This window comes from Lepidochelys kempii, chromosome 3 (assembly GCF_965140265.1).
Source record: "Lepidochelys kempii isolate rLepKem1 chromosome 3, rLepKem1.hap2, whole genome shotgun sequence".
In the NCBI taxonomy this organism is placed as follows: Eukaryota; Metazoa; Chordata; order Testudines; family Cheloniidae; genus Lepidochelys; species Lepidochelys kempii.
In genome coordinates this window covers 154,426,150-155,553,030 of record NC_133258.1, presented here as the reverse complement: position 1 = coordinate 155,553,030, position 1,126,881 = coordinate 154,426,150, and the positions used below count along the sequence as shown (strand labels likewise).

The following is a 1,126,881-nucleotide window of genomic DNA, read 5'->3' as shown; positions in this document are numbered from 1 at the left end:
GCAGGACAGTGGGGTGGGAGGAGGTATTGTTTCATATTCTCTGTGTGTATATAAAGTCTGCTGCAGTTTCCACGGTATGCATCCGATGAAGTGAGCTGTAGCTTATGAAAGCTCTTGCTCAAATAAATTGGTTAGTCTCTAAGGTGCCACAAGTACTCCTTTTCTTTTTGCTTATTTCAAATGTATTTTGTGGCTGGCTACAAATTTTAGCTATTTTGGGCCAAGTGGGAGAGTGAATTTAAAAGCCGAAGGGTCAGTGTAAAAACTGCTGTGCCAGCAGTCACCTGTCTTTCAAAATCTAGGGGCTGCAGCCTGGGAGCCCCTGCCGATCACATCTGTGGCAGCACTACATGGGAAGAGATGCAATCTATCTATAGCAGAGGTGGCCAAACTTACTGACCCTCTGAGCCGCATATGACAATCTTCAGACGTTCGAGAGCCGGGGCACACCTGCCGGGGCTTCAGCCACATGGGAGGCGCCTGCTGGGGCCCAGGGCTTCAGCCCCACTCCTGCTGAAGCCCCGTGAACCATAGTTTGTGAACTCAATGGGTGTTCCAGGGCTGGAGCACCCACGCAGAAAAATTAGCAGGTTCTCAGCACTCACTGGTAGCCAAGCTCCTCCCTCTCCCCTGCACCGATGGCCCCACTGATCACTCTACCCCCTCCCTCACAGCGCCTCCCACCTGCCACAAACAGCTGTTTTGCAGCATGCAGGTCAGCTCTGAGAGGGAGAAGCGGGAATGCAGTGTGCTCGGGGGAGGGGGTGGAAAGGAGGGGCGGGGTCTTGGGGGCAGGGGTGGAGTGGGGGCAGGGCCTGGGTGGAGGTCAAGTACCCCCCCCCCCGTGTATAGGGGAAGCTGGAGCCTATGCCATGAACCTCTCCCCTGCTTGTTGGAGGACAGGATACTGGGCTAGATGGACCTTTGGTCTGACCCAGTATGGCCGTTCTTAAAAGCCCCTAGCCCCACCAGCCCACCACAGGGCAGAAGCCCCAAGCTCTGCCCTCCCCCCCCCCGCAGTCTGGTAGGCAGAGAATAGGGGGGTGGGAAGTGGGGAGCTCCGTGAGCTGCATTCTACCTGTAGAAGAGCCACATGTGGCTCTTGAGCTGCAGTTTGGCCACCCCGATCTATAGAATAACTACGGTACTTAGGGCCCCCCATTTTACCATAGTATCTGAGTTCTTCAACAACCCTGCAGCTTAACATTGGGGGTTGGGCCTAGTACACTTCCCTGAAGATCCTACAGTTTAATAGACTGGGGGTGGGACACCAAGAAATACCCTCCTCCTGAAGATCCCTGGGAGGGAAGGTATCAGGAGGCAGGTAAGGCTATGAGCAATCTTACTTGCAAACAGCAAAAGGTAGGTAGGCAAGGTTAGGGTATGTGTCGTCTCCCCCGGGAAACCCTGTGTGACAGGATGGGGGAGAGGGGTGAGGTCGTGAACTGCTTCAACATCTGAGGTTGTTGTGAAGACTAGACCAATCAGCAACCTTGGTTACATGACATAGGTTCCCTATATAACAACCGTGCCTCAGTCCTGGATTTACCATGACGCCATAGCGCCGGGCCCAAGCTCAGAAGGGAGCCCATAACACTCACTTCCTCCCCCCTTTGCAGTGCTGCAGAAATGGAGCTTCGGAGCTGCAGGGATCCAGCCTGGGAGCTGAGAACCCATGGGGCCCTGGGAACTGTAGTTTCTTGGCCAGCTCCCTGCCTATAGTGCTGGCCCTGGAGCAGGGAAGGAACTACATTTCCCAGCATTCCTTTGGGCGCTAGCAACAGGAAAGGGCGGGGTAGGGAGTGGGGTAGCTGTGAGACCCTATGCACTGCAGCTTGCTGTGAATGGAGAGCTGGCTGCTAGAAGGGGGTGGCACTGTGAATGGGGAACAAGGAGTAGAAGGCTTTGGCCCAGATATTACCCTCAGAAGACTTCCCCAGACTGAATTAGGGATGCTGGTGTGACCTCGCCTGGCTGCCCCCAAAGAAGGAATTGGGTGGACTAAATGGACAGTGCACCTCTCTCTCTGAAGCCTAGCAAGGGAGGCTTATGCTCAAATAAATTGGTTAGTCTCTAAGGTGCCACAAGTACTCCTTTTCTTTTTGCGGATACAGACTAACACAGCTTCTACTCTGAAATCTGTCAAGGGAGGTATGTGGATCCCACCAGACGTTAAAATGAAAAGTAAGGGAGGGGAGGAGGACCCAGGCAGCTTCAGATACAGTACAGGAGGATTTCCACTTCTGAGCAATGCAAGTAGAAATTGACTTTTCCTTTCCAGATGTACCTAATATTCAGAAAGGGAATCTAGCACCTGACTTCCAGATTTGAACACCCTCAAAATTCAGGAGTGCTCAAGCTCAATTTGGGCAGCTGTTACTTCATTTCTCCCAAATCAAATCTGCTGATCCACTGTAATTTGCTGTAGAAAAAGTAGGATAAAATTGAGCAACAAATGCTGGGGTCTTCCCAGTACTAACTAGGACTGGAATTGCTATTTTCAACAGCTATTACCATTTTTTTTTCATTTTGTTTGTTTAAAAGGAAGACAGTAATATTACATTGGCAAATTCCCCATAGAAACGCAGAGTGGAACAAAAGAATAAAAAAGACACCTCAGCTTTTCCACATTTATGTAGGATAGTCTTATAATATGGATCCAGATATCCTCCAATCACACAAACTGAACATTGCTCCTCCACTTTACTGCAGTTCTATAACCATGCGCAAACCAGTCCTGTCTGTGTTCTGTGCATATCCAAAATTCCTGCTGAATTCAGAAGTGCCTGGCTTTTGTGACCATACGTCCTAATCTTTTCAGCCCTGGTAAGAGAAGCAGGTTTACATTTAGTAATTGGGTGGGAAGCCTCTCTGAAAAAGTTAGGTGCTGTAGGAGGTGTTGTTTATTCACTCGGTCATGTGAGACCTTCCTGTTACAGTAGTAAACCAGTGCAGCATAGAATGCACTTTGCTCCTAGAGTCTAGAATAAGGTCCTTTGCTTCTATACACAGCCCATTAAAGACAACGAAAAGACTTCCACTCACTTCAAGAGGCTTTGGACAGAACTGGTTATACACAGGGTCCTGGTCCCACAGCGGAGGGGGGGCATGTGAGCTTGTTGCAGAGCTGCTGCTCAGCGATGGGGAACTCCTGGCACCCCAGCCTCCAAAATCATTCAGGCTGCACTTTCTGCATGACTGTGTGCTAGCTGAGGGGTGCATGGGAATTGGTGGCCTCTGCTGCAAGTGATGGGCATCTCAGGTACTTAATGCCATGGCCTAGAGGAGAGAAGTGCATAACTGCAGAGTCTACAGCTGCCTAGGGCCAGCGCTGAGGATTTAGAGTCCCTTGTGCTGCCGTTGCAAGGTTCAAGCATGCTCAGCCTTGGAATAGCCACCCCTCCCTTGACTAGTAGCTGTAGCTATCTAAGGCTGGCCTCTGGCAACTGGCCCTATAGCTATAGCCAGAGAAGCGGCAGGTGGCTCTGACTACTGGGGCCATTAAGCTAAAGCAGATAAAGAAACTGGAGTTAACCTCAAGGAACAGAGGTCACCAGTAGGAAAGGAATGTCAAGGGAAGCAGAGAAAGAGGAAGCAGGTCAGGCTTGCAGCAGGAGAATTGTCCCAGCTAGTTAGGGAGCATGTCCAAAGTAGAAAGGAAAAAAGTATGGGGAGAGGTAGTGGTGATCAGGTAGTAGACTATCATGTAGATGGGAGCAGAGGGAGAAAGCCCTTGGGAATCTGAAGACACCACCCTAAGTCCTCACTTCGGGGACATGGTGTTTGCAAGTGGCTTGCTTAAATGGCAGGATGGGTGCTGAGGGAGGGATTTGTCAGAATTGATCAGGTATCTGCTGGCTTTGGAACTTTGAGCTGAGACTAAGACCACACACGATAACTGGTGACATAGGGTGGTACTGCAGACATGGCTACAGAAGGTCTGAATGAGGAAGGAGATAAATCTGTGGAGAGTTTCCCTGATCACTTTGGAAGTTCTGCTCACTGTGGCCACTGGTATACCCACATGGGTGTACAGCTCAATGAGAAAAACTGGGGGCTGAGGGAGCTGGGTATGGCAAGGCATATAGTATGTAGAGGAGTGTGATCAAAATGAAAAATGTCTCTGAGATTCAGTACCAGGTATACTATGGCACCTCCACACCAGGCCCACACTGACGACATAGGGGCGCACAAATATGTTTGGTGCTGGGGCCCACAAAAGGTTAATCCAACCCTGCCATGCCTCAGAGCTGTACCAATTATAAATAATGCACCCCCAAATGAATATGGCACCTGGAATCCAAGAGGGATTCAGAGCATATTTATGGGTAAGCTACCATCACAGGGCAGCAGTGAGTAAGAGTAGCCCACTGAACAAACAAAACAGAGTTATTTTCTCTTGCCAGGATTTTTTTGTAAATGAGCACAAGACACAAGGGCCCCTTCTCTCTATTCTCATCTTTGCAGGGTGCAGTTAGGAAAACACCACATTGTGGTTTTCTGTCCAGGAGGGATATCTAGTCAGTGTTTCCTCAGGGCAAAGTCACCCTTTAGCCAGCCACACACAGACTCTCACTCTTCCTCCTCCTCCGATCTTGCAACTGTGCCATGAAACTGAAATGAATGCTACCTGCATTGATTCCTCAGCTGTTTAATCCATGCTGATCTCTCCTTGGTTTGCTCAGGTAGCACTCAACAGGTTCACCCCAGCTCAAAGAGCAAGGCCCTTTTTCAACAGCAGTGTCTAACACCTCTCTTTGTTCCCCTTTCCCCAGGCTCCTCCAACCCAAACTCTCTGCCAGTGTAGTGGCACAAACTGCAGCCGTCACATTAGGAAATTCTGCCAGGGAGCAGTTTATGCTACTACACAGGCAACCTGGGCAGAACCAACTTCCGTTAGCTTGGCCAGTCTCTTTAACATATACATTGTTCTGCCATGGCAGAGTCATTCAATGTTAACTACTCTTAATTGTTCTGTGGCCAGTCTTTGCTGGCTAGTGTCTGATTCAATACACTGAGGATTATAGTTATACATAAAGGTCATTAAATTAATCAGAATTCATCAATTGTAAACAGATGTCCCAAACCGTCACAATACCCATATAAGCTAGGGCACTACTGATACAAAATGGGCACAAACAGGAAAACTAGCTCCAGGCTGCTGGCTTGTTTCGAGGAGAAAAGTTAATAGTCTTAGCCCAATTCCCACTGAACAGGTTTCAAGATTACAAAACTCCTTACTAGGGCAGTGTCACGAAGGAAGCTGAGACAAATAAGCGCAGAAGTGTTACTCACCTTGTGCAGTAACTATGGTTCTTTGAGATGTGTCGTCCGCCACTCCCCGTGGGTGCGTCATTCTAGGTGCGCTTGTGCGACTTGCGCCTTTGATCAGAGATTTCTCATAGCAGTGTCTGTTCTGCCAGTGCACGTTACTCAGTCTTGTACCCCATCACATTGCTATATAGCACTGCACGGGTGAACTGCCCTCACTTCCTTCTCTACAGCGAAGCCCTATAACAGAAACATCCGAAGGAGAGGGGAAGGAGGATGGTTAGGGAGCATCCATGGGGACTCATCAAAGGACAATAGTTACTACACAGGGTGAGTAACCACTTCTTTGAGTAGTGTCCCCATGAGTGCTCCACTCTAGGTGACTACTGAGCAGTTCCCTCTAAGGTGGAGACGGCTTTGGAGCTGAGTCCGGTATGGAAGAAAGTACAGCCAATTTGAACACAGTATTGGAAGCAGAGTCGTGAGCTACTGCATAGCGTTCAAATATATGTACAGAAGCCCAAGTTGCGGCTTTACATATTTCAATGCTGGGAACACTTCCGAGAAAGGCTGTAGAGATGGAAATGGACCTCGCAGAATGAGTTCCTAAGTCAGAAGGTGCTTGAATATTACAAGCAGAGGTGACCTGGATAGAGTGTGTGAGGGAGGGGGTGGGGGGGCCGGAGCGAGGGCAGCTGCTTTAGCAGTGTTACTCAGCATGCTCAGTCTGTGTGAGCATGCTCAGTACAAGCCAAGCAGCAAATCTGGGGGGAGGGCCGACCCTGCCCGCTCCCCCCCACGTCATCTCTGATTACAAGATTCGTAGCAAAAACTAATGCAGTCAGATAGCCACTTGGAAAGTCTTTGTTTAGAGATTGCAGAATCTTTTGTTCTATCTGCGAGCAAGAGAAACAATTTGGGAGTCTTTCTGAAGGGTTTAGTCCTATCAAGATAGAAAACCAGGGCTCTCCTGATGTCAAGGGTGTGTAACAGTGCCTCATCTATATAGGTGAGATTTAGGATGGAAAATTGGCAGATGAATAGGTTCGTTAATACAGAATTCATAGGAAATTTGTTAGAAATTTGGGGTGTGGTCGTAACGTGACCTTATCCTTAACAAATATTGCAAAAGGGGGATATGCTATAAGGGGCCTTATTTTCCCAACCCATCACACCGATGTGATGGCTGTCAGGAATGCTGTTTTCATTGATAAAGGGAGGAGTGGTTCAAATTGTAGTCTTGTAACACATTTAACAACCAGATTGAGGTCCAAAACTGGCCTATGACACTTGATTGGTAGAAAGAGATTTCCAAGCCCCTTGAGGAACCTCCCTTGTTCTTAGGTGAGCAAAATGGGGTAACTCTCTTGGAGCATGGAAAGCCATGATGGCTACTATGAGGACTCTAATGGAGCTTTGCAACAGCCCGGAGCTTTTGAGTGATAGAATACAGCCCTGTATCTCTGGCAGCGATGAGGTTGTCGGTGGAGTATGTTTGTGATCACACCGGCAGACAAATCTTATCCATTTCTGAGAGTATGTAAAGTGAAAAAATGATTACTAACCTTCTTGTAACTCGTGTTCTTGAGGATGTGTTGCTTAAGTCCATTCCAATCAGGTGCGTGCTCACGCCGCATGCATGGCAACTGGAAAAATGTTCACCTTGTGGTATTCATCAGGTCGGCCTGGGGTCGTGCCTTCGTGGTGCTGAATATAAGGCGTTGCTGACCCACCACCCCCTCAGTTCTTTGTTGCCAGCTACTCCGACAGAGGGGTAAGGAGGGTGGGTATTGGAAGAACATGAGCAACACATCTCGAAGAACAAGTGTTACGAGAAGGTTAGTAACCATTTTTTCTTTTTCGAGTGATTGCTCATGTCCATTCCAATCAGGTGATTCCCAAGCCTAAATTTTGGAGGTGGGGTTGAAGCTTAAATGTTTGCTGACTGGAGCACCGCTCTGCCAAAGGTTGCATCATCTCTGGCCCGCTGGGCAACTGCATAATGCAATGTGAAAGTATGAATGGAGGACCACGTCGCTGCTCTGCATATTTCCTGGTGTGCCAGGACCACCACTGATGAAGCCTGCGCCCTGGTGGAGTGAGCTGTAAGCGGAGGGGCTGGTACCTTCGCCAGGTCGTAGCACACCCGGATGCAAGACATGATCCATGACAAAATCCTTTGGGAGGAGCCTGGAAGCCCTTTAATTCTGTCCGCGACCATGACAAACAGCTGAATGGACTTCCAGAACAGTTTGGTTCACTCAGCGTAGAAAGCGGACACCCCACAAACGTCCAGCGAGTGAAGTTTTTGCTCCCTGCTGCTTGAGTGCGGCTTAGGATAAAAAACTGGGAGAAAGATGTCCTGGTATATGTGAAAATGGGAAACAACCTTAGGGAGGAAAGCTGGATGCAGCCTGAGTTGAACCTTGTCCTTATAGAACACAGTGTAAGGAGGCTCCGATGTTACAGCCGTGCACATCCTCCTGGCTGAAGTTATTGCTAGCAGAAAAACCACCTTGTATGAGAGGTACAGTAGAGAACATGTCACCAGTGGTTCAAAAGGTGGCCCCATTATTCTAGGAAGGACCAGATTGAGGTCCCAGGCTGGGACCGGTTGTGGGACATGTGTATAGTCTGTCAAGACATTTCAGGAAACGGCTGAGCATAGGGTCGGAAAAGACTGACTGGCCCTCTGTGCCTAGATGGAAGGCAGAAATGGCGGCCAAGTGACCCTTTATTAATGACATGGACAGCCCCTGCTGCTTAAGGTGGAGAAGGTAGTCCAGTATAAGGGGTATGGACACGAATGTCAGTCACGGACAGCGTTGCGCCAACCAGACTGAAAATCTCTTCCATTTGGCCAAGTAGGTAGCCCTGGTAGAGGTTTTCTACTGCCCAGGAGGACTTGCCTGACTGGGTCCGAACAAGCGAGCTCCCTTGGGTTCAGCCATGGAGCTTCCGTGCTGTGAGGTGCAACGACTCGAGGTTCGGGTGCTGGAGATGGCTGTGATCCTGTGTTATGAAGTCCGGGAAGAGCGGCAAGGTGATTGGGGCTTCCACAGACATGCCGAGGAGAGATGTGTACCAGTATTGATGGGGCCAAGCTGGAACTATCAATATCACCAAGGCCTCATCCCTTCAAACATCGAGGAGCACCTTGTGAATGAGAGGGAGGGGAGGGAACACATACAAGAGGTGGCCCTCCCAGGGAAGGAAGAATGCGTCCGTGACGGATCGCGGGCTGTGAATCAGGAAGGAGCAAAATTGCTGGCACTTCCTGTTGCGTCGTGCAGAAAACAGGTCTATCTAGGGAGAGCCCCACTGTGGGAAGATTGAGTTTGTGACATCTGGGAGCAGGGACCACTCGTGGCCATGGAACGACCTGCTGAGATAATCCACTAACTCATTCAGTATTCTGGGGAGGTAGGATGCTTCCAGGTGTATCGAATGAGCTACACAGAAGTTCCACAGCTCAAGGGCTTCCTGGCACAGAGGAGAGGAGTGTGCACCCCCCTCTTTATTTATATAAAAGATCGCTGTGGTGTTGTCCGTCATAACCGATACACATTTCCCTTCCAGATGAACTTGGAAGGTCTGGCGTGCTAGGTGGATTGCTCTCAGCTCTCGGACGTTGATGTGGAGAGCAAGCTCTGCCTGAAACCAGACAGACTTGTGTCCTGAGGTCTCCAAGATGTGCACCCCACCCCAAGGCTGACGTGTCTGTCACCAATGAGAGGAACAGTTGAGGTCTGGTGAAAGGAACTCCCATACATACCACTTGCGGGTCGAGCCACCACAGGAGGGAGATGGGGGTCAGGCGAGGCAGGGTGACGACCTTGTCCAGACTGTCCCAAACTGGTCAATACACAGAGGCTAGCCATGATTGAAGCAGCTGGAGTCTGAGCCTGGCATGCTGTACCACATAGGTACAAGCAGCCATGTGTCCCAAAAGCTTCAGGCAATTCCTTGCAGTTGTGGTAGGGAACTGCCTGAGACTTCGAACAATGTCACCCAGGGCCCGGAACCGCGATTCTGGGAGGTACGCCCTGGCCTGCATGGAGTCCAGGACTGCCCTGATAAACTCTATCTGCTGAACCGGGGACAGAGTTGACTTCTGCATGTTCAAGAGAAGGCCCAGTTTGTTGAAAGTTGGTGTTACGAATCCGACTTGTGCCTCCACTTGCTCCCTGTAGCGGCCTTTGATCAGTCAGTCGTCGAGGTACGGAAACACCTGAACCTGTTGCCTGCAGGGGAACACGGCCATGACTGCCATGCATTTGGTAAATACTTGAGGCACCGCTGAGAGGCCGAATGGGAGGACTGTGAACTGATAGTTATTGCGGTTCACCACAAACCTGAGGTACCTTCTTTGGGGTGGTGTGATTGCAACATGAAAGTATGTGTCTTTCAAGTCAAGGGCAGCATACCAGTCCTCTGGATCCACGGAAGGGATAAAGGAGGCCAAAGAGACCATGTGAAATTTCAGTTTCTTCATGAACCTGTTGAGCTCTTGCAGGTCTAGGATAGGCCTGAGGCCGCCTTTGGCTTTCGGTAATAGGAAATACTGGGCATAGGAGCCCTTGCCTTTCAGCTCCTGAAGAACCTCTTCTACTGCTCCCAGTGCTAGGAGTGAGTGCACCTCCTCTATTAGGAGTTGCTCATGAGAAGGGTCCCTGAAGAGGGACAGGGAAGGGGGGGTGGAAGGGAGGGAGGGCAGAGAATTGGAGGGAGTATCCCCTTTCTACTATGCAGAGTACCCAGTGGTCTGATGTAATACAAGCCCATTCAGGGTAGAAAGGGGACAGTCTGGACAAGAACGTAAGGCTGGTTGGATCCAGTGTCTGTGCTGGTACGCCGTCCTCAAGCATGCCTTCAAAAGGCCTACTTTTGGCCTGAAGACAGCTTTGACTGACCAGAGCCCTGGACTGAGGAAGGGTGAGGCCTCTTCCTGTTGTTTCTGTTCCTCTGCTAGGAACTATCCTGCCTACTGTGTGGCTGGTAGAACCATGGCAGAGACTGTGGCCAAAAACGTTTCTGCTGTGTAGCGGGGGCATGGAGGCCAATGGACTTCATCGCCCTCAAGTCCTTCAGGCGATGAAGCCTCGTGTTAGTTTTTTCAGAAAAGAGGGCCAAACCCTCAAAGGGGAGGTCCTGTATGGTTTGCTTGTAGGGGAGGCCAGAGCCTGGAGCTCCTCCTCATGGCTATCCCTGTAGCCATAGTGCAGGTGGCTGCGTCCGCTCCATCCAGGGCCGCTTGCAGGGAGGCACAGGCGATGAGCTTGCCCTCTTCTACCAGTACAGAAAACACTGCGTGTGAGTCCTGCAGCAGCAGCTCCACAAACTTGGCCATTGCTCCGGAGGTGTTGTAGCTATACCTGCTAACAATGGCCTGCTGGTTTGAGATGCAGAGCTGCAACTCCCCAGTTGAATACATCTTCCTCCTGAACAGATCTAGTTTTTTAGCCTCTCGGTTTTTCAGGGAGGGCTTCTGGTAGCCCTGGCACTTGCATTGGTTGGCTGCATGACCAGGGAGTCTGGCAGAGGGTGGGTATATAAATGTTTGTACTCCTTGGAAGGGATGAAGTTCCGCCTCTCATTCCTCTTTGCCGAGGTAGGAAAAGAGGCTGGTGTCTGCCATGATGTCTTGGTTGTATCACTGATGGTCTTGATCAGTGACAAGGCATTGCAGGCAGGTCCGGAGGGGGCGAGGAGGGCAGAGAGTCGGCATCCTCCACCACTTCCTTTGCCTTTGATGTCCAGGTTCTGTGCCACCCATTGCAGCAAGATCCTGCTGACTTCCAAAGCCGAGGCCATTGACTTGCCCACCACCGCCTCGTCTGGGGAGGACGAAGATGAGAGCCCTGCAGGAAGCGGGCCCTGCTCACTGTCCTTGGTCCGAGGCGGTCTCGCGGTGCCCAATGCCCCCGTGTCGCCAGCACTGGGAGGAATGGTGCAGACACCGCAGGTGGAGCGGGAGCCGCCAGGGCCAAGGCCAGTGGCACCGAGGCCACTCGTGCTGGTGCTGTGGATACTGTGGACATCGGTGCCAGAAACATCGGCACTGAGGGGGCCGCTGGTGTCGGAGCCCCAGCTGCTGACTGGGGCAGCGCTAACGCCGATGCTCCTGAGGCCGCCACCGCCTGTGGTGGCACAAAGGATGCCGAGGCCACCGACACTGATGTGGAGTGCAACCCCCGAGTCTGGTGAAATGCCCTGGGCGTCCAGAAGGGCCACTGGGTCAGGGCCTGGCATGGCACAGGGTAGGGCTGGCGGTCACACCGGGACCTGGTCCTCCTGCTTCTGCTGGAGGATACAAGTCTGCCTCCGATGACTCCGAATAGGATGATCATGGAGGAGCAGTGCTCATAGGTGTTGGTGAGCAGCGCCGTGGACTGGGGGACAGGTGTAGGTCCCCTGTATGGGCGGCCCGTGCTGGGGAATGATGCACAGGCGATGGGGAGTGCCATACCATCATTGCTGGCACCGGTGGATGAATCTGCACCAGAGACTTGTCAGACCTTATGGAGGAAGACGGCAGCGTGAGCTCCAGCAAGTCCCGAGCAGCTCAAACGCCTCTGGCATGGAGGGCAGCTGCAGCTCTCGGCTGTGTCAGGCCAGAAAGCAGGGGGGTCCGGTCTCGACTGAACCTTTGTGGGAGCAGGAGTCGACATGACCCTGGTAGGCAGTGGGGCAGCGGTGTGGCCTGACTCGGGTCTCACGGCAGCAGGCTCTTTAGGTTTGGCTGGGCAAGAACGGACGCTCTCCAGCCTCCTTTTCCTTTGGGGCACTAGAGTGAGACTGGAGTCTCCCTGTGGCCTGTATCTTGCCGGCAGAGCTGTGGCGGTGCCGAGGGTCTGTAGAGGAGTCCTTCTCGGCACTGGCTTGCATGCCACTGGTGCACTTCACATCAAGGAGGAGGTACTTTGAGTCGGCTCTGCTGAGCCAGGGTCCAATTGTGGACTGCGCACGGCCTCCATCAGAAGGATCTTAAGGCGCTACTCCCAGTCTTTAAGGGTTCTCTGGAGAAACCCCCTGCAGATCCTGCAGCACTCCTTCAGGTGGCTCTCCCCCAAACACTTCAGACACGAAGCATGCGGTTTCGCTCCTGGGCATAGACTTGCCACAGTCCTTGCAGGCTTTAAACCTAGGGGAGTTAGTGGTGGGTCAGCAGGGCCCTATATTGAGTGCCATGAAGGCACGACCCTAGGGGGCACCCAGGCCAACCCAACAGATACTGCAAGGGGAAAAATTTTCCCGCTGCTATGCAGGGAGCATGCGCACACCAGATTGGAATTGACATGAGCAATCACTCGAAGAACAGACCATTTTCTACTGTGTAACAATATTCTTTTTACTCTTCTGGGCCGGTTGTTTCTCATCCAGTGAACCATTGACCAGACATGCTTTGAGATAAAGAACTCTGAGATTGGGGTGAAGAATCTTCCTGTCTTCCTGGGAGAGTAGATGTGGAATGGCCTGGAGAATGATCAGTGAGTGAGTAAACAGCCAGCTGTATCAGGTAAGGAAACCATGTTTATCTGGGCCAGGTCAGAAGTATTTGGATGACTCCTGGAAAAGGGCCTCTAGTCTATAGAATAAGTAGGAGAGCCCTGTACTGATATTTGGGAGACCCAAGGCAAAGTTTCAGAATCCTCTTCCTCCAATTCACCATGAAATGGTGGAGCATCAGAAGAAAACGGAGGTGAAGTTGTCGGTCCTGGGCAAATTTCTAGAGATCTTAATGACTGAGGCAGCTGAAAAAGAACTGAGGGCAGTTTGCCCATGCAGTGCTATATAACAATGGCACAGGGCACGAGACTGAGTGACACGCATGCTGAATGGACACTACTATGAAAAATCACCAAAGGCACAGGTGGAGCACCCCTAGGGATCCTACTTGAAGACGACTAGCTAATTGCTTCCTCTTTGTAGTTGCTTTCTCATTCAGGGCTGAAGCAGCACACTGTGTTTGAGAGCCAAAAGGCATGGGCCAGCTGCTGCGAGTTTCAGAGCAGCAAACACACTTATTTCCTGGTATCCCTGAGAATCACAGCAATTGAGGTAAATCACCCAACAGAAGAGAGACCTGGTACATTTGTGGCCTTAAATGGGATCCTACATTGGACTGGGAGCCAGTGCAGCATAGGAATCATCAGGTTGAGGTGGTCTCAAATTTCCCCGTTAGTAGTGAATGCCTCTTTGGTGTCAGCCCTACCTACTGTATAGAACATTGCAATCATCCATGCCTGGAGGTAACAAATATGCATCCACTCTTTCTAAAACACATTCCTAATTCCACTGGCCTAGAAAGTTAAGAGCCAACCAATTTGAACTGTAATTTAGCCATTTGAGGGAAGCTTTATTATTTGAGTTTTGCATATGAGCAGCATACTGGATTCAAATTGATACAGTACTTTTCACTTCAACACTGGCAAATGTCTACCAAAAGCATTAGCAAAATAAGTCAAAACATTGAAAAAATATTTGTCAGGGTGGCACAGCATGGTAAATTGTCACCCTCACTTCTGTGCTGCAACTGGACCGAGTAACTGGAGAGCAGGGCTGCAGAGGCTGCTGGTGACGATGGGGAGCCCTGCCCAGTGTAGCATGCACCCCCAACTTAGGCCTGCCCCCCATGCACCCAATCCCCCACCTAGGTACGCCCCCCCCGCAGCAACCTCACCCAGCACCCCTAAGGACTACCCTCATTGCATTCAACCCTTCCATCCAGGGATTGCCCCCAGCTACCAGTCCTCCCATGTAGAATCTGTCCCTCATGCATGGGCTGCATCCTGCAGCCCTAGTCCCTGCACCACCTCCCCGTGCTCATTAGTTTCCTACCTCAACGATACAGCATGCCCTGCCCACCAGGGTCCTAGGGCCAGGGAGCCTGCTCCAGCTGGGGTAACTCGACCTGCAATCCTGCACAGCGGGGTGCTGAGCACCCTAGCCTCCTCCCAATTCTGCTGGGGGGCACTGCTGCTGCTAGGCCTGATCCTGCACTGCCCCATTCCCCTCCCCCCTGGCCTGCTCTGCATCCTGGGCTGGTGCTCCTCCCACTCCATCCTAGTTATGGCCCGGAGGATGTCACATGGGCCACAGATGGGTGCTAAATCCTGAGTACTCCTTGGCTGTGCTCTCATTGCCACCTGCTCAGACAACATGAGAGGTTGAACCATTTCTTGTTATCTTATATTGTGGAACTGCAGTCATTTGCTCAATTGACTGATTCTATGAAGCACTGAATTTTGCAAATAATCAAAGGCAAAAACACCACACTGGTGGGAGACAATTCAGGACGAAACACATTTTATTGTACTGTAACACTAAAAGGACACAGTACTGCAGAGAATCACTCCAATGGGGATTTTTGGGTTCATGAAGAGCTGGCTCACTTGAGGCACAAGTTACACTACTGTTTATGTACCTTGATTCAAAGAGTTCTGGTATGTGAATCTACACTGTGTTCCCTCTAAGTGACATAGTTCTATAGTAAAGCTACTTTTAAGTTAATAGGTGACAGATTTAAGCCATGGGGTGGCCAAAGCACAGCCCAATGTCCAAAGGAACCCTCTGGAATATTACCCTCCCCCCCGCAACTCATCTGTCTGCTGTTTCAGATACAGAGATAGGGCCTATGGATTCCTTGTTCTGTTTAACTCCACTAACAAACTATGTAAACAAATATTAGTTGCTGGTTAACAAAAAATATAAGTTCAGGCAGAAACTATATCTATGCATATTTATTTCTGATAAAGAACAGTACATAACATTCAAATTAGGTGCAGCCATTGGGCTCTTAGCAAGTTGTCAGTGTGGTTCCAAGTCACAATGTTTGGGCACCCTTAAGAAAGGTAATGGAGAACATTTTCACCAAGAGATAAGAAAGATTTCAATATCTTAAAATAGTTGACTTCTACAGGAAGGAAGCAGGAATCAAGTCAGTAATTACAACCAGGCAAGCCTGTTCTGCTGGTTGGAAAGACAAAAAAAGGTCTAACATCACAATAGAAAGATGCAATAAAATTGAGAGATACAAGTTTCAATACCAGAAGCAGCATTTGAAAACAAGCTGTTTAAAGAAGTTGCAGATTGTACGCATGAATGCACATGCTAGCATTCTCCTCCTCCTACCCTGTAGCTGTGTTTTAAAACACAAAGTCTTGGGTTAAAAAAAAACAAACATATGAACAAGAATTAAGATTTGCAATAGCTTTGTCTACTTAATGAGGTTAGTAAAGAGATGAAAAGGAAAAAACCACATTCACTACTGGAACAGTAGTTACTCAGTAAACTCCATCATTACAAACAGCTTCTGACTTTTAAAGCAACAAGACTAAACAGACAATTACTACTTTAGATTATTACTATGCTTATAAATTACATCAGTTAAAAGAAAAAAAGCCAAGCAGTTTTGCCCTATTTCAAAAATAGCTTCCAATCAGCAGTTACATGGTGAAAGGGACTTTACAAATAAATGAAGACTGGTGACATCTTTGGGTCAAGAATGACAAGAAAGTATGGGCTCTGTGCTACCGATCAACCTCAACAAGAATATGGCACAATGGCCAGCACAAGCCGTACCAACACTGAACCTTTCACACTCATCACAAATTCAGATCTCTTTTCTTAAACTAGTATATCTGGTGAAATGACTGGGTAAAAAAAAGTTAAAAACTTAGGTCAAAAATTGGAAAGTAAATTAAAAGACACCTTTGGACATAAAATAATTTTCTATTGATGTATCAGTTTATATGAACTAAAAACCACTGATTTCTCTAACAAAAGGTATAACCAGATTATTTTCCTTTCACCCCACTGTTAGCTGCAGATACAATCTCAGATCTAAGAGATTGAAACACAAAGGAGAAAAAAATTACAGCATCTGTTCGACATTCTCTACAAACACCTGTTGGGAGAAAAGTAAAAATTAAAGGAATAAAGAAAGGAAGTTTCCATCTGAAATACTCTCACAATCTTTCCCAGTCCATAGTTCAATGAATCCAACTCTGATGCTAAGGTGACAGTGTATATAAGTAGAATTTTTTTGTTATTTTTTATTTTATTTTTTATTTTTTGAGTTTCACTGAAGAAAACCAGGAAAGAGGCCGAAGTCTCTTCAGGAATTATCGGATGGAACATGCTCTTCAAATCCCTCACTCTCTCGGACCAAAGCTCTTTCCAGAATAACACGGCCTTCCTTGTAGCGCTGGCTGTCTTCAGTGGCAAATTCATAGATCCAACCCAGTTTGCTGTTGCAGTTCTTGCAGCTCACATCTCGAACCATGTGGCGGCCAGTGAGCATGACCCGATCTTGAACTTCACTATATTGCAGATTTACCACCTGAGAAAAATATAAAGGGGATGAGAAGGGTTAAGCCTATCGAAGGCAAGACTCTTAAAGCCATATTCCAGTTACTAGGAAATCCAAGGCACCTCTGTTGAAGTACAAAACGTCTAAGTGAAGAGCCTGTGGCACTGTGCATATTGGGAGCTGAAACGTAACAGATGCAACTATCGAAGTTCTGCTGCCTGTGCGGGCAGAGCTTGCAAAGATCAACCTCACAAGGGTGTTCTGAGCCTACTTTGTTTTTCAAGCACAGCGAGATCCTGCTACAAAAAGCACAAGTATTTAGTTTGCCCAACTAAGGCATAGCAATTAGATAAAGCTACTCACAATCCGATAGTTTAGTAACCCCTTGATGTCAGAAGTAATTTCTTGATACCAAACTCATTATTAGCAATGGGTGTGGTGACAGGAATGGATCGGTCAATTTAGTCACTGGAATATTAGAGTTAAAAGCTGTTTTTCAGGGAAAAAATTAAGATGAGATTTAAGAGTATAAATCCCATTGACTTTCAACAAAGTTCAATGGGACTTGGGCTCTTAAATCCCTTTGGTAGTTTTGAAAATCCCACCTCCTGAGAAAGAAACTGAGTGAGCTGACAAGCGTATGCCTTTTAGGGCTGGTACAAATGCATGCCTTCCCTTCCCTAATCCTAGCAGTTAAAAAAATCCACCTGTAACTTGTTTAGGTAACTAAACATGTGGAAATAGTGTAAATAATTTGTTAAAAAAGCAATGTCTATGACAACTGTAATGGAGATTCCATTTAAATAATCTGATACTTTACAATGATGCAAATTGGGGTTGCAGAGAACAACAATCAAAGCCTTAGCCAAAACTCACTGTTTCTCAAACAGAATTTGGACCCAAAGATCCAACACTTTTTGGACTAGTATGAGGACAGATTTACTGCTGTCTTTCCTTACACATGTGCAGTATACGGAAGACGACTTGCATATATGACCTACTGACAGAACTCAACACATACCACTGTAGTGCTTTCTGAAACCACGCATAACTAACTGAAGACACTTCTGCCTGTACCTGGGAGGACTATGCTGACAAAAAAGCGTTACCAAGGTCTGGTTGCTGATGGTCAATTTCAAGAAAATACATCCCCGATCACCTGGCCATGTTTGTTGAGAAAGCACAGAAAATTTGTGTTAAGTCAGAGTCAGCCTAAAAAAATCTGGTCTCTACATAAATATCCCCCCCCCCCCCCCCCCCGAGCCATATTCTATTCTCATTCCCAACTCTGCCAATCTTAGCCCTGGTCTACACTGGGGGAGGTGTGGGGGTGTGGAAATTGATCTAAGTTACCCAACTCCAGCTACGTGAACAACATAGCTGAAGTTGACGTACTTAGATCGACTTACTGTGGGGTCTTCACCGCAGAGAGTCGACTGCGGCCGCTCCCCCGTCACTCCACCTGCACCTCTTGCGGTGGTGGAGTACAGGAGTCCACAGGAGAGCACTTGGGGGCTGATTTATCGCGTCTAGACTAGACGCGATAAATCAACCCCCACTGGATCGATTGCTGCTCGCCGATCCGGTGGGCAGTGTAGACATACCCTTAGTCAAGATACCAACTTCTACATCACTATACATGCCTGTAAAATGGGGACAGTATTTATCTACACACTTGCAATGGTGTTGTGAAGTTTAAAGATATAGCAATGGGCACAGTATAAAAATCTGGAATAGATTAGACAAAAAATAAATGTAAATCTCTTTGGAACCCTGCGTAAAAGTATTATTACAATGAACCTGAACTTTACATTATAGAATTCAGAATACTTTGAGTTTAACTGCATGCACTTTGGCAAGATACTAAATTCACAATCCTCCCTGTAGCCTTTTAAGCACTAACTGCAATAGTTTAGGCAGTTTATGGTGAAATTTCAATGACCTAAAGAGCAACTTAGAAAGGAAAAAAAACACCAACACCCCCCACCCCCAAACACCCTTTAAACAAAAAATCACAACAGCAGGATGTCGACTGAATCCAAGAAGATTTAACAGTTAACATGATGGATTCTTAGCCCCCCACAAACTTGATTTTCAAAAGCAAGAAGATCTCTCTCTCAGCATCTAATTTCTTACCAACCTTATTAAAAAGGAAGGCTCTCCCTGTGGCCCCTGTAAATCGAGTTGATATGAGCTCAGAGCGGTTGGTCAGGATTGTATCACAGTTTGCACAAGAGAACAGACGAGTGCCACCAATATGGTCCAAGAAAATTCTGCCCATTTTTATGAGTTCTTAAATTTAGACTCAAGACCTGAAAGCAAACAGAGATATTTCATCCATACAGCAAATTAACATAAGACTTCCTCTAACATACAGCCAGAACACATTGCAGGGCAATTCAGCTGATGAATACACAAACTCTTTATGATCTATAAAATATTGAACTTACAGTTTGTGTTCATCCTTTATTCCTTAACCCTGATGGAAATAGCGACTAAGAACCTAACCAAAATCAGGAGGGGCTCTCCTAAATTTTCTTCTTTGTCCCAGCAGAATGTTATAATTTTCAGGAATGCGTTATGAAGAAACCAGTAAATATACAGCTGGCAGATCAGAACTCTAAAATTTCCAAGTGGTGGGCAGCTTTTAACTAAATCTCTCCCTTTGACTTAAATCAATATCGTGCAGCTTACACCCCCACACAATATTTGAAGGGGGCGGGGAGAAGCACAGAAACCCAGAGCAACCTCAGGTCTTAATTTCCTTACTTGTATGTGGCTCGAGCTGAATCCTTAACCCTTAATTTTAAAACCAGATTTTTTAATCTCATTTCCTTCAGATTTTTAGTAGAACAAAAATAAGAGTTTGTTTTTAAGAAGGTGACCATCACAGTCATTACAGTGACATTTGTGTTGTCATAGCTACACCATCATGTCAGTACAGGTATTTGACACTTCCATTATAAAAAAGCATTTCTGAGTTTGATCAGACTTGATACATGGCCAATTCAACTGATTTGATAACTGAGTTGTCTCTGCACTGGGTATGAAAATCCCACACAGTCAGTTGCCCGAGACACTTCAAGGAGGACCAAGAAAGTGTGCATAACAGTGTTTAACATAGGTAGCCTGGGCGTTTAACATAGTAGGCTGAAGCTGAATTCAGGCAAGATTGAGGTTATGCTGGTAGGGGGAAGGAGATGCTTGAAAGGATTTGCCACATCCGTACCATCCTCCTCCAGCAAAAGAATCAGCCCTCCAATCCTTAAGATAGTTAAGTCTTGGGGTCCTTCTGGACTCCTTGATACTTCAAATAACTAAATTGTTTAAAAGTGCCATCTTCCATCTATGGGTAGCCTGAAGACTGCACCCTTGTCTGCCAAACTGATTTGGCCACAGTGATACAAGCATTCATTATCTCCCGATTACTGCAATTTATCATACCTATGAGTGGAGCTTTACCAGGGTCAACAGCTTCAGTCAGTTGAGAACACAGCAGCTACTCAGCAACACAGAGTGCTGGACAGCAGATCATACTCTGCTCTCTACATTTGCTACCCATGAGTGAGGGGAGAAATCAAATCCTGATATTCCAAGTCCTCCACAAACTGGCCTCAATTACCTGAAAAACTGCTTTCTCAATATGCAAACATGATTTCACACAATTACTCAGGAACTATCAGACATGTGGGATTCATGAGCATGGGAGGACATTTTCCTCAGCAGCTGGCCTACAATAGTGGAATTCTCTCTGAGCTCATTAGAAGGAGCACAAATCTCATTAACTTCAAAATAACATGCAAACTTCTTTTAACTTAGTGTGTCTTTATTTTATTCATTTAGTAAGGAAATGTTAGATGGCAGAGCAACTTCAGATACCCAAGATAATTGGGAAAAATGTTTAAACTTGTAAGGCACTCCAATAAGATGATGTAAGAACTTAAAGTAGAGGTTTTCACTCTATTCACTGAGAGGTACCATGACCTATCAAAAAATAAAATGTTTACCTGAACCTTAGAAAGTAACAAGGATGTATTTGTTTTAAGTCCAAAGAAAAATCATCAGTACTTCAAGTCTAGATGAAGCATTTATTTGATTTTAAGGTTCTCTTCTAGTACATGTAAATTCATTATATAAATATGTGATATCTTAATGTAAACAGCATATCAAAGGGTATTGACCTCTTATATAGGCCACTGTTATGCTGACCAGTATTGTCTCACTGTTTCTCTGTACTCCCCCATAGGTCTGTCTGTATCCATCTGTTGTTCGTCTCATATTTGAGGTGGGGACTGTTTTTTTGTCCTGTGTTTGTACAGCACCTAGTACAATGGGGTCCTGGTTCATAACTAGAGCTCCTAGGTGCTATGGTAATACAAATAAATAATAAGTCAAGATATTTATCATAATACTGAAGTTATTCTCATTAGCATTTATAAATCTCCTTGGAAGCCTGCAACAAATCTGTTCATTAAAAAAGAAAAAATGCCCTTCACTGCACTTTTATACTGTTTTGTTATTAGACAAATGCTGACACTGTTTTGTTGCATTTTGATCAATGATGCAGTTATGTTTTAAAAGCAAATACACTTTCTTCCTTAAGAATAAGCAATTAACAGGGAAAGGTAGCATTAAATAGAAAATTTCCATGACTATCCAACCATACATGTTTACTATATTAAAAATAAGAAGATAGTGTGTACAGTTACCTAACAAAACTGGAAAGAAAAAGTCATTGGTTCTCAAACATTTTCATAGTATGGAAGGTAACCTAAGATTGTCTCAGACACCTCACCTCCCATTAAGTACATGACTGGCATCAATATGGAAAAAGAAAAGGAGTACTTGTGGCACCTTAGAGACTAACCAGGTCTGGTTAGTCTTTAAGGTGCCACAAGTACTCCTTTTCTTTTTGCGAATACAGACTAACACGGCTGTTACTCTGAAACCTATCAATATGGAAGGAAGTGGTCAGCCCACTGATTATTATATGATCTACAGCAATTTATATAGAACAGTAATATTAGGAAAAATGTATTTTTAGCTGTATTTAGCAGCAGAAGTAAAGAACTAGCACTATATGACAGCACTACACAGCCTATCAATGCTTCAGTCACTACTGTTTGAGAACCTCTTCTCTAAAATGCCCTTGTAGTACAAAGCATGTGAGCCCTGTTTGTTTAAATGTCTGCTTAAGTCTATTGCATGCAAGTCAAAAAACGGCTTTTGAAAATGGGATCTGTGCATTTTCATAGAGTTTTAACTTTGTTTCCAGACTCCAAATCCAGATCAGCCAATACTGCATTTGTGAGATGGTAAAGTACTCTGGGTAATGTATGTAAGGGCCCAATCCAATTTCCACTGAAGTCGCTACCAAAACCTCCTTTGTCTTCAATATGAGGTGGATGGAGCTCTAAAGTTAATTTTAGAATAACGTTGTTTTGCTTGTAGGAATCCTAAATCTAATACTGCTGCAACTATTGTCTTTTGAAATTGACTAGTCTCTAGCCAAGTCGGATCAAATGTGGGAGTATATGATCAATTCTATACCAAAACAGTGAATGCCTATTGTGACCCTAAGAATCCCTATATTCACACCCTACACACTATTGTAATAATCTTTGCACAAAACATGCTTTGTGAGGTATCATTTGAAAACTCATAACTGCCTAATCATTAATATTTTTGCACGATGCATATACACAATGTGTATTAAAAGTATGGATATAGGCTAGGATTATGACTAAAGTATGATTAAACCAGGCATGTTTAAAATGTGTTTAAATCAGGGAGCTGGTGAACAGGTCTGCCTTAGACAAAGGAACATGTGTTTGATTCTCTGACTAGCCCGGTCTTCAGGAAGGTCCATTTTTACTTATTTGGTAAACAAAGCTATTAAGCTACCAAGTGGGGGAAGAAACAGCATAGAGCTTTCTTCATTAACAGACTCCATGTCACTTTCCTCACATCTTGCATAAACTTTACTTAGAGGGATCACCCAAGCCGAAACAGCTACACTGCAATGTCATAGCTCTGCAGCCTGAGTCATCTGAGCCAGACCAGCTATGGGTGTTTTATTGCTGGGTAGACATATGTGACTTGCTCAAGGTCACACAGGATGCCTGTTGCAGATCAAGCACTAAGCACTGGACTAGTCTCTCATTCTATTGATTTCAACAGTACTACTCACAATTGTAAAGTTAGCAACATCAAGACTATTTGCAGGATCAGAGCCCTGGGCAGTCTCCAAAGCCAAACAAAGCTGTGAAGCACCATTCAGACAGTGCAAGAGAAACCACCTCAGGGTAGAGACTGTCCTTGTACTGGTGTTTATACAGTACCTTATACAGTGAAGCCCCAATCTGATTGCAGTAGAGCTCTGGGCCCTACTGTAATACAAATAAGAGTCATCACAATGTGCCCCTTCAACACTTGTAGTACAGTCCTGGAAAAGTACTCAATACTGTAATAGACATTTTCACAGCTGCAGTCTTCTGCAAAACAGCTATTCCACAGCATAGCCTCTCTACACAAAATTGCCTGTGGCCGTTTCCTCCTTTTGTTGCCATATGCTAGTAGGACAACAGCAGGAGATGAGCACAGCAGGAGATATTGGAGTGCTCTGAACCAGGAGGGAATGGAAGTACAATCAGATGTACTAAGTGAGTGAGCCTGAAGAGCAGTAACTTACAACTGCGAACCACAGCCTCAGGCTGTAATGATTGTGGCTCCTGTATTCAAAACCGTATGCTCCCTCCCCATTTTAGAATGTATTCTCTCTACTGAATCCCTGACATGCCATTCCAATAAAACTCATCCATCTTAGTCAACACTTGGATACATCACTTAGTATTACCACAGATAATATAGTGAATCAGCAGGATGGTTACAGATAAATTTTTCTAAGTTACTTTAATTCTTAGTCATGTACCAAGCTTGTCACAATTTGTCACATACAACCATGTAGTAATGCTTCACTATTACACACAATGCTAAAAATCATCCAGGATGCTTTAGTTCCTCTAGTAAAGCAGATTGGGCTGCAATACTTCGCTGCCTGTTGCAGAACCTGGCAACACTATAGCTTCGTATACATAATAGTGTAGTTAAGCTTCAGATGCTATTTCACATAAACAACCCACCTTCCAGAGGCTTTAGAAGTAGACAGCTTGTATATAAACATTTTCTATTTAAATAAAAATGGATAGCTTAAAATGTTTGTGTCTACCCTGGGTATTTCTAGGCACCATCACCAAAGCAGCTGAGCAATTCTCCTAACCTGCAAAAAGGAGCTAAAGTAAGTTAGTTGTGTTGATGTTGCCAAGATATTGAAAGTTAGCTATTAATTATGCATAGAAGATACCCAAACAGCAAAAGCAGATAATGAAGGATAACCTGCATTAAACAGAGGAATACATTTTAAAGTGGACTGTTACTGAATCATTTATCTTATTTCCATTTCTCTCTTAAAGAAGCTTTACAACCAAACAACTTTTGTTTCTAGAAGCTCAGTTAAAGTACCTCTTTCTTTATGTTTCAGGTCAAGAAGCAGTTACCAAGAAGAATCAGAAGAGAATATCTACCTTCTCTTCCCCTATTACTGCATCGTACATAATGCACCAAATTCATTCTGTGTGAGGAATGGTGTTTGGTTTTCTTGTGAAGATCATACATTGGACAACCAGAGACAGGACACCCAACTTGGACACTTAGTCTGATCTGATATAGTGAATCTAAAGATAAATATTTTCCCACTTCAGATTTCCATTTCTAAAGGTTCTATCTCCTAAACTGAAATAATTTGCTTCACAGTCATGAAACAAACTAATTAAACACAAAAATCTCATCCATTCTCACCTAAAACATACTTTTAAAGTAGATGGCAGTGATTTTCTTGTTGCTTTGTATTGCCAATTTGTATGGTAATGTGGTTTGTTTGGTAATGAAATAAGCAGCCTATTATTGAACAGAATTATTTTACCACAGGTTTTATGTATTAAAATTTTGTTTGAATTACATGTTGCTCAAAAATCTTATTCAGTATTTAAGTATATATAACTTCAAGGTAACAGCGTTAGATTCTGCATCTCCTTTTCAGTCAGCATGTACTGTGCTTCTTTTAAAGAGTAAATAAAGCAGGTCTCTCTACTTGATAAAACAATTTCAACATTACAGTTGAATTTTAAGTGGCAAGATATCCCTTTCTAGCACGGTTTTATCTTACTTGGTAAAAGAAGGGAGGTAAAAGCAGCAATAAAAGAGTTTAAAATTTTTGTAACAAATGGAAAAATGGTGAAGCTGATAGCAAAGAGTACAAGCCAGTACTCAGGAAATGAAGACAATTGATAAAGTAAACTAAAGGAAGCTGTGAAAAAATCCATAGCCAGTAAGCTTAAAAATGACAACAAGAAGGAATTCTTTAAATATAATCAGGAACAAATGAAATCCCACAAATGGTATAGGCCTAACATTGAACAAGAATGACAAAATCATCATGAAAAGGCAGAAGTATTCAGTAAATATTTTTCTTCTGTATTTGGAAAGAAGCTGGATGGTATATTCATATCTTACAATGATAATGAAATGCTCTAGTCGAATGGTAACTAAAAACCATGTAAAAGAGCAACTAATGTTAAACATTTTTAAGTCTGCAAAAATGGATAACTTGTATCCAAGAGCATTAAAATAATTGACCAATGAGCTCTCTGAACATATCCTGCAATACTGAGGAAGTTCCAGAGGACCTGAAAAAAAGCTAACGCTGTGTCAATATTCTGAAAAGGGCAAATGGGATATCCTAGGAAGCTACAGGCCAGTTAACCTGACATTGATCCTGGTCAAAAGCATGGAAAGGTGGATACAGGATGTAATCAGTAAAGAATTCAAGATGATAGCATAACGAATGCTAATCAACATGGCTTTATGGAAAAAAAAGTCTTGGAACAAAAGGAAATGGGAGACTGCATCCTGAAAACAGACACTGAAAAGGACTTGGCGGAGACAACCAACTAAACATGAACCTCCATTGCAATGCTGTAGCTAACAGGGCTAATGTAATCCCTGGAAATATAAACAGAAAATATCAGCTAGTGTAGGGAGTTGATATTACCTCTACACACAGCATTAGTGAAATAGACACCATGTTCCAGAACTTAAGGATGTTGAATAATTGGAAAGGGCTCAGAAAAGAATTACAAGAATGATCTGAGCTCTAGAAAACACACCTTATAGTTAGAAACTCAACCTATTTAAAGTTTATCCAAAAGAAGGTTCAGAAGTGATTTGTTCATGTTGTACAAGTGCCTACTCGGGGAAGAGATTTCTGATGGACTACTTTTTAATACAACAGAAAAAAGGCATAATGATATACAAACAGTTGGAAGGTAAAGTTAAGCAAATTCAGACTAGAAATAAGGCACCCAGTTTTAACTGCAAGGGTAATTAAACCAAAAGAACAATTTACCTAGAGATGCGGTTCTCCATCACCAAGTTTTGGTCAAGACAGGATGTCTTTCTTGAAGAAATGCTGTAACTTAGACAAAAGTTTTGGACTTCATGCTGAAATTACTGCGTGAGGTTTTATGGCCTGTTATGCAAGAGGTCAGGCTAGATAACCATAAGGGTCCCTAAAAATCTATGACTAGCAATTAATGTAATCCTTACTACAGTTTCTAACATTTTAAAAATCCACACACCTATCTTCCCCATTACAAATTTTAGCCTTATTGCAAGGATAAAGATCTGGAATACTTATTTGGGCTCCGGATTTTATAACTACTTGATAAAAATCCAATTATTTTAGTAAGTAAATGAGGTCTAGTTGAACCGCTCTAAAGTTTACCTCATGCACAGTTCTTTAGGTTATATATAAATCTAGAAATTAACGTGAAATACAGTAGTAATTACAAAATGAATGCTAAAAGAAAGGCCTTAAAAAGCTGATTTGATCTTGAGTATCCTGGACAAGCTGTATTGCTATCAAGGAGCAGGAAAACCCTAGGAAAACTCTGAATTTGGACTTGAGACGCTTCCCTGAAAAAATTAAGGTAAGCACCAGTTTAGCACTAACTTACCTGCAGAACACACAAGTTGAGGGGATATTTTGCTGTGGACAAAGGCTAGCTGCCCTTTCATACATACTGATGCTGAGCCCTGCAAAGGAATTTGTCTGGAGTATAGTCAAGTATGTCTTGAACCCATACAGCAGAGGCAAAAAGCTGCCTTTATACCTTCCAGACTAGCATCCAGTGTCCCTAAATGGAAGGTACAATATCACCCAAGATAATTGGTCTAAAATTTTATTTTTTTCAGATTTCACATCCCATGTAAGAGGTATGGGTGTATATTTATTCACTGTCTCATGCACACATAGGGTCTGAAAAATCCACTCACCGGTGGGAGTGGGACGCCTCTCTCCAGTGAAAGAGAGACTAAGGCTTTAATTCTGCAGAAACTAAATGCCTTTGTTGAAAAAAGTTTAGACCTCCAGTTACAAAAGCCAAGGTTCCAATGACAGAAGAGTATAAACCAGTCCAGCATTGTCTCCCTGCATCTATATACAAACAGCTGCAGTGGACTTCTCATAGTAGTTCAAGTTCTCTGCTGATATTCATAACCCCGGAGGCAGCAGTAGAGCTATCAAAAATCATGCCAGTTCCATGCTGTTCTTGAGGAAGCTATAAATAGCACCAGAGACAGGTATCAGAGACATTTACAGGGAAGGACCCAAAATGCAGACGCTAAGGAATAGGTAGAGACTTCTTATCCCCAAGCCCTTCCTCAAAGCAGCTATGCAGCCTCCAGTCGTTCCTCACCTTCTAATAAACGTGCACAAGAGATGCAACGTCCTTATGGAAAAGTTTACAAATTTTAACAGAAAAAACAACTACTTGGACAATATTCAAGTGAATATCAGTATTCTGAATCAAGTGATTCAGAGTCAGTAATCAAATATGAAACTTTTAATCGCTTGATCAAAGTAGCAGTTGATAGCAACTTTTATGAAGTGAATTGCAAGTATCAGCTCAGAGCAAATAGTCACTCATCAAGCTATTCACCTTCTGGACGCACACTGACTCAAGAGTACCTAAGGGGGTACTTCACAGATGTTTGCTCTACCCATTCCACCCACACAACCAAGAGATGACAGAAAGAGATAATGCAAAATAAAACTTTATTAATCTTTTAAAAGCGTGGTAACAACTGAGAGATTTTTGGTCACACAGAGAATCCCCAGAAAATACACCAACTTCTGATGTTTGATTTGACAGCAGACACCTGAACACAGAAACTCACTTTACCAGGGCTTGTTCCAGCAGTCTGGATGCTGTCTCAGCACCATCTCCAACCACTCTTGAAATCTGAGAGAGAAAACCGAAAGACTGCTAATTAAAGGAGATGCAATAATAACAGACCTTCTGTCTTCATATTCCCAAGTAATTCATTTACCTTCCCGTGGCCCTCCAGCACTCAATCATTCCCTTGAGGAGAAGTGGTGCATACGACAGGAGCCACATTCCCTTAGGTGGGGGAGAAACTCCCTGAGCCACACGAAGAGGCTCAAAAGATGTATTCACTCTGGAATCAAGCCCAGATCATTTCACCTCTGTATCCTAGAGAAAAATACAAGTGAGAAGGAAACTAGCAGGTAAGCTACAAAACAAAGCAACACAAAAGAGTACAGAGAAACAAACAAGAATTACTGGATAAATGAAAGAAAATAAAGATAATTCCTTACCTTCTTAACACTGCCACCCAAAGGTGCCAAAGCTCATCAAAATACACTCCAGGCCCAGTCAGGCTAACAGCAAGTACAGTGGGAGCGAGTAATCCTCCATCATGACATATGAGAGTGAATGAGCTATGTAATCTTTTATTTAATGTTAATTTTAGCACGGTTATATTATACCACAATGGGTTCGGCTCTGGTGGCTACAGTTTCAAGTTCAACAGAGTTATCTGTTTGTTCTAGATCTAGAATAGGAACACATGAAACCATAGGCAAGTAACATACAATCGCAAGAACAAGGTCCACTATATTTTAGCAAAAAGAAAAGGAGTACTTGTGGCACCTTAGAGACTAACAAATTTATGCTCAAATAAATTTGTTAGTCTCTAAGGTGCCACAAGTCCTCCTTTTCTTTTGGTGAATACAGACTAACACGGCTGCTACTCTGAAACCTATATTTTAGCAGTTTCATTAAAGTTGCCAACAAAGTTAGGAATGTCACAGCATATAAAATTCCTAAAAATATCCATGCACCCATTATAACTACAGACATAACACCATCTAGGAGGATGTGAGTAAGAGTCTGATGGGTCTCATGGATTGATCACCAATACAGGGTAGTCCCTGCTGGAGTTTTCCCATTGGAAGCTCAATTTTCCCAGCTCCAGGCACCCTTTCTTATAATGTGATTCTGTCTATACCTACATTCTGTGCACGTACATGGAAGTGTCAACCCTCTCTTTTCTTATTGGTGCGTGTCCCCTAGAAACATAAGGGACCCAGAATTCTATAGGCTGTTTAGGTTCTCTTTAGTCTCATTAACATTGACCTACCCCCTGTATCCTGTGGTTAAGACAAATGTTGGAGACAAGATGTGCTTTTACAGAATTTTTATAATTTAGAATTAATCTTCCAGCTAGATTTTTGCATTACCACCACTTGGTACCTCTTTTCCCATAATCTTAGGGCACTGGATTCTTTTTCAGTCATTTACTTATATCAGCATTTCTATTATCTCCAAGGCCTAAAATAGCTAAGCTACAGTCTTGCAGGCCTCAACCTACAAGTTCTTGCATTTCAGCTTTTCTTACTTATATCTAATACATGATTCCATCTAAATACGGATCAATCAATTAACTCTATTTAACATACAATGAATATTAGAAAAGAGACTACTAAGAGGGGATATGATAGAGGTCTATAAAATCATGACTGGTGTGGAAAAAGTAAATAAGGAAGTGTTACTCCTTCTCATAATGCAAGAACTAGGGGGTCACCAAATGAAATCAATAGGCAGCAGGTTTAAAAACAAACAAAAAGAAGTATTTTTTCACACAATGCACAGTCAACATGTGGAACTCCTTGCCAGAGGATGTTGTGAAGGCCAAGACTATAACAGGATTAAAAAAAACTAGATAAATTCATGGAGGATAGGTCCATCAATGGCTATTAGCCAGGATGGGCAGGGATGGTGTCCCTAGCCTCTGTTTGCCAGAAGCTGGGAATGGGTGACGGGATGGATCACTTGATTACCTGTTCCGTACATTCCCTCTGGGGCACCTGGCACTGGCCACCGTCAGAAGACAGGATACTGGGCTAGATGGATCTTTGGTCTGACCAAGTATGGCTGTTCTCATATTCTTATAACATATTGATTAATCATAACATCACACAATAAGTGGATAATAAACTAAAATCATTGGCTACAGCTAGCAGGGTATAAACCCTGCTCCTCATGATGCATGCATCCTTATGCCGGACAGAACAAGCTGAAGCAGGCAGTGGAACATTATAACAGACTTATTAGACATTATGCACGTGCTCTAGAAAGCTGAGCCAGGAATTTTAAGGTAGAGGCCATGATCCAAAGGCCCTCCAACGTCTGCAGGGAGCACTGCATCCAGAAGCATTGCACTGTAACCTCCTGGAACAGGATGGCTAACGTGGATGCTCTGTACAATTGCAACTTGCACTTATTCAACAGCACTGGTGCAAATTTCAATAGTACAATTCCCTACTGCAGACAGGCCTAACAGGTAATTTCTCCAGGTTATTTTGACAGGGTAGCACGAGTATTCTCGCATTTTTATCTGAGGGCTGGTATATACTACTGCAGCAAGTCGACCCAAGTTACGTTATTCACGTAACCAAAGTAGCGTAACTGAAGTTGACATAGCTTAGACCGACTTATCACGGTGTCTACACTGTGCTGGGCTGATAGGAGATGCTCTCCCGCCAACTTCCTTTACTCTTCTTGAGGAGGCAGAGTACATCATCGATGGGAGCGCGCTCTCCCATCGATTTAGCGGGTCTTTACCAGACCCGCTAAATTGACACCCACTGCATTGATTGGAGCAGTGCTAATCTACTAGTAAGCGTAGACATGGCCCTAGTGCATCAATATAGTGTTCGATGTTGCAAACAAGACAGCCTGTATCAAAGAACTTAGAAGATAGCTCAGCTGACTTGCATTATTATTTGTAGTACCATTTTCTCTATCGCCCCCCACACCAGCACAACATCACAGACATTAACGTATGTGTCCTCACAATATCCCAGGCAAGGTAGAGATATTTCTTCCATTTTACAGATGTGTAATGGAGACACAGAGATGAAGTGACTTTCCCAATGTGACACAGCAAGTCCATAGCCAGAAATTACCTAAGTCTCATCCCACTTGACCACAAGATGGCCTTTCCTCCCTGATTTTTCAAGTGCCTTTGATGAGCAAAAATTAAGTGTACAAACATTATTATTTTGTATTCAGTTTGAAAATAATTTAAGGAAAAAGAATAGTGAACTTTAGTCTCCAGAAGCAACCCCTCAGCAACTTTCACAAAGTATTACACATTTTAAATAAAAATAGACATCTGAATTATATTTAATCAACTTCAGTGTTCAAATAGTACTAATCTTCACTCTGAAAACACCAATGTTTTATTAGACATGTTTAAAATAAGCATTTAGTTAAAACGGTAAAAAGATGAACTGTATTCACATATAAACATGCAAAAATGACATCCACTGGCAGGAAGGGGACTTAGATATTTCTACAGTGTATCTCCACTAAAAATTCACTTATGCACTGGAAGATTTTAGGGTAGATAAAGACACTAAAATTTAAAGGAGTCATGTAATCAAAACTTCATCGTGTAATATTTCACCTGTACACCTAAAGTCATTCTTAAATAATACCATGCTAACTAGGTCCCCAATGCAAGAAAAAAAAATCCCAAAAAAACTCACACAAATTTATTATTTTAGAGAGGAAACTTGTCTAACTTTAAAAATATTGCTGTAAAATTGTAGTGGCTCCCAATAAAGACTGAAAAGGGAAGTACAATATTTGGCAAGTTTGTCTGAGACTACTAGTAACATTTCTGGTCTTGCTATCCTACCTGTCTGATGGAGCTTTCAGGCACACCCTACATTTCTCACCCCACACAATGGCTGAAGCCACTTATGAAAAAGTCAATCTATGGTGAATTAAATTTGTAGTTTATGTTTCAATATTTTGAAAACTAGAAGAGGGGAAGTAATGGGTAACAGAAGTTTACAAAGGATATTTCTGTAGACACATAACATTAGAAAAGATGATTAATGGTTAAAAGATAACATTTTAATTTCCAGTAATCACCACTAGAAGACAAACTACAGGACAATATCTTGTACATGTCTATGTCATTCACACTATGCATGTTTTATTTCCTTTGTTATTTCCTTAATCTAATCTTGATATTGCATTTTGCTCTGTGTATGGAGGATGCAACAAAAGCATTTTTAAAATTCTAGCACTATACTGTTTTAAAATAGACCCTTTAAAAAAAAAGAAACAAGCATGCCATATATTACTCAAAACCATATCGGTTTTCTCATACTAGTTTAGGCATTATAAATTGTGTTTATATACAGACATTGCTTTTGATTCCCTCACTGCCTCAATTAAAATCTCTTCCAGAATTAAAACACTTGGAATAAATATTTTAGTTTCTTGAGAATCCAGGTCAGACGAAAGAGATCCAAATATAAAATTTGTTAGATAAAACTGGCTTTTAATATGACTGCAGTGAAATCCTTAATAATCAGATGACCAAGATCATTCTAGCACTGAGGAAACGGAATGTTTCATATAAAAAAAAAAGAGTCAGCTGTCAAATAAGGACACGGGGTTTACTTAAGGCTGATTCAACATCTCCCATGACAGATGGAATGAGGCTTCAGAAAGGCATAAACAGAAAAGATGCTTTTAAACAAATAATGGTTTTTATAAAGTGGTGGGGTGGGGGAACAGGAGAAGCAGAAACATAAAGCCGCACATCATTAAGGCCCTAATGTTAAAAATGGCTCTGTGTAGGTAAATGTTAGACCCACACAGAGCTGTTTTGACTTCAATAGGGCTCTGTGCAGACAACTGGATTTACTCATGCAGAACCATTTCCAGGATTGAGGTCTTTTTGGATTGTATGAGGCCTCACATAGCCACAAGATACTATCTAAAGTTTGAAAGGTCAGGAAATAGGTTTGCCTGCAAGACAGCACTTTGTTTCAACATGATTGTTGTTCATAACAGCCTTCCACGACTTCCTGCATCTGAATGTTGTATCATAAGCAAGCTACACAGGGTCACATGACAGGAGGGCAAGGGACATGGGAGGAAAGAAGGGGAAAAGGGAAATCAGCAAGTTTATATCCACATTAGATAATACATGGTCACAATAACCAAAGAAAACAACTATATTAATGATTAAACAGATGGGAGCATCACCTGAAGCTACAGAAGTGATAACATGCATGATAAGCCCTCCTGGATGCTATAAAAATATGTATTTTTCTGTTTGCCATTTGTAGTGCCTGCATAAAAGGGATTAATGTTTGACAATCTTCTTAAATAAGTTTCCTTAATTGTGGTACTAATACATAACTCATCAGATCAAAGAACGTTAGAGAAGTTGGAGAATAAAATTACTTTTTTGGTATTTTCACTTCACTCAGTTTAGACAGTGAAGAACAGAACAATTTCAGAATTGTTTTTAGTCAATGATACTGTCAGGGTCCCACCTTTGGCTTGCAAAGACTATAGGTATTGTTTAAATCCCCTCCCGCACACATGTGTTTTTCCCTTAAAGAATGTAAACTGTCACTTTGTTCCTAAAAACTGTATTTGCACATAGAATCACAATAAAGTTTTACAATTTTTTTAAATCATTACATTATTTCTATTAACTTTGTTTGTTTAAAAGAAAACCTAAACTGTGGATGTAAACTACCTCAGAATTTCCCCCAATGGTAAAACTGTGTGTGTGTATGTATGTATGTATGTATATATATATATATACACACACACACACACATATACACACACACACACACTTGGAAGGGAGTTTTGAAATAAGGCATGTTTTATACACAAGGTTTGCAGTTGCACTTGCCACAATACTTTTCAAAAGCAAGTTAAGATTATTCTGTTTCAGTTCTTCCTGTTTCATATACAGTTTACTGAATATGGACTGTTCGAGTGATGTCTATTAGAGAACCAAACCCTAGAAGACCAAAAAAAAGGCACAGAACCTGCTCCCCTCTGATAAATGTTTTTAGTCACTCAGGCTGCTGCTATATTTGGCAGTGAGCTATGCTCTGGCTAGAGCAACAGCATAACTACTGCAGCACTAGAATCCTCCTCACCGAGCAGCCACTGCAGATTGCAAGAGCATGCGCTACTGTCTTCGCTCATAGCCCCAATCCCCAGAACATACAGTGCACAGCCTCTATTATCTAAACCTAAACTGTACACAAAGAAAACCAAAAGGGGGGCGGGGGAGAGCAAGAGAGCAGTCCAACAGCTGATACTGGTCATGTGGGCTGCTGGGAGCCAATAAGTAAAGGCTCAGCCTATGTCTGGTTTGAGAATGAGGCTCTACCAGAAGCACAGGCAATTTGACAACAAATAAGAGGAAACAGCTGACATGAAACACAAAAGTCCTGTGGGCCTGAGTCACAGGTACCATACTACCAAGGGGGAGGCAGCAGGAACAACCCCCTCAGTAGCAATCCCACAGGCAGTCGTTCTTCTCCCCACCCATCATTTAGACACTCAGCAGTATTATTGTGTTTGTACAGATCCCAGGTCTGGTGCTCCCTATATTTACTTTATGGGCGGATTGGTCATGAACAGAGGCAATTGCTGCTGGACAGGAAGATTATTAACCCAAGAGACTATGTAGCTGAAACTATTTACACTGGGGAGGATGAGTTGATCCAAACACTTCACTCTGCACCACTTTTTTTTTTTTTTAATTGAAAGGTGTATTAGAGGGTTTGCTGGAGGAGGAAATGTGTTACTGCTGAGCTGGAGGAACAAAGGGGTAACTGGTCCAAGAGAGTTCTCTATACCTCTTAAATTTGGGGCCAGGGAATGATAAATCCTAGGAATGATTCTCCAGGTACTATTTATCTTGCGGGGTTGGGGGGGGGGGGGTTAGGAGTGATTCTTGTTGGCGGGGTAGTTTGTCTGTTATATATATGTGCCTGTGTGTGTGTGTGGATAGAATAGTAATAAAGTTAAACCACATTCACTACAGGAAATGAAGCTACCCCCGTGGCGCAAGCCAGCTTCCCCTAATAGCCACAGCCAACCTCTGTTTGTGCGGGGTGTACTGTGCTGTAGGACACCGTATTGCTCTGCTGGGAATGGGGGATAATTATTTAGCTGTTATGGATAGTGAAGGCGAAGGGGGCTGTTGGCGGAGGGAGGTTGGTGCGTGCTGAGGCGGAGGGTTGCTGTGGCGCCGGTTGGGGCAGGGGAGGAAGTTGTGTTGCGCTTTGTGGTGCCGGGGTGATTGTTGTGCTGGGGAGGGGGGGGGACCGTACAGGGGTCGGGAACTGTTGGGCGGCGGGTTGTGGTGGTGCTCGGCGGGGGTACAGGAGGACGAGGGAGTTGCTGCAGCGGTACGGGGAGGGGGTTGTTGGCGGGGGTACGTGGGGGTTGCTGTGGCAGTACCCGGCGGTGGGGGGGGGGGGCTGCTGTGACGGTGCCGCCGGGGAGACGGGAGGTTGCTAGGGAAGGGCGGGGGTCGCTGTGGCTGGGTTGGGGGCCCTGCGCCGCTGGACGGACGGAGAGCGCCGTTGGGAGGAGGGAAGCGGGGCCCCACACCCGGACCGAGGGAGTCAGGGCCCGGGGCCGCCTCACACCGGAGCCCACCGCGCTCTCGAGGGCTGGACGGGCCTCGCCCCCCTCCCGTGGGGCGGTTACCTGGCAGGCGGGCGGGCGGCCGGAGCGGGTCGGCGTCTGGCGTCTCCCCTCAGCTGAGCGCTACCGCTCGGTCTCGGTCCATCTGACTCCGCCCCAGAAGCCCCGCCCCTGCCCTGTCAGTCCCCGCCAGAGACACGCCCACGGCCGCTATGACCGTTCCCCTGGGCCAAGGGCCACGCCCCCTGCTGGCCCGGGCCACTCACAACGCGGAGTGAGGCCACGTTGGGGGGAGGTCAATTGGAGGCGGGGCGTTCGCTGTGTGACGCTGCCGCCGGTGGCCGGGCGGGGGTAGAGGCGGTGCGGTCACGGGGCCGCGCTCAGGGCTTTCACTCCTCGTATAATTTATAAAAATCCGCTTGAAAAACTCATTGCGTCACCCAAACTGTCACCCACAGTCCCTGTTACCCCCGTCACCGCCCGAACAGCCCCGTCACCCACATCCCTCTTACCCCCGTCACCGCCCTAACAACCCGTCACCCACAGCCCTCTTGCCCCCGTCACCGCCCGAACACCCCGTCACCCACACCACTTTTACCCCCATCACCGCCCAAACACCCCCGTTACCGCCCGTACACCCCTTCACCATATCCCTGTTACACCTGTCACTGCCCAAACACCCCCTTGTCACCCACACCCCTCTAACACCCAACCCCCCATCAGCATGTGAACAGCTCCCCGTCACCCGCATCCCTCTTACACCCAACCTCCCATCACCACGTGTACCCCTCCCCATCACCCACACCCCTCTTACTTCCAACACCACCCAAATGCCTCCTTATCACCCACACCTCTCTTACCCCCAATCCCCATCACGGCCTGAACCCCTCCCTGTCACCCACACCTCTGTTACACCAATCTCCTTTCACTGTCTGAACCCCTTTTCATCACCCACACTCCTCTTGCCCCCAACCCTGTCTGAATCCCTCCTCATAACCCACACCCTTCTTACCCCCGTCACCACCCAAACCCCTCCCTGTCACCCCCACCCCGTCACCACCCGAACCCTTCCTTGTCACCCACATCCCTTTTACCCCCAAATCCCCCCATATAGCCCAGATCCCTCTCATCCCCAGTCCTCGTCACCCACACCGCTCTTCCCCTAAATCCCACTGCACCGCCTGAAATCCTCTGATCCAAAATCCCCTCTTGGCTGCAATCCCTCATTGGTCAATATCCCCCATCATCTAAACCTTGACATCTGAAATCTCCCATCATCCAAATTACTTGTATCTGAAAACCCTGGACATCTGAAAATAGGGGTGGTCCCTTCTTTCTCCAGTGGTATCAGTCACCCTAAAAATCCTTTGATCGCCCAAATAAATTGCATGCCTCCCCCACCCAATTTGTTCTCTTTAGATACAGGGGTCTCCACTATACTACAAAAGCTATTTCAGAGTTTTTTAGGGTCAAACTCATGTTTTTAAAATTAAAACATTTTGGATCTAAACTTTGGAACAAATAGAAATAATTTGTCCTGATTGGGGTTGTGAGGGCAGCATGGTCCCCTGGCAGCAGTTAAAGTGCTAGGGCCCAGATTCTCTGAGATATTTAGGTGCCTACATACTTTGGAGGCTCTAGAACTAGAAGTCAGGCAATCTGGGTTCAATTCCCAGCTTTGATTTCTCATGTGACCTTCAGGAAGTGACTTAAACTAGCTGTATCTCAGATCCCTATCTGTAAAGTGAGGATAATAATAATTTCCTACCTCATTGTGGGGTGGGGGGGGGGGGTTTGACAATTAATTAATTAATATTTGTAAAGAACTTTGAAATCCTCCAATGGAAAGAAGCGTAGAAAGACAAATGAAAAATTATTAAAATCATTTTGCATTTATTTAGCTATAATGCTGGAACTTGCTGACACAAATCAGCAGTTACATCATCAGTACAAGAGCTTCTTATTTCTGCAAAGTAGTCAAGGAGAAAATGTGGTGAGAACAGCATTTTAAATAAAGGAATCAAAGTTGGTAACATTGTCGAGTGAAAGGTACATCAATTCATTTGGCACAAACATGGCTCATATCAGTGTTATAAAACCACATATTACTTTTAAACTAAACTACCAAAGAGTTCTAACTAGGGTGGAGACATTGATATAATTGTATTAATCTTCCAAATAACTATCGAAATATGAAAGAACTACAAACAACCTATTGTATATTTGTGTGGGAAAGACAGCTCTCAGAATTAAGTAAGTGCAGAGATTTGGCTGAAGACCAGTGTTTCAGTGCGTTATGTACTGCTCAGAAAGGATGTACAGTTTAGGTGTGAAGTGTCAATTATTTTCAAAGATGATGTAATTTGTTTTAAAATGGTAAATTTAGCAGTAGTTGAATTACTGAATTTAAAATAATGAAATTGAGTTTAGTTTCCCAAGGGATAAGAGCATAAGAACATGAATGGCCATACTGGGTCAGACCAAAGGTCCATCTAACCCAGTATCCTGTCTTCTGACAGTGGCCAATGCCAGGTGCTCCAGAGAGAATAAACAGAGCAGATAATCATCAAGTGATCCATCCAGTTGCCCATTACCAGCTTCTGGCAAACAGAGGCTAGGGACACCATCTCTGCCCATCCTGGCTAATAGCTATTGATGGACCTATCCTCCACGAATTTATCTAGTTCTTTTTTGAATCCTGTTATAGTCTTTGCCTTCACAACATCCTCTGGCAAAGAGTTCCACAGACTGACTGTGCATTGTGTGAAAAAATACTTGCTTTTGTTTGTTTTAAACCTGCTGCCTATTAATTTCATTTGGTGACCCCTAGTTCTTGTGTTATGAGGAGTAAATAATACTTCCTTATTTACTTTCTCCACACCAGTCATGATTTTATAGACCTCTATCATATCCCCCCTTAGTCATCTCTTTTCCAAGCTGAAAAGTCCCAATCTTATTAATCTCTCTTCATACGGAAGCTGCTCCATACCTCTAATAATTTTTGTTGCACTTTTCTAAACCTTTTCCAATTCCAATATAACTTTTGAGATGGGGTGTCCACATCTGCATGCAGTATTCAAGATGTGGGCATATCATGGATTTATATAGCGGCAATATGGTATTTTCTGTCTTATTATCTATCCCTTTCTTAATGATTCTCAACATTCTATTAGCTTTTTTGACTGCTGTTGCACATTGAATGGATGTTTTCAGAGAACTATCCACAAGGACTCCAAGATCTCTTTCTTGAGTGGTAACAGCTAATGTAAACACCATCATTTTATATGTATAGTTGGGATTGTTTTTTCCAATGTGCATTACTTTGCATTTATCATCATTGAATTTAATCTGCCATTTCGTTGCCCAGTCACCCAGTTTTGAGAGATCCTTTTGTTGCTCTTCACAGTCTGCTTGGGACTTAACTATCTTGAGTAGTTTTGTATCATCTGCAAATTTTGCCACCTCACTGTTTTGCCAGATCACTTATGAATATGTTGAATAGGACTGGTCCCAGTACAAACCTCTGGGGGACACCACTATTTACACCTCTCTTCACTCTGAAAACTGACCATTTATTCCTACCATTTGTTTCCTATCTTTTAACTAGTTACCAATCCATGAGAGGACCTTCCCTGTTATCCCATGACAGCTTACTTTGCTTAAGAGCCTTTGGTGAGGGACCTTGTCAAAGGCTTTCTGAAAATCTAAATACACTATATCCACTGGATCCCCCTTGTCCACATGCTTGTTGACCCCCTCAAAGAATTCTAGTAGATTGGTGAGGCATGATTTCCCTTTACAAAAACCATGTTGACTCTTCCCCAACAAATTATGTTCAGCGATGTGTCTGACAATTTTGTTTTTTATTATAGTTTCAACCAGTTTGCCTGGTACTGAAGTCAGGCTTACCAGCCTGTAATTATCAGGGTCACCTCTGGAGCCCTTTTTAAAAATCAGCATCACATTAGCTATCCTCCAGTCATTTGATACAGAAGCTGATTTAAATGCTAGGTTATAAACTACAGTTAGTAGTTCTGCAATTTCACATTTGAATTCCTTCAGAACTCTTGGGTGAATACCATCTAGTCCTGGTAACTTATTACAGTTTAGTTTATCAATTTGTTCCAAAACCTCCTCTAATGACACCTCAGTCTGAGACAGTTTCTCAGATTTGTCACCTATAAAGAATGGCTCAGGTTTGGGAATCTCCCTCACATCCTCAGCCGTGAAGACCGATGCAAAGAATTCATTTAGTTTCTTCGCAATGACCTTATCGTCCTTGAGTGCTCCTTTAGCATCTCGATCATCCAGTGACCCCACTGGTTGTTTAGCAAGCTTCCTGCTTCTGATGTTGTTAAAATTGTTTTAGGTATTACTTTTTGACTCTTTGGCTAGCTGTTCTTCAGATTCTTTTTTGGCTTTCCTACTTATATTTTTACACTTCATTTGCCACAGTTTATGCTCCTGTCTATTTTCCTCACTAGGATTTAGCTTCCACTTTTTAAAGCAAGGGTGGCCAACCTGTGGCTCCAGAGCCACATGCGGCCCTTCAGAAGTTAATATGCGGCTCCTTGTGTAGACCGACTCCGGGGCTGGAGCTACAGGTGCCAACTTTCCAATGTGCCGGGGGGTGCTCACTGCTCAACCCCTGGCTCTGCCACAGGCTCTTCCCCCACTCCGCCCCTTCCTGCCCCCTCCCCTGAGCCTGCAGTGCCCTCGCTCCTCCTTCATCCCTCCCAGAGCCTCCTGCACACCATGAAACAGCTGATTGGGAAGTGTGGGGAGGGAGTGGGAGGCACTGATCGGCGGGGCTGCTGGTGGGTGGGAGGCGCTGGGAGCAGGGTGGGGGAGCTGATGCGGGGCTGCTGACATATTACTGTGGCTCCCTGGCAATGTACGTTAGTAAATTCTGGCTCCTTCTCAGGCTCAGGTTGGCCACCCTTGTTTTAAAGGATGCCTTTTTGCCTCTCACTGCTTCTTTTACTTTGTTGTTTAGCCACGGTGGTGCTTTTTTGGTTCTCTTACTATGTTTTTTAATTTGGGGTATACATTTAAGTTGAGCTTCTATTATGATGTCTTTAAAAAGTTTCCATGCAGCTTGCAGGAATTTCATACTTTGCACTGTACCTTTTAATTTCTGTTTAACTAACTTCCTTATTTTTGTGTAGTCCTCCTTTCTGAAATTAAATGCTACAGTATTGGGCTGCTGTGATGTTTTCCCCACCACAGGGATGCTACATCTAATTATATTATGGTCACTATTACCAAGCGGTTCAGCTATATTCTCCTCTTGGACAAGTTCCTGTGCTCCACTTAGGACTAAATCAAGAATTGCCTCTCCTCTTTTGGGTTCCAGGGTTCTAGCTGCTCCAAGAAGCAGTCATTTAAGGTGTCAAGAAACTTTATTTCTGCATCCCATCCTGAGGTGATATTTACCCAGTCAATATGGGGACAGTTGAAATCCCCCATTATTATTGAGTTTTTAATTTTAATAGCCTCTCTAATCTCCCTGAGAATTTCACAGTCACTATCACCATCCTGGTCAGGTGGTCGGTAATATATCCCTACTGCTATATTCTTATTATTGGAGCATGGAATTACTATCCATAGAGATTCTATGGTACAGTTTGGTTCATTTAAGATTTTTATTTCATTTGATTCTACGTTTTCTTTCACATATAGAGCCACTCCCCCATCAGCATGACCTGTTCTGTCCTTGTGATATATTTTGTACCCTAGCATTACTGTGTTCCATTTATTATCCTCATTCCCCCACATTTCTGTGATGCCTATTATATCAATATCCTCATTTAATTTGGGACACTCTAGTTCTCCCATCTTATAATAAGGGATATGAATTGTATTGTGAGATGCATTTCCTGTGTGTTTCCCAACAGGATGTACTGTCTGCAAAATGGCTGATCCTCAGAGCACATCGTCCTGCCAGGCACAGATGAAAAGTGTTGCACATAAATTAAACATCTATGCAACACAAGGCATGCATGGCAATCCAGTCCACATTAATGAGAGCATTGATCACCAGGTTACTCCTGCTGAGTAGCAGAAATGAGGCCTAGGAGGACAGCCTATACAGTGCCTCAGTATAGACAAGGATGATGCTTAAGTCTTTGTCTACTCTCATTCTCTCCGGACACCCTACCCCCTTTTACCCGGCACGCTTGCAAATATGGGAGTGGGTGAGTGAGGGGCTTGAGATTTACTATAGTTTGCTGTGGAGGAGAAGGCTTAGTGATGTATTTATGCCCTGGCATAGCCTCTGCTCACAATTCTGCTGGAGCACTATAAACTTGCACTTCTGCTGTGCATTGTGCAGGGACTTGCAGATCAACGGGAGAGAGATGGGGACACCAGCCTCATTCACTGCATATGGAGAGACTGAAACAATGACAGATCTTTGTAATAATGTTTTAGAAAATACAGATTGAGGGGTAATCCATGTTGGGAGTGGGGCAAAGAAGGTTTTTAGCCAGGTAGCCATCTTTGCATTCTCAAAATCCTAGGCTGCTTTGAGGAATGATGCGGCTTCTGGCATAAATTAGGGCATCCTCCAGAGAGCTGCTTATGGGCTGTTCCAGATGTAGGGAACAGAATCTCCCATAGTGTTCCATTCTACAGCATCACCAACTCCCATCCCTGGCTCTGCCCATGGTACAGAGAGGAGGTCAGTATAGTACAGCAGCCTACAGGGGCTAGAGAGGGGGCACTATTTTATAATCACTGGAATAAATCTGGATAGAATCAGAATATGGCATAGATCCTATGCTGTTTACAGCTATCAGAGCTTTTCCTTTACCACACATGGTAGGGACCTGCACTTTTGGAGAAGAAGGACCTAAAAGTCCTAAGGAGCCCTGGTATGCAGCATAGCAGCACCTGTGAAGTCCTAGGTGGCCATGGATTTTTACTCTACTATCGAGGCACTAATAGCAGATCCATAGATAACTTTGCCTAAGGCTTTTGCCTTTGACATGTCCTTAAAACCTCTCTGCAGCCAAAATAGTATGCTTGAAATAAAGAAAAGTGGAAAGTTCCGCTGGAGGAGTCTGACTTTTTGAAAGTATTCACCTGTTCTTGGAAAAAGATCCAAATAATTAAAAATCACACTTTTCAGAAACTGTGTTTGGACTGTGTCACCACACTGTGCATCCTTTTTGCACAAAAACCATAGTACTCGCCAACTTCACAATTCTCCTTTGAAGTCCAAACCCCTTTTTTATTAGATCTTGTAGTTCTTTTCAAAATTGGACAATTTTTACTTGACAAGAAAAATGCCAAAATGAAGCCACCAATTCTCCCCTCTGCACAGCTGACTGCTGCGTGAACATAAAACATAAAATGTATAATATAGCTAAAAACATTTAAAAGTCAAATAGTGTCCCATAATTCAAAGCAATGGCAAAGAGAAAGGGGTGGACATCCACTGGGCAAAAGTGCCAGACCACCAGGCAAAGCCTTGGCTATGCATCAGTGGCATGATGATGATTGATGATTTATTTGTATTACCATTGCCCCTAAAAGCCCTGTACAAACACAAAACAAATACAGTTTAACACCTTTAGATTGTAGCTCCAAGGCTTACAATCTAAATAAAAGACGAGACAATAAATGGATACAGACAGATGGGGAAGTACAAGGAATCAGTGAAACCATACTGGTGATACGCAGAGCTCAGAGGCCATAGCACACCAGCAGCCTAACTGTTGTCAAGTTTTTTCTAGGCCTCATAGCACAGGTGAGTTTTGAGGAGGGGTTTGAAGGTAGATTATGAGTAGCCCTGTGGATGTTTATGGGAAGTGCCTCCAAAGGTGATGATGGCACCATAAAGGCCAGGTGGTATCAACGGACAGTTACCCATCAAGATGTAGTGGAAGGAGGTAATCTTTACACCCTCGTCCCCCGCAGTTAAGGACCTTGAGAAGCCAACAGGTTTGAAAACAAACTGTCACTTTGTTAGTAGATTAAAGAATAACACTATGTTTTTATAGCATCTTTTCATTGGAGGCTGAAAAGTGGGTGAGAAACATTAACCCCATTTTAGAGATGGAAAAGCCAAGGCACTGAGGCTTGTCAGGCAAAATGGGTGTGTGTATATAAGGCCAGAGTAGCTAATTACCCTACACCAACTGTCCAGTGAAAGCGGATGAAGGCTTTGAAGTAGTAATTTGAAGAGAGGAAGTTGGTACCAGGGACAGTCAGTGACTGGGAAAGGGAAGCTGCAGGAAGAACCTTGACCACTGTTCCTTTAATTAAGGGGCCCAGGACCAGGAACCTTGTAGAGTTACGGGAGGGAGCGATAAGGCTCCCCTCTCTCCCAGCCAAGAACAGACAGGTATTGGGGAAAGATTAACAGACTGATTAGAGATAACTGAGCAGGGGCGTCAAAGGGAGGCTCCAAGCCAGTTAGAAGAGGAGCTTCTGAAGCCAGTGGCTGCTGGGAGAGGAAAACAAGAGAAAAGAATGGAATCAGCACATAGCTCTAGGAAGAAGGGTTGTGCAACCCCTAAGTTTGAGGGGTGAGTTATGGGCCAGGGAGGCCAGACCTTAAAGCCACAGTCCTAGCAAGGAGGACTGTGACACCTTAGATTTGAGGGGTGAGCTACAGGCTCGGGAGGCTAAGACTGAACCTGAAACAAACAGACCTCAGGAGGGATGGCTGTGAAACCACAGGAACCTAAGGAGAAATTCTAAAGGACAGGGAGGTGTGGACGGGGCAAAAAAAGGCCCAAGAGGGAGGGCTGTGCAATCTCTGACACTAAAAGAGGATCTGAACACTCTGAACAAATTAAACACACCCCTTCTACCACCACCCTCCTTCAAAAGGAGAAATATTCTTTTAAAGATTCCAGGTGTATGTGAATTATTTGGGGACTTGAGGCAGGGTGCCTACAGGGCCATCTTAGCCCATGAGGGAGTGCCCTGAGGTTGCACCAGCCTACTGTGTTTTGTTTTAATCTTATATGCTCAATCAAGTTAGCTTAACCCAAACGAAAAGCCCTCTTAACACTAATTAAGATGGGAGCCTAGGCTACTATGGTCAGCTCAAGCATTTCTAAAGGTGTTAAACTGTGTGAGCACTGGATGGGTGGGTGTCTTTTAAAAACTGCATTTTTAAAAGTTTTAAAACATAAATAAAATACATCCACATTAAGGCTAGTGGCGAGGAGGGTTCTCAAAGAAGTTAACTTAACTCAACAGAGCTAACTTGACTGAAAAATATCCCTTTTTTATGCCACAGACAAGGCCTTTAGCCTTAGGCTCCCCTCCTGAGATAAAACATGGCCAGCCAACAGGGCTTCAGATCTGCTAGCCTGCACCTTAATAACCATTGTAAAGTATTTGAATAAAGTTAAGCTAACCCAATACAATAGGTGAATTTTCCGAGTGCACAGCGAGAGCTTGCGGTACAGACTGGGAACAGAACACAAGAGTCCTAACTGCAGTACTTTAACCACTAGACCAGTGTTTTTCAAAGCATGGCACCCAGGGACTCTCGCGACTCTGGTCAGCACCACTGACCGGGATATTAAAAGTCCCATCGGCAGTGCTGCTCAGCTAAGGCAGGCTAGTGTCTACCTGTTCTGACACCGTGCTGTGCCCTGGAAGCGGCCAGCAGTGGGTCTGGCGTCTAGGCAGGGGGCCCACAGGGCTCTGCATGCTGCCCCCTCCCTGAGCACCGGCTCCACACATGAACCGGCCAATGGGAGCTGGGGGCGGTACCTGTGGGCGAGAGCCACACAGAGCTGCTTGTGTGCCTCCGCCTAGGAGCCGGACCTGCTGCTGGCTGCTTCTGGGGAGCAGCATGGTCCACGGTGCTGGGACAGGCAGGAAGTCTGCCTCTGCACCCCAGCTGTGCCGCTGACCAGGAGCTGCCGGAGGTAAGTCTGCACCCCAACTCCGCACCCCAGTCCTCAGCTCCACCCCAGAGCCTGCACCCCCAGCCCAGAGCCCTGACACCCTCCCACACCCCAGCCCCATGCTCCAGCCCAGAGCCCCCTCCCACACCCTGAACCCCTCCTTCCCAGCCCCACCCTGCTGCCCTCACTGCAACCCTCTACCCTGAGCCCCTCCCACATGCCAAACCCCTCATCCCCAGCTCCGTTGGGTCACGGACATCAACAATTTTCTTCAGCTGGGTCCCCAGAAAAAAAGTTTCAAAACCACTGCACTAGACCATGCTGCCTCAGTTACAACACTGTATTTATCACAGACATCATACAGAAGTAGTTCCAAGTCCTTTCCCTCCCCAGCTCTGCTATGAATTTAGGCAAACTATTGTAGCATCTATTATTTCTCTGCCAGTTCTAAGGCCTTGTCTACTCAAAGATTTTGTGCAGGTGTAACTATTTTGGCGAGGGGTGTGATTTTTTAAAACTGAAATCATTATATGAGTACAGTCTCTACTGTGGACAATGTTACAGAGGTACCTTATACAGGTATAGCTTATTTCTCTTCCCACATGGGAAGAAGTTTTAGCAATACAAGCACTCTTATATTGGTATAACTGCTTTCATACTAAGGCAATTGTATCACTTTAACTACACTGGTATAAATAAAGCAGTCCAACTTTTTGTGTAGATAAGACCTAAAAGGTCTCCAACATTCCCAAGCTACTCAAGGGGGAAAAATAATTTTAAATCTTGTGATTTACATTCATCCGTGCTGCCTGGCCCCGCGCTGCCCAGGGCTCCAGCAGTAGCAGCAGCGGCAGCTGGAGCCCCAGGCCCTTTTAAATCGTGGCCCCTGGGCAGGTGTTCCTCTTGTGCCACTTCGCCCCCCCACCCCACCCCCGGCTGACGGCAATGACATTAAAGCGCTGCTACAGCAGGGCTTTAAGCAGGGTCCTTTGTCGTGGCAGTGCATTAACGTCGCTGCCCCTTTTGCGCCCCCTCGTTGGTGTCCCTGCTGGGCCCCATTGCCGCCAATGGGTGGGGGGGGTGCAGCGCTTTACGCAGGGTACTTATAGCGCTGCTGCGGCAGGGCTTTAAAGTCAGCTAGGTACAGGCCGGTACTGGCAGCCACTTTTCCCCAGTACGCCGTACCAGCCCGTACTGCCTTACTTTCACCCCGCGTTTGTTCAAACTTTTAGAGTCTGGACAACTTCTCCCAGAAGGGTGTTGAGCATATTCATCTCTGTTTACCTGTCTGTTCTTTGCACTATTTAGATTATATAAGCGGGGTGAGGGAGTGGATCAAGCTGTCAAAATCGGCCAGTTAGTGGCATGGGGACAACAAAAGTGCTGATGCAATTGCTCCCTTCTAATATTTTCTCCTTTTCGGTGTCCCTTTATTAAGAGGCTGCAAGGGGTCCCATTTACCTCCTGCAGCTGGAGGAAATAAGTGGTCTAAGCTCCTGTGTTAATTAACAGGCTGGTCTGAGCCTCCACTATTGTGTATCACAAAATGGATGTGAGCTTTGTATCTGGGCTTTTGTTCCAGATTCTCACAGGGATGGAGCCTGGAGCTATATTAAGTCCAATGCCTTAATCATAAAAAAGTCTCTCCTTTCTCTGAGCCATAGCTGATGCTGCACAGTCTTGGAAAACTTGCCATGGAAATCAATGTAAACAAAGACAAAAGAAGAGCTGGCATGGCAAAGTGAGAGGCTGTGTGATCTCGTGTTTTAGAGCTGATGACTAAGTTTTTATTCCCAAGCCTCCTGGATTCTATTCCCAGCTCTGCTCCTGACTCACTGTATGTCCTTGGGCAAGTCATTTGATATTGCTGTGCCTCATTTACCCATCTGTAAAATGAGGAAACTAAAGCTAACCTGCCTCACACTTCTGTTATAGGGTTCAATTAATTAATCCTCAGTAAAATTCTTTGACACCTGCAGATGAAAAGCATCTCTGAGAACAATGTAATGTTTATAATTATTACATTATTTTATGAAAATCAAAGTATCAATCCACGAATGGTACCGCAAGTAAATTCCTTGTGTTCCGTAACATAAAGGATCGTTGCATCAATCAGAGATGAGCCAAACTGACCATGAGCTGAGCAGAGGACAGATTAGCGTAGCTTGACAGATGGCACCAGGGACTGGGGTTTTTACATTGCTTTGGAAAGGAGCTTAGAAAGAAGGGTGGATATGGGGAGGGCGGAAGAAGGGAGCATTTATTAGAAGGAAGCTGTGCGCTGCAGTGCAGAGGTGCCGACCTTGATAGTTCCCGAGCGCTGCTCGACCACCCTCTGCCCCAGGCCCCGTCCCCACCCCACCCCTGTTCCACCCCGCCCCACTCCACTCCTTCCCCCACGCCCTCACCTCCAGGGCTGTCCTTAGGCATACACAGCATAGGCGGCTGCGCAGGGCACCTGAAAATGTGGGGCACTCCTGGGTCTTAGTGTCCACCCTTCTGCTTCTACCTATCCCTCTTCTGACCCTTCCTGCAGGGTCCCACTACAGCTGGCTGCTGCAGCCTGGTGAGTCTTCCTCCGGAGGGGATCTAGTACTTAAAAGTGAAAAAGCCTTCCAGCCTGCCAGACTATTAGCACAACATTGAATCTGTTAAAGAGCCATTCAAGTGGTAATGAAGCCATTTAACAGGCATTTGCCAACCCCCAGATATATACTGTCTGTTTCTGAATTTACTGACAAGAACAGTTGTGCATTATTGTAATATTTACTCAGAACGTGTTAGTCTACAGGACCTTAGTTTAAAGCTTGCTTTAAAAATATTTCATAAGTGTGTTGCTGAAGATGATAAAATCACATCTCTAAAAAAAACCTTGCATAGATTTTTAGATGCACAATCTGAGTATTCATCTTTAGCTCTAAATGCTTGGATCTTCAGCCATATAGTTTTTTAAAATAAATCCTTCAAAAGACTACCCTCATCTAAAATACACATTTTAATTTTAATTACTATAGTACAAAAAACTTGCTTCTCAAGTCTTCCTGTCCTTTCTGTCCATCCCTTTCTCCCTTCACCCCCTGTTGAAGGGAGCCCTTAAAGGAACAAGACCCCTTTCCTGCTGGATAGTTGGACAAATGAGTTTCCCTTTCTTTACTTCTGTTTGATGAACTAGTTTTAAGAGAACCCTCTAGCCAAATCAGTACATTAGTAAGATATAAAATCCTTTGTTATGCCTAAAATCTTTGGAAACATATTTTTTAAAGTTGGTGAAATTTCATAAACATGTCTATTGTTATGGAGATCACACAAAGTAAATTAGTGTTCCCTTTTTCTAAAAGCAATGAACATTGTTATGAACACACTAAACCTCTGTGACTGATTAATTTAAAAAAATGTCTTTGTTTCAGTGAGTTAAATATGTAGTAATCTGGAATGATTACTTTATGAAGGCTTAAGAGTACACATAAAATATAAAATCAGCTTAGAAATACTGATGGAGAAAATGTAAAACAGAGAAGAGCTGCGTCATGTATTCTATAATAGTTAATGTTGTATTCAGCAGGGCAGCTGACTTGCCCTTACCACAAAGTTTTTGCAAATAAATCTCTGACAAACTTCAGAGTATATCAAAAAACCTGTGACTAACATTTTTTATTCCCAAATTTAGTGCTTTTAATTAGGTACCTTCTACATGTCCAGTCTTCACCTTCTGGCAGGAAGTGGAAAACATGCTGCATTTTCTTTAGAAAGAAATTGCAGAAGAGTGTTTTTTTCAAATGTCATTTGCTTCATTTGGGTTCAGGGATTTGGCTGGAAGGAGGTGATCAGACAGGGGAAGGGAGACAGTGGGGAGAAGGCAGGGCCTGGGCAGAGTGGGGGCAAGGCCCTGGGGCAGAGCAGGGGTGGAGTATGGGCGGGCTACAGGCAGAAGAGGTGGGCTGGGGAGCTATCCTCCCAAAGCGGCAGCTTCACCCACTGCCCATGACAGCAGGTAAGAGTGGGTCGGCTCCCGCACACCCAGTGCGCACTGCAGCCTCCTTATGCAGGGGCCGTATTCACAGAGCTGAATGTGCCGGTGCCGCGCATTCTGCTTGAGGGAGAGGGTACGGGGGTCTCTGAGGGGAACTGTGACTTGTGAAGCGGGCCGAGTGGCTTGGTATCCTTTGCTGCCTCGTCCCCCTCCGCCCTGCGCCCCGCCCCGGGCTGCGAACCTGGGCTGCCATTGGGCGTAGGCACACCAGTTTAATAATACTGCGTAGGGCCCCATAATTCCTAAGGATGTCCCTGCTCACCTCACCTCTTCCTGCCCTACTCTGGCCCTGCCCCACCTCTTCCTGCCCCGTTCTGTCCCCTCCCCCCCATTCCTTCCCCTCTCTACCATCACCTCCTAAATATTGCTGAACAGCTGATCACTGGCAGGCAGGAAGTGGTGGCATCTGGGATACATTTACACTGCAAGTGAAGTCTGGGATATGTTTATACTGTGGAAGGTGTGATTGTAACTTTAATCTAGCCAGCATGGGCTACAAGAGCTGTAAAGTAGATGTGGTGGCATGGGGTTCAGTATGCATACCCAGGGTGCATGGTGGGCTTGTCCCTTCCTGTCCTACTTTTCTTTGACTGTATGAAACATTTCTTTTGACCCAAAATGTATTTTAGATGAGGTGAAAAAGTGAAGTTCTAACCACCTTGTGATCATTAAAATCCATGGCACTTTTTGCAAAAACAGAGGTGTTGGGTAAAATTTTAAAAAATACCTAATTGATTTGGGAGGCTAGATCCCATTTTCAAAAGTGATTTAGGCACTTAGTAGGAGCATAAGTCTCATTTACTTTTAATGATTCATTACCTTCTAATTTGATTAATTAAACTGTATATTTAAAATTTCCCTTTTTGTTTTGTATATGGAATCCTTCAGTCCCCATCTTATACTGTTGTGTAGCATTGTGTAGCTAAACTGCTGCTATGTTCCACTGCAGAAGAGGCTGCTTCTCAGTGATGTGTGAGGAAATTTCTCTCTCTAGTTTATAAATTGCTTTGGGAGCCTTCTAGATGGACAGGTGCAGTATAAATATATTTTATTATCATTAACAGTGCAGTACTGATCCAGTTAATATGGAAAATATTCCTGGTAGTAATTTAGAATGATGCTATTAATAGATTCCAACGCCAGAAGGGACCATTGTAATAATCTAGTCTCACCTCCTATATAAAATGAGCCATAGAACTTCCCCAAAGTAATTCCTAGAGCAGGTGTGTTAGAAAAACATCCAATCTTGATTTAAAAATGGCCAGTTATGGAAAATCCATCATGACTCTTGGTAAACTGTTCCAATGAGTAATAATTACTCACCATTACAAATGTATGACTTATTTCCACTCTGAATTTGTCTAGCTTCAGTTTCCAGCCATTGGATTGTGTTATATCTTTCTCTGCTCGACTGAAGGGCCCATTTTTAAATATTTGTTCCTCTTGTAGGTGTTATAGACTATAATCAAGTCACCCATTAGCCTTCTCTTTGTTTAAGCTAAATACATTCAGCTCCTTGAATCTATCATGTTTTCTAATCCTTTTATCATTCTTGTGGCTTTTCTTGACTCTGAACTCTCTCCAATTTATCAACATCCTTCTTTTCCAGAGTCACTGCTTCCCAGGATAAAATTCCCCATCACATAAGTATGGCCTGCATTCTTTGTTCCTAGATGTAAAATACATATTGTTTGTTTGCTCCCAATTTACCAAGCAATCCATATCACCCTGTGAGTGACCTGTCCTCTTCATTATTTACCACTCCACTGATTTTTGTTATCTGAAAACATTATCAGTGATTTTGTTTTCTTCCAGGTCATTAATAAAAATGTTAAATAGCATAGGGCCAAAACTAGTCCCTTTGGGACCCCAATGGAAACACACCTGTGTGATGATGATTACCCATTTACAATTACATGTTGAGACTTATCAGTTAGCTAGCTTTTAATTAATCCATTTAATGCATGCCATGTTAACTGTATATCATTCTAGTTTTTTAATCAAAATGTTGTGCGATACCAAGTGAAATGCCTTACAGTCATTTAAGTATATTACATCACACTATTACCTTTTCCAACCAAACTTTTTAAATGAGATTGCGAAAGATATCAAGTTAGTTTGACAGGATCTGTTTTCCATAAACCAATATTGATTGGCTTTAATTAGATTACCCTCCTTTAGTTCTTTATAAATTGAGTCCTGTATCAGCCACGTCATTATCTTATCTGAGATTGATGTCAGACTGACTGGCCTATAATTGCCTGAGTCACCCCATTTACCCTTTTTAAATAATGGCCCAACGTTATCTGTTCTGGAACTTTCCTGTTGTTTCAAGACATATTGCAAATCTACAATAACAACAGTCCAGCAAGCTCCTCAACAAGCTCTTTTAAAACTTTGGATGCAAGTTCTCCAGAGTTGCTGATTTAAATGTGTCTAACTTTACAAGGGCGGCAGGTTTGTATAATTTTTGGTGGTACCCAGAACGGGTCCAGGTCTCCCCGCCACACACACACACACACACACACACACACACACACACACACACACACACACACACACACACACACACACACACACCTGCCTAAGGCTCTGAGAGGGAGTTTGGGTGTGGGAGGGGGCTTGGGGTGCAGGCTTTGGGAAGAAGTTTGGGTGCAGGAGGGGTGCGGGCTTGGGGATGGAGTTTGGGTGCAGGCTCTGGCTGGAGCAGGGGGTTGGGATGCAGGAGGGGGTCTGGGCTCTGGGAGGGAGTTTGGGTGCGGGAGTGGTGTGGGCTCTGGGAGAGAGTTTGGGTGCAGGCTCTGGGCTGGTGCAGGGGGTTGGGGTACAGGAGGGGGGGTAGGTTCTGGGAATGAGTTTGAGTGCAGGAGGGGGTGTGGGGTCCAGGCTCTGTGAGGGAGTTTGGGTGCTGGGTGCGGGCTCTGGGCTGGGGCAGAGGTTTGGGCTGCAGGAGGGGGTGTGGGGTGTGGAGCTGGGCCGGGGATGAGGAGTTTGGGGTGCAGCAGGCAGGCTGCCCCAAGATTGGGGCAGGGGGCCAGAAAGGAGGACTCCCCCAGCCCTCTCCCTGATGGCAGCAGTGAGCTCCAAGGGGGGGGGGCACTTAGCATGACACTCACCCAAGGCCCCCCAGGCTGCTGCTCAGGATGTCCAGCCAGGATAAGCCCCCCCTCGGAGTCGACTCTGAGTCACCTGCTGTGGGGGTGGGGGGGGAGATGGCTGCCGTGCACCTCCTCCCTCCGCAGATGCAGCCGCCGCCTCAGCCTGCCCCCCGTGTCGCTCCCTTGTAGCTGGCAGCGGCTGGTGAGGGAGAGCAGTGCGGAGCTGCAAGGGGCAGCTGCCCGCTGCCCACGGCAGGCAGGGATGCTCGGGGGAGGCGTGCCGGGGCAGCAGGTTGGGCTGGGGGATGCTCCGGGGGAGGCACGTGGGGGCGGAAGGTGGGACCGGGGGAGAGACCCGGTCCCAAACATTGGTGGAGATGAGCCCCCCAGGACCCTGAATTTGCTGAAGCCTGGGCACCATGGGCCCATATAACTCGCCGCCCCTGTAAATTTAGTAGCTCCTTTCTAACATCCGCTGAGATAGTAGTGGCATGGTGGTGAGGTGGTGGCTGTTATGATAGAAGTAAAGAAAGATTATGTGATCTCCTATTGGATCAACATTTAAATACAAAAAGTTGTAGGGACAAAAAAGTCCCTTATTCATGGATTGCATTATAACCGAGACAAGAGAAGGAGGAGGGAAGGAATTTCTAAACAATAGTGACAGAGATATACTGTTCAGAAATTGTTTTGAATCAGGAGGTGTATGAAGTGCTGGATAAAAAGGGATTGACAAATTGCTGTAGGACACTGTCTGGACAAGAAGATAACAATTCTGATAAGGACGGAAGACAGAAAATAGAGCAGATGTAATGTTTTCCACTGAACAGTGTTTACGGTGTCTATGCTAGAAATACTGTCATTCAGGGGAGGAATACAATGAAAGGAAAGGATTTTGTTTTAGTAAGTACTGATTATGATTATTTCATTAATAATACTTAACATGTCTATAGATCTTATCATCCTCCAATCTCAATGTATTTTATAAAGAAAGGTACGTATATCCCCATTTGACAGATGGGGGAAACCGAGGCAGAGAGCAGCACCGACTAACGTTTCCAAAAGTCTCACCTAATTCTGGGTGCTTCCAATTTGTAGGGTCCCAACTGACAGACTCTGGGCTCAATTTTCAGAGGTGCTAAGTGCCTACATCTCCAGATGAAATTGGTTGCTAACTGCTAAATAGTTAGTACCACTGAAAATCAGGCCCTAGGGGTGTTGAGTTAAAGCTTGTCAGGCAGAGGTGACCCTACCCAGCAAGGTCCGGATTGCTTGGTTCATTCTGTAGCTAGGTGTAGGGTCAGCTGGCCCTTTAAGGGAGTCCTGGGTTTTCAGCCTCACCTGTGGCTAGTTTACCTTTCAGTCCAGAGGTCAGGTAGTGGATACATGTGACTAGGAACCAAGCCTGCAGGGGACTATATGGGGGCCTGAGCTCAGTCAAGGGCTAGATGTGCACAGAGTGGCTCCTGCAGGAGAGCAAAGGTTAGAACCGGGGAAGGAGCTTGCCATGCTAGCCAGATGGAAAGGTCTGAGTGGAGCTACCTGCTGTGAGGGACACAGAGTATAAAGGCAACAGGGGGAGATTCAGTAGTACTCTGTATGAAGTCCTGCACCCAGCAGACAAAATGGCATGCATGCTGGGGAACATGCATCCAATGAAGTGAGCTGTAGCCCACGAAAGCTTATGCTCAAATAAATTGGTTAGTCTCTAAGGTGCCACAAGTACTCCTTTTCTCATTGCATGAAGGTGAATTTACCTTTGTCTGATTAATAATGTCCTCACAGTGCTTTTTCAAGCATTATGGAAGGGAAGACATGGGACTGCTAGTGTCTATAATCAGAATCAATCAATAGAATGAAAAAAGCTCCTTGACAGCTGGAGCCCCCATCGCCCCCTTCCATTCTCTAACCAGGCACAATCAAATCCCAGTGGGACCATCATCTTTACATAATAATTAATTTCAAAATGGAGGCTGTAGAAATCCAGTGAGAAGTCTTAAGCTAGTGATAGAAAATGTTTAACACGCACTTGGTTGCTATCAGGTCAGAGGCTAGCTGTATGACTGTATGAGCAGCACTAATATTTGTCAGCCTACGTGACAAAGTAATAGTGATAATAAACTGCAAAAAGCTGATCACCACAGGGGATCTGGAAGGAATTTTTTCTAGGTATGATAAGCTGAAACCGGACAAACTTCCTCCAACTGAAATTAGTTATAACAATGGTACTTTGCACTTACATAGCACTTTTCATCTGAAGATCTCAAAGCACTTTACAAAGCAGGGTCAGGATTATCCCCACTTTCATGAGGAAATTAGGCAAGTCACGGTGACCCTCTCAGAGTTGACCACTGAGCCAGTGGAAGAGGTAAGATCATATGTTGGGTCAGGGGGTTGATACTGGGCCTCTCATTTATGGAGATCTCCAGGCTCAAATTTGGCAGATGTGCCAAGGGAAATGTGTGTGGTGGGTTCAGTTTAACATCCAGTGTATTCAGGTGTCTGTATCACAAAGAATAGGACATAGCATCATTCAGCATGTGTGATTGGCTATGTTCAGGACAGGCCCAGAGCAGGATAAGCAGGGATGTGGCAGTCCAGGTTTGAGTTACATGATAGTTTGGAGCCAGAATAGCAGGGAGCGTTACAGGTTTAAATTGAGGTGTACAGGTGGGGAGCTTGCACAGCATGAGCTCACGTTAACGGTTGGCTCACTTCTCTTATTTCACAGTGGCTCTGTGCATAGGATGCTCATGTAACCCCCCTTTCTTCCCTGGGTTACTTGGGAGCAGGCAACACTCACCTCTGTGCCTGGGTGCCTGATGTTGTTGACATTAAAGGAGATCCTGAGTATCCCAGTGGTGATGTTAGATAAGTGGAAACTCTATATCCAGCCCTCTGCTGCAGTCCCTTTACTCCTCAAGGAAGTTAAAATTGGCAATGCCTCCACCTGCTGGCCCCTGTACACACTCAATGGCGTGCCTTGGGAACCTCCAGAAATAAACCTATTCTAATAATAATAATATGTGGCATGAGTCTAACTCAAACATACCAATTATAAATAATATTCATCCAAGACACTTAAATTAGAGCCAACCCTCATTTACTTAACAATTTAAAGAAACAGGGTAGGTATAACAGACTAAGATTAAATGTCACTGCTAATTTAAATCCACAGGGGCAGTGGAATAAAATCAATTAACAAATATAATATACAGTAATAAATGAAACTTATGTAACTGCCACCATTTACCCCACCCTGGAGTGGGGTAAATTTTTTATCTCTGAGGTGTCGGGATAGGAAGGAAGACATAAACATTAAAAAAAATCAGCACAAGAATTCCTTTGATCAATATTTCCCTTTAGCTAATCCGTCACTACTGATATTACATCAGTGTTAGTCATTTTCCTGGACATCTGTTGTTGTGACACGTGTAAAAAATTGCTAGTTATTTATTAGTAGTACAGTGTTATGCTAGTGCCTATAGGTCCAAGTCACAATCAGGGCCCCATTGTGCCTAGGCACTCTACACACAGACCTTGTCCAGACTAAGATGTAAACATGATGTTAGATGGAGTTACCTAGCTAGATCTATTTAACACCTTCCAAACCTCTAGTCAGAACAAAGCAATTGTACTTTAGTCCATACTAAACTGGTCCACTTAAAATCTAGAGTGGTCTGAAGAGAGTTAATTATCATGAGCTGGATTTAAGGTTATGTCTACACCATGAAATTAGGTCAGTTTTATAGAAGTGGATGTTTAGAAATCGATTTTATACACTCGATTGCGTATGTCCACACTAAGCGCATTAAGTCGGTGGAGTGCATCCTCACTACCGTGGCTAGCGTCGATTTACAGAGCGGTGCACTGTGGGTAGCTATCCCACAGTTCCCGCAGTCTCCACTGCCCACTGGAATTCTGGGTTAAGCTCCCAATGCTTGATGGGGCAAAAACATTGTCGTGGGTGGTTTTGGGTACATGTCGTCCGTCGCCCCTCCCTCCATGAAAGCAACAGCAGACAATCATTTCGCGCCTTTTTTCTGTGCAGATGCCAGACCACGGCAACCATTGAGCCGGCTCAGCTCAGCTCACTGTCACTGCGGCTGTTGTGTCCTGGGTGCTGCTGTCAGCAGACGTTGCAGTAGGTCTGCTAACTGCCGTCATCCACCACTTCCGCGGCAACTCTGCTCTCCTGCAGATGCCATACCATGGCAAGGATGGAGCCTGCTCTGTTCACCGTCATCACAGCTGTTGTCAGCATTGTAAACACCTCGCGCATTATCCTGAAGTATATGCAGAACCGGGCTAAGAGATGCCAGCACGAGGAGAATTTTGATGAGGACATGGACACAGACGTTCCTGAAAACATGGACTGTGGCAATTGGGACATCATGGCAGCAGTGGGGCTGGTTGATACAGTGGAACGCCGATTCTGGGCCAGGCAAACAAGCACAGACTGGTGGGACTGCACAGTGTTGCAAGTATGGGATGATTCACGGTGGCTGCGAAACTTTCATATGTGTAAGGCCACTTTCCTGGAACTCTGTGAGTTGCTTTCCCCCACCATGAAGCGCAGGAATACCAAGATGAGAGCTGCCCTGACAGTTGAGAAGCGATTGGCGATAGCCCTGTGGAAGCTTGCAATGCCTGACTGCTACCGATCAGTCGGGAATTAATTTGGAGTGGGCAAGTCTACTGTGGGGGCTGCTGTGATCCAAGTAGCCACTGCAATCACTGACATTCTGTTATCAAGGGTAGTGACTCTGGGAAATGTGCAGGTCATAGTGGATGGCTTTGCTGCAATGGGGTACCCTAATTGTGGTGGGACGATAGACAGAACGCATATCCCCATCTTGGCACCAGACCACCTTGCCAACCAGTACATAAACTGCAAGGGGTACTTCTCAATGGCGCTGCAAGCAGTGGTGGATCACAAGGGACGTTTCACCAACATCAGCGTGGGATGGCCAGGAAAGGTGCATGACGCTCACATATTTAGGAACTTCGGGCTGTTCGAGCAGTTGCAAGAAGGGACTTACTTCCCAGACCACAAAATTACTATTGGGGATGTTGAAATGCCAATAGTTATCCTTGGGGACCCAACCTACCCCTTGCTCCCAGGCATGAAGCCATGAAGCCATACACAGGCAGCCTTGACAGTAGGAAGGAGCAGTTCAACTATAGGCTGAGCAAGTGCAGAATGGTGGTAGAATGTGCCTTTGGGCATTTAAAAGCTTGCTGGTGCTGTTTGCTGACTAAGTCAGACCTCAGCGCAACTAACATTCCCATTGTTATTGCTGCTTGCTGTGTGCTCCGTATTATCTGTGAGAGTAAGGGGGAGACGTTTACAGCGGGGTGGGAGGTTGAGGCAAATTGCCTAGCGTCCGATTTTGAGCAGCCAGACACCAGGGTGATTAGAAGAGCACAGCTAGGCGCGCTATGCATCAGAGAGGCTTTGAAAACGAGTTTCATGACTGGCCAGGCTACGCTGTGACCATTGTGTGTGTTTCTCCTTGATGCAAACCCACCCCTCTTGGTTGATTTTAATTCCCTGTAACCAAACCACCCTCCCTCCCCCCTTCGAAATAAAGTAACTATTCTTTTGAAACCATGCATTCTTTCTTTATTAATTAAAAAAAAAAGTGAGATAACTGACAAGGTAGTCCAGGTGGGGTGGGGTGGGGTGGGGGAGGAGGGAAGGACAAGGCCACATTGCTTTTTGAAGCTATACTACAAATCAAACTGTTTGAAGGATAGCCTTCTGTTGTTTGGGCCATCCTCTGGAGTGCAGTGGCTGGGTGCCCGGAGCCTCCCCTCCACATCTTGGGCGTCTGGGTGAGGAGGATATGGAATTTGGGGAGAAGGTCAGACAGTTGTACAATGGGTGCTGCAGGGGTCTGTGCTCCTGTTGGCTTTCCTGCAGCTCCACCAGACGCTTCATCATGTCCGGTTTCAGAGTAACAGCCGTGTTAGTCTGTATTCGCAAAAAGAAAAGGAGTACTTGTGGCACCTTAGAGACTAACCAATTTATTTGAGCATGAGCTTTCGTGAGCTACAGCTCACTTCATCGGCTGCATACCGTGGAAACTGCAGCAGACTTTAATAGATTTCCACTCCATACGGTATGCATCCGATGAAGTGAGCTGTAGCTCACGAAAGCTCATGCTCAAATAAATTGGTTAGTCTCTAAGGTGCCACAAGTACTCCTTTTCTTTCATCATGTCCGTTTGCTCTCCCATTAGCCTCAGCTTCGCCTCCTGCCTCCATTCATCGCACTCTTGCCTCCGCTCTTTGCACTCCTGCCTCTGCTCTTCGCGCTCACTTAATGCTTTCCTGGCTTCTAACACTGAATTCCCCCACGCATTAAGCTGTGCCCTGTCAGTGCGGGAGGACTGCATGAGCTTGGAAAACATGTCATCGCAAGTGCATTTTATTCGCCTTCTAATCTGCGAGAACCTCAGGGATGGAGATGATAGGGGGAGTGTAGAAACATTTGCACCTGTGGGGGGAATAAAAAGGGAGAGTAAAATTTAAGATGATATATTTCTGAGAACAAAAGGGATACTCTTTCACAGTGAATCAAGCAATTCACAGCAGACAGCACATGTGCTTTAGGTACACAGTTGCATTTTGCCTTTTATATTGAGTGCCTGCCAGTATGGTGACACATCACATGTGGCTGGGCAACAGAATTCGGTTTCCAGGCAGCCATGGTAAGGTACAGGGTACGTGGGGTTGGTTTCTTCTGCATAACATGTGGGAATGGTTTCAAACTGCAGATCCATCCTTTCCTATAGCAAGCAATGGGTTGGGTTTCACATTTAAAAGGAAGGGCTGCGGTTTTCAGGTGGATGTGCAGCATACACCACCTCCCACCCCACTGTGTGGCTATTCTCTGGGATAAGCCCTTCATCCCTTCTCCTGCCACTTGGCTATTCTCCGGGGTGATCCCTTTTAGCCAAGCAGAAAATAGCCCAGCAGCATATGGTGCGCAGGCTTGGCAGAAGCTACTCAAGCCACTTCACTATCCTTGCCCCCAGTCTCTGAATAATTTACCAGTGCATAGCACTGAAAGAACCTGAGTGCACAGCTTTGGTGCTTGAACTGTGCCCTGCATGCACCAACAGGGGCACAGTATATCAGGATGATCAAGCCACCTGTTGATATTAGCTGCCATTGCACATCACATGAAGAGATTGTGCTAATACTTAGCACATCTGAGGTGCTTTCATGTTCAAAGTGCCATTCAAACTTTGGCCAACTAACCAAGCAACAACTCAAAGCAAACACCATAAGGATAGATCCCGCCTGTACCTGGAAAGGCTCTAAAGAAATCGTAGTCAACAACCGATAAGAAACAAATCTCACTCAAACCTAGCCTTAAAATGAAGAACTGACTCAGCCATTGGAACCATTTCCCAAGGTCAGGGGAAATAACCATACATGGGCAAGCATGACGTGAAATGACATGGGAGCATCTGGCACTTGTGTTGGGTTCTACCCAGAGCTATTTCTGTGGAGGCAGCTCTTCTGGAACGTCAGACTGACATGGCAAAAAACACGCTGAAGTAATTGGGAGTGCGAGGAAAATTGCACAGTACTTCACAGGGGATGAGCAATGGAGCCTAATTCTTTGGAAACTTGCCCACAGCGGGGACTTAGAGCAAAATAAGGCCAGATCCTACTTGTATATAAGTTGATGCTAAAGCTAATGTCCAGGATTGAATCAAACTTTAGGAAGCAATGTAATAAAAATAGCATCACTATACTAACAGATAGATGAGCTTGGATTGAATGTTTCCCAATGAAGTACTCAAAAAATTGAATATGCCTTTAAACTGAGATTCCTCAATAGTCATTTAATTCCATTTTAAGGGGAGTTCTGTAAGGGGAGCAAATGCATTGGCATGTCAGCTGTAGGAAACCTGGATTCATATCTGAGTTGGCTAACAAGTGAATTTTGTTTGACTGATCTCGTTCAAATCCCTTGTCCCCTAAAAGAGGAAGTAAGCAGGTTAAATCCAGATGTGCACAGCAGAACAGGAGAGTAAGGAACAAACAGAACAGGCCTGATGTGTTGAACCAACAGATGGCCTGGATTAAAAAATGCCTCCAAACCCAAACCTGTCTGAAACCATGTCAAAAAGCCGTGCTAGTGTACGCTGTCCAGCACCACGTCAGTCAGTGAAAGTAGAGACGGGCCATATATAAAGCAGGTGAGTTCCACAGCATCCTTAATTAGCTCCCAGTTACTTGAGGGTGCCATTAAAGCCTACTGATAACACATGAGGCATAACATTACTTCCTACATACCTAACTTTTAGGACAGTGATGCATACATAAGTCATGGAAATTTGCCATAGAGTCCTCCACAAGCAACCCACATGCACAGATCCCTGTTACTAATAGTTGTCATCAGCCTCTCTGCCGAGTTATTAGGGTGGATCTCAAGAGGGGGTTGTGTGCAGTGACTCACTGTACATGCCCGTGAACAAACACAGTTGTGTTATTGCCTGTACGTGTTGCTAGATCAATTCAGGTTATAGGGCTTCCTTAATTATGGTCCCTTATTCCTATTTTTCTTTCGGGTAGCATAACTCTTTCCATTTTGATTATCACACTTTTGAATAAACCATCCCTAGCCACCTATTTTGTGGCCCTGGGCTAATCCTACACAACTTCTTAGTACTATCTATTTCTCTGTTCTTTGGCCTAATGTATGATTCTACCTTTGGATGCAAGCAGTTTTGTGTTCCAAGCTTCAGTTAGTTTAACAGAGCAGGTCCAGGTACTGCAGGGATGCATCTTGGAAATACGTATGCCATCTTGGAGAAACTTTTCTTACACAACGGCTTAAGGGATTGACAATAATTGGTTGCTTAATGAAGGTGGCCTCCTACTAAAGATGAAGCAGAACTGTACTTAGTCCATTTGAGGGTAATTTGGGACACTTTTCTAAGATAGGATGTTGCCTAATAAGAAAGATCTCTTGTACAGATTTCACTGTAAAATAGTATCATAGCCCACTGGCATTGTTCCCTCAAACAAGGTGTGGGAGTTTTTATGCAAGATGAACCCTCACTATATATCCTGATTCTCCAGGGCTTTGCACTTTGTGCAATCACGGTGTGAAATGAGTGTAAAATGCTACCTCTCTGATCCAGTAGCATTTCACACTCATTTTGCATGGGGTAAATGACTGTTCAAGATGCAGCGGTTAGGAGTCTCACCCAGGATGTGGGAAACTGCTGGTTCAAGTCCCCCTCTGCTTGATGAGGAGCAGGGGTTCACACAGGTATTGAAAGTGAGTCCAGCTCTCTCTGGTCAACTAATATTTAATTGTTGAAAGTGAAACAGCTTTGATTGGAGAGACCAAGGAGGCCCTACCTCAGAATATTCTATAGCTTAGTGATTAGGGCACTTATCTAAGAGAGGGTAGATCTTAGTTCTCCTGAAGAGGAGAAAGGACTTGAACTGAGGGGATCTTCCACATCCTGGGTAAGTACCCTAGCCAGTAGACTAAAGGCTATGAGGGAAGTGGGCAGTGGTGCTGGAACCGGGGGGGACCAAGGGGCCGTTGCCCTCCCACTTTTATGAAGTGGATGGGCCTGGTCAGGGGCGGCTCTACCAATTTGGCCGCCCCAAGCAGTTGCTGCCGAATTGGCCGCCGCCGCCGCAACAGCGGTGGAGGTGCCACCGAATTCCTGCTGCAGGACACGGACTGCAGCCCCATTCTCAATGTCACCCCAAGCACATGCTTGGAAAGCTGATGCCTGGAGCCAGCCCTGGGCCTGGCCCGTCCACTTTTCCCGAGCAGACCTGGCCCCTTTCCCTCCTGTTCCCCCGCAGGGCCCAATGCCCTATCCAGGCCAGCGTGGAGCCTGGCTGGGGAGCCATGCAGACCCTCCACAGTGTTGGGGAGCTGAGAGCAGCCCCTGACCAATGTCCCCGCCCCCAGGCTCCCTGCCCAGCTCAGGGCAGGTGGAGGTGGAGGGTCTGTGACTCCATACCAGCTCCCCACAGTTGCCCGCACAGCTCTCCCTGACCCAACTCCGGCCAGGGGTGGGGGCCTCTGAGCCACAGCCCGGCAATGGTAAGAACCACAGGGGCAGGGGTGCAGGGGGCAGGGACTTGGGCTGGGGGCTGCTCGGGACCCCTGCACCATGGGCAGGTTGTGGGTTCACCATGGTGCCCCACAGCTGCCTGCACAGCTCTTACCATGGCCGGGCTGCAGCTCCACGCCCCACCCCTGGCTGAAGCTGGGTCGGGGAGAGCCATGCGGGCAGCTGTGGGGGAGCCTGGATCCCTCCACCTGCCCTGGGTGGGAGGCCTGGGGGTGGGGACACAGGCAGCTCTGACTTGCAGCTTGGCTGGGGACAGGGCCTTTGGTGCAGGACAGGCGTGAGGCTTGGGACAGGGAGCCCCTACCCCTCCCCACCCCCACTTTTGGGAAGGCTCCAGTGCCCTTGGAAGTGGGCCTCCTCCTCTTTCCCACTCCCAGCTATTTTGTGTGGCATTGGCAGTTCATGATGGGCCCCTGCATGCAACCTAGGAGGCCAAACATCTATCTTCCTTTGGATTGTGACTCATAAGCAGAGATAGGCGCCTCCCTTGCAGCCTGGATTTAGGGGTGGGACATAGCACACCCCTGTCACTAGCATCTCCCATTGGCTAATTTAGGCGGCTCCCATGCTGGATTTGTGGATGGCATTCTAAGGCCCCATCTCTCCCCAGTCCTTGTTCAGGGAGCCTAGATGCCTAATGCAGGCTTTGTGGCTAGCAGTATTGTTCCTGTGATTTTTTTTTTTCTAGGCACCTAAAAGATAGGTGCTGTAATGCTGAGCATCACAACAGCTAAGTCCCTTTGGTGGGTCTGGACCTAACTGAAAATGTATCCAGTCAGGACAGAGTGCCCCCGCTGATAATGCCTTCACGAGGGATGCATATGATAACCTGTGGGTAACAGTTAAAAGCTGGGGGTGGAGTATAGAAGCTTGAAGCTCAGTATAATGCCAGATGCCCTCCCTCCCATCTTGCTTGTGACATTGCTGCAGCAGACAGGTATGCAATTAATGTTCATGCTGCTCTTGCTAACTGGAGAGCAGGCTGTTGCCTGCACAAATTGCTCAGCAGGGGCTCGTGAAAAATAAACACAGTGGCAGATCTCCTTAGCTGGCTACCTATTGTAAAAGCGTTTGCTGACACACAGAGTGATACCCTCCATCACATCTGCCCAGCATGTTGGACGACTAGTAAAAATTAAACTATAATATTTTGTAAGCTAGGGAAGAAAGAGAAGCCTGGCTAAGATCTGATAGCAGGGAACAACACAAATTGGGAGTGAATTTCATTTAAACAAAGTGCTAGGGGGTGGGGACCTCCAGTCCCAGAAAACTCTAGGTAGTTTTGTTTTTTGATGCTACCCTGCCTTATAGAACAGATAATAAACACTTTTTGTGGTTGTACAGGAGTCTGGTTCTCAAACAGTTGTGCAACCAGATTAGTCTCTGGCCACTAGTCACACCCATTGTGTGAGTTATTTAGCTCTCAAAAGCTATGCAGGGGACCTCCAAAGACTCCAGTCTGAACTGATGTTGGATGTTAAAGGAAGGCAGAATGGAAGAGGGAAACACTTTGAGGAGCTGGCTGATACACTTTGAGGAGCTGATCAGGTGAGAACTTCCTCATCAGTGAAGTAGTCCGTTCCTCGGGGTTATGATGGACTTTGCATTGCTCCAAGATACAAAGAGTGAAACTCCAGTGAATAATGACTTCTTCCATTTTCAGCTGGTCAGGGGACTCCTCCCTTTCATTTTAGAGGAGGACCTTGCTAGTATCAATACATTCATTGCTTCCAATTAGACTCACTCTACCTGGGGCAATTGAGGTGTCTTCAGTCTGAAGGTACATGTGTTACTACTCATATATTTGTTCTGGAAGTGTCAGAGATGAATTGTAGTGACTAGTCCAAGTACAGTCAGTTAATAATCCCTCCAGAGCTTAGGTAGGAAACTTTTGGTGAACAGAGTGCACATTGTATAGAGACAGGAAAGCAGCTGCTCTTAAGGGCTTTTCACAAAGAGAAGGTTTCATTGTATAACACCTCTGCAATTGTTTTTGTGTGGTTACAGTAAAGGAACTATGAACAGATTAAGCTTAAATTTGGGCTCAGATCCACCTGAATTTAAGCCAGTCTACCACCCGACACAAGCCTCCACCCAAAAAAATGTTCCTGTTCCTTGACAGCCTCTTCTCCTAGCCTTTCTACCCCATCAGTAGACCTGTCCTTCTCCCATTCCTCAGTACTTGATCTTGCTGCCCAAGTGAAACCACTCAGCTGGTAGCTGATGAGAAGCAATTGCCCTTATCTGCTATGCTGCCTCTGAGTCACTGATCAGTATGGACTACTCATAGGGCCAGGATCCTATTGATACAAGAATCCTGCTTTAATCTGCAGAGGAGGGCTAACCAAATTCTCTAACAATTCTCCTCAATTTGTGCTAGAGTCTGAGATGGGCCCAAGCCAAAATCCCAGATAGGAACACCCTGTTCTTTGGAGGGGGCTTCAGAATGCAAACCAGGATATGGAGAGCTCTCTATATTAGGTAAACCAATACCAGACAAATTTGGGGTTGTTCGAAATCCTGGTCTGGATCTGAATGTAGTAGCTTGGGATCATCCCCCACATTGTGCACTGTAGAGTAAGAGGGCCATTCATTTAGATTTGTCTTTCTATCAACTGTAGTTCTGCAGGGTTAATGTGCATCACTATAACAGCCATGGTGCTTGGCACATATATAGCAGCAGCCATCACATAATTCACAGTCTTGGCCCTGGTACAATTAATGTATGTTCTCCCAGCATTTATTTGCTCAGTGTGACTCTGAAGCAGAGTAGAGTGACTGGCTATTCATGGAGGAGGGCAGCTCAGTAACCACTGCTGGCACTGGGCACAGTTACTGCAATGATTCCTTAGGGCCCAGAGCTTTACTCAATGCCTTCACACATGTTGAGACCAAAATATAGAGACAACAGGCTGTAGAGAACCATTGCTATTACACTTGAGTCTGTAGTTGCTACTCTCACAAAACACAGAAATGTATTAAAAATGAAAGACGTTAGAACAGGATAGTTTTTATCAGGAGGGATCCAGGTTGTCTCCCTTTAAAGAGGCAATCAAGTATTTTTCATAGCTTTTGTCCCAGACAGTGACACTTGATTTTAAGGGCGTGTCTACACCTCAATTAAACACCTGTGACTCTGGCTTGCAGAGCTCAGGATAAGGGGCTGTTCAGTTGCAGTATAAACATTTGGGCTCTGTCTGGAGCCCGGGATCTGGGACCCTCCCCTTTCACAGGGTCCTAGAGCCCAGGGCCAGCCTGAGCCCAAACGTCTACACTGCAGTTAAATAGCCCTGTATCCTGAGCCCTGCAAGCCTGAGCCAGCTGGCATGGCCAACTGTGGGTTTTTAATTGCAGTGTAGACATAACCTAAGAGATGCTGTAGCTCAAATAGAAATGATGGGCTTGATGCAGAAAGTACTGTGTGAGAGTCTATGGGTTGTGTTATGCAGGAGGACAGACTATAGGATCATAATGGTCCCTGTGGCCTTAAAATCTATGACCCATTTCATTAGCACAGCTAAGGATACAGCAATATTCTGAGCACTAATCTTTTCCAAAAAACATGTGCTTCATACTGTAAGAACACAAGATTGACATACTAGGTCAGACCACTGCCCACATGTACTATTGGCACATAAAAAGGAACATTGCTGTCAGGAAGGAAATCAGTTTGCACCTTCAAAAATGAGATGTGATTATCTTTAGTAGTCTAAGGAATCTTCTATCTGAAGAGACAGCTATTTTGTTTTGGGTCACCATCAGTGCCTCCATAATGAGATTTATTTAACCTATTTCCCCTTGTTTTTTCCTACCCACCCCCCCAGACATTCTTCTTAAACCCTGGATTTGTGCTGGAAATGGCCCACCTTGATTATCATACACATTGTAAGGAGAGTGATCACTTTAGATTAGCTATTACCAGCAGGAGAGTGGGGTTTGGGGGGAAAGAAAACCTTTTGTAGTGGTAAACACCCATTTTTTCATGATTTGTGAGTATAAAAAGATCTTCTGTACTTTCCACAGTATGCATCCGATGAAGTGAGCTGTAGCTCATGAAAGCTTATGCTCAAATAAATTGGTTAGTCTCTAAGGTGCCACAAGTACTCCTTTTCTTTTATTTAAATCCTTGTTTTTCTCAAAACTTATATTTTGGCCCCAAACTATTTTAAAGAACTGCTTTAAAAGAATTATTTTAACAAACAAAAAGATTGTGATTGCCAAACAAACATCCTTATCACTTCTTGGATTTGGCATCACATCATCTGATAAATGGGCCTGACAGACAAATGGCTGTGGGGCTGCTATACACCAAGCAACAGTGATGCGTTGCACAAAATGATCTTTTGGCAAATGCACATTAGCATTTTGGAAGTCACTGCTAGCTAATATGTGAGCCTGAAAGGGAGTGACTGTCCTAAGACGAGCAGCATGCAGCTTGCCTGTGCTACTGAGCTGTAAATGATTGAGAAGTTGGCTTCTATAGTGGTTTGCCCCAGGTAGATATGTGTCTGCAAAATGTATGTATGAGTCCACCCTTTACTGAGGTCATTTTATATTCCAACGGCTAATCCCAAATCCTTGCAACTGACTGATAAAAATGCTTTGACTTTAGATGTCATAAGCTATTAACAGGTTTCAGAGTAGCAGCCTTGTTGGTCTGTATCCGCAAAAAGAAAAGGAGTACTCCAACGCATCATCAAGCATCTACATCAAGCATCTGAAGGACGACCCATCACTCTCACAGATCTTGGGAGACAGGCCAGTCCTTGCTTACAGACAGCTTCCCAACCTGAAGCAAATACTCACCAGCAACCACACTCCACACAACAAAAACACTAACCCAGGAACTTATCCTTGCAACAAAGCCCGTTGCCAACTGTGTCCACATATCTATTCAGAGGACACCATCGTAGGGCCTAATCACATCAGCCACACTACCAGAGGCTTGTTCACCTGCACATCTACCAATGTGATATATGCCATCATGTACCAGCAATGCCCCTCTGCCATGTACATTGGCCAGACTGGACAGTCTTTACGTAAAAGAATAAATGGACACAAATCAGATGTCAAGAATTATAACATTCAAAAACCAGCCAGAGAACACTTCAGTCTCTTTGGTCACTCGATTACAGATCTAAAAGTGGCAATTCTTCAACAAAAAAACTTCAAAAACAGACTCCAACGAGAGACTGCTGAATTGGAATTAATTTGCAAACTGGATATAATTAATTTATGCTTGAATAAAGACTGGGAGTGGATGTGTCATTACACAAAGTAAAACTATTTCCCCATGTTTATTCCCCCCCCCCACGTTCTTGTCAACTGCTGGATATGGCCCACCTTGATTATCACTACAAAAGGTCCCCCCCCCGTCCGCCCCCCCGCTCTCCTGCGGGTAATAGCTCACCTTACCTGATCACTCTTGTTACAGTGTGTATGGTAACACCCATTGTTTCATGTTCTCTGTGTATATAAAATCTCCCCACTGTATTTTCCACTGCATGCATCAGATGAAGTGAGCTGCAGCTCACGAAAGCTTATGCTCAAATAAATTTGTTAGTCTCTAAGGTGCCACAAGTACTCCTTTTCTTTATAAGCTATTAAGATACCCTGAAAAAGATCCAGTTCATTTTTTAATTGACCTGATGATGACACAGGAAGTTTTACTTGAATATATCCCTCTTTTTAAGAGTTATGGGACAAATTCTGCTCTCAGATATTCTGAAGTAAATCTGGAATACCTTCTGGAACTGGTCTGATTAGTTTTAGAGCATCAATGAGTAGGGCTCAGTGAATGTAATGTGCTGGCTAGTATGTATGTGTACTACTGACCTCTGCCAGATAATATGTCTGATTTCCTCAATATGTTTGAATATGTCACTGTCCAGTGGGTCAGTTATTTTTGCTTCCAGGTGATGGTAACTTCTTACATGTTATATGGCAATGGAAAGCAGTGTGGCATAGTTGGCAGGATAAAAAGAAAAAGATTTTGTTCCTGGCTGTGTCACCGAGCTGTTGCATGAACATGGCAGGTTGGCTGGTACAGAAAGTGTTATTATTCTCCATCTCTATTCAGTCCTTGTCCTTTGTACTAAAACAGCCAATGATGGTGCCAATGTAAAGATGTAATCTGGACACTGTCCCTAGCAACTGGATTGAGAACCGTCAACTCACTTCACATAAATCCCCAAACAGCCATCAGATGGGAACACCCACCACAAATGCTAGCCATTGTTGCTTTGTTATATCATTGGGATTGGGATGGCCTTAGCAAATCAATTATTGTCCTCTTAGCAGGTTCTGGAGCCCAAGCAACACTGTAGATACAGCACAGTATTTGGGTGGAAGAGCTGGTTTGTCTGAGCCGTAAGTGCCACTGTATGGTTTTGGTTTGAAAAACAAAATGTGCTTTTCCCATTGCCTGAAAGGTTCTGTGGCCATTCTCAGAACCCCAGCCCAAACAAAGCCAGCTGGTGCTGAATGGCAGCGGGGAGACAGCTGCTCCTTTCACGGCCCCTGGTGTCTGGGCAGACACAGTTTCCAGAGAGACTGGCTCTTTTTAATGCAGCTCATTAAATGAAGCATCTCATTGACACCAGAGTGACACTGCTCTCTACTCAGCATTTGAACAGGAATGATCCAGGCACACTGTTCCAGCAGAACAGGGACGGGCACAGAACAACAGGTGCCTTTGAAATGAACCCCTGATGTCGAAGTGGGGTTCCCACTGTCTCAGACCCCTCTAGGACAGAGTGAACCTCTGCCACCTCAGCCCCTGCCTGCACAGTGTTAACAGACTAGTTGAGTTCCCTGATACTGAGGTGCCCTCTACTGGCCCATTCCTTTTTTTCATAATGAGAGCAAACTCTTTCAGGCCCTGGACTCTGATTGTATTGGAGGTTGGCCCATTGCCTCTGCCCCTTCAATGCCCATACATTTTTATGGTCTGTTCTGTCCTTGTCCTTACTGCTGGTGCTAATTAATGCCAATATATATTGATTCTGGTGGCGGTGTGCTTTTTTTTTTTTTAATGTGGACCCCTGTCCACTATTGACTGGAGAGAGACCACAGATTCTTTTCACATGGGCCATCTGTCAAGATGGGAAGTGAAAACTGTTGCTTTGCACTGGCAAACTGAGCCAACTTCAAACAGTGGTGACCTAGAGAATCATAGAATCATAGAATATCAGGGTTGGAAGGGACCCCAGAAGGTCATCTAGTCCAACCCCCTGCTCAAAGCAGGACCAATTCCCAGTTAAATCATCCCAGCCAGGGCTTTGTCAAGCCTGACCTTAAAAACCTCTAAGGAAGGAGATTCTACCACCTCCCTAGGTAACGCATTCCAGTGTTTCACCACCCTCTTAGTGAAAAAGTTTTTCCTAATATCCAATCTAAACCTCCCCCACTGCAACTTGAGACCATTACTCCTCGTTCTGTCATCTGCTACCCTTGAGAACAGTCTAGAGCCATCCTCTTTGGAACCCCCTTTCAGGTAGTTGAAAGCAGCTATCAAATCCCCCCTCATTCTTCTCTTCTGCAGGCTAAACAATCCCAGCTCCCTCAGCCTCTCCTCATAACTCATGTGTTCCAGTCCCCTAATCATTTTTGTTGCCCTTCGCTGGACTCTCTCCAATTTATCCACATCCTTCTTGAATTGTGGGGCCCAAAACTGGACACAGTACTCCAGATGAGGCCTCACCAATGTCGAATAGAGGGGAACGATCACGTCCTAGAGATGAAAGACTGTATCCCTTCAACTTCCCAGCAGTCTCCCCATAGATCTTTCTCATAGCCTGAGAATGGAGAGAGGGCACAGGAACTGTTAATAGATGGGAAGGGTAAACATCTTGCTTCAGAATGAACTATTCACAGATTCATAGAAACTTGATATGGAGAATACTTCTTAATCTTCTAGTCCATCCCCATTTCTGCCCTTTCAAGGGCACCATTGTTACCTATGGTTTATCTCACAGTGCTTTGACCAGTCAAGTTTTATATAATTAAGGTGGTTTGGCTTCCATCATTTCCCTTTTGAGATTATTCCATGTTCTTGGAGATCACACTGGAAAGAAGTTTTCCTTTGCTCAGTTTCATCACATTATTCCCAGCTGTTAATACAAATGTGCCTCGGTCAGAAAATCTGGGCCTGAAATTTGAACAATTCAGCTTGATGGTTTCTGGCTATGAAGTTTTTATTTGAGCCTAATAACCATGACCATTGTTGAATTTCAGATCTGGATCCACGTTTGGATTTCAGATACCCCAAAGCTCAATGACATTCACATCTGGGGACTTCGGTTTGAGTCTGTCTCTAATATGAATGTGCCATTGCTTCTTATTCTGACTCTTTCATGCTAGCACTGAAAACATTAATAGAAGAGCCACAGGCTTCCACTTTCAGTCCCAACGCTGCTGCCTGGCAAGGGATTAATCAGACACTGCAGGGACATCACGTCCCATTTGCTGGACAGGCAGACACTTCAGAATCTTTTCCAAGAAAATCATCTGCACAGACTTCTGTAAAAAATCAAATTCCACCCTATTAGCCAACAGCTCATAAGCAGCCCAGAAAACAATTCAGCTATAATAGCCCCCCAACAAATGCTCCAGTGCTTAGCCCGTTCATTTAGATATCTAACAAATGGATGCTTTAAATCTGAGGGACTGACCCCTTTAACCTTCCTGGTCGATGTTTCCACACCAAATAGATCCATATTATAAAATCATAATACAATTAGAGATGGGAAGGGGGGGAATCTAATAGGTCACCTTGGTCAAAGTAGAATTGTTCCAGACAGAATAATACTAACAAATCTTCAAGAGCTTTTTAACTTCTTTTCCCTCTCCACTCTACCCAAGCCACATGACTCACTGCCCTCCTTCATTATTATTTGTATTACTGTAGTAGCTGGGAGCCCCAGTTATGGACCAGGAGCCCCAGTCACAGTCCAGGACCCCATTGTGCTAGGCACCGTACAAACAGTGAAAGATGGTTTTTCACCCAAAGAGTTTGCAATCTAAGTATAAAACAAGAGACAACAGATGGATACCGACTGACCAACAGGGTGAACTAGGAGACAGTGAGGGAATATTGGTCAGTGTGACAGGCAGTGGTCTCAGCACACCAGCCGAATAACTGATGTTTATAGGCATGGTGGCAGAGGCATTTTCAGGAGGGATTTGAAGGCGGCCAGTGGGATGGCTTTGCAGATGTTTATGAGATGCTACTTACATGCGTAAGGGGCAGCATGAGAAAAAGTGAAGGTGCTGGTTGGTAAATTTAAATAACGAGCAATGGAGCCTGGCATCATTTGCAGAGCAGAGACAGGATTTCATGTCCTCTCACACAAGGCTGGTGGATGTAGAGCTTAACAAAGCTATGCCTATTGTTACCGGGACTTTATGAGCTACTCCATTGCCATGGCTACCAATACTTCGTGCCATATGCTATTGCCTAAGATCTGAGAGAATAGCGACCTGCTTTTGTATGCAGATCTCTTCAAACCCTCCCCTGTCTTCCCCCGCCAGCAGCTTGCCTGTCTTCTAGACGCCTTTTATGGTCATTTATGCCACCACAGGACATGACGGTGGAATCTGCTTGGCACAATGAGTGCTCAGTGATGACAGTCGTTAATCACTCTCTCGTCACTGACCAACCATCTGTCCACCAGGTTTTGATCTACCAAGGCACCTGTGGTCATCTCTGAACAGTATCAAACAGGACAGGGCAGCTGTGCAGCCACTCTCTTTAAATGCGGTTTTTCTAATGACCCACAGTGCAGCTGCGGTCAATTTCAGACTGTCACATATCCTTGACCAGTGCCCATTGACTTATTTTGATGGTGGGCTACTGGCTTGCTACCTGGCTGATGATGACACCATCAACTGGCTGGGCTCATTACACATACAGTGATAATAATGTCTTGATAGCATAGGAGAGAGAGGTTTCGTGGAGGTAAGTCAGGAAGGGACTTAAAAAAAAAAAGTGATGCTGTGGAAAAGGGGGGCCAGTAGAGGGATGCAAGGAAGGAGATCAAAGTGCGGAGCCAGGAAAATGGATCCCCCCTTTGTCCTTGTCAACACTCTGGTCTTGGCTCTTTCTGCATGGCCCTGCTATGCCTGAACTCCCCTCATCTGACATGCCTCCACTTTCTCTCCTCCTTTGAGTCCCTCCTTAAAGAGGCTTTTCCCACTGGGTTGATAACCCCGTGTATTTCTCTCAGGCATGTCTTCATAAAACAAGATGACAAAGAATGAGAAACAAAATCCTGACAAAAAGGTGGAAGCAAAAAGACCAGGGCTGACTCCACCATTCTGTCGCTCTGCTGTACCCCGATTGCCATGCTTCATCGGAATGTTGACCAGCTAGGCCCTGATCCTGCAAGCTGTTCTGCACAAATGGACCCACAAACCTGTGTACAGCCTGCATGAGGCCATTTGGAGCGATGCATGGACTCAGGGCTCTGCCTCTACAGAACAGCCTGCAGGATGAGGCACGCAGGCTGTAGTCTTGAGGCAGTGAACTTTCTTCTTCCTGTTTGTCTTGCCTACTACATTGCTGGCACTCCATCAACAGATAGAAATTAGTAATAAATGGGGCTATAAGTATCCATTTGCATGCTTATTTAGCTGTTTTGTGCATGCAATTGCCTGTTGGCAAGCTTCTGATTTACAGATACAATTTAGACACCAACATTTGCAAACTGAGCCCACTGTATCCAAAGGATAAGTTAACACAATTTTTTTTCTGCGTTTCTCCAGGCCACAAGGTCAGGAACTGCCAATGGCTCAGGTGCTATCAGGTGTTCCAATTGGATTATTCTATGAATTTCATTAGAATTATGAATAGTTCCCCAGATAGCGTTGCCTGAGAAGAACAACTTAAACTAATAAAAGAGCTTTAATTCTATCTGATGGCTTTGACTCCTTGCTCTGCTGAACAGCGTTTTCTTTTATGAGTACAGCATGCATCCTTACCTAATGTTATTAATGTGTTGTTGACACAAGATATTTGCATGATTTAGTTAGGTTTCAGAGTAACAGCCGTGTTAGTCTGTATTCGCAAAAAGAAAAGGAGTACTTGTGGCACCTTAGAGACTAACCAATTTATTTGAGCATGAGCTTTCGTGAGCTACAGCTCACTTCATCGGATGCATGCAACGGCATGCATCCGATGAAGTGAGCTGTAGCTCACGAAAGCTCATGCTCAAATAAATTGGTTAGTCTCTAAGGTGCCACAAGTACTCCTTTTCTTTTTGCATGATTTAGGAGTCACTAGTTTCACAGATGATCTGGCATTTAGTAGACATTCTGTAGCATGACCCGTAGAGCACAGAACCTAAAGAGAATTGGAGGATTCTGGAGACTGGTCACAGACCATCAGCACACAACCGAATTCTAGCAAAACTTTCACCGATATCAGTGAGGGCTTTGCCAGAGTAAGGAGTGTGACAGGTTCCCACCTGGAACTGGAGTACCACTGAGTCCTCTGACCCACAAGCCTGGGCTCCCTCTCACACTGTGCTGCGGTGACAAGTTGCAAAGCCCTCTCAACCTTGCACTTTCACCAGCATTCACACAGATAGGGGCACACCCAGTTGCAGTTACATGCAGGCTCTCTAACCAGCAGCCTCCCAGCTTAGGATCCCAGAGCAGTACCATCCTACCTGGTCAAATCTGGCCAGTATATGGATTTAACACCCTGACTGCCCCTCCCTCAATGTGAAGAGGACCATGCACACTTGTGGTAACCAAGCTGAGATTTTCCCCAAAGCTCTTAATCAAATGCACACTGCTTTGGATTAAAACGTAACATAATTTTATTAACTACAAAAATAAATATTTTAAGTGATTATAAGTGAGAGCAAATCTGCAGATCAAAGCAGATTACCTAGCAAAGAAACAAAACAGGCAAACTAAGCTTAATATACTACATAGATTGGATATGACTAGCAAACCCTCACCCTAAGTGATGATACAAGCGGGCTGCAGATTCTTAAAGGGCAAGCCGCACTGGTTTACAGCTTGGAATCCCTGGGTGTTCCATTCACAGACTAAATATCCCTTTAGCCTGGGTCCAGCACTTCCCCCAGTTCAGCCTTTGTTCCTCAGATGTTTCCAGGAGTCTCTTTGGGTGGGGAGTCAGGGAAGAATATTGATCATGTCACTCCCCTGCCTTAAATAGCTTTTGCATATGGCAGGAACCATTTGTTTCCAAGCTTGATTCCCACGCCAGTCAGTGGAAAAACACTGATATCCCAAGATGGAGCGCAGCACCAGGTGACCTGGTCACATGTCCCTGTAGTGTTACAGCAGTCTGTGGTTGTCTGCAGTATGGTGAGGAAGGCCCCCAGGTGGGAGATAAGCTTCTTCTAAAGCCTACTGTTTTCTCTAATGGCCGCTCAGAGTAAATGGGCCCTTCCCAGCCAGCCATCTAGACTGTGATCTTTTTGCCTAGTGGGTGTTCCCCAGGTGTAAACACATTTGTAATACAGATGTATAATCAATATTCCTAACTTCAGATACAAAAATGATACATGCATACAAATAGGATAATCGTATCCAGTAAATCATAACCTTTCCAATGACACCTCATATGACTTATCTTGCATAAAATACATCATAATTATGCCATAATCATATCATAATAATATCACTCCGAAGAATATGGGGAGCACTGTCACAAGGAGTTCACAACTGGGCCAGTGGAGTGTTATGTTGTGAAGTTAGTTGGTAGCCTCGGTTCTAGTGGGAAAATTAAAACGGAATATAACCTGTGATGTCCAGCCAATATTTGAAGTAGGGGTTCCCACAAAAATCCCCCTCTCCTCTTTGCTCTGTATACATGTGCTTTCAGAAATTGACTTTCCTGCTGCTGGGCAATCAGGCGGCTCAATGTGAAGCTGGGGCTGTCATGGAAAGAGGCGGGGCTTTGCTGGCAGAGATGGGCTGTGTGTATGAGTGGCGGGGTGATTCAGATTTGGGGGAGGGGCTAAGCCCCTCTAGCCCTAGCTACCCACCACCTATGCCCCTCAGATCCTGCCCACCCACAGGATCTCCTAGGGCAACTGTGCAACAGATGATTTGGAGAGGAGCGCAAACCTTGAAGGGATATAGTGAGCTCAGGGAGGGGGAAATTCTGAAGTGCTGGAGCACCACTGTCCTGAATTTCAGGTGCCAGAGTGACGCTCCCGATCTCCCCAGCATCACTACACCTCTGCTAGAGAACTGATTCATTTGTTTAACCAAGTCAAAAAGCCGCATCCCCGGCAAACAAATCTTTATTAAGTGCATTTGCTGGAAATGTGTAGATGGACTTAATTCTTGACAAGTGTCCTGAGTCTATTGATAACAGCACAGTGTTCATCTTGCATATGAAGTTGGGGCAGGCAGGAAAGGTATCCTTGACAGAAAAGCATTTTATTAGATCGCTGCCACTTGATGCAATCTAGTCCATTCCAAAGGAAACAAACTAGCTTTTTGGAAGTATTTTATGAAGTCCCAGAGATAAAAGTTGTCTCTGACAAATATAATTTAGCAATATCCTGATGGTGGATGACTCCAGGCTGAGACTGAGCTCTATTGACTGTGGAATCCTACCTGAAGGAAAGTAGTAGAAGACCCATTGCTTGGGACATTCAATAAGGAACAATCTTTCATTGGCTAGGAGACCGGAATACAGTCTTTTCCAACTCTGAGTTTTAAGGTTCTGTGGACTGAATTGCTAGGGGCTGCTGGAGGAGTGACTCCCGGAAGAAGAAAGAAGATGGATTAGTTTTTGTAAGACTAAGTTATTTGGCATAGGGATACAATAGATACTGAAAAGCAAGGTTGGATCTGGTTTGCTGACTACCCTCAAGTCCTGTAAGAGCCTCTGCACCTAAATTTTATTACATAGCACCACCTTGTGGATATTTGGAGGGAGTGACAGCTTTCATACATTCTTCTACAAATATTTACCCACATTTGAATAGTGATGCCATTTGTTTGGGGTTTTTTTACAGAGATAAAGTTGGTTCATTGTTTTTCTTAGCCAGGGATAATGTGATAATCAAGACTTGGAAGTCAGCCCTCTGCATATCCCTTCTGTCAAGTGACAGAAACAGATTTCATGGCTTGATGATTGTTGGGTGTTTGTTTATGTATGTTTATAGGAAAACCTTATACAGAGAGATTTAACAAGCAAATAATTCAAGATCATAGATGACATGGGAAAAATAAACCCATCACATATATGTTAAGGAAAAAGGCAACTTTGCTTTATGAAGCTTTTTTATTCTTTCTAGATTATATCTCCTCGAGGTGAAATTCTCCTTGATGGCCAGTAGGCAGCCTGGACACCGCTATGTGTCCTTAACTCATCAAAATAAAGTGTAAATATGTCTTAATTGATGCACAGGCCTTGTTCTGCCATCTGCACAGGAATGAATTTCACCCAAAGGGAAACTTTGGATTTTAGAATTTTTAGAAATTTTAGAAATTAAAACTGACCATAAATAGATGATAAAACTAACCCACCCAGTTTCCCTGTCCATGATGAGGGATTTACCGCAAAGTAAACCAATGGGATAAATGGTGAAAAAGCAAATTAAATTTGTAGGGCCTGATTTTCAAACCGGGCCTCCAGCTTTGAGGGCACAGTGTTGCCTGCGTAGGTTTGTTCATGAATTTTTTTTAGTCATAAAATTACAAACACCGTTCACCAGAGGTGCAAAGTTGGGCCGGTTTGAAAATCTGGGCTCCTAAAATTCTTTTAAATAATCCACGATATGATTGGTAACAGTGGCTTCACGCTTTGTCTTTACTGACTGTCCATAGTTACAGAGTAACGGCTGAAGAGAGTAAACGCCAGTCTTGGTCTTAGAAGTAAATATGAATCGACTTGAGCTTTTATGGGACTTTCTCCTTTTTTCGCATCTTCAGAAGTTACCTTTTACATTGAAGACAGTGGGGCCACTGCTGCTTCCAATAGCAGTGGCAGCCTAAGGGGTGGTTTTCGCTGACACAGTTAATTTTAGTTACTCCACTCAAGTGACCCTAGCTCAAGTAAGAGTGACCACAGTGCAAAAGAACACTGGAGCTACACAGGGGGATTGGATTGGATTAGCAGATGAGGAGTTTTGCTAATTGGAACTGTAGCCTATAGCTGCATCCCCACAGCATTACTAACTCAAGTGTCAGCAGCACTTGAGATTCAACCTGAACTACCCCCTGGGGCCTGAGAGCATGTGTACATTGCAGCTCGGAGCAAGCCTCCCAGCCTGGGCAGACAGACTGGCGCTAGTGGGGCTAAGGTTGCCAGGCGTCCTGTTTTTGACTGGAACGCCCAGGTGACCGGGCGGTTAAAAGTCTGGTCGGCAGCGCAGTGAGGCTGAGGCAGGCTCCCTGCAGGCTCTGCCTGGCTCCTGGAAGCAGTGGCGTGTCCACGCTCTGGCTCCTAGGTATTGGGGCAGCCAGGGGGCTCTGCGCACTGCCCAAGAGCCACTTCCGCAGCTCCCATTGGCTGGGAACTGCTGCCAGTGGGAGCTGCAGGAGCAGTGCCTGCAGATGGGGCAGCATGCAGAGCAACCTGGCCGCACCTCCGCATAGGAGCCAGAGAGGGGACATGCCGCTGCTTCTGAGAGCCGCCTGCAGTAAGCACTGCCAAGAGCCTGAACCCCTCACTCCCTCCCATGCCCCGACTTTCTGCCACAGCCCTGATCCCCCTCCCGCCCTCTGAACCCCTCATCCCCAGCCCAGAGCACCCTCCTGCACCCCAAATCCGTCATCCCCAGCCCCACACCAGAGCCTGCACCCCCAGCCAGAGCCCTCACCCCCTCCCATATCCCAACCCACTACCTCAGCCCAGAGCCCCCTCCTGTACCCTGAACTTCTAATTTCCAGCCCCACCCCAGAGCCCACACCCCCATCCGGAGCCCTCACCACCTCCTGCACCCCAAACCCCTGAGCCAGCCCGGTAAAAATAAGCGAGCGGGTGAGGGTGGGGGAGAGTGAGCAACAGAGGGAAGGGGGAATGGAGTGAGCGGGAGTGGGGCCTTGGAGGAGAGATGGGGTAGGGGGTTGGGCAAGTGTGTTAGGTTTTGTGTGAGTAGAAAGTTGGCAACCCTAAGTGGGGCTCAAGCTAGCCTGCTAATAATAACAGGGTGGATGTTGTGGCTTGGGCAGAGACTTGACTAGTCACCTGAGCTCAAGCTCATCCAATCCCTCCCAGGCTTGAGATAAGGTGGCTAGCCCAAGACTCCGCTGAAGCCACAATGTCCATGCTGCTAAATGCCACTGAACTTAAGCTAGAGATTTTTGTGTGTGGACAGAAATTGGATTAGGGACAGCACTTGAGTTATACCTTGAGCTAACACCACAGTGAAGACAAATCCTAAGAAGACTTGCAGTTTGTGAGGCTATTTGTATTGTTTCTTTCAGGTTGTAGCACGAAGCTAGGTAAGAGAGGAACTGGGGAAAGTTACAGACAGAAGCAGTGCAACAAAGCAGAAAGAGAGCGAGTAGTATTAGTAATAATACAGTTTGTTTTAAATTCTAATCGGGTTCCTTGTTCAGAGTTAGAAGAAAGCGACTCTTTCTGTGATTCTTTACCATTGTCGCGCCACACGGGGGAGAAGGCAGGAACTCCTACTCTCAAAGGGATGAAAGCAGGCTGCTGCAAGGGGAAGAAAGATTGTCCCTGGAAGCTCAGGTCTGGCTGGGCTGAAATAAGCTGCCTCTTCTACTCCCACTGAGGAGTGGAGTGATAGTCACCTGCCTGCCTCCACCCCTTTTGGTTTGTTGCCAGGAGGGAGACGGGGAGATATAATTGGGCAGGATATCCTCCCTGGTTCCCTCTCAAAGAGGGTGATGCAGGGTCCCCCATTCTGGGAAGACTCTGGGGACAGAGACATCCTGTTTCCCCTGCAGTGTGTGTATAAACTCTTCTGGGTGCAGGCTGCCAACAGATACCATGCACACCATGTGAAATGCTTAAAAACCTTTCACCTTAACTCTGGAAAACTGTGTTCTTCACCACATCATTTACTTGGTGTTGGGAAAAGTCATGGTGACACTGATATTTTGTTACCAAAAATGCAACAGATGGGAACTAAATGATGCAACTTTGCATTGGCTGGTCTCAGAAAAGTGATTCAAATGAAGAAAAACTAAATCCATAGCAGATACCATGTCATTTGTTTCCTACCCCCATGCAGAGGGCCAGCAAAGAGACCTATATGCCACTTAAGCCCATGGGGTTAGTAGAAATGCTGGGGCATTCTGCTAACCATCTGCAGAGGAGTGAATTTCACATCTGTTTAACTTACTTACTGGCATAAGGCAGAAGGAGGTTTTGTAATTAAGCCAGTGGATGGGGACTCAAGAGGTCCTGGCTCTGACATGAACTTTGTCCTTGGCCAGCAGAGCTGGTCAAAACGGATTGGTAACATTTGGCCCCTTAACTTTTTTTTTTATTTAATTGTTTATGAATGTTTGGCCACCTCTAATCTTGGGCAACTCAGTCTCTCTGGCCCAGATCCATTAAGGTACTTAGGCACCGAAGTCTTGGCTTTAGATGCCTAAGTCCCAGTTTTGGCTCTGCTGCGATCCACTGAACTCTGCAGGTGTTTATTCACTCAGCTCCTAAGGTTGCAGACTAAAAATTCCCTTGATGCCTATATTTGTGCCTCTCGGCATAAGCACTGCTGCTTCCCTCTACACACCTAGACACCTATCTCCTCCCTCAAAACGGAGAGCAATTCAAAAGCCCGAGGTAAGGCAGGTGCTCGGCCCACCTAAGTTATGTGTGGGGCCCAGTCCAGTAGGTGCACTCAGAGGCTGCCTATTGTACCGAGTTCCATTCAAAATCTGGCTGGAGAAGGAGGTGGGGCCCACCTTATAACCTTAGCCCAGTAGGTAGAGCGCTTACTTAGTATGTGGGAGAACCAGGTTCAGTTTGTTCCCTCCCTGCTACAGAGGGAGAGGGGATTGGAACTGGGGTCTCTCACCTCTAAGGAGGGTGCTCTGACCACTGAGCTGTGGGATATTATCATGTGGGCCTCCTTTAGTCTCTCCTGTTGAAACTGTGCCACTGTGGATTTAAAAGTGAAAGTGACCAGAGCAGGGAATGGGATCCAGGATCTCCTACCTCCCATGTGGGTTCCCTAAGCACTGGGCTACAAAGTCATTCTCATTTTGTGTGTGTGTATGAGAGTGTGTGTGTGTGTGTGTGTGTGTGTGTGAGAGAGAGAGAGAGACTACTACCTACAAAGTGAGAGACACAGGGTCCAGCTCCCCTGCTCCAATCACTCTCTCTTTCATTATTTTTCCACAGTGGAACAACTTCAACAGGAGAAACTGAGCCCCTCCTCTGCCCAATATCCCATGGCTCCGTGGTTAGACCACTCTCCTCAGAAGTGGGAGATTCCCATTCAAATCCCTTCTCCCCCTCTAGCATAAAGGAGGGAATTGAACTTGAGTCACCCACATCCCAGGGGAGTGCTGTAACCACTGGGCACCCCCACATCACCATTTTGTGAGGAGTGAGGCACATGCCTAACCCATTCCCAAAAGAAAGCACTTAGGCATCAAAGCTGCTGGACTCCAGGTGACAGGTTCTTATTTGTGGATTGCTAAACAGAGATAGGCATCTATCTTCCTGAGAGTAGCAGGGTTTAGCACCCCCCCACATTCTCTGGCATTTCTCATTAGCTAGCTTACAGGGCTCCCTACCTAGCATGCTGGCTTTTGTGGACCTCATTCTAAGGTGCCTCTCTCCCCTCAGGCATTGTAGAGGGACCCTGATGCCCAACGGGGGTTTTGTGGATCAATGTTGTTCCTGTGATTTTCTAGCGGCTGAAAATTAGCTGCTGTGACACTCAGTGTTGCAATGCCTAAGTGTCTTTGTGAATCCAGGCTGCTGTGCCTCAGCTCCCTGTCTATAAAATGCGGATAATGGTACTGCTCTACCGCAGGATGGTTTTGTGTGCAACGATCCATGAATGTCTCTGAAGTGCTAATATACTATGGGGCCAGGAGGCCAAATAAGTTCCTAAATAGAATTTGGCCTAAAATATTCTTACATCTAATGTTTGTGTCGTCAGTGTGTCCTGTAATAGTACTTACCTAGCTGCTCAGCTGGATTGATGTACCCTAGCAGAGCTGTGTGGGAAGACAACATGGGTACAGGGCATTCAATCTAGCCTTTGGAGGATCACTGAACTTTGGAAAGAAAGCGTATCTTTGTCCCCTATGAAGAGAAATCCTCATTTTACAGATGAGTAAGGTAAACATATGGGTCGCATACAATAGTTAACACTGAATTTTGTGAAGCAACAGTGTGTTAAATATTTCTACCTATTTATGTAATGATTTTCAGGCTGTATTTAACAGGCTAGAACATAAATGTGATTGTGTTCTGGCACACAGATGGCACATTTTTGGCATGGCTTTTACAATGTTTTTCCACAGGGCGTGTTGATGGGTGACTCATGTACATTCAGATTTTACTGTTAACAGATGCAATAGCTCTGTCTAAGCCTGAGAACAGATGGAGGTTTGTCAGGTGTTTGACACAACCACCAAGGCCAACAATTTCAAATCTCAGAGTCTAAAATTAAGTATCTAAATTCATGATAAATGGCCTCATTTTCAGTGGGCCTGAACATTATCAATCCCAATAAACTTCTATTGGAGAAGAGTCAGGCCAATATGGAATGCTTTTGAAAATCCCACCCTAAATCTCCAGCAGAGGTAACCTTCAGAACATAAACTGTTTGTAAACCAATGCAGTGATACTTGCCAGAGTCTGCAGACCATCTGAACCAATAGTTTTGAGAGGTGGGAATGATCCCTATTTGTTTCAGTGGTGTTAACTCTGGAGCCCAGTGATTTAGAATTTAAAATTCAACACTGTTAGCCATTCCACTGCTGATCAAAGCAAGGAGGAGGACAATTATCTAATGAAGATCTGCATAATGGACTGGGAGTGGTATATCATTTTGGTGTCATGAGAGGATGGAACATAGGTCATGGATGGAGAGTGGGGAATACCAGTACTTCTTTTTCCAATCTGTTCCCTGTTTGAAAAGGTATATGGGGAAGGAGGAATCATCTGGAACCATTAATGGTAAGAGAATGAGCAGGGAGAGTCTGAATGCACAGCATTCCTCCCCAACCGAATCAATCACACCTTTATTTTTATACATTCAAGCCACAGGGCAGACTCAGAGAGGAATACACTATGTGCTAATGGAAGAAGGGAGTGCTTTTAGCTTTGGGATATTAATGCAGGGCACGTCCCTTCATTTGTCTGCATTACAGCTGGTGTGGAAGAATGACGCCTAATTGGTTTCCTCTGGCAGGGCTGTATCTGTCCCACTGTGGATTCTCTAATGGTCCATTAAGGAACACAGTCCATACTGATGTTTTGGACTGGTTTCAGCCCCTTGCAGTAAGGTACAGTAACTCACTGTGCTTGGAATGTTTATTAGATTCTCTGAGGAAATGAGACACCCTGAGGAAATGCTCAGAAAAGTGACTGTAAAAATGAATTTCTGGGGTTCCACATTTTGGTTTTCTGTATGGTTTCCATTTCTCTCATTTCAGAAGACCAGTTTAAACTTCTAAATGAAGAAGCTCACGCTTAGAAAGGTTTTTCTAATTGCCAGCCCTGTAAACTCTAAGGGCTCGTCTACACTACAGATGCTATAGCTATGCTGCTTCAGTACCATAGTGTGCTTCCTACAGTGACAGAAGAGGTTTTTCCATCAGTGTAAACTCCACCTCCTTGAGCAATGGGAGCTACTTTAGCTGAAGCTGTCTTACATCCGCTTAGCTAACTCTACACTGGGGATTGGGTTGGCATAGTTACTAGGGTTGACAACAGGCCCATATTACAAGGGACGGCCCTTATTTAAATAGAAAATTGCCTGTCCCGCACTAAATCAGTATGGGATGGCTTTTATCCCGTATTTCAACATATTAAAAATGTTTAAAAATCATTATGCAAAGCCAGTTTTATTATTACTTTACCTTCCAAGGATATAAGGTTTGTAAAATTAGACGATTGTAATAATGCAGAATTGGTCCCTGAACCAATGTACCTATATCAAAGAGGTTTCCAAACTATGGGGTGCGATAAGGTTATTGGGGGGCACGAAGACTTGATGGGGCCATGCTGAAAGGCTGGAGTCAGGAGAGCACTCTGCCCAGCACGGGAAGTGGACAGGGCTCTGTGCCAGAGGTCTCAGCTACCAGACCAGGGTCCCTGCCTGCCTCGCTCCCCTGCTGCAGCAATTGCCACCAACCAGCAGTTATGCTCTTCTGCTGGGGCGGTTGGCAGAGACTCTGTGAGTGGGGAATGGAAGGCTACACAACAGAAGTACTGACTGCCCTGCCAGACAGAGCCTCTTCCCGACTTTCACCCTTCAGCACAGCTCCAGGGCACATAGCCCCATGCACTTGCCCTGACAGACAGAGCTTGCACAGGGAAAACAGGTGGGGCCATGCTCAAGGGCTGGAGTCAGCAGGGGGCCAGTACTCATGGGTGCATCTTTCCATTCCCCTCCTGACCCTGGCCCTTCAGTGCTGCCCTGTTCACTTCCGGAGCTGGATCCCTGCAGCCAAGACTGCCTGACTGCTGCAAGGAGCAGAAGGTTTCCTGAACTGCCACATGGTTAGTACACCTGCCCCCTGTGGCATTGAGGACCCCACCTCTGTCCCCTGTGGGTACCTATAGGAGTGCTAAGGAAAGAGTCCTGTATTTTTGAAATACAATGTTGGTGACATTAATAGCTACTGTGCACAGGTGTGGATTTTTCACACCCCATGAGAGATGTAGCTATGTCAATCTTAATTTTAAGCATAGATGAAGCCTAAGATCTGACTCAGGATGGGTTCTTTCTGCCTTTTTCATCATTTGCCTGTAGAGCTGGTTGAAAGTTTTCTGATGAAATGTGTTGTTGCGGAACAGATGTTTTCTTATACAATAGAAAATGCTATTTTATCTAAACCAAAACTTTCCATGGGAACATGTTGCTTTTGAGAAATTTAGAGGAGAAAAAATGAAAAAGGAAAAAAAAAAAGCATGTAAGCAAGGTTGAAACATTCCTTTTTCAGATTTTGGCAATATAATGTTTCATTTTTACGTTTCAAAACAACTTTTCATTTTGAAAAACGTTTTTTATTTTCTATTATAAATTTTTTTAAAAGGTCAAAATCGAAAACTTGAAAAAATGTGAAAAATTAGTTTTGTGGAAAATTTTGAAATTCCTCATTTTCATTCTGATTCAGAACACAATTTCAAAATAATGGAATTTCCCATGAAATGGACATTCTGGTTCCTACACAGGTCTAATTGCTAGTAATAGAGATTCTACTATCAAAATGTAGGGAAGATTTGTTCATGATATGCAGTGCCATTTAGTGCCCCAAATAGGGATTCAAAGGTGAATTGGATGATATCCACCATGTCACTGAGGAGGCCTTGAATTGGCTTATGGACCTCCAACTGCAGCTATAGACTGTTACTCTGCAGATGCCATACATGAGAGCGAGAGAGGCATTTTAAAAAAAAAAAAGCACAACAGTCATTGTCGAAAATCGGACCGTTTACAATAGGGATGCTGCACAGTTTGGGTGATTTCCTGCAGAATATTTTGGTTTTTTAGAATACAAAAATAGAATTCAGTTCGCTCTCCCATAGTTGCATTGGCACTGCTGTGCTATCTGCAGTAAAAACATACTTTTGCCAGTAAATAGGTGACTCTGAATGTACACTCAGGGACTGTCAAGGTTCCTCCCCCACTCTGAACTCTAGGGTACAGATGTGGGGACCTGCATGAAAAACCTCCTAAGCTTATCTTTACCAGCTTAGGTCAAAACTTCCCCAAGGTACAAAATATTCCACCCGTTGTCCTTGGACTGGCCGCTACCACCACCAAACTAATACTGGTTACTGGGGAAGAGCTGTTTGGACGCGTCCTTCCCCCCAAAATACTTCCCAAAACCTTGCACCCCACTTCCTGGACAAGGTTTGGTAAAAAGCCTCACCAATTTGCCTAGGTGACTACAGACCCAGACCCTTGGATCTTAAGAACAATGAACAATCCTCCCAACACTTGCACCCCCCTTTTCCTGGGAAATGTTGGAATAAAAGCCTCACCAATTTGCATAGGTGACCACAGACCCAAACCCTTGGATCTGAGAACAATGAAAAAGCGTTCAGTTTTCTTACAAGAAGACTTTTAATAAAAATAGAAGTAAATAGAAATAAAGAAATCCCCCCTGTAAAATCAGGATGGTAGATATCTTACAGGGTAATTAGATTCAAAAACATAGAGAACCCCTCTAGGCAAAACCTTAAGTTACCTAAAAGATACACAGACAGAAATAGTTATTCTATTCAGCACAATTCTTTTCTCAGCCATTTAAAGAAATCATAATCTAACACATACCTAGCCTTCCTCTGCAGCATGGGTCACTTGCTGGTTTAAACTGGAATAAATGGTGGATTCTCTGTAACTAAATTCTCTGAAGTCTCTAAATCAAGCTTTGAGGACTTCAGTAACTCAGCCAGAGGTTAGGGGTCTATTAGAGGACTGGGTGGGTGAGGTTCTGTGGCCTGCAATTTGCAGGTCAGACTAGATAATTACAATGGTCCTTTCAGCCTTAAAGTCTGAGTCACCATGGCAGTCAGGACTAGACCCCTGATTTCCTGACTCCTAGGCCACCCCCTAGCCACGAGAATGAGTTGGAAACAACCTGCCAACTCTCGGATACTTAGCATGTCTGAAACTTCTAAAGGCTTCTCCGTAATACATTTATTTTTCAGCTGCATTTTGAATTCCTTGCTCTTACATCAGCTGGTTCTGCCACTAATGCACCTATTGAGTGAGTTTAACTGCCCAGCTGCAGAAGCACACTAAGCCATAGATAAGAAGGAGCTTGAGATGATCAGCTGTCCGCTAGCAGGTTTCAGAGTAACAGCCGTGTTAGTCTGTATTCGCAAAAAGAAAAGGAGTACTTGTGGCACCTTAGAGACTAACCAATTTTATTTGAGCATGAGCTTTCGTGAGCTACAGCTCACTTAAATATTAAATCAGCCGCTGGTAGTAGCAGCAGCAGCAGGTTGTCCTTGTCCCTGGCTAAGGAATGACAAGTGTTCTGCTCAGGGAATGAATTATTATCCCGGCACAGTTCTTTTGGCCCAATGCTGGAGATAATAAAGTCAATCACTTCTGGAAGGATCCTGGACAAGCTTAATTTCTAGGCATTTCTGTCGTTCTTATTGCTGTCTGGGATATACACTGACCATTTTCTGTACTGACAATTGGAATGAAATTTTTTGCCTTGAGGGAGCCACCTATGGGGTCTGAAACACGGCAATGTTCAAAGTGAGGCATAGGAAACTAGGAATTGCTGCACTGGCTCAGTCCAATAGTCCACTCAGCCTTGTATCCTATCTCTGACAGTGGCCAGCATCTAGTGCTTGAGAGGATGGTGCAAGAAGATTCTTAATGGGCAATTGTAAAATCATAGCGCTATAGGAGGTTGTGTTTTCTAATGCTCAGCATTTGGTAGTTGCCTTGTGTTAACATGGAGAGTTGATTTAGTATTTAAATTGTGGTAGCACTAAAAAGTATCAACCAGGTAGGGCCCCATTGTGATAGGAACTGTACAAACCTATAGTTTAATATTATTACTTTATTTATATTGTTGTAGCATTTAAGAGCCCCAGTCCCAGACCAGGGCCGCTAGGTGCTGTACAAAGACGTAACAAAGACAGTTCTTACCCCCAAAGAGCTTAAAAAGAAAAAGTATCTAATCTGTTTTGAATCCTATAAACTTCCGTCCTTGATATCACATGGCAGTGAGTTCCACAGGGTTAATTATGTTTGTGTTAAGACAAAATGAGTTTGTGTCTTGCTGGATTCTCAATCTTCAGCCTTGGAAGTGGCATGCAGATTAGCAGAGCAAGGGATCTATGCTACTAGTCACCCCATGTTTTATCTTGTTAGACGGGGAGGAGCCCACATCAAAGCAGAGCTGCAGCATGGCCCCTTCCCTTCATGACAGAAAGAGCTACTGGGTGATTTAATTTATTTGTAGTCATAAATCATCAAAGTATTGCCACAACTTAACATTCAGGGTTTTATGCTCTTGGGTTGAGCAGGGTATTCTGGACATTTACACATCATTTGTGGGGAAAGTATCCTCCAGATAGGTTAGGTACCAGGACTGTAAGCAAACAGGCCACCGTGAAGTGGGAGGAAAGTCACCTGATCATAACTTCAGTACATCTTGGGCAGACGCTGTGTAAATCAGGTCTCAAAAGCATTTTAAAAGGCTGTAATAAAATCAGGCTTGTTTTTTGTAGCTGACTGAACCAAGCTGGCATCTTATTCTCCAGATATAGACTGTGACTTGTCTAGACTGTATCTGAGGGATACATGACATGCGTTCATTCAATTAGAGTTAGCAGTGCTTTTAACTCTCCCTTTGGAGTTATTTTAGATATTTATTGGGTGCGTGCCCTTAGCACTGGGCCCTCTCACTGGAGCAACAGACAAAACACATTTAACTCATACCCCTGACAAACGGTTAGGAGAGAAGAGCTCTTTGTGAAAGATTCAGCGTCTCCACCTCACTTCTTTGAGGGCTGGATGCTGTAGCTCAGGTGTCAGCCTATTATGATGTCATTCTCCCAGTCTCATTCTCTGACCTCCATACAACACAGGGAATTTGAGATTTGATAGGGAAGAATAAGCAGAAGGAAAAACACCCTGAGAGAAGTGTAAGGGGGCCAGCATTCTACACCACAATGCAGCTGGAACTGTGGTTAAAGGCGGTTGAAAAAGGAGGGGGAAGTCTGACCATATCAAGGAGGAGGGAGAGCTGTGTGGGAGCACTGCTTATCTAAGCCAGGGAGAGAAGGGAGACCCACTTCGCTTTCAGCAGGTGAGGGGGAGCTGTGCCCTGCCTCCCACGCTTTACTTGAATCCTGGGAAATACAACACAGGCAACAACAACAAAAATCCCATTATTGATGAGTTCTGAAGCAATGGTCCTGACCACTTGTGGTCCTTAAAGGCACCATGACCTTTTAATCAGAGTGGGAGTATTGGCCCCTGTGTCCTGGCCAGATTCCAAACTTTGGCAATGGCATTCTCGCTCCTTTAATTGCCTCTACAGTTACAAGTTGTTTGAAGATTCTTCTTCACCTACTGTCTTGAGCTGTTGTGTGTCATTGTTGTTCACTGTTTGATGGCTACTCTCCTTTCCCCTCACCCCCCACCAAAGGTTGCTGCATTTCAGACAGGTTTGGTGGATGAAGTGATCCCTCTGCATATCAATTAAAAACCCTGATTCTGCATCATTGCAAAGTTAGTGGGACTCTGTGCAGGTGTAAGGGTCTTCCTATATAGATCCCTTTGTGAGATCAGGGATTATGTTTGTATGGGATCCTTTAGAGTGCAATAAGTGTTTAAGATTATTATTAATAATTTACTGCAACAAAGTCAGCATCATGGCCAATTTTGGAAATATTGATATAGCTCCACGGCATTAAATCTTTGAATAAGCCATGGAGGAGAACTTCTGTGATGTGGTCTGTCACACTGCAGCGCTGCTGGCAACTCTGTTGTGCTAATAACACACGCATGCAGATATGCAAACTGTTGTGCTAATAACACACGCATGCAGATATGCAAACCAGGCTAGCAGAGGACAGTAGAATTGCGGAGTAGCGGCTCCATGTGGCATGCTCTCATGGAAATCCACCATAACTGATGATACTTACTGCATGCAGCAAAATTTAACACTGAGAGCTTCAGCGTTAACTCTCCCATTGTAAACCCTTACTATGTCTAGTGAAATTTATGGACCTCAACATTCTGCACAATGTCTCCCAGATCCACTACCCTTCAAAAATTCATGATTTCATGAACATATCAGGGCGGCCCTCCGTGGAGGTATACACAGGGAGGAATAGAGTGAGGTACAGATAGTCATATGTACACGTTGATAGTATGCTATTGTTATAGACACACACATAGGTGCTGGAACTAGGGGTGCTACCGCACCCCCTGGCTTGAAGTATTAATAACAACCCAAATACATGGTTTCTGCCTTCAGCATCTCCACAATTAAACATTGTTCCAGCACCTCATATACACAGGTCAAGAAAGGACAGGAATGGTCCGGCAGTCTTTTTTTACTTCCAGCGCAAGCATAGGGATCTGTCCTGCATTTTATATTGATTAGTCCTAAGGCCAGAAAGACAGTCTAGTGGATAGAGCACTTGACTAGGACTCAGGAAACTTTGTTCAGTTCAGCTGTTTTTTGTATTGGGCCAGGGATCATATATATTATTTTTTTAAACTTGCAGCCATTTTATGCTTTGCCAGCTGAATTTCTCAGCCATTCTCTGCCAAATAATGCGGGACACAACACAGAGATTTAGTATGCTGGCCAGTTCCTGTAATAACAACCAAGATAGCAAGAATTTCCCTGTACTGTATATGTTTTTTCCAAGACAGAGGTTTTCTGTAACTTCACCTTTTTACACAGTGTCTGATAATCCTGCTATGAAATTACAGAAACAGCAGACCCTGTTTCAAGCTCATTCCTTCCACTTGTGAAGAAATCCAAATAGCATTGTTTGTCGAAACTGAACAGCTGTAGAGATGCTACAACATTCTCAGTGGACTCGATGTTGTCATCTGCAAGCTGATGATTATACAGTCCTCTGCTTTGATCCTTACAAGGTGGTGGTTGTGTTTTTTTCACTAATGTGCACATTTTCCATATGTGTCCCAATATCTGGAAGTTCATAAAGGACTTGTTCTTGAACCAACCATCTGTATTATGAGACTGTTTCCCACAATGAAAGTCCTTGAGTAGTCTTCTGGTAGTGCTTTCTGTGTGACCCACAGTTTGTGTGTTGCACAGATTGCACAATGCTGTCGCAGCTCCCTGACGTTGTTAGTAGCTGTTTCCATTGATGCAGCTTCTAGTGCACGATTTAGGGTCAATTGAGCCTTAGGCCAGGTCTACACGTAAAAATTAGATTGACCTAGCTACATCACTCACACTGTGAAAAAAATTGTGCGTGTGCAATGTAGTTAGATCGACCTAAGCCCCTCCGTAGATACGGCTTCATTTAAAAAAGCAGTTGACACACAGTCCTAGTGGCTGCTTCTTCATCCCCAGTTGTTTTCCCTTTTGCTCTTTACACAATAACAATACTATAAAAAAAATCACAGAGGCGCAGCTGGGTTCTGCATAACCGTGTTTGGTAACTATACATAGGCACACAAGAACTAGCTACCTACATAAATTCCTTTTCGTGGCTGAAGTTTCCTGACTGTTGACAGTTCTATTGTGAGATCATGAGTCAGGCTTAATTTTTACTTAGAAATCACGGCTCTCACGATTATTTCCTGAGAGTTGGCATGTCTGCATCATGAAACTGTCTCAGCCGAACAGACTAAACAAAAACACAACCAGACAGAAACACCATAATGGCAGGAAGCAATTTATTCCCGTTGACCCTGTGAATCAATATACACGTGAGCAATGCTCCTGGCCAAGTGAGTAGGTTACTCACGGTCCCAGTGCTTATGGCCTGCAGTTACTCTTTCCGTTTCACTTGGCCTCTTCTGCCACTCTCTGTACCACTGTATTCCTGGATTAAGGAATCTTCACCTGCTGTATCTTTTGGCCTTTACCCAACAATAATAGCACAAAGAAACCACAATGGCATGGTGGGGTCTGTACAACCATGTATACTAATTATATACAACATGCCAGGCCTGGGTATGGACACATGCTGCAGCTCTGGCTGGTTTCTAAAACAGACAAGACAATTTAAAGGATTCTGCCAATTCCTGTACACTACAGTATCCACATATCTCGATGACTATCAGCTTTAATTGGAAGACCATTCTCCTATCTGGAGTTCTCAAGGGTGGCTGCCATGTTCTAACTGAAATCTTAGCTGGTCTTTAGGAGGTGAGGATAAAAAATCTTCCCCTGTCCCCTTCGACATACAGAGGTGCATAAAACTCCTTTCTGCTGCTGCGCCCTCTGTGAAATTGAGTCAGAATGGCCTGGCCTTCTGCTAACCCTGTGGAATACAGCTCAGCCAATCAGGAAACCAGAAACAACACCATGTGACACGTCTTGCTTGATCAACCAATCCTAGCTCAAAAGGCAAAAAACAACTCTACTTCATCCCCGCCACCTCCCTTGAATCTTGTGGTTGGTTTGGTTTGCACTCATGGATAGTAGCCCAAGTTTTTGCACTCAAATTTGTTGTAAGAAACCTTGCATGTTTTTGTTTTAGAGATTTACTTCTGTTTTGCAAACATTTTTTATTTTGCAACCTCAAAACAGATGCATTATCAAACAGTCCACCCAGCTCTAGCTCGCATAGACTATTGGATGAGATAGGAGCATGCAACATGCAGAGAGCTTGCCTATAGCAGACAGCAGGATGGCGGGGAAAATAGATGAGCAGCTTAAGGAAGCGCGGAGGTGGGCCCAATATATAATCTCTCTGCCACAGAATTGGCCCCATTTCTCCCCAGTGTTCCTTCCCAGGACATGCCTCTGTCCCCTGGGCATCTCTTCCCTCACCCTGATGGCACAACAGTGTCTATTCATAAGCCACAGAGTTCAGAGACTAATTATTCCTTCTCCTGGTATTTTATATGGGAAGGGACAATACTATTTGCAGAATAGTTTTTGTTTAGATGTTTTTCACCCGGTGAACACATTTGAACACCCTATAATAACCCACATAATAGAAGAGACTACAAACATTGTACTTTGTCTTTAGCTCCAGACTTCTGCCTGAGTTTCAGAGAGGGAGGGTTGTCCAGTGGTCAGAGCATGGAGAAAAGACTCAGGAGTTCATGGCTTTACTCCCAGTTCTGCCACTGGCTTACTGTGTAAACCTGAGCAAGTCATAAAACATTTGTGCACATACCTCTGTTTCCTCCTCTATAAAATGTGGCTGGCAATACTTACCTATCTCACTGGGGTGTTGTAGACATAATGAATTAATGATTGCAAAGTCTTTTGAGATCGTTGAATGAAAGATGCTATAAACATGTAATGTATTAACACTTTAACTTTTAACCAGACCAGTTTGTTACACGGGGCTTGTATGCTAATGGCCTGATTTTTCAGACTGTTTGGGTAAACAACTGGACACACAAAATATGTTTGCTCCATCATGCACCTACGTCCAACATACCATACCAACAGACCCTGGTCATCAGCGGGCAGGATTGAACCTGGGGTCTCTGGAGCTTAAAGCATGAGCCTCTACCACATGAGCTAAAAGCCAACTGGCTGTGAGCTAAGGCTGTAGAGCAGACTCATTTTCTCTCTCTTTCTAAGCGGTCTCGGTGCCACTAAATGGGACAGAACCCCACACCCAGAAGGTGTGTGGGTGACATACTTCCCCTAGCTGAGGAAGTGTGTCCCGAGCTTCGGAGTCTTTCCAGTTGAAATCCCAGATGAGCCCCCACTTGTAACGCCGACAGACCCTGGATGTCGGCGGGCAGGATTGAACTGGGAACCTCTGGAGCTTAGTGCATGAGCCTCTACTGCATGAGCTAAAAGCCAACTCGTTGTTAGCTACGGGTGTAGAGCAGACTCATTTTCTCTCTCTCTCTAAGTGGTCTCGGTGCCACTAAATGGGACAGAACACCACACCTAGAAGGTGTGTGGGTTACACATACAAACTGGATAATGGCGCATGCAAATATCTAATTAGCTGTATTTGCATGCACAGTCACATTAATTGTGAACACAAACTGGGCATGCAATTGCTCACTCAAAATGTGTAAACCTGACCCAAAACATTAAATGTATACACTGTACAGGAGATGGGCTTGAACCAAACCCCAGGATCTAAATGTCCCTGAATTTTGTGGGCTGGGAGGTTGCAGTCTGTACCCAGATCCAGACCCAAACTTTGCAAATGGACCTAATTTTATCCTATGATGATCCAAATCCCTGGACCTGAACACCTTGCAACTTTGGGCTATTCAAAATCCAGATCTGAACGTTGTGTGTTGAGTCTCCCAATATGGACACAGTGTAGATTGTTGCCCCTTTGCCAAGTTATAACAGAATTCAGGACCTTGCAGGTCAGGTCCTGTTTAAAGCAGAAATCAACGAAGCAGAGTCAGGTATTTTCTCAGTATAATTTGTTTATTTCCAATGCGTGTAAATCCTGTTTCCTTGAACACAGGTGGTAACAAACAGCACACAGGTCACACTCTCTTGCAGAAACCTCCGGTCAGGCACCTCTGTCTTGTCCCAGAAGCATCTGCCTTGGGCCTCTGTCTCTTCCCAGGACCTCACCCAAGTCTCACACAGCCCCAAACTCCCCTGCATGGACATCTGGGAAACCCCAAGTGCAAGGATCCCCCTCAGATTAGCTGGTCTAGACAGAAAGGTGGCTTGGACATTAATCCTTTCTTCATGCATCTGCTTTGCAACACAAAGGAACCTCAGAGCTTTAACTGCCGGACAAAGGGAAGTGCTTTAACTATCCAATATCCTTCATGACTCTGGATGGGGTTACTGCATGGTGTCTTCAACTCATTCTATGTAGAGTTTCAGCCTATGGGCTTATGCATCATAGAATCATAGAATATCAGGGTTGGAAGGGACCTCAGGAGATCATCTAGTCCAACCCCCTGCTCAAAGCAGGACCAATCCCCAATTTTTGCCCCAGATCCCTAAATGGCCCCCTCAAGGATTGATGACCTCTAATAGACAAACCATTATCAGTGTCCCCTAATGCGTCACCCATAACAGTATTTAGTAAATAGAAGTCACTTTATAACCATATAGCTAGCAATCAGTATATGGAAATTATATATGGTACTCAATATTGATTATATAGTATCAATATACATTTATTATATACGGAATTGTAGAAGTACGAGGGACAAAGACAAATGAATAAATGCATATTGTGCTTACTGCACTATATCAGCTGATCTGGGTAGGCATCAAACACAGACAGAAAATTGCCTCACCTCTAAAGCTAATTTTAGTCTCTCCTATGTAGCTCTGCATCTATAAAAATCACTGCTAGTCTGACAGCGTTCTAACCTGTGCTGTGCATGGAGCAGAATGCACTGACTAACCATCTATTGCATGGCATGGGTTAACTGAGCCTGTGGGATTGTGCTTACCTAAACAAAACCACTGCAATGAGGGGAAAAAACAATGAATGGGTGGAGATGTTCAAGCCAAGGCATTCCAGCTAGTGCAGTCTGGGCTGCAATGACAGGCTGAAGGTTGCAGCAGCATCGGGATCTGCATTCAAAGTGAGTGAATCTTACATTCTGGAGCGAGCTTGTGTGCAGGTCTTGTTTATTTGCTGAGACATGGCCAGTAACCAGGCCAGCCTGCAGGATGAACAGAGCAGGCATTGTAAATTCTTATCCTATATGTTCTACCAGGCTGTGAGAGACCACAAACCGGTGTGGATGCTGGAAGATATGAGAACTATGGAATATTTTTACTGGGAGGAAAATGCAAGCCTGAGAACATATTCACCTTCGGAAGCCCTTCTCTATGCAGTGGTGCATAATCACCTGCCTTATGCCCAGTATCTGCTGTCTCATTTTCCAGAGGATGCTCTCAAGGTGCCTGGAGAGCATTTCTGCTATTGCCCGTCCTCTGCCCCTCATTTGGCCATGGCAGTCACATACGACAGGAGGGACATTTTGGCGCTGATCATCAAGATTGCACACAAGCTACCCAGCCTAAATTCCTACATCAACAGGACTGGCTGCTTTCATCTGGAAGATGGCAAGACCCCGCTGCACCTTGCCTGCGAACTGCTGAGGTCAGAGACCGTCCTCATCCTCCTAGGAAATGGGGCTTCTCCCAGGATCGAGGACAGCAAGGGGCTCACCCCATTGGATGTCATCCTGGAGCAGATGTGGGACTCCAAAGTCAACGTGGCATCAAAAAAGCTCTGCCTCGACTACCTCTTGCTCTTCATGCCTAACCCACAGTTTAAGATGCGGAAAGTTCTGCAGGATCATCCAGACCACTGGACAGCTTTGCTCGGGGAAGACAAATTCAACAGCCTGGTGGGGAACACACCTGGTTCTTTATACCTGCAAGCTATGCAAACTATTCTCCAGTCTCTCCCACCTTCACACTTTCCTAAAAGCATCCAGGAACTACCTATACCTCAGGCACTAAAGCCCCTACCTTCCTATGGCAAAAAACTACAGACAAAAAATGTGGTAAATGTTTTTCCTTGACTATATTTTTTTGTGTGCGGGGGGTGGGGGGGAATGGATTTTCAAAGGCTCCTAAGGGAGTTAGGCACCTACCACCCCTAGAATTTCAATGAGATTTTGGTACCTACCTCCCATAGACCCCATTTGAAAATCCAATATTTTATGAGAAGATTTTCAGTGTTTTTCTAATTGATTGCAGGCACAGCACTTTTGAAAGCAAAATTCTTCTTTTTCTGTTGTGGTGCATGTGAAGGGTTAAGTTTAATTGAAGCAGTTTTTTTAACGGCCAGCTGAAATCAGTGTATCTGAATTCCCAACATATTAACAGTATCCTGTGTAAATTCTGCCGGTGAAAAAGAATGGCCTGTCCATTGTGATTTGCAAACGATGGAACTGTACTCAACCAGCCCTGTAAAAACCACCAACGGGGTTGAGATGTCAGGTTTCCTTTCTGCTCCAGTGAAGATCAGGAATCCTGTGGCTCACAATACTCTTACTGCAGTGGTGTTGAGTCAGTGCTGCAGAATACTATTGCATTTCCTCAATTAGAGTCAGGGAGTCTGTGTTCTTGCTCAGAGGATAAAGACAGGCAGCATACTGATGAGAAGGCAGCCTTTTTTTTATTTGGGAGTGAGAGGGTTAAAGGCTATCCCCGTGCTGAAGCTTCTATAGAATTGTGCAGTGGGGCGGGATCCGTCTTTCATGCTGTTCAGTGAAAAAATGCAAATCTTGGCAATACCAGTGAGTGGAAGTCCATCTTTAATGCGTGACATTAGTTCCCCAGGACTTTTGTTTTCAGGAGTGATGGTGTCCCCAAGAGAGTTACAGCTGTGCCTTGATTTGGAGATTTATATCAAAGCCACCTGCATTTGCTAATTACTTGAAGATGGGAGGTGGTATTTTGCTGCTATAAATCACCAGCGTGGCAGATTAGGTCATTCATCCTCCAAGCCGCAGATATAGGGCCCAGTCGTGCTATGGGAGCTGAAGACAGGTGGTGTTCACAGGATTGGGCCCGGAAGCTGATGTCGGCTGCCTTGAATTCCCAAAAGCACAGGCAGGACTCCCCTTATTAATCAGTCAGTATCTTGCTGTCGGTGTGGAATGCTACTCCCCACACCCCTAGCCACAATCAAAGCAGACTAGTGAAATCATGGCCTAGCAGCAGGCCACTCCGACGCCCTTCGCAGCATAGTCCTTAATTAGCTATACAATAACGTTATTTTAGTCAAAGTGGTCTCATTTTCAATTTAACCCTTTGCTCGAGTCCCCAGCCCGCAAAAGGAACACATTCCCACATATTTGTAGGGTGTGATAGAGAGTGCATGGTTGAGCTCTTTAAAATATATGCAGTGGTAAGCAAAGGGCATGATTACACATTACCTCATGATTCACGAGGTTGTGAACAAGAAATGGTGTGCAATAGAGTGTTGTGCCACCTAGCACACTGAATAGACCACTTGTTACGTTTATAGATGACCTACATCTCAGACAGTAAAATGCTGAGCCATGTTCTCTGTTGGCGTCAATGGATGCAGCCCCATTGACACTGGCAGTGAATGTCCTGAGGGCACCACTGCTATAATGCTCTGGGTATCTGGGCAGCCTGATACTGAACGTACTGGCTACGCCCAGGTGAGGTGCCCCTGATGGGCTGCTGACTGTACAGGATATGTTCACATGGAGTGTCCCTGTTGTATGTATCAGGCACATCCGGATAGAATGCTCAGGTTCTGCTACTGAACGTACTGTTTCCAGGGCATGGCACCTTCTGCGCTGCTGAGTGTGATACGTGCAGCTTAACACCCCTTTATCGTCACTGGTATGCGGAGAAAATACCAGCACAGCATTTTCAATGGCAGACCAGCAGTGAAAGGGTTAATCTATTTTCCTGCCTCTCTCCTCCTGTTACATTGTGCCTCAACGGCATCTCCAAGGACAAACAGTTCCTTTTCGATGTATTCCTTGCTGGGCAGGGTGACTGGTGGGAGTGGAATTCAGTGTAAACCTCAACCCCCCTTTTTTATTTTTGCAGAGACACTGCCCCTGCAGCACATGCTGGCAGAGTTGAAGGCTGTCACAGCTCCGGGGTATTTTTCCCAGGAAGTGGGAGCCAAGCTGAAGGCAGATTAGCATAATAAGCACTTGCCCTGCCAATCCTGCCAGTCCATGGACAGTGTGCAGGCACCTCCAGCCTTAAGGCGTCATCAGCCCCCAGTGTCACAGGGAGGGAGGGGAGGAGACAAAACTGATGTTCCCCCTCCAAGGCTGCTGAACTGACAGAACAATAGCACAGCTGTTAAGAGCTGGCTGTGTCCTGCTGCCTCTGGAGTCAGTGGGAGCCAGATCCATCCAGCTCATCCACGCTGGAGCTACAGCAGCTAATTTGGATGTCAGTGGGGGAGAGGCGGAGGGTGGGAATATTATTAAGATGCTAATTAAACTCCAGTAGCAGAAATTCCATATTAAGAACAGTGGAAGGGAATTCATTAGGTATGTTCATGCTCTCTGATAGCGTTAGACCTTCCGTGCAGAACAGAGTTTCAGAAAATCCACTCCAGCTGGTGTGGGTGGGTGGGTTGTTTCTACACAAAACACAGATTGTAGGGATTGATGGTGTGCGCAATATGATATTTTCCAGTAACACAGAGGGAAAGTTACCCCTTGGCAGAGGGCTAGAACAAATGCTTTGGGCACATGTGAGCTTTAAATGGTGCACAGGCCCTGTGAACAGGCATCAATTTCACACACTGCAGGGTCAGAGCTTAGGTTCCCCACTGCTCCAGTCTATGCAGATATCTTCAGTTCGCCAAACTGGCCGGGGCAGGAGGTTCAAGGGCATTGTGATGCTTGTGTGTGGCCTGCAGCAAGGAGAAGACGCCTCCTTTCAGCAGCGAAAGGAATTCTCCTGTAGCTCATACTATGGTGTTACAGCAGCCTAGGTCAGTACTGGTTGAAAGTCGCTACCATCTGATGTGTGTTCATTGCCCTGTGTGCAATGAGTTTGGTGTTCTCAGCCCAGTTCTTGATGGGCAGCTATCCACATCAAAGAAATCATTACCGTTGCCTCCAATTTGCCCCTTTGTTGGTAGTCTTAGCAGAGTGATCAAGAACTGGGTGGGCCCTGGAGCCTGATTCACCATTTGACCTCTAGAGGGGGTTTCTTTGGGCCAGGGTTAATGGACACTGACGGGCCAAGGGGAGAAGCTTGTAGTGTTGCTAACTAGGCAGGACATGACAAGGGAACAATCCTGGATGGGATTTCTTTTTGATGGAAGGGCGGGGATTTTTTCCCCCTGCTCGTTCGCCTATCCTTTGCATTGATCTATCTGTTTGATCTCCTGTGTGTCTTCGTTCTCTGTAGGATATTACACCTTACACAGCCAAATCTACCTCAACTTCATCACAATTTTCATTGACATAGGACAGAAAATCAGGTTCCCTATTCATTGTTCTCCTTAAGCCTGCTCACGAGCAAAACTAAATTCTAGATCTGTTAAACAATCCCTCCAACCCATCAGCCCGTAGCCTTGAAGCTTTCCAGAGGAAAAAATCCCTGCACTTGCATGACAAGTACATTAGTGATCGTATTTTTTTTTTTTTTAACAAACAACAACAAAAAGGGCACTTGGTGCCATGTAGCAAAGTTTTCATTTGGCATTAAAAATGCATTGAATGAGTGTAGTTTAAGGTCTTTATTTTTAAACTTTGGCAAAAGAATAAAAGAGACAGAGAAGAGGAGGGGGAGGGGGGAGAAATTTGTACCACGCTCTGGATTATCAGTAGGCTCAACAGGATTTTTAACTTATTTCAGTTTCTATGAATATAGTTGGAAAGGCCTAGCTTGTGTTTGTGTGTGTGTGTATATAGATCACTGCCCTTTCATGGCCTGAGCTGCTCTTGACAGAGGAGTTTCTGGGATAAATTCATCAGTGTTTGTGAGATAGTTGGATCCTACAGTGATCGATACCTTAAGAAAGCCTATAAATTATTTAAATCAAGAAAACAGTGTCTCGTAAGCCCTGCTAAGTTACTGCTTGCAGCTAAGGAAGTTTCTTCATCAGCTAAAGTGGCCTGTGCTCTTGAAGAGGGAGCTCTGTCTCTGAATACCAAGTGGCAATGGGTTACAGCAGGGGTGGACAAACTTTTTAGCCCAAGGGCCACATCTGGCTATGGAAATTGTATGGCAGGCCATGAATGCTCATGAAATTGGAGGTTGGGGTGCAGGAGCGGGTGAGGGCTCCAGCTGGGGGTGCAGGCTCTGGAGTGGGACCAAAAATGAGGAGTTCAGGGTGCAGGAGGGGGCTCCCAGCTGGGGCAGGAGTTGGGGTGTGGGATGCGGGGGCTCCAGCTGGGGGTGTGGGCTCCCGGCTGGGGCTGGGCATGAGGGGTTGGAGGTGCAGGAAGGTGCTCCAGGCTGGGACCAAGGTGTTTGGCAGGCAGGAGGGGGATCAGAGCTGGGGGTTGGGGCGCTGGAGGGGGTCAGGGGTGCAGGTTCCAGGGGGTTCTTACCTCAAGCAGCTCCCGGAAGCAGCGGCATGTCCCCCCTCCAGCACCTACATGGAGCGTGGCCAGGCGGCTCTGCACGCTGCCCCATCCACAGGCGCCGCTCCTGCAGCTCCCATTGGCCGTACTTTGTGTAGGTGCCGAAGGGGGAACATGCCGCTGTTCAGAGCTGTGCAGAGCCATGGCACACATGGAGCAAGGCAAGCCCTGGACCCCGCTCCCCAGCGGGAGCTCGAGGGCCGAATTAAAGTGTCTGAAGGGCCAGATTGGCCCCCGGACCATAGTTTGCCTACCCCTGGGTTAGAGCACAGTGACAGGTGTAATTGGGCAGCAATGGATTTGTTATTGCATCACCATCTATTTTTGAATCAATTTTTTACCGAAATAAAATCTTTTAAACAGACATCCCCAGCTTTTATTTCTATTGCTATGTAGCCGAACAAGCAGGCTCCTGTTTCTGTGCTGCCAGAGAAATTCAGTGGCCTGAGAACTCCTGCTTCTAGATACCGTTGTACAGCCACTAACAGGAAAGGGCCAGGTCCCCTGAGGACTTCTTATGTTTTTGTCTAAAAAATATTTTTAATGTCTCTAAATGTTCATTAGCATTGATGGCCATTTGTTTTCCTCTGTCCGTTTTTGGGTTCAGTGTGAAACTGACAAATGCTGATGTTTACTGATTGAACTGAATCCAGCCAAGCTTAAATACAAATGAATGTTCATCATATGAAACAACTTTCTTATAGATTAAAGCCATACTTTGTAATTTAGGTTTCTCTCTTTTGTTTAATTTTATTCCATATGATTGTTTGTATATTACTCTCTGCACGGAAAAATGAAATGATTGCCTGTATTGAAACTAAAATATTTATATTCTCTCTGATATAATTATATCAACTACGAAGATTATTTAATCTGACTGTATTACTGTAATAAACTTGCAGTATAAACTGAATGTGTCTTTTATTGCCTATTAGGTGAGGAATATCTGGCAGGAGCTGTTCCTATTGTTTTAGCTACTTTTGGTCTTTGATTATCTTATGCTGAATATTAGATCCCCTTGAATGTAATCTCAGGAACAAAGTCATTTCTACATGGCCTTGTAACACCTGGATGTGTCATGAGATGATGATCCTGTGTGATGTCATGTAACCACCCATCACAGCATCACCACCAGCTGAAGGCGGATCAACACAAAATGAATGCAGAGGGAAGGTAAGTGGATGACTCAGGGAATTGGCAATGGGATGTGAAATCTTTCACCTTTAGGTCACTGGTTTGAGTTCAGCTCAGCTCGGTTATGACAGTTGTTTTCATCTGATGGGAGTATAATGATGCAGACAGGCTGCTTTCCCAATCTGCAGTCCACAAACTTATCCCCTTCCTGGGATTTGGCTTCACTAACCAAGCAATCAACAATAAGACAATAAATTCAGCTCACATCTCCTTCACAGGCTTGGCTGCTCCTGGAGTTCCTCCTTCGGGACTGCTCAGCCCCCAGCCCATGTCTTCTCTCCCCAAAGAGTCACTCCCACCTTCCTTCTATACAGGGGAAGTAACCAGTATGAGTCTCTAAAATCCACTTAACCCTTTCCCAGCAGGATCAGGACCTGCTGACTGGAGTGTTTTAGGCAAACAGTGTCTGACTTCTACAGGATTGCAAACTGTAAGTTTCTGGTTGCCCCAGGTGGCCTTGCACAAACCTGTGGTCCCTAGTTCCCTGAGTAGGGGGAAACCAAAATGTAAAGGGGAATTTGAGCTTTTTATTTTTAAATTAAGTTCCTGGTCCTATTCCCTCTGAAACCAAAGACAGTCCCCAGGATTGACAGGAACAAGTACCAGAGCTGGACTTCTTCAGCAGGAGGTACCTGGAGATCCCCGGCACACACAATATTTACATTTGAGGTATATTTCAAATAATCAGTTCCTCAGCTGGCCCTGGGCATAGTGAGTGTGACAGGAACTGTTTATCTGTCGGGGAGAGGTGAGCAAAAAAATTGATTTACTGACCCAAAAAGACTAAGATCAGTGCTCCAGGTGTGGCAGGAGCCATTGTAGAGGAAGATGTAGTCTTGCATGATAGTACTCTGAGAATGGGAATGCAAAAGATGCTCCGACATGGGCTGTAGTGATACAGAAGTTGGTTCACTGGCCACTCTGCTGAGATTGCCATTAATTGGCGTAATTAGTGAGACTGATGATGTGGACCTTTGTCCACCAGAAACTGGACTGACACCACCAACTGATTTTCTGTAGGCCACTCAACAGCCATCAAACTGCAACAACTTCTGAGCACTACTGATCAAGACTAGATTTGAACTTGTGACCTAGAACTGAAAAGCTGCATGCTGTTAACTACTGCCCCTTCTTGATTCTGTTACTTGCATGACCTATCTTTCTGCTGGGATAAAGAATTGGCTGCCAAGGGGAACAGAAACTAGAGAAGCAGGAGAAATGAAGTCAGCATTGTATCACCTTCACTCCGGATTGTCAAAGGGCAGCTCCAACTGGAGTAATCTCTGCAACCGACCATGACACAACCGAGATGTCTGCCTCAGTTTCCCCTCTCATGTAACCCAAGGACTCTATGCCAGGCCCAATAATACCCTCCTTAGGGTTCATTTATGTCAAAAATATTGATCAATTAATCCCCAACAAAAAGTCCCAAACATACTACATTTCACCCCCAATCCATGTAGTCCTTAAAACCCTGCTCTACCGAGAGTGACCCACCTACCCTCCCCAGTCTCTCTGTTGAGACTCCTTCCATACCATATTCTGGGGTCTTCCACCACATCCAGGATCCTTATTGGTCCTTTTCTGTCCTGGGACAGCCACTCCAGCCCTTTCAGCTGGCATGCAACCCTGCTCTTCCCAGCTGGGAAGACCATCCTCACCAGGGAGCATCCTTTACTCCCCCTTGTCCTCTCACTAACCCCCTGGGTCCAGCTGTCTGATGTGGAGACATCAGTGGGTAAGCTTCTCCACTGGTTCTCAACTTCAGCCCTCTCTGGCCCTCGGCTTTGGTTCTCTGGCTTAGAGCCAGCAGGCGCTTCCCTCTTCTGCTCCTCTTGCCTTCAGCTGTCTGAAGCCCCTCTGGTTTGGGGAGATCAGCCAGCAAACCCCTCTTGCTGCTCTTCTTGCCTTCAGCCTTCCCCCAGGAACCACCTTCTGGCTCTAGCAGCTCTCATCTCCCGCCAAGCTACTACTCCCAGGCAGCCCTGTCTCCCCAGGTCCCAGACACACAAAGTCTCCTTCCCTCTCTCTCTCAGATTCTCCTTGGTCCTTTATAGCCTCAGAAGCTGCCCTCCTCTCTTATTTGGCCAAACTGGGAGCACCTGTTCTGGCACGAGGGTCTGGACCAGCTTCATTCCCAGAGGCCAGCCACCCTATGACAGAGACACTTGTAACATGGTGAAAATTACCACACAGGCCAGGGTGGATTTGAGTCACGCTTATCTCCTTTAGGCAGGGCTAGTAACATTCTTATATTACTAAGTCAACAGTTATGTCTGAGGGCTAGAGACAAAAAAGATGACTCTTCCAGACAGACCATCTTCCAGAAGGGACTCAGGATTGGACTCTCTAGTGCCTTGCACCTTGAGTAGTCATTCAGAATTGTGCAAAGGGGGTGACACTACCATTCTGATTTGGTTTAGTCCCAGGTGCAAATGACAAGATACCAGCTAATGCAGAATCATAGAAATGTAGGGCTAGAAGGGACCTCAAGAGGTCATCCACGCCATCCCTCTATGTTGAGGCAGGGCCAAGTATACCTAGTTCATCCATGACAAGTGTTTGTCTAACCTGTTCTTGAAAACCTCCAATGACTGGGATTCCATGACCTCCCTAGGTAACCAGTTCCACAGCTCAACTATCCTTATAGTAAGAATTTTTCCCCTAGTAGCTAACCTAAATCTTCGTGGTGCAAACTAAGCCAGTTTCTTCTTGTCCTTCCCTCATACATGGAGAACAATTGATCACCATTCTCTTTATAACAACCTGTATACCTATATGAAGATTTATTAGGTATCCCATCAGTCTTCTCTTCCCCAAACTAAACATGTCCATTTGTTTTCAACCTTTCCTCATATATCAGGTTTACTAAACCGTTTCTCATTTTTGTTGTGCTAGACTCTTTCCAATTTGTTCACATCTTTGTTAAAGTGTGGCACCCAGAACTGGACACCAGCAGCTGAGGCTTCACCAGGGCTGAATAGAGCAGGATAATTACCTCCCATGGCTTACATACAACATTCCTGTTAATACATCCCAGAATGGCATTTGCGTTTTTTGCAACAACATCACATTGTTGTCTCATATTCAATTTGTGATCCACTATAATCCCCAGATCCTTTTCTGCAATACTACTGTCTAGCAAGTTAGTTCCCATTCTGAAATTTTGCATTTAATGTTTCCTTCCTAATATGAAGTACTTTGTACTTGTCTTTACTGAATGTCATCTTGTTAGCTTCAGACCAATTCTCCAATTTGTCAAGATCATTTTGAATTCTAATGTCCTCCTCTAATGTGCTTGCAATTTCTCCTAGCTTGGTGTCAGCCAACAGATTTTGTAAGCATACTCTCCGTTCCATTATCCAAGTTGTTAATGATCATATTGAACAGTACTGGAAGCAGGACAGATCCTGCAGGACCCCACATGCCCCAGGACATCCTTTCACTTTGTCAATGAATTGTTGATAACTACTCTTTGAGGACAGTTTTTCAAAAGTTGTGCACCCACCTTTCAGTAATTTCACCTAGACTAGAGGTTCCCAAACTTTTTTTGCTGCACTCCCCCTTCTCCGTTGGAGCCACATAACAGTCCTATTCCCTGCCCTGCATTACCGCCCCCCATTGCCAACTGTCGCCTGTGTGGGGCAGAAAGTGGCTCATGGAGAAAGTGGGCTGCTCACATCTGGGGTAGTGTCAGGACCAGGCTGGCTCAATCCTACGTGAAGCCCATGGAAGTGCAGCACAGTGCGGACCAGGGCTCTTCACCTTCCCTCCCGACTACCCAGAGCTTCTCGCTCCCACAAGCTCTGGAGAGTTTAAAATATGGGGGGCTGCAGGCAGCCTGGTGTCCAGGCCCCAGCAGGCAGCAGGGTGGGACAGCACACACAGAGGTCGGAGGGAAAGCAGCAGGTTGCTACTGGGGCGGGGCGGGGCTGGGCTGGGCAGGGACCCCCCACACCGCTGAGGACTCCCTATGCATTCTCCCTATTGCTGCCCTGCCATGGCCTGGGCACCCAGCCAGCTGCAGCTCCTCCATCCCATCTTGCACTCCCCTGATAACCTTGTTGTGCCCTCCAGTTTAAAAACTTGTGATCTAGAAAATACGCTCCTACTTTGCTTATGAGAATGTTATGGGGGACCATTCAAAGTCATACAAAAATCAAGATATATTACATCTTCCCCATTATTCACTAGTTTGGTTATCCTGGCAAAGAAGGGAAATAGACTGGTTTGGCATGATTTATGCTTGACAAATCCATGCTGGCTATTCCTTATCACTTTATCTCCTAGGAGCTCACAAGTGGATTGTGTAACAATTTGTTCCAGTATCTTTCTGGATATCAAAGTTAGGTTGACTCGTCTATAATTCTTCAGGGCTGCTAATTAAGACCCTGATTCAGCACAGGATTTAAGGCAACGCTCAGTTTTAAACATCTGCATAGTCCCATCCCTACTCAGCAAAGCATTTAAACACATGCTTATATCCCATTGAAGTCAATGGAAAGTCACTAATTTCAATGGGACTTAAGAACATACTTAACGTTAAATATGTTCATAAATGCTTTGCGGAATCGGGGCCTATAACAAGGCCAGAAAAGGGTTGCACCTCTCTTATGCATTTGCATTGAACAAAGTGGAGAACAAGGTCACCAGCCAAATAAAATGGAAACAAAATCTTCAGCAAACCAACCCTGTGCATGGAGTTACAGCTTCCCATTGGCAGAGCACATCCAGAGCTGTTACAAAAATAGAATAAGAATTCCACATTTCAATTAAAAAGGGGAATAATTTTTGATGAAATCTTGTGGTTCCCCCGCCCCTTTTATTTTTGACCAAATGTACAGCTGGTTGCAATTTTTCATTTCAATGAAACAAGTTGTGGGTTTTTTATTTCTTTATTTTTCTTTTCTTTTTTTACGAGCTCCAGTTTTTTTTAGGCCCTAACATACCTCCTTGGAGCTTCTGCTTCATGGTTTTTATACAGCTTAACCCTGCTCCTGACTCACTGGCTGATTTAGGGTGACCATATTTCCCAAAGGGAAAACTGGACATCGTGCAGGGCTGGCCCATGCCCTGCCTTCGCCTCCCCGCACAAGGCTGGGCCTGGCATTGCTGCTCGCCTGAGCCCTGCCTGCCCCCCGCCTGAGCCTGGCCTCCCCACTGCCCGGGGCTGGCATTGCCACTCCCCACCCTGCACATTCTTCTGCACCCCATCTTTTTGAAAACAGTGGGCATTTGTCCCACTTACTCTTGCCAATTGATCAAGTTGCCAAGAGCAAATGGGACAAATGCCCAGTTTTGTCAAAAAAGTTGGGGCAGCCATGACAGGGCTTAAAAAAGGGACTTTCCCAGCCAAAATTGGGCACCCTAGGCAGACTGCTACTTTAGCTTTGACTTCCTTTAACTAGACTCTTCTAGGCTAGCTGGGACTAATGGCAGCCTATTAGCACAGAGTCACTGAAAGGAAATTGTCTCTGGATCCATCTAGTGAAACAGTCCAATCACGAATTGCTGCCTTTATATAGGAGCCTTTTCCACGACTTTAGCTGAGCTGTAGCTACACTATACTACATCTTCAGCAAGAGAACTCTTGAGAAATGATGAATACAAAGGTTAGATGCCTTTGTGCTCTGGGAAAATGTTGGCAAGATCAAGTGCTTCACTGATAGGAACCATGTGTACGCTACAGTTAGCTAAATTGTTATTTACTCAAGTTAGCTAGCTCCAATGGAGCTGACGTGACTCCATCTTGTTCTTCTAGGCACGTATCCCAGAATTCCTAGCACTGCTTCAAACTGCAGTACACTGTAGATGAATAAGCACACACAGAGATCTCCGGCATGTTCCTGGGGATTGTGGGAGAAGAAGTCAAACTCTCAAAACTCCCACAATCCTACTTTGGGAAATTCTCAAGATTCTCTGGGGGCTATTCCATAATTCCTCCAGGATTCAGAAACCTAGTATAATTTCCCAGAATAGGCCCCAGATGCATCCTGCTTCCACAGTGAGTAACTTCTTTTGGTAAAGCCTGCTCTCCTCTTCTGGCATGGGTCCTTCATGGAGTAGAGATCCGTTTCGGGGTGAACCACCTTTGCTGGATTTGATGTTTAGAGAGAGCAGAGCGTTAAAAATTTCACATTCACACACACACAGAATGAGAAGGGCACACCCCTAGGGGATCTCAGAGGCAAAAGAGGGGGGCTCCCATCCTGCTTTCCAAAGCTCTGCCCACAAGGGTCCCAAAACAAAATGTGAAAAAAGGAGAGTATGGCAAGAATCCCTGTGTCATGCAGCTTCCCCAGATAAAGAAAAAATAAAAATAAACTTACCTCTTAGAGCTTGTCTACACACAATACTTGTACCACACAGGTACAGTTAAAGCACCCCCCTCGTGTGGACATAGCTGCACTGGTATAAAGGTTTAGGGGAATAAACTATACTGGTACACGGCACCTTTACTCCAGTATAAATGTGTCCATACTAGGTGTGGCCTAGATCAGGCCTTGGAGAGTCAGACCAGCTTGCCAGAATCCACCAACGTGACTGGCCACTGGCACTCGAGGTTGAAAGACTGAACTCTTCTGAATAGCACCAAAGCTGCCTGCAGTGGAGCGATGGATGGAGACGAAACTTCCCTGTTGAGTGCCAGGGAACCCATATTTACAAACTGAAATTTCAGGGGGAGACTCAACATTGTGCGGTCGCCAGTGCTGAGCAAAGTGTAGCCCGGTCAACTGACTGGAGATTTTATTCAAGCGAGAGCTGATGCCTATCACCAGTCTTAGCAGTTTTTTTGCTAGGCCGGCAAAACATTTTGCCACTGATTAACTCCTCTCCACTCCACTGCCCCCAACATTGTTATTTCAGGTTCCAGCCACCACAAGGTGACTCCAGTACCCCATGCTCACACCTCAGTGGGCATTCATGTGAATAGATAACACAATCTCAGATTTTGTAAAGAATTTGGGTAATAACCGTGTGTCCCTGAAAGTCAGGAATGCCTCTGTTTTCAGGGCAAGTCCCTGTAGGGGTTAAAACAGCCTTGGGAGAACCAATAGTAAAAGCAGCCCCGGAGAGGGCTGCGGCTGGGAAAGGGGATTAAGAACAGCTGGGGGAAGCTGACTATGTAGCTGACCACAGGTGTGGCTGGCTTAATCAGGGCCCAGCTGGCCCTCATAAGAGGGCTGTGGGGCAGGAGCTGGAGGAGTCTTACTCTAGCACTGGAGTGGGAAGGCCTAGCTGCCTGCCTGGGAGCAAGGTACCTGAGGTGGAGCAGTGCTGGGAAACTCAGGCTGCAGGCCTTGATAAAGGCCTATGAAAAGGTACTGGAGTTGCAAAGGGACAGGCCAGAGTTAGGCAAAGGCAGTAGGTCCTAAACCCTTGCCAATAATGAGTGGCCGTTATAGACTGCAGTCTGCCCCAGTGAGTGGGGGCTAAATGATGACTGGCAGTAGCCACTGAGGCAAGGTGGGTTTAGAGCATGGGGTTCCCCAGGGAGGGGAGACCCAGAGTGATAGGGCAGCACCTGAGGGTAAAGGGCACTGGGGTCTGGGAGGGGACATGGATGCCAGCGGCAGGTGAGACTCTGGCCTGCAGAGGGTGCTCTGAAGGCTGGAAAGAGCTAATTCCTGAGATGACCAGCAGGAGAGGTTGTGAGTCTTGCATTGCTACACCCTGGTTTATGTAAACCCCTGCAGTGTGGCCACCTGAAGGAGCTGCCAACCAGCTGAGCTGATGAAATTCACAGCAGATTGTAAGAGCCCATATCTGTCAAGTGACAATCATAGAAATGTGGGGCTGGAAGGACCTCATGAGGTCATCTAGTCCAGCCTCCTGCAGTGAGGCAGAACCATGTATAGCTACATCATCCTGGAGAGGTGATTGGAGATTAAGTACAAGTTAGACAATGAGAAGGATTCCGCAGCCTATTTCAGAGCTTAACTATCCTTACAGTTAGAAAGTTTTTTCCTAAATTTAACCTAAAATCTCCCCAGAATTGGGCATGGTACTCCAGCTGAGGCCTCACCAATGCTGAGTAGATCAAGACAATTGCCTACCAAATTTTACATGTGCCACACCTGTTAATACACCCCAGCAGGAAACAACTGCATCACAGTGTTGGCTCATATTCAAGTTGTGATCCACTATAACCTGCAGATCCTTTTCAGCAATACGACCACCTAGCCAGTTATTCTTCAATTTGTCAAAGTCCTTTGGAATTCTAATCCTATTCTCCAAAATTCTTGCAACCCTTTCCTGTTTGATGTCATCCATAAACTATGTAAGCATACCCTCTACTCTATTATCCAAGTCATTAATAAAAATATTGACTAGTACCCAGACCCAGGACAGACCTCTGAGACCCTACTAGATAGGCCTTCCTAGTCTTACAGCAAATCACTGATAACTACTCTCTGAGTACAGTCTTTCAGTAAGTTGTGCACCCACTTTATAGTAATTTCATCTAGAGCACATTTCCTTAGTTTACTTATGTCATGTGGGACTGCATCAAAAGCTTTACTAAAATCAAGCTATAGCATATCTATAGCTTCCCTGCTACCCACTAGGCCAATATGGTTTAGCAAGATTTGTTCTTGACAAATCTATATTGGCTATTACCGATAGGTGCTTATAAATGGATTTGTAGTGGTGTGGCTAGAGCAGCATCCCCTAGGAGACCTTCTGGGAGCCCAGACATGGCTGTGGTCTTCCTGAGAGGAAAGAAGCTTATATCAGTGGTGTCCACTGAGGCAGGCTCTAACCCATCAGCTAATTGTCCCTTCAGTCTCATTCCCCTTCTGGGCAGGGTTGAGGGGCTCAGCCCCAAAATGTTATATAACAAAAATAAGTAAATAAAGATACTGAAATACTCAATACTGGGTCATATCCCCAGTCTTCCAGGAGAAGGGCATCCCTGCTCTTTTCTTTAGGTTGGCTCTCCAACCAGTCTCTGATTTAAGTGTTACTTGATCCTTGGGATCTGGCAGTTCTTCCCCAATGGCTGCTGTGGCTGGCAGGTCTGTCTCCACAATTCTGTAAGGGAAGCTTCCTTGTGCAAAGAGGCAGAGCTCCACCGTCCTTCCTGGCCAGTCAGCCCAGAGCTGAGACAGGCTGTCCCCTTTTATCCTTTCTCCAGACTCGGCATTGGCTGCAGGCATAGTGGGCTGGGGCTAGCTGGGCCCAAAGGCACTCTCTAATCCCTTCTCTGCTGGTATGTTGCCTCTATGCTTGTTTAAAAATTTGTTCCTATATCTTTCCGGGTATGGAAGTGAGGCTGGCTGGTCTATAATTCCCTGGGTTCTCTTTGTTCCTCCTTTTTCAGGTTAGGTACTATGTTTGCCTTTCTCCAGACCTCTGGGACCTCACCTGTCCTTCATGAGTTCTCGAAGATATTCACTAACAGTTCTGAGGTTGCTTCATGCCCTACCAACTTAATTACATCTAACTTACCTAAATATTCTTTAACCTGCTCTTCTCTATTTTGGTTTGTGATCCTTCCCTCTGTTACTATTAATTAATTGTGTTAAGTGTCTGGTCACAATTTACCTTTTTAGTGAACACTGAAGCAAAATAGGCCTTAAGCATCTCAGTCTTCTTGAGGTCATCAGTTATTAGCTCTGTTTCCCCTCTAAGTAGAGGACCAACACTTTCCTTTGTCTTTCTCTTGCTCCTAATGTATTTAGAGAACTCTTCTTACTGCCTTTTCTGTCCCTTGCTAGGTGAAACTCATTTTGTGGATTACCCTTTCTGATTTTGTCCCCACATGCTTGTGCTACTCTTTTATATTCATCCATAGCAATTCATCCATGTTTCTGCTTTTTTGTGGGATTCCTTTTTGATTTTCAGGTCATTAAAGAGCTCCTGATGGAGCCATATTGGCTTCTTACTAGTCTTCCTATCTTTCTTCAGCATTGGGATAGTTTGCAGTTGTGCCTTTAGTAGCATCTGCTTGAGAAATTGCCAGCTCTCTTAAACTAGTTTACCCCTTACAATTTACCTCCCAGGGGCCATTACCTACCTGTTCTCTGAGTTTGTTAAAGTCTACTTTTTTGAAGTCTATTGTCCTTATTCTGCTGCGTTCACTTCTTCCTTTCCTTAGAATCATGAAATCCCTCATTACATGATTGTCATCCCAATTCCTTTCCACCTTCAGATTTACCAGCATATGTTATATTCCATAATAATGTTGCCACTTCACCTTCCATGCATTCTCCCAGTAAGCACCCCTCCCAATCCAGCACAATCCTCCACCACACAAATAGATCCATGTAGAGGCTGCTGAGTCTCTGGGTACTGCTGTGACTGACGAGTCTACAGCCAACTTGGGTGCATTGCCCCACACACAAGCAGCTAATGAATCAGGGTGGGGGATGGTGTCAATTTTTCTGCTCAGCTCCCCTGCACCACAGGTGAGCACTGCCTTGTGCATGATAATGGAAAGGAGGGAAAACAAAAATGAGAACCCAGGAGCTAGTCCCACTTGCATCCAAGCATGTGGGTATTTATCAGTACTGAACCCCAACCTTTCATGTTCCACCCACGACCAACAGAAGGTTGCTTTCCACATGCTGATCCTGTCATCTGACTGGATGTTGCTGGAGTATTGCAGTCCTTACATTGCTGTGACTAGCACCAGCCTTTCTGAGTGGAGCTGGGTTGCCCTAACTTCATGTCAGTTTCAATCCTTAAAGATAAGGAGGTGTCTGTCTTACCTGCCTGTCATGCCCTTCCATCTACATCTTTCCCACCTCTGATGGCATTCAATGGTAATTGCTTTCTGTAAAACAGGCGCAGGTGACCAGACTTATTGGTGTCTTTTGTGTCCATATCGGTCAGAGGAAAAATCTATTGAGTTTTATTCAACAATGATAGAGGAAATTAGGGGCCCAGCCAACCTAGAGAGCCAAAGGCAGTGGTGAGCAGTGGAGTCTGTGTGTTACCCATATCCACCCAGTATGGTGCTCTGCCCCCTCTAGAGGTGGCTGGGCAACATACAGGGGCTGATGAGCCTGCTACAGCCTGGGCCAATTGAGTTGGGTCTTTTAGTTCAGGAGGCTCATGTTTTTTGGTCCAGAGATAACAGGTTTGATTCCCATTGTGAGGACCCATCCTGGAGAGTGAACACTCAGTATGCAAGAGAAACACTGAACACGGGACAGCATACATCTGGTAGGAATACAGGAGGAAGCCTTTTACAATGAATGAACATAAAGGAGGCAGAAGTATAGTGAGACAAGCGCTAAGAACGGAACTGGTCAGAAAATAGAATTTCCGTTCCATGGCAAATTCCAACATTTCATAATTGGAACAAACATTGAAATTTTCATATTTCCCCCAGAATGAAAACTATAAAAAAATTAAAAAATCAGATTCAGACCCATCAAAACATTTCAGGTGTTGCATGTTTGAATTTAATAATACAAAATTGTCAAAAACAGGCTCAAATGGAATAATCGAATAAAAGATTATCTGTCAAAGATTAATATAGCAGTATACAGAATTACAGAAAGGAAACATACTATCCCATTCTTTGTAAAAGTGAAAGGATGGCACCCCAATGCTGGCAGGGTTCATCCCTGTCTAATTCCACAAACCTTTCCTTTTATAGAGTGAAAGAGGGGAAAATTATTATCCCACAATTAATTTCACTATGTGTTCTGTTTTCAGTATCTCATCTTATCTAGTTACTTATGGCATTTCTTTAAACTTATTGTTTACATGATTGCTAAGCTAAAGGGATTTCTAACCTAATTATTAAGAACACCCGTTGCAACAAGTACTTCCTAGTGAGTTAAACATCTTTCAATGGGTCATTATTTCATTCGTCACAGAAAACATCTGTAACAAATACCAGTTATCAATCACAGAACATAACTGGATCATAAGGCACCCTTATTGATTACCCAGTCTTTTTTATGATAACATACTTCCATAGACACCTTTCATTCATTTTGAGAGGTCCTTTTTCCTGGACATCTGGATTTAGAGGCATGGGCAATAATTAGCTATAGTTAATATATAATTACATAAATTCCTGAGTGTTGCTCAAGTACTAAGTTCGGGTTAAGGGCAGAACTTTCAGCTTCCTAGGTACAGGGGACTAAATGCACAATATAAAAAGGATTTTGGTTAGCCCATAAAAGAATAACTAATTTTAAGATGTAAGCAGAGTCTGGATGAGCTCTCCCCTGACATCCAGTGGTGAGCTGTGGAAAAAGACTTCAGGAGCTGATCTCATTTACATGGACACACCCACCCTGCCTAGATGCTCAGCATGATGGGACTGGTTGCCCAAATGATCACTTGTTATTGGGGCAGGAGTAATAAAGGGTGCTGACCTTGTTGTGTGAACTAAGGGCAGCAGAACTGTACCTGGCATACCCCAATGGAGGGACTCACCCTCAATGGAACAGCACTCTGCTAAGCAGAAGACACGGGTTCCAAAGCCCAGTGAGTTGAAAGAGAGTGGAGACAGGTACTTGTACCTGGTGGTGTGGGCCCTGTGTAAGGGTCCTAGACACCATTTGATCTTTTCTCTCTCCATGATATAATAAAAGAGCTAATTTAGACTCAATTGAGAGTCTTGTTACAGACTGCAGAGCTGAATTTTTTCTTTGGGACAGTGTCTCTATTGCAAGAGACTGCCCAGTGTGCATCAGGAGTGAGGCTCCCCCACTCACAGCTGAAATCACTGAGAGCTGTGTTGTGTTTGTGTGTGTGTGTGTAGGGGGGGGAGCTGAAGACACCTTGGTGAGCTGTTGGAGAGGTGTGGCTCGCAGGGTGGCTGCTGGAGAGGGCCAGAGCAGAGCCCTGCAAAGGCATAGCAATCGGCAATTGGGGTGATGAGTGAGTGCCTGAGCAGTGCAGCATATAAGGTGCCTCCTTAACCCCCACCCTACCCCACCCCGCCTTCCACACAGGGTGGGAGGTGAAATCTGTGGATGAACCTATGAATGCTGGGGCTGCACTGGCCAATTACAGCAACTGTGAGTGGGGTGCAGAGAAGGGACAGGCATATTAAAGGGACTTTTGGGTTGCTGGACTTAAGACCCTGAGGGGAAAAGGACACTACCCAACTTACTTGGGGGTGGATCTTTTGCTCATGATTTGTGTTTGTGAACCCTACTTGAGGTATTTTCCCAAATTAATGCTGAGTTAATTCCCTCCTTTTATTAAGTTTTTGCTACACTCAGACTCTTTGCTTGCGAGAGGGGAAGTATTGACTCTTAGAGGTGCCCAGGGGGTGGTGTGTAATTGTCCCAGGTCACTGGGTGGGGGCTCAAGCTGGTTTCGTATTGTTGAAAAGGAACCCCCTAGATACTGAATCTGGCCCTTGTTGCTTCTGGCTTCACCTGGCAGAAGGATTGCAAAATATACAAAATCATAAAAAGTTAATATTTACTAACATGGGGCTAGTTAAGTGGGGCTGTACCGGACTCATACTCTCTGTGGATTCAGCACAGAATGGACTTGTAACACACATTCACCAATGGGTTCCATAATCACTAGGAAGATACAAGCAATTCCAATCACCTCTAGTCATTGAGACACACTGCCAAAAGAAGCAGTGTTGAGGAAGCTTGAGCTACAAATGCCTGGGCTCTAATCATCCTGAGGATACACAGAGGCCTTAAGGCTCTAGAGTATTTAATCTGGAACACTTCATGGGTCCCCCAATTTACTTAACATTTTAGAAAAAAAAACCCAAACCTTTAAAGATGACGGAAGCAGAAATGCAGATGCATTAGCTCAGCCTAGAGCATGCAGTGGGACCAACCAAGATAAGAAACATCCTCTATCATACACAGACAAATCAGCATTGTTCTTGTGGATTTTCTTTAGCAACATAGGAAGTACCTCCCTACCTACTTTTAAAGATGACCTGGAGTTGCTGCAGTTAATTCCAGATAAAAATGTTTTAACAGAGCACAATAGAAAGGTAGCTCAGGCCTCTAACCACCAGGTGTCACTCTTTCCTTTCTATAAACATTGGTAAGGCAAGAAATCTAGCAACCTCAGCGGTTCCCTAGAGAAGTGTGTTGCTTTCTATTCTTCGCTTTCACTCTGAGCCCTTAGTTGGGGTGTAGGACAGTCTGAGTACAGCCATCATCTGGCCTCCTGTTTAACCAGATAAAAACATGATCCAGGGGATTCATGCAAACAGCACAATTTCCTTTTTATTGAATGCAGAATTATGTTTTGTGGTGCATCCACTATATTTTTGGGCAGCCTATTGCTTTTACTTTGGAGTCCAGGCACTGACCCATCCCAATCAGCCTGTTCTAGTTCCGAGCTGAGTAATCACAGGAAGAAAGACTCTATTCTCTCAAAAGCAGGCAATGGATCTCTTGCTCCATGAGGGGGAAGAGCAGAAGGGTTCTCAGCAAGCCAGTATAATCCAGCCTCACTGGGACAGATTCTCAGATGGTGTAAATTGGAGTAGCTCCACTAAAGACAGTGAAGAAGCACCTAGAAATATGGAAGTTTCTTGCACAGTCACAACTCTTGACTCTTCCTTGTGTGATGTACAGTACTTCCCTTCCACTATATCAATACTGGAGAATTGGCCTGTTTCATGGAATCTCTGCATCCCTTCTTATGGCCCCTGTTGTGAGTTGCACAAAGGTGCACAAAACTGAAAAGTAAGGTTTTTACCTAACTTTTTCTGAACTCCATGAATGTTCCCCTTGAGTTTGGATTTTGGATAAAAGTTTAACAGGATATGTGTGCATTAATTTATCTGTACTGGATCACTCCTCTCTAATTCCGTTATGGTTATTTTTGCCCTGTATGACACATACACAACATTGGCAGCCTGGGACGGTCACACCGTCTCTTTGAATGGTGTCTGTCTATTTTGGTAACTCTGATGGCATTCATCATCCTCATATCTGAGCATCTCAAACAATGAAGTCATCTCCACAACACCGTTGTGAGGAAAAGAAGCATTCTTTCCATTTTATAGATGGGGAATTGAAGATTAGAGAGATTAAATCATAGGAAAAGATAGGAGGCCAAAAGTAGGCTGCTAGATAAGAGATTAAAGTCTAGAATGTCCATGGTAGCATTCTCTGAAATGCTTCCAGTTCCACATGCAGGGCCACTTACACAGGCCGAACTGCAGGGTCTTACAGAGTGAATGAGACAATGGTGTCCGGAGGCGGGAGTTAGGTTTATTAGGAACTGGGGAATCTTTTGGGAAAGGAGGACCCTGTACTGGAAGTCTGTACATGTTCTATCTAAACCAAACTGGAATCGGATTGCTGGCATGTAAAATTAAAAAAGTCATAGGGGAGTTTTAAACTAAGAGCTGGGGGAAAGCTGACGTGCAGAGGAGCACACAGTTCGGACAGACACATCCCTTAGGGGAGGATTTATTAAAGGTGATACTCTAGATCCTAGTAGAGGTGAGGATTGAAGTTAGTAAAGTACAGGTAAGAACTGAAGAGAAACAGTCAAATGAAAGAGTCCCATAAAGGCAGACAACTAAATATTGACAAATGTTAGTCTAACCACTAAAATTGGTGAACTTGAGCGCCTGGTATTAAATGAGGAGATTGATATAGTAGGCAATACAGAAACTTGGTGGAATAATAATCAATTGGACACAGTAAGTCCAGGGTACAAAATATATAGGAATGACAGACGAGGCCATGCTGATGGGGGCGTGCGTGGCACTATACATGAAAGAAAGCATAGAATCAAATATCGTAAAAATATTAAATGATTCAAAGAGTACCATAGAATCTCTGTGGATAGTCAAGGTGCTAAAATGAGCATTCAAGGAAGACAAGGCTGTTGCGGAGAAGCTAAATGGATTCTTTGCATTGGTCTTCACTGCAAAGGATGTGAGGGAGATTCCCCCACCTGAGCCATTTTTTAGGTGACAAATCTGAGGAACTGTCCCAGATTGAGGGGTAAATAGAGGAGGTTTTGAAACAAACTGATTAAACAAATAGTAGTAAGTCACCAGGACCAGATGGTATTCAACCAAGAGTTCTGAAGGCACTCAAATATGCAATTGCAGAACTACTAACTGTGACATGTAACATATCACTTAAATCAGCCTCTGTACCAGATGACTGGCAGATAGCTAACTTAATGCAGGTTTTTTAAAAAGGCTCCAGAGAAGATCCTGGCAAGTACAGGCCAGTAAGCCTAACTTCAGTACCAGGCAAAATGGTTAAAACTATAGTAAAGGACAGAATTATAGACACACAGATGAATATGGTATGTTGGGGGAGAGTGAACATGGGTTTTGTAAAGGGCAGTCATGCCTCACCAATCTATTAGAATTTTTTGAGGGGGTCAACAAACATGTGGACTAAGGTGATCCAGTGGATAATGTGTCAAAGGCTTTCTGAGTACAAGTACAAGCAGGGCCAGCTCTAAGATTTTGGCTGCCCCTGCTTTTTTTTTTTCCCTGCCCTAACTCTGCCCCTTCCCAACCCCTTCCCCAAATCCCTGGTCCCGCCTCCTCCCTGGGCATGCTGCATCCCCCCCCCCCATTTGCTTCCTGCAGCTCCCCCGCCCCAGCTCACCTCTGCTCCGCCTGCTTCCTTGAACATGCCGCTGCTCCGCTTCCCCCCCCATCCCTCTCAGGCGAGGGAGAGGCAGCGCGTTCAGGGGCTGGTCCCGCCTCCTCCCTGGACATGCTGCATCCCCCCCCCCATTTGCTTCCTGCAGCTCCCCACCCCAGCTCACCTCCGCTCCACCACCGCCACCTCCCCCGGGGGCGCCGCTGCTCTGCTTCTCCCTCCCTCCCAGACTTGCCGTGTGAAAGAAGCTGTTTCGTGCACAGCAAGCCTGGGAGGGAGGGGGAGAAGCGGAGCGGCGGGGGTGCGCTCAGAGGAGGCGGCGGAGCGGAGGCGAGCTGGGGTGGCGGGGGCACACTTCTAGGGGCGGCATGGCTGGCGCCGGAATGCCACCCCTAGAAATGTGCCGTCTCAAGCATTTGCTTGTTTTGCTGGTGCCTAGAGCCGGCTGTGACTACAAGGTCCCTCACCAAAGACTCTTATGCAAAGTAAGCAGTCATGGCATAAGAGGGAAGTCATCTCATGGACTGGTAACTGGTTAAAAATAGGAAACAAAGAGTAGGAATAAATGGTCAGTTTTCACATTGGAGGGAAGTAAATAGTGGGGTTCTCCAAGGATCTCTACTGGGACCTGAGTTGTTCAGCATATTCATAAACGGCCTGGAAAAAAGGGGTATACAGTGAGGTGGCAAAGTTTGCAGACAATACAAATTACTCACAATAGTTAAGTCCAAAGTTGACTGCCCCTGGTTACAAAGAGCTCTCATAAAACTGGGTGACTGGATAAGAAAATGGCAGATGAAATTCAATGTTGATAAATGCAAAGTACTGCACATTAGAAAAAAAAAATCCCAACTCTACAGACAAAATGTTGGGATCTAAATTAACTGTTACCTCTCAAGAAAGATCTTGGACTCATCATGGTAGTTCTCCCTAAATACTGCTTAATGTGCAGCGGCAGTCAAAAAAGCTAACAAAATGTTAGGAGCCATTAGGAATCAGACAGATAAGATGACAGAAAATATCATAATGTCACTATATAAATCTATGGAATGCCCACACTTTAAAAATTGCATGCAGCTCTGGTTGCCACATCTCAACAAAGATAGAACTGGAAAAAGCACAGAAAAGGGAGACAAAAATTAGAGGTATGGAACAGCTTCCACATGAGGAGATATTAAAAAGACTGGGACTGTTAATCTTAGAAAAGGGGCGATGTGATAGAGATCTCTAAAATCATGAATGGTGTGGAGAAAGTGAATAAGGAAGTGTTATTGACACCGTCATCTAACACAAGAACTAGGGGCCACCCAATGAAATTATTAGGCAACAGGTTTTAAAAACAAACATAAGAAAGGTTTCAGAGTAGCAGCCGTGTTAGTCTGTATCTGCAAAAAGAAAAGGAGGACTTGAGGCACCAAAGTCCTTCATACAAAACACAGTCAACCTGTGGAACTCGTTACCAGTGGATGTTGTGAAGGTCAAAAATATAAATGGGTTCTAAAAAGAATTACATAAGTTCATGGAGGATAGGTCTGTCAATAGCCAAGATGGTCAGGGACACAATCATATGCTCAGGGTGTCCTTAAACCTCTGACTGCCAGAAGCTGAGACTGGATGACAGGGGATGGATCACTCGATAATTGCCCTGTTCTGTTCATTCTCTTGGAAGCATCTGTCATCAACCACTGTCAGAAAAGAGGATGCTGGACTAGACAAACCATTGGTCTGAGCCAGTGTAGCCATTCTTCTGTTCTTAAAGCTTAAAGGAACCTAAGGGAGTTAGGTGTTAAAAACTACTTGTTAAGAGCTGCCGGGGGAGTGATCTACAATGCATAACATGGTTTTGTATTGCTCCTACAAAACCCAGGCACTATGCTACATATTTCTGAGTGCCATCTACTGACCCCTTATATATTAACTATTTACATATATACATTAGAGAGAAAGAGAGCACGCACACGCTTCTGTAACAGTAGGCACTCAAATCCCAGTCTAAATTTTCAAAAATGTCCAGCTGCTCAGCATCTCTGAAAAGTCAGGCCCTGGCCATCTCGGTCTGGGGACCCCAAATCATTGAACACTATAGGCAATTGAAGTATAAATGACTTGCCCAGGGTCCCACAGGAAATCTGTGATACAGCTGGGAACCTTACCCCTTGTATCCCAGTTCAGTGCCTTGCCCACCAGACCATCTTCCCTCCTTTACCAACTCTTCCCTCTCTTCTCTTTCAAAGCAGGCTGGGGGGCAGAGGGCACCTTAGTATTTGTCTATCATTCTGCTTCATTGCCAGGAATACACTTCATTCATTTTGTTTCCCTTCTGAAACATATAAACATTCACTCAGCCCAGCTGCTTCCCTTGTGTTATTACAATAATGCTTTTCCTGTATTCCCTGGAACATATTAAAAAAAACAACCCTATTTTTAAAATAGAAAAAGAAAATAACTCATATTACAATCTCAGTTCTATTTTCCTTGGAGTTTGACTTGTGAAATATTCCTGAAGTCTGTGGCTGGGAGCAGGACAGGATGGCGATTTGGGTCTGAAAACAAGTAGCTAGCAAATCACATGATGAACCCAATGGTTCATTTCACTACTCAAGTTCTCATACTGTTTCTCCTGTTAAATACCCTATGATGGTTTCCCATAGTCATCAATATGGCAGAACCCTAACCTAGAAGGAGAGAGTAGTTCAGTCTCCCTGGCCCATTCATTGGCTCCTCTGCTGAAGCTACTGATAAAGGAACATTTTTTGCTTATTGTGACAGTAGATTTAATAATGTTGTTATCTGGCCACTAGGATCTGGGTTGAAAAAACACAAACACTCATGCCATCGGCCATCAGACAGTTAAGGCAGGAGGAGAACCCAAGGCATATGAACCACAGTGTGGTGGTCCATGGGCATCCTAGTCACTACGGTAACAAATAATAAGTAATAGTAACAATAGCATAGGACACTATTGCTATGCTTAAAGCTAAGCTCAGACTTACGGGTTTTACTGATCAGGGCATTGGTGGCCTTCAGGATAAGCTGCAAGAGTCACCTGTTCTCCCAGGCTTTTCCTGGGGAAGATTTTGGTAGAGATTATTTTGGGGTGGAAGTTAGGGAAAGGATGTATACTATGGCTGAAGATCTGCTGAGGGTTAGGATGGATATGTTATAGATGTGTTTATTTCTTAAAGATAGAAGGGGTTCTGGGATGGCTGTTTTATTTTAAGTCTGGAGGGCTTTTGTGATGGAGATCCTTTGAAATGTGCATTTGACACAACTGGTTGAATTTTAAAATAACCCCAGGTAACCGGCCAGGCCAAAACTCTCGGCGCCTTTAATTTGTAATTTCTAAGTACTCTTCAACAACAAAAGCCAACACACATGAGATATTAACAACAGGCACACTAGACCAGGGCCTCAGCTGGCATTAATGGATATAGCTCTCTGGAGTTCCATTGATTTACACCAGCTGAGGATCTGTCCCTTTGTTTGCCTCTACACTAATCAACAGACCTTGCAAGCCAACAATAAAACAAGTGTAAAAATCAACAGCATATACGCTGCATGAAACATATATATATCCGTATTCCAGCAGCCTTAGCAAAATCCTGTTTTATTTGTGTGCATGAAATAACTTTTCTTCCTAGCCCTGCAAAAAGCTGCTTGTTCTTCATGGTCCATAAAAATTCCTTTTGGTGGCACCATGTCTGAAAACGCTGTGTGCCCCCTCTGTGTATGCTCTAAGTAATAAACTGCATAGAGGTGGGTTAATAATTTTGTAGCGTGGCAAAGAGCATAATGGTGGTTGAGTCAACCTGCCAAGGAACAGGGGTTTTGTTGTTACTGTGCATTTTTTTTTTAACAAAGAGAAATGAAAGTTAGACAAACAGACACTTATTTTCAAACCTATGTATTTTCTAAAGACAGCCCACACAGTCACTGGTCCTTCCGGAGCTGCACTGAATCATGAGGCATGGCTGTACAGAAAATGAAGACAGCCAAGAAGGGAAAGAAATCCTCGCTCACGTCCGACTAATGACTAGAGGCACGAAATTGCTTTGTTTTTTCCAAACAACTGATCACCTTAATTAGATGAGTCATAGACCATTAAGGGTGGAAGATGCAGGCCAAGCTGCCCACTGGCATCTGATTCAGTTTTAACAAGATTATCCATCTCCATGGGGGAGGATGTTTCTCTGACTCGGCTGTACAGCAGAGTGCTATGGTCAGGTGCATTGTGATGTTTTCACCATACAATAAGTATTGGACGCTGCTAGAGGCCAATACTGGACATGAGGGACCAGTGGTCTAATCCAGTCCTGCAAACCCTATTTTCCTTTCCAGAATCTAAGTAGCAAGATGGTGCGCGTGGCGATGTTCTCAGTCACAATAAATGGAGGGAGTGGCAGGGGAGGAAGGTTCAGAGGAAAGATTAGGAGACATCCTGAAGGCAGTGCCACTTCTGAGGTGAGGCTGAGGTGAGAGAGGTTTGATTGAGGGACACAGGTCAAGAGCTGATAGGTAGACCTGCAACCCATTGGTATAACACTGGTAGTTGGAGCCATGTGAGCAGTTAGGATGACCCAAGGAAAGGCTGTAAAGGGACAATTTTTCCTGATTTTTTTTTCCTGTCTGGATCCTGGAATTTCATCGAAATATGAAAAATGTCAAACACCCCCAGCCATTTAGAGACCTAAGTGAGAGCACTGTCAATGCAGTGGAGAGAGCAGAAGCCAGGCTGGAGGGGATCTGGTATGGAGCTGGAGGAGGGGAACCCAAGGCAGCAGTTGTATATGGCACTTTCTATAAGACTGGAACTCAAGGGAGATGGGGCAGAGGCTGGTGAGAGGCAGGTGGGAGCAAGGGTTGGGGGGCGGCTTTTTGAGAACGGAGGAAAGCAGATTACTGCTAATGTTGTACAGAGTGACAATGAGCTTGAAAGCTTTGCCTGCATCACAGAATTATTCTTGTGTTCCCACGGACACTAACAACATCTGCGGAGGTGGGCACAAGTTATTCCACTTGATGGCCAGGATAACATTTGCTTCCCTAATAAATTATTTAGGCATGATTCTGAAGTCTTCATATGGAGAGATTAGGTTTTGAACATCCCATTCCCTTTTCCCTGGCTATGTTTCTTTCTCTATTACTATGGGAAGGACCCATGGAAAACCCACAGAATCAAAGCCATCCCTTTGATGGCATTTCAGAATGCAGGGGCAGTTCATGTAGGTGCATAGGAGAGATGCCAGTTCAACATGCATCTTGATCTATTTTTTGCTTATATTCTTGTGCACAACTCAAGCCAGAATGAGGTCTGCCCCGGGACCCAAAAAGGCCTGTGCTTTCCCCTTTATTTTAGTCACAGGAAGGGAATATGCCACAGAAGCACTTTTGCAGTGCTTTGTGACTGGCCATTACAAAAGCAGCAAATAGAAAGATGTTTCCTGACCACATAGAAGAGAAGGAAGGGGAAGAGCACATGAAAGCAGGGACCTACGAACAAGCCAATAGGCAGGCCATGGAAGAGGAGGTGGAGGAAAACAAATGGAATGGAGAGCCATGAATACGAGATGCAGGAAAATCCACCAGGAATGCAGATAAGGATATACAAGGGTGAATGGTCCAGATGCTATGCAATCAAGTTTATCCCAGACAGGGTAAAACAACAGAACCTTTTCCTCCCATAGTAAGGTATGATGATTTGCCTTCCTTTGTGGCTCTACAGTACATGATTAAAGTCCTCAGCCAGGAGGAGTAATAAGGACAATATCGGGATGAGTATGCATATATCTTTAAGTGGATATGACTTTTAGTCAAATGCTAGAAGAGAAAGCAAGCAGACCAACTGCTGAGCAAGGACTATCCCTCAGTCGAGGAGAAGCAGGTAGCTATTGCTCTGCTACTCGCTCAAGATATTGAGATGCTTTTGATTCACAGATGTGGAGCCATTAGGAAAACAATGTGAAGCCTTTAATTGTAGGAATGTGATTGATTGGAGACAGGTGAAAGAGGATGACAGGGTAATAAATAAGGCTGTTTACTAGAACTCTGGGAACTAAGTTTAAGTTGGGGGTGAAAATCCTCTTACTCAGGGAAAACTTCCATTGGAGTTAGGAGATGGGTTACTCTAAGGATCCAACTTATTTTCTTCAGTGGAGAATTTTCCATGAGTAAGGACTAAAGAAGGTGTCAAGGTTCCTCCCCCAATCTGAACTCTAGGGTACAGATGTGGGGACCTGCATGAAAACCTCCTAAGCTTACTTTTACCAGCTTAGGTTAAAACTTCCCCAAGGTACAAATTAATTTTATCCTCTGTCCTTGGAATATCCACTGCCACCACCAAACTCTAACTGGGTTTACTGGGAAACGTAGTTTGGACATGTCTTTCCCCCCAAAATCCTCCCAACCCTTGCACCCCACTTCCTGGGAAAGGTTTGGTAAAAATCCTCACCAATTTGCATAGGTGACCACAGACCCAAACCCTTGGATCTGAGAACAATGAAAAAGCATTCAGTTTTCTTACAAGACAACTTTTCTAATAGAAATAGAAGTAAGTAGAAGTAAAGGAATCACCTCTGTAAAATCAGGATGGTAGATACCTTACAGGGTAATTAGATTCAAAACATAGAGAATCCCTCTAGGCAAAACCTTAGGTTACAAAAGAGACATACAGACAGAAATAGTCCTTCTATTCAGCACAATTCTTTTCTCAGACATTTAAAGAAATCATGATCTAACACGTACCTAGCTAGATTACTTACTAAAAGTTCTAAGACTCCATTCCTGATCTATCCCCGGCAAAAGCAGTGTACCGACAGACACAGACCCTTTGTTTCTCTCCCTCCTCACAGCTTTTGAAAGATTCTTGTCTCCTCATTGGTCATTTTGGTCAGGTGCCAGCGAGGTTACCTTTAGCTTCTTAACCCTTTACAGGTGAGAGGATTTTTCCTCTGGCCAGGAGGGATTTTAAAGGGGTTTACCCTTCCCTTTATATTTATGACACCCCCGCCCCCCCCCCAAATCTCAGCTAGGGTGAGACACTGGCTGGGATTTCTTCCTGGAGCTCTAGGAAAAACAGAGTTAATAAGACACATGCATCTCTAAATATACTACCAAGTACATAAAGACTAACAATATTTTCCACATCTCAAGGACTATTTTAACCAGTTGATTCTGGGAAACTTTCACGGGAGAGTGCATCAGCCACTTTGTTAGAAGCTCCTGAGATGTGTTGGATGTCGAAATCAAAATCTTGGAGAGCTAAACTCCACCAAAGAAGTTTTTTGTTATTTTCTTTGACGGTGTGAAGCCACTTCAGTGTAGCATGGTCTGTTTGCAGGTGGAAACGCCGTCCCCAAACATATGGGCATAGCTTTTCCAGAGCGTAGACAATGGCGTAACATTCTTTTTCACTGACTGACCAGTTGCTTTCCCTCTCAGACAGTTTTTTGCTGAGAAACACTACAGGGTGGAATTCTTGATCAGGTCCTTTCTGCATTAAAACTGCTCCCACACCACGCTTGGACGCATCTGTGGTTACTAGGAATGGTTTGTCAAAGTCTGGGGCCCTTAGTACAGGGTCAGACATGGGTGTCGCTTTAATCTTGTTAAAGGCCTTCTGACACTTTTCGGTCCACTAAACAGCATTTGGCTGTTTCTTTTTGGTTAGGTCTGTCAGTGGGGCGGCAATTTGGCTGTATTGCGATACAAATCATCTGTAATAACCGGCCAAGCCTAAGAAGGATTGAACCTGTTTCTTTGACTTTGGGACAGGCCACTTTTGGATAGCATCCATTTTGGCCTGTAGGGGGCTGATAGTTCCTTGACCCACCTGGTGTCCAAGGTAAGTCACTCTGTTTAGACCTATTTGACACTTCTTAGCCTTAACAGTTAGTCCTGCCTCCCTTTATGCGCTCAAGGACTTTTTGTAGATGTTCCAGGTGGTCTGCCCAGGAATCTGAAAATATGGCCACATAGTCAACGTAGGCGACTGCATATTCTCCTAATCCCACTAGGAGACCATCTACAAGTCTTTAGAAGGTGGCGGGTACATTTTGCAGCCCGAAAGGGAGTATGTTAAATTCATACAGCCCGAGATGTGTGGTGAAGGCTGACCTTTCCTTGGCAGATTCATCTAGCGGTACCTGCCAATACCCCTTGGTTAAGTTCAAGGTAGAGATGAACTGGGCCTGTCCCAGTTTCTCTAATAGTTCATCTGTGCATGGCATTGGATAGCTGTCTGGGCGAGTTACAGCATTTAGCTTACGGTAGTCCACGCAAAAAAGTATTTCCCCATCTGGTTTGGGAACTAGAACCACTGGAGATTCCCATGCACTTCCAGAGGGGTGGATTACACCCATCTGTAACATCCTGGATCTCCCGTTCTATAGCAGTTTTAGCTTGAGGAGACACCCGGTAAGGTTGGACTCTAATTGGGTGAGCATTACCTGTGTCAATGGAGTGGTACGCCGGTTCAGTCAGTCCTGGGGTGGCTGAGAACGTTGGCGCGTACCTAGTGAACAGCTCCTTGATCTGCTGTCGCTGCATACACCCAAGGGTCATGGAGAGGTTCACTTCTTCCACACCACCAGCACTTTTCCCTTCATAAGACACACCTGCAGGCCACTCAGCGTCCTCTCCTCCCTGGGCTGTAAACTGACAAACCTTTAATTCTCTGGAATAAAAGGGCTTTAGAGAATTAATATGGTACACCTTAGGCTTTCGGTTGGAGGTGGGGAATGCTATGGATAATTAACAGCTCCCAGGCGCTCCTGGACTGTAAATGGCCCTTCCCACGATGCTTCCATTTTATGGGCCTGGAGCACCTTTAAGACCATGACCTGGTCCCCTACTTTGAAGGAATGCTCTCTGGCATGTTTATCATACCAGGCTTTTTGCTCTTTTTGAGCATCCCATAAGTTTTCTTTAGCAAGGGCTAAAGAGGTTCGGAGGGTGTTTTGTAGGTTGGTTACAAAGTCCAGAATGTTAGTTCCTGGAGAAGGTGTAAATCCCTCCCATTGCTGCTTCACCAACTGTAATGGCCCCTTAACCTCACGGCCATATACAAGTTCAAATGGGGAAAACCCTAAACTGGGATGTGGTACAGCTCTGTAGGCAAAGAGCAACTGCTGCAACACTAGGTCCCAATCAGTGGAGTGCTCATTTATGAATTTACATATCATGGCCCCCAAAGTTCCATTAAACTTCTCCACCATGCCATTTGTTTGATGGTGGTAAGGAGTGGCAACCAAGTGATTTACCCCATGAGCTTCCCAAAGGTTTTCCATAGTTCTTGCCAGGAAATTAGACCCTGCATCTGTGAGGATGTCAGAAGGCCAACCTACCCTGGCAAAAATGTCTGCTAGTGCCTGGCACACACTTTTAGCCCTGGTGTTGCTTAGAGCTACTGCTTCTGGCCGTCGGGTGCCAAAATCCGTGAAAGTCAGTATGTACTGCTTTCCTCTGGGTGTCTTTTTCGGAAAAGGACCCAGAATATCCACAGCTACTCGCTGAAATGGAACTTCAATGATGGGGAATGGCTGGAGAAGGATTGCTAGGATTTGTTGGTATATTCTGCTGAGCCTTCACCGTCTCCATCTCCAGTGCATGCTTCCTCTCTTTTCCCCTCTCCTCCTGCCGCATGAGTTCTGTCTTTCATGTTCCCTTTGTTTTTCCTCAGCCTGAAATCTGGCTAATTCCAGCTTTTGTCGAGCCGTGGATTTTGTCATCCTAACCTCTCTGTTTTTAACTAACTTTACACCTGAGGTTTAGAAATAAACAAACAAAACTTGGCTGTAAAATTTTGCTGTGCTGGAATAGAATACCTATTCTCTGATAGTGATCGTCAGCCTACAGAAAAAGATAATTCCCTTTGTCTCTGCTCTGGCCCCAAATCAAAGCAAAAAACCTCCAACTACTTGGAAACCTTCTTACCAGCAGCCCAAAGGGAAAAAAAATTCCTTTTCAAACTTGTGCTCTTTGTAAAAAAAAAAAAAAAAAAAAAAAGCCCCTGCCATTTTTGTCTCCAGGCAAATGGATAGAACACCCCTCCTATTTACTTTTAGAAAAAAAAACACTTCTGGTTTACCAAGACTGTGAATTTCCCTGCAGGAGGTTAAGTACCCTGCCTCCAGGCAAAGAAAACCTGCAGTTCACAAAGATAATCCCCTTTTGTCTCCACTCTGGCCCCAAAGCAGAGAAAAAACAAGCTGCTTTCCAGCAGCTCCAAAGGAAAAAAAAATCCTTTTTAAAATCTATTTCTAGTTCAAAAAATCTCAAATTTATCTCAAAATGATTTCAGGTTAATCCCACCATTCTGCCACCATGTCAAGGTTCCTCCCTCACTCTGAACTCTAGGGTACAGATGTGGGGACCTGCATGAAAACCTCCTAAGCTTACTTTTACCAGCTTAGGTTAAAACTTCCCCAAGATACAAATTAATTTTATCCTTTGTCCTTGGAATATCCACTGCCACCACCAAACTAACTGGGTTTACTGGGAAACGTAGTTTGGACATGTCTTTCCCCCCAAAATCCTCCCAACCCTTGCACCCCACTTCCTGGGAAAGGTTTGGTAAAAATCCTCACCAATTTGCATAGGTGACCACAGACCCAAACCCTTGGATCTGAGAACAATGAAAAAGCATTCAGTTTTCTTACAAGACAACTTTTCTAATAGAAATAGAAGTAAGTAGAAGTAAAGGAATCACCTCTGTAAAATCAGGATGGTAGATACCTTACAGGGTAATTAGATTCAAAACATAGAGAATCCCTCTAGGCAAAACCTTAGGTTACAAAAGAGACATACAGACAGAAATAGTCCTTCTATTCAGCACAATTCTTTTCTCAGACATTTAAAGAAATCATGATCTAACACGTACCTAGCTAGATTACTTACTAAAAGTTCTAAGACTCCATTCCTGATCTATCCCCGGCAAAAGCAGTGTACCGACAGACACAGACCCTTTGTTTCTCTCCCTCCTCACAGCTTTTGAAAGATTCTTGTCTCCTCATTGGTCATTTTGGTCAGGTGCCAGCGAGGTTACCTTTAGCTTCTTAACCCTTTACAGGTGAGAGGATTTTTCCTCTGGCCAGGAGGGATTTTAAAGGGGTTTACCCTTCCCTTTATATCCAACTTATTTTCTTCAGTGGAGAATTTTCCATGAGTAAGGACTAAAGAAAGATTTCAGGATGTGGCCCTTCAGTTGTTTGGGGAATTCCCATCACTAGTCAAGCCGTGAAATATTTAGATGAGAAGATCCATTGTTGCATTGGTGGCACCTCAGTCCCCCAGTTCCCTGCCTGTGGCACATAATAGTTTACTCTCTTGAGGGCTGTCCTACTTTGGGCATGGATGCTGGGTGGTGTTGATAGCCTGTCATATACAGGAGGTCAGACTAGATGATCCGGTGGTCCCTTCTGGTGTTAAATTCCATGAATAACATGTAGAGTAGGATGATGCTGGCCTCTGTTCTATTTCTGATCATGATCACACATTAAAAATCACAGTGAAATAATGGTTTTCCTTTGCTTTCTTTCTAGGAACATCTCGGAACCCTTCCGCTATATGCAAATTGGTCCCCTCCTCTTATGTAGCTCCCCATGAAAAGGGAAGCAGGTTATGAGACACCGACTGCTTCTCATGTTCCTGCCTTAGTGGCTGTGATGGCAACATGCTCCTGCACTGTTCTGGAAGCTTGATGGCACACATCTTATTTCATCTACTCCTTAATTCTTCTACCGGGGCACTAGATCTGGACTAATCTGAAATCAGAGGACAATAACTCAATGCGCTGTGGAACACTAACCGAGTGTTAAGACAGCGATTTGCCGTACATTAAGAATGTGGCTGTATTTAGTTTCCCCTCTGGAGTTGCTGATTCATGGATGGAGTGATGTTCTTCCACACTGGAATAGATTAATTGGAGACAACAGACTCAGAAGTAATAATTAAGGTTGTACAACAAAAATTGCCTGATATATTATTTATGAAATGGTATGTAATCATGTCATTAAAAATAACACACACACACACACACCAGGGGCAGAGTTAAGGTTGCACCTGTAACCTTAATTGTGCCAGTTGCTGATTTTCAGAGATTAAATGTGCATAACATCACAAGCATGTAGGTTTTTTGTGGGAGAGTCATGGGGTTCTCTACTCACCACTAGAGTGCCTCCTTCTGACCATGTCTGGGGATTAGCTCTGTCAGGCCAACACCCCTTCCTGCAGTTGCACTCTGTCACTTTCTGATTCTCTCCGTCTTGGGACTTAAATGCTCCCTTATCGTCGTTTGGCCCTCCGGCCTGGTCACTGTAGTTTCCCCTTCTTGGGGGTGTGAGTTCTCAAAGTCTCTCGGGACCCACTGTCTTAGGCAGTCTTCTCATTCACTGGGACTACCTCAGTGCCTGGTTGGGGGAACCCAGTCCCACCCATTACTCCGGGTTTAGACACAACAAATCCTGCATCTTGGCAGGGGGCTGGACTAGGTGACCCTTGTGGTCCCTTCTAACCCTATGGTTCTATGATTCCAGCTCAGGGAGCCTATAACACACAGCCAAGGTCTTCTTAGACTTCAGCCTTACTACTCTCTCCCTGGGCTGTGTCCTACTCCACCTCCCATAGGCTTTTTTCCTCCTCCCTTCTTTCAGGACTAGTCTTCCAGCACCCACTCTTTGCCTCGGTTCTCTCCTTCCCCACTTCCTCACTGCAACCCTCTTTCTTTCTTCCTCCCCTTTTTTTGTGGCAAAGCAGACTTGAATGAATAGTCTATAGCCATCACTAACTATAATTCCTCACTACTCAGCGGTTTATATCTTCTCACTCTGCCTGTGTCTTTCAGATAATGTAACAGCACCTTTTGATAATACTCCATTTCCCTGATGTTTTAAATCACACAATGTAATGTGTTTTTTTACCTTAAGTCATTTAAATCTCTCAGAAAGCTTTTCCCTTTCTTTATCAAAGCCCTTACATACCCATAGAAGGTGATCAATTGTTTCTTCCACATTAGAGTAGAGTGCACATAGTCCATCTTTGTGTCTAGTTATTCCAAACAGATTTTTCTTTCAACTAGTTAGTACCTTAAACAAAAGCCCTTCATTAGTCCTGGCCAAGCCCTGAAGTATGTCGTCGTACTCAATTCTAGGGCACAATTAAAAAAAATCATCCTCTCTCTTTTCATTAATCCAAATTTGCCCTTCCTCTTGTAATTTTTTCTGAACTAAACTTATGAATTCCTGTTTAAGGGTATTTCTATGTTAGTCCTTCCATTTCTTACAGAGTTTTTAGCTCCTTTGTCCACACATTTCATTCTGTTATCCCCAATATGCACTGGGATCCAAGCTAATGCTACATGTATGCCCAGTTGTACTAACTCTGTTAGTAGACATATGATTTCATTAATTAAATCACTTCTACATATGGAGACACCCTTTTTTTATTGCTATCAGGCCTAGGGTGACCAGATAGCAAGTGTGATAAATCAGGACAGGGGTGGAGGGGTAATAGGCACCTATATAAGACAAAGCCCAGAATATCGGGACTGTCCCTATAAAATCATGACATCTGATCACCCCAATCAGGGCTGAGATTGAATCTGAAAAAATGACCGCTCCTGCTGAGCACACATTCCAGCTCCAATCCAATGCTAGCATTATTGCTACTAGTCTGGTTATCATGACACCTAAATAGTCAGATATTCTTTTAGATGTACTAATTCCAATTTTTTGTGTACAATATGCCATCCCCACCTCTTCCTGTTTTTTCTTCTTTGGACCCATGTGTATATATTTAACAAAACTGATTCCACTTCTCCTCCATAGACTGGTACACTTCATATTTAATGCCTATTGTCTCTTTTTTAGCCATAAATTTATAAAATAAATCTAAATCCAAGTTGGGACATGAGACTTTCCATCCATAACTAATTTTCACATAACTAAAAGTTTTGACTTTGTTCAATTTTTCCTTGTCTTTCCACTCCTGCACCCACACTTTACCTCTAACGGCATGTGGAGTTCTAACACCATGTGCTACCGTTTGGCTATCCAATTCCCAACAGCCCACATACATTTGTTTGGTACCTTCATCATTGCAGTTCCCATTAACTTTGGCCCAGAAAGTTAGAGCCAGTAGTTCCATTCATAGTGTAACTGGCATGTCACTAGATGCTATATGTAGGGGAGAGGGATAGCTCAGTGGTTTGAGCATTGGCCTGCTAAACCCAGGGTTGTGAGTTCAATCCTTGAGGGGGCCATCTGGGGCAAAAATTGGGGATTGGTCCTGCTTTGAGCAGGGGGTTGGACTAGATGATCTCCTGAGGTCCCTTCCAACCCTGATATTCTATGTAACAAATACACTACATGCAATTCATAGTGCATGGACTTCTATTAGTTCTGCATTTAATGCTGACCCAAAAGCTTGGCAGCCATACTCAATAACTGATCTGATTAAGGCTCTGTGTACCATCAGCAGTGTTTTCTTATTTCCTCTCCCCCCATTACTCCCAGCAAGACTTTTAAGCAGGTTAATTCTTCCTGTACATTTATCTTTAACACAGTTTATATGATCTTTTAAAAGTAATTTAGTATCAAATAGTACCCCTAAGAATACAAACCTTAACACTACATCTATTTGTTACTTTGTAACTTTCCTTTTTGTAAAGAGCAATCCTTGGGTATTAGCAATGCAGAACATGAAACCCCATGCATTTCTCTAGTCAGAGGTCTCTCGTAATACATGTTGATTCTCCTTTCTGCCACTTCAATATTCCTGGTCCTAACCCACCAAGCACAATCATTTGCTAATAAAATGACTCCAACCTAGAATGACACTTACTTGTTTGGGGGATCATTTATCATAATATTAAATAATGTTGGGTTGATAACACTTCCTCATGATGAACCATTTTTGATATGATGTATTCAACATAACTTTCCCCACTCTAACCTACATAATACTTTTACTGAAAACTTCTCTAATCTACCTGCACATTCTTCCCCTTATCCCAGTACACCTACTTTGTACAATAAGCCTTCCCTCCAGAGCGTGTCATACATTTTTTCCACTATCTAGAAAGGCAGCTATCATGAAACCCTTGTGTCTCATACTACTTTTGTATTTCAGTTTCTCATTTAGCAATCTGATCAATGGTACATCTTCCTCTCCTAAAACCATTCTGCACCTTATCTATAATGCCATTGTTTTCCGAATAGGCAGCCAATCTTTCATTCCCCCTGTAATTTTATGCAGACAGGATGTAACAGCAATTGGTCTATAGGCATCCACTTTTGTGGATAGTTTGCCTGATTTTCATATTGGAATCACTACTTCATATTTTCACCTACCTGTATCACTCCTTTTTCCCCTATAGTGATAAACAATTCCAAGATAACCCTCAAACTGCTTTCAGAGATATTTAAACATTATGTTACATATATCATCTTTACCTGGGGATGTATTATTGCTGATATCAATAGCTTTCTCAAATTCACACACACAAAATCATTCTTTCAATAGAGTATCTTCATGTTTACCCCAATTACATAATAAATCATGATTCTCTTCAATGCATTGTCTTTTAATCTGGTAGAAATCCTCACTTAGGTTTCATCATTATTCACCACTCGGAAAGTTTCTGCTAAAACTTCTACTTTCTCATTATCACAACTTCTATCTGTGTTGTCAGTCCCAATATGTGGCTACTTTTAGTCTGAATTCAGTTCTCTCTTATTTGCCTTTATATTTTTGATGTCTTGATATCTTTGTTTATCCATCCACAGTATTTTCTTCAATTCTTTCTTTGATCCTTTTCCAATTCTTTGTCCTATTGCCTTACTTCTTTTATATGTCATTAAGTCTTCACTATTCATTGTATTTTTTGTGTTTTTATAGACTATATTCCTTTCTTTAACTGCCATTTTGCACTCCTCATTCCACCATGGAAGTGAGCTTTTATTTTTGGGGTATTTCAATATCCTAGGGTATGGCTACAGTAACTCCTGCTATTAATCACTTGTTACATTGTCTTTGAGATTCTCTCTTATCACTCACAATGGTTAACAAAATTCAGTACATTCACTTGTAAATATCTCCCAATTAGCTTTTGGAAAATTCCAAGTGCGTAATTTTCCATTACCTTCAACCTTACCTTGCCCTTGAAAAGCAATAAGCATAGGGAAATGATTGCTTCCCATTCCTTCTTCCTTATTTATTTCCCAGTTGCATTTACTTGCAATATAGGTTGTTATAATTCCCGGGTCTAAGCAGGAAAATGTAGCATCTGTTGTATTAAATCTAGCTGAAGTGCTATTGTTTAAAACCACTAGATTATTTCCATCTATGAACTTTTCTAAGAATGCATCATTTTTATCAGTTGTCTTACTTCCCCACAATTTATTATGATTATTTAGGTCACAGCATATAATATATGGTGTTTTCATTCTTCACTATTTCTTGTAGCTCTGAGCTTTCTAATTTTCCACATGGGTTATATACATTATAAATCTGTAAAGAAATATTACTCTTCTGCATTGGGATCTCAACAGCATTATAGTCTAGGCTTCTTCTTCCTTCTCTGCTATTTAGTTTAATCTTTCCCTGATGAAAGTGCAAATGCCTCCTCCTCTTCCTAGTTTTCAGTCTTGCCTAAAGGCAATATACCCTGGGAATTTAAAAGCAAGCTTTTCAACCAGCCATGTTTCCTGGATACATAAGATGTCTGGTTTAGTTTTCATTTCCAGGATATTTTCTTTTAGTTCTTGACCATGTGCTATCAGACTGTGCACATTCCAGCAAAAGATTGAGATCCCCATACTAGTCATATTTCTTCATTCATTTAATTCAAACTTGCACAAATGCAGTCCATTGACAAGTTGCTAATTCAAAAGTATTTTCCACCACACTTGCTGTTATTCATTTTTTCCAGTTTGTGATGTATGTTGTATCACTTCTATCATAAATGCAATAAACATTTCTTTTTTCATTACTAGTATAGCTTTTATTCCTTCCACAGTGTTCTTTGTAGAATGAGGCTGTGCTGACAGTTCACCTTTTCCTGTGCCGATTGTCTCTTCCCTCTCCATTTGACGCTTTGAGAATCTCCTTACAGCTTCTGCATAAGACAGGTTATTCACAATTTTTGTATCTCTTTAGCTTGCCTTGCTGCAACTCACCCTCTATACGTTGGGCTGTGATTACCACCCCAGTTACTACATTTGATCTTTGTTGCTTCTCTACAGTTTTCATAGGAATACTCTCCCCCACATTTACTGCATCTTATTTTCCCTTTATAAACAGCTGCTAAATGCCCATACCATGGGCAGGAGAATATATGGCTTGATTCTGAATATCTGAAGCCCTAGTGTTACTCTTTCAGGAAGAGTCCCTCCCTTAAATGTAATCAGTACAGCTGCTGCTGGTTTGGTTTCTCCTCCTCCTTTACTAATTAGTCACTTACTAAACACTTCATCTTCTCCTATGCTATTGGTTATCAGCTATAATGGCACACTACATATTACCCCCTATATTCCAGGAAAATACTTTGGGAGCTGACAATTTATTTTAACTTTTGATATTTTAATTTTTAGGAGTTTATCAGTTTGCTCTTTAATCGAATGAAAAAAGAAAAGATCACCCTTTCACAGCCTCCTAGCTCTTACAATATCCCCTACGCTTTTTTAAAAAAAAATCCAGTCAGCTATTTTCATAGGGTTAACATAATCTAATCTTATTTCTTTGAATAGGAATCTTACAATTATAACATTTTGGTTTATTTCCTTTCTTGGGTTTTCTTTCTTGCTGATATCATCATCATCTTCTCCTACTCCTTTATCTTCCCCCACCGCCTTTGTATCCATTCTCCTTCTCTAATACATGCTTCTGCAGTTTCTAGAGTGACTTCATTTGGGGTCAAAGAATTCTCTACCAGCCCCCTTTCTGTTGCAAAGTAACTTGCCAGCTTCCTGGCTTTATATTAGCCCAGCTCACACCTGCTCAGGTGAGCTTCACCCTCTAATCAGGGGTTTCTCCTCCAGCCTAGTCCACTCATGTGGGGCCTACTTTAACTGGCCCTTTCTGAACTTCCTTAACCCTTTCAGGGCTGGTGTGGGGCGAAAACCCCATCACAGATCGGCATGTATTTATTTAGCTACAGACACAAACTCTCCTTTTGTTCTTTACTTAATCTATAGATCTCTAAGCATGCTGCAAAGATAAATAAGCACTGTTATCCCATTTTACAGATAGGGAAACTGAGCCAAAGAGGGGCTAAATGACCCAGCCAAGAAGAAGAGCTGGTAAAAGTACACTGGTTTTCTAGCTCTATGCTCTGTCCACTGGCCACGCTGCCTCCCTACTTCTAGCCCACTGCAGTCAATAGGGTTGCATGGGTGGAACTGTGAGGAGACTTTTGGCTCATGTATTACAGCAGGGCTGTCCAAAGTGCAACCTCCCTCCCCTTCCCCCCCTCCCCCTGCACACACACAAATAACCGCCAGATCTCTGTGTTCAATAAGGAAGTACAGCAGCTAATTCTAGCCTGCTGAGAATCCTCATGGTGTTGGGAGCTCTCGGCTTGTTCACTGCCAGCATACCCAGTCGCTGTTCCACCCTCTTCTAGGCCCTCGCCTAGGGGACAAATTGGGGAAGGGGGGGATCAAGATAGGGAGTAGGCAGGGCTTGGCTCACTGTCCTCTGCCTATTCACAGCTAGTGTTCAGTCCCTTACGGAATGTTTCAAACGGACCTTGGCTTTTGGCTGCTCTAACCTATGCAAGGGCCAAACCAGCCAAAATGAATGATAACCATTAGGGAACTGTTACCAGTTTCCTGACTCGCCACACTCTTTCCTCCGCTTAGTGGATCTAGGTACAGGAAAGAATCTGGCCCTCTTTATTCATTGCAAGAAAACACAACTAACAAGCCACATCTGTCAGAAAGGTAATGGCAAAACGCACAGTTATGCTATGATGGAGTGTGTAAATCCTACCTTGGTAGACAAGGGTTAACAAGAGCCTGAAAGCTCATTTAGCCCACTTGTTGTACCTGGAGGGGTGTCCGATTCAATTCCTTATTAAACCCTTCCTGGGGTGCTTCACAAAGGAAAGAGTGGGCATCTAGAAGGGAGGACTACAGTTATAAGCTAAAGTTCCCTCTCTTTGTGGAAAAACCTATGGGGTAGGCACAGATATGCAGCCTGCCCTTAGGGTTGCCAATTTTGGTTGAATGTATTCCTGGGGGTTTCATCACATGACATAATCTTTAATTAAAGATTAAGCTTTACTTCCTGGAGACTCCAGGGCAATCCTGGAGGGTTTGCAACCCTATCAGCCCTATGTCTTGGTGTTCTGGATGTGGAACAGGCATCCGGGGAGAGCTTGATGAACTATAAGCCCAGAATGTGCAGAAGTGCTTTAAGTTGTGTTTGGGCTGGTTAAACTCTTCTGGGAAGTAACCTGGGGACCCCTTGCTGTGATAGAAGAGTGGAATTAAAGAGCATTTTAGCAGGGGTGGGAGATGTAGTATTGATGACCAGTATTGTATTGGACAGTGTTTGAGACACTGAAACCCTGGAAGGGGTGAGGCTGTATGTGATGCTGTCTGGAGAGCCGAGTCACTAAAAGAACCAGACCAACAAAGGACATGAACCACTGTTGGAAGTAAGTGACTGAGAGAGAAGGTCCTGCAATGCCAATCCTAGCCAGGAGGGGGTATGCTGAGTTGTGGTCCTACTTATACATATGTCTATTTAATTCTGATCAAACACATGTAGGTAAATGTATATACAAATACCAGGGCTAGGTTTTTGGCAGGTTGCTAATTGATTTGGGCCTCCCTGAATTATCTGTCTACACAGAATTCCAACAGCCCCCTTTCCAAAGGAGTGATTTGTACCCATTCTCCTAAGCACATAGGCTTAGATGCACTACAGTGTTTAGGTGCCTAACTCCCAGTTTTGGCTCCCCTGAGATCCACTATACTCCTGCTTAACCTAAACTCACTTGTTGCCTATGTTTTCAGAGTAAAATTTCCTTGATGCCTATGTTTCTGCCTCTTGGCATGTGCACTGCTGCCTCCCTCTAAGTGTCTGAGTGCCTATCCCCTGCCTAAGCCCCAGAGCAAGTCACGAACCAGCACAAGACGTGTTCAGCCACCTATGTTGCATGCAGGTCCCAATCCACTAGGGGTGTTTAGGGGCCACCTAGTGGATCAGGTCCCATTCAAAATCCTGCCAGAGGAGGAAGTGGTGCTCACCTTATAACTTATAGAGCATTCAGCTGAGCTGTGGAAGACAGAGACCTCCCCCTCTCTGCTAGAAAAGGTAGAGACGATTTAAACAGAGGTCTCCCACCACTCAGGATGGTGTGCTAACCACTGGGCTAGGGCTATTCCGATATGGAGATGCCTCAGTCTCTCCTGCTGAAGATGTTCCACTGTGGATTAAATAATGAAAGAGTGTTTGGAGCAGGGGGACTGGAACCTGGGTCTCACCCATGGGTGACCTAACCACTGGGCTACAGAGTCATTCTCTCTCTCTAATCCAGTGACTACTTAAGTATTTATCTACAGTGGAAGAGTTTGGAGATGGAGGGTGCTCCAGCTCAGTGGTTAGAGCAAGTTCCTGAGAGGTGGAAGCCCTCCCTGCTCAAATCCTTTCTTCCAGCAGGGGAAATTGAACCGGAGTCTCCCACATTCCAGGTGAGTGTTCTAGCCACTGGATTAAAATTGATAAGGTGGGCACCACCTTTTCAGCGAGCTACCTGGTGTGGAGCAAGGCAGGTGCCTAACTCATTCCCACAAGAGGCACCTAAGTCACCTGACTCCTAGTCCCCAATTGTAGACCGCTATCGAGAGAGAAAAGGAGTACTTGTGGCACCTTAGAGACTAACAAATTTATTTGAGCATAAGCTTTCATGAGTTACAGCTCACTTAATTGGATGCATTCAGATGAAGTGAGCTGTAGCTCACGAAAACTTATGCTCCAATAAATTTGTTAGTCTCTAAGGTGCCACATGTCCTCCTTTTCTTTTTGTGAATACAGACTAACACGGCTGCTACTCTGAAACCTGTCATTATGGAGAGAGAGGCACCTTCCTGAAACCCGGATTTAGGCACCAATCTCCATGAGAGGGCCAGGGCTTAAAACAACCCCATCTCATTGGCATCTCTCATTGGCTAGCTTAGGCAGCTCCGGGCCTAGCATGGGTGTTTTGGGGATCACATTCTAAGGTGCTTTTCTCTCCCCCACATTCATTGTGGAGGGAGCCTAGGCCTAGGCACCTCACTCAGCTTTGTGGGTTGCAGGGTTGTTCCTGTGGTTTTCTAGGCACCTAACGGTGAGGTACCGTAAAGCTCAGTGTCCCAGTGCTTAAGTCCCCCTGTGGATCCCAGCCATTGGCCATCCAACCCATGAGAGAACTTGCCTAGGAAAACCTAAAATGGGGACTAATCATTCTCCCTAGGCCAAAGGCAGGAAGAGACTGAGTTCTGGGAAGGTGGGAGGCCAGATCCCCTTTTGGTAGTATATTATGTGGCTATGACAATAAGGCATCAATCCTCAAGCACATGCTCAACAAGAATCCACCCCTCCCCTACTTGAACTCTCGTTGGCCTCTGGAATGTGAGTCTTCTTCACCACCACCCTCTGCCTGAGGGAAGGGGCTGGGTAAATCCTTTTATTTGGCTGTGTTGCTGGTGACCTGATGTTGCTGGTAACCTTGCTGCATTCATTGGGGAAATTCACTATTTTTTTTATCAGGGCTGTATGATGTTCTGGGCATGTTTCTCTCATCTTGTCCCCCAGGCATAGCAACTGATATTCTATAAACTGCTGCCTCATGCTTGGTCAGGCTGTTTTTACAATTCGCTTTTAAGTTTCCCCTAAAATTTGCCTACTAAGAGATTTTGTGTAATTGCTCCTGTGGATTTGGATTTCAACAGAGTATCACTTCTTCCTATCCTATCGTGGACTCTCTTCACCTCCAACATGGTCAATCCATGGAGCCATCTTAATTGGATGATCTGAACTGCTTGAATGGGGTTCCCCTTGTAGCTTAATAATAATTACAAAACTGGATCTTTACCATTTTATTTTAATTTAACTAACTCCTTCCTCTGTTTCTTTGATAATTTTTCTCCAGAGGCTCCCTCTTAATTGAAGCCATACTTGAGCTGTAGATCTAGCAAAGGGGTTTCTTTAGCACCCCTTACCATATTATCTAAGTGCTCATCTGAGCTCACAAACTAAGTGGGGTTGAGGTAGGCCTGCTTGGCTTGTGGATCTTCAAGAAATAGTTAGGGGTTGCATGAAGTGCTGATGGTGATCAATAAGTGTTGCTTTTTCCTTTGAGCCAGTTGTGACATTGCACCCCACAAGGCTTTATGGAAATATGCTTATGAATGTATATATGACATAACAGGAATATGTTTTATGCTACATATGACATGTAACATATCTCTGTAAAGGTTATGATCTATTGAATCTATTCATCATATTTGTATGCATTTATCATTTTTGTATTTGAAGTTATGAATATTGTCTGTGTACTGGTTTGATTTTAAGTAGCCTTAGTCAAACATTTGTTCAGCTTCTTGAGAAAGGAATGTGCAAATTAAGTACCCAGTCAAGAAACACTTAACAAACAATGGATCTTGGAGGACTCCAGTCCACATAAGAAGTCTACTTGAGGAAGTTCAAGGTAGCATGTGAACCATGGCTGCTACCTGTAAGTTCTGAGTCATGCATGGACATGTGACTTGCCCATGTGACTCCAAAACTCCATCTGGTAGCTGGGGGAAGGGAGGGGTGTCCACCCACAAGAGAAAGTCTATTTAAACCCCTGGGAGACCCCTCCATTTTGTCTTCAGCTGGCTCAAGAGATTGCCTCTCCACCCCCAAAGGATGCCTGAAAGAAACTGGAACAAAGGACAGTTACCGTGGGGGTGCAATTAATTGCTGGACCCAGACTAGAAGGAGGCTACTCTGTAAAGCTGTAAGCTTATTGGAACATCTCTGATGGTGAGATTTTATCTGTATTCAGTTTCTTACTGTGTTAGGCATGGACTTGCATGTTTTATTTTATTTTGCTTGGTAATTCACTTTGTTCTATCTGTTACTACTTGGAACCACTTAAATCCTACTTTTTGTATTTAATAATATTACTTTTTACTTCTTAATTAATCCAGAGTATGTATTAATACCTGGAGGGGGGTGGGGAAACAGCTGTGCATATCTCTCTATCAATGTTATAGAGGAGGAACAATTTATGAGTTTATCCTGTATAAGTTTTATATAGGGTAAAATGGATTTATTTGGGATTTGGACCCCATTGAGAGTTGGGCATCTGAGTGTTGGAGACAGGAATACTTCTTAAGCCATTTTCAGTTAAGCCTGCAGCTTTTGGGGGATGTGGTTCAGACCTGGGTCTGTGTTTGCAGCAGGCAGACATGTCTGGCTCAAACAAGACAAGTTTCTGGAGTTCCAAGCTGGCAGGAAAAATGGGTTAGAAGTAGTCTCAGCACATCAGTTCCCACGGTAGTTTCTGTGATCCAATCTGTCACCAGTACTAATCCAAAAACCCCAGCGTAGCGATGTATTGGAGAGCTTTAGCTGAATGAGTTGTCAGACTGAGGTCCTGACCAGTTATGGTCATGATAGTGATGGCTGATGCCCAAAATAAGTAGTGACCCTCTCTCCTCACACACTTTCATTTCGCATCTCCCAAATAAAATCAACCAACCAGCTGAACAATTTGAGGCTCTTCCTGCCTAAGGAAATAAATTCTGTCCTCCACAATAACTCCTGTGTTGTCTTTCCCACCACTAATCCACTTATTGGAAATGAGCAGGAAGCCCTTTCTGCTCTGCTCTGATCCCTAAGTCTCCCTTTGCAAGGTTATAGGTTTTGACCTCAAACTTCCTCAACTTTTGAAAAATTACAGAATGGCTAATGGAAAAATAGAGAGAAAGGGCAGGGGGGAGGAAAAGCCGGGGAGGAATCCCAAACCCTGGACATCACTGATTTTATTACCCTCATTGGAAAAATTTGGGGAACATAAGGGGAAAGGAAAATTTAAAAATTGGATTTATTTTGCAAAAAGGCTCTGTTTTGCCTTTGCAGGATGAAAACCACATTGACATTTTTCAAACTGTTTTTGACCATATAATATACTTCAGACCTTGGTTTCTAGTGGTGTATCTACTCAGAGTGAACATGCAAATAGGAAGCACAAATGCCTGAAAACGGGCTCAGTGACTCCAAAGTGTTAAAATGTTATACTTCACTGTCTGTTTAGTAAAACACCAAAAACACCAAAAACTTGTTTGCTCTGACTTTTCCCAAGAGTTGGAGGGCCCCAGTGCAGCCACTTCTTCACTGCCCTTGATATTCTGGAGATCGGGTTGGATGGTGGGGGGAGACCAAAACCTTGGTTCCAAGCACTCCCAAAGTTTGACTCCAGATTTAAGCTTCAGGGTTAAAATTCACTCAGATTGGCCTTTACTAGAAGCATCTTCACACTGCCAATGTAGAGTTGTTCTCTAGTTTCTCTTGTCTTCAGTCTGATTTTTTTTAATGAATCATGCAATGGGGCTGTCATGGGGAAATTGTTCGATAGCCTAACAGACCTCGTTGTCTGGAAATCTTTTCTGAAATTCAGCCTAAATTTTCTCTTTGCTTCAGTTCACCCTTGTGCTCTCCTAGTGATAGCCCACTGGACATACAGTATTCCTCCCATTTCTCTTTGGTGTTTAGACTCTAGTAGACAGTTTTAAGAGCTCTTCCCTCACCCGTACGCTGTAAGTAAGTTCTCTTCATATTTCCTCAAGTCAATCTCCAGCTCCAAATTTCTCTTGTCTTGTTAGCTGATAATGCTTGTCAGGTTCAAGCTCTTTGTGCATTGGTGTTCACCATACACAGGCTCATCAACCGGGGAAGGGGGGAGCAAAGGGGTCATTTGCCCAGGGGCCTGGCAATTTAAAAGAGCCCGGGTGGCATCCGGGTGCAATGTTCCCTCTAATTTTTGGCAGGCTGTGTGCATAAAAAATTTCTTCTGTGCAAATTTTTGACAGACCGTGTGCTCAGAAAATGTCATCTTTGCAAATTATTGTGCTTCTATGCAAATTTTGATGTGTGCGGTGTTTTGCCATGAGCACGGTGTTTAGGATCTGAGTGCGCGCGCACATGCGCACAGCTTAGAGGGAACAGTGTCTGGGTGTTACTCCCATGATCCATCAATTGGGTACTAGTTCTGGCTCATGACGTCACGTCCTGCCCGTCCTCTGGGCAGCAAGTGCAGACTGGAGAGGAGCCTGGCTTCCTTGAGGTGCGGGGCCAGGACTGCAGCTCCTTCGCTCTGCCAGGCGCCCACACAGGTTCCTCAGTGGCCAGGGGTTCAATATGCTGCCCTCCTGTTTTTCTGCAGCCTGCACTGGGATCTGAGCCCAGAAGGGGCGTGTGGCTCATGGGGGCGCCATGAGCCACACCTCACAGCTGTGCAATGGCCAAGTGTCCTCCAACCGGCCATGCGTTCCGGCTGGGAACAGGTCTGCGGCCGGCCAGGAGATAAAGCCTGGGTCAGAGACATTCGTCCCCTTGGCCTCCTGGAGCATTTTAGGACCCCTTCTGCATTCAGATATTATTAGAGTGTTTTTTAAAAAAATCTTTTAAAATATTTGCTTTATTATTGTATACTTTAACTTTGTTGGCGATATTCAGTTACATCTTGAATAGCAGCTTTTTTCCTTGTCTTTAGATTACACATGAATCACGATTGATTAATTTAAAATTTCATTCTATAATGTGTTTAAATATATAATTCAAAATTAACAAATTCTACTTCTTATATTTAGGCTCACAATGTGTTTAATACTGTAACTGAAAACAAAAATAGTTAACTAGATCAAGCAACACCACAACTTATGCATAGTGGGTTCTAATGTGTTATCAATAGGATAAAAAGTAGTGTTGTAAATCTCAGCCATCCCTTTCTAGGGGGGCTATTGACTGTTCTGCCCTGGGGCCTGGAATTGCTGTCAGGAGGTCTGACTCCATGCTTACCCTGAAAGGCAAGGTAAGCTAAGCAGGGGGCCAATTAACCAGATAGGCCACAGCTGAGGGGACTCAGGTGGTTTAAGTAATCCCTAAACTGAGTGAGGATGCCCAGCTGAGGAGGACGGAGCTGGGCTGGGTTTATAAAGACAAGAAGTTGGCCATAAGGGGAGGTTTCGGGGGAAGTAGTCTGCAGTCACTCTCTGGGAGGTATGTTTGGGGCTGCAGAAGTAAGTAGCCTTAACTACTCCTTGGAGGAGTGGGGAGAGCCAGAAGGTAAGGTAAGGCTCAGGGAAAACGCAGCAAGATTCAGGAGGGTGCTGACTTTGGTTGCTGACTTGTGGGTCTCTGAGCTAGAGCCTGGAGTAGAGGGTAGATCTGAGAGCTGGAGCCTGGAGTAGAGTGGGTCTGGGTTCCCCTACTAGCCACTGAGGAAGTGGCAGACTTCCTGGGACAGCCTCCCTGTAAGACTTTGGTACCATGGAAGGGGCAACATGTATAGTGACCAGGCCAGAGGGTCATGTCACAAAGAAGGTGCACCCAGAGACATGGCAGCAGTAGGATATGAAGTGAGAAGTGTAAGGGGGACCTGGATCTGGAAGAAGCTAATTCCCAGAGTGGCCAGGAGGAGGCACTCCTAGCAGTGAGTGCACCCTGTGACAGTGTTAGTCACTTCTGCCCCACCTCCCAGCATCACAACCTCTGTATTGTAAATGCTTCTCCACACCTTGCCAAGATGTCTTGAGAGAATTAAATGAAAACAAGTAAAGATGTTAGTCATTTACTCAGTCCTCTGAGTAATCCAGCAAGTTCCTCACGTTTGTTCTTTGGCAAAATGTCCCACTTCATGCTTTGTACTTTCTGGTCTCTACAGCAGAAGGCTGTAGAAAGATGACCTCTGTGCCCCTCCCCCCTCCCTCACCTTTTGGGAATGCTTTTCTAAGCAGGGAAGTTTGACTTTCACAGCTTGTTCTGTTGGGGGACAACAGTATCACTAGAGCAGTGGATCTCAGCCTGTGGGTCACACCCTCCCAAAGGGGTCATAACTAATTTATGTGATGACGCACTGGCTCCTTTTCTAGCCTTGGCCTGAAGTGTACGTTCTTTTGTTTCTTGCCATCCAGTCCTCAGATGCCAGTGGTACTGATTAGATTCCTGAAGAGTAGGACCTGGAAGGTCCTTTGAAGAACCACACTGGAGGTATGTAGTTGCTACATGCACTCAAACTAACGGGGCATTTTGCTTGACATTCCTGGCACATACAACAGCAACAAAGTTGTCAGCTCATGTGTCCACTAAAGCTCAAAGGAAGAAGGGAGATACAAAGGCCAACTCCATATACACACAATGAGGTGACCATGGAGAGCTCCAACCAGGGTGACTAAGGAATATTAGATGACTGTTGTTTCTCAGGCATTTTTAGTTGAGTGTGGAAAGAAAAGCTTAAGATGCCACCTATCCACATCACACTCTGGGCCTGATTCATTGCCCATTGAAGTCCATGGGAGTCCTTGCATTAGCTGTAGTGAGGTTTGGCTCAGGCCCTATATGCAAATATTATAGGTAGAGCTAGTAGCAATGCCTATAAGTTAAAGTTGCAGAACACTTTTTCTATTTTAAGAACCTTTGTAGGTTGTTTGTAACTTTGCCAGATTTCCACTGTTTGGGCTGAAATTTGCCAAGCTGGATGTCTGCTTCAGGCTGGCTTGTTCTGGAAAGACTCTAACTTCACTAAGCACACCCTGTCCCCTCACAGATTCTATGTGCCAACCAGATTGAACATGTGCCCTCCCCACAGAATGACTGAGCATGCTCCATCCCCACACAGCTCCTACCCACAGTGCTGACTAGACTGTGCAAGCATCATCTGACAGAGCATGCTTATGCAGGGCTGACTGCCTCTCCTGAGCTCTCCAAGTCTCTGCTGTTGGCTACCATACAGCATGGAGGAGGAGTACACAGTATGACTGGAATTTGGTGGGATGAGAACTGGGGGCGGGGGGAAGGGCAGGAACTGTGGGAAGGGGGGCTGAGGTAGTTGTGTTTGCGGGTGCAGGAGCTAGCTGACAGGACAGGAGCTGAGAAGGGTGACGGGCAGGAGCTGTAGAAAAGGGGAGAAATAAGTGAAGGGCAGGGAGGGGATCTGGGAGATGTGTAGTGAATGAAGCAGAGAACTGAACAAAGAGAAAAGGTGGTCTAATGGGTAAAGCAGTTCAGTGCTGCCCTGGAGAACTGGATTCTGTCTCTCTCCCTGCCACAGAGTTCCTATGTGGTGCTGGGGAAAGTCAAAATGTTTAGTTGGCCACTAACTGAGTTCTTCGTCCACTGGGTGCCCAACGTGACCTCCGCAGGGTTTGAAGTGTGATTGCTCTCAGCTGCAGCTAAAAACAATAGGAGGTGGGAGCTGTGCTTTGAACATACACAGTGCTATGGAAATACTAAGTTCTCTGAAAAATTCGGCCCTAGGCACCTCAAGCTGGGCACCCAAAGTCAGTGGATACTTTTGACAAAGTTAGCCTTAATCTCTCTGTGCCTCAGTTCCCACATCTGTTTATAAAATGGGCATTTGCGGGGAAGATCATTAATGTTTGTTTGCACACTCTAGTGATGAGCGCCATCTAAAAGCCTCCAGGGAAATCAATAGTTCTGCATTCCGAGCAGGATTTAGATGTGAGGAAAATAGTCCTGGGGCCACACACTGAATAAGGATTAAAAAGTATTGGACAGCTGCCCATTCACTAAGCCCTGTCCCTCCTGTGCACTGACTGAGGGAGGGGAACCTGTGGAAAAAGAAGTGTGATCAATGTAAGTAAATACCATGTGCATATGGATTATGACAAGGGGCTTGAATTCGGGATGCACCGGCAACTTTAGTTCTGATGTTTCCTAACTTTTGAGTGTTCCATTTGCAACCTTAATGTTCTCTTAATATGGTGGTCTGGATGTACTAGTACATGAAATATACTGATTTGGAAGCTATTAGAGAGCATCTTTAATGGGCATGTTGCAGAGTGGGAATCTTGAGAGACTACTTATAACTACTCTTCAAGCTTAGCTAGGGCTTGTATTAAGAGCAATGCGAGGCTGATCTTAGCCACAGATGTCCGTCCTGAAATATATCCGCTCCCTAATTTGGTTTGCACAGGACCCAGGAAAACAATTGAAAGTAAAGTCTAAACATTGAGCAAAACATGTAAAAAAGTCAAGTAGGCAGAAGCAAGGAGGCTGCAGAGTATCAGAAAATTGATGCAGCATTAGCCTAAACTGCAGGGAAGAAATTAGATCTGCACAACACCTACTTGAAAACGGGCTTAACTCTTTTCCCTCATGTTCTCGCTCTGCTAAGCAGCAGGGGTGGATGTTTAAGCCTTAGTAGGCTGGCAGCTGCACAGTACTTTATAAAATTCAGGGGATGTGTGGGTGTATAGTAATACAATTGGAGAAAAGGGAGGTGGATTTTTAGGTTAGCCAGTCCATGGCTGGGGTGTCCTTGTTGCCTTCTCTGGAGATAGCTACACAGTTTCAGTGCTTGATACTACTCCCATTGAAGTTTTTGGCAAAATTACCACCAATTTCAATGGTGCGGGATCAGCTAGTAGGATTTCTAACTTGCTATTTATCTTGCTCTTCTCCTCCTGTTCTCTGTAGCACTGCCTAAACAGCTCCTCTCTCCTTGGGGCCAGATCATCCCCATGTGGAGTGCCACGGGAGGAGACTTTTTAGTGAGAAATGTCAGTTATGATTGCTTGGTAGCGATTCCCGCTCGTTGTCACACCAGGAGGTAGGGTTTGTCCCTCCCTCCCTCCCCACTGAAAAGTAGCCTGCAGACACCAGGAGAGCCCACATGGAGGCTCTCTACCCCAACAGTGGCTCTGGTCCACATGTGGCACCTCTGTTCCCTGGTGGCATGACTCTGTTGGAGCCATAATACCAAGGCATCTCCCTCTTCCCTGGTTGAAATGGCTCCTGATGTTGGCAGGAGGGTGGGTTTCCTGCAGGGCAGATGTGCAGAAATGTTCATCCGGCCTGGGGCCATATTCATTTGTTTTTGAGGGAGGATAAGGGGCTTCCCTTTGGATCCTTCCCCAACTCTATTCCCCTCCTGCTGCATGGAGTCCATGCCACCCAGAGAGCCCTCCAAAGGGCCAGTGAGGTGATTATCCCCTCCTACACAGAGGGACTGAGATTCACCCATGAATCTCAGAACTGTCTGGCCCTTGGGATTCACATCTGTCCTTATGCAAATGACTATCATATCCCCTCTTACTCATCATCTGACCAAGCTGTACTTGCTGTATTGGTGTGTGTGTTTTTTTTACGAGTTGCCTGTTCAAAGCCCTCAAAGGGTTGACAAACAGAAAATGGGATGATCACACCTATTGCATATGGATATGGAAGAGCAACTTAGATGTTACAGATGGTTTCAGACACAGCCTAATCCCCCAAAACTAACGGAGTATTATAGATAAATTAAAGGAGACAAATGGGAAACAGCTACGTGGATTAGTCAACATGTCACTTTGCTTACTTCAGTTCACATTGAAGGTGTAAGCGAAGTTACACCTTGAAGCTAATGTTCTCCTATGTCAAACAGACACACACAAAGGCTAGACTATATTCCAAACAGGAGGATTTGGCATTCTCCTGCTGTGCCACAAAGGCATTGTAATTTTCAAAATATGCCTCCCCCCCCCCCACCCGCTGTTTGCATTTATGATGGCATAGACTGCAGGATCCTTGTAGGTAATAACTCTTAAAGCTTTTCATCTGAGGATCTCAAAACCCTTACCAAACATTGAAGAATTAAGCCTTGTAAACTCCCTTCCATCATGTGGCAGAGCCGTATTAGTATCCCCATTTTACAAAGGGGAAAACTGAGTCATACAGAAGTTAGCAACTGGCCCGAGATCAATTAATGATTTAGTGGCAGACCTGGGACTAGAACCCAGAAGTTCTGAGTTCATACTCGCTGCAGTAGCCTAAGGATTATAATGTATTTAGGGGCTGATGGCCTCCTTGAGATGTTCTCTGAAGCACCATTCAGTAGAAGTTCAGAGGAGGAAACTCTAAAAGCAAATTCTATTTGGAAATTGTATAAAACATGTTGTGATTTATAAAAGCAATATTTTAAAATCACATTATTCTTTTGGACCAATTTACAGATCAATGAACACAGCACTGTGTACACAGATGAAAACAAATATTGGTCTCCAGTCCAGCAAGCGCATTAGTAGAAAATATTGTTACACATAGCAGTCCAGGAAGGAAAAAAGAATATGAACTTTGCTGTCCTGGGACCCCATGCTCCAACAGGAAGAAGCATCCACATGCACACATGCTATATGTTTAGGGACTTCTCTTCTCACCTAGCAATACAGAAGAGGCAATAAACACATGGGAGGGTGGGGGAACTATGGCCCCCTGAAACCTGTCTGGGATCCCCCTGGGAATTGCTCCTCCCCCACAGCTTGAGAACCTGCAATAGGGTATGATTGGGTGTGTACCCCACACTGGCTCAGCAAGAGCTAACTGGATGTGGAGCTCTCAGTTATGGCACCTAGTTGCCTCACAGGTTTGGACAGGCCCACTTAAATATAAGTCACAACTTGGGGAGGAGCTGGCTGGTTATTAGGAATTACTAGGGAGGAGTATAAAAATATTGCTAGAGCATGCAGGGGTGTAATCGGGAAGGCCAAGGCACAACTGGAGTTGCAGCAAGCAAGCTATGTGAAGGGTTTCTACAGGTATGTTAGCAACAAGAAGGTGGTCAGGGAAAGTGTGGGACCCTTACTGAATGGGGGAGGCCACATAGTGACAGATGTGGAAAAAGCTGAAGTAGTCAATGTTTTTTTTGCCTCTGTCTTCACAGACAAGGTCAGCTCCCAGACTACTGCATTGGACAACACAGTATGGAGAGGAGGTGAGCAGCCTTCAGTGGTGAAAGAACAGGTTAAGGACTATTTAGAAAAGCTGGACATGCACAAGTCCATGGGGCCGGATGTAATGCATCTAAGGGTGCTGAGGGAGTTGGCTGATGTGATTGCAGAGCCACTGGCCATTATCTTTGAAAATTCATGATGATCGGGGTTGGTCCTGGATGATTGGAAAAAGGCAAATATAGTGCCCATATTTGAAAAAGGGTCATTTCAGTCCCCGACAAAATCATGTAGCAGGTCCCCAAGGAATCCATTTTGAAGCACTTGGAGGAGAGGAAGGTGATCAGAAACAGTCAACATGGATTCACCAAGGGCAAGTCATGCCTGACCAACCTGATTGCCTTCTATGATGAGATAACTGACTCTGTGGATATGGGGAAAGCAGTGGATGTGATATATCTTGACTTTATCAAACCTTTTGATACAGTCTCCCACAGTATTCAGCATGCCCCCCTTCTTGCCAGCAAGTTAAAGTATGGATTAGATGAAAGGACTATAAGGTGGATAGAAAGCTGGCTAGTTTGGGCTGAGCAGGTAGTGATCAACAGCTCAATGTCTAGTTAGCAGCTGGTATCAAGCGGAGTACCCCAGGGGTTGGTCCTGGGGCTGGTTTTGTTCAACATCTTTATTTTTATTAATGATCTGGATGATGGAATTAATTGCACCCTCATCAAGGTCACAGATGACACTAAACTGGAGGGAAAGGTAGGATACACTGGAGGGTAGGGATAGAGTCCAGAGTGACCTAGATAAATTGAAGGATTGGGCCAAAAGAAATCTGAGGTTCAACAAGAACAAGTGCAGAGCCCTGCACTTAGGAAGGAAGAATCCCATGCACCGCTACAGGCTGGGGACCAACTGGCTAAGCAGCAGATCTGCAGAAAAGGACCTGGGGATTACAGTGGACATGAAGCTGGATCTGAGTCAATAGTGTGCCCTTGTTGCCAAGAAGGCCAATGGCATATTGGGCTGTATTAGTAGGAGCATTGCCAGCAGATCGAGGGAAGTGATTATTCCCCTCTGTTCGGCACTGGTGAAGCCACACCTGGAGTATGGTGTCCAGCTTTGGTCCTCCCACGACAGAAGGGATGTGGACAAATTGGAGAGAGTCCAGCAGAGGGCAATGAAAATGATCAGGGGGCTGGGGCATATGAGTTACGAGGAGAGGCTGAGGGAACTGGGGTTATTTAGTCTGCAGAAGAGAAGAGTGAGGGGGGGATTTGATAGCAGCTTTCAACTACCTGAAGGGGATGGAGCTCGGCTGTTCTCAGTGGTGGCAGATGACAGAACAAGAAGCAGTGGTCTCAAGCTGCAGAGGGGGAGGTCTAGAATGGATATTAGGAAAAACTATTTCACCAGAAGGATGGTGAAGCACTGGAATGGGTTACCTAGGGAGGTGGTGGAATCTCCATCCTTAGAGGTTTTTAAGGCCCGGCTTGACAAAGCCCTGGCTGGGATGATTTAGTTGGTGTTGGTCCTGCTTTGAGCATGGGATTGGACTAGATGATCTCCTGAGGTCTCTTCCAACCCTAATCTTCTATGATTCTATTACTATGAGGAGATGAAGCCCAGAGTAGAAGGGGGCTGCAGGGAGAGAACTCTGAAGTCCCTATCTTGGCAGTAGAGTGCGGAGAGAGTGACAGGGTCACAGAGGAATCCCTGGGGGGAGTTAGTTCTGGGATCCTCACCTGAGTAGAGAATTCTCACAAGAGGGAATGAGTGAGACAGCAAAGTCACTGGAGGAGCGAGTTCTGACAAGGGCAGGTCCTTTACCTCCAGAGAAGAAGCCCAGGGAAGTATTCAACTGAGAAATAGAGCACAGGGGAAACTTGGAGGACAAAAATTCAAGCTTGAGGAGGGTAGAAGTGGCTTAAGTTTATATTTTCAGATATGATTTGTTGGAGGACTCCAGGCAGAACCCTGTAAGATCTTACCCTGAAAGAAGGATAAACCTAGAGAGGCAGAGAGGTTCTGAAACTCTGACCCAAGGGGTGTAGGACTGCTGGGCTAAGGGCCAGTCTGACACAAGCTCTTGCAACTATTTGTTGGACTCTCCATTACCCTTGAAGCAGGGCCAGCCCTAGACCAAATGGCACCTGAGGCAAGGAGCGTCTTCAGCATGCCCCCCTCCATTTTGAGTACTGTTAGAAGGTTCCATGGGATTTTACAAAGGTCCAGAACATTCTAGGAGATTAGTGAAAAATGAATCCACATACAGAATACCTGAAACATTTTACCTTAGATGTCTTATTTTCCCTTTTGTCACTAACAACAAAAACAGCACCCTGAGCTCAGTGCCCCTCCAAGCCTGGCACCCAAGGTGGTCGCCTGCCCCTATATCTGGCCCTGCCTGGAAGGAGGTGAGGGTGGGGATTGTAAATGACCTGGCTGGGGGGGTTGAATCACAAGAAGCAGCAGAGGAGAAAAGTGACTGTGGGAAGGGGGGTGTTAGATGAGGAAAGCCTGCTGTGCCACACTCAGCCACAAGGGGGAAAACCAGAGGGGAGCCCACTTGTCTACAGAGGGAGTGACTTTGTAGTGGAGGATTTTTAACAAAGTTAATATTAGGATTTATTAAAATATATGTCCATAATGCAACATACCCCTGGCAAACCTTTTGCTCATGTTTATATTCCAGTGGTTGATGTGTGTGGGACCACTCCTCTTGCTTATACTTATAGGTTCTGATCCCAAACCCTTTATCACCAGAAATACTCCTATTCATATCAACGAACTCTGAATTGGGCCCATAACCAATATAGGCAGAAAACACAGCAAATTATTTTGTATTAAGAATGCTGGAGTCTGTGTTTCAGAAGTACAGGGACCAGCACAGCCAGAAGATGGCAGTGTGAGTCAAGTTTACAGCAGCAGATTCTTTGATTTCCACAAATCTAGTCTTTCTCCTGGGCTGCTGAGCTGCCATTCCCTTCTCCCATTCATACCATTTAGCTGCATCTGACTGCAAACTGTTTGTGGCACCTGCAAAGCCATTAGGAAGATCCCATCCAATTTGCAAAGCCCTCTAGGACATACTTCCTGTTCTCTCTTTTCTCTGCTGCTGACTTTAACACTCTGTAGTTCCATTATAAAATATGCACGAGCTGTTTTTTATCTCAAAGGCTAATCTACCCCTTATGAGACATTCATGACTCTTTGTGTGTGGTATGTCACTGCTGCATATTGGAATCAGATGACGTAGGCTTTCACGCACAGCCGCAAATAAATGCAAGTGTATCACTGCAACTGTGCATTTAAATCTCTTGCACATTGGGATTTTTCAAATATTGTGTTTTCCATCCAAGAGGCCGTTGCTGCTTGACACTCTTGGAAGGAACACATTCCCTTAGGAAAAATATACACAGGAATAGCTGCTCTGTGTATGATTATGGAGGATTAGTCAATGTTCATCCCTACTAGGGTTGCTGAATGGTATGAAGATTTCCAGTCAACATCCCTGGCTGAGCCTGTGAAAGCCATACACTCAGCTGAACAGCATTTCTGTTTGTAATCTTATAGATTTTGGACACTGCATCTGATAAACTCCAAAATGTCAAGGAATGTCCTAGTTATCAGTGGCCAGAATTGTATTGATTTTTTTGAGGAAAACTAGAAAAACAAAAGGAAAAAGCAGGAGGCCTGTGGAACCTCTGCCATCTGATTAGCACAGCCACAGTTTCAAACACCTCTGCAATTGTTGGTAGACCAAAAAAACATGGTTGATGTCTCCCATTAATGCCTTCTGGCATAAGAATATTCCATCTCATCTCTGCACAGCTTCCTGATAGGACATCTAGTGTGCCAGCATGTTTAACTGTCTCCCAGACAGAAGAATAATAGTGGGAATGGAAGAAAAATGGGATCATGCACACAGCCCCAGCATGGGGGAGAAAAGGGGCCCCTGGTATGGAGTAAATGGGGGGTGAACAGTAAGCCCCTGGGAATCAATAGGAGTTGGCTGCCCAAATATCTTTGAGGATCTGGGCAGATGGTAATATTACTAAGTTTCTTTGCACAGAAAATATGGTAGTTATGTCTAATCCTGCATTTTTTGCATACTCCAAATGTCTACAGACTTCAAGAGACAAGGTGGGTGAAGTCATGTCTTTTATTGGGCCAACTTCTGCTCGAAGCTTGTCTCTCTCACCAACAGTAAAGGATATCACCTCACCCACCTTGTCTAATATCCAGTGGTGCAAGAGAAATCCATTTCTTACCAGGGGGGGAGGGCCCATGACCTCTTCACCTGACCCTCCACGGGACTCCACCCCCCTTACCGGAGCCGGGGGAGGGCTCTCTCCTCTTCCTGCTGCACTGGAGACTTCGGAACTGCAACGGTGAAAGAAACAGAACATGGGGATGCCACACCCGCGGCATGTCCAGCATGGCTGTGCCGCCACCAGTCCTTCCGGGAAGGGTCTCTTCTATCTGTATGGGAGCCAGCCCCGCCGGAGAACCGGGATGGGGGCCGTACAGCAGCCATGCCGGAGGAGCTGCTGGGATGGAGCTGTCTGGTGGCCCCACGTTCTGTTCCTTTCACTGTTGCAGTTCCCAGGAGAGCCCTGCAGTTCAGGGCTCTCCTGGGAACCGCAGTGGGGAAAGGAGCAGAACGTGGAAAGCATGCTTTGCTGCTCCTCTTTCCGGTACCCCACACCAACTATAAATATCTTGCTGGTATGGTGTACCATACTGCCCTACTTGCACTGCTGCTAGTGTCCTGGGACCTATACGGCAACACTTACACTGCATAGAAGCTTCAAGGCAGGAATGCAGGTTCAGAATCAACCCTAACTGGGGAAAACACATCAAAGGCAACAATAAGAGTGACTGCTGAAAAGATCTAAAATATCTTTTTAGCAAACTTGTCTCTTATAAAAGGTGGTGTTAGAAAGAAAAAAATGCACTTTTCTCCCAATTTTTCAAATAATGTGACCAACTAGTTAATAGAAAAATTGGCAGGGCTGAAATCTCGCACAAATTTAACAAAACTTTTTTCAGATTTTTTTCTAGCTCAGCATCTCTGAAAGTTGACGTCTTCTGATTAGCTATGTTCTATAGCACAGATTGCACCAGAGGCAAACACTGCCCTGCTGAGAGACCTAAGCTTTGCTCTGGAGACAGCTGCAACAGCTGCTTGGATGAGAAAGGAGCTCAGTCTCTATGCCCTGTGTAATTCTTAGCCATTCTACCTATTATCAAACACGTATAGTCTTTGGGGATGGCTGTGCCACCAGAATGACCTCAGTTCATGGCATTACACCAAGCATTATGTAATGAAGTTCCCAAATCTGGCTCAGTCCTGGGAATTCACAAATCTCTGGGGTGGCCCCAGGTAGGATCAGGCATGCAACCCTTTGCATGTTGATTGGAGAGCACAGTATGCTGGGGTGTTTTTGTGCAGCCTAGCAACGTAGCTGAAGAACACACTGTTTTTTAATGTAATGAACAATTGAAGGAAGGCTAGATCTTGGCAAGACTAACGTTTTGCACAAAGTCAAACCACTTTATGCTCAGGATTTGGCACTGCCAGGGCATATGGAGTGCCTTATCCCCTCCAAGTCTTCCTGTAAGAGGATCCAGCTTTCTGACCCACATAGAAATTCTATACACGTTCTACCAACTAATGCCAATTACAGAGGTGGTTTCTGGACTGGAGATTCCTTTCCTGGAACAAGACTGGCAAATCAACTAGCTTTTAGGACATCACACAGCCTGCAGATACTTTAGCTTCCTAACATTGCTGGTCCAGGTGAGATTTGAACCAGCGACCTATAAGTCAGTAGCAGTGTATCTGGCAGTCAATCTTCTGAGCCATCCAATCCTCTTTTATAAAAGACTTTCTGAAAAGGCTAGACAAATACTTTAGAGAATGCAGTGTGGGCTAGAACTGCTAGGAGGTCATGAACTGCTCTGAACATCCTGGTCCAAACCTCTTATCTAAACAATGGAGTTAAGATCAGAAAATAATGAAATCCTATTTTCAATTCTCCTATTCTTTCAATTGTCACAGCTTCGAGGATGAAGGTTTGGAATAAGTGGAATATTTAAAAGCTCAGCCAAGCGCTACTTGCTGACAAAATAGCAATTTGTATGTGCCCAGTGCTTCTGGCAGTCTTGATGCAGAGTTCACATGCTAAATGAATCCTTTTTCTTTCATCATTCAACATATTAACTTGAGGTCATGCTCCATGGACATTTGAAAGCAGCACCAGTCTTGTGTCAGTCACAGCTATGCACAGAAGGAGCATAGAAGGAATTAGTCAGTATAATAGACATAGCCAGCTTGTGTGTATGTCCCCATAGGACTGAAATGATGGCCTTAGGGATTAACATGATCTCAGGGTGTTTTTAGCATAATTGAAATGAAATTTTCATGTAATTTCAGGACCAATATTTAAAGAGTGATCTGTCAAACCTACTGATCACGCAAATGTCTTTACGAATTTTGAAAAATATTTTATTTTTTAAAATGGCAGTGACAACATTTTGTAGGGCCTGTGACACCAAACCCAATGACATTGTGCCACTCCAATGGGAAGGAAAACTAGCCAAGCTAGTTTGAAGATCAAAGTTGTGTTGAAGTGCAGAAGGCATCAAAGGTGGTAGGAGAACTTGATTCCTTAAAAAATCTTTCAGCAGCAATAACTGAAGACGCTAGTAGCATAAGGAATTTTATATGATTTCACTAAAAATAAATAACCTATGCTAAAAGACAGTTAGTTATTGAAGTTGCAAAGTCAAGCCCTTACAAATTAGGAAATGCCAGCATTCCAGGTTGCCTGTGCAACCTTAAAATTTCCGCCTCCACCTCTTGTCTGTATGTAGTCTTTAATTACAAGATTGCATACTATTTTTGCAAAGAACCCCGGCTCATTCAATGCACATGAACGAAATCTGGGGGGGAGGAGGAATCTATCATAAGCCACTGTAATGATCACCACCACCCAAGTGGTCAGCAGCATTTGAAATTGGGCCCTTCAGATCTGCAGCACAGACCTTTGCCACTTGAGCTAAAGGACTATCTCCATTGCAGCTGTTCTCCTCTTTGGGGCAGCATATAACCTACTAAACCAGTGGGTTACATTAGTGGCGGATTAATGATTTTGCAGCCCCCAGGCCCTGAAATAATTGCTGCCCCCCCCCAGCAGCTCCCAGCCCCCCCCGCCACAGCTCAACTCCGCTCCGCCTCCTCCCCTGAGCGCGCCGCCGGGTCCTGCTTCTCCCTGCTCCCTGCCAGTGCTTGTGCGCGAAACAGCTCCGCGAAGGAGGGGGGAAGAGGTGGAATGCAGTGCGCTCAGGAGAGGAGGCGGGGCCAGAGCGGGGATTTGGAGAAGGGGAGCAATGGGGGCGGGGAAGGGGTGGAGTTGGGGCGGGGCCGGGGGCGGAGGGGGCGAACCGGCACTGGGGGAAGCAGCCTCTGGCTGCTATTATAAATTTGCCGCCCCTGCAAATTTGCTGCCCTAGGCCTAGGCCTTGTCAGCCTAGGCGTTAATACGCCGCTGGGTTACATATTCTTCCTGTTACGAGGGCTCATTCCCAGCAACTGAGCCTACAGACAGCATTTCTGTCTTTTGTAACATCCCCCTGAATGAGTCTTTAGATGTGATTGGTTGCAGGACTTTTAGCACTACCGCCTTACTATCACTTGAACTAAAATATGGGTTTGCAAAATGAGTGTACTTCGCATGCATTATGCAGGTCTTTGCAAACAAATGATGATAAAACCTTTATACCATACCACTCCACACCATCTCATCTTTTGTTTATGGCACATATGTTCCTGAAAAAACTATTTCACAAATGCTTGAGAGACTTTTAAAAGAACCTCTTGCTCCTGCTTTTTTGTGTCCCTCCCTCTCTGCCACTGGGCTCTGTTAGGGTCTGATATAGTGCATCCAGGACTAGAGATGGTTGAGAACTCTTCAACAAACTTTTTTTTTATTGCAAGGTGCTGATTTGTTGAATCCAAAACTTTTCCCAGGAAAGGGTGACAAACTTCTTGTATTGAAAAAATGTGAAAAAGTTTCAAAATGTTCAATGTTTTATTTTTTGCAATGTTGTAGCCATATTGATCCCAGGAATATGCTAATCTTTAAGCTTTTTATTAAGCAAAGGGAAGTGTGGCAATTTTTTTCACAGGCCAGTAAACAAATTATTAGCCCCTAGAGAACTATTTTTGTGTCCAGGAAGATAGGAATACTGAATTATTTTAACATAGCTGTTGTGTGCCAGCTATCCAAACCTCACTAGACAATGATTCAAGCACATGTAGCATTTGCCAGAAGCTGGGAATGGGCAACAGGGGATGGATCACTTGATGATTACCTGTTCTGTTCATTCCCTCTGGGGCACCTGGCATTGGCCACTGTCAGAAGACAGGATACTGGGCTAGATGAACCTTTGGTTTTACCCCCTATGGCTGCTCTTATGTTCTTAAGATTTCAGCTGGCATCGCTCTCATGATTACAAGGTATTTTACAAATGTCTATAAAAGGATGGGTCCTATCAGGAGCTCAGTCAGATAACTTGACCCGCCAGATATATGAGGGTAAGAGGTCACCATACTGGTTACAGAGCAGAGGAGTTCTTCCATAATCTTTATGGGAAGGAGTTCCGTCAGTCTCACGTGGTTCAATTTGGAAAGACCTTTGGATAATAAAGGTTGGACTGTGCTCTGCTGCCTTGTGGAGTTGACCTTAGGCTGTGTGGGACCCCATATGAGAAGGGGATTCTAAGCATCCAGTGTGAGGCAGAGCGTGATCTCCCTCTCAGCTTCTGCTGCCAGTAGGAGCAAGTGCTTCCCCATGCAGTCCCACTTTTGTAGGGGAAAATACAGTGTGAGTGGAACTGGAGAAAAAGGGTCAGTTTTCCAGGAGGGACCAAGTGTGGTGTGACACCAGGGGCTCAGAAAAGCAAGCTGCGCCAGTGTGCTACTAGACAAACATGGGCCTCTTAGTATGTAACAATACATGCTCAGTGAAGATCTGTTTCCTACAATTCTGCCTGCCTGCTTTATTGCTTATTGTTAATCATAGAAACATATGGCTAGAAGGGATCTTGAGAGCTCATCTAGTCCATCCCCCTGCACCGAGGCAGGACCAAATATATCTAGACCATCCCTGACAGATCTTTGTCTAACCTGTTCTTAAAAATCCCCAGTGATGGGGATTCCACCTCCTTTGGAAGCCTATTCCACAATTTAAGTATCCTTACAGTTAGAAAGGTTTCCTAATATCTAACCTAAATCTCCCTTGCTGCAGATTGCTTCTTGTCCTACCTCCAGGGGACATGGAGAACAGTAGATCACCATCCTCTCTGCAACAGCTCTTGACTTATTTGGAGACTTGTTAGGTCCCTCCCCTTAATCATCTTTTCTCAACTTTAATGAAACCAACTGTCCCAGTCTGTGAGTTGAGAGTCTTCGCAGAGCCTTCCCAAGCAAGGAGCTGTATCAGATAGCTATTGTATGAATAATTCTGAAAGCTGGCCCAGTTTCCTTATGATCTTTGCTATAAGGGTCCTGTCTGCACCTCATCTAAATGTACATAATTGTCTTGGCAGCTGTAGAATGGATGATTAGAGGACTTACTGCTTTAATGTAGATACATATATCATCAATAGTTACCTATTTGTCTTTTTATTCGTCTAAAACTTGCCAAAGTGTAATTAAAAACTGCTCAAACAGCTTTTCAGCTGAAAACAGACATTTATTCAGAGAGCTCACAGCTCACTCTTCAGCTTTTGCTTAAATCCTTACATTTCATATTTTTATGCAGTGCATTAAAAGTATGTCCATGGGAATGTGTGCTGATGGCAAACTCCATGCGTTCCACCAAAACCTGCTCACTGATTAGGCTAATTTTGGAAGCATGTTGTAATGATAAAAATTTGCCACTAGGAAGGAGCTAGAGGGTGCTTTGTTGCAAAGCAGATTACAGAAAAGAAGGTAGAGTTGCATAATTAAGAGACTTAGGGAGCCTTCGGAGATCCTCAGCTGACCTAAATTGAAGTTGGTCCATAGAAAGTGATGAAGTAACTTTGATTTACACCAGAAGAGGATCTGGCCCTATAAATTCTCCATATAGAAGAATGTTCAAGAATTGTACTATAATAAGCTTTTAACGTGAATAAGTAGAGATGGGCCAATAAACAAAACCTTGGATCTGAACACTGAGGTGTTTGAATCTGAACTTTGATCCAGATCAGATTTGCCTTTATTATAATGGGTGAAACCAAAATCTGGATCTGAACTTTGAGGTGCTCAGAATCCAGATCCAAGCTTTGTAGCTTAGTTCCATACATAAAATAAAGCTGTCTCCCCTGTGGACTCCAAGCACTGTCCCATCCTGATTTTACAGGGGCACCCTCTCCTTGTATCTTCACTGTGACCACACCAGGCTCAGGTTTAAACATTAAAAGCCACATTATGAATGGGCCTTGTCAAGGTTCCTCCCCCACTCTGAACGCTAGGGTACAGATGTGGGGACCTGCATGAAAACCTCCTAAGCTTATCTTTACCAGCTTAGGTCAAAAAGTTCCCCAAGGTACAAAATATTCCACCCTTTGTCCTTGGATCGGCCGCTACCACCACCAAACAAATACTGGTTACTGGGGAAGAGCTGTTTGGAAACGTCTTTCCCCCCCAAATACTTCCCAAAACCTTGCACCCCACTTCCTGGACAAGGTTTGGTAAAAAGCCTCACCAATTTGCCTAGGTGACTACAGACCCAGACCTTTGGATCTTAAGAACAATGAACAATCCTCCCAACACTTGCACCGCTCCCCCCTTTCCTGGGAAATGTTGGATAAAAAGCCTCAATAGTTTGCATAGGTGACCACAGACCCAAACCCTTGGATCGGAGAACAATGAAAAAGCATTCAGTTTTCTTACAAGAAGACTTTTAATAGAAATAGAAGTAAAAAAATCCCTCTGTAAAATCAGGATAGTAGATACCTTACAGGGTAATTAGATTCAAAACATAGAGAATCCCTCTAGGCAAAAACTTAAGTTACAAAAAAGATACACAGACAGAAATAGTTATTCTATTCAGCACAATTCTTTTCTCAACCATTTAAAGAAATCATAATCTAACACGTACCCAGCTAGATTACTTACTAAAAGTTCTAAGACTCCATTCCTGGTCTATCCCCAGCAAGGCAGCACAAAGACAGACCCTTTGTTTCTCTCCCTCCTCCCAGCTTTTGAAAGTATCTTGTCTCCTCATTGGTCATTTTGGTCAGGTGCCAGCGAGGTTACCTTTAGCTTCTTAACCCTTTACAGGTGAGAGGACTTTTCCTCTGGCCAGGAGGGATTTTAAAGGGGTTTACCCTTCCGTTTACACTTATGACAGGCCTCCAGAAATGTACATGGAAGGGGTGTGCATGTAGCCATTTGTGTGAGTGTCAGTTTGCTTTTCTGGGTAGAAAGGGTCACCAGCAGACGTACCCAGATCGCCATTTGTAGGCACAACAGAAGGTTTTTAGGTGTGATCATGGATGAAGACCCATTGAAAAGTTCTCTAGGTCCCTGCAGAATTTCATTATTTGAAAATTAAGCTTTTTTTTGGCTCTAGACCAACTGCCAAAGAGCAAGGGCCAGATTCTCAGCTAGTCTAAATCAGTGTAGCTCCATTGAAGATGCTGCTACTGTCAGCCTCTCTGGTTGCCTCTTCAGAAATGTGCCACCAAAACTGCTTTACTCCAAGCTTTGTAAGACTGATGTTAGTATGTGCTTGGGTGCTGTGAAGCTACCTACATTAATGAATGTTTATTATGAGCCTTGTTCAAATCCCCCTGAAGTCAGTCAACCTTTGGATCAGGCCCTAGGTGCCTTGAGAGGCTTATATTTAAGGTGCTGTACAATTCCAGTGCAGTATTATTATTGGGCTGTGAAACCAACCACAGTGAGGATCTGCAAATAGAGTAAGAACTTTAAATGTCATTAGCTGTGACCCTAATGAGCAACCATCCCATGGCAAACCCAGAGACCCTTAGTACTGTATGTCCCATGCAGGTAAGTACCAAGAATTCACCTTATGTGCTGAATCTAACAAAGGAAGGGACACCACATCTCTGCTCCTTTGCAAGTCCTGCAGACCCCTGCAGTCATTTTCTCCCCACAGATCACATGCTGTCAGTACAGCTACTTCTTGCTGTGGCTGCTTCTGTCTCAAGATCGCTGCTGAGGTAGCGATAGCTCACGCCAGCTGCCTTGACCCACACGCGGCAGTGTAACACATAGGAACTATGACCTGATGTGCGAGCCATTGTGCCAGTGAGTGTCTGAGCCAACTTTTCCATTTCTGAGCAGGACCTTGCTTAAGAAATGTTTCTTTTGTTGGTAAAAATGATTTTAATTGGTTTAAATTGAATGACGCACAGTGAGGTGAAATTTGACCCATGACGCAGGAACCCAACAATTGCATTAGCCCATTTTGAATGTATTAATGTAATTCCATATGCGCTGGACTGAAGAGAAGCAGGTTCAGCGAAGTTAAACTGGTTTTCTTCTATGCTGATCCGGAAGTATTTACGATATACAGCAAAGCCGAGAAGCACTTAGACTTTGGGGGCCCGATTCTGTCTATGCTAATCTGTCACACTAATGTAAAACTGGCATAACAGAGTGGTGAGTCAGGCTGCTGCTATTAATGTGAACTTTGAGTGAAATTCACCCTTTCGCAGAGGGCCAGCATAAGGCATGTGTGGCACTTCATAGAATACTTAGACTATTTTGATGGCTTAAGGAGGACTTAAATAACGTGTAGCATAGCCCGGTGGCTCTCAAACTTTTGTACTGGTGAGCCCTTTCAGATAGCAAGCCTCTGAGTGTGACACCTCCCCCACCCCACGGCTGGAGGTAAAGCGAGGTTTGGGGTGGAGGCTGACCGCTCATGATCCCCCCCATGTAATAACCTTGCGACCCCCCCCTCCCCTCCATGGGGTCCCAACCCCCAGTTTGAGAACCCCTGCCATAGACCCTGTGCTGGATTTTTGCCCAGGAGTGAATTTCACTGTTAGCACTGGTGCAACATGCGTCAGTGACAGCCCTGGAGACTGATGTCTTCTCTTTATACATAGAGCAGGTACAGCATGAACAGAAGGCTTACAAGATTCCCCTAGCGTTTCTCCTGACATGGAGAGATTCCCTCCAATATAGAGAAGAGAGGCTAAGGGGTGATTAAGACTATGGAGACTGAACTTTCTCTTGAAACTGCTAGGAAACATCAATGGTGATTTTTTTGTGTTTGTGAGATTTGGACATGGGTCCATTGGGAACTGGAGAGAAACCTACCAATTCAGTTCACACAACAATGAGATAGTAACAGCTATAGGACCCAGACAGAAAATATCTGATTAATATCTGGCTCACACATACATAAGGTCACTATGTTTATCTAGGGAGTGAACTCCTTCAAACCCCCCCCCCCCCCGCCAGTTTAAACCTATTTATATAATCATGAATCACCAGTGGTAGGTGTCTGATTCCATTTATCCCTCAAAAACTAAACCATGGGATCTTTAACAACCCCTTATTTGACATCTCAACCCAAAGAGACCTTCAGCAACCCTGGCACATTCCAGGATAGTGAGTGTGGCAGACAGAAGCACCAACTCTCAAGTCACCCACTGAACTTCTTTGGAAAGTCTCCCATCCATATAGCAACCGAACAACTCCAACCCCACTGAGCAGTTAAGATCTGGCAATAGCACCGCATGTAGTGGGTATAGCTTTGGCAAGATAGTCTAGAAATAAATGTAATATGTGCTGCTGGAGAAAATAGCACCATCCAGGCCAGACTGTTGGAATGGAAACATTCAGAAAATATTTCCATACTAATCACAATCTCTAATCCCAGTAAAAGTTTTTCCTCTATAGTATGTGAGCTGAAAACATAGCTGTTGTAATACATCAAACTCTTGTGTTGAATGACTGAGAAGTTTTGCATTATTTTCTACTCATTAAACTATTTATGGAGAGGTAGGATCTGCACTTGAGCCTACTTACCTACATGCTTCCAGCTTTCATCCAGACCACACCACACAATCCATTGTCTACAGCCAAGCTCTACAATACAACCGCATTTGCTCCAACCCCTCAGACAGAGACAAATAGCTACAAGATCTCTATCAAGCATTCTTACAACTACAATACCCACCTGCTGAAGTGGAGAAAGAGATTGACAGAGCCAGAAGAGTACCCAGAAGTTACCTACTACAGGACAGGCCCAACAAAGAAAATAACAGAATGCCACTAGCCGTCACCTTCAGCCCCCAGCTAAAACCTCTCCTGCGCATCATCAAGGATCTACAACCTATCCTGAAGGACGACCCATCACTCTCACAAATCTTGGGAGACAGGCCCATCCTTGCTTCCAGACAGACCCCCAACCTGAAACAAATACTCACCAGCAACCACACACCACACAACAAAAACACTAACCTAGGAACCTATCCTTGCAACAAAGCCCGTTGCCAACTGTGTCCACATATCTATTCATGGGACACCATCATAGGCCTAATCACATCAGCCACACTATCAGAGGCTCGTTTGCCTGCACATCTACCATTGTGATATGTGCCAGCAATGCCCCTCTGCCATGTACATTGGCCAAACTGGACAGTCTCTACGTAAAAGAATAAATGGACACAAATCAGATGTCAAGAATTATAACATTCAAAAACCAGTCGGAGAACACTTCAGTCTCTTTGGTCACTCGATTACAGACCTAAAAGTGGCAATTTTTCAACAAAAAAACTTCAGAAACAGACTCCAACGAGAGACTGTTGCAGTGGGGGAGGTTTAGATTGGATATTAGGAAAAACTTTTTCACTAAGAGGGTGGTGAAACACTGGAATGCGTTACCTAGGGAGGTGGTAGAATCTCCTTCCTTAGAGGTTTTTAAGGTCAGGCTTGACAAAGCCCTGGCTGGGATGATTTAACTGGGAATTGGTCCTGCTTCGAGCAGGGGGTTAGACTAGATGACCTTCTGGGGTCCCTCCCAACCCTGATATTCTATGATTCTATGACTGCTGAATTGGAATTAATTTGCAAACTGGACACCATTACATTAGGCTTGAATAAAGACTGGGAGTGGATGTGTCATTACACAAAGTAAAATTATTTCCCCATGTTTATTCTCCCCCCCTACTGTTCCTCACACATTCTTGTCAACTTCTGGAAATGGCCCACCTTGATTATCACTACAAAAGGGTTTTTTTTTTTCTCTCCTACTGGTAATAGCTCACCTTACCTGATCACTCTCGTTACAGTGTGTATGGTAACACCCATTGTTTCATGTTCTCTGTATATATAAAATCTCCCCACTGTATTTTCCACTGCATGCATCCGATGAAGTGAGCTGTAGCTCACGAAAGCTTATGCTCAAACAAATTTGTTAGTCTCTAAGGTGCCACAAGTCCTTCTTTTCTTTTTGCGGACACAGACTAACATGGCTGCTACTCTGATACCTTGAGGGTGTAACTGTGTGTTCATAATGTATTGGCTGGAGCTGGTGATCCAAACCGCAGCATATGAAAGGTCAGTATGCAAACTACAAGGTTGCATAGCAACACTGGAGAAAATATGGAGCCCAATTTAAAAGCGCCAGGAAGCAAAAGAAGGGGAAGGGCACTTATTGAGAGAGACTCCAGAACAGGACTTTAAAAGTGGGCTTATATGGCAATGAAAATAGAGAGAAGCTTTTTTTTTTTTTTTTAAAGATCTTGTTGGATCATATTAAAGAAGTTCTGTATTAAAATCACAAATGAGTTTGATTCCCCATAGTTCAAATTCCAGGGTATTACTAATTAAGAGGTCTCTTGGTTTTTGGTACTGTTTCTCTCCCTCTATGTGTGAAACTTGCAAGCTGCTAATTGTGTTAGTACATTCTAAGACAGAGTCTGTTCTCAAAGCAATTCACAGAGAGAGAGACTCAAAGCAATACTCTAACAACAGAAACAGCACCCAGAGACTCCCCACCCTTTTGTTGTATTAACAATTGTGATTAAAATAGAGATAGAGGATGCATGTGGATGGATGCTTGGTGTGGATAATAACTGAATGATCAGGGAGGTGCCAGCCTAAGAATCCAGTGTCCATCGGCTGAAGAAGGCGTCAAGTGGAAATAACCAGAGGACCCCCCAGAGGGCAGACTGGAATCCACCCAACAGCCTCAAGAATGGGAGAACCAAAGAACAAGATAACATCTTGGAGCCGTCAGGAATGTGCTATCTGCTGATTGATTCAGCAACAGCATGATGAAGCAATTCCCATAGACTGGCATAGGAAGAAATTCCTATAAAAATAGACTCTAAAAAGTGAGAACTTTGGGGTCTGATTCTGCAAACCAACTTCCAGGAGCATCAGATGAGCATCTGACAAGGCCCTGCTCCCTCCTCATGTCCAGGCCACCTGGCCAGTGGCTTGGCATGAGCAACTCTAAGGCGGGTAACTATGATAACAACCTTGCAGAACCTGTGTGTGTGTGTGTGTGTATGTTTGTATGAATGAATGTGAGAATAAATTTGAGATTGAATGGAATGTTATAACTATAACTAACTGCTTACTATGATTCTTTCTGTATTCACAGTAAATGTGGTATTTTGCCTTTTTCCCTTTAATAAGATCCTGCTGGTTTTTATTTTATTGGTACAACAATCTCTCATCCATTATATGTTGTTAATAACTTAAACATGAAAATGACAGACATAACACAAAAACAAATTACAGATATGGGGCTAGATCATTAATTGCTTTAAATGAATGCCAATTTCAATAGAGCTGTATCCATTCACACCAGCTGAGGATGAGGCCGATAAATCAGGATAGACAAAGAAATATGTAAGAGGACAAAACATGGCACAGAATTCTTAACCTACAGAGTCAAATTCTGCTCTCAGTTCACACCAGTGAAAATCCAGAATGAGACCACCTATGTCAGTTGAGGTACTCTGGATTTACAATTCGTAAATGAGAGCAGAACTTGGCCCATAACCTTAATGTAAGAATTTATTTATTGACATTTTACTCTGGTGTTTCATGTGACATATGAATGTGACTCTGGATTCTGCTACCAAGAAAATTAATGCTAAGCCTTGTGGAGCATTGTTACCAGGATTGTAAAACGATATTGTATCTTAACAAAAACAAATCAGCTCAGATTTTGTACTTTGCAATTGTGTCCTTGCATCCTGTTCACACATTTATATCACAATGTGAGTAGTGCTCCCCTGACTTTCATGGAAGCAGGCACGTAGATCCTATAATGACGCGGGCCTGATCTATCTATTTACTTATGACCCTCATCCCACAGATTCTGAGCATCTAGATCAGGCCTAATACTACATAAGGTGATAATAAGAATTTGGAATCTTGCTAAAACTGTATTAGCAAAGGAAAATCTGACTTTTTGCCATAGTTGCTGTTGAATTCTCTATCCTTCCCTTTTCCATTCCTGTTAGTTAAAAAAAAATGAAGTATTTTAAAAAAGAAAAATCACCATGAAATAGCATTAATTTGTCTAACCTCACTTTGGAGGGGAAATATACAGCCTCAAATCAGTGTACAAAGTGCATCATACTGACTAAAGTTAGTTATCCTTGTACTGAGACTGAAAGGAGGGCCCTGAATCTATTTCAGTGTCATTAACAGCAAGGAGAACAGAAACTTGGCCATTTTTTTGCTCCTCCAAAGGGTTCATAACAATACAGATTTTAAATCACAAAAAGTTAGAAGCCAATGAAGCTACTCTGATTTATATTAGCTGAGGATCTGGCCCAGTACATTACTATTCTGTTAAAAATTGCCATATTCCACCTCAAGGTGGTTGCGTTTTAGCGGTAGGTGTCTTGCACGGAGTTTGTAAAGTACTTTGGGTTCCTTTGGGATGAAAGTCACACTGGCAATGTAAGATATTACTACATGCATCTGTTCATTGGCATGGAGAAGAGTTATTGCTGTGCCTGGCAGTTATTTAGAAATCAGGACGGAGATAAGATTATGGGCTAAATTCTTAGTTTGGCTGATCTACACTTGGCTCAGGACCCAGGAAGAGCAGGGACAAATGGTGTTTACACCACCTTTATGCCCCACCTACCTCTGATCCTAAGGCTGGCTACTGCCCAGTTTGGCTGAGAAGTAACTGTTCGACCTTGTACTTAGCTACCACCATCCCCAAAGGGGCATTCTAACAACTATGGATTGCAGGAGCATAGGGCATGCTTCTTTTCTCCTCCCCTGCCAGGGGACCACCTTGAGGATCAGTCATACTGGGGGGATCCTCAGTTGGCCAATTAACCTATTTTATAGCCTCCTTATGGAGCACAGACTGGGGCCCTAACAGGGCTGAGAAACAGGCGCAATGTTCAGGGGATCAGATGGCAAATCTTAACTGACCCACTGCTCTCAGCTATGATACTGTCTATTGCATACATTTGGCAAAAGCATACCTGAGCTCTTCCTATCCTCTTCCTGTACTTTCTTTACAAGAGACATGGTGGAATATGCCTTCCTGCATGAAAGCAGGTTCTGTCCTAAAGAGTGTTCTTTCTATAGTGCATTTTAGAGTCACAGGGAAACTAGTTTTCCCTCCCCACCATGAACCCACATCCTGCATATGCCACTACTAGAGCAGTGCATCATGTGGTCTTCACGGCTGCTTACCTCCCCTTAAAGGCGTTTCCTGAGTTGCATCAAGAGTGCCTTGATGAATCAGAGGCAGCACAGAAATTATTTCAAAACAAACAAAAAAGCTGGCAGTTCTTTTTTCCTTTAATTTGAAGGCTTTCCTCTGAAGGGGTCTCTTGGTCTTACATGACAACACAACACAGGAGCAACACTGCTGAGTGATAAACTGCAACGTGGATCTCTTCTTCCCTTCTTTAACTGTGCTTACTCCATATTTTTTGGTAGCTGTTAGGATATGCAATGGCTTTGTTGAACAACAGCCCTTAGTCATCTGTGCAATGTCACAAGGATAGGGGAGGAAGCAGTGATCATCACAAACTGGTTACAATGGATGGAAGATGCTCAGTCTGTGCTAACCCATACAAGAATTGCCTCAATGTCAAAGGGCCAAGTCCCCACCCCACCCTCAGCAGAACATCAGATCCTATGCGATGGGCCAAATTTTTCCTTTTCCTGAAGCTTAGCTTTTCTGGTAACTTCACACCATAGTCTTCCAAACCTCCAAGCTTGGCTGCTCTGAACATTTGCCTCTAAGGAAGAGGAGGTCCTGGTTCTCTGTGGTCCAAACGAATATTCGCACCCTCTTTTGGTCAGAGTTAATTGGACTCATCAGGACTCAATTACCCCAAATCTCATATGATTCAGCATCAGCAGTAGTTATTCCTGAATGTAGAGTGACTGACAACAAGTTTGCCCCATTCCATTAGGTATCCCCTGTATTAATATATAAACAAACACTCAGGTAATGATCTTTAAGACAAAATTGGGAAGTTTTAAATGCAACCACTGTGCTGCTAGCACTCTGCACACAGCAATCTCAGTGCTAGTGTCCTGTATTTGAGAGGCTTCAGATAGCATGGTGGTGTGCGTGGCAGAGAATACCTATGGCTGGAATTTTCAAAGGAGATTGGAAGTTAGATGCCCAATTCCTAATGGATCTCAATGAGATTTGGGCACTTGCTCCCTTAAGGTCCTTTGAAACTCCCAGCCTAAATGGGCAGAGTAGATCCTTCCCTGTGCAGGTTTGCATTGGGCCAGTGTGCAAAACTTCTGTAAACCCAGTAGCTCCACTCTCTTGAAGATTCCCCCCACCCCCTCGTCTGGTGGTGTGGAGCTGCTGAAGTGGATCTTAGGCCCCCTTCTTCCCAGTTGCTGATGGTTGGTGGGTGTCTAAACTAGGTTTTAATCCCCCTGCTGCTTGAAGGGTGCCTGGGGCCATTGCCAGCCAATGTAGTTTAAAGCAGCCATCAGGCTAATGTAATTTATGCTATGGTATAGCCCAACATTTGTTTATGGTATAGCCCAACATTTATGGTACCAGGATCAGAGTAACACAGAGATGCCTTAAGGTGGTCACCTTTGTACTGCACCCCTGACACCCCATTCTCAGTTTCACCAAGCATGCCTCAACCCCAGCTCTGGCTGTGAGCCAAGCTATAAAGTCTAATTGTGTCATGCCATACAATGCAGTGGGGGATGACATCTTACTGACCCCAGGTGGTGTACATCCCAAACCCATTCATGGCAGGAATCATGTTCACAGGAACCACAAATATTGCGAAAAAGTGAATTTTGACTCCTAAACATGAATTTTTGCACCAGAAAGTTGGTTGTAAGAGTTGCAGTCCTCGAATCAGAGAACAGAAACAATGCCATGTGTCTAGTCCAAGATTAGCTTCAAATACAAAATCAGTTTCAAATATTCACCAAGGCTTGTTCAGCAACAAGCTACAGAGCAAGAATAATTCATAGAAAGTTTTCAGAGAATAATTCTGAACAACAGTCTGAGGAAATCATGACTGACTCAGTGATTCACAAACAGAAAAGGAAGCAGTTTGTTGAATAAATTCTTCACTGGGATTTATTCGCTTCGCTCTAGTTTCTCTTAAGTAAATGTAGTGCTGGTGAAAATTGCCAGCCTGACAGCCCTAGGGATTGAAGGAGATGACCTCAGAGCACAAGCAGCATCAGCAGAGGCACTGAAACCTGCCCCATGCACTCCACCCCTATATCAGAAAGGGTTCTCTCTCTTGTTCTAGAGGCCAATTCATTCTCCATGGCCCACGTGGTCCTGGGCCTTTCTACTGACCCAACTGACCATGCAACAAAAGAATGCCAATTGTGATGGTGGGTTTTGTGATGTGGATGCCTACGGTCAGACCCTGGCTGCCCCTTAGACTGACCAGATGTCCTGATTTTATAGGGACAGTCCCAATATTTAGGGCTTTTTCTTATATAGGCACCTATTACCCCAATCCCTGTCCCGATTTTTTACACTTTCTATCTGGTCACCCTACTGCCACTCCAGCACCTCTGTGCCACTCTGGCAATGTGAAGCAGGTTGTATGTTCCCCTAAGTGGGCAGATGAGCAGTCCCCTCTGACACAGATGGCTCTAAGCCATGCTCTCCCAGCCCTCCCAGTGCAGGAGGCATGCTAGAGGGGATCAGAGACATAGCTGGCATGAGCTGCACTTTTCCACTGGCCTAATGGCCCATTGGGGGTTGTTACAAGCTTGCATAGTTTGAAACAGCCCTAAAGGCTGGGATGGGAATAGCAAAAAAGTCACAGATGTCTCTTTTCCAGCTCCTGCTCCTCAGCTGCTCCCAGTGCTTTCTCTGCATGTATTCAGCTCCAGCCTAAGGCCTCACATTCATTCTACAATACTTAGGCCACATAAGAGCCATCCACACTGAACTGCGCTGATTCAAAATGGTGACCTCTTTGGAAGAGGTTCTGGTTCTCCAGGATCAAGCTTCTGGCATGTCCTTAGAATAAGATGTGTATTTGCTTCCACTGTAATAGTGTTTTGAACTTATTTAAACTCCATGTCAGTTGAATATAGAATTCTTCATGTCCTGGCTTAACCTATGCTACAGAGTGGCTGTACAGCTGCCATATGCTACCCCAAAAGTGGCTGCATTTCAGTAGCAGGTGAAGCATCTGCCTGTGTCTCTACATTGCAGAGCACTCTGGGATCCTTCAGGATGGAAGGTATTATACAAATGTAGGCTGCTATTATAAATATATTATTACCCAGTCACAGGAAAAGTCGTATTGTTTCACAACTTGTTCAACAGGCATCAACATTTCTAAAAATACGAGACAAATGTCTTTTTAGCTGACTTGTTTAAGGCGATGTCATAGATCATTTGCGTGTTTAACAGTTCTCAAAACATCAGTGTGTGTGTGCTCACAAAATAGATATCTTCTCGCGCCTTTTTCCCCCCCCTCTTGAATGCCATGAGAAATTATTTAAGGAAGTTTTAATGAAATGCATCTGTCACTTATGAAGATAAATAGGCGGAGTATAGCTTTCCATTACTGGAAATGGCAGAATTAAATTAGAAAATTACAATCCTCAGCATCTTCCCTGACTTGTTTTTGCATAATGTGTTAGAAAATATGCCCACATCGGCAGAATGCTGCAGTACCATTGGAGCATGTCGTAAAACAAGACTTCTTTTTATAGTTGTTTTGTTAGTTTGCATTGGGGAATGTTCTTACATGGCCAATTTTGATCCCATTTCTGGCTTCATGAAGGCCCACTTAGTAGGGGAGGGTGAACCAGTTTGGGTGAAATTGAGAGCCATCTCAAACTCAGATTTCTGGAAACCAGAACTTCACTTGACACCCCTCCCTTTTAACAGAGCTAGCCTTTTAGTCCTATGTAGGGGATTCTTGGCTAACTTTTTTTTTTAAATCAAGGGCTAAACACTGTACTAATGTAAATGGGTGCAACTCTATTGATCTCAGAGATTGGCCAATTTACACCAGCAGTGAATTTGACCCCAAGACTCTAGCCCTTTTCCTTCAAAAAGTAAACTGATAAGTCATGCAAACTGATTGGAGCTTCATTTCTAGGGCAGCACACTTGGGTGGGGGGAACCTACTGTACAGATTCTGCCCCTGCCCTATACACACACACACAGTGTGTAACATGAGTCAGTACAATTTGGCAAAGAATAACCTCACTGGCCCACCCCACTATCTTTAGGATGGCCTTGTGCTCAGTGTTGTGATCATCATGGTCAGAAGTGGTTACATGTGGGGGGAAAGGAGAAAAATATTACTCCACAGCTTGCACCAAAGTGTTCTGGCTGGCTCTGGTTGTTGAAATACCCAGGCCAGTCCCCTCTGAGGCTTGGTCTACACTACCAACTTGTATCGGTAAAACTATGTCACTCAGGGGTATGATCTAAATAGGTGAGAGAGAGAAAAGGCACTTTATTATCCCTATTTTGCAGATGAGGAATTGACGCACAAAGAGAGATTTAGGGCTTGTCTACAGGAACGTTTAATTTGTGGCAAGCGGGGGTGTGAACCTACCCTGCACTAGCTTGCTGTGGTCTAACCATCCCTGTGGACCTTGCTGATACACATTTACAGTTCATTTGTTCACTTCAGTCCTCTTTGAAACGGGACTAGATCAAAGTACATTAATGAACTGTTAACACCGGTCAGCCTGGTCCCCACGGAAAGTCAGTCCAGGCAGTCTAGTGCATGGTAGTTTCACCCTCCCCTATCTTGTTACAAACTAAATGTTCATGTAGACAAGCCCTAAGTGACTTTCCCAAGGCCATGTAGAGAGTCTGTGGCACAGCCAAGAACTGACCCTCTTTCTTGAGCGCTAGTCCAGTGCCTCAGCCATAAAACTATTGTTGCAAATCTGGGTGTTTGTAGACTAGAGCCGGAGAGGTGATCAGCAACTGGAAGTTTCACTGATGAGGATACTATAATCTGAGGAACAAAATAAATCCATGGAGTGGCAGAGAGAGACAATGACTCTCTCTTGTTCCTTCACAGGAAGATTGTTCTTTTTTCTTTTAAATTTTATTTTTATTCAGTTGGCATTTTCAAATTATTCTGCAGGGAGGGGCCTGTGATGGGACCTATTACTCTGCCGTGTGCAAGGCAAATAGAGTTAAACTTTTGGGGGCTGGTCTACACACAGATTTGTACCAGCATAAGTGTACTGGTTACAGTTTATTGCCCTAGACATACAGTAATAAGCTGCACCAGTATCAGCGCCTTTATCCCTATGTAACGTCCTCCACAGTAGGATGTTGTACCACTTTACACCAGTTTCAAACTGATATAATTATAGCAGTACAAAAATTGTGTGCATTGTTGTTATAATTATTTATTATCATAGAGCCTAGCAGCCGTCATGGACCAGGACCCCACTGTGAGGCTCTGTACAAACACAGAACAAAAAGACGGTCGAAGAAAGCAAAGCAACCACCATAGGGCTCAAGCCCACAACCCTGAGCTTAGTTTGCAGTGTTGCTGTAGCCATGTTGGTCCCAGAATATTAGGGAGACAAAGTGGGTGAGGTAGTATCTTTTACAGGACTAACTTCTGTAACCCTGAGGTTAGGCATCTCAGAGGCTACCCACTGAACTATCCAGGTGTGGGGCAACCAGTCCTTGGAAGGGAAGAAGCGCCATCCTCTTTCGCACCGCCTCGCCCCCCCTCCCCCAAGATACTGTATGAGCGGTGAGGCCTGTAGAGAGGGACTGACAACTGGGCTCTCCACCCTCTTAGACTTTGTCGACACTACACACCTTTCCATGCCGCTACAGCCGTGCTGCTAAAAGGTATGCAGTGTAGCTGCTGTTTGTCAGCAGGAGAGAGATCTCCTGCCGACAAAAAACTTCCACCCCAGCCTGTTCACACCGGCGCTTTTCATCTGCGAAACTTTTGTCGTTCAGGGGTGTGTGTTTTTTTAACACCCCTGAACAACAAAAGGTTTACCGATGAAGTTCCAGTGTAGCCAAAGCCTCAAATCCAGGCCCCTTTAAGGAGTCGCAAGTTGGGCCTGAGGCACTCATTATCACTAGTCACTTTTGGAAATGCAGGCCCATGTCATAGCATCACACACTAGGAAAGGATCTTTTTAATATGGTTTTTAGTTTCATATTCTCCCATTTTACATTTTTGTTTTGCTTCCTTGATGTTGAGAACACAACACTCCAGCAGAATGTTGGACAACTAATGAGCTACTTTCCCTACTGTCTCAAGCATGAAGGTCGTGAACACAGTACTATGCAGCTACATGTTTATACTTGCTAAAAGTAAGATGTACCATTAATATGCACCACAAAGCAGAGTTATCACAGAAAGAGAATACACAGGAACTATTTTAATCTCCAGACAGGTGGGGGAAAAAACAGTAGAAACCCTGTTATATTTCATAATATTATCAAGAAAGATTAAAAATATTTGATTAATTAAAAGTCACTAACAGATGGTTGTGTTGATAGAGTCATAGATTCCAACGCCACAAGGGATCATTGTGATAGTCTAATCTCCTATACAGCACAGGCCATAGAACTTCCCCAAAATAATTCCGACAGCAGAGCTTTTAGAAAACATCCCATCTGGATTTAAAAATGGTCAGTGATGGAGAATCCACCATGACCCTTGGCAAATTGTTTCAGGTAGTTACCCTTCCTCTTAAAAATTTATGTCTATTTGTCTCGCTTCAACTTTCAGCCATTGGATCATGTTACACATTTCTCTACTAGACTGAAGAACCCATTATTAAATATTTGTTCCCTATGTGGGTATTTATAGACTAATCAAGACACCCCTTAACGTTCCCTTTGTTAAGATAAGTAGATTGAGCTCCTTGAATCTATCACTATAAGGCATGTTTTCTAATCTGTTAATAATTCTCATGGCTCTTCTCTGAAAGGTCTCCAATTTATCAACATCCTTCTTGAATTATGGACATCAGAACAGGACACAGTATTCCAGCAGCAGTCACACCAGTGCCAAATACAGAGGTAAAATCACCTCTCCACTCCTACTGGAGTTTCCCCTGTTTATGTATCCAAAGAAGATTTTCCCCTCTAGGTGTTATGAGCTTGCAGTATAGGAATAGTGTATGTACAACATTTATTCATCAAAAATTTCCTTCAGTCAATGTTTGGTCAGAGCTAGGGCTGTGTGAAAGAAACACTTGCATTCATCCTTAGTCAGAGTCAAAGACAGGTGCAAAGTCTGACATGAGTAAAGGATGTTTATGTAGCTGGTTTTTTAAAAGAAGGACATTTTATGAACTTTTTAAAATTTTCCCTCCCATTTTTTTCAAAAATTCAAATTTAAAAATAAAAAAAAGCCAACCCGCACCATCTTCAATTTGTGAAACTTTCATGGGACACCTGCAAGGAAAAAGGAAGAAGTGGGAGCCACCCACCAGGAACCCTTAAGATATTAAAGATAGGGTGGGTTCCGGGGCTGTTCGAGAGAAAAGAGGAGCTCCAGTAAGCACCACTAGGGAAAGAAATTAAAGGTGGCACTTATCAGACTCCAGACTGCAGTAATTGGCTTCGTGCCTGTCCCAGACAAACTGACCTGCAGGGCTCAACTCACAAAACCCAGCATGAAATGAACCCTGCATGGTTTGCTCAGCTCTTGGCTTTAGCAACCACATCATTGAGGAGTGCAGCTTTTCCAGTAGGGACCCGGTAACTTCCCTTTCTGACTGTGTACAGGAAGAACTGAACAAATTTGAACAGGGAGGGGAACATTTGGCAAAGAGGAATAGCATCCAAATAAAATATAGATAGGATTTGACACTGGATTAGGCCAATGGTCAGTCCATTCTGGGATCCTGCCTCCAGCAGGGGTCAATATTCAGTTCTTCAGAAGAAGGTGACTAACTCCCATAATGGTCCTAGCTAATTATGGAATCCAAGCAGAGCATTTCTACCATGGGGTGGACATTACTTGCTGACCCCAGCAAATGATAGGTTTATGCTCTGAAGCTTTGAGATTCGATTACTCTTACTTTAGGGGGCATAGCACTGCATGTTAGTAGTAGTCATAACATGATCAAAAACACCCTTATAAAACTCCAGCCTCAGTATTTAACTCCATGACCTTCTCTTCAACATATTCCACAGACTGACTTCATGCTGTGCCGAGAAGTATTTCATTTTATTTTTTCTAAATCTATTGCCCTTTAATTTCATCAAGCGACTGCTTGTTCTCTCTGTCCTGCCACACACTCTGGGATAAGAGCCTTCTCCTCTATGGCTCCTGCCACCTGGAACAGCCTTTCCTGTATCTCTCTGCTTCATTAGTTCTCCATCTCATCTGAAAGCTTCTCCTTTCCCCTTACCTCTATCTCTTCCCCTCTTTCTCTGCTCTTATTTATCTCTGTAGCTGCACCACTGAGTTCTGCTGAGCATTTTAGAGATGACGTTTGCCTGACAGTTGGAATACAAAATAAAGGCCAGTTTCTTTAGCTCTTACTCATGTGAGCATCTCTTTTGAAGTCAATGGGACTACTTGTGCGAGCAAGGGTTGCCAGATCAGCTGTGCTTTCTTAAGGAAGAGGTTAAAATGAAGAGTGATCAGTTTCATTATGGCCTTCCTAATGTTAAATACTCACCTCAAGTCCAAAGCACTTGGGAGCTCCACAGACCCTGAGGGGTGAAATTAGTTTCCATCCCCAGTATGGAGAAATGAGTGTTCAGACAACCGCTAAATATGTATGATGGCACTTCTTGCATTAGAGACTTTGCTTCTGTGCCTGTAGGGAAGCATATGTAACCCATCTGGGTGTGGGCTTCTGTCCCATTTAGTGGCACCGAGACCACTTAGAGAGAGAGAGAAAATGAATCTGCTCTACAGCCTTAGCTAAGAGCCAGTTGGCTTTTAGCTCATGCAGTCGAGGCTCATGCACCAAGCGCCAGAGGTCCCCGATTCGATCCCGTGCGCCGACGACTGGGGATCTGTCAGCATTGCACATGCACCCACCCACTTGGCCTGGAGAGACACAGCAAGCAGAGTATTGCCTCCACAAAATGTCCCCCCTTTCCCTGACACCCCTGTCCCCCTCTGAAGCCCTTCCTCTGGGATCCAGATTTAAGGTTTGGGTGTGAGGGGTGAGGAGTAAGTTGCACTTGGCAGCAGGTGCAAAAGCCCACAAGGCAAAGAGGATTAAATTACTGCTGGACAAGTCTAAGGTTTCCCCCCTTCATGCTGTGGATCTCCATCCTGGAGAGGCATTCATGCAGCAACTGCCGTAGAGGGGATGCACTGGACTCTCAGTCCCTGCTGTCAAGGTGCCACAGGGAGCTGAGGGAACCAGACAGTAGCACAGAGGCACAGGTTCTCTGTGCGTAAGGCCCATGAATCTCCTATGACCTGCAAGAATTTCAGGTGATCTGTGGTCTGAGGGACTGAATGCCTGGCCTCTTCCATGTTAGAGTATGACAGATATGGCAATTTCCTGCAGTATTGTGGGCAAACCTTATTGAATTAAGTTTAGGTATCTTGGGAGTTCATTGTATTAGAAATACAAAGTTTATGGATTACTGAGGGATTGTATTTTACATCGCTGGGGGAAAAGATGTGGCCAATTGAGACCATAGGAAATGTTAGGAGCTCCCAAGGACTATTTTAAATGATGTGTCAGAAAGAACAAAGCTAAGTGGGGTCCCTAGGAAATACCTGGGGCAAACTGAATTCAAATTACACCCTCTGTCTATGCAAAGATGCAACCTTTTGAAGCTTTGCTCTGGGGAGGGAGCCACTGTCTGGCTGATTACCTGTTCATGGTCTCTGCAGATCAGAGGCCCTAACTGCATAAAGGAATGATTCTCAGATTCATGAGCATGCTTGTTCTGAGATAACAGCTGTTATGAACTTGTGAGCACTGAAAATCTCCTTGGAGGGGTCTGAAGAACAGTTTACTGGTTGGAGCCATTGTTGGAGTTGGGAGTGATCTCTGGTAAGCTTATTCATATGCATTTATGTTCTTCTATTGTTTGGCTGCTTTCTCTGTAATGTTTTTACTTTAAGCATAAATGTGCTTGCTCAGAAAGGGCTGTGTGGTACTTTATACTTATAGGCAATTACACTGTTTATAGCCTCTGAGGAGAAAGCACAGCAGGCCCCTTTAGGCAGTCTGACTTGCTGGGGAACTCACAGTGTAGGCAGGTGTCATGGGGCAAGCACACCCCATCACCCTGGGGCTGGGATAAAGGCGTGGTAGCCCCATATTTAGTCTATATGGCTGTCCTCCGCCTCAGGGCTACATGGTCCAATGGTCAGCACTAAAAGGCAAATGGCCAGGGTCAGCAGGATGCCCCTCAGCTGCAGGGAAGCACGCTCCAATGGCCAGGGTCAGCAGGGCAGGGATGGGAGGGGAACCCAGGCCCTCCCTGCTCCACCAGGTCCCAGCTCAGGGCCCTGGTAGTGGCGAATGGGTTCACCACTAAGTCGGCAGGGAATCTGCCCACAACACTCCAACTGCTGAAGGGACACTGGCTAGTCCCTTCCTGGGCTACTTCCGACTGTGACTCCTGCAGTTGAAGTCAGGGTTCTGGGCTCCTCAGGCAATGATTACAATTTCCCTGGGTCATCCGCAGGTGCCTGTCTGGGCCTCAGCATCTCCTGCTCCCATGGTCTGGGATCCCAGCTGCTCCTTGGCTGGAGCAAGCAAGGTGAGGCTTTCCTCCTCAGTAGTCTACCTAGACTGACTGAGTTGGGCTGCTCCCTTTTATACTGCAGTGGCAGTTGAAGCATGCCCAGCAGGGTTGAGGGGGCTTGGCTACAGCACCCCCTGGCTTGTAGTGGTTTCCATTAAATACAGGGTTTACAGTTTGGTTCAATGGCTCTCAGCACCCCCCTATAAAAATTGTTCCCGCACCCCTGGATATAACCGGCTTTTATATTGGATATTTAACTCCAATGGCTCCCAGTAACTCAAATGCAAAAGGACTCGGGGGGAGAGGGGAGCGGGTTGTTTTGTTTAAATGTGCTGTTGGGGTAGGGGTGTTAATTAATGATTACTTAAGAAAAAGATGAAACAAAAAGATTTGTGTGTCTGAAGTAAAGGAAAATTGAAGTAATCTAACAGTTAATCTCTAAGGGCCACTCCTGCCTTCCTGGGAGCAGAGTTTACTCAGCATCTCACAGGATCAGGCCCTGAGTAAACTGCACTGACTTTTTGCTGACTAGGTCAGTGTGTGTGGGGGGGTGAGGGGGTGGAAGGGAGGCTATTTCTTGCCAAAGCGCTGAAGGCAACAGCAGCTTAAATTGTTTTTAAATTGGTGAATATAAAAAAGTGGTGAGAGCATTACACTGCATATTAACGGAGATAATCATCTAGTGCTGAAGGTCCCCATTTGTCTTTTGTTAAGGTTGTAAAGCCAGGAAACATTGGAGCAATGCTGTTCAACAAGGGTCTGAAACAAAGCTTCCTATATATATATATATATATATATATATATATATATATATATATATATTTTAAACTGTGGCTATCAGTCCAAGAGCAGAACTTACAGTGGAATCCTGCTAACTACTGGGTGTGGTGATTAATAAGCCCCCAAAAGAAGCCACAGTACTCTTGATAATTGTATGAACATCCTGCTCAGTCTCTCTCCACCTGCTCAGGCTTCTGAAAATACTCTTTTTCACCGCGGATTCACTAAGGCTTAACATGGGCACTAGCATAGTTGCTTCCACACTAGGAACTTGATTAACTGTCCCTATAAGTTATTTTGTGTGTTTGGGAAAGGGAGAATAGGCCTATCCATTACTCTATTCAGGCACTTGGGACAGGGATAGAATCATAGAAGATCAGGGTTGGAAGAGACCTCAGGAGGTCATCTAGTCCAACCCTTGCTCAAAGCAGGACCAACCCCAACTAAATCATCCCAGCCAGGGCTTTGTCAAGCCTGACCTTAAAAACCTCTAAGGATGGAGATTCCACCACCTCCCTAGGTAACCCATTCCAGTGCTTTATCACCCTCCTAGTGAAATAGTTTTTCCTAATATCCAACCTAGACCTCCCTCACTGCAACTTGAGCTGATTGTTTCTTGTTCTGTCATCTGCCACCACTGAACAGCCTCTCAGGTAGTTCCTCTCTGGAACCACCTCTCAGGTAGTTGAAAGCAGCTATCAAATCCCCCCTCATTCTTCTCTTCTGCAGACTAAACAATCCCAGTTCCCTCAGCCTCTCCTCATAAGTCATGTGTTCCAGACCCCTAATCATTTTTGTTGCCCTTCGCTGGACTCTCTCCAATTTATCCGCATCCTTCTTGTAGTGTGGGGCCCTAAACTGGACACAGTACTCCAGATGAGGCCTCACCAATGTCGAATAGAGGGGGACGATCACGTCCCTCGATCTGCTCGCTATGCCCCTACTTATACATCCCAAAATGCCATTGGCCTTCTTGGCAACAAGGGCACACTGCTGACTCATATCCAGCTTCTCGTCCACAGTCACCCCTAGGTCTTTTTCCGCAGAACTGCTGCCTAGCCATTCGGTCCCTAGTCTGTAGCTGTGCATTGGGTTCTTCCGTCCTAAGTGCAGGACCCTGCACTTATCCTTAATGAACCTCATCAGATTTCTTTTGGCCCAATCCTCCAATTTGTCTAGGTCCCTCTGTATCCTATCCCTGCCCTCCAGCGTATCTACCACTCCTCCTAGTTTAGTATCATCCGCAAATTTGCTGAGAGTGCAATCCACACCATCCTCCAGATCATTTATGAAAATATTGAACAAAACCGGCCCCAGGACCGACCCCTGGGGCACTCCACTTGACACCGGCTGCCAACTAGACATGGAGCCATTGATCACTACCCGTTGAGCCCGACAATCTAGCCAACTTTCTACCCACCTTATAGTGCATTCATCCAGCCCATACTTCTTTAACTTGCTGACAAGAATACTGTGGGAGACCGTGTCAAAAGCTTTGCTAAAGTCAAGAAACAATACATCCACTGCTTTCCCTTCATCCACAGAACCAGTAATCTCATCATAGAAGGCGATTAGATTAGTCAGGCATGACCTTCCCTTGGTGAATCCATGCTGACTGTTCCTGATCACTTTCCTCTCATGTAAGTCTTTCAGGATTGATTCTTTGAGGACCTGCTCCATGATTTTTCCAGGGACTGAGGTGAGGCTGACTGGCCTGTAGTTCCCAGGATCCTCCTTCTTCCCTTTTTTAAAGATTGGCACTACATTAGCCTTTTTCCAGTCATCTGGGACTTCCCCCGTTCGCCATGAGTTTTCAAAGATAATGGCCAATGGCTCTGCAATCACAGCCGCCAATTCCTTTAGCACTCTTGGATGCAACTCGTCCGGCCCCATGGACTTGTGCACGTCTAGCTTTTCTAAATAGTCCCTAACCACCTCTTTCTCCACAGAGGGCTGGCCATCTATTCCCCATGTTGTGATGCCCAGCGCAGCAGTCTGGGAGCTGACCTTGTTAGTGAAGACAGAGACAAAAAAAGCATTGAGTACATTAGCTTTTTCCACATCCTCTGTCACTAGGTTAGCTCCCTCATTCATTAAGGGGCCCACACTTTCCTTGGCTTTCTTCTTGTTGCCAACATACCTGAAGAAACCCTTCTTGTTACTCTTGACATCTCTTGCTAGCTGCAGCTCCAGGTGCGATTTGGCCCTCCTGATTTCATTCCTACATGCCCGAGCAATATTTTTATACTCTTCCCTGGTCATATGTCCAACCTTCCACTTCTTGTAAGCTTCTTTTTTATGTTTAAGATCTGCTAGGGATTTCACCGTTAAGCCAAGCTGGTCGCCTTCCATATTTACTATTCTTTCGACTCATCGGGATGGTTTGTCCCTGTAACCTCAACAGGGATTCCTTGAAATACAGCCAGCTCTCCTGGACTCCTTTCCCCTTCATGTTAGTCCCCCAGGGGATCCTACCCATCCGTTCCCTGAGGGAGTCGAAGTCTGCTTTCCTGAAGTCCAGGGTCCGTATCCTGCTGCTTACCTTTCTTCCCTGTGTCAGGATCCTGAACTCAACCAACTCATGGTCACTGCCTCCCAGATTCCCATCCACTTTTGCTTCCCCCACTAATTCTTCCCGGTTTGTGAGCATCAGGTCAAGAAAAGCTCCCCCCCCCCCCAGTTGGCTCCTCTAGCACTTGCACCAGGAAATTGTCCCCTACGCTTTCCAAAAACTTCCTGGATTGTCTATGCACCGCTGTATTGCTCTCCCAGCAGACATCAGGAAAATTAAAGTCACCCATGAGAACCAGGGCGTGCGATCTAGTAGCTTCTGCGAGCTGCCGGAAGAAAGCCTCATCCACCTCATCCCCCTGGTCCGGTGGTCTATAGCAGACTCCCACCACTACATCACTCTTGTTGCTCACACTTCTAAACTTAATCCAGAGACACTCAGGTTTTTCTGCAGTTTCGTACCGGAGCTCTGAGCAGTCACACTGCTCCCTTACATACAGTGCTACTCCCCCACCTTTTCTGCCCTGCCTGTCCTTCCTGAACAGTTTATAACCATCCATGACAGTACTCCAGTCATGTGAGTTATCCCACCAAGTCTCTGTTATTCCAATCACGTCATAATTCCTTGACATCACCAGGACCTCCAGTTCTCCCTGCTTGTTTCCAAGGCTTTGTGCATTCGTATATAAGCACTTAAGATAACCTGCTGATCGCCCTTCATTCTCAGTATGAGGCAGGAGCCCTCCCCTCACAGACGTTCCTGCCTGTGTTTCCTCCCGATATCCCGCTTTCCCACTTACCTCAGGGCTTTGGTCTCCTTCCCCCGGTGAACCTAGTTTAAAGCCCCCCTCACTAGGTTAGCTAGCCTGCTCGCAAAGATGCTCTTCCCTCTCTTCGTAAGATGGAGCCCGTCTCTGCCCAGCACTCCTCCTTCATGGAACACCATCCCATGGTCAAAGAATCCAAAGCCTTCTCTCCAACACCACCTGTGTAGCCATTCGTTGACTTCCATGATTCGACAGTCCCTACCCCGGCCTTTTCCTTCCACAGGGAGGATGGACGAGAACACCACTTGCGCCTCAAACTCCTTTATCCTTCTTCCCAGAGCCACGTAGTCCGCAGTGATCCGCTCAAGGTCATTCTTGGCAGTGTCATTGGTGCCCACGTGGAGAAGCAGGAAGGGGTAGCGATCCGAGGGCTTGATGAGTCTCAGCAGTCTCTCCGTCACATCGCGAATCTTAGTCCCTGGCAAGCAACAGACTTCTCGGTTTTCCCGGTCAGGGCGGCAGATAGATGACTCAGTCCCCCGGAGGAGAGAGTCCCTGACCACCACCACCCGCCTCCTTCTCTTGGGAGTGGTGGTCGTGGAACCCCCAATCTCAGGACAGTGCATCTCGTGCCTTCTAACCAGGGGAGTCTCCTTCTGCTTTCTCCCCCCAGACATATCATCTGGTCCACTCTCTTCAATGGTACCTGTGGAGAGAAGATGAAAGCGGTTAGTTACCTGTGTCTGCATTGCTGGAACCCGGACATTCCCCCTTCTTCTTTTGGAGGTCACATGTTGCCAAGCTTCTTCACTTATGGCTTAGGGGCCCAGTGATATGATTCAGAGCCTTCCTGCTCTATTTTACTAGTTTAAATTCAACACAGGTTGTCAGTAGCCCAAAAGTTATTACCTAATGACGGCTGTTCCACAGCCCCTGTGAATAAAGTATGTGTGTATAGGTGGCGGGGAGGAGAGGATATGCTCAGTCCAATTCCCAGTGGACTTGCCTCTTCTAATACATTCCTCATGATATTGGAGAACCAGTCAATTAACCTCTCTCATATTTAACCTTACCCCACTGAGAGATTAGCCGAGCCTCTGCCTCCTTGATGTGAGTTCAAGGTATCAGTGCCAGAGAAGAGGATCATCAACTCGCATTTCATCTCACGGATGACTTGAGGAATGTCAAGAGAGGCTGTACTTATTTTAGGTAACATTTCTCACTGCTCTCAAGCTTCCCCATTGTCTTAGCATCAACAGCCATTTAAATGCACTATAAGCTTTCAATATCTTTCCTAACTCAGTGTAAGCAAATATTGATCATGACAGAGATAGTAATTGCATTCATGATAATAGATGGTCCATTGGCTGCACCCATTAAAACTGGTTTAATGACAGAAAAACAGCTGTAATTGCCTATCTGGAGAGACAAGGTTGATGTTGCAGCGGATTGGACCCTATTAATAATAGTAAAGTCAGTGGTTACATTGGCACATTTATATTTGTGTCTATGCCTTCCACAGAGCCTGAAGGATGTTAGTGAAAGCTGCATTGCAGGCTATGGCCGAGTGTAGAATCTTCTGCGTGTAAATAAGATTAAAAGGATGAATTGGTGGTCAAAGTACCAGAGGAATGAGGAGGCTTGCTTCTGTGTCTTGCTCTGTCACAGGTTTCCTGTAGGGCTATAGATAAATAATTGAGAGTCAAAAGTGGCCTCTAATTTTGGTGCTTCAATTTTTAGGTGCCCACTTTTTAATTCATGGGGCCTGATTTTCAGAGATGTTGAGCACCTATTGCAGCTCCCTTTGACTTTGACCAGGAAAGCAGAGTGATCCAGTGGATTTGACACTGGCCTGGAAATCAGGAGGTATTACTAGGTATTACTGCATGACCATCCACCCCTCCCACCGCCACATCCGGCAGAAGAATTGGCTACATTACATATACCCAGCACTCAAGCAGTATATATCTGAGCTACAACGCAGAGGGACTCAGCCCAGCATCAATACTGAGTTTTACCTGATTCCCCGTTGAGAACATTGACAGAGACAATGTGCTGTCTGTATGGATGTATATGTCGCTGTATGTAACGTCTATAAGAGGTAATATTATATGTTGTATAAAACTGCTTTCAAGTGGGAAGAATCAAAATTGCTCAAACAGGTATCAGATATTAGGTTTTTGGGACTGGAGCTTGGACATGTTCTACCCTGGAGCAGGAGGATCTGGACTCTCTGCCTACTGATGCCATGTAATTCTGAATGGCTCAGCTGTACAGCACAGTGACAAAAATGAAGGGCTAAGTGGCCATGCTTTTCTTACAGTACAATTGGTCCCTTTGTCGGGTGCGGGTATGGAGATGGCTATCAGCAGATTCATACAGATTAAAAGGGAAACCTTGAAAAAGCTTGACATGAGCACCGTATTCTTAAGGGAGAGTTTTATTACTGTGTTCACTTAATAAATTATGCATTACCAATATTGTTTGCTATTCTGTTATTAAACACTTCTTGGGGGGTGGGGAATAACATGGGGAAAACACAATTTTAGGCACCATTTACTTTTAGTAAGAATAAAAAAGAGGAAATACTAGATCTAATAGTCAAGAATATGTCTGTAGTGTTCTCTGTCTGGTAACTGCTGAGCCTCACACCCCATAGCGAGGTATTTGCGAGGACTTGTGTGTGTATGTTCGTTGATATGTACAGACATTACAAAATCTGACCATAGAAGTTGGCCATTCTGTCTGTCTGAACAAAGCTGTTCGTCATGGGGCAAATATGGAGGTGGTGGTGTAAAGGTGTAAAAATTATAACACTTGCTTTAAAAATATTTTTCATTTACATAAAGTTTATCGTCACTTAGAAAAATCTGAGTAAATGTGTACTGTTTCTTTATATCTGTTGTAAACATGCAGACTGAAGATGGCTGGGGAAGTTTTCCTAATGAAACTGAGATAAACAGTAGCTTTAGGCATAATGCTGCATTCATTATTTAAATGAAGTTCCTTGTTTAGAGTTTGTGACCCTTTTATGTAATTCTTTATCATCACATGACGAAGTGGTTTTTAAAAAAAATTATTTCATAATTTGAAAGCAGCACATAACACTAAATACAATATTTGTATAAAACATAACAACCAGTGTCTTGCTTGTTATACATTGCCTGATTACATACTTTTAAAGTTCTCCTGTCATCTCTATGGACATCTTTATACAAAGCAAAGGCACGCTCTGCAGAAGCATAGTTTGCTGGTAAAAAGGCATTTTCATTCAACAGATGAAAGATCTGTAAATCTTAAAATTCAGTTCACACCTCGCCAGCACTGGACTAATGTGAGTTAGTTCGGACAAAGTATGCATGTGGGCTGCAAACACTCCCTGTGCAGGTCTGTTATCTTCAAACACTGAGAACAATTCAAATATATCTCTGTTCCCCACCATAAAAGTTTTGGCTTTCTGTGGATCAAAACCTCCATGAGATTTGGAAAAAAAACAGTTGCAGGGCTGATTAAACATTTCTGGCAGATTCATCCACATCATTAGTGAACTTTTGCTTATTTTTTTTTTTAATAAGTGTGTATGGGGTGTTTTCAGTTTCTGTGGGTGTACAAGCAGCAAGGTCTTGCAGATAATCAAAGCAAGGTGTGATTGACATTTTAAGGACTTTGTTAAGGTGTCCATAACTTTTCTAACATATAGTTATAGAACTTCACGGTTTTCTCTAAGTTCTTGGTCCCATCCCACCAATGCTCTTGGGAATGTAGAACTGTTGAATTTAGTTTTGTGCTTTTTCAGCACCCTATGGGCCTGATTTTCCACTGCTCTGCATCTTGTGCAGGCATTTATCCCTCTGTAAACTGGCTGTAAACACTACCAAGTCAGAATGTAGAAATGTAGTCATGCTTTGTACAGATATAAATGACTGCACAAGGTGCAAGAGAGAATCAACCCCTGTGTTGACTTCAAGGTATTGTCTGTAATGGTCAGGAGTATTGCCTGAAATCAACTGTTCCAGCACACATGGCAAGTGTTGGGAGTACATCTGAGGACACTTCCTGTTTCATCTAGAAACACACAGAACCTTCCCTTTTTTTTTTGCTAGGCATGCAGTGAAGCAACATATAACAAAAAGAACAGGAGTACTTGTGGCACCTTAGAGACTAACAAATTTATTTGAGCATAAGCTTTTGTGAGCTACAGCTCACTTCATCAGATGCATGCCTGTATAATATAATACTTATTCTAGATCACTTGCTTTTGAAAAAAAGTTTTTCTCCATTGGTCACCAGCAGGAATGAGTAGCTGTACTGTGTACTTGGCATGGACAGGATTTGGGAGCATAGGGTTCTCATTTTCCAAGCTGCTGAGCAATCAAATCTTTATTTGAAGTCAATGGGAGCAGTGACACATGTTCAGCATTTCTGACAGTCAGGCCCTAGGCTAATAAAATTAGGCAGCTAAATAAGAGTGGCCCAATCGACCAAGGTGCTGATCATTCACAGCTTCCACTGAAGTCAGAGGAAGTTTGCTGGTGACAAATCTTGGAAAAATCAGACCATTGACATAAGTGTCTAACTTTAGGCACCTAAGTTTGACAGTGTTGATCACGTTTCAAGTATCTTTGGAATGCTTTAAACAGGTATGTAGCACTGTCAGGAATAAAAACCGGATACATTATCTTGATTACCTGAACTTGCCAAGGGCTTCTATTACAGCTTTACTTACAGGATTAAAATTAACAGGTTCAAGCATCACAGAGTTATGTAAGTTAGTTGGACTCCAAGTAGTTAACAGTCATCACTGCAATCAACACTAAGTACCACAAGCACATTCCACATATATCTGTCCACAACTTCAGTTGTTTTATCACATAGGAAAGAAAGTCCTCTGCAGTCAACCAACCTGTTCTTGCTATCTGAGTTGGCGGGTCTCAAAAAGTGCTGGCAAATACAGAATTTTCATTTGACAAGGTATGGGACTAAACCCAGTTTCTTTTACATTGCTTTCCAGCAGGGCCGGATTAACTCTTCTGTGGGCCCTGGGCTATTAGATTTTGTGGGGCTCCTGTATACAAGTCTTTTTCCTAATTTAAAACAAAATGATCACAATTATGGCATGGAGGCTATTAACGCTATACTAAACTTGCCTTTTAATTAACATAAAGCCGTTCTGTGGTTACATTTCAGTCTTAAAACATGTAGAATATAGTTAAGTTAATTCAAAATAGCCTACTTCTTACCTTAGAATAGCTATTATATTAGTTTCTTTCCGGGAGGGAGTTTGGGTCCAGGAGAGGGCTCCAGGCTGGGGCAGAATGTTGGGGTGCAGGAGAGGGTGAGGGGTGTGGGCTCTGGGAGAGAGTCTGGGTGCAGGAGGGAATTCTGACCTGCGGCAGGGGGTTGCGTGCAGGAGGAGGTGTGATGTGCAGGCTCCAGCTGGGAGGCGCTTACCACTGGTGGCTCCTGGCCGGCAGTGCAGCAGGGCTCAGGCAGGCTGCCTGCATGCTGTGGCCCCATGATGCTCCCGGAAGCAGCCAGCTGCTGGCCCGTCTCTACCCCTGGCGGGGAAGAGGATAGCGTGTCTCCATGCGCTGCCTACACCTGCAAGCGCTGCCTCTGCAGTGTTCCTAGCCAATGGAAAGCTATAGGGATGGTGCTGGAGGTGGGGGCAGCACACGGAGCTGCCTCCCCACCCCTGCCAGGGGCCATAGAGACATACCAACAGCTGGCTGCTTCCAGGAGCAGCGTGGGGCCATGGCATGCAGACAGCCTGCCTGAACCCTGCTGCACCACTGAACTTTTAGCGGCCCAGAGATCACGATTGACTGGCAGAGGCTCCAGGATTGACCAGTCGATCACGATGGACAGGTTGGTGACCACTGAATTGTATATAATTATGGATTTATTTTTTCTGGCCCGCCCCTTAGCCCAAGGCCCTGGGCTGCAGCCCCTAAAGCCCCTGCACTAGTCCGGCCCTGCTTTCCAGATGTTTGGTTGATCTATTAAGTGGACAGCCAATGTCACTACTACTCCCTGTCAAAGTGCTTGGGAGTGACTCACCGCTCCCTAACGATGCAGGTAAGAGCCTGCAGACACCTTCTCTTGTGGAGTCACTGAGCTGTGGGGGGTGGAGCATAGGCAGTCCAACAGAGAGAAACCAGAGACACCCCCTACATTCAGTGTAGTCATGTTCTGTAGCCAACCTGCTGATTATGCTGCATGCCCCTAGAATGCGCCTCATGGAGATAGGTCACAGCATCTCTATAAGGGGAGCCAGGGCACCGAGAAGCTTACAGTGTCAGCCCTAATGGAGGAGGGAGACATGTCTTCTGACTGGCTGTTTTCCCCTATTGCCCCGCCTCTTGGGAGAACAGCAGTCACTAAAAAGCTGCTGCAGGAAGCAGGCAGTATTCCCTGGACCCCATCCCTTCAGGAGCCAACACCGGTTGAGTGGGAGTGAAAGGACCCCAGTTGCTCAGGGCCCCTCCACCCTGTGGTGAGAGCAAAGGGGTGGCTCTTGTCCTCCTCCCCTGTGCCTTGCTGCAAAACCTAGCCTGGGAAGGGGAAGAGGCCCTCCGTTCAGCCCTCTCAGGCTGGGGTGGGGGAGGTGCAAAGCCCCAGGAGTTTCAGGAAAAGCAGAAGTGTGGCTACGGGGCAGAACAGAAAGTGGGATGAGGGCTGGGCAAATGGGATAGATGTCTTGCCTTTTTCAGCCCCACTTAAGCACTAATGCCCTAGCTCTGCACCCCACTCACCAACAGTTTCTAAAGTCTCCTCCCTACATTTGTGGGCCTGAACCCTTGCGACTCAGCCTTTCACTGCACTGCTTGACGCCGGAGTACAATAGCTCTGTGGACAGCAGGTGAGACCCCGTGACTGGTTTTTGGGTGGAAAGTGGGGAAAAATCATGGATGGGTCTGTGATCGTTTGACCAAAAAAATTGCAGCAGGACGGTCAGATGTGCCTACTTGCCTGAGTTGCGGCTTGTAGTACCCAAAGGTGATGTTCACTCAATTTGCTTTAAGAACAGATGTGATCTCGGACACCCGTATAGAAATTGTTTGTGTCGTCTCAGTGTACTTGTTCCACTCTAAGAGCGTGAGAGGTTTGAGTATCACAGCCTGTATGGAATCCAGAAATTGTTCCATCCACTGCTGACTTGCTTCACAGTCCTGGAAAAAAGAACTGACTTGTCTTATTCATTATGCGCTGTGCTGCTTTACTGTAGAGCAGAAGTAGGTCAAGGATGGACTGATTCTTTAAGCCATTGTTCATGTCAGTAAGGGTAGGATCAGACCCTAATGTTGGACCAAATTCATCCCTGGTGTAACTTCTTTGACTTTCTGGTATAACTCAGTCAAATCTGGATCACTGGGTGCTCTTTAAGAAACAATATCCTCTGATGAATACCTCTCTAGGATCTGTGAAACTGGAATGTTCCTAATTTGACCAGTGGTCTTGATATTTTGGCCAGCTCTGAAAATACCATGAAATGGCTCCCTTTCCTCCCACACAAACATCTCATTCCAGGTCAGAAGAGCAGGGCAAGTAAATGTTTGTGCCCAGATATTGATCTATGCACACTCAGAGAAACTATCCTACTGATGATGATTTTCCTTATTGATGATGAGACCAAGCCTACAAAAACAAAGTCTGCAACACAGACAAGTGCAGTTTCAATGTGTCTTTAGTTGGGTTACAGAACTCTTCATCCACACCAAATCTGTCCCCTAAATTCACTTCCTATCCATATTCTCTCTACCCTCTCTTGGAGCATGCCTACCTCCAAATAGATCCACACACCTGCTCTGGCTTTAAATCTGACCAACTGCACTATGGCCCACTGAAGGGAGGAGATTTAAGGGCAATTCTACACTTAAAATGCCACTGTTGCACTTTAGTGAAGATGCACTAAGCTGACAGGAGAGAGTGCTCCCCCTGGTACAGTTAGCTTCTGCCTCTCAGGGAGGTGAATTATGTTAGTGGAAGACGCTCTCCTGCCAACAAAGTACTCTCTATGTGGGGAGTTAGGTCAGTATAACTACATCACTCAGGGGTATGGATTTTTCACACCCCTGGGTGATGTAGTTATACTGATATAGGTCTGTTGTGTAGATCAGACCTTACAGAAGAGTTAAAATTATCAAATATTCCTACCCTATTTTACATCACACCAAAGATAAAACAATGAAAGATTTGAAACACAAACAATGGTGGCATTTTTCAATTCTGAATGGGCTAGTCTCTCTTACTCAGTTTTTTTTTTTTTTTTGCCCCAGATCCTGCTTCTAGGCTAGTGTGTCTTATTTAACAGCCTGAGGCATGTTCATCATTTATTTGTTTTTCCTTAATGAGCAAACTATTGTGCTGATGCACCCTGCTGCTGGGTGATATTAACAATCAGTGGTTTACTGCTGACACTTGAAAATCTGGGCATTAAGTGGGGGATTAAAATTGTCAATCAAAGGCACCTTCTTACATCTCTGACTGGCTCTGTCCTTGGCAAAGATACCAAACATACAACAAAAGAATGCTTGAGTCATTTAGGAAGAGAAGGGATGAGTCTGGATGAAGGTGAAGCAATCTTTTATACAAAGAATGACCAATCTATTCTTATTTTCCTTGCACTATGCCAGGGATGTATAAAAAACAGTGATTAAATGCAACAGCAGATGAAAGAGCAGCAGCTTGGCTGGAACTGAGCACCCAGTTTGCAGTCATGCTCTTAATTAGAACACAAACGTTGTCAAATAGTAACATTATCACCTATAATTGGTCCAACAGAAAGAAACAGTAATTGTGACATTAGCAGCTGGATTGCTTTCAGGCAGGATCTTTGTTCAAAATGGAAATACACTAATTGCCATAATGAGATAGATGAAAGAATGAATGTAGTGAGAGAGGCTATTATACTTTATCCCAGTGCATGAAAATCTACTGTAGATCCAGTGAAAAGGTAGGTGTTTTATGCAGAGCAGTGAAAGAAATAATGTGCATTGTTAATTCACTGCTTCTGTCTCTGGGAGTTAGAATAGCTACAAAAAACATTGCGAAGCCAGATTCTGCTTTCTATTACAACAGTGTAAATTCGGAGTACCTCCACTGAAATCAGTGGAGGTGCATCAGTGTAAATTTCACCCCCAAAGTACAAGACCTTGATAAACAGACTTCTCTCACTCTTCTTCAGAAGTCTCACTCTTCTGAACACTGATAGGGGGACTAATAATAAAATGAGCTGGGCCTGTTATAAATCAAATTTTAGTAGACAGCAAATGCTCTTGAAAGGATGAGAGATTTGCCTGAATAAGAAAATGTAGAATTTGGCCCTTAATTTGTTCCTTCTCAGTCCAACACACCTGAACAGGCATTTCAGCTTCAGCAACCAGTAAGGACTGAATGTATGCAGTGTTTTACGTGCCACATACAGAGGGACTGTTAGCTGTCAGCTCCATGAGGTTATATCTTTGCTTCTATAGCCCCTAGAACAATTCATAATGCCATATCCCATTGTAAGCTCTTGTCCAGTTTGTTGGGTGCTGTTGTCTGCCTACTTGCCCCCTATGCTTGGTACTAAAAAAGGTGATCGCTATGCTGCTTTGAAATGAGCACATTCTCTGATTATTCTATTGTGTGTGTGTGTGTGTCAGAGGCCAGGGAATCCATGAAGCATCCACCTTATCCTCCTTCAGATCCCTCCGTAAGCCTAACTTCTGCTGTGAGGCCTACAGAAAACTGCCCTCCCGAAATGGCTAAGCTACTGCTTATTACATAAAAAGAAGCTCATTTTACTCTTACCTTTGTCTCCCGGGCTCCTCGTCTTTTCATCCACCTGTTGCATCTTGTCACCATTAGGGCTTGTCCATGCTACAGGTTACGTCAGTATAACTTATGTCGCTCAGGGGAGTGAATAAGCCTGACGACATAGCTACCGCCTCTTGCGGAAGTGGTTTTATTATGCTAACGGGAGAGCCCTCTATATGGGTGTAGCTGCACCGCTGTAGCACTTCTATTGTAGACGAGCCCCTAGACCAGTGGTTCTCAAACTACTGTACTGGTGACCCCTTTCACATAGCAAGCCTCTGAGTGCAACCCCCCCCTTATAAATTAGAAACACTTGTTTATATATTTAACACCATTATAAATGCTGGAGACAAAGCAGGTTTGGAGTGGAGGCTGACAGCTTGCAACCCCCCATGTAATAACGTTGTGACCCCCTGAGGGGTCCTGACTCTCAGTTTGAGAACCCCTGCCCTAGACTGTGAACTCTCTGTAGCAGGGACTATTTTTGTATATTATGTTGACTGGGGCCCTGAGGTATGACTGTGGCACAAATCATCATGACCTGTCCACAATCTGAGTTGTGAATGCCTTGCGGGGGGGAGGGGGAACCTCCCCATTTGTACAGCACCGTGCACAGTAATGGCACTCAAATAATACCAATTTCTTCCCTAAACCTAGCTCACAATGACCATTCTTCAACTCTTCTCTGGTCTGGGTTATTTCACCTGAACCGTCTTACACTTTCCAAGGCTGATTTTCATTTTATTACTTCCTGCCCATATTATTAGTCTTTGTCACACTGTCTGGAGTGGCTCATGACTGATGGTGCCTACCTCAGGGCAGGGACACCCCAAACTGGTGGTGTGTTCTGTAATTAGATTTCAGCAAGCCAGTAACAAATGTGAACTTCTGGATCACTATACCAGTCTTACCTATGGAGTCAGATAGTCCCCTTAGACTCTCCTCTATCTTGCCACCCAGACAAACTGGTCTCAGTTATAAATGGTCACTTACATCAAAAAAATCACACCATATTCAGTTTGCTTCCAGTCCCAAGAGACCAGTCACTTACCCCAGATCACTTGGTACACTAGATGTTACACCAAAGACAATGGCTGTAGCCAATCCTGTAATAACTATTTAAAGGTTTAGTAACTAAGAAAAAGGGAGTTATTTATAGGTTAAAGCAAGGAAACATATACACACAAATGAGTTCCCGTCTAAATCCTAAATGTGACAGAGTTGTAGTGATCTGTTAATTCAAACTGTCTTTCAGGGCAGTCCTGGGGATCTCTGGTTTCAGTTTGGTGTCTCTAGCTCTGTCAGAGTTCAAACAGCCAAAAAGATGGAAAATTTTCTAGTGTCTTTGTTTTATTTCCTTTCATTCAGCCTCCAAGCCCACAGGAAGCTTCCTTGCATGTAGAGTTTTCAAGGTGCAAGTCATTAACCAATCCTTTGTATTGCGATGTTCCTTGATGGCCCATCTGATTATTTTTCGGGGTTGATTGGGGAAGGGATGATTCCTGTGCATGGGTTCACAAGTTCAGAGCAAACATTTTCAAAGTTGTAATGCAAAACATACATACTATCTTGTAGCATGGAATACAGACATTGCAAGTGAGATTAATGCATGGAACAATTTACAAGCTTTTCATAGAGTCTAAACACTAAATACATTCTTATAATACTAATACCCATTTTAAGCAAAACTAACACATAGGTGAACTGGTCTGCTCTTCAGGTATGAATCTGTCCATTCTTACCTAATGCTTTTAGTCTTGGCAAGAGCTGGCACCTGGTTTGCCAGCGTCACAGTCTTGGTATTATTTTTCTGTTCTTACTTGTGTATGTAACCTTTCCCAAGTTAGTACCATCTGTGAATTTAACACTGAACATCACAACATAAGAATGGCCGTACTGGGTCAGACCAAAGGTCCATCTAGCCCGGTATCCTGTCATCCGACAGTGGCCAATGCCAGGTGCCCCAGAGGGAATGACCCGAACAGGTAATCATCAAGTGATCCATCCCCTGTAGCTCATTCCCAGCTTCTGGCAAACAGAGGCTAGGGACACCATCCCTGCCCATCCTGGCTAATAGCCACTGATGGACCTATTCTCCATGAATTTTTCTAGGTTTTTTTTTAACCCTGTTATAGTCTTGGCCTTCACAAAATCCTCTGGCAGAAAGTTCCACAGGTTGACTGTGCATTGTGTGAAAAAATCCTGCCTTTTTTTTTTTGTAAACCTGCTGCATATTAATTTCATTTGGTGACCCCTAGTTCTTGTGTTATGCGGCGTAAATAACAATTCCTTATTTACTTTCTCCACACAAGTCATGATTTTATAGCCCTCTATCATATCCCCCTTAGTCTTCTCTTTTCCACACTGAAAGTCCCAGTCCTATTAATCCTGGGGTGAAAGTAACTTAAAGGACTTACTGGTACACAGGGCAGCTGGGCTCCTGGGCAAGGTGGGGAGGGGGCGGCTCTGGGCCCCCAGAAGGGGTGGGGCCTCAGGCAGAAAGGGCGGGGCTGGGGTCAGACTCCCCCAGCCAACCCTTCTGTGCTTCCCGGCCTGCACCGCCCAGAGCTCTGGCGGTGATTTAAAGGGCCTGGGGCTCCTTCCCCGTCATGGGTCACAAAGCCCAGTCTCCAGCCCAAGCCTGAACATCTACACTGCTATTTTACAGCCCTGCAGCCCAAGTCAGCTGACATGGGCCAACTGTAGGTGTTTTATTGCAGTGTAGACATAACTCAACCCTCTCCTCAACACATTACAATTTGCTATGGTCCTGTCTGCATGACAGGACTCAGATCTAGTAATACTTCTTGCTTTATTGTGACAAATGTTTACTAAAGTCAAGGTATATTAAAAATCTACTGCATCCCCTCCAACCACTGTACAATAGTCATTTGAGCCTAGAAGAGTAATCATGTTTGTCTGGTACAACCTGATAAAGCCTGTGCTCTTTAGCACCTGTGGTTCCTTTATCCTCTGGACTTGCAGCATATTTGTTCTCAGTGGTCCAGACTCTGGTGTTAACTGGGGTGGTTCCACTGAAGTCATCTCAGGCGTTGGCCCACTGTCTCTTCCATTTTATTCCAGTTTTTTAGAGCTAGAATGTAGCCTAACCAAGGTGACTTTTTGCCCCTCTTGATAAAGATCAGCACCACATTTAATTTTTTCTCCATCCTCCAAGATCTCCTAGGTTCCCCTTGACTTTTCAGAACCAACTGCCAGTGATACAGTCAATTCATTAGCTAAATTAAAACCCTGGGATGTGTATCATCCAGCCCTGCTGATATAGATCTCTCATATTTTTTCCAAGTATTTCCTAACATAGCTTTTGTTAGCAGCTGTGGGGACAGGGTCTTCATTACTTCCCAATTGTCCATATCACTTTTTGAGTTAAAGATCAATTTAAAAAAAGAGTGAAAAAGCAGCTCAGACATTGTTGAGCCATCATTGATTGTTGGCTCTCCAATCCTTCAGACAGAGACAAACACCTACAAGATCTCTATCAAGCATTCTTACAACTACAATACTCACCTGCTGAAGTGAAAAAACAGATTGACAGAGCCAGAAGAGTACCCAGAAGTCACCTACTACAGGACAGGCCCAACAAAGAAAATAACAGAATGCCACTAGCCGTCACCCTCAGCCCCCAACTAAAACCTCTCCAACTCATCATCAAAGATTTACAACCTATCTGAAAAATGATCCCTCACTCTCACAGATCTTGGGAGACAGGCCAGTCCTTGCTTACAGACAGCCCCCCAACCTGAATCAAATACTTTCAAGCAACCACACACCACACAACAAAAACACTAACCCAGGAACCTTTCCTTGCAACAAAGCCCGATGCCAACTCTGTCCACATATTTATTCAAGTGACACCATCATTGGACCTAATCACATTAGCCATGCCATCAGGGGCTCCTTCACCTGCACATCTATCAATGTGATATATGCCATCATGTGCCAGCAATGCCCCTCTGCCATATACATTGGCCAAACCGGACAGCCTCTATGCAAAAGAATAAATGGATGCAAATCTGATATCAGGAATCATAACATTCAAAAACTGGCAGGAGAACACTTCAACCTCTCTGGCCACTCAGTAATAGATTTAAAGGTGGCAATTTTGCAACAGAAAAACTTCAGAAACAGACTCCAACGAGAAACTGCTGAGCTTGAATTAATATGCAAACTAGATACCATTAACTTGGGTTTAAATAGAGATTGGGAATGGCAGGGTCATTACACATATTGAATCTATTTCCCCATGTTAAGTATCCTCACACCTTCTTGTCAACTGTCTAAATGGGCCATCTTGATTATCACTACAAAATTTTTTTTCTCCTGCTGATAATAGCTCATCTTAATTAATTAGCCTCTTCTTCTACCTTTTCATGTTCTCTGTATATATCTTCTTACTATATGTTCTATTCTATGCATCCGATGAAGTGGGCTGTAGCCCACAAAAGCTTATGCTCAAATAAATTTGTTAGTCTCTAAGGTGCCACAAGTACTCCTGTTCTTTTTGCGGATACAGACTAACATGGCAGCTACTCTGAAACCTGATTATGTTAGTGTAAGGCTTCCCTTAATATCCTATATGCCAAAGATAAAAGAGAGGAACAAAAAGGATTTATTGAGAGCAAAATTCTCAGGTATATCGTGTCAGAATTTTTGGCTACTTGTTGCCAGAATATTGGACTTAATGTGGGAAATTCCGGCTCTTCAACTGTAGGTGCAGAAGACCCTACGAGCAGCAGAATTGGTGTGGTTTCACTGTGCTGGGAGGAGGTGGAACTGCAGGCTTGAAGTTCATATGCAGGGGAGTCAATGTTCCCGGGTGTGCCATAGAGCCAAGATTGGCAAGAAACTCCCAGTCACACAAATCCAATCCAACTCCCTGTGAAGCAGGGACATATAAACATCAAGGACTCTTGTGGTTTTAGGCCTGCACAGTGATGGTAATGAAGACACTCCATATTCTGTTTGAATTCTTCCTCCCAGGAGTTATTTCAGGGAAGTTCTATGGCCTGTGTTATGCAGGAGGTCAGACTAGATGATCACAATGGTCCCTTCTTGCCTTAGAACTTATGAACTCTTTCCTCCTTTATCCTATGCAGAAACTGCTCCCTCCAAACACATGCATGCACAGCATGACTGTCTTGATTTCAAATAGATAGAACTCTCTCTTGGTAATTTTCAGTGAATTCTCAAAATATAAATACCCCCATTGTGGGGAGGAAGTGAAGGCTGGATGGCTCAGTAAGACGTCGAGATAACAAGTTCAAATCTATCCCAGGGTGGTATTGACCAGAAGTTTAACAGTTGTTCATTGGACTTGTGTGAAATAAGTGGCTGTTGTCAGTCAAGTTCCAAAAGATAATAGATGGCTGCTATGAGAGGTCAGAGCTGGAATGGGTAAGAGTGGCGAAAGTTTCCTAAATGTAGGGGAGCCACTGGCACCTGAACCATGGCCTTGCCCTGCCCCCACGCTGAGCCTTCCCCTGAGGCCCTGCTCCCATGCCACCTCTTCCCCCAAGAACTCACTTCTCTCCACCCCCTCCCCCATCACTTGCCCTTACGGCCAGTAAAAAGTGGTGGGGCCATGGCCCCCTTGCCCATCCCCATTCTGGTGCCCCTGGTATGGTGTCTGAGCTAGCCTCTGAATTCTAGATGTGGTGCCCCCAGAATGAGACTGAGGCAGTGTGGGAGGAAGCTTGGACTGCCACATGCTATACTAATTATGTGGATAAATAGACTGCTGTTTCCAGTGAGGTGAAACTGACACCTTTCACACAACCTTGACTTCCCAGCTGTTGTGGAGATCATTGAATAGTTTGAATATTTTTCAGAGAATAACAGTGTGGCTTGCTTTGTGAGCTACAGAGCCTGGGGCTAAGCCAATTTGATCACAGAATGAGCCCCACCTGAGGGAAATCAGAAAATTCCCCTAAGAGGTGGCTGTAGTAAAGACAGGGAGCCAGCCCTAAGTGATGACAAAGCCTGTGTGGAAGGAGAGCCAGGCAGGAAGTTCCAAGCAGGGAGAGAGTAAGAAATCTTTCTAGGCAGAGAGGCCTGGGAGAGACCCTAACTGACCAGGGAAAAGACCCACAGGGTAAGCAAGAGATGAGGTAGGAAGTGGCTCAGGAAAAACTGCAACAGAGATAAAGGAGCAAACCTAGCTGTGTAGTATAGGGCCCTGGGCTGAACCTGAAGTAGAGGGTGGAACTGGGCTCCCCTACCAGCCCCAAGAAAGGGGAGGGTGGGTACAGGCCCATTGTAAGGGTTGTCCTGCCTGGCAAGGAGACAGCAAACTGAGCCAAAGACTGGCCTAGGATGAGCCCCAAAGAGGGCAGAAGGACTTTTGTGTTTGTTAAAGATGTTTTTGGACACTTTATTTGGGACAACTGGAGTTGCAGAAGGGGTGGAGTGAAGATGGTGGTGGTCTGGCTGGAGGGCTGAGTTATTGACCAAGAAACTGCCGCACTGCTGGAGTGGTGTGGCCAGAATCCCAGGAGAGCCAGCTGAGATCACTCAATTAGGGTGAGCTGCAAAGAATGGGGCAGACAATCCCCAAAGCTGGTGGATATTCCAATACTTAGATTTACCAAGCCAGCACAAAGCAGCTTCTATTATACCTCACTGGTTACTCAGAAGTCAAAAACACAGTTCCCTTAAAGTAACCCAGCCTCAGGCCTCCACCTAGACACCCAAGTCAGGTGCGATGAGGATTTCTAAAAATCTTATTTCATCATATAAAAAAGGTTCTACCAATCCCAAATGATTGGACACATTACCTCCCAGGTTAATGATATTACAGACCTTTTCCAAATACATGCTTACAGCCAATTCTTATGAACTAAACTAAAATTTATTAAAAAAGAAGATGGAGAGAGAGTTGGTTAAAAGAACAGCATACATACAGACATGAGTCAGTGTTAAGATTCATTCATAGCAGAGATGGTGAGCTTTGTGGATGCAAGAGTTCTTTCAGAAATAGTTCAAAGTAGGGCTGTCGATTAATCACAGTTAACTCACGTGATTAACTAAAAAATTAATTGTGATTAATCGCAGTTTTAATTGCACAGTTAAACAAAAGAATACCAATTGAAATGTATTAAATATTTTGGATGTTTTTCGATCTTTTCATATATATTTGTGTTGTAATTGAAATCAAAGTGTGTATTATTTTTGATTATAAATATTTGCACTGTAAAAATTATAAAATAAATAGTATTTTTCAATTCATCTCATACAAGTACTGTAGTGCAAACTCTTTGTCATGAAAGTGCAACTTACAAATGTAGATTTTTTTTTTGTTACATAACTGCACTCAAAAACAAAATGATGTAAAACTTCAGAGCCTGCAAGTCCACTCAGTCCTACTTCTTGTTCAGCCAGTTGCTCAGACAAAGAAGTTTGTTTACATTTGCAGGAGATAATGCTGCCCTATTCTTATTTGCAGTGTCACTAGAAAGTGAGAAAAGGCATTTGCATGGCACTTTTCTAGCCGGGATTGCAAGGTATTTATGTGCCAGATATGCTAAACATCTATATGCCCCTTCATGCTTCGGCCACCATTCCAGAAGACATGCTTCCATGCTGATGGCGCTTGTTAAAAAAATAAGGTGTTAATTAAATTTGTGACTGAACTTCTTGGGGGAGACTTGTATGTCCCCGCATTCTGCCATATATTTTGTGCTACGGCAGTGTTGTCGGTAGCTACCGGTGTGGTGCTCTGCTCTTGTTCGATGATAACAGTCAGCTGCGTGCGTGTTCCTTCTGTGTGCTGCCCCAGCTCTGCGCAGATAGCTAACACAGCAGACCCCGAGAGAACCCCCCAAAACCACAGACTCTAGTAAGGTACGAAGGAACCTGAGCCAGGTTTATTGTCAAATGAAGCACAGCAATAGTTCCCTATAGACTCTACAGGGCATACTACAAATTTGTGCTCCCTGGCAATGGATACAGCTCAGTCAGTGGTGGGACTCTCCACTGCCCCATAGGCTGGACAAAGATGTGCACTCCCGGACCTACTTTTATTACTCATCATAGTTCAAACGAATCTATCCATCATGTTGTCCTTTTGACCCTGTCTTTAAGATGCACCTGCCTGTTCCTTGTTATGTCTGTGGAGTATTCTGATGCCATCTTGGTGCAAGTTCCTCTCATTAGCACTTATGTGTGTATGCACGTGCTTCTAACAACCTTTTCTTATCAACTTCTGTGAGTGGGACCTACCTCTGGCTCACAGCCCAGCTCTGCTTAACACTGCTTGGAAGTACTTTGGTTCAGGCTTCAGGCCTCAGACTGGGCCTCTGATACAAGAGTTTATGTTTCAGGGCCTCCTCTTACTACAGGCAGTCTCTGATGATGACCCAGGACATGTTGTTCATTTTAAGAACACTTTCACTGCAGATTTGACTAAATGAAAAGAAGGTACTAATGTGAAATTTCTAAGGATGGATACAGCATTCAACCCAAGGTTTAAGAATCTGAAGTGCCTTCCAAAATCTGAGAGGGACGAGGTGTGGAGCATGCTTTCAAAGGTCTTAAAAGAGCAACACTGATGCGGAAACTACAGAACCCAAACCACCAAAAAAGAAAATCAACCTTCTGCTGGTGGCATCTGACTCAGATAAGGAAAATGAACGTGCATTGGTCTGCACTGCTCTGGATCGTTACTGAGCAGAATCCATCATCAGCATGGACATGTGTCCTCTGAAATGGTGGTTGAAGCATGAAGGGACATATGAATCTTTAGCACCCTGGCACATAAATATTGTGGCAAATTGCCAGCACTACTATGATGGGCCTCGCACTTTCTCTTCTTGTGTGTGTGTGTGGGGGGGGGGTTTCAGGGCACTGTTTCTTGCCCCTGAACTGGGGTATTAACTACCCCACTAGTGTCCTAGAGGAGGGGAGTGGAGAGGGAGGGACCCGGACCCCCCTCTACTCCGGATCCCAGCCCAGAGGCCCTAGGGATAGCGGTAAACCACTAGAACTAGCAGTTCCTTCCCCTGGGCTACTTCCCTCTCCTGCCCTTCAGCTTGTGGGGCTTCCTGCCCTCCCTCTGCACAAACCAGGTGTCCCTTTACCTAGGGTCTTGGTCTTCTTAGCCCACCACAGCACTTCTCCAAACTCTCCTCTGCTTCCCTCCAAACTGCTCTCTACTCCAACACCAATCCACTCTGCTTCAACTCCTCCTCTTGTCTGACTGAAGCAGGGGGGTTTTATCATGTGACTGGCTTCAGGGTCTTTAATTAATTTATAGCAAACTTTCTTCCCTCTAAGGCTCCCTTCTAACATAGAATCATAGAATATCAGGGTTGGAAGGGACCCCAGAAGGTCATCTAGTCCAACCCCCTGCTCAAAGCAGGACCAATCCCCAACTAAATCATCCCAGCCAGCGCTTTGTCAAGCCTGACCTTAAAAACCTCTAAGGAAGGAGATTCTACCACCTCCCTAGGTAACGCATTCCAGTGTTTCACCACCCTCTTAGTGAAAAAGTTTTTCCTAATATCCAATCTAAACCTCCCCCACTGCAACTTGAGACCATTACTCCTCGTTCTGTCATCTGCTACCACTGAGAACAGTCTAGAGCCATCCTCTTTGGAACCCCCTTTCAGGTAGTTGAAAGCAGCTATCAAATCCCCCCTCATTCTTCTCTTCTGCAGGCTAAACAATCCCAGCTCCCTCAGCCTCTCCTCATAACTCATGTGTTCCAGACCCCTAATCATTTTTGTTGCCCTTCGCTGGACTCTCTCCAATTTATCCACATCCTTCTTGAATTGTGGGGCCCAAAACTGGACACAGTACTCCAGATGAGGCCTCACCAATGTCAAATAGAGGGGAACGATCACGTCCCTCGATCTGCTCGCTATGCCCCTACTTATACATCCCAAAATGCCATTGGCCTTCTTGGCAACAAGGGCACACTGCTGACTCATATCCAGCTTCTCGTCCACTGTCACCCCTAGGTCCTTTTCCGCAGAACTGCTGCCTAGCCATTCAGTCCCTAGTCTGTAGCTGTGCATTGGGTTCTTCCGTCCTAAGTGCAGGACCCTGCACTTATCCTTATTGAACCTCATCAGATTTCTTTTGGCCCAATCCTCCAATTTGTCTAGGTCCTTCTGTATCCTATCCCTCCCCTCCAGCGTATCTACCACTCCTCCCAGTTTAGTATCATCCGCAAATTTGCTGAGAGTGCAATCCACACCATCCTCCAGATCATTTATGAAGATATTGAACAAAACCGGCCCCAGGACTGACCCTTGGGGTACTCCACTTGATACCGGCTGCCAACTAGACATGGAGCCATTGATCACTACCCGTTGAGCCCGACAATCTAGCCAGCTTTCTACCCACCTTATAGTGCATTCATCCAGCCCATACTTCCTTAACTTGCTGACAAGAATACTGTGGGAGACCGTGTCAAAAGCTTTGCTAAAGTCAAGAAACAATACATCCACTGCTTTCCCTTCATCCACAGAACCAGTAATCTCATCATAAAAGGCGATTAGATTAGTCAGGCATGACCTTCCCTTGGTGAATCCATGCTGGCTGTTCCTGATCACTTTCCTCTCATGCAAGTGCGTCAGGATTGATTCTTTGAGGACCTGCTCCATGATTTTTCCAGGGACTGAGGTGAGGCTGACTGGCCTGTAGTTCCCAGGATCCTCCTTCTTCCCTTTTTTAAAGATTGGCACTACATTAGCCTTTTTCCAGTCATCCGGGACTTCCCCGGTTCGTCACGAGTTTTCAAAGATAATGGCCAATGGCTCTGCAATCACAGCCGCCAATTCCTTTAGCACTCTCGGATGCAACTCGTCCGGCCCCATGGACTTGTGCACGTCCAGCTTTTCTAAATAGTCCTGCTGCAAACACTCTCCTGCTGCCCTCTGGCCATGCTGTATCACAATATCTTGTGATGCCAGCTACAACAGTGCCATGCTAATGCCAGTTCTCACTTTCAGATGACATTGTAAACAAGAAGCAGGCAGCATTATCTCCTGCAAATGTAAACAAACTTGTTTGTCTGAGTGATTGGCTGAACAAGAAGTAGGACTGAGTGGACTTGCAGGCTCTAAAATTTTACATTGTTTTATTTTTGAATGCAGGTTTTTTGTATGTAATTCTATATTTGTAAGTTCAACTTCCATGATAAAGAGATTGCACTACAGTACTTGTATGAGGTGAATTGAAAAATACTATTTCTTTTGGTTTTTTTACAGTGCAAATACTTGTTATCAAAACTAAATATTAAGTGGACACCGTGCACTTTGTATTCGTGTTGTAATTGAAATCAATATATTTGAAAATGTAGAAAACATCCAAAAATACTTAAATAGTTGGTATTCTATTATTGTTTAACAGTGCAATTAATCACAATTAATTTTTTTAATTGCTTGACAGCTCTAGTTCAAAGGTTATAGTCCAATGTTTGTATTCAGGGTGGTCCAGTCAGAACTGGGATCTCCGTCCTTGTGGCTTAGGCTTCCCCTGCATGAAACCTCAAGCAGATCTGAGATGACAGGATCAGGACCCAAGCCATTTTTTATACAGTTTCAGGCCTTCTTGTGACCACCACTCGGAGATGAACGTAAGGCAATTGCTTGGTTTTCCACCATTCACAGATGATTTGCTATACATTTCAAGGAGAGATGAATACACCACTGGCCTATGTTTACAGTTAATTTAAATGCTAAGATGTTCTTTTGATCTCTGAATTAACAGAATACAGCATAGACAGGGACTGTTTGATTACATTGACCTCTAACAATATATGTAAATACACAAAAACATAAACATTATCTCCCCATATGTTTTTAAGGGTTGAATTTGAGTCATTTATCCCATAGGATGCTTAACCCTTTCTGGCCATGCATCACAAGTGACCACTGGCAAGGGGTGCTAGCCCAGCAAGAGAGCTCGGACCACCCAGGGCCGGCTCCAGGCACCAGCTTTCCAGGTAGGTGCCTGGGGCAGCATTGAGAATGGGGCAGCAGTCCGGCAGCTCCGCCGCTGTTGCGGCAGCAATTCGGCGGCAATAGCTTGTGGCGGCAAAATTGGTAGAGCCGCCCCTGCCGACACCACACCTGACCAAAAGGCGGTGAGTAGTGATGAATGGTCTCTATGTAACAGAGTAAACAATAGACTTTGGGAGACATGATCTTGCTTAATGGGAAGTTAGAATAATCGAATTAATCCATTTTTTTCTGTAAATACTTATTGGCTGTGTTGAAAATCTGCATTATGGCCCAGATCCTGAACTATTATAACCAATGGGAATTTGCCATTGACTTCAATGAGCATAGGATCAAGTCCTGTGCTTGATGATCAATAACTGGAAACACTGAGGGGTCATAAAAAGAAAAGGAGGACTTGTGGCACCTTAGAGACTAACAAATTTATTGGAGCATAAGCTTTCGTGAGCTACAGCTCACTTCATTGGATGCATTCACTGTAGCTCACGAAAGCTTATGCTCAAATAAATTTTAGTCTCTAAGGTGCCACAAATCCTCCTTTTCTTTTTCTGGATACAGACTAAGACGGCTGCTACTCTGAAACCTGAGGTGTCATAGTTCAGGGCAACTGCACCTGTATTCTCGTTCCATCATCCAGTGAGGGTACCCACTTCTAGGCTCACAGTCTCTCAGCTGTCATTTTTCTTGGGCAGAGAAGCGAATCTCTCTCCCTCCTGACTGGGATTTTTCCAGGCTGCACAATTCTGAACACATAAGTATTGCAGAGAAAACATTAAAACAATAAAAGAAACTACATGTGTGCTAATAAGCTTACAAGCTATCACCCCCAACTGCAACAAGGGATCTGGTAGGAGTCAGTCCTTCAGACCCTACGCAGGATTTTCGTTTGTGGTTATAAATTCATTACATCTTTTTCAGAACAAGAACCCTCATGAACCTTAGAGTCCCTCCTTTATATGATTTGGGCCTTTGATCTTGTCCTCTCCTAACAGGCAATCAGCAGACAAAGGTCCCCTCCTCAGGATGATGCTTCAAAAGGCAGAGCTCTTGCATAATTGGATGGGGTACATTTGCATATTCATCCCCCCAGATATTTCCTGGGAACCTATTTAAGTATATAAGTTCATTCTTATCTGGCCCATTGTTTCAAATATTCCTTTTGAGCTCATACTGCTTCCCATGGTTTACATGGGCCATGTAACCCCCTTAGAGATGCTAGATGCAATCCCCCAATAATGCATAAATATTTGCATTTTTTAATATAATCAACTCTTAAGATTAACTTAATTCAATAAGGCTTGTGCAGGACATGACAGGAAATTTCCATATCTGTCACATGCGGAATGAAAGCTATAAAAGTCCCCTAGTGGAATCTTTATTTGATGGAAATCTGATTCACGCAAGCAAGCAAACAGCCTATAATAAACTAGTCAACGAGACTTTTAGAACATTTTCTTCCACTGCATTGTATTTCATTTTCTCCAATTGCCATTTTTGTAAGAAACTTGCTAGTGTATAGCACTCGGTGTGACTAAGATGACAGGTGACTAAAATAATTTGGTGGAATGGGACAAGTTTGAGGATCGATTTTTCAAGTCTCACTAATGCAGACATTAAAGTGATTCTAGCAGCTACTTTATAAGAGGATGCTGAATAGGGGGTGGGGGAGGGGGAAACCCAACCAGAATAGTTTTATGTGCTTGCATCTTTTTGAATGTATTAAGGTACACATTTTTTAAAAAAATCTTTTTATGGCAAAAGCCTGATATGAGCTTTGCTAATTACTCTAATGGATGCATCATCAGGCCCTAAAATACTACAAGCCAAATTCAGAAGTGATGGGTAAGCAATTGTAAGTCACATGTTGGGTGAGTCTAATGAAACCTAAAACAGTGAAAGTTACAAGCTGTGGGGATTGTAGGGCCCACTGAGGTCAATGGAAAGACCGCCATTGTCTTTAATAGGCTTTGGTTAAGGGAGTTTAAAGGCTTAAGACTGGAATATGGCACCAGTATGCTTTTTGTATTAAAAATATTATATAACTGAGTGTTACTATGCTGACTGATCCTAGTTCTTCAGCTCATGTGTAGAAAAGATGCTTATTATATTTTTATAATACTGTGGCTGTAAATTACAGCCTCTATTTGCGCTACAATTATAGCATGGTTAATCTGTGATTATGCTTTGCAATACCTGTAACTAACACTTTTTTTTTTAAATTGCCAAAAGAACTAACTATGTGACAGAATAATTACACTGTAACTACTATGTAATACCTGGATTATAAAATTACATGCATTAAGTATGAAACACAGGGCAATAAGTAATTCATGCAGACAACTTCCAGTAAAATGAGTAATACTTGGTTATCAAAAAACATAATTACGCTATTTACAGTATAACACTTAGAGCTGGCCAAAAAAAGGAAAATAGCTTCATAAATCTTTGAAATTATTTTAATTCCAAACTGATTCCCCCCCAATTTTTTTCAGTGTTTCCTTCTGAATGCAATGGGAAACGTCTTCAACTTTTGAGGAGTTAGAGTAGGAAAAAGGAGAATGGAAGGTGGGGGAGGGATATTTCACTTTTCTTTCAAACAGCCCTGGACATCATTCATTCTATTGCATTTAATAACATGGTGGGGGAGGGGGGAATAGGAGAGGAAGGGGACAAATAGGAGATGAAGTGTGTGGGGGAATAACTGAAAAGAAAAGAAGCCAAACAATGTCAAATTCTGACATTTCTAGTTTTGAAAAACACATTTAATAAAAAAAACAATGAGGAGTCCTTGTGGCACCTTAGAGACTAACAAGTTTATTTGGGTGTGGGCTAAAACCCACTTCATCAGATGCATGGAGTGAAAATTCAGTAGGCAGGTATAAATATACAGCACATGAAAAGATGGGAGTTGCCTTACCAAGTGTGTGTGGGGGGGAGGGTCAGTGCTAATGAGGCCAATTCAATTAGGGTGGATGTGAGTAACTTTTTTTAACTCTTACTTTCAATGTAGGGGTCAACCTACAAAACAAGACCAGTAGCCTCTTTCCAACATTTAAATCTTTCCAGGATCTCAAAGTGAATTACAAATAATCCCTCTTGTTTATAAATCTAAATAACCATCACTGTGAAATTCAGCCCATTGAAGAGGCTATTACTCATCACATGATGCATAGAGGGTCTTATAGGGGGCCCCTCTGCTATGGAGGCATGAATGCTACATTTACAGATGTTTTAAAGACTGAAAAGTAAGAGCTTGCACTCTATTGACAGGTGTGGAAATGGGGACACAGAGGTTAGGCTCCTTTGAAAACACCTGCCTTAAAATCTCAACCTGACACTTGCCTAAAGTCACACAGGAAATTAGTAGCAGTAGTGAGAAGAGAGCCCAGATCTCCTCCCACCCCCAGTCCCATACTCGCTCCAGTAGACCACATGGCACTGCTTTCTTCACTAGAGCAGTGGTTCCCAAACTGGGGTTCATGAAATGTTACAGGGGGTTCTAGGGAAAAAAATTCCCTAATGGTGGACAGAGCTGTCCTAGTGTGTAATAAGCATGTCATAAAAAACAAATTCTATATTTCCAAGATTACTGCTTTTATAATTTATACTCAGGTGAAGAAGAAAATCCCTGGAAATATTCATTTTTAGGAGAGGGTTTGCCAGACTTGACATTTTAGCGGAAGGGGTTCACAGCTTGTTAAAGTTTGGGAACCACTGCACTAGAGGAATCTGTTCGCCTCCCACCCCAGTACAATTTCTTGTCATTAAAAGTCATTTCCGCAGATGAAATGCAACGGTGCGGATCACAGAGGTGGTGGGCCTCTTCTCGCCGATCTCCTCCTTTCGAGTCGTGAACTTGCTGTGCTTGTACTTGATCCGCTCAATCTTTTGATGCATAGGCAGGGAAAGTGCATTATTGCCAATTCCCCGCCAAAGGCCCTCGTTTGCCTCCAACAGCCCGCCAGCAGTCACACGGAGCGGGGGTCGTAGTGCTTTTCTCAATGAAGGCGCTCCCCCGCCCTCCTGAGCCTCCTCCCTCTCTCAGATCATTTGAATAATAATGTCCCCTGGACACGCCATTGGCTGGTGGGAGCAGGACTCCGGCGTGACGTCAGCGGTGGCAGGGTAATACCTGGCTTGTGGCGGGTAGTTGGAGCCTGTAAAAAACCCTCGCAGCAGCCGCGAGCGGGCCAGGCAGCTGTGAACCAGGGACTGCCAGGAGTGGCGGCGGCGGCCACGCTAGACCGCCGGGCGGCTGCAGCTTGCCGGAGGGGCCTGAAGCTGCTGAGCCCCTCACCCAGCCTCCCGCCCCCTCCCTCCACGGACGCTCGCAGCGGCTCCACCAATGGGATGGTTCAAGGTGCCCAGAGGAGTGAGACGTAGGGACCCGGCCGAGGGACCCAGTAGCTGAGCCCGTCCGCCCCACCAGCCGCTACAGCTACTCCAGAAAACCAGCAGGAGCTGGCCAAGGGAGCTGAGGGGAGGCACTGGAGAGCCGGGCTGAGACTGAGAGGGACCCCCGCAAACTGCGGTCCCGTCTCCCCCCCAGCAGCCAGCCACTCCAGAAAGCCACCAGGAGCCGTCCAAGGCCAGGGCCAGCTCAGCGCTGCAGGCGCAGCCCGCCGGGCTGGAGCAGGGTGTCTCCGGCCAGTGACAGGGGAGGGGAACGGGGAACAGGAGCTGGGCAGCTCCTGAAGTGCAGCCTGGGGTTTGCTCCTGCAAAGGGTCGGGCAAGAAGAAGTGTCGCAGCGAGCAGCCGAGGCGCGCGAGAGACTCCCTGCAACTAGCCGGGGATGGGAACAGCTCCGGCCCCAGACACAGCCCTGCCTTCCAGGGGAGCAGCCGAGCTGGGGCTGCCCGCTGGGGAAGGTGTGCGCTGCTGAGGGGGTGGGGAGCGGGCCAGCCCACACGCCTGTCGCCCAGCCGCCCTTGTGAATGGCCGTGTAGTGCAGATGTGCGGAGGAGTGTGAGAAGAGACACCCGTCCCTTCGCGTCTGCACAGCGGGCTCGGACACACGCATCCGGCCAGCGGCGGGCTCCAGTGAGAGAGGACAGCGGCTCACCTGGATCTGGCTGGTGATCCACTAGGAGGCATTGCTAGGAATCCAGTGGGTCCCGGGGGTGCCCGAGCGGGAGGGAGCAGTCCCAGCACCTCCTGGAAGGGGAGGCGATCCAGGGATTCCCCTGGCTCCCTGCAGCTCCTGCTGGTGACGGAGTAGAGGGATCCAGTGGCTCCCCTGAGCTCTTGCAAGTGAGAAAGTCGGAGGATCACCCGGGAACCCCCGTGAATCCAGCTGGTGACTGAGTCGGGGGGATCCCCTAGAACCCAGTGACTTCTCCCCCCATCACATGCTAACATGAAAGCTGCCAGCCTTTCCCCCTTCTTTGTGGCCACCGTCCTCCTCTCCTTCCCCCCAGCCCTGAGCTTGGAAGAGAGGACCCCTCTCGCCGGCTCCCGGTCTGGGCAGCCGTTGCAGCGAGAACCCCCCAGCTTCTCCCGGCTCCAGAGGAAGAGCCTGGCGGTAGATTTCATCGTCCCTTCCCTGTTCCGGACCTACCTGCGGGACCTGCTGCTGGGCGGAGGGGAAGCAGTGGGCTGGCTCCGGGCGCGCTGCAGCCTGGTGCTGGAGTGCTCGCCCCTTCTTCGGGCGGCGAACTCCTGGCTTCCCGGGGCCGGATCCCCGCAGCAGCCAGCCCGGGCTCGAGCCCTGTCCAAGGTGCTGAAAGGGGGCTCGGTGCGGAAGCTCCGCCGAGCCAAGCAGCTGGTGCTGGAGGTGGGAGAGGGGAGCCTGCGGGATGGCTGCGCCTGGGACCCGGCCCAGGCAGCGGGCGAAGAAGCAGAGCCAGCTGCGGGCGAGCTGGAGTTTAACCTCACGGAGCTGTTCAGCTGGTGGATCCGCTCCGGAGAAGGAAGGCTGAGAATCCGGCTGATGCCCGAGAGGAAGGCGGCATTCCTGGGCAGGGAGACCAGCTTATCCGCGGCGATCAGAGCCTCCCAGCCCCGCCTTCTCTTTCAGATCTCCAGGAGAGGTAAGCAGTTGCGTCGCAGACCCTGGCGTTATGACTTGCACCCGTATAAGCTCAATGTTTCCACCTAGCCCTGAGAACTTCCCCTTGAGCTGGGGGCTGATCGGGCCACAGTTATTCTGCCCATTTAGCGTCTCCCTTACACTGAGGCTAGGGAAAGTTTGGAAAACATGACGGGATCCAAGTCCTTGTTCTCTCCCCACAGCCCGTGTTTACACCTTCTGAGTTGGCAGGGGGGGGGGGGGGGGCTTCCTTGCGCCTCCAGAGTACCATCCCTCTGGGCACGACTAAACTAGCTCTGCAAAGGGGACCTGTCGCTCTGGTTCCTCAAAGACACGTCTGAAGAGCGTGTTGTGTTGGGACCGCACTAGATTGCATCAAATGGCCTTGGTCAAAAATAAATACCTGGGGCATCCTCCCTGGAAGTCTCCCACCACACGCTCTGCTGGCCCCAGAACACCCCGGGAGCCCTACGAGAGGTTTCCTGCTGATTCAATAATATAGCCTTGCTTAAACATCTTCGCTCGAGATTTCCCTGCTCTCCTATCTCCCCCAGCTCCAGTGGGACTAGTGGCCAGAGAATGCCGCCTTCTATTAAGTAAGAGGGGAAAGAAACTAGAGACTTGCTGTGGGGTTAATCCTGGTTTTGACGAATGGGCTGTATCCCTCTAAGAAGCAGTAGGGCGCAAAATGCTACATTCCTCACTTTTCCACCCACCTGATTGTTTGTAAAGAAAAATCAATCCGAGTTGGAGCTTTTTCCTCTTGTCTGATTTTTGGGACGCTTAAGTAGAACAGAATGTGTCAGGGGATGATCGCGGTGGGGAAGATTATGTAGAAAGCATCCAGCTGTTTTGTTAAACAGGTTGAGTTTGTTTATTTCATTCAGACACAAGGACTCGAAGTCCAGCGACTCACCCATAGTGTAGTCCTGATCTCCTGGAAGTCAATGGCAATGCTGCCACTGACCTAAACAGTGCAGGATCCGGGTCTATAAAGTGGAGAAATAGGGTATGTATTTGGTAATAACGGAGGCAAAACTCAATGGAGTGAAACAAGTGGTTTCCAGGTTCTCTTCTATCACCAACCACAACGAAGCAAAAACATTGATACACTTGATACCAATACAATGAGGCATTAATATGATGAAGGGACACAGAGTGAGAGCAAATGCCCAGAACAACTATAAGGCATGAGCATGCCGTTGATTCTCCTTCAGTTGGATATAAAGTGGGGCTTAATTAACTTCATCCTTTTGAATCCAAGGAGTCTAACGTGAACTGGCATTGCAAAGGTCAAAGCAGTAGGGAGGACAACAGCTCTGTTAGCACTCATACTGCTCTAATGAAACAGTGCAGCATAAATTCTTGCGTCCACCTCTCAGTTCTCTGAAAGCAAGCTAGGTAAGGGCAACTCACTCCCTCAGATAAAAGCTCTTTGTTCTGCCTCAGTAAAGGAGATTTCTTCTTATTACCCACAATTATTTAAGCCCCAATATTAGCTTTCTTTCATTGTCGTCTACAGAAAGAACATAAGCCCCAATGGGCAGCACAGCCAAAGACTTTGTCCCAGGGAGAGTAGTTGGGCAGCTTATTTAATGGACCGCAGACTATACTTGTGTAGAGTCTGAAAAGACAAGTCACTACTGGGACTTGAAGCGCAATGCTGAAGCAGCCAGCTCTGAGCTCATAAACTGAAAAAATGGGCCAGCAGTTTAAATCTGTTGAAACTAACTTCAGGGGACCCTCTTCAGATTTCCACTGGTATAAGTGAAATCAGACTGGGCTTTCAAAGCCTGGTCTGAACGGACCTGCCAAAAAAAGGGAGCTTTTCCTTACAGCGAGATAACTAAAACAGGTCATTGATCTGGCTGTAAAATCCTAATGGAGACCAAACACAGGTAGCTTTTACTATGATGTAGCTAGCTAGGATTCTCTCCCCCTCCCACTGTGGCTGACCTCACATAGCTACATCATAGTAAAACTCTCTGCTGTCTCCACTGAGACCTAACAGTGTTACAACTAGCCCAGATTAGTTATCTTGCTGGTTTTGTTAACTTTTTTCCCCTCAGTGAAGAGATTGCTAAAGGAGTTGTCTTCACTGGTTAAGAAGAAAGCCCTGGTTGAGCCTGAGTTAACATGCTCCACATTCATGCAACAAAATGACTGTTTCTGTGCTACATGGTGAGGTACCCACCACTGCCTGAGCTAGAGGGCAAGCCCCGAGATATTAGTCTCAACAATTAAGGCTTGTTGGTCCTTCAATCCATTCCAGTAACCCCTAACCCGAAATAAACTATCAATCTCCCTCTGCTCAGCTCCCTCCTCCCCTCTGCCCAGCTGCCTGTTTGCAGTTTCTTACACAGCTCAGTGTTGCTGTGGCCAAGATCCTACCTGAAACTGGGGACATGGTTTCGCCACAATTTTGCTCCACTGATTTGAGCAGTGATGGGAGCTGCAGTGTCTGGGCTTGTCTTCAGTAGGAATAAAGTTATTTTTAACCTGTGTTAAGCGAATCCATGTTAGCTAACTGGTGTTACACTCCTAGTGAAGAAAAGGCAGCTGAAGGTTTAGCCCCTGTTAGGTGGCAAACCCTAAGAAGTTTTACAATACAAAAGGCCATAGGAAGGTGTGGGGGGTTTTTTTGTTTGTTTTTACTGGAGATCAATATGTATTAGTGATCTCAGTGTGAAAGCCTAGCAAAGAAAAGGCTTTTACCATGATGTGGCTTGGCAAGGTCCCTGCCAGGTGATGGGAAAGTGTTGACCATGGTTAAAAACTACAGAGCCTTGGCTCCACTTGGATTTTATACCAAGATAGCTCATGTGTTTTCATTACCTCACCGTAATACGGAGATGCCCAGGACTGTAGTTCATATAGGGTATATCTATGCTGCAATTAGACACCCAGTTGACTCAAGCTTGTGGGGCTCGGGCTAAAGGTGGGGGCACTGGAACACAGGGGGCTAAGAGGTCATGGCCCTCCCACTCCTACCACTACACGGGTAGGAGCAGCCCAAGAAGCCCGGGGAGCTGCATCAGACTCTCCACCTGCCTGGGGTGGGGCACCCAAGAGCAGTCCCTGACCCATGTCCCCATCCCACAGGACAGATGGAGGATCCCTGGATCTCCAGAGTTGCCTGGGTGGCTTTTTCCATGGTCCAGCTGCAGCTGTTCATCTCCCAGGGCCTCAACCCCAGGCCAGACTGGTAAGAGCTGTGCAGGCAGCTGTAGGGAGCCGAGGACCCTCCATCTGCCCTGGGTGAGGGACCCAGGGGCAGGGCCACAGGCTGGGGGCTTCTCTTGGGCCCCCCAACCTGGCTCTGGCTTCCAGTTGCTCTGGGGGGCATGGCCTTGGGGGAAGAGAAGGGGTAGGGGCATGGTCATGGAAGGGGGGGTCCTCGCCCCCCCCACTTTTAGGAAGAATTTGTCACCCCTGGCTAAAGAGCTGTTTAACTGTGGTGCAGACATTTGGCCTTGGGCTGCAGCCTGAACTCTGGGACCCTCCCATTTTGCAGGGTCCTCAAGCCTGAGCTCCAGCCTGAGCTCAAATATCTACACTGCAGCTAAACAGCCCCTTAGCCGGAGCTCTGCAAGTTCGAGTCAGCTGCCATGGGCCAACCACAGGTATAATTGCAGTGTAGACACACCTGTACAGACATAATTAAATATTTTTGCCAAATGGTCAGAGATTAAATTTTGATTAGATGGGGAGGGAGCCAGATGTGGCTAAACTGTGTTTGGCTTTGCTTTATTCTTTAACTGTCCCACCCACTCAAGGCTATTTAGTGAGTTAGCCCTCCCCCTTTTTAACAAGTCTTGCCAAGAGATGTTTCCACACAGAATTGTGGTGGGGGTGGGAGAGAAAAAATTAATAAAGGATGGTACTAAGAGAACCATTGTTGTTCAGTAGACAAACCATAAAGTTTACAGGAACTTCCACAAAATATGCCTGCAAAAATTCTCAGGGCTAAATTACTGCCCCACTTCCATGGACATGGAAATTTCACCCTTAATAGAAGGTCTATTTATCACCTATGCATCACTAAAGACCTACTTATGCCTTCTGTAGTCATGATAGGGTATGTGGTCTAGAAGTTAGAGTGGATCTGCATAGCTGTGAATGCATTGGCCATGCTACTAACCCTTCCTTGAATCAACCCTAAATCATCTGCTCTGTGGTGCCACAGAGACTGGCCACAGATTACTTATGCAGGTTGTGTGTAAGATTGATCCATGTCAGTTCCACTGCAATTGGGGTGAATACACGCCTGGACATAAGTGGGATTTAAGTAGTGTATAGGCCTTGTGCTGGCTCTCTTTGCAGGGAGTGAATGTCCCCCTACATGCAGTGAACAGACATGAAGACACCATGGTGGCAGCATGGAGCAGGGTAGTTTAGAGGAGGTCTAGTAGCATGACCAATGGATCTACAGCTACGCAGGTAATCCACTATGCTCTAATTACTAGAGCAGACATTCTCTCACATATTAACATCACAGGTAGTCAGCACACTTACAGTAGGACACCTGGTCTACAAATGTTAAGTGGGTTTCTTGGGAGTCTAGTCAGAAGATTTAATAAGCTGTGATGCCTGTAAAATAACTTCCTGTGATTAATTACTACTTACATATGCTAAGGTGGGAAATGTTCATTAAAAAGGGGGCACAGTGGGATGAAAATGACTCATGCCTTCCTCAAAAGGCCAAAGTACTTCCATTCATAAAATAGATTTAAAATTCCAATTATATTTTTTTAAATAGCATGCATAACTTATCCCTCCCTGGCCGGGAGACACATTTCTCCTGCTCTGTGGTCTTCACATGGAATTATACTAACTTGCCACATGTCATGTCTGAAACAACAGCTGTCTTCTCAGCATTCACTACATAGCGGTGTCCCTAGCAGAGCTATTGAAATACTGACACTTTCCAAGCAACTAAACTGTACTGCTGCGGGGTGCTGCTGCCATGGGCCTGATTCTCATTTACACTAAGGCCCTTTACATCATTTTGGCAGAGAGAAAGGGATGCAAAATTATTTTTTTAAATTGGCCTTTGTGTGAATGAAAACTGGACTGTGTGGGTATAATACTGTCCCTATTGAAGTTAATAGGAGTTTTGCCAAGGATTTCAGTGGTGTCAGGAGTTCACTCATATTTGTACCTTTGTCTTTACTTTACTATTTGTTGCTATTTGCTTCCCAACAACAAATCTGGGGTTGGGCAATAGTGAATTCAGCTGCCCTAAGGGCAGGGAGGAGGTAGGGGGGTTCAATCACCTTCTCATTAGTGTCTGTCAGTCATTCTCCTAAATCCCAGCGAGGTACCTGGGACCTGATTTTGTTCCCACTTAAGTCAATGGTAAAACGCCCATTAACTTCAGTGGATCAACCCCTTGCAGCACAGCTTCTGAAGTGCTTCCTTGTAGAGCAAGTGGTTCGTCCCTAGTTCCTGACTCTTTGTCTAGACTTGGGGTTCAGTAGTCAGTGGCTGGCAGGCATTGTAACTGCACCAGTGCAAACCCCAAGGAAAGCCACAATTTGCACCAGTTGGATTTACCAGTGCTTAAAGCCAAAGTAAGCTCAACCAGTGCAAATGGGGGCTTTTCTTGTCTGCACTTGGGGCAGCACTCATTAAAATCAGTTTCTGATGCAAATATATGTGTTTGATTTCAGTTTTGCTTTCTGCAAATTTCCTTTTGCTATTGCTTAAAACTCACAGCTCCTATGAACATTCCTGCCAGTGAACTCATGCACTAAAATTATGGCAAGCAAACACAAAAGGGGCACAAATATAGATAAAGCACATTCGGTTTTTTATTTGCATGAATATTCACAGCATGCTCTTAATACATTTTCCCTGCTTGCCTTGCTGTGGCTCTATTTCTTCCAGCTGTAAAAATGGGGAATAAATATCTCCTTCACCAGGGGTGGTGGGAGACTTGAACACTTTATTCTACAAATGCAAAGACATTGCTCAAAAATCAGAGTCAATTGATAAATCTGTTTTGCATAGTGTGTTTGAATTGTATCGGAACTTAGTCAGGTCACTTGGTTCACAGTGCATCTTGTGTGAACATTATTTGAGAAATCATGATCTGCCTGTGAGCTGTACACATGTGAATCAGCTATAGAAAGAAGAGGTGAGAAAAGACTAATGGTATTTTGCACTTATCCACAGAGTTCATAGGAAGATCAGCATCATTATCTCCATGTTATCTATATCTTGTGTGAAAAAGCTCTGTTCTTGCCTCCGTGGGTCCCACATTTCCTGGCAGAGTTCGCTAGCCTCAGAGGCTCATTGTGACCTTCCACGTAACCCTTCTCTCTAGAGACAAGGGTCACAGTCTACTGAGCCATTTTCATCATAAGCCACCGAGAGAGGTGAGGAGAAGTTATCCTTCCTTGCACAGTCTCTGTTGTCTCCCAGTCTCAGTGATTAATCAGGGGGCAAAGGTGGGGGGAGCCCAGGACCACTCTCTACTCTGGGCTCCAGCCCAGGGACCCTAATAGTATCGGCTATGGTAGCTGACCTTTTAGAAACATGACATGTACAATTCCCTGGGCTACTTCCCCCACAGCAGCCCTCACTTCCTCAAGCTCCACTTCACCCTTACCTCAGGGCCTCCTTCCTTGTGCCTGATATGGTGTCTACTACTCAGCCTATCCAACAGCACAACTTCCTTCCACAGCTCCTGACATGCACATGCACCTGACTGGCTGAGAGGCTTTTAACTAGTTTCAGCCAGCCCCTGATTGGCTTCAGGTGTCCCAATCAACCTAGCATTCTCCCTGCTGTCTGGAAAGTTCTTGATTGGCCCCAGGTGTCTTAATTGACCTGGAGCAGCTGCCATTTCACTTATCCTGGTACCAGGGATTTGTTTAGCCTGGAGCTAATATATCTAGCTCCCACTACTTTTCTATAGCCATCTGGCCTTGCCCCGTCACACTTGGTATAGATAACATCTGTTTGCTTCAGTTGCTAAGATCAATATTTTTCAAAGTGTTGGCTAATGTTGGGTGCCTCCATTGTTGCATGCCCAAACTGAGACACCTTGGGCTTGGTTTCTTTCAGAACTGCTGAGTTGCAACAACTCCAACTGAAGCAAAGAGGCTCAGCATCTCTGATTATCAGGGTCCAACTGCCCCAGGCTGGTCACTCAAAATTTAAGGCACCCAAACTTAGACACTTTTTAAAATTTTTTGGCTTCAGTGACCATGGCACAGTGACCAGGCACATGGCAATTCAATGGCGGAGCTGGAACCCAGGTCTCTTGACTTCTAAATCCTTCTCTATCTCCTGGATCACAGTACTGTCCTTCTGAATCATCTTCAGAGATAAGTACCTCTGTACAGACTGAAGTGCCTAGCTCAGAAAGGTCCTTTCTGAAATGTGCCACATTTGTCTTGTTTCTCTAATTCAGAAAAATTTGGTTGGAGAAAAATGTCATGGAAGCATAAATGCAGATTTGATAAGTCTGACCTTTCTTCTCTTCCAAACAATAAATGTCAGGAAGCTTAAAATGACAAGTTGGAATGGCTGGAGGTTATTTATGTGTTTAAATATTTAGGCAAGAAACACATTTTGAGAATAAAGTCTCATATACATAAGGATTTTGATTTATGACAGTGTCTGTCTAGAAATTTCATGGCTGTCACTATGCTGCACACCATGGTTGCTCAGAAATTCACTGTGACTGCATGGCCAGACCTTAGATCTTCCTGAAGCTATAACCCCTGTCAACTGTACTAAAAGAGAATCCCCTTTAGCTGCTAGCAATATAGGGCTTCTGACACACTAAGTATTTCTGATTGCATCCAGTAGATGGGAGTGGTATACTAAATTAGCCAATTTATTACCATAGAATAGGCACTGTAAAGAAACAAAGTACTGTACAGAGGTGGTGGCAAGCTTGGGAAAATCTATTTATTGAAGGTGAAAATGATCCTTGATTTTCAAGAACAGATTACTGAATAATACTTTGCATTGACATAGCACATATTTGCCAGAGAATGTCAAGGTGCTGCACAGAGGGGAAACTAAGAATCAAATTCTGTGCTAACTTACTCTGCATGCAACTATATTAACTGGGGGTGTGGGTCATCATGGAGTGTGTGACAAAGACAGATCATGCTGGAGGCAGTATTGTTTAGTGGCTAGAGCATTCAACTTGAGTCAGGATAGGTGGGTTTTCTGTATGCAGTTGTGCCATTGACTTGCTGTGTGACACTGGGCAAATCTGTAAGTCCGGCATCTATCTGTGTGTTACCTTCCCCATAAGTAAAGTGGGGATAACTTTTAATCACCTTTTGAAATCCTTAAAGGAAAGCTGCCATCATATTGGCACAAAGCCTTATTGTTCATGAGGCTGTTACAGAGAAAGCATGAATCTTACAGTCTGAACTCCAAGGTTTTGTAAGTTCTAAGTAGAAAAAACCAGTCAGATGTACAGTCTTCCAGTGCTAATCAGAATACATCTTCCCCACACCTAACTTTTGTGTGATAGGAAACCTCAGAAACTTCAGTGTAATCTCAGTTTTTTTGTCTACCATGCCTGCTGTGGCATAACAAATTCATATTTCTTCTTTTGGGGTGGGGGAAGTCAATCCTCTGAAATTTCACCCTGTTTTAGGACCAAACTGAAGCATTCAGTCCTGGCTCCACAGAGGTATTTCGGCACAACACCCCTGTCATGTTTTTAGGTACCACTGCAATCCCTGAAACTCCCACTGGGCTGCTGCCTCACCCTTTACACATCCGGGCAGTGTTCCACTGCGCAGCATCCGCTGGCTCCCTTGACAGCTTTGAGGAGCAGTGGGCGCTGTCCGGGATTCTCTGCTAGGTGTCCCCAGCCGGTACCCTCGTTTTGGACCTATGACCTTCACCTCAGTCCTTGTTTTTCTCATTAGTCGTCCCCTGCATTCATTTGGTCCCTGGGTCCAGTGGTCCTCCTGCTTGGCTGGGGGAGGGGCCTTTGAAAACATCTCCCGGGTTTTCCAATAAGACCCTGTAGGCACACAATTTTGCTCAGTGCCCAAATTTTTGCAGTAACAGTTCCCTAGGCACCTGTATTTCTACCTCACACTGCTGCCTCACTCTCGACATCTGGATGCCTATCTCCCACCTAAGCCCCAGAGTGATCCATTAACCAGGCGAATATAGGTGTTCCTCTGCCTAACTCATGTGGAGCCTAATCCAGTGGGTATGCTCAGAGGCCACCTTTTAGCTACACAAATCTGCTGAGGTGGTGTTTGGTGTGATTTTTCTAGGCACTTAACTGTTTGGCTTTGCAGTGGTCACCATTGCCACACCTAAGAGCCGTCTGTGGAGCTGGGCCTTGGATATATTGTCTGACTTCTATGTGTGGGACTTTGGCAAATGTTTAATCTTCAGCGCCATGGTTAGAGTGCTCACCTGGGGTATGGGAGACAACTAGTTTAAGTTCTCCTCTGTTTGTTTAGGAGAAGGGATTTGACCAGGGATCTGGCACCACTACAGCTCAGTGGTTAGGTCACCTGAATATCATTCTTTCTCTGGGCCAAGTAATATTTAATTACTGATTTAAACTGGAACAATTTAAATAGGAGAGATTGAGATTCCATGGCCCATCTGAGAAGTGGTATTTGAAGGCTTCAAACCATCAGAACCACTTGAGGGCAAAACTGAGCTGGCAATCTCAGAAAATAGACTTTTTACATGAGACTTCTGGTAATTGCTGGAAACACCATGAGAATAGGTTCCCACTGATATTTCCCGTTCTGGTCCCAGCAAAATCAAGCAACCCATAAGCTGTGAGTAAGGGAAAGGGGGCTGCACTTCCATGCTGGTCCAAGAAGGAGAGGTGTGCTAAGTCTGTTTCAGACTTGGATTTCCCATGCCTTAACATATTGTAGTCAAGTGAACAGCTGCAGCCGCCTCCCGCACACATCTTCCCTGTAACAAGCAGCTCTCAGATTTCACACCTGCAACTTTATGCACCTGGAGAAAACTGCAATCTCATTTTTAACTCATGGGCTGGGCCTGCGGGAAGGATGTGATTCTGCAGCAGGTGACCAGGAAGTAGACCATGGATAGAGAGCTTCTAATCACACTGAGTAGGTGAGGATAGTCTCTTGCTAAGGTGATGTGTAGGGCCGGCCTTTGGGGTAGGCTGTATAGGCCCCCCCACCCAGGGTGGCTTGCCGAAGGGGGCGCTGTGCGCCGCTTTGGGTTCCTATGGGACCTGCTGCAGAGACGCGTCACTATTGGCAGGTGAGCAGCAGCACGGGGGAGGGAGCAGCTGGACGACCAGCCGCCAGAGCCAGGTGCTCCGGAGTCACTGCTCTTCCTGTCCCCTCCCCCGGGCTCGTCCCTGCAGTTGCCCCTGGCCACTCCAGATTGGGAGCGTCCTCCTGTCTGCTCTGAAAGGGGGGGCTGATGGTGAATTGGCCCCCTCCCCGTGTACCCGATCTCCACTAAGCTGGGGTGACGGGACGGGGGGAATGTGGATGTACTCTCCGGGGCCGGAGCTGCTGGCAGCTGCTTGTGTCTTAACGAGCCTGGCTCAGGCTCCTGACCCTGAGTGCTTCCATAAAGAGAGAGGTTTCAGAGTAACAGCCGTGTTAGTCTGTATTCGCAAAAAGAAAAGGATCCGATGCATCCGATGAAGTGAGCTGTAGCTCACGAAAGCTCATGCTCAAATAAATTGGTTAGTCTCTAAGGTGCCACAAGTCCTCCTTTTCTTTTTGCATAAAGAGACAGCGCACTCTCACTCACTCAGGCACACACACTCCCCCCAACACCACACCAGGGCTCCCTGCATCCAGGTCACTTCCCCACCTGGGCTGTGTGGAGGCATCAGGAGCTGCTGCTCTCCTGCCCTCCCTTTACACAGCCCGCAGGGAAAGTGACCTGGATACAGGGAGCCCCGACATCGCTCGTTGCTCTCTCCCCCACACCCCCACAGTCCCCTAGGGCTGCGTGGGGCAGAGGAGCAGTAGTCCAGTGGGCGAGTGAGCAGCAATGCCAGCTGCTTTGTGTATCCAGGTCAGTTTCTCCACGTGGGTGCAGGAGGGGGATGCAAGGTTCTGGGCAAAGGGGGCACAATGCAGGGGTTAGGGGCTCGGGGGGGGAGCAGTCAAGGGGGTGTAGGGATTAGGAGTGAAGGAGGGGGAGCAGGCATTAGGGTGAAGGGACCACCGTGCAGGGGTTAGATGGGAAGGGAGGGTGGGGAGCCCAGGGGGGTGCCATACCTACAGGAGTCAGGGGCAAGTTTGCCCAGGGTACCATTTTCCCTAAGGCCTGCCCCCTGTATAGAACAGATGCATAAGTTGTCATTGCTGAGTGCTATAGGGGGGCCCCATGCACTTGTTCCTTTTGTTTTAATTGTAGAGAGGTAAATCTATACTTCATATATATATATATATATATATATATATATATATATTGCAAAGTAGAAGGCAAAGTTCCTGTGGAGTTGTCAATGCCATGTGCATTGGCAAATATAGATTCCCCCCCCCCTTCTTTTCACACTATTTTTAGTGCTGTTATGTCTTCAAATGTTTTTTGTCACTTTTTTCCAATCTCTTAGCCGTAAGCACTATAAGGTTTATGACACACTTGAGCATATGGAAGTTCTGACTTTTTTAAAGAACTTAGATTAGAATCCATGCACTTGGGTTCTCTCACTTCTACCAACTCCCATTAAATAAAGGCATAATTGCATGGACCAAAATGCCTTGCATTTTAGAATGCCTTTCATCTGAGAATCTCTAAATGCTTTGCAGGTGCTAATTAAGCCTCAGAAGCCCTGTGACAATACTGAGTATTTATACCCATTTTACAGACTGCTCATAAAATTTAAGGATGGAAAAAACTTTGTTAGATAATTAAACCAGCCTGCAAGTGCAGGATAGTCTTCTCATAGAGAATGTCAAATACTGTTACACTCTACTCTCACCAACCAGCCAAGAAGTGAGAATTAAACCATAGAATGTCTCTGTAATTTGCCCAGGATTATATAGCAAGTCAGGAATAGAACCCCACCATCTTGTTCTCTAAACACCAAACTATGCCTGCCTAGATCCTACACCCCTCCCCTCAAAAAACCTTGTTTCTCAGCTCCTACCTCTTAGACAAATCTTCTTTTGGGTATGTTCCGCATCAGATTTATTTTTTTGTGATTTAAATTGTGTTCTCAAGAGGAACTAAGATAACTTTGCTCTGTTGGGGGCCTCAAATTCTGTCTTCAGAAACTGCCCTATGGCCTTTGTTAGTAGCACTGTGTATTAAACTATGTAGTCATTAGGGAGCATGATGGTATGGTTATTTCTGAGGGAGGTTTCGTTATTGATGCTAATTAAACTTGAAGCTAATGAGAAAGGATTACTTTTCGGGTCTTAAGACGAGGCCAGAATAGTTATTATAGGTTAATTATTCTTCTAAAAGACTCAATTTCAGCAACAAATCATTTTATCAACTCTTTTCTTTCATACTGAAAAAGACGTGTTTGAAGGGGATATGAAATATAATTGCAGCACTGACCTCATCTAGCTCTTGATCAGCAATCTCTTTCCATCAGCAAAAGGTTAATACAATGCTTAAGAAAAGGAATCCCACGTATCCTCTACATATGGACAGTTCAGAATATGTCTCCTGGCAAATATTTCCTGATAATCCTCTGCTTGATTTCCTTAGTGTACCTTTTTAACTTTGAAAAGTATAGAATTCTTCAAAGCCCAAAGATGTAGTGGTTGCTCTCCAAACTGCCACATCATGGAGAGTCTGATAGTTAGTCCATAGATAAGATTGTTTGGAGACTTGCACGTCAAGATGGTCTCAGCTCCCTCTGTTTTACACAGAGACTGAGTTCAGCCTTAACAATTGGCATGGCTCCCTTTCATATTTACTTACTTGTAGGGGAGAGACACATGCTCCCACCTCTAGTTTCTCACATGAGAGCTGTTACTCTGAGAAACTATAGGTGGCTTATCAGGGGGCAGCTCTTCTCCCCCTTCAGGGCTCTCCTGCCAGAAACCTCACTTCTCCCCTAGGTTGCCACCCACATGGTCCTGCTTGTCCCTCATGCTTCCCAGGTGTATCACCTAATGAGAGACCTTCTTCATCGCAGTAGACTTTCATGCCCTGCACCACAAGCAATGGTGGTGTGCTACAGGAGGAGGAGGAGCAGCAGCAGCCTGCTTGTGGGGGTAGGGGAAGTCTGAGGAGACTCCCTTAGAGCAACTTTAGGCCCCCAATCCTCTCTCACTCCTGTACAAGCAGAAGAGAGGTGGGAGACCACAGTTGGTTTTAAGCAGACGAAGGGGTAGGCAGCTGGTCTGCTCACAAGAGAAGAGGGCTTTTACAGGCTGGGAGGTTCCATCCCTTCCTTCTTGTGGAAGATGTACTGGCTCACCCTGCTCCCTCCAACTTTGCCCCTACTGCTGGAAAACTGCTTTTGGCAGCTAGGCTTCCTCTCTGTTCCTTGAAGAGACCAGCAAGGGCCTAGGACAGCAGCAATGGAACTGTGTAGAGAGGTAGGGCTGGGCCTTAATTCTCCGTGTTGGTGTGGGGTGGCTTAATTCTCTGTATTAGGGGTGGAAGGGCTGAATTAAATGTGTGGGGAAGTGGGAAGACTATCAGTCTTAACTGTAAGGGAGGCAGCCTGGATCCCCAAATATCCTCTCTTGGTATCCCATGAGAATCCCTGGCAGGGGACCCTCTTTGCAACCCCACATCTGTGTGGAGCATCTGCTGTTGTCATGTTATAATTCGGGATGTGACTGCACAGGTCAAAGGCTATTGTCTATTTGGGAAGGTGGTACTCTGGACTGCAGAGAGACAGTCAGATAGTGGCAGGTGGCAGCTTACAGCAGCCTCTCATTATGGTGTTATGTAACATTTAAATAAAAACAATTTAATGATTTTATATAAGCTTAACAGAAACACATAACCCAGGTTCCTGGACAGGAACAGCCCTCCTGCTCAACTCTCCCACCAGTAGCAGGTCTATTTCTTTCAAAACACAAAACAGGTCTATTTCTTTCACACAGTGAAGAAAGACCCTTGAAAATAGGTTTTAGATTTCCAAAAATAATCCCATTATCTGTCAGTTATGATGTGTGTAATAAAACCCAGCTATCCCACATTTCAGCCATTTGTCATACTTTGAAGTCTTGGCTGACGGATTTGAAGGCTGATGGGTATGCTCCCAAAACACAGCATAACTCCAGCCCCAAAGGCCTCCTAGAAACCCCATGCTACTCTAACCCTCTTCCCTGCTTCATTCACAGACAACCTCTCACTTTGCTCCTCTCCTTCTCTGCCTGGTATTCCCTAATTTTATTGGAGGACTTGTTTTGGATTTCATATGTGTATTCCAAGTTGTCTCAGCCCTTAACAGAGAGGCAGGAGTATTCATGTCTTGAGAAAATCCAACTGTTCTCCCAGCTGTTTGAATTAAATCGATATCAACAAAGCCAAACAGGCAAATGAGTTTTGAACAGTCTGAAAAAATTCTCTTGCCTTCCCTTTTAATGAAGTTTAATTTCAGGGTACCTCTGAGGTCATTTGAAAACTCCTCCAGCTGTTTGTACAGTCTTTTGGGAGAAGCAAGATAGGCACGATCCTGTTCTTACCTGATATAAAAGGCAAGCAAAGCTTAAACCAAAAAATCAGGTGTTTATTAGAATACACAAAGGAGCGAACAAACAAAAGCCTAAAACTACAAACCAACTTTTTATTTCCCTTTTGAAGGTTACCTTAAAGGGTTTATATATTTGGCATTCTATCCTACCATCAGTGCTTAATTTGTGCTGCGGCTTGCCAGGCCTGAGTCCCAGCACCTCTGGGCTTGCTGCATCAGTTATTAAAATAAAAATATTATTTGAGCCCTGGCACCTCTTTCATTACAAGATAAACACAGCCTACCATCAGGTTTTCCACTGAGCTCCTTATTGACTGCAGCGTGGAATACTGTGCTTGGATCAGTGGCAAGGGATGACTCCTGCCACGCTTGTAAGGTTGTAACACTCTTCAGATTTTTCCTCCTGTTTAGGAATGAGAAGGTGTGGCTTCAGTTGCTGATTTAGAGGTGGGGCTATGGGACAATAGAACTAGGCAGTGGGATCTGGAGGCAGGGAGAGATGTGGTGATCTATGCATTAAAGCAACAAGAGCTTGTATTGAACAACTTGGTTATTTATACTGAAAGAACACATAACACAAATACAGGCACCGCTCGTTGTTGACTACAAACAGCAGCTCCTTCTCTGTCCCTGCAGGCCAGAACCTCACCTTCAATGTGGAAGGTGCCCTTTTGACCTCTGCACCCACATCCTGACATCAACAGTGGCTCCACACAGGCGTCAGGCTTTAGAGCACCCTGGAGGTTGCTGTTTTGCCCTCAGGAACAAGAGTTCCATCTCTACAGTAGTGTGTGTAATGTATATGTAAGTAGATAGTTGTTGTTAATTGATATCAGGCCTCTCTGCTGCCAAACCTACAGAGATTGAAAGGGCTGTACTTGTGAAAAGCCCTGTTCCAGTCTTGAGTGTGAAAGGAAGCAAAGCTTTTTTGTTGCTGTCAAGGACCTGCAATTTTTGCAAGACTTTGTCTCTTATTAGTGCCTAAAGAATATCTAGGGGATCCATCTGAACAAGGCCCTCCTATTTCCTTTTGAAAAGAGGCTTTTTTTGTGAGGCTGAAGCTGGCATCTTTTGTTGTGTGCATTGTACTATGTTCTTGGAAGCCCCCAGGCGTGCAGTAAGCATTATGCAAGGTTGAACTGGGGATGAGCCTCATTAATAGAGCTCTGCGAGAGAGCCTGCGATGCTGTACCTGTTATAAGGCTAGACCTCCCATTTCTCGCTCCATCAATAGGACACCATTCACCAGCACTGAATTCACTTGAAAAGTAGCATCCTATGTCTCACGCTCCTCCTAATGGTGTCCTCTCCAAAAATAATAATAATAAAAAAGGTTCTTTTCAGTTTATAACTGCATCCCCATTCATTCCACTCTGCTGAGTTCAGAGTGAAGTGCAAATGATAACATTTGAAGTGCTAACTTTCCAGGAGTAATTAAGGTTTTAAATCATCTGAGCATTTCTGGATCAGCCACAGGGCATGACTTTTCCTCCCCTGCCTTGCCAATAGAAAATCCTTTCTTATTTCCACACACAAAAGCTGCATAAAGTTTTAAGACCTGATTCAATACTACTTTATGGATAATGAGTATGGCTTATATTAAGTCTTCAAAAAACAGCCTATGCATAAGACTTAATGTATTGAAGTTTATCACCAGTGTAACCTATTTGGAGTGGCAGGTTTTTTGTATTGGCTATAAAACAATATAAAATATACTGACTTGAAGAAAAAGCAATTTAAAGGAACTGGTCTTCTCTAGTTCCCTCTACATCGCTAGTGTTTAAGGAGTTTGTCAAGAATGTCAATTTCTCTTGAGAGAGGCAGATCGGTTGATTCATTTAAACTGGATTGGACAAAGCAGTGCATAAATGAATATGCTACAGGGAACAATCCTGTCCTGGCAAAGGGGATATAATAAATTATCTAATGGCCAAGGGATAGTCCCTGAAGCTAATTTGGTCATACATATCTTTTCTAATTATGGGTGGAGTCAGAGTTTTTAGAGATTCTATATAAAGAAAAATTCAACACTTGAATCTAAAGCTTATCCAAATTATCGGAAGTTCTTGAATCTACAAAACTAGTCAGGATATCCCATGTGCACAAACTTTCTCCAGAGCTTTTCAGTATGGCCTGATTCTGGTCCAGATGGAAATAAAGGAAGCACATTGTTCATGGGATTTTGTGAAGATGTGCCTGGATCCAAGCATCTCCACCCTCCATTTCTTGCAATTTGGCATGTTTGGGCTCATCTGGGACATGGAAGGGCATGAAAATATGTTTGTGTGAGAACGTAAAGGTGACTTTTTCTAACTTCAGAAAAATTCCAGGCAAAGCTTCAGGGAGTTGAGTTCTTATGCTATGGAAGCCCTACAGCTTAAGGGTAAAATGGTCTAATACAAATCGTGGTGGCTGGAGGGAGGAAACATAACTTAGATTCCATGCATGGGCAATGCACAAAGTTCTCTTCTCAACATCATTAAAACCTCAGATGAAGAATCCAGTTCTAAACCCGACTACTTATTCAAATGGAACCTTTTGATATTCACCCAGCTTTAAACTTATCAGGTTTTCTAGTCAGCTTTTTCTTCCTGCCTGTGCTGGCCCTTTCCATAGCTTTCTGTATTAGGCCTGCCTGAGTGGTAACTATCCTAGTAAGATGCTGCCTGCTTGTCTCTCTTTGCCTTTTTTGGTGTGAACACAGAGTTCTAAAATGCATTGGGAGTTGCATGGTGGCCTTGCTTTGACATCTTTAAATATGTGAGTAATGGGGACACTTAAAACCGATTTTCCACGTGAAGGGTATTCAGGACTGAGGAATCCCAAATCGTGTGTAGTAGAGCTTGGAGAGGAGAGCTGTTCAGCAAGATTAATGAGAAGGGAGATTTCTAGTCTGATGAAATACACAATGCTGGCTAGGAAATAAACAATGCAACACTGGATTAAGAGTCCCAGGGACTCAGAGTGGAATCATTTGTGGAAGATGGGTACTAAGCAATCCTGGAGCGCCTTCCCTTTGAGGTCCTTAAAGTGCTTGGAAGACTGTAGGTCTCCTGACAGCCTGGTGAGGTAGCTAAATGATTATTCTTCTGTGACATGGAAACAAACTTAGGTACATAGAGGTTAAGTGACCTCTTCAAGGCCACACATTGACTCAGTGATAGGGCTGAGACTAAAACCCTGGAGTCTTGATGACATATAACTGTTAGAGTATGGGAAAGCAAAACATTTGGAAGCAACAGAACTAGAATCAAATAGAAACACAACTGATTTCAGACAATGGAGGGCACGAGAAAGCTACAGACAAAAAGAACAAATAGAAAAGGAAATAAAGATGGATTAAATTGGTTAGTCTCTAAGGTGCCACAAGTACTCCTTTTCTTTTTGATTAAATAAAAATCAATTCCCCTCTCAATTAGCTTGAAATTGTCTTTTGTTAACACATATGTAACTCCTCTCTACGGTTAAATAAACAACAATAAAAAGCAGAATAACTAATATTTTGGTAGGGAATAAAAAAATCCAGGTCTTTATATATCCTAACAAAGCAAATAAAAGGCACAATCCAATATTTTTTTCCTTTGCAAATAACTTTTAAGGTTACAGGGTGGTGGTAGCTCTGAAGGGTTTCGCCAGGGTGATGGTGGGCAACGGTATTGGTGAAATCTAACTAGTGATGGCTCAGAGATCATTGTTAGGATTCTGTGGCTAGGGTAATTGTGTAGTGGAAGTGAAGTCTGCAAGCAGGTAAAATAATTCTGACTTTAGAGGGGAAAACAGCCAGTAATAAGCAGCAGAGCAGTAATCAGATGCAGAAGGGCTTATCCTAAAGTACAATGACTTGAAAGATGGCAATGATGGTAGATAACCATAAAGAGGGATATGAAACTGAGAATAAATAGAGCAATATCCTCTAAACTGTAAAGAGCTGGAGCATAGTACCTGGAAAGAAATTCAGGAGATATTACTTGAGAAAGTTCCCTAAAGCTATCAGGCAGATGTGCAGCTGGTGACTAGACTACTCACTGGGATCGGGACTGAACTGAGAAAGTGAAATCAAAGGGGATGGCATCATTTCCTCTGATAGGCACTATTTCACTTCAATATGATGTGTAGAGTCCTGTGAATAAAGTAGTGGTCATGATACTAGAGGAATGATGGAAGGGACAGAATCAGACAGGACCCAAGTCCCAAATTCAAGCTACATTATGTAAATGGAATTTCTGTTCCCTATATCATCCTTAAAGTAAACTTGAGAATCAGGGCTCCTAAGTGTCTTGAGTTTGTATGAAGGACCACACTAGGGGCCTGGTCTGGAGCCCACTGAAGTCAACAGAAATTTGTCCATTTACTTCAACAGGTCTTAGATGACTAAGGAATTTATAAAGCCTTTTTATCTTCAAATTACCAGTTAGCATGTGAATGCTGTTTCTCTCTCATGGTTGCTGGGAAGCTTGTGTGAAATGAGTTGATGGGTTTCAGCCAAGTTCCCAGGAAATGGGTATCTGCATAAAATAACTGAGTCTCAGCAGAGAGAGGTGGATGCTTCTTGCGGGAGACAGGGCACACAAGCATTGCCTGGTGTGTTTTCTATCAGACAATAATAATGGCCTTCTCCTGTAAACTGGCCCTGCTGATGCCTCTGAGTGTGTTTTCCCCACCCGTTTTCAGATGTCACCAGCCAAAAGATTGAAGGGAACCATCTTCTGAGCCCTACCGCTAGCCCCCCAGTGAATGAGGGTTTGGGCATATTGTGCGTATCTTTTGCGTGGATAAACTGAGTTCAAGGTGTCAAATCCAGCACCTTTCTCCAGCACTTAGTAAACAGAGAAAACACTGGTGCTGGGTTTGTGTTTGACCCTGTAATGTCCTTGCGCTTGTCAAATGTGCATCGGGGATAATGAAAGCCCTTGTTCTTAAATGCTTAGTCACTGACTTGGGGGAAGGGCTTGGGCTTAGTCTGGCTTGCTGCAGTCTAGAGGGTTAGCTTTTGCTGTTCTCCTAAGCCGGTCTTCTGTTGGATCTGAGGCCTCTCATGGCAGAGATTTGGGTCATATGTGAGGGGAGCTGCATTCCCATAAAAAGTTCCCTAAAGGAGAAGGGAGATGATCCTGGCACAAACAAAGGGAGAAGTGCCAGAGCCCTAGGGTCTGGTGTTGGGAGGAAGTAGTTTGTCTAGCAGGGGTGTGGGGTGGGGGACAGGACTTACAGTACAATAATAGTAATAAAAAGGAAATGTAGGGGCATTGATAGTCACATAATCCTGTTGATAACATTCTAGCCTCCACTTAAGCTTTATACCTCTGAAGACAGAGGTTCAGATTCTGTCTTCTGGTAAAATAAAAAGATGTGGGTTAACTTTATCCTTGCAAAGTTCCTTAGAGCTTGCAGTACAGACAACCAGAAGAATCTATCACATATTGATATTCTGGGGAAAGATCAAAGCTCATGGACCTATTGGTTAAGGCTTGCGATAATTTAGAGGCGATTTGTTCTGGTTGCTAGAATAAGGGAGATCTTTTACTGAGATCTTAAACTTCTTCACTTTCATCCCATTACTCCTTTGGGTCAGCTTCACATGGAGCTTTCCAGTAACTTTATCAATAGCTTCCATTCAATGTACAATACGGAGTCCTGTGTCTCAGCTGAAGCATGATCTTCATATATAAAGATAGGCAGTATTCATCTGTGCACATGCCTTGAACTTTGCAAGTCTGATCCTCTGAGTAAGCCGAGGGACTTTGGGCTTGTGTACACTTACAGTGCTTCAGCAGCACAGCTGTAGCGCTTAGTAAAGACATTCCCTACGCTGGTGGGAGAGCTGCTCCCGTGGGTGGAGCTACTCCACCTCCCTGAGAGGTGGTAGCTATATCAATGGGAGAAGCCATCCAGTCAACAGCGCTGTCTATACCGGAAGTTAGGTCAGTTTGTCTCTCTTTGGGTTGGGGATTTTCCACATCCCGGAGCAACATAGTCATACCAACATGCGTTGTCGTATATAGACCAGGGCTAAATAATGTGATCTCTAAGGTATCTATTTGTTTCCTTAGGCAAGAAACTAAAGCCTAGTTTACATCTGAATTTGCAAGTGAATTTGGTGCTGACACATCTTAAGTCCCATTCCTGAGCAAGCCAATATGCAAGCTCACTAAGGGACGTTGCCAACCCTACATAGCTACTGCCAATATCCTGGAACTATTCCAATCTGGCTCTGGGGCAGGATATAGGACAGATGGAACTGGTGGCACTGATGAATGATTTCCTCTTGTTTGTGGACAAGTGCCATCCATCCATTGACTCTCTGCAGCATCTAACAAAGTTAATCTTAGAATTTTGCTGTCTCACCTCAGACAAGTTGCAGGGTTCATCCGATCACACTGAGATTGCTTTAAGTGTTTCTCTCAAACTGCCCTCAGAGAGTCATGATCGGAATGGGGCTTGACTGTGGTGCTAAGAACTCGCCAAGATTCAGAAGTCTTGGAAGATCTTCTGCTACATCATCCTTTTCTGAACTGGATCCAGAAAAACAGCATCTTTCCAGTTTTGGATTTGACCTGGGACAAAAACCCTAAGGACATGTTTGGATTGAGTGATAAGAATCCAAATTGTGATACACTAACTCTTAGTGAATAGGAATTTATCCCAAAAGTAGCTTCATTGAGTACAGGGTGACTTTAATGAGAGCACTTGTAGCGTAAGGTACTCTTCAGCATGAGAAAGTGGCAGATTCTGGCCCTAAGCAGATCTACCTTGGCAGGAGGAATATGTGGCTTAACTAAGGGCTGTTTCTGTAGGCCTTTTGTGAACATATAACCCCTTTTTAGGAGATACTCAAGGAAAAGCTGCCAGGTAATAGGTATTCTGACTAGTTCTATATCTACGGCAAACCTGAAAGATGATCAATAGCAAGGGGACAAACTACTGGATGAGCAGTGTGTTGGCTATACAGGGAAGTGGCTTGTAATTTTAGAGGGAGGGAGATGAATATTTCAGCACTTGGAAAAGTTGACCTCGAAAAGCGACAAAACTACAAAGAAGCCTATTTTCTAACTAACATGCAGAGAAAAATGTCACACTAAAAATATGAACCAATAACTGATTTCCTGTTTTGTGTTTGCCAGTTTATGTGGTGCTGTGTTTTTCAGTAAATGGAGACATATACCAAGATATTTAGTTGCCACCATTCCATCCCATAAATATATTTTTGTTTTACTTAATATTGCGTGCTCTACTGGAGCTGAAAGGAGAAGGACATAAACCCAAAATGAGGGGCCAAAGAAAACTTTGTGCCAGGAGCTGAGTTCTGGAAGGTGACACTCTTTTGGCAGCACTCGCATTTCCATGCTCTCATGAACCTGCATTTTCATGTGCAATAGTCACATTAATCAAAGTTAAGATCACCCTAAATTTGTGTGGGATGGAGGTAAATGTGGGTCTAACCCAGGGATAGTCAATAAGCGGACCATGGGCCAAATCCAGACTACCTGATGCTTTTGAATGGACTCCGAAATCTTTTTATTTGCTTATTATTTTCTCTGGAGTCTGGACCTTGACTATACCTTGACCAAGAAATTTGGACCTTGACAAAAAATAATTGACTACCCCTGGTCTAGCCTGTAGTGCTATGGATGAACTGAATGAGTTATCTTATCTACATAGCTGGGGAATATCTCTGTGTTGATATTTCGGGTTAGGTAACAAGCTCTGACCTCCTATAGATTTTAATCCTTCCAGTCTTTCATCTCTTAACACTTTACACAGTTTAGTTTGTTCCCTCTCCCTCTTTTTGTACGTGCTGCGATGTATTAGATAGTTTGAATGAATGTGCATGCTGCCCTCGACGTGACAGGATCAGCTGTGTGTCATAGGTCTCATCCCACTAAGAGTTTTTCCTTTTAGACTAGTTATTGGGGGGCCTGTTATCTTGAAGCAGATGCTGCTGAGTTCAGTCCTGCTATCATGTGATGTTTCAAATGGCCATGGTTTGCTGCATAATGACAGGTATGAAGTTCTGAGGTATCCATGAAGCCTGACCCATCCCCTCTCAAACTGGAACAAATGTCACGTGTGATTTTACAAAATCACTTCTGCCTATAGTTGTGGGATTTAATTTGAAGAGGCCACAACCCAATTTCCAGCTCCACTGAAGACAGTAATGAACATCGCCTTTCCACTTACAATAAATTCTTTGGGCTGCTCTTCTGGGGCAGACAAAGTTGTGCTCTGTTTCCCTTCATGGTCTACACTTTCTTAATGTCCCCCTCCTTTTTTTTGTATAGTCCATCTATTTGGAAATCTCTGTAGCTTGGAATGTCATGCTCAGATTTATTGTGTTCCCATATACCTGGCTGCTCACCATGTGGGTCTGCAGAATAAAGCAATGTTCAAAGCAAGGGACTCATTAGGATAGTCTCTGAAGACTTTTGACAAGATCATTGAGTCCTGAGTCACACATGAGTTCTCAAAGTACTTTAAAGAAGAGCTCAGGTGTTTGGTTGCTAAACCAGACTAGTTTAGCACTTACAAGGCCAGCATGTTAACCCTTTAACACTTCTTTGCTGTCATCCTCCATTAACAGCCCAGTGAAATTGTTTAATAATTGTGTTGCATTAGCATCTGGAGACTCTAGTTAAGGATTGGGGCTGTATGGTACTAGGCACTTTACATAACTATAACCTGAACATGATTCCAGTGCCATAGAACTTACAATATAAGTATAGAATGAGCCAACAGGTGGATCCAACAGAAAGACCAGGGGAATGCAAAGTAAGTGAGATAATTAGGATGAGAGATGGATAGGCTGTTCATGGGACGTGTTGCAGTTGCATCCTTCTCAGACACCTGTGGAATACATAATGGCAGCCCGACAATTAACAAGTATGGTAGCCCTTTAGAAAAGTATTTATTTAGAAAGCTGAGAAATGTAACATCTGTAGAAAAGAGAACGATGATGGTCCTAACTCGTTCTATTTTCTACTCCACTCCTTACAAACAAACTCAGCCACCTTGAGGTTGCATTTCCTGGGTGCATTTTCCAGAAATTCTTCTTCCAGCTAGCATCAGTTGGACCTGCTTCTAGCCAGCTTGAATTGGCTGGTTAAAAATATTGCTCCTCTTGGGAAGGAGGAGGAAATAATTCTGTTATCTTCTTTGATGCCAGAAAAATTATGGAGTGAGTTTTGAAAAATATAAATTGCAGGAAAATAAGAAAAGAGGGCCTCCTGGGGCATATTGATATTTATAAAGTATCTGCTTCTGTTGGGTTTGCGTGTGTGCATGTTAGAGAGAGTGAGATGAAGCAGGCTAGGAAGCAGTTTGGTTGAAGTATCCTTTGTTATGATTAGCCTAAAGAAACAGACAGAGATTTTTTAAGAGATTTAAACCTTGTCTGTGGGGGAGGGAGCCTTGTTGAGGCTCAGCTTAGTAACATTGGGAACCCTAATGTGACTGGCACTCCAGGTATGGTATAGACCTTCTACTCTAAGGCTATGTCTACACTACACTTCCATCGTTAAAACTTTCATTAGTCAGGGGTGTGAAAAAACCACATCCCTGACCGACAACAGTTTTACCAAGGAAAAGCGCTGGTGTGGACAGCGCTTTGTCGGTGGGAGATTCTCTCCTGCCGACAAAGCTACCACCCCTTGTTGGGGGTGGTTTTATTTTGTCGGCAGGAGAGCTTTCTCCTGCCAACAAAGAGTGACTACCCTGCATACCTTACAGTGGCACTGCTGTGCCGCTGTAAGGTGCGCAGTGGAGACATAGCCTCTGTTATGCCAGGGGACTGGACTGGTGCACTGCCTGCTCAGGATGGTGGAGTGCAAAGACCACATTGGTACTTGCCCTTCTGATCTGTGCTGTTGGCTCCTTGGATGCATCCAAGGATCTATGCCATAATGTTTGTTATATAGTGATGGCCGCAACTGGGAAGCTAAAAATCTCCCACCCTCCCCCCCCAAATTTCAGGGGGAGGAGTTGTTTCTAATCTCTAGAGTCAAACTAGGTCTTTACAGTTGTGATTTTAAATTGGATTTAAAATCTGCAGGATCCTATTTTCTGCTTCAGATATGGCGATAATCTTGTCAATGGCCTTTTATGTAATTTTGCATGTCAGATCTTACAAGACAAATGATCCTAACAAGATGTTCACCATTTTGTATTGATGTCAGGAAAAGAGTTTACACTCCTTCCATGCTGAACAACCTGTCTCCTGATTCTGCCTTGAGACCTGGCCTTACCCTGATGTCTAATCAAACCCCACCTCCTCAGATGATCTCATGGATACATTTAATTTTCATATCAACGCTTATTGTTACTAGAGTAACATCCCAAATCCTGCTTTCCAGACACCATTACTTTATTAGATCTATTTTAATGAAACTGTTATTGAATTCTAAAGTGTCTTTCAACACTTAACATTGAGCAACTTTCAGAGTCCCTTGATGCACGGAGAGATACCTGGAAAGCAGTGAGCAGTTTTTCAGTCTTTCATCCATCATGTAAGATGAGTTGTGTCTAAAAAAAAGACTTTTCCTCCTGTCATAAGTGGAAGCAAATGGCTTTGAATTGTCACTTTAACAAACTTTGAAGTATTAGTGGTGTTATAGGCTAAGGAACCAGCCATATGAGTCTTCCATATGTCAGTGTCATTATGAGATATCAAAAGGACCAGAGGAATATGTCATGACCATTTAATAAATTTTGTCTCTGCGGGTGAACTGATTTTTGGATGGTTTCATAACCAACTGAACCCTAATGGATATACTCTGTCTCCAACACAACTGCTGAAATGAGACATTTTATAGAGCTGTTTATTGTTTTTCCATAACCTCAAACCAGTTTTTATACCCCCAAACTGGCATGCTATAGTGGATACCACAACATTGGTTGTTCTGTATGGTGCCTGTATGGTTCATTAATGGGTGATGTAAATAAATTTATTCTAGATGGGTGTACTATCAAACTCTTGTTCTAATATTTCACTTTAGGATATGATACAAAATGTGTATATGGCACCTTGCACATAATCATCCCGGAGTCGGGGAAATTCAAAAGTAAATGAAATCTTACTTGGCATGTAACCAAAGAAAAGATTCTTTTTAGGATTGCATACTGTGCCCATTGCTATGGTATCTGAGCATATGATAGGGCTACAATTTCAGCTCTGATGTAAAAACAAAGAGGGAATAAGCTTTACAAACCTACATCATTAAGATTTTCAAATTCCAGGAACAAATGAAACACAATTTCCAATTATATTTGACCTTTAAAATAGGGGGTTGACAGAGCAGAGGACTCAGAAGGGCAATGAGGGAAATAGTAAAATTTATAGTGTCCAAACATTCAAAATATTATGCAGGCTTTTAGCCATGCCATTTCCAATTGACTTTAATAGGAGCTCAGGATGCTTTGAAAATTTGCCCCATAAAGTAAGTGCAATGTGACCCATACAGTTTTGCAGCTAATATGAGATTAATATTCAGCCAGTCAAGGTAGAACTGGTGTCTTATTTTTTTATTATTATTATTTTTTAAAAATCATCTTCTGGGATAGTCATTGGGTCTGACTCTTGTTTCACACGTATACTGGATTGCTGCCTATGGATATCAAGGAGTGAACATTTGCCGAGCACACTGATAAGTCCCAGAATGCTAAAAAGGCATCTGTGAGTAGTGTGAGAACTGCAAGTCAGCAGCGTAACTGGGTCTAACTGAATTAATTTCATATGTAAGAGAAATATTCATGTTTAGCTTTCCTGAGAGCCTGAACCAAACCAGGATGAGGTCAGCAGATCGAGCAGTATGTAAGTAACAAACTGGCACAGCACACTTAAGTAAGAAGCAGAATTCTCTGAGGCCCTGAAAGGCGCCATGCAATGCTAAATCAGCTGATGAGTTCAGCAGAGTGTGGGAAAAACACTATTGTCTGTTTGAAGCTAAAGAACGTTACAGATCTTTACAAGGGTAGTGTTGATGACTTGTTCCTATACAGAACAATATATTTCCAGAAGTGGATATATGCTGAAGTCATTCACTACTTCATGTCAGCCTATTTCAGTGGCTGAGGTGGGAAACAATATAGGCTTATGAATGCCACTAAATCAGCAGTAGGGGTGGAGAACAGGCCGTACAAATGGCCTCATTGCATTATGAGACTTTCTGATCCCAAGGTGTTTTAGGGGATGCTTTAGATTAATGGCTGTGAGGCTGTTAATACATTGTCCCAGCATGTGTAGTTTGCATGATCTTCCTACGTTTACCTACTTCCCTGTCTAGCAACCACCTGCTGGCTGCTTACTTTACTTTCTGGTGTCTGAGTACGTGTATCAAAAAAGTAGGTTTCTGCTCTCTGGCAGATACAATTGCAGCCTGCACTGCCCTGCTCCAATCTGGCTCTTCCCTTCACAGAGGAGTACTAGATAGCAGTCAGCAATGCCAGTTACTTATAGTTCATTCCTGAAGAGTCCATAGACAAACACCTGAGGCTTACTGCAGGCTCAGAAGGATGAAGAATCTATGGGTGCAGCTAAATACAGATGATGCAAATCATTGAAGATAGTTGTAGGGATTGTGGAGAGGGATTATGGTAGACATGCATTCCCAAAAGAAGCCAGGGATCACTTCCATGAGCAGAGGAAGTACTTGGAGCCAAAAATAGGAAGCCATTTTTTTTGGCTGGTAGTATTTCAAAATTGCTTAAATAAAGCCAAGAACTGTAGCAAGAGCACACAGCCCTCCCGCCCCCCACACCTGCATAACTCCATTGAATTCAATGGTGCTAAGCCCTCTAAGCCCTGGTCTACACTAGGACTTTAGGTTGAATTTAGCAGCGTTAAATCGATGTAAACCTGCACCCGTCCACACAATAAAGCCCTTTATTTCGACTTAAAGGACTCTTAAAATTGATTTCCTTACTCCACCCCTGACAAGTGGATTAGCGCTTAAATCGACATTGCCGGCTCGAATTTGGGGTACTGTGGACACAATTCGATGGTATTGGCCTCCGGGAGCTATCCCAGAGTGCTCCATTATGACCGCTCTGGACAGCACTCTCAACTCAGATGCACTGGCCAGGTAGACAGGAAAAGAACCGCGAACTTTTGAATCTCATTTCCTGTTTGGCCAGCGTGGCAAGCTGCAGGTGACCATGCAGAGCTCATCAGCACAGGTGACCATGATGGAGTCCCAGAATTGCAAAAGAGCTCCAGCATGGACCGAACGGGAGGTACGGGATCTGATCGCTGTTTGGGGAGAGGAATCCATGCTATCAGAACTCCGTTCCAGTTTTCGAAATGCCAAAACCTTTGTCAAAATCTCCCAGGGCATGAAGGACAGAGGCCGTAACAGGGACCCGAAGCAGTGCCGCGTGAAACTGAAGGAGCTGAGGCAAGCCTACCAGAAAACCAGAGAGGCGAACAGCCGCTCTGGGTCAGAGCCCCAAACATGCCGCTTCTATGATGAGCTGCATGCCATTTTAGGGGGTTCAACCACCACTACCCCAGCCGTGTTGTTTGACTCCTTCAATGGAGATGGAGGCAACACGGAAGCAGGTTTTGGGGACGAAGAAGATGATGATGATGAGGTTGTAGATAGCTCACAGCAAGCAAGTGGAGAAACCAGTTTTCCCGTCAGCCAGGAACTGTTTCTCACCCTAGACCTGGAGCCAGTACCCTCCGAACCCACCCAAGGCTGCCTCCTGGACCCAGCAGGCGGAGAAGGGACCTCTGGTGAGTGTACCTTTTAAAATACTATACATGGTTTAAAAGCAAGCATGTGAAAGGATTACTTTGCCCTGGCATTTGCGGTTCTCCTAGATGTAGTCCTAAAGCCTTTGCAAAAGGTTTCTGGGGAGGGCAGCCTTATTGCGTCCTTCATGGTAGGACACTTTACCACTCCAGGCCAGTAACACGTACTCGGGAATCATTGTACAACAAAGCATTGCAGTGTATGTTTGCTGGCATTCAAACAACATCCGTTCTTTATCTCTCTGTGTTATCCCCAGGAGAGTGAGATATAATTCATGGTCACCTGGTTGAAATAGAGTGCTTTTCTTCAGGGGACACTCAGAGGAGCCCATTCCTGCTGGGCTGTTTGCCTGTGGCTAAACAGAAATGTTCCCCGCTGTTAGCCACAGGGAGGGGGGAAGGTTGAGGGGGTAGTCACGCAGTGGGAGGAGGCAAAATGCGACCTTGTAACGAAAGCACATGTGCTATGTATGTAATGTTAACAGCAAGGTTTACCCTGAAAGAGTGTAGCGACTGTTTTATCAAATGTGTCTTTTTAAATACCGCTGTCCCTTTTTTTTTCTCCACCAGCTGCATGTGTTTCAATGATCACAGGATCTTCTCCTTCCCAGAGGCTAGTGAAGCTTAGAAAGAAAAAAAAACGCACTCGCGATGAAATGTTCTCTGAGCTCATGCTGTCCTCCCACACTGACAGAGCACAGACGAATGCGTGGAGGCAAATAATGTCAGAGTGCAGGAAAGCACAAAATGACCGGGAGGAGAGGTGGCGGGCTGAAGAGAGTAAGTGGCGGGCTGAAGACAGGGCTGAAGCTCAAATGTGGCGGCAGCGTGATGAGAGGAGGCAGGATTCAATGCTGAGGCTGCTGCAGGACCAAACCAGTATGCTCCAGTGTATGGTTGAGCTGCAGCAAAGGCAGCTGGAGCACAGACTGCCACTGCAGCCCCTCTGTAACCAACCGCCCTCCTCCCCAAGTTCCATATCCTCCACACCCAGACGCCCAAGAACGCGGTGGGGGGGCCTCCAGCCAACCAGCCACTCCACCACAGAGGATTGCCCAAAAAAAGAAGGCTGTCATTCAATAAATATTAAAGTTGTAAACTTTTAAAGTGCTGTGTGGCATTTTCCTTCCCTCCTCCACCACCCCTCCTGGGCTACCTTGGTAGTCATCCCCCTATTTGTGTGATGAATGAATAAAGAATGCATGAATGTGAAGCAACAATGACTTTATTGCCTCTGCAAGCGGTGATTGAAGGGAGGAGGGGCGGGTGGTTAGCTTACAGGGAAGTAGAGTGAACCAAGGGGCGGGGGGCTTCATCAAGGAGAAACAAACAGAACTTTCACACCGTAGCCTGGCCAGTCATGAAACTGGTTTTCAAAGCTTCTCTGATGCGTACCGCGCCCTCCTGTGCTCTTCTAACCGCCCTGGTGTCTGGCTGCGTGTAACCAGCAGCCAGGCGATTTGCCTCAACCTCCCACCCCGCCATAAACGTCTCCCCCTTACTCTCACAGATATTGTGGAGCACACAGCAAGCAGTAATAACAGTGGCAATATTGGTTTCGCTGAGGTCTAAGCGAGTCAGTAAACTGCGCCAGCGCGCCTTTAAACGTCCAAATGCACATTCTACCACCATTCTGCACTTGCTCAGCCTGTAGTTGAACAGCTCCTGACTACTGTCCAGGCTGCCTGTGTACGGCTTCATGAGCCATGGCATTAAGGGGTAGGCTGGGTCCCCAAGGATACATATAGGCATTTCAACATCCCCAACAGTTATTTTCTGGTCTGGGAATAAAGTCCCTTCCTGCAGCTTTTGAAACAGACCAGAGTTCCTGAAGATGCGAGCATCATGCACCTTTCCCGGCCATCCCACGTTGATGTTGGTGAAACGTCCCTTGTGATCCACCAGAGCTTGCAGCACTATCGAAAAGTACCCCTTGCGGTTTATGTACTCGGCGGCTTGGTGCTCCGGTGCCAAGATAGGGATATGGGTTCCGTCTATAGCCCCACCACAGTTAGGGAATCCCATTGCAGCAAAGCCATCCACTATGACCTGCACATTTCCCAGGGTCACTACCCTTGATATCAGCAGATCTTTGATTGCATGGGCTACTTGCATCACAGCAGCCCCCACAGTAGATTTGCCCACTCCAAATTGATTCCCAACTGACCGGTAGCTGTCTGGCATTGCAAGCTTCCACAGGGCTATCACCACTCGCTTCTCAACTGTGAGGGCTGCTCTCATCTTGGTATTCATGCGCCTCAGGGCAGGGGAAAGCAAGTCACAAAGTTCCATGAAAGTGCCCTTATGCATGCGAAAGTTTCGCAGCCACTGGGAATCGTCCCAGACCTGCAACACTATGCGGTCCCACCAGTCTGTGCTTGTTTCCCGAGCCCAGAATCGGCGTTCCACAGCATGAACCTGCCCCATTAGCACCATGATGCATGCATTGGCAGGGCCCATGCTTTCAGAGAAATCTGTGTCCATGTCCTGATCACTCACGTGACCGCGCTGACGTCGCCTCCTCGCCCGGTATCGCTTTGCCAGGTTCTGGTGCTGCATATACTGCTGGATAATGCGTGTGGTGTTTAATGTGCTCCTAATTGCCAAAGTGAGCTGAGCGGCCTCCATGCTTGCCTTGGTATGGCGTCCGCACAGAAAAAAGGCGCGGAATGATTGTCTGCCGTTGTTCTGATGGAGGGAGGGGCGACTGACGACAAGGCTTACAGGGTTGGCTTCAGGGAGCTAAAATCAACAAAGGGGGTGTCTTTACATCAAGGAGTATTTCAGGCAGGACTTCACGGAGGGTTCCAATAAGAAATGGTGCACCTAAGTTATCGTTCTTATTGGAACAAGGAGGTTAGCCTGGCCTCTGATTGATACATGGCTAGATTTACCTCACTGCACCTTCTCTGTGAGTGACTGCAGTGTGACCTAGAGGAATGAGTCCCCTAGACAGGGGACGGGGGGAAGCAAATGAGTACAAAACAAATCTGGTCTATTTCTTGTTTTGACCCACTCCATCTATCTTTTACATCTTTGGCTGGCAGCAGACGGTGCAGAAGGACTGCATGCCATCCACATCTCATGGCTGCTCGGCAGAAGATGGTACAGTACGACTGCTAGCCATCCTCATTTCTTGCCTGCCTGGCAGAAGATGGTACAATACGACTACTAGCAATCCGTATCGCCTGCCTGCTCACCATAAGATGGTTCAATAGGACTGACTGCAGGACTAAAGAGAATGACCTGGTCAAGTCACTCCAAATTTAGTCCCTGCGCCCATGTCTGCCCAGGCGCTCCCAGCCAACGTGGCCAGGAGCACCTCGGACACGACGAGGACGACTACCAGTCGTATTGCACCGTCTGCTGCCAGAAGGCAATGGGTTGCTGCTTCTGTGTAGCAAAGCCGTACCGCGTCTGCCAGCACCCAGGAGACATAGGGTGACGGTTACCTGAGCGGGCTCCATGCTTGCCGTGGTATGGCGTCTGCACAGGTAACTCAGGAAAAAAGGCGCGAAATGATAGTCTGCCCTTGCTTTCACAGAGGGAGGGAGGGAACGGGGGCCTGACGATATGTACCCAGAACCACCCGCGACAATGTTTTAGCCCCATCAGGCATTGGGATCTCAACCCAGAATTCCAATGGGCAGCGGAGACTGCAGGAACTGTGGGATAGCTACCCACAGTGCAACGCTCCGGAAGTCGACTCTAGCCTCGGTACTGTGGAAGCGCTCCGCCGAGTTAATGCACTTAATGCACTTAGAGCATTTTCTGTGGGGACACACACACTCGAATATATAAAACCGATTTCCAAAAAACCGACTTCTATAAATTCGACCTTATTCCGTAGTGTAGACATACCCTAAGAACCTGGCTGCAAGTCTGCATTACATAGCACTTTGTAAATGCTACAAGCCTCATCTTGGCATGTAGAACCTGGAATGGGCTCTTTAGAACATCTAAAAAGGAGGGGACCTCCACCATCCTGGTCAGGATTCTAATCTCTATCTACTGGGAGACAGTTTGGTCTCTCTCTCTCTCTTCTGCCATCCATCTCCACCCTCTGACAAACAGAGGCTAGGGACACCATTCCTTACCCGTCCTGGCTAATAGCCATTAATGGACTTAACCTCCATGAATTTATCCAATTCTGTTTTAAACCCTGTTATAGTCCTAGCCTTCACAACCTCCTCAGGCAAGGAGTTCCACAGGTTGACTGTGCACTGAGTGAAGAAGAACTTCCTTTTATTTGTTTTAAACCTGATACCCATTAATTTAATTTGGTGGCCCCTTGTTCTTATATTATGGGAACAAGTAAATAACTTTTCCTTATTCACTTTCTCCACACCACTCATGATTTTATAGACCTCTATCATATCCCCCCTTAGTCTCCTCTTGTCCAAGCTGAAAAGTCCTAGCCTCTTTAATCTCTCCTCATATGGGACCCATTCCAAACCCCTAATCATTTTAGTTGCCCTTTCCCGAACCTTTTCTAATGCCAGTATATCTTTTTTGAGATGAGGGGACCACATCTGTTCTCAGAATTCAAGATGGGGGTGTACCATGGATTTATATAAGGGCAATAAGATATTCTCCATCTTATTCTCTATCCCTTTTTTAATGATTCCTAACATCCCGTTTGCTTTTTTGACTGCCGCCGAACACTGCGTGGACGTCTTCAGAGAACTATCCACGATGACTCCAAGATCTTTCTCCTGATTAGTTGTAGCTAAATTAGCCCCTATCATATTGTATGTATAGTTGGGGTTATTTTTTCCAATGTGCATTACTTTACATTTATCCACATTAAATTTCATTTGCCATTTTGTTGCCCAATCACTTAGTTTTGTGAGATCCTTTTGAAGTTCTTCACAGTCTGCTTTGGTCTTAACTATCTTAAGCAGTTTAGTATCATCTGCAAACTTTGCTACCTCACTGTTTATCCCTTTCTTCAGATCATTTATGAATAAGTTGAATAGGATTGGTCCTAGGACTGATTCCTCTCCATTCTGAAAATTTACCATTTATTTCTACCCTTTGTTCCCTGTCTTTTAACTAATTCCTGTGAAGGCAGCACTGGATGGGGAGTCAGGAGACCAGTACATTGGAAAACCTCCTTAGCAAGCTCTGCCATTGGCATCCTGTATGATCTTGAGTAAATAACTTTCCCTTTTTGCTTTGTTTCTCCATCTGTAAAATGGGGATAATGATACCCACCTCCTTTGTAAAGCTTTCGAGATCAGTGGCTAGAAAGCATTCTAGAAGAGCTAAGTATTTATTTATTTATTAAGCACGCTATTAAAACAAGAGCAAGACTCTTTCCAGGCACTGGAGGAATCTGAGGAGGGATGTCTTGAGGACATAACATTATGGATATTAAGATGTATATTTGTACAGGGGAGGATAGGGGGAGAATTTGAAAACAGTCTCTTCAGGTATACCAGCCTTAAGCACATTTGTGACAGGGAAGATTTTCTGCCCAGTTTGTATGGGTAAAGAGAGCATGCCTGAACTGCTATAGGGAAAATTCAACAAGATGTTTGGTCACCCTACTCCTGGACAGGTACTCTGTAAACCAGCTTGTTGAAAAGTTGGACTTCTGGTTGTCTTAATAACAAGCTCTTGTCCCCCAAACACTCAGCTCTTTTCTACACCAGTCAAAAGAGCACAAACCACTGCATGGACACTATTTCCGTGTGTGTCTTACTTGGGTTTAGCTTAAATCTTTTCCTAATCAATTTAAGACGAACTGAAATAAACCTGGCTTAAACCAAGATAAGCATGCCCACATAGGTTTTTGCACCAGTTTAAGTAAATTAATATCATACCCTAAGTTTAAATTGGTGCAACTCTGCATGTAGACAAGTCCTTACAGACTATGCTACTCAGTATTGTAGTGAATGAGGGATGTTTATGGAGTACCATAATGAATTGTTAATTAACTTGTGATTTTTGAATATAGTGCAAAAAAAGGATTGACATGAGGGGGAGGGGGAGCATGAAGGTAGATAAATGGCAGTTTGAAAAATGCAAGCGATGAGGACCCTGCATATTTTGTCTGGTAAGGTTGCCTCCTCTCCTGCATCTCAGCTGGACTGATGGGAATGTTACAGGTCTGACACTTAAGTGACAGTGACAGGTACCAGAGCTCATGCATTTGGAATGCGATGGCATCTTTCAAAACAGTGATGGTTATGTACATAATTAAAAAGGCATAATTGCAGCAGATTTATGTAAACTATCTTGTGTTTTGATATTCCATTCAGTAAAAAATGCAAGTCAAAGAATCACTGCTCAGTGGGAAATATTAACATATTGTGTGTTAAACCAAAAATGTTGTAATCTGTTTGAGAATGAGAGGAACATGACTTAGGATAAAAAGTAAATGTTCAGGATACTGAATCAGTGCTGTCAATCCAGGACCTTTTATGTGAACTAAAACTCATTTTACATTAATGAATATATATTGTCATTATTCTTTGTCCCTACATTAGCTCTAGATGAAAAGTTATGTAAATGAGGGGGCTTCTGCAAGGCGCTGGGCTGTCGTGCTAATAGAAGTCATTTGATTAGAGTTGATTGAATTATTCATTGTGAATTTAGCCCCTATTTCTGTGTGTGAAGGGTGTTTGTGAACTGGCCCTCATTTGGGCAATTTCTTTTTTTATGAGAGGAGTACAAGATTATTATTTCACGCATCATTGCTTTATGTGCCTCCAGGCTATTGTTGTGGGCTTGTCTGAAGTATTGTATTAGCCAAGTATTCGGTGGTTTAAAACAGGGGTCACTCTGTAACAAATTCTTCCAGATGTGATGGGATGTTCACCCACACTTGCTCTGAAAGGGTTAAGGCAGATTGAGAAGTGGGGCTAATTAACCCAAGAAGCCACAGCTGAGGAGAATCAGGTGGCTAAGCAATCCCATGACTGAGGGAGGGAGCCCAGCTGAGGAGGAATGAGCTGGGCTGGACAGGAAATTGGCAGCTGAGGGGGCTTCTGTAAAAGTCCGCAGTCACCCTCTGGGAGAAGGGAGGAGAATTTGGAGGCTACAGGAACAGGTAGCCCACAGTTACTCGGTGGGGAGTTAGGTGGCTGGCAAACCCCACAGAGTGGGGAATGGCAGATGGTAGAGAGAGAGCTCAGGGAAAGGCAGTAAGGTTTAAAGGGGAACAGATCTTGACTGCTGGCTAGAGGGTCCCTGAGCCGGAACCTAGAGTAGAGGGTGGACCTGGGTTCTCTTGCCAGCCACTGAGGCAGTGGTATTATGTAGTGGTGAACGGGAAGACTGCCTGGGACCACTGAAGGAACCCTTTGGTACCCCAGAAGGGGAAAATATGTGGATACCTGGCTGGAGGGCTCTGTCACAAAGGGGCGGCAGCAGCAGCTCAGGGAGTGAGAGAGGGGCTGCAGGAAGGGGCGTCGACCTGGTGAACTATTCCCAGAACAGGCAGGGGGAGGTGCCAGCGTAGCCTAGCGGTGAGTGAAGCAGCCAGTCACACCAGGTCATTGTCATTTGTTGTTGATAGAAGCTTTAATTCACTAATATTAGCCAAAGAGTTGAACAAATTTCAGCCGATGGATTGTTTGGGAACTGTGTGCATTAGCTATTTGTCACTCTTGATGCACGATTGGTCACCTATGTCACATAGGGTACAATTTTCAAAAGCTCCAAAGTGACTTGGGTGCTTTTGGAAACAGCTGGCAGGTTCCTATCTCCCATTGATTTTCAGTGGTGCCAAGGCTCCTAAATCACTTATTGTTTAGGTAATTTTTTTTCTATCATAGTGTGCCTGCTCCTTCTGTGAAACGTCTTAAACAGAAGAGTAGCAAATGGATTATTTAGCTAAATAATCATGTGTCAAAAGTCCTGAAACTTTTATGATGCATGAAAATATTCACAAATACCCAGCAGCTGTCAACATTTCCTGATACACAGGTAGTATGACCCTACTTTGTGAACCTGTGATAGGAGCGACAGTTACTGCTTGTATTTATGAATCTTTTCCAATCAAAGTTGGGCGCTACAACCCAGGCACTGGCAATGCACGCTTCCTGACTGTTGTGTGCCACTTTTGCTGTGGAGGGACTATCCTTTGGAGTGAGAAGGAAATTCATTCCCCTTAGCTCATGCACTCTTTGTCCTCTGAGTTGCAGTGCTCGTGTTACGGTGTAAATGCTTGTCCGTAAAGCATTTGGCTGAACCCACCATTAAACATTACACAGCCCACTGAACAGCCGCCAGAGGTCAATTGCCTGTCGGTGCTATTGACCTCTGTTAGATTCAAGCTTATGCTCTGTATTCCATTTCCTGTCCACTTTTCCTTTAAAGAGAAGAGCCCATACAGTGTCACTTTCCAACAAAGATTGTCATGCTGCAACTACACCGCCAGCTGTCAGGCTTCCATGCGGTTTTGCCCCAGAATGTCCTAGCACTATGGAAGAAAGGTGGAGGGCAGCAAAGTGGAAGAACTACTATAAAGCACGAGATGCACTGACTGAGCAGATGTGCTGCATTTTATAATCAAAGCCCTGGAAAAAGTAAAACATCTAGTATTATAAAGCATGACCATTGATTTTTATTTAATTTTTCTCCTACCCTTTCTTGCATAGGGGCAATTGAATTCAAAATATTTACAGTTGGCTGAACAGCTCACTATGGTCCCAGACTGCAGAAATACGTTTTTTCTTTCTTGCTTCTTTCATGCTACAGTATCCTGAAATACAGGGCTCATGAAATTTCAAGGAATATTTGACAGAGATAAAATGGAAGCAATTGTGTGATCGTGTTAAACCCTGAAGTGAAAGAGTTCCTTTCATGCAGAGCTTAGCGAGTAAACCAGTGCAGTGGTTCCTGGACTTAAGTTTGAAGATCTCCAGTTGTGCTCGAGCACGTCTCTCTGTGGACCACCAAGGACCATTTTTGAGTGGTGGGTAGCGGTCCATGAAAGAATCTTATTCTTTTGCATAGTGATCCATAAAATGAAAGAATTGAGCCATTAGTTTAGTGCAGCATGTCTTGAATATAAAGTATGTGACAGTCCAAACCTCCAGCATAGCCCAAGTTGCCAAACTTGCCCAATGAGAACCAACTTTGTTCACTTAAATGCAGTATATGGTAGTAGTGCTTTAATATATATATTTATAGGAGTTGTGGGCAGCATTGCCCACAGCTGAAGTTGCCCAATGCTTCTCATCATAAGACCCTGTTTTTAGTTTCTTATACTTTGCTAAATTTTAACAGTTTGGGCTGAAATTTCCTATGGTGGGTGTCTGCCTAAGGCTGCCTTTTGGAGAGTTTCAGCTAAAATGGTTGACACTTCCAAGAATGAGATTAGAAAAAAATATAGTCTTGCCAAGATATACATGTATTTTTAACTCTGACTGCCATTTAGTTGAGAAGTTCAAGTTCCTATGCGCTATGGAGCAGGAGGTTGAAATTTGGCAGAGGGGTGGCCTTTGCATCAGGGACATGCCTTTGCCATCCTTGTGAAAACCTACCCTAATCTGTCCATGTTATGAGCCTCTGGACAATCTGTTTGCACATGATTGGTAGAGACTTGTTAAGAGAACAAGATACTGTAAGAAGGTCAAGCTTGACGATTTTCAGAGCATTCTGCAAAATTAGCAAAAAGGTGAAAGACTTCCTGTAGTAACTGCAGACGAGTAAATGTAAGTGTGCAGTGAAAGAGCCTGTGCTTGCATACACATACATGCCCACGCAGGTATACACCTCCTCACAACCAGCCAGCAAATATGGGAGAATTGAAGAACAGAATGTACTAAGAAATCTGTTGTATTAACATTGCAGTGCAAATCTTACTTGCCTTTTTCAGTACCTGGAGACTCTGGTAACAGACACTTTAGAAGTACATGAGATTCAGATAGGATTTAATGTTTATATTTCTAGAAGTATTCAAAGGATGATGGATTTTCCATCAAATACTATATTTAAGCTTTATGCCTGCTTTGTAACAGGAAGTCACTCATGATAAAGTGCTTCCTTTTTTCTTTTGGAGAGACTGATTTCTAGAGCAGTTGAATAACCAGTTCTCTGCACTCTTTCCCAAGACAGGATCCGTGCTATAAGACACTGATGGAAGGATTAATGAGCACTGTCAATTATAGCTGAGGACCCCTGTAATAACAAAGAGCTGAAGCCAACTCAGTGAATGTTAAGGGGTGTGTGGCAGTGTTCGCAGAGCCACAATTGGGATTTCTGAAGGGTTGTCACTGATTCTAAATCAAGCCATTGATTGATTCATTGAACAAGCAATTGTTTCCAGAGCTATACCACTGATCTATAAACCATGTGTGTCAGATTTCTTCATCATTCAGTGATTGCTAAATCATTGCATGCTCATGATTTGTATGTATTTATGGAGAAGTGTGATGGAGACAAAGCCAACAAGTTAGACAGCATCAATTTAATCAATCATTGGAACATGCCTGGCTTTTAGAAAGTTGGAATGAAAGGGAATTGAGAAAACATCTTAGTCAAGGGCATATTCAGTTCACTAAACTTATTGAGAATCAAGTATACAAATACCCTTGCTTTTGGAAATGGGCTGGATTTCAATTTGAAATGGTATTCGATTCCTGCCATAAACTGTTTTGTGCTAATGGAGTGCAGCAGTTGTTTATCTGTGCGCGCACACAAGCCAGAGGTGGATGCATTTTTCTGGAAGAACTGATTATTGTGGTGTCTCTCTTTCTGAATAGTGGTGTGTGCGCACACGCATGCACAGAGTGTATAGTTTTTCTCTCAAGATCTCAAAAGACTAGGCAATTGTCTCTCTTGCCACTTCTGCTATTAAGATGCGAAATGTTTTTTATTCCAACTGCTTTGTTTCAGAAAGTTCTGCCTCTGGGCAGAGGCCGTACCTGAAAAGTGATTTTATTTTATTTTTAAGTTTTGGACAAGCATGGTTCAACCATTTTGGAACGTGAAAGGTGTTTGCTCTATAACCAAAGCATCTAGAAGTTGATGTCCATGTGAGACATTAACTTAGGGCCTGATTCTTTAACATATTTAGATGCTAGTCAACTAACCCAGTTTCCACTGTTCTTATGTGCTTTTTAATAATTAATTACTCCAAGAGCTATTCAGGCCTCAAAGTATAATTTATACTTTATAAAGTATATAATTTATTAATCAAATGAATCATTTCTGAATTGGCAACAGAAATACAGCAAGTCTCAAGGGATGTGAGTTGATATGCATATGGACATGGTGTTACAAAATTACCATTCAAATATATTGTTTTGGCATGTATATTTTTGTGAAAATGTTGCAGTGTACAAAGGACTATTCCACTCTGTTCTTCTGCTCTCCTTTTCTTTGTACTTTAAAATGCTTAAACATGTCCTAAAATAGACTAAAGAGAGTGGGGTACAGGAAAAGCATAACTTAACATTTACTGAGCTTCTGTAAAAGAAGGTTAAAATTCCTGATTCTTTCAGCCTGCCTTTAGGTTTCTTTTCTATCTGTTCTACACATCTGTGGTGGCTATTTTCTGAATCTGTAGAAGTTTCCCTCTTGTACAAGAGCTAATAGCATTTCTGAAAAGCAGGACATTTTCTGTTTAAACTTCCTCGCTTGCCGAAAAGGCTGGCCCGGCCTCTATGGCAGTATCCCATTGTCAATCTAGGTCCTAAGAGTACTTCTCTTGGCGTGTGTCTGTCCATTTATTCCCTTCTCTTTCAGGGCTGAAGGGTAAACCCTGCCAATCAAAGTGGTTAGAATCAATGGTGTGTTTTTTTTTTTTTAAAAACTGAATTCTTATTTAAATAAATGAAGTACAGGTTTCCTACTTAAAATTAAATTTGAAATTGACAACCTGTTTTTAAGCATAAACTATTAAAATTTAAATTAAATTAAGCAGTACATGGTTTGCAGCAAAGTTTTAAAGAAAGTCATACTACTGAACTTGTGGAAGTCTCTGGCTAAACACCTATAACTAGAGTTCACTGAAATTCTAAACCTGCTTTTGAAAGCCATAGCTTTTTTCATTTATTTAATTCAGTTCAGTGACTGATTCATTCAAAATTAAGAAACCAATTTGGACTTAAACAAGCTTTCCTGCTTTTTCTCCTCTTCTAATATGTGAACAAAAACTAGGCGTGAGAGGATAAGATCTACTAGTTCCAAAATTATGAAGGACATGGTGACCAGAAACAGTGAGATCAATTCATTAACTAACAAAACTTCTTTATTTAATATATCAGTTTATCAAAACATGTTTTACATTTAAAACTAAACTTTTTATGTAACCAGCACATTTTAAGATATTTTATTTAATAAAAAACCCAAAACATTGTTTTTGTGCATTTTTAAATGAATTTGATTTTTCCATCCAAATAGAGTTTGGCACACATCACAACAAAAATTATGTAATAAATGAGGCATAATTTACCATTTTCTAACATAATGTAAACATTAAGAATCTCAATAAATGTACGCTATATAAATATGTATAGATATTGTGTATCCTCCTGATAAGCAAAAAGAAACACCAAATATAGAATAAAGGCAAAAACAACATGTTTATAATGATAGACAGATTCTTCATGGTTGGCATTCTTTAGAAAAATAGGTAAAAAGTATAAACACAGAACATGATTAAAATCAGCAATTTAATTATTTAAAACAAGCCCCAATCCTGGAAAGGGATGTGCACAGGCAGCCCTCTATGCCTGAATGGAGCCCCACTGGCTGTGCCCACCCCCCCCTTTTTTTTTTTTTTTTTTTAGGATCGGGCCATTGTAAGAGACTTCTGATTTTGTATATGCTTGTGTATGTTCTCAGGCATAGAATCAAGCTGCCATCTCATTAAGTGGTACACATAGAATGTGTTTTATCCAGCATCTGGCTAGGGAACCATAGAAATTAGAGATGAAACAGACCTATTGGAACATGTGATACATCTCCCTGCCTGATAGTGGTATGCTTGAGCCACATCCTGAAGTTTCTTTGACTCTGTGGGAGAATTTTTGCCTGGGGTGTAAGAACTGAGTGAACAATTCTGGGATGTGGCCACCTGATGAGGTAATTCAGGGGCTGTGTTGTCTGTATAGAGCAGAGAATTGGGGATCATGACCCTCTGCCTCACTGTGTGACCTTGAGTAAGCCACTTAGTGTCTCTGTGCCTCACTTATGAAATAGATACAATACAATAACTATGTCACTAAGGTGTTGTGATTAATATTTTTAAAGCATGTCCTGAGGAAAGGAACTATACCACAGGAGTAGTAGTAGTATCCACTACAATATATATTCAATACACTACATGATCTGCATTATCCGTTTTATGTAGAGCTGGTCAGAAAATCAGTTTTGTTTTCACAATGGAAAATTCCAGAAAAATGAGAGAGAAATTTTGTTCACTAGCATTTTCCAGAAATTTCAAGTTATATGGAGGGGGAAAAAATGCCATGCCACTTCCTTAATTTTTAACACTTGCTCATTGTCTTATTTTCAGGTAATAGTTCAGTTTTTTTTAATTACATTTTGGGCCTATTATAGATTTATGCTAAACTCCATGTTTAAGGGTGCAATGCAGTCTCCTCTGTTCATAAACTCCCCTACTTGGCATTTACAAGTTTATTATCCACCATGCTTTATCAAGCTCTTGTTTCAAGATAATGAGTTATATTTTATTAGTTACTTCCATAGGTGCTGGAACTGGGGGTGCTGCAGTAGCCTCTGGCTTGAAGTAGTTTCCATCATATACAGGGTTTGGAGTTTAGTTCAATGGCTCTCAGCACCCCTGGTTGCTTCCAGCTGCTTCTCAACAAGAAAACTGGTACTTGCTGATCCACACACTCTTCAATACCATGCCAAAGTATCTTATAACAGGTTAGGAAATGTCACCCAAGAAAAATGCTTCTATTTCTCAGTTTTGGGTGTTTGCACTAGTAACTTTGTCCCACAAATACCTTTCCAGATCTTTTTATTTTTGGCATTATTTTCATGGTTAAGGAAAAACTAAGACTTCAGGTCTTCAGGTAAAAATGCATCTGCAGGTCTACACCTACATTTGTGCCTGAAAATGTTTAAATTAGGGACCTTGCTAGCCATTTGTATGAGTGCATAATTGTGGTGGCAAATGTAAATATGCAATTGCCAGCACACATTTTTGTATGCAGGTCTCATTGTTTGAAAATTAGGCTTAAAAGGCATTTCTTTTAGGGAGTTTACTGTTCTAGTCCCACAGAAGCTTTGGGGAACTGGTGCTTTTCCTAAGGGACTATGTGTTTGTTTTTATGGCACTAGGAACAAGCAGTTGTCATAGAATATCAGGGCTGGAAGGGACCTCAGGAGGTCATCTAGTCCAACCCCCTGCTCAAAGCAAGACCAATCCCCAATTTTTGCCCCAGATCCCCTAAATGGCCCCCTCAAGGATTGAACTCACAACCCTGGGTTTAGCCGGCCAATGCTCAAACCACTGAGCTATCCCTCCCCCTCCCCCCTTTATTTTTATTTGTTTGGATGCTGTACAAATGTCTACTAGGTGCCTAAGTGAACAAATAAAGACTGCACTTTTGAAAAATGTATGCTAGATTCCTGCTCTGAAGAACCTATAATCTAAATTAAAAGTGACATGGAAGAAGTGGGGATTTAAGAAGCATTTAAAGAGGCGAGGATGGTGGATTACTAAATAGAGCGTGGACAGTTTTTCCATGCAGCATGGCAAAAGACAATGATAGAAGGAAATGAACAGGGTATCGAGGCACTATGAGGGGAAGCAATTAACATTCTTCACTAGGTCAAATAACTGTGCATTTGCCACAAAATGATGTTGAGGTTTGACTAGACCAACATATAGTCAATGAATGGATACACTGGGCTCCTTGAACCAAGGTCAGACTTTGGCTAAACAGCATTCTTTGAATATGACAGAATCTGGTGCCCCAGGCATGTTGTGAATCTAAAATTAGAAATGAGATAATCCTCAAGAAATAAGCTTCCTATATACTGATTCCTTGGATTTTCATTCAGGTTCCTGTCCTTAAGTATGGCCTTGGTTTGATCAAAATCCTACATTTGCATCAAATGGATCAACAAATGATATGAAGAATTTCATTAAAATCAGTTCAGAGTGAGAGTGGATCTCCATATAGTGGAAGTTACTTACCTTCCCTTTCACACATCAGTTAGTTCATCCACACTAAACCTAATGTAAGCTCTTTTGAGGTTTGAAACTTGTGACCTTTTTATGTCTCTACCCTTTCTAATTTTGATCCAGACTGGAACTGGAAATGCAAAAATATTGCAGGAAAGTAATACTTCACTCTTTTATCTGAGGATCTCACAATGCTTTACAAATTCACAAAGCCTCAGAACGCTCCCATGAGCTAGGTAGGTTGCATAGATGTGGAATGCAGGACAAGACAAGCAGTAGAGAAGAGAACCTGGTGATTCTGACTTCCTATTCAGTCCAAGTCCATGAACACACTGGCTGCTGGTCTCATAGGATTTCTGGCTAAGCCAAAACTCAGAATAATAGAAAACTTGCAAGACAGATCCTATTGCCAGATTTACAGGCTAATTTCCAGATCAAAGAAGTATGGGTAAGAGTCTCTTGGAACTGAAGTGAACTGCCAAATCAACTGAGATTCAAGCATCTCTAATATTTTGGGTATTAACCAGAAATCTGAAGGTTGATAGAACCACAACTACTTTTACTTTTTCATAGCCTTTTGCATGGAGTAAAGATTTATGCCTTGTTCCCTCTTACTGACACTTTTTTTTCTTTCACATATTTGTCTGATTTGATATACAGTAATTAATTTCTAGGAGCTCTTACACTAATTCACCTGAAAGTTCAAGGATGTTATACTGGGATATCTGCTAATTAATCAAAGGTTACATGTTGGTTATTAATCAAGGATTTCTTGTGAAATCCAGCGTCTCAAATACTGTAAGCAATATATACGTCAGTGATAAGTAGTAACAATATTAGCTTGTTTAAAATAGATCTTAGTGCTTGGTAGGTTGTGTTAACAGACAAAGCCTAAACTAATGTGCATACAATTTATTTGGTCTTCACTGTCAATTGGTAGGCAGTAAGTGCCCTCTCAGACCCTTGGGGAAATGTGGACTTAAAATAATCAAGTGCTCTTGTGCTAATTCTCCTTTCCCTCCCAAATCTCCTTCCGTGCTGTGGGATCTGAGACAGAATGGATATTTCTTCAGAGAGCTAGAGAATGACTGAATGCAGAAGTCCCTCACATTATTAAGTCTGCTTTACAACACATCCTGATCCTCTCTAAGAATAAAAGGGTCAAGAATTCTGAGGTCAAATTAACTTCTCCCCACCTTCAAACAATAAATTATGATCAATGGTTTCACTGACCATGGATAAAACTCACTGATGTTCACCATGCCACAGCTTAGCTTTAGACTGTGCTGAATGCACTGAGATATCCTTATCTTCAGGGTTCATCAGACCATAGCTAAACCCATGTGGCATAAAGTAAAGCTAAGCTAAGGCATTGTGAGCCCTGATGGTAAGGAGATCTCAGTTCACATGGCATAACCCAAGGGTGAGGTCTTACATTGTCAGTGTTATGCCTCAGGTTATTCCTCAGGTGCTCCTTAAATCAAAGCACTGAGATGCAACAGTGAAGTATATAAGTAGGAGCTGTATCGATTCTGTCTGTTCACACAACGAGGAAATGAGCCCACAGGAAGCAGACATGACTGACTAATGCTGGTATAACATTGGGTGCTGCTTTTTTGGTGTCACTTTCCATTGGCTGTCTGGTGCTGTGATTATGGCTTTGAAGAGCAAGGCAGTGCCGTGTCCTTTTGAAGAGAGTGCTTGGTATAAAGTAAATATTGATGATTAGGAGCTTTTGTGCTGTTTTCAATATTTTTTCCATAAAATACATAGAACTTCTTTTAGAACACTGAAGTTTCTTGATGATGTTTTTGCATTTTTGAGCACCCAAAATGTTGCTAGGCACTTCACAGAAACAAGTAAAGACATGGCCCCTACCCCAAAGAGCTTCTAGTTTAAGGCCTGATCTACACTTAAAAAGATTGATCAGCAGAATGTTGTCTGCAAGGGGTATAGGTGTTTCATTTGGGTGGTAGGGTTATTTTTTGTTTAATTCTTTGTATACTTATGCCAGTAAGCCCTAGTGTCATTGCAGGTATATCCATATATGACACTTTATATCAGTATAACTTATTTTGCTTCACCGAAAGCTTCAGTAAAGCTTAATTAGAGAAGGCCTCACACGACATCAAATGCCCAATCCAATGTCACTGAAGTCAATGGAAGTCTTTTCACTGACTTCATTAGGAGCAGAAGCAGCCCTCAAGTGAGGGTAATAAACAAAGAAGGGGCGAGGAGGGACAACGTTTACCGTAAGATCCTTTAAGATACTCAGTAAGGACCCTATAAAGCAAAACACCTAAGTATGTGCTTAAAATCAACACATCTGGTAGTTTTGATCTTATATGCCTTGTATGCATCTTTCTTGCTTCTTATCAAACCTTTAATAAAAAAAAAAAAGAGAGAGAGGTGTGTGTGTGGGGGGGTCTAACCAAACCTTTTTAGCTGAACTATTTCTTCCTTTCTATCAAAAAGAGTGAGAACCAAGGGGAATGCGCACATGAACCATTCCTCAACATGCCATTTGGGGGGTTGGCTTTGCCAAAACCCAGACTGCCCCTCCTTTGCTCATCTCTACTTATTTTATTGTGGCCCAAAGCAAAGACTGTGTGTTATAAATTTGGCTTGTGGGCAGTATTCTGTACGTACATTTCTATTTGTGTCTAACTCTGTATGGAATAACACTTGTCTCTGCTCCTTCATAACGGTCAATAAATTATTTAAATACAAATAAATTAATTCCAAGGGGAATTTCATATCTCGGAAGAAAAAGTTACATTCCAATAGTCTTTCCCTGTTTGCCCAGTCCTGGTCCCTCCTGAGTAGAAGCTGCCAGATGTATAGAAAGTCATATGGTGTATGGCAGAGATCTCAAACTCAAATCACCACGAGGGCCACATGAGGACTAGTGCATTGGCCAGAGGGCGGCATCACTGACACCCCTCCCCACTCTACCCTTTCCCTGCCCCCCATTCCAACCCCTTCCCCAAATCTCCGCCTCCTTCCCTGAGCGCGTGGGTCCCTGCTCCTCCTCCCTGAAAAGCACTAAGAGCCACCAAACAGTTGTTTGGCAGCAGGAAGTGCCTGGAGGTAGGCAGAGGAGCGGGGATGCAGCACGCTGCAGGGGAGGGGAGGCGGCAGGGGAGGGGAGCTTGGTGGCTGCAGGAAATAACTCGGGGTGGGGGGGGGCAGCTTGGTGGGCCGCAGCAAATAACTCTGCCGGCCACATGTTTGAGACCCCTGGTGTACGGTATGTTAGTGATGTGGGCAGTTTTCCCGCAAGGAGTCTATATTGAAGGCAGGCTGCAAACTCCATTTCCAGAGAATACAGCAGCATTATACTTGTAATCTAAGTGTAATTTGAAGCCAGGTTATGGAAAAACTTCAGTGTGTGGGCACTGAGCCTTTTGTAGGAACAGAGCCTTTGTATGTTCTTTAGATAGTTTCACTGATTTATTTGTAATGGGGATTAGTCTGTCATGATCCCCATTTCATTATTCCTTGGAAACAAAAAGCTCAAGTCTTTTTTTATTTATTTTTTTTAAATGAAAAATGGAAAACATTATCCAGCCTTTAAAATTGCTTGGTCAGTGGTTCTCAATTTTTCATATTTTGCCACACTGTCATCGTTGTGTAATTAGAACATTAAAACATGTACCTAGATCTAATTATAATCTAGGTTTTGCTTTCTAGCAATCTGAATGTGCTGTACCATTGTGGGTTTTTTTGTGTGTGTGTTCTGTGAGGTTCTCGGCTCTTCATAATGATTCTGTATACCCATATTTGCTAGCCAAGCTGCATACATATTGCAGTGAGGCTAGAACTTGGGTTTATCCCCTATTACATTTTGTTCTGTAGAGCACTCATTGTCTCAATATTATGATTTAATAGCTTCACTTTATAATGCAGAAAAACAGGATCACCTCTCAGAACGAGGTCCCCAAAGTTATGTTCAAAGTAATGCCTCAAAGTGGCCCTCCCATATCTTTGGAAAGCATGAGGGATGACTTTGGTAAAACCCGAAGGAAGAATCTGCAAAATTTGGGATAGATGATATCTAGAGATGATATCCACAATCCTCCGTTCTCCGAACCCAGGCTTCTCCCACTTGAGTCATCTTCTTTTGTGTACAGTCTCAGTAACTGTAGGGTTTATATGTGCTCTATAACTGAGTCACTAGATGGCAAAATGGTCACATTTGAGCTGGTCTGATGCCATCTAGTAGGCATAGGCCTAGTTTGACTTCTATATTTGGGGGTGGGGGAAAGCTCCAGTCAAGACAATGGGGCTGTATATGTGGGGGCAAATTCTGTGCCTGACTGAGGCTTCCAGTCTTGGAGGGCGGGGGGCAATGCCTTCTGCCCCAAAACTATGCCCATGCTAGTAGGTAGCAGCAGCCCAGATACAAGTTAGTACTTTGAAGCTTCACCAAGAAGAATAACTTTTAACAGTTACAGGTCACAGTGTTGCCAACTCCTCCAATTTTATTGCAAGTCTTGCATTATTTGGTGGGTTTTATTTTTCTTAAAGCCCCAAGTGCTGGAATCAAGAGATGGCATCAGAATCTCAGCTTTTATTTTAAAACACATAAAATAGTCACTGGCCTTCATGGTTTCAGCAAAATACTTGAAAAAGTGTAATGAGTGCACCTGAAAAGCTCAGAAACCAGGTGTTTTAAAAGAACCCAACATTTATAATTTACAAAATCTCATGATTTTGGGGGTCCCTTGCTCATTCATAATTTTTTTAACACTTGTGGTTGGCAATACTGGAGAGAGGTCCCAGCAAAAGAATTCAGATCCAAATTTAGATTTGGAATGCATTTGATGTTTGGGTCAGGAAGCCACATCTACGATTAAAGCAAACTTTCCTTCTCTAAACACAGGAAATATGGGACAAGTATCCACTTCAGATTAAGGCCCCAAAGCCAAAATGTTGATTTTTTTTTGTTCTGGATTTCCTCATAAGTTAAACAACAAACACACCCTGCCCCCTTGTGGTTTAACTTCCAAGAATCTTGGTCTGTAACTTGACATAGGTGTGGATGTCAATGTGTCCAGTATTCCAGAGCACACAAGTTTATTTTTACTGTTGTATCTTATTAATGCTGGATGTGGGTGTTGTAAGGCAACAGTGATGGATGCTATGTTATTACATACTTAAAGAGCCACCATATACCTTGAGTCTGAAGGACTTCTTATTTTAGATTAACAAGAAACCATGAAGTAGCAAGGGGTCGGGAGGAAAGCTCAGTAAGAGGGCACAGTCTCTCTCCTTTGTCTATCAGGCTATAGCAGCTCTGAGAACAAAATGTCAGCTGTTGCTGCACAGAGGAGGCATTTGTGAGAAACTTAAAGGTGTGGTACACGGAGAACAAAGTTTGATAACTATACGCTGCACTGTGAAACCTACTGTATGTAGCTTATGTGGCATCATCTTACGAAAGGCTTAAACCTCCCAAGGTGACTCTTATGGGTTGCATTAGCTCAGTATAGGGCTGGTCAAAAATTTTCCATTAAAACTGTTTGTTGATGGAATTTTGTTTAAGTAAACACAATTTTTCACAGGATCGTCTACTTTGTAGAAAACATTATTTTTCACAGAAAAACCAAATGCCCCGAAACTGAAATATTTTTTGATTTGGAAATTCTGCCATGGTGCCTCATGGATTTGCTAGTTAAGTAGCAACATGTTCCCATTCTTCTCTATGGACGGGGCCCCCTGCCAGATTACATCTCCCATGATGTACTGCCTTCCTTGACTAAAGAGGTGTGATGCATAATGGGAGATGTAGTCAGACCCTGGAGCCCAATTTACAGAGAAGAATGGGAGCATGACTCATCTGAACTACAACTCCCGTGAGGCACCACAGTAGCTTTTTCAAATTGAAATATTTTGGGTTTTGGAGGGAAAAATATTTGAATTTGTGCCAAAAACTCAAAAGATTCAGTGGGGGATGATAACCTTTTTTTTTTTTTGCCAGTTGCTGTGAAAGGGGATGGAAAAATGCATGTTGGGTTTGGTCACTGTTTGTTTGCTTAGAAACTTCCTGCAGCATCCAAAGTACATAAATATTTTTTTGATCAAGATACAGAAAATTCACGAAGGGAAAAAAATGTGACATGGAGAGACTTTAATTGGATATTCATGTTTGTTTACGTAGAAGAATGGCTGGATATCTTCACAAACTGTGGATGTCTGGTAAATTTCATCATCATCCACACAAGGGAATGTTTATAGTTTTGCATTGCAGTTCTATTTTTGTCAGCTGCCCTAGCAGCTTAGAGCTTAGCTACCATGCCATTAACAAATAGATTTGTTTGTAAGGAAGTAGTATATATTCATTTATATTTAAAAGTGAAAGAGAAAATATTGCTTTCCAAAGCAAATAGGACAAACTTACCAGTTGAAGAGACTTTATTTTCCAGCTTCTAAAAAGGATAACATATTTACTATTATGATATATTTTATGCTGCTTTAAAATAAAAAAAAGAGCTTGAAAATAAAATATCTTCCACTGCTGAGTTTGTCCTACTTGATTTGCAAATGCTGATTCATAATTTTCTTATGTTTGAAGGTTAGTTTGAAATTCACATGTTCATGTTTCTAACTTCCTTTCTCAAATGCAAGTACCATGGATATCTATAGGACAGCTCTAACAATGTGTGAGGATATGTATGATGTTTAAAAAAATTGTTGTAGGAATGCAAGCTCTGTGTGTGTGTCTGGGGAAGGGTCTGAGCAGACACCCTTTAGAGATGAGAAAGGAAGCAGAGTGGTGTTAGGGATTATACTGTTTTCCTATAGTATGGTCTCACTACTGAGATCATAGTTGCGATTGCCTCAGAACTCAGTTTTACAGGATCTACACCTTAGTGTCGCCTTTTTTCCACCCCCAACTTTTATCTTTGTCAACATGTCAGGGAGGGTTTGAACCAAATTTCAGCTACTATTAATGCATGTGAAATGGTTTCCAATGTGCATTTTTTGTGTTTGTGAGTGGTTGGTGGTTTTTTGGGGGAACTTGAGAAAACCAGAATTCCAGATCACCTCACCCCTTGCTCCCTATGCACACTTGTTGCCCCCTGCTGCTGCCTAACTAGTAACATTGTGACATCACAGATAAGCAGCCACTCATCACTCCCTCCCTCAGTTGATTTGCAGACCTGGGGGGAGTCACTGTTGCCCTGGCTGTTCTAGCAACAGCTGCCTTTGATAACTGATTTCTCTCACTGTCCTAATATTATTACAGAGAAGGGTCCCCAGGGGGAGCTGTAATGAAAGCAGAATGGGTTTGGGTATGCTCCTGCTGTGCTCCTTTGGAATTGTAATGGGGTAAATTACACAGCTTCCTTCCAAAGGATAATTGTTTGTGACTTTCTTCAAAAAAAGGTTACATAAAACTAAGGCCTCCTTTTCCATGGATATTGTTTATCTGCTTCTTACAATTGGGGGTGGGGAGGGGCTTTGTCTCTCTGAATATTTATCTTTAAAAAACAGTGGGGAAACGATAGTTGATTCCCTGCTCAGTTTTCTGTTATGTTTTACTGCAGCTTCTAAATGACTTTATTTTAAAAGGTGTATCTATTTTTTCCATACTACTGTGAAGTACTTTTCAAGTACTTCTTACTTTCCATGACATGAAAACTTTCTTCTCTCTCCCCCATCCAATACTGAAACATATATATTGAATGAATGATTACTTGTTTATGTGATATAGGTGTGTCAACATTCAATGAACTATATTGCTGTAGTTTAAAGATGTTTTATATATAAATCATAAAATATCTTTCTATTAAAGAAAATTCACAAACAAAACCTACACATAACATTAGTTAAGGTTGCTTTTATCAATGACCAAAACAATAAAAAAAATTAGAAAATACAAAATTAAGGATTAAAAGGTTGCACAGTCAAGCACTTGCACTTTATGAAATGAACATGCAACCTTAATTTGGCCCCCTTGTGTATATGCATAATGGTAGTCACTAACTACTGCTACTCTGGGGACTTGGTATTATCCCTATCTCTGGCACAGAGTTCCTATGTGATGTTATACAAGTCACTTAAACCAAACTTTTTGTGTGTAGTTAAAAGTTTTATCATAATACATACTCACAAGGGAGGTGAATTAGGGTCGCATGGGCCACCTTCATTCTGTCATTTCCTAACTTGAGTGCTTGGCTTTTCAGCCTTTTAATCCTTAATTTTGTATTCTGTATTTTTTTTTCATGGTTTAGTTTATTGATGAGAGAGAGCCTTAACTAAGGTTCCATACATTCCAACGCCCAGAAGGGATCATTATGATGATCTAGTCCAGGGGTTCCCAGACTTGGTTCACGGCTTGTTCAGAGTAAGCCCCTGGCGGGCCATGAGACGCTTTGTTTACCTGGGCATCCGCAGGTACGACTGCTCGCAGCTCCCAGTGGCTGCGGTTCACTGTTCCTGGCCAATGGGAGCTGCAGGAAGCCTGCGCCGCTTTGCCTCCAGACCTTGTCTACGCTACAGGGAAAAGTCAATCTAAGCTACGCAATTTGAGTAGCTTAGATCTACTTACTGTGGGATCCATACTATGTGATCTCAACGGGAGATGCTCTCCTGTTGACTCCACTTACTCTTCTCGATCCAGTAGAGTACAGGAGTTGATTGCCATGTGTCGATCCCCCAGTAAGTGTAGACAAGCCGAGGCAATATAAATGCATGGATGTTTTAGTTACAAGTATTATAGCACTTTCCTAGGGTTGAATTTAGAGAGACATTAAGGCCTTCTGAATGCCATCCTAGTGATACTGTGTCAAATGCCAATGCCTTGAAGCAACTCATGTTCTTGGAGTGTCATGGGTTGCATCTGTCAGCTGGTGACCAAAAGCTATAGAGTGGATTGGGTGGCACTGCTCTAGCTAGGCTGACAAGTGTCATGAATTTATCATGGGTCTTGCAATATTTGCTCTTTTTCTTAAAGTCCCAGGTCCCTGGTGTGGTGTGACCATGTGAGAGTCCTGACTGTGATTAAAAATAAAAATAAGTTTTTAGTCCTCATACATGCAGAGAAAAGGCTGATGAAAATCCTGGGGGATTGGAAGACACCCAAAACAAACCCAAACTGTATTAGTTTTAAACTGGATGGATTGACTTTTAAATCAAAGCAATTTAAATGACTGATTTTAATCATGCTGTAAATCAGCAAACAGGGAAACCTTGATTTAAATCATCACATTTAATCTTGTATATTTGTCCTTTTTTAGTTATTTTTCGTAAAGAGAGGTAAATTCTCCCTGGTTGGTAACCATTAAAACATGTTGATTTGGGGGGGAAAAAAAAAAAAGGTAGCCTTTACACTAAATTTGGTGCTCCTTTTTGCTAAACAGGTGTACACACTATATCTAGACACATTTATTTTAGCTTAACTTGCATTTATTCAGATTCTTAATTTTTACATATTTCATTATATTAGAAAATGGTGAATGATACATTTTCTACTTGCAAAATTAACATTTTACTTATGATTTGTGCCAAGCACAATTTGGATGGAAATTGAATTAAAAATCCAAAGAAAAGCATTTTAATTTTTTGTATTTAGTTTAGTTAAATAAAATGATCTTTTAAATATGGTGGGAAAATAGTTCATCAAAACGTGCTTTTGCATTTAAAACTGATGTATTCAAAAAAGGAAATAGAGCTTATTCTCACACCTAATTTTTATTCATAGATTGGAAGAGGAAAACAAGTTTTCCTGCTTTTTCAACTCCCAATTGGTTTCTTAACTTTTGAATGAACTATAGTAATAGAACTGAAATAGCTAAACAAACTGAAATGAAGAAAATATTCTCTCTGCTCTTGCAGAAGAGGCTACTGCTGTCAAAAAGAGGTTTGGCATCTTGACAAAAATCTAGTTCCAGGTGCTTAGCCAGTGACTTCCACCAGTTCAGTGGCTTGACTTTCTTTAAAACTTGGCAGCAAACCAGTCCTGTTTAATATTTTTAAATTTTATTTAACATTTGTTGTAATAGATTATAGTAAGTTTTCAGTAGATGTATTTAAAAAAAACAAGCTGTATTTTATTTAAATTAAAAATAAGGTTTAAATAAAGAAACTGATATTTTGGGGTGGGGAGGTCTTTAAGTAATTTTTTTTTATCCAGTTGGATTTTGAATCTCATGATTGTTGTTCTCATGATGATTGGGGATCTGACTCATTATTTTTGAAAGCTTGAGGTTGTCAATGCTGTGAAAAGCCAGATCATCCTCTGCCACAGTAAAATCAGTGTGTGTGTGTGTGGGGGGGGAATGCCCACTAGCACTCCCTCGGAGAGATTCTCTACCATAGCCCATCTCTGGGGGTGAGTGAGGGTTTGCTCCCTGCAGAAAAGTGGTTATAGGCTTCCCCAATGCCTGGTGTATCCCCAGGGATTTACATGAGGTCAGGACCATCCACATGAGATATCCTGTGCCCTCCTGTACCAGCTTTTGGGCTAGCTCAGGGGTTGCCAATCTGTGGCTCTGGAGCCACATGCGGCTCTTCAGAAGTTTAATATGTGGCTCCTTGTATCGGCACAGACTCCAGGGCTGGAGCTACAGGTGCCAACTTTCCAATGTGCCGGGGGGTGTTCACTGCTCAACCTCTGGCTCTGCCACAGGCCCTGCCCCCACGCCCCCCCTTCCTGCTCGCTCCTCCCTCTCCCCCCCCAGCCTCTTGCACACCACAAAACTGCTGATTGGGAGGTGTGGGGAGAGAGGGGGAGGCGCTGGGAGGGTGGGGGGAAGGAGCTGATGGCGGGCTGCTGACGTATTACTGTGGCTCTTTGGCAATGTACATTGGTAAATTCTGGCTCCTTCTCGGGCTCAGGTTGGCCACCCCTGGGCTAGGTGGATCACCTGGTAACATGGTTCCAATCGAAATGTGAATTTTAAGTCTTCATTTACATTCTGTTAATGATCTGGGGACTATAAAATGTGCTTTTTAATAAAAGCATTCTCATTTAATCTAACTACTTCTACAACTCAAGGCGCACAGGATTAAAAGGCATTTTTCGCAGATGGATTAATGGATTGAGTTTGTATCTTAAATTTTTGTGAATCTGGGTTTTATTTTTTTCAGGCATTCTTTATCCCTTAGTACTCTTGAGGCCCAGTATACAAGAGGGGCTTCATACTCCTTATTTTATCTTGCATGTGCTACTCACAAATAATAATTTTGGACTATTAAATTGTGGATGCTGAATAAGGCTGAGTTGAACAGGACTATCTAATGGGTCAAATATAAAGAAACAGAAAAGTAAACATTTTGAGGTCTGAAGACAGCATGGTATTTCTAATGATTTTTAATCATCTGTGGAAAATTTAAATAAGGTTGCAATATACCTAGAACCAGTGAAAAACCATTGCTGGATTTCTGTAACTGTTCTCTTCTGTTTGTTGGGCTGAATGACCCAGGAATGTTGCATATTGTCTTGTCATGCATTTCATTCTTTCCTTTTGTGGAATCTTCTGCTTTCAAACCAGAGCTGGGTGAATGACTTCTCAGTCTGTAGGCTGTTCCAAAAATCATTGGTGGAGGGAGGAGGAGGAAGGAGTATTGTCATTGCTTTGGCTTAAACTTAATCCAAAAATTGCTCCCCCGAAAAAGAGAACTTCAGTGAATCAAAACACCTGTCTGGTTGTTCATTATAATTTGCCACTATTCATCGTCACTGGGCAAGGAAAAGAGTGTGACAGACTCGATAGTCTGGTAGTTAGGGCACTTTTATATGTGGGAAACCCACATTCAGGTGCCTGCTCCACTGACTATTTGTACACAGTGGAACAGTTTCAACAAGAGAGATTGAGCCCTGCCCCCAAAATATCTTTGGGCCTACTGGTTAGTGTACTCTCCTGCGTCATGGGATGCCCAAATCCCTTTGCCGCATCAGGCAGAGGGGGAATTGAACCTGTGTCTTCCACATCGCAGGTGAGTGCTCTAACTGGACTAATAATTATAATGAAGCTGCCTCCTCCTTTGCCTTGCTTTTTTATTTTTTGCTGAAATTTGTATCAAATTCACGTACAGATTTTGGGTCAAACGCAACTGCATTTTTCAGTCAAATTATTCGTTTGAAAAAATTCACTGCTGCCCTTTCCTGGATGGAAATGTGCATCTGGCCCTGTATTGCTGGCTAGCCTGGGAGATTTTGTTAGCACACGTGAAGGAGTCTTTGCTTAGAACTCAGAGCCTGCTGTTTTAAAACTATCTCCAATGTCATCATGAAGTTCCACATGGCCAATAGTGGGCAGCACAATGACAAGAGCAAAGACCTAAGGGGCTGCTGATTTGTTACGTATGGTTATTAAAATCAAAGATACCCACGTTTTTCTTAATAGATTTTTTTTTTAACAAGAATTACATTGTTTGGGTGCTCAGCAACCCAAATATTCTAAAACATTAACAAGGACCCTAGCATTGTGTTTCTTTTTATAGATTTTGAAAATAATATAAGAGGTATCTTCTAGGAAAGTTACCTATTATTATTTTGGACTGGTATGAGGGGAGCAGGTTAACTAGTTTGAGAGTGTCTTTTTAAAAAGTGTTCTCTTGCATTAATGTTAGACACAGAGATATCTGAAGGGCATCCGCTAAGGGTATACTCTGCATCATGCTTATGTGCCTTACCTCTGTTCAAGCACACAAGTAGTTGCATAAAGAAAAGGAGTACTTGTGGCACCTTAGAGACTAACCAATTTATTTGAGCATAAGCTTTTGTTTCAAATGCCCACTATATAATGTTTAGCTTGGTTTTATTTGTGATTTAAATCTTTAGCGCATGACAAGAACATAAGAATGGCCATACTGGGTCAGACTAGTGGTCTGTCTAGCCCAGGATCCTATTGCAACAGTGGTCAGTGACAGATGCTTCAGAAGGAATGAAGAGAACAGAGACATTTTTTTTAGTGATCCATACTCTGTCATCCAGTCACAGCTTCTGGCAATCAGAGGTTTAGAGACACCTGGAGCATGCGTCCCTCACCATCTTAGCTAACAGCCATTGATGGATCTGTCTGTGACAGTAGCTAATTCTTTTCTGAACCCACTTACAGTTTTGGCCTTCACAACATCCGCTGGCAATGAGTTCCACAGGTTGACCATGCATTGTGTGAAGTACTTCCTTATGTTTGTTTTTAAACCTGCTGCCTATTAATTTCATTGGGTGGCCCATGGGTCCTGTGTCATGGGAAGGAGTAAATAACTCTCTCTCTCTCTCTCTCTCTCCACACCATTCATGATTTTATAGATCTCTATCATGTCACCCCTCAGTTGTCTCTCTTTAATCTCTCCTCATATGGAAACTGTTCCACACCTCTATTTTTGTTGCCCTTTTCTGTACTTTTTCCACTGCTAATACCTTTTTTGAGATGGAGTGCCCAGTACTGCGCAAACTATTCAAGGTGCGGACAAACCAAGGATTTATATAGTGGTGTTGTGATATTTACTGTCTTATCTATCCCTTTTCTAATGGTTCCTAACATTTTTTGGCTGCTGCTGCATAGTGAGCAGATGTTTTCAGAGAACTATCCACGATGACCCCAAGATCTTTCGTGAGTGGTAACAGTTAATTGACCCCATCATTTTGTATGTATAGTTGGAATTGTTTCCCACTGTGCATTACTTTGCATTTATCAACATGGCATTTCATCTGCTATTTTGTTGCCAGTCACCCAGTTTTGTGAGATCCCTTTGCAAGTCTTCAGTCAGATTTGGATTTAACTATTTTGAGTAATTTTGTATAATCTACAAACTTTGCCATCTCACTGTTTACTACCTTTTTCAAATAATTTATGAATATGTTGAACAACACAGGTCCCAGTAGAGATCCTTTGGGTACCCCACTATTTGCCACTTTCCATTGGGAAAGCTGACCATTTATTCCTACCCTTTGTTTCCTGTCTTTTAATCAGTTGCTGATCCCATGACTTCCCTCTTCTCCCATGACTTCTTACTTTGCTTAAAAGCCTTTGGTTTGGAACCTTGTCAAAGGCTTTCTGAAAGTCCAAGTACATTATATCAAGTGGATCACCCTTGTCCACATGTTTGTGGATGACCCCACCACCCAAGTATTCTAATAGATTAGTGAGGCATGATTCCCCTTTACAAAAGTCATGCTGACTCTTCCCCAACATATCATGTTCATCTAGGTGTTTGGTAATTCTGGTCTTTACTATAGTTTCAACCAATTTGCCTAGCACTGAAGTTAGGCTTACTGGCTTGTAATTGCCAGGACCACTTCTGGAAACTTTTTTATTAAATTTGCTAGCCTCCAGTCTTCTGATACTGAGGCCCATTTAAGCAATCAGTTACATACCACAGTTGGTAGTTCTGCCATTTCATATTTGAATTCCTTCAACACTCTTGGGTGAATAGTAAGTTACCATGATCAGATGGTACTGTTAAATTTATCAATTTGTTCAAAACCTCCTCTACTGCCACCTCAGTGTAGGGCAGATGACAAATCTGAGGAACTGTCCCAGATTGAGGTGTCAGTAGAGGAGGTTTTGAACAAATTGATAAATTTAACAGTAATAAGTGACCAGAACCAGACAGTATTCCCCCAAGAATGCTGAAGGAACTCAAATATGAAATGGCAGAACTACTAACTGTGGTATCAAGTATCGGGGGTAGCCGTGTTAGTCTGCATCCACAAAAACAACAAGGAGTCTAGTGGCACCTTAAAGACTAACAGATTTATTTGGGCATAAGCTTTCATGGGTAAAAAACCCACTTCTGTATCTGAAGAAGTGGGCTTTTTACCCACGAAAGCTTATGCCCAAATAAATCAGTTCGTCTTCAAGGTGCCACCGGACTCCTCGTTGTAATTATGGAATGTAACTGATCACTTAAATGGGCCTCTGTCAGATGACTGCAAGATATCAGTGTTAAACTTGCTTTTTTTTTTTAAAGAAAACAAAAACATTTAGACGTTGAATTAAATAGTTAATGAGAAAACACCACATGAAAATAATTGACAAAGAGAGAGAATTTCCTGTGAATCCCAGTTACTCACTTAGGTGGAGCACCTCTACTGTCCAGAGCAATGTGTGGATGTCATTTTGCTGGGCAGATTAATTATGGAGCTAATCGATATGCAACTGCACGGAGCTAGCAGCACAAGTTTGGTAATGGGGCCATGTGGTTTTTTTATGGGCTCAGTCCTGAATCCTTTACTCCTGAAAAGCTCCCACTGACTTCAATAAGTAAGGAATAGAAGCTTGAGCTTTTAACACAATGGAAATGCTACATTTCTGCAGTTATAGGGGGCTACGAAGTGGCCCACTAAGGCAGACTGGATCTCTCTGCATGTGCCATGGAACAGAGCTCTGTTTCTCTTATTCTTTGTGCCAGAATGCCGGCAGGATTGGGGTAACATCAGGGGGAAGTAGGTGTCCGGTGGCTATGCAAACAGCACAGATTCACTGGCTTGAAACCCATATAAGGGATGCAGTGGGCCACAGCAGCCACTCCTCTCCATGCTTCTACACTCCCCTAGTTGCCTCCCATATCTATGCATCTCAGAAGCAACCCCAGTCCAGTGGCATATCTAGCATGGTGGGGGCTGAAGATCATCTTTCTTCATCATGGCCCAGTTACACTTTACGGCAGACTCGACCTTTGTTTACCTGTAAGCACATTAGCAAAGCTAAGCCAACATGCAATGAAGTGGAGTTCATGTCTAGATCCTCATCCAAAGGCTGGCTGCGTATAAGACTGGGATTTCATGAAGTATCAAGAGGCTCTGTAAAGCTCTGCTTCTGTCCAAAAGGCATGCTTCTTCAGTCACATGCCTTTCTTAACCTTGGTCTTGCAATATGCAGATGAATCCTGTTGTTTTAGGAATAGGATGCATTAAAAGATACTTTTTTGAAATATAAAAGCACAGTCTCTGCTTTTATTGATGCATCAGTGTGCTAAACAAGCTTCAAAATGCAGCTGCAAAGGGCAGGAATGGTGCAATGTGACCAGTATGAACCACTACAGAATTTATTGCTCTGAACTGTGGGATGGTTTGGAGACCATTGTTCGACTGGGGTGCAGTTTTCTCCTGAGACTCAGAACCTTATTTTTCTCATTCATTGCACACTGGAACAGTGTTGCTGCTGCTGCTTCAAGTGCAGAAAGGAGTAGCATAAACATTTTAATATTGCATGAGGTTTGTGTAAGCCTGAATGATCGTGTGAATGCTAAAATTGTAACATAAAAGCACAAGTGAGAACAACCAGCTGAGATTGTCCAGTGTTCTCAACTGGATAAACCGTTGTGTGTGGCTTGTTAGTATAACTGTTTGTTCCCCCTCCTGGGCTATTTCACAAACTTAACATTAAAAACAAATATACTGCTTCCCATTTTTAAAGTCGCCTTATAACTTACCCCTTGTCAGTAGGCACTTATGGATCATTACATCCAGCCAACTATTCCACCATAGGGAATGATCTCAGATTCATCGTGTGAGGGGGGTCTTCCATTTGGATAAATTTGTAGAGCACCTCCAGACTTTATTAGCGACCTCTAAACACAGTGCTGAAGAGTCACTTCACCTATCATTGTTGCTGTGGTCCTAATATACAACAGTAGCCTCGGTTAAGGGAAATGGCAGAACCACACCGTAGAAACTGCTGAAGAGCAAAGCTAGAAAAATTATTCCAGCGTCTGATGGTGCAAATTTTTAACCGTGAGGGTAATTAACCATTTGAACAACTTATGTAGGGACATGGTGGATTCTCCACCACTTGCAATCTTGAAATCAAGATAGGAGGTCTTAAGTTGCTATAGTTCAAACAAAATTTCCTGAGTGACTTTATGGCCTGGGCTATGCAGGAGGTCAGATTAGATGATCATAATGGTCCTTTCTAGCCTTTAAAATCTATTAAGTCATTTGCCCTAGTCTGATCAAAAAGTCTGAAATGAGACTGAGAAACCTTTCAGCTTTATTTTACTTCCTAAAAAGGCTTAATATTTGGTGTTTGACCAATGAACTAATGGAAACACTCTGCTTTTGGTTTGTGTCTGTCCAGAGAACTTATCTGGCTCATCACCTTAGTACCTGAGTGCCTACAGTCTTTATTCCTCCCCATGTAACCTCCTGTACTCTGCAGCAGTTGCGATAAAGATAAATTTAGGAATGGTGTAGATGAGTGATCTTGTCTATTTTCTGGAGTTATAGCTGGTTTAGTTAGAGGGGATTTGCAGTGGGAAGAGTGGAGGGTTGCTAGAGAATTAGGAATAATCGAGGAACCTTAGTATGGTTCAATTAGGCAAATGTTTTCAGATTAGTTTCATCCTCATTCAGAAATGAAGTGTAAACAAATCCTGAGCTACTTACAAATAATCAAGACCATGGGGAAGAAAATAAGCAATTTTTTTCTATCTAAGGTACTTGTATGGCTCCCAATTACCATAGTATCTAAGTACTTCACAATGTACTTATCCTCACAACACCCATGTAAGTTAAGGAAGTACTATTATCCCTATGAAAGACATAAGGACCTGAGGAATGGCAGAGTATGGAGCTGAACCTGGGTGTCTCAGAGCTTAGGATGAGATCCTAACCTCTAGATTATCCTGCCTCTCTAGCAATTTCTTGTTAAGTGGCACTATCCTTACCTGGTCTTTGTGAAAATAAAGTGTTTGTAAAAGGTTCCAGATCTCCTAATTATCCACAGATGGACTAGTACAGGCACAAGAAGGGCAAATTTCCCACATACCACCATTGTGCCTCAGCCCTGCCCTGGAGGTGCCACCCCTAAGGAGTGAGATGTGAGTAATGGCTCTGTGCCCTGTTCAAAATTTGCAGATGGCCAATTATGGTATTGGGCTCTTCTGATGTGGATATTTGATCCATCCAAGAACAGGACTGGGACCCGCCAGTTTATTTTACATAGGGCACTGAACAGTCCTCAGTTGGCAACTGTTTTCAGTCATTGCTGTCATGCACTGGATTCAAACTGGTGATTTGCAGGTGAAAAGCCTCCATCTCCCTTTAGCAGTTTTCTTATCTGGAGAGTCACGGCGTTGGAGGGAGCAGGCCTTAAACACAATCGTCAGTAAAATAACATCCATCACCTGCCACTTTATTTTTTGCCTTTTCTTTTCTCCAGCTAATCCTGCATTTCTTGCTTGCTAGTGTAAAGACAAGGTCAGGCTTTGGAAAAGTCACCTCATGAGCAGATATAGAGGAATAGTGCTATAATGAGTCACTAATATTCATCTGAATTCTGAGTAACTGATCTGGTTCTATTCTATACAGATTCTTATTCCATGCTCATGACCATAGTACTATGTGAGTGTCTTCCAGAAGTGAATTAAGCAGCGTGACTATGCATCTCACATTTGTTCTCTTATCCTCTCCCCAGGGGGAAAAGTGTGTGCAGTCAAGTTATTTGTTTTAGGTGTGTTTATTTTTTAAAATATACAGGGTGTGTGTGTGTGTATGTGTTAGAAAAGGCAAGATCAAAGAAATGTGCCTTGCACATAGATTGGAAGGTGGAGAGGTTTATGATAGTCCTTACTACTTGTGGGAGTTCATTCAACAGTTTCAGGCCAGCCCTTGAGAAAGTTCTGTCTCCTGCACACAAGAGTTTTACCCTTACTGTGGAGAGTTCCATTGTGCTTGAGAAGCAAAGTTGTCAGCCATGGTCTTCAACATATTTGTAGCCTTTACTTGTGCAAAGTGTTTGTGTGCAGACGGTGGTGGGCTAAGCGGCCACGCAGAGATGCCTCTGCACACTTTGAACGTAAACTCTGAGCGGACTCTGAAGTGGAATTTCTCTGGATTGACAAGTGTAACTAAGATCAGAATGTGGGGTATGGTGTCTGTAACAATTTCCATATTTGCTTAGGGAAAATGTTTTTCCCCTTAGGTCGAAATAATTATCTTGCCATTTAATGAGATGAATATCGCCACAATTTTATACAAACAGTTTAATGAGATGAATAATAATTCGTGAACTTTCTTGGTTGCTTAGTTTTTGGGTTTGGTTCCCCCCCCTTTTTTTTGTCTCCCAGCCGACAGTGGGCTCAGAAACAGATATCACTGCAACAGTATTCATGTACTAAGGTCAGGAATTATATCATTTTAGCAGTAGCGTCTCTTTCTGTGAATATCTCCTTGGCTGTTGGATCCCAGTCTGTGTGAATTATTTCACACTGGTCTAAAAACTATAAAGCAAGGTTAGGCACTTTAAAACAGGAAATAAAGAAAAATTGCCCATTGATAAAACTGTTTGAGCAGCTCCATATTTGTCAGGTGTTAATGATGCATGTTGTTGCTCTTCTTTGGAAGACATGCACAGTACGTTGTTTAAGGCACCTGTAAGTCAGTCATATTTCAAAATGCTGAGTACCTTGCTTCTCATTGGGAAGGTTGAGGGTGTTGAGCATCTCACAGATTAGACACACTTGTGATTCTTTTGTGAACAATATTGTCTCAGCCCAGCACAAAGTTGCTACCATCACTGTTCAGTTTTCATAGTTACTATGGTCCCTCATGGCAGAGACAAGACAGGAGTAGGCTGTAATGAGTATAGAAGGGGCTCTTAAGTGAGGTCCCTGACCAATCCTGTCATTCTCACTCAGGCCAACAGTGAAACAGCCTGCTCTGCCTAATGTATTCACTGTTGTAAGTGTGTTGGTCCCAGACCCGGGATATTAGAGAGACAAGGTGTGTGAGGTAATATCTTTTTGCTGAATGTGGTCCAATAAAAGATATTACCTCACCCATCTGCTCAGCCTAACGACGTTAGTAGAGCTGTTAGCAAAATGGCCTCACAAATTTCAATGAAAACAAAAAAAAATCATTTTCATTAATATTTGGGGTGAAAATTTTGGTTTTTATCTATGTTTTCACTTTTCTGCCAAAAAGTGTTTTTTCCTTAGATCCTGGCTTGGATTAAGCAATGATAGGAAGGAACTGCTGTCTACCTTACACTTTCCCCTCAATCTCACGTTGCACAACATTTCTTTATCTGCATTCTGCCTAATTACAATGCACTCAGGAAACATGGTTAAGATGGACAAATTATTCTAATGGCACTCAAAGCAAAGATGGGTAAATCTATCCATCGAGGTTTTGCTCTTCTCCCCACCCCGGTAGTATCTGTCACACCAGACATACATTTGAATAAACTTTATTCTAATTACAAGAAGCTATTTTAAAAATAGTAGCTGCTATTAAACACCCAACACTTAGCCATAGCTGCCACAGTTACTTTCTATACTATATATAGAGGGGACGCCTGCTATCTCAGATAGCATTTGCAAGCCATTACACTACAGAGACTGACTTCTTGAAACTTGTTTCTTTAAAATTTAAAAAGTAGAGCAACTATTTGTGAATGTAAATATTAGAGATGGGAACCAAACTGATGGCTATGGAAGCTGATGGTGCTCAGCATCTCTGAAAATCAGGTCATTTTTTTAGGTGCCTAAATAGGACTTCGGATTTGGAAGTTTAGGTGCCCATTTTTGAAAACCTAGGCCCATGCTTTAATTCTTTACTAATAGGGTAACTCACTTGCATGTTTATAGCACCTTTCATCCAGCAAAACATAAATAAAGCACTTTATAACATTCACAAACTGTAGAAGTTCTGCTGCTGCTGCTGCAGATGGTTTGGAAGAGAGGGTGCCTGTGGGGTGCCAGCTACTTCTCTGCAGCCACAGAGAACAGAGGGAGAATAAAGTGTGTGTGTGTGTGTGTGTGTGTGTTACAGGTTGAACTAGGTGAAACTTTTTCACTAAACTTTGTGGGACGGCAAAAATACAGATTACAAGTTCATGTAAATTTTCACTCAATTGTTTGTCAAATAACTAACAATCCTCAAAATAAAACCCTGAAAGATCGGAACACTTTGTTTTCTCTGTTTTTAGACAGAATGTTTTGTTGCATTTTCAGAGTGGTCACCTGCAGAGGTCAGGAAGGGCCTTTTTCTTCCCCATTGTATTCTGAGGGGTGTGTGTGTGGGGCTGTCTTTCCTCTGAAGCATCACAGATGGCTGCAGCTGGAGATGGGACACTGGATGGGGAAGGTCGGCTTCTGAGGTGATACCAAGCACAAACGCTTGGGTTCTTGGCTGGCTGGTTCTTGCTCACATCGTCAGGTTCTAACTGATCACTATATTTAGGGACAGGAAGGAATTTTTCTCCTGATCAAATTGCCAGGGACTGCAGGAGGGGTGTGTTCCCTTCCTGTGCAACATGTGGCGTGGGTATATCTCACTTAATCAATTCTGTGCTATTGTGAGCTTTAGTGTGTGGCTGCTAGGTGGTGGTGGCCCATGATCTATAGCAGGTCAGACTAGATGATCCAGTGATCCCTCTGGCCTTCAATTCTCTGACTTCATTTCAAAATTTCCTTAACCATTTTTAAATATCTGATTTAAAAAAAATTAGATTATCTAAACAAAATTTTATTTTGGTTTGAACAAGACGTTTTGTTTGATCCACAACAAATCTTTTTTTGGACTTTCTTCAGAATTGTCAGTGACCTGAAAAACATGTAATTTGCACAGCTCTAGTTATGGGTCCCCTTCTATGTCCTATCTGCAGGGGATCTGAGTCTGTTACAGTGCCAGCTAGAATGTCTGTGTTGGCCAAGAGGGCAGCTATCACGTACGCCCCTGAGTAGTTTACCCATAGCTTTACATTTACTTGTCATAAAAGCAGTGTGTAAATTAAGTGGAACTAATTGACATCCACATTTGAGACAAGCTTCTTCTGATCTGGGCATTTGGTGGAACTCGCCTAAATAAATAATGTGCTTGCCACTGCCTTAGGGCTTGTCTGCACAAATGTTTAGTTCACTGCATGCTGGGGTGTGAATCTGCTGCACACTAACTGTCCACGTGGACCTTGCTGACGGGCACTAACAGTTTGTTAGTGTGCTTTGATCTACTCCCAAAGATCAAAGTGCCCTAATGAACTGTTAATGTTTGTCAGCACGTCCACAGGGACAAGCTAGTGTGGCGTAGATTCATATCCCAGGTTTCTGTGAACTAAATGTTTGTGTAGAAAAGTCTTTAAATTCATTGTATTTACAATTGTAAATATTGTATTAAATATTGTATTAAAACTCTACAATTGTATTAAAACTGGGTTTCAGGGTTCTAAGACCCCTCTACACTAAGAATTGAAACCATGTTTGCACCTTTCAAACAAGAAGTATGTTTAGCCATAGCTTTCTGGATAGATGCTAACATGGCTTCAAATACCCACTGTAGTTAAGGCAGCATCCAAATGCTTATGAAGTACTAGAGAACTGTTGAAGGCTGTTCAGATACAACAAAAAGAAAAGGAGGACTTGTGGTACCTTAGAGACTAACACATTTTTTTGAGCATAAGCTTTCGTGAGCTACAGCTCACTTCATTGGATGCATGCAGTGGAAAATACAGTGGGGAGATTTTATATACACAGAGAACATGAAACAATGGTTGTTACCATGTGAGCTGTAGCTCACGAAAGCTTATGCTCAAATAAATTTGTTAGTCTCTAAGGTGCCACAAGCACTCCTTTTCTTTTTGCAAATACAGACGAACACGGCTGCTACTCTGAAACCAGATACAACTAGAGTATAGTGGGTAGACCTGCTTGTTACAACAGATGAGGCATTAACTGCATTCAGGTGATGGTATGAGAGAATTTCTCACATTTTATCAGTGATTGACAAAGGATGCCTTACACCCTGGCTAATTAAAAATGGATTATACCATCAGAAAAGGTGGTACTAAAGTGCTTTAATGAATAATTGGGAGAATTTTTAAAAAAAAACCTGTTTTCTTTAGTTTGCAGCAATTCATTTAACATTGCATCTCTCAGTGACAGGCACAGAAGAAGATTTGGTACTTACAGAAGGAAAAGGAACAAGGAATGAAGGAAAAGGCTTACATTTAAGGCTTACAGCTTTGGGAAGAAAAATCATGAATAAGTATTTTTGAGGATATGTTTTTAGCTAAGCCTTTCTCCTTTGGATAATTTTTGATCTGTTCCACAGGCTTCTTTTTATCCAGCTTCCGTGTCCCCTATTCTTAAGTAATGGTTGGGTGAAGATATCTCTGGCGCTGATCTTGCTTAAGGTTCTCCTGCTGAAGGCTTTGGCAATCACCACGCCAATGCATTTTGGTGAGAGTCCGTGGTTCTTTAATCATGCCTGTTATCTTCTGAGGTTATCACCAAAGTTTGAACTTGTGAAGGAGCTCGCATCCCTGAGGTCATCCCATGGGTTTAATGCTAGATCTACTGCCTTTGGGAATGTGGGAAGTGGTCCACAGTCCAGTCAATGTGTGGTTAATTTGTACCAGGATTTATGGGAACTTTGTCTACAGTGCAACATGAAACAAACAAACAAAAAACCCATGGCAGTGAGCCTCAGAGCCGAGGTTGTACAGACTTGGGCTCATGCTAAGGCACTAAAAATAGCTTGTAAATGTTCTGGATGAGGCTGAATCTTGGCCTTTGAATACTAGGCAGGCAGAGGGGTGGGTTTCAGAGCCCAGGCTTCTGCCTGTGCCAGAACATCTACACAGCTATTTTTAGCGTCATAGCACAACCCCATGAGCCTGCAGAGCTGGGCTCTAAGACTCTCGGCCACAGATTTGGTTTTTGGGTTTTTTTGCAGTGTAGGACATACTGCAAGTGTGTTGACACTAAGAGTAATACTGTAACGAACTATTTACCAGGCCTGTGTACCTTACCACAGCTCCAGTATCTTTGTTCAATAGGTTTGCAACAGAGAAAGGAGTTTGGCCCAATATCGCCACAATTTTATACAAACAGTTTCATTTGTCTGTATTTATTCAGGCTTTCATTATTCATGTGAGTCAGTCTTGAGGGATGGTATTCAATTCACTAAAATTCTATTAGCTCAAACTATGAATTATAGAGGTGAATTTAAGATTAAGTGATTTGTGGGGAATGACAGCATAATAGCTATTAAAAATAGACTATTATAGATTAGATAGCTACAAAAGAAAAAAAGACACATTTTCAATGCTTGGGAAGAGACACTGCATCTGAGTCTCTCACTTACACTGAAGCTGATTAACAATGCTATAATAATATAAATTGTACGTAAATATAGCTTACTTTCTCCTTAAGGCTCCTTTACACTGGCAGAGTGATCTAAAGTAGCCTTAGAAAATCTTCCCACTAGGCGGAGTGGTATATGTATGTATAGGTCTGCTACATATATGGATTCAAGTTCACTTTATTAAAAATGTCTTCTATTGTAGGACCCATATTTGGTATCTGATCTTTTGAAGAGTTAAAAGGCCACTTCACCTTGAATGGTCCCTGGAAATGTGTGTTAACTACTTATGCTAACTAGTCTTTTCCTCCTTGTATTTTGCTGTGACACTGACAGGCCTGTCTACACTTACATTTTATAGCGCTCTAACTTGCTGGCTCAGGGGTGTGAAAAATCATCCCTCTGAGCACAGTAAGTCTGAGTGCTCTAAAGCTCTAGTGTGGACAGGCTCCGCGTGCTGGGAGCTGCGCTAATCCCCTCATGGAGGTGGATTACCAGGAGTGCTGGGAGACCACACGCACACTTCAAAGTGCCGTTGTCATAAATATAAAGGGAAGGGTAACCACCTTTCTGTATAAAGTGCTATAAAATCCCTCCTGGCCAGAGGCAAAACCCTTAAGGGTTAAGAAGCTAAGGTAACCTCGCTTGCACCTGACCCAAAATGACCAATGCGGGGACAAGATACTTTCAAATCTGGAGTGGGGGGGAACAAAGGGTTCTATCTGTCTGTGTGGTGCTTTTGCCAGGAACAGATCAGAAATGCAAGCCTTCCGACTCCTGTTAAGTTAGTAAGTAATCTAGCTAGAAAATGCATTAGATTTTCTTTTTGTTTAATGGCTGGTAAAATAAGCTGTGCTGGAGGAAATGTATATTCCTGTTTTTGTGTCTTTTTGTAACTTAAGGTTTTGCCTAGAGGGATTCTCTGTTTTGAATCTGATTACCCTGTAAGATATTTACCATCCTGATTTTACAGAGGTGATTCTTTTACCTTTTCTTTAATTAAAATTCTTCTTTTAAGCACCTGATTGATTTTTCATTGTTCTTAAGATCCAAGGGTTTGGGTCTGTGTTCACCTGTACCAGTTGGTGAGGATTATTATCGAGCCTTCCCCAGGAAAGGGGGTGTAGGGCTTGGGGGGATATTTTGGGGGAAGATGTCTCCCAGTGGTCTCTTTCCCTATTCTTTGTTTAAAACGCTTGGTGGTGGCAGCATACTGTTCAAGGACAAGGCAAAGTTTGTACCTTGGGGAAGTTTTTATCCTAAGCTGGTAAGAATAAGCTTAGGGAGTCTTGCATGCAGGTCCCCACATCTGTACCCTAGAATTCAGAGTAGGGAAGGAACCTTGACAGCTGTTGTGGGAGTGCTCCCGCACCAGCGCTTTTGAAGTTTCTAGTGTAGACGTAGCCTGAGTACATTTCCCAGACCTGAAGAGCAGTTCTGTGTAAGCTTGAAAGCCTCTCTCATATCATCAGAAAGTGGCCCAATAAAGGATATTAGCTCATCCACCTTGTCCCTCTCATATTCTGGGACCAACATCGCTACAACAACACTGCATACAGTAATCTTCTTTGTCTAAAGAGAGCTGCTGAAGTACTCAGTGGTATGTCCTCTCTAATGTGATCCATCAAAAAGATATGGTATCTTGGGGAAGGATAGAGAAAATGGTCCAAATGGGACTGCAGTGATGCTTCTACTAATTCTTGTATGTAATGCCTAGATACTTAGGTGGATGGGCAAATCAGAAGCAGATTGTCTCTTACTTGAAATTGGATATGTAATCAGAGTTTGGAAGGACAGGCAAGTTCCCTGTCAAGAATCTTAGTGCTGTGTTGAAAAGAATGTATTCTATAACAACTTGGAACTCTATATCAATTCTCAGTCAGTGACTTATCAAATTTGTTCAGCATAGCAAGTCAAAACAAGATATGTTTTTCTAATTGCCAGCATGGTGAACTCATGCTGTTGGAAAATCAAATTGTTGTTTTTTTTTCCTGTTTCACACATAATTGCCCATGGTAAAGAACTTAAAATGTGAACTTGACAATTTTATTAGTGCTGCATGAGGCAAAACAGCACTCAGCTCACTCATCCACACCTGTGCTGAGTTTGAAAGGCTGAAAATGGTAAGTCACTTTATATAAAAAATAAAATGTGGTCAGAACGTTAAGATGACCCAGAAGATGCACGGGGATCCGATAAGGGCAGTAGTAAAGTTCCAAAGGTTCTTTCACAATTGATTTTTTTTTATTTCTGGTGATAGCTGCAGTGAACAATAGACAAAACTCAGAAGCTGTCAGAAATCATCCATAAATTCTGATGCTCATCTGAATTATTTCCATATAATCAGGATTAAATTTGGGCTTAACTGTTCACAGCAAACACTTATTTGTGGAATCCAATCTCTTTTGATGTCCACTACTTATCCTCAAGCAGTTGGAACTACCATAAACTTGTTCTTTCAAAATTATTTGTTGACTGTTTTATCCAAATATGTTTCAGACTGAGCTCTTCACTGCATGTATTGGTGAAATATTTGATGATGTGAAGGTATAGTTCTGTTTTGACTGCAAACACCGGTCACATGGTATTTTCCCAGCAGGTTCAGGTTTCCAGTGTGCAAATGTTTGTGATTACAAATTAGTTTTACCTCAATTTTCCATCCCACTATTCACTTAAAAATTATTGTTCCAGTGACCATTCCTGCCAGTAAATGTGCATGCTAGAATAGTCACAGAAAGAGACCACAAAAAGGGAAGCGAATCTGCAGTGAACATGAATTTGTCGCAAATGATTTTTGGAAGTATTTTCCCAGCACTAATCAGAGATGCTCATTTGTGCCAGATCAGACTGAAAATCTCAGGAAAAAAGGCTTTGCATGAGACTCGTTAGTTTCTGCTTCTGAGCAGGTCAGAAATACATCAATCTTCGCAGGGCTATTTGAACACTTACTTTTTTTTTTTATCATGCTCCCTACTGAGGCCAGGAAGTATGGAGGCTCATGAAATTGAAAAAACAACTAACCGAACCTTTTTTTAATCCTCAGCATCTATTTGTTTGATGTTTGGATCAAGGGATGGGCAGAGTTTTGAGTCAAATTGTGGGTGCCATTAAAACCTCCACATTCACCACTGCAGATAGAGTATCTGCCTGCAGAACATGTGATCTCTTCCTATCTTTAGAAAATGAGATCTTGTTGTATTTCAGTTAGTGCGGAGCAGCAAATATTGAGTTTTCATGGGCACCTTCTGTATGTAGCCCATCCTTCATAGCCGCACTTTAAAGAATGTGCAGTGGAAAAATACCTGCTTATTATTTTTACAATTTATGTGGCCATTAAAATGCAATTTTACCCGGTAGAAATAGCACTGTGGGGCTCCTTATTCGTAGCGTCTCACTACTTTTTCCATCTTAAATAAGCTCACTTTTTGTAAATAAGATGGCAATTCTCCTTCCTTTCGCATCTGCCAGCTCCACATACTTTACCCTGGGATCCCAACAGTCAAACTGGCTTTTTTCCTTTGTGTGGATCAGCTTCAGTTTTAGACGCACGCTAAGCACTCCATTATACCTGTGCAACTCCATTGTCTTGTATTATGCCCTCAGTGACACCTGCATACATCCACGTAAGGCTAATGGAGATACACAGTTATCACACTGAAGGCAAAATTTGAAGATAACTATGCAACCCTGTTAACCAGTACTGGATTTGTGACTGTGTCACAGAGGGCATAATGTAAAGACTTTAGGTTGCACAGGAACAGGTGAGGGTCTAATATGGGCAGCAGAACCCCAGTTAGTGATTGTGGTGTGCAAGATGAAAAGAACCCAGAATTAGCTTGTGGAGCTGACAGGTAAGGCTTAAAGCCCCTGCAAACATTTATCTGCAAAATGAGCAAATGAGACCTGAAAATGAATGAGGCACAATTAATATGAAACCCCATGGTGTCACTTCTTCTTCAGAGTCACTTTTTTAAGTGTTGAAATTACACTGTAAGTAGTTTTGAAGAATGTTTGTTTGAATTTTCAGACGAGAGGGCTTGTCCCTTAATCCAATGATACTCAGACCTCAGTGGTTCAGGAGCCAAATTAGTGATCAAACATTACCCAAAAGAGCCACAGTAGTGTGAATTCATTTTCATTTACTATAGTGCTATATATTCATATTTAAACAGTATGATGGGGAAATATTTAGTTATATATAAAATAAATATCTCTCAGTATCTGACCAAACATTATTTTATCAACTACAATTGGCTAATAACATACTAAAAGCATCTTGATTGATTTAATAAGTTAGATTGGTTAATAGTTAAATCACACAGTGTTTTAATATCCATGTGCTGCAAAGAGCTGCAGGAGACGCATTAAAGAGTCACTTGTAGCTTGAGAGCCTCAGTCTGAGTATCACTGCCTTAACCCAATTAACTTGTGCTTGGCTTAGGAAGGATTTGTCCTTTTTGGGCTTGTGTTTGTCACTTCTGTGGCCAGACTGCTTGGTGAATAGTCACCTAAAGTGCCTCAAGGCACTTGTGTTAATAACTATGGGTCACCCTTGCAATAAATAATAATAGTATCAATTGGAATACTCAGAGTACATACTATTAAATGAGAGTAAGGGTGGCAGGACTGAGTCCTTAGTTTCTAACCCAGTGGTTGTCAACCTATTTACCATTGTGGGCCGCATATGTGGCTCACAATGTATTATATGGGCTGCATCCAATACTACCTGTATGGCCCTGAGGATGTCACATGGGCTACAGCTCTGTGCTGATTGGGTTGCAAGCGACCCATGGGCCACAGGTTGAGAACCACTACCCCATGTGTAAAACAGAGGCAATGCTCCTATGAACCTGCCTTATTAGCTCATGTTGGTTCTGCTGGTTAACTGCAGAAAGTGGCTCATTAATGCCACCTTATATATAAAGGGGGCGGGGGGGAGAAAGGGTGTGGATCTGAGGCAGGGAGAAACCTATTGTCTGGACTGAGCAGTCCTGAGGGAGCAACCGTAGGAGATCCTAAGATGAATGTTGTTGCCTTTGGGGGAAAAAATTAACAATAAATACTAGGAAGGGGGTAAGTTTAGACTAAATGCAATGTGTGGATCATGTTTTAGAGCAGGTTGGGAAAGACACTTGTTTATACCACCATTAGGTATTTCCTAGTATGTGGTGATGGTGTTAATAATCTGACACTGACCTCCAGCACAGTGTCCTCGGTTATAATCTGTTGACTTTATTTGGAGATGACGTTACTCGCAATTCTTGACACATGCTGGGAATCTACTTTTTTCTCTGTTTGCTCCCTAGTATGTTTGTCTCATCAGTCCTGAGGTTATCTAAATCATGACTCTATAGCCAGAACACATACAGCTAATATCCTCCTTGAAAATGCCTTTGAGTAACGCTGCATATATTTTACAGATTTTATTTCCATTCTGTAATATTCTAACAGCCTTCTTCGTTGATATACAACCTCTAGATATGGTCCTGTGGTAATGGGAAAAATACTATATTTTTCCTGGCTTTCCTCTCCTTACTCTCTAATTCTCCTTCCCCTTGAAATATGATCCACTTTGTTCTTTCTATTTCTGCTACATGTGCTTATTATGCATCTTGATCCATTTATGTATTTGCCATTACTGCTTATTACTTAACCTAGGCTAATTTCACTTCCCTGGAGTTACCGCTCATTGTTTGTGCCTAGCTCATTTGTAGTATTAATGAGAGACTGTCAAGCTCGAAGTAATATATTTGAAAAATGAAAATTTTCAGTTTCAATAATTTACTATATTATTTTAGTAAGTGAACGCATTTTAAAAAGTTTATTTTGATTTTTTTTAAAGGTAGGATGCTATAAAAATACAATAACTTTTATTTCCACTATCTGTTTACTTTTTTATATTTCTTTCAGTGTACTATGAAAATAAACTGGTCAGTTTCATTTTGATTCTTGTGCACTAGGAACTAGATTGCATGTCTGGATCTCCAGTGCTGCTGTGGATTATTTGAATTATTTGCATTTTTTTCCCCCACTGGAAGAAAAAGGGGTAAAATCTTAAACAGACGAAACTGCAAATTTGGGAAGCACCCTGTTACACTACAGAATATTGTCATGTTCCTCCATTCTTTGGTTCCCCTGTTTATAACTGGAATGCAAGAAAAATCTTTTAATAAACTGTTACAGAGCTCAGTCACTGCAGGAGCACCTCCTCCTGGCCAGGTGTGGGGTAGCAGTTGTTTTTCATTCTCTTTCCCCGTGCTGACAGTTGCTCCTTTGCTGTGGTGGCCTCTCTTCCGTAACTCTTCCTTCTGGCTAGCTCGCAATATTAATGTCTACCCCTTCTGAGGTAACAGCCCAATGCAAAACAGTTCAATGTCTTCACAAGAGGGTCTTTGGCCCCAATTCCAGGTCTCTGTTCTCACACACTTGCCTCAGGGCTTTCTAATGTCCTTGTCCACTTCTCTGGACTCCTGCCAGTGGCTGGGAGGGAAACCTGGGCCCTCCTGCTACAATGGGTTCCAGCCTAGGGACCCTATAACCAGCAGCCAAGGGCTTCACTGTCCTACTCCTTGTTGCTGTTTCCCTGGGCTTCTTCCTTTCTGGCCTTTGTCAGGCTCTCTTCCCTGTAATTTCTCTGGGTTGACCCTTCTTTCAGGGCTAGGAGCCAAGTGCTTATTCTCCTGCTCCTCCCCCAGGTTTTCTTCCTCCACACCTCTCTGTTCTCATAGTGACTGCAGACTCTTTTCCTGCAGCCCCTTTCTTCTTCCTTTTTTGGCTTAGCTGTCTCGCTTCCTGATTCTAAGACCGCCATCCACTGTACTTTTTCATGATTTAGAGTCTCACCTTCCTGGTGTTTTTAAAAAGCCTTTTGTTGGGGGTAGGGCTCATTTTCCTCTTTTTTTTTTTTTTTTTTGATATATATAATAAAGAAAATTCGGTTACTTTAAGGCCTCTGAGTTTTCTGTAGAAACACCTCCTTTCACAGGTACAGCCTTTACAATATCAAAGGATATGATCTATCATTTCCTGGACCTTATGTGTTGCTCATAATACATTTTTGTGCATGTTAATTACATAAGAGAACATAAGAATGGCCGTACTAGGTCAGACCAAAGGTCCATCTAGCCCAGTATCCTGTCTTCCAACAGTGGTCAGTACCAGGTGCCCCAGAGGGAATGAACAGAACAGGTAATCATCAAGTGATCCATCCCCTGTTGCTCATTCCCAGCCTCTGGCAAACAGAGGCTAGGGACACCATTCCTGCCCATCCTGGCTAATAGCCATTGATGGACCTATCCTCCATGAATTTATTTAGTTCTTCTTTGAACCATGTTATGGTCTTGGCCTTCACAACATCCCTTGGCAAGGAGTTCCACAGGTTAACTGTGCGTTGTGTGAAGAAATACTTCCTTTTATTTGTTTTAAATCTGCTGTCTATTAATTTCATTTGGTGACCCCCAGTTCTTGTGTTATGAGAAATAAAGTAAGAATAAATTACTATTTAATCCACAGTACCCTATTAGAATTCTAACTAGCCACTTCACTCTTGTTTTCAGGGCCTTTGATTATATTAATTTTGTCAACTGTTGGGCATATTTCTTGGATTTTTTTCCCATTTGTTTCATTTGCCCACAGTTCTTTCCATTCCTTCCTTAGCTCATTTTTTATTAGGTGTTTAAATTCCAGTTTACTTGTTCATATTAATTGCCTATTTGTCCACCAATTTGTTGCCTGCTATCCCTACATACACTGGGATTCATGCCATCACTATGGTTATATCTAATTGTGCAAATTCAGTTGTTAGCAGCAATACTTCATTAAGAATATCATTTCTGCTGTCAGACTTACCACTGTAAATTGCCCACAGCCCTGATAAGGAGTCCATCAGGATGGTCATGGCGGTTGGCCACACAGCTAAAGCCCAATTTAGTGCTAGCATAAGCCCTATTAGCTCATCTGTAAAGAACAAAAGAAAATAAGAATAGCCATACTGGGCCTTCCAGCAGGGGCTGGTGCCAGATGCTTTGGAGGGAATGAACAGTGGCCCCAGCTTCTGGCAGTCAGAGGCCTAGTGACATCTAGAGCATGGTGTTGCATCTGTGAGCATCTTGGCTAATAGCCATTGATGGACCTATCCTCCATGAGTTTATCTAATACTTTTCTGAACCCATTTGTACTTTTGGCATTCACAACATCCCCTCACAGTGAGTTCTACAGGTTGACTGTGCATTGTGTGAAGAAGTACTTCCTTATGTTTGTTTTAAACGTGCTGCCTGTTATGTTTATTGAGTGACCCCGGTTTCCTGTGTTATGGGTAAATAACCCTTCCTTATTCACGCTCTCCACGCCATTCATGATTTTATAGACCTCTATCATATTGCCCCACAGTCATCTCTTTTTAATCTCTCTCTCCATATAGAAGGTGTTCCATACCCTTAATCATTTTTGTTGCCCTTCTCTGCATCTTTTCCAATTCTAATCCAATTTCCAATCTTTTTTTTTTTTAAGATGGGGGTGAGCAGAACTGTGCACAGTATTCAAGGTGTGGGCATACTATAGCTTTATAATAATGGCGTTGTGATATTTATTGTCTTATTATCTATCCCTTTTCTAATGGTTCCTAACTTTCTATTAGCTTTTTTTTTACTGCTGCTGCACATTGAGCGGATATTTTCAGAGAACTATCCACGATGACTCCAACATCTTTCTTGAGTGGTAACAGCTTATTTAGATTCCATCATTTTGTATGCATAGTTGGGATTATGTTTTCCAAGGTGCATTACTTTACATTTATCAACATTAAATTTCATCTGCCATTTTGTTACCCAGTTCTTTGAGATCCTTTTGTAAGTCTTCAGTCAGCTGTGGACTTAGTGGATGATACAAAATTACTCAAGATAGTTAACTTTGCTACCTCACTGTTTACCATTTTTTCCAGATCATTTATGAATATGTTGAACAGCACTGAACAGGTCCCATTCTTTGGGGGGACCCCACCATTTACCTCTTTCCACTATGAAAACTGATTATTTATTCCTACCCTTTGTTTCCTGTCTTTTTAACCAGTTGCTAATCCCATGATTACTTACTTTGCTTAAGAGCTTTTGGTATAGGACCATGTCAAAGGCTTTCTGAAAGTCCATATTCATTATGTCCCCTGGACCACATGCTTGTTGACACCCTCAAAGAATTCTAATAGTTTTGTTAGGCGTGATTTCTATTTACAAAAGCTGTGTTGACTTGTTCCCAACATCAGGGCCGTCCCTACCCATACACAAAGTATGTAGCTATGTAGGGCACCAGGAAATTCGCTGCCCTGCACAGTGGTGGCCGCTCCAGCCTCTGCCCTGCCTCTTCCGCATGGCCCCTGCCCCTGCTCCATTCCCGCCCCTCCTCCGCCCCAACCCTGCCCCCTCTCCTGTGAGGCCTGCAGCAGGGCTGGGCCTGCACTCACCGGCGGCAGGAAGTGCAGCGACCCAGCCCCAGCTGTGCTGCCGGTGAGTGCTGGGGCCAGTTTCCCCTGCCCCCCAAGCCAGCCCCCCCGCGGAGGCGTGGAGCCAGCCCTTCCCTCCCCCCTCCCCCCCATTGAGGCTCGCCCCCCGCAGAGGGGCTGCGGAGGGCCCCAGAATAGCTCAGAACAGCCCTGCCCAACATGTTGTGTTCATCTAGGTGCCTGATAATTCTGTTCTTTCCTGTAGTTTCAATCAGTTTGCCTGGTACTGAAGTTAGGCTTACTGGCCTGTGATTGGCAGGATCACCTCTGGAGCCTTTTTTTAAAAAAAATCAACATCACATTATCTGTCCTCCAGTCATCTGGTAGAGTCTGATTTAAGTGATAAATTACTGATAGTAGTTTTGCTATTTCATATTTGAGTTCTTTCAGAACTCTTGCCACACATGGTCAGGACTGAGGTACCTTAGCAGGATAGCTGCCTATATGGACCAGTGGATAAGGCACTCAAGTTGGCAACCAGAAGTCCTGCATTCTGTTCCCATCTCTGCTACTAACTCAAGTTACTTTATTTCTGTAGGCCTCAGTTTCCCTCTTTTTTGTAAAATGGTGATACTGGTTTAGAAGCAGTATAAGAACAGGTTGGGGAAGGGGAGGAAGCTTGCACTGCTGCTTCCCATTGTCTAACTTTTATGGGGTTCAATAGATAATTTCTACTTCCAGAGATGTAAATTCAACGCTAACAATTCACATCTTTAGGCTGTCTTTTTTTTTTTTTTTTTAATTGTCAGGAAAATTACATAAGTGACAGGTTAGGTTCATCTGAAAGTGTATTTTTGACCTGATTTTGCAGTCTCTGTCCACTGAAATATCCCATTGAGTACAACATAGGTGAAACTTTAAACTTAAATGCTGGCTGGTGCAGCCAAGCTGTTAGTCTGATGGACTGGTACAATTGCTTAAAAATGCTGAGAATCACTTCTGTGGACTGTATTCTAAGTATGATTGGTTCTTTATGAAAGATTATGGTATTGTGCTAGGGATACATTGTATTTGCTATATTTTTCATCAAAATTCTGTCATCTTTTTCCAATCTGTGCTACAGAGTTCTCCCTGAATTGTTACATCTGATGAGTTCTGCAGGCTGTGATCCAATATCCTGACTTTATTTGCAATTTGATAACAGCATGATAACTTCCCACCAGTAAATGCACAGGGAGGATGGAAATAAAACAATACCAATTGTTGAATAAATCAAGAAGAATATTCGAATCCAAAGTAGAAATATGCATTTAGGAAGGCTGGATGCCTCAGTCTATTGGTAATAAAATCCAGATACTTTCACTTCTAAGTTGTTAGTATGCTAGGAAACCACACCAGGCCAATAGTGAATGGAAATCATTACTGTCTGGTGGCTGTTCAGTAGCCTGTGTAAAAAGAGCTGCCACTCAGTCTAGTGGCTAGTGGACATGCCACACCTAAAATATTAGGCGTTCAAGTACAGTGTGGTTGGACTTGGTATGTTCCTATTTTACAGGTGGAACCCAAGAGAAATGAGGCACAGAGAGGTTAAAGGCCCAATTCAACTCCTGCTGAAGTTAATTGGGAGCCTTTCTGCTGACTTCACTGGAAGATAGATCAGTTAGTAAGGCCACGTGTACACTACATCTGCTACAACAGGACAGCCACAGCACTGAAGCTGTGCTGCCGTGGCACATAGTGTTTTTTCCATCGGTGTAGTTAATCCACCACGCCTGAGAGGTGGGAGCTAGGATGATGCAAGATTTCCTTCATTGACCAAGCCTCATCTATCCCAGTAGTTATGTCAATCTAACTGTGGTGCTCAGGGTGCAATTATTTTCACAGCCCTGAGTGATGTAGCTTGGTCAATCTAATTTTTAAGTGTAAACCAGACCTAAGGTCTTGATCCAAAGCCCGTTGAAGTCTTTTCATGACTCCCATTGACTTTGGACTTTGAATCAGGCCCTAAATAATCTGTTTGTGGCAGAATTGGGATGATAACATAGGTCTTTCCATGCCTAGTTTTGTGTCTTAATCATCCCATAAGCTATCACAACAGCTGGCACTATAATATTCTTCTTAGCAGTCTCCAAAAAAGGGGTAAAAAATCTAACATGTGAAGAGAGAATGGTTAGTTCGCATCACAAGGTGCAACTGCCACAACGAAGCTGAATTACATCACTGGTGTTTCAAAGCGCTCTGCTGCTGTCATTACACTACCTGTTCTGTGGACAAATAGTGCATTTAAACCTCCATGTCTGCCACTTGGTATATTGTGTAAGTGCTCAAGGGCCTGATCTGACTGCTATTGAAGTCATAGAATATCAGGGTTGGAAGGGACCTCAGGAGGTCATCTAGTCCAACCCCCTGCTCAAAGCAGGACCAATCCCCAATTTTTGCCCCAGATCCCAAATGGCCCCCTCAAGGATTGAACTCACAACCCTGGGTTTAGCAGGCCAATGCTCAAATCACTAAACTATCCCTTCTCCGCAATGGAGTCCTTCATTTCACTTCACCAGGATTTGGACTGAGTCCTACACATGCCTAAATTTTGTATAAAGCAGTTTGTAGGGGCCTCATCCTGCAAACCATTAACTCAGGCAAATGGTTCCACTGACCTCAGTGGGTCAGCTCATGTGAGTACTCATGCAGGGCCTGGCTTTAGATTTACAACGCTACCCACTTCTATGGAATCTCAAGCAATATCACATCATCCCTCCTCACCAGTGCACAGAGCATCACTTGTTTTTTACAATGCCTCAGAATATCGTAGTCCACAATAGCTGCTTCCTTTCTTTTCTTACATCTGGACTGAATTGTGAAAAGACAGAGGTGAATGGCTATGAATATTGAAAATCAAGGTCTGCAGCTTTGGTTTCTGCACACAGCGTTGAGGCAATGCATGTGAAGAGTAAATGTGTCCACTCCTGAAACTAAATTCTTATGACAACCAAAAAAAAAAAAAGTACGGCTAAAAAGAAAACGGTGCTAAATGAACCCATTCTTTTGTTGTAGGTCATCGTGAAACCCAGGGAGGCACAATCAATTCATTCTTACTATAATTTTAAGACTGCAATCTTGTCATTTGCTTGGCTGATAGGCTCTAAATTGGCTCTTGGTATATTCAGTGAGCTTTTTGCTTAATATTGGCTTGTCTATTCTAGTAATTTTTTTCCACCCTGAATGAAATTGGCAGCTGAAACTGATGAAATCTGCACTGGTTGCATGGGTGTTCTTAGTTTTGCTTGATCATTTCCTAGTAGATGGTGGTAAATTTGTTTCATGATCCTGTTAGGAAAGAGCCTACTACACTGAGTTGTTTATCCTTATGTTAGTCACAAGTAGAGATTTACATTGTTAATCTTATTTGATATAGAAGTGCTTGAATTCTGTATTTAGAGCAGATTTTCTTAGTTGATTGGGTGCATAAACAAATAAGTGTGGGATTTTTTCAAAAGCCCCTGAGTGATTTAGGAATGTAAGTACCACTGAATATCCATTAGACTTGCACTACTAAATCACTTAGGAACTTCTGAAAATCTCACACTATGCTACTAGTTGTGGTTCAGTATTTCAACAGATCAGTAGGTACTGATGGTAATATAATTAATGCCAGTCAATATGGTTTTATGGTAAGTAGGTCTCTTCAATCAAACTTGATATCACTTTTTGATTATGAATTTAGACTTCTGAAAGGCATTTGGTCTAGTCCAACAAGCCATTCTGAGGTGTGTGTAATATTAACACTATACAAAATCAGTGTAACACATATTAAAAAGCTGGGAACTGATAAATGTCAAAAAGTAATTGTCCATGGGGCATAATCATCTTGTGGGATTTCTTGTGGGGTTCCACAGAGATCTGTTCTCTGCCTAATTCTATTCAATATTTCTATCAATGATCTGGTCTGGAAGAAAATATAAAACCATTGCTGGTAACAGTTGCAGATGACACACCAATTTGTGGAGTGGGAAATAACAATGGGGACTGGCCAATTACACAGACCAACCTGGATTGCTTGGTAGGGAGGACTCATTTGAACAATCTGAATTTTAATACAGCCAAATACAAGATCATGCATTTAGCAACAAAGAATGTTGGTCACACTGACATGATGGGAGACAATATCCTGGAATGAGGTGACACTGAAAAAGATTCGGGGATCATGGTAAATAATCATTGTAACATAAGCTTCCAGTTTAATGCTGTAAATTGGAGAGTGAATGCTATCTTTGGATGCATAAGCAGGGGAATACCAAGTAGGAATAAGAAGGTGGTATTACCCCTATATAAGGTATTAGTGAGACGGTTACTTAGAGTGACCAGATGTCCCTATTTTATAGGGACAGTCCCGATATTTGGGGCTTTTTCTTCTATAGGCGCCTATTACTCCCCATCCCGATTTTTCACACCTGCAGTCTGGTCACCCTAAGGTTACTGCAACACTGTGTCCAGTTCTGGCATCCACACTTCAAGAAGAATGTAGAAAACTAGGAAAGGGTTCAGAAAACTGCTGCAAGAAAGATGTGATATCTGGAAAAGATATCTTATAGTGACAGAAGTAAGTAGCTCAAAAATTTATCTGAGATGGGGTGTAGCGGTGACTTGATCACATCTACATGAGAAGGATTTCTTGTAGTAGTTGGATCTTAAACCTAATAAGAAAAGGCATGATGAAATCCCAGTTGTTAGAAGCTGAAGCTAGACATATTTAGAGTAGAAAAAAGGTACATGGTTTTTAACAGGGTAATTAGGTAAATTGTTCCAATAGTTAGAGATGTGGTGGATTTTCCAGCACTTTGCCTGTAAATGAAGACTGGATGTATTTCTAAAATATATGCTGTAGCTTAAAGAAGTTTATGGGCTTGATGCTGAAATGACTGGGTAATGTTCTATGGTGTTTTGAAGGAATTAAACTTGATAGTCATCATGGTACTACCAGGCATTAAAATAAAAATCTCTGAAACATGGCTTCTGTATGGAATTCCATTGAGTTCAGTGGGATTCTGCAAGAGAGTCAGGATCCTTGAACTCTGATCTGTTTGCTGGATCTTGCATTTGCTTTTTGACTTGCTGGTGTTTACTTGGCCAGATTATAACAGTGTTGCCAACCTCAAACATTCAAAAAATCTTGGTCAGGCCCCCATAATCATGAGATCTAAACCAAAAATGGGGGCTATTTCTATTCCCTGCTAGCTTCTGAACCGTTAACGTGGAACTGGGTCACACTTCCATGATTTTTCTCTACAATCATGAGCTAGAAACTTTTTTTAAGTGAAAGTTGAGATTTTTGTGTAATCACATGACTCGAGGTCCAGGGGCTTTAATTAAATATCAAGAAACTCAAGATAAAACAAGAAGAACTGGCAACAGAGCATGTGGCAACACTGTGTGTACATGTAACTTGGATTGTAAACTCTCTGAGTGAGACACAGCCTTTTCATGGTGTTGGGGTGTGTGTGTACAATGGCTAACATGACAGGTCCCTGATTGGAGGCCTATAGGTCCTGCCACCTGTGTGTGTTTGTGTTTGTATGTCTTTACCTAAGAGATAGGGAAAGAAGGTTTGAAGAGAAGTATGGAGGGAAAATCTGTTCTGTACCAGTATTTTATTTACTGTTATGTTGAGAGCCTTTACCATATCCTATATACACGGGCTAGTAATTATTATGACTATGGCTTTGTGGCTTTGTTTTTTCCATTCCCTTGCAAATATTTTCATGTGGGAGGAGATTGTGTGGCTCGAAGTTGGCGAACTTGAAAGGTTCAGATAGTTTTGTTAGGCTGATGATCCAGTCTATTGATTTGTTAGCTAGTTTGGTTTGGAACTTGAACTACATCAGATCTACACTTACTACTGTATAGTAGTACTATTGTGACACTGCCTCCAAAATTTTCAAACTTGGGTACCCAACCTTAGACACCTAAATAACGCCTGATCATGCAACACTTACACACATGCTAAACTTGACAGCTGTGAATGCTCCCCTTGAATTTAATGAGACTACTTACAGTAGTAAGAGTTAAGCACATGCACATATGTTTGTAAGACTGGGGACTAAGTGGCCTGATTTTTTTCAGAAGCACTGAGCACCTACAATTCCTATTGATATTAGTGAAAGCTATGGGTGCTTAGCACTTCTAGAAAAAAATTAGTGGGTGCTTTAGCACCCACCGGCAGTCAGCGCCTCCTGCCTGCCAGCGGCCCTGCCGATCAACACTTCCCCCTCCCTCCCAGCACCTCCTGCCTGCTATGATCAGCTATTTCGCAGTGTGCAGGAGGTGGGGGGGAGTGGGAGGAGCGGGGAGGGGGCGGAACTGGGTGGGAAGAGATGGGGCTTTGGGCAGAGCACAGGGGTGGGAAGAGGCCAAGCAGGGATGGGGCGGGGTGGGGGTTGATCACCCCCAAGGCAAGGAGGAAACTGGCACTTGTGATCAGGCCATTTATTTAGGCATCTAGATATTAATTTAGATGCCTGTTTTAGGCACCCAGTTTTGAACCCCATGGCCTTTGTCTTTCCAAGGACAACAAATCACTATGTTCAACCTAATCTAAGAAATGCTTCTTGCTGGCATTGCTTCTGTAGACCATAGGAGTCTGGCAGAGTATGAATTGCATATTATTTCCGCTTGTTAAAAAAAATGCAGCAAATCATTTAAATAAATTATAAGTGGTACACTTTAATGGCAAATCAATGAATGACTAAATGACAATAGATTTCCCCTATACATATTGTATTTGTATTAATGCCACATTAGATCATCTGACTTTAATGAGTTAATGTAATATCCATCACAATTAAACAGGAGAGCTAGCAATTTCTTAGTGAGTTTCTCATTGTTGCTGTCTGATGCCCCAATTCAGAAAGCGTACCTGTTCAAGATAGCACTTGAGCATGTGCTTAAGTGTCTTGAATAGGGATGAATTCACAGATGCTTAAGGGCTTTCCAGGATGGGATCCAGAGAACTGTGCAAAAGTGGTGAAAATGAATCCCTGAAATCTCTCTCTGAAATGTCCCTTGTTTTATTTTGGGCAATTCTATCCCATTCATATGCAAGTTTCCCCTGATTTCATGGAATGGCTAACTTTATATTCACAATCATTGAAAACTCCAATTTTTTAAAAAATTGGAAGTTACCTTTTATTTGTAGATAGGCTCATTTCATACACAACCAAGCTACATTTTCCAGTGAAAACAATCCTATTTTCAAGTTTGTGTCTAAATACGGAGAGGAAAAACATTATATTGAGCAACCGAATGGGGAAGCTTTGCAACCTTCTACCTCGGTCTAAAGAAGCCAAGTCCATTATTCCTTCCATGTTTCTTATAGAGCTGGTTGAAATTTTTTCACAGAAAAATTTTCCCACCAGAAAATTGGCGTAATTGAAATCAGCATTTCCAGAATCAGTCTAGTTTCCTACTACAAAGAATGTGTCATACTGATCATGTGTTTTGCTTGGAGTTATCTTTCATTTGTAATACACCATGGCCCCATTCGTATTCAGACACCATGCTTGCCAGTGAGGCTTGAGGCTAAGAGCACAAAAAAGACGGGAGGTACCACTTGAGCTAAAAGAGAACTATTTTAGCTATGAATAAGTAGTAAGGTGTTACAGTTGCTGGTACGAGTGGAAAACATGGTCACATGGATAAAACTGAATTACTAGCCATACAAAACTGACTCTAAGAAGCAAGAATTATTGGAATTATTTCCTACCTAATGGGTACGTTTTGATGTCCACCTTGCTTTCTACTGGGCCATAACTGGCATCATCATCTGAAAAGATCCCACAAGTCCTCTAATATTTTTATTTAAATGACCTAAACTGTTCCTTTATTTTTGTCCTTCCTATTTGTCCATAAATCATAATAGATTGCAGCACTACATCACTCTCTGTATTTCAGTGGGGAAATACAATATCTCTAGGTAAAAAGAAAAAGAGTACTTGTGGGCACCGTAGAGACTAACTAATGTAGCTCACGAAAGCTTATGCTCAAATAAATTGGTTAGTCTCTAAGGTGCCACAAGTACTCCTTTTCTTTTTGCGAATACAGACTAACATGGCTGTTACTCTGAAAAATATCTCTAGGTGTGCCCCTGACTTTATGTGAGCCCTTGAGCAACTGCTTAATCGCTGTTTTAATCTCCACACCTGTAAAGTGAAATTAACACCTACCACATAGGGATATTGTGGGGATCAATTAATATTTCTGTAGCACTTTGAAAAACTAAAGCATTTTATGAATGCTAAGCCTTGTGGCCACTGACTAAACACTCAGACATCATAGCAATGAACTTGTTGCATGCCTGCACAGATTAAATACTTCTCAAAGAATGATGACTATGTATCTCTCAGCTTGGGCCAAATAGGAAACCATGATGAAGGGAAGAAATAATTACAAGTTCTCTGAGTCACTTAGTTCCCCTCACCAGGGCCCTGAACCAAAGCCCGCTGAAGTTGATAGAATGACTAACAATGATTTCAATGAATTTTGGGTTAGCCTATATGTCCCCCCTGAAGCCTTCATGTTTGGGATCATTTTTTTCTTTTTAACAAAACAGTGTGTTTATCACAGATCTTGAGTAAATCAGGAAATACAAATACTGTTTGTTTGGGATAGCTGAATTGAACTTAAATTTATTGAGAAAATTTCTTTGAAAGAGTTATTGTTGTGTATATAGTAGTATAAGGACACTTGACTGCATGAAAAGTCCTATGTGAAATTATTCAATGCAGACAGTTGAACACAAATTTAAAAAGAATGTAATTTTGTATGTGTCTGACTCCTTAAAAGATAGATGTATTTCTAGTGCAAGAGAGGTTGATGTTTGTTGAACTTGCTTTTGATTTGAGTGTAACATTTTGTCCGCTAAATGGGTTGCATCCTTTTCTTTTCTGAGTAATGTAGTAAATGCTGTGGTTTCATGCACAATTGAAGATCATAGCTCAGGACCACTGTTCCCTCTAAGCTGTTCCCTCTAAGCACAGATCCTAAACCCCACGCACATGGCAAAACACTGCATGCACAACAATTTGCACATAAGAAATTTTTTGCACACACGGCCTGTCAAAAATTAGAGGGAACATTGCTCAGGACCTTATAATATAGCAGATAAAAATGTTTTGGAGGCATGTGCCTTTTCATTGAGAGCAATATTGTCAAAAGTGTCAAGGAGGGCAGCAGGGAGTGACATGATTGCAAGCAAATGAAGAAAGTGAAATCTTTGTGCTTAGGCAAAAACTTCTGAATAATTTGCTTTTTTTAAAACTCTCACTTTGCATGTTTCAAAGGTAAAACAAATACAAGGTTCATAAGCTTTTGGCTTTCTGAAACAAACAGCAAACTGTGAGGATCTTTACTGACTAATGATTAATCCCTGACCTTGGATTCAAATATTCATGTCAGTTGCACCGGAAAAACTGTCTCTGCTGCATAACTCACTTTCATGTGATATTTGCCATCATTGGTTTGTCCTTGCACAGCAGGTTGAAGAACAGGGACAGAACAAGAACAAAGGGGGTGAGTTAGCATGAACATGGAGATTTATCATTTATCTGTTCACCATAAAATAGACGTTAGGTGAGAGGGACTGGATAGCAGAGGGGACTGATAATGATACTTAGAACTTTTTACCAATAAGGCACTGTTACACTCTTGAAGGCCAGATTTGAAACAGCCCTTGTCTCCACTCTATGGGTCATCAACTGGTACGGAACCCTGGGCATTCAGTGCTAAAGCATGTCTCTACCACTTGAAAGAAAGAAATAATTCAATTAGGTGGTACTGGTAGGAGGCTCTTATCCTCGATGCAGACTAGTCATTAGTGGAGAGCACAAAACGTTTATTCAGTCACAGTAGAAATGTTCAAAAGTCTTTATTACCCTTTGACTTTTGCGGTCTATGTAAAATGAATTGGTGGTCTTAGCCTAGTTCCTATTATCAAATAGATACTAATTGACCCTCTTGTTTAGTCTTGAAAGACAGGCCAAGGACTTGAGAGTGACTTCTATGGGCTCTGGATCAATAAGGATTGTTACATTGATTTCACTGGGCTTTGGGTCAAGGCCTGAATGAACCATGAAGACTGAAGTCCCCTCATCACCTCTCAACTTCTGTAGTGGCCCCTAAAAACAGAGTTGAAGCTCTTTTGGCAGAGAAGACGGGGTGATGTTTGCACTGTCACTGATGGGATCAGCAATCTGAGTTCAGAATCAAATCCTGTAAAATTATCACTTAAGAGCGGTTTTAAAGTTACAGGAAACCCATTTCTTCAGCTTTGCATTAAATGATTGGTCATTTTCACTTACAATTAGGCCTTGTCTTAATTTGGGAAATGCCCTGATTCAGCAATTGGTGTAACCACACCAGTATAGACCCCCCCCAAGTGTACACACAGACAAGCTGGGGTTTGCTGATTGCTGAATTAGGGTTGTTCCCTAGTATAGTCCTTCAGAATCAGATGAGATTACATGCAGTGCTCTGGTGTTTGGATTTACAATAAAACAAGGTTGTTTGTAGTGGTGGTGTAGCCATGTTGGTCCCAGGATATTAGGGAGACAAGGTAGGTGAGGTAATCTCTTTTATTGGACCAACTTCTGTTGGTGAAAGAGACCAGCTTTCGAGCTACAGAGAGATAAAGAGCTCTTTGTAGTTCAAAAGCTTGTCTCTTTCATTAACAGAAGTTGGTCTAATAAAACAAGGTACGTTAAAAAAAACTGTCGCCATTCCAAAAAACTGTGTGCATTAAAACAAATGTGTAAGCGTTTTTATTCATTTTCTGAATAGTCATGTAAAATACAGCACTGTACAAATGTTTTTAAAGTGATTCTTATTAGAGTTGGTAAATCCCTGCATTTGGGCTTGAACAAAGCTGATATCTCTTGAAGGCACTAGTAAACACATCTGTAGTTTCATCTTGTCTTGTCTTTGTAGTTTCAGGTTTTAGTTTTACATACATACAAGATAGGTAAGCCAAATTCTTGCTTAAGAGATGCTAAATTATTACCATAAATCTTATATTGTTTGCCGTTAAATTATTATGAGTTGTGCTTCCAGGCACTAAAGACTGCATAAAACAATCAAATGTGTTCATATTTTCTGTTATGAATTTAAATTATGGTAGAGTGTTCTTTTCCTCTACCGTTTCTCATAATTCTCTGTGGGTATCCACAGATGGAAGCTGCTAGTAACTAAGGCTGGTCTTTTCCCCTACACTGTCATGGATTGTGAGATTCCTTTAGTTTTGCAATTCAAATAAAAAGTCATGACTGTTCAACAATCCTCTACAACACTTTTAGCTTTCATGGGGGGACGAGGACAGGTGGGGAGAGAAATTTAGGTTTTTATAACCATAAGAGCTAGAACACTTCCAACCATGACTCAAGTGTAACTGATACAGGACTGTCTTCCTAAGCCATAGCAACATACAGCACTTCTACAAAGTATTCCTTTTCTTTATATGTAGATATAATTAAAGATGACAAGAAAGATCTAAAATCATGTAATTTAAGAAATGAATAACAAGCTTGATCAAAACGACGTACTATCATTTTTACAATTTATTAATATCATAAACATATATTACTGATTTTTTCCTATTTGAGTTTAACATTGTTTTTTAAAACCCCACTAATATATAGGTATTATCTCTCTATTTTAAAATGTACACCATTGGTGAGGAGTGATTCAATTTAACTCAAGATTTTTTTGCATTCTTTTGGCAACCTTTAATTTTTTTCCCCATTTCTTTCCTATGACAAACCACATACCTTAATAGCAATACAGCTTGCATTTCTAAGCAACATCTAAGCTCCTTACAAACTATGCATAATCAAGAATCCTTTTTCCCCCACCACCATTGAAAAGCAGCCACCTGTGGAGTGGAATGCAGCAGCTGCTAAGGCTCTGTCTACACTTCAGGTTAGGTCGGCATTACTTATGTCTCTCAGGGGTATGAATACCCCCTATCCCCCGACTGATGCAAGTTACACTGACAGAAGCACTGGTGTGGACAGCACTGTTGGCTGGAGAGCTTATGTCGGTGGGAGAAGTAGTCTACGCTACAGACCTTACAGTGGTACAGCACTGCTATAAGGTCTCCTGTGTAGCTACTCTATATGAACGGGAGAGAGCTCTCCTGCCAGCATAATTAAACCATCCCCAATGAGCAGCGGTAGCTATACTGGAGGAAGACGCTCTCCTGCTGTCACAGCGCTTTCCACACTAGCACTTTTTTGTTGGTGTAACTTGTCGGCAGGGGGTGTTTTTTTCACATCCCTGACCGACAAAAGTTTTGCCAACAAAAGTGCTAGTGTAGACAAATCCATAGCTACTGCCATTCGGGGGAGCTGGAGTAATTAAGCAAACAGAAGAGTTCTCCTATCAGCTTAGAGTGGCTCTCTAGTGTAGCCATTGCCATACGTTATTAGGCTATGATACACAATGATCGGAGATAGTAGATAATTACTGAAAGTGGAATTTGGCTGGGGGACTAGGGTTAATACTACAGTTTTAAAAATAAGTGCTGTGGCATTTCTTTAATGGTCAGGAACTCAGTTTATCTTCTCCTCTGAAAGGTGACATTTCCTACATCACACTACCCCTTATGCCATGCTGGGATTTTAGTTAGGCAGCAATACAGAGAAAAAAATGCCACCTAGTGAACCACCAAAATGACTACTGCCTGTGGTACTTAAGTATTCCTTTGGATGTATCCCCTCCCACTTCCTGCATGTTGCTTCTCTTAGATTGTAAACCATTTAGGGCAGGGGCCATGTGACTTACATGTGTGTATAGTGCTTGACACAGTGGAGCCTGAGTCCTGATAGGAGCACTCTCGATAGGTCACTCTCCTAATAGAAATGATACATAATTATAACAAGTCATCTAATTTTCCTTCAAGGTTGTACGACATCATAGAGAATGGTACAGCTTCCCCGCAGCTATGGCTGACTAGGATTATAATAACTTGTGTGCAAGCTCAGCAATATTAGTACTCTCATATATACTGTCCCTCTTGGCTGTTTTGTATACAAAATGAATCTCCTTTTGGAGAGTGGCTGCTAATGGCAGAGCTGGGGGAAAACTAAACTAAATTGACAAGATACCTGAGCCACTTGCCTGTATGACTTGGTGAACTGCTAAGCTTCAGTGCTAAGCGCACACATTGCGCTGGTTTCTCATTTCTGTAATAGGATTTCTAAGCTAGCTACTAAGGCTGTTGTTGTAAAATAGAAGTAGAGGCAACAAAGACGCCGCATCTCCACCCTGTGCAGCTGATCACACATTGGAATAAATATACACAGACAATTCATCAGGGCTGCAGCCTTTTTACCAACCTTCTTTCAGGTGCACTCTGATTTCACCAGCTGGTTTTCGGGGCACGACGCACTAGTAGCAGAAATGTTAGTATTTGCATGGGAAAGCAGACAGCACTTTCATAATTGGCACAAGGAGAGACCAAGTAGAACTCTTTTGGAAAGAATAGGTGTCTGTCAGATTTACATTATGAGTGAACATCACAGCAGAGAGCCTGGTCCTCGGTCAGGTGTGGGAAACATGATAAATGGAAGACTTGACTTATTTCAGAGTTTAATGATTTCATCAGTTTCATCCTGTTTAATTAATATGTGAATAGGTAGCAGCTTTTTTTTTTTTTTTTTTTTTTTTTGCAAGTGGCAAGGCTTAAAACCCTTCTTGACTTTACTGTAGCAAGGTCGTATGGTCTAATAGTTATAACGGGCACTAGACATTAAGACTTCTGTTTTTTATTTGCAGCTCTGCCCTTGACTCTTGTGTGACCTTGGACAAACCACATTATCCATCAATAAAACAGGAATGATTATATTTATTTGTCTCACAAAAGTGTTGTGAGGATCAACTAATGTCCGTAAAGTGTTTTGAAACCCTTGGGTGGGAGGAGCTATGGAATTTAAAAATATGGTTAATAATTAGAGTTAATGACATAAACCATAAAGTCAAAAGACAAGACCAGTGTCATTTGTTTAGTGTTTTCAACATCTTGTGCAGCTGTCAGAGAATGGAGCATTCCCATTACACTGTTATCTCAAGCCATCTCCACTTCAGCTTCTGTTCCATGGTGCTGGAACAGTTTGGATGAAGCAAGCAAGAGCAGCTGCATACAGTCCTTTTGAATTTTCCTTTCCCTAGAAAAGGGCAGATTGCAGATGGTGGCTCAGCATCCATTGGAACTATTGGTCCCACATGAGTTGGGGAGCTTTAGTTTGAATCAAGGCCTTGGCTTTGGGGCTTTTCAGAGGTACTATGCAGCTGCAGCTCCCATTGACTTTCGTTGGCGTTGTAGGTGTTCAGCAGCTCTGAAAAATAGAGACATCTGGTGTTTTCAGGACCAAATATCCATGTCAGTGGTTGTGGTTATGGTGGTCAGTCATATACCATCCCATTGCATATACTTTGTCTCGTTGTAATCAACAGGGATTATTATTTTTTAGAAAATAACAGCAGAAATGGATGGGCACATAACACTATCAAAATTGTTTCCATCAAATGGCTTATTTTCAGGTATGTGACTAAGAATAATGCAGGACTAACCCCTACTACTGTCATGAGACAATATTCCCTTCATAAATTTAAGAGCAAAGATAGCTGAGCTCCGAGTTCCAGAGTATATCTTACACTTCGTATTTTCAAAATCCTTTTACCCTTTTCTTGAGGGAGAGTGCACATGTACTACTACTTTCTCATCTGTCCCTTCCTTTTTTATCCACAAGGCCGCTTCTACCACCACCTTTCCTCATTTGCTAAATGTTATCCTGTTAAAAACAATGCAATTCTTTAATGACATTCCCTTCCCCTTGCCTGCACATTGTGGACCCAGTGGGGACTTGTCTGTATGCTCTGGGATTCCCGATGAGCATACATTATTTATTATTAATATTTATATTAAAATAGGGGAGATGTATTCTTATCAGTGGAACTGGAGTAAGGATATTAGGCTGAAAGCAATTCAGTCAGATGGACAGAGCAGTGCACAGGGAAATTTCACTTTTTCAACTTAACTTGCAATGAGCTTCATTCTTTGTGAATGAAACAGGCTAGTGGGAGAGGTGCTAATTGTCCCCTCTCTGGCCCCTTAGAAATTACCCAAGAAAGATAAACTACCATTGGGCTGTATTAGCTCTTCCTCAGAATCCCCCACCCTCTAACCTAGCATCTCTCCCCATGATCTACTGGAGCAGAGTTGCCATGGAGACAGGCTGGGGGTGTCACTGGGGTCCAGAGCTAGTATGAAGGCAAGGGACTTCCATGCAGATCCTTGGAGACCTGCAAGGTTGGAGGGGCTGGGGGCACTGCTTATTGCACTTGAGTTAGTAACTTTGAATGTTGAGCTGAAGATCAATAAACCGTGCTGCTCAGCTTCTTATCACCCTCCTACCCATTGTACCTTCCCCTTTGACAAGATACATGAACAACTCCCCAAAAGTGTCCCAATTCCTCTCTTCACTCCACAGGCGAGCCAAATAGTAACTTCAATGGGCTTAGTCTCTAGGATAAGATTCCAGGAATGTCACAATAAAGCCTAAACTGTCTGCACAGTCAGTGTGAAACCATGGAAACAGCTACAAGCATGGATGGGGGCTCTCTTTGTTCACGTTTCCAGGTTCAATCACCACTGGGTTTCAGTCTGCTACCATTTTGACTTCACAAATTCCACCCATGCGGTGTAAATCTGCAGTAAGGCATGTAGCTATGTCATGCCAAATGTGTTCAACTGTTATCAGACATAACTCATCCAATTGTCACTCTCCCTCTACAGATAATTTGTATGCAACAGTTTAATTTGATGTATGAGGGAGACTGCACAGATGGTGAGTTGCTTGGCATATCCATGCACCCACCTGCACGCATCTCACATTTTCCAGCACAAACCTCCAAGAAACAAATCAACACAACTATGCATGCAACTACACGACCAGCATACACAAAACCCCCAAACATACATAGCCCTTCACTGCAATACACAACCCCTGATTTGCCACCCCCACAAATCAATGCACGTCTTGCAATGTTCTCATTCTGTCTGCATGTCACTCTGAAGCTTAGAATATCTATTGAGTCAGTGTGACGTGCTGGAAGCAGCTTGGAGCATAGCTGAGAGCTCTCTGTTCAGAACATCACCAGGTTCAACCATCGATGGGATCTGTGGGAACCACATGGAATGTTGGCACACAAAGGTTCTGTGGCAGTTGGAATGTGACAGTTGTTCAGAGGGGGTGGGAGTAACAGCTACTAGGGGGGACAAAGAGGTGGTGGTGCCTGCAGCCAGGGGGCTGCTCTGTGCATCAACAATGGTGAACATGTTAACACAGCAACATGGAAATAAGAGCCCCCATTTCTGGCTTTTTAAACACATTGCACCCTTGTGACAACACAAGCTTTCAGCCACTAGTAATTTCATAATTCCACAGAGCCTGTTAATTTTGTAAAGGTTGTAGCCTACACTGGAAATGTGCATGATGTAGGGATGGTTGGCTTCTGTTGCAAGAGAGTGAGGATGGATGGATGGAGTTTATATATAATGTCTTACATTTGTACATTAATTTGCAAAACTGTAACTGTGCCCGTAGTTTTTAAATGCATAGGGGTTTTGTTTGTTTAAAGAAGACGTATTTTGGCTTTGTTTCAGCAGGGTTCTCAATGTGTGTTTCAAGGGAAGTGCCAAATGTGAGTCACTTATTGGTACATGGCTGCTCTTCAAACCCCATTCAGTAGGAATGAGACGCATTTTCTTGAGTCATTCTAAAACTGTGTGCCCTTATGGCATAAGTAGAAAAGAAATGCCTGCATCATGCTGTTAAACTAAACTTCCAGGTTGATGAATTAGCTGTTTCAGCAACAGGGCTCATTGAAGGGAGATCAGAAGATAAATGACTGTCCAACGGTTGAGCAATGTTAAGGTCAATTGTTGCTGAGGTCAGTTTTATTGAACAATAGGCCTATTTCTGAAGGGTCACATAATGCTGCTAATAATTTTTGCTTTTATGAAAGTACTCAGCATGGTGAAAGGAGAATTAACTTTTAAGTGTTAGAATTAAATATTTTTTTAAACTGGAGATTTTCAGACCATCTGATTTTTATCCCAATGAAAGTGAAATATCTGTACAGGGAAAATATGCTTTGGAAAATAATTTGACTGAATGCCAAAAGCAATTGACTTTTTCCCTTTATACACTAGCAATTCAAAGTCAATTGGTATACAGTGAATAGTTAACGTATAATTAAGGGTTCAAATTTGCCAGGGCTTGAAAAACCTACTAAATGAAGGCGAATAGAAAATTAACCCGGGCAAATAGGATTAGTGGGAACTGCTAATGTAGAGTGAGTGTGTGTGTGTGTGTACACATACACCTTTTGGGAAAAGAGAAGTCTATAGAGGATGGGCTCCACTTGAATCAAAATGGAACCAGATTGCTGGCATGTAAAATTAAAAAGGTCATAGAGGCGTTTTTAAACTAATAGCTGGGGAAAGCTGACAGGTGCAGCGGAACACACAGTTTGGACAGATACATCCCTTAGGGGAGAATTTATTAAATGGGATACTTTACATACTAATAGAGAGGAGAGGCTAGAAGTTGATCAAGTACAGGTAGGAACTGAAGAGAAACAGTCAAGAGTCTCCATCCCTCCTTTAACAGGAGGAGAGAGGGAATGAGAACAGCTGTCCCCATAAGTTGCTAGTAAGTGCCCACAGGCTAACCTCTGCTGGTAGGTATGTCTACACTGCCTCAGGAGGTGCAATTGCATCTCATAGAGGCGAGCCTGAGCTGATTGTGATCTAGAGTGCAATATAGACATACTCAATGGGCATTTTGAAGATTTAATGTTTCTGTCCTCTCATCACTGAATTTGGAGTTAGGGGAACTATGCAGGTAGAGGTCTGGAATCAGCCTGAATGTTCCTTGCTTCAGCCTTCCTGCTCATGTCATTGAATTTAACTCCTAACAAAAGCCATTAATTATTCTGTTTCACTGTTAGGCTCTTAACTACAGTTGTTTCAAACACAGCAAGAAGTGGAAATAGTTTGATTTAACTTGCTGGTCCATTGTGGCCTCTTACACCCACTTTATGCATGCATAACTGACTATAGAAAGTGGAAGGCAATGGAGAATCAGACCCTTAATTTTGTATACTCCATAGCAGGTGTGGTTTTTTTTGGATGATACAATGCTGATTCTTTTCTAGGACTTGTATCAAGGATTTTATTAGTAAATATACCTGTTTTTCAGGCTGCTTAGTCCTCTCCCACTCTATCTCCCTCCCAGAGTCTCTTTTTTCCTCCTTTCCCTTCATTTCTTATTCCTTTTCCTCCTTGGCCCTTCGAAGGCACTAGAAAGAGTTCAGAACCCCACTATTTGGGGCAGCTACCTCCCCCTGCCCACCCCAAATGTTGGAGAGCATTGGTCTGATTTTCAGAATTGCTGAGTCCCTGCACCTTCCCTTGGATTCTGGGGAATACTGTGCTGTACTTCCAGAAAATCAGGCCATACATTTTTCTCTCTCATTCTCTTTAAAGTGTGTGTGCATGTGGGTGTTTCACAGCAGCCTAAGAGAACTGTATTTTTCTCTCCAGTCTCATCTATTTTCAGTTCCTTGTCTCTCCCTTTCTTGCACATAGCCTTCCTCGTCTGCAAGAATTACTTTCTCTTCATACATTATTAGTATATTTTGTTGGAGGGCTCAGTTGGCTGCTCCACAGATCTGACATGCACTCCACGGAGAGCCAACAGCAGCATACTCCTTGGCGGTGTGCAGGCAGCTGTAGCTCATGTTAAGGATGCCAAATGTTCTTAGCTCATATAATCCTTTGTCTGCTTTAGCTTCAGTCAGAGCCTCACAAAAGAAGGCTAGACACTAAAGCACAATGAAAAATCACCTAAAAAGCCTTTGTTCTTTACTTTCCACTCCTGTTGTGGATGGGGTTGGAAACACCATGAAGGTTTGAATGTGTTTCAGGATGGGGTCTATGATCTGTGACTGGCACCGGGACGTACAAGAGATGGGCTCCGTATTTGAGTCTCTTCAACGGATCTTGTCAGGTTTAAAAATAATGTAGTTAAAGAAGGGGCCTTATTTATCATTATCGTAATGATAGTAGGTGCAAAGGGGCTGTAGGGCAGATGTAAAGCCCCCTTTTCCTAATGAATATCATCCATGCAGGGGACACTGTGCTGCCTCCTCAAGAGTCCCCCTGCCATGAAGAGGGCACAGCAGGGATGGGAGGAGAATGGTCTGAGGAGAATCACCATCTGGTGATTCAGTACCTGTGCAATGGCTCATAGGCTTTATCTACACTGCAGCCTTAAGTGAGCCTCCCAGCCCATGTAGATAGACTTGCACTAGCTCTGTTCAAGCTTGCATACTAAAAATAGCATTGTGGACCTTGCCACTCGGGCAATGGCTTGGGCTAGCCACCCCATCTTGGACCCACGGGGTCAGGCAAGCCGGACTTGTGTGCTTCTAACCTGAGCTGCTGCCTGTGCCACAACATCCACACTGCTATTTTTAACACACTAACTCAAGTAGATCTAGCACAAGTATATATAACAGCACTGGGAGCCATGCTCCTAGCTACAAGGTAGACCTATCCATAGAGGCCACTGAACAGGGATTCAAATAAGGGCAGCTTTCAGGGATGTCTGAGCCTGCACTGGGGCCTGCGTCAGCTCCCAATTTCCCCTTAATAGATGAAGCCCAATCTGCCTAGCCTCCATCTCCTCACTTGATGGATCCACCTAATTCCTTACCTGTAGGGCACATCGCAGTTTAGATTATTCCATCTGAAACATGTCTTAAAAATCTCATTTAGTTTTCACTCTTTATGCTATTTGTTTACTTTTTGCGCTCTGTTCAGCTTGGACTGTGGAACTACACAAGTTTCACTTTCAGGCTCTCATGCACTAGCATACTGCTGCAGCATTTGGGTTGCACACAGTGTAAGGTAAATTTTACTCACAGGGCCAATTTAGACTTGTTGGAAATTACCTAGCAACATTGGGCACAAATTTCCATTCTCATTCTGCAGCTGGACTCTATGTCCATAAGGAGCTTGGTGACTCTACAAGGGGTTCAGCTGTGCAAATTGGATTGCAGAATCAATGCTAAAATGTTCAAGTACTGTTATTTATTTAACCCTAATCTGAATAACCCAGAATAGTTTGGTCTGGAAAACTGGGCTGGTGTCTGAAACAGCCTACTACTCTATTTGTGTCAAGCTGGTTGAATAATTGGATGGAACTACCCTCTTCCTCTCCCCCCACACCCAAAATTGCTGAAAAATAGAAAAAGCCATGGATAATTGATGTGATAATATCGTTAGATTAACTGTAGAGCTGGTCAAATGTTAAAAAATCATAATAATTAATAGTATAGGTCACCTGGGTACAGGGAATTCAGTGGCATGTGGGAACCTCATTTCTGTAGTGTCCTTTGGAAATCCAAGCCTTGTTTGTCAATTGATTGGAAAAAAGATCACATGGCTTGTGTATATTATTCATCCAGCTCTGTTTATGAGATTCTGGCCCAGCTGGAACCAGGAACCAGCACAGAGGTGTATGACAATGTGTTTGTGTGTTTTGCAGATGAAGGAAGACGACAGGAAATCAGTTGCATACTTACTAATCTATAAATAAAGGTGGGGCATTGTTTGTGGCTGGGCTGAGTCCTTTATTAGCTCTAGTTAATCTATCCCTGCATAGTGCCATTAGTAGTAGTATTGTTTAAAAAAAATGCCTTTCATTTGATGATCGTAACCGCTTCACAGTGCCCCTGTGAGCTTGGATGTTTAACTTTTACAGATGGCTAAATGCATTTTGGACCCACACATTATGTGGTCACTTACACCCTCTGTGCATGAGCTTTGCATTGGTGTAAAATGCTCCCAAATCGGAATGGTAGCATTTTACACCCATTGTATATTTGTTTGCATTGGTTTAAATATCTACACAAGGTGCTGAACTAGAAAGAATCTGGTTAAATGACTTGTAAAACATCACAGAGGTGGAACTAGAGATGGTGGGCAGCAGAACTGGCAGTAAAATAGAACCCTGGAGTCCTATGTCCTAGTTCACTTAGTTGTGTCTTGAGTATAGTCAAGATACATATCTTGCAATATGTAAGGGTTTTTTGTTCTTGCTTTTTGTGTAGAAGAAAGTGCTGTTGATAACAGCTGTTACTATTTTTTTATTAGTTTGGCAAACTTTTTATTTGCACCCTTAGGAGCAATGGACATCTTGTGCAGAGAGACAAATGTATGGATGTAACAATGGCTTCTTAGTCACAAAGCAGTAAAATATTACGATCTTCATTTGTAATGTTATACAAATATATGGGTCTGTTCATCATGTCATCCAACTGTAATGTGTTTATACAACTACAGATTCCATTGCCTCATGCAATCAAAAAGGGAGAGCTTTGCCAAATAAGAGAGTGATCCTAGAACACTCTTATTAGGAATCTGTTACAAAACCAAAAAGGGTTTATCTCTTAAAGAAAAAAGATGCAGGGCATAAATTTGTCTTGGGGTTGGAGAGGAATATTTCCCCCCATGTACAGCATTCTGGCCTGGTAAATTCTTATTTTATTTTTCCCCAGATTCCTCAGGAGTGGCCTCTCTTGGGGAAAGGGATATCAGAATTGATGCAGCATGGATCTGATCTGCAAATCCAATAGTCCTGAATATGTTAACTGCTTGGCAGAATCTGGTTTAAAAAAATAAAATTATATTAAAAAAATCCATCAGGTAAAACTCAAGAGTATTTTCTGTCCAACATCAGAACAAGATGAGGTTTTCTGTGTTGTGGGATGGTCATCCAGGGTATAGTTTACTGGAGTTTAAAATTCAAGATATCACCATATTGTAACAAAAGACATGATAGTGAAATTGGGGTCTCAAGTAGCTAGTGTTGTGGTTGTTTCAGAACATTTCCAAAATTGGAGGGCATATCTTCATTGCTGTTCAACTTTTATAGGGTCAAATTTTTAGCTATGCTCAGTATCTGTTGGGTGCAGCTGAAAAATGGGCTTCAAATAAGCTTATAACTATGTCCTAATCCTAATGAGCAGAGCCCTTTGCAGATACAAAATTTGTATCTGCATCCAATCCATGATCCGCAAAAATGGGCTGCAGATATCTCGCACCCGCGGAAGAGAGATCTGCAAATTTGCAGAGCTCTGCTAATGTATAGTTGCTTCTGTAGTGCATGTTAGAAAAGCCTCTGGGCTGCTCTAAGCTACACTGATTGGCTATGGCCCCTCAGGGTCGGGTCACCAGCTCAGGATCAGTGAACTGCTGTAATACTCAGGCCATGCCTTCTCCTGCACCCAATATCAGTGGCTGTGGAGGAACCATCTTTGTCATCTAAGTCAGCAGGAGATTTCCTTCCCAAAACGCTGGGGATTCCCCAATTTGGGAGATGTGGCTGTTTCTGGCCTCTGCGCACCACTGAAGTGGTGCACAGGGGCAGGGTCACAGATGAGAATCAGTCTTCTTGGGTAAAATTTTCAAAGCTGCCACCAAAGTGATTTAAGAGATGAGGGTCAGATTTACAAAGGTATTTAGGCACCTGAAGACGCAGATAGGCACCTACTGGAAATTTCAAAAGCGCCTAAGTACGTTAGGCACCTAACTCACTTAGGCACCTAGTGGGATATTCTAAAGGTGCTATCTGCATCTTCAGATACCTAAATACCTTTGTAAATCTGAACGTTAGGCGCTTAAGTCCCATTGACTTTCAATGTGACTATAGTTCTGAGAGCCTAAATCTCTTTTGAAAATCAGGTGTGGGCTCCTGTGCCACTTACGCACTTTTGAAAATTTTACACCTTGTCTCTAAACTAAGCATACGCTTTTGCAGAATGTAATTTCGGCTTTGTAAGCTGTCTTTTTATTTTCACAGTTGGTAACACTGAGGCCTTGAAAGAGGCTCAGGAGTGAAGTAGGATAATCAAGCAACTCATTGATCCAAACGTAATCTGCTGCAACAGCCCTCAGCAAATGCTAACAGTGATCTTTTTTTCTTCTTTCTATAATTCAGGGAACAGCCTCTGCCAATATCCCAATAATGCCTGAGGCCCTGACGCTTTCCTCGAACACACTGCAGGCTTGCACAGATCAAATGAAACTCATTTATTATTATTATTTGAGTTTAAGCTCCAGGTGTGGAATTACTTTTGATTTTTTGGGACCAACCTAATAATGCCAAAGTAGTAAAAACAAATGAGAAATTCAGCTTATTGTGGTTTTAAGGTTGTTTTAGGATTCAGGTTTTGCTCTCTTCAGGAGTGACTATGGAGTATTGTATTTCTCTAAGGTTAACTGAATGCTTGCTTAAAAAGAACATAATATCTTACACTTGTAACACCCAAAGAGCTTAAGGTGTTTTTCCAAAGCTATGAGAAGTCTGACTGGGGCATCGTTCTGAGAAACAGGAAATCTTGCATTCTAGTGCTGGCTCTGATACTGACTCTGTTTGAACTTGGGCACATCATTTAAATTGTTTTCCCCACCTGTAAATAGGAATATTATGTATCCCAAAGTACCCAGCCAAACATCTATTCCCCGAGGTATGCTAGCACTGCAGATACATTCATTACTGAGAGAAGGAAAAGTTATTCTCTCCATTAAAAGCAAATGCATCTAGGCAGTTCAGATTGGTCTTTGTACCTTGGTGTTTAACAACTGGGACTCTTTCTTTTTAAATTTTTTTAAATTTTTTATTTTTTGCTATTAAGTTTATAAATTTGTTTTGAATTGTATGATAATACTTTACACTTTCACAGTGCTTTATACCCAGTAACCCTCCCAACACTCCTGTGTGGTAAATCAAAATAATTATCCTTACTTTACAGATGAGGAAGTGACTTGACCAAGGCCACACGGGACTATAGCAGAGCTGGGAATAAAACACGGGAATTTGGCTACTAGCTTTGTTCTCAGTTGACTAAACACTGACTTTTTAAATCTTACTATAGAATGTATAAAGTGTCATGTTTTTAAAATTTTTGCTTCAAAAAAACCCAAACACTCTCCTGCTACCATCTGGCCACGCTGTATCACAACAGTCAATTTTTTTCCACAATTAGCCAACCTTCATGTTACTAAAGAGGATAATCCCTATTTAGATAACTAAATTACTGCTATTAATTTATACATTGTGGCCCCAAGATAAAATATTTAAATACAATTTTAATTTTAAGCATGCGAACCATCCCCTGTGCGGCTACTCAGGGGCTTAAGTACTTTGCTGGGTCAGGGCTTAAGCTACATCATTCATGAGTACACAGGTGCTAAACAAACAAAAAATAATAGATGCCACACATAGGAGTGTACTCAGCAAAAGGGTCTGTGGTCACAGGACACAGAAGGCAGCAAACTGAAATTTGCTGATACTCCCTCCTCCTGCAACCTGGCTCTAGACAGCAGTTGGCTGTAATGAGACCAAAATCCTGGCTGCCACATGTTTTTAAGCCCCCAGGTCTGGGTAGTGGCTGATCACGCTTCCTAGCTTTGGGTCTCTTAGGCATGCTCGAGGATGGGTGCAAACCCCCTGTCTGGTACTCTTCTTGGACAGCGGGATACCAGAGTCTGGCTGCCTTTGACCCTAGAATCAGTGCCACAGCCCTAGGTATCTAAGACGCATTTCCCCAGAGTTCCCTATGGCTGTGGGAGCGTTGGGTTCCCAATTAATTCCTTCAGGGACAACGTGCAGGCAGGCAAGGAACATACAAGAATTTAGGACAGAGTTGCTTAACTACAAACACCTTTTATTCTTAAACAGCACTGTAGTATTACAGATCTTTGGAAAACAACACAACAGTCCTGAACATAATTCCCCTGGTCTCAACTCACCAATCGTGTGAGTCCAGGGTCTGGTCAGGGTCCTTCGAGCCAGGAGCCCGGGCTTTCTTCTGGTGCTAGTCATCTTGCATCTGGTGTTGGTCAGACCTATATGACAGAACTCAGCGCTTAAATAGGGTGTGTGTCTCTCTATGCCATGTGCTCCACTCAGAGGCACCACATCCCATTCCACACAGGCTTCACTTTCAGAGACCCATTGTATCATAAAGGGTGGGCCAGCAGTTGAGTCATTCTTAAATCAGTGGCCCTCCATCTTGGTGTCTCTTTTTTTTCCTAATAGCTCTCAAGGAGTGTCAAGTACCCCACGTAGGTAGGAAAGGTTTCCCAATTGGCTGTGCATATACAAGATCAAACTGGTTTTCAACACAGAATACCAAAATGGAAACAGGCATACAAAATGGAGGACAGGCCTGTCCCCACTCATGCTCACCAGAAATGAATTTGATTTGATTCCATTGCTCTCAGAATAGAGAGAGGCACTATGTCTTAGTGACTAGTGCATTGGACTGGGATAATAGGGCTGATGACACTTGCCCACCTTTTATAAAGCATTTTAAGATGTCAAGATAAAAGGCACTACTTATTATCATCAGTCTTTTGTCTAACTGTATGGGTTTCATCAATTCCTTGTGCGAGTGGTTTCCATTTAATTTACCATTACTTCAGTTACTAATGTTTTCCTGTAAATATGATCCAAATAAGAAATTAACGAGCAAATGGTATTGATTGTATTAAGTTACGTTTTATGGTTGGTAGTATTAGGGTATTGCTTTCAGCGTCCAACTGAAATTTTTGTTCCCAAAATAATTTTGTGATTTTTGCTGTTTTAATATAAAACAATTTTTTAAATGCAAAAACATAATTCTTCCCATATCACCCTGATTCACAAGTTCACAAATCTTTTAATGAACATAGTCTGAGCTGAAAAAATAAATTCAAGTTCATCCACTGTGTAACTCCATGGGCTTGGTGGTAGTCACTGCAGAAATGAATTTAGCCTGGTATATCCTTGTGAAAATTTCACAGTTAGAGTTGTCCTTGGAATTAGAGAAATCCACCACTCTGACTGTCCTTATCCTTATCAATGGCTGAGGGTAGACAACCTCTTGAGATCTTGAATGCATCCTTGTTTCAGTCTAAAGAAAAGAAAGAGGAGGACACTGGATTAAATATGAAGTTGAGTAAGTTTTGAGGTTCATACATTTTGAAATTTTAGCCAGTGAAGTTGTAACATCAGGGAATAAAAGTTAACATTGTGGGTTTTTTGTTTGTGTGTGTTTGTTGTTTATGTTTTATATGATGAGATCTAGGCCAAAACCCACATATTGATTTTTCCAGACTTTGGAACAAGGAAAGTGTGGTGTTTTTTTTCTGAATCTGTTAGAGGGTGCAAGCATTGGAGTATGTCCCAGTAGTACTGGGTTTTATACTAAATCTTTATTGCCTGGAGCTGAGCCATTAGTGTGATACTGGCAGAGATATTGCTTATATTACAAAGAGGATTTTTTTTTATTTAGTAAAGTATCTCCTTGATGTTTTGCCAATACATTAAGGGCTATATTCATTAGAAAAATCTGGCTTTCTCCCCTGTGGTAGCTATAGGTAGTGGTGAATTCAGCTTCTGCTCCAGGCCAGCCTACTTGCCCTAACATTGCTGGGAATGTGGAATGCTTTGTTTTTGCTGCACAGGTTTAGGACACAATGGGCATAATATTTTTGTTTCCCTGTTTACCTGCCAAACATTGTAGAAGGCTAATAAATTCTGATTTTTGACTCAATGTAGTTTACTAATGATGTTAAAATGCTGTTCAGCTCTCAAGAGTGACTATCCAAAAATGGTACTTTCTTAGCCAATAGATCTGCTTTGTGTGTGCAATCAGACTAATTTCTGCTAACGTTAGTCGCAATATAATATATTTTTATTTCTTTTGACTTCAACTATGGGAGAGTGAGCTGGATGCTTTTCCTTCTTACACAACATAAGTAGAATTTTGTTCAAGTTCCAGTCGGTTATGTACCTGTGCAACCCCATGGTTTCACTAAAAGCATAATTTGGCCTGCAGAATCTTTTTTATTGGTTATGGTGTACAAGATAGTAACAGCCCAGTTTGACTCTAGAATCCTGGGTTAAGTTTGCAGGGTTGACAGTTAAAGAAAAAAATGTTGATTTGCAAACTGTGCACATCTCATCTGGAAATCATTAAGAGCATAAATAGATAACCCCATCATGCCCCATTTTTTGGAGCTCCTTTTCAGAGTGGAACTGCTTTTAAAAGGTTTGGAGATTTCATTCAATTTGGCTACAGAAGTGATCATTTGGCGACTGCTCTGAACTGCTAATGTCTGCAAAATTGGACTAGAAATGTTAACATTTCTTTCCGTGTTCTGGCACTTCTGCTTTTGTTACTGATCAAAATCTAAATGTACATCGGTGCAGCACAAACGAAAAGCAATGCGGCGTGGGGGAGAAAAGGGGGGAAAATTAAACAAGCTTTTTTCAGATCTCATTAAAAGTTAAGATTGTTTCTTATTTTATCCCAAATACATCTGATTGTCCATTCATAAGGCCTCACAAAAATGGACTTGAAAATGACAGGTTGGGTTTTGATTACTGCATTGTGAATGACCTGCCAGCAGTGGTAGATTTGTGGCAAACCCATTTCTGACTAAAATAAGAATGACATTGTGCCATATAACAATTGGCTCTGAAACACTACAGAGCCATCCAAACTACAGGGTTCCATCCTGGATTTTAATTGTACATACCTCAAAAATCAAGGGTGTTCAGAGCTAGGGTTGCGGTTCAGGCCCACCTCTAGTAAATGTAGAAGGTTCCAAACTCCAGCTGCTTTTGACATAAACAACAAGTTAAATCAGGTTGGCGACAGTAAAGAGACCAACACACTGATGTCTTGTCTATACTTAGAAGCGTACAGCAGCACAATTGTACTAATACAGCTGCACTGCTGTAAGAGCTCTTGTGTAACCGCATTATGCTGATGGGAGAGAGCTCTCCTGTCGACATAATAAAAGCAGCTCAATGAGCGGCAGCATCTGTGTCAATGGGAGAGCATCTCCCACTGACATAGTGCTGTGCACATAAATTTTGCTGGCATAAGCACTCATGCTCAGGCATGCTTTTGCATACCTCAGAGTAACAAAAGTTTTGCCAACTGAAGTGCTAGTGTAGACATGGCCTGAGAAGCAGGGTCAGTTGCATTTCAGAATAGTGAAGAGGGTAGAATCCTTGGAGGGTAAATTTCCAACCCCCCCCCCCGAACAAAATGGTCAGAAAGCAAAAGAACTGCTGGAAGCTTGAAGCCCAAAGTAGAGAAACTGAATTTGCAATTCATGCAGTCTGCGCTGGAAGATAATCATGTGAATTCCTGAGACAAGTGAGATGGATTTCTGATCAACCTATCTGTGTGAAGAGGTGTGCTACTGAGATAGTGACAAACAGAAGACCAGGTCCAAATTTTTTTTTGCAACTTGATGACAGGAGAAGACATTGGAAATTGTGCACTAGTTCTCTTGATAACTAGATTGTGGGTGTTGGGGGTGAGAACAGGGAGATTCTTATGAGCAAGGACAGAGTATGCTTTTCCTTCCATGAAAAGCAGAAATCTGCTGCTGTCTTGCTTGCTCAGCAATGTAGAACTTCAGATTAGTAATTTCCACCTCTGATGTTCACCCTTCTCAAAACCACAGTTATTTCCCTTAGATATTCTAAAGTAAATTTAGTTCTGGTGAAAGGTACCTGGCTGATTATTCTCTAAAGAATGAAATCCTCCCTCCTTCCCTGGAACAGCTATAGCACGGGCAGTGGTGGTGCAAGCTTCGCCATCTGTGTGCTTCAGTCCTGACCTGGAAGGACTTCATTTCTAGGGGGAAAAGAGTAAGCCATTCTCCATGGCTCGTTCAATCCTTGGCTTCTCTGCTGAGACTAATAACAGATCTTCCAATTATGAAGGTGGTTTATGTGATGGGGACAGTGGTCCACAGAGATCACCAAATGCTATTAGCTGGCAATTATGTTCTGGTTGTTCCCTTGTGAAGCTGCATTAAACTAGTGACCAAGAAGTGAAAAGCTCCAGAATCTGTTACATTCCCTTGAGCCATCTGATCTTCCTGTAGCTGTGATTTTAAAAAGTTTCCCAAATTGCTTGTCTCTCTCTCTTTACAAGCCACAATGCATCAGTGTGGTTATTATATGCTTCAATTTTTGTCAAAGGCTTTTGTAAGACACCTTGGCTGAAAAACAGATTCTTTTTCTTGAGATGGTAAGGAAAAAAATATACTGCCTTTTTTTTTTTAACCTTGCCTGGATCTCATTTTATCAATGTCCTTAAAAATGTCCAAGTTACTTATTTGCAGCAAAGTACTTTTGCTTGAGTGCAAGTCTGAGGGGCTGTTTCTAAGAACTGCAGTACCTTATATTAGTGTTTTTAAGTTTCGGAGGGATTTTTGTGCAAAACCCAACACTTTCAAAATGTATCTGGGAGCCAACACGATTTTCTCTACTGCAGGTAAATTAGGGGGAGAAAGGATGCTATGATACTATTATAGGGTGACCAGGTGTCCTGATTTTATAGGGACAGTCCCGATTTTTGGGTCTTTTTCTTGTATTGCCTCCTATTACCCCCCGCCACCTGTCCCGATTTTTCACATTTGCTGCCTGGTCACCCTATACCATTATGTGGGGTTTACTGTGCTGTAATCCAATATAGCAGGTTTGAATTGGGTGACTGGGCAACAAAATAAAATTATGTTGGAAAACATAATCCCAACTATACATATAAAATGATGGGGTCTAAATTGGCTGTTATGTCAAGAAAGAGATCTTGGAGTCCTTGTGGATAGTTCTCTGAAAACATCCACTCAATGTGCAGTGGCAGTCAAAAAAGCAAACAGAATGTTGGGAATCATTAAGAAAGGGATAGATGAGAAGACAGAAAATATCATGTTGCTGCTATATAAATCCATGGTATTCCCACATCTTGAATACTGCGTGCAGATGTGGTCATCCCATCTCAAAAATGGTACTGGAATTGGAAAAGGTTCAGAAAAGGGCAACAAAAATGATTAGGGGTATGGAATGGCTGCCCTATGAGGAGAGATTAATAAGACTGGGACTTTTCAGCTTGGAAAAGAGATGACTAAGGGGAGATAGGATAGAGGTCTATAAAATCATGACTGGAGAAAGTAAATAAGGAAGTGTTATTTATGCCTTCTCATAACACAGGAACTAGGGGTCACCAAATGAAATGAATAGGCAGCAGGTTTAAAGCAAACAAAAGGAAGTGTTTTGGTTTTTTTTCAAACAACACACAGTCAAAAGGGGGATAAAATAATATGTTATGTTCCTCGAATGCCTTTCATTCAAAGGTATCAGTGGATTCTACAGACATGGGAGTTAGTAGCTCCTTCGTAGATGTAGGTGGAAACTTTCAAATATAAGCCCAATTGTTTTTATTATTAGTAGGGCTGTCAAGCAACAAAAAATTAAGCACTCTGTTAAAAACAGAATGCTATTGATATCAATATTTTTTGATGTTTTCCACATTTTCAAAAATATTCAATTACAACACAGAATACAAAGTGTACAGTGCTCACTTTATATTTATTTTTATTATAAATATTTGCACTGTAAAACAAAAGAAATAGTATTTTTCAGTTCACTTAATACAAGTATTGTAGTGCAATCTCTTTATCATGAAAGTTGAACTTACAAATGTAGAATTATATACAAAAAGTAAATGCATTCAAAAATAAAACAATGTAAAACTTTAGAGCCTACAAGTCTACTCAGTCCTACTTCTTGTTCAGCCAATTGCTCAAACAAGTTTTCATTTGCAGGAGATACTGCTGCCCGCTTCTTGTTTACGTCACCCTAATGTGAGAACAGGCATTTGCATGGCACTGTTGTAGCTGGCATTGTAAGATATTTGTGACAGATGCACTAAAGATTCATGTGTCCCTTCATGTTGCAACCACCATTCCAGAGGACAAGCATCCATGCTGATGACTGGTTCTGCTCGATAACAGTCCAAACAGTGCAGACCAACACATGTTCATTTTCATCATATGAGTCAGATGCCCCCAGCAGAAGGCTGATTTTCTTTTTTTTTGGTGGTTCGGGTTCTATAGTTTCTGCATCAGTGTGTTGCTCTTTTAAGACTTCTGAAAGCATGCTTCGCACCCCATCCCTCTCAGATTTTGGAAGACACTTCAGATTCTTAAACCTTGGGTCAAGTGCTGTAGCTATCTTTAGAAATCTCATATTGGTACCATCTTTGCCTTTTGTCAAATCTGCAGTGAAAGTGTTCTTAAAATGAACAACATGCTGGGTCATCATCTGAGACTGCTATAAACATGAAATATATGGCAGAATGCAGGTAAAACACAGAGCGGGGACATACAATTCTCCTCCAAGGAGTTCAGGCACAAATTTAATTAATGCATTATTTTTTTAACAAGCGTCATCAGAATGGAAGCATATCCTCTGGAATGGTGGCCAAAACGTGAAGGGGCATATGAATGTTTAGCATATCTGGCATGTAAATACCTTGCAATGCTGGCCACAAAAGTGTCATGCAAATGTCTGTTCTCACTCTCAGGTGACACTTTTGCCTGCTTCTTATTTACAATGTCACCCATAAATGTAAACAAACTTGTTTGTTTTAGCTGTTGGCTGAATAAGACGTAGGACTGAGTGGACTTCTAGGCTCTATAGTTTTAAATTGTTTTGTTTCCGAGTGCAGTTCCGTAACAAAAAAATATCTAGATTTGTAAGTTGCGCTTTCACTATAAAGAGATTGCACAACAGTACTTGTATGAGGTGGATTGAAAAATACTATTTCTTTTTTTTATCATTTTTACAGTGCAAATATTTGTAATAAAAATAATATAAAGTGGGCACTGTACACTTTGTATTCTGTGTTGTAACTGAAATCAATATATTTGAAAATGTAGAAAAACATCCAAAAATATTTAACAAATTTAAACTGGTATTCTATTGTTCAACAGTGCAATTAATCGTGATTTTTTAAAATTGCAATTAATTTTTTTGAGTTTAATCAACAGCCCTAATTATTAGTACTAGTATTAAATATTTTATGTGGTAGTGCCAGGATATATTATGGATGGTTCCTCTCATCCTCTAAAATAATCAAAAATATAATTTTCATTTCAAATTTGTTCATGTGTAGTCTGTGGCCAACAGTGTAGTTTTCATCTGAATTTTCAAGTGAATTCACTGGCTGTGTTTGCTTTCCTTTTGGTGTTCACTTTTGCTAATTACTCTAGGGGAGCAAATTTATTGATAGGGATGTTCTCCAAAACAGCTAATGCTAAGCGACTATTGGAGAATACAGTATTCATAGGAAGTGCTAGTTTTGACTAAGTATTCAGACTGGAAACACGATCCCAAAAGTCATGTTTAGGCAATTGTGGAACAGAGACATACCATTAGAACTGGTCAACATTTTTCTGATGGACCATTTCATCAAGATTGAAATTTTCCACAGGAATGCATCAATTTTAACAAAATTTCATTTTCCAAAATGAAGCATTTAGACCTTACTCTAATGCAATGTTTAAACTGTTATGAAATTTGTTTTATATTCTAAATTATAATATATAAGTTTAAAAAGTCAAAATCAGAATGAAATGTTTTGATGTTTATTGAAACAGAATGTTTTAATTGACCTAAAATGAATTTTTTGTTGAAAATCTTGTCTTACAGGAAATTCTGAAATTCTTTGGTTTCCTTCTGATTCCCAACAGAAACAAATTTAGAATCACAGAATTTCCCACAAAATGGAAATTCCGGTTCCCACACGGCTCTAGTAACCATTCCAAACAGTATGCATTTCAAAGACCAGGAGATTGTCTATGCTACCAGGGCTACAGAGGCACAGTTGCAGAGCTATAGCAGCATAGCTATAGATGTTTGCTACAGCAACAGAAGAGGTTTTTCTGTTGATTTGTGTAATCCACCTCCGCCGATGTAGATATTTCCCCACCAGGGTAAGTTTTTAGCTTAATTACAGTGATCAGAGCTGTGAATTTTTCACCCTCTAAGAAATGTGGTTAGTTTAATCTAAATTTTAAGTGTAACCCAGGGCCGGATGGTGAATAGCTGAAGCAATACTTAGTCACAACCTCCCCCCGCCCCACTGGCTATGTTCGTGTAAAACATGTGGTGAGTAATTTCAAAAAACGAATATGTTAATCAAAATTGTGATCTGTCCATGGACAATTCACAAACGGAAAACAAGGACTGAGTCTGACAAACTGTTTGTTCTGTTCTACCATAGGGATAGGATCTATGGCATTAGAAAGGCAGTTGCTCTTCTTGTAAAGTTAAAATATTTGGCTTTTTTTCTTATTGCTGAAATCAGTGCAGGAAGGGTGAAAGTAGATGGCATAGTGAGAATGAGATTTTGAATTTTCTCCTCTGTCATTCCTTCAGATAAACATTTAGTTCTTTTCATCCTAGGATCTCAATGCACAGTAAATGTCATCATTCCCATTTTACAGGTAGGAAAACTGAGGCACAGAATGATGATGTAACTTGTCCAAGATCCCACTGGAGATAAGTGGCAGAGCTGGGAATAGAATTGAGGTATCCTGAGTCCCAGTCCCTTGACCTACCAATTGAACCATAAACAAGTTGGCATTTATTTATTAATAGACAATTCTCTGGTGCTCATGTCTATAGTTTGTGCAACTCACAAACATTAATGAACCAATCCTCACAACACCCTCATGAGGTAGATCCATATTATCTTTGTTTTACACAGTTCAGTCTCATTGCTCTTATCTGGGTACCTTTAATCGGCACTGAATTCATCTTAAAAGCAAAAGCACTTTGCAAGACATACATGTAAATAAAAACACTCCAAGAATCCAAAATAAGGTACCACTAAAGAAAACAACTAACCAACTCACTCGTGACGGCTAGCAATGATTCCTCCCTGATTATTCCTTAAGAGCCTTTATTTGCAAGCACCTTATGCCTGGAGGGTTTGCTAGATGGAAAAACCAAGGGAGGAAGTCTCCTTAAAGAGGTGTCATCTGTCATGACAAGTTGCTGGTCCTGACGAGAGTTGTGCTGAGACCACATTATGATGACTGATGAGGCTGTCCAGAGCAGTTAACTCAACCATTTGTAATCATTTCTCTTTCAGAACTTTAGGTAATCACTTTGGGAAATTCTTTTCAAACAGTGCAGGATCTAAGGGGAAAAAGGAGCTAAGATATTTCACTTATGCAGGAAAGGATTTAGACAGTCATAAACTCAGGGGGAAAAAACAGCTCAGAATAAAATACCATATTGCCCTTCTGGATATTCCTGCAAGGCCATTTATTTTTTGAATAGTGAAAGCACTTTCCGTGTTCTGCCTCTATTCCAGATTAACAGCATTTTCTTCTCGGTAAGGCACATTAAAGTCACCCGTCATGTCTGGATGGATGGCCAGAGCAGGAGACTTGGGGAGGGGGGCAAGAATACTTGCATCTATTCTCAGCTCTGCTACTGGCTTGCTGTGAGAACTTGAGCAAATCTCTTTGTGGCTCAGTTTCCCTATCATCTGTAAAATGTATCCAATACTATAACAATTTCCCCTCACAAGCTGCTTCATCCCATCAAGTTCAGGTTCTCACCCATAAAGCTCTTCACAACTCTACCCTTCCTTACTTATGTGCTCTTGTCACTTAAATTCTCCCCCACCTCTTCTTCCAGCCAGCACTGCTAGCTTTGACCTAACTAATAAAAGTTGGCACAAGTCAGGGATATTCACTAAAGAACACACCCCTCACCCCATTTAAACAATGTATATATTTTGACCACCACCCTCTCACATCTTGTGTAGTTTGTCTTCTTGGGTGCATGGACAGCTCTTAGCACATTCTGGGCTCTACCAGAATACAGATGATGATAATAATTGACAATTTAGGTGTAACTTCTGCTGCTTGAGCTAAAGCATGACCTCCATGAGCTGGTACCAATATAGCATGTCACAGAAGTGAGCAGTTCTGATTCCATGCAGTAGAGGGCAGTGGTAGCTGTTCATTATAACACTCACTAGTTTTTCAGAATTGCTGAGGATTAGTTAGAGCTTAAAATCTTGTGATAAAAGGTGTTGTACGGAGCAAAACTATATCATACTACAAAAATGCATATCTCCTATATACTTTAGAGTGCCTCTCTTTTTTTTTTTCTTTTCCAATTGAAAAACAAAATGATGAGGTACTTTTCCCTTCTACAACTGCCATTTGTAGTCAATTCGAAGATGCCTATCTGAGTAAAGATAAGAGCTTTTCATGTTTTACTCAGGTGTTTTATGGCCTTCATTTCAGTAGCACTTGCAAAACTTTTTCCTGAGAAATGCTTCCACATATTTAAATACCCCACAGATGTAGCCAGAGATGATATCCTTTACCTCAAGAAACATAAAATATTGCAGTGAAAATAGACAATATAAGCACATTGGCATCCTTCCCGGTAAATGGAATATGAATGAAATTTTATTGTTACTGCCGAGACAGCTGGATTTTAGATTGAAATAGTCTTTTCAGCCTTTTGCTATTTCTAGAGATAAAGCAACTTTCCTACCAATAATAAATGGCCTGTATTTTCTCTGCTGCAGAAACATCTTGTAAGTTCATTGTCTCTTTGCAACGGTACTTCTCAACAGAAAAGTCTAATGCTGCAAATAAATTATATTAAATACACACAAGGCAGGAAATTCATAATTCTGCTTCCTTCCAGCAATCATAATTTGTTTCCATTGTGTATATGTAGTGCTTCATATAATTCTATAGAGCATTACCATTAGTGCCTTCACACAGTGGGTACGTTTTAAAAGTGCATTCCAGTTTTAGAGAGATGACAGGTTTTGGAGATATTCCCGTACTTAAAATGGGCAATATTTCTAGAGCCAGGATGTCTTTTTAAGCATATGGACTGTATATGCAGTATGGCTAAGTCACAGTTTCTATTGGAGACGCTCCAAGTTTGGTAGCTCTTGTGTAATTTGACAACTCCACCTTAATGCTGCTTTTTGCATTTTATTTCCCATGTGTGGGGGGTGGGGTGGGGCAGGGGGTGTTTTAAGAAAATAAAGAATTTCAAATGTGAGCTTTAAAAAAAAAAAAGCCACTGAATTCTCACCTGTATCTTTAGTACCAAAAAATACAATATTAAGATTTTGCAGGTCAGATATTCTGCCTGTGTTATCATAGAATCACGGAACTGGAAGGGACCTCGAGAGGTCATCTAGTCCAGTCCCCTGCACTCAAGGCAGGACTAAGTATTATCTAGACTGTCCCTGACAGGTGTTTGTCCAAACTGCTCTTAAAAATCCCCAGTGATGGAGATTCCACCACCTCCCTAGGCAATTTATTCCAGTGCTTAACCACCTTGACAGTTAGGAAGTTTTTCCTAATGTCCAACCTATACTGCCCTTGCTGCAATTTAAGCCCATTGCTTCTTGTTCTATCCCCAGAGGTTAAGAACAACAATTTTTCTCCCTCCTCCTAGTAACAACATTTCATGTACTTGAAAACTGTTATCATGTCCCCTCTGTCTTCTCTTCTCCAGACTAAACAAACCCAATTTTTTCAATCTTCCCTTATAGGTCATGTTTTCTAGATCTTTAATCATTTTTGTTGCTCTTCTCTGGACTTTTTCCAATTTGTCCACATATTTCCTGAAATGTGGCGCCCATACCTGGACACAATACTCCAGTTGAGGCCTAATCAGCGCAGAGTACAGCAGAAGAATTACTTCTCGTATCTTGCTTACAATACTCCTGCTAATACATTCCCAGAACGATGTTTGCTTTTTTTACAACAGTGTTACATTGTTGACTCATATTTAGCTTGTGGTCCACTATGACCCCCAGATCCCTTTCTACAGTACTCCTTCCTAGGCAGTCATTTCTCATTTTGAATGTGTGCAACTGATTGTTCCTTCCTCAGTGGAGTACTTTACATCTGTCCTTATTGAATTTCATCCTATTTACTTCAGACCATTTCTCCAGTTTGTCTAGATCATTTTGAATTTTAATCCCATCCTTCAAAGCACTTGCAACCCCTCCCAGCTTGGTATCGTCCACAAACTTTATAAGTGTACTCTCTATGCCATTATCTAAATCATTTATGAAGATATTGAACAGAACTGGACTCAGAACCAATCCCTGTGGGACCACACTCATTATGCCCTTCCAGCATGACTGTGAACCAGTGATAAGTACTCTCTGGAAACTATTTTCCAACCAGTTATACACCCACCTTATATTAGCTCCATCTAGGTTGTATTTCCCTAGTTTGTTTATGAGAAGGTCATCCGAGACAGTATCAAAAGTCTTACTGAAGTCAAGATATACCACATCTACCACTTCCCCCTATCCACAAGGCTTGTTACCCTGTCAAAGAAAGCTATCAGGTTAGTTTGACATGATTTGTTCTTGACAAGTCCATGCTGACTGTTATTTATCACCTTATTATCTTTTAGGTGTTTGCAAATTGATTGCTTAATTATTTGCCCCATTATCTTTCCGGGTACAGAAGTTAAGCTGACTGGTCTGTAATTCCCTGGGTTGTCCTTATTTCCCTTTTTATAGATGGGCACTATATTTGCCCCTTTTCCCGTCTTCTGGAATGTCTCCTGTCTTCCATGAGTTTTCAAAGATAATTGCTAATGGGTTAGATATCTCCTGAGTCAGCTCCATAAGTATTCTAGGATGCATTTCATCAGGCCATGAAGACATTTAAGTTGTCTAAGTAATTTTTGACTTGTTCTTTCCCTATTTTAGACTCTGATCCTACCTCATTTTCACTGGCATTCACTATGTTAGATGTCCAATCACCACCAACCTTCTTGGTGAAAACTGAAACAAAGAAGTCGTTAAGCACCTCTGCCATTTCCACATTTTCTGTTGTTGTCTTTTCTCCCCTCATTGAGTAATGGACCTACTCTGTCCTAGGTCTTCCTCTTGCTTCTAATGTATTGGTAGAATGTTTTCTTGTTTCCTTTTATGTTCTTAGCTAGTTTGATATTGTTTTGTGCCTTGGCTTTTCTAATTTTGTCCCTACATACTTGTGTAATTTGTTTATATTCATCTTTTGTAATTTGACCGCATTTCCACTTTTTGTAGGACTCCTTTTTTGAGTTTTAGATCATTGAAGATCTCCTGGTTAAGCCAGGGTGGTCTCTTGCCATACTTTCCTATGCAGTGGGATAGTTTGCTCTTGTGCCCTTAATAATGTCTCTTTGAAAAACTGCCAACTGTCGTAAATTGTTTTTCCCCTTAGACTTGCTTCCCATGGGATTTTACCTACCAACTCCCTGAGTTTGCTAAAGTCTGCCTTCTTGAAATCCATTATCTTTATTGTGCTGTTCTCCCTCTTACCATTCCTTAGAATCATGAACTCTACCATTTCATGATTACTTTCACCCAAGTTGCCTTTGACTTTCAAATTCTCAACCAGTTCTTCCCTATTTGTCGAAATCAAATCTAGAACAGCCTCTCCCCTAGTAGCTTTCTCCACCTTCTGAAATAAAATAAAATAAAAATATCTGTAGCTTGAGCATGTGTTATAAGCATAGATTCCACCTCCTGTCTCAGTAGTAGTAGTAATTAAGGATGGTGTATACAAGTGGGAGAGTTTGTTTTTTTAAAAAAAAATCACTATATTTATGCACCTGGCCTCCTTTAGGAGCCATGATTGGTGGAGCACAGTTGCAGGTATGGTAAATATGAGGGCTTTAGTTCATTGAAAAATACCTGGTGTCTCATACATTACTGTTCTGATTATTATCCTACACTCTGGGAGCAAGAAGGATTGTGTGCATTGTAAAAAGGTACATTTTCCACATACTGACAGGTTTCAGAGTAACAGCCGTGTTAGTCTGTATTCGCAAAAAGAAAAGGAGTACTTGTGGCACCTTAGAGACTAACCAATTTATTTGAGCATAAGCTTTCGTGAGCTACAGCTCACTTCATCGGATGCATACCGTGGAAACTGCAGCAGACTTTATATACATACAGAGAATATGAAACAATACCTCCTCCCACCCCACTGTCCTGCTGGTAATAGCTTATCTAAAGTGATCATCAGGTGGGCCATTTCCAGCACAAATCCAGGTTTTCTCACCCTCCACCCCCCCACACAAATTCACTCTCCTGCTGGTGATAGCCCATCCAAAGTGACAACTCTTTATACAATGTGCATGACAATCAAGTTGGGCTATTTCCTGCACAAATCCAGGTTTTCTCACATCACCCCCATACACACACAAACTCACTCTCCTGCTGGTAATAGCTCATCCAAACTGACCACTCTCCAAGTTTAAATCCAAGTTAAACCAGAACATCTGGGGGGGGGGGTAGGAAAAAACAAGAGGACACAGGCTACCTTGCATAATGACTTAGCCACTCCCAGTCTCTATTTAAGCCTAAATTAATAGTATCCAATTTGCAAATGAATTCCAATTCAGCAGTTTCTCGCTGGAGTCTGGATTTGAAGTTTTTTTGTTTTAAGATAGCGACCTTCATGTCTGTGATTGCGTGACCAGAGAGATTGAAGTGTTCTCCGACTGGTTTATGAATGTTATAATTCTTGACATCTGATTTGTGTCCATTTATTCTTTTACGTAGAGACTGTCCAGTTTGACCAATGTACATGGCAGAGGGGCATTGCTGGCACATGATGGCATATATCACATTGGTGGATGTGCAGGTGAACGAGCCTCTGATAGTGTGGCTGATGTTGTTATTAGGCCCTGTGATGGTGTCCCCTGAATAGATATGTGGACACAGTTGGCAACGGGCTTTGTTGCAAGGATAAGTTCCTGGGTTAGTGGCTCTGTTGTGTGGTATGTGGTTGTTGGTGAGTATTTGCTTCAGGTTGCGGGGCTGTCTGTAGGCAAGGACTGGCCTGTCTCCCAAGATTTGTGAGAGTGCTGGGTCATCCTTTAGGATAGGTTGTAGATCCTTAATAATGCGTTGGAGGCTGAATTAGTTGGGGGCTGAAGGTGACGGCTAGTGGCGTTCTGTTATTTTTTTTGTTAGGCCTGTCCTGTAGTAGGTAACTTCTGGGAACTCTTCTGGCTCTATCAATCTGTTTCTTTACTTCTGCAGGTGGGTATTGTAGTTGTAAGAAAGCTTGACAGAGATCTTGTAGGTGTTTGTCTCTGTCTGAGGGGTTGGAGCAAATGCGGTTGTATCACAGAGCTTGGCTGTAGACGATGGATCGTGTGGTGTGGTCAGGGTGAAAGCTGGAGGCATGCAGGTAGGAATAGCAGTCAGTAGGTTTCCGGTATAGGGTGGTGTTTATGGGACCATTGTTTATTAGCACTGTAGTGTCCAGGAAGTGGATCTCTTGTGTGGACTGGACCAGGCTGAGGTTGGTGGTGGGATGGAAATTGTTGAAATCATGGTGGAATTCCTCAAGGGCTTCTTTTCCATGGGTTCAGATGATGAAGATGTCATCAATATAGCGCAAGTAGAGTAGGGGCTTTAGGGGACGAGAGCTGAGGAAGCGTTGTTCTAAATCAGCCATAAAAATGTTGGCATACTGTGGGGCCATGCGGGTACCCATAGCAGTGCCGCTGATCTGAAGGTATACATTGTCCCCAAATGTGAAATAGTTATGGGTAAGGACAAAGTTCAGCCACCAGGTTAGCCGTGACATTATCGGGGATAGTGTTCTTGACGGCTTGTAGTCCATCTTTGTGTGGAATGTTGGTGTAGAGGGCTTCTACATCCATAGTGGCCAGGATGGTGTTATCAGGAAGATCACCGATGGATTGAAGTTTCCTCAGGAAGTCAGTGGTGTCTCGAAGGTAGCTGGGAGTGCTGGTAGCGTAGGGCCTGAGGAGGGAGTCTACATAGCCAGACAATCCTGCTGTCAGGGTGCCAATGCCTGAGATGATGTGGCGCCCAGGATTTCCAGGTTTATGGATCTTGGGTAGTAGATAGAATATCCCAGGTCGGGGTTCCAGGGGTGTGTCTGTGCGGATTTGATCTTGTGCCTTTTCAGGAAGTTTCTTGAGCAAATGCTGTAGTTGCTTTTGGTAACTCTCAGTGGGATCATAGGGTAATGGCTTGTAGAAACTCGTGTTGGAGAGCTGCCGAGCAGCCTTTTGTTCATATTCCGATTATGCAAGGTAGCCTGTGTCCTCTTGTTTTTTCCTACCCCCACCCCCAGATGTTCTGGTTTAACTTGGATTTAAACTTGGAGAGTGGTCAGTTTGGATGAGCTATTACCAGCAGGAGAGTGAGTTTGTGTGTGTATGGGGGTGGGGGGGATGTGAGAAAACCTGGATTTGTGCAGGAAATAGCCCAACTTGATTGTCATGCACATTGTATAAAGAGTTGTCACTTTGGATGGGCTATCACCAGCAGGAGAGTGAATTTGTGTGGGGGGGTGGAGGGTGAGAAAACCTGGATTTGTGCTGGAAATGGCCCACCTGATGATCACTTTAGATAAGCTATTACCAGCAGGACAGTGGGGTGGGAGGAGGTATTGTTTCATATTCTCTGTATGTATATAAAGTCTGCTGCAGTTTCCACGGTATGCATCCGATGAAGTGAGCTGTAGCTCACGAAAGCTTATGCTCAAATAAATTGGTTAGTCTCTAAGGTGCCACAAGTACTCCTTTTCTTTTTCCACATACTGTAGAAGAAGAAGAAAGGGGTAGGGGAGAGAATGCTGTTACTTTGCTTAAGAGAGAAAAATACATAGCAGTAACATGGAATATGCTGAAAATGAGTTTAGGAAGGAAAATAATGAAGAGACAAAGTAATCTTTTAGTCTGCGTTTGCACAGGTACTGAATGAATCACCTGGGATGAAGTAAAGACTCTTCTCAGACATTCATTCAGGCCAAACCTGAACCTTTTAAAGTCTCTCAAGTTCTGTATTAGAACTAGTAGAAATTTTTTTTTCTAAAATATGTATTCTTTTTCTTTTAAGCTAAGCTTAATGTAGTACTAGAGGGGGAGAGAGAAACTTTAAAAGGTCAGGTTTGGTCCAAGTAAATGTAGAGAGATGGGGGGAGGGGATGACAGAATGTGCATCTATATCAGTTTAGATGGATATATGATAAAATGTGTTTGTTTCAACCCTTCCTGATTTAGACCAAACCAGAAGTGATGAAATTCCATGGGAAAGGCAATACTTGCTGTCTTGTTGCCGATCAGGATAGAAATATAAGTACTAAAAAGGTCCCATAGACACTCTGGTCTCATGGAATTTGAACTTTTTTTTTTGCAGACCAGAAAGATTCAGATGAACATCTGTATTTGTTGGTGATCATCCTCACTGAACCTTTGAAACTTCTGAGATTCTTTCACGCTCAGCTTGTCAGGAAATGTTCATCAAAACTTTTTTTCTCTTGACCAAAAATCAGTGTGAGGAGGTAAATTTTCTGGAAGTTTTTCCTGAAAATTTTTTTTTTGAATAGCTGTGCTCTTGTATCACTCAACTTCAGATCTGCCATTTTTTTCCCTTGGTATTATAAGTACTGGTTAACAAGATCCTTGTTCTAAGGAAAATTCATAAATGTGGAAGGGGGTCAACAGGAATTGGTGTGCTGGTAAAAAGGAGTTGCATTAGCATTGAGAGGAAATCGTCTGAGCACTATAGCCCCCACTTCCCCCGATCCAAGAATATAAATGTCTATTTCTATTTGCATGGTCAGAAACTGTGATATTGCATAGAATCATAGAATATCAGGGTTGGAAGGGACCTCAGGAGGTCATCTAGTCCACCCCCCTGCTCAAAGCAGGACCAATCCCCAATTAAATCATCCCAGCCAGGGCTTTGTCAAGCCTGACCTTAAAAACTTCTAAGGAAGGAGATTCTACCACCTCCCTAGGTAACGCATTCCAGTGTTTCACCACCCTCCTAGTGAAAAAGTTTTTCCTAATATCCAACCTAAACCTCCCCCACTGCAACTTGAGACCATTACTCCTTGTCCTGTCCTCATCTACCACTGAGAATAGTCTAGAACCATCCTCTCTGGAACCACCTCTCAGGTAGTTGAAAGCAGCTATCAAATCTCCCCTCATTCTTCTCTTCTGCAGACTAAACAATCCCAGTTCCCTCAGCCTCTCCTCATAAGTCATTTGTTCCAGACCCCTAATCATTTTTGTTGCCTTCGCGGGACTCTCTCCAATTTATCCATATCCTTCTTGTAGTGTGGGGCCCAAAACTGGACACAGTACTCCAGATGAGGCCTCACCAATGTCGAATAGAGGGGAACGATCACGTCCCTCGATCTGCTCGCTATGCCCCTACTTATACATCCCAAAATGCCATTGGCCTTCTTGGCAACAAGGGCACACTGCTGACTCATATCCAGCTTCTCGTCCACTGTCACCCCTAGGTCCTTTTCCGCAGAACTGCTGCCTAGCCATTCGGTCCCTAGTCTGTAGCTGTGCATTGGATTCTTCCATCCTAAGTGCAGGACCCTGCACTTATCCTTATTGAACCTCATCAGATTTCTTTTGGCCCAATCCTCCAATTTGTCTAGGTCTTTCTGTATCCTATCCCTGCCCTCCAGCGTATCTACCACTCCTCCTAGTTTAGTATTGTCCGCAAATTTGCTGAGGGTGCAATCCACACCATCCTCCAGATCATTTATGCAAATGGCATGCAAATGGCCATTAAACCATCTGTCCATTTCAGTGTACAAATACCCCACGTGCATAAGCACTCATGGTAACTGCACCCACAAGTGTGGGCGTGTGTTCATTTTAGCAAGTCTTTGCTTTGAATATAAAAGGTGGCCCTAAATGTTGGGGGCAGGTGGGGGAAAGAGTTGTTTGGCTTTTTTGGTAGACATACCGTCTTGATCCCATTTTTAGAAACGGATGAAACAAGGATAAAAGTCTTTTTTTGAGATAGACTCCAGAAAGGAGTAAGCTTTAATCATGGAAATAGCTGTGCTTAATTCAAAGATACAGACACTGTGTAGTTTGAAGTTAGCAAGCATAACAAATTATTAAGCCTATGTCAAGATGCCTGCTATTTTGGTTTTTTGAAAGTCCCAGCCTTGTAAAATGGGTAGATTTTTATTTGCTCTTTCTAGAGGTTACATAGCTGGATCTCCATCTAGCAAACATCCTCACACATGAGTAACTTTATGCATGTAAATAGGTGAGCAAATGCAGGATTCAGAGTAACAGCCGTGTTAGTCTGTATTCGCAAAAAGAAAAGGAGTACTTGTGGCACCTTAGAGACTAACCAATTTATTTGAGCATGAGCTTTCATGAGCTACAGCTCACTTCATCGGATGCATACCGTGGAAACTGCAGCAGACTTTATATATACACAGAGAATATGAAACAATACCTCCTCCCACCCCACTGTCCTGCTGGATCCTAGTGTGTGTGATTTAGAGAACAATTCACTAGCTAATATTGGAAAAGTGCTTTGAGATCCTCAGATGAAAGACATAAATGCCAAGTCCTTTAGGGCCTTATCCAGTGCCCACTGTGAAGTTGGTTGGAAGGACTCCCATTGATATCTGTGGGTTGTAGATTAAGCTCTTAATGAATAATAACATAGTTGGGGTTAAAATACTTGCCTGCATTGAGCAGGTATACACGTGTCCAAAGGGATATGGTCTGTTGGCTACAGATTGTTTAGGTCTCTATTATATTATTATTTAATCCTTCTGTGATTCTATAATTCTTCGAGTGCTTGCTCATGTCCATTCTATTCTAGGTGTGTGAGCGCCCATGTGCACCATTGTCGGAATTTTTTGCCTTAGCGGTATCTGAAGGGCTGGCCTTGGCACCCATTGGAGTCCCGTGCTTATGCACTGATATGAGGTGCTGCCGGCCCTCCGCCCTCAGTTCCTTCTTATTGTCCATGACAGTTTGTCAGAGCCTTTCTTCTTGCATCTGCAAGTGCAGTAGCGGTTCTGTTCTGTGCTTTGCTGTACAGACGCTCCCCAGATTACGCAAGACCCGACTTATGCAAATTCGCGCTTATAGAAAAAGCTCCGTAAGCCAAAAATAGGATTTTTGAGTTGTGGAAATTTTTGCGTAACGTTCGGGTATACATTTCCAACTTACGCAAAATTCGAGTTATGCAAAGCTTTCCAGAATGGAATGATTGCGTAAGTCGGGGACTGTCTGTATGTAGTTCTCATTAGTTAGCTAGCCTTGTATAGTGTTGTATAGTGTTTAGTAGTTAGAGTCCCTGTTAGCGATCTTTTCCCAGGGATGGGGCATACCCCAATCCCCCAGCTTCAAACCGTGCTTAGTTTGCAACAAGCCCATGCCTGTTAATGATCCTCATAGCAGCTGCCTAAAGTGTTTGGGGGAGTTGCACGTGACGGAGAAGGGCAGGATTTGTAAAACTTTTAGGCCAAGGACCCAAAAAGAACCTCCTCATGGAGGCTGCACTTTGCCTGGTGTTGGAGCTATCCTCCTCCAATTCAACTTCAAGCACATCAGCGTCAATGTGGAGCATTCCTCCTGTCACCATTCCCCCTCACCAGTGCCTGAAAAGTGCCAGAAGAAACAGTGTGGCCACTCCCCGACACCCAGTAAAGAGGGGAAAAGGGTGTCGAGTAAAGGACCATGTTCGGGCTGCCTGCCCACCCCGGAGCTCCAAGGGGGCACCTCCCTGGCAGGACCCATCAGCCCGACTCCAGGGAGCGGCAGGGGTCCCCAGTACTTGTTAGTGCCTTTGATGCCCAAGGCCTTTCAGGCGACTAGGGACCTTATGGCCCTCCAGGCATCGCCTGCAGCGCGTCTGGCAGCAGACACCGCTAAGGCTCCCTCATCCAAGGGTAAGCCAGCCAGGGGTCTGCCTCAAAGGGCAATAGAGCGGTCACCAGTTTCCAGAGCAGAGGCACCGTTCCCTTACACTGCAACCTTGATCTCTGGCTCCGCAGCCGTGGTCTCCGGCCAGACAACCCATGTCTCCAGTACTGCGATTACGGTCTCCGCTGATGTGGTGGGGATCACTTGCCTCTAGATACTGCTCTCTGCCTTCCCAGTACCGACCTTCCTCTTGGCAACCAATGCCCCGGCACAAGTCACCATCCCACAAGAGGTCTTCAGTGCACCAGTGACCAACTCTCCAGGGCCACTCCCCACCATTGCGCCATCAATCCCTATTGACCTGGCACTGCTCTCCGGAGTGGCATCAGTCACCGCCTGTTCAGCACTGGTCTCCTGCTCCTGGCATCAGCTGCCAGATTCACGCTTCCATGGCTCCTCTGTGCATGGAGCCCCTCTTTTGGAGAGGCTAGCCACTGGCTTCGCCCCTTCCACCTGCGGCCAGAGCAATGAGCCCGCCCCCCACCCGGAGGAGCCCTGGGCGCCCTGCCCCCCTGCACCTGCCCAGAGGAGCCCCGGCCGAACACCTCCCCACCACTTGCCTGGAGGAGCCCTGGGCCAGCCGCAGCCATGTGGCACCTCCCCGTCCTTTCCTCCCCTTCTCGGACACCAAGCCGCCTGGGGAAAACTATAGCATGATAGCATCTCTTTCTGAAGAAGAACCTGAGCTTTAGATATGCCCCATGCAGATTCCGGGGTGGTTGAGGAGGCAGTATGTACTACTCAGCTTCCTGGGTTCATCAGTAATCTCTCTGGAGTCCTGGGAAATTACTGATGAACCCAGGAAGCTGAATAGCACATGCCATCTCCTCAGCCACCCTGGAACCTGCATGGGACATAAAGCAAAAACTTCCTCCACCAAACCCGCAACTGGGTGTCTGGCGCAGCAGTTCCAGGGGAGGCAGAGCTACCCACCACCCATGCCTCCATGGTCCCTGAGAGGAGACTCATCTAAGTTGGATCAGGAATTCAGCCCTTCGCTGTGCAAGCAGCGATTACCCTAGGTACTGGAGATCAGCATGGAACCTGTGGTGGCCGTGTGGCAACAGGGCCACTGACCAGCTTGATGGCGCAATTGGAACCCGTGGGTTCTTCCAATTATGCCGGTGCCATACTCACACCACTCCTCTCTGACCACCTTGGAGAAACAACCCACCGCGATGTAGGCGCCGAGTTCAGATCATAGCACAGATCTGATGCCGGGGCAGAGAAACGGTGCCAACACCACGAGAATCCGCCCCAATGTGGGGAGAGTGCCCCAGCCCCATCTCTGATGGTGCCATCCTCATCCCCAGATCAGGCTGTGATGGGCCCCTCACACTCGGCCCCTCCAGATGACTTTAGGGCACACCATGCTCTACTTAAGAGGGTGGCATCCATCTTGGGCTTGGAGGCTGAGGAGCTGGCAGAGCCAGCCGACACCCTATTTGATGTTTTAACAGCAGCAGCCATAATGAGGGTCGCACTGCCGGTGCATGAAGGGGTCTTGAATATAGCTCAGGCCCTTTGGCAAACCCCTTCCTCTATTCTGCCAACACCAAAACAGGAGGAAAAGAAGTACTATGTCCCTGCCAAAGGATTCAACTATCTATACACCCATCCACCCCTTGGGTCACTAGTGGTATCTGCAGCTAATGAAAGGGATAGGCAAGGTCAGGCAAGTGCCATGCCTAAAAATAAGAAAGCAAAGAGATTGGACCTTTTTGGAAGAAAAGTTTATTCAACAGCCAGTTTCCAGCCCCAGGTTTCTATTCACCAAGCCCTGTTGGGGAAATACAAGGTTGGGGAAATACAAGGTGATTGTGAGGGGTTCTCTCATGATGGTATGGGATGTGGCTGATTCGGCAGCCAGGATGTAGCCATGGCCATGGCCATGGTCATGAGGTGCAGTTCGTGGCTGCAATCCGCCAGTCTCTCCTAGGTAATGCAGTTGTCCAATCAGGATCTTCCATTCAAAAGGAATGTTCTTTTCGGAGCAGGACTGATGTGAGGCTGCATGGCCTGAAGGACTCTTGGGTTACCTTCTGTCAAGGTTCCTTACCCACTCTGAACTCTAGGGTACAGATGTGGGGACCTGCATGAAAACCTCCTAAACTTACTTTTACCAGCTTAGGTTAAAACTTCCCCAAGGTACAAACTATTTTACCCTTTGCCCTTGGACTTCCACTGCCACCACCAAACGTTTATCTGGGTTTATTTTTATTAGGAAAGCGCTGTTTGGAAACGTCTTTCCCCCCCCAAATCCTCCCAACCCTTGCACCCCACTTCCTGGGGAAGGTTTGGTAAAAATCCTCACCAATTTGCATAGGTGACCACAGACCCAAACCCTTGGATCTTAAGAACAATGAAAAAAATTCAGTTTCTGAAAAGGAGGATTTTAATTGAAGTAAAAAGAATCACCTCTGTAAAATCAGGATGGTAAATACCTTACAGGGTAATTAGATTCAAAACACAGAGAATCCCTCTAGGCAAAATCTTAAGTTACAAAAAGGCACACAGACAGGAATATCCATTCTATTCAGCACAACTTAATTTCTCAGCCATTTAAAGAAATCATAATCTAACGCATATCTAGCTAGATTACTTACTAAGTTCTAAGACTCCATTCCTGTTCTGTCCCCGGCAAAAGCATCACACAGACACAGACCCTTTGTTTTTCTCCCTCCTCCCAGCTTTTGAAAGTATCTTGTCTCCTCATTGGTCATTTTGGTCAGGTGCCAGCGAGGTTATCCCAGCTTCTTAACCCTTTACAGGTGAAAGGATTTTTCCTCTGTCCAGGAGGGATTTTAAAGGTGTTTACCCTTCCCTTTATATTTATGACACCTTCCACTTTCTGGGCCTTTACACACTGCAGGCTGCAAGGAAGCAGTTCTGGCTGCTTCCACCATCAAAGTCTTTGGGGCCTCCACGGTAAGGCGCTGCAAGGGAAAAGATAGTGATGTCGTCCCTCTTCCTCTCACTCACCTTCCCAGTCTGGTCCTGCAAGGCATCAGGGAGGATCATGGCAGACATTTTGATGGTGCTCATGAGGACGGTGTCCCGGTTGAGTTCCAGGATCCACCCCGCAATTTATTTTTGAACCGATTACATCCCGATTTGCATGGGCTCGAGTAACCTCGGACCACAGGGTGTTCAACACGATATCTTTGGGCTACGCCTTGACGTTTTCAACCATCCCACCCTTCCTTCCCTATCCCTCTTCCGGGACCCTTCTCACGAGCGACTCCTCATTCAGCAGGTAGGAACTCTTCTCCGACTAGGGTCAGTAGAGGAGGTCCCTCAAGACATGAGGGGGAAAGGGTTCTATTCCTGACACTTCCTAATCCCAAAGGCCAAAGGGAGCCTCAGACCCATTCTGGACCTGCGTTGCCTCAAGAAATATCTCAAGAAGTTGAAGTTTCGCACGGTCTCCCTGGCCTCCATCATCCCCTCCCTGGATCCAGGAGACTGGTATGCCACCCTCGACTTGAAGGACACATTTTCATATTTCCATTTTCCAGGGGCACAGATAGTTTCTCTGTTTCATGGTGGACCAACGCCATTTCCAATTCATGGTGCTACTCTTCAGCCTCTCATCTGCCCCGAGATTATTCATGAAGTGCCTGGCTCCAGTGGCTGCTTACCTGAGGTGTTGAGGAGTACTGCTTTATCGTTATCTCGATGACTGGCTCATCAAGGGAAGGTTGCAGGCCCAGGTGCAAAGAGCCTTGACTTGGTGCACTCCACCTGTCGTGACCTGGGTCTGCTAATAAACTAGAAGAAATCAACTCTGACCCCCATTCAGCGTATTGAGTTCACAGGAGCAATATTCAATTACACAGGCCAGTGCCTTTCTGACAGAGACCCATTTCCAGACCATGTCAGACCTGATCTCCCACGTGAGAGCCCACCCTCTCTCAACTGTCCGCATGTGCCTCAAGCTCTTGGGCCACATGGTGGCTTGTAATTACATGGTCTGGCACGCGTGGCTTCATCTCAGACCCCTTCAAGAGTCACTGGCATCAGTCTACATCCCCAACAGACATGATCTGGACCAGATGGTCATGGTACCGGAACACATCAGGTCATCCCTGGAATGGTGGTCAGACCCCAGCTTAGTGTTGGAAGGAATTCCTTTTGTGGTCCTGTCCCTTTCAGTGACTCTGGTCTTCAGTGCTTCAGACCTGGGTTAGGGAGCTCATGTTTGCAACCTCATCATGTAAGGTTGCAGGTCACTGGAAGATCGCTCTCTTCAGATAAACATCATCCATTCATATCCTATTATGCCAGCACCCAGGAGGCCCGGAACAATGCCAGCTTCAGTAGAGCAGTATTGCAAGCCACATGACCGTGAACTCTGAGCCCACCTCCGGGGATACTGCCTGTGAGTGACCTAGAATGGAATCTGCATGAGCAAGCACTCGCAGAAGAAAAAACGGTTACCTACCTCTTGTAACTGTTGTTCTTTGAGCTGTGTTGCACATGTTCATTCCATTATCTGCCTCCTCTGTCGGAGTTGCCAGCAAGAAGGAACCAAAGGGCATAGGGCTGGCGGAGCCTCATATACCTGTGCATGAGTGCAGTACTCCAGAGGGTGCCAGAGCCGGCCCTACAGATACCGCTAAGGCAAAAAATTCAAACAAATGTGTACGTGAGCGTGCACAAACCTAGCATGTAATGAACACGAGCAATGCATCTTAAAGAACAACCATTTCCAAAGGTAAGTAACTGTTTTTTCTCCAACCCCTTGGGTGACAGTATTTGTTAGGGAGAGTGCACAAAGATTCATTTGAAAGGTACAATACAGAACTTGTTCTCCACCAGGCTCCTGGAGTCCTCCATCCCTGTGCTGACAGAATGGCTCAGGAACCCTCAAAGCTGCCACACTTTTTTCCTCTGTGCACTTTTCCCCTGAGAATGTAGTGTAGTAAAAATCATGCCTAGCATGAATAATTGATATGGCTGTATATGCTTAAAGGGATGTTGTCATGTCAAATTTCATCTAGATTTTGTAAAATCTCTAGGTTAAAAAAAGTTAGAGACTAACAGACGTGTTTTGAGAAGTCTTACAAATCCCAGTGGGAAAAAAAGTTTAAAAATAAAACAAAAATTTCTCTGCACTACTTGTAACCCAAACACTGCTGCCTTGTACAGCTGCTAGAGACCTGAAAGTGAAGCTGACTGCAGACAAAAGTAAATGAACATTATAAGTAATGAAGCTTGAACATTTCTTTCAGTATTTGCCTGCAACAGTATTAGTAACAGAGGAAAGAAAGTATAGTTTTATGGCTAAGACACTGAACTGGGACTTCGGAGATCTGGTTTTATTCCCAGCTCCGCTACAGACTTCTTGTGTGATGGGTTAATCTCCAGTTTGTTTCCCCATCTGTAAAACTGATATATTAACACTATCTTTACTCACAGGGATGTGTGTGGTGCTCAGTTTATATAGTGGTGGGTGATAAATGAATAGATTAAACTCTAATAAAGTCTCCTTTTAAAAAAAATAAAAGGAGGGGGCGGTGATAGTGGCACAACATTTAATTTTTTTAATCACGTAAAACTGGAAGAAAGTGCTTTGATTACAATTTTAAGTCCCATTGGCATGACATGGGATATGAATCCTAAGATGTTGGGCAGTTTTGTTAAGAAACCAAAAGCACAGATGCTTATGGGAAGCTTTTTCTCTGGCCTATGTATCAGGTTACAAGTTTATGGGTGAAAACCCAGCTCCATTGAAGTCAAGGGCAAAACTCCCTTTGACTTCAATGAAGCCAAGATTTCACCTTTATGTGTTTAAAGGTTGGGTCTGGTTCATTTTTTAGTTAATAAGGCCATTTCCCCCCCCCTCATTTTTTAAATAACCCCTTACCAATTTGCCCATGCAGAATAACAGCCTAACCCAAACTGTAGAACTACTTTTGCTCAATATGACCTAGTAAATCCTTTCTATCTTTAATTATGATTCTATAACATCTAAAAGCTGATGCTAAGTGCTCCTCCTCCAAATTTAGAAATGTTAAACTTGGCTCTCACAGGCTTTCTCCCCTCAAATAATTCAGTGCTGGTGAAAAGGTGCCAGATCAATGAATCCGTAGATTGAGCTGGTACAGAATAGTCAACAGGAGTGCAAGTTTCCCACATTGCCATGCCAGTATATCTCAACATCCACCTGGAGGATAATCTTTAGTTGAGAGAGGTCTTCAATCTTCATCATTTAGTGCTTGGCCTCTTTGCTGAGATCACCAACAAGGGTGTTAGATGTGGGCCTTTGTCCACTAGGAAGTGTATAGAGATTATCAGTTTATTTAAAAAGGCCATTCATCAAACATGGAATGGTAACAATTTTCAGCCACTGCTAACTTAGGCTGGATCTGACTCACTGATGTAAGGATGTACATCCCATGACCACTTCCCAGACACACTATGGAACAAATTCTCAGCTAGCAAAAATGAATGAAGTTACTGGAGCTATGCTGATTTGGACCAGTTGAGGATCTGGTACTATATTTTTAAGCCCTTAGACTGAGCTGGGTAGGATACGTGTTCACTACTTTATTTTGGTAGCAACTACAGTGTACTAGATGCTTTCCATTCAGAAAAAGACATGATTCCCCCATTCCAAATAATTCATAATCTAGAGACAGTTAAGTAGAACTGGCTGAGGAGGAAAAAAAATCCACAATTTTTTTTTTCAAACAAACAAAATTTCTTTCCATCTAAATTTTCTTTGGGGAGGGGGGAGCAGAAATAAAAAAAATATCTGACAAATCCCAAAACCTTTTAATTTGGAAACATTGCCACAATTCTTCATGAGCATTACAGTTCAGGTGCCTTGTGCTCACATTCTCCTCTGTAGGCCTGGCTTCCTGGTTGGACTATAACCTCCCACAATGCACCATGGTCTCCCTTCTTGGAGAGAGGAGCCAGTGCATCATGGGAGTCTCTGGCAATGCATCAGGAGAGATATAGATTAGATGGGAAGCCTGGACCATACAGGATAATGGGGATATGAGACAACTAAAACTATAATTCCCATGAGACACAATGGCAGCATTTCCAAATCAAAATATTTCAGTTTTGGGGTATTCTGGTTTTTCAATAAAGAAAACCCAAATGCTCTATGTAAAGCAGACATCTTGTTTTATGAAAACCTAAATTTTCAGTTAAAATTTTTTTTGACAGAAAAGTTTCATCAGCCTTACAAATAAGTGGGGGGAAAAAACCAACAAAAATCAACATTTAAGGGGAGAGAGTTACAGTATATTTGTAGTGTTACAAGCAGTTAATTTAACAGAATATATTTTAAATAAGACATGTAAACTATTCCCAGGTTTCTCATCAGTTTATGGTTGTCAGTCAGTATTGTCTGTGCTTCATTCAGTGTGTTCCAGTGAACTCCCAAAATCTGTATACATCTGCTATCGCCCACTGAATGCTACCTGCACATTCCTTCTTTTAAACAACAATCCAGCACAGATTATCTGACACACTATTTGTTTGTGCATGTCAGTCTTGTAGAGTGTGACACAAAATCATTATAACATAATACATTATTAAACATGTTTTCCAACTGAACAAGATGAGCTGACAGGCTGTCACTGAACATTTTTTTCACTTTAGAAAGGTTTGTAAAATTAAGGAATACACGCTGACTGGTGTTATACCCATCCGTGGGTGTAAGTAGAGCTGGCCAACTATTCAGAGCAAATCATTTATCTTAAGAATTTTGTGCCTTTCCTTGTTTTGTGATTTAACCACAAACAGATCGTGAGTTTAGTGATTTTGTTTGCCGTTCAAAAGGGTTTGACAGATAATTTATATTAATATATTTCAATCTGTGGTTTATTCGTGATCTCACTCTGACTATTCACTATTGTTCACAGTGTGTGATTGATTGGTCACCTTGGTCACATGATATTCTCTCTCTACTTTTATGGACGACTGAAATGTTTATCAGCAGGAGGAGAAAAATTGGAGATTTCAAGATGGCAGCGTGAACATTAGGATGAATTAGGCTCTATTTACATATTTGCGAACACACAATTATAAGTTTCAGAGTAGCAGCTGTGTTAGTCTGTATTCGCAAAAAGAAAAGGAGTACTTGTGGCACCTTAGAGACTAACCAATTTATTTGAACATAAGCTTTCGTGAGCTACAGCTCACTTCATTTTCTTTTTACACAATTATAAGACCTCCACTTTCTACAAACATTATTGTGATCAATCATATGGAAAACAGAGTTATGTATGCCACCAAAGTCATCCTCTGCTTCATTTAAACATATGAATAATTTTGTAATATTCCCCCAGGGCGTATTTTGGGAAATTAAGGGAATTAAAGAAGTCAACTGAACAGGAAAACTCAAGGATTTAAATGTGGAGGAGGCTTGCAATTTCTTCCAATCAACAATATAAAAACTGCCTGAAATTTTCATCCCAAGAAAAGGTAAAAATGTATGGGGAAAAGCTCCAGACCCAGATGCCTGAATAATGACCTCAAAAAGATGATTAGGATTAAGCACAGAACCTATGGGGACTGGAAAAAGGATTGATCAGCAAAGAAAGCCATAACTTGGAAATTAGAAAATGTAGGAATAAAGTGAGAATTGCCAAAAGTCCAGTTAAATTAGCTCTTGCCAAGGAAATTAAAATAAACAGGGTTTTCAGTTATAGAAATAAAAAGAGACTAAGGAAGGATGAGGGTAGACAGCTATGCAGGGTGAATGGCAAGGAGATTGAAGATAATCTAGTTAAGGCTCAAATACTAACTAATACTTTGTCTTGGTTTTCTATAAGGATGATGATATGGAACATGGGCATGAAGTCGGGAAGGCTGATGGAACTGAGTGTATGGAAAGGGAAATTACCTCATCAAAAGAGTTGGGGGTGAGAGAATAACTTCCTTCCCAGAATACTGAAATAACTGGCACATGAGATTGCTCGTCTGGCAAGAAGGATTTTTATTCTATCTCTTCAGGGGTAGTTCCATATAACTGGAGAATAGCTAATTTTGTATTTATATTTAAAAAAGAGGGGGACTGATCAAGCAATTGTAGATCTGTTACTCTGACCTCAGTAGTATGCAAGGCTTTAGAATGAATTGTGAAGGAAAGAATAATTACATACGTTACTTCACCTTTACTTCCATGAAACATGGTTTTAGCAAAGGTAGATCATGCCGATTAACTTGTTTTCCGTCTTTGAAAAAAATAACTGATGATCTTTAAATAAGGAATATGCATTAGATCTAATATACTTCAGTAAAGCATTTGACATGGGAAATTATTAGTTAAATTAGAAAAGTGGGGATTACTACAAGAATTGCAAAGTGGGTAAGGAACTGGCTAAACAGGAGAAGGCAATGGGTTGTGCTGGAAAATTAATTATCAGATGAGTGGGAGGTTGCGAGTGAAGTTGCTCAACGATCAGTCTTAACACCAATCTTACTCAATATTTTTATTAATGACCTTGGCAGAAAAAGTAGGAGTGCGCTAATGAAATTTGCTGATTATACAAGGTTGGGAGGCATCATCAATACCGTGGAGGGTGGGAATATTACATAAGAAGATCTAGATGGCCTGGAAGACTGGTGTGACAGAAATGGATGAAATCCAGGAGTACAAAATGCAAGGTCATGCACTTAGGATCTAATAATAAGAGTTTCTGCTACAGGTTAAGGGCTCATAGTAGGAAGCGACACAGGAGACTAGGTGTACGGGTTGATCACAGGATGACTAAGAGCCACCAATGTGATGTAACTGTGGGGGGTGGGGAAGGCAAATGTGATCCCAGCATGCATTAGGCAAGGAATATCCAGTAGAGACAGAGAAGTACTCATGCCATTGTAAAAGACACTGGTGAGACCTTATTTGGAATACTGTGTACAGTGCTGGCCACCCATGTTCAAGAAAGATTATTTCAAACTAGAACAGGTGCAGAGAAGAGCTACTTGAATGATAAAGGGAACAGAGGGCCTATCTTATGAGAGAAGACTAGAAGAGCTTGGCTTGCTGAGTCTAGCAAGAAGGCTGAGAGGGGATATAATTTTTTTCTATAAATACATCAGGAGGGTAAACACCAGGGAGGGTAAAGAGCTATTTAAGGTGAAGAAAAATGGTGGACAAGAACAAATGGGTGTAAACTGGCCATGAACAAATTCAGGATGGAATTTAGAAGAAGGTTGCTAACCATCAAAGGAGTCAGGTTCTGCAAAAGCCTCCCAAAAGGAGTTGGGGTGGGGGTGCATAAACAACTTTAGTTTTAAGAGAGTGATGGACAAATTTGAGTGTGATTATATGATGGGGTTGCTTGTGATGGCAGGGGACACTGGGCATCACTTCTGGTTTTTGTGTTAGGTTCCTAAAAGCTCATGCTTCAGGGTTTCTGCCAGCCACCTGTTGCAGTCAGGAAGGGGATTTTCCCCCAGTATAGTTTTTGAGGGGAAGGGGTTGTTGGGGTCACCCAGCAAGTGGTGACCAAGGCTGGTGGAAGCCAGAGTGTGACTGAACTGTTGCTGGCTGGCTGCAGCTATATGCAGATACTCAAGGCGAGACCTTTATGCTGTTTGTGAGAGGCCCAAGTTGGGAGCTACAGCTGCAGAGCATTGTGAGGCACCCTAGGTTGCAGGACAGGTGGTGATACAATCCCTTATTAGTATGAATTGCACCCTCGAATGTGATAGCTGCCTCCTTCTGACACATCAAATATGGTTATGGCTGGAGATGGGACATGGGGCAGGGTGGCTGTTGGTCTTGTGTGGCACTGTGCATTCTCTCTGTTAGGTGCTTGGTTGACTACTATTTGCTCACGTGCCTGGGTCTAACTGATCACCATATATGGGGTTTGGAAAGAATTTTTCCCCCAGGTCAGATAGGCAGTGACCTTTGAGAAGATTTCACCTTTGTTTGCAGCTTGACGGTTCAGGGATTGCCATGACTATCTGCGTATATGCCATTTAATCATTTCCCTGCAGCTGTAGGAGACTCGGGCATTGGTGCACCTCGGTACCTCCTACTCTCTCCCTGTAGCACATAATAGTCTAGAGTCCTGTGGGCTGTAATACTTCGGTCTAATTTGTAATATTGGGTTTAGTGGTGGGTGTTCGTGGCCTGTGATTTATAGGAAGTCAGACTAAAGGGCCTTAAACTCTATTACTCTAAGTTGTAGGTGTAGCTAAGAGGGGAATTTGACCCAGAGCATTTAAAATATGATTGGTACACCCCTCCAGAAGCCTAAAAAACCAGCTTCTTACTAGTATGTCAGCTGGAACTAGCCAGTAACTTAAGGGTGAATACAATATGTAAGTTAGAATTAAGGTGAGACCTAGCTCTTGTCAAATTTGTGTAGCAGGAAACACGATAGTACCTGTCTATTCCAAGGCCGAGAGATATTTTGATACCTTCATTTTTTCTCAGTATGTTTTCCACAACGTCCTTGAAACATTCTAAATGTGGAGTTTGGCTGATTCTAGAATCTAAGTTTTATAAGAGTCATCACTGTAAATAAGTTTTAGCAATCTGAGATAACTACAATCACAGGTAGAGTAATAAGGCAGTATCAACAGGTAGCACTAAGCAGGTATTTCTATGGAGACTTTTACTAACTGTGTGTGTGAAAGAGAGAGAGTGCACTGGTCAAAAAATAGGCAGGGTGTTTTGTTAAAAATTCAAGATTTTAATATTGTTAAACATTAAAGAAATATTCTAAACTTTTCAACTTTCAATGGCAGATTTAGAGTTAGTGGGTCCCTGTGCTCAGCTTCATTTTTGGGGCTGCCCCCATGGGACACAAGAGAAAATGTTCTTTTTCTTGGCTATCTCCCCCGCCCCCTGTTTTTCATTCTTTTTTTTCTTCATCCTCCTCCTATATTATAAGTAATAGGAAGTAAATGAAAATAAAGTGAGGTACCTTGACTGTTTTTGTAGTATAACTTTTTTTTCCACAGACCGCTCGAAAAGTGCTGAGGGTCTTGGCGGACCACTTAATGATCTTTCCAAATATTGTTCATACCATTAGCTAACTATTGTAAAGTGCTTTGGATAAGAGCGCTTTATTAAAAAAAAATCATAACCTTTCCTCAATCCTCCTGAATGGAGTTCTCGGACCACAGTTTGAGAACATCTGGTCTAGATGAAAGCTTGTATTTGAATTATGCTAACATGAAAAATGTGTAAAATAGAAAGTATAGATGACGCATGAATGGAAAAATAAAAGTTAACTTCCTCTGAAGAAACTTATTCAATCTGAAAAAAAATATTTATTCAGATAGCTTTTTTTCTACACTTTTTCTTTACAAAATCATCAATTACGTCGTTATAAGTAATATTTTGTAAAGAGGCACTTTCAATTGCCAATATTGCTGAACTTGTCAAATAATTTTTAACTCGTTTCAATACAGAAAAAGAATGTTCGCCAGAAGCTTTTGTGACAGGTATTGTTAAAAATATGTTCAGAATGGTTTCTACATTTGGAAAGGTTGCCTGCAAACAGTCATGTACAAGTCTATACAAATCAACTGGTGATCTCGAAGCACAGACCTCATCATTTTTGATAAAATGAATGGAATGTTTCACTTCATCTTCAAAAAGATTTATGTCTATATCCTCTCAGTAGAATTCACTTAATTTCTTACTGTAGTGGCTTTTAGCATTTTCGTCCATACTTCTGTCAAAAAACACACAAAATAAATCAACAGTTTTCTTTAGAACACACCTCTACTCTGCAATTACACTATTACTGTGTCACAAATAACACTGACTGTCTCAATGATGATCTTCTCTTTACCTTCTAAATTGATTTCATTGTCTCTAGTTTCATCAAAAAATAACTTCCTGGTTTTTTTACACCTCTCATCAGATATATCAGAGGAACCTATATTTTCTGTTAATGTTAGTGCCTCTGCTTCCACCGCGCTATAGTCATTTCGAACTTCCATGACAAAACTTGCCTCTGAGGCTAACAATTGTGCAGCATTCAATAAATTTGTATCAACCTTTTGCAGCGATTTGCTGACAGCATTAATTCTTTGAAGTAAATGGTTCCACAAAAGAGTAAAAGCAGCAATATCGTACTTTTCAAACTTTTCTGCTAAGGATTTTGCTTCAGTTTTCGCATGTGGTTTTGTAGAATTTGATGTGGCTATGTATAAGGTTTTCTTTATAACATCATAGCTCATTTTCAAAGCCAAACAGCATCTAACGAGCAGACCACCTGGTGTCACAAATTCTTTTGACTGTCAAATCTGTTCCATTTGCCTGCTCCAAGCCTGATTGTAGACTACATCGATGAGTGGAAACAGGTTAAAAAAATGCATACGTGTTTTGAATGAAGTAAAAAAAAATGGGTAGCTCCCTCACAAGATTTGGCTACAGCACCACAGATTAAATTTAAGGAATGGCTGGAACATGGTATAAATAAAGCAGAGAGATTTGCGTTGTTCAGTCTTGCCTGTAGACCTGAATATTTTCCTGCCATATTTGCGGCGTTATCAAAACTCTGCCCATAACAATTTTTGATGTCCAAACCTAAATTTGCAATGATTTCCAAAGCAGTTGTCACTAGACATTCAGAAGTGTGTGATTTTAGTGGGACAAAACAAAGAAATCGCTCTACAACTTCACCATTGCCAGTCACATATCTTAAAATTAATGTTAATTGGTCTACATGACTCACATCTGGTGTTGAATCGACTATTATGGAATAGTACTTGCCATCCTTTAGTTCATCAGTGAATTGGTTTCTGAGCTGCTCTGCCATTATGGTGATGAATTCATTGTAAGTTTGATGCGTTAAAAAGTTGGTCTTCCCTGAGCCACAATTCTGATAATTTTTCAAATGTTCATTGAGAAAATTGTCAAATTCACTAAGATATTCAAGGCATGTTAAAAAAAATTACCTTTTCGATTTGACAGTGATGACTCATCATGTCGTCTTAGAGGTAGTCCCAAAGAAGACAGGAGTTTGACCGTGGCAACAACAGATCTCAGCACTTTCCTCCAATAAGAACACTCCTTTTCAAACTGAGCCGATAACACAGAATCAATTCTTCCAGATACTTTACACCTTTGAACAAACTTACACATAGCATTAATATGAGTTTTGGAAGTTTCATGATCAGCAATATGTCTTGCAATATTTCTCCAATTAGAGTGCCTGTTGACAAATGTTTGTTTCCCTTTACTATGGTCAGGGAATAATTTGCAAACATAACAATAGACTGCCTTGGTGGTTTCCAAAAAAATCAACCAATTTCTCATTTCTGTCGTCTCCTTTTTCTTCTTCCTCAGAAAATGGGACTCATGAAGACCTCTAAATTGCTTTTGTCCTCCAACCTCATACTCTTTTCTCAAATTTTCCATATTACCTATGTTTTTCGGTTTATTTACTAAGAAAAATTCTATCATATCCAATTAAACAGATTTTGGCCATAATGCAATGTCTTCAGGGTAGGTTTCTTCCCTTACTTCGACAAAATTACCAATATTTTGTAGTTTCATTGACGCGTCAGAGTCCACTTGTTCAACTTTTGCAGACGTCGTGGTATCCCCAGAACTCGGCAAGTGATCAGACAATTCAGATGTTTCCTCGCCCATACTTTTTGATGAATATCCGCTATTCAATACGTCAAGCTTTTTAAAATAAGATGACAAACTGTCTTTTTGCTTAGATTTGTCATCTTGCCTCGCCTTCATTTTTTTGCATTTTTGATTGCCAGACTCATAGTGTCACTTCATTATTGCTTAAAAAACTGATCTTGATTTTAGGCAGATTTAAAAATGTCTGAAAGAGCAGGGGCGTAGCTACAGGTGGGCCTGGGTGGGCCATGGACCACCCAATTAGGTTTAACGCCAATGGCGCTAGAACACTTTTAATAGTGGGGTGCTGAAAGCCAGCCTCCACCATGGAGCAGGCTTCCTGAGTGCCCGGCCCTGGGGCCCCCTGTCATTGGGGGGGTCCTATGCCAGGGCACAGTACGTTTCATGGTAAATCCGCCCCTGCCAACTTTGACAACTCCCCTCAATTTTTTAAAATGTATTTACTGGTTTTGTCCCCCCACTTTCTTTCTAAAAGTCGGGGGGGGGGAGTGTCTGTGCGTTAAAGGGGGAAGAAAAACAAAAATGGAAAACAATTTTAATTTTTCATTTTATTGAATTGGAAAATTAGAAAATTTATATTAAAAAGCCATTTTTAATTAAAAAAAAGCATTGAATGAATAATTTTGAACAGCTGTCTTGCTCCCTGTATATATGTATGTTTAAAATATAATGTACATATCATTGCATATAGACTTACATGATCAAGTCCTGACTTCAGCAAATGTAAACTACAACCCTTTTAAATCCAAACTCTCAGTTAGCTGAATAAAATTCAAATTCCCTTCAAGTGTCCAAAGTCAGAATTTGGCCCTGAAAGCTCCTTTAGGCAGACATGTTAAAGATAGCCAAAGATGCAAATGAAGAATTTGAATGTTAAACCTCTGTATTGAAATGTGCCTCCTCTCTATAGTTGATTATATCCTGCCAAGCTTCTGGCTACTAAAAATGGTGCTGTCAGCTTCCAGTTGCTAATTCATTTATTTATTTAAAAGCTTAGTGTTGGTGCTATAGAAAAGTGGTAAAGCACCATGGCACAATGAACCAGAAAGGATAGTTGGCATGTTCTGTAAGAGTTAGAGGAAGATTCCTCAAATCATTTTGGCTCAGATTCTGCTCCCTTAAGGAAGCAAAAACATTTTATTCTTTAAAATGACAGTAAAATAATTTATTTATGGATTATTCTCGAGAGACTCATAAAAGCATGAGAAATTTGTTTATTTGATTTGTAGGTCTTATTGTAATTACCTTTCAGGACATGAAATACCTTGGAGATGCAATAAAGTAGAAGAGGAAAGGCCTTTCTTTCTCCTGACCTGTGACTCTTACCTGAAATCAAATCATTAATTCCTCATTGAGGAGCATGGCCTCTTGTCTATACAAAAACCTTTTACCTATCATCTTTCTCTGAAGATGACTTAATTGGGAAGGATTCATAACTTCTGATAGAATCTTCTTGCCTTTGTACTAAGGCCTATAATCCAAGCAAAGACTTTGAGATAAAGTTGTATAAAGGATTATAAAGGGTACAGGGAAACAAAAAGATCATTAGGGTAAGATGAGTTGAACTGAATCTCAAGGCTGTGTCTACACTATATAATTTTGTATAAAATCCTGAATTATTGTACTACCATTGGCATAACTCTCTTCAGTTTTGCAATAGTAGAAGAGCTAGTGTAGAAGGGCTCAGGTATCTTTAGGCTTAAAAATTTTATTAAGATGATGTTTAAAAAAAATGTGAATGGTACAGAGTTTAAGCATAGAAATTTCTGGTTATCTGGGAATAACGTACAGATTATCAAGGGGTGCGAAGTTCAGTTTAAGATTGGATGGCATAAGGAATACATAATCTGCAATATCCCCAATTGGGGGTAATAGGTTAATGGGTCAAAGTACCCTCCTATCTCAATGTCTGTATGTTGTTCATATAATAGCTATGTTCAGGTGTGGAATGGATATGATGATGAGGATGGATTGACCCTTATTTGGTGAGATTTAACATTCAGTGAGTTTATGGTTCCAGTTCATATGGTCCAATGGAAAAAGTCTCTCTGTCCCTTTTAGTCGATGCACGATGTCGATCCAGCTCACGCCTCCTGGTACTGTCATCTAGCCCTGCTCAGAGACCATTTTAATTCTGACTCCAGAATTAGGATAGGAAAAAACTCATTACACACTTTTACTGTAAAAGTAAGTGCATTAGTAAGATATATTTCAATCGAGGTGAGGTTGGAGTTAGAGTGGCATGAATCTGAAGAAGGGGATATGTGCAGTGGTGGGTTATAACTGACAGGGAGGTTGTTGTGAAGGTGAGGAGTCTGGGGGAATGTTTGGGTGTTATGATTTTGGGTTGGTAAAGTATAGTATGCCAAATGAGTTTGGTCAGGATGTTAACAGTGACTTAACTCTGCTGGTAGGAAATGCAGCTGAATGATGTTCACTGTAAGAGGGAGGTGTGTGTGTGTGTGTGTGTATGAGAGAGAGAGAGATGGAGGCCTGCTACAAATTTCAGATCAACATCTGATCTTTTTGAGAATTCAGAGGGATTCACAACCACTGTTCTATCTATCATGAACATGTATACAAAAATTGCACTCATTTAAGGCTTTTAGAGATCAAGAGGCCTCAAAGATCTTGTCCTTATGAAGCAGATGATTTGGAAGTAGGATGCTAAATCTCTCCACGTTTTTTAGCGTCGATGGTTGCTTACCCTATTATGTGACAGGGAGTATAGTTATTGATCACCCAGTCCCAGATCAAGTGACACACTCTTATTACGTTTATTTGTTTGGCTGTTTGTTTAGTGGAGTCAGCCACTTCAAGAACTTAATTTGTTCAATATATTATACTCTTAAATTCAGCAATACTAGTCTAATGACAGTAAAATTGTTGAAATAGTCAGACCCTAGCAACAAACAGGCCTGTTGTCAGATTTCAGGGATTTCATTACATTACCACCAAGATAAAGTCTCAATGAAGGGCATAAGTCAACCACTAACCACCTGGGGTTAGATAGAGACACAAGCCCCCTTATCCTGAGCTAAGTCATTGCATAGTTGTGTATTATGTTTGTATGTAGGGAGATTACTCCTTTATTTACAGTTAAATATGGGATACTAGACTTGATGGTCCACGGGTCTGATCTACTCTGGCAATATCTATGTTGCTAAATTCCACCCAATAATATATAGTATTCAGTTATTTTACCATAAATTCGCAAAGGGTCAAGATATAATTCAGCCATCAAGGAAACTAAACTTTTGTCTACAATTCCAGTATGAGTGACAAAAAAAATACTGTGTTGAAGCCAGTTTATATCCTAAAGGTTATTGTTGCAATCAATAGAGTTAGTTAGCACACACTGTGTCTTTATATGAAAGGTTAGCACTTGATTCTCCTCTTGCTTATGCCATTGTTACTCCCAATTTATACCAGTGTGAGTGAGATCAAATCAAGTCCTTGCAATCTTCAGAAAACATAAAAATTGTGACAGGGAAACTCTGAATCCCTTGAATTGACACATTTCCATACCCCTGGAATTCTGTTGCACCTGTCAGGCTTGCCTTATAATTCAGGCACCATTTCTCACATGCGTAGAGTCATCCTGGTCTTGCAGAGTACTATGGATAAAATTGACCATCGTAACCTGTTCTTGTTCATTTTAAGAGTCTAAATCCCTGCAGACTTGTTTCAAACATTTTAATTTATGCAGCAAGAACTCAATAGAACATGAATTCACCTGCTTTATGTGCAAGATTCCAGGTACCAAATACACATGCACACACAAAGCTTAAAGCACTCTGAGGTAAAAGCAAAGCTTGGAAATATAGAGGGGTAGTGTTGACAATTCTGCTGAGCAACAATTCTCATTTTCCATATGTAAAACAAACAATTTATCCTGACTCTCCCTGTGCACATAAATGGGTAAAAGATATCCTTTCAGCCACTGAAACTATTAAATCCTACTATGAATCTGCCTCAGATTGAAACATAACTATATATAATTGAATTTTCAGTTTTCAATGGATATGGTATTCTTTATGTCCTGTGCATATCAGCACTTATTACATATAGTCTCTAAAACACTTTAGGATCCTTCAGCCTGTTGTTTATTTTGTATTTATTTGCATTTATTCTTTTATTTAAAGGTCTGAGCACTTTGGAATCTCCCATGAATATTCCTTTTCTCCCCCCTGATTTCTCTGCCTGGAATTTAACTTGGGTCATGAAAGATGCTTCCCCTTTCTTCCCTCACAGAGGACAGCATGGTAAGTAGGCTTATTTTCTATTCCCATGCAACTTTACATAAATACTGTATCAGTAGTTCAAAACATTTAAAGTAAGACTCTTCATGTTAAAATAGCCATGGTCCCCCTGCTATCAGAGAGGCTCTGCATGAACTGAAGGATCCACACTAGCAGGTCAGATTGCTTGGTCATAACCACTACACTTTTAATTGACTTGGCAGGATTGGAATGGGACAGATCTGGGATTATGGTTCAGACTGTTCTCTCATATGACCTAATTAACGATGATGTAAAACCACAGTCGTCATACAGTAGAATGATATGCCAGTGTTTTCCTAGTCAGGGCAGGACTGAGTAAAGATATATCCAGCATGCAATTTAGTAAAGGGACTGAAGGAGGATATATCCACCAGCAGTTTCTCATGAGAAGAGATAAGGTGGAGAGAGGCTAATAAGATTTACTCACCATAAGCCTGTAATTATCTGCTTGAGGGAAAAGTTTGACCGACCTATATGAAGGAGTTCCATATATCTTCAAATTTATGTTGCAGCCTTTTATGCTGTGCAATATATATTATTTGTACTGGCATACAATATCTGCTTCTAGCTGTTGTATCTGCGTGACTGATGAGAACGCACCAATTTCATTTTAGAAGGGACAGTAGCAAATTTTCCCCACCTTGGCTTTCACAGAGGCTTCAAGGAGGATTTCTCATTTATCCTTTATTACTTCATCCTAACCTCTTTAAATTTCTCAGAAATATCATTCCAAGAGAAGGGTTTGTTCTAAGAACCTAAAATCATGTGGATTGGTTCCATCTAATGGAATCACATGTAGATAAATGTACTGTATCTAAGTTTAAAATGGCTTAAAATGGCTTTTGGCTGATTATATAATCTGTCTGGATGAAGTTCTATCAATGCCCAACCCACCATTCTGCAATGAATGGCAGGAAATCAATTGTATATGTTACACAAAGATGATTCCTCCTCAGTGCTCCAGAATTGGCAGAGAACAATATTTTCGTATATAACCCTTCTGCCAGGTGGAGCCAGCAGCAACAAGGGCCGGCTTCGGTATCTAGGGGTTCCTTTTCAACAGTAGAACACAAAACCAGTTTGAGCCCCAACCCCAGGGACCTGGGACAATTACACACCACACCCTGGGCGCCTCTAAGAGGCAATACTTCCCCTCTCACAAGCACAGAGTCTGAATGTAGCAAAAAACTTTTAATAAAAGGAGGGAAGTAACTCAGCATTAATTTGGGAAAACCCCACAACTAGGGTTCATAAATATAAACCATAAGCAAAAGACCCATTCCCAAGTAAGTTGGGCAGTGTCCTTTTCCCCTCAGGGTCTTACGTCCAGCAACTCCAAAGTCCTTTTAATGTGCCTGTCCCACCCCACTCACAGTTACCGTCCTTGGCCAGTACAGCCCCAGAGTTCAGAGGTTCATCTGCACAGTTCACCTCCCACCCCGTGTGGAAGGGGGGACAAGGAGGCACCTTATATGTGTTGCCCTGCCGGCCGATTGCCACTGTGATCTGGCCCTCCCCGCCAGCTGTCCTGATGGCTGTGCACCTCCCTTCCAGCTGGCCACTGGCTGTGCCTCTCTGCCAGCCACCCTGCTGACTGCACCTCTCCACCAGCTGCCCGCCTGGCCACTTGCCAAGATGTCTTCAGGGCACCCCACTTAACACAGCTCTCAGTGATTTCAGCTCTGTGATTTCAGCTGTTAGTGGGAAACCTCATTGCTGGTGCACACTAGGCAGTCTCTTGTAATAGTACGTCTAATATTTAGACTTAAGTATCGGTGATTTCAGCTTTGTAGCATGTAACAGGACTCTCAATTGAGTCTAAATTAGCTCTTTTATTATACAGTGCAGAGGAGAAGGGTCTAATGGGGTCTAGGACCCTTAAACAGGGCCTGCACCATCGGGTACAAATCCTATCCCCACCCTATCTCAATTTATTGGGCTTTGGAACCTGCCTTGCAAGTGCTATTTTCAGTTGAGGGTGAGTCCCTCATCGGGGTATGCCAAATACAGTTCTGCTGCCCTCGGTTCACACAACAAGGATAACAACTCTTTATCATTCCTATCCCAATAACAAGGAGACTGGGGATCCAACACCAGCCACAAGTGGTCATTTGGGCGAGCAATCCCATCATGCTGAGCACCTAGCCAGGGTGGGTGTGTTAATGCAAATGAGATCAGCTCCTGAAGTCCTTTTCCATAGCTCACCACTAGAGGTCTGGGGAGAGCTTATTCAGACTCTGCTTACATTTATAATGCTTTATATTTTCAAAGCTCTTAAAAATCTCAACTAATTTACTGATAGTATTTGAAGATAGTTCTGAATTTGGGTCAAGTATTTCCTATCACTTTCAGGATGTGCAGTTCAGAAGAGTAGGAGGAGTCTTGAAGAGGGGCCGATCGCTTTTTGTCACCATTGCACCTGGGGAGCTCTGGAATTTCCAGAGGTTGCTCTGTCCTATGGGTCTGCTTTAATTTACACCTGGACTGCAGTGGACCCCAAGGCACTATCTAGCAACCTGGAATACCTATAGGACAGTTGGTTTGGCTACACCCATGTAACCCAGGATCACTATATTTTGGGGACTGGGTGGTCCATGTTTCTGTGTGAAGTTGAGCCACTACACCAGCCCCCGGGGAACAAAACAAGAGGAATTGAGGTGTAAAGGGACTGAAAGCAGCCTAGTCAGGGCCCTATTTATTGTTCATCTGAATCTCCCTGGCTGGAGACTTTAGTATAGTTTCTCCCTGCCAGAGGGAGAGGGAAGCCTTTGGTATTCTGTGTTATGACCCACACACCCCTCTCTATTTGTCTAAAGGGCACCAAGTCACAAAGGAAATCATTATCAAAGATGGGAACAGAACCCAGCTCTTCACAGTCCCAGTTCCTTTGCTCTCTGAAATGGCAAAGTGTCACTGAGTCCAGATGTGAGGAGGTGGTCTCAGCCAAATCTCCATTTTGACAGAGCCAATCCATCCATCTATCCAAACTTGAAGGTTGTTTTTTTTAAATGTAAAAGAGAAAATGTTGAATATCACCAGGTCCTTCTTGCCCCCAACTCTGTCTCCTTTGGAAGTTACCCCAAATCTCAGTATGCTGGTGTCCTTCACTGGCTCCCTTTGATTAGCTGTTTGCTCAGGATGGGTTTGCACTATAACACCTAGTGGTTTATTCAGATAGCATTCAAAGGGAGAAATACTTTGACCTTCTATGATTTCAAAGCACTTTGCAAATCATTAAGTCTCACCTCACTCATATGAAATGAGTAAGCACCTCCATTTTACAGGTGGGAAAACTGAGGGACAGAGTGGTTAATCTGCTTCATATGCTCTGCATCACTGTGCGATGCTCAGATACTACAATCTTCAATATATTTATCCTCAGAACACCCCTGTGAGTGAGGGAAGTGTTATCCCCATTTTAAAGATGAGGAGCTCAGGCACAGAGCTCCTCAAAGGACTGGCTCCACAAAGGTACTTAAGTGCCTAACTCTGAGACTCAAGCACCTGAGTCCCGTTTTTAGGCAGCACTGTGATTCACAAAACTGCTCGGCTGCTGCCTAAGCTGCTAAACTCACTCAGTGCCTGAATGTTTGCAGTAAAAGTTTCCTACGTGCCTATGTTTCTGCCTCTCTGGGCATGTACACTGCTGCCTCGCTCTAGGTCCTAGGATGCCTAAGCCCCAGTGCAATCCACGAACTGGGGGAAGACAGGCGTTCCCCCACCTAAGTCATGTGCAGGGCCTGATCTAGTCGGTGAACTCAGGGGCTGCCTAGATCTACATAGAGCACCTTTGTAGGTGAGGGAGAAAGAGACAATTTTCCTTATAACTGTTAGTTCAGTGGTTGAGTACTCACCGGAGAAGTGGGAGACCACCAGTGCAATCCCCTACTCTGTCTGATGAGGAGATGGGATTTGAACGGGGTTTGTCCCCTCTCAGGTGAGTGCCTAAACTGCTGGGCTATGTGATATTCTGAGGTAGTGCTCCCTCAATCTCTGCTGTTGAAGTTGTTCTCTTTCCTAACTGAGTTCCCTAACCACAGGGCTAATGATTAAAGGGAGGGCCTCCCCTCCCCCAGTTGTTTTATGTAAATCTAAGTGGACTCTAACCACACCAATCAGATCAAGCCCCGCACATGACTTAGTCAGAGCAGCTATGTCCCCCCAGTTGTGTGGATTGCTAGCAGAGATAGGTGCCACCCTGAAGCCCGGACTTAGGTGCCTATCTCTGTGAGAAGTGTGGGGCTTAAGACACACCTATCTCTTCCCATGCATTGTGTAGGGAATTTAGTGTATCTCTACACTGCAATTAAACACCTGTGGCTGTAACTTGCTTGGGCTAGGGGGTCCTAGAACCTGGGCTCCAGCCCGAGCCTAAACATCTACACTGCAATTAAATAGCCGCTTAGCCTGAGCCCAGGTCAGCTGGCATGGGCCTGCCGCGGATGTTTAAGTGCAATGTAGAAGTACCCTTGGGCACCTAACTCAGGTGTTGTGGATTGCAATATTGTTCCTGTGATTTTTCTAGGTGCCGCAATGTCTAAATGACTTAGAGAAGGTCACATAAGATGGCTGGGGCAGGGCAAGGAATTCAACTCAAATCTCCTGAGTGCTAGTGTAGTGGCCTAACCACTGACACATCCTTCCTCCTAGGTTAAGTGAGCCATCCCAGGTCACATAGTAAATTACTGAGTGTGAAATAAAACCTAACCGTCCTCTTTCACTAGTGGCTAGAGCATTGTCCTTCCCTCTCCTAGAAAAAAGTGCCACTGTTTGCAGCATTGTGGCACAATTTAAGATTACTAGTGAATGTTTAATAAAACTTCTATTAAAATTTTGTTTGTCTAATAGTCTGATGGGATCCATCTAATTAAGTGACTGGCATTGCTGAGGTGGAGAAATATTAGTTTTCTTAATTACTTTTTTCCTGTTGCTCCTGTTAATGGATCAATTTCTTAGATTGAAAGACTGAGTAAATTAATTTTTTTACCACACAAAAAACCCCTAAACAAAACTAAACTCCCCTCCCCTCAAAAAACAAAACAAAAAACAAAACAAAAAACAAAAAACACTGTTGAATTGGCTGCAATAGTTCTTGCAAGCAAATGTTTCATCACATTTGTGAAATTACATTCAACTGTCCCTAGAGGTGGTCATCCACTCAGGCTGTTGGAGAGGTTACTTCAATAGGAAGCTTTTACAATACTCTTCCTTCTGTGTCTCATCAGTACTAGCAGTTTTCCAGATTTGCTGCTGTATGTGAGCATTGATTATTCACCTACCACCCTGGAGATACAAAATTTCACCTGTCCTACAGAGAAGTGAGATTTTTTTTTTAATTTTATTTTATAGGAGCCCAATGTTGTTTAAGGGACAGGAATAATTTTTAAGCGTCTAGATTTTTAGGCTTTCCTTTATTCTTTCTCCTTGTCAAGATGCTCTCTCTCCCTCCCACATGGCAGGGGCTGAAGAATATGGGATCAGCAAGCATTCTTAAGCATATGTTGTCTAGCATATTAAGCTCCCCAGAGGTACACAAATTGGCTGGCACCTTGCTAGCACCTGTCCTTAACATGCAGCAACCTTGTCTGAGCCTGCTGTGATCAGCTCCCTGAAACCACTAGCCTCTGGCAGCAGAAGCACTATCTTCCAGGCCCTTGCAGGCCTTGCTCTCTCTGTACAGGTGGCAATGGGCACACACCAAATGAAAGTACTCGGAGAACTCTGTGAAGTGTTCAGCTCCTTATCCACCGAACACTCATAGTATTACCAGATCTGCTGTTCCCAAAGGTACAAACTAGCCTGTAACATTCAACTCCAGACCAGCACTTTGCTTAATACCACAGCACTTATACTAAATCTTGTTTTCACTATAAATATATTTATTCGTAAAGAATAGATGCAAGTGATAGTGAGTAAGAATATTGGAAACTAATATTACATGTAGAAAAAATCAAATATGCTTTCTAGAGACTAGACTTAACTAACAAGTTTCTCTCTTATCTAAAGAAGTTTATCTTACTCAACATTCTCTTCAGTGTTTTCAACCAAGCCCGGTTGAGACCCTTTTTGTATATACCAGAATCAGGAGATTCTGGTAACCCCTCTGCACTCCCTTGCCAATTGTCATTAAGAGGCTCTTTGGTCACACACTGGGATTAGATGTTCCTTTTGTTCAGGATAGGAGGACCAAAATCCAGGAAAACAATCTTTCTCTCCTTGTCCCTTTGTTCTCCTTCATCTGCAGACAATATTCCAATGACAATATGCAATTTATGCAATGACTTATATAAGTATGAAGTACTATACAGTAAGATAACAAATTGCCTTTTTCTTTTTTCCTTTGGTATTCATTTTCCCTAGAGACCACCCTAATTTTTTTGGCAAGGAATCCACTTTTAGGGCTTGTCAAAATATGACAGTTCACATCTTGCTACTTTGTTGAGTCAACTGGAATATAAGTTTCCTAACAAACCTCTTTAGCATCAGTTCTTTAGACATTTATACGGAACGTGCATTAGAAATTCCCTTTCATAGAGATGTTTGTCTTGTATGCATGAGAGATTTGGTGGACAAATATTTCCAGCTCTGAGCACATGCACCATAGCTGGACATACCTAATCTGTCACTTTCTTATGGCTGGAGGAATAGAAATGAGATCTGTGTTGGCTGTTTCATTCCCCCATGAGATGTCTTGACAGACTGTGCTTATAGCTGATTGATGAAGGAATCCTGATTCCTTTTCTTTGTAGTCTGATTTTGAATGAACAAAGTAGCTGTCACAGATTTTGGTGACTGAGTCTCCAATGCACGTAAAGGAATAGGGAAGAGATAAAGTGACTGCTGTCAGTTTAGAGATCGTCGTAACAAACAAATTAGTGGCTGTGTTGTTTAATCTAAGAAGTGGGCACTCATGTTATTTGCTACTGTTGGATTAATTTAAAGACTTTTTTGCAGAGTTGAGTTCTCTATCTTTACTTCTGCAAAGATAGAGGCAACATGTCCTAGTGATTAGTGCACAGGCTTAAAGTCAGGACTTCTGAATTTTATTGCCAGCAGTTTACAGTGTTTTTGTAGAACAGAAAAGGAGTACTACTGGCACCTTAGAGACTAACCAATTTATTTGAGCATTTTGTGTTGCATCCGATGAAGTGAGCTGTAGCTCACGAAAGCTTGTACTCAAATAAATTGGTTAGTCTCTAAGGTGCCACTAGTACTCCTTTTCTTTTTGCGAATACAGACTAACACGGCTGCTACTCTGAAATTTGTAAAACAGATGGATCTTATTATTCTAAACTCATATGGCATTTTAGATCTAGCACTTAACATGTTCAGAGTGTGCTCAAATCCATTGAGGTAGGGGATAAGAGTTTCTCTCATTTTAAAAATGGGGAGGGGGGTTGTGAGGGTGGATGATGTCACAAGGTAGCTGGCCCTTTATGGGGCCTACCTGTGACTGAGGCTATGTCTACGCTACAGATATTACAGCAACACAACTATGTTGCTGCAGGCTAGGAAGGAGAAGGAAATAGAGAGGCTCACCTTGACTCTGTTTTTTGAGTATCCTTCGTTTATGGGATGGCTTTCCCATAACCCTAAAGGTGTATGTCTACCCTGCAGTTAGACACCCACAGCTGGCCCATTCCAGCTGACTCAGGCTTGTGGGGCTCAAGCGAGGAGACTAATTGCTGAGTAGATATTTGGGCTCAGGCTGCAGCCCAAGTTCTGAGACCCTCCCTGTCACAGGGATTGGAGTCCAGGCTCCAGGCCAAGCAGGAGTACCTACACTGCAATTAAACATGCCCATGAGCCCAAATCAGCTGGCATGGTCCAGCCACCATTTTTTAATTGCAGTGCAGACATACCCCAAGACAATGCTAACTTTTTTGCAAGACATTTGCAATACCAGCCCTCCCTAAGATGTGGAGATGGGACTTTGGCTAGAGGGGGTTTGCCATCCATCCCAACACATTTATGGGACAGGCCTAATTCCCATGGGTCTGTCCTACAACCAATGCTGTTTTTTCCTGTAAGGCGTAAGGTTAATTCTGAAGGCGTAATGTTAATTCTGAGTGCATCTAGTGCTCCTACAAGCTGTCAAATTGATAGCCATGGAGAACAAAGTCTAGCATTTTCTCAGCAAATGGGCAGTAATCATGGAAGTTCCTTCACCCTAGGCCCACTACACAGCCCACTGCCACACACCACTGTCTTAACCTGACATCTCCCTGCACTGTGACAACATGACTGAAGAATCATGGGGTGATTCTTCTTCTTCTGGTGTAGATGAGTGAAAATGGGATTCAAGACTAACCTTATAGGAGGCCCCCAGACTCCTAAAACTGGCTGAACCATGCCATCTATACCTAGAGGAACTGGGAAAGCTTTAGGAACTTCCTTTTTCTCTTAGATTAGTAACTGAAAACTTAATTGTTTGTTTCCCTATCATGAATTTAAAAGCTTTATAGGCCTTAGATACTGAGAATATAGAGGTTAGTGGGTGTTAATGGAGGTCCCAGAGCTCACTCAGCAGAGCGTTTCTCCACTATACAATTTAAATTATATCTCTTCCCCAATGAATAAATGTCAATACAGTATTTATTTTAAAAGAAACCTACCGTGGTAAGAATGTTTGATCCCTATCCATTCTCTAGCTTCTGCCATTACTACAACTAATAGAGCCACACTTGTTGGGTGTTGGACATGAATTAGTCAAATTTTTGCCAGTGTAGGCAAGATCTTTGATTTAGATGCCTATATCTGAAAGTATGATGTATGGGACAGATGTTTAAATACCCAGTTGATATATTTGTGCATAAGCATAGGGCTGAGTGTGTATAGCATTCACACTTATTGATTACCCTAGTCAGAGAAGGGATAAACCAATCCTTGATCATACCATTTCAAAACATGGTGATCCAAGGGGGGGCTCTGATCCTGAAAGTCAGAAAGAGAGGAGATGGAAAAAGACCTTTCTTCGGGGGAGTTGGAACATGAAAACTTACTTGTATAAATCCTTGTTCTTTCCAAAGAGCCAACTCTGGTTTCCCTTACACTAGCTGCCCCATAATGAACGTGTGTGTGTGCTGGATAGTGAAGGAAAGGGAGCTGCCATATAGAAGGATATTTTCCAGTAGATCTTACTTTTAAGGTGGTGGTCTTGAGATCTGGTTTATATTTTCTTTTTACTAGGCTTTTTTTGTTTAATAGAAAACTTTCACTAGCATAACTAAAATGGCGGTAGTTGCCATTCATATTGGAAAATGTACACCAACATAACTAACATAGATATAGTTATGCCAGTGCAAATCCCGAATTATTTTTATTTATTTATTTCTGTTCATCATGCATAGTTAACAGGAGCTCCAGAAGCTTTGCAATAACTTTGTGTTAGTTTGTAATGATACTGGACTAACTACCAGTTTAAAGAAGACCATGATTATAGCAAACATAAGTTGACTATACCAGAAGTTTTAATAGTTGGCAGTGTGCTGCAAGTTATGCACAAATTCTATTTTGAAGCAACTATATTGGTTAACCTATCTCTAGGAGAAAAGTTTTAATGCTCACTTCAGAAAGGCAGCCACCACATTTAGTCAATGGACCAAGCACATGTGGGATAACAGGAAATTGAAATTGAACATTAAAATATGAGTTTACCAGACGTGTGTCCTGAGAACACTTCAATATGGTCCTGAGCACGCTGCTGTATAGCAGGCATGAGAGAAGGCTAAACACATTTCAAACCCGCTGTCATTTTCATATTTTAAATATCAAGTGAGAAACTTAAGTTCCTGATACCATAGTATTTGAGAAAGCAAAATTGCCAAACCTAATTACTGTTCTTAAACACAGGTATCTTCATTGGTTTAGTTATCTGTACTGGATGGATGATGGACACGTTCTAAAGGACCTACTGCATGGAAAAAGTGTGGCTGATCTAAGGTCACTGGGCTGTTGTAGGCTCAGGTTCAAAGACGTTTTGCAATAGTGATTTGAAAACTTCCAACATCAACATTACAAGCTCCAAAGAGGCAGCTAGCAACAGGCTACACTGGAGGGTGGTGCTGGAGGGCTGTACTATACAAGGGCTGGAAGGAGTCAGAGGCTGGAGAGAGGTGGTCAAGAAAGAGAAACGTGAAAAGAACAAAGAGGAAATTACAGCAGGTGTCCTAGCCGCAGTAGTGCACCAGATTCATCTTCTGGCCCTGCACCATCTGTGACAAGGACTGCCACTCAAGAACTGGACTTTTTAATAACTTGTGATGCTGCAGCATGACACGTAGCAACAAAACTGCTTTGGCGTTTTCACCATCATCTTTTGAGATGAATAGATGACATCTATCTGCTGTGTATTTATTTGTATTATCGTAGAACCTAGGAGCCCCAGTCATGGACCAGGGCCCCATTTGCTAGGTACTGTTCAGATATAAAACATATACACAAGGTCTTAACATCACTTCTCAATTACAATTTCCTACCTTCTCAATCAGGTAGTGACTTGCTTTATCTTCTTAGCCAGATTTGGTAAGTTGGCATTTCCTTATATAGCCAGCAAGTTGTGATATACACACTGATGGCTACAACCAAAACCTTAAACAGGTGGGTGTTTACCTTTATTTGATTGTAAGCAACCAAGGTTATTTATTTTCCATTTTAAAACTATAATAATATAACAGATTTATTATAAAATGCCTGGGCATTCAAGAAACTGGAAGATATAGTGAGCCTTCAACTTCTACGCTATATTTTAAAAGTGGCTTTGTGATTTACTGGACTTAGCATCTCCTTTAGAGCCTTTATGATCCATAGTATCCATATAACTACTGCATGGATAAACTGATACCTGTGGATATAAATCTTTGTGAAAGTCTCATTGCAAAAAAACCTGAGTATGCACAATTGCCACCTTCTAAAGCTCAATATCTAGTCTTATTTGGGGAGTGGCTGGAGGAGGAGATGGAAGGGGAGTTTGGAAAAAAAAATCTTTGTAGGTTCTACTAAATTTAATTACTTCCTACAGTGTGTGTGTGTTTGAAAAAGGGAAATGATGGCTTATTTAGTCAAATAAACTCCAAAAACAAACAATTTGTTTCCTACACTGCTCAACACACACACAGCATTGTGTAGGATTTAAACATAATACAAAGATCAGAAAAGAGAGGTGAAAGACCTGTTGTGGGCGCATTAAAAATTGACCAGTAATTTGTATTTGTGGAAGGAAGTAATTTGTGGAAGGAACGGATTCTTAGATGTTATAAGGAACGCTATGCTTGTAGATGTGGTATAGTCCTGCAGCAGCTACCAAAGAAGGTTCCTTACAACTCAAGAACAGTTTGTAAATGAGCTTACATATAGTCTATATGAAAAGCATTTACTCTACATTGTGGACTGATCATTAACTTGGTTTGAGAGGAAGAATGGTCCTGTGATTAGGTTGTTGGCTTGGGACTTGGGAGATTTGGTTTCAATTTCCTCAGTACTCGGGTTTTAATTTCAATACCACTGTCTTCCTGTGTGAAGACAAATCACTTAATCCCTGTGTGCCTCATTTCCTAACCTGCAGAAGAGTTAGTACTTCCCTAGGGCACAAGAGCATTGTGAGAATAAATTCATTAAAGCTTGTGAAATGGTCGGATACTATCGTGATAATGCGTGTATAAGTCCCCTAAATAGATATGAATGCTTAATCAAATCAGAAACTTTTTAAAGGTGCATATGAGTCAAACACAGCATCTTACTATGCAAAATGATCTATTTTAAATCTTGTTCTGAGCTGCATTCAGCCAGGCTGATCCAAGGAGGTATATGTTATACACATCCCTGCGCCCCATAGGATTCCACACAAGGGAAGACCGATGTGATTGTCATCCCCAGCCCTTCCTCTGGGTTCCCATTGCTGACAGGCAGCTTTAATTGCCATGAGGGGGCACACTACTGGGGAGATTGATTGATTGATTGTTGAATTGTATTACTGGAGCGCTTGGATACCCCAGTCATAGACCAGGGTTTCACTGTGCTAGGTACTTTACCATCACAAAGCAAAGGCAGTTTCGGTCCTGAGGCATTTACAGTCTAATTATAAAACAGAAGGCAACAGATGATTACAAACCGAAGGGGAGCATAAGGAAACAGTGAGATAAAACTGAACAGCATAAGCAGAGGTCTCAGCACACCAGCAGCCTAGCTGCTGTCAAGTTTCTGTAGGCATCCCAGTAGGGGAGGGTTTGAAGGAGGACAATGAGGTGGCTTTGTGGATATTTACAGGGAGCAGCTTCTATGCTTAAGGGGTGGCATGAGAGAAAACACAGAGGTCCTGTTTGAAAATTGTAACAAATGAGAGATGAAGGGTGGCATCACTAGCACAGTGGAAGCAGGTGGTGATGTCTTGATAGTGTGTAAGAGAAGATGGGTGAGGGGGCATGGGCCAGTTAATTTAATGGCTGTCCTTTCATAGAATATCAGGGTTGGAAGGGACTTCAGTCTAGTCCAACCCCCTGCTCAAAGCAGGACCAATCCCCAACTAAATCAGTCCAGCCAGGGCTTTGTCAAACCTGACCTCAAAAACCTCTAAGGAAACCTCTTAAAAACCACCCCCCCCCTTCATGTTATTCTCCCAGGGGATCCTGCACATCAGTTCCCTGAGGGAGTCAAAGTCTGCTTTTCTGAAGTCCAGGGTCTGTATTCTGCTGCTCTCCTTTCTTCCTTGTGTCAGGATCCTTTCCATGCATCCTTTCTGGCCTGGGCCACCCAAGGGGGTCAGTTTTGACCTTCTAACATTAGAAAGCCAAAGTTTTTTCATTTCATGATGAGTTTCAGTCATGGGTCAGCTCTTTACTCCTTTTCTTTACAGTTGTTGGCCAAGCTGTGCATGCTGATAAAGGGAGATTTATAATGTAAATGCTGGGAAGTGGGGAATGGAAAAAGCAGATGATGATACACAAAATATGCAAGACATACAAAATCCATATGTAATAGTGTCATCCATGTCCTCCTTCCGCCTATTGTTTCCTGTGCTTATACCTTGCATTTTGTCTCAAATTTGGCACTGAGCCTGGAAACATTTAGACAGGAGGGTAACTTCTCACACATGTGAGAAGTCCCATTAAAGTTCAATGGGACTGTTTATATGTACAGTTAATACTTATGTATGTGCTTTTCATGATTGGAGCCTTACTGTAAACTCTAAAGAGCAGGACTCTTGCAATGTTTTGTACAGCACTTAGCACAATAGGGCCTTGATTCTGGTTGGGGCTTTTGAAGATGCCATAATACAAATTATAAATGTATATGGTATCGCAAATAAGTATGGTGCCCCCAGAAACTATGGTATGGGGCATATATAAATGTTGGTAGTGATAAATAGTTTAGATTGATGGAAAAGGACAGGAGTTCAGAACCAGCTCACCAAAAAAGTCACATGCTTTTAAATCTCTCTCCTTTCATTCGTGTTGGCATAGGCAGGACTAATATTAAATCAAAGCTGTTTGGCTCTTCTCATGTCTTTTTGTGTGTTGGCACAAAACTGAAGAGACTCTTGTATTTTATAGATCGTTTTCCATTCTCCAGGATTTACTAAAAATGTCAGGAAATTAAGGAAGTTTGGTGGCAGTGTTGTAAAAACTGGGTCGCATGTGTTAGGATATAGATATTCAGGCCTGTCTGTAAAGGCCTATACTCTAATTTAGGTGTATTCTTATCACTTAGCTAGTTACAGAGGTATAAAAGAAAGAATCAAATCACTGTCTTCTGGTGTAAGGGCCTTCTCTTACTGTGACGGTCTGAGGCCCTGTTCTTAGGCTAAGGCCTTTGGCTAAGCAGCAGAGGCAGCCATAAGCTCAGAAGCAAACAGTCACATCCTCACATTCCAAACTAGTCACATTGAAATAAGGTGCTATTGGGCTGTTAGGAATACAATCCTGTCTTGATAATGCCTGTCACCTCCAGAGAAAGGGAAGTGCCTAGAAGATGTAAAAGGAAACCTAGTTGGATAGCATCCTGTCTGGCAATAACTCACTTATCAATAGCTGGGATGTGAAATCCTCATTTCTCTGTTGTTCTGTCACTGTAGTCCCCATTTCCCTGTTGTTTGTCTGTATAATCTCTGTCTGGTTCTGTGATTGTTTCTGTCTGCTGTATAATTAATTTTGCTGGGTGTAAACTAATTAAGGTGGTGGGATATAATTTGTTAAATAATCATGTTACAATATGTTAGGACTGGTTAGTTAAATTTCAGTAAAATGATTGGTTAAGGTATAGCTAAGCAGAACTCAAGTTTTACTATATAGTCTGCAGTCAATCAGGAAGTGGGGGGTGGGGGAATTGGAATCATGTTTTGCTAAGGGGGGGAATGGGCAGAGGGACACAAGTAAGGCTCTATGGTGTCAGAGCTGGGAAGGGGGATACTAATGAAGGAAACTGTAATCACGCTTGCTGGAAGTTCACCCCAATAAACATCAAATTGTTTGCACCTTTGGACTTCAGGTATTGTTGCTCTATGTTCATGCGAGAAGGACCAGGGAAGTAAGTGGGTGAAGGAATAAGCCCCCTAACAGCATGCATGTACAACAGCATCCCCTGCTGGATGGAATCAAATCTGCTCTACTATATCATAACTAAGGCTCAGATTTTGTCATGGATATTTTTAGTAAAAGTCATGGACAGGTCCTGGGCAAAAAAGAAAAATTATCAGAAGTGATGACCTAGCCGTGACTTTTACTAAAAATATCCGTGATGAAATGTGAATCTGCGGGTCCCCACATTGTCTGAAGTGGGCAGCTGCGCAGGGGTTAGGAGCCGCCTGCAGCAGCTGGAGGCTGTGGAGCCTGTGGCTGCCAGGAGCTCTGGGGGTTCCCCCACCACTGGCAGCCCCGCCACCTGTTGCAGATGGGAGCTCAGGGGTACCCCACAGTGGCTTGGAGCTCTGGAGGATGCCAGAGGCAGTGGGGGTTCACTTTGACAGATTTATGTTACCAATCTGCCTGGGGCTTCAGGTGATCAGGCTGAGGCCACAGGATCTTTAGGGAAGGAGATGAAGGAGCACACCAAGTGACTAAGTTTAAAGCTTTATTAACCAAATAACAGCGGTGAGTGCTGGGTGTGCCCCATGTCACTCAGAGAGGAAGAAAGCATTAGTGCCTGAGCCCTAACCCACTTTCATACTTACACATGCACAACCCAAGGCTGGCCAAGCCTGGGTGTAATGTAAGAAGAAGAGGGGGAAGGGTAGACGAGAGTTCTGTCCTGTGCACAGGTCATCGAGGGTTCGCTGTAAATCTCTGACTTGCTTCAGCTCTCGGGAGGGTTTTAAGCCCTGGGTTCTTTAGGGGGCATTTTCGTCCAGGGACATTCACCCCACCCATGCTCTCGGTACCAGTCTGAACCGGTCTTCCGTGGCTCCCTTAGTTTCCCCAAAACACACCGGTTTCAGGGTCGCGAGGCGGTTGTTTTTTAACTCACTGGCCTTCGCAATCTTACTGGTTTTGCAACCCCTTCAGTTCTATCTGGCTCAGGTATCCTTGCTCACAGCTGGCCGGGGTTGAGACAAAGGCTTCTGGTGGTTTGGCAGCAGAGAGCTTGTTTGTGTGTGCTGGCCTTGGGCTGCAGTTTCGTTCCTTATCTTTGGGCCTAGCTGGATCATCGAGTTAACCCTTTCCTTCCTTCCACGCATATGAAGGTGTTGGCAATATACAGTGCTGTTGCTTACCCAGGGGACCCCACAGGGGGGCATTTTATTGTGAAACTTCTCAGCTCCTTGTCCCCGTGGATAGTGGGGGACCCTGCAGATCCCGACCACCGCAGGCTGAAGTCATGGAGATCGCGGAAGTCACATATTCCGTGACTTCCACGATCTCCGTGACTAAATTGTAGCCTTAATCATAACCTTTATATTGCTAAAATGTTATCGTCTAACTCTAGAGATAGAGCCAACACATTTGGAACAGAAGGACTTGAGTTCTATTCTTGCGGCTATTGTGTGTTGTGCATGTCCATGGATTTGTTACATTTATTATCTCAGTGGTGTGACAAAGGAATTGACAAAACACATGATTCAGAAAGAAGAATGTAAAAAAACAAAAAAACAAACATTAGACCTCACTGATTCCATTTCCTCATTAAGGAGGTGGATTATCTGAAAGTATAGAGAAAAGACAATACTATTAACTTTAGGATTAAAAGATGTTATACCAGCAGGAAAATTGTCTGAACTGCATAAATATATGCAGTCTGGGAAGAAATTAGATGCTTAATAGAGAACATAATTGAAGTCTAAAAAAAAATCTTAGTTTGACTAATGTCAATTTAAATGATTTGTTTTAATCTCACAATAGTGGCATGAGAGTGGATACTAAAGAAAATCTCCAGAGAACAGCATTTTCCTCCTAAAGGGCCTTAAGAGTAGGCTTTTCAAAAATATCTAAGGGCCAGTTTTTAAAGGTATTTAGGCATCTAAACATGCAGATAAGTGCCTCATGGGATTTTTCAAAAGGGAGTTAGGTGCTTGGATGCTTGGAAAATCCCATTAGGTGCTTGTCTCTATCTTTAGGCACATACACATCTTTACAAATCTGGTGCTGAGTTATTTAGAAGCACAAGTCTCACCCAAAATCTTGGACTGTTAACTGCAGACCAAGTCTGGGGAAGTCAACATACGAGGGGCTTTCAAAAAATAAAGGAGGAAAAATCATTGGACATAGTACTTGGAGATGAATTCCACACTTTACGATGTTGTCTTGGACAACTTTACTCCATAATGTGATGGTGAAAATACTGTATTCAGAGAAAGGAATCTTAATTGCACCAACAGTTTTAAGCATCCTTAGAAAAGTCTGTTCTTAAAAGAGAGCTTAGTGCTGGTGAAAGGTGTGGGTAGCGAGCTTTGGTGGTTAAGTCCCAAAGGACACTCATCAGCAAATCAAGCCTCCACTGCTGCACAAATGTGCCTCACCTGGAAGGACCACTTTTGTGAGTGAAAGGTCACTTCAGACACTCATGAATCATTTAACCACAGACTGCCATACAATATACCAGTTGTGCTCACGGTTGGTGTGTTGCAGAACCCCGGTCCTCCAGGAGCTGGTCTGAGACCAGCAATTCATAGACCACTGAACAATCTTCAGATTGTAATGAGTTTCTCTTGACTTGGGTGGAATTTGAACTGACATCCTATAATAGAAAAGCTCTATATCCAATTTTCCTCAATCTCTGAGATATCCAGTCACCGTTCTCTAATCAGGGGTAGTCCAATTATTTTTTTCGAAGTCCAAATTTCTTGGTCAAGGTATAGTCAAGGTCCAGACTCCAGAGCAAATAATAAAATATAACAACAATAATGATAAGTAAATAATCTTGGGGTCTCTTCAAAAGTATGTGGTGGTCTGGATTTGGCCCACAGTCAGTCTGTTGACTACCCCACTGTAGATAATTTTTTTTCCTGCTTGAAAATTTTTGCTGGCCCTCTTTTCCCCCTAAGAGATGTGGTGGCCTCTGGCCCTTCCTCTTAGTTTGCTTCTGCTCTGTTCACCCCACAAGGCACCTTTAGAGTTTGGTTCATTCTGAACTCCTCTCCTATCTATCATTTGATCTGATCTGTCCTTTCCTGTGTCCTTTTTTACTTGGAAAGGGAGAAAATACAAGGAGAAACATGAATAAAAATAAGTCCTAACTCATGTAAGAAATATGACTGATTAGGAGGGGAGAAGTTAGGTTTTATTAACCCTGTATATACTGTCTGTTTTCCTGTAACAGTATTTGACTGCAATTTTGAATTGCCTTGTGAGCTGGAATATTCTCCTCCACTGAAGGACAAAGAAAACCACAACAGGACCTGGCACAGAGTGAGTGCAGAGGAGCTAAACCTTTTGCGTGGACCAGAGAGAGATCACTCCGAGGATTCACCAAGAGGTAGGATGAGCAAGTATATTTAGTCTCCTTAAAATAATGGTGGTGTGCTTCTAGATACCACACCCTATACAATGTACAATTCTGTTCCTTTCTCTGTGGCAAGCAACACGTGAACTTAAGGGAATTGCTCTGTCTACAGGAAGCAAAATAAGACTGGATTGAAATCCGCTTTGGGATTGTAAAAATCTGAACCAGACTGGACTCGGGACATTGCACTTGGAGTTGAATAATAATATTTTACACGTCTATAGCACCTTTCCTCTGAGGTTATTGATGGGGATGGGGGAGAAAGATGAATTCTACTTCACATCACTCGGGGTACACTGAGGCACATGGAGTTCGACGTGCTCAAAGTCATTCTGTGAGTCAGTGGAAGAGCAGAGAATAAAATCCATGTGTTCTGCATTATTGTCTTTCTTGCAAGCCAGTGCAGACAATTTTCTTGTTAGGATTTAAGCTTTTTCCATTGAAGCTATTTAGAGAGAAAATAAATACTAAGCATTTGACATTATCATCAATAAAGCAATGTACATTTAAATAAAGAGATCTAGAAGTAGGAAAAGTAAAAAGTCTATAAATTTTCTTTTCTCGCTCTTTTGAATCAAAGATGGCTTCTTTGACCTCTCTTGGGTATTTTTTTTAATTTTGCTTTTAATCAAACCTGACACCAGCAGCATATTTCATTCCGATTATAAATGACAAAAGGATCAGCAAGATGCACTTTGCCTTCTTAATCCTAAAAGAGTAGAGGAAAATCCCACCCCCCTTCAACCTGTTGTGGGTACCTGCTTGAAAACTGCCACTGCTAAAAGTCAGGGTGTCATTTAAGTGGCTGGAACTACAAATGGGAGAGGAAAGTAGGGACACATCCAAACAAATGTTGGGGAAAGTTTTTCCTCTGAAACCTTCCTTTGTATTAGTCTCAGAAAGACATGTTTGTTTGTTCTATCTTCACCGTGTACTATGCTTTCCCATGTGCTTCCCAAAAAGTATTCTTTATGCATCAGCTTTTAGTGCCCATTCCTTCAACCTTACTTGTGTTGAGTTATCAGATTGATTTAAGAGATTTATCTTGGATGGGTAGAAAGACTGGACTGATGAAAGAAATGTCAGGATTGGGACCCTATTGTGCTAGAGACTATACAAACACATAGGATGATGAAGCTTATATTCATTGCATCTTGTCTTAAATTGGATTGTAACAAACAATAGGAAGGAAGGGGGGGGGGAGAAGAGAAGGAAGAATAGCAGTAATGAGAGGAATTTAAGTAGCCTAGCTAAGTGCAATGCACAAAATAGAGTCCTGCATCAAAGAGAGATACACAGAAAGCAGGATGCATTGGGTAAACCAGAGATGGGATGCTTTAGATGAAGGTGTTAAATATTTAAAGTCTTCTCCTTTAACTTCTAATGGAAATTCTGGCTGAATGGGACTTTAAGGAGGATTAGTATGAGAAGGGTGGTTGCTCAGTGAACTGCTTTGAGAGGAAGTTCCACACCAAACAGGCAGTGGGGAGGAAGACATGGAGACAGAAATGGGAGGTGTGATGAGGCTGGAATAGTTGGTGGAGTAGAGAGAGAATGAAGGAACCCAATAGGATAAGAAGCTCAAGATATAGAGAGGGCCTTGAAGGCATGGAAAAAGAGTTTAACTCAGTGGGTGAAATCCTGGCCTTTTTAGGGTATGTCTACACTGCAATTAAAAACTCTTGGCTGGCCTGTGCCAGCTGACTTGGGCTAAAGGTCTGCTTAATTGCAGCGTAGACTTAATTGCAGTTCGGGCTTGGGCTGCAGCCTGGGCTCCAGGACCCAGCGAGATGGGAGGGTACCAGAGCTCAGGACCCGAGCTTCAACGTCTATACCACAGTTGAGCAGCCCCTTAGTCCAAGCCCCAGAAGCCTAAGCTAGCTGGCGCAGGCCAGCCACAGGTATCTAATTGCAACGTAGACGTACCCATAGACGTACACTTGGGTGAAATCCTGGCCCTCGTGTCATCGGTGTAGTTTTCAAGGGAGTAAATTCTCTATCTATGAATGTGTTCTGGATCCTGCTTCTGTGATTATTAAGTTTTGAATAATTAGACATTTGTCTTTGAAGGATTTGTTTTCAAGTTGGTGTAAATGTTTCAGAGTTGGACTGAGATTTAAAGTCCAACCCGTGCTAGAGGGGGAATTAAGTCATGTGGTTGATTTGGGGAGGGGACTAGAGTAAGAGCCTGTGCAGTTGATGGAGTCAGACTTGGATTTGTTTGGGGTTTTTAAACAAATAGACAAATTGAGGATAGTCAATCATTCATTTTGTGGTGACTCAAGCCCTTGCAGAACCTCCTGAGGTTCCTTGCAGTTCCCAAATGACTGTAACTTCTTTTGCATATGAAGATGGATTTGAAAATTCTACACTCCCAGCTTTCTATTTTATATCACTTTAATTACAGCTGCTTGGCACAGAGACATTTTGTGTGGTCTGTTTCAATCTGAAATAACTAAGCACAGTAATTCCAACCCCCACTGTTTGTTTTCTGCACAACATACTTCCAATTATGTGAGTCCCATTTCATCTCCATTCATGAGCTGTAATGAACAGAAGTAAATAAGCAGATAGCATAACCCAATTTTGAGTCATTTTAACTCATCCTTGTCACTTGACTATCAAGTCATGTCAAGTGAATTTCCTGTTAATCAAGACAAATATCCCAAGCCTCCTTCCATTATCCTCCCTTTATGTATAAAGATTAGTAGAAATTCACTGATAATATTTGACACTGAGAAGCAATATTCCCAGCTGTGACTTAAACTCAATGTATGAATTTGGACAAACTTCTGTCAACCCTAGTATCCCCTTTTGAAAAATGGAGGTAATAGCATTTATATACATTTTTAAAACACTTTTGAGATTCACAGAAGAAAGGTGCTAGTAATTATTGTGTTATTAGTTATTACATTATTAAAACCTTCTGAAGGTACACTCTTGCTACAGAAAATTAGTGGATATTTGTAAACGAGGCACCTTTCAGTGTATGTATTAGGGAATACCAGTGGTTCATTGCTTTGTATTTACAGTTATACAGCAAGCTTTTCACTAAAGGATTTTCCCCCCAGTTAGTGGATCAGCCAGCCATGTCCAAGACCATGCAATCAGTTGTGAATCTACAAGCTTAGGTCCCGATCCTGCAAAGAGTTTTATATATATATGCTTAATTTCTCGCAAGCAGATAGCTCCATTGAAGTCAATGGGATGTTCACATTCTTAAAGCTTATGTGTAAGTCTTTGCAGGTTCAGAGCCTTATTATATTTAAATTTCAGTAGGAGCCTGATTCAAAGTCCACTGAAGGCAATGGGAAAGACTTGCACTGACTTTGTAGGGCTCAGGATCAGGCCCATATGCATATTAGTGACTAGGTAACCCTTTGTGGGTTACCACATTTTTTGTAATTCATGAATAAGCAAATGCCATAAAATATTCAGGAATACTGTATCACAGAAAGTATTCATTTATTTTGACAAGTATGATTAATATTTAATTATTTATGATACTTTATAATATACTCTACCAGCAAATGTACAGCAATATATTTTGTAGTGAAATATTAGTAATAGATCTTGCTGCAGTGCTATCCATGCTGTTAAATCCTTGCTAAGAAGGCACATGAGACAACTAGATTTTTGGTTAAAATGACTGGGTTTGCAGATCAGTGAAGTTCTACTGTATCTGTTTTGTTATATCCCAAGTAAGACAGAGAGATTTCTCTCTCCATCAAAAATCAAGTTGTGGCCAGACCAGAACCTCTGTGTCTGAACTCTGGATCCAGATCCAAGCTTCCTATGCCTGAGAATGCCATTCAGAGACAGCCCTGAGGTGTGTATATGTGGGAGGGTTGATGGGGAGGGGGATTGGTACTGGGCCACCACATCAAGAGCTCCAGGAAACACTGTGCCTCAGGAATGTACAGTGCCTCCCAGAAAGGCAGAATCCTTCTGTGTGCCATTGGTACCACCTCATAAGAAGATGCTGCATGCGCTCTCCAGATCCAGACGGGATCAAGGCTCTGCCTTTTTCCAACACTATTTGAAGAGAGGGAGGGTGTATATCCTGGTGCACTTGCAGGGAGCAATAACTGTGTGCTCAGAGTTCAAAGACTACAATTATGGCTGGCCCATGAGTCAGGTGTACAAGGAGAAAGCAAAGATTCCTTGCACTCCCGGTACCACCCCTGAGCCTTCCCTCCTGCTCATCTACCTGTGGAAGAAGGATCAACAGTTAAATTCAAACAGACAGAATGCAAACTGGATCCAAATCCAAATCTTTTTCAAATCTCCAGGTCTTCAGATTCAGATCTTTAACAGGCTTAAGCCACAGAACTTGGAGATCTGTCTTTTATATGAATAGATTTGGGGGAGACAACCCCTTTTAGATGAGTGTTTCATATCAAGGTTATACCATATTGGAAGACTGAACAGTACTTGCAAAAGTTCTTCCATGTAAATGTGATTATACTTCTATCAGAGGAAGACAAATGAGGGTAATACCCTAACTTATGGCTTTTAGCTTGAGGCTACCTTGAATTAGAGGTAAAATAAGAATTAAACACACACACATTTTATTAGTTGAATGATCTTCTTTGTCAATGTTGTCGAAAAAATGGAGAGCAAAGGATCTAGAAGGTGTGGAATGAGACCCAGGCAGTGAGAATATTAGCAATCAAAGATAATGAACTACTGGAGTATAAATGCCTACTGCCTTTAATTTATTGCCCCTAGGGGAGAGAAAAATGAGGAAGATGCTATGAGATGAAAAAGTGATGATATGGAACAAAATATTATATATTAACCAAACGGGATGGTATACATCAAAGTATGTGCTAGCAAGAAATTAGTTTCCCCCCCCTTTGCAGGGTTTTTAAGTAGTACAACATTTTTCCAGTGTAAATACAATCAGAAATATCAGCACATTCATCAATGGGAAAAAAATAAAGGATGAATACCCAAGGAACCAGGTGGACTTGTGCCAGATAGACAAATGAAGAAGAGATATTAATGGGTGAAGTAACAACTGACTTTGGTCCACAACCTCCTGCTTTGACATGAGGCTTGAACTGATAGAAATGGACTGTATGAGTAATCTTTTTAGTGCTGAAAAAACATTTCTTCATTTTTGAGAACCAACATGAAATATTTTATTTGTAAATGCAATACAATTGATTTATGTCAAAAATAGAAAAACTTTGACAGAATCAAAATTTTGGATTTTGTTGAAAAGCCATTTTTCATCAGAGAAAGGCTTTGCTTTAAAAACCAAACAAAAGACCTTTTACCTCTGAGTGCATATTGCACCACCCTTCCTAACTGAAGGGAAAAACGAAGGTCAACTTTGTTTGTTAGGACTTAATCCAGATGGTCAAACAGTTTAAAAAATGGTTTATGAATATTTTTGTGAATAAGTGCTACATTTGATCTGTGAGGTCAGTGTTAGTTATTTGTAAACATTAGGATGGCATCAGGTATTCATGAAAACGTATGCAAATCCTAATCTTTAACAAATGTGAGCCCAAATGGTGATCCAGCCAGGAGTGAATTTTTCACTATTAAGTATTCTTCTGCTTAAAAGATTTAGTCATTCAATCAGGAAGCAGAAATATTATTGTATGACTTAAATGGATCAACCACACACCACAAATAGTGAATGGATGAGGCAAACTGTTTGCAAACAACCCATAGTTTGAAAATCAGTCATCCATACTATTGCAAAGAAAAGATATTCACCGGGTTGATGCACAAGCTCCTCATAAACAGAAGAGGTTAGATTTTTATAATGGATATTGCTTGTAATGAATAGCTCCACCAGCTCTACATCAGATCAGATTTTGTTCGGAGACTGAACATGACAGCATATACATATCAAATACTATCTGACAGCCCCATAGGAACATATGCAATATTAAAATACTAAAATGCATCTGATTTTAAAAACACAAACTCCTGATGCCAAACCCCCAAAGTGCAATGAAGAAAAGATGCCACTTTTCATAACTGTCAGATCCCCAGCTCATGCTCCCTCTTCACAGACAAAATGGACTGGATATTCTTGGCATTCTGCAGCCTACCCTCCTAGTTAGTGATACACTTGTGCTTTGTTATTGCAACATTATTTCATTTTAATGAGCCTGCTTTAAAGAGGCTAAATTATCTCATTGTAGAGCTATGTGTTTGTTTCTAAATGTGAGTATTATATAATAGGTATATATATTTATACTGAATATGAATGGGGGTGTGGGTTTGTTGGCTTGGAAATCTTATTTGTTTGCTCATTTATTGCTTAATTCAGTTAAGGTTTACAAGGAATTCATCTGAAATGAAGCATCTTCTACTGCCAAAACTGAAGAGAAAAATTACAGGATATATTAATTTCTGATGCACAGTAAAATTAATGATTTGCTCATTACCTGTGACTACACAATAATTTACAAAGTAGTTATAGAAACTACTTAGCAGATTTGAATGGATGGAAATAGTACTTGACCACTGCTGGATTTGGCATTGTTGTGGGCAGTCTCGGAAGAGAATGAGGGTTGAATGGCTATGAAAAGTTAACTCCTCTCTCTCTCTCTCATCTAGAGGTGGACCCGCATGGTCAAGGTTGACAGAGACATTAGAGGGGCAGCATAGAGCAAGCTTGCCTTACTGCCGTCTGTGCTTTCTTTTTCTAAATAGAGATTATGGGCTTGATCTCACACCACTGAAGCTAATGAGATTTTAGCAATTGGCTTCGATGGTGTAGGATTCATTCTGCATAGCTATCAAATCAGTCCCTTTTATCCAACACTGCATTTGCACACATGCACACTTTTTTCTTTACGTAATGCACTATTTATAAGCAAAAAGAACACCCATACATTACATAAGGAAGCAGAACACTGAGTAAATGAATTAATGATCATTGAATTATTAGCAATTGCTTTACTACTATTCCAAGTACTTATTTTAGATTGTTTTGCTGTGCTGACACCAGCTACTACATATCAAAGTGTCAACAAAATGCAACATTTAATAAAGTACATAATTAAATATGACAAAGCAGAGAGTAGAGCTTGCATCTCCTATGCCTTAGCTATAAAATCATGAGGGGTTTAACACCTAGAACTTCTGTGACCATGGAGTATTTTAGCATCATATTGCACCCTTGATGGTCTTAGCATGTACAGAATATCAAAGGGATTTTCTCCAGCCCTGTTTTTTTGAGGCTAGTAAAAGCATTAGTAAATTGACAAGGGAGGTTGGATTAGAATCTATTCTTTATTGCTTTTAATGGCAAGTGAAAACAGATTCTTTTCTATTGTGTTATACCAAGTACATTTAAATGTCCATTCAGGCATAGGCATAAGGGTAAGGCAGAGTCCCAGAACTCCAAAAGGTAAGATGCATGTGATAGCAGGCCAGACTCCCACCTAGGGTGAACTTGACCTGATAAATTCAGGCAAAGGGTGTTAACCTGCGTCTACAGTAGGGAAAAGGTTGTGATTAGGTCAGTGTGTGTTAGCTAACTTCAATTTAATCTCTTTCCCTAATCTAAAGAAGCCCACTGGGGTAAAGGAAGACTGTGCATTTGACATATTCTGAATGTTTCTACATATGGTATCATACCAGATGCTTTCTGGGCAAATTATTGCTCTTTCCATTAATGCATCCATAAAGCAAAAGCCAATATAGATGCTTCATAATATATCTTTCCAATTGGAGTTTACATACTTCAGTGCCTCTGGGAAGCAGTGCATCACCAAAAATATTACCCAAGACATCATGTATATGCCTTTTGAGGTTAAATCTTCCTTGGGGAAATTGTTAATGTGGTTATAGCTAATATCTCCAGTTTCATATATTTTAAGTAATGAGCAGGGGGTGAGGGAACCACCAAAGTAATTATTTGGTCCTTGGGTTTTTGCCTTAAAATATGTATTCGTTTTACACTGTAGACCAATTATGTTTATTTTAATCCCGTTTAAGTGACTAATGAAGACTGCAAAGTAAAGGTAAGATGCTGAGGTTAGTGTAATTGAGGCATCTGTATTCTGTCTTTTGAGATGTCTTTTTATATTTTTCTTAATACTGTGAGAGGCGTGCACTGCATCACTCAGAGCCATTTCCATGGGTGCAAGAATAAGTACATTGTAAGTTGTGATTTATAAACTATTCCTAAAGTTTGGTCTCATCTTGTTGTATAAAATGCTAGTTGAATGGAGAATATATAGGCATCGGGCCAAATCCTGTTTACTTTATTCATGTGAGTAATCCCATTCTTTAAATTGATTTGTAACTAATGGACCAAATTCATCCAGAATGCTAACTCCACTGAAATCAGTCAATGAATCTGGCTTCACATGAGCGGGATTTGGCCCTTCAGATGAGTCTGTTCTTCTTTTACTTATTTATTTTGAGAGTAACTGTGATAGAATAAGATCCACTGACCAACTTTTTCCCAACAGCAGCCATCTTTACATGTATCAGTGCGTCAGCTACATTCCAAGGGTTCCAGAGTGGATTAAAGGTAGTGCCTTGGGGGTCTTGGACTCAGGCTGGGATCTAGGAAGGGGATCTTCTCCTTCCATGTAGTGACACAAATGTTGCAATGTCCTGTTACTGACGCATGGATATTTAAAGGTTTACCCCATCCCTAGGTTGGGCCATGTTGCCCTTTATTTAGCATATTGTGTTAGGCACCCAGCTCTCCATAAGGAACTCAAAACCCCTTTGGCCTCTAAGTTCCATTGTCAGCCCTATTCCCTACATACACATCTGTACAGGAACCATCAAAGAAAACTGTTGTAAACTACTACAGAACAAGACATCAACTCACCTCTCCTTATAGCATGGGGAGTTAAGTAGTTCTAGGTCTCTTCCCACCACTGTGTATTTGTAGGTCTTCTGTGGGATCTCTGACAGGCCATGGTACACCAAACTTTGTTCTGGAATGCCGACCACTGCCTAGAAAAGAGGTCATTATTTGATCAATATCCAGTCCAGCCCACACATGCTCAAAAAAACAAAGTAGCAGGACCTTATTTTTATGCTGATCAGTGCAAAATCTGTAGTCATTGAGATCTTTACCACTATCTTATTGCAAATGAGTCACTCAGCCTGGTCTTCCTCACGGAAATGTAGGTCAATCGACATCGTAGAGCTGGTGTTGACTCATCTTGTCCTCAAGGCTCCTCTCTGAACCACAGACACAGAGAATAAATCTTGAGGCTAAGTCGCCATTCTGTCCCCTTTCTGGCTGAAATAAAGAAAAGACACTCAAAACAAAATCCTTTGATATGTTAATCCAGAAACAGTCATTTTTCTGATTTACAAACATTCAGGCATCAAAGGAAGGATGAGTGAGCCAGGAACCCATGAATTCAAACTGTACCCAAAATGACATTTCTCTTGTGATTTTCAAAAAGTTCAGGTTTCAGAGGAACAGCCGTGTTAGTCTGTATTCGCAAAAAGAAAAGGAGTACTTGTGGCACCTTAGAGACTAACCAATTTATTTGAGCATGAGCTTTCGTGAGCTACAGCTCACTTCATCAGATGTTTACCGTGGAAACTGCAGCAGTTTCCACGGTAAACATCTGATGAAGTGAGCTGTAGCTCACGAAAGCTCATGCTCAAATAAATTGGTTAGTCTCTAAGGTGCCACAAGTACTCCTTTTCAAAAAGTTCAGTTACCCTTTTGTTCTCATTGTTTCACATCTTTGCTCTTTCCATGTCTGGTTGGAAGCAGAAATCTCCAACATCCTATGAAAAGCTGTTCTCGTAGGATCTTTGGCTCAACCACAAGTAAGACAGCTAGCCCAACTTTGCAGACTCAGAAGTATACAAACGGACCCTCTGAAACCTCTGGTGTTTGCCATTAGTTGTGATCAAGTGCTGGACAAGCAACTACAATAACTTCCTCTATATGGTTCTTGTAGCACCGGCCAACTTGCTTTCATTGTTCTTCCAGCAAGGAAGTGGAAAAGTCAGGAAAATGAAGTGAAGCATTTTGCTATATGCCACAGATTCCAATCTCTTGAGGTTTGGAGCCTTGCAAGGTGTGTTAAAAGTATAATGGAGGTCAGTTTGCAAATCCTTTTCACGTGTATCACAGTAATTTCATTTATCAAAGAGACGGGCCTAAGCTGACCTGGAATTCTGATCTGGGTCTTAAACACCCCAAAGTTCAAGGATGTTCCAAGTTGAGATTTTTGGTTCAGCTCACTGTAAAGATAATTGGCCTCATTTTAAAAATCTGATTCAGATCCAATTCCAGGTTTGGGTGTCACTCAAAGTTTTTAGCTGTGAATGGAACTGGAGTTTTGTTTCTGACTCCTCCTAAGAGGTGACAGCTTTTGATACTGCAAGGTCAGGCTCTGCCTGAACAAATTCATGTGCTGCCGTAAGGTCATTTCATCACAGATGGAAGTTGCTATGACATACACAATTTGGAATTTTCCATACTGAACTCTGTACATTTGGGAACAACAGGCCATGTTGTCAGACTCTGGTATCTAGCTACAAAATAAAACAGAAGCACTTCAACCCTGAAGACACTGTTCCATTTTTCAGATGGACAGACAGACATGTGTCTTCCTAAACTAAGCTCAAAGCTTCCAAAGAGGTGATGATTTAGATAATTTAATTCCTCTTCAATTTATTCTGTGACAAACTAATGATTAAAGGAAAGAGCCTTGGAACAAATACAATGAGATATTCTATGTCTTTATTTAGAAACTGTAGATTCTATTAAATTTATTGACTTTCTCCTTTGGCTTGTGTAGTAAAAGGAGTATCTGTTAAACAAGGACAGATCCTATTAAATACTGCTTAGTACACGTGCATCATAAATGAGGTTGTTTACTAATCAATGGCAGCATCTGAATGAATAATACTTGGCACTCTTCATATCAAGTTTCTTTATGGACACTTATTTATTAAGCTTCATAATACTGCTTTGAGATAGGTAGGTCTTATGCCCACTTTACAGTTAAGTAAACTGAGGTACAAATTAAGCAATCCCATAGTGAGTCAGTGGTAGAAATGAGAATAGACTCCAGAATGCCTGGCTCCCTGTCATCTACTTGAACCACATCCTAATCATTAAGATATACAGTACTTTAAAACTCTGAGGCAAGGTGAGACCAAAGAATAAGCCAAAGTGTAATTGTGGCTCACAGAGTCTGAAAATGCATCCCGCAACTAGCATTTATTTTGCAGGCAGGGTGTAGGACAAAGCTGGTTAACAGTTGCTTTTTCCTGCCAAAAAGCTCAAGCAATTTCAGTTTCTATATCAAATTGAGATGAGTCTGACTCACTGTGGAATTTGAATATGAACTTCCTCAGAGTTCATGATTGTTCAAATCCAGGATTTTGGTTCAAGTTTATCTCTAGGATCAAAGCAGATTCAGGAACAAGAAATACATTGAGGGTGTGGGTTTACTTATTTATTTATCTTAAACACTGGAGGGCGTGGGGGACTGTGGCTATGTGTGTGTATAATTGGATTTGGATTCCTGGCAAATTTCTAATGTAGTCCTTAGTGTCACAAAGAATGAGCTCTAGGGGTAAGGGAAGGGGGACCAACTTGCTTCCCAGCTCTGCCACGGACTCCAGGTATGTCTTCAGTGAAGAGTTAACTCAGGTGATCAGTGCCTGGGTGTGTACAAGCATCCAAACTCAAATTAGTGTGTCCTTACTGGTACTGCACTCCTCTGAGTATGCCACTATGACTTCTGGGGGCATTACGTTGAGTGGGGGTGACTAGAAAGAGAACATATCCCAAGTGTTCAGTTAATGGAAACAAATGCTCAATATGGTGAGAATGACTTGATGAGAAGGGGACTGGCAAAAATAAATTAACTTGCTGTGTAATTGATATGCCATTTTTATCACTGTAGCCAAATGTTTTTTGGGCTGAGTTATTGAACACTCCTTTATAGCCAGAAGAACCTCATTAGTCACAATACAAACTTTGGAAAGAGCAGTGGACAACAAATCACTCCTTTTCTTCTTTCCAGTGAAAATGACCAAAATCTTCATTTTCCTTTACTTTCCAAAAAAGCACCATCCCATTTTCTTTTCCCCTCTGTGGCACTGAACTCTAACTGAACTCTGTGGCACTGAACTCTAACAGTCTCCTCTCTCCTTTAAGAGCAGCCATGTTGAGCACACTGGCTGAACCAAAGTGGTTGGCAGGAAGTCATTCTGCTAATCACACTGAAGTAACCTACCCCCTCCAAAATGGGCCTGTTTGTTAGCTTAGTTCAGTGATTCCCAATTTTGGAGGTGGGGGAAGGCAGCTGCTTCAAGTCATCAGACTAAGGAGGAGGAGGTTATAGCTTTCAGGTAGATAGTATGGTGGGATACTATGGAGAGGCACTGCTCCACTGTGTCTGCCTACACTGGGTTAATAACAAGAGTGGCCCTTGCTTCATCTTTCTGCTGGGTGTGCCGGGCACTTCCCTCTCCACAAAGTAGAGCCAGCTCAGATGGCTGGCTGTGGAGGAATTGTCATGATACCATAGCCTCTCCTCTCTTCAGTTTGGGAAGATTAACTCCACTGTCCGTTTAAGCATGAATCAGCCCTTTGCGGAGTGGAGCAGCAAAAATACTGGACTATGTCTGGTGCCTGCACAGAGACTTACTGGGTGTGAGCCTCTTAACGTCTCTGACTCTCTCGTGCAAGCCAGACATAATATGGGCCAAAGGCTTCAGTTGTCCACCACCTCTCATTTAGATATGCTCACTCCTACCACAGTAAAGCATGGGCTGCTCCAAATCCCAGTCTCCTAATTCAAGCATTATAGAGATTCAGAGAGTGTCTAGGTAAATAGGAGGCAGGCCTGGCAGAGCACCTGTTATTGACTAGGTCTGGCCAAATGCTTGACTACACTAGTGGTTCAATATCAAAAATACCTGAGACACCAAATAGCCAAGTGTATTCAGTTTATTGAAGACAAAGGAGTGCAGCACGAAAAGGAGATACACATAGCAGGGAAGCAATCTCACAATATTCACCTTACGTAGTCTTGAGAGCACACTTTCAAAGCAGACCACCTGTGTTTGTTTATCCTGTATTTATACGATAAAAGCTTTCTATATGTCAGCCAAGACTCAACCTGCCAGTATGTAATAGTTTCTTATCTTGTTTTCTTGTACCTTCCTTATCTTTGTTTTCAATACCACATTCCACGTGTCGGGGAGCCTTGGAGGTACCTCCTAGCTGTACATTCATACACTTTATTTCTGACATGTTTTTATTTGTCTATTCCAAGGAACATAACACCGTCCACAGTTATACTACTTACGTTAACTACCTAATCTTCATATATGATGTGTACAATATTAATATTGTGCATGTAATATAGAACAGTGTGATGTGCCATGCACATTACAAATATATACTGTGTATTTGGCTAATGCTGCACAACAGGCACTCATCATTGAGAGTGAGCTACAAAGTTGGGAGAGAGGGGGAAACAACAGGTTTAGTGCTCTCTTTGCTTCTTTAAGATGTATGAATGTGGTCTGAAAGGCTGCTTGCTGCTTATGTTCATAACATACAAATGGAAGTTAGACAAACATAAAATACTCTTGATGGAGGGTTGCAATGTAACTACTTTTTTTCTTTGAATTCAGAGAACACACAGTACCCCAAAAGTGAGAGAGATAAAGCAGTCTGCTCCCTAAAATGGAGAGAGACAACTCACCTCACCTTACTCTGAGCTACCTGCCTACAATCACGCTCTTCCCTACAGAGCCCGCTGCCTGCAAGCAGGACCAGGAAAATCCCTGAGAATTTAAAGTGATCACAATTTTAATACTTTTCAATACACCACAGTTATATTAGAAATTCAGGTCTTGTCTAAACATTTTTCCCTCAGAGAGGATTCTGTGGGTGACCAGAGACCTAGCAGGTCTATTACATCTTAGGTACCAAGCAAGTAATTGAAAGTAATTGCCAAGAGTAATTGAAAAGGGAAATATTTTTTGTCCAGAGTGTCTAAAAGTCTGGTTTCTTTTTTGTTAATAACTATTCAACTCAAATGCCGGACAAAGAGTTGGGCGGAAAGTTTTCCCATTAAAGATAAAATATCAATATCCCTTCCCTTGACAGCTGAAAGAGCTCTTAGTCCACATATCTGATTCCCTTAGAGTGATTTCAACAAAACAGGGAAGTCCATAAATTTCTTTCTGAAAGTAAAAAAAAAAACTAATTCAGGCCTTGGATTTTTGTGATATAAAAACAAAAAAGGGCCCAAGTGTACTTTTTTTTTTCATTTCCTCTTCGGATAGGCCATATTTAAGCATGTCTTTAAACTTTAAGCATGCGAGTAGGCCCATTGAATTTGGTGGGGCCATTTTCTATGTTTATCATTAAGAATGTGCTTTAGAGTTTTGCTGGTTTGGAGCGGAGTGCTCAGCAGCTTCAATGGTTAAGCCCTTAGAGCACATTTCATCTGTTAAGTTGTGTCTTTTTAGCTCCTGTGCTCTGCAGTTTGAATCCTACCCTTCTCTGGACACTGTTCCTGGAGGCTAGTGACGTGTTCCCAGCGATTAGACAGGATGGAGTTTTTCTGCTTGAAAAGTGACAAAAGACCCCATAAAGATTTTTTCCCCTCTTCATTGGCTTAAAGGCTAGCAGTGAAAGAAGTGAGCAGTTTGTCATCTTTCTCTTACCAGATGTCACTTTAATTGATGATTTTTTTTTTACCACCACTATTTTAAAAATAAAATCGAGCAATGTACTTTTTTGGCCAATTGACAGCAACTTAATGAGTGGTTGTGACTTTGTAATCAATTTTCATTATCATTGTGTTGCTAATAGTGCCAAAAATAACTCCAGATTTGCTGTTGGGTGATTGATTACTGGAACCATTTAAGAATAATTGATGCTTTATTGCCTAAAGATACTTTTTATTTACTCTTTATTTTTAAAGGAATAAAATGAAGACTTTCTGGAAAATATTTCTTTGGCTTACCATACAGAATATAGTATAATTTTATTTATACTACTATGATCATAAATGGACATAAGAACTATTACTAAGACAGTATTTCTTGTGGTTAGAGCAGGAGACTGAAATTCAGAATTTCTAGGTTGTCTTCCTATCTCTGCCACTGATTCGGGATGATTGTGGAATCTTTGTGTGTGTGTTAACTCATCTTTGTGTGTTTACCCATGAGTAAAACTGTGATCATGTTTAGCAAGCTCAGGGCTTAAAAGGCTGAAGTGATGTGGCTGCAGTGCTTCAGGGACAATGCTATCTATGCCCACAGGAGGGCTTCTCCCATCTGAGTAGGTACTCCATCTGCCCGAGAAGCCCTCCTGATGACATAGTGCTGTTCACATGGGGAGTCAGGTTAGTATAACTGTGTCACTCAGGGCCCCTGGGTTTGCATTTTCCACACCCCTGAGCAGCATAGTTATACTGACATAAGTTGCTAGTGTAGATCAAGCCTCAGTCAGATACTGTGAAACTAAAGGGTTTCACTCAGAAAAATAACTTTTGTTAAAGGAGGGTGGCCAAATGTGTTGTCAGCTTACATGATTATTGTGTGTCAATGATTCAAGAGTAAATCTGCTCAGTTTACAAGTGAAAAGATGGTTTTCTTAACTGCTAGCCCTGCAACCTTAATGTGGAATCTAAAAGCTAAGTCAAGTTTTCTGGTTTTTGCATCATCAACACTAATGAATATTCTGTGACTGGAACTTCTGCAGTCATCAATTCTATTGCTAATTGTAACTTAACAATTCTACAGGTAATTCATGAGCTAAATGGAATCTAGCTACTCTCTCAAAAGCTAGGAGTTAAAAAATTGTTAGTTAACAAAGCAGACGGACTTGATTGGATGCACACCTCATTGCAATCAGTTGAAAGTAAAGGCCATGTTTACATTGTTTTTACAGCAGAACCTCACTTGAATATTGGAAAGTGCTTTGAGTTCCTCCAAATGGAAGGTGCTATAAGTGAATAGTATACTATCCCATCTGAAAATGATACTGGACCATTCTGTTCCTTGCCCGGAATTGGGTAGTGAGGATAGATTCATATTAATGTCATCAAATACATTTTTAACAATGTTAAATCCATATCTTCATGAAACTAAATGAGATTTCTCCAAACATAGCTACCTATTTATATACAGTGTGTACTGTGCAGACCACCTCACTATTTTTAAAGTAACTACCAATCAGCACAAGGAGTCTAGTAGACTCTGCATTCTCCATAATTACACCCAATTTTCCAATTGAATTATCCCATGATTTAATTCCTTTGCCTGCATCTGGAGAGCATCAGCAATGTGCAGCTGTTGGGGCTTTGAGAGCTAATTGTTGGTAAATGCATTAGAGTAGCCCTGTTACAATGATTTCAGAAAGTAATTAAAACCCAGCTCACTTCTGGACTAAACTTTCGCTTCTCGTTTCCAAGTCTGTTGAATCTTGTTGTGAAAGAGCCTGTGGACTAGTAGCATTTGGCACCTGCTGTCGCAGACCAATCTCATTCACAGTAAATAGGTTTACAGTAATAGAACTGAAAGATAGGCATGTTCAAATGCAAAGATTAACGGAGACATGCCAGGGTCTGTTAAGCCTGATGGCTATGGCTTGGAGACTGAGGATAAATAGGGTTAGTTGTGTTATAATTATGATTGTAAGTCACAAGCTTTTTTGTAGCTATACAAACAATGGGACAATGGAAATAGCTACACAGATGCCCCTGTTTTTCCATACAGAATGAAAAATAAGTATGCATTGGGCATGATTCTTTACAGTGCAAGGTCCTATGTACAGAGCAAGTCCTAGGTTCATGTGAATGTGGCACCCCTTGGCATGGGGGTTGCCAAGCATTACAGCTGAGAACAAGTCGTATTTCATCATTGGAATAGAAGATGGAAGGGGTAAGAGCATTGAGGGTCTCATGGGGTTAGGATTAGTAGGGCCCTCCTGGAGGAGGAAGATCATTAGGAAACTGAAGAAACTAAAGCCACCCTGAATGTACTTACAAATTTTTTTCATCTCAGCAAGCAGCTGAAGTCTGTGGGTCCAGAAAGTTCACATTGGCAGTGGGCATGGGCAGGCTGGGAAGTCAGCAGGCTGGCAATGGATCTTTCCAGTAGATGCCAGAATGCTGCTAATGCACAATTTTGAATGCCACTCAGCATCTTCCTGTGTTACTGAAGAACTGTGCTACAATGTTAATATACAATTAATATGTGTGAGGGAGTTTTTGCTCTAATTTTGGTCCTATTTAAAGATGGTCTTGTACCAAAATCCTGGAGCTGAATCTCCTGGAACTTTTGGGAGATCTGAACTTTGTAAGTTGGCCCCATCTTAAATTCTGTTGTTCTCAGCAGAAATTGATTAGCCAGCCATCAGGGTATTGGTTTACATTATCAAGGCTATCTCTGTGAGGTGGTGGAGAGAGAAATTCTGGGTTTCCTTTTCTTTTTAGATGGATGATTAGATTCTAATGAGAATAGTACAGTCTGTGCAGAGGCCCCAGTTCCACGTTTTCTATGGAAGCAAAGTATTATGGTCAGAGATGCCCAAAACACAATCCATGATATTCTAAAATGCTTTCTCTGTTCGTGTAGTGTGAAACCAAAGCCGACCAACTGAGAGGCAGTTTTAGAACTTGATATAGGGGTAGGAATAGGACATGAGGCTCACAAAACATGGATTCTATTCCCAGCTTTGCCAGTGACTTGCTGTATAACCTTTGGGCCAGTTACCTAACCTCTCTGACCTTCAATTACTCCATCTGTAGATTGGGGATAATAATATCTTCCTTTGTAAAGTGCTTTGAGACATCTATAAATGTGAAGTGTTAATCATTATTTCATGGTTTTACTACTTCTCTAATTCAAATGTCAAGCAATTTCTGTTTCTCTACCAAGGAAAGTACAAGCAAATGCTATTGTTAAATATATTTTTGTTTTTAAAAAATGGCCAGATAACATAGGTGCATAGTGTAAAGCAGCTGAATTCATATTTAGGCACCAAAATAGAAGTGGACTGAGTGCTGAGATCCATAAATCCCACTGAAGTCAATGGGTGCTTCTGGTGCTCAGCATCTCTGAGCATCAAGACATTTCTATCCTTTTGCCATTATAAATACACAGTCAAATAAAGTTGTAGTCCTTGGCTTGTAGCAAATTCATTGACTGATCATGTGTGCTAAACATTTTAAATGTAGCTGAGACCCGATCCTCAACTGGTGTAAGTCAAATTAGCCCCATAGAAGTTCATGGAGTTGTGCTTAAGAACAAAACAGCAGTTGGATATTTTGATCCTAATCTATTAAATAAACTGTGGAGGTTCCAAATATCTGTGTTGGTGAATTTATGTGAACTTGGAATTGAAACAGACTGCTGATTACCCAGTGTTTATATCTTTAATGCATTTGAAAGGCTTTAGGTTTGTGTGCTCTGTGTGTGACACAGTGTATGCAAGAACCAGCACAATCCTCTAAAGTGGCTTGTGGTTTTTGTACAGTATATTTATTATCATGTTGTTACTTGTTTATGATGTAGTACAGGAATTTCCGTTCTGCTAAACTGAGCCTTCTGCAGAAGTGAGGAGTTCAGTATTTATCTTTCTAGTCTCACAAAAAGATGGAAAAACTGTATCTTTTGAACTACTATTATTCAAACATTAGTTTGAGGAGGACAAATAGACTCTGATTATATCTGAACAATATAAACATGACTGCTTTTGCCTAATGATTATGTCTGGCTCAGGGTTTCTTCTTCTTCCAGAGGGAATCATATTGTGCAAGTTTAATGTACCCAGAACACTAAGGCAACAAGCAATTGAATTAGTTTCTCCTTGTGAAAGTTCCCTTTGTTTGTTCTGCCCAGCCAAAGAGGGAAGCAGATTTCTGCAGTGCTTGTTTGTTAAAGGATTTAAATATCATTATTTTGTCCCCAAATTTGACTGCCTTCCAGGGACATAGACAAGCCCCAACATTATAGTTTTAATTAAAAAAAAAAAAAAAAAAGAGGGGGAGGGCTTTACCCACCCCTAGTCTCCTCTGTTCCAGGGGCAGAGAGGGTGCCCCACAGAAATTATCCATTGTACTTCCACTGCAAGTGGCAGGATCTAGGGAGCCCATGCAGACAGATGCACATCCATAACATGTTACAGAGCCCAGCTACAAAGGGTCTCCTCACTAGACAGGACTTTGGGAGCGGGGGTCATAAAAGAAACAGAGCAGGACCATAGGATCTACTGCTACTTGGATTTACCAGCAATTGCCCCAGTGAGCAGGCCCAGAAGCTATGATGTAAACATAGTCATAGTCTTCTTCCTATCCTATCACTTTGGATATTGCGCCAGTTTCCAGTTGAATAGTATCCAGCAACAAGCCATTCAAATTTTTAAGAGGGTGAGTTGGATTAAGGAGACTTTTTGACAGATGGGGCACCACTCGGTAGTCTTGCCTGGAGAACTTTCTGACTAGCTTTATGTGAAATTCAGTAGGCCTGATTCTTCTCTCATCCTTGTGTAAATCAAGAGCAATTCCATTGGTGTCAGTAGAATTCTACTTGTGTAAAACCCATGTAAAGTCAGAATCAGACCCACTGTGTTTAGCATGCAGAGGGACTGGTTTTTCAGAGGTGCAGAGCATCTGCTGCTCTCGTTAAATTCATCTGTATTTGGGAGCGCACAGTACTCCTGAAAATAAGGTTGTCACAGGTTCTTATGAACATTTTCTTTGGTTTGATAGGAATGGAAACAAGCTGTAAAGCTTGGATCTAGAGGTCGATTTCAAAGGACAGAAGTTTAGAGTTGTTCACATCCAGGGTTCATCCTGATTCAGAGAGAGGGTTAAAATGAAGACAAATTTTAAAAATTCTCTCAGTAGCATGCAGTAATCAGTGTTAAACTGTGATCCACAAAAAAAGCAGTAGCCAAATGACATGAAAAGGAAAAGTTCAACTTGAGTAATGCCAGCAGAGAGAGTGTAAGGCAGTTAGCTTGGCAGAACAAAAGATAATGTTCCATTGACAGAAAACCTTTCATCCAGATGAATAATAATTTGTACTAGAATAGTGCTTCTCATCCAAAGATCTTAGTGCTTTACAAGCATGAATTAATCTTCATTATGCTCCAGTGAGATGTGCAAATGTATTAGACTCATTCTACATACAAGAAACTTGAGACAGAAAGGCCAAGTGACTTGTCCAAAGGCACACAGTGAGCTGTGGACAGAGCTGAGGATAGGAGTCTTGGCTTTCAGTTCCCTGCTCTAACCACTGACCTGCAGTGATAACAAATGGCCTTAACATGTGGTTTCCAAACTACATATAAATGAGTTGCTTCACTCACCACACTTCTTGGGTGAAGAGAAACCTTACTGCTGTAGAACAGGTGACTAACTGTGATGTGTAGTGTTTTCCCCCCTTCCACTAGGTGGATATTATTTTTGATCCTGGTTGAATGTTGTTCTGTTTGGGATCCCAAGGCTCCCTCTAATTATTTACTTTCTGTATAGTGATCACAGTATGCTGGTTTCTGTACAGATAGGTCTGAAGACATGGGAAGGGAAGAAACAAAAACAGCATGACTGAATAGTGCAATTTAGTAGGCAATTTGTTGGTTTCATGACTTTTGTTTGCTGCCTGTTCTTGCTGCAATTCCTTACATGAACAGTAGATTATCAACCCCACATGTGGCCTCTTCCCTGTAGAGGATAATTGCTGTGGCTCTTAATCTTTCTCCAGGCCACGGGAAGAGAGAGGCAGATAAATAGTCTCTACTGACATTGCTTCATTGTAGATTGAGGGCTTGTCTACACTTACAGCACTGCAGTGGTGCTTAGTGGAGATGTCACCTATGCTGATGAGAGAGCTTCTCCTGTCAGTGTAGGTACTTGACCTCCCCAAGAGGTGGAGCTATGTCAACAGGAGAGGCTGTCCCATAGATACAGCATTGTCTACAACAGGGGTTAGGTCGGTATAACTACATTGCACAGGGGGGTGGAAGAGTTTGTAATATAGACTAAGGCTTGCTCTTTAGAAGAACATAAGAACAGACATACTGAGTCAGATCAATGCTCTGTCTACCCCAGTATTCTGACTTTGGACAACAGCCAGTGCAAGATGCTTCAGAGAGAATGAACAGAACAGGGCAATTTCAAGAGATCCATCCCTTGTCATCCAGTCCCAGTTTCTGGCAGGTGGAAGTTTAGGGACACCCGGAATATGAGGTTGCATCCCTGACCATCTTGGCTAATAGCCATTGATGGACCTATCCCCATGAACTTATCTAGTTCTTTTTTGAACCCAGATATACTTTGCTTTCACAAGATCCACTGGCAACAAGTTGCACAGGTTGACTGTGCCTTGTGTGAAAAAGCACTTCCTTTTGTTTGTTTTAAACCTGATACCTATTAATTTAATCGGCTGACCCCTAGATCTTGTGTTCTGTGAAGGGACAAACAGTACTTTCTTATTCACTTTCTCCACGCCATTCATGATTTTACAGACCTCTCTCAGATCCACCCCTTAGTTGTCTCTTTTCTAAGCTGAATAGACCTCGTCTTTTTAACCTCTCCTCATATGGAAGCTGTTCCATAACCCTAATCATTTTTGTTGCCCTCTTCTGTGCCTTTTCCAATTCTAATACTGTATATCTTTGTTTTTTGAGATGAGGCGACCAGAACGGCACACAGTATTCAAGGTGTGTACTGTGGATTTATATAGCGGCATTATGATACTTTCTGGCTTATTATCGATCCCTTTCCTGATGGTTTCTACATTCTGTTAGCTTTTTTGACTGCCACTGCACATTGGTATATAGATCTCCTCAGTATTTCTAGTGCATCCATCACTCTAGTATCTAAACTGATGAGTTGGGAGGCCCGTGTTCAGACAGCCTCCTTCCCTTTTCCTTTAAGATTGAGTGCTTTAATTTGTATTATTGTGATTATTATTTTACAATGTGTCTAACTCCTCCTCAGGTCTGGGGTATGCTCAACCTGCCGTCGCTTCCCAACCTGAGCTTGATGAGCCAGAGCCTCAGCTTTCTGTAAATCCGTGTAGCTCCATTGAATTCAGTGGAGCACTGCTGATTGACACCAACTGAGGCTCTGGCCCTCTGTGTTGCTGGCAGGCTGCTGGGCTCTTTTCACTTTCCAAAATCCTTTTATGGGGATTGGCTTCTTTTTTAATGGATTTTAATGTCCTGAAGTCTGTGCAATTCTCCTGAATATATTTTTACAAGCTAGAATGAAGGGAGCTGTGGTTTGTGTTCAGTAATCTCACAGCAGAATGCAGTGGCAGCAAGCCACTTGTAGTATTTATTTAAATATGTTGTGATGAGGTGAAAACAGGCACTCAGCAGCCTGGCTTGTTTCCCCCGGCTCCTCCCAACAATCTTGTGTTGTGAGCTATGCAGTTTGCTTTTGGTAATTGTGCAATTAAGGATGTTGTATTCTAATTACCTGGCCAATTACATGAAATGCAAAATTCCCTGTCAACACTGCCACAGTGTTCTGAACTGCAGACACTCATGATTAAGACTGTCCGTTGATGATGAAGCTGATAATTAATAAGAGAGATTTTATTACATTGCACAGAAAATTGAAGGGAGAACAGACTTGGGTTCTGAGTTTATTTGTGATAGGAGGATACTTTCTAACAACTATTGTGTTTAATGGTTGTTAACAGCGTCGGGAGAAAAGCTGGCTTTTTTCCCTTTGTTTGTTTGTTAAAATTTTCATATGTATATCTGGAAGCCATTTTCTGGGCTGTTTTTTTCCAGTGCAAACCTCAGTTATAACCAAGAAAAAAGTTCTCCCACCAATTCTCAGACCTAACCACTGGGCTATAGGCTATTCTGAGGGGGACATTCACCCCATGAGCCAGCTCCCCAAATTCTGACCTTTGTGCAGGTTAAGTGTGCTCTGAGTGAAGACTACCAGATTGGACTCCCATAGGTGAAATGGCCAGGATAAGGCCTATTCTGAGAATCCCACTGGGGTTTAGGAGTGACTTACAGTGCCAAGCAACTCTGCAGTGTCAGAGTTTAGGCTGCTTTGTGCATGCCCGCTGGCGGAAACTTAGATGCCATGGGGATTTTACTAGCTGAAACTTAAGTGTCTACAGGGTTAGGCAGCAGCTGAGCAGTGGTTTTGTAAATGCCAGTGGTGCCTAAATCCCTTTGTGAGTCTAGACTTAGCACCTGTCACATAAAATTAATTACAATAGCAAAGTCCTTAGTGGACTTTATGATGGTGATCACAGTTATATGCTCAGATGTTCTGCTAATCAGAAGCAAATGGTACCAACCCCTCATTATTAGTACCTCTAAAGATCTGGTGCATTGTACATACCTGACCTTGACACATTTCTGAACTTTCCATCCCTCTTGAGGCTTCAGAATTGGGCTGAAAATCTCTGACAAGGTAAAAAGAAAAGGAGGACTTGTGGCACCTTAGAGACTAACAAATTTATTTGAGCATAAGCATAAGCCAAGCTTTACGACACAACCGAATTTGCTCCAACCGCTCAGACAGAGACAAACACCTACAAGATCTCTATCAAGCATTCTTACAACTACAATACCCCCCTGCTGAAGTGAAGAAACAGATTGACAGAGCCAGAAGACTACCCAGAAGTTACTTACTACAGGAGAGGTCCAACAAAGAAAATTACAGAACGCCACTAGCCATCACCTTCAGCCCCCAACTAAAACCTCTCCAATGCATCATCAAGGATCTACAACCTATCCTGAAGGACGACCCATCATTCTCACAGATCTTGGGAGACAGGCCAATCCTTGCTTACAGACAGCCCCCCAACCTGAAGCAAATACTTGCCAGCAACCACACACCACACAACAAAAACACTAACCCAGGAACCTATCCTTGCGACAAAGCCCTTTGCTAACTGTGTCCACATATCGATTCAGGGGACACCATCATAGGGCCTAATCTCATCAGCCACACGATCAGAGGCTCGTTCACCTGCACATCTACCAACATGATATATGTCGTCATGTGCCAGCAATGCCCCTCTGCCATGTACATTGGCCAAACTGGACAGTCTCTACATAAAAGAATAAATGGACACAAATCAGACATCAAGAATTATAACATTCAAAAGCCAGTCAGAGAACTCTTCAATCTCTCTGGTCACTCGTTTACAGACCTAAAAGTGGCAATTCTTCAACAAAAAAACTTCCAAAACAGACTCCAACGAGAGACAGCTGAATTGGAATTAATTTGCAAACTGGACACCATTACATTAGGTTTGAATAAAGACTGGGAGTGGATGGGTCATTACACAAAGTAAAACTATTTCCCCATGTTTATGTTCCCCTCCCGCCCCCCCCCCCCCCCGCCACTGTTCCTCAGACGTTCTTCTCAACTGCTGGAAATGGCCCACCTTGATTATCACTACAAAAGGTTTTTTTTTTCTCCTGCTGGCAATAGCTCACCTTACCTGATCACTCTACTTACAGTGTGTATGGTAACACCCATTGTTTCATGTTCTGTGTGTATATAACATCTCCCCACTGTATTTTCCACTGAATGCCTCCGATGAAGTGAGCTCTAGCTCACGAAAGCTTATGCTCAAATAAATTTGTTAGTCTCTAGGGTGCCACAAGTACTCCTTTTTCTTTTTGCCGATACAGACTAACACAGCCGCTACTCTGAAATCAGACAATCAAGGTAATATCTTTTGTTGGACCAACTTCTATGGCTGGAAGGTACAAGCTTTCGAGTGACACAGAGCTCTTCTTCAGCTTGAGGGAAAGAAGCAAGCAGAGTTTCTGAGCTAAATACAAGTTGGAACAAATTGTTAAGCAAAAAGGAGTAAGGAGCATTCAATTAAGTCACTTGACCTGAAGTGGGCAGGTGGGGATTAGATTGTTATGCATGAAGGATTTGAAGTGGGCAATTAAGGGTAGCAGGCAGTGTGGTGTGTTACAAATTGTTGTAATGAGCCGTAAAATCAGCGTCCCTGTTAGATGCCAAAACCCACCAACTTAACAGAGTTATGAGTTTTTAAGTTCCCAGGCTTGCCTTTTGAAGGTGTTGTGCAGGTTTCCTTTAAGGAAAAGTATTGAAAGATACAATATGGAATGATTGCTTTGTGAAAAGTGTTCAACTACAGATGATATGGTATCTTTTTGTCTTATCATTTTTTCTGTGTGGATTCATTCCAGAGCATAGTGATTGTCTGGTTTCACCCACATAGTTGTTGATGGGGCATTTGATCCCCTGCATGGGGTACACAACATCTTGTGGTAAGCATGTGTAGAACCCACAAATCTTGAAACTTGTGTTGTGGGGTTTTTTTTGTAATCACTTGCAGACAGGCTGCAAATACCATGAGGATTTTTTTTTATGATGTCTATAGTAGTAGCAGATCCTCGGGACTCTGCTTCACCCTTCCCTTTACATGTCCGTTCCCCACTTTCTGAAGCACACAGCAAAACTGCCTATCAGGTATGCGGGGCAACACTCTCTACATGTCACCACTCAGTCCTGCCTCTCCGCCCCCCCCCCCCCCAACCTTACTCTGCAGAACAAAGTTAGCTCCATTGCCAGGGGATTCTCCACCATTGCACCTTCAAGAGCATGTTTTACCCTTTATATTTAAAACTATTTGACAGTGTCCTTTTAGATGCAGCTTCCTGTTCCTCTTGCCCCTTCATTCTAGGTCCAATCTGGAATAGTGAGAAGCTACCAGTTTCTCTTGCAGTAATCTCCAAATCTCTGTGAGGTGTGGGATAAATTCTGTAACTGAAAGAAGCCTTTCATTTGCATCCCAGTTTTATTAATTACTGTGATGTTTTATGTACTTGTTAGAACTATATTTAAGTACAACAGCTTTCATTATGGCACACATTACTCAAAGGTTGACACCTTTTATAATGGCATACATATCACTATTAGACTTTCCGAACAAGAAATCTGAAGCTGTGTCTACACTACAGCTTACGTTGGCATAACTTATGTTGCTCAGGGGTGTGAATACTCCCCCCCAGTGACATAAGTTACACCGACATAAGTGCTGGTGTGAACAATGTTATATCAGTGGGAGACGTTCTCTTGCCAACATAACTACCGCTGCTCGCGGAGGTGGTTTTATTATGCTGATGGGAGAACTCTCTCCCATTGTCATAGAGCATCTTTACCAGACATCCTGCAATGCAGTATGTGTAGACAAGCCCTAAGGTTTCTGGAGAACAAAACAGTTAAAGGTTTTTATTGCCCCACTTTCAGGGAACACAGATAAAAGGGATCAAACAGGAGTAGTACATTATTTCAACTGAAAAGTGAATCTAACTACCCCATATATAATACTTTCATAAACAGATACATAGTTTATGCTACAAAATGCCTATACCCATATTTGAGTAACATTGAGTTACATCACATTAGTTAATCTTTCCTCAGAAGAAAAGCACAATGTATACTGCAATTGTGTAACACTCCATTCAAGTTAGAGAAAAGCTTTAATTTGAATGTTGTAAGAGAACATTCTGCTAAATATTTTATACTGCAGTCTGGTAGGTTTGAAAAACAAGATCAAGTTATAGCACAGACTTCTGCTATAGACTAGGAACCAGACATTTAATGGTACTTAGGCATCTAAATATACAGATAGATGGCTAGTGGGATTTTCAAAGGCACCTACACACCTCTAAAAACCTGGCCCTAGACCTTAATTAAATGGAGTGAAATCCTGGCCCCACTGGCATCAGTGAGAGTTTTGCCATTGTCTTCAATGGGGCCAGAATTTCACCTGGGTGTTTACTCAGAGCCATGGAGCTGCTCAGTAAGATGGGGCTTATAGAAAGGAAAGAGTCTACACTCCAGGTTTACAAGAAATAAGCAACTGAGTTACTAGGGAAGGAGGGAAATTACTTCTGATAATTTTGTTTTCTAGTAAATGTTGTAGACTGCTAAAGTAAAACCATTTGTTTTTCCAATACAGATGCACTAGTTTGCAATATATAATGTTGATATAAAGCCAAAATCATTGCTGGTAAACTTTATTTTGGAAAGAAATCATGCCAGTATACAGAGCCTGTTTCCCAGAAAGCTCACTTTCTCCAGTGCAGAGGTTGCTTTGTCTTTATTTTAACATACAAACAGATCTGTGCTCAAAAATTAGGTTTTGTAGGAGAATTGATGGGGCTCAGTTCCAAGCCCTAATATAGGACCAGACATTCCTCCTGAAGTATGTGCATCAAGGGGGTAGAGCCTCAGAGAGCCAAGGGAGAAATGAGTGGGGTGGGGCTGGGGGATGCACATTATCTCATCTGCTATCCCAATGGAGTCAGGCTGCAAGGGAGCTGGGAAGGGGATTCTGGTGACAAGAGCAAGTACAGCGACACTAGTTTTTCACATGGCATCCATAGATACCTGTGGATCTGCCAGGTTTAGGGGCATTACTTGGCTATCAAGTGCAAGCCCTTCCCACAGTAGGATAAAATGGCGGGGGGTTAGTACAGCAGGGGTGATGTAGGTCATGTGTAGGTATGAGAACATATTTTATATATGAGAGAGAGTGTGTCTGTATCTAAAATTTTTTTAATTCAACAAACATTTTTAAATAATTGAAACATGACTCTGCAAGGCTTGGGAACCCACGTACAGTATCATTTTACTAGGGCAAAAAGAACTAAAAGATGAAACACATTATTAATGGGAAAGTGAAACTGCTTAGTCTACATTCACTGACTCTGGGGAAAGAAGTGCAAAGATTAAGTGGCATAAATGATGAAAAATGATCTCAATTCTAGTTTTTCTTTAAATTAATAAAAGTGTTGGGAAAAAAATCTATGCCTGTGTAACTATTAACATGTAACTTTCATCTTGTCAGTGTCTCTTTTTAAAAAGTTTGATTCCTTCCTGTTTGTGGTTTTGGTTGTTTTTTTTTTAAATCCTTTTCTTACTGGATACAGCAAGATAGAGATTCTAAATGACTTTATATAAAATCAATATAGAGTGGCAGCAACTTCTAAAAAATTCTTCAATGGAGTCACAAAAACAGCACAGTCAGCAAGATTGATTTATTTTTGGTGCAAGTGAAATACATTGAAGTAGCACAATCTGCATGTGGCTAGTTTGATACTTTAAACAGAATCTTCTTTTATTTATTTACCTTATGAAAATCTTCTAGAGTTTAACAAAGAATGATCATCTTTCTTCTGTATGGGATTGTATGCAATTCTACAGCAGAGATATCATTCTCTATGAAATCCCACAGGGTTAGGTTGGCACCTTGTAATTTACCTTGGGCAATGGGTACAGCAGTAGTTGCACTGTCCCAGGAGCAGAGCAGGGTGTCTGTCTGTCTGTCTCTCTCTCTCTCTCTCTCTTTGGTTTTGACCAGAAATCATATCCTGGATCTGAGAAACCTTCCCAATGAAATTTTCATTGAAACCTATACATTTGTGCAAAACATTTTGATTTTGACAAACTGGCATTTTTCAAGGGAAAGGGGTTTTTGTCAAAAAATGTTTCAATCAGCTCTAGCACTAACCCAGAAAACCCACACTCTGGCATCACATCCCTGGACTATTGTGAGCTAGACACACAGGGAAGTAACCAACAAAGACTCTCCAAACCAATCACTGCAGCAGAGCAAGAAGGTTCCCATGTCTCCATACACCCAGCCCTCTTCTATCAGCAGCACTTCCTCCTTAAATGATATACTTTCATGGGCTGCCATCTGTTTTAGAGATGGTCAGACTGTGCATCTTAACTGCAAAGTGAAAGTTTTCAGGCTTGCTCACCCATTCTGTGGAGGCCGAAGGGATATTTTCTCCCCCAGTGAACTGTGTCCTTATTTATTCTTTTGTCATCATTTCCCTCCCTAAGAACAATAAAGTCTGAAACTTAAATGCTTACAAAATAAGCATAATCTAAAGACTTAATTTTCTCTAATACTTGCACAATACAATTTTCTGTTTATAAAACCAAAATTCTTTGACTCTGTTTGCTGTAAGAAAGGCTTTTTCCGAAACAAACGCTAAACTGGTTTAGAAGAAAGATATCACACTACTTAAAAATAGTGTCCACCATATCGTATAGTTCTCTTTACTTAGCACCCTGTTTATGATTCAATTATTGTACACAGAAAGCAATATGGCAGAGGAAGGGCTGGTCAGAAATGTCTAAATTCTAACCCCAGTTCTGCTTGGTGTGCCACAGACTGAACTTTGGCAAGTCATTTTAACTTTGCTGTGCCTCAGTTTCCTCATCGTTAAAAGGAAATAATACTCTATATACTCGGTGAGGCTAAATTAAATGCTTGTTAAGAACATTGAGGTTCTCAGTTGGAAAGTGCTGTATGTGTGCATATGGCAGTAGTCTGTGCACCCTTAATTTGGCCCCTGGTGTATATACATAGTGATACAGTCTTTAATTACATAATCCCATACTATTTTCCCCACCATTTTTGTCCCCCTTCAGGTTAGATAATTGCTGTCCTCTGCACCTTAAAAACATCTTGAAATTGCAGCTAGTGCAGAATTTGGTGGAGTACTCATAAAATGCCATTTCACCCAGAGAGCACATTGCACTTCTGCTCTGGTTGCCAGTTGATTTCCATGTTAACTTTATTGGATCATTGTTGACCTATAAAATCTCAAGTGATTCAGTTTCTGTCTATTGGAGAGATTGTGTCTTTCCCACATTTGACACTGCAGCAGCTGTGACCATAAGAGGACTGTGCTAACCCCTGGGTTTGAAAGGAAGGGGTATTTTTGGCAGGGTGTTCTGCGTACGATGTCCTTCACTCTAACATTCCCTTCTTTTCTTGGTTTGCCAGAGCTCAGATTCACTGACCACCTAGGCATACCATAGCATGCTGCACTAGCTTCCTGTTCTCCAGAGGCAAGGAACTTGTTGGGGGTTAATCTAGACTGGATGTGTTGGAGGGGAGTTCTTGTTCTACAGCTGGGCAGAGTATATTCTTGACATATTGTAAATGTTTCATTTTGATGCCTTGCTTTAAGGTTGGGAAGGGCCTGTGAGTGAGATCATTCTAACTGTCTTGATATATTTGATTTAGTGTATAAAATTTTAGAAACAGTTGTAAGAGCTTAAGGATTGATAGGCACAATAAATCTAAATAAATCCCTTTATGTATAGTAGCAGCAGGGCAGTTTATGTAGGGACTAAATGCAACAAATGGGTGAACTCACTCAGATAAAGGACTAGACCTTGCCCCTGTGCCTTCAACATTCCCATTGGCGTCTGTGGGTGTTTTGCTGAATAAGAAGTCCAGGATCAGATCCAATATGCAAGATGACTTTTTTTTTTTTTTTGGACAGTCGTATCAGGGCAAGTCAGTCTCAAACTTTGTGGCAATAGGTGTTCATTAAGATCAGGAAGGAATTCTTTCCCCATGATCAATATTCTATTGCTGGGTTATATGTGGTGGTGGTGTTTGGCCTTCCTGTGAAGCATCTTGTATTATTGGCTACTGCCAAAGGCAAGACATCAAAAGTGCTGGACCTATGATCAGATCATGTATTGTAATTTCACATTCCTGTGTTGATTGGTTCCCCTCCCTGCCTCCTCCCCCAAATTTTTAACATATCTTTATTCTTTCTGGTTCCAGACAGCACCAGTAGTGGAAGTGCTGAAATGATTAAGCCTTAGAGCATTTCTGAGTGTTTCTGACCCAGTATTGTAGATTATGAAGGGTCAGATGGTTTATATAAGTACCACACCTTTTGAGTGCTTGTCTGAAATGCACTTCCAGATCTTTGCAAGGGCATCCATCATGTTTTTTAAGAGGTCAGTAATGCAGTACTCTATTGGATATTGCCTATCATACCCAGGGTTTTACTTACAAACTGCTCCTGTGAATGGAGTTGGTATTCAATGTACTCTAGCGATCAATGCTGCCCTGGCAGGGAGTAAATAGGTCTTTTCTCTCCCAAACCATGTTGGTAGTGGTTGAACATCAGAGGACAATGAGTTCTGCTTGGTGGCCTGTATAATATGAATTAGTTCATAGATTTTAAGGCCAGAAGGAACCATTAGATCATCTAGTCTGACCTTCTGTATAACACAGGCCACTGAAGTTCATCCAGTTACCTTTGCATTGAGCCCCATAACTTGTTTGACAAAAGCATATCTTCCAAAAAGGTAACCACCTTTCTGTATACAGTGCTATAAAATCCCTCCTGGCCAGAGGCAAAACCCTTTCACTTGTAAAGGGTTAAGAAGCTAAGATAACCTTGCTGGCACTTGACCAAAACGACCAATGAGGAGACAAGATACTTTCAAATCGGGGGGGCGGGGGGGGGGGAACAAAGGGTCTGTCTGTCTGTGTGATGCTCTTGCCAGTCTCAGAACTTGTGTTAGTAAGTAATCTAGTTAGAAATGTGTTAGATTTCCTTTTGTTTAATGGCTGGTAAAATAGCTGTGCTGGATGGAATGTATATTCCTGTTTTTGTGTCTTTTTGTAACTTAAGGTTTTGCCTAGAGGGATTCTCTATGTTTTGAATCTTATTACCCTGTAACGTATTTACCATCCTGGTTTTACAGAGGTGATCCTCTTACCTTTTCTTTAATTAGAATTCTTCTTTTCAGAACCTGATTGATTTTTCGTTGTTCTTAAGATCCAAGGGTTTGGGTCTGTGTTCACCTGTACAAATTGGTGAGGATTTGAAAGTATCTTGTCTCCTCATTGGTCATTTTGGTCAGGTGCCAGCGAGGTTGTCTTAACTTCTTAACCCTTTACAGGTGAAAGGGTTTTGCCTCTGGCCAGGAGGGATTTTATAGCACTGTATACAGAAAGGCGGTTACCCTTCCCTTTATTTTTATGACAGCATCCGTCTTTGGTCTCTTTCCAATTGTTAGTGAGGGATGGTGTCCAGAACAGCAACACCATTGCCATAATTGTTGCTGTTTGCCATCCATGTAGGCAGCGACAGTAGTGAGGTCAAGGATTTGAATGAGCAGAGAGAATGACTTCCACTCCTGTCCCCAGAAGTTGGCCAAGATCAGTGTTGAGACACATTGGTGGGACAGCATGGGGGGAGATTGTAATGGTGCTGTCCAGTGCCAACACGAGATATTTTCAGTGGGCAGAGAATTCTGTTACCTGGACTTGTCCACCCAGACCCTTTCACTAACACTAATTTTTATTTTTTGTTGGGGAAATGGAGTATTTTCTATTGCTTGAAAAGCACTCCCTATGAAGAGAACAATGCCTGAGATCCACAATTTATCCAGTCAGTTAAACAGAGACAGGACTAAAATGTGTGGCAATTACATTACTTACAAATACTTTGCACATAAATTTGTTATTTCATCCAGGGCTCAAAGCATGATATGGCAGGTATAAAAGCTCTTAAAGCCTACCCATTGTATCAGTTAGTCTGAAAAGACATGTTACATAAACAAAAAAAACAGCCGTTATTGACATACAGTCAATTGAGCTACACCAAATGGAATACTCCTACTCTTAAAAAAAAAAAAATCCTCTTAGCCAGTCACAGGCAACTTTCCCCAAATTATCTTTCCCTTTGGTACCCGGCCATTGAACAAAATAGCATTTCTTGGATTTGCCACCACATAACCAACCTTTGAGACTGTTCTGTCTGCTTTTGCAGAAACAAAATTCAGGTGCCAAAATCAAAGTGCAAAGGTTGATTGTAGAGTTTACTTTTAGCACATCACCAAATTATAACAATGTCAGTGCTTCCTGTTTCAAGAACCAGACAGACAATTAGCCCCATTCCTGTGTCTCTTAATGGGAGATTTGCAGCACTTCCTATCAGAGAGGCTGGTCTGCTCCCCTGGTGTAATTTTGAAAGGACATCAGGAAAACTAACTTTTACCCACAGATCTCTTGATACCAACTGGCAGAGGGCATAAGAGATGTTTAAGGGTTCTGGGAATCCCCTGGGTCTGGTATTTATAGTCTGTTTCACCAAAGGGTGTCATGTGAGGTCTCTAATAAAAGCCTGTGTCACTGGTCATCAATATCATTGTGAAATGTAAAAAGAACGAGGAGTACTTGTGGCACCTTAGAGACTAACAAATTTATTTGAGCATAAGCTTTCGTGGGCTATAACCCACTTCATCGGATGCATGCAGTGGAAAATACAGTAGGAAGATATATATATATATATAATACACATACACACACGCACACAACATGAAAAAATGGGTGTTGCCATACCCACGAAATGAGAGTGATCAATTAAGGTGAGCTAAGGTTTTTCTTTCCTGCTGATAATAGCTCACCTCAATTGATCACTCTCATTATAGTGTGTACGGCAACACCCATTTTCCTACTGTATTTTCCACTGCATGCATCCGATGAAACTGGGTTTTAGCCCATGAAAGCTTATGCTCAAATAAATTTGTTAGTCTCTAAGGTGCCACAAGTACTCCTTTTCTTTTTGCTGATACAGACTAACATGGCTACCACTCTGAAACCTGTCAGATGGTGAAATGTATGTCTGTATAGATATTGGGTAAGGAGTTATGTGTATATATACTGAGAATTATATTCTGGAGATATGCAACTGTGGGGGTTGGTAACCAGGAGAGGTGAATAGCAGGTTTTTCTCTAGGCAAGAGATGTTTATCCATTTATCTGTTTACAAGTAAATCGAGTATTGTCTGGTTCACAATGGGCAACAATTAACATTCTAATTCAAATGCTAATGTAGAGCTGGAGGGAACTTCAGAACAGGCAGAGGTAAGCAGTGAGGGAGAGGAGATCTCTACGGTAAGGTATACATCAAATGTTTGTTCTGATATATTTGAGGAGCAAAGTAGACATGGTGGCATCCTTCACCTAGGAAGTAAATGAATTGCAAGTTTACTTCATGGAAAAGGGATCTCAGCTAATCTTGGTTGAAAACACTGGAGAGAACTTCGTGTTATGTAAGCTTCTTTAGACAGGAGAATAATTTATTAGTTAAGTTTAGTCTCTAGAAAGTGTTATGATTTTGTTTTATATGTATTCTTAGTCAAAATCTCTTTAATCTCTTTCTTTGATAATAAACTTATTCTTGTTTTCCCTATAAATATATCTAAGTTCTGTTTGTACAGCAAAGCTGCATTCTAAGGTATAACTAGTAAGCTGGTGTGTACTGTTCCTTTGGGAACAGCAGGCCTGGTAATTCTGAGCATTTGGTAGATAAGGGGCTGGACAGTACATGAAATGCTCGGAGGACTCACTAACTTGTAGAGAGGAGGTGAGGCCTGCCGTGGCCTGAATGTGGGGGAGGAATGCTTGCATTGCCAGATGCTGGTGTAGTCAGGGAGCTGATACATGGCAGGCATGGACAAGATTTCTTCATGCTAAGGGCAGGCAATAGCAAAGTGGGGTGCCTCACAACCCTGGGTACCATGGGAAGCATCACAGTCATGTCTACCGTAGACTTGCTCTTCTACTATTACTATTTAATTCTGGTAGTACCTGTGATGCGCTAGGAGCTTTCGAAGAGAAGAAGAAGCCCCAAGTCCTGAGGAGTTCACAGTGTAAACACAGATGGAAGGTACTAGATGGAAGGGAAGCAACAAATACACAACTGTGATAATGTACATATATAAGTAGGATATATAAAATGTGCCCTAGTTACACCGCAAGGATGACACTGTCATTAAGTTTCTTATAGACATCACAACAGAGATGGGTCTTCAGGAGGGACTTGAACATGAAAATGGGGATGAGGGCCTTGCATAGAAGCTCAGGAAGCTCTTTCCCTGCATACAACAGAGGAGCAGCTCTAAGTTATGCCACTGGCATAAAGTCCCTCAAAGACCATTCGCCAGGGGATGATTGTGCACAGCAGAGCTCTGCTCTGCCACATCCTTGGAACACCCCCACCTCACCATTAGCGCACACTTTCCCTCCACCTATACCAGAGGGGCTGCTGGACTAGGAACTGCCTCTGCCACCACCTTTAGCCTTATACTAGCAGAAAGCTCCCCTATGTAGGGGGAATTCTTTGGCCATTTGTGGCCCATTTCCATTGACTTGACATTATTTAAGTATCACAAAGTGGACTTGGAGGATTGATGAAACTAACCCTTAGTGTTTTAGTTAGTTATGGATGTGTAGAATCTTGGATTTGTATTCAGTTTGTGGGGAAAGAAACCTATTTGAATTAGGTTAATATTGATCTGCCCCAAACTGTACCCCTATTGTCTAACCTTCTCACCCCCACTGTTTATAAAGTCCTGTACAGTGGTTAGCACTGCAATGTTAATATTTGATCACAGTTACCAAACAATGATTTTTGTTACCACACTATTTCCCTATAATATAAGAAAATAAATGTTGTATCTCAGATACCAGAGTGTAGTTATCGTTGTAGCAGTAAAACAGTCATGGCATGTTTCTGAATGCATTGACTGGCCTGTCAGCATTCAAATAAGTCAGTCACACAGCATTCGGCAAGTGGCCTCCATTTTCAATTTGTGCAGGAGGTTATGAGTGGGTTTAATTGAAAATAGATTTTGTAATTAGGCTACAATAAATTTTATGATGGCTTGCATACTATCTCCTTACCTAAGGCATTGATAGAGTGCTGGCCTGAGTTATTTCTAGTTACTAGTATTGTTGTATTGATGATGTGTATTGTTTGGTCAGACACCAAAAAGGTAGGTTCTTCACCACCTTGGTTTAGAGTTGAAGGGTTTAAAAAGAAATTTTAATAATAAATATACAGTATATAGAATAACTGATGGTCAAATTATGTTCTCAATTACATTAAATTTACACTGGTGTATCTCCATTAAATTGAATGGTGTTACTCTGGATTTACACCTGTTTAGCTGTAAGAGCAGAACTTGGCCTTCAATATTTATATAGCACCTTTGCAACCAGTAAGATCCGAAAGCAATTTTAAAATCTGTATTTTGCATAATGTACTTTTATCAAGCATTAATAAAACATCTACATCACAAAATATTACTATTAAAAATTCTTGTCATCTACTTACTTGTCTAGAGGTTTCACACTCCATATTTAACAGATGTCAGGTTTAAAACAGGTGCTGTTCCTATATTTAGTACAGTAATATTCTCTTTTCTTCTTCCTCTGGCTGCAGCCAGAACCCTAGTATGCATTAGACAGTTCAGTATTTCATCTGGTGAAGTGAAATGAACATTCTCTGGGAGCTTTCAGGGTTTTAATTAAACATGTAGATTGCTGTGGAGCAGTATATATTAAAACTTTTATTAAAAACATGGATAAGATATGACGTTAATCAGCAAGAGAGATCTTGGCCTTGCTTTCCTTAATGGACGATATTAGTCATTAGATCATTAGAACCAGTTCAGAGCCCTCTCTCATGCTGTCATTTTGTTAACGTCACTCTCTTATGAGTCACCTTCCCTTTTAGGCAGTAATAAATTTTGTACCCTCCCCCCCAAGACACACACTTATTTGATTTGTTGTGTAACTTTCAAGGAAAGGCCATGTTACCTGGCTGAGGAGATTGAGAAAGGCACAACTGAAATGAAACAGCTAGTCACTGAATTAACTTTGTCAGTTCATATTCTGTGTTGATTGATATTCTTTCAAATGCTTCTGGACCACAAAAGATGTGCTGGGCTCGGGGAATGAACACTTAATTTTGTATCCCCTCTTTCTCCTCCCTCCCACCAGTCGTGGTGGACATTAACTACTTAAGTGAAGTCTGATTTATGTGATCAGCCAGTGCTTCCATTTGATACCTCCATCGTTTCCCAAGTAGGGTTCATAAAAGAAAACAAAGCCCTTAGAGAATGCACCCCTCTTATTCCTCCCCGCCCCCTCAGAAAAAGGATGTGCACTTGAGAATGGAATGACAAACTGATCAGAGAAGCATTCGGTCTTCCTAGCAGTAAAAGCATTTGCAAGACAAGAGATAGGTAATGGGATTTGGAATCTTTCAGCTCAAGGTCGCTGGTTCAAATCTAGCCAGTCATTAGCGGCTGAGTGTCATTACCATTGGTAGGATGTTTGATAGACAATGTGGAATGAGTTGGAGGGCTCAGTCTAGTTTCCAATGGACATTTGTCCACATCCTAAGTTGGTATTAATTGGCTGCCATATTGGCAGTCTGAGCAGAGAGGCCAAGGATTTGGATGGGTCATGTACTTCAAGCTACCCTGTCATCCCTCTACCACAAACTCCATTTGCAATGGCTGGCAAAGCAGTGGGTGGGAAGGCTTTGTTAAGCATTGTTGCTACCTCTGCCATGTGTGTGTTCTGAGGAATAGGAGTGAATTTCAATCTTCAGGACTGGCAGTTGGGCATCTTTTATGTATGCTACATTCACTCCAGAATGCCTCCTACCAGCTAGATATAGGTGACCACCCTTCAAGATTTTCAGTCCTTTTCCGAAAATTTTAAAAACAATTGAGAGAGTTGGCTCCTGCCATCACCACCCCTACCCCACCTCCCCAGCTACTATCAGTCAATGAAATTAAATCAATGCTTGCTTATGCCATGTTATTAACTAGGGACACAGTGAAGATGGGTTTTAAAAGGAACCTTATAGTCTTAGGCCTGGTCTACACTTGGGGGGTGGGATCAATCCAAGTTACGCAACTTCAGCTACGTGAATAATGTAGCTGAAGTCAACGTACTTAGATTGACTTACTGTGGTGTCTTCACCATGGTGAGTCGACTCCTGCTGCTCCCCCGTCGACTCCACCTGTGCTTCTCGTGGCAGTGGAGTACAGGAGTCGACGGGAGAGCGCTTGGGGGTTGATTTATTGCGTCTAGTCTAGACGTCATAAATCGACCCCCGCTGGATTGATCGCTGCCCGCCAATCCGGCAGGTAGTGTAGGCATACCCTTAGTCCAGATGGATTGTAGGGGTGTCTGTGCGGAGAACAAAAGGGAAAGCCACACCTAATAAATAGAAATCCTCACATACAGGCTGAGTGATCTGTCTTGCACCTGGGCTGTATAGTCAGGGTGCTGCTGCAAAATGTACCCTCAGACTGCTGGCTGCTCACTTACTTATTTCTAACTAAAACTGTTTAGTAAAGTGGTGCAAAATTTCTCCTGCTCTTGTTGCCTCCTGTTGTTCACGCCCAACTCCTCTTTAGAGCGAGTTGCCGTCTTTATTTTTCTCTTGGTCAGCAGAAAACAGTGCTGGCTTCATTTGTTTGCTCCTGGCACAGAAGTGCTTCCTTCCAAGAGTTAATACTCCCTCCAGTCATGGTGCAGATATGCAGTAAAGTCCAAACATCACAGCTCAAACAGTGAATTAAGAATACTGAGTTCTCTAAGCCGTACTCTATCCAAACAACTGAGGAGTAATCTATATGTTCACACAAAACACTCTTCAAATAATTTCCAACATTGAATATACTTGTAAAATCTTCCATCTGTTTGCAGACAATTCGTGGCTAAATTAATGGAATAAATTGTTATGCATTATTCATTCCATCCCTGTGATGTGCACCTTAGAAATACATGAAAAACAGAGGCTGCAGAGCAGGTTGCTGGCAGAGCCAGAAATATTTATTCATATTTATATTACAGTAGTGTCCAGGAGGCACAATTGGAGTCTGGGGATCCATAGTACTGAGCACTGTACAAGCACATTGAAGCACAGCCCTTCACATAGAGATACTATTGGAAGGGCCTGATCCAAAGCCTCTTGACTTCAATATTGGACCCCAGGAGGGGAATGTTTGAACTAACTTTGAAATGAGTGAGTTCTTAGAGGGCTTTCAAAGGGGGGCAAACAGAGGCAGGGTGCCGTAGAGTGACTTCAGGAAATGAGGGGGTGCATGTGTGTTAGACTCCCACTGACTTCAGTAGACTTTGGGTCAGGCCTTGAACCTAATTTTAAACATTGGAGCATGTTTCTTCTATAACCTCCTTGTGTCCTACAGTGATGATTGCTATTAAAAAAATTAATTAAGCAATTTACCCTGTTCAAACATTCTGCAGATCAGAGGATGGGGAGAAATTCCCTGGAGACTTTTATTGTCCCTGTTTGTGCGCGATCATGAAAACTGCTTTAGAACTGAGTCTCAAGGATGGCTCACTGGAATATTGTTTTGTTTAGTACTCTTCCGTCTCTTCACTTTCCATCCCCTGTACCTCTGTTCTGTTAAGTGCACCTTTATATTCCTGTTCTTACATCCCTTCTGCATTAGCGTTCCATGATTTTGAGGTGTTGCTGAAGGAGCTTTCAATTCCCAACTTGTCTGACTCTAATAATCTGTTTTTTATTGTGTTGTCTTTTGTCAACCTTAATGTCTGTTTTGTTCTTGAGGGCTGGAGTTCACGTGTAACTCTAACCCTGTGTTGGGATTGATTGTTTCAATTTAATGGCCTTCTTGCTGGAAATGTAATTGCTGTCTTTATCTATAGTTTACCTTCCTGCTAAGCTTTTTAAAAAATTACTATAGGGTTCTACAATAATTTGTATACCATTTTAACACACAATAATTTGACTACAGGACATGAGACCATTTCTGTAGAAGGAAACAAACTGAAATTAGAGATATTTGTAGGAACCATTATTTCCAAATTGCTTTCTCTTGTTTTTGCTGCCACTGTCCCCCAACGTTTGTTTTTAGGAAAAATATTGAAAATGCCTGCAAAAATGTGTGAAATAGCAGAATTGCACAGTGTGAATAATTTTTGTTTCGAAATAGTGCTATTTTAGCATGTGAAGAGAATAGTGTTGATTTCACAATGAAATATGGGAAAATGCCCAGATTTTGAATATTTTTGGGTTTGTTGTGAGCATTATATCTTTCCAACTCTGCGGTCATCTTCTGTAGTAAAGATGTCTCCTCTTTCTTGTTGCTTCAGTATGTAAGATGTTTTTAGATATCTGGGGAGAGAGCCTCAACTACTGTAATCAGTGTAACTCCATCAATGAAACATCACAGATTTACACCAAGCGAACATCTGCCCCTCAAATTCCAAGAGTCACATAAATTGTGGAGGGTTTCTTCTTCTTGATCTTAGAGTGAGGGACTCATTCGAGGACCAAGTGGTCTAGAATATCTATTTACATAAGAACGGCCATACTGGGTCAGACCAATGGTCCATCTAGCCCAGTATGCTGTCTTCAGACAGTGGTTCATGCCAGATAAACATCAGGTGATCCGTTCTATGTCACCCTTTGCCAGTTTCTGGCAAACAGAGGCTAGGGACATTTCAGAAGTGTAAGGTACAGTCTTTGCCTAAGCAGTTTTCTCAATTACATCTAGTTACCAGTGTTTTTAGTCCTCAAGGCCAGGAGATCCAATTTTCACAGGAATCCGAGGGTGCTGTCCCCTTGGTTCCCTATGTAAGGTGACCATATTTCCCAAAAGGGAAAACAGGACACAAAGTGGGACTAATCCAAGTGCCCCCGCCCTGCCCTGTGGGGCTGGCCCCAGCTGTTCGCCCAAGGCCCCACCCTGTGCAGGGCTGGCCCAGGCCTTCTCCCCACTCCCTCCCCGCGAGGCTGGGGCTGGCGTCACTGCTCCCCCCCCACGTTTTTCTGCATCCTAATTTTTTGACAAAGTGAGCATTTTGTCCCATTTGCTCTTGCCAACTGATCAAATCAGCAACAGTAAATGGGACAAATGCCCGCTTTTGCCAAAAATGTTGAGATGGCTGGGACAGGGCTCCAAAACGGGACATATGGGGGCCCTATCCCTAAGGAACAGATAACTACAATGTCTTTTTGCTTCCCTTCTATTTTCCAAAACCCATTGCCTTTGCTTAAGAGCCAAGAAATCTTCCATGAGGTGCAGAATCTGTATCCTGGTGTGCTCGCTAAACTGTTTCCTCCTCTACCTGTTAGCTTGAGTGTTTTGTTTGACTTATATGTAAATGTACTTTCATTGTCCTCTCAACTTACAAAGCTTGACCCAGACAGGTAAACCCACATTCTTTTCTCTAAGACAAGCTTCTTTTATTCACTGCTTCTGAAACCTATTTTAAGACCATATTTCCAGCACACATACATAATTCTTCACACACCCACTGTACATACATCATGCAATAATATTAATGACCAGTGTGTCGCCGGTTTTTATATGATACCTCAGAAGATGCTGTTTGGCTAAATACTCTAACAACAGTATGTGCAGAGTGTGCCCTTTGCTATTAGGGTCGCAGAAGGTCAGGAAGCAGGAATGAAAAGAGAGGATAGATGGGGAAAATAGCAACAGGAGGGAGAATGGATGTATGAAGGAATTTGAGCAGTTGGATGTAATGAGGAAATAGCAGCATCAGTAGATAGAGAAATAGCAACAGGGAAACCAGGTCAAATGGAGGCTGGGAAAATCTCATGGTGGAGATAGAGGAATTGTAAGATGGTAGATGAGCAGTGTGGGAGAGTGTAGATGCAGCAAGAGAAGCAGATGGGCAGTAATGGCTAGAATAGAGGGTGAGATCAATGTAGTAACGGCATCCACTATAAGAACTCCCCAATGTACCCAACAGAGCCAGGCCTGCAAGGTTCATCCATCATCCCCTTTTACCTCTGGTTGGAGTACACGTGCGTTTGTGACTGATGATATCGATGAACATGGAATAAATAAATTGGTTCTTTACTTATTTATTTAACATATATTTAATTTCATTTATTTAGTAAACAGAATTTAGAAGGATAATGAGATTTTTACTGGCAGCGGTATGGTGCCCTAGAGGCATGCTGCTGTTTACCTGTTAATAATCTCAGTTTTGTTTCATAAAGATTAATTTCAGGTTACTTATTTGTTTAAGCTTCTTTAAACAATTAGGATTGTTTAGGATTTGTTGAATGGGGAGCTCAGCAACAGGCAAACTTCAGTTTTCTGTGATTAGATTCAGATTATATTTAAATTTAGTGATGTTCATTCTCCTTTGTTCTGCTCAGGTACTTACATTGCACTGCATCACCACAGTGTCTGAGCTCCTTCCGAAGCTAAACTACACAAAGTGGTGAGCATCTGTTGTGGTTTGTTCTCTAATCCTCTCCATAGAGGGAAAGACGCATATGTGTAAAGCTAGTGTAATACATGTTATTTGTGGAGGCACAGTACAAGAGGTGGGCTTTGCATTTGGAGTGTAGAGTGATGAAGTACGATGTCATTCTTAGTTTCTGAGTATTTGATTTCCAATCATGGACCAGCCCCCAAGAAGGCTCTGTCTCTCATGCAGACAAACTTTCCCTGTGCAGTAGATTATTCCGTCATGCCAGAAGCAAGAAGTTAAGATCCTGGAGTGGGAGCCAGTTTTATTCCCCCATCTCCAGTAAATCCTCTATTTCAGTTCGAGACAAAATTCTTCTTCTCTTCACATCCTAAACTATTGTGTAGTATTACTGAGGACTATTAATTAGCTACTGCTTTCCACTTCAGAGATGGCTGCCTTTTAGTGCTAGGTGAAGTAAATCCCTATATAACACTCACCTGCATCACAGAGGTATTGAGGAATTAATGTTTTATAAAGCACTCCTTAAGATTCTTGGATGTAGGGTGCTACAGAAGAGCAAAATGTTAATTCTTATGTTATATATTACCCAATTTTCTCAGGTTTATGCTGTCATTGGTCCAGTTGAATGCTCCCTCTTGGTCACTTATGAGTAGGGTCTGACTAAATTCACAGTCCATTTTGGTAAATTTCACAATCATAGGATTTTTAAAATCTTAAATTTCACAGTTTCAGATATTTAAATCTGAAATTTCATGGTGGTGTAACTGTGGGGGGTGGTCACAAGGCTGCTGCAGTGGGGATGTGATATTGCTACCCTACTTCTGTGCTGCTGTTGGCAGCAGTGCGGCCTTCAGAGTAGGCTTCCAGACAGCCTCCGTGGAGTTTCCTGCAGCCGGGGGAAGTTCCCAGAGGTGGGTTTGACCTGTTTCCAGGATCAGCCAATGCAGGGAAAGTGGAAGTCCCATCCCTCCCCAGTCCAGCCAGGACTAGCAGCTGGAGCCCGGCGCACAGTAGAAGCCCCTGACTGGGGCACCTCTGGCTCTGGGCCCAGCACTTGGAGGTTAAAGGGGCCTTGGGCTGGCTGTATGTGTGTGTGGGGGGGGGTTGCCCATGGTGCCCTGGGTGGGTGCCCATGTCACCCACCCATAAGGCTGGCCCCTTGGTATGACAACTCCACCTCCATGCCGTGCCACCCTCTCTTCTGTGCTGCTGCTCGCACTGTCTTCAGCACTGGGCACCCAGCCAGCAGCCACTGCTGTCCACTTTCTGGCTGCCCAGCTCTGAAGGCAGCTCAGAAGTACGGGTGGCAATCCTGCAACCCCCTTCAATAGCCAGATTTCACAGGGGAGACCAGATTTCACGGTCCATGATGCATTTTTCAAGGCTGTGAATTTGATTGAGCCCTACTGATGAGGCTGTGGTGAGTGGATCCAACTGCTGAATCCCCAGATTTTTTAAGCCTCCAGAGTCTGAACAGAGCTATTTTGGGACTTCTAAGCACACTCTTGGGGTGCAGATTCTCTGTTTAGTACCTCCTCCTGAGAGCTGCAACCACACAGCCCATTGCTCAGCTCTGAGAACCAGTGGAGTACCCTCAGACTTCCTTACCCCTCATAGCTTAAACACACTGTCCTACACCTCCAGCTACATGGCTATTCTGGGCCCACAGTTTACTTCTTCAAGGGGCACGTGAATAGTGTAACATAATACACAGAGATGTTGCACAGTATTCTAAACTCATTGCTCTTTATTGAATCATATGATACACACACACACCCTACATGCATGTCCCTGCCTGTAGCATCCTTTGGACTGGGACAGGATCATCTGGGGCTGTCCACAGTCCTGCTGCTTCAGTGTCTGACTTGTATTCTGAAACATGGAGTCTTCAGTCCCTCACCATCTCTGACCTTGACTGATCTCGCCTTTCTCCCTCCGTTGCCCAAAACTTCCTGTGTATTATTGTCTTCTCTCTGTAAGCCTTTCTTAAAGGCTAGCATCACCACATTGATGTCTTAGTTTTGTTCTGCTGCTGCTAACTTTCCACTCTTCAATCCCCAACCCCTCCTCTTGAGGGAAGTTGGAGAGAAGTGTTTTCTCCTAGGATGCAGTTACTCTCTTGTTCGCCCCAGGTAAGGCATACCCAGGGGCTGATAGTCCTTAACAATGGGCTATTGTCCCTGGTCTGGTTGTGATGTACTTAAATCTTGTCAACGATGGTGGACACACATAGAAACGGGGGCTTTCCATGATGCAGCAATTTCATAATAGCTTCACAATGTCAACCAGAATTCCTAAACTGTACAGATTCCCCAAATCATCGGACATCTTGTGTAAATAATTGCTGCTGTTCAAAGTCATAGGCTTGACTTTAGTTTAGTCTAAATTTAAAAAGGTTTTGTTTGTTTTTGCCACAATTTGGGTATTCTGTTCATGACCACCTCTCTGTGTTTTTTTCCCCCTTTAATTTAATTTAGAAATTACAAAGTCTTTGCACCTACACAAACAGCCATATGTTATTCATCTTTCTTATTATCCCCAATTAGGGTTTTGTCTGGTGCATGTGTTTTTGTATTTTTTCCTGCAGTGATTAAAGTAAGAGTTATAATCTCAATTACAATCAAACTTTGAGGAAAGCTTATTGGATTTGAGGTGACTTCTATGTGAGTAATTTCCCAACAGCCAAAGAAGACACTCATAATTTCTGGGACTTCAATCCTTTTAATTTCACAGTAGTAGCCAGATACCAGCCAGATAGCAGCGCATGCCTGATAGCCAGGTTTCTGTATTCTTTTTCCTTTAAGGGAAGCATCTGTTCTTCATTAGCTGCAACGTAATTTTACAGAAGGCCATTTTTTCAGATGTTTGGATAATCAGCTTGTTATCAAGGTAGCACAAAGTAATCGCCTGTTGACGTGAGTGTACCAAGCATAGTAAGATAACAGGAGCTGACTGGCAAGACAGTAGCTTGCTTGAAAAACCTGAGGGTGTTTTTAATATAGACCATCTGTATATGCTTGCATAGAATAAGATACATTGACAAATAGCTTGGTAAAGTAATGCCTTTGCCTAAGGCCTAAAATGCAGTGTTTGTGTAAGATCCATAGACTGGAGGAGAACTAAACGAAGATGCATATGACTGAGAAGGTTTAACCCTTAGAAAACTGGCTAGTTGTCAGGGGAATACCTGGGAATGATTTTATTTAAGAGTTTGGAATTATGGCCCCAGGAGGTGCTATTCTGGAAGTAGGAGGGTCAGGTCTGTGGTCTAGAGGGAGTTTTTTCCTATCCCCAACTTGTCTGTGTGCTGCTGAAAACTCTTCCTTTTACTAGACTCCCCATCTGAACCTGCTTCAGTTAGTCTCTTGCTACTGGGTGTTGTGTTGTGGGAGTGGAAGGCCAAGAGGAGAACTAACTGAGAGGCAGGTAGGGAGTGGTGTGTGTGTGTGTGTGTGTGTGTGTGTGTGTGTGTGTGAGAGAGAGAGAGAGAGAGAAATTGTGTGTTAGAAGAGAGGGAGGGAGCCGTCTAGATAGTTCTTTTACTGATGGAAAAGCAGGGATCCATATTCATGTTGGAAGGAGAGTGGTGTGTTCATTGTAGAGAGTGAGAAGGGGGGCCGATAGGGATTGAAGGGGTCTTTTATTTTTTCAAATTGTCTAAGAGATTTCTATGTGGAATCCTCGGTAAATGTCCCATTAAGGAAGAGTGGTAAAATGGTAATGGCAATTTTCCCTTTACATTTTGATGGCACCTCGTGATTGTTCTCTGTACCTGGCAGAATTAAAGAAGTGTCCACTGGCACCTGGGCAGAGACATTTCTTGCTGCTTGTGTTCCTGAAGCAGCAGCATCAAGCTAAAAGTCATGGGCTTTTGCAGCCTGGTTATAAAGGAAAGGTGGGTAGGATATGAAGCAACAGGGGAGAAAGAGACAGATTAAATGAAGAGAACCTGAATTACAAGGACCCAAATCTGCTAGTTGCTGGCTTTAAAATGGTGTGAAATAAATTGTGGTTGCAACCCAGTTGCTAATGGATAAGTGTCCACATGACAAAAACACACTACCATAATTGACACCCTTAACAGAAGTCTCAAGAGGCCAAGGACTGAATTGTGGCATTATTTGTATAGTACCAACAGTATTGCAGGCACTACAGTGAGGACATAACCAAGCAAGTGACCCATTGCTAGAACTGTTCTGTTTTTTTTTTTTCATAGAAAATGTTGACTCTTGAATGAAAAATCTAAATCTAAAATATTTTTATTCCAGAATGCACTGTGGTGTTCCATGGGATTTGTAGCTCAGGTGTTCCATTTGCCCATTCTCCCCTATAGACTAGGCTCCCTAGTCAAACTACATCTCTTCTCAAATACATGGTCTCCTCTCTTGGCGAGGAAAGGCTTTGTATCACGGGAGTTGCATCACAGTCATCACAGCCACTGTTTTGATTTTGGCTGTTCAGTTTTTCAAACATAAATAGACAAACTTTCCATGGAAAGGAAACACCTTTCAGGAAAAAAAAATCACCTCACTTTCCCTTGAGAAAGTTTTGACAGTTTTTGACCAGCCCCACCCATTGCATTACACTGACTATATCATCTTGTCTCCTTAACACTAAGAAAAGGAGTACTCGTGGCACCTTAGAGACTAATCCATTTATTTAAGCATAAGCTTTCGTGAGCTTCATGCATCCGATGAAGTGAGCTGTAGCTCACGAAAGCTTATGCTTAAATAAATGGGTTAGTCTCTAAGGTGCCACTAGTACGCCTTTTCTTTTTGCGAATACAGACTAACATGGCTGCTACTCTGAAACCTCTCCTTAACACTGTTTCACAGTGGTGCTTTATTTTGAGAAGCTGCAGGGAGACACTGGGATCGGGATTGGGGAGGGCGTGTTTACAGTATGAAAAAGTTTGAGAACCATAGGCTGAATACAATCCTAAGTGCGGTGACCACTATCAAGAGCTGATCCTACTTTTATTGACGAGAACTGGAAGTTTGCCACTGACACCTCAGCAGGTGCTGGAGTATGCCCTTGAATGCTGGGAAATGCTTTCCTTGGCTAAAGAATCAAAGGGACAGCTTCTCTGATTAAAGCAACTCTGTTTGAAGGCAGCAGAGAAAATAAATGATCAAAAGAAGCCAACATCTGTTATGGATTTCATATTTTAGTTATATACAATCATGTAGAGAACCATTAGATTTTAATTGAACTAGATTAATTCATTAGATTTTAATTAGGCTGAGATACATTTTGACAAGATGAAATACAGAATATTTGAATGAATTGTGCTTGATATTAACTGAATGAATTTACAATACTTCCACTATTGTCATCTTTGTGGTTTATTTTACATTCCACCTTTTCCCTGCCCCAATTTTACAAACTTTGTGTTCTACAAGAGCTTAGTCAAACTGGGGTTCCACTGCATTTGTTACTTTCTGTGCGTGTGGTTGAGCGCAAAAATACTTATCCCTTACTCAATGTTTGATCATGCAGTGTTAGAATTTTACTTTGTGTTGGACTGCTCAATCTTGACAAAAAGTGTCTCTTCAGATTTCTCAGAACTTTACATTGTGACAAGCTAAGCCCAGTCCCTTAACTGCATAGTTATTAGTTGTTGATGTTTGCCTTCGCTGTCCAGATATAATTCGGCATCATAAAGCAAACAAAATATTTAGTCCACCTTGTTCCTGCTGGTGAATCCCTCTTCACCTCCCACTATTCTCTCGCTCTTGTCTTACACCTTGAACTCTCTTCCTGTCTCAGGTAGCCCAGTCACTCAGATCCCTCCTCAAAACTCATTTCTTCCCCCCTCAAAAAGAGGGTCCAAGATAGCTTTTTTTTCCCTGTGGGTTTCCTGGCACACTTTGTGTTGGGTGTCTACATTGTAAGTACTTCAGGACAAGATTCCCATCTTCTATCTTTGGCTTCCTCTGTTATGCAGCATCACTGCATCTGAAGCACTGCCTGTATTCTGTACAATGCCAAGCAGGCAGTTGATACTTATATAGAATAGTCATTCCAGTGTGTCATTGCTTCTATGTGAAATGAGAACTATCCTGTGATCAGATTTCCATCCAGCTGTATGTGGCTGGCTCACAGTATTTCCTTAGAGAGCAAGGAACACAATTTTCTTGGCCTGTCATGCTGGATGGTGACGAAAGACAGTTACCACATTATAGCTGTTTACTATTCCAGACTAAGGGAAATCATTCACTCATTTCAGAGCTTTCCATGGTTTGTGATTAATTTGCAAAGGACTATAAAATTCATTTTTTAAGATTAAAAGAATGTACTAATATGAAAAAAAATGAGCATATACACCATTGCCTTACCTTCTGGGTGGTGCTGAGAGTGTTTGGTGCTGTTATTCCTTTGGTGTGTGCATGCATGACTTGGGCTCGGGAGTCCAAACTGACAGCTCTGCAAACCAAAGTCATCTGTTTGTGCACCAGACAGATACAAAATAGGAAGCAACAGTGCATGCTTCCCTACACTGTCCTGCCATTATGCCTCAAACCTGATCTGGAGGTCAGATCTCTATAGTACATTCAGGTCTTGGTCTTTCTACTGACATTGGCAACAAGGCTTCCAGTTAGTGAAGAGAACTCTGAGGACTTACTCATTTTAAACAATGTGCCCATGTCCCTTCCGAGTATTTGGTTAAAAGCCCCTGCTTGTCTCAATACAATCTCCTGTGCATGCTTATTAAAATGACTGTAGAGTAGACATATATAAAACATACTTCTTTTTGCTTACAGTCTCAGAAATCCCAGTGTTGTAACAGTATAGGATATCAAGAGTTGGTCACTCTGCATCAGGGCCAGAATCTTTGGCTTGGCATTCAGGAGTGCTTGAATTTTTGCCTCAGTCAGTTTTTCAGTGGGGGTTATTAGGATCTCAGCCAGATTTCTCCATCCTCCATGGCATCTATAAAAATCCTGGTCTCGCCTCCAATTCCAAATAGAATTCTGAAGAGATGGAAACCAGCTAATAGAACGTGCCTTTTATGTTCTATCAGTGCTTAGGTTGTCTCCATCTGCCACTATCCTTCTCTGCTGCCCATTCAGCTGATTCTCTTGTAAGAATGCCAGGAATCAAGGATAACTATGTTGTTTTACTTGTGGGAATCGTATCCATTCTCGCTGTTCAATGCCTAATGCTGCTAGAAGAGGAAGGCTGTTTCCCTTCAAGGCAAGCATTTAAAGGGAAACTGCCCGAGCTGTGGAAAGGGAATAAAGTCTATCAACTGTCCAAAATGAGGGCTGCAGCAATATTTAGATGCCAGCCGATTGGGTTGACCAAATTTATTGGCCTGATAGTTCCATCTGATTTGTGGAGATGGAAAAAGTTTGCCCATGGGGTGCTGAAATGCAGAACTAGTTCTGCAGTGTAGCTACCAATCAGAAAAGTGTACCCTCGCTCGTAGTGCATCCTTAAAGACCAAGGGTCAGCATGACAAATGCTTGCTCGTATATTTTATGTAGTATTTATTTATTGTAAGGAAGGACTGAGACCTTGAGCTTTGCTAATAACCCACTGTGACAGGTGTCGGTCCTCCGAGCCCCTAGGGGCGATGGAGAGCTATGGTCTCCGTGGCAGGCCTCAGCCACACCTTCCAGGCGATGGGGAATTAGCGGGGAAGGTGTGCTGGCCGGAGTCAGTAGCGCGCCCCTCCGGCAGGGGAGCGCCGGCACGAGTCAGTAGCGTGCCCCTCCAGCAGGGGAGCGCCGGGCTAGGGGAACGCAGGCCCACCCAACTCCACTGCGTTCCAGCCCAGGGCCCTGGCAGTGGTGGGAGGCGAAAGTCCCGCCGCTGGGTCAGCAGGGCTGTCCGCGCCCGCTGACCAAACACACCCACCCCATGGTGTAGTTCAGCCCCTGGGCTACTTCCTACCCAGTCTCTGAGGCGGGCCGCTCCGGTCCCTCCATTTCCTCCGGGTACTCCACTGTGGGCTGCTCCCGCTCCCCCTCGGTATCAGACTCACGCTGGCCTGGGCTCCCGTCAGGCCCCTCCAGGTTCTCTGGGTATTCAGCAGCTGGCAGCCCTGGTTGCCACAGGCCTTCCTCCCGGTCAGGCTCCTCCTTGACCAGGGCTTCGCCTGGGTCAGCAGCAGGATTGCGAGGGAGCCACCAGCAGCCTGTGTCTGTCTCCCACCCTGGTGCTCTCCTCACTGGGCAAAGGGCCCCGCCCTTTGTACTTCCTGTCCCACCCTTCCCCTTCCGGGGATTGGCGGAAGGTTGGCCTGGCCCCTCCCACTCAGGCTGCAAGGGTGGCTCTTTACCCTCTGGTTCGGAGGGGAGACACCCTGGCTCCCTACATACCCCACCCCTCAAATCCAGCTCCCGCTCTTCAGAGCTGGCGTCCTCACCTTCTCCGAGGCGGGATAGGAAATCCGCATTGGCATCTCATCCCGCCCGATGGTGAATCGTGAAGGCATAGGGCTGCAGAGCGAGATACCATCGCATCAGCCTGGCATTATTGTCCTTCATCTTATTAAGCCACTTCAGGGGTTTGTGGTCCGTAACCAGTATGAAGGGGGCCCTGAGGAGGTAGTAGTGGAAAGCATTGACTGCCTACTTAACGGCTAGGGCCTCTTTCTCCACGACGGAGTAGTTCCGTTCTCTGGGGAACAGCTTTCGACTGAGGTAAACAATCGGGTGTTCCTCCCTGTCCACCTCCTGCGAGAGGACCGCCCCAAGCCCAACGCCTGAGGCATCTGTCTGGACAATAAAGTCACGATGAAAGTCGGGGCTGAAGAGTATTGGATCGCTACACAGCCGGTCTTTGATAGTTCGAAAGGCCGTCTCGCACTCGTTGGACCAATGCACCCGGCAGGGACTGTCCTTGGTCAAGAGCTCCGTTAGCGGGGCCGAAATGCTTGCGAAGTGGGGTACAAACCACCGGTAATAACCAGCTAAGCCCAAAAATTGACGTACTTGCCTCTTCGTGGTCGGCACCAGACATTCCTGGAGTGCTTGGACCTTCCCGATGAGGGGGAGGACCTGTCCCCGGCCCAAGGTGTACCCCAGGTAGTGGTTTCCTCCCACCCGATTCAGCATTTTTTCGGGTTGGCCGTCAGCCCAGCTGCGCGGAGGTCCCAGAGGACTGCTGCTACTTGGTTAAGATGTTCTTCCCAGTTATTGCCATAGATGACCACATCGTCCATGTAGGCCGCCACGTATTTCATGTGTGGTTGCAACACCCGGTCCATCAAACGCTGGAAGGTTGCCGGGGCCCCATGTAGGCCGAAAGGCATCCGGGTGAAATGGTATAACCCTGAAGGGGTGGCAAACACGGTCTTCTCCTTGGACCTGGGATCCAAGGCGATCTGCCAGTACCCTTTGGTGAGATCTAAAGCGGTGATATAACAGGCCTCCCCGAGCCGGTCGAGGAGCTCATCGACATGGGGCATTGGATAGGCATCAAATTTTGAGATGGCGTTGACCCTCCAGAAGTCAATGCAAAACTGCCGGCTCCCATCAGGCTTCGGTACGAGGACGACGGGGCTCCGCCACTCGCTCTGGGAGGGCTCAATAACACCCAGCTCCAACATCGCCTGGACTTCCTCCTCTACGGCCTCCCGCATTCGCCTAGGCAATGGCCGGGTTGTCTCTCTGACCACCACCCCAGGTTCCGTCTGGATCACGTGGTAGGTGAGCGTAGTCCGCCCGGGTTTCGTGGTGAATGTCTTGGGGAATGCCCTCACTACGCAGAGTGCCTGTTCTCGCTGCTCGACTGTGAGTGTCTCTGCTAGGTGGGGTTCACCATTATCCGATTCCTCGGGTGGTTGGGGCCCCAGTTCCAGTTCGGGGGATATGGGGCCACTAGGAGCCCTTCCTGCTCCCACCAAGGTTTTAAGAGGTTTACATGATAAATCTGCTTTTCCTTATGGTGACCAGGTTGCCGAATCTCATAAGTTACTGGCCCAACCTGGCAGAGGACCTCATACGGACCCTGCCAGCGGGCAAAAAGCTTTGATTCCTCCAAGGGGAGCAGGAGGAGTACTTGGTCCCCTGGCCCGAAGGATCGAGCCTGGGCGCCCCGATTGTAGTGTTGCTCCTGGGCTCTTTGGGCGGTGTTTAAGTTCTCCCTCCCAAGCTCGCCTGCCCGCGCCAGCCGCCCCTGCAGTTGTAAGACATATTGCAAGAGACCCTGTGTTGCGGACGGGTTGTGTTCCCAAGTCTCCCTCAAGAGGCCCAACACCCTGCGGGGTCACCGCCCATAGAGGAGCTCGAACGGGGAGAACTTCGGGGACGCCTGTGGGACTTCTCGAATCGCCAGTAATAAAGGAGGGAGCAGCTGGTCCCACTGGTGGAGGTCCTGGGTGGGGAAATGCCGCAACATCCCCTTCAGGGTCCGGTTGAACCGTTCGGCCAACCTGTCAGTCTGGGGATGGTAGACCAAGGTCTGCAATTTCTTAATCCCCAATAGGGCACATACCTGGCGGAACAGCTTAGACGTGAAGTTGGTCCCTTGATCAGTGAGTATCTCCTGTGGGAGGCCCACCCTTGCGAAGATCTTCACGAGCTCCACAGAAATAGTGCGGGCTGTGATACTTCTTAAGGGGATGGCCTCCGGGAAGCGGTTGGCGTAGTCCATCAGGACGAGGATGTATTGATGGTCTGCCTTGCTTTTTGAGAACGGCCCGACCAGGTCCATTGCTACCCACTCAAATGGGACACCTACAACTGGTAACGGGACCAGGGGGCCCTTCCGTACCCCGGCCGGGGCTGCATGTTGGCAGTCCGGGCACGACGCACAATACTCCTTCACCTCATGGTGGATGCCAGGCCAGAAGAACCTGGCCAGGACCCTGGCCGCAGTTTTTTCCTGTCCTAAATGGCCGGCAGCCGGGATGTCATGTGCAAGCTTCAGGACAGCCTGATGATGGATGCAGGGGACCACGAACTGGGTCCGGACCTCTTGGGTCTGGGGGTCTCGGTCAAGGCAGTAGAGCCGCTCGTGGTTGAGTTCAAACCTGGGCCACTGGGTGATGCGCTGTGCCTCCACGACCTCACCATCCACCCGGGCCAGCTGCTCATAGGCAAACCAGAGCATAGGATCCTCCCTTTGATCTTGGCTAAAGTCCACCAGGTCAGGAGGGGGACCCACCATTTCCCGGCCATCCTGCCCGGGGGTGGGGCCTGGTTCAGCTCCAGGGTCGGAGCTTGAGTCAGGTCCTGTCTTCTTCTCAGGCGGGGCTCCCTCGAACGCCTCTTTGGTGGGTAGGGATTGGAGCACCTCGACGAAGTCTGGCCAGTCACGGCCCAGGATCACTGGATAGGCGAGGGATGACGCTACCGCCACATTCATCAACTGAGTCACTCCGTGCACCGTGATGGGGACCCACACTGTGGGGTACGATTTTACATCTCTGTGGATGCACTGAATCCGTACTTCCCCGATGGTCCGCTTGGTGTCAGAGAAGAGCGCCTGGCAGACAAGGGTCTGCCCACAGCCCGAATCGACTAGACCCACCACAGGGACCCCGGCGACTTCCATGGGAGCTGTCAGTTTGGCCACGGAGGGCAGACGGGCCCGTCGCTCCCCGGCGCACACCAGGCCAAAGTTGCAGTCCATTGCAGGACAGCCCCGTTGCAGATGCCCATACTCGCCACATCGGAAACAAGGTCCTACCTCTGGGCACGCCGGCCGCGTGGGGGCACCAGTGGGGCCGCAGAGTGGGCCGGGGCCTGGTGGTCGGGTTAAGCATCCAGGGCCGGAGAGTGGTGTTGACTCGGGCCGTCGGGAAAACTCGGTCCTGCTGCCTTCTGGTCATCAGGTACGGTGGGGTGCGTTGGTTTGGGAGGTGGGCCCTCTCCTTCAAGTTTCTGTGCATTGGGTACCGGGTTTGGGGGGCGGGCGGCCGGTCCTATCGGGGCCTCAGCCTCAAGAAAGTCCTCCATAAGCGCGACGGCTGAGCTTAGACTTTGTGGCCAGTGCCGTAACACCCAAGCCCTCCCCTGGGGTGGGAGGATGTGCACGAATTGTTCGAGGATGACCTGTTCCGTCACCTCAGCTGCGGTTCGACGCTCGGGTTGGAGCCATCGGGTACCCGCGTCCTTCACTTCCTGGGCCACCGCCCGGGGTCTGGCGCCCCGTGGGTAGACCTTTTCCCGAAACCGTCGCCGAAAGGTTTCCGGGGTAATGTCGAAGGCATCCAAGATAGCCGCTTTCACTCGAGCATAAATGTGGGCCTCATCATCTGGGAGCCCACGGTAAGCCTTCTGGGCTAGCCCCGTCAGATATGGGGCGAGGAGTGTCGTCCATTGGTCAGGCGCCCAACCAGCCACTGAGGCAACCTGCTCGAAGGTCACTAGGTAGGCTTCCGGGTCATCCTCTGGCCCCATCTTGGCCAGACGGATCGGTGGGGCGGGAGGGGTCGGGGTGGCTGCCCCCTCTGGTTGAGCACCACCATGGCCCGACCACAGGGTTGCAAGCTGCTAGAAGCACTGGGTTTGCTGTTCCTGGTGCTGGGCCCCCAGGGTTTGAAGCAACTGCTGCTGGTGGGCGCCCAGCTGCTGCATGAGTTGGTGCTGCTGCTGTTGCTGGCTCTCAGCCAGGAACTTGATAAGCCTTTCCATCTCCATCTTTCCAGTAGGGGAGCTTCAGAGGCGCCCTCGCACTAACCCCTTTCGGCAGGGGTTAGGATCGCCTGCCTGAATTCTCCACCACTTGTGACAGGTGTCGGTCCTCTGAGCCCCTAGGGGCGATGGAGAGCTATGGTCTCCATGGCAGGCCTCAGCCACACCTTCCGGGCATTGGGGAATTAGCGGGGAAGGTGTGCCGGCACGAGTCAGTAGTGCGCCCCTCCGGCAGGGGAGCGCCAGCACGAGTCAGTAGCGCGCCCCTCCGGCAGGGGAGCGCCGGGGTAGGGGAACACAGGCCCACCCAACTCCACTGCGTTCCAGCCCAGGGCCCTGGCAGTGGCGAGAGGCGAAAGTCCCGCCGCTGGGTCAGCGGGGCCATCCGCGCCCGCTGACCAAACACTCCCACCCCACGGTGTAGTTCGGCCCCTGGGCTACTTCCTACCCGGTCTCTCAGGTGGGTCGCTCCATCTTCTCTGGGTATTCCACTGCGGGCAGCTCCAGTCCCTCCATCTTGTCCGGGTATTCCGCTGCAGGCCACTCCCGCTCCCCACCGGTATCGGACTCACGCTGGACCGAGCTGCCGTCAGGCCCCTCCAGGTCCTCTGGGTATTCAGCGGCTGGCAGCCCTGGTTGCCACAGGCCTTCCTCCCGGTCAGGCTCCTCCTTGACCAGGGCTTCGCCTGGGTCAGCAGCAGGATCACGAGGGAGCCACCAGCAGCCTGTGTCTCCCTCCCTCCCTGGTGCTGTCCTCACTGGGCAGAGGGCCCCGCCCTTTGTACTTCCTGTCCCACCCTTCCCCTTCCAGGGATTGGCGGAAGCTTGGCCTGGCCCCGCCCACTCAGGCTGCAAGGGTGGCTCTTTACCCTCTGGTTCGGAGGGGAGACACCCTGGCTCCCTACACCCACTATTATTTATTTAGCATTCATTCATGTCCATTAAGGATTCTGGCCTATATTCTGGTCAAATTGGCCTTTCCTGTTTGAAATAGTACTAATAACACATAAATAAGCAACGGAGAGCACTCGAGAGATAATAGGTGCACCTAATACTACGCTGCAGCACACATGAACACTAATACAGCAGTTGTAGTTAGCCAGCAAGATCTGTCCTTATGCTGTTAAAAAAGGACTTATGGAGTATCTCGAAAAGCTTCCAGTTGCCATAAGAAATGTTGTCCACAGGAACTGTAAAATGTGCACGCTGACATGCATGGCATATGTGCGCTGATGTAAACCTGTTCATAGATTCTAAGGCCAAAAGAGACAATTGTGATAATCTAGTCTCACCTCCTGTATAGCACAGGCCATAAACTTCCCCAATATAATTCCAATTGATCAATGTCTTTCTTGAGTTTTGAGTGCCTTAGTGGTGACATGGTGTCAGCACTGAGTGACTACTGCATAAGACCTTGTAACATTTACATTGAAAGCAAAAAAGGGGCAGAGATGAAAGAGGTTGCAGGAGACATCCTTTCTGGAATCACTACCAGTAATTGCATAACAGCCTATAACATGTGACTCTGCGGAGTGGAGTTTATCGAGGAGCAATTGTGGTAAATCCCACAGGGTTAGATATTGTAAGAAATAGGAGAACTCAGTATTTACTCTTCATTGCTGTGTTTTAAGTTTACATCACTGCTGCCACTACTTGCTTATTCCTATGGCAGTTTATTCTTCCACCCTCAAAGGGAGACTGTCAGATTGATTTAGCCCCAGAAATGAGGCTTTGTATAAACAAGGTTTTAGCAAATGTATGATTGATAGAAATGTTGCCATGAAGTTTTTTGTTTGAAAGCCAATAAAAATAGCATTTTGTTTGGATCTAAATGTCCTCATTGTGCTCCAAGTCTTTGTAGTCTTGTGCTAGTGCATCAGAACAGGAAAGTGAATTGGGCTAGAGAGACAAAGGAAATACATCTTCTGAATGAAATGCAAAAAGTAAACAAACAGCATACATGGTGTAAAAGTAAATTAGATTGTAAAATCCCTTCTATTTTAATAATCGATCATGCTAGTAACAACATTATTTAAAAAAATAAAGACACTGGGTAACATTTTCAAAAGCTCCTAGGTGATTTAGGAGCTTAATTCTCATTGTCATTCAGAGAGACTTAAACTCCTTAGGCACTGTAAATCAGTGGGATTTAGTTTCCTAAGTGACTTTGCTTTTGAAAATTTTACCCTGTGTCTCTTTAAATTTCCAAGGAGTCACTCTTCAGGTTTGTGTTCCTTATGTACAAGGACAGGAGTTGGCAAGTTTAATCCTGGTGAAAGGTGCTAATCTGGCGGTGAAGTTGTGTGTGTATCTACAGAACAACAGCACAGCAGCAGTAGTGCAAGCTTCACTTATGCTGCCTTGCCAATGCATCTTGCTCCTGTACCAACAGTGGTAATGGAGGTGGCATGGGACCACTAACTGAAAATAATTTTCAGATAGAAACAACTTTCAAACTCTACCAGGTACTGGCCTGGATTTGAACCAGTAGCGAAAGGTTTCATCTCCTATGTCTAAGCCACTCTGTCATCCAGTCACCTTGTGTCAGTCCTGTTATCTGCTGGTTACAATTACTGAGTTGGGGTATAGAACTACCATTTGGTAAGAGTCTGTCACAGGGGTGTCAGATGCCCAGCCTACCTATGAACAGGCTTCACTGAAGGGAATGAGCCAACCCAGGTCCACCTGGGGATAGTTAACTGCCTACACAGCTGGAAGGAAGGCAGTTAATTAAGTAAGGAGCTTAATAAAAGGCTTAGAAACTCAGTTGAAAAAGGCACTTGAGGAGAAAAGAATCTCCAGAGGAGGGGAGCTCCTAGGGAGTGGCCTGTACTAGGCAAAAGCTCTCTGGGCAGACACATCTTGAGAGACCCTGAACAAGCAAGGGAAAGCCTGCAAAATGTTCTCCAGGCAGGGAGACGGAGAGACCCTGAACAAGTGGGGGAAAGATTACAGAGCTCTCCAGCAGGGGAGAAGCCTGAGGCCTTACAGCTGAAAGAGCTGCTGCTGGAACTTAAAAGACTTTTGTTGTGGGACTTTTTTTCTCTGGTTCTCTGAGGTAAGAGTCTTTAAACCCTTGTACAAGTGCTCCATTCAGAAGGCTTAATTAAAGGGAGAGATACCCCTGTAAAGTAGAGTGCTTGGCTTCTTGTCTAGCTGCTCAAGTGGCATCACTGTTACCTACTTGAGGAGGGGGTGGAACTGAGGCAGGCCACAGCAGACCCACACTTAGGTGTAAGGGGGTGCTCGGGAGGTGGCAATGCCCCTTCTAAAGGGGCCCTTTGAATGAGACAGCAGTTCTTGTTATCTTGAATCACCTGAGGCCAAACTTAGAATGTCAGTGAGCGAAAGATAAGCTAGCAGAATGAAGAGTCTGGACACATGAATGTATCTCCTTAGTCACTTTCCATTCTTACTGAAATTATCTAAGTATAGTTAGAAGAGTCAGTATCTTTAAAACAAACATAATGTCCACAGCTTTCTAGTTTTGACTCTTAGTGGTCTTTTCTACTTTGGTGTGGGGAGACTTCCTGTGTGTCTCCTTTTTCATATTCTTTTTATAGATTTAAAGGAAGAAGGGGAGGGGGAAAAAAAGTTTGGACTGACTACAATCAATTCTACTTAATTGGATTCTAGGGGAAGGTTGTCCTTTCATTCAGGGCTGCATGACCCCCAAGTTCATTATTGGGGGAAAAAAATCACTTTGTAAAAGTGGAATTGATTTAAAGAGCATCCTAAAGGCACGATTATAGCAGATACAAATGAACAGCATGTCCCATTTGGTGGCCAAATCTCCCCAAGGCTAAATTTTTATGTTTCAGAGTGAAAGAGATACAGTCTTTAATCCAGAGTGTTCATCAAAGGTCTGAGCAACTGCAGTCCTTACTCATGCAAAACCCACATTGAACCCCAGGGGGTTTGCCTGTGTCAAGAGAGCAGGATGTGGTGTCCTGTGATGGAAGAGTAGTGGCCTTGATATTTTAGTGAGGTTATTAGTTTTACTCAGAGTTCAAAAGTGTGCTAGGAATTTTAAAGTGGTCCCTTCCCCAATGATTTTATTTTCTAATTTAGTCATGATATATCCCAAATAAGGGTAACGAACAATGACAAGATAGGCTCAGGGTTCTCAGTCTGATGGGCAGGAAATACAGCTTTGTATTACAGGGCAAACATTTTGATTTGTGGAACTGATTCCTCTTGCTGTAAAATTCAGTATTGATATGGCCAATATTGTCTGGTTGTGCCTTGTACTCCCTCATCTGTCTGTATCACCTCTCATCTTATACTTACATTGCAAGTTCTTTGGAACAGGGACTGTCTTTTTGTTCTGTTTGTACAGTGCCTAGAACAAAGGGGTCTTGGTCCATAACTGAGGCTCCTACAGTATGGAAATGTAAATTGGATGTCTTTTTCAACCCTTCCTTCATATGTGCAATTTCTGTAGGGTTTTCCAACCCCAGTCCACTACATAGAGAATTAAAACACATATTAATTAGCTAGCTAGCCAACAAGAACTATGTGAAACTAATCAACTCAAATGATGTACATTGTGTGAATGAATAACCACAATATTGGGAGCCAGGTTTGTTACTAATCCTGGCTGTGCTACTGTTACTGCATGACTTTAGGCAGTCACTGCACCTGTGTGTCTGTGGTCCCCTCTGTAAAATGGATTTGGTATGTTCTGAGGATTAATCTGTCAATGATTGTATAATATTTTGACTGTTAAAAAGGCTAAGTGCCTCAGTGAGTTAGGCACCTAAGGTCTTTTGAAAGTCTGGTCTTAGGATCCTATGGCACTTTGAGGCTTTTGAAAATTTTTCCTATACGGTTCTTCTACCCAACATTTGCAAGTGTCCTTCTCCACATTCTTCCCTTCACCAATGCTCCATGATCACATTGTTCTTTTTGCAGTTATCTTGGACTAATTTTGGTTCCTTAAGGTTAAATGTTGATGAGTTAAGTGAAACTGAAAAACTTTCCCCTTCACACCTACCCAGTATTTCATATTTAGTTCAAACAGTTTCTCAGAAAAATTAAGTTGAAAATCCTAAGAGAACTTGGTGTCATGTGGGTTTCTGATACTTCCAAATTCTGGTAGGTGAATCTAGAAAACATTCAAAGGGCAAGGTCTTTCATTTTCAGCATTGGCCTAGTCCATTGTGATTATCTGTTTGTGATTATTCCTAAATTTTAAAGCCAGAATGTACTCTTATGATCATCTAGTCGGGGTGGACAAACTGCGGGCTGCTTCTGGCCTGTTAAACGTTTTTGTCTGGCCCTCAAGCTCCCACCGGGGAGCAGGGTAGGGGGCTTGCTCCACCCGTCCGGCAGTCCCCAGCACCCGACTCACAATTCCCTTGATGAGCCCCATCTTCCGGCATGCAGAGCCACACTGCGCAGGTGTGACTTCCCTGTGTTGTTTCTGGGATTGGAACCCTGCCCCCATGCGGCAACCCCCATCCCCGCCCCCATGTGGCAGGATGCCCAATCCCCTCCCGATATCCTATGGCTCCACACTCGAGAACCTCAAAACCACCCGGGGCCACACCCGTCCCAGCTAGGCTGCCTCCACCCGTGGCAGTACTGGTATGGCTGCCTTGGTGTCACTGCTGGTAGGGCCCCTAAGAGTTCCCAGTATCCCTCCTGTAGAGCCCCCCTTCCCCTCCCCTGTGTCACACCCATGAGTCCCTCCTCCCCCCACCTCGATAACATCCCTTATAGAGCATCCCATGCTACACCCTGTAGAGTCCTCCTCCCCCACCGGGCATTCATGGCCCACCATACAATTTTCATACCCATGTAAGCAGAGTCAGGATGAGCTCCACCCTGACATCTGGTGGGGAGGTGTGGCAAGTTGTGGAAAAACTTCAGGGGCTGATCTCATTTGCATAGGCACACCCACCCTGCCTAGAATAAGGCCATAGCTGCCCAAATGGTCACTTTGGCTGCTGTGGGATCCCCAGTGTCTCTGTTATTGGGGCAGGAAGAATAAATTGTTATTACCCTGATTATGGGAATCAAGGATAGGGAACTGGCCTTTTATGATGGAGGGACTCACCATCAACTAAGTAGCACTCGCTAGGCAAGGGACATGGGTTCCAAAACTCTGTGAATTGAGAGAGGCTGGGAACAGGTGTTAATACCTGGTGGCATGGGCCCCCTGTTGAGGGCCTTACATGCTAATTGCACTTCCTCCTCTCTCCACTCTGGAATATCAGAGCTAATTTTGATTCCATTAGGAGTCTAGTTACAGGATGCTGAGCTGAAGTCACTTTGGGCTAATGGTGCAGCAGCACTGTGGCTCCCCTACTACAAGCTGAAATCACTGAGTGTTGTGTTAAGTAGTGGGGGAGCCTGAAGCTATATGGTAGAGCCGTTTGCAGCACGGTGAGTGGAGCGGCTGGCGGAGCAGTTTGCGGGACAGCAAGCGGAGCGGCTGGCGGAGCAGAGCAGTTTGCGGGACAGCGAGCAGAGCAGAGTGGCTGATGGAGCAGAGCCCCATGGAGAGGTGGGGCCATCAGTGTTGGACCACGTAAGGTGCCCTTTAACACCTCCCCACCCCCAATCTCCACCCAGGTTGGGAGGTAAAAACTCTGCAGATAAACGTTTGAACTCTGGGGCTGTCCTGACCAAGGACAGAGACTTTTGGGTTGTTGGACTTTTGGGACTTTGGGTGATTTGGGGTTGCTGGACTCAAGAACCAAAGGGAAAGGACAGGCCCCAATTTGCTTGGGGTGGGTTTTGCTCGTGGGTTGTGTTATGAATCCTGTTGGTGGTGTTTCCCCAACATAATGCCACATTGTTTCTCTGTTATTAAAAGGCTTTTTGCTACACTCAGACTACGTGCTTGCGAGAGGGGAAGTATTGCCTCTTGGAGGCGCCCAGCAGGAATGGTATATATTTGTCCCAGGTCACTGGGTGGGGGCTCGAGCCGGTTTGCATTGTGTTATTGGAATGGAACCCCTAGATACTGAACCCGGCCCTTGTTGCTGCCAACTCTGACAGGCAGAAGGGTTACATCCAGATGCAGCCTTCAGGCCAAAAAGTCTCCCCCACCCCTGATCTAGTCTGACCTCCTACATACCATTGGCCATAGAACCTCACCTAGTAATTTCTGCATCAAGCCCATAATTTCTGTTTGCGCTAGAGCAGTAGTTCCCAAGCTTGTGCAGGAAAAGCCCCTGGTGGGCCAGGCCGGTTTGTTTACCTACTGCATCTGCAGGTTTGGCCGATCGCAGCTCCAGGCCAATGGGAGCTGCTGGACGTACTGGCCGCCACTTCTAGCAGCTTCCATTGGCCAGGCGCAGCAAACCACGGCCACTGGGAGCCACAATTGGCCAAACCTACAGACGTGGCAGGTAAACAAACCGGCCCGGCCTTCCAGGGGCTTTCCCCGCATAAGCGGCTGAACAAGTTTGGGAACCACTGCGCTAGAGTGGATCTTTTGGAAAGAGATCCACTCTTGATTTAAAGACCACAAATAACGGATAATCCACCACATCCCTGTGTAAATTGTTCCAATGGTTAATTACCCTCACTGTTAAAAAGTTCCTTTTTTTCTACTCTTAATATGTCAAACAGCAGCTTCCAACACTGGATCTCATTGTGCCTTTTTCTGCTAGTAGACATCACTTTAACCTATCAGAAATTTCTTCCCTATGTAGATACTTGTAGACTATGATCAACTCCTCTCTGAAATCTCTTGGATAAACTGAAGAGATTATTATAGAGACACTAGATATCTATTTATGCTGTATAGGGTGACCAACAGGACGTGGACCCTGGTAAATTAAGGAAACAAACCTGGAAAGAAAGCTGTGTGGGGCCTACTTACCTGTCTGTAGAAGTAGTTGTTTTCTTTAATGAACAACTCCTGGTTAAGAAGAACTATGATTCCATATATCATGGCATGAAAAAAACCAGCGGGGTGTGGATTTTTCAAATATCCAGAAAAGTATGGATGTTTAATTTGAGAAGAGGGTTTGGGTCATGTCTTCTCTAAAGATAAGCACATCCTGTAAAATTCAGATATAGATTTAGAAGTCCCCACAGTCTCAGGTATGTTTTGACCCATTGTTTTTGTTCTGCTCACTGCAAAGATTCATTTCAGAATCACTGCTTTGAACACCCCCAAAGTTTGGCAGGGGACTTGCATCAGGCACATCCTACTATATCTGAAAGTGGACACCCAACCCCAGTGTTGCCAACCCTCCCAAGCGTAACACAATTTTGGTCAGGGCCGGAGGCTGGCTCGCAACAATGGGAAAAGCTTCATGAATTTCAGCCCTGCTGAGGAAAATCACTCTGGCTGCTCTCCCTGCATCCTGGAGAAGAGCAACCAACTGGAGCATCTGCAGAAAGCAGTTGAGAGCTCTCTGGGGGGTTTTGGGTAGGAGAGGGTGGATATGGAGTTGCCAGCTAGAGCTGAGTGAATAATTGTTTTTTCAGTTTGATAGCCAAACTGAAAAATTCCCTAAACATTTGGTTCATTTCAAACCCAAATTGATTTTTTTGTTTGTTTGTGTGTTTCTCTCTGAAACAAATGAAAAACAACTTTTGTTTGGGTTAAATTAAATGTTTAGAATATCAATTTGAGTTGACACACTCAGCCCCCATGGACAATGGGTCAATCTGCCAGTGCTGCCCAGAGGATTCAGGGGGCCTGGGGCAAAGCAATTTCGGGGAGCCCTTCCATTTTAAAAAAAGTTAGTTTTGCCGTCCCAAGTGGCGAAGGAAAAAAAAAAAGAAAAATCCAAGTCATGCCGCCGAAGAAAGAAAATTGCTGCAGAAGACTGAAGCAAAGCAATTGAGCTGCTGCCGAAGTGCCGCCGATGAGGAAGAGAGGGACTGAAAGACCCTCTGTCGAAATTGCCCCCCACCCTGTATGGGGGGCCTCGAGCAAATTGCCCCACTTGGCCCCCCCTCTGGGCGGCCCTGCAATCTGCTATTTGCTCCTCTCCCTCCCTGTAACACTAGGCCTGGGGAAGGGCGTGATGAACCCCCTGGAAGTACCCTCATCAGGCCTGGGAAGGGGGAGAAGGGGACCCTGCAGTGGCTGACCCCTAGGGATGGAAGAGGGTAGCGAAGTGTGCCTGCAGTAGAGTACAGAATCACCTCACTGTACACACCTTGGGAACTTGGTAATTGTAACTGAGAGAGAGGCATGCATGTGCACATGCTCTGGAGGTAGATAGGGCAGTTCAAAAAACAAGGAGAGGCCAAAAAAGGGATTTTTTTAAAAACCTGAATTTTAGGGCCAACCTCATGATTATTTAAGGAGGTCTGACTCATGATTTTTTAATTCTTGGGGTTGACAATACTGCAGCCTTTACTTGTACAGCCAAATCCTAACACAAAATAGGAGGCTATGCGGATGAGTATATGGTATTGATTTTTACTCCTCTCCTGCTGCACGTCTCATTCTCCAAGGGAATAACTCACAATAACGGCTCCTTATTAGATGAGGAGGATAGTGACATTGCTGCACAGTCCGACTTGTTGCAATGCTCAGTCTGTTCCAGCAATGAGTCAGTTCAGAAACTGTGTGTTGGTTTGCCATCAGCCTCCTTAATTTTAAAGCTCTTAGCCTGCTGAGCATAATGACTAACCACTCTCAAAGGAAAAGTGATAACTAGAGGTACAGCGTTAGACTTCCTTTCTTATTCTCCCATTAACATGCACACAGGGACGGTGAAGCCTTTAAAACAGGTTCTCAAAGTGGGGGTTGGGATCCATCAGGGGGTCGCAAGGTTATTACATGGGGGGGGGTGTATGTCTCGAGCTGTCGGCCTCCACCCCAAACCCTGCTTTGCCTCCAGCATTTATAATAGTGTTCAATATATTTAAGTGTTTTTAATTTTAAGGAGGGTCACACTCAGAGGCTTGCAATGTGAAAAAGGGGTCACCAGGACAAAAGTTTGAGAACCACTGCTTTAGAAAATGTATTTGCTGCCTCTTTGTTTGTATTGACAGAACATACACATACTACTTAGCTTTCTCTGTTGCCTCTTCTTCCCAATGCAAGATGAAGCAACCTCTCCTCTCATCTGTTCTCTGAAAGGCAGACCTGAGAGTGACTTGGTGTTTACCTTTGTCCATAACAAAGCAGAAAATGCATGATAGCTGATCTGCTGTGCAAGACTGAACTCTTTAAATTCTTTTTTATCAGTCACTAGGAAGGTTTAATTTCAGTGTTGAATTTTAAGTTTTTAATTAACTGACTACTTTTTTCAGTTCACTGCTTCTCAGCTGGGAGCAAACTCGCTACTGAATTATTTAGGAATTGGGCCACAACAGCATCTGGTTCTAGTTCCTATTACTGAAGGCAATAGCTGGAAATTTAAATTTTCCCCTTTTCTTTCTCTCTGCTTTAGAAATCTTAGTCTTAAAGTCCGTTTTTCAGATTGTAAGCTCTTTGGGGCAAGGGTGGTCTTTCTTTTATGTATGTACAGCACCTCAGTCTCTGACTCTAGGTACTACTGCAATACAAACCATAAATGCATGAATAGTAAGGATGTAAAAACAGGCTTTTATATTGAGTTCATATTCAGTTCATGCACTACTCTTTAACTGCATGGCAACACGGGAAAGCTGTGAATGAAGCTGTGTGTGTGTCTGAGTTTTGATGCTTCTCACTTATGTATACAAGCTTTAGGCTCACTTTTGGGGGATAGGTGGGGGCCTTAATAGAGATTGGAGTGTATTTTCTCCCCCCCCCCCTCACTTTTTCAAGCTGATGTTCCTGGAGCACTGCCAAAGTTTGCAAGGGTCATGGCAAATAGGTTGTCAAATGCATGAAGGGATTTATATGAGTAGCTGCCTTGTACACAAAAGGAATGTTACATAGGGAAATTTCCCTGCAAGGTCAATGGGAGAAGAGAGCCCTCCTTGATTTTATATCTTCATTTTGCTTTAAATAATTCCTGAATCTTTATCTTTATCTTTAGATAATTAGAAATGACTCACTGAGAGTCAGCGTGAGATCTAGTCAAAGCAAGAGCCTAACAGTTGGGGCTCTAGGATTTCATTTCCACTTTTAGTCTCAGGCTCATTTGAATCATACAACACCTTACTGAACCTCTCAGTGCCTCACGATACCTATTTGTAAAATGGGTATAATACTACACCTGGTATGAATTTGTGATGGCATTCATTAATTGCTCTGACATTATGTGAAACATGGTAAATGCCTACAAAGCACTGTATTATGGGTAACATCAGGCCTCATTGACTTCATTAGGTTCAGGATTTCACCATTACTCAAAGAATAGGAATAGCTCTGCTCAGTGGTTTGTAATAATTCATAGCAAGCTTTCATCATGTGTTTTAGGTCCTAATGCAGCAAAACATGTAGGCACATGCATATCTTTTAGTATTGTGATGGGGCAAGGCCAGATGGCTATAGAAAAGTAGTGGGAGATATATTAGCTCCAGGCTAAACAAATCCCTGGTACCAGGTTAAGTGAAATGGAAGCTGCTCCAGGTCAATTAAGACACCTGGGGCCAATTAAGAACTTTCCAGAAGGCAGGGAGAATGCTAGGTTGATTGGGACACCTGAAGCCAATCAGGGGCTGGCTGAAACTAGTTAAAAGCCTCCCAGCCAGTCAGGTGGGTGTGCATGTCAGGAGCTGTGGGAGGAAGTTGTGCTGTTGGAGAGGCTGAGTAGCAGACACCATTATCAGGCACAAGGAAGGAGGCCCTGAGGTAAGGGTGAAGTGGAGCTTGAGGAAGTGAGGGCTGCTGTGGGGGAAGTAGCCCAGGGAATTGTACCTGTCAAGTTTCTAAAAAGTCAGCTACCATAGCTGATACTGTTAGGGTCCCTGGGCTGAAGCCCGGAGTAGAGGGTGGGCCTGGGCTCCCCCCTGCACCTTTGCCCCCTGATTAATCACTGAGACTGGGAGACAACAGAGACTGTGCAAGGAAGGATAACTTCTCCTCACCTCCCTTGCTAGCTTATGATGAAAATGGCTCAGTAGACTGTGACCCTTGTCTCTAGAGAAAGAAGGGTTACGTGCAGGGTCACAGTGAACCTCTGAGGCTAGCAAAATCCACCAGGAAATGCGGGACCCATGGAGGCAAGGACAGAGCTTTGTCACAGTATGTGGAATCACACTGATGTTGGTGGGGATATTCACATACTTATAGTTAAGCACATTTCAGTGGTTTGCTTTAGTGACTGAAATATCCCACAGCTAACCTTAGACAATCAAGAACTACAGAGATCCATACCGATGCCTTTTCTCAATGGTGCAACCCAGATGATTTTTTTTGCCTCCACCTCTTCCATGTCTGTTGCCTGCTCCCATGTCCCTGCTTTTCAAAGCTGTTGTTTTATAGAGCTCCATTCATTGGCTTGACATTTTTTTTTTCTGTACAGCCCCCAATAAACATTGACTGTTAATAGGTTTTTAAGGCTTTAATTTAATCTGGTGTAGTATTGCACTAATATGTGAAAGGTAATAAAATCCTTTTAGCAGTAAGGTGGAGTTTGTTCAGAATAAAAATCTATCAATTTTGCAAAAGGTTATAAAACTGCTGCTTTATAATGGTGATCAGATTAAGTTAGTCTCTTTGTTTTGGGCTTTGCTTTTCCAGACGATAAGTTAAACTAACAAAACTCTGGCCTCTGGTAATTAGAGAGGAAATGTCTCTGAATTGCTACTTGGGACACTTTAATGTAACTTGAGTCTAAGGAGACTCACTGGGTGTATATATAATTTGGCTTTGGTGTATTGGTTTAGTTATTTTCTTCAAGTAACGCAATCTGCCCACTTCATTATAAATTCTCATGCTTGCCATTATTTTTTACTTTTGCCCTTGAGCTCACTGGCCTGTTTAGTGGCTATCACTGTATGATAATAGACTCATAGATTTTAAGGCCACAAGGGACCATCATGATCATCTAGTCTGACCTCTTGCGCATTGCTGGCCATAGAAACTCGCCCACCCACTCCTGTAGCAGATCCATAACCCCTGCCTGCGTTAGTGAATTCCTCAAATCTTGATTTAACGACCTCAAGTAGCAGAGAATCCACCACTTACTCTAGTTTAAACCTGCAAGTGACCCATGCCTCATGCTGAAGAGGAAGGCAAAAACCCAGGGTCTCTGCCAGTCTGACCCAGGGGAAAATTCCTTCCCGACCCCAAATATGGTGATCATTTGAACTCTAAGCATTTTGGCAAGACCCAACAACTAGACACCTGGGAAAGAATTCTCTTTAGTAACTCAGAGCCTTCCCCATTTAGTGTCCTATCACTGGTGGTTGGGGTTGTTTACAACTAGCAGTCACAGATTGTCTACATGCCATTGTAGGCAGTCTCATCATATCTTCCTCCCCGTAAACTTATCAAGTTCAGTCTTTAAGTCAGTTAGGTTTTTTTGCCCCCACTGCTCCCCTTGGAAGGCTGTTCCAGTTCTTCACTTCTCTGATGGTTAAAAACCTTCACCTAATTTGAGCCTAAACTTGTTGATGGCGTTTATATCCATTTGTTCTCGTGTCCACGTTGGTGCTGAACTTAAATAACTTCTTTCCCTTGCTGATATTTATCCCTCTGATGCATTTATAGAGAGCAATCCTATCTCTCCTCTGCCTTCTTTAGCTTAAGTAAACAAGTCAAGCTCCTTGAGTCTCCCTTCATAGGGTATGTTCTCCATTCCTCTGATCATTTGAGTAGCTCTTCTCCGCACCTGTTCCAGTTTGAATTCATCTTTCTTAAACATAGGACTCCAGAATTGTACATAATATTCCAGATAAGGTCTCACCCCATTCCCTTGCATAATGGTACTAACGCTTCCCTACCTCTACTTGAAATACCTTGCCTGATGCATCCTAGGACTGCATTAACCTTTTTCACAGCCGCATCACATTGACAGCTCATAGTCATCCTGTGATCCACCAATACACCCAACTCTTTCGTCTCTAGGGTGACCAGATGTCCTGATTTTATAGGGACAGTCCCAATATGTGGGGCTTTCTTATATAGTTACCTATTACCCCAGCCCCCGTCCCAATTTTTCACACTTGCTATCTGGTCACCCTATTCTCCTCCCCTGTCTCTTCCAACTAAGTCCCCACCTTATATCAAAAATTCTTGTTTTTAGTCCCCTAAGTACATAACTAAAAATGTAAATTTAGTATAACCCCCTTCATCCTGAAGAGTTTTAAAACATCATGGAGTATTGACTTCAGTGAAGCCATATCTGTTTACACCAGCTGAGGATCTGGCCCCACAGATACATTGTAAGGAGAACTCGCATCCCCTATGATAACGCTTCTCATTATAACCCCCTTGTTTTCCACTGTAACTTTTTCTGTTTGGGCTGAAATCTTCCATGCTTGGTGTCTGCTTCAGAGAGGTCCCTCAGAGAAGGTATGGATATATTTCCCTTGTTTATGGACATGAGATCATTCACCAGAGCAACCAGTATGCCTCTACTGTATCCTGGTTTGAAGACTGACTGGGAGGAATCCAGGATACAAGCAACTGAGAGGACGGATTGATGACTGGTGTTTGTTTGTTTGTTTTCAATTAGCTTGCTTTAAAAAAGATTGAAGACTAAGTGGCAGCTGGCAAAGTGCGTAGTGATGGTTACTTTAGTCCACCCACAGTGCTTTTTTTTACAATGGATGGTAATTCTCCTCATCAAAGGTGGTGTTAACAATTAGAAGGGATACTAAACGTTCTCTACACTCTTCTACCAGCCAGAAAGGGCAGGGGTCAGAGTTGCAGGAGGTGATTCTGATGTCAATGCTTCCATCTACATGTGCACACGTTGGACAGAAGATGTCTTTCTAACTTCAAACCTTGCAGATGTCTTCTGTCCAACCTGTGCACATTTGATACAGAAATCACCGAGGGGGAGCTCTGCAATGCCTTTTGGAAAAATTTACTTTTCCAACTAAGATTTCACTTTCAATGGGGTGGGATTAATGTCTCTAGCACAAATAAAGTTGTCTGTAACTTTGCTTCATTGATGTTGCCTTTTAGTGGCAAAGATGAAGTACTGCGAAATACCTGAAGGTTAGCATGGGGTCTAGGTAAATTTCGGTTGTACAATGAGCAATATGCCTTCAAAATAGTGAGCAAAAAGAGCTCCAAACAGTAATTTGCCTGTGAGTCTGCTCTGCTCTCCTGAGCCTGTGCACTCTTCAGACTTCATGGATAAAAATGAATTTCGTGCTCACTGTTAGATTCCCAATGCCCAGTCCTGGAGTGTTTGTTCTCGTTCTCTCTCTCTCTCTCGCATATTTACAGATTAAAAAAAAAAATCTCACGGTGTATACTTATCTACCAATGTGCCTCAATCCTGTTCTGAAGGGACCAGTTTTGAGAAATGAATTCACACTCCTTGCACAATCACTCATTGGTATCTCTAAAGGAAAAGTGGAATTTCTGTCCGGTAGATTAGGTCTGTTCCAACAGTTCAGTTCACACAGGCCATCAAACAACTGCCAGGTGGTAACGATTTGGTCTGTATCTTCTAGTGCATTCTTGTCTAATCGGTGTAAGTCTTTTCATTTGTACGCTCCTGGGGATAAGTACTGTGGTTTATACAACGTTTGTGTCCTATATTGCACTGAACACTCCGGTGATGATTCTTAACAAATAAATATTACTTTCAGTCCCAAATAATCCTGGCTGAATTTGAACCAGTGAAGACAACAATATGCCATTACTAATCCCTTGAGCTGTCATTTCCTTCTCACAATATGAATTTTAAAATGCTGAAAACAAACCTCCAACCATTAGGCAGTAATTCTTAGTGCAAGATTTATTCCTCTATTGAATGTTGCAATCATTAGGGTGCTATAAATACACTTTAATGTCAGTTGCAATAATTCTCTTGTGCTTATTCTTAAATATCTTTTTTTGCAAGGTGTGGAGTGACAGACAATTAATACAGACACTGTAAAAGGAAATAACCAACAAAGATGGAGAAACCCATTATGGGTTGACTGCAAATATTAGAAAGATGGAGAAATAGTGCAGATACAAATCAGAAGCCTGAGCAAATTGATATTTAGGACTTTCCGATAATGTGTCTCAGGGGGAGGGACATGCTGGAGATGGGGAAGTTTAGGAGCTGGTATTACAATGCAGACCCCTCACTATTTAAAACAAAAGAGAGAAACCCGGCTGAGTAATATTACTAGCATATAATCATTCTAACTCAAAAATTGCACTGTTTCAGCAGTGGGTGTGTGATTGTAGGATATAGGCTGTGAAGCACTTTGGAATTTGTCTGGATGAAAGGCACAATTAAATAATAAAGTATTGTAGTGAAAGTGTGTGAGATGTCTACTACTGCCCTCTGCTGGATAGAATTAGAATGGCTCAACCAAGTGTCAAAATCCTTAAATTGCAACAGCTAGAGGAGATTTTCGGTTAGCTCGAGTGGTTGTGGCTCATTCTTTTGGTGCAGGAGACTTTCTGTCCCCACTGCCCCCAGGTAGTTCTGAGTGATCCTAGTGACTGAGCAGCATGGTGAGAGTCATGCAGAGCTAAGTGGCCCTGGATTTGAGACACTGTATTTGCTATATTTCTTTAGGGGATTACATCTATTCAATCCCAGCACTCAGCTGGCATGATAACTAGTGTCAACTCTAGTTTAAGTGGTGACTAGTTATGCATGCTTCTGCAATGTTTCACTAGTGAGTATACCGTATCCTAAGATTCTGAAGCATTAGTGTTTTAATCATCTTCACCAGTTGCAAACTCTTCACATCACCCCCTGAGTATTAAATATGGGTTACTGCAATATACCATGCTTTATTAATTTTTTAAAATCCTACAAGTGGTAGACCATGATACTGACAACTTGTTCTATGAAGGGGCCTTTCATCTCAGTTTATATTCCCTAGGTGCCCAACTGTCAGTAGAAGTTTGTTTGAAGCTGCAGTGCTCTTTCTTAGTAATTCCCCCTGCAAGATCCCCGAGAGCCTCATTAGAGCTGTAAGCTGATAAAGGAAAATAGCAGTCCAAGAAAATTACTGATGAAATCTTACAACCCTAAAGACCTACACGATAATCTGAGATACAGCTTGCCACATGGACTTCCTCTTACTGGAAAACTGATAAACAGATTAGAACCCAGTTTTGCCTGGGAACCCACCAGGTGGAAAACAGTATATTTCCCTCTCATTCCCAATTAATAGGAAAACATCACTGCTATATAATGGCTCCTCAGAAAAGTTATAATCCGTAACCTAAGAAGGATTTTAGACACATTCCTACTGATTTACTGAATTTACCTGGAATCGTACTGGTCTGAACTTTTGGACCTATCCTTCATGTGTGTTAATGTGGCTTTGAAAAGGATCTGCATAATATTAATAAATAATAAAATTGTGAAGTCTAAGGGCTGGTATATGCTACAAAGTTAGGTTGGCTTGACTGCATTGCTTAGGGCTTTGAAAAATTTCACTCCCTGTGTGATGTAATTAAGTTGACCTAAGCCCCAGTGTAGACTCTGCTAGCTCTATGGAAGAATTCTTCAGTTGGCCTAGCTACTGCCTCTCAGAGCTGGATTTACTAAAGTGATGGAAGAACCTCTTTCATTGTAGTAGTAAGTGTCTACGCTACAGTTGTGTTTCTAGTGTAGACATAACCTTAGCAAGGGGTAGACTTAATTGGCTAGATGTATTATGGGGAGATGGGGTCTTCCTCTGAGACATTGGGTATTAGTCACTGCAGGAAGTGGGAGCTGATGGACCAAATGCTTTGTTCCGAATGGAGAAATCTTATGTATAGTCTGTTATCAGGGATCTTTAAAATCTACAGTGGGATACACGTTTTGCTTCCAGAATCTGCTATGTGTTCACAGCAAATCCATCACTTCTCACCTTCTGGAAATTCCAAAAGCACCACAGCCAAACAGAATTCTGAGAGTGCTTCTCTGAGTGTTTATGTAGTAGAATAGCAGTAAGAGCAGCACTAAAGTAAGTGCAGCAGACACTGTTGTTTCCCTTGAGGGAATTGTGCTTTCAGAAACCAAGATATGTTTACATCCTCTAAAAATGGTACATTACAGCTCCTGTGCTCTGTTTGTTGGGTAGCCTCCACAAAAGCACATTAAGAGGCTTTCCCTAGTGCGTTTATGTACTGGTCAGAAGAGCACTGCTTTGGGGAGGATGGGGAGGTCCTCCAGCATGACTCTCAAGCCCTCACTTGGGAACAGTGCAGCATGGGATCATTCAGTGCAGTCGCCGCATAGTGCTGTGTATGGACTGCTCCATCGGTACGGCTCTGTAACCTTCATGTCAACAGAACTGCACACTTCAGTTAATAGGTAGAATTGAGCATAGGTGAAACAATAAGCAAGTGCTTTGGGGGAGAAACTCCTGTTGTTAACAGCACAAACGAAGGAGAGTAGTGACTGCCTAACATCTACCTCAGAGCAACCAGTAAGTATCTTTTCCTATTTGAGAGTCTCATTGACATTCTAAGTCTAGCCTTGAGCCTGGGCACAAGAGTGATGCTTGCTTGGAAGAACTTTTCCCATACCTACTGCAAGTAGGCAGTGAGGGAACCAAAATTGCCTTCTAATTTGTGATAGCTTTAAAATCCTACTCCCCATCCCAAGGCAATAAGATTAGCAAATGGCTCCCTGAATCTGGCAAGTTATCAGCAATTATTGCAGGGTTTAGTGTCTTTCTGCCATGAGTAGAAATCTCTGCTCTCTTTCATGTCACTGTGATCCCAGTGTTCTTGTGGGGGTGGAAAAATAAAGCTATGAGATTTAATGCTGTAATTCTTGTTGCTCTCAACTATAGAGAGAGATGGGGAAGCACAAGGGTGATGTATACAGTTACCATCTCTTTACTGATCAGCCAAATAAACTCCCTTAAACTTTAGGAAATGTATTTGGTCTAGGTAGTGAGAAGACTTGAACCTCCTTAGACAACACTATCTGACACTAAAGGAATAACAGTAATTCACGGATTCACTCTCTCTCTACTTGCTGCCCATGGAATCTTCTGTCATGAGGAAACTATTTCTGACATTTTACTGCCCAATGCTGCTTTCAAGACAGATATTTGCTAGCTAAAATCGATGTCAAGTATATGCTAGCTAATCTACCTCTGGAGACAGTGTTGTCTAGTTGTCAGAGCAATGAACTGGGAGTCAGGACAGCTGGGTTCTATTCCCAACTCTTCCATTGATGTACTGTGTCACCTTAGGCAAGTTGTTCAGTTGAAAATTTTCAGAAGTGCTCACTGATATTGGGTGCCTAACTTTAGATAGTTAGGATCTGATTTTCAGAGGTACTTACCTGTATTATGGGTGGTTAGCATTTGGAAAATCATGCCCTTGTCACACTCTGGGCATCTGAGAAAGTAAAGGACCTAACATTAGTGAGCACTTTCGATAGGACTTCAGCCTCTTTGTGCCTCAGTTTCTTCCATCTGTTAAATGGGAATACAGAACTTGCAGAGTTATTGTGAACATTAATGCCTACTTTAGAAAGCTTTTTGATGTCTGTGATGTAAAGCCTTATGGGAATGCAAAGCAGAGGCAATGCAGGGGGAACATGTGAGGTCATGTGCCCACCCCCATATTCGCTGCTTGGCTTGTATTGAGTATGCTCACATGGACTGAGCATGCTCAGTTACATCTGCTGAAGCTGCTGCCCTTGCTCTGCCCCACCACTGCCAGGAGATACGAGTCTTCTCTAGTGCAAAGTAGAATTTCCATGTTGTCTCACAGGATAATGAGTGCATATGGTAAATCAGAAAATATTCTATGTCAAAGACTGGCTCCCTTTTCTATTTGACTAGTGCTTGTTCTATGGAATATTTGGTAACTTGGTATCTGCCAAAAGAGGGTAATTTTGCTTACTCAAGGTGAGCTTTAATCTGCAGAGAGTTCATTTAGCTCTGTCCCCCTGGGTAAGTCTGAGATGTTATTGAAATAGGATTAAATGAAGGTAGTTGATGTACCAGATAATAATCAAACCTTTCATGTGGATTAAGTGCATATAAAGTTAATATGTCAGAATAAATGGCTGAAGCAATAAAAATACCAAGCATTTATCCTGACATGAATAGCTTTGAATATACTGTATGGTTTATAAGAGCACAGCTGATGAATTTGTGCTTTCTATTTATACAGGAAACATAATCACTGTAAGCTTTGTTTAGGGTGTGAATACAAATGGGGCCACTGACAGAGCTCTAATATAACCGAGAAAGATTAATATAATTAATATAATCTAGAAAGATCAGAGCCACAAACTTTGGATCTAAATCACATGCATGAGAAATTTGAAGGGGGGAAGTCCACAAGAGAGTCTCTCTATTAGGAAAACTCTCAAATGTTTGATAAATCCTAATCTAGTCCAATTACCTGCAAATGTAGTGTTTTCCCTGCAAAATTTTCTATGGTGTTGTCCACTCTACATACATTTTAAATGTCAAGCAATGGGTCAATCATTGCTTCAATTCAGTACTGATTCTCAGAGGAAGCAGAGTAGCAGCCGTGTTAGTCTGTATCCACAAAAAGAAAAGAAGTTCTTGTGGCACCTTAGAGACTGACAAATTTATTTGAGCATAAGCTTTTGTGAGCTACAGCTCACTTCATCGGATGGCATGCATCCGATGAAGTGAGCTGTAGCTCATGAAAGCTTATGCTCAAATAAATTTGTCAGTCTCTAAGGTGCCACAAGTACTCCTTTTCTTTTTTCAGAGGAAGCAGTTTGTAAGATGCTGTGTGGACTATCGTGGGGTGTGAAAGGCACTGTTTTTTAAACTCTTCTTCCCTTTTTTTCCCCTAGGTTCATTCCTGTTCCTCAATACATCAGAAAGCATGAGCCCCATCATCTTGAGCCCCTGGCTGAGGAGCAACAGTGAGCAATGCACTATGCAGGTGTCTGTGTACAGGCATCTCCAACAAAGCGGGAACTATATTGCTCGGCTTCTCCCTGCTGACGAAAGTAGCCGTGAAATCCTGTTGGCCCCAAGTCAAGAGAAACATGGGTAGGTCCCCTTTCTAAACTGGAATATTGCTTTTGCTGGTTTTGATACTACATTATCAAAAGAACGTTGTATTGCAGTACAAGGTCTGTGCACTTAATTGGTACTTATGTCACACCATGCTCCAACATAAAAACTGTTAATGTGCTTGGATCGCCTCCTATTTCAAAGAGGACTAAATCGCCTTCAGCCTGATGCACAGGAACAGTTGGTCTGCGGCAGGCTACTGTAGGGTAGATTCACACCCCAGCTTATGACGAACTAAATGTTCCTGCAGACAAGCACTACATTTTGTTTAGTAGAACCATTATAAAGTTTGTGTCAATAAATGCTTATTTATGGTAACATTCAGTTGTTATGCAATTTTTCGTTGTCATGACCATAGCCTGAAATTTATCTATTTGTTGTCATGAATTATGCATAATTTTACCATGACACAATTGTATCCATGCTGATTAGCCCCTGTAGATGGCTCAACCACCACTAGAGCGGGACAGAGCACCACGCTCAGTGGTTGTGGGTCACACAAAGGCCTAATGCCGGTTCTCTGTATGGGGTGAATTTCACCCATTGTGCCGTAGTTCCAGGTAATAGTAGGCCTATGCAGAGACACAAGGAGACTCCCTCACTCCAAGGTTCAGAGCTACCTGCACAATCATTCTCCCATACCTATTCCCTTCTTTCCCCGTTCCCTTCACTACTGTGCTTAGACTGTGCAGAGGGCCTTCCATAGACTGCTTTCACTTTTGGTCCCTTGATTGTGTGCACGTGCGTATTTTTTATACACCCGTTAATTGTCTCTTTAAAAAAAAAAAAATGAGCTCTTGCGACACCAGGGATTTCAGTGCCATTTGTCAAGGAGAGCTTTAGATCTTTCTGGACTACAATTGGCTGAAATATTTCCTCCTGGTGTAATTAAGATTAATTGTCAGTGACGTCTCAATTTGTCAGACTTTGTATATGCATTTTCTTAGGCTGCAGCTAGCACCAAAACAGCAGGACCGTAGCTGAACAAATGTATTCTGAATGGTTAAATGCGCTGGTGATTGTTTAATTTAGAATGTAATCGGAATATATATGAAGCTAACATTCCCTCTGTTCTAGTTATTGATTTTCACCTCTGTGCCCCAGAACGTGCATTAAGAAACATAATTTGTACCAAGCATCTTAAACTATCTTTGTTTAATGTAATAGATTAGAGAGAGTGATTATTATATCCAGTCCTGCTGGCTTATGCCAGTAACAAGACATGGTGGTTGCCTGATTACTGGGTAAAACAAACTCAATGCTTTTCCGTAAGAAAAGGAGAATTTGCAATAAAAAATCTAACTGGAGACAACCTGACTCTCAGGAGTGGGCTGAATGGTTGTATTTCTACTATTATACATGGTCTTTAAAACTGAGGAGGAGAGCTAGTGTGCAGATCTAGATCGTGCTTAGTTCCAGCAATATTATCCAACTTCTAAATTACTCCTGATGTCTGGGGAAATGTAACTAGGGGAGCTGCAGCAGCTGTCTTCTTCCCCGGCTCTTTGAAGATGCTTTTATTCTGCGTCATGGCTAATAAACATGCTTTGTGCAGAAGTACAGCCTGTGTTGGCAATGCCACTAGTGCTCCCCGTCTGTAAGGTATACTGTTGTGTTACGGCGCTTTGCGGTACTGCACGTAGGCTCTCTAACTTTCAATTTTCACCGTTTAAATTAAGAAAATGTTGAGAATAATTAAATTTGGGGGTGGTAGGAAAAGCATGTCTGAACTAGTGAAACGAACCATATGTGTGTGTGTGTCACTGGCATCTACTGGAGACTATCAGAACTGCTCAACTACGTACCCTAGGCACTATACTGCTAACAGCTAATGGAACATCATCTTGCTGAAGTGATGGGGAACGGTCCCTTTAGAGCAGGAGGATCTGAATAGTATCTTGGCTGTTGCTGAGAAGTTCCAAATTGCCAAGTTATGCATCCTAGATGGCTACCAATTTATTAAACTGTATTAGCATAATATACTTGTCTGTGCTAGCAGTACAGCAATTCTTCACTCAAACCTCTCTTCATGAGCTGAAGCCAGCCCAGCGCGGCCCCGCAGATAGCTTTCCCAAGGTGTGTGTATCTGACCGTCCACTCCCTTTTCCCGAGCGTCAGGCAGAGCAAATTCCCACTCTTCCTAATACAGCTATCAAATAACCTACCTTTCATGTTTGTGAAGTACCTATTGCCTTGGTATCAAATGGAGCAAGGAGCACTGAGTAATTAGGACAGGCTCTATTAAGATTTTCTGTTCTGTGTAGGTTCTTATACCATGCTCATCACTAAGGTTAAGATTTTGTCGCAGGGATTTTTATTAAAATTCACAGGCTGGACACAAACAATAAACCACAAGTCATGGAAGCTGGAGCCCTGCAGTGCAAGGCTGAAACCAAAGCCCATGGTGGGGCGGGAAGAGAAGCTGGCTGTCCGAGCTCTGGGGGGCTGAAGCTGGGTCACAGAGGTCTGTTAAAGTCATGGAATCCGTGACCAAATCATATCCTTACTCATCACCATTGTAGGTGAGCACTGATTTCCCCTCTGCTTTCCTCAAGGGTAGAAAGGAGATGAGCTGCCAGGATCTCAGCTCTATAAGTGACCGTGAATCCTCCAGCACCAGTGGGAAAAGCTCACTCACTTCCAGTAGTCAACCTCCAGTTTTTTTCACCCACAGATAACCACCAAATGATGGTAATTAGGTGTCTGTCTACCTGTCTGCACCCCCAGATTACCTGAAAATCGGGCCCCATAATAGGTAGAGAAAACAAGTTTTAATGCACTTGAAGGGCAGCCTGATGATAGATTAATTTCAAGTCAGATTTTCTATCTCTCAAGCAACTCATAATGTCAGCTAGTTTCTTTTTTCCCCCCTGTAGCCTGAATTACACACATTAATATCTGATAAAGTCTTCACAGTTCATGTAAATTTACAGGAGGGAGAAGAAAGTACTGTCAGATACTACTCTTTGATTAGGGGGCGAGCCAACCAACCAAAGCTGCTTGTTGGCAGGTTGTGGAGTAGGCATTAAACAGTAGAAGTGTTAAACCATGAAACCTTTTTAACGCTATATGGGAGGAACTGCCCTCTTCACTGCATCCAATGTGCAGTTTGCAAACAAGATCCCAGCCTTGCAGTCCTCATGCACAATGCTCCCATTGAATTTGATGGGTATTCTGTGTGCATAAAGACTGCTGGACAGGGTAAATTATGCTCTTCTCACCTCCTTTCACTGCCTTTAGCGTGGATTGTGTACTTCCGGGGACTGCGGAGTCATACAAACTGCTGGATCACAGAATAAGAGTCACTACATTACACCGATTATCATGCGTGTTGCCTGTTGTATTTCTTGCTTATTTGTTTTGTTTGACTGAAGTTGTCATCCTTTTCATAGGAAGAAAACTAAACAGATTTGTATAGCAATGCATTTTGATGGGACGAGGAGGGTGGAAGAGCCCCTGTGGGAAGAATGGGTCAAGAATGATAGACACTTTGAACAGTGCATGGATAATGGAGCTTGGCTTCTGAGGCTGGGAATAGGCTGAGAATAAGGAAGCCTCTTCACCTTTTATGCAAAAGCCTTATGCAATATAATAGTAGATAACTTCACTATAGAATGTTTGTAACATCCTTTATAAATTAATGGAGATTACGTCCCTGTTCCATAACTCTAGGATGTGTGTGTTTATGCCATATAGTGAAAGGCTCTCATTCTCCACTAAATTCTGTAGGTTTTTGAAGTAACTTTAGTAGAACAGTATTGGCTGAATTCTATAGGAAGTTTCTATGGGAGTGATACATTACTGTACACTGTTGGAATTGGATTTGTTGTGCAGTAAGAGAGCTAGTTGATTTGACTTTGTGGATTCATTTTTTGATGTCAGTCTATTCTGTCTTCTGTTGTACTGCTCTGTTGTCTCTCTGATGGTAAAGAAGCAGCTTCAAAAGGTAAGGGAAGGAGAATCTGTGCAGTACTTATTGATCCTTTGTAATAAAGAAATCCATTATTCCATCTTGCTGATGCAATTCCTCCCCAGGGTACCCTGTGGCTTCTGATTGTATCAAATGCCACTAGCCATAGGTACTGTATTCTTTTTCTGCTTGCATAATACTATAGGCAATCCTTTCTCATTAACTTTTTCAAAGAGGGATTTCTTCTCTTAAATACTGCAGGTGAGAAGATGGCATTTATGCTTTCAAATCATATTAGCATATTTAGCGAAGCAGTATATTCTAGCAATGTGAGAATCTCCTGCAAGTGAAGAACTTCTGGGTTCTAATTCTGGCTTTGTCTGCCGACTCACTCTGCGGATTTAGACAAGTCATTTGATCTCTCTCTCTGTGTACCCATGATAAAAAGCACAGAATTTAATAAAATACATTAAACAGACTTGCACAAACACACGGAAAACTGCTGCATAAATCTCCCCAACAGTCACCTCCCATCTCTCACTTAACTTCATTTAACCGTCCTTTCCTCCCCTCTCTTCTCATCTTGCCTGAAAAAGCCTAGGACAGGGATCGGCAACCTGCGTCACGCATGCCAAAGGCGACACACGAGCAGATTTTTACTGGCACGCTGCTGCCAGCCGGGGTCCCGGCCACTGCCCCCGCTCAGCCCACTGCCGGCATGGGTGAACAGAACCCCAGGCCGGCAGTGGGCTGAGCAGGGACGGTAGACGGAACCCCAGACCAGCGGTGGGCTGAGCCACTCAGCCCTCCGCCGGTCTGGGGGTTCTGTCTGCCAGTCTAGTGTGTAAAATTTCTCCCCATAGGAATGTGCTACTTGCAGAGCACCAGGACTGGCAGCTGTAAGTAGTGCACTGTAAGTAGCACATTCCTACGGGGAGAAATGTAATACACACACCAGGGTAGGGAAGGCTGTGCCTCCCCAAACAGCCAGCCCACTTCCTGCCCCCCTCATAACCCCTGACCCATACAACCCCCTCCCCCCCCCCTTGTCCACTGACCACCCCCTCCCGGGACCCCCTGCCCCCTGACTGGCCCCCTCAGAACCCTCCATCCATCCAACCCCCCCCCCCCGCTCCTTGTCTCCTGACTGCCCTCTCCTGGGACCCCACCCCCGTTTCCTGTCCCCTTACCATGTTGCTCAGAGCATCAGGACTGGCAGCTGTAAGTAGTACACGGTACGTAGCACATTCCTCTGGAGAGCAATTTAACACACTACACCTGGGCCTGCTCAGCCCACTCAGTCTGGAGTTCTCAAAATATGTTCTCACCCCTTATCAAAAATTACACTACAATTAGCTTAAAAACTTAGCTTAAAAACATGGTTTGTATATTACAGTAATCGTTATAGTATAATGTTAATAAATACATAGGTTTGATGAAACAAAGTAGTTGTACTTATGTGCCTGTGCTTAATTTGTGTTTTCGATGATTTACCTTCTAAAAAAAAAAATCTCGCATGTCTCGCACCCCCAGAAAGGGCACCTCGCAAGAACCACTGCACTAAACTGATAAGATCTGTATTTTAATTTAAGTTTAAATGAAACTTCTTAAACATTTTAAAAACCTTGTTTACTTTACATACAACAATAGTTTAGTTACGTAATATAGATTTAGAGAGAGAGACCTTCTAAAAACGTTAAAATGTATTACTGGCATGCGAAACCTTAAATTAGAGGGAATAAATGAAGGCTCAGCACACCACTTCTGAAAGGTTGCCGACCCCTGTTCCCTTTCTGGTGCATATAACTTCACTTGAAATGGATTTCACTGATGTCAAGAGCAATAAATGAAGGAACCACCAGCATCTGCCAGATTTGACCTTAGAGCCTTGAAGTCTGAAGGTTATTTCTTGTAGTAGTTTTTTTGCTTTTTTTAAAAAAAAGCTGTACTGGTCTCTTTGATAGCTCCACAAGCTGAGAAGAAAGAAATTTACATTCTTGAAGCCCTTCAGCTTAAAAGAAACGTCCCCTTGCTAGTTCCTTTTTTTATTGGTGGTAATACGAACCTATTTGGTGTCTCACCCTCTCTCTTCCCACAAATATCTCAAACCACTTTACAGCCCCACACTAAGGGCTTGTCTACACTAACGTATTGTGCATTTATTGGCCCATGGAGACTGTGCTTTAGAACACTAGTGTGCTTTAGAAATCATACTCCTGTAGTGCTCATTGCTGCACCTTGTATACAAGCACTGAGCCTTACAGCACTCCGTGAAGAAGGAAGGTAGCATTTTCTGTATTTTGCAGATGATTAAACTGAGCCACAGAGAGGTTAAGATCAAATTTTTCACACTTAGGTGCCCATTTTAGCACCCAAATCTGTATTTTGACCCCAAAATAAGTAACGTGGTTTTCAGAGCCCCCAATCGAATCTGTTTTAAAGTCTGGGATTTTAAAGCTCAGCTCAATTTTGCCAAACCAAGAGGTTCAGATAAGAATCCAGATATTTGGGTGTTTGTTGAATTTAACCTGTTTACCCACTACTAATTTGTGATTTAAAAAGGGATGGGTGAATTCCAATCAATTGCAGACAGAAAACTGGAAGTCCTGTAACTTTTCCAGTTCTAGTCTCCTCCCACCGGCTATGCAGAGACTCAGCCAATCTCTCAGAAATGAAATGCCAAGGAAAATCATGAGACTTTGTTCTCCTTCCAGGAGAAACAATCCTTGGCATTGTTAGGGAATCCACCCTCTTTATAACCTATTCTTAGATTTGGAAACTCTGTTCATCTCCATCTAACATTTTTTTTATCAAAATCCCAGCCTTAGTAAAGGAAAAGACACAACTATGTCTAATGAGGCACCTGGAAGTATTACCTGCTTGCTTATTTTAGTGGCTAAAGTGATTGAATTCATAGTCCTGTGAGAGCTGCTAGGTTGAAATGCACTCCTTCAAAGCTTTGTGTGAAATCATAAACCTCATGTGCAAATGCCTCAAGCCATGAAAGAATTAAATTCCAATGAGACTCAAGCACTAGATTGTGTAGATTAAGTTGTCACTTCAGTATTGGAACTATGTCTTTAAATATGTTATTTCTTTTACTGCTGGTGAAGTAAAATGCTGGATTGTCATTCCTGCAGGCAGAATCCCAGTTTATTCCTCGAACTGGTACAGCATGGGACTGCTCATGAAGGTCCTCCCCTCCTACCTGGTCAATTAACCTTAACTAGAACTCAGCATATACCTCAGTGTTCCATAATGATTCGCTTGCATAAAAAAGAATTTGTGCTGGTTGTATTTGCACTGTTTGTTTTAGTTTTCTGTGGATTTTTTAGCTAATGAGTCTGCTGGCAGGAATGCTTGTGGAAACAGCAAATTTTAAATGAATAATATTAGTGGAAAATAAGTTTTTGAACTCATTAATTTGAGGATTTGCTCTGGAAACATGATTCTGAGAATCTGTCTGCATAGGTATGGCATTCATCACTATGGTATCTCGTCCAATGAGGCAACAGAAAGTATAGCATATGATCTATTTGTCCAGTCAAACCAAACATGATTGATCTATTTGTCCAGTCTGGAAAGGTTGAGAGCCCCTGTGCTATAGCATACTCTAATGGATCTGACCACTAGGAAATTGTCCTTTCTGTTCAGCCCCAAAATTTCTTTGCTTAATTTTATCCTGTTACTCCTAATGATACCTCCTTAGATCACTCTAAACGATTTCTTTCCCACTTTCAAATACTGTGCATGAAAATGTTCCCCTCATTAACCTTTTAAAAATGTTTGTGTCCAGCAAAATTATTTGCAGAGTTCTGTTTGACTGCAATATTTCTGACTTTCCAGTATCTTTTTTTCTTCTAAGATTATTTTTTAAACTCAATTCTTCCTGTTGTATAGATCTCCCTTTCTATCTGAGGGTTATATTTTGGTTTTAAAAAAAAAAAACACCAAAAAAACCCTCCTCCTTTCATCCTGTACTAATCTTTACATCCCTGCACTGGCCCCTTTTGTGCTTATATCTGTTTAGACAAGCTAGGATTATTTTCAGTTGCATTTTCTTTAATGGTTCCTGCATTAAATGTTCCTTTGCCATATAAAATTCCAATCAGTAACTCTAGGACACTCAGTCTGGCTTCCTACAGCCAAACAACTTCCAGCATTTCGTTCTGCAGATTAGGCAACATTCCTCATTAATACTGCCAATCTTTTCCCACATTATTTTTCCTGTCTTTTTAAGTAAGCTCTTTCTTATTCTACCATTAGCAAAGTTTTATAATCAGCTGTAGTATAATTGCTCTCTATCTCCTAGCTAAGCTTTTCTTTAAGAATATGCTCCCGGGTTCTCTGGAATCAACTCTGCAGCTGTGCAACCCTGGGTTCTGGTTTTGACAGCGCTCTCAATCTTAGCAGGGCCAAGGCTGCTGAATGCATAGAAATCTCCTACATATCCTAGGTAAACCAGGAATGCTGCAAGGAGTACAGTACAGGATTTACCAAGTACCACTCTTCCCTGTGAGTCAGCCAAGAAACTATAATCCAGTTAATGCTGCCTGCTGGACAATAGACAAACATGAAGTCCTGCACCCCTTGCAGTGGCTCTGAAAGAATTAGTGTGCTGTTAATTCAGTGTTTTTGTTTTATACATACTTTATGCTCTAGGTGCTCCTGACATGACTCAGAAAGGGGCTTTGAGATCTTTTGTAATGAAAGCACTAAATATACTTAAGAGGTCAGAATTCAATTTCAATCCTTAAAAGAATAAAAAATGAAGCAGGGAGTTTGCAACAGAGACTTGCAAAAGTTTCAAAGTTCTGACCTGGAAGTGGAACAGCCCAAAGTTCAGGAATATTTGAATCCAGGGATTTGATTCAGCCTATTATGAAAGAGACCTGGAGTTCCATTTCAGACTCTGCTACTGGTTTGTTTTATGATGTTGGGCAAGTTGTTAACCTCTGTGACTCTTTCGCCATCTATGAATGCAGACAATGATACTTAACACCTTTTTATAAGGTGTTTTCAGAGCTAAACATGAAAAACTATGTGTACGGGGTGCTTGCAAATCAATATTATTGTAGTTAACAGACTTTCTAACATTTTGTCAAATGACTGTTTTGTTTTTGTTTGCCATGAAGAGTCCTAAAACTGTGTAGGGCTACTGCACAGGAGTTTCTTTTTTGCTGATAAAATCCCAGCAACCTCTGACTCTATACACTAGCTTTTTTCCCCTGTGAGTTGAGTTTCTGAGCCCTGCACCATTTATAGAAGCGTTTCTGCTCCGTAAATTGCATTATGCTTATTCAAAGAATAGATCGGTATGGCAAAAGCATAGTAGCATTTATGATGCATTATCTAAATAGGAACAACGTAAGAGATTGTGAAGTCCATCCCCTTAGCATTCTGAAGTATATGCCTCTGTACTAGCTGTTTGCACGGATCACATAGGATCTCTAAGGATCGTTTCTCTATGGGTATCTAGTTTTCTGAATCCTAACTATAGTTGCCATTATTTACAAGAAGCAATTAGTATTCTGACTTTTTTCTCAGCAGAGAACGCTTGAATGTAGCTGTTTTAGTCCCCTTCAGTAATAGCTTGATTAAACCTAATTTTCCATCTGAGAAAGAAGCAATAAATGTTTAGCTGATTGAGAATAACTGGAGCTCTTTCTGATCATCCTTGAATTTATCGTGTGTCAGTCATGCTAGTGGATTGAGATCACAAAGAGACTAAACTTGACTTTTTGGAACTAGAAAAAAACAATTCTTATCCAGCATTTGAACCAGTTGCGTACCATCATGTGGTCCTTGCTGAGTTCTGCATGAGGGAGAGCCTACAGGATATCAGCCCCAAACCTAAACATTGACTGAGATTGTAAAAAGTTTCTACATCTTTGTTGAGTCTAGTAAGAAACACAGTAGAAAAGCATAGCATAGTGTTGCAGATGGTCTATTTTAAATGATACAACCACTCACAGATCACAGTGACCAGTTTTAACTTACCTCTTTGGTGGAGTAAAATTATACTAAAAGAGAGAAATGATTTTAAGAACTTTTTTTTTAATGAACTGACCTGAATAAAACAATTTTCATCCTTTTCACTGGAGAAAAAGATGGAAAAATCCAAAAACTCAGTGCAAGGTGATTGGCTGATTTTATAAGATTATTTCAATTATACGATTGCTACCTGTATTCAAAGTGAATTGGATGAGTGATTACTATTTTAAGGGACTGATTATCCTAAGGGTCTCTAGCCAAATGTACAGTTTATAAGGAATATATAACATTCATGTGAGATGATCCATCTGGACATAAGCTTAATGCGGCAGGACTGTGAGGAACAGAAGGACAGTCCTCTCACATCTAACAACTTTCTACAGTGTCCCCTTTAAGTTACTTACTTTAGGAGACTAAAGGGGTCAGTGGATTGATGATAGGCTCCACTAATGTCATCCATGTGTCAGGAGTTCAAAACCATCCAAAGGCAGTGATGACCAAAAGTTATCATTTAACATCCAGTGTCAAGCAAGATGGTAGGAGTCTCAGTTCTTAACCGACCAGTATCCACCTTAAACTGGCATTAACTGGCCTCCTTGTTGGCCTACTCACAAAGGATGCCAAAGACTCAATGGGCCGTACAGTCTGAAGTCCCTTTTCATTCCTACCCTGTGCGTCAGTGTTAAGGTGCACGGCTGGGCAGTCTGAGGGGAAGCTGACACTGTCCCTGCTATACCTGCTCATGGGTAAAGAGAAGATTTCAGTTTCCAGGGTTAAGCCAGCATCAACACTAAAGATGAAATCTTGACCCTGTTGAATTCAATGGGAGATCTGGGGCCAGGATTTCACCCTATATCACTTTGAAATGGTTTGCTTGTGGGGCATCTTCTTTTCCCTTTCCTTGTCCCCACAGTGTTCTATTATCAGAGAACTGTAGATAAGTTCATCTTTTTTCCTAGGGCATTTGAAAGTGGGGAGAGGGGAATGGTCAGAGTGGGGAATTGTTCAAGAGGGAGAGGGAATTGACTTTTTCAGTTGGGTGGCTCAGTGGTGAAGCTTATCTTGAGTTGTACTGCTACTTTTAGAGTGTATTTCTGAGTCATGTCAGGAGTACCTAGAGCATATAAACAGGTAGCCTTTTTAGCATTCTTGTATGTCTAAAGCACTATCTATGAGAGTTAGGTGTTGTTATTTTGTTAAATAAATTGATGTGGTTCTTCCCTCTGGAAGCAGTTTGTGTACTTAAATGTCTATACTTTGGTCTGTCCTTGTCGTTTTTCTCCCCTGAATATCATAGATGCTGCTAAAGGTGGTATCATTTGGATATTTAGCTTTAAGCCAAGAATTTATGTATCCAAATATTACTAGCAGCCAGGTGTGTGGTTGTTGAGCTAGATCTCCAACATTAGTGTTATAACGTATGGGGAATCCTTTTAATGGAAAAAAATCACAAACCATCTTATCTGAGAATCCAGTAGATTTTATACTGAGTGGTTACCATTTTTGAAACTTCACATAATAAATATACAGGTAGTAAAAGGTTGACTTAACACAAATGGGTCTACTAAAAGTAACTGGGACAGATTATGAATAAGATTTGTTAATATTTGTGTGGAAAGCTCTGAGGACCAGCACCTGAAGATGAACGGGACACTTTCACAGGTATTTTCTGACAGCAGAGGACTGGTGAGGGCTTGGGAAACTTGGGTTCTATTTCAGGCTCCAGAGAGGCATGTTCTGTAATGGGCACAAGACTCTTCTGCCTGTTCCCTCCAAGGGTGACCCCTTTTCCCACAACCCTTCCAAACTGGCCCTGTCCCAGTCCTGCCTCTTCCCCACTCCTGGCTCCTTATTCCAATTGCATTCTTCTCACCTATCCAGTCCCAATCTCCACACCTCAGGCATCTCATTCCAGTCCTCGTCTCCTTGCCCAGCAAGTCCTAGTGTCACCTTTCCAGACTCCCTTTTCCATGCCCAGTCTTTCCCCCGACTCCCAGTCATTCTCAGGTTTCCCCTCCCTCCCACAGATTGTCCCAAGTCTGCTTGCCCAGCCAATCCTAGTTCCACATCTTCCATCTGCTTATCTGTTCTGTCTCTCTCATCCACCCTGGCCTCCAGTTGCCCCAATCCCAATCTCCTTTTTCAAGTTCCTCATCCCATCTCTGACCTCTGCTTCCCCACTAATTCCTTGTCTTTCTCTTTGCTCAGCCAGTCCCACTCCCCTCTACACCACACCTCAGCTCCTCTTCAGCCCTGGCACAAATTAAGCCCTGCTAGATGCTGAGAGAGGATGGAGGATGTTCAATGAGCATAGAATCTTTGGAGATTTTTAGCTGCTAAAAGCTGAGAAGTTTCTACTGTGTATGTGCAAACTGCAATTTCCTCTTTTCCCCAAGGCTTGTAAATTGGCCACATTTGAGCAGACTTTCACAGGGACATAAAAGGCACTTTCCTGATACAAAGGCCACCCCTCTGCTACATTTCAAGTTCCTACTCTGAAACACGGGGGGAAACTTTTCAAAGAAAAGGTTGCCAGCATTTTTTTTTAACCTGGATAAACCAATGCATATTTTCCTTAGCCTCACTCTCAGAAACTGCTGAAGCATTTAGGCTGACATTTTCCACAAAAAATCATCCTAAGGCAGGCAACTAACATGGAAAATGTCAACCCAAATGGTTAAAGTTTGCCAATATTATAAGCAACTGAAAGCAGGGTCTCATAATAGGAAGTGTTGGGCAATCTTACCAGGCAGTGTTATTTGCCCTGCCTGTAATATGCAGTAGCAGCTTTCATCGAATGATCTCAAAGTCTTTTAGAAACATGAATACCCTACTGAGATAGACAGGTGTTATACAGATATCACAGAAGGATAAATCAAAACATACAGAGATAAAGTGACTTGCCCGAGTTCACTGCGAATCATTGGCAAAGTCAGCAATAGAACTCATTAGTTCTTAATTCTGTTTCTTATTCTAACCACTAGATGGCGCTCCCTTCCTCACAGGTTGGTCAGCCTTGCACTTGCCCTTTTTCCCCAAAAAATGCTCTCTGAAGGATTTATCCCTCCCCACTCCAGACATCAGCCTTTAAATGAATTGGGGAATGCCTCTCTTCTCAAATTAATCACACACACATCCCCCACCACCAATTTCATCTGCTTTTTGATGCCTGCATGTAATTGCTTTAAAACAGGAAGCTTCAGTGAGCAGGGAAATTAGAAGTTACAAAACCCTGCTGCCTTTTTTACTTATTTTCATCTGTACTCAATTTAATCATTTTTTTAAATTGGTGAATATCTGATTAGTTTTTCTTGCTACAAGCTTAGACTGTGAATATCAAATGTATAGATCTCCTCCTGCACTTAGCCAGTGTGGTTTTTTTATCTACAGGTTGGAGTAGAACAAATTCTTCCCTTGTTTTGGAAGCTCTCTTCCTGTAGGGATTCAATCACAAGCTATGACTGAATTGCAAATTGGAAAGGTTGAAAACTCCAATGGATTATGAACTACAGCAACACCATGGGACAGTTTGAAAGGAAGTGAGGAATACTGTATCTAATTGAAAACTTGACCAGTTTCAGTACTGGGATTAGTGTTCCATAAGAGCCATAAAGTGCAGTTAGTTGTTTAGCCACACTCCAGACCAGACCCTTCTCCCACCCTCATTTCCCCTGGCTTGTGCAGCATGGCTCAGTGCAGGAGAGTCCAGACACCAGAGATAGTGATGGTTTTTGGGGGGGAAGGGACAAAGGACTGCTGTGAGTAACTTTTCCTCAAACAACTAAAATGTTCACTTCCCAGACCTACCCACATCCCTGTTCTGTGCAGCTCCCATTTGTCAGGGTATGGAGGGTGGAGTGGGGCGAGGGAGAGAAGCACTGAAACTGTGTAATCTTCCAAGGGACAAAAGACAGCTCTTAGAAACTTTAGACAAACTACAAGTTTTCTACAACTGTCCCATTCCCAGCCAGGACTTTTTTCTAAACTCCCTACCTACCTTCCCTGAGACTGTGTGGTGCTGGGCCTGTGCTGCCTGACTGCTGGCCAAGAAATGCACAGACACACGGGCACAATGATTGTTCATTAATAATCTGTTTTTAAGACATAGGTTCAGCCAGGGTCATCAGAATAGTTAACTGGAACTCAATAAAATCATTGATTTTTTTTTATTTATTTTTTTTATATCTGTGTCTAGCTTTGGGACCATTTCAGGCTGGAGCAGAGCAGGGCCTGGGCTTAAAATCTGTAATGAGAGGATATTGGCAGAAAGGATGGAGATCCATTGTAATTTACCAGCCTCAGGCTCTTGCTCCTGCTGAGGCTCAGGGCCCTCCTTGGGTTCGTTTTGGGTATAGGTGCAAAATCTCATGCTCCAGGTTGGGGCATCACCCATGGTCCTTGCTGCTGCTTCACCCTCATTTGCATCCTGTCAGACAACCAGATGGCAGGGTTAAGGGTGGTGGTTGTGAGCTACTTCAGGCTCTGTACTGGGAGCCCTTGAGAGCATCTGTTCCAGCTTGCTGTAGAAAGGGCATGTATGATGAGTCCTCCTGGAGTGATTGTTCAAGTCTTTTGCCCTCCAGGAACCTTAAGTGCTTTGTGTTCCTGGTACTGGACCAGAGTCTGCTCAGCGCTCACCTGCTGCAGCCTCAGTGAAATTTCCTGGTGCAGGTGTATGTTCTTGTCACTCTAGACATAGTCATGGAGGATGGGGCACTCCAACCACCCATTGATCAGCACCCCGGAATGATTGGCAGCCCAGGAAGCTGCTTTCCAAGCAGGATCCGTGTTCACCTGTATTAATCAAGACAGTACAGTGGAAAGCTATTCTGATGTGGTTTGTGCAGTTCATTGCTACTCAGTAAAAACGGTGTAACAGGGACTGTGATGGGTTCGGTCACAGGGACCCCCTTGGGATGTCAGCCGATGTGCTGAAATTACCTCAGAGCCTGTTTTCCCTGCCAGCTTGGGACTTCCAGAACCCTGTCTTGTTGAGCCAGACACACTAGCCTGCTGCAACACAGACCCAGGGTCCGGGCCACGCTCCCAAAGCTGCAGGCTTCAAGTGAAAACAGCTCTGCAGGTTACCTGACTCCAGCACCCAGACACCCAGCTCCCAATGAGATCCAAACCCCAAATAAGTCCATTTTCTTGTGTGTAACGCTTACACAAGGTAAGCTCATAAATTGTCTGCTCTCTAGAACACTGATAGAGAGAGATGCACAGCTGTTTGCTCCCCCGGTATTAATCGCTTACTCTGGGTTCATTAATAAACAACAAGTGATTTTATTAAGTATAAAAAGTAGGGTTTAAGTGGTTTCAAGTAATAACAGACAGAACAAAATAAGTCACCAAGCAAAATAAAACAAAACACGCAAGTCTTAGCCTAATACATTAAGAAACTGATTACAGGTAATGTCTCACTGTCAGAGATGTTCCCATAAGCTTCTTTCACAGACTAGACTCCTTTTTAGTCTGGGCCCAATCCTTTCCCCTGATACAGTCCTTATTAGTTCCAGCAGCCATCTCAGGTGGTGACTAAGGGTTTTCTCATGACTGGCAGCCCCTTTGTCCTGCTCCACCCCCTCTTTATGGCTTTTGCACAAGGCAGGGATCTTTTGTCTCTCTGCATCCCCACCCCTCCTTCTAAATGGAAAAGTACCAGATTTAAGATGGATTTCATTATCAGGTAGCATGGTCACATGTCCCTGTGAGACCTCATTCTTCATTACCCACTGTCTGGCCCACATGTACATAGGAAGGCTTGCAAGTAAATAAACAATTTACAACCAATTTTCCTAGTCCATGGGAGCCATCAAGATTCTAAGCCACCATTAATGGCCCCCACTTTGCATAGTTACAGTAGGACCTCGGAGTTATACTTCATATTTCTAGCTTCAGATACAAGAATGATACATGCATACGAATAGGATGAACACACTCGGTAGACTATAAGCTTCATAATGATACCTTACAAGAGACCTTTTGTATAAAGCATATTCCAGTTAAATTATATTCACATTCATAAGCATATTTTCATAAAGCATATGTAGTGCAACATCACAGGGTCCTTTATAGTTTGGGTAAGTGTCAGGAAGAAAAGGGTTGAGTGCTTTGTAGGATGGTGGGGGTGGGAGGTGAGGACTACTGAAACTAGAGGGTTGGAGCTCTTTTGCCTCCGTCTGCACTGCAAACTAACATGAGTATGGGGCTGTGCCAGAGCCTGAGGCATGTACTTACCAACACCCCACAGCATGCTATCTTACTGACCCTCTGCTCACCTTCAGGCATGTGCTTCTGCAGTTTAGATGTGGACAATAGGGGGTTATGACACAGCCATGAGCATACATACATGTACAGTTGCTAGTGTAGAAATACCTTTAAGCAGTATGTTCCATAGACATTAGCAATGGTCTGTGTACGTCTCCTGTACTTAGGGATAGAATATGTTGGAAAATTGGGGTATATCTGCTGTATGATTAATTTGCCTGGCATTGATATTACTTTGCAAATTGCTTATTTTAATTAACTTGGATACAGTGAAACACTATGGGAAAGAATGAAAGTCCCAGGTTGTTTCAGATCCTGCAAAGTTACTCTGTGGGGTAGGGGGGACGATGACTGATTTTGCTATAAAAGGACCTCATTATATTTTCTGATGAGTCAAACAAAAGCTGTCCATAAAATATCCTGGTTTCAAGAATTAAATTTACTGCATCTCCTAATGTTGTTTGTTTCTAGGACTAATGCAATTGCTTTCACACAGAACTGACTTTTTTAATGGCTTTTGTCCTTTGTCTTTTATAACAATAATTTACCCTATGGTTATGCTTGAATAAGGAGCCTCTGACTCATAATATAATGTGCTTTACAAGCTGTATTCATTTTAACATAAGAGTACTGTACAGGCATGGCCTGCCACACTAATGACCTCTGCAGGTTAATGTCATCCTTTACTGTGGTGTTTCTTAATTACTTATAATAAAGAATGTTGTGTTAGCTGCTCCATTGTTGCCACATGCATGAGTTCACTGCTGGGAGATTTCCTTGCTTTGTTTTTGGTGTGACTAAGCCTTGTATTTCAAAACAGATTTTGATGGATTGCTAGAGTTTGGAAGAGTTTTACACACTCTAAATTCCCAGAACGTTTTCTCAATGGCACATTATTAATGATGATTATTCATAGATTCCAAGGATAGAAGGGACCATTGTGATCATGTACTCTGACCTCCTGTTAACACAAGCCATGGAGCTTCCCCAAAATAATTCCTAGAGCAGAGCTTTTAGACAAACATCCAATCTTGATTTAAAATTTGTCAGTGATGGAGAATCCACCATGACTCTCGTTAAATTGTTCCAAGGGTTAATTACTCTCAACATGAAAAATGTGCACCTTATTTCCACTCTCAATTTGTTTAGCTTCAACTTCTAGCCGTTGGATTGTATTAGACCTTCCTCTGCTACATTGAGGAGCCCAGTATTAAATATTTGTTCCCCAAGTAGGTACTTACAGACTGTAATCAAGTCATGCCTTAAACATCTCTTTAAGATAGGCTCAAGGAGCTCAATCTATATATCACTAGAAGACATGTTTTTATCTAATCATTCTAGTGGCTCTTCTCTTGAACCCTGTTCAATTTATAATTATACTTCTTGGATTGTGGCTATCCAAACTGGTCACTGTAGTCCAGCAGTGGTCGTGCCAGTGCCAAATAAAGAGGTAAAATAACCTTTCTAATCCTACTCAACATTCCCTTGTTTATGCATCCTAGGATCTCATGGGGGGAGCTCCTGTTCAACTGATTATCCATCACAATTCCTAAATCTTTTTCAGAGTCTCCCATCATGTAAATATGACCTGCATTCTTTGTTCCTAGATGTAAACATTTTACATTTAGCAATATTAAAATGCATATTGTTTGCTTGAACCTAGTTTACCAACTGGTCCTGGATAGGACTCTATGACAATGACCTATCCTCTTCATTATTTATCACTCCCAATCTTTGTTTTGTCTGTAAACTTTGTCAGTGATGATTTTGTTTTCTTCCGGGTCATTAACAAAAATGTGAAATAGCATAGCATGAACTGATGAATGCAAGACCCCACTGGAAACACACCCACTCAACAATTCCCCATTTACAATGACATTTGAGACCTATCAGTTAGCCAACTTTTAGTCCATTTAAAGTATTCCATGTTAATTTTATATTCTTGTAGTTTTTAATAAAAATGCTATGCAGTGCCAAGTGAAAAGTACTTCAACTTCTGTAAGGCATTACATCAACACTATTGACTTTATAAATCAAACTTGATCAAAGAAAAAATTTCAAGTTAGTTTGACAGGATCTGTTTTCCATAAACCTTGTGTTTATTGGCTTAAATTTATATTATGCTCCTTTAATTCTTTATTAATCAAGTCCCGTATCAGCTGTTCCATTATCTTGCTGCGGATCGATGTCAGACTGACAGGTCTGTAATTACCTGGGTCATCCTGTTTACCCTTTTTAAAAATTGGCACAATATTCACTTTATTCCAGTCTCCTGGAACTTCCTCAATGCTCCAAGACTTATAGAAAATCAACATTAACAGTCCAGTGAGCTTTTCAGACAGTTCTTTTACAACTCTTACATGCAAGTTGTCTGGACCTGCTGATTTTAAAAACGTCTAGCTTTAGTAGCTTTTGTATAACATCCTCCAGAAATACTAGTGGAATGGAAAGAGTGTCATCATCACCATATGATGAGATGATTTTTTTCCCCAAAATACAGAACAGAAATATTTATTGAACACTTCTGTCTTTTCTGCATTATTATTAACAATTCTACCATTTCCATCTAGTAACAGACCAATACCATTGTTAGGATTCTATTTGTTCCAAATATATTTAAAAATCTCCTTCGTGTTCTTTACTCTGCTGGTCATAGATGTTGCCTTGTGTCCCTTGGCTTCCCTTACCAATTTTTTACAGTTCCGAACTTCTGATTTTATATTCATTACTATCAACTTCCCCTTTCTCCATTTGTGTTATGTATTTTTATTTTTATAGCTGCTTTCATGTCCCCTTTAAATCAGATCTTTTTTTAACCTGCATGGCCGCCTTCCTTGATGTGGCTTTTTGGGCATTTAGTAAGGGGTCCTTAAATGATTTCCAATTACCATTCACATTTTCTGATTAAAGTCTATCACCACCACCACCACCACCCCCCCACACACACAAGTTGATTTTGCTTTCAATTATTTTCAGCTTTGAAATTGGCCCTATAAAAGTGCTGTGTGTGCAGATATAGAGACAGACACACACACACAACTGGTCTGGAATTTATTCCGCTTGCACGTTATAAATGTGATAAAGTCATGATTAAGGCTACATTTTAGTCACAGGTATTTTTAGTAAAAGTCATGGACAGGTTACAGGCAGTAAACAAAAATTCACGGCAGAGGCTTCGCAGCTCCCATTGGCCAGGAAATGCAGGGCCAGTGCCTGCGACAGTGCGCAGAGCTGCCTGGACACGCCTCTGCCTAGCAGCTGAGCGAGGGGGATGTCACCACTCCTGGGGAGCTCCCCAGGTAAGCGCCACCCAGAGCCCACCTCACCCTGTCCCGTGCCCCAGCTCCCTCCCACACTCAAACTCTGCTGAAGTGGGTACAGGGGTGCAGTGGTCCGAGACTGCCGCAGCAGCGGCCGGTGCACCTGATGCAGGGGCTGTCTGAGCTGCCCTGAGCCAGGCACAGTGACCGCTGCAGAAGTCATGGAGGGTGCGGAATCCATGACGTCTGTGACAAACTCGTAGCCTTAGTCATGACCACTTGTACCTAAGCTACCATTAATTTCTAATTTCTCTTTATCTGTTAGGACGTAGTCCTAGTAGTAGTGTTGGCTGCAGCACTTTTTGAGTTAGGAAATTGTTTTCTATAATGTTCAGAAATTCTAAGAATTTTTACTACTGGTAGCATGAGACCTCTGGCATGCGTCACTTAAATTGAATTCCCCCACGATCATGCAGCTTTTTTCCCTACACATTATAGAGAAGTGTGTAAGGAGGCAGTCATCCTGTTTCCTAGTGTGATTTGGTGGTCTGTAACAGACATGGACTACTACCCCATCTTGTGCTTTAACTGTTAGGACATTGATACCTAAACGTTCACTTTCTTTCAAGTTATCATTTTTGACACTGTCATTCTCCCTCCTCTTTTGCCCACTTGATCCTTCCTAAATAGGTTATAACCACGGATTTTTTTGACATTCCAGTCACACAAATCATTCCACCAGGTTTCAGTAATAGCAACGAGATCAAATTTATGCTAATAAATAAGCAATTCCAATTCCTTTTTGTTACCCTGGCTCCTAGCATTGGTGTATAGGCAATTCAAAAAATTTTCTTCTGTCTTTTGGTTCTTTGATTAATTTTGTTCTCAACATCTTGATTTTGTGCTGAATGCTCATACCTTCATGCTTTTTCATCCTCCCCTAATGCTATTAGTTTAATCTTCTCCTGACTACTCTAGCCTACCTGCCCAATAGAAGGGGGACCAATCTCCTCATGAAATGGAGACTATCCAAACTGTCCAGTCTGGTCTCCCCATAAAGGTGGACCAATGTTCTATAAACCAAAATCCTACACCACTTACCTTGTCAGCAGTTCACTTCCAGTATCTTTTGACTTCTGTCTTCCATTGCTTGTAGGACAGGAAGGATATCAGAGAGGATTTCTTTTATATTCTTCTTCACCATGCTTCCGAGTTCCCTGAAGTCATCTACTTTCTGCAAGATAACCTAAAATGCATGGTCATTAGTGCCAGTATAAATGATCACCTATGGATCTTTGCCTATCTAATCTTAGAATGAAGTCTCATATCTTGGCTCTGGGAAGGCACCACACTGTCCTGTTGTTTACCTGTCTCTTGCAGAATGTTCTCACAATTCTGAATATTGGATCTTCAGCAAGGATCATCTCTCTTCCTGGGTGGCTGTAGAACTCTTCATGGGCAAGCTTGATTTTCTTATAGATTGGTCTGAAATGCCATCCACATGTGTCTAGGGTTGCCAGCTGTCTAATCACACACAACCGCTCGCCCCATCCCCACTCCCTCCATCGCTCGCTCTTCCCCACCCTCACTCGCTCACTCACTTTCATTGGGTTGAGGCAGGAGGTTGGGGTGCAGGAGGGAGTATGGGTTCTGGGCTGAGGACACAGGCTCTGGGGTGGGGCCAAGGATGAGGGGTTTGGGGTGCAGGAGGGGACTCTGGGCTGAGACCAAGGGGTTTGGAGTGCAGGAAGGGGGGGTGGGCTCCAGCTGGGGGTGTGGGCTCTGGGGTGGGGCTGGGAATGAAAGGTTTGGGGTGCAGGAGGGGGCTCTGGGCACGGGGTTGAGGTGTGGGGAGGCTGAGGGCTCCAGGCTGGGCCAGGGGGTTGGGGTGCAGAAGGAGACTCTGGGCTGTGGGGGGGGGGTGCGGGATCCCTGTGGCGCTTACCAATGCTCCGAAGAAGCGACCCACCAGGTCTCTATGGCCCCTAGGCGCATGAGCTGCCAGGTGGCTCTGCGCGGTGCATGTTGCCTTTCTGCCTGCAGGTGCTGCCCCTCACAGCTCCCATTGGTTGCGGTTCTCAGCCAATAGAAGCTGTGGAGACAGCACTCAGGATGGGGACAGTGCACAGTCCTCCCTGGCCATCCCAGCACCTAGGGGCCGTAGGGACCCGGTAGTCACTTCTGGGAGAAGCACAGAGCCAGGGCATTTAGGGAGCCTGCCTTAACCCTGGGGTCCCGCTGCGCCTCCGACCGGACTTTCAACGGCCCGCTCACTGGTGCCGACCGGCGCTGCCAGGGTCCCTTTTCGACTGGGCGTTCCAGTCAAAAACTGGACGCCTGGCAACCCTCATGTGTCCCGGACATCTCTCTATTCCCTTGCACCTACTGCATTTGGTGAGGTATCTTCCAGCATTTTCACACTGTGGATCTGGTATAGATTTGAAACTTCTAGCTGTGTGGAATTCCTCCCAGTCATCTTCCCCCTGGTGGCCACAGCCTGCCCATCCTCATCTATCTCCAGCTATGTAGAATGTTGTTTAGTAGTTTTATCATAGTGCCCGTCAGACCTAGTCTGGGATCCCCACTGTGCCAGGCACTGTACAAAGAACAGGAAGACAGGGTCTGGCCCAGAGAGTCACAGAATTATTTTAAAATGGTGTTTACATATACAGGATAGTAGCATTAAGGATCGAGTGGCTTTAAAAAAGGATAAAATTCTTCCTTCTAACTGCCTGACACACTCAAAACCTCAGTAGTTTTCAGGCTCTAATTAAAACTTTTTAAGCAGAGATGGATGCAAGTTGTAAAGTTTTCATTCAGATCTGGGTTTTGAAGAGCCCATGTTTTGCAGTTCATTAGATTTAGGGTGAGGGCCTCACTCATGCTCCAGCTCCTTTTTAAGCCGAGTAAAAGAATTGGAGTGGTGTAAATGGGATCTAAAAGTTCTTTATCCAGCCAGATAGCTCTTCCTGCCCCCCCCACAAACCACAGGCACTGTGGAAGACACCTGTAAGGTTGCCCTCAGAGGACTCCTTTGCAAACTCTGGCATAGGAGGTGTCCCAGGGCAAGAGGGGACAGGGACATGAAACATAGCACTGAAGAGATTCTGGGCAGTGCTGCAGCCCATACATCAACCTCCTGGTCCTGGTGTATCTTAGAGAGGCTCCCAGGACTGTCTAAGCTATGCCTGGGGCCTTCTCCAGCCCCCGAAAAGCAGCCATGGATCCGGAGAGTACGAAGGTGGCTTAAAGCCACTTAAGACACTTCCTTCCTTGGGCTGTGGGTTCTGTGCTATTCCTCTTAATCAGAGCACAGAGTCTTACCTCTGGATTTTTAACTCTGGCTCAGAAGTAGCCTTTCTTGCAGTATTTTGATGATCCTGATAGAGACCACAGGAAGTGGAGGTGGACAAGAGAATGTAGAAAGACACCAACTGTGTTAAAATCCACAAAAGGTTCAGGCTGCGTTTTGTGGAAACATTGCAGATTGGTGCAGCTGTGGTCTGGTGGACAAAGTACAAGGTGGGCTAACAGGAGCCTGACTCTATGACCACTGACTTGCAGTGTGACCTTGAGAATGTCACTTCACTTCTCTGTGCATCAGTATTGGAAGAATAATGCTTTGTAAAGTTTTTTTTTTTTTAAGCACTACATAAATGCAAAAAAATTGTACTGCTTATTGGGCCTTGTTCTGTTAGGGTACACCAATCTAAATCAGGAACAACTCCAATAAATTAGTGGAGTTACATCAGTGTAGAAATGGAGTAAGGTCAGCATCTGGTCCAGTACCTCAGAGCTGGGGTTCACAACTTTTAATATTCCCTTGCCAATCCTGAAGTGCTGATTTGGCAAAACTCCCACTGAAGGCAGTGGCGGTTTTGCTCAAATAAAGGACTTCAGGAATTAGATCTTTCTCTCTCATCCTCACCCCCCTTCACAACTCTGTTACAGTCTCTTCTCTTGAGTTTTACTATTGCTTTCAGATTCTTTATAAGCAGAGAATTTGGTGCTGTATCTGAGAGCCCTTATACCTCCTCCATGCTGAAATTACTGCTGAAAAATGGCTTTGTTGATCCGTGTTCCACTTTGAAAAAGCCATCAATGGTACAGGGGGTCCATCCATCTATTAGAGAATGGAATTTTAAAATAATCTTTAACAGAGTGGAAGAAGCATAAACTCAATATGTTTTCAACCACAGAAGAAGGGGGAGTGGCGGGGAGACTGTCTCAGTTTCATTAATCAAAATGAGAAATGGGAACAGCTTCCCAGTCATCTACTATTCGCTGCAAAGTAAATCTGTCTTAATATCAGTGCACTGATTTAAAAAAAAAAAGTCCATGTCATTAACCTGCCACACTGAATGGCAATGTGCATCGGGGATATGTGCTATTGCATTTCTTTAATGAAAACTTGAGTAATAAAAGTACTTTTTACTGTATTTTAAAAAACTAGGGCTCTCAAAGGAAGAGCATTAACAATATTTCAAGTTACAAATTAGTATTACATATTTAGCTAATATTCCAAATGATAATTGTATATATAATGGGGGAAATGATGTATTTAGTATTTCTTCTGTAACCATAATTAAGATTTTATGTGTCTGGATATTTCAGTTCTACCCTATAAATTTAAATGCATACTTTTACAGATGGAGGAGTCTATTGTCCTTGGGATACATAGGGGATTTACATGTGTAATTACCATTAACTCTAACAGCAGTCAAATGCATAAATCTTTCTCCTTTCCCGTCTGTGTGGGGATGGAAGAATACATCCCTATGTCTGAAATTCAAATAGCAGGTTTGCCGGGCATCTTTGTTTAAGATTCTACTTGGATGTGTTTGATTTATAGCCCTGATGGTATAGAAGTGGGAGACTATCAAATATAAAAATCACTGTGTGTGTATGTACATGTACGTACACATACAGGTGAGGCATACTGTGTGTGTATTACTAACTTAGATTACTGAAACCGTTTTAAACACTTTTCATTTTATTATTATTATTCTGTTTTTTATTTCTCAGCTTGGACAGTGAATCAAGACTGGTTAGTTTCACTTCCTGTTTATGCTCTAGTAATTTTTATTTTCTTGTTCTCTAGCACTAGCAATGTCTACCATTTATGTTCACAACAATGCAAGCGAATGTTTATATTAAAATGTTAATGTCATGGAAACCTTTCTGAATTTACTGGGATTTATAACCTTCTCCTCTTTCTACCATTTGCCCCCTCTTCTCTTTGTTGTTTTTGGTTTTTTCATATAATTTGGGGCTCAAAAAGGTTTGAAATATCCCCTTAATAATCCTCAGTAGAGCTGGGTGAAACTTATTAGCTGAAAAATGTAGTTTTTAGCCAAAACTGTTCACAAATCTGGTACGCATTCACCAAATTGTTTTGGCCAAAAAAAACAAACAAACCCCAAAAACCCTGTTCTGGAGTAGGGATTTGAATATAGGGCTGGTTTAGCTTTCAGGTGCAGGCCTAAGTTAAGACAAGACAAGCCCAAACAAATAATTGCTGAAACTACCTATTGTGAACGTTCACACAACAAGGGCTTACAAATAATAGAAAGAAGAGAAATACTTTGGCAACTATATTGAGTAGAACAGGAATTGGGGTCTCCTTATGGAATTCTGCAGACACTGAGGGATTAAACTTTAAAATTAACTCGTGAACTGATGGATTTGGGCAAACCATTAAAAAAGGAGAAGGAATTAGTACTTTAACCTTTCAGCCGAAGGTATTGACTATTAGTAATATGCACTCCATTGCACACATTTTGAAATGGATTAATATATCTGTAATTACTATTATTGACTCATTGACTAATAATGTTTCTCAAGCAATTGCTTGCATCATATTTGGTACTAAACGTGTTATGCATTTAACTCAAGGAATAGAAAAATAAAGCGTGTGGGGGGGGGGGGGTGCGAGTGGTCAAGATTGTTAAACGGCACACTGATCTGTACCACACTAGTAGAAAAGGGAATGTATAATATTTGTGAAGAGCACTTGCAATTTGTAAGGCTAGAAGGTCCTGGTCCTTGAGCAACATGAAAAATTAATAATGGTACTGTGCCATTGCTATTCCCAGATGACTAGGGAGTCTTAGAGAATTAGTATAGTACCCAGAAGTCACCTACTACAGGACAGGCCCAACAAAGAAAATAACAGAACGTCACTAGCTGTCACCTTCAGCCCCCAACGAAAACCTCTCCAGTGCATCATCAAAGATTTACAACCTATCCTGAAAAATGATCCCTCACTCTCACAGATCTTGGGAGACAGACCAGTCCTCGCTTACCAGACAGCCCCCCAACCTGAAGGAAATACTCACCAGCAACCACACAACAAAAACACTTAACCAGGAAACTATCCTTGCAACAAAGTCCGATACCAACTCTGTCCACGTATTTATTCAAGTGACACCATCATAGGACCTAATTACATTGGCCACGCCATCAGGGGCTCATTCACCTGCACATCTGCCAATGTCATATATGCCATCATGTGCCAGCAATGCCCCTCTGTGTTACGAATTACACCTGGTAGGACACGCACACAAGTGCTACGAATTACACCTGGTAGGACACGCACAGTTCGAATCTAGGCTGAGGCACAGAAACAAAGTCCACAACTGCAGAGTTCCCAAAAGACACTAAGTTTATTACGTTCGAGCGTGGTGCCCCCCTGCTAGCCAGGAGGGGACCCTGAATGCAAATTATACAAAGGTTATATACTTTTTAGCAAAGCATGTTGCCCTCGTGCATCGGAAACCTTAGCCAATAAACAAACCCTTGTCTTATCTACCACCTATCCCTGCTTGGTGCATTCCTCGTGCTATACCAGTATGTTAATTACACAGCATGGTCCTAAAGCTATGCATCAGTAACTTTTATTATCAGGATGGGAGGCCTCACATCAAGGCCAAGAGACAGGGAGTTAGAGACTGACAAAAACCAGATACTGGGAGTCAAGGCAGGCTGGAGACAAGGAGGAGGATTTTCACAGGGATTCAGTATCTAAGAATTACTCCTCCTGGTGTATGATGTGCTGGCATTTAAACAATGATGGGCCCCAAACCAAAATGGAGTCACATGTGCTAACTTTTCCTTAACATCTGCCATTTACATTGGCCAAACCGGACAGTCTCAACACAAAAGAATAAATGGACACATATCTGCATCAGGAATCATAACATTCAAAAACCAGTAGGAGAACACTTCAGCCTCTCTGGCCACTCAGTAAAAGATTTAAGGGTGGCAATTTTGCAAGAGAAGAACTTCAAAAACAGACTCCAGAGAGAAACTGCTGAGCTTGAATTAATATACAAGCTAGATACCATTAACTTGGGTTTGAATAGAGACTGGGAGTGGCTGGGTCATTACACATATTGAATCTATTTCCTTAAGTTAAGTATCCTCACACCTTCTTGTCAACTGTCTAAATGGGCCATCTTGATTATCACTACAAAAGTTTTTTTTCTCCTGCTGATAATAGCTCATCTTAACTAATTAGCCTCTCACAGTTTCTATGGTAACTTCCAGTTTATCTGTATGTGTATGTATTTTACTATATGTTCCATTCTATGCATCCAGTGAAGTGGGCTGTAGCCCACTAAAGCTTATGCTCTAATAAATTTGTTAGTCTCTAAGGTGCCACAAGTACTCCTGTTCTTTTTGCAGATACAGACTAACACGGCTGCTACTCTGAAACCTATATGATAACAGTATGGGTACTATTGAGAATGGACCATATAGACAGCACTATCCTAATGTTAAGTTGGCGACCAGGGACAGTGGAGAGATAAACACTGCATGTTGTCAAAGAATCTAGCATAGATAGTTCTGTGAATGTTCAATACAAGAACATCTACCTCAGAGGGAGGTTGGGCTCAACTGGTCACCAAGGAGAGAATGAAAGAGTTGGTATGACTCGGTATCCCAATGCACACATGGTATCACTACCACTTTTCAGTTGGGACAGAGCCATGCCATGGTAAACTGGATGGGTTTTGTCTAAACCTCACCTTTCTGACTCAGATTGGGACCCATGCCCTATGGCCAAGCATATGGATTGAGGAGAACATGATGGAGAAAGTGATGGCCAACACTGAATGGGAATCATTAGTGACTAATCTCTTTGTACCCATATCTCCCTTGTCCATTAACACAACCGGTTTAGTAAAGAGAAACATACAGCCATTGGTGCCCATTACCTGATTGATAGCCGAGCAACAACAAATTGGGCATGATGCTGTATAGGCTGTGGAAACACCCTGGTGGGCCACACCAGAGGGGGTGAGCTAGCACCCCCTTGTGTATACCTCATGTTTAGTCTTAATGGGAGTTCAGATAATAACTGTTGTGATCATGGGAATTGTGTTGCTGGATAATAAAATGAAAAAAACAAGCACAGAAAGAGAACTATGATGGAAATGAAATAAATGCTAACATAAAAGAAAATGAAAAGAAGTGGAATATGGGGCTGGCTTAGCTGACAGGAGCAGGCCCAAGTTAAGACAAGACAAGTCTGAACAAGTAATTGCTGAAAGAACTACCTGTTCTTCTTCGAGAGATGTCCCTGTGGGTGCTCCACTCCACGTGTTGGTGAGTCCCTGCGCCTTTGCTCGGAGATTTTTACAGCAGTACTTGTACCGGTCATGCACGCGCAGCGCCTGTGCCTCCCCCTCCCCGCCCCCCCCCCCCGAGTGTACCTTAATAGTAGGAGTGCACGACCAGTATGAGTACTGCTGAACTCAGTTCCTTCTCTACCGTCCCCGGCCTGAGACGGAGTGCAGCAGACTCGTTAGAGAATTTCTTCTCTCCCTTGTTCAACATTTTTCCCTCTTAATTTAGCTTACCAGTAATAGTTAGATACCCTTTTTCCCTTCTCTTCTCTTCAGTTTAAAAAAAAACAACACCTTTTTGTTCCTGTCAGTGCAGCCGCTTCCGACATGCCTGGCTTTCCAGGTTTTAAGCACTGCTCTTACTGTAATGATGCCATCCCTCTTTCAGATGGCCATTCTAAATGTAGTAAATGTGTGGGGGGAATCCCACATCCCCCAAAAATGCACCCACTGCAGCAAGTTGAAATCCAGGGCACACAAAGACAGGGAGCTGCAGCTAAAACTACTCCTGCTGCAAAAATCTCTCAGACCAGCCTCAGACCGAGGCTCTGACTCTGCTGTACACCACAGCCCCCTGCCCCCCGCTTCAAAGAGACAAAGGAAAACCTCAAAAAAACATCAATCTCTCTCATCCGCAAAGGCTATTCGCAGGGAGAAGCCTTCTCCGGGTACTGCTTCGCCCCCTTGGCTGAGTACCTTTGATGCACTGGGCTCAACCTGCCTGCGGCTGCGGTGGCCCCACTAACCTCCGGTACCGAGGCTTCAGGCTTTCAGTGGCCTGCCTCTCTCACTTCACCGTTTGGCACCGCAATAGAAGTGGTGCCGATGCATACTAGCTTGTCTGACCCCACGCAGGCTCCTCTCACTCTCCCGGCACCGTCAGCCTTTGAACTAGCCGGCAGTGACAGAACGCTCAGGACACTGGTGCAGAGGAATCCCTCCTCACAACAAATTCCTCTCGCTCAGCCCTCCCCTCACAGAGGCACTGCAGCACTGCAATTCACACACTCAAGGGACCTCCTGGTGTCCCCTATCTTGCAATCACCCCTACTTAACACCTACTTCTCTCTGGACACTCAGGCAAGGTCCGCACAACTTTCCTCCAGTGATGAGGAATCTGGGCTGCAGGGAGAATTTTCATCTTATCAGATCTCCCGTCCACAGACCCCAATCAAGAGAGGTCATAGAAAAGCTGCCTTGTCCTACCCCGAGGGTCCTGCCCCATGGTGCATGAACCCCTGGATGGCACCATCTATGCCCTTCCTGCCACAGGGCAGTATTGGGCTCCTTATACTCAGGACCACACTCATTATACCACTGCAGCTAGGAGTGAGACCTGCTTGGTACCACCAGCTGACGATCCTGCCACTGACTCCAGACACCAGGCAGCCCTGTCACAACTGCAAGAGCAAGCATGGCCTGCCTCTAACTCAGTAGAACCAGTTGTTCCACCTGATGAAGCATTGCTTCCTCCTCCCGTGACATGTTCGGATGACTTCTCAATTTCAAGACCTGTTTAAAAGAGTTGCCAATGAGTTACGAATTAACTTGGAGGAAGTCCCTAAACAGCAGCATGAGCTAACTGACATCCTGCAGCCCTCTTCTTCTAGAATTGCATTATCTATCAATGCAGCCCTTTTAGAATCTTCCAAGTCCATTTGGCAAACCCTGGCTGAAAGCCTGCCTACCTGTAAGAGAGCAGACTGAAAATACTTTATTCCATCCAAGGGCTCGGAATTCCTTTTTACTCACCCAGCGCCAAACTCGCTGGTAGTAGATGCTGTTAACCAAAAGAACAAATATCAGTTTCCCCACTCCACTCCTTCCAACAAGGACAGTAAGTGATTAGATCTGCTCGGAAGTAAGATCAGCTGCTTCCATGTTGCAGTTTCACATTGCTAATTATACAGCCATTCTAGCAAAGTACGACCACAAAAATTACAATAAATTCATGGACTTTATTGATCACGTTCCAGAAGAAAAGAAACAACAATTTACAGCCATAGTTTCCGAGGGACAAATCATCTCCCACACTGCTCTTCAAGCTGTCCTTGATATGGCCAATACTGCAGCACGGTCCACTGCCACAGCAGTCATGATGCGCCGAGAATCATGGCTCTCGTCCTCTTCCTTTCCCTGAGAGGTCCAGAGTAACATTGAGGATCTCCCCTTCGATGGTGACAAACTATATGCCTCCATCACAAATGACATACTCCACTCCATGAAGGACTCCAGGGCAACTCTCCGGTCTCTAGGAATTCAAACCCCCTCTGACCAGAAGGCGACAATATAGATTCCGGCCTTACCAGTGACCATGCTAGCCCACATACACCCAGCAATTCCATAATCTCATAAGCAACAGCAACGCTAGAGACCCAGATACCAATGCCGCCATCCCAACTCCTCAGCAGCGTCTCAACCCACTCGGACCAATAAGTAAATTTGAAGTCTTGGTCGAGGGTATAGAAAACAATATTCCCACTTCAGGGCTTACACCGCCTGCCCCTATTTTTGGTCACCGCCTACGCCCATTCTCCCATCAATGGCAAAATATTACGACCGACAGTGGGCTTTAGAGGTCGTCGCTGTTGGCTATCCTTCTACCTGCCTCCCACCCACCCACCCTCCCTAACCCTCTTCAGGGACCCCTCTCACGAGCAACTGCTTCTCCAAGAAGTACATCATCTCCTTCATTTGGGGGCAGTGGAAATCATGCCCAAACAACACAGAGGGAAAGGTTTCTACTCCCATTACTTCTTAACAGAAAAAAAAAATCGGGGGATGGCGATCAATCCTCGACCTCAGGCAGCTAAACAAATTTATCAAAAAGCAAAAGTTCAAAATGGTGACCCTCACCACCATAATCCCAGTGCTGGAGCAGGGCAATTGGTTTTCAGCCCTCGACCTAGACGGCTATTTTCATGTGACTATGCATCTGTCCCACAGACGTTTTCTTCGTTTTACCCTCGGTTCGACACATTTTCAATACAGGGTGTTGCCCTTTGGCCTATATACTGCCCCCAGACTTTTTTTCCAAACTCCTAGCCATGGTTACTGCCCACCTCAGGAAATGGGCAATTACAATATTTCCTTACCTCGACGATTGTCTCCTCAAAACCTCAACACTCGAAGAAGCTCTTCGATCCATGCATCTTACCCTCGCTTGCTTCCTTTCCCTTGGCCTACAAATAAACAAAAACAAATCCACCCTATCTCCTACCCAACAACTGGAGTTCATAGGAGCGCACCTCAATTCCCGAACGGGAGTAGTGTCTCTCCCGTTCGATCGTTTCAACACCATAAAACTCCTGGTTACAAAACTTCTCAACAGTCCCCAGGTCACTGCACGAGACTGCCTGCAACTATTATGCCCATGGCCTTGTGAACTTTCGTAGTCAAACACACACGCCTATACATGAGGTGCTTCCAAGCTTAGTTGGCCACAGTTTACATACCCAAGTGTACACGCTCTAAACAAGCCTCTATCCAGACCCGTCACAGTCAAAGACTCCCTCCGATGGTGGACAGTTCCCTCCAACCTCTGCTCAGGACTCCCCATCACTCATAATGACTACCGATGCGTCCCTCACGGGATGGGGAGCACATATGTCCCACCGCACGGCCCAGGGCCTATGGTCTTCCACCAAAGCCTCCCTGCACATAAACGTCCTAGAACTGCGAGCCATACGCAATGCCTGCCATCACTTCCTCCCATTCATTCAGAACCAACATGTTCGGATAATAACAGACAACACTGCATGCATGTACGTCAACAGGCAGGGAGGTGCTCAATCTCACTTGCTGTGCACAGAAGCCATGAAGCTCTGGAACTGGTGCCTCGCGAACAACATCCAGATATCAGCCACCTATCTTCCTGGAGCCCTGAATACCATTGCGAATGAACTAAGCAGATGTTTTCCCTGGGATCATGAATGGGAGATAAATGACATGATCGTACGCAATATAGTCCGTGTTTGGAGCTATCCAACCCTGGACCTCTTCGCAACTGTGAAGAACGAGAAATGTCCTGAATTTTGCTGCAGAGCAGGATTGGGCAAACATTCCCTAGAAGATGCGTTCCAGATCTCATGGGCTTAACGCTTAATGTATGCTTTTTCCCCAATACCGGTTCTCCATAGAGTTTTGACAAAGATACGAACAGATCATGCCATGGTAATTATGATTGCCCTGTTATGGCCCATACAACCATGCTATGAGTACTGCTGTGAAAATCTCTCGGTGAAGGCGCAGGGTTGCACCAACACCTGGAGTGGAGCACCCACAGGGACACTCATCTCGAAGAACGTCAGTTACTGCACAGGGTGAGTAACCTCCTCTTGTGAATATGTTTTAGTAAAGAAGGGAAGCAGAAACTAACTAAACTAAGTATTGTGGCATGTTTATAGTAAACAAAGTAGGCAGAAATACCTTGAACTGATAACCTTGTTTTATGCAATGGGCAAAGTGAGTGAGCTTTACATTCAAGTAGTACAGGTACCAGTAGCTAAGAAAGATGTATGTAAACTATGTGGAGTGTGAAATGGTTTGGAATTGTGGTATCACCCTATGCCTAAACCCCCTACCTCTGAGCACGGCCAGTGTGGGCAAAGAGTTGTTACATGCTTAATAAAATAATCTGAGTGACAAGCTGTGGTCAAACTGAGCTTGACCAGAGAACTGTATTGAGGGTTCTCCCAGAACTGGACAAAGTGTTGTAGGTAAGCCAAGTGAAAAAGGTTTCAGAGGGAATCACAGCTTTGAATCTGGGACTACCTCATTCTAGGGGAATGTCCTAACCACCCACAGGTCTAGAGTCATTCTTGCTCTTTTTCACAGGCCCGATGACTATGCGTTGTCATTTATCGAATCATGGAAATGTAGGGTGGAAAATGGACCTTGAGAGGTCATCTAGTCCACACCCCTATGCTGAAGCAGAATCAAGTATACCTACACTATCCCTGAGAGGTGTTTTGTGGCTGCAACCACAGCTTGGTGTCATTTACAAATTTTATAAGCATACTTTCTAGCCTATCAGCCAAGTCATTAATGAAAATATTGAATAGTACCAGACCCAGGATAGACCTCTGTGGGACCCCTCTGGATATGCCCTGTTGATAGCAAGCCATTAAGAGCTACTCTCTGAGTACAGTTTTTCAATCCATTGTGCACTCATCTTTAATAATTTTAATCTTGACTACGTTTTCCTAGTTTGCTTATGAGAATGTCGTGTGGAACAGTGTGAAAAGCTTTACTAAAATCAAGATATATCATTTGTACTGCTTCCTACCTATACACTAGGCCAGTCATCCTGTCAAAGAAGGAAATTAGATTGGTTTGGTATCATTTGTTCTTGACAGATCTATATTAGTTATCACCCTGTTGTCCTCTGGTGTTGTAAGAACAGTGGGCTTGTTCTTCATAGTGGCAATAAAATCATTTGTAATGTTTTGTTTGACCCCAAACAGATTTCTTTGATTCACTGAATTTTTTTTTGAAAATTTTAAATTTGTTTTGACCCCAACCAATTGTTTTTCTATTGGAACTGCAGAGAACTGAAGAATCAGTTATTTGCTCAGCTCTGGTCTTCAGCCAATCATGCTGGCTATGTGAATAGCCCCTTTTACAATACAGGAGGTAGCGTATATTCAAAAAAATACTCTTTTCCTCATGGTATATTTGCCATTACTTACGATTAGCTAAGAACTATTCAAATGTAAATCTTGTTGACCAAATGGCAGTTTTACAGTAATTATGGACTTACAAGCTGAAGAGGAACCCACATTTCTGTAGGATTCCTTACTGGAGAAGAAGAGGTTGAGTTGAAAAAGTAGGAAGCAAAAATGCTGAGAGACCTTCTCAGAGTCTCTCTGTGGGAGATTTGAAGCCCAATTTTGTCTGGGGTTCAGCTGAGCTTTGGCAAGCATCTTCTCTTTTGGGTGATTATCTAAACTGAATTTCCAGCCATTTGGAGTGCTGATAGTCAACCTTGACTAACTGATGTAAGGGACCGGGGCAGCGGTTAGAGGCTGGCTGGGGTCCACGCGTCAAGGATAGTAGTCAGTGAGCAGGGGTTGAAGAAACTGCTAGAGCTCGGCTTAATAAACAAGAGTCAGGGTCAGGCCCGGGTTCAGACTGGAGATGAGAGGTAGTACCAGGCTGGAATCAGGAGGCAAGAGTCAGGATCAGATTTAGGCTGGAATTGGAGACCACAGATCAGAAGACAAGGTGAGGTCTGGAGTCTGGAAGTCTGAGTGGTTGCCCAGACAGCTTCCAGGGCTAAATAGTGTGCTTGGCCAATCAGAAAGCCTTAGGATACTGTCACTGTGCTGGAAGGAGGAGGCAGCACTGGCAGCATTCCCACCCACTTTACCCTTCTCCTGGCTGCTTTGAAGGAACAGGAGTGTTATATGTTCATGCCTCTCTCCATGCCGCTGTGAATCAACAGTGGGCTTGTTCTTCAAGCCGGATTTGTTGAATTTTATTGGGCACCTAATTTGTGTGGTATGTTTCTGTTTCGAGACTGGATGAGGATAATTCTTAAAATCAAATTACGGATAGTATCACTTGCATTTATAAATTTGGCCTTAAATTTTTAAAAGTGGCTATTAATTTTGCTGCATCTCAGTTGAGTGCCCAACTTCCGAGCCCCTAAGGGGGTCCAGTTTTCAAAAATTACAGAGAATCTGTCCTCTGAAATTCAGAACCCTTTAAGGTGTCTCACACTGGGCACCCAAAACTTGAGGCACTTGAAATAGCTAGTAAAGCTGGTTGGGGATTTTTTGTAAAATAGACATTTTGATTTTTGATTTATTTATTTTTTGCTAAAATTGTTTTTTTTCTTGCAGGGGAAACTGAACCAAAATGTTCAGCTTCAGGTTGCTTTCTCACTTAACTTTGTTAGCCTAAGGTGCTGTAGTGTCTCCTGGGTATGGTAATTTGGATGCTTCATACCCCCATTCTTTCCTATGGGCTGGGCTGGGCTCCTTAGATGGACTTCACCTCTCATGACTGGTGGTGTTGGTGTTCTAACCTACCTGCCATCCACATGCACAAACCTCTGACCCATGTTTTGTGATGTTTTTGACCTGGCCTAGCCAGCTTATCTGGGGCTATAGGCTTAAAACAGTGCTGTTCTCAATCAGGCTGGTAACACTCAACTTTGCAGTGAGGATGCAGGCTAAATCATTTGAGTGCTAATAGTCCTCCAGTGCCTTCCCACAATTCCCTTGTGTTCCCACAAGCGCAGACAAGTTCTCCCACAATTGACCAGGAAAGAGTCATAGAGCAGCTCAACTTACTGTAGCACTAAGAAGCATGGGATATGACTCCAGAAGTCCTCAAGTTACGCATAGCTGCACACAACACCAGTGCGGACTCAGTAACTTCAGTATGGCTTTACTGTGTGGTCATTCACACACAAGCTAGGCTAATCTGAGTGTTCAGACCCAGGTGTCAATTACCAGGGTTAACTCTGAATGAAGACATACAGCTCGATCAGGTTATCATAGGAGTCTTGTGGCTGAGGTGCATCATGAGATGTAGTCCAGCCCTGGGGCCAGTCCCACAGGAGAGAGCTGGGGCATGACACACGAACTGCAACTCCCCTAAGACACTTCAGCTTCTTAGGCAGATGGAGTTTTATGTCAGACTCTAAACAAAATGTTTGGATTTGATTCAACAAACCAAAAAGAAATGCTTTGACTTTTCCAAATCAAAAATTTTCAGAACTTTTTATTCATGAAAACATTCAATATTTTGATCTTTCATCCCAAATCAGGATGAAAATTAATGTCAAAATATTGGATTTTCCCACGGGACTATTCAGTCTTGAAAATATAGGCCTTAAAATTCACTTTCCATGTATGTGCTCCAATGTTTGCTTTAAAATTATTTCCATGAACATTCCTGCCACTTAACTAATTTGCCAGAAAATTCTGAGAAAGCAAACGCAAAGAGTGTGCAAACAGAGTCAAAACAAATGAATGTATCCACCCAGTACTAGATAATACTTAAGTTATTAATATGGGTGTTGTGAGGTTGAGTCAGAAATGTTTATGAAGCACTTAGAGGTGCCGAGAAGAGTGGTGCAACGGACATAAAGCCCATAAATTACTAATATATAGAAATAAATGGTCTATTATCTGATTTTCTTCCTGCTTTTTCAGGACTCAATCCAAAACCTGTTTAATTTGATAGTCTTTCCATTGACTTGAGTAGCTTTGGAATTAGGCCCCAAGTCATCAGCTAGAAGAGCAGTCCTCTTTTTTTATATTTCATTTTCCTAATGTGCTGTGAAATATGTGGAATGAGGGACTATGTGAAGCCAGTATTGTAATATCCTTACATCCCCTGATGTAAACAGCATGTGGCAGATGGAGGTTCAGGGGGAGATGAATATAGAGATATTTCACCTAAATATGAACCCTTCCTTCCCCTGTCCCCATTTTTAAGAGAAACATGAAACTGTGCCCAGGCTTACTGCAGTTTCTATCAGGTTTTTCTAAATGAAACCACCAGAAAGTACATTTTATCATGTACATTTTCAACAGCTATGGTAAAATCACTAAATCATGGACTTAATAAAATAAAATTGTATGTGTTAATTTCAGAGGCACGGCTGCTGACAGAAGTTGTCTTGGGGGCAATAGCAGAGATAGAGGAAGTTTGTGTGCATTGAAAGTGTAAAATTAGAGCAGTAGAAAAGTTATTAGTGGCAGAGGGTTTAATTCATACATAATTAGTGCTTTAAGGTACTTGAGTAGGACTTTTCAGCTCTAACCCATAGGTAACTCCCTCAGTTTACAGTTACATTAGCTGGATGTTTGTTCTGTGGAACTTTTCTGGACCCTGAGGTGGTTCTTTTGGGGGGGGGGGTGTTGTAACATTACGTTGTTTCTTTACACCAGATTTCATTGTGATCACCACACCTGAATCAGATTTATATGATCAAAGACCAGATATTTCAGCTTCCTGACAGCTGCTCTGCCCTTGAATACCAAGACTAAACTTGGTAGTTCTATTTTTTGTGTTAGCTGTAAATGAATACTTTAAGCAGATAAGATGCGGTTGCTCCAACACTCCCAAAAGTATGAAACAGGATCCTGAAATTCATAATTTGTAAGGCCAGAAGGGACTGCTGTGATCACTAATCTGACCTCCTCCATAACACAGGCTATAGAACTTGCCCAGAATAATTCCTGTTTGAACTGTAGTAGCAGATCTTTCAGAAAAACATCCAAAGTGGATTTAAAAGTTGCCAGTGATGGAGAGTCCACCAGGTAAGTTGACCCAATGGTTAATTACCCTTGCTATTAAATTAAGCCTTATTTCCAGTCTGAATTTGTCTGGCTTCAGCTTCCCGCCACTGGATATTGTAATACCTTTATCTGCTAGACAGAAGAGCCCATTCTCTAAAAGATATTACCTCACCCACCTTATCTCTCTAATATCCTGGGACTGACACAGCTACAACTACAGAGTCTATTACCAGATATTTATTTCCCACATAGATACTTACAGACTGGAATCAAGTCACCCCATAACCTCTCTTTGTTAAGCTAAATAGATTCAGCTTCTTGAGTCTATCACAATAAGTCATGGTTTCTAATCCTTTAATCATTCTTATGGCTCTTCCCTGAACTTTCTCCAATTTATCAATATTCTTCTTGAATTGAGGACACCAAAACTGTACTCCAGCAGTGGTCACATCAGTGCCAAATACAGGGGTAATATAACCTTTCTACTCCTACTCAGTATTCCCCTGTTCAGAGAGACAAGGTGGGTGAGGTAATATCTTTTACTGGAGTAACTTCTGTTGGTGAGAGAAGTTCTCAAGCTCTGTGTAAGCTTGAGAACTTGGTCCAATAAAAGATTTTACCCCACCCACCTTGTCTCGCTAATATCTTGGGACAGGCAGGGCTACAGCAACACAGCATATTCATCTGTATATGCATCCAAGAATCTCATTAGCCCTTTTGGCCACAGTTTTGCACTGAGAGCTCATGTGCAACTAATTATCTACTATAACCCCCAAGTCTTTTTCAGAGTCTCTGCTTCCCAGGATAAAGTCTCCCATCCTGTAAGTATGGTCTACGTTCTTTGTTCCCAGATGTATACATTTACATTGAGCCATATTGAAACATTGTTTGCTTGCACTCAGCTTACCAAGCACTCCAGATCACTCTGTATCAGTGGCCTATCTTCTGCATTATTTACCAGTCTTCCAGTCTTTGGGTCATCTGCAAACTTTATCAGTGATGATTTTGTTTTCTTTCAAGTCACTGATAAAAATGTTAAATAGCCTAGGGTCAAGTAATGATCCGTATGGGATCCCATTAGAAGCACACCCACTCCATGATGATTCCCTGTTTACAGTTACATTTTGAAACCTCTCCGTTATCCAGTTTTTAATCAGTGTGCCTTGGTAAGCTTGCGTCATCCTTTTTAATCAAAATGTCATGCAATACCAAGTCAAATGCCTTACAGAAGTTTAAATAATAATGCATCAACACTATTATTTTTTATCAACCAAACTTGTAATCTCATTTAAATAAAAGAAGTTAATGTCAAGTTTGTTTGACAGGACCTATTTTCCATAAACCAATATTGATTAGCATTACTTATATTAACCTCTTTAATTCTTTATTAATGGGGTGGCTTATATGGGACTCCGTTATTTTGCCCACGATCAATGTCAGGCTGACAGGTCTATAATTATCCTGGTCATGTTATGATTATTGGGCTTAAAATTTTTATCTTTAACTGTAAGCTCAACAGTAAAAAGTATATGAAATGTCACAATAGCCTATGTTTTGCCTGTTTGGGAATTAAGCATGGAAAATAGGTCAAATTATTTTCAATTAAGAATGTAAAGAAGTAGTACAAGAAAATCAGACCGAGAGGCTCAATTATTCCAAACAAAGAAGACCTACTCATATGATTCAAGGACTGTGATGAGATTGGAATTAATAAACAAGAAGATGTGGGGCAAGAAATTAATGGACTAAAATCGGTGTGGCGGATATTAGGCCTAATTGGTGGACAAAATAATGAGGTAATGAACTATGCCACCCATTTTTTCCCCTTTTTGGGGTTCTTGAAAAGAGTCTTTGAAAAATCTTGGCAGCTCATCTCCGCTCCCAGATTATTTTGCATAATCGCTCAATTTCAGTTTCAGAATAAATACTTGTTTTGATTTTTGGTTTTTTTCGTTCTTGTGTTGGATCAATATTCTTTCAATGTTAGAATGACTGCTTTTTGGTGTAGAAAATCCCTCAAACGTTTGTATCCCTGTTATAATGTTCGACATTGAAAAAGTGTATAACACCTTTAACTCTTTTGGCCCTTGGGATCTGTACAACCGTAATAACATTTATCCTTTTCAAATATTGGCACAACATTAGCTTTCTTCCTGCCTTATGGAACTTTCTTAGTGTCTCAAGAATTACTGAAAGTCAGCATTAACAGTCCAGCAAGCTCCTTGGCCAGCTCTATCAAATGCAAGTTATGTAGACCTGATTTTAAAATATGTAACTTTAGTAGTTGCTATTTAATATTCTCTTGTGTTACTGTTGGAAAGGAAAGTGTTTCATACTTACCATGATGCTACAACTACATCATCATATTCCCTCCCCCACATACAGAAGTATGTACTGAACAATTTTGCCTTTTCTGCATTATTGTTGACAGTTCTACCATTTCCATCTAGCAATAGACCAAAACCATTTTTACGATTTTTTGTTCCTAATAAACTTAAAAGAAACCCTCCTCCTTATTGTCCTTAACTCTGCTGGCCATAGATTTCTCTCGTGTCCTTTTGTTTCCCTGATCAATTTTCTACAATGCCTAGCATGTGATTTAACATTACTATTAACCTCGTCTTTCTTCCATTAGTTATATTTTGTTTTTTTAATTATGTTTTAGCTGTGTTCACTTCCCGTTTAAGCCTGGTTGTTTTTTAATAAGTGCAGCCTTATTCGATTGTGTTTTTTGGGGCACTTAATATATTTTTTTTTAAATAATACCCAGTGATCATTAACACTTTTCTATTTAATGTCTTCATCCCAGCTGATTTAACTCATTATTGTTTTCAGCTTTGTGAAATGGCTCTCTTAAAGTCCCCAGTGTAAATATTTCTGGGTTAAACTTAATTATGTTTGCCCATTTGAAATGTGATCAAGTCACATTACTTATACCTTAGCTACCACTAATTTTTAGTTTGTGATCAATTTCTTTTAATCTGTCAAGAAAAGATCCAGTATAGAATTTTCCCATGTTGGATGCAACTCTTTTTGAGTTCAGAAATTGTCATATATAATATTTAAAAATTCTGTGAATGTTTTAGCATTCCAGCATGTATCATTCAGATTGAAGTCCTCCATGATCACTTCTTTTTTTTCCCTACACTATATGGTAGGTAGATGCTTAGAAGCCAGCCATCCTGTTCCTAGTGTGATTTGGTGGTCTGTAGCTGATATTGTTAGGATATTGATCCTTAAGCATTTCAACATAATTTTCTTCCAAGTTGTCAGTGACTGTGAAACAGGTAATGTTATTTTTGTTACTGAGTGCAAATCTCCCTCTTTGCTTACTCAGTCCTTCCTAATTAAGTTAAAACAATTGTTTTTTAACATTCCAGTCATGTGAATCATCCCACCAAGCTTCAGTTATGTCAATTAGATTGAATTTATGCTCATAAATGAGCACTTCCAATTCCTCTTGTTTGTTACCCAGGCTCCTTGGTATATAGGTAACTAAAGACTTTCTTCCCTTCATGTCCTTTGGTTACTTGATTAATTTTGTTCTCAATATCTTGATTTTGTTCTAAATGAGGGCTGATGTCTTCCTTCTGTTCATCCTTTCCTTTTATTATTAACTTAACACCTCCCTGACTACTCCAGCCAATCTGTCCCCATCCTACTGAGATGGCTGCCATCCAAACTGTACAACCCTCTTTTCCCATAAAAGATGGACCAATGCTCTACAAAACTAAAACCCTCTACCTTATACCTCTACCTAGCCAACAGTTCACTTTTAGAATCTTCTCACTTTTTTGTTTTTTTCTTCATTCGCAAAAAGGGTGATAAACTCTTAACCAAAGCAGACATGCTTCTTTCAGATTCCTTTTGGAGTTCATTGGAAAACAAACAGATAAACCTGTTCACAGAAAACGAAACCTGACCTATGCATGTACCTCAGCTGAAAACTGAACTGATACTTTACTGAGATTCAGAAAAGTTTGGATTAGATTATTTCCTCAAATATTATTTTCATTCATGGGTTCTGAACAGAGGTGAAGATTTGAGGTGGTGACATACTACAGGAATGGTTATGCATGGCCTCTGACCAAGCCAGAAAGGACTGGAAATCTCATTGATTTTTCCATGCTAGTTCTGCAAATTCAGATTCTCCTAAATACCTCAGCAAAAGTCCCACAATGAATCCATGGCAAATCTGAAAACAGAATCCAGACCTCTTGAATTCTAGATCTTTGGTTTTAACCACAACTATACTGTGAGTCCTTTTTGTAAAGAGACTGTTCAGTGTGCAAAAAACACTACTTATAGTACTGCAGGCAAGGAACATGTTGCTTTATTAAACTACATAACTGAGGGCTTGTCTACACTGGCACTTTACAGCGCTGCAACTTTCTCGCTCAGCAGTGTGAAAAAACACTTCCCTGAGTGCAGCAAGTTTCAGTGCTGTAAAGCTCCAGTGTAGACAATGCACCAGCTCTCTCCCAGTGCTCTGCCGTGACGACACAAACCACGTTCTGCCACAGCAGCGCTTTAACATTACCAGTGTAGACCAGCCCAAACTGCGGGGTTAGGGGAGTCAAGTGCCCTCCAAACTACACAGGAAGTAAGGGAGGAGTGAAGCGTATCTCTCACACAAAATACTCTGAGTAACCCAGCTAATCCCTTGATGACAACTTCACTACATCCCCCTCCACCTTTTTTTAGCACAGTGTTCTTCTGTTAGGTGATATTTTATTTTATATTGATGATGGGTCCAAACCAACATTCTAGAGCCAAACTCCCCTGAACTTTGGATAAGTTTCATCCAGATCGGAATCCCAGTTTTGTAGTTTGCATCAATCTCTATTTTATAACATTATACTTAATAAATCACCATCCATAAATGTGATCCCCCTGAAGTCAAGAAATTCAGAATTTAGGTTCTCAAGGCACCGTGAAGGGGATAGATATAGTGATATATAAACATCATGTTTGAAGGTATAAACTCATACCCTACAGGTGTCAGGAAGGATTTTTTCTTATCCATTTACAGTAATGCACAAATTGCCTAGTGCATTGTAAGATTTGGGTTTTTTCCCTCACTTTGAAGCATCATGCATTAGTCAGTGCTACAGGCAAAATGCTGGACTAATTGGATGAATGACCTGGCAAAATCTATGTCTATTTGATATGTTAGTTATTTCCAAAAGAGCTGTAAGTTAAAACACATACACTGGCAGCTCAATACAGAGGGCAAGCTCACTTCACACCCTGAGACAGAGGAACATGGTGGGTTTAATGTTGTCAATTTCATGTAACAATTCAATATTCCAATGTATCCTTAGACTCTTGTTGTTGTGCAATGGAGAAGGGTTTCCTAGTTTAATTAAGGATGATGGTTTTTCCCCTTTATTATACACTTTGGATTAATCATAAGATATAGGTGTTTAGTCTGATTATACTTTCATCTGATTATACAGGAGATTTTAATAGACTGCAATTTGCAAATATTAGTACTAGTGTTTTATGTAAATGATCCTAGACTGAAATTCACCTTTAAGGTAATTAAATTAAATATGATTAGTTCAGAGCACTAACCTGTCATGAATATTCTCTCTCAAGTTTAGTTTCTTTCATTCAATAGATTAAGAAAATGAGTGCTTTCACCTTCCAGTTCCCCAGCTCCCTTTCTTACACTCCCTGCCTGTCTTTCTCCCCCAGAACCGTAGGTATATCATCATGGAGTGATGGAAGTCATTGTGGAAAGCTCTGGTCATGGCACCTACTCTGTTAGCTCGGGGAGAGTGTGGCATAGAAGCTGCTACACTAGCTCTTGGATGCTCTGCCCGTACCCTGTACACTGACTCTCTGCCACCAGAGAATCCCCCTGCACTGGGGATTAACCAGACTCTATAGATCTTGAAACAAATATGATGTAGGAGAAGCAAAGACCTGTTTCTTTACCTCCTGCAAAGCTATGGCATAAGGGTGTGTAAACTCTGTTGTGACTGATCAGCTTCAGCACAAGACATCTGCCCCTAGCAGTGTATTTATCTTCTCTTCTGCCTCATTTATTGAGCCCCATTCATAAACCACCGTGATCTGTGAGGGTAAACCTGAGGAGGAGAATGCCTGGGGGTCCCCTCATCAATGGTGGTAAAATGAGCCATATAAAGATGCTGGCATGCCAGCAAATATGGTTGAGCAACTGCTAACCTCACCGTGTTCTCATTGACCAGAGGGACAAGATGCCAGCCTGATCAGCCATGGCTTCAGGAAATATCTGACTTGATTTACTAATGCTCTTTGTTGATTAAAATGCTTTGGGGAGATGTTAAAAGTTACCCATCTGTTCCAGAGGTGTAGGTCAGTGGATTCCCCCAGCACTGAGTACTGGCTAACCGTCTAACAGATCATTTCAAAGCTGTTTTGTGTCATGCAAGAAATGCTGCAGAATGGGAAAGTCCAACCAACAAGAAGTAAAATCAAGCGCACCATTAATCCCCACACACAAAGTGCCACACGTGTGTTAAAACTCAAAGTGAACTTGATGAAAACTAGGTAGCTCAGGAAAAAGAAAAAAAAATCTATCTGAATACCGGTAACTATTGCTCAATGTGTACAATTGAACTGGAGGTTAATTGTCAGGTTGCTTCCTTAGTCAAAATGGTTTGAAAAGTTTCAGTTCTTTAAAGTAGGTATAAATAGGAAATTGACTTTGTAAAAAAGGGCTCCTTGCAATAGCTGGTATCTGCACCTTGTGTTCCTGTGCCAAATTCTGTAATGACTAACAACCTAACCATTAATAGTAATTAGATTGTAAGCTGTACAGGACAGGGACTTTCTCATTATGGATTAGCACAGCAGTGTCTCTTAGTTTTAAAAAACTCATTTTAGCAATACGGCCAATCCTAGGCATTAAAAAAATCATGAATCAAACCCTTAGAATCATGATGTTGGCTTAAAAATATTGACTAGTTAAAAATAACAAATGTTGGGTTCTTCAAGTAGTGTCCCCATGGATGCTTCACTTCGCTGCGCCTGCACCTTTGATCGGAGATTTTAAGTAGCAGTGCCCATTCAGCCCACACATGCGCTATGCACTATGGCTAGATAGAGCTGCACGGGTGAACCGCCCTCAGTTCTTTCTTAACTGCTTCCATCCAAGATGGAGCTGCAACAGTGTCTGAGTTGAGCTTATCTCAACTGTAGTTTTTTTCTTAGTTTTTCTTAGCTTAGTCAGTTTGAGTAGTAGTTAACAGTAGTTAAATCATTTAAAAAATGGTTGTAAAGACTGTTGTCTCTTCGTTTTTTTTCCCTGTGCCTTTTCATGCAGGGAGGCCATCCTAGTGAGTGATGGGCACTCCCAGTGTTTCTGTTATCTTGGGGAGTCGCACATTCCCCAGAAGTGTAACTTTTGCCTGGCCTTCCTATCGAGCACCAAAAAAGAACCAGGAGACTAAGTTGCACCTCCTACCCTTCATCTAGCTTCTGACCCAGGCCAGTGGGATCCCTCCCATATACTGGTCTATGAGCAAGTTGACCACCTCAACCTCTTCAGTGCAGCATTTCCCTAGAGCTTCTAAGTGGAAGACTCAAGAATCCTTTCAAAATGACTGTAGGAAATGGAGCTCAGGTTCCCCAGGTAGGTAATCTACTTCAAAGAAACCCTCATCACTGATTGAGAGAAATACTTCGGCACCCGTCAGTTCCCAACTTGGTACCCATGAGGCTACAGGTTCCTTAGGTACTGCAAGCACCATTTTACCGAAAGAATTTAAGGGTTCTGGCTTCATAAGATCATTGGTATCATCAGGGGATTGAGGTGGCAAGGAGAAGACTACCTCTTCTAAGCTGGTTCTGGTAGAATCAGCCAGGCCCTTGGTACCTACCATTTTGGTACTACAGAAGACCAGACTATCATTTAGCAGACACACATAAAGAGCACATAAAGCCTACAGTACCATCCACTCTCTCTGCCTCAGTAACCTCTGCTCAGGCTGCTGCCTTGCTACCAACCACCAAGTCAGTACTACAGGAGTTCAGATTTTCATGAGACCTTGTTGTGACAGAGATGTCTGACTCCTCTTTAAGTAACAATCCGTTCTTGGTACCATGCACCTCCAGGTCTTCAGACATAGAACCATTACCGACAGAATCACTACCTTTTTTCTACAAAGTGACATTGAAGATGATGGGGCTTTCTCATCGGTCTCTTAAATTTCTGTTCAGGGCTCTCCTCCTCACAATCAGGAGTATTTTTCCAGTCACTTTTAGGGAGATGGAACATATTTTAGAGAGACACCTTCAAGCTCCATCCCAGGTGTATGAGCACTCTTGGATGCCCTCACCTATTCTATATGGGCCCCCTCATTGGCTGTACTGGGATCCATGGGCGGGCTACCATCAACAATTCTCTAGAACCCTTAGCATCACTCATTGCCATGATGGGGTAGACATTTCCTCCCTCCCGCATCCTGTCTCTAAAAAGCCTGAACCACAAGAAGAGATTTTTGAGGAGCAGGAGCCTCGTGTTCCTCAAAAATCTTTCTCTGCCAACCAAATGAAGCAATCATGTCTCTCCCATCATACCTGACTGATGACAACAAGCAGTTCCAGGATCTTATTAAAAAGATACCAGACTCCTTACAAATACCACTTGAGGAGCTTAAGGAATCCTAACATAAACTGCTAGATATTTTGCATAGAGAGTCATCTGCCTGAATTGTCTTATCTATTAAAGAGGCTCTACTGGATCCTGCAAAAGTAAACTGGTATACTCCAGCAACAATACTGCCCACCATTAAAAGGGCTGATGAAAAACATTAAGGGTATGTCTACACTACAAAAGTAGGTTGAATTTATAGAAGTCGAATTTTTAGAAAGCGATTTTATACAGTTGATTGTGTGTGTGTCCCCACTTAAGACCATTTAGTTGGCAGAGTGCGTCCACAGTTCTGAGGCTAGCGTCGACTTCTGGAGCGCTGCACTGTGGGTAGCTATGCCACAGTTCCCGCAGTCTCTGCTGCCCATTGGAATTCTGGGTTGAGATCCCAATGCCTGATGGGGCAAAAAACATTGTCACGGGTGGTTCTGGTACATGTCGTCAGGCCCCCATTCCCTCCCTCCCTCCATGAAAGGAACGGCAGACAATCATTTTGCACCTTTTTTCATGGGTTACCCATGCAAACACCGTACCACAGCAAGCATGGAGCCTGCTCAGCTCACCGTCACCGTACGTCTGCTGGGTGATGGCAGACGTGGGACTGCATTGCTACACAGCAGCAGCTCATTGCCTTGTGGCAGCAGATAGTGCAGTACGACTAGTAGCCATCCTCGTCGTCTCCTGGGTGCTCTTGGCTGGCCTTGGTCAGGTCGGTCGGGGCATCTGGGCAGACATGGGTGCTCCTGGTGGACCTCGGTGAAGTCTGTCAGGGGTGCCTGGGTTGACGTGCGTGCTCCTGGCAGACCTCGGTAAAGTCTGTCAGGGGCACCTGCACATAGATGGGAGTGACTCAGGTCATTCTCTTCTTTAAGTTTTGTCTAATGGAGAGTCAGTCTTGCCTGGAATATTGGCAGAGGGATAGTTCAGTGGTTTGAGCATTGACCTTCTAAACCCAGGGTTGTGAGCTCAATCCTTGAGGGGGCCATTCTGCCTCAGGCTGCTCTCCCAGGCAGCAGCACTGTCTGCTGCCAGCCTACCCCTTGCTCCCCGCTCCCTCCCTCTGTGAAAGCAACGGCCGACAATTGTTTTGCTTCTTTTTCCGTGCGGGCACCATATTGCTGTCAGCATTGTCATCCACCTGCCGCTTCCACTGCCACTGTGTTTTCCTGCTCACGCCATACCACGGCAAGCATGGAGCCCGCTCAGATCACCGCGGCAGTTGTGATTGCCCTAAACACCATGCGCATTATCATGCACTATATGCAGAACCAGAACCTGCAAAAGCAGGCGAGTAGGCGACAGCAGCGCAGTGAGGAGAGTGATGAGGACATGGACACAGACTTATCTCAAAGTACGGGCCCCGACAATTTGGCCATCCTGGTGGCAATGGGGCAGGCTCATGCTGTGGAACGCCAATTCTGGGCCTGGAAAACAAGCACAGACTGGTGGGACCGCATAGTGTTGCAGGTCTGGGATGATTCCCAATGGCTGCGAAACTTTCACATGTGTAAGGGCACTTTCATGGAACTTAGTGACTTGCTTTCCCCTTCCCTGAAGCACCAGAATACCAAGATGAGAGCAGCCCTCACAGTTCACAAGCGAGTGGCCATAGCCCTGTGGGAGCTTGCAACGCCAGACAGCTACTGGTCAGTCGGGAATCAATTTGGAGTGGGCAAATCTACTGTTGGGGCTGCTGTGATGCAAGTAACCAACGCGATCACTGAGCTGCTGCTATCAAGGGTAGTGACTCTAGAAAATGTGCAGGTCATAGTGGATGGCTTTGCTGCAATGGGATTCCCTAACTGTGGTGGGGCGATAGACGGAACGCATATCCCTGTCTTGGGACTGGACCACCAAGGCAGCCAGTACATAAACCGAAAGGGGTACTTTTCCATGCTGCTGCAAGCACTGCGCGATCACAAGGGACATTTCACCAGCATCAACATGGGATGGCCGGGAAAGGTACATGACGCTCACATCTTCAGGAACTCTGGTCTGTGGGAACAGCTGCAGCAAGAGACTTACTTTCCAGACCAGAAAATAACCATTGGGGATGTTGAAATGCCTATAGTTATCCTTGGGGACCCAGCCTACCCCTTAATGCCATGGCTCATGAAGCCGTACACAGGCAGCCTGGTCAGTAGTCAGGAGCTGTTCAACTACAGGTTGAGCAAGTGCAGAATGGTGGTAGAATGTGCATTTGGATGTTTAAAAGCTTGCTGGTGCAGTTTACTGACTCGGTTAGACCTCAGTGAAACCAATATTCCCATTGTTACTACTGCTTGCTGTGTTCTCGACAATATCTGTGAGAGTAAAGGGGAGATGTTTATGGAGGGGTGGGAGGTTGAGGCAAATCGCCTGGCTGCTGGTTACATGCAGCCAGACACCAGGGCGGTTAGAAGAGCACAGCAGGGCACGCTGCGCATCAGGGAAGCTCTGAAAACCAGTTTCATGGCTGACCAGGCTTCGGTATGAAAGTTCTGTTTGTTTCTTGATGAAAACCCATCCCCTTGGTTCATTCTACTTCCCTGTAAGCCAGCCGCCCTCCACTCCCCTCTTTGATCACCACTTGCAGAGGCAATAAAGTCATTCAGAGTAACAGCCGTGTTAGTCTATATTCGCAAAAAGAAAAGGAGTACTTGTGGCACCTTAGAGACTAACCAATTTATTTGAGCATAAGCTTTCGTGAGCTACAGCTCACTTCATCAGATGCATATCGTGGAAACTGCAGCAGACTTTATATATACACAGAGAATATGAAACAAAACCTCCTCCCACCCCACTGTCCTGCTGGTAATAGCTTATCTAAAGTGATCATTAGGTGGGCCATTTCCAGCACAAATCCAGGTTTTCTCACATCACCCTCCACCCCCACCCCACACACAAATTCACTCTCCTGCTGGTGATAGCCCATCCAAAGTGACCACTCTTCAAGTTTAAATCCAAGTTAAACCAGAACATCTGGGGGAGGGGGGATAAGAAAAAACAAGAGGCCCCTCTGCCATGTACATTGGTCAAACTGGACAGTCTCTACGTAAAAGAATAAATGGACACAAATCAGATGTCAAGAATTATAACATTCATAAACCAGTCGGAGAACACTTCAATCTCTTTGGTCACGCAATCACAGACATGAAGGTCGCTATCTTAAAACAAAAAAACTTCAAATCCAGACTCCAGTGAGAAACTGCTGAATTGGAATTCATTTGCAAATTGGATACTATTAATTTAGGCTTAAATAGAGACTGGAAGTGGCTAAGTCATTATGCAAGGTAGCCTGTTTCCTCTTGTTTTTTCCTACCCCCCCCCCCCCCCAGATGTTCTGGTTTAACTTGGATTTAAACTTGAAGAGTGGTCAGTTTGGATGAGCTATTACCAGCAGGAGAGTGAGTTTGTGTGTGTATGGGGGTGGGGGGGATGTGAGAAAACCTGGATTTGTGCAGGAAATAGCCCAACTTGATTGTCATGCACATTGTGTAAAGAGTTGTCACTTTGGATGGGCTATCACCAGCAGGAGAGTGAATTTGTGTGGGGGGGTGGAGGGTGAGAAAACCTGGATTTGTGCTGGAAATGGCCCACCTAATGATCACTTTAGATAAGCTATTACCAGCAGGACAGTGGGGTGGGAGGAGGTTTTGTTTCATATTCTCTGTGTATATATAAAGTCTGCTGCAGTTTCCACGATATGCATCTGATGAAGTGAGCTGTAGCTCACGAAAGCTTATGCTCAAATAAATTGGTTAGTCTCTAAGGTGCCACAAGTACTCCTTTTCTTAATAAAGTCATTGTTGTTTCAAATTCATGCATTCTTTATTAATTTGTCACACAAATGGGGAGATAACTGCCAAGGTAGCCCAGGAGGGGTGGGGGAGGAGGGAAGCACCGGGTGGGGTGCGGGAGGAGGGAAGGACAAGGCCACACTGCACTTCAAAACTTATTGAATGCCAGCTTTCTGTTGCTTGGGCAGTCCTCTGGGGTGGAGTGGTTGTGTGCCCGGAGGTCCCCTGAACCGTGTTCTTGGGTGTCTGGGTGAGAGGCTATGGAACTTGGGGAGGAGGGTGGTTGATTACACAGGGGCTGCAGCGGTGGTTGCATCCAGCTTCAGTTAAAAATTCAGAAGTCCACCTTGGCCCCAGTGCAAAGATTGGCATTCATAGGAGCGTGGCTTGATGTGGTAATGGCCAAAGCCTACCTCCCAGTGCACAGGTTTACAATCTGATTGAATTTAATCACTATGGTCCAAATCAGCCCCCAGACATTGGTCAAAAGCTATCTTCAGTTGTTGGGACATATGGCAGTTGGTATGTAAGTGATAAACCGCAAAAGGTTGCACATGCACTGCCTCCAGGAGTGGCTCAAAACTGTTTATTCGCCAAGCAAAGAAAGTTTGAACAAACTACTGTCAGTTCCTACTGTTGTGAAGAAGTCCCTCAACTGGTGGAAAGATCCTCACAACATTTGCATAGGAGTCCCCTTTGCTCAACCATCTCCAATGGTAGTAATGACAGATGCATCTCTGTTGGGATGGGGAGCACATCTTGACATTCACATTCGTGGTCATCTCACAAAAGCACTCTACACATCAACTTGCTGAAACTCATGGCAGTCAGAAATGCCTCTCTCCATTTGATGCCATTGGGCAGGGGCAATTGTGAAGATCATGACAGACAATATGTCATGCATGTTTTATATCAACCATCAAAGGGAAGCGAAATCACCCTCCCCCTGCACCAAAGCCATGAGACTCTGGAATCGTGCATACAAAATCATTTCAGTGTCTCAGTATCATCGTGATAGCTTATCTTTTGGGCATTCAAAACATCACCGCAGACACCCTCAGCAGACACTTCTCTTAGGATCACAAATAGGAGATAAATATGCATTGGAGTATAATGGAATTTTAGTGTTGGGGCATCCTGCAGATAGACCTGTTCACCAAAACAAGAAGTGCTTCCAGTTGTGCTAAGAGGTGGACTGGGATGCCATCCTTTGGGAGATGCCTTTTTCCTTTGTTGGATGTTGGGTCTGTTTTATGCATTTCTGCCAACTCCTCTAATATCTATGGTGTTGATCAAGATAATAAGGAAAGTCAAGGCAAGAGTTATTCTGCTGGTTCCACTATGGCCAAGGTAGACATGGTTTCCTTATCTCATCCAGTTGGCTGCTCATCAGCCAATCATCCTCCAGACTCTCCATCTTCTTTCTCAGGATGCCAGTCAAATTCTTCACCCCAACCGTAGGGTTCTTTGCCTCAAAGCATGGCTGATCAATGGTTCGTGGGATTAGAAACAACCTATTTTGAGGAAGTGAGAAGAGTAATATTACATAGCACAAAGCAGTCTACTCATAATACTTACCTACAAAAGATGGACAAGATCAGCCATTGGTGTGACCTGAGACATCTTTCATCTGCATCCTTTTCACTATCAAATATACAAGAGTATATCCTAAAACTGAAAAAGACAGGTTTGTCTTTGAATTACATTAAGGTACATTTGGCAGCCCTTACGGCCTTCCATTTCCCAGCGGAGGATTTTTCATTGTTCACGCATCCAATGACTGTGTGGTTTCTCAAGGTGTTGAGGAATTTTTTCCATGAATCAAACATTCTAGCCCATTTTTGGAACTTCATCTTGGAGCTTCGATGCCTTATGAGAGATCTCTTTGAGCCAATGGCAACCTGTTCCTTTCTTGACTTATCTATGAAAACGGCCTTCTTGGTAGCCATTACTTCTGCTCAAAGAGCTGGGGAGATAGGGGCTCTGATGGCATATTCCTCCTTCACCGTATTTTTCAAGGACAAGGTTACATTGTGATAACTTTCCAAATTCTTACTGAAGGTGGTGTTGGATTTCCACGTTAACCAGTCTATTCACCTTCCGGTTTTCTTTCCTAAACCACACCTGAATAAGGAAGATCAGGAGTTACGTAGACTTCATGTCAGAAAGACTAAGCCTTTTGGGGTATGTCTACACTTCAATTAAAAACCCATTGCTGACCCGTGCCAACTGACTGGGGCTCGTGGGGTTCAGGCGAAGGGGTGGTTTAATTGCAGTGTAGATGTTTGGGCTTGGGCTGGAGCCTGGGTTCTAGGACCCTGTGTGGTGGGAGTTCCCAGAGCTTGGGCTGCAGCCTGAGCCCAAATGTCTACACTGCAGTTAGGCTTGTGGGGTTCAGGCTAAGGGGCTGTTTGAGTCAGCTGGAACAGGCCAGCTGTGGCTTTTTAATTGCAGAGCAGACATGCCCTTCGAAAATCTTCCAGGTTGTTTGTGTCTATTGAGGACAGGTCTAAGGGATCTCCAATGCCATACAAAGTAGATGGAAATCCAGCTGTTAGTTTTTGTTATCAGTCTCATGATCTCCAACCCCTTCTAGAGTACTAACCCATTCAATGAGCTCTCTTTCTACTTCAGTAGCTCTTCTTAAGAACATTCCCATTGCTGAGATATGCGAAGCTGCAAGTTGGACCTCCATACATGCCTTTTTGAACATTATGCAGTGATTCATGACTTGGCTTCTGATTCTGTGTTTGGCTCTACCTTAATGTTTTAAGTTTTGGACTTGACTCCGAAGCCCCCCCATCTTTGAGGATAGTGCTCAGGAGTACCTGAAGTGGAGCATCCATAGGGACACTACTCAAAGAACAAGAAGGTATTCACCATGTATAATAACTGTAGTTCTTTGAGGCATGTGTCTGTCTGTGTGTTCCGCTTCCTGTCCTATTTCTGCTCTGCTTTGGAGTTAATTGTTATGGAACTTTCCAGCAGAGAAGGAACTGAGGGCAGTTCACCTATGCAGTTCTAGCTAGCCACGGTGCAGAGAATGAGGCAGTGCAGAATGCATGTGTGGGTTGAATGCCACTGCTACCTAAAATCTCCGACTGAAGGCACGAGGCACATGTGCACCTACAGTGGAGCACCCACAGGGACACACATCTAAAATAACTATAGTCAGAGGTGAATAACCTCTCCTTTTTATTTGTCTCTGGTTTCTGAGCTCTGGTCACATTTTCAAGCTTTTCTCCATGACTCTGAGGACTGGACACATACTACTTTAAGTGAAAGCTGAGATTCTGACATAATTACTTGGAAGATGGAGCTTGGAGAAAAACACCAAATACTGCAAGACTCGTGATAAAATCACAAGAGGTGGCAGCAAATACAATTTTAAGACCTGGATAACTATGTTATGCCTATTAAACCTACTTTGTAAATGCATAATAAACAAGTAGTCATACACATGAGCATCTGTTTGCCATTCATTTGCATATGCAAATTTAAATTTTGAATGTGGTCCTTGGGATCTGGTGCAGGCACAATTTAGGCATCCAAGTTTGCAATTATGGCTGAAATCCATTCATGTGAAATCCTGAGCAATCTGTATTACTTATGATAAATGCAGATAACTGCCATTGACGTTAACAGAAGTTATCTGTACCTTTAGGGTAGAAAACTGGCCTCATTAAACAATCACCAAAGCAATGGTTATACCCTCATGTGCAGTAGCTGAACAGTATTCTCAAAAACACTGGTTTTTATTTAACTGCTATATAGAGCAGAGGTGGATATGCACTTTAGTTCCATCATTCTCAATACATGGATATACCTGAAAGATTTTGTACAGGGCAGCACTGACGGTGCATTTTGCTTCCTCATGTGTAATGTAACAATGGAAGGTGGGGCATCCCTGAAGCTGTTGATACTACTGGTTCTCAACCCCTTAACTCCACCACCTAGCACAAAGCGGGTCCTGCTCCATGACTGGAGCTCATAGGCACTAGTACAATACAAATAATAATTTTTTAATAATCACACTTGTATCAGACTGACCCTTGAAGCATTTTCATCTAGCTAACTTTGGGTTCATCTGCTTTGTAAGAGGCTTAAATTTAGGAACAATCTGAACATTGCTTGTCAATGAATGGTAAGTTTCCATAGTTCTAAATTCTAAATGGAAATAGTAGAATTATACAAATAATAATACCAAAAAGGCAGATCTGTTCAATAAATATTTCTGTTCTGTATGTAAGTAAAAAACAGATGATGAAGCCATCTGAACACTTTCCATTCCACTAATATTTCAGAATGATGTTAAACAGCAGCTCTTAATGTTGGACATTTTTAAATCAGCAGGTCCATATAACTTGCCATCAAGAGCTGGCTGAGGAGTTCACTGGACTGTTAATTTGCAATGTCTTGGAACAATGGAGAAGTTCCAGAAGACTGGAAGAAACCTAATTTTGTGCCAGTATTTAAAAAGGGTAAATGGGATAACCCAGGTAATTGTAGGCCTTTCAATCTGACATCAATCCCGGGCAAGACAGTGGAGCATCTGATACAGGACTATATTAATAAGAACTAAAAGAGGGTAATATAATTAATGCCAATCAACATGTGTTTATTGAAAATAGATCCTGTCAAACTAACTTGATTTTTTTATGAGATTACAAGTTCAGTTGATAAAGGTAATAGTGTTAAGGTAATATACTTTGCCTTCTGCAGGGCATTTGACTTGGTACCACATGACATTTTGATTAAAAAACTAGAAAGATATAAAATGAACATGGCACACATGAAATTAATCAAAATCTGACAAACCTAATAGGTCTCAAAATAGAATTGTAAACGGGGAATCATCATCGAATGGGTGTGTTTCTTATGAGGTCCTGCAAGGATCAGTTCTTGGCTCTACACTATTCCACATTTTTATCAATGATCTGGAAGAAGAAAATATAAAAGCATCACTTTTGCAGATAAAGTTTGCAGATGACCCAAAAATTGGGGGAGTGGTAAATAATAAAGAGGACAAGTCATTGATACGGAGCAATCTGGAATGTTTAGTAAGCTGGGTGGAACCAGCAATGTGTTCTAATATGGCTAAATGTAAATGTGCACATCTCAGAATAAAGAATGTAGGCTACATTTACACAATGGGGAATTCTATTTTTGAAAGTAGTGAATCTGAAAAAGATTTGGGGGTGGCAGTGAATAATCAGCTGAACATGATGAGCTCCTACTGCAACACTGGTTAATGCAATTTATAGATTCTTAAACGGGAATCTCAAGCAGGAATAAAGAAGTTATTTTACATCTCTATATTTGGCAGTAGTGTGGTGGCTACTAGAATGTTGTTTCCAGTTCTGATGTTCACAGTTGAAGAATGATATTTATAATTGGGAGATAGTTTAGAGAATTGCCAAGAGAATGATTAAAGGATTAGAGAATATGCATTATAGTGATAGACACAAGGAGCTCCATCTATTTTGCTTAAGAAAGAGAAGGTTGAAGTGGTGAATGTATTACAGTCTACAAGTACCTATAGGGGAACCAATATTTAATAATGGGCTCTTCTATCTAGCAGAGAAAGGTATAACACAATTCAATGGTTGGAAACTGAAGCTAGACAAACCCAGGCTAGATATAAGGCATCAAATTTTAATGGTGAGAGTAATTAAACATTGGAACAGTCACCAAAGCTCATGGTGGATTTTCCATCACTGACCATTCTTAAATCAAAATTGGAGGCTTTTCTAAAAGGTATGCTCTAAAATTATTTTGGGTAAAGTCTATGCCTTGTATTATAGAGGAGGTTAGAATAGATGATCACAATGGTCCCTTCTGGCTTTGGAATCTAAGAATTGTCAGAGTTGTTTCTCGTAGCATCGCTGTAGTATGGAAATGAATCAGTCTATACATATGAGGTGGGGAGAGGTTGTTTTTTTTCAGTTTAAGTTTAAATAAAAATCTGTTGCCCTTAGTTTCTGTTAACATTATATAACCCTGCCCCCTCATGTTCACCATCCCAGTTTGTGGTTGTTCAAGATAGGGTAGGTCTCCCTTTGCGACTTTTTACACAGCTTGAGGGGACCAGGCCAAAGGTTCCTCAATGTGCTCTGCGTCGTGTGCCAGAGCATGTTCACCTCGTACCAGACGCACTCAGACAAACCACCAGGAACAAAGTGTTATTTTGTAAGGAAACACAGAACAAGATTACAGTCCAGCAGCTTCCTCTCTGCTTGCCTCATCCTCCCAGCTTCAGTGCTAAAACTTCCTGCTGGCCTAGGAGGGCAAAGAACAATAAAAAATCTCGTTTGGCTTGCGGGGGGAGGGGAAGAAGCAGCAGTTTGTAGTCCACAACTTTTAGCTCCCACCATGGCTGCTGATGCACACTGGACCTTGGGCTACAATGAAATGGAAATAAAATTTAAGCTCATTATTTTATTATATTATTTGGATTTCAGTTGCAGCACTTATATTTTAATTAAATGTCCATTATTCCCCACTATATATTGTTTTTAATATACAATGTATAATTGTGGCTAGTAAGTTGCTGTCCTGTATTAGACAAAGTAAATTATCCACTGTAAAGAATATCCGTGTACAAGAGAAATGTTCTATGAAAGCCATTTATTCTGAATGAAACCTTTAGAGATCTTTGCTTATTGGTTTTAATATGGTATTTGGATAGTTCAACAGAGAAATGTCTGCATTTTCATTCTGTGAGCTAAACTTATCTCTGCAGTATCTCTTTCAAACAGCTCAAACTGCTTTGTGCTCTAATGGTTTGTTTTAGGATGCCATCTAAAAATGTGCTGACTTCGGTTACGAATGCAAAAGGTGTGTGATTTAAGAGTACTAGTTGAAGTCACGTACATTGGTGTCCTAGGGCACTAGCTGGGAATAGACAATCAGCCATGCCAAGGTTAGTTTTCTGTCCCTTTCTTCAGGGCTCTATCTACTCTATTCACAAACGAGAGAGAAAAGTATTCAAAAAGTAACATAAACACCACTCTGGTTAGGGGTTCAGACTGGAGTCCTCTGGCAGCTACTGGGGACACTCCTCTCTGACCCTGCGCAGGGGCCTCACAGGGTCTGCCTGCATGCAGCCTCCTGCTCTGGTTACCAACCCCCCTTTCCTGTTTTCCCCCTTTGTGTAGCCCAGCTGAGTGTGGGCCAATTATGCAGTGCTGATCAGCTGATTCTCAGCACCTGCCTGCTGGGCTTCTCTCTGGGGCAAGGTGGGCAGCTTCTTGTCTCCCCACTCCCCAAACCTTAGGCAATTAAAGGGGCAGATCTCCCTGTCACAAGTCCAAGTTTAACTTTCTTCAAATAATCACTGAAGTGCTCCTAAAACTTTTCTATAGCACTTTTCATCCTTGGATCCCAAAGCAGTTTGACTATGGTACATAAGCATTTTAATCCCATTTTAAAGATGGGGAAACTGAAGCACAAACGTGAAATACCTTGCTTGAGGTCACATAACGACCAAGTGGCAGAGCCGGGGGCAGAGCCCAGGTTCCCTGCCCTTTCTATTGGACTGTACTGGATCTCTTTGTAGTTATTTTTCCTTTTGACCGAAAATGTCACAGCAGTTTATTTATGCAGAAGTAATTTGCTGAACGCAGAGATGGACTCAGAGCAAAACTCTGGGATCCAAACACATCTGTACTTTGAGCAAGTTTGGATGAAGATACAGACTTTCTCACTTTAGCAGCTGGAAGCAGCAAACTGGATCTAAACATGCCCAAACTTTTACCCTGCATCCGGATCTGATTTGTGGTTTGAGTCCATCTTCAGTTGAAGTTGATCTGAAAGGGAAGTAGAGTACCTAAATGTATTACTGGAGTGGGCGGCAGGGGCGGGGGAACGTATTCAGCATATAGTAACTAGCCACAATGTTTTGAGCATCCGTAAAGTCATCTAGTAATCCTAATTCTCTTGAGAACCTCCCCCTCTCCCCTTGTATGCATCATTTTGAGATATAACTGGTACCAGAAATCAGTGCAACTCTCTACTCTTCTGGTTTCAAAGTAACAGCCGTGTTAGTCTGTATTCGCAAAAAGAAAAGGAGTACTTGTGGCACCTTAGAGACTAACCAATTTATTTGAGCATAAGCTTTCGTGAGCTACAGTTCACTTCATCGGATGCATACTGTGGAAGCTGCAGAAGACATTATATACACAGAGACCATGAAACAATACCTCCTCCCACCCCACTCTCCTGCTGGTAATAGCTTATCTAAAGTGATCACTCTCCTTACAATGTGTATGATAATCAAGTTGGGCCATTTCCAGCACAAATCCAGGTTTTCTCACCCTCCGCCCCCCCCACCCCAAACTCACTCTCCTGCTGGTAATAGCTTATCTGAGAGTGAGTTTGGATAGTTGGACTTGTGACAGAGAGATCTGCCCCTTTAATTGCCTAAGGTTTGGGGAGGGGGGAGACAAGGAGTGGAGGTGAAGTAGACGCAGTTCCTAATTGACTCTGCCTTTTCAGCAGCTTCTTTCTGCTACTTTGCTGTGTTATCAATTGTTCATTCACCTACCAGCTTTTCTTAAAGGTAAGCTGTGAACCAAATAAAGAGAAAAGTCATACTGGCCATAGCTGGAAGTCAGAATAAAAGTCCATCTTCCTATCAAGTGGATTGGTAGTTTAGAGGAGGAGTGTAGCAAGAGCAAAGGGCTAAAAGTCATGATTCTTGTGGTCTATTCCCAGTTCTGCCAGTGATTTGTGGTGTGAGCAACTCACTGTATCTCAGATTTGTCTTTCCAGAAAATGGGGATAACAACGCCCATCTCAAAAGGGGTGTTGAGAATTAATTGATGGTTGTAAAGAGCTCTGTGATCTTTGAATGAAAGGTTCTGGTTACAAAAATGCCTGAGTTTGTTGTAATTTCTTTAAACAGTAACTTAAAGAAAGGGGAAATAAAAATGGAAGTGGGCACTTTAGCCGTGTTTAAATTTTTCATGGGGACCAATTTTTTTTGAGGCTGAGGAATATGTAAACTGCCTTCTAATTAAACTAAAGCAATATACAAAGGCTTCCTGGTGCTGTAACTTTAGGATACAATATTCATTTGATTTTCTAGGCAGAAATGGCACAAATTCTCAGCACAAAAATAATGTTTTACTGCACTGGACCAGGCTGTAACAAGGTTTGGAACAGCAATAATTTTTAATGGTTCCTTAGAGATTGTGGGTAAACTTTTCAAAATATTGTCTATAGAAGGTGCACTAGTAACAAACCAGGTTATTGTGGCCCAAAAATGTAAAATGGGTCTTCACCAAATTTGGGGCCCAATCCTGCTATGTGATATGCACCCTCTGCTGCCATCGAAGTCAATGGGAGTTGAAAATGCCCCATTTCAGCATCTCTGTGGAGGTTTTTAAGCCCCTTCAGAGCAGGATCTTGATGATTTACTTTGTATTTAATAAATAATTAAGACAAGCTTGACCTACCGGGCTCACTGTTTGTTATAGTTCCTCCTGTCTTGTAAGGTTGCCCCAAGCAAATGCGATTGTAAATCACATAATAAAAACTGCAAGAGATCCACTGATTACTCTTTTATAAGGTCTTGGTCCAACTTCCATTGAAGTCAATGGAATTTCTCATGTGCTTAATTCTAAACATGTATCTAAGTCTTTGCGAGAATAGGACCTAAATTGTTTCCGAGTCTTAGGACCAGATTTTGAGTTTGCACCCAGAGAAGTCCATGCAAAATGTTTGTTTCTGAAAACTCCATTTGTGCCCACAAAGCACATGAACTTTTTCAGGCACAACATTAAAATTTGTGGCTGAAAATTTGGCTCTTCTATATTGCTGATCTTCTCCTTCTAGTATGCATCCGATGAAGTGAGCTGTAGCTCACGAAAGCTTATGCTCTAATAAATTGGTTAGTCTCTAAGGTGCCACAAGTCCTCCTTTTCTTTTTCCCTTCTATGAAGTGACACAAAAAGCCTCAGTGACTGAAAATCTACAGAGCCTGGAGGCAATGAAATGCATTTTTGTGTACGATTGTACTAAGATATATCAAAGTGCCAAAAAGGATTTATGGGGGGACATCAAAATGTTCCACATCCCATATTCCTCATCTACGCTCTTCAATTTAGTTGAGAGAGAAAGGGGATTTCTAGAGCAACAACTCCCCAAGGCTTTAGGAAGATGGAATGTTTAGTTACTTTCAAAATCACTAACAAATTAAAGCGTTTTAAGCCTGAATCTTCATATGTCCCTTATGCCCAGTTGTTCTCTAACAATGGTAGTAAGGGAGATGGTCTTGCACAAGAGAGACCAACTTGGTAACTGGAGAAGTAAGCACCGGGTGATTTAACTAATCTCTTTTTCTATTCTTGACAAGTGTATTGAGAGCAATTATGATCCATGATTGGGAGGAATGATTGAACAGTTTCGAGTAAAATAAGAACTGACTTGAAACTTAACTCCAAACTCAAACCACAATATGGAGGTTTGAGAATATTTTGTTAAATTTTTTTAAAGAAGTTACTTTTTTCATTTTTGGACACCTGGGTCCCTCTGTGACATGAAGTTGAAATTGTTAGAACTGTACTTGGGGATATTTTGGGTCCTTTCAGAAACAGGGTCCCATTAGAGAGCCTCTTCTTATAAAATTCCATCTCAGTTTTGCAGACTCTAGTAGTTCAGATGGTTTGGATCCTTCTCAGAAGCCCCCATTATGAAAACTGTAGGCCATAATGTGGCTTTAAGCCACTGGCGATAGTAAGGGGCAACTTGAAGGTTAAGCTTCCCCATGGAGAGTTCCTATAATCGCTAAGAACTGAATGAAGCTTGGTTTTGGGTGCACTGTCTCCAGGAACACTGCAGGACAGAATGGGGAACAGACGAGTGATTCTTGCAACACACTTTGCAAAAGGCACTTCTGCTGATAAGTGAGAAAGAGGTGGCACTGGGGTATGGCCCCACCCTTGCCTCTTCCAGCTTCCTTTGGGGAGGTAAGTGCTACTCGTGGAGCTAGCCTGGAGTTGAATGTTTGTTCCAGGAGAAAAAGAACTGGAATTGTGAATAGCCCCTGCAAAGATTGAGAGGGAGAGATATTGCTGCAGCTTTTCTTCCTTATGTATGCAGCCTTTGAGTTTAAGTATGTCATGAAAAACGGGTAATAGGAGCTGTCCAAATACTGGTAAAATTAATTAGTAGAAGAATCTTGGAGCTCCCTGGGCATACTAACTAATGAGATTACTCTTCTATTTGTGGGGTAATTGTGATGCTTTAGAACAAGGACTACAGGAGCTGAACTGAATGAGAATTTCTCTCTTCAGTCTTTGACATTTCATCGTGTAATAATATATACGTTATTACAGTAGTTCCAGAGGCACCACCTGAGACTGGGTCTTATTGTGCCAGGTGCTGACCATCCACAAAATAAGACAGGCCCTGACCCAGAGAATTCACAATATAAACAAACAAGTTAGGCAAAGGAAGGGGAAAGGGAGGTATCTTACAGTCAAGGAACTGAGACATACAGAGATGAAGTGACTTGCCCAAGGTCACATAGGAAGTCTGTATCAGAGCTGGGAAGTGAACCTAGTTCTCCTCAGTCCCAGTCCAGTGCCTTAATCACAAGACCATCCTTCTTGAAAGAAAAATGAATAAACCTGTTCATTTTTCCTTGGATAAAGGTAAGCGGGGAGGTCTTCTCATGGATCAGTAACTGGTTAAAAGATAGGAAACAAAGGCTACGAATAAATGGTCAGTTTTCACCATTTAAAGATGTAAGTAGTGGGACCCCCAAATCATCTGTACAAGGCCTTGTGCTGTTCAATGTATTCATCAATGATCTGGAAATGGAGAGTAAACCGTGAGGTGGCAAAATTTGCAGACAATACAAAATTGCTCAAGATAGTTAAGACCAAAGTTGACTGTGAGGAGTTACAAAGGGATCTCACAAAACTGGATAACTTGACAACAAAACAGCATATGAAAATCCATGTTGATATATGCAAAGTAATACACACTGGAAAACCTAATCCCAACAGTACTTACACAATGATTTGGTCTAAATGAGCTGTTACTACTCAAGAAAGAGATCTTGGAGTCATCACGGATTGTTCTCTGAAAACATCCACTCAGTGTGCAGTGGCAGTCAAAAAATAAAAACCCTAACAATGTTAGGAACCATGAACCAAGGGATAGGTATTAAAACAGAAAATATCATAATGCCACGATATCCATCCATGGTATGCCCAGAGCTTGAATACCGTGTGCAGTTTTGGTCACCCCCTCTCAAAAAAGACACATTAGAATTGGAAAAGGTGCAGAGAAGGGCAACGAAAATGATAAGGGGTATGGAACAGCTTCCATAAAAGACTGGGTGCCAGGGAATGTGGTGAAGGCCAAAGGTATAACTAGATTCAAAAAAGAATTTAGATAAGTTCATGGAGGAAAGCTCCATCAATGGCTATTAGCCAAGATGGTTAGGAATACACCAGCTCCAGGTGCCCCTAAATCTCCAACTGCCAGAAGCTGTGGCTGGATGACAGGGTATAGATCACTTGAAATTTCCCTGTTCTGTTCATTCCCTCTGAAGCATCTGGCACTGGCTACTGTCAGAGACAGGATACTAGGCTAGATAGATCATTTGTCTGGCATTTTTATGTTCTGTGTTCTTATATGATATTAAATTGACAACGAGGGTTTATGCAACTTGTGTAGCCACATATCTATCTGGGAAAGAGCTTTATAATGTAAAATGTCTTGTGACTCACTTATTTACACATTTTAAATTTTCTAGGGAAGATTGTGGATTTTCACAATTAATCTTTTAAATTGGAGGACAATTAATCATCAAGTGCAGAGAATATTTCCATATCATCGTCCATTAGTGCCTAGTCTTGCTTGGTGTTGTATTCTTAAATAAACTTGGATCAAAAGCAAAGCACCATTTCCCCCCTATTTCAAGGATAAATATGTCCCAGGCAAAATACAAATATGAAGAAAAAATGTTATTTTTTTCAAGTCAATTTTTAGCCTTGTTTAGAATTATTCTGTGAAGTGTAGAGATATAAAGAGAAAAAAAGTGTGACATGGGCCAGATTCCATAGGTGCTGAAACTAGAGGTGCTGCGGCTGCTGCTGCACCCCTGACTTGAAGTGGATTCCATTATATACAGGGTTTACAGTTTGGCTCAATGGCTCTGAGCACCCCCACTACACAAATTGTTCCGGCGTCCCTGCCAGATTCTGTTCTCAGTTACGCTGGTATAAATCCAGAGTGATTTCATTCAACTAAATGGAGTCCCCTTGGGTTTACACCAGAGTAATTGAGATCTGAATCTGTCCCATTCTGTCTTGTGATTAATTTCCCTTGCTGCATGTGATGTCTATTAGATTCTTGACATAGTTGATAATGTTACCAGCCTGATGGAAAGAGACAAATGTTTGACTTGGGAATACAGCTAATGAGCTCGTCTGTCTTTTCCAGCAGCTGAAAACAACACTGTAGTTTTTCAGTAGCCTCTGCAAATTAAATGTCAGTTCTTTATCTGTCTCTCACCCAACCCCCGCCTTCCACACACAAACCTTTCAGTCTTTTCAATTCTTTTTACCAGCAGTTCACCCCAACCAAAACTTCTTGGTATTTTTGGAAGATGGTATTCTCCAACTGTATACACAACACATGTCCATGAAATTAAAAGTGCTTTGCTGGTATTGGAGTTGAATGAAGCACAATCAAGAAGGCCTGCCTTTTAAATGTTAGAAAATGAGGGCTGATTTATTGATCTGAGACCTTCACTCTGAAGGGACTTCCAGAGCATGAAGTTGCTAGCATGCAAGTGGCACAACATTGTGATACGGCATCAAAACATCACATTGTTCTGGGATATATTGGCTTAACTTGTTCCTGCCTCTCACCATTGACAAATAATAGAAAAAAGCTGGAAATATAAGCTGTTTCCTATGTTGCTTCCATATCCTGTCTGAGGGGGTTTATGTGTGTACCTCAGATGTGCACAATTTATTCAACTATCAAACAACACAAAGGAAGTACTCCCAGCTCTCACCAACCCAATGCTCTTGGTCTCTGGAAGATTGCCTGTATTGGCATTCCCCAAAGATACCATGGTACCTATATTCCATGTTTATGGGACACATTTAAATATTGAACTATTCATCTAGATATACAGTACATCATTCATAAAGGAGTGAGGAGGTCTGTTGGCAGCATCTTGTTAACCATTTGGAGACTCTGGAAATACGCCGTCTGTTCAGAGATAGCAATGAGGAAAAGGTCAGCGTTTTAAGGGATAATATCCGTTTACACTATTTATTCTTCAGATCATGAACCAAACCCTTGAAGGGATTTCCACAAGGTTGTACAAGAACCAGAGTTATTGAATCTCCTACTTCTTCCCTTCACCCCAAACACCTACTTTGCAACATAAGCTAGCCACAACCTGTCCAGTCATAATATATTATTTGGTTTAGGCCTGATCCTGTAAGGTGCTGAGCAGCCACAGCTCCCACTGACTTCAGCTCCTCTCAGGGGATCGCTCAGATACCTCATACCATATACGGTTAAATACCTCAATGAGCAGAGAATTGAAGACATCAGAAATGTTATGCTCATTAAGAAAAACAGGGAGTTCTTTGGAATGTTTTGTCTAAGACTCTGGTCTTTTGTTCCTGCTATCTGCTCTTGAATCTTGCTTTATTTATTTATTTAAGAGGGTGACAAACTTGTTTTGCCCAGAGTTTTAGTTTTTACTGGAGCTGGTAAAAAAAAAAAAGAAAGAAAGAAAAAAAATGTAATTAACAATTTCAGTGAAATCTTGAATTTTATCAGAATAAAGGAATACATATCTCATGAATATTTTCTTAGAAATTGCTCCTATTTTCTAGTTTTCATTGTCTGATACATCTTTATTTAACTTAGTATCGTCTATATTCCAAACTATTTCACAGCATTAAGTGATGCAGTAACAAAAGGGTTATGTGAAGGAAAAAGGATGCCAGTTCAAATGAGAAGCAGAGTTGATGAGGTCCTGGAATATGAAAGCCGTTCCAGATGGCAGGAACTGCACAGGAGAAGGCTCTTGTACCGCTATTGGTGGAGGGATAGAGAATTGGGAGGTTCTAGGTTGATGGGGGAAGCAAGAAAAGGAGTAGAGAAAAACAAAGCCTGAGAGGTGGGCTGTGGCAAGTCTGCATGGGATTTGAAGAACAAGGAGGAGGATTTGAACGAGATCCTAAATGACCAGGGATCCTGCAGAGTTGCCTGATGATGACCATCTTCTAAGGATTAAGGAAACACTTTCTAAAAGCAGGCTTTGGTTAGTGCAATCATAGCAAGTGCTTCTGAGATTTTAGTTGATAGGTAGACATTTGAGTTATTTTTATAAAGCACATCTTAGTTATGCAATGGTTCCTTTATTTCCACTGGAAAGCTGTGGTGTTTGCTGTGACAGATGGTTCACAACGCTTGTGGTAGAAGCTTCTCAGTGAAGGAATGATCTGTTTCTCAGATGAGTCATGAAATTGAGGCCTTTAGCATATGTGAAGGTAAGAGATCCCATGATGCCCTTCTCAAGAGTAGGCATGCTCCAAGGAGGCTCTTGGTCCCTGATGACCTGGTTAAATTCCAAACTCAATTACATTCTGACCTACCTAAAATCCACTCTGTGATTTCAGTTGAATAAATTATCTTTCACTTTCTTTGAAGCTGTGTAGTGTTTCTGGAGCAGAATGGCTGCTGCTTCACTCAGGGTGGCTGTATTTCACTGGCAAGTGAAGTGATCCATGTAGATAGACTGTAAGGCACTTTGTGATCATTTGGGATGACAGGTGAAATATAAATATGTCAACCTTACAGTTTCCCTTATGGTCCTGTGCCCTATTTAGAACAGATAGTTCTTTGTTATAAGCTAACAGAGTTTCTTCTCTAACTGGATGGTATTAGAATCACTAAATCCAACCCAGCTCTACAATTCTGGTTCTGAATCGGATCCAAACACAGAAGGGGGATACTTTCCACTTTTAGATATAGCCAGAATCTTATGAGAACAGTAGATCTCATTAGAATTCAACCCAAGGTGGCAAGTATTTCATGCAGTCACCCAGTCTTATGAGATTTTCATCATTTTGGGCCAAAATCTCATGAGATTTCATAACCACTTAATCCAAACTTGAAACCTATTATCTTGAGTCAGCCCCAAACCTCTGAACCCTCCTCTCTTTATCTGTGATTTCATTACACTCTCTCACTCCCACTCACCTCCGTGACTAAGGTTGCAAAGTCAAGCACTTAACCATTAGGAAATGTCAGAATTAAGAGTGGCTGTGCAATGTACATTTAGCCCCCTTGTGTATTTGCCTTATGACACAGTCTGTAATTACATGCAACACTGTGCAACAGTTTGAAAGGAAGTGAAGAAAATGGTATCCATTTAAACTACACAAGTAATTTTGAAGGATCAGAATGTAATTAATAAAGGTGATCAGAAATTTTCCACCAAAAATGCAATTTCTGCAAAATCAAAATTTTCCATGAGGAAAATCTGCTCTGGAGATGTGTACACTCCACTTTGAATGGAATCTCACTTTGGCATCTCAAATGAATACAGCTTTGACTAGCTTGGGCCAGGACAAGCACTACCTTTCCTGTGTGTGAACCCACTGAGGCTGTTTCAGTGAGTTGCCCGCTCTGTAGTTTAGGCCATGGGTGCCGACTCCATGGGTACTCCAGGGCTGGAGCACCCACAGAAAAAAATTAGCGGGTGCTTAGCACTCACTGGCAGCCAAGCTCCCCTCCATGGCCTCCCAGCGCCTCCCAACTACCATGATCAGCTGTTCTACAGCATGCAGAGAGGCGCTGGGAGGGAGGGGGAAGAGCAGGGATGGGGTGCGCTTGGGGAGGGGGCAGAAAGAGGCGGGAAGGGGGCGGGAAGAGGCGGGGTGAGAGTGGAGTCTGGGGGAAGAGGTGGAGTGGGGGTGGGGCCTGGGACAGGGCGGGGGATTGAGCACCCCCCAGGTAGAGAGGAAGTCAGTGCCTATGGTTCAGGCAGTATAGCCAGTGCTGTGACCAAATGAAAACAGGTGTTGGTAATGGAAGTGCTTCGCTAACTTCAACTACTGCTGTGGAAGTTGCTAACATTCTAGTTGTAATAGCACTAAAAATACCCCAGCCTAATCCAGTGTATTCTGATTTTTAAAAAACCACCAAAAGTCAAGAAATAGCTAAAAAGAAAGAACATTCATTACTACCTTGGCTTTTGGTATAAGCTAAGAATGTCAGTCTTGAAAATTAAATGGATTTGCTTTATTATTTCTGGCACTGCTACCGGCCATGCAAATGGATTTTGACCTTTTATTCCATAATGTCACAGGCAACAAGGGTTTTCCCTTAGGCTGCCTGGAAAGCAATGTTCTTTTTCCATTTCTATATCATTATGGGCCAAATCCTGCAGTTCCTACTCAGGCAAAACTCCCACGTAAGCCCTGTGGAATCCTACTGAGATGAACTGGTATTCTACTGGAGTAAGGAATGCAAAGTCTGGATCTCATATCTTCTCATTTGAGATAAATGACCTGTTTGTTTTGTAAAGTGAGAGATACAGAATTAAAATATTAAATCATAAGGACAGAGGCAGACAATTTAGCAACTTTATTTATTGCACAATGTAATTTTAACTTCGGCAAGTGTGTACTCTCAAGCAAAACTATATAGAAACTGGGCCCAATTCTGCTCTTGTTTACACAAGCTTATATCTAGAGTAAAACTACTGACTTCATTTTATTGACTCTGTATTTACACCAGAAAAACTGAGAGCAGAATCTGCCGCAGTGTGGGAAGAAGTGTTATGCTACAATTAAGACCTGATCTGCATACAGATTTTGTATTGATATAATTTAGACATATGATTTTATACTGAAATAATTATACCAGATCAACATCCCTAGTGAGGACACAGCTGTATCAGTATATTAGATACAACTCCCCTTCCCTTTTATACCTGTCTAACTGCATCCACAGTAGGGGGGGATGTATGGCTTTAACTATGTGGGAATACTTACATTGGTATAATGTCTGTGTGTAGACATGCCCTTAATCTCTACTGTGAATTCCATGTAGAATTTGAAGTCCCCTCCTATAGCTTTCCACATAGGGGAGAACAATCTGGACCACAATTTGAACGAGTGACCAAGAACACAGGTCTCCTTATTTCCATACCAGTCCTCTGAGTCTGCTAGTCCTGCCAACAGAACCTTTTTTAAGTGATCAATTAACAAGTTGATTAGCCTAGTTGGTTTAGATTGAATCAGAGCGTCATTGTGAATTATTGCTCTGTTTTTGAATTTCTTATATAATGTATGAATGACTTGATCAGAGTATTATATCCTTTATCTTCACAGAAAGATCATCAGTAATACTGCACACATTTGCACACTTGGCCACTGTTCTATTGTTCGTAGTAAACGGTTCCCTGGATATCCTCCCTCTTATCTTACACCGGCTCAGACATTGTCTTCTTAGCCTACTGACCTATTTACTTTCTTATTTAGCACGAATGTTCTGTTTTCAGCTTAATTCATTTCTCCCCATCATCCTACCTTCCAAGAATAAGGCCTCCCTGCATGTGTTTAATTACTGCTGTTAGGCCAGGCCCTACCTACACAGACCTGCCTCAGCATTATCAAAATCTGTCTTGACATCCAAAAATTACTAACAACTCTTAAGAACACAGAGTTTTGATGATTAATCTTTATGCCTCCTGGCCCTGATTTGGTGAGGTTTTGAGCATCCTTAGTGGGAGTGGAAGACACAGCTCCTTGCAGGATCAGATCGTATAATTTGTATCTGTACCAGAGGGCCAAATCCAGAGGTAAGGTGTAAAATGGTAACTTAGACTATCTTAGATCAACTTAGACTCTCTTACACATTGGTAACTGGGTGTAAGTTTGTATGACTTACATGTTAAGGAGCAGTACATGTAATAAGGTGTAAATTGAGATTGACACATCCTTATAACCTCTTGTTAGTTGCTTTCCTTGCTACGCTCCTCTCCTCTTGCTCTTTGTTATAGGAGTTTTACCAGCTTACTCAGTTGGTCAAATTCAGTGATAATGAGTATCAGAGTATGTAAGTTACACATCAGTAAGAGTCCAAGGGAATCGGAGTTGGGATAATGTGCAGATTGAGGGAGTGAGAGGATGGTGTAAATTACTCTGATTTAGATTCCCTTTAGATTTTCTTAAAATCATTTACATCAACTTCTTAACTTGCCTCTGCTCCCCCCAAAGACCATCCTTTCTTGGAACTCAGTCTTTTTGTGCAAACGAAACCTAAACAATTAAAGATCATCCATTCAAGAGGAACCCATTTGCACCTTCCAACAGTCTATAACCCCCAGATAATCTGGCAATCGGCACAAGACAAGACAAGATGACACTATTTTCTTTTTGTTGAGCTAGAAGCAGAGTTGAAAAGTTCAGAAAGAGAATGAAATAGGATCACTTTCTCTGTACATATAAAAGCACATAACATAGGATGGATCCTCTTGCTCTTGCATTATTATGTATAGAAAAAATTAGAATCCCCTTGAGCTAATGCTTTAGGCATGTTAGATTGTGTCAAGACTCCAAAAAAATGAGTGCCTGAATTTGCCCTGCAGAGCTCTCAGTAAGAAAACAAGAAAAACTAACAAACAAGAAATCAATGTAAACTTGAGGAAATGCCAAAGTGAGTGTCACTGAAGGTATAAAAGCCTTGAAGTAGATCAAAGCAGAAACTGTAATGGCTTCACAGACATCATCCATATTGTCTTCTCATTCTCACTCAGACATTAGAGAAGACATTAGAAACATTAGAGAAGACATTAGAGAAGAAAATAAAGATTGTACAATGAAACATGGGGCAGAATCTGTGCTGTCCTTCCTGAGTGGCACGGCATAGAAGGTGCTATCTGGACCGTTTGGGGGAGGGCTTTTAGCCATTTTTGCAACACCAAGATTCTGGATTATTGCATGGACAAAACCAAGACTAATGCAAGCTAGGGCTGTCTTGGGGGGGCTGCTCTAATTTACAGTAGCCTACCCATGGCTGTCTACAGGCTGTGCTGATAGAGGCATGCCCCTCTCTTGCTCAGTCCGTCTCTCTCCTTACCTTGACCTTTCACTACTACTGCACGAGAGAACCCACTCCTAGCATGTTATGGCTCTTTTAAATCCCTTATTCTCCATTAGAGAAACACATAAACACCTGGGTAGGGGCAAAGGTTGTGCAAATAATGGATTTTGCAGGTCACTGGCAATTTCAGAACATTGGAGGGGAGATGTAGTTTTGGGTTGCACCAAAACCAAAATATTTGGTAAAATGAATAGGTAAACACAAAAATCACTTTAGGTTGAACGAAACATTTTGATTTGATTGTGACCATTTTTAATGTCTTTGAATTTTTTAATATAAAATTCAAGGAAATCTTGAAATGAAAAGTAATTTCAAACCAAACAATCAAAATGTTTCCTTTTGAAACTCATGAAACACAATGTTTTGTGCATTTTTTTCAGAATTTTGGGGGACTTTTCCAACATGAATAATTCTGCAAAACTGATATGAATTTGTGTAATGTTTCTGTGTTGCCAAATCTAATATTTTTGCCAAAAAAAAGTTTCAGATGAAAACTTTCACTTAGATCTAGTAGGAGCCAGAATATGGGAACTGTAATAAAGGGAAGCATGGATTTGTATGTGTCACTTACTGTTCCCTTAAGCACAGCCTCAAAGTTGTCCTCCACCCCAGGATTTTTTTTTTAAACAAAGAAGCTGAGAATAGTGGTTCTCAACCAGGGGTACGCGTAGAGTTGCCAACTCCCTAACTACACAAAACTCAACTCCCTTGCCCCGCCCCTTCCCCGAGGCCCCACCCCTGACCAGTCCCTTCTCTGAGGCCACCCCCACTCACTCCAGCTCCCCTCTGTCACTTGCTCTCCCCAACCCTCACTTTCACTGGGCTGGGGCAGGGGGTTGGGGCCCAGGTGGGGGTGAGGGCTTCAGCTGGGGGTACAGGCTCTGGGATGGGGCCAGAAATGAGGGGTTAAGGGTGTGGGAGAAGGCTCTGGGCTGGGGCAGAGGTTGCGGTGTGGGAGGGGGTGAGGGCTCCGGTTATGGGTGTGGGCTGGGAATGGGGATGAATGGTTTGGGATACATCAGGGGGCTCTGGGCTGGGGCCAAGGGATACGGGAGCTGAGTCAGAGGGTTGGGGTGCAGGAGGGGGTTAGGGATGTGGGCTCTGAGAGGGAGTTTGGGTGCGGGAGGGGGCTTAGGGCTGGGGTTGGGGTGTGGGAGCGGGTGAGGCCTCTGAGAGGGAGTTTGGGCATGGGAGAGGGGCAGGGGGTTGGGGTTGACCTGGGGGAGGGGGTTGGGATGCGGGATCTGGGAGGGAGTTAGGGTGCAGGAGGGGGATCTGACCTGGGTGTAGGCTCCAGCCGGGAGGCCCTTATGTCAAGCAGCTTCCGGTTGGGAGGCTCCCTGCCTGCCCTGGCTCTGCACTGTTCCCAGAAGCAGCCGGTATGTCCAACCCCTAGGCAGAGGTGTAGTCAGGTGGCTCCACATGGTGCACGCTGCCCCCACCTGCAGGCACTGCCCCTGGAGCTCCTATTGGCTGCAGTTCCTGGCCAATGGGAGCAACAGGGCCGGTGCTCAGGACGGGGTAGCACGCAGAGCTTCCCGGCCATCCCTGCGCTTACAGCCCTCAGGGACATGCCTGCCACTTCCAGGAGCTGCCTGGAGCCAGCGCAGGCAGGAAGCCTGCCTTAGCCCTGCTGTGCTGCCGACTGGACTTTTTGCAGCCTGTCCAGTGATGCTGATCAGAGCTGCCAGGGTCCCTTTTCGTCTGGGCATTCTGGGAAAAAAATGAATGCCTGGCAACACTAGGTACGCGCATCCACGTGGTACATCAGCTCCTCTAGATATTTGTCTAATTCTACAACAGGCTATATAAAAACACTACAGACAGACAATGACTTGTTTAAACTGCTGTATATACTATATAATATTTATATTCCAATTGATTTATTTTATAATTGTATTGTAAAAATGAGAAAGTAAGTAATTTTTCAGTATTAGTGTGTTGTGACACTTTTGTATTTTTGTCTGATTTTGTAAGCAAGTAGTTTTTAAGTGAGGTGAAACTTGGGGATATACAAGACAAATCAGACTCCTGAAAGGGGTGCAGTAGTCTGGAAAGGTTGAGAACCACTGCCTTAGAAAAATAATTCCCTTATTTCCCTCCCTCTATTTTTTGGCTAGAGGACCTTCCAATATCTCAGTAGTCACCTGAACTGTAGCTTCCTCAGCCTTTAAATGAGTCGGGGTGGGGCCCTAAATCTCATACCAAGAGCTTTCTCCCCACTGCTATTTGCCAGGAGTTTAAAATAAATGGGGTTTGCTAAAATAAACAAAAAGTGTACCTGACTAAATATCCCTTCCCCACTCAGCTGTGGGCTTGAAAATCTATCACTCTGGTCTCTTGTGATGTCATAACATACTAGGCTGCCAATATTCCATCAAAAGCTGGGACCTAATATTTCTGGAATAAAAGAGGTTTCTATTGTTCTTCCTGTTAGTTTATTGAAAACAGTTTGTGGCCTCTTTATGCCTAACAAAGAGGCAGGAAAGTTCATAAACTTTTCTTTTTTCTTTTGCTCTTGACCTTTATGCTACCACTCAAGAGTCCGACAAAATCAGCATCTTAATGGTTTTTTAATAACAGAGGCGCTGGAATTGCATTTAGTGCTTGGGGGTATTTTAGGATGTAACTTAAACAATACACCTACCCAGTAACTTTAAATTAAAGTTAATCCACTCAATGCTCTGCTCCTAGACCATTGGCAGTGAGAGAGGAGGAAGGAATGAAGAAGAGAGAGAAAATGGGGAGAGGGAGGAGAAAATGCAGTTCCAATTCCACCAATCTGTGACACTTTCATAAGTGCAAGGCAGTCTAGTGTCTTCCCCATCAGAACTTTACAGTCAAAGCACCTAGGTGGCATTGCGAAGCCACATAAATCAAACTGAGAGTGGGACCATGAATTGGAGTGCATTAGTCCTACAGCAGCATTGAGGGGGATAAACAGGATAGTGAAAACTGGGGAGGGGGAGAGAGCTGTCCCCTATGATTTAATCAGTCAATGGGTATTGCGGGTGCTTCTGTGCAAATCAGACCCAAGGTATCTCATGCTGAACCCCAAAATGGAGGTTCACACATTTCAGTTTTGAAAAGGTTGACCTTTGCTGAGTTAGCATGGAAATTTTCATTTTGTAGTGGTGGTGTTTGAATGTTTAAATCATCTGAGACTCACCCCTTTTTTCCTCAGGCTCTCAAACACACCTTCTCCATGTGCATCCCTCTGCAATTTTCAAGTCCGCTAAGAAAATAGAATGGTAAATTAACACTAATTGCAAACTGCGCTAAACCTGCCTTTCCTCTGAATTATTTTTTCACCAAAAATTGACACGTTAAATCCACAGGCAGTAGGATTCTCTTCATCCAGTAACTTCATAATCCAATAAGTTACTTTTGAAACCAGCAGCTTTTTCCCAGGGCATTCTCTTTGTTAGATATTTGATTCATGCTTTGTATTTTCCCTGCCGCTTCACAGTGAAACACAAAACACAATTCAGTATCCATCTGGCTTTGCAATTTTTAGCAGGCATAGGAAAAGATAATAAACATTAAATCAGAGCAACTGGTCCCCAAAATCTAAAAAGCCAATAATAACCTGTTTAATTTTTCTGCATTATGTTCCTATTTGTGTGTGTGTTTGGGAAGCTGTCATTAAAAAGAAAAGATGTTTTCTTTACATTGCATATTTCAGCATTTTATTTTTCCTGTTTTAATTTTTTTTAATGAAAATAAAGATAAAGGCACATTTTCTCCCTTAAGGAATCCAAAATTATTTTTAAAAATTACTTTAATTTATTCTGTTAACATCAAGAAAAAATATATAAATATAAATTCTACACAGTATTCAAAATTCTAAGGTATATAGAAAAAAGATCCTTTTGCTTATTCTCTGTCTACACTGGGAAAATCCACCATGTTAGAAAACCTATTAACTAACATGTTTTAGATGACATAGGCTTTGTCTATACTGAAGGCTTTTCTACCTGGAGAAATTGACCAGCACAGTATTGATTTGCTTTAGACTTCATACCTCTTTAGAGCGCATTCCTGCACTCTAGGTAACACCTTAAGTGCATAGGTCTTGTGCTGGCTCTCTGAACAGGGGCTGTCATAAATATAAAGAACTCATGCGGCTGAAGAAGGAGGAGAAGGAACAAGAAAGGGAGGCAGCGAAAGAGGCAGAACAACACCAAGCGGCTGCTCAGAGGAGAGCTATGGAAGCAAGGGACAAAGAAATGGAGGCAAGGGCCAAAGAACTGGAGGAGAAGGAAAAAGAGAGGAAGCATGTGGAGGAGATGGAGAAGATAAAGGCTCAGCAGAATATCCCAACAAACCCTAGCAATCCTTCTCCAAGTACCACTTCCCATCCCAGAAAGTTCCCCACCTACAAGGCAGGTGATGATACTGAGGCCTTCCTAGAAAACTTCGAAAGGGCCTGCCTTGGGTACAACATCTCTACTGACCAGTACATGGTAGAGCTGAGGCCGCAGCTCAGTGGACCCTTAGCTGAGGTGGCAGCTGAAATGCCTAAAGAACACATGAACAAGTATGAAATGTTTAAATCCAAGGCCAGAATCAGAATGGGGATAACACCCAAGCATTCTCGTCGGAGGTTCAGAGCCCTAAGGTGGAAACCAGACTTGTCATTTACCCGACATGCCTACCACATTGTGAAACATTGGGATGCCTGGATATCAGGAGCAAGTGTTGAATCTCCAGTAAATTTGCCCTTCCTAATGCAAATGGAACAATTCTTAGAGGGGGTTCCTGAGGAAATAGAAAGATACATCCTAGATGGGAAGCCCAAAACTGTAATCGAGGCAGGAGAGATTGGAGCCAGATGGGTGGAGGTGGCAGAAAAGAAGAAAACCGGTCACAGTTGGAGCGGAGACCAGAAGGGACAATCCCAGACCACACCCTATTACCGGGGGCCACCCAAGGCCCCACCTACGTCCCAAAGAACCCTCCAGACACCTTATCGTCCCACCACCCCATTCTCCAGCAACCCACCTCGCCCCAGTGACCCATCAGCTGGACGATGTTTTAAATGTAACGAGCTGGGGCATGTAAAGACCAACTGCCCCAAGAACCCCAACAGATTACAGTTCATTGCACCGGAATCACACCAGAGGTCCGCAGGCCCAGATACCTCCCAGATACCCTTGGAGCGGAGGGAAACTGTGAGTGTGGGTGGGAAGAAGGTCACCGCGTGGAGGGACACCGGAGCACAAGTGTCAGCTATCCATGCTTCCTTAGTGGGCTCCAATTTAATCAACCCAGAGATCCAAGTAACGATTCAACCCTTCAAGTCCAACTCTTTCAATTTGTCTACAGCCAAGTTGCCTGTCCAGTACAAGGGCTGGTCAGGAACGTGGACTTTTGCAGTCTATGATGATTATTCCATCCCCATGCTGTTGGAGGAGGACTTGGCCAATCATGTGAAGCAGGCCAAGAGGGTGGGAACGGTCACCCACAGCCAGGCTAAACAAGCCATGAGGCCTAGCTCTGTTCCGGAAACTTCTATCAGGACCCGGTCAGAGGTGATGGACCCGGACCCCAGGCCAATGTCTGCAACAGCAGTAGTGGATCCAGTCCCAGAGACCCAGATGGAACCAGTCCCAGAACCGGAACCAGCCAAACAACCAACACCAGACCCATTGCTAGCACTGAATCCAGTACTTGCAACCTCAACACCAGAGGGCCCCACCGAACCTGAACTGGCAGCAGCCGATAACCCTACACAAGAGGCTCAGCCGGAGCCTGAATCCCAACATAGTGCACCCGTGGCAAGCGGTTCACCGTCAACAGAAACAGCTCCATCCCCTACATCGCTTCCAGAGGGACCAAGCCTAGGTCCACAATCCCATAAGGAACTGATGTCTCCAACATCAAGGGAACAGTTCCAGACTGAACAGGAAGCAGATGAAAGCCTCCAGAGAGCTTGGACAGTGACACGGAGCAACCCACCGCCTCTCAGCTCTTCTAATCGATCCAGGTTTTTTGTAGAAAGAGGACTTTTATACAAGGAAACTCTTTCTGGTGGACACCAGGAAGACTGGCATCCTCAGAGACAGTTGGTAGTTCCAACTAAATACCGGACCAAGCTCTTGAGCTTAGCCCATGATCACCCTAGTAGCCATGCTGGGGTGAACAGGACCAAAGACCGTTTCGGGGGGTCATTCCACTGGGAGAGAATGGGCAAGGATGTTTCTACCTATGTCCGGTCTTGTGAGGTGTGCCAAAGAGTGGGAAAACCCCAAGACCAGGTCAAAGCCCCTCTCCAGCCACTCCCCATCATTGAAGTTCCATTTCAGCAAGTAGCTGTGGATATTCTGGGTCCTTTTCTGAAAAAGACACCCAGAGGAAAGCAGTACATACTGACTTTCATGGATTTTGCCACCCGATGGCCGGAAGCAGTAGCTCTAAGCAACACCAGGGCTAAAAGTGTGTGCCAGGCACTAGCAGACATTTTTGCCAGGGTGGGTTGGCCCTCCGACATCCTCACAGATGCAGGGACTAATTTCCTGGCAGGAACTATGGAAAACCTTTGGGAAGCTCATGGGGTAAATCACTTGGTTGCCATTCCTTACCACCATCAAACAAATGGCATGGTGGAGAAGTTTAATGGGACTTTGGGGGCCATGATACGTAAATTCGTAAATGAGCACTCCAATGATTGGGACCTAGTGTTGCAGCAGTTGCTCTTTGCCTACAGAGCTGTACCACACCCCAGTTTAGGGTTTTCCCCATTTGAACTTTTATATGGCCGTGAGGTTAAGGGGCCATTGCAGTTGGTGAAGCAGCAATGGGAGGGATTTACACCTTCTCCAGGAAGAAATCCCAGCCAGTGTTTCACCTTAGCTGAGATTTGGGGGGCGTGTCATAAATATAAAGGGAAGGGTAAACCCCTTTAAAATCCCTCCTGGCCAGAGGAAAAATCCTCTCACCTGTAAAGGGTTAAGGAGCTAAAGGTAACCTCGCTGGCACCTGACCAAAATGACCAATGAGGAGACAAGATACTTTCAAAAGCTGGGAGGAGGGAGAGAAACAAAGGGTCTGTGGGTCTGTCTTTATGCTGCCTTTGCCGGGGATAGACCAGGAATGGAGTCTTAGAACTTTTAGTACGTAATCTAGCTGGGTACGTGTTAGATTATGATTTCTTTAAATGGCTGAGAAAAGAATTGTGCTGAATAGAATAACTATTTCTGTCTGTGTATCTTTTTTGTAACTTAAGTTTTTGCCTAGAGGGGTTCTCTATGTTTTGAATCTAATTACCCTGTAAGGTATCTACTATCCTGATTTTACAGAGGGGATTTTTTTACTTCTATTTACTCCTATTTCTATTAAAAGTCTTCTTGTAAGAAAACTGAATGCTTTTTCATTGTTCTCAGATCCAAGGGTTTGGGTCTGTGGTCACCTATGCAAATTGGTGAGGCTTTTTATCCAACATTTCCCAGGAAGGGGGGGGTGCAAGTGTTGGGAGGATTGTTCATTGTTCTTAAGATCCAAGGGTCTGGGTCTGTAGTCACCTAGGCAAATTGGTGAGGCTTTTTACCAAACCTTGTCCAGGAAGTGGGGTGCAAGGTTTTGGGAAGTATTTGGGGGGAAAGACGTTTCCAAACAGCTCTTCCCCAGTAACCAGTATTTGTTTGGTGGTGGTAGCGGCCAATCCAAGGACAAAGGGTGGAATATTTTGTACCTTGGGGAACTTTTTGACCTAAGCTGGTAAAGATAAGCTTAGGAGGTTTTCATGCAGGTCCCCACATCTGTACCCTAGCGTTCAGAGTGGGGGAGGAACCTTGACAGGGGCAAACTTCACTTTCATGATGTGAAAGTCCACAGTATCCCTTGTTGCTAGATGGGCCGTTCCTATGTTCTGGTGGGGCATCTTCTATGTTTCTATTGTATGAAGCTTAATAGTACCAATATACAGCCTCTTCATTTATCCTAGGGAAATAAGTTAACAAAAGATTTGCTAATTAATACTGATTAGCAACCTAGAGCTCACAAGAGGACAGAATTTTACTATTTGAAGCACTCTCCCAACAGGTGACCACCCTCATGCAAAAGATAAATTATGAAGGTTTTAATGGGATGTATTTGTTTTATTCCTCACTTGACAGCGCAATATACTAGGCTAGTTCTAGAGTCCTTATAAGTGAGTCTGTCCTGGTGATTTTCATGATTAAAAGAATTAGTGTACACCAGCTCCAGACCAAGGATTGGACATCTGCTGCTCAATTAGAACTAATTTAGTTTGTTTAGAAATGATTTGTGCTGGTGCAATGCAGCATAACTGAAAGTTGTTGATTTTTTTTCTCTCTCTACCATAACTTTTTACTGTTAGCTGAAGGGGCCAGATGAAGTCATTTAAGGGAGATGTATTCATTATAACTCATATATTTTAATAGAGTTTTGATCAAAAGAATATAAAAACACACACTAGTGTCCAGGTCCAAAAAACACCATCAGTGTTGGTGTTAGTTGGCACCTTTGTTGGCAATCTGAGCAGAGGGGTCATGCTCTGAAGGGGTCTTGGAAATTGACCTACCTTCTCACCCTAGAATAGTTCCCTCCAGGGTTACGGTTGAGGCAGCTTAATGGGGTAACATGGGAACACTTGCAGTACTGCTGCTCGTGCTATACTTGCTTTGTAGATGATTAGAGTGTCAGGCTCCAGAGTTCTCAGTCTGACACCAAATTGAACTAAAAATGTTAGCAGAAATGGGCCAGAACCCTAGAACCAAACCCCCTGGTACTTTGTTGAGGTTTGGACCAGAATTTAGCAGCTTTGAGTGTATTGGCACAGGAGGCTGAAGTGGAACCTGTATTGTGAAGACTACTGACAATTGAGAAAATTCCAATTTCAGTAGAAAATCTGTAATGTGGCCCCATCTTTAATTAAAAATTAAGAAAAATAGAACAACAAGCTTAATAGATTTAAAGATTAAAGGAGGGAGAAATGCTGAGAAAAATGTGACAAGAAATGGCAGATTAATGCTGATAAATACTGTTGAGAAATACTGGATTGAAAGAGAGCAGACTTTGATTCTATTCCCAGTTCTCCCATTGACCTGCTGTGTGCCTTTTGGCAAGACACTCCCCCTCCCAATATCTCTGTTTCCCAACCTTTGTCTTGTCTGTCTGATTGTAAATTCTTTAGGGGCATGGACTGTCTCTTGCTATGATTTTACATGTCTGTCACAATGGAGCCCCAGTCTTGATCATGGCAGTTCTATGAACAATAAATAATAATGATGACAGTATTTTTATCTATTCCACTCTATTTTAGCTCTGAACTCCATGTAAAATATCTCTTGCTGTATGTTCGGTAGCTTTGACCTCTGGGTGCATTGCATGTGACTGGACCCAACCAATGCATTTCCTGTGTATTCTAAGTGGTGCTTTGATAAATATTCGTTTAATATTTTTAAATATTCTTTTCTGCCAGTACTTTGCAAACTTTAATGATCTAAACCTCTTGTAACTTCCTGACTGATTTAGAACCAGGCCAAAAAGACAGGTCATGAACATTGATGCTTGAAATATTTATGTTGCATCTGTACTGCTTTCAACCCCTGCACACTTATACACATGAGGCAAGAAATGAAAAACATTAAAAACCAAGTTTAAATTATGAGCATTCTATGATTTCATTCAATTAAATCATGAAACACAAATATAATCAATATTAATTTCATTTTCAGTAGATCAGAGATCTCATATTTCTCTAAACACATTTTCCTGCATGATGAGCTGAGAATTGTAATTTCTCCCATTCTTCACCAGGCACGATTACAGTTACCATCAACTTTTTCTCTACCCTTTTTATTACAAGTGGAATTGCATCTGTTTCCATGATACATAAAATTAGATATTTTTTTAAACAACCTTCAATTAATGAAACAATCATATTTCCTCTTCTGAAATGATGAGCAGCTGTGTCAAACTTTGAGCACCTCTAAACATGGCGAGCATGCACAGATAAATACACAGCTTGCAAGTGAGACATAAACAAGATCCCCAATTCTGCAATGAGCTCCACAGGGGTGGACCCATACACCCATATAAAACCCCATTGAAGATAATGAGTCTGTGTGAATAAACACGTTTGCTCATAGAGCTCATTGGAAGGTCAGGGTCAAAGTCAAGTGTAAGGCTTATCTGAAGAGTTACTTCTGCTGTCCTGACTAAATTCCAAACCAGATAATTATAGTCTCCCTCTCTAACTGTATCTAGTCTATACCCTACAGTTTTCTTGGCTTTCTGTTCATACATTCATAGATTCCAAAGCAAAGGGACCATTGTGGTCATCTAGTCTGGTCTCCTGTATAACACAGGCTGGAGAACTTCCCCAAAATAATTCCTACAGCAGTGCTTTTAGGAAAAAACATCCAATCTTGATTTTAAAATTGCCTGTGATGGAGAATCCACCATGATTCTTGGTAAATTGGTCCAGTGGTTAATTACCCTCACTACGAATTCATGTTTTATTTCCAGTCTGAATTTGTCTAGCTTCCACTTCTAGCCATTGGATCATGTTGTTGCTTTCTCTGCTAGATTGAAGAGCCCATTATCAAATATTTGTTCCCCATGCAAGTACATATATCCTGTAATTCAGTCACCCCTTAACCTTCTGTTTCTTAAACTAAATAGATTGAGCACCTTAAGTCTGTGACTATAAGGCATGTTTTCTAATCCTTTAATCTGTCTCATGGCTCTTCTCTGAACCCTCTTCAATTTATCAGCATCATTCTTAAATTGTGGATACCAGAACTGGATACTGTATTTCACAGCACTTGCATGAGTGCCCAATATAGAGGTAAAAACCCCTCTCTATTCCTACTTCAGATTCCCATTTGTGCATCCAAGGATTGCATTAGCCCTTTTGGCCACAGCTTTGCACTAGGAGCTCATGTTTAGCTGATTATCCACCACAACACCCAAATCCTTTTCAGAACCACTGCTTCCCGGGATAGAGTCCCCCCAATCCTGTAAGTACGGCCTATGTTCTTTGTTCCCAGATGTATACATGTACACTGAGCCATATTAAAATGCATATTTTTTGCTTGTGCCCAGTTCACCAACCTATCCGGATTACTCTGTGTCGGTGACCTATCCTCTTCATTATTTACCACTCCCCCAATTTTTGTATCATCTGCAAATTTTATCAGTGATGATTTTGTTTTCTTCCAAGTCATTAATAAAAATGTTAAATTGTGTAGGGGGGAGAACTGATTTCTGAAGGACCCCACTAGAAACAACCCACTCAGTGACGATTCCCTGTTTACAATTACACTTTGGGACCTATTGACCTAGTTTTAACCATTTAATGTGTGTCATATTAATTGTAATTAAAATGTGCTGTACCAAATAAAATATGAATGGTGGGCAGCAGCAAAATTAACAAAATCATGTCAATTTCAGTCAGAGGCTGCCAGGGCTTTCATTCCTCAGCTCTGTGGCAACGCCATCCCCAGGCTTTCAGGCTTTTGGTTCCACAGCAGAGAGCCTGGAGTCCCCAACCACAGTGTCGTCCACATGTAGGGCTTGTCCCTGAAGCAGCAGATCCTGGAAGCCTGATCTCCCCAGCAGCCCACCAAGTGAGCTGTCAGGAAGCTAGGAAGGTTTCATAGGGAAACTTGCTGGTGATTCATCAACCCTGATATGGTGCCACAAATCATTTCAGTTTTGGCAAATTGGCATTTTCTGACAAAATTCTGTTTTAGTGGAAAATTCCCAGCCAGCTCTAGTCATAACTAGGTATCCAGGTATTTCTAAAGTGCTGGGCACCATATTTAATTTGTATTTTATTATTTATTTTAATGTATTTATTTATTTCTGTTAGAACAGTTGGGAATCAGCTTACACACAGTTCCTGCCCCAGGGAGCTTTACGACCTATACATGTAATTATATCTAGTTGCCGACAGAAAAGATTAAAAAAAAAAAGTAGGAAATATATTGAGAAATTGACATGCCCTCTGTGTATTTCTCATTCAATTGATTGTCTCCTTAAATTCATAGATTCATAGATATTAAGGTCAGAAGGGACCATTATGATCATCTAGTCTGAACTCCTGCACAACGCAGGCCACAGAATCTCACCCACCCACTCCTGCGAAAAACCTCTCACCTATGTCTGAGCTATTGAAGTCCTCAAATCGTGGTTTAAAGACTTCAAGGAGCAGAGAATCCTCCAGCAAGTGAACCGTGCCCCATGATACAGAGGAAAGCAGAAAACCTCCAGGGCCTCTTCCAATCTGCCCTGGAGGAAAATTCCTTCCCGACCCCAACTATGGCGATCAGCTAAACCCTGAGCGTATGGGCAAGATTCACCAGCCAGATACCCAGGAAAGAATTTTCTGTAGTAATTCAGATCCCACCCCATCCAACATCCCATCACAGGCCATTGGGCCTATTTACCATGAATATTTAAAGATCAATTAATTGACAAAATCATGTTATCCCATCATACCATCTCCTCCATAAACTTATCGAGTTTAATCTTAAAGCCAGATAGGTCTTTTGCCCCCACTGCTTCCCTTGGAAGGCTATTCCAAAACTTCACTCCTCTGATGGTTAGAAACCTTCATCTAATTTCAAGTCTAAACTTCCCGATGACCAGTTTATGTCCATTTGTTCTTGGGTCCACATTGGTACTGAGCTTAAATAATTGCTCTTCCTCTCTGGTATTTATCCCTCAGATATATTTATAGAGAGCAATCATATCTCCCCTCAACTTTTTTTTAGTTAGGCTAAACAAGCCAAGCTCCTTGAGTCTCCTTTCATAAGACAGGTTTTCCATTCCTCGGATCATCCTAGTAGCCCTTCTCTGTACCTGTTCCAGTTTGAATTCATCCTTCTTAAACATGGGAGACCAGAACTGCACACAGTATTCCAGGTGAGGTCTGACCAGTGCCTTGTATAATGGTACTAAAACTTCCTTATCTCTACTGGAAATACCTCGCCTGATGCATCCCAAGACCGTGTTAGCTTTTTTCACAGCCATATAACATTGGCGGCTCATAGTCATCCTATGATCAACCAATACTCCAAGGTCCTTCTCCTCCTCCGTTACTTCTAATTGATGTGTCCCCAGCTTATAACTAAAATTCTTGTTATTAACCCCTAAATGCATGACCTTACACTTCTCACTATTAAATTTCATCCTATTACTATTACTCCAGTTTACAAGGTTATCCAAATCTTCTCTCTAAATTGGCAATACCTCCCAGCTTTGTATCATCCACAAACTTTATTAGCACACTCCCACTTTTTGTGCTGAGGTCAGTAATAATAAGATTGGTCCCAAAACTGATCCCTGATGAACTCCCCTGGTAACCTCCCTCCAGCCTGACAGTTCACCTTTCAGTAGGACCCGCTGTAGTCTCCCTGACCATGTCCTTATCCACCTTTCAATTTTCATATTTGATCCCCATCTTTTCCAATTTAACTAATAATTCCCCATGTAGCACGATATCAAACGCCTTACTGAAATCTAGGTAAATTAGATCCACTGCGTTTCCTTTGTCTAAAAAATCTGTTACTTTCTCAAAGGAGGAGGTCAGGTTGGTTTGGCACAATCTACTTTTTGTAAAACCATGTTGTATTTTGTCCCAATTACCATTGACCTCAATGTCCTTAACTACTTTCTCCTTCAAAATTTTTTCCAAGATCTTGCATACTACAGTTATCAAATTAACAGGCCTGTAAATGAGCAAGGATCTTTAGCCATCTTTCTCAAACTCTAAGGTCCCCATTATTACATTCTGTTTCATACATACATATTTAAGGCCCAGTATCATTTCATAAGTGAACATCATTTTTTCCCATAATTGACCTGAAATTGGCAACAGAGCCAACTTTTTCTTAATTAAAAACTGAATTAAAACTCCTGTGTTCTCACTCATTTTACTAATCACGTCACCAGTTGCCACTCTGCCCCAGAAAGATATCTTAAACCTCTTGGCTTTAAGAAAGTTTAATATTTTTGTATTACTTGGAATATTTCTATTTTTGTGTGAGTAACCTTATCCTTTTCTATTTTCATTTCAGTCTATTTCCTGTGCTCTTGTGGCCCTTTGTATACTAATATCTTAATGAATCATTTTAAATTAATTTTTTACCCTTTTGGTTAGTTCTCTGTAACATTCTTTTTACCTTCTATACAGAATACATTTTATAATTGCAAGGCTCATATCTGCTTACTGCTCCCTTGTATTCTGGATCATATAATCTTGGTTCATGGAACTAATTATGTTTTGAAGCATCCTTAATCTACTACACCCAAAGAAGCAGCCTTGATAGAGTTCAATTCTTACATTTTGTTCTTTTAGTTGTTGGCTACTGTTTGCCCTGAAGTAGCATCTAGAATCCCATTGTGCTAGATGCTGCTGTACAAAAACATAGGGTATGTCTACACCGCAAAAACTGAGATTTTTTTAACTCAAATTAGCTAACCCTGGTTAAAATATCAATGGAGACATGACGGTTCTGCTTTTAACTCAGATTAGCAGCTTGAGTTAATTTCTATATGGGAGCTCAAACTGCTAAAGTGAGTAAGAGCAGATCTACATGACTGCTTATGTCAATATAACTGACATCATTCAGGGGTGTGAAAAAGCCAGCCCCCTGAGTGACGCAAGTTACACTGACCTAAGTGCCGATGTGGACTGCGCTGTGTCAGCAGGAGATGCTCTCCCTCTGATAAAGCTAATGCCTCTTGTGGAGGTTGGAGTAATTATGCCAACGGGAGAGCTCTCTCCCATTGGCATAGAGCGTCTTCACCAGATGTGCTACAGCTGCACAACTGCATCGTGCAGCTGTGCCAATGTAGCACTTTTAGTGTAGACTGGCCCTCAGAGACCTTCCCTATTTGCCATAATTAATATTAATTATATATATAGCTCCTTTTCAGTTAGCTCTCATTGGCTATTCCTAAATATTTGCTGACAAGTTGGACAGATAATTTTCACATTGGCTTGTTTGCAAACTGTTTTCTTTGACTAATGACCGTTTGTGTCATTGTTTTGGTCACCTAAGTCACTGACATATTGTTTCTTTTCTCTTATTTAATGACTGACCCATTTTAAAACAGGAAACAGCAAATAATTTTCAGCCAGATCATTTGTGCTAAGATGTGTGAAACCCCTGGGATGTGCTAACCCTTTCACTAATCATAGAATCATAGAATATCAGGGTTGGAAGGGACCCCAGAAGGTCATCTAGTCCAACCCCCTGCTCGAAGCAGGACCAATTCCCAGTTAAATCATCCCAGCCAGGGCTTTGTCAAGCCTGACCTTAAAAACCTCTAAGGAAGGAGATTCTACCACCTCCCTAGGTAACGCATTCCAGTGTTTCACCACCCTCTTAGTGAAAAAGTTTTTCCTAATATCCAATCTAAACCTCCCCCACTGCAACTTGAGACCATTACTCCTCGTTCTGTCATCTGCTACCATTGAGAACAGTCTAGAGCCATCCTCTTTGGAACCCCCTTTCAGGTAGTTGAAAGCAGCTATCAAATCCCCCCTCATTCTTCTCTTCTGCAGGCTAAACAATCCCAGCTCCCTCAGCCTCTCCTCATAACTCATGTGTTCCAGTCCCCTAATCATTTTTGTTGCCCTTCGCTGGACTCTCTCCAATTTATCCACATCCTTCTTGAAGTGTGGGGCCCAAAACTGGACACAGTACTCCAGATGAGGCCTCACCAATGTCGAATAGAGGGGAACGATCACGTCCCTCGATCTGCTCGCTATGCCCCTACTTATACATCCCAAAATGCCATTGGCCTTCTTGGCAACAAGGGCACACTGCTGACTCATATCCAGCTTCTCGTCCACTGTCACCCCTAGGTCCTTTTCCGCAGAACTGCTGCCTAGCCATTCGGTCCCTAGTCTGTAGCTGTGCATTGGGTTCTTCCGTCCTAAGTGCAGGACCCTGCACTTATCCTTATTGAACCTCATCAGATTTCTTTTGGCCCAATCCTCCAATTTGTCTAGGTCCTTCTGTATCCTATCCCTCCCCTCCAGCGTATCTACCACTCCTCCCAGTTTAGTATCATCCGCAAATTTCCTGAGAGTGCAATCCACACCATCCTCCAGATCATTTATGAAGATATTGAACAAAACCGGCCCCGGGACCGACCCTTGGGGCACTCCACTTGACACCGGCTGCCAACTAGACATGGAGCCATTGATCACTACCCGTTGAGCCCGACAATCTAGCCAGCTTTCTACCCACCTTATAGTGCATTCATCCAGCCCATACTTCCTTAACTTGCTGACAAGAATACTGTGGGAGACCGTGTCAAAAGCTTTGCTAAAGTCAAGAAACAGTACATCCACTGCTTTCCCTTCATCCACAGAACCAGTAATCTCATCATAAAAGGTGATTAGATTAGTCAGGCATGACCTTCCCTTGGTGAATCCATGCTGGCTGTTCCTGATCACTTTCCTCTCATGCAAGTGCTTCAGGATTGATTCTTTGAGGACCTGCTCCATGATTTTTCCAGGGACTGAGGTGAGGCTGACTGGCCTGTAGTTCCCAGGATCCTCCTTCTTCCCTTTTTTAAAGATTGGCACTACATTAGCCTTTTTCCAGTCATCCGGGACTTCCCCGGTTCGCCACGAGTTTTCAAAGATAATGGCCAATGGCTCTGCAATCACAGCCGCCAATGCCTTCAGCACTCTCGGATGCAACTCGTCCGGCCCCATGGACTTGTGCACGTCCAGCTTTTCTAAATAGTCCCTAACCACCTCTATCTCCACAGAGGGCTGGCCATCTCTTCCCCATTTTGTGATGCCCAGCGCAGCAGTCTGGGAGCTGACCTTGTTAGTGAAAACAGAGGCAAAAAAAGCATTGAGTACATTAGCTTTTTCCACATCCTCTGTCACTAGGTTAGCTCCCTCATTCATTAAGGGGCCCACACTTTCCTTGGCTTTCTTCTTGTTGCCAACATATCTGAAGAAACCCTTCTTGTTACTCTGAACATCTCTGGCTAGCTGCAGCTCCAGGTGTGATTTGGCCCTCCTGATTTCATTCCTACATGCCCGAGCAATATTTTTATACTCTTCCCTGGTCATATGTCCAACCTTCCACTTCTTGTAAGCTCCTTTTTTATGTTTAAGATCCGCTAGGATTTCACCATTAAGCCAAGCTGGTCGCCTGCCATATTTACTATTCTTTCGACTCACTGGGATGGTTTGTCCCTGTAACCTCAACAGGGATTCCTTGTAATACAGCCAGCTCTCCTGGACTCCTTTCCCCTTCAAGTTAGTCCCCCAGGGGATCCTGGCCATCCGTTCCCTGAGGGAGTCGAAGTCTGCTTTCCTGAAGTCCAGGGTCCGTATCCTGCTGCTTACCTTTCTTCCCTGTGTCAGGATCCTGAACTTAACCAACTCATGGTCACTGCCTCCCAGATTCCCATCCACTTTTGCTTCCCCCACTAATTCTACCCGGTTTGTGAGCAGCAGGTCAAGAAAAGCGCCCCCCCTAGTTGGCTCCTCTAGCACTTGCGCCAGGAAATTGTCCCCTACGCTTTCCAAAAACTTCCTGGATTGTCTATGCACCGCTGTATTGCTCTCCCAGCAGATATCAGGAAAATTAAAGTCACCCATGAGAATCAGGGCATGCGATCTTGTAGCTTCCGTGAGCTGCCGGAAGAAAGCCTCATCTACCTCATCCCCCTGGTCCGGTGGTCTATAGCAGACTCCCACCACTACATCACTCTTGTTGCACACACTTCTAAACTTAATCCAGAGACACTCAGGTTTTTCTGCAGTTTCGTACCGGAGCTCTGAGCAGTCATACTGCTCCCTTACATACAGTGCTACTCCCCCACCTTTTCTGCCCTGCCTGTCCTTCCTGAACAGTTTATAACCATCCATGACAGTACTCCAGTCATGTGAGTTATCCCACCAAGTCTCTGTTATTCCGATCACGTCATAGTTCCTTGACATCACCAGGACCTCCAGTTCTCCCTGCTTGTTTCCAAGGCTTTGTGCATTTGTATATAAGCACTTGAGATAACCTGTTGATCGCCCCTCATTCCCAGTATGAGGCAGGAGCCCTCCCCTCACAGACATTCCTGCCTGTGCTTCCTCCCGGTATCCCGCTTTCCCACTTACCTCAGGGCTTTGGTCTCCTTCCCCCTGTGAACCTAGTTTAAAGCCCTCCTCACTAGGTTAGCCAGCCTGCTGGCAAAGATGCTCTTCCCTCTCTTCGTAAGATGGAGCCCGTCCCTGCCCAGCACTCCTCCTTCATGGAACACCATCCCATGGTCAAAGAAACCAAAGCCTTCTCTCCGACACCACCTGCGTAGCCATTCGTTGACTTTGACGATTCGACGGTCCCTACCTAGGCCTTTTCCTTCCACGGGGAGGATGGACGAGAACACCACTTGCGCCTCCAACTCCTTTATCTATGATTCTATGATTCTAAAGTAGTTGCACAGTGAAGTTTGGAGTGTGAGAAAATTCACCCTTCAGCTCCTGTGTGCGCTTCTGTGGTGTCCTAGGAGTGTTTATTTCATCTGAATTTCCCTCCTTTTTTTTTTCTTTCCCTGAAAGGAAAACCTGTTTCTAACATGTAACTAAATATATATATATATTTTTTTTTTTCCTTGAAAGCTTAAAGACTGCTAGTAATGATGACTTAAAGTCTTTATTCCACATCAGAGAGTAAAGGTTAATGGTGCCTCTGAAGACTTTTCCCTCACTGACTGGCCAATGGAAACTCCAGTGGCTCATTGGTGGCATTTTAGAGGAAGCCTTTAAGTGTTCATCACATTAAGATCTGCCAGCAGCTGTAGTTGTCAACTAAGCCAAATGTTTCGGTGTGCACTATCAACTTGCACTTATTATTTCTTTTAACAGGCTTAACTGAAAGAATTTGCCAAAGCCCTGGAAAAACATTTTTGGCTGCCTGTTGCTTTCATGTGTTGTTCCCACAAAAACCCACCTCTTGTGAATGTGAATGAATCAGCTGCTTTTCCATGCTCTCTGTAATGGAAGAGATGGGAATTGAATCTCCGTAGAGAGAATGCTGTAGGAGAAAGCATTGTAGATCACAGGAGTAAGAGGCCCCATCAAGAATCTACTTTTCTGGGTCTGGACTAGGAGGGAGGAATTGGTTCAAATATGAGAAGGGTCCACTCAAGGCTTGGAAATTTGAAAAAAAAATTGGAAATTTGAAAAATTATTAATACTTGTTTAATAATTTGTCATGGTCATATGGCTCTGCACTTCCTGGTTGCAGCTGTCAGTGAAAGGGCCAACCCAGCACAGTATTTCTCGCCAGAAGCAACACTTTGTTCTCCTTACTTTTCAAGTACAGTTCTGTAGGTTTCAGAGCTTCCAATACACATCTGAAGCTTTAGCTGCTGCTTTATTTTTTTTTATGTATTATTAGTGTGGTTGAAATATCATGGAATTGATTGCTTTAGAGACTGAAGTCTTCTACTTTTAGTGGCAAGAAAGTGGGTTAGTCAATTCAGCCATTCAGACCTCTGTTGAGACTGCCTATGAGGTTGCCAATATGGCTCCACCCTGATTTGAGGGGAAAATATTTAGTGGGGAGAATCTGAGCAGTGATCTGTATGCTATGTATAACCTGTATGCTCAAAGGGTCTGTTACACCTCCTTCTCCCCCTCCCCCAGCTTTTGTCTCCTCTCCCTCTTTAAATACCTGTAAAGTGGGTTTCCCCCTCCCCCTCCCTCCTGGAATGCTTGTGGGATGAATGGGCTGCTTAAGCAGCTGGAAGATCAGAAGAGCTCTCAGGTAGACAAGGTGTCTGGCACTCTGATTGGGCAGCGATCACACACCCAATGCATGGACACTGTCCGAGGTGGAGTGTGACCAACCAGACATTGGCCAAGTCATCTCTAGTCGCAGGCCATAAGGAGCAGGTCCTTAAAAGGGGAAGGGGCCATGTGCTCAGGAGTGCACTCACAAGATTGTACCTCCCATGAAGGCCCTTCGCCCGGACAGCCTGGCCAGTGGTTCACCGCGTTGCATTCCATCGTGCCTCGGGAAAACTTACCTTCATCGCACCGTCCATCGCTGTGCTGTGGGACACTTACCTTGAAGGATCCTGACATCTCCAGTGCTGTGTCTGTCCTGGGAGCATGAGTGTGTGCAGTGTGACCCCTACCCCCTTCTTTTGAGCTTAGCTATCAGTATAATAAATGTTCTGCTTTCTGCCAAACTCTGGTGGGTCATTAGTCCTCCCTAAGCTTACTAGCTGGCCCAATTTCGGGTAACACAGGAGGTGCTGGGGGTGCTGCTGCACCCCCTCACTTGAAGTGGCTTCTATTATATACAGGGTTTACAGCTTGATTCAATGGCTCTCAGCACCATCACTATAAAAATTGTTCCAGCACCCCTGATCTGAACCTCAATCCTTCGTGTGCTTTCAGATGGTGTGTAGGGCACCAACAAAGCCCAAACCCGCTTGCACTCAGTCTATCCTGGGCCTCTCTTCACATGTTCTGTATGTTAAGTCCCATATGTTTTCTGTATCAGAATAATGTTCAGTTCTTTCAGGTGGACCTTTCTGTATGTTCGTCCAGCTATCCGTGCCTGCTATGGTAGAAACACCGGCTTCATTCATCACCTATGTCCCAAATATTTCCACATTCTTTTCTGGATAACTTTAGAGATAAGGGGTGGTTGGATTAGCTGATGAATCTCGGCAAGTGTTATACTTTCATTTCATTCAATGTTTAGTAGTTTTCTAAGGCATTTACTTTTGAAAGCATTTAAACACTTGTCTGTAGGGGGGAGAGCATAGTTCAACCTTCATGACCATTCACTGCTCAAAGAGGGTGAAAACTAATGCCAGTTTTAATAATGTGGAGATCTGGCAGTAACAGGCTCTGACCACTGCTCTTTCCATCAAAGAGCTATCATATGTCAACAATTTTTGTTCAATACCAACTCTTCACGGGATTAAAACAAGTGATCTAGAAGTAAGGCACCTCCCTACCCTCTAGCTGTCTGGTCTCTCAACTACAGGGTGCTTTAACCAAATGAATGAAAGCTTTTGCAGTTCTGCCCACTCCTAGACATGCATTATATTTCAGGACAAGATCTCCTGCTTGCTTATTCCATTTTTGCCAGAAATTTCTGTACTGGATCCACAGAGTCACTGATGATGTTGAATTATTAAAAGTCCTGTTTGTTTAGTGTTTGCTTTCCCATAGGTTTTTATATTGGATTTCTGGCTTGGACCTTGAAACTCTGTGGTTATTTTCTCTTTCTGGTATAAAACAAGAGATGTTTCCATGAAGGTCACAAGTAAGTGTAAGGCTGCTCATAAAGACTAGGCAGAAGAAGAATAGCTGCAGTCTCCTCTGGCTGATAATTCGCTCAGTTTGATTATTCACCCACATAGAAGGGTCACCAGGCCTTTTTCTAAATGGCTTTATTCATGATGATCGACTACATATGTTCTCTAGTGCCCTTCACAGAATGTGAAGTATCACAGGAGTTTTCCCTGCTTTGGGCTCACCTTGCTGCAATGCTGAACCCAATGCTCAAGAGTTGAGGGAGTGGGGGTGGGGGATGTAGGGATGAGTGAACGAGTTTGGATGAAGAGAGAGCCAGCCCAGACTGAACCTCAGACCATTTCAGAAGTTCAAAAATGTTTGGTTTAATTTGCCTGCGTCCTTTCACTTTCCCAGATCTTTGCAATTCATAGTTTCATCTGGTAGTGGAAGTATTCAAATACAGTAAGTGAGGGTAGACATGGGGTATTTTTGACCCAGATGGAACACTGCCATGTCTTTTGCTGGCTTATGAGCACGTTGTACAGTTCACAAGTGCACTCGTGCTGTCACACTCTGACTCACTTCCTCTGGTGTACTCTGACCCATTGGCTCTGTGGTGTGCTCTCTGGCCTCCTACTCTCATTTGTTTTCTCCCACACAAGCTCTCTCTGGCTCACTTGCTCTCTTGTGCTTTTGCTCTTGCTTTCTCCCTGGTTCATGTTCTTTCACTCACTTGCTATCTCACACACTTTCTGGCTTGTGTGTGATCTGCCATTCTACTCTCTGATGTCCCAGTCACAGACAAATTTCAGATAAGCAACATCCAAACACTGGGATGTTTAACCAAAGCTTTGAAAAACATTTTGAGTTTTGTCCTTCATTAGTGGCTATAAAAAAAATCTGCAAAATTCTAGCCTAAATCCATAAAATCTCTGAGATAAACCATGCACATAGCAGTAGGCTGAGTCTGAAGGGTATGTCTCTGGGGAGATTCCAAAGGCTGCAAGATACTTCATTACAAACTTGGCACATTTAACAATGAAAGTGGTTCTTCCATTTTGAGATTAATTTGAGAGAGAGGAGCAAGGATTGAATCATTTAGACTGAAATTTTAATAACAGTCCATAGCCCTTTGCATTTTCAAAGGGCTGCACAAATAGGATTGATCATGGAGAAGGGGCAAAGAATAGATTATTATAATAAATTGTTCAAATATTCTGCATTTGTATTACTGTGTCAGCTTCCCAGCATACAGGGGGTTGATTTTATTTGGAGTAGCGAGTACATAGCTCAAGAATAAAGATTCAAGAGGTGGATACTGCAGAACCTTCAGTACCATTGATCCAGAAATATCCATAATTCAACAAGGTGCATGAAAGAATGAAGCAGTGGAGGTGAAAGTGCTTTGACCAAAGGAGTTACCTCTAATAATGATATTGTACTTTTCATCTTCAGAGTACTGTGTAGCCATTAACTAATTAAGCTATTGATCTAGCATGTACTCAGCAGGGTACCTGGCAGCTGTTCCTCATGGCACTGCTGCAGGGAATCAGAGGGTCCCTCTAAGCGGGAAATTCTCATCCCTTGTGTGGAGCCAGAGTAAGTGGGATTTGCATGGAGGTACAATGCAGGGGCATTGTGTGAATATGGGATCTGCCCCTCCCATTCCAGAGACAAGGCAACTGCACAGACAAATCGCTACACTTACTACATCCGCCCCAGCCTGTAATAGCTGTGACCCCTTAAGCATGTTTTTTGGCGAGAGCACCTGTGATGTTCATAGACTCCACTGCTCGCCCTTCTGAACCCCCACCTTCTTTGCAGACAATCACTGTGGAGTTTGGATGTGCTGTGTGTTGAGGGCTTCAAACAGTCATCCCAAAAATGGGATGACAACATCCATCAGAAGAGGCATAAAACTAGATCCTCCCTATGATATGATAATTTATGAGAATTAAAGATCCCGTGCCAGTTTTAGGAGAGCTAAGGCCTTTTTTCTGGCCAAATTATAGGTTGGGGAATCAAAGTCTCCCTCCCTGAATTTCCCCACTTCTGTTTCACTACTTGACCTTAAGTGCTGTGTAGTGTTGCTGTGCTCTGTTAATAGGGTTAGCACCTATCCAGGTTTTCCCAGGATCATCCTTTTTTTGAGAGAGCTGTGCCAGAAAATCCGTAATGGTGCTCAGCACACACTGCCAGTTGTCCAGTTTTATGAGCTCTGGATCATCCTGGATGATGCCTTTTTTTGTACCTCAGAGGCGGTAACCCTATCTGTTAATAGCTGTTACATTTCATCCCAGAGATGGCTGACTGGTAAGTTAAGTTTTATCAGTGCAACCTGATGAAGGTAACCAAACTTTATTGAACCAAAGTTTAGTGAACTGAGGTTGATCTATCTACCTACTCTGTATATAATGTATATTTTGTGCTTTGATTTAGCCAGAATCCCTCAATGGAATAATTTCCCTGTATCTCAGTACAGCCACCTTCATTATTCTCTGTATAATTTTTCCTATTAAGGAGCTTAGATATCTGACTGAACCAAAATTTCCAAGGCCACTTTTTGAATTGACATGGTCTACATTGGTAAGCATGAAATGTAATATTTCATAAGTTACAGAGGTTCATGATTGCTCTAGATGTGATGATGGGACTATTAACACCGGACATTGCCTGCTGGAGACAGCTATATCACATCCACTAACCCCTTCAAGTTACCAACTGAGGAAGCAGAGAAGGTCATGTTTAAAATCATATTTGCTAAGCAGGAAGTCAAAATCTTCTTAGGAACAGCCAAACGCAGTATTAGGGTGGCTGATTTCTTTTGCAATCCACAGAAAGAGGGTTTGCTCATCTTTGCAAAGCAGAAATAAAACTCTGGAAGCTTGAATTAGAAAACAACCCACTGCCACCAAAGCATTTGCTATCTGTTTGCTTTGAATATATGAAGGGCCTTGCTCTTTTCATTATGATCCATAAAGATAGCTCTCTTCCCCACAGCTCATGAGCTTTCAGCAGTACTGAATGCCCAGGGCTTGTGCTCCCCATGCCATAATTGAAACAACTGTTCTAGTTCCTAAATCCTTTATTCATTCACCTTTCAAAAATGTTGATGGATCCATTGTGTGCTGTGTGGTCTTTCTATAGATGTGATTCTCAAACACAGCCACTTGCTGCACGATAGACCTGACCAGGGGAATTTGGCTCTGGTTTTAAATGTGTTATACGTTTTGTTTGTTTTTTAAACAAAATGCTGTTCTTAAACCAGAAAGTTCCTCTTTATGCACTTTGGGAGAAACTCACTTCACCTGCAAAACCTGAGGGCATGATTCTCCATTGCCCTGCATCATCTGCTGTCATCTACACTAGTGCAAAGTGGGTGTAAAATGGTACTAGATTGGATGAGTAGTGTTTGACTCTCACTTTGCATGAATGTAAGTGATTGCACAAGGTTCAGCGCTGGATGTAGGTGGAGCAGAATAGTTGAGGAGGTAAAATCTACCTAACACAGGGTCAGGCTGTGTGGCTGTCGTGCAGGCTCCCTTGGTCCCCTGCCAGCTTCTATAGCTTGTGAGTGGAAACAGAGGCTATACCTCTCACTGCTATTTGCACAGGGGTTGGGATTGTCAAAGAGGCTACAATCCATGGCAGGTACCCTGATGATAACTTACAGAGGTAAATCATCAATTGACTGAGTGCCAGTGTGGACGTATCCCACTGGCATAATTGGAGCAGTCAATTCCCTCAGCTGGTGAACATCAGTCTCAGAAGTCCTCAGCCAGTCAACTGCCCTCCCTACCCCCATAACCCTTACCACTAAATCCACCCTAGCCATTGTTCACCCTGCCAGCTGTGGATTGCTGGCTGCAAATAACAATTTGACCATCATGATGATAGCTACATGCACTTTAATCAGTGTAAGGCAGCCCTGGCATGGACACAAGGCAAAATCCTAATCCAGTTAGAGGTGGCTGATGGGGATGCACTCAGTTTGTGGTGCGTCTATGAGTGCAAAACAATCAGTCCAGTGCTCTGATGTTGATATGGCCTAAGGGTCTTTTTGTTCCTGGCCCTTTCCTCAAACCACCACACCCTTCAGACTCAGTCAGCATAAAGCTCCTTATGATTGTGGCTCATGCTCTGAAGCCAAGGTGCAGCAGGGGGGCTGAAACTTCAAAGTGCTGTCTATATAGCTAGAGGTATTTCTCAGCACAGAGTAGCCATCCAAAATGTATTCAGATTGGTGCAGAGGCTGCTGAACTTTCCATCATCTAGGAATTGCTAACGAGCTGAAAATGCATGAAACCTTTGAGTTGGGCAGAGGCAAGGGCTACTGTGAGCCATAGGTGAATTTTTATTCAGCAGTATTGATTGTTCTTCCTGGCAGACTCAGAACCTGAGCGCTTTGTGGTTATGTTTGTTAAGGAAAACTAGAGGTCAGCATGAGACTTTTAGAGTCAATATAAATTTTAATATTGATGAAAAAGGCAAAACCCCTCTATGTACTGAGCAAGCAATGTGTGGGAGATAAGGTGGGGGAGCTGCAGAGATTAATGTGTTAGATTAAATTAGATGTGTTTCACTTCAGACTAGATCATCCAGGGTATGGTAGCTTTATGCTGGAGGGGAGCAATAAGTTAGAGAATCTTACCTGCAAGGAAGCAATTCTGGGAAATAGTAAACAAAAGTATCTTAGTGATAACATGAAGGGGCTGATAAAATGTTAGGAAATTCACAGTTGAAGCTATTACTCTGTCTTTATATCATCCTTAGTTAAGCCAGTAGTACATGCTGCATGATGTTTTGTAGTGATGCAAGTAGAATTCATTTCTTACTGGTATGCTGCACGAGCTAAAGAGAGGGGCACGTGACCTCCCACGTGACCCCAGCCCGGGAGCCTGCGCTCTCCCTCTTCCCTCCCCATGATCCATCCCATGTTACTTGGGGTGGGGGGGTGCTCTGTCCTCCTCCTGCTGCACCAGACTTCTGAACCACAAGGCTCTCCAGAACCGCAGCGGCGAAAGGAACAGAACATGGGGCCACTGGGTGGCCCTACGCTGGCAGCTCCTTCGGCGCGGCTGTACCACACCCAGTCCTGTCCTCCTGCAGGGCTGCTGTACAGACCCCAAGCAGGACTCAGAAGATGCAGCTGCATGGAAAGGCTGGGGGTGGGGCTGGGGGTAATACAGCAGCGCTGGAGGGGGACATTCTGCTCCTCCTGTGTCTTTCCAGTATAAATATCTTACTGGTACAGCGTACCAGAGCATACTGCCCTACTTGCACCACTGATGTTCTGGATCTCTGTGACATCTTCCATCCTAGGAGCTTGAAGCACTTCATCGCTATGCAGACAAACCATTCCACTGAAGCACTCAAAATAGGGTTTGAGTGGGAATTAAATGTTGCCTAGCCCTTTTGCTGGCCCTCTGCACAGGGGTGAATTTTACCCATCGGTGAATAACCTTTAGGATATGTCTACACAGCATTTTAGAGAGAGCCTCCCAGTCCAGGTCAACAGACTTGGGCTAGCAGGGCTCACACTAGTACTCTAAAAAGAGTTGTATAGATGGGGCTTTGAAGTTGCATCTTGGTTTCAGTCTGAAACCAAGGGATATGGGGGCTGAAACTTCAACGTGCTGTCTATAGAGCTATTGTTTAGAGCATTAGTGTGAGCCTTGCTAACCTATCTCTGTTGACCTGGGCTGGGAGGCTCACTCCAAATGTTGTATAGACAAACCCTTACAATACCCATGTACGGTAAGTAGTTAGTATTATCCCCATTTTACAGATGGTATAGCAAGCCGAGGTACAGAGAGGTGATATGATTTGTTCAAATTTCACGCAGGTCGGCAGTGGCAGAGCCTCCTTTTTCCACCTCTCCCTGCACCCTGAGTAAGGGGCAGAGGATGGGTATCTCCATCCCTTCTACCTGCTGGCTAGTGCTGCTGAACTGGCATAAGGTATGCTGTGTTGTACTTTGCTGCTGATATAGGCTAGCTTGCCATCCCTCACAGCTGCAGGTAGCAGAAAGTAGAGGAGGAACCAGGAATCAGAAGTATCTCTGTAATCACAGTGCCTTCTGGGGATACTCCTGGGATAGCGTAACTTATTCACCATCCCTTCTCAGGGCTGTGCTTAAAGACGCAAACTATCCCAATCAGTGTGTTCAGTTGTGTGTTGTAAGTACTTCAGTAATAATAAATGATTTATTATAACTGAAAAAGTACTAGATGTAATACTGAGGAGGAAATAGTGTTGATGGAATGACTACATTGGGGGTATGCATGAATGGAAATGGTTTGGTTTAGCATTAAACACTAAGGACAATCGTAACCTTTTCATGTTGTTTTAAAATCACCATCCAAACAACCTTAAATTTCAGCTGCAATATTAACCTGAGGAAATGAGTCTCTCAGTTCAGACATCTTTATATCTGACTTTCATTGGCCAATAAATGGCACTTTCACATCTTTGAATCTGTTTTCAGGGCATAGTACTAGTTAGAGGTTATATTGTTTACTCTGAAAACAGTGTGCAGAGCAAGTATCAACTAAAAAATATGGGGCCAAACCAAAACCCCAGATCCAAACGTTCTCAAACTCAGGAGAAAGCCAGATCTCAGATTTGTGGCTTGGAAACATCTCAAAAATTTGGCCCACATTTTCAAAAGTGGTCCCTGATTTTGTCTGCCTTCTGTTTTTTGGATATGCACCTTGAGGTTTGTTGAGACTGCATTTTAGAAGCATCCAGAATTCCAGATGAAGTCAACACAACAGGAACAATGCATCTGAACAATCAAACCCATCACGTCTCATATTAAGAACTCAGAAATTGAGGCACTGAAAACCAATAGCCATTTTTCAATTTGGGCCTAAAATATTTAGTCTTGTCATCACAAATATTCTCACTGCCAGTTACAAGAACATTCTCTCCCGTGAAGAATGGATGATACAGAGAGCCTTGCATGCACACACACTCTCTCTCTCTCTCTGCATTTAATTTGGAATCTGAGTCCAATTTTCACTTTTTCTGGGTGGCCCTGTCTAATCTCCAGTGTGCCAATTGCTATGGTTAGTAGGTGTTGACTTCCCTAGCTCTACCTCTTAGAATGAGTCACTTGGACATTTTATACAATCATCTCTCTCATTTCCTCTTTTTCTTTCCCCAAGAATTTTTATTGAAGTTTTGTTCCTATAAGATATGTAACACGAACAAAAGTCATCTATAACAACAGGATAGAAAGCATGGTTTCTACATAAGTAAGAAGATGTACAGCTTTCTAAGCCATAACCCTCACTTCATTCAAAGCCATGCTAAAGACTAAATTCTGCCCCAAAGCCTGCAAAAACTAAATAAATTCAATTAAAAAAAGAAAACTGTTTGTTCATACTAAATATACATCCTCCACCCACCACCAGGTCTCTCTTGTTGGTGCTTACTCTCACTTTGCATCATATCTACATTCTCAATTGTGAGGGACTTTGTCTAACTTATTTATTCTTTGTACCATACCTAGCATATCTCTGAGCATGATACAAATAATAATTGGCAGAAGGTGCTTCTTCAGATCATAAGAAGAGCCAATGTGTTGTAACTATGCATTGGGAGATATCTAAAGTAATGGGTTGGGGAGGGATGGCATCAGACGGTAATGGCTTTGTCAAGAGTTCTTTACAGATCTGGGCTGGATTTCAGTGAGTCATCTGGAGATGAACGACTCTCTATCCTCTTACTCATTCTCTGGGCCAAGCAGTTCTCCACTTCATCACTGATCCAATTCATTGATATACTGTTCTGAAATCTATATTATTAAAACCACTAACCTCTGCACACTGATGTATCCAAAGGGATACCCAAAGTAGGTATGTGCAATATCTATTCTCTGAAGAAAAACCTTTGCTCTCATTCATTCAGCTTTCCAGCACTAAAATATTTTATTATAGTGTTTGGCCCATAAACTCTGAGCTAATGTGACATTTAAACTCCACTTTAGCCCCAGTCTGAAATTTCACCTCTGCACTCAATAATGACAATTTCCTTTTAATTGGTCATCCAGATGCTGCGCGAGTTCAATTATTTCAAAATAGCCCTGCCATTGGTCTTCTCTTCTGGAGTCTGACTCATGTTACTCCATTCTGAAGCCTTGATATTGGCTTTTGGTCCATGTCTGTAATGAAAGCAAGATTGTTTTTTACATCAATGGAAATAAGACTCTGTTAGATTCTTGGACAGCATGAGATCGCCCTGAACAGTAGGACACTCTCCGAAATACACCCTTCAATATCTGTCCAGACTAACTGCTCATGGGGAAAAATGGTTTGTATGTGAACATAGTCCCATTTCCTTGTTCTGTCTAGGAAGATAGGGAAGGCTGTTCTGCTCATACTTTGCATAACCTTGGTTCTAAATTATTCTTTGTAGAGGAACATAGGAATTTATAGACTGGATAAGGTCAGTAGCCCATCTAGTCCAGGGTCCTGCTAGTGTCTAATGTATGTTGAATCAGAGGAAAGTGTAACTCCTGCCAAAAATGCTCCTAGAAAATTATGCAATGCTGTCCATTAGTTTGAGGGGATGGAATTTTTTTCTGACACCACAAGGGCAATTAAATTATTTCCTGAAGCATGAAATGTAATTACTCTTATCCAAGGCATAGGACTAGGAATTGTGAATTCCTGAATACTCATCCCATCTTTGCCATCAACCTTCTATGCCTCATTTTCTTACATGTAAAATGAGGATAATACTTGCTTCCTTCCATAGAGGAGTTGTCAGGAATCATTGGCTGATGTCTGTACAGTACTCTGAAGATGTAAGAGGTTATAGAAATGAAGTGTGGCTCCTAGTAGTCTTGGCTTACATACCGCCAGCAATTTGTTGCAGTCTGTTTACAGAATTCAGTTTGATCTCTGTGTTTGTTTCATTAAAGCAAATATAACCAGTAAATGGGAGGAAGAGTGCAAGAGGAGGTGGAGCTGAAGAGCCCTCATGCATTAGAGAAACACACTAAAATCTCATGAATTTGAAAAAAATATTTTCTCATAACCAAAGAAGGAGGCAATCACACTTGGCCAACATAACACATTTGCTAGACATGTATGTACTCTGCTTAGTGCAGCACAATATTGAATTTGTATAAACTGGAATGCTCATAGACAAAGACCTTGTATGGGCGTCTTGAAATATTCGTCAAGGACATTTTCTAGAAATACCTTCCCTTTAGTGAAATCTGTTCCATTCCAATGGCACCAAACTATTTTCTTGAAAATCAGTTTGTTCCTCATCTGAACAACCACTATTATCTTCACCCGTATCCCTCTGGCCTCTCATTCTCTCCCTGATTTCTCTTTTCTTGTTGTTCTCATCTTAACTCCAGATCTGATCCACTGCCCATTGAAGTCCATTAAAATATTCCTAATTACTTCAATGAGAGTTAAACTCTGAGGCTCTATTTCTTCAGTTACTCATGTGATTAAGTCTCTGCAGTAGTGAGGCCATAGTTTGTAAACTCTCCAGAGCAAGGAGACTGTTTTGTAGAGTTCCAGGTGCTGTGTAGGTAATTTTAATAAAAATAATTAGTGTAATCTCTCTGGCAGGGATTCTTCATCAGCCTCTCAAGAAAGGGGTAAACTCCATGAAAAAAGGAGTGAAAAAAGGCCCTATACAATTGAATAGAGAAGGATAGTTCTCCTACAGGTGAACTTTGTTTGTTTTGTGTCATCATATAGAATTTACAAAAAAAATTCTATATTTACTATATAATCATTTGGGATGGTTCACAAACCCTGTGGAAGGGATGTCATTCTCTATTAAATTCTGTGGGCTTAACTGTGAGCCCTCCTCCCTAGCCATGCAAGGCTGGGGTGTAAGGATCCCCCACAACATGAGAGCATACATGGGGAAGGAAAGCAGCTACTGCCAGACTGCTGAACCCCTTTCCTTGCATGTAGGTGACTATAGGCAATAGTCTAATGTGACAGCTCCAAAGGGATGGTTCAAATTATTTCCTCCTTGCCACAAGCAAGGAAATATTAGATTGCAACTCAGTCACAATCTTGTTCATGCCCAGTTTCTAAAGCAAAGGAGCTATGCACTAGGCCTAGATTGTAAACCAGGAGCAAAGAGTATAGAGTAATTTCTGTCGGGCCCTATTATATTTCTGTAGAACCCTAGTAGTTTAATCTCTATAAAAATAATATAGGACTTCTCCTTGAAGGAACAAAAGCAAGGATATCTCTGCAGCCATTCCTTCAGTTTTGTGGCAGAATTTTAACAGAGGTCTCCTAGAAGGTTCCAAGAACCCCTTCCAGCACATCCCTTAGCAAAAAGTCCTGTAGAAATTAATAGGGCTAACAAAAGATTCCTATGGAAACTAATGGTCTGAACCAATGCCTGTTAAAGTCAGTGGGAATCTTTCCATTGACTTCTATGGGCTTTGGATCAGGGCCTAAGCAGGGCTCTATAGATAATATTCTAAAAATTATCTAGAAGACAGCAGGATTCCTTCTATAGAATCCTATAGGATGGCTTAAATTCTCTACAAAATGTTATCACCTGCTATTAAATCCTATATTAAATTGGTATCACTATCCATTATGACTTTTTTTAAATGTAAAAGGTTGATGGAACAGGGGCTAGTGAGACAAGTCGTTTTAACTGAAACATAGTGAAATAAATGCCCATTTTCCTCCTTTCCTTATCCAAGTGTTCTCCAAATGGAAGAGTTCGATACACTATTTCTGATTTGCGGAGGAGGGAGTCCTTCTGTGTTAATGTTGCATCTGTAGGCAGCAATATATTACTAACTGCCTCTTTAGAAAATAGCTCTTTTCCAAAAATAGCTAACCAATGTACAGGTTCTTGTATTTTAAGTAGTTTTAAGATCAATTCATTGAAATAAATGTAATGCGGATCATTTAAAATAATCTCAGGGCAATGCAGGGTAACATTAGCATACAGTTTGAGCTAATGGGAAAAATGTCTACAGAATTTTCTGTGGTTCATTCATATTATTTTTTCTTTCCTGGAATTTTAAGAGGAATCACTTGCAAATATTTTTCATTTTCTTTCAGCTGCAGCCCAAATAGATCTAATTTGTTCATACCTAATGCAATATCTGTTGGCAGACACAGCTTGACTTGAGTCTGGAGGATTATTGACTGCTATAAACCACTTTTGTTCATGGAACCATGTGTTGGAAGGGCATAGTTAATCTCTTTCCCAAATTCCCCTAGTAGAAGGTGGGAAGAAAAATCTCTTTAGTGATCCTGGTGAGAATTTTGTCTTTTTAATCCTCTCCTTCACAAGATATCATTTTTAAGTAGCAAGTTTTAACTTTTTCAAAGTACCTTCATGATGCTGTATGTGTGTTTTGATTTGAAATACTCTAACTGCAGGTATTGTTGTTGCGTTTAATTTTACAGCTCTCAAAAGTGTGCAGAACAGTTTAACAAAACAAAACCAAAGAAAAAGAAATGGGTGAAGTCCCTGTCCTGAAAATCATAGGTTCTATTAATAGGCATGACATAATAGGCTAAAAAACAAGAGTGGGGGTTGAGGTGAGGAAGGACATGGGTTTCAGAAATAAGATTCTGCTGATATTCAGTTTAGCTGTGGAGATTTTTATTTTTTTTAGAAATTTTTGTTTATTTTGTGATCAAGGTAGAAGAGTTGAGCCATAAGCAGAGATCTGAGGCCTTGATTCAGGGAGGCACTTAAACCTGTGCTTCTCACTTAAACATTTAAGCACATGCTTAAGTGCTTTCCTCAATAGGGATGCTATCCTGGATAATGACAAAGTTGTGACTTGCCAGACCCAAACTGGAAGGGCATTCTGGTTGAAACTCATCCACTTCAAATGGCCAGTACAAGGACGATGCAACGCTTAAGCCCCTTTTTTGAGGGCATAAGTAGTGACATGGGCTATGTGCTGGCTTTCTGAAAAAGAGTGAATTTCACCCTTCATGCACAGAAGTCTTGGGAAGAGTCACGAAGTGATTGTGCAAGAAGAGCAGATATATGGGGGATTGAGGATAAAATCATTGATAGAGTTCAGTATTTTATTACACCTCCAAACTGAGGGACAGATACCCCAACAAACCAGTGTGTGCACATACATCTGGGGCAGGGATTATCAAAATTCTCTAACCATGCAGTCAGCCTGGCATATGTAGGACATGCATTTTTTAGCTTGAGATTCCATTTCTGGCTCTAGCTGATCATTTTTTCAGAACACTCTGCCTCCCAGAAAGTATCGTGACTGCTTGCCCTCAAACAGCCTGATGCTGATGTTATCCAAAGAAGCAAGCAAAATGACATTTAATGCACTAGTCATAATTAATGAGTAATGTACCTCCCCAAATTAAATACTTTGTGAACCAATTGTAGGGAGTCTAAAATTATAAATATCTCCCAAAAGTCAAGTTCTTACAAAAAAAAAATCTTACTATGTCCACTGAAACTGATGCTGTGTATAAGCAAAACTAGTGCTTGGGAGCTAAAAAAGAGCTGGATTGTAACTGTGAGGTTTGGGGACAGTTGGGATTGTGGGAACGCTTAGGATAGTTTGGGGGGTGACCATAAAGACTTAACGCTGTGGTTGGTGCTGTGCAACCAATGCCATGAAAGTGCCCAGCATTCTTTTCCCAGGCCTGTTCTCTTCTTCCTAAAGAGTGTAGAGAAGGCAATGTGTTTGGCTCATGTGGAGGACTGAGGTTCTCTTTTAGTCCTGCAGTGATCCTTCTGACTATGGAAAACCGGCACTAATGAACTCTAAGGGAGTGGAGTCCAGTCCAGCCCTTCTACAAGTACTTGCTCCTCTCAAACTGTGACATGGGCCTAGGTGGCAGAGTTTGGATCTGGGTCTGAAGTTTTCCAAAGTTTGAGAATATTTGGATCAAGGGTTTTGCTCTGCTCAAATTCTTGGGCAATGTCAGAAAATCATGACACTCTTAATCTGCACGTTGAGCTCTTGTGTATATTCTAAATATTAAAACCACTGAAGCAAATTCATCCCTGGTGTAACTCTAATGACTCTACTGGAATTACAAAAGTGTTGAATTTGGCCCCACTGTGTCTAAGGAGGGATAGCAGTCATTGCTCAATGTCAGTCTTGCTTGGCCATCTTTGAGCAACAATGTTCAGAGCCCAAGCCTGGACCAGGACTTGGGATTTTTCCCAATGCAATAGCGGGACAGGGAGAGGGAGCCACTGTCCTGTGAACAGTGCCGTCATTCAGATTAGAAGACATTAAATTGTGGTCTCTTCTGCTATTTGATATGTGTCAAGGTAGACACTAAAGAGCTCATAGGATAAAGATTAGGGAGATACTCCTGGTGTCCTCTCTTGATAAAACAGGTTTTAATACTCATTGCTGCATGTGAGTTATTGCTGTGTGCCCAGCAGCTGAGGCCTTTGTCCATACAGCTGTAGACTTGCCAGTATTGAATTCATTGTTTTGTAAAGCACTTCAGAGGATATCCTTCAAATAAAAGGTGTTATGTGAATCTGCATCTTGTTTTACTGTATCCTGTTTGTAGGAGCGGAGAGAGTTACATGTCCAACAGTTATTGAGCATGACTCCACCTTGGATATTTCCCCTCTTCTTGCCTAAATAATAGTTTAAGCCCCTTACTGCTACCTTGATAAAATGATTTCTAAAGTGTCACAAAAATATAGGCTGCTGTAATAGAAATGCAAATAGTTAACCTACTAGCAGATATAAATTACCCTACAGCATAGCCTGCTGCAGGTTAAGGGTGGGGGTGAAGGTTATTTGTTTGGGATTTTTTTTTTTAGATTTTAGAGCAAATGTAGTGCTGTAAAAACATACCAGTGTGATAGATCTGGAGCCTGATGTCTCGCCTGTATTTATAGAACAACTACACTGTGGACAGTGAATCTTCTCCCATTCTGATCCGCCAACGTTCCTTTATAACGATCCACTTCTAGGCATGAGGACAACTTCTTTCCATTGGGTCATTCACTCCTTGTTTGATGTCTCTGATAAATCTGCTAGTTACTGCCATATTTATAGTGTTTTTTTGTGATGTGCCCACCTCTCTACTAGGAAGTGGACTGAGAATTACCCAATTTTTACACAGATTACTTGAACCTCAAAAATCCATTTCTAGGAAGTTGCACTACAAACTCTGAAGCAGTTTGTAATGAATCTGGCTTCAAGTGAGCCTGCCCTTCCCCTGTCTTGAATTCCAGTGACATAAAATACCTGCTTGGCCACAGCTCTGAAAGTTAATAAAGTTTCAGTGGTAAACTATGGGAGGCCTGAGAATTTCAAACTGAAGTTATTGCACCAGTAACTCAGAAAAGCAATTCCTAAAACTCTTGACACATTTATCCGGAGGGTTAGCAGTAGCCCAGAAATGGAAATCATTGTTGAAGGCCACTGTGTACTTGGAATTAAAATCCATCAGTCTTTTGAAACGGTGAGGAATGTTTTTCATGACATACAGATGTTCCTGCATTTTTCAGAGTAAATTATGTCCAAAGCTGGTTCATCCTGCTTGTAGAGAAATTAGTTATCTTTTAGAGATTAAAGGGACACCGGTGAGATGGCTTTAGTCTCCATATTTTTTTTAAAAAGGGATGGGTGGGAAAAGAGGTGGTTTAAAAAACTGCATATGAATAAAAATGCTTCCATTATTTGATTTGATTTTCTTTAATTTCAGTGAACACAGGATTCATTTTGCAGGGAATAGTAGGAGGAAGGATAAGATGTATATAGCTTTTATTGATTTAAAAGCTGCCTTTGACTCTTTTGATTGTCACTCCTTTGGCTGTGCCTGAAAAGCTATTGGTGTACCTGGAAAGCTCCTCAATCTTCTTGTAGAAATGCATTGCCAAAGTGAGAGCTGTGACTGCTTAGATTGTAGAATGTCCAATTGGTTTGAGCACAGCAGTAGCATCCGTCCAATGTGTGTGGCTGCCCCCAAATGATCTGTTCAACCCCATTATTGACCAAACGATGGAAGCCATCACTAGCTGCATACCCGGGTGGTACTGCATGACTTCTGCATAATAGACCTGGAATATGAGAATGACATGGCTATATTTGCATCCTCATGAATTAATCTGATCAATGCCCTGAATTTATATGTGGAAGAAGCAAGTAAGCTTGGTCTTCAAGTCAACTGGTCTTCTACAATAAACTGATGAAGGTGGCTGATGGACCTCTATCCTACCCGTCGTAATTGATGGACAAGAAGTTGAATTAATCAATTCATTTGAACATCTTGGCTCTGTTGACACCAAGGAGGGAAGTTGCCTTGCTGACATGAAACATCAAATCAGCAAGGCTATGGGTGTTATGCACACTTTTGGGAGCCTGTGTAGTGTCAACACCACATATCAGCTCAGACTAAGATGTGTATCTATCAAGCAGCAGTGGCTTTTGTCCTTTTGTATGGCTCTGGGCCACCATAGGGATGCAAATGCACCAGCTGGGCACTTTCAAAATGAAGCAGCAATGATGTATTGAAGGCATATGGTGGCTTCATCACATTATAAATGAGGAGGTCAGGCATCAGACCAACCAGCCTCCAGCGTCTCCCAAAGTGATGGTGTTGGCTCAGGTAGTTTGGCCATCTGCTCCATATGTCGGAGTCCATACAAATTCTCTAGCTTTATGTTTGATCCAACAAAAGCTGGATGGAGAAAACTTGCACACAGCCTTGCTGGACGGATGTCATGGCTTCCAACTTTGCCCCCCTCAGCCTTAATATAGAGCAGGACGCAATCCTGGCAGGAGACTGGGCTCTCTGGAAATGGGTGATCCGAAGTGTGTACTCTACATTCCAGAAGCAGGAGAATAAATGAAGATTAGTTTGATGTAAATGTCATCTTATAGTAGAAGCCTCAAAACAAAACTATTGGGCTGGAGCATGATAACCAGAAAGTGAAACTGATCATAAACAAGAAATATAACTGACCAGTCTAGTGTCACTATTCATGCTGTGACGAGCAAAAAAGGACTTAAATGGCATTAATGCTTAAAAATAGATTTTTCTTATTTAAAAAAAAATCAGAGTTCAGTAATCTAAAGTGGTGTTAGTAAAAAGGGGAAAGAATTTAAGATGTTCTAGCAGACCCAAGACCTCCTGAGAACTTTGCAGTTGTCGTTGTGCAGCTTTCCATGGCCATCTGGAACCTTATAGTGACAATGGGAGATAGAACTCATATCTTCTTGCTCCAAAAGCACTGGCTATAACTATTGGAATTAAAGGCAAATTTATTTTAGTTATTAACAATGTAGGACCTGTGATACACAGTTAATCCATTAATCTAATTCTACACAACATGGGGCAGTGCTGCACACATGCATTATTATGAGTTCATTAAAATAAAGACTGTAACAGAGAGAGAGAGAGAGATGGTTTTATTTCCTTTTAGGGATACTGTCAAGCTGGTAATGTCTCTTGAAAAGTACATCAGCATTTGGGCAAGTTCTTATCTGGTTGCAGAATGCATGTAAATTGCGTTGTTTCTTTTCTCAAAACCATCTGCTCTGATTCTCTTTTTACTAAAGAGAGATAAATTCCTGTGTCCAGCCCACTTGACAACACCATAATAACAAACCAACATGCAATGGAGCAATTCGGGATCTTGATACGGAAACTTCTCTGTTTCAAGAGGCAGTTAGAAAAGAGCAACTGCTTCTAAACTTTCTTGCCACTGACCCCATTAAGTTAATCTGAAATAGTTATAATGTTCCTCAAAAATGCCTAATATTGCTGTTTCAAAGTGATCTAAAGAAGCACAATATGTTTTTGTTCTTTTTTTTAAAAAACAAAAACAATTGCAGCTGCAGTGTATTGGGAATTTTCTAACAGGCTTTATGGGACACCTGTTCTGATTGTCTCCAGATGACCAATTACAATAAGCTTAAAAGAAAATCTTATATGCTTTTATCCATTTTTTGTTTTGGTATCCTGGAATAATCTGTGAAAGGAGATTTAAGGAACCAGGGAAACTGGATGGCTTAGAGGCCTAAACAGCAGGGCTACAAAGTTTCTCATCTGTATTAATGGTCTGAATATGGCCAAATGGGTAGTGACCAAAAGTTACCATCATCGAGGGCACTGAACAGACTCACATGAAATGAGTTGGTGGGTCCAATCTAGCTCCTAGAGTATGGATATTCATGTCACAAAACATCCTTTGCAACTGGCATTAATTGGTGTCTTTATTGGCAACCTCTACACCAGGGGTGGGCAAACTACAGGCTGCATCCGGCCTGCCAGTCATTTTAATCCGGCCCTTGAGCTCCCACTGGGGAGCAGGATCTGGGGCTTGCCCGACTCCGGTGCTCCTGCCAGGGATCAGGGTCAGCGGCAGATCTGCAAGGCTCCCGGAAGAAGTGGCATGTCTCCCCTATGGCTCCTACGCGTAGGGGCAGCCGGGGGCTCTACTCCGCATGCTGCCCCCGCCCCGAGCGCCGCCTCCGCAGCTCCCATTGGCCGTGGTTCTCAGCCTGTGGACAGGGCAGCATGCAGAAGAGCTGCCTGGCTGCACCTTCGTGTAGGAGCCGGAACGAGGACATGCTGCTGCTGCTGGGAGTCACTTGAGTTAAGCACCACCCAGAGCTTGCACCCTGACCCCCCACCGACCCTCCAGACCCCTCAGTCCCAGCCTGAAGCACCCTCCCGCACCCAAAACCCCTCATCCCCAGCTCAACCCAGAGGCCGCACCTCTGCTGATGCTGCCCCATCCCAGAGCCCCCTCCCACACCCTGAACTCCTCATTTCTGGCCCCACCTCAGAGCCTGCACCCCCAGGCAGAACCCTCCCGCACCCCAATTTCGTGTGCATTCATGGTCGTCCATACAATTTCCATACCCAGATGTGGCCCTCGGTCCAAAACGTTTGCCCACCCCTGTTCTACACAGTGACCAAGGGTGTTTATACCTGTCCTGTAGACATACAATATCAGGACCAAATATGGGGTCATGTGCTAAGGTGCTGAAAGTTACATGTTCAGTAAGTGCCACGGTATCTAAGTAAGTGTAACTTTGATGCTGAGTGGCTGGGAAAGTGGGGTGCAGGAGCAAAAACAACAAGTAGAAGGGTGAGAGGTATGCATGTAAGGGGTTGGTCTTTAATTTTCTTCCAGCCTTTCAGTGAATACATTATGCCAAGATAGACTCAGACTCCACTGTTCCCACTTACACTTGCTTAGCAACATGTAACTTACATTGCCTTACACATAGACTATTTGACCCATAGTCTCCAGGGCCATAGCCTAGTTAAAAGAACAAACTAAGGGAACAGTACAGACAGGGAAATGGGCCATTTTAATTTTAAAACTCATACACATTTGGAGTTCCAACCAGCCACACAGAAGCAAAATGCATTACATCAAACAGATATAAAGTCTGGGAAATACAGCTATTCAGCAAGCCCCTGAGAATAACTTATTGCCTGAATCTGTATAACAGACTTTGTTGGTGGAAGGCAGGAAGAAGTGGTATTTAGAGAAGGCGTGCATGTGTGTGACAGATTTCACAGCTCACTTTGCAAAGGAAGTTGGGCTCCTTTTAAACAGCCGCAAGACATCTGCAAGTGATGTCAGAGCTGCGAAGTGTGGCAGATGAGAGAGAGAGAGAACCCATCATTAGCAGATGATGTTCATATGTCATGACATCTCCGCTTTGTGGAAATTTTTTTCTTAGAGGTTTATTTTTGCAGTCGAAGGAAGCAAAGGCCAGTGGTGGGGCATCATAGGGGGACAGTATGATAAGGCATGGGTGGACCTGCTATGTTTGGACATGTGCTTCTTGTAAAATAGCCTCCTTTCTTACCACTCTTGTCCTGTGTTGTTTCCTTTTGCTTTGTGACGAGACCAGATGGGTGCTTCTGCAGAAGAGAGTTGGACACCTTAAGAAACCTTTTCGAATCTCTCTGGAATATGTTGCTAGTGGGAACAGGAGCGTAGCAGCCATGGACTCCTTTGCAATGAGGAACTGCAGTGCAGGTAATGTAGAGTATTCCATTCTTTCTAACTTGTGTCTTGTTACCTTTTTAGGCAAAAAAGTTTTTGTCAGTAATACAAATCTTCTTTATATAGTAGAAAGTTCTATTGCAGCTAACTAAGTCACCCCTAAGCATTCAGTGCAGTACAAGATATTTTAGTTTTCTGGAAAGTTTAATGATAGCACTTCCATTAAATACGTATCATTAATTCAAGCCCTTCACTTCAGTGTTTCACCCCAGAGGTGGCCACATTTCAATTTAGCTGTATGTATGCGGTTTGTGAGTCATGTTGGAATCCTCAGGCATTCTATGTAAATGAGGAGTATTATTAGTGGTAGTACTTAGCCTATTGGTCTTTGTGGATTTTATTAAAATATGTCTAGAAAATAAGTATTAGGAAAATTGGTGAAAGTTGATTTAAACATCTTCCTTTTTCAAACTCTCCAGGACAGAGAAATCTATTTATGACTGTACATAATTTTGGTTATTATTTGTATGGCCATGCCCAAAAGCGCAGTTATAATTAGAGCCTTGTTGTGTTAGCGCTGTACAAATACATAGTAAACTGCTATCAGTTCCAGGCAGAGCAAACCCGTGGTGCTGAACATGCAAGGTACATCCGGGCGGAATGGTCCTGCTGTGCTGCTGAATGTGTAGTACTGTATAGACTCTATATCCCAATGAAGATAATGGAGAACCGCAGCACAGCTGGTTCAAGTAGAGGACTGTGCTCAGCAGTGTCAAGGTTAAAAAGAATGTGTTTTTAGGCACCGAAGACAAAATAAGAGGGGGCTGATGCTCAATCAAACACCTAGGTGCTTCAATAATTAGTTTCAACAAGAAAAGCTACCCCATGATTTCATGACACGAAGGTAAACTGTGGCGATGTCCTTAACACAATTAATATTAACAACAAGGGGGGAGAAACACAAGCCAAAATAGGGAAAGAACAAGTTAAAGAATATTTAGATATGGTAGATGTATTGAAGTAGGTAGGGCTTGATGAAATTCATCCTAGGGTACTTTAGGAACTAGCTAAAGCAATCTTAGACCCATTAGCGGTCATCTTTTGAGAACTCCTTGACGACGGGTGAGACTGGAGAAGGGCAAACATAGTACCTATCTTTAAAAAAGGGAAATAATGGTGACCAGCTGTCTAACTTCAATACCTGGAAAGATACTGGAACAAATTATTAAATAATCTGTTTGTAAGCAGCAAGAGGGTAATAGGGTTGTTAGTAATAGCCAACATGGATTTGTCAAGTATAAATCATGCCAAACCAACCTAATTTCCCCCTTTGACAGGTTTACTAGCCTAGTGGATGGGGGAAGCTGTAAATGTGATATATCTTGATTTTAATAATGCTTTAGACACAGTCCCCCCTGACATTCCCATAAGCAAACTAGAGAAATATGGTTTAGATTTAATTACTGTAAGATTGGTGCAAAACTGGTTGAAAGACTGTGCTCCAACAAGAAAAGGAGTACTTGTGGCACCTTAGAGACTAACAAATTTATTTGAGCATAAGCTTTCGTGCGTGAGCTGTAGGTCACAAAAGCTTATGCTCAAATAAATTTGTTAGTCTCTAAGGTACCACAAATACTCCTTTTCTTTTTGCGAATACAGACTAACACGGCTGCTACTCTGAAACCTGTGCTCCAAGAGTCATTATCAGTAGTTCACTGTCAAACTGGGAGCATGCATCTAGTGAAGTCCTGCAAGGATCAGTCCTGGGTCTGATACTGTTCAATGTGTTTATTAATGACTTCAATAATAGAGTGGAGAATATACTTCTAAAATTTATGAATGATGCCAAGCTGGGAGGGGTTGAAAGCACTTTGGAGGTCATGTTTAGAATTCAAAATGAGCTTGGTCTGAAATAAACAAGATGAAATTCAACAAAGACAAGTGCAAAGTATTACATTTGAGAAGGAAAAATCAAATGCAAAACTACAAAATTGGGAATAACTGGCTAGGCAGTAGTACTGCAGAAAAGGATCTGGGGGTTATAATGGATCACAAATTGAATATCAGTCAACAATGTGATGCAGCTACAAAAAATGCTAATATAATTCTGGGGTATTGTGACCTCCCCAGGATACAAACTGGACTTTTGAACAGTGGTGCCCTCTTAATTCTCCAGACTAAGGTGTCTCTCACACTGCTTTGCTAGTGAAAAGCAGCCTCTCCAGGCTTTGCTCCCATACAGCCGTCAGCATGTAAAGGCACACCCAAAGTTACATGAATGCTTTCTCAGCCAATCATGAACAGATACATGGCAACACATGCATATCCCTCAGCCCCAGCCTTGCAAACCAGAAATGTGCTGCTTACACTGCTCAAGACCCCCTTGGACAGTGTAAGCTCATAAGTCTATCATTTTATCAAAGAAAATGAATATGCACCAGCCCTTTTTAAACTGAGCAGAGGTTCCCCCAATCACTTCAATCAAAACACACTGGTTTAGATGCAAGAATAAAGCAAATTTATTAACTGAAGCAAGCTAGCTAGATTTTAAGTGAGGATAAGTGATACAGCCATAAAAGGTCAGAACTGATTACAAAAGAAATAGTCTTATTCCTAAACCTTTACCAAGCTAAGAAAAATTTTAAGTGAACAGCTTTTTTCACCACTTTGAATGTTGCAAGCAGTTCTTGGTTATTAGTACACAGGCTGGATTCGCTTCCCTGCCTGGAACCAATCTCCCCAGTTCAAAGTCTTTCACGCATTCTTGTTGCATTAGAGATGGCGGGGGGAGGGGGAGAAGGCGGGGGGGAGGAGAGAGAGAGGTGGCCAGAGGCCTTTGTTCCCCCTTTTTATATCCTGACACTTTTTACTGGAAAAGTCCTTGCTGGGTTATGTGGTCAGGCAGTTCCATAGCATGTGTGACCTGCCGGCTGTCCTTCAGGTGAACTGTACATTTCTTGTTTACAACTCTCCTGCTGATGAATGACAAGTTAAGCACTCAATGGTCTCTTAGCACCTGGCTGGGTGATGGCCACCCCTTTGTTGTCTCTGAAGAGCTAGACTGTGGGTGTTCTCCAGAATTACAACCTGCTCCAGTTACAAACATATAGCAAAATCTAATATCACCATATACAATGTTGATACACACATTTTAACAGGAAAATGATGCTCAATTGTTACTCAGGAGGCATATTTTGTACAAGGTTTATCATAATTTTGTAAAAGTGGTGACCAGAGTAATGTAGACTGTCACAGGTATATTAACGGGCGTGACGTATGCAAGACATGGGAGGTAATTGTTCCACTGTACTCAGCATTGGTGAGGCCTCAGCCATAATACTATGTCCAGTTCTGGGCACCATCCTTTTGGAAAGATGTAGATGAACTGGAGAGATTCTACAGGAGAGCAACAAAAATGATAAAAGGTTTACAAAACCTGTCCTATGAGGAAGGGCATATTTAGTTGTGAGAAAAGAAGTCTGAGGGGGGACCTGATAAGTCTTCAAATATAGTAAGGGCTGTTAAACAGAGGACAGTGATCAACTGTTCTTCATGTCTACTGACAGTAGGACAAGAAGTAATGGGCTTAATCTGCAGCAAGGGAGATTTAGGTTAGCTACTAGGGAAAACTTTCTAATTATAAAGATAGTTGAGCACTGGAATAGGCTTCCAAGAGAGGTTGTGGAATCCCCATTACTGGGTTTTTGAACAGCCCACATAACATGTTGCTGCCCACAATTGTAAATAGGTTGAGAACCACTGGGTTAGACAAACCCCTGTCAGGGATGGTCTAGGAGGTTTACTTGATCTTGCCTCAGCATTGGGGGCTGGACTTGATGACCTCTCAAAGTCCCTTCTAGTCCTATCTGTCTATGATTTTATGATAACCTGCTGGTACTGATTCAGATTATATTTTCACAAGCTGTCCTTTCCTGGAGCTAACAGTCCATGCAACAACTGCAAAGTAGCCTTAGCTTAGCCCTAATCAGGCAATAGAAGGCATTGTGACCCTCTGAATTATTAATATCAGTGGCAGTGGACATACAGTATTACCCAAAGGAAACATTTTCAATTGCTTTGAAGGGGGATTGATACCTTTCTTAAGGTGACTGATTTCTACCATTGGGGCTATCAATATATATTGTGAGCCAGAAGGGGAATGAATCTGCAATTATATGCATGGATTTTGAATGGCTGACTACAACCCTACTCATTAAACATACACTGTACTGTATACAATCCACCAGGAATAAGACCACTTGTTCTTTTTCATTTGCTTGTAATTAAGTCTTTCATAGGCAGCTTAACATTTGCTACCATATCCATTTACTAGAGAGAAAACAGCAATGAACAGTAGAGGGTGATGACGTTGGGGCAAGGGGGAAACGGGAAAAGCAATAAGAAAGGATAAACCTAAATATAATCTTTCTGCAGCTGTTTGGATCCAATCAGCAGCTTAGGTGCTTAGATGCCACAATGACCATTGTAGTGTGCTTTATAGATAGAAGTGTTTCGAAAATAACATTCTGAGAAAAACTATTAACAAGCAATTGTCCAATGACTTAAATGAGTCTCTTTTTCCCTAAAGAATAATTTTTTAATTGCATATATTTAAACATAAAGAAACAAAAACCATTTTTAAGAAGAGTACTGAGGAAGATAAAGATCTGGATCTGAATTAGACTTAAGGTGAGGTTTGACTCAAGGTAGGGGTTTGGGGTTTAATGGTAGAGAGATCTCTCAACAATTTGATCCACAAAATAAGTGATATTTTGAGAGAGATGCTTCTCCTGCGAAGTTTCTGTCATTTTGAATGTCAAATCTCAACTCACGAGACTAACGCAATGGGGTCCTGGTCTATGACTAGGACTCCAAGGTGCTCTGATAATATAAATAATAATTTCTCCAGTCTTGGACAAAAACATCACTAGAACTGAGATTTTGGTTGCACCTGAATTGGAAAATATCCCTTCCCATTTGAGAGCCAAATCTTCAGAACTGAAGCTGGATCTCTGAAATTTGAAGAGATTTTGGATAGACCTGTCTGGCTCAGTCCCATCTCTGCAAATTGATGACATGGCAAGTACTTTTAAAAATAGCTTGTCTATCTCTTGTCCTAGGGATAATTTTGGTATGGAGAGCTGAAAATAAATCATAGAATCATAGAATATCAGGGTTGGAAGGGACCTCAGGAGGTCATCTAGTCCAACCCCCTGCTCAAAAGCAGGACCTATACCCAATTAAATCATCCCAGCCAGGGCTTTGTCAAGCCTGACCTTAAAAACTTCTAAGGAAGGAGATTCCACCACCTCCCTAGGCAACGCATTCCAGTGTTCCACCACCCTCCTAGTGAAAAAGTTTTTCCTAATATCCAACCTAAACCTCCCCCCCTGCAACTTGAGACCATTACTCCTTGTCCTGTCCTCTTCCACCACTGAGAATAGTCTAGAACCATCCTCCCTGGAACTACCTCTCAGGTAGTTGAAAGCAGCTATCAAATCCCCCCTCATTCTTCTCTTCTGCAGACTAAACAATCCCAGTTCCCTCAGCCTCTCTTCATAAGTCATGTGTTCCAGACCCCTAATCATTTTTGTTGCCCTTCGCTGGACTCTCTCCAATTTATCCACATCCTTCTTGTAGTGTGGGGCCCAAAACTGGACACAGTACTCCAGATGAGGCCTCACCAATGTCGAATAGAGGGGGACGATCAAGTCCCTCGATCTGCTCGCTATGCCCCTACTTATACATCCCAAAATGCCATTGGCCTTCTTGGCAACAAGGGCACACTGCTGACTCATATCCAGCTTCTCGTCCACTGTCGCCCCTAGGTCCTTTTCCGCAGAACTGCTGCCTAGCCATTCGGTCCCTAGTCTGTAGCTGTGCATTGGGTTCTTCCATCCTAAGTGCAGGACCCTGCACTTATCCTTATTGAACCTCATCAGATTTCTTTTGGCCCAATCCTCCAATTTGTCTAGGTCCCTCTGTATCCTATCCCTGCCCTCCAGCATATCTACCACTCCTCCCAGTTTAGTACCATCCGCAAATTTGCTGAGAGTGCAATCCACACCATCCTCCAGGTCATTTATGAAGATATTGAACAAAACTGGCTCCAGGACCGACCCCTGAGGCACTCCACTTGACACCGGCTGCCAACTAGACATGGAGCCATTGATCACTACCCATTGAGCCCGACAATCTAGCCAACTTTCTACCCACCTTATAGTGCATTCATCCAGCCCATACTTCCTTAACTTGTTGACAAGAATACTGTGGGAGACCGTGTCAAAAGCTTTGCTAAAGTCAAGATACAATACATCCACTGCTTTCCCTTCATCCACAGAACCAGTAATCTCATCATAGAAGGCGATTAGATTAGTCAGGCATGACCTTCCCTTGGTGAATCCATGCTGACTGTTCCTGATCACTTTCCTCTCATGTAAGTGCTTCAGGATTGATTCTTTGAGGACCTGCTCCATGATTTTTCCGGGGACTGAAGTGAGGCTTACTGGCCTGTAGTTCCCAGGATCCTCCTTCTTCCCTTTTTTAAAGATTGGCACTACATTAGCCTTTTTCCAGTCATCCAGGACTTCCCCCGTTCGCCACGAGTTTTCAAAGATAATGGCCAATGGCTCTGCAATCACAGCCACCAGTTCCTTTAGCACTCTCGGATGCAATTCATCCGGCCCCATGGACTTGTGCACGTCCAGTTTTTCAAAATAGTCCCTAACCACCTCTTTCTCCACCGAGGGCCGGCCATCTATTCCCCATGTTGTGATGCCCAGCACAACAGTCTGGGAGCTGACCTTGTTCGTGAAGACAGAGGCAAAAAAAGCATTGAGTACATTAGCTTTTTCCACATCCTCCGTCACTAGGTTGCCTCCCTCATTCATTAAGGGGCCCACACTTTCCTTGGCTTTCTTCTTGTTGCCAACATACCTGAAGAAACCCTTCTTGTTACTCTTAACATCTCTCGCTAGCTGCAGCTCCAGGTGCGATTTGGCCCTCCTAATTTCACTTCTACATGCCCGAGCAATATTTTTATACTCTTCCCTGGTCATATGTCCAACCTTCCACTTCTTGTAAGCTTCTTTTTTATGCTTAAGATCTGCTAGGATTTCACCATTAAGCCAAGCTGGTCGCCTGCCATACTTACTATTCTTTCGACACATCGGGATGGTTTGTCCCTGTAACCTCAACAGGGATTCCTTGAAATACAGCCAGCTCTCCTGGACTCCTTTCCCCTTCATGTTAGTCCCCCAGGGGATCCTACCCATCCGTTCCCTGAGGGAGTCGAAGTCTGCTTTCCTGAAGTCCAGGGTCCGTATCCTGCTGCTTACCTTTCTTCCCTGTGTCAGGATCCTGAACTCAACCAACTCATGGTCACTGCCTCCCAGATTCCCATCCACTTTTGCTTCCCCTACTAATTCTTCCCAGTTTGTGAGCAGCAGGTCAAGAAAAGCGCCCCCCCTAGTTGGCTCCTCTAGCACTTGCGCCAGGAAATTGTCCCCTACGCTTTCCAAAAACTTCCTGGATTGTCTATGCACCGCTGTATTGCTCTCCCAGCAGATATCAGGAAAATTATAGTCACCCATGAGAACCAGGGCATGCGATCTAGTAGCTGCCGGAAGAAAGCCTCGTCCACCTCATCCCCCTGGTCCAGTGGATAAATAAGATGATAAAGGGCAGAAAAAGAATTGAAAAAAAGAGAAACACAGACCAAATTCTGATCTGTGTTCCACTGGTGAAAAGATGGCGCAAGCCAAAAGAGTTACTCCAGCTTTGCACTAGCAGAACAGAGAACAACATTTTTACCATTGATGGGGAGAGGCAAGCAATGCAATAGTAGGTTATTAGAGTACAACCCCAGTTTTCTAAACTGATCAACTAAAACTCCTGTTTAACTAGGGTTACCAGATAGCAACTGTGAAAAAACGGGACGGGGGTGGGGAGTAATAGGTGCCTATTTAAGAAAAAGTCCCCAAAACCGGGACTGTCCCTTTAAAAACGCAACATCTGGTCACCCTATGTTTAACTCAAGTTTAATGATGTCCCACGGGATCATATTGTGTTAGTACTATGTCTTCACTGTGCTCTGGATCTCCCTACCCTCCTTCTCCTCCAGTCCTAGAACGCATTAGAAAACCACAAGCATTTTCACTTAACTGCATTTGAGGTCCTTCAAGCCTCAGAATGCAGATACTTAACTGGCTTTGTTCAAGTCACAATAACAAGGGAGAGGATAAATCTAACAGTTTGGGGGCTTTTTAAGTTTGCTATGTCATACCATCCAGAAGTGCACATAACAAATCTATTTCACTATGTCATCTTGTTGTTCTAACCTGTATTTATTACTACCACTACCACTTCTCTCATGTATCACTTCAGTCCCATTGACTTCAATTCATGAAGAGCTCTGAAGCATGTTTAAGTCTCATTGACTATAGTGAGATTTAATCACGTGGTTAAGTACTATTCCTGATTACGGATGCTTTCCTGAATTAGGGTGTCAGGTTCTGATCTAAAGCCCATAGACATCAATGGAAAGACAATGCCCATTGCTTCAGTGGCTTTTGGATCAGGTCCTGAAACTGGTAGCATTCTCCATAATAATGAATGGCTGCCATATCCTGTATTAAATATGAAGCAGATTGTGGTAGTGTGTAGAGCAAAATAAGCAGTCCCTTAATCTTAAAAAAGTAACATTTACCATTTAGAACAGTAGATGCCTCCAAAGCACACACGCATGAACAAATAAATAAAAATTACTTACCTATTACAATTGCAGAAAAGTAGCAGCTGACATTAAATCTACTGAAAGAACTTGTCCGTTCTCTGAGTACAGTGTACTGTAATTGGTATAGCAATATTTTGTAATTAATGGCAATTTCTAGTAATAAAAAAAAGTTAATTTCCTGAGTAATGTATTGATGTATTAATGGTATTTAATGATTTTCTACTAATATTTTATTGCATTTGGTAAGTAATTAATTTGGTAAGTTAAAAACTTAATGAATTTAAAGTACTTAATTGTAAGTAAATGAGAAGACATTTTTCTTAATCAGGGAAACTGAACATTATTAATTATTTTTATTTAAGAATAGAAGGAGATGAAATGCTTATGAAACGTGTGCAATGTTTAGTTCTATTCAGTGTCAGTTAAAAGTAGTTCCTCAGATACATGGCATGTCTGAGAGGAGGAAACACTTAGCTTTCCAGTTTTCATGCTTAGAAATCAACCTGGAAAAATATATTAATATATTTTTGTTGTTGCGCGGGGGAAAGAGAGTGGTTCAGTTAACATCTTCAGCCGCTTAGCAAATAGGGATCTCCAGGTTAAATTAAATAAAACTTTCTAAAAATTAAGATGAAAGTTGTTATATATCTAAAAAAATCAGTGTAGAAAACCTTAAGATGAGAGAGGAAGGAGAAAAAGCATTTGACCCCAGGGAATGACATTCCTGTGGGGAAAAAAGGATGGCAAAATAAAGAACCAAGAGAACAATTTTGAAATCAATATGAAAAACTACAAGCAGCCAGTGAAGGGACTATCCATGCTTCCCCTGATAAGTAATCTGACAGCTGGGTTTCTGAATAAACTGTAATTGGCAAATGGATTTTGCTGGATGTCTAGCACAAAGGGGAGTAACAATAATCTTATAATGGCTGGATCCAATCAGGATTGAGTACAGATCTGAGTTATTAAGTCAATGTATATTCCATGAATATTCATTCAAATAAAAACTGAGTTTGTTTCACTTGCGTTTATGCCCTGTTTGCATTCACTTTCTACAAATTTTCTAGCAAATGAATATGTTGGCAGGGGTGTTTGTGGAGTCAGTGAATTGAAGCGAATGACGGTGAGCATTTTTTCAAAAGTTAATTCTAACTCATAAATGGGAGTATGCCTACCGGAAAAATCTGCTTGTAAGAGTTACCCTTATCCAGTCAGGAACTGAAGCAATACCATGTGACAAATGTGTCTGATCAGAACTTACACTGTGTGAATTGTAAATATTAAAGCCTCACAACAAAATGCTGGCAACAAATCTAGGGGTCAATAATTATTCATAGAAAGTGTCTAGTGAATTGTTTTCTAGTAACAATTTCACTTGAGAGTATTATAAGTTGCTTGCAGAAAATTTATGGAGAGAGTCTAAATTAATCAAATTATGCGCTGTGAATGATTTCCTCAACTCTAATTATATGACAGAGAGAGAAGATTCCTGCTTCCAGTGGAAGCAGACACACCCTTTTGGTATGGTCTGTAGATCCATTGCTCAAGGCCCATCTGACAGGAGAATTGATAAGGAACAGAGCAAATGAGCACAGACCATATTGTGAGCCTTTTATACAAACTGCTGAGTGAAGAAAGGGGGAATCCTGCATCTGAGAACAGCATCTCTGTCCATGTATTATTACAGACCCAAAATCAAATTCTGCCTTCATATTTACAGCCATGCAGCTCCACTGAAACAAAAAGAATTGCATGGGTGTGAAGATGGGAAGAATTGGCCTTGCCCAGTGTCATCCAGTTGCCCTAAATCTTGAAGTGAGAAAGTGGCATCCCTTTTGTAATAAGGGATTTTCAGAGCAAAGAATTAACTGGATGTTCACCCTTACTACTGAGGTACTATCAAGTTAAGGGCTTGACCCAAAGCTTAGTGAAGTCAGTGGGAGTCTTTCTGTGGCATTCAATGGACTTTGGTTCGAGTTGTAGGTCTCCTGCATTTAAAACAGAAATTTGGCAGATTGGCTGTTTTTTCCTTATAGTGGGCTGAGCTATTCTTATAGTTCTATTGAGTGGATCTCCTGTGGATCTAATTTGCCTAAGTACGTCTTTGGAAAGTCTTTGCTGTTTGTTTGCTTTCTAAAGCATTGGCAGTCAACTTCTTCTCTGCTCACCTTCACTCCCAAGTATAGCAGTACTGATTATTCTGATTCTATGTCCTGTGCCGGTAATAATTTCGAGCACTCTAGAATTTTGATCCATTAGGGATGTCATGCTGTGGACAGAGCTACTCTGTAGTTGTGAGAATGCAGTGGCCATTTGGAATGAAGCTGCAACTGTTGAATAGTTTCCACTGTGGTTTCTGAGTCTCTTTAGGCTAAATAAAGTAAATCCACAACACCGGTGGTCCTTTCCTTTTTCTTTTTTGTTTCCATATTGTTAAATTTTAATGACCAGAACAATAAAAAACGTAAGTTCAGTCTTAAAACATTTTTCCATGGACTGCCAGAGGAAACACAATAGCTCAATTAGGGGTCCATCATTTCATATAATAACCATTGTAAAGATTCTGCAGCCCTATAAATCAACTAGTGGCTGCAGTGATGGTTATGTAATATAATTATCTATTGACCAGAAAAAAATAAAACATTTCTGAGCTCACTGGAGAGGGGAAGTTTTATGAATGTGTATATAAAAGGCATCTATTTTTCAGGTTTCAGAGTAGTAGCCATGTTAGTCTGTATTCACAAAAAGAAAAGGAGTACTTGTGGCACCTTAGAGACTAACAAATTTATTTGAGCATAAGCTTTCATGAGCTACAGCTCACTTCATCGGATGCATTCAGTAGAAAATACAGTGGGGAGATTTATATACATAGAGAACATGAAACAATGGGTGTTCAGGCACCTATCACTACAGTATGTGGGGAACTCTATGCTGGTGTAACCCTCCTATGCCAAATGCTTTCCTTATCCACAGCATATACGGGGAAGGCTGAGAGTCGGGTATTCTGGGGGCAGAAGCCAGGTATGGTGTAGCTGGTGTAAGGTTTCTCATCTGACATGCACTGGGGTCAGTTGGCTTGGGATCAGGGAAACACAACTGGATCCTTGGCTTCCCCCCTCTTGAGAATCTAACCCTAAACATTCTGTTTCAATGACCTAAGAAGATAGTTCCTGATCTTGGGAGGTACTGAAAGCTCCCTGAGAAGCACTGAGTGACCCTCCGCTCCCACTGTGTATTTGATGGCAGTTGTTAGTGCTCAGTACTTATTAGCATGTTAAACAATTGCCTCTTACACTATTTTTTAACAGTTTATATGATTTTATCTTGACCTTTCACCCTTAAGTAAAGCTTACTCTAACACAGAAGCTGTTGATTCAGTGAAAGAAAATTAACTCTGTAATTTGCTTTCCCCACATTGAACTTATTTTTATCACTATTAATTGCTGCCACTTAGTTCCTGTGATGTTTTAACTGTTCAGATTTATTAACATGGTCGTAGGATTCTCCATTCTCACTTGGGAAATGGGGAAGCAGAGAGATGCCTTGCTGATGAAGCCCTTATTTCAAGCTGATGTTGCCCCACATTCAAAAGAAGAATTATATGATCTGCTCTGTTGCACAAATAGATGACAATCTAGTTCACTTTTTTATTCTTTTATTCTTTTTAACCATTACGTTTGCAGAAAAGTCTACTAGTTTTAAACAGAGAGTGGGACAAGAAGCCTGATTTTAGACTTTGCAAAACCAAAATCAGGGATAGATTTCAGCTGTTTCATTTCATCCAAATCTCCAAAGTGCTCAATGGGCTGGATAAAAGGATTAGTTCAAGCAAGCCTTGGTTTTTAAAATGATATATACCCTGGCCCTGCACTCTGGTACAAGCAGATGGACCCTGTTTCTTATGGACCCCCATTGGCTTCAGTGGGGCTGAATGTGGGCATTGAGTGGGCTTGCATGTGTCAGTGGAGAAAGGTGAAGTTACTGAGGAAGAGGGTGGTGATTGTGATGCTAGGAAGGGGGAGAGCCAGGAGTCCAAGTCAGAATGGAAGTTGGATGGTGATCATATAAACAGTTGATGACAGCAACATGAAAAAGGGAAAGGAGGGAACTGACTCAAGTAAGAGGACAGGTGAGATAGAGAAGGAGAAAGAGGATAATAAAACCAGAGGCACAGAGGTAGATAATGGGGAGTGAATGTGAATCTTGGGGCATGAGTAATAGGTTTGGAGGGGGGAGTGTGTGATGTTGCACCCCATAATGCTTTATGGAAATATGCTTATGAATGTAAATATGACATAACTGGAATATGTTTTATGCTACATATGCCATGTAACACATCTCTACAAAGGTTAGGATCTACTGAATATATTCATCCTATTTGTATGCATGTATCATTTTTGTATTCAAAGTTATGAATATTGGCTGTGTGCTTCTTTGATTTTAAGTAGCCTTAGTAAGGGATTTGGTCAGCTTCTTTAGAAAGGAATTTGCAAGTTAAGTGCCCAGTCAAGAGACACTTAATGGACAATGGATCTTGGAAGACTCCAATCCACATAAGAAGTCTACCTGAAGATGTTCAAGGTAGCATGTGAACAATGGCTGCCACCTGTAAAATTCTGAGTTATGCGTGGACATGTGACTTGCCCATGTGACTCCAAAACTCCATCTTGTAGCTGGGATTCTACACAGGGGGAGGAAGGGAGACCACTCACGAGAGAGTCTATTTAAGCCCCTGGAAACCCCTCCATTTTGTCTTCAGCTGGCTCAAGAGTTAGCCTCTCCACCCCAAAAGGATAACTGAAAGAAAATGGAACAAAGGACAGTAACCAAAGGGGTGTGCGTGATTGCCGGACCCAGACTAGAAGGAGATTAGTCTGTAAAAGAAGCTTATTGGAACGTCTCTGAGGGTGAGGTTTTGTCTGTAATCACTTTCTTACTGTATTAGGTTTAGACTTTCATGTTTTATTTTATTTTGCTTGGGAATTCACTTTGTTCTGCCTGTTATTACTTGGAACCACTTGAATCCTACTTTTTGTATTTAATAAAATCACTTTTTACTTATTAATTAACCCAGAGTATGTATTAATACCTCGGAGTGGGGGGGAAGCTGTGCATACCTCTCTATTAGTGTTATAGAGGGCGAACAATTTGAGTTTATCCTGTATAAGCTTTATACAGGGTAAAAAGAATTTATTTGGGTTTGGACCCCATTGAGAACTGGGCATCTGAGTGTTGGAGACAGGAACACTTCTTAAGCTGTTTTCAGATAAACCTGCAGCTTTTAGGGGATGTGGTTCAGACCTGGGTCTGTGTTTGCAGCAGGCAAACATGTCTGGCTCAAACGGGCAAGGTTCTGGAGTCCCAAGATGTCAGGGAAAGCAGGCTCAGAAGTAGTCCCAGAGCATCAGTTGGCACTCCCAATGGGGTTTCTGTGATCCAACCGGTCATAGAGTGATTAGATAGTTGATGGTAGACAAGTTAGGAGGTGATTGGGATGGGGCAGTGATTGGGTGCATACACCACACAGGCTGCAAAAGTGTAATTTGGACTTGAGAGGCCAGTTGTGTTACCTGGCTGCACCTGGAGAGTGGGTCAGGCTTAACTGATGAAGCGCTGCAGAGGTGAGACTGGTAGTTAGGATAAAGAAAGGAAGTCTGAAGCAGAAAAGGACTTCAGGTAGAGAGTAATGAACTCTGCAGTCACTCTATGGGACTAAAGAGAGGAGAAAACCCAGAGGCAGGTAAGCCATGGGACCTCACCTGGGTGGAGAAGGCTGGCAAGCAGCCAAGGAAGGCATAGAACAGCCACTGTGGTGGAGCAGACTCTAGTGATGTCTCCTGAAAGAAGGGCAGGATTTGGACTTCCAGGGAGAGAGCCCTGGGAGGTGCTTAGCTAAGGAACAATGTAAAGGAAGCTATAGGGGGATGAAAAGTCAAGCCTAAGGAGGGCAGAAGATGGATTTGTGTCTGTACATTTCGTTTGAGATTTGGTTGAGGGACTCAAGGGGAGACCCCTTGAGAGTCCTGGATGAACCTAGAGAGGTTGTGGAGGAGAAGGCCTGAGAGAGGCCATGGTAGGAAGAAGCTGGGAAGCAGCAGCAACTAGTCGGAAGGAACAGTCTTGGCTGCTGGTTACAGGATCCCTGGGCTGGAATCCAGTGCGGGGGGGCGGGCAGGGCGCTAGGTTCTCCTACCAGCCACTGACTAGTTAGAGTGAGGCTAGAGAAGGGGACAAGAAATGCTGAGAGCCCTGAGAAAATGGAGTGAGAACCCTGGGGTACAGAATCAGGGCTGAAAACCTGAAACAAGGTCTTGGACTTGGGTTTGTTGGACTCCATTACCATAGAAGGTTAGGGTTAGGTTGGTTGGTTGGTTGGTTAGTTCTCATGCTGTCAGTTGGACAGCTTAGAGGCCAGCAAACATATTATGCACCTCCACAAATATTCTATCCTGAGCAAAATCTGGCACATTATAGTGTACTATGCTGGTGAGGGACAGGTGCCTGACACCATCCAGCCATCATGTTTTAAATCTTCAAGGGGTCTTTTACATCCTGCTTTCATTGGGTTCAAGTGGAAGATGATTTTTCTCTGGTAAGTTGATAGGCATTCAGAGCAGATTACTGTACCACCTTAGAGAGCACTGAGTGAGTGAGAGAGAGTGGGACCTATGTAGAAAATAGAGCTCTTCTTTCAACTTCAATTTGTACCATTTGATGTTTTTGATCATTCAGAGATGCTTCATCTGAATGGCGTCCAACTTCTTTTCAATCTTGACAGTGAGGGGCCATGTTTCAGTCCCATACATCAGAATACTGACCACTGAAACATTCTATGTCCTCAGTGTTGTTTCTTGACTTATCAGGCTGTTGGGTTTGTTCAAAACGTTACTGATGTCACTTTTCCAGTGCAGATTTCAAATGCTTTCTTGATGCCACCCATGTTATTGACAACAGAGCTGAAGTAGGTGGAATCACCAACAATCTTGACTGGATGGTCTCTCACTAAGATACTAGAACCAACAACATATTTGAAGTGACTGATGGGAAGACTTTTGGTTTTATCCAAATTTTCAGGCCCATTTTTGCCACTGAGCTTTCCAGGGCTTTAAGTGCCACAATTAGCTCATCCATTGATTTGACGACTAGAGGTATGTCATCAGCAAAATTGACATCAGTGAGGTTTTTATCATCACGGCATATGCCTAAAATACTTTGAAGTAGTGTCTGATCAAGCATGTACTCTAATGCTATTGAAGAGGTCTGGTGTGGCAACACATACTTGCTGAATGCCTGATTTAATTCGGAAGAAGATGCTCCCTCCCCCGCCCCCCCATTTAAGAGAACACAGCTTAAGGAATCATCATATAAGAGATGAAACATTCTAAAGAGCTTGTCAGAGAGGCCTATGAGTTTCAAGATCAGCCAAAGCAATTCCCTGACAACGAAGTCAGATGTGGCTTTAATGTCCATAAATGCAGTGTGACAGGGATGCTTGAAATCTCGTGCCTTCTCAGTAAGCTGACACACTGTGAAGATTTGCTCAATTGTTGGATGGCCAGGAGTGAAGCCAGTATGTTGTGTTCTTCTCTTGCTTCTTCAGATATCAGCAGCTCAGGCCAACAAGACAGAAGCAAAAACTTTCCCTAGGGCCATTAGAAGAGTAATACTGCAATTATTAGTTAACAACAGTCTTATTTACTGCCTTTGAGTTCCCAACGAGGTAAAATAATGCCTGTTTGCCAGTTGGACGGGATCAACTCCATTCTCCAGATAATATTGAACAGTATCTGCAGCCACAGAAAAATAGCTGGTCCAGTTCTGCAGGATTTCCACAGATTCCTGTTGCCTTATTTCCCTGAAGCTTCCTTACATCTCTGTGGATTTTGTTGACTGTGAATTTTCCAGGATCATTATGTGCAGAATGGGTCAACTTTGCAGCAGCCTTAATGTCAGGATCCACAGAAATTGGGGGTGCATTTAGCGGCTGGCTGAAATGTTCACTCCAGTTTGCTGTGCACTCCCCCTCTGTATTGATTACCTGAGCAGAACTGAAGTACACTGCACAGAGCGAATGAGTTTTCTGTCAGTGAGGTCGCACAAGTGTTTGTCAGCAGCCGACATCATTCCTAGCAGAAGCTTCCTCGAGTGCAATGGCTTTGGTTTCCATAAAAGCCTTGCTGTCAACGTGTATTGCTTTATTACAAGTAACTTATGGCTTATGATGTGTCATCATATCGCCTTCCTAATGAGCCACACAATGATGTTCAATGATGGTTATCTGATTGCCCTAGAAGGGGAGAACTTAAATCGTGACCTGTGACTCAGCCTTCCGGCCAGGAAGAGAACCAAAGTGGCACTGGTAGATATGGAGAGCAACACTCAGCCACAAGGAGGCACTCCAGTGGCAAGTCCCCCTTCACAGGCAGCAATAATTCTTTTTAAATGCAATTAATTAAGCAAATTGATCAGGACTAATCAGTGAGAGACATGGTGAATAAGCAGCTTATTGGTTAAATAGTAGTTGGTCAGGGATTTTTTGACAATTTTTTTAAAATGTCTATTTTTCAAAACCTAATTTTTTTTTGGACTCATGCATTGGCTTCAATGAAATTTTCTCAGGTCCAGATGGAGTTTTGGGTGGCAGGGAAAGAAAGACACACTAGAATAGCCAGTAGCCTAGTGGCTAGGGCTCTCACCCGGCATGAGAGAGAACAAGGTTGAAGTCCCTGCACTGCCTGATTTTGGAAAACATATTTGAACCCTCAAAAATTTTAGAGAAATGGAATTGTTGTTTTCCATTCAGCCATATTAAAAATGCAGAGGAAAGCACATACATAACAATGGGAAGTTAATTAAGCAAAATGATTACACACACAAGGGATAATCAGTCAGTTTGTAAGATGATCAAGGGCAACGATAAATGAGGTGTTTGGATGAAAGTTAGTCCCTAATGCCAGGAATGTTTCAGTTAGATCCAAGATGAATCAGTGAAGAAAGTTACTAAACCAGGTTGGCAGGCTGGCAAACAAACATGAAAGGGGGTATGTGTCAGAAGAGAGAGTTATTAGGCACAATTCAGGTGTCAGGGGATGATGCAGAAATAGAGCAATGTCAGCAGCTGAGATTAAAAAAAGCTGCCAGAGTGGCCTTATGCCCTTTTTCTCCTTGAATCTGAGAATGATGCTGTCCCTTACAAACAGGCACTGAAAATGGATGAGGATAACTCAGTGAATGAAACAACTCTTGGAAAATGTCAGTATCCAAATGTTCAAGCAATCAAATGATCAGATTGGCCAAAGAATCTTAGCTCCTTAATAGTAATGTATGGGTAAATAGAAATGTAATAGTATCTGACAGAAATTTCTTCCTGTTTAGTTCTTAAACTTTAGTATATAATAATCACCTCAGTTTGGGGGAGTTGGGCTTAGTGCATAAATTTCAATTTGGTTTTGCAAACTCTTAGCTCATCTTCAGCTCAAATAAGGTTTATACTAATCAAGCTTAAGAGAGCACTTTTGCTTCATCCCATCAGCCTAGATAAAATTCTGGTTTCCCAATTCTATTACCAGTTAAAAACAAAATAAAACATATTTTTAAATGTGCTGAATGATATTAAATGTAGGATTAGAAGTACGGATAATGTATAAGTAACCATAAATGATCACTAGGTTATTGTAGACATTCAAAATGTGTGGGAGACCAGAAGGACTTGACCATCTGTACTGCTCCCCCACCCCAACACACACACACACACAGGAAGAGGGGTCTGAAAATCGCATCCATGAAGTAATCTTCTGTAGATCCTATGTTTTTGGAGCACATGTGGTTGGTGACATGTATTGCTCAGAAGATCTCCAGGGAGGTGCCACTGGATAAAGCAAATTGGAATTGCAACCTTAAAAATCCAGGTACATGCAGAAGAAGGTGTGATCCTTCCAGGCCACCACAACACCAACGAGGGCTGCAGTCCTACTTCCCACAGAAAGGATGAAACCCAAGTGCTTGAGGAAGCCCAAGAGCCAATGTAAGGTACCCAGGCTAGCAATGACATCACCTGATCCCTGAACTGCGGTCTTGCTTTGAAGACCAGGCAAGCTAAAGAGACAGTGTTTTTGTCTAAGCAACTTTCTACATTTTTGTGTCCCCCCCCCCCGTTTTTTTTTTTAAAAGACTGCCTGGCAAGATCTCTCCCCATCACTTTTTAAGGTGTGAATGAGACAGAGGGCACGTGCATGTGCATATGCATGTCAAAGAAACAGCAAGTGCTTATCCTAATTCTCATAAATCCTAGCTGTATCACTTTGTGTAACCCTGAGGTGTCAAAAGTGGTTTGCACAAACCACTGTACTGACAGGAGAAATTATGGGTTGTTGCATCGTAGGGTATGTCTACACTGTGTGATGTGCATACGCAGGCACGCATCTACGCTAGTTTTAATTTAGCTAGCACAAGTACTGCTAGGAGTGAAACTGCGGCAGCACTGGCTTCAGCACGGACTGTACAGCCCTGCCAAGGGCCCTGGGCAGTGATGAGCTGCCAAAAACTTAACAACTGGTTCCCTCCTCACCCCACAAGGGGGTCGTTGCCCCTCCCCCGGGACTCCTGCCCCATCCAACGCTTCATGTTCCTTGACGCCCCGCTCCCAGGACCCCTGCCCCATCCACTCCCCTCCCTTGTCCCCTGACTGCCCCCAGAACTGAGCAGGAGGGTCTCGTGGGCCACCGTAGTGGGTGCCCACCCCACCCCTAAGAGCCAGAGGGACCTGCCGGGGGGCAAGGTGGGGAATCCCAGCAGTGCTTACCTGGGGGCAGCTCCCAGGAAGCATCTAGCAGGTCCCTTTGGCTCCTAGGGGCGGGGGAGCATAGCTGGGGGGAAGCAGGGGGAGCAGCCGCTCCCCCCACTGATCACATCAGAAGTGGTGCCTTAGGTGCTGACTCCGTGGGTGCTCCAGGGCTGGGAAAATTTGGTGGGTGCAGAGCACCCACTGGCAGCTCCCCACCCCGTGCCCAGCCCCAGATCACCTCCGCTCTGCCGCCTCCCCTGAACGCACTGCCCCGCTCTGCTCCCCCCCCCACACACTTCCCACGAATCAGCTGTTTGGCGGGAAGCCTGGGAGGGCTGAGAAGCAGGCGGCCGCTTCACACTCAGGCCAAGTGTGGTGGAGGTGAGCTGGGGTGGGGGGCGGTTCCCCTGCGCGCCCCCCCCCACAGTTACCTGCTGTGGTGCTGGCGGCCCTCCTCGCGCCCCCCGCCCCCACCCACTCCGCCTCCCTGGGCCTGAGTGCGAAGCTACCGCCTGCTTCTCAGCCCGCCCCAGCTTCCCGCACGAACAGCTGATTTGTAGGAAGCCTGGGAGAGGGGCGGGGGGGGGGGCGGAGAAGCAGAGTAGGGCGGCGCGTTCAGGGGACGAGGTGGAGCGGAGTTGGGCTGGGGGTGGGGCGGGGCGGGGTGGGTAGCTGCCGGTGGGTGCTCTGCACCCACCAAATTTTCCCCTTGCATGCTCCAGCCCTGGAGCACCCATGGAGTCGGCGCCTAAGGCGCCCCTTTTGGCCAGTTAAATTTAGAAGCCCTTTTACAACTGGTTGTTCCTCACAGAACAACCAGTTCTAAAAGGGCTTCTAAATTTAACCACCGATTCTAGCGAATCGGTGGGAACCGGCTCCAGCTCACCATTGGCCCTGGTGCTTCCTCAGGTGGCCTGGCCCATGCTGAAGCCCATGCTTCTGCAGCCTCACCGCTCCTGGCACTCACACTAGCTAGATTAAATCTAGCACAGGTATGCCTGCATGTGCTGCAATGACACATACTGACTGCAGTGTAGACATACGATCAGAGAGACAGAGAGATGAGGTGGGGAAAAAAATAACTGTAGAAATTAGGGATATCAAGTGATTAAAAAAATTAATTGAGGTTAATCATAGAATCATAGAATATCAGGGTTGGAAGGGACCCCAGAAGGTCATCTAGTCCAACCCCCTGCTCGAAGCAGGACCAATTCCCAGTTAAATCATCCCAGCCAGGGCTTTGTCAAGCCTGACCTTAAAAACCTCTAAGGAAGGAGATTCTACCACCTCCCTAGGTAACGCATTCCAGTGTTTCACCACCCTCTTAGTGAAAAAGTTTTTCCTAATATCCAATCTAAACCTCCCGCACTGCAACTTGAGACCATTACTCCTCGTTCTGTCATCTGCTACCATTGAGAACAGTCTAGAGCCATCCTCTTTGGAACCCCCTTTCAGGTAGTTGAAAGCAGCTATCAAATCCCCCCTCATTCTTCTCTTCTGCAGGCTAAACAATCCCAGCTCCCTCAGCCTCTCCTCATAACTCATGTGTTCCAGACCCCTAATCATTTTTGTTGCCCTTCGCTGGACTCTCTCCAATTTATCCACATCCTTCTTGTAGTGTGGGGCCCAAAACTGGACACAGTACTCTAGATGAGGCCTCACCAATGTCGAATAGAGGGGAACGATCACGTCCATCGATCTGCTCGCTATGCCCCTACTTATACATCCCAAAATGCCATTGGCCTTCTTGGCAACAAGGGCACACTGCTGACTCATATCCAGCTTCTCGTCCACTGTCACCCCTAGGTCCTTTTCCGCAGAACTGCTGCCTAGCCATTCGGTCCCTAGTCTGTAGCGGTGCATTGGATTCTTCCATCCTAAGTGCAGGACCCTGCACTTATCCTTATTGAACCTCATCAGATTTCTTTTGGCCCAATCCTCCAATTTGTCTAGGTCCTTCTGTATCCTATCCCTCCCCTCCAGCGTATCTACCACTCCTCCCAGTTTAGTATCATCCGCAAATTTGCTGAGAGTGCAATCCACACCATCCTCCAGATCATTTATGAAGATATTGAACAAAACCGGCCCCAGGACCGACCCTTGGGGCACTCCACTTGACACCGGCTGCCAACTAGACATGGAGCCATTGATCACTACCCGTTGAGCCCGACAATCTAGCCAGCTTTCTACCCACCTTATAGTGCATTCATCCAGCCCATACTTCCTTAACTTGCTGACAAGAATACTGTGGGAGACCGCGTCAAAAGCTTTGCTAAAGTCAAGAAACAATACATCCACTGCTTTCCCTTCATCCACAGAACCAGTAATCTCATCATAAAAGGCGATTAGATTAGTCAGGCATGACCTTCCCTTGTTGAATCCATGCTGGCTGTTCCTGATCACTTTCCTCTCATGCAAGTGCTTCAGGATTGATTCTTTGAGGACCTGCTCCATGATTTTTCCAGGGACTGAGGTGAGGCTGACTGGCCTGTAGTTCCCAGGATCCTCCTTCTTCCCTTTTTTAAAGATTGGCACTACATTAGCCTTTTTCCAGTCATCCGGGACTTCCCCGGTTCGCCATGAGTTTTCAAAGATAATGGCCAATGGCTCTGCAATCACAGCCGCCAATTCCTTCAGCACTCTCGGATGCAACTCGTCCGGCCCCATGGACTTGTGCACATCCAGCTTTTCTAAATAGTCCCTAACCACCTCTATCTCCACAGAGGGCTGGCCATCTCTTCCCCATTATTAATCGCATGATTAAACAATAATAGAATACCATTAAAATAAATATTTTGGATGTTTTTCACATTTTCAAATATATTGATTTAAATTACAACACAGAATACGAAGTGTACAGTGCCCACTTTATATTTGTTTTTATTATAAATATTTGCATTATAAAAATAAAAGAAATTGTACTTTTCAGTTCACTCAATACAAGTACTGTAGTGCAATCTCTTTAACATGAAAGTTGAACTTACAAATGTTGAGTCATGTACAAATAACTGCATTCAAAAAGAAAACAATATAAAACTTTAAAGCCTGCAAGTCCACTCAGTCCTACTTCTTGTGCAGCCCATCGCTAAAAGAAACAAGTTTGTTTACATTTATGAGAAATAATGCTGTACGCTTCTTATTTACCATATCACCTGAAAGTGAGAACAGATGTTCACATGGCACTTTTGTAGCCGTCATTGCAATGTATTTACATGCCAGATGTGTTAAAGATTCGTATGCTAGTTCATGCTTTGGCCACCATTCCAGAGGACATTCTTCCATGCTGATGACACTCGTAAAAAAAAGAAAAAAAAGTGTTAATTAAATTTGTGCCTGAACTCCTTGGGGGAGAACTTTATGTCTCCTGCTCTGTGTTTTACTTGCATTCTGCCATCTATTGCATGTTTATAGCGGTCTCAGATGATGACCCAGCATGTTCATTTTAAGAACACTTTCACAGCAGATTTGACAAAGCACAAAGAAGGTACCAATGTGAGATTTCTAAAGATAGCTACAGCACTCAACCCAAGTGTTAAGAATCTGAAGTGCCTTCCAAAATCTGAGTGGGACGGGGTGTGGGGCAGGCTTTTAAAAGTCTTAAAAGACTAACACTCCGATGCAGAAACTACAGAACTTGAACCACCAAAAAAGAAAATCAACCTTCTTCTGGTGACATCTGACTCAGATGATGAAAATGAACATGCGTTGGTCTGCACTGCTTTGAATCATTATCGAGCAGAACCCGTCATCAGCATGGATACATGTCCTCTGGAATAGTGGTTGAAGCATAAACAGACATATGACAGCCCTAGTAGAAATCATTCAGAAAGTGGCAACTTTGAAGAAGTCTAGGTACTGCTTTAAAGGGCTACAAAGCAGACCATGTCTCTTTAAGTTTCCAGGCTTAAGTATGTACAATAATTGGCTATATGATATGTTAACTTCATAATTCAAATCTCAGTTGTGTTCATTCAGTGATCTGGTCCATTGGTGACTCCATTCCATATTATCAATTTGTTGATTTATTAATTGAGTGTCAGTTATAACTTAGATATAATTGTGTTTAACAATTAGTAAACACAATTAGTATTTAGAATTAGAATTAGTAGGATTTATAGCTATCTTTAGTGAAGTTTGTTTAATTTTTAAGTTCGCTTTATTAAGTTGTAACAAAACCCATTGAAATTGTACATCTTGTTTTTCTTTCAAAAATAGCAAGAAGGGCCACAATACCCTTACCCGGGGTCATAGGTCAAAAAGGTAATTTCATAAGGTATCTCAGAGCCCTTTGGTTCTGTTCCTAAATTAATATCTTTATCCCTGACAGCCCTTAGAAGTAACAAGATGACCCTTATGAAAATTACCATCTTTAAAATACTAAAAAGATACTAAAGGCCAGAGTCCACTACCTGTATTTAGGCTGAATAGTACCTTACTCTGCATAGTAGCCTTGTTAGTTCAGTCTGATTACTTGTGAAATAAGGCGCTAGTCAGCCGGAGTATGGATGGCTAAATCTGGACCTGAGTCGTAAGGTTCAGATCAGCCTTAAGCCTGTATGGCACTTTTCATCAATAAATCACACATGGTTTTACAAAAGAGGGGTAAAGATAACTATTCCCATATGACAGACAGATAGAAACTGAGGCCCAAATTGGTGGCATGACTCACCCAATGTACCTCAGTAAATCTGGAACAGAGTCAGGAATAGAACCTAGGTTATCTGCCTTCCAGTGTTGTATGCTACCTGCTGGACCATTATACCCAGAAATTTCTCTGATGTTCAGGAGCATTCAGCGCTAATTTCTGATATAGGCCCATCTTTAATACTAATTTTACTAAAAATCCAGTCCACTGCTTTTACAACCGAAGCGTTGTTACCTGTGATTACCATCATTACTTATTTCCAAGTGTAAGCAGACTCAGGATGAGCTCCACCCTGACATCTGGTGGTGAGTTGTGGCAAGTTGTGGAAAAGACCTTCAGGGGCTGATCTCATTTGCATAGGCACACCCACCCCGCCTAGCATGAGCCCATAGCTGCCCAAGTGGTCACTTTGGCTGCTGTGGGATCCCTAGTTTCTCTGTTATTGGGGCAGAAAGAATAAATTGGTGTTATTCTGATTATGTGAATTGGAACTGTACTTGGCATTTTGTTATGATGGAGGGACTCGCCATCAACTAAGTAGCATTGGCTAGGCAAGGGACATGGGTTTCAAAACTCAGTGAATTGAGAGAGGCTGGGGGCAGGTATTAATAATTGTTTGTATGGGCCCCTGGTGAGGGCCCTACATGCTAATTGCACCCCCTCCTCTCTTCACTGTGGAATATCAGAGCTAATTTTGATTCCATTAGGAGTCTAGTTACAGGCTGCTGAGCTGAAATCACTTTGGGCCAATGGTGCACCAGCACTGAAGCTCCCCTACTACAAACTGAAATCACAAAAGAGCTAAACTTACTAAGAGCTGAAATTGCTGAGTGTTGTGTTAAGTAGTGATGGGGGCTGAAGATATATTGAGGAGCAGCGCGTGGGACAGCTGGAGCAGCTCATGGGATGGTTAGCAGAGCAGAGAGGCTGGTGGAGCGGAGCAGTTTGCGGGATGGCTGGAACAGCTCATGGGGTGGCTGGCAGAGCAGAGCGATTTGTGGGATGGCTGGCAGAGCAGAGTGGAGCCCCATGGAGAGGTGGGGCAATTGGCTTTGGACCACGTAAGGTGTTCCTTACCCCTCCCGCCCCCATATCCACCCAGGTTGGGAGGTAAAACTCTGCAGATAAACTTTCGAACTCTGGGGCTGCACTGACCAGGGACAGAGACTTTTGGGTTGTTGGACTTTTGGGACTTAAGAACCAAAGGGAAAGGACATGCCCCAATTTGCTTGGGGTGGGTTTTTTGCTCATGGGTTGTGTTATGAATCCTGTTGGTGGTGTTTCCCCAACATAATGCCACATTGTTTCTCTCTGTTATTAAAAGGCTTTTGCTACTCTCAGACTCTGTGCTTGCGAGAGGAGAAGTATTGCCTCTTGGAGGCACCCGGTGGGCGTGGTATATAATTGTCCAAGGTCACTCACTGGGTGGGGGCTTGAGCCGGTTTTGCATTGTGTTATTGGAATGGAACCCCTAGATACTGAACCCGGCCCTTGTTGCTGCCAACTCTGACGGGAAGAAGGGTTACACAAGTAGCATATATGTACACAGATATTTACAAAATGTTTTCAAAAAATCCTCACAATATCCTTTCCCCAAAGACTGTCAAGTTAATCTAGGACATGCAATTACAGTGAGCTACAATTCAGGCACAACATCATTTGTGGCGCTATATGTAAAATTGCCTGAAATAATATGAATTCAGTGCCAGTACAAATAATGAGTAAAAATCCATGTCCATTTTTTCTATGTAGAATTTGAGCTCTTTAAATCCCCCCCCCCACACACACACATACACTTTCATTGTTTTCAATGAATATGTTCATTTTGCATTCTGAAATTAGGGAGATAGCCAAGATTTTCAAAAGTGACTGACAGGATGCCTAGATTTTGGGGTGATGAACCTGAGACTTTCAGAGGGTGAGTGCTCAGTGCTTTCTGCAAATCAAACCCCTTTAAGGTGTCATAAGTTGGTCACCCAAAATCACTTGTTAATTTTGAAAATCTTGGTTAGTATCAGAGATGTATTGTGCTATGGGTTTGTTTTGGTTTTAGAGATGGCTGCCCAAAGGAAGAGCAACCAACCTGCACAAGAGATAAGAAATTTAGGGGTGCAGTGGATCTCTGAAAGCTCCTAATTGACTAAGAAGCTTTTAAAAATTCCATCATTACTGAATAGCGATATGACACACACCTTTTTGTGGAGGTAAGAAGGGAGAAAAGTGTATGCTATACTTTCTTGAAGTACTGTGACAGAGCACCTCCATAAATGATGTGTACAGTGCTTTTATGTATTCAGCCTTTGAAAGCCCCAACTAGTGTTGCATATTGATCCAAAACTCACACTTGGGTGGAAAGATATTTACTTTACCAGTCAGCTATTATTACATGAAAGAGCTCTTAAGAATCCTTTTTTAAATTCCAGTTGAAACACCCAAATTTTTCCACAATCAGGAGGTCTTGTGCAATTGAATGACTCAGCTGGAGTAAGAGTCCAATTCATTAGGCATTTCTAATGTAAGTGGATTGTGCACAGGGACGTAACTGGTGGTGCATCATCATCTTCATAACAAGAATAAAAGGATGAGAGTCTTGCTAGGATACATTAGTTAACACTTGTGGAGATGATTATCTGCCTTAAGAAATTATGAGGTGTAGTGGACACTAGTTTATACAGATGAAGCTGCTAGGGGTGGACAAATCAGTTATCTTGTAAAGGTTGTAGTTGAGGTAGTCACATTCTTGGAGAGTGGAGGTGCATAAACATACATACAGGATAAATGCTATTTGTTTGCAGCATGGTTGCATTTGGGAGGTGATGGCTGATACTTCAGCTTTGTCATATTTCTGAAGAGGTTTGAGCTGCCCTTGTTTGTTTTTTTTGTGTATGCCACAACCTGGAGTAACCATTTTCACAGAGGTCACAACCATGACTACACATGCACTCAGGCACAAATTGTGTACTGAAATGTTCAGATGTCATTTACAGCTGCAAGCAATAATTCCACCAGCACAGAGGTCGTAACATACAGTAAATAATAGAGGATGAAATATTAAAGTTCAGTAGTTCGGTAGTATTATCACTGTTAGTTATATTGATTGATATAGAGCCACTGGCAAAGCCTTGAAGCCCTTTATTGCATAAGTCTGTGGGGTGGCGGGGAGAGGGGGAGATATATGTATACTAGCATTAATGAAACATGAAGGTTGAGAAAGCAAGCACTGAAAGATCAGGAAAATCAAGATTAAATTTTCTTCCCAATGTTAACTCATCTGATGTTTTTATTATATGCAGTGGTAATAAACAGTGATACCATAGCCAAACCCATTTAGAAACTAGCCAAATGGCTTAGATAGTGAAGTGACTTAACCCCAGTATTTACAGTATGCAAACTATTCCCCACAGTAATTTTAGGGGAGTGTAGGTAATATTGAACTTAAAGTAACTTTATTTAGTTGAGGCAAAACCATGAAGTTTTGAAGAGTGACCAGATTGCCACGGTTTTGATCATTGAAGGTGTTTGAGCTGCAGCACCCTCTATAAAAGAGAGGGCGCTACATGCAGAGCATTCTCTATAAAGGGACTTCAGCTTTGGAGCTTACTGTCTTTTGTTTTGAAAGAGCTTGAACTGGTTAACCTTGAGGACATACTGTAAAGCTGATTGGGTAGATCTTCTGTGGGTGAAAACAGTCATAACTCCATTTAAGTCACTGGAACTCTAACCATTCACATCACCAAGGATCTGCAGAGAATCTTTACAGAAGTAAAATAACCTCTCTTCTCCTACTCAAGAATCCCCTGTTTATGCATCCCAAGATCACATTAGCTCTTTTGATGACAGCGGCACACGGGGAGCTTGTGTTCAGCTGATTATCCGCCACAACCTCCAAATCTTTTTCAGAGTCATTGCTTCCAAGAATAGAGTCCTCCATCCTGTAAGCATGGTCTGTATTCTTTGTTCCTAGATGTATACATTTACGTTTAGCTGTATTAGCAAGCAAATTGTTTGCTTGTGCCCAGTTTACCAACTGGTTCAGATTGCTCTGAATCAGTGACCTGTCGTCTTCGTTATTTACCACTCCCCCAATTTTTGTGTCATCTGTAAACTTTCTCAGTGATTATTTTATGCTTTCTTCCAGGTCATTGATAAAAATGTTGAATAGCATAGGGCCAAGAATGGATCCCCACTGGAAACACACCTGCTCGATGATGATTCCGCATTTACACTTATATTTTTGAGACCTATCACTTAGCCACTTTTTAACTCATTTAATGTGAGCCATGTTAATTTTACATTCTAGTTTTTAATCAAAATGCTGTGAGCTTCCAAGTCAAATGCCTTACAGATATCTAAGTATGTTATGTGAACACTATTACCTTTATCAACCAAATTGGTAATCTCATCAAAAAAAGCTACTGAGTTAGCTTAACAGGCTCTATTTTCCATACATTCATGTTGATTTGCGCTAATTACATTACCCTCTTTTAGTTCTTTATTAATTGAGTTCTGTATCAGCTACTCTATTATCTTCCCCAGTATCGATGTCAGACTGACAGGCCTATAATTACTCAGGTCATCCCATTTACCCGTTTAAAAATTTGCACAACAATAACTTTCTTCCAACCTTCTGGAACTTCTCCAGTGCTCCAACAGTTATTGAAAATCAACATTAACAGTCCAGTGAGCTTCTTAGTCAGCTCTTTTAAAAGTCTTGAATGCAAGTTATCTGGACATACTGATTTTAAAATGTCTAACTTCAGTATCTGATCCATTCAGATACTAGTGGAATGGAAAGAGTATTATCATCACCATATGGTATTATATTGTGTTTTCCCCCAAATTCAGAATAGAAATATTTATTGAACACTTCTGCCTTTTCTGCATTATTATTGATAATTATATCATTTCCATCTAATAATGGATCAATACCATAGTCAGGATTCTTTTTGTCCCTAATATATTTTAAAATCTTCTTCTTATCCTTAACTCTGCAGGCCATAGATATCTGCTTGTGTCCCTTGGCTTCCCTTATCGGTTTTCTACAGTTCCTAACTTCTGATTTATATTCATTACGATCAACTTCTCCTTTCTTCCATTTTATATATATTATAGCTACCTTCACTTCCCCATGTAAATGAGATTGTGATCAAGTCATGATTACTTGTACCTAAGCTACCGTTAACTTTTAGTTCTGTCATCAGTTCTTCTATATCTGTTAGGACATGGTCTAATACAGGGGTTCTCACAACAAATGTGGTGGTGGTGGCCGTGCTTACACATTTCCTAAAATTATTTATTTTTCCTAAAGTTAATAAAGTAATATGCACATATATACATCCAAATCATTGTAATTTATTTATGTAAGGTTTTGGGTTTTTTTTTTTTTTGTAGACTCAGTAATAAAAGTCATGCACAGTTATCTCTATTCTGAAACTAATGGAATAGAAACACAAATAAGATGCTTTGCACTTTCTTGTCTTTTTTTATTTTTATTTCTTTTGCTTTTCTGGTAAAAGTGGTCTTCTGTATAACGATTCTGAAGTAAGTTTAAAAATGCTTTCACATAATAGAAGTCCAAATAATAATGAAAAACATATCTGGGAGGCTTGAGTCTGGGGAGGGGAGGAGAAAGGAGTCACGGCTGCGGCTGGCCCAGGGCTCCTTCGGGCAGGTGGCGGGGGGAGGGGGGTCTTGGGGCTTTGGCCAGCCCAGAGTTCCTCTGGATGAGGGGTGCTTCGGCCAACCTGGGGCTCCTCCGGAGAGGTGGCGGGGGGCAGGTCTCAGGGCTTCAGCCAGCCCAGGGATCCTCTGGCTGTGGGGGGCACTCTGGGCTTTCCCAGGCAGGGGGCTTCTGGCTCCGGGCACGGGGTTGTCTCAGGGCTCCAGCTGCCAAGGGTGGGAGCGCAGGCAGAAGGGTGCAGTCAGGGACTAGCCTCCCCAAAGGGGGGCTCCACTCACTGCCCATGCGCCCACCGCTCACCTCTTCACCCCCTGCTCTCCTCCTGTGTCCCTTCTCGCTCCCCCACCCACTACTTGCCTCCTCACTCCCTTGCCACAGACACCCCATCGCAAAAACTCCCACTCGCTGGTGGTTCACCGCTCACCTCCTCACTCCCCTGCTCGCAGCCAGACCCCCACTTGCCCTTCTCACCCTGCTGCTGGCTCACCGCTTGCCTCCTTACTCCTCCGCCAGGGGCCCCCCTCGCCTTCTTACACCCCCGTCCACCTCCTTGTCCCTCCCATGCCTGCCACTCGCCTCACCGCTCGCCTCCTTATTCCTCTGCCAGGGTCCACTTGCCTCCTAAATGGTTAGGGGACTGGAACACATGAGTTATGAGGAGAGGCTGAGGGAACTGGGATGTTTAGTCTACGGAAGAGAAGAATGAGGGGGGATTTGATAGCTGCTTTCAACTACCTGAAAGGGGGTTCCAAAGAGGATGTTCTCTAGATTGTTCTCAATGGTAGCAGATGACAGAACGAGGAGTAATGGTCTCAAGTTGCAGTGGGGGAGATTTAGGTTGGATATTAGGAAAAACTTTTTCACTAGGAGGGTGGTGAAACACTGGAATGGGTTACCTAGGGAGGTGTTGGAATCTCCTTCCTTAGAGGTTTTTAAGGTCAGGCTTGACAAAGCCCTGGCTGGGGTGATTTAATTGGGGATCAGTCCTGCTTTGAGCAAGGGATTGGACTAGATGACCTCCTGAGGTCCCTTCCAACCTTGATATTCTATGATTCTCGCAGCTCGTCTCCTCAACACCCTCTCACCTCACCATTCGCCTCCTCGCTCCCCCATCTGCCCCCGCCACGCCTGCCGCTTGCCTCACTGCTCGCGTCCTTACTCCTCCGCCACACACCTCTTGCCTCCTCATCCCTCCCGCCCGCTGTTCTCACCCCATCCTTGCCGCCTCACCTTGCTCCTTAAGCGTTGTGTGTCCCACCTATGTCTCCAGAGAGGCAGGAAGGAAGGTGAGGGGCTGATGCTGCACAGGAAACTGCCCTGGCTGCAGGAAAACCCCCTGGTGGCCACGTTTGAGAAACACTGGTCTAATATACCATTTCCCTGTGTTGGCTGCAATACTTCTTGAGTTAGGAAATTGTCATCTATTAGGTTTAGAAATTCCAAAGATGTTTTAGTACTGGCACACTCTATAGACTATTCCTCTAGAAGCAGGAGTCATTTAAGGGGACTGCATGTGTGCGTGCATGCATACTAGGGTCATGGATAGCCACAATGTGGGTGCAAATTTATCCTGGCTTTCCACACTGATTTGCATCTGTTTTGGGGACTAAATGAAACAAGTACAGAACTGAGCCTTTTCTCAGCAGTAAAAATGAATGACACCTTAATAAGGAATAGGTAGCAAGTATGAGTTGAGGGATTTGACTCAAGTAATGGGAAAGAATAGTTTGAGTCTTAGGTTAATACTAAACGTTGGCTAAGCTAAGAGTGTGTTTAAGTATAATCGGATGCCTCACCTCTGGGACTCATCACACATCATTTGAAAATTGCTCTCTTTCAGATTTGCTCACCAAAGTAGTAAAGCTGGTCACAGCAGCAGCTACATCATCCAGTGAAGGCATCTTCCCTCAGACCTGTGTGGGTTTCATTGCTGCAGGTGTTCATATAATGTGCATGTGAGAGTTAATAAATGAAACAAGGACAATCTCTTCTCCAGCTAACACAGCCAGGCAACAGAGATGTCTCTTTCTCCTTATTTATTCATCTTTACCTCATGCAGAGGCTTCCTCATTTTGATCAGCTCAGGGACAAATTCTGCTGACACAATGAGTTGGGTTTTGTTTGTTTGCACTTGAGCAAAGATCAGTGTCAAATTATAGCCTGCTGGACACCTGTGGATCTAACTCTCAAAGAAGCTAACACAGTCCATAGGGCTTAGTGTCACCACAAGTGTTAGCCTGGACTAAACTACCAAGGAATAAACCCCAAACTGCATAGAAGGACATTTATCTCATTCACACTTATGGCTTTTGAGCTCCTTAGATTAGATCTATCTCATCTTAGATACTTATAGGCCCCCTAATTAAGCACCTCACAGTCTTTACTATATTTACTCTTCCAAAACTACAAGGTTTGGAAATACTATTTTGAAAATGCAGAACTGAGGCACAGAGAGACTAAGGACCAGATTTTAAAGGTATTTAGGCACCTAACACCCATTTAAATGATTGGGAATTAGGCACCTAAACACCCTTGAACATCCATCAAAAGGAGAGCCAGGAGGAGTAGGAGAATTGTGCTGAAGAACTGTAGAGTGGAATTTCGAATAGTGTTCAGGGATGGTTTAATTCTGCTCCCTGGGTGGTGGGTGGAGCTTCCTCTTGGGAAGGCTAGCCCCCTGCCCCACCTCTTCTGGCTGAAGCAATTCCTCCGCTCGCTTCTCTCAGCCCCCTGTTCTGGGGTGGGGTGGGGGAGTCAGAGCTTGGTCCAGCCCACAGAGGGGGGCTGAGAGCCCGAAGCCCCTCCCCCATTCTGCCCCTTCCCCCGTGGCCCTGCCCCCATCCCATCCCCACAGCGCCTCTTCCTCCCAAGGCCCTGTCCCTCTTCTCACTCTTTTCCAGCCCCCCACCCCCAAAGCTTTGTGGCCACAGCAGGGAGCAAGAGTTCTTCCAGCCCTGGGGCCATGGCTGGGGGAGATTTTTACAGAGCCCTGGGCACGGGTCCTGTGTGCTTGTGCAGTAGTCAATCCACCGCACGCCCCGCCCCCCCCCCGCAGCAGCCCAAGGTTTGGGGAGGCTTAGCCACCCCCAGCCTCCATTACCCGCTGCCCATGTTCTGCTGTTATTGAAGTCAATGGTGTTTTATACTCAGAATGAATAAAAAACCTGCCCATCACTTCTCTGCTTTTAATAGACAACATCAGGCACCAAGTTTTGAACAAAGTGATTGTGCCCCATGTTGGGTGCTACATACGTAATTTATAGTAATAAACCTTGCAGGAGGTGTTCAGAGCCTCTGAGGGTAAGGCCATAAAATCTTTGTGAATGATTTTTTAGTACAGGACTAATAGTGCTGGTTTAGAACACCATATAGTAATGGCAGGATCTGTGCAAGGTTGTCCCACACACCTCTGGCAGATCACCTCTGTTGTGCCCTGCAACGCACCCTTCAGTTCCAGTCTGTAACCTTTCCTGAGTTAAACATCACTACCTATGCGCCATGATGTGGTGGTTTGGCAATGTGTGCAAATGGGGTCTAAGAACTAGACCTGTTGAACTCATTTCAGCTGCTATCCAGAAACTGAATCCCGATCTCCAGCTGGGGTATCCGCTCACAAAATCAGAGATGAAAGGGGCCTACAAGTGAGGAGGGTGACTTCAGTGGAATTTAAGCATGTGCATAAGTGTTTTACTGAGCTGGCAACATTCCCATTTCACAGATGAGACTGCTCAGGCATAAATAGCTTAGTGTAAGGCCCCAAGGGTTTAGAACCCAGGCCTGAAAACCTGCCTGGCAGCTGGCATCTCCATGCTGCCATCCAGCAGCAGGTGTAACCAGCTTGTGCTCCCCTGCACACGACCTGCTGCAGACAAAGGCCATGGGAAGCCCCACCTCAAGGCGTCTCACAGGCAGCAGTTTCATAACTCCTGATTAGCTCCACGCCCTATATAAACCCAAGGGATGTTCCAGGATGTGTCCTGGCAACAGCGCGGCTTTCCTGTAACTGCCACATCATTCCTGCTCCTGAACTTCTGGCTTCGACCTCCGCTTGATTTGGATTTTGCCTCCTGACCCAGACCCTGACTTGGACTCTGACACTTGGTATGGCTCTGGTTTGGAACCTCACTACAAACTGTTCAGCTACTCCCAGCCTCAGGCTGGACCCTGCTCTGACCATTGGTCCTGACTGCCTGTGTCAGAATCCTGACAGGTGACTTGCCCAAGGCCACCAAGGGACTCAGGCATGTCTGACACCGAGTCTCATAGCTTATGCTGCCTCTCGAAAGCCCTAAAAGCACTAAGCTCCTAAAAAGCTTTGGTTTCTGTTAACTATATTCCCTTATGGGAGCCTTTGTCAGTCTTTTTGAAAAATCTACATAAATTGAATTACACTTTGGATATCCAATCCCTTGCTCCTTTTCAAAGAACATTGAGAAGAGCTGTATCACTTTCCAATTACTCCATTACCGGGAGGTGCAGTTCACTCACTCCCATTATCGTGCTTATTTTTATACCCCTGTGAATGACCCTGTCATTTTTGTTTAAGTGGGGACTGTAACTTCATCCCCTAATACAGCCTTTAACAACATTGTCTCTAAGTGATGTTAAGACCTATATTATTATACGCAGCCTTTGCTGAGGACATTAATTGGTGCTCCTTCTGCGTGGATATCTGATTACATTCAGGAGTTAGTCATTTCAAATCCAGTTGTTTAAGATCATTGAGTTCTAGCCTAAATTTCAACTGGCAGGACATTTTAGTTATAATATGCCATTAAGAGTCAGACAGGGAAATTATATTATACTACATTGTGGCAGTTGATGTGGCATCTTTATTAGTAGTAGTTAAAGCAGGACGTTGTTTATCTAAATATAAAATTGTCACAAGTGTCTTATTTATAGGCTCAGTCACACTTTAATAATTTTAAATACTTCTCTGCAGAAAAGCTGCCACCCTTTGCTTCATACAACTGGGCTCTTTTCTTATCTCTAGCTTTAATCAGAGATGGGCCTCATTTGTGAAGTTCTGATTCACTATCAGAATTTCCCCAAAGCTTAAGGGCATTTGGGTTAGATATTCCAGTTCTGCCCATTTTAGAGGGAGACTCAAGATACATAGTTCAGGTCCAGAGTTGGCTCTGCTTACAAATATTCCCAAAGCCTGAGGGAATGGGGGTGGTTTTCGGGTCTGATCTATGCCCATCTCAAGTAAGGGGTTGGGGGAGACCTTGAACCACTGCTGTGCTAGTTACTTTGGAGAAGTAATTAATATGGAATCAGACATGTAAAAGTGATAGTTTAAGAAACAGAGCACAAATGCTAGCTTGCTGCTATGCTCCAACTCTGTAAAGATTGCTGCACATTTCCCCATATAAATATATAATGGAACCATCAGTGCTACAGCTATAACCAAGTCAGGGATTCAGTTACAATCTGGTTAAAATTTGTAGTGCTAACTAAAGCAAATTGTGTCCTTATAACCTGACTAAGGTCTTGAGCTGCCCAGTTTGTAACCAGCTTACAGAAACACATTATGTCCCATCGAGAATACAACTTTTAACTGTGCTGTAACAGACCATGGGGCACCTGTACTGTAATCAGTTTCCCTGACAAAGTTATAGTTGTAACATAGGTGGGGCCAACAACTAAATGCTTCTCCTTCTTAAAGCCTAATTATACTTAGATTTCAGTGTAATTAACTCGTGACTAGGAAATGTGAACCAATTTACATAAAAGAGCCAACCCAGATTTTGGGCCCAAAGTCAAATCCAAGCAAAACCTTGTGGACCTTTTTTAATGCAAAAAAATAAGACCTGTTAATTTGTTTAAAATTAGTTTTGTTTTGTTTTTTTTCATGAGGAAGCAGAAGTCCTGAGCTATAGAAATCTCCAAGGGGGAAACCTTACATTGCAGGGTATCTAGTCACAGTTTGAAGAGCATTCAGACATTATGATGAAACCTCTGGACCCTTTTTGAGGGTCACCTGTTACTAATTTGTACCCTACAATGCTAAGTTTTACTCACAAAGATATTTAGAATGTTAAGCAAAAGGACTGTTGCCATCTGATCCCTCCTCACTTAAGGCCTGATCCAGTGCTTACTGAAGTCAGTGGGAGTCTTTCCATTGACTTCAATGAGCTTTAGATCTGGTCCTTAATTTGTAAACCATGATGATCGCTGTTTCTGCATGGGTGGTGTGTTAACAAGAGATAAACATGCTAGAAGCGTGCATTAATGATGGATGATCACATTCCTGCCTTCATTTAGCCTCCTGTCCTTCACCGCCTGTTGTTTGCCATTGATTTCAGGAAAAGGAGAAATTGTAACCAAATACAGAAGATGGGTGGCAGCAGATTGGGCTGTTACAGGTGGGAGAAGATTTTGCCAAATTGTTATGGTTTGCTATACTGCCACCTAGTGTATGCTTTAGGCCATCGCTGATACTGTGTGCTGCTTACCAGAGGCAAGCAAAACTCAGTAGTTTTGGTTCTCAGGGATTTGTATCAAACTCAATTCATGTGTATTTAGACCCTTTGAGGTTCTTTTTTGAGTTCTGGGTTTGAATTAAACCAATAACCATGTTTATGGGTGAAACCAGAGGTTTGCACCTGGTTTGGAGTTTCAAAACTGTGAGTTCCAGTGTGAAAACTAAATCCGACCAGGTTCTCCTGAAAGGTAAATGAACATTATCAGATCTTTGGATGACGCCTGGCGGAATTTGTAATATGACCTCTGAACAGGGCGAGCATTGCATAATTTCAGCTTTGTCATGCAACTTTTGTACAGCTCTTGTGTTTATAACAGATATAGCCATGTACATTGCAGGGAACAAGTGTGAAAATACATGAGATCTGCAGCTGCACTGAGGGAGACATCCAAAGGATGGCAAAAGGCTGGGGAAATATGTCCCTCTTAGTTCTCCTAGTGTTTGTGCTGATGATTTATAAAAGCTTTTAGCCTACATCTGCAGTGTTCCTTCTTGCTTTTGCGAGCTGACCTGTATTGTACTGTGCATCAAAGTGATCACAGAGAGGGACACTTTTGTTACATGAACTTTCTAGATGAAATAACTTTTTTCTAGAGATAATCCCAAAGCAAATCTCTGGATACAAACACACAATCTTGGGAGAAGCTTGTTTCCAGATTTGACCTTGGTGGTCCCACAGCACTACATTTTCCTGTTATGAAAAGCAATTTTCACTGAAAATTTGAGCAGAACTCAGCAATTGTCATATCACCATGTGCTCCAATGACAAAGTCTAGGGATAATTCTGATCACATATCAAGGGTTCTGTCCATTATTCCATAGAAAGGCTCTGATGTTTGATTCCAGTTTTGATGTTGTACAAGTCATTGTCTCTTTGATGCACAAACAAGAAGTTTGACACAGTATACATTGCTGATGGCAGTGATTTATATAATCACACATGGAATTTGTAAGCCTCTAATTTATTGCATTAATCAGTGAGCACCAAATCAGTTTACAAAATGCATGTAAATCAATTTAATCTGTCAAATAATTGTCAATGTAATTTTTAATGTAAACTTGACATTAACTCTAATTTCCATACCATTGCTTGCTGAGAAAGCAATAACTCAGCACTTACATAGCACTGTACAAATAATAATCAGTGTTTTGCTCTGCCATGGAAGCCTGGGGGTGCCATCGGTTGAACTAGTGGTTTGTGAATATTTACACTTTTGAGACATTTGTGTAATTTGGAGAATGACATCATAGTCATGCTGGTGGCTGACACATGTACACCAATTGCATTTTTGGTGCAGTGTTTGAGTCAGTGTGTGTGGGAGTGATTTTGGGAGGAAGGGTGTTTCTTACAAACAAAAGACGCAATAACAAGAAGGACCCAGAGACTTAATCAAACAGATGCTGTGTAAGCATGTGGCAAGGATTCAGGTGACAATGTCATACTGAGCACTGATTGTTTGCATTTGCAGTCTTTAGAAGAACACCTTTCATCTGAGTGTCTCTCTGTGTTACAAACAATAATGAAACCTCACAACAACACCCCCGCCCTTCCCCCCCCCCATCACCCCCTGTGAGGTGATATCATCTCCCTTTTACAGACAAAGAAATGGAGGCACAGAGAGAGGCAAACTGATTTACTCAAGGTCACAGAGCAAGTAAGTGACTGAATTTAGGACTTCTGACTCTCAGATGCCCTAACCGGTAGTTATGCCTCTTGGTGACAATTCAAGAACCTATTACAAGCTGACCTATTACAAGCTGAGAAAATATATGGTGGCTAATTTGGTGAAGTGCCTAAGAGAAGCGATGGAGACTTGCTGCAGTTGACTCCCTTTCACTGTCTCTCTTCTTTTCATATTTAATGCTTTAGTTTTACCAAAGAACGAAAATGGATTGCTTAAGGGACTGGAAGTGGGATGCTAAGTCTTTCACTTCCCCATTTCCAGCATGCATCTCACCGACTGTAAAACGGGTGGTGACTGAAAGCCATGACTTATCTGCAGGCTGTTGAGTGGCCTTCATGAAATAAGTTTATACATTTCAATCCAGTTTCTAAGAGTAGTTTACAGAAACTGCTGTCACAACTGGCACTAAAACTGGACTGAATGGAAATGGGCATTGCATCTGTGCTTTTGCATTCATTAAAAGCAGAGTCGAGGAGTTCAGTGCAGAGAAAGCTTGCACTGCTGCTGCCTGTACTGTAGCTGCCTTGTAGACAGGGATTTGGTCAGCAGGACTGTAAATCCGGTGCTTTTTGCAAGCTCTAAATTTGCTGGTTTTGTACAGGTCCATTGGAAGCTTGTCTCTTTAGTGAATGTAATGACCATTACCCATTAAGAACTTGCTGGCACTGAGCTCAGTGGGCTTTGTGATGTGTTAATGCTTTGGGACTGTGGCTCACTGATTTTATCCCTACTAGATGCTAGGAGGAGGCACTTCTATCTTCTTTGGGACACTGCAGTGACCGGATGTTTAAACTATATTGCTCACGAAAAAGGAACAGTAATTACACTGGGGTTGGAGTGGGAGGGTTTAGTTGACACACAGCTGACGGCTTTTAATACAACTCCACCTTCATAAGAATCCTGCTGCTGCTCATAAAGTAATCTCACAAAGTGGGATGATGAGGCCAGTGTCATTTCTTTGGTTAAGTACAAAATTCAGGGCAGTTAATTTTCTTGCCAATATTTCACTGAACTTTCTGAATGTAAAATCTCTATGAATTATAGATAAAGTTCCAAGGCTTTGAGATATTGCAGGTGTGTGAATACTTATCTTTAGACCTTCATTATAGCTAGTGAACTGCATCTCCATCCTATTAAATTAACACCACAGGAGAGCTAGAAGTCAGGTATTTTAACTACTGTCTTTATAGAATATATAACAGGTATTTGCTGCTGTTGGACACAGCATAAGTGAACTACGCCAGAGGAGGGAACATGGGCAGTTTAAGAAGGGATGTCATTTAGGGATCAGATTTTAAACCAGGAAAGACCTGTGTTCCCCAAGATGGCTGATCTCACAAGATTTCTATTATTCAGGGCTGGAATCCCGAACAACTCATGAGATCTTTGTGCCAATGAACCCTAGCCCTGACTTGGTCTTGAACTGAATAAATACATTGAAAAGACCTATGAGATCATATCTGGTCCACTTCCTGCCCAAGGCAGGGATGTTCCTTACAGTGTTTTCTTCCCTGACTTTCCCCAGTCTAGTTCTCAATGTTCTAAGCAATGAGGTTTCCACCACAGCTTTGGGAATCCATTGCACAGCCTAATAGAGGTCTGTATCAGGGAGTACTTTTTGAAACTCAGCCTAAATGCTCTCTCTCTTAGCTTCATCCTAGTTCTCCCAGATACTCTTGGCGATAGGTACTTTATAAATATAGGTAGGTAGATCCCTCTCCCTCTTTGATGATCCTTCAAATATTTGCAGGCTTCATCTCATCTCACTTAATGCTGTCTCTTAGCCAAACTAGACCTAATTAGTTCCTTTAGTCTTTTCTCCAAACCTCAGCATAAAACTACACAGACCTGATTGCCACTTTGTTGGCCAATAACTTTGTTTTTTTCTGTAAACATTCCAGATCTATGTGTCCTTCAGGGGTGTTCAAGGTTTAATGTAGAGCATATGTGCAGGAAAGGGCCCTTCTTCTTGACTTTGTTTGATGTCTGAGGTCACCAACCCATCAGTGGTCTTGCCTCTGGAATTTCGTTCGGGCAAAGCAAGCCCCAGCTGCACAGCGTGACACAGAAGAATGAAGAGCTGCTCCCACCATGGGTTGGTGTCATAAATATAAAGGGAAGGGTAAACCCCTTTGAAATCCCTCCTGGCCAGGGGAAAGCTCCTCTCACCTGTAAAGGGTTAAGAAGCTAAAGGTAACCTCGCTGGCACCTGACCAAAATGACCAATGAGGAGACAAGATACTTTCAAAAGCTGGGAGGAGGGAGAGAAACAAAGGGTCTGTGTCGGTCTATATGCTGGTCTTTACCGGGGATAGACCAGGAATGGAGTCTTAGAACTTTTAGTAAGTAATCTAGCTAGGTATGTGTTAGATTATGATTTCTTTAAATGGCTGAGAAAAGAATTGTGCTGAATAGAATAACTATTTCTGTCTGTGTATCTTTTTTGTAACTTAAGGTTTTGCCTAGAGGGGTTCTTTATGTTTTTGAATCTAATTACCCTGTAAGATATCTACCATCCTGATTTTACAGGGGGGATTTCTTTATTTCTATTTCCTTCTATTTTTTATTAAAAGTCTTCTTGTAAAAAACTGAATGCTTTTTCATTGTTCTCAGATCCAAGGGTTTGGGTCTGTGGTCACCTATGCAAATTGGTGAGGCTTTTTATCCAACATTTCCCAGAAAAGGGGGGGTGCAAGTGTTGGGAGGATTGTTCATTGTTCTTAAGATCCAAGGGTCTGGGTCTGTAGTCACCTAGGCAAATTGGTGAGGCTTTTTACCAAACCTTGTCCAGGAAGTGGGGTGCAAGGTTTTGGGAAGTATTTGGGGGGGAAGGACGCGTCCAAACAGCTCTTCCCCAGTAACCAGTATTAGTTTGGTGGTGGTAGCGGCCAGTCCAAGGACAACGGGTGGAATATTTTGTACCTTGGGGAAGTTTTGACCTAAGCTGGTAAAGATAAGCTTAGGAGGTTTTTCATGCAGGTCCCCACATCTGTACCCTAGAGTTCAGAGTGGGGGAGGAACCTTGACATGGTGGCATAGTGGTGGGATTAACCTGAAATCATTTTGAGATCCAGTTGAGATTTTTTGAACTAGAAATACAGCTTTTAAAAAGGAATTTTTTTTTCCCTGTGGAAAGGAAGTCCAGAAAGCAGCTTTGAAACTGAAAGCAGCTTGGTTTTTCTCTGCTTTGTGGCCAAGCAGAGACAAAAGGGGATTATCTTCGTGAATTGCAGGTTTTCTTTGCCTGGAGGCAGGGTACTTAACTCCTGCAGCGAAATTCACAGTCTTCCAACCCAGAGGTTTTTTTTTTTTCTTTTCTTCCTAAAAGTAAATAGGGGGTGTGTGTTCTACCCATTTGCCTGGAGACAAAAGAGGCAGGGTTTTTTTTTAGGATTTGGATTTTGTTTGTTTTACAAGGAGCACAGGTTTGAAAAGGATTTTTTTTTCCTTTGGGCTGCTGGTAAGCAGGTTTCCAAGTAGTTGGAGGTTTTTTGCTTTGATTTGGGCCCAGAGCAGAGACAAGGGAATTGTCTTTTTCTGTAGGCTGACAGTCACTATCAGAGAATAGGTATTCTATTCCAGCACAGCAAAATTTTACAGCCACGTTTTGTTTGTTTATTTCTAAACCTCGGGTGTAAAGTTAGTTAAAAACAGAGAGGTTAGAATGACCAAATCCTCAGCTCGACTACAGCTGGAATTAGCCAAATTTCAGGCTGAGGAAAAACAAAGGGAACATGAAAGACAGATAGAACTCATGCGGCTGGAGAAGGAGGTACAGGAGGCTGCCCACAAGAGGGAAATGGAGGCAAGGAAGCATGTGGAGGAGGAGAAGGAAAAAGAGAGGAAGCATGTGGAGGAAGTGGAGAGGATAAAGGCCCAGCAGAATATACCAACAAACCCTAGCAATCCTTCTCCAGGTACCACTTCCCATCCCAGAAAGTTCCCCACCTACAAGGCAGGTGACAATACTGAGGCCTTCTTAGAAAACTTCGAAAGGGCCTGCCTTGGGTACAACATCTCTACTGACCAATACATGGTAGAGCTGAGGCCGCAGCTCAGTGGACCCTTAGCTGAGGTGGCAGCTGAAATGCCTAAAGAACACATGAACAAGTATGAACTGTTTAAATCCAAGGCGAGAGTCAGAATAGGGATAACACCCGAGCAGTCTCGTTGGAGGTTCAGAGCCCTAAGGTGGAAACCAGACATGTCATTTACCCGACATGCCTACCACATTGTGAAACATTGGGATGCCTGGATATCAGGAGCAAGTGTTGAATCTCCAGTAAATTTGCCCTTCCTAATGCAAATGGAACAGTTCTTAGAGGGTGTTCCTGAGGAAATAGAAAGATACATCCTAGATGGGAAACCCAAAACTGTAATCGAGGCAGGAGAGATTGGAGCCAGATGGGTGGAGGTGGCAGAGAAGAAGAAAACTGGTCGCAGTTGGAGCGGAGACCAGAAGGGACCACCCCAGACCACACCCTATTACCGGGGGCCGCCCAAAGCCCCACCTACCTCCCAAAGAACCCTCCAGACCCCTTATCGTCTCACCACCCCGTTCTCCAGCAACCCACCTCGCCCCAGTGACCCGTCAGCTGGACGATGTTTTAAATGTAACGAGCTGGGGCATGTAAAGGCCAACTGCCCCAAGAACCCCAACAGATTACAGTTCATTGCACCAGAATCACCCCAGAGGTCTGCAGGCCCAGATACCTCCCAGATACCCTTGGAGCGGAGGGAAACTGTGAGTGTGGGCGGGAAGAAGGTCACCGCGTGGAGGGACACCGGAGCACAAGTGTCAGCTATCCATGCTTCCTTAGTGGACCCCAATTTAATCAACCCAGAGATCCAAGTGACGATTCAACCCTTCAAGTCCAACTCTTTCAATTTGCCTACAGCCAAGTTGCCTGTCCAGTACAAGGGCTGGTCAGGAATGTGGACTTTTGCAGTCTATGATGATTATCCCATCCCCATGCTGTTGGGGGAAGACTTGGCCAATCATGTGAAGCAGGCCAAGAGGGTGGGAACGGTCACCCGCAGCCAGGCTAAACAAGCCGTGAGGCCTAGCTCTGTTCCGGAAACTTCTATCAGGACCCGGTCAGAGGTGATGGACCTGGACCCCAGGCCAATGTCTGCAACAGCAGTAGTGGATCCAGTCCCAGAACCGGAACCAGCCGAACAACCAACACCAGACCCCGTGTCAGCACTGAATCCAGTACTTGCAACCTCAACACCAGAGGGCCCCACCGAACCTGAACTGGCAGCAGCCGATAACCCTACACAAGAGGCTCAGCCGGAGCCTGAATCCCAACATAGTGCACCAGCGGAGAGCGGTTCACAGTCAACAGAAACAGCTCCATCCCCTATATCGCTTCCAGAGGGACCAAGCCTATGTCCCCAATCCAATGAGGAACTGATATCTCCAGCATCAAGGGAACAGTTCCAGACCGAACAGGAAGCAGATGAAAGCCTCCAGAGAGCTTGGACGGCGGCACGGAGCAACCCACCGCCTCTCAGCTCTTCTAATCGATCCAGGTTTGTTTTAGAAAGAGGACTTTTATACAAGGAAACTCTTTCTGGTGGACACCAGGAAGACTGGCATCCTCAGAGACAGTTGGTAGTTCCAACTAAATATCGGGCCAAGCTCTTGAGCTTAGCCCATGATCACCCTAGTGGCCATGCTGGGGTGAACAGGACCAAAGACCGTTTCGGGGGGTCATTCCACTGGGAGGGAATGGGCAAGGATGTTTCTACCTATGTCCAGTCTTGTGAGGTGTGCCAAAGAGTGGGAAAACCCCAAGACCAGGTCAAAGCCCCTCTACAACCACTCCCCATCATTGAAGTTCCATTTCAGCGAGTAGCTGTGGATATTCTGGGTCCTTTTCCGAAAAAGACACCCAGAGGAAAGCAGTACATACTGACTTTCATGGATTTTGCTACCCGATGGCCGGAAGCAGTAGCTCTAAGCAACACCAGGGCTAAAAGTGTGTGCCAGGCACTAGCAGACATTTTTGCCAGGGTAGGTTGGCCCTCCGACATCCTCACAGATGCAGGGACTAATTTCCTGGCAGGAACTATGAAAAACCTTTGGGAAGCTCATGGGGTAAATCACTTGGTTGCCACTCCTTACCATCATCAAACAAATGGCATGGTGGAGAAGTTTAATGGAACTTTGGGGGCCATGATACGTAAATTCGTAAATGAGCACTCCAATGATTAGGACCTAGTGTTGCAGCAGTTGCTCTTTGCCTACAGAGCTGTACCACATCCCAGTTTAGGGTTTTCCCCATTTGAACTTGTATATGGCCGTGAGGTTAAGGGGCCATTGCAGTTGGTGAAGCAGCAATGGGAGGGATTTACACCTTCTCCAGGAACTAATATTCTGGACTTTGTAACCAACCTACAAAACACCCTCCGAACCTCTTTAGCCCTTGCTAGAGAAAACTTACAGGATGCTCAAAAGAGCAAAAAGTCTGGTATGATAAACATGCCAGAGAGCGTTCCTTCAAAGTAGGAGACCAGGTCATGGCCTTAAAGGCGCTCCAGGCCCATAAAATGGAAGCATCGTGGGAAGGGCCATTCATGGTCCAGGAGCGCCTGGGAGCTGTTAATTATCTCATAGCATTCCCCACCTCCAACCGAAAGCCTAAGGTGTACCATATTAATTCTCTAAAGCCCTTTTATTCCAGAGAATTAAAGGTTTGTCAGTTTACAGCCCAGGGAGGAGACGATGCTGAGTGGCCTGAAGGTGTCTACTACGAAGGGAAATGTGCTGGTGGTGTGGAAGAGGTGAACCTCTCCATGACCCTTGGGCGTATGCAGCGACAGCAGATCCAGGAGCTGTGCACTAGCTACGCGCCAACATTCTCAGCCACCCCAGGACTGACTGAACGGGCATACCACTCCATTGACACAGGTAATGCTCACCCAATTAGGGTCCAACCTTACCGGGTGTCTCCTCAAGCTAAAACTGCTATAGAACAGGAGATCCAGGATATGTTACAGATGGGTGTAATCCGCCCCTCTGAAAGTGCATGGGCATCTCCAGTGGTTCTAGTTCCCAAACCAGATGGGGAAATACGTTTTTGCGTGGACTACCGTAAGCTAAATGCTGTAACTCGCCCAGACAACTATCCAATGCCACGCACAGATGAACTATTAGAGAAACTGGGACGGGCCCAGTTCATCTCTACCTTGGACTTAACCAAGGGGTACTGGCAGGTACCGCTAGATGAATCTGCCAAGGAAAGGTCAGCCTTCATCACACATCTCGGGCTGTATGAATTTAATGTACTCCCTTTCGGGCTGCGAAATGCACCCGCCACTTTCCAAAGACTTGTAGATGGTCTCCTAGCGGGATTAGGAGAATATGCAGTCGCCTACCTTGATGACGTGGCCATATTTTCGGATTCCTGGGCAGACCACCTGGAACATCTACAAAAAGTCCTTGAGTGCATAAGGGAGGCAGGACTAACTGTTAAGGCTAAGAAGTGTCAAATAGGCCTAAACAGAGTGACTTACCTTGGACACCAGGTGGGTCAAGGAACTATCAGCCCCCTACAGGCCAAAGTGGATGCTATCCAAAAGTGGCCTGTCCCAAAGTCAAAGAAACAGGTTCAATCCTTCTTAGGCTTGGCCGGTTATTACAGACGATTTGTACCGCACTACAGCCAAATCGCTGCCCCACTGACAGACCTAACCAAAAAGAAACAGCCAAATGCTGTTCAGTGGACCGAAAAGTGTCAGAAGGCCTTTAACAAGCTTAAAGCGACACTCATGTCTGACCCTGTACTAAGGGCCCCAGACTTTGACAAACCGTTCCTAGTAACCACAGATGCGTCCGAGCGTGGTGTGGGAGCAGTTTTAATGCAGAAAGGACCTGATCAAGAATTCCACCCTGTAGTGTTTCTCAGCCAAAAACTGTCTGAGAGGGAAAGCAACTGGTCAGTCACTGAAAAAGAATGTTACGCCATTGTCTATGCTCTGGAAAAGCTACGCCCATATGTTTGGGGACGGCGTTTCCACCTGCAAACCGACCATGCTGCACTGAAGTGGCTTCACACCGTCAAGGAAACTAACAAAAAACTTCTTCGGTGGAGTTTAGCTCTCCAAGATTTTGATTTCGACATCCAACACATCTCAGGAGCTTCTAACAAAGTGGCTGATGCACTCTCCCGTGAAAGTTTCCCAGAATCAACTGGTTAAAATCGTCCTTGAGATGTGGAAAATATTGTTAGTCTTTATGTACTTGGTAGTATATTTAGAGATGCATGTGTCTTATTAACTCTGTTTTTCCTAGAGCTCCAGGAAGAAATCCCAGCCAGTGTTTCACCCTAGCTGAGATTTGGGGGGTGTGTCATAAATATAAAGGGAAGGGTAAACCCCTTTGAAATCCCTCCTGGCCAGGGGAAAGCTCCTCTCACCTGTAAAGGGTTAAGAAGCTAAAGGTAACCTCGCTGGCACCTGACCAAAATGACCAATGAGGAGACAAGATACTTTCAAAAGCTGGGAGGAGGGAGAGAAACAAAGGGTCTGTGTCGGTCTATATGCTGGTCTTTACCGGGGATAGACCAGGAATGGAGTCTTAGAACTTTTAGTAAGTAATCTAGCTAGGTATGTGTTAGATTATGATTTCTTTAAATGGCTGAGAAAAGAATTGTGCTGAATAGAATAACTATTTCTGTCTGTGTATCTTTTTTGTAACTTAAGGTTTTGCCTAGAGGGGTTCTTTATGTTTTTGAATCTAATTACCCTGTAAGATATCTACCATCCTGATTTTACAGGGGGGATTTCTTTATTTCTATTTACTTCTATTTTTTTATTAAAAGTCTTCTTGTAAAAAACTGAATGCTTTTTCATTGTTCTCAGATCCAAGGGTTTGGGTCTGTGGTCACCTATGCAAATTGGTGAGGCTTTTTATCCAACATTTCCCAGAAAAGGGGGGGTGCAAGTGTTGGGAGGATTGTTCATTGTTCTTAAGATCCAAGGGTCTGGGTCTGTAGTCACCTAGGCAAATTGGTGAGGCTTTTTACCAAACCTTGTCCAGGAAGTGGGGTGCAAGGTTTTGGGAAGTATTTTGGGGGGAAGGACGCGTCCAAACAGCTCTTCCCCAGTAACCAGTATTAGTTTGGTGGTGGTAGCGGCCAGTCCAAGGACAACGGGTGGAATATTTTGTACCTTGGGGAAGTTTTGACCTAAGCTGGTAAAGATAAGCTTAGGAGGTTTTTCATGCAGGTCCCCACATCTGTACCCTAGAGTTCAGAGTGGGGGAGGAACCTTGACAGTTGGCTTTGGATTGTAGAGGCACAGGTAGTGTAACTAGTGAGCGATAGCATCCACCCACAGCATCAATATTCTCCAGTGCAGAGAAGCGGCGGCATGTGCTACAATGATTTCCTTTTTCATTAACGGAGCTGAAAGCTGAACAGCCTGCAAGAACAGACAGACATCCTTCCAGCCGCAAACCTACCATCTGTGACCAAAGACATTCCTCTTCCCTAATAGCAAATGGTCATATGTGATTTCATTTCACTCATGCCTGAGTCTCTAACTGTTGTCACTCCATTTTAGAGAGAGGTGGAAATTGGGTCCATGAAGGTGGTTTATACAGACATAGAGGAAGGAAACTTCCTTTCCACAGTTTTATATGGTGCACATCAGTCCTTACCAGTAACACCCTCTGGTATTCCATTCCAGGGCCAATCCCTTGCATGCTGTGTAAATACACCACTCCTGTCTGTTGCATGGAATTGCATATGCTTTAGCTTCTGTGATTACGTTGCTCCCTAGGGGCTGATCTGCACAAAGGGCATACCTTAATGCAGTACTATTGAGAGCTAATGGAGAGCTGGTGCTTTTAATTATGCTAGAAGAAGGTTGCATTTTATGAGCAAAAGATGCTGAGTTCTATCTATGAAGATGCTTGTATTCAATGTAGCTAGTTATGGAGATGCTTCTCTGTGTCTGTAGATTTTGTTACATCATGTCTTAAAATGCACCTCAGTCCCAATATGGGAAACCACTAAAAACATGATTGAGGGAGGTGGCTGAGGAGCCATTATTACAAGGTTCAGAAAAAGGTGGGAAAGACATTAATAGAGGGAATAATACAGGGGTAGGACTGTGAGAGACAAGCAATCTTAGCTGACCTTTGCTATCTATGAATTTATTTTATTTCCGGGACAGCTGCGATCCAGTGCATGGATCACTGGAATAGGAGTCAAGGGACCTGGCAACTGTTAAACCACTGTCTTGGTGTGTTGTCTGAAGTAAGTTATTTAACCAGTTCATGCCTCCATTTCCCCATCTGTAAAATTAGAATATCTTTCTACAAGGCTTTGAGACCCATGGATGATATTTCTACTTAGCACTTACATAGCTTTTAGTGTTGTTGCTGTTTGCATTATGATGCCCCAGTCAACCAGGATAAGATCGACAAAACTCACTTTCATTAATGATCTGAGCAGGACTTGAACAAGGTCTCTTGGAGTCAAAGGCAACTGCAGTCAGACTGTTCATTCAGATCCTTACTAGTTCCAGTTGTAGGTTGGCCTGTATTATTCTTTTCTGAAGCGTTCGCTTCATGCTTTCTTTCTTCATGGCTCTATTTTATTTTGTGTGCAATTCCATATCTTTGGTTGACATTGAGACAAAACCAGTGTTCAAGCCTGTCACTGCTTTCTATAAATAAATCTGGAGATCTTAGTTGGCCACTTCATGCTTCTGTAAGCATCAGCCCCACGCTGCAAGCAGCATTTATCTTCCAGTGATTATTAACCACTTCAATTAGAGCTAACCCCATGCTAAATTAACAGCTGTGTAAAATAGATTGGAGAACTGGAGAGGTCTGAGAGGATGGCAGGGGTGTTAATGAAAGTTGGACCAATCTTTTGGAGTTTCTATTTTGGAAAAGTAAAGGGGGAAAAGTATGCTTTACCAACTTTTTTTAGGATATTCCTTTGTTATATAATATGGAGCTCTGTGATTTGTTTTGGTTAGCACTGAGTTGCCTGGTGGCATTCAAGGTGTTTAGTGTTAGCTAATTGGGTTCCAGTGGTCCTACAGAGAAGAGGGAATCAGACAACTGTTTCCCTCTGAAATGAGAAACAATCTGTAGGAAGGTGATCTGGGCATTTGAACCTGAACACCAAAGTTCACAGTTCCAGGTGGGTCATATTCAAGACTCCAGTTTGTTCTTTTCCATAATTTCCGTTCTTTTCCTGTTCCATAATTAGAATTCCATAATTCCAAACTGTTTGTTATGGGGTTCTTTCACTTTCCTCTAAAAGATCTACACACACCATATTTCACCAGGAGTGTGGGTGTGAGCAGCATTCATTTCTCCACAGCTGTAAACTGTGTAGGTGCCAGTGAATAAATGGTTATACATGCTAGAGGGGGACATTGCTTTCTTTGCAGAACTCTCTGTTGCAGTTGCTGTTGTTTGCTGCTGATTACTATTAATTCTCCAATGTGGTGTTTGAGTTCAGTGATTAGTAAGCAAATGACAAAAGAAAATGAAGTATTTTATGGGGAGCCCTAAGAAAAATAATAAAACCACTTAGTTTTTGTGCAAGATTAAAAGGAAAGTATGCTCTGAAGTGGTTTTAGATTCAATTATTTGTTTTCTCAAGAACAATGAAGATAAATTTAGCCTGTCAGCCAAATTTCCTAATTGAAAAAGGGAAAAGTGTAAAGTATAGGTACTTATATGTTATAGTTCCTTATTTAATTATAATTTTAAGAAAGCTACGTGTTATTACATCCAGAAAAACTTCATCTAAAGAACTTTAATGGTGCTCTCATTGTAGTTTCTTACTTCATTCTTTACAAACAATAATGAATTGATTTTTCACAACACCCCTCTGAGTTGATATGGTATTGCTTTCCCCATTTTACTCTGAACTGAGACTCACAAATTCATGCCAAATCGTCAGATTTTGTATGCCCAGTTCTAGAGACCGAAAGCCTGATTTTTTGAAAGCATTTGTATAGCACTTTATATGTTCAAAGCCCAGCCCTCATTGATCTCAGTTGCAGCTGTGAGTGCTCAGCACTTCTGCAAATCAGCCCCGGGGTCTCCAGTTGGGCACCCAGAAAATGAAGAACACAGAATTAGTAATCACCTGGGAAGAGTTTGGCTTAGGTGACTTGCCCAGTAGCACACAGGAACTCTTTGGCAGAGGAAGGGGATAGAATCCAGTTCTTCAGGGTATCAATCAATTGCCTTCACCATGAAATTGCCCTTTCTCTTCCTGCAGTTCCCTGCCTCATTAACTATACACCTTCCAACTCTGCAACAAAAAAGGCAGGAGTTCTACAGACAACAGTCTCCTTTACTGCACAGCCTTGTTCTACCCCAAGAGTAGGTCCAGCCTGTTCACTGAATGAGGCAGGGGTCCTGTGGGGAAAAAAATGTGTAATTTAAAACTCTGTCACAATACATATGCTCAAAGGGGTCAAATTAAGATTGCACAGGCATCCTTAATTCTGGCATTTCTTAACTTCTGAGTGCTTGACTTTGCAAATTTAATGATCTTTTAACCTGGTTTTGGGTGGGGCGTTTTGTTTGTATGGTGTGGGAGGGGTTGGGGTATAATTTCCTCGTCTTTTTAAAAACTTAAAAATTGCATGAACAAAAATTGAATCATAGATCATCAGCGGGGTTAGGAGTTTCATATCCACAGCACAGTCCTCTATTTCTTTAGCTAATTTAACAACTGGTAGCAGTAGGAAGTTATCTTCTGTGTGGACCTTCCACTAGAGGATGAGGGAGATGCACTCTCTAACAGTGGTCTTCACAGATAATTACTATACAGCAAAGGAAGGCTGAGACTCAGCAATGATGGGTTCAATTCCAAGTTCTGGAGAGTTGTGTTCTTTAGTGGTTATAGACTCTTGTACCTATGTATTCCCTGGCCTGTTCCTATACCTCTCATCACAGCTCCTGCCCCCGTCCTTCCCTTTTCCCATCCCACTTTCTGCCATTTGATTTGATGACATTGCTTAGTGTGTGTGTGTGTGTGTGGGGGGGGGGGGTTATAATTATTTCCCTAATCCATTCTTTCCTCTACACTCTCTATTACTTTCCTCACTTTCCTTTTCTTTTCTTTGAGACATTGCCAGGTCATTCTTCTCTCTTGTCATTGGGTGTTTGTACCAAGGTGTGTCTTGTATTCTGCCTTGACCATAGTTTAAGTAGGGCTCCTCCTGATCTCTTCAGTTAGGGCTTCCCAGCATTTGGAGCCTGCCATTGCAAATGTGCTGTCTCCAGCCACCAGACTTTACTAATTATCTTTAATTTTTAGAGGTTGAGAATTGGAGGCCCAGAGTGATAAAGTGACAGGTCCAAAGTCACCCAAGGTATTTCTACACAGTAGTTGAGAGTACCCAGTTCAGGTACAGGTACACAGGCTAGCTCTGCTTGAGCTAGTGTACTAAACTTAGCTGTGTTGGCTGCAGCAGCACGGGTGACTGGCTGCCAGAGTACAGTTCTGCTCAACCCCTAGGTATGTGCTCAGATGGCTAGCTCGAGCCACGGTTATCATGGCCAAACTGCTATTTTTAGGTGATAGCTCAAGCAGAATCATGCATGAATGTCTACCCATGCTGGGAATCATACCACCCAGCTGCATTGTAGACAGTGAGTGACACAGTGTAGACAGTGAGTGTAGACAATGAGTCTGTGGCAGAACTGGATAAGAGAAAAGAGTCCTGACACCATATTTAGTCGAAGCACTAGACAGTACACACTCTCTCCATGTCTAATGCCAACATTAAATCCGTATATGCTCTGTTTTTAAACACCTCTGATTCAGAGATCTCTGAACTGCCAAAGAAAGAAGCAAATGAAATTGAAAAGCCAGTGATGAATTCTCCTAAGACACAAGGAGAATCAAGGAGGGCTTCAGTTTTACTTACCAGAGTAGGGGCTTCAAAATCCAGAAATCTTTTTAAGTGGCATGTCTTAGCTGAGGAGAAGTAAATTAGAGTGCAGAGCTAGCCTGTTAAAATATTTTTGAAGACACGTTAATTAAATATCATACAAATCTCTCTTTTTATTTGGGAAGAGTGTGGGGAAAGCTAATCAAGGAAAGCTTCACATGTAGGTAGTTTCAGAAGCCACTTACACGTACAAATAAAATTTAAAACTTTTACCCAGGACACATTAATGCACAATGGAATGGGTTGATACAGAGCTGTGCTCCTGCCTCTTAGAATGGAAGCAGTAACAAGTGCTGGGCCCATTCCTGCTTCCACTGAAACCAATGGTTATGTTCCCACTGCCTTAAATGGATAGTATGGGGCTCCCGCTGAGGAGTATCTTAGCAAGTGTAACGCCGACAGACCCTGGGCGTCAGTGGGCGGGATTGAACCGGGGACCTCTGGAGTTTAGTGCATGAGCCAAAAGACAAGTGGCTGGCTTTTAGCTCATGCGGTAGAGGCTCATGCAGTAAGCTCTAGCGGTCCCTGGTTCGATCCTGCCTGCTGACAACCAGAATCTGTTGGCGTTACAAGTGGGAGCTCATCTGGGATTTCAACTGGGAAGTCTCTGAAGCTTGGGACGTGCTCCCTCAGCTAGGGGAAGTATGTAACCCACACACCTTCTGGGTGTAGTATTCTGTCCCATCTAGTGGCACTGAGACCACTTAAAGAGAGAGCAATTAATGAGTCTGCTTTTAGTTGGCTTTTAGCTCATGCAGTAGAGGCTCATGCTCTAAGCTCCAGAGGCCCCAGGTTCGATCCTGCCTGACGACAACCGGGGTTTGTCGGCGTTACACAAGCACTTGCTCATCCATAAAAGTTCAGCAGTGTGTTCCTTCACTTTGGGTTCTTGCACACTTTACTCATGTTTGCAGAGAAGTAAGGGCCTGCTTTTCAGAAGGACTGAATATCTGCAGGTCCCATTGGCTGATAGTTATTACTCTGTGCACTCATCCAGACTCTTCTGCATTTAATCCTTTCCCTACTGCATATGGATGTGCTGGTCCAAAAAGAGATTGGCAGCAATGGGAACTGATGGTTCAAGAGTTTCTGTTGGTGTTACATCCACATGTTATATGACTCTGCTGCCCTTGGATTTATCCTGCAGCAGCACCATGGTAGATATATAAACTTCAGGGCATCTTCATAAATGTCTGGATACATTTCAGCATCTCCTTTTTTACTCCCATGACCAAGATGGCAAGGAAATTCTCACTTGCCCAGCTTCACAGAGATTAGGTCAAATTTGTATGATCAGGGATGAGTTCAAATCATGTCATTCATGTCCAGAGCCTGGCAGTGGATTCCAATATTTACCAAATTAGGAAGTGATTGGAAGCAGGACCTGTGAGGTTCTAAGTCTGTGCAGGGCCCCCAAGCCATTGTTTGTTTTCTCCTTTCCTTGAAATGTGCCATTTTTTTAATGTTGCTGATTAAATAATAATTTATAAGGCACCAAGCCGGCTGTTGTACAGCTTAATGACTAGTATAATTTATGGATACCAACAGCTACACAAACATTGCTGTATAATATAAAGGATGTCTCCCACAAATTTTACTTTGATGCCTATTTGATATCATTCATTTTTCTTCCCCCAGTCATCTTTTGTATGTTAGTCGGGGTCTGCACAAGACTCAGCAATCCTTGTCTCGAAGGCTCTCCTGGGATGAAGCGACTGGGGCTGGAAAATGAAAAGCCAAATTAATGTCTTTTTTAATATCAAATAGACATTTTAATTAAAAGTTAGTTAACCCCCCTTAACATAAATAAAAATGCCTCCATTTAAAAAAACAAACAAAAAGATCATTTAAGGTATAATTTTGGGAGGGATGCTTTTTGGTACATATTTTTCTAGGTACCTAAATCTTCTCCTCCTTCGTCCAATCATCCCTTGTGCGTGTAGACACTGAATATGCAAATAGCAGAAGGGAATAATTCATGCAGTGCCACTGAACTGAGTCTAATAACTCACCCCGCTGTGATCATGCTATTTCTGTTCTGTGACCTATGCTACAAGCCCAGGTATCTGCACATAATGCAAATCTGAGCTAATTCAAATCTCATGTGAACAGATAATATTAATGCTGCTGCAAGTGCTTAGGGCCTGGTGTTTCATCTTATGTGTTAGTTAGATAGCAACACAATGCTCCATAACACCATCCTGGGACATTGATTTAATATTTACTTGACAGGAAGAACCACCTACTGAGTCACCAAAGTCACTTCCTGCAACACCTTGGTTTTCCCCTAGAGATCTCCATACTGACCTAGTCCAACACTTGGGGCTTGTCTACGCTGGCAAGTTTCTGCGCAGTAAAGCAGCTTTTTGTGCTCAAACTGCAGACTTGTACACACTGCCAAGCCCCTTTGTGCGCAGAAACTCCTCAGGTGCAGTGCTGCAAAAAAATCCACCTTGATGAGAGTCATAAGGCTATTTGCGCCGAGGCTCCAGCAATCTATTGCCAGTGTAGACACTTGATTGCTTTCTGCGCTGCCTTTGGCCTCTGGAGCTGTCCCATAATGCCTCAAGTGACTGCTCTGCTCATTGTTTTGATCTCAGCTGCCCTGGAAACATGTGCCCCTCTGCTTTCGAAGTACCGTTTCTGTCAGCCTTTGTGTGCTGTGCTGATCTGCTCCGGGACACAAAGCAAACCATGAATGTGGAATGCTCGTGCTGTTGAACATAGAGACGTGTGTGTGTGTGTGTGTGTGTGTGTGTTGTCAGGGTTTTCCCCTCCCCCTGCCTCAGGACTGGTTGCTTCCTGTCTCTGTCTGAACTTACAAGACAGCATGCGGACACGCTCTCTGTCCCCCAAAACACACTCTCTCTCTCCCTGGCTCCATACTCTCTCTCTCACACACACACACACCCACACACCCCTTCAGTTGAAAAGCAGCTGGTAATGTAGTAGGATGCCCATGGAACACTGGGATTGAGAAACCTGCATCCTGTGATGCTGTGCCTGCCCCAGGAGGCATTGCAAACCCTTTCCCAAAGCACCCGGCAGCCAGTTGCACAGTGGGATGGATAGCTACCACAATGCACTGCTGTCTTTGCCGTTGCAAGAGCTGCTAATGTGGATGCGCTCCAGCGTCACAAGGAGCACAGTGTGGACACACAACAGCGGTTTAATTCCAGCATTTTAATAAAAGTGGTATAACTTGTGGTGCAGAAACTTGCCAGTGTAGCCTGTGAAATCTGATGGGGTTCGATTCAGACATGGGAAAGGCTCTAAGCTGTGTCTGTAGGAACTTCCAAACTGTAGATTCTGCAGGGGATAGCATGTTGCAAAAAGGAAGATGCACTGTAGAAATGGAGTCCTTGCTGATAGACCCGCAGGGCTGTCCAGTTCCACCCACTTGTCTTGTTCCTGTATGTACAGTTCTGGTCTGTAGGAATGTCTTGATTCTGACAGACATACAAGTGCAGTGCATAGCTTGCGTGCTGCAAGCCGGAATTGCTGTAAGGCAATCAAAAACTATGAGCTGTCAATAACACAGAGCACCCTGTTTAGGAGCTGGGACCCTTTATTAAAAAGGTTTGGCATTTGTTTGTTTTCCCCTTCTGAATTTATTTGCACCATAAAATGAGCTTGACAAGAAGTAGGGGTTGTTTTTCTACATGCTTCATTAATTTTTAGTTTTGGCAGGCAATATAAATAGAAGTATCAAGCGCACATCTAATTGAATCACCAGCGACTCTCAACTCCCTGTAGTATCAAGGAACATGATGTAGCTTTGTTGTTTAGCAAGCGTGGATGAGTCAGGCAAACAATGGCTCATTCTGCCAAGGGGCTTTGGGTTCAGTCTCTGATTTTATGTTTGTTATATAAAAGTGGGTAGGAATTGTAATAGGGAATTTGCAACAATGGCCTGCTTTGGATGTGACATTCTTGAAAGGCAGGTCCGTGATGCATGGTATTACAGGGGAGGGAGGGTCTCTGGTTGTAAGTAGGAAGCAGAGACGCTGGAGAGCAGGTGCATTCTTCTATAAATCTATCCACTTTCATAGATTCAGACATTTTAAGACCAGAAGGGACCATTGTGAACATCCAGTTTGACCCCCTGCATAACACAGGCCATAGGACTTCCTTGAATTGATTATTGCTTCAGGCCCACAAGCTGTGGTTGAACTAAAGTGTATCTTCCGAAAAACATCCAGCCTTGATCCAAGGCAGAATCCAAGAGGCTAGCTCCCCAGAAGAGTTACAGTATGCAAAGTCAGGCTTATCATGCTGCATAACTTATGGCCACTTAGCTGTCAAAGAGATCAAAGGGGACTCCAACAAGGGACTCTGCCAAGAAATGAGAGACTCCAGTTCACCCCTCCGTGGACGGCTTCTGATATCTTAAAACCACTCAAAGAGAGGGAGAACCTGCAAAAGGCCTGGCTCTGGGTTTAGCTGCAATATTTGGTAATCTAATTAGAGCTGGGCAAAACTTTTTCCACCAAAAATCCAGATTCAGGTCAACCAAAACATTTAGAATGTGTCAAATTCACCAAATGGTTTTAATCAGAAAAAAATCTTTGAATAATTTAGTTTCAACATTTTTGAAAAACAGCTTTTTGTTTTTTCTATTTGGAATGATGATTCATTTTGAAATTTCTGCAATTTCCTTAAAAAATAGAGTAAAAAGTTTTTTAAAATGAAATGAAATGAAATGTTTCATTTTAGGTCTGTAAAGGGGTGGCCTGCCCCTTATGGGCCTGAGGGCTGCAGCTGGCCAGCCCTGCCCCAATCCATTAGCCCTGCCCACCACACCTGAGAGGGTGGTGTGGGTCTTAATTAGCTGGCTAAAGAGGGCTGATTCCCTATTACCAAAAAAAAAAAAAAACAAACAAAAACCCAACAAAGGAAGCTGCAAGGAGAGGGAGAGGGACTGCAAAGCTCTCCAGGCAGCAGAGAAGCCTGGGACCTTACAGCTGAATGAGCCACTGGTAGAGGAAGCTGAAAGCCAGTAAAGACAAGCAGGGTGGGCTGGGAAGAAGCTGCACAACTGGCAAGGGAGAATCCTGGCCCCAGCTCCTGAGGATTGATCTGTCCAGACTCAGAGACTGTGGTTTTGGGACATTTAAGTTTTGTCTGGGCTCCAAGGTAAGAGCTTAACCCACAGTTCAAGTGCTCTTTTCAGAGTGGTTTATTAAATGGAGGTGCAATTAAGTTAATTAGACTTTGGCTTCTCCTTGACTGGGCTGTTAAAGTGACATCATTGTTACCTTATAGAAGGGGAAACTGAGGTAAGTTTCAGTAGAGCCATAACTGGCCAGAGAGGTTCTCCAAAATAGGCATGTCCATTTACAGGGTCAAACAAAACATTTTGTTCTACACCAAACTACTTTTTAAAAAACGTTTGGATTCAATTGAAACACTGAAAAACTTTGTTTGGGGTTGACCTGAAACTAACTTTTTTCCCTGATCATTTAAATTTTTTGACCAGCCAGCGAACCAAAAAAGCCAGTTATGTGCATCACTCTATTCCTAACCCCATTCACTGTTAATGCCATTGCATTGTGATAGGAGCCTAGTAAATTCCAGCTCTGGGGCTGGAATCCACGTAGCAGGAGAGAGTTAGCCTCTTGGGAAAGCAGCCAGCCCTCCTATGCTGTGGAAGCAACTGCCCATCATAGTGCTTCTGGAGAGTAGGCTCTTTCGAGGTGACCTCTCACTGTAACAATTGTGGTGAGTTGTTCGAGCCTGCTAAACTCATACATGGCTGCTTCAAGCTGGTTTTTCATTTTTGGGGGCACAGCTCCAGTTTACGTAATTGTTTAATACTGTAGTTTAACTAGAATAGGACTTTCCCCAGGCAGGATCAGGGCTTACTTTCCACACAGCTCTTTTCGAAGGCAGGATAGGTTGTGCAGAGACAGGAGGAGCAGGGGTAAAGAAGGCAGAGCTGAAGCAAAAAGCAAATGGCCCAGGTCCAGCCATTTTTAGAGTGTGTCTATATTGCAATCAGAGGTGAGATTGCAGCTCGGGTAGGCATACCCATGTTAGCTTTAATCCACCTAGCACAGCTAAAAATACCAGTGAAGATGCATGGGTGTAGACCCTGGCACAGGCAAGCAATGTCTGTCTGATAGGATTCTGGGTGGGCGTGTACAGCCCATGCTAAAGCCTGTGCTACCACATCTTCACTGCTGGGTTGGTTTTTTTAGTGATTTATTTAGGAAGTTTTAACAAGTTTACAAATCCTTGTCAAGTCAAAATCAGAAACAATATAATCATTACAACAGTTAGCTTTTGTTTAGAGACATTATACAGGAATATAGTCCTCGTGCAGGATTGAGAGCCCTGGAGACTGAAGTCTCTTTATCCACAGAATAGGAGAGGCACAGAAAGCAGCAGTGTGAGCTTCCTGTAACCACTGCCCCAACCCTGATGTGCAGAGCAACTGCAAGAGTGAGACGGTAAATCAGATGGGCACTTATCCACCAGGAACTAGACTGAGACCCACCAGTCCATGTCACAGAAGATAACAACATCTGTCAGATGTAAGAACTGTTGGTGACTGAGCTGTAATTGTTGGCTACATAGCACAACTGCCGATAACATTGGTAGGAAATTAATTGATACTTCAACACAGTATAAGGCCTTTTCCTTGGGAGTGTAAGGGAGTCACAAACATTTGAACAGTCCTTGTTTTATAGAAGCTTCTCAAATTCATAGCCTTCCACATCACATGCTTGTACATTGAATTACATATGCTGCCCCTTTCTCCGTACCTAAGACTGACAGTGCAGTACAAGCAGAGATCTGTTCCACTTTAACATATAACAGCTTATTCTACCCCTTCTCATTAAACCCAAGAATGGCTATGCTGGGTCAGACCAGTGGTGCATTTAAACCTGTATTCTGTCTTTTGACAGTGGCCAGTGACAGATGCTTCAGAGGGAATGAACAGAACAGGGCAATTACTGAATGATTCATCTTCTATCATCCAGTCTGAGTTTCTGGCAGTCAGAGGTTTAGCGACACCCAGAGCATGGGGTTGCGTCCCTGACCATGTTGGTTAATAGCCATTGATGGACCTATCCTCCATGAATTTATCTAATTCTTTTTGGAACCCACTTTCACTTTTGGTCTTCACAACATCCCCTGGCAACAAGTTCCAGAGGCTAACTGTGTTGTGTGAAGAAGTACTTATTTTTGCTTGTTAATAAACCTGCTGTCTATTAATTTCATTGGGTGACCCTGGCTCTTGTGTTATGTGAAGGGGTAAATAATACTTCCCTATTCACTTTGTCCACACCATTCATGATTTTATAAACCTCTATCATATCACCCTTTAGTCATATCTTTTCTAAGCTGAAAAGTCAGTCTTTTTAATCTCTCCTCGCATGGAAGTGATTCTATACCCCTAATCAGTTTTGTTGCCCTTTTCTGTACTTTTTTCCAATTCTAAAATATCTTTTGAGATAGGACAACCAGAACTGCATGCAGTATTCGAGGTGTGGGCCTACCATGGATTTATATGTGGCATTATGATATTTTATGTCTTATCTTTCCATTTCTTAATGGATGCTAACATACCGTTCGCTATTTTGACTGTGGCTGCACATTGAGTGGATGTTTTCAGAGAAATATCCACAATGAGATCTTTCTTGAGTGGTAATAGCTAATTTAGATCCCGTCATTTTACCTGTATAGTTGGGATTATTTTTTCCAGTGTGCATTACTTTGCATTTATCAGCATTGAATTTCATCTGCCATTTTCTTGTCTCATCACTCAGTTTTGTGAGATCCCTTTGTAACTCTTCACAGTCAGCTTCGGACATAACTATCTTGAATAATTTTGGGTAATCTGTAAACTTTGCCATCTTTTCCAGATCATTTATGAATATGTTGAACTGCATTATTCCCAGGACAGACCCCTTGGGAACACCATTATTTACTTCTCTCCTTTCTGAAAACTGACCATTTATTCCTACACTTCATTTCCTATCTTTTAACCAGTTACTAATCCATAAGAGGACCTTCCCTCTTGCTTTGCTTTGCTTTGCTTTGCTTGCTTTGCTTAGGAGACTTTCATGAGGGACCTTGTCAAAGGCTTTCTGAAAATCTAAGTACATCTAGGTAACCATTTTTTTTTAAAGCTCTTTGAGGTCCTTGTAAAAAATGTATGATACAAGTGTCTAGGTGTATCCCTTTACAGAAAGAAGCACCAGTATGTTTTGAGCTACTAGTATTTGAAGTTGGAAAATGGGTTGCACGTTTCACTCATAGAGAGCACAAACTGCAGACTTGTATTTCTTTAGGAGGTAGGAGACCTGGGCTTCAGATTTAGATTCCAAAGAAGATGCACAGAAATGGTATCTGAAGCTTCTTTTAAAAGGGCCACAGGAGGACAAGGTGGTGTGTGTTGTATACTGTATAATAATGAGAAATAAATTGATTTGTTAAACAGCCATGATAAGCATACTGTGTTTTTAGCCAGAACACCCAGATGAGGTAGCCAGCTCTCAAATGCCAAGAAGCTTAAGGTTAGACAGTTCTTGGGTAGAAATTCCCAACCCCGCACCAAAAAAACAAAAACAAAAAACCAACAACCAAATGCAAGTGCTACAAGAACTAACTCAGTAGGTTGTTTTTCCCCTCTGAGCTTGTACTAATAGGGGCACAATAGGTTATGGTCACTTCTAGTCCATTAAAGAACTCACTGCACGTTTGCAACAGTTGAGGTATTGATCTTGGTGTCCTGGCCAGATTTTCACTTTGGTAAATAAATGTCCTGCCAACATCCGTTCCCCTTGTAGTTGCAGAAGAAGTTATTCAGTCCTCTGAAAGCTGTTGTTTTACAGCATAGCAGTACATACAGCTGCTTCATTACAATACAGAATAATACTCCTTTGTTCTTATATACCTTATTTCATAGTAATGAAGGGCTGGAAGGGACCTGGAGATGTCATCAAGTCCAGCCCCCTGCACTGAAGCAGGACCAAGTGGTCTCAACTATCCCTGACAGGTATTTGTCCAGCCTGTTCTTAAAAGTCTCCAAGGATGGAGATTCCACAGCCTCCCTTGGAAACCTGTTCCAGAACTTAACTATCCTTATGGTTAGAAAGTTTTCCCTAATATCTAACCTAAATCTTCCTTGGTGCAGATTAAGCCCATTACTACTTGTTCTCCTTTCAGTGGAAATGGAGAACAATTGATCACGGTTCTCTTTATAATAGTTCTTAACATATTTGAAGGCGATTATCAGGTCACCTCTCAATCTTTTTTTCTGAAAATTAAACGTGCCCAGCATTTCTGAATTTTTGCTCATAAGATATTTAGAAAATCTGTCCTAACATTTTTTGCTCTCCTCTGGGCTCTTCCCAGTTTATTCACTTCTTTCCTGAAACGCTGTGCCCAGAATTGGACACAGTATTCCAACTGAGGCCTCAACATTGCCGAGTAGCATGGGACAGTTACCTCCTGTGTCTTATGTATGGCACTTCTGTTAAAACATGCCAGAATGATATTAGCCATTTTTGCAACTGCATCACATTGTTGACACGCAGTCAGTTTGTGATCCACTATAACCCCCAGGTCCTTTTCAGCAGTACTACCACCTAGCCTGTTTGTTCCTATTTTGTAGTTTTGCATTTGATTTTTCTTTCCTAAGTGAAGTACTTTGCACTTGTTTTTATTGACTTTCATCTTGTTGATTTCTGACCAATTCCCTAATTTGTCAAAGTTGTTTTGAATTCTGATCCTGTCCTCCACAGTGCTTGCAAACCCCCAACCCCCAGCTTGGTGTCATCTGCAAATTTTATAAGCATACTCTCCACTCCATTATCCAAGCCATTAATGAAAATAGTGAATTGCATTAGACCCAGGATTGTCCTATTCAAGACCCCACTAGGTATGCCCTACCAGTTTGACAACAAGCCATTGCACTGATAACTACTCTTTGAATATAGTTTTTCAACCAGTTGTGCAACCATTTTATAGTAATTCCATCTACAATATATTTCCCTAGGTGACTCATGAGAATGTCATGTGGGACTGTGCAAAAGCTTTACTTAAATCAAGATATCACATCTACTGCTTCCCAATCCACTAGGCCAGTAAGGAAATTAAGTTGGTTTGACATGATTTGTTCTTGACACATCTGTGCTGGCTATTCCTTATAACCCTATTATCCTCTACATTCTTACACATTCAGTGTTTAATAATTTAATCCAGTATTTTTCCACATATCAAAGTTAGGCTGACTGGTCTATAATTCCCTAGCCCTCTTCATTCCCCTTTTTAAAGATAGGTGATATGTTTGCTCTTTCCCAGTCCTCTGCAACCTCTCCCATGCTCCATGAGTTCTCACAGATAATTGCTAGCAGTTCTGAGATTGCTTCAGCTAGTTTCGTAAGTACCCAAGGCTGCATGTCACCAGGCCATACTGACTTGAATATGTGTAACTTATCTAAATATTCTTTAGCCTATTCTTCCCTATTTTTGCTTACGTTCATTCGCCCTTGTTGTTAATATTAATTGTGTTGAGTTTCTGGTCACCATTCATCTTTTTAGTGAGGACGGAAGCACAATAGGCATTGGCCACATCAGCCTTTTTTATTTGTCATCACTTATTAGCTCTCCTTCCCCTCTGAGTAGAGAACCTACAGTTTCCTTCATCTTTCTCTTCGTCCTAATGTATTTAACAAACCTCCTCTTCTTGCCTGTTATGTCCCTTGCTAGCTGTAACTCATTTTGTGCCTTAGCCTTTCTGATTTCATCTCTAGATCTCAAAGCACTTTACAAAGGAGGTCAGTATACCCTCATTTTACAGATGGTGAAACTGAAGCACAGAGATGGGAAATGACTTTCTTAAAGTCACAAAGCAAATTAGCAACAGATACAGGAATGGCACCCTGGTCTTCTGACTCCCAGTCCGTTGCCCCAGGCCCATCCATGCTATGTTCCTGCTTTGCAGCAATGAGTGAAGTGAATCCAATAGACAGCAGGCCAAGTTCTGCTCTCACCCACCTGTGTAAATCAGGATTATTTCCATGGAAGTTAATAGAATGTAACTGCAGGTGTAGTTCTGGATTTACTAGTAATATTTTGGAGGTACTCACTAGTATAAATGAGAGCAAAATTTGACCCACAGTCTGGCCTTCTCTTTGAGCCCTTCTGCTTGCAAGGTGTTATAACTGATACAGTAAAGTAAGGGTACTTAAAGCAGGCTAGAAGATTGAGATATGTTTCTTTAGAATAATTTGACATGCTTGCTGACTAGGATGTAGGGTATATGGTAACTAAAGTCTTAAACAAGGAATGTACGTTAATGCGCAACTCCAGTTCCACCATTACTATCAGTTCTACCTTGTGGTGGCCAAGTTGCCCACATCAGAACATACATTGTCTAGATGTCAGAAGGGGAATTATCATTAGGCTATAAAATCTTGCAGCTTAGCTCAGCACTAACTAAAAAGCTTTAGTTCATATAGGCTAAACACTGTTTAGCCTATATGAAATGAGCTGATGATTTTCACATCCCAGTAAATGGTGGTTCACATCACAGCTGGCCTCCTTGTTGGTACTCTCTGCTGTCGGGGGGAGGGAAGAGAGAGGCAAGGATTGATCAGGACAACAGATGCTAAATTATCTTCTAACTCCTAGAAGTATGATGCCTCCATGTCATAGGTTAGGCATACTGGCAGGATGGTGTAGAAGAAGCTCGCACTGTTTGCAACCCTTTGCTGTTCCTGAGCTTCAGAGAAAGCACCTCAATCTTCAGGGCTGTCAGGCTAGCAGGAAATTTTCACACAATTAAAAATCCATGACATGTATTGTTTGACATACCACGTTCTTCAGAAGTACAGCAACACAGACAGTAGGAATTCAACCGTTTTTCTAAAGTATCAGCTCTGCCGCCCCACATAAAAACACTGAAAATGCCTTGAGAACTGTACCTATCTAGTACTTAACACGGACTGTTGGGCATAAGGACAAATGAGAAGCTGCTCTAACATAATGAACACACTATGGTGACCAAGACTGAGAAGGTAAGAAAGGGCAGAACTGCTAATCCTCTGTCATGATGATATGCACTGCTGGGAACGTTCTTGTATTTGCAGAGGGGTGGAGTGGGTAATCCATTAAGTCTTCTGCATCTCTAACTTTCATGATTCTGTGGCCATGTGGTTGGGATCCCAGCAGACACTGCAGTAGGGATATGGAAAAGAGGGTACTCTGGAAAAGAGGGTGCAGCAATCTTAATTGACTAATTTTACTTCTCTCTAGGATCTCCTTCTGGCTCCAAAATGGCCCTACAGGGTTCCTTCAACTGCTGGAATGGAACAGTAATCAAACTGGGACAGGCATGTGATTTCATCAGGGACTGCGCAGAGGGAGAGGACGAGGGAGATATGTGCAGTGAGTAAATTCTGACCCCCAGTTTACATCCTTTCACCTCCATTCTGGAAAATGGGAGCTAGATGTTGCTTCCCAAATCACAGGAGCTTTGAATGAACACATGAAGGCTAATAGGCAGAGAAACAACAGTCTTGTAGGACACATCTAGATGTCTACCTAGAATTGACTATCCGCATTCAAAGTAAAAACAACAAGGAGTACTTGTGGCACCTTAGAGACTAACAAATTTATTTGGGCAAGTGTCTCTTCACTGGCATGCACAAGGTCTCATGTAAAACCTGAGATGGATTCCTCAGGCACTCTCACTACTTTGGCAGTCCCAAAATCCTGATTAGAAATACAGGGTAATTCTGGTTTTTATACCAGTTGCCCACAGAATCATAAAGCTGCTCTCTGATAGCACCTGCCATCCAAGGATCTCAAAGTCTATCACAAAACTGGGGGTGGGAAATAGCTATACAGGCGTGAAAAGTGCATATTAACCCCACTTTATAACTGAGGAAGTGACCTGTCTGAGGTCACAGAGTGAGTCTGGGAAAGAACCTACGTTTCCTGACTCCTAGTCCTATGCTTTGACCACTAGTCAATCCTTCCTCCCCATTCCTGGGCAGTCTGTAGTCTAAGGCTATGTCTATGCTACAACCTAAGGGTGGGATTCCCCTGCTCCTGTCCACATACTCGCAGTGGCGCTCCTCGAGCGAACACAATAGAAATAGCAGTGTAGTCACGGTAGCACGGGTAGAGGCAGCAGAGGCATAGCTGAGCCATGCCAAGTAGAAACCAACTTGAAAACCAGCGGTTATGTACTCGGCACAGCTTAGCCATGCCTCCCTTGCTCCTACCTAGGCTGCTGTGTCTGTGCTGCTATTTATACTTGTGCTAGCTCAATGAGAGCCAGTGCAAGAATGTGTATGTGAGATGGGGAATCACACCCTTAGCTCACAGTATAGTCATAGCCTTTGATGACAATTTCTGCACTCCTGCATATTTCATCAATGGTTGTACTGTTCCAGAGACATCTATATAATGGGCTTTGCCATACATGGTCTTTTTTTTAGTTGTTACTGTAGTAAGACAAGTCCTAGATAAATATGTGACCTCATGCATTGTATCTACTTCACACTGACTCTTCTCAACCTTTTAAAGTGAATTCAGTGCTAATGAAAGGTGCTGGATTGACAGTCGTGGAGACTGAATTCTTCTGTTTCTCCACAAAACAGGTACATCAAGGACAGCAACCTGGGGAAGCTTCTCCTGTGCTGCCCTCTGTGTACCTCAATCCTGACTTGGTGGGACCAGCTCTAGGGCCAGGTTGAACTACAGACTTTTGCTGGCATAACTAGGTCAGTCAGGGTGTGATGAGGTGTGATCCCTGACCAATATAGCTGTGTTGGTCGAAGTCTCTAGTGTAGTTGCAGATATAGTGATGAAACTGCACGTTTGCCAGTATAGCTCACTTCTCTTCTGGAGAACTAGACTAAGTTATGCCGGCAAAAGTGAAACTTTGCCCATATAAACTCTGTCCACACTTGGCATGCTTTGCCGGTATAGTATACTGGTATTCCTACACTGGCAAAGTGATCCTACTGTATATCTAGCCTAGGAGTAACATGGGAGACCATGGAGAATTCCACCCTCTTTACTGCTAGCAAGCGTGCCAGTCAAATCAATGGTATCATAAGTTTTATGCAATGGATAACTGGCATCTGAACTAGGATCACCAACATAGCTCTTATAGGCTACCAAACAGCTTTTAAATGGTTAACTTTTGACATGACCACTAGAGTTTTTACCATGTGAGGTGGAATTTGTTAGTGAGCGTACCAGCCTTGCACTAGTTCAGTTCAGGCTAGGGCCCTAAAAATAGCAGTGTATAGATATTATAGATCCAGCAGAGACCTGGGCTAGCCACCCGAGCTCTGACCTAGGGGGTCAGGTGGGCTTGAGAGCCTGAGCTGCCCTCCAAACTGCAACATCCACACAATTTTTAGCATGCTAGCTTGAGTCTGTCTTCCCGGGTTGGGAGGCTCACACCCAGCTGCACTGTTCACATACCCACTGGTTCACAGCAAACAGGTCTTCATGATAACATTGTATGTAGCATCACTGCTGACCTCAAGCAGATTTGAACTGGCAACCTAAATAAAGCTGTGTTTCACATTACCAGTCTCCTGAGCCATCCAGTCCCTTCTCTGAAACACTGCATTAAAATTAAAATGCACCTAAAAATTTCTCACTTACAGATCTCAAAAAATCCCCCTTTTGTCTAAAAACCTTCAAGTGTAGCTTTAAAAAAATGTAATGGGATTTTTATTGTATTTTAATATTTAATTAAAAACAATAAATGGTGCCTACTAGAATTCTTTTTACCATTGACTATATTTCACTTCATTTCTAGCAGGATGTTACATTACTTACCCAGCCCAATAAATGGATCATCTATGTATGTGTTTTATGTCTTGTATCTGCTGTGCATGAAATCCTGTCTGTACTGTTAGGAGCATTGTAGTATGGGAAGTAGAGCTGTACCGACTGTTATTCCGATCCAAGAACCATCCTTCTGGAATAGGACAGACCTATGGGAACATGGGAATTGGTCCTGCTTTGAGCAGGGGGTTGGACTAGATGACCTTCTGGGGTCCCTTCCAACCCTGATATTCTATGATTCTATGATTCTATGTTTATTGTTTCTCTGGCAAGGAGGATGCACCTCTGGCTAGCGACTCTGGCCAGCCACAGCATGCACACACTAACTGGCTAGGGGGTGGGTTGTGCCTCTAGCTGCCAGATCCCACACCATGGTGGGTCAGCGGGCCAAGCAGCCAATGCCCCTCTCCCAGTGACATGAAATGCATACACCATATATGGCTCATTTCACCCACCATTGAAATGTCGACATCTATAGTCAATGGGGTTATGCAGGCGGAGAATTTGGCCCACTATGACCAGCTGAAAATACCATGAGAGTAAAACATGAGCAGAATATAATTAACTACCTTAGACTTTAGCCAAGATGTCTGAGTTCCCATTTCCAGCTCTTGGGGAGGGAATAATAGACAATTTTGGGTTTGACCACAACAACATAACACAGGTATTCTCCTCTGAAAGACAGCATCCTCAATAATACTGTGACCCTTCATTCTAGGGTGTGAGAAGAGTGCCACCTCTAGAGTCACTTCCTCCAGTACCTAGGTTTCCATTGGTGTGATAGGCTGCCCGGCCTTCCGAAAAACCTAGTGGTTAGCGCAATTGACTTCCAGCTCTTTGCCCTCTCTAAAAGAGCACTAGATGTGCCTGTCCCTGACTGTAAGCTGGGAATCTTTGGCCTTTCACCTGTAGCTTGGCCTTGACCCCCAAAAGGGTTGTGGTATGGGGAATGATGCCTTCCCTCTCCACCAGGTCCCAGTCCAGGGCCAGGTGGGAACCAACACTGGAAGGGTCCTCCAAGCAGCGAGTCTGATTGCTGCTCTGGGCTACTGCCTACTTATATGACCCTTCAGTTTGGGGCATGGCCCCTGAAGTCCAGTCAGTCACTTAAAGAGTCAAAAGGACCAAGGATTTGCTGGTTCTCAAAGCGGGCAATGGTTGGAGAAGGTACTGCCTGTGGGCCTTACCCACTCTGTGGTTCTCTTCGAGACTCAGCCTGCTGTCTGGCTTCCTGAAGAAGGATTTCTCTCTCCTGCTACCTGTCCGCCCCCTGTGCCTGGGCTTCTCGGTGCCTTTTAACCCACTCCTCCAGTTAAAGCATGTTCAGGAGGCTACCTGAACCCCCTATTGCCTTTTAGCCCCTTCAGGCCAAATGTAGGCTTTGTATACCCCATCACAACTGGGTTCTCCAATCTAAGTACTGACTCACTGCTTAGCTCATGAGTACTAGCCCATTCAGTTCTATTATTAAATTCTCTGCTGTTGCAGAGCTGCCCTGACCATATGGGGCAATGCCTATTGTTGGCATAAGGTTCTTTTGCAGAACAAAAAACGATCAAACATTTTACACATCAATTACATCGGTTTATCAGACCAACACACAAAGTACCAAATCTTTTTCATCATTAAGGTTGTCATTTAGTCCTGACAACTTAAACATTTTCATCAATGTTTTCAAGCATGGAAAAAAATGAATCATTGTTGTAGGTTGTTGGGGTTTTTGTTTTATGTTTTCCCTGGGCATTGCTGCCACATACACAAAAGAACTGTCAGAAAGGGTCAAGCCAAATTATTAACTGATGGTGTCTCTCTTTATGAAGTTCAAGGTCTTGTGATTTTCTACCGTTTCTTTTGGTTTTGAAGATACTCATTTTGCCTTTTCTTGTTTTTCTTTTGTGTTTTGTTTTGCTCTTTGCTTTTTTCAAAATGAGCCCTAAAGCCTGCTGTCTGTTAACACCTCTTTACTTATTAATGGCCAAAGAAAATGTCATGGTGGTTCTTCTGCATACAGCCAACTAGTCTTTGTAGAGTAAGTAGAATTAGGGACCCCTGGAGAAAAGAAATGTTGGTGTTTGATTTTTAATCAAACAGTCTTTCGGGGAAAAGAGACCCACCCCACCCCCTCAAAGAATCAAAATGGAATCAGATGCCAAACCATGGTGGTTTGGGGTCATATGTATAGATGTAACAGATTGGCAACAGTGTGCTTGTAAAGGAATTTCCCCTACTGAATATGGGCAGGAAACTTGGTTTCTCCCCCAGTCATCCTGTGATCATGTTAGGATCACTTGAGCCAGAGGGATCCTACAAGACCAACTTCCTGTGATTACAGGGAACCTGGAGGCATCTAATCAAGCTGGTTTATGTCTTTTGTTCTCTCTATTTTGATAGTATTGTGGCGGGGGGGGGCTGAAGCTCTGCATTTGTGGTCATCACAGGGATCATGATGGGGGAGTGAAAGAAGTAGAACAAATTAAGATTTCAGGGAGTGGATCATCCTATGTCTTCTCTGACAAATTCATACACAAGGATTGGAAATTGCTGTAAAGGCAGCCACTGGCCCCCTGATGTAATACAGCCAGTTAGGTAATGTGGCTGCTATGATGCAAGACAGAGATGAAAGGCCAGATTCTCTTCTGGCATAAATTGGCACAACTTTGTTTTACGAAAGCAAAGAATTTACCCCCAGTAGTTTAGATCTGTACTTTTCTGGTGCAGGAGGTGTTGGGGTTTTGGTTCAAGAGCATCCTTCATCTCAGAGTGCTGTCTATGCGTGGTTCCACGGGTGAGGGAATAGCAAATCAAAGGCTGAAGATTCTCTGATGCCAGATGAGCTAACCCAGTTACGTGTGCTATGGATTATGATGTATGGACTGCAGTTACACACCTGAAAACCCTGGGGTGGGGGAAACAACTCCCAAGGGTAACATCACCCCTGTGACTGATCAAAACTCTCCCCCATTCACAATGTAGCCCTCATACCTGAAGAGGGAGTCACTCTGAAGTTTGAAAAGCAGCTGTTCTAGGAGAAGCAGGAGAGGAGTTGGAGATAAGGGAAAGACATTCTTTTAAATTAACATTCCTGTGTTGCTAAATAAAAGAATAGGGAAAGTTTGTTATAGGGCTCAAGTCCCATTTCAGGCTCTGGTGACTCAAACTCCACTCTGTGTGTGGGTGGAGGAATGTGCATTTATGTCTGTGGGGGAATGAGTGTTCCTAGCATCAGGACTAGAAATGTGTATTTCAGGTTTCAGTCAGAGTGACCAAATGACTGCAAAGCATAGGTAATTCTACTGGGCCCCATATGCTATCCAACTGAAATTCTGTGAGGAAAACCAGCTGATTTATCTGTGCATTGGTGATGGATATGACTCAACAGAAGCTACCCAGAGAAGAAATGGTGAGTTGGCATGTTGCCATGCAATGCTCTCTGTAAAAGTGCCCTGCCTTCTCCTGTCTTGCATAAACCTTTGCTAAGTTACAAACCTTTCTCCCCCTCTTTACATTGAAAGGGTTGCATCTGACAGAATTCCGATCTCCACCAAAAAAGCCATTTGGCATTACAAGAAAATCTTTTTTTTCTTTATTGTGGTGAAATGGATAGTCCCTTTTTGCACTTCATTTCTGATGGAACTTGGCAGACCAAGTAGTAACGGGGAAAAAATATGTAGGCGACAGTGTTAAAGATCTATTGGATGCTTTAAGTGTTATCACATTTAGAGGCTTCTTTGACCCAGATCTGAAACTTCCTTCCATAGCCAGTAAAGATTCATAAATTTTATTGAGGGCCAGAAGGGACAATAATGATCATCTAGTCTGACCTTGTGCATAGCACGTGATATAAGATTTCACCAGTAATTCCTGTATGGGTGGAGTGGGCTAGTCAGCTATAGAGGAGGGCCTGGAAAATATGCCCTTCCCTACAGTGTGGCTGACGATCTGGAGTTCCAGCTTCAGGAAAAGTTTGCAGCTATCCGCAACCACGATTGTGTCAGAATCCATGAGGGAATTAACAGGATGCTCTGTTAGCTTCCACATGCCTAGCTTGTTATTGCTGCATGCAAACACTCCAAACTCTATAGCTTGCCTCCTCTTCACACCCAGCACAGTTCTGGACAAAAACAGACACCCCACTCACACTTGGGAGAAGTGATTTTGTGACCTGCAGACTTCATGGACTACCTCTAACTGAAATGGACTAGATTAGGAAGTAGAAAACGGTTTCCCAAATGCACACACTGAATTCACTGTTTCCAGGCTGCTCCACAGACTGTGGACTGATTACAAAGCTGCCAATTTCAAGCCCTTACTACTGCAAGGAAAACATGAATGACCCTAGCAAACATCTGTGACTCTGCAGTGAAAATACTCTTTAACGCTGTTTTTTAATGTTTCAAATTCCCAGGTGCCATTTTGAACTCTATATGGTAGAGGGGAGGTGGGGGAAGAGGGTGCTAAGGTGGTGTGATATAATCCACCTTTAGCAGATACATGCTGGTAGCCAGGGCTTCTCATAACTATTGCAGTGCTTCTTAGAGCAGAAATCTCTCACATTACTGTAGTAATAAACTATATTGGAGTCAGAAAGTTACCGGGCTCTGAAGCAGCTTCTGTCTCCACTGGGTTTGCTGCAGGCTCACTAGCAGAGTGTTCTTCAGGATGAGATGCGTCAAACAGCTCTTCCAAGTAGGGACCTAGAATTTACTATTGGTCCTGATCCACAGCCTACTCTGGGACTGGTTTCATAAACAGAGTCACTTCATATTCCTCACTGGAGCCTGCTGCTGGCTCCCATCAGTCTCCTGCCTGGATTCAGGGGCTAGCCCAGCACCATCCAGACTGACTAGGTCGTCATGAATGGTTGGGTGCAGTGCCTAGGACCTGGTCAACTCCTCATAAAATGGGCATGATGATCGCGAATTGCCCGAGGTGCGGTTCTTGTCCCTGGTTGTCTGGTACTCGCTTTTCAGCTTCTTAATACACTCCCTGCACTGATCACCAGTCTGGAAAAACTGCCAGCTTCTTAGCTATCTGCTGGTACACATGATCATTCCTGGTGCTTTTGCTGAAGGCCACAGTTTTATTGGCCTTGCACCAGAGATTCACCAAAATCTGGCTGTGTGCCCAAGACCATGAAGCAGCACGCTTTGTAAAAGGCTTGTTCAGTCTGGTCTCCACTGCAAACCCAGGAGGTTCTCCAGTGGTGTGCTTGCAGCTCGCTGATCAGAAGACAGTGGATTAATGCTGACTCACTGAGTTGCTGCTGTACGCCAAGGGACATAGGTGGTGCATGAACCCCCCCTGTGGGGAGGCTAGCCCCTGGCCTTGCCCTCCTCTCCCCACTCATAGCCAGAAGAGCCCCACCCCTGCTGCCCCGAGTTCCAGGCCATCCCGCCCGGGCTGGCTAGTCAGAGCACTGGGCAGCCCCGGGCCAGCCAGATGGCCCACTCTCGCCCCAACCCTCTTCGGGGGAGAATCTTAGCAAAGATGGGAAGAGGAGCAGTCTGGGCTAGGGCTACAGGGAAAGAGCAAGATGCAGGAGGCGGACTCAGGGTGGTGCATAGGCGGGGCCACACCTTGCTGTTTGGGAAGACTTGGCCTCCCCTGGCCTACGATACCCCCCACCCATGCCAAGGGCGGTGGCTTCTGTTTTCAGTTGTCAAGTGGAGATTGTTGGGATAGAGAGAACTAAGGAAGTCAGTCCATGAAATTGTGGGATACTTCTGGTGGACTCCCGGGACATGAGTCAAGTGGGGTGTGTCTACACTGTAAAGCAATAGGGCTTGAACCCTGGGTTCTGGCTTGACTCGTGCTTGAACCCTGCACGTCCTGAGACACTGGGACCAAGCCCTGAGTTAGCACAATTTCAGTGTAGAAACAAGGGGGGCTAGGTTTGAGCCCGAGGTTAAGCTCAAGTTTACGTTGTGATGTAGACATACCCACTGTCGTTTGAACCTTTTGAGGTTTGCCTGTCTCTAATGCTATCAAATACAGTAGGTTTCACCAACCCTCATAAAACTCCTGTTCTCCTTAATCAAGCAGAACTCTCATTGAAGACAATGTGAGTTATGCCTAGCTAAGGACTTCAGAAACATGCAATGTGTATGTGGATATTACCTTTTCAATCCAGGTTTTTTTTTCCCTCTGCGCAGTGCATATAGCCCTCACTAATCTGTGTAATGCTAACGAGAGCCTGCTGTGTGTAAATCCCAAGAATCAGGGTAACGTGTTTAGAATGGCTCTATCCTGAAAGCTTTCCTTGGAATGGCAATAAATGGGTGCCATCGCTTTTCTACATATACCAAGCATTAAACAATATTAGTTGAGAATGCAGCACATCTAGAGTGCAGGACATTCAGCAATTCATAATGACATATTTGAGGAGGAGGACAGTTATGCACTGTGGTAGTAATAGCTTTTATTACACATCTCTATTGCTATTGTGCATCACGAGCTGAGCTACAGCTTTTTCTAGCCTCTAGGCAGGGTTTGTTGCTTAGATGTCTCCCCCGCTGCTTGGGCTTGTTTACAGTCTCCCAGACAGGAAAATGCATTCAATCAGACACCACACTGAGCTGTTACAATAGGAATTCAGGGCACACCTGGTTCTGTCATGTTATCTAGATCCCAGCCTGAGGCCGAGATGGTGAAATAATCAAGTGAAGCTTCTGTCCTCTTAGTTAGAGAGTGTAGGGAAGGCTGCACAAATCTGGAGACTTTAAAAGGCAAAACCAAAAATGTACTTTTAAAGGTTTGATTTATGGTAGATTGGATGGCTATGGGATAAGGAGATTTTCACTTCCACTGTAGGTCCCAAGTTCAAAGCTAGCCCGAGCAGTCCCTCTTGAAAGCCATGGACATGTGATGACTGTTGGTGGCCAACGTGGAATGAGTTGGTGATTCTCAGTCCAATTCCTACCTAGAAAATCAGATGTTCACATCACAGACACAATCATCACAGCATTGACTAACTGGCCTCCTGGAGAGAGACCAAAAACTGAATAGGCCATGGACTCTGAACTACCCTCTTAACATATCTATGTCAGCAGTGAGGCACTTTGGGAGAGCAGAGAAGTTTAAGGCCTAATCCTGTGAGGAGCTGTGTCCTGTGATCCTTATGGAGTGAATGGGTATTGATAGTGCTCAGCATCTTGATGATAGGCCTCTTGTACAGTTTCTGACAAGATGATACTTCTTGTATAAACAGAAAACTTCGGGGGTGGATTGAGGAAATGATCTTTTAAACTACTCCTGCAAATGAAGAAGTGGGAGAAGGAAGCATTTTATTAAATCTTGTGGAACTCAGATACTGCAGTGATGAGGGCCATAGATACTTTAAATAAATATACATGAGAAGATAGGTAGTTTTGGTTTCAGGGCTGTCAGTCACCACTGCATTCACTTTTGGTTTTTTCAATTGCCCTTCACAGCTCCCCAGTCGCTAGCAGGATTATGTGAGCTATATTGAAATCACATTTTCAAACAACATAATGGAGAATCCATCCTTCCTTCACTTTCTGGCCAAGATACATGTTCAGGATCCTGTGTTTCTCCTGCAAGAGTTAATGGCACTGCCAGTGACCTTTACCAAATCACTTCCCTCTGACTCCTTGCTCCGCATTCAGTGTCTGTGGGTGTGTCTTCCTAGCACAATTGGCTGGAGTTGTAACTCGAGTATTACCCCTAATTCGTCTCCACACACAAAAATCACAAGTTGTAATTTCAGACCTAATGGTCCCAGTGGGAGCAGTAAAGGAACAACCCAAGACACAGGTCCCAGATCTCAAAGCTATGCAATGATAATGGATGATAAAATGAACTTATTGGCTACGCAAAGTGGTGCTTTAAGATTGAGCTAGCTGGCCTATCCAGGGGCTGGGCTGAAGTAAAGAAGTGGAGGTGCAACAGCTTGAGTCACAGCAACTTGTCAGCAGCTAATTCAATCACTCAACTAATCCGGTCATTCTGTGCCGCTAATCAAACCACCCTGTGTAACCCCAGTGCTGTTTTGAAGTGTAGTTGCTATTCACTCTCACTCCTGCTAAAAGGGGTTATTACTCTGCTTTACTCACCTTTGTGTGTGTGTGTGTGTAGTCTAATATCTTGTCTACCCTGCAATTAGACACCCCGCGATGGCCGGTGCCAACTGACTCGGACTCACAAGGCATGGGCTAAGGGACTGTCTGTCCTCTCACCAGGAGTGCTTGTACCAATTATACTGTCAATGTGGGGTATTGTGGACTGCTCCTGAAAGCCAGTAACTGTTGACATAAGTAAGGCAGTGTCTACACTGACACTGCATTGACCTAACTACATCAACCTTGATTCTATGCCGCTCATGGAGGTAGAGGTATTAGGTCAGCGTACCGGGGAAGATACAGTGGCAGGTGCGAAATTTAAGTGTAGACACTACTACAGTTAGGTCAACGTAAGCTACCTTGCATCCATCTAACTCTGTAGCGTAGACCAGACCATAGAGACAGGAAGCCAGTGACTAATAAAACATTGGGACTTACAATGCAGAACTCTGTTAAAAAGCACAAGCCAGTAACAAAATGAAAGAGGGAGCTTCAAAACTGCAAATAGGGTTGCAAATAAAATGTTCACATTTCATCCCTAAGTGCATTCCAAAGTCGGGGAGGTATTACTATCCCCCTTTCACAGATGCGGAACCTGAGGCACAAAGAAGTGCAATGACTTGCTTGAGATCAGAGCAGAATAAGGGGTGGAGTTGAAACTAGAACCTGAGTGTCCAGACTCTCAGGGATTTGCCCCTCTCTTTCAGCCAACAGTCACACCTTGAAGTGTTGTCACCTTGTCACCCATGGCATGATGGGCAACAGCAAATGGCCACTTGGAGATGGGAAGAGTCAGCCTGCTCCAAAATAACCCTGGGAGAACATTCACTGCTTTCCTTCTGCTGTGCCCAGGAATCCACTCATCAGCTCTCCTGTGTTTTTTTGGATTCTCCCTCTTGCAGAAAAGCTCCCCCCTGGCTTTTACTGTTCTTTTGAAGAAGGGGATTGCGGCTGGACCCAGGGCTCTCTCGCCTCTCTCACTCCTTCATGGCAGATCGGAAACCTGGAGTACAGCCACTTCCCTTCACTAGAAGGTATGAGGGTGTACCAGGAGATTCAGGGAATGAATGGCAGGTAACAAAGAGGGTGGAGATATGCTAAAGACAGAGAGGGAGGGTTTTTTCGGTGCAGAACACAGGATTTGCACTTGTCTTGTTTTCATAAGTCCTTTATATTCAGCTTTCAGTGAAACAAAACCTATCTTTCCACCTTAAACACTGAGCATGAGACCACTGGAGCTGTCATTGTCCTGTCTGTCTTGTCACTAGAGATTGGTGTCCCAAGCTTCTGTACTTTACTTCAGATAAGTCCTTATTCCTTTTTATCCTCTTCACATCCTCCTGCCTCCACCCTGCCAAGCCAGCCAGATCCTTCACCCTTCCACAATTCCTTATTTACTTTCTCTTAATCCTGCCTCTGCTTCCTTCCTCCCCACCATCCCTTTCTTTCCTTTTAATCCCGTGTCCTCTTTGCCCCATCATCTCTCAATCCCCCCCCCAATACACACACACACAAACACTCCCCTCCACTCCCCCTACAATTTCAACATTGCTCTCATAAACCCACAGTATTCAGTGGTTTATATCCTGGGCATTGAACTATGACCAGGCTGAAATGTGGCATACGAACTACCTGCCTCCATGAACATTTTCCCTCATACAATAGTATAAATCAGAGGAGACATTTATTGCTTAGATGCAGAGCCACTAAAGGAAAACAGTAATAAGACAGAGTAGTGTCTGCCGTACACACTATCCCAAAAACGCTGTTCAGAGTTGAATAATACACCGACAAAGTGAAATGTTAAGGGCCAGCTCTTTTGCTGGGGTAGAGTCATTGACTGCAGTGGTGCTATGCCAGTTCATTACCAGTGGATGACCTGCCCCACAATATTGCAGAGAACAAAGAAATTAAGAGGCATGGCTAAGTAAGATAACTGAGAGCTAGAGAGGGCACCCTGGGGAGCGAACAGTAAAGTGTTGCTGCTTCATGATTTCTCTATTCTGCAATGGTGAAATTCAACCCAAGCCACATAACTAGGTTTCTTTGTAGGGGAAGCATATAGGAGTTGGGAGGGTGAGGACAGAACTGGAATCCTCTCCACACCATGTAGGCAGGGTTCAGTGCAGCCTAATCTCTCGTCTTTCACAAGTACTCCTGTCCCAAGGCAGGGGGAGCAAAGCTTATGTGGAAGCTTGCAGCCGCTGCATTGTCCGCATTTTTGACCCACTGATCGTTCCCACAGACTCAGCCCTCTCTGGCTCTGTGTAGAGAGAGAGCAAAGAATTTCCCTTTGCGTTTTCCTCCACTCCCTATGCCCTCTGCAAGAAAGTATCTGTGTTTCCAGTTCCTCCTGCAGTCCTTGTTACGATGAGTGACCTTTAGCCTAAAGGAACAGACAGGACTCCAACTGCATTGCTATTAATCTGGTATATTTCACCAACATGAAGATTCACTTAAAATTAATTTTTTTAACATGCATTTTGTTGTGGATCCAGCAAAGAAAATGAATCCCAAATTACGCAGAAAAATAATGTGTGTGAAGAAGATAGCCAGATCACTTAAATATGTTTCCCGAATAGGGCCCCAGAGTATGGGAAGCTGTATTGACTGCATCCAAACTAAATTGAAAAATGCCTTTTGTCATATGTTATCCCCCTGAAACAGGGACCAGTTAACACAATTGGAACCAGACTAGATAAGGTTCTTAGAGGAATGTTCTGATGGGCCTTTTACAAACCTTGCATCCAGAAGTTAGTGGCAACAGCATGTCTGCTCTTCTCTTTTGTTTTTTATCTAGGTTGTGCATTCTTGCTAAACACCAGTGAGGTCCCAGTGGCAGAAACAACCATCATGACCAGCGCTGTGTTTCCAGCTCCAATTAGGAATTCTCCTTGTGAGGCAAGTCCTAAAATCTCTTCTTTCTCCCACAATGTTTTCCAAACTTTGTTTTCAAACACCACTACTGGCAGATCATCCAAATCTCCCATTTGGAGGCTCAGATTGGCGCACAGACATGCAAATGCCCATTTTGTGGATCTGTGTGCACCGTTGAGATCTGGATGCTCTCTTAAAGCACCCACAAACTGGACTCTATGAAAAATGAAGCCTGACTAGCTTACATTGTGGATGTAACCCAGTATAATGTATTTACACTAATGCATTGATCAGCCAGTGTTTTGTTAATACAGAGATGAAGGGCTATATTGTGGCTTAAGCAGCCAAAGTAACAACGAGAAGGGGGATCGAGAGGTGCACTGTGCCAGCAACACCACCCAAAGACATTCTGTCTTCAGAAATCAGAGGCAGCTGTAGTGATGCATATGCATTAGGAGTGTGTTCAAGACTGGCTCCTAATCTATTCAGAAGGTGCAGAATGCACTTTCCTAATCGCCATCCAGTATTCAGGCAACCGGGGCTTTATCGTGCCCCACCGCAATCCCACTACTCCTTGCTTAGGCCCTGTTCTTGCAAGTGCTAAGTTAACAGAAGCTGAGGTTGCTCTGCACTTCAGAGCTGAGCCCTCACTCGGGTGAAAGTGGCATTAATGTCGGTGGGAGACTTTCCTGAGCCAGGAGTGAGTGAGAACTGCAGGATTTGGTCACACAGAGTAACTAGCATTGCTGAGTAAATCGTGTATAACCTCAAATTGTGGTTTAGATAATGATACGTCCAAGGGATGCGTGTAGATTGGAGACATCACATGTCCAGTGGTCTGCACTCATATAGTGCATGATAGTAGCAGTGATGTTTATTTATTGTTCTACATTTTTAACAGTAGTTAGTGATTTAGGGTGCCTTGCACAACGAGACACCACAAAAGGTTCTGATTTTCCAAGGGTTTGACACTCTACTTTTGGAAAATCAGACTCCTTTAAAGTATCTCAGGCCGGTCACCCAAAAATCTGGGACACCCAAAATCATTTGTCATGTTTGAAAATATAGATCATTCTGTATTTGTTAAGCACTAATAATGTACTAAGTATTGTGTAAGACATGAAACAAAGACTGTGTGTGCTCCAGTCCCTATACAGGAAGAAAGAAGACGGGATGTTCTGGGACACCCAGAGGAAGGGGTTTTCTTTGATTTAATGTTTGATTTGGTTCACTTCTTGAAGGCATCTTACTTCATGCAGAGAAATGAACGCTAGTTCGTTCCCTGCATGCTCTTGCACTCTTGCTTTTGTAGGAGACTCCTTCTGCCTTTTCTTCCCCCATTCCAAAGGCATGTACGGGATCTGAATATTTAAAGGCCTCCTTTTGTCATAAACCAGCAAGAGTGAATATTTTTCATAACCTGCCTGCTGCAGGAAGCTGGGGGAAATCATTTCCCCATATATATAATTTTTTTTCTTGAGCCTACGATAGTGCAAATAATTAAACTTGCTGCTGAGGGGAAGCTACCATCTATTGTATCTGCTCACATGCTGTCCCACCTCCATTACTCCCCTTGGCACTTACAAGGCATCCGGACACATGCAGCATTGCAGCTGTTGGTAATAAAGAGTGAAGGAGTTTGACGAGGGGTTTTGTCTCTTGCCTTTTTAAATCGTGTAAAAGCCTCTGTTCTCAACACGTCCCTGGGAGCTTCAAATTCTATTTTACTGGAACAATCTTTCTGCGATCAGAATAATTTAGTGCCACTTCTCAGCCTAACATAAGGAGAGGAAGGAGACGTTCCCTCCTATTTATCCCGCCAATAGGTGCAAATGATCTTTCTCATAATGGAGTTTTAGTCAGAAAAGTGGCTGTGAAATAACATAATGCATTTCCTATTTTTTCCCTCTCAGTCACTTCCCAATGGGGCTGGCTCAAGTTCAGGCATTAGATATAATTGTTCTACGGGTCAGTGCTGACAGCTCAACCTGGCATGCCTCAACCAGGTTGGGTTCTTTCGCAACCAGAATTTCTCTGACAAATTTATTCATGATACATGAGGGACAATAGATCCCAGAAAACTCCCATAGAGTCCTGCTTGCTCCCATAGGTGGAGCTCTTGCTCACTGTCCCATTGTCAGTGCAGCTCACATTCCAGAGTCCTGCTTGCTCTCCCTTTGCTGTGCTCACTGCGTCATCCTGTGCAGTACGAAAAATGTATTCCAGTCCCATAAAGAGATCTGACTTTCTCTTACAGGAAGCTGAGGCTGAGTAAGTGGGGCCAGTCTCTTCAGATAAGCACCCACTAATTTAGTTGTTCATTTGATTTTGAGCTAAACCTTTTGAAGTAGCAAAATTGTGCTGTGGGACAGTGAGAACAGATTCCTGCATGTCTGTAATGTAGTGAGAACCCTTTTCTGAGGCTGTTTTGGTACCTTCCCTGGAGGTGGAAGCTGGAAGCCAATTTTAGGTGCCAGAGTTAACCAAACTTGTTTTAGAAAGTCTCAACTTTCCTCTTACACCCAAATGTGGACTGTCCAGAGAAGAACTGTGGCACATTGGTGAAGAAGTTTGTGCTGATTTTATCCATCCTCCCTGGCTACAAAGAAGGCTCCATCCTCCAATGCCATTGATCCAGCTTCTTTCACCAGCACTAAATTCATTTTCAGCCTGTTTCTTTGATATGTAAATAAATAATGGGAGCTCCTATTGAATTTCCCAGAGCAGCTGTATTGGAAGCACCAATCGTGCATTTTTCTCTTTTTCCCTTGCTCCTGGAGTTTTAAATAAGTCAGGACACGTGTTAATAACATTGACTCTGAACACTTGAGTGTGAAAAATGCTACAGGGAGATGTCTCCAGCACTTCTGGCTTTCCTTTAACATGTTTCATTTTGCAGAACATTGCCCAAGTCCTTTCTAATCTTGAGGGTGTTATTTTTAAATACCTGGAAGTGGTGAATACACGCTTCATTTTCCTTCTTTTGTTGCTTCCATCGCTGCCTGTTCCCTGTTTCATCAGGTGATCTCCAGTATCTCTGGGATTTCCGAAGGACAAGATGGGTGCCCTGTGATCTGGTAGAGGAATTGTTCCCCCTGTTCATTTTGGTTTTCAGTGGAATGAGGCCCCTTTCTCTCTCCCAAGGACAAATGCAACTTGTGCTTTCATTTTTGCCATTATGAAACCAGAGCATGGAGATGAAATGATGAAAGTTGAGGAGTATTTTAAACAATGATGATGATCGAGATAAAATGAAGGGGGGGGACCCACTCAACCCCACTAGAATTGAACAATCAAAGCAGGTGGATTATCATTTTGTCATTTCCATGAGCCTCTTTGCTTGCACATCCAATCTAAGACTGAAAGCAGAAGTGCCAACATGTTGCAAAAGAAACTACTCTCACGGAGTCACTGGCCTGACCAGAAGCATGATAGTCCAGGAATTTCATGATACTTGCATGATACTCACAAGAGGCCCAGCAGAATTTGTGCTGAGGTCCAAATAGTTATCTTTCTAAAGCTCATAGCTTGAAATGTGCTTCTTTCTATATGTTCCATTTCTAGTATGCAAAAAAGTGTTGTCATTGCCAATGCTAGCAATGTGATGCTTCACATTCACGCACAAAAATTGCTCAGATTTTATAGAGCTGTGTCTGCCACATGGGATTATACTCATCTATGGCTGTGTTAAATGTGTTCAGCCTGTAGCTTCAATTTTTGCTTCAGTAAGTCCACTCCACCCTGAGCATGATAAAATTTCTTCTGAGCTTCCTTAATACCTAGCTTCCAGTTAGTGAGCTAGTACATTCACATCTGAAGGCAACTTTCATGGTTCCCTGCCCACAAAAGAAGAGCCATGGCAACACAGAGTTGAAATGCAAGAATCGGCAGTTGATTTGTGCAGGATAGCTAACATTCAAGGATACCTGCACTAAACATTGTAGGCAGCGAAAAACCCTGCCAGCAACTGTCAAAGTCATGCTGCTTTTTCACAATATGTCAACCTCTAGCATGTATGTGCTGGTTGAGGTTAGAGGGGGTGGCATCCAATGGGATTAAACTCCTGCAGTTCCAAGGGGAGGCATGGGTAGATTCCTTTCGGTCTGCCTTTGAGCTACTTTTGTTGCTAGCTATCATTGTATATCCCTCTTTTCTCCCATTCTTCAACAATCTTTGCTGATGCCAGGCCTTGCCTCCCTGATTGGTGGAGCCATAATGCTGATATTGAAGGTCATTGCAAGTTAGAATGGAAAAAGGGGCTGCAACACTCCAGATTGCCATTGAGCCATCTTCCCTTTAGAAGCCTGGTGCTGTGAGCATGTAGCATTGTCTCTCATGGTCTTCCAGAAGTTTGTCTGGGAAGTAGTTTGTACCAGAGTCTCGCAGATGTAAGCGGACACAGTCTTGGTGAGGACCCAAGTGACTCTCAATATGTTTGTTTCTTCTGCATTTAAGAAGCTAATACATTGCACATGCCTCATGATCAGTAATTCCTGGTTGGCCTGGACTGATTAACCATCTGGTTTTACAAAACCTACCGTCAATGTTTCTTTTTGTCTTCCTACGTAATGGCCCAGGACATGTTAGTATCAACAGGAATAAATCTTGCGCAATTGCTCAGGTGAAATGAGTGTCTACCGTGACCATTTTGAAGGTCCCCCTTGTCTCTAACGAAACTTGTGGACTATCTGATGACATCCTTTTGCCTGGTGGCCTGTTGTCTGCAATGCAGCATAGTTATTTTGCCTCAATATACTAAATTTTAACCTCAGACTTGTTCTTTTAATTCCTCCTAATCATTTCAGAGCTTTCCATTTACTGAGTCAGTGAGGTTGCATATGAGCAGCTAATCTGCATCTGAAGCAGGGCTCCAAAATCCAGAATACAAGACACTGATGAGCCAGCGTCGACCGGAGATGGTTAATTAGTTCCTTAATGGTGTTTCTGGCTTCAGCATATTTTGCTGCCAGTCCAGGACCCAAGGAGCCATTTGATGAATAATGCAGGGATATGCTACCAAGAGCACGGATTCAGCTCTTTCAAAATGTGCCACCATTCTGTTGTCAGGACTCATCTGCCATCATTGATGCCTTACTCCATAAAATGATTGCCAGCCTCATTCAGAAGTCTTAACTAGGGCATCCATCTGATCATCTGCTCCATTTCATTTCAGCAGGTGTGAAAGTACCTGGAATATCCTGCTGTGAAGCTTAGAAACCATAAAAATCACAGCCAAAGTTTCCCATTTGAGCACCATGCCAGTCAATTCATTCAGAGCCAGTCCATTACAGTCTGCATGATGCACTTCGACAATGAGTTTCTCTCACATCTGATTCCAACTACTCCTTTCGTTCAAACAGCTGACATGTGCATCCATTCCAATTCACTGACTGCTTCAGCTTTCAGTTTTGCTATAGCCAAAGGTGCTCTCTTTCATCACTTCAGATTCTACAGACTCTTGTTGCCGGGCTGGTCCTCAGAGAATGTGGAAGCTAGAAGGCTCCTGTGGTGGTATATTGGGCTACTCAAGACTTTGTGTATGAGCCTGAAACTGTTGTAGTCAGAATGGCACAATGAAGTGGCTTCACAAGTTCATATTTGAAGTCTCAAGGTATTTTGCAGAGGAACTGGTCTTTGCATCACAAAGATACACTCTTTTCCCCATTATAGATTAAAATCATTGGCTTGGAAAGGTTGATCAATTCAGTTTCAAATTCACCTCTTTCATTTAATATGCAAAAATATCAACACAGAAGTTTTACTTCTGATGAGCCAAGAAGGAAGTGGTTTACATCACCGCCAAACTCCAATCCAATGGGCTGCAAGAGAAAGCTATCATTACAATTTCGTAGTATAATAATCTGAAGTTTCTAATCACCTGAAGGAATGTTAAGTACTTCACAGCAGCAGGATCATTTCACCTGACACTAAGATGCAGCAGAAGAGAGATGATTGTATTTCACTGGAATGGCAGCAGGGCTTCTACAACAGGACACCAACATAAAGCCCCTCTCTCCTGCAGCATCCCTCCCTGAAACAGGCATTACGTCTCCAGCAACAGTACAGCCACCACACCAGGAAGTGTTACATCCTGCCTTGCTCTAGAGAGCTAAAAGTATCTGGGCAGGTGGCAAGCTGGAAGCCACTACATCCTATGCAAAGAGATGTTTGATTTATGCTACCTTGTCTTCATGCTCCTCCCTTCATCCCCACTTGTCTGTTTCATCTGGAACTGGGCAAATAATGGATAGGTAGTTCACTGGTTTCCCACACCTGAAGAAGAGCGCAGTGTAAGTTCAAAAGCTTGTCTTTCTCACCAACAGAAGTTGGTCCAATAAAAGATATTACCTCACCCACCCTGTCTCTTTAACATCCTGCGACCAATATGACTACAAAAACACTGCGTCCCTTTTGGTTCACTGGCATTTAAAAAAAACTTAAATTGTTTTGGGTTGAATGAAAATGACATTTTGCAAAATTTCAGCGAATAGAAGAGTTTTAAAAAAAATCTGAGTTGAAACATTTTGTTATGCCTAAAAAACATTTGGTTTCATTTAGCAAAAAAATATTTTCGATATTATTGAAACATTTTTACATTTTCTGTTTGGTCAAAACTAATTGGCAAACTTGACACACATTCGTGAATAGCTTTGGCCAACTCCAAACTTCATTTTTGGGTGAATAAACTATTCATCCAAAATATTTCGCCCAGCTCTAGTTTAATCCACCTATCACATCTTGTCACGCTTCTAAGTTGTGAACTCTCTGGGGACAGGGACTCTGTTCTTGCTTCTTTGTCCTACACACTGTACAACAATGAGTTCCTGATCTTGACTGTACCTCTGGGCATTACTGTAGTACAAACTATGAATAAAAATTAATAATGGTATCTAGCCCGGTGGTGTGTGCTGCCACTGGCAGTGGCCTATACCCATGATTCAGATCACTTTGTGATGCCAACCCATTGGAATCATCACAGAATAGGAAATAGCCACAACATCCCCTGAGATGGATGCACAGGGTCTAACTGATCACTGTATGCGGGATCAAGAAGGAATTTCCCCCCAGGTCAGATTGGCAGTGACCTTGTATGTGAAGTCCAAGGTTTGGCACTGTATTGGCATGAAAGAAGAACAGGGCCTTGGGGCTTTGGTCCTTACAATTGCAAACAGAAGTCTTCTCAGTGTGGTCCTCTTCCTAAGTGTGGAGACAAGAGGCCTGAAAACCCGGTAGCTGTAAAAGAAATGAGCTGCCCCCATTCATTTAAATGAGGTGTTAATTTTGAAGCCAAACACAAAGTTATTGGGGTAACTGAGTGAAATTTAAGGACCTGGGATATGCAGGAAGCCAGACTAGATGATCGCTGGAGGGTAGCCATAGGATACAGAAGGACCTAGACAAATTAGAGGATTGGGCCAAAAGAAATCTGATGAGGTTCAACAAAGACAAGTGCAGAGTCCTGCACTTAGGACGGAAGAATCCCATGCATTGCTACAGAGTAGGGACCGAATGGCTCGGCAGCAGTTCTGCAGAAAAGGACCTAGGGGTTACAGTGGATGAGAAGCTAGATATGAGTCAACAGTGTGCCCTTGTTGCCAAGAAGGTTAACGGCATTTTGGGCTGTATAAGTAGGGGCGTTGCCAGCAGATCAAGGGACATGATCATTCCCTTCTATTCGACTTTGGTGAGGCCACATCTGGAGTACTGTGTCCAGTTTTGGGCCCCACACTACAAGAAGGGTGTGGAAAAACTGGAAAGCATCCAGCAGAGAGCAACAAAAATGATTAGGGGACTGGAACACATGACTTATGAGGAGAGGCTGAGGGAGCTGGGATTGTTTAGTCTGCGGAAGAGAAGAATAAGGGGGGGATTTGATAGCTGCTTTCAACTACCTAAAGGGGGTTCCAAAAAGGATGGCTCTAGACTGTTCTCAGTGGTAGCAGATGACAGAACAAGGAGTAATGGTCTCAAGTTGCAGTGGGGGAGGTTTAGGTTGGATATTAGGAAAAACATTTTCACTAGGAAGGTGGTGAAGCACTGGAATGCATTACCTAGGGAGGTGGTGGAATCTCCTTCCTTTGAGGTTTTTAAGGTCAGGCTTGATAAAGCCCTGGCTGGGATGATTTAGTTGGGGATTGGTCCTGCTTTGAGCAGGGGGTTGGACTAGATGACCTCCTGAGGTCCCTTCCAACCCTGATATTCTATGATTCTGTGATCTCATGGTCCCTTGGGATGATCAGCAGTGAAATACCTCACGCTCTGGGACTGTGGCCAGAGGTTCAATTCAGCATCATCAGCATCACCACTTCATCCTCCCCATGCCCAAATCTGACCTCTGCATAGACTTGATGCCTCAGGCAAAGATGCTCTCATAATGCACACATACAAACCCCATCTTAGCTAATTGTACAGTGTCAAGTCATGGGGAGGGGTAAAACAACTACTGACCAGCTTTTTCCCTGAAGCATGATAACTGCTAGCCTTTCTAATTCTGTAACCTAGCTAAATAGAGAATGGAGAAAATGTATATTATCAAGACAACAAATAGTATTACCATATAAAAATATAGGTGCAATTACCTAACCTCCCTAGTTAGGTTCTGTGCTGGATTTGAAGCATTACAAAATTATGAAGGGTTTTTTTTATGAGAGTTGAATCAGGACTCAGTGCTGTGAATACTCTCTTGTGTCCAGAAATCCATCATTAACGTAGCCTCAGTAAACTCATTCCTTGGGCAGCCTCACATTTGTTGATTATTGTGATGGCTGCATAAATCCAGCCCCTGCATGCAGTATTTTTTTTTCTTATTAAGCTCTTTATAAGCAGAGAGTTTGAGGGGGTTATTTCAAAGAAAATTAGACAGCAGTGTTCATGTTAGAGATTTTGAGACCAGACCAAATTGCAAAGATTTATATTTCATTCCTGACAATGAGAGAAAATGAGTCCTAAAACGAGAAAATGCCAGGAAATAATTTTATCTACAGAGATAAAGAGCCACTAAGGGACTTTGTTACATTAGATGTAACCAAAATGCTTGAGACTGTTCTCCATACAGTACTTTAATTAATAAAAAGCAAAATATCACTGGATCATAATTGGAAAGTCCATAAAAACCTGAAGAGAAGGAGGGAAAAACTAATTTTTGAAAGGAATATCTAGGGGACAAGCATGTAATTGCTAGCGACACCCTCTTATTGCAGTCATTCTGCACTTGTTTCTGCTGCTGCCTGAATATAGGAGAGTTCATCACTGAAAAAGCTGTCAGGTTTAACTTGTATCTATTAGATCATGTCTAAAGGGAGAGTGAGCCTTAGAGTTATGGATCACACAAGTACTAAAGTCGTCCTTTTATAATAAAGTACATGTGCACTGAACATAAAAGTGATAAGAAAACGGTCCATGTTTTAAACTTATCTGTTGTTTTGGGTTGTTTTTTTTAAAAAGGCACTGCTCCAACGGCATATATGAGGTACTGGGGGTTTCCACATACATACACTCATAGATTAAGGTCAGAAGGGACCATCATGATTAAGGGCAGAAGAGAAAACTATCCCACTGTGTAGAAGAGATAGGAAGTATGGCAAGAGACCACCCTGGCTTAAACAAGAGATCTTCAATGATCTGAAACTCAAAAAAAGAGTCCTACACAAAGTGGAAACTAGGTCAAATGACAAAGTATGAATATAAACAAATAGCACACGTATGTAGGGACAAAATTAGAAAGGCCAAGACGCAAAATGAGATTAAACTAGCAAAAGACATAAAAGATAACGAGAAAACATTCTACAAATACATTAGAAGCAAAAGGAAGGACAAGGACAAGGTAGACCCATCACTCAATGAGGGGGGGAAACAATAACAGAAAATGTGGAAATGGCAGAAGTGCTAAATGACTTTTTTGTTTTGGTTTTCACCAGAAAGGTTAGTAGTGATTGGTCATCTAAAATAGTGAATGCCAGTGAAAATGAGGTAGGATCAGAGTCGAAAATAAGGAAAGACTAAGTTAAAAATTACTTAGACAAGTTAGATGTCTTTGGGTCACCAGCGTCTGATGAAATGCATCCTAGAATACTCAAGGAGCTGACTGAGGAGACATCTGAGCCATTAGCGATTATCTTTGAAAAGTTATGGAAGACAGCAGAGATTCCAGAGCATTGGAAAAGGGAAAATATAGTGTCAATCTATAAAAGGGGGAATAAGGACAACCCAGGGAATTACAGACCAGTCAGCTTAATTTCTGCACCCGGCAAGATGGAGTAAATAATTAAGCAATCAATTTACAAACACCTAGAAGATAATAAGGTGATAAGTAACAGTCAGCATGGATTTGTCAAAAACAAGTCAAGTCAAACCAACCTAATTGCTTTCTTTGACAAGGTAACAAGCCTTATGGATAAGGGAAAAGCAGTAGATGTAGCATATCTTAACTTTAGTAAGGCTTTTGATACTCTCTCGCATGATCTTCTCAGAAACAAGCTAGGAAAATACAACCTAAATGGAGTTACTATAAGATAGGTGCATAACTGATTGGAAAACTGTTCCCAGAGAGTAGTTATCAGTGGTTCACAGTCATGCTGGAAGGGCATATCGAATAGGGTCCCACAGGGATCAGTTCTGGTTCCAGTTCTGTTCAATGTCTTCATCAATGATTTAAATAATGGCATAGAGAGTACACTTATAAAGTTTGCAGATGATACCAGTTCAGTAAAGATGAATGCAAAGTACTCCAATTAGGAAGGAACAATCAGTTGTGCACATACAAAATGGGAACTGACTGCCTAGGAAAGAATACTGCAGAAAGGGATCTGGGGTCATAGTGGATCACAAACTAAATATGAGTCAGCAATGTAAGACTAGGAGTACTTGTGGCACCTTAGAGACTAACCAATTTACAGCTGTAGCTCACCAATTTACTAACCAATTTACAGCTGTAGCTCACGAAAGCTTATGCTCAAATAAATTGGTTAGTCTCTAAGGTGCCACAAGTACTCCTTTTCTTTTTGCGAATACAGACTAACACGGCTGTTACTCTGAAACCAATGTAAGACTGTTGCAAGAAAAGTAAACATCATTCTGGGATGTATTAGCAGGAGTGTTGTAAGCAAAACACGAGACATAATTCTTCCACTCTACTCTGCGCTGATACAGCCTCAACTGGAGTATTGTGTCCAGTTCTAGGTGCCACATTTCAGGAAAGATTTGGAGAAAGTCCAGAGAAAAGCAACAAAAATGATGAAAGTTCTAGAAAACACAACCTATGAGGGAAGATTGAAAAAAGTTGGGTTTGTTTAGTCTGAAGAAGAGAAGACAGAGGGAGGACATAACAATTTTCAAGTACATACAAAGTTGTTGCAAGGAGAAGGAAGAAAAATTGTTCTCCTTAACATCTTCTGAGGGTAGGACAAGAAGCAATGGGGTTAAATTGCAACAAGGGAGGTTTAGGTTGGACATTAGGAAAAAATTCCTGACTGTCAGGGTGGTTAAGCACTGGAATAAATTGCCTAGGGAGGTTGGGGAATTTCCATTGTTGGAGATTTTTAATAGCAGGTTAGACAAACACCTGTTGGGATGGTCTAGATAATACTTAGTCCTGTCATGAGTGCAGCAGACTGGACTTAGATGACCTCTTGAGGTCCCTTCCAGTCCTATGATTCTGTGATCATCTAGACTGACCTCCTGCACATTGCAGGCCACAGAACCTCACCCACCCACTCCTGGAATAGACCCCTGACCCGTGCCGTGGCTGCGTTATTGAAGTCCTCAAATCATGGTTTAAAGACTTCAAATTACAGAGAATCCACCATTTACATGAGTTTAAACCTGCAAATAACCTATGGCCCAGGCTGCAGAGGAAGGGGAAAAACTCTCAGGGTCTCTGCCAATCTGACCCGGTGGAAAATTCCTTCCCAATCCCAAATATGGTGATCAGTTAGACCCTGGGCATGTGGACAAGATGCACCGGCCAGACACCTGGGAAATAATTCTCTGTAGTAATTCGGAACCCTCCCCATTTAGTGCCCCGTCACCAGCAGTTGATGTGGTGAAAACTGGCGCCCATTAAAGTGAATGGGAGTTTTGCAATTGACTTTGGTGGGGCCAGGCTTTCACCCATAGGCTCCAGCTAAACCACTAAATTTTACCATAGTTCATAAGCCAAAACATGGGACAAAGAGCCAGACTGGAGGAGATAAGAGAAATAACCATGTAAAGAGCCAAATGTGGTTTGAGAATTACTGAGCTCTAATTTTTTAACTGAATATAAAACACCTGAATACTTACCTGAGTGTAAGAATCCTGCACCAAGTACCCATGTATTCTAAGATATATAGATGGGTATAAAGGGCCTGACTTTCATTTAAACTATCGCTATTTATACCACACACTGTAAAGGGACCTTAAAACGGGTATAAATTACATGTGAACCCACTTTTTAGACCCCTTTGCACTATCAGAATGGTGTACAAGGGGCCTTAGTGTAAATGTGAATCAGGCCCACAAATTTTCCATTAACTTCTTGTATCTTTACTAGCATATTGCACCAAATACCTCTGCACAACAATATTGCCCCAAATATATATACCCCTTTGCCAAGAGGGGGAGAAGAACATCAGGGAAGAAGGATTAAGGATTTGGAGGGAGGGAAAGAAGGAACTGAAAGAGAAGAATTGGGGATTTAGTTTATTTATGGATAACTAACGTATCTTGCTTGCTTTCTTATATGTTCTCTTCCTTGCAGCTCCGAATGTCATGGCTCATCCACGGCTTCTTGTTTGGAAATATTTCCCTGGTCCTTGTCGAGAACAAAACGGGGAAGGAACAGAGCAGGACGTTCTGGCACTTCACTAACAGTGAAGGTTTGGGAGCCTGGCAGTGGATGGTTTTATCTCTTCCTGACGTGTCAGACAGGTGGGAGCCTCTCCTCTTTCTTCTCATCCTTTGCTTCCCTCCCAATGAGAAGGCACTTCAGCAGCAGCTGGTTAGCATCCAAAATTGCCTGACAACTCTTAGAAACAGAGTATTCAGCTCTGAGAGGGAGGGAGGTGCTTTGCCTCCCATTGGGACATTCTGTTATGGGTAGGGAGTATGCATCAGTGAGAGATTAGAGCAGAGCACTCTGCATAAGCTCAAAAGTTGGTCTCTCTCACCAACAGAAGTTGGTCCAGTAAAAGATATTGTCTCTTCAATTTCCTGGGACCGACATGACTACAACACCACTGCATACAGAGTCCTAGGTGTCAGCACTCCTGGGTTCCATTCCTGGCTCTGCCACTGAATCAGTGTGTGGCCCTGAGCAAGCCACTTAAATTGTGCCTTGGTTTCCCTGACCGGATGTAATATTTCACGTTCATTACTGTTTGCAAAGCATGTTTAGATCCTCAGACGAAAGACCCTATTGACATTGTACTAGAGTTGGGCCTGGGCTGTATAATTCAGTTCTAGTTCCAGATTTCAAACTCCCCAAATTTCAGGGCATGTTTGGATCTGGGATTTAATTCAGTCCAACGTGGAAGGGCCAGTCACAAAACTAGAACCTGGATGTGACTGAGAATTCTACCCCCCTGCACCAAACAATAGCAGTCTACTTCTAATAAGGCGTCATCTCATTCCTGGCAGTGGTGTTAGTTCTGCTTAACTTTCACATATTGGTTCTCTCACCAATAGGACGTTTATACCGTAAAATGTCCACATGACAACCTGTGCTAAATTGCAGAGTGTCATGTGACTAGGACACAGGCGGGTTGTGACAAGTGGTTGGAGTCAGGCCTAGTGGCTGGAGCCGAGGGTGAGACCCAGAGGTCAGGAATCGGAGCTGAGGGTCAGAGCTGAATTAGCTGGAATGAGACAAGGCAGAAGCAGGACTGGGTCTGAGGCAATATTTGCAAACGCTTTCAGCAGCCAGTGCTCTGTTGCTGATCTTAAGAGCAGGTCTCCTTATCGTCTCAGCCTATTGAGCAGATGGGTCATTCAGGTGGCTCAGTTGGGGCCCAGTTACACTTGTTAGACTGTCTGAGGCTTAAGCTAGCAGGTAAGCAGGCTAGTTGCAGGCCCTGACACAGAGTATTGTTTTATCAGTCGACTGCAGATCTCCTTCAAAGGGATGCTGTCTGATTTGTTTACTTTTATTTCAAATGCACTGCAACGTGTGCTGTTCATAGAGGAGACACCTATATAGTCACCTTCCATTGCTCTGATCTTTAGGACACAATATAGATCTCTTTTTTATGTGGTAAGGATCAAAGTCTTTGATCTTTCTGGAACTCTCTGCCCTTTCTGAAGCTCTCTGCCCTAGGAAAAATAGATTTCATTAAAGGGTTAGCTTGAAAAACATGATGCAGTTGTGTCTTTTTATCTAGCTGGGTCTTGGGAATGTGTGTAGGGTGCCAGTACAAAAGTGCGCAGCCATTACTTTATCATCAAATGCATAATTAATATGGATGCATTAAAGATTTTTAAAACATCAACATTAGCCTTATTGTGCAGCCACCACTGGTGGCACACCTGGCTGCTTCCTTCCCTTAAGCTATGTTTTCCTTTGAAGAAGGAATGTATTTTCCCATTATTATTCCTGTGAATTATTATTTACTTAAGTGCTGCCATGGAAATGCCTCCCACTTGAGTTAATCTGTACCTCTACCCTCCTGTTATGTCTATGTGCGCTTTAAACTTTCTCTCATGGCAGATGGAATAAGATAGGATATTTTGATCTTGGGAACCAGGTCCAGTGGTAAGTCAATAAGTCCTTGCAAAATTCTGAGCTTTTCCTGTGAGGTGCTGAGCACCCTCAAATCCCAGTGTTCAGATGGAAACACTGTTGAGTCCATTGAAGGGATGGGAGGGGAGGGGTTAGAAGAGGAAGATCAAGGGCTCTGAGGAGGCTTCAGAGTTTTGATGCATCTTAGAAAGTCTTAGGCCTTGTATACACCCAGAAGTTATACTGTGCTAATTAAAATCAATTTTTAAAATGGATGTAGTATAAATCAGTGCAAGTCTTGTTTGGGAAGGATGCAAGGTTCCTGTGAGGCTTGGAAAGACTGCAGAAATTCCTGCAGGCCTCTTCTTTCCCAGCACCTGAGACCTGCTTCTCAGGAAGTCTGAAGTGCTTAGAGACTCACAGTTTAGGAAGTGCACAGCTGAAGATACAGATGTGCTGCTAAAGGAAACTGCAGTATATAGTATTTTAATGGTGATTGAGGAAGGTTTTAGTATAACTTATGTATTTAATGAACCAGAAGAAGTACCTGATGAAACAAACCCATAACTGATGCTGAAATCTAACCTGTCTGCATCCTCTGGCTGATGGTATGTCAAAGTCAACACTCTGATCTGGAGGTTTAATTTTCAGCTCAAGAAGATAAATCTGTGCTACTTCTGATACAGCAAATAGAGTCTAACTGCAGCAGCACCAGTGGCAGGAGGGGTTAGCTGCCCAAGTACGTACTAGCGTCTCAGACGGGATTGTACTCGGGGTAGTTAGCCCTCCCATCACTTGTGCTGCCATGGCTACACTTCTGGCTTTTTAGCGTGCTAGCTTGATCAGCTGTAGCACAAGTATATCTCCTTGAGCTGGGAATCACACCTCCCACCACGAAGTGTAAACATATCTTCAGTCTCTTTAACTGGTTTGTCTCTATGAGGGAGTCTGTATTGAATACCTGAAAATGTGACACCCTATAGTATCGTTCAGGAGGTGCAGCACCTTTAAACATCCAACTGAAGCTTACTTCTTTAATAGCACACACCAGGCCAGTATACCTCTTGTACAGGAGACATGAGCGAGCATGCTGTGTGTGGAAACCTGCATGGAAATTTCTACTGATAACTAAACAATACCTACCTAAAACTGCTCAGAGGCATGAATTCTCACCAGGGACAACATGTTTACTCAAAAATTGCTTAGTCAAGAAACTCAAAGTTAGGCTTATGGTGTTCAAAGAAGCATTAAGAAAGTGTCCAAGAAGTTAGGTCACGTCCGTCTTTGGATCCAGGTATCTACTAAATGCCTGATCTGTCTCACACTGCCTCAGAAAAAATATATACTTTGGCACAGGACCATAACTGTGACATTTCAGTGGTTTGGTTGGGCTAGGAAGAGTGGTTTTACAGAGAAGACACTGAATTGGGACTCAAGAGATTTAGTTTACATTCCCAGACTGCCACAGCTTGTGTGACCCTGGACAAAACATTTAATCTCTGGAGTAAAATGGGAATATAGTACTTCCTTTCTCCCATCCTTTGTTTGTCTTATCTTTTTAGATTTTAAGGAATCATCCAGTTGAGGCCTTCACAGCTGAAGTCCTATCTATTCCATGTGGACATTAAAAATCCTGGAACTCTATCCATAAGAATAGGAGATTGGACAAGGACATAAAGCCAAAGTTTGCCCTCCCCACTCATGCTGCAAAGCGCTGTGGCAGAGGAATGTCAGGCACATCAAGGCCAAACAGTATGAGAAGTAGCTAGAATGGTATTGGCACTAGAGGGACTGAAATGCATTTCCACAGCCTGTGATACTTCTGTTGGGTGTGAGAAAAGGAAATAAAGGTCCTAGTGAAATACATGCTACCAACCTAGTTATGATAAAAATAAAAGAAACAGGTTGTGGCAAAAACCTCTTGTTGTATGGGGGAAATGTCTGAATTTCCTTCTCTCCATTGTCCAAATATCAACCATCCTCTTCAGTTTCCCTTGCAAGGAGGCAAACCCTACTAACTTTCACATGTGCTGTCCCACTATTTAAAGGGTGACTGTCAGGTTAAAAATAATTATATAATCTCTTACGTTACAAATTTCACCTTTTCATAAGAAGTGAAATAATGTTTAAAATCCAATCTACTTTTCAGTGCTTATGATTTTTGTTTGCCTTTTGCATTTCATTTGACTGTGACAGTGGCCTGGATCTACAAAGGGACAGAGCATAGTAACACCTAACTTTTAGGCACCTAGAAAATCACAGGAACAATACTAACAAGGAGTCTGGTGACACCTTAAAGACTAACAGATTTATTTGAGCATAAGTTTCGTGGGTAAAAACCCCACTTCTTCAGATGCATGGAGTGAAAATTACAGATGCAGACATAAATATACTGACACATGAAGAGAAGGGAGTTACATTACAAATGGAGAACCAGTGTTGACAGGGCCAGTTCAATCAGGGTGGATGTAGTCCACTCCGAACAATAGATAAGGAGGTGTCAAAATGAGGAACAATACTGCAACCCAAAAAGCCTGAGTTTGGCACCTACGCTCCCTATTCAATGAATGGGGAGAGATGGCCACTTAGAATACAATCTACAAAACCCAGCACATTAGGTAGGCAAGGAGCAGCCCAAGCCAGCCAATGGGAGACGTCAACAATGTTCTAAGTCCTGCTCCTCTCTGAGATAGATTCCTAAGTGTGGGCTGCAGAGAGGTGCCTATCTCTGCTTGCAATCCACAAACTGGGGAAGAGAGGAGTTCAGCTGCCTAACTCACGTGTAGGGCCCAGTCCAGTGGGTGCACTCAGCAACTATCTAGCTCCACGCAAAACAGCTAGGAAGGGGAACAACCAACCTCCCTTATAACTGTTGGTCCAGTAGTTAAGGATACTCACCTGGGATATGGGAGATCCTCGGTTCAAGTGCCCCCTCTGCCTGAGGAGGAGAAGGGATTTGAACAGGGATCTGTCACCTCGCAGGTGAGTGCCTTAATCATGGGGCTATTGGATATTCTGATGTGCAGCTTCTTCAGTCTTTCTAGTTTAAGTTGTTCCACTTTATTAATTAGGTGAGAGAGAATGAGAATCACTCTGTCACCCAGTGGTTAGGGCACTCACTTGAGAGGTGGCAGATCCCTGTTCAAATCCCTTCTCCTCCTCGTGCAGAGCGGGGACTTGAACTGAGGATCTCCCACATGAATATACCCTAACCACTGGGCTAACAATTATAAGAGTGGTGGTCCTCCTCTCCCCAGCTGTCATGTCTGGAGTTAGGTGGCATCTACGCACTCCTACTAGATTGAACTCCACATGTGACTTAGGCTCCCCTCCACCTATCTTCCCATAATTAGTGTACCACTCTGGGTCTTAAGCAGGAGATAAGCAGGCAGATGCCTAGAGAGAGATAGAAATGCTCAGAGGTAGAAAAGTAGGCACCCTGGGAATTTTTACTGCAAAAACATAAGTGCTGAGTAGGTTTAGTCACCTACAAATTCAGGCAGCAGCCAAGCAGGAGTTTTGTGGATTACAGTGGTGCCAAAAAAAGGGTGGGGATTTAGGCACCTAAATATCTTTGTGGATCCAGCCAATCAGACAAGACTAGTCATTTAAGGTTTTGTTTTTTTTGTGAGTTTCAAGTCATTTCCACATTCTGGCTCTTATGCATTAGCACAGTCTAAAACATTTGGGTTGCAAGCAGTGCTGGGAAATGTTTTATTTAAATTATTTCCATTGGCAATAGGAAAAATAAAAAATAGGAACATATCTTGGTATGGGGCTTTTTTAAATTTGAATCCTTTCATCAGGTTTCAGAGTAGCAGCCGTGTTAGTCTGTATCCGCAAAAAGAAAAGGAGGACTTATGGCACCTTAGAGACTAACAAATTTATTTGAGCCTAAGCTTTCGTGAGCTACAGCTCACTTCATCGGATGCATGCAGTGGAAAACACAGTGGGGAGATTTTATATACACAGAGGACATGAAACAATGGGTGTTACCATACACACTGTAACGAGAGTGATCAGGTAAGGTGAGCTATTACCAGCAGGAGAGCAGAGGGGGAAATCCTTTTGTAGTGATAATCAAGGTGGGCCATTTCCAGCAGTTGACAAGAACCTCTGAGCAACAGTAGGGGGTGGAAATAAACATGGGGAAATAGTTTTCCTTTGTGTAATGACCCATCCACTCCCTGTCTTTATTCAAGCCTAATGTAATGGTATCCGTTTGCAAATTAATTCCAATTCAGCAGTCTCTTGTCGGAGTCTGTTTCTGAAGTTTTTTTGTTGAAGAATTACCACTTTTAGGTCTGTAATCGAGTGACCAGAGAGATTGAAGTGTTCTCCAACTGGTTTTTGAATGTTATAATTCTTGACGTCTGATTTTTGTCCATTTATTATGTACATGGCAGAGGGGCATTGCTAGCACATGATGACATATATCACATTGGTAGATGTGCAGGTGAAGGAGCCCCTGATGGTATGGCTGATGTGATGGTGTCCCCTGAATAGATATGTGGACACAGTTGTCAGCGGGCTTTGATGCAAGGATAGGTTCCTGGGATAGTGTTTTTGTTGTGTGGTGTGTGGTTGCTGGTGAGTATTTGCTTCAGGTTGGGGGCCTGTCTGTATCAAGGACTGGCCTGTCTCCCAAGATCCGTGAGAGTGATGGGTTGTCCTTCAGGATAGGTTGTAGATCCTTGATGATGCGCTGGAGAGGTTTTAGTTGGGGGCTGAAGGTGATGGTTAGTGGCGTTCTGTTATTTTCTTTGTTGGGCCTGTCCTGTAGTAGATGACTTCTGGGTACTTTTCTGGCTCTGTCAATCTGTTTCTTCACTTCAGCAGGTGGGTATTGTAGTTGTAAAAACGCTTGGTAGAGATCTTGTAGGTGTTTGTCTCTGTCTGAGGGGTTGGAGCAAATGCGGGTGTATCGTAGAGCTTGGCTGTAGGCAATGGATCGTGTGGTGTGATCTGGATGAAAGCTGGAGGCATGTAGGTAAGTATAGCAGTCAGTAGGTTTCCAGTATAGGGTGGTGTTTATGTGACCATCGCTTATTATTTAGGGTTACAAAACCTACATTTGGGGTCAGTTTTAAGTGGCTGTGACTCTGGAAAGGAGGGGTTCATTTCTGATTCCCCAGCAGCAAAGCTGCAGAGCTATCAGTAATAATAGTAGCACTCTCCTTGTTACAGATAGAAGCACCCTACATCCCAAATCAATCTATCACCTTTCATTAAACTGGGTTATTTACCACTCTAGTGCCACCAGCCCAGATGGATTTAATTAAACTACACTGAAGCATATCATCTAACTGGTGCTTTGTCTTCCCTTCCTAGAGAAGATCAGTGCCACAGCCTATCCCTTAACCCCACATCGAAGGCTAGGAAGTGATTGGGAATGGGGGAAGGCGGAATAACTGTTTTCCATTAAAGGCCTAATGTAGCATGAAACTATCAGGGGCTGAGACATATCCCCATTCTTATTACCCTTAAGGCAAATAAAATGTGCTTTTTTTCATTGGAGTTAAAGGTAATTTGTCAGAATTAGACATGGGTTCAAGCCACAAAATTGTCATCTAGATTTAACCATCTAATATTTAGTGTCAGGATCCAGGCTTACGGTTCAGTTTATTACAAAGAGATAAAAGCCATTAGCAAGGCTGGTAAGTTTAACATTGGGTGTTGGATTGGGCTGTCTGTCAGAAATCAATCTGCGAGCAACAGCTTTGGAAGGGATGTCTTTCCAGCCGGGGGCAACAGAAGGTCCCTAAAAGTCGGGGAACTACTGGTGCCCAAACCGTGGCCCCACCCCCTGTGCGGCCCCTTCTCCCCAAGGCCCTGCCCCCATGCTGCCTCTTTCCCCCAAGACTCCATCCTCTGCTCGCTCCTTTCTGCCCCCTGCCCCTGTTGCTTGCCCTTACTGCCAGTAATGGGGCCATCACCCCCTGCCCTGCCCCCCCCCCACATTCCAGCACCCCTGTTTCCAGCAGCTGAGCAGGGATATTGTGGCATTTTGGAGCACCAATGACAGTGTTGCCAACTCTTGTGATTTTATCACCAGTTTCACAATATTTGGTGTTTTATTTACAGCTTCCACTTCTGGAGACAAGTGATCAAATGAGAATCTCTACTTTCTTTCTTTCTTTTCTTTTTTTAAAGTTTCTAGACCTCAGAGTTACTGAGAGAAGCTGTAAAATATAACTAGAGTGCATCTTGGAGTCTCGGAAGCCAGATGGCAAATAAAAACCCCCAAAATGTAGGGGGTTTAATCTCATGATTTTTAAGTCAATCCCATGATTTGGGGGGGGGGGTCTGATTAATGATTTTGAATATTTAGGGTTGGCAATACTGGGATTATCTCAAAGCTCCTGTTAGCTCACCCAGCTATTCTATTATGTTTCACACTGATTCTTGCTGTCCAGATTTTCCTGAGTCTAGTAGGTATTCCCTCAATTTAATTCAGCCTCTTCAAGAGGGTTTAGAAAATGGTCGGGGGGAAGCCCAAACAACACAAGGAAAGCTCATAATTTCTTTTTTGTGGCAAGCTCATGTCACTCTGTCTGACTGGGTCGTTCAGCTTCTCATGCCACTCACAGGCCTTGTCTACACTAAAAAGTTAGGTTAGTCAAGCTACATCACTCAAGTGTCAAAAATCCACACACACCCCTCAGCAACATAATTAAGCTGACTTAACAGTGTAAACAGCATGAGGTAGACAGAAGACTCCTCTCAGGGAGGTGGATTACCTAAACCAGTGGTGAGCAACCTGTGGCCCATGGGCCGCAAGCAGCCCATCAGGGTAATCTGCTTGTGGGCGAGAGACATTTTGCTGACATTGACTGTCCACAGGCACAGCCCCCTGCAGCCAATGGGAGATGCGGGAAGCGGCCCACTGCTTCCTGCAGCTCCCATTAGCCAGGAACAGCGAACCACGACCACTGAGAGTGGCGGGGGGGGCGTGCCTGCAGACCGTCAACGTCAGCAAAATGTCTTGCGGCCCGCAAGCCGATTACCGTGATGGGCCACAGGTTGCCAACCACTGACCTAAACTGATGGGAGAGCCCCTCCTGGCAGCATAGGTTGTGTGTACACCGATGCGCTACAGCTGTTCAATTTGCAGCGCTGCAGCATTTCAAGTGTAGACAAGCCCACATCCGTTGTTCCATACAGCCTCTTAGATGCCTAACACATTCAGCCTCTCCTCAGCGTCAAATTTAGATGATGAGGAAGAGAGCTCTACAGTAAAAGAACCATTCATGCAGGTAGGTGTTCAGCATATCCTGCTGGCATGTCAGTTCATTCGATGAGGTCACAATCTACATATATGGCTCTCCTTAAAGATGTCCCGGTTTCTGAGATCTGCAGGGCTGCTTATGTGGTCTTCGGAACATACCTTCTCCAGACACTATTCCTTAGTTAATGCCTCTTTATCTGAGGCAGCAGTTGGCAATGCAGTTCTTTCCTCTGTAATGGACTCAACTCCAAAGCGCTCTCTTCCTTATGGGAGCACCAACACAGATGTTACTCAAAAAAGAAAGAGAGGTTACTCACCCTGTGCAGTAACTGCAGTTCTTTGAGATGTGTGTCCGTATGGGTGCTCCACGACCCACCCTCCTTCCCCTCTGCTTCGAAGCTTCCTTCTGAGACAACTGAGGGCAGAAACAACTGAGGGCAGGTTACCCACACAGCCTGATATAACCTCAGCGAGGGGTATGAGGATCTCAACAGCACATGTGCAGGCCAAACGGACGCTGCTAATGAAGATCTCCGATCAGAGGCACATGGTGGTGCACATGCCCCTGAAGTAACCAAAGTGGAGCACCCATAGAGGACACATCTCCAAGAACTGCAGTTATTGCACAGGGTGTGAAACATCTTTTTTTTTCCTCAATATAGAACAGTATATTTTGTGGCAGGAAGGACAGTCTCTAATGCCCACCCACTGCTGTTTTGTAATGTTCTTCACTCATCCTAATGCCCTACTTTTGAAACACAGTTGGTAATAGGTGTATTAACAATGCCTGTGATAGAAATGGTGCATGTATGTTTATTCCCTACAGCACCTTCCCCTTTAATAACAATTTTGAATCCCAGCTGCCCTTTTATTGTTGGCTCATAGGTAACTTTCTGAATGAAAGAAAAGGAGTACTTGTGGCACCTTAGAGACTAACCAATTTATTTGAGCATGAGCTTTCGTGAGCTACAGCTCACTTGCTGTAGCTCACGAAAGCTCATGCTCAAATAAATTGGTTAGTCTCTAAGGTGCCACAAGTACTCCTTTTCTTTTTGTGAATACAGACTAACACGGCTGTTACTCTGAAATCTTTCTGAATGAAAATTCTTTTTAGCTTTGCTTTACTGAGATGCCTCTATTTCTCCAAACAAGTTCATTCCAACCAGGGGGTATCTCTTTCCTCATTTTCCCAGTATTTCTCTCTGTGGTAAGTGCTACCAGTGTGACATTTGTGCTATGGAAGCTATTAAGGCAACTGGGGTCAGTGGTAAGAAAGTTTGCTATTCCATTGGTACTTCAGTTCTGTGCAGGACAAACAATAATTATTCTACTTAGAGAGAGACCTTGGCCTTCAGAGAAATACCATTCTTAAGTAAGAAACATTATCTGTACGTTCTGACTCTCTGTGTCTCTATCTCTGAATGTATGTTTGTACGTGTAGTGACTTTCATGTGTTCCTTTTCTCGGACATCCTTGACTGGAATGGATTTTTGGTAGTAATGATTATGAACCATTCCAGGCTATAGCATGAAGAGAGCTGCAGGAGACTGGCTGTTGGTTACCTGTACTGTATCTGTGAGCTGACATTAAAAGCACTGTTGGGATTCTGAGTTGTTATTAAAAGGAGGGAGCTGTGGGGACTTAATATAAACGCAGGCTTTCTGAGCTCTCCACTCCAGATAAAATGTTCTCTGCTTCTCCCCAAAGAGGAGCAGAACTACTATACACAAAAAATAACAAACCTGTGGAATATGATCTCAATTTAGATGATGGAAGCAAAAGAGAATTAGGGCTATTCTGTACAGGGAAATTTACCAGCGTGGCTATACCAGTATAATTATACGTGCATAGCTGTGCTGATAAACTTCCCTGTATAAATAAGGTCTAAATGATTTCAACAGAATCCTTAAACTACTCAGTCAGGGTTGGAGGAAGTAAGAAGGTAAGATTAAGATCAAATACTGATGGGTCTGAAGTGAAACCCCTGATTTAAAGATCCTGAGTTTGGGAGGAATTGGGATCCAGATCATAGATGGGTGCCTGTTTCTATAATAGGCTCAGCCAAACTCAGATCCAAACTCTCCTACTATTTGGGGAAATATTCTCTGAATCCATACTTTCTGACTCAGGCCAAAGAAAATGAATTCAGCTTGGTCTTGGATCGCCTTTCTCATCTCTTACCCTCAAGTATTTGAGCTATCACCATCGTCTCCTGTGAGTGTGGTTTAAGTTTAAATAAAGCGTTACCCTACAGTCAGATCAACTGATGTTGCTCAAAAGCACGGATGGCCAACCTGTGGCTCCAGAGCCGCATGCAGCTCTTCATAGGTTAATATGCGGCTCCTTGCATAGGCACTGACTCCAGGGCTGGAGCTATAGATGCTAACTTTCCAGTGTGCCGGGGAATGCTCAGTGCTCAACCCCCTGCTCTGCCCCGGGCCCTGCCCCCACTCCACCCCTTCCCCCTAGCTTGCTTTGCCCTCACTTTTCCCCCCTCTCCACCGGAGCCTCCTGCGCACTGTGAAACAGCTGATCATGGCAGGCAGAAGGCATGGGGAGAGAGTGGGAGTCACTGATTGGTGGGGCTGCCGGCAGACAGGAGGCGCTGCAGGTTGGAGTGGGGGAAGCTGATGGGGGGCTGCTGACATATTAGTGTGACTCTTTGGCAATATACACTGGTAAATTCTGGCTCCTTCTCAGGCTCAGGGTGGCTGCCCATGCCCAAAAGGGAGATTTGAACTAGTCTTCCTGTCCACCTAGTGAAACATTTCCCGTCTGCTTCAGAAAGAAAGCAAATCCCATGGAATATCATCAGATATTCCCATAAATCAGCTAAGATTAATTTATCTTTATCCAACACTCCACCACCTGCCATGCATCAGAGGAACCATTTTAAACATAGCCTTAGGGTTGAACAGGACAAAAGCAGTGACAAGAAGGACACCAGCACTTTAATGAAACGAAGAAGTTCCTCTTGTTCTCAAGCTAAGATTTTCCAGGACTCAAGCCATTAAAACCACTAACGACCATCATGTTGTTCCTGTAATGGAACTCAGCATGCAAACATAAAACTGTCTGACTAGCATTTGCAATTCATGTGCAGATGCTGCCAAGGCAGGTTTAATAAGCAGCAAACTCATGGCACAATTGTCAGCATTGATTTTTTTGTTGTTAGTTTTTTTTTTCAAATATCATCTGCAATCTCTGTTCAAAAGCATCTCTGTTTGTAAGGCACAATGTGAACATTAATTCACTTACAGTCTCTACATAAAAGAATAAATGGACACAAATCAGACTTCAAGAATTATAACATTCAAAAACCAGTCAGAGAACACTTCAATCTCTTTGGTCACTCGATTACAGACCTAAAAGTGGCAATTCTTCAACAAAAAAACTTCAAAAACAGACTCCAACGAGAGACTGGCGAATTGGAATTAATTTGCAAACTGGATACAATTAACTTAGGCTTGAATAAAGACTGGGAGTGGATGGGTCATTACACAAAGTAAAACTATTTCCCCATGTTTATTCCCCCATTTCCCCCCCCACCCCCACCCCCGCTGTTCCTCAGACTTTCTTGTCAACTGCTGGAAATGGCCCACTTTGATTATCACTACAAAAGGCTTTTCCCCCCCCCGCTCTCCTGCTGGTAATAGCTCACCTTACCTGATCACTCTCCTTACAGTGTGTATGGTAACATCCATTGTTTCATGTTCTCTGTGTATATAAATCTCCCCACTGTATTTTCCACTGAATGCATCTGATGAAGTGAGCTATAGCTCACAAAAGCTTATGCTCAAATACATTTGTTACAAATACAGTCTCTAAGGTGCCACAAGTTCTCCTTTTCTTTTTACAAGTCCATGTTAATCCACAACCTTTGAGCATGCCAACAGTCACTGCCTTTAGGACTTAATCCCAATGCCTATTAAAGTTAATGGGAGCCTTACCGTTGAGTTCAATGGACATTGGATCGGGCTCAGAGTGTATTACATTAGTGACAATGTTCCTGTGCAGAAAGGGGAGAGAAAAGTCATCCATATTTTTTTCTCACTAATATGACATCTCCGTCTTCAGTTTTGATTACATTTCTCTTAATTAGCCCATTAAGCTAAAACCACTGAAGCTAATGATTGAAATGTTGATTGACTAATGAATGGGTTTCAATGGAATTTGAGAGACATCATATTTCTAAATGAATAGTGACATTAAATCAGAGAGAAAAAAAGATGAACTATTTGTTGCAGACATGCTGGTCTCAGGGGACAAAGTTTTCACTGAAGCTCCATTTGTTTTAGAAAAGAAATAAATGAGATTAACATAATCCCACAGTAATCATGGTGGATCTGAAGGTGTCTGACATTTGCATGGTTCTTCCATTTGGGACCCTATACACTCACACTCCTTGCATCTGGATCTGGGAATCATCTCTTGCTTGGTCTAGCACCCCTTCCACAGGACTCACCACCTTCTCTAGAAGTTGCTGTTGCCCTTTGGGCTTGATCTCTCATAATGTCCTGCAGATTTTTTTGCTATTCTGCCTGCAAACAAGGCCTGGCTCTCTATGTAGTGGGATTGTTGGAAGCTTTACAGAGTCTTCTGCAGCACTTCTTGCAGTTTCCCAGCCACTGCAGTCTTCTCCTGGTCAAGGCTTCAAAACCCTCAAGCCAGCTATAGATCCTGGACAAGCTCCTAAATGTGAAAGTGTGGGGTCCCATTCTTGTCTCTTTTCAAGCTACAAACTGCTTGGAGATCACCTTCTGGTCAAACACTGCATGTGTTTTTCCATTATGTTTGCCCAGCAATCTGTACAAACTCAAGCAGCTCTGTATTGACCGTATCCTACAATCCTTAGCTCACCTTCATTTCCCCCCCTCCTTGGCCAAGTATCTTCCCCCCTGAGACATCTGTCCTGCTCTGCCTTTCAAAAGCCTGCCAGTCTCTGTCTTCCCCACAAGCACTTCCCTTCCTGTGTCTTTTTTATCTCGTGGGTAATGGGCTAATTAGCCTTTTGGGCTCTCCTCAGCCCCTCCCCATCCAGCAGTTAGGCACAGCTCTTCCTAATCAGGGCTACTTCCAAGCAACTCCTTGTTGTTGCAGTGACCAGAGTACTATATCGATTACTGTTTCCCAGCTATCTGTCACAGACCCCCTTTGAATTGAGACAAATTCCGGTCTTGTTCATATCTCCTTATGTAGTTAAGAAAATAAGAGTTCTGGGCCTAGAACAGGTGAATAAAAGAAGTTCAGTGTTTCTATCACTGACAAATAGAGACCAGACGATCAACCTATTTACAGGAACATACAGGAAGTCTGGTGAACACAATGGGACAAATTCTGCCATCTGTTAAATCTATGAAGCCCAAGTTCTAGCAATGATGGTTAGCATTAACTCCAGTGAAGTGTAACAAAAGACATTAACTTATTGCATTTACTGGAATTCTGATGTGGCCAGCTTAGATGATCGTTCTCTCTCCATAATCAGAACAATTCTGTACTGCCAGGAGAAACTGATGAGACATGACTATAACAGGCAGTGAAGAGCAGACTTCAAAGGATGAAGAACTTGGATTCAGCCCTGCCAATCACCCAAAACTCCAGAAACAGTAAGGGTCAGAATTCAAAGGTGCCTAAAGAAGGAGAGAGGCTCTCAGTGGGATTTTCAGTTTCCCTCTTTAGGGATCTAAATACCTTTGAAATGTGGCCCTAAGGGCCTATCTGAATATTCTTGAGTCTGCAAAAGTTGGCTTGAAAACTGGCATGAAGAGCCTTTCTGTCTCCTCTGTGAAATGAAAAGTCACCTCTCTAACTGGCATTCATTTGGCAGGCTGAGAAGAAAGGTGAAGGGCCACAGCGACTGAATTCCAGATAGTCCTCTAGTTTAGTACCAAGGCATGTTGGGGTGCTGTGGAGGAGGATTGTACTGCCATTTCCTAAGCGATGTCTATTCTGTAGACAAGCAGAACACCTCACAACTGTCAATATAACATCTTTCACCTGCATTCAGTTCATGCCAAAATGTTTTTAAACGTTTGTGAAAACTCCACACAAACTGCAGACCATATTAACGCACACATTTTCCTGATAGAAATACATATTGGGTAGGTAGCCCAGATATTTCCTGTAGGACTGAGTGAAAAGAGTTCAGTTCTTCTTCGAGTGATTGCATATGCCCATTACACTGTAGGTGTGTGCATGTCCCAGGCACTGGTGCCAGAGATATTTTTCCTAGCGATACTTGAAGGGGCAGCCCGAACTATTGTCAAACTCCTCATGCTCTGAAATGAGTATATAAAGATCAGAGCCTTCCCACCCACACCTTTAGTTCCTTTGTACCATCCAAGGTCGGAGCAATTGTGTTCTCTTTGAACAAAAGCTTTTCAACTCCGTCAGTGACCCTTGTTTGCACTGTCTCAAATGCTTGGGTGAGGGTCATGTTAGAGATAGGGCACTCTATTTGTTTTGGTTTTGAGACCAAGAGAAAGAAGCTGAGGGAGGAATGTGTCTATTACATCCTGATGGAGACCACTCTTAGATGGGCATCGGACCCCACTTGGTCATTCAAGGGAAGTTCTTAAATGACTCCTTCTCAAAGTGTTCGCCCAGCTTTGCCTGCAGGAGGGAGCTGCAGTAGAGCCCCTTCACCGGGACAGTCTTCTTCAAGGCCCAAGACTTCAGAGCCGTCCCAGCTTCGGAAACATAAGGAGACGTCGGCATCAGCTTTTTTGAAGTCCAGAGATCAGACTCCTCTGCAGAATGTCATGCCGATACCCACAGTGTGCCTTTTGTCTTGCCACTTCCTGGTACCAGTGCATACAGAGAGATCTGAACCATCAACTGCAGTGCCCTTCTTGGGACTGTCAAGACCTCTTTGGCGGCAATGGAGTAATCATTCCTGATCACTGTGGGTCAGCACCCTGTGTTTGTATGACTACGCCAGAGGCTTATGCCATGGCCAGGGATTTGTTATGCCTGTCAGTACCACCATCCCCATTCCTTCAGAGTGAAGTCCCTCTTCCAACACCAGCACAGCTGCCAAGACCATTGGCACCTGAATGCTTTGTTGTGGGGCCACCAGCTTCAGGCTTGGTACCAGCTCCTTTCACCTCTTGTGGTCCGGTACCAGCTCCCACACAGCGTATGTTACCAGCAGCCAGGAAGCCAGATCCAGATCTTGGTCACCTAGGACCCCTTTTAGTACTGTGCCACCATGGGTCTTGGAATACTCAGAGTGTCCATTGGACCCCAAGGTAGGCTCTCAGGTATCTCAATGCTGAGAGTCCAGAACTTCCTCCTGATCCCATTCTCGTAATCCCTGGTATGGGTTTCAGAAGATTTCAGCCAGGGGTTGTGATGCTAGGGCCAGATATGCCTGGGGCCTGATACCGCACCAGCCCCCTCAGTGGCCCTATTGTAGATCTGGATGCTGGAGGTGTCATACATCACCCATACAGACAGTACTGAGGAGTGAAAGTCTGTACAGAACAGCCTTTGGACTCTCAAGCTCAGGACTTACTTCAACCTACTTTGGAGCTGCAGCCTGCCACGGTAGCACAGGAACAGCCTCAGGAGCTCTTTCTTTTGTCTTCCCTTCAGATATCCTCCTCATTGCCTGATGAGGCTCTGGTACTAGATGACTTCAAGGTATATCAGGGGCTCCTCAGGAGAATGGCAGCTTATCTGGGTATTCTAGTGGAGGCGAATACCCACAAACTGATCAACATTTTCCACCCCACTTCAGAAGGAAAGATAGTCCTTACCTATCAATGAGGCTATTATGCAGCCAGCCAAAACACTCTGGCAAACCCCATCCTCCATTCCCCATGTGGCCAAACAAATGAAACATAAATACCAAGTTCCATCTCAGGGATTTGAATAGTTTTATTACATCTAGAGTTCTGTGTTTTCAGTTTTTATTTGTAAAATAATAATAATAATAATCCAGGAATTTTTCAGTGTTTATTTTCCAAATTAAAACCAGGATGAAATCAGGTTAAAAATAAAAATATTGGGAAAAATTAGGGTGAAAAAAGAACCAAAAAAACTTTTATAATATACAATATAATTGAAACTTTTTTTATGTACAAAAGTATTTTTTTTGTCTCTCAGAGGTAGTCATTTTTCCAGAAATCCACATGAATTTCTTCACAGTATCCTCACTCATGTTGAGCCTCTTGCTGTCTTGGAGGTAGTCCAAGTTGGAAATTATGCGCTCTGCATCTATAGATCCAGGGGGTTCACTCAAAGCTCACCATGCCACTTTGCTGAAGTTGGGAAGTGTGTCTTGATGGCTGTTCCAAAAAGCCAGCACATCCAGTTTCATATTGTCAGTGTTAGGCATGTTCATGTAAGTAGTAAATGTGCCTTTCAGATTTGAAATTTCATCTTTAGTGGCAAATGGTTGAAACCCTCTGGCATAACAGTCATAGTCTATTGCAAAATTCACTTTGAGAAAGGGGTGCAACATCTGGATGACATTCCAAAAATAATCTTTGGCACCAAACGCTTCAGGGTTCAGACTGTGGGTCACAGTCATCTCCCATTGCTTGTTGAGCATTGGGTTGAAGGTTTTGAACGCTTTTTTGGTTTTCTTGTGTTCTGGGGTCAGAAGGATTGCCAGAAACAGCTGGGTTTTCTCGCCATATATTTCTCCTGCAGCTTTTGTGCTCAATTCAGCTGAGATTCTGATTGTCAGGATCCGGTAAATATCTGTATTGGAAACCTGTTGGCAGTGGTCAGAGAAAACTATGTTTTCTGTGCAACACACAGTTATTCCAAATTTTCAACAATGAACATTAGCTTGGTGCACAGAAGCTGGCAGTCATTTTGGTTATTTGCCAGTCTCTTCAGAATTTCTGCTTTAGAACCAATAAACTCAGGATGATTTATGAGATGCATTAGCACTGTCCACGTGTTATTTACATGACAGGTAGCGAAGTACAAGCTCATGCACCGTTGTGGCACAACAGGGGTAGGTAATTGGCAGTCGGCTCTGTGCTTGTCTCACACTGTGTAAAACAAAGCCTTCAACTTGTCTGAGTCCTTGAAAATGGCTCTGAATCCAGTTAGTCAAGATTTCACATCTTTCATTTCTTCCGTAGCAGTAGCTGCTGACTGCTCAACGTTAATCAGATGAGCTGGACAGGTAATATGTGGCAGCTCCAATTTCTGATTGAGTTTAATCTCCCTTGCAAATTTAGCCATGTAGGAAGCAGAATCTGTGTTAGTTGTGGCCACGTTTTCCCAAGTTAGCTGGTACATCTCAAACATATCAGTTATTACATTGATGAAACAGGTATCAGCAGAGGAGATGAATGTCACATCAGCACAAAACAATGCAGGGTTTATTCTCTTTGAAATCAAAAAGCAAAAGAAAAAAAAAGGCCAAGAATTGGCAGTCCAAAGCTTCAAGAGACTCGTCAAAAATCTGAGTAGACACCATATTTCCATCAAATTGTTCCATCAGTTTAGATATTAAAGCATCATTTTCTTTCAGATACTTACGAGTGCGGTTGTCTGCATTAGCACGGGTTTTTGTTGCTGGACAGTATTGTCGTACAAAGTTATCAGTAGGCCCCTCAGCTATTAACAGTGGTTGTCCAGTGAAACAGAGAGTACGTGCAAATTCATTGACACAGTTGTGCTGTGTCCTCTCTTTCCTTAAAGCCCTGGTGAAAGCTCCTGATATTGACTGTTTATCCCGAAGCTCACTCGCTTCTTTAAGCTTCCTGTGTTGCTTGCGTTCAACATGCTCCTTTAGTCTGTCAACGCGAGCACTGACCTCAATGCTACCGTACTTGCAGCGCAAGGCATCCTCTTCGCTCTCGGCTTTACTTTTCTTGAAAATTTCTAAGCACTGATTTTCCTGTTCGTATTCAGGCACAGATTTGCGGTTTTGCCCCATGTTTACCTTTTCTATCTGTAACTCCCAAGGAGCTTAGCTAGTTTCCTGGGACTCTGTGTGGTGGCCGTTCAGGGAAAGGCGCACTGTCCCAGGTTGGTAGGGGAAGCCAAGGGCAGATCCCGAGTCTGCTAAGCAACCAAGAGGGAGAGAGGAGAGGCACCATATAGAACAACAGGGGCCCCTGTTGATTGGGGAAGGATTGCAGGTATGCCTGCTTGGGGGAAGGGGTAGAGTCAAATGATTGACAAGGGAAAGCCTGAGAAGAAGAGCTAATCATAGAATCATAGAATCTCAGGGTTGGAAGGGACCTCAGGAGGTCATCTAGTCCAACCCCCTGCTCGAAGCAGGACCAATCCCCAACTAAATCATCCCAGCCAGGGCTTTGTCAAGCCTGACCTTAAAAATATCTAAGGAAGGAGATTCCAACACCTCCCTAGGTAACCCATTCCAGTGTTTCACCACCCTCCTAGTGAAAAAGTTTTTCCTAATATCCAACCTAAACCTCCCCCACTGCAACTTGAGACCATTACTCCTTGTTCTGTCATCAGCTACCACTGAGAACAGTCTAGAGCCATCCTCTTTGGAACCCCCTTTCAGGTAGTTGAAAGCAGCTATCAAATCCCCCCTCATTCTTCTCTTCCGCAGACTGGACTCTTTCCAATTTTTCCACATCCTCCTTGTAGTGTGGGGCCCAAAACTGGACACAGTACTCCAGATGAGGCCTCACCAAAGTCGAATAGAGGGGAACGATCACGCCGCTCCATCTGCTGGCAATGCCCCTACATATACATCCCAAAATGGCATTGGCCTTCTTGACAACAAGGGTACACTGCTGACTCATATCCAGCTTCTCGTCCACCGTAACTCCTAGGTCCTTTTCTGCAGAACTGCTGCCGAGCCATTCGGTCCCTAGTCTGTAGCGGTGCATGGGATTCTTCCGTCCTAAGTGCAGGACTCTGCATTTGTCCTTGTTGAACCTCATCAGATTTCTTTTGGCCCAATCCTCTAAATTGTCTAGGGCCCTCTGTATCCTATCCCTACCCTCCAGCGTATCTACCACTCCTCCCAGTTTAGTGTCATCTGCAAACTTGCTGAGGGTGCAATCCACACCATCCTCCAGATCATTTATGAAGATATTGAACAAAACTGGCCCGAGAACCGACCCTTGGGGCACTCCACTTGATACCGGCTGCCAACTAGACATGGAGCCATTGATCACTACCCGTTGAGCCCAACAATCTAGCCAACTTTCTATCCACCTTATAGTCCATTCATCCAGCCCATACTTCTTTAACTTACTGGCAAGAATACTGTGGGAGACCATGTCAAAAGCTTTGCTAAAATCAAGGAACAACATGTCCACCGCTTTCCCCTCATCTACAGAGCCAGTTATCTCAACATAGAAGGCAATTAGATTAGTCAGGCATGACTTGCCCTTGGTGAATCCATGCTGACTGTTCCTGATCACTTTCCTCTCCTCTAAGTGCTTCAGAATTGATTCCTTGAGGACCTGCTCCATGATTTTTCCAGGGACTGAGGTGAGGCTGACTGGCCTGTAGTTCCCAGGATCCTCCTTCTTCCCTTTTTTAAAGATGGGCACTACATTAGCCTTTTTCCAGTCGTCCGGGACTTCCCCCAATCTCCATGAGTTTTCAAAGATAATGGCCAATGGCTCTGCAATCACATCCGCCAACTCCTTTAGCACTCTCGGGTGCAGCGCATCCGGCCCCATGGACTTGTGCTCGTCCAGCTTTTCTATATAGTCCCGAACCACTTCTTTCTCCACAAAGGGCTGGTCACCTCCTTCCCATGCTGTGCTGCCCAGTGCAGTAGTCTGGGAGCTGACCTTGTTCATGAAGACAGGCAAAAAAAGCAATGAGTACATTAGCTTTTTCCACATCCTCTGTCACTAGGTTGCCTCTCTCATTCAGTAAGGGGCCCACACTTTCCTTGACTTTCTTCCTGTTGCTAACATACCTGAAGAAACCATTCTTGTTACTCTTAACATCTCTTGCTAGCTGCAACACCAGGTGTGATTTGGTCTTCCTGATTTCACTCCTGAATCCCCGAGCAATATTTTTATACTCTTCCCTGGTCACTTGTCCAATCTTCCACTTCTTGTAAGATTCTTTTTTGTGTTCAAGATCAGCAAGGATTTCACTGTTAAGCCAAGCTGGTCGTCTGCCGTATTTACTATTCTTTCTACACATCGGGATGGTTTGTCCCTGTAACCTCAATTAGGATTCTTTAAAATACAGCCAGCTCTCCTGGACTCCTTTCCCCCTCATGTTATTCTCCCAGGGGATCCTGCCCATCAGTTCCCTGAGGGAGTCAAAGTCTGCTTTTCTGAAGTCCAGGGTCCGTATTCTGCTGCTCTCCTTTCTTCCCTGTGTCAGGATCCTGAACTCGACCACTAGTCTGACCACTAGGGAGTGCGCGACCCTCCCCTGGGAACCCTGCAGTGGGGAGAAGCCATTTTGGGGTAGTCTGGAGCCAGCCACAGAGAGGGCAGAATTAGCTGTGTGGGGATGCAGAAGAACCCAGGCCTGTCCATCCAAACCTGTAAGGAGACTGGCACTAAAGGAGGTAACTAGGTGGATATGGGGCATTAGTATTATTTCTCTGGGGAGGATTGTTTCAATTCAGTGCCGCACTAAATGGACTCAAGAGAAATAGGTGGGCAGCATCTCCTTGTGAGCAAATCATAGCACGATATTCATGTTGTTTGATTTGCCGACCTCTCCTGTGTGGGTGTTCTGCGTTTTACACTGTGGAACTGCTTCAATCCTAGCACTGCAGGAAACAACAGTCGCGTAAAGCACTAGTGTTTAACAAAAATAAGTACCCACAAAAATACCAAGTGGATTGATAAACGGGTGTAAATCAGTAAAAACCAAACTCCTTTTAATAAAGAAATTGGTAATTTATCAGTGGAAATTGGTAAAAACTGAAAATACGGAAAACTATTTCCGTCTACCCCTGACTCTTTGGTAGTGGCCGTGGTGAATGAAGAGAGCCAGCAGGGCTGGGCTAAGGCTAACTCAGAGACAAAGGTGCCCAAAAGCTTGACTGTTTTGGTAGAAAGACTTTTATTCTTCAGCAAATGTACAACTTCACATTGCAATTACCATCCATTGTCAAGGTAGGACTTCTGTAGCTAGGTGGCAATATCTCAGTCTGTGAGCAAGCTACCAGAAGGTTCCAGAGAACAAGGTTACTCACTCATCACAGAGAGCTGCCTCATTTCTCAATCAGCTTTGCAGGCTTCTTTGGGTGCAGCAGATTCTGCAGCCAAGGCAACAGTAATGGTGGTGAGTATGCTCCATTCCTCCTGATTGTAGTCCTCGCAGATTCCTGTGGCTGTGCAACAGACAGCTAAGGACTTCCCCCTTTGAGAGATGTGCAGTGTTCTTATCTAAAACTGAGGATGATTTGTACATGATAAAGGACTTGTCTATGTGATGCAGCAAAGTGCTCTAGAGAGGTGTGATTTACAAAATGCTCTAACCCGTTGTGCTTTAGTTGTCCCCATGTAGACCCTGCTGGTGGGCTCATTAATGCAGACTAGATACCTTTTAGAGCACAACACATTAAAGTGCTTTCCAAATCACACCCCTTTAGAACATTTTACCATGCCATTTAGATCAGCTCTAAGTGACTTTCCCAAGGACACATAGTGAGTCAATGCTGCAGCCTGTAATATAACCCAAGTCTCCAGCCACTCAGTCCTGTGCCCTAAATGCTATATGTGTTGTGCCAAGTATTGAGTGAGGGGAATGTGAGCCATTTGGGATGCCTAGTGTCACTGTGTTCATTTTTACACCAGTACCTGGAATACTTTGATTATTTTATTCAAAGCATGTTGGGGTTTCAGCTTTGGAACAAACAGAAAGATATGGATGGGTGGGCAGAGAGAGGCCTGTGTGTGTGTGTGTGTCTATGTGTGTGTGCTTGCATCACTGTGGACTGCAAAAGCAAAACATGTTGGGCAAGGCTTTCCCTTGATTTACCCCCGTGCCTGTATTAATTAGGGCTTCAGGCGATTGACTAAAAACCTCCAGAGCTTCTGGCAGTACCAGGTTGTTGCAGCACAGAAGATGGGGTGGGAAAGGAATATGCTTCTGTGATTTCTCTCAGGAGTTATTTAGGTCGAGCGGTTGCTTCCTAGGTGATAAAGGTAGTTCAGTTCAGAAAACATGTTTGTGTTTTGACATCTGATTGAGTTCCCTCTGATTGTTAGCAATGTTTTTCCTTCAGAATATATGCCATTCCCAGTGTCAATCAGCCTCTTCTAAACAGCTGCTGCTTCTGGTTTTTCAGAACATTTTAAAAATAAGTCTATTTTTGATACATTCTCTGTACAGCTCATATCGCCCCCTTCATGCTGAGGGGAGAAACTTCAGCATTACAGTTTTTGCATTTGCAGGAATAAAGAGTACAGAAATAAATAGACTCTTCTCTGATCAGGGCATTTGCCTGGAGATAAGGGGGCTGATATTTCTACTCTGTTTCACTCCCTTTGTGTCACTCAGGTGGTGCAAAGAGACCACCAGCAACTTTGCTGCTTGTGGATTCCTGGCTGTGCCAGATCCTTTGCCTCTGTCCCCAGGGTCCCTAGCACAGGAAGGATGACAGTGGTGGGGACTGGAAGTAGGTGGAGTGGGCTTCACCCCAGCTAAACCCAGCTTGGCAAATAGTCTCTTTGAGTATGTCTACACTGCAATTAAAAACCCGCAGCTGGCCCATGTCAGATGACTCATGCTCGCAGGGCTTGAGTTAAGGGGCTGTTTAATTACAGTGTCGAAGTTTGGGCTCAGGCTGGAGCCTGCGCTCTAGTGCCCTGCAAGGTGGGAGGGTCCTAGAGCTCTGACTGCAGCCCAAGCCCAAACATCTACACTGTGGTTACACAGCCCCTTGGGCTGAGCCCCAGGAGCCAGAGTCAATTGGCTCTGGCCAGCTATGGGGTTTTAATTGCATTGTACATATACCCTCGGAGACCATAGACAAGTGGCACAAGGTAGACCAGCCCTATGACTGTTCTACCCTGGGCTGGGGATAAGGCAGAGAATCAGGAAGTGGCAGAGAATTTGGCTCAAGATCTTTCCTGTTTTTCAGATTTCATATTCTCTTGCTACTCGGTCTTCACCTGAAGGTATCATTTTTTGTGGCCTTGATACAACCTTTGAGACCAACATCTTGTCCCAGTGTCATGGTTGGTTACCGTTAGAAATTATTCTTGTGTCCTAAGGAAAGGCTTATGACTCCAGGTGGCAGATAAGCAGCAGGAACAGATGAAATTGCACAGCTTAGATTCTAAGAGTCCGTTTAAGCCCATGAGTACCCTATATCATTACACTGGCTATATATTATAGAACTGGAAATATTTATTGTAAATTAATATTTTTGCTATATCAGTTGGCTTGAAAAATAATTGAAAATGAATTTGCCATGATATTTCTTCCTATCTCCCCTCTGAAGGCCAGCTGGGAGCATGAAAGGATTTAATGCAAATGTATGCTCAGTCTCTTTTGCACTAAAATAAACAGTTCTACGGTTCCTATAGTCTGCAAGTGGCAAATTCTTCTGTCATTTGTCTTGCAAGATCTGAGTTAGAGATTCTGAATTTCCTTTTGTGATGAATCAGTGGTAAATGTATATTCCAGTTTAGAGGACAGCCCAAGTCTTGACGCCCAGTGGCTAACTCATGTTTAAGCCCCGGCATGTTCCTCAAAGTAGACCTCCTCCTGCCTGTCGTACCTATGGGGCCCAAAGCAGAAGGCTTTCTCAGAAGTCCCCTATTGGATGGGGCCTCTCACAAAACATGGTCAGAGGGAGCGGTGGTGGAGGTTCTCCTTTTATACCCGTTAGCCCTGTGGTTAGAGCACTCACCCAGGTTTAGAAATGATGATTTTTTTTTAAGTGAATAGTTAAGTTGCTGAAAAATGCATTTCTTAGGGAACCAAAACTGCTTGTGAATTTGGGTCAGATATAACAAATATGGATTGGGCCAGAGAGAGAATGGAAGTCACTGTACATAAGCCCAGCAGTTAGGGCACACCCCCTCGGAGGTGGGAGACCTGGGTTTAAATCCCTCATCTGGCAGAGGAGGGGTTTGGATCACATCCTCCTTGGTTTCTTTGAACGAAAGGCCTGACCTGGCTTAGGCACCTATCTCCAGGAAAGGGTTCACAGCTGTGAATCTCGAATAGAGGGATAAGCCTCCCTCTGGCCTGAAGTTAGACATCTAACCGCCTTTGAAGGGTGGGATTTATACCACACTCCTCTCCTCAGCATTACCTATTTACTAGCGTGGGCAGCTCCCCACGTGGCATGCTGGCTTTTGTGAATCCCCTTCTTGGGCACCTAACTCTCCACATGTATTGAATAGGGAGCCTAACTTAGGGCTGTGAATCCCAGTAGGCAGCAGGGCCCCTAAACATTAGGCAGTTCATTGCTGAGCCTAAGTCATCATGGTGGATCCAGCCCAAAGTGCCTAAGTCACTTTTGAAAAGAGAACCTATGCTCTGAAGTCACTCCAGTGCTTTTGAAAATTTTACACTGCGAATCAAGAGAACTGGGTTCTGTTCATGGTTCTTCCCCAACTTGCTGTCTGAGCTTGGACAAGACACTTATTCTCCTTGTGCCTCAGTTTTGCCTTCTGCAACAAAAGTATAAGCATACTCCCCTTTGTATCTATCTAGGTATTTCTACAGTCGCCATCAACATAGTACCCAATTGACCTTTGCAAGGCAGGGTTCACTATTCTTTCTCCATTACTATAAGATTGCATGATCCTATGTCAAAGGAGAAGTTTTCTCTTTTCTAAAACTTATCCTTTTATTTTTGGATAACTCTGGAATCGCATCTCCTTAACTTAACTAGATCCCTTTTCTTTACCCCCATCTGTACAGGTTTTGGCTTCAGATCATCACTTCATGGGAAGAAGAATCCGATGCCATTATTGCTTTTGACAATGTGTCTCTTAGCCTGGACTGTTATCTAACAAGTAAGTGTGCCTCTTGTTAGCCTTTATTTGTGATCGGGTGAAGGGGTACAGTTGTTTTCTAAATCTTTCCAGAAATATCAGGGTAAATCCCTGAAATTGTACCTGTGTGCAGATGAAAGAGACTCTTTCACTACGTTTTATCAGTTTTCTTGAGCGTTGACTTTGCATTTGAATTGATAATGAGACATACGGTGGAGAAGTGTCCATTACAAATCCAGATGGTGGCATCACCTGTCTACACAATATGGCTCAAATGCCAATTTGTGGATGCAAAACATTCCTCCTTAGCTGGTTTGTTATCTGTGACAATAAACTTGACTAAATGAATAGAAATTGGATGCTGCCTGGGAAAAGAGGTAAACCTAGGTATTCTGTGATTGACCCTAATTTCGTAAGACCATCAAGTGAAGTGTTCTTATTGGAATAGGGCAGTTTCATTTGACTCACACAAAGATAGGTCTGAATCAAAACCCAGGATCTAAGCTGTCCTCCAAACTTCAAAGAAAGTTTGGATCTAGACCCAAACTTCATGGCTGGCCCAATATCTATAGCTTGCCCAGCCAAAACACCAGGTTACAGAATCACCCCATGCTCTGGGTAAGTTCAGATTTGGATTCAGCGTTTATGACTGGCCCATCTCTAGCCTCATATGTGGCTAATTATTTAATATGTAAGTGTGTTAAATTATCCCAGTATCTTCCTGCAATCTAGAACAGGAACTGATGTGACAATGAGATTGCCAGACTTTAAATAGCAAATATATATTGTTACCTATCTACCATTTTAGCACCTAAATCTTGGTAAGACCCACTCTGTTAGACTGTGTCCCTTTCAGTTCTCTATTTCAGCTTATTAGCTTCATTTGCTTTGCTTTTTTGTTCAGCATGCTTTCCTCCCACTTCCTTTTCTCCTTCGTTTGTTTCAACTCCCACAGCAGCAATAAAATGCCCTTCTGCCCTCCCTTTAATATTGTTTTGCCCTGTGGCTGGCAGACTCTTGACCCAGGCAGAGTGGCCACCAGCTGTATCTTACCTCCATTTGCCGAGATATGGAGTGCAGTCATAAACCAGAGTGTGGCTTTTTTGTGCAGTCATAAACCAGACTGTGGCTTTTTTGTGTTCTAGTCGATGGAGAGAAGACATCTCGAGATGCGGCTCCAGACTCGAGCAATCTATTCACCAAAGGAGACAGCCAGAAAAGGATCAGATTGGAACAAAAGATTCTGGAGAGCCTCCAAATCAGCACTGTTCCCATCTCTGGTCCTGCAGGTAGGGAGTTTCTCTGGCTGAGAATCATTCCAGGGCACTCAGCTTTCACAGTCGTGCAGATTTCAGCTAAATGTCAGCAAGTTAAAGAAGTACAGGCTGGATGAATGCACTATAAGGTGGGTAGAAAGTTGGCTAGATTGTCGGGCTCAACGGGTAGTGATCAATGGCTCCATGTCTAGTTGGCAGCCGGTGTCAAGTGGAGTGCCCCAGGGGTCGGTCCTGGGGCCAGTTTTGTTCAATATCTTCATAAATGATCTGGAGGATGGTGTGGATTGCACTCTCAGCAAATTTGCGGATGATACTAAACTGGGAGGAGTGGTAGATATGCTGGAGGGCAGGGATAGGATACAGAGGGACCTAGACAAATTGGAGGATTGGGCCAAAAGAAATCTGATGAGGTTCAATAAGGATAAATGCAGGGTCCTGCACTTAGGATGGAAGAACCCAATGCACAGCTACAGACTAGGGACCGAATGGCTAGGCAGCAGTTCTGCGGAAAAGGACCTAGGGGTGACAGTGGACGAGAAGCTGGATATGAGTCAGCAGTGTGCCCTTGTTGCCAAGAAGGCTAATGGTATTTTGGGATGTATAAGTAGGGGCATAGCGAGCAGATCGAGGGACGTGATCGTTCCCCTCTATGCGACATTGGTGAGGCCTCATCTGGAGTACTGTGTCCAGTTTTGGGCCCCGCACTACAAGAAGGATGTGGATAAATTGGAGAGAGTCCAGCGAAGGGCAACAAAAATGATTAGGGGTCTGGAACGCATGACTTATGAGGAGAGGCTGAGGGAACTGGGATTGTTTAGGCTGCAGAAGAGAAGAATGAGAGGGGATTTGATAGCTGCTTTCAACTACCTTAGAGGTGGTTCCAGAGAGGATGGTTCTAGACTATTCTCAGTGGTAGAAGAGGACAGGACAAGGAGTAATGGTCTCAAGTTGCAGTGGGGGAGGTTTAGGTTGGATATTAGGAAAAACTTCTTCACTAGGAGGGTGGTGAAACACTGGAATGCATTACCTAGGGAGGTGGTAGAATCTGCTTCCTTAAAGTTTTTAAGGTCAGGCTTGACAAAGCCCTGGCTGGGATGATTTAATTGGGGATTGGTCCTGCTTTAAGCAGGGCGTTGGACTAGATGACCTCCTGAGGTCCCTTCCAACCCTGAGATTCTATGATTCTATGATTTTAAACACAATGGAATCCAGTATAGTTTATTATCAAAGAAAACAATAAAGCCTTTTATAAGCCCCTGGCAAATCGAACAGATCAGAGGAAATCAAGCATCATTAGGTTGTTAATTATAATTAATTTGGTTTGTGAGCTGCAAAAGAAAGGAACGTGGGTGGGGGGAGGTTCTTCTCAAACTCGAATAATGGTCACTTTGAAACTGTACATTTGTCTGGACTCTTGATCGTTTGGGGAAAAAAGCCATACTCAAAGCAAAATATACAGCGAAGTCCACATCGCTAGTCCAATCCATCCTGGTCTAGTCACACACCTCACTAGTTAATGTATCTGCATCAGCTCATTTCACTTCCCCTCTTTTTGGCACTAGATTAAAATAAAAGTGAGAGATTTTTTAAAGACATCATCTCAGGCTAGTTTTAAGATGCAGCAGTTCTCATGGTTGGTTAGGTATGTTGGGTCCAAATTCTTCTCATCTACTTGGCTATGTTGTGTGGGGGAGAAAAATGTACAATGAATGGGAAACGTATCTTACTCATGAGACACTGTAACTGAAATTGCACAGGCAACCTTAATTCTGGCATTTCCTAACTTCTGAGTTCTTGATTTTGCAACCAGAACAATATTCTTTTATGGTAATTTTTTTTTCGACGTAATTTGCTAGTTTTTTTAAAAAAACAAACTGGAAGAAAATTAATTCCTTTATGTGGCATCACCTTGACATGCACGTGGACCCTCAGTAGGTCTGGAACCTTTAAGTCCACCACACTAACCTCTGTCATTTGAGCTAACCAAGTACTGATACCAGCACCAGAGAGGGATGAGATGCACTTTGCCAGTGAGGTTCCCCGATATTTGCTGATAGCAGAGGCATGGTGAGTCTCAGGAATCTCTGGCTCAATTTTAGATTCTGGAAGGGAGTGTAGTCTCCTGCTAATTTCTCTTGCCTTGTCCCCTCCAACCTGTCCCTGTCCCGTCTCTTCTCTGCCCCTGTCCCTTGGTCCCAGTCCCATTTTCATTACATACCCAGTCCCAGTCTCCACTCCTCAGGCTTCTTCTCCCAGACTCCTTGCCCAGCAAGTCCTAGTCTCCTTCTCCAGGCTCACTGAGGCCCCGTCTCTCCCTCCTACTCTTAGTCTCTCCCATTCCCCAAACCCAGTCCCAGTCTCCTGGTCCCTCCCATCTCTCCATTCAAACACCATCTGTCCTTCCCACCCCCTTCCCGGCTCCATGTTCCAATCTCTTTGCCCAGTTCTCCCTCCACACCCCAGCTGCTTGTGAGATCTATCTCCCTTCCCCCCACTCCTGTTCCCCCCAAGACCTGTTCCTAGTGCCAGTTTCCTTACTCAGCCAGACCTAGTCTTCCCCTTTCTCCACAGTTCCTTGTCCAATCTCAGTGTCCCCCCCACCACAGCCCACCAACTTGCTTCTATTCCCCCACATTTCCATCACTGACTTCCAATCCCAGTCTCCACTCCTCCCAGTTCCCATTCCCAGTCTCCTTATAACCCAGCCTGTTATAGTCACAGTTTCTCTCCTCCTCTATCTCCATTCTCAGTCTCAGCAGACTCCTTTTCCCCTCTCACCATCTTTTGTCCCCTCTGCATTCAAATCAGACAGATCCCTGCTCTTCCTGAGCACTGGCAGAGGGGTCATGGAGATCCCAGGAGAGACAAGCTCTCAGGGATTCATTTGAGTTTCTATAGTCCATTGCATGGGCAGCTGACTTCCCTGACTATCAGAGTTATTAACAAGTTATTTATCTGCCAACTTGAAATGCCATCCTTTCTGCTGCCAGATACCCTTCCCCATGCAGGTTGGGGAACACAGGGCCCTAGCTGGTACACGATTCATAAACCCTGTTAACAAGCCCTGGGATTTGTTCACACCTCCTCCTTCCCAGCAGGCAGCTCATGTACGCTAGAGTAGTATCAACAGAAGGAATGTGTTGCTATTCTCTATAGCAAGCACTGTACAGCAGCAGAATGCAAGAACAAAGGCTGAGAGTTAAGGAATTGGACTAGGACTCAAGATCTAAGTTCAGTTTCTGGGGCTGGCACAGACTTCCTGTGTGATCTTGGGCAAGTCACTAAGGGGAACATTTTCAGCAGCTCCTAAGCAATTTAGGAGCCTAAGCTGCATTTCCAAAGTGACTTAATCACTTATTAAACGAAGTCTTATGGAAATCAATGGTACTTAGGAGCCTAAAATGAACTTTTGAAAAGGTGACTTAGATTCTTAATCCACTTAGGTGCTTTGAAAATTTTACCTTTAATTTCTCTGTGCCTCAGTTTCCCATGTATAAGTGGGGATAATTCTACTATCCTACAGCACAGAGGTGTTGTGAGAATAACTTACTAATGTTTGTGAGGTGTCCAGATTCTATGCTGATAGAAACCATATAAGAATCAACAGGGTTGACTGTCCATAGGAATATCAGTGCTTGCATGGTAATATAGCTGGCACATGGTGCTGCATTTTGTCCCCAGGTACCCAGTGCTTTAGGTAAGACTGAAACTATTCGATGTTATGGTACAGAAGAATTTCAAGTATTATAATCACTTTGTTCTTTCCTCTCACTTCCCTTTGTAATGAGCCACATCAAGATCTCATCTGTAAAGCCCAAGTACCCTACTGTTAAAAACTCAATCCATTCTGAATGGAGCCATTTCAGCCACCGTATCGCCACTCTCTTACCAATCTCCCTTTTGGGGAGAGTCAAGCTTGCCCTCAAAGAGCTGCTTCATGAAGAACCAATTCCACAAATACAACAATAAGGCCTGTTGTTCTTTTTATTAGCAATGGATGAACCTCAGAACGTTTGGCGCTCGGGTTCAGTTAGGTAAGTGTCCAAAATTTGCATCCAGAGTTAATCTGAGCCTCTTGAGTCTGGAAAATAGAGCCGGGAATCTCATGACAACAGGCTTCCCTATAAAAATTCCATTACTTCCAGCTTCTTTCTGGGCTGAAGATACTGTGAGAATAGGACCTTCTTACTCTTCAACTTCTTGATCCATCTGATATCTTGAAATTCAGAGAGGTACCTGGAAACTCAAAATAATGGGAGAAAGCCTGGGGGAGGGTGGGGGAAGGGTACCCATGCTGCTTTGAACCTCAGAAAAGGTTTGTTTTGAGTCTTGGCTGCAGGTTCAGGTCACTTATGTTATCCAAGCCAGTTTGCCTGTCCCTACTTTTTACCAACATTGCTATTCCTGGCCCTTTTTACAATGGCTTCTGGCACCTGGACCTTGAATAGCTCCTATGTGCAGAGAGGTGGCAATCTTCACCTCTTTGCACCTGTGGGAACAGCTATCCCAGAGCTGGAATTCATACCCAGGAGAGGGTAGACAGTGGTACTACCCCCTTCTTCTATAAGGGCTCCTCCAGGAGAGAACAGAAATAACTTCTTGAAGGAACTTCACAGGAACCATTTTTACACAGATGCACTAAGTCAGTACATCTCCCAGGTGCCCCAACATCAGCCACTTTGAGCTTCTTGTGTTACAGAGCCTCTGCTCTGGGTGAACTTTCCAGTGTCTGTGTCCCATTGTTCAATAAGAGAAGCAGGTCCCTGACCTCTACATTTTACCTGGCTTTTATCTCTTGCTTCCTGCATCCCAGTAATACATTTAAGAAACCTCAGGTTGAGCCTGTCAGGGGCCATTAGTTTGATGACTGCATGTTTACAGTTGTGCAAGTGAACCCACAGCATCAGCACCACCGTGACATCCCTAAGAGTGCATTGATCAAGATGAGCCCAGCCAAAAGTAGTTAAAGCTAATGTGATCTTTGGCTTGTATGATGGATCACAGACTGTAATATTTCCTTTTTAACCAGTCAGATTAAAACAAAGAACTATGTTTCTGTAGCTAGAGAGACAATAAAACTACAGTCTCAACTCCCTGAACTGACCCAGCTCATATAGCAGGAAGCTCAGTGTAAGAGGTGCTGCTACTCAGTTACATGAATATAAATCCGGAGTAACTCCATTGACTTCACCAACACTATTCTGGATTACACCTGGGTAACTCAGAGCGGCCTCTAGCCCACACTCTTTGCTGATTCTGATCTTGTTCAGGAAAACCTGTTCCAGCAGAATTAGTGAATGTTCATCACCACAAACCATCCCTATCCATTCTCAGACTAGTACACAGCAAAAGACCTTCTCAATTCCTACTCCTGTTCAGCATGGCTGGAGCCTCTCCATGCCTTAGACCCTGTGGGTTGGCAAGGGTGTGATGGTAGTAGCACAGAATTACTATAAATGATATTGAAGCACCCAGTCATTGTCTATGACAGCAATATCATGTGAACACACTGACTAAGTGCATTGCATCCTACCCTAGCATCTGGTTCACATAAATGATGAGAACCCCGTACTGCTACCAGCTAGTGCAGTTACTCCTCTTCCTCAAGTGTTGAAGGGCTGTTTTGGTGCTGAAAGTCCCAGAGTTCTGTGATGGCTGATGATCCTGGGGGAGGCAGGTTTATGACACAAAGTTCATAGAGAACTTGTCAGAGTTGTTGCTTCATCTCCCTCAGGTACTTCTGAGGTGGTTATTAGATGAATGGTGATTGTCTGCTCAGAGCTCTATATAACGGAGACATAATCCCTATCACTAAGATCACATAGTCTACACAGGCAAACAGTCCAGTCCAGACACAAAGCACCAGATAAGGTTGGTTGATCACACAGCAGTGTAGATCCTTTTATTTTTAATTTAAGAAGTGGCCACTGTTTGTGTGGCAGATTCTTGTTGAAAGGCTTTGTGGCAGAAGCTTTTTTGAGAAGGAATTCTCAGGAGGAGAGGGTGGTGCCAAGAGCAAGCTTGTCTACATGAGAAGGTTGCACTGATTTAACTAAAAGTGTCATTTTAAACGAATTTAATTCAACTTGTGTCAGTGTGGACACTTATTTTTGTTTAAAACAGATTTATTCTGGATTGCTTTAAAATCAGTTAGGTACCAGTTTAAGCAAAATTGAAATATATCACTCTTAAACTGTAATCGGTGTCCAGCTAAAAGCCAATTTAAATTAAACCATTGCAACTTTATTGTGTAGACAAGGCCAGATTGTGGGAATTTCAGGCATAGGAGGAGACACAAAGTTGAAAGTGGCAGAAGGTTGCAAAAGGCCAGTGATGAATTATTAGCACAGTAAACAAATGACCAGAAACAGGAAGAAACAGAAATGGGCCTCTGGGTAGGCAAAAAGAGACAGAAGGAAAAGGGCTTGATGGCAGAACTGACAGTGGTTAGGTTTTCATCACGAGATTTCTGGTGCTCCTGGACAGGTTGCAAATACCATACAAATAGCCTCTCTTCCAATATTTCAGCCTCTCTTTTGGTCCCAATCACAGTTCAGAAGTGCCATGGCACACAGACACAAATGACAGATCACTGAACAACAAAAAAGTGAACTTTTTTTCAAGTCACACTACTTGTGTGTCCATCAGCAACTGCATGATCCAATTTTCGCCCCTGGCTAATGTCAATGGGTTGTATTGTGATTTGAGCTGGATTGTCTTTTTCCTTCAGCTTCAGTCTTTCCCATGACAGCTGATGTTTACAGGGATTTTGCAGTTTGCATCAGAGGAAAGTTCTGCATAGGATACTGCTCTGGTGTTTCTCGGAAGAACTCTGAGTCATATTAGTTAATCAGATGAAGGAGCTGAAAGGAGCAACGGAGCAAGTATTAAGCAGAAGAAAATTACATTTGTTGGCTCTTCACATGCAATTATACCAACTGCACCATTGGTATAATGCAATAAAGATGTCTGCAGAATTGCATTTCCATATTAAGCAGAAGTAAACTCAGTGAACAAGCAGCCTCCCCCCGCCCCGAAAATAGTAGCAAAGTAGTGATGGAAAGTGTGTTGAAAGTAATAGTGGGGGTGGTGGTCCGACCCTCTGTAGACACAAAACTTTTACACTATCTCGTCCTTCACATTTGCTTTCCCCCAGGGGTTAAACTGAGGAGAAACAGTAGAGGCACTGTACTCAGACAACACCCACAATGCCAGTTCAGCAGGATGCTTCTGTTGAAAAGATCAAAACATATCACTGTGCAGTTAAATTGAAATTACTACTCTCCAGAGTTACCCACGCAGCTGAGATGAATTGGGCAGTTCACACTTTTTAGACCTATGATTTAACGCTGTCCACTCTGTTGATTTGAGAAGTATTTTCAGGTCTTCCTCTGCCTTGTTCTCCTTCCTCAGAGGACTGATAGATTGAAGAGGAGTGGTTGGTGAGGGTGGATGGATGGATGGATGGATGGATGGATAGAGATTGATGCTATATAAATAGTTGAGAGAGAGAGTCTAAGAAGAGGGCTGTCTAGACTTTCCTGTACTGATACCAACATCACTCGCAAGATTTGCTTACTTCCCCGTAATGCAAAACACAGTATTCGCTTGTCTTTTTATGTCCCAATAATGTATCACTACTTAGGCTCTGTCGGCACTAGAGAACTTATAGTGGCTCAGCTTTGGCTTTCGGCTGTAAGGTCTCCCCCGTAGCCGCTCTATGCTAACGGGAGAGAGCTCTCCTGACGACATAATTAAACCACCCCCAATGAGCGGCGGTAACTGTGTCGGTGGGACAGCTTCTCCTGCTGACATAGTGCTGTCCACGCCGGCACTCTTGTCAGCGAAACTTATGTTGGTCAGAGGGGTGGTTTTTTCACACCCCGATCAACAAAAGTCTTACCGACAAACGTGCTAGTAGACAGACATACTTAATGATACAGGAACCTAAAAATGTGAGCAAAGCCAACACTGCTCTTTAACACCATTTTTTCACGTCTTGCCCCCAATGTTAACCGTGTCACTCTTAATGCTAGAAAAGGTAATGGCCGCAGGTCTCACATTACCAGTCACCAAGTCACTATTAAACCACTTAATGTAAAGCAAAATTGAAAAGCTTCCTCTTTTCACAGTATTAAATATGTTTCTTATGAATTGATGCAGTATATTTTATCTGGATGCTTTCAGCGCAGAATGACCACTGGAATTAATGGGAGTGAGTAGCAAAAATCTCTCATGCACTGAGGTGAGGATGTATCGCTCCATGTTTTATGGTATGTCACTGGCTGCAAAATGTTAGTTAAGATTGAGATAGGCAATCCAGCTCCGCTGTAAGTCCCTCCTTCAGTTGCTTGGTGAAATATCAGAGGGGATTTGTGAATGTTTTCACAAATACTTGGGGCATATTAGTTGTTCTGTGGTTTGTGGCATTGTGTTATTTGTTGAGCAACAGCTGTTTCAGAGGAAGATGCAAGAAGATCTCTGAAAGACAATTACAAAATTACCTGTCCACAGGTGAAATTCTTTTCTAGCCCTTCTCAGTTAGGGTATATCTACACTGCATTTAAAAACCCACGGCTGGCCCATCCCAGCTGATGCAGGGTAGGGGGCTGTTTAATTGCAGTGTAGACGTTCAGGCTGGTGCTGGAGCCTGGGCTCAAGGACCCTGCAAGGTGGGAGGATCTGAGTGTCTACACTGCAATTAAACAACCGTGGAGCCGCACAAGCCCGTCAGCTGGCACTGGCCAGCCGCAAATGCCTCATTGCAATGTAGACGTGCCCTGAAGCATGAGAGCTTATACTCCTTATATGTGTTTATTCTATCTAACATTAAGTGTGGATGGTCTCTTGGCCTTGATATGTTGTAACAGTGAGTTCCATGGACTGCTTATGCACTGTGTGAAAAGAATTGAAATCTTTCAGTAATGCATTACACCTGAATTCTGAAATACAGATAATGTAAGCGGGGGAGTAGTCCTGCTATTGTGGGGAACTTTCCTGGCTTCTGCACTACCTCAGTGAAGTAGGCTAGCGAAAGGATCTGAGTCCTCGCTCCCACTTCCTTTACCTAGAGGCCTCCCTGCCCTTGAGGACTCCCCTTCCGCTCTCCTGTCTGGCAAAGTCCTTGTAACCCCAACAAGGCTGGGCCCAGGATTCCTGGGGGGCTCGACCCCCAACCCTGCTGTGGTCACCTAGGACAGGGGCTAGGGTGTCCCCACTCCGGGGTACTCTCTCTGCACTGGGCACTTCTCTGACCCACTGATCATTACATACAATTTAAAGCAAATGTAACGTATTTAATCAACAATTAATTTTAAAAAGAGTAAGAAAAAATGGGGAAGATTAAAGGAAACACATCACCCCGCTCTGTGGCAGGGAACATCACAAACAGTGTCTCTGGAACGTCAGGGCAGTTCACAGTCTGTTCCTTGTAAGTCCCAGGCCTCCTTCTCAGGCCCTGGCTGTGCTGCAGGGATGCTGTGGGTTGGACACTTGCTCTGGTGGTGGCCACACGCTCTCAGGCTCTAAGTGGTAGGACCCTTCTTCCCAGTGTCGCCCCGCGCTGTCGGGGTTACGATACAAGCCTAGCCTGCAGACCCTCTTGGCTGAGGCATTTCCCTGTGCTGGGCCCGCTGCCCAGGGTCTCCCTCACTCTCCCCAGCTGCTCACCACACCCAGCTCCGGACTGCTCCAGCCCCAGCTCTACCACTCCGCCTCAGAGCTGCTGCTGCTGCTCTGCCTCCAGCTCCCTGGGCTGTTTCTTTGGCCCCTCTGCCTCTGGTTGCTACAGCTCTGCCCCCAGGGCAAGTCAGCTCTGCAGGCTGCTTCTGTGACTCTGCTCCCAGTACTGACCTGCTTCCTGGGCTGCTTTTCTGGCCCCTCTGGCTCTGGTTGCTGCTCTCTCTGGACTGTGCCTCTGGTTTTGGGGCTGCAGCTCTGCTCCCAGGACAGGGTCTGCTCTCTCTGGGCTGCTTTTCTGGTCCCTCTGGATCTGGCACAGCTCTGCTCCCCAGCTTAGCTGGGGCACCTGCTTTCTCATTAGCTCGGCCCTGGTCTGTCTGACCAAGGCAAATCCAGCTCACACGGAGGATGGGACCTCCCTGGCCTCCTGACTCCCTGATTAGCTTGCCCGCCCTGTCATTCAGGCTGACCTGGAGCATTGGCCTCTTCCCATTGTTCCTGGGGACTATCAGTCTCAGGGTCCTGATTTCCCATAGACCCTTCCCCTTTTAGTACTGGGAGCTAGCCAACCAAAACACCCCACTGAATGTTAGTAAGGGGGCAACAGTCCCCTTACAATAAGGATATGGAGCATGTGGGAACAGTGAGTTTGTGATCATCTCAAGGCTGAATAAATCTATTTACCCTTAACTTTAGCTGGTTTGAGCCAACAGATGCCAGTTAATGTATTTATGCCTTTGAGGAATGGCTAAGATGCTTATTGCCATTTTTGTTACACTTGTTTGGCATATTTGTGAGCAGTGAAATTGCTTTCCACTCCAGCAGAGCAAATATGCCTTGTTCTTTCTTCCTCTGAGTCCCGTTCTTTGATAAAGTTACTCTTTAGAATGCCTGTGTCTGTGCTACCTTGAGCTGTGATTGTGCCCGACCTACAAATTCTGAACATTGAAAATCCCATCACATTTTTTGCCAGCGTCAGGGGTGCTACCCTCCACAGCCTGGCTGAATTCCAGTTTGGTTAATTACAGTACATTACCTATTAGAGTTGTGTGGGAACCAGAATTTCCCTCCTGTGGAAAATTTTGCATTCCCCTACTTGCTCCCCCAAAAAAGTTTTAAATTTGGACAAATCAGATATGTGAAATTGTCCATGGGAAGGACATTTTCAAAAAAAAAATCCATTTCCAAAGAACCAAACAGGAATTTTTCAAAACTTTCCGGTCCTAGCTCCCCAGCAGCTCACCAAGTGGGCTCTTGAGGAGCCTGGAAACCCAGGGAGCCTAGGTCCACAGTAGCCCATCAGGCAGGTTCCTGGAGAGGTCGGGGAGCTGTCAGGAAACTAGGCAGGCCTGCCAGGTTTCCATTGAAAGTTTCAAGTCCTACGGAATATGGGGATTCTGTCAAACCAGCGTTTTCTGTCCAAAACCTGTTCAGTTGGAAAATTTTCTACCAGCTCTAGTACCTAGACATTCCCTGCGCAGTTTCAATTTATTTTCAATATTCTTCTTCACTTCTTGTACTAAACAGTTGCATGGATTTGCTGTGAGCCTTTAACCAGCTGCAGTGTTTCATTTCTGGAATGGCTGCATTTCATTGGTTCATGTTTGATTTCTGTGCATATAACTTATAATAACTGGTACAATATTTGGGGGTCCTGGTGGATGAAAAGCACTATAGACTTGGAATATATCATTATTGTTAGGGATGTTGCTGACTCAAACACCAATGGAAACATAAGTGAGCACTCGGGAATTGTTAGAGACAGAAAATGGGATTATAAATGCTATATTTGTTGCCATGTAAAATTAAAAATATTGAAACAAATATACCTACGGATGTTGAAATGTTTTCCTCACCTTGTGAGTGCACTTTCTGCACATGTATGCACATATGCACATACAGGTCCGCATTTAGGGGCAGGTGACCCAGGCAACTGATTTTTGTTGTTAGTGACAAAAGGGAAAATAGAATGTTTGAAGTAACATATTTCAGGGTTAGGGGATTCATTTTTCATTAACTTCCTAAAATGTTCTGGACCTTTGTAGAATCTCTTGGAACCTTCCATACTTTCTGAGAACTGCATTTTCCTTGAATCTCCTAGAACTTTGTCAGCCATGCCCACACACGTATATAAGGGGCGCGGCTTCACCAGTCAGTCAGTGAGATATAAAAACCAAGTGAGAGCCCAGCTGGGATATTGTGAACCTTGTTTTATTGTGTAATTGTGAAAGTGTACTTGTGTTTTAATACTTGAAGAGTGTAAGTTGCGACTAATAAAGGACATATTTAATGAAATACCAGAGATCTATCGAATGCAACAATATAAAAGAAATACTGTTACTTTTCTTATCATGCTTAACATGTAATGTATGATGACTTTCTAAGGCTACGGAACATAGACTTTTGCTCTCCCTAATGCTGTCTGTTTCTCCCAGAGAAAATAAAAGATGCCCGTGAAGAAGCCTTCAGGAGCTCAGTATAGGAAGCAAAAATCTCAATTGTAATCTACTTTGCAGCAAGGGGCAAAATTGATGGGAAAGTATCTGAAACAGAACAACGTAGACCGGGCTTTAGGCAGTAGCGATCATCCCAGTGCAGAAGAAATTGAGGAGCGAAGCGTAAATGATGGAAGTCCTATTACTAAGGAATTAGCAGATTTACTGGACGATAAGGAATGGGAATGAGAGGAAAGTGATGGAGAATCATCCAGTTCTTCTGGCAGCATAAAGAAGAGTGATGATAAAGAAGAATGTGGCTCACAGGAAAAGGAGAGTAATGACAAAGAAAAACCTGGTTTACATGAAAAGGAGAGAAACTATAAGAATCAGCCTTGCATGATGACAGAAACAGCAATGAGAAAAATTGCACACCACAAATTGATATATCAGATCCTGCTTTATGGCCAGCAATCCTAAACTCTGCCAGTATTGATTGTACAGTTTTGAACAGGCCAGGCAAAACTGAGAATATGATGTTTCCAGTAAATGAGCAGAAGTAACACTTCTCAAAGTCACACTGCAAAAGAGTGCTCAAAAATGGTGAGAAACTGAATCAGCATTGGCTAGTTTACTCAAAATCAACTGACAAAGTGTTCAGTTTTTTGTTGCTAAGTATTTGACAAGAATACCAAATCGTTGCTTGCATTTTCTGGGTACAATTACTGGCATAACTTAACTGGTGTTCTGAAGCAACATGAAAAGTCACCTGGCCATTTTATGGCCTACTCCAAATGGATGGAGGTCGAGTCCAGGCTCAAGCTGAATAAATACATAGAAGCAGAAAGCCAGAGCATTGTTAATGTAGAAACCCAGCACTGGAGGAATGTGCTTGAATGTCTGATCTCAATTTTCCTCTTTCTCGCAAAGAATAATTTGGTTTTCCGGGTTCGTTGGATAAGTTGTTCACTGAACATAATGGTAATTTCCTTGGGAGATATGATGAAGTCACACGTGAGCACCTACGTCAAGCAGTTCGTAAGGAAGCTATGGACCATTCCTGGAGCAAAGCAATTCAAAACAAATTGATTGATCTTATGGCAAGGAAGGTGCTTGATAACATATTGATATGGCTTGGCAAAGCAAAGGACTATGCTGTAATAATGGACTGAAATCCCGACATGAGTCACAGTGAAAAGATGTCATTTACAATAAGATTTATTGATGACGAGGATGACTGTATCCAAGTACAGGAACATTTTATCTGTTTCCAGTCTGTGGACAACTCTACTGGAAAAGGCCTAACAGAACTGTTTATGAATGTTTCGAATGAGAGTAAAATAAAGCTTCAGGATGGCCGCAACCAAGGCTACGACAATGGTGCGAACATGAAAGGAAGAAACTGTGGCATCCCGGCAAAGATTCTGATGCTGAATCCATGAGTTTTCTTCGTGCCATGTGGCTGCCATTCCCTCAGCCTAGTTATTGTCAGATGCAGAGTCATCATCTTTAGATTCAGTACCTCTCTTCGGAGTACTGCAAAGGACATACGTCATATTTTCAGCATCAGCTATCAGGTGGAAGATCCTCATGGACAATGTTATAAATCTGACTGTGAAGCCGCTAAGCGACACTCGCTGGCAGAGCCACATTGACAGAGTAAGGCCAGGGAGGTACCAAGTGACTGAGGTTCACGACGCCCTGAGGGAACTGGAGCAATTGAATAAAGCTGAGACTGGAATCTGACACGAGGTGCAAAGCCTGACAAACTAGATCACTGACTTGAGTTGGCAAGGTCAAAGGCAGGAAAAGCAACCTTTTGAACTAAAGGACTAGGTTTAACATTCTAAGGCTGTCACCTACGGTAACACTCACTATTTAATACTGGTCCACCCAGTGTTGGTGCACAGTTCAATTTCTTGATGTTAGTATATTTCAGTTATTCTTAAAATTTAAAAAGTTTCTATCAGCTTAGAGGAAATGATTGTTTTATTTGCTTATATATGGCATGAACAAATACAGATTTACAGATCCTAGCTTGCAAATTTATTGTCTTGTATGAATTATTGTCTTATATGTCTTTTATAAATCATGCATGCAAATCGTACGTCAAAGTTGTGAAATGGGCTACAAATGCAATAAAAAATAAGGTATTCAAAGATTTAACAAATATAGGGGGCCGCGGAAGACATACCTTGCCTGGAACGCCATTTGGTCTAGGGACTGCCCTGCACACACATGTGCATCTACTTGGGAGCACTAACCCTGGTATATGCAAGTCATAGACTGTCACCCCTCCATTTGCAGGTGACAGAAGCTTCATACCCAAGGCCCATTTGGATAAATAGTTCTTGGCCTGTGAAAATTCTATTGCCTGCACATGCTAGGATTAGAATAGTTCAACTGTGTATGCAGGCTTTAGCGCAGAGGTGGGCAAACTACAGCCCACGGGCCTCATCCGGCCTGCGGGACCCTCCTGCCTGGCCCCTGAGCTCCTGGCCCGGGAGGCTAGCCCACGGCCCCTCCCCAACTATTCCCCCCTCCCCCGCAGCCTCCACTCACTGTGCCGCCAGGGTCCCAGGGGGAGCAGTCAGGAATGAGAGGAGGGGTTGGATGGGGTGGCTGGGGGAAGTCAGGGGCGGGGAGTCTGGTGGCAGACAGGGAGTGGGGTGTGTGTGGATGAGGCGGGGTCCCGGGAGGGCCTTCAGGGGACAGGGAACTGGGGGGGTTGGATGGGGCAGGAGTCCCGGGGGGGCCGTCAGGAGGCGAGAAGCAGGGGGGTCGGATAAGGGGTGGGGGACCTGGCACAGCCTCCCGTAACCGGCCCTCCATAGAATTTCAGAAACCCGATGTGGCCCTCAGGCCAAAAAGTTTGCCCACCCCTGCTTTAGCACACCAAAAGTGTATATGCACACCAAGCTGGTGAGAGACTAAGACACCACTGTAAAATCAGGTCAAGAATCTTTTTAGCCTCTGCCCCCAGCCATCTGTTTATATCAGGGGTTCCTAAACTTCTTCCTGGCACAATCCCTTTTTAATAAAATTTCCTCTCAGGAGTCCAGAGAGCATGGAGGATGCCATTTTGTAGAGCAAAATCATGTCCTCCAGAAAAAGATTTTTTAATTTGTAATCATGATTAATCATAATGGAAACCTGATTCAAAGAGTTAATGCTCATCCAATCAAAAAACAAGTATACCAAAAAACATACCACGTGGCCTTTGCATGCAATCAAAAAATTCATTTTAATGCTAGCAAACAAGCTACAGGCCAAGAATTATTCCCAGAAACTACTTGGCAAATAATTTTGAACAATAAATAAGTCTGAGAAATGACAAGTCCAGTCTCAGACAGGAAAAAGAGATTAATGATTGTATAAATTATTCATTATAATTTATTATCTTGGCTCTGATTCTCAGTGCAGTTTTTTATTTCATTTTTTTCTTAAATTGAAAGTTTCAGATTATTAACCCAATTAGCGGTCTGATCCAAGATTTTTGAATCAGGTCCAGAGGGTACAACAGAAGGTCCTAAAAATATAGGCCTAAATCTTCCAAAGTGACTAGTGATTTTGCATGCCTCTGTTATTGGGTGTCCTGACTTTCAACATATTGGTACTCAGCACCTTCTGGACATCAGGCCTCTTTAAAGTATCCAAAGTGGGACCCAAAATCCTTAGTCACTTTGGAAAATTTAGACCAGAATATGTTACTTTTTGGCAGCCACAGACTGGAAAATTATGGTGTGCTGAAGGAACTACCCCATCATGCACTGCAGAACAAAAGAGAACTATACTGTATGTTACATGACCGCGTTATGGTTGCATGCAGGTAGAAAATGTTACGCTGTTATCCCAGTTGCTTAAAGGGTTGTGTTTCAGTGTTGCTGTTTCATCTGTGGAGATCAAAGTTGTGCTCAAAATTGAATTACTCTAAATTGCCATGACATGCAACAACCTGTGGAAATAGGTTTCTGAGAGTTTTTAATGGCTCATGTAGTATGTTGCAGTTGTTTCTGGTACTGGAGGAAATCAGTAACACACAGGGAGGAAATAGCCACTTTTACTGGAAAAAGACCATTTCTGAGGTTGTATAGACATTGAGAGAACCTTGGGTGCTTGTTTTGTTATTTAAGACTTCGGGCAAGTGCTATATTTAATAAATTTTTAGATCAGTGTGGGTTTCGTGGGGAAAAAGTCTGAGTTTAGGCTAGATCCAAACTTTCTGAGACCCATCATCTTTTTAATTCTTTTTAAACCAGGATTGACTCTTTACCTCCCCCCCCGGCTATATTCTGTTCCTGTTTGATCCAGCAGTAAAATTGTAATATATTGGACTGGCCTTCAGTATCAAACACGAAGGAGATTCTGAACTAGGAGGAAGCATGTGGTTCGTAAGTCACGACGGTAGTGATTAAGAGGGAATACTGAAAACACCTGGCAGTGAATATTAGGAGAAACCCGGGCCCCTTTGAAGTTAATGGTAAAAAGCCTCCACTGACTTCAAGGGAGCCAGGATGCCACCCATTATGTTTGATGTGCAACTCATCTTCATATGTGTAGGTTTCTTCAGAAAGAGAAAAGATTCATAGAAATTAGAGATGCAAAAAGACCTATACTGTCCCAAGCAGCCTACCCTCAGGGGCCAGTGCAGGCTTGGTGCCTCCACTGTATCTTCTTGGGCTTCATCCATATTCGTCCAAACTATGGAAGAGAAGAGAGGAACTTCCACTCAGTTCAGAGAAGCCACCAGACCTTTGGCTTCTTATCGGAAATCCAAACTTTTGAGTCTCTGGTTTTTAAAAATTCATCGGGTTTGTAAAACAAACTTCTTGTGATCTAGCATTCCCCAGTCCATCAGCTTTTTGGAGACTGATATAATAGGAGGCTCACAGGAGAGAAAACACAATGCTTAGTTAACTGCACAAGTGCTCAGTTCCATCTGAGTTTGCTCAGGGCTCTGGTAACCTCTAGTCCATACTGAACACAGGTATTACCAGAGTCACTCCCATAATAGCATTAATCACCACCTTTAGGGCTTGTCTACCCTGTTCCTGAATAATTCCATGTGCAGACAGATTTTCACCAGCAAGATAAGAGCTGTTTCTTATTATTCCAAACTAAGATGCTCACCTACCCATTTTCCTAAGCATATGCTTCAGTGCAGCTGGCTTAGCCCACTGGGATATTATAATGTTAAGTCACTACGATACTTGGAAGGAGAGGCCTCAGCTTTCTTTCTGGCAATGAAGCAAATGAACATAACAAATTTCTGGTGTAAGACTGTCAGTATTTGAAGGATCAGATCCACAGAAACATTGTGTGAAAATTCTGATAAACATTCTGTTTAGAAACCATTAGTCCCTGAGATCGTATTTTCTGAGGTTCTCTTCCCCAGTTTTTGTTTTTTGTTTTCCCCCCATTATCCATATAATCTTCTGATCTATCTAATCTATTTAAAGTGTTTTATGCTGCTTCCCATAGCTGTAGTATCTTTGCTATTGACTTTGCATGGAAGGTGCTAAGTCCCCAGCAGACTTCGTGGTGTCTCTGGCACTTCTCCCTTTCCAGGGTCAAAACTTCTTGAGATAGGGATTTTTTGGGAGGTGGGATAATTGGGAGGAGGTTGGGAATAGAAGGGGATGTTTATATTGTGAGCACCACATATGGTGGAAAGGCTTTCTCAAAGAGATGGCTTTGCAATGTTTCCTGAAGATGCTCAGGCTCTGGATTAAGAAAGTCATCAAGAAAAAGGATACTTTATTCTTAAGGCCCTGGTCCAAAGCCTATTGAAGTCAATAGAAAACTTCCATTTGACTTCAATGTGTTTGGAACAGGTCTTAAGCCTAGAAAAGATAGTCAGGTGGATAGACCACTGGAGCTCAAGAGACCTGGATTCACTTCCAGATTTTGTCACAGACTTCCTGTGAGAGCATGGGCAAGTCACTTAATCTATCCTGTGCCTCAGTTCCCCATCTGTAAAATGGGGATAATACCTCCCTATCTCATATGGGTGGTGTGAGGATAAATTCTGTTAATTGTGATGTGCTCCTGAAAAAAGCCATATTTGTAGATAGCTCTTCTGCGCTATATATCTTGATCCTTTCTATGTCAAATCCCAAACAGTTGTTGTGATAAGAAATAATTGTTGCTCTATTTCACTGAGGGAATCTCACAGCTTTACAAACGTTAATCAATTTAGCCTCACCATAGTATTATTATTATCCTCATTTTACAAGGGGGAAGTCAAGGCACTTATGCCTTGTCTATGCTGGCATTTTCTTCAAACACCCCCCTCCCCAAGCCCCCAGTGAAACTCCACCAGTAATAGCAAGAGTGAAATGGCTGGCATAAACCACCTAATGGTGTTTTGACTATCCTGTCTAGTCCAGCTCTGACTTAGATCCAGAGTGGTTAAAATGCCAGCAGCCGGTCTAAGCTAACACTTCCTCTGTTGCTACCACCAGTGCAGCTGCATATGTTGTAATGAATTGGTGGAAATGTTGAAAAGTAATGACACTGCAGACACAGTAGAAGGGTGAATTGGCTTGCCCAAAGTCACAGTGGCAGATATTTTGAAAAAATATTTTAAATCTTTCATTTTTAATGACAGTAGAATCTTACTAATGGAATTTACTGAATTTTGTGAATTAGCATATACGTAAAGACACCCCACCCCCGAGAAACCAAAGATACATGCATCAAATGCAGTTTGTCCACTTAGTTTTGATTATATATAATGCTTTGGAGTACATTAGCGAATGTTGCATATATAATTTGCAAAACTAATGAGGTCTTAATAATATGAGGCCGCATAACAGTGCTGGCTCTGGTGGTGAAACTTTGCAGAGAAATGGGGAGGTACTGCAATTTCATCTGCGTGAATTATGAGATGTGAAGATTAGCAAGATTCTACTGTACAAATCTATGCACAAATCTATTCACACAGGGCCAAATCCCCAGCTGGTGAAAATAATTACTGTGGAGCTATGTTGATTTGTGCCTGAGGGTCTGGTTATATAAATCTCAGTTATCTCAAACTCTCTGTTAGCTGAAACTGAGTTATGATTGCTTTTGTATTAATTACAGTGAAAATTCCCCAATTATCCAAAATCTCAGTTATCCAGAATTATTCAGTCTTCTCATTCAGGTCCCAGTAACTGAGTACTGTATATCCTTATTTAGTAAACTACAGTAGGGTAGCAGGGGGTAAATTGCAATGGTCTAGTTATTTATGGGTCACACATTATTCATGGTCCAGGGGACAGTGCACTAGACTTGGGTTCTGTTCCTCATTCTGCTGTTGACTTGTAGTGTGACTTCGAACAAATTACTTTACCTTCCTGTGCCTCTGTAAAACAGAGGTAATAATCCTCATTATGAGGCTGAGGTCTACAGAAGAAAATCACTGCATAAGTGCTAAGTATTGTTATGATGTACTAGATTATGCGGAGTCTTGTGAATGACTATCCTTTCTCCCTTAAAAACAGATTCCGCGATTCTCCTCTTGGTTCCAGTCCAAGCAGGAGCAAGTAAAGGGAATGACAGTGAGACTGTCATATATTCAAAGTGTATTTTACATGTATCTTTATTTTAGATCAGTGGTTGTTCACCACATGTGGTGCCAGTGGACCGCAGGGACCCACTCAGACCCAGTGCAATGACGCCTACAGGAACTCCAATCTCAGTGTTATAGTGGGGGCTGAAGGAATTCTTCAAGGTGTGCAGATCTGGAGAGTGCCAGCAACCAATACCTACAGGTGAGAGACTCTGTCATTTTCATGACATGTCACTGACAAGATTGAAATTTTCCCCCAGCTCCAAATATGTCCTGAGCACATCAGATGACTATTCTCAGAATAGTAGAACTTGGCCAAATGTGGATGGATTTTCATGGGGACAGCAAAAGGCACATCTCTGACCCAAGGGGTACTTCCCTGCCAAATTTCAAGTTTGTGATCCAAAGAATGGAGACACAAGAGTGCTTCAAATAAATGGTTGGAAAAAAAATAATAACGGCAAAATTGTCTGTTTTCCCTGCTTTGTTCTGAGGAAGAGCTGAACTGTTTTGCTGAAACTTAAAAATCAGCCTGAGGCAGAGACCAAGCATGGGAAATTTCAGCTCAAATTATTACAGTCTGGTAAAGTTATAAGCAACTGACAACAGGGGTTTTATATGGGAAGTGATGAGCAACCTTAGATATAAGATGAAGTGAGCTGTAATTCACGAAAGCTTATGCTCAAATAAATTTGTTAGTCTCTAAGGTGCCACAAGTCCTCCTTTCCCTTAGCTATATGGATCACTGTCTGTTCTACCTTTAATTTAATAGAATCATCGAGATGTGCACATACCAAAATTAAATAAACTCTTCAGGGCAGGAAACATATGTTTGTTTGTCTGTTGATCTGCGAAGTGTCTGTCCACCTCTGAGTCCTGTAAAAACAATGATGATAAAAAAGAAAATGAGAAAGCGAGATTGACAGCTCAAGCATTTGACATACATGTGCTCTAACCACATATGCAAACTCTGCCATTGCCAGCTAAATGACATTAATTTCACATTGATTTCTGTAGCACTTCCTGAAGTAACGGAACTGCTCCATTAGTTCAGTGAGTAGAGCAGACCTATAAACCCTGGATTAGGTCTGACATCCCATCCACTTGAGAGCAGTAATGTGTGTGCAGAGGTCAGGAGCCCATAACTAGCCTCCACCAAACCTGAACTGCTGCTCAATAACCCAAAGCACATGCACATCCCACTAATTTCAGTGGAATGATGGGCAGCACAACAGGTACATCGATACACTAACTGATGAAATTTGGCCCTGAATTTTTTGATTGCTAGAAACAAGTTTTTATGAAATGTACAATTTAAGAAATGTTTCCACACATTTTTTAACAAGTAATAATTCTCCTGCAATGTGTGCAATGGCAGGTTTGTGCTAGTGGATGAGATCCCAAAAGTGACATTGAGTAGAAACAAAAGTGAAACTGACTTATCTAGTTTCCTTCTTTCATTGCAAGAGCTGAGAGAAGTGCAAACTGGTAAATAAACATATCCAATGGTGTGGGGCCAGAAATATATTTTTTTTTCATTTTAATAATCTACGATGTAGCTTATAATGTAAAGACAATTTTTTTAAACTTAAGTGACTTACTACCAGATACTTTTAATAACTGGGTCCCTTTCTTTTTCTTCTGTGAATTTTTATTGATATGGGTATTTGCTATCCTGAACAAATTGTGCTTGTTAGCGTGACCTTTCCAGGCTTATCCAACAGGCAATTCTGCTACAGAAGTGCTAAAATTAGCAGTTTAAATTTAACAGAGGCCTGTTTAATTGGCGACACTCTAGTCAACAAATAGAGATAGTCAGACATGGTTCAAAATAATTTAATCAGGCTGCTGCGACTGGAAAAAAAAAAGTTGTTGGCCCTTGATAAAAGGGCACAGTCAAAATTGAACCTACTGTAACTAAACAATAACATTGGGCCATATTGTGCTGTCGATTTTTTTTTTTTAAGCAGAACTCTCCATTCAAATCAATTATTCTGCAGTGGATTTTTAAGCAGAACTCCCCTCTGAAGACAAGGGTAGAGTTCTGCTTGACACTCATTGACACATTCAGATCTTTTATTATTTTTTAAACTTCTTTGTTTTTATTGAAAAGGAATTTCAGTATTGGGGACGCATCTCAATCCTCAATGTCAGGGGACACCAACAAAATAACAAGAGGGCAGCCTTGTGAAATTGACTGGGCCAGGCACAAAATCTGTTTGCACACCTATTACCCTGAGGATTGATGATAATGGGGAAAAAAAAAACTAATGATGTTTTACTCACCCATCAAAAAAAATGACTTGCCTTGAGTGCGTGGGTGAGTAGAATTTTTCAAGGCTGGCATACAGTGAATATGCATATAAAATATAACCCCAAAGAGGTGAGGCAATAAATTAAACACATAAACCTGACATTTCTTTAATATCACACAGCCCAAGGAAGATCCAAAAGTCTGCAGCAACTACAGGCTGATTTTGCCGCATAGTACAGATTGCAAGTAGATTTAAAATTCCAACTCTTCAGTGTAGGTACCTGTCTTCTTCCATGTCTGTAAAACCCCTGGCACACTTTTAGGGTCTGTGTAAGTAATTAATGGCTAACAGACTAGCTTAGTTCCTGATCTACAACTGGAGTCAGATGTTGTTCCGCACCCCTTAAAGATGCAGCACAGAACTCGCAGCCAGTTGGATTGGTGGGGTGGGGGGTGCGATTGTGGTTCAAACCATCTTTGTGCCCTTCTGATCCTGGACTTCTGCAGGAGCTGGACAGGCCCCCAGCATAACCTAGACAGCCCTGGGGACATGTCAAGTTACAACAGCTTCCCAAGGCTGCCCAGAATAGCACTGCATGCTACATCCCTGCCCCTGATTTATCCCTCCTGCTCCTAGCCCCCAGCATGCCCGCTGTGCAAGGAGGATCTGTAGAAGTTAGCCTTACAGCTGTCTGCACACAGCCTGCACCAAGGGAGAAAAGGCTGCTGGATTTGGGGCTTTTACAGCCACTTTCTGTCACTCCAGCCCTTTCACCCAGTGTGAAGGAGCCGGAGCAGGGTTGAGGCCCTCAATCCTGATATTGATCTATCTAATAGATATTAAAAAGGGTGTATCTAATCCGCTCAGCACTTTGGACACAAGTTAAAATATACTTTTGTGACATTCTGTTCTCAAGACACCCAGACCTAAACAACTGTGTTTCCTCTCAGCACCAATAAGAGTGAACTTTGCTGGAGTTTAGACTCTGAGACAGCTCCCTGCCACATCAGTCTGTCTGCTTCACCAGCCAATTCTCAACACTCTGCCAGTCTAAACCTTGCCTTGCAGGGAATAGTCACTGTCACTGAACCCCAGTTCCTGTGTTCCCCAGAGACGTCTCCCTGCCGTGTCCAGTCCCTCTCACAGGACGCTTACAGAAGTTAAGTTCGCTGCCTACAAAGAGACAGTGTATACACCTGTCTGTTAAGCTAGCTGAAAACACGAACTCAGTTCATTATAGCAGCACTAAGATAAATTAATAATAAAACAAAAATAAGTTCATTAACAAAGAACAGAGATTTAAGTGATATTAAGCAAGAGAAGAAGAGACAGGTATAGTTACAAACAAAGCACACTTTCTAGTGACAGGTTTCAGAGTAACAGCTGTGTTAGTCTGTATTTGCAAAAAGAAAAGGAGTACTTGTGGCACCTTAGAGACTAACCAAATAAGTTGGTTAGCCTCTAAGGTGCCACAAGTACTCCTTTTCTTTCTAGTGACAAACTTAGCTTTAGCAAGTTACAATCTTTTCCTAAGCATTTTTCTCACTTACATCAAGTTCCCAGGATCTCTAGCCCTCAGACTAGGGGATCCAACTTTCACAGGCTCAGAGGTTCCCTGCATGATAGATAACTAGAATGTCTTTTTGGTCTCCTTATATTACCCAAAGTCCATTGTCTCTGCCTCAAGAGCCAGGAAGGTGTCCTGCAGAGCAGACTCTATCCCCTGCTGGGCTTACTAAGTTGTCTCCTTCCTCGCTCATTGGCTTGATAGCTTTGTTTACCTTATATGTAAACATACTTTTGTTGTCCTCTGCCTGTAATCAAGCCAGCCAGATAAGTAAACCCACATTCCTTTGGCTAGGGCAGGTTGGCTGTACGCATTGCCTCCCAAACCACATTTTAAGACCATATTTCCAACACAGATATAATTCTTTGCACACAACCTGTACTTACGTCACAAAATGATTTTCAAGGACCAGCGTGTCACCAGTTGACATATGATAGTTTCCATGACATATTTTGGATACATATTACGATAACTGTGTTGGGAGTGGTGAGTGTGTCAGGCCTGATGTGAGTTACGGTATAGTGGGCCCTCTGCCCTTTGGCATTGAGGCATTTCCAGGGTCACAACTTACCAGAATAAAAACAGTAGCAGAAGGATAGTTCATTCCCCAGCAAAACTCCCCTCTGACATGAACAGCAGCCCCCAGCAAAACCCACCCTCACCAAAGTTCTGAATAGACAGCTAAGCCTTGCAGCCTGCCCTGAAGGTCAACAGACCTGAGCTATTTCAGTTCAAGGCCCTAATGGGCTGCCCATGTGAGCAAGGAGAGCTGGATTTGGCCCCTGTTGGATTTTACACTGCAAAGACCAGCAGCATCAGGCAAAACAAGACAATATGTATTTTATCATCCAATTTCCTTCTGGAGCTTACTATGAAATCTTCCATCCCTTCACACCCAGGGCTATGATCAAAGATGGGGGAGTGGATGAGGAAAAAATAAGACCCACTCCCATCCTCCATGCATGTTCACCCATTTTTAGAACCACACCCTAAAAGATCCTTTCAGTCAGGTTCACTGTATTTCCCACTCTGTCATTTTAACTGGTGCCTGGCACTTCCAAGTCCCATGTGGGACTGGAATCCTATGACAGAGGCTATTCTTGATCATGCAGTGGTCCAGCCTTGACATCCTGATCATTTTTCCTCTCCCCAAATCATCTCCATTTCTTTCTCCACACTGCTGCTTTTGTGTGGAATGGCATCTCCATCCCCAGTTTGCTTATCCACTGTCCTGTCCTTTCATGCAGATCCCCCTAAAGACTCACATCTTCCTCAATGTGCACAAGTCATGATATAATAAAAGCCAAAAGAAAGGAAGGCAGGAAGGAAATGTAAATTATTCCCTCCTCTGGATTTCCTGGGCTGTTGTCTGTCTCTTTTCGGCCTCTATACTGCAAGCCAACACCCACCCCGTCATGCACCTGTGATCTCTGTATTGGTGCAGGGATCCATACTATAAAGACTAAACATTCTGTTTATTTAAATAAAAAGAAAAGGAGTACCAGTGGCACCTTAGAGACTAACAGGGCTGCTACTCTGAAACCTGTTTATTTGAACAGCAATTGGCTCCTTTGATGAATGGGGAGCAGCCGTGGTGATGCATCTGCTGCTCACATTCGCCTGCAGCCTGTGGATGAGCCACTAATGGGGTCTCTCGCACTTCCTGACTTTATTGCTTGTATGCAAAATCTATTCAGATGTAGAAAAATATGGCTTCTAATTGCAGCTGATTAGTCCTGCCAGTCTGCCTTGCTTCATGGTGCATCTCATTAGCCATTACAATGTCCTGCTGCAAATCAGCTCAGTAATCTCCTGGTCTGTGCAGCATCTGTTCAGGGGACCCCAGGGAGTGTCCCTCACTTTCTCTCCTGGCCTTGTTGAGGAATGGTTGGTTTGGTTACAAAAAGTGGCACCAACATAATTATGTCACATTCCAAGGATCTCATCTTTTTTCTGAGGCACTTGGCGCACCACAGTTGCTCCAGCATCATGCTCACTTCATGCTGGCTGCCTCGGAGCAAAATCTCAAAGCCTCATTTTTTCACACTAGTAACTAGCACGTGAAGCTTGGCTGCACAAGCTGCTTAAGGCCCTTTGGGGAAGCAGTCCTAGTACAGAGCAGTCCTGTGCCATGTATGGTGCTGTTTGTACTCCATTTACATGTGGTGCCATGTCAGGCAAAGTTCAGAGCCCAAATTGAAGGAATGGGGATTAAAGGAAAGCCGGTTCTCCTTCTTAAATAAAGTAATTAGATTAGTTTTATTAGAAGAAGATACATCTAGTGGTTGGAGTAGGGAATGAGCTCCCCCTGGGTTGCATTCCTGACTCTGCTTGAGGATCAGCTGTCACTCTGGACAGTTGACTTATCCTCGCTGGGCCAAATTCCACCCTGATGTAAGTGGTTGTAATGCCACTAAAGTCCGTGGAGACTCATCTGTGTACACTGGGTTGAAATTTGGCTCTCTGTGTCCCAATCTCCCCACTGGTAAAATGAGGATAATAATTCATATCTGTCTCACAGTGGAAGTTGCCTGACTTAGTTCAATGTTTCTGAAGTACTTTGAGGTCCTTGGATGAATGCTGCTCTGGAGGAGCATATTTATTATTATTATTTTGCATAAAAGAGGGAGGATTTGAGGGATATAATTGTAATGTGACATTTTTGGGTGGGCTGTCTGCAGTGGGGATTGTATCTGGAACATCTGGTTTTCAAAATGTGAGGCTCTACTCATTGAGTTAAAAGCCCAAGGCTGTAGCAGGCTCTTCCCTAGGACTGGGTGGGAAATAGGTTTCCTCTAATCTGAAAATTCAATATTTTTTCCCATTTTGAAATGGGACAAAAAGCCAGAATCTCAAAAAAAAAATTGCCATCTGATCATCCAAACTGTCAATATTCCTTCCCCACTCTGAACTCTAGGGTACAGATGTGGGGACCTGCATGAAAACCTCCTAAGCTTACTTTTACCAGCTTAGGTTAAAACTTCCCCAAGGTACAAACTATTTTACCCTTTGCCCATGGACTTCCACTGCCACCACCAAACGTTTATCCAGGTTTATTTTATTAGGAAAGAGCCCGTTTGGAAACGTCTTTCCCCCCCAACAGCCTCCCAACCCTTGCACCCCACTTCCTGGGGAAGGTTTGGTAAAAATCCTCACCAATTTGCATAGGTGACCACAGACCCAAACTCTTGGATCTTAAGAACAAAGAAAAAAAGCATTCAGTTCTTGAAAAGAAGAATTTTAATAGAAGTAACAATAAAAAGAATCACCTCTGTAAAATCAGGATGGTAAATACCTTACAGGGTAATTAGATTCAAAACATAGAGAATCCCTCTAGGCAAAACCTTAAGTTACAAAAAGACACACAGACAGGAATATCCATTCAATTCAGCACAGTTTATTTTCTCAGCCATTTAAAGAAATCATAATCTAATGCAGATCTAGCTAGATTACCTACTAAATTCTAAGACTCCATTCCTGTTCTGTCCCCGGCAAAAGCATCACACAGACAGATGGAGAGAGCTTTGTTTTCTCTCTCCCCCGCAGCTTTTGAAAGTATCTTGTCTCCTCATTGGTCATATTGGTCAGGTGCCAGCGAGGTTATCCTAGTTTTTTAACCCTTTACAGGTGAAAGGATTTTTCCTCTGTCCAGGAGGGATTTTAAAGGTGTTTACCCTTCCCTTTATATTTATGACACAAACAAAACCAACCCTGGTTTGGGTCAATCAAAACATTTTGTTTTGATCATTTTGAAACATTTCATTTGTTTCAACCCTTTTTTGTGTAAAAAAAATATATTTTTACATAAATTAATTTTAATTTCATAATGAAAAGCCTTTTCTTACAGTCAAAAAAGGGACATTTCATTGTGGAAATGCCAATCAGGGTGTCTTGATGATTTTGAAACTTTTTCTGAAAAAAAATTCGAAACAGGAAATTCTTTGACACCAACCCTTTCCCATGAAAAATTTTCACTTTCAATGAATGGCCAAAAATATACTATCAAAAAATTCCTGACCAACTCTACTCCTTACCCTTTATACGTGGAGCAGACACCACTCAAGGGGGACAGAGCACCACCTTGAGAAGGTGCATTACAAACTAAATATAAAGGTCAGATGACTCTGCCTGCCTTGTTTGTCAAAATACACTTGAACTTGCTCCAGCCACAGTCTCTCTCTATGCTCCTTCAGTCCCTTCACACAGTCTTGCCACTGTTGGTGCAAGAGCCTTCTCCCTTGCAGCCCCTGCCATCTGGAACAGTTTCTTTGTCTGCTTCCTCGAGACTCCTCCTGTTGAATCTCATATTTATAGCCCCTCGTCGCCCTCTCTCTCCCTGTGTTCAACTCTAAAGCTAGCAAGGAGTGTGCAGTCCAGAGAGGACTCTCTCTACACAACGAAGTTGTGTTTTCGAGCCCTTGCTCGGCATCAGTTGTTCTTACTGTGGAGTAGAAGTGAGAGACGCTTGCACTGCTGTTGCTCTGGCTGGACTTGTTCTGTGGATACGCAGAGAACATGAATCTTCAGAGTTCACAATCCAGCTTTTCCAAGGAGGTTTTGGATCTTGATTTACTTGGACTGTAAGCTCTCTGGAGCAGACTCCATCTTTTTGTTATGTGTTCGTATAGTGCCTACCACGACGAAGCCCTGATTCCCTGACTGAGGCTCCTAAGTGCTACAGCAGTACAAATAAATAATAATAATTGGCTGATGTTCTTTACAAGTGTAATCACGGAGTCTGCTATTGACTGGGGAAGGGATCAATTCTGTTCCATCTGTAGTTCCTGTGATTCTTCTTAGAAGCTGCTTGTCATGTATTTCTTGTTCACAGTAGGTTGCAGAGCTGCTACTAGCAGCTCAGGCTTCTGTACCCAATATGGACGGCCACAGAGCTTTCCTAGGGTTGCCAGGCACCCGGTTTTTGACCGGAACGCCCAGTCGAAAAGGGACCCTGGCAGCTACAGTTGGCACTGCCGACTAGGCCATTAAAAGTCTGGTGGGCACCACAACAGGGGCCCGGAGCTAAGACAGGCTTCCTGCCTGCCCTAGCACCGTGTGGCTCCTGGAAGCGGCCGCCAAGTCCCTGCAACCCCTAGATGAATGAGTGGTCAGGGAGGCTCCACGTGCTGTCCCCGCCCTGCGGCCGGCTCCGCAGCTCCCATTAGCCAAGAACCATGACCAATGGGAGCTGTAGGGGCGGTGCCTGCAGGTACTAGGGCAGCGCGTGAAGCTTCCCTGGCCACTCATGAATCTAGGGGCTGCAGGGACCTGCGGCCGCTTCCTGGGAGCCTCGGTAAGCACTGCTGGGACCCCACACCCCGAACCCTCTCCAGCACCCAAACCCCCTGCCCAGCCCAGAGTCCCCTCCCACACCCAAACTCCCTCCTGGAGCCCATACCCCCCAATACCCAAACACCCTGCCCCATCCTCTCCTGCATCCCAAGCCCCTCATCCCCAACCCACCGCAGATCCCACACCCCCAGCCGGAGCCCTCATCCCTGCCTGGAGTCCCCTCCTGCACCCCAAACTCCTCATCCCCTCCCCAGAGCCTGTACCCCCAGACAGAATCCTCACCCCTCCACACACCCCAACCCCCTGCCCCAGCCCAGAACCCTCTCCCAAATCCTGAACCCCTTATTTCTGGCCCTGCCTGGAGCCTGCTACCCCAGCCCAGACCTCATACCCCTCCTGCCCCAGCCTGGAGGCCTCTCCCGCGCCCCAAGCCCCTCATCCCCAGCCCCACCCCGGAGCTCTCACCCTCCTCCAGCACCCCAAATCCCTGTCCCAGCCCAGTGAGGGTGGGGGAGAGTGAGCGACAGAGGGAGGTGGGATGGAGTAAGTGAGAGAGGGGCCTCAGAGAAGGGACAGGGTAGGGGAGAGGCCTCGGGGAAGGGGTGTTCAGTTTTGTGTGATTAGAAAGTTGGCAACCCTAAGCTTTCCTCTCCTAGAGAGAGAGAGACACCAGATGTGTTCACTATAAATGCCTTTAATGTTCTGCCATGTAAATCAGAGGTTAGTTTAAATAAGGTATGTTACACACAGCACCATCTAGTGGCTTAACAGTATAATACAGTTTAGCATTCCCTTACTTCTCCCCCTTTAAGTTCTAGATTCCTACCATTTACCAAATTTACACTGTCTTTGAAGTTCAGATCCGATCAGTCTGTTAAGTGTCTGTGAATCTCACTGGTTTTCTAATTACGTGATTCTGGTTGTGCATTAGTTGCAATGACTGGCAGTAGTTGGTCTGGAATCCTTGAGTCACCATCTTGTTCTGCATCTGCCATCTATAGAGTTTGCTCTGTTGATTGTTTTTTGTTGATTGTTTTGAATTCTTCTCTTTTTGACAGCTGGAGTTGTCCATCCTTTTTCTAACTGAGTGTCTGTCATCGATGAAAAATTGTCACTTTTAAAGTCAACAGTCTTTACTGGACTATTCAGTTTCACTCTCCAGGAAGGCTCTATGTTATCACAAGGGATAGATCCCAGAAATAATGGCTTTTGATTGTAATACGAGTGAATTCCCTAACTCCTTTGATGCAGCAAACAACTGCAGAATGTCCATAATTTTGTGCATTTATCACACCTTATGCCTTTGGCTGGACATGCATCATCTGTAGAGATGTGAATTTTTCCACATCTTGTGCATTAAGGCTGTCAGACTTTGGTGTTTGGCGGTAATTTGTGCCTCTTAGCTGGGAATTCTCTCTTTGTCTCAGCAGTCTTATGGTAAAGACTTGTAGCACTCAGGCTGCATCTGTTAACTGCTTCGAAGCTAGTTTCTTGTTTTTCAAGTCTGGCAAGTTGCTCTTGGTTTTGCTGTCTCACTGCTCAGACTGCTTTGCTATCTGGATAGCTGTGCTTAGGGTTAAATCTCTTAACTTGTGGCTGCTATGAACGGTTTTTATCTGTTAATAACCATCCTGTCTGTGAGGGCAGGTCTACACTACGGGGCTAAGTCGACCTAAATTATGCAACTCCAGCTATGTGAATAACATAGCTGGATTTGACATACCTTAGGTCGACTTATTGCAGGGTCTATACAACACTGGGTCGATGGGAGAAACTCTCCCATCAACTTACCTTATGCTTCTCGTTTCGCTGGAGTACCAGAGTTGACGAGAGAGCAATCAGGGGTCGATTTAGCGGGTCTTCAGTAGACGTCCTAAATTGACCCCCCAGTGGATCGATTGCTATGCATCGATCCCCCCAGTAAGTGGAGACAAGCCCTGATATTTTCATGTTTTGCAGTTCCAAAATTGCAGTTTTCAGCCAATGCATGCAGAGTTCTTATAAAACATTCAATGCTTTCCCTGGACCTTGAATTCTCTGGTGAAAACATGTTCTTTTATAAACCACATATCTCTGGGGTATAAAGTATGCATCAAATATAGCCAGAATCCTTTCATAGTCTTCTTTGTGACTGTCTTTAGTAAAATCAAAGGATTTAAAGATATGCCCTGCCTGCTTTCCCATAGGATAAATTAAAGAGCATATTCGTAGTCTTCGGTTTCCTTGTGGGGTTTGGTAGCAATTCCAAACCTTGCAAAATACTGCTTCTAGTCTGTCAGTTGTGAAGGTTTCTCAAAGCTGAAGTTCTCTTGGGCATCGAAGAGCAGGATGTAGATGAGATCCTGCAATCTTTGGTGCTTTGTTCCTTCTGTTTGCAACTTTTGTTGCTGCTTTCCTTCTGTTTCTATTCTCCTCTGGCACTAGTTTACTCCTGACACCATGCCATGCACACCTGGTACACAGTAGGTTTACAGGGCTGCTACTATCTGCACCAGATACAGTCTAGCCACAGAGCCTTTCCTTTCTCAGAAAGATACATGCCAGATGTGTTCACTGTAAGCTCTAATGTACTGACATTAGCTTAAATAAGGTATGTTACACACATCACCACCTCCTGGCTGAACAGTGTAATACGGTTTAGCATTCCATTACACTGCTTTCACCCATTTGGAGCAATTTGGTATCAGGCTTTTATCTTTTCTTTTCATTGCAGCATCTCAGGCTATGGAGCAGCCGGTGGGAAAGGAGGGAAGAATACTATGGTGAGGTCCCATGGTGTGTCCGTATTGGGGATTTTTGACCTCCAGAAGGATGATGCCTTATACATTTTGGTGGGCCAGCAAGGAGAAGATGCCTGCCCTAGTGTAAGTGATTGCCATTTCTGCCTGTGTTGAATTTTTTCCAGCACTGGGATCTTTAATATTACCACTGTCTGAAGTTAGGGATTTTGGTTTGAGTAGTTCAAACTACAGATACAAGATTTCTGGTAGTGACTTTAATATTAATGGTATATCTATACTGCAGTTAAACACCTGTAGCTGGCCCATGTCAGGTTCATGAGGCTCGGGCTATGGGGCCTGAGCCCTGGGTCTCTGTGGGGGGAGAGGGTCTCAGAGCCCAGGGTCCATCCCAAGCCCGAACATCTACATTACAACTGTACAGCCCTGTAGCCTGAGTCCAAGTCAGCTGACCTGGGCCAGCTGTGGGTGTTTCATTGTTGTGTAGACATACCCGTAAGGGCCTGATGTTGCAGTCCTACCATGAAATAGTGGGGCCCCCAGTGGATCTGCGTGCATCTCAGGTAATCTTTGGTTTTAAGTACCAAATCCCTTTCTCATTCTATAGAAAGGATGGGACAACCTCACCCGTGCTTTCCCCAACAGACTAATTGGGAGAAACTCTGCAAGTTTGGCCTCATGGGGTTTTCCCTTCCTTCCAAACTCATCTCCATCTTTGATATGGGCCCCTCAAATCCTACACGGATCACCACACAAACCCCATTTGCTCAGGCTTTGTTTGTGCATGGGGGGGGGGCTGAATGCATTACTACTGAATCAATCCAACTTCCACTGTTACTACGAATCACTACAAATTGCTTACAAGATGATCACTTTCCATTACTACTGCTAAGAGCTGCAGTAGCGAAGATACTTTTGAGAATTCTTTTCTTTAGATGGAAGCCCTGATGGAGGAAAATTAAGCATTATCCTGTGAAATTTCACCACAGCTTTTGATCTGGGCATTTAGTAGTCTGCAGGATTCTTGGCGATGGCACTTGTTATGCGGCTGGGGTTCACGAAACCAAAGCATTGCTGCCCATTACAAACTTTGAGCAGGGAAGGGAAGGAAGATACAGGCAGGAAAGTGAAAGGGTCTGGGGGCCCCAAAGCCAAATATTGCAGAAAATGCTAAAACTGGAATAATGTTCCCACACACACATGCACTTACTTACACACACGGTTAATGTAAGAGCCCTTTAGAATCAGATGTGTCCTAACTCAGACTTTCATTTAGCATGTATAATCAGATCATTCCAGTGCAATATAATATATGGAGTCATTAAATTACAGGCCACTGTAATCTTAGCGAGGATTTATTGAGTGCTAATGTAATTCTTTCATCGAAGCAAAGATATTGCATTGACTTGTGGAAGGGACTTTTACTTGATTGGATTGTAATCAGTTATGTCTTTGCAAATGAAGGTGTGTTTTTTTTTAATCCAATTGTAATTTACTGGTCTCTCTGGATCATTGCACTTTGTCATTTTATTAATCATCCCCTTCCAACTCTGAATCAAATTCTTGCCTGCAGTGGATTTTTAATTGTGCCTATGGTACTCGGCAGCCAAGTTTTGCGTCCACTTTATGGTAAACAAAACACTTCAGTTCTAAATTGGAAAGATGCATGCATCAAGTTCTTCTCCCGCAATAAAATACTTGTGTGCGAGAGTTGGAAGATACAGAGGGAGGATTATATTTAGACAAATATTATCTGTAAATATTTCCATTAAGGCTCATTACCCCAGTGTTGAGCCCAGTATAAATAACAAGATTGAAATTGAGAGACAGATACTTACATGACAACCAGAAAGTAAAATAACTAATGGCTGAGCTCCAGCTAGTGTAAATCCCCAGAGCTAAGTCATGCTCACTGGACACACACAACAGTGTTCTGATTGACTTTAGCGGGACAACAGGTGTGAACCACAGATGCATAATTAGTCACCAAATTACTGTTCTTTCTCCTACGTTAAGGATGGTCATTATGGCTCTCAGTTGGTCTGTATGAAATGAGTTGGTGTGGACTCAGCTGATTGCCTAATGAACAAGTGTCCACCACAAAACTTGTCATGGCATTTGGCACTGATTGGTAGCTGGTCCCTCAAAGGACTGAAACATGTTGGCAGTCGGGCTCAGTGGCTAGGGCACTGGACTTTAGAGTCAGGAGACCTGGGTTCTATTCCTGGTTGCCACTGACTTGCTGCGTCACTTGGAGCAAGTCATGTCATTGCTAAGTGCCTCAGTTTCCCCATTTGTAAAATGCAGATAGTAATAATATTTACCTGCCTTTGTAAAGCCTATGGAAATCTGTGGGTTAAAAGTGCTCGGTGAAAACCAAGTTATTGTTGTTACGCGTAGGAGGAAGTGGGAGGGGTTCGCACTGGCTACATCTGCACTATGTTACACACTAGGGGTGTGATTCCCCTCCTTGTGTACACGTACTTGAGCTAGCATGAGTAGCATTGTGTGGCTATGGTAGCAGCAGCAATGGAAGGGTGGCTGAGCTGTGCCGAATACATACCCCCAGGTCTCCGGCAGGTTTCTTCTCTGCACAGCTCAGCCGCTTCCCAGGCTAGCACAGCTATGCTGCCATTTAGACTTAAGCTAGCTCGATGGGAGCTGGCATGCACCTGTGCATCGGTGCTGGAAGCAGGGGTGCTAAGGGTGCTACCGCACCCCCTGGCTTGAAGTGGCTTCCATCCTATACAGGGTTTGCAGTGTGGTTCAAGGGCTCTTAGCACCCCCCACTGTACAAATTGTTCCAGCATCCCTGAGTACGTGCACACGAGTAGAGAAATCATACCCCCTAGCACTAGAGTAGAGTCGCCCTTAGGTTATGCCATACCTCTCCTGTGGATAAATATAGGACACCAGTTTCTAGGGATGTCTATTTGCCTCTTTTGATCAGCACTCGTAGGCGCCGACTCCATGGGAGCTCCGGGGCTGGAGCACCCACAGGGGAAAAAATGGTGGGTGCTGAGCACCACTGGCAGCCCCCCGATCAGCACCGCCCCCTTCCCCCAGCACCTCCCGCCCGCTGGTGGGCCCTGCAGATCAGCGCCCCCTCCTCCCTCCCCGCACCTCCCGCCCACCGCAAACAGCTCTTTCGTGGCGTGCAGGAGGCTAGGAGAGGGGAGTGAAGATGCCACGTATTCGGGGGAGGGGGTGGAACTGCGTGGGAAGAGGCGGGGCAAAACAGGGGCAGGAAGTGGAGCGGGGGCCTTGGGAGAAAGGATGGAGTGGGGGCAGGACCTGGGATAGAGCCGGGGGTTGAGCACCCCCCAGCATTTTGGAAGGTTGGCGTCTGTGACAGCACTGGATTCATTTTAAAAGGACTCAATTTTAAAAAGCCACAGATTCCTCTGGCCAGTAGCAGAGCAAAAGGCGACACTCTTGTAAGAGACTGTGAGCCTGCTTCTGCTCCCTTTGGAGTCAGTAGCAAAATTCCCTTTGGTTTTGGTGGAAGCACATTTAGGCCATTGGTTTGCAAATGCAGGGGAGGGAAGAATATGAGGCCTTTGTAGCTGATGAGCTTACTTTGTGTGTGTAGTGGGGCTACTTGTCTGAACTCAGACTTGCTGTTCTATCTGCAGACTAACCATGTTATACAGAAAGTATGCATTGGAGAGAATAATGTGATTGAAGAGGAGATTCGAGTGAACAGGAGTGTCCATGAATGGGCAGGAGGAGGTGGTGGAGGGGGAGGAGCAACGTATATATTTAAGGTATGGGAACTTAGCCATTATATCCTATTACATAAAAATGCTGCACACTGCCTAGACTTTTACGTGAATGCCACCCTTGGTTTAGTAAGTGCCCCCTACAACGTACCTGGAGCACCAAGAACTCTCTGGGCCTGATTTTTACTTACACTAAGGACCCTTTAAATCGCTCCGACAGTGTAAACAAGCCTTAAAGTGAGCTTAAATATAACTTATATTTACAAGGTATGGCTGTATATGCACAGAGGTCCTGAGCCCTGATTGAACTGAATGACCCTGTTCATACCTCTTCGAGCTTTTGCTAAGGCTGTCTGCTGACTCAGGCAGGGTCTCTGCATCAGTTTACATTCTGTTCCCATTTTAAGGTTTACCTTGCACCCACGAGGATTATAAATATAATTTTCTTAACGTGACCTGAGATTCTGGAGCACAGTTCCGACCAAGGGGTAAATTCCATGGCAGTTTCTTGAGCTGTGGAATTACAAAATACACAAGGCCCTGTAGCCTTTGACTTCTGCTGTGCTATGGCATATGAACAACTGGGATCAGCCTTTATGCTCTGCTGTAGATGTAGCTTTTCAGTCAAAGGCCATTGATCTCCACTACAGATCATTTACATTTTATCAAAAGTTGGCTACAATCAGCATTCATTCCAAATCCCAATTTTGTGTGTTCTCAATATGCTTCAAATCAATAGACTTGCACTATATCATAGTAACTCTGCATACTCAAGTAACTCCCAAAGTGGTAATCCCCTGCAAAGTGGAGCCGCTGTACTGCACTACAAGAGCAGCGTACCTTAGAGCTCTCGTAATTGATATACTACATCATACAGGGTAACATTACGTGCTTTACAAGAGCCATGAGTACTGGCGTGCACAATACATATAGCCATCGGAGCAGCTGTTCTCCACTGAACATGGTACGATTAGTAGTATCCATTTATCTTTGGATGCAGGTACGTGAATAATGCAATTGTAATTTGGACTGCTCAGCAGTCCTAGGGGCTTGCTTAGTGCAACATAAAGTAACTAGCATGTGAGATGAACTTGTATTTGCATGTCTGACACAACGTAAACCCCAGCTTCATTTCTCAATTCACCCTGTTAAGATGGAGAATGGAGAGCCAGTCCCCTTGATAATTGCAGCAGGAGGTGGTGGCAGGGCCTACAGGGCCAAAACAGATACTTTTCATCCAGAAAGGCTGGAGAATGATTCATCTGTTCCAGGGCTGAATGGAAATTCAGGAGCTGCAGGTAAGGAACATTTACTCCGTTCAGAAAATCTTTCCCAGACCTGAAGAAGAGCTCTGTGTAAACTCCAAAGCTTGTTTCTCTCACCAACAGAAGTTGCTCCAGGAAAAGATATTACCTCACCCACCTTGTCTCAGGAAATCATTGAGGGACAGAACATAAGTTGCGAAAATGTGAGACTTGTCACCACAGGGAAGACATCCCTGTAGACATGGAAATCATGTAGAATTTCTACAGCATAGCTGCTAATACAGATTCCCAGGCTAATGCAGACAAGGCTATATTGCAGCCTGGATAGCAGTCCCTGCAAAAAGAGCTGAATGAGCCACAGAGGTGGGGACCACCATCTCACGTCAGGGCAAGTGCATTCTCTGTCTATGAGTAGTTTGTGCTTCTATGGTCTCTGCTTACAGAATCATAAAAAACAGAGATAGACAGGACCTATTGTCATCCAGTACATCTCCTTGCCAAGGCCGGATTGTTCCCTTCAGAGCATTGTCTAGTTTTGTTCTCGGATTGTACTATTCTGTGGTTAGTGGACTTCAGTCTTACAGACTGTCAGTCTGGCACCTTTCCCAAGCATGAAATTCACTTTAATTTACATATGTTTGTTTGTTTTGTTTCCTGAGACTGAAAAGCCTCTTCCATAGCTCTGTAATGTCCAGCACTTTGAATCTTGAACCTTCAATCATCATGAACCCTGCAAAAATAAACAAAATCACAATTAACAATATTGAGTGCTTATGGATGTGGTAGTTTGTACAATTTCAAACTAACTCACCCCAATCCTTGTCTGAAAGAGAGAAGTATTAGTATCCCCAATTTACAGATGGGGAATTGAGGCACTGAAATGCGTTTTTTAATGTTCCAAACTGAATGCTATATAGTGGGGACTGCTTAGAGAGCAGAGGGCTGGAAGTCAGGACTCTTAATTCTCTTCTTGACATCCACTTACTTTGTGGCCTGTGGCAAGTCACTTAACCTCTCTAGGCCTCAGTTTGGCCACCTATAAAATGGGGATAATGCTTCTCTACCTCCAGGGCTGTTGTGAGCTTTAACTATTTACTATTTGTTAAGTACATTGAGCTCCTCAAATGAAAGGCACCAGTAGCGCTAGTAAGAATCGCTGTAGTATTTTAGACTATTAAAGAGTATAAGCACAAACTCTTTGATATCAGAAAATTAGATATCTCAAGGTAGTAGAAATGTGAGTCAGAATTTCAAGAAAAATGATTTCAAGAAAAATGGTTTGTGTTGGGTGGTCCATTCATTTAAAAGATAATTAAATGTTTGTTTTAAAAACCTATTTCAGATCCCAGGTTGGTGACGGAGTAATAGAAAGTTAGTTCCTTCTTCATCCACTCTACTTCCCATAGCCTGAGCTCAGGTTTCTGCATATAACTTCTCAGTGTTGAGGAAGCTATTCACCCCCACCACTACACAAACTCAAGTTATTCCGGCTTTGTATAGCGAACTAAAGAGTTGTAGTGGTGTCAGTCCAACTTCCCCATTTTCACTGTGCTGCACACTCTGGCCACCAGGAACTTTACAACAACAGCAAGGATATGCTTAAATGATTTCCTCCAGCTTCAAAAAGTGCTAGCAACTAGAGTCAACCTAAAGGAGATTCTGTGTTAGCTGTCACCAATATGAGACCAAAGACACACACTTGAGAATATCTGATTTCATCCTGTAGAGGGCAATAGAGCACTTACACAGTAGTGAGCTATAGCTCACGAAAGCTTATGCTCTAATAAATTTGTTAGTCTCTAAGGTGCCACAAGTACTTCTTTTCTTTTTACGGATACAGACTAACACGGCTGCTACTCTGAAAATGGCCCATTACAGTTAGAGCTAGTCAAAAAAAGTGGTGAAGAAAAATTGCATTTTTAATTAATTTATTTGCAGAAAAATGTTTCTTTTAACATTTTCGGGGGGGGGGGGTTAGTGAAAAAATTATTTCAGTATTTTTTGAAAACCAATAACCTTTTGAAAACCAAAAAATTTTTGGGTTCGTTTTTCATGAAAATACTGGAAAATTTCCTCCAAAAAAAATTTTAAAAATCCTATTTCCCCCTACACCCTCCATCTCAAATTTTTCATCTCTTTAAATTTTTCATGGAAAAATACCATTTCCTGACCAGATCTCATTACAGTATTGCACTTCTTTTATAGATGAATGAAAAGAGGCACAGAGAGTTTGTGGTCACAAGTCATACACAGCCAGTTAGTGGCAGACTGGGATTAGTACCCAGCAGTCCTGACTCCCGTCCCATTCTCTAACCACTATATGGTGATCTCCCTTGCAGCTGACATGTTTGGAATGAGCATTCATTCTGCTGATATATATATTTTGGATGTAACAGAAACTTACGTGGGATGCTTTCTCTTTTCTTAACTGCAGGTGGTGGAGGTGGCTGGAATGATAACACTTCCTTCCTGTGGTCAGGAAAGTCCTTGCTGGAAGGTGCTACTGGAGGAAAATCCTGCCCCCAGGCCATGAAGAAGTGGGGGTGGGAGACAAGAGGGGGTTTCGGAGGGGGTGGAGGGGGGTGCTCCTCAGGTGGAGGAGGCGGAGGATATATAGGTAAAGTGGCTTCATGTTCAAGGTGTCCCTTCCCCTCCTTTAGTGCTAATAGTCAGCAAAACACTGATCAGAAATTCTCCTATAGCTAGCATATATGATTGTTATGTAATAGGATGTCTGTGTGTTGCCTTTTTAGCTCTGGATGAACTTATGTTGTTTAGCCTTTAAGCAAATAGCCGGATGTCAGTTCTTCAGCTGGAATTCTGGCTTTGCATTGTGGAAAACTATGCCATCAAGATCCTGCTGTGATTCTTGACTCATAACTGTATATTGAGCTTTTCATTTCTTGGCCATGATGCTGAAGAAGCAGGAGCCATAAGCTTTGCATTCCTGTGGTCAAAACCAGCATCTGAGGGCTTTTGCCATGGAGTCTGATGGCCAGTGTTTACACTTAGGGTATGCCTACATTGCAGAGTTAACCCGGGTTTTAGTCTTCACCCCACTTACTATCCATGTAGGGGGGAAAAACACCCTTTATCCAGGTCTGGAGGTGCTTTAAGCCCAGGCTAGCTGACCCAGCTTGAGGGGTGGTGAGAGCCATGACTCCACTTTAACTCAGGCTGAAACCCACATACTGTTCAGTGAGGACACAGGCTAAATCATTTGAGTCCTCTAATGCCCTTCTCACCATTCCCTCTGAGGGAGAGACAGATTCTCCCACAATTGGCTGGGAAAGAAATCCTAGAGTGTCTCAGCATGAAAAACCATGGGGTATTCCCCCAGACACACACAGACAAGTGTGGAAATAGCCAGATATGGCTTTGCTGTGGAGGTGCTCTCACCCAAGCAGGGCTAACCCAGACGCTCAGACCCTGGTGCCAATTACCGGGTTAACAGTGCAGTGTAGACATAGCCTTAAAGGAGATTCAGCATGAGCAGTGGCAATCTAAACTTCCTCCACACTGCCCTAAGACCAGCATGCCTCAACCCTAGAGGAATCACCTCGAAGGGCAAGGCAGGTGTTTCGGTCTCCATAGTCCAATCCTTGGCTCTTGTGCTAAGTCTGCCACAAGGGAGGCCAATTAATGACAGCTATGATGGTGGCTTTCGTCAACAAGGAACTGAACGGAGGCCCCTAATTCCTTTCCAGTAGGCTCCAGATCAGCCACCAGATGGTAACGACACAGAATTACTACCGATATGGGCCAGACTGAAAGCCATCATCAGAGGGTGAACAGCTCCACAACCCATAATCGGTCCCTGTGGCCACCCATCCCTTCAGTGGTGGTGGACTTCTTACTCCTGGTTATCCACCACTGTGGTGTGAAATCAGGGCTGCGGTAGAGTCAAAATACTGCAAGGAAGTAATTAGCCTGAATTTCTAGCTTGACCACCTGGATTGTGATGATATTATGTGTAACGATTTTTTCAACAGAATGCCTTATGTGAGATACTTTTGTTTGCAGTTTGCTATTTTCTCTCCTGCCAAAGGTGATGAAAGTGGAAAAACAACCATCTCTTTTTGGGGTGGAGGAAGGGCATCTGTGCATGTTAACAGATCAAAATATTGGTCTACCGCTCCACTTCTGAGACCCTCTGCTTGTCCAAGGCACACTTGAACATTTCCCATCCAAGCTCCTTCTGTCCCCCATTGCTGGTGGACCACCCTGGCCCGAGGGTGTAGAGGAGAGAGAGCAGATCAGATGATTGTTACTCCCAGTGCTGGTGGAGTACACAGCCTGATCAGCAACTGCGATGAATTAACCCTTATGCACTGGCATAGTCCAGGCTGCTAGCCCAATGAATGCATAGGACGATCTGTTTGTATGTTTTTCACAGCATCTGAATGATTAAAGGTGATATTTGGGCTTAGTGGGCAATGGTCTCCTTGGGACTGAGGTGAAAGATTAATTTGCTTAATTAAGATCCACAAACGTTATTAAGCTGAAATCCTAGAAGTGAAAGGCCAGTAGTCCATACCACTATCCGCTAAACCTTTCCACCATCCATTAAACATCCCAGCTGGATATTTTGACTGATTAATTGCCCTTTTTCATTTGGATGCTTCATACTGTGAATTTTGTTGCATGTTGCAATTCTTAACTGTATTTTAGATCTAATGAACCACTTGTATGTTAAGGTACCTTCTGATTTGACATAGGTGGCAATGCTGCAGCGGACAATGACCCAGAGATGGATGGGGAGGATGGTGTGTCCTTTATTAGTTCACTGGGTACTTTATACACCCCTGCACTAAAAGGTATTGATATCAATCAGGAGTCAGTTCTCGTGAGTTTCCTTCCTGTTTGGAGTAGGCTGTGTCTGGAAAAGCTTTGAGATCCTTAGGTAGAAAATGTAGATTAGTGTGGTTGTGAACACCAAGGAAGGAGAGAAGTTGTTTAGTGTAGTCCAATGAGGAAAAAGGAGATGAAAGGGAGTGAAGAAAAAAATGAAGGCTGTTGGGGAAACATTTCCTAATAGTGAGAAGTGGTGGAAGCTTCGTTTCTTAAGTCGTTTAAAACTGGACTGGACAATGAACCCAAGAAATACTGTAGGGAACAAATTGTTATAAGGTGTGTAATAAGGCAGCCAGTAGGGGGAGTAGGCAGAAAGTTAAACAAGGACACTTGTTGGCTTTCCAGTGTTGCGTTGTATGCTGTTGGCAAGTGTGGGTCTGTGGAGCTACTGCCAGGATAGGTGTGCTGCCTGAAATAAAAGAGTGTTAGTCAAAGAAGTTGGAGTATGTCTGGTGTACAACAATCTACAACCACATTCCAGTCCTGGATGGAGCACGGACGAGATGATCCAGCAGGCCCCTCTCCCCCAGCCGTCAGCCTGTGATTTATATGTTGTGCTTCTGCTAGTGCTGGAAGCTGAGAGCGAGCTTATGAGAAATGTTTCGGTGCTCAGCTCTTCCCTCACTAAAGCTTCTCCTAGGTCAGACTGAGAGAGTTGCTGGAGAGGGCAGTGAGGCACTTCCCCCAGTTCCTGCAGATGGAGTGTGCTACCGTGGCAGCTTTCCCAGTCTGTGCTGGCCCCAAGAGTTGAGATGTGAACTTGATTTCCCCAGTGGGTCAATAGGGGATGCTGTGGATGGTTAAGCCCCAGCACAGACTAGAAAACTCTGAGGACTGACCTAACTTGTATCTCCTCCCCCCCACTCCCATAACCCCAGTGGGGCTTGCTGTAGCATGGAGAGCACAGGACTGCTCCAGCAACACTTCCTCCTGGCCTCAGCATGCCCTGGGCCTGCCCCCACAATGCCCCTTGTGCTCTGTAGAGGCAATACAAAGCTGGCGGGACGCCTTGCTGCATTGCAGGATTCACTGAAGGGGGTGGGGCTGTGTGGCCACATTGCACCAGCGTAGCTGCTTCAACATGGCTACAGTGCAGGTGTCCAAGACAGCTTAGCGGAGGGATTTTTTCTGTAAATGAAAACTATTAGCTGAGATTCCTTCAGTCTCCTCTCCCCTAATGCAGGTACCAGTGAGAAGTGGGAATACAGTCAGCAGAGAGGGGTGAATGGCAGTTAGGAAAGGTTTTTCACACAGGGCCCATTCCACCCGATATGGGGCACGTGGGCACCATACACTTGTGCATTTCCCATCCCATAATGCGGCAGTTCTCCTGTCGCTGTCTGCGGAAAGCTCTTGGGTCATCTCTACAATAACAACTCAGCCTCTTTCATCTGTTCCCTAGTGACAGAGGGGCATGGAGAGGTGGCTATTAAGCTGCACCTCAACTGCAGCCACTGTGAGCTTGATGAGTGCCGTGTTGATCTGGAGACTCAAAAGGTCATTTGCTTCTGTGAGCCTGGGACAGACCTGGCTGACGATGGCGTCTCTTGTGTAGGTAAGAAGGTGCAGGGAGGAAGGGGCTCCTTTGGGATGGGTAGGTCTATGAGTGAATACATAGTGAAAGTCTCTTTAATGACCTGGACTGCAAGGCAACCTGGTTAATTATCCCCTTTGTTGCTGGCATTTGCAGTGAAAATGCAGTGCACTTCAGTGGCGAGGAAGCTGGCACATGGGGCAGCACTGCTGATGTGTTTTGCCTTATATACCTGGGTCACTGGGCAGCGCTCAAAGCAGTTAAGTGATATTTTGCACTGAAGGGGCAAGATATGTGATCTGGGGGTGTGAGTGCCCCTTAAAGAGCCTTTGGTTACATTGACACTGTGTCTGGCACAGATCAGAGAAAGAAGCCCTGATCTGAAATTAACTCTCACTCACTCACCCCAAACAAAGAAGGAATTTCCCCAAGTTTGCTATTTAGGGGTGTATGGGGGTGGGGGGAGAGTTGCTCTTTTTCCCCACCTATGCTTCATGCCACGTGTTAATTTCAAGGTGCTGCCCATGGCCCAGGAGGAAGGCAAGTACCTGCAGGGGGCTGGAGCCCCCTAGGGCCTGTCCTGTGGGCTGCACCTGGGGCTGCCCTGGAGAGTAGCTCGGGCTCCAGGCCCAGAGACCTGCTCTGTTCCCTGAAACCTTCAGCAGCCAGAGACCCACAGGCAGCTTAGAGCTTGCTCCCTGACCTACCCAACCCAGCTCCAGGGACCCACCTGTCCCCTGGGCTGAAGCAACTGCAGCTCTGCTCCAACCTCATGTGGTGCTACACGCCCTCACTGCTGATTGGCCCCAGTGCTTGGGCTAGATGCTGTGATTGGTGAAGGTGGCCAGAACATCGGCTCCTAGAGGGGTGTTGAAGTGCCCCTGGCCTAACGGTGCATTGGGGGCTGCTGTCTTGTGCTTCAGAGTCTCAGCTTTTCCTAGGAAAAGAATAGTGAGGTCTCTACCCTTGCAACTGTGAAGGGAACTTACTGATTTTGGATTTTTACTTTTTATCCTTCAAAAATCCCAAGAACTTCCAGGGGTCTAAGTGGCCCCATGGCCTCTGCTGAAAGTTGCCCCGTCGCCATTGAAATCTGAAATGGCACTCCTGAATTTTCCAGTCAAACTCAACCCTAAGCTTTGGTTTCCCAAGAGCCAAAGATGACATGTCACAGGCATGAGGCAGAGGGAGGAGCAAACATCATGGGAGAGGGGAAAGCAATGAGGAGAGTCCCAGTCAGTGCTTCATTTGAGAGCTGAATGCAAAGCATAGGTAAGCAGAGTGGAGTATATTTGCCCTGCTTACACTCAGAGCTCCAGTTCTGGGCTTTCCCCACATATGTACGTTCAGAAGAGGTACTGAGTCCAGCAGGTAGAGCGAGGAACTCTAAGCCAGGGTTCTTGGTCCTATTCCTAGTTCTGCCACTGAGTTGGGGAAATTGTTCATCCTCTTTATGTTGCAGCCTCCTTTATGTTGCAGTTGTAAAATGGGGATAGTCAGATGTATTTATATGGGTGTGGTGATGGTCATCATTTGCCTTTGTGATCCCTGATTGGAAAGTGCTCCATAAGTATTATTAAATGGTAGATATTGCGGGGGGGTGTTACAAACCATCTAACACTGCATCCATGTAGTAGGATTTTCCCCACCAATAGTCAGCTGTTCTTTCTGCCTAAGAATGGGTGCATTTAGCAGATGATATACTGCACTCGTCCTCATCCTGCTTTCCCTATGACTTCGCATTGATGGTGCCACTCAGGCCGCTCGACAATTTAACTTTACCCCCGCACCACTACCCTGGCCCTATTTTTATGGCCTTGCTTTCATATCCAGTGAGTGTGTGTGTTAATTTCCTGATAGGAAACCATCTGTTTTTATGGTTCAAACTTAATTGAGGAAAGTGAAACAATGAGCCATTGGAAGTCAGAGATCTGGAATTTGATTGCAGCAGAGGTTCTCCTCTGTTTCCCACAGTGCAAGAGCGACAGATGGAGTGAATGGGAGGAGGGACAGAAAAAAATATTACATTAAAAAATGACAATAGGAGGCCCACTGACGGGGCGGGGGGGCAAAGGGGGCAATTGCCCAGGGGCCTGGGCGATTTAAAAGGGCCCAGAGGCCCCCAGCCGCGGCCAGCAGTTCAGCACAGCGGAGCTAAGGCAGGCTTTCTGCCCGCCCTCACTCTGCACCACTCCCGGAAACAGATGGAACGGCCCTACGGCCCCTGGGGGGACAGGGGGTCTCCGCGCGCTGCCCCCGCCCTGAGCGCTGATTCCGCAGCTCGCATTGGCCGGGAACTGCAGGCAGCAGCACGCAGAGACCCCCCGACCCCTCAGTCTAGGAGCCACTGCCAGAGGGGTGTGCAGGTCACTTTTGGGAGCCACCCGAGGTAAGCACCAACCCCCTGACCCCATCCTGCACCCCAACCCCCTGTCCCAGCCCAGAGCCAGCACCCTGTACCCAAACTCCCTCCCAGAGCCCGCACCCCACATCCCCTCCCACACGCAAACTCCCTCCCAGAACCTGTACCCCCTCCCGCACGCAAACTCTCTCTCGGAGCCTGACCCCTCACCTCCTCCTGCACTCAAACTCCCTCTCAGAGCCCTTACCCCAACCCCCTGCCTGGTGAAAGTGAGTGAGGCTGTGGGAGAGCGAGCGACAGAGAGAGGGGGGATGCAGTGAGCAAGAGGTGGGGCTTCAGAAGGGGCAGGACAGGAGCATGGCCTCAGGGAAGGGGCGGGCTAGGGGGTGGGGCAAGGTTCTTTGGGTTTGCACAATTAGACAGTTGGCGGCCCTACCAGGCAGGCATGTGCAATCCCTGGCCGTGCCGGAAGAGCGCGCATAGCAGTGTTTGCGGCAGCTTGCTGGGCACCAGCCGGCGCAGGAGCAGCAGCGCCCAAAGCGGACCGCATCTGGGGCTTGTGCATCCATGGGGGCCCATTGACTGTCCTGCCCTGAGGCCCGGAATTGCTGTCGGCTGGCCTGACCATAGGGAGATCAGTTAAAACAAGTAACTCCCCCTTCCTTATGCATCTCTTTCAGCTGACCCCGTGGCTCATCTCCCCCTCTCCTTGGTTTTGTCTGTCGTGACTTCAGCACTGGTTGCTGCCCTCATTCTGGCTTTTTCCGGGATCATGATAGGTGAGTTTCTCATAAAGCGAAATGTGCATAGAGCAGCAAAAGTTGCAGCATATTGTGCTTCTCACCTGAGCCATTTCTAGCAGAGCCAAGAACATTGGCATGAGGACTCAGGCTTTAAGCTGTGTTGGGTTTTTTTTTAATGAAAACTTATCTGTTTTCTTTTTTGATAAATGTTTTTAAGCAAAACAACCAATTTAGGGACATTTTTCCTTGTGAAGGGAAAGTTGAAAAAGTGTGTGTCGGGGGGGGATTTAGTTTGAGCAATAGTTTTACACTTTATATTTCACCAGGCAGCAAATGGATATCCAGGTATAATTAAAATACCATCTTTGTCTTCCTTTTCTTTACTAGCTAGTGGCAAGGTCCTTCCAGTGACTGACTGCAGCATTGTAATACTTCTCATGATTGCATCCTTAAAGAGAGACTGTTGTGTGGTTTGGGGGTGTAAAAATGTCAGACCACAATATCCAATTTTCACTAATTTTAAAGGGAGCTGTGAGTGCTCAGCACTTTCAAAAAAAATCAGTCCTCTTTTAGTTTAGGGTATCGACAATATGTATTTAGGTACTTACATTTAGTTACCCAAGTTTGAAAACCTTGGCCTAGATTCCAATTTTACAAATTATGGTTTAGTAAGACATGGATGTTCATGGCCTTTGTTAGAATTTTGATTACATCTTTTTTTAAATTTTTATTTAAACAATCCCATGCCTATATTCCTACTCTAAACTTACCAGGATTATTGTGCTAATGCGTGAGAACCAGTTATTCAAACTAGCCAGTCTTTCCATTGTCCACACTGAGGGAAATGCTTTTTAAAAATACACACACAGAGAAGGTCAGATGGTGACTAGTAAATTAGATTTGTGTAGTTATTTCAGTTTAAGAATTTCAGATGTTGCTATTAATACATACACATGGTTTCAGATGTACAATTTCTGTTCTGACAGTATCCCCTTAAGGATCTAATTACTTTTCAATGAATAGAAGAATAACCAAATTCTTTCTGGCCATTCCTATCATTCTCATGAGCAGAATGAGAGCACAAGCAATCAAAGCAAGAGCAATGATAAGGTGAAAGGAGAACTAGGAGGGCTTGATAATAAGTCATTAAACCCATCCCCCTTTGTTAGTGGATGTTTTCCCCTTAAACTCTTCCTCTCAGTGACTTATCTATCAGAGCCGACATAGGACCCAGTACAGCCACAGTCTTTGGGCCCAGTCTCGCTCCCATTGAAGTCAGTGGCAAAATTACTATTGGGCCTGTCCATGCTTGGGCCCTACTTTGTAAACTTACATGTGCAACTCGAATTACTTTCACAGCAAGACTAGCTTTGGTCTGTGATTTCCTAAGAAATGCTGTATTTCACAGGCATGGAAAGCTAACGTAACAGCTAAGTGAGTTGATTCTGAGACTATAAGAACTGATTTCAGCTTTCCCCCAAATTTGAACCATGCCTGAGGTTTAGAAACATTTGATCAAGTGGATGGATGTCTTTAAAAATTTTACACTTACACGCTAGATTCTCTTCATGCTTATGGGAATCAAGAGGGAGTTTCATAAACTGAAGTCATTTTATTTACATAACTTCATTGTGAGGGGAGAGATTTTACTTCTAAAGAGATTTCAGTGTGAACATTGTGATACGACGCAACTAAGCATGGACTTTTATTCAACTTCCTCATAAGCTAGGCTCTTAACCAAAACCCTGCATCCAAATGCCCTTGAACTTTGGGAAAGTTGGATCTGGATACTTTGAAGCCCAGACAATCTCTAACAAAACAGATTTGTTACTTCAGAGTTCACTGTTTGTGGATTTCACCCTATTCTTCAAATCAAGAAATACTGGAAGACTCATAAGTGAGCTTGTTCTTAGCCTAATTTCTAAACTGAACAAGTTGGATAAATTCAGCCTGAGCTTTGGAGAAGCACCTAGACTTCTGCATGTACGCGAAGTACAGATGGTTGACAATGCCCCCATTTATTTTGATTTATTGGAGTCTAAACACTAGACCAGTTCCTCAGCACATATGTTCTGTATTGGTTGCCTTCATGTTCACAGGGCAGTCTGCCTCTCTGATTCACTGTGCTCTATTTCTAGTGTATCGCCGGAAACATCAAGAGCTGCAAGCTATGCAGTTGGAATTACAGAGCCCTGAGTACAAACTGAGCAGGCTGCGCACCTCCACTATTATGACGGACTACAATCCTAACTACTGCTTTGCAGGAAAGACCACCTCCATCAGTGATCTCAAAGAGGTGTCTCGGAAAAATATCTCCCTCATAAGGTAAGCTCATCTGTTTGCCTTCCCCATACTTCACCCCATACACTCGTATACACTCTGTCTCTTACACACACACACACACACACACACACACACAATATCTCTCTCTCACATTCTCATTCTTTCTATACATTCACACACCTGTCCCTACTCTTGGACACACAAAAGAGCTATGGCGGGTAGGGTATTCCATGACCATTGTGGGGACTGGTCTCCTTAGCCTTTCATAGGCTCATTGTTCATCTTCTGTCTTTTAGAAGGAACTGAAGAGCTATAACCATGAAGCCCAGTAATTCAGACCCCAGACATCTTTCTTCCAGGCTCTCAAACACTTTGTGGCATACCCCTGGTGTTTAGACCAAATATTAACTGATGTAATATAGGGAGCATGAGGTTTGGAGGAGGTTCCTTAGAAGCCTGTGACTGTATTCCTGGCAGTGAGTGATGAGAATCTAGATGCTACCCGACAGTGGCATTTGGACTATAAAAGCCAGAGATGGGGAAGTCTATCCATGGGCCTGGGCCACATTAAGATCTGGAACAGAACTTTTAAAAAGATTAGGGGGACTTGGGTTGGGGATCATCTCTAGGAAAGACCTGCAGAATCATCGAGTCCAACCCCGCTGCTATTGCAGGATAGTCCTCCCCCATAGAGGATATGATGTGACTCTGATATTACATGATCCTAGACACAAAGCCAAAAGACAGGATTAAGAAGCAGGAGGGTGTGGGAGATTCAGGAGCTTGTATTTCCAAAATCCTCCCTGAGATACAACAGATGAAGCCCACAACATCCACTACCACCCTCACTGTGTTGTCAGGTACTGCAGGGCTCTTCTGTCATATCTAATATCTCACTGTTCACAAGTTAGGACTTCCCAGTGCACTGTGTGCTGCCAAATGCTTTTGTCACACAGGCTGTGATGGGATCACTGAGTTTGTATCAAGCCACAGAGGGTAAAGGAAGCAGCTGGGAATTGATGGGGGAGGAGGGATAGGTTTATGAGCCATAGAGCTCGGTTTTATATCCCCATTTTACAAAGGGTGAGTAAGTGTTGCAGAGAACAATGTTTCAGGCTGACACTTATTGGGAATAATTGATATTTTCAGTCAAGCCACAGGCAATTTGACTCTGCAGTGTGGGTGAGCTGCCAGGGCTGACACCTGATAGTCAGAGAATGTAATGTTCTTTATCCTGGCAAAGAGTAAAGCCACTCTAAGTTGAACTGTATCTACAGAACAGGTACAGCATGGACAACAATAGCATAAGCTTCCCACCCTCGCCCACAAGGCATGTACCGTCACCTTATCTAGTAGGGACCATGATCTGGGGAGTTCACTCTCTATGATCTGCTGAGACCATCCACAGAGGTGTCATTTAGAACTGGAATGAGGCCACCTGCTTAATGGAATGCAGACCACCCAGCAGCCATTCGAACTGGCCATCAGTCTGGGCCTGGTTCAAGCCAGTGCCATATAAGTGAATGACTCGGCATCCCACTGCAAGACAGCACCCCTAGAAAGCCCCCTCCATGTCAGCTTTGAGGAACAGGAGTATCGGGGGAGGGCTTGCACTGCCTCTGCCAAAGCTGAACCCCTCCGTGGTTGAAGAGGGGATTCCAGCGCTGTCAGTCCAGCAGCTTCCATCTCCGCTACATTCACCGTGGTGTTGTTATGCTGTGTAGCTGAGCCCATAATGCCCACGTGATGTGGCGGCTGTTGCACTTAGTGCTTTAACTTTCATTAACTGAAAACCAGAATAAGCGGTGACACAAAACTTCTATAATGAGCACAATGGAGAAAATGTGCATGAGTGGAGTGTAATATTTATTTATTTGCTTTTTTCTCTATCTTGTTTCATAATTAAACTTCAAACCTTCTTCATAATTTGTTAACATCTATAGTAATCGTTTTTAGCACTTACATAGCGCGCTGTACTACACAGCTTCTCGTTTGATGCTTTCTTTAAGTGAGATATATAATTGTATGAGGAGTTGTTAGCAGATTTAGAGTATGACTATCAAATGAACAGTGTATCCGTGATAGGCCCATCTTTTCTAGCTCACTTTTGAGATACACAGCAAGTAAACTGAAATTAAAACCTGTTCTTGTACTAGCGTAAGAGGACAATGCTATGTACTACTGTGCCAACACTTTAACTCCAGTAGATTGGCTTCATTGGGCATAGTTCGTAGTTTCCAAGGCCAGAAGGGGACTATTGTGGTCATCTAGTCTGACCGCCTGTATAGCATAAGCCATAGAACTGCCCCCAAAGTAATTCCTAGAGCAGAGCTTTCAGAAAAACATCCAATCTTGATTTTAAAATTGTCAGTGATGGAGATGACCCTTGGTAACTTGTTCCAGTGGTTAATTAACCTCACTGTCAAAAATGTATGCCTTATTTCCAGATTGAATTTGTCTAGCTTCAACTTCCACCCACTGTATCATGTCATACCTTTCTCTGCTAGATTGAGGAGCCCAGTATTAAATATTTGTTCCCCAGGTAGGTACTTATAGACTGTAATCAAGTCAACCTTTAACTTTCTCTTTGTTTGAGAGAGCTCTCTGAGTCTATCACTAGAAAACCTGTCTTATAACCCTTTAATTAGTCTCGTGGCTCTTCTCTGAATCCTCTCAAATTTATCAACATCCTTCTTAAACTGTGGCCACCAGAACCAGACACACTATTCCAGCAGTGGTTGCACCAGTGCCAAATACAGAGGTAAAACACACCTCTTGAGATTTCCCTATTTATGCATCCCAGAATTGTATTAGCTCTTTTGGCCACAGTGTGACACTGGCAGTTTGTGTTCAGCTGATTACCCACCATGACCCCCTAAATCTTTTTCAGAGTCACTGCTTCCCAGGATAGAGTTCCCCAGCTTACATTCTTTGTTCATAGATGTGCACATTTACATACTGTATAGCCATGTTAAAATGCATATTGTTTGCTTGCGCCCAGTTTCCCAACTGAGCTGGATTGCTCTGAATCAGTGACCTGTCCTCTTCATCATCTACCACTCCCCCAATTTTTGTGTCATCTGCAAACTTTATCAGTGATGATTTTATTTTTTTTCCCCCAGGTTCTTGATAAAAATGTTAAATAGTATAGGGCCAAAAAACATAAATAGTATAGGGCCCTGTGGTACCCCACTGGAAACAAACCCTTTCAATTATGATGTCCCTTTTACAGTTATATTTTGAGACCTCTCAGTTAGCCAGTGTTTAATCCCTTTAATGTATGCCATGTTAATTTTACATCATTCTAATTTTTAATCAAAATGTTGTGTGGTACCAGGTCAAAAACTTCACAGAAGTCTAAGTATATTACATCAGAATTATTACCTTTATCAACCAACTTGTAATCTGATAAAAAAAAAGAAAGAGGAGTACTTGTGGCACCTTTGAGACTAACAAATTTATTTGAGCATAACAAATTTAAAAAAAAAAGATATCAAGTGAGTTGGACAGGATCTATTTTCCATAAACCAATGTTGATTTGCATTAATTACATTACCTCCCTTTAATTTTTTAATTCTTTATTAATCAAGTCCCGCATCAGCCACTCCATTATCTTGCCCAGGATCGATGTCAGGCTGACAGACCTATCCTTTTTAACCTTTTTAAAAATTGGTGCAACATTAGCTTTCTTCCAGTCTTCTGGAACTTCCCCAGTGTTCCAAGACTTCTTGAAAATCAATGTTAATGGTCCAGGAAGCTCTTCAGCCATCTCTTTTAAAACTCTTGGATGCAAGTTATCCAGAGCTGCTGACTTTAAAATGTCCAACTTTAGTAGCTTCTGTTCAATGATCTTCTCAGACACTAGTAGAATAGAAAGAGTGTTATCATCACTATATGATGAGACTATATCATCTGTTTTTTCTCCAAATACAGAACAGAAATATTTATTAAACACTTCTGCCTTTTCTGAATTATTATTGGTAATTGTACCATTTCCATCTAGTAATGGACCAATATCATTGTCAGGATTCTTTTTATTCCTAATATTTTTTTAAATCCTTATTGTCCTTAACTCTGCAGGCCACAGATTTCACCTTGTGTCCCTTGGCTTCCCTTGTCAATTTTCTACAATTTCTAACTTCAGATGTATATTCATTACTACCAACTTCCTCCTTCTTCCATTTGTAATTATATATATTATATTTATTTTTTTATAGCTGCCTTCACTTCCTTTCTAAACCAGGTCAAAATTTTTACCAGTACAGCTTTCTTCCTCAATTGTGTGATTTTGGCTATTTTGGCATCTAGTGTAAGGTGTTCTTTATTATAATTCATGTTTTTCAAATTAAATTCTTCCTCCCAGCTAATTTGATTTAGTATTCTTTTCACCTTTATAAAACTGATCCTATTAAAGAGCACATGCGCCCGTGCGCACACACACACATAGATAGTGTTTGTAGGTGTGTGTGTTTATATATATTATATTATATTACTAGTCTGGACTTTTTTCTGCTTGTACATGATAAATGTGATCAAATCATGATCACTTGTACCTAAGCTACCATTAATTTTAATTTTGTGATCAGTTCTTCTTCATCTGTTAAGACAAAGTCTAATAAAGAATTCCTCCAGCATATGTCACTCACATTGAAATCTCTCGTGATCATGTAGAATTTTTTCCTACACAATGTAGAATGGTATATAAGAAGCCCTGGTGTGATTTGGTGCTCAGTAGCAGACACTTACTAATACCCCATCTTGTGCTTTATCTTTTAGGACATTGATCCATAAGCATTCAAAATTATTTTCCTCTGAGTTATAAGTGACTTGGAAATGGGTTATTATACATTAAGGATCCACAAGCTGTTACTTCTGAGGGCCACCTCCCCTAGCAGTTTTTACAGTGTAGGTCAAAGATAGACAAAATCGAGACTGGAAATCAAGCCATGTTCCCACAAATGGCTGTGCAGGGTGCTACCAATAGCCTGGCCAAGAATGAAGTTTCAGTTCTTCATATTTTACTGTCATAGAAGCTATACCCATGTTCCGTTTCCTGTGATCAGAACATTACAGTGTGCATGCTCTGCATTAAAACCTCCTTATCTTTTCTGGTTTATCCAGGGGTTTGGGCCATGGAGCCTTTGGCGAAGTATATGAAGGTCAGGTGGTGGGGATCCCGAGTGACCCCAGTCCCTTACAGGTGGCTGTGAAGGTAAGCGACAATATGTGAGTAATCACAATAATAACACTTTGTGCACCTTTCATCCAGGGGCCCCAAAGCATTATAAAAACATTGATAAATTAAGCCTTACAACACCTCTAGAAGATAGGTGTGTATTGTCCCTGTTTTGCAGATGGGGACACTAAGGCACAGAACAGGTGAGATGATTTCTGTTGGGTCACTTGGGCAGAGTAATAATACCTAGCTTTTACATAGCGTTTTTCATCCATACATCTCAAAGCCCTTTACAAAGGACAGTAGGTATCACTGTGCCTGTTGTACATGATCTACTGACTCCCTTGTCCAATGCCCTATCTTTGCCTTGGGCCATGTTGCATCGTTCACAATCCCCTGCCCCGACCACTAGCCATGCTCATCATGTCCATCAACAAGATTGTTTATTTTAGAATCTCAGAGAAATTAATCCAGCTGATTCAACCTTATCCAAATGAGAAATTGCATTACAGAGAACTTTATTTCCAAGCTGTCAGCTTGCATCTATTACCATCTGACCATGTTCTGTGTGATGTCTGACATAGCTGTAAATGAAGCTAACACATAGCTGGTAATGATGAGCTCCAGCAGCGGGGTTACTAGAGCCCAGTGCACTTTGCTGGGGTGGCTTGTAACTTTGGCCTCACTGTCAGAGAACGAAAAGCGAGGTTATATACTAGCCAGCTCCTCAACAACCTTACCACGCCCCATCAATGATCTTGGAAGGTGCCACACTCCAAGCCATCAAGCAGTTTACTTATCTCGCTAGCATGACTACAGATAAAAATCAAAGTCTATAATGCTGTTGTCCTCAAAACTTTGCGCTACGATTGAAAAACATGGACCTGTTATCAATGGCACATAAAAATCTTGACAGTTTCCATTTATGACACCAGTGAGGATTGCTGGGCATCAAATGGCAGGACTGGGTTTCTAATATAGAATTCCTGGCAAAAGCTGGTTCGGCTGGTATTGAGCTCATTTGATCTGCACACACTTGAGATGGACTGTCCATGTAATTCATATGCCTGAGACCCATTTATTATAACAAGTTGCATATCCCCAGTTAAGCTCCAGGAATTGTAAGCATGGAGGGCAGATGAAACGCTTCAAAGTCACCCTCAAACCAAATCTGCCCCAAAACAAACATTTCTGACTCAACCTTTGAGCAACTGGCAATTGATCATATTGCATGGTGCCACAGCCATAAGGGTGGGTGTTCACAATTTTGAGAAGAATCACTTTGCGTAGCTGGAAGCATAGTACCAAGCACGGAAACAGCAAGCAGCACAACTAGGCAAATGGCTCTGTGGCCAGTGTGGTAAATGTTGTTCTTCCCAAATTGGTCTGTGGAGTCACCCGAAGACCCGTTAGTACAAACTATGATTGTTGACGTCATCCTTGAAATCAAGGTGACTAGCATCAAATGCAGATTTCCAGTACAGCAGTAGCTGATTGTAGTGGTCGGGAAAGAATCTGTTTAGGCATTATATCACACTCAACACAATAGAGTCCCCAATATATACAACATTGTGCAATTAACTGTTTGCATTATGCGGTGTTTCTTCTTCATCTGAAGTATCTGGCTATAGGCCACTGCCAGGAGGAGGATACTGGGCTTGATGGACCAATGTTCTGATCTGATGGCCAATCCCCCATGCCTGCCAACAGGGCTTCACAACCCAGTCTGAAAATGGCATGTTAGTTAGCTTGGTGTGAGAGTTTGTTGTGAGGAGAAGGGGATCGCTGCAGACTGTGTATGTTTCTGGGATTCTACAATCATGAGACTAAAACCTCTCTCTCCCTTCTTATCCGGTCTTTTCCAGACATTGCCAGAGATGTGTTCAGAGCAAGATGAGCTGGATTTCCTCATGGAAGCTCTTATTATCAGGTGTGTTAATAAAAGGTAACCAAGGGCTTATGTGGGCTATGCATGGCAAAGCACGGGTCCTATAAGATGAAAAGTGTTCTGTGATGTATAATGATGTTAAAACATTCATACTGCACTTTTCACCCAAAGCTATCAAAGTGCTTGACAATGGCAGGTGGGCACTATTCTCTCTTTTTTAAAAATCAGATTGTGAAACTGAGGCTCAGAAAGGTTGACGCTAATGTTCTTAAAACGGTCCATTGAATTTAGATGCTTTAAGGTCTGGGTGCCCAACCTGGAACACCAAGGCCCTAGTTTTCAAGCATAATTACCTCCCCCATTCACCTGGAGCTCAGCACACGAGAAGATCCAGCCCTGTTTGTCTTAGGTTGGGCCACACAGAGACCACACAGAGTCAGTGGCAGAGTCACAGATCCCAGACAGCCAATTTTCCATTCCACTAAGAGCTGGGGACACAAAGCGGCATTGAAAACGGTGGTATTAGGACCCTGGGTAATACCCCCTACATAACTGACTCCCATGTCTGTGTATTGCTGCTGGAACAACCCTACTCCCAGTCCAGGCATAGGGAAGTCAGAGGGGAGGTAGAAGACGTGGGTGAGGAGGGCGCATGCCCACAGCACAGTGAATTGTGGCTGTTCTCTGCTTCCCAGGGCCCATAGGCTGTGCCAGACCCAGAATATAGGGAGTGCAAAGGGGACTGAAAGGGGGCATCCTTCCCATGCTCCGTTCCCACTCCAAGAACAGAGGCAGGCTAACAGAGACCTGGGGCCAGTGTCTTCAAACCAGTAGCGTTGCTAATTAGGTCTACCAACGGTGATACCTTAGACTTGGCAGCATCACAGACCATACCTGCATTTGACTGACTCAGCACCCCTTCAGCTACATTGTTTCCTCTGGATAACCAGCTTCTCTGTGGGAGGGCAAGTTGACTCTCCACATCAAGGTGCCTTTTGGTTCAAAGCTGCCCTTCCGTTGAGTCTCGCTTTCTCCGCAGCAAGTTCAACCACCAGAACATTGTGCGCTGCGTGGGGGTCAGCTTGCAGGCACTGCCACGCTTCATCCTCCTGGAGCTTATGGCTGGAGGGGACCTGAAATCCTTCCTGAGGGAAACGCGGCCTCGACCGGTAAGGTGGGATGGGGGAAATTATCTTTCTCCACTAGTTTTGCAACCTGTGCCTTGCTCTCCCTGCCATTTCTTCCTTGTTTAACTGCACTGGTGTTCTTCCTGGCTCCTCTCCTAAGAGCTCTCCAAGCATTACAAGTAGCTAAACTAAAGCACGCTCACACCACTGATCTATTAATAATTGGGAATGGCCACCAGTAATTTTTCCCTAATAACATGCTGTGTCCACATAATTAGAACCTGTTTATTTTCTGAGAGACTGGATGCTTTAGAGCAGCAGTTCCCAAACTGTATTCCAGGGACATGTGTGATCCACAGAGCACTTGCTGGTGGCCTGCAGAGAGCTGGCTGGTCACATCGTGCTGAATCCTTCTCCTAGTTTCCAGTCACTTCTACAGGTCTCCAGGCTCTCTGAGTACTAGGAGGCAGAGCCAGTCTAGCTAGCCTTTGATAAAGCCCATTGCTCTATGAAAGGAGGAGAAAGAGAAGCCACCCTGAGTCAGGAACCTGAGCCACCAGTGGGTCTGAAGCTGCCAGACAACTCCAGGAGAGGAACATGTAAGGAAGAGGGGGACACAAGGCAGCCAGATAATATACCCATGGGACCGGGGAGATGGGCCAATTGGTGAAGGAGCAGCATGTCCGTGGAGGAGGGGGAGGAAGAGGAACAGATCAGATGGGAAGGGGGAAGAAAAGCAGAGAGTAGGGTTTACTGTTTTTTTAAAATATGTAACATTTATCACACCAGAGTCCCTTAAATCACATAAATACTTCCCCAATGGCACTTTGCCATGTCCGCAATTGCCACAAGGCTACAATGTGACAGCAAATGGGAGGCGAGGTGTCCACCAGATAATCTCGCTAAAAAGTCTCCAACCCTCTTGTGTAGAGGGTTGGTTAAGGGAGCAGAGCCTTTCATCGCTGGATCACTAGTTCAAATACCACTTAGTAGGGACTAAAAGCTGTTGTTGTTGTTTTATTTATTTGAACTGCAGTAGCCCCTCGGAGCGCCAGTCATGGACCAGGACCCCACTGTTCTACGTGCTGTATAAACACAGAACAAAAAGATGGTCCTGCCCCAATAAGCTGACAAATTTAAGCAGAGTTCAGTGGCTGAGGTGGAAAGAGTCAGTAGTTTCACTTGTGAGCTTTCCTCCGTGTTTACCCCCTTTAAAAATGTGGTGGCTTTTTCATTGCCTATGGCAACTGTTTCTAAAATCCCAGCACCCATAAAATCTGGAGGTCTTTATCAGACCACTGGTAACATTAGTAAAAAAAAAAAAAAAGAACTAAAGACAGTTTGGATGAAAGAGTATGAATAGGTCCCAAAGCCCTCAGCCCCTTTCTGGAAAAGGAGGGGATTAAGCGGTGTGCTGAAAAGGGGGAGGAGAAATTTAGGCCTGCGCTCACTCCAAAAAGAAGACATTGGTGAGCTGGAGCTGATTTGTTTGCACTGGTGTAAATCAGGAGTAGCTCCATTTAAGTCAGTGGAGTTACACAAGCATAAAACTGATGTAAGCTAGAGGAGACTCATTCCTTGAATTGGTGGGTTCAAGAAGCTGCTATGTTATTTAAAATGTCCTGTGTTCTTAGAGCCTTTCCCGGTGAAACCAGAACCACCAGGAAATGCTGTATAATGATAACTAGAAAGTGCCTGCCAAAGTTTACTGATGCTAAGCAAAATAGATTCGAGTCCAGCCAAACCACTGGATCAGCAAAGGTCTAGATGTTGGGGAAGCTTAGCACCAAACTTGTCAGATTGTCTGTCTCTTTCTTTGAGCCCAGAGCAAAACTCTGGATCTTGTAGGACCCTTGCAGTAGAGAAGAGAGAGGAGTTGGCTGTAATGCATACAAAGGGGATTCCTTATGGAGACTGCTGGACTCAAACAGACTCTGTGGTGACTAAAAACAGCCTGTGCTGTTTAATCTCACTAGAAGGGGTCTCTCTAAACCATGGCCTGGATTAAGCGCTCATGAAAGTCTCTGCTGACCACACTATGGGGCCAAACACCCAGAACTGTGCGGGTTTGAAATACACATCTCAACAGACAATTTCTAGGATAGAATCGAGTTTGGTTCTTTGCAACACCTTGTGTTGTGGTCCTGTCAGACATCACAATGAAGCGGCGTCTGGCTGGAGGTGTGCCCACACTGGAGCACTCGACTCAAAGAAGAGCCGGGCGCAGGGGTAATTCAGAACCAAGGCCAGGTATCTTAGACTTTACAACCTGGGCTCTGCTCTTGATATGGTGCCACAGGAAGCAGCATAGTGGAGCAGCAGGTTGTGGTTTCCCGCTGAGTCGGTACAGATCCACAGCCCTAACGCCAGAGCAAGCCAGGCTGCTGGAGGTGCTGACTGTCAGAGGAAACTGAGGAATGGTGTGTGGCCGGGCCCACCATCGCTCCACAATGTAGTGCTTGTTTCAGCTCATTAAATGAGAGAGAGAAGCCAAGACTGCAATGCCCTGGGCCCTAGTGGAGAAGCACCCAGGATATTCATTGTGAACTGCAGACATTTTGACCTATTTCTTACAGGAAAATAAACCAGACACTTTTGAGGATAAAAGGTCCTTTATCTTCATAGAATGAAATCACTGACATTGCTTGAGCTGAGGGTTTTCTCTTTTTTTTTTTTTTTTTTTGCCCTTCTACTGTTTGTAAGTACCACCCCATGCATCAGTGCTTTCATCTCCCCATGTCAGCAGCTGTTCTGCTCAGTCTCTCTGACAGCTAGTGGCAAACACAGAGTTAAGAGTGATGTACACACAAATGAGGAAATGTGGAAAGCTTCTGTGTGCCTGTGCTCTATGTAACAAGTATTCTTTCCTAGTTACTTCTCCCTTTACCCCTCTCCTTCCTTCCCAATCTCTTCCTTGACCTTCCTTCTGCCCTTCCTGGGCTCCATTAGGTGGTTCAGGAATAACATCATCAGATATTATGTAGGGGATTATTGTTTTGAGAGGGTAGCCCAGCTGGCAACTTCAGGAGCTCCCATGTCCCCCTGAACTAGAGACCCTCCACTAATACTGCATCTCACCCCCCACCAAACTCTGAGAAAGAGGAGGCTCAAACACTGACTTGAACTTGGTGGCTTGGGCCGAACCAGAACTCCAGTTCTCAACATCCCTAAACTTTGGGCAAGTTCCAAACGTTGGATCCAAACATTCCAGCTCTACTTTGAACCCATCCTCACCCTTGGGGCCATGTATCACTGTCACCATCCTGTTTGAGGACTGCCAGGCAAGAGTCCCAGTGCAGCTCATTCTTTAGCTGTCAGAGTGGTTTTCGGGTGACCGGAGACACCCGCTGGGTCTGAGAATGCTGCCTCCGTTGTTCACCCTGTACTTGCTGGCTCGGGAAGTACAAAGCCAGGGATTGCACTCATTGGGGTGATATCAGAGATGGGCAGTGTGCTGTGCTCAAATGGCTAACAGTTATCATGCTAAAGTTGGGAATATTGGGCTGGAAATATGGATGCTCACTTATTTGGCTGGTAGGCTCCCTCCCATATGCTGGAGTTTGACCAATCCTGTGCACAACTGCTCTGGCCTGCAGCTATGCAGCTTGTATCTACTCAATCCTGCTCCTCGTGACCCCAAACTGAAGTTCAAAGTAGACAATCTGAGGGTATGTCCTCACTTAAAGGCTGCAGCGGCATGGCTGCAGCACTTCAATGTAGACACTCACTACAGCGACTGCAGAGGTTCTCCCGTTGCTGTAGTTAATCCACCTCCCCAAAAGGCAAGAGCTAGGTCAACAGAGGAATTCTTCCGTAAACCTAGCACTATCTACACCAGGAGTTAGGTCGTCTTAACTATCTCTCTCAGGGTGTGATTTTTTCAGTGTAGACCAGCCCTCAGAGGGCAGGCTGTAGCAAAAGTGACTTTCCCTTTGATCACGCAGATTTCTAGTCTCACCAACCATGTCGTACCCAGCCAGACAATGATGTTTTTTTAAAAAAACACTGACGGAGAAAAGGGAGTTTAGCTTCCTAGGTAAAATTAAGTACAAAGAGAAATCAGCTTTGGCAGGTACAGTGGTAATGCTTTACTGCCTACTGCATAACTACCCCTTTTGTCTCTCCCTTCTTGCTTTTCCTCCTCACTCTTTCTCTCCATTCTTCACCTTTTTTCCTACTTTCCCTGTCCTTCCCTTATTGTTATCATTTACAATTTGCCTGTCACTATCGCATCAAGGTACCACATACAATAAAAGAAACATTCAACTGGGCTGAACAAAATAAGCATTCCATTGGACTCTAAACAAGAAATGTAACATTTATACACATAGGCCAAATCCTCAGCTGGTGAAAAATAGCCTATAATAAATAAGAATAAATCCATTGACTTCTGTGGAGCATTACCAATTTATACTAGCTGAGGGTTATCAAGATCAGAGGTGAGCCCAAGCCAGAAAGTTCAGATCCAAATTCTCCCAAATTTCAGGGATTCATGGACCCAAGGATGTCCGTGATGTCCCAGGGATGTTCTGTCCCACCTCTAATGAAGATCAGTGTCTATTTAGGGGCTGTACTTCCCTGCTTCTCAGCAGTAAGATAAGCTCAATAGATTTGGGTGGTACTTAGCTGCTCAAATGCCAGGAAAATACTGAGAACATTGCCAGGTTTCAGAGTAGTAGCCATGTTAGTCTGTATCTGCAAAAAGAAAAGGAGTACTTGTGACACCTTAGAGACTAACAAATTTATTTGAGCATAAGCTTTCGTGAGCTACAGCTCACTTCATCGGATGCATGCAGTGGAAAATACAGTGGGGTCTACCAATGTGATATATGCCATCATGTGCCAGCAATGCCCCTCTGCCATGTACATTGGCCAAACTGGACAGTCTTTACGTAAAAGAATAAATGGACACAAATCAGACGTCAAGAATTATTACATTCAAAAACTAGTCAGAGAACACTTCAGTGTCTCTGGTCACTTTGATTACAGACCTAAAAGTGCAAAAAGAAAAGGAGTACTTGTGGCACCTTAGCGACTAACCAATTTATTTGAGCATGAGCTTTCGTGAGCTACAGCTTAAATTGGTTGGTCTCTAAGGTGCCACAAGTACTCCTTTTCTTTTTGCGAATACAGACTAACACGGCTGTTACTCTGAGACCTAAAAGCGGCAATTCTTCAACAAAAAAACTTCAAAAACAGACTCCAACGAGAGACTGCTGAATTGGAATTAATTTGCAAACTGGATACAATTAACTTAGGCTGGAATAAAGACTGGGAGTTGATGGGTCATTACACAGAGTAAAACTATTTCCCCATGTTTATTTCCCCCCCACACACACACACACAAACACACACACTGTTCCTCAGACGTTCCTGTCAACAGCTGGAAATGGCCCACCTTGATTATCACTACAAAAGGTTCCCCGCCACCCACCCCACTCTCCTGCGGGTAATAGCTCACCTTACTTGATCACTCTCCTTACAGTGTGTATGGTAACACCCATTGTTTCATGTTCTCTGTGTATATAAAATCTCCCCACTGTATTTTCCACTGAATGCATCCAATGAACTGAGCTGTAGCTCCCGAAAGCTCATGCTCAAATAAATTTGTTAGTCTCTAAGGTGCCACAAGTCCTTCTTTTCTTTTTTTGAGAACATTGCAAAATTCTCCTTTCTGTGGAGTTCAAAGCCCTATCTGTTTGGTCCTTTTCTCACGTGGCAAAGCAATCAGAGGATGGCTTTAGAAGATAAGCAGTAATTTCCTTTCCTTTGTATCCTGAAGCTTGTTGTTCAGAGTAGTGATTATACTGAACAATAGTCAGAGTTTGTTTTGCCGTCACCTTCACCTTTAGAGAGGTTGGACTTAAAGGGGAGGGGCGGGGGGACAGAAGATGTCGCTTTAGCGCTTCCAATGCACCCCTCGCTCTAAAGGCTGATCGTGAGCTACAGTTTCCAGCTGGTTTCTTTCTCTCCTCTGGGGAGCAAAAGTGGTAAACAGCTGTAAAGCGGATTCTCTAGTGTGTCAAGATTGCTCACTGCACAAAACGGTCTGAAAACTCTGTCTTTCAGACAAATTACTCAGATAAATTGTCATTGGCTGATAAGTCACATCTGCTTTACAATTTCAATTTAGCCAAAAGTTGACCAAGGAAGGAAAAGCGTCACAATTAGAATCAGCTTGTGGCTTCATCCCTCGTCCTTCATCCTTCATCCCTTTGCCTTGTGTCTTAGCTCAATTCAGCCCAGGGGTCAGTTTCTGCACCCTGAAGAACTGGACTTTTTATTCACTGTGTAGCCATTGAGTTGGCTACTGGCTCCTGAACCGTGATCACAGGAGAAAGGCCATTAAATGGGTTGAAAGGTTTGAAGCAGCCCCTGCTCAAACCCCTAAGAAAAGACACCAGCACCCTTTTGTTGATCATTTTAGCCATATATTCAGTGCTGATGAATCACTCAGTAATCAGCAGTGTAAGACTAAAAGAGATCCTCCATCAAAAAGTAAGGCTTCAGGGAACAACACTATGCACAAATAAATAAAAGCCCAGCCCTTTTCTCCTATGTATTAGGGCACTTCAGTGATTACATGTGCATGTTAAACAAACCATGTGTATAGTAAAAACACAGACAGGATAGATGAGTCTACACTGTCCCTTTTGCTTAACTGTGTGCGTGATGCTGTGCAGGTAAGCCTCTGCTCAGACAATATATAATGCCGGGTGCTTTACAGTTCTTTGGTGCTGCCTTCATTAGACTCAGGTACCTTGGGGCTGGGTTTACCCCAACCCTTTCAGCCAAGACTAAGACCTCTGTATTAACAGCCAGTGCTCGCTGTTTCTTGTTCAATTGTGCATTCTGCAAACTGCAGGGAGGCTAGGAGCTGGTTAGGCTAAAGTCCACTATGGCTCAGAGCTGGAGGGTGGCAGGAAGCAGCATACCAGGACCCTAGTGACCTTTCCTCATTAAGGGAGTGGGGCGTTTAGAGTCCTAGGTGCTGATGAACCAGTACTGCTGTGTGTATCAGTGAGTGGGGTATACAGCATTAAAAGATGCTGCTCTTTAATAGGTGCCATGAAGATGAACTGCTTGATTGGTGTGGAGAGTGGTGGCATGCCCGCCTATCAGTCATGTCACTTAAAGGCAATTCTTCCTCTCCAAAGTACATCATGTTGTTCTGCATGAATGTATGCTCCCTTTCCTATCACAGGACATCAGCTCCCTGCACTGATGAGCTCCTGGAGATTAAGTTAAATAACTAAAGGGGCAATTGATAAAAATCTACACATATGTGAAGGATGCAAGTACCAAGATGGGACTCAGAAACTCAGATAATATGTGGGGGCAGTAGAAGAGGATGGGCTGATTGTTTAGGGTGATTTAAGGGAGTATGAATAATGGGATGAAACTGAGCAAAGATAAATTCAGGTTAAATATCACCCAAATACTTATAATACTGAGACCATGGAATAGTCTCCCACGAGAGGAAGTATAAGCGCATTTAAAGCTAAACTGCATAAAGCAGTGGAGAATACACTGTAAGAAAAAATCCTACCGCAGCTGTGAGGGGAATTAGGTGACCTACTACAGTAAGGCATCAGATTTAGTGATTCTGATTCTATTAGTGCAATTTGTGCGTATGATTAAGTGCCAGCACCATATATGAAACATTTATGCTAGTTGGAAAGCCATGTATGAAGTAATTTACATCCCCTTGTGTATTTGTGTTAGCATTTGATTCACGTCCCTCATTTGAGATCTCCCTAACTCAGTGGTGACTCATAGCTCTGAAGATGAACCATGCAGCATTTCTGCTTTAACTCCACTTTGTACCTTGTCTTTTGGTAGAGCCAACCTTCTTCCCTTTGCATGCTGGACTTGCTCCATGTGGCTCACGACATTGCATGTGGCTGTCAGTATTTGGAAGAAAACCACTTCATTCACAGGTGAGTAAGACCATTTGCTATTAAGGACTATTTACCATTGCCCTTTGTATGTGTGGGTGTGTATTGTATTGTAATATATTGGCTAGCATGTATGGGTAATTCTTGTAGTGAATATGTTTGTGTACCACTGCCCTCTAGTGGTTGGATGTTTTTAGAATATAAGAGCCAAAAGCCCAACAAATAGTAATAATTCACAGGGACTCTACTTTATCTCAAGTGAGGAAGGCCTGTATTCCTGGTGCCAAAGAACCTGAGCTCTATCCCCAGGGCCACAATATGCATGCAGTTTATTTGTCATCTGCACAAAAGCAACCTGGAATTTGTTACAGTAGGTTGCAGGCCTTCCCTCCAGCAAGCTTTGATTATTGCCCTTCTGTTCATTCTTGCATCCTGTGCTTCCTCACTGTTCTCATCCTGGCCCTGGACACACACACGTTAAAGTTCAGACCTGGAATGAAAAATGGCACCATATGACTGACTGCTCCCAGTGTGTAAGATGTTTGAGATGGGCCTGATTCTAGCCACAAAGTCAAGCAAGGCTAGAGAGCCACTCACCTGTCCCCTTTTCAGTAGGGGTTGTTCCCATCCAGGCCTCAGATATGTGGTTAAGACAGCAATACTCTCTCCACATTTTCCAAACATCAATAATTTAATGATGACCTGAAGGCCCAGAGTTTCTCTTTCCAGGAGTATTTCTTAAATCCCCTCTGTTATGGTTCCAGGGTCAGCTGTACCTTTGACCCTTTGCTCAGTTTCCCCCTGGGTACCTTTCCAAGAGACAGGCCCAGCAGCTGCACTTCTCTCAGGATGAAATTCCACCATTCACCCCACTATTACACTGGGTCCCCTATTCACCAACTGGGAATCGTCAGCAGCTCCAGCTGTGTTTTGCCCGCTGCTGTAGATTTCTCTTTGGCACTTGTGACCAGTATGAAAGTGTAGTGACGGAGAACAGCTTGTTCCAAACAAAGTATTATTTATTTAACCGAAGGAACACAACAAACAGTGAGGGAAAGGATGTTGTGATGGCCAAGACTAGAACAAGACTAGGGTTCAAAAAAGAACTAGATAAGTTCATGGAGGATAGATCATCAATATCTATTGGACAGGCAGGGATGGTGTCCCTAGCCTCTGTTTGCCAGAAGCTGAGAATGGACGACAGGAGATGGATCACTTGGTGAATACCTGTTCTGTTTATTCCCTCTGGGGCACCTGGCATTGACCGCTGTCGGAAGACAGGATACTGGGCTAGATGGACCTTTGGTCTGACCCAGTATGGTCGCTCTTATGTTCTAAAAGGGTTACAACAATAAAAGGCCTGTACGCATGTTATCATACCTATGCCTTAATCTTTCCTTGTCAGTTTAGATAGGTCCCACTTTTCCCAGGCTCCGCTGGCATTGGGCCTGGATGAGATAGACTGCAGCATCTGCCTCTGTGTCAGTCTGACCTTCAGTCTCCTCCTAGAGCTCACAGGCACTCTTTTATTCATTTAAAAGTCCCTTTGTTTGTCCTGGGACACCTGAACCTGGTCGGTCTGGTTTATGCATCTCGCCAGAGGGGTTGGAAGTAGAATTCCAGCACTGTACTGTCCATTAGGCACCAGTAGCTGAGTTAGAGTCATTGCCTGGTTCCTGTGTGTGTGTTGAGAGGTACATTAAGAATTAACCCATAGTGTTCTATACAGCAAGCCCCACAACAATACTCAAACATATAGAGGTACACAAAATATTCATAAAAATAATGCAAATCTAGTCCACATTCTTCAGACCTTTTCAATATCTTCAGTAGTTCTAGTTTTAAGGAAATAATTTGAGAGTTTTGTAGCATCCAGCATGATTAAGAATAGCCAAATCTGTGGTCCTTCTGGCTGAAAAGTCCGAGGTGCTAACCATCAGTGCTTTCCCATTATCTCAGGTTTCAGAGTAACAGCCATGTTAGTCCCTTATCTCTCCCCACTGTCATGAACGGTCATTGGAAAAGTTCAGCAGCCACATGGAGCAGAGTTGCATGGCTTTGCAGGGGAGCCACAAACTTATTGCTGCAATTTTTTAGTTCACTTCTCTGAGGTGATTTTGCCAGGCTTGTGCTCTCGGTTTTCATTCTAGTAATTCAAGTGTCTGTCTAGTTTCTGAAATCCAAGTTTGAGCATTTTCCTTGTAGCACTGACTGTTCTGCCTGCCTCTGGCATAGAAGTGACTACGCATGACAAAGATGTACTAGATATAGGGGCAGTACTCATGATTGGGACGGTGTGTTGTTGGAAGAGGTGGATTGTCCAACTCAGATCTTTTACTGCCAACTTTCTAGAGTCTCAACAACACTTGCGAGGATGGGGTGTTAGCAGGCAGCTCCTGCCATACTGAGTAATGTGTGTGTGATGATAAAAGGCATTAAAGAATTATTACAAGTAGCAAATGGAATGTTTAAATGCAAAAGATTTTTTCTAAAACAGTGGGACATAGCTTGTTATCTGCAGATATTGACTTTACTGGGATTTGAAGGGTCTCAGCCCTTCAGAAAAGCAGGCCATGTTTTCTTGTCATTTCCTTGGGCTTTTGCAAAACTGTTGAAAGGTTAAATGATTTTTTTCTTTTCTCTCTCCCTCTCTCTCTGCTGCTTTCCTTCTCTCTTTCTCAGGGACATTGCTGCCAGGAACTGTCTCCTTACTTGTCAAGGGTCTGGGAGAGTAGCTAAAATTGGAGACTTTGGAATGGCCCGGGACATATACAGGTAATAGAACGCAGTCTATGGCGTCACTAAGCAGAAATTTACCAGAACGGGAGATTATGTGCCTAGTTAAGTGTCATCATGTGCTGCTCTGTTTAACCCCAGTAAAGGGATATTTCTGAAATCCTTCCCATATGACTCCCTGTCTGATGCAATTTTTGCTTTCAAGCTGTGGATTGACAGGCTGCTCACTGCTTTCTCAGAGCCTTCTCCTGGGAGGAGTTTTCCATATGGCCAGAGAACATTTTCCCCTTCTCTTGGATTCCATCCCTAGTTGTTTTCCTTTCACTTTCTCAGCACTAACTGGCATAAGTCATTGGTGTGCCCTTTTGTTCTGTGGCTCCAAATCACTTTGAGTTTAATCTCCCTCCTCCTTGGTATTGACCCTGTTCCCTTCCGTTTTTTTGTCATTAGTAAATCTACTCAACTGACTGCATATAAAGTAGGAAAGATCAGGAGACTGTAATTACCCAAACTGGAATTTAGCCAGGCCACTAGGGTTAATGATGCTGCGCTTGCAAGAAGTGCCAGGAAATCTTTAATGATCACAAGTGGTCAGGACATCAGTTTACAGCTCATCTGCAACTCAGAACCTTAGCGCCCCCTAACACAGTGCTGGAGAATTGATTCACTCCTGACTCAGTGGAAAGAAAGCCACTTACTGAATCACCAACACAATTTCTTATAGTACCTTGGGGTTTTTCTGTTAAGAGGTCACCCATGCAAGTACTGAGCAGGGCTGACCCTATTTATCTTGAGTTCTGGGAATCTCACAGCCTGAGGTGATGGGACTGTAGCACTCCCTTAGAGATGTGAGTGCATTTGAGCTCTTAGGTTTTTGTTACCAAACAAGACCCTACTACCATGAAGCCCTGCAATACAAGAGGACTCTGATATGGCAAAACAGCCTCTGTCACACATGCACACTTGGCACAACTAACTGCTAGTACTCTTTACTCCTCTTCAAAGGAGCCTATGAAATTTACACACTTCTCCATGCACAGACATTCACTTTGTGTGCACACTGTAGTTTGCATGCACCAGCTCCCATTTGTGACTGCCAGTACAAGGGTTTGATCTTGATGGATTTAATTTTAAATGATATTGACACAAAGGGCCTGATGTCTAGCTAAGATTGTTAGGATTTTATGCTGGCAGCCATCACCGCAGTGTCTGGGTACCATCTACATAAAATTGATGGTAATAGCAAAATTCCTAGTGGATTTCATGTGCACTCTGGCTTTTCTCCCTTACCATGCTAAGAATGCTGCCTGGGGTATTCTCATAGACTCATAAACTTTAAGGCCAGAAGGGACCACCATGGTCTGACCTCCGGCACATTTCAGGCCACAGAACCTCACCCACCCACTCCTGTAATAGACCCTTAATCTCTGGCTGAGTTACTGAAGTCCTCAAATCATGGTTTAAAGACTTCCAGTGACAGAGACTCCACCATTTACACTAGTTTAAACCTGCAAGTGACCCAGGCCCCATGCTGCAGAGGAAGGTGAAAAACTCCAGGCCAATCTGACCTAGCAGAGTTGTTTTCTGGTGGTTGATTTGTTTGTTATAGGTTTTTATTATTTTTGAGGGGGGTGCTTAATTGGATGTGGGTATCAATGCTGTGAAATGTCATTCCTGCTACAGTGAAAAAGCTTTTCCAAAGAGGAAGGTTTTGCTCTGAGACACTTACGCGTGTGAGTAATTCCAGTGGAACTATCCACAGGATTACTCACAAGTTGCGGGATCAGGCACAAAGTGAGGGACAGCACAGAACTGTCCCTACATTAAATGCCTGTTCCCACTGTTACTATGAATAGAAAAAGATCTTGTCAGTATAATCTCTGCCATGCTCCTTTGTCTATAAGAAAAGCCCCGATTCAAGCTCTTTACTAAACAAGCCAGTCCCCAGACTGGTAACTGTAATCCTTTAATTAGAAAAGTACTATAGTAATGCCACTTTCTTTCTGAATCCTGGGCCGACTGTTCACTTTGTTTTTCCTCTGCAGGGCCAGCTATTATCGAAAGGGAGGGTGTGCAATGCTGCCAGTCAAATGGATGCCACCCGAGGCCTTTATGGAAGGAATATTTACATCAAAAACTGATACATGGTGGGCTTCTTTTTCTCATAATTTGTTTTTACAAATGACTCACTGTCTACTTCCCACTGTAAAAGGAACACTTTCCCGTCCTTCCCGCCCCCCCCCCAAAAAAAAAAAAAGAAGAAGAAGAGATGGAGGTTTGAAACCCAGGGATCTAGTGGAGGGGATGAAGGAGCGAATAGCCGGATCCTTGCAACATGAAGACTTTCTCCTGAGAGCAATGGAACTGGCTTAGATGCTGTATTGGTTATGAACAGGTGATCTAGGAAGGAAGGTGTCAGCTGTATGCTATTGAAAGGAGTCTAGCCTCTTTGTAGGAGCAAACCATCTTTCAGTGGCAGGGACAGACACAGCCAGTGTCAGAGGAGCAAGTGGAAACGCCCTGAATTGCCACCTCCCCGTGGCCCAATGCAGCACATTAAGCCATGTGTTTCCAGGTCCCAGGGGAAGGTGGGAGGGAGATTGGGCTGGCCAAGTCAATGAAGGGCTGTGGATACCCCCAAAAGTGCAGGGTCTTGAGCAGTCACTTGAACTGTTTGTGTCTGAGCCTAGCCCTGCTCACTCTGCTGTGGCTGGCAGTCTCTCGTGTCAGGAAGCAGAGGGCCAGTGTTGACAGAGCAGGGGTACTGCTGATTGGGAAAGAAACGCTCAGGCGAAGCTGGGTCAGGAAGCCCGGAGTGCAGGAGAATGTTTGGGGAGAGGAGGCGACTGTGAAGCCACCAGTACTAATGTTCACCAGCTGCCTTCCCAGGATGTGGAGTGAGAGTATAAAGCCTGTTTCTCAGCTGATGGAACAAGTTAAATCCTCCCAAGGACACAGTAGCCTTGTATGCTGTCCATCAGCACCAATGTGGTGATCCTTGGGCTGTTTTATTCTGTTCCCAACCACACTGCAGTGTTTAACTCATAAAATGTTGGCATTTTCCAAGCTGCCAGTCAAATGAACGCTGAGGAGGTTGTATTCTCAATCTTCAGAGTGTTCCATGCCCAGCCACAAAGACCACAGCTTGTGATGTAACCCAGGGAATATTCTAATTTTAATTCCCTGAAACATATGGGGCTAGGACTCTGCAGCTAGGGGTCACTTGTGTCATCTGTACAAGAGCAAAGTACATTGTTGTTTATTCAGGAACACAGGATTTGCCATAAAGGATCAAACCACAGTCCTGCCTCCGGCAGCGGCTAATACCCAATGCCTCAAAAGAATGTAAGTCCTCTCACAATAATACACCTGTTGTATCAAATTATGACATGCTAGACACAAAGTATGTATGATTATTTCCTGACCCTGCTGGGCAAACAGTGTAGTTGTACTCTGAAGCATGACATTTAATTACCCACATCACAGTCTTGGCTTGCTTAATAACTGTTGTTACTGATGCCCATAAAATCATCCAGCCCTTCTTTTACATCAGCCACTTTGTCTTCATGTTCTCCTGCAGCTGAGAATTCTGCAGGTTGACTGACTGTAGGGTGCACAAAGCAAATACTGGTTTTAATGGCTCTAAGTGCATAGCCGTTGAACTGCAATACTATTTTGTGCTTGTGTCCTTGACCTTCTTTCCTTCTGTTCTGTGTCCAGGTCCTTTGGTGTGTTGCTGTGGGAGATATTCTCTCTTGGATACATGCCTTATCCTAGCAAAAGTAACCAGGAAGTTCTGGAGTTCGTAACTAATGGAGGAAGGATGGATCCACCCAAAAACTGCCCTGGCCCTGTGTATGAGACTAATTCATTTTGTGCATGAACACTCTGCTCTGGCCAGAAGATTATTAGCTTTATTACCATATATTTAATGACCTTCCTTAATGAACTCAAGTTCCAAAGACTTTTTCCCTACTGGTAATGTTATCTGTCAGCCCTTTTAGGTTAGTAGTCGATGCCTTCTTGGGAAGTATTGACCATTGGCTAGTGTATTAACAAATATTGGTCAATAGCTCTGTCCTTCAGATTAGATGTAAAACTGCAAGTTCTGACCACCTGTGGCCATGAAAGATCCCTGATGTTGCTCACAAGTAGCAAAACCTTGGCTCAGTTAATTATGTTCTAACCTGCCTACAGTGAATTCCTTGTATGGTTTCAGTTGGGGCAGGTCATTTTTCTGAAGTGTCACTAGATTCCACCCCACAGGTGGTGGGTGAAGCAGTACATCTACCTGGATGGCCTGATTTTCAAATATGCTGTAGGGGCTCGGTGCCTTTGAAAATCAGTTCAATGGTGTTGGGACCCTTTGGAATAAAAGGTAGCACACAATTATCACTAGATCTCCTGCAGTACAGCATGGCTTCCAATTTAGTTTCTCAAGGCGATACTTCCCTGACTAGCCACCAAGGGCAGTGTATGACATCGAGTAACATCCTGTCTTCATCTGAATGGTCCACCTAAGGCTGTGTGGAAAAGGAACATCATGGTTTGGCAGGAATATTTTCAAAGGATGTATGGTAGAAGAGACTCCTGGCAAGGCACCTCTGTGGGAATTCCCAAACCACTTCTTTGAATCCATACCCCCATTCGTATCAGTTTGATTTCTAAATGGCAGTTAGAGCAGCTTCCCTCTCCATAAAGGTGTTTTTCCCCCCAGGACCAGACATAATGTTTCAAGTTTGTGGGAAGTGAGGAGGGGATTGGATGGAAATAGCCACTTTGTTAGGTCTTCCCCATATGTAGCAAAGGCCTGATTTTTTCACCAGTGGTGTCAATTTCACGACATGTTCCTACCAGCAGCATTTAAGGGTCTATTTGGCCCTTGAGGTGCACTATCTGCGTGCAGATGGAGAGTGGTATAGGCCCCTACACTTGAAGCCACAGCAGGATGGACTTTTTCAATTTTCGTGGAAGGTGACAATGAACACTTGGTGGGCGGGTGGGTACTGATGGACCATGGTGAACTGAAGTTCATTAACTACCAAACGAATCTTCCTTTTGCCTTCCTGCTTGTCATGATTTCTCTCCTTCTGCTGTTGTAGGTATCGTATAATGACCCAGTGCTGGCAGCACCAGCCTGAAGACAGGCCAAACTTTGCCATAATACTGGAGAGGATTGAATACTGCACGCAGGTATTTGCTTTTTCATCTTGCAGCATAAGACAACCAGTGGGCAGTACTGCACTACCTCAGTGAGCTCTAAACATGTATGTTGTGTTAGCCCGAAATCAGTGTCACGTAGTAAACGGAGGTGATGGATTCTCTCTGCCCTTCAGAAACACATGCTTCCATCTCACTGCCCAAAGAGCGGGGTGCCCCTCACTGCCCATGCACACACCCCACAGGAGGAGAGGCTGTACACAGGCATAGCAACTCTGTGACTGCTGTTTCTACATCAAGGTACAGTTCCTCAGCAAGCCAAAGGCCTGAGCCACTCCACCAGGTTGCACTCTAGCACTTTCACTCCTTTCTTCCCTAGCTGTGCTACAAGAGGATTGCCAGGTAACAGCCACTTTGCACATTTTAATTCTTAAGACGTTGACCAGTACTGAGCTGGGATGGATCTGACCCAGGGCACCAGTTCCAGTAGACCCCTTGAACTGTGGAGAGATTTGGATCCAGACCGAAATTTCTTGGTTAGAGCCAAGATGGATCTGAACTGGAACACTGGATGCAGTGATGAACTCTGGGGCAGTCTGGATCTAGATTCAGATTACATTTCTTGGGTACTGCAGTGCTATAGGAGCTCTAAGGTCAAGCAGAGGGATTGGGTCTCCTGACTTGAACCTGATTTCCCTTTTTAGTACACAGCTCATTAACCCAGCTCTTCCAGTCTAGTGGTCTCGCAAATGAAGCCGTCAAGAAACTGTTGGCTTGCAAGCTTTGGCACAGACCTGCACAAGGCCAGGCAGCATGTCATTTCACCACTCTGAGCTTCAGTTTCCCCATGTGTAAAATAGGGCTGGTACTGATCCACCCGCTGGGGTGTTGTGAGCTACGTTCCCTCGAAGGTGCACTCCTTCGCGGCTGTGCAAGAGGCCATCAAAGGCCACACACTTAATTAGCAGAGCCACACAGGTGTGCACACTGCACACAGGTGGGCCTGGAAGATGGCAGTGGGGTGAGGTGCGGGCAGTGAGGTGAGGTGTGGGATGGAAGATGGCAGTGGGGTGAGGTGCGGGCAGTGAGGTGAGGTGTGGGATGGAAGATGGCAGTGGGGTGAGGTGGGGAATAGGGGGTAGGTGGGGGCAGTGGGGTGAGGTGTGGGATGGTGATAGGGAAGCTTGGGGCGTGTGGGGCTGTGGCATGGCCAATAGCGACATCTCTGCCCCCCAGCCCGGGGGCTGTGGTGGGGAGAGACTCCTCTCCCCCGGCCCGAGACGCTTCTCCCTCCCAGCTCCAGGGCTGTGACGGGCTGAGACACATCTTCCCCAGCCCGAGACGCCTCTCCCTCCCTACCCAGGGGCTGTGACGGGGCGAGGTGCCTCTCTCTCCCAACCCTGGGGCTGCGGCGGGGCGAGGTGCCTCCCCCTCCCAACTCCGGGGCTGTGGTGGAGTGAGACGCCTCTCCTCCAGCTCCGGCCCTGGCCCCAGCCATGGAGCTGCTGCAGCAAGAGAGGGCTGGGAGAAGTCCTCCCTCCTCATCGCAGCTCTAGGGCAACCTGCACCCCAAACCTCTCATTTCCAGCCCCACCCCAGAGCCCGCACCCCCAGCCAGAACCCTCACCCCCTCCCACCTCCCTGCCCCAGCCTGGAGCTCCCTCCCACACCCTGAATCCTTCATCCCCCCGGCCCCACCCCAGAGCCCTCACCCCCTGTACTCCAACCCTCTGCCCTAGCCCTGAGCCTCCTCCCACACTGCAAACCCCTTGGCCCCACCCCCGCCACACATCACCTTCATATTGGTGCACATAACAAAATTCATTCTGCACATGGATGGGAAAAATTAGAGGGATCATTGTGAGGTTTAATCCATTAATTTTTGAAAGGTGCTTTTAGATCATTAGGTGGAGATGTTAACTCGTTTTTGTTTTTTGGTTGTCTATTAATAGTAAGCAGTTGACCCAGCTTCTCACACTTTTACAGCTTCATTTTCAAAACATTTTCAAAAGTGCCTAAGTCCCATTGAAATGCCTAAATTACTTAGGGGCCCGACTCCATGGAGGCTTAGGCTCCTAAGTGGCTTAGGTCCTTTTGAAAATGTTATCCTGCATGCCTAGAGTCCCCACCTTCCTCCACATTGCTGCTACATTTTCACAGCTGTAACTGCTTCTGCATTACAAGCGAATGGTATGAATTCTGTGTTCCAATCTGTGTCATCCCAACATTCTCCTTGCAGTTTCAGTTGCACCTGGGAATCCTCCTTCACTAAAGTCCATGTGCCATGTTTCTCTGTGCTGGTAAAAAAAGCTATCACGTTCCACCCCAGTGGTAGTTGCATTTCCCTGAGATTCCTTTTATAAAGTTTGCGCTCCTCTGTGGCAAAAGATGCTCTATGGATACAGGACAATTCTTATAAACAGGAGGCAATTGGCGACAATGCCTGAATATCAGCAGTGGCAAAAGAGTTTGAAAGAATCTCATTGTTCTCCCCTGTAGGATCCCGATGTTATCACCACCGCTTTACCTGTGGAATATGGACCATCCATTGAGGAGGAGGAGAAGGTTCCAATGCGCCCAGAAGACCCCAAAGCAATCCCTCCTCTGGTGGTCTCCCCACACCAAAAGAGAGAGGGTGACAAGCAGGCCCTGCCTTCTCCACCCCCTCTGCCCTCAGCCGTCACAGCTGGAAAACCTTTGGCAAAAGTGGCAGCCCCCGAGCCTCCGGTCCCTGTTAATGTGCGACCAGCCCTGGAAGGGGGACACATCAACATGGCATATGCGCAATCCACCCTAGCTTCTGAGCTTCAGAAAGGCAGGGGGTCCAGAAATAAGCCCACCAATCTCTGGAATCCAACATACGGCTCCTGGTTTGCAGAGAAGCCTGTCGTCAAAAACAATTCTCTGCTGGAGAAAGAGGTGTCCGAGAGGGAGAATTTGGGGCATGAAGGAAACTGTACTGTGGGGCCCAGTGTTGTGACTAGCAGGCTGCCAGGCTCCTCTCTGCTCTTAGAACCGTCTTCACTAACAGCCAGCGTGAAGGAAGTGCCTCTCTTCAGGCTCCGCCACTTCCCCTGTGGGAACGTCAACTATGGATACCAACAGCAGGGCTTACCCCTGGAAGCCTCTGCCCCACCTTGCGCTAGCAATTATGAGGACTCTGTCCTTAGAAACAAGAGCCACGTAGCCCATCAGGGGCCTTGAGAGCCCTCTGCACTCTGACTCTCATTCTGTGTGGCTCTTGAGCTTGGAGAGTATTGTCCTTGTCATCCAAGAGAGAGCAGACAGCGCTAACTTTCATTATGTGCCAACTAGCTCTGAAGTGCCACCCTTTGAAGCTGTGTTTTCAGATAACCCAGAAGCTTCAACTCATCGGAGCCTCTACTACTACTAAGAAAAAGGGGGGATATTAACGTTAACTATAAGGCCCAGCTTTCGGTTGCATAAACTTATATGCATGGTCATTGTCGTGTCGTGCCCTTCCGTGTGCGCTTCTTCTCAATTGTGTACGCTCCGCTTAAATGTATGGTCAGGATTCACTGCCTGAGTGTTTCATGTTTGGGGTTTTCCTTGCCAAGCTGCCGGTTGCTGTGGAATGGGACACTTGAAATCCCCTACGGATGGCAATGGTAGGGAAAGAACCATTTATTCAAAACAAAAAGGATAAAACGTCTTTGAATGAAGACACTGGGGAACATTCCCAAGTTGCATTACAGCTGTAACATAGTCTGCAGCAGCCCTTGAATATGCGGTAATTACAGTATCATTGGCAGAGCAATGGAAAGATGCCAGTCACACTGTCTGGTTTGTGAGTAAGATGGGAAGTTAACTAACTGTAGAGGAAGAGAATGAACTGCAAAAGGAGGATGGTTTATATTTTTTTCAGACCCAAAGCCAAGGACGGTACTGGCCCTTTAAAATTCTTTCTGTGCTACAGAAAGGAAGCATTGTGTTCTACAGGAACTTCTTGTTGTTCAGTGGAATTCAGGTGGAATTTTACAGGGCCAGGCTTGTGTGAGAGAGAAGTTGAAAAGGCCTTTGCAGTGAGAAGTCACCAGTAGATGGAAATACAAAGGTCTGAAATGCCCTTTGACATGCCCTTTACTAACGACTCCAACCAGAAGGCTTGACTTTGTACCCCCATCGGGATTCTAGGCAGTGTCTGCATTTCACGGGTTCGTTACCCTTGTTCCTTTAACAGAATTCTTGTCTGCTAGTCTGTTAAAAGCCCAAAGCTGCACTGATGCATTCTGTACACCTTGTGCATGAAACGTGTGTGGTTACAAGATACACATAAGAATTGAATTAATTTGTAAAGATGTACATTAACAATTTACAATATACTCCGATGGGGCTGCTGAAGCAGCCGTGCTGCCTAAAATACATGGTGCCTATTTCCATAGAAATAGGTCTATGGGAGCAGCAGCAAAGGAATATAGAAGAGATGGATCTCGATCCAAGACCTTTAACTTTGGGGGAGTGGTTCAGCATCCAATCTTGGATCCACACTTTGCAGTAAATTCTCTAACAAAAGAAACCAGAGCCCCAGATCAAAACACCCCAGTCTTTGGGGTGTCAGAAAAGGATCCATATCTGAGGACTGTGACCTGAGACACACCTCCCCCTTTAAAGTATGGGTGCAGTGAAGTTCTTGTCCCTGCTCTGCCTTCCCCCACCCCTCTGGTAAATAATGCTGAAGTCTTAGTAGTGTAATGTTGAAATTGTGCATCAATTTTTTTTTAAATGAAGCTTATGTTAGCAGGTTTGAGTTGTGAACTGTAATGATTCTGTGGGTGCTTTGGACTTCACTCATCTGCTACTGGTCTGTCGCATGTCATGGCTGCATGGATGTCATGGCTGTAGTGGGGGCCAGAACTCAGGACCGTCGGTGGCAAATACAGAGGCCTCTTCCACTTGAGCTAAAAGGATGTTTCTGAGCTATAAGAGTATTGGGGTTTCTAATCCTTTCTGTGGACCAGCCACTAGAGGAGTGACTTGCTTACAGACACTGGAACATCTAGCTTAGCACTGTTGCATTCACACTACTCTTGCTACTACAAGAAGTGAAGAATTCTTCTACTGTCTCAGGAAAGACCATGTGTTCCAATGACTGAGCTTTACTTTGTACCATCAAGGCTGTTTGCACTGCAATATTATCCACATGGAACTGAAATTTTCTTTAGACATGTCAGCTTTCTTTTCCTTTTTCAAAAAGGGTCCAGATGAATTTTTTTCAAGCAGACCCCAAGGGAAAGCTATATGATCTTACTGCTTTCTTTCACTCCTTTCAAGACAAGAAACCACTCTGAGTTTTTACTGCTCTACCAGCGTGTATAGATGAGGGAAGAACCTAGTCTGTGTAGTTGTATGGCCTTAAAGGAGCGTCGCTGAAATTTTAATAAACTGTGACTGTCCGTTTCAAGCATATTGATCTACAGGCCTGGGACTGCCTGACCCTGCAACTCCAGTTATTGACAGTTTTCCAATTGCTTCTGTTAAAAGTAGCATTTTTTTTAAAGATGCTTTAGAACATCAGCAAAGGAAGATGAACAGATGCCTGACTAGCCTTTTTCCCTCCTCCCCATTCAGGGGAAGAGCAAGGAGACATACTGATTTCTTTTCTGCCTCTCGCTTGTGGTGTGCATCTATAATTTTATTGCGGGAGGGGCATCACCTTATATGTGTGAGTCTCACAATGAGAGCTAAAACCATTACTACCATTTACAGCTGGCCCACATGAACAGCATGTTTTGGTCAGTGGAAAATGGGGAATTGTAATTTAAAGTTCCTGACAATATTTTCTTCTACCATTCTTGGAGAGACTGTAGGGTAGGATGAGATCTTCAAAGACGCACAAACCTCAAATGAAATCTTCCTCTTGATAGTCTCTGTGCAAAGTGCTTTGGGCTAGAACAGTGATGTTCAGATTGGCACTGGGCTTAGGCGGAGGAGGTTGGGATCTGTTGAATCAAGGCTAGGGTTAGGGCTGAGGCTGAATGGGGTGGAGCAAGATTTTAGCATGAGATTTTGGCCCAAACGTCAGAAATCTGAGTCAGCATTTCTCATGCAGTTTCCATAAGCGGTTTCAGCCACATCCAAAACATGACCCGAAATGAGCTGCTTTTGGAGCCAATGAAGACATGGAACCACAGAGGTAGGTCTGAATTCAGCTCCTGACATACTTCTCCTGGAATTCAGAGTTCAGAACATGGAGTTGTGGCTTATTGCTAATACACAATGCAACCCATCTGAGCCCCCCACCCACTCCTATTATGATTGTTACACCAGCAGACCCCATTTCAGTGTGTCTGTGCTCACTTCCCACCCCCTTGCTGGGTTAGTGAAAACTCTGGGCATTGCTCTATTTCTCTGTTCCAGTGTGTATAAAGGCATTTACCAAATCATCGTCTTTGGGAGCCCTCTGATGCACTGCAGTATTCTGCATGGAGCAGTGCCTGTTACCAGTTATAGTGACCTCCAGCTTAGTACTGTGTGGACCACATTCTGCCCTCTGCTACACATATACTACCCCCACCCCATCAGAGTCATACGCATGCTTTTTAGCCTGTTGCTTAATTGTAAGCGTCTGAGTAGTCCCGCTGACAATGTCCTTGCAGGATCAGGGCTTTAATAAGAGGCTTTTTTCCCTGCACACTAACCCCAGTAGTGGGGTAACGAAAGGAAACTTCTCCCTGCTGCTGCCTGTTTGTGCTGTGACTAAAATAGCATTTCACACTCCCAGTATTGCACAGTGCCTGGTCACTTTAAATGTTTAATAATAGTCTTGTCTAAAGGGGTTGAGAGATGCTGTGGTAAGAGCGCTGCTTCACTTGGATTATCACTGCTATGCTTTGTGAAATGCTCTGCAGAAATCAGTTCAGACAAGGAATTAAAAATGCGATGGATCAAGAGATGCATAACAAGTTTTTCCTAAAAGCGGGTGGGAAGGGCAACTTAACAGCTGCTTGGTTTGTTGCCTTTGTCACCACATAGCACTACAAAGGAGCAGGGATGAAGTTAGCAGAACAAGTGAATGGGATGAAAAACAGGTGGAGAGCTCCGTATCTGCATGGTCATGCAGTGATTGATAGATGGATATTCAGGTTTTTTATTTATCAAGTCTTTTATTTTAGCTATTTGCACCCCCAGTCTCCCTTGGAGGATCTGAAGCTATTCAGTGTTCATAAGCCTAATGCAGTAGGATCAGTGTAATTCCACAGTATTTTCACTGAAGTTCCTCCAGCTGTATACCAATAACAAAAGCACTAGTGTGTGTAGAAGAGGGGCTTGTATGTAGAGGGGGAAATTGAGGGCTTGCTTCAAACAGGCTCAGTTTTAAATGCCTGATCATGTGAGCCTACGTAACACTTTGACACATCATGTCTCCAGAGAGTCCTAACTAAAACACTAGATGCTATTTTAAGCTTGTAACAAACTTTTGTCCAGAACTGGTATTTTAAAAGTCAGTGTGTCTTGGAGTAAGTTTTATATAAAATGTTCATGTACATAGTATTCCCCCCATTGTGGGCCTTGTGATTCTACTATAAACTATCTCATTGTAGATGTCTTCATACGTAGCTACCTTTATGCTACAATGAAATGTGGGTAGCATGAGGGCCTGTAAGACACCCAGTCTAATGGAAAAATAACTATGGCATAGCTGTAAGTCATTTAACACTGAAACTGGCTAATTCCCATGTGGACTAGACCTAGGAAGGAGTGGTTCCTTGGTGAATTTCAGTAGGTGCTAGGTGGGTGCTAAGCTGTGTGTGTAAGGGGGAATGAGAGGACACCTGCTCAGCCTTACCCCTGCCCACCCCCGCCCATGTACCTCATCAGTGTTGTAGGTTCAGGCAGCTATAAGGTGAATTACAACAGAGAAAGGAAGTGGCTGTGGCTGTGGCTGTGTGAGAGGGGGACGTGGGCCAGGAAGCATAAGGCAGTGGCCTCCATCTGAGTTTAGGTTGTTCCACTTCCTGCTGGGACTGGCACGGAGCTCATGGGTAGGGTTACTTGAAGGTAGCTGTCTTCAGTTTAAAAATGGTGATGTTTTCAGCCTGTAATGAACCAGTCAAGTGGCGCATCCAACTGTAGCAGCACCTGCTTCCCTTGCTGCGTCTGGGCACAGGTGGTGCATTGTCACAGAAGCCTCTGTGGTCTCTTTCTACAATGCACGCCAGGACTAGTCGATTGTACGTTAAGAAGAGTTTAATTTTGCAAACTGGGCCCTAGAGCTGCCACCATCATCTTGGTAAAAGAACCTTGAAAAACTAATCGTATAAAAATCCTTTTATCCCTGTAAAGACATCACATGTTGCCTACCCCATATTCCCCAAAGGAAAGTATCTGCATCCAGCTTTTCTGGTCTGTAACAATGCTTCATTCGACTGTCTATCACAGGTACAGCAGCTTATGCAACATTATGTATAAAGGAAGGGCCTATGCACTTCAGGGATATTAAAAACATAATATATGGTCATTGAGTATTTTGTATTGAATAGTGTACTTGTATTGTAAACAAGTGTAGTGAATCAAAAGGCATGAAGATAAATAAAATGACTGACTAATTCCAGCTGTTGGGTTATATATTGAAATCTTTGCAATAATTATCTCATCATCAATTCCTTTGCAGGACATCACACCTGGCCTGTAGTCTGAGGCGAACTATTACATCACTAAGCTGTAGAAGTAATTTCATATAATATTTCAACTCCTACCTAAAAATAAGAGCAAGTCCTGTTAATCTCCTTTCAGATGAGCTGCAGTGGCTATTTAGCAAAGTAAATGTGTTTTAAAGTTCATGGTGTTTCTTTTCTAATGGCAACAGGACTGACAAAATCAGAGCCAGGTTCAATCTCAGTCATCAATGAGCTGTGGAAAAAGCTATACAAGCCAAACAGATAGTGAGGTTAAATGACTCACCCAAGGTCATATTGGAAGATCTTGAGAGCCTTGGCTGAAGATCACCTATTGCTTTAGAAAAGGTTAAACATCATCCCCTGATTGTAGAGCCTGGGAACTAGAGCAAGACAGGGAACGTGACATGCCTAAAAATCACAGAGCCAGGTTCGATCTCAGTCTTCCTGTCATCACTGTTCTTTAATCTCACTGCAGTGTCAAGGTTAACTATCACCACTGCTGATCATTTTTGGCATAAAGAACAGGAAAGCAAGGCCCTCCAACAGTGGGAACCAGGAGTAGCTGTGCCTTTACCTCAGGTGCCATAGTTCAGCTGTGCAAAGAGCATTATCCTCATTAGCCATGAAAAGAGTGGACAGATAAGTGTGCTCAGGCAGGTTAAGGCAGATCTTGAATTAAAAAGCAGGAATGTCTCTGGTCTCAGCAGTGGCCTAGGCCCTAAAGTTATTACAGACATTGCACTACCCAAAATTGGGGGAGGAGAAAAACAAGACCAGTTGTATACACTTTGTTTACCAGCTTGCAATTCTATACCATACAGCATTATGATAAACTACATGAAGATATAAAACCTGTTTATATATTAGAGCTGCCATTTCCCTGTTCTATTTACATAATTTGTAAGGGGAAAAAAAGGACAATCGTTTTGTGACACACTCCCCCCAAAAGCAAATTATCTTTAAAAGAATGGGTATTAATAGATCAAGGATCAGTGAATATTGTTAATTATAGAAAAAAGATATCTATAGATATAAAACATGGAAGATACAGATGTTCAGAACCTTGCTAACTTCAAATACAAAGCTATAATTTAGACAGTTTACAATAAAATGTGTACATTCAAAATTTACAATTTTTGTCTTCAGTTAAAAACTTCCATAGATGAGAATACACTATGCAGCCTTTTTTAATAGCCCAGAAAAAATAGCCATATTTAAAATACATTGTAAAAGCTGCACAAAGTCAGTCTAAAAACAGGATACTACAAATGTAATTTAAAGCGCTGTACACTTCTCAACTAAGTGAAACAGCTCATTCAGAAGTGGCAAACCATTTTACTGTGAGATATTCTGAAACCTGTATACTTGCACTAAGAAAGGTATTGTTAATACATGCTAAACATGTTCTGCATTTTAGCTGTTCAAGATGTACATGGAAAATTCTGAAAGCACTGCGTTTATTTTAAAAGACTGAGATAAATCATGTTGCATCTAAATAAGTGTTACCATGCTACATCTAAGAAGATTCACAGGCAATTTACGAATTTTATAAATGGCAAATGTAGCAAAGAAGAAACTGTGCTCTGAAGGACAATGAAGAAATATATAAAATGCAAAGTAAAAACCTTTGCTTAAAAAACATATATATACTGCATTGTACCTCCGGCAGACCATACGTAATAAGGTCACCAATATCTATGTGTGGTGCCACCTAAGTTCTATAAGCATTGGAACATGATGCTTGTAGCCTGCAACAACAGCAAACAAAAGAACATCTTCAAACAGTGGGGGAAAGCTCTCCCAAGGAGAGAGATGAAAGTGCATTATATTTTGAAAAGTGCATGCGGCTGTCTTTTTACAAATCCACACAGAGAAAAGTGCAAACCGGAAACAGTGTATTTGTGCTTTTTACAGTCTTTTTTCTGTTTCATTTATGCTGTTCACAGGCATAGCACTGTAGCAGCAAATTCTTCCAATTACCGTTTTTTGGGGATGGGTTTTTTTTCTGAATGATAAAATTCTTAATTGTTTCACAACTGATTTGAAAAAAAAAAAGTCATTTCTCCTGCTTATTACTACTAGCTCACAGGGAGATGGACAAAGTGTCTAGTAAACAGACTAATGTGAGAAACAAGGTGGAGGAGGAATACCTTTCACGCTATACAGCGTTCTTCTTCAGGTCTGAGAAGAAGAAGAAGAAAAAAAAAAGAGCTCTGCATACTCAAAAGCTTGTTTCCCTCACCAACAGAAGTTGGTCCAATAAAAGATATATTCAGGCATTCACCCTTGTCTCTAATATCCTGGGACCAATACTGCATAGACTAATGTGTCTCATTTAACAATCTCCTTTGTTATGAAAAGGCAGCAGCATGATTTATCAGTTCATTAGTACAGGGAAGAAAATCTTCCAAATACTTTGAATCACAAAGCAACTTAAAAGAATGTCAAATATACTGGCCTTCTGGGAGTGGGACATTATTCAAATAATGCAGTATCAAACCCAGAATGCTTTTACAAGAAACTCACAGGCAGGGACTGTGTCCAAATAGGAGTATATGATTTCCACTCCTGAATATGACTTTGAGGTGGTTAGAGCCTAGAGAGAGAGATTACCAAAAAAAGCAGGTTTCATAGTTCAGATAAAATTTAAGTCAGCATTCCGTGCAGATGATGTTGGGGTTATTGGATGTGGTTTAATGCTTATAGATCATTGCACTCGCGCTTGATGCACAGGTTGTAAGCATTCTGGTTCAACAAATATCATCCACAAGTTTTGCTCCATTAATCCCACGATAGGTTACTCTACTAGGCCGAACTAAGACTCCATGGTTTGTCTTACAGGTGAAGTAGCGCTTGTCACCCACAGATCCATCATTCTTTCCCTTGGCACTTCTGAGTTCAAGTCCAAGCCATATTCCAGGTGCAAAGTCAGCAGGGCCAATGTACCTAATTGTGCCCATCTCATTAGAGCTGGTCAGAAGGACCTGAGACCCCTCATGTAGTTTCACAGATCCCTCCGTGTTAGTCGTAGTGGTGTTGCTCCAACTACGCCGCAGCAGCGAGCTTCTAGATCTAGTTAGAGAAAGAAATTGGGCTTCTTTCAGTGAGCACACAAGGGCATTTTTTTCCTACGATTATATTGTGCACTGTTTCTGAAAGGCATTTTAATTTACCTTTTTAATAGACTATGTCAGTAGTAGGATGTGTATGTGGTTATTTACAAATAGAACCAGCACATCATAACATCAGCTAAGTGAAAGGGGAACTGATTTTCAATATGTTAAGATCAACCTTTTCTTTATAGTAGACAATCGTATCACTAACAGAGAGCGGCATAAACAACTTGCTGTGCTTATGAACAGGTTAAGCCAAATCAAGTTGTGACACAGCAGGGCCAGCCAGTATTAACAGGTCAAAACTGGGTTATAGCACATGCTGGCGATAGAAACACATTAATATTGAATTGTGTAAAACACTTGGAATAATGAATGAACTACTCGAACAGAACACAAATTCTCCACTGAATCCAGTGAGGTACCGTACCTGAAGAGAATTCTCCTTCTCAAACGGAAATGTTCCCATATTCTTTTTTCCTTATGTAAGTCTAAGTATAATATGGCAACAGAGATCAGAAAGCTCAGTGTGCAAAAACTGAACAAATAGTTAATACACTGAGAAATTTGGCTCTGTCCAATGAATTTAAGTGGTACAGGGCCATAGCGCTTTGCAATGCAGAACTAGGACTTAAGTGCTGAAACTCCCTGAAAACTGTTTCAACAAAAGCGACGTGATCAAATGTGCAAAATGACAGCCCACTCTGCATTTATACCTCTACATGAGAAATAGATCATTTTCATTTAGATGCTGGGAGACTCATACAATGAAAGATAATAAAACCCACTGCAAAAATCCATAATCTAAGTGTCAATTAATCTAATTATATACAGCCAAGGAGAAAATAGATTTCATTTTTAAAATATCAGATCAGATTAGATTAACATGGTATATTTGAAGCAAAGTAACAAGACAAGCAAAAAATGTGAAAAGCCACCTCAGAAACAGGACAGAATGCAATTTTTTTCCATGATAGATATATTTCTTTTAAGCTATAGTTTGTCAACTGGAGTTGGAAGAGTTCACAGTTGAAAATTTCACTCCCTGTTCTATTTTGGTGGCACGAGATCCAAGGACAAGCAAAAGTGGCTCACTTCTCCTAGACTGGTCCTGCAGTCGTTCCCTCTCAGCCAGAACTCTGTGGGAGTTTTGTCTGAAAGAAGACTGCAAGAACTGGTCCTGTGCATTAATGGAAATTACACATGTGAATCAAAAGGAACCCACACCATTCAGTGCAATTACATGCACATGTCAAGAGAAGAAAGTTCTGAGCTTTCTTCCTGTGATTCTAAACTACAGCTTGCCAGTTTTGCACAGTTACTACATATTTAAACAAACACTCACTTGACAAAGGAGTTTTTCCTGTTTATCTCCTTCTGTGAAGATGCAGAAGTTGTACTTAAACTTCGTCTAAAACCTACATGAGAAAGTGAATAAATAAGGTGACTAAGCTGCTTGATTTAAAAATAAAACTTGCACAACCACTTGCTTTGCTCCCATCTCATTTGCTAAGTACCCTCCCCACCACACCTAACTACAGGTGCTTGGGAAATGGTAAGTATTTTGTTGTGAAAAATTCCATAAGAACAAAAAAATCTTCAAGAATTTTGAGGAGGAAGAGGAACAAGGGGTAGGTAAAAATAAATAAATCAAAAATTTGAAACAAACATCCTTGAAAAAAATGCCAAAATAATTCACTAGCTCTTGTATCAAACCCAAATTATCTGTGAATCATCCCTATTCTGATCTCCTCAACAATCCCTTCTGTGTCTGAACCACTGCCCTCTGTTTTGTTTTCTTTTTGTATTAGATGGTAAAATTTTGGGCAAGAACTTTAATCATCATCAGTAAAAAGAGTACTATGGTAGCAATTGAGCACAGGGCCCTATCGTACCAAGCACTGTAAAAATACATATTAAGGCACAGTTCCTGCCCCAAATTGCTTACAGCTTAAACAGATGCAGAAAGAGGGGAAGTTCACTTGCTCAAGGGCACACAGCAGGTCCGGGGCCATGACAGGAAAATAACTCCTGGCTCTTGAGTCCCAGCCTAGAACCCTATCCGATGGGCCAAAATGCCTTGTATTTTATATAATAAAACTGAGTGCATAAAGAGTACACAGAGCTTTACAAAACATCTTTTTAAGTCAACAGTAGACAAAGGGGGAAATATCCATTTATTGCAGTAAGTCCATTCTGAAGCCAGGGTTGGGGGGGGGGGGGGGGGGCTGTTGTTTTGTTTAAGTACAAGCAAAAACCCCAGTATATATCAATAGGGATCAAAGGAACTGTTCAAGGAAGTGAATTCACTTTTATTCACTGGATTGATGGGTTGCATTCCGACACCCGAGGCAATTATTTCCTCCATTTCTGCAACTGAAGGAACTGATACCATATCAGTCTCCTAACTCCAATCCTGCTTGCAGACAGTGACTGCTGGCTGCTTTGTAAAGGAGGGAGAAGTCAAGTAGCAATGCATCTTGGGGCATCTGGGTTGCTCTAAAAGTCTGTTTTGCTTTGGCCATTCAAAGAACCTGGGTGGCATGTCCAGGAAGCTGCAATTTCTCGAAATGTTCTACAGGCTATCCAAACAAATCCAGACCCACATCGCAGACTCTTACCTGGGAAAGGATGATTCATTTTACCTGATGAAACTTCTGTGAGGGAGTCTAAGGAACCTGTTAATCTAAAGTGAGATAATAGGTTAAGTCTCACAAATTAAAATTGTTCAATTTCAACTTTAAGAAATATATTGCTGGGCTATTTTGTCTGAAGAGCCGTTGCAAGGTTTTTCAAAAGACTTAATATGTTGGATTAATTTAGAGTTGAATCCTCCCCACCATGCTGGTTAAATTTTCAATCCCAAATAGATTGAGCTTTTAGTTGCCCACAAGTCAGTAAATGCAGAGTTCAGAGTCCCACAGAGGCCTTACCTCTGCCTTGTATACATAACTACAGAAAGTCTTTTGTCAACAGACAGCTAGTATTATAAAATTGTACGTGTGTATCTAAGGATACAGAAATAGGTACAGTATGCTCAAGATCAAGAAAACTCAGAGGAGACATCTTAAGTCTTACTGAGGTGCAGGATGAAAGTTTGCCTGAGAGCATATGCAGCAACAGAAATGCTATATATATATATATACACACACACACATATATCTAAAGGCTACAGATAGAGAGCTGATTCCTCTGCGTGCTATAACTCAACAGTAGAAAGGGGGAAACTGTATATCATCTTGTTATGCTGTGTGGCATCGCACTGTGATGGTCTGCCATACTAGAAGACTGGAAGAGAAGAAAAAGGGGAAGTGGAGAAGAGAATGGGTATGTCAGTCGTGGTAACTAGACACAGGCATTGTGCTCATCCACTGGTCACAAGCACACATGGCTAGAGAGCACAGGTTTATCTCTGGTATTCCTTCCCCCAAGCCCAATGGTAGTGGCTGCGATCCAACTGTGTGGGTGTTCTGGCTCCTGTTTGCAGTTTGAGAGATCTATACCCACCAGGAAGCTATGTAGCATCCACAGGCAGAATCCTTGTATTTGAATTCTGCTCACAGTATCAGGATTTGGCCCTAAAATGAGAACTTTCAAAAGCACCTACTTAATTAGTTATGTCCTTAAATTTAATCACTTAGATACAGAGGCAATGGGATGGAATGAAATGTTTTTAAATTTGTGAGGTTGCTGGAACAGCCACCTGGGTATGCTTCCTGTTTATGTAGCACTGGTGATGTGACATACTAGTGCTCTTTCAATAAGCTAGTCTCAGAGCCAAGGGGATCTACTACCTCCCCAGCAGCAGGAATAATTGTTTTTCCTCTTTGGTTCGTTCAGAATTTTGTTTCCCGTTGGAGAGGAAGTGAGAAAACGTTTTGTGACAGACATAAAACGATATCATTACTCACCTCTGCACTCTGGTTGGTGGGGCAAATATGCCATATCTGGGGAGACAACTGAAGTACTGGACCCCTCCAACTGAACCATCATTCTTGCCCTGAGGTTTGTTCAGTTCAATGCCACACCAAAAGCCTACAGTTGGGATTTGGAATTTCAATATTACTTTTACCCGGGGTAACATTAAAATTTTGTACTTGGAATAGTTAACAGATGCTCAAATTGTTGCGCATATGACTAATTTATACATAACCAAACCCAGGACAGGTTTTCCCTTACCCAGAAGTGATCTCATTAAGTCAAATCAAAATGTATGCCACCACCAAAATACAGAAGAAAAATAAGAACAGTTAACTAAATTATATTAAAATACACTGAGATACGAGTGCTATATTAAAAATAGCCCTAGAAATACTGTTGATTACTCAAAACTTTTAAACCTATTTTAAGAAAAATGGCCTATTTAGATACAAACAGAAAAGAAAAAAAGCTTTGCATCTTATTTAAGTGAATTTAAGGCTGCTGAAAGCAGCAGATTGACAAAGCTGTACTGGCCATTCCTCTGCACTTATGCCTTAATCCTGAGCTCAAATGACCACTACTAAGATTCGAATGTCACTCAATGCTCATTCAGTCCTTTTCCCTCTCTAAAATCAGAAGTAATTATTACCAATTGCAAGGCAGATTTTGTGATGCAAATACAAGTGTATAAGGAACTAGGACTGGCCAGCAATTCATTTCACACAGGCTACTGAACAGCCATCAGATGGTAATAAGTTTGATCACTACCGACCTGTGAAAAGTGTCAGCTAATTATGTAAAGGTGAGAAATTCTGTATCCTATTAGCAATCCTTATGCTGTCCAGCCCCAAAAGACTCAAAATTAAATACAAGTAATTTGGTGCTATAGGTTTAAGAGCAATACTAATTATCAGCTGAAGAAATAAGAACAGTGACCTATGATTCACAAGGGATCAGTATGTCAAAAGTTCCTTCTTTCCTGTCCACCAAAGGCAGGTGACACAAAACTATTTGAAAAAGATCTGCATTGCCACCAAAAATAAACAGGGAGAGAAAAATCAAGTTTTTGCCAATTGCTCAGAAAGCAGCGTTCTGTATCGTTGCCTACTTTTTGCCATTTTAAATATGGCTGTTTCAAAGGCGAAGAGTTGCAATGGTGATGTTTTCTTTAAAAAAAAAAAAAAAAAAACACACCTTACATGGTGACCACTCAGCTAGTCAGGAAATCCATTCACCCAATACAAGTTAAATACAGGAACATAATCATTTGAGGTTAACAGACTCTTTTGGCTTTTCCATTAAGTTCTATCGAATCTATATTAGTCTGTCAAGTTAAAGAATAATGACATCTTAAATGGGGATTGCTTACCCTAACATATTTCTTGAGATGATGAATGTGGCTTGTGCCTGCTGATGGTTCATTCTGACATTTTATCTTAAGCAATTTTTTAAAAATATTGATATCACCAAGTGTCAAGACAGAGTATTGCCACTTTAAATCTCAAGCAAGAGGGCCTCCATTTAAACTAGGGGAGGTACAAATATACCAGTTACCCTAAGTGCAGACATTGCGTAATTGAACCTTCTTTGCATCAATCTTATGGCTATGTTCTAGGCAGAGGTTTGGATTATGAAAGAGCTCAAAAATGACAGGAAAGCGTAAGAATAACCTGGCTGGAAAGGATACATTTTCAAAAGTTATAGTTCCTATGGCTTCAGAACAACCCACCTCCATCTGAAAACACCTAACTATATAATACTGGGGGGAATTTCCAGCACCTAAGTTCTCTAGTTATCGGTAACTCCTCATTGGGCATAAAAATACAAAAAACGGTCCTGACAAGTAACTGAATTCAAACAAAAACTCAATATACCACCATGACACATCTAAAAAGGGAAGAGCACTAAATGTTCTAGCAGAGCGTCAGTAACGCAAGACATCAATGTGGTCAAAAACAGCGGCATATAAAAGCCCAGGGGGAAAAAAGGTGTGCAGCCTTAAGAAAATGAATGTCAGAAAGTATAGTAAGAATACTAAAGACTGCAATGTCAAGTGACAGTCACAATTTAAAGTACCATCTTCTCCATTTCGCTAGGCAGCTCCATGTCAAAGTCAAATATTCCATTATAATGAAGTGAAATTGAGATAAAACACTTAAATTGCTGGATTTCTATTTTAAATATTAAGCTCCAAACATTTATATTGTTCCTAGGACATTTCGCTGATTCTACAGTGTAGTTTAAGAACAGATAAAATACCTGGTGCAAACTTTGTTGTCCCATAGAATCTAACAGTGCCAGTTCTCTGCCCTACCACTAACACTTTGTCTCCAAGCTGAATTTCTCCTTCATCAAAAGGGTTTTTTCTTGTAGACGGAGAAGCATTATTCAGTCCTGTTTAATGAAGGGGAAAAACTGAAATAAGCAGAACAGCAGTTTTGAAATGAAAAGAGGCGTACATCATGATGGCTCAGCAGGGAGTCAGCCAACCGACCGGTCAAATATTCATATATGCTCTTAACAAAAGGTCCTGTTCCACACACGCTGCTTAGAGAAAACATTCCTTTGCTTCAGTGGGTATTCAGTCTAATTAAAAAATGCTGGATTTAAGGTTTACTTAGTTGTTAGAAGTTGCAGTAATAGTCTGAAGTGCAGTTCATCTGTAAGTGAAACTAAGAACAGCACCTTCTTCTGCAAATTTTCTAATAGTAAAATGTTACAAAAATACAAAACTTAAATTTAAGGACTAACTATCTGACAAGTGCCTCCTTTAAGTTATCACCCCAAATAGTGACAAAGTAAAAGCAAATACATTTATACGAATATTTGACCAAACAGTTAACTGACCTGCCATCCCTACTCCCAGCCTGTGAAGGTGTTCTTTAATAATACAACAGATACAGTACCCGCACTGCTTTTAGTTGAGGTAGGAGCTACTTTAGGCACTGCCTTTTTATTGCTGTTAGTTGAGTTCCATTTCTTGGGATGATTCTGTTTGCTCTCTAAAGAGGTAGTAGAAGAGGAAGAACTGCTGGATCCAAGGAAAGCTGACAGAGGTAATGCAAATAATTATCCAGAGATGGTATGCAGGAAAGGACAAGTCAACTAGATCAAACGAGCATGCATGATACAGAAGAACCTCATTAATTTACAAAGCAAGCAAGGGAGCAACCAATTAAAAGGCAAAGTTGATACTTCACAGCATGAACTTTAGCCATTTATTTTCACATCGGTAGATTATTTTTAGATCTTTATAATACTTCTTGATGTGCTGGTAAACGTTCTAGTGTACATTTGTTAAACGAATGAAGGATTAGTAACATAAGCCCTCATCACCTCACACTCAGTATCCAGTTTATTAAACAGATGAGAAGTAGGGAAAGTGACATTTTTGTGGGTGAGTAATGGTGTGTGAACTAGCGCCTAATGTATGCATTATATACTGTATTAATATTCAAATCCTTAAAATAAAATAAGAATGGGAGATAAATCACTTTTATCCCCATTTGTGAACATATTTAATAAGATTTATCTGGTTTTAACTTTTTCTTTTAGCTCTCTCTCTCTTTTTCAGCTCTTCTTTTCTGCCCAAAAGAAACACCAGGTATGTCTACACCTCAAGCTGGAGATATAATTCCCAGCTCATGGAGGCATACCCATGCTAGCTCTGATCATACACGGGGCAGCTCCTGACACTGAGGGTACACACTATTTTTAATATGTTAGCTTGATCAGAGCTAGCATGGGTATGTCTCCTCAAGCTGGAAATGATCCCACCAGCTCGAAGTATAGATGTACCAACTGAATGTGAAGAAAAATTTTACCCTCTTTGTGCCTCAGTTTTCCTATCTATGAAGTTAGAGATAATACTGCTTATCTGACTCACAGGAATGTTGTGAGGCTCTATTCATTCAGTGTTTGAGATGATTGGAGCTAGGACACATTCAGTATTCATATAATTAAATTCTCTATCTTGGGGAAGCGGGGGTGTCAAAAAATATGAAGTGCAACTGTTGAGAGCCAGAGCCAGAGCACAGATTAAAGAATGGGGTACCTAAGGAAAGCGTACAAGAAACCAAAGGCTCCGAAGTTAAGATACTGGCGGTCTCAATATGAACTAAAAATAGTAAGTCCTAAAAAAGTATAAAAATAGTGGTTCTGAGTGTGCAAAGGTAACATTCAAAGCTCAAGATTTTAAAAGGTGGATGCCTAAAGTCCGTATTTAGGCACCCAATTAGGTAGCCCAATTTTCGAAAGTGCTGAGCACCAAGCACCTCCCACTGAAGTCAGAAGTGGCTGGGTTTTCAGCACTTTTTGAAAATTAAGCCAATTATTTAGGTGCCTCATTAGGAATACGGATGCCTAAAGTTAGGCTCCTACATCTTGAAACCCTGTCTCAAACTAGTAACTGTTCATGAACTGAAACGTTTGGGAGGAAAAAAAAAAGGATGTTTTTTTCTCAAGAAAAAATATACTCAGTCAGATGAAGGGTAGGTTTCTGTTTTGTTTTAAATAATTGCATATACTCAAAATCTTCAAAGGCAAATAGTAATAGAATACGTGTTGTGAAACCTTAGATGGGGGCTGGATTTTTATAAAGTGCTGAGCATCCACCCTCTGATAATCAGACCCCTTTGCATTGTCAGGTTGAGCACCCAAAAACTGAAGCATCAGAAGTCACTAGCCAATTATAAACCTACAGATCATTAGAGACTGGATTCCAATTTTAAAAGAAAAAATAATATTTTTACAGACTTAACATGGTTTTGAAATGATTACATTACAGAAGACAAATCTAAAAATGCTGTTACACCATTATAATTTGTTACTCAACACTCAAACGTACAAGTAATAAAAGGGTCAAAATTCTGATACTTGTTGAACACAGTTCCCACTGGAATACATGCAACCAGCAGCAGGAACACAGGGGAAAAAGATCCACCAAAACCAACAGAAAGGTTGTTCTACAGACGATCTGCAACATGATGTGGTTTTCTTAGACAGAACCTCAGGCATAGGGGGCTGGGCTCCAGAGTTATACATGCATCTGCCATGCCATGCTGCCCTGGCAGTGGACCATATCACTCAGACTAAGACCTGAAGGGACCATCATGATTAAAGCTACGGTTTAGTCATGGCTATTTTTAGTAAAAGTCATGGACAGGTCACGGGCAGTAAACAAAAATTCATGGCCCGTGACCTGTCCATGACTTGTACTGTATACCCCCAACTAAAATTTGAGCCAGGGGGCCACGGGGCACTGCGCAGCCCAGGACTCCTGCTGGTGCTGGGGGTGAGGGTTGGCGGGGCTGGCAGGCTCCCTACTCAGCTCCGCATGGCTCCCCAGAAGCAGCCGGCATGTCCCTGCAGCTCCTTGAGGGAGGGAAAGCCAGGGAGGCTCTGTGCGCTGCTCCTGCCACGAGGTCCAACTCTGCAGCTCCCATTGGCCGAGAACAACAGCCAGTGGGAGCTGCGGGGGTGGTGCCTGCCACGCTGAGCCCCCTCCCACACCCAAACTACTGCTGCTGCTGGGGCATGGGGGGTAGTGGCCCGAGACTGCCCCAGCAGCGGCCAGTGCAGCTGGCCCACGGAATCCGTGACTTCCGTGACAGACACACAGCCTTAATCATGATCTAGCCTGACCTCATGTACATCACAGGCCACAGCCTCACCCACACACCCCAGTAATAGGCCCACAGCCTCTGACTGAGTTACTGAAGGCCTCAAATCTTGATCTGAAGAGTTCAAGTTATAGAGAATCCACCGTTCACTCTAGTTCAAACAAGCAAATGACCCAGACACCACACTGCAGAGGTAGACCAAAAAAAAAAAAAATGAACCAACCAACCCAAGGTCTCTGACAATCTGACCGGGGGGCGGGGACGACTCAAATCCTTCCCAACCCTCAATATGGCGATTAGATCCCAAGCATATGCGCAAGAGCCAACAGCCAGACACCTGGGAGAGAATTCTCTGCAGTAACTCAGAACACTCCCCATCTAGTGTCCAATCTCAAGCAACTGGAGATATTTGCTACTAGCAGTCACAATGGGCCATATGCCATTGTAAGCAAACTTATCAAGCTCAGCCTCCGAAAACGTTAGTTTTTTTGCCCCCAGTACTCCCTTTGAAAGACTGTTCCAGAACTTCACTCCTCTGCTGGTTAGAAACCTTTGTTTAATTTTAAGCCTAAGCTTACTGATTGCCAGTTTATGTCCATTTGTTCTTGTGTCAGTATCAGCCCTCTACTTGAAACAACTCCTCCCCTTGCTAGTGTTATCCCCTTGGTGTACTTACAGAGAGGAATCATATCTCCCTTCAGCCTTTGTTTTGTTACGCCTAACAAGCCAACCTCCTTGTCTCTTCTCGTAAGGTAGGTTCTCCATTCCACTGATGACCCTACTAGTCCTTCTCTGCACCTGTTCCAGTTTGAATTCATCTTTCTTGAACATGGGAGATCAGAACTGCACTCACTATTCCAGATGAGGTCTCACCAGGGCCTTGTATAATGGTAATAACTCTTCCCTAACTCTACTGGGAATACCTCGCTTGACTCATCCTTGGACTGCATTAGCCTTTTTCACAATGGCATCACATTGGTCCCACTCAGATTAATCCTGCTCCTAGCGGACTGGTGTACAGGGCTGCTTGGAACTAGAATGCAGGTATACATTAGCACTGCTTTTGCAGCATATCTGAGTAACTATAAAGAGGGGTAGGGGAAGGGAAGAGACTTGATACTTCCTTTGCCCTTCCCAGAATTGGCTCAAAATGAATCAACAAGGGGAATTTAGTTACCTTCTTTACCAGGCATAGTTTTCATTCCTTCTTCAGTAGCCAAAAAGGTGGATTCAGCACTACTATCTTTTTTTAATGTAGCTAAGCCTAGGAGACAAAAAAAGACAAAAAAACAAATAGGGTCAACAAATACCCTGCCAATTACCTATAAATAATTTTACAAAAAAAACCACATATGCAAACAGATACAGTACTGGGTTTGTAGACCCCTGAACCAACCATGATACCTCCAAGTCCATCATTTCAATCTACATACATACTATAGACACTAGTAATCTTTACAGAAGGGTATGATATCTAGTATTCAGAACACGGTACAGTACTGGCAAAATGTCCTAATCCTGACTGATACTAGTTTCCTCTGTGACCACTGGCAAGCCGCAACTTCTCTGTGCTCTCTCCCGTCCCTCTCTTCACCAATCTGTGAAATGGGGCCAAGGTCTGCCCAGGATGCTTATTTAGTACTCGTAAAATGCGTTGGATTCTTCAAATATAAGTACTACAAAACCACAGTATTTTTATATAAAACTTCTAGTTGTAAAATAATTTACCAATCATGTTAAACCACTGACACTTAAAAAACGCTCCAAAGCAATCAAGCGATATTATAAACAAATTGCTTGCCAAATGTTTATATTGAAGCAATCTGAGTTAACACAAGTGAACAAAAAAATCCTTTAAAATCACAAACATCTGATTTCCTTAAACACACTCAAAACCAAACTTTTTTGCTTTTACTATTGGAATAAGAGTACCAACTGTTAAATCTATAATTTCAATGTATGCACGTATTTATACAAATCTGAGTTTCAACCTCATAACTTTTGTTTTCAAGCCTATGAAAACGGATTGAATATGCCAATATTAATCTAATTAAAGAGCCTATTACACTACATAGCAACAATGTAATAACATATGTATGAACTAATATTGCTGCTTAAATACATGCTTCATGGACAAGCTATTTTGTATTCATAAGTGGTTGTCTGCCACTAGGCTAGGCAAAGAGAACAGAACCTTCCGAACAATTTTGCTGGTACTAGTGATGAGGGCAAAGTGGACTTTTTATTTAATTATATTTATTGGCTTAGCCCAGATGATATATTATTTTGGTATTATTTATTACTGTATTCTATTTTAAGGTGTTTTATATTTCAGCGTTAAAAGTCAGACACGTGAGAACATTGTTCATGGCTGGAGATACGTTTTAGAACAGAAAATCCTTGATGATCACAATAAGTACCAGGACTAATGTGACCATTACTAATGAAATCTAATGGACTATTTAAAGAGGAAATATTTTTATCACAAATATAAATATCAAAAAGTACAAATAAAAAAAAAGCATTAAAATATCTATATACAATATTAAAGGTAAGGTTTGACAGAACTCTGCAGTCTATCTACAATATTTATAGAAGATGTACTAATTATTTTGCACGGCCTATAACGCAAATAATTTATTGGTGGTTAAGGCAATGAAGAAATTTACTCCAGTAATGTAAGGAAATGTTTCAGAAGAAAGCTCTGTATTTGCAACTTTATCCTCCCACCCTACCAAGTGACTCCACCAGGCACATTAAGATAAATGGCCCTTTGGCATAAGAATATCTTACAATGGCAGCTCACTACATACTGCTTACACATGTAAGCCCTAGCGGTGCACCAGGTGTAACTTACTCTGATTTTGTCTTAAAGCAAATGTCAAATTTTTGGATTTATATAGACGGCTAGGCACAGCTGTGTCAAAAAACAGATTAATCACAAACTGCTGTCACGAATGCATCGCCTCAGAGGAAAACAATCCTTTTCCATTTTAGTCAAGATCTTTTGAAAATAAATCAGAGCTCAATCTTAACAAACAACTGTCTTATAGCTCACAATACTATGAGTGGACCAAACAGCCAAAGTGAAGACTGTTTTATAGAAAGAGATAGCAAAACTGTAAAGTGGGTGGCCTAAGCTAACAAATGTAATTATTTTACTGAAGTGTAGCATTTTATGCAAGGTGTCAGTTTTTCCACATCATGTTAAACTGCCTGGATGTTAAGTTAATTGTCTAAGTTGATATGATTAGGACAAGGCATTTCAAAAAAAGATGAGCTCCGTGGAACATATCCTTTTTCAGATCAAGTCATAACCATGCAACTTATACTATACAAATGCCCCATTTCTAGCAAAGGTCAGACAGAGAACTTCAAACTTTCTGAAATATGTCAGTGTGTAGAAAATTCTGGCTGTTCAATTATTTTTAATGGTCACAGAGCAGCAAGTCTACCACATGGACATGACAGCAAGAGTCAAATGACTTTTGCAGGTCATCCCAAATCACTGCCAAAAAAATTTATTCCACCATCCCATCATGTTGTCTGTATATGCTGCATATTTTACAGTTAAAAAAGGAATGTTTTTGTAGCCAGACAGCCAGCCCCCCCCTCTCAGACCAGCATTGCTGGAAACACAGGAGGAAGCAGGAACAGGGCACTTAACATATATTCCAGCACAGCCTTTGAAGCTGTGAAAGCACAGGTGTGCTGCTACAATGTGCCTCTGGGAACAGATACGATTAAGCTCACAGCAGGCAGAGGCCCTGTGACAGACATGGCTGTTAGCCCCTACTAAATAGCGTGATGCACACACACCAACATCCTAGTTGGGAAAATATTTACCCTGATAAAAGAAATGTCCAGTAGTCGACACTTATTGTTTCTCTCCTTTGCAAGTGTAAACTACTCTTGCGAAAGCTGGCGTCACCCCGACAGACCAGCCTCAATTTGGCATAAGAAAGGAGAAAGAGAATAAAGGAGTACAGAGGTATAAGTAGGGGACCTACAGCACCATGATTTTTGAGTGCTTTTCACTATCTATCTGCTGGTCAGATAAGTGACAGCCTCCCAAGGCTTCTGCAGCTAAGAGGGTCCCTACGCCTTGTCCCTTATTCGTCTTTCCGCGGAATTGAGTGACCGATCCTGGCTTGGCACCGCTGGAATCGAGAGATGCAAGGAGGGTAAGAAGCACCCACACCTGATCTCCTATCTTTAGTGTACACATATTTTGAAATAGAGCTCTATACTTTGTTTTCTTTCTTTGGGATTGTGGCTTCAGTTTTGTAACTTGTTTGTGTGTGTAACATCTCTACATTTAAATAAGTAGGCACTAGCAATTTTGTAACCACATGATTAGAATCTAGCTTAATAAATTTTGGTAACCATTTATGCATAAGCCTGACTTGTTTTCTCTGGTTTACTGTAAAGCAGCCAACACAATTAAAGAACCTCAGCCGTTTTGGCTCTAAAGCCTGGCCATTAGGTGAGAGTACTAAGAGCCTAGCGTTGAGTTGTGCCGCCTCCACGGGGCAAACTCTTGGGGCACCTGTCAGTCAATCCTGGCTGCCCGCTGCGAAGGAGCTCTGAGCTCTAGCAGTTAAAGTCACGGGTGGTTAGGACCTTGGGGCATCCGTCAGCCTAGCCCGGGCTGCCCGCCGCGAAGGGACAGTGCGTCCTAGCGGTTAAAGTCACGGATGGTATAAACGGGCATAGCTGGCACCTCACCAAACATCCTTGGCCGTCGGCTAACAGAAATTGGCGTCACGAACAGGATTGTGATATAGGCTGCACTACAGTAACACAATGAAACCAGTCATGATAAACACCACAGAATTCCCTGAGCTAGAGAAAAGTTTGACCCAAGAGGGATGGGGAAATCCTCTGTGGAGCAAAGAACTGCTGGAGAAATATTGGGGAAAACCAGCAGAGATCTGGCAGCATTTCTGTAACTGGAGAACTGCCTGCAAGATGAAGAAAGGGAAAGGAAAAGGTGCTTGTATATGGCTGCTTACTAACGTTTGGCAAGCTGCCTGTAAGGATTATCATAGTCTGGCAATAGAATTTAATAGGCTGCAACAGGAAAGGGACACACTGCGCAAGGAATGCCAGAATTTAGATACCAGAGTAAGAACACTGAATAGGGATATGGAACATCTTCAGAAAAGATTACTTCCCTTAATTGAGAAAGAAGGGATAGAACGAAGGGAAAAACTGGAGACTAAAACACGCAGTATCAACCGGGCTAAAGTTGAGACTGCTCTCTGGCTAGACCCTGAGGAATGGGATGGAGACATTTGGGATTCAGCAAATGAGTCCCCCTCCTCTGAGGAGGAAGGTCCCTCTGTAAAATTAAGACCAGCTATCACACATCACAAATCAGAAGAACATGAGGAAAATTTGAGTGGGGCAGAGCTGGATGAAGAAGGGGATGACAATTATCCATCCACCTCTTCAAAAACAAAGAAGGGAGGTAAAAAGGGAAAAGGGAGTAAAGCTCCAACACACTTTACCAAAATTACCACCCGCCAATATACTCCCATGGAGTTAAAAACAATCCAGGGAGATTTTGCTAAAAAGCCTGAGGAAGGTATAATAGAGTGGCTGGTCCGCCTCTGGGACACTGGGGGTGGATATATACGCCTGACAGCCCAAGAAACTGAGCGCCTTAACTTAGGTGCAGGAATATTCCTGGAACACTCAGAGGGGAACACCCCTAAAACACTTTGGTCTCTGGCTTGTCGATGGGCAAGAGGTATTTACCCAGCAGACCGAGATGAACCCACAGTAATGCACTGGACCAACATAGATGAGGTAAAAACAGCTCTATTAACTGTGGCTGTTATTAGCATGCTTGGCCAAAACCCTCAAGAGTTAGCCTATGAAAGCCCATGGGAGGGTCAGGTAGATGTAGATGATCTCAGACCCCTGCTTAAGGGAGTTCCGAGTAACCACAGGGCTATGGCACTGTCCCTTAGATCAGAAGCTGCAGCACATAACAGTACCTTTCGGGCACTGCTAAACCTTCTGGTGTCATACTTTAGAGAATTCGGAGACATCAGAGCACTGACAGGCAAAGCTAAGATGCGTTCCCTTCAGGGAAACAAGGGGGCACCATCTAAAGGACATAAAAACAAGCGAGAGCCAAGTTGTGGAGACAATGTCTGGCTTTAGGTTATCCCAGAGATGTGATAAATGGACTGCCCACAGAGCGGCTAAAATTATTCACCACCTTTAAAAGAGCTGACTGGGAGACAACTAATGCTACTCCCAGTGCACCTCTGCAGCTCTCTCCTCTTTCCCCACCTGCAGACACCCGGTATACTCCATTGCTGCAGCAACTACAAGAGTTACCAGAGCAGGGAAACTAGCTTGCGGGGGCCAATCTCCTCTCCTAATAAACCAGCTTAAATCCAAAGAGGAGAAAACAACAGCAAAAGACCCCCGGATACATGTAACTGTAAATGACAAACACATTATTCCTTTCTTAATGGACACAGGGGCTCAAAGGTCCATGATTAAGCGAGAAAGTTTTCAGGGCTCGCCACCTACTGGCGGAAAACAGGTACTTGTTACAGGGGTAAATGGCAGTACCATAACTTACCCATTAGTTAAGATAAAACTGGATATCCCATTGCAACCCCACCATCAGCCCCGAAAATATGAGGTGATTTTGGGCAATGCCAACATACTGGGCATGGATGTTTTAAGAGGAAAGAAGGGAAGGATTAATGGGGAAAGATGGGCTTTTGGAGTCAGTTCTGTTCCTCATGCCACCCACCTGGAAGAGGAAAGCCCTCCCCACTATTCTGTAAACTTACTTAGCAGCGCGCCTGCTCTCCCGCCCTCAACAGTAACAAACACAAAGCAGTATAATGTCCCAGCTGAGGCCATAAGCCCTGTTACTGACCTGATCAAAGATTTGGAACAGCGAGGAATTTTAATTCGTACCCACTCTCGCTTTAATTCTCCTGTGTGGCCCATCAAGAAACCAAATGGCAAATGGAGACTCACTATAGACTATAGGAAGCTAAACAGTAACACTGGACCATTAACTGCAGCAGTCCCTAGCATAACAGATATTGTAAACACCATACAAACCTGGGATAAACCCTGGCTAGCAGTATTAGATGTAAAGGACATGTTCTTCATGGTCCCTTTGCAACCAGCTGACCAGGAAAGATTTGCTTTTACTTGGAAAGGTGTACAATACACTTTTACCCGAATGCCACAAGGGTTTAAACACTCACCCACTATTTGCCATGGGGCACTGGCAAAGGTCCTAGATGACCTTATACTGCCACACAATGTACAAACTGTGCAATACATTGATGACATCTTAATAGGTGGGAAAACCTCAGAAGAGGTACAGGAGGCTATGAATCAAATCAAAGGAGCACTAGAAGCCCTTAATTTAGAGTTACCAGCTGAGAAATGCCAAGGTCCCTCCCAAGAGATAAAATTCTTAGGTACTGTATGGATGGGAGGTAGGAGGTCTGTGTCTAATGACACTGTGCAAGAGCTAAATCAGGCACCCTCCCCTGAAAGTAAAGATCAATTGAGACAGATTTTGGGAACCCTGGGGTTTTGGAGAAAACATGTACCTGGCTTTGCCATTATAGCCAGACCATTGTACAATTTGTTAAAGAAAAGTGCTGCCTGGGAATGGGCTCCTGCCCATGAGGAAGCCCTCAGACAACTGATAGGGGAGATACACACCTATCAGGCTCTGGGTCCCATACATCCTGAAGCCCCATTCCATTTGTACCTAACTGTGGGAGCCACTGGAATGTCTTATGCTCTCTGGCAAGAAAGTGACACTGCTCCCAGACGACCAATTCAGTTTGGTTCCAAGTCATGGCAAGGGTCACAGGCTAACTACACGCCTTATGAGAAGGTGCTTCTGGCAGCTTACACAGCCTTGAGAGAAACTGAGGAATTAACTCAGGATAAGGACATCACAATTCACACTCCTCTTCCAATCATTAAACCTATATTGGAAGGGAAAGAGTTACCACCTGGTGTAGCACAAAAGATGACTATCCAAAGATGGGCACTTTACATACACCACAGGGTAGGGAGTGCAGACACTGCACAAAACCCCACTATGATTCAGGAATCCCTATGGAAAGTAGGAATGCCTGATGAATACCGCCTGCCTCCACAGCAGTCTCCCATTAAGGATGCTGCCCCATTTGATCCTTCTAAGCCTGAGGGAGTATGGTTCACTGATGGCAGTGCCAGGCTGGTAAAAGGAAAATGGAAGGGAAAAGCTGCAGCAGTGCCTGCAGACACCTCTGCAGCACCCCTAACTGCTGAAATTGATGGGTCAGCACAACTTGCAGAATTGGCTGCAATTAAACTGGCCTGTGAAGCAGGAGCCACCGCAGTATATACGGACTCCTATGCAGTATGGGCAGGTGCCACTCAGTGGATCACTAACTGGAAAAATAACCACTGGGAAATAGGAGGTAAACCAGTCTGGGGACTGGAATACTGGAAGTGGTTATATCAGCATGCCCTGCAACAACCCCTGTCTATAGGACATGTCTCAGCTCATCAGAAGAATAATACCCCAGCTGCACAGTTAAACAATTTAGCTGATGCAGCTGCCCAGCTCTTTACCACACAAGTAGAATGGGAACGCTTATATTCATGGTTACATGATAATTTAGGACACACAGGAAGTGATGAGTTAGTGCGGCAAGCACATATCAGGGGGTGGCCTATCACCCACAGACAGGCTAGAGACCTGGTACAAGCCTGCACTATTTGTGCTGAGACTAGAAAACATATAGGAGAAGGACAAAGGTTTGCCAGGCTAAGAGATGGAAAAACACTATGGGCAACCTGGCAGGTCGACTATGTCGGACCACTGCCCACTACAAGGCAGAGGTGGAAATACATCTTGACTGGAGTAGAAATTGTTTCAGGGATTGGTTTTGCATATCCAACCCGATTGGCAACAGGGTTGTCCACAGTTATGGGACTAAACCGCTTAACAGCAATTGTCCCAATGCCTCAAGAAATCCAATCAGATAATGGTTCGCATTTTAAGAATAAACTTGTAAGGGAATGGACCCTTAACCATGGAGTCCAATGGACCTTCCACCTTCCATATCGACCTCAATCTAATGGCATGGTCGAGCGCTGGAATGGGTTGCTAAAGAATCATTTGAAGCCTACTGATGGCACATGGGGAGACAGACTGGACGAAGTGGTGCAGAGATTAAACAACAGACAGACTCCTACAGGAAGTCCAATCAGCAGGGGATTCTTCCCTACAGGGAAATCTATCTCCCCTGCCAGAACACCACTGCACAGTTCCAAGTATGCTCCCGGAGATACTGTTGTGATTAAACACCCAGCCCTGGGAACCTTTACCTGCGTTTTGCACGCCTATAAAGAGAAAGGTGTATGGAGTGCCTTAAATGCTGATAAAAGGCTAATAACCATTACAGAGGCTTGGATCACATCCAAGACCGGCTGACCATGTGATTTATTGCAGGAATGGTCCCATCGTTCCGAGCAACCTGCCAGCTAACCTGTCAGCAAAATGGATCATGCAGCAGACCTGTTTGATCACTAGAGACTACTATGGACTGTTGATATATTTGCCATTACTTATAATAGCAGGTGTAATTTTTGCTTTTGGTTTTAAAATAAGTTTTTTAGCTAGAACACGACCCACCAGAGATATGTTCCTGCAAGCCCTCATGATCCTTCTGTTGGCTCCAGTCACCTTGGCAATACCAGAACATCCTCTTCGGGGAGCAATCCAAACCATCGCCTCAGCTGCTGGTGCTACCAATTGCTGGATGTGCACCTTGCTAGATTCAACCAATGGACTGGGACTTGAATTGGTACCACTACATGCAGTGGCTGAGAATGGACAAACCTCATGGATGCAATGGTTAGCTCAACACTTGGGATTCTCCCTCTCCCCGTTTTACATTCGGTTGTGAAAACTGTTTTAACCATTTTAATTATTGTAATTGTTTTTTGTGTAACTTTATGTATTATGAAGCGTTTGATTCAAACTACTCTTTCCTCCACGCAAATCAGATACCTAGAGCTAAAAAGGGATCCTAACCAATTCCGCGAACCCTCATCCTCTAATTTGGTTGTTGGGTATTTCTATATTTCCCCAAGGAGGGCAAGAGGTGCTGGCATCACCGCCACCTTGCAATCTGGGATGTAGTGTGGTGCATCAGGGGGTGGAATGTAGCCAGACAGCCAGCCCCCCCTCTCAGACCAGCATTGCTGGAAACACAGGAGGAAACAGGAACAGGGCACTTAACATATATTCCAGCACAGCCTTTGAAGCTGTGAAAGCACAGGTGTGCTGCTACAATGTGCCTCTGGGAACAGATACAACGATTAAGCTCACAGCAGGCAGAGGCCCTGTGACAGACATGGCTCTTAGCCCCTACTAAATAGCGTGATGCACACACACCAACATCCTAGTTGGGAAAATATTTACCCTGATAAAAGAAATGTCCAGTAGTCGACACTTATTGTTTCTCTCCTTTGCAAGTGTAAACTACTCTTGCGAAAGCTGGCGTCACCCCGACAGACCAGCCTCAATTTGGCATAAGAAAGGAGAAAGAGAATAAAGGAGTACAGAGGTATAAGTAGGGGACCTACAGCACCATGATTTTTGAGTGCTTTTCACTATCTATCTGCTGGTCAGATAAGTGACAGCCTCCCAAGGCTTCTGCAGCTAAGAGGGTCCCTACGCCTTGTCCCTTATTCGTCTTTCCGCGGAATTGAGTGACCGATCCTGGCTTGGCACCGCTGGAATCGAGAGATGCAAGGAGGGTAAGAAGCACCCACACCTGATCTCCTATCTTTAGTGTACACATATTTTGAAATAGAGCTCTATACTTTGTTTTCTTTCTTTGGGATTGTGGCTTCAGTTTTGTAACTTGTTTGTGTGTGTAACATCTCTACATTTAAATAAGTAGGCACTAGCAATTTTGTAACCACATGATTAGAATCTAGCTTAATAAATTTTGGTAACCATTTATGCATAAGCCTGACTTGTTTTCTCTGGTTTACTGTAAAGCAGCCAACACAATTAAAGAACCTCAGCCGTTTTGGCTCTAAAGCCTGGCCATTAGGTGAGAGTACTAAGAGCCTAGCGTTGAGTTGTGCCGCCTCCACGGGGCAAACTCTTGGGGCACCTGTCAGTCAATCCTGGCTGCCCGCTGCGAAGGAGCTCTGAGCTCTAGCAGTTAAAGTCACGGGTGGTTAGGACCTTGGGGCATCCGTCAGCCTAGCCCGGGCTGCCCGCCGCGAAGGGACAGTGCGTCCTAGCGGTTAAAGTCACGGATGGTATAAACGGGCATAGCTGGCACCTCACCAAACATCCTTGGCCGTCGGCTAACAGTTTTAGAGGATTTTAATAATTTTGTAGGAATATATTTATACCCCTCCACCTGTAAAGTCATGCTGCTTTACTATTAAGGGTCCAACTGGGCAGGACTGAGAGAGAGAGGAAATTATAGAACAATCCATTTAATAGCATTATTTTTACATCATTTAATCAAGATCAGGGCCCATTTGTATATGCTAGGCACTGTACAAACACGTAAGAGAGTCCCTGCCCCAAGAGCTTAGAAGCTAAATTGACAAGAAAGGCAAAGGGTGGAGGAAAAGGAATATTATCTTGACTTTACAGATGGGGACCTGAAGCACAGAGAGAGTAAGTTATTTGCCTAAACTAAGGTCACACAGGAAGTCTGTGGCAGAGCCAGGAATTAAACCCAGATCTCCTAAGCCCCCACCCATGGACTTAAACACAAGAATATCTCTCCCTTCCAGATGTGTTCTTTGTTTCTCAGGTGAACGAATTCATTGCCTTGACACATAATGTAGTTATTAAAATAGCTTCTAATTATTTTTGCCAGAAGGGTTTTTATTGAAGAAATTGTGTTAATACTTTTTACAATATTTTAATACTTATATACAGCTGTATATACACTAGCATATAAATGTGTTTTCCTCGACAGTTTGACAGCCTGCTGGTCAAGTCAAATAAAATCCACATAATTAAAGCAAAGCAATTTTAGACATTTTCAGAGATCATCTCCAATCAGAAACAGCTTTAAAAGCTTCAGAGCGTGTGCTATGGTAAGCCTTTCCCAAACAGTATGTCAATATGTAATGTTAGATCCCCTTAGTATATTATACCACCAAAGTGACCATTAACTGAGAACAGAACCTTTAGTCACTTTACAGCTTCCCCTGGCTCAGCCCTAGAAAAAGACATAACAATTGTCTTACCAGAATTGGGCAACGGTATAACTAGTCCCATATCTTACCTTCCAGCAATCAATGTTACATAATGCTGCAGGGGACTGTAAAAAGGCATAACACACCAGTGCTATAGTACAATGACATACCAAATGGTAGAACATTAATTTTTACTGTGATTGAGCCATAGGGCCTGATCCTGAGCAATAAGCACCTGCAGTTTAAACTACTTCAATGCGAGTGACAGATGCTCAACACCTCTCAGCACCAACAACTTCAGTTAATGAGAAGGCATAATTAATAAATGCCATACTACTTTCTTATCCCAAGAGGATGAATTAACTACAAGCTAGGATTTTAACATAAAGATATGCAAAATTACTGTCTGATTTTTGGAGATACTAGCTTTATAAAAAAAATTATTTACCAGTATTCACTTTTGAAGTTATATGCGTTACATCGATTTTCTTGGACTTGACCAAAGTAGATCGTGTGGAAGGACTTCTGACAAAATTCTTCTTGTGATCTGAAGCCTTACTTATTTTAGAAAGAGGTGCAAAGATACCTAGAGAATTAAAAAAAAAGACATGCATCTCTTTCTGTATGCAATATGTAAAACAAGAGAAGCAGTAGTGCAAAAAAAAAAATCTAGCTATTCTCTCTTAGATTACTCTGTTTAACATAGTACCTCAGTGCCTCAATCATTAATGGATTGTTATACTCACACCTGGTGAGGTAGGGAAGTACTATTCCTATTTTATAGATGGGAAAATCATTTGCTCTATCCTGTGCCTCAGTGCTCTGCCCAGCATCACACAGAATGCTTGTGGCTGATCTGGAAACTGAGACAGATCATCCCTCAGCACAAACTCCTGCATCATCCCACAGGTGGAAATGAAATGCCAAGCAAATTTACAACACACACACACCTCAATTTGACAAACAAAGAAAAGAGACTACATCACATTCCTTTGAGGGTTATGCTGGAGAGAAATTTTAAGAAGGGCATAACTGTATGAATGCTCAAACAAATCTCTTTCAAAGTGGAAAGCCAGGTAAGCTATGAGAGAAAATGTCAAATAGAAACGAAACAATTACAATATGGCTGTGAGAAAAGCAAATAACCAATGAAGATGGCAAAACTGGAAAGATACTACACTGCAGTTTCAAGGAAGTAATCAGAAGTGACTTCTTTTGCAACACTTAGAACTGATAAAGTTAGGACCAATTAAAGGAATTTACAAAATAGAAAAATCTGGGACAAATAATTTGTATTTTTCGACCCAAAGATGCCTCATCTAATCAAACCAATGTTTTTCTTTTTTTTTAATTAAGGTTTCAAAGTATCTCTAAAACATCTAGAAAATAAAGTTATACCACATCTTGGTGCACACTTGAAGTACTGGACTTTTCCAACACTTCCGTCATTCTTTCCTTCTGGTTCATCCAGTTCTACACCAGCCCATTGCCCGCTGGCAAATTCTGTTGTGCCACAAAACCTTAATGTACCAACCTAAAGAAAAGAATCAACACAGAATGACTTTGTGAATAATAAATAAATACCATTTCCATTAGATACTATGTAAGATAGTAAGTCATCTCCAGATCCATTATCACTATACACACTGACTGATTTAGTTGGGGATTGGTCCTGCTTTGAGCAGGGGGTTGGACTAGATGACCTCCTGAGGTCCCTTCCAAACCCTGGTATTCTATGATTGCCACTTTCACATTCCTTTGCGTTCCTTGAGGGCAGAGATCCTTTTCCTTCAAGAATGCCAGCCAGTGAGTGTTGTAAGATATAAGAGACAGATTGAACAAAAGCAGTATTTATTGGCAGTTATCACAACAGAAATGAGTCACAGACAACATGTACCATTAGACAATGACATCACTTCAGCAAAATACTGCAGTGCACGTCTTACTAAGCAGGGTTCATTCATTTTGACTTCAAAGGGTAACCCACCTGCTTAAAGTTAGGCACATGCTTAAGTATCCTGAAGAATACAGGCCTCTACCGAATGAGGGAGGGAGATTATAAAATAAAACAAACCACCACATTCAGACTACCCCTAAAATTTAAAGATAAGCTGCAAAGGAATTTATTTTCAAAGAGTCCATGACCTTTATTCCTTCTTGCTGATGCAAAAAAAAAAAAAAAAAAAAGCCTAAAAAATTGTTTTGGTTTTGAATCTAGATCCTGCTTTTTTTTAAAAAAAGGATCAGGAGCATTGAGACCGTCTTCTTTGATTTTGCCAGTGGACTTCTTCTGGTCTCAGCAGATGTGTATTACAAGCCCACAAGCCTTACTTTAAGGGGCAGGGCGCTGACTCATCAACAAAGATGTCCTTTCTCCCAACAGTTTTAGATGGCGGATTTAAATCAGTTTTAAAACTTACAGTTTTTTAATTAGTCTTACTAAAAATAAAAAAATCTCCCTCTTTCAATTACTCAGCTTTCAATCTTTTGTGTTGCTAGTTTATCACTATAATTTCAAGGGCAGATAAGGCATTGGGGTGGAGGGGAAGGGAGTGTTAACATTAGAAATTCAGCAAACAGAAGCCTCCCCACTCCCCCTTTTAAAAAATGTATTTAAACAGAACTGTTCAGACTAACCTTCTTTATATATCAGAAAGCAGCAAGAAAGGGAGAGAGCCTCCTTCCTCTCTCCCCCCGTTTTACCTGTCCCCTTTAAGTTTGACTATTATAGGATTACTTAATCCAGAGGTCCCCAAACTGTGGGGCATGCTCCCCAAGAGGGATGAGGAGGAACGCTTGGGGAAGCGTGACTGAGGCCCAGGCCCACCCTCACGGGGAGGCGGGGAGGGAGCGACACACAGCAGCTGCCCCCCCTCCACACCTGCCCCCAGCTGTGGCCCCAGCCCCCTTACTCTTGTCCATGTCCCCCTCTCCCGGAGCCACAACCCCGCTCCCGGCCCCGGCTGCAAGCCTGACAGGGGCAAATGGGGGGTGTCATAAATATAAAGGGAAGGGTAAACCCCTTTAAAATCCCTCCTGGCCAGAGGAAAAATCCTCTCACCTGTAAAGGGTTAAGAAGCTAAAGGTAACCTTGCTGGCACCTGACCAAAATGACCAATGAGGAGACAAGATACTTACTTTCAAAAGCTGAGAGGAGGGAGAGAAACAAGGGGTCTGTGTCTGTCCGTATGCTGCTTTTGCCAGGGACAGAACAGGAATGGAGTCTTAGAACTTTTAGTAAGTAATCTAGCTAGGTATGTGTTAGATTATGATTTCTTTAAATGGCTGAGAAAAGAACTGTGCTGAATAGAATGACTATTCCTGTCTGTGTGTCTTTTTTGTAATTTAAGGTTTTGTCTAGAGGGGATTCTCTATGTTTTGAATCTAATTACCCTGTAAGGTATTTACCATCCTGACTTTACAGAGGTGATTCTTTTTTACTTCTATTAAAAGTCTTCTTGTAAGGAAACTGAATGCTTTTTCATTGTTCTAAGATCTAAGGGTTTGGGTCTGTGGTCACCTATGCAAATTGGTGAGGATTTTTACTAAACCTTCCCCAGGAAGTGGGGTACAAGGGTTGGGAGGATTTTGGGGGGAAAGACATGTCCAAACTATGTTTCCCAGTAAACCCAGTTAAAGTTTGGTGGTGGCAGTGGAAATTCCAAGGGCAAAGGGTAAAATTAATTTGTACCTTGGGAAAGTTTTAACCTAAGCTGGTAAAAGTAAGCTTAGGAGGTTTTCATGCAGGTCCCCACATCTGTACCCTAGAGTTAAGAGTGGGGAAGGAACCTTGACAGGGGGTGTGAGGTAGAAAGTTTGGGGACCACTGACAATCTATATCCACAAACTCTGGCCTCTGACAGCCTATTGGAGGTGCAGCACTTTAGTCGCATCTTTTCAGACTAAAGGGCTCCAAGTCTAGAAAACTCCATCCATATAGACAGTGAAAGTGTTACAGTTTACAGAACCATTGAATATTAGGGTTGGAAGGGACCTCAGGAGGTCATCTAGTCCAACCCCCTGCTCAAAGCAGGACCAATCCCCAACTAAATCATCCCAGACAGGGCTTTGTCAAGCCTGACCTTAAAAACTTCTAAGGAAGGAGATTTCACCAGCTCCCTAGGTAACGCATTCCAGTGTTTCACCACCCTCCTAGTGAAAAAGTTTTTCCTAATATCCAACCTACACCTCCCCCACTGCAACTTGAGACCATTACTCCTTGTTCTGTCATCTGCTACCACTGAGAACAGTCTAGAGCCATCCTCTTTGGAACCCCCTTTCAGACAGTTGAAAGCAGCTATCAAATCCCCCCTCATTCTTCTCTTCTGCAGACTAAACAATCCCAGTTCCCTCAGCCTCTCCTCATAAGTCATGTGTTCCAGTCCCCTAATCATTTTTGTTGCCTTCCGCTGGACGTTTTCCAATTTTTCCACATCCTTCTTCTAGTGTGGGGCCCAAAACTGGACACAGTACTCCAGATGAGGCCTCACCAGTGTCGAATAGAGGGGAACGATCACGTCCCTCGATCTGCTGGCAATGCCCCAATTTATACATCCCAAAATGCCATTGGCCTTCTTAGCAACAACAGCACACCATTGACTCATATCCAGCTTCTCGTGCACTGTAACCTCTAGGTCCTTTTCTGCAGAAGATGTTCAGTGCTCTGGTGCAATGTCAAAATAAAAACTAGCATTCTATGTATGTAACTGAAATAAGTACAAACTTCTTTCTTCTTGTTCTGAAGCTTTTACTGACTTGCAGCTCGAGCATTTTTGATGGCTGTTATTTTCTTCTTCGCTTTCATTGTGTAATAGTTTCTGGCTAAACAACTTTCATATGTTAATTCTCTTGTCAGAACAAGCAGTTTCTTGTATATATTTCAGTTACCATACCTTTTGTATAGCTAATGATTGTGTCACCTTTCCTGACCCAATTTCAGTAACATGTCAAATGCAAATTCAAAATGGAAGCTGCTTCATACATTGCGAGGGAAAGATTTTGAATTGAAAAGAACAAATTATAAATCTAAAGTTAATATCAGAAAAATCAAATATGCAAGTACTGTTGTCACAGGTGCATGAAAACCCAAATGCTGAATTCTGCTCTTATAAATAGATGTTTCAGCAAACTTTGCATGTGTGCTTATGGCAATCTTTAAAAACATCCTATTGCTTTTAAATCATTTCTAAGTCCTTGCTACCTACAAGAAGAGGAAAAAGTATATGACTTCATATATACCAATATAGCTACCAGCAGAACAACAAGTTTCCAAACTTATCTAGTTTAAAGCCATTAAAATTTGAGCTGCAGTTATTTAACTAAAGTACTACTCATTGCTCCTTAGATTATATTCCTACCTCTATAACACGGCAGTGTTTCATCAAAGGAGATGTTAGCTGCATTGCACCAATGAAATTAAACAACTAACCTGCTAAGTAGAATTAAATGTACCTTTTACCAGTTTCTGGAAATGGAAACTAGATTAATTCTAAGCAATATAAATTCCTGTCACAAGATCAGGATGGTATTTGTGAGCCCTGGCAGCATTTTGGATCCATACCCCATAAAGACTAAGACCCACTTATTTATTATGATGGACTGTTAAGGAAGGGTTTGCAGGTAAAAAAAAAAAAAAAAAGATTTTGCCTGCCAAAACCTGCTTTTCACAACAGTGAAAAAGTTTCACTACTACATAAGCTTTCAGCTTCTCATGAGGAGATTTTCCTTTCCACCTATTTTCCAGCAATGGAAATATTTTCGCATCTCTACTGTCATCCACATCTCATACCTTCCAGAAGTTATTTTACATTTACAAATAAGAAATCAGTTTCAAACATACTACAAATGCCCCATTCACAGGAGATTACTTGTGCAGTTTCAAATTTGCTCACGTACCTTTTGTCCTGCAATAACAACACGATCTCCTAGTTTCAAGCCAAGTGACATAAGCATGGCCTTGCCAGTGACATGATCATAGTTTGGAAGCATGGCCTTTGAGATGTCACATGACAGAGGCACTGCATCCAACAGCATCTGCTTGATTTCTTTTGCACTTGCTGCAGCATCTGCCATCTCCAATGGCATGTCTACCGGATCAGGAACCACGTCTGCTGGAATCTGTCCTTTATCATTCTATATAAACAAGGTAGAATAATTAAAAGACTTAACATAAAGACAGGCCAAAACTTGGCTGTGCAGAAGTAGAGTCCACGTATAAGATTTAAAATCCCCTTGCTACCATTTTTGTTGTTGTTGTTAGTAACCAGCAGGCAAAATTTTCAAACATGCATATATAAAAATATTAAATAGGCATTTGACTGAGACAAAATACAGCATTTTAAAGTGCATGTTATGAAGGACTAAGAAAATAGACTGCAATGATGTTCTGAAAGTTTCCACGCCATCGCTGGCACACGAACTAAGGATTCTCCAGGTGGCCTTAATACAATTGATATTTGCTCGTTAAAAAAGTAGTATATCGTATACAGTCCCTGGAACTAGTTGACCAAAAGCAGCCCACTAAAAAGCTACTAGCTGGCAATGGCTTTCCATCATTACCAACTTGCACCAAATCTGATATGGTGAGCCAAACCATGGTCTATGCTACAATTTTTGACGAGGTTTTTAACTAGGTTGTGATATGCTTGGCTCGAACATGGCTCGTGTCTCCTCACAACATCGGATGCCTAGTATTTGGTTCGTAACTAAGGAGCTAGCAAGGCTTCATTCTCAGTGGTTAAGTTGCCCACATAGTTGTAGCCCAGTTACCTGGTCCTCCTGTCTCTCAGTTATGTGCTGGTGCATCCCAAAGCACACTGTCCACGTGCTGCATGCATGCAGCCTGGAAACTTTATTTCAAAGCAATATGAAAAGGCTACCTAGACTTTCCTAGAAGGTAGGATACAAAGACTGTTTGGTAGCTACAGCAGACACCAACAAGGTAGCCATGGCTGTATGTGAAAACAGTTGCCCCATGGACAATTTAGCTATGCTTGTGGTAATCCAGGTCAGATTATTATTTAGCATTTATATTATGCGAGCATCTAAAGGATACCAGGTTGAGATCCAGGTTGAGACTCACTGTAAAAAGCATGATAAATGACAGTCCCTGCCCCAAAGTGCAAATGAGAGCATCATGAACTGGCTTCAAATACATGGCTGTACTTTAGTATTGACAGGCCTTAGAATACAGGACGTTCTATGCATGGAAAAACATTGATGCTCTTAGTCTAGTTCCAAATGGACAATGAAATCTAAGGGCTGGGCTACATTTGCAGCTGTAGAGCGCTTTGAGTTAAACCAGCCTTTGGAGAGCGCAGTAAGGAAAGCGCTGCCGTCTGTCCACACTGACAGCTACAAGTGCACTGCTGTGGCCACATTCGCGGCACTTGCAGCAGCATTAGGAGCGGTGCATGATGGGCAGCTATCCCACAGAGCACCTCTTCCCATTCTGGCACTGTGGCTTGTGGGAAGGGGGTGGGGTGCGGGGCATTCTGGATCCTGCCCCAACGCCCCGTGATGCATCGCTTCGCATCCCAACAATCCCTGTGTTTCCGTCCACATTTGGCGCCATCTTTCAACGGTTTCTGTGCGGTGCACTCTGTCTTCCCTTTCTGTCTGTGGGAATGGAGCCCGAACTGCTGAGGAGGATGCTGACGAGTCTCACCAGCACGTCACGTTTGGCAGTCGAGTTATTCCTTATGATCCAAAGTGACAGTGAGGAGTCGGACGAGGATATTGAGTCGTGTAACGCATATGACATAAAATTGCTTGTCTCATTCACGGACATGCTCTCCACCGTGGAACGCCGCTTTTGGGCTCGGGAAACAAGCACTGAGTGGTGGGATCACATCGTTCTGCAAGTCTGGGATGATGAGCAGTGGCTGCAGAACTTTCGGATGAGAAAAGCCACTTTCATGGGACTGTGTGATGAGCTCGCCCCCACCCTGCGGCGCAAGGACACAAGATTGAGAGCTGCCCTGACGGTGGAGAAGTGGGTGGCTATTGCAATCTGGAAGCTGGCAACTCCAGACAGCTACCGATTGGTCACTAACCATTTTGGAGTGGGAAAGTCAACCGCTGGAATTGTGTTGATGCAAGTTTACAGGGCCATTAATCTCATCCTGCTCAGAAGAACCGTGACTCCGGGTAACGTGCATGACCTTGTGGCTGGCTTTCAACAAATGGGTTTCCCTAACTGCGGAGGGGCGATAGATGGGACGCATGTTCCTATTCTGGCACCAGACCACCTAGCCTCCGAGTAGGTTAATTGGAAGGGGTATTTCTCCATGGTTCTCCAGGAGCTTGTGGATCACCCTAGGCGTTTCACTGACATTAACGCAGGCTGGCCCGGAAAGGTGCATGACACACGCATCTTTCGGAACACTGGACTGTTCAGGAAGCTGCAAGCCGGGACTTTTTTCCCAGACCAGAGGATCACCATAGGGGAAGCCGAAATGCCCATTGTGATCCTTGGAGACCCCGCTTACCCCTTAATGCCGTGGCTCATGAAACCCTACACAGGGATCCTGGTCAGCAGCCAGGAAAGGTTCAACTACAGTCTCAGCCAGTGCCGAATGACTGTCGAGCATGCTTTTGGCCGTTTGAAGGGCCACTGGCGCTCTCTTTATGGAAAGCTGGACTTGGCCAAAGGTAGCATCCCCACGGTTATATCCACGTGCTGTACCTTCCAAAATATTTGTGAAGGGAAGGGTGAAAGCTTCACTCAGGCATGGGCCTCGGAGGTTCAACACCTGGAGGCTGAATTTGTACAGCCAGAGAGCAGTGCTATTAGAGGGGCCCAGCGTGGGGCTGCAAGGATTAGGGATGCCTTGAGGGAGCAATCTGAGGCTGAAAGCCACCAGTTATGTCTGTTGCTCTGCACGGGAGTTAAGTGCAGTGGCTGTGTTTGGTACACTGAATTGTAGTGCTTTTTGCTTTCCTGGGCTAAGGTATATTTTGCTTTATGCACTAATAAAGTATGTTTTCAAAGTGAAAAACTCCATTTATTGCAAAGAAAATTCATTTCTTGAAATAAAAACAAAGTAACACAGCAATACCACAATGGCAAGGGGGTGGGGTGGGGACCGGTTCACCCACAGACTTGAATATGTCCTGATTTCATACTCTGGAATCCTGTCTGGAGTGCTGTGCACTGAGTGCTGCACTTCAGGATGGCTATAAGGCATGTTGAGGGGGGTTGAGTGCAGTGGATAAGGGTCGTAGTTTTCATGGGTGGATGGTGAAGCTAGGGGTGTAGGAGGCAGCTGGGAGCAGTAAGAACCCAGATGTGGGGCAAAGTGGGTTGGAGGGGATATGGGGGCACAAGGGAAAGAGTTTTGGGACAAGGGCTGCAGGGGGTGGCGAGCGTAGTTGTGCTCTGCCTGCATGGCGACGAGCGCCTGGATAGAGTCTGCTCGGCGCTCCATTATGCTGATCAGCCAATCTGTGCTTTGCTGCCGGAGCACCGCGTTTTGCTGCTGGCAATCCCCATTCTTCTGGCGGATCCTCCTTTCACTCTCCCTCCACTTCTGTGCCTTTCGATTCTCTTCCACAGACTGCTGCATCACTTCCTGCAGCATGTCTTCTTTGCTTTTACGGGGCCTCTTCCTGAGTGCTCTCAGTCTGTCGGCCAGTGATAACACCAGTGGCTGAGATCTCAAGGTTGCACCTATACAGGCAAAATGCAACACTTAACAGAGGAAGCATTGTACACACCAGACAGAGCAATGATTCCCCCGTACTTATGGAGGGCAATCACAGTCCATACAAAACCATACTTTGCCTGTCCCAAAGCGAGCGTACAGTATAGCACAATAGCCTGACTGGGACAAGAACCACGCTGGCTCTCCCAATAAACCTGTGCAGGTGCATTGCCCACGTTCTGTCTGAGACTTTTGAAGAGATCACTGATGCCGATTACCGTGATGTGATAGACCACATCAATGCGCTATTCTGCATCTAGGCATGCAAACATCCCAAACCCTCCTTGCCCAAAGAGCTTCCTTCCCGGAAAAAAAAGCCGCTTACCAGGAACCTCCTCTGGTGTTTGTCCTTCCCCAAGCACCGGCCGCCGTGATTGGCTGCCTTCCTCCTGGCTCGAGAAGAGCTCCTGGCTGCATGCATCTAGGGATTCCGGGGTGTCTCTCCCCGCCTCAGCACCCTTACTAGCATTTCCCTCATCCTCATCCTCCTCCACCTCCTCCTCCCCCCCCTTGCTGTGCTGGGCTCGGAAGTGTCCATGGTGGTCATTGGAGTAGAGGTGGGGTCGCCCCCAAGTATCGCGTCCAGCTCTTTGTAGAAACGGCAGGTCACGGGGGCAGCACCGGAGCAGCCGTTTGCCTCGTGGGCTTTGCGGTAGGCATTCCACAGCTCCTTCACTTTAACCCTGCACTGCACTGCACTGCGTCCCGGTCATGGCCCCTTTCCATCAGGGCCCTTGATATCTGCCCAAAGGTATCGTAATTCCTATGGCTGGAGCGCAGCTGGGACTGCACAGCTTCCTCCCCCCAAACACTGATGAGGTCCAGCACCTCGCCATTGCTCCATACTGGGGATCGCCTGATGCGTGGAGGCATGGTTGCCTGGAAGGACGCGATGAGAGCACTCCACGCCTGGCTGAGAAAACAGGAAGGGGATTTTCAAAATTCCCAGGAAATGTAAAGGGCAGGTCTGACAGTTGCTCACCTGAGAACAGGGCAGCAGAGTTCAAAAGTGATGACCAGAGTGGCTAGAACAGGCATTGTGGGACACTTCCGGAGGCCAATCAGAGCGCATTAGGAGTCCACGCTGGCGCCGTTGCGCTCCAGCAAGAGCGCAACAAACGTTATTCCTTCTGGGGAGGTGGAGTACCAGGAGCGCTCCAGCCGCGGAGTCAGAGCACTCTACGTGCCTTGCCAGCGTGGACGGGTCGGAAGGTGGAGAGCTCTTGGCAGCTTTATTGTGCTATAACGCTCAAGCGTAGCCAAGGCTTAAGTATACACACTATCAACTGATGGGGTATGAAGATTGACCCACTATGCAATTCTTAAGATGAGCAAATCAAAGAGCTTATGGAATTATTTTAAGATAATACAGCAGCTCTTTCATTTTCTCTCTTTAGTAACGTGGTCCAGGCACACCCATACTTTGCCACAGACCTATTGTTTTTAGCAGAACAGCTGTAGAAGGAAAACACGCAAGAGCTTGTGGTAGACCATTAACTATGATAGGTGTGGCCAAAATCTCTCCTTTTTTCCAGGGATCACGAGTTGAGGAGGTACCCATTAAACTGTTTTAAAGCCATACAATTGGAAGTATAAGGGCAAACAAGGCACTATTCTTAATGTACACATTGATAAATATATCAAATATACCAAAATCCCACACTAATATTTCCATAACTCTAAATCTTTTCTTTCTTAGGAGCCGCTGTAGCAGAAGCCACTCTGGTTTCCTTCAGGACAAAGTCAGAGTTACTAATCTGCAATATGGGAGATTCAGGTTCAGCAGCCACCACAAGACTCTTTCCCCATACGCGAGCGGCATTCAGATCTGTCAGAGAGACTGTGTTTGGGCTCATGTGATTAGGGCAAGACGATTAATACACAGCATTTGTGATGATCTTAGGTTGCATTCCTGTGTTTCTGAACAGAGGTACAGCTGTGTGATAATGGCTACTTTAGGGGACAAAGGAGCACTAAACAATAAAAAGACAGGCATACATACAGTAATGGGAAAATCTGAGGAATGTGACTAAACTGACCTTTAGACAGAACTGGATCTTGACAGAAATCTAAGGTTGGATACATAACAGATCACAGCTGCCCAAAAAGGAAAATCTTCCAAAATTAATTACCAACGATTTTCAGGCAGTACCACTCAATATAATACATTTTCAACTGACCAAAATCCAGGACTGGTTGTTACTTTTGTTTTTGTGTGTGTGTGTTTGGCTATTTTTCTTAAGTGTAACGAGACAAGGTAGGTCTGCTGGTGAGAGAGACAAACTTTTGAGCTTACACAGAGCTCTTCTTCAGGTCTGGTAAATGTATTCAGTGGGTATGTCTATGCTGCAATTACAAACCAATGGCTGGCCCGTGTCAGTTGACTCAGGCTCATGGGGCGCAGGCTAAGGGACTGTTCAATTATGGTGTAGTGTAGACATTGGGGCTCACAGTTACCCAAGCCCTGCAAGCCAAGTCAGGTGATACAGGCCAGCCATGGGTTTTTAATTGCTGTGTAGGCATATGCAGAGTGTCACCTTGTATTTAGCTGTGAAAGAGATTATTTAGCATAAGTAGTTATACACATCTCACAAATGACAGAGTAGCAGCCGTGTTAGTCTGTATCCGCAAAAAGAACAGGAGTACTTGTGGCACCTTTTTCCATCCCACCATCAACCTCAGCCTAGACCAGTCCACACAAGCAGTCCATTTCCTGGACACTACTGTGCTAATACGTGATGGTCACATAAACACCACCCTATACCGGAAACCTACTGACCACTATACTTACCTACATGCCTCCAGCTTTCATCCAGATCACACCACACGATCCATTGTCTACAGCCAAACTCTAAGATACAACCGCATTTGCTCCAACCCCTCAGACAGAGACAAACACCTACAAGATCTCTATCAAGCATTCTTAAAACTGCAATACCCACCTGATGAAGTGAAAAAACAGATTGACAGAGCCAGAAGAGTACCCAGAAGTCACCTACTAGATGATCATAATGGTCCCTTCTGACCTAAATATCTATGAATCTATGAATCTACTACAGGACAGGCCCAACAAAGAAAATAACAGAACACCACTAGCCGTCACCTTCAGCCCCCAACTAAAACCTCTTCAGATCTACAACCTATCCTGAAAGATGATCCCTCACTCTCACAGATCTTGGGAGACAGACCAGTCCTCGCTTACAGACAGCCCCTGCAACCTGAAGCAAATACTCTCCAGCAACCACACAACAAAAACATTAACCCAGGAACCTATCCTTGCAACAAAGCCCGATGCCAACTCTGTCCACATATCTATTCAAGTGACACCATCGTAGTACCTAATCACATCAGCCATGCCATCAGCGGCTCATTCACCTTCACATCTACCAATGTGATATATGCCATCATGTGCCAGCAACGCCTCTCTGCCATGTACATTGGCCAAACCGGACAGTCTCTACGCAAAAGAATAAATGGACACAAATCTGACATCAGGAATCATAACATTTAAAAACCAGTAGGAGAACACTTCAGCCTCTCTGGTCACTCAGTAAAAGACTTAAAGGTGGCAATTTTGCAACAGAAAAGCTTCAAAAACAGACTCCAATGAGAAACTGCTGAACTGAAATTAATTTGCAAACTAGATACCATTAACTTGGGCTTGAATAGAGACTGGGAGTGGCTGGGTCATTACACAAATTGAATCTATTTCCCCATGTTAAGTATCCTCACACATTCAACTATCTGAAATGGGCTAACCTGATTATCACTACAGAAGTTTTTTTTCTCCTGCTGATAATAGATCATCTTAATTAATTAGCCTCTTAGAGATGGTATGTCAACTTCCACCTTTTCATGTTCTCTGTATGTATATATATATCTTCTTACTATATATGTTCCATTCTGTGCATCTGATGAAGTGGGCTGTAGCACACGAAAGCTTATGCTCAAATAAATTTGTTAGTCTCTAAGGTGCCACAAGTACTCCTGTTCTTTTTACATCTTACAAAGAACCTTTCAAGGGACCATTCAAGGTGAAGTGACCAGCTAACACCTCTCAAATCGTAGTGGGAAAGGAAGAAAAAGAAAAGCTGGGAGGAGAGGAGGTCATTATAGATTGTTGTAAAAAGCCATGAATTCAATGTATGTGTTTAGTTCATGATTTTTAGTATCTAGCAAAATTACAAATGTAAGCTCCCAGACTCATCCTTTGAAGGTGTTATGCAGGTTTCCAATGAGGACAGAGAATTCAGATAACCACACTCTCCAGCTTCCTCCCCGCCCTTTGTTTCCTCCCTATGACTGGAGAGGTGTTAACTGGACACTTCACCTTGAATGGTCCCTTGAAATATGTGTTAACTACTTATGCTAAACAATCTGTTCAGCCTTGTATTCAGAGTGTCACGCTAAATACACTTCCCAGACCTGAAGGAGAGCTCTGTGTAAGCTTGTCTCTCTCACCAACCACCTTGTCTTTCTTACATTCTGGGACCAACACGGCTACAACACCACTGCATACAAGTTTTCTTAAATGACAGTCAAATTAATCACTACACTCTCGAATGAACTCACACAGGAAAATCATAAAAGACAAAAAATCCCTAACACCTATGGACCACTTTTCACAAGCGATCACTGCATATCTGATCTTTCAGCACTATATCCTTGAAGAAAACTTGACAAATTTGCACCTTCAAAAGGCAAGCCAGGAAACTTAAATTCGTAACACTGCTAGGCACTAAAACCAAGGACATGGCTAATTACAACAACCTAACACACACCAGCCTGCTAACCCTCAATGGCCCACATCAAACCCCTTTTGCACAAACAATCTATCCCTTATTGCCCACTTTATTTCAAGGGACCTCCTAACGTTACCCATTATGCTTAACTGTGTCCCAATTTGTATTTAGCACAGAAACGCTGATTTCTTTCCCCAGACATGAAGAACTCTGGGTAGTTTGAAAGCTTGAACCCATCACCAACAGAAGTTGGTCCAATAAAAGATACCCCACCTACTTTGTCTCTCATATCCTGAGACCAACCTGGCTACAGCAACATTAAACAGTCAAAATAATTACTTTTCATCCTTTTGGTTCATCTGAAATCTTACACCTTACCCTAAAGGCAGGATTCGCTCCATGTTCCAGTAAACACTTCACTGCTGCAGTACACAAGTTAAACGCAGCAATATGCAAAGCTGTTCCAAAATCGAAGTCACTGCAGGTGGCATCCACATCTGCAATTAAACATCACGAGTGAGAATGGAAGAGGTGTTACTTGAAACATTTCAACATATAAATAAGCACTATCTTCTGTAACCCAGATGCTGATGAATGGTGATTTTATGTAGCACCCCTCCTTAATCATATATATATATACACACACACATATATATATATTCTTTACAAACTACCGTCTTCTAACTTAGTTAACTCCTGTCATTGCATAACGCTAACTGCTAATAGCTAAGTAGCAGATAGCACATAAGACTGAGCATTCTGGGTAAGTAAAAAAATGCTTGTACATTTATATTTCTATTCATTGTTTAAACAGGTAAAAACTTGGAAAAAGCTGTATTTTCCAGCCAACTGTGTTCTTTTTTATTGGACAAACACTGATTGCACCTCCACTTCCCTTATTTACTTCATAAAAAGCAAATGAATTAGTGATAGTAAAGGGTCTTAGATTGACAGATTACAGAATGAAATGTTATAATCCAATCAAGAACAGGTACAGTATAATACAAATTCCCCTAGATTACCCCAATGTGCCTCAACCTCCTTTTGGAGCAATAACTTTTAGCTAATAGAAAAGAGTTCAGTCTCAATATCCAATCTATCTTTGGCATCAACACAGAGGCTAACAAAATGGGTGCCAGTTCAGGATGTGGACATTTGTCCACAACGCCAATTCATTTCACTTATGGTACCAAGCAACCTTCATATGACTTTCAGATATTACTAATCTAGTTCAAATTTGAATCAGTAGCCATGAAAATGGACACAGAACTTTTCAACTCTGAGCTATCTAACTTCAAAAAGGTTGTGTACATGGCACACCAAAGCACACCAGTGCTCTAATGTGTTGCAGTCTAACTGTCCCATCTAGACCCTGCTGACATACTTTAAAAGGTATCTATTTTGCATTAACATAGTCCTGTTTGAAATGGGACTACACCAATGTGAACTATGTACCTTTATATATAAGCTTGAAATTATCAGTAAAATATCTAAGATAATCCATCTATAAGACCAGGCAAATTTGCATGCCTAGTTAGGCTATCAACCAGACATTTCCATGTCCATATATGGCCTGATTTTCAGAGTTGCTGAATACCGATATCACCAACGAAAGTCAATGAGACCTACAGGTGTTCAGCACCTCTGAAAATCCAGTCTTTTTTTTTTTTTAAATGAAAGCCTTCAAATATATCTAGTAGACCACCATCATGTCCTCGAAACTTAGTGACACATGTTGAGGTTATTAGCATTACCCCTTTATTGCATTTTACACTGACTAAATTATAATATTCAAAAACCTGTCAGAGAACACTTCAATCTCTTTGGTCACTCGATTACAGACCTAAAAGTGGCAGTTCTTCAACAAAAAAATTTCAGAAACAGACTCCAATGAGAGACTGCTGAATTGGAATTAATTTGCAAACTGGATGCAATTAACTTAGGCTTGAATAAAGACTGGGAGTGGATGTGTCGTTACACAAAATAAAACTATTTTTCCATGTTTATCCCCCCACCCCCCTACCGTTCCTCACACGTTCTTGTCAACTGCTGGAAATGGCCCACCTTGATTATCACTACAAAAGATTCCTCTGACCCCCGCCCCGCTCTCCTGCTGGTAATAGCTCGCCTTACCTGATCACTCTTGTTCTATCAACTTCATGAAAATCTCATACAGATACAGACAGACAGAATCTTCCTTTCCAAATGCAAACAGATGGACATCATACCAAAAGGACTGAAGGTAAAAAATCCATTACAATCTACATACCACACAGACTATGCTGACGGCTTGTGCCACACACTCTCAAAGAAACTGTGGAACCACCTGATCAACATCCTCTACAGCAAACAGGGAAAGATTAAGACTGAGCTCTCAAAACTGGATACTCTCATAAACAACCAACCTTCCACACAAACTTCCTCGTGGCTGGACTTTACAAAAACTAGACAAGCCATTTACAACACACACTTTGCTTCTCTACAAAAGAAAAAGGACACTAAACTACTACATGCCACAAGGGGCCACAACAGTAGGTCCCTTAACCCACCCAGCAATATTGTTAATCTATCCAACTATACTCTTAGCCCAGCAGAAGAATCTGTCCTATCTCGGGGCCTCTCCTTCTGCCCCTCCACTCCCACGAACATGGTACAGTTCTGTGGTGACCTTGAATCCTCTTTTCGACATCTCTGACTCAAGGAGTATTTCCAACACACCTCTGAACAACATACTAACTCACAGAGACCTTCCTACCAACACTACAAAAAGAAGGATTCTGGGTGGACTCCTCCTGAAGGTCGAAACAACAGACTGGACTTCTACATAGAGTGCTTCCGCTGATGTGCACAGGCTGAAATTGTGGAAAAGCAGCATCACTTGCCCCATAACCTCAGCCGTGCAGAACACAATGCCATCCGCTGCCTCAGAAACAACTCTCACATCATAATCAAAAAGGCTGACAAAGGAGGTGCTGTCGTCATCATGAATAGGTCAGAATATGAACAAGAAGCTGCTAGGCAGTTCTCCAACACCACTTTCTACAAGCCATTACCCTCTGATCCCACTGAGGGTTTCCAAAAGAAACTACACCATCTGCTCAAGAAACTCCCTGAAAAAGCACAAGAACAAATCCGCACAGACACACCACTAGAACCGCGACCAGCGGTTTTCTATCTGCTACCCAAGATCCATAAACCTGGAAATCCTGGACTCCCCATCATCTCAGGCATTGGCACCCTGACAGCAGAATTGTCTGGCTATGTAGACTCCCTCCTCAGGCCCTACGTTACCAGCACTCCCAGCTATCTTCAAGACACCACTGACTTTCTGAGGAAACTACAATCCATCGGTGATCTTCCTGAAAACACCATCCTAGCCACTATGAATGTAGAAGCCCTCTACACCAACATTCCACACAAAGATGGACTACAAGCCGTCAGGAACAGTATCCCCAGTAATGTCATGGCAAACCTGGTGCCTGAACTTTGTGACTTTGTCCTCACCCATAACTATTTCACATTTGGGGACAATGTATACCTTCAAGTCAGCGACACTGCTATGGGTACCCGCATGGCCCCACAGTATGCCAACGTTTTTATGGCTGACTTAGAACAACGCTTCCTCAGCTCTCGTCCCCTAATGCCCCTACTCTACTTGCGCTACATTGATGACATCTTCATCATCTGGACTCGTGGAAAAGAAGCCCTTAAGGAATTCCACCAGGATTTCAACAATTTTCCACCATCAACCTCAGCCTGGACCAGTCCACACAAGAGATCCACTTCCTGGACACTACGGTGCTAATAAGCAATGGCCACATAAACACCACCTTATACTGGAAACCTACTGACCGCTATGCTTACCTACATGCCTCCAGCTTTCATCCAGACCACACCACACGACCCATTGCCTACAGCCAAGCTCTACGATACAACCGCATTTGCTCCAACCCCTCAGACAGAGACAAACACCTACAAGATCTCTATGAAGCGTTCTTACAACTACAATATCCACCTGCTGAAGTGAAAAAACAGACTGACAGAACCAGAAGAGTACCCAGAAGTCACCTACTACAGGACAGGCCCAACAAAGAAAATAACAGAACGCCACTAGCCATCACCTTCAGCCCCCAACTAAAACCTCTCCAATGCATCATCAAGGATCTACAACCTATTCTGAAGGACGATCCCTCACTCTCACAGATCTTGGGAGACAAACCAGTCCTTGTTTACAGACAGCCCCCAAACCTGAAGCAAATACTCACCAGCAACCACACACCACACAACAAAAACACTAACCCAGGAACCTATCCTTCAAACAAAGCCCGTTGCCAACTGTGTCCACATATCTATTCAGGGGACACCATCATAGGGCCTAATCACATCAGCCACACGATCAGAGGCTCGTTCACCTGCACATCTACCAATGTGATATATACCATCATGTGCCAGCAATGCTCCTCTGCCATGTACATTGGCCAAACCGGACAGTCTCTACGTAAAAGAATAAATGGACACAAATCAGACGTCAAGAATAGTAACATTCAAAAACCAGTCGGAGAACACTTCAACCTCCCTGGTCAATCAAGTACAGACCTAAAAGTCGCAATTCTTCAAAAAAAAAAAACTTCAAAAAGAGACTCCAAAGAGAGACTGATGAATTGGAATTAATTTGCAAACTGGATACAATGAACTTAGGCTTGAATAGAGACTGGGAGTGGATGGGTCATTACACAAAGTAAAACTATTCCCCACCCCCACCCCCATTCCTCAGACGTTCTTGTCAACTTCTGGAAATGGCCCACCTTGATTATCACTACAAAAGTTTTTCCCACCCCCTCCTCCCCGCTCTCCTGCTGGTAATAGCTCACCTTACCTGATCACTCTTGTTACAGTGTGTATGTAACACCCATTGTTTCATGTTCTCTGTGTATATAAAATCTCCCCATTGTATTTTCTACTACATGCATCCAATGATGTGAGCTGTAGCTCAAGAAAGCTTATGCTCAAATAACTTTGTTAGTCTCTAAGGTGCCACACGTACTCCTTTTCTTTTTGCGGATACAGACTAACAAGGCTGCTACTCTGAAACCTGTCACAACATATATGAAAACAAAAGTACATAGACAAAACCTGAAGGCATGTTTAAACACATTTCCAGCTTAACTGGGTGCCCTGTACCATTACTTGGGAACTATCTGAAGGGAAAGAAATATGTAGCAATACAGTTTGTTGTGAATGATGTATATGGGATTATATACCAGAAGCATGACACATAAAAACATTATTTCATTCCCAAGGAATGAAACAGTTCTCATATCTGAATACGTTTGTCAATTTGAGGATAAACCAGTTCTCTATATAGGTTCACTCTAAAATTCTTAGAATTGAGAATGTTATGTGGAGGCATGCAGGGCATTTTACTGCTGCAGTAAATCAAGCTCATGTGGTAACTGGCTCTTCTTTGGAAGAGTGTCTCTAAATTCATGCCATACTCATTACACCTTTTGCTTGAAAGGTTACATATATCTTGTGACTTTTTTTTCCAGAACAGGTAAAGTAGGGACCCCTCCAAGGTACACTTGGGTCCCTCCATACAGCTCACGGCAAACAAACAAAAAAAAATGTTTTGTTTGTACATGCACACTTGTTTCTCTGCAAGATCTGAAATGAAAGAGCAACCACATTCTTATGGAACAGTCTGCCCAATTAAGTCTTGTTCCCAAAATGTTAAGAGTATCTCTTACACTAATCCAAACCTCCTGACACATTACGTCAACTAATATAAACTGTATCAGACAGGTTGTTTTATAAACATCTTAGGGCAATCACATTATTCTTAGGTTGTGGGTGTTACGCATGTGGGAGCTGATGAGGTGCAAGTTATTTATTTGTTTATATGTTTTCTTTATTTGGACAAAACCCTGACCTTCCTTGGAACCGCTGTGCAGGAGAACTGAACAAGTATGAGGCCAGGTGTTTGGCACAAGAGCCATTCTGATGCTGCAGGTCATGAAGAGACAGGGGGAGGGTGGCTGTTGCAACATGATGCTGACTGCTCTTCTGAACATGAGCAATAGTGGTTTGTCTCTTGTTGCTGGCTACAGTTTGTGGCCCTTACACTCTCAGGAGATATGGCACATTAGAAGGGAGACTTCTGGCTAGTGTTCGAGCACTGTGGAAAGATCCAGGCTTTCCTCAAGCAGCATCAGGGATTCAGCGAGAAAGGAGCTCCCTACAACAACAGAAGTCAGGATTTTGCCTTTTAATTGCACCCCTAGATATGAGTGCCTGCCCACCCTCCATTTGTTTTTGAGAAATGCTAAAGCAGTCACTAGCATCTATGCTTATGGATTAATACTCTGACAATTCCTTATACAAGATCGGGTAAACAAACCCTGTGTGTCTACATGACGTTTTAAGAGATGAAATGGGGTACTGAGTTGTCAATATTTATAAAAGGATACCTTTTCAGTGTTTAAAATGAAGTCTTTTTAATTACAGCTAGTTAAAAAGAAGCATCTGACAATTCCACAAGACAGCACAACCAGAAGGATGTTTATTTAGTACAATGCGCAAACTGTTTATTGGTGTAGATACTCACGCAGATTAGGAACACAGTAATATTGGCTTCTGCTTCAGAAACCAGTGTCAGTTACCTTTTGCATTAATATAATGGGTTAGACTTTAATTATTAATTTATACTATTATTTGCAGAACTTTAAATGCATTTATAACTACCAGTGAGGTCTCCCATCCCAATCTGTACCCATTCTACTATCTCAGATATGACACTTTAGTTGCTTCGTTTTTAAATGGGCAGTAGAGGTGAGACATATGAACACGTCAATAGCGGCTCCAATTGCTAGCAGCATGCATCTTTTTCACCTTCTGTTATGTTCACCAGAACTGATCTACCCCATAGCCTGCTTCTTCCTTTCTGAATCTTGATCACAAGGGCACCTCAGAAAGCCTCAGATTTCACAAATAGAACAGTTGTGCTCGTTTCTCCACATCTGCTCTTTCACTCTGCCAGCAAATGTTTAGAGGTGAGTAAACTGACGCTCTATTACCCTTTCTCCGCCTCCGCTCCCCCCTTCCCCCCAGCCATTCCCTTACTTCTCATTCACTATTTACGAAGTCTGATCCCATCATACTCTCTCTTCTTTAAAAACAACCTGGCCTATGCACTACAGCATAAACTCAGTTCAGAGAAAATGGACCGAAAAAGCAAACTAAAGAGAATGAGAAATAACTTTAAAAAAAAAATTATGGGAAAGTGCAGCTTCATCTATGCCTACACAACCCCATTTACTGGATGGATCAGTGGGGTTAACAGAAGGACAGAATGGCATATTATCTAAGAAAACTGATACTTGATAATACCTACCTTTGGGCTTTGCATTTTTCAAAATAACTCTAATAAGTTCTGGAACATCAAAGTAGGCAGCATAATGCAAAGCATTCATATTTGTCCAGCGACTACGCAAACTAGTATCTGCACCCAGATCAATAAGGTGAGAGGCGAATTTGGCAGCAGTCTCAACATCACCTGCAAAGCAGCTTTTTTTAGAAGTTGTTTTAAATGTTAGGTAAGAGTTTAATAGTGTGGTATAAATATACCAGCCTAGATATCACATATAATGCATTAGAAAACATTTGTATTCCAAATTATGGCTACACAGAGCAAAGCCTAGAGAAAGACATTTTGCTACAAAAAGGCTCTCTTGCGGATTAGGCAAGAAAGGAATCATGGGCATCAGAGGCAGGCCAGGGATGTGGTGGGGTGAGGCTCCACAATGCCTAATTTTCAAACCTTCTGCCAGCAAAGTTAAAGCTCCATCAGCCACCCCACACCCTTTTGCTGGAGCAGAGTGGAGAACTGGGTTCAGTATCAGTGTAAAAAGGTACTTTGATAGAAGCCAATAGGAGTCATCAAGAAAGAGAGGGCTAAAGGCACTCTTATTTCCTATAAACGTGCATGAAATGCAACCAAAGATTCCTTTTCTCTCCCAAGGAGCCTGAGATTTCAATATTACCAAGTGAGAAACCTCTCAGTTATGTTTAGGTTTTTTAATTGGTATTAATACATACAATAATTACTGCATCATCCCTTCTAATAGCCATTAAGGCACTATACAAATAAAATGTTTACAAAAGTTAAGGCCAAGCACTAGCAAATTTACTATAAGGAACAATTTTGAAACGGAAGAGGGGTAGACTCTGTGATTTATCGAGGCAAACAGTTCCATTTCTAATTTCTGTTTTTCTTTACTCACCAATACCATGAGCCCCTGACTTGCAGGTGTAATGTAAGAGAGTCATATCAGTCAGTCCATCTCTATCATTCACACTGCAGCCTCTATTAATGATCTGCAGAAAAACAGCACATGACTGGTGTAATTATTGAATAAATTCTGCTTTCACACATGGACTTATGCATTTGTTGTGTGGAGACTAGCAAAGCAGTTTGCTAAAGTGGACTACCAGTGCAATGTACAGTAGAACCTCAGAGTAACAAACACCAGAGTTACAAATTGACCAGTCAACCACACATCTCATTTGGAACAGCAAGTACACAATCAGGCAGCAGAGACCCCCCCCCGCCCCAAAAAGAGCAAACACTATACAGCACAGTACTATGTTAAATGTAAACTACTAAAAAAAAAAATACAAGGAAAGTTTAAAAAACATTTAACAAAGTAAGGAAAGTGTTTCTGTGATTGTTTGATTTAAATTAAGATGGTTAAAAGCAGCATTTTTCTTCTGCATAGTAAAGTTTCAAAGTTCTACTAAGTCAATGTTCAGTTGTAAACTTTTGAAAGAACAACCATGACGTTTTGTTCAAAGTTACAAACAACCTCCATTCCCAAGGTGTTCGTAACTCTGAGGTTCTACTGTGGCTATACATAACTCAGCAAAATGGATAGAAACAAATGACTAAATATCATTATTAACCTTTAGTGCTTACAGGTTTTAAATAATTTTTCCATCATTAGCAACAGCTTGGCTTTAATGTGTTGAAGAGTTAACTTTTCCAGTTCAGATGCAATGCAGCCCAGGAAAACTAAATCTATTTAAAACACTAATTTCACTTCCTCGCCCACACTTTAATCCTTTGGTCCCCCAGTACCCTGTTAAAACCTGTAGTTATAATGTTGTAAGAAGAATGCAGTCGGGAATATCTGGAAAAGCCTACAAAACCTGATGAAATAAGAAAAAAGGCTTCAGCTTCCAAGTGACTTAGATGCTTTTGGAAGTCCTACCTTTAACTTCTGACTTAGTTTTAATTTAGTTTGTCAGAATTTTAAAAGTTACTGGAAACAGAAAAGTGGAAGATGGGAAATCCTAATCATTTTAGTTCCAAAAAGAACTTCTCTATTTGTTTCTTCAACCCTCCCTTGCTTCCTTCTCACAATTTTCTTGAATAGTTATATACTGATTTTCCTTCTCTTTTGCAAAGATAGCTGAACGTCACCTCTACTGTGATTGGTGCCTGTATCACTGGTATGCTGATCAGTAGCTACGTGCTATAAGGCAAAAACAATCTCTTGAACCTATTATTTCGGCTGTTGAATAAGATCAGTTCTGAACATTATCAACACTATACCATTTTTCTTTAACCCTGAAACTGTTCAGGAATCCTCCTTCATTCCTCACCTCATTTCCAATTATATCAATGTTCTGCTGGACCTGTGGGACCCATTGCCGTAAGATGGCGAACAATTCAGAAACTGATGTTTTAGGGTTGAAAAGAATTTCTTGGCATGCTGCATCATTAGGATCGAAGAAGGAGAACTCTGTTTTTTAAGAAAAGATATGAAGCATTATATGCACATTTGGGTATTACAATGCTTCAACAATGCATCTACTTTTCAAAACTTTTTTGAGGCAAGAAGTAGGGAGGAGATGCGCAGATTTGAAATTCAGAATCACAAGCAAATTCAGCCTCTTCCCTTAACTTTTTATCTTTTCTTCTCATGGAGGCCTGGTCTACACTTTGTGAAAGCCACGATTCAGCAATCAGTATAGCTGTGTTGGTGCTCTGGGGCCGAGTTTTAAGTTTAGACAAGGACATGCAAGTGTTTGCAACAATTATGCTAACAAAAATTTACCCATGCTTCAGGCTGGTCACAGACTGCTGAATCAAAGCTATTTTTGGGTGCAGACAAGCCCTTAGTAGAGTCAACTACAGTGATGGAACTTGCACCTGCTTATTCAATGTTATGAATCTTCCCCGCCCCGCCCTCTTCCTCCTCAAAAAAAAATAAATCACAGAAAAACCATGCACACATATACATGACATCCAGAAGCACAGAAATAAAGAATAATCAGGATAATAAGGGAAAGGCATTCATTACATGATGTTCAGAAATTCTACTGAAATCGATGGGGGCTGCAGGTACCCAGAACCTTTGAAAAATCTGGCCATCAACCACCAACTTCAGAAAGAATTCTCTTTTGCAAACTTGAAACTCACTTATAATACAACCCAAAATGCAGGCATCAAAGATACAGCCTTCCAGATTAAAAACCTATGCATGGCAATGTATGTCCTCGACGCACACAAGGTAGTAATATGCTGTTTATTAGGGAAAAATTTTAAACCCTGAAAAGAAGAATTTGGATAGCTATGATTATTTGCAGGAGGAATGGAAGCGAGATGTGTCTTACTCAGCCAGTGATTGGAAACTGGAAATCACTGAACTTTTATCACCCCAAAGGCTACTATGGTGCTGCCTTCTAAAAGGTTTATAATGAAAGCACCAAATGTCAACTTGTCTTCCATCAGTTGCAGATATAGGGCTAGCTGGACATAGATATTACTCCGAGTAAATACAGGTCTCACACTTCTGAGACAGGGCTGACAGCGTGACACTGGAGGAGTTGAAATGGTATAAACTACCTCTGGATGCATTGCCACGACTTTTCCCCACAAAGCAAGAATCACAACTTCAATTGGGTCAAGAGATCAAGCAAATGAGGCGCGCACACATCAATATTCTAAAGCTTCTTTCATCACATGTCCCCTTGACTCCAAAGGGAAGAAAATAGAGTAGAGCTTCAAAGCTGTTTATCACTTAGGAATTCTAATTCAAACCCAAATTCTGTCAAAAATCTCAACTCTCAGCACCACTCAAGCCTTGCTTCTTAACACAAGCCACCCTGCACCAACAAATCAGATAGCTTTGGGAATAAATAGAATGTACGCATTATATTTATCCTCTTTCTAGGCCCAAGAAAATCTCATGCTGAAAGCTACCACAGCAAGTCACAAGCAGGCAGTGGGTTAGCCATGATTATCTCCCATGCATCTCCTCCAGATCTCTAAACTGCAAGAAAGCAAATACTCACCAGCAACCACACACCACACAACAAAAACACTAACCCAGGAACCTATCCTTGAAACAAAGCCCGTTGCCAACTGTGTCCACATATCTATTCAGGGGACATCATCATAGGGCCTAATCACATCAGCCACACGATCAGAGGCTCGTTCACCTGCACATCTACCAATGTGATATATGCCATCATGTACCAGCAATGCCCCTCTGTCATGTACATTGGCCAACCCGGACAATCTCTACGTAAAAGAATAAATGGACACAAATCAGACGTCAAGAATAGTAACATTCAAAAACCAGTCGGAGAACACTTCAACCTCCCTGGTCACTCAAGTACAGATCTCTCAATTCTTCAACAAAAAAACTTCAAAAACAGACTCCAACGAGAGACTGTTGAATTGGAATTAATTTGCAAACTAGACACCATTAAATTAGGCTTGAATAAAGACTGGGAATGGATGTGTCATTACACAAAGTAAAACTATTTCCCCATGTTTATTCCCCCCCCCCCCCCCCGACTGTTCCTCACACGTTCTTGTCACCTTCTGGAAATGGCCCATCTTGATTATCACTACAAAAGGTTTGTTTTTTTTTCCCCTCCTGCTGGTAATAGCTCACCTTAACTGATCACTCTCGTTATAGTGTGTATGATAACACCCATTGTTTCATGTTCTCTGTGTACATATATATCTTCCTTCCGTTTTTTCCACTGCATGCATCCGGTGAAGTGGGTTTTTGCCCACAAAAGCTTATGCTCAAATAAATGTGTTAGTCTCTAAGGTGCCACAAGTACTCCCGTTCTTTTTGCGGATACAGACTAACACGGCTGTTACTCTGAAACCTGCTAGGAAGTTGTTTCTCTATTATGTACTGGAAGGCAACTTTTTAATATAACGTAATAACCATTTGGGTAAAAAAAAGCTATAGTATTCTAAACAAATACTGAGGAGAGAAACTAATAAAAAGCGTATACCAGTTCACCAACTATGATATCCATGCCAGTAAACAGTAAAAGGTTTTATAATCCTGACAGATAAACAGCACAACCACCACCATATTCAGGAAGAAAGGATCTGATAGGAGGCTAAAAAAGCAGATCCAATACCCTTGGTTCTTACCCAATACCTGCTCTCTCAAGGCACACACACATTGCTGAAGCTAAGATCTAGATACCATAATGAGGTAATCAGAGAGAGTACCCAAGCTGAGCAGCAATAACTATCATTTTGGTATGGTTATGGTTAAACAGGTGACTGTAAAATGGTATCATTGTACTCATCACAGAGGCTACATAATCTAATGGCTAAAGCATGGGACTGCAAGTCAACAGGGCTGGGTTTTTACTACTAATGCCCTGTGAGACTTTTTGAAAGTCTCTTCACATTCAATGAAAAGAGGATAATGCCCTTCATCGTCCCCTACCTCAGTTTCCCCAAAATCTAAAATGAAAATACCACATGCCACACTTAAATCTCCAATAGAGTTGAGGAATAAATAAATATTTGTTAAATGCTTTGAGATCCTCTGACAGAAGAAGTTATAACTATATTATTGACAGTTCTGCTCACTGGTCCTGATTCTCTTCATTACAGTTTTATAATAGGTTAAAAACAGTGTTTCAGAGTGAAGCTGGAATAAAGCTGGTACGGTAGAGTTCAGACTCACTGTGTGTATTCAAATCTGTTTATTATTTTGATACAAATAAAAGTTATTACTTTTTATTCCTGATAGCTTCATACAGCTCTGGAAGCACGATGAAATTGTTATCTGAATGTAGAAGCATTAGAGTTAAATAATGTACAAACCAGAAAGGGTACAAGTTAAACTTTCAGATCCCAGACTGAGTTTGTGGTGCTGGTAGTAAAAAGAAATTATGTTTTTGACCGGTAAACTGAGCAACTTGTCTATGGAAAGTTAGAGAACAAATATGAACCCCACGACTCAATTTTTACAGAGTCCTTTCAGCATGTAACTGCACTTTAAATAACAAAAAAACAAAACTTTGAACACCAAGTCGTATATAGGGATCTATAAATAACAGAGCAAACCTCCATATTGTTTACATTAGGGAATTGCCTAGAACCCCAAACATGGATCCAGCCTCATTGTGCAAAGTAACAAAGAAAACAGTTCCTGACCCAGAGAGCTCACAATTTGGGTTTGACAGACAGACTTCAACAGGTGGACAAAACAGAAACAAGGTGGTATGGGAGATCAGATGAGGTTACATTTAAACAAAGTTCAGCAGAACAACAGAAGTCCCGCTTCTGACCACTTGCCTAACTAGTGCCAGATGGTGGTGACTTGTGTCCTTTCCCTGCTCTGCCTGCCTCCATATCACAAGAAGATTCTAAGGAAAGATGTAGGATAGAGTGGTGCCTGCCTTTACATATTCAGATGGGAAGTTTTTCCCCCCACATACCGGGTGCAGAATGGGAGAGACCAGGGAGGTACTTGAGGGAGAAGTGGAAAAACAGGCAATCTAGGCCAGCATCACTCGCACAAATGATTGGCTCATTGAGTAAGTAAATCTATCAAAAAGGGTGGGACTAAGTATTGAAAGATATATATTCACATATTAAAATACAACACGTTCAATCCTTCAAACCTTAAATCCCAGATCCTCACACCAGCAACAGAGGTTGGTCTCAAGAACATTAATTCTCCTGAACATAGAATACTACAGTGTTCAGCAGCATGGAAGTAAAATAAAGATGTTATATGGAATCAATGTCTGGGGAAACCAGAATTGAAAGATAGCTTTTCACACCTCCCAAGCACCCTTGATATCTGAAGGGAGGGTAGAGATTTTCTTAAATATTTCCAATTAATCACTAAATCAAATGGGATGATATTTATTTAACCTGTTTCAAATATATAACTCTATTTTCAAAGGATGAATATAAAGACAATTTAATAGTGGAATTTGCCTTTTTGAGATACTATCTTGATGTAAGTGATACTGTTCTCCTTAGTAATGAGCACAATATTTCCAATGGAAGTTTTCTTTCCCACAAAGTCCCACTGTGTGTTTCGAAAATGGAGTAGTTATGGGGCCTCATTCACTAGAAAACTGGTCAATTCTTAAAAGTGATTTTAAAATATTTTCAGGCACTGCACCCGAGTCAACCTGCCAATTTTTGTGGATTTACAGCACTTTTTTTTTTTAAATTTTGACAACTTTCACTTCCGTGTTGATGGGGGAGGAGCCTACAAAAACCAGGGAAAGGTCACGCTGACTGAATGTACAGAAGAAATAGCAAAACCAACTGAAAACAAAGTGCTTTGAAATGCACAAACTAGAAAATAATTTTTTCCACTAATTTAACTTGTAGAAATTTCAGGTATTACTTGTAATAAACTGTAGATACATTTTCAAAGAGAAATATAATTTTTATATTGATGGTATTCTTTTTATCTCACTTCCCTCTCTTAAACTCAGGCACTGCACATGATCTCAAAGTAGTTCCACAAACTCTTGCCTTCTATAAATATACATACCACAGTCCGAAGGCATTGGTGCTGCTGCAACTGAAAAAGTAACTGATGTTTCAGAGCCTGGGAATAAAAACTGATATCTTTCAATCAATGAATCTCCTTCTTGGGAAGGTTCTGGGAGATCCTCTATGGTCATCTTCTAGAAAGCCACCTTAAACAAAGAGAAAAAACCCACTCCAAATACTGTAGGCTACATTCTATTACAATACACAACTATAAACAGTGATTTACACTGAAGTTCATCTCTTTCCTTTTTGAAACATGCAAAAGATTGTAATTATTAAAGTTTTGTGATAATAAGTACAAACTAGTAGCTTGAGCATGCTCCTGGGAACACCACACCCAAGTTGTAATCCTGTCTGTCATGGATTGGCTTTATTGTTTTAGGGAAGTCATTTAAAATCCTTGTCTCAGTTTCTCCATCTGTGAAATGGTCGAAGAGATATTGCCATAGTTCACAGGCATGCTGTAATGTGTAATGTCTGTACACCCTTATGAAAATGTGAAGTGCTAATTATTACTCATCTTCAGCATTCTCATCTCAAGCTTCACCTCCCTTTCCTGCCCCCACAAACAAGAAACCAGTCAATCTACCTGCTCCCTCTCCCAAATATGGGAAGTGTTCTCACCATGTTAATCTTCCCACGGACAGCGCCAACTCTCATGGACTGATTCATTCCTGAGCCTTGCCTAAATTTCCCTGTGCCCCTCCCTGCCCTGCCTGCCTCCATATCAGTTCCCTTCCCAACTTGCCTGCCCCAAATTTTAAAACAGTGTACTTACCGTGCTGTAACCTCCAGTACTTCCAGCCAACTTTCTAAACCCAGAATAACCTAGTAAAAAGAAAAAGAAAAGGAGTACTTGTGGCACCTTAGAGACTAACCAATTTATTAGAGCATAAGCTTTCGTGAGCTACAGCTCACTTCCTCAGATTAAAATCAAATGGCCATACAGAAATAGTCAACAGCATGATTAATTACAGTTTCTATTAGCCAGGCTGCAATCTAGTCCAATCTTATAAACTGAACAGGATCAAATGAGACTTGGTCAGTAAATGTAGAAGAGAATACCCACCTTAGCAAGCACCATAGGAGCTGGCACTAATTCTCCGAACTGAGTCAAAACAACCATCATTCTGCTAGGGTAACTGTGCTACTGGAAATACTATCTTTTGGATGAGAAACTGAAAACCTAGGTCCTGGGCACTCACACTTAAAGGTACCATAACACTTTTTACAAGAATTCAGGTGCCATAACACAAGGGTTACTACTTTCTGCTTCCCTAAACTTCTCATGCAAATGAAATGGTTTCCAATCATGTTTACTTCCTGAAAAGTTAGATATATTACTAAAATACCACAATTTCAAAGTGTTTTCTCCAAAAACAAAAAAACCCACAGAGACATCCCATCCCTATGGATCACTACACTTACTTCTGGCTATTGAGTAAAAACATCTAGCTAGTGACTCTGTAAACTTCTATTCACAGAAAGAGTAACATAATCATCAGTTATATAGTTCTGTCACATATACCAATCAAAAGAACACTAAGGCCTAAATAGTTAGGTGTGAAGTTTAAACAGGGTAGATTCTACATAAAGTTAGTAGATCACAATCACAGAATCATAGAATTGTAAGACTGGAAAGGACCTTGAGAGGTCTTCTAGTCTAGTCCCCTGCACTCATGGCAAGACTAAGTATTATCTAGACCATCCCTGACAGGTGTTTGTCCAACCTCCTCTTTAAAATCTCCAATAATGAAGATTCCAAAACTTCCCTAGGCAACTTATTCTAGTGCTTAATCACCCTGACAGTTAGGAAGTTTTTCCTAATGTCCAACCTAAACCGCCCTTGCTGCAATTTAAGCTCACTGCTTCTTGTCCTATGCTCAGAGGTTAAGGAGAACAATTTTTCATCCTCCTCCTTGTAACAAACTTTTATGTACTTGAAAACTATCACGTCCAGTGGTGAGCTGGAGCCGGTTCGCACCGGTTCACTGGAACTGGTTGTTAAATTTAGAAGCCCTTTTAGAATTGGTTGTCCCGCGAGGGTTCTAAAAGGGCTTCTAAATTTAACAACCGGCCAAAAGTGGCGCCTTAGGCGCCAGCTCCATGGGTGCTCCAGGGCTGGAGCACCCACGGGGAAAATTTGGTGGGTGTAGAGCACCCAGCGGCAGCTCCCCGCCCAGCCCCAGCTCACCTCACCTCACCTCTGCTCCACCTCCTCCTCTGAACGCACTGCCCCGCTCTGCTTCTCCGCGCCCCCTCCTAGGTTTCCTGCGAATCAGCTGTTTGCGCAGGCAGCCTGGGAGGGCTGAGAAGCAGGCGGTGGCTTAGCACTCAGGCCCAGGGAGGCGGACAGGAGGTGAGCTGGGGCGGAGGGGGGGAGGCGCGAGGTGGGCCGCTCGCACCGCAGCAGGTAACTCGGGGGGCACGCAGGGGAACCGCTTCCCGCCCCAGCTTGCCTCCACCTCCCTGGGCCTGAGCGCGAAGCCACTGCTTGCTTCTCAGCCTTCCCCAGCTTCCCACGAGAACAGCTAATTCGCGGGAAGCCAGGAAGGGTGGAGAAGCAGAGTGGGGCAGCGCGTTCAGGGGAGGAGGCAGAGGTGAGCTGGGGCGAGGAGCTGCTGGTGGGTGCTCTGCACCCACCAAATTTTCCCTGTGGGGGCTCCAGCCCCGGAGCACCCAGCAAGTCGGTGCCGAAGGCACCACTTTTGATGTGATCAATGGGGTAGTGGCCGCTCCCCCCACTCCCCCGCAGCTATGCTACCCGGCCTCTAGGAGCAAGAGGGACCTGCCGGATGCTTCCTGGGAGCCACCTCAGGTAAGCACTGCCAGGGCTCCCCACCTCGCCTCCCCGCAGGTCTCTCTGGCTCTTAGAGGCGGGGCGTGGTGGGCACCCACTACGGTGGCCCACGAGACCCTTCTGCCCAGTTCTGGGGGCAGTCAGGGGACAGGGGAGGGAGGTGGATGGAACAGGAGTCCCGGGGAGGGGGGAGCGTCAAGGAATGCAGGGGGTTGGATGGGGCAGGAGTACTGGGGGGGCGGGAGTGGGCAACGACCCCCTCGTGGGGAGAGGAGGGAACCAGTTGTTAAGATTTTGGCAGCTCATCACTGATTATGTCCCCTCTCAATCTTCTCTTCTCCAGATTAAACAAACCCAATTTTTTTAATCTTCCGTCATAGCTCATGTCTTCTAGACCTTTAATCATTTTTGTTGCTCTTCTCTGGACTTTCTCCAATTTGTCTATATCTTTCCTGACATGTGGTGCCTGGAACTGGGCACAATACTCCAGTTGAGATCGTATCAGTGCACAGTAGAGTGGAAGAATTACTTCTCATGTCTTCGCAAAAAGAAAAGGAGTACTTGTGGCACCTTAGAGACTAACCAATTAATTTGAGCATGAGCTTTCGTGAGCTACAGCTCACTTCATCGGATGCATACCGTGGAAACTGCAGAAGACATTATATACACACAGAGACCATGAAACAATACCTCCTCCCACCCCACTGTCCTGCTGGTAAGAGCTTATCTAAAGTGATCATCAAGTTGGGCCATTTCCAGCACAAATCCAGGTTTTCTCACCCCCCCCCACCCCCATACACACACAAACTCACTCTCCTGCTGGTAATAGCCCATCCAAAGTTACCACTCTCTTCACAATGTGTATGATAATCAAGGTGGGCCGTTTCCTGCACAAATCCAGGTTCTCTCACCCCCTCACCCCCCTCCAAAAACCACACACACAAACTCACTCTCCTGCTGGTAATAGCTTATCCAAAGTTACCACTCTCCCTACAATGTGCATGATAATCAAGGTGGGCCATTTCCAGCACAAATCCAGGTTTTCTCACCCCCCCACCCCCATGCACACACACACACACACACAAACTCACTCTCCTGCTGGCAATAGCTCATCCAAACTGACCACTCTCCAAGTTTAAATCCAAGTTTAACCAGAACGTCGGGGGGGGGGGGGGTAGGAAAAAACAAGGGGAAATAGGCTACCTTGCATAATGACTTAGCCACTCCCAGTCTCTATTTAAGCCTAAATTAATAGTATCCAATTTGCAAATGAATTCCAATTCAGCAGTTTCTCGCTGGAGTCTGGATTTGAAGATTTTTTGTTGTAAGATAGCGACCTTCACGTCTGTGATTGCGTGACCAGAGAGATTGAAGTGTTCTCCGACTGGTTTATGAATGTTATAATTCTTGACATCTGATTTGTGTCCATTTATTCTTTTACGTAGAGACTGTCCAGTTTGACCAATGTACATGGCAGAGGGGCATTGCTGGCACATGATGGCATATATCACATTGGTGGATGTGCAGGTGAACGAGCCTCTGATAGTGTGGCTGATGTTATTAGGCCCTGTGATGGTGTCCCCTGAATAGATATGTGGACACAGTTGGCAACGGGCTTTGTTGCAAGGATAGGTTCCTGGGTTAGTGGTTCTGTTGTGTGGTATGTGATTGTTGGTGAGTATTTGCTTCAGGTTGCGGGGCTGTCTGTAGGCAAGGACTGGCCTGTCTCCCAAGATTTGTGAGAGTGTTGGGTCATCCTTCAGGATAGGTTGTAGATCCTTAATAATGCGTTGGAGGGGTTTTAGTTGGGGGCTGAAGGTGACGGCTAGTGGCGTTCTGTTATTTTGTTAGGCCTGTCCTGTAGTAGGTGACTTCTGGGAACTCTTCTGGCTCTATCAATCTGTTTCTTCACTTCCGCAGGTGAAGAGAGTGGTCACTTTGGATGGGCTATTACCAGCAGGAGAGTGAGTTTGTGTGTGTATGGGGGTGGCGGGGTGAGAAAACCTGGATTTGTGCTGGAAATGGCCCACCTTGATTATCATGCACATTGTAGGGAGAGTGGTCACTTTGGATGGGCTATTACCAGCAGGAGAGTGAGTTTGTGTGTGTATGGGGGTGGCGGGGTGAGAAAACCTGGATTTGTGCTGGAAATGGCCCACCTTGATTATCATGCACATTGTAGGGAGAGTGGTCACTTTGGATGGGCTATTACCAGCAGGAGAGTGAGTTTGTGTGTGTATGGGGGTAGGGGGGGGTGAGAAAACCTGGATTTGTGCTGGAAATGGCCCAACTTGATGATCACTTTAGATAAGCTATTACCAGCAGGACAGTGGGGTGGGAGGAGGTATTGTTTCATGGTCTCTGTGTGTATATAATGTCTTCTGCAGTTTCCACGGTATGCATCCGATGAAGTGAGCTGTAGCTCACGAAAGCTCATGCTCAAACAAATTGGTTAGTCTCTAAGGTGCCACAAGTACTCCTTTTCTTTTTGCGAATACAGACTAACACGGCTGTTACTCTGAAACTTCTCATGTCTTGCTTACAAAACTGCAAATACATCCCAGAATGACGTTTGCTTTTTTTGCAACAGTGTTACACTATTCACTCATATTTAGCTTGTGATCCACTATGACCCCTAGATCCCTTTCTCCAGCACTCCTTCATAGGCAGTCATTTCCCATTTTGTGTGTGTGCGCGCAACTGACTGTTCCTTCCGAAGTGGAGTAGTTTGCATTTGTCCTTACTGAATTGCATCCTATTTACTTCAAACCATTTATCCAGTTTGTCCAGATCATTTTGACTTTTAATCCTATCCTCCAAAGCACTTGCAACCCCTCCCAGCTTGGTATCATCCGCAAACTTTATAAGTGTTCTCTCTATGACATTATCTAAATCACTGATGAAAATCTGAACAGAACTGGACTCAGAACTGAGCCCGGTGGGACCCCACTTTGTATGCCCTTCCAGCTTGACTATGAACCACTGATAACTACTCTCTGCGAACTGTTTTCCAACGAGTTATGCACCCCCTTATAGTAGCTCCATCTAAGTTGTATTTCCCTAGTTTGTTTATGAGGTCATGCGAGACAGTATCAAAAGCTTTACTAAAGTCAAGATATACCACATCTACTGCTTCCCCCGCAGCCACAAGGCTTGTTACCCTCCCAAAGAAAGCTATTAGGTTGGTTTGACATGATTTGTTCTTGACAAATCCACACTGACTGTTACTTATCACCTTATTATCTTACAGGTGTTTGCAAACTGATTGCTTAATTATTTGTTCCATTATCTTTCCAGGTACTGAAGTTAAGTTCACCAGTATGTAATTCCCCAGGTTGTCCTTATTTCCCTTTATATAGACTGGAAGTATATTTGCCCTTTTCCAGTCCTCTGAAATCTCTCCCGTCTTCCATGCTTTTTGAAGATAATCACTAACGGCTCAGATATCTCCTCAGTCAGCTCCGTGAGTATTCTATGCATTTTTGGAAGTCAATGTGTATACCTCTTATATAGGAATTTATGATAAGGGCTCCATATTTGTCACAGAGGTCGAGGAAGTCATGGATTCTGTGACTTCCTGTGACCTCCGTAACTTCTTCAGTGGCCAGTGTGGCTGGCCCCAGGGCCAGCTGTATTGGCCACTGCTCTGGCAGCCCCAGGCAGCTGGCCCCGGAGACTACCTAAGCAGCAGCCTGTGCAGCTTGCCCCGGGAAACACCTGAGCAGCAGTCCCAGGGGTAGCAGGAGCAACTTGGTGGCTCCCAGCAGCAATCCCGGGGCGGCCAGGACAGTGATCCCAGAGCAGGAGTCCTGGGGTGGCCGGGGCTCCCGCCTCTGCTGCAGCCAGAGTGGCAGCGGGGCCTCCGGAGCTTCCCACCACTGCCGCTGGTGCTGTGGGCCCCCCACGATTCAATCAGGGGTATTTATGGTATAAGTCGTGGACAGGTCATGGGATTTTTTGTTTCTAGCCCCTGACCTGTCCATGACTTTTGCTAAAAATACCCGTGATTAAATCATAGCCTTATTTATAATGTATTCATCACTGATGTTTGTGCACCTTCTAATGCAATCTCTACTATGAAGACTGGTTGTAGGGCACTGGACTCAGAAATTCACTTATTCAGTTTGTCTGACAGAGCTAGAATTTGTTGAGCTTCCGGGCCCATTTGTTATTATTAAGATTCATCTATTTATCTAGGCTTTTTCCTGAATGAATGGAGAAGGAACAAGTGGGGGGTCACTTTTGACAATGTATTATTTATTAATGTATCTATTGTTGTTTTATGCATACCACACATGCATCAGGCTAGTCGGGCTTCTTTTGATGACTCCCTAAATAAAGTCACTGCCTTGTTTGAGAGGCCCACACTGCCAGAATGTTCTCAGACCAATCCACCTTCTAAAATATTAAATTGTAAGTTTTTAAAATGGATTGAAGATGTTGACCTTAAACCAAGTAAAAACCTTTTCTCCTTCAGCACCAAGCACAGTTCATTGCTGGCTGCCATGTTCTCAACTTAGATCTGAAGTGGACTCACCATTAAAGACATTTATCAGCAGCCAATAAGGGCAAATAAGTCAGAACACATTTTAAGAGGGAGGCTGCTTTATAACCATCAAGAACATGATAGAAAAGCAAATCTCATATTTACATCATCATGATGGCCTATAAAGTCTGGAGTGAAAGATGTTGGTAGGATCAGAAAGTTGGGGGTCTGTAGAATCGTGGACTTTAAGGTCAGAAGGGACAATTATGATCATCTAGTCTGACCTCCTGCACAACGCAGGACACAGAATCTCACCCACCCACTCCGGTAACAAACCTCTAACCTATGTCTGAGCTACTGAAGTCCTCAAATCGTGGTTTAAAGACTCTGAGGGACAGTTGAGGAAATGAGGAAAGAACTGCTGTCACAATGTAAGTTGTGGCTGAAGAAAGTTTTCAAAGGACAATGGGAAATATCATTGCATATGATAGGAAGAATTAAGGAGTCATCAGGTGGCTACAGGAGAGCCTTGAACGTTGAAAAGCAAGCATGGATTTCCTAACCTTTGCAGGTTAAGAATAAGAACAGTGTCTTTGCAAATCAAAGGAGGGTCAGGTAGAAGACCTTGTCTTTACACTGAAGAGTGAGATTTTTGGTGCACCAGTGCTTCTGTAGTTGACAATCTTTTATCCTAAAGGTTCAAAAGTACCTGTTGGATGTGGGCCTCTGGAAAGGTGGGTAACTGAAAGCATTTATAAGGGGGAAATTGGTTAGGAGATACATTAGAATGGTGCTAGAGATTTTTCAGGCAAAACTTACTACATGTGCTTTTATTTGTGATGGCAAGTGTACACAATGAACCATCCCTTTGCCTAAGAATTCTTCTATTGTGAGCAGGCAGGATATCCAAGCACTTCAGGGAGCAAGATTCTTGAAAATCCTGCCTGCTCTCTGAAGAATAGAGGGAAAAGTACAGTGCAGAAAGCCATCATGTGAAAACTCAACACCTTGGATGTTAACTGGTTTCCAAGCCAAGAAGCTGGGCCTTCTTGCAATGTAGTACCTCATATCTCAATGTCTGTACTTTGACCCGTTAACCTTTTACCCCCAATCGGGGTATTGGAGATTATGTATTCCTTACACCATCCACTTTTAAACAGAACTTCTCACCTCTTGATAATCTTTATATTATTCCCTGATAATCAGAAACTTCTACACTTAAACTCTGTACCATTCACTTTTTTTAAAAAATCTTAATAAAATATTTCATTTTGGGTAGCTGAGAAGTTCAGAAAAATTTTGTAAGCTTTGGGCCTGCCAACCTTAACAATGTTGCTTTAAACTGCCGTTCATCTCCTCCTCTCAAAAATCCAACAGAAATCAGTTGGGCAAAGAAAATGCACACAAGTAATATTTAAATGCTGCTACACATAGGTCTCTAGAGTTAGATAACAGTATTGTACACAGCAAATATTTTAAGTAACAGCAGCCAGCAGTTTCTACGTAGCAGAGGTCAGACACATGATAATGTTTCAAGAGCCAAGTGCATATCAAATCCAATAAAGTATAAGAATTACATAGTAGTATCTTCAAAAAGAAAAGGAGTACTTGTGGCACCTTAGAGACTAACCAATTTATTTGAGCATAAGCTTTCGTGAGTTACAGCCATTGTCATCGGAACATCCGATGAAGTGAGCTGTAACTCACAAAAGCTTATGCTCAAATAAATTGGTTAGTTTCTAAGGTGCCACAAGTACTCCTTTTCTTTTTGCAAATACAGACTAACACGGCTGTTACTCTGAAACCTGTCATAGTAGTATCTTATGTTACATTACTACATACTCAATGTAAACATGGGAAGGCGAAATCTATGCAGCCTGAAAGGGTTTATAAAGTAGCAAGGAATAATACTTTCTCAAATTTAAAAAGTGTCCTCTTTAATATGAAATCCAGCCTGATGCTTTAAACCTACTACTTTACCTACAGTATGACATGTTCCCTGAAACTCCCCCAATCCCTTCACTTTAGCAATTTGTAAAATTTGTATAAATTGGGGGAAGCTACGCAAAGATCTCAAAATGCATACACTGACGTAAACAGAGCACGTTGTAATATATTTACCCCAAAATGCAAGCCACATTATATAAGGGAAACAATATTCCTTAGGTCGAAAGTTATTGGCCATTTAGAGCTAGAGAAGAGATTAATTATAAAGGAAGAGAGGTTTCAGAGTAGCAGCCGTGTTAATCTGTATTCGCAAAAAGAAAAGGAGTACTTGTGGCACATTAGAGACTAACCATCCAATGAAGTGAGCTGTAGCTCACGAAAGCTTATGCTCAAATAAATTGGCTAGTCTCTAAGGTGCCACTAGTATTCCTTTTCTTTTTATAAAGGAAGAGAGTTTGCCTGCTTTGTTTCCTAGAAATAAGTCACTGTTTCTTGGATGGTCTCTAAAGTGAGCTGAAATACAGACCACCAAGTAAAAAAACCCTGATCACTCTAATACCACACTTTCTGCCTTAGTAAATTCCCACCAACCTCTCCCACACACATGTATGTATCCCTTCATAAATGGCAACTCTACAATCAAATTAGAATAAGTTCAGCTATTCTTAACCTGTTTTACAGCCTGCAACCAAAGGAAAATGAGACCACAGGAGGCAGGGTTGCCCACACAATCTGCTGCTCTAACAATATGACTAGACACACTGTATAAAACCTCATTATCAGAGTGAGTCCTGTCTTAGAAAGATACTTAGTGGAATTTAATATATTAATACTTGTATGTCTCACTATTAAAGCTAAACAAATAACTGATTTTTTGTTTTTGTTTGTTTGTTTGTGTTTAGTGGCAGCTCCAAAAACAAAAAAAAAGTTTCGTTTGGGTCATACCAAATCTGAACTTTTTCAGAATTTTCAATGTATTGGTTTTGGGCCTGTTCCAGAACTGATATTTGAACCTGGGTCTCCAACATCCCAGATGTGTGCCCTAACTTCTCGACTAAAAGGTCCGAATGTTAGAAAGGGACTGCAGCATCACCACCACCGCCACTTCCTTCTCCTCTGGCTGCTTTGAACAGCCAAAACTGTGTGTGTGGAATTCATGGACAATCAGCTTCACATTGACCAAAACGTCGTTTTTCATTCAATAAACAATTTTCCCAAAACCTTTCCCCCAGCTCTACCCAGCACGCCCGTAAAATTACGGAAACCGAAGTGCACGGGGACTCCGGGGCTGTGACCCGACACACGCCGGGTAGCCCATTTCACGGCCCAGTCTCTTGCATAGGGTGGGAGGACAACGAGAGGAGAGAGTGTTCGCGGGGTGTTCATTTTTTAAATAACGTGGCTCAGCAATTCATCAATAAACCTAACTGGAGAGACAGCCCAGCAGCAGAATGCAGAGGAGGCGAGCCCACCGCAGCGTCAGGGAAATCCACCTTGCCCCGCTTTGACCCAGCCAGAGACCAGGCATGTCCAGCGCCTGTCCCCTCCTGTTCCGCACCTGCGGTGAGCTACGCGGGCAAGGAATTACTGCGACCAGGGAAACTGGACCTACCTCTGCCTGCCCCCACCCCCCGCTTTGGGGACACTTGTCCAGCTGGTCACTGAACTGCTGCCACGAGGAGCAGTAAACTCCCCCCACCACCCGCAGGACCGACCCGGAGGGACCCGACCTCCCACACGCCCCCCGGCCGCCCCCCAGCGCGTCTACACACGCACCAGCCCGCCGCCCGCCCCGTCTCCCTGCTCCCACTCGCAGCCCGGGGCTCACCCCGCCGCGCGCGGGCAGCGGCCCGCACCCTCGCCACCGGGAGAGGGGAGCACCCCGGCCGGCTCGCTCGGCTCCAGCCCGCTCGGCGCGCCCCCGCACCGCACCGCCCCCGGCCGCCCGACGCCGGCGCCACAGGCCCCGCCCCCCCGAACGTGCCCTCGCCCCGCCCCCTGCGCCACGACGCTCAGCCCCGCCCGCCAACGTGCCCTCGCCCCGCCCCGTCTCCGTCCCTGGGGTGGGGCTGTGGAGGGGGTGGGGGGAGTAGCTGGGCGTCCCCAAGGGTGGGGGGGCTGTGGAGGGGGGGGAGGGATAGCTGGGCACCCCCAAGGGGGGGGGGCGAGCTGGGCGCCTCCAACGGGGGGGGGCTATGTAGGGGGCTGGGGGGATAGCTGGGTGCCCCTGAGTCTCGGGGGAGTGATAGTGGGGTACGGCGGAGGCAGGAGCGGCAGCTGGCGTTACTGAACTCCAGCGTTAAGGGTTTGTGCTGGCTGGAGCCTGCTGGACCATTGGCGCAGTGCGGTGCCTACACAGCGGGGAGTCCCTGCCCTGGCTCTAGGTTTTGAAATGCCCATCACATACATGTGTTTTCCAAGTGCTGCCTTCCTCCTCCTCGCTGAATGACAAGAAGTCATGGAAACGCTACACAACGAGACCCTGCTTTCACGCACACACAAAGTTGATGTTAAGACCAAGTAACTACGGGACACCTTTCCGAAGCCTGAACTAGCTGCCGTGCATGGGGCAAGCTTTTTCATCCCAGGCTGATTTTAAAATCATTTGCCCAGCTGGAATTTTATCTGCAGCTGACAGAGGCTAGAAGAAAATCATAAACGTGCTAGAGCTGCGAGTGTAGTGTGGCACGTCAAAGATTTGTATTGGGGGGCGGGTATGACGAGCCTGGTGATTCACATATTTAAGAAACACAGATAAGATGCAGCCTTGTACTGTGAGATCTCACATTTTAGAAAGCACTGTCTTTGTAATATAAACACTGCTAAACCAAAGTCACACCTGGCTTATGATCCTTCCAGGTTTGGGGAGGAAGCAAGAGGTTAACTCAGACAAGATTGGTGGCACTGTATGAAAGGAAAGATATTAAAAAAAGGAAGAGGTGGATATTGGCACCTGTGGTCCAGTGTATACACAAAGACTTACTTGGAGGTTTCCTTGATAGCAAAACTAAGGGCCAGTTTTTCAAGTGCTCAGTACACACAACTGAGATTAGATTTTTTTTTAAAGTACCCAGCATCTCCCATTATGCTGAGCTCTTTTAAAACCTAGCCCTAAGAAGTCAAACATCAGTAGGAAGATTGTTAGGTCCTAAGGCCAACACCAGTGTGGTTGTGTTGATGCAAAGAGGAATGACTTACATCACAGCACTAGACCCAGGAAATGGGCTACAATTTTTGGTTGTGACATATACCTAGGAAGCCTGTTATCTTGGTCAAGAAACAACTTTTTGTGTTTGTTTCTCCATCTGTAAAGAAAGGTATAATACCTCTCATCTCACCCTTCTTTCCTCCCAAGTGCATGACTCAATATTTGTAAAAGTGCCTTGACATACATGGGTGGAAGTCAGTATAAATGTAAAATATTAAATTTGTGGGCTCAGGGGGATATTGTTTGGCACCACAAACTGCTTATGTTCTTTATTATGGACTAAATCTTGCTTTTTGCAGTAACAATGCCAAAATTGTTCTTTAAACCTGACTCCCTTTTATATTAACAGGCAACACTGTTAGTATTACAAAAATTGCTACAGCTCCTTTGTCAACATGTCCTGTGAGCCATGATGATTCAGATAATTATAGACTAGAGATATAGCTAGAAGGGGGGAAAGAAGTTACAAAATACAGTTGATTTTCTTGTTATGCATAATCTACATTAAAATTAAGTCTTTGATTTATTACTAAGTGAAAAAAGCACCATACTTTATGTTAGACTAGGTAAGTGGAGTTGCTTTCTTCCTCTGCTGTCCTAAATTCAAGCCTGGTTTACAAGCAGTCACAAGTTAAATTAGTTTGCTGATATCTTGAATCAACCTATAATGTACATTTGTTCACATTACACAACTTCTGCACTGTTAGCATCCTTTTTAATCTGTAGCTACTAAAAGACTAGTGTTGCTAACTAGAACTGATGTGCACTAACCTAGAATACATGGCATGAGGACATGCTGTATACAGTGTCTTCAGCCTGTATCTTTCAACAGTATTAACATTTGCAAAATATACCCATGTGTATTTTTTAAAAGGAAAGATATTTACAGACAACTCTTCATATCACTGTGTGTTGGAAGTCACATCTGCAAATATGCTCTCCTGAATATGACGTGAGATACTGTTTCATCTACTGCGTTTGTGTGAGCCTGCACTAGAATGTTGTTGGCCTGTTCCACACGCAGACAGATTATGTCTCTTGTTTACACTAGACATGGATTGGTTGGAAACCATCCAAAATTGCTTCGAGGACATTTCAGTCAGTTTAATCAACTGCACCTGCCTGGGTTCACCCAGTACTTTGGCACCAAGGAGCTTACTGTATACGGCAGTGATCTGGTGCTGAGAAGTAAAGCCAGTGGAAAATTACAAGCCACTAAATAACTACATATTAGACAGCTTGGAGCTGTGGACAAGTCGGGAATTGATACCAATGTTCTATATTTAAAGACCTAAAAAAATAAATATCAAGAGTCAGAAAAAGACATGGACAGATGGATAATAGGGGCAAGCAGGAAGTAAAGAGACAGGAAAAGGGAAGGGAGAAGAGAGAATGCACTTAGATCATACTTTAAAAGCAAGGATCTCAAGCACTTTACACACATAAATGAATTAAGCTTCAACATCCTGGTGAGGTACATAAACATTATTATAACCACTTTTAAATGGGTAAGATGAAGCACAGGGAAGTAAAGTGATTTGCCCAAGATTGCTCAGGAATTAGTGGCAGAGATGAGAGTAGAAGGCAGGAATCCTGACTCCACATCATTTGCTAATCACTACACCAGCTGGAAGAGAGAAAGTAGGAGAATAAGGGTGCTTACCCAGCACTGTAAACCTACTCAGTCTAAATCCTGGGTCATCTCTAAATTACATATGCAACAAGAAACCTACTTTCTTAGCTCTTGATCCTGCACCATTCAAGTCAATGGGAATCTTTCCATAGACCTGAAGAGGAGCAGGATAAAGTCCTTACAGAATCCACGCTTAACTTGGGCCAGCACTATATATATATATATATATATATATATATATATATATATATATATATATATATTGTTTACAACATCACAATTCACCAAGTGGTAAACAATTATGATGCTCCAAGCATCAGGCCATAGCATCACTATATGAGCCAGGCAAAAAGAAGCAAGATTTTAAATAATTTTAAAAATATTATTTAGCTATATGTACCTTTTCAGGATATCTTTTCCAGTCACTGCTTATCATCAGGATGTGTAGTCAAATAAAAGCCCTCTCAATCTTGCCTCCTCCTGCCTCGCTCATTTAGTGATGTTATGGACTGATGCTTGGAGCATCATAATTGCTTACCACTTGGTGAATTGTGATGTTGTAAACAATGGAGTGCAGAATCATTGATCATCAGAGAGGAGAAGGAACAGGCTGGGAATATAAAGGAGAGATTCTGTTTACCACTGCATTTTGTTAATTAAAATATTACTTTACTTCTCACAGTGCAGAATCTGGGTATTTCTACCCCGAACTCCTTGCTCCCATGAATGCTAGTATCTACGTGAAAGAAAAACTTAAATTACAGAAACATACCTTTATATGGGGTAAAATATGGTAACTTTAACCAAGCACAGCCACTCTCCATAGAAGTTTAGGATAGGAAATGAAGAACAACATTGAACTTATTTGAAACTCCAGGGGAACTTAGGGAAGCAATAGGTAATTGTTCATACTGGAATTTGGTGAAGACGTAAGAGTAAACAGACCTCTGGGATCCTTCACAGCCACATGAAGTCAGGACCTTATTTTTACACCATATTCAAAAGATGGCACCATCACCAGAACTGTGTTCCCTAACTTCATGCTAGGACACTGGTTTAGTACTTAGAAGAATGCTATTTGTTGAATCACCAATATCTCTTCCTACAGAACCTGGGTTTTCCTTGGAAATCTTCCGCCTTACATTCCGATTCCCAAACCTGCTTAGGTTTGTGAGAGCTGATGCAATCACAACCAAAGGTGATATGGATGTGCCCTTTTATTTATTTATTTTTTAATTTGCATGAACATGGAAGTCTATCTGTAAAGCTAATCTCTTCTTGCAATTCCATGCAATTAATACCTGAAACTTCCGTTTCTGCCACCATCATCATTTACTGTTTTAACTATTGGAACAAGCAGAAAGCGTAGATTAGTTATGATAGACGGGAGGTTTTAAATACACAGAGGTGGCTTAGCAACCAGAAGCTCTGAGAAAGAAAACAGAATGAACAATCCAAAGGTAATAAAGATACATGTAAATTATTTTCAATTTTGATGTTTAACTCACCTTCCACAGAACGTGATACCTTCGCTGTACTGCAGCTCTCTAACTGCCCGAGGTTGCAATTCTACCTCCTAGGTAGCAAAGTGCAAAGCTGGATTCTGAGTGGAGGCTATCGTCCTGCAATTCCACTTGACGACGATAGGATATATGCGTGCTTGATACCTCCTATGATCAGGCCCCACATTTACATTGCTACAAAAGTTGAAGAGCAAAAGGGAAAGAAGCAACAGTTCTGTAGATTTACCAAATAAATTTGGAGTATGCTTACTAATTTTGTTAACCTATTATTTTAATAAAGATGTATTTGATGTAGCCTTTAAGTTTCTGCAAGCAAATCACATAAGCTCCACTATATACCACTGTCTTTCCTTTGCAATTAATTCCCTAAAAAGGTCATAAAACATTACTGATGAGAGAGAGAAAGATTTCTTAAAAGTTTTCTGATGCCCTTCTCTTAACTTTTTAAAGTTGGGTTCTACTCTGAAGAGCAGATCTGTTAAAATGCCATTCTCTATAGAAGAGTGGGTGCTTTTTTATGGTCTCTAAATGGTACCTGATCAAATTTCCTCAGCTTAGAAGTAAAAAAAATAGAGGTGGGTTTCAGGCTGCCAGCCTGGAAAATTCACCCTAGGATCTGAGAGTCAAGATGAATTATTTCTTTGTCATGCACCATCACCAGTAGTAAAGATTCTGTACAGACAAGCTGTCTTCAGTTAAACCTGTGCAACTCCATTTTCTTCATATAATGCCCTCAATGGTACCTCTACTATCCTATTGCTTTTGTAACCCTTCTGCCCGTCAGAGTTGGCAGCAACAAGGGCCGGGTTCAATATCTAGGGGTTCCATTCCAATAACACAATGCAAACCGGCTCGAGCCCCCACCCAGTGACCTGGGACAAATATATACCACCCCCGCTGGGCGCCTCCAAGAGGCAATACTTCCCCTCTCGCAAGCACATAGTCTGAGTGTAGCAAAAGTCTTTTAATAACAGAGAGAAACAATGTGGCATTATGTTGGGGAAACACCACCAACCGGATTCATAACACAACCCATGAGCAAAAACAACCCCACCCCAGGCAAATTGGGGCATGCCCTTTTCCCTTTGGTTCTTGAGTCCAGCAACCCCAAAAGTCCAATGCCCCAAAAGTCTCTGTCCCTGGTCAGGGCAGCCCCAGAGTTCGAAAGTTTATCGGCGGAGCTCTACCTCCCAACCTGGGTGGAAATGGGACGGGGGTAAGAGGCACCTTACGTGATCTGAAGCTGACCGCCCCATAGCTCCATAGCGGCGCTCCGCTCCGCTCCACCAGCCGCCCCACAAAACTCCTTCGCGCAGCTGCACTCCGCTCCGCCAGCCGCCCCACGAACTCCTTCGCTCAGCTGCGCTCCGCTCCGCCAGCCGCCCCACGAACTCCTTCGCTCAGCTGCGCTCCGCTCCGCCAGCCGCCCCACGAACTCCTTCGCTCAGCTGCGCTCCGCTCCGCCAGCCGCCCCACGAACTCCTTCGCTCAGCTGCGCTCCGCTCCGCCAGCCGCCCCACGAACTCCTTCGCTCAGCTGCGCTCCGCTCCGCCAGCCGCCCCACGAACTCCTTCGCTCAGCTGCGCTCCGCTCCGCCAGCCGCCCCACGAACTCCTTCGCTCAGCTGCGCTCCGCTCCGCCAGCCGCCCCACGAACTCCTTCACTCAGCTCCACGGCCCACAAGCAGCTCCTGCCATCCACACACTGCTCCGTGTCGAACTGCTTCACCAGCCGTCCCGCAAACTGCTCCACAATATATCTTCAGGCTCCCCCACTACTTAACACAACACTCAGTGATTTCAGCTCTTAGGTGAATTCAGCTTATAGTAGGGGAGCCCCAGTGCTGGTGCACTGTCAGCCCAAAGTGAGCTCAGCAGCCTATAACTAGACTTCTAATGAAATCAAAATTAGCTCTGATATTCCACAGTGGAGAGAGGAGGAAGTGCAATCAGCATGTAAGGCCCTCACCAAGGGGCCCATGCCACCAAGTATTAATACTTGTCCCCAGCCTCTCTCCCTTCACACAGTTTTGGAACCCATGACCCTTGCCTAGCGAGTGCTACTTAGATGATGGTGAATCCCTCCATCGTAACAAAAGGCCACGTACAGTTCCAAGCACAGTTCCCATAATCAGGGTAATAACAATTTATTCTTCCTGCCCCAATAACAGAGACACTGGGGATCCCACAGCAGCCAAAGTGACCATTTGGGCAGCTATGGTCTCATTCTAGGCGTGGTGGGTGTGCCTATGCAAATGAGATCGGCCCCTGAAGTTCTTTTCCACAACTTGCCACACCTCACCACCAGATGTCAGGGTGGAGCTCATCCTGACACTGCTTACACTTTAACTGGGTTTGCACAGGTGGAATGGATTGGAACTTAATAAACAATGCTGATGATGATGTGCAAGAAAGAATAGAATCTATTTCCATCTCCCAGAGCTGTGTTGGCTCTACAGGACTTTTAGAAATAAAAACCAGTGAACACTTGTCACCAAAGTCAGCAGATATGAGTGAGCTGCTCTGTTGAGTAAGGAGTTGTTTTACATAGACACATTTCAGAGTAAAATCACATTTAAGCTTCTCGTCTTCATCTTCAAGGTGTTACATAATCTCTCTTCTGCCAACATTTCTATTCTCATTTCTGTCCACACCCCCCCTCTTCAGCACTGCAGCACTAGCTGTCAGAAGGCCAAAGACTATTGGCCCCCAGCATCTCATTCCCTGTACTGGGATACGCTCTGGAAGGCCATCAGGGCAGCCTGGCTCAGTTCACTCTCTTTCTTCCCTCTCTGGTAGGTGGCTAGAGTTCCTTCTCCATGTGGTGCTCCTCCAGTGGAGGATGGGCAACTGCAACCAGGTGAAGGGTTTGGAGAGAGCTTATTGAGGGGTAACCTGGCTGAATTCCTACTGCCCCACTACTGGAGAAGCTGTCAGCTCCTGGGTGTTACCCAGTGGTGCAAGCAGAAATCATTTCTTGATGGTACTGCACTCATGGGAGGGACACAAGCACGGCAGTGCTTTAACGTGGCTGTATAGTCACGGCACCAGTGGTGGGAGACTGCTCTCCCAGCGCTGTAAAAAACCACCCCCATGAGGGGACTAGCTACCCTCACCCGAGCGAGGAAGTTTCAGTGCTGTAAAGTGGCAGCATAGACAAGGCCTAAGTATTGCTCTCCACCAGGCACTAGGAAAGCAAAGATGCTGCGCCATCTGGGTTTGATGGAAAAGAGGCATAGAACTGTGTGTGCCATGTGCATCTTGATAGAACTACAGCCCAAAGTGTTTTATTATTTTCCTCAGCATAACATACAGGAGGGGCAATCAAAATCAGCCTGGCAGAACGTGCCTGAGAACTGTCTCTGGACAGATAAGCAATTGACCAAAATCACATGCTGTGATCTCTTGGGGCCAAATCCTGTTCCCATTGAAATCAAATGAAGTTTTGCTATTGAGTTCAATGGGAACAGGCTTTGACATTTGGTGAGGAAAGAACAAAACCACTCAAGCAAGGGCTACACTGCTTATATCACAGATATCAAAGGCTGCTGACTCTTGTGAGAAAGTCAGCAGACATCTGATCTTTGTCCATTGCAAGGGAGAAATGAGCAATCAATGAGGCTAGAACAGTCTTTGTACCATATCCAACTCATAAGTCCATCTGCAAAGGATCAAGAAAATATGAAGGCTCCAGATTACCTTAAAGTCCTCAGTCCCTTGGTTGGAATGCTGCCATCAGCATATGTTCATAGTTCAGAGGCTGGAGCAGGAATCAAAAACACTGTATAAACACCTTCTGTCCCCCCTCCCCCTCTTGAGGGCTCCTGATCAACTTAACAGCACAATATATATGCTAACAAACATAAACAAAGCCTTTGTTTAAGTTTGTTAGCCTAGGTATTGTGCTGTTAAACCCATATAAAGAATGAATGCCCTCCCTAGGCACGTTCTGCTCCTTTAAGGAGCAGAGTGCAGCTCCACCCCAGCTCGGGCCAGGGGTGGGGAGAGACAATTAGCCTCCCCTCAACTCTTTCCAGTACTCCGTACCTGCTAAAAATCTCTTGCTGGTACTGTGTACTGGAGAGTACCACCCTACTTGCACTCCTGGTGTTACCTTACTAAGAAGTGTGTAAAAAGAAAAGGAGGACTTGTGGCACCTTAGAGACTAACCAATTTATTAGAGCATAAGCTTTCGTGAGCTACAGCTCACTTCCGATAGCATCTGAGGAAGTGAGCTGTAGCTCACGAAAGCTTATGCTCTAATAAATTGGTTAGTCTCTAAGGTGCCACAAGTACTCCTTTTCTTTTTGCGAATACAGACTAACACGGCTGTTACTCTGAAACCTAAGAACTGTGTGTTGCTGTGATAGCAGTCACGGTTTCAGCGTGAGCCCAGATTAGAATGTCCACCTTCAGCTCTTATTTTAGCATGCTGCTAAAATTATCATGAAAGTAAGCAACGGAAGGGAAATAGTAACTTTTTACTTTTAAAAGTTTATATCTTGGCCAAATCTGAATGGAATTTCACCAGATTAAGAAAAGGTTCTTTTCTGGCCCCAGCGCTTTCTCCTTGCCAAATATCAAATGCCTGCTGCAAACAATGGCGCCATTACTGCTTCTCAAAGAAAGGTTACAAGCAGATTTTATAACTGAAAGTGTTAGGCACCTAAATATAGATGTTGTGGTCACAGTTCAGGGCAACGGCGCCTGTATTTCCCCTCTGTGGTTCAGCAAGGGCACCCACCCTTGGCTCCCAGCAGTCACCTGTCCTGGGTGGAAACCTGCTTCTCTCTCCACACAGACCAGGGTTTTTCAAGGCTGCCTGGAAGGCAGAGGGTGGATAGAGGGTGGCCTAATCCCAGCTTCTCTGGGGGAAGAAGAGTATTGATCACCCACCCCACTGTGGTGGCCTTTTGCTCCACACACACAGAGTCAAGGTGTGTGGCTTGACTCGGATTAGGGTCTTTTACATTTTTGCAGGCTATCAGGCAGTCAGAGACTGTGGGAAGTCGTCCCCGCTCCTTCCTGGCTGTGGTTACCTTAGTCATCTCCCAGGCAGCAGTTGTACCCTTTACTAGGGCATTTCCCATCTTGGGGTGGGTGTCATAGATTTGGCAGTGCAACGCAGCTTCCTCAGCATCTCTACTTTTGGCTGGAGACATTGTCCTCACCATGCTCTATACTGCCTTTAGTTCTCTGGGAAGGGTAGACACTGGCAGCAAACTTACACCCCTGGCCTGTGCTTCAGGATTCAAGAGAATTTCCCTTTAAGTCAGTAGCTCTTGGCACTTCCCAGGAGAAGGAGGCAGTCTCATCCCCTCTCTCCTCATGTATTTGTCTGCATACTCTTCCTTTTGGATACTGGCAGGGGAATCTACCCCAGCCTCCCACCCCCTCCTCCCTGTCAGCTACTCCATCTGCATTTTGGCTGACACAGTCCCTTGCCGGTCTGGAGCGAAGGGGTATTGATTCACCCATTCTGCTTTTAAAGCCATAATAGCAAATAATATGGAAATCTGACAATACACCTACAGCCAGCACCTCTGACCCTTCCTGTGTCTGTATAGAAAGTGCTGCTGTAGGTAAAGTGAAGGCTTTTACACAAGGAACTATAACCCAGATTTCACATACAGAGCATTTGATGGGTATTACAACATGGGGCTTGGCTTAACCATAGTCTTAGCAGTGCCAGTATCCCTCCATCCAATAAACATTTCCCCACTGACCACCACCTTCCACTCTCATTGGCCATCTGAGGGATCAGTACCCAGGAGGGTGCAGCATGGCATGTGGGCAGTGGTTTGGGGTGTGAATGTGTCAGCAGGAACATTATATGCCCTGGGTGCACTGGGCAGGTGCACTGGGCGGGTGGCTCCCTCCCTCCAGAGGTTTAATCACACAGGTAACTCTTTGAGGTCGGGAGAAGCTGACCTTTCCAGCACTGCATTGGGCCTCAAGGCCTGGACAGGGCAATCCCGAGCAAAGTAACCCCACCGGCCACATACGGAACACCGCTTTCTCCTCCCCATCAAAAAATGCTTCTTAGAGGTGTTTTCCCTCCCTCTAGTCATGGGTTTCTGCATGGGCCTGATCCCTGTCCTCGGATTCCATTTCATCCCTATTTAGTTTTCTATCAAACCCTGGCTGACTATGCACATATCAGTCTGCCAATTACCCTGTTATCGTTAAATGCCTAGGATCTTTGTCTGCTCACCCTGATTTTAGGTAAGGGTGGCAGTTTATAAAATTGTTCTAAATTCATTAATTTATAGGCCTCATCAACCATGGTAACCCCCAACCAGTTTCCAGTTTTCTTACATAACCCCTAATTTGAAGTGAAACCTTAGCATAAGTCATGCCCTCATTTTTCCGAACTCCCTGAACCTTTCTCCTATGCCCTTTAGGGGTCAGCTTAGACTTTTGCAACAAAGCTTGTTTACACAGCTCATGCTCTTTAAAGTCTTCTCTGTCCATAAGGATACAAACGTTGAAAGCATTTGTCCCTAACAGTAGTGAATCCTATACAACTCATTCATTAAAGTCTGAGAGCATTACATGCACCTGGCAACTTGAAGAGTTTTATTAGAAATCAGATAGATTAGATAGCTGCATCCAGACGGTTAGCGATCACACTGCTAGAGGGAGATGATTGGCTCTGTCAGCATAAAGCAGCCTAATGCTACACAGTAATTAGAGTGGGTGGCAAGTGCCTTTTCCATTCCTTATTACACTGGGAGATGGCTGCCTTCTCTAGGAAAGCTGTGTTTGGAAGGTAAAAACAAAAAAATAATCTTAATCCATTTAGCCTTAGTCTTAACATAAGGTTGGGGAGAATTTTCTTTCTAAATTATGCTTTACAGAGCACCCTTGAGAAACCATCTTTAAAAAATTAAACAATCTGCTGTTTTATGATGGAGTTTTAATTCCTTCTTTCTTGGTTTGATTTCTCTTTAAGAAATGGATTGTTGGTGTTCGTCTGATGGTGGTGGCGGTGGTGGTTGGCTGTTAGTTTGAGGAGTTTTTTATATTTTATTTTATTTTATTTGTAATTGTATCAACAAATGAAAAGGGAACAGTCCGGGGAGATGGTTTGATCAATAGTTCTCAAATGGGTTGCAGAATTGGGCCTCATGTTTCTAGACCAGTATTGAAATTTGGTTTTGCTTGTTTGTTTTCCTTAAATCCTTGTCTCCTGAAGTAATGTGATTATGAGAATCTCAGGCTTCACTTAAAAAAAAAAAAAAAAAGTAAGTTTCTAGCCATCATGATTGCAAAGAAAAGTTTGAAAATTTGATCCCTAAACACTCAGACACTGGAAGGTAAATTAAAAGGTCCCCACATTTCTTAATTTTTCAAGATCTCATAATTTTTAAGCCAACCTCCTGATTGTTTGGGCCTGACTCATAATTTTTGAATGCTTGAAGTTAGCCATGCTGCTAGCTTGTGGGGTCATCACTGTGAATACTGAGTATTGTGGCATGTACAATTCTGTAAGAACATACAAATTATACTTCTGAACATATGTCTTGCGGCTTGCAGGTAGAAGAATGTTGAGAATTTCTGGATGAGATAACCTAATAGGCATCTCAACTCTAACCTTTTTGATTCTATGTCTTGTGCCTCCCAGCTCTTCTGTATTCTGTCAAAGTCACCCTTCCTCCTGGCAAAGGTCTGTGCATTGGCATTTTCCCCCGTTAAAGTGTGTTTCTTCTAGAAATTATCTGAAACAGTCTCTTCCTTTGGATTTCAAAGTTCCAGTTGTAGAGGGTTTGGGGGGTGGGGGGAGAACATTTGAGAGGGGAGAAAGCTTCTTTCCCTCCACTCTATCTATTGCAGTACGTCAATACAAATTTGCCTACCAATACAGTATTTTTAAAAAGTCTTCCGTTACACATGCAGCATGTGTGCTGATGCCGGATTAACCTAATGAGCTTAAAATCTTATTTATACATGACATCTGTCAAGACAGAAACAAGGTACGCACATCCCCTTAATCCACTAGCACTAACCCAACACAGCTTTCACATGGTTTGTTTCCAATAGAAGAACGCTTTAAAGGAAACAAAATACACCGGGACAGTGTGTAGCTCTTTTAAGACAGGATCCTGGGAAGTAGGAAAAGTTCATTGTAATTAACCAGGCTATCTACAAAACTGGGAGAATTCTTGATGAAACCTTGGGAGAAAAATTACATGTTCCAGTACAGGATGAAACAGTAAGTTTTATTGTCTTCTATTCTTTACCTGATCATCTGGATATCTTTAACAGAAAATAAATCCAGACAGAGACACAGGATGGGCTGTACACCTTCCCACAGTGAGATTGCTAACCATGTTGCAAAAACCGGAACTAATCCTTTGAATAAACCCAAAGGTATCCTGCCTGTTGATCCTGGAGACCAAGCATTCTCAATTCCATTGCTGGTCAAAGGCTCCACTTGTTATGATATTGACAAGTTCCCTCAGAGAGGGTCTCCGGGGAAAGATCACCAGCTGGAAAAGGAGGAGAAAACATCAGAGCTGATCAAAAATGTTAACTTCCATTTATCATCTGAGGATCTCTCTCTTTGCAAGATTTATGAGGAAGAGAAGAAAATTGAGAGGACAGCCACAGAGGCTGAAATAGCCATGTCTGAACTGATTGAGTCTCAAAAACATATAGCAGAAGACATACAGATCAAAAAGCAAAGCTCCTGCAAATCAGAGGCAACAGCTTTCACTTGGGATGACAAGAATGAAAGCAATGCAAAGCAAACCCCAAAGAAAAGGAGGAAGCAAAAAAGCCATAAACCAGTGAAACAGGGTCATCTTTGCAAACCCAAAGAAAAATCCACTCTACCTATGTGCAAGCCTGAGAAAAAGGTAGATTTCCCAGATCAGCTTGTTAAGGCTCATCAAAATGCTTATGCCTACCTAAATCCCAACCTCTCCAAATATGAAGCTATCCTATGTATGGCCAATCAGGCTACCGAAACTCAGCTGCTTTTACAGCAGCTGGTGAGCTTTCTAGTGTTCCACTTTGATAAAATCAACCAGCTCTTGGAAGAAATTGCCAATGATGGGGAAGAGCTCCTCAAAGAGGTGGGAGGAAACCTGGCCTGGCCAGCTGGAAAAGGGGATCCAAAAGAGCAGCCAGACCTGTTGCAGCAGTTACTGCAGTATACAGTCAACAAAATGCAGCTGCTAAATGGAACAGTGGCTTCCCTTACCTCCAGTGCCCTGCAGGAGACATGGAGCTACTTACAGTCTGCGGCCAGCAACTTGGAAGAAAAACTGAAAGCAAAACAAGGCTTTGATGAACGCCTGCTAAAGGCAATAAAATTGCTTGAAGCCTCTGCAGTGGTCTCCTCTCAGGCCCATGATGATGATAGGACTCTGTATTCAGAAGACAGTGGCATTGGTGCAGACAATGAATCTATCAAAGAGTTCAATTCCCTTGATAAACTTGGAAGGCAAACAAGCTGCGATTCTTGTGCACATGATCATCCATCTCAGAAACACACTAGAATACCAGGAGAACATCTGTGTAATGGCACACTGTTGTCTGTTACAACTAGATCCCATGACTGTGCACTTGAAAGGCATTTTAAGGATATATTTTACCCATCTGTACACAGCAAAGAAGCAACTTCTTCCCTGGGGGCAACACCAGAAAGTGTTTCTACCAGGCTCCAATGTTCAAATGTGACCAAAAGTCCTCCTTTTAATTCCCTCCAGTCTGATGCTACCCAGGAAGGTGAAAATTTCAAAGACTGTGAATCAATAGATTCTCCTTCTGCAAATGAACAGGAAGAGAGTACACCAGAGGAGGATGACAGTGATAATATAAGTCTATCAGAAATGGGGAAGGATACCCTGCCTAGAAGGCCAATGTCTTCACCTGCAGTAACAGATAAAACCAGGAGGCCATCCATCAAAAGGATAGAAAATCCAGAGACTGAAGAGATGATACTTAAGATGAAAGATGCAATCAGTGAAAAAATCAAGTTTGTCCCAGCTAAATGTGGACGAAAGGAGTGGACAGAAGATGAAGGTGGAAAAGCAGCCCTAACAGCAAGACCCAGTACAGCAAGTGGTAGCCGGAAAACCTCAGTTAAACAAAGAAGGTCCAGGTCAGAGGAATCCCTCAGGAGCCGTGCAGAAGACCCAACCCTTTTAGAACTTCAAAGGACCCAAAAAGATCTCAACAAAAGATTAGAAACATTTTATAAGCTTAATGGGAACAAAGAAACAGATGGCAAGCAGGAGATCCTGAAGCCAAGAGCAGCAGCTTACTTGCAGGGCACTGAACATGCTACACCCAGATTGTCTACCAACAAACTGAAGGCATCCCTCTCTAAAAACTTCAGCATATTGCCTAATCAGGATAAGGTCCCTTTACGTAAGTCCGAGCAAAACACTGTCAGTCATCCAGATGAGAGAAGGGGACGGAAGCCTATAAAAGCCTCTGTATCCACACAGGATTTATCGTACAGGAAAGAAAATGAGCCACCTGGGATAGAGAAATTGAATAGTGGTGGCTGTGCCCCTCGGAAATCTGTCAAGACACTTATTGAAACTTTTAGTCCTTCCGAAGGCCTTGTGAAACCTACACATTTAAGAACTTTAGGACCAATAAAATGCATCAGAAAGTTTGGACTTCCAGTGATTCCTCCCACCATTCCCCTTCAGAGAGTACTGGCACCTTTAATTCACAAGCCTCGTGTTTCACCAGTAGGAGACATGACCCTTCCAAACACAAGTGCATCCCACTGTAACTTTCCAACTGTCTTTCCACCTGTTGCAGAATTAAGCAGAACTGACACAAATGAAGAAACGGATGAAGACTTGGAGAACCTACCACCACCACCTCCTGAAATGTTAATGGACAGTTCTTTTGACTTCTCTGAGTCTGAAGAAAGTACAATAATGGAAGGGAACTCTTCAGAGGTTGCCAAAAAGCCTGCTAAAACAGAGCTTCATGCTACAAAGAGAATGCACATTTCTCCAAAGATAAAAGCCTCTCTACATTCCATTGACTTATTACCAAGTAAAAATATCAACAGCCCCAACATGACTGCCAGTAAAGTACTAAGAAACACTGGGGTGGACTCCCCCAAATTTAGAAAATATTCATTGGAGCTAAATCCTACTAACATGTTCATCCACAGCCAAGAGGGTAAATTAGCATCCCAAAGGGACCATGAAATGAAAGAGGCTGCAGATCTGTATAAGCAATCGCATAAAATAATACCTCTTCAAAATCCCAGTGGAGTTTCAACACAGAACAGAAACTGCTCAGAAAGTAAAGAGCCTGGCACAAATTTAGCATCAGTGCAAAACCAAAATCAAATTTATCCTGATTCACTCGGGAGAAATGAGAAAAGTCTAGCTTTTGTCAGAAGAATCTCCCCAACAAGAACACCCCCTTCTTCTCCACCCACCGAGAAACGACTCTCAAGTCCACCTGCATATCCCAGACACATCGTGCAGACTTTTAACCACGTAAAACCAAGCTTTCCTCCTTCTCACAGGCAACCTAGTCCCACAGCTAACCCCAGAGTATCAAGCCCTCCAATGCAAAAGAAGCTGCCTTCTTCACCAAACCAACGAAAACTGCCTAGCCCTCCAGTGGGGCGCAAACAAAGCCCACCAGCTCAGCGAAAGTTGTCAAGCCCACCTGCTCAGCGCAGAGAGGCAAGTCCACCTCCATTCTGCACTACCCCTTCTCCACCAGCCTCTCCATTGCGGTCCCACAAAGGACGACAAAACAGTTTGGATTCTGGTGATGAGCAACAGCTTCCTCCATCAAAGATTGCTAGTAATGCACGTTCAATATTTTGCCCAGCAACTCCTTCTTTATTTGAAGCCAAGCCTCCATCACCACCTAGCAACTGCACTACAGAGGTCGCAGGCCAGCCTGAAGTTTCAGCTTTTGTCCAGAAAAGCAGTGTGCTGCTCAGGCAGTGTGGGGATCAGCAGAGGAGGATGGCTATGAGTGCTGCCAACCCTCAGCCTTTCATAAAGAGAAGTTTCTCTGACCGCAGACCAGGAGTTTACCTTCGACTTCCAGCTCCTGTCTCAGCTGGCAGTGAACCTCTACTTAACCAAGCAAGGTGAGAAACATTCTACTTTAAGTCAAGCACTTTGGGTTGTATTTTATGCTTTGGTTTTTTCAGTTTTTGATGAGCGCTCAATACAGTCAAAACTGTCCTATTTATGTGCAGAATAGCAATGCATCCACCATCCCCACCAATATTGCTTTAACCAAGACCTAAATAGACCATCTGTCAGGGTGGAGAAGATAGGTCACTCTCCACAGCTCATTCAAGCCTGTTTGTCCTGCCTGCTGAGACTGGCAAGCAGGGTAATAATGAATGCCATTTGGAAGGGTACTGCAGATCACCATATTCAATTCACAAAAGATATGAAATAACCCTCAAAGGGTACCAGCTTTAGATTACTAAGGATTTAGGTTGGATTTGAATTGGCAACCTATTATCAATCCCTGAACTAGCCAGTTCCGCAGTTGAATTCTATGTTTAAATATTTCAAAGCAGTAAGCACAGGTGATTTGCAGGCGGGGACCTCTTAAATTGTAAAGATCTATTTATAAAATTGTTACTTGAAGCCTTGCGCTAGTTATGTACATCTAATTTTTCAAAACTGGTCACGGATTGTGGGTGACTCAGTTGATGGATGCACCATTTGAGCTTGGTTTTCAAAGGCACAAGGCACCTGTGGCTACCAAGGACTTGGAGCTCTGATTGCTGAGCTGTTCTGAAAAACATCAGGCCCTAAAGGTCACATGATGGACACGCAACAATTGAGTCACCCATAATCAGTGGCAACTTTTGAAAAATTTGGCCTTTAACCTCCCTACTCTTTAATTTACTCAACCACAAAGTGGGTAAACCTCTATCTGAAATCACAAGAGGGCCTATGACACTAAATATACTCTTGGCAAAATATTTTGCAATCATTAAATGGCATGTAAGTGCAAAATGTTGTTCTAATTTTCCCCATCTTAGTACCTTTAAGCTAATTAAGCTTTAAGATACACAAAAGAATTGAGCCTCTCATGCAAGTAGTTTTTACTCATGCAAGCAGTCCTCCTGAAGTCAGTTGGACTACTCATTTGAATAAATATTTGCAAGACCAGCTCTGCATTTTGTGTGTGTGTACGCAACTGTGTCATCAGCACAGGAATGAGCTTGGCAACTGAATCCAGATAGATCCCAGAAAAACAGAGTCAGCTCCCAACTTCTCTCCTGTACTGTGAATGATATCACAGGTTATCATTACCAAAATAAAACAATGACGAAGTCTTCCACAAATGCTAATAGTTTTGCATCCTACACTCTGTTTTATTATACATTCTACGCTGACATTCTAAGCAAATTTCATCTCCTAAAGGACACCTTTTTTTTTTATGTACAGTTTGAAATCAGCATGGTCTATTCCAATGTCTGTTAGCTGGAATGAATGTTTTCAAAAAGGCTTTATGTCAAACCTCATGAGAAGAAAGTGCTGGCAGTTTTATAGATGAATTTTAAAAACAGCCTATTATAAATTGTTAGTTAATTTCTGCTTCAGCACTGCATATTATCTATGTGTTCCAGTTTGCCACAGCACAAATGATAATATAAAAAGACACTGCAATAAACCATTAAAAGAATCATCCTTTTCATGAAATATTTTATATTTTGTGACTCTGAACTATCTATCAATTTCTTTAGTCATTTTGGGAGAATGAAATATTTATTGAGCCCAGTTCAGCTCTCCGTTTACATCAATGTATATCCAGAGTAATTCCACTGAGTTACTACAGATATATACCAGGGTGAGGTAGCCCATTATTTACAGCTTGGACTGATTTAAGATGCAATGTTTTTTCTAGGTTTAAAATAAATACAATAAATTGCCCAGCCCCAGCTTTATAGACACTGCTTTGAATTTCATAATATACATATCAGAGCCATAATAGCATGCATGGTGACACAGACAGATGCCAGATGTTTTAGGAATCTGCCCACTGAATATTACCCACCGCTGAAGTACCCAGTATCACTGCCCACCACTTCATGCTCTAGGATACTGAAATATAATGGGTTCCACTGATCAGAGCCTCGGCATGCTGAGGCACAGGTACTGACTCATAGCCCTCACATTTTCATCAACAGTACAGTATGCTCTGATTCATCACTCTCCTCAGAGCTCATTAGCCATACAAGGCTGCCTCAGCTTCTCATTTCATTCCCCAAACAGAAGAAAAAATTCAAAAAACTTCACCCTTCAAATGTCAGTACTAGGCATCTGCCTGCACCATACCCTGGATCCCAACACCCTCAAATTCTGGGGAAGTTCATTTTGCAGGCCCAGCTGCGGGTAAATTTCTTTTAAACCTCTCCTTTCCATTCCCTCCACCTTCCATTTCCTCTCCTCACCAAGCCTAACAAGGGCCCTTCCACACCCCTGGCCACCCTCTCCCTGATGAGAACCAGCAGTGGCCTTCTCCCAGCAGGCTGACTTGTTTTCGCTGCCAGCCTCCTTCTCTGCATGGACTTATTCTGGGATCTGCCAGCTCCTCTCCACACCTGGATGGCCTCCTGATGTGCACAGCTACCTCCTGTGATGGCTGCCAGCCTCTGAGAAGGGACAGGAAGTGGCAGCAGAGGGAGGCAGGGCACATTGGGAGTGCAGACCAGAACAGGGGTTACTTTCCAGGAGGAAATGGAGCCACCAAGGGCTCACTGTAGGCAAGAGTCCTGACCCAGCCTGCCTCTCAGCAAGTAGAAACTCTGTCTTCTTCAGTACAGCACCCCCTACCAGCTTGTTATTAACCAAAAAAAACTGACTGCACTGAATTTAGGAAACTGATCAAACCTCAGGTATTTTACAAGGGCCTAAGGGTTAATCATTCAACCATTAGACATTTCAGTGGATATATAATACTGTATTCTCACATTCCAAAGCCTTAAGGCAGCTACATATTGCCAGGTTCTATAGTGAAACATGCCACAAAAATGTTCCTCCTTTCCCTCCTCCAGAGCAATGTGTTTTTTTTTTCCTCCCCAGAATTACATTGTCCTGATTCCCAGACAGACAGTAAAGTGCTGGACCAGCAACAGGCTTAACATGTGAAATCTTGAGATCGTAGAGAGACAGAAATGGGGGAACTTTTACTGTCGAAAGGAGAGAGCCTCAGTTTTCTAATAAGAGCATGCCTCTTGTCCTGGAGAGCCCATAGGATATTAAAATCACAATGTTATTATGTTGGGAAGAGATATTTTACATTATTAGAGGTTGCTATCACTAATTAGTTGGTGAACTAGGTAGGAGAGGGGGAGATGGATCCACAAGATTTCTCTCTTATTAAGTAGTCCACACAAAAGCGTTGGAAAATCAATGATTTACCCCATTTCTGAGACCTCTATGCATTTTTGGGGATTTTTCCTTCCATTTCTCCGCACTTTGGTAATTTTCCTTTTGCTGTAGTTAGGCTGCCAGGCTTGGCCCTAGGCAGAAGCAAATACAAACAACCACATGGGATCCTGTGGTGACCCAGCAATTCATCTCGACAGCCCAGTTTCCCTGTTCAGCAGCAGGACCAGAGGGAGAGGTAACTTTCATCACATTCTGCCAGTCATATAGATGAGGATGAGGGTTAATACACGTAAATGGAGTGTACTCACTTTTCATTTAGGGAATGGGGAGTTTAGCTTCGATTAGTTTACTCACTTCTTTTTTTTACCTCTACACCATTGCATTCTGAGCATCAATAGCTTTGGGCCCTGTAAATTGTAGGCCACTCTTATATGAAACTCTGCTAGTCTTCCTGCATTCCCAGTGTTGCATTAGAAAACCATGAATGCCTTCCCTCCAAGTGTATAAACCTCCCATTTAAAGCTCTGCAGGGTATCAAGATAAAATCTTAAACATGTCACTAGCCCCAGTTACAGCTGCAGCTAGAGCTCTGCACAGCTACTGTTACTTTATAAGTACCAAGAGTCGTGGGTTTAGGTTTCAGTATCCAAGCCACGACAACTCAATGTGATTTGGACAGGTAGATGTACAGAGCTACTTTGGTCTTTTCTAAGCCTGACCTTTGGGTAACAATCAACCCTGGTGGGCATGTTTTCAAGGCATACCTTGCATGACACTTTGCTCGGGCAAATCCTGTTAATCCTTAGCAGGATTTGTCTGCATGTGTGTATAGTAAAAAATAGTATTTCGGTTGTACTGTTGCTCTCAGATTAAAACCCTCCCCCATGGGAACAGCTGAGATGGAAGGAAGCTTAAAATAAAAGCTATTTGGATTTCATTCAATTCAGAGAAAAGAAGAGGAACTGATTCAGTGACACAGGACCAAAAGCAAAACTTTGGATATGAATCCTCCCAGACTTTGGGGAAGTTTGGATCTGGATAAGAACTTCATGCGTAATCCTCTATTTATACACTTGGCTAAATCTATTCATCCAGTACCAATCTAGCACTAGTTCCACCACAACAGAGAGGCAGGACAATCCAGTGGTTAGAGCATTAGCCTAGGACACAGGAGTCCTGGGTCTAAGTCCCTGCTTCACCACAGACTTCCTATGTGACCTTGGACAAATCACTTAGCCTCCCTGTGCCTCAGTTCCCCCTATGTAAATCAGGATAGTAATTCCAGCTGCATAGAGGTTAAACACCATTAAAGATCATGAGGCAATCAGTTACTACAATAATGGTGGGGGGGAGGTCTAATAAGTATCTATGATAAGATATCTATAGAAACTTCCCTTTTGGGGATCTGGATCCCAGCTTTGTAGCTCAGACCCTTCTCTCATTGTAAGTGACTCTGTTTGTCCATCTGTACATTCAAACACATCACAGTAGCTTTCATGCGGTCACATATTACAATGTTTGGCTCTCAACAGATTTTCAGTGGGAGGAGATTACAATGTACTTGGCATCAGGAAACAGGGACCAGAAAGAAAACCTGTACTGTACTAAACAGCTGAATTGGAGGAAGGTCTTTGCAGAATGCCTTGCTGCATTTCGTTTTAATGGGTTAACATGCTCTCCTTAGCGTTTTAAAAAAGGACATGGTTCATTAGCCTCTTTTCTTAATCCTCTTTTCTATCTGCAGCATGGAGGAGAGTCCTAGAAAGGAGAGTGATTCCTGGAACAGTACATGCTTCTCTGAATTCAAGGGATCCAGCAGGTCTGCTTCTCATCCTGAACTCTACATTGTGGGCCAGGGGCTCCACAGCGAGTGACAATACAATCTGCTTGGAAGATGGACGGTATGGCTCAAGGCAGAGGATCCTCGTGTGATTAAATATCTTAGTCCCAGGCTCCAAAGTATGGCTTCAGACCATATCAAAGAGAAATAAGTACAATATAATTGCACCTGCAAACCCAAACTGGCCATGACTTCCTAATTAAATAACAGCAGGGTGCTTGGCAGCTACTTCTCTCTTTCATGGTGTTTTACAATTTTACTAAAAGACTTAAATTTAGTACCAGAAACAATAAAATATTGGAAAGACACAGGTCAGATTAGTACTATTTTATAAAGACAGGGTCCTGCTGCCAAATCTTTTGTTGCACTATTTAACTAAAATGGTCCCAGAGGTGCAGAAATTAACATTAGGTGACATGACATTTATTCAAAGCTTCTGTTTTAAATCAAACCTGACGCCATTGGAATCAAAACTCCCGCTGACTAAGTGTAGCCAGGACTTTACCCTCTGTGTTCCATGGGCATGCAGGGAATAAAATCAAGTCCAGTTAATAAAAAAATAAAGTTGTTGTTTTTTTAAAATAGAAGAAGATACATTCCTCCTGCAGAGAGGTTTTGATCTTATTACATACGTTTAACCATTGTGTAATCTCATCACTTCTAGTTCCCAGAACAAGAACCTTAATCCTTCTTAGAGAAACATTGTAATACCTAATCAGCCAAGAGCACCTACATGACTGCACATTTTACATATCCTATTCTCCCACAGGAAGGTCTGTTCTCCTTTTGATCCATGAATTAAGATGGAATTTATCCCACTTCCACTGAAGATTCTGGAAGGACCCCTGTTGACTTAAATGGCAGCTGGATTGGGCACTGTCAAGCAGCTAGAGGATATTGGTAGGCAGCGCCAACATCTAAGTATGAGAATTCCCTTTCTTAGATCAAGTGAAATAGCAACTCTTTTTGGATCCAAGACTCCACAGCTTTCGTCCAAAATCCTTCACAATATGTATATTTTTTAAAACAATTGGGTATTTTCAGACTATTGGACCTCTAGGTTTTGACACAAAAGCTCGTTCATGTTTTGTAACACATTCTGTATTTACTCATCTTTGATCAAAGGATTAGGGTCCCCTTTATAACTAGTATGCAGCTTTTTAACTAATACTGGACCTCTTTCCAACTGTGATTTGGACAATGTAATATCTGGGGTGGGAGGAGGGGGAGAGAACCCTGTAAAATTCTACCCCTTATTTATAGATTTTTCTCTGGCTCTCAACACTATGGTATCTGAGCATTTCACATACACAAATGATTTTTATCCTCACCCACCAGTTTTACAGAGGAGGAACTGAGGCACAGAGAAATTAGATGACTTGTAGAAGATCACATAGGAAGTCGGTGGCAAAGCTGAGAATGGGACCTTGACCTATTGAGTCCTAATCAAGTGCCTTAACCACAAGACATCCTTCCTCTGTCTTCTTTTTAATACACTGAAACCGTGCCATTCTCCACCAATGACAAGGCAAAAGACCTCAATAATAGCATTTATTCCATTCAGTTATTACTAAGTAATTTCATTTCCTCTCTCACTTAAGGCCTTATGTTAAAATTTCCTGTCATCGATATTCTACAAATGGCAGGTTTATCAAAAAGCGTTTACTTATGTTTTCCAAGGACCATGTCCTGGCCTGGCCCAAGATTAATAGCACAACAAGGAGGAGAAAAGTTGCTGGTAGATATATCCTCTGCAAAAAGATTTCTGCTGGCAGAGAATGTCCAGGAATCCAATGATCTGGAAGAGCACTTTGCTAGTCCACTCACCAGGAGCAATGCATGTCCTGCTAGAGGCAGTATAGTGTATGTGCTAACTGGCTAGGAAGACCAATAAGGCCTTTTGTCTTGAAAACCACTTACCCTTGAGAATGTGATGCATGTGCTGACATGTTAACTCAGGGGCTTTCCTAGCACTGTCTTGGACATTAGGGAGGAAACTCCCTGGCAAATGAAAACACACACAACTTATGCAGAATTTTGGAGCTGGCCTGAATGCGTTGTCATGAACTGACTAGTGTGTATTTATACTACTGCCCTCTATTGGATAGAATCTGATGGCTCAAGTGTGTGTCATAGAACCTATACTACTTATAGCTAAGAGATTATCTTTTAGCTTACGTAGTGGGGTAATGAGCATTTGGAGAAGAAGAGTCTATGTTCTCATCAAGGGGTAAGAGGGAAGGTCCTCTCATGGATCAGTAACTAATTAAAAGACCGGAAACAAAGGGTAGGAATAAACAGTCAGTTTTCACAATAGAGAGAGGTAAATAGCGGAGTCCCCAAGGATCTGTATTGGGGCCACTGCTGTTCAACATATTCATAAATGATCTCGAAAAAAGGGTGAACAATGAGGTGATAAAGTTGCAGATGATACAAAATTACTCAAGATAGTTAAGTCCAAAGCAAAGAATCACAAAAGGATCTCACTAAACTGGGTGACTGGACAAAATGGCAGATAAAATTCAGTGTTGATAAATGCAAAATAATGCACATTGGAAAACATAATCCCAACTATACATATAAAATGAAGGGGTCAAAATTAGCTCAAGATGATGTTGGAGTCATTGTGGCTAGTTCTCTGAAAACATCTGCAGCTGTAGTCAAAAAAGCTAACAATGTTAGGAACCATTTGGAAAGGGATAGGTAATATGACATAAAATATGTAATGCCAATATATAAATCCATGGTACGCCCACATCTTGAATATTGCATGCAGTTCTGGTCACCTCATCTCAAATAAAGATGAATTAGAATTGGAAAAAGTACAAAGAAGGGCAAACATGATTAGGAGTATGGAACAGCTTCCATATGAGGAGAGATTAAAAAGAATGGGACTGTTCTTCTAAGAAAAGACATGATGAATGGGGATATGATAGAGGTCTATAAAATCATGAATGATATGGAGAAAGTGATAAGGAAATGTTATTTATCTCTTCACATAAGATGAGAACCAGGGGTCACCCAATGAAATTAATAGGCAGAAGGTTTTAAACAAACATAAGGAAGTACTCCTTCACACAACACAGTCAACCTGTGGAACTCACTGGCAGGGGATGTTGTGAAGGCCAAAATATAACTGGGTTAAAAAAATTAGATAAGGTCATGGAAGATAGGTCCATCAATGGCTCTTCAGCCAAGATGGTCAGGGAAGCAATCCTATGCTCTGGGTGTCCCTAAGCCACTGACTGCCAGAAGTTGGGACTGGACAATTCGATAATTGCCCTGTCTGTTCACTCCAGCTGAAGCATCACTCCCTGTGGCACCATCCACAGTTGGAAGACAGGATACTGGGCTACACGGACCATTAATCTGACCCAGTATGGCCATTCTAATGTTCTTAGTCTTGTTGCTGCATGAGGTTCTGAGTGGCCATGATGTGCAGTATAGTAACAGTGTTGACAGCCTACCTGGCTATTGTTTTGCACATAAATCCAACATTCCTGGCACCAAAGAGTTTTATAACATTGTATTAGCTTTTGTAAGATTTTTTACTGCTGTAAAGTAACCCAGAGTTTATATGTATATAGGTGTGAATATACGCTCTCTCTCTGTATATATGTGTATACTAAGAGTGTAAATACTTATTCAAAATGGTTTTTGCTGATTTCTTACCCAGAGTGTTAAACATGTACTCTGTGCTATAAAAATAAAGGAAATGTTTTGAAGTGCAGTGAGTTAATATTGGTTTCTTTTTAAGTGGAAAAGGCCCTTATACCAATTATTTTACATTGAACCTTCATTAACAAAAAATATGTTCCCCTAGGTTAAAAGATCCCGAGTGGAGAGGATTGGCATAGCTAATAACTGTTCCGGCCTATTAGCCCCTTTGCTCTCTAATTTAAGCTTAGTTTGGCACCAGCTGACAACATTGTATTAATTTCAGTTGAGATTCTATGTAAAGTTACTGCAAACACAACCACCTTGTGGAGGCAGCAGCCAAAGCGTTAACACCGGAATGTGTTCAGTGAAGCGGCTCCTCATTGCAGAAGAAGCCATATTAACTCTAGACACACGCCATGCCCTCCTGTACACTCTGTGAAGCTAAATGCAAGGTAAAGTTGCACCTGTGCTTCTCATCATATTTCACTTGTCTTGCAAGAAGAGTCAAACAGTATCAGCTTTCCAGCTGGGAGCTGCTGTTTGCATAGCCATGAGGTAAGTGCTCTGTGCAGCATTTCATCTGCTGACCTTGAGCAGGCTGAGAGCTGGTCCAGCGCCAACAACCAGTGACACTGCTTAAATCTTAAAGTGTGAAATGACAAGGCCCTTGGCATCTACAGACAACAACCTGAAACCACCATAGACAAGGCTGATTGCTTCCTTTGGCTTCAAAAACTACCTCACCTCTTAGAAACAGACTTGTGAATACTGCTCAAGTTAGTGATACCCTATGAAATAAAATAGTAATAACAACAGTACTTGTACAGTATTTCTAGCGCTCCTTCCATCCGAGAGTCCAAAGAATTTCATAATCATTAAGTCATCCCTATGAGCCAGTTATTCTGAGACGCAGTTGTTATCCCCCATGTTATAGAGGGGAAGAAACTAAGGCACAGAGCAATTAAGCCGCAGATCCACAAAGGTACTTAGGTGCCTAAATCCCAGATTTAAGCGCCTAGATCAGAGCAGGGGGACTTGACCCAACATCTCCCACATGTGCATGGGGGGTGTGCCCTAACCAGTGGACTACAGACTGTCTCTTTCTCTCGCCCTCCTCCACTTCCCCAATGACTGTTCCAATGTCGATAAATACCTAAATAGTCATTAGGTAAGAAAGAGAGACTTACTCTGTAGCCCAGTGATTAGGGCATCCACTTGGGAGGTGGTGAGAGAACCAGGATCCAGCTCCCCTGCTCCAGTCACTGTCTCATTATTTGTCTATGGTGGATCAGCTTCAACAGGAGAGACTGAGGGAACCCCCCACCATCAGAATATCCCAAAGCTCAGTGGTTAGAGCACCTTCCTGAGCGGTGGGAGACGCCTGCTCAAATCCTTTTCTCCCCCCTGTGGCAGAGAGGAGGGAATTGAACTCTGGTTACCCACGTGCCAGGTGAGTGCCCTAACCACTGGACTAAAAATAAGGTGGACACCCAGCAGCTTTCTCCTCCTCTACTATTTTGTGTGGAGCGAGGCAGAAGTCTACCTAATTTCTGCAAAAAACACCTTAGGTACCTAAGCCACCTGACTCCAGGCAGCTGGTTCCCTTTCATGAACGGCCAAGCAGAGATAGGCACCTATCTTCAAGAGAGAGGCAGGACTTAGCCCACACTCCTCTCACCAGCACCTCCAATTGGCCAGTGTAGGCAGCTCCATGTCTAGCATTCTGGGTTTTGTGGGTCGCAGTCGATGGTGCCTGTCTCTCCCCATTCATTGTATGGGAGCCTAGGTGCCTAAATCGGCTTTGTGGATCGCAGTGTATTCTTGTGATTTTCTAGGTGCCTAAAAGCAAGGCGCTGTGCCGCTCAGGATTGCAATGCCTAAGTCCCCTCTGGATGCCACCCCAAGTGACTTGCTCAAACCATCCTGTGTCATCAGTTAGGGAATCGCCAGTACTTCCTGAAAAACAATCCGTTTAGAGATGATTCAACCATTTTTCTTTCCACATCAGATAAACTTAATTCCATCCAGCGTTACCATGTCTGTGTGTGCCCCCCTTCCAGACAAGCCCTTAAAAACGAAGCGCTAAATCCAACATTCTACTTCGACATTGCAATACTGAGTGTTGCAACAGCTAACCCCTAGGCATTCTGCTACCTAGTGGAATCTCAGCCCTGAATTAGGCATGGGGAGACTTAGGCATCTAAAAAAGGGATTTACAGAAGCCAGCATGCTGACCAGGGAGCTGTCTAAGCCAGACAGGAGAGAAATTCAGAGGAAAGGCCCCAGATTCATAAAGGTTCTTAGGCTCCTAACTCCCACTGATCTGAGCATCTGACTGATGGGCTAGAGGGAAGCACCTATCTCCGGTTGGGATTCTCAGCCATGAACCCTCTCCTGGAGTTAGGTTCCAAAGCCAGGTCAGCAGCACCGTCTCACAGAAAAATTCACCCCATTAGAGCACTCACCTAAATCTGGGCCTCCCATGTCTCAAGTAAGTGTCCTGACCACTGGATTATGGGTTATTCTGGGGTGGGTCTCAAGCGCTCCTGTTGGTATAAACAATTAAGCAGTCTTAGGGCAGAGACGTGAACTTGGGTCTCCCACAGCCCAGGTGAGTGTTCTAAGCTGGGACAGGGACTAGGACACACACACCTGAGCCTGAAAGCACCCAATTGACTCACTCTGGCCATCCATTGTTTGTGTACGGCCCGATCCTATAGGCATGTGCTGAAAATGCTGACCCCACAGGTAAGCTAGGTGGGGGAACACTGCCTTGAGAATCCTGTTTTGGGACTGCCAGTGCTTCGGCTTCAGTGAGGGCCCTGAGCAGCTTTTCAGCTGTGGGCGGCTTCTGTGCTTAGGCAACTTTGCGCACGCCAACTGGCGGACACTTAGTCACCTCTGGGGCTAGGCGGAAGCTGAGCAATGGTTTTGAGAACATCAGTGGTACCTAAATATTGGACTTGGGCACCTAATGACGCAGTTAAGTCCTTAAGTACCATTTTGTACCTAGCCAAAAGATCCTGTGTGTCCTCTCCATAGACATGGAAGTTGTCATAGCACTTTTAGTACAAGTAGGGTCTTGTCCCACTGTCCTCCTCAGCTACAGTATATAATCAGCCAAACCAAAACTCTGGATTGGAGCATCAAGCATTTTGGATCAGGATCCAAGCTACTCATCATAGGCCCACCACCATTTATGATGAATACTTATAAGAATAATGTCACAAACAGAAGTTGTGACTTCCGCTGGGGAATAGGTGGCAGGAGTAGGGGACGAAGACAAAGGACCTTGCAACTTTTCCATACTAGAATAAAACCAGTCTCCAGCACTCATCTCACACTTACCTACTCTCTGTCCCTCCATACAGTCTCACCACTGTTAGTGCAAGAGCTTTCTCTCAGCTTCTGCCCCCTGGAACAACCTTCTTGTCTCTCTCCACTGTATTGACACTCTTCATTTCAAAATCTCTTCTCCCACCTTTCAGCCTCTTAATTTTTCCTCTCCCTTTGCTAACATTTAATTCTGTGACCAAATTATTTAACACTGTCAAGGCTTTTGGGTGATAGTGGTATGAAAGATGCAATACAGAATATATACATATTTATTTTACCGCTTTGTCAATACGGGGCCTGTATGCTAAAATATAGGCAACACTGCCTGCAGACAAGGTGCTTTCTAAAAGTTTTCTATGAGGCCTGAGTTGCTCTTTAATCAATTGTATAAATAACGGCTTTGGACACTGTAGATGTCATCAGTTCTATCATTTTTTAATCTTAATTACTACTATTGGACCTGGAGCCCCAGTTGAAGCAAAGGGCAGCTAATAATGATCCTAGCCTTCCCCAAAGCAATCATTATGAAGCTATGAACCAAACTTTCCTGACTTTCCCCCAGCAACGCAAAAGATCCTACATACAACAGGGCTGAGATTTACTGTATAGCCTGCAACTAAAAAATGTTACCAGCTGCACAGCTTTTAAATCTGAGGCAAAGAAGTTAATCTAATTGGACCGTTTCCATCTTGCAGCCTCACTTCCTCCCAAGCATAATATCACTTTAATACCTGGTCTATCCTCTACTGGGAATTAAATCCTACAATGGCAGAGGGCTGGACACAATGATCAAATAGGTTTTCCGTCTCTACCCCCAAAGAGTCTGTTGAAAGTTTCTTTCTTTTGGTGTATGCCTGGAAATATAGTTAGTATAAGGATGGGGAATCCAGGCAAGAGGTGAATGCATCTCTCCTAACTATTTTGAATATAAAACTTTAATAATATTTTGGCTCTAACATAGCTCTAACATATACAAAAGGTCGGAGCTCTGTCACAGCGTATATACGCATGCACACAAACACACACTGTGGCAGAGCTCCGACCTTGTCCCTGTGGGTCCTGCACTTCCAGGCAGTTTATGCTAGCCTCGGAGGCTCACGGCAACCCTCCACATAGCCCTTCTTTCTCTAGGTCCAGGATACAGTCTACTGAGCCTTTTTCATCATAAGCCAGCAAGGAGTTGGTGAGAGAACTCCCACAGTCTCTGTTGTCCCTACAGTCTTATTCCAGAACAGTTCATAGAATCATAGAATATCAGGGTTGGAAGGGACCCCTGAAGGTCATCTAGTCCAACCCCCTGCTCGAAGCAGGACCAATTCCCAGTTAAATCATCCCAGCCAGGGCTTTGTCAAGCCTGACCTTAAAAACCTCTAAGGAAGGAGATTGTACCACCTCCCTAGGTAACGCATTCCAGTGTTTCACCACCCTCTTAGTGAAAAAGTTTTTCCTAATATCCAATCTAAACCTCCCCCACTGCAACTTGAGACCATTACTCCTCGTTCTGTCATCTGCTACCATTGAGAACAGTCTAGAGCCATCCTCTTTGGAATCCCCTTTCAGGTAGTTGAAAGCAACTATCAAATCCCCCCTCATTCTTCTCTTCTGCAGGCTAAACAATCCCAGCTCCCTCAGCCTCTCCTCATAACTCATGTGTTCCAGACCCCTAATCATTTTTGTTGCCCTTCGCTGGACTCTCTCCAATTTATCCACATCCTTCTTGAAGTGTGGGGCCCAAAACTGGACACAGTACTCCAGATGAGGCCTCACCAATGTCGAATAGAGGGGAACGATCACGTCCCTCGATCTGCTCGCTATGCCCCTACTTATACATCCCAAAATGCCATTGGCCTTCTTGGCAACAAGGGCACACTGCTGACTCATATCCAGCTTCTCGTCCACTGTCACCCCTAGGTCCTTTTCCACAGAACTGCTGCCTAGCCATTTGGTCCCTAGTCTGTAGCGGTGCATTGGATTCTTCCATCCTAAGTGCAGGACCCTGCACTTATCCTTATTGAACCTCATCAGATTTCTTTTGGCCCAATCCTCCAATTTGTCTAGGTCCTTCTGTATCCTATCCCTCCCCTCCAGCGTATCTACCACTCCTCCCAGTTTAGTATCATCCGCAAATTTGCTGAGAGTGCAATCCACACCATCCTCCAGATCATTTATGAAGATATTGAACAAAACCGGCCCCAGGACCGACCCTTGGGGCACTCCACTTGATACCGGCTGCCAACTAGACATGGAGCCATTGATCACTACCCGTTGAGCCCGACAATCTAGCCAGCTTTCTACCCACCCTATAGTGCATTCATCCAGCCCACACTTCCTTAACTTGCTGACAAGAATACGGTGGGAGACCGTGTCAAAAGCTTTGCTAAAGTCAAGAAACAATACATCCACTACTTTCCCTTCATCCACAGAACCAGTAATCTCATCATAAAAGGCAATTAGATTAGTCAGGCATGACCTTCCCTTGGTGAATCCATGCTGGCTGTACCTGATCACTTTCCTCTCATGCAAGTGCATCAGGATTGATTCTTTGAGGACCTGCTCCATGATTTTTCCAGGGACTGAGGTGAGGCTGAGTGGCCTGTAGTTCCCAGGATCCTCCTTCTTCCCTTTTTTAAAGATTGGCACTACATTAGCCTTTTTCCAGTTTAGCCTCCTGTCCTGACAGGGGCCTGTCGCCCCCTCCCAGGAGGTGTTTCTGTAGTGGCAGGTTGGGGGGAACCCAGGCCCACCCTCTACTCTGGGTTCCGGCTCAGAGACCCTAATGGCAGCAGCTGTTGGCAGCCGACCTTTTACTGCCAGAGTTGCTACATTTCCCTGGACCACTTCCCCACAGCTCTCCCGCTTCGCTCTCTTAATGCCTTCTTCACCCTTACCTTAGGGCTCCCTTTCCAGTGGCTTGAGGGTGTCTTCATTACTCAGCCCTTCAGCTGCACTGCCTCTCCTGTAGCTCTCCTCGGCCTGACTGGAGTGAGCCCTTTTATAGTATCAGAGGGGCCTTAATTAGAGTCAGGTGTTCACATTAGCTTAACAGCCTCACCTGACTCTTTGCAGGTTAATTGGAGTCAGGTGTTCTCATTAGCCTAATGGCTTCAACTAACTCCTTGCAGGCTATTTGGAGGCATGTGTCCACCCTAGCCTGGAGCAGCCCCTCTCTGGTCAGTCAGGGAACAGAAAACTGCTTATCCAGTGGCCAGCATATCTGCCTTCTACTACTCTGCTGTACCCAACTGGCCTGGGGTCTATCACAATACACACATACTAAACTTCACAAAAATGATGGGGTGCAAGTAAGCATTATCCCCAATTTAAAGAGGGGATACACAAAAGCACAGAAAAGTTCTCTACTCTGATCATTAAACCTTTCTGCTAGGACAACAATCCACATAGCAAATAAATTGCCACCTGTTACAGAGGATCTAGTAGAGGCAAACTAAAATAATCCAGAAAAGAATATGGCAAATAAAAAATTGGATAATACAGTCTTCTTATTGAAAAACTTCAGTATTTTTCCTGGAAATTGTCTTCTCTTATGAGATCTGGTAAGTGATCTGCTCCTGTAACAGTTTCCCCTACATTAGTGGAATCTCAGTTTTCACTGCAAGGATGTCTTCTGAAGTACAATGACTCATACAAACATTTTGTGTGCCACATATAAAAATACAAGATATTTTTGGCAGGTCTGAACAGCTGTGCTCCCATGTAAATACCAATTAAAAGCATGGGTTTGTGTCTCCAGGGAACAATGCAATGCACATGGTACTGAAATGGTCTCCCAGGATCACCTGATATTTTAAGTAAATTCCAGTATTAAGGATGGTGGTTATAATTTTAAAGACTTCTTGGTTTAGGTCCTAACCTAGAGTCCTACTCGAAATAGGTTTGCTGAACCCATCCTCATTGCTTTGTCTCCTACCCAGCAGCAGTCTCACTTCACAGAAACCATTCTGCAAAAGGGAGTAATCTGTAGGTTACCACCTCAGCAGAGGGTCTCTGAACAAGGAGGAAGGATGAAAAGTCTGTGCTGTCGACTATTGGCAAGAGAGAGTGGGAAAAGATCAGATTGCATCTGCCTGAACTGTACTGGCTCTGCTGAGAAATAGCGGATTTTCAGTTTCCAACCCTGCCACGTTGTCTCGACCTTCACAAGGTCAAAATAGTTGGACTGGGCTTTGACATACAAGAAGATTGGAAATCTCAGGCACCGTGGAAGCCAGGAAGCACATCTAGGCAGTTGCTGTAATTCCCAATCCCCTTGACTGAGTAGTTGTGCCCCGACACCCTGTGTCCCTCCAGTACACAGTAAAACCTGTTTTAAGGGACCTCTCCAAGGGGCCAGCAAAAATCAGCTCCCTGATCTTTAACTAAATGTTAGATAACAATATCCTGGAGACATTCAGGATCCCTTTGTGGTCTCCATTTAGATCCCTTTCTGCATAGGGATGCTGCTCCTAATGCAGGCTGCACTGTTCCTCGGCCTACCTGGGGTGATGGTGACATCCCTATAGCATGGGGCTACAGCTCTGTGGCTTACTATTTAAGAGGACTTAAAACAAGTGCTGCCAAGAGATAACAGTCCTGAAGACTAGAGACTGGCCACCGGAACCATTCCTCCCAAGCCCTCTTTTTCTCCCCATTCCTCATAAAATAGGACCCAGGTCCAAACCATCCCAGCTTTCAGTTTTGCATCTCTAAAGCCCAACCCATGTTGCTATTTCCACAAACACTACTCATGATGCTATCATCGATGGAGGGGGTCAATGCACCATGAATGCCTTTCACTTTCCCCTTTGAAAACTAAAAGCCATATCCCCAGCGAGAGGAAAAAAGCCTTGAAGTCAACGGACTTACGCTCATTTATACCAGTTGAGAATCTAGTCCTTAAATGTTCATTTTTGTTTTACTCTGATACATTAAATAAAGACCTGAAGGGGCTTTTTCCTGCTTAGTTTGTTTTTTTTTAAGGGCAGGTGTTGTCTACTCCCGTTTTTCCTGGAAGACTCGGAGGGCTGTTGTGAAGATAAATTCCCAGCTTGGTGATGTTGACCATGTCAGTACCGGTGTGGATTTGGGATGGGGGATTCCATTCTTCTCTGCCACCTATGAACGATCCCTGCTTGGGCTGTGTGCAGCTGTCAGGATAAGGCCATAACTGATGGGAGATACAACAGGTTTCAACAGAGCGATTCAAAAAACCTAATTTATAAATATCACAGGCACACTCCTGCCTGTAACATCAGAAACTGGCTGCCATGATTTTAGCATTAAGATGTTATTGTTCACACTGGGTTATGAACTGGTTTTTCCAAGGTATACGGATAACAATAGCTACCAATTAAACTAATATGAAACCAAATACAATTTTTTAAAAATAAGGAACTAGACCAGAGGTCCCCAAACTGTCAGGCGCACCCCCTGAGGGGAGCATGACGGGTCTGGGCCAGTCCCCATGGGGGAGCAAGGAGGGAGCACCACCCAGCTCTGCTCTGGCCCCACTCACAGCTGCAGCCCTGGCTCCTGGCCCCGTGCCTGGCCCCATCCCCCGCCTCGGTGCTGTTCTGCATCCGGCCATGCACCTGGCTGCTGGCCCCCACAGCAGTCCGGCTGTGGTTCCACTCCTGCCCCCATCCCCATTCTTGGCCCTGGGCCACGGCTCTGTCCCCAGCCCAGGGACGAGGCTGGGGATGGGAGCAGAGACACACCCAGCCACTGGCCCAGCTGCTTCCCTCCACTACGGCCCAGCTGACCTTGGCTTGGTAAAGGCTGCCACCACCCAAATGCAAAACCCCCTTGAAGCCCAGGAAGGCGCACTTGGGAATTCCTCCCTGTGGGGTACCCTCAAGCATTTTCACCCCCACCCCCACCACTCCGGGGAAGAGCTGAGAAAGAAAACAAAGGAAATTAGCTGTTGCCACCAGCTAATTAAACAACATGCACAAACTTCCTAGGAAATTAAAAATCCAATCCTGTTCTTTAAAAAGGTAAATTTTATTAAAAACAAAAAGAAAGAAAATACATCTGGAACTTAGGCTTTTGCTAGATTTTAAAAGAGCAATTCCAAAAATTAAGCACCCAAAATAGCTTTCTTGGGGGTTCAGCTTAAAGGTTACAAGCAAACAAAGCATCTGGGGTTAGCACAGAGGAGTTCACTAGCCATAAGAAATAAACAGAAATAAGCCTAATCACGTCTTTCTAAACATTCATGATCTACTCACACATTTGGGGGTTCCAAATAGTAGTTCTAGGTATGATCTGATGCTCTATGATCATACCTGGCTTAAAGCTTCTCATAGCGTAACTGCTCCCGGTTCCCCTTTTTCCCAGAGAGCCACAACAGACAGACAAAGGGAAGTTTTTTCCCCCAATTATAAAAAGAGCCTCCCATTGGCTCTTTTGGTCAGGTGCCCATTCCTTTCCTTTTACCTGTGGGCTTGTTAACCCTTTACAGGTAAAGCAAATAGAGAACAGCTACTAAGAGGAATTTTATAGCTAACTGGCTGGCTGGGTGTCCATAAAAGGGAGCTCCCACCGCCCCTTTATGTATCACACATATAGATGATATACTCTTTTACCTTTGATGTATGTTTAATGTTTATTATTGTGTATGTACACATCAGAGGTAGTCCCAAAGTACAAGATTCAAATAGGAGTAGGCTGTGATCCGGAACTGGGTGAAGGACACCCAATGTTATGGGATTCAGATCTGAATATTTTGTTTGGGTACCTAGTACACATGCCGGTATTTTAAATATCTATCTTTATCTATATTTATAGTTTTACTCAGTGCACGATCTTTCATGTACACTTTTTCCAAGACACAAATAAATAATGCAGTCAGAGGGTTAAATAATGAATAATAGCAGAGAGAGACATAAATTCATAGATTCGAAGGCCAGAAGGCACCAATGTGATCATCTAGTCTGATCTCTTGTATGACTCAGGCTATAGAATGTCTCTAAAATAATTCCTAGAGGATAGAAATAAAGAAGCATAGGCAAAACAAGAGAGAGATAGAGAGTTTAAGATGGAGAGTCAATGAGTCGAAGAGATAGTGGGTCAGATTAATTGACCTCACTGGAGTTACATCAGGGATGAATTTGGCAAATTATTTATTGATGAAAGACCAATTTAGTAATTTGCACTGAAACATCCTCAGCTAAAGCATCATCAGAAGGGCACAAACTTCAAAAGTCAAGCATAAAAGTATAATTAGGCAGGGCCAAAAAAAGAATTTGAAGAGCAACTAGCAGAAGACACAAACTCACTGCAATTTTTGTAAGCACATTGGAAGCAGCAAGCCAACCAACCAATCAGTGGGGACAATGGAAGATTGAGGAGCACTCAAGGAGCACTCAAGGAAGACAAGGCTGTTGCAGAGAAGCTAAATGAATTCTTTGCATAGATCTTCACTGCAGAGGATGAGAGGGAGATTTCCATACCTGAGCCATTCCATTTAGGTGACAAATCTGAGGAACTGTCCTAGATTTGGTGTGTCAATAGAGGTGGTTTTGGAACAAACTGATAAATTAAATAGTAGTAAATCCCCAGGACCCAAGAGTTCTGAAAGAGCTCAGATATGAAACTGTAGCACTACTACTAACTGTGATATGCAACTCAGCCTCTGTACCAGATGACTGGCAGATAGATTTTTTTTAAAAAGCTCTAGAGGCAATTCTAGCAATTACAGGCCAGTAAGCCTAACTTAGTACTGGGCAAATTGATTAAAAGTGGACTAAAGAACAGAATTATCAGACACACAAATGAACATGATATGTTGAGGAAGAGTCAGGATGGCTTACTTAAAGGGAAATCATGCCTCGACAATCTATTAGAATGATTTGAGGCATTAAACAAATATGTGGACAAGGGTGATTCTAGTGACTATAGTATTCTTGGACTTTCAGTACGCCTTTGACAACGTCCCTCACCAAAGACTCAAAAGTAAAATAGATAGTCGTGGAATAACAGGGATGGTCCTCTCATGGATCAGTAACTGCTTAAAAGATAGGCAAGAAAGGGTAGGAATAAATGGTCAGTTTTCACAGGGGAGAGAGGTAAACATTGGAGTCCCTTAAGGTTCTGTACTGTGACCAGTGCTGTTCAATATATTCATAAATGATCGGTAAAAAGGGGTAAACAGTCAGGGGGCAAAGTTTTCAGAAGATACAAAATTATTTAAGACAGTTATGTACAAAGCTGTCTGTGAAGAGTTATAAAGGGATTTCACAAAACTGCATGATTGGGCCACGAAATGGCAGATAAAATTCAGCATTGATAAATGCATAGTAATGCACTTTGGAAAACATAATTCCAACTATACATACAAAATAATGGGATCTAAATAAGCTGTTACCACTCAAGAAAGATGTTGGAGTCATCGTGGATAGTTCTCTGAAAACTTCTGCTCAATGTGCAGCAGCAGTCAAAAAAAGCTAACAGAAAGTTAGGAACCATTAGGAAAGGGATCGATAATAAAACAGAAAATATCATAATGCCACCATATAAATCCATGGTATGCCCACACCTTTAATACTGCGTGCAGGTCAAATACAGTGCCAAATACAAAGATAAAATAATCTTTCTGCTCCTACTTTAGATTCCTCCATTTATGCATCCCAGGATCGCGTTATTTCTTTTGGCCACAGTGTCACACTGGGATCACACACCTTAGGGATTCATTTTTATGAGGTGTCAATAGATTGTCAAAAGCCTGATTTTATTTTTTCCTTAGCAGAGAGACGTTTCCAGCTTGGCTGTAGCTAAGGTAAATTGTGGGAAGATGATAATAATGGAGCTGTCATTGCTGAGCTGCAATTACTCGAATGTCAGGGCTTTGAACACAAAGTGCCCCACAAACTGGCTGGCATGCACTTCCTGAAGGGGATGGCAGGTAGTAACAAAAATAGATGGCCTGCAGATTCACAGCTATTTCAAATACGGGCAAAACCCAGGGAAGTGTTTTTCTTTTCTTCACTAAAAAGTGAAAGGTGCTGCCTGACTGGAGCAGGGGGACTGAAGGCCTCCATTTATCCACAGAAAAGGTATTACCACAGGCAATGCAGGCTCCTCCCATAACCCACTTCCCCCTTTTGTGGCTCAAACCCTGTTCCTTGGGCACTACTTTGGAGGATGAGGTGAGGGAGCTCATGGTCCAAACCCACTGAGTTATTGGCTTCTCAGCTGAGGCTCCGAACACAGGGGCACCGTTCAACTATGCGGCAAACGTTTCCAAGATTCCAGTCAGCTCTAATTTTATCTGTCACTGTTTTCCTACCTCTGCTTAAATCAAGTGACATCAAAGGCTTTATTGCAGTATCAGAATTCAATGTCAACTGGCAGGAATTTGGTAGAGACAACAGCACCTTCATTTCCAGCCATTATATAACAAGGATGAAAATAGCTCGCTCAATGCAGTCTCTCCCCCAAGTGGAGAGACAAGTTTCTAACAGCTGGCTTTCAGTCAGATCCAGTACATTCTATATACATACCCCATTCCACAGATACTGCATGTTCAGCCACTTGCAACCAGTCCCATTCTGATGCACCCCAGAATCATTTGCTCCAGCTCTCGCAGCATTTCAGAGAGGCAGCACAGGGGGTTGTTTACAGGGTGCTACTTCACCTTCAGCAGCAGAGTTGGAAAATAAGTCCACTTCCCAGGTCTTGCCCATCTGTGCTCCTCTCCCTGCACTCTAGACGTCATTTGGATTGAATAAGACATGAAAATGTTCTGTCTGAGGTCACCAGCCTCCATTCCGCTCATTTCCCACCTACCATTTCTCTCCTTTCAACACTTTCAAAATTTTCCTCTTTTTCCCAGCCTTCTCAAGTCCCCAAACCACATCCTCAATATTTACTCCCCTCTCAAGTGCGTGTCTCTGCCCCACCATCCTTCCCAGCCTGGACACATTATTCTCATTTCCCTCCCCCTATCAGTTCTTCACTTTGCTCTCTATCTGCCTTCTCCTCTGCTCCCCAAAGGTCCCCTTGGCTCTGGCAGGTTCTACTGTTGAAATCTCACATGCACTGAGGATTCTGCAGTTGCATGTGCAAATCAGGTAACGGGGCTCATAAGCAGTTGGATGGATTTGGGCACCACTACCTTAATTGCATAGCACAAGCTTCACTGTAACTGTGCACACAAACTGGACATGTGACTGCATACCCTAAGCTGTCTGAAAATCAGGCCCTAAATAGCTGCTGTTTGCTAAGGAGAGAGTAGCAATTTCTGGGAGGAATGATGAGGTTTGTAGTGGATTAGCAATGTACTACTATATTGTGCATCCCTTGATCCCAGTCTTCAATTCATTCACCTTTGTCTTTCAAATCCCTATTACAGAGTAAAAATACTCCCCCAAACAAGAAAACAAACAAAATAAAGAGTCAAGACAACTCTATCCCCACCCTGGCATCTGAACATTAGCCTGCCCCTCCCTGTGCTTGGTCCCAACCCAAAGAGCAGAGTACTGGAGTTTTCCTCACCCTATTTTTTAGAGCCATTTTACTCCCTTATCATGACAACAGCTCTTACCTTTGGCTAGCAGGATGGCATGTAAGTTGCTATCTGTGGCCACTGTCAATGCATCACTCCATTGCTGAACTAGCAGGGTGGTGAAAGTGGGGCATTCAGTCTGCATCTAGCCTCCAGGAGCCACAGTGGATTAGCATCTGTGATGTACCTCAGTGAAATAGACTGGGAGAGCCTCAAGGTTGGCCCTAAAGCCCAGGGAGGGTTCTGTAAATTGGTGTAACGACTCAGCAGAAAAAGCATTTGCAGTCAGCAGGATCTTCTCCTCAAGGATTAATGTTCTAACAAGAAAGGTAGGGTGGGTTAGTGTATTGGCCCCTGGCCACTGAATCAGGCGATTCCAGTTCTGTTACCAGTTTGGCCACTGATCTGATGTTTGACCTCTGGCAAGTCACTTCACCTCTTTGTACCTCCTACTCCCCCACCCTTGGTCTTGATTATGTAGATTGTGAGCCAGGGATGTCACATGTTCATGCTGTACCTAGCACAATAGGCCTCTGATGTTAGTTGGGGCCTCTAGGTGCTACTGTAATAAAATTACAATAAGCATAAATTGACAAATGCAGAAAGGAAACAGGAAACACATCGTTTAGCTTTGTGCCAGTCCTAGTATCCTGGGTGGGGATCCCATTCCCAACTTTCCCAAAAGCATTTTGTCTCTTCTGTTTCCCAAGCAACCACTTCAGTTGTATTCCACATGTTCTCCTGTTCAAGAGGAGGGAGAAGCGGAGCTGCAGTTAGCCCACTGTTCACCAGGGAGCACCCCTGCTCCATCTTCTGTAAGGCACAGAGCCCCCTTGTCAGCAGGGGCAAAACTGGGTCATTCTGTGTTCTGAGTTCCCATCATATGGTGAAACAGCTGACACAAAAACCCTACCAGACAGAACCAACATACCGACAGGAAACACTTTATTCCCATCAACCCTGTGAAACAATATACACATAAGCAACACTCTAGGCCAGTAGCACATTAAGAGCTGGTTACATAAATTATCTTTTAATTGGACTCCATGAACCCTACAACTGAACAAATAAAACTGACTGGGGGGGGGGAGGGGTTCTTTTGCTATACACAAAAGCTTCTTTTCTCTTAAGTACAAAAACTTCCCACTATATCCACAGGGGCTAGAGAGAAGCTGAAGAAGAAGCTAAAACAAAGAACATTTATTCAGCAGTGAAGGGCTCTAGAGGGAGGTGTGCCTAAAGGGAGGGGAACTGTGAGGAGAGAGCACTTTGAGTTTGAAGGAGGGAGAAACAGGGGATCTCAGAAGATGCTACCCCTAAAAAACCCCCAAAACTTTAAAATAAGCTCTGCGTAGTGAACAAGCTCAAGTTGCTTGAAGGAGTAAATGTAATGCAGGCTTTGCTTATTTAACTCAGGTCATTCTTTAACAGTATCCCTCCCCCACAGAAGCCTCTGTTCAACATTTTGGCATTTGGTGTTCTCTGCAGTGCCTTGCTCCTTCTCTAAAGAACAATTACACACCACACTAAGCCTATGCCATTTTCACCTGACTTTTTGAACAATCTTCCAAAATTCCAAGTTCTAAGGTGCTGTAGAACACCTCAGAAGATACTAAATTCCTGGATGCTGTTAGAAGTTTTCTGAAGATGGTCAGTTCCAGGGCACTCCGTAATGTTTCAGAACTAGGTTCCTGGCTCAGAGAGTGCACTAGAATGTTCCAGAAGATTCTGAGTTCCTGGTGCTCTAGAACATTACATTTACACTACATTTCATATGCAGTTCTAAGTTAATCTAAAACACTTCAGAAGGTTTGAATCATTTCACCCATTCTTTACTGTAATAAAAGACCTCGGTGATGGGGGATGAAGGGTAATTCACAGAAAGATAATACAGAATGCAACAACAAGTTAGACAACTTGTATGAAAAAAATAAAGAAATTTAAAATTCTCAGACTCATGGACCTCATTGGCTGGGTCCTTCTGTGCTGCTCTTTGGCCTTCTGACTTAATGGGCAAGGCCCCATTTTCAAGGTCCTTCTATTTATCTGCTCTCATGGGCCCCATGTGCCTCACTCTGCCTGTGTTCAGGGTCCCATATATCTCCTCCTTTCTTTCCCTCTGCCTTTCAAGGTTGTGTGAATGTGTGTAGGAGTGCTCAATTTTTCAGATCTGGATATACACCCGGGTCACTTTTTCTGCTTCCAGAGCCCCACCTCTCTCTCTCTCCTTTACCCCCTTTCCACAAGCTTATTGGTATGTCTATACTATGGCTAAGAGCGAGCCTCTCAGCCCAGGTAGGCAAACTCATGCTAGTGACACTCTAACAAGTGTGTTAAAAATAGAAGTGTTGACATTGTGGCTTGGGTAGCAGCTTGGACTCTCAAGCCTAGAGGGACAGGTAGGCTTCAGATCCCAAGCTCCAGCCTGAGCTGCAAGGTCCACACTGTTATTTTTAGCATGCTAGCTTGAGCCCCACTAGTGCAAATCTCCCAGCTCCAATGTAGACATACCCTTTGTGTCCTAGGGGCAGCATAGTTCTCTCTTCCTCACTCAATTTATTTTCTCAGCCTGCAGTATTTGCCTCTCACTCTTGCTTCTGGGGCCCACTCATCCACCCCCCCCGTGTCTAAGGCCCATCTCTGCCTTCCTAAATGTGCCTGTGTATAAATACATTATTTTCTTTTTTACACAATTACAAATCACAACATTTATACATAATTCTTGTTTTTAAAAAATCTATGTAAAACCTCTCAGGAACAAAAGTTCAGGAAATAAAACCTTATAAAAATACATGATTTGTTTAATTCTACTGCAAAATATACTATATACATCTGGATCTATAAACTTATTCCTTTCTCCAAAAACACATAGAATAAAATCATTGCCAGTATAATGTCCACCACTTCATTTATCCACCCCATCAAGTGCCACACTGTAAACTGTCCTGAAGGCTACTGGGCCTCCTTCACTGGAGTTCTAAAAGGTCCCGGAGGGATTTTATTGCATGTTGTGGTTGGCTGGAAGCATGATCCTCTAGGCTGCGTCCCATCTCTTTGTACAGGCTTTTAGCAAGCTTGCAGACCACAGTCCTGACATTCCCACTCCTACCAGGTAACACCCCATTTCCGATCATGTTGTTCAAGAAATACCAGAGAACAGGCAGGGTGTGACGTTCCACAGCCTGGGGTTTCCGAGGGTATACAGAAGCTACAAGCGCTGCAGGACAGAAGATAAAGCATCTTAACAATCAAGGTGGAAGCCCATCTTTATTTTTAGTTCCTCAAATCTATTTCTGAGTTCTGTCTGGAATCTGAATGCAAACGGTAAAATTCTCTATAAGCAAACTGAAATGATATTATCCATTAAATAGAACTATTGACCTCAAATTACCTTAATTTCTCCAAATCAGAGGCCTCATTCTTAACATGACAGCCCTAAAGAAGTAATTAATATAATTCTTGTAAACTGTTGGACAGATGAACCTTTGATAACATATGATAGAAGTGTCAAATTTCTATTTCCAGTAATCAGCTGTCTAAAATAGCTGTACCAAATTTCAAGATTATAGTTCAAAAGGGCACTTGAATGGTTGAACTCCAATAAGAGACACTGTTGACCTTTTGGTGAACTCTGATGAAAAAACAAAGGTCTAATTTGGAGTTTCCTTGTGCTCAGTGGCCCATAATGAATGTCTGCTCTAAACTTCAAAATTCTAGCCTACAGGGGACTAAAATCTGATCAGAGAGATGGATGATCTATTGGTGCTTCTGATGGGAAGGTCTAATTTGAGATTTTTCTTGTACTTAGTGACTCATAATGAATGACTGTTCCAAGTTTCAAGATGTTTAGCTATCTAAGGTACTAATATAGCCACCATGATCACAGTGTCTGGATGCCTGATAATCTTTAATAGGTTTATCCCCACAACACACCTGTGATGTAGGAAAGTACTATTATACCCATTTTACAGAGAGGAAACTGAGGCACAGATAGAGCATAAGTGACTTGCCCAGATCACACAAAGGTTGTAGTGAAACAGGGAATTAAACCCAGGTCTTCCAAATGCAAGGATAAAGCCCTAACCACTAGACAATTTTCTTTTAACCCTTCCTGAGATGAGATTTCAATTTACTTTCCGAATTGGATAGATGGCAACATTAAAAACAAACAAAAACCTGACACTACCTGGCATCTTTGCTGGCAGTTTCCACAGAGAGGCCAAGAACTGATATGACCTGGAGACTGAATTCTCATCAGTCTGATAGAGGTAAATTGAGGCATATTATCTGGTGATAGTGTGAGGGAAGCATACATTGCTATTCTGTGGTTAAAGCGATTTCATATTCCCAGCATCATAAGTCTGGCACCTTTCACCAGCATAAAAATTCACTTTTTAAAAAAATCAGCCTTAAATAATACTTAAACAACTGTAATAAATCAGCAAAGGGTTACAGTCCCTCATTAAACAAGAGATAATTAGAGCACAGATGCTATTAAATATAGTGGCCACCATGGAGTTTAGAAAAGAGAACTGCCTGTTCCCAATAAATCCCAGAGGGAACATCTGCTCTTTCTAAACTGGCCCCAATTTATATTTAAATGCTTTATTTGCAAAAAGAGATTAAATTGCTGTAGAATTCAATTCTGTGTGTAGAGAGATTTACTTTATGCAAATTACCTTTAAAGGCCCTGTTAGGTTTGCCATGGATATGGATGCCCTTAAGAGAGTCGTAATGAACAAGCAAACCGTATTAAACCTTGGATTAAAAGAAGCTGGAATAATTAACAGTAGTTTGAGCCCTAATTAAAGCAAGGCTATAATTAGGCTGCTTTCAGTGTATGTTGAGAAGATCAATTTTACCATTTCTTGGCTGCCACTGGACATAAGCTGTGACTATAGGTCAAGAAATAGCAGCATTATTAGCTTGTAGGATTCAGCTGATGTGGAAATAAAACTATACTTACACACATTGAAATAATGGAAATGCAATGTCATGCTTCTGGGTAGAAGCCGATAGCCTGCAGGGTCAGGAAGGAATTGCCTGCTCACACCTCCAGCAAGGTACATCCTTGCAACAACCATTATTCACATGAACAGTCTGCACTCATGCTGGTAGTCCCAGCTTTTGTGGGATCTAGCCCAAAATGTTTGCCACAAGAGAACTCCTCCCCCAGAGCTCTTTGTGAGAAAGGCAAAACAGACTCCGAGAATAGCAAAATATCAGTGACTACAAAATGTTCCATAGCTGGGTGTGGGTGTTTGTAGACTGTCAGGGATAGACATTTGCCTAAGGAAGCAGCAGCTGTGGGCCTAGCTGTGATCTGACACTGCTGCCCTTTCAAAAACATTCAGGAGGCAGCCGGAATATTTTTAGTTTCTCTTTCTTAGGAGAGAATTTTGAGACCTCCCATCAATGATTCATAACTAGACTCTGAAAGCCCAATGCTCCACTGCCTTGCATCTTGTACAGTCATTTACACCTGTGCAAAGCATATGTGATACATGACCAGATCAGAGCAGGAGCATTTTACAAGCACTTTTTACACAGGTGTAATTGACTGCACAGGAACAGACCCAGTGCCCCCTGCTGTTCCACGGGCTATAGCTTTGTTAATGCATAGGGATTTCCTCACATCTGTCATTTCCCAAGAGTCTTTTTTGAGTTTAATCCAAATGAACCATGAAAAGTCCAGTTCAGCTGAGCGGTTTGTTACCTGACAGGTGTTCCGTGATGTCCTGCATGGCTCGACCACTGATGAAATGCACTCTGCTGGCAAATACTTGTAAAAGCAATGCATTATCTGAAAGGGACAGAGAGACATTCATGATCCTTGTTTCCTCTTTCTTGTAAGCAAAGAAAATATTTGCACCTTCTAAAATACAGCAAATTTAAGAGAATATGGGGGACATTTAATCTTCTCTTGATGTTAACGTGGGATGGTTTCAAATTCAGAACAAAAGATCCTGATCCCACATCAGCATGTGTGAAATTCACCAGTGTGTAGAGTGCTAGCACAACTCCAACCCCCTACAGCTAAATCAGTCCCTCACAGTTTAAATGGGATGTAAGTGGCACATAGGCCTCGTGTTGTATTTCTGCAGAGAGGTAACTTTTACACTCAGTGAACAACTGTGAAAATTTAAAATCAGTTCCTCCTTCACTTACCTGCCAAGAGCTCATCACAAGATTCTGTGTTGTCTCTGCAAGAACAAATTATCTGATCACCACCGACATCTGCAACTGTCTTAGGTGCTTGTGATATCAAGAGCCATTGCAGAAAGAGAGAAAAAAAGACCCCATAACTCAGATCTTGGCAGGGAGGTTAAAAGAACTGATTTCCCAATATTTGGTTGTCAAATGTGTTTTTAATTCTTTATCCACAGCTTGTGATTGATGTAGAATCCTGGCTGTTGTTTTAAAACTATTGCACAAAGTGACCTACAATAGTTAGTTCTGCCAAGCTAGGCAGAATTGTTTTTGAATGGTAGTATTTGGATGAGCTACCTCGATGGAATATCTAGATGCCATAGAAAGTGAGGCGGATAGGTCGGTAGGTAACATGTTTCCTTCTGTATCAGCACTGAGTAGGGTGACCAGACATCAAGTGTGAAAAATCGGGACGGGGGTGCGGGGTAATAGGAGCTTATTTAAGAAAAAGACCCCAAAATCGGGACAGCCCCTATAAAATCGGGAAAGCTGGTCACCCTAGCACTGAGTAGGGTGATCAGATGTCCCAATTTTATAGGGACAGTCCCGATTTTTTGGGGCCTTGTCTTATATAGGTGCCTATTACTCCCCACCCTGTCCCGATTTTTCACACTTGCTGTCTGGCCACCCTAGCACTGAGCCAAAGCCCGAACACAGTTTTAAGGGCACAGTATTGTTTAGGTGCCATCTTTTGTATGAGACATAACACCGCGGTCATTAATGATCACTCTGTACTTTTTGCAAGCAGACAGTTGGGGTAATTGGCACTGGAGCTCTGGCTAAATTCCAACACTGGTAATTATATTTTGTCCATCAAAAATTCCAAATAGATGTTTCACTTCCAGCCCTAAACTGTTGTGTGGTATTGATATGTGCTGTTAAATAGTTGCGACGTTCCACTCAGAGACGTTTACATGTCAGTTGCTGCTTTGAAACAATTGCTTTGAAATCCTGATGTGAAAGGTGTTCTAGCATTGCAAAATATTAGTTATTAGTTTTGATCTCAATAAAGCTTTTCCATTCACCATCAAAACTATTGTTGGGACCCCTTCATTTTGTAAGGTGCTCAGTATACAGGCAATGCTCTCTTTTGAATTAAAAATTTGGAACAGGCTGTATATTTTGAAACAGTGCAAGCTTGCAAGAGTCAACAACCAATTTATACAAGCTTTACCTCAGAACTGTCTGCAGCACAGGGCACCTTTAAATGGAGGCTGGGAGTGAGAAAGCAATGCAGTAGGTGATGCTATTTTCAGTAACTCAGCTTTGACTCTGTCCAATAAATGCTAGATTGGTTTACTGGTTGCAAGACCGGCAGCTCAGTGTTAGCCACAGTAGTAAACACAATGAGATGAATCCTTTGCATTCTCATGTCATTTTCAGTACAGCAGTGCCAGCCTCCTTAGAAGGAATCTCCCTTGGACACCTGGTGTTATATCATTAACACGATGCTTATTAGTACTCTTTGGTATAATGAGGAGTCCTTCCCTGTGATTTATCCTGGCAGAAGGGCTCAAGGCGCTATATAAAGCATAGTAAAAATGACTTAAAACAAATATAAAATATATAAAACAAATATAAAAGCCTCCCTGTAAAAGCTTAACAAGTAAAACCAGCCAAGGGGTTTAAAAAAAATCATAGGTATATACTGGACTTTCCACACCAGATCAGACCAGTGGTCCATCTAGAATGAGGTTTTCAAAGGCACAGAGAAGAGTTAGGCTCCCAACTCCCATTGACCTCCTATGGGAATTAGTCACCTGTCATTTGTGCCTTTGAAATTCTCCCCCAGTCCAATGTCCTGTAACAAAGTGAAATAAGCCCAAATCAATGTTAGCCACTCAAACCGATTTAAGTGTCCACACCAAGGAATTGTCCCAGTTTGACTCCATCGATTTAGAACCCGATTTAGTTAAATCAGGGCATTCTGGTGTGTAGAAAGGCCCTCAGTTGCCCACCTGTAAAATGAAGATAATGATACTCCCTTTCTCTCACCGTTTGTCTGTCTTGTCTATTTATACTGTAAGCTTTTTGGGACAGGGACTGTCTCTAGCTATGTTTGCACAGCACCTAATACAATGGGGCCCTGAGTTCATCTGGAGCATATCTAAGCACTATCGGAATGCATGTATAAGGAAAAACAGTCTCTTGGTTACAGGACAAAGTGGGGATCAAATTAAAAAACAAACACAAAAAAAATCCTCTGGAATAGAAAGGTTTAAAGTGTTGTAAAAGTGGGGAGAGATGGACGCCAGGGAAGATCAAATTCCATTTTCTAGGCCCCATCACCATAAAGGCCTGATTAGCCCCCAACCTATCATGCTGGGTCCTTAAATGGTGATGAATGTTGTGTTCTGTTCACTGATAATAGACAGGAAAAGGTACAGGGCCACTTATGGCCTTCAGACAAAAACTGGGGACTCTCCAAGCTAGATGTCAAAGTAAAGGTAGATAAATGGTGCTGGGGATTATTCAGAGCCAATTCAGTTTGTTTCCAGGTGGATTTTTGGTCTCAAGAGCAATGATTTTAAGATAGGCAACTGAGCAATTTTGTAAGCACTTTGCATTGCTACCAGGATCATCAAAGGTGGTAGATGGGAAAATCCTGTCTAAAATTCATATTTTGATGCCTGTGAACAACCAGAGTTTCCCAACTGCATCTAGGGTCCAAGATATAGGAGTTAGCAGCGTGATTGGGGCATGCACACAACTTACCTCCTGTAGGCTACGAAAGTTGTAAAGCACGATTTTTTAACTGTGAAGATGACAATATTTAAAGACAAGGGGCCTGATTCACCCTACAGGGTTTGCCACCACAATCCCAATTAGGGCTGTTGATTAATTGCAGTTAACTCACGCGATTAACTAAAAAAAATTAATTGCGATTAATCACTGTTTTAATTGCCCTGTTAAACACTAGAATACCAATTGAAATGTATTAATATTTTGGATGTTTTTCTACATTTTCATATATATTGTATTCTGTGTTATAATTGAAATCAAAGTATATATTATTTTTGATTGGTTTCAGAGTAACAGCCGTGTTAGTCTGTATTCGCAAAAAGAAAAGGAGTACTTGTGGCACCTTAGAGACTAACCAATTTATTTGAGCATAAGCTTTCGTGAGCTACAGCTCACTTCATCAGATCTTCAATGGAGCTTCATCCGATGAAGTGAGCTGTAGCTCACGAAAGCTTATGCTCAAATAAATTGGTTAGTCTCTAAGGTGCCACAAGTACTCCTTTTATTTTTGATTATCATTTTTACAGTGCAAATATTTGTAATCAAAAAAACATTTTTCAATTCAGCTCATACAAATACTGTCGTGCAATCTCTGTCGTGAAAGTGCAACCTACAAATGTAGATTTTTTTTGTTACATAAATGCACTTTGAGCAGGGGGTTGGACTAGATGACCTCCTGAGGTCCCTTCCAACTCTGATATTCTATGATTCTATGATTCTACTCAAGAAACAAAACAATGTAAAACTTTTGAGCCTACAAGTCCATTCAGTCCTACTTCTTGTTCAGCCAATTGCTAAGATAAACAAGTTTGTTTACATTTACAGGCGATAATGCTGCTCGTTTCTTGTTTACAATGTCACCTGAAAGTGAGAACAGGCATTTGCATGGCACTTTTGTAGCTGGCACTTAAAGGTATGTAGGTGACAGCTATGCTAAACATTCGTATGCCCCTCATGCTTCGGCCACCATTCCAGAGGACATGTTTCCATGCTAATGATGCTCGTTAAAAAATAATGCATTAAATTAAATTTGTGACTGAACTCCTTGGGAGAGAATTATATGTCCCCTGCTCTGTTATACCTGCATTCTGCCATATATTTCATATTATAGCAGTCTCGGATTATGGTCCAGTACATGTTGTTCATTTTAAGAACACTTTCATTGCAGATTTCACAAAACGCAAAGAAGGTACCAATGTGAGATTTCTAAAGATAGCTCCAGCACTCGACCCAAGGTTTAAGACTGTGAAGTGCCTTCCAATATCTAAAGGGATGAGGTGTGGAGCATGCTTTCAGAAGTCTTAAGAGACCAACACTCTGATGCAGAAACTACAGAACCTGAACCACCAAAAAAGAAAATCAACCTTCTGCTGGTGGCATCTGACTCAGATAATGAAAATGAACATGAGTCGGTCCACACTGCTTTGGATTGTTATAGAGCAGAACCCATCACCAGCATGGACGCATGTAGCCTGGAATGGTGTTTGAAGCATGAAGTGACATATGAATCTTTAGTACATCTGGCATGTAAATATCTTGCAACGCTGGCTACAACAGTGCCATGTGAACGCCTGTTCTCGCTTTCAGGTGACATGGTAAACAAGAAGCGGGCAGCATTATCTCCTGCAAATGTAAACAAACTTCTTTGTCTGAGCGACTGGCTGAACAAGAAGTAGGATTGAGTGGACTTGCAGGCTCTAAAATTTTACATTATTTTATTTTTGAATGCAGGTTTTTTGTAAATAATTCTAAATTTGTAAGTTCAACTTTTGTGATAAAGAGATTGCGCTACTGTACTTATATTAGGTGAATTGAAAAATACTATTTCTTTTGTTTTTTTACAATACAAATACTTGTAATTAAAAATATATATAAAGTGAACATTGTACGCTTTGTATTCTGTATCGTAGTTGAAATCAATACATTTTCAAATGTAAATTAAAAAAATTAATCACAATTAATTTTTTTAATTGACAGACAGCCCTAATCCCAATCAAAACCCCGATCCTTGAATTTTGGGGTGTATAAGATTCAGTTCCGGATCTGAATTTTGCAAATAGCTCATATCTTTATGATGGGCAGAACCAAAACCCTGGATCTAAAATACTAAAAACTTTGCAGCTTGAACCCATCTCTAGTTGAAACCTACATGAACATAGACAAATGTGTATTGCACAGCTCCAGTACTGACACTTGCCAGTGCTTACAGGTTATAGTGTTGCATTTAAGACATAGCCTGGGGTGCGCGGGGGGAGAGGAGAAGCTCCTAGAGACAACATGCTTAAACTTGACACAAGACCAACAGGGATCATGGCTGCTGGATACCGCAATACAAGGGTGAGGTATATGCTCACCTCAATTCTGCTGGCTGGTGTGGAGAGGGGGTCTAGGTCCACCACCTACTGTGGAGAGCCCAGAACACAGTGGTGCTGACCTCACACAATTCTCTCTGCTTTACACTCAGACACAATCTTGTCCTTATGGTTTAAAAACAATTTCCATGCACAAAGGAACAGCGACAGGCAAGCAGTGAGCAAATCCTAATAGCTATACAAGAGCTCTGGATCTCTGGTGCAAAGAGAGTTAATAATTCCATTCTAAGGCCTGCCTCTTGAACATGCTAAATATTTCAGGCATATTCACCCAGTGCAGTATTTCTATAGCTGAAATAAATCTGTATGGCAAGGGAATTTACAACAGGCCTTGGTTATGTAGTTATTGGCAATAGTAATCTCGCCCTATACAGAACAACATTTGGAACAAGCCATCATTTAGGTCTGAATTTATACTTGTTTGTTCTAGTAAGGAACTTGGCAAATCATAAATTTCAGATTAAAAAAAGAAGAGAAAGGGTTGAAGATATTTATGAACTGAAGAGAGGAGAAGGAACCAGTCAAGGCCCATAATTTAGGGCTTCCTAGGAGGCGGTGCAGCAGAATCTCTGCTGGGTCAAGGTCCCCTTCACATCAACATCAAAGCAACTTGCCTGGGAAGCCAAGATGGGCCAGAAATAACCTCAAAATCCATGCACCCCTTTGGCCCTACACTCTAGGGATGTTCAGTACCAGGTTTTACTGCTCAACCCCATTTTTATAACAAACCAAACTAAGAGTCCAGATCCAATTAATTCTAACATGTTGGGGAAATTTGGATGCAGATTCAAACTTTGCCACTCTGACCTTTTTCTTCTAGGAAGCTGGTGACTAAATACCTTTGAGGATCTGTGCCTAAGGGCCTCATTTTTAGAAGAGCTGAGCACCCATCACTCCAGTTGAAGTCAATGGAAAATATGGGTGCTTAGCACCTCTGAACATCACCTAGTGAGTGATTTGCAAACCTAGCTCACTCAAACTGCAGTCCACCAAGGTGTGAAGATGAGTCCTGTACAGGGTATAAGACTGTGCCTCTGCAGAAGGAAAACAGCTTGATTTTTAATGTATAAAACTCTTAGTGACCCTCATTACAAGGGGCATCCCTCATTTCAGACCCAAACTCGTCTCTTATCACACACACATCTGCTCTGATCTCATATTTTATTTATTTTCATGTGAGAATTTAGTGCTGGTAATAATATGCCATAGTGACAAACTTGGAGACTGAAAGCCTCTGTTGACAGAACAGGCACAACAAAAACAGTGCTAGCACAAACGTCATCCCAACCCACCCCCATCCACTGGCAAGGTGTCTCAACCCTAACCCAGACGGTTGAGAGGGTAATTCAGTCTCTATGGCTCATTCAGTCTATGAGGGGTACTCTTATTGTAGTAAATCCTCCTGCTTCAGAGAGGGTAGCTCAAGTCAATGGAAGAATTCTTCTGTTGACCTAGCACAGTTTACATGGGGATTCAGGTCTGCTTAACTACAGGCGGGTCTACTCTACACTTGACAAGATCCACGTCCATAACAGGCAGTAGCTATGTCAGTAGGAGAAACTCTCCTGTCGACCTAGCACTGTCTACACCAGGGGTTAGGTCAGTATAACTGCGTTGCTCAGGGGTGTGGATTTTTCACATCCCTGAGCGACAAAGCTGGGTCAATCTAATTTTCTAGTGTACACCAGCTCTCAGTCTTAACCCTCCCTAATGAAATTACCAGCAGTGAAGCCAAATGTGATGTAAACACCTATCCACTGGCAAATGGGTTAGACTGGCCAAATCAGTCCAGACAATCAGGCAGCCATCTGACAGTAACAACTTTCACTCACTACTGACTCAGGCTTGACTTGAACTAGTATCCTAGAGGCAAAAACTCCATATCCCATCCCCAACAGATATCCAGACCTCCATGCTCACATTTATTGTTGTGAATAATTAATATCAGGAAACACTGACTTATAAAACCGAGATGAGAGAAAATATTAGCTGAGAGGGTGAAAAGTTAATCTCACAGCATTTTAAAACATTATTCCATATTACTGTTTTTCCTTTTGTTCCTCCTTCATTTTGGGTTTTCATCCCAAAATTAGGACCATGGCAGATTGAGAACTGTGGTGGGTGGGAGACAGCATGAGATGGATGTTTGTGTTTGTCTAAGATGAACATACTGGCTGCACATCTGAGATCAGTTGTGAGAGGAAGAGTGCAAGAGACTGAGTCCCAATGCATGGCCCAAAAACTCAACACTCAGAGGTTAATATGTAGAACAACGACGACACCAATTTACATGTATATAGGGTGAGGGCTTTATTCGTGTACAGGGATCTCACAGCACTTTCCAAGCTACGGGGCACGTTGTGGCTTTAAGAGTGCTGTAAGGGGCAGTGTGGAGGTGCACCACCCCAGCAGGAGCACCTGGAGGAAATGAAAGTGAGGCAGGTGCAATATCGCTGGGAATGCTAGAGCAACTTCGGAAGTTGTAAAGTGCACTCTGCATCCCGTGCAATAGGCCAGCTTAACTAACTGGTGGGGAAGGGGCTTGTGTCATGGCCTCACGTCCTGCCCATCCCGTTTTGGGTTTCTAGCACTGCTGATTACACTAGAGACCTCTGGTCTTTGCACTTGAAGAGGGGGCTTGTGCTTGGACCCTGTACAGATGCACAAAAGATGCACCCCACTCTTGTACACACATGCAGGACCAGGCACAATCTGTGCCAGGCATCCATCACCTGATCTGTGTGTACTGTGCTGGCTTGCTGCAAAATACAGTAACATGTCAAACTCAAGATCTCAGTCCTGATCTTTAACTCAATGGTGTGGGCCTAGGACACCTTAAAAGAGCATATAAAATTCTGGGAGGAGGACCCCACTCCAGGACTCCCACCCTCAGGTACAGCTGAACTGTCCACTGCAAGGGGAAAGCTCACCAGTACAGAGGATGGAGCTTTTCCAGGGCCTGCTCCAAGACAGTGGAACAAAGTCAGGCAGAAACTAAGAATCACCACAAACCACACCATCTTCCACTCCAAGCACAAGACATACTTCTCTGATCTTGCCTGAGGTAATATAGACATAGCACAGCAGACATGTAATACATTACATGAAATAAAAATAAAAATCCCTATACAATTTCTCACTGGGGAGAAGGAAAGAAGCAGACATGATAGATGTTAGTCATATCACTTCATGCACTTCTGGAAAGAGCTCAGATGTTATGATTGTGAGTGTGGTTTATGGTTGTGAGTGTGAGTATGGTTAAGAACATAAACAGAAGAGAGAAGAATCACTGAAATGCAGCCAGATGCATGTTTTTGGTGAAAAACAGCATCCATCTATAGAGCCATTTAGAAGAATTCAGTCAGGACACTTAAGCTGCTAGGCTAACGGACAGCCCTACAGCCGCTGCGCATTCTCTCAAACCAGAGTGGAGTTCATCAGCCAAGTGAGGTAATTAAGGGACTACTCTGAAATGTTTGATCTGAGGCCCAGAAGTGGCTTACTGACTCCAAGATGGAGCAACAGCAATTGTACAGGTATCACACAATGGGATACCCACGGTAGGAACAGGAAGAAGTAAATATTACCTAGATTAGCGATCATTGTGTCCAACACCTTCACTGCTGCAGTATAAATCCCAGAATTCTTAGAGTTCAAGTTATCCGTGACAACCGTCACCATGGAGACCACGACTGGGTGTAAGCCCTCTTTGAGGATAGGGATCATGGTGGCAGCTGACTGTAGCGCATGCTGGTTCACTTTCTTGTTGGAGTCCTGAAGTCTCAGGGAAAAAGTATCAAAAATCTGTTCAAAAATAAAAAAGCAAAATCAGGATGTACAGCACTGTTGGGGCTGGCAGGGAATGTAGAAACAGAGGCTTCCAGCAAGCAGAAAAAATGGGCCAGATCCTGCCAACACTTCATTCCAAGTCAGCACTTACTACTGCGAGAAGTCTCCCGGACTTCCATGCACTGCTCACAATAGTAAGCAGTATGCACAGTACTGTTTGCAGAATCAGGTTCTACTTTCTTTAATAGCTTCTCATTTTCCAATGTGTTAGGGAAAGGGGATTTGGGGTGGGGTTGGCTGGGAGGGATAAAATACTTATCTCTCCTCAATAAAGTTCAGAAATCCTTTTACTGAAGGGAGCCAGCCAACCTCTTTAAGGTCCCCACATATGCCTTTCTTTGAGTCATTTCAGTGCTTGGGTAGAAGAATCACAATTACCAGTTAACAGCAGCATTTGGGAAGACAGCTGAGGCAAATTGGGGGTAGCTTTGGCTTTACCAAACTAGGATTGGTTCTGATCCAAGTCTCGTTTTATCCAACCCTCACAAAACCTGGGGTTGGTGGAGTGCAGGGGTCTGAGAAGTGGTTCAGGGTCTGATCAGTCTCTCTAACAGGCTGGCCTCCCAGGTGTAATGCATCATGCACTCCTCATTAGAGCAGATTCTGATTCCCTGTCCTGCTGCCACCACATGCTCAGGCAGTGATCCCTGGGACAGAGAGCAGCAGCAGCTCCCTGTGGGGGTGGCAGAAGAGGAGAGGAGACCCTCCTCTTCCAGCTCTGAGCCCCGTGCCCCTTCCCTTCAAGAGGCAGAGAGAGGGTCCCAGTATGGGAGCCCAGGAGCTGACTGTTTTTTTCAGGTAGAGGAGAGGTGAGGAGGAAGTGATCAGGCTGAGCCACTACATTATCCACCGAAGAGGAAGGGAGGGCACAAAGCTGGAGGTGGGCTCTTCATGGCTAGGAGGTCCCACACCCATCTCCCAGCCCTCTCTTACGAAAAAATATAGCAGCCCACCCTACTCCTTCCAACCTCCCCACTCGGCTCCTGGAAAACAGTGAGCAGCTCTGGACAGCTGGGCTCCCTCTCACTGGCTCTTTGGAGGGGAGGAGAAGGCAGAAAGCAGCAGGGCCATAAGCAGCAGCAGCTGCAAAGACCTTCTTGGGGGCAGCAGCAGTGGAACCTTGCAGAAAGATAGGGCCAGGCTTAAATTAACTGTATTGGAGGCAGGGGCTGAATTAACTGTATTGAGTAAGGGTGTGCCAGCCTTGCCTGAATTAATTGGATGGAGAGTGAATTGGATTGGAATTGATTGTACTGGGGGCAGCCTGGGCAGGGTACATGGGGAAAGGGAACAAGAGAAAAGGCTCTTGAGACCTGGACGATGTTTGCGGAGACAAACTGGGGGTTGTTCCTGCAGTGCTCCACCAGCAGCGTCACTCCCTCCATTCGTGTCTGAAACTCCTTGGCCATCAGGAGTTTGTTCAACTCCTTGAGTTGCTCCATCGCTTCCACACTACGGAGAGATGAGCGACGAACCACCGGCTGTGCTGGTGCTAGGGTGTCTGATCTGGACCTGGTGTTGGGACAGAAAAACTAAATGTCACCTTTGGGTAACAACGTTTTCAGTATAACAATGACACACACAGTCTCAGGGTGCTTCCTGCTCACTTGGTTATAGTGCGAGCCTGCTCTAATAACTCAGCCTCAGAGCTTATTGTTGTTACAGGAAGCAACATCTAGTTAACATTACCTCCAGTTTATAATTAGGAAAGTGAAGCAAAGGGGGGTTAAAGTGATCTACCCAAGGCCACCCAGAGAATCAGTAGCAAAGCTGGGAACAGAAGCCAGCAGTGCTGGCTCCCAGTCCTGTGCTCAGACTGTTCCTCTCTCAGGGCTTGATACAAAGTCCACCGAGTTAATGGAAAGATTCCTATTGATTTTAATGGGCTGGGGACTAGGCCCTTATAAGTCGGGCTCATTAATTCCAGCACGTACCTGGGAAAAATTCTAAACACAATGGTGAGGCTTATGCTCTCTTTCTTCTTACCATCGTTGAACCCAGTGGAACAAATCCATTGGGTTATCAAAAGAAAAAAGACACTGGTGGCTCCACTGCCAGCCCTGGGCACAAAGGACCAAGTTCCTGTCTTGAACACTGATCCCCAGTACAGCAGGTGCGGCATTGCCACAGGACTAGCAGCAGCCACCTGACTCCGGAATGTTCTCTTTGGATCTGATCCTTATAAATAGCTACAAAAAATTCAGACTAGACTAGAGATAGTTTATTGATGAATAAGGCTGAAAACTCCATCATGCACATCATCCTCAAAGATAATGAAATGGTAACAAAGAAATGTTCAGTACCCTTCATTGGAAGGCAGACTGTCCTGGGAAGTAGTCAAGCTGCTGTTCCTAGACTCCCTGCGGCCTTTGGCAGAAGGATGTTCAGATACATTGTCTTCCATCCCCTATATATATATATATAAAAAATGCATCTATAAAAAGCGAGAGAAGATGGGAAATAATTTCTTATGACAGTCAGTGTAAACCACAGCTTAGAACCAGGATCCGTGTTCTTCAGATGGGAGTGTAGAGAATTTTATAGCCCAAACAGGGAGAAGAGCCAGAGATGCCCTGAAATCCACTGGAGACTTCACCATTGCCATCCTAATCAAGCTGAGAGACATTCAGCTGCTACAGTGATGGGCAGCAGTATAAAACCCTATGACAGTCAGTTAGATCTGGTCACATGCAAAACTAGTCACAAACTGATGCCTGCTGAAGAGCAGGAAACTCTGGGAACCGCTGGCCTACAGAATACTGGGAGAATACCACCTGAGGCATTCTTCCAACTCCTCGACAACCCTATGTTCTTCTCTAGAAGAGAAATGAATACAAAGCCCATGCTCATCAGGATGATTTTCTACTGGCTGTAGGGATTCTTGGAGCACTTTCTCGTTCCACAGCACGAGTGCAGAGCTAGTATTTTTTGACTGGAGTAGGTATGTGCTCCGATTAAGACAGCGACACATCTCTCTTATTCTAGGAAATCTTCCAGGGACATCTCCTTCCCTATCTATTAAAGAGGTTTGACACTTTCAAGAGAACTACTCCCACCCCTGCCCTCTTTTTCTTTCTAACTGTGAGGGAGACCATTTTCTTCTACTTTCTTTTCTTATTTGTGTCCATAATTCCACCTACTTTACCTCCCTCACTGCCAACTGATAAACTGGGTCAGGATCTGTAGTTCCTTTCCATGAACCAGAAGAGCCAGAGAAAGAGATAGAGAGAGAGAGAGGTTGTACATGATCATGTATAGGCTCTTTCAGTACATATAAACAGGAGATATACCTCCTACTAAGCACTTACTTTCTGCTTTATTGTTGCCATAACATCCCGCAAATTATGTGATGGGAGAGACTGTTTCAAATACCCATCGAATTTCGGATGAGACATCAGCACATTCAGCATCTTCCGGCCGTAAAACCTAGCATGGGGAGGGGGAGAAATTAATGAAGGAACATTTTATCTCAAAATATCACCATTTCATTTATCTATCCAGGAGGCAGATAGGGATTACAAAAAGAAACTGAAATTTTATGCTCTCCATGTTCAGTACAAGCTAGTGGCACTTTGTAAGGATTTTTAATCCCCTCAGAAGAGATATAAATAAAGAATAAGATTTACCTCAAATTGTCATGACTATACAATATGGCCTGCTGCATACAATAGGTCATGGAGCAGTAGAGCAATGTGGAAATATCCTCTCACTCTATGGAGATCTACTAAATAATTAAGGAATCTATTTTCCTTTGATGAGGATGTGTAATGGTCATAACAAGTTAGTTCCTTAAAAAGGCTTTCATTTTGCAAGAGTCTAACCTGCTTTAACAAATTATTGCAGAGGAGGGTTTTTCACGACCAAAGAGCAGCTACCATTGTGGTAGAACATGGAAACTGTTCAACAGCACACAATAGTTTAGGGTGGAAGGTGATAAATATCACAGCCAATAGAAACTGCAAGGGGACTTTAGGGAGGCAATATGCATTGATTCAATACCACCAGAATTTGACCAGGACAGTGGGTGCTAGCACTCCTAATCTTACAAAAATGCTCTGGGATCTTTCAATGACCATAAGTGGCCAGGGATTCAGTTTTACATAACACCCAAAAGATACCCAAGAAAGTCATACGTGCATATTGGAGCCAAATGAAACTGATTGGTGGACTAGTCCTATTGCATTCCTTTTGAATAAAGGATGCCTCATGCAATGTAAATGCTTGAATGGATCTTTATTACTTGATAACCCATACGAGCTGGATCCTGCACCTTTCCTTAGCCAACAATATACACGCTGGGAAGGATGCTTTCCTTATGCTTATTTTACATTGTTTTCCTTATATTTGTTTTACTTTAGTTTGCATTGTCATGGTTTGTTATTTGCCAGCTACTGATCACAAAAGGTTACTGCATCTTGGCGGTGAACGGAACATCATTACCTAGTGTCTTGATTGCAGTCCTGAGCAAGCTTCACCAGAGTCTGGACCAGTAGTTCTGTGTTGTCTCTGGTACCTGACAGAAGTTTCTCGGCCCCAATCTGTTCCATGACAGTCAATAAGTGTTCAGCGGCGCACTTTCGAACGGGGGGGTTACGATGGCTGAAGACAAGACATCAAACCAGTACATGTCTATATGGCCCTTCATCTCCAAAACCACAGGCCTCTGCCACTTGACCAAGAGAGAGCTCCTTAATTGTTGGTAGTAGCAGGTCTCTTATCCTCTCTTTGGACCCTGCTATTAGTGATCACAGTATCCATTTATAAACACAGAACTACTATGTTACAGAGGGACCACCTATAAGGATGAGAGGGGAATTAAGTCTCCATGGCACATTTGGTCCTTGGGGTTCCTGCTGAGATTAACCCAGAAAGGGAGAGGAGGTGCAATTATGCCTTTCTGACACAGATATTGGTGCACTAGCATTTAGACTTAGTTCACCATATCCAGCAGCCCATTGAATGGTCAGAGACATAAAACCACAATGAGGGACAGTGCTATAGTATATTCATCAACACAGCCTCTGCCTGGATATGCCTAGAGCATTTGGTGTTTTAATGTTTTCAGGGCTGCAGAAGGTATACAGACATGTATCTCACCAACAGTTTTAGCCAGACCTTCATTTACTGGAATGAATAGCACTTGTTTGAAAGCACCAGGTATGGTACCATCACCTTGAAGTGGTGCCAGCTTAGTGGTTCCCACAAAAGTCTGTATCTCAAGACCAAGAAAATATGCCACACTGAACTGAAGCTGGCATTTTGGTGATGCTCAGCTGTGCATTTTGAACTGAAAGTGAAGTTTTTAAAGGCAATGATGGGAGACTCTCAGGAATTGACCCTGTGTGGCAGGTCCCTGCCAAACCATGCCGTTTCTCCTGTGGGTACACTCTAGCCATACATATGTCTGGTCCCTGCTTCTCTTGTTAATAATGCCCTGATGATGTGTGGTTTGTCCCAGTGGCCCCATGATTAGCGCTCTATGGTCATTAAGCAGGAGACTTGGTTTTGGCCACACACCAGAACTGCTGTGGTCCCACCACCTGGAGAGTGGAGGGAGCACATCGCAGGGCTCTGCACTGATCTATCACATCCCCATCACCACAGCATCTGGGCAATGTTGATGGACTGTGCTAGAAGGTAGGTCATCACAATGTGGTGACCTGATAATTGGAGATGTAAATGGGTAGCGGCAGTGAAATACCACAGAGCAGAAGGAATTCCTTCTTCACCATTCTCGTTCCCCACAAAGCAAGTAGTCAGATTGCAGAGCTCAGACAAGGGAAGAGTCACATACTTTACTCCACCGGCCATGAGGGCAGCCATTGCTCGCATGGGAGTCACACTCCGCACCATGATGCCCAGGGATCGATCAGCTGCTTTCTGAATGAACTCGCTGGAATCCCCTGTCTTGTGGAGCAGGACCCGGGCAATCTCCTCAACCTCCTGGTCCATCTGCTTCTTCATGGTCCTGAAGAGCTCGCCAAGGGTGCTAATAGCAAAGCGAGACACCTTTGAGCGGAGGTTGCTAACCTGGAGGAGGAAGAGTTATGAGTAGGACACAGGAGTCAGCTTAGAAAGAAGATCCACCTGCATGTATCTAGGGGGCCAAGGGGAAACCAGATTTTTATACCACATCAAAGGTGAAATGTAGTCTATTGGTCTAAGCATATGACTGGAAGCAAAGAACTACCCCTGGCTCTGACACCAGCTCCTTCTGTGGGTTTGAGCAAATCACTTAAGGCCTGATTCAATGGAACTGCTTGTGGAGTAAGGAACATTCAGCACAACAGAAGGCAGTATTGAGCCCTTAACGTCTCTGCTTTGGTTTCTCAATCTGCATAATGGAGAAAATAATCCCTCCCTCTCTCCACCCCTTTTTCCCTCAGGCATGTTTTGAGGATTCATTAGGATTGGTAAAGCACTTTGGAGAAATGAGCTTCATAAAGTTCTGATCTTGCAAGATGCTGAGCACCCTTAATTCCCTCTGAAGTCAGTGGGCATCCAGGTGCTCAGCATTATTGTGCATTGGGCCCCAATGACAAAGCCTTATCCCATAGACTGGAATGGATCAGCTGCTGAGAGTTCACAGCATTGTTTTTGAAAGATAGATTGGTGCTGCCCAAAGGCAGGGGATGGTCCAATGGTTCTAGCCATCTTAATAGCCTATGTTATTTCTATAAAGCAGGGGTGGCCAAACTGCGACTTGTGAGCTGCATGGGACTCTTTTATAGTTAAAGTGCGGCTCCCAGAGGCCCCTCCCCCCTCATTCTCCACCTACTAGACTTGGGCGGGGAGCTGGGGGGGGAGCTCAAAGCTTCTGCCAAAGACAACTGGTGCCAGCTGAGAGTGGGTTGGCACAGTGTAAAGGTTTGCCCCCCCCCCAACAGCTTGAGTTACAGCCCCAAGGCACACACCCCTTCTTTCCTTCAACAGCCTCATCCCTTGAGCTCCCAGGTGTTAGCTCTGCATGGTGAGGCAGCGGCAAACAGTTGGGAGTTGCAGGGCAGGGCCTCTGGCTTTAGCTCCTTAGGGAGAGGCAGCAGCAAAAGCAGCAGTTCTCCCTGCAGGTCCCAGCTGTTTGTTACTGCCTCCAGCCAAGGCACAGATCCCAGCTTTCCAGATGCAGCAGCCACTGTGCATGGAGGGGCCCTGGTGGCACCATGTGACCAAATGAGGCCAGCAAATCCTGCCAAAAATTTGGGGGTGGGGGGAACATGACCCCTATGTGTCCCCCTCACACACCTCTGGCTTCTGCCCAGCAGGAAGGGGGGATCTCAGACTTCAGCCCTATGGAAAGCATCTGCTGGGGCTTCTGCCCCGCGGGGCATGCGTGCCAGGGCCCGGGGCTTTACCAGGAGCAGGGCTGAAACCCCAAGCCTGGGCAGGCGCCTCCTGCAGGGCTGAAGCTCCAAGACCCAGTAGCATGCCTCAGCTTTCAAACTTCTGAAGATTGTTGTATGCAGCTCGGAGGGTCCATTAGTTTGTGCACACCTGCTATAAAGGGTTCAATGCAAGCCCCAGAAAATGCAATTTCTGGACTGTGAAAGTAAAATCTGGGACAGGAGTGAAATGAAAGATGAACCCATATCTCTGCATATGAGCTTCTGCAAGGAAGAGAGAAAGGTACCTCTTCCTAAAGATAACAGTGAGGTAAGAATCAGAGAAGAGCCTGAGCTGCAAATTATAGTCTGAACATCTGCCTCCCACATCCCTGAATTTCAAGGGGGGGGAGGGGGTTTGAATCCTGCGGATCTGAACGCAGTGACCTATAAGCTCTGTAGCCCTCTAACCCCCTATTATTCAAGCCTGCTAGATCTTTGTATTGCAGACAGAAGATGGAGATTGGAGTTTACAGAAGTGAACCAACTCTCATTGTTTGTTGCAGATGGAAGAAGGTTTAGTGTGCTTGGCAAACCATACCTAGTAATAGGACAATCAGCTGTGCAGGCCACAAACAAGTGCTGAATTGGAACTTGCAGCTGCTGTTAACTCATTGAAGAGTCTAGCACAATAAAATCTCTCAATTAACTGATCAAATAAAAAGTAAAGATGTTCAGAGCAGTCATGGATGACTGCCCTGGAATCCCAAGGCTGGCTGGCTCATGGAGTCCAACACACATGCTCCAGAGCTCTAGATATGCAAGGAGATATTTGTGTCTTAAGCAGGAGGGGAAACATTTCTATGGAGCAAGGCACTAAAAACAGGCACTGGAAGGAAGAGGGAGAAAAGGTCAGCAGGGACCCCTGAGAGAGAAGAGAAAGAGAGAGAGAGAGAGAGAGAGAGAGAAAGAAAGAGAGAGAGAGAGAGAGAGAGAAAGAAAGAGAGAGAGAGAGAGAGAGAGAGAGAGAGAGAGAGAGAGAGAGAGAAAGAGAGAGAGAGAGAGAGAAAGAGAGAGAGAGAGAGAGAGAGAGAGAAAGAGAAAGAGAGAGAAAGAGAGAGAAAGAGAGAGAAAGAGAGAGAAACAGAAACATGGTCTAGTGGACTGAGCATAAACCTGGGAGCCAAAATGCCAGAGTTTAATAATCCTGACTGACAATGATGCAGCCTGGTTTTGGCAAATCAGCTTTTCCATGCCTCAGTTTCCCCATTTGTACAATATATAATGGTAATACCTAATTCAAAGAGGTGACAGAGAGAGAGAGAGAGACACTGCATTCTGTTGTAGGCATAGATAGAGATAGATAGATGTTGTATATATAGATGTAGATATCTGACAGAGATCTAAAGACATAGATATAAAAATAGCTAGAGAGAGACACAGAGCAAATCATAGAACTGGAAGGGAGCTCAAGAGGACATCTAGTCCAGTTTCCTGCAAATTTATAAATAAAGATAAAACACACACACACATTTATTCTATACACTGTGTGGACATACATTTAAAACAAATTTCTTACCTCTCTGGTAACTGCCAAGGAAACATCATGAAGTCGACAAAAGAGGACTTCTGAATGGCAGATAGCCAGGCATTTGATGCTGAAAAGTCCTTTCTCCTTCAGTGACCTGAGAAGCAATTACAAAACAGACAGACACAGAAGAGACAAATCATTGGTCTCGCATAGCACTGTGCTAAACACACTTTCACACACCTGCAACCTGGGGATAGACCCTTGAACCCACACAAGTAGGACACTAAAAGCAAAGGTGCTGGATTTTTGAGAAACTCCCTATTAATTTTTTAAACTACTAATAAAAAAATGCTTTCAGAAGCCTGTGTGTGCAATTCCCCAGTGACCTAAGCCGGAGGAAGGTGTACGATTGATTTACTAGTTCCACATGATAGACTCAATCCTGGAGAAAACTAGAGATTTTCATGGCAGACTATGGATTTTCCATCTCCCTTTAGACTCAGGAGACATAACTTGCATTTTTCTTCTATAACCCCTATTAATGTTGCCAGTTTGTTTCAGGACTCAGCTCACTGAATTAACAGTGCCACCTATTGGTGAATGACAAGAAGCACAGCCTCCTCCGACAGCCGCAGCAGAAATGGGGTACATGGATTTAACTTAATAGAGAAAGCCTTCATTTTTTCTGTGTGTGGATAGGGGGGAATTGTTAAAGAAAAGAAGAAGAAAGTAGTGGAGGATTAGAGGTGAGAAGGAAAGAGAAGCAGATGAGAAAGAGAAAGTTTAAAGTAAAGGGGTTTAAAATAAAATCAAATAACTGTGTTTATACAAGCATATGCAGGGTGGCAGATTTTGACCTCAGTTACACCATTGTTAATCTGGAGTAATTCCGCTGAACTGAATGGATTCACTCTGGATTTACACTGGCGTAGCTGAGATCAGAATCTGGTTCTATAGCTTCTGAATCCATGAATGTTCTCTTAGAATCATAGAATATCAAAGTTGGAAGGGACCTCAGGAGGTCATCTAGTCCAACCCCCTGCTCAAAGCAGTCCCCAGTGTTTGCCTCAGCTCCCTAAATGGCCCCCTCAAGGATTGAACTCACAACCCTGGGTTTAACAGGCCAATGCTCAAACCACTGAGCTATCCCTCCCCTCTTCCCTCTCCCCTCCCCTCTTCCCTCTCTATGGCTAATTCCAGTATAGTGTGATCATCAGTTAAATATCATTGTTTGTGCCCCTGTTAGTCAGTGAGGAAAGTTCTTATTCTGATGATCCTGGCTTCCTAATAAATGACTCCTCTCACCCCATGCTCCTCTCCCCAAAAATCTTGCCCTAGAGAGACTATAGGCAGAGCAATTCCCTTCTCAGTATGCATTGCAATCCTAGAGTTTACCTTAATCACAAGCAATGCAACTGATTGCTTGGGCCCTACTCACAGATCTATAACTTGCAGAGCTAGGGGAGGATGCAGTTTTTGAAATGAACACCCTCCCACCCTGCTACCAGTAGCAAGGCTAAGGGGAAGAGTCCCAGTTCTCTTCCCTATGCTTCCAGCAATGAGACCAGAGTGGAAGGCAACTCATGATGACTCAATCCCACCTCCCCCAGCAGCTTGAGGCCCTGCAAATTGTAGGGCCAACCCTACTTCTGCCTTTATGACTACTGAAGTGGTCTCCATCTCCTTTGGCTGGGAGTCAATGCAGGGATATGACACATAGGGAACACAGGCTTCTGGCAGGAGTATCTTCTGATTATCCTATAATTTTAATCTCTTCTCTGTAATTACTATTTGTGGCTACACAAATGGCCAAAGGAGAAGGTTAATGAATGAAGTTAACCTGCTGTTAGCCATAGCAGCATTACAGCCTGGGCAGGAGAACCAGGCTGGAGAGCTTTCCCTTGCTTATATCTACTGGAAAGCAATTGCATTGTGAAGATTGGCTTTACTTGGTTCCCTCCAAGCTCCTGATCCTGAAAGAGAAACTGAGCATAGCTCTGGAGGAGGCAACCACTCACACCTTTATGTTGAGGGGAAGGAGGGAGTTGACGGTGGAGTGTTTCCCTACCAGTCATTGCTATTGAGCCACTTGAGAGCATCAACCAGCCCTTGCTCTGGGTGAGAGAAGGGTCTCATCTCCAAGGCTTCCCCACTTTCAGACTCCTCCTCCCCCTCTGGAGGATCCAGAGTGTTTGCTGGCAGGGAGTTAGCTGTATGGAAAAATCAAACACACAGATATCAATATGGCAGGTGCTGGTCACAAGTCCACAGTTAAGGTCGCAACCAAGGTTCCATTGTGGGGCTTATTTTGTCTTCTGCCTCTTCTAACTTCTTAGCTGAAATTGCTATTGGTCTGAATTTTTCTACCATTAAAATGGGCAGTCTCATTTTTAATGAGTTTCAGAAGCTTAGGATCATAACTGTTTTAATGACAAGGAGACCAAAAAATATGAGCCACATCCTAAACTGGTATAAATCAGCATAGCTTCATTGATTTCAATGGAGGACCTGGCCCATGGTTTTTCACAGTATTTTGTTTAGCCCCTAGCACAGTGGGATTCTGGTCCATCACTAGAGCTCTTGGGTGCTATAGTAATACAAATAAATTAAATAATACTATCCTAATGATTTTTCAACAACTTATCACTGGACAGCAGCTTGTTATGGAAGTCTGATAATTCACATATATGTATATTTTAACATATCATTGGGAATGTGATTATTCAGGGATTTTCATAAATGTCTGAGTCTTGTACATATTTCTGTTCTTTAGGAGCTATCCACTGACTGTACATCAGGGATTGTGGGGTAGAATACATTTGTCTTATCAAATATATTTGTTCATAGACTGTGCAGAATCTAAGCTTTCTTTTAATAGGAAACAATTTCTAACCCTTACAGTTTCAAAGAAAACCTTCCAAATGTGAACTGTAGGTAAAAAGATTCAGTGTTAGCAAATGTGGTTGATGATGAATATACTAGTCATCTTAAATTTTACATGATAAATGTATTTTGTCACAAAGCCCATTTGTCATCCGAAGTGCTAGAAGTAAAAAAATTTCACGCCTAAATATCTTTAGGCCAAAATTTTCTCTTCTAAATTGTATATGAGAAAACTTTTGACTTCTAAAAGTGCAAATGTTGTGTCGAGGTTAGGTGGAATGTAGATTCTGAAGGGGATATCTATATATGAAATATAGGATCTCATAGTTTATATGTAGTCCTTAGGGTTTGTAGGATATATACGGTACAAAAACTAAAGTTGAGAATTTCAAAAGCACTCTGTGCCTAACTCTGCTCCCACTGGTCAACGGTAAAAACCCCATTAACTTTAATGCCAACCATTTTAAAAAATCCCCTCCTACATAGAAAGGTGTTCTATAAAAGATTCCCTTCCAAGTACCAACCCAGCCTATCCCTTCTTAGCTTGCAAGATTTAATAGAATCACAATAGAGTCCTATGGTTGTAGGCTAAATAAAATAAAAGCTTCCTATCAAACAAAGAAAGAACAGAGTCACTATGTACCCCCACTGTCTGTTATCCATTAATTGCAGGGGGAAAAAACAATTTCAGTATCACCCTGCAGCATCCCACATACATCACCTGTTATATTTAAGCTATAGGACATAATAATACTGTGCAGTTTGTGGTGCGTTAGGCATGATGCCAAAGCTGAGTGTCTCCAACCACCTCTGGCTGCAATGGTATTAGGCAATATTGCCACCGCTGAGAGTGATTGGATAATGATTGGTTGAAAAGTCATGCAGTGTGATAGGCAGCTGCTCAGAGGTCAATGACAATGAGCAACCAATCAGATCACATATGCAAATGAGTTCATCCTGACTGGCTGCAGTTGAGCTCAGTGATTTCGGAGGAAGTGAACAACAGCTTTTCTGGATTTATACATTCATCTCCCTTTTATGATGTCATCTTACAACCAAAAACAATGTTACACTTTAGAAATTCAAAATGGGTAAAGCGCCATATCCTGAGGCCCCTATTAAATTTGTTTTCACGCAAAACTCCCACTGGCTACATAAGTAATGCCCACTTCAGTTTCACTCAGTCTGGAGTGACTAGACTGCGGTTACTATGGATTTATACCAATGAAACAGAGCAGAATTCAGTCCATTTGTGCTTTAAACTGTATCCAGTCCTCACTCCCAGGGGAACAGAACACCTGAGATTGTGATGACAGCTTTGTGACCCCACTGACACAGCAAGTCTCACCTGATGAGTGCCGCATGAAGCTGCTGTCATGATTGATGATGGGGATGCTAGGCAGAGATGGCCTGTTGACCCGTTTCTTTAAGGCCATGCCAACGCTGGCTCTGCATGGGTTGCTCACATTGGGTGTAATGGAGATGATCCCATTGGTGTTAAGTGGGCCAAAACCTGTGGGGACTGAAAGAGCACTTGGGGTGTCAGCATTTTTCTAGAGTGATGCACTGGATGGCTCCAGGGATTGGTAATGGGGGCAGGCGCATTGGTGAAGGGGTGTCCCTTATTTAAAAGTACTACAGCGCTGTTCTTAATTGCCCCCCCACGCAGAAACAACATGATTGAAAACTGCATTACTAGGAACAATGACTAAAATACAGCAGTACCTTCTACCAGAGCTGAGGGAAGTTAAGCTTTCCATTTCTTCTCCTCCACTTGTTTTGGGGATGAATAGAGGATTTATGCCGCTGGGGCTGTCATTCTAGCACTTCTCACCAGCATTAAATTCACTCCACCAAATAGTAATAATAAAAAGTAAACATAACCTTTATAATGCCCTTGTGCTCAGTGCTGACTTGCAACTTTCTCTGCTGCTGCACTCTTTAGAGTTTGTGCCGCAGCACAATCAGAGCCTATCAGATACAATTAAATCAGAGTCAGTAAGCCATGCTCTAGTACATTTTTTTAAAAACGTGAACTACTTTTGTAACAGCTTCAGTGCTCCTCTAAAACATAAGCTTCTCAGGAGTGCGTGTAGGGGGTGATTTGTGTTACTGCGTGAGCAGGATCTTTCTTCGTATTGTAATTAGAAACAATTCTATTAAAACTCCTCCGGATCATAACATGATTAAAAGCATTTTTGGACACAATTAGTTTGTCTTCATTATGGCAGGCTGTGCTACAATGATAGGCATAGGTTTGATCTGTAAGGCAGCATTGGATAGACCTTGGGGCTGTGGAGACAGGAACTCCACATTCTGTTCCTGACTCTGCCACTGACTCACTGTGTGGCTTTGGGTAAGTCACCTCATGCATCAGTTTATCCATCTGCAAAAGAATAATAATAATATTCCCCCTTCCTTTGTAAAATGATCTGAAGTCTTGGATGAAAGGCACTACAGAAGTGCTTAGTAGTATCATTGTCATTATTGTTAGAAAGGAAGAATAGTCCAGTAGTTAGGACACTAGTCTGGGTCTTGGGAGATCAGGATTCAATGCCTGGCCCTGCTACAGGCTTCTTATATGACCATAGGCAAGTCACTTAGTTTTTCTGTGCCTCAGTCTCTCCCATATATCAAATGGGGCTAATAACTCCTTATAGGAGTGAAAATAAAATAAGTAAATAAATAAATAAATAAATAAATAAAAACAACAAGGAGTACTTGTGACATCTTAGAGACTAACAAATTTTTTGGGCATAAGCTTTCATGGGCTAAAACCCACTTCATCAGATGCATGAAGTGGAAAATACAGGAGAGAGAGAGAGACAGAGATAGTACATGAAAAGATGGGGGTTGCCTTACCAATTCTAACAAAAAAATTCAGTTGAAGTGGGCTATTATCAACTTTTGTAGTGGTAATCAGAGTGGCCCATTTCAAACAGTTGACAGGGTATGAGTAATAGTAGGGGGAAATTAGCATGGGGAAATTAGTTTTTAGTTTGTGTAATGACCCATCCACTCCCAGTCTTTATTCAGACTGTTAAAGACTGTGAAGCGCTCAAATACTACAATGATGAGGTATGTAAGTACCTGAGATCATCGTGTCTAAGCTGGCTCAGGCAGCAAGACTGGGAGCACTTTGTCAGGAAAATAGTCAGCCACACCTTGGTAGAGAGACAGTCTCCCATATCTTTAGAGTGATGTCTCCAGCTGACTGAGCCAGCAGTCCTGACAGGATCTGACCGGAGTTTCATCCAGCCTCCTCAGCAATAGGGAAATTTGCAATGATGTCTAGAGGGAGGGGTAATTGTGTGGGATTTCTCTATAGAAAATCCCTGTGGAAATTATGGTTATTTCTCTAAAGCAGGGGTGGGCAAACTATGGCTCAGGGGCCACATCTGGCCCTTCAGACATTTTAATCTGGCCCATGAGCTCCCGCTGGGGAGCGGGGTCCAGGGCTTGTCCTGCTCCAAGCATGCCGTGGCTCTGCATGGCTCCCAGAAGCAGTGGCATGTCCCCCCTCTGGCTCCTACGCGTAGGGGAAGCCAGGGGGCTCCGCACATTGCCCCCGCCCCAAGCGCTGCCCCCACCGCTCCCATTGGCCCAGAACTGCAGCCAATAGGAGCTGCAGGGGTGGCGCCTGCGAACGGGGCAGTGTGCAGAGTTGCCTGGCTGTGCTCCGCATAGGTGCTGGAGGGGGCACATCCTGCTGCTTCCTGGAGCTGCGTGAGGTAAAAGCCATCTGGAGCCTGCACCCCTGACCCCATCCCACGCCCCAACCCCCAGCCCTGAACCCACTCCCACCCTCCAAACCCCTCGGTCCCAGCCCAGAGCACCCTCCTGCACCCTGAACTCCTCATTTCTGGCCCCACCCCAGAGCCCGCACCCCCAGCTGGAGCCCTCACCCCCTCCAGCACCCCAACCGCCAATTTCATGAGCATTCATGGCCCGCCATACAATTTCCATACCCAGATGTGGCCCTCCAGCCAAAAAGTTTGCCTACCCCTGCTCTAAAGGGATCTTCTTGCCCTGCAGCTCAGGTTATAAGCATGGAATATAGTGACCCTAATTCATAGGGTCAGACACACCAGTGCCTCACACACTATTCATTTACACCTGTGAACAGTAGGTTTAACATGCTACCAGTTGGAGTGAGCAGAATTTTTCACTCACTTTGCACAGGTGTCAATGCCCAAACAAGGTGTGAGGCAGTGGAGAACCAGGTCTATAGCCATTAGCAGCCACTTACCTTCCTGAGCAATAACACCTGGGTCAACGTTCTGCAGTTGCTCATGGAGCTGCAGGGACCTTTCCTTCTCTCTCTCTTTTTCCTTCTCCCTCTCGCTGTGCAAAAGCTCCATCTCTTTCTTTTGCTTCTGGCGCATTTTCTCCTGAGCTGACTTCGATATTGTGACATGGATCTGGACACAACACAAACACACCAAGGTACACAAATGATACAGAAAGCAGGAAACACTGTGGTACATCACAAACACTGATACACTTCAATATACACCCCAATAGTTTCAGAAGCAATTGCCCTCCCCACATATAATTAAACAGAAAAGGTACTTGGCCAGATTCATAGGCGGTGTAATTTTCATGTTTTTAAGTTACTGCGAGTGGATGGAAAGCAAGTGGGTGGGACGGTTAGGGGTCACAGGAAGACAAGCAGCTAACAGGAAGATGTCAGGAAAAGCAAGCTCCTCTGTTTTAATTTACATCCTCGCTGGCCCTCAAAGGGCTGTTGGGCCTTGCATCACCTGGAACAGGTGAAGTCAGCTACCTCTCAGCTCAGACTGATAAGCTAGAGATTAGGTGATTATAAAAGCCAGCAAGTAGCTGCGTTAGGGTGGAGAGCTGCAAGGAGCAGGGAGATTCTGGCAGGAAGCCCATGAGTAAAGAGGAGAGAGCTGTAGGAAGCAGGTTGGTTCCTGTTGCAGGCCCGGGAGCACGGTGACTCTCAGACAAGGTGGCTGGTAGAGTGGGAACCTGCGGAGAATGGATAGGCCCCTGCATTAGAAGGGAAGGGACAACTGAGATGCTGGATTTATGTTATTTGGAGGAAATAAAGCTGAAGCCCTGAGAAAAGGACCTGACCCAGACTCCGGGGAGCCACTCCTTCCTGGACTGGGTAGACAGGCCAGTATCCTACACACCCTCTCGGTTCCTTCCGATATTACAATCCAATATTATTTTGGATTGTTGAAATTGCCTCCACCTTCTCAACATGTAATTCACACTCACCAGTGGGTAACTTGCACCACCTCTGAATTCACGTAAGAAACAGAGAACTCATCCTACTTAATCTTATCACTATTTCCCAGACAATAATTTCTGCTTCTCCTTTGTTCAGAGAAAATACACTGTGAATGCCTGACTCTTTAACCTAATCAAACTGGGAAGAGGGTCCCTGACAGAGGAAGTTCATTATTTTTATTGTTAGTTATTATTTGTATCACAGTAGCACCTAGGACCCCATTGTAGGAGGTACTGTACAATCACCAAACAAAAAAGGCCATCCCTGCTCCAATGACCTTAACACATACATACCCTTCCATTGCTCTCCTTCCAATCATCACCCTTTAAAAGGTGAGGGCTCGATAGGGGTCCTGTCTCCTTGGCCTGGCTGAGGGAGAGGGTTGTTAATGGCAGTAAATATTCAGCAGGCTTCATGCTACTGGTCAAGCCATTTTTGGGAGCAGGCAAAATGGGTTCCAGAGTTCTGAATTCTGATAAGCCAAAGACACATACCATATATTAGTGCAGCAAGCAGCACACCAGTGCCAACAGGTTGATGGGACTCTGGCTTTTTGCATCTGCTGTAGAAATGACATTTCTTGAAATACAGATCTATTGAGTGAGGGAGAAGGCTCAATCTACAGCCATTGGTGAGAAGCTGTGACTGCTAAAGAAGGATGAAAATTAAGATTTTCCCTGTGAAAAAGGAAACATTTTCCTATATCTTCCCAGCTATTCAGACATGAGTAAATCATCCTCCTTCCCCGAGTTTACAGAGTTTGTGTTCATGTGACCCTTCCACCTTCTGACACCCATGTATTAGGTAAAATCAATTATTCCTCCTCTCTACTAGCAAATTAAAAGCTTTCAGAGAAAAGTTTTGGATTGTTGAAATATGAACAATAAAACAATGGTTACTGCAATGAATTTCCCACAAGTGGATTCATTATCAAAACTAGCAGCTCAACCCCTGAAATTAGTACCTCTGTCCAGATACACACTGTAGGGGACTGGGTGTGAAAGTTTCCTTTTCAGAGTAACAGCGTGTTAGTCTGTATTTGCAAAAAGAAAAGGAGTACTTGTGGCACCTTAGAGACTAACCAATTTATTTGAGCATAAGCTTTCGTGAGCTACAGCTCACTTCATCGGATGCATACTGTGGAAAGTGTAGAAGATCTTTTTATACACACAAAGCATGAAAAAATACCTCCCCCCACCCCACTCTCCTGCTGGTAATAGCTTATCTAAAGTGATCACTCTCCTTACAATGACAGGTTTCAGAGTAACAGCCGTGTTAGTCTGTATTCACAAAAAGAAAAGGAGTACTTGTGGCACCTTAGAGACTAACCAATTTATTAGAGCATAAGCTTTCGTGAGCTACAGAGCTGTAGCTCACGAAAGCTTATGCTCTAATAAATTGGTTAGTCTCTAAGGTGCCACAAGTACTCCTTTTCTCCTTACAATGTGTATGATAATCACGTTGGGCCATTTCCAGCACAAAGGAGAGTGATCACTTTAGATAAGCTATAACCAGCAGGAGAGTGGGGTGGGGGAAGGTATTTTTTCATGCTTTGTGTGTATAAAAAGATCTTCTACACTTTCCACTGAATGCATCCGATGAAGTGAGCTGTAGCTCACGAAAGCTTATGCTCTAATAAATTGGTTAGTCTCTAAGGTGCCACAAGTACTCCTTTTCTTTTTGCAAAGTTTCCTTTTATATGTATAGCACAGGGCACCTGATGTTGAATTACTCTCCTACAGAGCTGCTAAGGCTCATAGAACTAATAATTCCATGCACTGCTTCACAAGTCATCAAATCATACCATAAACTAAACTAAAAAAAAAAAGATATCTTTTAAAATCAGGACTTTTTTTCACTAACTGGTCAGGCCAAAGTCTTATCAACTAAACAGATGGATTAACTTTAAAGGGCAGTTCTTCTCTGAAAAACAGTTATGTAAAAACATCACCTTCGTATCTCAGCAAATCTGCTCCCTGATTACATTAATAGTCATAGCTGTATGTCAGCAACCAAATTAAGCGTTTACTATGTTTTACTCCTGGCACCACTGGAGAGTCCACACAGCTCTGGGAGAGGTAAGCTGGATTCTATTATTTTTCAAACATTATCAACAGAATTATTTACTAAGTGCCAGTAGTTATATCTGTGTAAATCCACTGAAGGCAATGGGGTAGCAAAGGTGTCACTCAGGCCTCAACCTAAAAATACTGGGGTTGCACACTTGTAACTGAGGCCCTAATTTAACTCGCAGAATATTCTCAGTGATGATGCATGAGAAAGAACGACCTCAGCAGGACTCTCAACCAAGGTTGAGTTTGCAGGGTTGGTAGTTAGGTGAACAAAACATTTTTAAGAGTCAACTGATCTCATTTGATCTGAAGTAACTGAGAGGTGACTTAATAAATGCCTTTGATAAAATAAACAATAAATGCCTCTTTTACAGATGAAATTTTTAGAACTATACTTTAGGAGGTTGAAAAGTTCAGTTCAGATGATCACTCCACAGTGTGAATCCATATCTGAACCTCTTGGTCTAGTAAAACTGGGCTGGAAAGATTGCAAGAACAACCTCTGTCATGGGGTTTTGGAATTACCAGTGCAAAAATAAACAAAGTGGCTCAGACTAGTATAGATTTCACAAAAGGTTCAGTCTGGGTTCAGTTCAAGTTTAGAGTGGAGGTTTAGAGGGCATTTCTTATTTTGTATGAAATGGTTCATGTGTCTGTAACCTTCAGTGGCACTAACAGCCAGTGCTTAATTTGTAATTAAAGAGGTAACACCGCTCACGCAATTAGGTGCCAGGGCTCAAGCAATATTTTACTTTCATAACTGATGCAGCAAGCCCAGAGGTGCCTGGTATACGAACTGCCAAAGGTGCTGGGGCTTAGCATTAAGGCACAAATTAAGCACTGCTCATGGTCATATAGAGAGGCAAGTTCACATCTAGTAAAGTGTATGAGATGAAGGAGCTGAGGAAATGCTTTCCATTTTATTTATGAGATGTTGGGGGTGAACTTTTCAATCTGTGCCATCAAACATGTGATGTCATCTATTGGATCCATTCACATTTGGCAAGGACACCTCACTGCTTCCTCCTGAGTGTCTGGACTCTGGGTTAGTTTTCTAAAGTATCTCCCTCTAATAATGAAGGATTGTGGAATGTTTTTCTAGTAAGACATTTATATAATTTCACCTATGGGGGGGGTGAGGGGGAGAACTCACTGTGTTCATTTTATGACAAAATAAATACATGCCCTGTACATACCCAGAGATTTAAGGATCTTCTCCTCAGCATTGCTGTCTAGCCTTGACCTTAAAACAATTGAGGAGAAAAGAATTTATGAGGAAATATAGAGGAAGAGAGAGCACTTTAATGGAGGAGGGGTTCCTTGTCAGAATCACCATCACAGAGCAGGAAATGTAACCCACAGGTCTCAGTCTGCTGGCAACTGCTTTACAATGGTCATTAGGTCCATCAGTAAGTAAAGCCACATGAAGGGCAAATCCTGCTCCGACTGAAAGCAGTGTGTCCCCCAATGCAGCTCAGGAGGGAGGGGCACATTAGTGACTTTCAGACATCTTTATAGTCCATGGTCTTGGTTCCACTAGATGTTAGGCTGGTCCTACAGCTCAAATTAGAGCAGCCACATTTATACTAGTGTGAGAGAGAAAAGAATCAAGCTTTGTCTGTTCCAGTTTTAGATCAGATTGTGATTCACAGATTCATGGATTCATAGATTATAAACAAGGACCATTGTGATCATCTAGTTTGACCTCCTGTATAACACAGGTCATAGAACTTCCTTGAATTAATTCCTGTTTGAACCAGGGCATATCTTTTTAAAAAACAACCAATCTTGATTTAAAAATTGCCAGTGACAGAGAATCCACCTGATTCTCAGTTCCACTGATGTAACTTCCCCTCAGGAAAGAATTAGGCCCGTCTGCTCTTAAATAAATAAATAAATAAATAAATTATCTTCAAATAAATTTGTGAGTAAGAACCTAATAAGTATATTCTGATGCAACTAGACATGTATATACAATATCTTAGTGAAGTATATAAATTGCAATTGTAGCTTAACACTATTTATTATTATATCAAACATAAGGCTGACAGCTAGTTTTTCACAAGCACAGAAGTTAAACTAATAAATGGGGATAATACTTATAATGTATATTAATTTTATAATCATCCCATAGTGCCTTAATAGAATCATAGAATCACAGGATTGGAAGGGACTTCGAGAGGTCATCTAGTCCAGTCACCTGCATTCATGGTAGGGCTAAGTATTATCTAAACCAGGGGTCCCCAACGCAGTGCCTGCAGGCACAATGGCGCCTGCCGAGCCAGTTGTGTGTGCCCGCAGGACACCACGCCGCTGAAATGTCGCCACCGACATGCTGCTGAGAAGCGTTGCCGTTTCTCTACAGCATTTTGGAGGCAGGGTGTCTTGTCGCTGCCGCTTCTCAGCGGTGGGGTGTCTGGCACCCGCCACATTCTTCTGGGAATAGGAATATGCTATTCCCACACAAAGGTTGGGAACCATTGATCTAGACCATCCTTGACAGGTGTTTGTTTAACCTGCTCTTAAAAATCTCCAATGACAGAGATTCCACAATCTCCCTAGGCAATTTATTCGAATGCTTAACCATCCTGACAGTTAGAAAGTTTTTCCTAATGTCCAACCTAAATCTCCCTTGCTGCAATTTAAGCCCATTGCTTCTATCCTCAGAGGTTAAGAACAACATTTTTTCTCCCTCCTTGTAAGAATTTTTTATGTACTTGAAAACTTTTATCATGTCTTCTCTTTTGCAGACTAAACAAACCCAATTTTTTCAATCATCCTTCATAGGTCATGTTTTCTAGACCTTTAATCATTTTTGTTGCTCTTCTCTGGACTTTCTCCAATTTGTCCACATCTTCCCTGAAATGTGGCGCCCAGAACTGGACACGATACTCCAGCTGAGGCCTAATAAGCATGGAGTAGAGTAGAAGAATTACTTCTTGCGTCTTGTTTACAACACTCCTGCTAATACAACCAAGAATGATGCTCGCTTTTTTTGCAACAGTGTTACATTGTTGACTCATATTTAGCTTGTGGTCCACTATGACCCTCAGATCCCTTTCCACAGTACTCCCTTTTTGGCAGTCATTTCCCATTTTCTATGTGTGCAGCGGATTGTTTCTCTTAAGTGGAATACTTTGCATTTGTCCTTATTGAATTTCATCCTATTTAGTTGAGACCTTTTCTCCAGGTTGTTCAGATCATTTTGAAGTATAATCCTATCCTCCAAAGCACTTGCAACCCCTCCCAGCTTGGTACCGCCTGCAAAATTTATAAGCGTACTCTCTATGTCATTATCTAAATCATTGATGAAGCTATTGAACAGAACTGATCCCTGCAGGACCCCACTCATTATGCCTCTCCAGTATGACTGTGAGCCACTGATATCTACTCTCTGGGAACCGTTTTCCAATCAGTTATGCACCCACCTTATAGTAGCTCCATCTAGGTTTCATTTCCCTAGTTTGTTTATGAGAAGGTCATAAGAACGGCCATACTGGGTCAGACCAAAGGTCCATCAAGCCCAGTATCCTGTCCTCTGACAGTGGCCAGTGGCAGGTGTCCCAAAGGGAATGAACAGACACATTATCATCAAGTGATCTGTGCCCTGTCACCCAATCCCAGCTTCTGGCAAACAGAGGCTATGGACACCATTCCTGTCCATCCTGGCTAATAGCCATTGTTGGACCTATCCTCCAGGAATCTATCTAGCTCCCTTTTGAACCCCATTATAGTATTGGCCTTCACACCACCCTCTGGCAAGGAGTTCCAGAGGTTGACAGTGCATTGCATGAAAAAATACTTTCTTGTGTTTTAAACCTGCTACCTATTAATTTCATTTGGTGGCCCCTTGTTCTTGTATTATGAGAAGGAGTAAATAACACTTCCTTCTTTAATTTCTCTATATCACTCATGATTTTATAGACGTCTATCATATCCCTCCTTAGTTGCCTCTTTTCCAAGCTGAGAAGTCCCAGTTTTATTAATCGCTCCTCATATGGAAGCTGTTCTATACCCCTAATCATTTTTGTTGCCCTTTTCTGAACCTTTTCCAATTCCAATATATCGTTTTTAAGATGGGGCAACCACATCTGCACGCAGTATTCAAGGTGTGGGCGTACCATGGATTTATATAGAGGCAATATGATATTTTCTGTCTTATTATCTATCCCTTTCTTGATGATTCCCAACATTCTGTTCACTTTTTTGACTGCCGCTGTACATTGAGTGGATGATTTCAGAGAACTATCCACAATGACTCCAAGATCTCTTTCTTGAGTGGTAACAGCTAATTTAGACCCCATCACTGTATATGTATAGTTAGGATTATGTTTTCCAATGTGCATTACTTTGCATTTATCAACATTAAATTTCGTCTGCCATTTTGATGCCCAGTCACCCAGTTTTGTGAGATTCTTTTGTAGCTCTTCACAGTCTGCCTGGGACTTAACTATCTTGAGTAGTTTTGTATTGTCTGCAAATTTTGCCACCTCACTGTTTACCCCTTTTTCCAGATCATTTATGAATATGTTAAATAGGACTGAGCTCAGTACAGATCCCTGGGGGACATCACCTCTCTCCATTCTGAAAACTGACCATTTATTCCTACCCTTTGTTTCCTATCTTTTAACCAGTTACCAATCTAAGAGAGTCTTCCCTCTTATCCCATGACTTCTTATTTTGCTTAAAAGCCTTTGGTGAGGGACCTTGTCAAAGGCTTTCTGAAAATCTAAATACACTATATCCACTGGATCTCCTTGTCTGCATGCTTGTTGACCCCTCAAAGAATTCTAGTAGATTGGTGAGGCATGATTTCCCTTTACAAAAACCATCTTGACTATTTCCCAACAAATTATGTTCATCAATGCATCTGACACTTTTGTTCTTTACTATAGTTTCAACCAATTTGCCCGGTACTGAAGTGAGGCTTACTGGCCTGTAGTTGCCAGGGTCACCTCTGGAGCCCTTTTTAAAAATTGGTGTCACATTAGCTATCCTCCAGTCATTTGGTACAGAAGCTGATTTAAATGATAGGTTACAGATGACAGTTAGTAGTCCTGCAATTTCACATCTGAGTTCCTTCAGAACTCTTGGGAGAATACCATCAGGTCCTGGAGACTTATTACTGTTTAGTTTATCAATTTCTTCCAAAACGTCCTCTAATGACACCTCAATTTGGGACAGTTCCTCAGATCTGTCACCTAAAAAGAATGGCTCAGGTTTGAAAATCTCCCTCACATCCTCAACAGTGAAGACCGATGCAAAGAATTCATTTAGTTTCTCCGCAGTGGCCTTATCTTTCAGTGCTCCTTTAGCATCTTGATCATCCAGTGGCCCCGCTGGTTGTTTAGCAGGCTTTCTGCTTCTGATGTATTTAAAAAAATGTTTGCTATTACTTTTGGAGTCTTTGGCTAGCTGTTCTTCAAATTCTTTTTTGGTCTTTCTAATTATATTTTTACACTTAATATGCCAGAGTTTATGCTCTTTTCTATTTTCCTCATTAGGATTTATCTTCCACTTTTTAAAGGATGCCTTTTTGCCTCTCACTGCTTCTTTTACTTTGTTGTTTAGCCACAGTGGCTCTTTTTTGGTTCTCTTCCTATGTTTTTTTAAATTGGGGTATACATTTAAGTTGAGCCTCTATAATGGTGTCTTTAAAAAGTTTCCATACAGCTTGCAGGGATTTTACTTGTGGTACTGTACCTTTTAATTTCTGTTTCATTAATTGCCTCATTTTTGTGTAGTTCCCCTTTCTGAAATTAAATGCTACAGTGTTGGGCTGCTATGGAGTTTTGCCCAGCCACAGGGATGTTTAAATTTAATTATATTATGGTCACTATTTACCAAGCGGTCCAGCTATATTCACCTCTCAGACCTGATCCTGTGCTCCACTTAGGACTAAATCAAGAATTGCCTCTCCTTTTGTGGGTTCCAGGACCAGCTGCTCCAAGAAGCAGTCATTTAAGGTATCAAGAAACTTTATCTCAGCATCCCTTCCTGAGGTGATATTTACCCAGTCAATATGGGGATAATTGAAATCCCCCATTATTAATTATTATTATTATTGAGTTTTTTTATTTTAATAGCCTCTCTAATCTCCCTGAGCATTTCAGAGTCACAAACACCATCCTGGTCAGGTGGTCCATAATATAGCTCTACTGCTATATTCTTATTTTTCAAACATGGAATTACTATCCATAGAGATTCTATAGTACAATTTAGTTCATTTAAGATTTTTACTTCATTTGATTCTATGCTTTCTTTCACATATAGTGCCACTCCCCCACCAGCACGACCTGTTCTGTCCTTCCGATATATTTTATAACGCTTCCTCAGCTCTCGTCCCCTAAAGCCCCTACTCTACTTGCGCTATATTGACGACATCTTCATCATCTGGACCCATGGAAAAGAAGCCCTTGAGGAATTCCACCAGGATTTCAACAATTTCCATCCCACCACCAACCTCATCCTGGTCCAGTCCACACAAAAGATCCACTTCCTGGACACTACAGTGCTAATAAACAATGGTCACATAAACACCACCCTATACCGGAAACCTACTGACCGCTATTCCTACCTGCATGCCTCCAGCTTTCACCCTGACCACACCACACGATCCATCGTCTACAGCCAAGCTCTGCGATACAACCGCATTTGCTCCAACCCCTCAGACAGAGACAAACACCTACAAGATCTCTGTCAAGCTTTCTTACAACTACAATACCCACCTGCAGAAGTAAAGAAACAGATTGATAGAGCCAGAAGAGTTCCCAGAAGTAACCTACTACAGGACAGGCCTAACAAAGAAAATAACAGAATGCCACTAGCCGTCACCTTCAGCCCCCAACTAAAACCCTTCCAACGCATTATTAAGGATCTACAACCTATCCTAAAGGATGACCCAACACTCTCACAAATCTTGGGAGACAGGCCAGTCCTTGCCTACAGACAGCCCCGCAACCTGAAGCAAATACTCACCAACAACCACATACCACACAACAGAACCACTAACCCAGGAACTTATCCTTGCAACAAAGCCCGTTGCCAATTGTGCCCACATATCTATTCAGGGGACACCATCACAGGGCCTAATAACATCAGCCACACTATCAGAGGCTCGTTCACCTGCACATCCACCAATGTGATATATGCCATCATGTGCCAGCAATGCCCCTCTGCCATGTACATTGGTCAAACTGGACAGTCTCTACGTAAAAGAATAAATGGACACAAATCAGATGTCAAGAATTATAACATTCATAAACCAGTCGGAGAACACTTCAATCTCTCTGGTCACGCAATCACAGACATGAAGGTCGCTATCTTAAAACAAAAAAACTTCAAATCCAGACTCCAGCGAGAAACTGCTGAATTGGAATTCATTTGCAAATTGGATACTATTAATTTAGGCTTAAATAGAGACTGGGAGTGGCTAAGTCATTATGTAAGGTAGCCTACTTCCTCTTGTTTTTTCCTACCCCCCCCCCAGATGTTCTGGTTTAACTTGGATTTAAACTTGGAGAGTGGTCAGTTTGGATGAGCTATTACCAGCAGGAGAGTGAGTTTGTGTGTGTATGGGGGTGGGGGGGATGTGAGAAAACCTGGATTTGTGCAGGAAATAGCCCAACTTGATTGTCATGCACATTGTATAAAGAGTTGTCACTTTGGATGGGCTATCACCAGCAGGAGAGTGAATTTGTGTGGGGGGGTGGAGGGTGAGAAAACCTGGATTTGTGCTGGAAATGGCCCATTAGATAAGCTATTACCAGCAGGACAGTGGGGTGGGAGGAGGTATTGTTTTATATTCTCTGTGTATATATAAAGTCTGCTGCAGTTTCCACGGTATGCATCCGATGAAGTGAGCTGTAGCTCATGAAAGCTCATGCTCAAATAAATTGGTTAGTCTCTAAGGTGCCACAAGTACTCCTTTTCATTTTGTACCCTGGTATTATTGTGTCCCATTGATTATCCTCATTCCACCAGCTTTCTCTGATGCCTATTATATCAATATCCTCAGTTAATACTAGGCACTCTAGTTCATCCATCTTATTATTTAGACTTCTAGCATTGGTATATAAGCATTTTAAAAACTTGTCATTTTTTGGCTGTCCCCTACTGCATGACGTAATTGAATGGAACTTTTTTTCATTTGACTAAGGAGATGTCATTTGACTGAGGTCATGCAAGACAGTATCAAAAGCTTTACTAAAGTCAAGATATAACACATCTACCACTTCCCCCCCATCCACAAAGCTTGTTAACCTGTCAAAGAAAGCTATCAGATTGGTTTGACACAATTTGTTCTTGACAAATCCATGCTGACTGTTACTTTTCACCTTATTATCTTCTAGATGTTTGCAAATTGATTGCATTATTATTTGCTCCATTATCTTTCCGGGTACAGAAGTTAAGCTGACTAGTCTGTAATTCCCTGGGTTGTCCTTAGTTCCCCTTTTATAGATTGGCACTATATTTTTCCTTTTCCATCTCCCCCATCGTCCATGACTTTTCAAAGATAATCGCTAATGGCTCAGATATCTCCTCAGTCAGCTCCTTGAATATTCTAGGATGCATTTCATCAGGCCCTGGTAACTTGAAGACATTTAAACTTATCTAAGTAATTTTTAACTTGTTCTTTCCCTATTTTAACCTCTGAGCCTACCTCATTTTCACTGGCATTCACTAGGTTAGACATTCAATCACCACTAACCTTTTTGGCAAAAACCGGAACAAAGAAGTCATTAAGCACCTCTGCCATTTCCACATTTTCTGTTATTGTTTTCCCCCCTCCTCACTGAATAATGGGTCTAGCCTGTCTTTGGTCTTCCTCTTGCTTCAATGTATTTGTAGAATGTTTTCTTGTGACCCTTTATGTCTCTAGCTAGTTTGATTTCATTTTGTGTCTTTGCCTTTCTAATTTTGTCCCTACATACTTGTGTTATTTTTTTATATTCATCCTTTGTAATTTGACCTAGTTTCTACTTTTTGTAGGACTCTTTTTTGAGTTTCAGATCATTTAAGATCTCCTGGTTAAGCCAAGGTGGTCTCTTGCCATACTTCCTATCTTTCCCATGCAGTGGGATAGTTTGCTCTTGTGCCCTTAATAATGTCTCTTTGAAAAACTGCCAACTGTCTTCAATTGTTTTTCCCCTTAGACTTGCTTCCCGTGGGATCTTACCTACCAACTCTGAGTTTGCTAAAGTCTGCCTTCTTGAAATCCATTGTCTTTATTTTGCTGTTTTCCCTCCTACCATTCTTTAAAATCATGAACTCTACCATTTCATGGTCACTTTCACCCAAAGCTGCTTCCCACTTTCAAAATTTCAAAACCAGTTCCTCCCTATTTGTCAAAATCAAATCTAGAGCAGTCTCTCCCCTAGTACCATTCTCTACCTTCTGAAATAAAAAATTGTCTCCAGTACATTCCAAGAACTTGTTGAATAATCTGAACCCTGCTGTGTTATTTTCCCAATAGATGTCTTGATAGTTGAAGTCCCCCATTTACCACCAAGTCCTGTGCTTTGGATAAGTTTGTTAATTGCTTTAAAAAAGTCTCATCCACCTCTTCTTCCTGGTTAGGTGGTCTGTAGTAGACCCCTACCATGACATCACCCTTGTTTTTTACCCCTTTTATCCTTACCCAGAGACTTTCAACAAGTCTGTCTCCTATTTCCATCCCAACCTCAGTCCAAGCATATACATTTTTAATATATAAGTCAACACCTCCTCCCTGTTTTCTCTGCCTGTCCTTCCTGAGCAAGCTGTATTCTTCTATATCAATACTACTTGTTGTCTTTCACCTAAGATCTCAAAGCATTTTACAGATATTAGTGAATTAAGCCTCACAACCTCCTGAGAAGTTGGTAGGTATCTGGGGACTCATTTTGTGATGGGAAGACCAAGGCACAGAAGGGATCAAGGCCTACATTTACAGAAATGGCTTCTAACTTTGGTAACTAGATACCCAGTTGATAATTTGTGCACCAGCAAATTGTCACAGAAACAAGTATTTGCAGATACAAACTTCTGTCCTCACAATGAGGGGCCAGACTCAGGTCCAGCTGAAGAGCGGGTCTTAAATGATTTGCCAAAAATTACATAGTGAATCAGTCTGCAGTATACTTGTAGCCATGCTGGTCCCAGGATAGTAGAGAGACAAGGTGGGTGAGGTAATAGGTTTTATTGGACCAACTTCTGTTGGTCAAAAAGGCAAGCTTTCAAGCTACAAAGAGCTCTTCTTCAGGTCTAGTGAGTCAGTGGCAGTCAGGAATAGACATAAGAACATGAGAACGGCCACACTGGGTCAGAACAAAGATCCCTTTAGCCCAGTATCCTGTCTTCTGACATTGGCCAACGCCAGGTGTCCCAGAGGGAATGAACAGAACAGGTAATCATCAAGTGATCCATCCCCTGTTGCCCATTCCCAGCTTCTGGCAAACAGAACTAGGGACACCATTCCTGCCCATCCTGGCTAATAGCCATTGATGGACCTATCCTCCAGGAATCTATCTAGCTTCCTTTTGAACCCCGTTATAGTATTGGCCTTCACAACACCCTCTGGCAAGGAGTTCCAGAGGTTGACAGTGCATTGCATGAAAAAATACTTTCTTGTGTTTTAAACCTGCTACCTATTAATTTCATTTGGTGGCCCCTTGTTCTTGTATTATGAGAAGGAGTAAATAACACTTCCTTCTTTAATTTCTCTATACCACTCATGATTTTATAGACGTCTATCATATCCTCCCTTAGTTGCCTCTTTTCCAAGCTGAGAAGTCCCAGTTTTATTAATCGCTCCTCATACGGAAGCTGTTCTATACCCTTAATCATTTTTGTTGCCCTTTTCTGAACCTTTTCCAATTCTAATATATGTTTTTGGAGATGGTACAGTATCTGCACGTGACCACATCTGCATACACTCAAGAATCCTGGCTCCTATTCCTAAACCGTAACCACTAGAACATACTCTCGTATATCTGGAGTGATTTTGGTTCATATCTATAGTATACACATAACTCAGTAGAAATATCTATGAGATCTGTAAGGATGAGGCTACAATGGAAGGGAAGAAGATGCCAGGAAGAAGTTTACCTTATCTCAGCAGACTCCTGCATAGTGAGAGCAGCCTGGTCCAATTGCTGAGAGCTTGAAAGAGGCATTGGAGCATTGCCAGAGTCTCTGTCAGGTGGTCTCACTGATTTGGGAATAGGTGGAATCAAAGCAGAACCTAATGACTTCCTCATCTTCTCATCATTGCAATGCAAGTACTGCCGGGAAGTCTGGAATTGGAAAAGTCCAGTGCCCACAGGGTTAAAGTTCAAACTGAAACAAGTAACCTTCACCCTAACTTTACAAAGCAGTTCAATCCAGCTCAGTGATTATGCAGAGGCAAGTGAGGTTTAGAAGGGAAGGCTGGTAACATGGGTTAGCACAGGCAGGAATTCATTGTTAGGCTACAGAGCAGAAGATCTCTGCAGAGATAGGGATTAGAGGGAGTGTAACAGCCAGCATTCCACTCTAATCACAAAAGAAAGTGCACCTTCTTCCATGCTCTGTATAGTGGACTAGCACTGTCAAACTCCCCTCTCTCACACTCCACTGAAGCCCCAGTCAAGAGGAAGAAGCTATCTGAGGGAGGGAGAATTGATGGCACCCCTATGCTCCCGAGCTGGGAGAGGGGAAATGAAGGCCCCTTTCTTACTGCTTTCCCTTCATTTCCCCTCTTGACTGGGGCTTCAGTGGAGTGTGAGAGAGGAGAGTTTGACATCTATCTAGGTATATTATTGTGCTCATCACTGCAGAAGCTATGCACCCTCCGCCTATCCTTCCTGTCATCCCCCTGCTTTGCCAGTGTAGTCTGGGAAGCTGTTGCTCTTTCAGCCCTGGTCTACACTAGGACTTTAGGTCGAATTTAGCAACGTTAAATCGATTTAAACCTGCACCCGTCCACACAGTGAAGCCCTTTATTTCGACTTAAAGGGCTCTTAAAATCGATTTCCTTACTCCACCCCTGACAAGTGGATTAGCGCTTAAATCGATGTTCCCAGCTCGAATTTGGGGTACTGTGGACACAATTCGATGGTATTGGCCTCCGGGAGCTATCCCAGAGTGCTCCATTCTGACCGCTCCGGACAGCACTCTCAACTCAGATGCACTGGCCAGGTAGACAGGAAAAGAACCGCGAACTTTTGAATCTCATTTCCTGTTTGGCCAGCGTGGCAAGCTGCAGGTGACCATGCAGAGCTCATCAGCACAGGTGACCATGATGGAGTCCCAGAATCGCAAAAGAGCTCCAGCATGGACCGAACGGGAGGTACGGGATCTGATCGCTGTTTGGGGAGAGGAATCCGTGCTATCAGAACTCCGTTCCAGTTTTCGAAATGCCAAAACCTTTGTGAAAATCTCCCAGGGCATGAAGGACAGAGGCCATAACAGGGACCCGAAGCAGTGCCGCGTGAAACTGAAGGAGCTGAGGCAAGCCTACCAGAAAACCAGAGAGGCGAACAGCCGCTCTGGGTCAGAGCCCCAAACATGCCGCTTCTATGATGAGCTGCATGCCATTTTAGGGGGTTCAGCCACCACTACCCCAGCCGTGTTGTTTGACTCCTTCAATGGAGATGGAGGCAATACGGAAGCAGGTTTTGGGGACGAAGAAGATGATGATGATGAGGAGGTTGTAGATCGCTCACAGCAAGCAAGCGGAGAAACCGGTTTTCCCGACAGCCAGGAACTGTTTCTCACCCTAGACCTGGAGCCAGTACCCCCCGAACCCACCCAAGGCTGCCTCCTGGACCCAGCAGGCGGAGAAGGGACCTCTGGTGAGTGTACCTTTTAAAATGCTATACATGGTTTAAAAGCAAGCATGTGAAAGGATTACTTTGCCCTGGCATTTGCAGTTCTCCTAGATGTAGTCCTAAAGCCTTTGCAAAAGGTTTCTGGGGAGGGCAGCCTTATTTCGTCCTTCATGGTAGGACACTTTATCACTCCAGGCCAGTAACACGTACTCGGGAATCACTGTAGAACAAAGCATTGCAGTGTATGTTTGCTGGCATTCAACCAAAATCCGTTCTTTCTCTCTCTGTGTTATCCTCAGGAGAGTGAGATATAATTCATGGTCACCTGGTTGAAATAGGGTGCTTTTCTTCAGGGACACTCAGTATAGCCCATTCCTGCTGGGCTGTTTGCCTGTGGCTGAACAGAAATGTTCCCCGCTGTTAGCCACAGGGAGGGGGGAAGGTTGAGGGGGTAGTCACGCGGTGGGAGGAGGCAAAATGCGACCTTGTAACGAAAGCACATGTGCTATGTATGTAATGTTAACAGCAAGGTTTACCCTGAAAGAGTGTAGCGACTGTTTTATCAAATGTGTCTTTTTAAATACCGCTGTCCCTTTTTTTTTCTCCACCAGCTGCATGTGTTTCAATGATCACAGGATCTTCTCCTTCCCAGAGGCTAGTGAAGCTTAGAAAGAAAAAAAAACGCACTCGCGATGAAATGTTCTCCGAGCTCATGCTGTCCTCCCACACTGACAGAGCACAGACGAATGCGTGGAGGCAAATAATGTCAGAGTGCAGGAAAGCACAAAATGACCGGGAGGAGAGGTGGAGGGCTGAAGAGAGTAAGTGGCGGGCTGAAGACAGGGCTGAAGCTCAAATGTGGCGGCAGCGTGATGAGAGGAGGCAGGATTCAATGCTGAGGCTGCTGCAGGACCAAACCAGAATGCTCCAGTGTATGGTTGAGCTGCAGCAAAGGCAGCTGGAGCACAGACTGCCACTGCTGCCCCTCTGTAACCAACCGCCCTCCTCCCCAAGTTCCATAGCCTCCACACCCAGACGCCCAAGAACGCGGTGGGGGGGCCTCCGGCCAACCAGCCACTCCACAACAGAGGATTGCCCAAAAAAAAGAAGGCTGTCATTCAATAAATTTTAAAGTTGTAAACTTTTAAAGTGCTGTGCTTAAAGTGTTGTGTGGCATTTTCCTTCCCTCCTCCACCACCCCTCCTGGGATACCTTGGTAGTCATCTCCCTATTTGTGTGATGAATGAATAACGAATGCATGACTGTGAAGCAGCAATGACTTTATTGCCTCTGCAAGCGGTGATTAAAGGGAGGAGGGGAGGGTGGTTAGCTTACAGGGAAGTAGAGTGAACCAAGGGGCGGGGGGTTTCATCAAGGAGAAACAAACAGAACTTTCACACTGTAGCCTGGCCAGTCATGAAACTGGTTTTCAAAGCTTCTCTGATGCGTACCGCGCCCTCCTGAGCTCTTCTAACCGCCCTGGTGTCTGGCTGCGCGTAACCAGCAGCTAGGCGATTTGCCTCAACCTCCCACCCCGCCATAAACGTCTCCCCCTTACTCTCACAGATATTGTGGAGCACACAGCAAGCAGTAATAACAGTGGGAATATTGGTTTCGCTGAGGTCTAAGCGAGTCAGTAAACTGCGCCAGCGCGCCTTTAAACGTCCAAATGCACATTCTACCACCATTCTGCACTTGCTCAGCCTGTAGTTGAACAGCTCCTGACCACTGTCCAGGCTGCCTGTGTACGGCTTCATGAGCCATGGCATTAAGGGGTAGGCTGGGTCCCCAAGGATACATATAGGCATTTCAACATCCCCAACAGTTATTTTCTGGTCTGGGAATAAAGTCCCTTCCTGCAGCTTTTGAAACAGACCAGAGTTCCTGAAGATGCGAGCGTCATGCACCTTTCCCGGCCATCCCACGTTGATGTTGGTGAAACGTCCCTTGTGATCCACCAGAGCTTGCAGCACTATCGAAAAGTACCCCTTGCGGTTTATGTACTCGCCGGCTTGGTGCTCTGGTGCCAAGATAGGGATATGGGTTCCGTCTATGGCCCCACCACAGTTAGGGAATCCCATTGCAGCAAAGCCATCCACTATGACCTGCACATTTCCCAGGGTCACTACCCTTGATATCAGCAGATCTTTGATTGCGTGAGCTACTTGGATCACAGCAGCCCCCACAGTAGATTTGCCCACTCCAAATTGATTCCCAACTGACCGGTAGCTGTCTGGCGTTGCAAGCTTCCACAGGGCTATCGCCACTCGCTTCTCAACTGTGAGGGCTGCTCTCATCCTGGTATTCATGCGCTTCAGGGCAGGGGAAAGCAAGTCACAAAGTTCCATGAAAGTGCCCTTACGCATGCGAAAGTTTCGCAGCCACTGGGAATCGTCCCAGACCTGCAACACTATGCGGTCCCACCAGTCTGTGCTTGTTTCCCGAGCCCAGAATCGGCGTTCCACAGCATGAACCTGCCCCATTAGCACCATGATGCATGCATTGGCAGGGCCCATGCTTTCAGAGAAATCTGTGTCCATGTCCTGATCACTCACGGGACCGCGCTGACGTCGCCTCCTCGCCCGGTATCGCGTTGCCATGTTCTGGTGCTGCATATACTGCTGGATAATGCGTGTGGTGGTTGATGTGCTCCTAATTGCCAAAATGAGCTCAGCGGCCTCCATGCTTGCCTTGGTACGGCGTCCGCACAGAAAAAAGGCGCGGAACGATTGTCTGCCGTTGCTCTGACGGAGGGAGGGGCGACTGACGACACGGCTTACAGGGTTGGCTTCAGGGAGCTAAAATCAACAAAGGGTGTGCCTGTACATCAAGGAGTATTTCAGGCAGGACTGCACGGAGGGTTCCAATAAGAAATGGTGCACCAAAGTTATCGTTGTTATTGGAACAAGGAGGTTAGCCTGGCCTCTGATTGATACATGGCTAGATTAACCTCGCTGCACCTTCTCTGTGACTGACTGCAGTGTGATCTAGACAGGGGAGGAGGAAAATGAGTCCAAAACAAATCTGGTCTATTTCTTGTTCTGACCCACTCCATCTATCCTTTACATCTTTGGCTGGCAGCAGACAAAAAAGGCGCGAAATGATTGTCTGCCCTTGCTTTCACGGGGGGAGGGAGGGTGGGAACGGGGTCCTGACGATATGTACCCAGAACCACCCGCGACAATGTTTTAGCCCCATCAGGCATTGGGATATCAACCCAGAATTCCAATGGGCAGCGGAGACTGCGGGAACTGTGGGATAGCTACCCACAGTGCAACGCTCCGGAAGTCGACGCTTGCCTCGGTACTGTGGAAGCGCTCCGCCGAGTTAATGCACTTAGAGCATTTTCTGTGGGGACACACACACTCGAATATATAAAACCGATTTCAAAAAAACCGACTTCTATAAATTCGACCTAATTTCGTAGTGTAGACATACCCTGAGACTTTCTGATTGTACTGGGATGAGTTTGGCTTACAGTCCCATGGCTGTACCTAAACCACCTACCATACACCACTGAACTCCAGCCAATTTTCTACTGCTTATTTCACATTCTGTCAAAATATACTTCTCTAAAGTCCATTTTTTTCCTGTTATTGCCCTTTCTACAGAGCCTCATCAGCCTTTCAGCCCTGACAATAATGTGATCACCGGATCCTAGGTGCGCTCCGATTTTCATCTAATTTATCATATCTGGCTCATTGTCAGCTATCAACTCCAGTACAACAGCCTACCTTGATGACAGTGCAATGTGTTGTGTATGAAACCATCCTGTACTATCTCCATAACAGACATACATTTCTATTGGAATGGGTCCCCTTCTGGGTCATCGATATTGTGACTGGGAGAGTGGAGGAATGGAGAGCAAACATTAATCCTTTCTTAGTTCTCCCATTATCTTCTTCACTGCCAATGAGCCAAATTAATTCCTGATGACAATCCAGTGAAACGAGTAGAATTACTCTAGGCATGAATCTGGCCCAGTATCTAGATAACTGAAATCCAATGCACTGGCCTTTTGATAGGCTTCCTTTGTTTCCAAAAGCATTTCCTAATCATCTTCCTTCTCCTGTGTAGTGAGGTCTCATAGCTATAACTCCTGTCACCCTTGCAGAGTCAACACAGTTAATGGAAAGGTTGCGGGATTGCATCTCTTCTAGGGTATCCTTAGTAGAATTGTTTGCAAAGTTCCAGTCAGTTACCTCTGTGCAATCCCACTGAAGGCAATGCAGCTACTGAATTAGCTACTGAGCTAATGAAGGGTCTTACTTGAATTCTAGAAACTTTATTTGAGTTGATGATGGACTTTTGGATTCCAGGTTGAGTTTGCAGGGCAGGCAGCTAAAGCAAACACCTTCATACTTCTAAATTTAGCAGCTTTGCTATGAAAATCATTGAGACACGATTGCATCTTTTGCTCTTTACACAATATTAACCATAAGAAACCACAGAAGCACAGTTGGGTCACAAATGCCCATGTTTACTAACTATATTGAAACATGCAAGACATTACTACATACATATGGTGCCTCTGATTGGTTTCTGGTGGCTTCTCCTCAAACACAGAACATGATAAGCACTATTTAAAGAGATACAACCCAATTCCTATACAGTACAGACACTAAAACCACAGCACCTCCATGATGCCACCTTTACAGAGTAACTTTTCATAGTACAACCACACTTCAAATAGGATCCTAGACTTTACCCACATCAGAGGAATCTCTTAGAGCTCTGCCAGGCACTAAATAAACTGCAAAGGAACTATATTTGGTTTGGTTCAGTTTTCTTATTCTATGCCCATTTACCTCTTGGGAAGTTGGAGTCAGTTCAGTGTAGGTCTCACCAGAGCCCCAGCTGACCATGCCATTCTCCAAGGTCGTCTTCTCCCTTTCATCTGTGCCGTTGACCTCTGGGAAGGTAGGGATGCTCTGAATGGGAGGCATGGGCTTGGAAGTTATCAGCAGCCTTTGAGAGGCAGATCTGGAAACAGCTGGCTTCAAGGCAACCTCCTTGGGGCCACTGGAGTCAAGCAAGCCTGCAAATCAGAAACATGTAGAACTAGGGATACTACCTTTTAGATCCAAGATAACAGAGATGTGACTCCAAATCAGGTAACTTTCTTCTAAACATGTAGTTAACCAAATGGTGAGAACTGTTCCCATAGACACACATTAATACAGAGAGGCTGCAGCCATCTGCAGTTGAGTGGGCCAGTCACATCCATCCAATTCCACAGAAATACCCCAGATAACATGATGGTTTTCTATGCTCCTCTTTACTGTTTGAAAACTGACATCTGGATTCATATGGATTAGGAAAACAAACTTTTAAACCCCTGTGAAAGAAAGATTAAAGCAGGTACAGGAAAGCGGGGAAAGGAAATATAGACAAGATGAATATATAAACCAAGCAAAAATAGTGGCTCCAGATAGTTAAGCTCTATTACAAAAATCAGTAACATAAACAAGGATGAAATTTGTCATTTTTTCTCCACAGGAAAGGAAAGTCTCCTCATTTTTGTCCTTGAAGAATGTTTTGACGCCTGCATCCACATACAGATCCCCTTATAAAATGGGATCTGTGTCCAGCCAAGCCACATATGTCCTCCCAACACTCTGGGTAAAACCTGGACATTGCTGGCAATTGAACTCAGTATTTGTCAGTGTCACAGTCTAACCCCTCTATTCTTGGAAGGGTTTTGTTTCATCAGGGACAGGAGGTAGGCACCCAGCTTTACCTCTGTGTGATGCAAATAAGCCCTCAGAGATCCTCCTCTTCTTGAGCTTGTCCTTGATCTGAGCAGTTTCCATGGCCACACTGCTCACCTCCAGTTCTTTGAGATCCTGTTTCAAGGTGGGGCTGTCCAAGCCCTCCAGAGAGGAAATAGCTCTGGGATAAGGTGGGCCACCATCTCCACTCCACAAGCATGACTGTTTCTTCATCTGGACTTGCAGTACAGAGTGAAGAGAGGCTGCAGGCCAATTTAAAGGCAAGAGTCAAATAGGTCAACCTCACTCATCAAGAATCCATTAGTCAATTTGAGACATTTATTTCTCTCTGGTTTTAGAGATCAATTTAATTTTATTTTCATTTTGGATCAAAATAATATGACCCTAGTGCTTGTGAAGAGTGCTGCATTGACTGACCAGGAGAGTGAAGCTGAGGGCCCCATCTCTAGTAATGAGAAGGGAGCATCATGGCCTCTCTGCTGGGACTGCCCTCAAGGATCCCAATGGCAGTGGTTTTTATTCAAAGGACTATGGACCATATTGGCCATTAGAAACAGGACTGTGCAACATGCACCAACAAACAGTCCTCAGATGGTCACAAGCAGCTGAATTCTATTAGCAAGAGGTCAAAGCCCGGCTACTAATCAGTGACCTTCAGATCTACTTAATGGCGGAAATTCCACAGGAGGAAGGGATCAGGACTCTACCAACAGCATTCTCTGACTTGTAACTAGTTCCTGGAATCATCACTCACAGTAAATGAAAAACAAAAGGGTAGATCTGGACACCAGGCTCAGACAGTGCCTCCCATTCCGTTTCTATGCGGCCTAGGCCACAGGTCATAGTCATTCTGTCCCCATCCTTACCTTCATCTGCTGTCGTCCATCTGCTTCCATACAGCTGCAAGTTTGAATCGATGCTTCCCCCTCGCAGTGATCTGTATCCGGGTTTGACTTTGGGGACACTCCCACAATACACTGCGACAGGGGCTCGGTACTTAGCTTTAAATTAAGAACAGTACAAATGACCCAAGTGTGTGGTGCTTGAAAAGAAGAAAAAAAAGAACAGCTGTCCCCTTTCACACATTACACATCAGACAGTGTGGGTTAAACCCTGCACTCCAGGCTCAGGCAAAAACTTCATTGTCTGCAGCCTCTCTAATCTGACACTCATTACTCGGGTATCTGACTGCCTTGCAAAATTACACAATTCCTTGTTAGTGATCTACCCCGTATTTCCTCTCCCTGCCTGACTAAGGTTGCTGAACGTCAAGGAGGTTGAGCTTTTGCAAAACTCAAACCATCTGGAAGGTTCACAAAACTAGATCAAAATTCCTTCTTTCCTTGTAATTCAAATCCCGGCTTTTTTCCTCCAAGAGAAACAATTAAAAAAAAAAGGAAAAGCACAAGACCAATTAATAACTTCTGTGTTTCTAGCTAGAGGGGGCCTGTGTTCCAGGTTAGCAGTCCCCAAAACTCATCTAACACATGTGGGTACCCTATCTACCAAATGCAGACCTATTTCTTGATTCAAATGTCCTCCTTTGCCCCTCTTTGCTCCAACTCCACCCTATATTTTCACTGGATTTGGTTCTCCTTTCTCCTCTCTGTTCCTTCTTCCAGAGGCTCCTAAAGACTACATAAACCCATAATATTTGAGTTAAACTTTCTAATCCATGATACTCACACAGATTCAAAATTAGGTAAGGCAGTTTTTCCCCTCCCTCATCCAGGCCAGCCTCCGCTACCTTTGCGCATCAAAGACAGACCATAAACTCTTGCAGAGTGCAAAAGAGCTGCCACATTTGCGAGCACAGTCACCGCCCCCTGGTATCTGGCTCACTGTACAGTGTTTGGAACACAGCACTCGCACACATGGTGCCCGTCCTAGAGCATGACAGCATTACCGGCACAGTCACAAGACTCCGGTTAATTTCCTCTGGGTAACCAGCGAGTGGATGGGATTGCAGCAATCCCCAGTTGTGGAGCTGCGAAAGGCAAAGAGTGCTAGCATCTAATCCAGTCCTTTACCTGCTGTGAAATCATCGTGTGTTGCCATGCGTATGAGCTAAAGGGCTCCTTTCAGCTGAGAGGCTACTTCCTGTTTCGATTTTCACTTGACCTGCTGTGACTGGTGGTACCTTCTCCTTGTAACGTCCAGAGGCCTGCATGGAAAAACAGCAGCATTAACATGGGTGACAAACGGTCTTTCCCTCACATTTCCCTTTCTAATGGTGTTCTTGCCTGGAACATATCAGAAAACTGATAAAGTCAAGGGAGAGCTTAAAAGTACTAACACAGTGGCTCAATGCCAAATTCAAATGCCACAATCTCCACCTGGTGCAAACCTGCCAATTTTATTTAGCCTTGCTCCAGGCTATTCCCTTACTTTTCTGGTCCCTATCACTTCAGTAATCCAGAACATTTAATGCTTCTAAACAAAGGGTAGCCAGCACACAGGTGGGAGTACAATTCCTCCAGCAGCCATTCTCTCCAAAGGTGTGCAGGCAAGGGGGCACAGAGGTAGGGCACTGTCTCTGAAAGGGTTGCCACTGAAGCATCCAGGCAGCAGACTGTGTAGCAGAAATTACATTTTCAAACTCTTGATGGCAAAGGGCCAAATTTATGCTTGGTGTAACTCCATTGTAGAGTTACACCAGGAATGACTGTGACCCAATATAAGGTAGGGCAGAAGGGGCAGAGTGGCAGATTTTCTTTTCTTTTTCTTTAATTCAACTGAATTTGAACATTAATGAAAGGTGCCTGATTAACAGCTGAAGGCTGGAGTCTTCTGTATATCCACAACCTAGTTATAGCGTGAGCAGCATCAGTGCTAGCTGCCCGTATCCTGCCCTCCCCCACCAATCTGCTTCAATCCTGATCTGCCTCTGGGGTTAGATCAGCCTTCTTGGCCCATTCGTGCTGAACTTTGCAGCTAGATCCCAAACCAGAACCTGAATTCTTCTGAATCCATCAATCCTGACTACAGCAGACAGAAAAACAGACCAACACACACTTGGTCCCACCCAGCATTTGCTGCGCCACTGGTATTTGTGGTATTTACTTCGGAGTAGAAAATAGCATGGTGAAGCCAACCACCACTGCACAGTCCATGTTGAATTTTAGTGGTGACCTCTGTGTGCACATTCACCAAAACCATACTCACACTCTCTCTATATATAGAGAGAGAGATAGAGATAGATAGAGAGATAGATACACACACACACACCAATACATACACACACTTTACATACACACACTTGCCAAGGGCTAATGCACCTTGGAGCCAATATTATAGTGTTCAAAGTCTAGCAGGGTGAAGGGTAGTTTGTGTAGAAGCAGGAAGAGTGGTGTAATTTAAAGGATTTACTTTCCAATTTTATTTAGCCTTGCTCCAGTCTGTTTCCTTACTTATTTGGTCCCTATCGCTTCAGTAATCCAGACAGTACTCTCCAGTTTATAACAGAGACTTTGTCATCTCTCAGAACTTTTTACTGCCTCTTCTTTAGACATTTTGGCCAATATATTGCAGTGTGAAATGAAGATAAATTGGCCTAAATTTTATCCACTGAAGTTGATGGTAAAACTCCCATTGACTTCAATGGGAGCAGAATTTTGCCAATGTCGAATGCTTTTGAAAATGTCATCCTTAGATGATATTAAAAAAAAAAAAAGCATTGAGAAAAGATCTTTGCTCATAGTAAGCCGACTGCAGCAAGGAGCCAAAGAAACCGATTCATTAAAAGAACTAAATACATATAGCTTGGTTGAACTCTGACTAAAGGAGGAGTGTGGGGGATAGCCAAAGTAATTTATTTATTAACGTATTCTTTCAATTGAAAACATAGCACAAAGAATGCCTGTACATGAGGTCCAGGAGCCCTACCATCAATTAAACTTGCAATCAATTAAAATAGCACCCTGCAGCCCAATACAATAGAAAATAAACAGACCAGCCAATAAACACAGGAGCAAAGGCCCTGCCCCTCTCCCGCCCAGACACTGAGCTCTCTCTAAGTGCACTATTGAAGCACTTGTGTACACTAGAAAAAGTGCCTGAGTTTAAGTCAGAGTTAACAAACATGTTTAACTAACTCTGGCTTAACCTCCACCACTTTTTCTATTCTAGACAAACCCAAATGCATGGCTTTTGCAGCTTGCCCATGAGATCAAAGAATTCAGGCTATTTTGGACCAACATGTGTAGGCAATGTGTGTAAGGAATGAGAGCAATCATTTCTAGTGGTGCAAAGGGCATAAACTAGGGGTTGTGGGCGGAAATGGAACATAAGAAAATGTAGGGTGAATATGAGAGAAATGTCCCAGTGGTAAGTTCTGCTAGACTGTAATTATCTCCCAAAGGAAGTAGAAGATGCCCCATAGCTTGAGGCATTTAAAAATGGGACTGAAAAATATCCTGGAAAGGAGTGTGGTCCTGGCTTGTATACCCAACTCTGCCACTGTCTTGTTGTGTAACCTTGGGCCAGTCACTTAATCTCTCTGTGCCCCAGTTTACCAGTGTGCAAGACTGGTTCAGTAAATGCAAACCACTTTGTTAGTGTAATGTGAAGGTTACACAGGCAATGCACAATTACACAGATCCACCCCTCCCTTCAGAGTGAAGGTGAGGTTAGGTAATTGCAACAGAAGCCAGGGTAACCCAGAGCGGTAGCTATGGTGAGACTCCACTGCTGCCCTGCAGCCTTTAGAAAGGACTCGGGGAGTAGGATTCTGCCCTTACCTGTCCAATGTGAAAAAACCTCCCACACCTCAAATCCATTCAAACTGGACTCATTGCAGGGACCAGGATTTGGGTCTATGATATTATAAAACCAATCCCAGCAGGACGAAGAAAATGAACACAAAGCAACTTCATGGCATTCTCCATCGCACAACCAGCAACAGCACTGCATGACGTCAAAACAATAATGCTAAAAAATCCCTTTTCTAAAGAGATAAGGAAAATTCAGCATTTGAACATTTCTAGGCCCTGCTAACATTTGGACAAACAGGAATTTATACTCCTTTCTAACTATGTACAACCTAAAAAGTTCATCCTCCTGGGATTCTTGTTTCCTTGGGATGAAATGAAAATGGAGATGTTTTCGTTATTATTTTTATTTAAATCTCTCTCAGCCCACCAGCCATTTCTGTGATGGTTTTTCAGTGTTGCAAGTCTACAGGATCAGTTGCAAAATACACTTGACTTTTAACCTCCCTATAAAGCTCTCTATGAACTGGAATTGGCTTGAATTGGGCCCCAAAGGTTAATGGCCGTAGGATTAGGATAGCTCTGAGGATCTGATGAAGACTCAGCTGCTGACATTCCCCTGACAGGGAAGCCCATCTTAAACAGAAATAATGCAGCTATAGCAATGCTGCTCATTGTAATGTAGACAGTCACAGCTCTGGCTGACAACAAACCAACAGGGACAGATGACTCAAAGGTTCTCAAACCTAGTTGCTGTTGCTAAATCAGGGCAAATTCACAGCTGCCAGCCAGCCACTGATTTATCTGTATGGGGGCAAAGACCATGGGGACACAAGCAAACCCACAATTTGAAGCTTACTCTGGATTCAAGCAGGGATAAGCAAAAAGCATTCCCTAGCTACACTGCAGAGTTGAACCAGTGCAGTTGCTTAAGCGGTTGGCCATCGATTACTGGAATCAGGGCCAACTCCCAATGTAGAAAAGAAAAGAAAAAGATCGCTGAGCTGCTGGTTTTACCATTTTTTTCTGTTTGCTAATTATCCATAAGCAGCTTGTGTTTTTTTCAAACTCATTCACCCTTCCAGTTTATCTGCAGAATCATTTCTGCCCACGGGCTTTGTCATTGTTAGTAAGCAGATCATTGCAAGTTGTCAATATCTGAGCAGCTTTGATTAGATGCACAGAATATATGACATGTTCCTGTTCCCTGACTGGATGAGCACTACCTTTAAGATAATGTTTCTAGAACAAATTCTTGAAATTACATGTTTGAAATTTGCTCTCCACAGATATCAAATTCCCTGATTGCAGGAGTTTTTCTGCTAGCAAACTTGTTTGCTAGAATATCCACAGATCACAAGCACAGCAAGGAGCACAAGCAAAGAAAATGCAATTTAAAATGTAACCGGCTTTCTTGAAGTTCTGGTACCCCAGTTACATGCCCAGAAGGGGTCCCGAGGAATTCTTTCAGCCCAAGAGACTGAAGAGTACAGTACCCCCATCAAAAGACATGGCACAAAAGACTCCTTGCAAGGGCTGTGCTCACTTCAGCAGAACTGTTTGCTCATCTCTGAAACAAGAGTGATTGCAAGCAGGAGTTTGTTCAGTGCAACAAATGAAGAGTTAGGAGCAGCCTGGTTTGCAAGCCAAACCTTGTCCGCTACTTCAGTGGTAATCAAACATCAGTTAGAACAGTACTGACTGCCAGCCCTAATGAGGTATGATGTTGAACACCAGAGCTATTTGAGTATTGTACACGATGTATTCATAACACATACTGTAACTGTTTCCACTAAGAGCTGTGGCCAAGTACATTCATTTCTCAAAGGTGGCTGACAGATTGTTCTGCAACCTTTTGTGACTGCAAGAAACAAAGAGGCAACAGAGACAAGCACACAGATTACATTTTACCTTTTCTTTCCGTAGGGCCTGATCCAAGCTCCATTGATATCAATGGAAAGTCTCTCAGAGACATCAGTGGGCTTTGGATTGGGCCCCTAAATTGTAGTTTCTTGTACATTGTGAGCTCTTTGTGGGAGAGACAGTACCCTGATCCTGACTGGGGCCTCTGGCTGCTACTCTGCTATGAACATTAAATAATAATACAAAATAATAGCGCAGCCACAATGGAAGGTGTTCTAGAAATATCTGCACAGACAATGAATGTGTGAAATCTTGGGGGGGGGGGGGGGGGAGGTTGGGTCATTTACATGCCAAAAGGGGACAAGGTTACGTTTGGTTTTAAAGGATTCGCACAATGGTTGAGTGCAGGAGGAGAGCCTCGGTGGGTATGTACTCAAGTGTAAGGGAATGGATTGCAGTGTGAAAGAAAGGCCAGGGTCAGTATCAGACACGTTGCTGGTATCAAACCAACACCCTGTGCCTGAAGACCCCATGGCCAGGTTGTGCAGCCTGCTCAGCTCCCCTTGTGCAAAGGGGACAAAGATTGGCCATAACTCCCTAGCTGGGGATTCCCCTGGCATGGAAGAGTGGTGCGAGTGAGAGCAGCAGCACCAATCTCTTAGGGAATCCTGCTGCTTGGGGCCACCCCATCAACCGCTACTCATGCAAAACACTCATTGATCTGAAGAGAATGTGTCCTTTTCCATATCTTTTTGCCTGAAACCATTTTGTTGTAGTGCTAATATCAAGTACTTTAACTTTCATGTGTATTTTTCCCTGGCGGGTGGAATCACACACAATGCGCTGTGCCTCTTTCCTGAAAGTTAAGCCATTTCTGTATGTTGGGTCAGATTCTGATTTAAGTTATACTCATAGAATCACAAACATGTAGGATTGGAACGGCAGGGCCGTCCCTAGCCATTTTGGTACCCTATGCAGCACCCCCCGCAGGGGGGCTGTGTGTGGCCCCAAGCCTCTGTGGGGGAAAAGGAGGCTGGCCCCAGGCCTCCATGGAGTGGGAGGAGCAGGCTTGGGGGGCAAGGGGGAAATCGCCCCCCAGCACGAGCCGCCGGAGCGGAGCAGGTTGGGACCAGGTCGCTCCACTTCCTGCCGCCCAGTGAGTGCAGGATGCCCAACCCTGCACTCACAGGGTGGCGGGAAGTGAAGCGACCCAGCCCCAGCCCGTTCTGCTCTGTTCTCCTGGCTCCCAGCCTTGGGGGATAGGGGGAACCGCCCCCCAGCACTCACCTGAGGCGCGGCTGGGAGCCGGCGGCGTGGAGTGGGCTGGGGCCAAGTCACTCCACTTACCTCCACCCGGTGAGTGCAGGACGCCCAACCCCTGCTGCAGTCCTCAGGGGAAGGGCTGGGGCGGAGCAGGGGCTGGAGCAGCACACAGCTGTGTAGGGCACCAGGAAATTTGGTGCCGCAAATTTCCTGGTACCCTATGCAGCTGTGTACTTTGCTTATGGGTAGGCACGGCCCTGTGGAAGGGACCTCAATAGCTCATCTAGTCCAGCCCCCTGCACTGAGGCAAGCCTAAGTACTATCTAGACCATCTCTGACAGGTGTTTGTCTAACCTGTTCTTAAAAACTTCCAGTGATGGAGATTCCACAACCTCGCTCGGCAATTTATTCCCATGCTTAACCACCTGTATAGTTAGGAAGTTTTTCCTAGTTTCTAACCTAAATCTCCCTTGCTGCAAGTTAAGCCCATTATATTTTGTCCTGTCCTCAGTGGCTAAAGAGAACAATTTATCATCCTCCTCTTTAACAACACCCTTTTATGTACTTGAAGATGGTTACCATGTCCCCTCTCAGTCTTCTCTTCTCCAGACTAAACAAACCCAGTTTTTTCAATCTTGCCTTGTAGTTCATGTTTTCTAGAACTTTAATAATTTTTGTTGCTCTCCTCTGGACTTTCTCCAATTTATCCACATCTTTCCTGAAGTGTGGTGCCCAGAACTGGACATTTGTGACGTTATTAGTGCTGAGTAGAGTGGAAAAATTACTTCTTGTGTCTTGCTTATAACACTCCTACTAATACATCCCAGAATGATGTTTGGTTTTTTGTTTTGTTTTTTTTTGCAACAATAGTACATTGTTGACCCATATTTAGTTTGTGAGCCACTAAAACCCCCAGATCCTTTTCTGCAATACTCCTTCCTAGGAAGTCAGTTCCCATTTTTATTTATGCAATTGCTTATTCTTCTTTAAGTGTAGTACTTTGCATTTGTCCTTAATGAATTTTATCCTATTTAATTCAGACCATTTCTCCAGTTTAAGATCATTTTGATTTTTAATCCTGTCCTCCAAAGCACTTGCACCCCTCCCAGCTTGGTATCATCCGCAAACTTTATAAGTGTACTCTTTATGCCATTATCCAAATCATTTATGAAGATAATAGAACTGGATACAGGACAGATCCCTGTGGCATCCCACTCAATATGCCTTTCCAGTTTGATTGTGAACCATTGATAACTACTCTCCGAGTATGGTTTTCCAGCCAGTTGTGCACCCATCTTACAGTAGCTTCATCTAGGTTATATTTCTCTAGTTTGTTTATGAGATGGTCATGTGAGAATATCAAAAGCCTTACTAAAGTCAAAATACATGACATCTGCTGGTTCCCCTCCATTCACAAGGCTTGTTACTCTGTCAAAGAAGGATATTAGATTAGTTTGATATGATTTGTTCTTAACAAATCCATATTTATTGTTACTTATTATCCGATTATCTTCTAGATGCTTACAAATTGATTATTTGCTCCATTATCTTTCTGGGCACCGAAGTTAAGCTGACTTGTCTACAATTCCCTGGGTTGTCCTTATTCCCCTTTTTATAGATAGGTAGGTACTACATTTGCCCTTTTCCAGTCCTCAGTTCTCTCTCCCATCCTCCATGAGTTCTCAGAGAGTCGCTAATATTTGCTCAGCGATCTCGTCAGTCAGTCCCTAAATGTATTTTCTCAAGCTCTGACTACTCATGTAAATTCAAGATAACTTCAAGTGACTTCCCAAAGCGCTCTCCACCTTCCTAAACAATAATCAAGTGTGGGAAATCCCCATGATCCCCATGAAGAGATTTCATTCAGTTAGAAAGAACCAAGTGAAATTTTAGTTTCATAACAGAGATTCCTTATTACAAACAATATGTTAACAGGTGTGAAGCATGGGGCCTGATTCTCCTCTCTCTTACACCATTGTAAAATCAGCAGCCAAGAGTTACACTCACTAGTGTAAGCGAGAGGTCTATCAGACCTCATGTTACTGTAATTAGGAAGGTGCAGTAGCCCTTCTTACTATTATATGATTTGTTCATCTCAACACTGTGCTTAGTGGTGCACAAATCAGAAAAGAAAACAGTTCCTTCCCTTAGGAAATTACAGTCTAAGGGTCTGGTCCTACAAGCCTTGCTCACACAAGCAGTCCTTACTGACTAGTGGCTAGTTGTATTGATTGGCCTCTGAAAAGATACACAAAATGAATAAAGACACAGAACTTCCAGAGCAGCCAAACTGCACTCAGTAAAAGTTTGGAGGGCAGGGGGAGGACACAAAGGTAACTTTTCTTCACCTTAGCGACCAGCTGGCCACTGAAATTCAGCAACACAGATCACACAGGGTACAAGCAGTTCATGCGATGATAGGAATCAAGGTTCCCAAAAATTCCAGGAGAAAGTTAAACACTCAAGTGAACCTTGCAAAGTCTGGTGTCCAGGACTCCATGGAAACCTCTGTTAGGTGGACTTAGGAGAGGAGGTTTGACAACATGGAGGGAGAGTTTGGTCACTTGTCACTGGGGGTGGTGGTGAGGAATAGGGAAGGTTTGACAGCTAGGGTAGACCTTTTCCGTCCCACGCTCTGAGGATGGGGGTCCTGGAAAGTCAGAGTCCCAAAAGCACAGAACCTTGCACCCTATGTGCTCTGTACATTCCTAGGGTCATCCCTGAACTCTGTCTCAGCTTACATCAGGAGCTAATGCAGGGGAAAGGCCCAGTGGCAGAAGTTAGGGATCAGGCTCTTGCTTCAAATGCTGGACTTCTCAACAATTCAACTTACAGACTTTGCAGGAAAAAAAGACATTCAAACTATTGTCATCTGAAACTGCACAGCATCAAAACTAACAAATGATAAGGCAAAGGAAGCAACATTGTCTAGTGCTAACAGCACAGGGCTGGGAGACAGCAGAAGTGGGTTCTAATTTCCACTCTGTCATGGGACACACCATGGTCTCCTAGATTCATAGATCTTAAGACCAGAAGGGACCTTTATGATCATCTAGTCTGATCTCCTGTATAACATTGACCGTAGAATTTGGGTAAGCCACTTCATCCCTGTGACTTGTTTCCCCATCTGTATAATGGAAATGGTACTCACGCACCTTTGCAAAATGCTTTTAGATCCTTGGATGAAAGATTCTGGATAAGTACTAAGTAATACTGTCATCATCCCAGCAACACTGCCTAGCTCAGAGCTGCAGTTTGCAGGAAAGGGGCATAGACACTATCAAAGAAGGAAAGGAAAGAAACATGAAGCAAAGATTTCTCTCTGGAGAGGGAGGGAGGGAGGGAGGGAGAGAGAAACTGGCAAACATCTCTAATAATGAGCAGAGGGAGTCCTGCATCTTATCCCTTAGAGAGGTTGAGTGGCTCTTCATTTGCTATCTCTGACAGGCTGACATCTCTGGATTTCAAATGGAAAAGAAGCTGCTTTTGAGCAAGTCTCTTCCCTTCTTCTATTTGCTGAAGCTTTCCCAGCTCTGGTTTCTACAGATCCTTATTTCCTTGATTATACACTCATTTGCAAACAAAGGCTGAACGTGAGCTGGGCTAGTTCCTACACAGAGCTTGTGCCTTGGAGTGGGCACCTATATACCAGAGATGCTGCAAGCTTACCTAGATTTTCTATCATCTATTTATTCAGAGGAAAAACAAAATGCTTCCTCTTTCTTGCCCCACTCCCCTCCAGCTTCTCATTGGGGGTATGAAGGTTACTGTTACTGAAACCTAGCAAGTTATACTATTGGCCAGGTAGGATTTTAATACTGTCTTCCTGGGATTGACCAGAAATACACTGAGCCCTGATCTTGATCCAAATATCTCTGAATTTCAGCCAGGGTCTGATTTGGGGGAGGATTTGGCTTGAGCCTGGCTCAGTTCTATTGAGAAAACAGCAGCATGCTTCTATCAAATGTCTGAAATGCAGTTGATGCTCCATGGCCCCACAAAGACCAATCAAGTTGGGTCAGAAGCGGAGACACAAGCTCTCCTATTTGCCTACACACAATAATGACCTAACACCACCGAAAAAACTCTTAGTCAAGAGACCTGACTCTGCAGCTTGTGAATGGAAGAGGGCATTCTCCTGCTTCTAATGGCGTTTCCCTACCCCTCTCTGGATAGTGCTAGACTCCGCCTGCCAGGAGCCACAACTATGCCAAGCTATGAAGAGCCTGTTCTCATTCAGCAGGTTGCATGAAATATCCTGGCTTATCAGACAGTAGTTCCTGCTGCAAAGTGATCCAAGCTCTGATCTTCTTCCACTCATCTCAGGACTCCCTCTCCTAAAAAGTGTCCTAGCTTCACCCACTCTCAGCTAAACCAAAAGGATTCGCCCACCAGAAATTTCCATGACACTCATTTTTTCCTGTTACATTAATAAGCTATTGGGAAAAATCATCAACCAAACTTTTCCCCCAAATTCTCTTTCACTTCAGAGCACCTGCTGCTTTCGGGGAAAAGAACCCTCACACCAAGCAAGCTCCCCCACCCCACACCCCCCCGACCCCAGGTCACAATGCAACAGATCAGCAGCATGGTCCATCCCATCCCCCACACGAGTGCAGCAAAGCATTAGTCAGGGCAGTTCACTAACCTCTTTCACAAACAGGGTTGCCTTTTCACTTTGGATGCCTAGTTTCCATGTTGTTAAATTTGTGATCCCTCAGGGAGCTACAAACCCCAACTGCCTCCGACAATGAATCCCAGCTCCCCGCCAGCTCCAGACTCTGGGATTTTGAAAGTTGTGGGTATGGATGGCAGCTCTGTAGCCCAGCCCTCTTCTGTGTGAGGATAACAGGCTCTCACTTACAGGTTACACACACAGCAGGCAAACAGTGTTACATACCGTGAACAAACAAGGCTGCATAGCAACGACTTCTCTAAAGTAGTCTTGAGCAGGAGGTGTGAGGGAAAGGCTTTGCCTGCAGGGCTTGTCGGCTGTCTCCCAGGGTGCTGGAATGGAGAGTACCTGAGTGACCTTGACAGCACCCAAACTCTGGAACAGGGACACGCTCTGAATAGCCACGTGTGCTCAGAGTCCTGGCCTGCCTGTGATTGATTCCCAAAAACACACACACAAAGGCTGTGTTATACCCAGTCAAGCAGTGGAGTCTTCAGAATTCATGAATGAGAGGGAAAGGTTTAGACCCCCACTTACTACAGAATACAATTTGCAAGTGACTTATCTAGGTTGTAAATTCTTTAGAACAAGGCTTGTGAGCTTGATTCTCCTCTCACTTACATCTGTGTAAATCAGGAATGTCTCCACTGAATGGAGTCTCACCAAGGTAAAAATCAGTGGAAGAGTAGAACTAACTAATCACTGTGGGCTGGATTCCCCCGTGGTTTGCACCTTGGACAGTTACTGACACCTCTGCAAAGTGCTACTAAATCAGACTCCTCCATTTGCCCTGCGATGGCACTTTACACCCAGTTGCAGGATTGTCAGTAGCTACACAAGGTATAAAGCAGAATCAGAGTTGGGGTCTTTATTCTTTCTGTACAATGCCAGGCACATCTGTGCTGCCAAGTACTAATGCTAAAGAATAATGATTTTTTCATTCATGCGCAACGCATCAGTGTCTAGCTTTGAAATGTTTTCAAAATAGCTTCTCTGCTGGGTTTTTACACACACACATGCATGCACACACACACTTATGTGTAGCTGAATTTAGTGCTCTTGAAAGGTACCTGATTGGCCACCCCTGGACACTGAAACCCTCTATCCACAGACCAGGTATAAATACATGCAACATCAGTACAAGCTTCTCCCACCGTGTCTGGGACCAGGAGGGACTACACCAAGAGTCAGAGGGGAATTCAGGCTCCATAGCTCATTCAGTCCCTAGCTTCTCTGCTCAGACTGCCAGCAAGGGGGTGAATAGTGGTAGTGATTTCTGTGATGTGCAATAATTCACACCACAAGGAGAACAGAGGAAACCAACACAGTTAATTTGTCCCTTGGGGCTACCAGCCCTTCTCCAATCACATACAGCAACAGGAGAACCCGTCTATTACAACACTTACCTATTATGCTTTGGAGAGACAACCCCCAACTCATTTGATATAGGACATGAAACAGACACCAAATAATATCTTCCTCTCACTGCTAAACTTGTTTGAACCAGTGATCTAGAGGTAAAAAGTTCCATCTCACATTACCACCCTAAACCATCCAAGTCCCACAGTTTCTCTATTGTTTGGTATCCAGCTATATTTAAAAAAAAAATCTTATATTGTAGAATGCCAGAAAATTAGATGATCCCCCCAAACTAACCTCAAAACGTATTTTGTTAGGTACATCACCCAGCTAAGTAAGTCCCCCGATAAGATTCACACTGTTTGAAATAGAACAGAAAGGAAGGATCATTCTGTGGTTAAGACACTACAGTAAGCCTCACAAGACCTAAATTCAGTTCCCAGTTTTGCCAGACTTGTTGTGTGACCTTGGGCAAGTCATTTAATCTCACAGTGTGCCTCAGTTCCCCAACTATAAAATGGGCAAAGCAATACTTCCTCTATCCCATCCTTTGACTGTGTGTCCTATTTAGACTATAAACTCATCAGGGCAGGGCATGTCTCTTGCTATATGTATGTGCAGTGCTTTGTACCCTGTGGCTTTGATCTTGGTTAGGGGTGGTACCGTAATACTATTAAAATGATAGCAACAGCCGATCTTCAAAGGACCAATGCTTTTCATGGGTATACTCCCTCAAAACAAAGGAATCAACAAGGTGAATTAAAATAATTCTTAATATTTTGTGCCAATCCCACATATACTCAGTGATAAGAAGTCTTTTGGCCTACTTTCATCTGCTAACCTTGGCAGAATCCATGCTGGTTAGACCTTAGCATATCATGAGCTTTTGGCGGGGGGATGGGGGGAGGGTGTTAATGATCATTTTAATCAATTTACCCGGTACAGATGAAAAACTTACTTCTCTTTTCCCCATCTCACTTGCACTTGTCACATATAGGTACAACAACTGCTACCCTCTAGTCCTGTGGAACAGAGGCTGTTTTGAGTGAGATATTGTATATTTTTGTAAGTGCCTCCAGAACTCTCGGATGCACCATCTGGCCTGGTGATTTACTACTATTTAAGTTACCAGTTTGCGGTGTCAGAAAATGAGGTTCTGAAGCAATCTCTGATAGTACCTCATCTTCATTAGCAGAAAAGAATGGGTCCAGGGTAAGAATCTCCCTGACATTTTAAGCAGTGAAGACTGATTGTTAAACTTCTCAGCAGTGTCCTTTTGTGCCTTAATTTCTCTCTTGAATTCCTGGTGATCCAGAAGATCCACGGATTCTTTCACAGGCTTCCTGCTTCTGATAGACTTAAAGAATCTCTTGTTGTTTGCTTTTATACCGTTAGCTATTTGTTCTTTGAATTCCACTGCAGCCCTTCTAATTTCCTTCTTACACACTGTCTACTGCAATTTATGCTCCTGTTTATTGATTTCACCAGGGTCAGATTTTGAAGGATTTGCATTGACTCAAATAGCCTCTCGAACCTTGCCATTTAGCCATATTGATTTACTCCTTGTCTTCCTGACTCCCTTTTTGCTCACAGGCACAAATGCCTTCTGAGTCTCCAATATTGTTTAAGTAGCACCCATGCCACTTTCAAGGATTTTACTTCCCTTTCTTTTAACATTAAGGCTTTTTGACTAATGTCATTTTATTGAAATCTTCCTTTTTAAAGTTTACTGTCACTTTTAAGTACCTGCCTTGTCCCTTGAACCTAATCATATTGCAGTCACGATTACTTAGTGGCTCAGCAACTAGCACTTCTTGTATTAGCTGTTGTGTGTTACTTAAGACTAAGGGCGTGTCTACATGAAGGTTTTAAACCAGATCAAATCAAGCTAATCCAGTTTTAAAACAGTTGCGTATGTACCATGCAACCCATCACTGCACACTAACTCTGGAGTCCTCTTGCAAAGTGGACTAAGTTTTCTTCTAATTGAAATAGTTGGGTCTATTTTTCATGTGCACACAATTGCAGCCCACCACTTTTGCATGTTTCTAACAGCTATCCCACAGCGCTTTGCAGGTCAACCTTTACCAACCTGTCCGTTTACTTGTGTCCCCCCCCGTCCTGATGTCAAGTTTCCAGAATGACCCTTAGGTAGTGCAGAGCCAGATTTTGCTCCTGGATCCCAGTGTATCACTATTCTGGTTATACAACCATGATAGCACCCCAGAAGCCCCACAACATGTCTCAGATAGCTGCTTGGAGCTGTGCCGAGACCCTGGATCTCGTTGCCATCTGGGGAGAAGCGTTGGTTCAGGAAAAAGCTCTTGTGGCCAGCCACAGGAATAGGGACATACTGTGGACATTGCAAAGCAGACGTCTGCGAGGGGTCAAGACTGGAATGCAGATCAGTGCCGGATAAAGAGAAAACAGCTCAGGAGAAAGTATATTGAAACGAGGAATAAAAGGAGACATGTGACTTGTCAATGTTTTGATCAACTGGACAGGATTCTACCCAATTACAGTACAACCCCTCAGACACTATTCGCAGCCTGCTGACCTGCACTCCACACCACTTAGAACGAGTAGCATGACCCATCAGGGGAGAAGCAGGAGGATGCTGGAAAACAGCTACTCCCTAAAGCCCAGGATTTTTTTGTGACTCAAGACCCTGACAACAGCCAGTTGGAAAGCCATCTCCAGTCCTGCCCAGCTACAACACACCCTGATTCCTGCTCTGCCTCAGCTGTGCCCAGGTCACAGCCAGAAACCCAGGTCAGGACCAAAGAGATTCCCTGGAAGGATCTTTAGTATGTAAGTACCTATCTTTACAATTTATTCTTTATTATTAATTATTATTATTATTGGCTGATGTGAGCTGGGAGCCACCAACTCCACCCCCCCCCCACCTTGTGATGCTTCAAAATCGCGCCTGCCAGCATGGCACAGTCTGTGCTTGCCCCCCTCCACTAGTAGATTCAAACGAGGAAAGCATTCATTTCTGCAAAACTCAGCAGTGTATTGAGACAGCGCTTACAGGAAAAGAAACTTGGTTAGTTTTCGTAGTTTGCATCAGATATCAGTGCACACACTACACACCCGGTCAAGGCACAGACTCTACTGCTCCTCACTGAGGTGCAAATGCCCTGTAACATGCATCATAGCTGACAATCATTGCAGGACCTTATCTGTTTTTCTCTGCACTTTCTCCACATCTGCAGGGGAGACAGAACTTAAAACTGAGAAATAGCTTGATTTTGTTTCAGACGTTATAAGGAACAGCCACATGCCCATGTGCGCCAGCATAGCTTGAGAGCCCCTTCCACTCCTGCAGCACTGCTGGAGGGACAACCTGGTGAATAACTGCACAGCATATCTTGCTGATCTGCCTTTGTCTTTTGGAATAAGGCCATTCTCTGCCTCCTAGACACCTGCCTCAGCATAATGTCATCAAGACAGGACAGCCTGAAGGGGACGTAGAGGGAATTACTATCCAGCTTGCCCCCAAATCCCACAACTTTACAATGCCAATGTGATCGTAGCACCTCCAGCATACAAAAATAACTGCAAAAACCAACCTGGAATATAGCTCCAAACACCCCGCCTCACTCTTAACATCATGAAAGCAGATACAGTGGACTGAAATCCAAACGTACCCAGCACCCTCCATAAATGCAGACCACTCACCAGCTCTGAGGTTCTCCCAAGAATAGAAAGAGTTTAAGGGAGGTAAAGTCATATATACACAGTAAAAAAAACCAACGATGATGACTTGTCTGTGATACAAACAAAAAGCAAATTTTATTCCCTACTTCCCAAGCCACAGCACCTGCAACAGCAAGATCTTCAAGCACGGGGCATCTATGTACTGCTGGCAGGCTGGCCAACCTGAGGGGAGAAAAAGGAAGACTTGGGACCAGATGTTTGCAGAGCTCTTGGCAGAGTCACACAGAGGGAAAACAAAGCTGCTGGGAGGTGGATGCTGGACATGAGGACCAGAGAGAGAAAGATCTCCCAGGAGATCGTGGCAGTGGCCCAGGACAGCAACACAATGACCAGAGAAAACATGGCTGGCGCCGTGGACAGCATCACCATGGCAAAGGAGAGCATGGAAAAAGACAGAGATGCAAAGGCAACTTATGGACGCTATCCTGAACCAGAATGCCCTCCTGGCTAGGCCAGCTGGCCCTGCAGTCCTGTAATTTAGGATGCAGACATGTCCTTCAGCCTCTGGACAATGCTGGCTTCTGGGATCAGCAGCAACTCCTAACCTCCACATCCCCACAACAGGGCTCCCAGCAGCTCCCATTTACCTCTCCGGTCCAACCTCTGGGCACCAAGAACCCTTCACCTGGGAGGCCAGCTCTATAGAGTCCTACAGTGTCCCTGAGAATTTTGAGCCAAGGCACTCGTCCCCAGAACCCACGTGGACAAGAGCCAGAGGCAAGGCATATACTCACCTTGAACTTTATGCATGCACACACACACCCCCCAAATTGCTGTATTTGAAATGTTCTTACAGTTGCACTTTGCGATTTGTTTGCACTGTTGCAGTAATTAAAGGTCTGTGTACAGCTGGTTGCTTAAGAAGATTGGTTTGTTAAATGTGTTTCCAAATTCAAAGATATTATTTTTCTATTGGTTTCATTAAAACTTTTTTTTTAATTGTTCTTTCATAGTAAAACCTTTATGGGTCATCATTGCATTTAACACAGAAAATCCATTAAATAAAGTGGAAATAATGCACAGACTTTTACAAAAGCATGTAGAGAATGTTAAACCTCAACCACCCACACACAATAACCCCAGCTTTCACAATGTCTACATACCAATACACCCCCACAGGCTAACCTGTTCAGGCATGTGACTCAAAATACGAACAGTAGGCAGTCCTGACAGGATGCCCATGGGTGTTTGTGTTCTCTGTGGAATGCCTTACTGGATGACTGAACCTTTGAGCAAGTCCTCACACCTCAGCTTCCCACCCACCAGTAAGGCTTTTCCCCTTGCTCTCAAAAATATTATGCAAAACACAACATGCTGCTATAACAGTTGGAACTTTTTTCCTGCTGCTTCCAACTGTCAAGGTTCCTCCCCCACTCTGAACTCTAGGGTACAGATGTGGGGACCTGCATGAAAACCTCCTAAGCTTACTTTTACCAGCTTAGGTTAAAACTTCCCCAAGGTACAAATTAATTTTATCCTTTGTCCTTGGAATAACCACTGCCACCACCAAACTAACTGGGTTTACTGGGAAACGTAGTTTGGACACGTCTTTCCCCCCAAAATCCTCCCAACCCTTGCACCCCACTTCCTGGGAAAGGTTTGGTAAAAATCCTCACCAATTTGCATAGGTGACCACAGACCCAAACCCTTGGATCTGAGAACAATGAAAAAGTATTCAGTTTTCTTACAAGAAGACTTTTAATAGAAATAGAAGTAAATAGGAGTAAAGGAATCACCCCTGTAAAATCAGGATGGTAGGTACCTTACAGGGTAATTAGATTCAAAACATAGAGAATCCCTCTAGGCAAAACCTTAAGTTACAAAAAAGACATACAGACAGAAATAGTTATTCTATTCAGCACAATTCTTTTCTCAGCCATTTAAAGAAATCATAATCTAACGCATACCTAGCTAGATTACTTACTAAAAGTTCTAAGACTCCATTTCTGTTCTATCCTCGGCAAAGCAGCATACCAACAGACAGACCCTTTTTTTTCTCTCCCTCCTCCCAGCTTTTGAAAGTATCTTGTCTCCTCATTGGTCATTTTGGTCGGGTGCCAGCGAGTTTACCTTTAGCTTCTTAACCCTTTACAGGTGAGAGGATTTTTCCTCTGGCCAGGAGGGATTTTAAAGGGATTTACCCTTCCCTCTACATTTATGACACCAACCTATTCCATAAACAGTGCCACCTGCTTTCCAAAGGCCAAATGCACACTCAACCACCATTCTGCAACTATTCAGGTGATAGTTAAAATGTTCCTTCCTTCTGTTCAAGCAGCAGCCTGTGTATGGCTTCATTAGCCTGGGCATCAGGGGATAAGCTGAGTGTCCCAGAATTACCAGACAAACCTCCACACCAGTAACGTCCACAGTGCACATAAGAACGTAAGAGTGGCCATACTGGGTCAGATGTCCCAGAGGGGATGAACAGAACAGGTAATCATCAAGTGATCCATCCCGTCTCCCATTCCCAGCTTCTGACAAACAGAGGCTAGGGACACCATCCCTGCCCATCCTGGCTAATAGTCATTGATGAATCTATCCTCCATGAACTTATCTAATTCTTTTTTGAACCTTGTTATAGTCTTGGCCTTCACAACATCCTCTGGCAAAGACTGACTGTGCGTTGTGTGAAAAAATACTTCCTTTTGTTTGTTTCAAATCTGCTGCCTATTAATTGAATTTGGTGAGCCCTAGTTCTTGCATTATGAGAAGGAGTAAATAACACTTCCTTATTTACTTTCTCCACACCAGTCATGATTTTATAGACCTTTATCATATCCCTCCTTAGTTGTCTCTTTTCCAAGTTGAAAAGTCCCAGTTTTATTAATCTCTCCTCATACAGAAGCCGTTCCATACCCCTAATCGTTTTTGTTGCCCTTTTCTGAATCTTTTCCAATTCCAATATATCTTTTTTGGGATGGGGCAACCACATCTGCACTCAGTATTCAAGATGTGGGCGTACCATAGATTTATATAGAGGCAATATGATATTTTCTGTCTTATTATCTATCCCTTTCTTAATGATTCCCAACGTTCTGTTCACTTTTTTGACTGCCACTGCACATTGGGTGGATTTTTTTTTCCAGAGAACTATCCACAATGACTTCAATATCTCTTTATTGAGTGGTAATAGCTAGTTTAGACTCCAGCATTTTATATGTATAGTTGGGATTATGTTTTCCAATGTGCATTTCTTTGCTTTTATCAACATGGAATTTCATCTGCCATTTTGTTGCCCAGTTACCCAGTTTTGTGAGATCCTTTTGTAGGTCTTTGCAGTCTGCTTGGGACTTAACTATCTCTTTGTATCATCTGCAAATTTTTCCATCTCACTGTTTACCCCTTTTTCCAGATCATTTATGAATATGTTGAATAGGACTGGTCCCAGTACAGACCCCAGGGGGCAAACAGTCCTTTCGCCATTCATTTAAATAGCACTGAGTTCTGAACAATCATAGCATCGTGGACCCTCCCAAACCACCCTGAATTTATGTCTGTTAGCCTACTGCAGTGATCCACCAGTCCTTGGAGCACCATGGAGAGATAACCCTTTCTATTTATAAGTTCTGCACCCTGGTGAAGGGCTTGAGGGAGGGAAGAGCAAATGACAGGCATATGAATTCCATCAGCTGCCCCCATACAGTCTGGTAACCCCATGTATACAAAGGCATCAATAGCCTCCTGGGCATTATCCAGCTTCATCACCGCATTAGACAGCGCCTTATCAAAAGCATAGTAGACCTGCATGAGAGTTGCCCCAGCAGTTGATCTCCGCATGCTGAATTGGTTGGCTAAAGAATGGAAACATTCTGGGTTGTCCACCTTCCAGATGGCAATGGTGACCCGTTTCTCCATGGGTATGGGGCACGCACATTGGTCTGCTGTTGCTGAATCTCCAGGGGTCACTTCTCCACAGATCTCCAGAAAGGTAGCCCTTCCCAACACGAAGTTTTTTCACACTGCTGGTCATCCCCACTTTGTAGGATGATCCTCTCTCACCAACCCATGCTGGTTTCCTGGGCCCAGAAATGGCGCTGCATGCTCTGCTAGTGAGCCAGGAACCCGTCTTCTTGTTCCAACAACTCAACGTCCTCCTGTTCTGCCTCATCGTGCTGCCACTGCTTCAGAGTAACCTCCTGCTGCCAGAGGAGCTGCTGCTGTAGAATATTCTCCTGCTCCTGCATCATCTGTTTGTTGATGCAACAATCAAATGCCAGTGCAGAAGTCGTCAGTTTCAAATGTGGTAATACAGCCCAAGATGCCTGTGAGTATTCACACTTGTTACCATAGCATTGTGGAGCATCGTTGGGTCAATGCTGGCCAACAGCAACTTGAAAATGGTGTGACCCACCCAGAAAGAAAGTATGGGGCAGACAGCAGAATCATGGGATTTTAAAAAAAATATTTGACCCCAACTGGCTTCCCACAATTCACAGTGAAAACAGTCCCAAGATGGACACTGCTCAACAGCAAAGCAAAGGACCATTGGATACCCCGGGAGAATGTTATGCTCTCAGTTTGTAGGAAACTGCTATTGTGTCTCCACACAAGGTGAATTGAAAACGGAACAGGTGGTGTGTGTACACACTGTTGGTATGACTTGTGTGATGTGAGATACCTGATGTGTATCAAAAAGATTTGTATTAAATCCCCCATATAGATACACCCTAACAAAGGAGATCCTATAGATGCTGAATTTAAGTTCCACATGGAAGGTCCTGCGTCCATAGCCCTTTGGCACATCAAGGGAAGGAAAATGGATGAGAGCTACTTAGGAGTCTGTCCTGTGATATCTGCAGCCACAGAAAGGGTTCATAATAAGATGAACAAATAGTGTTAGGAGATCAAAAGTAATCTCAAATCTGTCCACCTAGCTCTACCACTTGTACAGCCTCCATCGACCTCAGCCCAACCCGACAGAAAAATCAAACTGAACATCCCTCCGCTGTTTAAGGAGATCAGCTACATTTATATTCCCTGATCCAGATTCCAGTGATGGATGAACACTGCTTCCGCCTCATGGTGGGCAATGTGGACAAGTTCCACTGAACATTTGACAGGTTTCAGAGTAACAGCTGTGTTAGTCTGTATTTGCAAAAAGAAAAGAGTACTTGTGGCACCCTGGAGACTAACCAATTTATTTGAGCATAAGCTTTCGTGATGCATCCAATGAAGTGAGCTGTAGCTCATGAAAGCTTATGCTCAAATAAATTGGTTAGTCTCTAAGGTGCCACAAGTACTCCTTTTCTTTTTACTGAACATTTGAACGTTCTCGTCAGGTAGTCCCTGAGCTACATTTTCACAGGCAGAAGGGGGAGCTGTTAGGAAACAGGCCTGCTCTGGGTCAGAGGCACTGTGTGAGGGGTCTTTTCCAGTTGTGAAGGAGACAGACCACCTTCTCCACACCCGCTTCCATGGCTGTAACCCGACACCTGCTTAGCTATTGCTGTACTGTATTGTTTGCATTTGCATTCGTATTGTTTGCATCCTACACACATACACAAAAGGCACATTTGGCAGCAGAACCATTCGCTGCTGGAGCAGCCACCTCCTGGCACTCTAACAGGCATCTTTTGTTCACAAGAAGCTCTGCTGAATTGGGAACCCTTGGGCTTTCCCCATAGCAACTTCTGCTATGCATTGGACAGGCGCCTGGGTGATCAAAATGCCGCTGCAACTGAGTCCATGAGGAATGGGAGCATGCACAACATCTGCATTAATTAGAGCCCAGTGGACACATCCAGAGCAGGTTAGCTTATGCAGACACCCCTTCCCCTTCCCCCTCTCCCCCGGTTATATAATCAAGAGTAACAGAATGATATTATTAATTCAGCATCGTAGGTGTGAATGGGCTTTGCAGACATATAGGAAAGAGCTCACAATCTCTGTAATAAGTAGGAGCAGAGGTCCAAAGCAGCCTCCAGTGCTAAAACAGAATAAGAGAAAAAATATTGGTGGAAATAATAATAAAAGGAAAACTGATTAAAGAAACCTTATATTATTTTTAAAATATTTCCACTATTATCATCCTAGTGATCACTTCTATGCAATGAGAGGGAATTTGTCAGTGATTGGAGAGAGTGAGCAAAAGGCTGCTGGCTCACAACACTGTCCATGTCTCCCCTATGCTCTGCTCCCCAGCTCAGTCCTGCCCTGAAGGTTTATAGCTGAATTCCACCATCTATTTATTCCCTCTCTGAACCCTACCCTCAAGAACAAACCAAAATAATCCAATAATCTGTAAGAGTGGCTTTCAGTAATCCTGAGGCGGGGCTTAAATTCAGCCAGAGCTGTCCAGAGTGGTGCTCCGGTAAATATTTTAAATCCCACAGGGCAGAAGCCCCAAACCCCAGCACCTCCCGTGGGGCTGAAGCACTTTACAAACATTATCATGAAGCACTTCACAAACATCATCATAATTAATCACCATACCTGCATGAGATATCATGCACGGTATGCATTATATGGATGGGAAACTGAGGCATGGAGCAGTTAAGTGACCTGCCTTAAGTCACAAAGCAAGTTAGTTTTAATAGAGCCTAGGCATCCCGCACCTTATTCCTCTTCGTCCAACCACTAGACAACACTCCCTCTCTGTGGAATGTCCACAAACTGACAGATTGGGAGGGTGAGAAGCTGCAGAGATGCTAACATGCTGTGATTAAGGTAAAACAGATTTTATAGATACTGCTCTTATTTAAAGGAGTACTGGGATAAAAGGCCCAGAGTCTGCACTATCTATTCTATGCTACAAAGATTGGGACAATTGTAGGAGCATCCCATTCAGTATGCTCAGTGGAGCGGATTGATATTGTCCATCAGGAAAATTTCAATTTCACAAAATTGTCATCTTCTGCAGACAGTGTTGGCTTATTTGAATTTTTTGATGAAAAAAATATTGAAATATTGTGATAAGGTCAAAATATTCAATTTGGATTTTTATGTTTAATAAAAATATTTATTATAATTTATAATATATTATAGTTGAAATGTTTCAATAAGGTTGAAATGAAATGTCATTTTGATTTTTTTCCCTAAACAAAATCTCAGAGTTCATTCTGCAGGAAGTTTCAATTTTTCATTCTGATTTAGAATGAAAAAGATCCAAAATTGTGTAATTTCCTGTAGAATGGGAATTCTGGGTTCTGACCAGCTCTAATCCTGAATGGTGAACAATGTAAAAGACTAATTTGGCCACATCAAGCAATAGTGCCTAGCACTAGTGATACTGAGGGCTGGTTTAGCAAATGCAAAGAACTTGGTGGCCTGCACTTAATTTGTCTCAAAGCTACACCATTTTGCTCTCTGCCAAAATAAGGGTCTGAACCTGAGAAAGGCTGAGTGCCCCTCATGCCCTCTGAAGCCAATGGGCGCTGCAGGCCCTAGACACTCTGCAAGATCTGGCACTGAAGGCACATAAGCCTATTTCCTTGTGCTTCTCTCCTCTTCATGCAGCAGATGAACAGAAAATGGTGCTTGTTTGAGTTCCTGAAGTTAATGAGCTTTGCCTGATCATATAGGGCAGCCATGGCAAACATTTTAAAATGCTCCTTTGGGCTGTAATAGGCCTTCAGGCCATACTTTGGACACCATGGTGTAAAGGGGAAGGGAAGTCAAGTAGGAATACAGCTTTGAGATGTGTGTGTGTTTCAAATGGCAACCATGTGAGCATCCATCACACCCAAGGAGAGGTCACTCACCACTAAACAGACCAGATGCAATAGTGAGGCAGCGAGATGAGAGTGAATCCAGGATAGATGTGAGCCCCGCTGAACGTGGCCATCCATCACAGACTTAGTGGTTCAGTGCACTCTATCTAGCTGCTCAGTGCTTTGCTACCTAATCCACTTACATACATGAAAATCACATGGTCTTGAGCAAACCCCATTTGGTTGCCTGGGCTGCTAATCCAGTTAATTGCATATTAGCTAATTGTATACTTCAGCTCTCTGTCAACTGCATTGAGATCCAAATGCTGCTACTCATGGTTTATTCACTCTGGATAACAGAATAGTTATATTCCACATGAGATTTTGTGTTTATCTGGTTTGGGGAACACAGGAATGCTGGTTAGCATAAGTGGGAAGTATCAGTGGGTCTCAAAGTAACTGGTTTTCATGTTGAAAACCATCATAGTGGGCGTGATTTTAATGGACGTATAGAACAAATCCCAGGACATCTTATACAAGGGTCTGAGGTCTGATCACAATTGAAACATGTGGCCATCTAGGAGCAAAAGCAGAGGAGACCTTCATAAGTGGGGGAACATGAGCATGTCCAGAGCCAGGGCCAGCTCCACATTTTTTGCTGCCCCAAGCAGCCAAACAAAAAAAATCCCTGCCAAATACGCCGCCGCTGGAGAGAACAAGAACATCGGAGAGGAGCTGCTGCCGAATTGCAGCCGTGGCTGCTGCAGGAGTGCCGCCCCAAGAACAGCCAGAGTGCCGCCCCTTCAGCTTAGCTGGTGCCTAGAGCCGGCCCTGTCCAGAGCCTCGCCAGTGCATGTATACACAGCACAGATCCAGTAGGCCAACACCTCATGCGGAAGGGAGGAACAGTAGTCTCTCACACACACTCTCACTTCCCACAGCTCATTCTGAGGACTATGGAGGCCAAAGCTTGGCTCTGTTTCCCAAGATTTGGTTCCAAATAATTTCTAAAACAGAATTTAGTTCTTTTGGTTTTCATTTGATGCATATGAATGTTCAGTCCCCTAAATGCCAAGCTTGGGTTGATTGCATACTCTTCTGACAGTCAGATTCAGGGCTGGTGCCATAGCTACAAGCACAGTACTAACCAAGGCACTGCCTATGTGCATGGGCCTATTTAGCCTGGTTATGGAACACTGTTATAGTGCAATGTACCCTACAAATTGTAACTGCCTTGTACCCAGCTCCCCTGCCTAGGCAGCTCTGTAGTGTAGATGGGCCATTGGAGACTGTCCTTTGAGGTGGCTGGGCAAGCTGCTGTCCAGCAGTACAAGTGCTGAATGCAGAGGAACTTGCTCAGAGTGAACGGTTTCAGAGTAACAGCCGTGTTAGTCTGTATTCGCAAAAAGAAAAGGAGTACTTGTGGCATCTTAGAGACTAACCAATTTATTTGAGCATGAGCTTTCATGAGCTACAGCTCACTTCATCGGATGCATACCGTGGAAACTGCAGCAGACTTTATATATATATATGCAGGACAGTGGGGTGGGAGGAGGTATTGTTTTATGATCTCTGTGTGTATATAAAGTCTGCTGCAGTTTCCACGGTACGCATCCGATGAAGTGAGCTGTTGCTCACGAAAGCTCATGCTCAAATAAATTGGTTAGTCTCTAAGGTGCCACAAGTACTCCTTTTCTTTTTGCTCAGAGTGAAGTCAGTTATTTTTCTGTAGAACTGCACTGAAGCCCAGGTGAGAGTCACCAGTGAGCATTAACATGAATTACAGTTCTGGGGCTTTAAAATCCCACCTCTCCTGCAGGAAGTGAGGTTTTGTTGTTGTTTTGCAAGAGCCCATGTTCTTCAGTTGCATTTACCCTTCAGAGCAGGAAATCCTCATGTAGGACTCTGGAGCTATATTAATGCTTTGAAGAGGCCATGTAGATTAACAACAATCGCATCATAAGTAGCTGGCAAGGAAAAGGCAGTATGCAATGGGAATTGGTCATTCAACAGTGTGCTGTTTTATTAAACTATCTGTCTCGTGTGGCTTAGATAAATTAGGTTTGCTCCAGAAAAAAAAGCAAAGGATAAACAGGTAGGGGCTGCTGTCTACCCTGGCTAATTTATCTAGTCCATTTTAACTTCACCTATTCTAGGATGAATCAACATTATCATGCATAAAATCTACCCCCTTTAAAGAACAAGTCTATCTAATCAGGTAGAAATGTGTTGTAAACTTCAAGTTAAACTCAAATGTTAAAAGGCAAAAAACCCAAAAACAAATAAAAAAACAAAAAACCCACACCCATATACAAGAGGACAAATGGTCTTAGAATGATGGGACTAAACTGAGATGCAAGAAAGCTGGGTTCTGTTTCCAGCTCTTCCAGTGACTTTCTGTGTAACCTTGGGAATGTCACTGAGGCTCTCTGTGCCTCAGTTCCCCATCTGTAAAATAGTATAATAATATATACTTCCTTTCTCTCCACCCTGCTGCTCCGGCACCCAGCTATCCCCAATAAATCTCTGGCTCAGCCAGAAGCTGAAGTTCAGTTTATATTTGTAAATGATTGTTCTATAAGCTTTGCTCTTTATAACTCTTAATATTGTTATCTCCCACAAATACTAAGAGGTACCTCCTGCCAGCAAAACAAAAACATTGTAGTTCATGGATCAAATTATTTGGGAGCAATGAGCTAAGAAGAATTAGAAAAATATTCAAAATTCAACTAGAGGTGAATTTTCAACACCCCATGGATGAAATCCCAGACCCATTCAAGTCAACAGGAGTTTTGCCATTGACTTCAATAGAGCCAGGATTTAACCACATAACTTTAAAAGCTTTGTCTAGTAGTTACCAAACTTCTTGACAAGATCAAGCAAAGTTTCAGGAAAATCAGTTTTGTCTGAGTCAAGTCAGGGATCGTAATGGGGCAGCTGCTGTTCTGTAGCACTGAAAGTGTTTTTCAGCACATCCCTGACTGCGTCCATCAGCAGTCAAATCAAGTAGATCCCGGCCAGTCAGTGAGATATGGCTGAGGTTAGTATAGGTCTGCAATTTTATGTCTAGGAGCAATAGCTAGTTCATCCAAACAAAGAACAGAATTTATATCTGGGAATCCCAAAGAATATGACAACAAGCTAACTATGGCACCACTGGCTCTCACAACAGCTCATGCACAGCCTCAGATATTAGACCCAGAGGAGGAAATATTGGCCAAGACATGATCAGACCCAGCGCTCTGCATGGGCACTGAAATCAATGGCAAAGCTTCCACTACCATCAGTGGTGGATGATGGTGGCCTTTACCATTTTGTCTGAAAGACAGTGAACAAAATTAATCCCTGGTGCAGTTCCAATGAAAGTGAAGTGACAACAGGGAGGAATTTAGCCCTAGAAATTTAGAAAACTTATTGTCAAAACTTTTTTTGATGACAAAGGGCCTTTCAATCAAAATGAAAACATTTTCTATCAACATTTTCATTTTGGAGTAAGTTTTAAATTTTTTCTATAAAAACAAATTGAAAACCAAACAATATTTGGTAACAGAAAATTCAAGATTTGGTTTTTGAAAAGTTGCACTGCAAATTTAATTTTGTAAAGAAAAGCTGTTTTTGAAAACCAAACATTTTTCAGTTTCAGATTCAGATCAGAAAATAAAAATATTTGCAGGAAATATAGAAAAAAATCCCCACTAAAAATAATTGCCATTTTCCAAGTGTCTCTAACACTGCAGTGATAAGTGCTTGTAGTTAAGGCTAAGATTTTGTCACAAAGGTCATGGAAGTCACTGAATCCACTTCAGCCCCGGGCCGATGGGGCTGGAGCTGTCAGCCAGCGGCCCCCCCCTGCAACTCCTAGCCATTGCTGGAGGCAGGAGCCCCTCCATAGGCCCCAGCTGGCACTGCGGGTAGCAGGGGTATCACCACAGCTCTGAGCCACTGCCAGGGGCGGTGGGTGGGGGGACCCTGCAGCTCCCAACTTGCCAGGGCAGACCTCACAGCTCCAAGCTGCTGCCGGCAGACAGGCGGGGGGACCCTGTGCTTTCAGTCACCATGGGTGGGGGGAACCCTGGAGCCCCAGTAGCAGTGGGTGCTGGATCCTCCTCCTTCCTCATTTTGTCATAGTTATTTTTAATAAAAGTCAGAGACAGGTCAGGGGCTTCGGTGAATTTTTGGTTATTGTCCGTGACCTATCGGTGACTTTTACTAAAAATAACCATGACAAAATCTCAGCCTCACCTATAGTTTTAAAACATACCGAGACCTTGACTGTACAGTAGAGATGAAGGGCATGGCAAATTAATTTATTTTAAATAAAGCTCTTTTCGCCTATTGGAACATAAAAAAGCTCTAAAAAGAAACCCCTAACACTCTTAGCAGGTTTTACCCTACAAGTCTTACATAGGTGTCTGCTATCCATGTTTGCGCAGCATCCAACAGGTAAGCCCTGCTTATAGTACATTTCAGTCCATCCTAGGTTCAGTCAAGCCAGCAGAAATGAAATCAGTATTACTTCCTGAACCAGTCTATCCTTACCACTGCCAGCAGAACCACAAAAGGATCCATTGATATGCCGAAACCTGGCCATATGGCAACTGCTTCTGTTCCAGATTCCAACAACATGGTCCTCTCCTAGTGACAGAGAGCCATAGCAAATTAGTTCACACAGGATCAGTGCTATTGCTTAGCGCTAGCTTTGTTCAGGGATGCAATCGCACCTTCCAATCTTTGATCACACAAAACCTAATCTGCTACAAAGTTAGCATGGAAATAAGTACCTTTAATTAAGGAATTTCTAATGCGCCGTCCCCACAGTATTTAGGCACCACCATAGCACATAGTGAATTGCTGTGACTCAAGTGCACTCTGCGTGAAGTAACAGTTTACTCCAGCTCCTTCCTCCTTAAAGGATCCCTTTAAAAATGGTTGAAACCACAGTTCAATAAAGCCCAGTAGTAAATAAAACCTATTCAAGTTCAGCTTGACAAACAGTTCCAGGCCATCTGGCAAAATGAATGAACCACAAAGCAAATAACTTTGCTGCAACTATCACAAGGGAAACCTACCTTCATCCTTATTTACATGGTTCCATTAACACTTGGGGAAGATTTTCACAGGGCTTGGTTATGGCTTTTACTGTAGCATAGTAATGATTCCAGGTTTCTGCAGTCCCCTAGCCATCCATCACCCCTCTGCAGTCATTGCCCAGGTGTTAAACTGTCACAGCTCACTAAGAAATTAGACCTGATGGCACCTAAGGAGATTCATAAATCCATTAGGCAAATGTGATCTGATTGGTTCCTTTTTTTAGGCATTTGACAAACAGAAGGCAAACTGATCTGCGGGACCAGGGGAGACCAGGCGACCTGCCAATTTACTTGCTTAAAAGGGTGGAAAGAAAGTTCCAGTTCCCTAAGGCTGAGCCAAAAGAATTTACAACCCACTCATTGTTTCAATACAGTAAAGCCAGAAGCTGCCTTTGCCATATGGAAAAATTATGTTTTTTCGACGTTATGTTTCACAAGGTGTAGAAGGTTTATACTACAAAGGGAAAGTGACATGATTAGCAGGCCTAAAATCTGACCACCCTTCTGGCAATTTGCTTCTAGCGCTTCTGCTTTGGGCTGTGACTTCACAAACGAAGCAAGGTCAAGCTGGGTCAATACTTGGCTGGGAATCCTCCAAGGAAAAACCAGAGTACTGCAGAAAGCAGTGCTGGTGATTCAGTAGGCAGCACTCTTCTGGGAGTCAACGCTTAATCAATAAGCCCAGCAGAATGTTTTGAGGGGCCTGTGGTGCTGAAAGTGTCCCCTTTTAGGTGAGGAAGTAGAATTAAGGTACTAACTTGCTGTGACCATTAAAGAGCCCATGGCCTTTCCCCAAGTATAAAGAGGTTAGCCCCAGAATCTGGTCAAACAGAAATATGTTTCTTTACATTCTGCTGGCCTACATACCCCCAACAGTTTCCACTGGAAGCACTATTGTATTATCCTTCATTTTCTGTTTCTGTGCTGAACAGTTGTGATATGTTGCTGGATAATGATTACAACCGCCATGTTCCACCTAAAAAGTGGCAACATTTATGTGGAATGTGCAGCAATTTTCCATATAGCACAGATCATTTGTGAAGCTCTTTGGGGTTCTTCAAAATGACAACCTTTTATATATAAATCAACTATTTTGTATTTTTTCATTTATATTTTGTACAAAATTCATTTCTTTATGTTGGGGCTTTGGTTGTGTTTAAATTCTCAAAATAACCCCCATCAATGCCAATCACACAGTTCCATGAAACCCAACAACAAACCAGTGTGCACACCCCTTAGCTGACATTTAACTCTCCAATACAAAATAAGCGTGCACAGCTTAATACATGAGCAATCTCACCACAAATAATAAATGTGCCTAGTTCTCACATGACATGAGGTCAATATTGTATCCTTATTGGATTGGGGAAACTGAGGCAGAGGGAAGAGTGACTTGCCCAAGATCATCCAGCAAAGCAGTGGCAGACGCAAGAATAAAACCCAGGTCCTCCTGCTTGCTAATCCAGTGCTCTAGCCACTAGCCCACACTGCCTCACAAACAACCCTAATTAAACCTAGTTGACACTGCCCATCTCTCATAAGCAACTCTACAACAATAAACCAGTTTACAAGGCCTTACACTTACTAGCAACCAAACCATAACAAGCCAGCAGAGCTGGCTGAACAGTACCAAGAGAGATCAGTTTATATTTTGTGAATAAACAGGGTGAGCTCACTTTGATGTCATTGCTGGAGAAGGGCTATGTTCTGTCATTCCTTGTTTGCAAGTATTTGGATAACCATTGGTATGTTCATGAAAACGCTGGCGAAGCCTAAAGTTTCAAGAAGTTTAGTGCAAAATAGAGGATGAAAGCCCGTGCCGTTACACAGGTGTGGTAGTTGGGCCAAGTAATCCATCATCTGTGCGCTGTATCGGATTTATTTTTCCTTAATGTTCTTCTTCTTGTAGCTTCTCTCTGGCCAGCGTGGGGAGCTTTCTTTCTTGGCATGGTGGGTGGTCAAAGCTTAGAGTGATATTGGTAACGGTGCCACCCTATACCAGTAGCTATGGGAAGGGTTTTCACTTGTGCCCATTTTGGTACGGCATGGAGTCAGATTATTTTGTGGCAGGCCTTCACCCCAGTGCGCCTGTGTACTATTTCATCAAACACGGTCACAAAGCACCGCAGCAGTAACCACGCTAACACAGTAACAAAGCGGTGTGTGCTAGAGACCAGGAAATGATAGAAGCAGTACAGCCACATAGGTAGGTAGCGTTTCGGGGCTCATTTCCGTGTGCTGCGTTGCACTGACCAATGTTGCTGAGTTAGCATGTTCCCCATGGTTTGTGACAGAGCTGCCCTCTGGCTGCAGGCACCACCACCTCTTTGTCCCTCCCCCCCTTACCTCCCCAATAGCTGTTACTCCCACCTCCTCTGATCAACTGTCACATTCCAACTGCCACAGAACCTTTGTGTGCCAACATTCCATCTGGTTCCATAGGGCCCAGCTGGTGATGTTCTGAACAGAGAGAGCTCTCAGCCATGCTCCCAGCTATTTCTGTTGTGACACACTGGAAGCGTTGTGTTGGTTTGTGCAGGTGGTGAATGAAGGGCATGCGCTACAGTGAGAGGCTCTGTGTGTTTTGGGGTTGCTTGTGCTGGCTGTGTTGTGTGGGTGCTTTTGAAGAACTGTGGCAAACGGGCTAAGTAATCCACTACTCTCCCTCATTTAACCAATGTAATTGTTGCACACAACTTAGCTGTAGAGTAAGCGTGGCAATTGGTTGAATTACCTCTGATGTAACTATGACCTAGAACCCTTTGCATGGCACAGATATATGCCTTACTGTAATTATACACCACATGGGTATAATTCATAAAATCAAAATATCTGGGAACTTACAAACTGGAGAGTAACAGACTGTGAATCCCAGTGATAATTCAACCTGATAACATTCTTAACAAAAAGAGCTCTTAATCATGCTCATAGTAGTTTCTGTCACTTCAAACTGACTGTACAGACAGTCTAGGCTTCAGGGTTACACAGTGTGACAATACTGGAGTCTTATTCTATAGATAATTACTTGCTCAAAAAATTCTACCCACAAGTATGATATTTAATTGTTTGTTATTCTTCCGTTGCAGAAGTTTCAGTCAGTCGGTTAGGAAGCAGAAACATCATTCATGGGACCAATCATACACCATGAACAACAAACAGGCAGTTGTAGTGAACCTGAGAATAATTCACAGGCTGAAAATCATCTATCTAAAATATCAGGTGCCTATTTGTGAATAATCAATCCATTCACTAAAGTTGGAATTGGTTTGTGGACAGCAAAATGAGCTACATTTGTCAGATAAGTTATTCACAAATAAGCCAATCAACTCCCCAAACCAGCAAGTACTCCACAGCACCCAAGAGGAGCCCCTAAAGGGTAGTGAAATGTTCACATGCTAGTCAGTTCATAAAAGAGGGTGTAATTAAACTGAGTTATTCATTGTTGCTTTGGTTGGCTTTCATACAATACGAGAGTTGCACGGAGACGAGATGGATTCTGAATGGGGTGGCACCATCAGATCACTTGTATTTTTCCTTCTTTGGGATTTGGCTTCAGAGGCAGTTTGACCTGTATAGAACCCTTGGAGAAACCTAACCCACACTTTGAGTCCTTCTCTCAGATGTTCATGAAACTTCCAGATTTTTGCCTGGAACCCAGTCATTCAATACATGTGTGTACATTTTAATATACAATCTCCTTCTACCTCTCCTTGAGCTGAGCCCAGCAGCTAGCTCTGTTCTCACACCTGGCCCTTTCTTCATTTTTATAAGCTTTGTAATTAAAAGCTTATATAGTTGATTTTTTAAAAGCCTGCCCTTTGGATGACCCAACCGAGAATAAGGCAAATGGGCAGCATCTGGTCAGGATTTGGGTTTGTTTCCTTTAAGCATCTGACACTCCAAGCAGGAGTTCTAAAAAGCATAAAAAAAGACTTGAACCAAAGCACCAACTGGACACCAAATTTCTTGGGGATTTTTTTCTCCCCCATGTATATAAGTACATGATTTTCCTAGGACTGGGCAAATGGGTTTGGATGAAAAGAACAGAATCTTCTCCTCTTGTGCCCCCCCCACACACACACACACCAAAAAAGTCTCAAACCTGAACCTTTTAGAGGTTTGGAAAATACCTTGGTTAACTAGAAAAAAAGTCACACCTCTGCCCTTCTTGATCTCCATGAGAAATACCACAAAAAGGCCAATACCTGCTATTTTCAGTTTTGTACCCGAGGCAGATGGAATAGAACTGGAGAGAGAAGGTGCAGCATGTGCTTCAGAACAGTAGAGGGACCTTCCATGAGGAAAGGGAACAAAGGACCGTGGTGAAAGCTGTTAATGTGTGAGTTAGCAGAAATAAAGAATCTAGTTTCAGACTTCTTACTGACCACAGTCAAATTCAGCATTCAGAACAACCATAACTGGGAGATACAACCTGTTGTGTTTCCTGTACAAAGGGTGAAACATATACTCTCATCTAAAATCATTATTTTAGAAAGCCAACAAGCAAAACTCCTGTCATCTTCAGGAGAGATAGCATGGTGTGATGGGCTCCTTGCAAAGAGCAGAGAACAAAAGAGCCATTGTCTGTACAGACAGAGAGTTCTTCAAAGTATAAAGATACAGTACTCAGAGAACAAAGGCAGTCTCCAGCTACTATACAACAAAACTAGACCCACGCCCAGTGGGGTGCCTTAATCACATGACTAATTTTCCTCTAGCCAGTTTCTATGGTGAAAACAAGCCCTTGTTTGACTCTCAAAAATTATAATAGCTAATACTCCTTTAATAATTATTCCTTTGAGGATGAATAGGTCAGATATAGTGATCACTTTGAAAAAGACAAACACACTATCACCGGAGGGTGAACACTTTTCACATTTTCCTGTGAGAGTTCATTCCAGAGCATGGTGATTGCCTGGTTTCACCCACAGTTGTTGTTAAGGTATCTGGTGCAAGGGATGAGATACACCACATGTTGTGATAGGCACGTGTAGGACCCATGGATCTTGAAAGGTGTGTTGTGGGGGGGTTGTTGATCATTGTAGCAGTGGAGATATGCCTGCAGGCTTTGCTTATGTTGTTCTGGCAGGGTCTGGTGCTGCTTTGAGTTGGTATGTCCTGTTCTGTGGGGAGCTTGCTTCTGGTGATGAGCTCAGAGGGGTTGGGGGGTTGTTTGAAGGCCAGAAGAGGAGGGTCAGGAAAGACTTCTTTCAGGATTGGGGTTCCCATCAAGTATGGGATCTAGTTTGATGATACCCTGTAGGGGTATCAGAGTGGGGTGGTAGGTGACAACTAGGGGTGTGTGGCCAGAACAATCACTCTATATCTGACCTCATCCTCAAAGGAAACATGCACAATACTTCCAAAAGACGAACTGGGAGCTTAAATTCATTATTCTGCTAGACACTAAAAACCAGTCTTCAGAAAGACACTGGATTTATGGCTTAGTACAACAATCTGAACCCCACTAACCCCCTCTTTTTGTCCTATGACTACAGAGGTGTTAACGGGCCACTTCACCTTGGTTCCTTAGAATATGTGCTAACTTCTTCTGCTAAACTATTTGATCTTGTATTTAAGTGTGACACCCTGTGTACCTTTCCCATACCTAAAGAAGAGTTCTGTGTAGGTCAAAAGCTGGTCTCTCTCACTAACAGAAGTTGATCCAATAAAAGATATTACCTCACCCACCTTGGTCTCCCTAATATCCTGGGACTGACATGGCTACAACAACACTGCCTACAATAGTTAATACTAACAGGTTTTGGAAGGGATTTTAAACTTTATGCTTCAAGGCTTAAGCCAGTCTCAGAGGTCAGGATGAGATGTAATATGGGAGCAGATTATCCCATATCTGCCTACTGCAGTGTTCTTACACTTTCCTCTGAAGTATCTGGTGCTGGCCACTGTCAGAAATGAGATACTGGACTAAATGGACCTCAGGTCTGATCTGGATTGGCAAGTCCTATATTCCTAATTCAGCACACCTAATGTCTGGTCTTTGTGGGACAGATCCATCACCTAACCAATTAAGTGCAACTTTAGCAGCACTTCATTCCTTTGAAGAATTTTTATCGAAAAGTCAACTTGCTGATTTCACATTCACTCATGGCCTTGTAAACAATAAGGTGTTTAATTCCTTCAGGCTTCATAAACAATACTGACATGTAACAGCAGTGACTCCAAGATCAGATAAACACCCCAAATACAGAGATGGATAGATATACATTCCAGCCTATGCTGCAATCAGTAATACACAGCATGTTACAACAAGCTCAACAGTATATTACCAGGAATTAGACAGGGGTGTTTCAGTGTGGTCAACAAATCACTACGGGCCCAGAGTGTAAAACACCAGGTGTCAGGCAGAGACTATTCAAGGACTAATTGGAAGGGAAGGAGTGAGAGGGGAACCACAAATATTGGAGTATTAAATGACAAGGATATGTACTATGGACTTACAATTGAATATTGTTTGTCCAGAGGATTGGATGGCTCAGGGGGTTAATGATAGCATGCAGAGCCTTCCTTCTCCAGATTTCTTCACTACTGTCATGGGATTGAGCAAAGTCATCATCATCTGATGGCTGTTCAGTGGCCTGTATGAAAAGAGTTTTTAGCCTCAAACTGCTGGTGAACCAGTATCCCTATCACAAAATCACCAGCACCACTGGGTCTCTTGTTGTCAGGCAGGTTAAGCTCAGATGGGCCATGGAGTCTGCATTCTCCTCTTGCTCCTAGCAGTTGTTCCTCCCAGTCACAGATCGTGCATCTGAGCAGGGACACATGGATGAATCTTTCACTGCCTTCCCTGTTCTGCAGCTCTTCAGTGGATAGAGGACCTCAGACTCCAAAATTGTCAAACCTGACACCTTTCACTAGCATTAATGGTCACTTACAAAAGTGAAAGAAGGAGATATCTCCTGTTCTACATCTATCCCTCTCACTTTGGATCTGGTAACCAGCTTTATGGCATATCTCTTGCCACTGTAGCATGGATTCATTTGCTGCTGGGAGTGAGATCTTCCAAGTGTTCCTTTTAATGCTGGTAAAGGGGGCATGATGGAAGCATTACATCACAGGAAACAGGAAACTAGTCTGAAGTAAATTTAGTCTGTAAACTACTTTTAGAGATGGGGCTGAGCTGCCGAGTTCAGATCTGGAAAGGAAAGGTTACTTACTTGTACAGTAATTGGAGTTCTCTGAGATGTTTTATCCCTATGGGTGCTCCACTCCAGGTGTGCACACACACCACTGTGCCTTCAATTAGAGATTTTTGATAGCAATGTGTCCAGTCCATGCTGGCATGTTACACATTGTCCAATACTAGAGCATACAGAGAAGTGCGGACCCACCGTGAAATCCAACCATTAGTGGAATTTCTTCCATTTTTGCAAAGAAGTCTTTCTTGTGGACTATTTCGTACTATTCAGCAGTATGTTCAGTACCTTGGATAAGCAGTCCATTGCTAAACTTGAGCCATCCAGTAGCCAGACCTTGAGGTGTAGCTGGGAAAGGTTGGGATGCTGCAGTTTCCCCAATTCCTGTGTCAGAGGATCCAGAGTTAGAGGCAGGTGAAGAGCTGGCTTCAGGGACAGGCAAATCAGGTCTGGGAACCATATCTTCCTCAGTCAAGCTGGTGTATGAGGATTATTTTGACTCTCTCATTTTACTCTACTCAGGATCTTGAAAAGTTACGTTGTCAGTGTAGAGCAGCGCTCATGGTTGAGAGGTGGTCAGAGCATCTTCCAGTGAATCACAGCCAAATACCCTCAAACAAAATTTGTAGTATTTCATGTTAGATGGGGTTGTGCAAAGGTCTGTGTCAGGGAAGCCCCAGCTACCCTAAGCTGAAGAGTAACTTTTGTGTCCAAGGTAGCCTAACTGTTTGAGCGCCTTCTCATGTGGCATAGACTTGGAGCGATGTCTGTGTTTCTTGTTTACTTCATCCACCATGAGAGAATTCGGTGGGGGGTGGGAGAAGAGAACTTAGGAGGGACACAGTACTTTGCGTCAGCCCTTTTGTAGGTGGGAGGAATAATGGCTGGTGTTTGCCATGCTGTCGTGGCTGGTGTCAATAGGGCTTTATTTATCAGTAAGGCAACCCTGCCTTGAGAAGAAGTATGGAGGATACAACACAGCTCGGTGGGTATTTCATCTACTTCCTCCAAGGGATTTATAAGGACTCAGCTACCCTCTTCATAGGATGTGGGAGAGGGCATCACCACCTTACCCAGGGAGGAAGAGGACTTATTAGAAGTTGCCATCTCTTCCTCAATTCCCAGATGTTGTTCCTCCAGAGGGTTGTAGTGGTGGGGCTGGCAGGATATTGGTGTGTTCAAAGATGCCCCTTCATGCAGATCTTCTTACTAGAATATGCTCTGTAAAACTGGCATCTATACAGGCTCCAAGGATTCCAGAGGGACCTTGTTCCTGTCAAGGCTGTTGGTGGATTCATCTCCAACTGATTCCTGGAAGCTCCTCCTCCACATAGATGTCAGGGGAGGGAGGTCTAAACGGGAGGGTGAAGAAACCTTGGACAGAGACCTCATGTCTCCCCCTTTCTAGTGGGGGGGGCCTAGTAGTGAAAGTTCCCTCCATATGGAGTGTGCCTAGATTATAAACTCTTCAGGGCAGGGAGCAGATCTTCCTGTCTGGCACAATCGAGGCCCACTCCTGACTGGAGCCTCTGAGCGCTATGGCGATTCAAATATGAAATAAGAAGTTCACATTCTCCCAGCAGGAAGCATAAATGTTTGTCTTGTACAGAGGTTCATGGGCACAGCAGTCTTTCCCTCATGTGAACCCCTCATGGCTACTCAGTGCTAAAGACACCCTTCTTCTGGTCAGTGAACTTGGAGTCCTGCAAAGTGAGGCATCTTCATTCTTAATTAAAAGAGAAGGCAGAGCTAGGACTGCACACAGAAAGTTATCGGTGATTGCCCATTCATTACATAAGTAACAATCAAGACACTGTTTGCTAAGAGTACACAATATGTTTGGCCCATTAAAAAGCAACAGCCTCTGCCCTGAGGAGTTTACGATCAGAGAGACAACTGTCCCCTCTGTTTCTTACCAAGTACAAAAACACAGGGATGTCTTCCCCATCCTTGGGCAGGATAATTGTAGTGTCCACTTCGTGCAATGAACCAGAGCTGTCCTGGGGATTTACTGACTGGCAGCTGCCATATCTAACACCAACACAATCTCTAGGTGCAAAGCCATAAGGGTGAATAAACCTCTAGGAGTCAGGATTAAGCACTGGCTGGAAAGGACTAATGAATTACCCCAAGTGCATGGAGTCCGCCAAAGGCCGGACAGGTAAAAAAAAATGTTACTAGCGGGACTGCACTTGGGACAGTAACGGAAATCCCAGCATGGGTGAAATTGCTGGGAGCTATCTGTACTGTAATCTACAAAGGGAGAAGAGCAAGACTCCAGGAAATCTGCTAGGAACTTCAGCTGTTGCCAAACTAGTTGCCTTGAGATATGCTCATCTAGGGTGATGGGTGGCAGCACAAGACGCTTAGCTAGACAGTTATAATTCCTTAGACTGCCCAGAAGTGGACCAGGTGACTCTCAGTACAGATCCCAAGATCCCTGACCTAAGAATGTACAATCGACATTTCACACCTGACATAAACGAAGGAGCAACCGAAAAACAGAGCGGGGGCAGGGCTGAAAAGAGGAGAATGGTCCTACGGTCACACTCTGAAGAAAGAAGTGGGAGGAGCAGCTTGCTTCTCCAGGCTTTGGGGGGCTGCTGCCATCACAGGGCCACCGAGCCAATTGTTAGCTTCACTCTGTGATCTCTAATGGGGGGAGGAAGAAGTCACAGGGTAACTAGAGCAGAATATGGCCCATACTCTATGCACTTGGTAGCGTGAAAAAAGAAAGAGTAGGCGAGGGTCCAGAGTCAGAACTTTAATCGCTGCTGAGGGGAACCAGTCTGCCCTGCACAGAGCATGTCACCAGAATCCTATTAGGGCTGGTGTAGATGAGCTAGGGTGCATGAGGAAGTCCTAGTAAATAAATAATCATGCTCACAGGCAGGTGTCCCTACACCAAAGTGAAATAAGGTGCTGTTGACAAGAGCTTGAAATTATGGGCAGGTAGCTGCAGCTGCTTAAGACTTCTCATCAGCTCCAGCAATATTTACAGTCCTGCTGAAAGGAAGGGAAGAACAGGGCTACATGTGGGGAGCACGTCCTCGGAGGCATTCAGTGGAGCTGGAGCTAAGCTATTTCTCATCTCTGCGTTCCCCACCATCCAAGGTAATTTGTCTTATACAGCTTACATCTCCCCTTCACTCTGCCAGCCAGCTCTGCTCTCAGGTATTGAGCTGAAATGGTTCCCAACAAAACCACAGAGCTAACCTCCCCCCAGCCCCAACTCTGGAAATCTGGATTTAGATCTGAATTTCATGGCTCTGACACTTGGAACTGAGCAGAATCCAAATCTCTTCCCCCTTCCCAATAGATTAGCTCTTAAGTTATTACTTTGTAAAGCACCTTAGAGTACAAAGTGCTGCTAAAAGCTAGCTTCTAGTCTGTGCCATTTATCTGCCTCCCCAAGCCAGCAGCTTGGCTACTGGCACTGAAGCAATAAATAAAGCAAGGACTGACGAAGGAATTGATGCCAAGAGAAATGAGAGCATCCTTAAGAGAGGCTAATCTGGCAACAGAGAGTCAAGCTAACTGGGGAAGTTAATGGAAGGAAGATTTGTACAGGTGGATCTACTCTAATCTAATCCTTCAACGGGTATAATGTAACAACACTTGGAACCCAAGCCAATGAGCCCTATTTCTGATGATCAGTGCATCTCTCATCAACTGTAATTAGGGCTCTAATCTTAAATCCTTGAGAGAAAAAAAACCTTAGCCTCAAAGTTAAATGAGCTCACTGCCTAATCTGCCATTTCCCCCTCTTTTCTGTGTCACTCGCTCATGATTGTTTCTGTCTCTGAGCAGATCCTCAGCTTTTGTGAATCAGCACCCCTCCAGCGACTCCATTGCCTTCAATGGAGTACGGCTGATTTCCAGCAGCCATTGATCATGCAGATCAGTTGGATTTCATTCTTTTGTCTGCCTCTGTTTTCTCTCTCCGCTACTTGCAGTGGAATTAAGATTAGCCATGCAAATCACAGGAGCACCCTACAGCAGGAGTGTCAAACTCATTTAAAGGGCAGGCTGAATTCCATGTTTAATTAGTAGGCCAGGGTATAAGCTCTGTGATACACACTCCTCCCAGTGCACAGCAGAATGTTCACTGATGGCAGTGGTAGACTTGTGCAGAGATTGGGGGATGGGGAAATATTGCCTTTATGTAATAACTAGATGTAGTTATTTGTCCCATGCTTTACTGATACTTTCACTCATTGAGAACACACGCCCTTTTTTAGGTCCACTGCTCTTCCGGCCCCTTGTTTCTTCCTCATCCTCCTTTCACTGTTTCATTCCCCCAGCCCTATTTAACAGTCACATCTGTTCTTTCCTCTGCATTGCCCTCACTGCAGCAACTCCCAGTTCCCAAGAGCTTCACCCCCCTGCTAAAACACACTTACCTAGTTCATTGCTGTTTGTGTCATCACTGGGCTTTAGAGCTGACACTCCGCATCCCCTCCAAGGCTGACTGAAGTCCACTCCCTGAGACTCTGTTTCAGGCTGTCTGCAGACTCAAGCAAAACTTGGTTCATGTGTGGAAAGTGCTCTCTGCAGCCAGGAAGAGTTTTTGTTTGTTTTAAAATGAAAACAGTGAGATTCTGCTCAGTCTGGATATGTCCTGTGGACCACATAAATATGACTTATGGTCTGGATCCAGCTACCAGTCCATACATTTGTCACCCCTGCCCTGCCCCACCTACTCTTGTGGGAAGTTGATTAGCTTCCTGGGCTCCAGAGTGCACATAAATATCCACAAAACTGCTTTCATTTTTGAACACTCTTGTTATGTTCCCTTTTTTGTTTTTCTAACATTCCAGGCTTCTGAGAACATAGCAACATCCTCCCCCCAGAGGAGAAAGATTTATGTTGCACAAGAGTGGGAGCCAAAGCCGCATTGGAAGGGGTTTAACTGTGCAGAGCACCCTGAAGTTCTGGGGCGGGGGGGAGATCCTCAGCTGGTGTAACTGACATGGATGTATGGCAATTTACATCAGCTAAGGATCTTTGAAAGCCTGATGACTGCAGAGCTAGGCTCAAAATCTACAGAACATACTTTGATGGTTATTTTGGCACTTTTCCTTCCAGCCCCTGGTGGAACCAGAAAACAAAGACCCCTGGAAGAGAGCTGAAAACATCAACTGAACTTCCAACTTAAAAACTGGTTCAATTCCACTTTTGGGTGGCAGAGGGAAACCAGATGCCAATTCCCGCTGTTGAACAATTTCTGAGTCGGTCTCTTCTCCTTAAACTGTAGGGTGGGAAGAAGTCATCATCAGTCATCAGCATTTGGACTTTTATACTACTTACCTTTTGGCTTCTGGGTGCATGTGGAGGGAAACAGCTCTGCTAAGCTTTGTTCAGATCTCACTGCCAGTCAGACTTTTTTTTGCTGGGCAAGAATTACGCAGGGGTCCCTGGGCCCACTCCAAACATGTGTTGAACCCTGTTCTGCCCCTTCTCCACTGTCCCTCCTCAGCCCCAAGATATAGATTTTCCAGCCACTTTACCACTGCCATCTTCCAGCTCTGTGTCACCCCACTCCTGGGGTCCCTTCCACTCTGAAGCAAAAAGGTGAAAGGGAAGATGGACACTGTCTGCTAAGACATGCCAGAATCTTCATTTCCTGCCCCCTACAGGTGAGGCAGCAGCACCAAGGACCTTCTGTTCCCTATGGGAGTGGGCTGCTGGGCCACCACTGCTAGTGCTGATGGTATATCCAAGTCTTGCTGCAAAGCCTTGCACACACACTGTATTGCAGTGGTTCTCAACCTGTTTATCATTGTGGCCTGCATATGCGGCCCAACATGTGTTATGTGGGCTGCAGGTTGAAAACCACTGTGCCCCCTCCTCAAAACCGCCCACAGTCCCCTATGCCCAACATGACCATCCAAAGCAGGGCCAGGAGCGGAGCCCTGGGCATGGGCCGGGCAGCCGGGACCTGGATGCACTGCGTGGGGCTGAACCGTGGGACCCCGCCACACAGGGTTGAGCAGCAGCCTGCAGTCGGACCGCGGAACCACTTTACATCAGTAGATCTTGAAGCTCTTGGAGATCAGTATCGTTATCCCCATGATACAGATGGGGAAACTGAGGCACACAAACATGAAGTGACTTGCCCAAAGTCACCCAGCAGGTCAGTAACAGAGGTGGGTTCTGAAGAGGAGGAATTTTCAAGCCAGAACCAGTCAGCAGGGATTAACCCCATGCCCATGACAATTTATCAGCCCACAAACACATTCAGATAAAAACTAACAATAAGCTGGCACTGGAGGTAGTCATTGTTCTGTCAGAGACCCATCCATGAAGAATGGGTTAGAGATAATGAGATCAGCCCTGCCATTACACAGGAGAATGGTATAAATCAGCCCCTTTTGTTTGCAGGCCAATCTCCCAGCATTAGGAAAAACCTAGGAGCCACCTAGTCCTTTCCATAACCATCAAGGCTCTTAATTGCATAGAAGTGCAAGCAGTGCAGTTTTCCTGATCTGTTATTGTTTCAATGAATCACGTATCAAGGCTGGCCTCCTATTTCTGTAGCAAAATCCCACTAGAAAAGCCACAAGAATTTAGCACAAAAACCTGTTCTTCCTCCTGACAGTGTTTGCTCATGAGCACATAGCACCTGGAGGAAAAGCCAGCTGATGGACTTGAACAGCTCTTGCCTGTCTTTTTCCTTTATGTTCTCTAGAACAGGGGTTCTCAACCTTTTTCTTTCTGAGGCTCCCCCCAACATGCTATAAAAACTCCACAGCCCACCTGTGTCACAATAACTGGCTTTCTGCACATAAAAGTCGGGCCCGGCCTTAGGGGGTAGCAAGCAGGGCAACTGCCTGGGGCCCCCGTGAAGCTACATTGCTCAGGCTTCAGCTTTGCCCCCGGGTGGTGGAGCTCAGAGCCCCAGGCTTCAGCCCCATGCGGTGGAGCTTCGGCTTTCTGCCCTGGACCCTACTGAGTCTATCACCCTAGCGGCCCCCCTGAAACCTGCTCGTGACCCCCTAGGGGGCCCTAGACCCCTGGTTGAGAACCACTGCTGTAGAAGGAAGTATCAGAATGCAGAATCTATGTTCCAATCCATAAGGACAGTTTGATCAAGCAGACAAGAGGTGGACACAACCAGGTCGGAATGAACAGATCTGTGTAAGCAAAATCATCACCCCAGCACTCAGGGAGGGGTGAGCATCAGCTGTGCTATGGAACCCCCATCTCCACAGAAAACTCCTTCCAGAAGCTGCAGCACCTCCGGCTTTCAGCTCCTTACACAGGGAAACCACAGTGTAGTGACCTCCTTTAAATGGTTACAAATATTGACAGCTAAAAAGAGAAAATTGTCCACCACCTAAAACAGAATTTAATTGAAATTGAGAATTTTGCATAAGAGTCACAAGTTGACTTAAAAGGTCTCTCTCCATAGGGATGAAAATCTGTTTTAGGGCCTCTTCAGGAATTTGGTCTCATCAATTCTTTTCAAACTGGCCTCCCCTCACTCCTCGCAGTTCTCTTTTCCAAACTTTTGATCTGTCTCTTTCCAATGCCTTTCATCCAATGTATAAAATTCCCAACTGATTGTCTAATTATATCATTAACCATACATTGCTCTGAGAAACTTGTATGTAAGACAATTATAAAACTTCACATATGCACAAGTTTGGATGATCACCAAACTTTTTTTCTTTTAAACCCGCAAACACTGGAAACCCCATCAACTGAAACAGCTACTACAAATACCAACCAAGTTCATACAGCTTGTATTCAAGAGTTCAATCAAAAGCATTTTGCATTACAGAAATCACTGAACACACAAACACACAAATTGAGTAAAACAAGGAACAGCAGAATCCTACCAGTTCTAGCTGACATCATCCATCAGACACATTCACTTTGGGGTAGGAAGGTTGGAGGGGGAAGGGGGGTTAGGTTCTGATAACAAGTAGCTCCATTTCAGGAAGACTTAGGGTGCCATCAGTCCCACACCTAGAGATTTTGCTTGATATGATTTCAATTTCACTTACCTCTATAATTTTTTTTTTTTTTTAAGTGTCACAAATGGTCTTGTTTGACTCAGAGTAGGAGGATTTTTAATACACTCATTGACATGGACATGAAAGATTCTTGTTGATCCCAGTTTCCTACAGCAACTGTTGCCATGGTTATAAATCATTTCTTATTGCCCCCCATGGGTCAGCAGCTGAATATAACCCGTGAGTTTACTATGTGAGAGAGCGTGACACACACACAAATACTCCTCCAGAAACGTGCCACTGGATGCTGAGGTACTATAGACAACTTTATTGCCAAGACTTTGGGAAGTCAATAAAATAATGAAGAAAAAAGTGTTCTCTGTTGATGCCAGTAAACAATTCCTGCTTTCATGAGCGCACGTATTAAGAAAAGAGGGAAAGACAGTGTGCGTGTTCACACAGAAGCCAATGTGTCAACATGCAAGCATATTGGAAGTGCAGAGAAAATAAGGAGGACATGTACAGACACATGAAAATATATCAAGCCTATAGGGACCAATGTATCTCCAATTCCTAAGAACTTTACAAGGCACCACTAAGGCTGCTTAAGGTGAGCTAATTAATTCCATCTCCATGATTACGAGAGCCCTGGAAAGTTTGAATCTGACCATGACTTCCTTTCCACTCCCAGCTTCTATGAGAGTCATGTACACGTGCAAATGTTAGCACTGTAGCGAGAAGCACTAAATCACTGTCAATGCAGATGCAGCGATGGGGGCACATGGACCTCTTATTATACAGCCTCAGGCTCCATTCTAAATAGAGAGATTTTTTGGAGGCTTTGGGAATTCTAGATGTTGTGGCAAAAAGTGGGTGCAACCAGATAGGCTGCTCAAGGGGTGGACCAGGTGTTCCAAATAATTCAGAAGGTTATGCTTTGGACAGCAGCTGAGCCATTAAAACCCCTCAGGCAAGGTGAAAAGGACAAACTTTGGTGGCTATATGCTCCGTTTGAGAGAGGGGCTGTTTTTCATAGTTTCCATTATTTCTGGAACTAACCCACCCTAAATTGGAAGCCAGTTTCTCTCTCTGGCTTAAAAACCTCTTGATCTTTAAAGTAAGCTGCCAAAACCTGAGCACAGGGGTCTGGTATCTCTGCTGCAGTAAAACAGTAGAGATACCATTATTTGTATTATGGTAGTGCCCAGAGGCAGTGGTTCTGAAAATCAGAACTGTACTACATGCTGTATGTACACAGACAGTCAAGACAGCTCCTGTCCTAGAGAGCTTAAGGTCTATACAGGAGCTTACAATCTATATAACGGTCAGAGAGCCGGCACTAGGCATAAGCAGACTAAGCAATTACTTAGGGCCCCAAGCAGCTCAAAGGGGCCCCCTACTTGCTTTTTATTGTGTTGTTGGTGGGGTGGGGGGGGGGGGGGAGAAATGGGCTAGCACTGCCTCTGGTCAACTACATCATTAACAGAACAGGAGGCTGCCCTCTTCACACTGTTCTGGGGTTATCAACTGTTGCAGGGGATGCACAAGACCCCTGAACTCAGGACTCGGCAAGAGGAACTAATTTTCAACTGATTCTACAGCAGAATATTCATTTTCCTACAGTACTTAATATTTGTAACATGCTGTGAACATATACATTAACCTGCATGCTGCCAACAAGGTGGTTATTGCCCTATTTGGCTGATTGGGGTGGTAGGAAGAAATTATTTCCCTGCCAACATTATACAATCTGGTTCATAGTGAAGAACTGCAGATTCACAACACACCCACTGCACGTTCATTCACAAAATGCTTAACTGTGACACAACAATGAACAAAATCTCCAAGTCAACCAGCTTCTAGGCAGCTTTCGAGTCACTGATCCAGGTTTTCTGCATAGTTTCTCCAAGCTCACATGGGCAAGCTAGAACATCCATTACGAAAGCCTCTCTCTGCCCCCTTCCTTCCCGTTGCTCCTAGAGAATAGGGAAACCACTAACACATCGGCTATAAATGAGTCCGTATGCATAACCCAACACCAACATAGAACTGTGCAGAGACAAGGAGAGCGGTTTTCTGACATCACAAAACCGTGCCATCCCAGAGAAAATGTAATGAAAGAAATGAAGGTAAAAAGATGGAAATTGCACAACGCCAGCATTCCCTCACACCCCAGCGCAGCCTAGAGCTCGGGTGCTGGGGCACACGCCATATCTCAACATTGTTCATATTCAGTTTTCAAACATTTTACTGAGAACAGCAGCAATAATAGGTTTGCTACACTGTTTTTTCAGGGCTAACAAGCATGTGTACAGACACTTCTCCCAAACTTTTCCCACTCCCCTTCTGGTCTCCCCAACCCCTCCCCAATGCCCCCATCAAGCATTTTCTTCTCCCCCATCTCTTATCTGCACATTCTGCTAACGATTTCGGGTCCTTGTGTTTAATGTTGGATGAAAATAAGCCCTGAACAGGGAAATGTAAAGGTGAACTGAAAAGCTTTATAAAAAAACATCTCAGATCTGTCACTTCACAGAGCACAGGGGGGCTAAGAATGAAGCTTCAATGCTTCCAGTCCTTGAAGAGCGGCAGGACAGCAACTGCAGACTGTAATCAGTGAGCGGCCTGCTTAAGTAGTAATTCCCCAGCAGAGCTTTCCAAGGTCACAAAGCATTTGAAAGACCTGGCAGCACACAGCGGAAGAAATGACACGCACTGAGATTTGCGTACCTGGCAAAACTAAGCGTAAGCACAGCCATGACAGCCGACATGAATTGCAGAGCCACACTGCCCAACAGCACGCCTCAGCGGCAGCGGGGTTATGCCAGCCTGAAGTTCATCAGCTCCTTTCATAGCTTTGTGCCCGCCTAACCCAGGGTATTTTCATAGAGCAATTTTGACACCTACTGGCCATCTTTGGTACTGACTGTTACAGCATTCAAAGATCACACGGAGGAAGGGGGTGCACACAAAGCTGATGGCATGGGAGAATGAGCACAAGGAGACCCTGGGAGGGAAGAGATTGGGGGGGAATTGCAAGGCATCCCTGAAAGAGAGGGGGATGGGAAGGAGGTACACAAGGCCCTTGTGGAGTAGGGGAGGGAAAGTGGAGGGATGCAAGGAACTCCTGGTGTGTGCAATAAACAGCTTACACAAGCTATGAAGGGTCCGACCCTCTAGCAAGCCCTCATCTTGGCAGTTCTATCAGACACCTGCACAAACTGTCAGCCAAATCCCCCATTCAGATAAGGCCTATTTTAGAATTAGCATTTGATCTCCCCCACCCCAAACAAACTAGTGCCAGCACTTGGGGGAGGAATAGGAGTCCAGACACTGCAGCAACAGCAAGTGGGGAGAGCCGAGTCAGCTGGATACATTCAGTCTGATATTTCCCCCACCCCTTCACTGGAATGTCAGAGCTCCTCCTCCAGAAACAGGGACAGCTTATAAATTCAGCAGCAAAACAGGAGTCTGAGGCTTTGGAGGCAGATTCAAGTAGTGACTGGTTACGTTTTGTAAAACTAGCTGCTCTTTGTTCTGGATGCCAGTGGGTCATGCTGAGAGCACCTTTTCACATTTGAAAACAAAAGCAGGTGCAGGCTCTATGATTTTTCCTGCTGAAGTCAGTAATCCCAAATCCAAGTTAGGTGACCCCTGCATTTTTAAAATCAGGCTATTTGGATTAGTCCCATACTCTCCACAACTTCAATTCTAGCATTATAAAAGTCAATTAAATAGGTTTTTTTTTTTTTTTTAAAGTAATGTATCCTAGTGGATAGAGCCCTGGAATGGCATTCAGCACCCCTTGGATCTATTCAAGGCTCTGCCACTAGTATGGTGGGTGACCATGGGCAAGTCACTGCACCTCTGTGCCTCAGTTTCCCCAATGAGAACTGACCTTCTTTGGAAAGCACTTTGAGATGTACTGATGAATAATGTGTAAGAGCTAAGCATTATTGGTGGTTGAAACAGGGAATCGGAAAGTCTAGGCTCTATTCTAGTGCCTTGCTCTATCATGGCAAATCTGGGGCAGGCACTTAAAAACACTTTGTGCGCCTTGGTTTCCTCCGTTTTTTATGGTGGACAGTAAAACTTGTCAGGATATGAGGCTTAATTAATGTTTGTAAAGCACTGAGATTGTCAAATGGTGGGTGTTCTAAAAACGCAAAGTATTAGTTCTGTGTGTTTCAGGAAATCTTGGAACCATAGGACAGGTCTACACTCGAGAGTGTTTTGTTTTTGTTTTGATTTGGTTTGTTTTTTTGCCAGCATAGCTATGTTAGTTAAGGATATGATTTTTTAGGACACAGGTTGGTCCATAATAACCCAAATCTGGAGACTTTGAGAAGGCTGCAAAAGGCATCTCTTTGACCGGGTCTCTGAAGAATGCTCAGGGTGCACCACTTCCTAGAGGCTGAAGTGGATAGCTGGAGGGTGATGGAATCCCTGTAGAACTGATTTAAATGCTGCTGAGGTTTAATTTAGTTACATAAGGCACCTAGAGCCTGGAACAGGTGTTTATTTTTATAGCTAAGTAAATAGCTATAACAGTAAAGCACTCTAGTGTAGATAATTGTCCTGGCATAAACGTGTTTTGGCAGTATAGCTTATTTTGTTCCCTGAACCAGTATAATCTACACTGCAAAAAAACCCCAAAACATTCTCATCAGTATAACTATGTCTACACTAGAGGGTTTGCCGGCATAGGTATAGCAGTTAATCTTTTCCCGTGTAGACCAGGCCTTACTTTTACAGTTGTTTACAGCAGTGTTCTCAGCCTTTTCCGTACCAGGACTCCTTTTTCTATTCAGGACCCTCCTTCCATCTAGAAAGGGATGGTCATCCCTCTGGATCTGTGTCCCCCGCCAGGTTGAGACTCTATGGTTTACAGCCTTTGTTTCTAGCTGTGGCAGATCACAAGGTATTAGCCCTTTAATTATTTGGGCAAGCAATTTTTTTTTGGCACTCATTCAAAAATTACAGCAAGGTACTGCAGAGAAGCAGAGTTTTCCTGTCCCTGTATCAAACTCAGGACTCCCACAGAGGGTCCCTAAAGCTACACAAGTAAGAGACAGATATATCACAATGCAGGAAAACCAATTACATGCAATCCAACTTTGCAAAGCTTAAATATGGGATGCTAGTGAAGGCACCCAGCCAATGAACTCATTAAGACTGAACTCCTATGATATATGTCATAGGTCCAATCTGAGACAACAGTACATCTCAGGAAAATTACCTTTCATGTAAGTTATGGCAGCACATTCAGTTCCTAGGAGCCTGGATGGGGTTCATACATTCAGAATCCCATATTACACAAAGAGCATAAATCAGATTTGATCACGGAGCCAGTCAAGTTGCTCAGTTGGCAGATCACCACCACCTGAGTTACCGCCAGCACCACAAACAGCAGCGATAGTGAAATGGTCCCATTATTGGGGGTAGGAAAGGGAAGGAGGGAGAGACTTCACATTTAGTTTTAAAAGCCACCTGTGGGCAGTTGTCATGTATTAAGCATGCACCACTCTTGGAAGTGTCTCTCCATAAGCATTCTGCTACTACCTTTTTTGCTTTAAATACAAACTGCTCATTCAATGCAACAGATATGAAGAAAAGCTAACAGTAAAAGTGCCATTATGCTCTGAAATGGGACTGGATTTTCTGAGTTTGGATTTACCAACCCTCAAAAGTTGCAATGGTTTCACTAAAATCTGTTTTAAATTGATTTAAAATGGCACAGACCTCTCCATAGGAACACACATTGGTTAACAATGGTCATATCAATTTAGCTTAGTTTGGTAATGGAGCGTGTGGAGGCAAGGCCTCGGGGCTTCTGTATTTACCCTCTCTCCATGGCACAGGTATCACATGCGCCTAGTTTACACTACCAAAGAGACTTTTCCAATTGACAATACTTGCAAACTCCACCTAGGATTGGGAAAACCAAGCCATGCTTCTTGTGCTTTCCATCTTCACCTATAAGATTTTGAAGTGAACTTGGCGGACAATGCCATGCAGCACACGAGAGAATCCAACTTGCTCTCCCTCTGAGCACCTGGAAGCCAAGCTTAGTGAAAGCCTGTTTGTGTCAGTGAAGCCAGCAGACACAGCTAAAGACATAGGGAGCTGAGAATCTGAGTTACCACTGGATGTGCTTCAAGCCCAGAACATGGTCATCATTTTCCCCTGGATACCTGCTTATGAGACAACTCCCTCAGGCACACAACCTCTTCTATCCCCACATACATTACAGAACAAGTACTTGGTAAAGGAGATGTATATTTATTCACTTTACAAAGAGGGCAGTATTTAGTTGCAACAGCTCCATTTATAGACAAATATACTGTACATTATACTGGTGAATGGCTCAAACCTTTACCATATCTTGCTCTTAAAAATGTGTTTATACCACTTCAGCTTCCATTAGCTGAGCAAATAGCAATCCTTGTTCTGCCACTGAGAGGTTAAAAATCAGTAATAAATGTATACACTTTGCGTTACATATTCACAAGCATTCCCCCTCCCTCTCCCCTAATTTTTTTCCATTCCCCCTCCCCTTCAAGATGAAGCCTCTCCACGGGTCAGTGTTAAACTTATATACAGGATCAATTAAAACAAATTAGAAACCACTGATAGTTCTAATGTCCTTCTGAAGCACAAAAAAAGCCATAGATTTATACATACATATAAAAGTCGAGTCCAATATTGTTTAAAAAAGAAAAAGCTGTTTTAAACCAGGTTGGCATTCAGACATTGCCAAGGCATGGGTGAACCTATGAGGAGAAAATGAAGAAATTCAATAGTGAATTTAAATATTACAAAAATATTTTTTCTTTTCTTTTCTTTTTTTTTTTTTTTTGAAAAAATGCAGCAGGATGCCCACTTGCTATCACTAACTGAAGTGAGAAGAGAAGGTATAGACTATCTTTGATCTGTTATATTTTAAACAAATTCAATGTAAAGCTGCAACAAGTTTACCACACAAATGGCGGTGGCAGGTTTATTTCACTTGAATACAAATATGCTTGTCCATGAGATGGGTGCAATCTGATCACGAGATGGCAGAAATGTTATATATAAGCTCAGGGATATGGGGCAAGAGAAGGCTGGCATGGTTAAACATTCTGGATTCGGTAATGCACACAGTGCCCAGAAGTGCCTCTGCACATGGCGAGTGCAGACTCATGCCTGGCTATGTGACTACAGCAACTTTTAGCAAGGTGATCCAGAATTTGAGAGTTCTGGCAGCCCACTTCTTTTAATAGGGGTTTCACTTTTGTTTAAAACCATCTGTTATTCTTCTTCACTTTCATTTTCTGGGTCCAAATCAGATTCCCCATTGATTTCTTTTTCAACAGCCATTTCTCGTTCATCTGATTGCTCCCCTTTCTCTTCATCTGATTGCTCCCCTTTCTCTTCATCTGATTGCTCCCCTTTCTCTTCATCTGATTGCTCCCCTTTCTCTTCATCTGATTGCTCCCCTTTCTCTTCATCTTCATCCCAGTTCTCCTGGAACCAAAAAAAAACCAGGAACAGCTTAATATTTGGTGCAAGCATTTCTACAATCCTATACTCCTGTAATCAGTCAAGTGAAGGACAGAAGTCCCGGACAGAGAATTTTACTTACATCAGAATCTTTATCTGCAATCATCTCATCTTCAGAACCATCCTCAGAGGATTCTGTAAATGGAAAATGCTGCATAAATCAGGAGAACACAACAGGTTTGATGCAGTCTTTGCTCAAATGAAATCCAAGATCATGTGCCACTACATATTAACTGGCTTTGACATTTAAGACATCTACCAGAACTGAACTTTAGGTTATTTTGATCAGTATAAATCAAGCACTGTTCCTCAATCTTCATCCTATGGACAATATTTCAGTCTACATAAGACCCAAACCTCAGGTGTACAGATATTTTAAATCCTCTGGATTCTGGACAGATTTGGAAGTTTCTTTTAGTGACTTCATTTTCAGGAAAGGTGCATTCTGCACTAGAGACATGGGCCAACAAATCTGGATTGCTGGCACTAGAGTTAAGCGGTATGCCGGACTTGCAGTTACCACCAGGGTTTTCATAACTAGAGAGGAAAAAAATCCAACCAACCAAAATGCTACTTGACAACTCCTTACCACCTTCTCCCCTCCACTGACTTCGAGCAAATCCTCCATGGCAGATCACACAGCGAGAGGCACAGAATTGGAATGTGGATGGCTGGCAAAAGCTAGCTGTAACCTTAGTGAACGAGCTGAGCTACACCAAGTGTACAATGGTTTGATCGGTTCCTAAGGTAACCCTACAGGAAGTCTTCTGCTTACCTTCCTCATACACTAGTTTTGCAGTCTGATTAATATTAGTTGCATCCTGAATTTTTTCCAGTGCTGCAACCTGAAAGAGATTTGCAAATCACAACAAACTGCAGTCATGCAATGCAACCTTAAAACCTACCAAGTGTTTACAAAACTCATCACAATTTAAGTGAAATCTCCATTAGGCCTGGATTTTATTCTTCCATCCATATCTGTAGTTTTAAAATAGCTGAGTATTTAGGATGTGCAGAAAAGTTACAATACTAAAGAGAAGAGAGATGCACCTTAAGTGGTTTAAAATTCTCCTGCTTATTTCCAGTCTAAAAAGATTGAGGGTCAGCATATAAATCAGAAGGAAAAATGTGACTGACCCTTCAATGAAAACACATCCCCAATTAATATTAAGTCAGTTTAGAAGAATATGGTCAGTAGCAATATGCTTGTTAATCAACTGTGCTGCCTTCAGCATTGTCAGTGTGACCATCCATCAACTGTACTGAGCTGTCGATGGCAGGTTTGGTCGCATCAAATTTGAAGACAACCACCATTTCCAACAACATTTCCATCTTATACCTCAATGTTTATAGCTTGAACTCACCTGGGTGATGATAAGATAGAGTTTTCCATGGAGGCGAGAGAGCTTCTGCAATGTTTTTACTCTGCTCTCCATTAACTGATATAGCATACCCAACTGGGGAACCAGGTCTGGCAACTTGAGAGAAAAAGCACAAGAATGAGGCTGTTTTGTCATCCTCCATTTCATAAGAAGATTCTAAACTGCATTTTAGGCTGCGTAGAGGGTCCTTGAAGTAATAATCGTCCATACATAGTGAAATCTCAGTTCTCATTTTGTCCGAGAGGCAATCTGTTAAACCAATGCCTGTCTAGGCAAAAGGCATGAACTCTCATCCACTTTCAGCTCATGCAGATCTAGTTTTCCTTCTTCACTTGATTGTGGTTTACAGCATTAAGAGTACAAATGGGAAGGGCCAGTTTGAATTTGAACTGCACAAGTATCAGCCAAGAGTCTGGGAATGTCAATGCACATCAATCCTAATCCACAAACTCCCACACTGTAGACCTGGTCCTTTCTGGAACAGAAAGCCAACTGTGCCAAACTAGTGGTTTCTATCACTAGGTCAAGACCAAATTCATCCTTCACTTGTGAAGGATGGTAGGCTTTGAAGTCAGAAGCTAAGAGGCTAAATGCTCCTGCATTAGCTTATCCATGACACCCAGCTAATACTCCACTTCCAGCATACTTTTATGCAGTAACCTCAGGTCAGTCTGCAGTAGGAAAGTACTTGGGCAATTTCTGTTTAGGAAGTTCACCCAAAAAGGCTAGATCATCATATATTCAGCCAGCTCTGTGCATGGGTCCATAACTAACAGAGGCATGCTAATCAACTTCAGTTTGAATTAGTACCAATGGTTGTACTAGATAATGCCCACTACCAGGTAATTTATAGCATGTTGTGGCAAAAAAAAGTGTTGCACAGGACATGAAACATCCTTTTGGGGAGATTCATTTAGACAGTAGTAGCACCATATTAGGATGTTAGGACGGTTGACTTAATGGGGGAGCAATAGCAAAACAAGAACAGAGGTAAATTTTAGTTAGCTACAAGCATCAACTGTAGAGCAAGATACTTACTGTGGAAAGGTAGGATGCATGAATAGTGAAAACAGACTTTAACCACCGGACCATCTGAGAGGCACTGGAGGAGAGAAGAACACAATAAATCAAAGATGAGCATAGCCAAGAGAACACCTTGTGTTTTTACCACTAAAATGGTTTAAATCAAAATGCTTCAGTGTTTTGTTTTAGAAAAGAGAAGCCAAGCTAGAAATAAAAACAATTCATCTACACAGATAGGAGACTTAAACAGTTCCATTAGAACTGGAATAGTCATTTAAGTGTCTGAGTTATACTAAATTTGTTCTTTGTGGTTGCTTCCAATATCTTCCCTGCCAAGTTTAGATTGATCAAAGATCTAACAGCGGGGTCTCAAACACGCGGTCCGCATATTTGCTGCGGCCCACCAAGCTCCCTGCAAACCCCACCCCCCAAGTTATTTCCTGCGGTCACCAAGCTCCCCTCCCCCGCCACCAAGCCTTGGCAGTTTCCAGGAAGGAGGGGGGAGGAGCGGGGAGCTGCTTGCTCAGGGGAGGAGTCGGAGAAGAGGTGGGGCAGGAAAGAGGCAGGGCCAGGGGCAGCATGGGGAGGCGAACAGTGTCAGTGTTGCAGCCCTCAGGCCAATGTATTAGTCTTCATGCGGCCCTCCTGGTAATTTGAGTTTGAGATCCCTGATCTAAAGCATTCTCTTTTTTTTTTCTTCAAATTATGGAGTAAACTTGTCTCCCAACATAAGAACAGGGTAGATAGCCCTGGGAGTCCTAAAATGGTCCCAGTACTGATAGAACAGGTTCTACACAGTGCTGAGATGACTAATGTAGTAAATATATAACAATTCTTTTCTCAATATGAACAAGTTTTACTATTTTGCGATTTATGGGTGAATATACAATTCAGATTAGATTATCCTCTATGATATTTAACTTTGTAAACCATACATAGTAAGTCCCAATATGACAACTATACAAATATTCACACTGTATATATGATTTTAATTCTGAAATCAGAAACTAAATCCAAGATAACTTAACACCCCCCCCCACACACACACACACACACTTCTGCCCCCCTCTCCACCCCCACTCCAGGTTATAAGTGGAAGTTCTATTTGGGAAAGCCAGTGAACAAGTATATTCTAACTGCAGCTTGTTTAACCCAACTATTAAGAGCAGCTTCATAATTCAGATATATATATAAAAAAGACATCTTTCTTAATGGCTGACCTATTCATTTAAGCATTTTAACTGAGTCTCTGAAACATTAAAAGGCCACTGGGTTACAAACATTTTTGGTCAACTCAACTGAGATTTTTAGAAGCCGTCCACTGGGCAAAATGTCTCTTCTATTAACGCAATAAAAATGCACAATCAAAAAAATTTCAGTATAAAGTTTATTCAGAGATACTACTCTATTATATTCATTCAAAAATCTCACTGCGTTTACCATATATTTTGCTTCTTTAACAAAAATGAGAGTGCCTACGTTTTAGCCATTTCTCTCTAAGGCAATAAAGGCACCTACTGAAGTTGTTTTAATTATAAACTGCTGATACGGCCAGAGCTCCAGTGGGTAATGAGTTATGGGAATACTGTTTCCATACTCAGATGTCCTTTTCCGTTTCTCTTACATTTTGATGTATGCAATGATTTCTCAACAGAATAAGTTCAGACAGAAACACCCGCAAACAGCTGGAACCTCCATCAGTCAAGTCAGATATTTCCTTTCATGAAGCTATATAGTTTTTTTTTTAACCACTACCGTGGGCCTCCTCCAAACAAATGAAAAAACACCATTCCTTTAAAAGTCAGCGAAACTTGCTTGTGAATCATTTCTCTTACCTGTACGGGTGGCCTTGCAACCTCTTTGTAATCTGAAGAAAGAAAGATCAGGTCACTTAGAAGTATGGTATACATGATAGTTCTCATCCTGACATTACATCTGTGTATCAGCCCAGAAATCGGGGCACAAAAATCTTCAGGTATTTAAAGTCTGCTAGAAATCACCAGCGATAAATAAAATGTACACTCTGAAGCTCATATTGGTTGCACTATGTCCTTGTTCAGCGCACTGACTGCTTTTGGGGAAGCAGAGCTTCATTACAGTAACAGTACTGAAGCTAACAGGAGTCAAACTATATGTTACAAGTGCACATGGAAACCAAGTCATAGATGGCAGCAAGAACCAGAACCGAATCCCTCTGTTACTGTGCATGCAAAATCTCACTCTATTTAGTATCTATTACAGCACCTGCTGCACAGGTGATACGTTGATAAGACAAGCCACTGTTGCAGGAAAAGAGTGCTGAGCACCAAGTAAAAAGTCTCAAGTACTGGAAAGGATATACTTGTTAAGTGAAGGTCTTTTCCTCTCGCCGATTAATACTGTCAAATGAACATGCACATATCAGAAAGTGTGATCACTCAAATAAAGAGGGGTCTATATTAGAAACACTGCATCTCCGTACCTACTTAGAATCAATGTATCAGCACGTATGCTTGGTGCAAGTTTAACATTCAAAACAAGGCAGTCAGCATTCCTCATTCAGGGTTACCATCAAGCCAAATGACAGGTTTCAGAGTAACAGCCGTGTTAGTCTGTATTCGCAAAAAGAAAAGGAGTACTTGTGGCACCTTAGAGACTAACCAATTTATTTGAGCATGAGCTTTTGTGAGCTACAGCTCACTTCATCGGATTCAAAGTGAGCTGTTGCTCACGAAAGCTCATGCTCAAATAAATTGGTTAGTCTAAGGTGCCACAAGTACTCCTTTTCTTTCATCAAGCCTAAGTCATTTGTATTAAAAAGCAGACAACACGCCTTAATTTTAAATAAAATGGACTTATTTCACATTCAGGTAACTCGAGTGATTGAATGGGTTATCAGTTCAAAACAGAAATCCACTTCTGGGTAAAGCTACACATGAGAACTTTCAGTCCAAATACAAGGTGTTTTTTTTTTTCAAATCTAGTTGAATACATGTAGAGAATTAAGCGTGTTACATTTATCCTAACTGATTTAGGCTCTAAGACCCATTTTCAAAAGTGACTCAAGGTACTTAGGAACCCAAGTATCATTGGAACTCAATGGGACTTGGGCTCCTAAGTCACTTATGACAATGGGACTTAAGCACTGCAAACAAAATTTTCACCCTCAACTGGAAGTACAAGTTCAATGTAACACTGTTGCTACCATGCCAACTAGGTACATATAAGGTCCCCATCATTGTAGTATCGCTGAGTGCCTCTGAGTACGAATGGAGTTATTCTCACACCACCCTCTTAGGTAGGATCATTATCCCCATTTTATACATGAGGATCTGAGGTGCAGATATTCATTAAGTCACCAATAGTCTCAAAGGAAGTCACAGAAGGGACAGGAGATCAGAGTTCAGTTCCTGGTTGTGCTGAGTCCTAGGCCAGTGTCTTTACAAAACCATCTTCCAGTTTTTATTGTGAAAAAACACCACAGTTAATCCCTAGCAGCTCTGACAGTGAGACAAGTCCAATGAATGTGCAGTTATTTTGCATGGTTTCAGAGTAACGCAGAACCTGACTCAGCTCTCCTGAATTAAACGTTTCAGTAACAAGTCAGACTAGTCAAAGCTGGCCTCTGCTAAGTGCCCACACTAGTATGAGGTCAATACCTCGTTAACACAACCAGGAGGCTAAGCCCAACTCTGGGAATGACATGGTTTCCATATGTTTGCCTCAGGAGACAACTGTCAGAGTCAAGACAAAAACTGCTTCAATACTGGATAACCTCCACACCGATTCTATGGAGTAAAAGCAGATGTATATTTGGACTTCCCAGAGTTAACTTGTTCTACAACAGCGGAAGTTCTACAGCAGTAATTCTCCTACCTCATGCAGCAATGGAATGACAGCATGTACAGGTATTTTAGCTATTGTGTTCTTTATTAAAGCGTCCTTCCTTGTTTGAAGTACTTTCTGTGAAGAGGGGGAAAATATGAGATCAGAGAAAAATTCATCAATAAATACATATGTATATAATCAAGGACACCAAAGACATATCTACAGGGCACAGAACAACAGGAGACAGAAAAAGATGAGGTTTGTAGCTCTGACACTCACATCTCAACCTTGTATGTAAAGTCTGAGGACATGTGTGCTAGAGAGAAGATGAGCACAGAGTCATCTTTAATGAGGCACTTCCTAAAGAGACAAGCAAGTTCTTTGAGGGATATGCAAAAAAGCTGCTAGCATGTTTGCACATTACAGAGGTGTTCTGTTTTTTCAGTAAATTTAGTGCTCATGAAAAAAAATACTGAAATGATTGGGTCATGGACACAACTTCATTTCATTCATCATGTAGCCTCTCCATGTTAAGGTTGAGGCACATTAGAGGAGGCAGGAACTTTTCCTTGCTGCTGTCGGTGTTCCATCTGTCCTGTGGATAAAGGACTTCAGATTCAGGACTCCCAGGACTGCTAATGCAGCACCAAGTTCTCTTAAATATTTAACCCTCCTATTCCTACACATCCCCAACAGCAGGTTTATTACATCAACTGACTTGTGGGCCCTCCAATACTTATTTATCCAAAGCATATCCACTCAGAAGATCTCAAGTCGGGTCTAAACAGAAACCATGCTCTAATCAAACCCAAAAGGAAAAAGTGACACATTATTAATATTAATGGAAGAACAGGTGAACTGTGACATTAGAGAATTTATACAGTTAGATAACCATTTTTAACCTGACCTGTGAGGAAAGGTTATGTTTATTTTTGAGAAAAGAAGACTGATGGGGATCTGATAACAGTCTTCAAATATATTACAAAGAGGATGGTAATCAATTGTTCTCCATGTTCACTGAAGGTAGGACAAGAAGCACTCAATCAGCTTAATCTGTAGCAAGGGAAATTTAAGTTACATATTAGGAAAAACTACCCTTATAGTTAGAAAGTTAAGTATTGAAACATGTTACCTAGAGAGGCTGTGGAATACACATCATTGGAGGTTTTTAAGTATAATTTAGACAAACACCTGCTGGGGATGGTCTAGGTATACCATATGTGGTCCTGCCTCAATGTGAGATGAACTAAAAAGACCTTCCAAAGTCCTTTCCAGCCCTACATTTCTATGTTATATACAACAAACCGATTAGCTTTGAAATCCAGGGGTTCAGTTAGGGGGATGATCCAGAAGACATCTTGCAAAGCAGATCAAATAGAAAAAAATATAGCAAATGTTATCAATTAAAGCAATGTATATGACAGATAAACATAATGGAACTACTGTTTCTATGCTGCAAGGCAGTGGGATAATGCAAAAAGCAGGAGAGAGGAAGTGGCAAATTTAAACACTAGTCATCCAGCCTAGCATGCACAAGAAGCCACTTCACAAGTCTAAGCAGAATAACTTGAGCATCACGTGGTGCTCTTATAACACTTACATTTAAGATATCAGGATCATTGCTTTCCAAGCCCTGAACCAAAAGCACTGCAAAGCTGTCAGTTTGTGGAAGGCCACCTTTTGTTTTTATTTTCACAGTGTCAATATCCATTGCACCAAGACGGTCTTCAATGCTATCCTGCAGAAGAAATAAATATGGGCAGTGTCACTTAAACCAACTTGTAACCAAATATATAAGGCTTGGACTATCAGTTATGTTTTCTCAGAGGTGTTTTTTGAGCCACCAGCTGAAGCAGGGTACTGAACCCTCTGCAACAGTTCTCGATGTCGAGTCCTATCTTGCTATATTTTTTAAGCAGGACAAGTTCTTATCTCTCATGGCATAGCAGAGACATTCAGGAAGGAAGGAGCAAGCAGACCTGGAGAAGGGGAATATGGCATCTGTGTTGAGAAGTGGGGGTTCAAAGCCCAGCAACATGCTCTAGCAGAGAGAAGGCAAGAATACAAAGTTCTTCAACATGGTAGATTTGTGGGCAACATCTAGAACTTGGATGCAAGACTGCTATCATTCACAGCTGCAGGGGAGCTCATCCCAGATGAAGCCAATTCATACCAAGTGATGGTACAACAGTTAGCTCTGGATGATTATTTTGGCCAAAAAGGGAAAACAGTCCAATCTGGCATGCTTATTACTGTTTGGTAAGAGCACTTTGATTACCTCTTTATCTCCAGGTTTTCTTTTGCTTTCCATTTTCTGCATTCCAGAGGACTGAGATTTGATGGTTGCACTATGTCCAGGAATTCCAGGCACTAAAACTTTGGCTTCTTTGTTCACAATGGGCGTTTTTACCTAGTGACAAAGAGACAGCCACATACACAAAAATAGGAAACATGTTCATGTTTGTTTTCTGTAGTCCAAAACACTGGTTTATTGTTTCAGACCCACACAGGGTAAAACCATTCCCTGCTACGTGTGAATATCTCTTCTCAGAATCCATGTCTGGTATTAAGACAGGAAAGCCCTATAATGAAGTTTAAGGTTGATCTCAGTAGACCATTTGCTGAACTAACTCAGTTAATATTTGTAACTGGGCAAATTACACACCAAGTGAGATTCATTTATTTATATTCCAGGATGTTCAACTAGACAAAGTGTTTCCTAATTACACTTGACAACAGAAACACTTGCATCTTTGCTGGAAATATATATAGTAAGTGTAGAAAATCTAACACCTTCAAAAAGGGATTGCCTTATCTACCACTGAAAGATAGCAACCATTTAACAGCAGCACAATACAACAGTTTAGGGAAATTAGTGGATCTCTAGGGCAAAGGTTCTCCAACTTGGGGGCAGGACCCCTTGGGGAGGTACGTGTATTCTGGGGGGAAGGAGTGCGGGGGCTGGGGGGGTGGAGGGGGCTGATAAGCTTTAGAGGAAAAAATTTTTAAAGACTTCCTGCACACATTTTACCCACAGCAATGCATAACTAGCGACACCGATTCCTCCAGACACATCAGGGCCTAGATGGCGCTGTGCATTTGACTCTAGAGGGCAGTGTGCATTTTGATGGGTTTCTGTTAAGCTTGCAAAGCATTATACAAAGTCGTTGCCATCTGTATGTTAATATGTTTGCTACGATGTGGTGTACACATTTAATTGTAAGCATCAACCACAGCTGCAGTTTTGCTTTTGCTCTTATTACAATGGATCATTCGTTGGCTCTGTTTGAATCAATAATTTACTGTTTTTAATATTTAGTGAGAGTTGCATGTTGATTTATTTTTATTGGTACAGTAATTCTTCACTCAACGAAACAAGGTGAACCGGGACAACATTGTAACATTGCTGATCTATTAGAGAACATGCTTGTTTAAAGTTGCGCAATGCTCCCTTATAACATTGTTTGGCAGCTACCTGCTTTGTCCACTGCTTGCCTGAAGAGTAGCCCATTGGAGCTAGCTGGTGGGGGCTTGGAACCAGGGTTGGTCGGCAGCTCCCCATCAGCTCCCTTACATTCCCTGTGCGGCATCCTCCCAGCAGGCTATTAATTGTCGGGCAGTTCAGGCGTCCCTCCCCCCACTGCTATGTGCTGCTCCTATCCTCTACCTTGGAGCTGCTCCCAAGAGCCTCCTGCTTGCTGTGCAGGGGGTGGGGGAAGAGGGGTGTTGATGTCAGGGTGTCCCCCTCCTCCTGCACCCCATCTCCACAGAGCAGGGTGGGGACATGACGGCACTCAGGACTAGGATGGAGGGAGCTTGCTGGCAGCACCAGCTGATCTCCTTAAAAGGCAGTGTACTTAGAGTGAGGTCAGCGTACTTAAATGGGCAATGTGCGTCTCTCTCTCTCTCTCACACACTCACCACCCCCCCAGCACTTTCGAAAGTGGAGGGAGTGTTGTGTTCTAGTAGGATAGTGTGGGTTCGTTTATTATTATGTTCAGTTTCTGCAGGGAATGTTTGTAGCCACTGCCATGCATCTATTATGTCTCCTCCCTTCATTCGGGCTGCCTTGTAGAGCGTCAGGCTACATTAACAACAACGTGTTAGCCCTTGATGGCTCAGCCAAGTGCTAGCTCATCATTTAGCAGCAAAACATTCCCTGGGATATATCACACCCTCTGACTCCACCACCTCAACCAAGCTTCACAATCATCATTGCCGTGTACAGTATTAAATTGTTTAAAACTTATACTGCGTGTGTGTGTAGTATAAGTATGTACACTTACACACACACACACACACACACACACACATGTCTTTCGTCCAGTGAAAAAAATTCCCCTGGAACCTAACTCCCCCCCCCCCCGCCCCATTTACATTAATGCTTATGGGGAAATTGGATTCGCTTAACGTCGCGTTTTTCAGGAACATAATTACAACGTTAAGCGAGGAGCTATTGTATATGTACTTGTGCAACAGGAAAGAGGGCATAAATTATAACAAGGGGGGGGGAGGAGTGTGTGCAATCAAGTAAGTTTGCACTCTAGAGCAGTGGTTCTCATTTAGGGAGGCAGAATACAAGTAATTAAATCAGACCAGAATGCTTGAATAAGCAATCCTTTATCACACAAAGAAAAGCCATGGGATCTTTAATGAACACAAGGAAGCTAAGTTGTAAGTCTCAATTGGAAGTCAGCACCTCCAGCAGCACAGTGATCACGCTGGATCAGTGCGGATGCAAGGAAGCGTGACACATATAAAACTCCAATAATCACTTATTGCAGAAACCTGTTTACTTAGAGATCATCCATTCCAGCACTGACCCAACCTAATCCTTCTTGCTTCGAGATATGACCGGTTCCCAGTAAGCAGCAGCACTAGCTGTCAGTACACCAATACAGACTACTATAACGACTGTAGCAAATTTCATTTATCACCTCACTTCTAGTAAGGTTTAGATGTAGTAGGCAAAATGTGATACTCCAATTTCACGTTGTTACAGTACAGCAGATGTGGTTTTGAAACCTACTCTAGCTACAGATATTTGTAGGGCAGTGCCAAGTGCATGACGCATGGAACTCTTCTCCAGAAGGCATGCTCAGACAGCCAAGAGAAATGTGTCTTCATGGAATTCAGCAATAAGCGAAACCAAGACGAAGGTCATCACAGCAAGCCCAAGATTCCCTATAGCTTTCACTTTGGTGCATCTATCATTGGCTTCATGACTACAAAAGAACACAAGCCCACATCTGGCTCACAGAAACCCATAGATGTAGTAGTAGTCCGAAACCCAATAAGCCAACTCACACACCAAAATTAAGTGTGCCAACTCAGAGTTATCAGTAAGTGTAGTCTGAGAAAATGCCGCCTCTATACATTTACACTTGTGGGATAAGTGCACTGAGTCTGCAAGCCAGGAATCTTCTGAGCAGAGCGTCAACTGGGCCAACTCATACCATAATACAGGGTTCCCAGGGTATAAAATGGGGAGCAGCCTCAACTGCCTTTTTGTTCTTTCCACTAATTCAGAAATTCTTAACCTGAAGAAAGATGAGATTCCAAAAGTTGCAAAGGCAGTGGCAGGGATTATACAGCGACAACACCCTTCACCAAAAGCCACTTACTGATAAGTATCTCAAGGTAGCCTCCCCTTTTAACACCCTGGGAACCCTGCACATGGGCCAGAGGTGGAAAATGGTCTCAACAGACATTGTTGTGTAAGATTTCAAGTTCATATTCCCAGGTGCTGTATCTCTGGGGAATTGGAACATATGAAGGCCACCGCAGAGAAAAGCCAGGACACCAGATTTAAGAATCTACAAAAAAAGCAGGATTAATTTTACAGAAATGCTAAAACAAGAGCACCCAAACCTTGCCCAACTGAGAGCTGCAAGAGCAACTTCTCATGACCCAAGGATCTGCACCTAACTGGCAAAAATTGGAGATACCTCCTCTTAAATACAGAGATGAAGGCAGTAGTAGTCCTAGTCCTAGTATGCAATACCCTATCTCCATCTAAGCACTGTGCGCTAGGACCAGTAAAAAGCTAATGAGATGCATTTTGTTCAAGGAATGCTATTTGTTATTGAATTTCTCCTCAGAAGTAACCAGTGTAGAACCCTATCTTCCCTGCTAAAGTGCAAGGTTTAGTATTGATAAATATAAAACCGGAACAGGGACTAGGATGATGTTTCATAGACCACTCACCTTTGTTACAGACATTTCTGTTTGAAGTGCCATGGTCTTTTGAACGTCCCTTATCAAGCATACATGAGATTCAGCGGTGTTCAAGGACTAACATGGGAAGAAAAGAAACAGTCCACATCATTTTAACACACCACTGTGACTCATGAAGCTACTTCAACAGGTTAGAAATAACTCAGCAGGCATTATCAGTAAAGTGAAATTTCGGTTACTTCAGGAAAGCAGCTGCTTTGCTTTTCCCCAAGTCACCAGATTCCTATGCCTTTCAAGGGAACTTGTTCAGGTAATGGAGGACCTTCAACTGAAGCTTAAATGACAAACACCAGTTTTCACGTTGCTGAAATGGAGTGCTCAACAATGCCTGTTGGAACAACAGCAGGAAATACCCCCAACATTAGCTATATTGTATTTAATAAAAGAAAGCAGGATCAAAATTTCCTTTCAGACAGCTGTACTGAAGGCACTGAACACACCACAGAAAAGAGTGGCTTTACCTCGCTACGCAAGTCCAAATTAAAAATTCCTCCATTCAGAGAGTAGTTGGGAGTTTGTGTTACATGCTTACAAAACATTAGGTTCCAAATCAAGTAGGCTTTACATACCACTCTCTCAATGATGGGTTGTAAGGTGTTTCCATACACAAGCAGTAACGACTGCTTGTCGGAGCAAAATGCAGCTGCTAGAATAGGGACTGGTTTTGGTGTGGCATCACTGTCCTTTCCAGACGTTGCTATCTGGATAGTACAATTTGATGTTAAGGGCTTTTTGCAGTATCTGAAAAGAAATGATTTAATCAAAACAGATTTAGCTAAAAACAATAATACTTTGCATTTCTAGAGCACCTTCTGTCAGCTCTCCAATCAACTCAATCTCAACAGTTTATAATTTTAAAGGTGGATTAAGTGAGGCTCAAGGAGGTTAAGCAACTTGTCTAATGTGATAGTCAATAGCAGAGCTAAGTGTAGAATGCAAGAAACTAATTTTCACAGTCCTCTGCTCTAACCACTAGATAACAGTCTCCCAGTGTTACATATGCAAGGTGCCAACTTTATAGAACACAATTTCTGAGAAACAAGCATCGTGTATTTTTTAAATACCAACTTACCCATTTAAGATGTGTTCAAATAAATGCAACTGTCCATCTCTGCATACAACTGCTAACTTCACCGGCTGAAAGTCACAACATATGGTTTTTATTAGATCAGAGAACAAACTTCCAGTCATTGATACATCATGAGAAATTAACATATGCTACTATGGTAGGAACTTAAAGTAAAGCTACTGAAGTACCACGGATATGGGCAATCCTACTAAAATGGCTTGGGCTCAAGTGGAGAGGCATAGGTTTGGTACCTGTTTAATAAAGCAAGATTTTCAGCATATATACATGGAGGCTGTTTCTATAGAAGAACATGTATGCGAGGCAGCAAGTCAGCCATACATGCCTCTTTGGCCAATTAACGGGTATACATATAATATATCATATTCTGTCTGAGATCTCTACAGTAATGGGTGAAAAAGTAGAAAACTTGGCTTGACGTAGTGCATTTTAAGAAGGAAAGTGAATGATGTAGGAAAGAGCATTGTGGCTTAAATAGAGACTGAAATGTTATTGAACTTGCTTCAGATGTGTCATCTGTGAATAAGATGTGTTTCAACTCCCCGATTCTTTTATGTAGAAGTTTCCCGCAGAACATCGTAATGTGCTAAAAATCTGACTTATGGAATGCATATCTGATACAACATATTAAATTGTAATTCATTCAAAATTCAGTGGGATTGTCCTTGCCTCCTCATTTCAGGAAAACCATGGCAATACCTGAACCCTACTTCGGAAAGAAACATGCTTATTTTGTGCTACAAGATGTGGCAAGTAACTGATTGATAATAAATTGTTTCAATTTTATAAGTCAGTTAACATTTTCACATTATTAACAAGAATGCTGAAAAACATTTAAGGGAGGGAAGTCTGAATGCTGTTACTGTGTAGCTCCCTAGTCTGTAACATCAGTTCTCAAACAAACCCATTAATTCGCATTCAACATTCATCCTTGCTTACCACACACCGAAGTGTTTTCTTCCAACATTAACAAGAAATCAGCACTGAAAACTTGAAACCAAAACGTACAAGTGCAAACTACTTCTCTTACCTCCTCTTTGCTTTCTGACACTGTTAGGTCAATAAAGACTGGCTCATCTGTAACAGTAAAAGACATCACAGCATTCTTGTCTTTCCTATCTGATCTGATCTGCCTGGAGACACAAATAGCACATATTTAGTGTAGTAAGAAAAAACATTAATTACTCTGCTACCCTCTGCATCATCACTGAAGGAGAGCACAATATTATAAATTCCCTAAACAGTGACCATCTACAACCCAGCTCTATGTGGATTAATTTAACTATTAAAAAGTGTTTTAACTATTCAAAGCTGACCATGCCAATCATATTAAGTTCTCTTAAACTCCTAAGTGTTCTAGCCCCAAACCGTAAACTACTTTAAAAAAAAAAAAAAACAAACACCAAACACTTAGGCAAGATTCTTGTACAAAACTATCCAAGTGCAAAGAAAATGTGAATTTTTAAACACACACTTTTTTAAAAAGACACTAAGAGCAAAGAAGTCAGTCATGTAACATGCTCATAGCATGTATTATAGTCCTGAGTAGGGTCTACAGGTAGCATGCTCAGACACAGCCAAGGAAATTCACATCCTCATTTGATTGTCAGTGAATTGAAACCACAGTTGAATCATCATTGCATCAAACCAGAATAACCCTCTGTTTATCTATGAGCAACAGAATACAATTAATACTTTTGTGAAAAGTTTATGCTCAAACTGAGTATCAACAGATTGTCACAAGAAAAGCCTACATACCATACACTGAGTAACCGGTCACGTGCTGCTCCAGACAAGAAATAGAGTCCTGTAATTCCATCGAAGGGCTGACTTTCATTCGGAGGTCGTACCGTGGTGAACATTAATGATGAAACTGCTGTTGCATGGCCTGTGAAATTCTAGAGGAAATGAAATTTTACTTGTGATGGGATGGTGAGGAGCAGTCATATAGTAAAATTTTGATGTTTAAGCTGCGACGAGGAACATTATGCAAGCTGCACAGGTCAAATCCAAGTATTACAGAATAAGTCAAGACATTTCTGCAGTGTTTTCAGTTAGAACTAGAATCCAGCTGCCTTGAGTTTATAAATCATGATATTCATGGAGAGAGAAATGAAAGAGGTTACACAAGGAAAAGAGAGACTAATAGGTGGAATTTCAGGTTGGGGAAAAAAATTGAGAGAGAAAGAAGTCATCCTCCCCAACAACCTTCTATATTTTACAAAGTCCCCTGTGGGACTACCCAGTGAGGCAGTGTTACACAGGCAGTGCTGTTACTGCCCAAAGTTACTTCCCCGTCTATTCATCTTCTCATGGGGCTTACAAGAAAACAGACTCCCGTTTTCATTTTCTGCCTACAGTTGAGCATTCTGGTCAGTCAATGCACCTACTATTTTTAATTGGAGATTACCAGCGAATAATTAAGTTCCATGTGTTTAGACCAGGTTTTTGTCTGTGTACCAAACAGGACGTTTGCTACTATGCCTCCCAACCTGTTTAGGTAACAGATTAATAATGTAACCGGCTACATTAAGATTGGAAAGATGCTGTCTGAAGTCTAATAGCACTGGGTCTCTGCTGAATGCTGCTGGCAGAGTCCATTGTCACATCTGAAAGGAGCTGGTTCGGTCTATTTTTACATCTCTATAGTCAGAATTAGGAGAACACGCAAAAAATGCATCCAGTGTAAAGGAACCATATGAAGCTTATGTTAATATTGGCTTGCACAGGGGCTACTGACAGCACACTAAAACACAGCCAAGGAATTTAGTGTCCTCATTCAACTGTCAGCAAGTCAAACCACAGTGTGAAGGTATCATCATAGCAGCAACTTCCAGTAGCCCCTGGACTGACAATTATTTCTTTATACTCAACACAACTGGGACATGTTGCATCAGGAAATACTAGCCACACAAGGTCAGTTTAATCAGGGAAGGATTTTTTTAGATCCAGTATTAAAAAAATTCACTTACTCTGTAGACTTCTTTGGTCTCCAGGTCCCACAATTTGATAGTTCGACCAGCTGAAAGTAACATCTTTCCATCTGGGCTGATGCACAGGCAGCTAACACTGCTGTTGTCTCCTTTCCATTTGCTAGATTTTTGTTTGCAAGGGAACAGAGGAAGGTGAGAAAGGAAAGGGACACCAGTTAATACATCTCAAACTCAGAGCAGCAATGTTGAAGAGGCTAAGAAAAATGCAATAGATTTAAGAAGCTACAAGTTGTGTCACAGCAATTAGTTGTTTCTCCCCCCACAACCAAAGCCGTTTACACACAAAATTATTAATGTGCATCAACTGACTGCCCCAAAGTCCTCTACACCCAAAACAGATGTAGCATGGGGCACAGTAGTACATGATTCCTACTGCACTAGACCCCAGAAAGTGTGCTCAACTTGTTCTGGACAGACTCTCCCAACAGTGTAATTCTGCTGTGTGCCATTATTGAGGCTTAGTTCATTAAAGGACTTTTGTTAACATTTTCACATTAAGGTGAATAAAGGTGTTATAAAAGCGTCAAACGTTGCCATGTACACTTGTCTCCACCAGGAACTAGTTAGTGACCAACACGCTTCACACAGGCCACTAAATTGCAAGAGGAGTTCATTCAGTGTAAGAAGTGACCCATGCAACCCATCATAAACATTTGGTTCAGTGTTACAATTTTAAGACCATTTTTTCTGAAATGCTTCAATGCAATATTCACAAGATTGAATATCTTCAAAACCATGCTAGTTTATTCTACACTATCCTTGACAATCCAACAGAAAAGTCTAAATGGAACAGGTTTCATTGCCTGTATATTTCACAGGTAATGATATGTTCAACAGAGTTCTTTGGTTTCATATGCTCTTCCAAAGAGGAAAAGGACAAGACTAAGCAAACAGCATCCAAATTGACACTTATCTATTTAAATATTCTGCTCTGGGCCCATGTAAAAAATTTTAAACCAATAAATATAAAATATGTCTAAAAATCATAAGTTACTATTTAAAGATTCCTGCCATATAAAATATTTAGATATGAAACTATACAGCAAGGAAGAGCTATATTGTGATACTGATGACACATAGCAAAGATGCAGTCAGACAATAAGCAGCTACAGCAGGTGAGACAGAAGAGCAGAAGTTTTCCACTGCTCTTTTGGGTAGGTTTGGTATTTAACCCCCTTCTCTAACACTGCTTCCTTCCCCCCCCCCCCCCCCCCCCCCCCCCCCCAAAAAAGCATTTCAGTGTATATACCCATTCAATGCTTTAATTTCTTACCAAAAGAAGTGAGGAAGTTTCCTGCTGTTCTGTGTCTGATCTTTCCGATTTTGAAAGATGTGTTATTGGGCAGTGTTTCCCCTTGGAATTAGTAAAATGGATACCCACCGGGATCACAGAGTCAATATTCATATCAGTGGAGATTTCAAAACATATTTCAAGTGGGTTGTTTTAATACAGTTTCACAATCTTTGTTTAAAAGGACGAAATTTGAACTCCATTTTAAGAAGTTTAAAGTAGTTTCAAGTGCCATACCTGTCCCTAGATCATTCTAGGAGGACCCTTGACAGTTTGACAATCACCTTTTTCTAGGTCTTGAAAAAAAATGTTTCTCTGCCCCGTTACTGTGTGAAATACTCCAAAAAACCAGGGGAAACAGGGAAAATTCTTGTACCTTAGAGCTATCAACTACACAAAGTAAATACAACAGGATAAAGAAAAATATTTTTTTCCAGTTTTCAATCACAGTAACATTAAGTGTGACTTGTAACAACTGCAGGTAAGGGATTTTCAGACAGAACTGTGATTTTTATGTGGTTGGTGTGCCTTCAGTTTATATATTCTAATTAAGTAAATTTCTTCTGTAGTTATCTACAAAGGCAGATAACTGCAGGGAACATGGTTTCTTTCAAACGTTAAAGGCAACCATTGTTAAATGCTTTGAGCAGCTACTGAGACACTGAATACAGGTCACATGATAAACCCCACCGATGAACAATCCGGCCCCTAGCGGTGATTTTTCAAGGCATCTCCAAATCCACAGGTTGCACTGATCAAAGTACTGTGTTGGTTCCAGCGATGGAGCTACAAAAACAAGACTTTAGCTAATATTGCTTCCATGCAAGTCATCTAAATCAAACATCCTGTGGTAATTTTGGCTTAGTGAGCTACTGAGAACTCAGTGACAAACAGACTCAGGGCAATCCACTGAGATCAATGCTACCATAAGGAAATTCTTTAAGGAACAAATACACGAATACAGATCAGTTCCCACTGAGCATGAGCAACCCAGCCCCTTCTGGGGGAGCCAAAAAGTCATCCAGGGAAGAGAAAGACAACTTCCTCTTCTGACAAGATTTTTTAAATTTAGCATTAAACCAAGCAGAGACCTATCCGCACAGTACTAATCAATCATTAGATGGCGGTGCTTTCGCAGATTCCCAAAAACAATAGTTGTGGATTCCAGTGAAAGAATTAGGAGAAACATACAGGCTTCCTGCTGCATTAACAACTGAACTATCTGAGAAGAGATGGGCTGAGAGACTTACTGAGAACAAAAAATCTTCTATAACCACCTACTTTTACTTATAACTGTTAAGTTATTTCACCACAACACTGAGGGTTTTTAATTATGTCTACTCAGAACTCTCTTAATCTTTTGTAAGAAGTCAACTATTCTGTTTAAACTATTAAAGACAATTATTTCAGGGAAATGGCACAGAAGAATAAAATTTACAGGTCACCATATTTGAGTGTACATCTATACTGCAGTGAGGGATGTGAATGGCAGCTTATGTTGACATACCCACACCAGCTGTACTCTAGCTAGCTTGCTAAAAATAGAAGAGAGGACACAGTGGTGAGAGCTTCAATGCAAGCTGCAGAGGCAAATATGTACTCAGGGGAGTCAGGCAGGCTTGTGAAGCCCACACCACGGCATCCTCCCTTCTAGTTTCAGTGAGCTAGCTCGAATACAGCTAGTGCCAGTAGATCTACAGAAGCTGGCACTCACTGTCCTGGCTGCAATGCAGACATACCCTGAGAATTTCCTTTCAAAACACACCTGGCTAGATTCTGTGCAGTACCACCCACGAGGCGCACACCAGGGAAAAGGAGGGCAAAGGCTGCTTTATGCTACCTTTGTCTCTTTCAGATTCTGGGCTGCTGCAGGACTGAAATGGCTCAAGCAGCCCTGGGTGGTTCTGTAACTTATGGCAGCCTCCCCAGTGCTAAATAAGTGCTATGCAGCAGCTTAGAATCTGTGCAGCACCTAGCACTATGGGAACACCTCCTCCTCCCACCCCTATACACTGGGATATGTAGTACAGAGCTACCTGCACCGATGCCATGTTGTCAGAGCGGCATATAGCAGCAAAAGGAGAGAGGCCAAATCAGTCCCACCCTCTCTTACTAAGATCACTTCACAGAGACTCACTCCCCATTCCAGATAAGTTTCATAATTCCCAACACACACCAGCACATTGGCAAAGCCTTTATATCATTTTCTGTACTCTAAACAATTGTGAGCTAGATATTGAAAGAATGACCGTACCAGCTGACAAGACGACAACAGTGGTCAAACAAAGGAACCAGAGCGATTTTAAAGACAATACAGCACTACACTGACTGAGATGCAGAATCTGAGACATCCTGTCACGACCTAAGGCTGTGTCCACACATGCATTTTTCTTCCAATTCCCACTGGTGGTAACGCTAGAATAGTCTGCTGCTGGCAAGTCTGCACTAGCACTTCTACCCTTGCCACCACCAGTGGAGCTCCACCAACGATAATGCAATGTTACAAGTGTCCTACTGAGTGCTAGCTTTATCAAAGACGGCACTTCGAAGTCAAGAGGATATGGTTTGTGTTTTAATTTTCAAAGCAGATTTTGCAAAATTAAAAAAGAAACAAATGGCTACTCTGGCCCTCTAGCAATTGCTGCCTTCAGCTTTTGTTTTACACTATTACAATCAGCACCAGCCTGCTCAGACAGCCAAGAGGAAGTTGTCCCCACTGCACATCAGTAGTGAGCGAAACCAAGTGGGTATCATCATAGCAAGGCATTCTGCTTAATGAATGGGCAAAGACTACTGATTTAACAAACGCTACAGTGTCAGGATATCAGTTCCTGACTTTACACCATGGTGCGAGAACGCCCTTTGGATTCCGAAGGTAAAATTTTCAAAAGTGCGTAAGTGACATAGCAGTTTAAACATCACACTCACTTTTCCAAAGATTCCAGACTTAGCATGTCAAAAAAGCAAGTAGTAAAAGAGTGCTTGGGGAAAAAAAAAAAAAATCCACAGGCCATGCCCATGAAACACAACAAACCAACAGTGGTGAGGACTGCATAGCTGTCGGCATCATTTGCACATTCTTGTGCCTGATAAGATTTTCAAATCAGCCAGCCACAAACAGCAGTGGTAGGAAAGCCATGGACAATGATGAACCCAGCACAACAATGGCAGGTCATAGGGCAGGAGCCCACTCATCTGTAGCTGAGCATGGTTCCAGTGGTCACATACCTCCTGTGCTGTAACAGGAGAATAGATGTGGTCCTTAGAAGATAGATACTGATGTTGAACAAAATGAAATACAAACACAACAATAGGCGGGGTTGATCCAATAGATAAGTACCTGGGATATGCTGGAGTGCATGTGATGATGATGATGTTGTGATTCATATGATGTCTTATTGTGCTACTTTTGGTCAATGTGAACTACCACGTCAACCAGAAAATACCATCTGCAGAACGAGTCATTCCAAAAAGAACTTCACTTGGAGAGAATTCACAAGATGGCCAGCTCACCACTCCCTCCCTGCTCTGTACCGAATCGCAGCAGCGATAGTGGAATGGGGGGAAAAGAAGTGGTGCCTGAGAAACTACAGGAGGGCAAATGAGGGTGTCTTAAGCATGTAGGTAATTGGATACCAGGTCATGTTAAATAGGTCATTTTTCCCCAGCCATACAACCACTCATCCCTGTCAGGGGTCTGGAATGGCAGGGTGTTTGTGGATGGCTCAGCATCTAAGAACACAATAGCCTTCAAGTAATATCACCTGCAGCAGAGAGAGGACTGCACAATACAGCTCAGGAAGGAATGGCAAATGTGGATTTAAACCACCTTTGCATTCCCTGATCTGCTCTGGCTGTGCAAAAGGCTTGGTCAGTCCCCCTGGTGTATGGTTAGAACTGTCTGAAGACTTCTCTAATCTTTAATGACTGCTAACTTCTGTAAGAGGCTCATGAAGCTGCTCAGGTTCATGCATGTATTCTACCTTACCCAAACCCATATCCCACTATGCTGGCTCTAGAGGATTCCCATAAACTGATGTGACTCTCCCATGGCTAGTCAGTCATTTTCAGACTGCTTTCTTCTGGTGCTGATGTGCAAAGCTGCTTCACCACAAAAGAAAATGTGGCCCAATCTATGGGTTTTAGCCAATGCCCACTGAAGTGAACAGAACTCTTTCCATTCACTTCAGCGGGATGTGCATCAGCATCCAACCATAGCACAAGAATATCATCTTGACTGTCTCATGATCACATGAGCCTGAAACTCAATCAGTTTTGGATATTAAGTTTTACTGCAAATAATTTATTGCAAACAGGACTATTGTGTGTTTCAAAGAGTATCAGGTTTGTTTGGGGTTAAGGGCAAAACACATTTTTGATTTAGGAGTTCAAGTCCTATTTTCAAAATGAGGTAGCAGCCTAAGTGCCCAAGTCACTTCTGAAAACAGTATTTGAGCTCCTAAATCATTTAGGGCACTTGAAAATTTTACCCTAAATAGCTATTGTAGAGACATCTCACAAGAGTCTACTATTCTGCTGCTGAAAGCCAACAGACATTTCTATGGACTCAGAAAAATTAGTGAACTCCATCGGTTTTGTAGCAGCCGTAAACCGAGGCACTGTGTACACACAGTTGAGATGTTTGGTCAAATCTATGCAAATCACCTTTGATGAACACTTGTTAATCCATTTAAGAGTGACTGATGTTGATTTAATATAAGTCAATTCCTTACTGACGTATCAATTTAAGTTTACATTGGTGAGGAATATTCTTAAGTTAAATTAATATAATTCACTCAAACCAATTTAAGAGTATACACTCAAGGGGATTTATCAGTAAGTACAACTTTCACAATTAGACAAGGCTTGAGACAGACAACGCAAGACAGATAAAAACAAGAGTTTTAACAATGGTCAAGCTTTTATACAGAAAGTTTCAGCAGCAGATAAAAAGCCTTCTCATGCACCTGAACTCACCCTCTCAATCTTACATTGCGTGGTGGCTGAGTTACAACAGTGCAACAGGAAACAGAAACAAACACACATGAGGCTATTAAACCAAGAGGATGCTGGAGTATAGAAAGTAGTTGTCCCATGGACTGAGGAATTCCATCAAATTTAGTTCTGAGAATGTTTTCAGCAGTAGTCAGGCTAAAAGGGCATTTTTGTGCATTACTTAAAAGAAAGGCTTACACAACCTTTCACATTTTGTGATGTCTGTCTCCCACAACCAGATTCCACACCAATGTAGCAATCCTACCATACATACTGCTGAAGTCAGAGCAACCAATGAACTATTGAACACTATGCCAATAGTGAAGTTCCATGATGTTCTGTAAAACTGTGTAATATACTTACTGTTTCATCAGAGAGGAAAAAGCCTCCTTTTAAGATTTCCTACTTTTTAAAGCTGGTTCTGTTTCAAAGGTTTCAGTTCTAGCAAGAAATGAGGTTAACTTGTCTTGTCTATATTACCTGGGGTGACCACTAGCTGCAGTGTAAGCCATTTTACAAATCTGCCATGGACTGCCACAGTTGCATACAGTCTACACTAGCTAGAACAGACATTCAGCATCATTTCCCTCACTAGCGTGAACAAAAGCACCAACTCCTTATGTATACTACAGACAGGTTATGCACTAGCATGGTTGCCTGACAGTTAGTGATATCCATAATCTAACATCGACAATCTTAACTGTGGCATACAACTGTACAAGCATATGGTTGTGTATAATGCAGACAATCTGACAGGCTGCCAGCTACTGTACCTTACTGGAAATGATCTGTGACAATATTGCTACCCCAGCTGCTTTCCACACAGCATACAATAGAACAAGAGCCAATTAAGATTGCTGTCATGGGCATATTTCAGAGATGTTTAAATATTTAGCCCTTTTATACTAGAACGTATGTGTTTTGTTGTGGTTACATATTAGCAATTTAATCTATGAATTTTCTGCAATGGTCTTACCACTTCAATAGTTTTCAGTTCAGACCTTCAAAAAAAAAAAAAATGGGTGCCAAATGGGTGCCTGAGGTTATGCTCTGAATCTGTATTTAAACATCCAAACAAGTGGTCTGACTTTCAGAAGCAACGAGCGCTCACCCAATGAAGTCAGCAGGAGATGCTGGGCATTCAATATTTTTGAAAATCTTGGCCTGCATTTCAAAAGGCTGACACGGATTTACATAACTACGTGACTGTGAAATACTAGATGAAGACAGTGTACTGCACAGCACATTTTAGAGTTTCAACAGACCTACTTTAGAATACAAGAACATGTTCTAAATTAAATGCTTGTGAAATCTGGTTTTGTGAAGACAGCCTAAACACAGTTCTGAATAAAAGACAGACAAAACCTTTTCCATAACTGGTGTTCACCAAATGTGGAATGGACATGAGCAAGCACTCGAAGAATTCAAATGTATATTTTTGCTGAGACTTGTGATAAGAATGTCTGATATTTTTTATAATTGATTTTGTAGAAATGCCAGACCCAATCATTTTCTTGGCATAGAGCATCCTTTATGCCCTTAACAGAGCCACAACAGCCCCCCTTCGAAGCCCAGCAGAGTGACAGTTTTCCCTTCAGCACAGAAGACTGGCTACCAGCCCCTACTGGCATGAAGCTCAGTGTCCAAACGCCTTGCATAGCAAAATATGGCACCTCCAACTAGACCTGACCAAAATGCTTTGATGAGGGGAAAAAGGGCATGTGTAAAAGAAATGCTGACACTACTGACTGCAGACCAGTCTCACTCACCACTTCACTTTGCAGGTCTGTGTGTTCCATTCCACAATGTGTTTGTCTTCTGAACAACTATATAAACAACCATTGTCCTGGTGCCACCGTACACAGTTTATTCTATTGTCGTGACCACCATCCTACAAGAGAAACAAAAGGTTTAATTGTTAATGGGCAAATGAAGAGGGCCTTGGCTAACGAGTTTTTGTGCAATTAGCATACAGAACAGGCCACTTTTGGGAAGCTAAATCAGGTTATGGAAAATATGAAAAGGGTTATTCACTCAAACAGAGAGACGGGACTATACTGCAGTTTTAAGCTGGTCTCACAAACATACATCTAGATGCTAGAAATGTAAGTGGTTACACCTTTAAAAGTCTTTAAGTAATGTAAGGTTTAGTGAGAGAATTCAAGCTGGCTAGCACTTTAAAGTCACAGATAAAGAAAACCATCCCCCTCCTCATCACATCAACATAAATACAGCCCAAACAGCCTTCTGAATAAACTATGCATCTTGCTTGCCTGCTTCCCTGACCATACAGATATCTCTCAGATGGACACCTCAGAGCCTGCCTGTCCAAACAAGCTGCTAAATAAGTGCCATTTCCTTGTATTGAGCACTTCAGAAGGAGCCATCACTAGACCAGACCCGACCCGACCCAAGGACTCAGCAAGAAACATCAGCCACCTCTCTTGTCCATCAAGTGATCAAAATGGCTGCAAGCTCACAGGCCTAGAAAACAACTGGATGGGCATAACTAAACACTCTAATGAATATCTCAACATTAAATAGAGTCTAGACCAAACAAGGAAGAAAATGGGGACTGTCACAATGTAATCTTTAAAGGCAGCTAAATCTGATACTCTACACAAGGAGTTTTTTGATCAGGGGCAGAAAAGAAAGAGAAAAGGCAGGAGGATGAAAACCAGAGGCACTAGCAGAAGGGTTTCCAGCTCTGAGATTTTAGAGAAGGTTGGGGTTGTGACATTCTATACCTTAGGAGAGCGTCCTGTAACCCCCCATATTCATTTTTATATAATTGTGATCTTACATATAAAGCATGTATTGTAAGGTATCAGGGGAAAGGTTATGATCAGTTGAAAGTAATTTCTCTATCCATATATGTATATCATTAATGCATATGAAATTATGAGAATTGTATTGTATGGTTGTCACTGAAACCTGGTTGCTTCAGTGACAACCATACAACACAATTCTCATAACTTCATATGTAAGAGAATGTAAGTTGGGAAATCAGCCAGATATTAGCTCCCCAGAGACAACAGCAAGGAAAGTAGTCAATCAACCCATCAACAACCATTGTCCAGCAAGGGAGCTACAATGCAATGACTCACCTGCATGACGCCACACCAGGGGAATTGCTCAGACCCTTGCCTGGAGACTCCGGCTCATAGGACTCAGGGTATAAAACAGACCCAGGCCCAGCATGTGGCCCCTTTCTCCTTCACCCAACCATGCTGCAAGCAACAAGGACACTCTGAAGACTCCAACTGAGAGGACTTGCCCAGATTTCAAGGGTGAAATCTGTGTACTATGAACTGCAATATCCAGTGGGGGGTGAGAAAAACTACTTAGTCTAGCTGTTGCTCAGTCTAATAGGGGTGAGAATTTAGACTGTGTGTTTATATTTTATTTCTTTTGGTAACTAAATCTAATTTTTTGCCTATGACTTAAAATCAATCTTTTATAGTCAATAAATCTGTTTTATTGTTTATCTTTACCAATGAGTTTGTATAAAGTGTGTGGCAAATCTGCTCAGGTTTTGCAAATGCACATTCCATTGATGAAGTAGTGAACCGATTAATAAATTTGCACTGCTCATCTTGAGCAGTGCAAGACGGTATATTCCTAAGATGCAGTGCTGGGAGCTGAGGGAATTTGGCTCTGGTGCCTTTCTCTGTGTGATTCGTGAGTGGCTCTGGGAGCATTCATGCAATATAGCTGGGTGTGGGGCTCCACATGCTGTTGTGCTGAACGATAACAGCAACTGGAGGTGTTTGCTGCTGGTCACTAGCAAGGCACTGTGAGAGGCAGCCCAGGCTGGAGAGAGCTCAGGGGGCACAGTGGTCCCACAGTCCCAGGCTGCACCCCAGAGATCCCATCACAGGGCTCATTAGTCAAGTCATTGAATAATCCTGGCATCATGTGTCCCAAACATGGGAGTTTATCAGTGTGGGGAAAAAATGCACTGGATTATACTTAATCTGAGACCTCGTATTAGAACTCAAGTGGCTACCAAAGGAGCAACAACAGCATCTAACTAAGACTGTTCTAACCAGAATGAGGGGATGAAACACATGCCTAGAAAAGTTTTGTAAGAGCATCGCTAATCCACTTGTAGTCATAATTTGAGTTTCTTGTAAATTTACCGAATTTTACTATTTAATTCAGCACCAGCCTGCTCAGACAGCCAAGACGAAAATGTCTTCACTGCAAGTCAGCAGTGAGCGAAACCAAGTAAGTATCATCACAGCAAGACATTATGCTTAAATATGGGCAGAGAAAATTTTTAATTTGATATATTTCAAAACCAAAAATAACTTTTCAGTTATGAAAGAGTGAGGAATGTTCTTGCAATTCTAAATATCTTTTTTTTAAATAATGACACCCCAAATACAAGCCACTATTCTGTTACTAACAAAAGAAAAATGGTGAACATTTCTGTGGACCCATCAAAAAACATGAACTTTGTGGCTAAAATAAAGACATGCCACCAGCAAAGTTTCAGCATTCACCATATCAATTTTAAGCTAATGTTGTTAAACCAGTACCCAACTTAACAAGGCACACAGATGCTTTCCCATATGTAATACATACACACAGTGCATCAATGCCACATGACTAATAGTCTAGAACCAGGAGCAGGAAATCAGTCTTGTATGTCTATTCCAAATTATTAACACTGATATCAACCATTATATTCCTTTCTTTTGTTACAAATCAAGGCTAAATGAAAAGGAAGAGAAGAGGTGATGTTAAGAAGGAAAAATGACAGCAGGATGGAACCATCACTTGATGGGTTTGGGAAAACCATATGCTGAGAATATAAGGACTCACATAAGACTTTATATGGAAAGCTAAGTCTGTGATTCACGCTTTTATACAAAAGCCAACATGCCAGGACAAGTAGCATCTCCATGCTAGCCAAAGCAATTTTTTTTTTTAATTCTCAGACACAGAATATTGTCTAATTGTTGAAGACGCAATACACCCAAGACGAATTTCATGGTGTCTAAATCCTTACTATTCTCTTGAGTTAAAAGGAACTCAAGAATTACAAATGTACATGTAATCGTATGATGTTGTGCTAGCCTAGAAAAAGTAATTCCTCAGCCTATACATACTAGCAACACTAGAAGTAGAGTCATTCTGACATTCTTGTGGATACTACATGCCCATTCATATGTGTAACTACATAACCATGCAGAATTTAAAACTTTGTTAAACTAGCTTAGCCCACCCCTTTGAGCAACAGATATGACCTTACAAATATGCAGAAAGATTGATGTGATGCTTACTAGTTTGCTCTGTAATTCTCCTTTAACTGTGCTGTATAATAAAATACTGCCAACCGCTGTACCAATAGCCAACAGGTCAAACTGTTCACCAGCTTCTGCAGCTTCAGATTTCCTTTTTTTCCTCTGAGGACCCTCCTGAAAAGAGATTGGGAGCAGGGTTAAAAAAAAAGGTAACAAGTTAGTCTGGTCAGCTTCCCCAAATAAGGGTTCCGTAACCCTAGAGTTCAAACACAATTGGGAACAAATGTGTGTAAATTCTAGTGTAGACAGGACACGATCATGTTTTAATATGTCAACTAAAAGGGTTACAAATCTTAGTGTACACAAACCCAAAGATAGTCTGGTGCTCCATGAAGAAAATCCCAAGGTAATTTTCTAGTCTTTGCTTTATTCCCAGAGCCAGGCTGAAAGGTAGAACACGGAGTATGCTTCATCCCCAAAGGGGAAGATCAAAACCATAACAGAATTTAGCATTTCTATAGTACTTTTCATTTTTAAAAGCACTTTACAAACATTAAATAAATCTTCAACTCTCCTGAGAGGAAAGTGCTATTTCCACTTTACAGTTGGGGAAAATTAGGACAACACAGTGATTTGCCCAAGGCCACAAAGGAACACAGTATCCGAACAGGCATTATATCTCATAGTTCCTGGCTCCCACGCTCAGACCATTCTTTAATCCCTTGCACTCTCAGTTTGAGAGCCACTGACAATCTCTACACAGAGTTTCAGCCTGTCCTCTTTGGCCAGAAGTGTGGTGGGATGGCCAGGTTAGGTAAATGAAATCAGTTTTTCAGGATGCCAAACCATAAAGAATAGAGGAGGAAAGGCCGCCGCCACCACCACCACACTTCTGCTCACAAGGGTTTAATGTCAGACTGTGTTCATACTCACCTCTTTAAGGGCTTCAGAAGAACAAAGCAGCCCCAACCGCAAGCAAAAGGAAAACATTTTTCTGCCGAGTTTGTTGTACCTTATGTAGACACTCGGTCATCTCAGATTTCATTTTTAAAAACTTTCTATCCACAGACACAAAATGATGTTTCCTCTACAGAACAGGGTATCTGCACTAATGCACTGCCAGGAAGCGCAAAAAGGACTCCTTGTGGGCTTAAAAGAAGAGCAGCCAACTCTGTGACAGCCTTGCTGCTCCACCTACATAGGTGTGATTCTTACATTACAATAGGTGACATGCAGCATGTAATTAGTTTGTGCCCAAGCCCGAAGATATGAGAGCCGCAGGGCATCTGGAAGCTTACACATTTAAGTTTTGAATTTTAAACAATGCAACCCCCCCCCAAAAAAAAAAAAAAAAAAGAGAGAGAGACAGACTTTGGATCCTTGAAGATACAGTACTTTAAAAACTTTTGATGCAGGGCTAAATGTAGGATATTTGGCAAGCAAAAATAGAATAATTTTAGCTGAAGTTAACTCTATGCCAGTTTAAAAAATATCTAACTCCATTCCAAAAGCTTTCAAATAAAGCCAAACCTAAGTAGAAAGCTGAGGTCTTTGCTTGTCAGGAACATACTTTCAGGCTTCATTTTCAGAGACAAAGGAAGAGTTTTTAAAAAAATGCATCAAAAACATGAGTGCAGCAAAAACTATAACACACCTCCCAAAGCACGTTCATACCTGGAACTAAACATTTCAAAGTAGGTCTAATGCATGTTAATCTAGGTTTAAAGTCATGATCAATACTAGGTCTGAACATTAAACCAACTAACTAAACTTGTTTGGAGACAGTCACATTAAAGCTGTGTTTAAACACAGTTCTTTGGTCAGTGAAGATCAGGCCTATGTTTGCACTGGATGCCCAGATAGTACCAGAAGACCCTAAACACTATCTGCATTTACTAATACTCTTTCATACTAAAGATGAACTGCAAAGGAAAAATGAAACCAGTTAAACACAGATGGGTGCTGAAAACCCTTTCCCCTTGAAATAGCAAGCAACCAGCCATCAGCACAGAAGCACCTACTAATCTATCCTCCCTCCCATCACCTCTTCCCCCCTCCCCCACCATTCCAGACCACATTACAAATACAAGCAAGTCTTACCGAAGTCCATCCAACTCATAGCATTTCTGATGTCACAGAATGAGCAAGCCAGGTAGTAGCAAAGATTCTCCAAAGGGAACTTGTTTTTAAGTTACCTTATATCTTTGCTGAAATGCTCCCAAAAGCCTGGCTAATGAGGGCATTTGGGTATGGTGACTTTGGAATAAAAGGTGCTAAACAAACATGAGAATTAGATATTGATCTAGAAAGTGCCTCACTCACACCCTTCCAAAAAAAATCCATAGAACTAAAATACAAACCAGTCTTAGGTCCTGGTCCTGCAATGATCACCACATGGCAATATCTCTTATTAACTTCACTGCAACCCAACACGGAGCTCACTGCAGAATCAGGGCCTTAAGATACCAGACAACATCTAGGCTTTCACGTGCAAGACACAGAACTTGATCCTGCCACGTACGAGTGCCTTACTGTTTTTTCAGATGCTAGGGATTGAAGAAATATTTAGAATTAATTTATGATTTTGACTGAGGAATATTAGTATTTTAATTAAAGCAGTTATGGTAAAATAATTTGATTTGTTTCTTTTAAGAGGGCATGCTTTTCCCTAATATCCTCACATAAAAAGTAGATTTTTATAAGGGTCTGTTTCAGGGAGACTTTCTACTGACCAGCACTTTAAGAAAATAGTGTCACCATAACAAAAGCTAAAATACCTCCCACACTACAAGCACATATACAGAGATTAGGGAGATGTGTGCTCCAAGCAGCTATCACAGAGCTAGGAATTCCCAGGATTAGAGTTCAAGATCCTACCAATTTCTATAACTCATCCCCATACTGGCCAAAAAACGTGTGGTCATCATTGAAGTGGCAAGAGTCCAGAACATACTCTGCCTTTGTGTAAGTGGAACCTGGCCAAACACCACCTAGAGGCATCTACTGGCATATGGAAAAGGAGTACTTGTGGCACCTTAGAGACTAACCAATTTATTTGAACATAAGCTGTCGTGAGCTACAGCTCACTTCATCAGATGCATACTGTGGAAAATGTAGAAGATCTTTTTATATACACACAAAGCATGAAAAAATACCTCCTCCCACCCCACTCTCCTGCTGGTAATAGCTTATCTAAAGTGATCACTCTCCTTACAATGCGTGTGATAATCAAGTTGGGCATATGATTGTTCTTAAAGCATATGACACATGAGCAGAAAACAGCAAGCTTTCCAGTGCAAAAAAACCAAAACTTATGTTACAAGCATCCTTTAGTTGGTTCACCTACCAGAGCTTTAAGCTTTTTTTTATTTCCCTGCTCATTCAATCTGAGCCAAACCAACAAGTTGCAAAGCTACACAGAATAAATACTGCAAGATATGAAAAGTTACCAATTCCACAAGAGAACATGCTGAAATCTAAGTAATGCTCAGAGTTTAACATGTTAAGAGATAATTAGCACTAAGATGTGACCCAGTGTTCGACAAAGTTCCTCACACAAGATAAAAAGCCCCGTCTACACCTAGATTTTAAAAACATGTTAGCCCTCTTCTGAAGAACCATTTTCAAACATAGATCTTGCTAGAAAGCTGCTTAAGAAGCTCATGTACACATTGTATCATGCCAGGACACCATGTTATAACAATGTTTGAAAGCTATATTACAGGTTATAACATACTTTGGGTCCATCCACACAGGCAAAACCAAATCTGTGCTACGAAATGGTGTCCCAACATACAATATACTAGGTGAGAGAGCCCTGCAGTTTCTTCAGTCAGCACAGATACCAAATTATAAATATGGTTTTCAAAAGTGTGTTATAATTGAGCAAATTAAAGTACAGGACAATAAGTTAGGAGATCTGAACTACTTCTCTCTGCCACAGAAATCCTGTGTCCTTGGGCAATTCACAATCTCTCTGATTTCCCAAGCAGTAACATGGGATAATACTCAGGAGTACTCTCAGAATAAATTAAACAAGTATGTAAAGCACTTTGAAATCCTTATACAGATGTTATAGAAATACACACTATAATATTGTTACGCCCTGTCTATACTACTAGCCAGGGGAAACTGTACTTTCTGAACAAGAACAAGGTTCAAATACTGTTTTTATCCTTTAAAAAAAAAAATGGCTGAGGTGGTGCCTTCAAATCTCAGTATAGATAGGCCCTAACTGAGCTAGTGCCTTGTTGTTTGAATTCTGATCACACCTTTGGTTTGGTAATGAACTGTAAAAAATAGACAAATGCTCTGAAATTCAACACTGGAATTTCCAAGTTCCAGAATGACTGCTCTGAGTGAAATCACTGAATGTTACTCATACCTATTTAAAGCATTCCTGAATCCTGGAAAAATTTCCCTCCACGAACGACTTGCAAAGAGCAAAAATGGTGAGGCGGATATTATCCGAAAAGGAAAGACTGAATTCTACATAAATTAATAGTGTATGAATTCCTAATGCCATTACTCTTTCCTTAAGAGTATCTTACCAATAGAGCGGATACGAAGGACAGCATGTTGCAAATATGATTCATTCTTTGAGCAAGGCATACTTACAGCTATTACACATACACACAGTTCAAATTAATTTACTTGGCTAATACAAACCTATTTCAGAAGAACTACCTGTCAGCCAAATCATTCTGTCACAGCCACAGATGAGAATGGCTTACCCAAATGCTTCCCTCCACCCCCAATTATCTGGATCAGATATTTCTGATTACACAAGCATTTTGGATAAATGGGTCTGTACTAGGTATATGTCAAAAGTGTCCCGCAGATACAATAAATCATTGTTCCTGAGTTCTTTTCCTAGCTTCGGACACTGGGTGACCTTGGGCAAGACACATACTCCCTTCATCAGTTTCCCCAACCTGTAAAAGTAGAAAATGCTTACCTACATCACAAAGGGGCTGGAAGTCTTAGTGTAATAATGACACGTTTCAGAGTAGCAGCCGTGTTAGTCTGTATTCGCAAAAAGAAAAGGAGTACTTGTGGCACCTTAGAGACTAACCAATTTATTTGAGCATGAGCTTTCGTGAGCTACAGCTCACTTCATCGGAAAGCTCATGCTCAAATAAATTGGTTAGTCTCTAAGGTGCCACAAGTACTCCTTTTCTTTTAGTGCAATAACACCTCTAAAGTGCTTATTGGCTCGCTACTGAAAGACACCACAGGTGTTATTGTGGCATATATAAAGTAGGCACAGACAAAGCACCATACACATAGCGACTGTAAACTCTGTGTAAAGAGGACACACAACACCAGCTTGGGCCACCCAAGGACTGCCTCACCACTAGGTGCACACACGATGGGAGGTAAGATTCCCCCATCCCATGCTCTCCCCACCCGCAAGCCTGGGCTCATCAGTAATTCTTCCCTTCCCCCACGGGCTTGCCCGCACTGGCCCCCCTCGCTGGAGCGGTCCACCGGAAGGGGACCCTGTCGGCCCCACCACCCCTAGCCTCGGCCCGAGCGGGGTGGGTGCCCCACGTGCGCTGCCGGGGGCCCGTCTGCCGTCGCGCTGCCCGGCAGGGTGCTGCGGGCAGGAGGCGGGAGGCCTGCAGGAAATGGGGGGAGGGGGCTGTGACCGCGTCCCCGTCACACGGGGGCTGTTCCCGGCTGTAGGGGGGGCTCCTCCTCCCCCCCCCCCGCACTCGGGGCCTGCTGGCTGCTCTCCCCGGGGAAGCCACATGGTGCCGGGGCGGCGCAGGCCCGGCCCCGCACTGGGCGAGCGGGCCATGCGGTGCGGGCGGCGGCCCCCCCGGCCCGGCCCGGCGCGGCCCCACGTTCCCTCCCGCCCCGGTACCTTGCTCGGGGGCTGGCGGCCCCCCGGTGGGGCCCAGGCCAGGCAGGTGCAGGAGGCGCTGAGGTGGGCGGAGGGCACGTACTCGTGCTGCAGGCGGCTGCTCGGTGTGTCCCACACCCGCAGGCGCCCGTCGGGGCCGCACAGCGCCAGGGAGCGGCGGCCGCGCGGGGAGAAGGCGCAGGGGGCCCGCGGGGCGTCCCCGCCACACGCTGCTCCGGCCGCCGCCATGGCGCTCTGGGCCCGGCCTCTGCTCCAGGCCAGCGGCGCCGCGGCCACGTGTTTCCGCCCCGCGCAGGCGCACTGGCCGGGGACGGGCTCCCCCTGCGCCGCTCCTCCCCTCCGCTGCACGGCGCGCGGTGGGGTGGGGAGGGCTGAGTGCGGGAGGAGAGGGAGTCTGGGGGCGGGAGGTGAGCGTGGCAGGAGAGGGAGTAGTGGGGGGGGGGGGAGGCTGAGTGTGGCAGGAGAGGGGGTGTGATGTGTGTTCAAATAGTATTTTGAGGCTGGTGGGGGGAGGGTTATGAGAGTATCAAGGGTGAAAGATGGTGTCCTGGGGGCTGAATATATGACAGCTTGGGGAGATACTTTCTGTGTGCTGGGTTTTTGTTTTGTTTTTGTTTTTTCTTTTTTTTGGGGGGGTGGGGTGTCAAGAGATGTATGACAAGCTTTTTTTAAAAAGGTTTTTTAAGGCTTCTAATTTTGCAGGCCTGTCAAATGTAGGATATAATGTGACTGTACCAAGCAATGCCTGGGACATCATTGTTGCATATTAATTTTATTAAGATTCATCTCGTTGTTAGATACTGGGAAAGAGTAAATACTGCAGAAACATCTGCTTTCTCTCTGCCAGAACTGATCAAAGGATTCATAGATTCCAAGGCCAGAAGGTATCCGTGTGATCATCTAGTGCAGGGATCAGCAGCCTTTGGCATGCGGCCCGCCAGAGAAAGCCCCTGGCGGGCCAGGCCGGTTTGTTTGGCCGATCGTGGCTCCCACTGGCATCCCAGGCCAATGGGGGCTGTGGAAAGGGCAGCCAGCACATCCCTCAACCCGCGCCGCTTCCCGCAGCCCCCATCGGCCTGGAGCAGTGAACCGCAGCCAGTGGGACCTGTGATTAGCCAAAACTGCAGATGCTGCAGGTAAACAAACCGGCTGGCCTGGCAGCACACTAGGGGCTTTTCCTGGTGGGCCACATGCCAAAGGTTGCCAATCCCTGATCTAGTGCGACTTCTTGTGTAACACAGGCCATAGAAAGTCTCCAAAGTAATTCTTAGAGCGGAGCTTTTAGAAAAACATCCAATCTTGAGCCAAGTATTAAATATTTGTTCCTAGACATATACATTCCCATTTAGTTAAATCAAAACACATATTGTTTTCTTGCACATAGCTTACCAAACAATTCAGTGACCTGTCCTCTTCGTTATTTAACACTCCCCCAACTTTTGTGTCATCACCAAACTTTCGGTGATGTTTTTATGTTTTCGTTCAGGTCATTAGTAAAAATGTTAAATAGCATAAGGCAAAGAACTGGTCCCTGTGGGAGCCCACTAGAAACACACCTGTCTATGATGTTTCCCTGTTTTTAATTACATTTTGAGACCAATCTGCCATTTTTTAATCCATTTAATGTGTGCCATGCTAATTTTATATTGTTCTAGTTTTTTAATCAAAATGTCATGCAGTACTAAGTCAAATGCCTTACAGAAGTTGAGAGAGACAAAGTCTTTTTATTTTGGATCAACTTATGTTGGTGGAAGGTACAAAGCTTTCGAGCTTCAGGTCTGGGGAAGGTACAGAAGTCTAAGTATATTACATCAACACCAAACTTGTAATCTTATAAAAAAAAGATACCAAGTTAGTTTGACAGGATCTGTTTTCCATAAACCCATGTAGATTGGCATTAATTATATTACTCTCCTGCATTAATTGAGTTCTGTATTAGCTGCTCCATTATCCTATGGGAGTGATAGGAAATAGAAAATACAGCCTGGATATCAGAAAAAAAGTCTTGGGCAGTGGGGTCTATTAAAATGCAACATAGTTTCCCATAGGTAGTGGTGGAAGTCCCGGTGGTTAAGATATTTTAAGCAAGAATGGAAAAAGCACTAGAAAGTGTAATCTAGAGATCAATCCTTTACTTACAGGGAGGCAGACTAGATGATCTGAGTGATTTTTCTTCTGTAATTTCTCTAATTAGCTTATTTCCCCTGATTATTAGGGCAGTGCATTGCAAATTGTTGTATCAGGCCAGGTCTACATATAAACAGGGGTGTGAAAAGGTGTGATTCCTGACCAACATAGCTGTGCTGGCAGAAGCCTCCTAATGTAGACACAGTTATAACTGTAAAACTATGCTTTTGCTAGTCTAATTTATTTCACCTGGTGTTGTTTTGGAGGGGGTGGGGGGAATGCATAGTGGTGGTGCTAGAATAAACTATGCTTGCAAAAGTACAATGCTGCTGATTCAAGCTGCAAACACACTAGGAGCACTTCGCTACTACAGTTAAGCTTTCCAAATGTAAACCTGATTAATTTTCATTTATGATTATCATAATTCAGTACACTGTAAACAATTATTTTTTAAAAGTACATTTCAGATGCATCACCAGATTTTCAGGATGCATATTAAATATATACATAGTCCTTTCTATACTGTACCCATTACATATCTTCTATATTCCCCTTGTGGCACATACAGTCAGAAGAAGCATAAGAGAAGTACTTCCTTGCAAATGTAAATTTTTTCATACCCTCTCATTTAATAATTCTTGTCTACTTCCTTTAACGTAGGGAAAATTAATACGATAAAAAAAATGAAAATATTGCTAATGACTAATGTGTCTCTATCATAAATAGTTTTCCACAGAAGAGGGGAGCAGGAAAAGCCCAGAAACCTGTTCTGAATGTAAACATATTTATAGTCTGTAAGTATAAATGTATAATGACTTATGTTCAGCATTAAAACCATGCATATCTCACAGCCAGAAGATCTTCAAGAGCTATTAACATGATTATCTGTTTGATTTACAGCAATGGAAATATGGTAGTCACTTTACAGAAACATGAGAAAAGACAACCAGTAACATTTTCAAAAGTGCCTTTAAAAACAGGACTTGGGCTCATAAGTCACATAGGTGCTTTTGAAAATTTTACTCAAGGTCTGTGTCCCATAGGGATGATGGCAAGGGATGAGAAAGTACATAATAGTTTACAGTAACAATATAAGAATTCACTCTGGGCCTGTGTACATCTTATGATTCTGATGCAAATAATAAAGCTTTGAATTTTTTTCCTCAGTGAAGTAACTGACTTCTAAACAACACAGCAGAAATTAATTTTACGGAAGGATTTAGAGGATGGGAGGAGGAGGGAGGATGGATTGTTAAACGAGTTTCTCTTAGTTTTAGGTTTTCAGCTATTGTTTTTTGAAATAGACACATGCCATCAGTGGATTCCCATTGTCTTCCCTCTTTTAGGCTCTAGTCCTGCAGTGAGCTCCCTGTGGTCCCACGGTCCATCCACACTGAGCTCATTGCAGATGGGGGCCTTATAATTCATTCTGAAAAATAAAGACAATGTTCCAGCATAAACAAAAACCTTAAATCTTCAGAAAACGTAGTCAATCCCTGACTTCCGGCCTAGTGATTTTGCAGTTGTTCCTTCTTCACCATTATGCATTGTAAATGTAAACAAGCTTCTAGACAAAGTTATATTCAAATTTACAACATATTGTAATTTTCTTTTGATTGTATGTTTTTGAAAAATATTAAATTGCAGCAGCATATCTGCCTTACCTATGTTTTGTGCCAAACTGTTTTGCTAAAATAAACTTACAGTATAGTTTGTTTAAATCAAAATGTTATGTTTCATGTTTTTGTCTGGCTGAACAAGAAGCCAGATTTTAACTATATTCATTCAAATTAGTTGTTACTTCCAAGGTATGTTTTTTGTTTTCTTGTTTTGGGGGGGGAAGGGGTGTGTGGCAGCAACTATAAGAGGGTAAAATACATAATAATCTTAGCATTCATATAGCAATTTTTTATCAAAATACTTTAACTGGATTTTGATTAATGTTTGTAATCTTCAGGACAGATTTGAGAGTCAGTTATTCCCCCTTTTTATAGATGGGAATGTTTATGGGATTGTATTTCAAATCCTTCCAAATCTCGTTTACTTAAGAACATAAGAACTGACATACTGGGTCAGACCAAAGGTCCATCTAGCCCAGTGTCCTATCTTCAGACAAAAAGAAAAGGAGGACTTGTGGCACCTTAGAGACTAACACATTTATTTGAGCATAAGCTTTCCTGAACTACAGCTCACTTCATTGGATGCGCATCCAATGAAGTGGGCTGTAGCTCAGGAAAGCTTATGCTCAAATAAATGTGTTAGTCTCTAAGGTGCCACAAGTCCTCCTTTTCTTTTTGCGGATACAGACTAACACAGCTACTACTCTGAAACCTGAGTCTTCAGACAGTGGCCAATGCCAGGTGCCCCAGAGGGAATGAACAGAACAGGTAATCCTCAGGTGATCCGCTCCTTGTCGCCCACTTGTTCCTACTTGGAAGGAACCATCTTTGCAGTCTGTATCCATTTTAAAGCAGTTTTAAAATCTTTTCCCTACATGGTTAAAGGTTTTCATGGGTCATTTTCAAAAGCTCACGCTATTAGGGTGAGGGGGTCCAAGGAACACAGGGCTGTCTGTGAACAGAACAGCAGCTGCTGGACCCCAATCCGATCGGCGCTGCCTGGGCCATGTGGGCAAACACGTGGATCCGGACGGTCGCAGGCTTAATACAGACGTGAGTCGCTCTGTTGGCTCTCGTGGTCCCTGCAGGGGGAAGGCAAAGGCGAGTCCGCCTGCGCGTGAGCCCAGCCCCGGGAGGCCAGCCAGCAGGACAGGCTGGGCCGGCAAGCAGCGCCCGGGCCTCTCCCGGCCGCGGCAGCTTTGTGTGCAGCGCCCCCGGCGCCGTGCGGAGGGCGCAGCCATGCTGCAGTGTGCCAGGCGGCGGCTGAGCCTGCAAGTGCTGGGAAGGGAGAGTCGGGCGCAGCAGCCCGCGCGTGCGGGCCCGGAGAAGACCGCGCTGGTGCCGCAGGGCGGGAGGAGGCGGGCGCTGCTGGGCAGGGGAGGGTTTGTGCCTTGCAGGTGTGGGGCTAGCGATCGCGCCGGGGCAGGGGGTGCGCCGCCCCTGCCTTCGGCCCATCGTCCCCGGGCGGTCAGAGCGCTGTGTTCCGGCTCGCCCCGGCAGGGAGATGGGGCCGAGTCGGAAGAGCAGGTCGCTGCCGCCGTGTCGCGGGTCGCGGACTCCCCCCCGGCGGCTGCCTCGCCGGCGGACCCGGGTCAGGGGCTGAGGAGCCGGAGGAGGCCAGCTTGGGAAAGGGCCCTGTCTCCCCTGGAAAGAGTGAGCCGACTGCTGCCGGAGGAGTTGCTCTCGGAAGAGATCCGGGACATACGGCGCGCAGACCAGGGGGAATCGAGGCAGGAGGACGGCAGTGAAAACAGCGACTCTCACCCGCTCCAGCGGCCGGCTGCCAGTAGGGCTCCCCCAGCACAGCCGCAGAGGGATGAAGACAATACGCCTGTTGACACCCATAACACGGCGGCGAAAGATGGGACTTTCCAAGTCGGGGACTTGATCTTAGCAGAGTTTCGCAGAAAAACCTACATGGAGTTTAAACATATGCGTAACCTGACAGCTGTCGGGAAATTGAATAGCAATTGGGGAGCTATTAGCCACCTGGATATCATAGGCAAGCTACCGGGCCAAATGTTTAGGACTTCTAGTGGGTGTCAGTTCCTGATCAGGAGACCAGCCTTAGAAGATTTTGTGCTGTTGATGAAGAGAGGACCTACTATCTCATATCCAAAGGTAAGTCACGGTTGCGCGGGTTGTCAGTTGTTGCAATGGATGTTGCCACAACTGAACAATTTTAACTTAAAAACCGGTTTAAACAGCAGCCGGTGGTGATTATTGGTTTTAAAAAGGCAGGACCGCCCCCGGTTCACCCAGCTACAAGATGGGTGCCTGAGCCATTGGGCTAAGGTGGTGAAGGGTCCGATGAGCCATGGGTTTAGGGAACTTTGATTAGGGTACAGTTCCAGGCTCTGGAGATGTTTTGGATGTCTGTTAAGCAGCCCTTCACATATAAAAGTGAGGGTAGTCCTAATTGAAAACCTTGTTAGAGATGCAGTCTCTAAGGGAGAGTCTTCTGATGTTAATTTGCATATACAAGCATTTTCAGTTTAGGGAAACAGCAATACAATTTAGACAGCTTCCTTACTACTAAAAAGTCAGTGTTTTACAGTGGGATATTTTAGCTTTCACAATCATGATTTGCCTCTTGTGTTTTAATATATTAAGGAGTCCTGTCATTCCTGTATTAGTGAATTACTTCTTCCTATTAATATTTGCTCTGTTGAGCTGAATAGCTGCAGGAGCTTCAGGTGGTTTATGCGATTGCATAGTGATTTTCAGAGACACCACATACTCACACCTCCTATTGATTTCAATGGAACCTAAGAGTACTGGGCACCACTGAAAATCAGGCCATCCATTTAAGCAATATTCCAACATATTACTGTTTGAATATACAGTATAGAAAATATTGGTTTTTTACTTCTCTTTTAACCCTTAGGATATTAATGCAATGCTGATGATGATGGATATCAACCAAGGAGACACTGTGGTGGAAACTGGTACTGGGTCTGGTGGTATGAGCTTGTTTCTATCAAGAGCAGGTAATTTAGATTTAGCAAATTTAGGAGTTTATTTGAGAAGGAACACAGATAATACTAGTATAACAAGTGTTACTTTTCCATTAATAAAAGAAACTTGAAGTCACTCTCTATGTCCACTTTCAGGATTTGCTGTGACTTTTCAGATTTATATATACTGTTTACCTAGAGTGAAATTTAGCACTGTGCAGAGGGCCAGCACATAGCCTATAAGCCATTTAAGCTGCATTTTGATGTCATGAGGTGTACAGGCCTTGTGCTGATGCTTATATGGGGCTGAATTTCACTCCATGTTTTTATCATTGCTTCATTGGTATCCTTGGATTGCCTTTCTAGCCTCTTTCTTGCTATTCTTGGGTTACTCTTTCCTCACTCCTCTTTGATTTTGTGTAGGTAAGTAGACGGCATCGCTGAAGTCGTGATCGTAGGGGAGGAGTAGCTCTGCTATTAAGGTTAAGGCTTGCTTAGGCCATGTCTACACTGCAGTGGTACAGCTATTGCACTGCAGCCATGGTGCTGTAGCATAGATGCTTCCTGCATTGATGAGAAGGGGTTTTTCCATTGATGTAGTTAATCTACCTCTTCGAGAGGCACTAGCTAGGTCCATGGAAGAATTCCTCCATCAACCTAGCTGCATCGACAGTGTGGGGTTAGGTTGGCCGAACTATGTCACGCAGGGCAGGACCATGAAGCCGAAATGGCAGTGGTGGGGCCAGGATGATATGGGAAGAACTAGTTGCCACATTGCGAATGGCATCAGAGCCAGCACAAGAGTCCCAGCCAGAACAGATCATTTATTTTCTGGGATAGGCTTGATGAATTCTCCTGCATTAGAAATGATAAACCAAGTCTGCGCTAGGCACTGAGGACAGGTATGCGTGGCACAGAAACTCACTGAGATCAGGGTGAGGTATAGTCAGTGCATGGCATGGTACACAATGCTGAGACTGTACTGGGGAGCTGAGAACAGGAATGCTTGGTGCTTACAATGCTGAGGCTAGGGCGAGGAGCTGAGAACCAGCAAGCTTGACATAGGCCCACAGGAGTTGCCAGATAAGGAGGGCAGGATAAGAACAAGCTTTGAGAGGAATGGACCGATAAACACCTATTGTTTCAGGCTGTATCATCTCCACCATGGGGTGTTCTCATTCAGCTGAGAACATTTCTTGAATGGGCTACTTCACAACTCCATGAGCTTCCTGTGAGGAAGAGGGAAATGTAGAACCTCTTCCCTATACAGTGGACCCAGATGTAAGGTACAGATTCTGGACCTCCACTCTCTTCCCCCTTCTGTCTGCATTCCTCACAACCTTCTGTCCTCCCTTTGGCCTCAAAATTTACCAGGGGCATGTAGTTTTTTTTTTCTACAATTTCAATGAATAAGGGATCATCTTCAAAGTGGTCTTTGATCTTTGGGAACTCAGACACGCTGACAGAATAGAACCATAAGGGCGGGGAAGGTTGGGCACCTTCCCGTCCAGTGACATATCTGATGACGGCCAGAGAGTGGAACCATCGATGCTTTCCGCCCTTCCTGCCCCCTTCCCTACAAATATCCCCATATTCCTCCCAAATTCTTCTCCCAGCCTGGTGGAGCAGCCATAGAGAAGGAGCTCCTTTACTCCCCATTCTTCACTTGAGGAAGGAACCTAGAACTCCCCTCCTCCCCTCTTCTGCTTCCAATAGTAGAAAATGAGCTCCCCAGGTTCCCCTTCCCCCACAATTGCTGCTGCTCCTATGGAAAAGGGGATGTCAGAGTTGTGCAGAGGAGTGGGGAGAAAAGGGGATCCAAGTTGTGCAATGTTGGCACAACGCTTAAGTAGTCCACAGACACCTTGTGTTGACCTTCTGCACAGAGGTGAATTTCAGCAAGAGAGCCATGCTTCTGTTACTGTGAATGTAAAACCAACCCTGACTTAGACACACCTTCATTTCCAGTGCCTATGTTTATCTTTCCTGAACTCCTGTATCCACTACAGAGCGAGTTAACTGAAGGACAGAGTGTCTGGGTGAGGCTGCTGTTTCACTCCTGGAGACTTGCACTCTGATGTGGGTTACAAGTGAAAATTAGTGCATTGGGTTTCATTGTAGTCTCTCTTTGGCCACTGCTTTAATCTTGCCCCAATGTTAGGCATAACTGAGGCTATGCCCTGCAGTTGCTGTGGGCATAAACTAAAAGGTTCCTAGTTCTCATTAATGTTCTCTTGTCTGAAGAGGGCTACATTAATGTGCATTGGAAACCTTTTAGTTTGTGCCTGCAGCATCTGCCCTGGAGAGATACAGTGCATAACTTTATTGCAGCAGTGTAGACGAGCTCATACCATTGTTGGCAGCTTTAGCAGAGAGATCAGAGACCGAAAGGACCATAGAGATTGAGTTCCTCTCTTTTCACTAGAGATGCTCTCTCCAGGTCAGGGTTGAGACAAATGGTTCTGCCAGCCTCTGCTGTACCTGTTCATAGAGTAGACAAATCTCGGCCTCCAAGATATTAATTTGGCACTTTTTACATGCACAGGATCTCTTAAATTTAAACCAAAATAAATTGTAGTTGATACTTTTATATAATTTGCTAGGGTGAGGAAAGGGAGACATTTTAGACTAACCCGTGCTGTTGTTTACTTTGATGTTTTTAACCTGTTAACTTGAATCAGGAAAAAAAAATAGTAAATTTAGTGTGTTTTTCATTTGCTTTAAGTTGGGCCTCGAGGACGTGTTATAAGTTATGAAATCAGAAAAGATCACCATGCGGTAGCTAAGAAGAATTACAGGCGCTGGCGTGATGCATGGGAAATAGGACATGCAGAAGAGTGGCCAGATAACGTGGATTTCATTAATAAAGATATTTTAACAGCTGCTGAGGATATGAAATCTATAACATTCGATGCAGTAAGTCTTTAGTAGAAAACTCCGTACCTTAAAGAGATTGGCATCTGATATTTTTTTTCTGATTAAATAAAAAGCAATTTTCTTATCCTCTCCATTGTGGGATTTCCCACATCTAGCCTAAGCATAAAGAAACAGCCAAGCCTCCATTAGCAGGGATGGACAAATCCCATTGTCAGCAAGTGTCTTTGAAGGTCTGGTGCATCACGCTCAAAAGAAACACTGATCTGTCTATACACTTACTCCTTTCTGTCTTATAGGAGAAAGCACACTTTGTCAGTCTCCATTTGCAATAGTACAGTTGAGAGGGAAAATAGATTTTTCCACTGCTGAACTAGGCACATGCTTTGTATGTATTAAGTTCAAGAAAAATTGGAGAGTTATTTGTACTTTGAATGTGTTGTTTAAAAAAAATCCTTTTATATCACCTGTGCTCCTGAATAAAATGTTACTACAGTCTAAACTGAAGTAATGAAGGGTATTGTTAATTCCTCTGTCTTAAGGCTGTAACTTTTAATATTTTCATGCAAAGTATGTAAACAAAATACAGTTTTGGTTTTTATATCCTTATTCTTTTAAATTGATGTGTTTTACAAGAATTGTTTGAACGCATATTGTTCCAACATAAACAGTGGGAAGCTAGTTAATGCAGTATATTATATCAGTCTTATTGGCTCAACATAAATCTTTAGATTAAACAAATAAATGAAATTTTGTTGACAAGTTTATGTGCACAGATACAAAATGGCCAGCACCTAAAAATATAATCTGACTCAGAATCTTGGATATAACAGTTTTAGTCCACAAAACAGGTATTCTTTATTTGCATACTCATTCTTTATTTGAAGTTTAAATAGGTTCTTGAAGAGGGGTTGTCAGAGTTTGCTGAGATAGAAGTCTCATGAGTTAAACATCTGAATTTTAATATTTAATAGTATGATTATTTCATTGCAAAATATGGTTTGAATATTAACTTTTTTTAAAGCAGATATGCAAAAATCAATTACATGCAATCTGTTTCAGGCATTAGTTTTTTTTATTTTGCCAGCATGATATAGCTTAACTGCTGGATGGTTTGACATTAACCCACGACTACTGTATGTTGGTTAAATATGAATAGTTCATTTAGTAAAAACTACCAGATCTCAACACTTCACTTGGAATGCAGTAAAACTGAAAGGTCTAAGAGTTCAAGATTTTATTTATTTATTTTTAAACACATGGATTTTAGGCCTGCATAATCTGTTCAGAGGCTGGAATAAAATTAATTTTCCATTAACTAATTCATTGTTTTCTGCTTTTGTTGACTTGGAGAAACTGATTTATGTCTATTCAGTTTGGTTAATAATTAGTTGTTCTTCTATAGGTAGCTTTGGATATGCTTAACCCTCAGATTGCTTTGCCTGTTGTGTATCCAAATCTTAAGCAGGGTGGTGTATGTGCTGTATACCTAGCCAAGTAAGTATTAAAACCTGGCATTTATAAATTTGTTTCATACAGACATCAGATAACTGTAGTTTTGTTAAGCATGTCTTTATGCATAATAGATTTTAAATATAAAATGTTTATTTTTTTAACAGTTTTCTATATTTGTTTTTCCTGTAATACTTTGAGATGCACTCAGTACAAGTCCTGCAGTCTTTACCTTAGGCAAAATTCCCATTCGGGTCAGGGGGAGTTTTACCTGAATAATGTCTGCAGGATAATTGCCCATGTTCTTCAATGCAGTTGCTGGGTTATACTAAAGCTGATGGCTTTGAGTTCACCAAGAAGTGAAGACCACAGTGCAATGCACAGGTCCAGGACTAGCAGTTGTATAAAAGGATCTCAAAGAAAAATGTAACACTATCTCTCTTGCATTTCTCTGAAAGTATCACACAGGTTATTGATCTGTTGGAAGGAATACGGACCTGCAATCTCTCTCTTTTATGTGAAAGGATCATTGAGGTGACTCACAGAGATTGGTTGGTACTACCTGCTAAGCGGAAGGATGGCAGGTTAGCCCCAAGAGTGGAACCTCAACAAATTGTAGATGAGGAACCGCAACCAAAAGAAGGTGAAGAACTTCCTATTCAGGATCAAGCAGTAGTTGGAGAAAGTGACGATATTGGTAAGGAGCTACCCTGAATTAGATATGTATTGCACTAGGAGACTAATGTAAATTTCCCGCCCTTTGAAGAGAGATTCTCCCTCACCACATCTGTTTTGAACAAGACATAACTGAGAAGTCTGTCACCATTTCACATACCCATCCTCTCCCACTCCCAAATCTCCTTACATCACTTCAGAAGTACAAATATCATCCACGTTTATGAGCCAAAGTTATCAGCTTGTGATATATGCAAGCTCCATTGGTCCATACCAGCATCTGCTGGTTTTCTAACACCTTTCCAGAAGCATTGCTGTTGCATGATGCAAAAGTATTAGCCCGTGTTTAATGGACAGAGACTTGCTGTTGGTGTGGTTGGCTTGCAGTATAACTTCTTTCTGTAGTCTGAAAGCTGCAAATCTGGGTCTCTATGCATGAAACATAAACAGACACTTTTTTGTTACTTTTATCATATAAACATGAGGGTTTTTTGAGAGCTAAAATCTAATCCTGTAAAATACCATTTTCTGTTTTTCAGACACTTCCTGATCTCCTCACCCCTAGCTCTTTTACTACTTCCTATGAAAAGTACTAGGAGTAGTGAAGCTGAAAGTCTGGGTTGTGGAGAACAGGCTTAGCACCCAAGTCCTCTTCTCCTACAAATTAATTTTTTCTGGCTACAATCAATATTTTTTGGGAAGCTCTTTCCTAAATTTTGATTGGCAGCAATATTAATGGTAAATATAAATGTAAACGAGATGGCCTTTTAATAAATCCAGTTGCAAATTAAATACATAAAAAATAAATTCTAATTGGCAGCCCAATCATGCTAGTCAGTGAAATTTTTTAAACTTGAATTCAGGAACTATTGTCTTAGGGTAGCTCCCACGTTCAGACTATTGCTGCTTTTTGATTATGATGTGTTTTTAGGACTGTGTATAGCAGACATTAACCAAAACAGGATACTATTTCTGCAAGCTGCAGCTCTGGCAAATTCAGACAGTACAGCTCATTCTAGCTATAGATTTGTGAATATAACAAAAGAGGTTGTCTGTACTGATGGATGGCTGCAGAGCAGCCTGACAGGAGTAGATGAACAAAAGAGAGAAAGGCAAGATATTAGGGAAATCAGTATTTAGACTTAAAACACTCTCATCTGATGTATGTAAATGTATTTATTTTTTACCCGTCAGGAAATATATTTTTATTTTAATTCAACAGAATCACTTTCTGATTATGTCGAACCATATGGTTCAGTGCCTTACATTGCGAGACCTTACCCTTGGCAAGCTGGTCACACAGGTAAGAAATGTTTGGGAAACGTTTTTATAATCTAAGACTTGTTAAATAGTATTGTATTTTTCACAAACACTCGCTCTTTGTAAACTAGTATTTTATCATTGACATAATGAAATGATATAACTAATAGTAGTTATCTATTAAATGCACACTGAGGTTGCTGTGGCAATAATATATATATATTTTTTTCCCCTCCAACTAGCATTTCTCATCAAGATGAGGAAATATAAAGTGGCATATCCAGACACTACTCCAGATGGCAGCTGCTAATTTGAGTTACTGTACTTTCCCAGAATAAAATTAAATGTTGTAAATGGCTGTTGAATTTTGTAGACTTGTGAATTTTTTTTAAATTACTACTTTGATTTATAGTGAATGTACATTTTTATATTCAATGTACAATCTAAAGAAGGGATGCTAATGAAATAGTGAACTATGGTACAGCTACACAATACTGTTAAACATTTTCTAATTGATCTGGCACTGAGTTTGGTATTCTGAGCTATGTCTAATAACTCTGGTCAAACATTTCACTCTTCATTTCCTGTAAACCAGTCCATGGATTTGTCTTGATTCATGCAGCTATTCGTTCTCCCTTTGGTGGATAGGCTGTTGCAATCTACCGGAAATTTAGAAAAAGAAAAGAAAGGAATTTGTTTACATAAGGGCAGAATTTGGTCTATTGTATTCTTACCTCTGCTACATGTGCAATTCCTGTTTGCATTGTTATGTACCAATCAATACTGATAGCCTTTTTTCGGAGCAAAATGTTTGCACTGCTCTACATTGAGTCAATAGAAATGCAATTAATGGAATTTTGGCCCTATTATACTTATTTACTACAAGGCACTGTTTACACAAAGAAAAAGACCAGTTATTGACAAGATTTTCCTTGCTATACCTCTGTCAATCAGGGCTGAAGATGGATTGTTTGGCTGATAGTGGTCAGATCATTTTCAACATCATTTCAGAAAGCACGGCTACTATTTGTTAGAGGGAGAAGTGGAGGGATGGTACTGTGGACAAAGCATAGGACAGAAGAGTCAGGAGTTCTAGTTTTAATCCCACCCCTGAAACAGACTTCTTATGTAGTTTTGGAAAAATCAGTGCCTGGGTTTCTCCCTATTTAAAATGGATATGCTAAAATTTTTCTACCCTATGGGGTATTGTGAGGTTGAAAGGAAAACCATCCACTGGGTCTAGACCACTTAAAATACATTAGAAATAGTTTCAAGTATTACCACCTTCCTCAGTTCTTCTGTCAGTTGTGGGTATATAAATAATTTCTTTTAAAACGTTTTTCTCATTTGAAGCTGTGTGGAAAACCCACACAAGCAGAGCAAAAGGACTACTTGTTCCAGGGACACCGTGAACCTGACTATATACAAAGTGCTATCAAATGCATGAAGTAAATAAACTAAATTTTTTCCTGATCTTTCAGATTTAGTAATCTTACCTCTTATCTGTAACAGTAGTAAATTTTAAAAAATTGGGACAAGTGTGATTATAGTCTCAGATTGAAGGCTCTGTGTAAGTGCAAAGTATTTTAATAGTGAGCTGAACCTGTGATATGTCCTACTGGACTCATCTGCCTAATTCCTTTTCTGTTATAAATATCACACAATTGAAAAATTTTCCGGGTTTAAAGAGCCCCTTAGAATTGGAGCAGTTTACGGACAATATCAAAACAGTAAGTATAAAACTCTGTAGGAGTCCTAATGCCAAATTTCAATCCTATTTGCACGAATGGAAAAATGGATATTAAAAAGAATTTATTATGTCCCCAATTTTTATTTAGATAAATTAATTCCACTCCTTCAAAGATATATGCATGTATTTAATGTTTCACACTGTGAGTAGTGCCCAGTGGTTAAGCGCATGTGTAAATCTTGGTAGATTTGGGCCTTATACATTTTTATAAAATGAATCTACCAACAGATAACCATCTAAGGCATGATCCAGTCTTAATACTTAATTTAAAAATGAACAAATACCTACTTTATGTTGGAGACTTCTCAGATACAATAAAAGCTATCCAATATTTTGGGGTGGGAGGTGGGTTAGAAAACACACCACAATTGATTTCACAAGTGATCGAGTTCAGAATATATATATGATAGAGGGCTGCACTGTTTTGTTTTGTTTTTTTAAACCCTGAACTTGTGTTGCTCACAACAGTAATCTTAACTCAGATAAGCATAATTTATTCTTATTGTTGCTTCTAACAAACAGGAAATGTTAGAAAGGAATTTTCAGAATTAATTTGAGAAATTAATAGTGGACAGCTTCTTGCTCATCGTAGTATATATTCATCAACAGTATGCTGAAGTCAGTGAGTAGTTATGAATAAAAGTTAACAGGATTTGTCAACTCCCAGAAGAGTTAGAATTGAGAACCCTTCAACATCTAGTTAAGTAGACAAGGATAATTTCAATAAACCTAGAACATCTTTAGTTCATTCAGCCACAGAGTGTTTAGATTAGTACTAACAAGAAAGGGTAATTTGCAACAAAAATCATAAAAATAGTATTATTGTGATAGTAAATTTGTCTAACACGACTTCAGAATAATTTGGTGAAACAAAACATACTGCTCTTTATTGCAAGTATGTAAAGAACCATGGAAGGAACTCAATACTTTTGCAAAATATGCCTTAAGATAAAACATTAGTTGTTCAAACAGACAGATGCGCTTTCTGATAGTAAAACGTCTCAGAGCTGTCTCCTAACAAGGGTTTACTCAAAATACACTCATTTATTTTACTAAGAATAGCACACAATCTGGATAGAGTTCTGGTTACAAATGGGATTGTTCACTGGCTGCACAACACTGCTAAATCCTTGGACGTCAAGAAAATTGATTTAATAAATGTTCATAACTAAAACATGCTTGGCACTAATTAGCACATTTGTTGGCAGTCTCTGCCTAGATGCCTATATAGCCCCCATTCCCATAAATTTGAGTCTTAATAGAGAGTCCAAGGATTTAATAGGCATGAAGACTACTCTGTGGTCTTATTAGTACAAAAGCTTCACCACACTGCTCTGCCAGCGTTTTTCCAGGTTAGAGATAAGCCACCTTGGCAGGGCAGATAAAAGCTTTTATTGCTGCTATCTGTGCTATCCCAGTTCTGTAGATAAATAAAGCGATTGAGATTCTAGTCTCCTTTCACAAGCACTACTTTCATACTTTCCAAAACTGACATGCAAGTGGAATATGAAGTGGTTTGTTTCTCACTTTATATCAAGTTGTTGGTTAAGTGATAGATCTCTTACATACAGAAGAAGGGAAAAGCAGAGGAATTTAGTCCCACTTTGTACAGAACTCTGCAGCAGAGGTGTGTGCTTTATAAATGCTGATATATTAAATGTGCTATACCAGTGGTTCTCAAACTTTTGTACAGTGACCCCTTTCACATAGCAAGCCCCTGGGTGCAACCCTCCCCCTTATAAATTAAAAACACTTTTAAATATATTTAACACCATTATAAATGCTGGAGGCAAAGCAGGGTTTGGGGTGGCGGCTGACAGCTTGCGACCCCCTCCCCATGTAATAACGTCAGGACCCCCTGAGGGGTCACAACCCCTAGTTTGAGGCCCCTTATACTATACAGATAAAGCAGATTCCAAGGTAATAAATATATACCTAAACCAACTAAATGAAAGTGACTTACAAAACTAAACTCTACCTTGGGAATAACAGCAAGGAGAAGGATCAACTAGCATTTTTTCAACTGGGAAAATACCCTTCAATTCTTGAGATCCATGTTGCTCCATCATCGCCAAAGTCCCAGTGGACGAAGATGATGAGGATGATAATCCCAGTCCTACAAATCTTCCTTTCTTACCACAGAGCGAACAATCTGCTGGTGTGGCGCTTGGTCCGCGGGGCAGCTGCACTTCATCTCTGCTGTAATTTCTGACAGCCCCACTGTGATGCATGGAACGTTCTCGCTGCCATATATAATGTGATGGAGCAATAGCCATTACCTAGATTAGAAAATCTTACTTATGTATGGAACCAGTGTCAGAAAAAACAACAAGCAAATACTATACAACTGAAACTGAGAAAAACCTATTTCTGTTTCTAAGTACACGTTTATCCTGGAAGATGGTACCTCTGTATGAAACTGAACATTACAGTGGAAAGAACAAGTTTGAAAATAGCTCCTCTGTGCAAAAAAATTTTTGGTGACCGAATAATCACTAATTTCTAATTGATGTAGGGATTCAGGGAAGAAAAGCCACACTCAGTTTCCATCATATCTGTGTCTGAGAAATACACATCATTGGTTTAGAGTGGTAGGGAAGTTAGAAGTGCACTTTGCTGGCTGAACCGCTCTGGATGACAATTAAAATTCCCTTAACTTTACAGTTTAACAGTCTTCTGCCATTCCACTTATCCAGTGTGACCTGTATCATGCTTTCCAACAATTGATGATGCCATAGTTTCAATATGGAGCTTCCTAACAGAAAAAGTAGGTAGTTTGGGGAATTGTTTTGTTTCCTCAGTCTTAAATCTGGTATCAGTTCTCGCTGTGCTAGGGTGTAACTGTGCAGTTTCACAATATTTAGTGGAAATAGATAAGCTCCCATCTTTTCCAGATCCAAACAAAATGTATTTCACTGCTTTCTACAGTTCAATCCCCCATGTCATAACAGGGCCCTTCCTGGCAGTAGGAATAAATCCAGACAGAATACTAAGAAACAGTATTTTTCAGGGTGACTTTTTTTTTTCTCTGTTAAACTCAGGTTTGGAAAACAGGATGAAATAATGTAAAAGCAATTAAGCAGTTGTTAAAACAGCTTTAATTTTTAGAAATAAAAGGTAAAATCCTGGCCTCACTGAAGTCAAATGGAGTTTTGCTGTCGAGTTCACCTGGGCCCGGATTTCACCCAAAGTATTGGATTTTTATCGAATAATGAAAATTGACAATTTTCCAAGTAGTTTGAAAAATGAAATAATTCTAAACTGAATGAGGTGACTTCCATAATCAGTTTCTTCTTTGCTGCAAATTCCTTCATTCAGGACCAATAGTAAATAGGGTATTTATATAAAACACAAGCACTCTGGTCAGCAAAAACTCATGCAGCAACTTTGGTAGTGAATGCTCAATGGCACAACGTAAAACTTTCCAAGTACAAGGTGGACTGCCTATGTGGGCAAATCTTTAAAAATTTGGATATGGAGTTTGAAACAGGAGTTTACCCTAACAGAGGCCTAGATCCACAAAGATAGTTAGCAAAAAGAAAAGGAGTACTTGTGGCACCTTAGAGACTAACCAATTTATTTGAGCATAAGTTTTCGTGAGCTACAGCTCACTTCATCAGATGCATACTGTGGAAAGTATGTGGAAAGTGTAGAAGATCTTTTTATATACACACAAAGCATATATAAAAAGATCTTCTCCACTTTCCACAGTATGCATCCGATGAAGTGAGCTGTAGCTCACGAAAGCTTATGCTCAAATAAATTGGTTAGTCTCTAAGGTGCTACAAGTACTCCTTTTCTTTTTGCGAATACAGACTAACACGGCTGTTACTCTGAAACCTGAAAGGTAGTTAGGCACAAAACCCCAGACTTAGGCACCTAATGGCTTCAGTCCCAGTTTTTGGCTCCGCTGCGATCCACAAAACTCCCACCAAGCCCTGTAGGAGCCTATACTCATTCAGCATCTAAGTTTTCAGGGTAAAAGTTCCCGAGGTGCCTAAGTTTCTGTCTCTGGGCATGCACATTGCTGTCTCACACTAGGTATCCAGGCACCTGTTTCCTACCTATGTGCCAGAGCAATTTGCAAGCTAGGGGAAAATATACATTCATCCCCCTAAATCATGTGAGGGGCCCAATCTAGAAGGTGTGCTCATAGGCCACCTACCAGAGGAGGTGGTAGTGGTGCCTGGCTTATAACATTTATCTCAGTGGTAAGAGCACCCAGTGGGAGACTCAGGTTCAATTCTTCCCTCTGCCAGAGTGGGAGAAAAGATGTGGGAGAGCCCTGTTCAAATCCTCTCTTCCCTTCTTGCGGGGGGGGGGAGGGGGATTGAACCTGGGTTTCCCACATCCCAGGTGAGTGATGTAACCACTGTGATAAAAGTTATAAGGTGAGCAGCACCATCTCCTCCTCTGGCCATTTTGTGTAGAGTGAGGCAGGTGCCTAACTCATTCCTCCCAAAAACTATTTAGGCACCTAAGCCACCTGACTCCTAGGAGACAGGTTCCTACATGTGGATTGCTAGGAAGAGATAGGCGCTTCCCTGAAGCCCAGATTTAGGCACTTATCTCCATGACACCATTTTGCATACCCCTCTCATTGGCTAGCTTAGGCAGCTCCCCATCTAACATGTTAGCTTTGTCGATTGTATTTTAAGGTATCTATCTCTTCCTATTCATTATATAGGGACCCTAGTCACCTAATTTAGGTTTTGCGGATTATGGTGTTATTCCTGTGATTTTACAGGCACCTAGAAGTTAGGTGCCATGATATTCATAGTTGCAAGCCTAAGTCCCTTTCTGAAGCCAGGCCAGAGTTCCTAAGAATGCATATTAAATGCAAAGGAAAATAATCAGTTTCAAAACAGAATAGGCAAATCATTAAATTTCAACTGCTTTGTTCTCCTTAATCCCTGGTTTATCAATACATTTCTGTTAAAGAAAATGTATTTAATATATATCAGACCAGATCCTCAACTGGTATAAATAGCTCAAGAATCGAATGCATGAAAAGCCTACCTACCTCTTCACAGCAACGTCTGCTTACAATAGCCCTGTAGTCAATTCTACCCCAGAGCTGGTCTCTTAACTTTAAGAAATTAGGGAAAAGCTTCCGCCAGGTTTTTCCCAAAGCCCATGGAAAAATTTCATACTTTGACTCTTCATCATCTTCTTCAACTGTATTTGCGAGATACCTACAAAAATATATATTAAGGATCTCCAACCTTGAGTCATCACATCACACGATTTTAACTTTATACACCTTTAAAATAATTCCTTACTTCCACTAGTTTGGGGAAATTTGCTACCAAAGTTTAGACTTCTCCCAGGACGAGAGGAATTTTCTGGTTTACTTCAATCTATATAATACAAACGCATGTGAAAGTCATAAAAATTGGCTTTGTACTAACGTCCACTAGATGGGCACATACATGAAATATAATCCCGTTTCACTGCTTTTGCCAAATCAACAGGGCATCCTCACATTAAAATGAATAGTTTTTGATTGACTCCTTAGGATATGAGGCACAAATACATTGTCTGAGGTTTAAAAGTTTAAAGAAAATGTCAGTGATAGATCTGCTTCAAAACTAAGGCCTTACAGGCCTCGTCTACATGTAAAAGTTGTACTTCCTAAACCACATCTGTTTAGAAACCAGGCAGCAAAAAATATTAAACATTAAGAAAGCAGCAAAATAAATAAAAACATACAATAGGTACACCACCATTTGTAAGGGGAACCCACTTTTTTAACATCCACATTTCTCCATTCTTTCAGAAAATTATATATCTTGTTCCTTGGTTTTCTCCCTCCTATCCCCTCCAGACCATAGGCAAATATTGTTACCTCCTATCTAGAGCCACAAAACCACCACAATCAGCTATCAGTACAGCTTGCTAAAGGGTCATGAATGTTTAGCAGTCCAGATATAGAAATCCAGGTCCACAAAAGGACCGAAGCACTTAACTCCTCACTTTAGGTGCTTAAGTTGAAAATTTAGGCACCAATGAGGTCCTCAAAACCCCTGGTTCAGCAGCCACTTAACCCAATAAGCACCTAAATTCACTCAGCATGTAAATTTTCACTGTAAAAGTCCTCTACGTGCCTAAGTTTCTGCCTCTGGACATGCACACTGCTGCCTCACTCTAGGTGTCCGGACACCTAAGTCCCAGTGACATCCTCTAACCAGGTGAAGATAAGTGTTCCCCTGCCTATTTCACTGCAGGGCCAGTGGGATTAGAGCACTCACTCTGGATGTGAGACTTGGGTTCAATTCTCCCCTCTGCCTGATCAGGTGAAAGGATTTAAATAGGAATTTCCCATCTCTCAGAAGAGTGTCTTAGCCACTAGCCTAGGGGATATTCTGATGTGGGTTGCTTGCAGTTTCTCCTGTTGAAGCTGTCCATTTTGGATAAATATTTAAATAGTCATTAGGCCAGAAAGAGAGTGAGAATGATTCTATATCCTGGAGGATAAGGCACTATTGTGGGAGACCCAGAATTGAGTCCCCCTACTCCAGTAACTGTTGCCATCTTTGCCACTTGGTTTCACACGTTTGCTGACAGCAGAGTCATGGAGAGACACAGGAATCATGGGTTCCATTCCAGGCTCTGGAAGGGAGTGTGCTCCAGAAGATACAGACTGTTCTGCCCATTTCCCTGAAATTTGACCCCTTCTGCCCTGTCTGTCTCTTCCCCACCACTGGATCCTTGTTGCAGTGCCATTCACCCTGTCTACCTAATCCAGTCTCCACTCCTCAGGCTTCTTACCCTAGTCTCCTTACCCAGACAGTCCCAGCTCTCCCCCATCCAGCCCCAACTCCTTACCCCCAACCCCCATGCCCTGGCAATACAAGTTCCCCCTTCCAGCTCCTCATCCAGTCTGTCCCTCCTCCCCGCTGTATCCAAGTTACAGTCTCCCTCCCAAGGATTCTCATCTAATCTTGGTCTCTCTCTCTGCCTGTCCCCGATTCCTTTTTCCAGTTTCTTTGCCCAGCAAGTCCTAATGCTCCTTCCACACCCCAGCTCCTTGTCAGATCTGTCTCTCTTCCACCTCCTGCTCCCACTCCTCCAACTAGTTCCTAGTCCCAGTCTCCTTGTCCAGCCAGTCCCAGTCTCCCGCTTTCCCTAGTTCCTCATCTGATCTCAGCGTTTTCCCCAGCCAACTGGCTCCGAGTCCCCCAGCATTTCCCCCAAAGGCTCCTGTTCCCAGTCCGCTTGCCCAATCCATCCCAGCCTCCTAGTTCAACCAGTCCGAGCCTGCTCTCTCCTCTTCGGTTCCCAATCTCCTTGCCCAGCCAGTCCTCACTGCCCACCTTCAACTCTCAGTCACAGTTTCTCTCCCCGTTCCAATCCCAGTCTCACGCATTCCTTGTCCCAATCTATTCCTTCCCTCTCCCAGGTCTGGTTTGTCTCCTCTGCATTTGAATCAGACATCTTTCTCCAGGCTGCCTGGGTCCCAACAGATTGAATGGCACTGTGATAAAGACGCAGTGGTGGGGAAGAGCACGCTAAGAGCACAGGAGCGAGACAGACTCCCTTCCTCTCAGTTCCAGCACCCAGTCCTACCCCCAAGCCAGGAGGAGCCATTATAGGGAAAGGTTTCAGAGTAGCAGCCGTGTTAATCTGTATTCGCAAAAAGAAAAGGAGTACTTGTGGTACCTTAGAGACTAACAAATTTATTTGAACATAAGCTTTCATGAGTTACAGCTCACTTCATCCGATGAAGTGAGCTGTAGCTCACGAAAGCTTATGCTCAAATAAATTTGTTAGTCTCTAAGGTGCCACAAGTACTCCTTTTCATTATAGGGAAAGTTGTTCTGAGGCTCTGTAGCCCTATGCTGCACCATGCTCAGTTGCTCTGTGGGGAAGATGCAGGTGCAGTCTTGTCAGCTAGGAGCTGTGAGAATCTTGAGCTTGCTTCATGAGAGCAGAATTTTTGGAGATTACAGGTGCTAACATTGATGTGTCTACTGAACAACATGTATGAACTCTAATTTTTAAAGGCTTATAATTTGGCCATATTTGAGCAGATTTTCACAGGGATGGCAAAAGGCACTCCCTTAATACAAAGGCAATCCCCCTGCCAAATTTCAAGTCCCTGCTCCAAAGCCTGGGGGTGCTATTCAAAGAAAAGATTTCAAGAAGTTTTTAACCTGGGGAAATTAAATGTATTTTTCTCTAGCCCGCTCATATGGGGAGGGGTTGTGATGTGAAACCTATCCCCTATAGAATCCTAGTTTATAAATCAAAATCATTAATGGAATAAACACAGAACTAAATAAATGAAAAAAATATTTCAAGAATACTTACAGAGCAACAAAGAAATTAAGTCTGGTGTGCTCATTTATACTGAAGCTAGCCCTCTTGAAATAAACAAAAGTCATTGCCAAAAGATACTGTTAGAAAAACAAAATATTAAAATAGAACATTAGTATTCTTTTGTTTTCTGTATAAAATTTCCTAAAAGGATGTAGCATCTTTTAAATCTGTTTCTGACATCACCATAAGATTATATTTTATTAATTTCCCACCCTCAGAAAAGTGTAAATCGTTTCCTGTATTACTTTGCCAGAAGCTATGTGAATACATTAGAAAGCAGAATATGGTTTATGTTCATATTACAATATCAAGTGATTAAAAGTAAAAGACGCAAAAAGTGGCCTACAAACCAAAACAATACCAAATTTACCTTATCTGCAATTTTACAGCAGCAGTCCATCCATAGGAAATCTTGAATGAGATCATCATCTGTAACAAAAAACAGCGGTGATATTTCAATAGAAAAAATGATTTTTTTTATTGGGGGGGGAGGGGAGGAAGCATTTGTTTCTACAGATATAGATACAGATGGGGATTTTATCAAGCCAAAGAAAAGGATATCGGCTGGACTGATCAGTAGGGAGCAGAGCAGCTGACAGAAGAGATACGTTAGGCTTAGAAAAAAATCTGAACAAAAGCAAAAAGAGAAGCCATAACAAAGGCAAAGCGGAGAACACAAAGAACCAAATTCTGTGTTAACATTAATGAGTGCAACTCAACTGAAAGCCACTGTACAGTGTTTGTCTCTGTTTATTTTATTCCCTGCACTCTTAATGGGTTGTATATAATTTACACTATAATTTACAATTATTTCTGATTAACCATACAGTTTTGAGAATCTCTGCACTCTGACAACCATTAATAAGCAAGACAAGTTTGATTGTTTGCCCGATCAGTGTACCACTTTTAATAACCATTCTACAAATATGAAAATTTACTGTAATTGGCTACTATAAATTCTCTGGTCTGATTGACTCCTATACTCAACATTTTCAAGTCAGCAACAAAACAGCTTTCCTCTATTTCTCACATTTTTCAGATGAAGCAGAAAAAACAACAAAAATTATATGGAAGAGAGAAAAATACTAACTTCTCCAAACTCCTTTCTTCCTTCTACCTTCATTCCACTTTCCACCATACATAACTACAAGACTTTTCTTCCCACAATAATGTATTTGCTTACAGTGGTGGGAAATCTAGCCTCTTTCAAATCTGTTTTGAAACATAATGTAAAACAAATGTATATTGGCAAAAAGAGCTTTGCTGACCTGCAGGGTGGGATCAGGATGAAGGAAGAAATAAAAGGAAAAGGAAGGAGATGTGTAGGAAGGGTCAAATGATTTTTGTTTTATCTTTAAGCAACGTATTTTCAGCAGTTTGACAATCCTTTTGTAGTTATATTTTATTTAAAATGTAAATATTTATACATTGAAATATAACAGTTGTGGTGGAGGAATGGAAGTGTTTTCAGTTAACTGAGGAATAATATTCAGCCATTTCAGTTTAGTGGTCTGAGTACTCACTCTGGCCTTAGATTTTATTCAGACCAGGATGTGGCTGTTAATGTATGCATGAGAAGCACTCTCAAGTTATTATATTTAGAAAACATAGTTGCTTATAAAAAGTATTTTAGCGTTCAATCAACACATTTTACTCAAAACATATAACTGTTAACCTACCAAATAGTTTAAAGAAAGCAGTCATTTCCTGACGCTGAATAACTAGACATGCACCTTTTGGACGTTTAGACTTATTACTGTGCACATCTTTTTCACAATTTTCCTGGCTGTCTTTAAAAATAGGACGTTTTAGACTAATCGATTTTTTTTGCTGGTGTGATCTAGATGCACTCGACTTTATATGAACAGTGACAGTGCGAGGTGTCTGACAGACCAGATTATGTCTCATTTTTGTAATTGAAGATTCCTGTTAAAATAAAAAAAGACAATATTAACAATACAGATGATATAGAATAGTTGCAAAATAAAAGGCATCAATAAATCTTTTTTCTATATCCATTTTGGTGTCATGAGAAACCATAGATATAACAAAAAATTCATACACAGTTGCTTTGCAGACTCCCTCTCTGTAACTGTATTATTTAGCCTAAGCATTTTCATGTATAGTTTGTATGGAAGATGAAATACAAAATAGTTGTATTTTAATAACATAAGTCCCAATCCTGCCAACACTAATGTAAACAATTTTACATACGAGTAGTCCCACTGAACTCTGTGGCAATTCACATGCATAACGTTACTCGGGTGTCAGCATTCGCATGATTGGGGCCACAATGTGGTATAGTGAGCAATATAATGCACATTCTATTTTTGCTTTTCTGTACCACGCAGATTGTGTGGTCATCTTGTGAAAATAAAATAATAGTTGGCATTATAGTGCCCATAGTCAAAGATTCTCTCAACTTTATATGAAGTTTTGTAATAAATATTTTCCCTGTAAGTCATCTGTATTAAACTGCACAATATGTGACTGTACTAGATAAGTATTGTGTGTATTAAAGATTGGAATTTGAAACTTGAGTTTTTACGTGTAAATATAAATATGTGCTCATGAATGCTAGAGGTATATTAAGTTGTATACAGATTTGTCAATACATTTTGCAACTAGAATTTGGACTGAGATCAGCAATTTAACTTGTATGGACTAAAACATTTCAGCTGGATGCTACCTACCTGTACCAATTCAAATTAATGATGTAGGGGTGAAATTAGATTTAACATCTAAACCTAGTTAAATCGTTTGCTCCCACAATTCCTATTGGAAGACTATTGTTCCCGAACCTCACTCCTCTGACAGTTAAAAACATTCTTCTAATTTCCAACCTAAATTTATTCACTGCCAGTTTATATCCATTTGTTCTTTTCCCAACATTGTTCTTTAGCTTAACTGTGTGCTCATAAATAATACCAATGGAATTAAATTATTGGCAATTTTAACAAACTATTATTAAATTCAAGCACCACATAATGTTACAATAACAGTAAGGTCCTGAACTATTTTATAACATTTGTTTCTGAAGTGTTGCAAGTACAGCTTGGACAGAGAAAACTCCCCCTTAAACAGATTATCAAGAAAGTCAAGCTTTTCAATAAAGTGAGGTTGCATACAATTTCAGCTTCAAGAAGATACCAGAGTGAAGGTGAGCAGAATATTCTTGGGTGGAGGGTTGGAGAGAAAGAGAAGTGTAATAACCTGGCGAAGAAAAAAAAATTGGGGGTGGGAGAGGTGAAATGGTCTGTTAATCACCGCAATAGGAGGAAGAAGGGACTGCTAATCTATAGGAAAAGAAAGGAGCAATCTTTGGTAGCAAACACAAGGGGAGGGAAGTGTTCTTTAGAGAGGGTGTTAATACCCAAGAGAAATTATCCATCTCTCCCTTACCCCCAACATAATCCTCTTCTCTCAGATTTATCCCTGCACAAAATACAGAGATTTCTTAGAAGAGCAGTTTGTGCAGAACCAAAATAAGACACAGGCAGGGCCTCAGCTCCTGGAGTCATGCGATTACATCAGAATATGAGTGTTTTTTTTTTTAAAGTAACTTTCTAGCCTGGTGGTTATGAAATTAAGTTGGAGCCTGGGGCCCAGGTCTCACTGATGTGATGACGTATGTTCGAGGCTACAGAGGGCCTGAGACAGTGGCTCAGAAGGGTGCGAATGTCCCTGTGCGGCTCAGTGGGACGTAGCCACCAAGACCCAGTGCTCTGCTGGGCCCTGCCAAAGCCACTCCAGCAGCAGGAGGAGAAAAGTGCAGCAGGCCCAGCCCAGCTGCCCTCGCCAACATACACACTAAAGGAGCCCCATGCCCCTGCTGCTCTCGGGAGAAAGGGGCCCCACGAGAGCCCCAGGACCCTGTGCAGGGTGAGCTGCGGCCTGGCCGTGTGCTGTGCCCGAGGCCCCAGACCGCCTGACTCCAGGGCTGAGTTTGCCTGCTGGAGGGGCAGGAGGCGGGGGTGACCCTCCCCCTCCCGGGGGTACTGTGGGGTGGGGGCGTTGTTCCGAGTGGGGACAGGGCGGAGATTGCTGAAACAGTTACCTCAGGCTGGGCACCCCAAGCGGGAGGGGGAGGTGGGGAACCCAGCTGCCTCCCAGCCTCCCTCCAACCCTCACCGCAGAGACCAGCCCGAGGATGTTCTGGCTGGAGGCTGCCCAGCCCACCCCTTGTATAGCCAATCCGGGCAAGGATAGGAGCAGCCTCGGCCAATCAGAACACGAGGGACTCGGCCTCATGCCATCCCGAGGCGCCAGGCGGTTTGGTTTCCCCTCAGGCCCTTTCCTGGGGGGGGGGGGGCAGAGGCTAGTGTCACCCAATCAAAAAAAGGGAGAGCCCTGTTGCTAGGCAGGATTGCAGATGGAAAGGCCACAGTCAAGTCCCGCCCCACCTTGCCAGTCTCCCAGGCCCTGGCTGTAGACAGAGTTAGGGACCCCCACACCAGAGTGCCCGCCCCAGGGGCTTCTGGGCAACTCTCTGCAGCTCCTCCTCCTAGTAGACAGGGGGCATCATGACACTCCCTTTTCCTGCTCTGCCCCTGCCCAGCTCAGCCTCTCCAGCCCAAGGCAGCTCATGGGCGCTGGGGCAGGGAAGAATGGACCAGCCACGAGGATCCTGTGCAGGGAGGTTGGGTGACAGCAGAGGATACGCGGATGAGAGGCTGGGGCAGAGCAGGGGGATGGGAGGTCGAGGGTGTAATACTTAGGGACCTTTGGGAGAACAGGTGGCTGGTGCTTAGGGGTTGCAAGGAGCAATAGGTGAAAATGGCTAAGATGGGGGTTTATAGAGTTTAAAGCCAGAAGGGATCATTAGATCATCTAGTCTGGGTTACTGGGGTGCCACTGGTTAGGGGTGCAAGGGGGAATGAGGAGGTGCTAGAGGCAGAATAGGTTGGAGGCTGGGTGTTAAGGACTAAGACAGAGATGGTGCAGCATAGTGGGGCAGAACAGGGAAGTGACTAAGTGCCAGTGACAGAAGGGGCGAGTTAGAGGCTGGGATACAAGGGGCAGAAGCTGCTGTTCAATAAGGTTTGGGCGGGGGGGGAGGGGAGGTGCTGGGACAGAGGATTTGATGTAAAAGGGAGCAGGGCACTATTGAGATTTGAGTGAGGTTGAGAGTCCAAACAGAGTAAAGTAGGGAACTACAGTTTGGGGAAAACACAAAGGATGTGTGGGAACTGAGACTTAATAGGAGGGGTGAGAGAGGGAGACCTTTTGTTATGTGGGGGAAAAGGAAAGAGATCTAAGAATGGAAATCTGTGTAGAGAGGGGTTGGAAGAAGGAACCCACTGAAAAGATGAAGAGAGAGCATACAGGGGAAAAGCAAAAAAGGGTAAAGAGCATCTAGGACAGCAGTTTTCAACCTTTTTTCATTTGCAGACCCCTACAAAATTTCAAATGGAGGGGTGGACCCCTATGGAAATCTTAAACAGTCTGCTGAACCCCAGGGGTCCACAGACTACAGGTTGAAAACCACTGATCTAAGAGAATGAAGGGGACAAGAAATCTGAGGGATAGCAGATCCAAGGTGGGGAGGTACAGAAATTTGACAGGGGGTTGGAGCAAGACAGGGAGAGAAAGATGGTAATTGAGTAGAATCCTCCCAAGCACCCCCTGGTGACCTCAGAGCAGACCTGTAAGTGGACCCTCACCTCAGTTTCTCCTCTTGGTTCTTCAAATAAACTTCACATACCTGTTTTGTCTATTCACAACACTGCTTCTTGGGGTCTGGATTTATTCAGAAAGTAAACTTAAAATGAAACTCAAAGTCCATCTGTTTACCTTCTTATTGAGGCACTCCCATGCCTTTTCTGCCTGTAGTCTCACTTCCCAGTCTCCCTGTGCAACACTCCAACCCCTTCTCTGTAACTTCCTGTCGATCTCATAGGGGAATCACTTGATTCCTGCTCAGGTGTGCCAACTTGGAAATAAGAGTTGGCTGATCCCAGATCTCTAGCCTTTAAGGGGCAAGCCACTCTATAGAGGAAGGTTGGCTGTAAAAAAAATAAAAGTTAAATCAGAAGGATATCAGACACTGGAAAAATGATGAGAAAGACAAGCAACTACACTCAAGAAAGAAACAGAGGAGAGAGCCCAGGATAAAAAAGGAGCAGGTACTTGTATAGTAACTGGAGTTCAAGATGTTTTGTTCCTCTGGCTGCTCCATATTAGAAGTGCCCATGTGTTTTAGCTTTCAATCAGATTTTTTTCATCAGCAGTGTCCACAGGTCTGTGCCGTACACACCCTCATGCTCCAGAACGAGAGTATATAGGGAGGGTGGAACCACCACTGCTCCAGTTCCTTCTTAAACACAGTCTGAAGAAGAGAACTCCGAAGCAGAGGAGAAAGAAGGGCAGTTAGTGGCGCACTCATAGGGAGAAAACATCTCCAAGAACTCCAGTGTCCGTATAAATAGTCTCCTTTTTCGAGCTATTGTCCCTGTGAGTGCTCTATGTTAGATGACTCCTGAGCAATATCTCAATTATGGAGGAGGGTGCTGAGAAATTGAGTTTAGAATAGTTTGGAGAATGGCCTCACCAAAGGCCACATCTGATCTGGCGGCATGAACGACAGCATAATGTTGGGAAAAGGTGTGTACAGATGACAGGTTTGCAAATGTCTGTAATGGGGATGTTTATAAGCAGGGCTACAGAAGTGGATTAAGCTGTCATCTTAGGTGGAAGGTGCACCTCAGAAGCTTTGTAACAGGCTAAGTTGCATCCTGAAGACCCATTTAGACAGTCTTTGCGTGGAAAGAGAAGCTCCTTCATTCTCTCTGCAATGGAGACAAAGAGCCTAGGAGAGGATGTGAAGGATTTGGTCCTGTTGAGATCGAAAGCAAGTGGTCTTCTCACTCCTAGAGTATGTAGATTGGTTTCTTCCATTAAAGTATGAGGTCTGGGGTAAAAATAATAGTAGATGAATGTCCTGATTCTTGTTTATTTTTCACATAATTTTGGATAGAAAATGAGGATGAGGAACAAGAGTCACCTTGTCTTGATAGAATACTATGTCCAGTGGATCAGCTACAAAAGCCCTGTGACAGGGTCCTCTGCTGGAGGCCCTGCAGTCCTGCTAAACCCTGCTCCAGGAGGGAGCAGCAGAGGTGGGTCCTCCAGGCCTGCCTAGAGAGGCCTGATAGAAACAGCCAATCAGAGCCCAGCAGGCTCAGATAAAAAGCTGCAGGCCTTTTACAAGGCAGTCCTGGCTGGGAACAGAAAGACTAGGAAGGGTTCTACTCCCTGGCCAAAGGAGCTTGACTGACTGCATACTCTTGATCTGGGAGGGGGAGGGGACTTGAGAACTATAACCCAGGTAATGGACTAAGGCAAAGGGACCAGGTAGGAAGAGGCCTAGGGATCACAGCAGCAACCAATTGATGGAAGCAGTATGTGGCTGCTGTTTATAGGGTCCCTGGGCTGGAACCTGGAGTAGTGAGCAGGTCCAGGTTCCCTCCACTGGCAAAGTGGACTAAGCCCAGAGAAGAGGACAAGGCTTCTTTACAAACCTGAGCAAAGGGCTGGTTAAACGGCCCAGAGATGGGACTGAAGGCCCTGGTGAGGGCAGACAGGTGAGCTCTTTGCTGTCCTTGAAGTGTCCATTCTTGACTGTCTGACTTGGCCAGAGGGCTGAGTCACTGAAGACCCACCTAGTGAGATTGGTAACCTACAGGAGGTGCCAATAGCAGGAAAAAGATTGCAATTCCACAACCCCATCACTAGCTCCCAATTCACGAATCCTTCTGGCTGAAATAATGGCTACCAGGAACATGGTTTTGTAGGATAAGTGCAGAAGGAAACAACTCCAAGGGTTCAAGGTGGATGGGGGCTCTCTTGGCATTGAGAACTAAATGAAGATCCCAAGGTGAAGTGGGCTGTCCTACGTGAGGAAGAGGTTGATCAGTCTCTTCATGAATCTTGTAGTAGGATGCACAAAAACTGAAAACCCTTCAACTGGTTGGTAAAAGGCTGAAATGGCAGCTAGGTGGACTTTGATAGAGCTGAATGATAACCCAAGGGTTTTTAAGTTTAACATGTAGCCAAGTATGACAGAGGTGAGCTTCACATAGAGATGACGGCTGTGCACACCAAAGCTGGAAATGCTTCCACTTTGGCAGGTAGGTTTCCTTGTGGTGGGTTTTCTACTCTTCAGCAGCACAGACTGCATCTCAAGAGAACAATCCTGCTGTAGGCCTGAAAGCCACGCATGGAGATGTAACAAGAAGAGAATGGGCTGAGTTACATGGCCAGATTCCTGGGTCAGGAGGTCTAGACAAATCAGGTCCGGGAACCCAACCTGTCTGTTATGTTGGGGCTATGAGTTTACCACTTTCTCCTGTTTCAGTGTCTTCAAGACTCTGAGGAAGAGTGGTGTTGGAACACAGGCATAAAACAGAATCCAAGGCCAAGATGTGAGGAAGGCATCTCCCCAGAGAGTTGCAGCTGAGTCCTCCCCTTGAGGCAGCAGGCTGGCATTTCATGTTGGATGGTGTCAAAGATTTCTATCTGTAGGGAGGCACAGATCTTGCAAGAGTTCGGATTGCCCAGCTCCCACTTGTGATCCTGGTAAAAATGCCTGTCCAGAGCGTCTGCTAAGGTGTTCTGCAGACCCAATAGGTAGGCAGCTAAGATATTGATTTTGTGGGTCAGACACCAATTCCAGAGCTTCATCGCTTCTGTGTATGAAGATTGAGATCTTGCTCTTCCTTGGCAGTTGATCTAGTACATCATTGCACTGTTGTCAGTTGTGACACTTGATCCTGGGCAGGAAGTGGAGGCATGTGTATCAGACTGCCCTGAGGGCAAGAATGTTGATGTGGAGCAGCAATTCTTAGAGGGATCCATTTACCCTGCCCTAGGGAGTCCTTAAGGTGAGCTCCCCAACCTAGTAAGGATGCATTTGTTGTGATGATCCTTGAGGGAGGTGGACATGAAAATGGGATCCCAACACAAACCTTGTGTGAGTTGTTGTATTAGTTTAAATATAATACATAGACCAAAGGTGTTAACATAATCCAGTCACTGTCTAATATTAAACAGTGTTAAACAAGGTCCAGGGTTTGATAGGGAGACCTCAGCCTACTTAATAACATGTTAAACACATTATAAAATTCAGACTAGCTACTGGGATTCTTTTCCATCAACTAACACTATTACCTCAATATCCCATTAAAAACATTTTAAAAAACCCTTTCATGACTGCACTAGCAAGTTAATCCCAACACAGAGCGTGCTGCTGACCAATGGTATATGCAGAATTTATCCCCTATTTCCCAATAAGGATGCCGTTAGCCCAGTCTATACATGAAGCTCATGTAACCGCAAGAAGAAGAGGCAGTGTGGTTTGGGGATGAATTTTGCTCCTTCCCTCTCGCCATTGACCTGGATCCTCTCAGTAATGCTCCACTGATCCTAAGGGAGGGGGAGGATCTGAGACAGGTCTGGCAGGGTTTGAAGCCTGGAATTTTGAGCAGAAGAAAGGCTCAGATGGCAAATGCCCTAGCTAGCTGTAGCAAACCAAGGAGTGAGGCGTGGAGACCCCATGGCATGAAACTGCCAGGAAAAGAAATAAACAACTGTAAAAATAAAGAACATTAAATAGAAATGTAAAGGGTCAGATAGCAGGCTTTGCTAATGGATGCTGCAGTGCTCCAACTCTAGCCACAGCCAGCTGAGAAGGAACTAGAGCAGCAGCAGGTCTCCCCTCCCTATATCCTCGGTCCAGAGCAAAAGGGTGTAGACATGGCCTCTCAGACGCTTCTGATGAAAAAAATCTCTGATCAAAGGCGGACAGGAGTGCACACACCTTACTTAGAGCACCCATTGGGACAGTAACTCTCCTGACTCCCCATTGTGTAGATTCTGTTCTTCGACTTGGGTTCTACTGACATCTTACTTCTCTGTGCTTGTGTGTTCCCATCTGTAAAAACAATTTCAAACTCTAATAGTGAGTTTCACAATATTTGGTGTTTTTTTTTTTTTTCCTAAAAGCCCAAGCTCCTGGTGCCATGTGATTACATAAGACACTCAGCAGTTTTGTTTTCAAGTCGGTAGTTTTCAGGGTTGCAGGGAAAAGCTTGAAAACACAAACCTAGAAGGAAAATAAAATAATCCTGAATTGGCTTAAAAATAGTGAGATTTTGAAAATAAATCTAATAACTTTGAGGTGCCCAATTCACGTCTTTTGAACACTTGGGGTTGACAATATTGTCAGTAGGGTGGCCCAGTGGAACAGGAGTGCTAGCCATGAGGGGTGTGTCTACACTGGGAAAATGTGTATTTTTCTATAGTGGTGCAAGTTCCACCAATCCTAACAGAAGCAGTAGTGTAGACAGGGCAAAGACTTTTAAGCACTGCCTCTTCAAGGAGAAAAATAACAGATGGGAGAGGGAGGTGAAAAGAAGAAAGACACTGTGCACTTTAAAAAAAAAAGTTAAAATACATAAACAATATCCTAATGTTACTGTTCCATGCATGCAATTACCTTAGTTGCCCCAAAAATATTGATTGCAAATGAGAGGGAAGCAGGTCCATAAGACACTCTATTGAGTTGTGGTCCACACTATACAAGAGTGTGAACCCCTAATAAAGCTGAATCTCACTAGTTCAATTTTTTTCTTCACAGATTAAATCCCACAAGAAATATTGAGCAATAAAACTCTGGTTTAAATTCTTGTCTTGTCTGTTTTATAGCAAAACTTAAGATTTATTGGAGTATGGAAAGAAACACTTGGCATCATTGTTTTCCACGGTACAGACCAATAGAGGCAGTGGTGGTGTCAGGCATGCCTTCAGGGACATCATTTCTTATGGCAACAAGGAGGAGTTTTGTCCTTTTCTCCCCATGTCTTATTAATACTTTAATAGATATTTTTGGTGAAGTGTAGAGAAACAAATACCACTGTACATAGCCTTCATCGATCTGAGGAAAGCCTTCGATATGGTCAACAGACATGGCCTTTTTATTCTGAAGAAACTGGGTTGTTGAACATCATTTGTTCATTACATCAAGGTATGAGGGCAACTATAGTGCATGAGAACGTAGAATCAAATGCCTTTAATATCAACAATGGGGTGAAACGGGTGTTTTAGCCCCTGTGCTTTAACACCTGCTTTTCATTCTTGCTTTTTCATGCATTTAAGGGCAACAATGATAGCATTTATCTTTGAACTGGACTAGATGGAAGCTTGTTTAACATTGCAAGGATTAGAGTGAAAAACAGTGAAAGAGCAGCTTTTGATAAATAAAGCTTTTGCTCAAATAAATTGGTTAGTCTCTAAGGTGCCACAAGTACTCCTTTTCTTTTTGCGAATACAGACTAACACGGCTGTTACTCTGAAACCAGCTTTTGAGAGATTTCCTGTTTGTGGATACCATGGCCCTGATTGCCCACAGTGAATCTTCCCTGCAAAATCTCTTGGGTAAATTTTCTGCAGCATTCAAGAACTTTGGATTGATGATTAGTTTCAAGAAGATTGTAATCATGTACCAAGGGGTGGAATAACCAATGTTTGACATTCCTCTGCAAGGTAAATCTCTTGGCATCATTGATAGCTTTTGTTACTTGGGTTCTATGATCAGATTGCCCTTCAGATTTAATTAACTAACAGAACTGGAAAAGCAGCTAAGAATTTTGGCCTATTACAGAAACATGCCTGGAATAAACAGCAAATGATCGACTAAGGTGACTATGCAAATTTGTGAGACTTGCATGCAGTCATCCGTGCTTTATGGTTCAGAAATGCGGGCTACATATGCTAGACATCAGGAGATTGAACAGGAGATGCCTGCACAAGATCCTGAAAATAAAGTGGGAAGACAAATTACTGAACACAGAGGAACTGGAGTACACTTGATTGACACACTTAGAAACGGAGACAGTGATCACATTGTGAGAAAGGGCATGTGGGCTTCTGGAGATCATATGTATACTGTAGGCAGGGGGCAAATGGGTCAGTCAGTGTGCAAATTGCTAGCTATAAACCTGCATAGAAGAGGCTGAAATGGGGAATACTGGCAGTATAAGCCTAAGTCAACCGGGCAGAAGTTTACTCTTGTACATTTTTCATGCCTGTATTTGAGTTGAATCAATCTGCATCAGTTCCTGCCTGCAGTTTGTGTGGCCCAGAAAAGTGTTTAAAATGTACAGTATACTTTGCACTTATGACACCTTTCATCCAAGGACCTTGAAGCACTTTACAAAACAATTAATTCATCCTCACACATACATTGGCAGCTAAAAATTACCCTTAAAAAAAACTACCCTTGGAAACTCAGGCACAGAGAGGTTAAGTAATTTATCTAATCTCATACCTTAATCCATGCAGAAGGCATAATTCCTCTCTAGTATTTACAGTGCTTTTTAAAAGTTTAATACATACATATTGATATTTGTAAATTAAGGCACCATTTATTTTGCAGCTTCAAATTTACAGCTCTCACCTATAAAAATCAACTTAAGAGGGCTGGGGTACAGAACAAGTAGCAGTTCCTTGTTCCCACATATATCCCAAATGGACCACTCCTGTTTTTGTCTTTTACCCACTGTAGGGGATGATGGTTCTGCAACAAGATGTTACAGGATTTTTTTTCTTCTCATTCTCAGCTATAAGTCAAAGGTCTGTTACACTCAAGTTACTCCATAGTAACAAAAACACTAATCAAGTTACATGCCCTGCACACAATACAATGCAACTGGTCCTTTAAACATATTGTAAAATACAATTTAAAAAATAGTCCAAATAATTTCAAGAAGTTTTCTTGTTTGTTCACCATGTGTTTGACTGAGACACCAGGGGGCACTGTTGCACTCCTTTCAATTTAAATTGAGCATGAGCAGGAAACCAGTTTCTACTAAATGTCAAACACTGGATTTAGCATTGCATGTAATCCCTATTCAGCGTCTATTAAAACAAGCTGAATAAATATGGTTATTTTGTTTGTTCTAAAAAAAGGGAGGCAAATTATGCAGGAACTATTTCTGTATTGTCTGTAAGCTTTTCCATAATAAATGAGTCCCAGATGATTTTAAACCAAGCACTTGTATCCAAATAGGTGGCTAGGGAGAAGTTTGCTACTTCTAAGAGTTGAAAAATAAGCTTAGAACTTTTTAATTAATTATTTCCTTGCAGTTAGACCCAGAAATATCACTGAAGTATCCAAGGGCAATCTGGATTGAGTGGTTTTAAAGATTAAATCCAAGATACAAATTGAAAATTTGGCCACTTCCAAAATTTCCACTAGTTGTGCAAGGCAATATCTCCCTCAGTCTGTACATTTACATTTTTGAATATTTTTGATTCGAGAAGGGCAAAGTGGCACTGGAACAGTACCTTGTAATGATTCTCTATAATGGAAAGGTATACAGAGGAAGCACGAGGGGGATCCGGTCAGAAAGATGCAGTAGATCAGCAAATGGTTGGAAAAGCACAAGAAAGATAGATGTTATGCCTGAAAATATTTAATATCGCCAGGCCTAAGTATGTAACACAGATTATACAAAGTGATGGATTTTCAGAAACTCTTGGAATCCGAATCTAGATAATTTAAGAACATTGACAAAATGAGCCACTAAAAAGGTGTGTACTCTTTATAAAAAGCCCTATATTTTAAGTATCTCCTTTAAAAATATGATTTCCTTCTTAAAACCATGATGTTGAACTCACTGCTGCACCAAAGCAAGCATAACAATGCTATCTATCTGTTTTTCAAAAAGGCTGTGTCTATAGTGAAAAACTGAATCATTGGTAGTTGAACTGATTGGTTAGCACAGTTGAGTATCGACAATACAGCATATCCGTGTTTAAGTTTTGCCCCACATCGACACATGGATTGAATTACAGTACTGCAGTTGCATTGCCCTGTGGGTACCTATCAGAGAGACTTCTGGAAACTTTTGAGGAGGCCGACAGAATTATGGAAGGAGAGAAACTCCCATGAATCCTCGGGTACCAGCACCATTTCCTCTAGGACTTTTCTCAAAATGGAGGTCAAGGTGAATGTTCAGAAAGAAAGGTTTCTGCCAGAGCTTGAGAAAAGCAGTTGCATGGTGACTGCAGCAATACGGGGAAGCTGTTCTTGATCTTGCAGGCAGGCAATAGTTGGAGGTGTTCCTGCAATGATTGTATATCCCTTACCCCAAAGAAACTGGGTCTGTGTGGAACTTGAGGATGAAGGAGCACAACTTTTGGGTCTGAACCATGAGCAGCTTGGAAGAACAAAATTGTTTTTAAGTTCTAGGATGAGCAGCAACGGCTGCTGAACTTCAGAGTTACAGAAAAGCTCCTTCCTAATTCTGTAGTGAGCTAGCCCCAACACCACACCACCAGAAAGAAAGTTCCACTCTCCATGAATTACCCTATGGAACCTAGTTATCCCAGATAACTGTTGGTCAGTAGAGCACCAGTACAGGTCAGGAAAGTTCATTTTGTTGTGGAGGTTTATGTGGCAATTTGAGTTCCAATTTTAAATTGGAAGGGACCATTAGATCATCTAGTCTGACCTGTATATAACAGGCCATTAACTTTCACCCTGTTATCCAGCCCAATAAATTGGGTTAGACTAAAACATTTTAACTCCATGGGGAATCAACTGTTGTGTGCCACTGGCAGAGAACAGAAGAGCCTGACTTGCCACCAATGTTTGAGGCCCCTGCAGTGGCAGGGAACTGATTAGGTGAGATGTGCCCAAACATATGCTCTTCATATGTTGCAGGGACTTGAGAACTAGCTGGCAGAGATCACTGAGAACTTTAAACAATTGGGATTCATTTCCTGTGCTGTAGCAGCGGAAGGAACCCATATGCCCATTCTCTCTCTCCTTCCCCAAGCCAGCCGTGTCCACCGCCTCCCCCTCCCCCCCACACTACAAAAACAGCAGTCTAGGATTACATTAGCAGAGAAAGGTACTACTCAGTAGTGATCTAGGCATAGTAGCAGACTATTGGACATAGGGTGGTGGCCAGGCTTTGACTTTCAAGAGTGGACATTGGGGTCCTATGTTACCACTGTGCAATATTGACATTCATCATAGCTTATTGGCATGATCTACCCCAAGGTTCTGTGCTGGCACCAATTCTTTTAACCTGCACACAAATGACCTTCCACTTATCCACTCCTGCAGGTTCATGTACACAGATAACGTTTGCTTAGGCATCCAAGCAAGGTCATTCCCAGAACTTGAAGACACTCTAAATGCTCACTTGTTTAAGATGGCCAAATACTATAGTGGGTCACATTTAGTTGTAAATTCCACCAAGACAGTTTTGAGTGTGTTCCATCTTTACAAGGCCAGAGCAGCCCAATAACAATATTTTTCTCAGTGGTCATCGCTTGAACACACAAATCCCACCTAGTCTACCTCAGGGTAACGCTAGATAGATCTCTCTCATATCTTAACCACCTGAGGAAAACTGCTGCTAAGGTGAGGTCATGTAACAACCTTCTAAGCAAACATGGGGAGCAAACTCTCCAATAATCTGGTTTAGCCCTCAGTTACTTTGTAGCAATACGGTGCTCGAACAGAGCCAGATCAATCTCATGTCAATTTGATTAATACACAACTACACTCAACCATGAGCATTATAACTGGGATGATTTGACCCACACTAGTACCTTGGCTCCCTGTGTTAAGCAAAATCACTTCTCCAGACTTCCATCGTGAGGATGTTACATCCAGAATGATTGAGACGATCAGGGCAAACCTAAGCCTACCACTATACACTGATCTCTCTGACACCCACGGGCACGCTTGTCGAGGCACCTGTTGTGAGGCCACTTGTCCAGCTCAGATTTCTCTGTGATGTCGTGGTGTGAAGAATGGTCTGCAGCTGATGTCAGAAACCAGTCTCCTGTAACTGACCCGACCATGGATGGACCCAGCTTTGATTTGCCACACCACTCATTGGCCCTTCTGAACCAACTTAGAACAGGCCAGGGTCAACGTGCAGTCAGCCTTCACTCCTGAGGCCAAGAAGAGAATCCCACATGCTACTGTGGCCAAAGACAGACATCACACGTCATTGACAACCATCCTCGGACCAGATTTGATGGTGGTCTGAGGACTCTACACTTCACTGATGAAGCTGCCACAAATTGGCTAGGCAAGCTCTGCACCTGATAAGCAGCAGCAGCTCCAAAACCACAGCCAAGACCTGGTGTTATCACTTATCTTGAATAGTTCTGTGGGAATACAAGATATTGACAGGGGAACGCTGCCTGATGCAATGCAACTGCTTCCCTAGGCTCTTCACATTTGAAGTCATTCCTTTGCTTTCACTTGGTCATATATCATCACTAGTTTTTGCCATTTCAGCATTCACTTGATTTCGAATACACCAGTGTTTTCATTTGAGGTCAGTGCCTGGAGGGAGGAGTTCCGAAGGAACCAGGTTCTTCAAGATCATCAGCATTTCCCTCCATTTTGTTCTCTGTAGCCTTTTGCTTTAGTATTTTGGGGTAAGGGATTTTCTGAGGCAGAGCTCTATCCCAGTGATTCTCAACCAGGGATCTGAGCACCTGTGGGGGGCCGCAAGCAGGTTTCAGGGGGCTGGCAAGCATGGCCTGTGTTAGACTTGCTAGGGCCCAGGACAGAAAGCCAAAACCCCACCATGTAGGACAGCAGCCCAGAACCCCAAGTCCCAACACTTGGGGATGAAGCGGAAGCCTGAGCAACTTAGCTTTGTGGGGCCCCGGACAATTGCCCTGCTTGCTACCCCTTAATGCTGGACTGGCTTTTATATGGAGAAAAACAGTTGTGACATAGCTAGGCTGTGGAGTTTTTATAGCACGTTTGGGGGTGGGGTGCCTTAGAGAAAAAGGTGAGAACTCCTGCTTTATCCAGACTTCAGCCTTTTGGGTGCTGGAATGTGTCCAAGCAGTGGATGCCTTGAATCATTGTGTGCCTGCTTTTTTGAAGAACTACTACATGTCAGGACAAGAGCACAGAAGTTGCTGCTTGACAAATTCTTGTATGGAGATAAAGTAGATACCCAGGCTGTGAAGACAGCCTGAAACGGTTGTACTACCGAACCACATAAAAACCCTAACTCCGAAAAAAGTTACTGACTAGTATCATTGCTTTGCTCAACCTCCAAAGTTATGTGAGCAGATAATGGGTAGAATAGTACCAAGAGGGGAAGGGCAGCTGACTGATGACCATGTTGGTTTCTGCCCAGGATGTTCATCCTGTGGTCCAGTTGCAAGCCTAACTCAATATTGACATTAAGTGTGTCACCCTGATTCTGGGTAACCCTGCCTACCCCCTTTTACCACTGTTAATGAAATCATTCCCTGATTACACAAAACCTAGAATACACAGATTTATCTATATACACAAACAGATGAAGGGCAGCAATTGGGGGGAGACAAAGCAAAAACGTGGAAATATTTGCCAGTTTCATAGACTTTAAAGGTACCTTTTTGAACCTTTTGAACCTTAAATTGCTGCTAAATAAAACTGATCAGAAGACATATGACCTTATTAAACCAATCTACCAATCAAACATTGGATAAAAACTTTGCTAATTATAAGCCTGTCAGCATGACATCACTCCCAGCCAAGTTAATGGAGCAGCTGATACAGGACTTGATTAATAAAGAATTAGAGGGTAATGTTAGTTTAACTATTTTCCATAAACCCATGTTGATTTGCATGAATTATGATTTTTCTTTATAAGATTACAGGTTTGGTTGATAAAAGTAATAGTGTTGATGTGAAAGACTTCTCTAAGGCATTTGACTTGGTACCATAAGTTTCTACTACAAAATTAGAATGATATAAAATAATGTATGTCATGTTGCTGTAGCTATGTTGATCCCAGGATATTCGAGACAAGGTGGGTGAGGTATTATCTTTTAGTGGACCAACAGAAGTTGGTGACAAAGACAAGCTTTCAAGCTTCAGGTCCTGAAGAAGAGCTCTGTGGAAGCTCGAATGCTTGTCTCTGTCACCAACAGATGTTGATCCAGTAAGAGATTAGTTCACCCACCTTGTCTCCATAAAATTAACCTGACAAGAAATGTCATCGAGTGGGTGTGTTTCCAGACGGGTTCCACAGAGATCGGTTCTTGCCCCTACACCATTTAACATTTTTATCAATGACCTGCACGAAAACAAAATCACTGATAAAGTTTGCAGATGACAAACATTGGGAGAGTGATAAATAGTAGAGGACAGGTCACCGATTTAGAGCAATCTGGATTGCTTAGTAAACTGGGTGCAAGCAAACCATGTGTTTTAATATAGCTAAATATAAAGCAGTACATTGAGGAACAAAGAATGCAGGTCATACTGACAGGATGGGTGACTCTCCTAGGAAGCATGCTTCTGAGAAAGATCAGGGGGTTGCAGTGGATAATCAGCTGAACACGAGCTCCCAGTTTGGCACTGTAGTCAAAAGAGCTAACATGATCCTATGATGTATAAAAAGGGGAATCTTGAGTAGGAGTAGAAAGCTTATTTTACCTCTGTATTTGGCACTGGTGAGACCACTGCTGGAATACTATGTCCATTTCTGGTGTACACCATTCAAAAAGGATCTTGATCAATTGGAGAGGGTTCAAAGAAGAGCCACAAGAATGACTGAAGAACTGAAAAACATGCTTTATAGTGATTGAGCTCTTTGAGTCTCTTTAGTTTAACAAAAAGGTGACTTGATTACACAAAGTGTCTACAAGGGGAACAAAAATTTAATACTGGGCTCTTCAGTCTAGCAGAGAGATATATTAATCCAATGGCTGAAAGTTGAAACTAGGCAAATTCAGACTGGCAATAAGACATACTGTTAAATAAATAAATAAAATAGTGAGTAATTAATAGCTAGAATAATTTACCAAGGGTTGTGGTGGATTCTTCATTACCAACAACTTTTAAAACAAGATTTGATATTTTTCTAAACACTATACTCTAGGAACTATTTTGGGGAAGTTCTATAGCCTTTGTTGTACCAGATGATCATAATGATCCCTTCTGGCCTTGGAAACTATGAATCTAAAAAAAAAAATCATATGCAGAAGAGGATAGAAAGAATATTCAAGGAAGAGCAAAACAGGGATGGCAATCTCTACCAGATCTTGTTCAACCTGTGTTTCAGTGAACTACCATCCCTACTGCAGCAATCCTCAAGCCCAGGACACCACTAAATGACTTAGATTAAAATACCTGCTGTACATAGTGTGACAGGGTCAGGCCAGATGGCTATAGGAGAGTAATAGGAGGCAGATATTAGCCCCAGGCTAAGTAGGTCCCAGAACAATCAGGAACCTTCTGGAGACCATTAAGACAGGCTGATTAGAACACCTGCAGCCAATCAAAAAGCTGCTAGAATCAATTAAGACAGGCTAATCAGGGCACCTGGGTTTTAAAACAGAGCTCACTTCAGTTTGTGGTGTGCATGTGATGAGCTGGGAGCAAGAGGCACTAGGAGCTGAGAGTGAGAACGCGGACTGTTGGAGGTCTGAGGAGTACAAGCATTATCAGACACGAGGAGGAAGGTCCTGTAGTATAAGAGGATAAAGAAGGTGTTGGGAGGAGGCCAAGGGGAAGTAGCCCAGGGAGTTGTAGCTGTTGCACAGCTGTTCCACGAGGCACTCTAAACAGCTGCATACCACAGGGCTCTGGGCTGGAACCCGGCGTAGAGGGCGGGCCCGGGTTCCCCCCAAACCTCCCAACTCCTGGTCGGGCACAGGAGGAGTTGTCCTGGACTGTGGGTTCATGAAAATGGCCAAACTGTGGGCTGCTGTGAAGCTCCAAGGCGAGCAAATCCGCCAATAAGCGCAAGACCCACCAAGGTAGAGGAGGAACTTTGTCACAATAGATGATAGACATACGATCACCCATGCAAGATGGTCTCCAGGTAAACCTACTCCAGTACATGGACTCTAAAGGTCAACTGGGGAACTAGGGGGAAGGAATCAAATCAAAACCAAAATATTACAAAGACAGAGCCTAAACACACCCTAAAATTATACACACCTAGTCCTCACAAAACATGCATCAGAGCTTCAGATCAGTTATTAAACCATTACAAATCAAAAGCTTTACAGACCTTCCACACCATAAAATAAAGCCACTAGAGATACACAACCCAGTAGGTAAGCTTCTGCTTGAACTATTCAACCCAGCAATAGTCCAACCCATTCTAATATAGGTGTGTGAAATCTGGGGTCAAAATTTAACAACTGACTTCACACTATTGGGGTAAAACCCCAACAGAATTCTCCACATCTGCAATACTGCAAACAAATCATCCACATACACTAGTAGCAACAGCTGAAGAGCAGAACCAGGCAGATTCCTCTGGCTAATCAACAAAATGTTCAACTTCTGAGGGGATCTCAACCAAAGCCACTAACATTTCCAACACCGCAACAGTCTTTGGGACAGAGACTGTCATTTATATACCTAGCACAATAGGGCCACCCTAGCTGAAGTGTTTAGGTGTTACTATGATACACATTAAACAACAAGTACTAGAAAATCAAAAACTAAATCCAAACAAAATGAGCCACATATATATCATCACTCCAGGGGCTCAGCAACCTTCTCTTCCTCATCAGTGGTGCAACCAATCCCATGCAAACTGAAAATTACAAGTCACCGGAAGAACAAACCAAAAACAATAAGACTACTATGGATCCTTGCACAGAACTATCATATTAACTCACTGCAGTGAAAGTGTGCAAAATTAAGACTCAGAATTGGGGACAAATAAGGATAGGAAACTGGGAGGCAAAAAGCAGTCTAGTCTAAGGGCAGGTCTACACTTAAGTCGCAGCTTTTTAAGTTACTCAGGGATGTGGATTTGTCATGCCTCTGAGCAATGCAGCTGGGTCAATCTAGTTTTCTAGTGCAGCAGTTCCAAACTGTGGGTCAAGACCCCAAAGTGGGTTGCCACCCCATTTTAATGGGGGTGCCAGGGCTGGCCTTAAGACTTGCTCCGGCCCAGGGCCAAAGCTGAAGCCTGAGCTCCACTGTCCAGTGCCAAAGCCCAAGGACTTCAGCCTGGGGTGGAAGGTCTCAGGTTACAGGCCCCCCCATGTGGGGCTGAAGCCCTTGGGCCCTCTCCCCAGCTGGAGAAGCGGGGCTCTGACTTTCGTTCCCCCATCCAGGGTGATGGGGCTTGGGCAGACTCAGGCTTCAGTCCTCCCTCCTAGAGTAGTGTAGTAATTTTTGTTGTCAGAAGGGACCACAGTGCAATGAAGTTTGAAACCCCTGTTGTATTGTATACCAGCCTTCAGTCTTAACCCTCCCTAATGAAACCACCAGCAGGGAAGCTAAATGTGATATAAACACCTGTCCACTGGAAAGTGAGTTAGACCAATAAAATCAGTGCATGCAGACAATTAGGTGTCCATCAGATAGTAAGAGTTTTCACTCACTACTGACTTGGAGCTGAAACTTGAATCAGTGTCTTAAAGCTCAAAAGCTTCTCTCTCACTAACAGAAGATGGTCCAATAAAAGATATTAACTCACCCATCTTGTTGCACTCGGAGAAAGATGGTAGAGATGGCATGTGGTATATAGCAATCTACCAACAAAATCAGAAATGGCCACAATCCAACCCTGAAGGAGTGTGTAGTCTTTACTGTGGAGGAATCTCACCTACCTTTTGCAGATACTGGGAGATCTGTCTCTCCTGTTTGTATCTATATCCTCCTCATCCCTTACCAATACAATCCATAATGCCTCCATGCTATCCAAAAACACTTTGGGCTAGATAGAAATGCAAGTCCTGAAAACTCGGGCCAGCTCTTTGCAAAAGGGGTGAATTTTCCACTGTAAATCTGACTAGTTTATTGTCCCAGGGCTTACTATACAAGACCCATCTCTTAATTTTCTTGCTTTACTGCTTGACACCCCAAGTAATGCCTGCACACACACAAAAAGAGCATCTAAAATCTTTTCTAGTGTAGGCCGTATTTTAGAATTAACCTGTGAACCACCTTGCTTCATTTGCAATTGTGAATATCCTTGTGCCACCAACGTAAGTTGTTTATATGGAAGAAATATTTCCAGCGGTTTTATGCAATTTAGCAGCTAGAAACAAGGAAAGCTAGCACTATAGGATAAGCCAGAGCTCTGCAAGCCACTTGCACATTCTCTTTGGACCAGATTGAGAACCAATGCATTAAAGCAGCAGTTCACAAACTTGCAGCCCTTGAGGGTAACTTAAGAAAATTTGTAATGATTATGTATTGAAAAATGTGCTCCTGGAATGGCACTCAGTAGTTCAGTTGAAGTGTCAATCAGCCCTGTGACCACAAGAAGGCAGAGGGGACACTGCCTCTTACTGCTTCCTCTGCAAAGCCTGGAGGACTGAGAAGCTGCTCTCTTGCTTGCTGCAGTTGATCAGCAGCTCCCCTGCTGCTTTGCTGGGGAGGGAGGAGAAGATGGTTCTGGCTGCTCCATCACCTGCAAAGCTGTAAGAACCCCAGGAGAGAAGGACAGATGCTTGAGTGGCTCTGCCTGAGTTCAGGGGGATCCCCTAGCAATGGGCAGCTTCCCCTCCTCCCTGCACTCAAGGAGGAACAAAAAACTGTAGGCAAAAAACCAGTTACAACTGGCTGATTCTCTGCCCAGCTGGAAATGGTTACCAAGATCCATATACCAGCTGTGGATAGCCAGAGGGTAGTACACATTAGCCACTCACCTTTCCTGCCCTCAACATGATCCCTGCACCAAACACTGTGGGGAGGAAGATAAAAGGGGCTGAATATTCTGCCAAGGCCTCATTCACGTTGATGGAATCCCCTGAGGGGGATTTGGGGATGGTTTCTGCTTCTTCTTGTATTACCTGAATATGACAAATGGAGCAGAGCAGGCCAAAAGTATCTCCCCTAATGTATGACTGGCCCTTTAGCTGAACACCACTGCACTAAAATACTGCAGAGAATTCAGTTGATCCTAAATCACCTCTCTTCAGCTACCAGTGTCCACATGTCTGCCTTTGGCCAGCTGGAAGAATGCTTGAAAGCACCTTTTTGGAGACATGCAGGTGATCTGAATCAAATTAATCACTGCAGTTTTCCCAGCACAAGCTTCATGCAGCTTTGCTCCACAGTGAATATTTTTTTGTATAGTTGGTGGCTGCTGCCAGCTTGATGCCTGGAAAGTGAAACGCAGAAAGTAGACCAGACTGGCCACCTAAGTACTGCATGGCACTCTATAGGCCAATTATGGGGAAGTTACACCAGCAATCTGTCCATACCAACATTGCACCAGTGGAGACTGACAATGGTGGACCACACTGTGGTAAAAGTTTATTATAGCATCATGAGCACTTGTGTGGACAAAATATACATTAGAAGTGTGCTATAACCACCATGGTAACGTGCCAAATTTCTGTAGTGTAGACACTGCTTTAGTGACTTATTTTTCAGTTACACTTAAAAAAATAAGTCTTTCCACTTCTCCCCCTTTTTTTAAACTTGAGAATTCTGTGCTTCAATCTGTCCATCTGTAAAATGGAGATTATTTCCATTCCTTTGTAAAGTGCTTTGAGATCTAAAAATATATAGATATAAAAAGTGAGCAACCATAATAAACTCCCCAAATTCAATACTTAGTAGATTAACTCAAATGTCACATTATAGCAATGTTAAGAAGCCCCCTAATGTAGGCCCCAGAAACTTTAATTCCCTCAAATCTCACCATGAGTCAGGACAGTGCTTTTATGGTACCAAATATCTTCAGATCTTCCAAGAAAATTGGGATCCCACTCATTCTCCACACCTGTAAACCACCCAATGCATTTCTAAGCAAGTGAAATTATGAGACATTGATGTATGGACTAAATCTGAAAGCTCTTTTGCATCAGTAAATTTTGCCCTTCAGTGCAGTAAAAGGTTAAGCGTTCTATTTTCACTATTACTTTTTGCATAAGAGGGGGGGACATCTATGATAAATTTCATTTGTTACACATCACCCCATTCATGTCAAGATAAAAAAAGACTGACAAGTAGTATTCAACATTGGTAAGCACACGATTGCATCATCATAGAATGCATTAAGATATTAATTGCTCGTTTTAAAACTAATGCCTGTATTCACCACTTTTTTTTAAGTTAGGTTTGTATTTGCCCTTAAAGTATCGAGAGTATCAATACTGGTCTTTCCTTGTTTTGCTGAATGTTTTAGATGTGGAAGAGGAGTTGTCAGCCCTGGACTGGGCAGGGTATTCAGGTCTAAGACAATTTATTCTGGCATTTTAGTTACAGATGTTAAGTCCATCCCCTACCCAGTCTAAAAATCACTTCTCCTCAGTCAGATTTCACTTGTATGGTATTGCCAGTGTACGATGATAGTTCTCCAGGAAAAACATTACCTCAATTTCTATTATAAAAGGAAATAGGAATTTTTAAAAATTCCTAAGCCAGACACTCTCTGAAGACACTTGAATTCTCTTCTGAAGATCACCTTGAGGAAACATTTGCAATGCAAGTGAGCACACAATGTATACTATCCAACTCTAGACACTGGTATTCTAAAATACCTAAAGCATTTCCTAATTTTGCTTAGATTCTGAAAGTATTAATCTCACTACTTGATATTGTGATTTCCCCCCTTTTTTGGGGGGGTGGGAGAGGGAGGAGGAAATTTTGGAGACCAATGCCTGGACAGAAATTCAGCCTTTCCAAACGTGAACTGATACAGTCATCACTGATCAACTCAGAAAAGCATAGTATGGCTGTCCTGATGTTACAATACCGTAACATTATGAACCAAGTAATCAGCGCTCGCCTCAGAAAAGACTAAGCCACTGTCCAAATAGCAGCTGATCCAGTCTGCCCCAAGGACCGAAAGATAAGTATTAACAAAATAAATTGCTAAGTAGCAACTGAAAAGTTTTATAATAACCAGACAGACTTCTAAAATCAATTAGACAACTTTTACTAAATGAAAAACTACATTTAAAATATGCATTTAAAACAAAATGGAATTAGAAAAAAGACTTAAATCCATTTTAAAGAACTTTTCCCACTGTGTCAGAAATCATTTTGCATTATATACTGTGCCGGTTCATAGAATGTAAGTTGCCAGAATCCTCAATTTAACATTTTCAAAGACAATATTAAAGTCAAGAGTTTTACATCTACTGTTGCACATTTAGAATGGTATAAATCTGAAGCTTTCCCCCCAAAGAATCTTGGCAAATTTGCCATGTTCAATAAAAACTTTTATAATCATATGCAATAGTGTTACATCCTAACATCAAATCTGTGTCTTACAATTTTTACCCTACTAACAACTTTATAACTTCCCCTACACCTTGCCATTTGTCAATATGAACCTTTTTAAGAAAGGAGAGAACAGGAAAAGAAATACTGCATAACTCTTGATCATGTACAGAAATTATTGCTACTATAGTACACTACAAAGCAAAAGTCTATACAATATATGAACTTTGATCATGAAAATCCAGGATATACTCTTTAGTGACATAAGCCTTACAATCATGTAGAACATTCACATGGCAATATTAGACAGTTCGACCATCACTAGTCAGTTGATCAGTGAACAGTAGGTTAACACCCATTTAAATACACCCTCTTACGAAAAAAAACTTCAGCTTTCCAAGGCTTATCAAATAAGGATCTTCATGTTTTGTGGAGCTACGCAAGATGCATTTTGATGCAAATAGTATGTTACTGGGAAGCTAAGCATGCCAAAGGTGTTTTGTGCTAATAAGACCTAAAGCCAAGGTACCACATAATCACGTTACCAACTAATAGGCAATACCGTTTTAGTTCTAAGTGAAGTGCCACTGCACAGTGTAATGTCAATAATTTAAAACAGTGTAGTGCGCAAATCCATTCTGTGGCAATTTAAGTTAAAAACCAAGACAGTTTTCGGTCCCTCAAACAATGCTGACCGTCAGGGTGGGCAGTCAGGGCGCTTTATTGGGTCACTAGTTTAGACAGTTTGCCTTTTTTATTCACAACCATCCTATCACCTTTTTGTTACAATGGGGCACACATTTAAATAGCAAGATTAGAAAGAATGGGGAAAAAAGAAAAAAAAATCAGTGGCTGTCCTAAAAAGCCCCTTCCGTATTTCGTTAAAAATAAAAAAAAAGCCAGGGAACATGACTAGATACCATACTTGCATCATTCTAGCTACAAAATAACCAAAGTAAAAGCAATCAAGCAACTATAAGACCACATTACACAAACAGAACATCATGCTCTCATCTGGTCTAACTATTACATCAAGTTTTAACTGGGATGTTGGTCAACTTTAAAAACCGTGATAAGTGAATATGTAATTCAATAGATATTTTTGAAATCTGGATTTTACTCTACGTTGGATATTAGAACTTGGAGCTATACTTGTTACAATACAGTGTTGCACATCTTTCTACTAGAAAAAATTAGTAAAGATCCTTTACCCGTCTCTTTAAGTTAAACGTGTGACATCATAAAGGGTGTCAAATGGCTGGATGGTTTTACAGTGCACACTTATTATATACTGTAATATGGAGTTTTGTCCTTGATAGATCTGATGGTGTTTTGACATTGTTCCTTTCTTCACCTCTTCTTCGGTGGATTAGCTGTACGAGGTGGAGTGACTGGACGTCCAGAATTCAATCCACCATACTGGTACTTGGCTTTCTTTTCAGATGGTTTCAATATCTTTGAAAAAACAAGGAAACATTTTTAGTAAGTCCATGACAATTGAGATACGTTTCATATATTATGAATCAATGTGACAATTCAAATTTGACTGTAGTTTGGTTACTTTTGATGAGCAAAAAATATAAACCTCACCACCCTGATTATTTCCTTATCCCACTCATGTCTCCACATATTACTCTTTAGACTGACTTAATTTCCAACTGCTTTTGTGTCCATTCTAGCTGGGTAAAAAACAGAATCTGCTAGTATGTGACTCGTCTGAAGCACAAAGAAAACACTAGTTGAGGAGAGGAGTCACAGTACAGGATCCCATCATCTCTGAATAAGGATTTGTTCTGCTGCCCAGAATTGGACTCAGAAGGAAGATTAAATCCAGTTCTAAATGTGCACTGAGAATGCAGACAAGAATCTAGCATATGGCAGCTATGGAATATGGCAAGTTTATTTACAGGAATTCCAGGCCTCTTAAAGAGCTCCCTGTGGCAAAGTTGGTTTGATGCCAGCCTGCTGTGTAGTACTATCTTCTGGAGCTTATTTTCCCTTAGTGGTGCATGTTCAGTGCCAATTTATAGTTTCTATAAACCTATCTACTAAAAAAAGAACACTGACTAAACTTTAATCTAGCAGCATAGTATACCTGAAAGGAACACATCAAAGTTTCATCAACACTCATCATGCCTCCAGCATTATCAAACTCTCCACAGTAATTTGGAGCTGAAAATAGGGTGACCAACTGTCGTTTCGCAAAGAATTCATATCCATCTTCAACCACCTGTCAACGGGAGGGGGGGAAAAATTTTAAGTCAATACAGCGATCTACTGAGATGATAAACCCTGTAGGAATTAGATTCATACTACCACCTAAGCTCGAGTTCTTAGGCAGGCACCAATTGCTTATCTTATGGTGGTGAAAAGTAGGCAGTGAAAGGAACAACGTTTAATGATTGAGAGGTGACTACACGGAACACTGGGCTGTGGTGCCAAATCAGAAAAAAATTTAATATCTGAAATGAAATAGCTTAAAAACAACTATTGCTAACATGCGGATACATTTGATTAAGATTTTCAAACTTGAAGTTTGGTGACGATGCTTTCAATTGATAAATATTTGGAAACCTTATGCTGAGTACAAAAGTAGTTTTATAATTCAAACGTTTAATATTTTTAAAAGGCACCACATTACTACTGCATCTCATATTCTCTTACTATACTCCGGTGCCATTCATACAAACTCCTGTAACATGTTACAATTCCCATTTTCTAAAGAGAGGTTTCATGAAAATGATTCTACTGTACTTAGAAGAATTAGCATCTGCCAGAGATATCGATGATTCTCTTTACTAAAGAGAAAGCAGTAATTCAGCTCAAACTATAGTGCAAGAATGACCAGTTCCCAGGTAAGGCAGATCTCCATGCTGCATCCCACCACCACCACATACATACCATGGGGCAATGGAAGACAAAGTAATATACGCCTAAAATAAAAGAGCTTCCATGGGCAGCTAATCCTCATTGTCTGGGTAACGGTTACATTAACACCTTTCATAATGACAGGTTTCAGAGTAGCAGCCATGTTAGTCTGTATCCACAAAAAGAAAAGGAGTGCTTGTGGCACCTTACAGACTAACAAATTTGAGCATAAGCTTTCGTGAGCTATAGCTCACTTCATCGGATGCATTAAGTGGAAAATACAGTGGGGAGATTTTATATACACAGAGAACATGAAACAATGGGTATTACCATTACTATTGTTACAGTGTGTATGGTAACACCCATTGTTTCATGTTCTCTGTGTATATAAAATCTCCCCACTGTATTTTCCACTGAATGCATCCGATGAAGTGAGCTGTAGCTCATGAAAGTTTATGCTCAAATAAATTTGTTAGTCTCTAAGGTGCCACAAGTACTCTCTTAACATCATTGTTTGTCTAAAATCTATAAAAATAGTCCAGACATAAAACTGAAGTTATTTTGCAACAATAATGCCTAGAAGGATGTTGTTAAGGAGATATGGTAGGTGAGGTAATATCTTTTATTGGACCAAGTTCTGTTGTGGGGGGGGGGGGGGGGCTTTTGAACACCACAGAGCTCTTCTTCACATCTGGGAAAGGTACTCCCAGCATCACAGCAAAATGTAAGGTGGAACAGATAGTTTAGCATAAGTAGTTGGCACATACTCCAAAAGAGCCATTCAAGGTAGAGTCACATACTCCAAAAGAGCCATTCAAGGTAGAGTGACCCATTAACACCTCTGCAGTCATAAGACAAAAAAAGGGGGTTAGTGGGTTACAGATTGTTATAAGCAGCCATAAATCCAGGGTCTGTTCAGTCCATGGGTTTTTAGTGTATAGAAGAATAATAAATTCAAGCTACTACACTTGAATTTCAAAAATGTTGTGTAGGTTTCCTTTGAGGATGAGGACTGATAGGTCAGATATAGAGTGACTCCTTTGTGATAAGTGTTCACCCACAGGTGATATGATATTATTTGTCTTATTTTTCCTATGACAGTTTATTCGAGAGCCCAGAGATAGTCTGGTTTCACCCACAGAGTTATTGGGGCATTTAGTGCACTGGATGAGATATACCATATGTTGCGATAGGCATGTGTAGGATCCATGGATCATGAAAGAGGTGTTGGGGGCGAGGGGGTGTTGATCATTGCAGCAGTGGAGATATATCTGCAAGATTTTGCATCTCTTCTGGCAGGGTCTGGTGCAGCTTTGAGTTAGTGTTTCCTGGTCTGTGTGGAGCTTGCTTTTGATGAAGAGCTTGGGGGATGGTTTGAAGAGAAGTGGGGGTTCCTGAAAGATTTCTTTCAGGATGGGGTCCCCTTCAAGTATGGGTTGTAGTCTGATGAGACCCTCTATGGGCGTGGCGAGCTAGGTGATAACTAGGGGAGTGTGGTCAGAAGGGGGTTTCATTTCTGTATCGAAGTAGTACTTGCGGTTATTCTTAGGGTACTTGGGTTGCCTGTTCCATGATGCAATCTACTTCTCTGGTGGAGTGTCCGTCTTTGGTGAAGGCGGTTTTAAATGTGTTAAGGTGTATATCCTAGACTTTTCCCTTGGAGCATATACTGTGGTATCTGAATGTCTCGCTGTATTTAACAGATTTCTTGGTATGTTTGCGGTGGTTACTGGATCTATGAAGGTAGCTGTAGTGATCTGTAGGGCTGAAGTGGATGCTACTGTGGGAGTGTTCCAGATAGAGTTTAATGGACGGGTGGTGGTTGTTGAAGTTGTGGTGAAATTATGAGGGAGTTTAAGCGGTCTGTCCAGAGGATGGAAATCTCATTGATGTATCTCAGGTATCATTTGTTTTGTGGTGCATTTGTCCAAAAATTCTGCTTCAAGGTGGCCCATAAAGAGGTTGGCATATTGGGAAGCCATCCTAGGACCCCTGGCTGTTCCCATGGTTTGGACAAAGTTTGTTGAACATAAAATCGTTATGGGTGAGGATGAAATGGATGAGTTTGGTGACGTGTTTGGGGTGGGCATCTGAGGGTCATCCATTGTCTTGTAAATATTTGAGGCAGGAAGCCATACCATCATTGTGAGAGATTCTGTGTACCGAGAAGTGATATCCATCGTGGTGCGGATGGTGTTCTGAGGGAGGCTTTTAATATTGCAGCGTCCTGGAGGAAGGTGGCCCTTTGTGTGGGGAATGTTTTGAGGATAGTTTTTATGGGTCCCAGTATTTCTTCATATCTAGCCATGGGATGTTTACTGATGGCTCTGCCTGGGTTCCCTTGTTTGTGTATCTTGGGAAGCATGTAGAAGGTCCCTGGGATGGGTTCATGGGGGGTGAATTTGTAGTTTCTCTTGGAATTGTTTGGGGAAGGATTTGAGGATATGCTTATGTTTCTGGGTAAACTGTGGAGTGGGATCTTCGAGTTCTTTATAATAAGTGGTATCAGAAAGTTGTCAGTGAGCCTCATTAACACAATCATGGTTGAGGACTACAAAGGCACCTCTTTGTCTGATGGTTTGATCACTAACTGGAAAACTACTCAACATTTTCAGACGACAAGCCTGGGAGCTTAAATTCATTACTCTGCTAGACACTAAAAATCATGGGCTGAACATAGTCACTGGATTTATGGATCATTACAACAGTTTAATACACCTTTTTGTCCTATGACTGCATGTGTTAACTGACTACTTTACTTTGAATGGTCCCTTCCAGCATGTGCCAGCTACTTATACTAAACTATCTGTTCCACCTTGCATCTTGCTATTATGCTGGGAGTATCTTTCCCAGACCTAAAGAGCTCTGTGTGGCTCAAAAGCTTCTCTCTCTTACCAACAGAAGTTAGTCTAATAAAAGATATTACCTTATCCATCTTGCGTCTAACATCCTAGGATCAACAAAGCTATAACTACACTGCAGGTTTTTTAAGAGACTGCCTGAATAACTGATACATTGGCAGCAGTGCCATCTGAAGGTACAGATCTTAAAACACCTACTGTCCGTCACAATTATTGCTGCAGGAGAAAAGATCTGTGACTTGCATCAGTGGGGACACATCCATGAGTGTCCAATCAAAGTGCCTGTGCAAAATGTTGTTAGTGCAAGACATACAGTAAAAACTTGCATCCTTTTATTTTCCAGAAGTAGAAAAAGTTGATTAAAAAAACCAGTACAAGTAGTGAAACCTAAACTCCAAGATGGGAACCACTCTCAAGAGGTTAATTCTTAGTCTACGAAGCTTAATGAAATGTTTCTATTCAAAAGGAATATAACATTAAAGTCATCTGCATACTTAAGCATTACATTAGGCAGTTTCAGAATCTTTAACAAATCGCACAAATAGATTCTTCCATGGGAAAATTTATCTATGTACTGGAACCAGAATAAAGTTAGCAACTCTGGAATGCGGATTTCAACACATTACATTTGTTTATATTTCCACAATTTAAAGGGGCTCAGTATCTCTGAAAATGTAGGTGTTAAGTTGGAGACCCAAAAACATAGACCACCCAAATCAGTGTCACTTAAATTTTGGCTTAAGCTGTATTGCTCAGTGCCTCTGATTCCATGTCCTGTTTTTAAGCCACTAGTCTACACCATTCTTGAAGCCTAGGCACCTAAACTGTTCTTGTAAAATATTCACATGCTCCACTGAACAAGAGTGTCACAGCAATTACATAATGTGGGGGTGCGGAGTAGGCATGACTTCATGGTTGTTGAAACTGAAATAAGTATTTACAAAATATTGGTGACAGGAATTAGATATTGTTTTTTGAGGAACACCCCTGTATTTGATGCTTCTAGAAGTACCAAGACAACTACATCCGGTCAAACTGTAAATGCTAGATTGGGAAATGGATTCTGCAGATTAAGGTACCTGCAAGTGATATTCTAAATATAAATGAAGATAATTCTTTCAATCCCTAATACCTCAAAGTAAGACTAGAAGTGGAGATTTAAATTAGCAAAGATAGTAGAGTTTGTACCTGATGAGCTCGACAGATCAAATCCAGATCATGACGGTTGAGAAATTTACTGACCACATCAGCACCAAAAGTGAACGAGACCCCACGATCATTTTCGCCCCATCCTTGCACATCTTTGTCTGGATCCGACCACAGCAAGTCACATAGCAAGCCTTTGAAAGACAGTAATCTTAGAAAGTGTCCTAATATTCCCTTTTAAAAAAAACCCTATAATTGTGGGGATCAATAGTCAGTGATTACTTATGCAAATATGATGAAAAGCTCTCCTCAAAACAGGGTGGATAAAAAAATATTTTGAGGGAGAGGGAAAAAAGGATTGTAGTAAGTCTCTTTCTAAAAATAAACCTGTTTAAAGTGAAATCTGAATTTAACACAAAATATGTTAAGGCCTAAACTTATTCTGATCTCTATCCACATTTACATTAAAAAAGTTTGCTGCATCTATGAGCCCCTATCGAAAACTTTGAGTTAAAGGCTGCTTTTTTATATAAAGAAATTCAGGGTAAAAAATTTACTTTTGAGGTCAAGCTTAATTACTACAGCACAAGGAGGTCAGCCTAAGTAACTTAGGAAACTCTTTTTCAAGAGAGATATAGGCAAGTGGGAACTTAAATTCCAGTCAGTTTCACTTAGGCATATTTAAAAATTTATCCAGTTTGAGCTGAAATAATCAGCTTGATTCACTGACTACAGTTAATCTGTTTAATAAATCATTTAGTTGTAGATATGAAACATGTTTTGATAAGAGACGCTAACATATGCTATTGTGTTTAATTAAACAGCAGCTTGACACAAATCATGAGCAAAAACTATATACAGTAAAGAAATATAACATTTTCTAACATACTAAAAATGTACAATTAAGAATCTGAAAAGACTATGCTATAATCGCTTAAATAAATGTATGTATTTATAGTGTACCCTCCTACACATCAAAAAAATGTAACCAAATCTAGAATAAAGGCTCTATTTAGTTGTAAACAAACACGTTTTAATGGTTATATCAATGAGACTGCATCACGGGTTTCTGCTTGGTGATTTAAATGGCTGATTTGAGTTTATTTATTTAAATAAATAAATCAGCCAACCAACCTTGCCTCAACAGATCCACAAATGCTATCACCCAAACTAGCAAGATTGTAGAACTGGGGCCAGGCCGTGACCTTTTGCAGCTAAAGGCCTGTGGGATCTGGTAAGCTGTAGTATCATAGAATATGATTAGTAAGAAGCTTATGGAGGTTTTTGGGTGGAACATGATTGAAAAACATTTAGATGAACTACATAGTAAGATCAGCACATTTACTGTGATTATCTGAGCAGTTCTTGAGTACTGCTATACATCCATAATTGCAGAGCAGCAACCAACTCTGATTGGGGTCCACAGATCAATGTTCAGTCTCTGAACTAGAGTCTCAGATGGCTCTCCACAATATTGTAGTACAGCAGTCATGCTGGCAAGTACGTTCTTTGATATGAAGTGTCAAAAGGATTTCATCTTTGTGAATCATTGACTCAAAACCTCTAAAAACCAAGAAATGTATCTAATTACACTGTATAGTATCTAGTCAAGACCACCACTTTAGTACTCCTAGTTACAAATTGCTGCAGTCAAATGGGTTACATCCAGGCCCCAATTAGTTTTTCAGAGAGTTCCACAACAGCCATGACATTTGACTCTAGATGTATAATTTCAATTTACATGTTTAACTTCTTAAACCTCCTCCATTTATAGTCAGGCTTCAAGTGTAGTTACAGTAAAACTACATAGTAGGATTAAGTGAATCAGGTATTCTAGGTAGGTACTCAATTACAAATATGAAAATGCGCTAGTCTTCTGTTATAGAAAAACACACTATTAAGTAAAATAAATCTAGCTATTGACAGTATTAAAATGATCAGTTACTGCTCAGTGTCTTATCTAGATTGAAGCAAGTGATGCTACTGTACACTTTAAAGCTGAAAATTTGCCATATGAGCTTATTTGTGTGGATGTTACTTCATAAATCTACTAATCAAATACCAAAAAACATTGTATTTATAAAGAAAACAGTTCACACTTCTTCCTTTTGTTCTGCATTCAGCACTCCAGTTTGGTGCCCATAATAGTTATTCACTCTGCCAAAATAAAGTTACTTCATTTCTTCCCAGACAAAACCCTTTTCAGGTATGCAACTTTGCCATAAAATGTTATGAGGCAAAATTTTGGTATACTGATTCAGTCAATTTGTTTCTCCCCCCCCGCAACACTAGTTTTGTGGTGTACTACTTTTCATAGAACCCATTTACCATTTTGAAATCTGAGGTTGTCTACACTAGAGCTGGAAAATGTCAATTCCTATTTGAGGAGCCATACAGGTCTCAGATAGGACTATATGCAGGGTGATTAGCCTCTCCCATCACTCATGCTACCACAGACACACTTCTATTTTTTTAGAGCACTAGCATCAATCAGATGTCTCCAAGCTGTAATTTATACCTTCCGGCTCCTGTGTAGACACACACTGTGTGTAAGCCATTCGCTTTTCATCTGTACTTCTAAACAGTGGCTTTGTTTTAACAATTCTTGCCTGCTTGAAATGTAACTAAATAGACAAATCTGAAAGTCTAACATTTGTCATTTTAACTAGAGCTTTTAGGGTACATCTACACAGAAATTAAACATCTGTGGCTGGCCTGACTTGGGATCACAGGGCTGTAAAATTGCTGTATAGATTTTCAGACTCAGGCTGGAGCCCAAGCTCTGGGACTCTGAGGGGGGAGGGTTCCAGAGCCAGGTTCCAGACCAAGCCCGAACATCTACAAAACAATTTTTAGTCCTGCAGCCCGAGCCCAAGTCAGCTGACCCAGGCCAAAGCAGCCATGCCATGGGTCTTTTATTCCAGTGTAGATGTACCCTTAGATAGATAACAGATGTATGAACACAACAAAACTGTTTTACAGTACAAACGAACCAGAAAAAGGAGGAGTCTGAAAGAGTTTCTGGTAAGTGTTTAATAATCTTCCATGAAGGTGTCTTCAATTTCTTTTCACAGTCACTGTGCTCTGTCCTAACTTGTCCCATCCCCACCAAATAAAGTACAGACATTAAAGTTTACTTGTCTATTTTGACAGGTCATCCAAAACACAAGGTACAGCTAGAGACTGCATGGAAACATCTAGTCCACCTGAAATACTAAAATGTACTGCCTGCATTCAGCAATTTGTATCTACCAGGAAAGCTTGCTTTTTGGTTAGTACTCTATTTTAAAATATTAAAGAACCTGCAAGAGATTGAGACCCTCAATTCTAGGTTTGGACGTACCTTGAGAGGGGGCAGAAGGTGGCATCACTGCCCTCCCTGATGGTTCTCTCTATAGGAACATGCTGACAGAAAGATTTCTATAGGAACATGCTGACAGAAAGTACTCTGGAGCTCTCACTTTTTGGGCTGCACTTGTCCCCTGATGAAGGGGATCATATGACCTTTCCTTTATGACTCCACACAAGTGTCATGAATATGTTAGATGAATATGGCCCATGATATTTACAGTGCTATAACAAAACTCCACAACATATTTTGGTTTCATCTATACAATTAAGACTAAATCGTACTACCGCACTGTATGTTTAATGGTATGCTAACATGATCTCCCAACACCACGAAAACAGCATATAGACTGAATCTTAGTATACTCAATAAAATTAATACACGCAATTCTGAAGACATTGGAATAGGAAAGCACAGTGGTAATTTTCCGATGACCATTCTGATTACCAAACACTCAATTCATAGTCAGACTACACCAGCCACTTCAGTTTTATCACATCAAGTGTATGAAGGTGAAAATACTATTTAAAATTACTGAAGACAGGAGTATAGAGGTAGGCCGCAGGGAAAAAAGACTTAACAGCCAGAGCCCCACAATATTGCCAACTTAAAGGTGTGCAACTTTATGTTAAAATTCAATTTCATAGGCTTTTGTGAAGAAAATTTAATGCTAGAAGGGACTATAATAATCTAGTCTAACCTCCTACCAACAGACTACAGAATCTTTCCCAATGATTTCTGCATCAAGCCCAATAATTTGTGACTGAACTAGATTGGAGAAACAGCCGGTCATGATTTAAAGAAGTTATTAGGAATCTACCACACTTTTCAGAGATATCTGAAATAATTTTTTTTTTTTTTTGGAGGCAAGGGGGGAATTTAAGTAGATTTTCCCTGTTGATGCTTAGAAGACCAACCCTCCTTTTTCTCGCTCTCTACTCACATATTTTTTCTTCAACCTCCTCAGTTTCAGCTTTGATTTTACTGTTGCTGGTCAACACTGTCTTATAGCTTGGCAAGGGCAGCCCCAGCAACAGAACAGTGAAACTGAACAAGTGCTGTCAAATGCACCAAGTAAACTGAAAAGAAAAAAGTGTTTCTTTAATCTTCCACTTACAGTAGTTTTGGGGGTCGTTTGCAACAAGAGCAGGTACAAGATTTTCAGAAGAAAGTGTCCTTGTGAACTAGAATCAAATAATTCTGCAGGCAGTCTTAAGATGGATTGGCTCTAGCAATGACACCAGACACGTTGGTTAAAAACCCCTCCTTTTTTAAGACTCTTTCTGATGGAAGCCAAGTACTGAAGTTTAAATTTCTTCTTTTCATGTTTTTTTAAAAATCCAGTTAAAGAATACAATGTAAGGAGACATTTTAGGTATGAATTAGTGTTGTAATTTACACTTGTGTTGTGAAAGTTCACTACTTGCCTCATGCTGCATCTGGATGCAAATTACATAGGTATTAACTTGCACCCTAATATATTTTGCTTATGGTGATGGACAGGACACTACCCACTCCTAAATCGACACAATAAAATTAATACAGACTGACATTTGAAGTCAGCTGTGAAAAAGGAGCTTTATAATAAAATCTTGGACTTAAAGGAGATGGTGTACTGATAGAAAAAGATAACCCTCTCATAAGACCTCCCTTAACACGCAAATTGACTTCAAACCAACTACTCAAAGCAAGATCATACATTACTAGACACCACCTATGCAGGGCTAAGGATCTTCTTTGATACTAGGGAACAAAATACTAATTCCATCTCCTACAGTTCTGGGGAAGGGGGTAGTTTTCAATAAAAATGATACAGAAGTGGCTATTGTAGTGGTAAAAAGGACAGATCAATTTGCTCCCCCCATAAAATGTATTTATGCAATATTAATAGGATAGTGGAAAAGTGAACTTTAGGGCTACAACATTAATACAAACAAGCTCAACATCTGGCAGCAGAAAAGTAGCAGTAGAGGTTATAAAAAACTGACAAGCCTGCACAGCATGGAGATAACTACTAACCTGAGATTAATTTAAACTCTGATGCTATGATGAGAAGCAGAGGCCTGAGAAACCAAGAGAACTCTAGAAATGTGGGTTATTTTCAATAGATTTTGAATAATTGTAAATGTTTGGGCCCTATTTAACCAAGGTTAGGGAGAGAGAACCTGTATTTTCAGTTTAGTTTCTCATTTCACTTTCATATTCTATTGATTTTCTAGAAAGCCTTGTTTTATTTATTTGGGATAATTCACTACAGTCCAGTCTCTTAAACAAGGAATACAAACTTCGTAATTCTGCCAAGCAGCAGCCAAAGGGTGCAAAACAAACACCCAGGTGCTCTGTCAAAACAAGTACTCAGTTAACAAAAAGCACAATTCACAGTATGCACCAGGAAAGCCTTGGGATCTTAGGTAGGAACAGGAATAGGGTACTGAAGATTACAATTAAAGCACAATTAGACTGTTTCAGGACTCTGAACTGCATAAATAGAAATTGGTTCTGATATTCTAATGCCACTGGTAAGTTTGCTTTGGCATCACAGCAAGATACATATAAAGATACAATAAATTGTGTATGGCTTACCTGTGTCAGGAACATCTGTGGGTCTCATAATTCTCCGAATCTGCTCCATTGACTGGAGATCTGGTGACAGTCCTGTAAATATATAAAATAGATAAACTAAGCTTCCTGTATTTTTACTTTTAAAAGGGTACCAGGAAATGCGTAACTGGAGGCTCAAGGTGATAGAGCATGCATCATTTTCACTGTAAGATAAAGTGAAAAAATCAGGAGGTTTCTAGACACCACTTAAAAGACAACTGGTTTGTGCATTAGGACTGTAACAGCACTTAATGGGCGGACTACAGTAGAACCTCAGAGTTACAAACACCCCAGGAACGGAGGTTGTTCGTAACTCTGAAATGTTTGTAAGTCTGAACAAACAGTTAGTTGTTGTTCTAAAAGTTTATAACTGAACATTGACAGAGGTTTGAAACTTTATGCAGAAGAAAAATGCTGCTTTTCAGCCATCTTAATTTAAATGAAATAAGTACAGAAACATTTCCTTACCGTGTCTAATTTTTTTTAAACTCTTTATTTTAATAGTTTACATTTAACACAGTACTGTACTACGCAGTATTTTTTTTTTCTGTCTCTGCTGCCTGATTGCGTACTTGTGGTTCAAATGAGGTGTGTGGTTGACTGGTCAGTTTGTAACTCAGATGTTTGTAACTCTGAGGTTATGCTGTAGTACTTATTTATTTGTATGCCACCTTCTCATTCAAGGAACTTTGAACTGCAAAATAAGTCAGTCTCATACCCATTACACAAACAGGTAAACTTAGGCAGGTGAACTTTATTTCATCTGCATAAGGCACAAGTAACTTGTGAAGCAAAGTTCATTGAGAAAACTAACTTAAACAGCATACTCCATGCTATAGTCAGGATGCAAAGCTGCAGCACACCACTTGTGCAGAATATGAAGGCTAGTCTCCACTAGAAGCACTACAGCAGCATTGCTGTAGTGTGTCTGGTGAAGATGCTCTACGCCAACAGGCGAGAGCTCTCCCATAATAAAACCACTTCTGAGAGAGGCAATAACTGTCCATACCAGCGCTTAGGTCAGCGTAACTTACAAGCAGAGTGGATAAAAATCAATGATTTTTTTTAGTTGTATTTTTTTTTTAAATTTAAATCTGATTTTTTTGATAAAATGTTTGAGGAAAAAACTTATCTAAAGATGGTTTTAATTAAGATATCTTTGAGCTATAATGCATCTCATCATGGAATAGGGATTATAAATTCTAATTCTATAGTATGAGACAATATATTCATGTAATGTTTAAGAAAAGTTTTGTAAATGAATTCTAACAGTTCATGGATTAGGAACCCAATCTTATGGGGTTCCACAGGCTTCTGTATAGATTATTTAGATTAATCTTTCTATCTACCCCGGGACTCAGTGCTCAGTCTAGAAGATCCCATCAGAGATGCTTAGTTTTGCAGTTCTCAAACTGTGGATTTGTGTCTCCAGAGATATTTTTGCTGTTAACAAGCATGTTGTTTATAAATAAAATAAATAAAGATGTGAGAAAAAACAGGCCTCAACCCTATTGTCCCTCTGCAAATTTGTGTACAGAGAGTCAATCCCTTACCTCTCTAAAAGCCCAAAGTTTCAAAAATGTCAGTGAATAGAAGATTGTTGGGGGCAGAATAGATCTGAACAAGAAGTCTAGAGATAAATGTGAGAAGGGAGGCACAGGCAGTAGAAACAAAAGTGAAACTGTCTGAGCAGCATATTCCAGAAGTCTTGAGGTCTTTGAGTGTAGCCTTCATTGATTTGATATCTACCATACCATTCTCACTAGAAGGGAAAACCTATAATGGCAGTAGGTCATAAAAGAGACAGTTTGGGAATAAGAACCATTCAAGAAATATATGTTTGCTGATGTTTTAAAGAAAGTCACACCAGTGAACTGGTAGAAATCACTTAAGCACTTGGATTCAGACACCGCTGAAGAGATTATCTCACTTTGAACAGCAGTAGCTTCTTCTGCCAGTGTAGAAAGAATATTTTCTTCCTTTGGACTAATTCATTCCAAATTGAGAAATTATTTGGGACCTGAAAAAGCAGGAAAGCTTGTTTTTCTTTTCCAGATTATGAACGAACAGGAAAATGAAGGTGAAGACGACTGAGTTAGCTGCAGAAGTCAATATTTTAAGTTTCTCATGTTGACCTGGTTGACAGTTGTTTTTTTTTTTCGTTTTTTTAACCCAAAAATTAAATCATTTTAGTTAACAAAAACAAACCTGATTTTAAAAAATTTGAATGTTTAACTAAATTCAAAAATTCATATGCTTGTTTTGTTAAAATATTATGTGTTTGTTGTTGAAGAAAAAAATCCAGAATACATAATGTTGTTGTTTTAGTTAAATAAAACAATTTAAATGTCTGGTGATATTCTCCTCCCTAATACAGCATGGCAAGAAAATCCTCCAAATATTAATGATTAACCTGTTGAATTGGAAATAGTTCACCTCCCAATGACTTCATAAATATCTGCTTCAATCACCTTTGGTAAATGAAATAACCAATCATTTGTTTTCTGATATAGCTGTAAAACCAATCTGAAAAGTTTTCAAAATAAATCACTTAAAACATGTATAGTGTACCTTCTAAAAATGAAACCTACATCTATCTCTGAGTTGTGAAGAATATGTAATACGGTTATAACAACCAACAAGAATGCACTTTTATGTAGAAATCCATGATTAAATCAAATCTTCCTGAATAGTGATTTAACTCAATTTGATTTAAATCAATCCACCCTACTTACACCACTCAGGGGGTTCCTTATTCACACACCTTATACGGACATAAGTGGTAGTGTGTACAAGCCCTTAGGGTCACTACAGCCACAGTTTGTGATTCCCACTGTCCCTCTCCACACTAGCCTAAGCAGTGCAGACATGGAAGCATTCTCCTTGACATGCAGGGATTTAGAAGAGTACCTACAAGGCTGCTTTACTTTAACACAGCCCCACAGCAAGGCTTAAGATGGATGAAAGGGCCTTGAAAAACCCTCAAAGGATTGTTTCATCTACAGAAGTTAAGTGATTTGTCCAAAACCACATAAATCAGTCACAAAGCTGAGAACAGAACCTAGGAGCTGTAACAGAATAAAACTCCTTTCCCTTACATAGGCTTAACATTAAAAGAAAGTCTATTTTGCTCAGTCCAATGTTCTAAAGAGTTCACATGGCAGGAAGAATCTTTCACTATAAAAGTCACTTAAATTTTGACTTCACTTGAAATTTCAGAGTTGACAGATGGTGGCAGCTGTATTATTCAAGAACACCCCTTTATGTCAGTAAGAGCCTTCTATTATGAATACTAATTTTCAATCTATTTTAAGACTGATTATTTTTGTTCAATATTCCAAGCATTTAATAAGACAGTTTTATCTTGTTATTTAAGAAAAACTGGTTCTTTGGCTTAATATAAAGAAAGAGGTATATGTAAACTGGTGCAAATTACACCTTCGAAATTGGGTCCAAACAAGTTTAAATTTCTGTTAGCTACACATCAAGAAGGAAGTAGTCATGTAAAAGTAGGCCCTAGTCAGCTTTAATTGACACCCTCCTGTCAGTTACTTATCCTTCCACAATCCTCTTTTGACCTACTGACATGCAAGTTACATCAATTTAAAATCTCTTCTGGATTTGTCTCGTAAATCTTATCCAGCAAAATCATTGTGCAATATGGTACAAGGCAGGGTCACGTGCAGAGGTTAGTCAATGTGGACTCCTAGGAAAAAAAGATATTCAAAGCATCCAAAGCTACTCAAAACACCATCAACAAATACAAATTGCCTTTAAAACAAGTGTGCTACCTGGATCAGCAGAGTGTTGTAAGTCCAGTGGATGCAGGGTTGAAGATTGTGCAAGATAGCAGCATATAGCAGCACAAGGATTTTTTTAAATGCTGAAATACAATTTGAACATCTGCAAATAAAGATCACTTTTGCAAGAAGCTGAGATTGCCTCTTATCCCACCTCCTCCTATTCTGAGCAATAGAGTGGTCAAGGGTTAAGATCCATATACTATCTGGATTTAATACAAATTAGAAAAGCTACTGTCAAACTGCCCCACTACAATGATAACTTGTAAACTTCAATACCTTGTGCATTAAGAGTTTACCATCTTTATCCAACAGTGTAGTTTCCAGACTGCAACCTGTGACATGGCAACAGTTACAAGCCTGGTCCTCTGATGCAGCCATTTGCTGGTAACAAGATACAGACAAGTGTTTTTATAAATTTAAATGCACTAAAAGGATTATACAGGTGCATGTTCAGTCTAAGCCAAAGCAAGATCAAAACATGGAACTTAAGGGGCCTGATTGTCCTCATCAAATCCAAGCACTGGTGAATCAAAAAGGGAAGAACATTATAAATAGTAAGAAGAGCACTGAGAAAGCCCTGCTGGCTGTCTCAGATTTTTACTCAAGGAAAAAGTGCATCCCATATAGAATCATACGATAAAAAGGGCACAAGGGGTACTCTGCAAATTAGGAATTTAACCCATGGCTCTCCACAGGTATTCTCAAGTCATCTTTTACCATTTCCATATTGATGCTTCCCCTCACAGGAAGCCCCAACGCTATGCTGAGCAGTATCACACCAATCACAGAATTCCCACCATTGAAACACCACTTCTATGCTTTGTGTTGCACATGAAGATCTTGCTTCCTCCCTCAAGAGATGAAAATCTAATTCAGGCAGACAAACTATTCTGGCAGTAGACATGGTGACCATATGAAATTAGCAGTGCAGAAGGTGAACAGCAGTTATCACTGGAAGGCCTCCTGAAAGAGTGGCTCTGAAGCAGCAAAGCCCTTTCACTCATGAGGAGAAGAGTGAAGCAACGAGCAGCATGGAAGAGGACCCAAAGAAAAAAAGAGTGAAAGGAGGAAACTGGGGATGGTTAAGAGCTAGGCTAAATTTAAGCAAAAAGACAGGGTAAAATGAAGAAGTGAGTACAGAGCTATGGAAGACCCTAAAAGCAAGGATGAGACTTGAATTTCATGTGCAGTCAAAAAGCCAGTGAAGGGATTCAAAGAGGGGAACATCTGAGTCAGTGACAGAAGATAATTTCAGCAGCAACATATTGGAGAGACTGTAGCAGAGGAGATTTGGTTTATATAATCAGATGTGGGCGGGGCAAAGAGAAGAGGACTGCAGAAGTCAAAGCAGAAAAGGAACAAGGGTGTGAAATCAGGATTTTAGCATGCTGCCTAACTGGAGAAGTCTGAGGTGCCTTTTGTTTACTATGTCATGCGGTTTTGCAAAGTTTTTATTGTATATCCCAGAGGGCAAGGTTTTAAAAATAAACTATGCAAAAATACGCAATATAGTAAAAAAGGCACATACCATACTCCTATAAGCTGGCTCCGAGTTCCAGCAGGTTTGTGTTATTACCAGTACAGTACACACAGACTCAAACATCATGAGTAGGTGCTGACAATCCATAGCTTCGGGGACCTGAAAAGCAGTTTGGAGGGGATGGGGAGGAGAAGAGAGGGCAAGGTTTACCATTCAAATGTGCTAAGTGCCACCCTGAGCTGCTTGTTATTTTGAAGTATTCAGGACATTTTGCTAAGCTTTTCATATCTGCAAATCAGCTTTAATAGTGTAATACTTTTGCTTCTCTCTGGAAGCGTTACAAGTCTTAAAGGGGCCCCCTTAAGGGGCATTTGTTTTTAAAGTTATTGGATTAGTCAAGTTTCTTAGAATACCCTTTAAACAGTACACAGAATTTGGGGTCTTCTTACTTTTTAAAGAGAAAATAGATGTGTTTTTAAATCCGCAATTATGTTTATAAGGGAAGCATCTTTACACCTTATATTTGTTTTCCAGAAGTAAATCACCTTCCAGGATTCTCTCATGGGCCCCTGTTCCCAAGTACAATACATGCAGAACTTCAAGCTCTTAAGTTTTTTTTTTTTTTTTAGTCTAAGGTCAACAGTAACAGGGTCTGCACAAGCCACATACCCCTACCACCACCTCACTGGTTACTGCCTATTTCCTGAGTTTAACTGATATCTGTGTCATGATTTGGGAAATATTTCTGCACATCTTATGAATTCTAGTTCACAGAGAAATTATGATATTTCTGTATCAATGCAATTTATAAAGTATTTCTATGGAGAGTAAATCTTGTCATCTGGAGTAGCTATCTCCCCTAAAGGGATTAGCAAAAACCTTCAATTATATGCTGTTTTAAGAAGCTTTTAAGTATCATACCTAAACTATTTGGAAGAGATTCAATACCTGTAAATCAAGGTTCTTTGACAATGCATTCAACAATCTGAACCAATGGTTTTCCTTCTGTTGTTCAAACTTGCTAGTCATAAGCGACCAGCTTCCAAATTTATCACTCTGCCCAGATGCACTCCCTCTACAGCAGAGGTGGGCAAAGTACAGCCCATGGGCCACATCTGGCCTGCGGGACAGCCCTGCCTGGCCCTTGAGCCCCTGACTGGGGAGGCTAGCCCCTGGCCCCTCCCCTGCTGTTCCCCCCTCCCTCGCAGCCTCAGCTCACTGCGCCGCCAGCACTCTGGGTGGCGTGGCTGGCTCCATACAGACCGCACACTTGCAAGCTCCTGCCACTCTGAGCAGCATGGTATGGGGGTGGGGGTTGGATAAGGGGCAGGAGATCCCAATAGTCAGGGGACACTTGGTCAGGGGATGGGGAATAGGGGGGTTAGATAGAGGGTGGAGTCCTGGGGGGCCTGTCAGGGGGCAAGGGGTATGGATAGGGGTCAGGGCAGTCAGGGGACATAGGAGATGGATGGAGGTGGAGTCCGGGGGGGATGGGGGTGGGGTCCCTGGAAGGTGGCGGTCAGGGGACAAGGAGCAGTGGGGGTTGGATGGGTCAGGGGTTCTGAGGGGCAGTCAGGGGGTGGGGACCAGACTGTTTGGGAAGGCACAGCCTTCCCTACCTGGCCCTCCATATAGTTTTGCAACCCCGATGTGGCCCTCAGGCCAAAAAGTTTGTCCACCCCTGCTCTACAGGCTTGCTTCTACTCTTTCATTTGGATTCACTGTTGGCATACACACTTATGAAAAATTAGACGATCCCAGAGAGTAGCTTTTTAAAAAGCTAGTAATTCTCAGGATCAAAATAAAATGCTGGGAGAACCTGAAGATTTCACTGAAAAAAATCTGTACTATAGGTAGTGAAATCTGCTTCTACTCATTTAACAACCTGGACCAATGCCAAGTAGCAGTGTGCAAGGGCTCCCCAACTCGGGAGAGAGAGCCCAGTATTTCAGCATATAAAGCTGCTGAGTTGTCTTACCCTAGCAAGACTCAGCCACTCTACTACTAAAGCAATGGATGCTTCATGAGCTAAAAAAGGAAAAAGGGCTTTAATTGAAAGTTATGCAAGTCTTTAGCAGATTCCACTTTGGGCTGACAGAAGCTGAACACCTGCGGTTGATAAAGGAACACATACTCACACTCTACCTTGGAAGACATATGCCTATTCCGTGTGCGATAAGCACTGACATCTGTAAGAGAGTAACACCTTCTCTTTGCTAAGGCAAAAAACTTGTTTTCAGGCAAGCGGTACTGAACAGGTACTGTTCTACACCCAAACACTGAACCCACACACTAGAAACAAACCGCTCATTACATTTTATAAATCCTTCACCATTACCCATGCAGATGCTCTCATATCCCACCTCATTGCTAACAATCAGCACCACGAGATGACCCCTGTGCACTGCTATGGACAACCTACACAACTTAGCACTGAAATTATGCATACTGGATCCCTCAAGGTACACATGCATCTCTTTCATTTGATCTTTTTCACATATGTGCGGGGGCGGGGAAAGAGGGGGAATTCAGATCTCATATCATAATCATCCCTCTACCAAGCTGTTCCAACTAATGCCCCCACCATTCCGCACAGCTATAGCAAACACTGAATGCAGCTGGAGTGCATGCAGGTAATTCCCAATGGCTACTGTGAGGTTGAGGGGGCCTTTATCCATCTAGCTAGGATGATCTAGAAATGAACTTTTGAGAACCTTTTAGGCCATAACTACAGAATTCTCTTCTTGTTTTTTGTTGAAAAGCTATGCACGCGGCCTTAACGGCAATCAGAGAAAGTATGCTTCTGGTGGCTTTTTATTGGGAGATCGAAAGGAGAATGTGAAGATAAGAAGGGACTGAACCAGATGAAGTGGAGAAAATTAATATATAGCTATTATGGACAGGACCCACTGCAGACTGAAGCACTTTCCTCTCATTCCCTCTAACAAAGGAGCCTCTAGAGCAAGATGGGTACTGGCTCAGCAGCCCTTTGAGATCTGTGGATCCTATTAGCTTAAAAGTTAATATGGGGCATCTGGAATATTGAAACCTGAATGAAATCCTTCAGGGGACCTTCAAGAGGACACTCCATTCCTAGCAGACTTCGGTAAGGTGCTGTCAGGCTTTCGGGGCTAGTCTCAAGGAAGCAACATCTTGAAATCAGCCAGGACTTTCAAGGTTTGGTCCACACTTTTTCTGAAGAGGTGATGCCCCTACCAGGATAGGGTCATAAGTCACGTTCCTCTGGCTAAGGCCATGGGTAACAGTGTTGCCTTGTCATTACCAGGACATGTATCCCAAGTTGGTTGGCAAGGAGAAAGAGGTCTAATTTAACTTTCTAGGCAGGCAAAAAATGAGCTTCCAAGAGTCTTATAAGACAACAGATAATCAGCAGTGAGGAACACACAGAAACACTAAGATTTATTAGAGCCAACTACAAGGCCATACATCTAGGAACAAGGATTTCACGTTATACCTACAGAATGGAGGACTGTATTCAGGAAGGCAGTGAATCTGAAGAAGATTATGGGGACACAAAAGACAGGCACAAGACCACATGATCTCCCAGTATGATGCTATGGCAAGGGCTAATGTGATCCTTGGATGTATTATCAGTACTGAGTAGAAACAGTGAGGTGATTTCACCTCCACATGGCACTGAGGAGACATCCTGGATTACTGTGTACAGTTCTGGTATCCACTTTAAAAAAAAAAAAAGATGTTTAACTGGATGGGGTACAGAGAAGCACCACAAAAAATTAGAAGACTGGGAAAATGGCCTTACAGTGAGCCTTAAGGCGCTCAAGTCTATTAAACTTATCAAAAAGATCAAGAGGTGACTTGTTTATGGTATTAAGTACCTTTATGGGGGAAAAAAACACCAGTTACTATTTTAAAGAATCCTTATTGAGGTTACAGGGACAAGCCATCCCAACGTATAGAAAGAATAGTAAATATGGTAGGCGACCAGCTTGGCTTAACAGTGAAATCCTTGCTGATCTTAAACACAAAAAAGAAGCTTACAAGAAATGGAAGATTGGACAAATGACCAGGGATGAGTATAAAAATATTGCTCAGGCATGCAGGAGTGAAATCAGGAAGGCCAAATCACACCTGGAGTTGCAGCTAGCAAGAGATGTTAAGAGTAACAAGAAGGGTTTCTTCAGGTATGTTAGCAACAAGAAGAAAGTCAAGGAAAGTGTGGGCCCCTTACTGAATGGGGGAGGCAACCTAGTGACAGAGGATGTGGAAAAAGCTAATGTACTCAATGCTTTTTTTGCCTATGTCTTCACGAACAAGGTCAGCTCCCAGACTGCTACACTGGGCAGCACAGCATGTGGAGGAGGTGACCAGCCCTCTGTGGAGAAAGAAGTGGTTCAGGACTATTTAGAAAAGCTGGACGTGCACAAGTCCATGGGGCCAGATGCGTTGCATCCGAGAGTGCTAAAGGAGTTGGCGGATGTGGTTGCAGAGCCATTGGCCATTATCTTTGAAAACTCATGGCGATTGGGGGAAGTCCCGGACGACTGGAAAAAGGCTAATGTAGTGCCCATCTTTAAAAAAGGGAAGGAGGAGGATCCTGGGAACTACAGGCCAGTCAGCCTCACCTCAGTCCCTGGAAAAATCATGGAGCAGGTCCTCAAGGAATCAATTCTGAAGCACTTAGAGGAAAGTGATCAGGAACAGTCAGCATGGATTCACCAAGGGCAAGTCATGCTTGACTCATCTAATTGCCTTCTATGACGAGATAACTGGCTCTGTGGATGAAGGGAAAGCAGTGGACGTGTTGTTCCTTGACTTTAGCAAAGCTTTTGACACTGTTTCCCACAGTATTCTTGCCAGCAAGTTAAAGAAGTATGGGCTGGATGAATGGACTATAAGGTGGATAGAAAGCTGGTTAGATTGTTGGGCTCAACAGGTAGTGATCAATGGCTCCATGTCTAGTTGGCAACCGGTTTCAAGTGGAGCATGCCAAGGGTCGGTCCTGGGGCCAGTTTTGTTCAATATCTTCATAAATGATCTGGAGGATGGTGTTGATTGCACCCTCAGCAAGTTTGCAGATGACACTAAACTGGGAGGAGAGGTAGATACGCTGGAGGGTAGGGATAGGATACAGAGGGCCCTAGACAAATTGGAGGATTGGGCCAAAAGAAATCTGATGAGGTTCAACAAGGACAAGTGCAGAGTCCTGCACTTAGGACAGAAGAATCCAGTGCACCGCTATAGACTAGGGACCGAATGGCTCGGCAGCAGTTCTGTAGAAAAGGACATAGGGGTTACAGTGGACGAGAAGCTGGATATGAGTCAACAGTGTGCCATTGTTGCTAATACGACCAATGGCATTTTGGGATGTATAAGTAGGGGCATTGCCAGCAGATCGAGGGACATGATTGTTCCCCTCTATTCAACACTGGTGAGGCCTCATCCGGAGTACTGTGTCCAGTTTTGGGCCCCACACTAGAAGGATGTGGAAAAATTGGAAAACGTCCAGCGGAGGGCAACAAAAATGATTAGGGGACTGGAACACGAGTTATGAGGAGAGGCTGAGGGAACTGGGATTGTTTAGTCTGCGGAAGAGAAGAATGAAGGGGGATTTGATAGCTGCATTCAACTGTTTAAATGGGGTTTCAAAGAGGATGGCTCTAGACTGTTCTCAGTGGTAGCTGATGACAGAACAAGGAGTAATGGTCTCAAGTTGCAGTGGGGGAGGTTTAGGTTGGATATTAGGAAAAAATTTTTCACTAGGAGGGTGGAGAAACACTGGAATGCGGTACCTAGGGAGCTGGTGGAATCTCCTTCCTTAGAAGTTTTTAAGGTCAGGTTTGACAAAGCCCTGGCTGGGATGATTTAATTGGGGATCAGTCCTGCTCTGAGCAGGGGGCTGGACTAGATGACCTCCTGTGGTCCCTTCCAACCCTGATATTCTATGATTCTATACTACTGGGACCTTTGAGCTAACAGAAAAAGGCATAAGAGGAACCAATGTCTGGAAGCTGAAGTCAGACAAAATCAAGTTAAAAATTTTGTCTCGTTTCTAACAATGAGGGTGACTAGCCATTGAAACAAACTACCGAGTGGTGGAATCCCCATTTTTGAGTCTTTAAGCATCTTTTAGAAAGGAATACCTTAGTCAAACAAGTTATCAGGCTGTATACTGGGTCAAGTACTGTAGTCTGTCTTATAAAGGTAAGACAGATGATTTAATAGTCCCTTCTGAACTTATAGATGTCCTAATTCATGATATTTCCTCAAGATGGAGTCCAGATTCTGTCTTCCATATCCATGATAGGGGTAAGTTAAAAGGCTAATGGGATGGAAGACTCTCCACAGACTGTGACCACTTGGCCAATCTTTGTGAGGACCATCACTTTTCTGCAGTACCAGTGGGAGACTGTGAAATGTACAGCCTGGAGTTGTGGAGAACAGACAATTCTGGATTTCTCCAAGTATATCTTGGCCAACTTCTTGGAGAAGGGAAATGTTCGCAGGACTTGTCTATATGGGGGATTTGTCCCTATACTTAGTATAAACTCCAAGTGTAGAGACAAGTAGCACTATCTACCTCAGTTTCAAGTAGAAGCAAAACTGCAACTTATGAGTGCTGCTTGCCTGTCTACACCAGATATTTACTCTAGTGCAGTTACCCTGCTGGCTGAAATCCCCAATGGAGACAAAGCCACACCCTTTCAAACCCCTAGGAATCTTTGTCCTAACAATCCCCTTCAAGGGCAAATCGTACTAAGGCATTGGACCCTACTAATTTGCTTATTAATCAGGTCATCAGAATTAAAAAAATCCACGTTCTTTTCCTTATCAAATGCCTTTGGCTTTCTCTTAGGGGCAGACCCTTGACCTTTCAGAGTTTTTGCCTTTTCAACCCTGATTTACATTTACTGTCTGGTTCTGGAAAGAATAATCACAGGACGAAGAAGGGGAGCAGCAGAGGGAAGGTAAAGCATATGGAGCTGATCCACTAAGGACAGCAGTTAGAGTGAACTCCCACAGAAAGCATTCCTTACTACCCTTTTGGCATATTTTTGAGTTAGGGCCCTGTCAAATATAAAGGGAAGGGTAAATCCCTTTAAAATCCCTCCTGGCCAGAGGAAAAATCCTTTCACCTGTAAAGGGTTAAGAAGCTAAAAGTAACCTCGCTGGCACCTGACCAAAATGACCAATGAGGAGACAAGATACTTACTTTCAAAAGCTGGGAGGAGGGAGAAAAACAAAGGGTCTGCGTCTGTCTGTGTGATGCTTTTGCTGGGGACAGAACAGGAATGGAGTCTTAGAATTTAGTAAGTAATCTAGCTAGGTATGTGTTAGATTATGATTTCTTTAAATGGCTGAGAAAATAGCTGTGCTGAATAGAATGAATATTCCTGTCTGTGTGTCTTTTTTGTAACTTAAGGTTTTGCCTAGAGGGATTCTCTATGTTTTGAATCTAATTACCCTGTAAGATATTTACCATCCTGATTTTACAGAGGTGATTCTTTTTTACTTCTATTAAAAGTCTTCTTGTAAGGAAACTGAATGCTTTTTCATTGTTCTAAGATCCAACGGTTTGGGTCTGTGGTCACCTATGCAAATTGGTGAGGATTTTTACCAAACCTTCCCCAGGAAGTGCGGTGCAAGGGTTGGGAGGATTTTGGGGGGAAAGATGTTTCCAAACAACGGTTTCTCAGGAACCCAGATAAAGTTTGGTGGTGGCAGTGGAAGTCCAAGGGCAAAGGGTAAAATAGTTTGTACCTTGGGAAAGTTTTAACCTAAGCTGGTAAAAGTAAGCTTAGGAGGTTTTCAGGCAGGTCCCCACATCTGTACCCTAGAGTTCAGAGTGGGGAAGGAACCTTGACATGGTGGCAGAGCGGTGGGATTAACTTGAAATCATTGAGATCAATCTGAGATTTTTTGATCCAGAAAAACAGATTTTAAAAGGAAATTTTTAAAATCCTTTGTGCTGCTAGAAAGCAGGTCTCCAACTGGCAATAGTTGGAAGTTTTTTTTATTTTGCTTTGCTTTGGGGCCAGAGCAGAGACAAAAGGGAATTGTCTTTGGGAGCTGCAGTTTCTCTTCCTAAAGGCAGAGTAGTTAACCTCCTGCAGGGAAATTCACAAGTCTTCACAGACCGAAGAGCAACTAGAGGAGATTTCTACCTAGCTGCATGAAGACAAAAGTGTTAGTTTTTGGGTTTTTTAGGATTTTGATTTTTTTTTTTTTTGGAAGATGACGACTTTTAATAGAAGTAAAAAAGAATCACCTGTAAAGTCAGGATGGTAAATACCTTACAGGGTTATTAGATTCAAAACATAGAATCCCTCTAGGCAAAACCTTAAGTTACAAAAAAAAGACACACAGACAGGAATATTCATTCTATTCAGCACAGCTATTTTCTCAGCCATTTAAAGAAATCATAATCTAACACATACCTAGCTAGATTACTTACTAAATTCTAAGACTCCATTCCTGTTCTGTCCCCAGCAAAAGCATCACACAGACAGACGCAGACCCTTTGTTTTTCTCCCTCCTCCCAGCTTTTGAAAGTAAGTATCTTGTCTCCTCATTGGTCATTTTGGTCAGGTGCCAGCGAGGTTACTTTTAGCTTCTTAACCCTTTACAGGTGAGAGGATTTTTCCTCTGGCCAGGGGGGATTTTAAAGGGGTTTACCCTTCCCTTTATATTTATGACAGACCCATATTTTTGAGTTAGGGTCTATAAGTAATATTCCCCTACTGCTCTTGTGAGGGGAAACAAAAGTTATGGAGGTTGCCAGAGTCTTCAGCTTCTGCAAAGAGAAGATAATCCTTATTAGAAGAGGGCTGGAGCACCAACAGCTGTGATGTGCCATGGCTGCAGTCCTGCAGCATTTTATTATTCTGCACCATCAGGGGAAGAAGGGTAGAGACTTGAAGTAAGCAAAGGCATTAAAAGTCAGGTGGCAGTAGAGCGATGGCTCTTTTGAGATGCTACTGACCCAAGAAGGGGAGGGGAAGTGCTTAAGAAACAGGATTGGACAACTGCTCAGCAGCTCTTGCAAAAGGCTGCGGGTCCCATGCCCCACATTGGATTGGGAAAATGGAAGTCTGAGCTCCAATTTAGGCAGCCTCCAGTTGCTGGGCAAAACAGGGGCTACTACGCTCACTCCCTGAATCTTGAGGCAAAACTGAGCCAAAGCCTCCTACTTTGTTACCACTGCCTTGCTGTAAGAAGCATTCCTGTTCACCAAGAAAGCAGAAGGAAATTTAGAGCCCGGGCCTGCTCCAGTCAGCCTTGAGGGAGGTACAGGAGGCATAACTGCAGCACCATGACGCCCATAGCTGGAGCAGTTTGGGCACAAAACACTACAGGCGTGGCTGTGCTCACTTGGATGGCTGATCATTCTACAAGGAGGTAAATATGTTACATTCTGCCTAGGATCCAGTGAGAAAAAGTGAAGAAAGCAAAGAAGCTAGCTGTGGAGGGAATGGATATGAGCAGGGAGAAAAAGCCTTGTAAGCCATTGAATGTTCATATAGATGAGAAAAATACACTGGTCCATACGACTGGACACAGGAGCAGGGGGGGGAACAAAAAGCTGTACAAACTTGTCAAATACAGAGGCAAACAAGTTTGTTATCCCACAATTGGACAATTTATTATGCAATTCTTTGGGAGTGGGAGGAGGGAATCAGCATGTAAGTCAATTCTTTAAAGCTGACCTCACATTAAATTTCAGACTGATTCTGAAGAAGAAACGTGCAATTTTTGGTCTGTCTTTTCTGTTATTTTGCACAAGGACTTAGGCATATTGGAAGATAAATGCAAAGATCCTGTTCCTGAGCACAACAATAAGGGAGAACAGAGAGTGAGGATGATAAGATCCGAACAGGAATAAGCCACAGTTATCTTAATGGTGCCATTAAAGTTACTCTCAATAATAATTTAATTGCTATTGTATGAAACATAGGACAATGTTTTAGTCTGATCCTGGGCTGGAAATTTATGCTAATTATGCAATGGATAGGAAAAATATAACTACATTCACCGTCAGATTGAAGTAATTATCTTACCTCCATGACAGCAGAAGATCTTCTCATCCACAATGGCTGCAATAGGCAGACAGTTAAAGCAGTCTGTGAATGTCTTCCAAAGTTTAATATTAAATCGCCGTTTGCCTGCAGGAACAGAATAGTCTATTAGGAAAGGAATTATACAGCCAACCTACAATGTGTATTATACCCTGCACAAAGATGTAGGTAAAGTCTGAAAGCTGAACTATTCAAGTTTCACAAAACCTGTGAAGATGATCACCTGTTAAGGCATTTCACAGTAAGTTTACTTCAAGTAAAAACACACATGTAAAACTAAGTATTAAGAGACATAAGGTATGTTTCAAAATAATTTATGGAAAGCTTTTCCTACAGACTGCTTTGATAAATTCTTGCAAGGAAAAACAGACATTATTTGGTTAAAAATAATCTACTTTCTACTCCTACAATATATTGTTAAATAGAAGCAACTTTTGAGAACTAGAAGGTTTTCTTACATTCATCATAGAATCCATAGATACGATTAATGCTAGCACACTCATGGTTTCCTCTTAGGAGAAAGAAGTTTTCTGGATACTTGATTTTGTATGCCAGTAATAAGCAGATGGTTTCCAGAGACTGCTTGCCTCTGTCTACGTAATCTCCCAGGAAAAGATAGTTGGCTTCTGGTGGGAATCCTCCATACTCAAACAATCGAAGTAAATCTGTATATTGCCCATGAATGTCACCTGAGTAAGGTAAATTTAAAGAAATAAAGATTAGTACAATATTATAAATATCTTACTGAAACCAAGACATTGAATTAGTACTCATTTTAGAGGGTCAGTTAAGAATTGAGAGGCAGTTGACGGACTGATATTCTGGCAAGATCTTTCAGATGGTCTGTTGAGAAAGGATAAAGAAAGCCAAAATGGAAGCACTCAATCTATGGAAATTGCCCACAAGATTTACAGAGAATTGCAGCGTCAGTTCTGGAAACATTCTGAAGGGTACCGAATCTTCCTTTCAATTTACCTAAGTAGTCCCCAGAAAAGATGGGAAATTCCAGTTTATTTGTACAAATTTAAAAACTTAAATTCAGAAGAAAGCTGGCTTGATGCAACTAATACACAGTAGAAGGTGGCAAGTCTAACTATTTTTAAAAAGCAAAGCAACTTGTAGGTTTGTATGCCAACTACCACACACTCTGCTCTCCTCCCAAAAGCAATCAGTAAAGAAACTGGACAAATCAATAGAGGCAGGTGCTGCATTAAGCTATTCTAAATTTGTTTTATACCCTACAAAGTCATAACAGTTGACCTGCTGGTCACCCCGGCAATATTACAGCTATTATACAATGTCATTGGACAAGGTAGCTTGGCTAAGTGCCTTCCTTCATGGAATTGTGTGCGCGCGTGTAATTTGCTATACCACATGGTGCAGAACTCTTGAAAATCATATCCTATACAAAAGATATCCAGCAAACTTGCAAGTAGTTAATTAAAAACTGCTACAATAAGTATTATTTGACAAATTATTCAGCCAGATTCACGTACCACTTACCATATATTCCACAACGGGCCACTTCCAAAAAAAAAATAGGCAGGCTGCATGGTGCAACAGTTCTATGGTTACTAGTTGGCACAGAATACTATATCACACAGAGGCTGGCTAACTATAACTGTGTAGATGGGTGTGATGGAAGAAGAATAGAAACTTAAACACTAAAGAATTCTCTAAAATTACTTGTGTATAGGAAGGCAGTGAGGCTTACAAGATAGATCACTGGACTGTGGTTCTATTCCTGGCTTTGCCACTGGTCTACTGGGTGACCTTGGGTAAGTCTCTTCATCTTGCTATGCTTCAGTTTCCCCATCTGTAAAATGGGAATATGATACTCCCATTGTAAAGTCATAGATTCATAGATATTTAGGTCAGAAGGGACCATTATGATCATCTAGTCTGACCTCCTGCACAATGCAGGCCACAGAATTTCACCCACCACTCCTAAAAAAGACCTCACACCTATATCTGTGCTATTTAAGTCCTCAAATTGTAGTTTGAAGACCTCAAGGAGCAGAGAATCCTCCAGCAAGTGACCCGTGCCCCATGCTACAGAGGAAGGCGAAAAACCTCCAGGGCCTTCCAATCTGCCCTGGAGGAAAATTCCTTCCCGACCCCAAATATGGCGATCAGCTAAACCCTGAGCATATGGGCAAGATTCATCAGCCAGATACTACAGAAAATTCTTTCCCGGGTAACTTGGATCTTACCCCATCTAAAAACCCATCACAGGCCATTGGGCCTATTTACCATGAATATTTAATTACCAAAACCATGTTATCCCATCATACCATCTCCTCCATAAACTTATCGAGTTTAATCTTAAAGCAAGATAGATCTTTTGCCCCCACTACTTCCCTCGGAAGGCTATTCCAAAACTTCACTCCTCTGATGGTTAGAAACCTTCGTCTAATTTCTAATCTAAATTTCCTAGTGGCCAGTTTATATCCATTTGTTCTTGTGTCCACATTGGTACTGAGTTTAAATAATTCCTCTCCCTCTCTGGTATTTATCCCTCTGATATATTTATAGAGAGCAATCATATCTCCCCTCAACCTTCTTTTAGTTAGGCTAAACAAGCCAAGCTCCTTGAGTCTCCTTTCATAAGACAAGTTTTCCATTCCTCAGATCATCCTAGTAGCCCTTCTCTGTACCTGTTCCAGTTTGAATTCATCCTTCTTAAACATGGGAGACCAGAACTGCACACAGTATTCCAGGTGAGGTCTCACCAGTGCCTTATATAATGGTACTAAAACCTCCTTATCCCTACTGGAAATACCTCTCCTGATGCATCCCAAGACGACATTAGCTTTTTTCACAGCCATATCACATTGGCAGCTCATAGTCATCCTATGATCAACCAATACTCCAAGGTCCTTTTCCTCCTCCGTTACTTCTAGTTGATGCGTCCCTAGCTTATAACTAAAATTCTTGTTATTAATCCCTAAATGCATGACCTTACACTTCTCACTATTAAATTTCATCCTATTCCTATTACTCCAGTTTACAAGGTCATCCAGATCCTCCTGTAGGGTATCCCTGTCCTTCTCTAAATTAGCAATACCTCCCAGCTTTGTATCATCTGCAGACTTTATTAGCACACTCCCACTTTTTGTGCCCAGGTCAGTAATAAAAAGATTAAATAAGATTGGTCCCAAAACTGATCCTTGAGGAACTCCACTGGTAACCTCCCTCCAACTTGACAGTTCACCTTTCAGTAGGACCCGTTGTAGTCTCCCCTTTAACCAATTCCCTATCCACCTTTCAATTTTCCTATTGATGCCCAGCTTATCCAATTTAATAATTCCCCATGTGGCACAGTATCAAACGCCTTACTAAAATCTAAGTAAATTAGATCCACTGCGTTTCCTTTATCTAAAAAATCTGTTACTCTCTCAAAGAAGGAGATCAGGTTGGTTTGGCACGATCTACCTTTTGTAAAACCATGTTGTATTTTGTCCCATTTACCATTGACTTCAATGTCCTTAACTACTTTCTCCTTCAAAATTTTTTCCAAGACCTTGCATACTACAGATGTCAAACTAACAGGCCTATAATTACTTGGATCACTTTTTTTCCCCTTTCTTAAAAATAGGAACTATGTTAGCAATTCTCCAATCATACGGTACAACCCCTGAGTTTACAGATTCATTAAAAATTCTTGCTAATGGGCTTGCAATTTCTTGTGCCAATTCTTTTAATATTCTTGGATGAAGATTATCTGGGCCCCCCGATTTAGTCCCATTAAGCTGTTTGAGTTTCGCTTCTACCTCAGATATGGTGATGTCTACCTCCATATCCTCATTCCCATTTATCATGCTACCATTATCCCTAAGATCCTCTTTAGTCTTATTAAAGACTGAGGCAAAGTATTTGTTTAGATATTGGGCCATGCCTAGATTATCCTTGACCTCCACTCCATCCTCAGTTTTTAGCGGTCCCACTTCTTTCTTTGTTTTCTTCCTATTTATATGACTATAGAACCTTTTACTATTGGTTTTAATTCCCTTTGCAAGGTCCAACTCTACTTGACTTTTAGCCTGTCTCACTTTATCCCTACATATTCTGACCTCAATAAGGTAGCTTTCCTTACTGATCCCTCCCTTCTTCCACTCCCTATATGCTTTCTGCTTTTTCTTAATTACCTCTCTAAGATGCTTGCTCATCCAGCTTGGTCTACAACTCCTGCCTATGAATTTTTTCCCCTTTCTTGGGATGCAGGCTTCCGATAGCTTCTGCAGCTTTAATTTAAAATAATCCCAGGCCTCCTCTACCTTTAAACCCATAAATTCTTCAGTCCAATCCACTTCCCTAACTAATTTCCTTAATTTTTGAAAGTCAGCCCTTTTGAAATCAAAAACCCTAGTTGCAGATTTATTTTTGTTAATCCTTCCATTCAATTTGAACTGAATTAGCTCATGATCACTTGAGCCAAGATTATCCCCTACAACCATTTCCTCTATGAGGTCCTCATTACTCACCAAGACCAAATCTAAAATGGCATCCCCTCTAGTCGGTTCAGCAACTACTTGCTGAAGGAATCCATCAGCTATCGCATCTAGGAAAATCTGAGCCCTATTATTATTACTAGCACTCGTCCTCCAGTCTATATCTGGGAAGTTAAAGTCTCCCATGATCACACAGTTTCCATTAGTATTTACTTTATTAAAAACATTAAAAAGGGCTCTATCCATATCCAGATTAGATCCCGGCAGTCTATAGCACACCCCAAGCACTATCCCAGGGGAGGCTCTAATAGTTTTCTTCCCCAATTTAATTGTTGCCCAGACAGACTCAGTCATATCCATTTCATTGCTTCTTATTTCTTTACATTCTATCTCATCATTGATATACAGTGCTACTCCACCACCTTTACCTTTATTTCAGTCTTTCCTAAACAGCACATACCCTTCAATACCTGTAGCCCAGTCATGACTACTATTCCACCAGGTCTCTGTTATACCTATAATATCTGGTTTCACTTCCTGCACCAGTAACTCTAGTTCCTCCATTTTGTTACCTAGGCTCCTTGCATTAGTGTACAAACATCTTAATTTTTGCTGTTTTGAGTCCTTTGAGACCTACTGTTAAAATAGCTATGTACCCTTGCTATTTGCAGCATTCATCACATAAGCATACTACGGACTGATTTAAAGAGTGTAAGTTTATACTTCTTGATCCATTTATGTTTTAACTGATTTGTAGAACACTTCGATGTGATCTAGTTTGACTGCTGGCAAAATGGTGAAGTACCTCCTACAGAGGTCAAGCGAAGATGCTTCTTGCTAACTGCAATCCAGTCTCAGTTTCCAGAGGCTTTTTGAACAAACAAGCCCAAGCTCCTCTCCATACTCTACATGCTTAGGTCCATGTCTTTTTGCCTTCTCTGTTTTAAGTTATAGAATCATAGAATATCAGGGTTGGAAGGGACCTCAGGAGGTCATCTAGTCCAACCCCCTGCTCAAAGCAGGACCAATCCCCAATTTTTGCCCCCGATTCCTAAATGGCCCCCTCAAGGATTGAACTCACAACCCTGGGTTTAGCAGGCCAATGCTCAAACCACTGAGCTATCCCTCCCCCCAAAAAGTGCAGAAGCTAACAGGACTTCAGAACCACACCCATCTCTTTAGAATCTTCCTTTTTCATGCATCAGAACACTAATTGCAACAGAGAAGGTGGATAATGTAAGAGGTAGAGAATATAATATTTTATGGAGTGATCCACAACATGATCAGATAGGTATGGGAATCATGATGGGATATCTCACTGCTGCAGTGAGAGCTGGGGGGAGTCCTCTCTTCCCGCCACAACCTAGGGCAGCCTGCACCCCAAACCCCTTATCCCCACCAGAGACTGCACCCCAATGCCCTATCCCAGCCCTGAGCCCCCTCCTACACCCAAACTCCCTCCCACACCCCACCCACCCCCTCCCGATCCAAACTCTCTACCCCTGCCCAGAGCTCTCTCCTGTACCCTGAACCCCTCATATCTGGCTCCACCCCAGAACCTGCATCCCCACCCTGAGCTGCCTCTCATACTCCAAACCCCTTGGGTCCACCCCCACACACCCAAGAGCCACCTCCTGCACCCCAAAACCCTCATCCCTGTTCCCCTAGCCCCGAGCCCCCTCCTACACTCCAAACCCCTCTGACCTACCCCCACCACACATCACCTCCACAGTGATGCACATAATAAAATTCATTCTGCACATGGATATTTAAAAAAGGGAACGTTGTCCTAGAATTATAATTTTTCTTTAAAGGGACATTAAACCTTATGCTTCAGGGTTTAAGCCAGTCTCTAACAACAACAGATAAGGATGAGACCTAATGCAGAAGGCAGATTATCCCACACCTTCAGAGATCTTTGTGAAATGTAGAATCTGGTACTGGTCATTGTCAGACAGGCTAGATGGACCTCAAATGAGTTCCAGTCTGGCTATTCCTCTTAAAATGTTCAAGAAGCACTATAAGAAAGATAGTCATTTATATTTATTTCATGCCATGTCCCTGGTCCACTGAAGAAAAAAAATGTAATAGAATACAAGCTTATTAGCTTGGTGTATGGCAGTGGTTTTCAACCTTTTTTCATTTGCGGACACAAATTCAAAAATTCAAAAAAAACTCCTAAAAAAATTCAAATGGAGGAAATCTTAGTCTGTGGACCCTGCGGAGTCCGTGGACCACTGGTTTAAAACAACTAGCGTATGGAGTTAAAGCTATTGCTGTACACAATTCACTAGGTTAAACATTTATGCTGCTTATTCCAGAGAAAGTTACGTAGCTTGTATGAAGAGGGGCCCAGAAGCCAATTTGGTGTTTGAGGACACTTGCTATCCTGGATCTGTCATAATACTAGACAAACTCTATTATTTGACTTTGTGTCTAGTTTAGTTACTGATTCCTTTAAAGAGAAAGATGGTTAAGCCAAAGTAAGCAAATTCTTACAGTGCATACTGATACAGTTAGTCTTTCCCTTAGATATACAAGGCAATGGTCACAGAAGAAGAGAGGGATTTTGTTTGTTTAAGTTTTCCTTTACAGCCTGGTACCTTGTAGACAAATACCTAGATGCATATTGAACTAGAACTAGCATCTGACAAAGATCACAAAGATGCTGCAAAGATGACAACGTTTGTAGGCCACTAGGGCATAAACTGGAGCAGAACGCTCCTTCAGACCAATATTTAGGGCAGAGTAGTATTAGGTGAATGGGTATACATATTCTATCCATACTTTCAATAAGCCTAATTTAACAACGTAACTAAGGATATGGAACTTAACTGTCAGCCACCAACTAAGCATATTACATGGATAATCAATAAAATATTTGGGTAACGTTTCATTATATTTTGTTTGGAATTAGACCCAGTGGTGAGCTGGAGCCGGTTGGCACTGGTTTGTGTGAACCGGTTGTTAAATTTTGAAGCCGGTTTAGAACCGGTTGTTAAAGGTGTGGGCAAATTCCGGCCCACGGGACCATCCTGTCCAGCCCACCTGAGCTCTCGGCTGGCGAGGCTCCCCTGAGAATCCCTTTTTAATTTTTACTCCCCCGGCGGCGCTCTGGGTCTTCGGCGACACTTCAGCAGCGGGTCCTTCACTCGCTCTGGGTCTTCGGCAGCATGTCCTTCAGTGCCACTGAAGACCCAGAGTGACTGAAGGAACCGGTTCTTCAGCTGTTGGCAGCTCATCACTGATTAGACCCACAGTCAAGTGTTGAAAGAGGATAACTGGACAATATTTTGCAGAAACCATTTTGTAAGTAGGCCATGACTCCACATTTAGTAATCTGTTCAAGATGCTTGATAGATACAAGTTTTGAGCTAAACTGCAAGTCAAATCTGAAGCCTGCCAGAACAAGAACTACATTGTTTTTAAAGAGAAAACTGGCATAAAATGAAAGTGTGTTATATGAAAGGTATTGGCTTATGTAACCCACATAAATCCCAAACGTATGAGTTAATTTAGCTCTACATTTTAATCTGATTTGACAGTATAAAATCTCATCCCATAGCAGCTCCTTTGATTTGTCTTGAGATAAAATTAAATTACTAGGCCAGATCATTAGTGTAGCTGCACATTGTTTTATTTAAGACTAGTTTAAAAATTATTTCTACCTGGACAAGAGCTTTTCTTAGTCCCCATACATAGGGCTCAAGCTCCCTAAACATCAGAAACATCCTAATGCTTATTTCATGTTCTCCTGCAAGTTACTACTAAAGTTTAGCTTCAGATTTGTTGCCTCATCATTTTCTACATAGAACATCCTCTGAAAAATCAGATCCAAAATTTAGTTTAAAGGGGCATGGGTGCAGATTTGCCTAGTATAATGTGTCTTCTGTTTCAATTAAAATCAGTTTGGATTTAAAATATTCCCGTACATAATTTCATTAGTTTCACATTGGCTTTTTTTTTAACTCAGTTTATTGTTCATACCAAGTGAAGTACAGAGGGTTAACAGCAAAACTAGATTAAGCTTCAGTTTTAAGATCCGTATAACAGGACATGCTTTGGAAAAAAAACCTAGCCATTTAAGATGAGTTTGCCATTAATATTAGGATATTGGTAATTAGAAAAACCCCTGTAATCATATAGCACAAATTACGAAAGTTGATGGTTTCTGCATGACTGGTCTAATCTAAGGGATGGGATGGCCCATGAAAGTCTTTGGGCACACACATGAGCAAATTTGAACCATGACACTTCAGTATTGAATACCTAATTCAAGAAATTCAGGATTTGAACAATACTATGATGCTGCCTTTTCATTACATGCAATGCTTCCGCCCTATGTAAAAGGCTGACAAAAACTGTGGAGTGTTTACTAACCAGCATTGGGAACGATATTGTGCTTGTACAACAATTACTGCAAGACTCCCATTTAAAAAAATAATTACTGAAGTATTGTTTTTGAAAATATCCAGCATTAATTTTATAAAGAGTTAAATAAGGAATTACATGGATTCTAGGTTTACCAATATTTATCTGAAAGGACCTGCCAAAGTCTTCTACAAAGCTTGAAGAGTTCATTACGTAGAACAAAATCAAACTGGTTTAAAAACACACATCCAGTGTAATTACATAAGACAGGGAATTTTAAAATTTCATTTAAATTGCTTGAAGTGAATGGGAATCCATTCTGAGAATACAACTGAATTAATTAAATGTGGCAATGAATGTTGGTTAAAAGACTTTGCATTTTGCATATATTTTGAAACGAACATGTTCTAGTATTATGATATAAGTGTTTATTCTGTGTTTTAATGTGACTCACAATTTACAGAAATACACTTGAAATTAGATCAACACCCCAGCCTAGTGGCTCTCCTCCTCTAGGTGTGGAGCCACACAATTTTCACTACAGACGGTTAGATTTAACCACACTCCACCCTAAATGCTGACAGTCTTTCAGAGTAAATGCTCTACCAACTGTCAATAAGCTCTTCAGTATTCAATCAACGTAATTTCTTATCTAGCTAGTGAAGACCGCCGTTTTTGCAATCCATATTACCCAAGGCCATTTGGCATGTCACTCAGACAAAGATGCAAAACCACCACAAAACCATCTTCAATTTATTATGTTTCCACCATCCCCAATAAAATGCCAATTTTGAAGTATACAACTAGAGATATAAGACAAGATATACCTAATTTACATACCACAAATTTTCAGGGGTGCCTCCAGTTCCAGGAGAATAGGCTGGCTAAGAAAGATTTCTCGCGATTTTATGCACAAGCCCCGAACTTCTGCTTCTGTCATCTGCACGATCTTGCCAGGACGACATCCTCGCACTGAAACAAAATTTTTGCATGTAAATATCACCAAAACATACTTTTGTTTAGGAGGATTGCACAGTGGACGCCTAGCTGCCATATGACTGGCCTTTTATCCACACATTTATACTACTTTCATCACTACAGTGTATTACAGGAATAAAATGTATTATATGTTTAGACTATTGTGGTGGGGGGGACATGAGTATTTAGAGTACACACATCCTTACTGTATCGAGAACTTTAACAATTTAGTTTTCATTTTAACCTTTATCTGAAACAAATTATGTTCTAGCATGGTTTGTGTTAAAGCAACATTAGAAAGATTAATTGGAGGAACTTCTATAAAGAGGCCAAGACTCACCTTTAAAAAAAAAAAAAAGTAAGTGTATCACACAAACATGTCTGACTAGTCTCCACTTCCTATTGAAGAGCTGGCTTATTTCCTGCTATTATGAAATAATATCTACTGGGGAGAAGTCTAACACTTAACTTCTTTCCTGTACACATCAGGGCTCCTTGCATCCCACCATCCTCCTTGGAGTGCCATCCTCCCATTTCTCTCTATCGCACAAGTCCCTGCAACTCCCATGTTCTCTCCCTGATGCCTGAGAACTACTGTGAACCCCATTCTCCCCTCACCATGTGTTGTGCCCACCAACACGCCCCCCCAATTTTCAATACCCATGCCAGCAATTGGGTGTGCAGCACCATTGCCCCTTCCCCATATAGTCAGCTCTTGGGAGAATGGGCAGAGGTGAGATAGCAGAAGGCAATAAGGAGTTCTATCAGCCAGTTCTTTGATCTGCAGACAATTGCAGGGAGCTTGAAGCTGTGGCTTTACTAAACAGAGAAAAGGCACTCATGTCCCCTACTTCCCCTCTTTTGGGGTTTTGATTTCCCCAGAAATCAATAGGGTTCTATCTACTGATGCCTAGAACATTCCATACATTTTGGGATTGATCACATGCCCAATAAAGAGTTATCACATTAGCCAGAAAAATATCAAGACATTATGGCCTCGCAAGTTCAACCAACTAACCAGACAGGTTACAGAGCGTTCCATATGTAGTTTAGAACAAGGAATATTTCACCCTATCTTCAAGGGCAGGATCCAGAAACCAGAGGAAACTGATAGCTGTTCTAGTAAGGTAGGGTAAGAGAGTACTCAATGGTAGATCAAAAGTGGATGCAAACAAGGCTAAAGGATATTCCTATAGTTGATGAAGAATATGGAATACAAAGATAGGGGCTGAAAGCCCCTTAATATCTGGTGGTCAATACTGATGGGGTTATTTTTAAGTGGAATCAAAGGGGCTGGAAGGGACAAAGTTGAAGGCCTCTTTCTCTAACAGCTCAGGGAGGAAGGTGACAAAAGACTATCACTTGCTGGAAGGGATAGTGGAAGAGCAACACCGGCTTTCTGAGGGTATGTCTTCACTGAAGTTTGCCCAGGGTTAGCCTCTGCCCCAGGTTCAGAGGTGCTTTAAGATGAGGGTATAGATTAGAGCCCACCTCCAGTTTAAACTAGGGCTGGAATGCACCCACTTTGCAGTGAAGCCATAGGCCCAAAAAACAAAAACAAAACACCCCACACAAACCAAACCAAACCCTGAATGCCAAAAGTCCTCCAAAGCCCTGTTTCTGTGATTGTTTCATTTAAATTACGATGGTTAAAAGCAGCATTCTTCTTCTGCATAGTAAAGTTTCAAAGCTGTATTATTTCAATGGTTATAAACTTTAGAAAGAACCACCATGATGTTCTGTTCAGAGTTATGAACAACCTCCATTCCCGAGTTGTTCATAACTCTGAGGTTCTACTCTAACAGTTTTACTAGCATATGTCTACGTTTCAGAGGTGCCTAACCTACGGCCTGTCAGAGCATTTTGTAAGGCCCATGACTTGCTTCAGCACAATACACTAATGGCAGATTCATTAGAGTTTTGTCGTCATGTTATATCATTTTAGTTTACACGTGTATAGATAATACTGCATATAGAAATAACCTAATACATATGAAACAAGATGAATATAAAATATCAATAGTTAACTTTAAATCTTATTAAAATATGTAGAATCTGTCTGGATCGAACAAGGTCATGCTGAGGTTTGTGTGGTCCTCTGTGTAATAAGGTCAGGCATGACTGTCTAGTTAATGGATTCCCAAGTTAAAGTAGCCAGAAATAAGTGTTTGGGAGACAGTCTACATTAACCTTCACAAGTGTTCCCTCCTCAGGAATGGTCTACACTAAAAAATAAGGTGCTTTAAAAAAAAAAAGTTAATTTATAGCAAAATGCTAGTGGAAACAAGACACTGGTAGTTTTACTTTGATGTAGTTAGATGAGGTGAATCCTAGACACCCCTTGCCCCCAACACACACACACTCCAAATATCAGTTTTCACTTCTACTAGTTTCATCAAGGTAAAACTAGTCTGTACCTTGTTTCCACTAGCATTTTACACTTTAGCTAACATTTAGCTAAAAACCATACCTTTGCCCCACTGAAGCTACAGTCTTGGCATTCTTTAATGGGACTTAATTTTCTGATTTGCTGAGAGCCCTTCCCTTACAGGATCACACCTAAAGACCGCAGGCCATGAATGACTCACTGTCCCTTTATGTTACACAGAGCTATATGTATATAAACTTACACATAAGAATACAGCTACAGAAGCAAGCTATTAAAGAATACCAATTCACCAAGTCTTATAAGATTAGTTAGGCCAGTGTTAAACCAAGGCTGTTATTCTTCAAGTACGTACCAAAAGGAATTCATTCTTTTCAAAACAGGTTTTTAGTTTGATTTCAAAAATTTCCTGAAGTATAGTTGGGAGAACAGTATTCCTATGTTGTACATTTAGTGAAGTCCAGTGCTTCCGTGAACACCAAAACACTAATTTTCACTGCACTTGTTTTCTATTATGTTCCTATAATAGACATACGCATATTTTTAAGTTGCAATATTTAAGTATATAATACTTGGTTAAAAAGAACAGATTTTTCCTATTTGGCTGCTGTTTTGAAAATCATCAAAAGGTATGTCTATACAACAGAAAGAAATCCTAGGAAACAAATCTCAGAGCCCAGATCAGCTGACATGGACTCAGCTACAAGGCTAAAAATAGCAGAGTAGACATTCCAACTTGGCCTGGAGCCCAGGCTCTAAGAACCTCACTCCTCTTGGTGGATTTCAGAGCCGGGCTCCAGCCCGAGCAGGAATGTCTACACTGCTATTCAGTCTTGTAATGCAAGGCCCAGACACTTGAGCCAGGTTCTGAGTGTCACTGCCATGGGGGTGGTTGGGTATTGGAGCTGTGTAGATGTAACCATAGTATTATACTGCTGATAGTTCAGACCTCAGGACTGGGAGTAGGACAACTGGACTGTTAAGTTTACAACAATAGGCTCCTGGGTCAAAAAAAACTGCTGAATAAACTGATTAAATATGCTATGGCCCAAACACAAGCTAGAAATTGCTTTGTTCTATTGACGCACGACAGCTGTTATACTAATCGACAAGAACAATGCCAACATGTCACACATCTTGTTAGTTAGAATTTTTAGTCACATAACCATACTAAGATTAGAAATAAAATATAAACAGGCAACTCAGATCTTGCATTCACTAGGAATAAGTGTTTTAGCACATGACCCAATCTGTTAGTTTATGTGCTAACACCACCTTTTCCTAGTAACGACAAGGCCAGAGGCGAAACACAAGAGGTGGGTCACGAGCCACAGGGGTGTATGGGCTTCCAGTTCTGAACATATTAAGAATGCTTGCTGAATAGTATTCTTTGGTATGTTTGCCTTTAGCATTTTATGTAAACACACATTCTGCAAGTATTCCCGCCAAAGGAAGTGATGAATAATGGTAAAGGTCTCGCAGTTAACAGCCCTTGCACTTGTGTTGCTTGCTCAGTTTGCAAGTAGTTTTAGTAGTTTGTATTATGTGGTAGCACATAGGACCCCAAGTCATGGGCCAGTATTGACCTGTACTAAGGAATTACTGTATAAACACAGCAAAAAAAGAGTTCCTGTCCTGAAGAATTTACAAAGTTATAAAGCTTCAATAAAGTATGGTTGGCTTTAAATAGAAAAGCTATTAAGAATTAATTTTGAAGCTCTACCTACAAGGCTCTTGTCCAAGAATGAGATCAATGACTATAGTTTGAGTCATAGGCTGCATACAGCTTGAACTGCACTTTCCTTCAACAAACTGTTGTTTCTCTTGATTTAATTTGCCTGGTCAAGAATGTTAAAGTCTAATTTTCCCTTCCTTTTCTAGTTTGGGAGTAAAAAGAGTTTTGGCATGTTCTTATCTCATTTTCAATGTATACTGCTTCATCTACTGATGATGCTGATGATCCTACAGATAACACTGAAAGAGCAGATATGTAGCAAAAACACATGAGACTATATCCTAACCAGAAAAATATGCTCCTCTGTAGATTAAGCACATCTACTGCCCATTTCTTTGGGCACTTATTACATCCACAAAAAGGAGTTTTTTAAATATGTAAACACAGTAAGCTTTTATGTAATTCACAGTATCAAACCAGATACAATGTCAAACTTCTTAACTCATTAATTACCTGCCCAGCAGACCAATGCCTATCAGTTTTACAAGGTCTGGGCTTCTTGAAGACTGGAAAGGGGAAAAAGCAAACTTCAGAACCACAGGGTTTTTCATGAAGAATATGCTGCCAGCAGCCTCCATGGATTTACAGTTGAGAAAAACTTTAGTTTGAGACCAAGTGAGGCAATACAAGCATGGATAGATGTAATCTGAGGTCATCTGGTACCAAATCACTCAGGCATTGGCTCTACAAAAAAAAAGATGCATTCTTAACTTAAGTTAGCAAACTAGTTAATTAACTGAAATTAAATCCTAGTGAAGATAAGGCAGCTTTGTAGGTTCAACTCAAGTTAGCAGGTTGAAGTAAACTACCTTCCACCAGTGATAAAAGCTAACTGGGAAAAAGGCACTCATACTTTGTCCCCCCACATGGAGAGTTATACTGGTATAACAGTTTGAATTCATACCTTATACCAGTATAAGACTTCCCTACACACAAGCTCAAAGACACAGATATCGGTAGCAAAGTCCACTCCCAAAAAAGTGGTTGCATTTGCCTTACCAGATGCAGATGAAAAGGGGTACTGCCATCCATGTTACCTTAACATCTAACAGCAATCTTGGATCTAATACCCCTAAACTGTACATCTGTTATAAATGGTTGGTTTAGAGTAACACCCGCGTTAGTCTGTATCCGCAAAAAGAACAGGAGTACTTGTGGCACCTTAGAGACTAACACATTTATTAGAGCATAAGCTTTCGTGGGCTATAGTGCACTTCATCGGATGCATAAAATGGAATGGATCGATAGATACAGAGAAGGCAGAAGTTGCCATAAAAGCTGTAAGAGGCTAATTAATTAAGATGAGCTATTATCAGCAAGAGAAAAAAAAACTTTTGTAGTGATAATCAAGATGGCCCATTTAGACAGTTATAAATTACACACTAATCCATCCAACTGGGTACCAGCATGACTCTCACCATTTCTTGTTGCTTCTCAGAGCCTACCAATATTAACACAGTTTTTAGCAGGATTGGGCTTCAACCATCTGGCAACCTTCCAAACATACAGACCTCATATGGGCACTGCACTATCTGTTTCACTGTATAGATGCAGAGTCAGACATGAGGGGGAGACGGAGCTGAGCATCTTCAGCACACTGAAGACTCCTCCTTTTATCTCCTTACCTAGGCTAGTTTTGTCACTGAAATCATGAATTTGAATAAAGTCTGGTGACATCTGTAAAACACTTTTGATTAGGCCCCAAACTGAGTGGCACTGCAACCTGAAGTACAGGGTCAACGCCTGGAATGGTGATCTGTACCCAGCCTTAAAAGACAGGAGCTGCCACTGCAAGACAGGTGGGGGATAGGCTCGTTCTCCAAAACTCTGCCCGCCTGCCTTCCCCTGGCCTCACCTTTCAGCACTCCCACTACAATCTCGTGTAAGCTAATGTTGTGAAGCTACATCATTTGGTGACCTTTCAATTACTTATCTTTTTATCTGGCACTCCTGCTGTGAAATTTACTAAAATTTCCATGACAAAATTGTAGCCTTACTTCAAAGCAGCTTCTAGTGCTAGAGGATAGACTGAAACTCTGCACAAGGGCTCTCGGACAGACTTATCACTGTTCTTTCTTTGGAAGAAGTAGGACTCAGAGAATAAAGGATGAGACTTTTTCAGAGACCAATCTACCCAGGACCACAATTGCATCAACACCTCATAAGCAGTGGAATTTAAAGCAGATGACACATCCAAGAGTGGTCTTCACTGCAGAGTTAACTCCGGCTGTATCTACAGTACAATTGCTACAGTCATCCACACACAAAACCTCACCCAAGACTGTGGTGCTGTATAGTCAAAGTAGCTGGCCAATCCTGGAATACAGGCTAAAGCTTGAGCACTACTTATACTCAGGCTGGTAACCTTCTTTTACACTGTGAGCATAGCCTAAACCACTCAAATGCTGACTGGTAAGGACAGCCCTAACTATTATGGTGCCCTATGCAGCCCAAACACCTGCTCTTCTCTCCCCACTTCCCTCCCCTGCAGGGGGTCTGGGCTGTGCTCCAGGCCTGCAGGGCCGCAGAGGCAGAAGCTGTGGGGGGGTCACTTTGGGGCCCAGAGGCCAGAGGATTAGCGGGGATCCTGGAACCAGCAGCAGGAAGCAGAACGACCCGAGCCCAGACCGCTACGCTCCCCCTGCCCCAGCAGTGTTGCTCGGGGGAAGAGGTCCGCCTCCTGCCGCACTCACCAGCGGTGGGAAGCAGAACGACACAGTGGGGAGCCAGCAGAGTGGAGCGCGGGGAACCAGCAGAGCGAGCTGGGTTTCTCTGCTTCCCGCCACCGCCAGTGAGTGTGTGGGTAGCCATGACCCCAGCTGCCAGTGCCAGGCCAGCGCTGGGGGAGGGGGCTTAGGAGAAGGGGTGGAAAATGGGCAGGGGAGGGAGAGAAGAGGTGGGGGAGAGAGAAGAGGAGGGGCAGGGGCGGAGGGAGTTGTCCCTGGGCCCACACTCCCGTAGGAACACATAGGTGGGTCAGCTGGGGAATGGGGATGGTTGCTGGCGCTGCCGCATACACAGAATACGCAGCTGTGTAGGGCACCATGAAATTTGGTGCCCCAAATTTCATGGTGCCCTATACAGCTGCGTATTCTGTGTATGCCTAAGGATGGCCCTGCTGATAGTACTCCAATGCCATCCCACAATTCCCTTCATGTGCCTGGAAAGACTGACAAGCTCTCCCACAATTCACCGAGGGGGGGGGGGGGGGGAATCAAAGTGGCACAGCTCACTGCAGAACTAAGAATCATGAATAGGACCCCAGAAGTCCTAGCACCTCACACAAGTACAGCACCACTGTGGAAGCTGCCACTCACACCCAAGTTAGGCCAATGCAGGGTAAGCCCCAGCGTACTGATTACCACAGTTAACTCTGCAGTGAAGGCCTACCCTTAGTCTATCAGGACAGGGACACTAGCCTCATCTTTCACTAGGAAATGGAACTGTGTGTCTAGTGCAGTGGTTCTCAAACTTTTTTACTGGTGACCCCTTTCACACAGCAAACCTCTGAGTGTGACCCCCCCCTTATAAATTAAAAATGTTTTTATATATTTAACACCTTTATAAATGTTTGAGGCAAAGCGGGCTTTGGGGTGGAGGCTGACAGCTCACAACCCCCCATGTAATAGCCTTGTGACCTCTTGAGGGATCCTGACCCCCAGTTTGAGAACCCCTGTACTAGTGCAATTTCAATTCAATATCACGCTGACAGGATTCAAGGAAATTCAAGAATTCCAGATATGACCACAAAAGCTTTGATCCAGTTTTAATGTTTGGTTTTGTTTTTTTTTGCTAACCTCAAAAAGTGCCCAAAAACAACCAAATCAAGAGTATAAGCTTCGTTATACTTAAACACAAGTTTCAAACTTATTCAAAAAATAGTTAACTATGTAATCATTCTCAAAGAGCCATACGAAACTAAAATTGCTCTACATACTATAAATCTTGAAGAGGCCTTCTAAATTGAAATAAAAACACACAAGAAACCTCCAACTACACTAGGAAAGTAATCCACAACAGTAATCCACCATTGCCATTTTCCCAGGTGTACTGTAATACAAAGCTTTAGGATTAAGCAAACATTTTTCAACATGGTTTTGAATCAGAAAAAGGTGTTATTTTATACATAATGACCAGTGCAGTACCAAGGCACTGATTATATTTCAGAAGTTCCTAGGTAAGGATAGGGACTCAGATTACTATTTATGTAATGCTATGCATGTGCATGGTGTTTAGACAGCTAAGAATAGATCCCTGCCCCCAAGGAGATTCATCTGCATTAAACAGCAAAAAACTACAGTAAACAAAGGTCACTGGGAGGAGGGTTAAAACGGATTATATTATGCTTGCATCCTCTAGTTTTAGAAGAATATAAAGTGGTGCAGTGTTGGGAAATCAGGCTTGGGATGGAGACCAACACTAGATTAGTTTCAGCATCTACAGTGGCTTTACACCTCACTACTCAGGACTTGACACTTGAGAACATGAGTTTTTCCCTACTGCATGACAGCTTCTCCTCCAAACATCAGTATTTTTATGTTATTTTAACAAATTGTACAATTGTCATCCTAAGTGTCCTTGGCCTATATTAATGTAACTTTTAATAAAGGGTCAAAGCTGCAAAGTCAAGCAGTTAAAAATTAGGATTGCCAGAAATATGGTGACTTGAGCAACCTTAACTTGGCCCTCTTTCATGTAGGCATGACAGAGTCTTTAATTACATGATCACATACCACTTTCTCTTCCCTCCACCTCACCTCTCAAAATTCTTGGCTCATTCAGAGCACAGGACTGACAACTGTCAACCAGCATTTGTTTATATACCATGTGACCCTATGCCTTATTTACTGCACACCATCCATACCCTACACTGAATGCAGATTAATGTTCTTATGGCTTTATTTATGAACCACCACAATATAGTATCCAAGTACTCTAAACATCAATCTTTACAAGAGATTTGTGAGGTGATAGCATTATCCCCATTTTACTGAAAAACCAAGTGGCCACTGTTGGACAAAGGTGATTTAAATAGATTTGTGGCAGAGGTAGGGATGGAATCCAAGCCTACAGTAAACTCACAATCAAAAAGAAAAGGAAGGCATTCAGAGCAAGATTGTTTTACTGAAAGAATGCAAGATGTTCTTTATGAGTAGAATTTAAGTCTGTAATTTTAAGAAAATGGATCTGTCTGTCAGAACTCATTTATTCCTACAAAGAACAATCATTTAAAGCCAATTTAGGATGCTTAAGGAATCACACACCCAAGCAAACCCATAAAAGCAGAGAAATGTCCAGCTAGATATCCTTTAACATACCACAACCCCTCCACACCATATTAACCACTTTGACTGACTTTGTCCTTATACAAATCCTGTACACCAACATGGACAGTCAAAACATAAATTCTTCACAATTACACAACAACAATTTTAACCCCAACCTCAGCAACATACATGTGTTAGACAGCATGAGTACACTAAGTATTCTTATCCTATGGAAAGGAGTACTCTTTGTGATTCTATGCCAACATGCTGAGGAGTGGGGGATCTGTTTTGGCATTTTAGTTTTCAAAAAAGAAGAAATTCTTAAAGGGAAGGAGTATTTTTTTGGGGGGGTTTAAAAAAAAGGGGGGGTGGGTTCTATAGTTCAACAAGAATGTTATCTGTGGGACTTCTGATGGGTGCTACCATTTTAGTGCAAGGGGATACAAATTCTGGAGACATCAGGCAAAGTGTTGAAGACTGATTTTGACCATTTCTTTTCTAGGATTACTGGCTAGTAAATGCATCAAAAATTCTCACCCATGCCCCAAGTCCACTTAACTTGTTAGAATACATCTGCATCAAAACATTTTTATAACTATATCTCCAACTTTGGAGTCAAGCTAATGCAGTTATACTGCAAATGGACCCTGGCCCTTACACATACACACCACAGCCTTTTAGCGTAAAAGCAATGATGTGCCACTCCCAATTCTGCAGTCTAGTGTTTGACAGTTTCTAAAACTAAACTGGAGACAGGTATGCAATAATCAAGATTTTAGTGATCAAAACAAAAATCTTAATTCACCAGATGGGAGAAGTTCATCACATTCAAGGCCAACCCCACACAAACTCAATTATGAAGTCTAACTTTCTAATCTAGTGCTTGCTCTATGATTGCATTTACTCTATTTTCTTAATTGTATTACTATTGGCTTTGGCTTACTTCCCTCCCCATTACCTTACTGCATGAAAAGCTCACCAAGTAATATGTAAATTCAAAGCTTAAAAAAAAATAATTGCAGCTCCATTTTTAGAGAATGGCGAGAGTACAATGCCTACAAAACAGAAAGACAGCAATTAAAGTTATTAATCTTTTAGAAGGTAGAAAGTAAGGGAAAAAATTCTTGACACCTTTTAAATACAAGCTAAGGTTTGTTAGTTAAACTTTCTCCTGTGGCTCTTTGACTTAGTTGTCTGTAACCTGCTAGTTTGATATGTAGCTTGCAAGTCAGCTAAGCATACATACTATGTGCAGAGCTAACTATTTAATGTTAAGATTTCATGGAATCATAGAATGTCAGGTTGGAAGGGACCTCAGGAGGTCCAACCCCCTGCTCAAAGCAGGACTAATCCCCAACTAAATCATCCCAGACAGGGCTTTGTCAAGCCTGACCTTAAAAACCTCAAAGGAAGGAGATTCCACCACCTCCCTAGGTAACCCATTCCAGTGCTTTACCACCCTTCTAGTGAAAAAGTTTTTCCTAATATCCAACCTAAACCTCCCCCACTGCAACTTGAGACCATTACTCCTTGTTCTGTCATCTGCTACCACAGAGAACAGCGTAGATCCATCCTCTTTGGAACCCCCTTTCAGACAGTTGAAAGCAGCTATCAAAACCCCCCTCATTCTTCTCTTCTGCAGACAAACAATCCCAGTTCCCTCAGCCTCTCCTCGTAAGTCATTTGCTCCAGCCCCCTAAACATTTTTGTTGCCCTCCACTGAACTCTTTCCAATTTTTCCACATCCTTCTTGTAGCGTGGGGCCCAAAACTGGACACAGTACTCCAGATGAGGCCTCACCAATGCCGAATAGAGGGGAATGATCACGTCTCTTGATCTGCTGACAATGCTCCTACTTGTACAGACCAAAATGCTGTTAGCCTTCTTGGCAACAATGGCACATTGTTGACGCATGTCCAACTTCTCTTCCATGGTAACCCCTAGGTCCTTTTCTGTAGAACTGCTGTCTAACCACTCAGTCCCTAGTCCAGGGGTCTCAAACACATGGCCCACGGGATTATTTTCTGCGGCCTGCCAGCTCCCCGCACCTCCCCCCCCCTCGCGCTTACTTAGAGCGGTTTCAGCCCGGCACTCACTGGCGGCGCCTTGCTTCCAGACACCATCCCCTGCAGCTCCCATTGGCCAGGAACAGGGAACCGTGGCCATTGGGAGCTTCGGGGGAGGTACCTGGGAGGAGCAGCCAGGGCAACACAGATAGCCCTCTGCCCTCCCTCCCCCAGGTTCCAGCCATTTCCCGGAGTGGCCCAGGGGCAGGGAACCTGCCCTGCCCCCGGTGTGTGCCGGGCCGGAGCCCGCCCCCCGCACCCTTCCTGCACCCCCAACCCCCTGCCCTGAGCCCCCTGCTGCACCCCGCACCCTGTCCTGAGCCCCCTGCCACACCTCCTGCACCCCCTGGGGGCAGGGAGGGGGAGGAGTTGGGGGTGGGGATTTTGGGGAAGGGGTTGGAAGAGGTGGGGCCTCATGGAAGGAGTGGAGTGGGGGCTGGGCCTGGGGCAGCAGAGGGGTGGGTGTCAGTGGTGCGGCCCTCGAGCCAATGTACTAGTCCTCATGTGGCCCTTGTGGTCATTTGAGTTTGAGACCCCCTGCCCTAGTCTGTAGCAGTGCATGGGATTCTTCCATCCTAAGTGCAGGACTCTGCACTTGTCCTTGTTGAACCTCATCAGATTTCTTTTGGCCCAATCCTCCAATTTGTCTAGGTCCCTCTGTACCCTGTCCCTACCCTCCAGCACATCTACCACTACTGCCAGATTAGTGTCATCTGCGAACTTGCTGAGGGTGCAATCCACACCATCCTCCAGATCATTAATGAAGACAGATATTGAACAAAACCGGCCCCAGGACTGACCCTTGCGGCACTCCACTTGATACCAGCTACCAACTAGACATGGAGCCCATTGATCACTACCTGTAGAACCCACTGATCTAGCCAGCTTTCTATCCACCTTGTAGTCCATTCATCCAGCCCATACTTCTTTAACTTGCTATTTATTTATTTTTAGGAGTTGTGGGGTTTGTTGAAATACTAAAAGGAACTAGTCTACATTAGGAAAGCATGAAATTGTACTACAAAAGTAAAAAACACAAAAAAATCCCTTATGCTTTGGAGACAAGCTTAAGATGAAGTTTTTCAAATACCCTAAAAATTCTGAAGGAACATGTTACACATTACATTGTTAATCAGTAAGATCTGATGTTCTTCCATGAGGTCAGTTTCATATGAAACTTGACCTCCCTAATTGCCAAATATAGTATGCTTCACATTAGCTAGAACACACAGTACTAACTGCATTGATTGAATTTTTCTAAAATCCACAACCACATCCCAGGTCACTGACTTAAATAAAAAAATTCAGCTCAATTGTCCACTTAAAAAGCACATTCTATTAAAATTAAATAATTACTTTTTCCTCACCTCTATTAAAATGTAGCTATACTCTGAATGCAAGAAAGTTGAAGGATTCAGGCTAAAACTTATTTACATGCCATAGAATAAACAAACAGAAAGATATGTTAAATGATCAATACTTTGTTACAACCTTAATGAGATACAAAACCAGCAAACTGAAATTTTCCTTAATTTTACAATAATGAGGTCATCCAAATGGACAAGCTTTTTAGCATGCTCTCTCCCCCCCAATTCAACGTTTCCAGGATTTACAGACTGCTAAAAAAAGGCTAGTTTATGATTTTAATGCCCTTCAGGACTGATGTTTAAAATGCAATATGATTCCCACCTTTTTGTTACCCTCCACACCCAATATTAATTTCAAGATACGCCTGCCCTCCCAATATTATCAGTTGAAACTGAATACACTATTACAATTGTCTCTGAAGTTTTCTTTTTCAGGGGGAGAAGATAAAGCAAACTGGTATCTTGCTTCTTTTTTCCTTGTTATACTCTCCCTCCCTCCCTCGGCTGTATCTATGATACTTTATGTCTGAATCAAAAATGACAGTTTGTTCCTTGCAGTCTATTTTTCATAATTTGTTTGTGTATCCTTGTGATAGAACTTTTCTAGTTCTCTTTTTCTTTTCTGAGAATGTCCCTCATTTCCCACATCTATGACGATCCATTCTGTGATATGGCATACAACAGCATTATCCCAGACTGCCAAATTATTTTCCCCACAAGCCAAGTATAAAACATTTTTGGAGCAATAATGTACGAGAGAAGAGAGTGAAAAAGCATGGTGGCTCCTTTATGCTTAAGTGCTTTGTGAAAAGGAAGAAAAGTGATCTTTCAAAACCACCAAAACAGTTTGTCATTTTCTTCCATAATACTGAATGGTTTGAATTTAGCTTAGTTTTCATTTTGGAACTATTCCAATCTCAGCCTTTAGTTTGAGTTTTGCACGAAAACCTGACCCTGCAAGGTGCCAGGTGTCTACCTCCTATTGAAATCAACAAGAATTAAAGATGTTTAGTACCTTGTAGGGTTAGGTCCCAACATTGCATAGTACAAATATTGCACAATGCACACTATTTTACTATGACAAATATAAAAGACAAAAATGTAACAACTTCAGAATATGGCAGCTTAGGTGTAAATCTAGACAAGCAAGAAGTTTTTTTTTCAAGTTACTGGTACTGTGTAGCAAGGGCTGACTAGACAAGAATGACTAAGAATCTGAAGACTGCCTGTATTTTTTTTTTTTCTTTTTTTAAATCTAGTCAGAGGAACCAGTGATTTTAAGTAAATTATCTCACGCCACCAGGGATGGAAACTAACAGCAGCAATTAGAAAGTTTGGAGTTGCATCTTTCCAAGGATTAGTTTCAGCTATGGGGGTTTGTAACGTACAGCTTAAAAATCTCTCCCTTACATATTTACAATTCCTAACTGATTTTAGTGACCTCTACCTCAAAAATTGTTTGAGCTAGAACCAATGTTGTATAGTGTATAAAAACTTGTATTCTGTCAATAGTAAAACATTTGTGTCTCTCTCTATACTTGTGTCTTCATGAACTCCTAGAGTCTTGATGAAACTGTAGTTAAAGGATGGAGTAGTCTAAATGACATGATTTTAAAGCCATGTGTAACCTAGTTTGTTTTTTCAATATTTGTTATTGAACCTTAATTACACAAAATGTTAACAGTTCCACAAAACAAATGGACATCACTAACTAGATTTTCACCTATTTCAAAGAATTTGAAACTACTGCTACATGGCATAAGGGGTTGGGAGGTAAGTGCTTTTACATGCAATTTATTATTTTAAAAAAATGTTTCTTTCCATTGCTGCTCTGGAAGCTGGCTATGCTTGGAGCGTTGCAAATGCACCAAGTAAAGCTGAAGAGACCTTTGACCACCAATCTTATAGTAACCTTTAGATAAACAGACAATTGTAATTTTTTGCTGAAAAGGACACTGTTTCTAAAGAATGTACCTTGGCTGCAATTCTCTCTCAGAACTATATGAGAGGCTGTTTGAGTTTCATGTTACTGGCAGACTTTCTTGCTTCTACATTCAAGTAGCTACAACTGTCCAATGAAGTCAAATTCCCAAAAAATCAATTTTTAAAATAGGAGGCTAAAGTAAGTTCTCTCCACTTGATTGGGCACTTGCAGTTTTTCTTGAATATGGAAACAAGTCTTATATCAGCAAACGTCTCAGATTTTACCAGAGAGGGAACCAGCTGAGACCATTACCTTTCTTTAAACTGTAAGCTTCTGAAATGTTACATAAATTTTGAACAAAGGTAATAAGTTAAGAGACACTCAGACTTTACGGAATAAGGTTTCACAACTTATCAGGTGACCGACAGTTTGATGAATTAGTATTAACAGAACTAGTAAGCTTTCTTATGCCTAGTCTAAAAATCAGAGTTTAGAAAGAAAAATTGTCACACAGAGTATGTCTATACCAGGGAACAGTCTTATTTTTTCGGTCAAGGTCCAAATTTCTTGGTCAAGTTATAGTTAAGGTCCAGACTCCAGAAAAACATTTTTCATACCACAGTATCAATATTGGTAATAATAAGTATACAAAAAGACTTCATGGTCCACGCAAAAGCACCTGGCAGTTTGGATTTGGCCTGCAATCCGCCTCTTGATTACCTATGATCTACATTATGGGTTCTACAGTTTCACAGCTACAGCACTGCAGCTGTGTCACTGTAAACGCCACACTGTAGATGCTTTCTACAGCAACAAAGGGTTTTCTTCCACCGCTGTAGTTAATCTGCCTTCCTGAGCAACATTAGCTAGATCAACAGAGGAATTCTTCCACTGACCTAGCCGTGTCTAGACCAGGGTTCGGTCAGCTTCACTACAGAGCTCAAGGGTGTAATTTTTCACACCCCGACCAATATAGCTATTCCAGCAAACCTAAGTGTAGATCAGGCCTTATATTGATTTAAGACTGTTTGGTGATGCTCTGGCCAAAAGGCCTAATGCAATCCTTGGATACATAAACACGGAAATATCGAACAGGGGTAGGAAGTTACAATTCATCTGTATTTGGCACCGAGGCAACCACTGCTGTAGTACTATGCCCAGTACTTGTGTCCACAATTCAAGAAGGATGTTGAAAATTGAAGAGGGTCTAGAAGAGAGCCATAAGAATGATTAAAGCAGCGGTTCTCAAACTTTACTGCACCGCGACCCCCTTCCAGTCGTATTGTAATTTTTGTTGTCAGGAGGAGGGACTGAAGCCTCGGCCTGCCCAAGCTCTGCCACTCCTGAAGGGATGTGGGAGAGAAAGCTGAAGCCTAAGGGCTTCAGCCCTGGGCGGTGGGGCTCATGCATCTGCTTCAGCCTCAGGACCCAGCAAGTCTAACGCTAGCCTTGGTAACCCCATTAAAATGGGGTCCCGACCCACACTCAGAGAACCACTGGATTAAAGGATTGAAAAGCATACCTTAGTGATATACTCAATGCTCCAGTTTGAACAGAAATTAATCTAGGGAAGTCCTATACTCTGTGTTACACAGGATGGCAGACAACGTGATTACAATGTTCTTCTGGCTTTATGATCTATGAAACTCTTATGTTTAGTTTACTTCAGTAAATTTACAGGCTGAAGCTACCTGTGAAGCAGGGAACAGTCTTTATTTTGTGTTTGTACAGTATCTAACACAAAGGGGATCTGTTCTATGATGGGGGCTCCCAAGTGCTACTACAATACAAACAATCAATTTCAAACAGGTGTGTCCACAGAGAGGTTTGTACTGGCTTAAGTTTTAAACTGCTTTAAGTTAGACCAACACAACTTCTGTGTCTAGACCAGCCCTGATTCTCAGCAGCCCCCTAATCAACACACAACCTGTATCTAGTCGCTGTAACTCAATATCAGCCACCAGGTTCAAAGACCAGACTTATGGCACATGTCTGCAAGCATTAAGTGAAAAAGCAGAGGGTCTCTCTCCCCATCTCAGTGCAAGAAGAATAGGGGTGTACGTCTGCCAGCTCTTAGGAGCTGGAGGGCAGGGAAACAAGACAAAGGACAAGGCATGCCTGCTATGTTCTGTGCTAGCAGCATAATTTGTAAACCAGTCAGTTTACTCATAGCATGCACGTTTCAGAGTAGCAGCCCTGTTAGTCTGTATTTGCAAAAAAAAAAAAAAAAAAAAAAAAGGAGTACTTGTGGCACCTTAGAGACTAACAAGTTTATTTGAGCATAAGCTTTCATGAGCTACAGCTCACTTCATTGGATGCAGAATTCATTCTCCTTGTTTTCTTTATATAATAGGTACTTCTAAGGCAGTGGTTCTCAACCTTTCTAGACTATTGTACCCCTTTCAGGGGTCTGATTGGTCTTGCATACCCCAAGTTACATGTCACTTACAAACTACTTGCTTATAAAAAAAGACAAAAATGCAAAAAGTATCAGAGTACACTACTGCTGAAAAATTGCTTACTTTCTCATTTTTACCATACAATTATAAAATAAATCAATTGTAACAAATATTGTACTTACATTTCAGCGTATAGAGCAGTATAAAGTCGTCTGTATGAAATTTTAGTTCGTACTGATTTCACTAGTGCTTTTTATGTACCTGTTGTAAAACTAGGCAAATATCTAGATGAGTTGATATACCTTCAAGACGACCTCTGCATATCCCCAGTGGTACACATACCCCTGGTTGAGAACCACCGTTTTAAGGCACCAACAACCGTAGCATTTATATTCTGGACAAGTTACAAATAAAGAAAGTGAATTCAAAATAGGCTCTTCTTTGCATCCTGGAGTTCACCACTTAAAAGGGGAGCGAAGAATCTAAGTTCTCTAGCATGTATGGGAATCTAATGCTATGAAAAGGTGGGTTTTTGCAATGGTCGCTGACAAGCCAATCTAAGAATTGCTCTGATCTCTTCAAGAGGAGTGTTTAGTCTAGAATCCAGCATTAAGAAGCTTGCCTTCCAGATCTCAAGAGTTTCCATTCTCTGAAATGAGTGTGTGTGTGGTCATGAGTGCAGGTGTCCATGAGCTTCAGATGGTAAGGCATTCTCAGAGGTAGTATGCTTCTGATCTTTGAGAACTAGGACCTAGCAACAAAAGGGAGGCAAGTGGAGGGTGGAATCAACTGATGTGCTCTCAGCAGCTAGTTCTGATCAAGAGAGACAGGTTGCTCTGTGTTGTACAAGACAGAGTTTAATTGGCCTTGATTGACTAAGGCACAGGCAATTATAGTACTGTAATCCAGTCTTAAAGTGCATGGATCATCACTGCTAGGTTAATGTTCAAAAACAGGTGTAGTCATCCAGCAACCTAAAGAGGGCAGAAGTTTCTTGGTTCAATAGCTACTGCTGCTATTTTTATAAGTACCGGTAGTTAGTACAGTAGCTCTCAAACTGTGGGTCACAGCCCCGTTTTAATGGGGTCACCAGGGCTGGCTTAGATTTGCTGAGGCCAGGGGCCAAACCCCGAGCCCCACTGCCCAGGGACGAATCTGAAGCTTGAGCCAAACTGTCCAGGGCCAAAGCCGAAGCCCAACAACTTTAGCCCTGGGCAGCGGGATTCAGGTTACATGGCCCCTGCCTGGGGCTGAAGCCTTTGGGTTTCAGCTTTGCCCCTCCCCACCCTTCCCGTGGCAGTAGGGCTCGGGCTTTGGCCCACTCACCCCAGGGCAACAGGGCTTGGGTGAGCTCAGTCCCTCTTCCTAGGATCATGTAGTAATTTTTGTTGTCAGAAGGGGGACGCAATGCAATGAAGTTTAAGAAACCCTGAAAAAAAACAACAAGGAGTCCGGTGGCACCTTAAAGACCAAGATGTATATGAGCATAAGCTTTTGTGGGTAAAAACTCCCTTCTCTTCATGTGTCAGTATATTTATGTCTACATCTGTAATTTTCACTCCATGCATCTGAATAAGTGGGGTTTTTACCCACAAAAGCTTATGCTCATATAAATCTGTTAGTCTTTAAGGTGCCACTGGACTCTGTTTTTTTGAAACCAGACTAACACGGCTACCCCCTGATACTTGAGAAACCCTGAGTTAGTACATTGCAAAATGAGCTGTAAGCAGCAGCTATTGAAAGACTACTGTAACTGCTGTTCAGAGTTAAAACCATCCATTTCATTTAAAGGGAGCAGAAGGTCCTAGAACATGCTATGGACCAACACACTGCAACACACATGTATTGTTTCATGATTTCTGTGTGTATATAAAGTCTGCTGCAGTTTCCACGGTAAACATCTGATGAAGTGAGCTGTAGCTCACGAAAGCTCATGCTCAAATAAATTGGTTAGTCTCTAAGGTGCCACAAGTACTCCTTTTCTTCACACTGCAATAAGATTCTCTTAAAGCTTTTAATAACATTTTTACACTATAAAACCACTATTTCTGGCCATCTAAGTGGAAATGGCAAAGACAATTGACAATATGTAACATACTGCTCCTAGATTGAGAATTAACAGGCTTACTTTTTGCTTGAAATCTACACTGCAACTTTACCAAAGCAGAAGCAATGCCATAACAAATTATAAATTGCTAAGTATCTGATTACATATAAGAAACTTTAAAGTTAAAACTGGAGTACTCAAGCTTTTATTCATCCTATGGTACATTCATAGTGCAGAAACTGGAAGATGTGAAATATAAGCAAAAATTTAAATTAAAGCAAAAAACCCCACACCTGTTTGGAGACACTTAAACACACACACAAGAACAATGCAGTGATAGAGGAATCTATTTTCCCTCTGATGCAGAGAGAGGTTATACAAGCTCTCTGTTAAACTTAGTGGGAGGTAAGTGAAGAAAAAAAAATCTTTCTGGTTCAAAGTTAAGGAAAATCTGTTTTGTTTACACTCAAGTCAAACAAAAAGTAAACCAAATCTTAGATTTTAAAGATGGTTTAGAAAAAGTTGTCTGTACAAAGACTTGCACAAATTTGAACAGTTAAGTCTAAAATTTGCCTTATCACACACATTTTAATATTGTGAAAAGATTTAAGCACGAATTTCCCCAATACAGTCTTGACTGTGAATCTAAGTAACCTACAAGGTGGCTGTGACCTGTGACTAACAGTCACATACACCCTTGAAACACTTCGTATTATTTTATAAACTACTTTAATATGGATATGAACTTCAGATAAAAAACAAAACAATTACTGGTTTCAGAGGAACAGCCGTGTTAGTCTGTATTCGCAAAAAGAAAAGGAGTACTTGTGGCACCTTAGAGACTAACCAATTTATTTGAGCATGAGCTTTCGTGAGCTACAGCTCACTTCATCAGATGTTTACCGTGGAAACTGCAGCAGACTTTATATACACACAGAAATCATGAAACAATACCTCCTCCCACCCCACTGTCCTGCTGGTAATAGCTTATCTAAGCTATTACCAGCAGGACAGTGGGGTGGGAGGAGGTATTGTTTCATGATTTCTGTGTGTATATAAAGTCTGCTGCAGTTTCCACGGTAAACATCTGATGAAGTGAGCTGTAGCTCACGAAAGCTCATGCTCAAATAAATTAAAACAATTACTGGACATATACACAAGATTTTAGCTTTATTGTTTTAATAGGCTAATATTTTAAGATAAATGGTAACAGGCAGGCTTAGACACTAACAGCAACTTTTTAAAAACACAAGTCTACAATTTATAGATGAATAAAGTGAAAACAATTAAAACATATTAGAAAGTGCTATCCCAGACAAAGATCTGAGCCAGAGCATTTTCCCCACACACCCCACCCTCACAATTGAGCTTATGGTAGGAAGTGAATGCTGACTAGGTCACAAATGGGCCTATCTGTAATTATAGGAGTAAAAACAAAACAGAATACGGCCTTCACTGGTAAAAGTGACTTGTTAAAACTTGTTAGCAGTGTTTCAAGCTTCAAGTCACTCACAGAAATGAACTCTTGCCTAATGCCGAACAGACAACAATATCTACCTACATTTCATTATAAATACAGGTGCCTGCAAGTTCTCATTATACACTCGATAACATCCTAGTAATGCATTACCACTCCATTTCACCCTCAGAAGGATGGAAGAATGACTACAATAGGATATTCACAAACCTATATATTACATTACATTACCAATGTAGTTAAACAAGATACCACCCAAAAATTAGAGGATATACAAAATTCAAACAGATTTATTAAACTTCTGTTTCTCTCTTCCAGGCCAAGAATCCCCACTCCAAAACAAAACCTGTATGAATGTCACATTGGTAGCCTTCCAAATCCAGAAGTTACATCCATTTTAAAAAGGAACCACACACATCCGTACCCGTTCTCTTCCCTGACCAGATATTTGTCGGGGGCAAGAGGAGGAGGCTGGGAAGACTGGATAGTCCCAATCCAAGATCATCAAATGATGATGCTAAGGATAGAAGTAGTATCCTGCTCCTTGGCAAATGGGAAGTTAGTCAACTGTTTTCCCCTACCTTAACAAAAAATATATTTGGTAATACTGAAAAAAGGCATATTGACCCCTTCACCGATTATTCTCACACTATAGCCACATTAGAAATAACCCCAGAGCTGGGCAGAGGAACTGCATTAGACAAAATTCCTTCTGCCTCCCCTTACACACACCCACCAAAAACCCATCCCTAACATTTGTCAATTTTTGTAAGCCATGAAAAAGTGCTACTAACCTGATGGGAAAGAGGGAGAGACCTCCCACTAGCTAGGCTTTTCTATCTCACCCATCACCCTGGCAGCTTTAGCAGGACAATCCTGGGGTTTAAACACTGATACGAGTCAGGCATTCGCATTACAGAGACCCCGCCAAGAGGGCGCGTGTACACACACACACACACACACCCCTCCTGCATATTGGTGCAAATATAATGTTTCAAAGCACTAGCCCTTGATGGCCCCTCTAACAGAACAGCACACGCTGATGGCGAAGGGGCCAGTGCACCCAGGACATCACCTACCTACCTCCCCCACCCCTCTCAGTCTCAGCAGCGAAGTATGTAGCAGTACGAGGTGTCCCCTCAGCCCATCACTGAAATAGCTTAGCGCACCTAGCGCCGCGGGAGTGACCCCCCCCCCCATCCTTCCTTCGCCGCTGCTCTCCCTTCCCCCACGGGGCCAAGAGCCTCAGCCCCATCTCCCGCTGCGCGCGCATAGGGTTGAGAAGGGTCCCGCCTTGCGCCCCCCTCCCCCTCGTGTGGTTGGGAAGGGTCCCGCCTTGCCCCCTAACCCCCTTCTTCTCCCGCCCCTCCCGGGTGTGGGGTTGGGAAGGATGCCGGCCCCCGGTGTGTGTGTGCTCGCCTGGGGGGGGGGGGGATCTCTTGCCTCGCCCCCCCCGCCCGCCCGCCGTGTGTACGTGCTGGGGGGTGGGGCTCGCTCACCTTCCAGCAGCCGGGTGATGAGGCTATCCACATTCAGCTCCCCGTCCGCCATTTTGTGTGCACCGGACTCAGTAGTCCCGGGCGGGGATAGGCGGGGTGGAGAGGGCTTCACGGACTAGAGGAGGTGGCGACTCGCCCCAAGAAACCCGCCGGGCGCTTCGCTTCTCCAGCGCTGGCACCCAAAAGCGCCGGCCTCGGTCCCGCTCCGTTAAATGGGGGAGATCAACCCCCGCGCCTCCTCCCCGCCTCAGAGATCAGGCTACCCCCACTGCGCATGCGCCAACCCCGCTCCCCCGGCCGTGGCTGCTTCGCTTCGGAACTTCAGCAACTGCGCAGGCGCAAAGGACTCCTCTAGGCCAATATTACTGCGCAGGCGCAACGGGGTGGTCTTGCTGCACTTCAGGCCCTCCTGTAGGTGGGCATAGGTTTGAGATGATTTTCCTTCCCCCACAACACTCCCGCCCCGGGTCTAGTAACCAACTGGGCCTCCCAGTGCTGGAAGCGGGGCCGGGCCGAGCTGGAGTCCGGTGGGGGCAGGGACGGGTTCTCCCTCTGCCATGTACATTGGCCAAACCGGACAGTCTTTATGTAAAAGACTAAATGGACACAAATCAGACGTCAAAAATTATAACATTCAAAAACCAGTCGGAGAACACTTCCGTCTCTCTGGTCACCTTGATTACAAACCTAAAAGTCGCAATATTACAACAAAAATACTTCAAAAACAGACTCCAACGAGAGACTGCTGAATTGGAATTAATTTGCAAACTGGACACCATTACACTAGGCTTGAATAAAGACTGGGAATGGATGGGTCATTACACAAAGTAAAACGATTTCCTCTTGTTTATTTCCCCCTCTGCTGTTCCTCACATGTTCTTGTCAACTGCTGGAAATGGCCCACCTTGGTTATCACTACAAAAGACTTTTTTTCTCTCCTGCTGGTAATAGCTCACCTTACCTGATCACTCTCCTTACAGTGTGTATGGTAACACCCATTGTTTCACATTCTTTGTGTATATGAAATCGCCCTACTGTATTTTCCACTACATGCATCCGATGAAGTGAGCTGTAGCTCACGAAAACTTATGATCAAACAAATTTTTTAGTCTCTAAGGTGCCATAAGTACTCCTTTTCTTTTTGTGGATACAGACTAATACAGCTGCTACTCTGAATCCAGAATATTGAGTGTCATGTAGTCAGAGAGGCACCTACTGGCAGTCAGGTCCCGGGCAGGGAATCTGTCAGGCATCCCCAGGCTTTCCCAGCTGTAACTCACGTGCTCACACCTGCCCTTAGCAGCTCTTGTGATCTGATGTGGCATCACATTCGTTTATGCTTGTCTGAAAGGCCCAGCTCCTGGGACCACGTTTGAGAAGCTCAGTTTTCATTAGAAGTATGTTTCAAATAGGCTGACCCAGCCTCCCACCAGACATCCACCCAATGATGAGCTGCCAAAATTTTAACAACGGGTTCCCTCCTCAACCCACGAGGGGGTCGTTGCCCACCCCCACCCCCCAGAACTCCTGCCCCATCCAACCCCCCTGCATTCCTTGATGCCCCCCCAGAACCCCTGCCCCATCCATGCCCCTCCCCTGTGCCCTGACTGCCCCCAGAACCGGGCAGGAGGGTCTCGTGGGCCACCGTAGTGAGTGCTCACCCCACCCCTAAGAGCCAGAGGCACCTGCCAGGGGGCAAGGTGGGGAGTCCCAGCGGTGCTTACCTGGGGCAGCTCCCAGGAAGCATCCGGCAGGTCCCTCTGGCTCCTAGGGGCGGGGGGGCGTAACTGGGGGGGAAGCAGGGGGAGCGGCCGCTCTCCCACTGATCACATCAAAAGTGGCACCTTAGGCGCCGACTCTGTGGGTGCTCTGGGGCTGGAGCACCCATGGGGAAAATTGGTGGGTGCAGAGCACCCACCAGCAGCTCCCCGCCCCACACCCAGCCCCAGCTCACCTCCTCTCCGCCTCCGCCTCCTCCCCTGAACGGACTGCCCCGCTCTGCTTCTCCGCCCCCAACCCTGCTTTCCGCGAATCAGCTGTTCGTCGGGAAGCCGGGGAGGGCTGAGAAGCAGGCGGTGGCTTCCCGCTCAGGCAGAGGGTGGCGGAAGTGAGCTGGGGCGGGGAGCGATTCCCCTGCGCCCCCCCCCGCCCCCGGGTTACCTGCTGCAGCGCAGGCAGCCCTCCTCGTGCCCCCCACCCGCCCGAGCTCACCTCCGCTCTGCCTCCCTGGGCCTGAGCAGGAAGCCGCCGCTTGTGTCTCAGCCTGCTCTGGCTTCCCGCGTGAACAGCTGATTTGCGGGAAGCTGGGGCGGGGGGCAGAGAAGCAGAGTGGGGCAGTGCGTTCAGGGGAGGAGGCGGAGCGGAGGTGAGCTGGGGCTGGGCGTGGGGCGGGGAGCTGCTGGTTTTCCTCTTGGGTGCTCCAGGGCTGGAGCACCCATGGAGTCGGCGCCTAAGGCGCCACTTTGGGCCAGTTAAATTTAGAAGCCCTTTTAGAACCGGTTGTCCCTCGCGGAACAACCAGTTCTAAAAGAGCTTCTAAATTTAACAACCGGTTCTAGTGAACCGGTGCAAACTGGATCCAGCTCACCACTGCATCCACCTGCTGAAACCACACCGGTCTTAGGTCCCAATTTATTTAAACAAACTGTCCACACTGAAATACCAAGTTGTGTTCACTACACCCATGTTCTAATGCAGGTGTCAGGAATGATTTTCTAGCTCAGCTAGTCTATGCTCCAGTGTGGATGGGATCTTTAACACTATTATTTTTCTCATTCCTGAAATATTTTTCAGCATTACTTCCTGACCATTTCAATGTATGTGCTTTTGCCAACTGGTGCTTTTCCCGAATGGACATAAAATACTTTTGAAAGCAACAGTTAAAAATTCTCAAGAGTAGGGCCAATATGTTCAATTGTATGTAGGATGCTAAAAGGTAGCTGATTGTCACTGGTGCTGTGCAAACTGCAGCTGCTCTAGAAAAATCAGGCCACATAAATACCTAAATATAGATGCAGATTTAGATTCCTAGCTCTAGGAGCCCAAGTCTGAATTTTTGCCTAGGTCCACACAGCCCATGTAATCTTACATGATTTTCAAGAACTCATTTTCATGTCACGATCAGGGAAAAACTAGTATGAACAAAGCTTTAAAAGTTCTTGAATGATTCAATGAATATGTGGGAATCTATGTTAAGGGGCCTGGCAACTAAAGTGAGAAAGAGCTCTTTCAAAATGTGTGGGGTGATGATAAAGTTTCACTTGGCTGTACTAAAAGAAAAGAAGAGCCCATAAAAAGGCTCAAAATTTGACTTTGTATTCCCAGTTGGAGATAGACACCAAAATGTAATTCCAACTCATCTGCTAAAAGTTTATATGCATATACAAACTCTCTTCATTATCAGTCTTTTCCATAAACAGTGAAAAGCTAAACGACACTTGGACATTAGTTTTTTTTGTCAAGTTAGAAAAAGTAACTATTCAGCTTTTAAAAATAGGACTTTCAGCGCTGCCCAATGTAGTAGATATGCTACCCATCCTGAATTTTAAAGCATTATCCCAGTTTCAGTGGATCAGTCCCACATTATTGAACTGCCCTGAAAGTCAACACAACATTGTGCAGTGGCATGATGATGTTGCACAGTGATAGAATGTTGCACGACGACAGGATGGAGGTGTGTAGTGATATTGCATTGTGACACTGATACAAATCGTTTTGCATCACAAACTCCAAAAGATGGCAAACGATTGTTGCTCCGGGCAAAACTGTGTGGTAGCTGTGTGTACAAGGGACATTAAAAATCCATACTGTACAAACCGTAATCTTGGCAACCACAATTCAAGTTATATCAAACACAGCACAGATCATGGTATATTATATAGTTACATGAAATAATTTGAAGCATTTTGCAATACAGGAAGCATTTTGCGACATGGTTCATTAAGGACTCCATAAAAAAAATGCTTGATCTTAAAAGGGAAACAAATTCAATCTGCTTGTTGAAAGAAAATAATTGTCTGGTGGTATTATGGCTCAATTAAGGAAATTAAATTTACAGGGGAGAAAGTTAGAATTCTATGCATTTATTACACAGTACAATGAAACTGAGATTTTTTTAATTTCAGAGAATAAAGTTATTTAACTCTAACTTTGTAACTGTGACGTACCATTTAAAATTAAACAGTAATATGCCAAAAATCTTGTGAATCACAGAGTTCACTTTGCATACTATTAAGTTTATTAATTTTGGTTAAACAATAAAAAAAAAAAGCCCATAGGTGCAGTTTATGCAATTCTAACTCTCATTGATCAAGGAGATGTGCTTAGCCACTTCTGCCAAGCAAGGATGCAGAGCAGAGATATTTTACTGGTCTTTCGTGTGGAAGGAGGAACTGAGTATATACTGATGTAAATTCCCATTAATCTTTCTCCCCTTTGTTAATTTCCTATTATTTTTAAATTGCCTGCACTGATCCCACACTTCTCTTTGTTCCTTACTCTCCCCTTCTCAGCTTCATTACCACTGACCCTAAACAGTCTATTTTTCCCCCTGCTTCTCCTTTCTGGTCAGCAAACTTCCCCGTAGTATCATATAGTTTTGCCATGGTGCACTTGGGACTTTATAAGCTTACGAAAGACTCATATTTTAAAGGAGATGGACAAAAGAGGGTTCAGGGGGAAATGGTGTTCCAAAGGGTATGTCTACACTGGCAGAGTTATGGTGCCGGCAGTTACAGCACCATTCAGAGAGCGCTTAAGGAAATTGCTGTTGTGTGTTCACACTGACAGCTGCCTGCACAATAGCATGTTCACACTTGCAGCACTTGCAGCGGTATTTGGAGCGGTGCACTCTGGGCAGCTATCCCATGGAGCATCTCTTCCTCTTCTGCTGCTAAGAGTTGTGGGAAGGCGGGGGGGGAGGGGGACATGGGGCATCCTGGTTCCTGTCCCAATGCCCTGTGATGCATTGCTTCGCATTCCAACAATCCCTGTGCTTCTGTCCGCATTTGGTGGCATCTTTCAATGGTTTTTGCACTGCGCACTCTGCCTCTTCGGTCTGCAGGAATGGATCCTGAACTGTTGACCAGTATGCTGCTCGCGCTGACCAACATATCATGAATGGCAGTGGAATTATTCCTTAAGCTACAAAAGCAAGAGGAGTGAGATATTGATCTCGCCATGTGTAGTACCTACGACACAAGACTGCTTGTGGCATTCACGGAGGTGCTGACCACAGTGGAACGCCACTTTTTGCCTTGGGAAACAAGGCCTGAGTGGTGGGATCACATCATCATGCACGTCTGGGATGACAAGCAGTGGCTGCAGAACTTTCGGATGAGGAAAGTCACATTCATGGGACGGTGTGAGGAGCTCTCCCCAGCCCTGCGGCACAAGGCCATGAGAATGAGAGCTGCCCTGCCCTTGGAGAAGCATGTGGCGATTGCACTGTGGAAGCTGGCTACTCCAGACTGCTACCGATCGATTGCTAACCAGTTAGGAGTGGGAAACTCCACAGTTGGACTCGTGTTGACAGACATGTGCAGGGCCATTAATCACATCCTGCTCCAAAAGACCGTGACTCTGGGCAATGTGCGTGACATTGTGGATGGCTTTGAACAAATGGGCTTCCCTAACTGCGGAGGGGTGATAGATGGCACGCATATTCCAATTCTGGCACCAGACCACCTAGCCACCAAGTACATTAATTGGAATGGGTATTTCTCTATAGCTGTCCTGGCACTTGTGGATCATCGTGGGCATTTCACGGACATTAACGCAGGCTGGTTTGGAAAGGTGCATGACGCATGCATCTTTTGGAACACTGGCCTGTTCAGGAAGCTGCAAGCAGGGACTTTCTTCCCAGAGCAGAAGATCACCGTAGGGGAAGTCGAAATGCCCATTGTGATCCTTAATGCCGTGGCTTATGAAGCCATACACAGGGCACCTTGACAGCAGCAAGGAGCAGTTCAACAACAGGCTGAGCAAGTGCAGAATGACTGTTGAGTGTGCTTTTGGCCATATAAAGGCCCACTGGCGCTGCCTATGTGGGAAGCTGGACCTGACCAATGACAATATTCCTATGCTTATAGCTGCGTGCTGTATGCTCCATAATATTTGTGAAGGGAAGGGTGAAAGCTTCACTCAGGACTGGAACGCTGAGACTCAGTGCCTGGAGGCTGAATTTGAACATCCAGAGACCAGGGCTATTAGAGGGGCCATAAGGATCAGGGATGCCTTGAGGCAGCAATTTGAAACTGAAAGCCACTAATATTTGTTGCTATGCTCAGGAGTGCAGTGCTTGTAATGTTAGGAGGTGATTGTGATTGGTGCAGATGATGCAATATGAAGCTTTAAGAAAATTGCCTGTTGCTTTCCAGGGCTCTGTTTGCTTTCAATTAATAGAATACAGGTTGCTTTCAAATGAACACAATTCTTTTATTAAAAAACAACAACTGGAGGAGAGAGACAAACAAAAAAAACATATCAACACTGCGGGGGATTGGGGGAAGGGAAGGTCCCAGGAGGAGATGGGGTCCTGGATGGTTGAAGATTTGTGTATGTCCAGGGATCATATCCAACCTTCTGCTTTGGAGTACAGTGCAGCGGGTACTGTACTTCCAACAGGGCTAAACTGCAGAGGGACGGGTGTTGAGTGCAGTGGGTACTGGGAGTCCGCAGTGCTGGACTGTGACGGGGCAGGAGTGGAATGCAGCGGGTACAGACTGGAGCCAGGAGGTTGATAAGAGTGTGTTGGCAGTGCCTGGACGGGATCATGGGAAAGAGTTTTGTGACAACGGCTGCAGCGGAGTGCGGGCACGGAGCTGCTTGGTTTGCAGTGTTAGTATCACCTGGAGCATGTCCACTTGGCTCTCCATAACATTTAAGAGCCGCTCCATGACTTCATTCTGGCGTGCCGTGTTCTCTTTTCGGTCCCTCTCCCCGTTGTCCCACCACTCTTTCAATTCCTGTTTTTTGGCCACAGAGTGCATCATAACCTCACGCAGAAAGTCCTCCTTAGTTCTTCTTGGCCACTTTCTAATTCTGTGCAGCTGTTCAGCCAGCAATAACAAAGAGGGAGGCTGGGCTCCCAAGGTCATCTCTGTGAAGCCAAAACGCAACATTTTACAGAAGCAGTATTGTTGCAACGCACAGAACACTGATTCGGTGATTTAAAACATAGCCAGTATTCACATACCTGTCACTAACTGGCTGACCCTAGGCCAGCACACATGAGCCACAAGACCCCCAAAATGGTGAGTAGCTGCAGGGGCAGAGTAAATCAATGTTTCTGGACCCTACTGTACACTGGGCACGTGGCTCTTGGGTAGAGCCAGCATTGTAGGAGGGGCTGATAATCATTCCTGTCCCCACATTTTCCACAAGCTGTGTTCATTATGGAAGATATCTCACTTCTGAGGGTGAACAGGGAATCAAGGGAGGGTCTTCTCAAAGACTGCATTGCTCCAAGCGGGGGATCACCTGGTGCATGGAGCAGGCATGGCCACCTGGAAAGATGTGCTGAGACCAGTGCACACATCACCGAGCAAACAGGAAGGGGACTTTCAAAATTCCAAAGGAATTTACAGGGTGGAGATGACGATTGGTCACCTGAGGGCAGGGCAGTAGAGTTCAAACCGATGACCAGAGAGGCAAGAACAGGCATTGGGGACACCTTCCGCAGGCTAATCGCAGTGCTGTAATCGACCAGGGTGCTGTACCCCCTGCACAGAAAGCTGTACGCCTCTCGGCCGGATGGCTTTTTTTTACAGTTTCTGCGCACTAAGTGGCTTGGCAATGTGTACACCTTGGGAGTTAGAATGCAGAAAGCTGCTTTACTGTGCAGAAACTTGTCAGTGTAGACAGGGTCTTAGTAATATTGTCCTCAACACACTCAAGCTTCCATGTTATTGTAAATAGCATGAGACTGACCCCATTCCCACCTTCACAGCATTATTTCAACCTCTCAAACTACTTCTAGTCATTCGGAACAACACTACACTGGCCCACCCAGTCAGTCACTATCTTATTGACATAGCAGTTATTAATCACCCCAAGATCAAATTCTCTAAGGGTACTGTATTTACTCAGGCTCTCAGTTGCTACTTGAAAGGCAGCAGCCCCAGCAGCATTGTTCCCTTAACCCTGTCTGTTATTGTCTGCCTTATAAGGATATACAGCAGCATTCTACTAGCTGGTTCAAAACTCTACAGATTATCTCTATTGTTTCCCCTTTGCTGAGCAAAAGGAGATTTTGGGGCCCTTGTATGTCAGTTTCCTGTTTGGAACACAAATCAGTGATGCAGAGTTAGTTGCTTTCTTTTTGTAAATAAATAAAACTATGTATACAAGCCCTGTTTCTTTGAACAGAGGTGGTAACAAACTGCAAACAGGCAATGCCTTTTGCAGAAACCTCAGATATGGCACCATTCCCCTGTCCAAGAATGAAACACCTGTTTTGTGCTTCTAGCTCTGTCCAGGGTTAACACAAAACTCAAAACAGATCTAACTGCTTACCTGAACAGCCACCCACCCACTCTGTCCTTTTCCTCCCTCAGCCCCTGTACTTTATATATGGACTGGGAAATGCCTAGTCCAAGGCTCCCGCTCAGGCCAAATGGTGTGGAAAGGTGCCCTGACTGTTAATCTTCTAGATATCTGTTCTGCAACAGAAAGGAAGCTCAGAAGCTAAAGACTGAGGCAAAGAGGATTCCTTTAAAGCTATATATTACCCTTAAAGACTCTTTGACTGCATTTACTACATGACATCCTTAACTCCCTTTATGGAGCATTTCATCCTGGGTGGTGCTCAAAAATCAGTGACCATTAGCACCTTTTGCTACAGTAGTATTTTATTTTAAACTAAACAACACCTAAACCTTGACTTTCTGTAAAGCATTGCTCTTCCCCCCCTCCAGCTACCAAGCTGTATTCCCATTCCCATCTCTCTCCCCCTCCTCCCTTTCCTCCTCAGTCTGCTTTTATTAGCAGAGAGCTGTTCTGGAATTGTTCTGATGCACTGCAGAATACATTACATCACTATCTCATTCTGAAAGCACACCTTACATGAGATTATAGATGCCCAGCTAAAGTCAGGATTTTTTCAAGAATTTAGTGGCAGTCTATTAAACTACTGTAGGAGAATAAACCGTAAATATTCTACCTACATTTTATACTTCTGTTATCCACATCAAAGAGCTAAAGAGGCAGTGTAGTGGTTACAGCAGATGATTGGGATTGAGACTTTCCGGATTTTGTTCATAGATATCTCCTGCCTAAACCCCAGTGCAATCCATAATTCAAACTGGGGAAGTTTATTTTACTTATGGGGCAGAGGTGCTGGAACTAGGGGTGCTGGGGCGTTGCCACTCTCCCTGGCTTGAAGTAGTAATAACGCAAAATACATGGTTTCCGCCTTCAGCATCCCCACTAAAAAATTGTTTCAGCACCACTACCATGGGGCCCAATCCAGTAGACATGTTGGATCAGGTCCTGTTCAAAATCAGGCTGGAGGAGGAAGTAGTGGTGCTGTCTCCATTGTAACTTTTAGCCTGGTGGTTAGAGCACTTACCTGGGACATCCAGGTTCAATTCCTCCCTTTGTCTGATGGGCACAAAGGATTTGAACAGGGTTCTGCCACCTCTCAGGAGAGTGCATTAACCACTGAACCATGGGATATCCCGCCATCTCTCCTGTTAAATCTGTTCCACTTTGGAGAAAGACTTAGAGTGAATGGGCCTGAGAAAGAGACTGACTCTGTAGCCTCATGGGAGACTCAGAGTATGTCTACACAGCACACAACACCCCACGCACGCTGGTGCCACCTCCTCAAGTCTCAGAGCCTGTGTCAAGTGAGGGCAGGTCTACGCTTAAAACGCTGTATCAGCAAAGCTGCGTCGCTGTAGCCCTTTCATGCAGACACTCTAAGCCAACGGAAGAGCGCTCTCCCGTCGGCCTAGTTAATCCACCTTCCTGAGAGGTGGGAGCTGTGTCAGCAGAAGAAGCTCTCCCGCTGACATAGCACTGTCTACACGGGGGGCTAAGCTGGTATAACTATGTCGGTCAGGGAGTTGATTATTCACCCACCGAGCGATGTCGTTACACAGAAGTAAATTTGGGCCAGGGCTGACTCAGGACTACAGGGCTCACGCCACTGGCACCGAAACAGGGGAGGACCAGGAGGCCATGGCCCTCCCACTTTTTGAAAGTGGACAGGCCCAGCCCATCCACTTTTTGTCACGGGCTCCGTCCCAGCCCCTCCTCTTCCCTCCCCCGGGCCCCCCGCCCAGCCAGGCTGGCAGCTGGAGCTGTGGGGAGCCACAGACCCTCCACGTGCCTGGGGTGAGGGGGCCTGAGAGTAGCCCCCAGCCCAGATGCCTGCCCCCTGGCCTCCTGCCCAAGGCAGGTGGTCCTCAGCTCCCCACAGCTGCCCGCATGGTTCTTACCATGCCTGGGTTGTGGCTCCGAGGCCCCGCCTCCCCAGCTGAAGCCAGGTCGGGGTAAGAGCTGTGCAGGCACCTGTGGGGAGCCTTGGACCCATGTGCCCTGGGCTTGGGGGCCAGACTCCCTAGCCCTGCTCCAGCTCCAGCTTCTGTCTTGGCCAGGGGCAGGGTCTTGGGGGAAGAGGCAGGGCAGGGGCAGGGCCACAGAAAGTATGGGGGCCCCCACACCCACTTTTGGGAAGGCTCCATCGCCCCTGGCTCATGCACCAGGGCTAAAGATAGCAGTGCAGCCTTTCAGGCTCAAGCCCGGAGACCCTCCCTGTGTTTCAGAGTCTGGCTCCCAGCCTGAGCCTAAACATCTGCACTGCTACTTTCAGCCCTCTGGTGCAAGCCTAGGATAACTGACTCAGGCTCTGAGACTTGCTGCTGCAGGTTTTTTTTTGCTGTATAGACATACCCCACCCCCAGAGTACAATGCCCCTGCTCCAAAGGATTTTTAAATATTCAGTGGAACGGCTTCAACAGGCTAGACTGAGCAAGTCCCACATCTGACTATCCCATCATTCAGTGGTTAGAGTGCTCTCCTGAGAGGTAGAAGACCCTTGCTCCCCATCAGACAAAGGGAGAAATGGACCTGAGTTTCCCACATCCCTCATTCATGCTCTAATCACTATGATAAAAGTTATAAGCGTGGTGGGAGTGGCACCACCACCTCCTCTTCCTCTGGCCATTTTGAGTGGAGTGAAACAGGTGTCTGACTCAGGCCATGTCTACACTACTACTTATGTCGGCAAAACTTATGTCACTCAATGGTGTGAAAAATACACTCCCCTAAGTGACAAAAGTTTTACCAGCATAAGCACTTGTCTGCACAGCGCTATGATGGGTGATGCTCTCCCACCGACCACCCTACCACCGCTCATTGGTGGGGGTTTAATTACGTCAACATGGGATATCTCTGCCATTGGCATAGAGCGGCTCCACAGGATCTTACAGCAGTGCAGCTGCATCGGTACAGCTGTGCCTCTGTAAGGGTATGTCTACACTACGAAATTAGGTCGAATTTATAGAAGTCGGTTTTTTTGAAATCGGTTTTATATATTCGAGTGTGTGTGTCCCCACAGAAAATGCTCTAAGTGCATTAAGTGCATTAACTCGGCGGAGCGCTTCCACAGTACCGAGGCAAGCGTCGACTTCCGGAGCGTTGCACTGTGGGTAGCTATCCCACAGTTCCCGCAGTCTCCGCTGCCCATTGGAATTCTGGGTTGATATCCCAGTGCCTGATGGGGCTAAAACATTGTCGCGGGTGGTTCTGGGTACATATCGTCAGGCCCCCGTTCCCACCCTCCCTCCCCCCCGTGAAAGCAAGGGCAGACAATCATTTCGCGCCTTTTTTCCTGAGTTACCTGTGCAGACGCCATACCACGGCAAGCATGGAGCCCGCTCAGGTAACTGTCACCCTATGTCTCCTGGATGCTGGCAGACGCGGTACGGCATTGCTACACAGTAGCAGCAACCCCTTGCCTTGTGGCAGCAGACGGTACAGTACGACTGGTAGCCGTCATCGTCATGTCTGAGGTGCTCCTGGTCGCCTCTGTGAGGTCGATCAGGAGCGCCTGGGCAGACATGGGCGCAGGGACTAAATTTGGAGTGACTTGAGCAGGTCATTCTCTTTAGTCCTGCAGTCAGTCCTATTGAACCGTCTCATGGTGAGCGGGCAGGCGATACGGACTGCTAGCAGTCGTACTATACCATCTTCTGCCGAGCAGCCATGAGATGTGGATGGCATGCAGTCCTTCTGCACCGTCTGCTGCCAGCCAAAGATGTAAAAGATAGATGGAGTGGATCAAAACAAGAAATAGACCAGATTTGCTTCCCCTCCTCCCCTGTCTAGGGGACTCATTCTTCTAGATCACACTGCAGTCACTTACAGAGAAGGTGCAGCGAGGTAAATCTAGCCATGTATCAATCAGAGGCCAGGCTAACCTCCTTGTTCCAATAACAACGATAACTTAGGTGCACCATTTCTTATTGGAACCCTCCGTGAAGTCCTGCCTGAAATACTCCTTGATGTAAAGCCACCCCCTTTGTTGATTTTAGCTCCCTGAAGCCAACCCTGTAAGCGCCCCTCCCAGCGTCAGAGCAATGGCAAACAATCGGGCATCTGAGAGTGCTGTCCAGAGCACTCACAATGGAGCACTCTGATGGGGCTAAAACATTGTCGCGGGTGGTTCTGAGTACGTGTCGTCAGGCCCCCGTTCCCTCCCTCCCTCCGTGAAAGCAAGGGCAGACAATCGTTTCGTGCCTTTTTTCATGAGTTACCTGTGCAGACACCATACCACGGCAAGCATGGAGCCAGCTCAGGTAACCGTCACCCTATGTCTCCTGGGTGCTGGCAGACGCGGTACGGCTTTGCTGCACAGTAGCAGCAACCCATTGCCTTCTGGCAGCAGACGGTGCAATACGATCGGTAGTCATCCTCGTCGTGTCCGAGGTGCTCCTGGCCACGTCGGCTGGGAGCGCCTGGGCAGACATGGGCGCAGGGACTAAATTTGGAGTGACTTGACCAGGTCATTCTCTTTAGTCCTGCAGTCCTATTGAACCGTCTTATGGTGAGCGGGCAGGCGATACGGACTGCTAGCAGTCGTACTGTACCATCTTCTGCCAGGCAGGCAAGAGATGAGGATTGCTAGCAGTCGTATTGTACCATCTTATGCCAGGCAGGCAAGAGATGAAGATGGCTAGCAGTCGTACTGTACCATCTTCTGCCAAGCAGCCATGAGATGTGGATGGCATGCAGTCCTTCTGCACCGTCTGCTGCCAGCCAAAGATGTAAAAGATAGATGGAGTGGGTCAGAACAAGAAATAGACCAGATTTGTTTTGTACTCATTTTCCTCCTCCCCTGTCTAGATCACACTGCAGTCACTCACAGAGAAGGCGCAGCGAGGTAAATCTAGCCATGTATCAATCAGAGGGCAGGCTAACCTCCTTGTTCCAATAACAACGATAACTTAGGTGCACCATTTCTTATTGGAACCCTCCGTGCAGTCCTGCCTGAAATACTCCTTGATGTACAGGCACACCCTTTGTTGATTTTAGCTCCCTGAAGCCAACCCTGTAAGCCGTGTCGTCAGTCGCCCCTCCCTCCGTCAGAGCAACGGCAGACAATCGTTCCGCGCCTTTTTTCTGTGCGGACGCCATACCAAGGCAAGCATGGAGGCCGCTGAGCTCATTTTGGCAATTAGGAGCACATCAACCACCACACGCATTATCCAGCAGTATATACAGCACCAGAACATGGCAACGTGATACCGGGCGAGGAGGCGACGTCAGCGCGGTCCCGTGAGTGATCAGGACATGGACACAGATTTCTCTGAAAGCATGGGCCCTGACAATGCATGCATCATGGTGCTAATGGGGCAGGTTCATGCTGTGGAACGCCGATTCTGGGCTCGGGAAACAAACACAGACTGGTGGGACCACATAGTGTTGCAGGTCTGGGACGATTCCCAGTGGCTGCGAAACTTTCGCATGCGTAAGGGCACTTTCATGGAACTTTGTGACTTGCTTTCCCCTGCTCTGAAGCGCATGAATACCAGGATGAGAGCAGCCCTCACAGTTGAGAAGCGAGTGGCGATAGCCCTGTGGAAGCTTGCAACGCCAGACAGCTACCGGTCAGTTGGGAATCAATTTGGAGTGGGCAAATCTACTGTGGGGGCTGCTGTTATGCAAGTAGCTCACGCAATCAAAGATCTGCTGATATCAAGGGTAGTGACCCTGGGAAATGTGCAGGTCATAGTGGATGGCTTTGCTGCAATGGGATTCCCTAACTGTGGTGGGGCTATAGACGGAACCCATATCCCTATCTTGGCACCGGAGCACCAAGCCGCCGAGTACATAAACCGCAAGGGGTACTTTTCGATAGTGCTGCAAGCTCTGGTGGATCACAAGGGACGTTTCACCAACATCAACGTGGGATGGCCGGGAAAGGTGCATGACGCTCGCATCTTCAGGAACTCTGGTCTGTTTCAAAAGCTGCAGGAAGGGACTTTATTCCCAGACCAGAAAATAACTGTTGGGGATGTTGAAATGCCTATATGTATCCTTGGGGACCCAGCCTACCCCTTAATGCCATGGCTCATGAAGCCGTACACAGGCAGCCTGGACAGTAGTCAGGAGCTGTTCAACTACAGGCTGAGCAAGTGCAGAATGGTGGTAGAATGTGCATTTGGACATTTAAAGGCGCGCTGGCGCAGTTTACTGACTCGCTTAGACCTCAGCGAAACCAATATTCCCACTGTTATTACTGCTTGCTGTGTGCTCCACAATATCTGTGAGAGTAAGGGGGAGACATTTATGGCGGGGTGGGAGGCTGAGGCAAATCGCCTAGCTGCTGGTTACGCGCAGCCAGACACCAGGGCGGTTAGAAGAGCACAGGAGGGCGCGGTACGCATCAGAGAAGCTTTGAAAACCAGTTTCATGACTGGCCAGGCTACGGTGTGAAAGTTCTGTTTGTTTCTCCTTGATGAAACCCCCCGCCCCTTGGTTCACTCTACTTCCCTGTAAGCTAACCACCCTCCCCTCCTCCCTTTAATCACCGCTTGCAGAGGCAATAAAGTCATTGCTGCTTCACAGTCATGCATTCGTTATTCATTCATCACACAAATAGGGAGATGACTACCAAGGTATCCCAGGAGGGGTGGTGGAGGAGGGAAGGAAAATGCCACACAGCACTTTAAGCACAGCACTTTAAAAGTTTACAACTTTAAAATTTATTGAATGACAGCCTTCTTTTTTTTGGGCAATCCTCTGTGGTGGAGTGGCTGGTTGGCCGGAGGCCCCCCCATCGCGTTCTTGGGCGTCTGGGTGTGGAGGCTATGGAACTTGGGGAGGAGGGCGGTTGGTTACAGAGGGGCAGCAGTGGCAGTCTGTGCTCCAGCTGCCTTTGCTGCAGCTCAACCATACACTGGAGCATTCTGGTTTGGTCCTGCAGCAGCCTCAGCATTGAATCCTGCCTCCTCTCATCACGCTGCCGCCACATTTGAGCTTCAGCCCTGTCTTCAGCCCGCCACTTACTCTCTTCAGCCCGCCACTTACTCTCTTCAGCCCTCCACCTCTCATCCCGGTCATTTTGTGCTTTCCTGCACTCTGACATTATTTGCCTCCACGCATTCGTCTGTGCTCTGTCAGTGTGGGAGGACAGCATGAGCTCGGAGAACATTTCATCGCGAGTGCGTTTTTTTTTCTTTCTAAGCTTCACTAGCCTCTGGGAAGGAGAAGATCCTGTGATCATTGAAACACATGCAGCTGGTGGAGAAAAAAAAAGGGACAGCGGTATTTAAAAAGACACATTTGATAAAACAGTCGCTACACTCTTTCAGGGTAAACCTTGCTGTTAACATTACATACATAGCACATGTGCTTTCGTTACAAGGTCGCATTTTGCCTCCTCCCACCGCGTGACTACCCCCTCAACCTTCCCCCCTCCCTGTGGCTAACAGCGGGGAACATTTCTGTTCAGCCACAGGCAAACAGCCCAGCAGGAATGGGCACCTCTGAGTGTCCCTGAAGAAAAGCGCTCTATTTCAACCAGGTGACCATGAATTATATCTCACTCTCCTGAGGATAACACAGAGAGATAAAGAACGGATTTTGGTTGAATGCCAGCAAACATACACTGCAATGCTTTGTTCTACAGTGATTCCCGAGTACGTGTTACTGGCCTGGAGTGGTAAAGTGTTCTACCATGAAGGACGAAATAAGGCTGCCCTCCCCAGAAACCTTTTGCAAAGGCTTTAGGACTACATCTAGGAGAACCGCAAATGCCAGGGCAAAGTAATCCTTTCACATGCTTGCTTTTAAACCATGTATAGCATTTTAAAAGGTACACTCACCAGAGGTCCCTTCTCCGCCTGCTGGGTCCAGGAGGCAGCCTTGGGTGGGTTCGGGGGGTACTGGCTCCAGGTCTAGGGTGAGAAACAGTTCCTGGCTGTCGGGAAAACCGGTTTCTCCGCTTGCTTGCTGTGAGCTATCTACAACCTCCTCCTCCTCATCATCTCCTTCATCCCCAAAACCTGCTTCCGTATTGCCTCCATCTCCATTGAAGGAGTCAAACAACACGGCTGGGGTAGTGGTGGCTGAACCCCCTAAAATGGCATGCAGCTCATCATAGAAGCGGCATGTTTGGGGCTCTGACCCAGAGCGGCTGTTCGCCTCTCTGGTTTTCTGGTAGGCTTGCCTCAGCTCCTTCAGTTTCACGCGGCACTGCTTCGGGTCCCTGTTATGGCCTCTGTCCTTCATGCCCTGGGAGATTTTCACAAAGGTTTTGGCATTTCGAAAACTGGAACGGAGTTCTGATAGCACGGATTCCTCTCCCCAAACAGCGATCAGATCCCGTACCTCCCGTTCGGTCCATGCTGGAGCTCTTTTGCGATTCTGGGACTCCATCATGGTCACCTGTGCTGATGAGCTCTGCATGGTCACCTGCAGCTTGCCACACTGGCCAAACAGGAAATGAGATTCAAAAGTTTGCGGTTCTTTTCCTGTCTACCTGGCCAGTGCATCTGAGTTGAGAGTGCTGTCCAGAGCGGTCAGAATGGAGCACTCTGGGATAGCTCCCGGAGGCCAATACCATCGAATTGTGTCCACAGTACCCCAAATTCGAGCCGGGAACGTCGATTTAAGTGCTAATCCACTTGTCAGGGGTGGAGTAAGGAAATCGATTTTAAGAGCCCTTTAAGTCGAAATAAAGGGCTTCACTGTGTGGACGGGTGCAGGTTTAAATCGATTTAACGTTGCTAACTTCGACCTAAAGTCCTAGTGTAGACCAGGGCTAAGCTATCTAGTGTAGACATGGCCTCAGGCACATAAGCCTCCTGACCGGACTCCAGGAGAGGATTCCCAGTTGTGGATTGCTAGCAGAGGTGCCTCCCTGCAGTTCAGCTTTAGGCTGAGAAGGCCAGTGCTTCGGATACACCTCTATCATTGGCATCTCCTGTTGTGTTTAAAACAGACATCCTCAAACACAAGGCAAGTATTTATTATCCCCACAACATGAGTTACGACATTATCTGTCGTAGAGGTGTGTATCATCGCCCCTTTACTCCTACTGCATGCGCCACGTACTTTGCTGTCAATCATATCAGGTATGTCTAGACATTCCATTAATTGCTATGGAACATTCGCAGAATGACAGTAGCCACGAAGGACCAACGATGAAAGAGTAAAAAAGGTAGAGGTAGAGCTCCCCTAAGCAACACATCAGTAAGTCTCGCTTTGAAAAAGCCAATGACTGAATCATGCATCAGCTGCAGCCTTATATCCCAGTATTTCCAATATACCCATAGAGATTGGGCAGGGCTCTCACAGCCCTGAAGAGACCATAAAGTCTCTCAGGAGTCCCCTACAAAAACAGTGAAAAACTCATATGTAAGGCATACACAACCGCATGTGTGTCAGACTACTTCAGCTGTCAGTGTCAGAACTATTTAAAAGTGTGATGAGGGTTTTTATTAGACTATGATACACTCTGAGTTCCTCTGCCAACTTGTCCTATTGCCCACCGGTTGTCATAAATAAAGGACACCTGCTGCTGCATTATTCCACAACCCAGGCTGGGGGATGGGCTCTTGAAGCAAAACATGACAGATGATTCTGGCCTCAGACCAAGTCTCTGGCATGACATGATACTCAAATATACCACTCCTTTGCATCAGAGAAAAGTGTTCTTGCTGTATCTCCTAGGAACAAACAGCTGTGGGAACCGAAAAAGTGTCTGCATTCATTTTCCTATGTAAATGTAAGAATAGTCAATTTCAGGGAAAACAGATGGTTTATGCGCTGCAAATTTGCTGGCATTTGACACTAGCAGCTATAGTTTCACAAAAATTAAATGTACGGTGAGCTTCTGAAAGAAATCCTTTAAATTTGGGGACTAAGCTCCAGCGATGTGAGCGATGTTTATCCTTTGATCTCACAGTGCTTCATATACATTATTAATCAAACTTTCCAACAGCCCTATAGTTAAGTATTAGTTAACAGTAGTTAAGTATTAGTTTATCCAGCTGTAAGAAAGATATAAGGCAGCACAGATAGGTTAAGGGAGTTACCTACCATTATACAGTGTGTCACAATTCTGAGTCCTCAGCACTAACCCCTAGGCAATTTTCTTTAGTATTGTTTTAAACCATTCTTTGCTACTTAATCCCTTGTGTGCCCTGTCCTCATCTGTGTGCCCAGGCCATTACTTTGGAAAGTGAAGCCATTATTTTTAATAGCATGGTAACATAGTTGGGCAATTTGAGTTCCCTTTCAGAGGTTTTATACTGCACGAAAGAGATTTGCAAGCAATCCTCAAACCCAATCACCAGTGGCAGTTGTGAAAGGTGCTAGGTGCATGAAGGAGTCTATATACCTAGTGACTTGTGTTTTCATGCTTGACAAAAACTTACTCTTTACCAATATAGCAATTCTCACACGGCTTCACAAATAGTAGATAATTAAACTTTACAACCCTGAGAGGTACATAAACTATATATATTTTCCTGAAAAAATATCAGAGAGTAATGTGACTTGGCAGGGTCACACAGTGCAAATCATCAGAGTTGGGTATCAAATCTAAGAATACTGAATCACAGTCCTCTTTGCTGGATACAAATGGGGTTTGAGGGAGGAATTTCTATTTCCTCTCTTTTCAGTGAAAGCCTCTATTCAAAAGTCTGCCCAGCATACTTTTAGGTGTTGTAATGAACAATAATAATCCAGGAGCAAACCAGGGCAGCAACCATTAGAAATACATTTTCAGTCTGTAGAGAAAAGTTAGGTATACTGTAAAGAATACAAGATTTATATAAAAGTTTGGAAGACG

At 43.3% G+C, this 1,126,881-nt stretch overlaps 10 protein-coding genes and 4 non-coding genes across 28 annotated transcripts; 4 read left to right on the top strand and 10 right to left on the bottom strand.

The window, feature by feature from the left end:
* Positions 1 to 14,998: 14,998 nt before the first annotated feature.
* Positions 14,999 to 35,670, bottom strand: YPEL5 (yippee like 5). 6 transcript variants are annotated; one of them, XM_073338644.1, is made up of 7 exons: positions 35,563 to 35,670; positions 28,323 to 28,558; positions 28,034 to 28,197; positions 27,881 to 27,945; positions 20,767 to 20,950; positions 18,726 to 18,897; positions 14,999 to 16,615 (listed from the first exon to the last, which is right to left on the bottom strand). In XM_073338644.1, exons 6-7 carry the CDS (start codon positions 18,864 to 18,866, stop codon positions 16,391 to 16,393), a joined length of 366 nt encoding a protein of 121 aa, XP_073194745.1. In that variant the 5' UTR covers positions 18,867 to 18,897; positions 20,767 to 20,950; positions 27,881 to 27,945; positions 28,034 to 28,197; positions 28,323 to 28,558; positions 35,563 to 35,670; the 3' UTR covers positions 14,999 to 16,390. The 6 variants fall into 6 exon arrangements, with proteins under 6 accessions (XP_073194745.1, XP_073194744.1, XP_073194742.1 ...); XM_073338643.1 differs by having other exon boundaries at positions 20,795 to 20,950; positions 27,881 to 28,197; XM_073338641.1 differs by lacking the exon at positions 20,767 to 20,950.
* Positions 35,671 to 94,744: 59,074 nt separating this feature from the next.
* On the top strand, positions 94,745 to 101,417 carry LOC140908822 (ankyrin repeat domain-containing protein 9-like). Its single transcript, XM_073336697.1, has 2 exons — positions 94,745 to 95,901; positions 101,379 to 101,417. The coding sequence occupies exons 1-2, from the start codon at positions 95,029 to 95,031 to the stop codon at positions 101,415 to 101,417; spliced, it is 912 nt and encodes a 303-aa protein (XP_073192798.1). The 5' UTR covers positions 94,745 to 95,028.
* Positions 101,418 to 210,489: 109,072 nt separating this feature from the next.
* On the top strand, positions 210,490 to 749,598 carry ALK (ALK receptor tyrosine kinase). The gene is made up of 30 exons (XM_073336696.1): positions 210,490 to 211,162; positions 352,649 to 352,768; positions 370,532 to 370,687; positions 445,950 to 446,151; positions 556,201 to 556,328; positions 620,524 to 620,655; positions 632,063 to 632,194; positions 633,961 to 634,061; positions 646,774 to 646,943; positions 672,773 to 672,867; positions 673,992 to 674,135; positions 693,834 to 693,996; positions 705,622 to 705,772; positions 709,282 to 709,413; positions 710,522 to 710,666; positions 713,068 to 713,250; positions 715,352 to 715,450; positions 716,890 to 717,042; positions 718,677 to 718,682; positions 720,064 to 720,162; positions 722,265 to 722,451; positions 727,531 to 727,621; positions 729,451 to 729,515; positions 730,513 to 730,642; positions 738,443 to 738,540; positions 741,181 to 741,273; positions 743,280 to 743,381; positions 744,955 to 745,089; positions 746,337 to 746,427; positions 748,894 to 749,598. Exons 1-30 carry the CDS (start codon positions 210,490 to 210,492, stop codon positions 749,596 to 749,598), a joined length of 4,881 nt encoding a protein of 1,626 aa, XP_073192797.1.
* Positions 749,599 to 754,961: 5,363 nt separating this feature from the next.
* On the bottom strand, positions 754,962 to 820,399 carry CLIP4 (CAP-Gly domain containing linker protein family member 4). Of its 2 annotated transcripts, XM_073338632.1 has the most exons (17): positions 820,281 to 820,399; positions 809,998 to 810,047; positions 809,218 to 809,365; positions 804,032 to 804,171; positions 802,651 to 802,744; positions 801,762 to 801,923; positions 794,750 to 794,868; positions 785,821 to 786,057; positions 781,324 to 781,459; positions 780,374 to 780,511; positions 768,866 to 768,952; positions 764,974 to 765,114; positions 764,327 to 764,461; positions 762,058 to 762,181; positions 760,768 to 760,832; positions 759,492 to 759,564; positions 754,962 to 758,105 (listed from the first exon to the last, which is right to left on the bottom strand). In XM_073338632.1, exons 3-17 carry the CDS (start codon positions 809,348 to 809,350, stop codon positions 757,784 to 757,786), a joined length of 2,106 nt encoding a protein of 701 aa, XP_073194733.1. In that variant the 5' UTR covers positions 809,351 to 809,365; positions 809,998 to 810,047; positions 820,281 to 820,399; the 3' UTR covers positions 754,962 to 757,783. The 2 variants fall into 2 exon arrangements, with proteins under 2 accessions (XP_073194733.1, XP_073194734.1); XM_073338633.1 differs by lacking the exon at positions 764,974 to 765,114.
* A 12,710-nt stretch (positions 820,400 to 833,109) lies between these two features.
* Positions 833,110 to 842,430, top strand: PCARE (photoreceptor cilium actin regulator). Its single transcript, XM_073336695.1, has 2 exons — positions 833,110 to 836,909; positions 841,925 to 842,430. The coding sequence occupies exons 1-2, from the start codon at positions 833,110 to 833,112 to the stop codon at positions 842,052 to 842,054; spliced, it is 3,930 nt and encodes a 1,309-aa protein (XP_073192796.1). The 3' UTR covers positions 842,055 to 842,430.
* A 19,525-nt stretch (positions 842,431 to 861,955) lies between these two features.
* Positions 861,956 to 958,186, bottom strand: TOGARAM2 (TOG array regulator of axonemal microtubules 2). 6 transcript variants are annotated; one of them, XM_073338625.1, is made up of 20 exons: positions 957,788 to 958,186; positions 914,312 to 914,445; positions 913,148 to 913,282; positions 912,290 to 912,523; positions 911,358 to 911,587; positions 904,847 to 905,034; positions 894,955 to 895,001; positions 891,980 to 892,158; positions 890,676 to 890,847; positions 887,775 to 887,948; positions 885,612 to 885,753; positions 883,592 to 883,697; positions 880,488 to 880,723; positions 879,134 to 879,292; positions 878,002 to 878,119; positions 876,997 to 877,100; positions 876,007 to 876,205; positions 874,432 to 874,648; positions 865,237 to 865,323; positions 861,956 to 862,737 (listed from the first exon to the last, which is right to left on the bottom strand). In XM_073338625.1, the coding sequence occupies exons 2-20, from the start codon at positions 914,337 to 914,339 to the stop codon at positions 862,487 to 862,489; spliced, it is 3,006 nt and encodes a 1,001-aa protein (XP_073194726.1). In that variant the 5' UTR covers positions 914,340 to 914,445; positions 957,788 to 958,186; the 3' UTR covers positions 861,956 to 862,486. The 6 variants fall into 6 exon arrangements, with proteins under 6 accessions (XP_073194726.1, XP_073194730.1, XP_073194727.1 ...); XM_073338629.1 differs by lacking the exon at positions 957,788 to 958,186 and adding an exon at positions 954,179 to 954,587; XM_073338626.1 differs by lacking the exon at positions 957,788 to 958,186 and adding an exon at positions 942,595 to 942,730.
* Positions 958,187 to 964,002: 5,816 nt separating this feature from the next.
* On the bottom strand, positions 964,003 to 999,501 carry WDR43 (WD repeat domain 43). Of its 2 annotated transcripts, XM_073338623.1 has the most exons (18): positions 999,218 to 999,501; positions 993,388 to 993,522; positions 989,866 to 989,987; positions 981,790 to 981,910; positions 980,576 to 980,715; positions 979,848 to 979,950; positions 978,803 to 978,867; positions 978,300 to 978,471; positions 977,701 to 977,787; positions 973,772 to 973,903; positions 973,094 to 973,231; positions 971,542 to 971,628; positions 969,522 to 969,553; positions 967,702 to 967,765; positions 966,646 to 966,759; positions 966,057 to 966,126; positions 965,364 to 965,416; positions 964,003 to 965,245 (listed from the first exon to the last, which is right to left on the bottom strand). In XM_073338623.1, exons 1-18 carry the CDS (start codon positions 999,443 to 999,445, stop codon positions 965,030 to 965,032), a joined length of 2,079 nt encoding a protein of 692 aa, XP_073194724.1. In that variant the 5' UTR covers positions 999,446 to 999,501; the 3' UTR covers positions 964,003 to 965,029. The 2 variants fall into 2 exon arrangements, with proteins under 2 accessions (XP_073194724.1, XP_073194725.1); XM_073338624.1 differs by lacking the exon at positions 966,057 to 966,126 and having other exon boundaries at positions 965,158 to 965,245.
* On the bottom strand, positions 976,588 to 976,665 carry LOC140909837 (small nucleolar RNA SNORD53/SNORD92). Its single transcript, XR_012158373.1, has one exon. It is a non-coding gene; the product is annotated as a small nucleolar RNA SNORD53/SNORD92 (small nucleolar RNA).
* LOC140909840 (small nucleolar RNA SNORD53/SNORD92) lies at positions 980,381 to 980,460 on the bottom strand. The gene has a single exon (XR_012158376.1). It is a non-coding gene; the product is annotated as a small nucleolar RNA SNORD53/SNORD92 (small nucleolar RNA).
* Positions 985,786 to 985,863, bottom strand: LOC140909839 (small nucleolar RNA SNORD53/SNORD92). The gene has a single exon (XR_012158375.1). It is a non-coding gene; the product is annotated as a small nucleolar RNA SNORD53/SNORD92 (small nucleolar RNA).
* LOC140909838 (small nucleolar RNA SNORD53/SNORD92) lies at positions 992,268 to 992,345 on the bottom strand. The gene has a single exon (XR_012158374.1). It is a non-coding gene; the product is annotated as a small nucleolar RNA SNORD53/SNORD92 (small nucleolar RNA).
* A 4,529-nt stretch (positions 999,502 to 1,004,030) lies between the features above and the next one.
* On the top strand, positions 1,004,031 to 1,012,539 carry TRMT61B (tRNA methyltransferase 61B). Its single transcript, XM_073338620.1, has 7 exons — positions 1,004,031 to 1,005,084; positions 1,005,851 to 1,005,953; positions 1,008,646 to 1,008,836; positions 1,010,200 to 1,010,291; positions 1,010,705 to 1,010,943; positions 1,012,144 to 1,012,224; positions 1,012,424 to 1,012,539. The coding sequence occupies exons 1-7, from the start codon at positions 1,004,203 to 1,004,205 to the stop codon at positions 1,012,489 to 1,012,491; spliced, it is 1,656 nt and encodes a 551-aa protein (XP_073194721.1). The 5' UTR covers positions 1,004,031 to 1,004,202; the 3' UTR covers positions 1,012,492 to 1,012,539.
* SPDYA (speedy/RINGO cell cycle regulator family member A) lies at positions 1,012,080 to 1,028,213 on the bottom strand. 2 transcript variants are annotated; one of them, XM_073338621.1, is made up of 7 exons: positions 1,028,047 to 1,028,213; positions 1,023,933 to 1,024,179; positions 1,022,624 to 1,022,682; positions 1,022,245 to 1,022,330; positions 1,018,955 to 1,019,126; positions 1,015,910 to 1,016,210; positions 1,012,080 to 1,012,840 (listed from the first exon to the last, which is right to left on the bottom strand). In XM_073338621.1, the coding sequence occupies exons 2-7, from the start codon at positions 1,024,159 to 1,024,161 to the stop codon at positions 1,012,752 to 1,012,754; spliced, it is 936 nt and encodes a 311-aa protein (XP_073194722.1). In that variant the 5' UTR covers positions 1,024,162 to 1,024,179; positions 1,028,047 to 1,028,213; the 3' UTR covers positions 1,012,080 to 1,012,751. The 2 variants fall into 2 exon arrangements, with proteins under 2 accessions (XP_073194722.1, XP_073194723.1); XM_073338622.1 differs by lacking the exons at positions 1,023,933 to 1,024,179; positions 1,028,047 to 1,028,213 and adding an exon at positions 1,023,344 to 1,023,593.
* Positions 1,028,214 to 1,047,139: 18,926 nt separating this feature from the next.
* PPP1CB (protein phosphatase 1 catalytic subunit beta) lies at positions 1,047,140 to 1,107,862 on the bottom strand. Of its 2 annotated transcripts, XM_073338619.1 has the most exons (9): positions 1,107,576 to 1,107,862; positions 1,089,983 to 1,090,213; positions 1,085,271 to 1,085,402; positions 1,076,067 to 1,076,297; positions 1,075,591 to 1,075,695; positions 1,060,250 to 1,060,321; positions 1,054,360 to 1,054,511; positions 1,049,538 to 1,049,672; positions 1,047,140 to 1,048,897 (listed from the first exon to the last, which is right to left on the bottom strand). In XM_073338619.1, exons 3-9 carry the CDS (start codon positions 1,085,368 to 1,085,370, stop codon positions 1,048,793 to 1,048,795), a joined length of 900 nt encoding a protein of 299 aa, XP_073194720.1. In that variant the 5' UTR covers positions 1,085,371 to 1,085,402; positions 1,089,983 to 1,090,213; positions 1,107,576 to 1,107,862; the 3' UTR covers positions 1,047,140 to 1,048,792. The 2 variants fall into 2 exon arrangements, with proteins under 2 accessions (XP_073194720.1, XP_073194718.1); XM_073338617.1 differs by lacking the exon at positions 1,089,983 to 1,090,213.
* Between the last annotated feature and the right edge of the window lie 19,019 nt (positions 1,107,863 to 1,126,881).

Excerpts from the sequence above, each read along its gene's own strand:
- SPDYA (XM_073338621.1), bottom strand. The coding sequence starts at position 1,024,161 with ATGAGACATAATCTGGTCTGTCAGACACCTCGCACTGTCACTGTTCAT. Across the intron at positions 1,022,683-1,023,932 it reads TGCTTTCTTTAAACTATTTG|ATGATGATCTCATTCAAGAT; the intron begins GTAGGTTAACAG and ends TTTTTGTTACAG. Across the intron at positions 1,012,841-1,015,909 it reads TCCTTGCTGTTATTCCCAAG|ATTGCAACAGCCTATCCACC; the intron begins GTAGAGTTTAGT and ends AATTTCCGGTAG.
- CLIP4 (XM_073338632.1), bottom strand. The coding sequence starts at position 809,350 with ATGACCATAGAGGATCTCCCAGAACCTTCCCAAGAAGGAGATTCATTG. Across the intron at positions 801,924-802,650 it reads GTCAGGGGCTCATGGTATTG|GTGATGTTGAGACTGCTGCC; the intron begins GTGAGTAAAGAA and ends GCTGCTTTGCAG. Across the intron at positions 768,953-780,373 it reads AACTTCAAAAGTGAATACTG|GCTTAGCTACATTAAAAAAA; the intron begins GTAAATAATTTT and ends TTTGTCTCCTAG.
- PCARE (XM_073336695.1), top strand. The coding sequence starts at position 833,110 with ATGGGCTGTACACCTTCCCACAGTGAGATTGCTAACCATGTTGCAAAA. Across the intron at positions 836,910-841,924 it reads CCTCTACTTAACCAAGCAAG|CATGGAGGAGAGTCCTAGAA; the intron begins GTGAGAAACATT and ends TTCTATCTGCAG.
- TRMT61B (XM_073338620.1), top strand. The coding sequence starts at position 1,004,203 with ATGCTGCAGTGTGCCAGGCGGCGGCTGAGCCTGCAAGTGCTGGGAAGG. Across the intron at positions 1,008,837-1,010,199 it reads AATCTATAACATTCGATGCA|GTAGCTTTGGATATGCTTAA; the intron begins GTAAGTCTTTAG and ends GTTCTTCTATAG. Across the intron at positions 1,010,292-1,010,704 it reads TGTGCTGTATACCTAGCCAA|TATCACACAGGTTATTGATC; the intron begins GTAAGTATTAAA and ends TTTCTCTGAAAG.
- LOC140908822 (XM_073336697.1), top strand. The coding sequence starts at position 95,029 with ATGGCCAGTAACCAGGCCAGCCTGCAGGATGAACAGAGCAGGCATTGT. Across the intron at positions 95,902-101,378 it reads AACTACAGACAAAAAATGTG|GTGAGGAATATCTGGCAGGA; the intron begins GTAAATGTTTTT and ends ATTGCCTATTAG.
- WDR43 (XM_073338623.1), bottom strand. The coding sequence starts at position 999,445 with ATGGCGGCGGCCGGAGCAGCGTGTGGCGGGGACGCCCCGCGGGCCCCC. Across the intron at positions 978,472-978,802 it reads TTTGAACACATCTTAAATGG|ATACTGCAAAAAGCCCTTAA; the intron begins GTAAGTTGGTAT and ends ATTTCTTTTCAG. Across the intron at positions 966,760-967,701 it reads ATGCATCCTACCTTTCCACA|TTGCCAGACCTGGTTCCCCA; the intron begins GTAAGTATCTTG and ends TTTTCTCTCAAG.
- ALK (XM_073336696.1), top strand. The coding sequence starts at position 210,490 with ATGAAAGCTGCCAGCCTTTCCCCCTTCTTTGTGGCCACCGTCCTCCTC. Across the intron at positions 634,062-646,773 it reads TTAGGAATTCTCCTTGTGAG|CTCCGAATGTCATGGCTCAT; the intron begins GCAAGTCCTAAA and ends TCTTCCTTGCAG. Across the intron at positions 738,541-741,180 it reads GAAAACCACTTCATTCACAG|GGACATTGCTGCCAGGAACT; the intron begins GTGAGTAAGACC and ends TCTCTTTCTCAG.
- YPEL5 (XM_073338643.1), bottom strand. The coding sequence starts at position 18,866 with ATGGGCAGAATTTTCTTGGACCATATTGGTGGCACTCGTCTGTTCTCT. Across the intron at positions 16,616-18,725 it reads GAGCCTTCCTTTTTAATAAG|GTGGTAAATCTGCAATATAG; the intron begins GTTGGTAAGAAA and ends TATTTTTCTCAG.
- PPP1CB (XM_073338617.1), bottom strand. The coding sequence starts at position 1,107,627 with ATGGCGGACGGGGAGCTGAATGTGGATAGCCTCATCACCCGGCTGCTG. Across the intron at positions 1,076,298-1,085,270 it reads GGCACCCCTGAAAATTTGTG|GTGACATTCATGGGCAATAT; the intron begins GTATGTAAATTA and ends TACCTTACTCAG. Across the intron at positions 1,075,696-1,076,066 it reads CTATGGATTCTATGATGAAT|GCAAACGGCGATTTAATATT; the intron begins GTAAGAAAACCT and ends CTGTTCCTGCAG.
- TOGARAM2 (XM_073338625.1), bottom strand. The coding sequence starts at position 914,339 with ATGGCAACACACGATGATTTCACAGCAG. Across the intron at positions 880,724-883,591 it reads CCTTGGCAGTTACCAGAGAG|GTTAGCAACCTCCGCTCAAA; the intron begins GTAAGAAATTTG and ends TTCCTCCTCCAG. Across the intron at positions 878,120-879,133 it reads GACTGCAATCAAGACACTAG|GTTTTACGGCCGGAAGATGC; the intron begins GTAATGATGTTC and ends TCCCCATGCTAG.